The sequence below is a fragment of the Narcine bancroftii genome, chromosome 7, assembly GCF_036971445.1.
Source record: "Narcine bancroftii isolate sNarBan1 chromosome 7, sNarBan1.hap1, whole genome shotgun sequence".
Lineage (NCBI taxonomy): Eukaryota > Metazoa > Chordata > Chondrichthyes > Torpediniformes > Narcinidae > Narcine > Narcine bancroftii.
This window is the reverse complement of record NC_091475.1, coordinates 132,007,798-133,157,902: the sequence shown is the minus strand read 5'-3', so window position 1 is coordinate 133,157,902 and position 1,150,105 is coordinate 132,007,798.

Genomic DNA, 1,150,105 nt, shown 5'->3' with positions numbered 1-1,150,105 from the left:
AGGGAATCAGATGTGGGGAATCAGAGGCGGGGAATCAGAGCTGGGGAATCAGAGGCGGGGAATCAGAGTTTGGGAATCAGAGGCGGGGAATTAGATATGGGGAAACAGAGGCGGGGAATCAGAGGCGGGGAAACAGAGCTGGGGAATCAGAGGCGGGGAATCAGAGTTGAGGAATCAGAGTCGGGGTATCAGATATGGGGAGTCAGAGGCGGGGAATCAGAGGTGCGGAAAGAGAGGTGGGGAATAAGATATGGGGAATCAGAGGTGGGGAATCAGGGGCGGGGTATCAGAGGCTGGGTATCAGACACGGGGATTCAGAGGCGTGGAATCAGAGATGGGGAATCAGAGGCAGGGAATCAGAGCTGTGTAATCAGAGGTGGGGAATCAGAGTTGGGGAATCAGAGGCGGGGAATCAGATATGGGGAAACAGAGGTGGGGAATCAGAGGCGGGGAAACAGAGGCGGGGAATCTGATATGGGGAATCAGAGGTGGCGAATGAAAGGCGGTGAATCAGAGATGGGGAATCAGAGGCGGGGAATCAGAGGCAGGGAATCAAACACGGGGAATCAGAGTTGGGGAATCAGAGCTGGGGAATCAGAGGCGGGGAATCAGAGCTGGGGAATCAGAGGCGGGGAATCGGAGTTGGGGAATCAGAGTTGGGGAATCAGAGGCGGGGAATCAGATATGGGGAAACAGAGGCCGGGAATCAGAGGCGGGGAAACAGAGGAGGGGAATCAGATATGGGGAATCAGAGGTGGGGAATCAGGGGCGAGATATCAGAGGCTGGGTATCAGACACGGGGATTCAGAGGCAGGGAATCAGAGATGGGGAATCAGAGGCGGGGAATCAGAAGCAGGGAATCAGACGCGGGGAATCAGAGGCGGGGAATCAGAGCTGGGTAATCAGAGGTGGGGAATCAGAGTTTGGGAATCAGAGGCGGGGAATCAGATATGGGGAAACAGAGGCCGGGAATCAGAGGCGGGGAAACAGAGGCGGGGAATATGATATGGGGAATCAGAGGTGGCGAATGAAAGGCGGTGAATCAGAGATGGGGAATCAGAGGCGGGGAATCAGAGGCGCGGAATTAGATATGGGGAAACATAGGTGGGGAAACAGAGGCAGGGAATCAGAAGCGTGGAATCAGAGGCGGGGAATCAGAGCTGGGTAATCAGAGGCGGGGAATCAGAGTTGGGGAGTCAGAGGCGGGGAATCAGATATGGGGAATCAGAGGCGGGGAATCAGAGCTGGGTAATCAGAGGTGGGGAATCAGAGTTGGGGAATCAGAGGCGGAGAATCAGATATGGGGAAACAGAGGCGGGGAATCAGAGGCGGGGAAACAGAGGCGGGGAATCTGATATGGGGAATCAGAGGTGGCGAATGAAAGGCGGTGAATCAGAGATGGGGAATCAGAGGCGGGGAATCAGAGGCAGGGAATCAAACACGGGGATTCAGAGTTGGGGAATCAGAGCTGGGGAATCAGAGGCGGGGAATCAGAGCTGGGGAATCAGAGGCGGTGAATCGGAGTTGGGGAATCAGAGGCGGGGAATCAGAGGCAAGGAATCAGAGGCAGGGAATCAGACACGGGGAATCAGAGGCGGGGAATCAGTGATGGGGAATCAGAGGCGGGGTATCAGAGGCAGGGAATCAGACGCGGGGAATCAGAGGCGGGGAATCAGAGGCGGGGAAACAGAGTTGGGGAATCAGAGGGGGGGAATCAGAGGCGGGGAATCAGATATGGGGAAACAGAGGCGGGGATTCAGAGGCAGGGAATCAGAGGCGGGGAATCAGAGGCGGGGAATCAGAGGCAGGGAATCAGAAATGGGGAATCAGAGGCGGGGAATCAGCGGCGCGGAAAGAGATGCGGGGAATCAGATATGGGGAATCAGAGGTGGGGAATCAGGGGCGGGATATCAGAGGCTGGGTATCAGACACGGGGATTCAGAGGCAGGGAATCAGAGATGGGGAATCAGAGGCGGGGAATCAGAGGCAGGGAATCAGACGCGGGGAATCAGAGGCGGGGAATCAGAGCTGGGTAATCAGAGGTGGGGAATCAGAGTTGGGGAATCAGAGGCGGGGAATCAGATATGGGGAAACAGAGGCCGGGGATCAGAGGCGGGGAAACAGAGGCGGGGAATATGATATGGGGAATCAGAGGTGGCGAATGAAAGGCGGTGAATCAGAGATGGGGAATCAGAGGCGGGGAATCAGAGGTGCGGAATTAGATATGGGGAAACATAGGCGGGGAATCAGAGGCGGGGAAACAGAGGCAGGGAATCAGAAGCGGGGAATCAGAGGCGGGGAATCAGAGCTGGGTAATCAGAGGCGGGGAATCAGAGTTGGGGAGTCAGAGGTGGGGAATCTGATATGGGGAAACAGTGGCGGGGAATCAGAGGCGGGGAAACAGAGGCGGGGAATCTGATATGGGGAATCAGAGGTGGCGAATGAAAGGCGGTGAATCAGAGATGGGGAATCAGAGGTGGGGAATCAGAGGCAGGGAATCAAACACGGGGAATCAGAGTTGGGGAATCAGAGCTGGGGAATCATAGGCGGGGAATCAGAGTTGGGGAATCAGAGGCGGGGAATCAGATTTGGGGAAACAGAGGCGGGGAATCAGAGTTGGGGAATCAGAGGCGGGGAAACAGATGCAGGGAATCAGATATGGGGAATCAGAGGTGGGGAATCAGAGGTTGGGAATCAGAGGCGGGGAATCAGAGGTGGGGAATCAGAGGCAGGGAATCAGAGGCAGGGAATCAGATATGGGGATTCAGAGGTGGGTATCAGAGGTTGGGAATCAGAGGCAGGGAATCAGAGGCGGGGAATCAGAGGAAGGGAATCAGATGTGGGGAATCAGAGGCGGGGAATCAGAGGCGGGGAATCAGAGGCAGGGAATCAGAGGCAGGGAATCAGATATGGGGATTCAGAGGTGGGTATCAGAGGTTGGGAATCAGAGGCAGGGAATCAGAGGCGGGGAATCAGAGGAAGGGAATCAGATGTGGGGAATCAGAGGCGGGGAATCAGAGCTGGGGAATCAGAGGCGGGGAATCAGAGTTTGGGAATCAGAGGCGGGGAATTAGATATGGGGAAACAGAGGCGGGGAATCAGAGGCGGGGAAACAGAGCTGGGGAATCAGAGGCGGGGAATCAGAGTTGGGGAATCAGAGTCGGGGAATCAGATATGGGGAATCAGAGGCGGGGAATCAGAGGCGCAGAAAGAGAGGCGGGGAATCAGATATGGGGAATCAGAGGTGGGGAATCAGGGGCGGGGTATCGAAGGCTGGGTATCAGACACGGGGATTCAGAGGCGTGGAATCAGAGATGGGGAATCAGAGGCGGGGAATCAGAGGCGGGGTATCAGAGCTGGCTAATCAGACGCAGGGAATCAGAGTTGGGGAATCAGAGGCGGGGAATCAGATATGGGGAAACAGAGGCGGGGAATCAGAGGTGGGGAATCAGAGTTGGTGAATCAGAGATGGGGAATCAGAGGCGGGGAATCAGAGGCAGGGAATCAGACGCGGGGAATCAGAGGCGGGGAATCAGAGGCGGGGAATCAGAGGCAGGGAATCAGACGATGGGAATCAGAGGCGGGGAATCAGAGCTGGGGAATCAGAGGCGGGGAATCAGAGTTGGGGAATCAGAGGCGGGGAATCAGAGGCGGGGAATCAGAGGCAGGGAATCAGACACGGGGAATCAGAGGCGGGGAATCAGTGATGGGGAATCAGAGGCGGGGCATCAGAGGCAGGGAATCAGACGCGGGGAATCAGAGGCGGGGAATCAGAGGCGGGGAATCAGAGTTGGGGAATCAGAGGGGGGGAATCAGAGGCGGGGAATCAGATATGGGGAAACAGGGGCGGGGAATCAGAGGTGCGGAAAGAGAGGTGGGGAATAAGATATGGGGAATCAGAGGTGGGGAATCAGGGGCGGGATATCAGAGGCTGGGTATCAGACACGGGGATTCAGAGGCGTGGAATCAGAGATGGGGAATCAGAGGCGGGGAATCAGAGGCAGGGAATCAGAAGCGGGCAATCAGAGGCGGGGAATCAGAGCTGGGTAATCAGAGGTGGGGAATCAGAGTTGGGGAATCAGAGGCGGGGAATCAGATATGGGGAAACAGAGGCGGGGAATCAGAGGCGGGGAAACAGAGGCGGGGAATCTGATATGGGGAATCAGAGGTGGCGAATGAAAGGCGGTGAATCAGAGATGGGGAATCAGAGGCGGGGAATCAGAGGCAGGGAATCAAACACGGGGAATCAGAGTTGGGGAATCAGAGCTGGGGAATCAGAGGCGGGGAATCAGAGTTGGGGAATCAGAGGCGGGGAATCAGAGTTGGGGAATCAGAGGCGGGGAATCAGAGGCGGGGAAACAGAGGCAGGAAATCAGACACGGGGAATCAGAGGCGGGGAATCAGAGGCGGGGAATCACAGGCGGGGAATCAGATATGGGGAATCAGAGGTGGGGAATCAGAGGTTGGGAATCAGAGGCGGGGAATCAGAGGCGGGGAATCAGAGGCAGGGAATCAGAGGCAGGGAATCTGAAGCGGGGAATCAGAGGCAGGGAATCAGATGTGGGGAATCAGAGGCGGGGAATCAGAGCTGGGGAATCAGAGGCGGGGAATCAGTGTTTGGGAATCAGAGGCGGGGAATTAGATATGGGGAAACAGAAGCGGGGAATCAGAAGCGGGGAAACAGAGCTGGGGAATCAGAGGCGGGGAATCAGATGCAGGGAATCAGACGCGGCGAATCAGAGGCGGGGAATCAGAGCTGGGTAATCAGAGGCGGGGAATCAGAGTTGGGGATTCAGAGGCGTGGAATCAGAGGCGGGGAATCAAAGGCAGGGAATCAGACACGGGGAATCAGAGGCGGGGAATCAGTGATGGGGAATCAGAGGCGGGGCATCAGAGGCAGGGAATCAGACGTGGGGAATCAGAGGCGGGGAATCAGAGCTGAGGAATCAGAGGCGGGGAATCAGAGTTGGGGAATCAGAGGCTGGGAATCAGATATGGGGAAACAGAGGCGGGGATTCAGAGGCGGGGAAACAGAGGCGGGGAATCAGATATGGGGAATCAGAGGTGGGGAATCAGAGGTTGGGAATCAGAGGCAAAGAATCAGACGCGGGGAATCAGAGGCGGGGAATCAGAGGCAGGGAATCGGATGTGCGGAATCAGAGATGGGGAATCAGAGGTGGGGAATCAGAGTCCGGAATCAGATATGGGGAAACAGAGGCGGGGAATCAGAGGCGGGGAAACAGATGCAGGGAATCAGATATGGGGAATCAGAGGTGGGGAATCAGAGGTTGGGAATCAGAGGCGGGGAATCAGAGGTGGGGAATCAGAGGCAGGGAATCAGAGGCAGGGAATCAGATATGGGGATTCAGAGGTGGGTATCAGAGGTAGGGAATCAGAGGCAGGGAATCAGAGGCGGGGAATCAGAGGAAGGGAATCAGATGTGGGGAATCAGAGGCGGGGAATCAGAGCTGGGGAATCAGAGGCGGGGAATCAGAGTTTGGGAATCAGAGGCGGGGAATTAGATATGGGGAAACAGAGGCGGGGAATCTGAGGCGGGGAAACAGAGCTGGGGAATCAGAGGCGGGGAATCAGAGTTGGGGAATCAGAGTCGGGGAATCAGATATGGGGAATCAGAGGCGGGGAATCAGAGGCGCGGAAAGAGAGGCGGGGAATCAGATATGGGGAATCAGAGGTGGGGAATCAGGGGCGGGGTATCGGAGGCTGGGTATCAGACACGGGGATTCAGAGGCGTGGAATCAGAGATGGGGAATCAGAGGCGGGGAATCAGAGGCGGGGAATCAGAGCTGGGTAATCAGACGCAGGGAATCAGAGTTGGGGAATCAGAGGCGGGGAATCAGATATGGGGAAACAGAGGCGGGGAATCAGAGGCGGGGAAACAGAGGCGGGGAATCTGATATGGGGAATCAGAGGTGGCGAATGAAAGGCGGTGAATCAGAGATGGGGAATCAGAGGAGGGGAATCAGAGGCAGGGAATCAAACACGGGGAATTAGAGTTGGGGAATCAGAGTTGGGGAATCAGAGGCGGGGAATCAGATATGGGAAACAGAGGCGGGGAATCAGAGTTGGGGAATCAGAGGCGGGGTATCAGATATGGGGAATCAGAGGCGGGGAATCAGAGGCGCAGAAACAGAGGCGGTGTATCAGATATGGGGAATCAGAAGTGGGGAATCAGGGGCGGGGTATCAGAAGCTGCATATCAGACACGGGGATTCAGAGGCGGGGAATCAGAGATGGGGAATCAGAGTCTGGGAATCAGAGGCAGGGAATCAGATGTGGGGAATCAGAGGCGGGGAATTAGATATGGGGAAACAGAGGCGGGGAATCAGAGGCGGGGAAACAGAGCTGGGAAATCAGAGGCGGGGAATCAGAGTTGGGGAATCAGAGGCGGGGAATCAGAAATAGGGAATCAGAGGCAGGGAGTCAGAGGCGCGGAAAGAGAGGCGGGGAATCAGATATCGGGAATCAGAGGTGGGGAATCAGGGGCGGGGTATCAGAGGCTGGGTATCAGACACGGGGATTCAGAGGCAGGGAATCAGAGATGGGGAATCAGAGGCGGGGAATCAGATGCAGGGAATCAGACGTGGGGAATCAGAGGCGGGGAATCAGAGCTGGGTAATCAGAGGTGGGGAATCAGAGTTGGGGAATCAGAGGCGGGGAATCAGATATGGGGAAACAGAGGTGGGGAATCCGAGGCGGGGAAACAGAGGCGGGGAATCAGATATGGGGAATCAGAGGTGGCGAATGAAAGGCGGTGAATCAGAGATGGGGAATCAGAGGCGGGGAATTAGAGGTGGGGAATTAGATATGGGGAAACAGAGGCGGGGAATCAGAGGCGGGGAAACAGAGTCGGGGAATCAGATATGGGGAATCAGAGGTGGGGAATCAGAGGCAGGGAATCAGATGTGCGGAATCAGAGATGGGGAATCAGAGGCAGGGAATCAGAGGCGGGGAATCAGAGGCGGGGAAACATAGGTGGGGAATCAGATATGGGGAATCAGAGGTGGGGAATCAGAGGCGGTGAATCAGAGATGGGGAATGAGAGGCGGGGAATGAGAGGCAGGAAATCAGACACGGGGAATCAGAGGCTGTGAATCAGAGGCGGGGAATCAGAGGCGGGGAATCAGAGCTGGTGAATCAGACGTGGGGAATCCGAGGCGGGGAATCAGAGCTGGGGAATCAGAGGCGGGGAATCAGGGTTGGGGAATCAGAGGCGGGGAATCAGAGGCGGGGAATCAGAGGCAGGGAATCAGACACGGGGAATCAGAGGCGGGGAATCAGTGATGGGGAATCAGAGGCGGGGCATCAGAGGCAGGGAATCAGACGCGGGGAATCAGAGGCGGGGAATCAGAGCTGGGGAATCAGAGGCGGGGAATCAGAGTTGGGGAATCAGAGGCGGGGAATCATATATGGGGAAACAGAGGCGGGGAATCAGAGGCGGGGAAACAGAGGCGGGGAATCAGATATGGGGAATCAGAGGTGGGGAATCAGAGGTTGGGAATCAGAGGCAGGGAATCAGACGCGGGGAATCAGAGGCGGGGAATTAGAGGCAGGGAATCGGATGTGCGGAATCAGAGATGGGGAATCAGAGGTGGGGAATCAGAGTCCGGGAATCAGATATGGGGAAACAGAGGCGGGGAATCAGAGGCGGGGAAACAGAGGCTGGGAATCAGATATGGGGAATCAGAGGTGGGGAATCAGAGGTTGGGAATCAGAGGCGGGGAATCAGAGGCGGGGAATCAGAGGCAGGGAATCAGAGGCAGGGAATCAGATATGGGGATTCAGAGGTGGGTATTAGAGGTTGGGAATCAGAGGCAGGGAATCAGAGGCGGGGAATCAGAGGCAGGGAATCAGATGTGGGGAATCAGAGGCGGGGAATCAGAGCTGGGGAATCAGAGGCGGGGAATCAGAGTTGGGGAATCAGAGGCGGGGAATCAGATATGGGGAAACAGAGGCGGGGAATCAGAGGCGGGTAAACAGAGGCGGGGAATCAGATATGGGGACTCAGAGGTGGGGAATCAGAGGTGGCGAATCAGAGTCCAGGAATCAGAGATGGGGAATCAGAGGCGGAGAATCAGAGTCGGGGAAACATAGGTGGGGAATCAGATATGGGGAATCAGAGGTGGGGAATCAGAGTCTGGGAATCAGATATGGGGAAACAGAGGCGGGGAATCAGAGGTGGGGAAACAGAGGCTGGGAATCAGATATGGGGAATCAGAGGTGGGGAATCAGAGGTTGGGAATCAGAGGCGGGGAATCAGAGGCGGGGAATCAGAGGCAGGGAATCAGAGGCAGGGAATCAGATATGGGGATTCAGAAGTGGGTATTAGAGGTTGGGAATCAGAGGCAGGGAATCAGAGGCGGGGAATCAGAGGCAGGGAATCAGATGTGGGGAATCAGAGGCGGGGAATCAGAGCTGGGGAATCAGAGGCGGGGAATCAGAGTTTGGGAATCAGAGGCGGGGAATTAGATATGGGGAAACAGAGGCGGGGAATCAGAGGCGGGGAAACAGAGCTGGGGAATCAGAGGCGGGGAATTAGATATGGGGAAACAGAAGCGGGGAATCAGAAGCGGGGAAACAGAGCTGGGGAATCAGAGGCGGGGAATCAGATGCAGGGAATCAGACGCGGCGAATCAGAGGCGGGGAATCAGAGGCAGGGAATCAGAGGCGGGGAATCAGAGTTGGGGAATCAGAGGGGTGGAATCAGAGGCGGGGAATCAAAGGCAGGGAATCAGAGGCGGGGAATTAGATATGGGGAAACAGAGCTGGGGAAACAGAGGCGGGGAATCAGTGTTTGGGAATCAGAGGCGGGGAATTAGATATGGGGAAACAGAAGCGGGGAATCAGAGGCGGGGAAACAGAGCTGGGGAATCAGAGGCGGGGAATCAGAGTTTGGGAATCAGAGTCGGGGAATCAGATATGGGGAATCAGAGGCGGGGAATCAGAAGTGCGGAAAGAGAGGCGGGGAATCAGATATGGGGAATCAGAGGTGGGGAATCAGGGGCGGGGTATCAGAGTCTGGGTATCATACACGGGGAATCAGAAGCGCGGAAAGAGAGGCGGGGAATCAGAGGCGGGGAATCAGATGCAGGGAATCAGACGCGGCGAATCAGAGGCGGGGAATCAGAGCTGGGTAATCAGAGGCGGGGAATCAGAGTTGGGGAATCAGAGGCGTGGAATCAGAGGCGGGGAATCAAAGGCAGGGAATCAGACACGGGGAATCAGAGGCGGGGAATCAGTGATGGGGAATCAGAGGCGGGGCATCAGAGGCAGGGAATCAGACGCGGGGAATCAGAGGCGGGGAATCAGAGCTGAGGAATCAGAGGCGGGGAATCAGAGTTGGGGAATCAGAGGCTGGGAATCAGATATGGGGAAACAGAGGCGGGGATTCAGAGGCGGGGAAACAGAGGCGGGGAATCAGATATGGGGAATCAGAGGTGGGGAATCAGAGGTTGGGAATCAGAGGCAAAGAATCAGACGCGGGGAATCAGAGGCGGGGAATCAGAGGCAGGGAATCGGATGTGCGGAATCAGAGATGGGGAATCAGAGGTGGGGAATCAGAGTCCGGAATCAGATATGGGGAAACAGAGGCGGGGAATCAGAGGCGGGGAAACAGATGCAGGGAATCAGATATGGGGAATCAGAGGTGGGGAATCAGAGGTTGGGAATCAGAGGCGGGGAGTCAGAGGTGGGGAATCAGAGGCAGGGAATCAGAGGCAGGGAATCAGATATGGGGATTCAGAGGTGGGTATCAGAGGTAGGGAATCAGAGGCAGGGAATCAGAGGCGGGGAATCAGAGGAAGGGAATCAGATGTGGGGAATCAGAGGCGGGGAATCAGAGCTGGGGAATCAGAGGCGGGGAATCAGAGTTTGGGAATCAGAGGCGGGGAATTAGATATGGGGAAACAGAGGCGGGGAATCTGAGGCGTGGAAACAGAGCTGGGGAATCAGAGGCGGGGAATCAGAGTTGGGGAATCAGAGTCGGGGAATCAGATATGGGGAATCAGAGGCGGGGAATCAGAGGCGCGGAAAGAGAGGCGGGGAATCAGATATGGGGAATCAGAGGTGGGGAATCAGGGGCGGGGTATCGGAGGCTGGGTATCAGACACGGGGATTCAGAGGCGTGGAATCAGAGATGGGGAATCAGAGGCGGGGAATCAGAGGCGGGGAATCAGAGCTGGGTAATCAGACGCAGGGAATCAGAGTTGGGGAATCAGAGGCGGGGAATCAGATATGGGGAAACAGAGGCGGGGAATCAGAGGCGGGGAAACAGAGGCGGGGAATCTGATATGGGGAATCAGAGGTGGCGAATGAAAGGCGGTGAATCAGAGATGGGGAATCAGAGGAGGGGAATCAGAGGCAGGGAATCAAACACGGGGAATTAGAGTTGGGGAATCAGAGTTGGGGAATCAGAGGCGGGGAATCAGATATGGGAAACAGAGGCGGGGAATCTGAGTTGGGGAATCAGAGGCGGGGTATCAGATATGGGGAATCAGAGGCGGGGAATCAGAGGCGCAGAAACAGAGGCGGTGTATCAGATATGGGGAATCAGAAGTGGGGAATCAGGGGCGGGGTATCAGAAGCTGCATATCAGACACGGGGATTCAGAGGCGGGGAATCAGAGATGGGGAATCAGAGTCTGGGAATCAGAGGCAGGGAATCAGATGTGGGGAATCAGAGGCGGGGAATTAGATATGGGGAAACAGAGGCGGGGAATCAGAGGCGGGGAAACAGAGCTGGGAAATCAGAGGCGGGGAATCAGAGTTGGGGAATCAGAGGCGGGGATTCAGAAATAGGGAATCAGAGGCAGGGAATCAGAGGCGCGGAAAGAGAGGCGGGGAATCAGATATCGGGAATCAGAGGTGGGGAATCAGGGGCGGGGTATCAGAGGCTGGGTATCAGACACGGGGATTCAGAGGCAGGGAATCAGAGATGGGGAATCAGAGGCGGGGAATCAGATGCAGGGAATCAGACGTGGGGAATCAGAGGCGGGGAATCAGAGCTGGGTAATCAGAGGTGGGGAATCAGAGTTGGGGAATCAGAGGCGGGGAATCAGATATGGGGAAACAGAGGCGGGGAATCCGAGGCGGGGAAACAGAGGCGGGGAATCAGATATGGGGAATCAGAGGTGGCGAATGAAAGGCGGTGAATCAGAGATGGGGAATCAGAGGCGGGGAATTAGAGGTGGGGAATTAGATATGGGGAAACAGAGGCGGGGAATCAGAGGCGGGGAAACAGAGTCGGGGAATCAGATATGGGGAATCAGAGGTGGGGAATCAGAGGCAGGGAATCAGATGTGCGGAATCAGAGATGGGGAATCAGAGGCAGGGAATCAGAGGCGGGGAATCAGAGGCGGGGAAACATAGGTGGGGAATCAGATATGGGGAATCAGAGGTGGGGAATCAGAGGCGGTGAATCAGAGATGGGGAATGAGAGGCGGGGAATGAGAGGCAGGAAATCAGACACGGGGAATCAGAGGCTGTGAATCAGAGGCGGGGAATCAGAGGCGGGGAATCAGAGCTGGTGAATCAGACGTGGGGAATCCGAGGCGGGGAATCAGAGCTGGGGAATCAGAGGCGGGGAATCAGGGTTGGGGAATCAGAGGCGGGGTATCAGAGGCGGGGAATCAGAGGCAGGGAATCAGACACGGGGAATCAGAGGCGGGGAATCAGTGATGGGGAATCAGAGGCGGGGCATCAGAGGCAGGGAATCAGACGCGGGGAATCAGAGGCGGGGAATCAGAGCTGGGGAATCAGAGGCGGGGAATCAGAGTTGGGGAATCAGAGGCGGGGAATCATATATGGGGAAACAGAGGCGGGGAATCAGAGGCGGGGAAACAGAGGCGGGGAATCAGATATGGGGAATCAGAGGTGGGGAATCAGAGGTTGGGAATCAGAGGCAGGGAATCAGACGCGGGGAATCAGAGGCGGGGAATTAGAGGCAGGGAATCGGATGTGCGGAATCAGAGATGGGGAATCAGAGGTGGGGAATCAGAGTCCGGGAATCAGATATGGGGAAACAGAGGCGGGGAATCAGAGGCGGGGAAACAGAGGCTGGGAATCAGATATGGGGAATCAGAGGTGGGGAATCAGAGGTTGGGAATCAGAGGCGGGGAATCAGAGGCGGGGAATCAGAGGCAGGGAATCAGAGGCAGGGAATCAGATATGGGGATTCAGAGGTGGGTATTAGAGGTTGGGAATCAGAGGCAGGGAATCAGAGGCGGGGAATCAGAGGCAGGGAATCAGATGTGGGGAATCAGAGGCGGGGAATCAGAGCTGGGGAATCAGAGGCGGGGAATCAGAGTTGGGGAATCAGAGGCGGGGAATCAGATATGGGGAAACAGAGGCGGGGAATCAGAGGCGGGTAAACAGAGGCGGGGAATCAGATATGGGGACTCAGAGGTGGGGAATCAGAGGTGGCGAATCAGAGTCCAGGAATCAGAGATGGGGAATCAGAGGCGGAGAATCAGAGTCGGGGAAACATAGGTGGGGAATCAGATATGGGGAATCAGAGGTGGGGAATCAGAGTCTGGGAATCAGATATGGGGAAACAGAGGCGGGGAATCAGAGGTGAGGAAACAGAGGCTGGGAATCAGATATGGGGAATCAGAGGTGGGGAATCAGAGGTTGGGAATCAGAGGCGGGGAATCAGAGGCGGGGAATCAGAGGCAGGGAATCAGAGGCAGGGAATCAGATATGGGGATTCAGAAGTGGGTATTAGAGGTTGGGAATCAGAGGCAGGGAATCAGAGGCGGGGAATCAGAGGCAGGGAATCAGATGTGGGGAATCAGAGGCGGGGAATCAGAGCTGGGGAATCAGAGGCGGGGAATCAGAGTTTGGGAATCAGAGGCGGGGAATTAGATATGGGGAAACAGAGGCGGGGAATCAGAGGCGGGGAAACAGAGCTGGGGAATCAGAGGCGGGGAATCAGAGTTGAGGAATCAGAGTCGGGGTATCAGATATGGGGAATCAGAGGCGGGGAATCAGAGGTGCGGAAAGAGAGGTGGGGAATAAGATATGGGGAATCAGAGGTGGGGAATCAGGGGCGGGGTATCAGAGGCTGGGTATCAGACACGGGGATTCAGAGGCGTGGAATCAGAGATGGGGAATCAGAGGCAGGGAATCAGAGCTGGGTAATCAGAGGTGGGGAATCAGAGTTGGGGAATCAGAGGCGGGGAATCAGATATGGGGAAACAGAGGCGGGGAATCAGAGGCGGGGAAACAGAGGCGGGGAATCTGATATGGGGAATCAGAGGTGGCGAATGAAAGGCGGTGAATCAGAGATGGGGAATCAGAGGCGGGGAATCAGAGGCAGGGAATCAAACACGGGGAATCAGAGTTGGGGAATCAGAGCTGGGGAATCAGAGGCGGGGAATCAGAGCTGGGGAATCAGAGGCGGGGAATCGGAGTTGGGGAATCAGAGTTGGGGAATCAGAGGCGGGGAATCAGATATGGGGAAACAGAGGCCGGGAATCAGAGGCGGGGAAACAGAGGAGGGGAATCATATATGGGGAATCAGAGGTGGGGAATCAGGGGCGGGATATCAGAGGCTGGGTATCAGACACGGGGATTCAGAGGCAGGGAATCAGAGATGGGGAATCAGAGGCGGGGAATCAGAGGCAGGGAATCAGACGCGGGGAATCAGAGGCGGGGAATCAGAGCTGGGTAATCAGAGGTGGGGAATCAGAGTTTGGGAATCAGAGGCGGGGAATCAGATATGGGGAAACAGAGGCCGGGAATCAGAGGCGGGGAAACAGAGGCGGGGAATATGATATGGGGAATCAGAGGTGGCGAATGAAAGGCGGTGAATCAGAGATGGGGAATCAGAGGCGGGGAATCAGAGGCGCGGAATTAGATATGGGGAAACATAGGCGGGGAAACAGAGGCAGGGAATCAGAAGCGTGGAATCAGAGGCGGGGAATCAGATATGGGGACTCAGAGGTGGGGAATCAGAGGTGGCGAATCAGAGTCCAGGAATCAGAGATGGGGAATCAGAGGCGGAGAATCAGAGTCGGGGAAACATAGGTGGGGAATCAGATATGGGGAATCAGAGGTGGGGAATCAGAGTCTGGGAATCAGATATGGGGAAACAGAGGCGGGGAATCAGAGGTGGGGAAACTGAGGCTGGGAATCAGATATGGGGAATCAGAGGTGGGGAATCAGAGGTTGGGAATCAGAGGCGGGGAATCAGAGGCGGGGAATCAGAGGCAGGGAATCAGAGGCAGGGAATCAGATATGGGGATTCAGAAGTGGGTATTAGAGGTTGGGAATCAGAGGCAGGGAATCAGAGGCGGGGAATCAGAGGCAGGGAATCAGATGTGGGGAATCAGAGGCGGGGAATCAGAGCTGGGGAATCAGAGGCGGGGAATCAGAGTTTGGGAATCAGAGGCGGGGAATTAGATATGGGGAAACAGAGGCGGGGAATCAGAGGCGGGGAAACAGAGCTGGGGAATCAGAGGCGGGGAATCAGAGTTGAGGAATCAGAGTCGGGGTATCAGATATGGGGAATCAGAGGCGGGGAATCAGAGGTGCGGAAAGAGAGGTGGGGAATAAGATATGGGGAATCAGAGGTGGGGAATCAGGGGCGGGGTATCAGAGGCTGGGTATCAGACACGGGGATTCAGAGGCGTGGAATCAGAGATGGGGAATCAGAGGCAGGGAATCAGAGCTGTGTAATCAGAGGTGGGGAATCAGAGTTGGGGAATCAGAGGCGGGGAATCAGATATGGGGAAACAGAGGTGGGGAATCAGAGGCGGGGAAACAGAGGCGGGGAATCTGATATGGGGAATCAGAGGTGGCGAATGAAAGGCGGTGAATCAGAGATGGGGAATCAGAGGCGGGGAATCAGAGGCAGGGAATCAAACACGGGGAATCAGAGTTGGGGAATCAGAGCTGGGGAATCAGAGGCGGGGAATCAGAGCTGGGGAATCAGAGGCGGGGAATCGGAGTTGGGGAATCAGAGTTGGGGAATCAGAGGCGGGGAATCAGATATGGGGAAACAGAGGCCGGGAATCAGAGGCGGGGAAACAGAGGAGGGGAATCAGATATGGGGAATCAGAGGTGGGGAATCAGGGGCGAGATATCAGAGGCTGGGTATCAGACACGGGGATTCAGAGGCAGGGAATCAGAGATGGGGAATCAGAGGCGGGGAATCAGAAGCAGGGAATCAGACGCGGGGAATCAGAGGCGGGGAATCAGAGCTGGGTAATCAGAGGTGGGGAATCAGAGTTTGGGAATCAGAGGCGGGGAATCAGATATGGGGAAACAGAGGCCGGGAATCAGAGGCGGGGAAACAGAGGCGGGGAATATGATATGGGGAATCAGAGGTGGCGAATGAAAGGCGGTGAATCAGAGATGGGGAATCAGAGGCGGGGAATCAGAGGCGCGGAATTAGATATGGGGAAACATAGGTGTGGAAACAGAGGCAGGGAATCAGAAGCGTGGAATCAGAGGCGGGGAATCAGAGCTGGGTAATCAGAGGCGGGGAATCAGAGTTGGGGAGTCAGAGGCGGGGAATCAGATATGGGGAATCAGAGGCGGGGAATCAGAGCTGGGTAATCAGAGGTGGGGAATCAGAGTTGGGGAATCAGAGGCGGAGAATCAGATATGGGGAAACAGAGGCGGGGAATCAGAGGCGGGGAAACAGAGGCGGGGAATCTGATATGGGGAATCAGAGGTGGCGAATGAAAGGCGGTGAATCAGAGATGGGGAATCAGAGGCGGGGAATCAGAGGCAGGGAATCAAACACGGGGAATCAGAGTTGGGGAATCAGAGCTGGGGAATCAGAGGCGGGGAATCAGAGCTGGGGAATCAGAGGCGGTGAATCGGAGTTGGGGAATCAGAGGCGGGGAATCAGAGGCAAGGAATCAGAGGCAGGGAATCAGCGGCGCGGAAAGAGATGCGGGGAATCAGATATGGGGAATCAGAGGTGGGGAATCAGGGGCGGGATATCAGAGGCTGGGTATCAGACACGGGGATTCAGAGGCAGGGAATCAGAGATGGGGAATCAGAGGCGGGGAATCAGAGGCAGGGAATCAGACGCGGGGAATCAGAGGCGGGGAATCAGAGCTGGGTAATCAGAGGTGGGGAATCAGAGTTGGGGAATCAGAGGCGGGGAATCAGATATGGGGAAACAGAGGCCGGGGATCAGAGGCGGGGAAACAGAGGCGGGGAATATGATATGGGGAATCAGAGGTGGCGAATGAAAGGCGGTGAATCAGAGATGGGGAATCAGAGGCGGGGAATCAGAGGTGCGGAATTAGATATGGGGAAACATAGGCGGGGAATCAGAGGCGGGGAAACAGAGGCAGGGAATCAGAAGCGGGGAATCAGAGGCGGGGAATCAGAGCTGGGTAATCAGAGGCGGGGAATCAGAGTTGGGGAGTCAGAGGTGGGGAATCTGATATGGGGAAACAGAGGCGGGGAATCAGAGGCGGGGAAACAGAGGCGGGGAATCTGATATGGGGAATCAGAGGTGGCGAATGAAAGGCGGTGAATCAGAGATGGGGAATCAGAGGTGGGGAATCAGAGGCAGGGAATCAAACACGGGGAATCAGAGTTGGGGAATCAGAGCTGGGGAATCATAGGCGGGGAATCAGAGTTGGGGAATCAGAGGCGGGGAATCAGATTTGGGGAAACAGAGGCGGGGAATCAGAGTTGGGGAATCAGAGGCGGGGAAACAGATGCAGGGAATCAGATATGGGGAATCAGAGGTGGGGAATCAGAGGTTGGGAATCAGAGGCGGGGAATCAGAGGTGGGGAATCAGAGGCAGGGAATCAGAGGCAGGGAATCAGATATGGGGATTCAGAGGTGGGTATCAGAGGTTGGGAATCAGAGGCAGGGAATCAGAGGCGGGGAATCAGAGGAAGGGAATCAGATGTGGGGAATCAGAGGCGGGGAATCAGAGCTGGGGAATCAGAGGCGGGGAATCAGAGTTTGGGAATCAGAGGCGGGGAATTAGATATGGGGAAACAGAGGCGGGGAATCTGAGGCGGGGAAACAGAGCTGGGGAATCAGAGGCGGGGAATCAGAGTTGGGGAATCAGAGTCGGGGAATCAGATATGGGGAATCAGAGGCGGGGAATCAGAGGCGCGGAAAGAGAGGCGGGGAATCAGATATGGGGAATCAGAGGTGGGGAATCAGGGGCGGGGTATCGGAGGCTGGGTATCAGACACGGGGATTCAGAGGCGTGGAATCAGAGATGGGGAATCAGAGGCGGGGAATCAGAGGCGGGGAATCAGAGCTGGGTAATCAGACGCAGGGAATCAGAGTTGGGGAATCAGAGGCGGGGAATCAGATATGGGGAAACAGAGGCGGGGAATCAGAGGCGGGGAAACAGAGGCGGGGAATCTGATATGGGGAATCAGAGGTGGCGAATGAAAGGCGGTGAATCAGAGATGGGGAATCAGAGGAGGGGAATCAGAGGCAGGGAATCAAACACGGGGAATTAGAGTTGGGGAATCAGAGTTGGGGAATCAGAGGCGGGGAATCAGATATGGGAAACAGAGGCGGGGAATCAGAGTTGGGGAATCAGAGGCGGGGTATCAGATATGGGGAATCAGAGGCGGGGAATCAGAGGCGCAGAAACAGAGGCGGTGTATCAGATATGGGGAATCAGAAGTGGGGAATCAGGGGCGGGGTATCAGAAGCTGCATATCAGACACGGGGATTCAGAGGCGGGGAATCAGAGATGGGGAATCAGAGTCTGGGAATCAGAGGCAGGGAATCAGATGTGGGGAATCAGAGGCGGGGAATTAGATATGGGGAAACAGAGGCGGGGAATCAGAGGCGGGGAAACAGAGCTGGGAAATCAGAGGCGGGGAATCAGAGTTGGGGAATCAGAGGCGGGGAATCAGAAATAGGGAATCAGAGGCAGGGAATCAGAGGCGCGGAAAGAGAGGCGGGGAATCAGATATCGGGAATCAGAGGTGGGGAATCAGGGGCGGGGTATCAGAGGCTGGGTATCAGACACGGGGATTCAGAGGCAGGGAATGAGAGATGGGGAATCAGAGGCGGGGAATCAGATGCAGGGAATCAGACGTGGGGAATCAGAGGCGGGGAATCAGAGCTGGGTAATCAGAGGTGGGGAATCAGAGTTGGGGAATCAGAGGCGGGGAATCAGATATGGGGAAACAGAGGCGGGGAATCCGAGGCGGGGAAACAGAGGCGGGGAATCAGATATGGGGAATCAGAGGTGGCGAATGAAAGGCGGTGAATCAGAGATGGGGAATCAGAGGCGGGGAATTAGAGGTGGGGAATTAGATATGGGGAAACAGAGGCGGGGAATCAGAGGCGGGGAAACAGAGTCGGGGAATCAGATATGGGGAATCAGAGGTGGGGAATCAGAGGCAGGGAATCAGATGTGCGGAATCAGAGATGGGGAATCAGAGGCAGGGAATCAGAGGCGGGGAATCAGAGGCGGGGAAACATAGGTGGGGAATCAGATATGGGGAATCAGAGGTGGGGAATCAGAGGCGGTGAATCAGAGATGGGGAATGAGAGGCGGGGAATGAGAGGCAGGAAATCAGACACGGGGAATCAGAGGCTGTGAATCAGAGGCGGGGAATCAGAGGCGGGGAATCAGAGCTGGTGAATCAGACGTGGGGAATCCGAGGCGGGGAATCAGAGCTGGGGAATCAGAGGCGGGGAATCAGGGTTGGGGAATCAGAGGCGGGGAATCAGAGGCGGGGAATCAGAGGCAGGGAATCAGACACGGGGAATCAGAGGCGGGGAATCAGTGATGGGGAATCAGAGGCGGGGCATCAGAGGCAGGGAATCAGACGCGGGGAATCAGAGGCGGGGAATCAGAGCTGGGGAATCAGAGGCGGGGAATCAGAGTTGGGGAATCAGAGGCGGGGAATCATATATGGGGAAACAGAGGCGGGGAATCAGAGGCGGGGAAACAGAGGCGGGGAATCAGATATGGGGAATCAGAGGTGGGGAATCAGAGGTTGGGAATCAGAGGCAGGGAATCAGACGCGGGGAATCAGAGGCGGGGAATTAGAGGCAGGGAATCGGATGTGCGGAATAAGAGATGGGGAATCAGAGGTGGGGAATCAGAGTCCGGGAATCAGATATGGGGAAACAGAGGCGGGGAATCAGAGGCGGGGAAACAGAGGCTGGGAATCAGATATGGGGAATCAGAGGTGGGGAATCAGAGGTTGGGAATCAGAGGCGGGGAATCAGAGGCGGGGAATCAGAGGCAGGGAATCAGAGGCAGGGAATCAGATATGGGGATTCAGAGGTGGGTATTAGAGGTTGGGAATCAGAGGCAGGGAATCAGATGTGGGGAATCAGAGGCGGGGAATCAGAGCTGGGGAATCAGAGGCGGGGAATCAGAGTTGGGGAATCAGAGGCGGGGAATCAGATATGGGGAAACAGAGGCGGGGAATCAGAGGCGGGTAAACAGAGGCGGGGAATCAGATATGGGGACTCAGAGGTGGGGAATCAGAGGTGGCGAATCAGAGTCCAGGAATCAGAGATGGGGAATCAGAGGCGGAGAATCAGAGTCGGGGAAACATAGGTGGGGAATCAGATATGGGGAATCAGAGGTGGGGAATCAGAGTCTGGGAATCAGATATGGGGAAACAGAGGCGGGGAATCAGAGGTGGGGAAACAGAGGCTGGGAATCAGATATGGGGAATCAGAGGTGGGGAATCAGAGGTTGGGAATCAGAGGCGGGGAATCAGAGGCGGGGAATCAGAGGCAGGGAATCAGATATGGGGATTCAGAAGTGGGTATTAGAGGTTGGGAATCAGAGGCAGGGAATCAGAGGCGGGGAATCAGAGGCAGGGAATCAGATGTGGGGAATCAGAGGCGGGGAATCAGAGCTGGGGAATCAGAGGCGGGGAATCAGAGTTTGGGAATCAGAGGCGGGGAATTAGATATGGGGAAACAGAGGCGGGGAATCAGAGGCGGGGAAACAGAGCTGGGGAATCAGAGGCGGGGAATCAGAGTTGAGGAATCAGAGTCGGGGTATCAGATATGGGGAATCAGAGGCGGGGAATCAGAGGTGCGGAAAGAGAGGTGGGGAATAAGATATGGGGAATCAGAGGTGGGGAATCAGGGGCGGGGTATCAGAGGCTGGGTATCAGACACGGGGATTCAGAGGCGTGGAATCAGAGATGGGGAATCAGAGGCAGGGAATCAGAGCTGGGTAATCAGAGGTGGGGAATCAGAGTTGGGGAATCAGAGGCGGGGAATCAGATATGGGGAAACAGAGGCGGGGAATCAGAGGCGGGGAAACAGAGGCGGGGAATCTGATATGGGGAATCAGAGGTGGCGAATGAAAGGCGGTGAATCAGAGATGGGGAATCAGAGGCGGGGAATCAGAGGCAGGGAATCAAACACGGGGAATCAGAGTTGGGGAATCAGAGCTGGGGAATCAGAGGCGGGGAATCAGAGCTGGGGAATCAGAGGCGGGGAATCGGAGTTGGGGAATCAGAGTTGGGGAATCAGAGGCGGGGAATCAGATATGGGGAAACAGAGGCCGGGAATTAGAGGCGGGGAAACAGAGGAGGGGAATCAGATATGGGGAATCAGAGGTGGGGAATCAGGGGCGGGATATCAGAGGCTGGGTATCAGACACGGGGATTCAGAGGCAGGGAATCAGAGATGGGGTATCAGAGGCGGGGAATCAGAGGCAGGGAATCAGACGCGGGGAATCAGAGGCGGGGAATCAGAGCTGGGTAATCAGAGGTGGGGAATCAGAGTTTGGGAATCAGAGGCGGGGAATCAGATATGGGGAAACAGAGGCCGGGAATCAGAGGCGGGGAAACAGAGGCGGGGAATATGATATGGGGAATCAGAGGTGGCGAATGAAAGGCGGTGAATCAGAGATGGGGAATCAGAGGCGGGGAATCAGAGGCGCGGAATTAGATATGGGGAAACATAGGCGGGGAAACAGAGGCAGGGAATCAGAAGCGTGGAATCAGAGGCGGGGAATCAGATATGGGGACTCAGAGGTGGGGAATCAGAGGTGGCGAATCAGAGTCCAGGAATCAGAGATGGGGAATCAGAGGCGGAGAATCAGAGTCGGGGAAACATAGGTGGGGAATCAGATATGGGGAATCAGAGGTGGGGAATCAGAGTCTGGGAATCAGATATGGGGAAACAGAGGCGGGGAATCAGAGGTGGGGAAACAGAGGCTGGGAATCAGAGGCGGGGAAGCAGAGGCGGGGAATCAGAGGTTGGGAATCAGATGTGGGGAATCAGAGGCGGGGAATCAGAGGCAGGGAATCAGAGGCAGGGAATCAGATATGGGGATTCAGAAGTGGGTATTAGAGGTTGGGAATCAGAGGCAGGGAATCAGAGGCGGGGAATCAGAGGCAGGGAATCAGATGTGGGGAATCAGAGGCGGGGAATCAGAGCTGGGGAATCAGAGGCGGGGAAACAGAGCTGGGGAATCAGAGGCGGGGAATCAGAGTTGAGGAATCAGAGTCGGGGTATCAGATATGGGGAATCAGAGGCGGGGAATCAGAGGTGCGGAAAGAGAGGTGGGGAATAAGATATGGGGAATCAGAGGTGGGGAATCAGGGGCGGGGTATCAGAGGCTGGGTATCAGACACGGGGATTCAGAGGCGTGGAATCAGAGATGGGGAATCAGAGGCAGGGAATCAGAGCTGTGTAATCAGAGGTGGGGAATCAGAGTTGGGGAATCAGAGGCGGGGAATCAGATATGGGGAAACAGAGGTGGGGAATCAGAGGCGGGGAAACAGAGGCGGGGAATCTGATATGGGGAATCAGAGGTGGCGAATGAAAGGCGGTGAATCAGAGATGGGGAATCAGAGGCGGGGAATCAGAGGCAGGGAATCAAACACGGGGAATCAGAGTTGGGGAATCAGAGCTGGGGAATCAGAGGCGGGGAATCAGAGCTGGGGAATCAGAGGCGGGGAATCGGAGTTGGGGAATCAGAGTTGGGGAATCAGAGGCGGGGAATCAGATATGGGGAAACAGAGGCCGGGAATCAGAGGCGGGGAAACAGAGGAGGGGAATCAGATATGGGGAATCAGAGGTGGGGAATCAGGGGCGAGATATCAGAGGCTGGGTATCAGACACGGGGATTCAGAGGCAGGGAATCAGAGATGGGGAATCAGAGGCGGGGAATCAGAAGCAGGGAATCAGACGCGGGGAAACAGAGGCGGGGAATCAGAGCTGGGTAATCAGAGGTGGGGAATCAGAGTTTGGGAATCAGAGGCGGGGAATCAGATATGGGGAAACAGAGGCCGGGAATCAGAGGCGGGGAAACAGAGGCGGGGAATATGATATGGGGAATCAGAGGTGGCGAATGAAAGGCGGTGAATCAGAGATGGGGAATCAGAGGCGGGGAATCAGAGGCGCGGAATTAGATATGGGGAAACATAGGTGGGGAAACAGAGGCAGGGAATCAGAAGCGTGGAATCAGAGGCGGGGAATCAGAGCTGGGTAATCAGAGGCGGGGAATCAGAGTTGGGGAGTCAGAGGCGGGGAATCAGATATGGGGAATCAGAGGCGGGGAATCAGAGCTGGGTAATCAGAGGTGGGGAATCAGAGTTGGGGAATCAGAGGCGGAGAATCAGATATGGGGAAACAGAGGCGGGGAATCAGAGGCGGGGAAACAGAGGCGGGGAATCTGATATGGGGAATCAGAGGTGGCGAATGAAAGGCGGTGAATCAGAGATGGGGAATCAGAGGCGGGGAATCAGAGGCAGGGAATCAAACACGGGGAATCAGAGTTGGGGAATCAGAGCTGGGGAATCAGAGGCGGGGAATCAGAGCTGGGGAATCAGAGGCGGTGAATCGGAGTTGGGGAATCAGAGGCGGGGTATCAGAGGCAAGGAATCAGAGGCAGGGAATCAGACACGGGGAATCAGAGGCGGGGAATCAGTGATGGGGAATCAGAGGCGGGGTATCAGAGGCAGGGAATCAGACGCGGGGAATCAGAGGCGGGGAATCAGAGGCGGGGAAACAGAGTTGGGGAATCAGAGGGGGGGAATCAGAGGCGGGGAATCAGATATGGGGAAACAGAGGCGGGGATTCAGAGGCAGGGAATCAGAGGCGGGGAATCAGAGGCGGGGAATCAGAGGCAGGGAATCAGAAATGGGGAATCAGAGGCGGGGAATCAGCGGCGCGGAAAGAGATGCGGGGAATCAGATATGGGGAATCAGAGGTGGGGAATCAGGGGCGGGATATCAGAGGCTGGGTATCAGACACGGGGATTCAGAGGCAGGGAATCAGAGATGGGGAATCAGAGGCGGGGAATCAGAGGCAGGGAATCAGACGCGGGGAATCAGAGGCGGGGAATCAGAGCTGGGTAATCAGAGGTGGGGAATCAGAGTTGGGGAATCAGAGGCGGGGAATCAGATATGGGGAAACAGAGGCCGGGGATCAGAGGCGGGGAAACAGAGGCGGGGAATATGATATGGGGAATCAGAGGTGGCGAATGAAAGGCGGTGAATCAGAGATGGGGAATCAGAGGCGGGGAATCAGAGGTGCGGAATTAGATATGGGGAAACATAGGCGGGGAATCAGAGGCGGGGAAACAGAGGCAGGGAATCAGAAGCGGGGAATCAGAGGCGGGGAATCAGAGCTGGGTAATCAGAGGCGGGGAATCAGAGTTGGGGAGTCAGAGGTGGGGAATCTGATATGGGGAAACAGAGGCGGGGAATCAGAGGCGGGGAAACAGAGGCGGGGAATCTGATATGGGGAATCAGAGGTGGCGAATGAAAGGCGGTGAATCAGAGATGGGGAATCAGAGGTGGGGAATCAGAGGCAGGGAATCAAACACGGGGAATCAGAGTTGGGGAATCAGAGCTGGGGAATCATAGGCGGGGAATCAGAGTTGGGGAATCAGAGGCGGGGAATCAGATTTGGGGAAACAGAGGCGGGGAATCAGAGGCAAGGAATCAGAGGCAGGGAATCAGACACGGGGAATCAGAGGCGGGGAATCAGTGATGGGGAATCAGAGGCGGGGTATCAGAGGCAGGGAATCAGACGCGGGGAATCAGAGGCGGGGAATCAGAGGCGGGGAAACAGAGTTGGGGAATCAGAGGGGGGGAATCAGAGGCGGGGAATCAGATATGGGGAAACAGAGGCGGGGATTCAGAGGCAGGGAATCAGAGGCGGGGAATCAGAGGCGGGGAATCAGAGGCAGGGAATCAGAAATGGGGAATCAGAGGCGGGGAATCAGCGGCGCGGAAAGAGATGCGGGGAATCAGATATGGGGAATCAGAGGTGGGGAATCAGGGGCGGGATATCAGAGGCTGGGTATCAGACACGGGGATTCAGAGGCAGGGAATCAGAGATGGGGAATCAGAGGCGGGGAATCAGAGGCAGGGAATCAGACGCGGGGAATCAGACGCGGGGAATCAGAGCTGGGTAATCAGAGGTGGGGAATCAGAGTTGGGGAATCAGAGGCGGGGAATCAGATATGGGGAAACAGAGGCCGGGGATCAGAGGCGGGGAAACAGAGGCGGGGAATATGATATGGGGAATCAGAGGTGGCGAATGAAAGGCGGTGAATCAGAGATGGGGAATCAGAGGCGGGGAATCAGAGGTGCGGAATTAGATATGGGGAAACATAGGCGGGGAATCAGAGGCGGGGAAACAGAGGCAGGGAATCAGAAGCGGGGAATCAGAGGCAGGGAATCAGATGTGGGGAATCAGAGGCGGGGAATCAGAGCTGGGGAATCAGAGGCGGGGAATCAGAGTTGGGGAATCAGAGGCGGGGAATCAGATATGGGGAAACAGAGGCGGGGAATCAGAGGCGGGTAAACAGAGGCGGGGAATCAGATATGGGGACTCAGAGGTGGGGAATCAGAGGTGGCGAATCAGAGTCCAGGAATCAGAGATGGGGAATCAGAGGCGGAGAATCAGAGTCGGGGAAACATAGGTGGGGAATCAGATATGGGGAATCAGAGGTGGGGAATCAGAGTCTGGGAATCAGATATGGGGAAACAGAGGCGGGGAATCAGAGGTGGGGAAACAGAGGCTGGGAATCAGATATGGGGAATCAGAGGTGGGGAATCAGAGGTTGGGAATCAGAGGCGGGGAATCAGAGGCGGGGAATCAGAGGCAGGGAATCAGATATGGGGATTCAGAAGTGGGTATTAGAGGTTGGGAATCAGAGGCAGGGAATCAGAGGCGGGGAATCAGAGGCAGGGAATCAGATGTGGGGAATCAGAGGCGGGGAATCAGAGCTGGGGAATCAGAGGCGGGGAATCAGAGTTTGGGAATCAGAGGCGGGGAATTAGATATGGGGAAACAGAGGCGGGGAATCAGAGGCGGGGAAACAGAGCTGGGGAATCAGAGGCGGGGAATCAGAGTTGAGGAATCAGAGTCGGGGTATCAGATATGGGGAATCAGAGGCGGGGAATCAGAGGTGCGGAAAGAGAGGTGGGGAATAAGATATGGGGAATCAGAGGTGGGGAATCAGGGGCGGGGTATCAGAGGCTGGGTATCAGACACGGGGATTCAGAGGCGTGGAATCAGAGATGGGGAATCAGAGGCAGGGAATCAGAGCTGGGTAATCAGAGGTGGGGAATCAGAGTTGGGGAATCAGAGGCGGGGAATCAGATATGGGGAAACAGAGGCGGGGAATCAGAGGCGGGGAAACAGAGGCGGGGAATCTGATATGGGGAATCAGAGGTGGCGAATGAAAGGCGGTGAATCAGAGATGGGGAATCAGAGGCGGGGAATCAGAGGCAGGGAATCAAACACGGGGAATCAGAGTTGGGGAATCAGAGCTGGGGAATCAGAGGCGGGGAATCAGAGCTGGGGAATCAGAGGCGGGGAATCGGAGTTGGGGAATCAGAGTTGGGGAATCAGAGGCGGGGAATCAGATATGGGGAAACAGAGGCCGGCAATTAGAGGCGGGGAAACAGAGGAGGGGAATCAGATATGGGGAATCAGAGGTGGGGAATCAGGGGCGGGATATCAGAGGCTGGGTATCAGACACGGGGATTCAGAGGCAGGGAATCAGAGATGGGGTATCAGAGGCGGGGAATCAGAGGCAGGGAATCAGACGCGGGGAATCAGAGGCGGGGAATCAGAGCTGGGTAATCAGAGGTGGGGAATCAGAGTTTGGGAATCAGAGGCGGGGAATCAGATATGGGGAAACAGAGGCCGGGAATCAGAGGCGGGGAAACAGAGGCGGGGAATATGATATGGGGAATCAGAGGTGGCGAATGAAAGGCGGTGAATCAGAGATGGGGAATCAGAGGCGGGGAATCAGAGGCGCGGAATTAGATATGGGGAAACATAGGCGGGGAAACAGAGGCAGGGAATCAGAAGCGTGGAATCAGAGGCGGGGAATCAGATATGGGGACTCAGAGGTGGGGAATCAGAGGTGGCGAATCAGAGTCCAGGAATCAGAGATGGGGAATCAGAGGCGGAGAATCAGAGTCGGGGAAACATAGGTGGGGAATCAGATATGGGGAATCAGAGGTGGGGAATCAGAGTCTGGGAATCAGATATGGGGAAACAGAGGCGGGGAATCAGAGGTGGGGAAACAGAGGCTGGGAATCAGATATGGGGAATCAGAGGTGGGGAATCAGAGGTTGGGAATCAGAGGCGGGGAATCAGAGGCGGGGAATCAGAGGCAGGGAATCAGAGGCAGGGAATCAGATATGGGGATTCAGAAGTGGGTATTAGAGGTTGGGAATCAGAGGCAGGGAATCAGAGGCGGGGAATCAGAGGCAGGGAATCAGATGTGGGGAATCAGAGGCGGGGAATCAGAGCTGGGGAATCAGAGGCGGGGAATCAGAGTTTGGGAATCAGAGGCGGGGAATTAGATATGGGGAAACAGAGGCGGGGAATCAGAGGCGGGGAAACAGAGCTGGGGAATCAGAGGCGGGGAATCAGAGTTGAGGAATCAGAGTCGGGGTATCAGATATGGGGAATCAGAGGCGGGGAATCAGAGGTGCGGAAAGAGAGGTGGGGAATAAGATATGGGGAATCAGAGGTGGGGAATCAGGGGCGGGGTATCAGAGGCTGGGTATCAGACACGGGGATTCAGAGGCGTGGAATCAGAGATGGGGAATCAGAGGCAGGGAATCAGAGCTGTGTAATCAGAGGTGGGGAATCAGAGTTGGGGAATCAGAGGCGGGGAATCAGATATGGGGAAACAGAGGTGGGGAATCAGAGGCGGGGAAACAGAGGCGGGGAATCTGATATGGGGAATCAGAGGTGGCGAATGAAAGGCGGTGAATCAGAGATGGGGAATCAGAGGCGGGGAATCAGAGGCAGGGAATCAAACACGGGGAATCAGAGTTGGGGAATCAGAGCTGGGGAATCAGAGGCGGGGAATCAGAGCTGGGGAATCAGAGGCGGGGAATCGGAGTTGGGGAATCAGAGTTGGGGAATCAGAGGCGGGGAATCAGATATGGGGAAACAGAGGCCGGGAATCAGAGGCGGGGAAACAGAGGAGGGGAATCAGATATGGGGAATCAGAGGTGGGGAATCAGGGGCGAGATATCAGAGGCTGGGTATCAGACACGGGGATTCAGAGGCAGGGAATCAGAGATGGGGAATCAGAGGCGGGGAATCAGAAGCAGGGAATCAGACGCGGGGAATCAGAGGCGGGGAATCAGAGCTGGGTAATCAGAGGTGGGGAATCAGAGTTTGGGAATCAGAGGCGGGGAATCAGATATGGGGAAACAGAGGCCGGGAATCAGAGGCGGGGAAACAGAGGCGGGGAATATGATATGGGGAATCAGAGGTGGCGAATGAAAGGCGGTGAATCAGAGATGGGGAATCAGAGGCGGGGAATCAGAGGCGTGGAATTAGATATGGGGAAACATAGGTGGGGAAACAGAGGCAGGGAATCAGAAGCGTGGAATCAGAGGCGGGGAATCAGAGCTGGGTAATCAGAGGCGGGGAATCAGAGTTGGGGAGTCAGAGGCGGGGAATCAGATATGGGGAATCAGAGGCGGGGAATCAGAGCTGGGTAATCAGAGGTGGGGAATCAGAGTTGGGGAATCAGAGGCGGAGAATCAGATATGGGGAAACAGAGGCGGGGAATCAGAGGCGGGGAAACAGAGGCGGGGAATCTGATATGGGGAATCAGAGGTGGCGAATGAAAGGCGGTGAATCAGAGATGGGGAATCAGAGGCGGGGAATCAGAGGCAGGGAATCAAACACGGGGAATCAGAGTTGGGGAATCAGAGCTGGGGAATCAGAGGCGGGGAATCAGAGCTGGGGAATCAGAGGCGGTGAATCGGAGTTGGGGAATCAGAGGCGGGGAATCAGAGGCAAGGAATCAGAGGCAGGGAATCAGACACGGGGAATCAGAGGCGGGGAATCAGTGATGGGGAATCAGAGGCGGGGTATCAGAGGCAGGGAATCAGACGCGGGGAATCAGAGGCGGGGAATCAGAGGCGGGGAAACAGAGTTGGGGAATCAGAGGGGGGGAATCAGAGGCGGGGAATCAGATATGGGGAAACAGAGGCGGGGATTCAGAGGCAGGGAATCAGAGGCGGGGAATCAGAGGCGGGGAATCAGAGGCAGGGAATCAGAAATGGGGAATCAGAGGCGGGGAATCAGCGGCGCGGAAAGAGATGCGGGGAATCAGATATGGGGAATCAGAGGTGGGGAATCAGGGGCGGGATATCAGAGGCTGGGTATCAGACACGGGGATTCAGAGGCAGGGAATCAGAGATGGGGAATCAGAGGCGGGGAATCAGAGGCAGGGAATCAGACGCGGGGAATCAGAGGCGGGGAATCAGAGCTGGGTAATCAGAGGTGGGGAATCAGAGTTGGGGAATCAGAGGCGGGGAATCAGATATGGGGAAACAGAGGCCGGGGATCAGAGGCGGGGAAACAGAGGCGGGGAATATGATATGGGGAATCAGAGGTGGCGAATGAAAGGCGGTGAATCAGAGATGGGGAATCAGAGGCGGGGAATCAGAGGTGCGGAATTAGATATGGGGAAACATAGGCGGGGAATCAGAGGCGGGGAAACAGAGGCAGGGAATCAGAAGCGGGGAATCAGAGGCGGGGAATCAGAGCTGGGTAATCAGAGGCGGGGAATCAGAGTTGGGGAGTCAGAGGTGGGGAATCTGATATGGGGAAACAGAGGCGGGGAATCAGAGGCGGGGAAACAGAGGCGGGGAATCTGATATGGGGAATCAGAGGTGGCGAATGAAAGGCGGTGAATCAGAGATGGGGAATCAGAGGTGGGGAATCAGAGGCAGGGAATCAAACACGGGGAATCAGAGTTGGGGAATCAGAGTTGGGGAATCATAGGCGGGGAATCAGAGTTGGGGAATCAGAGGCGGGGAATCAGATTTGGGGAAACAGAGGCGGGGAATCAGAGGCAAGGAATCAGAGGCAGGGAATCAGACACGGGGAATCAGAGGCGGGGAATCAGTGATGGGGAATCAGAGGCGGGGTATCAGAGGCAGGGAATCAGACGCGGGGAATCAGAGGCGGGGAATCAGAGGCGGGGAAACAGAGTTGGGGAATCAGAGGGGGGGAATCAGAGGCGGGGAATCAGATATGGGGAAACAGAGGCGGGGATTCAGAGGCAGGGAATCAGAGGCGGGGAATCAGAGGCGGGGAATCAGAGGCAGGGAATCAGAAATGGGGAATCAGAGGCGGGGAATCAGCGGCGCGGAAAGAGATGCGGGGAATCAGATATGGGGAATCAGAGGTGGGGAATCAGGGGCGGGATATCAGAGGCTGGGTATCAGACACGGGGATTCAGAGGCAGGGAATCAGAGATGGGGAATCAGAGGCGGGGAATCAGAGGCAGGGAATCAGACGCGGGGAATCAGAGGCGGGGAATCAGAGCTGGGTAATCAGAGGTGGGGAATCAGAGTTGGGGAATCAGAGGCGGGGAATCAGATATGGGGAAACAGAGGCCGGGGATCAGAGGCGGGGAAACAGAGGCGGGGAATATGATATGGGGAATCAGAGGTGGCGAATGAAAGGCGGTGAATCAGAGATGGGGAATCAGAGGCGGGGAATCAGAGGTGCGGAATTAGATATGGGGAAACATAGGCGGGGAATCAGAGGCGGGGAAACAGAGGCAGGGAATCAGAAGCGGGGAATCAGAGGCGGGGAATCAGAGCTGGGTAATCAGAGGCGGGGAATCAGAGTTGGGGAGTCAGAGGTGGGGAATCTGATATGGGGAAACAGAGGCGGGGAATCAGAGGCGGGGAAACAGAGGCGGGGAATCTGATATGGGGAATCAGAGGTGGCGAATGAAAGGCGGTGAATCAGAGATGGGGAATCAGAGGTGGGGAATCAGAGGCAGGGAATCAAACACGGGGAATCAGAGTTGGGGAATCAGAGCTGGGGAATCATAGGCGGGGAATCAGAGTTGGGGAATCAGAGGCGGGGAATCAGATTTGGGGAAACAGAGGCGGGGAATCAGAGTTGGGGAATCAGAGGTGGGGTATCAGATATGGGGAATCAGAGGCGGGGAATCAGAGGCTCAGAAACAGAGGCGGTGTATCAGATATGGGGAATCAGAGGTGGTGAATCAGGGGCGGGGTATCAGAAGCTGGGTATCAGACACGGGGATTCAGAGGCGGGGAATCAGAGATGGGGAATCAGAGTCGGGGAATCAGAGGCAGGGAATCAGATGTGGGGAATCAGAGGCGGGGAATCAGATCTGGGGAATCAGAGGCAGGGAATCAGAGTTTGGGAATCAGAGGCGGGGAATTAGATATGGGGAAACAGAGGCGGGCAATCAGAGGCGGGGAAACAGAGCTGGGGAATAAGAGGCGGGGAATCAGATTTGGGGAATCAGAGGCGAGGAATCAGAAATGGGGAATCAGAGGCGGGGAATCAGAGGCGCGGAAAGGGAGGCGGGGAATCAGCTATGAGGAATCAGAGGTGGGGAATCAGGGGCGGGGTATCAGAGGCTGGGTATCAGACACGGGGATTCAGAGGCAGGGAATCAGAGATGGGGAATCAGAGGCGGGGAATCAGAGGCAGGGAATCAGATGCGGGGAATCAGAGGCGGGGAATCAGAGCTGGGTAATCAGAGGTGGGGAATCAGAGTTGGGGAATCAGAGGCGGCGAATCAGATATGGGGAAACAGAGGCGGGGAATCAGAGGTGGGGAAACAGAGGCGGGGAATCTGATATGGGGAATCAGAGGTGGCGAATGAAAGGCGGTGAATCAGAGATGGGGAATCAGAGGCGGGTAATCAGAGGCACAGAAACAGAGGCGGGGTATCAGATATGGGGAATCAGAGGTGGGGAATCAGAGGTTGGGAAACAGAGGCAGGGAATCAGAGGCGGGGAGTCAGAGGCGGGGAATCAGAAGCAGGGAATCAGATGTGCGGAATCAGAGATGGGGAATCAGAGGCAGCGAATCAGAGGCGGGGAATCAGATGCGGGGAATCGGAGGCCGGGAATCAGAGGCCGGGAATGAGAGGTCGGGAATCAGAGGCCGGCAATCAGAGGCCGGGAATCAGAGATGGGGAATCAGAGGCGGGGAATCAAACATGGGGAAACAGAGCTGGGGAATCAGAGGCGGGGAATCAGAGTTGGGGAATCAGAGGCGGGAAATCAGATATGGGGAAACAGATGCGTGGAATCAGAGGCGGGGAATCAGAGCTGGGGAATCAGAGGCGTGGAATCAGAGTTGGGGAATCAGAGGCGGGGAATCAGATATGGAGAATCAGAGGCGGGGAATCAGAGGAAGGGAATCAGACGCGGGGAATCAGAGGCGGGGAATCAGAGCTGGGGAATCAGAGGCGGGGAATCAGAGTTGGGGAATCAGAGGCGGGGAATCAGATATGGGGAAACAGAGGCGGGGAATCCGAGGCGGGGAAACAGAGGCGGGGAATCAGATATGGGGAAGCAGAGGTGGCGAATGAAAGGCGGTGAAGCAGAGATGGGGAATCAGAGATGGGGAATCAGAGGCAGGGAATCAGAGGCGGGGAATCAGAGGCGGGGAAACATAGGTGGGGAATCAGATATGGGGAATCAGAGGTGGGGAATCAGAGGCGGTGAATCAGAGATGGGGAATGAGAGGCGGGGAATGAGAGGCAGGAAATCAGACACGGGGAATCAGAGGCTGTGAATCAGAGGCGGGGAATCAGAGGCGGGGAATCAGAGCTGGTGAATCAGACGTGGGGAATCCGAGGCGGGGAATCAGAGCTGGGGAATCAGAGGCGGGGAATCAGGGTTGGGGAATCAGAGGCGGGGAATCAGAGGCGGGGAATCAGAGGCAGGGAATCAGACACGGGGAATCAGAGGCGGGGAATCAGTGATGGGGAATCAGAGGCGGGGCATCAGAGGCAGGGAATCAGACGCGGGGAATCAGAGGCGGGGAATCAGAGCTGGGGAATCAGAGGCGGGGAATCAGAGTTGGGGAATCAGAGGCGGGGAATCATATATGGGGAAACAGAGGCGGGGAATCAGAGGCGGGGAAACAGAGGCGGGGAATCAGATATGGGGAATCAGAGGTGGGGAATCAGAGGTTGGGAATCAGAGGCAGGGAATCAGACGCGGGGAATCAGAGGCGGGGAATTAGAGGCAGGGAATCGGATGTGCGGAATCAGAGATGGGGAATCAGAGGTGGGGAATCAGAGTCCGGGAATCAGATATGGGGAAACAGAGGCGGGGAATCAGAGGCTGGGAAACAGAGGCTGGGAATCAGATATGGGGAATCAGAGGTGGGGAATCAGAGGTTGGGAATCAGAGGCGGGGAATCAGAGGCGGGGAATCAGAGGCAGGGAATCAGAGGCAGGGAATCAGATATGGGGATTCAGAGGTGGGTATTAGAGGTTGGGAATCAGAGGCAGGGAATCAGAGGCGGGGAATCAGAGGCAGGGAATCAGATGTGGGGAATCAGAGGCGGGGAATCAGAGCTGGGGAATCAGAGGCGGGGAATCAGAGTTTGGGAATCAGAGGCGGGGAATCTGATATGGGGAATCAGAGGCGAGGAATCAGAGGTGCGGAAAGAGAGGTGGGGAATAAGATATGGGGAATCAGAGGTGGGGAATAAGGGGCGGGGTATCAGAGGCTGGGTATCAGACACGGGGATTCAGAGGTGTGGAATCAGAGATGTGGAATCAGACGCGGGGAATCAGAGGCGGGGAATCAGAGCTGGGGAATCAGAGGCGGGGAATCAGAGTTGGGGAATCAGAGGCGGGGAATCAGATATGGGGAAACAGAGGCGGGGAATCAGAGGCGGGTAAACAGAGGCGGGGAATCAGATATGGGGACTCAGAGGTGGGGAATCAGAGGTGGCGAATCAGAGTCCAGGAATCAGGGATGGGGAATCAGAGGCGGAGAATCAGAGTCGGGGAAACATAGGTGGGGAATCAGATATGGGGAATCAGAGGTGGGGAATCAGAGTCTGGGAATCAGATATGGGGAAACAGAGGCGGGGAATCAGAGGTCGGGAAACAGAGGCTGGGAATCAGATATGGGGAATCAGAGGTGGGGAATCAGAGGTTGGGAATCAGAGGCGGGGAATCAGAGGCGGGGAATCAGAGGCAGGGAATCAGAGGCAGGGAATCAGATATGGGGATTCAGAAGTGGGTATTAGAGGTTGGGAATCAGAGGCAGGGAATCAGAGGCGGGGAATCAGAGGCAGGGAATCAGATGTGGGGAATCAGAGGCGGGGAATCAGAGCTGGGGAATCAGAGGCGGGGAATCAGAGTTTGGGAATCAGAGGCGGGGAATTAGATATGGGGAAACAGAGGCGGGGAATCAGAGGCGGGGAAACAGAGCTGGGGAATCAGAGGCGGGGAATCAGAGTTGAGGAATCAGAGTCGGGGTATCAGATATGGGGAATCAGAGGCGGGGAATCAGAGGTGCGGAAAGAGAGGTGGGGAATAAGATATGGGGAATCAGAGGTGGGGAATCAGGGGCGGGGTATCAGAGGCTGGGTATCAGACACGGGGATTCAGAGGCGTGGAATCAGAGATGGGGAATCAGAGGCAGGGAATCAGAGCTGGGTAATCAGAGGTTGGGAATCAGAGTTGGGGAATCAGAGGCGGGGAATCAGATATGGGGAAACAGAGGCGGGGAATCAGAGGCGGGGAAACAGAGGCGGGGAATCTGATATGGGGAATCAGAGGTGGCGAATGAAAGGCGGTGAATCAGAGATGGGGAATCAGAGGCGGGGAATCAGAGGCAGGGAATCAAACACGGGGAATCAGAGTTGGGGAATCAGAGCTGGGGAATCAGAGGCGGGGAATCAGAGCTGGGGAATCAGAGGCGGGGAATCGGAGTTGGGGAATCAGAGTTGGGGAATCAGAGGCGGGGAATCAGATATGGGGAAACAGAGGCCGGGAATCAGAACCGGGGAAACAGAGGAGGGGAATCAGATATGGGGAATCAGAGGTGGGGAATCAGGGGCGGGATATCAGAGGCTGGGTATCAGACATGGGGATTCAGAGGCAGGGAATCAGAGATGGGGATTCAGAGGTGGGTATTAGAGGTTGGGAATCAGAGGCAGGGAATCAGAGGCGGGGAATCAGAGGCAGGGAATCAGATGTGGGGAATCAGAGGCGGGGAATCAGAGCTGGGGAATCAGAGGCGGGGAATCAGAGTTTGGGAATCAGAGGCGGGGAATCTGATATGGGGAATCAGAGGCGAGGAATCAGAGGTGCGGAAAGAGAGGTGGGGAATAAGATATGGGGAATCAGAGGTGGGGAATAAGGGGCGGGGTATCAGAGGCTGGGTATCAGACACGGGGATTCAGAGGTGTGGAATCAGAGATGTGGAATCAGACGCGGGGAATCAGAGGCGGGGAATCAGAGCTGGGGAATCAGAGGCGGGGAATCAGAGTTGGGGAATCAGAGGCGGGGAATCAGATATGGGGAAACAGAGGCGGGGAATCAGAGGCGGGTAAACAGAGGCGGGGAATCAGATATGGGGACTCAGAGGTGGGGAATCAGAGGTGGCGAATCAGAGTCCAGGAATCAGGGATGGGGAATCAGAGGCGGAGAATCAGAGTCGGGGAAACATAGGTGGGGAATCAGATATGGGGAATCAGAGGTGGGGAATCAGAGTCTGGGAATCAGATATGGGGAAACAGAGGCGGGGAATCAGAGGTCGGGAAACAGAGGCTGGGAATCAGATATGGGGAATCAGAGGTGGGGAATCAGAGGTTGGGAATCAGAGGCGGGGAATCAGAGGCGGGGAATCAGAGGCAGGGAATCAGAGGCAGGGAATCAGATATGGGGATTCAGAAGTGGGTATTAGAGGTTGGGAATCAGAGGCAGGGAATCAGAGGCGGGGAATCAGAGGCAGGGAATCAGATGTGGGGAATCAGAGGCGGGGAATCAGAGCTGGGGAATCAGAGGCGGGGAATCAGAGTTTGGGAATCAGAGGCGGGGAATTAGATATGGGGAAACAGAGGCGGGGAATCAGAGGCGGGGAAACAGAGCTGGGGAATCAGAGGCGGGGAATCAGAGTTGAGGAATCAGAGTCGGGGTATCAGATAAGGGGAATCAGAGGCGGGGAATCAGAGGTGCGGAAAGAGAGGTGGGGAATAAGATATGGGGAATCAGAGGTGGGGAATCAGGGGCGGGGTATCAGAGGCTGGGTATCAGACACGGGGATTCAGAGGCGTGGAATCAGAGATGGGGAATCAGAGGCAGGGAATCAGAGCTGGGTAATCAGAGGTTGGGAATCAGAGTTGGGGAATCAGAGGCGGGGAATCAGATATGGGGAAACAGAGGCGGGGAATCAGAGGCGGGGAAACAGAGGCGGGGAATCTGATATGGGGAATCAGAGGTGGCGAATGAAAGGCGGTGAATCAGAGATGGGGAATCAGAGGTGGGGAATCAGAGGCAGGGAATCAAACACGGGGAATCAGAGTTGGGGAATCAGAGCTGGGGAATCAGAGGCGGGGAATCAGAGCTGGGGAATCAGAGGCGGGGTATCGGAGTTGGGGAATCAGAGTTGGGGAATCAGAGGCGGGGTATCAGATATGGGGAAACAGAGGCCGGGAATCAGAACCGGGGAAACAGAGGAGGGGAATCAGATATGGGGAATCAGAGGTGGGGAATCAGGGGCGGGATATCAGAGGCTGGGTATCAGACACGGGGATTCAGAGGCAGGGAATCAGAGATGGGGAATCAGAGGCGGGGAATCAGAGGCAGGGAATCAGATGCGGGGAATCAGAGGCGGGGAATCAGAGCTGGGTAATCAGAGGTGGGGAATCAGAGTTTGGGAATCAGAGGCGGGGAATCAGATATGGGGAAACAGAGGCCGGGAATCAGAGGCGGGGAAACAGAGGCGGGGAATCTGATATGGGGAATCAGAGGCGGGGAATCAGAAGCAGGGAATCAGAGGCGGGGAATCAGATATGGCGAAACAGAGGCCGGGAATCAGAGGCGGGGAAACAGAGGCGGGGAATATGATATGGGGAATCAGAGGTGGCGAATGAAAGGCGGTGAATCAGAGATGGGGAATCAGAGGCGGGGAATCAGAGGCGCGGAATTAGATATGGGGAAACATAGGCGGGGAAACAGAGGCAGGGAATCAGAAGCGTGGAATCAAAGGCGGGGAATCAGAGCTGGGTAATCAGAGGCGGGGAATCAGATATGGGGAATCAGAGGCGGGGAATCAGAGCTGGGTAATCAGAGGTGGGGAATCAGAGTTGGGGAATCAGAGGCGGAGAATCAGATATGGGGAAACAGAGGCGGGGAATCAGAGGCGGGGAAACAGAGGCGGGGAATCTGATATGGGGAATCAGAGGTGGCGAATGAAAGGCGGTGAATCAGAGATGGGGAATCAGAGGCGGGGAATCAGAGGCAGGGAATCAAACACGGGGAATCAGAGTTGGGGAATCAGAGCTGGGGAATCAGAGGCGGGGAATCAGAGCTGGGGAATCAGAGGCGGTGAATCGGAGTTGGGGAATCAGAGGCGGGGAATCAGAGGCAAGGAATCAGAGGCAGGGAATCAGACACGGGGAATCAGAGGCGGGGAATCAGTGATGGGGAATCAGAGGCGGGGTATCAGAGGCAGGGAATCAGACGCGGGGAATCAGAGGCGGGGAATCAGAGGCGGGGAAACAGAGTTGGGGAATCAGAGGGGGGGAATCAGAGGCGGTGAATCAGATATGGGGAAACAGAGGCGGGGATTCAGAGGCAGGGAATCAGAGGCGGGGAATCAGAGGCGGGGAATCAGAGGCAGGGAATCAGAAATGGGGAATCAGGGGCGGGGAATCAGCGGCGCGGAAAGAGATGCGGGGAATCAGATATGGGGAATCAGAGGTGGGGAATCAGGGGCGGGATATCAGAGGCTGGGTATCAGACACGGGGATTCAGAGGCAGGGAATCAGAGATGGGGAATCAGAGGCGGGGAATCAGAGGCAGGGAATCAGACGCGGGGAATCAGAGGCGGGGAATCAGAGCTGGGTAATCAGAGGTGGGGAATCAGAGTTGGGGAATCAGAGGCGGGGAATCAGAGGTGGCGAATGAAAGGCGGTGAATCAGAGATGGGGAATCAGAGGCGGGGAATCAGAGGTGCGGAATTAGATATGGGGAAACATAGGCGGGGAATCAGAGGCGGGGAAACAGAGGCAGGGAATCAGAAGCGGGGAATCAGAGGCGGGGAATCAGAGTTTGGGAATCAGAGGCGGGGAATTAGATATGGGGAAACAGAGGCGGGGAATCAGAGGCGGGGAAACAGAGCTGGGGAATCAGAGGCGGGGAATCAGAGTTGAGGAATCAGAGTCGGGGTATCAGATATGGGGAATCAGAGGCGGGGAATCAGAGGTGCGGAAAGAGAGGTGGGGAATAAGATATGGGGAATCAGAGGTGGGGAATCAGGGGCGGGGTATCAGAGGCTGGGTATCAGACACGGGGATTCAGAGGCGTGGAATCAGAGATGGGGAATCAGAGGCAGGGAATCAGAGCTGGGTAATCAGAGGTTGGGAATCAGAGTTGGGGAATCAGAGGCGGGGAATCAGATATGGGGAAACAGAGGCGGGGAATCAGAGGCGGGGAAACAGAGGCGGGGAATCTGATATGGGGAATCAGAGGTGGCGAATGAAAGGCGGTGAATCAGAGATGGGGAATCAGAGGTGGGGAATCAGAGGCAGGGAATCAAACACGGGGAATCAGAGTTGGGGAATCAGAGCTGGGGAATCAGAGGCGGGGAATCAGAGCTGGGGAATCAGAGGCGGGGTATCGGAGTTGGGGAATCAGAGTTGGGGAATCAGAGGCGGGGAATCAGATATGGGGAAACAGAGGCCGGGAATCAGAACCGGGGAAACAGAGGAGGGGAATCAGATATGGGGAATCAGAGGTGGGGAATCAGGGGCGGGATATCAGAGGCTGGGTATCAGACACGGGGATTCAGAGGCAGGGAATCAGAGATGGGGAATCAGAGGCGGGGAATCAGAGGCAGGGAATCAGATGCGGGGAATCAGAGGCGGGGAATCAGAGCTGGGTAATCAGAGGTGGGGAATCAGAGTTTGGGAATCAGAGGCGGGGAATCAGATATGGGGAAACAGAGGCCGGGAATCAGAGGCGGGGAAACAGAGGCGGGGAATCTGATATGGGGAATCAGAGGCGGGGAATCAGAAGCAGGGAATCAGAGGCGGGGAATCAGATATGGCGAAACAGAGGCCGGGAATCAGAGGCGGGGAAACAGAGGCGGGGAATATGATATGGGGAATCAGAGGTGGCGAATGAAAGGCGGTGAATCAGAGATGGGGAATCAGAGGCGGGGAATCAGAGGCGCGGAATTAGATATGGGGAAACATAGGCGGGGAAACAGAGGCAGGGAATCAGAAGCGTGGAATCAAAGGCGGGGAATCAGAGCTGGGTAATCAGAGGCGGGGAATCAGATATGGGGAATCAGAGGCGGGGAATCAGAGCTGGGTAATCAGAGGTGGGGAATCAGAGTTGGGGAATCAGAGGCGGAGAATCAGATATGGGGAAACAGAGGCGGGGAATCAGAGGCGGGGAAACAGAGGCGGGGAATCTGATATGGGGAATCAGAGGTGGCGAATGAAAGGCGGTGAATCAGAGATGGGGAATCAGAGGCGGGGAATCAGAGGCAGGGAATCAAACACGGGGAATCAGAGTTGGGGAATCAGAGCTGGGGAATCAGAGGCGGGGAATCAGAGCTGGGGAATCAGAGGCGGTGAATCGGAGTTGGGGAATCAGAGGCGGGGAATCAGAGGCAAGGAATCAGAGGCAGGGAATCAGACACGGGGAATCAGAGGCGGGGAATCAGTGATGGGGAATCAGAGGCGGGGTATCAGAGGCAGGGAATCAGACGCGGGGAATCAGAGGCGGGGAATCAGAGGCGGGGAAACAGAGTTGGGGAATCAGAGGGGGGGAATCAGAGGCGGTGAATCAGATATGGGGAAACAGAGGCGGGGATTCAGAGGCAGGGAATCAGAGGCGGGGAATCAGAGGCGGGGAATCAGAGGCAGGGAATCAGAAATGGGGAATCAGGGGCGGGGAATCAGCGGCGCGGAAAGAGATGCGGGGAATCAGATATGGGGAATCAGAGGTGGGGAATCAGGGGCGGGATATCAGAGGCTGGGTATCAGACACGGGGATTCAGAGGCAGGGAATCAGAGATGGGGAATCAGAGGCGGGGAATCAGAGGCAGGGAATCAGACGCGGGGAATCAGAGGCGGGGAATCAGAGCTGGGTAATCAGAGGTGGGGAATCAGAGTTGGGGAATCAGAGGCGGGGAATCAGAGGTGGCGAATGAAAGGCGGTGAATCAGAGATGGGGAATCAGAGGCGGGGAATCAGAGGTGCGGAATTAGATATGGGGAAACATAGGCGGGGAATCAGAGGCGGGGAAACAGAGGCAGGGAATCAGAAGCGGGGAATCAGAGGCGGGGAATCAGAGCTGGGTAATCAGAGGCGGGGAATCAGAGTTGGGGAGTCAGAGGTGGGGAATCTGATATGGGGAAACAGAGGCGGGGAATCAGAGGCGGGGAAACAGAGGCGGGGAATCTGATATGGGGAATCAGAGGTGGCGAATGAAAGGCGGTGAATCAGAGATGGGGAATCAGAGGTGGGGAATCAGAGGCTGGGAATCAAACACGGGGAATCAGAGTTGGGGAATCAGAGCTGGGGAATCATAGGCGGGGAATCAGAGTTGGGGAATCAGAGGCGGGGAATCAGATTTGGGGAAACAGAGGCGGGGAATCAGAGTTGGGGAATCAGAGGCGGGGTATCAGATATGGGGAATCAGAGGCGGGGAATCAGAGGCTCAGAAATAGATGCGGTGTATCAGATATTGGGAATCAGAGGTGGTGAATCAGGGGCGGGGTATCAGAAGCTGGGTATCAGACACGGGGATTCAGAGGCGGGGAATCAGATCTGGGGAATCAGAGGCAGGGAATCAGAGTTTGGGAATCAGAGGCGGGGAATTAGATATGGGGAAACAGAGGCGGGCAATCAGAGGCGGGGAAACAGAGCTGGGGAATCAGAGGCGGGGAATCAGAGTTGGGGAATCAGAGGCGGGGAATCAGAAATGGGGAATCAGAGGCGGGGAATCAGAGGCGCGGAAAGGGAGGCGGGGAATCAGCTATGAGGAATCAGAGGTGGGGAATCAGGGGCGGGGTATCAGAGGCTGGGTATCAGACACGGGGATTCAGAGGCAGGGAATCAGAGATGGGGAATCAGAGGCGGGGAATCAGAGGCAGGGAATCAGATGCGGGGAATCAGAGGCGGGGAATCAGAGCTGGGTAATCAGAGGTGGGGAATCAGAGTTGGGGAATCAGAGGCGGCGAATCAGATATGGGGAAACAGAGGCGGGGAATCAGAGGTGGGGAAACAGAGGCGGGGAATCTGATATGTGGAATCAGAGGTGGCGAATGAAAGGCGGTGAATCAGAGATGGGGAATCAGAGGCGGGTAATCAGAGGCACAGAAACAGAGGCGGGGTATCAGATATGGGGAATCAGAGGTGGGGAATCAGAGGTTGGGAAACAGAGGCAGGGAATCAGAGGCGGGGAGTCAGAGGCGGGGAATCAGAAGCAGGGAATCAGATGTGCGGAATCAGAGATGGGGAATCAGAGGCAGCGAATCAGAGGCGGGGAATCAGATGCGGGGAATCAGAGGCCGGGAATCAGAGGCCGGGAATGAGAGGTCGGGAATCAGAGGCCGGCAATCAGAGGCCGGGAATCAGAGATGGGGAATCAGAGGCGGGGAATCAAACATGGGGAAACAGAGCTGGGGAATCAGAGGCGGGGAATCAGAGTTGGGGAATCAGAGGCGGGAAATCAGATATGGGGAAACAGATGCGTGGAATCAGAGGCGGGGAATCAGAGCTGGGGAATCAGAGGCGTGGAATCAGAGTTGGGGAATCAGAGGCGGGGAATCAGATATGGGGAATCAGAGGCGGGGAATCAGAGGCGCAGAAACAGAGGCGGAATATCAGATATGGGGAATCAGAGGTGGGGAATCAGGGGCGGGGTATCAGAGGCTGGGTATCATACACGGGGATTCAGAGGCTGGGAATCAGAGATGGGGAATCAGAGGCGGGGAATCAGAGGCAGGGAATCAGACGCGGGGAATCAGAGGCGGGGAATCAGAGGCGGGGAATCAGAGTTGGGGAATCAGAGGCGGGGAATCAGATATGGGGAAACAGAGGCGGGGAATCAGAGGCGGGGAAATAGAGGCGGGGAATCAGATATGGGGACTCAGAGGTGGGGAATCAGAGGTGGGGAATCAGAGTCCAGGAATCAGAGATGGGGAATCAGAGGCGGAGAATATGAGTCGGGGAAACATAGGTGGGGAATCAGACATGGGGAATCAGAGGTGGGGAATCAGAGGTGGTGAATCATAGATGGGGAATCAGAGGTGGGGAATCAGAGGCAGGAAATCAGACACGGGGAATCAGAGGCTGTGATTCAGAGCCGGGGAATCAGACACGGGGAATCAGAGGCGGGGAATCAGTGATGGGGAATCAGAGGCGGGGCATCAGAGGCAGGGAATCAGACGCGGGGAATCAGAGGCGGGGAATCAGAGCTGGTGAATCAGAGGCGGGGAATCAGAGTTGGGGAATCAGAGGCGGGGAATCAGATATGGGGAAACAGAGGCGGGGAATCAGAGGCGGGGAAACCGAGGCGGGGAATCAGATATGGGGAATCAGAGGTGGGGAATCAGAGGTTGGGAAACAGAGGCAGGGAATCAGACGCGGGGAATCAGAAGCGGGGAATCAGAGGCAGGGAATCGGATGTGCGGAATCAGAGATGGGGAATCAGAGGTGGGGAATCAGAGTCCGGAATCAGATATGGGGAAACAGAGGCGGGGAATCAGAGGCGGGGAAACAGATGCAGGGAATCAGATATGGGGAATCAGAGGTGGGGAATCAGAGGTTGGGAATCAGAGGCGGGGAATCAGAGGCGGGGAATCAGAGGCAGGGAATCAGAGGCAGGGAATCAGATATGGGGATTCAGAGGTGGGTATCAGAGGTTGGGAATCAGAGGCAGGGAATCAGAGGCGGGGAATCAGAGGCAGGGAATCAGACGCGGGGAATCAGAGGCGGGGAATCAGAGCTGGGGAATCAGAGGCGGGGAATCAGAGTTGGGGAATCAGAGGCGGGGAATCAGATATGGGGATACAGAGGCGGGGAATCAGAGGCGGGGAAACAGAGGCGGGAAATCAGATATGGGGACTCAGAGGTGGGGAATCAGAGGTGGGGAATCAGAGTCCAGGAATCAGAGATGGGGAATCAGAGGCGGAGATTCAGAGTCGGGGAAACATAGGTGGGGAATCAGATATGGGGAATCAGAGGTGGGGAATCAGAGGTGGTGAATCATAGATGGGGAATCAGAGGCGGGGAATCAGAGGCAGGAAATCAGACACGGGGAATCAGAGGCTGTGATTCAGAGGCAGGGAATCAGAGGCGGGGAATCAGATCTGGGGAATCTGAGGCAGGGAATAAGAGTTGGGGATTCAGAGGCGGGGAATCAGATATGGGGAAACAGAGGCGGAGAATTAGAGGCGGGCAAACAGAGGCGGGGAATCAGAGCTGAGGAATCACAGGCGGGAAATCAGTTGCAGGAATCAGAGCTGGGGAATCAGAGGCGGGGAATCAGAGCTGGGGAATCAGAGGTAGGGAATCAGAGTTGGGGATTCAGAGGCGGGGAATCAGAGCTGGGGAATCAGAGGCGGGGTATCAGAGTTGGGGAATCAGAGGCGGGGAATCAGATATGGGGAATCAGAGGGGTGAATCAGAGACGGGGAAACTGAGGCGGGGAATCAGATATGGGGAATCAGAGGTGGGGAATCAGAGTTGGTGAATCAGAGATGGGGAATCAGAGGCGGGGAATCAGAGGCAGGGAATCAGACGCGGGGAATCAGAGGCGGGGAATCAGAGGCGGGAAATCAGAGGCAGGGAATCAGACGAGGGGAATCAGAGGCGGGGAATCAGAGCTGGGGAATCAGAGGCGGGGAATCAGAGTTGGGGAATCAGAGGCGGGGAATCAGAGGTGGGGAATCAGAGGCAGGGAATCAGACACGGGGAATCAGAGGCGGGGAATCAGTGATGGGGAATCAGAGGCGGGGCATCAGAGGCAGGGAATCAGATGCGGGGTATCAGAGGCGGGGAATCAGAGGCGGGGAATCAGATATGGGGAAACAGAGGCGGGGAATCAGAGGCAGGGAATCAGACATGGGGAATCAGAGGCGGGGAATCAGAGGCAGGGAATCGGATGTGCAGAATCAGAGATGGGGAATCAGAGGTGGGGAATCAGAGTCCGGGAATCAGATATGGGGAAACAGAGGCGGGGAATCAGAGGCGGGGAATCACAGGCGGGGAATCAGATATGGGGAATCAGAGGCGTGGAATCAGAGGCGGGGAATCAAAGGCAGGGAATCAGACACGGGGAATCAGAGGCGGGGAATCAGTGATGGGGAATCAGAGGCGGGGCATCAGAGGCAGGGAATCAGACGCGGGGAATCAGAGGCGGGGAATCAGAGCTGGGGAATCAGAGGCGGGGAATCAGAGTTGGGGAATCAGAGCTGGGTAATCAGACGCAGGGAATCAGAGTTGGGGAATCAGAGGCGGGGAATCAGATATGGGGAAACAGAGGCGGGGAATCAGAGGCGGGGAAACAGAGGCGGGGAATCTGATATGGGGAATCAGAGGTGGCGAATGAAAGGCGGTGAATCAGAGATGGGGAATCAGAGGAGGGGAATCAGAGGCAGGGAATCAAACACGGGGAATTAGAGTTGGGGAATCAGAGTTGGGGAATCAGAGGCGGGGAATCAGATATGGGAAACAGAGGCGGGGAATCAGAGTTGGGGAATCAGAGGCGGGGTATCAGATATGGGGAATCAGAGGCGGGGAATCAGAGGCGCAGAAACAGAGGCGGTGTATCAGATATGGGGAATCAGAAGTGGGGAATCAGGGGCGGGGTATCAGAAGCTGCATATCAGACACGGGGATTCAGAGGCGGGGAATCAGAGATGGGGAATCAGAGTCTGGGAATCAGAGGCAGGGAATCAGATGTGGGGAATCAGAGGCGGGGAATTAGATATGGGGAAACAGAGGCGGGGAATCAGAGGCGGGGAAACAGAGCTGGGAAATCAGAGGCGGGGAATCAGAGTTGGGGAATCAGAGGCGGGGAATCAGAAATAGGGAATCAGAGGCAGGGAATCAGAGGCGCGGAAAGAGAGGCGGGGAATCAGATATCGGGAATCAGAGGTGGGGAATCAGGGGCGGGGTATCAGAGGCTGGGTATCAGACACGGGGATTCAGAGGCAGGGAATCAGAGATGGGGAATCAGAGGCGGGGAATCAGATGCAGGGAATCAGACGTGGGGAATCAGAGGCGGGGAATCAGAGCTGGGTAATCAGAGGTGGGGAATCAGAGTTGGGGAATCAGAGGCGGGGAATCAGATATGGGGAAACAGAGGCGGGGAATCCGAGGCGGGGAAACAGAGGCGGGGAATCAGATATGGGGAATCAGAGGTGGCGAATGAAAGGCGGTGAATCAGAGATGGGGAATCAGAGGCGGGGAATTAGAGGTGGGGAATTAGATATGGGGAAACAGAGGCGGGGAATCAGAGGCGGGGAAACAGAGTCGGGGAATCAGATATGGGGAATCAGAGGTGGGGAATCAGAGGCAGGGAATCAGATGTGCGGAATCAGAGATGGGGAATCAGAGGCAGGGAATCAGAGGCGGGGAATCAGAGGCGGGGAAACATAGGTGGGGAATCAGATATGGGGAATCAGAGGTGGGGAATCAGAGGCGGTGAATCAGAGATGGGGAATGAGAGGCGGGGAATGAGAGGCAGGAAATCAGACACGGGGAATCAGAGGCTGTGAATCAGAGGCGGGGAATCAGAGGCGGGGAATCAGAGCTGGTGAATCAGACGTGGGGAATCCGAGGCGGGGAATCAGAGCTGGGGAATCAGAGGCGGGGAATCAGGGTTGGGGAATCAGAGGCGGGGAATCAGAGGCGGGGAATCAGAGGCAGGGAATCAGACACGGGGAATCAGAGGCGGGGAATCAGTGATGGGGAATCAGAGGCGGGGCATCAGAGGCAGGGAATCAGACGCGGGGAATCAGAGGCGGGGAATCAGAGCTGGGGAATCAGAGGCGGGGAATCAGAGTTGGGGAATCAGAGGCGGGGAATCATATATGGGGAAACAGAGGCGGGGAATCAGAGGCGGGGAAACAGAGGCGGGGAATCAGATATGGGGAATCAGAGGTGGGGAATCAGAGGTTGGGAATCAGAGGCAGTGAATCAGACGCGGGGAAACAGAGGCGGGGAATTAGAGGCAGGGAATCGGATGTGCGGAATCAGAGATGGGGAATCAGAGTCCGGGAATCAGAGTCCGGGAATCAGATATGGGGAAACAGAGGCGGGGAATCAGAGGCGGGGAAACAGAGGCTGGGAATCAGATATGGGGAATCAGAGGTGGGGAATCAGAGGTTGGGAATCAGAGGCGGGGAATCAGAGGCGGGGAATCAGAGGCAGGGAATCAGAGGCAGGGAATCAGATATGGGGATTCAGAGGTGGGTATTAGAGGTTGGGAATCAGAGGCAGGGAATCAGAGGCGGGGAATCAGAGGCAGGGAATCAGATGTGGGGAATCAGAGGCGGGGAATCAGAGCTGGGGAATCAGAGGCGGGGAATCAGAGTTGGGGAATCAGAGGCGGGGAATCAGATATGGGGAAACAGAGGCGGGGAATCAGAGGCGGGTAAACAGAGGCGGGGAATCAGATATGGGGACTCAGAGGTGGGGAATCAGAGGTGGTGAATCAGAGTCCAGGAATCAGAGATGGGGAATCAGAGGCGGAGAATCAGAGTCGGGGAAACATAGGTGGGGAATCAGATATGGGGAATCAGAGGTGGGGAATCAGAGTCTGGGAATCAGATATGGGGAAACTGAGGCGGGGAATCAGAGGTGGGGAAACAGAGGCTGGGAATCAGATATGGGGAATCAGAGGTGGGGAATCAGAGGTTGGGAATCAGAGGCGGGGAATCAGAGGCGGGGAATCAGAGGCAGGGAATCAGAGGCAGGGAATCAGATATGGGGATTCAGAAGTGGGTATTAGAGGTTGGGAATCAGAGGCAGGGAATCAGAGGCGGGGAATCAGAGGCAGGGAATCAGATGTGGGGAATCAGAGGCGGGGAATCAGAGCTGGGGAATCAGAGGCGGGGAATCAGAGTTTGGGAATCAGAGGCGGGGAATTAGATATGGGGAAACAGAGGCGGGGAATCAGAGGCGGGGAAACAGAGCTGGGGAATCAGAGGCGGGGAATCAGAGTTGAGGAATCAGAGTCGGGGTATCAGATATGGGGAATCAGAGGCGGGGAATCAGAGGTGCGGAAAGAGAGGTGGGGAATAAGATATGGGGAATCAGAGGTGGGGAATCAGGGGCGGGGTATCAGAGGCTGGGTATCAGACACGGGGATTCAGAGGCGTGGAATCAGAGATGGGGAATCAGAGGCAGGGAATCAGAGCTGGGTAATCAGAGGTGGAGAATCAGAGTTGGGGAATCAGAGGCGGGGAATCAGATATGGGGAAACAGAGGCGGGGAATCAGAGGCGGGGTAACAGAGGCGGGGAATCTGATATGGGGAATCAGAGGTGGCGAATGAAAGGCGGTGAATCAGAGATGGGGAATCAGAGGCGGGGAATCAGAGGCAGGGAATCAAACACGGGGAATCAGAGTTGGGGAATCAGAGCTGGGGAATCAGAGGCGGGGAATCAGAGCTGGGGAATCAGAGGCGGGGAATCGGAGTTGGGGAATCAGAGTTGGGGAATCAGAGGCGGGGAATCAGATATGGGGAAACAGAGGCCGGGAATCAGAGGCGGGGAAACAGAGGAGGGGAATCAGATATGGGGAATCAGAGGTGGGGAATCAGGGGCGGGATATCAGAGGCTGGGTATCAGACACGGGGATTCAGAGGCAGGGAATCAGAGATGGGGAATCAGAGGCGGGGAATCAGAGGCAGGGAATCAGACGCGGGGAATCAGAGGCGGGGAATCAGAGCTGGGTAATCAGAGGTGGGGAATCAGAGTTTGGGAATCAGAGGCGGGGAATCAGATATGGGGAAACAGAGGCCGGGAATCAGAGGCGGGGAAACAGAGGCGGGGAATATGATATGGGGAATCAGAGGTGGCGAATGAAAGGCGGTGAATCAGAGATGGGGAATCAGAGGCGGGGAATCAGAGGCGCGGAATTAGATATGGGGAAACATAGGCGGGGAAACAGAGGCAGGGAATCAGAAGCGTGGAATCAGAGGCGGGGAATCAGATATGGGGACTCAGAGGTGGGGAATCAGAGGTGGCGAATCAGAGTCCAAGAATCAGAGATGGGGAATCAGAGGCGGAGAATCAGAGTCGGGGAAACATAGGTGGGGAATCAGATATGGGGAATCAGAGGTGGGGAATCAGAGTCTGGGAATCAGATATGGGGAAACAGAGGCGGGGAATCAGAGGTGGGGAAACAGAGGCTGGGAATCAGATATGGGGAATCAGAGGTGGGGAATCAGAGGTTGGGAATCAGAGGCGGGGAATCAGAGGCGGGGAATCAGAGGCAGGGAATCAGAGGCAGGGAATCAGATATGGGGATTCAGAAGTGGGTATTAGAGGTTGGGAATCAGAGGCAGGGAATCAGAGGCGGGGAATCAGAGGCAGGGAATCAGATGTGGGGAATCAGAGGCGGGGAATCAGAGCTGGGGAATCAGAGGCGGGGAATCAGAGTTTGGGAATCAGAGGCGGGGAATTAGATATGGGGAAACAGAGGCGGGGAATCAGAGGCGGGGAAACAGAGCTGGGGAATCAGAGGCGGGGAATCAGAGTTGAGGAATAAGAGTCGGGGTATCAGATATGGGGAATCAGAGGCGGGGAATCAGAGGTGCGGAAAGAGAGGTGGGGAATAAGATATGGGGAATCAGAGGTGGGGAATCAGGGGCGGGGTATCAGAGGCTGGGTATCAGACACGGGGATTCAGAGGCGTGGAATCAGAGATGGGGAATCAGAGGCAGGGAATCAGAGCTGTGTAATCAGAGGTGGGGAATCAGAGTTGGGGAATCAGAGGCGGGGAATCAGATATGGGGAAACAGAGGTGGGGAATCAGAGGCGGGGAAACAGAGGCGGGGAATCTGATATGGGGAATCAGAGGTGGCGAATGAAAGGCGGTGAATCAGAGATGGGGAATCAGAGGCGGGGAATCAGAGGCAGGGAATCAAACACGGGGAATCAGAGTTGGGGAATCAGAGCTGGGGAATCAGAGGCGGGGAATCAGAGCTGGGGAATCAGAGGCGGGGAATCGGAGTTGGGGAATCAGAGTTGGGGAATCAGAGGCGGGGAATCAGATATGGGGAAACAGAGGCCGGGAATCAGAGGCGGGGAAACAGAGGAGGGGAATCAGATATGGGGAATCAGAGGTGGGGAATCAGGGGCGAGATATCAGAGGCTGGGTATCAGACACGGGGATTCAGAGGCAGGGAATCAGAGATGGGGAATCAGAGGCGGGGAATCAGAAGCAGGGAATCAGACGCGGGGAATCAGAGGCGGGGAATCAGAGCTGGGTAATCAGAGGTGGGGAATCAGAGTTTGGGAATCAGAGGCGGGGAATCAGATATGGGGAAACAGAGGCCGGGAATCAGAGGCGGGGAAACAGAGGCGGGGAATATGATATGGGGAATCAGAGGTGGCGAATGAAAGGCGGTGAATCAGAGATGGGGAATCAGAGGCGGGGAATCAGAGGCGCGGAATTAGATATGGGGAAACATAGGCGGGGAAACAAAGGCAGGGAATCAGAAGCGTGGAATCAGAGGCGGGGAATCAGAGCTGGGTAATCAGAGGCGGGGAATCAGAGTTGGGGAGTCAGAGGCGGGGAATCAGATATGGGGAATCAGAGGCGGGGAATCAGAGCTGGGTAATCAGAGGTGGGGAATCAGAGTTGGGGAATCAGAGGCGGAGAATCAGATATGGGGAAACAGAGGCGGGGAATCAGAGGCGGGGAAACAGAGGCGGGGAATCTGATATGGGGAATCAGAGGTGGCGAATGAAAGGCGGTGAATCAGAGATGGGGAATCAGAGGCGGGGAATCAGAGGCAGGGAATCAAACACGGGGAATCAGAGTTGGGGAATCAGAGCTGGGGAATCAGAGGCGGGGAATCAGAGCTGGGGAATCAGAGGCGGTGAATCGGAGTTGGGGAATCAGAGGCGGGGAATCAGAGGCAAGGAATCAGAGGCAGGGAATCAGACACGGGGAATCAGAGGCGGGGAATCAGTGATGGGGAATCAGAGGCGGGGTATCAGAGGCAGGGAATCAGATGCGGGGAATCAGAGGGGGGGAATCAGAGGCGGGGAATCAGATATGGGGAAACAGAGGCGGGGATTCAGAGGCAGGGAATCAGAGGCGGGGAATCAGAGGCGGGGAATCAGAGGCAGGGAATCAGAAATGGGGAATCAGAGGCGGGGAATCAGCGGCGCGGAAAGAGATGCGGGGAATCAGATATGGGGAATCAGAGGTGGGGAATCAGGGGCGGGATATCAGAGGCTGGGTATCAGACACGGGGATTCAGAGGCAGGGAATCAGAGATGGGGAATCAGAGGCGGGGAACCAGAGGCAGGGAATCAGACGCGGGGAATCAGAGGCGGGGAATCAGAGCTGGGTAATCAGAGGTGGGGAATCAGAGTTGGGGAATCAGAGGCGGGGAATCAGATATGGGGAAACAGAGGCCGGGGATCAGAGGCGGGGAAACAGAGGCGGGGAATATGATATGGGGAATCAGAGGTGGCGAATGAAAGGCGGTGAATCAGAGATGGGGAATCAGAGGCGGGGAATCAGAGGTGCGGAATTAGATATGGGGAAACATAGGCGGGGAATCAGAGGCGGGGAAACAGAGGCAGGGAATCAGAAGCGGGGAATCAGAGGCGGGGAATCAGAGCTGGGTAATCAGAGGCGGGGAATCAGAGTTGGGGAGTCAGAGGTGGGGAATCTGATATGGGGAAACAGAGGCGGGGAATCAGAGGCGGGGAAACAGAGGCGGGGAATCTGATATGGGGAATCAGAGGTGGCGAATGAAAGGCGGTGAATCAGAGATGGGGAATCAGAGGTGGGGAATCAGAGGCAGGGAATCAAACACGGGGAATCAGAGTTGGGGAATCAGAGCTGGGGAATCATAGGCGGGGAATCAGAGTTGGGGAATCAGAGGCGGGGAATCAGATTTGGGGAAACAGAGGCGGGGAATCAGAGTTGGGGAATCAGAGGCGGGGTATCAGATATGGGGAATCAGAGGCGGGGAATCAGAGGCTCAGAAACAGAGGCGGTGTATCAGATATGGGGAATCAGAGGTGGTGAATCAGGGGCGGGGTATCAGAAGCTGGGTATCAGACACGGGGATTCAGAGGCGGGGAATCAGAGATGGGGAATCAGAGTCGGGGAATCAGAGGCAGGGAATCAGATGTGGGGAATCAGAGGCGGGGAATCAGATCTGGGGAATCAGAGGCAGGGAATCAGAGTTTGGGAATCAGAGGCGGGGAATTAGATATGGGGAAACAGAGGCGGGCAATCAGAGGCGGGGAAACAGAGCTGGGGAATCAGAGGCGGGGAATCAGATTTGGGGAATCAGAGGCGGGGAATCAGAAATGGGGAATCAGAGGCGGGGAATCAGAGGCGCGGAAAGGGAGGCGGGGAATCAGCTATGAGGAATCAGAGGTGGGGAATCAGGGGCGGGGTATCAGAGGCTGGGTATCAGACACGGGGATTCAGAGGCAGGGAATCAGAGATGGGGAATCAGAGGCGGGGAATCAGAGGCAGGGAATCAGATGCGGGGAATCAGAGGCGGGGAATCAGAGCTGGGTAATCAGAGGTGGGGAATCAGAGTTGGGGAATCAGAGGCGGCGAATCAGATATGGGGAAACAGAGGCGGAGAATCAGAGGTGGGGAAACAGAGGCGGGGAATCTGATATGGGGAATCAGAGGTGGCGAATGAAAGGCGGTGAATCAGAGATGGGGAATCAGAGGCGGGTAATCAGAGGCACAGAAACAGAGGCGGGGTATCAGATATGGGGAATCAGAGGTGGGGAATCAGAGGTTGGGAAACAGAGGCAGGGAATCAGAGGCGGGGAGTCAGAGGCGGGGAATCAGAAGCAGGGAATCAGATGTGCGGAATCAGAGATGGGGAATCAGAGGCAGCGAATCAGAGGCGGGGAATCAGATGCGGGGAATCAGAGGCCGGGAATCAGAGGCCGGGAATGAGAGGTCGGGAATCAGAGGCCGGCAATCAGAGGCCGGGAATCAGAGATGGGGAATCAGAGGCGGGGAATCAAACATGGGGAAACAGAGCTGGGGAATCAGAGGCGGGGAATCAGAGTTGGGGAATCAGAGGCGGGAAATCAGATATGGGGAAACAGATGCGTGGAATCAGAGGCGGGGAATCAGAGCTGGGGAATCAGAGGCGTGGAATCAGAGTTGGGGAATCAGAGGCGGGGAATCAGATATGGAGAATCAGAGGCGGGGAATCAGAGGAAGGGAATCAGACGCGGGGAATCAGAGGCGGGGAATCAGAGCTGGGGAATCAGAGGCGGGGAATCAGAGTTGGGGAATCAGAGGCGGGGAATCAGATATGGGGAAACAGAGGCGGGGAATCCGAGGCGGGGAAACAGAGGCGGGGAATCAGATATGGGGAAGCAGAGGTGGCGAATGAAAGGCGGTGAAGCAGAGATGGGGAATCAGAGGCGTGGAATTAGAGGTGGGGAATTAGATATGGGGAAACAGAGGCGGGGAATCAGAGGCGGGGAAACAGAGTCGGGGAATCAGATATGGGGAATCAGAGGTGGGGAATCAGAGGCAGGGAATCAGATGTGCGGAATCAGAGATGGGGAATCAGAGGCAGGGAATCAGAGGCGGGGAATCAGAGGCGGGGAAACATAGGTGGGGAATCAGATATGGGGAATCAGAGGTGTGGAATCAGAGGCGGTGAATCAGAGATGGGGAATGAGAGGCGGGGAATGAGAGGCAGGAAATCAGACACGGGGAATCAGAGGCTGTGAATCAGAGGCGGGGAATCAGAGGCGGGGAATCAGAGCTGGTGAATCAGACGTGGGGAATCCGAGGCGGGGAATCAGAGCTGGGGAATCAGAGGCGGGGAATCAGGGTTGGGGAATCAGAGGCGGGGAATCAGAGGCGGGGAATCAGAGGCAGGGAATCAGACACGGGGAATCAGAGGCGGGGAATCAGTGATGGGGAATCAGAGGCGGGGCATCAGAGGCAGGGAATCAGACGCGGGGAATCAGAGGCGGGGAATCAGAGCTGGGGAATCAGAGGCGGGGAATCAGAGTTGGGGAATCAGAGGCGGGGAATCATATATGGGGAAACAGAGGCGGGGAATCAGAGGCGGGGAAACAGAGGCGGGGAATCAGATATGGGGAATCAGAGGTGGGGAATCAGAGGTTGGGAATCAGAGGCAGGGAATCAGACGCGGGGAATCAGAGGCGGGGAATTAGAGGCAGGGAATCGGATGTGCGGAATCAGAGATGGGGAATCAGAGGTGGGGAATCAGAGTCCGGGAATCAGATATGGGGAAACAGAGGCGGGGAATCAGAGGCGGGGAAACAGAGGCTGGGAATCAGATATGGGGAATCAGAGGTGGGGAATCAGAGGTTGGGAATCAGAGGCGGGGAATCAGAGGCGGGGAATCAGAGGCAGGGAATCAGAGGCAGGGAATCAGATATGGGGATTCAGAGGTGGGTATTAGAGGTTGGGAATCAGAGGCAGGGAATCAGAGGCGGGGAATCAGAGGCAGAGAATCAGATGTGGGGAATCAGAGGCGGGGAATCAGAGCTGGGGAATCAGAGGCGGGGAATCAGAGTTTGGGAATCAGAGGCGGGGAATCTGATATGGGGAATCAGAGGCGAGGAATCAGAGGTGCGGAAAGAGAGGTGGGGAATATGATATGGGGAATCAGAGGTGGGGAATAAGGGGCGGGGTATCAGAGGCTGGGTATCAGACACGGGGATTCAGAGGTGTGGAATCAGAGATGTGGAATCAGACGCGGGGAATCAGAGGCGGGGAATCAGAGCTGGGGAATCAGAGGCGGGGAATCAGAGTTGGGGAATCAGAGGCGGGGAATCAGATATGGGGAAACAGAGGCGGGGAATCAGAGGCGGGTAAACAGAGGCGGGGAATCAGATATGGGGACTCAGAGGTGGGGAATCAGAGGTGGCGAATCAGAGTCCAGGAATCAGAGATGGGGAATCAGAGGCGTAGAATCAGAGTCGGGGAAACATAGGTGGGGAATCAGATATGGGGAATCAGAGGTGGGGAATCAGAGTCTGGGAATCAGATATGGGGAAACAGAGGCGGGGAATCAGAGGTCGGGAAACAGAGGCTGGGAATCAGATATGGGGAATCAGAGGTGGGGAATCAGAGGTTGGGAATCAGAGGCGGGGAATCAGAGGCGGGGAATCAGAGGCAGGGAATCAGAGGCAGGGAATCAGATATGGGGATTCAGAAGTGGGTATTAGAGGTTGGGAATCAGAGGCAGGGAATCAGAGGCGGGGAATCAGAGGCAGGGAATCAGATGTGGGGAATCAGAGGCGGGGAATCAGAGCTGGGGAATCAGAGGCGGGGAATCAGAGTTTGGGAATCAGAGGTGGGGAATTAGATATGGGGAAACAGAGGCGGGGAATCAGAGGCGGGGAAACAGAGCTGGGGAATCAGAGGCGGGGAATCAGAGTTGAGGAATCAGAGTCGGGGTATCAGATATGGGGAATCAGAGGCGGGGAATCAGAGGTGCGGAAAGAGAGGTGGGGAATAAGATATGGGGAATCAGAGGTGGGGAATCAGGGGCGGGGTATCAGAGGCTGGGTATCAGACACGGGGATTCAGAGGCGTGGAATCAGAGATGGGGAATCAGAGGCAGGGAATCAGAGCTGGGTAATCAGAGGTGGGGAATCAGAGTTGGGGAATCAGAGGCGGGGAATCAGATATGGGGAAACAGAGGCGGGGAATCAGAGGCGGGGAAACAGAGGCGGGGAATCTGATATGGGGAATCAGAGGTGGCGAATGAAAGGCGGTGAATCAGAGATGGGGAATCAGAGGCGGGGAATCAGAGGCAGGGAATCAAACACGGGGAATCAGAGTTGGGGAATCAGAGCTGGGGAATCAGAGGCGGGGAATCAGAGCTGGGGAATCAGAGGCGGGGAATCGGAGTTGGGGAATCAGAGTTGGGGAATCAGAGGCGGGGAATCAGATATGGGGAAACAGAGGCCGGGAATCAGAGGCGGGGAAACAGAGGAGGGGAATCAGATATGGGGAATCAGAGGTGGGGAATCAGGGGCGGGATATCAGAGGCTGGGTATCAGACACGGGGATTCAGAGGCAGGGAATCAGAGATGGGGAATCAGAGGCGGGGAATCAGAGGCAGGGAATCAGACGCGGGGAATCAGAGGCGGGGAATCAGAGCTGGGTAATCAGAGGTGGGGAATCAGAGTTTGGGAATCAGAGGCGGGGAATCAGATATGGGGAAACAGAGGCCGGGAATCAGAGGCGGGGAAACAGAGGCGGGGAATATGATATGGGGAATCAGAGGTGGCGAATGAAAGGCGGTGAATCAGAGATGGGGAATCAGAGGCGGGGAATCAGAGGCGCGGAATTAGATATGGGGAAACATAGGCGGGGAAACAGAGGCAGGGAATCAGAAGCGTGGAATCAGAGGCGGGGAATCAGATATGGGGACTCAGAGGTGGGGTATCAGAGGTGGCGAATCAGAGTCCAGGAATCAGAGATGGGGAATCAGAGGCGGAGAATCAGAGTCGGGGAAACATAGGTGGGGAATCAGATATGGGGAATCAGAGGTGGGGAATCAGAGTCTGGGAATCAGATATGGGGAAACAGAGGCGGGGAATCAGAGGTGGGGAAACAGAGGCTGGGAATCAGATATGGGGAATCAGAGGTGGGGAATCAGAGGTTGGGAATCAGAGGCGGGGAATCAGAGGCGGGGAATCAGAGGCAGGGAATCAGAGGCAGGGAATCAGATATGGGGATTCAGAAGTGGGTATTAGTGGTTGGGAATCAGAGGCAGGGAATCAGAGGCGGGGAATCAGAGGCAGGGAATCAGATGTGGGGAATCAGAGGCGGGGAATCAGAGCTGGGGAATCAGAGGCGGGGAATCAGAGTTTGGGAATCAGAGGCGGGGAATTAGATATGGGGAAACAGAGGCGGGGAATCAGAGGCGGGGAAACAGAGCTGGGGAATCAGAGGCGGGGAATCAGAGTTGAGGAATCAGAGTCGGGGTATCAGATATGGGGAATCAGAGGCGGGGAATCAGAGGTGCGGAAAGAGAGGTGGGGAATAAGATATGGGGAATCAGAGTCCAGGAATCAGAGATGGGGAATCAGAGGCGGAGAATCAGAGTCGGGGAAACATAGGCGGAGAATCAGATATGGGGAAACAGAGGCGGGGAATCAGAGGCGGGGAAACAGAGGCGGGGAATCTGATATGGGGAATCAGAGGTGGCGAATGAAAGGCGGTGAATCAGAGATGGGGAATCAGAGGCGGGGAATCAGAGGCAGGGAATCAAACACGGGGAATCAGAGTTGGGGAATCAGAGCTGGGGAATCAGAGGCGGGGAATCAGAGCTGGGGAATCAGAGGCGGTGAATCGGAGTTGGGGAATCAGAGGCGGGGAATCAGAGGCAAGGAATCAGAGGCAGGGAATCAGACACGGGGAATCAGAGGCGGGGAATCAGTGATGGGGAATCAGAGGCGGGGTATCAGAGGCAGGGAATCAGACGCGGGGAATCAGAGGCGGGGAATCAGAGGCGGGGAAACAGAGTTGGGGAATCAGAGGGGGGGAATCAGAGGCGGGGAATCAGATATGGGGAAACAGAGGCGGGGATTCAGAGGCAGGGAATCAGAGGCGGGGAATCAGAGGCGGGGAATCAGAGGCAGGGAATCAGAAATGGGGAATCAGAGGCGGGGAATCAGCGGCGCGGAAAGAGATGCGGGGAATCAGATATGGGGAATCAGAGGTGGGGAATCAGGGGCGGGATATCAGAGGCTGGGTATCAGACACGGGGATTCAGAGGCAGGGAATCAGAGATGGGGAATCAGAGGCGGGGAATCAGAGGCAGGGAATCAGACGCGGGGAATCAGAGGCGGGGAATCAGAGCTGGGTAATCAGAGGTGGGGAATCAGAGTTGGGGAATCAGAGGCGGGGAATCAGATATGGGGAAACAGAGGCCGGGGATCAGAGGCGGGGAAACAGAGGCGGGGAATATGATATGGGGAATCAGAGGTGGCGAATGAAAGGCGGTGAATCAGAGATGGGGAATCAGAGGCGGGGAATCAGAGGTGCGGAATTAGATATGGGGAAACATAGGCGGGGAATCAGAGGCGGGGAAACAGAGGCAGGGAATCAGAAGCGGGGAATCAGAGGCGGGGAATCAGAGCTGGGTAATCAGAGGCGGGGAATCAGAGTTGGGGAGTCAGAGGTGGGGAATCTGATATGGGGAAACAGAGGCGGGGAATCAGAGGCGGGGAAACAGAGGCGGGGAATCTGATATGGGGAATCAGAGGTGGCGAATGAAAGGCGGTGAATCAGAGATGGGGAATCAGAGGTGGGGAATCAGAGGCAGGGAATCAAACACGGGGAATCAGAGTTGGGGAATCAGAGCTGGGGAATCATAGGCGGGGAATCAGAGTTGGGGAATCAGAGGCGGGGAATCAGATTTGGGGAAACAGAGGCGGGGAATCAGAGTTGGGGAATCAGAGGCGGGGTATCAGATATGGGGAATCAGAGGCGGGGAATCAGAGGCTCAGAAACAGAGGCGGTGTATCAGATATGGGGAATCAGAGGTGGTGAATCAGGGGCGGGGTATCAGAAGCTGGGTATCAGACACGGGGATTCAGAGGCGGGGAATCAGAGATGGGGAATCAGAGTCGGGGAATCAGAGGCAGGGAATCAGATGTGGGGAATCAGAGGCGGGGAATCAGATCTGGGGAATCAGAGGCAGGGAATCAGAGTTTGGGAATCAGAGGCGGGGAATTAGATATGGGGAAACAGAGGCGGGCAATCAGAGGCGGGGAAACAGAGCTGGGGAATCAGAGGCGGGGAATCAGATTTGGGGAATCAGAGGCGGGGAATCAGAAATGGGGAATCAGAGGCGGGGAATCAGAGGCGCGGAAAGGGAGGCGGGGAATCAGCTATGAGGAATCAGAGGTGGGGAATCAGGGGCGGGGTATCAGAGGCTGGGTATCAGACACGGGGATTCAGAGGCAGGGAATCAGAGATGGGGAATCAGAGGCGGGGAATCAGAGGCAGGGAATCAGATGCGGGGAATCAGAGGCGGGGAATCAGAGCTGGGTAATCAGAGGTGGGGAATCAGAGTTGGGGAATCAGAGGCGGCGAATCAGATATGGGGAAACAGAGGCGGAGAATCAGAGGTGGGGAAACAGAGGCGGGGAATCTGATATGGGGAATCAGAGGTGGCGAATGAAAGGCGGTGAATCAGAGATGGGGAATCAGAGGCGGGTAATCAGAGGCACAGAAACAGAGGCGGGGTATCAGATATGGGGAATCAGAGGTGGGGAATCAGAGGTTGGGAAACAGAGGCAGGGAATCAGAGGCGGGGAGTCAGAGGCGGGGAATCAGAAGCAGGGAATCAGATGTGCGGAATCAGAGATGGGGAATCAGAGGCAGCGAATCAGAGGCGGGGAATCAGATGCGGGGAATCAGAGGCCGGGAATCAGAGGCCGGGAATGAGAGGTCGGGAATCAGAGGCCGGCAATCAGAGGCCGGGAATCAGAGATGGGGAATCAGAGGCGGGGAATCAAACATGGGGAAACAGAGCTGGGGAATCAGAGGCGGGGAATCAGAGTTGGGGAATCAGAGGCGGGAAATCAGATATGGGGAAACAGATGCGTGGAATCAGAGGCGGGGAATCAGAGCTGGGGAATCAGAGGCGTGGAATCAGAGTTGGGGAATCAGAGGCGGGGAATCAGATATGGAGAATCAGAGGCGGGGAATCAGAGGAAGGGAATCAGACGCGGGGAATCAGAGGCGGGGAATCAGAGCTGGGGAATCAGAGGCGGGGAATCAGAGTTGGGGAATCAGAGGCGGGGAATCAGATATGGGGAAACAGAGGCGGGGAATCCGAGGCGGGGAAACAGAGGCGGGGAATCAGATATGGGGAAGCAGAGGTGGCGAATGAAAGGCGGTGAAGCAGAGATGGGGAATCAGAGGCGTGGAATTAGAGGTGGGGAATTAGATATGGGGAAACAGAGGCGGGGAATCAGAGGCGGGGAAACAGAGTCGGGGAATCAGATATGGGGAATCAGAGGTGGGGAATCAGAGGCAGGGAATCAGATGTGCGGAATCAGAGATGGGGAATCAGAGGCAGGGAATCAGAGGCGGGGAATCAGAGGCGGGGAAACATAGGTGGGGAATCAGATATGGGGAATCAGAGGTGTGGAATCAGAGGCGGTGAATCAGAGATGGGGAATGAGAGGCGGGGAATGAGAGGCAGGAAATCAGACACGGGGAATCAGAGGCTGTGAATCAGAGGCGGGGAATCAGAGGCGGGGAATCAGAGCTGGTGAATCAGACGTGGGGAATCCGAGGCGGGGAATCAGAGCTGGGGAATCAGAGGCGGGGAATCAGGGTTGGGGAATCAGAGGCGGGGAATCAGAGGCGGGGAATCAGAGGCAGGGAATCAGACACGGGGAATCAGAGGCGGGGAATCAGTGATGGGGAATCAGAGGCGGGGCATCAGAGGCAGGGAATCAGACGCGGGGAATCAGAGGCGGGGAATCAGAGCTGGGGAATCAGAGGCGGGGAATCAGAGTTGGGGAATCAGAGGCGGGGAATCATATATGGGGAAACAGAGGCGGGGAATCAGAGGCGGGGAAACAGAGGCGGGGAATCAGATATGGGGAATCAGAGGTGGGGAATCAGAGGTTGGGAATCAGAGGCAGGGAATCAGACGCGGGGAATCAGAGGCGGGGAATTAGAGGCAGGGAATCGGATGTGCGGAATCAGAGATGGGGAATCAGAGGTGGGGAATCAGAGTCCGGGAATCAGATATGGGGAAACAGAGGCGGGGAATCAGAGGCGGGGAAACAGAGGCTGGGAATCAGATATGGGGAATCAGAGGTGGGGAATCAGAGGTTGGGAATCAGAGGCGGGGAATCAGAGGCGGGGAATCAGAGGCAGGGAATCAGAGGCAGGGAATCAGATATGGGGATTCAGAGGTGGGTATTAGAGGTTGGGAATCAGAGGCAGGGAATCAGAGGCGGGGAATCAGAGGCAGGGAATCAGATGTGGGGAATCAGAGGCGGGGAATCAGAGCTGGGGAATCAGAGGCGGGGAATCAGAGTTTGGGAATCAGAGGCGGGGAATCTGATATGGGGAATCAGAGGCGAGGAATCAGAGGTGCGGAAAGAGAGGTGGGGAATAAGATATGGGGAATCAGAGGTGGGGAATAAGGGGCGGGGTATCAGAGGCTGGGTATCAGACACGGGGATTCAGAGGTGTGGAATCAGAGATGTGGAATCAGACGCGGGGAATCAGAGGCGGGGAATCAGAGCTGGGGAATCAGAGGCGGGGAATCAGAGTTGGGGAATCAGAGGCGGGGAATCAGATATGGGGAAACAGAGGCGGGGAATCAGAGGCGGGTAAACAGAGGCGGGGAATCAGATATGGGGACTCAGAGGTGGGGAATCAGAGGTGGCGAATCAGAGTCCAGGAATCAGAGATGGGGAATCAGAGGCGGAGAATCAGAGTCGGGGAAACATAGGTGGGGAATCAGATATGGGGAATCAGAGGTGGGGAATCAGAGTCTGGGAATCAGATATGGGGAAACAGAGGCGGGGAATCAGAGGTCGGGAAACAGAGGCTGGGAATCAGATATGGGGAATCAGAGGTGGGGAATCAGAGGTTGGGAATCAGAGGCGGGGAATCAGAGGCGGGGAATCAGAGGCAGGGAATCAGAGGCAGGGAATCAGATATGGGGATTCAGAAGTGGGTATTAGAGGTTGGGAATCAGAGGCAGGGAATCAGAGGCGGGGAATCAGAGGCAGGGAATCAGATGTGGGGAATCAGAGGCGGGGAATCAGAGCTGGGGAATCAGAGGCGGGGAATCAGAGTTTGGGAATCAGAGGTGGGGAATTAGATATGGGGAAACAGAGGCGGGGAATCAGAGGCGGGGAAACAGAGCTGGGGAATCAGAGGCGGGGAATCAGAGTTGAGGAATCAGAGTCGGGGTATCAGATATGGGGAATCAGAGGCGGGGAATCAGAGGTGCGGAAAGAGAGGTGGGGAATAAGATATGGGGAATCAGAGGTGGGGAATCAGGGGCGGGGTATCAGAGGCTGGGTATCAGACACGGGGATTCAGAGGCGTGGAATCAGAGATGGGGAATCAGAGGCAGGGAATCAGAGCTGGGTAATCAGAGGTGGGGAATCAGAGTTGGGGAATCAGAGGCGGGGAATCAGATATGGGGAAACAGAGGCGGGGAATCAGAGGCGGGGAAACAGAGGCGGGGAATCTGATATGGGGAATCAGAGGTGGCGAATGAAAGGCGGTGAATCAGAGATGGGGAATCAGAGGCGGGGAATCAGAGGCAGGGAATCAAACACGGGGAATCAGAGTTGGGGAATCAGAGCTGGGGAATCAGAGGCGGGGAATCAGAGCTGGGGAATCAGAGGCGGGGAATCGGAGTTGGGGAATCAGAGTTGGGGAATCAGAGGCGGGGAATCAGATATGGGGAAACAGAGGCCGGGAATCAGAGGCGGGGAAACAGAGGAGGGGAATCAGATATGGGGAATCAGAGGTGGGGAATCAGGGGCGGGATATCAGAGGCTGGGTATCAGACACGGGGATTCAGAGGCAGGGAATCAGAGATGGGGAATCAGAGGCGGGGAATCAGAGGCAGGGAATCAGACGCGGGGAATCAGAGGCGGGGAATCAGAGCTGGGTAATCAGAGGTGGGGAATCAGAGTTTGGGAATCAGAGGCGGGGAATCAGATATGGGGAAACAGAGGCCGGGAATCAGAGGCGGGGAAACAGAGGCGGGGAATATGATATGGGGAATCAGAGGTGGCGAATGAAAGGCGGTGAATCAGAGATGGGGAATCAGAGGCGGGGAATCAGAGGCGCGGAATTAGATATGGGGAAACATAGGCGGGGAAACAGAGGCAGGGAATCAGAAGCGTGGAATCAGAGGCGGGGAATCAGATATGGGGACTCAGAGGTGGGGTATCAGAGGTGGCGAATCAGAGTCCAGGAATCAGAGATGGGGAATCAGAGGCGGAGAATCAGAGTCGGGGAAACATAGGTGGGGAATCAGATATGGGGAATCAGAGGTGGGGAATCAGAGTCTGGGAATCAGATATGGGGAAACTGAGGCGGGGAATCAGAGGTGGGGAAACAGAGGCTGGGAATCAGATATGGGGAATCAGAGGTGGGGAATCAGAGGTTGGGAATCAGAGGCGGGGAATCAGAGGCGGGGAATCAGAGGCAGGGAATCAGAGGCAGGGAATCAGATATGGGGATTCAGAAGTGGGTATTAGTGGTTGGGAATCAGAGGCAGGGAATCAGACGCGGGGAATCAGAGGCGGGGAATCAGACACGGGGAATCAGAGGCGGGGAATCAGTGATGGGGAATCAGAGGCGGGGCATCAGAGGCAGGGAATCAGACGCGGGGAATCAGAGGCGGGGAATCAGAGCTGGGGAATCAGAGGCGGGGAATCAGAGTTGGGGAATCAGAGGCGGGGAATCATATATGGGGAAACAGAGGCGGGGAATCAGAGGCGGGGAAACAGAGGCGGGGAATCAGATATGGGGAATCAGAGGTGGGGAATCAGAGGTTGGGAATCAGAGGCAGGGAATCAGACGCGGGGAATCAGAGGCGGGGAATTAGAGGCAGGGAATCGGATGTGCGGAATCAGAGATGGGGAATCAGAGGTGGGGAATCAGAGTCCGGGAATCAGATATGGGGAAACAGAGGCGGGGAATCAGAGGCGGGGAAACAGAGGCTGGGAATCAGATATGGGGAATCAGAGGTGGGGAATCAGAGGTTGGGAATCAGAGGCGGGGAATCAGAGGCGGGGAATCAGAGGCAGGGAATCAGAGGCAGGGAATCAGATATGGGGATTCAGAGGTGGGTATTAGAGGTTGGGAATCAGAGGCAGGGAATCAGAGGCGGGGAATCAGAGGCAGGGAATCAGATGTGGGGAATCAGAGGCGGGGAATCAGAGCTGGGGAATCAGAGGCGGGGAATCAGAGTTTGGGAATCAGAGGCGGGGAATCTGATATGGGGAATCAGAGGCGAGGAATCAGAGGTGCGGAAAGAGAGGTGGGGAATAAGATATGGGGAATCAGAGGTGGGGAATAAGGGGCGGGGTATCAGAGGCTGGGTATCAGACACGGGGATTCAGAGGTGTGGAATCAGAGATGTGGAATCAGACGCGGGGAATCAGAGGCGGGGAATCAGAGCTGGGGAATCAGAGGCGGGGAATCAGAGTTGGGGAATCAGAGGCGGGGAATCAGATATGGGGAAACAGAGGCGGGGAATCAGAGGCGGGTAAACAGAGGCGGGGAATCAGATATGGGGACTCAGAGGTGGGGAATCAGAGGTGGCGAATCAGAGTCCAGGAATCAGAGATGGGGAATCAGAGGCGGAGAATCAGAGTCGGGGAAACATAGGTGGGGAATCAGATATGGGGAATCAGAGGTGGGGAATCAGAGTCTGGGAATCAGATATGGGGAAACAGAGGCGGGGAATCAGAGGTCGGGAAACAGAGGCTGGGAATCAGATATGGGGAATCAGAGGTGGGGAATCAGAGGTTGGGAATCAGAGGCGGGGAATCAGAGGCGGGGAATCAGAGGCAGGGAATCAGAGGCAGGGAATCAGATATGGGGATTCAGAAGTGGGTATTAGAGGTTGGGAATCAGAGGCAGGGAATCAGAGGCGGGGAATCAGAGGCAGGGAATCAGATGTGGGGAATCAGAGGCGGGGAATCAGAGCTGGGGAATCAGAGGCGGGGAATCAGAGTTTGGGAATCAGAGGTGGGGAATTAGATATGGGGAAACAGAGGCGGGGAATCAGAGGCGGGGAAACAGAGCTGGGGAATCAGAGGCGGGGAATCAGAGTTGAGGAATCAGAGTCGGGGTATCAGATATGGGGAATCAGAGGCGGGGAATCAGAGGTGCGGAAAGAGAGGTGGGGAATAAGATATGGGGAATCAGAGGTGGGGAATCAGGGGCGGGGTATCAGAGGCTGGGTATCAGACACGGGGATTCAGAGGCGTGGAATCAGAGATGGGGAATCAGAGGCAGGGAATCAGAGCTGGGTAATCAGAGGTGGGGAATCAGAGTTGGGGAATCAGAGGCGGGGAATCAGATATGGGGAAACAGAGGCGGGGAATCAGAGGCGGGGAAACAGAGGCGGGGAATCTGATATGGGGAATCAGAGGTGGCGAATGAAAGGCGGTGAATCAGAGATGGGGAATCAGAGGCGGGGAATCAGAGGCAGGGAATCAAACACGGGGAATCAGAGTTGGGGAATCAGAGCTGGGGAATCAGAGGCGGGGAATCAGAGCTGGGGAATCAGAGGCGGGGAATCGGAGTTGGGGAATCAGAGTTGGGGAATCAGAGGCGGGGAATCAGATATGGGGAAACAGAGGCCGGGAATCAGAGGCGGGGAAACAGAGGAGGGGAATCAGATATGGGGAATCAGAGGTGGGGAATCAGGGGCGGGATATCAGAGGCTGGGTATCAGACACGGGGATTCAGAGGCAGGGAATCAGAGATGGGGAATCAGAGGCGGGGAATCAGAGGCAGGGAATCAGACGCGGGGAATCAGAGGCGGGGAATCAGAGCTGGGTAATCAGAGGTGGGGAATCAGAGTTTGGGAATCAGAGGCGGGGAATCAGATATGGGGAAACAGAGGCCGGGAATCAGAGGCGGGGAAACAGAGGCGGGGAATATGATATGGGGAATCAGAGGTGGCGAATGAAAGGCGGTGAATCAGAGATGGGGAATCAGAGGCGGGGAATCAGAGGCGCGGAATTAGATATGGGGAAACATAGGCGGGGAAACAGAGGCAGGGAATCAGAAGCGTGGAATCAGAGGCGGGGAATCAGATATGGGGACTCAGAGGTGGGGTATCAGAGGTGGCGAATCAGAGTCCAGGAATCAGAGATGGGGAATCAGAGGCGGAGAATCAGAGTCGGGGAAACATAGGTGGGGAATCAGATATGGGGAATCAGAGGTGGGGAATCAGAGTCTGGGAATCAGATATGGGGAAACAGAGGCGGGGAATCAGAGGTGGGGAAACAGAGGCTGGGAATCAGATATGGGGAATCAGAGGTGGGGAATCAGAGGTTGGGAATCAGAGGCGGGGAATCAGAGGCGGGGAATCAGAGGCAGGGAATCAGAGGCAGGGAATCAGATATGGGGATTCAGAAGTGGGTATTAGTGGTTGGGAATCAGAGGCAGGGAATCAGAGGCGGGGAATCAGAGGCAGGGAATCAGATGTGGGGAATCAGAGGCGGGGAATCAGAGCTGGGGAATCAGAGGCGGGGAATCAGAGTTTGGGAATCAGAGGCGGGGAATTAGATATGGGGAAACAGAGGCGGGGAATCAGAGGCGGGGAAACAGAGCTGGGGAATCAGAGGCGGGGAATCAGAGTTGAGGAATCAGAGTCGGGGTATCAGATATGGGGAATCAGAGGCGGGGAATCAGAGGTGCGGAAAGAGAGGTGGGGAATAAGATATGGGGAATCAGAGTCCAGGAATCAGAGATGGGGAATCAGAGGCGGAGAATCAGAGTCGGGGAAACATAGGTGGGGAATCAGATATGGGGACTCAGAGGTGGGGAATCAGTGGTGGCGAATCAGAGTCCAGGAATCAGAGATGGGGAATCAGAGGCGGAGAATCAGAGTCGGGGAAACATAGGTGGGGAATCAGATATGGGGAATCAGAGGTGGGGAATCAGAGTCTGGGAATCAGATATGGGGAAACAGAGGCGGGGAATCAGAGGTCGGGAAACAGAGGCTGGGAATCAGATATGGGAAATCAGAGGTGGGGAATCAGAGGTTGGGAATCAGAGGCGGGGAATCAGAGGCGGGGAATCAGAGGCAGGGAATCAGAGGCAGGGAATCAGATATGGGGATTCAGAAGTGGGTATTAGAGGTTGGGAATCAGAGGCAGGGAATCAGAGGCGGGGAATCAGAGGCAGGGAATCAGATGTGGGGAATCAGAGGCGGGGAATCAGAGCTGGGGAATCAGAGGCGGGGAATCAGAGTTTGGGAATCAGAGGTGGGGAATTAGATATGGGGAAACAGAGGCGGGGAATCAGAGGCGGGGAAACAGAGCTGGGGAATCAGAGGCGGGGAATCAGAGTTGAGGAATCAGAGCCGGGGTATCAGATATGGGGAATCAGAGGCGGGGAATCAGAGGTGCGGAAAGAGAGGTGGGGAATAAGATATGGGGAATCAGAGGTGGGGAATCAGGGGCGGGGTATCAGAGGCTGGGTATCAGACACGGGGATTCAGAGGCGTGGAATCAGAGATGGGGAATCAGAGGCAGGGAATCAGAGCTGGGTAATCAGAGGTGGGGAATCAGAGTTGGGGAATCAGAGGCGGGGAATCAGATATGGGGAAACAGAGGCGGGGAATCAGAGGCGGGTAAACAGAGGCGGGGAATCAGATATGGGGACTCAGAGGTGGGGAATCAGAGGTGGTGAATCAGAGTCCAGGAATCAGAGATGGGGAATCAGAGGCGGAGAATCAGAGTCGGGGAAACATAGGTGGGGAATCAGATATGGGGAATCAGAGGTGGGGAATCAGAGTCTGGGAATCAGATATGGGGAAACAGAGGCGGGGAATCAGAGGTGGGGAAACAGAGGCTGGGAATCAGATATGGGGAATCAGAGGTGGGGAATCAGAGGTTGGGAATCAGAGGCGGGGAATCAGAGGCGGGGAATCAGAGGCAGGGAATCAGAGGCAGGGAATCAGATATGGGGATTCAGAAGTGGGTATTAGAGGTTGGGAATCAGAGGCAGGGAATCAGAGGCGGGGAATCAGAGGCAGGGAATCAGATGTGGGGAATCAGAGGCGGGGAATCAGAGCTGGGGAATCAGAGGCGGGGAATCAGAGTTTGGGAATCAGAGGCGGGGAATTAGATATGGGGAAACAGAGGCGGGGAATCAGAGGCGGGGAAACAGAGCTGGGGAATCAGAGGCGGGGAATCAGAGTTGAGGAATCAGAGTCGGGGTATCAGATATGGGGAATCAGAGGCGGGGAATCAGAGGTGCGGAAAGAGAGGTGGGGAATAAGATATGGGGAATCAGAGGTGGGGAATCAGGGGCGGGGTATCAGAGGCTGGGTATCAGACACGGGGATTCAGAGGCGTGGAATCAGAGATGGGGAATCAGAGGCAGGGAATCAGAGCTGGGTAATCAGAGGTGGAGAATCAGAGTTGGGGAATCAGAGGCGGGGAATCAGATATGGGGAAACAGAGGCGGGGAATCAGAGGCGGGGTAACAGAGGCGGGGAATCTGATATGGGGAATCAGAGGTGGCGAATGAAAGGCGGTGAATCAGAGATGGGGAATCAGAGGCGGGGAATCAGAGGCAGGGAATCAAACACGGGGAATCAGAGTTGGGGAATCAGAGCTGGGGAATCAGAGGCGGGGAATCAGAGCTGGGGAATCAGAGGCGGGGAATCGGAGTTGGGGAATCAGAGTTGGGGAATCAGAGGCGGGGAATCAGATATGGGGAAACAGAGGCCGGGAATCAGAGGCGGGGAAACAGAGGAGGGGAATCAGATATGGGGAATCAGAGGTGGGGAATCAGGGGCGGGATATCAGAGGCTGGGTATCAGACACGGGGATTCAGAGGCAGGGAATCAGAGATGGGGAATCAGAGGCGGGGAATCAGAGGCAGGGAATCAGACGCGGGGAATCAGAGGCGGGGAATCAGAGCTGGGTAATCAGAGGTGGGGAATCAGAGTTTGGGAATCAGAGGCGGGGAATCAGATATGGGGAAACAGAGGCCGGGAATCAGAGGCGGGGAAACAGAGGCGGGGAATATGATATGGGGAATCAGAGGTGGCGAATGAAAGGCGGTGAATCAGAGATGGGGAATCAGAGGCGGGGAATCAGAGGCGCGGAATTAGATATGGGGAAACATAGGCGGGGAAACAGAGGCAGGGAATCAGAAGCGTGGAATCAGAGGCGGGGAATCAGATATGGGGACTCAGAGGTGGGGAATCAGAGGTGGCGAATCAGAGTCCAAGAATCAGAGATGGGGAATCAGAGGCGGAGAATCAGAGTCGGGGAAACATAGGTGGGGAATCAGATATGGGGAATCAGAGGTGGGGAATCAGAGTCTGGGAATCAGATATGGGGAAACAGAGGCGGGGAATCAGAGGTGGGGAAACAGAGGCTGGGAATCAGATATGGGGAATCAGAGGTGGGGAATCAGAGGTTGGGAATCAGAGGCGGGGAATCAGAGGCGGGGAATCAGAGGCAGGGAATCAGAGGCAGGGAATCAGATATGGGGATTCAGAAGTGGGTATTAGAGGTTGGGAATCAGAGGCAGGGAATCAGAGGCGGGGAATCAGAGGCAGGGAATCAGATGTGGGGAATCAGAGGCGGGGAATCAGAGCTGGGGAATCAGAGGCGGGGAATCAGAGTTTGGGAATCAGAGGCGGGGAATTAGATATGGGGAAACAGAGGCGGGGAATCAGAGGCGGGGAAACAGAGCTGGGGAATCAGAGGCGGGGAATCAGAGTTGAGGAATAAGAGTCGGGGTATCAGATATGGGGAATCAGAGGCGGGGAATCAGAGGTGCGGAAAGAGAGGTGGGGAATAAGATATGGGGAATCAGAGGTGGGGAATCAGGGGCGGGGTATCAGAGGCTGGGTATCAGACACGGGGATTCAGAGGCGTGGAATCAGAGATGGGGAATCAGAGGCAGGGAATCAGAGCTGTGTAATCAGAGGTGGGGAATCAGAGTTGGGGAATCAGAGGCGGGGAATCAGATATGGGGAAACAGAGGTGGGGAATCAGAGGCGGGGAAACAGAGGCGGGGAATCTGATATGGGGAATCAGAGGTGGCGAATGAAAGGCGGTGAATCAGAGATGGGGAATCAGAGGCGGGGAATCAGAGGCAGGGAATCAAACACGGGGAATCAGAGTTGGGGAATCAGAGCTGGGGAATCAGAGGCGGGGAATCAGAGCTGGGGAATCAGAGGCGGGGAATCGGAGTTGGGGAATCAGAGTTGGGGAATCAGAGGCGGGGAATCAGATATGGGGAAACAGAGGCCGGGAATCAGAGGCGGGGAAACAGAGGAGGGGAATCAGATATGGGGAATCAGAGGTGGGGAATCAGGGGCGAGATATCAGAGGCTGGGTATCAGACACGGGGATTCAGAGGCAGGGAATCAGAGATGGGGAATCAGAGGCGGGGAATCAGAAGCAGGGAATCAGACGCGGGGAATCAGAGGCGGGGAATCAGAGCTGGGTAATCAGAGGTGGGGAATCAGAGTTTGGGAATCAGAGGCGGGGAATCAGATATGGGGAAACAGAGGCCGGGAATCAGAGGCGGGGAAACAGAGGCGGGGAATATGATATGGGGAATCAGAGGTGGCGAATGAAAGGCGGTGAATCAGAGATGGGGAATCAGAGGCGGGGAATCAGAGGCGCGGAATTAGATATGGGGAAACATAGGCGGGGAAACAAAGGCAGGGAATCAGAAGCGTGGAATCAGAGGCGGGGAATCAGAGCTGGGTAATCAGAGGCGGGGAATCAGAGTTGGGGAGTCAGAGGCGGGGAATCAGATATGGGGAATCAGAGGCGGGGAATCAGAGCTGGGTAATCAGAGGTGGGGAATCAGAGTTGGGGAATCAGAGGCGGAGAATCAGATATGGGGAAACAGAGGCGGGGAATCAGAGGCGGGGAAACAGAGGCGGGGAATCTGATATGGGGAATCAGAGGTGGCGAATGAAAGGCGGTGAATCAGAGATGGGGAATCAGAGGCGGGGAATCAGAGGCAGGGAATCAAACACGGGGAATCAGAGTTGGGGAATCAGAGCTGGGGAATCAGAGGCGGGGAATCAGAGCTGGGGAATCAGAGGCGGTGAATCGGAGTTGGGGAATCAGAGGCGGGGAATCAGAGGCAAGGAATCAGAGGCAGGGAATCAGACACGGGGAATCAGAGGCGGGGAATCAGTGATGGGGAATCAGAGGCGGGGTATCAGAGGCAGGGAATCAGACGCGGGGAATCAGAGGGGGGGAATCAGAGGCGGGGAATCAGATATGGGGAAACAGAGGCGGGGATTCAGAGGCAGGGAATCAGAGGCGGGGAATCAGAGGCGGGGAATCAGAGGCAGGGAATCAGAAATGGGGAATCAGAGGCGGGGAATCAGCGGCGCGGAAAGAGATGCGGGGAATCAGATATGGGGAATCAGAGGTGGGGAATCAGGGGCGGGATATCAGAGGCTGGGTATCAGACACGGGGATTCAGAGGCAGGGAATCAGAGATGGGGAATCAGAGGCGGGGAATCAGAGGCAGGGAATCAGACGCGGGGAATCAGAGGCGGGGAATCAGAGCTGGGTAATCAGAGGTGGGGAATCAGAGTTGGGGAATCAGAGGCGGGGAATCAGATATGGGGAAACAGAGGCCGGGGATCAGAGGCGGGGAAACAGAGGCGGGGAATATGATATGGGGAATCAGAGGTGGCGAATGAAAGGCGGTGAATCAGAGATGGGGAATCAGAGGCGGGGAATCAGAGGTGCGGAATTAGATATGGGGAAACATAGGCGGGGAATCAGAGGCGGGGAAACAGAGGCAGGGAATCAGAAGCGGGGAATCAGAGGCGGGGAATCAGAGCTGGGTAATCAGAGGCGGGGAATCAGAGTTGGGGAGTCAGAGGTGGGGAATCTGATATGGGGAAACAGAGGCGGGGAATCAGAGGCGGGGAAACAGAGGCGGGGAATCTGATATGGGGAATCAGAGGTGGCGAATGAAAGGCGGTGAATCAGAGATGGGGAATCAGAGGTGGGGAATCAGAGGCAGGGAATCAAACACGGGGAATCAGAGTTGGGGAATCAGAGCTGGGGAATCATAGGCGGGGAATCAGAGTTGGGGAATCAGAGGCGGGGAATCAGATTTGGGGAAACAGAGGCGGGGAATCAGAGTTGGGGAATCAGAGGCGGGGTATCAGATATGGGGAATCAGAGGCGGGGAATCAGAGGCTCAGAAACAGAGGCGGTGTATCAGATATGGGGAATCAGAGGTGGTGAATCAGGGGCGGGGTATCAGAAGCTGGGTATCAGACACGGGGATTCAGAGGCGGGGAATCAGAGATGGGGAATCAGAGTCGGGGAATCAGAGGCAGGGAATCAGATGTGGGGAATCAGAGGCGGGGAATCAGATCTGGGGAATCAGAGGCAGGGAATCAGAGTTTGGGAATCAGAGGCGGGGAATTAGATATGGGGAAACAGAGGCGGGCAATCAGAGGCGGGGAAACAGAGCTGGGGAATCAGAGGCGGGGAATCAGATTTGGGGAATCAGAGGCGGGGAATCAGAAATGGGGAATCAGAGGCGGGGAATCAGAGGCGCGGAAAGGGAGGCGGGGAATCAGCTATGAGGAATCAGAGGTGGGGAATCAGGGGCGGGGTATCAGAGGCTGGGTATCAGACACGGGGATTCAGAGGCAGGGAATCAGAGATGGGGAATCAGAGGCGGGGAATCAGAGGCAGGGAATCAGATGCGGGGAATCAGAGGCGGGGAATCAGAGCTGGGTAATCAGAGGTGGGGAATCAGAGTTGGGGAATCAGAGGCGGCGAATCAGATATGGGGAAACAGAGGCGGAGAATCAGAGGTGGGGAAACAGAGGCGGGGAATCTGATATGGGGAATCAGAGGTGGCGAATGAAAGGCGGTGAATCAGAGATGGGGAATCAGAGGCGGGTAATCAGAGGCACAGAAACAGAGGCGGGGTATCAGATATGGGGAATCAGAGGTGGGGAATCAGAGGTTGGGAAACAGAGGCAGGGAATCAGAGGCGGGGAGTCAGAGGCGGGGAATCAGAAGCAGGGAATCAGATGTGCGGAATCAGAGATGGGGAATCAGAGGCAGCGAATCAGAGGCGGGGAATCAGATGCGGGGAATCAGAGGCCGGGAATCAGAGGCCGGGAATGAGAGGTCGGGAATCAGAGGCCGGCAATCAGAGGCCGGGAATCAGAGATGGGGAATCAGAGGCGGGGAATCAAACATGGGGAAACAGAGCTGGGGAATCAGAGGCGGGGAATCAGAGTTGGGGAATCAGAGGCGGGAAATCAGATATGGGGAAACAGATGCGTGGAATCAGAGGCGGGGAATCAGAGCTGGGGAATCAGAGGCGTGGAATCAGAGTTGGGGAATCAGAGGCGGGGAATCAGATATGGAGAATCAGAGGCGGGGAATCAGAGGAAGGGAATCAGACGCGGGGAATCAGAGGCGGGGAATCAGAGCTGGGGAATCAGAGGCGGGGAATCAGAGTTGGGGAATCAGAGGCGGGGAATCAGATATGGGGAAACAGAGGCGGGGAATCCGAGGCGGGGAAACAGAGGCGGGGAATCAGATATGGGGAAGCAGAGGTGGCGAATGAAAGGCGGTGAAGCAGAGATGGGGAATCAGAGGCGTGGAATTAGAGGTGGGGAATTAGATATGGGGAAACAGAGGCGGGGAATCAGAGGCGGGGAAACAGAGTCGGGGAATCAGATATGGGGAATCAGAGGTGGGGAATCAGAGGCAGGGAATCAGATGTGCGGAATCAGAGATGGGGAATCAGAGGCAGGGAATCAGAGGCGGGGAATCAGAGGCGGGGAAACATAGGTGGGGAATCAGATATGGGGAATCAGAGGTGTGGAATCAGAGGCGGTGAATCAGAGATGGGGAATGAGAGGCGGGGAATGAGAGGCAGGAAATCAGACACGGGGAATCAGAGGCTGTGAATCAGAGGCGGGGAATCAGAGGCGGGGAATCAGAGCTGGTGAATCAGACGTGGGGAATCCGAGGCGGGGAATCAGAGCTGGGGAATCAGAGGCGGGGAATCAGGGTTGGGGAATCAGAGGCGGGGAATCAGAGGCGGGGAATCAGAGGCAGGGAATCAGACACGGGGAATCAGAGGCGGGGAATCAGTGATGGGGAATCAGAGGCGGGGCATCAGAGGCAGGGAATCAGACGCGGGGAATCAGAGGCGGGGAATCAGAGCTGGGGAATCAGAGGCGGGGAATCAGAGTTGGGGAATCAGAGGCGGGGAATCATATATGGGGAAACAGAGGCGGGGAATCAGAGGCGGGGAAACAGAGGCGGGGAATCAGATATGGGGAATCAGAGGTGGGGAATCAGAGGTTGGGAATCAGAGGCAGGGAATCAGACGCGGGGAATCAGAGGCGGGGAATTAGAGGCAGGGAATCGGATGTGCGGAATCAGAGATGGGGAATCAGAGGTGGGGAATCAGAGTCCGGGAATCAGATATGGGGAAACAGAGGCGGGGAATCAGAGGCGGGGAAACAGAGGCTGGGAATCAGATATGGGGAATCAGAGGTGGGGAATCAGAGGTTGGGAATCAGAGGCGGGGAATCAGAGGCGGGGAATCAGAGGCAGGGAATCAGAGGCAGGGAATCAGATATGGGGATTCAGAGGTGGGTATTAGAGGTTGGGAATCAGAGGCAGGGAATCAGAGGCGGGGAATCAGAGGCAGAGAATCAGATGTGGGGAATCAGAGGCGGGGAATCAGAGCTGGGGAATCAGAGGCGGGGAATCAGAGTTTGGGAATCAGAGGCGGGGAATCTGATATGGGGAATCAGAGGCGAGGAATCAGAGGTGCGGAAAGAGAGGTGGGGAATATGATATGGGGAATCAGAGGTGGGGAATAAGGGGCGGGGTATCAGAGGCTGGGTATCAGACACGGGGATTCAGAGGTGTGGAATCAGAGATGTGGAATCAGACGCGGGGAATCAGAGGCGGGGAATCAGAGCTGGGGAATCAGAGGCGGGGAATCAGAGTTGGGGAATCAGAGGCGGGGAATCAGATATGGGGAAACAGAGGCGGGGAATCAGAGGCGGGTAAACAGAGGCGGGGAATCAGATATGGGGACTCAGAGGTGGGGAATCAGAGGTGGCGAATCAGAGTCCAGGAATCAGAGATGGGGAATCAGAGGCGGAGAATCAGAGTCGGGGAAACATAGGTGGGGAATCAGATATGGGGAATCAGAGGTGGGGAATCAGAGTCTGGGAATCAGATATGGGGAAACAGAGGCGGGGAATCAGAGGTCGGGAAACAGAGGCTGGGAATCAGATATGGGGAATCAGAGGTGGGGAATCAGAGGTTGGGAATCAGAGGCGGGGAATCAGAGGCGGGGAATCAGAGGCAGGGAATCAGAGGCAGGGAATCAGATATGGGGATTCAGAAGTGGGTATTAGAGGTTGGGAATCAGAGGCAGGGAATCAGAGGCGGGGAATCAGAGGCAGGGAATCAGATGTGGGGAATCAGAGGCGGGGAATCAGAGCTGGGGAATCAGAGGCGGGGAATCAGAGTTTGGGAATCAGAGGTGGGGAATTAGATATGGGGAAACAGAGGCGGGGAATCAGAGGCGGGGAAACAGAGCTGGGGAATCAGAGGCGGGGAATCAGAGTTGAGGAATCAGAGTCGGGGTATCAGATATGGGGAATCAGAGGCGGGGAATCAGAGGTGCGGAAAGAGAGGTGGGGAATAAGATATGGGGAATCAGAGGTGGGGAATCAGGGGCGGGGTATCAGAGGCTGGGTATCAGACACGGGGATTCAGAGGCGTGGAATCAGAGATGGGGAATCAGAGGCAGGGAATCAGAGCTGGGTAATCAGAGGTGGGGAATCAGAGTTGGGGAATCAGAGGCGGGGAATCAGATATGGGGAAACAGAGGCGGGGAATCAGAGGCGGGGAAACAGAGGCGGGGAATCTGATATGGGGAATCAGAGGTGGCGAATGAAAGGCGGTGAATCAGAGATGGGGAATCAGAGGCGGGGAATCAGAGGCAGGGAATCAAACACGGGGAATCAGAGTTGGGGAATCAGAGCTGGGGAATCAGAGGCGGGGAATCAGAGCTGGGGAATCAGAGGCGGGGAATCGGAGTTGGGGAATCAGAGTTGGGGAATCAGAGGCGGGGAATCAGATATGGGGAAACAGAGGCCGGGAATCAGAGGCGGGGAAACAGAGGAGGGGAATCAGATATGGGGAATCAGAGGTGGGGAATCAGGGGCGGGATATCAGAGGCTGGGTATCAGACACGGGGATTCAGAGGCAGGGAATCAGAGATGGGGAATCAGAGGCGGGGAATCAGAGGCAGGGAATCAGACGCGGGGAATCAGAGGCGGGGAATCAGAGCTGGGTAATCAGAGGTGGGGAATCAGAGTTTGGGAATCAGAGGCGGGGAATCAGATATGGGGAAACAGAGGCCGGGAATCAGAGGCGGGGAAACAGAGGCGGGGAATATGATATGGGGAATCAGAGGTGGCGAATGAAAGGCGGTGAATCAGAGATGGGGAATCAGAGGCGGGGAATCAGAGGCGCGGAATTAGATATGGGGAAACATAGGCGGGGAAACAGAGGCAGGGAATCAGAAGCGTGGAATCAGAGGCGGGGAATCAGATATGGGGACTCAGAGGTGGGGTATCAGAGGTGGCGAATCAGAGTCCAGGAATCAGAGATGGGGAATCAGAGGCGGAGAATCAGAGTCGGGGAAACATAGGTGGGGAATCAGATATGGGGAATCAGAGGTGGGGAATCAGAGTCTGGGAATCAGATATGGGGAAACAGAGGCGGGGAATCAGAGGTGGGGAAACAGAGGCTGGGAATCAGATATGGGGAATCAGAGGTGGGGAATCAGAGGTTGGGAATCAGAGGCGGGGAATCAGAGGCGGGGAATCAGAGGCAGGGAATCAGAGGCAGGGAATCAGATATGGGGATTCAGAAGTGGGTATTAGTGGTTGGGAATCAGAGGCAGGGAATCAGAGGCGGGGAATCAGAGGCAGGGAATCAGATGTGGGGAATCAGAGGCGGGGAATCAGAGCTGGGGAATCAGAGGCGGGGAATCAGAGTTTGGGAATCAGAGGCGGGGAATTAGATATGGGGAAACAGAGGCGGGGAATCAGAGGCGGGGAAACAGAGCTGGGGAATCAGAGGCGGGGAATCAGAGTTGAGGAATCAGAGTCGGGGTATCAGATATGGGGAATCAGAGGCGGGGAATCAGAGGTGCGGAAAGAGAGGTGGGGAATAAGATATGGGGAATCAGAGTCCAGGAATCAGAGATGGGGAATCAGAGGCGGAGAATCAGAGTCGGGGAAACATAGGCGGAGAATCAGATATGGGGAAACAGAGGCGGGGAATCAGAGGCGGGGAAACAGAGGCGGGGAATCTGATATGGGGAATCAGAGGTGGCGAATGAAAGGCGGTGAATCAGAGATGGGGAATCAGAGGCGGGGAATCAGAGGCAGGGAATCAAACACGGGGAATCAGAGTTGGGGAATCAGAGCTGGGGAATCAGAGGCGGGGAATCAGAGCTGGGGAATCAGAGGCGGTGAATCGGAGTTGGGGAATCAGAGGCGGGGAATCAGAGGCAAGGAATCAGAGGCAGGGAATCAGACACGGGGAATCAGAGGCGGGGAATCAGTGATGGGGAATCAGAGGCGGGGTATCAGAGGCAGGGAATCAGACGCGGGGAATCAGAGGCGGGGAATCAGAGGCGGGGAAACAGAGTTGGGGAATCAGAGGGGGGGAATCAGAGGCGGGGAATCAGATATGGGGAAACAGAGGCGGGGATTCAGAGGCAGGGAATCAGAGGCGGGGAATCAGAGGCGGGGAATCAGAGGCAGGGAATCAGAAATGGGGAATCAGAGGCGGGGAATCAGCGGCGCGGAAAGAGATGCGGGGAATCAGATATGGGGAATCAGAGGTGGGGAATCAGGGGCGGGATATCAGAGGCTGGGTATCAGACACGGGGATTCAGAGGCAGGGAATCAGAGATGGGGAATCAGAGGCGGGGAATCAGAGGCAGGGAATCAGACGCGGGGAATCAGAGGCGGGGAATCAGAGCTGGGTAATCAGAGGTGGGGAATCAGAGTTGGGGAATCAGAGGCGGGGAATCAGATATGGGGAAACAGAGGCCGGGGATCAGAGGCGGGGAAACAGAGGCGGGGAATATGATATGGGGAATCAGAGGTGGCGAATGAAAGGCGGTGAATCAGAGATGGGGAATCAGAGGCGGGGAATCAGAGGTGCGGAATTAGATATGGGGAAACATAGGCGGGGAATCAGAGGCGGGGAAACAGAGGCAGGGAATCAGAAGCGGGGAATCAGAGGCGGGGAATCAGAGCTGGGTAATCAGAGGCGGGGAATCAGAGTTGGGGAGTCAGAGGTGGGGAATCTGATATGGGGAAACAGAGGCGGGGAATCAGAGGCGGGGAAACAGAGGCGGGGAATCTGATATGGGGAATCAGAGGTGGCGAATGAAAGGCGGTGAATCAGAGATGGGGAATCAGAGGTGGGGAATCAGAGGCAGGGAATCAAACACGGGGAATCAGAGTTGGGGAATCAGAGCTGGGGAATCATAGGCGGGGAATCAGAGTTGGGGAATCAGAGGCGGGGAATCAGATTTGGGGAAACAGAGGCGGGGAATCAGAGTTGGGGAATCAGAGGCGGGGTATCAGATATGGGGAATCAGAGGCGGGGAATCAGAGGCTCAGAAACAGAGGCGGTGTATCAGATATGGGGAATCAGAGGTGGTGAATCAGGGGCGGGGTATCAGAAGCTGGGTATCAGACACGGGGATTCAGAGGCGGGGAATCAGAGATGGGGAATCAGAGTCGGGGAATCAGAGGCAGGGAATCAGATGTGGGGAATCAGAGGCGGGGAATCAGATCTGGGGAATCAGAGGCAGGGAATCAGAGTTTGGGAATCAGAGGCGGGGAATTAGATATGGGGAAACAGAGGCGGGCAATCAGAGGCGGGGAAACAGAGCTGGGGAATCAGAGGCGGGGAATCAGATTTGGGGAATCAGAGGCGGGGAATCAGAAATGGGGAATCAGAGGCGGGGAATCAGAGGCGCGGAAAGGGAGGCGGGGAATCAGCTATGAGGAATCAGAGGTGGGGAATCAGGGGCGGGGTATCAGAGGCTGGGTATCAGACACGGGGATTCAGAGGCAGGGAATCAGAGATGGGGAATCAGAGGCGGGGAATCAGAGGCAGGGAATCAGATGCGGGGAATCAGAGGCGGGGAATCAGAGCTGGGTAATCAGAGGTGGGGAATCAGAGTTGGGGAATCAGAGGCGGCGAATCAGATATGGGGAAACAGAGGCGGAGAATCAGAGGTGGGGAAACAGAGGCGGGGAATCTGATATGGGGAATCAGAGGTGGCGAATGAAAGGCGGTGAATCAGAGATGGGGAATCAGAGGCGGGTAATCAGAGGCACAGAAACAGAGGCGGGGTATCAGATATGGGGAATCAGAGGTGGGGAATCAGAGGTTGGGAAACAGAGGCAGGGAATCAGAGGCGGGGAGTCAGAGGCGGGGAATCAGAAGCAGGGAATCAGATGTGCGGAATCAGAGATGGGGAATCAGAGGCAGCGAATCAGAGGCGGGGAATCAGATGCGGGGAATCAGAGGCCGGGAATCAGAGGCCGGGAATGAGAGGTCGGGAATCAGAGGCCGGCAATCAGAGGCCGGGAATCAGAGATGGGGAATCAGAGGCGGGGAATCAAACATGGGGAAACAGAGCTGGGGAATCAGAGGCGGGGAATCAGAGTTGGGGAATCAGAGGCGGGAAATCAGATATGGGGAAACAGATGCGTGGAATCAGAGGCGGGGAATCAGAGCTGGGGAATCAGAGGCGTGGAATCAGAGTTGGGGAATCAGAGGCGGGGAATCAGATATGGAGAATCAGAGGCGGGGAATCAGAGGAAGGGAATCAGACGCGGGGAATCAGAGGCGGGGAATCAGAGCTGGGGAATCAGAGGCGGGGAATCAGAGTTGGGGAATCAGAGGCGGGGAATCAGATATGGGGAAACAGAGGCGGGGAATCCGAGGCGGGGAAACAGAGGCGGGGAATCAGATATGGGGAAGCAGAGGTGGCGAATGAAAGGCGGTGAAGCAGAGATGGGGAATCAGAGGCGTGGAATTAGAGGTGGGGAATTAGATATGGGGAAACAGAGGCGGGGAATCAGAGGCGGGGAAACAGAGTCGGGGAATCAGATATGGGGAATCAGAGGTGGGGAATCAGAGGCAGGGAATCAGATGTGCGGAATCAGAGATGGGGAATCAGAGGCAGGGAATCAGAGGCGGGGAATCAGAGGCGGGGAAACATAGGTGGGGAATCAGATATGGGGAATCAGAGGTGTGGAATCAGAGGCGGTGAATCAGAGATGGGGAATGAGAGGCGGGGAATGAGAGGCAGGAAATCAGACACGGGGAATCAGAGGCTGTGAATCAGAGGCGGGGAATCAGAGGCGGGGAATCAGAGCTGGTGAATCAGACGTGGGGAATCCGAGGCGGGGAATCAGAGCTGGGGAATCAGAGGCGGGGAATCAGGGTTGGGGAATCAGAGGCGGGGAATCAGAGGCGGGGAATCAGAGGCAGGGAATCAGACACGGGGAATCAGAGGCGGGGAATCAGTGATGGGGAATCAGAGGCGGGGCATCAGAGGCAGGGAATCAGACGCGGGGAATCAGAGGCGGGGAATCAGAGCTGGGGAATCAGAGGCGGGGAATCAGAGTTGGGGAATCAGAGGCGGGGAATCATATATGGGGAAACAGAGGCGGGGAATCAGAGGCGGGGAAACAGAGGCGGGGAATCAGATATGGGGAATCAGAGGTGGGGAATCAGAGGTTGGGAATCAGAGGCAGGGAATCAGACGCGGGGAATCAGAGGCGGGGAATTAGAGGCAGGGAATCGGATGTGCGGAATCAGAGATGGGGAATCAGAGGTGGGGAATCAGAGTCCGGGAATCAGATATGGGGAAACAGAGGCGGGGAATCAGAGGCGGGGAAACAGAGGCTGGGAATCAGATATGGGGAATCAGAGGTGGGGAATCAGAGGTTGGGAATCAGAGGCGGGGAATCAGAGGCGGGGAATCAGAGGCAGGGAATCAGAGGCAGGGAATCAGATATGGGGATTCAGAGGTGGGTATTAGAGGTTGGGAATCAGAGGCAGGGAATCAGAGGCGGGGAATCAGAGGCAGGGAATCAGATGTGGGGAATCAGAGGCGGGGAATCAGAGCTGGGGAATCAGAGGCGGGGAATCAGAGTTTGGGAATCAGAGGCGGGGAATCTGATATGGGGAATCAGAGGCGAGGAATCAGAGGTGCGGAAAGAGAGGTGGGGAATAAGATATGGGGAATCAGAGGTGGGGAATAAGGGGCGGGGTATCAGAGGCTGGGTATCAGACACGGGGATTCAGAGGTGTGGAATCAGAGATGTGGAATCAGACGCGGGGAATCAGAGGCGGGGAATCAGAGCTGGGGAATCAGAGGCGGGGAATCAGAGTTGGGGAATCAGAGGCGGGGAATCAGATATGGGGAAACAGAGGCGGGGAATCAGAGGCGGGTAAACAGAGGCGGGGAATCAGATATGGGGACTCAGAGGTGGGGAATCAGAGGTGGCGAATCAGAGTCCAGGAATCAGAGATGGGGAATCAGAGGCGGAGAATCAGAGTCGGGGAAACATAGGTGGGGAATCAGATATGGGGAATCAGAGGTGGGGAATCAGAGTCTGGGAATCAGATATGGGGAAACAGAGGCGGGGAATCAGAGGTCGGGAAACAGAGGCTGGGAATCAGATATGGGGAATCAGAGGTGGGGAATCAGAGGTTGGGAATCAGAGGCGGGGAATCAGAGGCGGGGAATCAGAGGCAGGGAATCAGAGGCAGGGAATCAGATATGGGGATTCAGAAGTGGGTATTAGAGGTTGGGAATCAGAGGCAGGGAATCAGAGGCGGGGAATCAGAGGCAGGGAATCAGATGTGGGGAATCAGAGGCGGGGAATCAGAGCTGGGGAATCAGAGGCGGGGAATCAGAGTTTGGGAATCAGAGGTGGGGAATTAGATATGGGGAAACAGAGGCGGGGAATCAGAGGCGGGGAAACAGAGCTGGGGAATCAGAGGCGGGGAATCAGAGTTGAGGAATCAGAGTCGGGGTATCAGATATGGGGAATCAGAGGCGGGGAATCAGAGGTGCGGAAAGAGAGGTGGGGAATAAGATATGGGGAATCAGAGGTGGGGAATCAGGGGCGGGGTATCAGAGGCTGGGTATCAGACACGGGGATTCAGAGGCGTGGAATCAGAGATGGGGAATCAGAGGCAGGGAATCAGAGCTGGGTAATCAGAGGTGGGGAATCAGAGTTGGGGAATCAGAGGCGGGGAATCAGATATGGGGAAACAGAGGCGGGGAATCAGAGGCGGGGAAACAGAGGCGGGGAATCTGATATGGGGAATCAGAGGTGGCGAATGAAAGGCGGTGAATCAGAGATGGGGAATCAGAGGCGGGGAATCAGAGGCAGGGAATCAAACACGGGGAATCAGAGTTGGGGAATCAGAGCTGGGGAATCAGAGGCGGGGAATCAGAGCTGGGGAATCAGAGGCGGGGAATCGGAGTTGGGGAATCAGAGTTGGGGAATCAGAGGCGGGGAATCAGATATGGGGAAACAGAGGCCGGGAATCAGAGGCGGGGAAACAGAGGAGGGGAATCAGATATGGGGAATCAGAGGTGGGGAATCAGGGGCGGGATATCAGAGGCTGGGTATCAGACACGGGGATTCAGAGGCAGGGAATCAGAGATGGGGAATCAGAGGCGGGGAATCAGAGGCAGGGAATCAGACGCGGGGAATCAGAGGCGGGGAATCAGAGCTGGGTAATCAGAGGTGGGGAATCAGAGTTTGGGAATCAGAGGCGGGGAATCAGATATGGGGAAACAGAGGCCGGGAATCAGAGGCGGGGAAACAGAGGCGGGGAATATGATATGGGGAATCAGAGGTGGCGAATGAAAGGCGGTGAATCAGAGATGGGGAATCAGAGGCGGGGAATCAGAGGCGCGGAATTAGATATGGGGAAACATAGGCGGGGAAACAGAGGCAGGGAATCAGAAGCGTGGAATCAGAGGCGGGGAATCAGATATGGGGACTCAGAGGTGGGGTATCAGAGGTGGCGAATCAGAGTCCAGGAATCAGAGATGGGGAATCAGAGGCGGAGAATCAGAGTCGGGGAAACATAGGTGGGGAATCAGATATGGGGAATCAGAGGTGGGGAATCAGAGTCTGGGAATCAGATATGGGGAAACAGAGGCGGGGAATCAGAGGTGGGGAAACAGAGGCTGGGAATCAGATATGGGGAATCAGAGGTGGGGAATCAGAGGTTGGGAATCAGAGGCGGGGAATCAGAGGCGGGGAATCAGAGGCAGGGAATCAGAGGCAGGGAATCAGATATGGGGATTCAGAAGTGGGTATTAGTGGTTGGGAATCAGAGGCAGGGAATCAGACGCGGGGAATCAGAGGCGGGGAATCAGACACGGGGAATCAGAGGCGGGGAATCAGTGATGGGGAATCAGAGGCGGGGCATCAGAGGCAGGGAATCAGACGCGGGGAATCAGAGGCGGGGAATCAGAGCTGGGGAATCAGAGGCGGGGAATCAGAGTTGGGGAATCAGAGGCGGGGAATCATATATGGGGAAACAGAGGCGGGGAATCAGAGGCGGGGAAACAGAGGCGGGGAATCAGATATGGGGAATCAGAGGTGGGGAATCAGAGGTTGGGAATCAGAGGCAGGGAATCAGACGCGGGGAATCAGAGGCGGGGAATTAGAGGCAGGGAATCGGATGTGCGGAATCAGAGATGGGGAATCAGAGGTGGGGAATCAGAGTCCGGGAATCAGATATGGGGAAACAGAGGCGGGGAATCAGAGGCGGGGAAACAGAGGCTGGGAATCAGATATGGGGAATCAGAGGTGGGGAATCAGAGGTTGGGAATCAGAGGCGGGGAATCAGAGGCGGGGAATCAGAGGCAGGGAATCAGAGGCAGGGAATCAGATATGGGGATTCAGAGGTGGGTATTAGAGGTTGGGAATCAGAGGCAGGGAATCAGAGGCGGGGAATCAGAGGCAGGGAATCAGATGTGGGGAATCAGAGGCGGGGAATCAGAGCTGGGGAATCAGAGGCGGGGAATCAGAGTTTGGGAATCAGAGGCGGGGAATCTGATATGGGGAATCAGAGGCGAGGAATCAGAGGTGCGGAAAGAGAGGTGGGGAATAAGATATGGGGAATCAGAGGTGGGGAATAAGGGGCGGGGTATCAGAGGCTGGGTATCAGACACGGGGATTCAGAGGTGTGGAATCAGAGATGTGGAATCAGACGCGGGGAATCAGAGGCGGGGAATCAGAGCTGGGGAATCAGAGGCGGGGAATCAGAGTTGGGGAATCAGAGGCGGGGAATCAGATATGGGGAAACAGAGGCGGGGAATCAGAGGCGGGTAAACAGAGGCGGGGAATCAGATATGGGGACTCAGAGGTGGGGAATCAGAGGTGGCGAATCAGAGTCCAGGAATCAGAGATGGGGAATCAGAGGCGGAGAATCAGAGTCGGGGAAACATAGGTGGGGAATCAGATATGGGGAATCAGAGGTGGGGAATCAGAGTCTGGGAATCAGATATGGGGAAACAGAGGCGGGGAATCAGAGGTCGGGAAACAGAGGCTGGGAATCAGATATGGGGAATCAGAGGTGGGGAATCAGAGGTTGGGAATCAGAGGCGGGGAATCAGAGGCGGGGAATCAGAGGCAGGGAATCAGAGGCAGGGAATCAGATATGGGGATTCAGAAGTGGGTATTAGAGGTTGGGAATCAGAGGCAGGGAATCAGAGGCGGGGAATCAGAGGCAGGGAATCAGATGTGGGGAATCAGAGGCGGGGAATCAGAGCTGGGGAATCAGAGGCGGGGAATCAGAGTTTGGGAATCAGAGGTGGGGAATTAGATATGGGGAAACAGAGGCGGGGAATCAGAGGCGGGCAAACAGAGCTGGGGAATCAGAGGCGGGGAATCAGAGTTGAGGAATCAGAGTCGGGGTATCAGATATGGGGAATCAGAGGCGGGGAATCAGAGGTGCGGAAAGAGAGGTGGGGAATAAGATATGGGGAATCAGAGGTGGGGAATCAGGGGCGGGGTATCAGAGGCTGGGTATCAGACACGGGGATTCAGAGGCGTGGAATCAGAGATGGGGAATCAGAGGCAGGGAATCAGAGCTGGGTAATCAGAGGTGGGGAATCAGAGTTGGGGAATCAGAGGCGGGGAATCAGATATGGGGAAACAGAGGCGGGGAATCAGAGGCGGGGAAACAGAGGCGGGGAATCTGATATGGGGAATCAGAGGTGGCGAATGAAAGGCGGTGAATCAGAGATGGGGAATCAGAGGCGGGGAATCAGAGGCAGGGAATCAAACACGGGGAATCAGAGTTGGGGAATCAGAGCTGGGGAATCAGAGGCGGGGAATCAGAGCTGGGGAATCAGAGGCGGGGAATCGGAGTTGGGGAATCAGAGTTGGGGAATCAGAGGCGGGGAATCAGATATGGGGAAACAGAGGCCGGGAATCAGAGGCGGGGAAACAGAGGAGGGGAATCAGATATGGGGAATCAGAGGTGGGGAATCAGGGGCGGGATATCAGAGGCTGGGTATCAGACACGGGGATTCAGAGGCAGGGAATCAGAGATGGGGAATCAGAGGCGGGGAATCAGAGGCAGGGAATCAGACGCGGGGAATCAGAGGCGGGGAATCAGAGCTGGGTAATCAGAGGTGGGGAATCAGAGTTTGGGAATCAGAGGCGGGGAATCAGATATGGGGAAACAGAGGCCGGGAATCAGAGGCGGGGAAACAGAGGCGGGGAATATGATATGGGGAATCAGAGGTGGCGAATGAAAGGCGGTGAATCAGAGATGGGGAATCAGAGGCGGGGAATCAGAGGCGCGGAATTAGATATGGGGAAACATAGGCGGGGAAACAGAGGCAGGGAATCAGAAGCGTGGAATCAGAGGCGGGGAATCAGATATGGGGACTCAGAGGTGGGGTATCAGAGGTGGCGAATCAGAGTCCAGGAATCAGAGATGGGGAATCAGAGGCGGAGAATCAGAGTCGGGGAAACATAGGTGGGGAATCAGATATGGGGAATCAGAGGTGGGGAATCAGAGTCTGGGAATCAGATATGGGGAAACAGAGGCGGGGAATCAGAGGTGGGGAAACAGAGGCTGGGAATCAGATATGGGGAATCAGAGGTGGGGAATCAGAGGTTGGGAATCAGAGGCGGGGAATCAGAGGCGGGGAATCAGAGGCAGGGAATCAGAGGCAGGGAATCAGATATGGGGATTCAGAAGTGGGTATTAGTGGTTGGGAATCAGAGGCAGGGAATCAGAGGCGGGGAATCAGAGGCAGGGAATCAGATGTGGGGAATCAGAGGCGGGGAATCAGAGCTGGGGAATCAGAGGCGGGGAATCAGAGTTTGGGAATCAGAGGCGGGGAATTAGATATGGGGAAACAGAGGCGGGGAATCAGAGGCGGGGAAACAGAGCTGGGGAATCAGAGGCGGGGAATCAGAGTTGAGGAATCAGAGTCGGGGTATCAGATATGGGGAATCAGAGGCGGGGAATCAGAGGTGCGGAAAGAGAGGTGGGGAATAAGATATGGGGAATCAGAGTCCAGGAATCAGAGATGGGGAATCAGAGGCGGAGAATCAGAGTCGGGGAAACATAGGTGGGGAATCAGATATGGGGACTCAGAGGTGGGGAATCAGAGGTGGCGAATCAGAGTCCAGGAATCAGAGATGGGGAATCAGAGGCGGAGAATCAGAGTCGGGGAAACATAGGTGGGGAATCAGATATGGGGAATCAGAGGTGGGGAATCAGAGTCTGGGAATCAGATATGGGGAAACAGAGGCGGGGAATCAGAGGTCGGGAAACAGAGGCTGGGAATCAGATATGGGAAATCAGAGGTGGGGAATCAGAGGTTGGGAATCAGAGGCGGGGAATCAGAGGCGGGGAATCAGAGGCAGGGAATCAGAGGCAGGGAATCAGATATGGGGATTCAGAAGTGGGTATTAGAGGTTGGGAATCAGAGGCAGGGAATCAGAGGCGGGGAATCAGAGGCAGGGAATCAGATGTGGGGAATCAGAGGCGGGGAATCAGAGCTGGGGAATCAGAGGCGGGGAATCAGAGTTTGGGAATCAGAGGTGGGGAATTAGATATGGGGAAACAGAGGCGGGGAATCAGAGGCGGGGAAACAGAGCTGGGGAATCAGAGGCGGGGAATCAGAGTTGAGGAATCAGAGCCGGGGTATCAGATATGGGGAATCAGAGGCGGGGAATCAGAGGTGCGGAAAGAGAGGTGGGGAATAAGATATGGGGAATCAGAGGTGGGGAATCAGGGGCGGGGTATCAGAGGCTGGGTATCAGACACGGGGATTCAGAGGCGTGGAATCAGAGATGGGGAATCAGAGGCAGGGAATCAGAGCTGGGTAATCAGAGGTGGGGAATCAGAGTTGGGGAATCAGAGGCGGGGAATCAGATATGGGGAAACAGAGGCGGGGAATCAGAGGCGGGGAAACAGAGGCGGGGAATCTGATATGGGGAATCAGAGGTGGCGAATGAAAGGCGGTGAATCAGAGATGGGGAATCAGAGGCGGGGAATCAGAGGCAGGGAATCAAACACGGGGAATCAGAGTTGGGGAATCAGAGCTGGGGAATCAGAGGCGGGGAATCAGAGCTGGGGAATCAGAGGCGGGGAATCGGAGTTGGGGAATCAGAGTTGGGGAATCAGAGGCGGGGAATCAGATATGGGGAAACAGAGGCCGGGAATCAGAGGCGGGGAAACAGAGGAGGGGAATCAGATATGGGGAATCAGAGGTGGGGAATCAGGGGCGGGATATCAGAGGCTGGGTATCAGACACGGGGATTCAGAGGCAGGGAATCAGAGATGGGGAATCAGAGGCGGGGAATCAGAGGCAGGGAATCAGACGCGGGGAATCAGAGGCGGGGAATCAGAGCTGGGTAATCAGAGGTGGGGAATCAGAGTTTGGGAATCAGAGGCGGGGAATCAGATATGGGGAAACAGAGGCCGGGAATCAGAGGCGGGGAAACAGAGGCGGGGAATATGATATGGGGAATCAGAGGTGGCGAATGAAAGGCGGTGAATCAGAGATGGGGAATCAGAGGCGGGGAATCAGAGGCGCGGAATTAGATATGGGGAAACATAGGCGGGGAAACAGAGGCAGGGAATCAGAAGCGTGGAATCAGAGGCGGGGAATCAGATATGGGGACTCAGAGGTGGGGTATCAGAGGTGGCGAATCAGAGTCCAGGAATCAGAGATGGGGAATCAGAGGCGGAGAATCAGAGTCGGGGAAACATAGGTGGGGAATCAGATATGGGGAATCAGAGGTGGGGAATCAGAGTCTGGGAATCAGATATGGGGAAACAGAGGCGGGGAATCAGAGGTGGGGAAACAGAGGCTGGGAATCAGATATGGGGAATCAGAGGTGGGGAATCAGAGGTTGGGAATCAGAGGCGGGGAATCAGAGGCGGGGAATCAGAGGCAGGGAATCAGAGGCAGGGAATCAGATATGGGGATTCAGAAGTGGGTATTAGTGGTTGGGAATCAGAGGCAGGGAATCAGAGGCGGGGAATCAGAGGCAGGGAATCAGATGTGGGGAATCAGAGGCGGGGAATCAGAGCTGGGGAATCAGAGGCGGGGAATCAGAGTTTGGGAATCAGAGGCGGGGAATTAGATATGGGGAAACAGAGGCGGGGAATCAGAGGCGGGGAAACAGAGCTGGGGAATCAGAGGCGGGGAATCAGAGTTGAGGAATCAGAGTCGGGGTATCAGATATGGGGAATCAGAGGCGGGGAATCAGAGGTGCGGAAAGAGAGGTGGGGAATAAGATATGGGGAATCAGAGGTGGGGAATCAGGGGCGGGGTATCAGAGGCTGGGTATCAGACACGGGGATTCAGAGGCGTGGAATCAGAGATGGGGAATCAGAGGCAGGGAATCAGAGCTGTGTAATCAGAGGTGGGGAATCAAAGTTGGGGAATCAGAGGCGGGGAATCAGATATGGGGAAACAGAGGTGGGGAATCAGAGGCGGGGAAACAGAGGCGGGGAATCTGATATGGGGAATCAGAGGTGGCGAATGAAAGGCGGTGAATCAGAGATGGGGAATCAGAGGCGGGGAATCAGAGGCAGGGAATCAAACACGGGGAATCAGAGTTGGGGAATCAGAGGCGGGGAATCAGAGCTGGGGAATCAGAGGTGGGGAATCGGAGTTGGGGAATCAGAGTTGGGGAATCAGAGGCGGGGAATCAGATATGGGGAAACAGAGGCCGGGAATCAGAGGCGGGGAAACAGAGGAGGGGAATCAGATATGGGGAATCAGAGGTGGGGAATCAGGGGCGGGATATCAGAGGCTGGGTATCAGACACGGGGATTCAGAGGCAGGGAATCAGAGATGGGGAATCAGAGGCGGGGAATCAGAAGCAGGGAATCAGACGCGGGGAATCAGAGGCGGGGAATCAGAGCTGGGTAATCAGAGGTGGGGAATCAGAGTTTGGGAATCAGAGGCGGGGAATCAGATATGGCGAAACAGAGGCCGGGAATCAGAGGCGGGGAAACAGAGGCGGGGAATATGATATGGGGAATCAGAGGTGGCGAATGAAAGGCGGTGAATCAGAGATGGGGAATCAGAGGCGGGGAATCAGAGGCGCGGAATTAGATATGGGGAAACATAGGCGGGGAAACAGAGGCAGGGAATCAGAAGCGTGGAATCAAAGGCGGGGAATCAGAGCTGGGTAATCAGAGGCGGGGAATCAGAGTTGGGGAGTCAGAGGCGGGGAATCAGATATGGGGAATCAGAGGCGGGGAATCAGAGCTGGGTAATCAGAGGTGGGGAATCAGAGTTGGGGAATCAGAGGCGGAGAATCAGATATGGGGAAACAGAGGCGGGGAATCAGAGGCGGGGAAACAGAGGCGGGGAATCTGATATGGGGAATCAGAGGTGGCGAATGAAAGGCGGTGAATCAGAGATGGGGAATCAGAGGCGGGGAATCAGAGGCAGGGAATCAAACACGGGGAATCAGAGTTGGGGAATCAGAGCTGGGGAATCAGAGGCGGGGAATCAGAGCTGGGGAATCAGAGGCGGTGAATCGGAGTTGGGGAATCAGAGGCGGGGAATCAGAGGCAAGGAATCAGAGGCAGGGAATCAGACACGGGGAATCAGAGGTGGGGAATCAGTGATGGGGAATCAGAGGCGGGGTATCAGAGGCAGGGAATCAGACGCGGGGAATCAGAGGCGGGGAATCAGAGGCGGGGAAACAGAGTTGGGGAATCAGAGGGGGGGAATCAGAGGCGGGGAATCAGATATGGGGAAACAGAGGCGGGGATTCAGAGGCAGGGAATCAGAGGCGGGGAATCAGAGGCGGGGAATCAGAGGCAGGGAATCAGAAATGGGGAATCAGAGGCGGGGAATCAGCGGCGCGGAAAGAGATGCGGGGAATCAGATATGGGGAATCAGAGGTGGGGAATCAGGGGCGGGATATCAGAGGCTGGGTATCAGACACGGGGATTCAGAGGCAGGGAATCAGAGATGGGGAATCAGAGGCGGGGAATCAGAGGCAGGGAATCAGACGCGGGGAATCAGAGGCGGGGAATCAGAGCTGGGTAATCAGAGGTGGGGAATCAGAGTTGGGGAATCAGAGGCGGGGAATCAGATATGGGGAAACAGAGGCCGGGGATCAGAGGCGGGGAAACAGAGGCGGGGAATATGATATGGGGAATCAGAGGTGGCGAATGAAAGGCGGTGAATCAGAGATGGGGAATCAGAGGCGGGGAATCAGAGGTGCGGAATTAGATATGGGGAAACATAGGCGGGGAATCAGAGGCGGGGAAACAGAGGCAGGGAATCAGAAGCGGGGAATCAGAGGCGGGGAATCAGAGCTGGGTAATCAGAGGCGGGGAATCAGAGTTGGGGAGTCAGAGGTGGGGAATCTGATATGGGGAAACAGAGGCGGGGAATCAGAGGCGGGGAAACAGAGGCGGGGAATCTGATATGGGGAATCAGAGGTGGCGAATGAAAGGCGGTGAATCAGAGATGGGGAATCAGAGGTGGGGAATCAGAGGCAGGGAATCAAACACGGGGAATCAGAGTTGGGGAATCAGAGCTGGGGAATCATAGGCGGGGAATCAGAGTTGGGGAATCAGAGGCGGGGAATCAGATTTGGGGAAACAGAGGCGGGGAATCAGAGTTGGGGAATCAGAGGCGGGGTATCAGATATGGGGAATCAGAGGCGGGGAATCAGAGGCTCAGAAACAGAGGCGGTGTATCAGATATGGGGAATCAGAGGTGGTGAATCAGGGGCGGGGTATCAGAAGCTGGGTATCAGACACGGGGATTCAGAGGCGGGGAATCAGAGATGGGGAATCAGAGTCGGGGAATCAGAGGCAGGGAATCAGATGTGGGGAATCAGAGGCGGGGAATCAGATCTGGGGAATCAGAGGCAGGGAATCAGAGTTTGGGAATCAGAGGCGGGGAATTAGATATGGGGAAACAGAGGCGGGCAATCAGAGGCGGGGAAACAGATCTGGGGAAACAGAGGCCGGGAATCAGAGGCGGGGAAACAGAGGAGGGGAATCAGATATGGGGAATCAGAGGTGGGGAATCAGGGGCGGGATATCAGAGGCTGGGTATCAGACACGGGGATTCAGAGGCAGGGAATCAGAGATGGGGAATCAGAGGCGGGGAATCAGAGGCAGGGAATCAGACGCGGGGAATCAGAGGCGGGGAATCAGAGCTGGGTAATCAGAGGTGGGGAATCAGAGTTTGGGAATCAGAGGCGGGGAATCAGATATGGGGAAACAGAGGCCGGGAATCAGAGGCGGGGAAACAGAGGCGGGGAATATGATATGGGGAATCAGAGGTGGCGAATGAAAGGCGGTGAATCAGAGATGGGGAATCAGAGGCGGGGAATCAGAGGCGCGGAATTAGATATGGGGAAACATAGGCGGGGAAACAGAGGCAGGGAATCAGAAGCGTGGAATCAGAGGCGGGGAATCAGATATGGGGACTCAGAGGTGCGGTATCAGAGGTGGCGAATCAGAGTCCAGGAATCAGAGATGGGGAATCAGAGGCGGAGAATCAGAGTCGGGGAAACATAGGTGGGGAATCAGATATGGGGAATCAGAGGTGGGGAATCAGAGTCTGGGAATCAGATATGGGGAAACAGAGGCGGGGAATCAGAGGTGGGGAAACAGAGGCTGGGAATCAGATATGGGGAATCAGAGGTGGGGAATCAGAGGTTGGGAATCAGAGGCGGGGAATCAGAGGCGGGGAATCAGAGGCAGGGAATCAGAGGCAGGGAATCAGATATGGGGATTCAGAAGTGGGTATTAGTGGTTGGGAATCAGAGGCAGGGAATCAGAGGCGGGGAATCAGAGGCAGGGAATCAGATGTGGGGAATCAGAGGCGGGGAATCAGAGCTGGGGAATCAGAGGCGGGGAATCAGAGTTTGGGAATCAGAGGCGGGGAATTAGATATGGGGAAACAGAGGCGGGGAATCAGAGGCGGGGAAACAGAGCTGGGGAATCAGAGGCGGGGAATCAGAGTTGAGGAATCAGAGTCGGGGTATCAGATATGGGGAATCAGAGGCGGGGAATCAGAGGTGCGGAAAGAGAGGTGGGGAATAAGATATGGGGAATCAGAGGTGGGGAATCAGGGGCGGGGTATCAGAGGCTGGGTATCAGACACGGGGATTCAGAGGCGTGGAATCAGAGATGGGGAATCAGAGGCAGGGAATCAGAGCTGTGTAATCAGAGGTGGGGAATCAAAGTTGGGGAATCAGAGGCGGGGAATCAGATATGGGGAAACAGAGGTGGGGAATCAGAGGCGGGGAAACAGAGGCGGGGAATCTGATATGGGGAATCAGAGGTGGCGAATGAAAGGCGGTGAATCAGAGATGGGGAATCAGAGGCGGGGAATCAGAGGCAGGGAATCAAACACGGGGAATCAGAGTTGGGGAATCAGAGGCGGGGAATCAGAGCTGGGGAATCAGAGGCGGGGAATCGGAGTTGGGGAATCAGAGTTGGGGAATCAGAGGCGGGGAATCAGATATGGGGAAACAGAGGCCGGGAATCAGAGGCGGGGAAACAGAGGAGGGGAATCAGATATGGGGAATCAGAGGTGGGGAATCAGGGGCGGGATATCAGAGGCTGGGTATCAGACACGGGGATTCAGAGGCAGGGAATCAGAGATGGGGAATCAGAGGCGGGGAATCAGAAGCAGGGAATCAGACGCGGGGAATCAGAGGCGGGGAATCAGAGCTGGGTAATCAGAGGTGGGGAATCAGAGTTTGGGAATCAGAGGCGGGGAATCAGATATGGCGAAACAGAGGCCGGGAATCAGAGGCGGGGAAACAGAGGCGGGGAATATGATATGGGGAATCAGAGGTGGCGAATGAAAGGCGGTGAATCAGAGATGGGGAATCAGAGGCGGGGAATCAGAGGCGCGGAATTAGATATGGGGAAACATAGGCGGGGAAACAGAGGCAGGGAATCAGAAGCGTGGAATCAAAGGCGGGGAATCAGAGCTGGGTAATCAGAGGCGGGGAATCAGAGTTGGGGAGTCAGAGGCGGGGAATCAGATATGGGGAATCAGAGGCGGGGAATCAGAGCTGGGTAATCAGAGGTGGGGAATCAGAGTTGGGGAATCAGAGGCGGAGAATCAGATATGGGGAAACAGAGGCGGGGAATCAGAGGCGGGGAAACAGAGGCGGGGAATCTGATATGGGGAATCAGAGGTGGCGAATGAAAGGCGGTGAATCAGAGATGGGGAATCAGAGGCGGGGAATCAGAGGCAGGGAATCAAACACGGGGAATCAGAGTTGGGGAATCAGAGCTGGGGAATCAGAGGCGGGGAATCAGAGCTGGGGAATCAGAGGCGGTGAATCGGAGTTGGGGAATCAGAGGCGGGGAATCAGAGGCAAGGAATCAGAGGCAGGGAATCAGACACGGGGAATCAGAGGTGGGGAATCAGTGATGGGGAATCAGAGGCGGGGTATCAGAGGCAGGGAATCAGACGCGGGGAATCAGAGGCGGGGAATCAGAGGCGGGGAAACAGAGTTGGGGAATCAGAGGGGGGGAATCAGAGGCGGGGAATCAGATATGGGGAAACAGAGGCGGGGATTCAGAGGCAGGGAATCAGAGGCGGGGAATCAGAGGCGGGGAATCAGAGGCAGGGAATCAGAAATGGGGAATCAGAGGCGGGGAATCAGCGGCGCGGAAAGAGATGCGGGGAATCAGATATGGGGAATCAGAGGTGGGGAATCAGGGGCGGGATATCAGAGGCTGGGTATCAGACACGGGGATTCAGAGGCAGGGAATCAGAGATGGGGAATCAGAGGCGGGGAATCAGAGGCAGGGAATCAGACGCGGGGAATCAGAGGCGGGGAATCAGAGCTGGGTAATCAGAGGTGGGGAATCAGAGTTGGGGAATCAGAGGCGGGGAATCAGATATGGGGAAACAGAGGCCGGGGATCAGAGGCGGGGAAACAGAGGCGGGGAATATGATATGGGGAATCAGAGGTGGCGAATGAAAGGCGGTGAATCAGAGATGGGGAATCAGAGGCGGGGAATCAGAGGTGCGGAATTAGATATGGGGAAACATAGGCGGGGAATCAGAGGCGGGGAAACAGAGGCAGGGAATCAGAAGCGGGGAATCAGAGGCGGGGAATCAGAGCTGGGTAATCAGAGGCGGGGAATCAGAGTTGGGGAGTCAGAGGTGGGGAATCTGATATGGGGAAACAGAGGCGGGGAATCAGAGGCGGGGAAACAGAGGCGGGGAATCTGATATGGGGAATCAGAGGTGGCGAATGAAAGGCGGTGAATCAGAGATGGGGAATCAGAGGTGGGGAATCAGAGGCAGGGAATCAAACACGGGGAATCAGAGTTGGGGAATCAGAGCTGGGGAATCATAGGCGGGGAATCAGAGTTGGGGAATCAGAGGCGGGGAATCAGATTTGGGGAAACAGAGGCGGGGAATCAGAGTTGGGGAATCAGAGGCGGGGTATCAGATATGGGGAATCAGAGGCGGGGAATCAGAGGCTCAGAAACAGAGGCGGTGTATCAGATATGGGGAATCAGAGGTGGTGAATCAGGGGCGGGGTATCAGAAGCTGGGTATCAGACACGGGGATTCAGAGGCGGGGAATCAGAGATGGGGAATCAGAGTCGGGGAATCAGAGGCAGGGAATCAGATGTGGGGAATCAGAGGCGGGGAATCAGATCTGGGGAATCAGAGGCAGGGAATCAGAGTTTGGGAATCAGAGGCGGGGAATTAGATATGGGGAAACAGAGGCGGGCAATCAGAGGCGGGGAAACAGATCTGGGGAATCAGAGGCGGGGAATCAGAGTTGGGGAATCAGAGGCGGGGAATCAGAAATGGGGAATCAGAGGCGGGGAATCAGAGGCGCGGAAAGGGAGGCGGGGAATCAGCTATGAGGAATCAGAGGTGGGGAATCAGGGGCGGGGTATCAGAGGCTGGGTATCAGACACGGGGATTCAGAGGCAGGGAATCAGAGATGGGGAATCAGAGGCGGGGAATCAGAGGCAGGGAATCAGATGCGGGGAATCAGAGGCGGGGAATCAGAGCTGGGTAATCAGAGGTGGGGAATCAGAGTTGGGGAATCAGAGGCGGCGAATCAGATATGGGGAAACAGAGGCGGGGAATCAGAGGTGGGGAAACAGAGGCGGGGAATCTGATATGGGGAATCAGAGGTGGCGAATGAAAGGCGGTGAATCAGAGATGGGGAATCAGAGGCGGGTAATCAGAGGCACAGAAACAGAGGCGGGGTATCAGATATGGGGAATCAGAGGTGGGGAATCAGAGGGTGGGAAACAGAGGCAGGGAATCAGAGGCGGGGAGTCAGAGGCGGGGAATCAGAAGCAGGGAATCAGATGTGCGGAATCAGAGATGGGGAATCAGAGGCAGCGAATCAGAGGCGGGGAATCAGATGCGGGGAATCAGAGGCCGGGAATCAGAGGCCGGGAATGAGAGGTCGGGAATCAGAGGCCGGCAATCAGAGGCCGGGAATCAGAGATGGGGAATCAGAGGCGGGGAATCAAACATGGGGAAACAGAGCTGGGGAATCAGAGGCGGGGAATCAGAGTTGGGGAATCAGAGGCGGGAAATCAGATATGGGGAAACAGATGCGTGGAATCAGAGGCGGGGAATCAGAGCTGGGGAATCAGAGGCGTGGAATCAGAGTTGGGGAATCAGAGGCGGGGAATCAGATATGGGGAATCAGAGGCGGGGAATCAGAGGCGCAGAAACAGAGGCGGAGTATCAGATATGGGGAATCAGAGGTGGGGAATCAGGGGCGCGGTATCAGAGGCTGGGTATCAGACACGGGGATTCAGAGGCTGGGAATCAGAGATGGGGAATCAGAGGCGGGGAATCAGAGGCAGGGAATCAGACGCGGGGAATCAGAGGCGGGGAATCAGAGGCGGGGAATCAGAGTTGGGGAATCAGAGGCGGGGAATCAGATATGGGGAAACAGAGGCGGGGAATCAGAGGCGGGGAAATAGAGGCGGGGAATCAGATATGGGGACTCAGAGGTGGGGAATCAGAGGTGGGGAATCAGAGTCCAGGAATCAGAGATGGGGAATCAGAGGCGGAGAATCAGAGTCGGGGAAACATAGGTGGGGAATCAGACATGGGGAATCAGAGGTGGGGAATCAGAGGTGATGAATCATAGATGGGGAATCAGAGGTGGGGAATCAGAGGCAGGAAATCAGACACGGGGAATCAGAGGCTGTGATTCAGAGCCGGGGAATCAGACACGGGGAATCAGAGGCGGGGAATCAGTGATGGGGAATCAGAGGCGGGGCATCAGAGGCAGGGAATCAGACGCGGGGAATCAGAGGCGGGGAATCAGAGCTGGTGAATCAGAGGCGGGGAATCAGAGTTGGGGAATCAGAGGCGGGGAATCAGATATGGGGAAACAGAGGCGGGGAATCAGAGGCGGGGAAACCGAGGCGGGGAATCAGATATGGGGAATCAGAGGTGGGGAATCAGAGGTTGGGAAACAGAGGCAGGGAATCAGACGCGGGGAATCAGAGGCGGGGAATCAGAGGCAGGGAATCGGATGTGCGGAATCAGAGATGGGGAATCAGAGGTGGGGAATCAGAGTCCGGAATCAGATATGGGGAAACAGAGGCGGGGAATCAGAGGCGGGGAAACAGATGCAGGGAATCAGATATGGGGAATCAGAGGTGGGGAATCAGAGGTTGGGAATCAGAGGCGGGGAATCAGAGGCGGGGAATCAGAGGCAGGGAATCAGAGGCAGGGAATCAGATATGGGGATTCAGAGGTGGGTATCAGAGGTTGGGAATCAGAGGCAGGGAATCAGAGGCGGGGAATCAGAGGCAGGGAATCAGACGCGGGGAATCAGAGGCGGGGAATCAGAGCTGGGGAATCAGAGGCGGGGAATCAGAGTTGGGGAATCAGAGGCGGAGAATCAGATATGGGGATACAGAGGCAGGGAATCAGAGGCGGGGAAACAGAGGCGGGAAATCAGATATGGGGACTCAGAGGTGGGGAATCAGAGGTGGGGAATCAGAGTCCAGGAATCAGAGATGGGGAATCAGAGGCGGAGATTCAGAGTCGGGGAAACATAGGTGGGGAATCAGATATGGGGAATCAGAGGTGGGGAATCAGAGGTGGTGAATCATAGATGGGGAATCAGAGGCGGGGAATCAGAGGCAGGAAATCAGACACGGGGAATCAGAGGCTGTGATTCAGAGGCAGGGAATCAGAGGCGGGGAATCAGATCTGGGGAATCTGAGGCAGGGAATAAGAGTTGGGTATTCAGAGGCGGGGAATCAGATATGGGGAAACAGAGGCGGAGAATTAGAGGCGGGCAAACAGAGGCGGGGAATCAGAGCTGAGGAATCACAGGCGGTAAATCAGTTGCAGGAATCAGAGCTGGGGAATCAGAGGCGGGGAATCAGAGCTGGGGAATCAGAGGTAGGGAATCAGAGTTGGGGATTCAGAGGCGGGGAATCAGAGCTGGGGAATCAGAGGCGGGGTATCAGAGTTGGGGAATCAGAGGCGGGGAATCAGATATGGGGAATCAGAGGGGTGAATCAGAGACGGGGAAACTGAGGCGGGGAATCAGATATGGGGAATCAGAGGTGGGGAATCAGAGTTGGTGAATCAGAGATGGGGAATCAGAGGCGGGGAATCAGAGGCAGGGAATCAGACGCGGGGAATCAGAGGCGGGGAATCAGAGGCGGGGAATCAGAGGCAGGGAATCAGACGAGGGGAATCAGAGGCGGGGAATCAGAGCTGGGGAATCAGAGGCGGGGAATCAGAGTTGGGGAATCAGAGGCGGGGAATCAGAGGCGGGGAATCAGAGGCAGGGAATCAGACACGGGGAATCAGAGGCGGGGAATCAGTGATGGGGAATCAGAGGCGGGGCATCAGAGGCAGGGAATCAGATGCGGGGTATCAGAGGCGGGGAATCAGAGGCGGGGAATCAGATATGGGGAAACAGAGGCGGGGAATCAGAGGCAGGGAATCAGACATGGGGAATCAGAGGCGGGGAATCAGAGGCAGGGAATCGGATGGGCAGAATCAGAGATGGGGAATCAGAGGTGGGGAATCAGAGTCCGGGAATCAGATATGGGGAAACAGAGGCGGGGAATCAGAGGCGGGGAATCACAGGCGGGGAATCACATATGGGGAATCAGAGGCGTGGAATCAGAGGCGGGGAATCAAAGGCAGGGAATCAGACACGGGGAATCAGCGGCGGGGAATCAGTGATGGGGAATCAGAGGCGGGGCATCAGAGGCAGGGAATCAGACGCGGGGAATCAGAGGCGGGGAATCAGAGCTGGGGAATCAGAGGCGGGGAATCAGAGTTGGGGAATCAGAGGCGGGGAATCAGATATGGGGAAACAGAGGCGGGGATTCAGAGGCGGGGAAACAGAGGCGGGGAATCAGATATGGGGAATCAGAGGTGGGGAATCAGAGATGGGGAATCAGAGGCGGGGAATCAGAGGCAGGGAATCAGACGCGGGGAATCAGATATGGGGATTCAGAGGTGGGGAATCAGAGGCAGGGAATCAGACGAGGGGAATCAGAGGCGGGGAATCAGAGCTGGGGAATCAGAGGCGGGGAATCAGAGTTGGGGAATCAGAGGCGGGGAATCAGAGGCGGGGAATCAGAGGCAGGGAATCAGACGCGGGGAATCAGAGGCGGGGAATCAGAGGCGGGGAATCAGAGGCAGGGTATCAGACACGGGGATTCAGAGGCGGGGAATCAGAGATGGGGAATCAGAGTCGGGGAATCAGAGGCAGGGAATCAGATGTGGGGAATCAGAGGCGGGGAATCAGATCTGGGGAATCAGAGGCAGGGAATCAGAGTTTGGGAATCAGAGGCGGGGAATTAGATATGGGGAAACAGAGGCGGGCAATCAGAGGCGGGGAAACCGAGGCGGGGAATCAGATATGGGGAATCAGAGGTGGGGAATCAGAGGTTGGGAAACAGAGGCAGGGAATCAGACGCGGGGAATCAGAGGCGGGGAATCAGAGGCAGGGAATCGGATGTGCGGAATCAGAGATGGGGAATCAGAGGTGGGGAATCAGAGTCCGGAATCAGTTATGGGGAAACAGAGGCGGGGAATCAGAGGCGGGGAAACTGAGGCGGGGAATCAGATATGGGGAATCAGAGGTGGGGAATCAGAGTTGGTGAATCAGAGATGGGGAATCAGAGGCGGGGAATCAGAGGCAGGGAATCAGACGCGGGGAATCAGATATGGGGATTCAGAGGTGGGGAATCAGAGGCAGGGAATCAGACGAGGGGAATCAGAGGCGGGGAATCAGAGCTGGGGAATCAGAGGCGGGGAATCAGAGTTGGGGAATCAGAGGCGGGGAATCAGAGGCGGGGAATCAGAGGCAGGGAATCAGACGCGGGGAATCAGAGGCGGGGAATCAGAGGCGGGGAATCAGAGGCAGGGTATCAGACACGGGGATTCAGAGGCGGGGAATCAGAGATGGGGAATCAGAGTCGGGGAATCAGAGGCAGGGAATCAGATGTGGGGAATCAGAGGCGGGGAATCAGAGCTGGGGAATCAGAGGCGGGGAATCAGAGTTGGGGAATCAGAGGCGGGGAATCAGAGGCGGGGAATCAGAGGCAGGGAATCAGACACGGGGAATCAGAGGCGGGGAATCAGTGATGGGGAATCAGAGGCGGGGCATCAGAGGCAGGGAATCAGATGCGGGGTATCAGAGGCGGGGAATCAGAGGCGGGGAATCAGATATGGGGAAACAGAGGCGGGGAATCAGAGGCAGGGAATCAGACATGGGGAATCAGAGGCGGGGAATCAGAGGCAGGGAATCGGATGGGCAGAATCAGAGATGGGGAATCAGAGGTGGGGAATCAGAGTCCGGAATCAGATATGGGGAATCAGAGGTGGGGAATCAGAGTTGGTGAATCAGAGATGGGGAATCAGAGGCGGGGAATCAGAGGCAGGGAATCAGACGCGGGGAATCAGATATGGGGATTCAGAGGTGGGGAATCAGAGGCAGGGAATCAGACGAGGGGAATCAGAGGCGGGGAATCAGAGCTGGGGAATCAGAGGCGGGGAATCAGAGTTGGGGAATCAGAGGCGGGGAATCAGAGGCGGGGAATCAGAGGCAGGGAATCAGACGCGGGGAATCAGAGGCGGGGAATCAGAGGCGGGGAATCAGAGGCAGGGTATCAGACACGGGGATTCAGAGGCGGGGAATCAGAGATGGGGAATCAGAGTCGGGGAATCAGAGGCAGGGAATCAGATGTGGGGAATCAGAGGCGGGGAATCAGAGCTGGGGAATCAGAGGCGGGGAATCAGAGTTGGGGAATCAGAGGCGGGGAATCAGAGGCGGGGAATCAGAGGCAGGGAATCAGACACGGGGAATCAGAGGCGGGGAATCAGTGATGGGGAATCAGAGGCGGGGCATCAGAGGCAGGGAATCAGATGCGGGGTATCAGAGGCGGGGAATCAGAGGCGGGGAATCAGATATGGGGAAACAGAGGCGGGGAATCAGAGGCAGGGAATCAGACATGGGGAATCAGAGGCGGGGAATCAGAGGCAGGGAATCGGATGGGCAGAATCAGAGATGGGGAATCAGAGGTGGGGAATCAGAGTCCGGGAATCAGATATGGGGAAACAGAGGCGGGGAATCAGAGGCGGGGAATCACAGGCGGGGAATCACATATGGGGAATCAGAGGCGTGGAATCAGAGGCGGGGAATCAAAGGCAGGGAATCAGACACGGGGAATCAGAGGCGGGGAATCAGTGATGGGGAATCAGAGGCGGGGCATCAGAGGCAGGGAATCAGACGCGGGGAATCAGAGGCGGGGAATCAGAGCTGGGGAATCAGAGGCGGGGAATCAGAGTTGGGGAATCAGAGGCGGGGAATCAGATATGGGGAAACAGAGGCGGGGATTCAGAGGCGGGGAAACAGAGGCGGGGAATCAGATATGGGGAATCAGAGGTGGGGAATCAGAGATGGGGAATCAGAGGCGGGGAATCAGAGGCAGGGAATCAGACGCGGGGAATCAGATATGGGGATTCAGAGGTGGGGAATCAGAGGCAGGGAATCAGACGAGGGGAATCAGAGGCGGGGAATCAGAGCTGGGGAATCAGAGGCGGGGAATCAGAGTTGGGGAATCAGAGGCGGGGAATCAGAGGCGGGGAATCAGAGGCAGGGAATCAGACGCGGGGAATCAGAGGCGGGGAATCAGAGGCGGGGAATCAGAGGCAGGGTATCAGACACGGGGATTCAGAGGCGGGGAATCAGAGATGGGGAATCAGAGTCGGGGAATCAGAGGCAGGGAATCAGATGTGGGGAATCAGAGGCGGGGAATCAGATCTGGGGAATCAGAGGCAGGGAATCAGAGTTTGGGAATCAGAGGCGGGGAATTAGATATGGGGAAACAGAGGCGGGGAATCAGAGGCGGGGAAACCGAGGCGGGGAATCAGATATGGGGAATCAGAGGTGGGGAATCAGAGGTTGGGAAACAGAGGCAGGGAATCAGACGCGGGGAATCAGAGGCGGGGAATCAGAGGCAGGGAATCGGATGTGCGGAATCAGAGATGGGGAATCAGAGGTGGGGAATCAGAGTCCGGAATCAGATATGGGGAAACAGAGGCGGGGAATCAGAGGCGGGGAAACTGAGGCGGGGAATCAGATATGGGGAATCAGAGGTGGGGAATCAGAGTTGGTGAATCAGAGATGGGGAATCAGAGGCGGGGAATCAGAGGCAGGGAATCAGACGCGGGGAATCAGATATGGGGATTCAGAGGTGGGGAATCAGAGGCAGGGAATCAGACGAGGGGAATCAGAGGCGGGGAATCAGAGCTGGGGAATCAGAGGCGGAGAATCAGAGTTGGGGAATCAGAGGCGGGGAATCAGAGGCGGGGAATCAGAGGCAGGGAATCAGACGCGGGGAATCAGAGGCGGGGAATCAGAGGCGGGGAATCAGAGGCAGGGTATCAGACACGGGGATTCAGAGGCGGGGAATCAGAGATGGGGAATCAGAGTCGGGGAATCAGAGGCAGGGAATCAGATGTGGGGAATCAGAGGCGGGGAATCAGATCTGGGGAATCAGAGGCAGGGAATCAGAGTTTGGGAATCAGAGGCGGGGAATTAGATATGGGGAAACAGAGGCGGGCAATCAGAGGCGGGGAAACAGAGCTGGGGAATCAGAGGCGGGGAATCAGAGTTGGGGAATCAGAGGCGGGGAATCAGAAATGGGGAATCAGAGGCGGGGAATCAGAGGCGCGGAAAGGGAGGCGGGGAATCAGCTATGAGGAATCAGAGGTGGGGAATGAGGGGCGGGGTATCAGAGGCTGGGTATCAGACACGGGGATTCAGAGGCAGGGAATCAGAGATGGGGAATCAGAGGCGGGGAATCAGAGGCAGGGAATCAGATGCGGGGAATCAGAGGCGGGGAATCAGAGCTGGGTAATCAGAGGTGGGGAATCAGAGTTGGGGAATCAGAGGCGGCGAATCAGATATGGGGAAACAGAGGCGGGGAATCAGAGGTGGGGAAACAGAGGCGGGGAATCTGATATGGGGAATCAGAGGTGGCGAATGAAAGGCGGTGAATCAGAGATGGGGAATCAGAGGCGGGTAATCAGAGGCACAGAAACAGAGGCGGGGTATCAGATATGGGGAATCAGAGGTGGGGAATCAGAGGGTGGGAAACAGAGGCAGGGAATCAGAGGCGGGGAGTCAGAGGCGGGGAATCAGAAGCAGGGAATCAGATGTGCGGAATCAGAGATGGGGAATCAGAGGCAGCGAATCAGAGGCGGGGAATCAGATGCGGGGAATCAGAGGCCGGGAATCAGAGGCCGGGAATGAGAGGTCGGGAATCAGAGGCCGGCAATCAGAGGCCGGGAATCAGAGATGGGGAATCAGAGGCGGGGAATCAAACATGGGGAAACAGAGCTGGGGAATCAGAGGCGGGGAATCAGAGTTGGGGAATCAGAGGCGGGAAATCAGATATGGGGAAACAGATGCGTGGAATCAGAGGCGGGGAATCAGAGCTGGGGAATCAGAGGCGTGGAATCAGAGTTGGGGAATCAGAGGCGGGGAATCAGATATGGGGAATCAGAGGCGGGGAATCAGAGGCGCAGAAACAGAGGCGGAGTATCAGATATGGGGAATCAGAGGTGGGGAATCAGGGGCGGGGTATCAGAGGCTGGGTATCAGACACGGGGATTCAGAGGCTGGGAATCAGAGATGGGGAATCAGAGGCGGGGAATCAGAGGCAGGGAATCAGACGCGGGGAATCAGAGGCGGGGAATCAGAGGCGGGGAATCAGAGTTGTGGAATCAGAGGCGGGGAATCAGATATGGGGAAACAGAGGCGGGGAATCAGAGGCGGGGAAATAGAGGCGGGGAATCAGATATGGGGACTCAGAGGTGGGGAATCAGAGGTGGGGAATCAGAGTCCAGGAATCAGAGATGGGGAATCAGAGGCGGAGAATCAGAGTCGGGGAAACATAGGTGGGGAATCAGACATGGGGAATCAGAGGTGGGGAATCAGAGGTGATGAATCATAGATGGGGAATCAGAGGTGGGGAATCAGAGGCAGGAAATCAGACACGGGGAATCAGAGGCTGTGATTCAGAGCCGGGGAATCAGACACGGGGAATCAGAGGCGGGGAATCAGTGATGGGGAATCAGAGGCGGGGCATCAGAGGCAGGGAATCAGACGCGGGGAATCAGAGGCGGGGAATCAGAGCTGGTGAATCAGAGGCGGGGAATCAGAGTTGGGGAATCAGAGGCGGGGAATCAGATATGGGGAAACAGAGGCGGGGAATCAGAGGCGGGGAAACCGAGGCGGGGAATCAGATATGGGGAATCAGAGGTGGGGAATCAGAGGTTGGGAAACAGAGGCAGGGAATCAGACGCGGGGAATCAGAGGCGGGGAATCAGAGGCAGGGAATCGGATGTGCGGAATCAGAGATGGGGAATCAGAGGTGGGGAATCAGAGTCCGGAATCAGATATGGGGAAACAGAGGCGGGGAATCAGAGACGGGGAAACTGAGGCGGGGAATCAGATATGGGGAATCAGAGGTGGGGAATCAGAGTTGGTGAATCAGAGATGGGGAATCAGAGGCGGGGAATCAGAGGCAGGGAATCAGACGCGGGGAATCAGATATGGGGATTCAGAGGTGGGGAATCAGAGGCAGGGAATCAGACGAGGGGAATCAGAGGCGGGGAATCAGAGCTGGGGAATCAGAGGCGGGGAATCAGAGTTGGGGAATCAGAGGCGGGGAATCAGAGGCGGGGAATCAGAGGCAGGGAATCAGACACGGGGAATCAGAGGCGGGGAATCAGTGATGGGGAATCAGAGGCGGGGCATCAGAGGCAGGGAATCAGATGCGGGGTATCAGAGGCGGGGAATCAGAGGCGGGGAATCAGATATGGGGAAACAGAGGCGGGGAATCAGAGGCAGGGAATCAGACATGGGGAATCAGAGGCGGGGAATCAGAGGCAGGGAATCGGATGGGCAGAATCAGAGATGGGGAATCAGAGGTGGGGAATCAGAGTCCGGGAATCAGATATGGGGAAACAGAGGCGGGGAATCAGAGGCGGGGAATCACAGGCGGGGAATCACATATGGGGAATCAGAGGCGTGGAATCAGAGGCGGGGAATCAAAGGCAGGGAATCAGACACGGGGAATCAGAGGCGGGGAATCAGTGATGGGGAATCAGAGGCGGGGCATCAGAGGCAGGGAATCAGACGCGGGGAATCAGAGGCGGGGAATCAGAGCTGGGGAATCAGAGGCGGGGAATCAGAGTTGGGGAATCAGAGGCGGGGAATCAGATATGGGGAAACAGAGGCGGGGATTCAGAGGCGGGGAAACAGAGGCGGGGAATCAGATATGGGGAATCAGAGGTGGGGAATCAGAGGTTGGGAATCAGAGGCAGGGAATCAGACGCGGGGAATCAGAGGCGGGGAATCAGAGGCAAAGATTCGGATGTGCAGAATCAGAGATGGGGAATCAGAGGTGGGGAATCAGAGTCCGGAATCAGATATGGGGAAACAGAGGCGGGGAATCAGAGGCGGGGAAACAGATGCAGGGAATCAGATATGGGGAATCAGAGGTGGGGAATCAGAGGTTGGGAATCAGAGGCGGGGAATCAGAGGCGGGGAATCAGAGGCAGGGAATCAGAGGCAGGGAATCAGATATGGGGATTCAGAGGTGGGTATCAGAGGTTGGGAATCAGAGGCAGGGAATCAGAGGCGGGGAATCAGAGGAAGGGAATCAGATGTGGGGAATCAGAGGCGGGGAATCAGAGCTGGGGAATCAGAGGCGGGGAATCAGAGTTTGGGAATCAGAGGCGGGGAATTAGATATGGGGAAACAGAGGCGGGGAATCAGAGTCGGGGAAACAGAGCTGGGGAATCAGAGGCAGGGAATCAGAGTTGGGGAATCAGGGGCGGGGTATCGGAGGCTGGGTATCAGACACGGGGATTCAGAGGCGTGGAATCAGAGATGGGGAATCAGAGGCGGGGAATCAGAGGCGGGGAATCAGAGGCGGGGAAACAGAGTTGGGGAATCAGAGGGGGGGAATCAGAGGCGGGGAATCAGATATGGGGAAACAGAGGCGGGGATTCAGAGGCAGGGAATCAGAGGCGGGGAATCAGAGGCGGGGAATCAGAGGCAGGGAATCAGAAATGGGGAATCAGAGGCGGGGAATCAGCGGCGCGGAAAGAGATGCGGGGAATCAGATATGGGGAATCAGAGGTGGGGAATCAGGGGCGGGATATCAGAGGCTGGGTATCAGACACGGGGATTCAGAGGCAGGGAATCAGAGATGGGGAATCAGAGGCGGGGAATCAGAGGCAGGGAATCAGACGCGGGGAATCAGAGGCGGGGAATCAGAGCTGGGTAATCAGAGGTGGGGAATCAGAGTTGGGGAATCAGAGGCGGGGAATCAGATATGGGGAAACAGAGGCCGGGGATCAGAGGCGGGGAAACAGAGGCGGGGAATATGATATGGGGAATCAGAGGTGGCGAATGAAAGGCGGTGAATCAGAGATGGGGAATCAGAGGCGGGGAATCAGAGGTGCGGAATTAGATATGGGGAAACATAGGCGGGGAATCAGAGGCGGGGAAACAGAGGCAGGGAATCAGAAGCGGGGAATCAGAGGCGGGGAATCAGAGCTGGGTAATCAGAGGCGGGGAATCAGAGTTGGGGAGTCAGAGGTGGGGAATCTGATATGGGGAAACAGAGGCGGGGAATCAGAGGCGGGGAAACAGAGGCGGGGAATCTGATATGGGGAATCAGAGGTGGCGAATGAAAGGCGGTGAATCAGAGATGGGGAATCAGAGGTGGGGAATCAGAGGCAGGGAATCAAACACGGGGAATCAGAGTTGGGGAATCAGAGCTGGGGAATCATAGGCGGGGAATCAGAGTTGGGGAATCAGAGGCGGGGAATCAGATTTGGGGAAACAGAGGCGGGGAATCAGAGTTGGGGAATCAGAGGCGGGGTATCAGATATGGGGAATCAGAGGCGGGGAATCAGAGGCTCAGAAACAGAGGCGGTGTATCAGATATGGGGAATCAGAGGTGGTGAATCAGGGGCGGGGTATCAGAAGCTGGGTATCAGACACGGGGATTCAGAGGCGGGGAATCAGAGATGGGGAATCAGAGTCGGGGAATCAGAGGCAGGGAATCAGATGTGGGGAATCAGAGGCGGGGAATCAGATCTGGGGAATCAGAGGCAGGGAATCAGAGTTTGGGAATCAGAGGCGGGGAATTAGATATGGGGAAACAGAGGCGGGCAATCAGAGGCGGGGAAACAGAGCTGGGGAATCAGAGGCGGGGAATCAGAGTTGGGGAATCAGAGGCGGGGAATCAGAAATGGGGAATCAGAGGCGGGGAATCAGAGGCGCGGAAAGGGAGGCGGGGAATCAGCTATGAGGAATCAGAGGTGGGGAATCAGGGGCGGGGTATCAGAGGCTGGGTATCAGACACGGGGATTCAGAGGCAGGGAATCAGAGATGGGGAATCAGAGGCGGGGAATCAGAGGCAGGGAATCAGATGCGGGGAATCAGAGGCGGGGAATCAGAGCTGGGTAATCAGAGGTGGGGAATCAGAGTTGGGGAATCAGAGGCGGCGAATCAGATATGGGGAAACAGAGGCGGGGAATCAGAGGTGGGGAAACAGAGGCGGGGAATCTGATATGGGGAATCAGAGGTGGCGAATGAAAGGCGGTGAATCAGAGATGGGGAATCAGAGGCGGGTAATCAGAGGCACAGAAACAGAGGCGGGGTATCAGATATGGGGAATCAGAGGTGGGGAATCAGAGGGTGGGAAACAGAGGCAGGGAATCAGAGGCGGGGAGTCAGAGGCGGGGAATCAGAAGCAGGGAATCAGATGTGCGGAATCAGAGATGGGGAATCAGAGGCAGCGAATCAGAGGCGGGGAATCAGATGCGGGGAATCAGAGGCCGGGAATCAGAGGCCGGGAATGAGAGGTCGGGAATCAGAGGCCGGCAATCAGAGGCCGGGAATCAGAGATGGGGAATCAGAGGCGGGGAATCAAACATGGGGAAACAGAGCTGGGGAATCAGAGGCGGGGAATCAGAGTTGGGGAATCAGAGGCGGGAAATCAGATATGGGGAAACAGATGCGTGGAATCAGAGGCGGGGAATCAGAGCTGGGGAATCAGAGGCGTGGAATCAGAGTTGGGGAATCAGAGGCGGGGAATCAGATATGGGGAATCAGAGGCGGGGAATCAGAGGCGCAGAAACAGAGGCGGAGTATCAGATATGGGGAATCAGAGGTGGGGAATCAGGGGCGGGGTATCAGAGGCTGGGTATCAGACACGGGGATTCAGAGGCTGGGAATCAGAGATGGGGAATCAGAGGCGGGGAATCAGAGGCAGGGAATCAGACGCGGGGAATCAGAGGCGGGGAATCAGAGGCGGGGAATCAGAGTTGTGGAATCAGAGGCGGGGAATCAGATATGGGGAAACAGAGGCGGGGAATCAGAGGCGGGGAAATAGAGGCGGGGAATCAGATATGGGGACTCAGAGGTGGGGAATCAGAGGTGGGGAATCAGAGTCCAGGAATCAGAGATGGGGAATCAGAGGCGGAGAATCAGAGTCGGGGAAACATAGGTGGGGAATCAGACATGGGGAATCAGAGGTGGGGAATCAGAGGTGATGAATCATAGATGGGGAATCAGAGGTGGGGAATCAGAGGCAGGAAATCAGACACGGGGAATCAGAGGCTGTGATTCAGAGCCGGGGAATCAGACACGGGGAATCAGAGGCGGGGAATCAGTGATGGGGAATCAGAGGCGGGGCATCAGAGGCAGGGAATCAGACGCGGGGAATCAGAGGCGGGGAATCAGAGCTGGTGAATCAGAGGCGGGGAATCAGAGTTGGGGAATCAGAGGCGGGGAATCAGATATGGGGAAACAGAGGCGGGGAATCAGAGGCGGGGAAACCGAGGCGGGGAATCAGATATGGGGAATCAGAGGTGGGGAATCAGAGGTTGGGAAACAGAGGCAGGGAATCAGACGCGGGGAATCAGAGGCGGGGAATCAGAGGCAGGGAATCGGATGTGCGGAATCAGAGATGGGGAATCAGAGGTGGGGAATCAGAGTCCGGAATCAGATATGGGGAAACAGAGGCGGGGAATCAGAGGCGGGGAAACAGATGCAGGGAATCAGATATGGGGAATCAGAGGTGGGGAATCAGAGGTTGGGAATCAGAGGCGGGGAATCAGAGGCGGGGAATCAGAGGCAGGGAATCAGAGGCAGGGAATCAGATATGGGGATTCAGAGGTGGGTATCAGAGGTTGGGAATCAGAGGCAGGGAATCAGAGGCGGGGAATCAGAGGCAGGGAATCAGACGCGGGGAATCAGAGGCGGGGAATCAGAGCTGGGGAATCAGAGGCGGGGAATCAGAGTTGGGGAATCAGAGGCGGAGAATCAGATATGGGGATACAGAGGCGGGGAATCAGAGGCGGGGAAACAGAGGCGGGAAATCAGATATGGGGACAGAGGTGGGGAATCAGAGGTGGGGAATCAGAGTCCAGGAATCAGAGATGGGGAATCAGAGGCGGAGATTCAGAGTCGGGGAAACATAGGTGGGGAATCAGATATGGGGAATCAGAGGTGGGGAATCAGAGGTGGTGAATCATAGATGGGGAATCAGAGGCGGGGAATCAGAGGCAGGAAATCAGACACGGGGAATCAGAGGCTGTGATTCAGAGGCAGGGAATCAGAGGCGGGGAATCAGATCTGGGGAATCTGAGGCAGGGAATAAGAGTTGGGGATTCAGAGGCGGGGAATCAGATATGGGGAAACAGAGGCGGAGAATTAGAGGCGGGCAAACAGAGGCGGGGAATCAGAGCTGAGGAATCACAGGCGGGAAATCAGTTGCAGGAATCAGAGCTGGGGAATCAGAGGCGGGGAATCAGAGCTGGGGAATCAGAGGTAGGGAATCAGAGTTGGGGATTCAGAGGCGGGGAATCAGAGCTGGGGAATCAGAGGCGGGGTATCAGAGTTGGGGAATCAGAGGCGGGGAATCAGATATGGGGAATCAGAGGGGTGAATCAGAGACGGGGAAACTGAGGCGGGGAATCAGATATGGGGAATCAGAGGTGGGGAATCAGAGTTGGTGAATCAGAGATGGGGAATCAGAGGCGGGGAATCAGAGGCAGGGAATCAGACGCGGGGAATCAGAGGCGGGGAATCAGAGGCGGGGAATCAGAGGCAGGGAATCAGACGAGGGGAATCAGAGGCGGGGAATCAGAGCTGGGGAATCAGAGGCGGGGAATCAGAGTTGGGGAATCAGAGGCGGGGAATCAGAGGCGGGGAATCAGAGGCAGGGAATCAGACACGGGGAATCAGAGGCGGGGAATCAGTGATGGGGAATCAGAGGCGGGGCATCAGAGGCAGGGAATCAGATGCGGGGTATCAGAGGCGGGGAATCAGAGGCGGGGAATCAGATATGGGGAAAGAGAGGCGGGGAATCAGAGGCAGGGAATCAGACATGGGGAATCAGAGGCGGGGAATCAGAGGCAGGGAATCGGATGGGCAGAATCAGAGATGGGGAATCAGAGGTGGGGAATCAGAGTCCGGGAATCAGATATGGGGAAACAGAGGCGGGGAATCAGAGGCGGGGAATCACAGGCGGGGAATCACATATGGGGAATCAGAGGCGTGGAATCAGAGGCGGGGAATCAAAGGCAGGGAATCAGACACAGGGAATCAGAGGCGGGGAATCAGTGATGGGGAATCAGAGGCGGGGCATCAGAGGCAGGGAATCAGACGCGGGGAATCAGAGGCGGGGAATCAGAGCTGGGGAATCAGAGGCGGGGAATCAGAGTTGGGGAATCAGAGGCGGGGAATCAGATATGGGGAAACAGAGGCGGGGATTCAGAGGCGGGGAAACAGAGGCGGGGAATCAGATATGGGGAATCAGAGGTGGGGAATCAGAGGTTGGGAATCAGAGGCAGGGAATCAGACGCGGGGAATCAGAGGCGGGGAATCAGAGGCAAAGAATCGGATGTGCAGAATCAGAGATGGGGAATCAGAGGTGGGGAATCAGAGTCCGGAATCAGATATGGGGAAACAGAGGCGGGGAATCAGAGGCGGGGAAACAGATGCAGGGAATCAGATATGGGGAATCAGAGGTGGGGAATCAGAGGTTGGGAATCAGAGGCGGGGAATCAGAGGCGGGGAATCAGAGGCAGGGAATCAGAGGCAGGGAATCAGATATGGGGATTCAGAGGTGGGTATCAGAGGTTGGGAATCAGAGGCAGGGAATCAGAGGCGGGGAATCAGAGGAAGGGAATCAGATGTGGGGAATCAGAGGCGGGGAATCAGAGCTGGGGAATCATAGGCGGGGAATCAGAGTTTGGGAATCAGAGGCGGGGAATTAGATATGGGGAAACAGAGGCGGGGAATCAGAGTCGGGGAAACAGAGCTGGGGAATCAGAGGCAGGGAATCAGAGTTGGGGAATCAGGGGCGGGGTATCGGAGGCTGGGTATCAGACACGGGGATTCAGAGGCGTGGAATCAGAGATGGGGAATCAGAGGCGGGGAATCAGAGGCGGGGAATCAGAGCTGGGTAATCAGACGCAGGGAATCAGAGTTGGGGAATCAGAGGCGGGGAATCAGATATGGGGAAACAGAGGCGGGGAATCAGAGGCGGGGAAACAGAGGCGGGGAATCTGATATGGGGAATCAGAGGTGGTGAATGAAAGGCGGTGAATCAGAGATGGGGAATCAGAGGAGGGGAATCAGAGGCAGGGAATCAAACACGGGGAATCAGAGTTGGGGAATCAGAGCTGGGGAATCAGAGGCGGGGAATCAGAGTTGGGGAATCAGAGGCGGGGAATCAGATATGGGAAACAGAGGCGGGGAATCAGAGTTGGGGAATCAGAGGCGGGGTATCAGATATGGGGAATCAGAGGCGGGGAATCAGAGGCGCAGAAACAGAGGCGGTGTATCAGATATGGGGAATCAGAAGTGGGGAATCAGGGGCGGGGTATCAGAAGCTGCGTATCAGACACGGGGATTCAGAGGCGGGGAATCAGAGATGGGGAATCAGAGTCGGGGAATCAGAGGCAGGGAATCAGATGTGGGGAATCAGAGGCGGGGAATCAGATCTGGGGAATCAGAGGCAGGGAATCAGAGTTTGGGAATCAGAGGCGGGGAATTAGATATGGGGAAAGAGAGGCGGGGAATCAGAGGCGGGGAAACAGAGCTGGGAAATCAGAGGCGGGGAATCAGAGTTGGGGAATCAGAGGCGGGGAATCAGAAATAGGGAATCAGAGGCAGGGAATCAGAGGCGCGGAAAGAGAGGCGGGGAATCAGATATGGGGAATCAGAGGTGGGGAATCAGGGGCGGGGTATCAGAGGCTGGGTATCAGACACGGGGATTCAGAGGCAGGGAATCAGAGATGGGGAATCAGAGGCGGGGAATCAGATGCAGGGAATCAGACGTGGGGAATCAGAGGCGGGGAATCAGAGCTGGGTAATCAGAGGTGGGGAATCAGAGTTGGGGAATCAGAGGCGGGGAATCAGATATGGGGAAACAGAGGCGGGGAATCCGAAGCGGGGAAACAGAGGCGGGGAATCAGATATGGGGAATCAGAGGTGGCGAATGAAAGGCGGTGAATCAGAGATGGGGAATCAGAGGCGGGGAATCAGAGGCGGGGAATTAGATATGGGGAAACAGAGGCGGGGAATCAGAGGCGGGGAAACAGAGTCGGGGAATCAGATATGGGGAATCAGAGGTGGGGAATCAAAGGCAGGGAATCAGATGTGCGGAATCAGAGATGGGGAATCAGAGGCAGGGAATCAGAGGCGGGGAATCAGAGGCGGGGAAACATAGGTGGGGAATCAGATATGGGGAATCAGAGGTGGGGAATCAGAGGCAGTGAATCAGAGATGGGGAATCAGAGGCGGGGAATGAGAGGCAGGAAATCAGACACGGGGAATCAGAGGATGTGAATCAGAGGCGGGGAATCAGAGGCGGGGAATCAGAGCTGGTGAATCAGACGTGGGGAATCCGAGGCGGGGAATCAGAGATGGGGAATCAGAGGCGGGGAATCAGGGTTGGGGAATCAGAGGCGGGGAATCAGAGGCGGGGAATGAGAGGCAGGGAATCAGACACGGGGAATCAGAGGCGGGGAATCAGTGATGGGGAATCAGAGGCGGGGCATCAGAGGCAGGGAATCAGACGCGGGGAATCAGAGGCGGGGAATCAGAGCTGGGGAATCAGAGGTGGGGAATCAGAGTTGGGGAATCAGAGGCGGGGAATCATATATGGGGAAACAGAGGCGGGGAATCAGAGGCGGGGAAACAGAGGCGGGGAATCAGATATGGGGAATCAGAGGTGGGGAATCAGAGGTTGGGAATCAGAGGCAGGGAATCAGACGCGGGGAATCAGAGGCGGGGAATTAGAGGCAGGGAATCGGATGTGCGGAATCAGAGATGGGGAATCAGAGGTGGGGAATCAGAGTCCGGGAATCAGATATGGGGAAACAGAGGTGGGGAATCAGAGGCGGGGAAACAGAGGCTGGGAATCAGATATGGGGAATCAGAGGTGGGGAATCAGAGGCGGGGAATCAGAGGCGGGGAATCAGAGGCAGGGAATCAGAGGCAGGGAATCAGATATGGGGATTCAGAGGTGGGTATTAGAGGTTGGGAATCAGAGGCAGGGAATCAGAGGCGGGGAATCAGAGGCAGGGAATCAGAGGCAGGGAATCAGATATGGGGATTCAGAGGTGGGTATTAGAGGTTGGGAATCAGAGGCAGGGAATCAGAGGCGGGGAATCAGAGGCAGGGGATCAGATGTGGGGAATCAGAGGCGGAGAATCAGAGCTGGGGAATCAGAGGCGGGGAATCAGAGTTTGAGAATCAGAGGCGGGGAATCTGATATGGGGAATCAGAGGCGAGGAATCAGAGGTGCGGAAAGAGAGGTGGGGAATAAGATATGGGGAATCAGAGGTGGGGAATCAGGGGCGGGGTATCAGAGGCTGGGTATCAGACACGGGGATTCAGAGGTGTGGAATCAGAGATGGGGAATCAGACGCGGGGAATCAGAGCTGGGGAATCAGAGGCGGGGAATCAGAGTTGGGGAATCAGAGGCGGGGAATCAGATATGGGGAAACAGAGGCGGGGAATCAGAGGCGGGGAAACAGAGGCGGGGAATCAGATATGGGGACTCAGAGGTGGGGAATCAGAGGTGGCGAATCAGAGTCCAGGAATCAGAGATGGGGAATCAGAGGCGGAGAATCAGAGCCTGGGAAACATAGGTGGGGAATCAGATATGGGGAATCAGAGGTGGGGAATCAGAGGTGGTGAATCATAGATGGGGAATCAGAGGCGGGGAATCAGAGGCAGGAAATCAGACACGGGGAATCAGAGGCTGTGATTCAGAGGCGGGGAATCAGAGGCGGGGAATCAGAGCTGGGGAATCTGAGGCAGGGAATAAGAGTTGGGGATTCAGAGGTGGGGAATCAGATATGGGGAAACAGAGGCGGGGAATTAGAGGCGGGCAAACAGAGGCGGGGAATCAAGCTGGGGAATCACAGGCGGGAAATCATTTGCAGGGAATCAGAGCTGGGGAATCAGAGGCGGGGAATCAGAGCTGGGGAATCAGAGGCAGGGAATCAGAGTTGGGGATTCAGAGGCGGGGAATCAGAGCTGGGGAATCAGAGGCGAGGTATCAGAGTTGGGGAATCAGAGGCGGGGAATCAGATATGGGGAACCAGAGGGGTGAATCAGAGGCGGGGAAACTGAGGCGGGGAATCAGATATGGGGAATCAGAGGTGGGGAATCAGAGTTGGTGAATCAGAGATGGGGAATCAGAGGCGGGGAATCAGAGGCAGGGAATCAGACGCGGGGAATCAGAGGCGGGGAATCAGAGGCGGGGAATCAGAGGCAGGGAATCAGACGATGGGAATCAGAGGCGGGGAATCAGAGCTGGGGAATCAGAGGCGGGGAATCAGAGTTGGGGAATCAGAGGCGGGGAATCAGAGGCGGGGAATCAGAGCTGGGGAATCAGAGGCGGGGAATCAGAGTTGGGGAATCAGAGGCGGGGAATCAGGGGCGGGGTATCGGAGGCTGGGTATCAGACACGGGGATTCAGAGGCGTGGAATCAGAGATGGGGAATCAGAGGCGGGGAGCCAGAGGCGGGGAATCAGAGCTTTGTAATCAGACGCAGGGAATCAGAGTTGGGGAATCAGAGGCGGGGAATCAGATATGGGGAAACAGAGGCGGGGAATCAGAGGTGGGGAATCAGAGTTGGTGAATCATAGATGGGGAATCAGAGGCGGGGAATCAGAGGCAGGAAATCAGACACGGGGAATCAGAGGCTGTGATTCAGAGGCGGGGAATCAGAGGCGGGGAATCAGAGCTGGGGAATCTGAGGCAGGGAATAAGAGTTGGGGATTCAGAGGCGGGGAATCAGATATGGGGAAACAGAGGCGGGGAATTAGAGGCGGGCAAACAGAGGCGGGGAATCAGAGCTGGGGAATCACAGGCGGGAAATCATTTGCAGGGAATCAGAGCTGGGGAATTAGAGGCGGGGAATCAGAGCTGGGGAATCAGAGGCAGGGAATCAGAGTTGGGGATTCAGAGGCGGGGAATCAGAGCTGGGGAATCAGAGGCGAGGTATCAGAGTTGGGGAATCAGAGGCGGGGAATCAGATATGGGGAACCAGAGGGGTGAATCAGAGGCGGGGAAACTGAGGCGGGGAATCAGATATGGGGAATCAGAGGTTGGGAATCAGAGTTGGTGAATCAGAGATGGGGAATCAGAGGCGGGGAATCAGAGGCAGGGAATCAGACGCGGGGAATCAGAGGCGGGGAATCAGAGGCGGGGAATCAGAGGCAGGGAATCAGACGATGGGAATCAGAGGCGGGGAATCAGAGCTGGGGAATCAGAGGCGGGGAATCAGAGTTTGGGAATCAGAGGCGGGGAATTAGATATGGGGAAACAGAGGCGGGGAATCAGAGTCGGGGAAACAGAGCTGGGGAATCAGAGGCAGGGAATCAGAGTTGGGGAATCAGGGGCGGGGTATCGGAGGCTGGGTATCAGACACGGGGATTCAGAGGCGTGGAATCAGAGATGGGGAATCAGAGGCGGGGAATCAGAGGCGGGGAATCAGAGCTGGGTAATCAGACGCAGGGAATCAGAGTTGGGGAATCAGAGGCGGGGAATCAGATATGGGGAAACAGAGGCGGGGAATCAGAGGCGGGGAAACAGAGGCGGGGAATCTGATATGGGGAATCAGAGGTGGTGAATGAAAGGCGGTGAATCAGAGATGGGGAATCAGAGGAGGGGAATCAGAGGCAGGGAATCAAACACGGGGAATCAGAGTTGGGGAATCAGAGCTGGGGAATCAGAGGCGGGGAATCAGAGTTGGGGAATCAGAGGCGGGGAATCAGATATGGGAAACAGAGGCGGGGAATCAGAGTTGGGGAATCAGAGGCGGGGTATCAGATATGGGGAATCAGAGGCGGGGAATCAGAGGCGCAGAAACAGAGGCGGTGTATCAGATATGGGGAATCAGAAGTGGGGAATCAGGGGCGGGGTATCAGAAGCTGCGTATCAGACACGGGGATTCAGAGGCGGGGAATCAGAGATGGGGAATCAGAGTCGGGGAATCAGAGGCAGGGAATCAGATGTGGGGAATCAGAGGCGGGGAATCAGATCTGGGGAATCAGAGGCAGGGAATCAGAGTTTGGGAATCAGAGGCGGGGAATTAGATATGGGGAAAGAGAGGCGGGGAATCAGAGGCGGGGAAACAGAGCTGGGAAATCAGAGGCGGGGAATCAGAGTTGGGGAATCAGAGGCGGGGAATCAGAAATAGGGAATCAGAGGCAGGGAATCAGAGGCGCGGAAAGAGAGGCGGGGAATCAGATATGGGGAATCAGAGGTGGGGAATCAGGGGCGGGGTATCAGAGGCTGGGTATCAGACACGGGGATTCAGAGGCAGGGAATCAGAGATGGGGAATCAGAGGCGGGGAATCAGATGCAGGGAATCAGACGTGGGGAATCAGAGGCGGGGAATCAGAGCTGGGTAATCAGAGGTGGGGAATCAGAGTTGGGGAATCAGAGGCGGGGAATCAGATATGGGGAAACAGAGGCGGGGAATCCGAAGCGGGGAAACAGAGGCGGGGAATCAGATATGGGGAATCAGAGGTGGCGAATGAAAGGCGGTGAATCAGAGATGGGGAATAAGAGGCGGGGAATCAGAGGCGGGGAATTAGATATGGGGAAACAGAGGCGGGGAATCAGAGGCGGGGAAACAGAGTCGGGGAATCAGATATGGGGAATCAGAGGTGGGGAATCAAAGGCAGGGAATCAGATGTGCGGAATCAGAGATGGGGAATCAGAGGCAGGGAATCAGAGGCGGGGAATCAGAGGCGGGGAAACATAGGTGGGGAATCAGATATGGGGAATCAGAGGTGGGGAATCAGAGGCAGTGAATCAGAGATGGGGAATCAGAGGCGGGGAATGAGAGGCAGGAAATCAGACACGGGGAATCAGAGGATGTGAATCAGAGGCGGGGAATCAGAGGCGGGGAATCAGAGCTGGTGAATCAGACGTGGGGAATCCGAGGCGGGGAATCAGAGATGGGGAATCAGAGGCGGGGAATCAGGGTTGGGGAATCAGAGGCGGGGAATCAGAGGCGGGGAATGAGAGGCAGGGAATCAGACACGGGGAATCAGAGGCGGGGAATCAGTGATGGGGAATCAGAGGCGGGGCATCAGAGGCAGGGAATCAGACGCGGGGAATCAGAGGCGGGGAATCAGAGCTGGGGAATCAGAGGTGGGGAATCAGAGTTGGGGAATCAGAGGCGGGGAATCATATATGGGGAAACAGAGGCGGGGAATCAGAGGCGGGGAAACAGAGGCGGGGAATCAGATATGGGGAATCAGAGGTGGGGAATCAGAGGTTGGGAATCAGAGGCAGGGAATCAGACGCGGGGAATCAGAGGCGGGGAATTAGAGGCAGGGAATCGGATGTGCGGAATCAGAGATGGGGAATCAGAGGTGGGGAATCAGAGTCCGGGAATCAGATATGGGGAAACAGAGGTGGGGAATCAGAGGCGGGGAAACAGAGGCTGGGAATCAGATATGGGGAATCAGAGGTGGGGAATCAGAGGCGGGGAATCAGAGGCGGGGAATCAGAGGCAGGGAATCAGAGGCAGGGAATCAGATATGGGGATTCAGAGGTGGGTATTAGAGGTTGGGAATCAGAGGCAGGGAATCAGAGGCGGGGAATCAGAGGCAGGGAATCAGAGGCAGGGAATCAGATATGGGGATTCAGAGGTGGGTATTAGAGGTTGGGAATCAGAGGCAGGGAATCAGAGGCGGGGAATCAGAGGCAGGGGATCAGATGTGGGGAATCAGAGGCGGAGAATCAGAGCTGGGGAATCAGAGGCGGGGAATCAGAGTTTGAGAATCAGAGGCGGGGAATCTGATATGGGGAATCAGAGGCGAGGAATCAGAGGTGCGGAAAGAGAGGTGGGGAATAAGATATGGGGAATCAGAGGTGGGGAATCAGGGGCGGGGTATCAGAGGCTGGGTATCAGACACGGGGATTCAGAGGTGTGGAATCAGAGATGGGGAATCAGACGCGGGGAATCAGAGCTGGGGAATCAGAGGCGGGGAATCAGAGTTGGGGAATCAGAGGCGGGGAATCAGATATGGGGAAACAGAGGCGGGGAATCAGAGGCGGGGAAACAGAGGCGGGGAATCAGATATGGGGACTCAGAGGTGGGGAATCAGAGGTGGCGAATCAGAGTCCAGGAATCAGAGATGGGGAATCAGAGGCGGAGAATCAGAGCCTGGGAAACATAGGTGGGGAATCAGATATGGGGAATCAGAGGTGGGGAATCAGAGGTGGTGAATCATAGATGGGGAATCAGAGGCGGGGAATCAGAGGCAGGAAATCAGACACGGGGAATCAGAGGCTGTGATTCAGAGGCGGGGAATCAGAGGCGGGGAATCAGAGCTGGGGAATCTGAGGCAGGGAATAAGAGTTGGGGATTCAGAGGCGGGGAATCAGATATGGGGAAACAGAGGCGGGGAATTAGAGGCGGGCAAACAGAGGCGGGGAATCAAGCTGGGGAATCACAGGCGGGAAATCATTTGCAGGGAATCAGAGCTGGGGAATCAGAGGCGGGGAATCAGAGCTGGGGAATCAGAGGCAGGGAATCAGAGTTGGGGATTCAGAGGCGGGGAATCAGAGCTGGGGAATCAGAGGCGAGGTATCAGAGTTGGGGAATCAGAGGCGGGGAATCAGATATGGGGAACCAGAGGGGTGAATCAGAGGCGGGGAAACTGAGGCGGGGAATCAGATATGGGGAATCAGAGGTGGGGAATCAGAGTTGGTGAATCAGAGATGGGGAATCAGAGGCGGGGAATCAGAGGCAGGGAATCAGACGCGGGGAATCAGAGGCGGGGAATCAGAGGCGGGGAATCAGAGGCAGGGAATCAGACGATGGGAATCAGAGGCGGGGAATCAGAGCTGGGGAATCAGAGGCGGGGAATCAGAGTTGGGGAATCAGAGGCGGGGAATCAGAGGCGGGGAATCAGAGCTGGGGAATCAGAGGCGGGGAATCAGAGTTGGGGAATCAGAGGCGGGGAATCAGGGGCGGGGTATCGGAGGCTGGGTATCAGACACGGGGATTCAGAGGCGTGGAATCAGAGATGGGGAATCAGAGGCGGGGAGCCAGAGGCGGGGAATCAGAGCTTTGTAATCAGACGCAGGGAATCAGAGTTGGGGAATCAGAGGCGGGGAATCAGATATGGGGAAACAGAGGCGGGGAATCAGAGGTGGGGAATCAGAGTTGGTGAATCATAGATGGGGAATCAGAGGCGGGGAATCAGAGGCAGGAAATCAGACACGGGGAATCAGAGGCTGTGATTCAGAGGCGGGGAATCAGAGGCGGGGAATCAGAGCTGGGGAATCTGAGGCAGGGAATAAGAGTTGGGGATTCAGAGGCGGGGAATCAGATATGGGGAAACAGAGGCGGGGAATTAGAGGCGGGCAAACAGAGGCGGGGAATCAGAGCTGGGGAATCACAGGCGGGAAATCATTTGCAGGGAATCAGAGCTGGGGAATTAGAGGCGGGGAATCAGAGCTGGGGAATCAGAGGCAGGGAATCAGAGTTGGGGATTCAGAGGCGGGGAATCAGAGCTGGGGAATCAGAGGCGAGGTATCAGAGTTGGGGAATCAGAGGCGGGGAATCAGATATGGGGAACCAGAGGGGTGAATCAGAGGCGGGGAAACTGAGGCGGGGAATCAGATATGGGGAATCAGAGGTGGGGAATCAGAGTTGGTGAATCAGAGATGGGGAATCAGAGGCGGGGAATCAGAGGCAGGGAATCAGACGCGGGGAATCAGAGGCGGGGAATCAGAGGCGGGGAATCAGAGGCAGGGAATCAGACGATGGGAATCAGAGGCGGGGAATCAGAGCTGGGGAATCAGAGGCGGGGAATCAGAGTTGGGGAATCAGAGGCGGGGAATCAGAGGCGGGGAATCAGAGCTGGGGAATCAGAGGCGGGGAATCAGAGTTGGGGAATCAGAGGCGGGGAATCAGGGGCGGGGTATCGGAGGCTGGGTATCAGACACGGGGATTCAGAGGCGTGGAATCAGAGATGGGGAATCAGAGGCGGGGAGCCAGAGGCGGGGAATCAGAGCTGTGTAATCAGACGCAGGGAATCAGAGTTGGGGAATCAGAGGCGGGGAATCAGATATGGGGAAACAGAGGCGGGGAATCAGAGGTGGGGAATCAGAGTTGGTGAATCAGAGATGGGGAATCAGAGGCGGGGAATCAGAGGCAGGGAATCAGACGCGGGGAATCAGAGGCGGGGAATCAGAGGCGGGGAATCAGAGGCAGGGAATCAGACGATGGGAATCAGAGGCGGGGAATCAGAGCTGGGGAATCAGAGGCGGGGAACCAGAGTTGGGGAATCAGAGGCGGGGAATCAGAGGCGGGGAATCAGAGGCAGGGAATCAGAGGCAGGGAATCAGATGTGGGGAATCAGAGGTGGGGAATCAGAGTTGGGGAATCAGAGGCGGGGAATCAGAGTTGGGGAATCAGAGGCGGGGAATCAGAGGCGGGGATTCAGAGGCAGGAAATCAGACACGGGGAATCAGAGGCGGGGAATCAGAGGCGGGGAATCAGAGGCGGGGAATCAGATATGGGGAATCGGAGGTGGGGAATCAGAGGTTGGGAATCAGAGGCGGGGAATCAGAGGCGGGGAATCAGAGGCAGGGAATCAGAGGCAGGGAATCTGAAGCGGGGAATCAGAGGCAGGGAATCAGATGTGGGGAATCAGAGGCGGGGAATCAGACCTGGGGAAACAGAGGCGGGGAATCAGTGTTTGGGAATCAGAGGCGGGGAATTAGATATGGGGAAACAGAGGCGGGGAATTAGAGGCGGGGAAACAGAGCTGGGGAATCAGAGGCGGGGAATCAGAGTTTGGGAATCAGAGTCGGGGAATCAGATATGGGGAATCAGAGGCGGGGAATCAGAAGGGCGGAAAGAGAGGCGGGGAATCAGATATGGGGAATGAGAGGTGGGGAATCAGAGTCCGGAATCAGATATGGGGAAACAGAGGCGGGGAATCAGAGGCGGGGAAACAGATGCAGGGAATCAGATATGGGGAATCAGAGGTGGGGAATCAGAGGTTGGGAATCAGAGGCGGGGAATCAGAGGCGGGGAATCAGAGGCAGGGAATCAGAGGCAGGGAATCAGATATGGGGATTCAGAGGTGGGTATCAGAGGTTGGGAATCAGAGGCAGGGAATCAGAGGCGGGGAATCAGAGGAAGGGAATCAGATGTGGGGAATCAGAGGCGGGGAATCAGAGCTGGGGAATCAGAGATGGGGAATCAGAGGCAGGGAATCAGAGGCGGGGAATCAGAGGCGGGGAAACATAGGTGGGGAATCAGATATGGGGAATCAGAAGTGGGGAATCAGAGGCAGTGAATCAGAGATGGGGAATCAGAGGCGGGGAATGAGAGGCAGGAAATCAGACACGGGGAATCAGAGGCTGTGAATCAGAGGCGGGGAATCAGAGGTGGGGAATCAGAGCTGGTGAATCAGACGTGGGGAATCCGAGGCGGGGAATCAGAGATGGGGAATCAGAGGCGGGGAATCAGGGTTGGGGAATCAGAGGCGGGGAATCAGAGGCGGGGAATGAGAGGCAGGGAATCAGACACGGGGAATCAGAGGCGGGGAATCAGTGATGGGGAATCAGAGGCGGGGAATCAGACGCGGGGAATCAGAGGCGGGGAATCAGAGCTGGGGAATCAGAGGCGGGGAATCAGAGTTGGGGAATCAGAGGCGGGGAATCATATATGGGGAAACAGAGGCGGGGAATCAGAGGCGGGGAAACAGAGGCGGGGAATCAGAGGTTGGGAATCAGAGGCAGGGAATCAGAGGCGGGGAATCAGAGGCGGGGAATTAGAGGCAGGGAATCGGATGTGCGGAATCAGAGATGGGGAATCAGAGGTGGGGAATCAGAGTTGGGGAATCAGAGGCGGGGAATCAGATATGGGGATACAGAGGCGGGGAATCAGAGGCGGGGAAACAGAGGCGGGATATCAGATATGGGGACTCAGAGGTGGGGAATCAGAGGTGGGGAATCAGAGTCCAGGAATCAGAGATGGGGAATCAGAGGCGGAGATTCAGAGTCGGGGAAACATAGGTGGGGAATCAGATATGGGGAATCAGAGGTGGGGAATCAGAGGTGGTGAATCATAGATGGGGAATCAGAGGCGGGGAATCAGAGGCAGGAAATCAGACACGGGGAATCAGAGGCTGTGATTCAGAGGCAGGGAATCAGAGGCGGGGAATCAGATCTGGGGAATCTGAGGCAGGGAATAAGAGTTGGGGATTCAGAGGCGGGGAATCAGATATGGGGAAACAGAGGCGGAGAATTAGAGGCGGGCAAACAGAGGCGGGGAATCAGAGCTGAGGAATCACAGGCGGGAAATCAGTTGCAGGAATCAGAGCTGGGGAATCAGAGGCGGGGAATCAGAGCTGGGGAATCAGAGGTAGGGAATCAGAGTTGGGGATTCAGAGGCGGGGAATCAGAGCTGGGGAATCAGAGGCGGGGTATCAGAGTTGGGGAATCAGAGGCGGGGAATCAGATATGGGGAATCAGAGGGGTGAATCAGAGACGGGGAAACTGAGGCGGGGAATCAGATATGGGGAATCAGAGGTGGGGAATCAGAGTTGGTGAATCAGAGATGGGGAATCAGAGGCGGGGAATCAGAGGCAGGGAATCAGACGCGGGGAATCAGAGGCGGGGAATCAGAGGCGGGAAATCAGAGGCAGGGAATCAGACGAGGGGAATCAGAGGCGGGGAATCAGAGCTGGGGAATCAGAGGCGGGGAATCAGAGTTGGGGAATCAGAGGCGGGGAATCAGAGGTGGGGAATCAGAGGCAGGGAATCAGACACGGGGAATCAGAGGCGGGGAATCAGTGATGGGGAATCAGAGGCGGGGCATCAGAGGCAGGGAATCAGATGCGGGGTATCAGAGGCGGGGAATCAGAGGCGGGGAATCAGATATGGGGAAACAGAGGCGGGGAATCAGAGGCAGGGAATCAGACATGGGGAATCAGAGGCGGGGAATCAGAGGCAGGGAATCGGATGTGCAGAATCAGAGATGGGGAATCAGAGGTGGGGAATCAGAGTCCGGGAATCAGATATGGGGAAACAGAGGCGGGGAATCAGAGGCGGGGAATCACAGGCGGGGAATCAGATATGGGGAATCAGAGGCGTGGAATCAGAGGCGGGGAATCAAAGGCAGGGAATCAGACACGGGGAATCAGAGGCGGGGAATCAGTGATGGGGAATCAGAGGCGGGGCATCAGAGGCAGGGAATCAGACGCGGGGAATCAGAGGCGGGGAATCAGAGCTGGGGAATCAGAGGCGGGGAATCAGAGTTGGGGAATCAGAGCTGGGTAATCAGACGCAGGGAATCAGAGTTGGGGAATCAGAGGCGGGGAATCAGATATGGGGAAACAGAGGCGGGGAATCAGAGGCGGGGAAACAGAGGCGGGGAATCTGATATGGGGAATCAGAGGTGGCGAATGAAAGGCGGTGAATCAGAGATGGGGAATCAGAGGAGGGGAATCAGAGGCAGGGAATCAAACACGGGGAATTAGAGTTGGGGAATCAGAGTTGGGGAATCAGAGGCGGGGAATCAGATATGGGAAACAGAGGCGGGGAATCAGAGTTGGGGAATCAGAGGCGGGGTATCAGATATGGGGAATCAGAGGCGGGGAATCAGAGGCGCAGAAACAGAGGCGGTGTATCAGATATGGGGAATCAGAAGTGGGGAATCAGGGGCGGGGTATCAGAAGCTGCATATCAGACACGGGGATTCAGAGGCGGGGAATCAGAGATGGGGAATCAGAGTCTGGGAATCAGAGGCAGGGAATCAGATGTGGGGAATCAGAGGCGGGGAATTAGATATGGGGAAACAGAGGCGGGGAATCAGAGGCGGGGAAACAGAGCTGGGAAATCAGAGGCGGGGAATCAGAGTTGGGGAATCAGAGGCGGGGAATCAGAAATAGGGAATCAGAGGCAGGGAATCAGAGGCGCGGAAAGAGAGGCGGGGAATCAGATATCGGGAATCAGAGGTGGGGAATCAGGGGCGGGGTATCAGAGGCTGGGTATCAGACACGGGGATTCAGAGGCAGGGAATCAGAGATGGGGAATCAGAGGCGGGGAATCAGATGCAGGGAATCAGACGTGGGGAATCAGAGGCGGGGAATCAGAGCTGGGTAATCAGAGGTGGGGAATCAGAGTTGGGGAATCAGAGGCGGGGAATCAGATATGGGGAAACAGAGGCGGGGAATCCGAGGCGGGGAAACAGAGGCGGGGAATCAGATATGGGGAATCAGAGGTGGCGAATGAAAGGCGGTGAATCAGAGATGGGGAATCAGAGGCGGGGAATTAGAGGTGGGGAATTAGATATGGGGAAACAGAGGCGGGGAATCAGAGGCGGGGAAACAGAGTCGGGGAATCAGATATGGGGAATCAGAGGTGGGGAATCAGAGGCAGGGAATCAGATGTGCGGAATCAGAGATGGGGAATCAGAGGCAGGGAATCAGAGGCGGGGAATCAGAGGCGGGGAAACATAGGTGGGGAATCAGATATGGGGAATCAGAGGTGGGGAATCAGAGGCGGTGAATCAGAGATGGGGAATGAGAGGCGGGGAATGAGAGGCAGGAAATCAGACACGGGGAATCAGAGGCTGTGAATCAGAGGCGGGGAATCAGAGGCGGGGAATCAGAGCTGGTGAATCAGACGTGGGGAATCCGAGGCGGGGAATCAGAGCTGGGGAATCAGAGGCGGGGAATCAGGGTTGGGGAATCAGAGGCGGGGAATCAGAGGCGGGGAATCAGAGGCAGGGAATCAGACACGGGGAATCAGAGGCGGGGAATCAGTGATGGGGAATCAGAGGCGGGGCATCAGAGGCAGGGAATCAGACGCGGGGAATCAGAGGCGGGGAATCAGAGCTGGGGAATCAGAGGCGGGGAATCAGAGTTGGGGAATCAGAGGCGGGGAATCATATATGGGGAAACAGAGGCGGGGAATCAGAGGCGGGGAAACAGAGGCGGGGAATCAGATATGGGGAATCAGAGGTGGGGAATCAGAGGTTGGGAATCAGAGGCAGGGAATCAGACGCGGGGAATCAGAGGCGGGGAATTAGAGGCAGGGAATCGGATGTGCGGAATCAGAGATGGGGAATCAGAGGTGGGGAATCAGAGTCCGGGAATCAGATATGGGGAAACAGAGGCGGGGAATCAGAGGCGGGGAAACAGAGGCTGGGAATCAGATATGGGGAATCAGAGGTGGGGAATCAGAGGTTGGGAATCAGAGGCGGGGAATCAGAGGCAGGGAATCAGAGGCAGGGAATCAGAGGCAGGGAATCAGATATGGGGATTCAGAGGTGGGTATTAGAGGTTGGGAATCAGAGGCAGGGAATCAGAGGCGGGGAATCAGAGGCAGGGAATCAGATGTGGGGAATCAGAGGCGGGGAATCAGAGCTGGGGAATCAGAGGCGGGGAATCAGAGTTGGGGAATCAGAGGCGGGGAATCAGATATGGGGAAACAGAGGCGGGGAATCAGAGGCGGGTAAACAGAGGCGGGGAATCAGATATGGGGACTCAGAGGTGGGGAATCAGAGGTGGTGAATCAGAGTCCAGGAATCAGAGATGGGGAATCAGAGGCGGAGAATCAGAGTCGGGGAAACATAGGTGGGGAATCAGATATGGGGAATCAGAGGTGGGGAATCAGAGTCTGGGAATCAGATATGGGGAAACAGAGGCGGGGAATCAGAGGTGGGGAAACAGAGGCTGGGAATCAGATATGGGGAATCAGAGGTGGGGAATCAGAGGTTGGGAATCAGAGGCGGGGAATCAGAGGCGGGGAATCAGAGGCAGGGAATCAGAGGCAGGGAATCAGATATGGGGATTCAGAAGTGGGTATTAGAGGTTGGGAATCAGAGGCAGGGAATCAGAGGCGGGGAATCAGAGGCAGGGAATCAGATGTGGGGAATCAGAGGCGGGGAATCAGAGCTGGGGAATCAGAGGCGGGGAATCAGAGTTTGGGAATCAGAGGCGGGGAATTAGATATTGGGAAACAGAGGCGGGGAATCAGAGGCGGGGAAACAGAGCTGGGGAATCAGAGGCGGGGAATCAGAGTTGAGGAATCAGAGTCGGGGTATCAGATATGGGGAATCAGAGGCGGGGAATCAGAGGTGCGGAAAGAGAGGTGGGGAATAAGATATGGGGAATCAGAGGTGGGGAATCAGGGGCGGGGTATCAGAGGCTGGGTATCAGACACGGGGATTCAGAGGCGTGGAATCAGAGATGGGGAATCAGAGGCAGGGAATCAGAGCTGGGTAATCAGAGGTGGGGAATCAGAGTTGGGGAATCAGAGGCGGGGAATCAGATATGGGGAAACAGAGGCGGGGAATCAGAGGCGGGGAAACAGAGGCGGGGAATCTGATATGGGGAATCAGAGGTGGCGAATGAAAGGCGGTGAATCAGAGATGGGGAATCAGAGGCGGGGAATCAGAGGCAGGGAATCAAACACGGGGAATCAGAGTTGGGGAATCAGAGCTGGGGAATCAGAGGCGGGGAATCAGAGCTGGGGAATCAGAGGCGGGGAATCGGAGTTGGGGAATCAGAGTTGGGGAATCAGAGGCGGGGAATCAGATATGGGGAAACAGAGGCCGGGAATCAGAGGCGGGGAAACAGAGGAGGGGAATCAGATATGGGGAATCAGAGGTGGGGAATCAGGGGCGGGATATCAGAGGCTGGGTATCAGACACGGGGATTCAGAGGCAGGGAATCAGAGATGGGGAATCAGAGGCGGGGAATCAGAGGCAGGGAATCAGACGCGGGGAATCAGAGGCGGGGAATCAGAGCTGGGTAATCAGAGGTGGGGAATCAGAGTTTGGGAATCAGAGGCGGGGAATCAGATATGGGGAAACAGAGGCCGGGAATCAGAGGCGGGGAAACAGAGGCGGGGAATATGATATGGGGAATCAGAGGTGGCGAATGAAAGGCGGTGAATCAGAGATGGGGAATCAGAGGCGGGGAATCAGAGGCGCGGAATTAGATATGGGGAAACATAGGCGGGGAAACAGAGGCAGGGAATCAGAAGCGTGGAATCAGAGGCGGGGAATCAGATATGGGGACTCAGAGGTGGGGAATCAGAGGTGGCGAATCAGAGTCCAGGAATCAGAGATGGGGAATCAGAGGCGGAGAATCAGAGTCGGGGAAACATAGGTGGGGAATCAGATATGGGGAATCAGAGGTGGGGAATCAGAGTCTGGGAATCAGATATGGGGAAACAGAGGCGGGGAATCAGAGGTGGGGAAACAGAGGCTGGGAATCAGATATGGGGAATCAGAGGTGGGGAATCAGAGGTTGGGAATCAGAGGCGGGGAATCAGAGGCGGGGAATCAGAGGCAGGGAATCAGAGGCAGGGAATCAGATATGGGGATTCAGAAGTGGGTATTAGAGGTTGGGAATCAGAGGCAGGGAATCAGAGGCGGGGAATCAGAGGCAGGGAATCAGATGTGGGGAATCAGAGGCGGGGAATCAGAGCTGGGGAATCAGAGGCGGGGAATCAGAGTTTGGGAATCAGAGGCGGGGAATTAGATATGGGGAAACAGAGGCGGGGAATCAGAGGCGGGGAAACAGAGCTGGGGAATCAGAGGCGGGGAATCAGAGTTGAGGAATAAGAGTCGGGGTATCAGATATGGGGAATCAGAGGCGGGGAATCAGAGGTGCGGAAAGAGAGGTGGGGAATAAGATATGGGGAATCAGAGGTGGGGAATCAGGGGCGGGGTATCAGAGGCTGGGTATCAGACACGGGGATTCAGAGGCGTGGAATCAGAGATGGGGAATCAGAGGCAGGGAATCAGAGCTGTGTAATCAGAGGTGGGGAATCAGAGTTGGGGAATCAGAGGCGGGGAATCAGATATGGGGAAACAGAGGTGGGGAATCAGAGGCGGGGAAACAGAGGCGGGGAATCTGATATGGGGAATCAGAGGTGGCGAATGAAAGGCGGTGAATCAGAGATGGGGAATCAGAGGCGGGGAATCAGAGGCAGGGAATCAAACACGGGGAATCAGAGTTGGGGAATCAGAGCTGGGGAATCAGAGGCGGGGAATCAGAGCTGGGGAATCAGAGGCGGGGAATCGGAGTTGGGGAATCAGAGTTGGGGAATCAGAGGCGGGGAATCAGATATGGGGAAACAGAGGCCGGGAATCAGAGGCGGGGAAACAGAGGAGGGGAATCAGATATGGGGAATCAGAGGTGGGGAATCAGGGGCGAGATATCAGAGGTTGGTTTCAGACACGGGGATTCAGAGGCAGGGAATCAGAGATGGGGAATCAGAGGCGGGGAATCAGAAGCAGGGAATCAGACGCGGGGAATCAGAGGCGGGGAATCAGAGCTGGGTAATCAGAGGTGGGGAATCAGAGTTTGGGAATCAGAGGCGGGGAATCAGATATGGGGAAACAGAGGCCGGGAATCAGAGGCGGGGAAACAGAGGCGGGGAATATGATATGGGGAATCAGAGGTGGCGAATGAAAGGCGGTGAATCAGAGATGGGGAATCAGAGGCGGGGAATCAGAGGCGCGGAATTAGATATGGGGAAACATAGGCGGGGAAACAAAGGCAGGGAATCAGAAGCGTGGAATCAGAGGCGGGGAATCAGAGCTGGGTAATCAGAGGCGGGGAATCAGAGTTGGGGAGTCAGAGGCGGGGAATCAGATATGGGGAATCAGAGGCGGGGAATCAGAGCTGGGTAATCAGAGGTGGGGAATCAGAGTTGGGGAATCAGAGGCGGAGAATCAGATATGGGGAAACAGAGGCGGGGAATCAGAGGCGGGGAAACAGAGGCGGGGAATCTGATATGGGGAATCAGAGGTGGCGAATGAAAGGCGGTGAATCAGAGATGGGGAATCAGAGGCGGGGAATCAGAGGCAGGGAATCAAACACGGGGAATCAGAGTTGGGGAATCAGAGCTGGGGAATCAGAGGCGGGGAATCAGAGCTGGGGAATCAGAGGCGGTGAATCGGAGTTGGGGAATCAGAGGCGGGGAATCAGAGGCAAGGAATCAGAGGCAGGGAATCAGACACGGGGAATCAGAGGCGGGGAATCAGTGATGGGGAATCAGAGGCGGGGTATCAGAGGCAGGGAATCAGACGCGGGGAATCAGAGGCGGGGAATCAGAGGCGGGGAAACAGAGTTGGGGAATCAGAGGGGGGGAATCAGAGGCGGGGAATCAGATATGGGGAAACAGAGGCGGGGATTCAGAGGCAGGGAATCAGAGGCGGGGAATCAGAGGCGGGGAATCAGAGGCAGGGAATCAGAAATGGGGAATCAGAGGCGGGGAATCAGCGGCGCGGAAAGAGATGCGGGGAATCAGATATGGGGAATCAGAGGTGGGGAATCAGGGGCGGGATATCAGAGGCTGGGTATCAGACACGGGGATTCAGAGGCAGGGAATCAGAGATGGGGAATCAGAGGCGGGGAATCAGAGGCAGGGAATCAGACGCGGGGAATCAGAGGCGGGGAATCAGAGCTGGGTAATCAGAGGTGGGGAATCAGAGTTGGGGAATCAGAGGCGGGGAATCAGATATGGGGAAACAGAGGCCGGGGATCAGAGGCGGGCAAACAGAGGCGGGGAATATGATATGGGGAATCAGAGGTGGCGAATGAAAGGCGGTGAATCAGAGATGGGGAATCAGAGGCGGGGAATCAGAGGTGCGGAATTAGATATGGGGAAACATAGGCGGGGAATCAGAGGCGGGGAAACAGAGGCAGGGAATCAGAAGCGGGGAATCAGAGGCGGGGAATCAGAGCTGGGTAATCAGAGGCGGGGAATCAGAGTTGGGGAGTCAGAGGTGGGGAATCTGATATGGGGAAACAGAGGCGGGGAATCAGAGGCGGGGAAACAGAGGCGGGGAATCTGATATGGGGAATCAGAGGTGGCGAATGAAAGGCGGTGAATCAGAGATGGGGAATCAGAGGTGGGGAATCAGAGGCAGGGAATCAAACACGGGGAATCAGAGTTGGGGAATCAGAGCTGGGGAATCATAGGCGGGGAATCAGAGTTGGGGAATCAGAGGCGGGGAATCAGATTTGGGGAAACAGAGGCGGGGAATCAGAGTTGGGGAATCAGAGGCGGGGTATCAGATATGGGGAATCAGAGGCGGGGAATCAGAGGCTCAGAAACAGAGGCGGTGTATCAGATATGGGGAATCAGAGGTGGTGAATCAGGGGCGGGGTATCAGAAGCTGGGTATCAGACACGGGGATTCAGAGGCGGGGAATCAGAGATGGGGAATCAGAGTCGGGGAATCAGAGGCAGGGAATCAGATGTGGGGAATCAGAGGCGGGGAATCAGATCTGGGGAATCAGAGGCAGGGAATCAGAGTTTGGGAATCAGAGGCGGGGAATTAGATATGGGGAAACAGAGGCGGGCAATCAGAGGCGGGGAAACAGAGCTGGGGAATCAGAGGCGGGGAATCAGATTTGGGGAATCAGAGGCGGGGAATCAGAAATGGGGAATCAGAGGCGGGGAATCAGAGGCGCGGAAAGGGAGGCGGGGAATCAGCTATGAGGAATCAGAGGTGGGGAATCAGGGGCGGGGTATCAGAGGCTGGGTATCAGACACGGGGATTCAGAGGCAGGGAATCAGAGATGGGGAATCAGAGGCGGGGAATCAGAGGCAGGGAATCAGATGCGGGGAATCAGAGGCGGGGAATCAGAGCTGGGTAATCAGAGGTGGGGAATCAGAGTTGGGGAATCAGAGGCGGCGAATCAGATATGGGGAAACAGAGGCGGGGAATCAGAGGTGGGGAAACAGAGGCGGGGAATCTGATATGGGGAATCAGAGGTGGCGAATGAAAGGCGGTGAATCAGAGATGGGGAATCAGAGGCGGGGAATCAGAGGCAGGGAATCAGAGGCAGGGAATCAGATATGGGGATTCAGAAGTGGGTATTAGAGGTTGGGAATCAGAGGCAGGGAATCAGAGGCGGGGAATCAGAGGCAGGGAATCAGATGTGGGGAATCAGAGGCGGGGAATCAGAGCTGGGGAATCAGAGGCGGGGAATCAGAGTTTGGGAATCAGAGGCGGGGAATTAGATATGGGGAAACAGAGGCGGGGAATCAGAGGCGGGGAAACAGAGCTGGGGAATCAGAGGCGGGGAATCAGAGTTGAGGAATAAGAGTCGGGGTATCAGATATGGGGAATCAGAGGCGGGGAATCAGAGGTGCGGAAAGAGAGGTGGGGAATAAGATATGGGGAATCAGAGGTGGGGAATCAGGGGCGGGGTATCAGAGGCTGGGTATCAGACACGGGGATTCAGAGGCGTGGAATCAGAGATGGGGAATCAGAGGCAGGGAATCAGAGCTGTGTAATCAGAGGTGGGGAATCAGAGTTGGGGAATCAGAGGCGGGGAATCAGATATGGGGAAACAGAGGTGGGGAATCAGAGGCGGGGAAACAGAGGCGGGGAATCTGATATGGGGAATCAGAGGTGGCGAATGAAAGGCGGTGAATCAGAGATGGGGAATCAGAGGCGGGGAATCAGAAGCAGGGAATCAGATGTGCGGAATCAGAGATGGGGAATCAGAGGCAGCGAATCAGAGGCGGGGAATCAGATGCGGGGAATCAGAGGCCGGGAATCAGAGGCCGGGAATGAGAGGTCGGGAATCAGAGGCCGGCAATCAGAGGCCGGGAATCAGAGATGGGGAATCAGAGGCGGGGAATCAAACATGGGGAAACAGAGCTGGGGAATCAGAGGCGGGGAATCAGAGTTGGGGAATCAGAGGCGGGAAATCAGATATGGGGAAACAGATGCGTGGAATCAGAGGCGGGGAATCAGAGCTGGGGAATCAGAGGCGTGGAATCAGAGTTGAGGAATCAGAGGCGGGGAATCAGATATGGAGAATCAGAGGCGGGGAATCAGAGGAAGGGAATCAGACGCGGGGAATCAGAGGCGGGGAATCAGAGCTGGGGAATCAGAGGCGGGGAATCAGAGTTGGGGAATCAGAGGCGGGGAATCAGATATGGGGAAACAGAGGCGGGGAATCCGAGGCGGGGAAACAGAGGCGGGGAATCAGATATGGGGAAGCAGAGGTGGCGAATGAAAGGCGGTGAAGCAGAGATGGGGAATCAGAGGCGGGGAATTAGAGGTGGGGAATTAGATATGGGGAAACAGAGGCGGGGAATCAGAGGCGGGGAAACAGAGTCGGGGAATCAGATATGGGGAATCAGAGGTGGGGAATCAGAGGCAGGGAATCAGATGTGCGGAATCAGAGATGGGGAATCAGAGGCAGGGAATCAGAGGCGGGGAATCAGAGGCGGGGAAACATAGGTGGGGAATCAGATATGGGGAATCAGAGGTGTGGAATCAGAGGCGGTGAATCAGAGATGGGGAATGAGAGGCGGGGAATGAGAGGCAGGAAATCAGACACGGGGAATCAGAGGCTGTGAATCAGAGGCGGGGAATCAGAGGCGGGGAATCAGAGCTGGTGAATCAGACGTGGGGAATCCGAGGCGGGGAATCAGAGCTGGGGAATCAGAGGCGGGGAATCAGGGTTGGGGAATCAGAGGCGGGGAATCAGAGGCGGGGAATCAGAGGCAGGGAATCAGACACGGGGAATCAGAGGCGGGGAATCAGTGATGGGGAATCAGAGGCGGGGCATCAGAGGCAGGGAATCAGACGCGGGGAATCAGAGGCGGGGAATCAGAGCTGGGGAATCAGAGGCGGGGAATCAGAGTTGGGGAATCAGAGGCGGGGAATCATATATGGGGAAACAGAGGCGGGGAATCAGAGGCGGGGAAACAGAGGCGGGGAATCAGATATGGGGAATCAGAGGTGGGGAATCAGAGGTTGGGAATCAGAGGCAGGGAATCAGACGCGGGGAATCAGAGGCGGGGAATTAGAGGCAGGGAATCGGATGTGCGGAATCAGAGATGGGGAATCAGAGGTGGGGAATCAGAGTCCGGGAATCAGATATGGGGAAACAGAGGCGGGGAATCAGAGGCGGGGAAACAGAGGCTGGGAATCAGATATGGGGAATCAGAGGTGGGGAATCAGAGGTTGGGAATCAGAGGCGGGGAATCAGAGGCGGGGAATCAGAGGCAGGGAATCAGAGGCAGGGAATCAGATATGGGGATTCAGAGGTGGGTATTAGAGGTTGGGAATCAGAGGCAGGGAATCAGAGGCGGGGAATCAGAGGCAGGGAATCAGATGTGGGGAATCAGAGGCGGGGAATCAGAGCTGGGGAATCAGAGGCGGGGAATCAGAGTTTGGGAATCAGAGGCGGGGAATCTGATATGGGGAATCAGAGGCGAGGAATCAGAGGTGCGGAAAGAGAGGTGGGGAATAAGATATGGGGAATCAGAGGTGGGGAATAAGGGGCGGGGTATCAGAGGCTGGGTATCAGACACGGGGATTCAGAGGTGTGGAATCAGAGATGTGGAATCAGACGCGGGGAATCAGAGGCGGGGAATCAGAGCTGGGGAATCAGAGGCGGGGAATCAGAGTTGGGGAATCAGAGGCGGGGAATCAGATATGGGGAAACAGAGGCGGGGAATCAGAGGCGGGTAAACAGAGGCGGGGAATCAGATATGGGGACTCAGAGGTGGGGAATCAGAGGTGGCGAATCAGAGTCCAGGAATCAGAGATGGGGAATCAGAGGCGGAGAATCAGAGTCGGGGAAACATAGGTGGGGAATCAGATATGGGGAATCAGAGGTGGGGAATCAGAGTCTGGGAATCAGATATGGGGAAACAGAGGCGGGGAATCAGAGGTCGGGAAACAGAGGCTGGGAATCAGATATGGGGAATCAGAGGTGGGGAATCAGAGGTTGGGAATCAGAGGCGGGGAATCAGAGGCGGGGAATCAGAGGCAGGGAATCAGAGGCAGGGAATCAGATATGGGGATTCAGAAGTGGGTATTAGAGGTTGGGAATCAGAGGCAGGGAATCAGAGGCGGGGAATCAGAGGCAGGGAATCAGATGTGGGGAATCAGAGGCGGGGAATCAGAGCTGGGGAATCAGAGGCGGGGAATCAGAGTTTGGGAATCAGAGGCGGGGAATTAGATATGGGGAAACAGAGGCGGGGAATCAGAGGCGGGGAAACAGAGCTGGGGAATCAGAGGCGGGGAATCAGAGTTGAGGAATCAGAGTCGGGGTATCAGATATGGGGAATCAGAGGTGGGGAATCAGGGGCGGGGTATCAGAGGCTGGGTATCAGACACGGGGATTCAGAGGCGTGGAATCAGAGATGGGGAATCAGAGGCAGGGAATCAGAGCTGGGTAATCAGAGGTGGGGAATCAGAGTTGGGGAATCAGAGGCGGGGAATCAGATATGGGGAAACAGAGGCGGGGAATCAGAGGCGGGGAAACAGAGGCGGGGAATCTGATATGGGGAATCAGAGGTGGCGAATGAAAGGCGGTGAATCAGAGATGGGGAATCAGAGGCGGGGAATCAGAGGCAGGGAATCAAACACGGGGAATCAGAGTTGGGGAATCAGAGCTGGGGAATCAGAGGCGGGGAATCAGAGCTGGGGAATCAGAGGCGGGGAATCGGAGTTGGGGAATCAGAGTTGGGGAATCAGAGGCGGGGAATCAGATATGGGGAAACAGAGGCCGGGAATCAGAGGCGGGGAAACAGAGGAGGGGAATCAGATATGGGGAATCAGAGGTGGGGAATCAGGGGCGGGATATCAGAGGCTGGGTATCAGACACGGGGATTCAGAGGCAGGGAATCAGAGATGGGGAATCAGAGGCGGGGAATCAGAGGCAGGGAATCAGACGCGGGGAATCAGAGGCGGGGAATCAGAGCTGGGTAATCAGAGGTGGGGAATCAGAGTTTGGGAATCAGAGGCGGGGAATCAGATATGGGGAAACAGAGGCCGGGAATCAGAGGCGGGGAAACAGAGGCGGGGAATATGATATGGGGAATCAGAGGTGGCGAATGAAAGGCGGTGAATCAGAGATGGGGAATCAGAGGCGGGGAATCAGAGGCGCGGAATTAGATATGGGGAAACATAGGCGGGGAAACAGAGGCAGGGAATCAGAAGCGTGGAATCAGAGGCGGGGAATCAGATATGGGGACTCAGAGGTGGGGTATCAGAGGTGGCGAATCAGAGTCCAGGAATCAGAGATGGGGAATCAGAGGCGGAGAATCAGAGTCGGGGAAACATAGGTGGGGAATCAGATATGGGGAATCAGAGGTGGGGAATCAGAGTCTGGGAATCAGATATGGGGAAACAGAGGCGGGGAATCAGAGGTGGGGAAACAGAGGCTGGGAATCAGATATGGGGAATCAGAGGTGGGGAATCAGAGGTTGGGAATCAGAGGCGGGGAATCAGAGGCGGGGAATCAGAGGCAGGGAATCAGAGGCAGGGAATCAGATATGGGGATTCAGAAGTGGGTATTAGAGGTTGGGAATCAGAGGCAGGGAATCAGAGGCGGGGAATCAGAGGCAGGGAATCAGATGTGGGGAATCAGAGGCGGGGAATCAGAGCTGGGGAATCAGAGGCGGGGAATCAGAGTTTGGGAATCAGAGGCGGGGAATTAGATATGGGGAAACAGAGGCGGGGAATCAGAGGCGGGGAAACAGAGCTGGGGAATCAGAGGCGGGGAATCAGAGTTGAGGAATCAGAGTCGGGGTATCAGATATGGGGAATCAGAGGCGGGGAATCAGAGGTGCGGAAAGAGAGGTGGGGAATAAGATATGGGGAATCAGAGGTGGGGAATCAGGGGCGGGGTATCAGAGGCTGGGTATCAGACACGGGGATTCAGAGGCGTGGAATCAGAGATGGGGAATCAGAGGCAGGGAATCAGAGCTGTGTAATCAGAGGTGGGGAATCAGAGTTGGGGAATCAGAGGCGGGGAATCAGATATGGGGAAACAGAGGTGGGGAATCAGAGGCGGGGAAACAGAGGCGGGGAATCTGATATGGGGAATCAGAGGTGGCGAATGAAAGGCGGTGAATCAGAGATGGGGAATCAGAGGCGGGGAATCAGAGGCAGGGAATCAAACACGGGGAATCAGAGTTGGGGAATCAGAGGCGGGGAATCAGAGCTGGGGAATCAGAGGCGGGGAATCGGAGTTGGGGAATCAGAGTTGGGGAATCAGAGGCGGGGAATCAGATATGGGGAAACAGAGGCCGGGAATCAGAGGCGGGGAAACAGAGGAGGGGAATCAGATATGGGGAATCAGAGGTGGGGAATCAGGGGCGGGATATCAGAGGCTGGGTATCAGACACGGGGATTCAGAGGCAGGGAATCAGAGATGGGGAATCAGAGGCGGGGAATCAGAAGCAGGGAATCAGATGCGGGGAATCAGATGCGGGGAATCAGAGCTGGGTAATCAGAGGTGGGGAATCAGAGTTTGGGAATCAGAGGCGGGGAATCAGATATGGCGAAACAGAGGCCGGGAATCAGAGGCGGGGAAACAGAGGCGGGGAATATGATATGGGGAATCAGAGGTGGCGAATGAAAGGCGGTGAATCAGAGATGGGGAATCAGAGGCGGGGAATCAGAGGCGCGGAATTAGATATGGGGAAACATAGGCGGGGAAACAGAGGCAGGGAATCAGAAGCGTGGAATCAAAGGCGGGGAATCAGAGCTGGGTAATCAGAGGCGGGGAATCAGAGTTGGGGAGTCAGAGGCGGGGAATCAGATATGGGGAATCAGAGGCGGGGAATCAGAGCTGGGTAATCAGAGGTGGGGAATCAGAGTTGGGGAATCAGAGGCGGAGAATCAGATATGGGGAAACAGAGGCGGGGAATCAGAGGCGGGGAAACAGAGGCGGGGAATCTGATATGGGGAATCAGAGGTGGCGAATGAAAGGCGGTGAATCAGAGATGGGGAATCAGAGGCGGGGAATCAGAGGCAGGGAATCAAACACGGGGAATCAGAGTTGGGGAATCAGAGCTGGGGAATCAGAGGCGGGGAATCAGAGCTGGGGAATCAGAGGCGGTGAATCGGAGTTGGGGAATCAGAGGCGGGGAATCAGAGGCAAGGAATCAGAGGCAGGGAATCAGACACGGGGAATCAGAGGTGGGGAATCAGTGATGGGGAATCAGAGGCGGGGTATCAGAGGCAGGGAATCAGACGCGGGGAATCAGAGGCGGGGAATCAGAGGCGGGGAAACAGAGTTGGGGAATCAGAGGGGGGGAATCAGAGGCGGGGAATCAGATATGGGGAAACAGAGGCGGGGATTCAGAGGCAGGGAATCAGAGGCGGGGAATCAGAGGCGGGGAATCAGAGGCAGGGAATCAGAAATGGGGAATCAGAGGCGGGGAATCAGCGGCGCGGAAAGAGATGCGGGGAATCAGATATGGGGAATCAGAGGTGGGGAATCAGGGGCGGGATATCAGAGGCTGGGTATCAGACACGGGGATTCAGAGGCAGGGAATCAGAGATGGGGAATCAGAGGCGGGGAATCAGAGGCAGGGAATCAGACGCGGGGAATCAGAGGCGGGGAATCAGAGCTGGGTAATCAGAGGTGGGGAATCAGAGTTGGGGAATCAGAGGCGGGGAATCAGATATGGGGAAACAGAGGCCGGGGATCAGAGGCGGGGAAACAGAGGCGGGGAATATGATATGGGGAATCAGAGGTGGCGAATGAAAGGCGGTGAATCAGAGATGGGGAATCAGAGGCGGGGAATCAGAGGTGCGGAATTAGATATGGGGAAACATAGGCGGGGAATCAGAGGCGGGGAAACAGAGGCAGGGAATCAGAAGCGGGGAATCAGAGGCGGGGAATCAGAGCTGGGTAATCAGAGGCGGGGAATCAGAGTTGGGGAGTCAGAGGTGGGGAATCTGATATGGGGAAACAGAGGCGGGGAATCAGAGGCGGGGAAACAGAGGCGGGGAATCTGATATGGGGAATCAGAGGTGGCGAATGAAAGGCGGTGAATCAGAGATGGGGAATCAGAGGTGGGGAATCAGAGGCAGGGAATCAAACACGGGGAATCAGAGTTGGGGAATCAGAGCTGGGGAATCATAGGCGGGGAATCAGAGTTGGGGAATCAGAGGCGGGGAATCAGATTTGGGGAAACAGAGGCGGGGAATCAGATATGGGGAATCAGAGGTGGTGAATCAGGGGCGGGGTATCAGAAGCTGGGTATCAGACACGGGGATTCAGAGGCGGGGAATCAGAGATGGGGAATCAGAGTCGGGGAATCAGAGGCAGGGAATCAGATGTGGGGAATCAGAGGCGGGGAATCAGATCTGGGGAATCAGAGGCAGGGAATCAGAGTTTGGGAATCAGAGGCGGGGAATTAGATATGGGGAAACAGAGGCGGGCAATCAGAGGCGGGGAAACAGAGCTGGGGAATCAGAGGCGGGGAATCAGAGTTGGGGAATCAGAGGCGGGGAATCAGAAATGGGGAATCAGAGGCGGGGAATCAGAGGCGCGGAAAGGGAGGCGGGGAATCAGCTATGAGGAATCAGAGGTGGGGAATCAGGGGCGGGGTATCAGAGGCTGGGTATCAGACACGGGGATTCAGAGGCAGGGAATCAGAGATGGGGAATCAGAGGCGGGGAATCAGAGGCAGGGAATCAGATGCGGGGAATCAGAGGCGGGGAATCAGAGCTGGGTAATCAGAGGTGGGGAATCAGAGTTGGGGAATCAGAGGCGGCGAATCAGATATGGGGAAACAGAGGCGGGGAATCAGAGGTGGGGAAACAGAGGCGGGGAATCTGATATGGGGAATCAGAGGTGGCGAATGAAAGGCGGTGAATCAGAGATGGGGAATCAGAGGCGGGTAATCAGAGGCGGGGAATCAGAAGCAGGGAATCAGATGTGCGGAATCAGAGATGGGGAATCAGAGGCAGCGAATCAGAGGCGGGGAATCAGATGCGGGGAATCAGAGGCCGGGAATCAGAGGCCGGGAATGAGAGGTCGGGAATCAGAGGCCGGCAATCAGAGGCCGGGAATCAGAGATGGGGAATCAGAGGCGGGGAATCAAACATGGGGAAACAGAGCTGGGGAATCAGAGGCGGGGAATCAGAGTTGGGGAATCAGAGGCGGGAAATCAGATATGGTGAAACAGATGCGTGGAATCAGAGGCGGGGAATCAGAGCTGGGGAATCAGAGGCGTGGAATCAGAGTTGGGGAATCAGAGGCGGGGAATCAGATATGGGGAATCAGAGGCGGGGAATCAGAGGCGCAGAAACAGAGGCGGAGTATCAGATATGGGGAATCAGAGGTGGGGAATCAGGGGCGGGGTATCAGAGGCTGGGTATCAGACACGGGGATTCAGAGGCTGGGAATCAGAGATGGGGAATCAGAGGCGGGGAATCAGAGGCAGGGAATCAGACGCGGGGAATCAGAGGCGGGGAATCAGAGGCGGGGAATCAGAGTTGGGGAATCAGAGGCGGGGAATCAGATATGGGGAAACAGAGGCGGGGAATCAGAGGCGGGGAAATAGAGGCGGGGAATCAGATATGGGGACTCAGAGGTGGGGAATCAGAGGTGGGGAATCAGAGTCCAGGAATCAGAGATGGGGAATCAGAGGCGGAGAATCAGAGTCGGGGAAACATAGGTGGGGAATCAGACATGGGGAATCAGAGGTGGGGAATCAGAGGTGATGAATCATAGATGGGGAATCAGAGGTGGGGAATCAGAGGCAGGAAATCAGACACGGGGAATCAGAGGCTGTGATTCAGAGCCGGGGAATCAGACACGGGGAATCAGAGGCGGGGAATCAGTGATGGGGAATCAGAGGCGGGGCATCAGAGGCAGGGAATCAGACGCGGGGAATCAGAGGCGGGGAATCAGAGCTGGTGAATCAGAGGCGGGGAATCAGAGTTGGGGAATCAGAGGCGGGGAATCAGATATGGGGAAACAGAGGCGGGGAATCAGAGGCGGGGAAACCGAGGCGGGGAATCAGATATGGGGAATCAGAGGTGGGGAATCAGAGGTTGGGAAACAGAGGCAGGGAATCAGACGCGGGGAATCAGAGGCGGGGAATCAGAGGCAGGGAATCGGATGTGCGGAATCAGAGATGGGGAATCAGAGGTGGGGAATCAGAGTCCGGAATCAGATATGGGGAAACAGAGGCGGGGAATCAGAGGCGGGGAAACAGATGCAGGGAATCAGATATGGGGAATCAGAGGTGGGGAATCAGAGGTTGGGAATCAGAGGCGGGGAATCAGAGGCGGGGAATCAGAGGCAGGGAATCAGAGGCAGGGAATCAGATATGGGGATTCAGAGGTGGGTATCAGAGGTTGGGAATCAGAGGCAGGGAATCAGAGGCGGGGAATCAGAGGCAGCGAATCAGACGCGGGGAATCAGAGGCGGGGAATCAGAGCTGGGGAATCAGAGGCGGGGAATCAGAGTTGGGGAATCAGAGGCGGAGAATCAGATATGGGGATACAGAGGCGGGGAATCAGAGGCGGGGAAACAGAGGCGGGAAATCAGATATGGGGACTCAGAGGTGGGGAATCAGAGGTGGGGAATCAGAGTCCAGGAATCAGAGATGGGGAATCAGAGGCGGAGATTCAGAGTCGGGGAAACATAGGTGGGGAATCAGATATGGGGAATCAGAGGTGGGGAATCAGAGGTGGTGAATCATAGATGGGGAATCAGAGGCGGGGAATCAGAGGCAGGAAATCAGACACGGGGAATCAGAGGCTGTGATTCAGAGGCAGGGAATCAGAGGCGGGGAATCAGATCTGGGGAATCTGAGGCAGGGAATAAGAGTTGGGGATTCAGAGGCGGGGAATCAGATATGGGGAAACAGAGGCGGAGAATTAGAGGCGGGCAAACAGAGGCGGGGAATCAGAGCTGAGGAATCACAGGCGGGAAATCAGTTGCAGGAATCAGAGCTGGGGAATCAGAGGCGGGGAATCAGAGCTGGGGAATCAGAGGTAGGGAATCAGAGTTGGGGATTCAGAGGCGGGGAATCAGAGCTGGGGAATCAGAGGCGGGGTATCAGAGTTGGGGAATCAGAGGCGGGGAATCAGATATGGGGAATCAGAGGGGTGAATCAGAGACGGGGAAACTGAGGCGGGGAATCAGATATGGGGAATCAGAGGTGGGGAATCAGAGTTGGTGAATCAGAGATGGGGAATCAGAGGCGGGGAATCAGAGGCAGGGAATCAGACGCGGGGAATCAGAGGCGGGGAATCAGAGGCGGGGAATCAGAGGCAGGGAATCAGACGAGGGGAATCAGAGGCGGGGAATCAGAGCTGGGGAATCAGAGGCGGGGAATCAGAGTTGGGGAATCAGAGGCGGGGAATCAGAGGCGGGGAATCAGAGGCAGGGAATCAGACACGGGGAATCAGAGGCGGGGAATCAGTGATGGGGAATCAGAGGCGGGGCATCAGAGGCAGGGAATCAGATGCGGGGTATCAGAGGCGGGGAATCAGAGGCGGGGAATCAGATATGGGGAAACAGAGGCGGGGAATCAGAGGCAGGGAATCAGACATGGGGAATCAGAGGCGGGGAATCAGAGGCAGGGAATCGGATGGGCAGAATCAGAGATGGGGAATCAGAGGTGGGGAATCAGAGTCCGGGAATCAGATATGGGGAAACAGAGGCGGGGAATCAGAGGCGGGGAATCACAGGCGGGGAATCACATATGGGGAATCAGAGGCGTGGAATCAGAGGCGGGGAATCAAAGGCAGGGAATCAGACACGGGGAATCAGAGGCGGGGAATCAGTGATGGGGAATCAGAGGCGGGGCATCAGAGGCAGGGAATCAGACGCGGGGAATCAGAGGCGGGGAATCAGAGCTGGGGAATCAGAGGCGGGGAATCAGAGTTGGGGAATCAGAGGCGGGGAATCAGATATGGGGAAACAGAGGCGGGGATTCAGAGGCGGGGAAACAGAGGCGGGGAATCAGATATGGGGAATCAGAGGTGGGGAATCAGAGGTTGGGAATCAGAGGCAGGGAATCAGACGCGGGGAATCAGAGGCGGGGAATCAGAGGCAAAGAATCGGATGTGCAGAATCAGAGATGGGGAATCAGAGGTGGGGAATCAGAGTCCGGAATCAGATATGGGGAAACAGAGGCGGGGAATCAGAGGCGGGGAAACAGATGCAGGGAATCAGATATGGGGAATCAGAGGTGGGGAATCAGAGGTTGGGAATCAGAGGCGGGGAATCAGAGGCGGGGAATCAGAGGCAGGGAATCAGAGGCAGGGAATCAGATATGGGGATTCAGAGGTGGGTATCAGAGGTTGGGAATCAGAGGCAGGGAATCAGAGGCGGGGAATCAGAGGAAGGGAATCAGATGTGGGGAATCAGAGGCGGGGAATCAGAGCTGGGGAATCAGAGGCGGGGAATCAGAGTTTGGGAATCAGAGGCGGGGAATTAGATATGGGGAAACAGAGGCGGGGAATCAGAGTCGGGGAAACAGAGCTGGGGAATCAGAGGCAGGGAATCAGAGTTGGGGAATCAGGGGCGGGGTATCGGAGGCTGGGTATCAGACACGGGGATTCAGAGGCGTGGAATCAGAGATGGGGAATCAGAGGCGGGGAATCAGAGGCGGGGAATCAGAGCTGGGTAATCAGACGCAGGGAATCAGAGTTGGGGAATCAGAGGCGGGGAATCAGATATGGGGAAACAGAGGCGGGGAATCAGAGGCGGGGAAACAGAGGCGGGGAATCTGATATGGGGAATCAGAGGTGGTGAATGAAAGGCGGTGAATCAGAGATGGGGAATCAGAGGAGGGGAATCAGAGGCAGGGAATCAAACACGGGGAATCAGAGTTGGGGAATCAGAGCTGGGGAATCAGAGGCGGGGAATCAGAGTTGGGGAATCAGAGGCGGGGAATCAGATATGGGAAACAGAGGCGGGGAATCAGAGTTGGGGAATCAGAGGCGGGGTATCAGATATGGGGAATCAGAGGCGGGGAATCAGAGGCGCAGAAACAGAGGCGGTGTATCAGATATGGGGAATCAGAAGTGGGGAATCAGGGGCGGGGTATCAGAAGCTGCGTATCAGACACGGGGATTCAGAGGCGGGGAATCAGAGATGGGGAATCAGAGTCGGGGAATCAGAGGCAGGGAATCAGATGTGGGGAATCAGAGGCGGGGAATCAGATCTGGGGAATCAGAGGCAGGGAATCAGAGTTTGGGAATCAGAGGCGGGGAATTAGATATGGGGAAAGAGAGGCGGGGAATCAGAGGCGGGGAAACAGAGCTGGGAAATCAGAGGCGGGGAATCAGAGTTGGGGAATCAGAGGCGGGGAATCAGAAATAGGGAATCAGAGGCAGGGAATCAGAGGCGCGGAAAGAGAGGCGGGGAATCAGATATGGGGAATCAGAGGTGGGGAATCAGGGGCGGGGTATCAGAGGCTGGGTATCAGACACGGGGATTCAGAGGCAGGGAATCAGAGATGGGGAATCAGAGGCGGGGAATCAGATGCAGGGAATCAGACGTGGGGAATCAGAGGCGGGGAATCAGAGCTGGGTAATCAGAGGTGGGGAATCAGAGTTGGGGAATCAGAGGCGGGGAATCAGATATGGGGAAACAGAGGCGGGGAATCCGAAGCGGGGAAACAGAGGCGGGGAATCAGATATGGGGAATCAGAGGTGGCGAATGAAAGGCGGTGAATCAGAGATGGGGAATCAGAGGCGGGGAATCAGAGGCGGGGAATTAGATATGGGGAAACAGAGGCGGGGAATCAGAGGCGGGGAAACAGAGTCGGGGAATCAGATATGGGGAATCAGAGGTGGGGAATCAAAGGCAGGGAATCAGATGTGCGGAATCAGAGATGGGGAATCAGAGGCAGGGAATCAGAGGCGGGGAATCAGAGGCGGGGAAACATAGGTGGGGAATCAGATATGGGGAATCAGAGGTGGGGAATCAGAGGCAGTGAATCAGAGATGGGGAATCAGAGGCGGGGAATGAGAGGCAGGAAATCAGACACGGGGAATCAGAGGCTGTGAATCAGAGGCGGGGAATCAGAGGCGGGGAATCAGAGCTGGTGAATCAGACGTGGGGAATCCGAGGCGGGGAATCAGAGATGGGGAATCAGAGGCGGGGAATCAGGGTTGGGGAATCAGAGGCGGGGAATCAGAGGCGGGGAATGAGAGGCAGGGAATCAGACACGGGGAATCAGAGGCGGGGAATCAGTGATGGGGAATCAGAGGCGGGGCATCAGAGGCAGGGAATCAGACGCGGGGAATCAGAGGCGGGGAATCAGAGCTGGGGAATCAGAGGTGGGGAATCAGAGTTGGGGAATCAGAGGCGGGGAATCATATATGGGGAAACAGAGGCGGGGAATCAGAGGCGGGGAAACAGAGGCGGGGAATCAGATATGGGGAATCAGAGGTGGGGAATCAGAGGTTGGGAATCAGAGGCAGGGAATCAGACGCGGGGAATCAGAGGCGGGGAATTAGAGGCAGGGAATCGGATGTGCGGAATCAGAGATGGGGAATCAGAGGTGGGGAATCAGAGTCCGGGAATCAGATATGGGGAAACAGAGGCGGGGAATCAGAGGCGGGGAAACAGAGGCTGGGAATCAGATATGGGGAATCAGAGGTGGGGAATCAGAGGCGGGGAATCAGAGGCGGGGAATCAGAGGCAGGGAATCAGAGGCAGGGAATCAGATATGGGGATTCAGAGGTGGGTATTAGAGGTTGGGAATCAGAGGCAGGGAATCAGAGGCGGGGAATCAGAGGCAGGGAATCAGAGGCAGGGAATCAGATATGGGGATTCAGAGGTGGGTATTAGAGGTTGGGAATCAGAGGCAGGGAATCAGAGGCGGGGAATCAGAGGCAGGGGATCAGATGTGGGGAATCAGAGGCGGAGAATCAGAGCTGGGGAATCAGAGGCGGGGAATCAGAGTTTGAGAATCAGAGGCGGGGAATCTGATATGGGGAATCAGAGGCGAGGAATCAGAGGTGCGGAAAGAGAGGTGGGGAATAAGATATGGGGAATCAGAGGTGGGGAATCAGGGGCGGGGTATCAGAGGCTGGGTATCAGACACGGGGATTCAGAGGTGTGGAATCAGAGATGGGGAATCAGACGCGGGGAATCAGAGCTGGGGAATCAGAGGCGGGGAATCAGAGTTGGGGAATCAGAGGCGGGGAATCAGATATGGGGAAACAGAGGCGGGGAATCAGAGGCGGGGAAACAGAGGCGGGGAATCAGATATGGGGACTCAGAGGTGGGGAATCAGAGGTGGCGAATCAGAGTCCAGGAATCAGAGATGGGGAATCAGAGGCGGAGAATCAGAGCCTGGGAAACATAGGTGGGGAATCAGATATGGGGAATCAGAGGTGGGGAATCAGAGGTGGTGAATCATAGATGGGGAATCAGAGGCGGGGAATCAGAGGCAGGAAATCAGACACGGGGAATCAGAGGCTGTGATTCAGAGGCGGGGAATCAGAGGCGGGGAATCAGAGCTGGGGAATCTGAGGCAGGGAATAAGAGTTGGGGATTCAGAGGCGGGGAATCAGATATGGGGAAACAGAGGCGGGGAATTAGAGGCGGGCAAACAGAGGCGGGGAATCAAGCTGGGGAATCACAGGCGGGAAATCATTTGCAGGGAATCAGAGCTGGGGAATCAGAGGCGGGGAATCAGAGCTGGGGAATCAGAGGCAGGGAATCAGAGTTGGGGATTCAGAGGCGGGGAATCAGAGCTGGGGAATCAGAGGCGAGGTATCAGAGTTGGGGAATCAGAGGCGGGGAATCAGATATGGGGAACCAGAGGGGTGAATCAGAGGCGGGGAAACTGAGGCGGGGAATCAGATATGGGGAATCAGAGGTGGGGAATCAGAGTTGGTGAATCAGAGATGGGGAATCAGAGGCGGGGAATCAGAGGCAGGGAATCAGACGCGGGGAATCAGAGGCGGGGAATCAGAGGCGGGGAATCAGAGGCAGGGAATCAGACGATGGGAATCAGAGGCGGGGAATCAGAGCTGGGGAATCAGAGGCGGGGATCAGAGTTGGGGAATCAGAGGCGGGGAATCAGAGGCGGGGAATCAGAGCTGGGGAATCAGAGGCGGGGAATCAGAGTTGGGGAATCAGAGGCGGGGAATCAGGGGCGGGGTATCGGAGGCTGGGTATCAGACACGGGGATTCAGAGGCGTGGAATCAGAGATGGGGAATCAGAGGCGGGGAGCCAGAGGCGGGGAATCAGAGCTTTGTAATCAGACGCAGGGAATCAGAGTTGGGGAATCAGAGGCGGGGAATCAGATATGGGGAAACAGAGGCGGGGAATCAGAGGTGGGGAATCAGAGTTGGTGAATCATAGATGGGGAATCAGAGGCGGGGAATCAGAGGCAGGAAATCAGACACGGGGAATCAGAGGCTGTGATTCAGAGGCGGGGAATCAGAGGCGGGGAATCAGAGCTGGGGAATCTGAGGCAGGGAATAAGAGTTGGGGATTCAGAGGCGGGGAATCAGATATGGGGAAACAGAGGCGGGGAATTAGAGGCGGGCAAACAGAGGCGGGGAATCAGAGCTGGGGAATCACAGGCGGGAAATCATTTGCAGGGAATCAGAGCTGGGGAATTAGAGGCGGGGAATCAGAGCTGGGGAATCAGAGGCAGGGAATCAGAGTTGGGGATTCAGAGGCGGGGAATCAGAGCTGGGGAATCAGAGGCGAGGTATCAGAGTTGGGGAATGAGAGGCGGGGAATCAGATATGGGGAACCAGAGGGGTGAATCAGAGGCGGGGAAACTGAGGCGGGGAATCAGATATGGGGAATCAGAGGTGGGGAATCAGAGTTGGTGAATCAGAGATGGGGAATCAGAGGCGGGGAATCAGAGGCAGGGAATCAGACGCGGGGAATCAGAGGCGGGGAATCAGAGGCGGGGAATCAGAGGCAGGGAATCAGACGATGGGAATCAGAGGCGGGGAATCAGAGCTGGGGAATCAGAGGCGGGGAATCAGAGTTGGGGAATCAGAGGCGGGGAATCAGAGGCGGGGATTCAGAGCTGGGGAATCAGAGGCGGGGAATCAGAGTTGGGGAATCAGAGGCGGGGAATCAGGGGCGGGGTATCGGAGGCTGGGTATCAGACACGGGGATTCAGAGGCGTGGAATCAGAGATGGGGAATCAGAGGCGGGGAGCCAGAGGCGGGGAATCAGAGCTGTGTAATCAGACGCAGGGAATCAGAGTTGGGGAATCAGAGGCGGGGAATCAGATATGGGGAAACAGAGGCGGGGAATCAGAGGTGGGGAATCAGAGTTGGTGAATCAGAGATGGGGAATCAGAGGCGGGGAATCAGAGGCAGGGAATCAGACGCGGGGAATCAGAGGCGGGGAATCAGAGGCGGGGAATCAGAGGCAGGGAATCAGACGATGGGAATCAGAGGCGGGGAATCAGAGCTGGGGAATCAGAGGCGGGGAACCAGAGTTGGGGAATCAGAGGCGGGGAATCAGAGGCGGGGAATCAGAGGCAGGGAATCAGAGGCAGGGAATCAGATGTGGGGAATCAGAGGTGGGGAATCAGAGTTGGGGAATCAGAGGCGGGGAATCAGAGTTGGGGAATCAGAGGCGGGGAATCAGAGGCGGGGATTCAGAGGCAGGAAATCAGACACGGGGAATCAGAGGCGGGGAATCAGAGGCGGGGAATCAGAGGCGGGGAATCAGATATGGGGAATCGGAGGTGGGGAATCAGAGGTTGGGAATCAGAGGCGGGGAATCAGATGCGGGGAATCAGAGGCAGGGAATCAGAGGCAGGGAATCTGAAGCGGGGAATCAGAGGCAGGGAATCAGATGTGGGGAATCAGAGGCGGGGAATCAGAGCTGGGGAAACAGAGGCGGGGAATCAGTGTTTGGGAATCAGAGGCGGGGAATTAGATATGGGGAAACAGAGGCGGGGAATTAGAGGCGGGGAAACAGAGCTGGGGAATCAGAGGCGGGGAATCAGAGTTTGGGAATCAGAGTCGGGGAATCAGATATGGGGAATCAGAGGCGGGGAATCAGAAGGGCGGAAAGAGAGGCGGGGAATCAGATATGGGGAATGAGAGGTGGGGAATCAGAGTCCGGAATCAGATATGGGGAAACAGAGGCGGGGAATCAGAGGCGGGGAAACAGATGCAGGGAATCAGATATGGGGAATCAGAGGTGGGGAATCAGAGGTTGGGAATCAGAGGCGGGGAATCAGAGGCGGGGAATCAGAGGCAGGGAATCAGAGGCAGGGAATCAGATATGGGGATTCAGAGGTGGGTATCAGAGGTTGGGAATCAGAGGCAGGGAATCAGAGGCGGGGAATCAGAGGAAGGGAATCAGATGTGGGGAATCAGAGGCGGGGAATCAGAGCTGGGGAATCAGAGATGGGGAATCAGAGGCAGGGAATCAGAGGCGGGGAATCAGAGGCGGGGAAACATAGGTGGGGAATCAGATATGGGGAATCAGAGGTGGGGAATCAGAGGCAGTGAATCAGAGATGGGGAATCAGAGGCGGGGAATGAGAGTCAGGAAATCAGACACGGGGAATCAGAGGCTGTGAATCAGAGGCGGGGAATCAGAGGCGGGGAATCAGAGCTGGTGAATCAGACGTGGGGAATCCGAGGCGGGGAATCAGAGATGGGGAATCAGAGGCGGGGAATCAGGGTTGGGGAATCAGAGGCGGGGAATCAGAGGCGGGGAATGAGAGGCAGGGAATCAGACACGGGGAATCAGAGGCGGGGAATCAGTGATGGGGAATCAGAGGCGGGGCATCAGAGGCAGGGAATCAGACTCGGGGAATCAGAGGCGGGGAATCAGAGCTGGGGAATCAGAGGCGGGGAATCAGAGTTGGGGAATCAGAGGCGGGGAATCATATATGGGGAAACAGAGGCGGGGAATCAGAGGCGGGGAAACAGAGGCGGGGAATCAGATATGGGGAATCAGAGGTGGGGAATCAGAGGTTGGGAATCAGAGGCAGGGAATCAGACGCGGGGAATCAGAGGCGGGGAATTAGAGGCAGGGAATCGGATGTGCGGAATCAGAGATGGGGAATCAGAGGTGGGGAATCAGAGTCCGGGAATCAGATATGGGGAAACAGAGGCGGGGAATCAGAGGCGGGGAAACAGAGGCTGGGAATCAGATATGGGGAACCAGAGTTGGGGAATCAGAGGCGGGGAATCAGAGGCGGGGAATCAGAGGCAGGGAATCAGAGGCAGGGAATCAGATGTGGGGAATCAGAGGTGGGGAATCAGAGTTGGGGAATCAGAGGCGGGGAATCAGAGTTGGGGAATCAGAGGCGGGGAATCAGAGGCGGGGATTCAGAGGCAGGAAATCAGACACGGGGAATCAGAGGCGGGGAATCAGAGGCGGGGAATCAGAGGCGGGGAATCAGATATGGGGAATCGGAGGTGGGGAATCAGAGGTTGGGAATCAGAGGCGGGGAATCAGAGGCGGGGAATCAGAGGCAGGGAATCAGAGGCAGGGAATCTGAAGCGGGGAATCAGAGGCAGGGAATCAGATGTGGGGAATCAGAGGCGGGGAATCAGAGCTGGGGAAACAGAGGCGGGGAAACAGTGTTTGGGAATCAGAGGCGGGGAATTAGATATGGGGAAACAGAGGCAGGGAATTAGAGGCGGGGAAACAGAGCTGGGGAATCAGAGGCGGGGAATCAGAGTTTGGGAATCAGAGTCGGGGAATCAGATATGGGGAATCAGAGGCGGGGAATCAGATATGGGGAATCAGAGGCGGGGAATCAGAAGGGCGGAAAGAGAGGCGGGGAATCAGATATGGGGAATGAGAGGTGGGGAATCAGAGTCCGGAATCAGATATGGGGAAACAGAGGCGGGGAATCAGAGGCGGGGAAACAGATGCAGGGAATCAGATATGGGGAATCAGAGGTGGGGAATCAGAGGTTGGGAATCAGAGGCGGGGAATCAGAGGCGGGGAATCAGAGGCAGGGAATCAGAGGCAGGGAATCAGATATGGGGATTCAGAGGTGGGTATCAGAGGTTGGGAATCAGAGGCAGGGAATCAGAGGCGGGGAATCAGAGGAAGGGAATCAGATGTGGGGAATCAGAGGCGGGGAATCAGAGCTGGGGAATCAGAGATGGGGAATCAGAGGCAGGGAATCAGAGGCGGGGAATCAGAGGCGGGGAAACATAGGTGGGGAATCAGATATGGGGAATCAGAGGTGGGGAATCAGAGGCAGTGAATCAGAGATGGGGAATCAGAGGCGGGGAATGAGAGGCAGGAAATCAGACACGGGGAATCAGAGGCAGTGAATCAGAGGCGGGGAATCAGAGGCGGGGAATCAGAGCTGGTGAATCAGACGTGGGGAATCCGAGGCGGGGAATCAGAGATGGGGAATCAGAGGCGGGGAATCAGGGTTGGGGAATCAGAGGCGGGGAATCAGAGGCGGGGAATGAGAGGCAGGGAATCAGACACGGGGAATCAGAGGCGGGGAATCAGTGATGGGGAATCAGAGGCGGGGCATCAGAGGCAGGGAATCAGACGCGGGGAATCAGAGGCGGGGAATCAGAGCTGGGGAATCAGAGGCGGGGAATCAGAGTTGGGGAATCAGAGGCGGGGAATCATATATGGGGAAACAGAGGCGGGGAATCAGAGGCGGGGAAACAGAGGCGGGGAATCAGATATGGGGAATCAGAGGTGGGGAATCAGAGGTTGGGAATCAGAGGCAGGGAATCAGACGCGGGGAATCAGAGGCGGGGAATTAGAGGCAGGGAATCGGATGTGCGGAATCAGAGATGGGGAATCAGAGGTGGGGAATCAGAGTCCGGGAATCAGATATGGGGAAACAGAGGCGGGGAATCAGAGGCGGGGAAACAGAGGCTGGGAATCAGATATGGGGAATCAGAGGTGGGGAATCAGAGGCGGGGAATCAGAGGCGGGGAATCAGAGGCAGGGAATCAGAGGCAGGGAATCAGATATGGGGATTCAGAGGTGGGTATTAGAGGTTGGGAATCAGAGGCAGGGAATCAGAGGCGGGGAATCAGAGGCAGGGAATCAGAGGCAGGGAATCAGATATGGGGATTCAGAGGTGGGTATTAGAGGTTGGGAATCAGAGACAGGGAATCAGAGGCGGGGAATCATAGGCAGGGGATCAGATGTGGGGAATCAGAGGCGGAGAATCAGAGCTGGGGAATCAGAGGCGGGGAATCAGAGTTTGGGAATCAGAGGTGGTGAATCTGATATGGGGAATCAGAGGCGAGGAATCAGAGGTGCGGAAAGAGAGGTGGGGAATAAGATATGGGGAATCAGAGGTGGGGAATCAGGGGCGGGGTATCAGAGGCTGGGTATCAGACACGGGGATTCAGAGGTGTGGAATCAGAGATGGGGAATCAGACGCGGGGAATCAGAGCTGGGGAATCAGAGGCGGGGAATCAGAGTTGGGGAATCAGAGGCGGGGAATCAGATATGGGGAAACAGAGGCGGGGAATCAGAGGCGGGGAAACAGAGGCGGGGAATCAGATATGGGGACTCAGAGGTGGGGAATCAGAGGTGGCGAATCAGAGTCCAGGAATCAGAGATGGGGAATCAGAGGCGGAGAATCAGAGCCTGGGAAACATAGGTGGGGAATCAGATATGGGGAATCAGAGGTGGGGAATCAGAGGTGGTGAATCATAGATGGGGAATCAGAGGCGGGGAATCAGAGGCAGGAAATCAGACACGGGGAATCAGAGGCTGTGATTCAGAGGCGGGGAATCAGAGGCGGGGAATCAGAGCTGGGGAATCTGAGGCAGGGAATAAGAGTTGGGGATTCAGAGGCGGGGAATCAGATATGGGGAAACAGAGGCGGGGAATTAGAGGCGGGCAAACAGAGGCGGGGAATCAGAGCTGGGGAATCACAGGCGGGAAATCATTTGCAGGGAATCAGAGCTGGGGAATCAGAGGCGGGGAATCAGAGCTGGGGAATCAGAGGCAGGGAATCAGAGTTGGGGATTCAGAGGCGGGGAATCAGAGCTGGGGAATCAGAGGCGAGGTATCAGAGTTGGGGAATCAGAGGCGGGGAATCAGATATGGGGAACCAGAGGGGTGAATCAGAGGCGGGGAAACTGAGGCGGGGAATCAGATATGGGGAATCAGAGGTGGGGAATCAGAGTTGGTGAATCAGAGATGGGGAATCAGAGGCGGGGAATCAGAGGCAGGGAATCAGACGCGGGGAATCAGAGGCGGGGAATCAGAGGCGGGGAATCAGAGGCAGGGAATCAGACGATGGGAATCAGAGGCGGGGAATCAGAGCTGGGGAATCAGAGGCGGGGAATCAGAGTTGGGGAATCAGAGGCGGGGAATCAGAGGCGGGGAATCAGAGCTGGGGAATCAGAGGCGGGGAATCAGAGTTGGGGAATCAGAGGCGGGGAATCAGGGGCGGGGTATCGGAGGCTGGGTATCAGACACGGGGATTCAGAGGCGTGGAATCAGAGATGGGGAATCAGAGGCGGGGAGCCAGAGGCGGGGAATCAGAGCTTTGTAATGAGACGCAGGGAATCAGAGTTGGGGAATCAGAGGCGGGGAATCAGATATGGGGAAACAGAGGCGGGGAATCAGAGGTGGGGAATCAGAGTTGGTGAATCATAGATGGGGAATCAGAGGCGGGGAATCAGAGGCAGGAAATCAGACACGGGGAATCAGAGGCTGTGATTCAGAGGCGGGGAATCAGAGGCGGGGAATCAGAGCTGGGGAATCTGAGGCAGGGAATAAGAGTTGGGGATTCAGAGGCGGGGAATCAGATATGGGGAAACAGAGGCGGGGAATTAGATGCGGGCAAACAGAGGCGGGGAATCAGAGCTGGGGAATCACAGGCGGGAAATCATTTGCAGGGAATCAGAGCTGGGGAATCAGAGGCGGGGAATCAGAGCTGGGGAATCAGAGGCAGGGAATCAGAGTTGGGGATTCAGAGGCGGGGAATCAGAGCTGGGGAATCAGAGGCGAGGTATCAGAGTTGGGGAATCAGAGGCGGGGAATCAGATATGGGGAACCAGAGGGGTGAATCAGAGGCGGGGAAACTGAGGCGGGGAATCAGATATGGGGAATCAGAGGTGGGGAATCAGAGTTGGTGAATCAGAGATGGGGAATCAGAGGCGGGGAATCAGAGGCAGGGAATCAGACGCGGGGAATCAGAGGCGGGGAATCAGAGGCGGGGAATCAGAGGCAGGGAATCAGACGATGGGAATCAGAGGCGGGGAATCAGAGCTGGGGAATCAGAGGCGGGGAATCAGAGTTGGGGAATCAGAGGCGGGGAATCAGAGGCGGGGAATCAGAGCTGGGGAATCAGAGGCGGGGAATCAGAGTTGGGGAATCAGAGGCGGGGAATCAGGGGCGGGGTATCGGAGGCTGGGTATCAGACACGGGGATTCAGAGGCGTGGAATCAGAGATGGGGAATCAGAGGCGGGGAGCCAGAGGCGGGGAATCAGAGCTGTGTAATCAGACGCAGGGAATCAGAGTTGGGGAATCAGAGGCGGGGAATCAGATATGGGGAAACAGAGGCGGGGAATCAGAGGTGGGGAATCAGAGTTGGTGAATCAGAGATGGGGAATCAGAGGCGGGGAATCAGAGGCAGGGAATCAGACGCGGGGAATCAGAGGCGGGGAATCAGAGGCGGGGAATCAGAGGCAGGGAATCAGACGATGGGAATCAGAGGCGGGGAATCAGAGCTGGGGAATCAGAGGCGGGGAACCAGAGTTGGGGAATCAGAGGCGGGGAATCAGAGGCAGGGAATCAGAGGCAGGGAATCAGATGTGGGGAATCAGAGGTGGGGAATCAGAGTTGGGGAATCAGAGGCGGGGAATCAGAGTTGGGGAATCAGAGGCGGGGAATCAGAGGCGGGGATTCAGAGGCAGGAAATCAGACACGGGGAATCAGAGGCGGGGAATCAGAGGTGGGGAATCAGAGGCGGGGAATCAGATATGGGGAATCGGAGGTGGGGAATCAGAGGTTGGGAATCAGAGGCGGGGAATCAGAGGCGGGGAATCAGAGGCAGGGAATCAGAGGCAGGGAATCTGAAGCGGGGAATCAGAGGCAGGGAATCAGATGTGGGGAATCAGAGGCGGGGAATCAGAGCTGGGGAAACAGAGGCGGGGAATCAGTGTTTGGGAATCAGAGGCGGGGAATTAGATATGGGGAAACAGAGGCGGGGAATTAGAGGCGGGGAAACAGAGCTGGGGAATCAGAGGCGGGGAATCAGAGTTTGGGAATCAGAGTCGGGGAATCAGATATGGGGAATCAGAGGCGGGGAATCAGAAGGGCGGAAAGAGAGGCGGGGAATCAGATATGGGGAATGAGAGGTGGGGAATCAGAGTCCGGAATCAGATATGGGGAAACAGAGGCGGGGAATCAGAGGCGGGGAAACAGATGCAGGGAATCAGATATGGGGAATCAGAGGTGGGGAATCAGAGGTTGGGAATCAGAGGCGGGGAATCAGAGGCGGGGAATCAGAGGCAGGGAATCAGAGGCAGGGAATCAGATATGGGGATTCAGAGGTGGGTATCAGAGGTTGGGAATCAGAGGCAGGGAATCAGAGGCGGGGAATCAGAGGAAGGGAATCAGATGTGGGGAATCAGAGGCGGGGAATCAGAGCTGGGGAATCAGAGGCGGGGAATCAGAGTTTGGGAATCAGAGGCGGGGAATTAGATATGGGGAAACAGAGGCGGGGAATCAGAGGCGGGGAAACAGAGCTGGGGAATCAGAGGCGGGGAATCAGAGTTGGGGAATCAGAGTCGGGGAATCAGATATGGGGAATCAGAGGCGGGGAATCAGAGGCGCAGAAAGAGAGGCGGGGAATCAGATATGGGGAATCAGAGGTGGGGAATCAGGGGCGGGGTATCGGAGGCTGGGTATCAGACTCGGGGATTCAGAGGCGTGGAATCAGAGATGGGGAATCAGAGGCGGGGAATCAGATGCAGGGAATCAGACGTGGGGAATCAGAGGCGGGGAATCAGAGCTGGGTAATCAGAGGTGGGGAATCAGAGTTGGCGAATCAGAGGCGGGGATTCAGATATGGGGAAACAGAGGCGGGGAATCCGAAGCGGGGAAACAGAGGCGGGGAATCAGATATGGGGAATCAGAGGTGGCGAATGAAAGGCGGTGAATCAGAGATGGGGAATCAGAGGCGGGGAATTAGAGGCGGGGAATTAGATATGGGGAAACAGAGGCGGGGAATCAGAGGCGGGGAAACAGATTCGGGGAATCAGATATGGGGAATCAGAGGTGGGGAATCAGAGGCAGGGAATCAGATGTGCGGAATCAGAGATGGGGAATCAGAGGCAGGGAATCAGAGGCGGGGAATCAGAGGCGGGGAATCAGAGGCGGGGAAACATAGGTGGGGAATCAGATATGGGGAATCAGAGGTGGGGAATCAGAGGCGGTGAATCAGAGATGGGGAATGAGAGGCGGGGAATGAGAGGCAGGAAATCAGACACGGGGAATCAGAGGCTGTGAATCAGAGGCGGGGAATCAGAGGCGGGGAATCAGAGCTGGTGAATCAGACGTGGGGAATCCGAGGCGGGGAATCAGAGCTGGGGAATCAGAGGCGGGGAATCAGGGTTGGGGAATCAGAGGCGGGGAATCAGAGGCGGGGAATCAGAGGCAGGGAATCAGACACGGGGAATCAGAGGCGGGGAATCAGTGATGGGGAATCAGAGGCGGGGCATCAGAGGCAGGGAATCAGACGCGGGGAATCAGAGGCGGGGAATCAGAGCTGGGGAATCAGAGGCGGGGAATCAGAGTTGGGGAATCAGAGGCGGGGAATCATATATGGGGAAACAGAGGCGGGGAATCAGAGGCGGGGAAACAGATACGGGGAATCAGATATGGGGAATCAGAGGTGGGGAATCAGAGGTTGGGAATCAGAGGCAGGGAATCAGACGCGGGGAATCAGAGGCGGGGAATTAGAGGCAGGGAATCGGATGTGCGGAATCAGAGATGGGGAATAAGAGGTGGGGAATCAGAGTCCGGGAATCAGATATGGGGAAACAGAGGCGGGGAATCAGAGGCGGGGAAACAGAGGCTGGGAATCAGATATGGGGAATCAGAGGTGGGGAATCAGAGGTTGGGAATCAGAGGCGGGGAATCAGAGGCGGGGAATCAGAGGCAGGGAATCAGAGGCAGGGAATCAGAGATGGGGATTCAGAGGTGGGTATTAGAGGTTGGGAATCAGAGGCAGGGAATCAGAGGCGGGGAATCAGAGGCAGGGAATCAGATGTGGGGAATCAGAGGCGGGGAATCAGAGCTGGGGAATCAGAGGCGGGGAATCAGAGTTTGGGAATCAGAGGCGGGGAATCTGATATGGGGAATCAGAGGCGAGGAATCAGAGGTGCGGAAAGAGAGGTGGGGAATAAGATATGGGGAATCAGAGGTGGGGAATAAGGGGCGGGGTATCAGAGGCTGGGTATCAGACACGGGGATTCAGAGGTGTGGAATCAGAGATGGGGAATGAGAGGCGGGGAATGAGAGGCAGGAAATCAGACACGGGGAATCAGAGGCTGTGAATCAGAGGCGGGGAATCAGAGGCGGGGAATCAGAGCTGGTGAATCAGACGTGGGGAATCCGAGGCGGGGAATCAGAGCTGGGGAATCAGAGGCGGGAAATCAGGGTTGGGGAATCAGAGGCGGGGAATCAGAGGCGGGGAATCAGAGGCAGGGAATCAGACACGGGGAATCAGAGGCGGGGAATCAATGATGGGGAATCAGAGGCGGGGCATCAGAGGCAGGGAATCAGACGCGGGGAATCAGAGGCGGGGAATCAGAGCTGGGGAATCAGAGGCGGGGAATCAGAGTTGGGGAATCAGAGGCGGGGAATCATATATGGGGAAACAGAGGCGGGGAATCAGAGGCGGGGAAACAGAGGCGGGGAATCAGATATGGGGAATCAGAGGTGGGGAATCAGAGGTTGGGAATCAGAGGCAGGGAATCAGACGCGGGGAATCAGAGGCGGGGAATTAGAGGCAGGGAATCGGATGTGCGGAATCAGAGATGGGGAATCAGAGGTGGGGAATCAGAGTCCGGGAATCAGATATGGGGAAACAGAGGCGGGGAATCAGAGGCGGGGAAACAGAGGCTGGGAATCAGATATGGGGAATCAGAGGTGGGGAATCAGAGGTTGGGAATCAGAGGCGGGGAATCAGAGGCGGGGAATCAGAGGCAGTGAATCAGAGGCAGGGAATCAGATATGGGGATTCAGAGGTGGGTATTAGAGGTTGGGAATCAGAGGCAGGGAATCAGAGGCGGGGAATCAGAGGCAGGGAATCAGATGTGGGGAATCAGAGGCGGGGAATCAGAGCTGGGGAATCAGAGGCGGGGAATCAGAGTTTGGGAATCAGAGGCGGGGAATCTGATATGGGGAATCAGAGGCGAGGAATCAGAGGTGCGGAAAGAGAGGTGGGGAATAAGATATGGGGAATCAGAGGTGGGGAATAAGGGGCGGGGTATCAGAGGCTGGGTATCAGACACGGGGATTCAGAGGTGTGGAATCAGAGATGTGGAATCAGACGCGGGGAATCAGAGGCGGGGAATCAGAGTTGGGGAATCAGAGGGGGGGCATCAGAGGCGGGGAATCAGATATGGGGAATCAGAGGTGGGGAATCAGAGGTTGGGAATCAGAGGCGGGGAATCAGAGCTGGGGAATCAGAGGCGGGGAATCAGAGTTGGGGAATCAGAGGCGGGGAATCAGATATGGGGAAACAGAGGCGGGGAATCAGAGGCGGGTAAACAGAGGCGGGGAATCAGATATGGGGACTCAGAGGTGGGGAATCAGAGGTGGCGAATCAGAGTCCAGGAATCAGAGATGGGGAATCAGAGGCGGAGAATCAGAGTCGGGGAAACATAGGTGGGGAATCAGATATGGGGAATCAGAGGTGGGGAATCAGAGGTGGTGAATCATAGATGGGGAATCAGAGGCGGGGAATCAGAGGCAGGAAATCAGACATGGGGAATCAGAGGCTGTGATTCAGAGGCGTGGAATCAGAGGCGGGGAATCAGAGCTGGGGAATCTGAGGCAGGGAATAAGAGTTGGGGATTCAGAGGCGGGCAATCAGATATGGGGAAACAGAGGCGGGGAATTAGAGGCGGGCAAACAGAGGCAGGGAATCAGATATGGGGAATCACAGGCGGGAAATCATTTGCAGGGAATCAGAGCTGGGGAATCAGAGGCGGGGAATCAGAGCTGGGTAATCAGAGGCAGGGAATCAGAGTTGGGGATTCAGAGGCGGGGAATCAGAGCTGGGGAATCAGAGGCGGGGTATCAGAGTTGGGGAATCAGAGGTGGGGAATCAGATATGGGGAATCAGAGGGGTGAATCAGAGGCGGGGAAACTGAGGCGGGGAATCAGATATGGGGAATCAGAGGTGGGGAATCAGAGTTGGTGAATCAGAGATGGGGAATCAGAGGCGGGGAATCAGAGGCAGGGAATCAGACGCGGGGAATCAGAGGCGGGGAATCAGAGGCGGGGAATCAGAGGCAGGGAATCAGACGATGGGAATCAGAGGCGGGGAATCAGAGCTGGGGAATCAGAGGCGGGGAATCAGAGTTGGGGAATCAGAGGCGGGGAATCAGAGGCGGGGAATCAGAGGCAGGGAATCAGACACGGGGAATCAGAGGCGGGGAATAAGTGATGGGGAATCAAAGGCGGGGCATCAGAGGCAGGGAATCAGACGCGGGGAATCAGAGGCGGGGAATCAGAGGCGGGGAATCAGAGTTGGGGAATCAGAGGGGGGGAATCAGAGGCGGGGAATCAGATATGGGGAAACAGAGGCGGGGAATCAGAGGCAGGGAATCAGACGCGGGGAATCAGAGGCGGGGAATCAGAGGCAGGAAATCGGATGTGCGGAATCAGAGATGGGGAATCAGAGGTGGGGAATCAGAGTCCGGGAATCAGATATGGGGAAACAGAGGTGGCGAATGAAAGGCGGTGAATCAGAGATGGGGAATCAGAGGCGGGGAATCAGATGTGGGGAATCAGAGGCGGGGAATCAGAGCTGGGGAATCAGAGGCGGGGTATCAGAGTTTGGGAATCAGAGGCGGGGAATCTGATATGGGGAATCAGAGGCGAGGAATCAGAGGTGCGGAAAGAGAGGTGGGGAATAAGAAATGGGGAACCAGAGGTGGGGAATCAGGGGCGGGGTATCAGAGGCTGGGTATCAGACACGGGGATTCAGAGGTGGGGAATCAGAGATGGGGAATCAGAGGCGGGGAATCAGAGGCAGGGAATCAGAAGCGGGGAATCAGAGGTGGGGAATCAGAGCTGGGTAATCAGAGGTTGGGAATCAGAGTTGGGGAATCAGAGGCGGGGAATCAGATATGGGGAAACAGAGGCGGGGAATCAGAGGCGGGGAAACAGAGGCGGGGAATCTGATATGGGGAATCAGAGGTGGCGAATGAAAGGCGGTGAATCAGAGATGGGGAATCAGAGGCGGGGAATCAGAGGCAGGGAATCAAACACGGGGAATCAGAGTTGCGGAATCAGAGGCGGGGAATCAGATATGGGGAAACAGAGGCGGGGAATCAGAGTTGGGGAATCAGAGGCGGGGTATCAGATATGGGGAATCAGAGGCGGGGAATCAGAGGCGCAGAAACAGAGGCGGGGTATCAGATATGGGGAATCAGATGTGGGGAATCAGGGGCGGGGTATCAGACGCTGGGTATCAGACACGGGGATTCAGAGGCGGGGAATCAGAGATGGGGAATCAGAGTCGGGGAATCAGAGGCAGGGAATCTGATGTGGGGAATTTGAGGCGGGGAATTTGATCTGGGGAATCAGAGGCAAGGAATCAGAGTTTGGGAATCAGAGGCGGGGAATTAGATATGGGGAAACAGAGGCGGGGAATCAGAGGCGGGGAAACAGAGCTGGGGAATCAGAGTCGGGGAATCAGTTTTGGGGAATCAGAGGCGGGGAATCAGAAATGGGGAATCAGAGGCGGGGAATCAGAGGCGCGGAAAGAGATGCGGGGTATCAGATATGGGGAATCAGAGGTGGGGAATCAGGGGCGGGATATCAGAGGCTGGGTATCAGACACGGGGATTCAGAGGCAGGGAATCAGAGATGGGGAATCAGAGGTGGGGAATCAGAGGCAGGGAATCAGATGTGCGGAATCAGAGATGGGGAATCAGAGGCAGGGAATCAGAGGCGGGGAATCAGAGGCGGGGAAACATAGGTGGGGAATCAGAGGCGGGGATTCAGAGGCGTGGAATCAGAGATGGGGAATCAGAGGCGGGGAATCAGAGGCGGGGAATCAGAGCTGGGTAATCAGACGCGGGGAATCAGAGTTGGGGAATCAGAGGCGGGGAATCAGATGCAGGGAATCAGACGTGGGGAATCAGAGGCGGGGAATCAGAGCTGGGTAATCAGAGGTGGGGAATCAGAGTTGGGGAATCAGAGGCGGGGAATCAGATATGGGGAAACAGAGGCGGGGAATCAGAAGCGGGGAAACAGAGGCGGGGAATCTGATATGGGGAATCAGAGGTGGCGAATGAAAGGCGGTGAATCAGAGATGGGGAATCAGAGGCGGGGAATCAGAGGCGGGGAATTAGATATGTGGAAACAGAGGCGGGGAATCAGAGGCGGGGAAACAGAGTCGGGGAATCAGATATGGGGAATCATAGGTGGGGAATCAGAGGCAGGGAATCAGATGTGCGGAATCAGAGATGGGGAATCAGAGGCAGGGAATCAGAGGCGGGGAATCAGAGGCGGGGAAACATAGGTGGGGAATCAGATATGGGGAATCAGAGGTGGGGAATCAGAGGCGGTGAATCAGAGATGGGGAATCAGAGGCGGGGAATGAGAGGCAGGAAATCAGACACGGGGAATCAGAGGCTGTGAATCAGAGGCGGGGAATCAGAGGCGGGGAATCAGAGCTGGGGAATCAGACGTGGGGAATCCGAGGCGGGGAATCAGAGCTGGGGAATCAGAGGCGGGGAATCAGGGTTGGGGAATCAGAGGCGGGGAATCAGAGGCGGGGAATCAGAGGCAGGGAATCAGACACGGGGAATCAGAGGCGGGGAATCAGTGATGGGGAATCAGAGGCGGGGCATCAGAGGCAGGGAATCAGACGCGGGGAATCAGAGGCGGGGAATCAGAGCTGGGGAATCAGAGGCGGGGAATCAGAGTTGGGGAATCAGAGGCGGGGAATCAGATATGGGGAAACAGAGGCGGGGAATCAGAGGAGGGGAAACAGAGGCGGGGAATCAGATATGGGGAATCACAGGTGGGGAATCAGAGGTTGGGAATCAGAGGCAGGGAATCAGATGCGGGGAATCAGAGGTGGGGAATTAGAGGAAGGGAATCGGATGTGCGGAATCAGAGATGGTGAATCAGAGGTGGGGAATCAGAGTCCGGGAATCAGATATGGGGAAACAGAGGCGGGGAATCAGAGGCGGGGAAACAGAGGCTGGGAATCAGATATGGGGAATCAGAGGTGGGGAATCAGAGGTTGGGAATCAGAGGCGGGGAATCAGAGGCGGGGAATCAGAGGCAGGGAATCAGAGGCAGGGAATCAGATATGGGGATTCAGAGGTGGGTATTAGAGGTTGGGAATCAGAGGCAGGGAATCAGAGGCGGGGAATCAGAGGCAGGGAATCAGATGTGGGGAATCAGATGCGGGGAATCAGAGCTGGGGAATCAGAGGCGGGGTATCAGAGTTTGGGAATCAGAGGCGGGGAATCAGAGGTGCGGAAAGAGAGGTGGGGAATAAGAAATGGGGAATCAGAGGTGGGGAATCAGGGGCGGGGTATCAGAGGCTGGGTATCAGACACGGGGATTCAGAGGTGTGGAATCAGAGATGGGGAATCAGAGGCGGGGAATCAGAGGCAGGGAATCAGAAGCGGGGAATCAGAGGTGGGGAATCAGAGGTGGGAAATCAGAGGTTGGGAATCAGAGTTGGGGAATCAGAGGCGGGGAATCAGATATGGGGAAACAGAGGCGGGGAATCAGAGGCGGGGAAACAGAGGCGGGGAATCTGATATGGGGAATCAGAGGTGGCGAATGAAAGGCGGTGAATCAGAGATGGGGAATCAGAGGTGGAGAATCAGAGGCAGGGAATCAAACACGGGGAATCAGAGTTGGGGAATCAGAGGCGGGGAATCAGATATGGGGAAACAGAGGCGGGGAATCAGAGTTGGGGAATCAGAGGCGGGGTATCAGATATGGGGAATCAGAGGCGGGGAATCAGAGGCGCAGAAACAGAGGCGGGGTATCAGATATGGGGAATCAGATGTGGGGAATCAGGGGCGGGGTATCAGAAGCTGGGTATCAGACACGGGGATTCAGAGGCGGGGAATCAGAGATGGGGAATCAGAGTCGGGGAATCAGAGGCAGGGAATCAGATGTGGGGAATCAGAGGCGGGGAATCAGATCTGGGGAATCAGAGGCAAGGAATCAGAGTTTGGGAATCAGAGGCGGGGAATTAGATATGGGGAAACATAGGCGGGGAATCAGAGGCGGGGAAACAGAGCTGGGGAATCAGAGTCGGGGAATCAGTTTTGGGGAATCAGAGGCGGGGAATCAGAAATGGGGAATGAGAGGCGGGGAATCAGAGGCGCGGAAAGAGATGCGGGGTATCAGATATGGGGAATCAGAGGTGGGGAATCAGGGGCGGGATATCAGAGGCTGGGTATCAGACACGGGGATTCAGAGGCAGGGAATCAGAGATGGGGAATCAGAGGTGGGGAATCAGAGGCAGGGAATCAGATGTGCGGAATCAGAGATGGGGAATCAGAGGCAGGGAATCAGAGGCGGGGAATCAGAGGCGGGGAAACATAGGTGGGGAATCAGATAAGGGGAATCAGAGGTGGGGAATCAGAGGCGGTGAATCAGAGATGGGGAATCAGAGGCGGGGAATGAGAGGCAGGAAATCAGACACGGGGAATCAGAGGCTGTGAATCAGAGGCGGGGAATCAGAGGCGGGTAATCAGAGCTGGGGAATCAGACGTGGGGAATCAGAGGCGGGGAATCAGAGCTGGGTAATCAGAGGAGGGGAATCAGAGTTGGGGAATCAGAGGCGGGGAATCAGAGGCGGGGAATCAGAGGTAGGGAATCAGACACGGGGAATCAGAGGCGGGGAATCAGTGATGGGGAATCAGATGCGGGGCATCAGAGGCATGGAATCAGAGGCGGGGAATCAGAGGCGGGGAAACAGAGCTGGGGAATCAGAGTCGGGGAATCAGTTTTGGGGAATCAGAGGCGGGGAATCAGAAATGGGGAATCAGAGGCGGGGAATCAGAGGCGCGGAAAGAGATGCGGGGTATCAGATATGGGGAATCAGAGGTGGGGAATCAGGGGCGGGATATCAGAGGCTGGGTATCAGACACGGGGATTCAGAGGCAGGGAATCAGAGATGGGGAATCAGAGGTGGGGAATCAGAGGCAGGGAATCAGATGTGCGGAATCAGAGATGGGGAATCAGAGGCAGGGAATCAGAGGCGGGGAATCAGAGGCGGGGAAACATAGGTGGGGAATCAGAGGCGGGGATTCAGAGGCGTGGAATCAGAGATGGGGAATCAGAGGCGGGGAATCAGAGGCGGGGAATCAGAGCTGGGTAATCAGACGCGGGGAATCAGAGTTGGGGAATCAGAGGCGGGGAATCAGATGCAGGGAATCAGACGTGGGGAATCAGAGGCGGGGAATCAGAGGTGGCGAATGAAAGGCGGTGAATCAGAGATGGGGAATCAGAGGCAGGGAATCAGAGGCGGGGAATCAGAGGCGGGGAAACATAGGTGGGGAATCAGAGGCGGGGATTCAGAGGCGTGGAATCAGAGATGGGGAATCAGAGGCGGGGAATCAGAGGCGGGGAATCAGAGCTGGGTAATCAGACGCGGGGAATCAGAGTTGGGGAATCAGAGGCGGGGAATCAGATGCAGGGAATCAGACGTGGGGAATCAGAGGCGGGGAATCAGAGCTGGGTAATCAGAGGTGGGGAATCAGAGTTGGGGAATCAGAGGCGGGGAATCAGATATGGGGAAACAGAGGCGGGGAATCAGAAGCGGGGAAACAGAGGCGGGGAATCTGATATGGGGAATCAGAGGTGGCGAATGAAAGGCGGTGAATCAGAGATGGGGAATCAGAGGCGGGGAATCAGAGGCGGGGAATTAGATATGTGGAAACAGAGGCGGGGAATCAGAGGCGGGGAAACAGAGTCGGGGAATCAGATATGGGGAATCATAGGTGGGGAATCAGAGGCAGGGAATCAGATGTGCGGAATCAGAGATGGGGAATCAGAGGCAGGGAATCAGAGGCGGGGAATCAGAGGCGGGGAAACATAGGTGGGGAATCAGATATGGGGAATCAGAGGTGGGGAATCAGAGGCGGTGAATCAGAGATGGGGAATCAGAGGCGGGGAATGAGAGGCAGGAAATCAGACACGGGGAATCAGAGGCTGTGAATCAGAGGCGGGGAATCAGAGGCGGGGAATCAGAGCTGGGGAATCAGACGTGGGGAATCCGAGGCGGGGAATCAGAGCTGGGGAATCAGAGGCGGGGAATCAGGGTTGGGGAATCAGAGGCGGGGAATCAGAGGCGGGGAATCAGAGGCAGGGAATCAGACACGGGGAATCAGAGGCGGGGAATCAGTGATGGGGAATCAGAGGCGGGGCATCAGAGGCAGGGAATCAGACGCGGGGAATCAGAGGCGGGGAATCAGAGCTGGGGAATCAGAGGCGGGGAATCAGAGTTGGGGAATCAGAGGCGGGGAATCAGATATGGGGAAACAGAGGCGGGGAATCAGAGGAGGGGAAACAGAGGCGGGGAATCAGATATGGGGAATCACAGGTGGGGAATCAGAGGTTGGGAATCAGAGGCAGGGAATCAGATGCGGGGAATCAGAGGTGGGGAATTAGAGGAAGGGAATCGGATGTGCGGAATCAGAGATGGTGAATCAGAGGTGGGGAATCAGAGTCCGGGAATCAGATATGGGGAAACAGAGGCGGGGAATCAGAGGCGGGGAAACAGAGGCTGGGAATCAGATATGGGGAATCAGAGGTGGGGAATCAGAGGTTGGGAATCAGAGGCGGGGAATCAGAGGCGGGGAATCAGAGGCAGGGAATCAGAGGCAGGGAATCAGATATGGGGATTCAGAGGTGGGTATTAGAGGTTGGGAATCAGAGGCAGGGAATCAGAGGCGGGGAATCAGAGGCAGGGAATCAGATGTGGGGAATCAGATGCGGGGAATCAGAGCTGGGGAATCAGAGGCGGGGTATCAGAGTTTGGGAATCAGAGGCGGGGAATCAGAGGTGCGGAAAGAGAGGTGGGGAATAAGAAATGGGGAATCAGAGGTGGGGAATCAGGGGCGGGGTATCAGAGGCTGGGTATCAGACACGGGGATTCAGAGGTGTGGAATCAGAGATGGGGAATCAGAGGCGGGGAATCAGAGGCAGGGAATCAGAAGCGGGGAATCAGAGGTGGGGAATCAGAGGTGGGAAATCAGAGGTTGGGAATCAGAGTTGGGGAATCAGAGGCGGGGAATCAGATATGGGGAAACAGAGGCGGGGAATCAGAGGCGGGGAAACAGAGGCGGGGAATCTGATATGGGGAATCAGAGGTGGCGAATGAAAGGCGGTGAATCAGAGATGGGGAATCAGAGGTGGAGAATCAGAGGCAGGGAATCAAACACGGGGAATCAGAGTTGGGGAATCAGAGGCGGGGAATCAGATATGGGGAAACAGAGGCGGGGAATCAGAGTTGGGGAATCAGAGGCGGGGTATCAGATATGGGGAATCAGAGGCGGGGAATCAGAGGCGCAGAAACAGAGGCGGGGTATCAGATATGGGGAATCAGATGTGGGGAATCAGGGGCGGGGTATCAGAAGCTGGGTATCAGACACGGGGATTCAGAGGCGGGGAATCAGAGATGGGGAATCAGAGTCGGGGAATCAGAGGCAGGGAATCAGATGTGGGGAATCAGAGGCGGGGAATCAGATCTGGGGAATCAGAGGCAAGGAATCAGAGTTTGGGAATCAGAGGCGGGGAATTAGATATGGGGAAACATAGGCGGGGAATCAGAGGCGGGGAAACAGAGCTGGGGAATCAGAGTCGGGGAATCAGTTTTGGGGAATCAGAGGCGGGGAATCAGAAATGGGGAATGAGAGGCGGGGAATCAGAGGCGCGGAAAGAGATGCGGGGTATCAGATATGGGGAATCAGAGGTGGGGAATCAGGGGCGGGATATCAGAGGCTGGGTATCAGACACGGGGATTCAGAGGCAGGGAATCAGAGATGGGGAATCAGAGGTGGGGAATCAGAGGCAGGGAATCAGATGTGCGGAATCAGAGATGGGGAATCAGAGGCAGGGAATCAGAGGCGGGGAATCAGAGGCGGGGAAACATAGGTGGGGAATCAGATAAGGGGAATCAGAGGTGGGGAATCAGAGGCGGTGAATCAGAGATGGGGAATCAGAGGCGGGGAATGAGAGGCAGGAAATCAGACACGGGGAATCAGAGGCTGTGAATCAGAGGCGGGGAATCAGAGGCGGGTAATCAGAGCTGGGGAATCAGACGTGGGGAATCAGAGGCGGGGAATCAGAGCTGGGTAATCAGAGGAGGGGAATCAGAGTTGGGGAATCAGAGGCGGGGAATCAGAGGCGGGGAATCAGAGGTAGGGAATCAGACACGGGGAATCAGAGGCGGGGAATCAGTGATGGGGAATCAGATGCGGGGCATCAGAGGCATGGAATCAGAGGCGGGGAATCAGAGGCGGGGAAACAGAGCTGGGGAATCAGAGTCGGGGAATCAGTTTTGGGGAATCAGAGGCGGGGAATCAGAAATGGGGAATCAGAGGCGGGGAATCAGAGGCGCGGAAAGAGATGCGGGGTATCAGATATGGGGAATCAGAGGTGGGGAATCAGGGGCGGGATATCAGAGGCTGGGTATCAGACACGGGGATTCAGAGGCAGGGAATCAGAGATGGGGAATCAGAGGTGGGGAATCAGAGGCAGGGAATCAGATGTGCGGAATCAGAGATGGGGAATCAGAGGCAGGGAATCAGAGGCGGGGAATCAGAGGCGGGGAAACATAGGTGGGGAATCAGAGGCGGGATTCAGAGGCGTGGAATCAGAGATGGGGAATCAGAGGCGGGGAATCAGAGGCGGGGAATCAGAGCTGGGTAATCAGACGCGGGGAATCAGAGTTGGGGAATCAGAGGTGGGGAATCAGATGCAGGGAATCAGACGTGGGGAATCAGAGGCGGGGAATCAGAGCTGGGTAATCAGAGGTGGGGAATCAGAGTTGGGGAATCAGAGGCGGGGAATCAGATATGGGGAAACAGAGGCGGGGAATCAGAAGCGGGGAAACAGAGGTGGGGAATCTGATATGGGGAATCAGAGGTGGCGAATGAAAGGCGGTGAATCAGAGATGGGGAATCAGAGGCGGGGAATCAGAGGCGGGGAATTAGATATGGGGAAACAGAGGCGGGGAATCAGAGGCGGGGAAACAGAGTCGGGGAATCAGATATGTGGAATCAGAGGTGGGGAATCAGAGGCAGGGAATCAGATGTGCGGAATCAGAGATGGGGAATCAGAGGCAGGGAATCAGAGGCGGGGAATCAGAGGCGGGGAAACATAGGTGGGGAATCAGATATGGGGAATCAGAGGTGGGGAATCAGAGGCGGTGAATCAGAGATGGGGAATCAGAGGCGGGGAATGAGAGGCAGGAAATCAGACACGGGGAATCAGAGGCTGTGAATCAGAGGCGGGGAATCAGAGGCGGGGAATCAGAGCTGGGGAATCAGACATGGGGAATCCGAGGCGGGGAATCAGAGGCGGGGAATCAGAGGCAGGGAATCAGACGCGGGGAATCAGAGGCGGGGAATCAGCGCTGGGGAATCAGAGGCGGGGAATCAGAGTTGGGGAATCAGAGGCGGGGAATCAGATATGGGGAAACAGAGGCGGGGAATCAGAGGAGGGGAAACAGAGGCGGGGAATCAGATATGGGGAAACAGAGGCGGGGAATCAGAGGAGGGGAAACAGAGGCGGGGAATCAGATATGGGGAATCAGAGGTGGGGAATCAGAGGTTGGGAATCAGAGGCAGGGAATCACATGCGGGGAATCAGAGGCGGGGAATTAGAGGCAGTGAATCGGATGTGCGGAATCAGAGATGGTGAATCAGAGGTGGGGAATCAGAGGTTGGGAATCAGAGGTTGGGAATCAGAGGCGGGGAATCAGAGGCGGGGAATCAGAGGCAGGGATTCAGAGGCAGGGAATCAGATATGGGGATCCAGAGGTGGGTATTAGAGGTTGGGAATCAGAGGCAGGGAATCAGAGGCGGGGAATCAGAGGCAGGGAATCAGATGTGGGGAATCAGAGGCGGGGAATCAGAGCTGGGGAATCAGAGGCGGGGTATCAGAGTTTGGGAATCAGAGGCGGGGAATCTGATATGGGGAATCAGAGGCGAGGAATCAGAGGTGCGGAAAGAGAGGTGGGGAATAAGAAATGGGGAATCAGAGGTGGGGAATCAGGGGCGGGGTATCAGAGGCTGGGTATCAGACACGGGGATTCAGAGGTGTGGAATCAGAGATGGGGAATCAGAGGCGGGGAATCAGAGGCAGGGAATCAGAAGCGGGGAATCAGAGGTGGGGAATCAGAGCTGGGTAATCAGAGGTTGGGAATCAGAGTTGGGGAATCAGAGGCGGGGAATCAGATATGGGGAAACAGAGGCGGGGAATCGAGGCGGGGAAACAGAGGCGGGGAATCTGATATGGGGAATCAGAGGTGGCGAATGAAAGGCGGTGAATCAGAGATGGGGAATCAGAGGCGGAGAATCAAAGGCAGGGAATCAAACACGGGGAATCAGAGTTGGGGAATCAGAGGCGGGGAATCAGATATGGGGAAACAGAGGCGGGGAATCAGAGTTGGGGAATCAGAGGCGGGGTATCAGATATGGGGAATCAGAGGCAGGGAATCAGAGGCGCAGAAACAGAGGCGGGGTATCAGATATGGGGAATCAGATGTGGGGAATCAGGGGCGGGGTATCAGAAGCTGGGTATCAGACACGGGGATTCAGAGGCGGGGAATCAGAGATGGGGAATCAGAGTCGGGGAATCAGAGGCAGGGAATCAGATGTGGGGAATCAGAGGCGGGGAATCAGATCTGGGGAATCAGAGGCAAGGAATCAGAGTTTGGGAATCAGAGGCGGGGAATTAGATATGGGGAAACAGAGGCGGGGAATCAGAGGCGGGGAAACAGAGCTGGGGAATCAGAGTCGGGGAATCAGTTTTGGGGAATCAGAGGCGGGGAATCAGAAATGGGGAATCAGAGGCGGGGAATCAGAGGCGCGGAAAGAGATGCGGGGTATCAGATATGGGGAATCAGAGGTGGGGAATCAGGGGCGGGATATCAGAGGCTGGGTATCAGACACGGGGATTCAGAGGCAGGGAATCAGAGATAGGGAATCAGAGGCTGGGAATCAGAGGCGGGGAAACATAGGTGGGGAATCAGATAAGGGGAATCAGAGGTGGGGAATCAGAGGCGGTGAAACAGAGATGGGGAATCAGAGGCGGGGAATGAGAGGCAGGAAATCAGACACGGGGAATCAGAGGCTGTGAATCAGAGGCGGTGAATCAGAGGCGGGTAATCAGAGCTGGGGAATCAGACGTGGGGAATCAGAGGCGGGGAATCAGAGCTGGGTAATCAGAGGAGGGGAATCAGAGTTGGGGAATCAGAGGCGGGGAATCAGAGGCGGGGAATCAGAGGCAGGGAATCAGACACGGGGAATCAGAGGCGGGGAATCAGTGATGGGGAATCAGATGCGGGGCATCAGAGGCATGGAATCAGACGCGGGGAATCAGAGGCGGGGAATCAGAGCTGGGGAATCAGAGGCGGGGAATCAGAGTTGGGGAATAAGAGGCGGGGATTCAGATATGGTGAAACAGAGGCGGTGAATCAGAGGCGGGGAAACAGAGGCGGGGAATCAGATATGGGGAATCAGAGGTGGGGAATCAGAGGTTGGGAATCAGAGGCAGGGAATCAGACGCGGGGAATCAGAGGCGGGGAATCAGAGGCAGGGTATCGGATGTGCGGAATCAGTGATGGGGAATCAGAGGTGGGGATTCAGAGTCCGGGAATCAGATATGGGGAAACAGAAGCGGGGAATCAGAGGCGGGGAAACAGAGGCGGGGTATCAGATATGGGGAATCAGAGTTGGGGAATCAGAGGTTGGGAATCAGAGGCGGGGAATCAGAGGCGGGGAATCAGAGGCAGGGAATCAGAGGCAGGGAATCAGATATGGGGATTCAGAGGTGGGTATCAGAGGTTGGGAATCAGAGGCAGGGAATCATAGGCGGGGAATCAGAGGCGGGGAATCAGAGCTGGGTAATCAGAGGTGGGGAATCAGAGTTGGGGAATCAGATGCGGGGAATCAGAGATGGGGAATCAGAGGCGGGGAATCAGAGGCAGGGAATCGGAAGCGGGGAATCAGAGGCGGGGAATCAGAGCTGGGTAATCAGAGGTGGGGAATCAGAGTTGGGGAATGAGAGGCAGGAAATCAGACACGGGGAATCAGAGGCTGTGAATCAGAGGCGGGGAATCAGAGGCGGGGAATCAGAGCTGGGGAATCAGACGTGGGGAATCAGATATGGGGAAACAGAGGCGGGGAATAAGAGGCGGGGAATCAGAGGCGCGGAAAGAGATGCGGGGTATCAGATATGGGGAATCAGAGGTGGGGAATCAGGGGCGGGATATCAGAGGCTGGGTATCAGACACGGGGATTCAGAGGCAGGGAATCAGAGATGGGGAATCAGAGGTGGGGAATCAGAGGCAGGGAATCAGATGTGCGAAATCAGAGATGGGGAATCAGAGGCAGGGAATCAGAGGCGGGGAATCAGAGGCGGGGAAACATAGGTGGGGAATCAGAGGCGGGGATTCAGAGGCGTGGAATCAGAGATGGGGAATCAGAGGCGGGGAATCAGAGGCGGGGAATCAGAGCTGGGTAATCAGACGCGGGGAATCAGAGTTGGGGAATCAGAGGCGGGGAATCAGATGCAGGGAATCAGACGTGGGGAATCAGAGGCGGGGAATCAGAGCTGGGTAATCAGAGGTGGGGAATCAGAGTTGGGGAATCAGAGGCGGGGAATCAGATATGGGGAAACAGAGGCGGGGAATCAGAAGCGGGGAAACAGAGGCGGGGAATCTGATATGGGGAAACAGAGGCGGGGAATCAGAGGCGGGGAAACAGAGGCGGGGTATCTGATATGGGGAATCAGAGGTGGCGAATGAAAGGCGGTGAATCAGAGATGGGGAATCAGAGGTGGAGAATCAGAGGCAGGGAATCAAACACGGGGAATCAGAGTTGGGGAATCAGAGGCGGGGAATCAGATATGGGGAAACAGAGGCGGGGAATCAGAGTTGGGGAATCAGAGGCGGGGTATCAGATATGGGGAATCAGAGGCGGGGAATCAGAGGCGCAGAAACAGAGGCGGGGTATCAGATATGGGGAATCAGATGTGGGGAATCAGGGGCGGGGTATCAGAAGCTGGGTATCAGACACGGGGATTCAGAGGCGGGGAATCAGAGATGGGGAATCAGAGTCGGGGAATCAGAGGCAGGGAATCAGATGTGGGGAATCAGAGGCGGGGAATCAGATCTGGGGAATCAGAGGCAAGGAATCAGAGTTTGGGAATCAGAGGCGGGGAATTAGATATGGGGAAACATAGGCGGGGAATCAGAGGCGGGGAAACAGAGCTGGGGAATCAGAGTCGGGGAATCAGTTTTGGGGAATCAGAGGCGGGGAATCAGAAATGGGGAATGAGAGGCGGGCAATCAGAGGCGCGGAAAGAGATGCGGGGTATCAGATATGGGGAATCAGAGGTGGGGAATCAGGGGCGGGATATCAGAGGCTGGGTATCAGACACGGGGATTCAGAGGCAGGGAATCAGAGATGGGGAATCAGAGGTGGGGAATCAGAGGCAGGGAATCAGATGTGCGGAATCAGAGATGGGGAATCAGAGGCAGGGAATCAGAGGCGGGGAATCAGAGGCGGGGAAACATAGGTGGGGAATCAGATAAGGGGAATCAGAGGTGGGGAATCAGAGGCGGTGAATCAGAGATGGGGAATCAGAGGCGGGGAATGAGAGGCAGGAAATCAGACACGGGGAATCAGAGGCTGTGAATCAGAGGCGGGGAATCAGAGGCGGGTAATCAGAGCTGGGGAATCAGACGTGGGGAATCAGAGGCGGGGAATCAGAGCTGGGTAATCAGAGGAGGGGAATCAGAGTTGGGGAATCAGAGGCGGGGAATCAGAGGCGGGGAATCAGAGGCAGGGAATCAGACACGGGGAATCAGAGGCGGGGAATCAGTGATGGGGAATCAGATGCGGGGCATCAGAGGCATGGAATCAGAGGCGGGGAATCAGAGGCGGGGAAACAGAGCTGGGGAATCAGAGTCGGTGAATCAGTTTTGGGGAATCAGAGGCGGGGAATCAGAAATGGGGAATCAGAGGCGGGGAATCAGAGGCGCGGAAAGAGATGCGGGGTATCAGATATGGGGAATCAGAGGTGGGGAATCAGGGGCGGGATATCAGAGGCTGGGTATCAGACACGGGTTTCAGAGGCAGGGAATCAGAGATGGGGAATCAGAGGTGGGGAATCAGAGGCAGGGAATCAGATGTGCGGAATCAGAGATGGGGAATCAGAGGCAGGGAATCAGAGGCGGGGAATCAGAGGCGGGGAAACATAGGTGGGGAATCAGAGGCGGGGATTCAGAGGCGTGGAATCAGAGATGGGGAATCAGAGGCGGGGAATCAGAGGCGGGGAATCAGAGCTGGGTAATCAGACGCCGGGAATCAGAGTTGGGGAATCAGAGGTGGGGAATCAGATGCAGGGAATCAGACGTGGGGAATCAGAGGCGGGGAATCAGAGCTGGGTAATCAGAGGTGGGGAATCAGAGTTGGGGAATCAGAGGCGGGGAATCAGATATGGGGAAACAGAGGCGGGGAATCAGAAGCGGGGAAACAGAGGCGGGGAATCTGATATGGGGAATCAGAGGTGGCGAATGAAAGGCGGTGAATCAGAGATGGGGAATCAGAGGCGGGGAATCAGAGGCGGGGAATTAGATATGGGGAAACAGAGGCGGGGAATCAGAGGCGGGGAAACAGAGTCGGGGAATCAGATATGGGGAATCAGAGGTGGGGAATCAGAGGCAGGGAATCAGATGTGCGGAATCAGAGATGGGGAATCAGAGGCAGGGAATCAGAGGCGGGGAATCAGAGGCGGGGAAACATAGGTGGGGAATCAGATATGGGGAATCAGAGGTGGGGAATCAGAGGCGGTGAATCAGAGATGGGGAATCAGAGGCGGGGAATGAGAGGCAGGAAATCAGACACGGGGAATCAGAGGCTGTGAATCAGAGGCGGGGAATCAGAGGCGGGGAATCAGAGCTGGGGAATCAGACATGGGGAATCCGAGGCGGGGAATCAGAGGCGGGGAATCAGAGGCAGGGAATCAGACACGGGGAATCAGAGGCGGGGAATCAGTGATGGGGCATCAGAGGCGGGGCATCAGAGGCAGGGAATCAGACGCGGGGAATCAGAGGCGGGGAATCAGAGCTGGGGAATCAGAGGCGGGGAATCAGAGTTGGGGAATCAGAGGCGGGGAATCAGATATGGGGAAACAGAGGCGGGGAATCAGAGGAGGGGAAACAGAGGCGGGGAATCAGATATGGGGAATCAGAGGTGGGGAATCAGAGGTTGGGAATCAGAGGCAGGGAATCACATGCGGGGAATCAGAGGCGGGGAATTAGAGGCAGTGAATCGGATGTGCGGAATCAGAGATGGTGAATCAGAGGTGGGGAATCAGAGTCCGGGAATCAGATATGGGGAAACAGAGGCGGGGAATCAGAGGCGGGGAAACAGAGGCTGGGAATCAGATATGGGGAATCAGAGGTGGGGAATCAGAGGTTGGGAATCAGAGGCGGGGAATCAGAGGCGGGGAATCAGAGGCAGGGATTCAGAGGCAGGGAATCAGATATGGGGATCCAGAGGTGGGTATTAGAGGTTGGGAATCAGAGGCAGGGAATCAGAGGCGGGGAATCAGAGGCAGGGAATCAGATGTGGGGAATCAGAGGCGGGGAATCAGAGCTGGGGAATCAGAGGCGGGGTATCAGAGTTTGGGAATCAGAGGCGGGGAATCTGATATGGGGAATCAGAGGCGAGGAATCAGAGGTGCGGAAAGAGAGGTGGGGAATAAGAAATGGGGAATAAGAGGCGGGGAATCAGATATGGTGAAACAGAGGCGGTGAATCAGAGGCGGGGAATCAGAGGCGGGGAATCAGAGCTGGGGAATCAGACGTGGGGAATCAGATATGGGGAAACAGAGGCGGGGAATAAGAGGCGGGGAATCAGAGGCGCGGAAAGAGATGCGGGGTATCAGATATGGGGAATCAGAGGTGGGGAATCAGGGGCGGGATATCAGAGGCTGGGTATCAGACACGGGGATTCAGAGGCAGGGAATCAGAAGCGGGGAATCAGAGGTGGGGAATCAGAGCTGGGTAATCAGAGGTTGGGAATCAGAGTTGGGGAATCAGAGGCGGGGAATCAGATATGGGGAAACAGAGGCGGGGAATCAGAGGCGGGGAAACAGAGGCGGGGAATCTGATATGGGGAATCAGAGGTGGCGAATGAAAGGCGGTGAATCAGAGATGGGGAATCAGAGGCGGAGAATCAAAGGCAGGGAATCAAACACGGGGAATCAGAGTTGGGGAATCAGAGGCGGGGAATCAGATATGGGGAAACAGAGGCGGGGAATCAGAGTTGGGGAATCAGAGGCGGGGTATCAGATATGGGGAATCAGAGGCGGGGAATCAGAGGCGCAGAAACAGAGGCGGGGTATCAGATATGGGGAATCAGATGTGGGGAATCAGGGGCGGGGTATCAGAAGCTGGGTATCAGACACGGGGATTCAGAGGCGGGGAATCAGAGATGGGGAATCAGAGTCGGGGAATCAGAGGCAGGGAATCAGATGTGGGGAATCAGAGGCGGGGAATCAGATCTGGGGAATCAGAGGCAAGGAATCAGAGTTTGGGAATCAGAGGCGGGGAATTAGATATGGGGAAACAGAGGCGGGGAATCAGAGGCGGGGAAACAGAGCTGGGGAATCAGAGTCGGGGAATCAGTTTTGGGGAATCAGAGGCGGGGAATCAGAAATGGGGAATCAGAGGCGGGGAATCAGAGGCGCGGAAAGAGATGCGGGGTATCAGATATGGGGAATCAGAGGTGGGGAATCAGGGGCGGGATATCAGAGGCTGGGTATCAGACACGGGGATTCAGAGTCAGGGAATCAGAGATAGGGAATCAGAGGCTGGGAATCAGAGGCGGAGAAACATAGGTGGGGAATCAGATAAGGGGAATCAGAGGTGGGGAATAAGAGGCGGTGAAACAGAGATGGGGAATCAGAGGCGGGGAATGAGAGGCAGGAAATCAGACACGGGGAATCAGAGGCTGTGAATCAGAGGCGGGGAATCAGAGGCGGGTAATCAGAGCTGGGGAATCAGACGTGGGGAATCAGAGGCGGGGAATCAGAGCTGGGTAATCAGAGGAGGGGAATCAGAGTTGGGGAATCAGAGGCGGGGAATCAGAGGCGGGGAATCAGAGGCAGGGAATCAGACACGGGGAATCAGAGGCGGGGAATCAGTGATGGGGAATCAGATGCGGGGCATCAGAGGCATGGAATCAGACGCGGGGAATCAGAGGCGGGGAATCAGAGCTGGGGAATCAGAGGCGGGGAATCAGAGTTGGGGAATAAGAGGCGGGGAATCAGATATGGTGAAACAGAGGCGGTGAATCAGAGGCGGGGAATCAGAGGCGGGGAATCAGAGCTGGGGAATCAGACGTGGGGAATCAGATATGGGGAAACAGAGGCGGGGAATAAGAGGCGGGGAATCAGAGGCGCGGAAAGAGATGCGGGGTATCAGATATGGGGAATCAGAGGTGGGGAATCAGGGGCGGGATATCAGAGGCTGGGTATCAGACACGGGGATTCAGAGGCAGGGAATCAGAGATGGGGAATCAGAGGTGGGGAATCAGAGGCAGGGAATCAGATGTGCGGAATCAGAGATGGGGAATCAGAGGCAGGGAATCAGAGGCGGGGAATCAGAGGCGGGGAAACATAGGTGGGGAATCAGAGGCGGGGATTCAGAGGCGTGGAATCAGAGATGGGGAATCAGAGGCGGGGAATCAGAGGCGGGGAATCAGAGCTGGGTAATCAGACGCGGGGAATCAGAGTTGGGGAATCAGAGGCGGGGAATCAGATGCAGGGAATCAGACGTGGGGAATCAGAGGCGGGGAATCAGAGCTGGGTAATCAGAGGTGGGGAATCAGAGTTGGGGAATCAGAGGCGGGGAATCAGATATGGGGAAACAGAGGCGGGGAATCAGAAGCGGGGAAACAGAGGCGGGGAATCTGATATGGGGAATCAGAGGTGGCGAATGAAAGGCGGTGAATCAGAGATGGGGAATCAGAGGCGGGGAATCAGAGGCGGGGAATTAGATATGTGGAAACAGAGGCGGGGAATCAGAGGCGGGGAAACAGAGTCGGGGAATCAGATATGGGGAATCAGAGGTGGGGAATCAGAGGCAGGGAATCAGATGTGCGGAATCAGAGATGGGGAATCAGAGGCAGGGAATCAGAGGCGGGGAATCAGAGGCGGGGAAACATAGGTGGGGAATCAGATATGGGGAATCAGAGGTGGGGAATCAGAGGCGGTGAATCAGAGATGGGGAATCAGAGGCGGGGAATGAGAGGCAGGAAATCAGACACGGGGAATCAGAGGCTGTGAATCAGAGGCGGGGAATCAGAGGCGGGGAATCAGAGCTGGGGAATCAGACGTGGGGAATCCGAGGCGGGGAATCAGAGCTGGGGAATCAGAGGCGGGGAATCAGGGTTGGGGAATCAGAGGCGGGGAATCAGAGGCAGGGAATCAGACACAGGGAATCAGAGGCGGGGAATCAGAGGCAGGGAATCAGACGCGGGGAATCAGAGGCGGGGAATCAGAGCTGGGGAATCAGAGGCGGGGAATCAGAGTTGGGGAATCAGAGGCGGGGAATCAGATATGGGGAAACAGAGGCGGGGAATCAGAGGAGGGGAAACAGAGGCGGGGAATCAGATATGGGGAATCACAGGTGGGGAATCAGAGGTTGGGAATCAGAGGCAGGGAATCAGATGTGGGGAATCAGAGGTGGGGAATTAGAGGAAGGGAATCGGATGTGCGGAATCAGAGATGGTGAATCAGAGGTGGGGAATCAGAGTCCGGGAATCAGATATGGGGAAACAGAGGCGGGGAATCAGAGGCGGGGAAACAGAGGCTGGGAATCAGATATGGGGAATCAGAGGTGGGGAATCAGAGGTTGGGAATCAGAGGCGGGGAATCAGAGGCGAGGAATCAGAGGCAGGGAATCAGAGGCAGGGAATCAGATATGGGGATCCAGAGGTGGGTATTAGAGGTTGGGAATCAGAGGCAGGGAATCAGAGGCGGGGAATCAGAGGCAGGGAATCAGATGTGGGGAATCAGAGGCGGGGAATCAGAGCTGGGGAATCAGAGGCGGGGTATCAGAGTTTGGGAATCAGAGGCGGGGAATCTGATATGGGGAATCAGAGGCGAGGAATCAGAGGTGCGGAAAGAGAGGTGGGGAATAAGAAATGGGGAATCAGAGGTGGGGAATCAGGGGCGGTGTATCAGAGTTTGGGAATCAGAGGCGGGGAATCTGATATGGGGAATCAGAGGCAGGGAATCAGAGGCAGGGAATCAGATATGGGGATTCAGAGGTGGGTATTAGAGGTTGGGAATCAGAGGCAGGGAATCAGAGGCGGGGAATCAGAGGCAGGGAATCAGATGTGGGGAATCAGAGGCGGGGAATCAGAGCTGGGGAATCAGAGGCGGGGTATCAGAGTTTGGGAATCAGAGGCGGGGAATCTGATATGGGGAATCAGAGGCGAGGAATCAGAGGTGCGGAAAGAGAGGTGGGGAATAAGAAATGGGGAATCAGAGGTGGGGAATCAGGGGCGGGGTATCAGAGGCTGGGTATCAGACACGGGGATTCAGAGGTGTGGAATCAGAGATGGGGAATCAGAGGCGGGGAATCAGAGGCAGGGAATCAGAAGCGGGGAATCAGAGGTGGGGAATCAGAGCTGGGAAATCAGAGGTTGGGAATCAGAGTTGGGGAATCAGAGGCGGGGAATCAGATATGGGGAAACAGAGGCGGGGAATCAGAGGCGGGGAAACAGAGGCGGGGAATCTGATATGGGGAATCAAAGGTGGCGAATGAAAGGCGGTGAATCAGAGATGGGGAATCAGAGGTGGAGAATCAGAGGCAGGGAATCAAACACGGGGAATCAGAGTTGGGGAATCAGAGGCGGGGAATCAGATATGGGGAAACAGAGGCGGGGAATCAGAGTTGGGGAATCAGAGGCGGGGTATCAGATATGGGGAATCAGAGGCGGGGAATCAGAGGCGCAGAAACAGAGGCGGGGTATCAGATATGGGGAATCAGATGTGGGGAATCAGCGGCGGGGTATCAGAAGCTGGGTATCAGACACGGGGATTCAGAGGCGGGGAATCAGAGATGGGGAATCAGAGTCGGGGAATCAGAGGCAGGGAATCAGATGTGGGGAATCAGAGGCGGGGAATCAGATCTGGGGAATCAGAGGCGGGGAATCAGAGGCGGGGAAACAGAGCTGGGGAATCAGAGTCGGGGAATCAGTTTTGGGGAATCAGAGGCGGGGAATCAGAAATGGGGAATCAGAGGCGGGGAATCAGAGGCGCGGAAAGAGATGCGGGGTATCAGATATGGGGAATCAGAGGTGGGGAATCAGGGGCGGGATATCAGAGGCTGGGTATCAGACACGGGGATTCAGAGGCAGGGAATCAGAGATGGGGAATCAGAGGTGGGGAATCAGAGGCAGGGAATCAGATGTGCGGAATCAGAGATGGGGAATCAGAGGCAGGGAATCAGAGGCGGGGAATCAGAGGCGGGGAAACATAGGTGGGGAATCAGATAAGGGGAATCAGAGGTGGGGAATCAGAGGAGGTGAATCAGAGATGGGGAATCAGAGGCGGGGAATGAGAGGCAGGAAATCAGACACGGGGAATCAGAGGCTGTGAATCAGAGGCGGGGAATCAGAGGCGGGTAATCAGAGCTGGGGAATCAGACGTGGGGAATCAGAGGCGGGGAATCAGAGCTGGGTAATCAGAGGAGGGGAATCAGAGTTGGGGAATCAGAGGCGGGGAATCAGAGGCGGGGAATCAGAGGCAGGGAATCAGACACGGGGAATCAGAGGCGGGGAATCAGTGATGGGGAATCAGATGCGGGGCATCAGAGGCATGGAATCAGAGGCGGGGAATCAGAGGCGGGGAAACAGAGCTGGGGAATCAGAGTCGGGGAATCAGTTTTGGGGAATCAGAGGCGGGGAATCAGAAATGGGGAATCAGAGGCGGGGAATCAGAGGCGCGGAAAGAGATGCGGGGTATCAGATATGGGGAATCAGAGGTGGGGAATCTGGGGCGGGATATCAGAGGCTGGGTATCAGACACGGGGATTCAGAGGCAGGGAATCAGAGATGGGGAATCAGAGGTGGGGAATCAGAGGCAGGGAATCAGATGTGCGGAATCAGAGATGGGGAATCAGAGGCAGGGAATCAGAGGCGGGGAATCAGAGGCGGGGAAACATAGGTGGGGAATCAGAGGCGGGGATTCAGAGGCGTGGAATCAGAGATGGGGAATCAGAGGCGGGGAATCAGAGGCGGGGAATCAGAGCTGGGTAATCAGACGCGGGGAATCAGAGTTGGGGAATCAGAGGCGGGGAATCAGATGCAGGGAATCAGACGTGGGGAATCAGAGGCGGGGAATCAGAGCTGGGTAATCAGAGGTGGGGAATCAGAGTTGGGGAATCAGAGGCGGGGAATCAGATATGGGGAAACAGAGGCGGGGAATCAGAAGCGGGGAAACAGAGGCGGGGAATCTGATATGGGGAATCAGAGGTGGCGAATGAAAGGCGGTGAATCAGAGATGGGGAATCAGAGACGGGGAATCAGAGGCGGGGAATTAGATATGGGGAAACAGAGGCGGGGAATCAGAGGCGGGGAAACAGAGTCGGGGAATCAGATATGGGGAATCAGAGGTGGGGAATCAGAGGCAGGGAATCAGATGTGCGGAATCAGAGATGGGGAATCAGAGGCAGGGAATCAGAGGCGGGGAATCAGAGGCGGGGATACATAGGTGGGGAATCAGATATGGGGAATCAGAGGTGGGGAATCAGAGGCGGTGAATCAGAGATGGGGAATCAGAGGCGGGGAATGAGAGGCAGGAAATCAGACACGGGGAATCAGAGGCTGTGAATCAGAGGCGGGGAATCAGAGGCGGGGAATCAGAGCTGGGGAATCAGACATGGGGAATCCGAGGCGGGGAATCAGAGGCGGGGAATCAGAGGCAGGGAATCAGACACGGGGAATCAGAGGCGGGGAATCAGTGATGGGGAATCAGAGGCGGGGCATCAGAGGCAGGGAATCAGACGCGGGGAATCAGAGGCGGGGAATCAGAGCTGGGGAATCAGAGGCGGGGAATCAGAGTTGGGGAATCAGAGGCGGGGAATCAGATATGGGGAAACAGAGGCGGGGAATCAGAGGAGGGGAAACAGAGGCGGGGAATCAGATATGGGGAATCAGAGGTGGGGAATCAGAGGTTGGGAATCAGAGGCAGGGAATCACATGCGGGGAATCAGAGGCGGGGAATTAGAGGCAGGGAATCGGATTTGCGGAATCAGAGATGGTGAATCAGAGGTGGGGAATCAGAGTCCGGGAATCAGATATGGGGAAACAGATGCGGTGAATCAGAGGCGGGGAAACAGAGGCTGGGAATCAGATATGGGGAATCAGAGGTGGGGAATCAGAGGTTGGGAATCAGAGGCGGGGAATCAGAGGCGGGGAATCAGAGGCAGGGAATCAGAGGCAGGGAATCAGATATGGGGATCCAGAGGTGGGTATTAGAGGTTGGGAATCAGAGGCAGGGAATCAGAGGCGGGGAATCAGAGGCAGGGAATCAGATGTGGGGAATCAGAGGCGGGGAATCAGAGCTGGGGAATCAGAGGCGGGGTATCAGAGTTTGGGAATCAGAGGCGGGGAATCTGATATGGGGAATCAGAGGCGAGGAATCAGAGGTGCGGAAAGAGAGGTGGGGAATAAGAAATGGGGAATCAGAGGTGGGGAATCAGGGGCGGGGTATCAGAGGCTGGGTATCAGACACGGGGATTCAGAGGTGTGGAATCAGAGATGGGGAATCAGAGGCGGGGAATCAGAGGCAGGGAATCAGAAGCGGGGAATCAGAGGTGGGGAATCAGAGCTGGGTAATCAGAGGTTGGGAATCAGAGTTGGGGAATCAGAGGCGGGGAATCAGATATGGGGAAACAGAGGCGGGGAATCAGAGGCGGAGAAACAGAGGCGGGGAATCTGATATGGGGAATCAGAGGTGGCGAATGAAAGGCGGTGAATCAGAGATGGGGAATCAGAGGCGGAGAATCAAAGGCAGGGAATCAAACACGGGGAATCAGAGTTGGGGAATCAGAGGCGGGGAATCAGATATGGGGAAACAGAGGCGGGGAATCAGAGTTGGGGAATCAGAGGCGGGGTATCAGATATGGGGAATCAGAGGCGGGGAATCAGAGGCGCAGAAACAGAGGCGGGGTATCAGATATGGGGAATCAGATGTGGGGAATCAGGGGCGGGGTATCAGAAGCTGGGTATCAGACACGGGGATTCAGAGGCGGGGAATCAGAGATGGGGAATCAGAGTCGGGGAATCAGAGGCAGGGAATCAGATGTGGGGAATCAGAGGCGGGGAAGCAGATCTGGGGAATCAGAGGCAAGGAATCAGAGTTTGGGAATCAGAGGCGGGGAATTAGATATGGGGAAACAGAGGCGGGGAATCAGAGGCGGGGAAACAGAGCTGGGGAATCAGAGTCGGGGAATCAGTTTTGGGGAATCAGAGGCGGGGAATCAGAAATGGGGAATCAGAGGCGGGGAATCAGAGGCGCGGAAAGAGATGCGGGGTATCAGATATGGGGAATCAGAGGTGGGGAATCAGGGGCGGGATATCAGAGGCTGGGTATCAGACACGGGGATTCAGAGGCAGGGAATCAGAGATAGGGAATCAGAGGCGGGGAATCAGAGGCGGGGAAACATAGGTGGGGAATCAGATAAGGGGAATCAGAGGTGGGGAATGAGAGGCGGTGAAACAGAGATGGGGAATCAGAGGCGGGGAATGAGAGGCAGGAAATCAGACACGGGGAATCAGAGGCTGTGAATCAGAGGCGGGGAATCAGAGGCGGGTAATCAGAGCTGGGGAATCAGACGTGGGGAATCAGAGGCGGGGAATCAGAGCTGGGTAATCAGAGGAGGGGAATCAGAGTTGGGGAATCAGAGGCGGGGAATCAGAGGCGGGGAATCAGAGGCAGGGAATCAGACACGGGGAATCAGAGGCGGGGAATCAGTGATGGGGAATCAGATGCGGGGCATCAGAGGCATGGAATCAGACGCGGGGAATCAGAGGCGGGGAATCAGAGCTGGGGAATCAGAGGCGGGGAATCAGAGTTGGGGAATAAGAGGCGGGGAATCAGATATGGTGAAACAGAGGCGGTGAATCAGAGGCGGGGAAACAGAGGCGGGGAATCAGATATGGGGAATCAGAGGTGGGGAATCAGAGGTTGGGAATCAGAGGCAGGGAATCAGACGCGGGGAATCAGAGGCGGGGAATCAGAGGCAGGGAATCGGATGTGCGGAATCAGTGATGGGGAATCAGAGGTGGGGATTCAGAGTCCGGGAATCAGATATGGGGAAACAGAGGCGGGGAATCAGAGGCGGGGAAACAGAGGCGGGGTATCAGATATGGGGAATCAGAGATGGGGAATCAGAGGCGGGGAATCAGAGGCAGGGAATCGGAAGCGGGGAATCAGAGGCGGGGAATCAGAGCTGGGTAATCAGAGGTGGGGAATCAGAGTTGGGGAATGAGAGGCAGGAAATCAGACACGGGGAATCAGAGGCTGTGAATCAGAGGCGGGGAATCAGAGGCGGGGAATCAGAGCTGGGGAATCAGACGTGGGGAATCAGATATGGGGAAACAGAGGCGGGGAATAAGAGGCGGGGAAACAGAGGCGGGGAATCTGATATGGGGAATCAGAGGTGGCGAATGAAAGGCGGTGAATCAGAGATGGGGAATCATAGGCGGGGAATCAGAGGCAGGGAATCAAACACGGGGAATCAGAGTTGGGGAATCAGAGCTGGGGAATCAGAGGCGGGGAATCAGAGCTGGGGAATCAGAGGCGGGGAATCGGAGTTGGGGAATCAGAGTTGGGGAATCAGAGGCGGGGAATCAGATATGGGGAAACAGAGGCCGGGAATCAGAGGCGGGGAAACAGAGGCGGGGAATCAGATATGGGGAATCAGAGGTGGGGAATCAGGGGCGGGATATCAGGGGCTGGGTATCAGACACGGGGATTCAGAGGCAGGGAATCAGAGATGGGGAATCAGAGGCGGGGAATCAGAGGCAGGGAATCAGACGCGGGGAATCAGAGGCGGGGAATCAGAGCTGGGTAATCAGAGGTGGGGAATCAGAGTTGGGGAATCAGAGGCGGGGAATCAGATATGGGGAAACAGAGGCCGGGAATCAGAGGCGGGGAAACAGAGGCGGGGAATATGATATGGGGAATCAGAGGTGGCGAATGAAAGGCGGTGAATCAGAGATGGGGAATCAGAGGCGGGATATCAGAGGCTGGGTATCAGACACGGGGATTCAGAGGCAGGGAATCAGAGATGGGGAATCAGAAGCTGGGTATCAGACACGGGGATTCAGAGGCGGGGAATCAGAGATGGGGAATCAGAGCTGGGGAATCAGAGGCAGGGAATCAGAGTTGGGGAATCAGAGGCGGGGAATCAGATATGGGGAAACAGAGGCGGGGAATCAGAGGCAGGGAAACAGAGGCGGGGAATCAGATATGGGGAATCAGAGGTGGGGAATCAGAGGTTGGGAATCAGAGGCAGGGAATCAGACGCGGGGAATCATAGGCGGGTAATCAGAGGTGGGGAATCAGAGTTGGGGAATCAGAGGCGGGGAATCAGATATGGGGAAACAGAGGCGGGGAATAAGAGGCGGGGAAACAGAGGCGGGGAATCTGATATGGGGAATCAGAGGTGGCGAATGAAAGGCGGTGAATCAGAGATGGGGAATCAGAGGCGGGGAATCAGAGGCAGGGAATCAAACACGGGGAATCAGAGTTGGGGAATCAGAGCTGGGGAATCAGAGGCGGGGAATCAGAGCTGGGGAATCAGAGGCGGGGAATCGGATATGGGGAAACAGAGGCCGGGAATCAGAGGCGGGGAAACAGAGGCGGGGAATCAGATATGGGGAATCAGAGGTGGGGAATCAGGGGCGGGATATCAGAGGCTGGGTATCAGACACGGGGATTCAGAGGCTGGGAATCAGAGATGGGGAATCAGAGGCGGGGAATCAGAGGCAGGGAATCAGACGCGGGGAATCAGAGGCGGGGAATCAGAGCTGGGTAATCAGAGTTGGGGAATCAGAGTTGGGGAATCAGAGGCGGGGAATCAGATATGGGGAAACAGAGGCCGGGAATCAGAGGCGGGGAAACAGAGGCGGGGAATATGATATGGGGAATCAGAGGTGGCGAATGAAAGGCGGTGAATCAGAGATGGGGAATCAGAGGCGGGGAATCAGAGGCGCGGAATTAGATATGGGGAAACATAAGCGGGGAAACAGAGGCAGGGAATCAGAAGCGGGGAATCAGAGACGGGGAATCAGAGCTGGGTAATCAGAGGCGGGGAATCAGAGTTGGGGAGTCAGAGGCGGGGAATCAGATATGGGGAAACAGAGGCGGGGAATCAGAGGCGGGGAAACAGAGGAGGGGAATCTGATATGGGGAATCAGAGGTGGCGAATGAAAGGCGGTGAATCAGAGATGGGGAATCAGAGGTGGGGAATCAGAGGCAGGGAATCAAACACGGGGAATCAGAGTTGGGGAATCAGAGATGGGGAATCAGAGGCGGTTAATCAGAGTTGGGGAATCAGAGGCGGGGAATCAGATTTGGGGAAACAGAGGCGGGGAATCAGAGTTGGGGAATTAGAGGCGGGGTATCAGATATGGGGAATCAGAGGCGGGGAATCAGAGGCTCAGAAACAGAGGCGGTGTATCAGATATGGGGAATCAGAGGTGGTGAATCAGGGGCGGGGTATCGGAAGCTGGGTATCAGACACGGGGATTCAGAGGCGGGGAATCAGAGATGGGGAATCAGAGCTGGGGAATCAGAGGCAGGGAATCAGAGTTGGGGAATCAGAGGCGGGGAATCAGATATGGGGAAACAGAGGCGGGGAATCAGAGGCGGGGAAACAGAGGCGGGGAATCAGATATGGGGAATCAGAGGTGGGGAATCAGAGGTTGGGAATCAGAGGCAGGGAATCAGACGCGGGGAATCAGAGGCGGGGAATTAGAGGCAGGGAATCGGATGTGCGGAATCAGAGATGGGGAATCAGAGGTGGGGAATCAGAGTCTGGGAATCAGATATGGGGAAACAGAGGCGGGGAATCAGAGGTGGGGAAACAGATGCTGGGAATCAGATATGGGGAATCAGAGGTGGGGAATCAGAGGTTGGGAATCAGAGGCGGGGAATCAGAGGCGGGGAATCAGAGGCAGGGAATCAGAGGCAGGGAATCAGATATGTTGATTCAGAAGTGGGTATTAGAGGTTGGGAATCTGAGGCAGGGAATCAGAGGCGGGGAATCAGAGGCAGGGAATCAGATGTGGGGAATCAGAGGCGGGGAATCAGAGCTGGGGAATCAGAGGCGGGGAATCAGAGTTTGGGAATCAGAGGCGGGGAATTAGACATGGGGAAACAGAGGCGGGGAATCAGAGGCGGGGAATTAGACATGGGGAAACAGAGGCGGGGAATCAGAGGCGGGGAAACAGAGCTGGGGAATCAGAGGCGGGGAATCAGAGTTGAGGAATCAGAGTCGGGGAATCAGATATGGGGAATCAGAGGCGGGGAATCAGAGGTGCGGAAAGAGAGGTGGGGAATAAGATATGGGGAATCAGAGGTGGGGAATCAGGGGCGGGGTATCAGAGGCTGGGTATCAGACGGGGATTCAGGGGCGTGGAATCAGAGATGGGGAATCAGAGGCGGGGAATCAGAGGCAGGGAATCAAAAGCGGGGAATCAGAGGCGGGGAATCAGAGCTGGGTAATCAGAGGTGGGGAATCAGAGTTGGGGAATCAGAGGCGGAGAATCAGATATGGGGAAACAGAGGCGGGGAATCAGAGGCGGGGAAACAGAGGCGGGGAATCTGATATGGGGAATCAGAGGTGGCGAATGAAAGGCGGTGAATCAGAGATGGGGAATCAGAGGCGGGGAATCAGAGGCAGGGAATCAAACACGGGGAATCAGAGTTGGGGAATCAGAGCTGGGGAATCAGAGGCGGGGAATCAGAGCTGGGGAATCAGAGGCGGGGAATCGGAGTTGGGGAATCAGAGGTGGGGAATCAGAGGCGGGGAATCAGAGGCAGGGAATCAGACACGGGGAATCAGAGGCGGGGAATCAGTGATGGGGAATCAGAGGCGGGGTATCAGAGGCAGGGAATCAGACGCGGGGAATCAGAGGCGGGGAATCAGAGGCGGGGAATCAGAGTTGGGGAATCAGAGGGTGGGAATCAGAGGCGGGGAATCAGATATGGGGAAACAGAGGCGGGGAATCAGAGGCAGGGAATCAGACGCGGGGAATCAGAGGCGGGGAATCAGAGGCAGGGAATCAGAAATGGGGAATCAGAGGCGGGGAATCAGCGGCGCGGAAAGAGATGCGGGGAATCAGATATGGGGAATCAGAGGTGGGGAATCAGGGGCGGGATGTCAGAGGCTGGGTATCAGACACGGGGATTCAGAGGCAGGGAATCAGAGATGGGGAATCAGAGGCGGGGAATCAGAGGCAGGGAATCAGACGCGGGGAATCAGAGGCGGGGAATCAGAGCTGGGTAATCAGAGGTGGGGAATCAGATATGGGGAAACAGAGGCCGGGGATCAGAGGCGGGGAAACAGAGGCCGGGAATATGATATGGGGAATCAGAGGTGGCGAATGAAAGGCGGTGAATCAGAGATGGGGAATCAGAGGCGGGGAATCAGAGGTGCGGAATTAGATATGGGGAAACATAGGCGGGGAATCAGAGGCGGGGAAACAGAGGCAGGGAATCAGAAGCGGGGAATCAGAGGCGGGGAATCAGAGCTGGGTAATCAGAGGCGGGGAATCAGAGTTGGGGAGTCAGAGGCGGGGAATCAGATATGGGGAAACAGAGGCGGGGAATCAGAGGCGGGGAAACAGAGGCGGGGAATCTGATATGGGGAATCAGAGGTGGCGAATGAAAGGCGGTGAATCAGAGATGGGGAATCAGAGATGGGGAATCAGAGGCAGGGAATCAAACACGGGGAATCAGAGTTGGGAAATCAGAGCTGGGGAATCAGAGGCGGGGAATCAGAGTTGGGGAATCAGAGGCGGGGAATCAGATTTGGGGAAACAGAGGCGGGGAATCAGAGGTTGGGAATCAGAGGCAGGGAATCAGATGCGGGGAATCAGAGGCGGGGAATTAGAGGCAGGGAATCGGATGTGCGGAATAAGAGATGGTGAATCAGAGGTGGGGAATCAGAGTCCGGGAATCAGATATGGGGAAACAGAGGCGGGGAATCAGAGGCGGGGAAACAGAGGCTGGGAATCAGATATGGGGAATCAGAGGTGGGGAATCAGAGGTTGGGAATCAGAGGCGGGGAATCAGAGGCGGGGAATCAGAGGCAGGGAATCAGAGGCAGGGAATCAGATATGGGGATTCAGAGGTGGGTATTAGAGGTTGGGAATCAGAGGCAGGGAATCAGAGGCGGGGAATCAGAGGCAGGGAATCAGATGTGGGGAATCAGAGGCGGGGAATCAGAGCTGGGGAATCAGAGGCGGGGTATCAGAGTTTGGGAATCAGAGGCGGGGAATCTGATATGGGGAATCAGAGGCGAGGAATCAGAGGTGCGGAAAGAGAGGTGGGGAATAAGAAATGGGGAATCAGAGGTGGCGAATGAAAGGCGGTGAATCAGAGATGGGGAATCAGAGGCGGGGATTCAGAGGCGTGGAATCAGAGATGGGGAATCAGAGGCGGGGAATCAGAGGCAGGGAATCAGAAGCGGGGAATCAGAGGTGTGGAATCAGAGCTGGGTAATCAGAGGCGGGGAATCAGAGTTGGGGAGTCAGAGGCGGGGAATCAGATATGGGGAAACAGAGGCGGGGAATCAGAGGCGGGGAAACAGAGGCGGGAAATCTGATATGGGGAATCAGAGGTGGCGAATGAAAGGCGGTGAATCAGAGATGGGGAATCAGAGGTGGGGAATAAGAGGCAGGGAATCAAACACGGGGAATCAGAGTTGGGGAATCAGAGATGGGGAATCAGAGGCGGGGAATCAGAGTTGGGGAATCAGAGGCGGGGAATCAGATTTGGGGAAACAGAGGCGGGGAATCAGAGTTGGGGAATCAGAGGCGGGGTATCAGATATGGGGAATCAGAGGCGGGGAATCAGAGGCTCAGAAACAGAGGCGGTGTATCAGATATGGGGAATCAGAGGTGGTGAATCAGGCGCGGGGTATCAGAAGCTGGGTATCAGACACGGGGATTCAGAGGCGGGGAATCAGAGATGGGGAATCAGAGCTGGGGAATCAGAGGCAGGGAATCAGAGTTGGGGAATCAGAGGCGGGGAATCAGATATGGGGAAACAGAGGCGGGGAATCAGAGGCAGGGAAACAGAGGCGGGGAATCAGATATGGGGAATCAGAGGTGGGGAATCAGAGGTTGGGAATCAGAGGCAGGGAATCAGACGCGGGGAATCATAGGCGGGTAATCAGAGGTGGGGAATCAGAGTTGGGGAATCAGAGGCGGGGAATCAGATATGGGGAAACAGAGGCGGGGAATAAGAGGCGGGGAAACAGAGGCGGGGAATCTGATATGGGGAATCAGAGGTGGCGAATGAAAGGCGGTGAATCAGAGATGGGGAATCAGAGGCGGGGAATCAGAGGCAGGGAATCAAACACGGGGAATCAGTGTTGGGGAATCAGAGCTGGGGAATCAGAGACGGGGAATCAGAGCTGGGGAATCAGAGGCGGTGAATCGGAGTTGGGGAATCAGAGTTGGGGAATCAGAGGCGGGGAATCAGATATGGGGAAACAGAGGCCGGGAATCAGAGGTGGGGAAACAGAGGCGGGGAATCAGATATGGGGAATCAGAGGTGGGGAATCAGGGGCGGGATATCAGAGGCTGGGTATCAGACACGGGGATTCAGAGGCAGGGAATCAGAGATGGGGAATCAGAGGCGGGGAATCAGAGGCAGGGAATCAGACGCGGGGAATCAGAGGCGGGGAATCAGAGCTGGGTAATCAGAGGTGGGGAATCAGAGTTGGGGAATCAGAGGCGGGGAATCAGATATGGGGAAACAGAGGCCGGGAATCAGAGGCGGGGAAACAGAGGCGGGGAATATGATATGGGGAATCAGAGGTGGCGAATGAAAGGCGGTGAATCAGAGATGGGGAATCAGAGGCGGGGAATCAGAGGCGCGGAATTAGATATGGGGAAACATAGGCGGGGAAACAGAGGCAGGGAATCAGAAGCGGGGAATCAGAGACGGGGAATCAGAGCTGGGTAATCAGAGGCGGGGAATCAGAGTTGGGGAGTCAGAGGCGGGGAATGAGATATGGGGAAACAGAGGCGGGGAATCAGAGGCGGGGAAACAGAGGAGGGGAATCTGATATGGGGAATCAGAGGTGGCGAATGAAAGGCGGTGAATCAGAGATGGGGAATCAGAGGTGGGGAATCAGAGGCAGGGAATCAAACACGGGGAATCAGAGTTGGGGAATCAGAGCTGGGGAATCAGAGGCGGTTAATCAGAGTTGGGGAATCAGAGGCGGGGAATCAGATTTGGGGAAACAGAGGCGGGGAATCAGAGTTGGGGAATTAGAGGCGGGGTATCAGATATGGGGAATCAGAAGCGGGGAATCAGAGGCTCAGAAACAGAGGCGGTGTATCAGATATGGGGAATCAGAGGTGGTGAATCAGGGGCGGGGTATCGGAAGCTGGGTATCAGACACGGGGATTCAGAGGCGGGGAATCAGAGATGGGGAATCAGAGCTGGGGAATCAGAGGCAGGGAATCAGAGTTGGGGAATCAGAGGCGGGGAATCAGATATGGGGAAACAGAGGCGGGGAATTAGAGGCGGGGAAACAGAGGCGGGGAATCAGATATGGGGAATCAGAGGTGGGGAATCAGAGGTTGGGAATCAGAGGCAGGGAATCAGACGCGGGGAATCAGAGGCGGGGAATTAGAGGCAGGGAATCGGATGTGCGGAATCAGAGATGGGGAATCAGAGGTGGGGAATCAGAGTCTGGGAATCAGATATGGGGAAACAGAGGCGGGGAATCAGAGGTGGGGAAACAGAGGCTGGGAATCAGATATGGGGAATCAGAGGTGGGGAATCAGAGGTTGGGAATCAGAGGCGGGGAATCAGAGGCGGGGAATCAGAGGCAGGGAATCAGAGGCAGGGAATCAGATATGGGGATTCAGAAGTGGGTATTAGAGGTTGGGAATCAGAGGCAGGGAATCAGATGTGGGGAATCAGAGGCGGGGAATCAGAGCTGGGGAATCAGAGGCGGGGAATCAGAGTTTGGGAATCAGAGGCGGGGAATTAGACATGGGGAAACAGAGGCGGGGAATCAGAGGCGGGGAAACAGAGCTGGGGAATCAGAGGCGGGGAATCAGAGTTGAGGAATCAGAGTCGGGGAATCAGATATGGGGAATCAGAGGCGGGGAATCAGAGGTGCGGAAAGAGAGGTGGGGAATAAGATATGGGGAATCAGAGGTGGGGAATCAGGGGCGGGGTATCATAGGCTGGGTATCAGACGGGGATTCAGGGGCGTGGAATCAGAGATGGGGAATCAGAGGCGGGGAATCAGAGGCAGCGAATCAGAAGCGGGGAATCAGAGGCGGGGAATCAGAGCTGGGTAATCAGAGGTGGGGAATCAGAGTTGGGGAATCAGAGGCGGAGAATCAGATATGGGGAAACAGAGGCGGGGAATCAGAGGCGGGGAAACAGAGGCGGGGAATCTGATATGGGGAATCAGAGGTGGCGAATGAAAGGCGGTGAATCAGAGATGGGGAATCAGAGGCGGGGAATCAGAGGCAGGGAATCAAACACGGGGAATCAGAGTTGGGGAATCAGAGCTGGGGAATCAGAGGCGGGGAATCAGAGCTGGGGAATCAGAGGCGGGGAATCGGAGTTGGGGAATCAGAGGCGGGGAATCAGAGGCGGGGAATCAGAGGCAGGGAATCAGACACGGGGAATCAGAGGCGGGGAATCAGTGATGGGGAATCAGAGGCGGGGTATCAGAGGCAGGGAATCAGACGCGGGGAATCAGAGGCGGGGAATCAGAGGCGGGGAATCAGAGTTGGGGAATCAGAGGGGGGGAATCAGAGGCGGGGAATCAGATATGGGGAAACAGAGGCGGGGAATCAGAGGCAGGGAATCAGACGCGGGGAATCAGAGGCGGGGAATCAGAGGCAGGGAATCAGAAATGGGGAATCAGAGGCGGGGAATCAGCGGCGCGGAAAGAGATGCGGGGAATCAGATATGGGGAATCAGAGGTGGGGAATCAGGGGCGGGATGTCAGAGGCTGGGTATCAGACACGGGGATTCAGAGGCAGGGAATCAGAGATGGGGAATCAGAGGCGGGGAATCAGAGGCAGGGAATCAGACGCGGGGAATCAGAGGCGGGGAATCAGAGCTGGGTAATCAGAGGTGGGGAATCAGAGTTGGGGAATAAGAGGCGGGGAATCAGATATGGGGAAACAGAGGCCGGGGATCAGAGGCGGGGAAACAGAGGCGGGGAATATGATATGGGGAATCAGAGGTGGCGAATGAAAGGCGGTGAATCAGAGATGGGGAATCAGAGGCGGGGAATCAGAGGTGCGGAATTAGATATGGGGAAACATAGGCGGGGAATCAGAGGCGGGGAATCAGAGGCGCGGAATTAGATATGGGGAAACATAGGCGGGGAAACAGAGGCAGGGAATCAGAAGCGGGGAATCAGAGACGGGGAATCAGAGCTGGGTAATCAGAGGCGGGGAATCAGAGTTGGGGAGTCAGAGGCGGGGAATGAGATATGGGGAAACAGAGGCGGGGAATCAGAGGCGGGGAAACAGAGGAGGGGAATCTGATATGGGGAATCAGAGGTGGCGAATGAAAGGCGGTGAATCAGAGATGGGGAATCAGAGGTGGGGAATCAGAGGCAGGGAATCAAACACGGGGAATCAGAGTTGGGGAATCAGAGCTGGGGAATCAGAGGCGGTTAATCAGAGTTGGGGAATCAGAGGCGGGGAATCAGATTTGGGGAAACAGAGGCGGGGAATCAGAGTTGGGGAATTAGAGGCGGGGTATCAGATATGGGGAATCAGAAGCGGGGAATCAGAGGCTCAGAAACAGAGGCGGTGTATCAGATATGGGGAATCAGAGGTGGTGAATCAGGGGCGGGGTATCGGAAGCTGGGTATCAGACACGGGGATTCAGAGGCGGGGAATCAGAGATGGGGAATCAGAGCTGGGGAATCAGAGGCAGGGAATCAGAGTTGGGGAATCAGAGGCGGGGAATCAGATATGGGGAAACAGAGGCGGGGAATTAGAGGCGGGGAAACAGAGGCGGGGAATCAGATATGGGGAATCAGAGGTGGGGAATCAGAGGTTGGGAATCAGAGGCAGGGAATCAGACGCGGGGAATCAGAGGCGGGGAATTAGAGGCAGGGAATCGGATGTGCGGAATCAGAGATGGGGAATCAGAGGTGGGGAATCAGAGTCTGGGAATCAGATATGGGGAAACAGAGGCGGGGAATCAGAGGTGGGGAAACAGAGGCTGGGAATCAGATATGGGGAATCAGAGGTGGGGAATCAGAGGTTGGGAATCAGAGGCGGGGAATCAGAGGCGGGGAATCAGAGGCAGGGAATCAGAGGCAGGGAATCAGATATGGGGATTCAGAAGTGGGTATTAGAGGTTGGGAATCAGAGGCAGGGAATCAGATGTGGGGAATCAGAGGCGGGGAATCAGAGCTGGGGAATCAGAGGCGGGGAATCAGAGTTTGGGAATCAGAGGCGGGGAATTAGACATGGGGAAACAGAGGCGGGGAATCAGAGGCGGGGAAACAGAGCTGGGGAATCAGAGGCGGGGAATCAGAGTTGAGGAATCAGAGTCGGGGAATCAGATATGGGGAATCAGAGGCGGGGAATCAGAGGTGCGGAAAGAGAGGTGGGGAATAAGATATGGGGAATCAGAGGTGGGGAATCAGGGGCGGGGTATCATAGGCTGGGTATCAGACGGGGATTCAGGGGCGTGGAATCAGAGATGGGGAATCAGAGGCGGGGAATCAGAGGCAGCGAATCAGAAGCGGGGAATCAGAGGCGGGGAATCAGAGCTGGGTAATCAGAGGTGGGGAATCAGAGTTGGGGAATCAGAGGCGGAGAATCAGATATGGGGAAACAGAGGCGGGGAATCAGAGGCGGGGAAACAGAGGCGGGGAATCTGATATGGGGAATCAGAGGTGGCGAATGAAAGGCGGTGAATCAGAGATGGGGAATCAGAGGCGGGGAATCAGAGGCAGGGAATCAAACACGGGGAATCAGAGTTGGGGAATCAGAGCTGGGGAATCAGAGGCGGGGAATCAGAGCTGGGGAATCAGAGGCGGGGAATCGGAGTTGGGGAATCAGAGGCGGGGAATCAGAGGCGGGGAATCAGAGGCAGGGAATCAGACACGGGGAATCAGAGGCGGGGAATCAGTGATGGGGAATCAGAGGCGGGGTATCAGAGGCAGGGAATCAGACGCGGGGAATCAGAGGCGGGGAATCAGAGGCGGGGAATCAGAGTTGGGGAATCAGAGGGGGGGAATCAGAGGAGGGGAATCAGATATGGGGAAACAGAGGCGGGGAATCAGAGGCAGGGAATCAGACGCGGGGAATCAGAGGCGGGGAATCAGAGGCAGGGAATCAGAAATGGGGAATCAGAGGCGGGGAATCAGCGGCGCGGAAAGAGATGCGGGGAATCAGATATGGGGAATCAGAGGTGGGGAATCAGGGGCGGGATGTCAGAGGCTGGGTATCAGACACGGGGATTCAGAGGCAGGGAATCAGAGATGGGGAATCAGAGGCGGGGAATCAGAGGCAGGGAATCAGACGCGGGGAATCAGAGGCGGGGAATCAGAGCTGGGTAATCAGAGGTGGGGAATCAGAGTTGGGGAATAAGAGGCGGGGAATCAGATATGGGGAAACAGAGGCCGGGGATCAGAGGCGGGGAAACAGAGGCGGGGAATATGATATGGGGAATCAGAGGTGGCGAATGAAAGGCGGTGAATCAGAGATGGGGAATCAGAGGCGGGGAATCAGAGGTGCGGAATTAGATATGGGGAAACATAGGCGGGGAATCAGAGGCGGGGAAACAGAGGCAGGGAATCAGAAGCGGGAAATCAGAGGCGGGGAATAGGAGCTGGGTAATCAGAGGCGGGGAATCAGAGTTGGGGAGTCAGAGGCGGGGAATCAGATATGGGGAAACAGAGGCGGGGAATCAGAGGCGGGGAAACAGAGGCGGGGAATCTGATATGGGGAATCAGAGGTGGCGAATGAAAGGCGGTGAATCAGAGATGGGGAATCAGAGGTGGGGAATCAGAGGCAGGGAATCAAACACGGGGAATCAGAGTTGGGAAATCAGAGCTGGGGAATCAGAGGCGGGGAATCAGAGTTGGGGAATCAGAGGCGGGGAATCAGATTTGGGGAAACAGAGGCGGGGAATCAGAGGTTGGGAATCAGAGGCAGGGAATCAGATGCGGGGAATCAGAGGCGGGGAATTAGAGGCAGGGAATCGGATGTGCGGAATAAGAGATGGTGAATCAGAGGTGGGGAATCAGAGTCCGGGAATCAGATATGGGGAAACAGAGGCGGGGAATCAGAGGCGGGGAAACAGAGGCTGGGAATCAGATATGGGGAATCAGAGGTGGGGAATCAGAGGTTGGGAATCAGAGGCGGGGAATCAGAGGCGGGGAATCAGAGGCAGGGAATCAGAGGCAGGGAATCAGATATGGGGATTCAGAGGTGGGTATTAGAGGTTGGGAATCAGAGGCAGTGAATCAGAGGCGGGGAATCAGAGGCAGGGAATCAGATGTGGGGAATCAGAGGCGGGGAATCAGAGCTGGGGAATCAGAGGCGGGGTATCAGAGTTTGGGAATCAGAGGCGGGGAATCTGATATGGGGAATCAGAGGCGAGGAATCAGAGGTGCGGAAAGAGAGGTGGGGAATAAGAAATGGGGAACCAGAGGTGGGGAATCAGGGGCGGGGTATCAGAGGCTGGGTATCAGACACGGGGATTCAGAGGTGTGGAATCAGAGATGGGGAATCAGAGGCGGGGAATCAGAGGCAGGGAATCAGAAGCGGGGAATCAGAGGTGGGGAATCAGAGCTGGGTAATCAGAGGTTGGGAATCAGAGTTGGGGAATCAGAGGCGGGGAATCAGATATGGGGAAACAGAGGCGGGGAATCAGAGGCGGGGAAACAGAAGCGGGGAATCTGATATGGGGAATCAGAGGTGGCGAATGAAAGGCGGTGAATCAGAGATGGGGAATCAGAGGCGGGGAATCAGAGGCGGGGAATCAGAGGCAGGGAATCAAACACGGGGAATCAGAGTTGCGGAATCAGAGGCGGGGAATCAGATATGGGGAAACAGAGGCGGGGAATCAGAGTTGGGGAATCAGAGGCGGGGTATCAGATATGGGGAATCAGAGGCGGGGAATCAGAGGCGCAGAAACAGAGGCGGGGTATCAGATATGGGGAATCAGATGTGGGGAATCAGGGGCGGGGTATCAGACGCTGGGTATCAGACACGGGGATTCAGAGGCGGGGAATCAGAGATGGGGAATCAGAGTCGGGGAATCAGAGGCAGGGAATCAGATGTGGGGAATTTGAGGCGGGGAATTTGATCTGGGGAATCAGAGGCAAGGAATCAGAGTTTGGGAATCAGAGGCGGGGAATTAGATATGGGGAAACAGAGGCGGGGAATCAGAGGCGGGGAAACAGAGCTGGGGAATCAGAGTTGGGGAATCAGTTTTGGGGAATCAGAGGCGGGGAATCAGAAATGGGGAATCAGAGGCGGGGAATCAGAGGCGCGGAAAGAGATGCGGGGTATCAGATATGGGGAATCAGAGGTGGGGAATCAGGGGCGGGATATCAGAGGCTGGGTATCAGACACGGGGATTCAGAGGCAGGGAATCAGAGATGGGGAATCAGAGGTGGGGAATCAGAGGCAGGGAATCAGATGTGCGGAATCAGAGATGGGGAATCAGAGGCAGGGAATCAGAGGCGGGGAATCAGAGGCGGGGAAACATAGGTGGGGAATCAGAGGCGGGGATTCAGAGGCGTGGAATCAGAGATGGGGAATCAGAGGCGGGGAATCAGAGGCGGGGAATCAGAGCTGGGTAATCAGACGCGGGGAATCAGAGTTGGGGAATCAGAGGCGGGGAATCAGATGCAGGGAATCAGACGTGGGGAATCAGAGGCGGGGAATCAGAGCTGGGTAATCAGAGGTGGGGAATCAGAGTTGGGGAATCAGAGGCGGGGAATCAGATATGGGGAAACAGAGGCGGGGAATCAGAAGCGGGGAAACAGAGGCGGGGAATCTGATATGGGGAATCAGAGGTGGCGAATGAAAGGCGGTGAATCAGAGATGGGGAATCAGAGGCGGGGAATCAGAGGCGGGGAATTAGATATGTGGAAACAGAGGCGGGGAATCAGAGGCGGGGAAACAGAGTCGGGGAATCAGATATGGGGAATCAGAGGTGGGGAATCAGAGGCAGGGAATCAGATGTGCGGAATCAGAGATGGGGAATCAGAGGCAGGGAATCAGAGGCGGGGAATCAGAGGCGGGGAAACATAGGTGGGGAATCAGATATGGGGAATCAGAGGTGGGGAATCAGAGGCGGTGAATCAGAGATGGGGAATCAGAGGCGGGGAATGAGAGGCAGGAAATCAGACACGGGGAATCAGAGGCTGTGAATCAGAGGCGGGGAATCAGAGGCGGGGAATCAGAGCTGGGGAATCAGACGTGGGGAATCCGAGGCTGGGAATCAGAGCTGGGGAATCAGAGGCGGGGAATCAGGGTTGGGGAATCAGAGGCGGGGAATCAGATATGGGGAATCACAGGTGGGGAATCAGAGGTTGGGAATCAGAGGCAGGGAATCAGATGCGGGGAATCAGAGGTGGGGAAATAGAGGAAGGGAATCGGATGTGCGGAATCAGAGATGGTGAATCAGAGGTGGGGAATCAGAGTCCGGGAATCAGATATGGGGAAACAGAGGCGGGGAATCAGAGGCGGGGAAACAGAGGCTGGGAATCAGATATGGGGAATCAGAGGTGGGGAATCAGAGGTTGGGAATCAGAGGCGGGGAATCAGAGGCGGGGAATCAGAGGCAGGGAATCAGAGGCAGGGAATCAGATATGGGGATTCAGAGGTGGGTATTAGAGGTTGGGAATCAGAGGCAGGGAATCAGAGGCGGGGAATCAGAGGCAGGGAATCAGATGTGGGGAATCAGAGGCGGGGAATCAGAGCTGGGGAATCAGAGGCGGGGTATCAGAGTTTGGGAATCAGAGGCGGGGAATCTGATATGGGGAATCAGAGGCGAGGAATCAGAGGTGCGGAAAGAGAGGTGGGGAATAAGAAATGGGGAATCAGAGGTGGGGAATCAGGGGCGGGGTATCAGAGGCTGGGTATCAGACACGGGGATTCAGAGGTGTGGAATCAGAGATGGGGAATCAGAGGCGGGGAATCAGAGGCAGGGAATCAGAAGCGGGGAATCAGAGGTGGGGAATCAGAGCTGGGAAATCAGAGGTTGGGAATCAGAGTTGGGGAATCAGAGGCGGGGAATCAGATATGGGGAAACAGAGGCGGGGAATCAGAGGCGGGGAAACAGAGGCGGGGAATCTGATATGGGGAATCAGAGGTGGCGAATGAAAGGCGGTGAATCAGAGATGGGGAATCAGAGGTGGAGAATCAGAGGCAGGGAATCAAACACGGGGAATCAGAGTTGGGGAATCAGAGGCGGGGAATCAGATATGGGGAAACAGAGGCGGGGAATCAGAATTGGGGAATCAGAGGCGGGGTATCAGATATGGGGAATCAGAGGCGGGGAATCAGAGGCGCAGAAACAGAGGCGGGGTATCAGATATGGGGAATCAGATGTGGGGAATCAGGGGCGGGGTATCAGAAGCTGGGTATCAGACACGGGGATTCAGAGGCGGGGAATCAGAGATGGGGAATCAGAGTCGGGGAATCAGAGGCAGGGAATCAGATGTGGGGAATCAGAGGCGGGGAATCAGATCTGGGGAATCAGAGGCAAGGAATCAGAGTTTGGGAATCAGAGGCGGGGAATTAGATATGGGGAAACATAGGCGGGGAATCAGAGGCGGGGAAACAGAGCTGGGGAATCAGAGTCGGGGAATCAGTTTTGGGGAATCAGAGGCGGGGAATCAGAAATGGGGAATCAGAGGCGGGGAATCAGAGGCGCGGAAAGAGATGCGGGGTATCAGATATGGGGAATCAGAGGTGGGGAATCAGGGGCGGGATATCAGAGGCTGGGTATCAGACACGGGGATTCAGAGGCAGGGAATCAGAGATGGGGAATCAGAGGTGGGGAATCAGAGGCAGGGAATCAGATGTGCGGAATCAGAGATGGGGAATCAGAGGCAGGGAATCAGAGGAGGGGAATCAGAGGCGGGGAAACATAGGTGGGGAATCAGATAAGGGGAATCAGAGGTGGGGAATCAGAGGCGGTGAATCAGAGATGGGGAATCAGAGGCGGGGAATGAGAGGCAGGAAATCAGACACGGGGAATCAGAGGCTGTGAATCAGAGGCGGGGAATCAGAGGCGGGTAATCAGAGCTGGGGAATCAGACGTGGGGAATCAGAGGCGGGGAATCAGAGCTGGGTAATCAGAGGAGGGGAATCAGAGTTGGGGAATCAGAGGCGGGGAATCAGAGGCGGGGAATCAGAGGCAGGGAATCAGACACGGGGAATCAGAGGCGGGGAATCAGTGATGGGGAATCAGATGCGGGGCATCAGAGGCATGGAATCAGAGGCGGGGAATCAGAGGCGGGGAAACAGAGCTGGGGAATCAGAGTCGGGGAATCAGTTTTGGGGAATCAGAGGCGGGGAATCAGAAATGGGGATTCAGAGGCGGGGAATCAGAGGCGCGGAAAGAGATGCGGGGTATCAGATATGGGGAATCAGAGGTGGGGAATCAGGGGCGGGATATCAGATGCTGGGTATCAGACACGGGGATTCAGAGGCAGGGAATCAGAGATGGGGAATCAGAGGTCGGGAATCAGAGGCAGGGAATCAGATGTGCGGAATCAGAGATGGGGAATCAGAGGCAGGGAATCAGAGGCGGGGAATCAGAGGCGGGGAAACATAGGTGGGGAATCAGAGGCGGGGATTCAGAGGCGTGGAATCAGAGATGGGGAATCAGAGGCGGGGAATCAGAGGCGGGGAATCAGAGCTGGGTAATCAGACGCGGGGAATCAGAGTTGGGGAATCAGAGGTGGGGAATCAGATGCAGGGAATCAGACGTGGGGTATCAGAGGCGGGGAATCAGAGCTGGGTAATCAGAGGTGGGGAATCAGAGTTGGGGAATCAGAGGCGGGGAATCAGATATGGGGAAACAGAGGCGGGGAATCAGAAGCGGGGAAACAGAGGCGGGGAATCTGATATGGGGAATCAGAGGTGGCGAATGAAAGGCAGTGAATCAGAGATGGGGAATCAGAGGCGGGGAATCAGAGGCGGGGAATTAGATATGGGGAAACAGAGGCGGGGAATCAGAGGCGGTGAAACAGAGTCGGGGAATCAGATATGGGGAATCAGAGGTGGGGAATCAGAGGCAGGGAATCAGATGTGCGGAATCAGAGATGGGGAATCAGAGGCAGGGAATCAGAGGCGGGGAATCAGAGGCGGGGAAACATAGGTGGGGAATCAGATATGGGGAATCAGAGGTGGGGAATCAGAGGCGGTGAATCAGAGATGGGGAATCAGAGGCGGGGAATGAGAGGCAGGAAATCAGACACGGGGAATCAGAGGCTGTGAATCAGAGGCGGGGAATCAGAGGCGGGGAATCAGAGGCAGGGAATCAGACACGGGGAATCAGAGGCGGGGAATCTGTGATGGGGAATCAGAGGCGGGGCATCAGAGGCAGGGAATCAGACGCGGGGAATCAGAGGCGGGGAATCAGAGCTGGGGAATCAGAGGCGGGGAATCAGAGTTGGGGAATCAGAGGCGGGGAATCAGATATGGGGAAACAGAGGCGGGGAATCAGAGGAGGGGAAACAGAGGCGGGGAATCAGATATGGGGAATCAGAGGTGGGGAATCAGAGGTTGGGAATCAGAGGCAGGGAATCACATGCGGGGAATCAGAGGCGGGGAATTAGAGGCAGGGAATCGGATGTGCGGAATCAGAGATGGTGAATCAGAGGTGGGGAATCAGAGTCCGGGAATCAGATATGGGGAAACAGAGGCGGGGAATCAGAGGCGGGGAAACAGAGGCTGGGAATCAGATATGGGGAATCAGAGGTGGGGAATCAGAGGTTGGGAATCAGAGGCGGGGAATCAGAGGCGGGGAATCAGAGGCAGGGAATCAGAGGCAGGGAATCAGATATGGGGATCCAGAGGTGGGTATTAGAGGTTGGGAATCAGAGGCAGGGAATCAGAGGCGGGGAATCAGAGGCAGGGAATCAGATGTGGGGAATCAGAGGCGGGGAATCAGAGCTGGGGAATCAGAGGCGGGGTATCAGAGTTTGGGAATCAGAGGCGGGGAATCTGATATGGGGAATCAGAGGCGAGGAATCAGAGGTGCGGAAAGAGAGGTGGGGAATAAGAAATGGGGAATCAGAGGTGGGGAATCAGGGGCGGGGTATCAGAGGCTGGGTATCAGACACGGGGATTCAGAGGTGTGGAATCAGAGATGGGGAATCAGAGGCGGGGAATCAGAGGCAGGGAATCAGAAGCGGGGAATCAGAGGTGGGGAATCAGAGCTGGGTAATCAGAGGTTGGGAATCAGAGTTGGGGAATCAGAGGCGGGGAATCAGATATGGGGAAACAGAGGCGGGGAATCAGAGGCGGGGAAACAGAGGCGGGGAATCTGATATGGGGAATCAGAGGTGGCGAATGAAAGGCGGTGAATCAGAGATGGGGAATCAGAGGCGGAGAATCAAAGGCAGGGAATCAAACACGGGGAATCAGAGTTGGGGAATCAGAGGCGGGGAATCAGATATGGGGAAACAGAGGCGGGGAATCAGAGTTGGGGAATCAGAGGTGGGGTATCAGATATGGGGAATCAGAGGCGGGGAATCAGAGGCGCAGAAACAGAGGCGGGGTATCAGATATGGGGAATCAGATGTGGGGAATCAGGGGCGGGGTATCAGAAGCTGGGTATCAGACACGGGGATTCAGAGGCGGGGAATCAGAGATGGGGAATCAGAGTCGGGGAATCAGAGGCAGGGAATCAGATGTGGGGAATCAGAGGCGGGGAATCAGATCTGGGGAATCAGAGGCAAGGAATCAGAGTTTGGGAATCAGAGGCGGGGAATTAGATATGGGGAAACAGAGGCGGGGAATCAGAGGCGGGGAAACAGAGCTGGGGAATCAGAGTCGGGGAATCAGTTTTGGGGAATCAGAGGCGGGGAATCAGAAATGGGGAATCAGAGGCGGGGAATCAGAGGCGCGGAAAGAGATGCGGGGTATCAGATATGGGGAATCAGAGGTGGGGAATCAGGGGCGGGATATCAGAGGCTGGGTATCAGACACGGGGATTCAGAGGCAGGGAATCAGAGATAGGGAATCAGAGGCGGGGAATCAGAGGCGGGGAAACATAGGTGGGGAATCAGATAAGGGGAATCAGAGGTGGGGAATCAGAGGCGGTGAAACAGAGATGGGGAATCAGAGGCGGGGAATGAGAGGCAGGAAATCAGACACGGGGAATCAGAGGCTGTGAATCAGAGGCGGGGAATCAGAGGCGGGTAATCAGAGCTGGGGAATCAGACGTGGGGAATCAGAGGCGGGGAATCAGAGCTGGGTAATCAGAGGAGGGGAATCAGAGTTGGGGAATCAGAGGCGGGGAATCAGAGGCGGGGAATCAGAGGCAGGGAATCAGACACGGGGAATCAGAGGCGGGGAATCAGTGATGGGGAATCAGATGCGGGGCATCAGAGGCATGGAATCAGACGCGGGGAATCAGAGGCGGGGAATCAGAGCTGGGGAATCAGAGGCGGGGAATCAGAGTTGGGGAATAAGAGGCGGGGAATCAGATATGGTGAAACAGAGGCGGTGAATCAGAGGTGGGGAAACAGAGGCGGGGAATCAGATATGGGGAATCAGAGGTGGGGAATAAGATATGGGGAATCAGAGGTGGGGAATCAGGGGCGGGGTATCAGAGGCTGGGTATCAGACGGGGATTCAGGGGCGTGGAATCAGAGATGGGGAATCAGAGGCGGGGAATCAGAGGCAGGGAATCAGAAGCGGGGAATCAGAGGCGGGGAATCAGAGCTGGGTAATCAGAGGTGGGGAATCAGAGTTGGGGAATCAGAGGCGGAGAATCAGATATGGGAAAACAGAGGCGGGGAATCAGAGGCGGGGAAACAGAGGCGGGGAATCTGATATGGGGAATCAGAGTTGAGGAATCAGAGTCGGGGAATCAGATATGGGGAAACAGAGGCGGGGAATCAGAGGCGGGGAAACAGAGGCGGGGTATCAGATATGGGGAATCAGAGTTGGGGAATCAGAGGTTGGGAATCAGAGGCGGGGAATCAGAGGCGGGGAATCAGAGGCAGGGACTCAGAGGCAGGGAATCAGATATGGGGATTCAGAGGTGGGTATCAGAGGTTGGGAATCAGAGGCAGGGAATCATAGGCGGGGAATCAGAGGCGGGGAATCAGAGCTGGGTAATCAGAGGTGGGGAATCCGAGTTGGGGAATCAGATGCGGGGAATCAGAGATGGGGAATCAGAGGCGGGGAATCAGAGGCAGGGAATCGGAAGCGGGGAATCAGAGGCGGGGAATCAGAGCTGGGTAAACAGAGGTGGGGAATCAGAGTTGGTGAATGAGAGGCAGGAAATCAGACACGGGGAATCAGAGGCTGTGAATCAGAGGCGGGGAATCAGAGGCGGGGAATCAGAGCTGGGGAATCAGACGTGGGGAATCAGATATGGGGAAACAGAGGCGGGGAATAAGAGGCGGGGAAACAGAGGCGGGGAATCTGATATGGGGAATCAGAGGTGGCGAATGAAAGGCGGTGAATCAGAGATGGGGAATCATAGGCGGGGAATCAGAGGCAGGGAATCAAACACGGGGAATCAGAGTTGGGGAATCAGAGCTGGGGAATCAGAGGCGGGGAATCAGAGCTGGGGAATCAGAGGCGGGGAATCGGAGTTGGGGAATCAGAGTTGGGGAATCAGAGGCGGGGAATCAGATATGGGGAAACAGAGGCCGGGAATCAGAGGCGGGGAAACAGAGGCGGGGAATCAGATATGGGGAATCAGAGGTGGGGAATCAGGGGCGGGATATCAGAGGCTGGGTATCAGACACGGGGATTCAGAGGCAGGGAATCAGAGATGGGGAATCAGAGGCGGGGAATCAGAGGCAGGGAATCAGATGCGGGGAATCAGAGGCGGGGAATCAGAGCTGGGTAATCAGAGGTGGGGAATCAGAGTTGGGGAATCAGAGGAGGGGAATCAGATATGGGGAAACAGAGGCCGGGAATCAGAGGCGGGGAAACAGAGGCGGGAAATATTAAATGGGGAATCAGAGGTGGCGAATGAAAGGCGGTGAATCAGAGATGGGGAATCAGAGGCGGGGAATCAGAGGCGCGGAATTAGATATGGGGAAACATAGGCGGGGAAACAGAGGCAGGGAATCAGAAGCGGGGAATCAGAGGCGGGGAATCAGAGCTGGGTAATCAGAGGCGGGGAATCAGAGTTGGGGAGTCAGAGGCGGGGAATCAGATATGGGGAAACAGAGGCGGGGAATCAGAGGCGGGGAAACAGAGGCGGGGAATCTGATATGGGGAATCAGAGGTGGCGAATGAAAGGCGGTGAATCAGAGATGGGGAATCAGAGGTGGGGAATAAGAGGCAGGGAATCAAACACGGGGAATCAGAGTTGGGGAATCAGAGATGGGGAATCAGAGGCGGGGAATCAGAGTTGGGGAATCAGAGGCAGGGAATCAGATTTGGGGAAACAGAGGCGGGGAATCAGAGTTGGGGAATCAGAGGCGGGGTATCAGATATGGGGAATCAGAGGCGGGGAATCAGAGGCTCAGAAACAGAGGCGGTGTATCAGATATGTGGAATCAGAGGTGGTGAATCAGGCGCGGGGTATCAGAAGCTGGGTATCAGACACGGGGATTCAGAGGCGGGGAATCAGAGATGGGGAATCAGAGCTGGGGAATCAGAGGCAGGAAATCAGAGTTGGGGAATCAGAGGCGGGGAATCAGATATGGGGAAACAGAGGCGGGGAATCAGAGGCAGGGAAACAGAGGCGGGGAATCAGATATGGGGAATCAGAGGTGGGGAATCAGAGGTTGGGAATCAGAGGCAGGGAATCAGACGCGGGGAATCATAGGCGGGTAATCAGAGGTGGGGAATCAGAGTTGGGGAATCAGAGGCGGGGAATCAGATATGGGGAAACAGAGGCGGGGAATAAGAGGCGGGGAAACAGAGGCGGGGAATCTGATATGGGGAATCAGAGGTGGCGAATGAAAGGCGGTGAATCAGAGATGGGGAATCAGAGGCGGGGAATCAGAGGCAGGGAATCAAACACGGGGAATCAGAGTTGGGGAATCAGAGCTGGGGAATCAGAGGCGGGGAATCAGAGCTGGGGAATCAGAGGCGGGGAATCGGAGTTGGGGAACCAGAGTTGGGGAATCAGAGGCGGGGAATCAGATATGGGGAAACAGAGGCCGGGAATCAGAGGCGGGGAAACAGAGGCGGGGAATCAGATATGGGGAATCAGAGGTGGGGAATCAGGGGCGGGATATCAGAGGCTGGGTATCAGACACGGGGATTCAGAGGCAGGGAATCAGAGATGGGGAATCAGAGGCGGGGAATCAGAGGCAGGGAATCAGACGCGGGGAATCAGAGGCGGGGAATCAGAGCTGGGTAATCAGAGGTGGGGAATCAGAGTTGGGGAATCAGAGGCGGGGAATCAGATATGGGGAAACAGAGGCCGGGAATCAGAGGCGGGGAAACAGAGGCGGGGAATATGATATGGGGAATCAGAGGTGGCGAATGAAAGGCGGTGAATCAGAGATGGGGAATCAGAGGCGGGGAATCAGAGGCGCGGAATTAGATATGGGGAAACATAGGCGGGGAAACAGAGGCAGGGAATCAGAAGCGGGGAATCAGAGACGGGGAATCAGAGCTGGGTAATCAGAGGCGGGGAATCAGAGTTGGGGAGTCAGAGGCGGGGAATCAGATATGGGGAAACAGAGGCGGGGAATCAGAGGCGGGGAAACAGAGGAGGGGAATCTGATATGGGGAATCAGAGGTGGCGAATGAAAGGCGGTGAATCAGAGATGGGGAATCAGAGGTGGGGAATCAGAGGCAGGGAATCAAACACGGGGAATCAGAGTTGGGGAATCAGAGATGGGGAATCAGAGGCGGTTAATCAGAGTTGGGGAATCAGAGGCGGGGAATCAGATTTGGGGAAACAGAGGCGGGGAATCAGAGTTGGGGAATTAGAGGCGGGGTATCAGATATGGGGAATCAGAGGCGGGGAATCATAGGCTCAGAAACAGAGGCGGTGTATCAGATATGGGAAATCAGAGGTGGTGAATCAGGGGCGGGGTATCGGAAGCTGGGTATCAGACACGGGGATTCAGAGGCGGGGAATCAGAGATGGGGAATCAGAGCTGGGGAATCAGAGGCAGGGAATCAGAGTTGGGGAATCAGAGGCGGGGAATCAGATATGGGGAAACAGAGGCGGGGAATCAGAGGCGGGGAAACAGAGGCGGGGAATCAGATATGGGGAATCAGAGGTGGGGAATCAGAGGTTGGGAATCAGAGGCAGGGAATCAGACGCGGGGAATCAGAGGCGGGGAATTAGAGGCAGGGAATCGGATGTGCGGAATCAGAGATGGGGAATCAGAGGTGGGGAATCAGAGTCTGGGAATCAGATATGGGGAAACAGAGGCGGGGAATCAGAGGTGGGGAAACAGAGGCTGGGAATCAGATATGGGGAATCAGAGGTGGGGAATCAGAGGTTGGGAATCAGAGGCGGGGAATCAGAGGCGGGGAATCAGAGGCAGGGAATCAGAGGCAGGGAATCAGATATGGGGATTCAGAAGTGGGTATTAGAGGTTGGGAATCTGAGGCAGGGAATCAGAGGCGGGGAATCAGAGGCAGGGAATCAGATGTGGGGAATCAGAGGCGGGGAATCAGAGCTGGGGAATCAGAGGCGGGGAATCAGAGTTTGGGAATCAGAGGCGGGGAATTAGACATGGGGAAACAGAGGCGGGGAATCAGAGGCGGGGAAACAGAGCTGGGGAATCAGAGGCGGGGAATCAGAGTTGAGGAATCAGAGTCGGGGAATCAGATATGGGGAATCAGAGGCGGGGAATCAGAGGTGCGGAAAGAGAGGTGGGGAATAAGATATTGGGAATCAGAGGTGGGGAATCAGGGGCGGGGTATCAGAGGCTGGGTATCAGACGGGGATTCAGGGGCGTGGAATCAGAGATGGGGAATCAGAGGCGGGGAATCAGAGGCAGGGAATCAGAAGCGGGGAATCAGAGGCGGGGAATCAGAGCTGGGTAATCAGAGGTGGGGAATCAGAGTTGGGGAATCAGAGGCGGAGAATCAGATATGGGGAAACAGAGGCGGGGAATCAGAGGCGGGGAAACAGAGGCGGGGAATCTGATATGGGGAATCAGAGTTGAGGAATCAGAGTCGGGGAATCAGATATGGGGAATCAGAGGCGGGGAATCAGAGGTGCGGAAAGAGAGGTGGGGAATAAGATATGGGGAATCAGAGGTGGGGAATCAGGGGCGGGGTATCAGAGGCTGGGTATCAGACGGGGATTCAGGGGCGTGGAATCAGAGATGGGGAATCAGAGGCGGGGAATCAGAGGCAGGGAATCAGAAGCGGGGAATCAGAGGCGGGGAATCAGAGCTGGGTAATCAGAGGTGGGGAATCAGAGTTGGGGAATCAGAGGCGGAGAATCAGATATGGGGAAACAGAGGCGGGGAATCAGAGGCGGGGAAACAGAGGCGGGGAATCTGATATGGGGAATCAGAGGTGGCGAATGAAAGGCGGTGAATCAGAGATGGGGAATCAGAGGCGGGGAATCAGAGGCAGGGAATCAAACACGGGGAATCAGAGTTGGGGAATCAGAGCTGGGGAATCAGTGATGGGGAATCAGAGGCGGGGTATCAGAGGCAGGGAATCAGACGCGGGGAATCAGAGGCGGGGAATCAGAGGCGGGGAATCAGAGTTGGGGAATCAGAGGGGGGGAATCAGAGGCGGGGAATCAGATATGGGGAAACAGAGGCGGGGAATCAGAGGCAGGGAATCAGACGCGGGGAATCAGAGGCGGGGAATCAGAGGCAGGGAATCAGAAATGGGGAATCAGAGGCGGGGAATCAGAAGCGGGGAATCAGAGGCGGGGAATCAGAGCTGGGTAATCAGAGGTGGGGAATCAGAGTTGGGGAATCAGAGGCGGAGAATCAGATATGGGGAAACAGAGGCGGGGAATCAGAGGCGGGGAAACAGAGGCGGGGAATCTGATATGGGGAATCAGAGGTGGTGAATGAAAGGCGGTGAATCAGAGATGGGGAATCAGAGGCGGGGAATCAGAGGCAGGGAATCAAACACGGGGAATCAGAGTTGGGGAATCAGAGCTGGGGAATCAGAGGCGGGGAATCAGAGCTGGGGAATCAGAGGCGGGGAATCGGAGTTGGGGAATCAGAGGCGGGGAATCAGAGGCGGGGAATCAGAGGCAGGGAATCAGACACGGGGAATCAGAGGCGGGGAATCAGTGATGGGGAATCAGAGACGGGGTATCAGAGGCAGGGAATCAGAGTTGGGGAATCAGAGGGGGGGAATCAGAGGCGGGGAATCAGATATGGGGAAACAGAGGCGGGGAATCAGAGGCAGGGAATCAGACGCGGGGAATCAGAGGCGGGGAATCAGAGCTGGGGAATCAGAGGCGGGGAATCAGAGTTTGGGAATCAGAGGCGGGGAATTAGACATGGGGAAACAGAGGCGGGGAATCAGAGGTGGGGAAACAGAGCTGGGGAATCAGAGGCCGGGGATCAGAGGCGGGGAAACAGAGGCGGGGAATATGATATGGGGAATCAGAGGTGGCGAATGAAAGGCGGTGAATCAGAGATGGGGAATCAGAGGCGGGGAATCAGAGGTGCGGAATTAGATATGGGGAAACATAGGCAGGGAATCAGAGGCGGGGAAACAGAGGCAGGGAATCAGAAGCGGGGAATCAGAGGCGGGGAATCAGAGCTGGGTAATCAGAGGCGGGGAATCAGAGTTGGGGAGTCAGAGGCGGGGAATCAGATATGGGGAAACAGAGGCGGGGAATCAGAGGCGGGGAAACAGAGGCGGGGAATCTGATATGGGGAATCAGAGGTGGCGAATGAAAGGCGGTGAATCAGAGATGGGGAATCAGAGGTGGGGAATCAGAGGCAGGGAATCAAACACGGGGAATCAGAGTTGGGAAATCAGAGCTGGGGAATCAGAGGCGGGGAATCAGAGTTGGGGAATCAGAGGCGGGGAATCAGATTTGGGGAAACAGAGGCGGGGAATCAGAGTTGGGGAATCAGAGGCGGGGTATCAGATATGGGGAATCAGAGGCGGGAAATCAGAGGCTCAGGAACAGAGGCGGTGTATCAGATATGGGGAATCAGAGGTGGTGAATCAGGGGCGGGGTATCAGAAGCTGGGTATCAGACACGGGGATTCAGAGGCGGGGAATCAGAGATGGGGAATCAGAGTCGGGGAATCAGAGGCAGGGAATCAGATGTGGGGAATCAGAGGCGGGGAATCAGATCTGGGGAATCAGAGGCAGGGAATCAGAGTTTGGGAATCAGAGGCGGGGAATTAGATATGGGGAAACAGAGGCGGGCAATCAGAGGCGGGGAAACAGAGCTGGGGAATCAGAGGCGGGGAATCAGAGTTGGGGAATCAGAGGCGGGTAATCAGAAATGGGGAATCAGAGGCGTGGAATCAGAGGCACGGAAAGGGAGGCGGGGAATCAGATATGGGGAATCAGAGGTGGGGAATCAGGGGCGGGGTATCAGAGGCTGGGTATCAGACACGGGGATTCAGAGGCAGGGAATCAGAGATGGGGAATCAGAGGCGGGGAATCAGAGGCAGGGAATCATATGCGGGGAATCAGAGGCGGGGAATCAGAGCTGGGTAATCAGAGGTGGGGAATCAGAGTTGGGGAATCAGAGGCGGGGAATCAGATATGGGGAAACAGAGGCGGGGAATCAGAGGTGGGGAAACAGAGGCGGGGAATCTGATATGGGGAATCAGAGGTGGCGAATGAAAGGCGGTGAATCAGAGATGGGGAATCAGAGGCGGGTAATCAGAGGCACAGAAACAGAGGCGGGGTATCAGATATGGGGAATCAGAGGTGGGGAATCAGAGGTTGGGAAACAGAGGCAGGGAATCAGAGGCGGGGAGTCAGAGGCGGGGAATCAGAAGCAGGGAATCAGATGTGCGGAATCAGAGATGGGGAATCAGAGGCAGCGAATCAGAGGCGGGGAATCAGATGCGGGGAATCAGAGGCCGGGAATCAGAGGCCGGGAATGAGAGGTCGGGAATCAGAGGCCGGCAATCAGAGGCCGGGAATCAGAGATGGGGAATCAGAGGCGGGGAATCAAACACGGGGAAACAGAGCTGGGGAATCAGAGGCGGGGAATGAGAGTTGGGGAATCAGAGGCGGGGAATCAGATATGGGGAAACAGATGCGTGGAATCAGAGGCGGGGAATCAGAGCTGGGGAATCAGAGGCGTGGAATCAGAGTTGGGGAATCAGAGGCGGGGAATCAGATATGGGGAATCAGAGGCGGGGAATCAGAGGCGCAGAAACAGAGGCGGAGTATCAGATATGGGGAATCAGAGGTGGGGAATCAGGGGCGGGGTATCAGAGGCTGGGTATCAGACACGGGGATTCAGAGGCTGGGAATCAGAGATGGGGAATCAGAGGCGGGGAATCAGAGGCAGGGAATCAGACGCGGGGAATCAGAGGCGGGGAATCAGAGCTGGGGAATCAGAGGCGGGGAATCAGAGTTGGGGAATCAGAGGCGGGGAATCAGATATGGGGAAACAGATCGGGGAATCAGAGGCGGGGATACAGAGGCGGGGAATCAGATATGGGGACTCAGAGGTGGGTAATCAGAGGAGGGGAATTAGAGTCCAGGAATCAGAGATGGGGAATCAGAGGCGGAGAATCAGAGTCGGGGAAACATAGGTGGGGAATCAGATATGGGGAATCAGAGGTGGGGAATCAGAGGTGGTGAATCATAGATGGGGAATCAGAGGCGGGGAATCAGAGGCAGGAAATCAGACACGGGGAATCAGAGGCTGTGATTCAGAGGCGGGGAATCAGAGGCGGGGAATCAGAGCTGGGGAATCTGAGGCAGGGAATAGGAGTTGGGGATTCAGAGGCGGGGAATCAGATATGGGGAAACAGAGGCGGGGAATTAGAGGCGGGCAAACAGAGGCGGGGAATCAGAGCTGGGGAATCACAGGCGGGAAATCAGTTGCAGGGAATAAGAGCTGGGGAATCAGAGGCGGGGAATCAGAGCTGGGGAATCAGAGGCAGGGAATCAGAGTTGGGGATTCAGAGGCGGGGAATCAGAGCTGGGGAATCAGAGGCGGGGTATCAGAGTTGGGGAATCAGAGGCGGGGAATCAGATATGGGGAATCAGAGGGGTGAATCAGAGGCGGGGAAACTGAGGCGGGGAATCAGATATGGGGAATCAGAGGTGGGGAATCAGAGTTGGTGAATCAGAGATGGGGAATCAGAGGCGGGGAATCAGAGGCAGGGAATCAGACGCGGGGAATCAGAGGTGGGGAATCAGAGGCGTGGAATCAGAGGCAGGGAATCAGATGAGGGGAATCAGAGGCGGGGAATCAGAGCTGGGGAATCAGAGGCGGGGAATCAGGGTTGGGGAATCAGAGCCGGGGAATCAGAGGCGGGGTATCAGAGTCAGGGAATCAGACACGGGGAATCAGAGGCGGGGAATCAGTGATGGGGAATCAGAGGCGGGGCATCAGAGGCAGGGAATCAGATGCGGGGAATCAGAGGCGGGGAATCAGAGGTGGGGAATCAGAGTTGGGGAATCAGAGGGGGGGAATCAGAGGCGGGGAATCAGATATGGGGAAACAGAGGCGGGGAATCAGAGTCAGGGAATCAGACATGGGGAATCAGAGGCGGGGATTCAGAGGCAGGGAATCGGATGTGCGGAATAAGAGATGGGGAATCAGAGGTGGGGAATCAGAGTCCGGGAATCAGATATGGGGAAACAGAGGCGGGGAATCAGAGGCGGGGAATCAGAGGCGGGGAATCAGATATGGGGAATCAGAGGTGGGGAATCAGAGGTTGGGAATCAGAGGCGGGGAATCAGAGGCGGGGAATCAGAGGCAGGGAATCAGAGGCAGGGAATCTGAAGCGGGGAATCAGAGGCAGGGAATCAGATGTGGGTAATCAGAGGCGGGGAATCAGAGCTGGGGAAACAGAGGCGGGGAATCAGTGTTTGGGAATCAGAGGCGGGGAATTAGATATGGGGAAACAGAGGCGGGGAATCAGAGGCGGGGAAACAGAGCTGGGGAATCAGAGGCGGGGAATCAGAGTTTGGGATTCAGAGTCGGGTAATCAGATATGGGGAATCAGAGGCGGGGAATCAGAAGCGCGGAAAGAGAGGCGGGGAATGAGATATGGGGAATCAGAGGTGGGGAATCAGGGGCGGGGTATCAGAGTCTGGGTATCATACACGGGGATTCAGAGGTGGGGAATCAGAGATGGGGAATCAGAGGCGGGGAATCAGATGCAGGGAATCAGACGCGGGGAATCAGAGGCGGGGAATCAGAGCTGGGTAATCAGAGGCGGGGAATCAGAGTTGGGGAATCAGAGGCGGGGAATCAGAGGCGGGGTATCAGAGTCAGGGAATCAGACACGGGGAATCAGAGGCGGGGAATCAGTGATGGGGAATCAGAGGCGGGGCATCAGAGGCAGGGAATCAGATGCGGGGAATCAGAGGCGGGGAATCAGAGGTGGGGAATCAGAGTTGGGGAATCAGAGGGGGGGAATCAGAGGCGGGGAATCAGATATGGGGAAACAGAGGCGGGGAATCAGAGGCAGGGAATCAGACATGGGGAATCAGAGGCGGGGATTCAGAGGCAGGGAATCGGATGTGCGGAATAAGAGATGGGGAATCAGAGGTGGGGAATCAGAGTCCGGGAATCAGATATGGGGAAACAGAGGCGGGGAATCAGAGGCGGGGAATCAGAGGCGGGGAATCAGATATGGGGAATCAGAGGTGGGGAATCAGAGGTTGGGAATCAGAGGCGGGGAATCAGAGGCGGGGAATCAGAGGCAGGGAATCAGAGGCAGGGAATCTGAAGCGGGGAATCAGAGGCAGGGAATCAGATGTGGGTAATCAGAGGCGGGGAATCAGAGCTGGGGAAACAGAGGCGGGGAATCAGTGTTTGGGAATCAGAGGCGGGGAATTAGATATGGGGAAACAGAGGCGGGGAATCAGAGGCGGCGAAACAGAGCTGGGGAATCAGAGGCGGGGAATCAGAGTTTGGGATTCAGAGTCGGGGAATCAGATATGGGGAATCAGAGGCGGGGAATCAGAAGCGCGGAAAGAGAGGCGGGGAATCAGATATGGGGAATCAGAGGTGGGGAATCAGGGGCGGGGTATCAGAGTCTGGGTATCATACACGGGGATTCAGAGGTGGGGAATCAGAGATGGGGAATCAGAGGCGGGGAATCAGATGCAGGGAATCAGACGCGGGGAATCAGAGGCGGGGAATCAGAGCTGGGTAATCAGAGGCGGGGAATCAGAGTTGGGGAATCAGAGGCGGGGAATCAGAGGTGGGGAATCAAAGGCAGGGAATCAGACACGGGGAATCAGAGGCGGGGAATCAGTGATGGGGAATCAGAGGCGGGGCATCAGAGGCAGGGAATCAGACGCGGGGAATCAGAGGCGGGGAATCAGAGCTGGGGAATCAGAGGCGGGGAATCAGAGTTGGGGAATCAGAGGCGGGGAATCAGATATGGGGAAACAGAGGCAGGGAATCAGAGGCGGGGAAACAGAGGCGGGGAATCAGATATGGGGAATCAGAGGTGGGGAATCAGAGGTTGGGAATCAGAGGCAGGGAATCAGACGCGGGAAATCAGAGGCGGGGAATCAGAGGTGGGGAATCAGAGTCCGGAATCAGATATGGGGAAACAGAGGCGGGGAATCAGAGGCGGGGAAACAGATGCAGGGAATCAGATATGGGGAATCAGAGGTGGGGAATCAGAGGTTGGGAATCAGAGGCGGGGAATCAGAGGCGGGGAATCAGAGGCATGGAATCAGAGGTTGGGAATCAGAGGCGGGGAAACAGAGGCGGGGAAACTGATATGGGGAATCAGAGGTGGCGAATGAAAGGCGGTGAATCAGAGATGGGGTTTCAGAGGCGGGGAATCAGAGGCAGGGAACCAAACACGGGGAATCAGAGTTGGGGAATCAGAGGCGGGGAATCAGATATGGGGAAACAGAGGCGGGGAATCAGAGTTGGGGAATCAGAGGCGGGGTATCAGATATGGGGAATCAGAGGCGGGGAATCAGAGGCGCAGAAACAGAGGCGGGGTATCAGATATGGGTAATCAGAGGTGGGGAATCAGGGGCGGGGTATCAGAAGCTGGGTATCAGACACGGGGATTCAGAGGCGGGGAATCAGAGATGGGGAATCAGAGTCGGGGAATCAGAGTCAGGGAATCAGATGTGGGGAATCAGAGGCGGGGAATCAGATCTGGGGAATCAGAGGCAAGGAATCAGAGTTTGGGAATCAGAGGCGGGGTATTAGATATGGGGAAACAGAGGCGGGGAATCAGAGGCGGGGAATCAGACGCGGGGAATCAGAGGCGGGGAATCAGAGCTGGGTAATCAGAGGTGGGGAATCAGAGTTGGGGAATCAGATGCGGGGAATAAGAAATGGGGAAACAGAGGCGGGGAATCAGAGGCGGGGAAACAGAGGCGGGGAATCTGATATGGGGAATCAGAGGTGGCGAATGAAAGGCGGTGAATCAGAGATGGGGAATCAGAGGCGGGGAATCAGAGGCGCGGAATTAGATATGGGGAAACATAGGCGGGGAATCAGAGGCGGGGAAACAGAGGCAGGGAATCAGAAGCGGGGAATCAGAGGCGGGGATTCAGAGCTGGGTAATCAGAGGCGGGGAATCAGAGTTGGGGAGTCAGAGGCGGGGAATCAGATATGGGGAAACAGAGGCGGGGAATCAGAGGCGGGGAAACAGAGTCGGGGAATCAGAGGCAGGGAATCAGATATGGGGAATCAGAGGCGGGGAATCAGAGGCATAGAAACAGAGGCGGGGTATCAGATATGGGGAATCAGAGGTGGGGAATCAGGGGCGGGGTATCAGAAGCTGGGTATCAGACACGGGGATTCAGAGGCGGGGAATCAGAGATGGGGAATCAGAGTCGGAGAATCAGAGGCAGGGAATCAGATGTGGGTTATCAGATTCGGGGAATCAGATCTGGGGAATCAGAGGCAAGGAATCAGAGTTTGGGAATCAGAGGCGGGGAATTAGATATGGGGAAACAGAGGCGGGGAATCAGAGGCGGGGAAACAGAGCTGGTGAATCAGAGGCGGGGAATCAGAGTTGAGCAATCAGAGTCGGGGAATCAGATATGGGGAATCAGAGGCGGGGAATCAGAGGTGCGGAAAGAGAGGTGGGGAATAAGATATGGGGAATCGGAGGTGGGGAATCAGGGGCGGGGTATCAGAGGCTGGGTATCAGACACGGGGATTCAGAGATGTGGAATCAGAGATGGGGAATCAGAGGCGGGGAATCAGAGGCAGGGAATCAGAAGCGGGGAATCAGAGGCGGGGAATCAGTGCTGGGTAATCAGAGGTGGGGAATCAGAGTTGGGGAATCAGAGGCGGGGAATCAGATATGGGGAAACAGAGGCGGGGAATCAGAGGCGGGGAAACAGAGGTGGGGAATCTGATATGGGGAATCAGAGGTGGCGAATGAAAGGCGGTGAATCAGAGATGGGGAATCAGAGGCGGGGAATCAGAGGCAGGGAATCAAACACGGGGAATCAGAGTTGGGGAATCAGAGGCGGGGAATCAGATATGGGGAAACAGAGGCGGGGAATCAGAGTTGGGGAATCAGAGGCGGGGTATCAGATATGGTGAATCAGAGGCGGGGAATCAGAGGCGCAGAAACAGAGGTGGGGTATCAGATATGGCGAATCAGAGGTGTGGAATCAGGGGCGGGGTATCAGAAGCTGGGTATCAGACACGGGGATTCAGAGGCGGGGAATCAGATATGGGGAATCAGAGTCGGGGAATCAGAGGCAGGGAATCAGATGTGGGGAATCAGAGGCGGGGAATCAGATCTGGGGAATCAGAGGCAAGGAATCAGAGTTTGGGAATCAGAGGCAGGGAATTAGATATGGGGAAACAGAGGCGGGGAATGAGAGGCGGGGAATCAGAGCTGGGGAATCAGAGTCGGGGAATCAGTTTTGGGGAATCAGAAGTGGGGAATCAGAAATGGGGAATCAGAGGCGGGGAATCAGAGGCGCGGAAAGAGATGCGGGGAATCAGATATGGGGAATCAGAGGTGGCGAATGAAAGGCGGTGAATCAGAGATGGGGAATCAGAGGTGGGGAATCAGAGGCAGGGAATCAAACACGGGGAATCAGAGTTGGGAAATCAGAGCTGGGGAATCAGAGGCGGGGAATCAGAGTTGGGGAATCAGAGGCGGGGAATCAGATTTGGGGAAACAGAGGCGGGGAATCAGAGTTGGGGAATCAGAGGCGGGGTATCAGATATGGGGAATCAGAGGCGGGAAATCAGAGGCTCAGGAACAGAGGCGGTGTATCAGATATGGGAAATCAGAGGTGGTGAATCAGGGGCGGGGTATCAGAAGCTGGGTATCAGACACGGGGATTCAGAGGCGGGGAATCAGAGATGGGGAATCAGAGTCGGGGAATCAGAGGCAGGGAATCAGATGTGGGGAATCAGAGGCGGGGAATCAGATCTGGGAAATCAGAGGCAGGGAATCAGAGTTTGGGAATCAGAGGCGGGGAATTAGATATGGGGAAACAGAGGCGGGCAATCAGAGGCGGGGAAACAGAGCTGGGGAATCAGAGGCGGGGAATCAGAGTTGGGGAATCAGAGGCGGGTAATCAGAAATGGGGAATCAGAGGCGGGGAATCAGAGGCACGGAAAGGGAGGCGGGGAATCAGATATGGGGAATCAGAGGTGGGGAATCAGGGGCGGGGTATCAGAGGCTGGGTATCAGACACGGGGATTCAGAGGCAGGGAATCAGAGATGGGGAATCAGAGGCGGGGAATCAGAGGCAGGGAATCATATGCGGGGAATCAGAGGCGGGGAATCAGAGCTGGGTAATCAGAGGTGGGGAATCAGAGTTGGGGAATCAGAGGCGGGGAATCAGATATGGGGAAACAGAGGCGGGGAATCAGAGGTGGGGAAACAGAGGCGGGGAATCTGATATGGGGAATCAGAGGTGGCGAATGAAAGGCGGTGAATCAGAGATGGGGAATCAGAGGCGGGTAATCAGAGGCACAGAAACAGAGGCGGGGTATCAGATATGGGGAATCAGAGGTGGGGAATCAGAGGTTGGGAAACAGAGGCAGGGAATCAGAGGCGGGGAGTCAGAGGCGGGGAATCAGAAGCAGGGAATCAGATGTGCGGAATCAGAGATGGGGAATCAGAGGCAGCGAATCAGAGGCGGGGAATCAGATGCGGGGAATCAGAGGCCGGGAATCAGAGGCCGGGAATGAGAGGTCGGGAATCAGAGGCCGGCAATCAGAGGCCGGGAATCAGAGATGGGGAATCAGAGGCGGGGAATCAAACACGGGGAAACAGAGCTGGGGAATCAGAGGCGGGGAATGAGAGTTGGGGAATCAGAGGCGGGGAATCAGATATGGGGAAACAGATGCGTGGAATCAGAGGCGGGGAATCAGAGCTGGGGAATCAGAGGCGTGGAATCAGAGTTGGGGAATCAGAGGCGGGGAATCAGATATGGGGAATCAGAGGCGGGGAATCAGAGGCGCAGAAACAGAGGCGGAGTATCAGATATGGGGAATCAGAGGTGGGGAATCAGGGGCGGGGTATCAGAGGCTGGGTATCAGACACGGGGATTCAGAGGCTGGGAATCAGAGATGGGGAATCAGAGGCGGGGAATCAGAGGCAGGGAATCAGACGCGGGGAATCAGAGGCGGGGAATCAGAGCTGGGGAATCAGAGGCGGGGAATCAGAGGTGGGGAATTAGAGTCCAGGAATCAGAGATGGGGAATCAGAGGCGGAGAATCAGAGTCGGGGAAACATAGGTGGGGAATCAGATATGGGGAATCAGAGGTGGGGAATCAGAGGTGGTGAATCATAGATGGGGAATCAGAGGCGGGGAATCAGAGGCAGGAAATCAGACACGGGGATTCAGAGGCTGTGATTCAGAGGCGGGGAATCAGAGGCGGGGAATCAGAGCTGGGGAATCTGAGGCAGGGAATAGGAGTTGGGGATTCAGAGGCGGGGAATCAGATATGGGGAAACAGAGGCGGGGAATTAGAGGCGGGCAAACAGAGGCGGGGAATCAGAGCTGGGGAATCACAGGCGGGAAATCAGTTGCAGGGAATAAGAGCTGGGGAATCAGAGGCGGGGAATCAGAGCTGGGGAATCAGAGGCAGGGAATAAGAGTTGGGGATTCAGAGGCGGGGAATCAGAGCTGGGGAATCAGAGGCGGGGTATCAGAGTTGGGGAATCAGAGGTGGGGAATCAGATATGGGGAATCAGAGGGGTGAATCAGAGGCGGGGAAACTGAGGCGGGGAATCAGATATGGGGAATCAGAGGTGGGGAATCAGAGTTGGTGAGTCAGAGATGGGGAATCAGAGGCGGGGAATCAGAGGCAGGGAATCAGACGCGGGGAATCAGAGGTGGGGAATCAGAGGCGTGGAATCAGAGGCAGGGAATCAGATGAGGGGAATCAGAGGCGGGGAATCAGAGCTGGGGAATCAGAGGCGGGGAATCAGAGTTGGGGAATCAGAGGCGGGGAATCAGAGGCGGGGTATCAGAGGCAGGGAATCAGACACGGGGAATCAGAGGCGGGGAATCAGTGATGGGGAATCAGAGGCGGGGCATCAGAGGCAGGGAATCAGATGCGGGGAATCAGAGGCGGGGAATCAGAGGTGGGGAATCAGAGTTGGGGAATCAGAGGGGGGGAATCAGAGGCGGGGAATCAGATATGGGGAAACAGAGGCGGGGAATCAGAGGCAGGGAATCAGACATGGGGAATCAGAGGCGGGGATTCAGAGGCAGGGAATCGGATGTGCGGAATAAGAGATGGGGAATCAGAGGTGGGGAATCAGAGGCGGGGAATCAGAGGCGGGGAAACAGATGCAGGGAATCAGATATGCGGAATCAGAGGCAGGGAATCAGACGCGGGAAATCAGAGGCGGGGAATCAGAGGTGGGGAAACAGATGCAGGGAATCAGAGGTGGGGAATCAGAGGTGGGGAAACAGAGGCGGGGAAACTGATATGGGGAATCAGAGGTGGCGAATGAAAGGCGGTGAATCAGAGATGGGGTATCAGAGGCGGGGAATCAGAGGCAGGGAATCAAACACGGGGAATCAGAGTTGGGGAATCAGAGGCGGGGAATCAGATATGGGGAAACAGAGGCGGGGAATCAGAGTTGGGGAATCAGAGGCGGGGTATCAGATATGGGGAATCAGAGGCGGGGAATCAGAGGCGCAGAAACAGAGGCGGGGTATCAGATATGGGGAATCAGAGGTGGGGAATCAGGGGCGGGGTATCAGAAGCTGGGTATCAGACACGGGGATTCAGAGGCGGGGAATCAGAGATGGGGAATCAGAGTCGGGGAATCAGAGTCAGGGAATCAGATGTGGGGAATCAGAGGCGGGGAATCAGATCTGGGGAATCAGAGGCGGGGAATCAGATGCAGGGAATCAGACGCGGGGAATCAGAGGCGGGGAATCAGAGCTGGGTAATCAGAGGCGGGGAATCAGAGTTGGGGAATCAGAGGCGGGGAATTAGATATGGGGAAACAGAGGCGGGGAATCAGAGGCGGGGAATCAGACGCGGGGAATCAGAGGCGGGGAATCAGAGCTGGGTAATCAGAGGTGGGGAATCAGAGTTGGGGAATCAGATGCGGGGAATAAGAAATGGGGAAACAGAGGCGGGGAATCAGAGGCGGGGAAACAGAGGCGGGGAATCTGATATGGGGAATCAGAGGTGGCGAATGAAAGGCGGTGAATCAGAGATGGGGAATCAGAGGCGGGGAATCAGAGGCGCGGAATTAGATATGGGGAAACATAGGCGGGGAATCAGAGGCGGGGAAACAGAGGCAGGGAATCAGAAGCGGGGAAACAGAGTCGTGGAATCAGATGCAGGGAATCAGATATGGGGAATCAGAGGCGGGGAATCAGAGGCGCAGAAACAGAGGCGGGGTATCAGATATGGGGAATCAGAGGTGGGGAATCAGGGGCGGGGTATCAGAAGCTGGGTATCAGACACGGGGATTCAGAGGCGGGGAATCAGAGATGGGGAATCAGAGTCGGAGAATCAGAGGCAGGGAATCAGATGTGGGTTATCAGATTCGGGGAATCAGATCTGGGGAATCAGAGGCAAGGAATCAGAGTTTGGGAATCAGAGGCGGGGAATTAGATATGGGGAAACAGAGGCGGGGAATCAGAGGCGGGGAAACAGAGCTGGTGAATCAGAGGCGGGGAATCAGAGTTGAGCAATCAGAGTCGGGGAATCAGATATGGGGAATCAGAGGCGGGGAATCAGAGGTGCGGAAAGAGAGGTGGGGAATAAGATATGGGGAATCAAAGGTGGGGAATCAGGGGCGGGGTATCAGAGGCTGGGTATCAGACACGGGGATTCAGAGATGTGGAATCAAAGATGGGGAATCAGAGGCGGGGAATCAGAGGCAGGGAATCAGAAGCGGGGAATCAGAGGTGGGGAATCAGAGTTGGGGAATCAGAGGCGGGGAATCAGATATGGGGAAACAGAGGCGGGGAATCAGAGGCGGGGAAACAGAGGTGGGGAATCTGATATGGGGAATCAGAGGTGGCGAATGAAAGGCGGTGAATCAGAGATGGGGAATCAGAGGCGGGGAATCAGATATGGGGAAACAGAGGCGGGGAATCAGAGTTGGGGAATCAGAGGCGGGGTATCAGATATGGTGAATCAGAGGTGGGGAATCAGAGGCGCAGAAACAGAGGTGGGGTATCAGATATGGCGAATCAGAGGTGTGGAATCAGGGGCGGGGTATCAGAAGCTGGGTATCAGACACGGGGATTCAGAGGCGGGGAATCAGATATGGGGAATCAGAGTCGGGGAATCAGAGGCAGGGAATCAGATGTGGGGAATCAGAGGCGGGGAATCAGATCTGGGGAATCAGAGGCAAGGAATCAGAGTTTGGGAATCAGAGGCAGGGAATTAGATATGGGGAAACAGAGGCGGGGAATGAGAGGCGGGGAAACAGAGCTGGGGAATCAGAGTCGGGGAATCAGTTTTGGGGAATCAGAAGCGGGGAATCAGAAATGGGGAATCAGAGGCGGGGAATCAGAGGCGCGGAAAGAGATGCGGGGAATCAGATATGGGGAATCAGAGGTGGGGAATCAGGGGCGGGATATCAGAGGCTGGGTATCAGACACGGGGATTCAGAGGCAGCGAATCAGAGATGGGGAATCAGAGGCGGGGAATCAGAGGCAGGGAATCAGACGCGGGGAATCAGAGGCGGGGAATCAGAGCTGGGTAATCAGAGGTGGGGAATCAGAGTGGGGGAATCAGAGGCGGGGAATCAGATATGGGGAAACAGAGGCGGGGAATCAGAGGCGGGGAAACAGAGGCGGGGAATCTGATATGGGGAATCAGAGGTGGCGAATGAAAGGCGGTGAATCAGAGATGGGGAATCAGAGGCGGGGAATCAGAGGCGCGGAATTAGATATGGGGAAACATAGGCGTGGAATCAGAGGCGGGGAAACAGAGGCAGTGAATCAGAAGTGGGGAATCAGAGGCGGGGATTCAGAGCTGGGTAATCAGAGGCGGGGAATCAGAGTTGGGGAGTCAGAGGCGGGGAATCAGATATGGGGAAACAGAGGCGGGGAATCAGAGGCGGGGAAACAGAGGCGGGGAATCTATATATGGGGAATCAGAGGTGGCGAATGTAAGGCGGTGAATCAGAGATGGAGATTCAAGGGCGGGAATCAGAGATGGGGAATCAGAGTCGGGGAATCAGAGGCAGGGAATCAGATGTGGGGAATCAGAGGCGGGGAATCAGATCTGGGGAATCAGAGGCAGGGAATCAGAGTTTGGGAATCAGAGGCGGGGAATTAGATATGGGGAAACAGAGGCGGGCAATCAGAGGCGGGGAAACAGAGCTGTGGAATCAGAGGCGGGGAATCAGAGATGGGGAATCAGAGTCGGTGAATCAGAGGCAGGGAATCAGATGAGGGGAATCAGAGGCAGGGAATCAGAGTTGGGGAATCAGAGGCGGGGAATCAGATATGGGGAAACAGAGGCGGGGAATCAGAGTTGGGGAATCAGAGGCGGGGTATCAGATATGGTGAATCAGAGGCGGGGAATCAGAGGCGCAGAAACAGAGGTGGGGTATCAGATATGGCGAATCAGAGGTGTGGAATCAGGGGCGGGGTATCAGAAGCTGGGTATCAGACACGGGGATTCAGAGGCGGGGAATCAGATATGGGGAATCAGAGTCGGGGAATCAGAGGCAGGGAATCAGATGTGGGGAATCAGAGGCGGGGAATCAGATCTGGGGAATCAGAGGCGGGGAATCAGAGTTGGGGAATCAGAGGCAGGGAATCAGATATGTGGAAACAGGGGCAGGGAATCAGAGGCGGGGAAACGGAGGCGGGGAATCAGATATGGGGAATCAGAGGTGTGGAATCTGAGGTTGGGAATCAGAGGCAGGGAATCAGAGGCGGGGAAACAGAGGCGGGGAATCAGATATGGGGAATCAGAGGTGGCGAATCAAAGGCGGTGAAACAGAGATGGGGAATCAGGGCAGGGAATCAGAGGCAGGGAATCAAACACGGGGAATCAGAGCTGGGGAATCAGAGGCGGGGAATTAGAGTTGGGGAATCAGAGGAGGGGAATCAGTGGCGGGGAAACAGAGGCGGGGAATCAGATATGGGGAATCAGAGGTGGGGAATCAGAGGTTGGGAATCAGAGGCAGGGAATCAGAGGCGGGGAATCAGAGGCGGGGAATCAGAGGCAGGGAATCAGATGTGCGGAATCTGAGATGGGGAATCAGAGGCAGGGAATCAGAGGCGGGGAATCAGAGGCGGGGAATCAGAGGCCGGGAATCATATATGCGGAAACAGAGGTGGGGAATCAGAGGCGGGGAAACAGAGGCGGGGATTCAGATATGGGGAATCAGAGGTGGGGAATCAGAGGTTGGGAATCAGAGGCAGGGAATCAGAGGCTTGGAATCAGATGCAGGGAATCAGATGCGGGGAATCAGAGGCGGGGAATCAGAGCTGGGGAAACAGAGGTGGGGAATCAGAGTTGGGGAATCAGAGGCGGGGACTTAGATATTGGGAAACAGAGGCGGGGAATCAGAGGCGGGGAAACAGAGGCGGGGAGTCAGATATGGGGAATCAGAGGTGGGGAATGAGATATGGAGAATCAGAGGCGGGGAATCACAGGCGGGAAACAGAGGTGGGGAATCAGATATGGGGAATCAGAGGTGGCGAATCAAAGGTGGTGAACCAGAGATGGGGAATCAGAGGCGGGGAATCAGAGGCAGGGAATCAAACACGGGGAATCAGAGGCGGGGAATCAGAGCTGGGGAATCAAAGGCTGGGAATCAAAGTTGGGGAATCAGAGGCAGGGAATCAGATATGGGGAAACAGGGGCGGGGAATCAGAGGCAGGGAATCAGAGATGGGGAATCAGAGGCGGGGAATCAGAGGCAGGAAATCAGACACGGGGATTCAGAGGCTGGGAATCAGACGGGGGGAATCAAAGGCGGGGAATCAGAGCTGGGGAATCAGAGGCAGGGAATCAGAGTTGGGGATTCAGAGGCGGGGAATCAGATATGGGGAAACAGAGGCTGGGAATCAGAGGCGGGCAAACAGAGGCGGGGAATTAGATATGGGGAATCAGAGGTGGGGAATCAGAGGTGGTGAATCAGTGAATGGGAATCACAGGCGGGGAATCAGAGGCAGGGAATAGAACGCGGGGAATCAGAGGCAGGGAATCAGAGTTGGGGCATCAGAGGTTGGGAATTAGATATGGGGAAACAGAGGCGGGGAATCAGAGGCGGGGAAACAGAGGCAGTAAATCAGATATGGGGAATCAGAGGTGGGGAATCAGAGGCAGGGAATCAGATGTGCGGAATCAGAGATGGGGAATCAGAGGCAGGGAATCAGAATCAGAAGCGGGGAATCAGAGGCCGGGAATCAGAGGCCGGGAATCAGATGCTGGGAATAAGAGGCCGGGAATCAGAGGTGGGGAATCAGAGTCCGGGAATCAGAGATGGGGATTCAGAGGCGGGGAATGAGATATGGAGAATCAGAGGCGGGGAATCAGAGGCGGGGAAACAGAGGTGGGGAATCAGATATGTGGAATCAGAGGTGGCGAATCAAAGGCGGTGAATCAGAGATGGGGAATCAGAGGCGGGGAATCAGAGGCAGGGAATCAAACACGGGAAATCAGAGGCGGGGAATCAGAGCTGGGGAATCAGAGGCGGGGAATCAGAGTTGGGGAATCAGAGGCAGGGAATCAGATATGGGGAAACAGGGGCAGGGAATCAGAGGCGGGGAAACAGAGGCGGGGTATCAGATATGGGGAATCAGAGGCGGGGAATCAGAGGCGGGAAACAGAGGCGGGAATCAGATATGGGGATCAGAGGTGGGGAATCAGAGGTTGGGAATCAGAGGCTGGGAATCAGAGGCTGGGAATCAGATGCATGGAATCAGATGCGGGAATCAGAGGCGGGTAATCAGAGCTGGGGAACCAGAGGTGGGGAATCAAAGTTGGCGAATCAGAGGCGGGGACTTAGATATGGGGAAACAGAGGTGGGGAATCAGAGGCGGGGAAACAGAGGCGGGGAATCAGATATGGGGAATCAGAGGTGGGGAATCAGAGGCAGGGAATTAGATTTGCGGAATCAGAGATGGGGAATCAGAAGCAGGGAATCAGAGGCCGGGAATCAGAGGCCGGAATCAGATGCTGGGAATAAGAGGCCGGGAATCAGAGGTGGGGAATCAGAGTCCGGGAATCAGAGATGGGGAATCAGAGGCGGGGAATGAGATATGGGGAATCAGAGGAGGGGAAACAGAGGCGGGGAAACAGAGGCGAGGAATCAGATATGGGGAATCAGAGGTGGCGAATCAAAGGCGTTGAATCAGAGATGGTGAATCAGAGGCGGGGAATCAGAGGCGGGGAATCAGAGTTGGGGAATCAGAGGCGGGGAATCAGAGCTGGGGAATCAGAGGCAGGGAATCAGATGTGCGGAATCAGAGATGGGGAATCAGAGGTGGGGAATCAGAGGCTGTGAATCAGAGATGGGGAATCAGAAGCAGGGAATCAGAGACCGGGAATCAGAGGCCGTAATCAGATGCCGGGAATAAGAGGCCGGGAATCAGAGGTGGGGAATCAGAGTCCGGGAATCAGAGGTGGGGAATCAGAGGCACCTAATTAGATTTGCGGAATCAGAGATGGGGAATCAGAAGCAGGGAATCAGAGGCCGGGAATCAGAGGCAGGGAATAGAACGCGGGGAATCAGAGGCAGGGAATCAGAGCTGGGGAATCAGAGGCGGGGAATCATAGTTGGGAATCAGAGGCGGGGAATCAGATATGGGGAAACAGAGGCGGGGAATCAGGGGCGGGGAAACAGAGGCGGGGAATCAGATATGGGGAATCGGATGCGGGGAATAAGAGGCCGGGAATCAGAGGTGGGGAATCAGAGTCCGGGAATCAGAGATGGGGAATCAGAGGCGGGGAATGAGATATGGGGAATCAGAGGCTGGGAATCAGAGGCGGGGAAACAGAGGCGAGGAATCAGATATGGGGAATCAGAGGTGGCGAATCAAAGGCTGTGAATCAGAGATGGGGAATCAGAGGCGGGGAATCAGAGGCAGGGAATCAAACACGGGGAATCAGAGGCGGGGAATCAGAGCTGGGGAATCAGAGGCGGGGAATCAGAGTTGGGGAATCAGAGGCGGGGAATCAGAGCTGGGGAATCAGAGGTGGGGATCAGAGTCGGGGAATCAGAGGCAGGGAATCAGATTTGCGGAATCAGAGATGGGGAATCAGAGGTGGGGAATCAGAGGCAAGAAATCAGACACGGGGTTTCAGAGGCTGGGAATCAGACGGGGGAATCAAAGGCGGGGAATCAGAGCTGGAGAATCAGAGGCAGGGAATCAGAGTTGGGGATTCAGAGGCGGGGAATCAGATATGGGGAAACAGAGGCGGGGAATCAGAGGCGGGCAAACAGAGGTGGGGAATTAGATATGGGGAATCAGAGGTGGGGAATCAGAGGTGGTGAATCAGAGGCGGGATATCAGATATGGGGAATCAGAGGTGGGGAATCAGAGGCAGGGAATCAGATGTGCGGAATCAGAGATGGGGAATCAGAGGCAGGGAATCAGAATCAGAAGCGGGGAATCAGAGGCCGGGAATCAGAGGCCGGGAATCAGATGCTGGGAATAAGAGGCCGGGAATCAGAGGTGGGGAATCAGAGTCCGGGAATCAGAGATGGGGATTCAGAGGCGGGGAATGAGATATGGAGAATCAGAGGCGGGGAATCAGAGGCGGGGAAACACAGGTGGGGAATCAGATATGTGGAAGCAGAGGTGGCGAATCAAAGGCGGTGAATCAGAGATGGGGAATCAGAGGCCGGGAATCAGAGGCAGGGAATCAAACACGGGAAATCAGAGGCGGGGAATCAGAGCTGGGGAATCAGAGGCGGGGAATCAGAGTTGGGGAATCAGAGGCAGGGAATCAGATATGGGGAAACAGGGGCAGGGAATCAGAGGCGGGGAAACAGAGGCGTGGAATCAGATATGGGGAATCAGAGGTGTGGAATCAGAGGTTGGGAATCAGAGGCAGGGAATCAGAGGCGGGGAAACAGAGGCGGGGAATCAGATATGGGGAATCAGAGGTGGCGAATCAAAGGCGGTGAAACAGAGATGGGGAATCAGGGCAGGGAATCAGAGGCAGGGAATCAAACACGGGGAATCAGAGCTGGGGAATCAGAGGCGGGGAATTAGAGTTGGGGAATCAGAGGCCGGAATCAGATGCCGGGAATAAGAGGCCGGGAATCAGAGGTGGGGAATCAGAGTCCGGGAATCAGAGATGGGGAATCAGAGGCGGGGAATGAGATATGGGGAATCAGAGGCGGGGAATCAGAGGCGGGGAAACAGAGGCGAGGAATCAGATATGGGGAATCAGAGGTGGCGAATCAAAGGCGGTGAATCAGAGATGGGGAATCAGAGGCGGGGAATCAGAGGCAGGGAATCAAACACGGGGAATCAGAGGCGGGGAATCAGAGCTGGGGAATCAGAGGCGGGGAATCAGAGTTGGGGAATCAGAGGCGGGGAATCAGAGCTGGGGAATCAGAGGTGGGGATCAGAGTCGGGGAATCAGAGGCAGGGAATCAGATGTGCGGAATCAGAGATGGGGAATCAGAGGTGGGGAATCAGAGGCAAGAAATCAGACACGGGGTTTCAGAGGCTGGGAATCAGACGGGGGAATCAAAGGCGGCGAATCAGAGCTGGGGAATCAGAGGCAGGGAATCAGAGTTGGGGATTCAGAGGCGGGGAATCAGATATGGGGAAACAGAGGCGGGGAATCAGAGGCGGGCAAACAGAGGCGGGGAATTAGATATGGGGAATCAGACGTGGGGAATCAGAGGTGGTGAATCAGAGATGGGGAATCACAGGCGGGGAATCAGAGGCAGGGAATAGAACGCGGGGAATCAGGGGCAGGGAATCAGAGTTGGGGCATCAGAGGTTGGGAATTAGATATGGGGAAACAGAGGCGGGGAATCAGAGGCGGGGAAACAGAGGCGGGATATCAGATATGGGGAATCAGAGGTGGGGAATCAGAGGCAGGGAATCAGATGTGCGGAATCAGAGATGGGGAATCAGAGGCAGGGAATCAGAATCAGATGTGCGGAATCAGAGATGGGGAATCAGAGGCAGGGAATCAGAATCAGAAGCGGGGAATCAGAGGCCGGGAATCAGAGGCCGGGAATCAGATGCTGGGAATAAGAGGCCGGGAATCAGAGGTGGGGAATTAGAGTCCGGGAATCAGAGATGGGGATTCAGAGGCGGGGAATGAGATATGGAGAATCAGAGGCGGGGAATCAGAGGCGGGGAAACAGAGGTGGGGAATCAGATATGTGGAATCAGATGTGGCGAATCAAAGGCGGTGAATCAGAGATGGGGAATCAGAGGCCGGGAATCAGAGGCAGGGAATCAAACACGGGAAATCAGAGGCGGGGAATCAGAGCTGGGGAATCAGAGGCGGGGAATCAGAGTTGGGGAATCAGAGGCAGGGAATCAGATATGTGGAAACAGGGGCAGGGAATCAGAGGCGGGGAAACAGAGGCGGGGAATCAGATATGGGGAATCAGAGGTGTGGAATCAGAGGTTGGGAATCAGAGGCAGGGAATCAGAGGCGGGGAAACAGAGGCGGGGAATCAGATATGGGGAATCAGAGGTGGCGAATCAAAGGCGGTGAAACAGAGATGGGGAATCAGGGCAGGGAATCAGAGGCAGGGAATCAAACACGGGGAATCAGAGCTGGGGAATCAGAGGCGGGGAATTAGAGTTGGGGAATCAGAGGAGGGGAATCAGAGGCGGGGAAACAGAGGCGGGGAATCAGATATGGGGAATCAGAGGTGGGGAATCAGAGGTTGGGAATCAGAGGCAGGGAATCAGAGGCGTGGAATCAGAGGCGGGGAATCAGAGGCAGGGAATCAGATGTGCGGAATCTGAGATGGGGAATCAGAGGCAGGGAATCCGAGGCGGGGAATCAGAGGCGGGGAATCAGAGGCCGGGAATCATATATGCGGAAACAGAGGTGGGGAATCAGAGGCGGGGAAACAGAGGCGGGGATTCAGATATGGGGAATCAGAGGTGGGGAATCAGAGGTTGGGAATCAGAGGCAGGGAATCAGAGGCTTGGAATCAGATGCAGGGAATCAGATGCGGGGAATCAGAGGCGGGGAATCAGAGCTGGGGAAACAGAGGTGGGGAATCAGAGTTGGGGAATCAGAGGCGGGGACTTAGATATTGGGAAACAGAGGCGGGGAATCAGAGGCGGGGAAACAGAGGCGGGGAGTCAGATATGGGGAATCAGAGGTGGGGAATCAGAGGCAGGGAATCAGATGTGCGGAATCAGAGATGGGGAATCAGAGGCAGGGAATCAGAATCAGAAGCAGGGAATCAGAGGCCGGGAATCAGAGGCCTGAATCAGATGCCGGGAATAAGAGGCCGGGAATCAGAGGTGGGGAATCAGAGTCCGGGAATCAGAGGCGGGGAAACAGAGGCAGGGAATCAGATATGGGGAATCAGAGGTGGCGAATCAAAGGCGGTGAATCAGAGATGGGAAATCAGAGGCCGGGAATCAGAGGCAGGGAATCAAACACGGGGAATCAGAGGAGGGGAATCAGAGCTGGGGAATCAGAGGCGGGGAATCAGAGTTGGGGAATCAGAGGCGGGGAATCAGACGCAGGGAATCAATATGGGAAATCAGAGGTGGGGAATGAGTGGTTGGGAATCAGAGGAAGGGAATCAGAGGCGAGGAATCAGAGCTGGGGAATCAGAGGCGGGGAATCAGAATTGGGGAATCAGAGATGGGGAATCAGAGATGGGGAATCAGAGGCGGGGAATCAGACGCGGGGAAACAGAGGTGGTGAATCAGAGATGTGGAATCAGAGGCGGGGAATCAGAGGCAGGGAATCAGACGCGGGGAATCAGAGGCGGGGAATCATAGCTGGCGAATCAGAGGCGGGGAATGAGATATGGGGAATCAGAGGCGGGGAATCAGAGGCGGGGAAACAGTGGCGAGGAATCAGATAAGGGGAATCAGAGGTGGCGAATCAAAGGCGGTGAATCAGAGATGGGGAATCAGAGGCGGGGAATCAGAGCTGGGGAATCAGAGGCGGGGAATCAGAGTTGGGGAATCAGAGGCGGGGAATCAGAGGCAGGGAATCGGATGTGCGGAATCAGAGATGGGGAATCAGAGGTGGGGAATCAGAGGCAGGTTATCAGACACGGGGATTCAGAGGCTGGGAATCAGAGGTGGTGAATCAGAGATGGGGAATCACAGGCGGGGAATCAGAGGCAGGGAATAGAACGCGGGGAATCAGAGGCAGGGAATCAGAGCTGGGGAATCAGAGGCGGGGAATCATAGTTGGGAATTAGAGGCGGGGAATCAGATATGGGGAAACAGAGGCGGGGAATAAGGGGCGGGGAAACAGAGGCGGGGAATCAGATATGGGGAATCGGATGCGGGGAATCAGAGGCGGGGAATCAGAGCTGGGGAATCAGAGGCGGGGAATCAGAGTTGGGGCATCAGAGGTGGGGAATTAGATATGGGGAAACAGAGGCGGGGAATCAGAGGCGTGGAAACAGAGGCGGGGAATCAGATATGGGGAATCAGAGGTGGGGAATCAGAGGCAGGTAATCAGATGTGCGGAATCAGAGATGGGGAATCAGAGGCAGGGAATCAGAATCAGAAGCGGGGAGTCAGAGGCCGGGAATCAGAGGCCCTGAATCAGATGCTGGGAATAAGAGGCCGGGAATCAGAGGTGGGGAATCAGAGTCCGGGAATCAGAGATGGGGATTCAGAGGCGGGGAATGAGATATGGAGAATCAGAGGCGGGGAATCAGAGGTGGTGAATCTGAGATGGGGAATCACAGGCGGGGAATCAGAGGCAGGGAATAGAACGCGGGGAATCAGAGGCAGGGAATCAGAGCTGGGGAATCAGAGGCGGGGAATCATAGTTGGGAATTAGAGGCGGGGAATCAGATATGGGGAAACAGAGGCGGGGAATAAGGGGCGGGGAAACAGAGGCGGGGAATCAGATATTGGGAATCGGATGCGGGGAATCAGAGGCGGGGAATCAGAGCTGGGGAATCAGAGGCGGGGAATCAGAGTTGGGGCATCAGAGGTGGGGAATTAGATATGGGGAAACAGAGGCGGGGAATCAGAGGCGTGGAAACAGAGGCGGGGAATCAGATATGGGGAATCAGAGGTGGGGAATCAGAGGCAGGTAATCAGATGTGCGGAATCAGAGATGGGGAATCAGAGGCAGGGAATCAGAATCAGAAGCGGGGAGTCAGAGGCCGGGAATCAGAGGCCCTGAATCAGATGCTGGGAATAAGAGGCCGGGAATCAGAGGTGGGGAATCAGAGTCCGGGAATCAGAGATGGGGATTCAGAGGCGGGGAATGAGATATGGAGAATCAGAGGCGGGGAATCAGAGGCGGGGAAACAGAGGTGGGGAATCAAAGGCGGTGAATCAGAGATGGGGAATCAGAGGCGGGGAATCAGAGGCAGGGAATCAAACACGGGGAATCAGAGGCGGGGAATCAAACACGGGGAATCAGAGGCGGGGAATCAGAGCTGGGGGAATCAGAGGCTGGGAATCAAAGTTGTGGAATCAGAGGCAGGGAATCAGATATGGGGAATCAGAGGCGGGGAATTAGAGTTGGGGAATCAGAGGCGGGGAATCAGAGGTGGGGAAACAGAGGCGGGGAATCAAACACGGGGAATCAGAGGTGGGGAATCAGAGGTTGGGAATCAGAGGCGGGGAATTAGAGTTGGGGAATCAGAGGCGGGGAATCAGAGGTGGGGAAACAGAGGCGGGGAATCAAACACGGGGAATCAGAGGTGGGGAATCAGAGGTTGGGAATCAGAGGCAGGGAATCAGAGGCGGGGAATCAGAGGCGGGGAATCAGAGGCAGGGAATCAGATGTGCTGAATCGGAGATGGGGAATCAGAGGCAGGGAATCAGAGGCGGGGAATCAGAGGCGGGGAATCAGAGGCCGGGAATCAGATATGGGGAAACAGAGGCGGGGAATCAGAGGCCGGGAATCAGATATGGGGAAACAGAGGCGGGGAATCAGAGGCGGGGAAACAGAGGCTGGGAATCAGATATGGGGAATCAGAGGTGGGGAATCAGAGGTTGGGAAATCAGAGGCAGGGAATCAGAGGCTTGGAATCAGATGCAGGGAATCAGATGCGGGGAATCAGAGGCGGGGAATCAGAGCTGGGGAATCAGAGGTGGGGAATCAGAGTTGGGGAATCAGAGGCGGGGACTTAGATATTGGGAAACAGAGGCGTGGAATCAGAGGTGGGGAAACAGAGGCGGGGAATCAGATATGGGTAATCAGAGATGGGGAATCAGAGGCAGGGAATCAGATGTGCGGAATCAGAGATGGGGAATCAAAGGCAGGGAATCAGAATCAGAAGCAGGGAATCAGAGGCCGGAATCAGATGCCGGGAATAAGAGGCCGGGAATCAGAGGTGGGGAATCAGAGTCCGGGAATCAGAGATGTGGATTCAGAGGCGGGGAATGAGATATGGGGAATCAGAAGCGGGGAATCAGAGGCGGGGAAACAGAGGCGGGGAATCAGATATGGGGAATCAGAGGTGGCGAATCAAAGGCGGTGAATCAGAGATGGGGAATCAGAGGCCGGGAATCAGAGGCAGGGAATCAAACACGGGGAATCAGAGGCGGGGAATCAGAGCTGGGGAATCAGAGGCTGGGAATCAAAGTTGGGGAATCAGAGGCAGGGAATCAGATATGGGGAAACAGGGGCGGGGAATCAGAGGCGGGGAAACAGAGGCGGGGAATCAGATATGGGGAATCAGAGGCGGGGAATTTGAGTTGGGGAATCAGAGGCGGGGAATCAGAGGCGGGGAAACAGAGGCGGGGAATCAAACACGGGGAATCAGAGGTGGGGAATCAGAGGTTGAGAATCAGAGGCAGGGAATCAGAGGCGGGGAATCAGAGGCGGGGAATCAGAGGCAGGGAATCAGATGTGCGGAAGCGGAGATGGGGAATCAGAGGCAGGGAATCAGAGGCGGGGAATCAGAGTCGGGGAATCAGATATGGGGAAACAGAGGCGGGGAATCAGATGCGGGGAAACAGAGGCTGGGAATCAGATATGGGGAATCAGAGGTGGGGAATCAGAGGTTGGGAATCAGAGGCAGGGAATCAGAGGCTTGGAATCAGATGCAGGGAATCAGATGCAGGGAATCAGAGGCGGGGAATCAGAGCTGGGGAATCAGAGGTGGGGAATCAGAGTTGGGGAATCAGAGGCGGGGACAGATATTGGGAAACAGAGGCGGGGAATCAGAGGCGGGGAAACAGAGGCGGGGAATCAGATATGGGGAATCAGAGATGGGGAATCAGAGGCAGGGAATCAGATGTGCGGAATCAGAGATGGGGAATCAAAGGCAGGGAATCAGAATCAGAAGCAGGGAATCAGAGGCCGGGAATCAGAGGCCGGAATCAGATGCCGGGAATAAGAGGCTGGGAATCAGAGGTGGGGAATCAGAGTCCGGGAATCAGAGATGGGGAATCAGAGGCGGGGAATGAGATATGGGGAATCAGAGGCGGGGAATCAGAGGCGGGGAAACAGAGGCGAGGAATCAGATATGGGGAATCAGAGGTGGCGAATCAAAGGCGGTGAATCAGAGATGGGGAATCAGAGGCGGGGAATCAGAGGCAGGGAATCAAACACGGGGAATCAGAGGCGGGGAATCTGAGTTGGGGAATCAGAGGCGGGGAATCAGAGCTTGGGAATCAGAGGTGGGGATCAGAGTCGGGGAATCAGAGGCAGGGAATCAGATGTGCAGAATCCGAGATGGGGAATCAGAGGTGGGGAATCAGAGGCTGTGAATCAGAGATGGGGAATCAGAGGCGGGGAATCAGAGGCAGGAAATCAGACACGGGGATTCAGAGGCTGGGAATCAGACGGGGGGAATCAAAGGCGGGGAATCAGAGCTGGGGAATCAGAGGCAGGGAATCAGAGTTGGGGATTCAGAGGCGGGGAATCAGATATGGGGAAACAGAGGCGGGGAATCAGAGGCGGGCAAACAGAGGAGGGGAATTAGATATGGGGAATCAGAGGTGGGGAATCAGAGGTGGTGAATCAGAGATGGGGAATCACAGGCGGGGAATCAGAGGCAGGGAATAGAACGCGGGGAATCGGAGGCAGGGAATCAGAGTTGGGGCATCAGAGGTTGGGAATTAGATATTGGGAAACAGAGGCGGCGAATCAGAGGCGGGGAAACAGAGGCGGGGAATCAGATGTGCGGAATCAGAGATGGGGAATCACAGGCGGGGAATCAGAGGCAGGGAATAGAACGCGGGGAATCAGGGGCAGGGAATCAGAGTTGGGGCATCAGAGGTTGGGAATTAGATATGGGGAAACAGAGGCGGGGAATCAGAGGCGGGGAAACAGAGGCGGGATATCAGATATGGGGAATCAGAGGTGGGGAATCAGAGGCAGGGAATCAGATGTGCGGAATCAGAGATGGGGAATCAGAGGCAGGGAATCAGAATCAGATGTGCGGAATCAGAGATGGGGAATCAGAGGCAGGGAATCAGAATCAGAAGCGGGGAATCAGAGGCCGGGAATCAGAGGCCGGGAATCAGATGCTGGGAATAAGAGGCCGGGAATCAGAGGTGGGGAATTAGAGTCCGGGAATCAGAGATGGGGATTCAGAGGCGGGGAATGAGATATGGAGAATCAGAGGCGGGGAATCAGAGGCGGGGAAACAGAGGTGGGGAATCAGATATGTGGAATCAGATGTGGCGAATCAAAGGCGGTGAATCAGAGATGGGGAATCAGAGGCCGGGAATCAGAGGCAGGGAATCAAACACGGGAAATCAGAGGCGGGGAATCAGAGCTGGGGAATCAGAGGCGGGGAATCAGAGTTGGGGAATCAGAGGCAGGGAATCAGATATGTGGAAACAGGGGCAGGGAATCAGAGGCGGGGAAACAGAGGCGGGGAATCAGATATGGGGAATCAGAGGTGTGGAATCAGAGGTTGGGAATCAGAGGCAGGGAATCAGAGGCGGGGAAACAGAGGCGGGGAATCAGATATGGGGAATCAGAGGTGGCGAATCAAAGGCGGTGAAACAGAGATGGGGAATCAGGGCAGGGAATCAGAGGCAGGGAATCAAACACGGGGAATCAGAGCTGGGGAATCAGAGGCGGGGAATTAGAGTTGGGGAATCAGAGGAGGGGAATCAGAGGCGGGGAAACAGAGGCGGGGAATCAGATATGGGGAATCAGAGGTGGGGAATCAGAGGTTGGGAATCAGAGGCAGGGAATCAGAGGCGTGGAATCAGAGGCGGGGAATCAGAGGCAGGGAATCAGATGTGCGGAATCTGAGATGGGGAATCAGAGGCAGGGAATCCGAGGCGGGGAATCAGAGGCGGGGAATCAGAGGCCGGGAATCATATATGCGGAAACAGAGGTGGGGAATCAGAGGCGGGGAAACAGAGGCGGGGATTCAGATATGGGGAATCAGAGGTGGGGAATCAGAGGTTGGGAATCAGAGGCAGGGAATCAGAGGCTTGGAATCAGATGCAGGGAATCAGATGCGGGGAATCAGAGGCGGGGAATCAGAGCTGGGGAAACAGAGGTGGGGAATCAGAGTTGGGGAATCAGAGGCGGGGACTTAGATATTGGGAAACAGAGGCGGGGAATCAGAGGCGGGGAAACAGAGGCGGGGAGTCAGATATGGGGAATCAGAGGTGGGGAATCAGAGGCAGGGAATCAGATGTGCGGAATCAGAGATGGGGAATCAGAGGCAGGGAATCAGAATCAGAAGCAGGGAATCAGAGGCCGGGAATCAGAGGCCTGAATCAGATGCCGGGAATAAGAGGCCGGGAATCAGAGGTGGGGAATCAGAGTCCGGGAATCAGAGGCGGGGAAACAGAGGCAGGGAATCAGATATGGGGAATCAGAGGTGGCGAATCAAAGGCGGTGAATCAGAGATGGGAAATCAGAGGCCGGGAATCAGAGGCAGGGAATCAAACACGGGGAATCAGAGGAGGGGAATCAGAGCTGGGGAATCAGAGGCGGGGAATCAGAGTTGGGGAATCAGAGGCGGGGAATCAGACGCAGGGAATCAATATGGGAAATCAGAGGTGGGGAATGAGTGGTTGGGAATCAGAGGAAGGGAATCAGAGGCGAGGAATCAGAGCTGGGGAATCAGAGGCGGGGAATCAGAATTGGGGAATCAGAGATGGGGAATCAGAGATGGGGAATCAGAGGCGGGGAATCAGACGCGGGGAAACAGAGGTGGTGAATCAGAGATGTGGAATCAGAGGCGGGGAATCAGAGGCAGGGAATCAGACGCGGGGAATCAGAGGCGGGGAATCATAGCTGGCGAATCAGAGGCGGGGAATGAGATATGGGGAATCAGAGGCGGGGAATCAGAGGCGGGGAAACAGTGGCGAGGAATCAGATAAGGGGAATCAGAGGTGGCGAATCAAAGGCGGTGAATCAGAGATGGGGAATCAGAGGCGGGGAATCAGAGCTGGGGAATCAGAGGCGGGGAATCAGAGTTGGGGAATCAGAGGCGGGGAATCAGAGGCAGGGAATCGGATGTGCGGAATCAGAGATGGGGAATCAGAGGTGGGGAATCAGAGGCAGGTTATCAGACACGGGGATTCAGAGGCTGGGAATCAGAGGTGGTGAATCAGAGATGGGGAATCACAGGCGGGGAATCAGAGGCAGGGAATAGAACGCGGGGAATCAGAGGCAGGGAATCAGAGCTGGGGAATCAGAGGCGGGGAATCATAGTTGGGAATTAGAGGCGGGGAATCAGATATGGGGAAACAGAGGCGGGGAATAAGGGGCGGGGAAACAGAGGCGGGGAATCAGATATGGGGAATCGGATGCGGGGAATCAGAGGCGGGGAATCAGAGCTGGGGAATCAGAGGCGGGGAATCAGAGTTGGGGCATCAGAGGTGGGGAATTAGATATGGGGAAACAGAGGCGGGGAATCAGAGGCGTGGAAACAGAGGCGGGGAATCAGATATGGGGAATCAGAGGTGGGGAATCAGAGGCAGGTAATCAGATGTGCGGAATCAGAGATGGGGAATCAGAGGCAGGGAATCAGAATCAGAAGCGGGGAGTCAGAGGCCGGGAATCAGAGGCCCTGAATCAGATGCTGGGAATAAGAGGCCGGGAATCAGAGGTGGGGAATCAGAGTCCGGGAATCAGAGATGGGGATTCAGAGGCGGGGAATGAGATATGGAGAATCAGAGGCGGGGAATCAGAGGTGGTGAATCTGAGATGGGGAATCACAGGCGGGGAATCAGAGGCAGGGAATAGAACGCGGGGAATCAGAGGCAGGGAATCAGAGCTGGGGAATCAGAGGCGGGGAATCATAGTTGGGAATTAGAGGCGGGGAATCAGATATGGGGAAACAGAGGCGGGGAATAAGGGGCGGGGAAACAGAGGCGGGGAATCAGATATTGGGAATCGGATGCGGGGAATCAGAGGCGGGGAATCAGAGCTGGGGAATCAGAGGCGGGGAATCAGAGTTGGGGCATCAGAGGTGGGGAATTAGATATGGGGAAACAGAGGCGGGGAATCAGAGGCGTGGAAACAGAGGCGGGGAATCAGATATGGGGAATCAGAGGTGGGGAATCAGAGGCAGGTAATCAGATGTGCAGAATCAGAGATGGGGAATCAGAGGCAGGGAATCAGAATCAGAAGCGGGGAGTCAGAGGCCGGGAATCAGAGGCCCTGAATCAGATGCTGGGAATAAGAGGCCGGGAATCAGAGGTGGGGAATCAGAGTCCGGGAATCAGAGATGGGGATTCAGAGGCGGGGAATGAGATATGGAGAATCAGAGGCGGGGAATCAGAGGCGGGGAAACAGAGGTGGGGAATCAAAGGCGGTGAATCAGAGATGGGGAATCAGAGGCGGGGAATCAGAGGCAGGGAATCAAACACGGGGAATCAGAGGCGGGGAATCAAACACGGGGAATCAGAGGCGGGGAATCAGAGCTGGGGGAATCAGAGGCTGGGAATCAAAGTTGTGGAATCAGAGGCAGGGAATCAGATATGGGGAATCAGAGGCGGGGAATTAGAGTTGGGGAATCAGAGGCGGGGAATCAGAGGTGGGGAAACAGAGGCGGGGAATCAAACACGGGGAATCAGAGGTGGGGAATCAGAGGTTGGGAATCAGAGGCGGGGAATTAGAGTTGGGGAATCAGAGGCGGGGAATCAGAGGTGGGGAAACAGAGGCGGGGAATCAAACACGGGGAATCAGAGGTGGGGAATCAGAGGTTGGGAATCAGAGGCAGGGAATCAGAGGCGGGGAATCAGAGGCGGGGAATCAGAGGCAGGGAATCAGATGTGCTGAATCGGAGATGGGGAATCAGAGGCAGGGAATCAGAGGCGGGGAATCAGAGGCGGGGAATCAGAGGCCGGGAATCAGATATGGGGAAACAGAGGCGGGGAATCAGAGGCCGGGAATCAGATATGGGGAAACAGAGGCGGGGAATCAGAGGCGGGGAAACAGAGGCTGGGAATCAGATATGGGGAATCAGAGGTGGGGAATCAGAGGTTGGGAAATCAGAGGCAGGGAATCAGAGGCTTGGAATCAGATGCAGGGAATCAGATGCGGGGAATCAGAGGCGGGGAATCAGAGCTGGGGAATCAGAGGTGGGGAATCAGAGTTGGGGAATCAGAGGCGGGGACTTAGATATTGGGAAACAGAGGCGTGGAATCAGAGGTGGGGAAACAGAGGCGGGGAATCAGATATGGGTAATCAGAGATGGGGAATCAGAGGCAGGGAATCAGATGTGCGGAATCAGAGATGGGGAATCAAAGGCAGGGAATCAGAATCAGAAGCAGGGAATCAGAGGCCGGAATCAGATGCCGGGAATAAGAGGCCGGGAATCAGAGGTGGGGAATCAGAGTCCGGGAATCAGAGATGTGGATTCAGAGGCGGGGAATGAGATATGGGGAATCAGAAGCGGGGAATCAGAGGCGGGGAAACAGAGGCGGGGAATCAGATATGGGGAATCAGAGGTGGCGAATCAAAGGCGGTGAATCAGAGATGGGGAATCAGAGGCCGGGAATCAGAGGCAGGGAATCAAACACGGGGAATCAGAGGCGGGGAATCAGAGCTGGGGAATCAGAGGCTGGGAATCAAAGTTGGGGAATCAGAGGCAGGGAATCAGATATGGGGAAACAGGGGCGGGGAATCAGAGGCGGGGAAACAGAGGCGGGGAATCAGATATGGGGAATCAGAGGCGGGGAATTTGAGTTGGGGAATCAGAGGCGGGGAATCAGAGGCGGGGAAACAGAGGCGGGGAATCAAACACGGGGAATCAGAGGTGGGGAATCAGAGGTTGAGAATCAGAGGCAGGGAATCAGAGGCGGGGAATCAGAGGCGGGGAATCAGAGGCAGGGAATCAGATGTGCGGAAGCGGAGATGGGGAATCAGAGGCAGGGAATCAGAGGCGGGGAATCAGAGTCGGGGAATCAGATATGGGGAAACAGAGGCGGGGAATCAGATGCGGGGAAACAGAGGCTGGGAATCAGATATGGGGAATCAGAGGTGGGGAATCAGAGGTTGGGAATCAGAGGCAGGGAATCAGAGGCTTGGAATCAGATGCAGGGAATCAGATGCAGGGAATCAGAGGCGGGGAATCAGAGCTGGGGAATCAGAGGTGGGGAATCAGAGTTGGGGAATCAGAGGCGGGGACAGATATTGGGAAACAGAGGCGGGGAATCAGAGGCGGGGAAACAGAGGCGGGGAATCAGATATGGGGAATCAGAGATGGGGAATCAGAGGCAGGGAATCAGATGTGCGGAATCAGAGATGGGGAATCAAAGGCAGGGAATCAGAATCAGAAGCAGGGAATCAGAGGCCGGGAATCAGAGGCCGGAATCAGATGCCGGGAATAAGAGGCTGGGAATCAGAGGTGGGGAATCAGAGTCCGGGAATCAGAGATGGGGAATCAGAGGCGGGGAATGAGATATGGGGAATCAGAGGCGGGGAATCAGAGGCGGGGAAACAGAGGCGAGGAATCAGATATGGGGAATCAGAGGTGGCGAATCAAAGGCGGTGAATCAGAGATGGGGAATCAGAGGCGGGGAATCAGAGGCAGGGAATCAAACACGGGGAATCAGAGGCGGGGAATCTGAGTTGGGGAATCAGAGGCGGGGAATCAGAGCTTGGGAATCAGAGGTGGGGATCAGAGTCGGGGAATCAGAGGCAGGGAATCAGATGTGCAGAATCCGAGATGGGGAATCAGAGGTGGGGAATCAGAGGCTGTGAATCAGAGATGGGGAATCAGAGGCGGGGAATCAGAGGCAGGAAATCAGACACGGGGATTCAGAGGCTGGGAATCAGACGGGGGGAATCAAAGGCGGGGAATCAGAGCTGGGGAATCAGAGGCAGGGAATCAGAGTTGGGGATTCAGAGGCGGGGAATCAGATATGGGGAAACAGAGGCGGGGAATCAGAGGCGGGCAAACAGAGGAGGGGAATTAGATATGGGGAATCAGAGGTGGGGAATCAGAGGTGGTGAATCAGAGATGGGGAATCACAGGCGGGGAATCAGAGGCAGGGAATAGAACGCGGGGAATCGGAGGCAGGGAATCAGAGTTGGGGCATCAGAGGTTGGGAATTAGATATTGGGAAACAGAGGCGGCGAATCAGAGGCGGGGAAACAGAGGCGGGGAATCAGATGTGCGGAATCAGAGATGGGGAATCAGAGGCAGCGAATCAGAATCAGAAGCGGGGAATCAGAGGCCGGGAATCAGAGGCCGGGAATCAGATGCTGGGAATAAGAGGCCGGGAATCAGAGGTGGGGAATCAGAGTCCGGGAATCAGAGATGGGGATTCAGAGGCGGAAAATGAGATATGGAGAATCAGAGGCGGGGAATCACAGGCGGGGAAACAGAGGTGGGGAATCAGATATGTGGAATCAGAGGTGGCGAATCAAAGGCGGTGAATCAGAGATGGGGAATCAGAGGCGGGGAATCAGAGGCAGGGAATCAAACACGGGAAATCAGAGGCGGGGAATCAGAGCTGGGGAATCAGAGGCGGGGAATCAGAGTTGGGGAATCAGAGGCAGGGAATCAGATATGGGGAAACAAGGGCAGGGAATCAGAGGCGGGGAAACAGAGGCGGGGAATCAGATATGGGGAATCAGAGGTGTGGAATCAGAGGTTGGGAATCAGAGGCAGGGAATCAGAGGCGGCGAAACAGAGGCGGGGAATCAGATATGGGGAATCAGAGATGGCGAATCAAAGGCGGTGAAACAGAGATGGGGAATCAGGGCAGGGAATCAGAGGCAGGGAATCAAACACGGGGAATCAGAGCTGGGGAATCAGAGGCGGGGAATTAGAGTTGGGGAATCAGAGGAGGGGAATCAGAGGCGGGGAAACAGAGGCGGGGAATCAGATATGGGGAATCAGAGGTGGGGAATCAGAGGTTGGTAATCAGAGGCAGGGAATCAGAGGCGGGGAATCAGAGGCAGGGAATCAGATGTGCGGAATCGGAGATGGGGAATCAGAGGTAGGGAATCAGAGGTGGGGAATCAGAGGCGGGGAATAAGAGGCCGGGAATCAGATATGGGGAAACAGAGGTGGGGAATCAGAGGCGGGGAAACAGAGGCGGGGAATCAGATATGGGGAATCAGAGGTGGGGAATCAGAGGTTGGGAATCAGAGGCAGGGAATCAGAGGCTTGGAATCAGATGCAGGGAATCAGATGCGGGGAATCAGAGGCGGGGAATCAGAGCTGGGGAATCAGAGGTGGGGAATCAGAGTTGGAGATTCAGAGGCGGGGACTTAGATATTGGGAAACAGAGGCGGGGAATCAGAGGCGGGGAAACAGAGGCGGGGAGTCAGATATGGGGAATCAGAGGTGGGGAATCAGAGGCAGGGAATCAGATGTGCGGAATCAGAGATGGGGAATCAGAGGCAGGGAATCAGAATCAGAAGCAGGGAATCAGAGGCCGGGAATCAGAGGCCGGAATCAGATGCCGGGAATAAGAGGCCGGGAATCAGAGGTGGGGAATCAGAGTCCGGGAATCAGAGATGGGGATTCAGAGGCGGGGAATGAGATATGGGGAATCAGAGGCGGGGAATCAGAGGCGGGGAAACAGATGCGGGGAATCAGATATGGGGAATCAGAGGCCGGGAATCAGAGGCAGGGAATCAAACACGGGGAATCAGAGGCGGGGAATCAGAGCTGGGGAATCAGAGGCGGGGAATCAGAGTTGGGGAATCAGAGGCGGGGAAGCAGAGGCAGAGAATCAGACGCGGGGATTCAGAGGCGGGGAATCATAGTTGGGAATCAGAGGCGGATAATCAGATATGGGGAAACAGAGGCGGGGAATCAGGGGCGGGGAAACAGAGGCGGGGAATCAGATATGGGGAATCCGATGCGGGGAATCAGAGGCGGGGAATCAGAGCTGTGGAATCAGAGGCGGGGAATCAGAGTTGGGGCATCAGAGGTGGGGAATTAGATATGGGGAAACAGAGGCGGGGAATCAGAGGCGTGGAAACAGAGGCGGGGAATCAGATATGGGGAATCAGACGTGGGGAATCAGAGGCAGGTAATCAGATGTGTGGAATCAGAGATGGGGAATCAGAGGCAGGGAATCAGAATCAGAAGCGGGGAGTCAGAGGCCGGGAATCAGAGGCCTGGAATCAGATGCTGGGAATAAGAGGCCGGGAATCAGAGGTTGGGAATCAGAGTCCGGGAATCAGAGATGGGGAGTCAGAGGCGGGGAATGAGATATGGAGAATCAGAGGCGGGGAATCAGAGGCGGGGAAACAGAGGTGGGGAATCAGATATGGGGAATCAGAGGTGGCGAATCAAAGGCGGTGAATCAGAGATGGGGATTCAGAGGCGGGGAATCAGAGGCAAGGAATCAAACACGGGGAATCAGAGGCGGGGAATCAGAGCTGGGGAATCAGAGGCTGGGAATCAAAGTTGGGGAATCAGAGTCAGGGAATCAGATATGGGGTAACAGGGGCGGGGAATAAGAGGCGGGGAAACAGAGGCGGGGAATCAGATATGGGGAATCAGAGGCGGGGAATTAGAGTTGGGGAATCAGAGGCGGGGAATCAGTGGTGGGGAAACAGAGGCGGGGAATCAAACACGGGGAATCAGAGGTGGGGAATCAGAGGTTGGAAATCAGAGGCAGGGAATCAGCGGCGGGGAATCAGAGGCGGGGAATCAGAGGCAGGGAATCAGATGTGCGGAATCGGTGATGGGGAATCAGAGGCAGGGAATCAGAGGCGGGGAATCAGAGGCCGGGAATCATATATGGGGAAACAGAGGCGGGGAATCAGAGGCGGGGAAACAGAGGCTGGGAATCAGATATGGGGAATCAGAGGTGGGGAATCAGAGGTTGGGAATCAGAGGCAGGGAATCAGAGGCTTGGAATCAGATGCAGGGAATCAGATGCGGGGAATCAGAGGCGGGGAATCAGAGCTGGGGAATCAGAGTCTGGGAATCAAAGTTGGGGAATCAGAGGCAGGGAATCAGATATGGGGAAACAGGGGCGGGGAATCAGAGGTGGGGAAACAGAGGCGGGGAATCAGATATGGGGAATCAGAGGCGGGGAATTAGAGTTGGGGAATCAGAGGCGGGGAATCAGAGGCGGGGAAACAGAGGCGGGGAATCAAAGACGGGGAATCAGAGGTGGGGAATCAGAGGTTGGGAATCAGAGGCAGGGAATCAGAGGCGGGGAATCAGAGGCGGGGAATGAGAGGCAGGGAATCAGATGTGCGGAATCGGAGATGGGGAATCAGAGGCAGGGAATCAGAGGCGGGGAATCAGAGGCGGGGAATCAGAGGCCGGGAATCAGATATGGGGAAACAGAAGCGGGGAATCAGAGGCGGGGAAACAGAGGCTGGGAATCAGGTATGGGGAATCAGAGGTGGGGAATCAGAGGCGGGGAATCAGAGCTGGGGAATCAGAGGTGGGGAATCAAAGTTGGGGAATCAGAGGCGGGGACTTAGATATGGGGAAACAGTGGCGGGGAATCAGAGACGGGGAAACAGAGGCGGGGATTCAGATATGGGGAATCAGAGGTGGGGAATCAGAGGCAGGGAATTAGGTGTGCGGAATCAGAAATGGGGAATCAGAGGCAGGGAATCAGAATCAGAAGCAGGGAATCAGAGGCCGGGAATCAGAGGCCGGAATCAGATGCCGGGAATAAGAGGCCGGGAAACAGAGGTGGGGAATCAGAGTCCGGGAATCAGAGATGGGGATTCAGAGGCGGGGAATGAGATATGGGGAATCAGAGGCGGGGAATCAGAGGCGGGGAAACAGATGCGGGGAATCAGATATGGGGAATCAGAGGTGGCGAATCAAAGGCGGTGAATCAGAGATGGGGAATCAGAGGCCGGGAATCAGAGGCAGGGAATCAAACACGGAGAATCAGAGGCGGGGAATCAGAGCTGGGGAATCAGAGGCGGATAATCAGATATGGGGAAACAGAGGCGGGGAATCAGAGGCGGGGAATCAGAGCTGTGGAATCAGAGGCGGGGAATCAGAGTTGGGGCATCAGAGGTGGGGAATTAGATATGGGGAAACAGAGGCGGGGAATCAGAGGCGTGGAAACAGAGGCGGGGAATCAGATATGGGGAATCAGACGTGGGGAATCAGAGGCAGGTAATCAGATGTGCGGAATCAGAGATGGGGAATCAGAGGCAGGGAATCAGAATCAGAAGCGGGGAGTCAGAGGCCGGGAATCAGAGGCCTGGAATCAGATGCTGGGAATAAGAGGACGGGAATCAGAGGTTGGGAATCAGAGTCCGGGAATCAGAGATGGGGAGTCAGAGGCGGGGAATGAGATATGGAGAATCAGAGGCGGGGAATCAGAGGCGGGGAAACAGAGGTGGGGAATCAGATATGGGGAATCAGAGGTGGCGAATCAAAGGCGGTGAATCAGAGATGGAGAATCAGAGGCGGGGAATCAGAGGCAGGGAATCACACACGGGGAATCAGAGGCGGGGAATCAGAGTCAGGGAATCAGATATGGGGTAACAGGGGCGGGGAATAAGAGGCGGGGAAACAGAGGCGGGGAATCAGATATGGGGAATCAGAGGCGGGGAATTAGAGTTGGGGAATCAGAGGCGGGGAATCAGTGGTGGGGAAACAGAGGCGGGGAATCAAACACGGGGAATCAGAGGTGGGGAATCAGAGGTTGGAAATCAGAGGCAGGGAGTCAGCGGCGGGGAATCAGAGGCGGGGAATCAGAGGCAGGGAATCAGATGTGCGGAATCGGTGATGGGGAATCAGAGGCAGGTAATCAGAGGCGGGGAATCAGAGGCCGGGAATCATATATGGGGAAACAGAGACGGGGAATCAGAGGCGGGGAAACAGAGGCTGGGAATCAGATATGGGGAATCAGTGGTGGGGAATCAGAGGTTGGGAATCAGAGGCAGGGAATCAGAGGCTTGGAATCAGCTGCAGGGAATCGGATGCGGGGAATCAGAGGCGGGGAATCAGAGCTGGGGAATCAGAGTCTGGGAATCAAAGTTGGGGAATCAGAGGCAGGGAATCAGATATGGGGAAACAGGGGCGGGGAATCAGAGGTGGGGAAACAGAGGCGGGGAATCAGATATGGGGAATCAGAGGCGGGGAATCAGAGGCGGGGAATCAGAGTTGGGGCATCAGAGGTTGGGAATTAGATATGGGGAAACAGAGGCGGGGAATCAGAGGCGGGGAAACAGAGGCGGTAAATCAGATATGGGGAATCAGAGGTGGGGAATCAGAGGCAGGGAATCAGATGTGCGGAATCAGAGATGGGGAATCAGAGGCAGGGAATCAGAATCAGAAGCGGGGAATCAGAGGCCGGGAATCAGAGGCCGGGAATCAGATGCTGGGAATAAGAGGCCGGGAATCAGAGGTGGGGAATCAGAGTCCGGGAATCAGAGATGGGGATTCAGAGGCGGGGAATGAGATATGGAGAATCAGAGGCGGGGAATCAGAGGCGGGGAAACAGAGGTGGGGAATCAGATATGTGGAATCAGAGGTGGCGAATCAAAGGCGGTGAATCAGAGATGGGGAATCAGAGGCGGGGAATCAGAGGCAGGGAATCAAACACGGGAAATCAGAGGCGGGGAATCAGAGCTGGGGAATCAGAGGCGGGGAATCAGAGTTGGGGAATCAGAGGCAGGGAATCAGATATGGGGAAACAGGGGCAGGGAATCAGAGGCGGGGAAACAGAGGCGGGGTATCAGATATGGGGAATCAGAGGCGGGGAATCAGAGGCGGGAAACAGAGGCGGGGAATCAGATATGGGGATCAGAGGTGGGGAATCAGAGGTTGGGAATCAGAGGCTGAGAATCAGAGGCTGGGAATCAGATGCATGGAATCAGATGCGGGAATCAGAGGCGGGTAATCAGAGCTGGGGAACCAGAGGTGGGGAATCAAAGTTGGCGAATCAGAGGCGGGGACTTAGATATGGGGAAACAGAGGTGGGGAATCAGAGGCGGGGAAACAGAGGCGGGGAATCAGATATGGGGAATCAGAGGTGGGGAATCAGAGGCAGGGAATTAGATTTGCGGAATCAGAGATGGGGAATCAGAAGCAGGGAATCAGAGGCCGGGAATCAGAGGCCGGAATCAGATGCTGGGAATAAGAGGCCGGGAATCAGAGGTGGGGAATCAGAGTCCGGGAATCAGAGATGGGGAATCAGAGGCGGGGAATGAGATATGGGGAATCAGAGGAGGGGAAACAGAGGCGGGGAAACAGAGGCGAGGAATCAGATATGGGGAATCAGAGGTGGCGAATCAAAGGCGTTGAATCAGAGATGGTGAATCAGAGGCGGGGAATCAGAGGCGGGGAATCAGAGTTGGGGAATCAGAGGCGGGGAATCAGAGCTGGGGAATCAGAGGCAGGGAATCAGATGTGCGGAATCAGAGATGGGGAATCAGAGGTGGGGAATCAGAGGCTGTGAATCAGAGATGGGGAATCAGAAGCAGGGAATCAGAGACCGGGAATCAGAGGCCGGAATCAGATGCCGGGAATAAGAGGCCGGGAATCAGAGGTGGGGAATCAGAGTCCGGGAATCAGAGGTGGGGAATCAGAGGCACGGAATTAGATTTGCGGAATCAGAGATGGGGAATCAGAAGCAGGGAATCAGAGGCCGGGAATCAGAGGCAGGGAATAGAACGCGGGGAATCAGAGGCAGGGAATCAGAGCTGGGGAATCAGAGGCGGGGAATCATAGTTGGGAATCAGAGGCGGGGAATCAGATATGGGGAAACAGAGGCGGGGAATCAGGGGCGGGGAAACAGAGGCGGGGAATCAGATATGGGGAATCGGATGCGGGGAATAAGAGGCCGGGAATCAGAGGTGGGGAATCAGAGTCCGGGAATCAGAGATGGGGAATCAGAGGCGGGGAATGAGATATGGGGAATCAGAGGTTGGGAATCAGAGGCGGGGAAACAGAGGCGAGGAATCAGATATGGGGAATCAGAGGTGGCGAATCAAAGGCTGTGAATCAGAGATGGGGAATCAGAGGCGGGGAATCAGAGGCAGGGAATCAAACACGGGGAATCAGAGGCGGGGAATCAGAGCTGGGGAATCAGAGGCGGGGAATCAGAGTTGGGGAATCAGAGGCGGGGAATCAGAGCTGGGGAATCAGAGGTGGGGATCAGAGTCGGGGAATCAGAGGCAGGGAATCAGATTTGCGGAATCAGAGATGGGGAATCAGAGGTGGGGAATCAGAGGCAAGAAATCAGACACGGGGTTTCAGAGGCTGGGAATCAGACGGGGGAATCAAAGGCGGGGAATCAGAGCTGGGGAATCAGAGGCAGGGAATCAGAGTTGGGGATTCAGAGGCGGGGAATCAGATATGGGGAAACAGAGGCGGGGAATCAGAGGCGGGCAAACAGAGGCGGGGAATTAGATATGGGGAATCAGAGGTGGGGAATCAGAGGTGGTGAATCAGAGGCGGGATATCAGATATGGGGAATCAGAGGTGGGGAATCAGAGGCAGGGAATCAGATGTGCGGAATCAGAGATGGGGAATCAGAGGCAGGGAATCAGAATCAGAAGCGGGGAATCAGAGGCCGGGAATCAGAGGCCGGGAATCAGATGCTGGGAATAAGAGGCCGGGAATCAGAGGTGGGGAATCAGAGTCCGGGAATCAGAGATGGGGATTCAGAGGCGGGGAATGAGATATGGAGAATCAGAGGCGGGGAATCAGAGGCGGGGAAACACAGGTGGGGAATCAGATATGTGGAAGCAGAGGTGGCGAATCAAAGGCGGTGAATCAGAGATGGGGAATCAGAGGCCGGGAATCAGAGGCAGGGAATCAAACACGGGAAATCAGAGGCGGGGAATCAGAGCTGGGGAATCAGAGGCGGGGAATCAGAGTTGGGGAATCAGAGGCAGGGAATCAGATATGGGGAAACAGGGGCAGGGAATCAGAGGCGGGGAAACAGAGGCGTGGAATCAGATATGGGGAATCAGAGGTGTGGAATCAGAGGTTGGGAATCAGAGGCAGGGAATCAGAGGCGGGGAAACAGAGGCGGGGAATCAGATATGGGGAATCAGAGGTGGCGAATCAAAGGCGGTGAAACAGAGATGGGGAATCAGGGCAGGGAATCAGAGGCAGGGAATCAAACACGGGGAATCAGAGCTGGGGAATCAGAGGCGGGGAATTAGAGTTGGGGAATCAGAGGCCGGAATCAGATGCCGGGAATAAGAGGCCGGGAATCAGAGGTGGGGAATCAGAGTCCGGGAATCAGAGATGGGGAATCAGAGGCGGGGAATGAGATATGGGGAATCAGAGGCGGGGAATCAGAGGCGGGGAAACAGAGGCGAGGAATCAGATATGGGGAATCAGAGGTGGCGAATCAAAGGCGGTGAATCAGAGATGGGGAATCAGAGGCGGGGAATCAGAGGCAGGGAATCAAACACGGGGAATCAGAGGCGGGGAATCAGAGCTGGGGAATCAGAGGCGGGGAATCAGAGTTGGGGAATCAGAGGCGGGGAATCAGAGCTGGGGAATCAGAGGTGGGGATCAGAGTCGGGGAATCAGGGGCAGGGAATCAGATGTGCGGAATCAGAGATGGGGAATCAGAGGTGGGGAATCAGAGGCAAGAAATCAGACACGGGGTTTCAGAGGCTGGGAATCAGACGGGGGAATCAAAGGCGGCGAATCAGAGCTGGGGAATCAGAGGCAGGGAATCAGAGTTGGGGATTCAGAGGCGGGGAATCAGATATGGGGAAACAGAGGCGGGGAATCAGAGGCGGGCAAACAGAGGCGGGGAATTAGATATGGGGAATCAGAGGTGGGGAATCAGAGGTGGTGAATCAGAGATGGGGAATCACAGGCGGGGAATCAGAGGCAGGGAATAGAACGCGGGGAATCAGAGGCAGGGAATCAGAGTTGGGGCATCAGAGGTTGGGAATTAGATATGGGGAAACAGAGGCGGGGAATCAGAGGCGGGGAAACAGAGGCGGGATATCAGATATGGGGAATCAGAGGTGGGGAATCAGAGGCAGGGAATCAGATGTGCGGAATCAGAGATGGGGAATCAGAGGCAGGGAATCAGAATCAGATGTGCGGAATCAGAGATGGGGAATCAGAGGCAGGGAATCAGAATCAGAAGCGGGGAATCAGAGGCCGGGAATCAGAGGCCGGGAATCAGATGCTGGGAATAAGAGGCCGGGAATCAGAGGTGGGGAATCAGAGTCCGGGAATCAGAGATGGGGATTCAGAGACGGGGAATGAGATATGGAGAATCAGAGGCGGGGAATCAGAGGCGGGGAAACAGAGGTGGGGAATCAGATATGTGGAATCAGATGTGGCGAATCAAAGGCGGTGAATCAGAGATGGGGAATCAGAGGCCGGGAATCAGAGGCAGGGAATCAAACACGGGAAATCAGAGGCGGGGAATCAGAGCTGGGGAATCAGAGGCGGGGAATCAGAGTTGGGGAATCAGAGGCAGGGAATCAGATATGTGGAAACAGGGGCAGGGAATCAGAGGCGGGGAAACAGAGGCGGGGAATCAGATATGGGGAATCAGAGGTGTGGAATCAGAGGTTGGGAATCAGAGGCAGGGAATCAGAGGCGGGGAAACAGAGGCGGGGAATCAGATATGGGGAATCAGAGGTGGCGAATCAAAGGCGGTGAAACAGAGATGGGGAATCAGGGCAGGGAATCAGAGGCAGGGAATCAAACACGGGGAATCAGAGCTGGGGAATCAGAGGCGGGGAATTAGAGTTGGGGAATCAGAGGAGGGGAATCAGAGGCGGGGAAACAGAGGCGGGGAATCAGATATGGGGAATCAGAGGTGGGGAATCAGAGGTTGGGAATCAGAGGCAGGGAATCAGAGGCGGGGAATCAGAGGCGGGGAATCAGAGGCAGGGAATCAGATGTGCGGAATCTGAGATGGGGAATCAGAGGCAGGGAATCAGAGGCGGGGAATCAGAGGCGGGGAATCAGAGGCCGGGAATCATATATGCGGAAACAGAGGTGGGGAATCAGAGGCGGGGAAACAGAGGCGGGGATTCAGATATGGGGAATCAGAGGTGGGGAATCAGAGGTTGGGAATCAGAGGCAGGGAATCAGAGGCTTGGAATCAGATGCAGGGAATCAGATGCGGGGAATCAGAGGCGGGGAATCAGAGCTGGGGAAACAGAGGTGGGGAATCAGAGTTGGGGAATCAGAGGCGGGGACTTAGATATTGGGAAACAGAGGCGGGGAATCAGAGGCGGGGAAACAGAGGCGGGGAGTCAGATATGGGGAATCAGAGGTGGGGAATGAGATATGGAGAATCAGAGGCGGGGAATCACAGGAGGGAAAACAGAGGTGGGGAATCAGATATGGGGAATCAGAGGTGGCGAATCAAAGGTGGTGAACCAGAGATGGGGAATCAGAGGCGGGGAATCAGAGGCAGGGAATCAAACACGGGGAATCAGAGGCGGGGAATCAGAGCTGGGGAATCAGAGGCTGGGAATCAAAGTTGGGGAATCAGAGGCAGGGAATCACATATGGGGAAACAGGGGCGGGGAATCAGAGGCAGGGAATCAGAGATGGGGAATCAGAGGCGGGGAATCAGAGGCAGGAAATCAGACACGGGGATTCAGAGGCTGGGAATCAGACGGGGGGAATCAAAGGCGGGGAATCAGAGCTGGGGAATCAGAGGCAGGGAATCAGAGTTGGGGATTCAGAGGCGGGGAATCAGATATGGGGAAACAGAGGCGGGGAATCAGAGGCGGGCAAACAGAGGCGGGGAATTAGATATGGGGAATCAGAGGTGGGGAATCAGAGGTGGTGAATCAGTGAATGGGAATCACAGGCGGGGAATCAGAGGCAGGGAATAGAACGCGGGGAATCAGAGGCAGGGAATCAGAGTTGGGGCATCAGAGGTTGGGAATTAGATATGGGGAAACAGAGGCGGGGAATCAGAGGCGGGGAAACAGAGGCGGTAAATCAGATATGGGGAATCAGAGGTGGGGAATCAGAGGCAGGGAATCAGATGTGCGGAATCAGAGATGGGGAATCAGAGGCAGGGAATCAGAATCAGAAGCGGGGAATCAGAGGACGGGAATCAGAGGCCGGGAATCAGATGCTGGGAATAAGAGGCCGGGAATCAGAGGTGGGGAATCAGAGTCCGGGAATCAGAGATGGGGATTCAGAGGCGGGGAATGAGATATGGAGAATCAGAGGCGGGGAATCAGAGGCGGGGAAACAGAGGTGGGGAATCAGATATGTGGAATCAGAGGTGGCGAATCAAAGGCGGTGAATCAGAGATGGGGAATCAGAGGCGGGGAATCAGAGGCAGGGAATCAAACACGGGAAATCAGAGGCGGGGAATCAGAGCTGGGGAATCAGAGGCGGGGAATCAGAGTTGGGGAATCAGAGGCAGGGAATCAGATATGGGGAAACAGGGGCAGGGAATCAGAGGCGGGGAAACAGAGGCGGGGTATCAGATATGGGGAATCAGAGGCGGGGAATCAGAGGCGGGAAACAGAGGCGGGGAATCAGATATGGGGATCAGAGGTGGGGAATCAGAGGTTGGGAATCAGAGGCTGGGAATCAGAGGCTGGGAATCAGATGCATGGAATCAGATGCGGGAATCAGAGGCGGGTAATCAGAACTGGGGAACCAGAGGTGGGGAATCAAAGTTGGCGAATCAGAGGCGGGGACTTAGATATGGGGAAACAGAGGTGGGGAATCAGAGGCGGGGAATCAGAGGCGGGGAATCAGATATGGGGAATCAGAGGTGGGGAATCAGAGGCAGGGAATTAGATTTGCGGAATCAGAGATGGGGAATCAGAAGCAGGGAATCAGAGGCCGGGAATCAGAGGCCGGAATCAGATGCTGCGAATAAGAGGCCGGGAATCAGAGGTGGGGAATCAGAGTCCGGGAATCAGAGATGGGGAATCAGAGGCGGGGAATGAGATATGGGGAATCAGAGGAGGGGAAACAGAGGCGGGGAAACAGAGGCGAGGAATCAGATATGGGGAATCAGAGGTGGCGAATCAAAGGCGTTGAATCAGAGATGGTGAATCAGAGGCGGGGAATCAGAGGCGGGGAATCAGAGTTGGGGAATCAGAGGCGGGGAATCAGAGCTGGGGAATCAGAGGCAGGGAATCAGATGTGCGGAATCAGAGATGGGGAATCAGAGGTGGGGAATCAGAGGCTGTGAATCAGAGATGGGGAATCAGAAGCAGGGAATCAGAGACCGGGAATCAGAGGCCGGAATCAGATGCCGGGAATAAGAGGCCGGGAATCAGAGGTGGGGAATCAGAGTCCGGGAATCAGAGGTGGGGAATCAGAGGCACGGAATTAGATTTGCGGAATCAGAGATGGGGAATCAGAAGCAGGGAATCAGAGGCCGGGAATCAGAGGCAGGGAATAGAATGCGGGGAATCAGAGGCAGGGAATCAGAGCTGGGGAATCAGAGGCGGGGAATCATAGTTGGGAATCAGAGGCGGGGAATCAGATATGGGGAAACAGAGGCGGGGAATCAGGGGCGGGGAAACAGAGGCGGGGAATCAGATATGGGGAATCGGATGCGGGGAATAAGAGGCCGGGAATCAGAGGTGGGGAATCAGAGTCCGTGAATCAGAGATGGGGAATCAGAGGCGGGGAATGAGATATGGGGAATCAGAGGCTGGGAATCAGAGGCGGGGAAACAGAGGCGAGGAATCAGATATGGGGAATCAGAGGTGGCGAATCAAAGGCTGTGAATCAGAGATGGGGAATCAGAGGCGGGGAATCAGAGGCAGGGAATCAAACACGGGGAATCAGAGGCGGGGAATCAGAGCTGGGGAATCAGAGGCGGGGAATCAGAGTTGGGGAATCAGAGGCGGGGAATCAGAGCTGGGGAATCAGAGGTGGGGATCAGAGTCGGGGAATCAGAGGCAGGGAATCAGATTTGCGGAATCAGAGATGGGGAATCAGAGGTGGGGAATCAGAGGCAAGAAATCAGACACGGAGTTTCAGAGGCTGGGAATCAGACGGGGGAATCAAAGGCGGGGAATCAGAGCTGGGGAATCAGTGGCAGGGAATCAGAGTTGGGGATTCAGAGGCGGGGAATCAGATATGGGGAAACAGAGGCGGGGAATCAGAGGCGGGCAAACAGAGGCGGGGAATTAGATATGGGGAATCAGAGGTGGGGAATCAGAGGTGGTGAATCAGAGGCGGGATATCAGATATGGGGAATCAGATGTGGGGAATCAGAGGCAGGGAATCAGATGTGCGGAATCAGAGATGGGGAATCAGAGGCAGGGAATCAGAATCAGAAGCGGGGAATCAGAGGCCGGGAATCAGAGGCCGGGAATCAGATGCTGGGAATAAGAGGCCGGGAATCAGAGGTGGGGAATCAGAGTCCGGGAATCAGAGATGGGGATTCAGAGGCGGGGAATGAGATATGGAGAATCAGAGGCGGGGAATCAGAGGCGGGGAAACACAGGTGGGGAATCAGATATGTGGAAGCAGAGGTGGCGAATCAAAGGCGGTGAATCAGAGATGGGGAATCAGAGGCCGGGAATCAGAGGCAGGGAATCAAACACGGGAAATCAGAGGCGGGGAATCAGAGCTGGGGAATCAGAGGCGGGGAATCAGAGTTGGGGAATCAGAGGCAGGGAATCAGATATGGGGAAACAGGGGCAGGGAATCAGAAGCGGGGAAACAGAGGCGTGGAATCAGATATGGGGAATCAGAGGTGTGGAATCAGAGGTTGGGAATCAGAGGCAGGGAATCAGAGGCGGGGAAACAGAGGCGGGGAATCAGATATGGGGAATCAGAGGTGGCGAATCAAAGGCGGTGAAACAGAGATGGGGAATCAGGGCAGGGAATCAGAGGCAGGGAATCAAACACGGGGAATCAGAGCTGGGGAATCAGAGGCGGGGAATTAGAGTTGGGGAATCAGAGGCCGGAATCAGATGCCGGGAATAAGAGGCCGGGAATCAGAGGTGGGGAATCAGAGTCCGGGAATCAGAGATGGGGAATCAGAGGCGGGGAATGAGATATGGGGAATCAGAGGCGGGGAATCAGAGGCGGGGAAACAGAGGCGAGGAATCAGATATGGGGAATCAGAGGTGGCGAATCAAAGGCGGTGAATCAGAGATGGGGAATCAGAGGCGGGGAATCAGAGGCAGGGAATCAAACACGGGGAATCAGAGGCGGGGAATCAGAGCTGGGGAATCAGAGGCGGGGAATCAGAGTTGGGGAATCAGAGGCGGGGAATCAGAGCTGGGGAATCAGAGGTGGGGATCAGAGTCGGGGAATCAGAGGCAGGGAATCAGATGTGCGGAATCAGAGATGGGGAATCAGAGGTGGGGAATCAGAGGCAAGAAATCAGACACGGGGTTTCAGAGGCTGGGAATCAGACGGGGGAATCAAAGGCGGCGAATCAGAGCTGGGGAATCAGAGGCAGGGAATCAGAGTTGGGGATTCAGAGGCGGGGAATCAGATATGGGGAAACAGAGGCGGGGAATCAGAGGCGGGCAAACAGAGGCGGGGAATTAGATATGGGGAATCAGAGGTGGGGAATCAGAGGTGGTGAATCAGAGATGGGGAATCACAGGCGGGGAATCAGAGGCAGGGAATAGAACGCGGGGAATCAGAGGCAGGGAATCAGAGTTGGGGCATCAGAGGTTGGGAATTAGATATGGGGAAACAGAGGCGGGGAATCAGAGGCGGGGAAACAGAGGCGGAATATCAGATATGGGGAATCAGAGGTGGGGAATCAGAGGCAGGGAATCAGATGTGCGGAATCAGAGATGGGGAATCAGAGGCAGGGAATCAGAATCAGATGTGCGGAATCAGAGATGGGGAATCAGAGGCAGGGAATCAGAATCAGAAGCGGGGAATCAGAGGCCGGGAATCAGAGGCCGGGAATCAGATGCTGGGAATAAGTGGCCGGGAATCAGAGGTGGGGAATCAGAGTCCGGGAATCAGAGATGGGGATTCAGAGGCGGGGAATGAGATATGGAGAATCAGAGGCGGGGAATCAGAGGCGGGGAAACAGAGGTGGGGAATCAGATATGTGGAATCAGATGTGGCGAATCAAAGGCGGTGAATCAGAGATGGGGAATCAGAGGCCGGGAATCAGAGGCAGGGAATCAAACACGGGAAATCAGAGGCGGGGAATCAGAGCTGGGGAATCAGAGGCGGGGAATCAGAGTTGGGGAATCAGAGGCAGGGAATCAGATATGTGGAAACAGGGGCAGGGAATCAGAGGCGTGGAAACAGAGGCGGGGAATCAGATATGGGGAATCAGAGGTGTGGAATCAGAGGTTGGGAATCAGAGGCAGGGAATCAGAGGCGGGGAAACAGAGGCGGGGAATCAGATATGGGGAATCAGAGGCGGGGAATGAGATATGGGGAATCAGAGGCGGGGAATCAGAGGCGGGGAAACAGAGGCGAGGAATCAGATATGGGGAATCAGAGGTGGCGAATCAAAGGCGGTGAATCAGAGATGGGGAATCAGAGGCGGGGAATCAGAGGCAGGGAATCAAACACGGGGAATCAGAGGCGGGGAATCAGAGCTGGGGAATCAGAGGCGGGGAATCAGAGTTGGGGAATCAGAGGCGGGGAATCAGAGCTGGGGAATCAGAGGTGGGGATCAGAGTCGGGGAATCAGAGGCAGGGAATCTGATGTGCGGAATCAGAGATGGGGAATCAGAGGTGGGGAATCAGAGGCAAGAAATCAGACACGGGGTTTCAGAGGCTGGGAATCAGACGGGGGAATCAAAGGCGGCGAATCAGAGCTGGGGAATCAGAGGCAGGGAATCAGAGTTGGGGATTCAGAGGCGGGGAATCAGATATGGGGAAACAGAGGCGGGGAATCAGAGGCGGGCAAACAGAGGCGGGGAATTAGATATGGGGAATCAGAGGTGGGGAATCAGAAGTGGTGAATCAGAGATGGGGAATCACAGGCGGGGAATCAGAGGCAGGGAATAGAACGCGGGGAATCAGAGGCAGGGAATCAGAGTTGGGGCATCAGAGGTTGGGAATTAGATATGGGGAAACAGAGGCGGGGAATCAGAGGCGGGGAAACAGAGGCGGGATATCAGATATGGGGAATCAGAGGTGGGGAATCAGAGGCAGGGAATCAGATGTGCGGAATCAGAGATGGGGAATCAGAGGCAGGGAATCAGAATCAGATGTGCGGAATCAGAGATGGGGAATCAGAGGCAGGGAATCAGAATCAGAAGCGGGGAATCAGAGGCCGGGAATCAGAGGCCGGGAATCAGATGCTGGGAATAAGAGGCCGGGAATCAGAGGTGGGGAATCAGAGTCCGGGAATCAGAGATGGGGATTCAGAGGCGGGGAATGAGATATGGAGAATCAGAGGCGGGGAATCAGAGGCGGGGAAACAGAGGTGGGGAATCAGATATGTGGAATCAGATGTGGCGAATCAAAGGCGGTGAATCAGAGATGGGGAATCAGAGGCCGGGAATCAGAGGCAGGGAATCAAACACGGGAAATCAGAGGCGGGGAATCAGAGCTGGGGAATCAGAGGCGGGGAATCAGAGTTGGGGAATCAGAGGCAGGGAATCAGATATGTGGAAACAGGGGCAGGGAATCAGAGGCGGGGAAACAGAGGCGGGGAATCAGATATGGGGAATCAGAGGTGTGGAATCAGAGGTTGGGAATCAGAGGCAGGGAATCAGAGGCGGGGAAACAGAGGCGGGGAATCAGATATGGGGAATCAGAGGTGGCGAATCAAAGGCGGTGAAACAGAGATGGGGAATCAGGGCAGGGAATCAGAGGCATGGAATCAAACACGGGGAATCAGAGCTGGGGAATCAGAGGCGGGGAATTAGAGTTGGGGAATCAGAGGAGGGGAATCAGAGGCGGGGAAACAGAGTCGGGGAATCAGATATGGGGAATCAGAGGTGGGGAATCAGAGGTTGGGAATCAGAGGCAGGGAATCAGAGGCGGGGAATCAGAGGCGGGGAATCAGAGGCAGGGAATCAGATGTGCGGAATCTGAGATGGGGAATCAGAGGCAGGGAATCAGAGGCGGGGAATCAGAGGCGGGGAATCAGAGGCCGGGAATCATATATGCGGAAACAGAGGTGGGGAATCAGAGGCGGGGAAACAGAGGCGGGGATTCAGATATGGGGAATCAGAGGTGGGGAATCAGAGGTTGGGAATCAGAGGCAGGGAATCAGAGGCTTGGAATCAGATGCAGGGAATCAGATGCGGGGAATCAGAGGCGGGGAATCAGAGCTGGGGAAACAGAGGTGGGGAATCAGAGTTGGGGAATCAGAGGCGGGGACTTAGATATTGGGAAACAGAGGCGGGGAATCAGAGGCGGGGAAACAGAGGCGGGGAGTCAGATATGGGGAATCAGAGGTGGGGAATGAGATATGGAGAATCAGAGGCGGGGAATCACAGGCGGGAAAACAGAGGTGGGGAATCAGATATGGGGAATCAGAGGTGGCGAATCAAAGGTGGTGAACCAGAGATGGGGAATCAGAGGCGGGGAATCAGAGGCAGGGAATCAAACACGGGGAATCAGAGGCGGGGAATCAGAGCTGGGGAATCAGAGGCTGGGAATCAAAGTTGGGGAATCAGAGGCAGGGAATCACATATGGGGAAACAGGGGCGTGGAATCAGAGGCAGGGAATCAGAGATGGGGAATCAGAGGCGGGGAATCAGAGGCAGGAAATCAGACACGGGGATTCAGAGGCTGGGAATCAGACGGGGGGAATCAAAGGCGGGGAATCAGAGCTGGGGAATCAGAGGCAGGGAATCAGAGTTGGGGATTCAGAGGCCGGAATCAGATGCCGGGAATAAGAGGCCGGGAATCAGAGGTGGGGAATCAGAGTCCGGGAATCAGAGATGGGGAATCAGAGGCGGGGAATGAGATATGGGGAATCAGAGGCGGGGAATCAGAGGCGGGGAAACAGAGGCGAGGAATCAGATATGGGGAATCAGAGGTGGCGAATCAAAGGCGGTGAATCAGAGATGGGGAATCAGAGGCGGGGAATCAGAGGCAGGGAATCAAACACGGGGAATCAGAGGCGGGGAATCAGAGCTGGGGAATCAGAGGCGGGGAATCAGAGTTGGGGAATCAGAGGCGGGGAATCAGAGCTGGGGAATCAGAGGTGGGGATCAGAGTCGGGGAATCAGAGGCAGGGAATCAGATGTGCGGAATCAGAGATGGGGAATCAGAGGTGGGGAATCAGAGGCAAGAAATCAGACACGGGGTTTCAGAGGCTGGGAATCAGACGGGGGAATCAAAGGCGGCGAATCAGAGCTGGGGAATCAGAGGCAGGGAATCAGAGTTGGGGATTCAGAGGCGGGGAATCAGATATGGGGAAACAGAGGCGGGGAATCAGAGGCGGGCAAACAGAGGCGGGGAATTAGATATGGGGAATCAGAGGTGGGGAATCAGAGGTGGTGAATCAGAGATGGGGAATCACAGGCGGGGAATCAGAGGCAGGGAATAGAACGCGGGGAATCAGAGGCAGGGAATCAGAGTTGGGGCATCAGAGGTTGGGAATTAGATATGGGGAAACAGAGGCGGGGAATCAGAGGCGGGGAAACAGAGGCGGAATATCAGATATGGGGAATCAGAGGTGGGGAATCAGAGGCAGGGAATCAGATGTGCGGAATCAGAGATGGGGAATCAGAGGCAGGGAATCAGAATCAGATGTGCGGAATCAGAGATGGGGAATCAGAGGCAGGGAATCAGAATCAGAAGCGGGGAATCAGAGGCCGGGAATCAGAGGCCGGGAATCAGATGCTGGGAATAAGTGGCCGGGAATCAGAGGTGGGGAATCAGAGTCCGGGAATCAGAGATGGGGATTCAGAGGCGGGGAATGAGATATGGAGAATCAGAGGCGGGGAATCAGAGGCGGGGAAACAGAGGTGGGGAATCAGATATGTGGAATCAGATGTGGCGAATCAAAGGCGGTGAATCAGAGATGGGGAATCAGAGGCCGGGAATCAGAGGCAGGGAATCAAACACGGGAAATCAGAGGCGGGGAATCAGAGCTGGGGAATCAGAGGCGGGGAATCAGAGTTGGGGAATCAGAGGCAGGGAATCAGATATGTGGAAACAGGGGCAGGGAATCAGAGGCGTGGAAACAGAGGCGGGGAATCAGATATGGGGAATCAGAGGTGTGGAATCAGAGGTTGGGAATCAGAGGCAGGGAATCAGAGGCGGGGAAACAGAGGCGGGGAATCAGATATGGGGAATCAGAGGCGGGGAATGAGATATGGGGAATCAGAGGCGGGGAATCAGAGGCGGGGAAACAGAGGCGAGGAATCAGATATGGGGAATCAGAGGTGGCGAATCAAAGGCGGTGAATCAGAGATGGGGAATCAGAGGCGGGGAATCAGAGGCAGGGAATCAAACACGGGGAATCAGAGGCGGGGAATCAGAGCTGGGGAATCAGAGGCGGGGAATCAGAGTTGGGGAATCAGAGGCGGGGAATCAGAGCTGGGGAATCAGAGGTGGGGATCAGAGTCGGGGAATCAGAGGCAGGGAATCTGATGTGCGGAATCAGAGATGGGGAATCAGAGGTGGGGAATCAGAGGCAAGAAATCAGACACGGGGTTTCAGAGGCTGGGAATCAGACGGGGGAATCAAAGGCGGCGAATCAGAGCTGGGGAATCAGAGGCAGGGAATCAGAGTTGGGGATTCAGAGGCGGGGAATCAGATATGGGGAAACAGAGGCGGGGAATCAGAGGCGGGCAAACAGAGGCGGGGAATTAGATATGGGGAATCAGAGGTGGGGAATCAGAAGTGGTGAATCAGAGATGGGGAATCACAGGCGGGGAATCAGAGGCAGGGAATAGAACGCGGGGAATCAGAGGCAGGGAATCAGAGTTGGGGCATCAGAGGTTGGGAATTAGATATGGGGAAACAGAGGCGGGGAATCAGAGGCGGGGAAACAGAGGCGGGATATCAGATATGGGGAATCAGAGGTGGGGAATCAGAGGCAGGGAATCAGATGTGCGGAATCAGAGATGGGGAATCAGAGGCAGGGAATCAGAATCAGATGTGCGGAATCAGAGATGGGGAATCAGAGGCAGGGAATCAGAATCAGAAGCGGGGAATCAGAGGCCGGGAATCAGAGGCCGGGAATCAGATGCTGGGAATAAGAGGCCGGGAATCAGAGGTGGGGAATCAGAGTCCGGGAATCAGAGATGGGGATTCAGAGGCGGGGAATGAGATATGGAGAATCAGAGGCGGGGAATCAGAGGCGGGGAAACAGAGGTGGGGAATCAGATATGTGGAATCAGATGTGGCGAATCAAAGGCGGTGAATCAGAGATGGGGAATCAGAGGCCGGGAATCAGAGGCAGGGAATCAAACACGGGAAATCAGAGGCGGGGAATCAGAGCTGGGGAATCAGAGGCGGGGAATCAGAGTTGGGGAATCAGAGGCAGGGAATCAGATATGTGGAAACAGGGGCAGGGAATCAGAGGCGGGGAAACAGAGGCGGGGAATCAGATATGGGGAATCAGAGGTGTGGAATCAGAGGTTGGGAATCAGAGGCAGGGAATCAGAGGCGGGGAAACAGAGGCGGGGAATCAGATATGGGGAATCAGAGGTGGCGAATCAAAGGCGGTGAAACAGAGATGGGGAATCAGGGCAGGGAATCAGAGGCATGGAATCAAACACGGGGAATCAGAGCTGGGGAATCAGAGGCGGGGAATTAGAGTTGGGGAATCAGAGGAGGGGAATCAGAGGCGGGGAAACAGAGTCGGGGAATCAGATATGGGGAATCAGAGGTGGGGAATCAGAGGTTGGGAATCAGAGGCAGGGAATCAGAGGCGGGGAATCAGAGGCGGGGAATCAGAGGCAGGGAATCAGATGTGCGGAATCTGAGATGGGGAATCAGAGGCAGGGAATCAGAGGCGGGGAATCAGAGGCGGGGAATCAGAGGCCGGGAATCATATATGCGGAAACAGAGGTGGGGAATCAGAGGCGGGGAAACAGAGGCGGGGATTCAGATATGGGGAATCAGAGGTGGGGAATCAGAGGTTGGGAATCAGAGGCAGGGAATCAGAGGCTTGGAATCAGATGCAGGGAATCAGATGCGGGGAATCAGAGGCGGGGAATCAGAGCTGGGGAAACAGAGGTGGGGAATCAGAGTTGGGGAATCAGAGGCGGGGACTTAGATATTGGGAAACAGAGGCGGGGAATCAGAGGCGGGGAAACAGAGGCGGGGAGTCAGATATGGGGAATCAGAGGTGGGGAATGAGATATGGAGAATCAGAGGCGGGGAATCACAGGCGGGAAAACAGAGGTGGGGAATCAGATATGGGGAATCAGAGGTGGCGAATCAAAGGTGGTGAACCAGAGATGGGGAATCAGAGGCGGGGAATCAGAGGCAGGGAATCAAACACGGGGAATCAGAGGCGGGGAATCAGAGCTGGGGAATCAGAGGCTGGGAATCAAAGTTGGGGAATCAGAGGCAGGGAATCACATATGGGGAAACAGGGGCGTGGAATCAGAGGCAGGGAATCAGAGATGGGGAATCAGAGGCGGGGAATCAGAGGCAGGAAATCAGACACGGGGATTCAGAGGCTGGGAATCAGACGGGGGGAATCAAAGGCGGGGAATCAGAGCTGGGGAATCAGAGGCAGGGAATCAGAGTTGGGGATTCAGAGGCGGGGAATCAGATATGGGGAAACAGAGGCGGGGAATCAGTGGCGGGCAAACAGAGGCGGGGAATTAGATATGGGGAATCAGAGGTGGGGAATCAGAGGTGGTGAATCAGTGAATGGGAATCACAGGCGGGGAATCAGAGGCAGGGAATAGAACGCGGGGAATCAGAGGCAGGGAATCAGAGTTGGGGCATCAGAGGTTGGGAATTAGATATGGGGAAACAGAGGCGGGGAATCAGAGGCGGGGAAACAGAGGCGGTAAATCAGATATGGGGAATCAGAGGTGGGGAATCAGAGGCAGGGAATCAGATGTGCGGAATCAGAGATGGGGAATCAGAGGCAGGGAATCAGAATCAGAAGTGGGGAATCAGAGGCCGGGAATCAGAGGCCGGGAATCAGATGCTGGGAATAAGAGGCCGGGAATCAGAGGTGGGGAATCAGAGTCCGGGAATCAGAGATGGGGATTCAGAGGCGGGGAATGAGATATGGAGAATCAGAGGCGGGGAATCAGAGGCGGGGAAACAGAGGTGGGGAATCAGATATGTGGAATCAGAGGTGGCGAATCAAAGGCGGTGAATCAGAGATGGGGAATCAGAGGCGGGGAATCAGAGGCAGGGAATCAAACACGGGAAATCAGAGGCGGGGAATCAGAGCTGGGGAATCAGAGGCGGGGAATCAGAGTTGGGGAATCAGAGGCAGGGAATCAGATATGGGGAAACAGGGGCAGGGAATCAGAGGCGGGGAAACAGAGGCGGGTATCAGATATGGGGAATCAGAGGCGGGGAATCAGAGGCGGGAAACAGAGGCGGGGAATCAGATATGGGGATCAGAGGTGGGGAATCAGAGGTTGGGAATCAGAGGCTGGGAATCAGAGGCTGGGAATCAGATGCATGGAATCAGATGCGGGAATCAGAGGCGGGTAATCAGAGCTGGGGAACCAGAGGTGGGAAATCAAAGTTGGCGAATCAGAGGCGGGGACTTAGATATGGGGAAACAGAGGTGGGGAATCAGAGGCGGGGAAACAGAGGCGGGGAATCAGATATGGGGAATCAGAGGTGGGGAATCAGAGGCAGGGAATTAGATTTGCGGAATCAGAGATGGGGAATCAGAAGCAGGGAATCAGAGGCCGGGAATCAGAGGCCGGAATCAGATGCTGGGAATAAGAGGCCGGGAATCAGAGGTGGGGAATCAGAGTCCGGGAATCAGAGATGGGGAATCAGAGGCGGGGAATGAGATATGGGGAATCAGAGGAGGGGAAACAGAGGCGGGGAAACAGAGGCGAGGAATCAGATATGGGGAATCAGAGGTGGCGAATCAAAGGCGTTGAATCAGAGATGGTGAATCAGAGGCGGGGAATCAGAGGCGGGGAATCAGAGTTGGGGAATCAGAGGCGGGGAATCAGAGCTGGGGAATCAGAGGCAGGGAATCAGATGTGCGGAATCAGAGATGGGGAATCAGAGGTGGGGAATCAGAGGCTGTGAATCAGAGATGGGGAATCAGAAGCAGGGAATCAGAGACCGGGAATCAGAGGCCGGAATCAGATGCCGGGAATAAGAGGCCGGGAATCAGAGGTGGGGAATCAGAGTCCGGGAATCAGAGGTGGGGAATCAGAGGCACGGAATTAGATTTGCGGAATCAGAGATGGGGAATCAGAAGCAGGGAATCAGAGGCCGGGAATCAGAGGCAGGGAATTGAACGCGGGGAATCAGAGGCAGGGAATCAGAGCTGGGGAATCAGAGGCGGGGAATCATAGTTGGGAATCAGAGGCGGGGAATCAGATATGGGGAAACAGAGGCGGGGAATCAGGGGCGGGGAAACAGAGGCGGGGAATCAGATATGGGGAATCGGATGCGGGGAATAAGAGGCCGGGAATCAGAGGTGGGGAATCAGAGTCCGGGAATCAGAGATGGGGAATCAGAGGCGGGGAATGAGATATGGGGAATCAGAGGCTGGGAATCAGAGGCGGGGAAACAGAGGCGAGGAATCAGATATGGGGAATCAGAGGTGGCGAATCAAAGGCTGTGAATCAGAGATGGGGAATCAGAGGCGGGGAATCAGAGGCAGGGAATCAAACACGGGGAATCAGAGGCGGGGAATCAGAGCTGGGGAATCAGAGGCGGGGAATCAGAGTTGGGGAATCAGAGGCGGGGAATCAGAGCTGGGGAATCAGAGGTGGGGATCAGAGTCGGGGAATCAGAGGCAGGGAATCAGATTTGCGGAATCAGAGATGGGGAATCAGAGGTGGGGAATCAGAGGCAAGAAATCAGACACGGGGTTTCAGAGGCTGGGAATCAGACGGGGGAATCAAAGGCGGGGAATCAGAGCTGGGGAATCAGAGGCAGGGAATCAGAGTTGGGGATTCAGAGGCGGGGAATCAAATATGGGGAAACAGAGGCGGGGAATCAGAGGCGGGCAAACAGAGGCGGGGAATTAGATATGGGGAATCAGAGGTGGGGAATCAGAGGTGGTGAATCAGAGGCGGGATATCAGATATGGGGAATCAGAGGTGGGGAATCAGAGGCAGGGAATCAGATGTGCGGAATCAGAGATGGGGAATCAGAGGCAGGGAATCAGAATCAGAAGCGGGGAATCAGAGGCCGGGAATCAGAGGCCGGGAATCAGATGCTGGGAATAAGAGGCCGGGAATCAGAGGTGGGGAATCAGAGTCCGGGAATCAGAGATGGGGATTCAGAGGCGGGGAATGAGATATGGAGAATCAGAGGCGGGGATTCAGAGGCGGGGAATCAGATATGGGGAAACAGAGGCGGGGAATCAGAGGCGGGCAAACAGAGGCGGGGAATTAGATATGGGGAATCAGAGGTGGGGAATCAGAGGTGGTGAATCAGAGATGGGGAATCACAGGCGGGGAATCAGAGGCAGGGAATAGAACGCGGGGAATCAGAGGCAGGGAATCAGAGTTGGGGCATCAGAGGTTGGGAATTAAATATGGGGAAACAGAGGCGGGGAATCAGAGGCGGGGAAACAGAGGCGGAATATCAGATATGGGGAATCAGAGGTGGGGAATCAGAGGCAGGGAATCAGATGTGCGGAATCAGAGATGGGGAATCAGAGGCAGGGAATCAGAATCAGATGTGCGGAATCAGAGATGGGGAATCAGAGGCAGGGAATCAGAATCAGAAGCGGGGAATCAGAGGCCGGGAATCAGAGGCCGGGAATCAGATGCTGGGAATAAGTGGCCGGGAATCAGAGGTGGGGAATCAGAGTCCGGGAATCAGAGATGGGGATTCAGAGGCGGGGAATGAGATATGGAGAATCAGAGGCGGGGAATCAGAGGCGGGGAAACAGAGGTGGGGAATCAGATATGTGGAATCAGATGTGGCGAATCAAAGGCGGTGAATCAGAGATGGGGAATCAGAGGCCGGGAATCAGAGGCAGGGAATCAAACACGGGAAATCAGAGGCGGGGAATCAGAGCTGGGGAATCAGAGGCGGGGAATCAGAGTTGGGGAATCAGAGGCAGGGAATCAGATATGTGGAAACAGGGGCAGGGAATCAGAGGCGTGGAAACAGAGGCGGGGAATCAGATATGGGGAATCAGAGGTGTGGAATCAGAGGTTGGGAATCAGAGGCAGGGAATCAGAGGCGGGGAAACAGAGGCGGGGAATCAGATATGGGGAATCAGAGGCGGGGAATGAGATATGGGGAATCAGAGGCGGGGAATCAGAGGCGGGGAAACAGAGGCGAGGAATCAGATATGGGGAATCAGAGGTGGCGAATCAAAGGCGGTGAATCAGAGATGGGGAATCAGAGGCGGGGAATCAGAGGCAGGGAATCAAACACGGGGAATCAGAGGCGGGGAATCAGAGCTGGGGAATCAGAGGCGGGGAATCAGAGTTGGGGAATCAGAGGCGGGGAATCAGAGCTGGGGAATCAGAGGTGGGGATCAGAGTCGGGGAATCAGAGGCAGGGAATCTGATGTGCGGAATCAGAGATGGGGAATCAGAGGTGGGGAATCAGAGGCAAGAAATCAGACACGGGGTTTCAGAGGCTGGGAATCAGACGGGGGAATCAAAGGCGGCGAATCAGAGCTGGGGAATCAGAGGCAGGGAATCAGAGTTGGGGATTCAGAGGCGGGGAATCAGATATGGGGAAACAGAGGCGGGGAATCAGAGGCGGGCAAACAGAGGCGGGGAATTAGATATGGGGAATCAGAGGTGGGGAATCAGAAGTGGTGAATCAGAGATGGGGAATCACAGGCGGGGAATCAGAGGCAGGGAATAGAACGCGGGGAATCAGAGGCAGGGAATCAGAGTTGGGGCATCAGAGGTTGGGAATTAGATATGGGGAAACAGAGGCGGGGAATCAGAGGCGGGGAAACAGAGGCGGGATATCAGATATGGGGAATCAGAGGTGGGGAATCAGAGGCAGGGAATCAGATGTGCGGAATCAGAGATGGGGAATCAGAGGCAGGGAATCAGAATCAGATGTGCGGAATCAGAGATGGGGAATCAGAGGCAGGGAATCAGAATCAGAAGCGGGGAATCAGAGGCCGGGAATCAGAGGCCGGGAATCAGATGCTGGGAATAAGAGGCCGGGAATCAGAGGTGGGGAATCAGAGTCCGGGAATCAGAGATGGGGATTCAGAGGCGGGGAATGAGATATGGAGAATCAGAGGCGGGGAATCAGAGGCGGGGAAACAGAGGTGGGGAATCAGATATGTGGAATCAGATGTGGCGAATCAAAGGCGGTGAATCAGAGATGGGGAATCAGAGGCCGGGAATCAGAGGCAGGGAATCAAACACGGGAAATCAGAGGCGGGGAATCAGAGCTGGGGAATCAGAGGCGGGGAATCAGAGTTGGGGAATCAGAGGCAGGGAATCAGATATGTGGAAACAGGGGCAGGGAATCAGAGGCGGGGAAACAGAGGCGGGGAATCAGATATGGGGAATCAGAGGTGTGGAATCAGAGGTTGGGAATCAGAGGCAGGGAATCAGAGGCGGGGAAACAGAGGCGGGGAATCAGATATGGGGAATCAGAGGTGGCGAATCAAAGGCGGTGAAACAGAGATGGGGAATCAGGGCAGGGAATCAGAGGCATGGAATCAAACACGGGGAATCAGAGCTGGGGAATCAGAGGCGGGGAATTAGAGTTGGGGAATCAGAGGAGGGGAATCAGAGGCGGGGAAACAGAGTCGGGGAATCAGATATGGGGAATCAGAGGTGGGGAATCAGAGGTTGGGAATCAGAGGCAGGGAATCAGAGGCGGGGAATCAGAGGCGGGGAATCAGAGGCAGGGAATCAGATGTGCGGAATCTGAGATGGGGAATCAGAGGCAGGGAATCAGAGGCGGGGAATCAGAGGCGGGGAATCAGAGGCCGGGAATCATATATGCGGAAACAGAGGTGGGGAATCAGAGGCGGGGAAACAGAGGCGGGGATTCAGATATGGGGAATCAGAGGTGGGGAATCAGAGGTTGGGAATCAGAGGCAGGGAATCAGAGGCTTGGAATCAGATGCAGGGAATCAGATGCGGGGAATCAGAGGCGGGGAATCAGAGCTGGGGAAACAGAGGTGGGGAATCAGAGTTGGGGAATCAGAGGCGGGGACTTAGATATTGGGAAACAGAGGCGGGGAATCAGAGGCGGGGAAACAGAGGCGGGGAGTCAGATATGGGGAATCAGAGGTGGGGAATGAGATATGGAGAATCAGAGGCGGGGAATCACAGGCGGGAAAACAGAGGTGGGGAATCAGATATGGGGAATCAGAGGTGGCGAATCAAAGGTGGTGAACCAGAGATGGGGAATCAGAGGCGGGGAATCAGAGGCAGGGAATCAAACACGGGGAATCAGAGGCGGGGAATCAGAGCTGGGGAATCAGAGGCTGGGAATCAAAGTTGGGGAATCAGAGGCAGGGAATCACATATGGGGAAACAGGGGCGGGGAATCAGAGGCAGGGAATCAGAGATGGGGAATCAGAGGCGGGGAATCAGAGGCAGGAAATCAGACACGGGGATTCAGAGGCTGGGAATCAGACGGGGGGAATCAAAGGCGGGGAATCAGAGCTGGGGAATCAGAGGCAGGGAATCAGAGTTGGGGATTCAGAGGCGGGGAATCAGATATGGGGAAACAGAGGCGGGGAATCAGTGGCGGGCAAACAGAGGCGGGGAATTAGATATGGGGAATCAGAGGTGGGGAATCAGAGGTGGTGAATCAGTGAATGGGAATCACAGGCGGGGAATCAGAGGCAGGGAATAGAACGCGGGGAATCAGAGGCAGGGAATCAGAGTTGGGGCATCAGAGGTTGGGAATTAGATATGGGGAAACAGAGGCGGGGAATCAGAGGCGGGGAAACAGAGGCGGTAAATCAGATATGGGGAATCAGAGGTGGGGAATCAGAGGCAGGGAATCAGATGTGCGGAATCAGAGATGGGGAATCAGAGGCAGGGAATCAGAATCAGAAGCGGGGAATCAGAGGCCGGGAATCAGAGGCCGGGAATCAGATGCTGGGAATAAGAGGCCGGGAATCAGAGGTGGGGAATCAGAGTCCGGGAATCAGAGATGGGGATTCAGAGGCGGGGAATGAGATATGGAGAATCAGAGGCGGGGAATCAGAGGCGGGGAAACAGAGGTGGGGAATCAGATATGTGGAATCAGAGGTGGCGAATCAAAGGCGGTGAATCAGAGATGGGGAATCAGAGGCGGGGAATCAGAGGCAGGGAATCAAACACGGGAAATCAGAGGCGGGGAATCAGAGCTGGGGAATCAGAGGCGGGGAATCAGAGTTGGGGAATCAGAGGCAGGGAATCAGATATGGGGAAACAGGGGCAGGGAATCAGAGGCGGGGAAACAGAGGCGGGTATCAGATATGGGGAATCAGAGGCGGGGAATCAGAGGCGGGAAACAGAGGCGGGGAATCAGATATGGGGATCAGAGGTGGGGAATCAGAGGTTGGGAATCAGAGGCTGGGAATCAGAGGCTGGGAATCAGATGCATGGAATCAGATGCGGGAATCAGAGGCGGGTAATCAGAGCTGGGGAACCAGAGGTGGGGAATCAAAGTTGGCGAATCAGAGGCGGGGACTTAGATATGGGGAAACAGAGGTGGGGAATCAGAGGCGGGGAAACAGAGGCGGGGAATCAGATATGGGGAATCAGAGGTGGGGAATCAGAGGCAGGGAATTAGATTTGCGGAATCAGAGATGGGGAATCAGAAGCAGGGAATCAGAGGCCGGGAATCAGAGGCCGGAATCAGATGCTGGGAATAAGAGGCCGGGAATCAGAGGTGGGGAATCAGAGTCCGGGAATCAGAGATGGGGAATCAGAGGCGGGGAATGAGATATGGGGAATCAGAGGAGGGGAAACAGAGGCGGGGAAACAGAGGCGAGGAATCAGATATGGGGAATCAGAGGTGGCGAATCAAAGGCGTTGAATCAGAGATGGTGAATCAGAGGCGGGGAATCAGAGGCGGGGAATCAGAGTTGGGGAATCAGAGGCGGGGAATCAGAGCTGGGGAATCAGAGGCAGGGAATCAGATGTGCGGAATCAGAGATGGGGAATCAGAGGTGGGGAATCAGAGGCTGTGAATCAGAGATGGGGAATCAGAAGCAGGGAATCAGAGACCGGGAATCAGAGGCCGGAATCAGATGCCGGGAATAAGAGGCCGGGAATCAGAGGTGGGGAATCAGAGTCCGGGAATCAGAGGTGGGGAATCAGAGGCACGGAATTAGATTTGCGGAATCAGAGATGGGGAATCAGAAGCAGGGAATCAGAGGCCGGGAATCAGAGGCAGGGAATTGAACGCGGGGAATCAGAGGCAGGGAATCAGAGCTGGGGAATCAGAGGCGGGGAATCATAGTTGGGAATCAGAGGCGGGGAATCAGATATGGGGAAACAGAGGCGGGGAATCAGGGGCGGGGAAACAGAGGCGGGGAATCAGATATGGGGAATCGGATGCGGGGAATAAGAGGCCGGGAATCAGAGGTGGGGAATCAGAGTCCGGGAATCAGAGATGGGGAATCAGAGGCGGGGAATGAGATATGGGGAATCAGAGGCTGGGAATCAGAGGCGGGGAAACAGAGGCGAGGAATCAGATATGGGGAATCAGAGGTGGCGAATCAAAGGCTGTGAATCAGAGATGGGGAATCAGAGGCGGGGAATCAGAGGCAGGGAATCAAACACGGGGAATCAGAGGCGGGGAATCAGAGCTGGGGAATCAGAGGCGGGGAATCAGAGTTGGGGAATCAGAGGCGGGGAATCAGAGCTGGGGAATCAGAGGTGGGGATCAGAGTCGGGGAATCAGAGGCAGGGAATCAGATTTGCGGAATCAGAGATGGGGAATCAGAGGTGGGGAATCAGAGGCAAGAAATCAGACACGGGGTTTCAGAGGCTGGGAATCAGACGGGGGAATCAAAGGCGGGGAATCAGAGCTGGGGAATCAGAGGCAGGGAATCAGAGTTGGGGATTCAGAGGCGGGGAATCAAATATGGGGAAACAGAGGCGGGGAATCAGAGGCGGGCAAACAGAGGCGGGGAATTAGATATGGGGAATCAGAGGTGGGGAATCAGAGGTGGTGAATCAGAGGCGGGATATCAGATATGGGGAATCAGAGGTGGGGAATCAGAGGCAGGGAATCAGATGTGCGGAATCAGAGATGGGGAATCAGAGGCAGGGAATCAGAATCAGAAGCGGGGAATCAGAGGCCGGGAATCAGAGGCCGGGAATCAGATGCTGGGAATAAGAGGCCGGGAATCAGAGGTGGGGAATCAGAGTCCGGGAATCAGAGATGGGGATTCAGAGGCGGGGAATGAGATATGGAGAATCAGAGGCGGGGAATCAGAGGCGGGGAAACACAGGTGGGGAATCAGATATGTGGAAGCAGAGGTGGCGAATCAAAGGCGGTGAATCAGAGATGGGGAATCAGAGGCCGGGAATCAGAGGCAGGGAATCAAACACGGGAAATCAGAGGCGGGGAATCAGAGCTGGGGAATCAGAGGCGGGGAATCAGAGTTGGGGAATCAGAGGCAGGGAATCAGATATGGGGAAACAGGGGCAGGGAATCAGAGGCGGGGAAACAGAGGCGTGGAATCAGATATGGGGAATCAGAGGTGTGGAATCAGAGGTTGGGAATCAGAGGCAGGGAATCAGAGGCGGGGAAACAGAGGCGGGGAATCAGATATGGGGAATCAGAGGTGGCGAATCAAAGGCGGTGAAACAGAGATGGGGAATCAGGGCAGGGAATCAGAGGCAGGGAATCAAACACGGGGAATCAGAGCTGGGGAATCAGAGGCGGGGAATTAGAGTTGGGGAATCAGAGGCCGGAATCAGATGCCGGGAATAAGAGGCCGGGAATCAGAGGTGGGGAATCAGAGTCCGGGAATCAGAGATGGGGAATCAGAGGCGGGGAATGAGATATGGGGAATCAGAGCCGGGGAATCAGAGGCGGGGAATCAAACACGGGGAATCAGAGGCGGGGAATCAGAGCTGGGGAATCAGAGGCGGGGAATCAGAGTTGGGGAATCAGAGGCGGGGAATCAGAGCTGGGGAATCAGAGGTGGGGATCAGAGTCGGGGAATCAGAGGCAGGGAATCAGAGTTGGGGAATCAGAGGCGGGGAATCAGAGCTGGGGAATCAGAGGTGGGGATCAGAAACGGGGAATCAGAGGCAGGGAATCAGATGTGCGGAATCAGAGATGGGGAATCAGAGGTGGGGAATCAGAGGCAAGAAATCAGACACGGGGTTTCAGAGGCTGGGAATCAGACGGGGGAATAAAAGGCGGCGAATCAGAGCTGGGGAATCAGAGGCAGGGAATCAGAGTTCGGGATTCAGAGGTGGGGAATCAGATATGGGGAAACAGAGGCGGGGAATCAGAGGCGGGCAAACAGAGGCGGGGAATTAGATATGGGGAATCAGAGGTGGGGAATCAGAGGTGGTGAATCAGAGATGGGGAATCACAGGCGGGGAATCAGAGGCAGGGAATAGAACGCGGGGAATCAGAGGCAGGGAATCAGAGTTGGGGCATCAGAGGTTGGGAATTAGATATGGGGAAACAGAGGCGGGGAATCAGAGGCGGGGAAACAGAGGCGGGATATCAGATATGGGGAATCAGAGGTGGGGAATCAGAGGCAGGGAATCAGATGTGCGGAATCAGAGATGGGGAATCAGAGGCAGGGAATCAGAATCAGATGTGCGGAATCAGAGATGGGGAATCAGAGGCAGGGAATCAGAATCAGAAGCGGGGAATCAGAGGCCGGGAATCAGAGGCCGGGAATCAGATGCTGGGAATAAGAGGCCGGGAATCAGAGGTGGGGAATCAGAGTCCGGGAATCAGAGATGGGGATTCAGAGGCGGGGAATGAGATATGGAGAATCAGAGGCGGGGAATCAGAGGCGGGGAAACAGAGGTGGGGAATCAGATATGTGGAATCAGATGTGGCGAATCAAAGGCGGTGAATCAGAGATGGGGAATCAGAGGCCGGGAATCAGAGGCAGGGAATCAAACACGGGAAATCAGAGGCGGGGAATCAGAGCTGGGGAATCAGAGGCGGGGAATCAGAGTTGGGGAATCAGAGGCAGGGAATCAGATATGTGGAAACAGGGGCAGGGAATCAGAGGCGGGGAAACAGAGGCGGGGAATCAGATATGGGGAATTAGAGGTGTGGAATCAGAGGTTGGGAATCAGAGGCAGTGAATCAGAGGCGGGGAAACAGAGGCGGGGAATCAGATATGGGGAATCAGAGGTGGCGAATCAAAGGCGGTGAAACAGAGATGGGGAATCAGGGCAGGGAATCAGAGGCAGGGAATCAAACACGGGGAATCAGAGCTGGGGAATCGGAGGCGGGGAATTAGAGTTGGGGAATCAGAGGAGGGGAATCAGAGGCGGGGAAACAGAGGCGGGGAATCAGATATGGGGAATCAGAGGTGGGGAATCAGAGGTTGGGAATCAGAGGCAGGGAATCAGAGGCGGGGAATCAGAGGCGGGGAATCAGAGGCAGGGAATCAGATGTGCGGAATCTGAGATGGGGAATCAGAGGCAGGGAATCAGAGGCGGGGAATCAGAGGCGGGGAATCAGAGGCCGGGAATCATATATGCGGAAACAGAGGTGGGGAATCAGAGGCGGGGAAACAGAGGCGGGGATTCAGATATGGGGAATCAGAGGTGGGGAATCAGAGGTTGGGAATCAGAGGCAGGGAATCAGAGGCTTGGAATCAGATGCAGGGAATCAGATGCGGGGAATCAGAGGCGGGGAATCAGAGCTGGGGAAACAGAGGTGGGGAATCAGAGTTGGGGAATCAGAGGCGGGGACTTAGATATTGGGAAACAGAGGCGGGGAATCAGAGGCGGGGAAACAGAGGCGGGGAGTCAGATATGGGGAATCAGAGGTGGGGAATCAGAGGCAGGGAATCAGATGTGCGGAATCAGAGATGGGGAATCAGAGGCAGGGAATCAGAATCAGAAGCAGGGAATCAGAGGCCGGGAATCAGAGGCCTGAATCAGATGCCGGGAATAAGAGGCCGGGAATCAGAGGTGTGGAATCAGAGTCCGGGAATCAGAGGCGGGGAAACAGAGGCAGGGAATCAGATATGGGGAATCAGAGGTGGCGAATCAAAGGCGGTGAATCAGAGATGGGGAATCAGAGGCCGGGAATCAGAGGCAGGGAATCAAACACGGGGAATCAGAGGAGGGGAATCAGAGCTGGGGAATCAGAGGCGGGGAATCAGAGTTGGGGAATCAGAGGCGGGGAATCAGACGCAGGGAATCAATATGGGAAATCAGAGGTGGGGAATGAGTGGTTGGTAATCAGAGGAAGGGAATCAGAGGCGAGGAATCAGAGCTGGGGAATCAGAGGCGGGGAATCAGAATTGGGGAATCAGAGATGGGGAATCAGAGATGGGGAATCAGAGGCGGGGAATCAGACGCGGGGAAACAGAGGTGGTGAATCAGAGATGTGGAATCAGAGGCGGGGAATCAGAGGCAGGGAATCAGACGCGGGGAATCAGAGGCGGGGAATCATAGCTGGCGAATCAGAGGCGGGGAATGAGATATGGGGAATCAGAGGCGGGGAATCAGAGGCGGGGAAACAGTGGCGAGGAATCAGATAAGGGGAATCAGAGGTGGCGAATCAAAGGCGGTGAATCAGAGATGGGGAATCAGAGGCGGGGAATCAGAGCTGGGGAATCAGAGGCGGGGAATCAGAGTTGGGGAATCAGAGGCGGGGAATCAGAGGCAGGGAATCGGATGTGCGGAATCAGAGATGGGGAATCAGAGGTGGGGAATCAGAGGCAGGTTATCAGACACGGGGATTCAGAGGCTGGGAATCAGAGGTGGTGAATCAGAGATGGGGAATCACAGGCGGGGAATCAGAGGCAGGGAATAGAACGCGGGGAATCAGAGGCAGGGAATCAGAGCTGGGGAATCAGAGGCGGGGAATCATAGTTGGGAATTAGAGGCCGGGAATCAGAGGCCCTGAATCAGATGCTGGGAATAAGAGGCCGGGAATCAGAGGTGGGGAATCAGAGTCCGGGAATCAGAGATGGGGATTCAGAGGCGGGGAATGAGATATGGAGAATCAGAGGCGGGGAATCAGAGGTGGTGAATCAGAGATGGGGAATCACAGGCGGGGAATCAGAGGCAGGGAATAGAACGCGGGGAATCAGAGGCAGGGAATCAGAGCTGGGGAATCAGAGGCGGGGAATCATAGTTGGGAATTAGAGGCGGGGAATCAGATATGGGGAAACAGAGGCGGGGAATAAGGGGCGGGGAAACAGAGGCGGGGAATCAGATATGGGGAATCGGATGCGGGGAATCAGAGGCGGGGAATCAGAGCTGGGGAATCAGAGGCGGGGAATCAGAGTTGGGGCATCAGAGGTGGGGAATTAGATATGGGGAAACAGAGGCGGGGAATCAGAGGCGTGGAAACAGAGGCGGGGAATCAGATATGGGGAATCAGAGGTGGGGAATCAGAGGCAGGTAATCAGATGTGCGGAATCAGAGATGGGGAATCAGAGGCAGGGAATCAGAATCAGAAGCGGGGAGTCAGAGGCCGGGAATCAGAGGCCCTGAATCAGATGCTGGGAATAAGAGGCCGGGAATCAGAGGTGGGGAATCAGAGTCCGGGAATCAGAGATGGGGATTCAGAGGCGGGGAATGAGATATGGAGAATCAGAGGCGGGGAATCAGAGGCGGGGAAACAGAGGTGGGGAATCAAAGGCGGTGAATCAGAGATGGGGAATCAGAGGCGGGGAATCAGAGGCAGGGAATCAAACACGGGGAATCAGAGGCGGGGAATCAAACACGGGGAATCAGAGGCGGGGAATCAGAGCTGGGGGAATCAGAGGCTGGGAATCAAAGTTGTGGAATCAGAGGCAGGGAATCAGATATGGGGAATCAGAGGCGGGGAATTAGAGTTGGGGAATCAGAGGCGGGGAATCAGAGGTGGGGAAACAGAGGCGGGGAATCAAACACGGGGAATCAGAGGTGGGGAATCAGAGGTTTGGAATCAGAGGCGGGGAATTAGAGTTGGGGAATCAGAGGCGGGGAATCAGAGGTGGGGAAACAGAGGCGGGGAATCAAACACGGGGAATCAGAGGTGGGGAATCAGAGGTTGGGAATCAGAGGCAGGGAATCAGAGGCGGGGAATCAGAGGCGGGGAATCAGAGGCAGGGAATCAGATGTGCGGAATCGGAGATGGGGAATCAGAGGCAGGGAATCAGAGGCGGGGAATCAGAGGCGGGGAATCAGAGGCCGGGAATCAGATATGGGGAAACAGAGGCGGGGAATCAGAGGCCGGGAATCAGATATGGGGAAACAGAGGCGGGGAATCAGAGGCGGGGAAACAGAGGCTGGGAATCAGATATGGGGAATCAGAGGTGGGGAATCAGAGGTTGGGAAATCAGAGGCAGGGAATCAGAGGCTTGGAATCAGATGCAGGGAATCAGATGCGGGGAATCAGAGGCGGGGAATCAGAGCTGGGGAATCAGAGGTGGGGAATCAGAGTTGGGGAATCAGAGGCGGGGACTTAGATATTGGGAAACAGAGGCGTGGAATCAGAGGTGGGGAAACAGAGGCGGGGAATCAGATATGGGGAATCAGAGATGGGGAATCAGAGGCAGGGAATCAGATGTGCGGAATCAGAGATGGGGAATCAAAGGCAGGGAATCAGAATCAGAAGCAGGGAATCAGAGGCCGGGAATCAGAGGCCGGAATCAGATGCCGGGAATAAGAGGCCGGGAATCAGAGGTGGGGAATCAGAGTCCGGGAATCAGAGATGTGGATTCAGAGGCGGGGAATGAGATATGGGGAATCAGAGGCGGGGAATCAGAGGCGGGGAAACAGAGGCGGGGAATCAGATATGGGGAATCAGAGGTGGCGAATCAAAGGCGGTGAATCAGAGATGGGGAATCAGAGGCCGGGAATCAGAGGCAGGGAATCAAACACGGGGAATCAGAGGCGGGGAATCAGAGCTGGGGAATCAGAGGCTGGGAATCAAAGTTGGGGAATCAGAGGCAGGGAATCAGATATGGGGAAACAGGGGCGGGGAATCAGAGGCGGCGAAACAGAGGCGGGGAATCAGATATGGGGAATCAGAGGCGGGGAATTAGAGTTGGGGAATCCGAGGCGGGGAATCAGAGGCGGGGAAACAGAGGCGGGGAATCAAACACGGGGAATCAGAGGTGGGGAATCAGAGGTTGAGAATCAGAGGCAGGGAATCAGAGGCGGGGAATCAGAGGCGGGGAATCAGAGGCAGGGAATCAGATGTGCGGTAGCGGAGATGGGGAATCAGAGGCAGGGAATCAGAGGCGGGGAATCAGAGTCCGGGAATCAGATATGGGGAAACAGAGGCGGGGAATCAGATGCGGGGAAACAGAGGCTGGGAATCAGATATGGGGAATCAGAGGTGGGGAATCAGAGGTTGGGAATCAGAGGCAGGGAATCAGAGGCTTGGAATCAGATGCAGGGAATCAAATGCAGGGAATCAGAGGCGGGGAATCAGAGCTGGGGAATCAGAGGTGGGGAATCAGAGTTGGGGAATCAGAGGCGGGGACAGATATTGGGAAACAGAGGCGGGGAATCAGAGGCGGGGAAACAGAGGCGGGGAATCAGATATGGGGAATCAGAGATGGGGAATCAGAGGCAGGGAATCAGATGTGCGGAATCAGAGATGGGGAATCAAAGGCAGGGAATCAGAATCAGAAGCAGGGAATCAGAGGCCGGGAATCAGAGGCCGGAATCAGATGCCGGGAATAAGAGGCTGGGAATCAGAGGTGGGGAATCAGAGTCCGGGAATCAGAGATGGGGAATCAGAGGCGGGGAATGAGATATGGGGAATCAGAGGCGGGGAATCAGAGGCGGGGAAACAGAGGCGAGGAATCAGATATGGGGAATCAGAGGTGGCGAATCAAAGGCGGTGAATCAGAGATGGGGAATCAGAGGCGGGGAATCAGAGGCAGGGAATCAAACACGGGGAATCAGAGGCGGGGAATCAGAGCTGGGGAATCAGAGGCGGGGAATCTGAGTTGGGGAATCAGAGGCGGGGAATCAGAGCTTGGGAATCAGAGGTGGGGATCAGAGTCGGGGAATCAGAGGCAGGGAATCAGATGTGCGGAATCCGAGATGGGGAATCAGAGGTGGGGAATCAGAGGCTGTGAATCAGAGATGGGGAATCAGAGGCGGGGAATCAGAGGCAGGAAATCAGACACGGGGATTCAGAGGCTGGGAATCAGACGGGGGGAATCAAAGGCGGGGAATCAGAGCTGGGGAATCAGAGGCAGGGAATCAGAGTTGGGGATTCAGAGGCGGGGAATCAGATATGGGGAAACAGAGGCGGGGAATCAGAGGCGGGCAAACAGAGGAGGGGAATTAGATATGGGGAATCAGAGGTGGGGAATCAGAGGTGGTGAATCAGAGATGGGGAATCACAGGCGGGGAATCAGAGGCAGGGAATAGAACGCGGGGAATCGGAGGCAGGGAATCAGAGTTGGGGCATCAGAGGTTGGGAATTAGATATTGGGAAACAGAGGCGGCGAATCAGAGGCGGGGAAACAGAGGCGGGGAATAAGGGGCGGGGAAACAGAGGCGGGGAATCAGATATGGGGAATCGGATGCGGGGAATCAGAGGCGGGGAATCAGAGCTGGGGAATCAGAGGCGGGGAATCAGAGTTGGGGCATCAGAGGTGGGGAATTAGATATGGGGAAACAGAGGCGGGGAATCAGAGGCGTGGAAACAGAGGCGGGGAATCAGATATGGGGAATCAGAGGTGGGGAATCAGAGGCAGGTAATCAGATGTGCGGAATCAGAGATGGGGAATCAGAGGCAGGGAATCAGAATCAGAAGCGGGGAGTCAGAGGCCGGGAATCAGAGGCCCTGAATCAGATGCTGGGAATAAGAGGCCGGGAATCAGAGGTGGGGAATCAGAGTCCGGGAATCAGAGATGGGGATTCAGAGGCGGGGAATGAGATATGGAGAATCAGAGGCGGGGAATCAGAGGTGGTGAATCAGAGATGGGGAATCACAGGCGGGGAATCAGAGGCAGGGAATAGAACGCGGGGAATCAGAGGCAGGGAATCAGAGCTGGGGAATCAGAGGCGGGGAATCATAGTTGGGAATTAGAGGCGGGGAATCAGATATGGGGAAACAGAGGCGGGGAATAAGGGGCGGGGAAACAGAGGCGGGGAATCAGATATGGGGAATCGGATGCGGGGAATCAGAGGCGGGGAATCAGAGCTGGGGAATCAGAGGCGGGGAATCAGAGTTGGGGCATCAGAGGTGGGGAATTAGATATGGGGAAACAGAGGCGGGGAATCAGAGGCGTGGAAACAGAGGCGGGGAATCAGATATGGGGAATCAGAGGTGGGGAATCAGAGGCAGGTAATCAGATGTGCGGAATCAGAGATGGGGAATCAGAGGCAGGGAATCAGAATCAGAAGCGGGGAGTCAGAGGCCGGGAATCAGAGGCCCTGAATCACATGCTGGGAATAAGAGGCCGGGAATCAGAGGTGGGGAATCAGAGTCCGGGAATCAGAGATGGGGATTCAGAGGCGGGGAATGAGATATGGAGAATCAGAGGCGGGGAATCAGAGGCGGGGAAACAGAGGTGGGGAATCAAAGGCGGTGAATCAGAGATGGGGAATCAGAGGCGGGGAATCAGAGGCAGGGAATCAAACACGGGGAATCAGAGGCGGGGAATCAAACACGGGGAATCAGAGGCGGGGAATCAGAGCTGGGGGAATCAGAGGCTGGGAATCAAAGTTGTGGAATCAGAGGCAGGGAATCAGATATGGGGAATCAGAGGCGGGGAATTAGAGTTGGGGAATCAGAGGCGGGGAATCAGAGGTGGGGAAACAGAGGCGGGGAATCAAACACGGGGAATCAGAGGTGGGGAATCAGAGGTTGGGAATCAGAGGCGGGGAATTAGAGTTGGGGAATCAGAGGCGGGGAATCAGAGGTGGGGAAACAGAGGCGGGGAATCAAACACGGGGAATCAGAGGTGGGGAATCAGAGGTTGGGAATCAGAGGCAGGGAATCAGAGGCGGGGAATCAGAGGCGGGGAATCAGAGGCAGGGAATCAGATGTGCGGAATCGGAGATGGGGAATCAGAGGCAGGGAATCAGAGGCGGGGAATCAGAGGCGGGGAATCAGAGGCCGGGAATCAGATATGGGGAAACAGAGGCGGGGAATCAGAGGCCGGGAATCAGATATGGGGAAACAGAGGCGGGGAATCAGAGGCGGGGAAACAGAGGCTGGGAATCAGATATGGGGAATCAGAGGTGGGGAATCAGAGGTTGGGAAATCAGAGGCAGGGAATCAGAGGCTTGGAATCAGATGCAGGGAATCAGATGCGGGGAATCAGAGGCGGGGAATCAGAGCTGGGGAATCAGAGGTGGGGCATCAGAGTTGGGGAATCAGAGGCGGGGACTTAGATATTGGGAAACAGAGGCGTGGAATCAGAGGTGGGGAAACAGAGGCGGGGAATCAGATATGGGGAATCAGAGATGGGGAATCAGAGGCAGGGAATCAGATGTGCGGAATCAGAGATGGGGAATCAAAGGCAGGGAATCAGAATCAGAAGCAGGGAATCAGAGGCCGGGAATCAGAGGCCGGAATCAGATGCCGGGAATAAGAGGCCGGGAATCAGAGGTGGGGAATCAGAGTCCGGGAATCAGAGATGTGGATTCAGAGGCGGGGAATGAGATATGGGGAATCAGAGGCGGGGAATCAGAGGCGGGGAAACAGAGGCGGGGAATCAGATATGGGGAATCAGAGGTGGCGAATCAAAGGCGGTGAATCAGAGATGGGGAATCAGAGGCCGGGAATCAGAGGCAGGGAATCAAACACGGGGAATCAGAGGCGGGGAATCAGAGCTGGGGAATCAGAGGCTGGGAATCAAAGTTGGGGAATCAGAGGCAGGGAATCAGATATGGGGAAACAGGGGCGGGGAATCAGAGGCGGGGAAACAGAGGCGGGGAATCAGATATGGGGAATCAGAGGCGGGGAATTAGAGTTGGGGAATCAGAGGCGGGGAATCAGAGGCGGGGAAACAGAGGCGGGGAATCAAACACGGGGAATCAGAGGTGGGGAATCAGAGGTTGAGAATCAGAGGCAGGGAATCAGAGGCGGGGAATCAGAGGCGGGGAATCAGAGGCAGGGAATCAGATGTGCGGAAGCGGAGATGGGGAATCAGAGGCAGGGAATCAGAGGCGGGGAATCAGAGTCCGGGAATCAGATATGGGGAAACAGAGGCGGGGAATCAGATGCGGGGAAACAGAGGCTGGGAATCAGATATGGGGAATCAGAGGTGGGGAATCAGAGGTTGGGAATCAGAGGCAGGGAATCAGAGGCTTGGAATCAGATGCAGGGAATCAGATGCAGGGAATCAGAGGCGGGGAATCAGAGCTGGGGAATCAGAGGTGGGGAATCAGAGTTGGGGAATCAGAGGCGGGGACAGATATTGGGAAACAGAGGCGGGGAATCAGAGGCGGGGAAACAGAGGCGGGGAATCAGATATGGGGAATCAGAGATGGGGAATCAGAGGCAGGGAATCAGATGTGCGGAATCAGAGATGGGGAATCAAAGGCAGGGAATCAGAATCAGAAGCAGGGAATCAGAGGCCGGGAATCAGAGGCCGGAATCAGATGCCGGGAATAAGAGGCTGGGAATCAGAGGTGGGGAATCAGAGTCCGGGAATCAGAGATGGGGAATCAGAGGCGGGGAATGAGATATGGGGAATCAGAGGCGGGGAATCAGAGGCGGGGAAACAGAGGCGAGGAATCAGATATGGGGAATCAGAGGTGGCGAATCAAAGGCGGTGAATCAGAGATGGGGAATCAGAGGCGGGGAATCAGAGGCAGGGAATCAAACACGGGGAATCAGAGGCGGGGAATCAGAGCTGGGGAATCAGAGGCGGGGAATCTGAGTTGGGGAATCAGAGGCGGGGAATCAGAGCTTGGGAATCAGAGGTGGGGATCAGAGTCGGGGAATCAGAGGCAGGGAATCAGATGTGCGGAATCCGAGATGGGGAATCAGAGGTGGGGAATCAGAGGCTGTGAATCAGAGATGGGGAATCAGAGGCGGGGAATCAGAGGCAGGAAATCAGACACGGGGATTCAGAGGCTGGGAATCAGACGGGGGGAATCAAAGGCGGGGAATCAGAGTTGGGGAATCAGAGGCAGGGAATCAGAGTTGGGGATTCAGAGGCGGGGAATCAGATATGGGGAAACAGAAGCGGGGAATCAGAGGCGGGCAAACAGAGGAGGGGAATTAGATATGGGGAATCAGAGGTGGGGAATCAGAGGTGGTGAATCAGAGATGGGGAATCACAGGCGCGGAATCAGAGGCAGGGAATAGAACGCGGGGAATCGGAGGCAGGGAATCAGAGTTGGGGCATCAGAGGTTGGGAATTAGATATTGGGAAACAGAGGCGGCGAATCAGAGGCGGGGAAACAGAGGCGGGGAATCAGATGTGCGGAATCAGAGATGGGGAATCAGAGGCAGCGAATCAGAATCAGAAGCGGGGAATCAGAGGCCGGGAATCAGAGGCCGGGAATCAGATGCTGGGAATAAGAGGCCGGGAATCAGAGGTGGGGAATCAGAGTCCGGGAATCAGAGATGGGGATTCAGAGGCGGAAAATGAGATATGGAGAATCAGAGGCGGGGAATCACAGGCGGGGAAACAGAGGTGGGGAATCAGATATGTGGAATCAGAGGTGGCGAATCAAAGGCGGTGAATCAGAGATGGGGAATCAGAGGCGGGGAATCAGAGGCAGGGAATCAAACACGGGAAATCAGAGGCGGGGAATCAGAGCTGGGGAATCAGAGGCGGGGAATCAGAGTTGGGGAATCAGAGGCAGGGAATCAGATATGGGGAAACAAGGGCAGGGAATCAGAGGCGGGGAAACAGAGGCGGGGAATCAGATATGGGGAATCAGAGGTGTGGAATCAGAGGTTGGGAATCAGAGGCAGGGAATCAGAGGCGGCGAAACAGAGGCGGGGAATCAGATATGGGGAATCAGAGATGGCGAATCAAAGGCGGTGAAACAGAGATGGGGAATCAGGGCAGGGAATCAGAGGCAGGGAATCAAACACGGGGAATCAGAGCTGGGGAATCAGAGGCGGGGAATTAGAGTTGGGGAATCAGAGGAGGGGAATCAGAGGCGGGGAAACAGAGGCGGGGAATCAGATATGGGGAATCAGAGGTGGGGAATCAGAGGTTGGGAATCAGAGGCAGGGAATCAGAGGCGGGGAATCAGAGGCAGGGAATCAGATGTGCGGAATCGGAGATGGGGAATCAGAGGTAGGGAATCAGAGGTGGGGAATCAGAGGCGGGGAATAAGAGGCCGGGAATCAGATATGGGGAAACAGAGGTGGGGAATCAGAGGCGGGGAAACAGTGGCGGGGAATCAGATATGGGGAATCAGAGGTGGGGAATCAGAGGTTGGGAATCAGAGGCAGGGAATCAGAGGCTTGGAATCAGATGCAGGGAATCAGATGCGGGGAATCAGAGGCGGGGAATCAGAGCTGGGGAATCAGAGGTGGGGAATCAGAGTTGGAGATTCAGAGGCGGGGACTTAGATATTGGGAAACAGAGGCGGGGAATCAGAGGCGGGGAAACAGAGGCGGGGAGTCAGATATGGGGAATCAGAGGTGGGGAATCAGAGGCAGGGAATCAGATGTGCGGAATCAGAGATGGGGAATCAGAGGCAGGGAATCAGAATCAGAAGCAGGGAATCAGAGGCCGGGAATCAGAGGCCGGAATCAGATGCCGGGAATAAGAGGCCGGGAATCAGAGGTGGGGAATCAGAGTCCGGGAATCAGAGATGGGGATTCAGAGGCGGGGAATGAGATATGGGGAATCAGAGGCGGGGAATCAGAGGCGGGGAAACAGATGCGGGGAATCAGATATGGGGAATCAGAGGCCGGGAATCAGAGGCAGGGAATCAAACACGGGGAATCAGAGGCGGGGAATCAGAGCTGGGGAATCAGAGGCGGGGAATCAGAGTTGGGGAATCAGAGGCGGGGAAGCAGAGGCAGGGAATCAGACGCGGGGATTCAGAGGCGGGGAATCATAGTTGGGAATCAGAGGCGGATAATCAGATATGGGGAAACAGAGGCGGGGAATCAGGGGCGGGGAAACAGAGGCGGGGAATCAGATGTGGGGAATCCGATGCGGGGAATCAGAGGCGGGGAATCAGAGCTGTGGAATCAGAGGCGGGGAATCAGAGTTGGGGCATCAGAGGTGGGGAATTAGATATGGGGAAACAGAGGCGGGGAATCAGAGGCGTGGAAACAGAGGCGGGGAATCAGATATGGGGAATCAGACGTGGGGAATCAGAGGCAGGTAATCAGATGTGCGGAATCAGAGATGGGGAATCAGAGGCAGGGAATCAGAATCAGAAGCGGGGAGTCAGAGGCCGGGAATCAGAGGCCTGGAATCAGATGCTGGGAATAAGAGGCCGGGAATCAGAGGTTGGGAATCAGAGTCCGGGAATCAGAGATGGGGAGTCAGAGGCGGGGAATGAGATATGGAGAATCAGAGGCGGGGAATCAGAGGCGGGGAAACAGAGGTGGGGAATCAGATATGGGGAATCAGAGGTGGCGAATCAAAGGCGGTGAATCAGAGATGGGGAATCAGAGGCGGGGAATCAGAGGCAGGGAATCAAACACGGGGAATCAGAGGCGGGGAATCAGAGCTGGGGAATCAGAGGCTGGGAATCAAAGTTGGGGAATCAGAGTCAGGGAATCAGATATGGGGTAACAGGGGCGGGGAATAAGAGACGGGGAAACAGAGGCGGGGAATCAGATATGGGGAATCAGAGGCGGGGAATTAGAGTTGGGGAATCAGAGGCGGGGAATCAGTGGTGGGGAAACAGAGGCGGGGAATCAAACACGGGGAATCAGAGGTGGGGAATCAGAGGTTGGAAATCAGAGGCAGGGAATCAGCGGCGGGGAATCAGAGGCGGGGAATCAGAGGCAGGGAATCAGATGTGCGGAATCGGTGATGGGGAATCAGAGGCAGGGAATCAGAGGCGGGGAATCAGAGGCCGGGAATCATATATGGGGAAACAGAGGCGGGGAATCAGAGGCGGGGAAACAGAGGCTGGGAATCAGATATGGGGAATCAGAGGTGGGGAATCAGAGGTTGGGAATCAGAGGCAGGGAATCAGAGGCTTGGAATCAGATGCAGGGAATCAGATGCGGGGAATCAGAGGCGGGGAATCAGAGCTGGGGAATCAGAGTCTGGGAATCAAAGTTGGGGAATCAGAGGCAGGGAATCAGATATGGGGAAACAGGGGCGGGGAATCAGAGGTGGGGAAACAGAGGCGGGGAATCAGATATGGGGAATCAGAGGCGGGGAATTAGAGTTGGGGAATCAGAGGCGGGGAATCAGAGGCGGGGAAACAGAGGCGGGGAATCAAAGACGGGGAATCAGAGGTGGGGAATCAGAGGTTGGGAATCAGAGGCAGGGAATCAGAGGCGGGGAATCAGAGGCGGGGAATGAGAGGCAGGGAATCAGATGTGCGGAATCGGAGATGGGGAATCAGAGGCAGGGAATCAGAGGCGGGGAATCAGAGGCGGGGAATCAGAGGCCGGGAATCAGATATGGGGAAACAGAAGCGGGGAATTAGAGGCGGGGAAACAGAGGCTGGGAATCAGGTATGGGGAATCAGAGGTGGGGAATCAGAGGCGGGGAATCAGAGCTGGGGAATCAGAGGTGGGGAATCAAAGTTGGGGAATCAGAGGCGGGGACTTAGATATGGGGAAACAGTGGCGGGGAATCAGAGACGGGGAAACAGAGGCGGGGATTCAGATATGGGGAATCAGAGGTGGGGAATCAGAGGCAGGGAATTAGGTGTGCGGAATCAGAAATGGGGAATCAGAGGCAGGGAATCAGAATCAGAAGCAGGGAATCAGAGGCCGGGAATCAGAGGCCGGAATCAGATGCCGGGAATAAGAGGCCGGGAAACAGAGGTGGGGAATCAGAGTCCGGGAATCAGAGATGGGGATTCAGAGGCGGGGAATGAGATATGGGGAATCAGAGGCGGGGAATCAGAGGCGGGGAAACAGATGCGGGGAATCAGATATGGGGAATCAGAGGTGGCGAATCAAAGGCGGTGAATCAGAGATGGGGAATCAGAGGCCGGGAATCAGAGGCAGGGAATCAAACACGGAGAATCAGAGGCGGGGAATCAGAGCTGGGGAATCAGAGGCGGGGAATCAGAGTTGGGGAATCAGAGGCGGGGAAGCAGAGGCAGGGAATCAGACGCGGGGATTCAGAGGCGGGGAATCATAGTTGGGAATCAGAGGCGGATAATCAGATATGGGGAAACAGAGGCGGGGAATCAGGGGCGGGGAAACAGAGGCGCGGAATCAGATATGGGGAATCCGATGCGGGGAATCAGAGGCGGGGAATCAGAGCTGTGGAATCAGAGGCGGGGAATCAGAGTTGGGGCATCAGAGGTGGGGAATTAGATATGGGGAAACAGAGGCGGGGAATCAGAGGCGTGGAAACAGAGGCGGGGAATCAGATATGGGGAATCAGACGTGGGGAATCAGAGGCAGGTAATCAGATGTGCGGAATCAGAGATGGGGAATCAGAGGCAGGGAATCAGAATCAGAAGCGGGGAGTCAGAGGCCGGGAATCAGAGGCCTGGAATCAGATGCTGGGAATAAGAGGACGGGAATCAGAGGTTGGGAATCAGAGTCCGGGAATCAGAGATGGGGAGTCAGAGGCGGGGAATGAGATATGGAGAATCAGAGGCGGGGAATCAGAGGCGGGGAAACAGAGGTGGGGAATCAGATATGGGGAATCAGAGGTGGCGAATCAAAGGCGGTGAATCAGAGATGGAGAATCAGAGGCGGGGAATCAGAGGCAGGGAATCACACACGGGGAATCAGAGGCGGGGAATCAGAGCTGGGGAATCAGAGGCTGGGAATCAAAGTTGGGGAATCAGAGTCAGGGAATCAGATATGGGGTAACAGGGGCGGGGAATAAGAGGCGGGGAAACAGAGGCGGGGAATCAGATATGGGGAATCAGAGGCGGGGAATTAGAGTTGGGGAATCAGAGGCGGGGAATCAGTGGTGGGGAAACAGAGGCGGGGAATCAAACACGGGGAATCAGAGGTGGGGAATCAGAGGTTGGAAATCAGAGGCAGGGAATCAGCGGCGGGGAATCAGAGGCGGGGAATCAGAGGCAGGGAATCAGATGTGCGGAATCGGTGATGGGGAATCAGAGGCAGGAAATCAGAGGCGGGGAATCAGAGGCCGGGAATCATATATGGGGAAACAGAGGCGGGGAATCAGAGGCGGGGAAACAGAGGCTGGGAATCAGATATGGGGAATCAGTGGTGGGGAATCAGAGGTTGGGAATCAGAGGCAGGGAATCAGAGGCTTGGAATCAGCTGCAGGGAATCAGATGCGGGGAATCAGAGGCGGGGAATCAGAGCTGGGGAATCAGAGTCTGGGAATCAAAGTTGGGGAATCAGAGGCAGGGAATCAGATATGGGGAAACAGGGGCGGGGAATCAGATGTGGGGAAACAGAGGCGGGGAATCAGATATGGGGAATCAGAGGCGGGGAATTAGAGTTGGGGAATCAGAGGCGGGGAATCAGAGGCGGGGAAACAGAGGCGGGGAATCAAAGACGGGGAATCAGAGGCGGGGATACAGAGGCTGGGAATCAGGTATGGGGAATCAGAGGTGGGGAATCAGAGGCGGGGAATCAGAGCTGGGGAATCAGAGGTGGGGAATCAAAGTTGGGGAATCAGAGGCGGGGACTTAGATATGGGGAAACAGTGGCGGGGAATCAGAGACGGGGAAACAGAGGCGGGGATTCAGATATGGGGAATCAGAGGTGGGGAATCAGAGGCAGGGAATTAGGTGTGCGGAATCAGAAATGGGGAATCAGAGGCAGGGAATCAGAATCAGAAGCAGGGAATCAGAGGCCGGGAATCAGAGGCCGGAATCAGATGCCGGGAATAAGAGGCCGGGAAACAGAGGTGGGGAATCAGAGTCCGGGAATCAGAGATGGGGATTCAGAGGCGGGGAATGAGATATGGGGAATCAGAGGCGGGGAATCAGAGGCGGGGAAACAGATGCGGGGAATCAGATATGGGGAATCAGAGGTGGCGAATCAAAGGCGGTGAATCAGAGATGGGGAATCAGAGGCCGGGAATCAGAGGCAGGGAATCAAACACGGAGAATCAGAGGCGGGGAATCAGAGCTGGGGAATCAGAGGCGGGGAATCAGAGTTGGGGAATCAGAGGCGGGGAAGCAGAGGCAGGGAATCAGACGCGGGGATTCAGAGGCGGGGAATCATAGTTGGGAATCAGAGGCGGATAATCAGATATGGGGAAACAGAGGCGGGGAATCAGGGGCGGGGAAACAGAGGCGCGGAATCAGATATGGGGAATCCGATGCGGGGAATCAGAGGCGGGGAATCAGAGCTGTGGAATCAGAGGCGGGGAATCAGAGTTGGGGCATCAGAGGTGGGGAATTAGATATGGGGAAACAGAGGCGGGGAATCAGAGGCGTGGAAACAGAGGCGGGGAATCAGATATGGGGAATCAGACGTGGGGAATCAGAGGCAGGTAATCAGATGTGCGGAATCAGAGATGGGGAATCAGAGGCAGGGAATCAGAATCAGAAGCGGGGAGTCAGAGGCCGGGAATCAGAGGCCTGGAATCAGATGCTGGGAATAAGAGGACGGGAATCAGAGGTTGGGAATCAGAGTCCGGGAATCAGAGATGGGGAGTCAGAGGCGGGGAATGAGATATGGAGAATCAGAGGCGGGGAATCAGAGGCGGGGAAACAGAGGTGGGGAATCAGATATGGGGAATCAGAGGTGGCGAATCAAAGGCGGTGAATCAGAGATGGAGAATCAGAGGCGGGGAATCAGAGGCAGGGAATCACACACGGGGAATCAGAGGCGGGGAATCAGAGCTGGGGAATCAGAGGCTGGGAATCAAAGTTGGGGAATCAGAGTCAGGGAATCAGATATGGGGTAACAGGGGCGGGGAATAAGAGGCGGGGAAACAGAGGCCGGGAATCTGATATGGGGAATCAGAGGCGGGGAATTAGAGTTGGGGAATCAGAGGCGGGGAATCAGTGGTGGGGAAACAGAGGCGGGGAATCAAACACGGGGAATCAGAGGTGGGGAATCAGAGGTTGGAAATCAGAGGCAGGGAATCAGCGGCGGGGAATCAGAGGCGGGGAATCAGAGGCAGGGAATCAGATGTGCGGAATCGGTGATGGGGAATCAGAGGCAGGGAATCAGAGGCGGGGAATCAGAGGCCGGGAATCATATATGGGGAAACAGAGGCGGGGAATCAGAGGCGGGGAAACAGAGGCTGGGAATCAGATATGGGGAATCAGTGGTGGGGAATCAGAGGTTGGGAATCAGAGGCAGGGAATCAGAGGCTTGGAATCAGCTGCAGGGAATCAGATGCGGGGAATCAGAGGCGGGGAATCAGAGCTGGGGAATCAAAGTCTGGGAGTCAAAGTTGGGGAATCAGAGGCAGGGAATCAGATATGGGGAAACAGGGGCGGGGAATCAGAGGTGGGGAAACAGAGGCGGGGAATCAGATATGGGGAATCAGAGGCGGGGAATTAGAGTTGGGGAATCAGAGGCGGGGAATCAGAGGCGGGGAAACAGAGGCGGGGAATCAAAGACGGGGAATCAGAGGTGGGGAATCAGAGGTTGGGAATCAGAGGCAGGGAATCAGAGGCGGCGAATCAGAGGCGGGGAATGAGAGGCAGGGAATCAGATGTGCGGAATCGGAGATGGGGAATCAGAGGCAGGGAATCAGAGGCGGGGAATCAGAGGCGGGGAATCAGAGGCCGGGAATCAGATATGGGGAAACAGAAGCGGGGAATCAGAGGCGGGGAAACAGAGGCTGGGAATCAGGTATGGGGAATCAGAGGTGGGGAATCAGAGGCGGGGAATCAGAGCTGCGGAATCAGAGGTGGGGAATCAAAGTTGGGGAATCAGAGGCGGGGACTTAGATATGGGGAAACAGTGGCGGGGAATCAGAGACGGGGAAACAGAGGCGGCGATTCAGATATGGGGAATCAGAGGTGGGGAATCAGAGGCAGGGAATTAGGTGTGCGGAATCAGAAATGGGGAATCAGAGGCAGGGAATCAGAATCAGAAGCAGGGAATCAGAGGCCGGGAATCAGAGGCCGGAATCAGATGCCGGGAATAAGAGGTCGGGAATCAGAGGTGGGGAATCAGAGTCCGGGAATCAGAGATGGGGAATCAGAGGCGCGGAATGAGATATGGGGAATCAGAGGCGGGGAATCAGAGGCGGGGAAACAGTGGCGAGGAATCAGATATGGGGAATCAGAGGTGGCGAATCAAAGGCGGTGAATCAGAGATGGGGAATCAGAGCTGGGGAATCAGAGGCAGGGGATCAAACACGGGGAATCAGAGGCGGGGAATCAGAGCTGGGGAATCAGAGGCGGGGAATCAGAGTTGGGGAATCAGAGGTGGGGAATGAGAGCTGGGGAATCAGAGGTGGGGAATCAGAGTCGGGGAATCAGAGGCAGGGAATCGGATGTGCGGAACCAGAGATGGGGAATCAGAGCTGGGGAATCAGAGGCGGGGAATCAGAGTTGGGGAATCAGAGGCGGTGAATCTGAGATGGGGAATCAGAGGCGGGGAATCAGAGGCAGGTTATCAGACACGGGGATTCAGAGGCTGGGAATCAGACGGGGGGAATCAAAGGCGGGGAATGAAGCTGGGGAATCAGAGGCAGGGAATCAGAGTTGGGGATTCAGAGGCGGGGAATCAGATATGGGGAAACAGAGGCGGGGAATCAGAGGCGGGCAAACAGAGGCGGGGAATTAGATATGGGGAATCAGTGGTGGGGCATCAGTGGTGGTGAATCAGAGATGGGGAATCACAGGCGGGGAATCAGAGGCAGGGAATCAGAGGCGGGGAATCAGAGGCGGGGAATCAGAGGCAGGGAATCAGATGTGCGGAATCGGAGATGGGGAATCAGAGGCAGGGAATCAGAGGCGGGGAATCAGAGGCGGGGAATCAGAGGCCGGGAATCAGATATGGGGAAACAGAGGCGGGGAATCAGAGGCGGGGAAACAGAGGCTGGGAATCAGATATGGGGAATCAGAGGTGGGGAATCAGAGGTTGGGAATCAGAGGCAGGGAATCAGAGGCTTGGAATCAGATGCAGGGAATCAGATGCGGGGAATCTGAGGCCGGGAATCAGAGCTGGGGAATCAGAGGTGGGGAATCAGAGTTGGGGAATCAGAGGCGGGGACTTAGATATTGGGAAACAGAGGCGTGGAATCAGAGGCGTGGAAACAGAGGCGGGGAATCAGATATGGGGAATCAGAGATGGGGAATCAGAGGCAGGGAATCAGATGTGCGGAATCAGAGATGGGGAATCAAAGGCAGGGAATCAGAATCAGAAGCAGGGAATCATAGGCCGGGAATCAGAGGCCGGAATCAGATGCCGGGAATAAGAGGCCGGGAATCAGAGGTGGGGAATCAGAGTCCGGGAATCAGAGATGGGGATTCAGAGGCGGGGAATGAGATATGGGGAATCAGAGGCGGGGAATCAGAGGCGGGGAAACAGAGGCGGGGAATCAGATATGGGGAATCAGAGGAGGCGAATCAAAGGCGGTGAATCAGAGATGGGGAATCAGAGGCCGGGAATCAGAGGCAGGGAATCAAACACGGGGAATCAGAGGCGGGGAATCAGAGCTGGGGAATCAGAGGCTGGGAATCAAAGTTGGGGAATCAGAGGCAGCGAATCAGATATGGGGAAACAGGGGCGGGGAATCAGAGGCGGGGAAACAGAGGCGGGGAATCAGATATGGGGAATCAGAGGCGGGGAATTAGAGTTGGGGAATCAGAGGCGGGGAATCAGAGGCGGGGAAACAGAGGCGGGGAATCAAACACGGGGAATCAGAGGTGGGGAATCAGAGGTTGGGAATCAGAGGCAGGGAATCAGACGCGGGGAATCAGAGGCGGGGAATCAGAGGCAGTGAATCAGATGTGCGGAATCGGAGATGGGGAATCAGAGGCAGGGAATCAGAGGCGGGGAATCAGAGTCCGGGAATCAGATATGGCGAAACAGAGGCGGGGAATCAGAGGCGAGGAAACAGAGGCTGGGAATCAGATATGGGGAATCAGAGGTGGGGAATCAGAGGTTGGGAATCAGAGGCAGGGAATCAGAGGCTTGGAATCAGATGCAGGGAATCAGATGCAGGGAATCAGAGGCGGGGAATCAGAGCTGGGGAATCAGAGGTGGGGAATCAGAGTTGGGGAATCAGAGGCGGGGACTTAGATATTGGGAAACAGAGGCGGGGAATCAGATGTGCGGAATAAGAGATGGGGAATCAAAGGCAGGGAATCAGAATCAGAAGCAGGGAATCAGAGGCCGGGAATCAGAGGCCGGAATCAGATGCCGGGAATAAGAGGCTGGGAATCAGAGGTGGGGAATCAGAGTCCGGGAATCAGAGATGGGGAATCAGAGGCGGGGAATGAGATATGGGGAATCAGAGGCCGGGAATCAGAGGCGGGGAAACAGAGGCGAGGAATCAGATATGGGGAATCAGAGGTGGCGAATCAAAGGCGGTGAATCAGAGATGGGGAATCAGAGGCGGGGAATCAGAGGCAGGGAATCAAACACGGGGAATCAGAGGCGGGGAATCAGAGCTGGGGAATCAGAGTTGGGGAATCAGAGGCGGGGAATCAGAGCTTGGGAATCAGAGGTGGGGATCAGAGTCGGGGAATCAGAGGCAGGGAATCAGATATGGGGAATCAGAGGTGGCGAATCAAAGGCGGTGAATCAGAGATGGGGAATCAGAGCTGGGGAATCAGAGGCAGGGGATCAAACACGGGGAATCAGAGGCGGGGAATCAGAGCTGGGGAATCAGAGGCGGGGAATCAGAGTTGGGGAATCAGAGGCGGGGAATCAGAGCTGGGGAATCAGAGGTGGGGAATCAGAGTCGGGGAATCAGAGGCAGGGAATCGGATGTGCGGAATCAGAGATGGGGAATCAGAGGTGGGGAATCAGAGGCGGTGAATCTGAGATGGGGAATCAGAGGCGGGGAATCAGAGGCAGGTTATCAGACACGGGGATTCAGAGGCTGGGAATCAGACGGGGGGAATCAAAGGCGGGGAATGAAGCTGGGGAATCAGAGGCAGGGAATCAGAGTTGGGGATTCAGAGGCGGGGAATCAGATATGGGGAAACATAGGCGGGGAATCAGAGGCGGGCAAACAGATGCGGGGAATTAGATATGGGGAATCAGTGGTGGGGAATCAGAGGTGGTGAATCATAGATGGGGAATCACAGGCGGGGAATCAGAGGCAGGGAATAGAACGCGGGGAATCAGAGGCAGGGAATCAGAGCTGGGGAATAAGAGGCGGGGAATCATAGTTGGGAATCAGAGGCGGGGAATCAGATATGGGGAAACAGAGGCGGGGAATCAGGGGCGGGGAAACAGAGGCGGGGAATCAGATATGGGGAATCGGATGTGGAGAATCAGAGGCGGGGAATCAGAGCTGGGGAATCAGAGGCGGGGAATCAGAATCAGAAGCAGGGAATCAGAGGCCGGGAATCAGAGGCTGGAATCAGATGCCGGGAATAAGAGGTCGGGAATCAGAGGTGGGGAATCAGAGTCCGGGAATCAGAGATGGGGAATCAGAGGCGGGGAATGAGATATGGGGAATCAGAGGCGGGGAATCAGAGGCGGGGAAACAGTGGCGAGGAATCAGATATGGGGAATCAGAGGTGGCGAATCAATGGCGGTGAATCAGAGATGGGGAATCAGAGCTGGGGAATCAGAGGCAGGGGATCAAACACGGGGAATCAGAGGCGGGGAATCAGAGCTGGGGAATCAGAGGCGGGGAATCAGAGTTGGGAAATCAGAGGCGGGGAATGAGAGCTGGGGAATCAGAGGTGGGGAATCAGAGTCGGGGAATCGGAGGCAGGGAATCGGATGTGAGGAATCAGAGATGGGGAATCAGAGGTGGGGAATCAGAGGCGGTGAATCTGAGATGGGGAATCAGAGGCGGGGAATCAGAGGCAGGTTATCAGACACGGGGATTCAGAGGCTGGGAATCAGACGGGGGGAATCAAAGGCGGGGAATGAAGCTGGGGAATCAGAGGCAGGGAATCAGAGTTGGGGATTCAGAGGCGGGGAATCAGATATGGGGAAACAGAGGCGGGGAATCAGAGGCGGGCAAACAGAGGCGGGGAATTAGATATGGGGAATCAGTGGTGGGGAATCAGAGGTGGTGAATCAGAGATGGGGAATCACAGGCGGGGAATCTGAGGCAGGGAATCAGAGGCGGGGAATCAGAGGCGGGGAATCAGAGGCAGGGAAACAGATGTGCGGAATCGGAGATGGGGAATCAGAGGCAGGGAATCAGAGGCGGGGAATCAGAGGCGGGGAATCAGAGGCCGGGAATCAGATATGGGGAAACAGATGCGGGGAATCAGAGGCGGGGAAACAGAGGCTGGGAATCAGATATGGGGAATCAGAGGTGGGGAATCAGAGGTTGGGAATCAGAGGCAGGGAATCAGAGGCTTGGAATCAGATGCAGGGAATCAGATGCGGGGAATCTGAGGCCGGGAATCAGAGCTGGGGAATCAGAGGTGGGGAATCAGAGTTGGGGGATCAGAGGCGGGGACTTAGATATTGGGAAACAGAGGCGTGGAATCAGAGGCGTGGAAACAGAGGCGGGGAATCAGATATGGGGAATCAGAGATGGGGAATCAGAGGCAGGGAATCAGATGTGCGGAATCAGAGATGGGGAATCAAAGGCAGGGAATCAGAATCAGAAGCAGGGAATCATAGGCCGGGAATCAGAGGCCGGAATCAGATGCCGGGAATAAGAGGCCGGGAATCAGAGGTGGGGAATCAGAGTCCGGGAATCAGAGATGGGGATTCAGAGGCGGGGAATGAGATATGGGGAATCAGAGGCAGGGAATCAGAGGTGGGGAAACAGAGGCGGGGAATCAGATATGGGGAATCATAGGTGGCGAATCAAAGGCGGTGAATCAGAGATGGGGAATCAGAGGCCGGGAATCAGAGGCAGGGAATCAAACACGGGGAATCAGAGGCGGGGAATCAGAGCTGGGGAATCAGAGGCTGGGAATCAAAGTTGGGGAATCAGAGGCAGGGAATCAGATATGGGGAAACAGGGGCGGGGAATCAGAGGCGGGGAAACAGAGGCGGGGAATCAGATATGGGGAATCGGAGGCGGGGAATTAGAGTTGGGGAATCAGAGGCGGGGAATCAGAGGCGGGGAAACAGAGGCGGGGAATCAAACACGGGGAATCAGAGGTGGGGAATCAGAGGTTGGGAATCAGAGGCAGGGAATCAGAGGCGGGGAATCAGAGGCGGGGAATCAGAGGCGGGGAATCAGAGGCAGTGAATCAGGTGTGCGGAATCGGAGATGGGGAATCAGAGGCAGGGAATCAGAGGCGGGGAATCAGAGTCCGGGAATCAGATATGAGGAAACAGAGGCAGGGAATCAGAGGCGAGGAAACAGAGGCTGGGAATCAGATATGGGGAATCAGAGGTGGGGAATCAGAGGTTGGGAATCAGAGGCAGGGAATCAGAAACTTGGAATCAGATGCAGGGAATCAGATGCAGGGAATCAGAGGCGGGGAATCAGAGCTGGGGAATCAGAGGTGGGGAATCAGAGTTGGGGAATCAGAGGCGGGGACTTAGATATTGGGAAACAGAGGCGGGGAATCGGAGGCGGGGAAACAGAGGCGGGGAATCAGATATGGGGAATCAGAGTCGGGGAATCGGAGGCAGGGAATCGGATGTGAGGAATCAGAGATGGGGAATCAGAGGTGGGGAATCAGAGGCGGTGAATCTGAGATGGGGAATCAGAGGCGGGGAATCAGAGGCAGGTTATCAGACACGGGGATTCAGAGGCTGGGAATCAGACGGGGGGAATCAAAGGCGGGGAATGAAGCTGGGGAATCAGAGGCAGGGAATCAGAGTTGGGGATTCAGAGGCGGGGAATCAGATATGGGGAAACAGAGGCGGGGAATCAGAGGCGGGCAAACAGAGGCGGGGAATTAGATATGGGGAATCAGTGGTGGGGAATCAGAGGTGGTGAATCAGAGATGGGGAATCACAGGCGGGGAATCTGAGGCAGGGAATCAGAGGCGGGGAATCAGAGGCGGGGTATCAGAGGCAGGGAATCAGATGTGCGGAATCGGAGATGGGGAATCAGAGGCAGGGAATCAGAGGCGGGGAATCAGAGGCGGGGAATCAGAGGCCGGGAATCAGATATGGGGAAACAGATGCGGGGAATCAGAGGCGGGGAAACAGAGGCTGGGAATCAGATATGGGGAATCAGAGGTGGGGAATCAGAGGTTGGGAATCAGAGGCAGGGAATCAGAGGCTTGGAATCAGATGCAGGGAATCAGATGCGGGGAATCTGAGGCCGGGAATCAGAGCTGGGGAATCAGAGGTGGGGAATCAGAGTTGGGGAATCAGAGGCGGGGACTTAGATATTGGGAAACAGAGGCGTGGAATCAGAGGCGTGGAAACAGAGGCGGGGAATCAGATATGGGGAATCAGAGATGGGGAATCAGAGGCAGGGAATCAGATGTGCGGAATCAGAGATGGGGAATCAAAGGCAGGGAATCAGAATCAGAAGCAGGGAATCATAGGCCGGGAATCAGAGGCCGGAATCAGATGCCGGGAATAAGAGGCCGGGAATCAGAGGTGGGGAATCAGAGTCCGGGAAACAGAGATGGGGATTCAGAGGCGGGGAATGAGATATGGGGAATCAGAGGCGGGGAATCAGAGGTGGGGAAACAGAGGCGGGGAATCAGAAATGGGGAATCAGAGGTGGCGAATCAAAGGCGGTGAATCAGAGATGGGGAATCAGAGGCCGGGAATCAGAGGCAGGGAATCAAACACGGGGAATCAGAGGTGGGGAATCAGAGCTGGGGAATCAGAGGCTGGGAATCAAAGTTGGGGAATCAGAGGCAGGTAATCAGATATGGGGAAACAGGGGCGGGGAATCAGAGGCGGGGAAACAGAGGCTGGGAATCAGATATGGGGAATCAGAGGCGGGGAATTAGAGTTGGGGAATCAGAGGCGGGGAATTAGAGGCGGGGAAACAGAGGCGGGGAATCAAACACGGGGAATCAGAGGTGGGGAATCAGAGGTTTGGAATCAGAGGCAGGGAATCAGAGGCGGGGAATCAGAGGCGGGGAATCAGAGGCAGTGAATCAGATGTGCGGAATCGGAGATGGGGAATCAGAGGCAGGGAATCAGAGGCGGGGAATCAGAGTCCGGGAATCAGATATGAGGAAACAGAGGCGGGGAATCAGAGGCGAGGAAACAGAGGCTGGGAATCAGATATGGGGAATCAGAGGTGGGGAATCAGAGGTTGGGAATCAGAGGCAGGGAATCAGAGGCTTGGAATCAGATGCAGGGAATCAGATGCAGGGAATCAGAGGCGGGGAATCAGAGCTGGGGAATCAGAGGTGGGGAATCAGAGTTGGGGAATCAGAGGCGGGGACTTAGATATTGGGAAACAGAGGCGGGGAATCAGAGGCGGGGAAACAGAGGCGGGGAATCAGATATGGGGAATCAGAGATGGGGAATCAGAGGCAGGGAATCAGATGTGCGGAATCAGAGATGGGGAATCAAAGGCAGGGAATCAGAATCAGAAGCAGGGAATCAGAGGCCGGGAATCAGAGGCCGGAATCAGATGCCGGGAATAAGAGGCTGGGAATCAGAGGTGGGGAATCAGAGTCCGGGAATCAGAGATGGGGAATCAGAGGCGGGGAATGAGATATGGGGAATCAGAGGCGGGGAATCAGAGGCGGGGAAACAGAGGCGAGGAATCAGATATGGGGAATCAGAGGTGGCGAATCAAAGGCGGTGAATCAGAGATGGGGAATCAGAGGCGGGGAATCAGAGGCAGGGAATCAAACACGGGGAATCAGAGGCGGGGAATCAGAGTTGGGGAATCAGAGGCGGGGAATCAGAGTTGGGGAATCAGAGGCGGGGAATCAGAGCTTGGGAATCAGAGGTGGGGATCAGAGTCGGGGAATCAGAGGCAGGGAATCAGATATGGGGAATCATTGGTGGCGAATCAAAGGCGGTGAATCAGAGATGGGGAATCAGAGCTGGGGAATCAGAGGCAGGGGATCAAACACGGGGAATCAGAGGCGGGGAATCAGAGCTGGGGAATCAGAGGCGGGGAATCAGAGTTGGGGAATCAGAGGCGGGGAATCAGAGCTGGGGAATCAGAGGTGGGGAATCAGAGTCGGGGAATCAGAGGCAGGGAATCGGATGTGCGGAATCAGAGATGGGGAATCAGAGGTGGGGAATCAGAGGCGGTGAATCTGAGATGGGGAATCAGAGGCGGGGAATCAGAGGCAGGTTATCAGACACGGGGATTCAGAGGCTGGGAATCAGACGGGGGGAATCAAAGGCGGGGAATGAAGCTGGGGAATCAGAGTCCGGGAATCAGAGATGGGGATTCAGAGGCGGGGAATGAGATATGGGGAATCAGAGGCGGGGAATCAGAGGCGGGGAAACAGAGGCGGGGAATCAGATATGGGGAATCAGAGGAGGCGAATCAAAGGCGGTGAATCAGAGATGGGGAATCAGAGGCCGGGAATCAGAGGCAGGGAATCAAACACGGGGAATCAGAGGCGGGGAATCAGAGCTGGGGAATCAGAGGCTGGGAATCAAAGTTGGGGAATCAGAGGCAGCGAATCAGATATGGGGAAACAGGGGCGGGGAATCAGAGGCGGGGAAACAGAGGCGGGGAATCAGATATGGGGAATCAGAGGCGGGGAATTAGAGTTGGCGAATCAGAGGCGGGGAATCAGAGGCGGGGAAACAGAGGCGGGGAATCAAACACGGGGAATCAGAGGTGGGGAATCAGAGGTTGGGAATCAGAGGCAGGGAATCAGAGGCGGGGAATCAGAGGCGGGGAATCAGAGGCAGTGAATCAGATGTGCGGAATCGGAGATGGGGAATCAGAGGCAGGGAATCAGAGGCGGGGAATCAGAGTCCGGGAATCAGATATGGCGAAACAGAGGCGGGGAATCAGAGGCGAGGAAACAGAGGCTGGGAATCAGATATGGGGAATCAGAGGTGGGGAATCAGAGGTTGGGAATCAGAGGCAGGGAATCAGAGGCTTGGAATCAGATGCAGGGAATCAGATGCAGGGAATCAGAGGCGGGGAATCAGAGCTGGGGAATCAGAGGTGGGGAATCAGAGTTGGGGAATCAGAGGCGGGGACTTAGATATTGGGAAACAGAGGCGGGGAATCAGATGTGCGGAATAAGAGATGGGGAATCAAAGGCAGGGAATCAGAATCAGAAGCAGGGAATCAGAGGCCGGGAATCAGAGGCCGGAATCAGATGCCGGGAATAAGAGGCTGGGAATCAGAGGTGGGGAATCAGAGTCCGGGAATCAGAGATGGGGAATCAGAGGCGGGGAATGAGATATGGGGAATCAGAGGCGGGGAATCAGAGGCGGGGAAACAGAGGCGAGGAATCAGATATGGGGAATCAGAGGTGGCGAATCAAAGGCGGTGAATCAGAGATGGGGAATCAGAGGCGGGGAATCAGAGGCAGGGAATCAAACACGGGGAATCAGAGGCGGGGAATCAGAGCTGGGGAATCAGAGTTGGGGAATCAGAGGCGGGGAATCAGAGCTTGGGAATCAGAGGTGGGGATCAGAGTCGGGGAATCAGAGGCAGGGAATCAGATATGGGGAATCAGAGGTGGCGAATCAAAGGCGGTGAATCAGAGATGGGGAATCAGAGCTGGGGAATCAGAGGCAGGGGATCAAACACGGGGAATCAGAGGCGGGGAATCAGAGCTGGGGAATCAGAGGCGGGGAATCAGAGTTGGGGAATCAGAGGCGGGGAATCAGAGCTGGGGAATCAGAGGTGGGGAATCAGAGTCGGGGAATCAGAGGCAGGGAATCGGATGTGCGGAATCAGAGATGGGGAATCAGAGGTGGGGAATCAGAGGCGGTGAATCTGAGATGGGGAATCAGAGGCGGGGAATCAGAGGCAGGTTATCAGACACGGGGATTCAGAGGCTGGGAATCAGACGGGGGGAATCAAAGGCGGGGAATGAAGCTGGGGAATCAGAGGCAGGGAATCAGAGTTGGGGATTCAGAGGCGGGGAATCAGATATGGGGAAACATAGGCGGGGAATCAGAGGCGGGCAAACAGATGCGGGGAATTAGATATGGGGAATCAGTGGTGGGGAATCAGAGGTGGTGAATCATAGATGGGGAATCACAGGCGGGGAATCAGAGGCAGGGAATAGAACGCGGGGAATCAGAGGCAGGGAATCAGAGCTGGGGAATAAGAGGCGGGGAATCATAGTTGGGAATCAGAGGCGGGGAATCAGATATGGGGAAACAGAGGCGGGGAATCAGGGGCGGGGAAACAGAGGCGGGGAATCAGATATGGGGAATCGGATGTGGAGAATCAGAGGCGGGGAATCAGAGCTGGGGAATCAGAGGCGGGGAATCAGAATCAGAAGCAGGGAATCAGAGGCCGGGAATCAGAGGCTGGAATCAGATGCCGGGAATAAGAGGTCGGGAATCAGAGGTGGGGAATCAGAGTCCGGGAATCAGAGATGGGGAATCAGAGGCGGGGAATGAGATATGGGGAATCAGAGGCGGGGAATCAGAGGCGGGGAAACAGTGGCGAGGAATCAGATATGGGGAATCAGAGGTGGCGAATCAATGGCGGTGAATCAGAGATGGGGAATCAGAGCTGGGGAATCAGAGGCAGGGGATCAAACACGGGGAATCAGAGGCGGGGAATCACAGCTGGGGAATCAGAGGCGGGGAATCAGAGTTGGGGAATCAGAGGCGGGGAATGAGAGCTGGGGAATCAGAGGTGGGGAATCAGAGTCGGGGAATCGGAGGCAGGGAATCGGATGTGAGGAATCAGAGATGGGGAATCAGAGGTGGGGAATCAGAGGCGGTGAATCTGAGATGGGGAATCAGAGGCGGGGAATCAGAGGCAGGTTATCAGACACGGGGATTCAGAGGCTGGGAATCAGACGGGGGGAATCAAAGGCGGGGAATGAAGCTGGGGAATCAGAGGCAGGGAATCAGAGTTGGGGATTCAGAGGCGGGGAATCAGATATGGGGAAACAGAGGCGGGGAATCAGAGGCGGGCAAACAGAGGCGGGGAATTAGATATGGGGAATCAGTGGTGGGGAATCAGAGGTGGTGAATCAGAGATGGGGAATCACAGGCGGGGAATCTGAGGCAGGGAATCAGAGGCGGGGAATCAGAGGCGGGGAATCAGAGGCAGGGAATCAGATGTGCGGAATCGGAGATGGGAAATCAGAGGCAGGGAATCAGAGGCGGGGAATCAGAGGCGGGGAATCAGAGGCCGGGAATCAGATATGGGGAAACAGATGCGGGGAATCAGAGGCGGGGAAACAGAGGCTGGGAATCAGATATGGGGAATCAGAGGTGGGGAATCAGAGGTTGGGAATCAGAGGCAGGGAATCAGAGGCTTGGAATCAGATGCAGGGAATCAGATGCGGGGAATCTGAGGCCGGGAATCAGAGCTGGGGAATCAGAGGTGGGGAATCAGAGTTGGGGAATCAGAGGCGGGGACTTAGATATTGGGAAACAGAGGCGTGGAATCAGAGGCGTGGAAACAGAGGCGGGGAATCAGATATGGGGAATCAGAGATGGGGAATCAGAGGCAGGGAATCAGATGTGCGGAATCAGAGATGGGGAATCAAAGGCAGGGAATCAGAATCAGAAGCAGGGAATCATAGGCCGGGAATCAGAGGCCGGAATCAGATGCCGGGAATAAGAGGCCGGGAATCAGAGGTGGGGAATCAGAGTCCGGGAATCAGAGATGGGGATTCAGAGGCGGGGAATGAGATATGGGGAATCAGAGGCAGGGAATCAGAGGTGGGGAAACAGAGGCGGGGAATCAGATATGGGGAATCAGAGGTGGCGAATCAAAGGCGGTGAATCAGAGATGGGGAATCAGAGGCCGGGAATCAGAGGCAGGGAATCAAACACGGGGAATCAGAGGCGGGGAATCAGAGCTGGGGAATCAGAGGCTGGGAATCAAAGTTGGGGAATCAGAGGCAGGGAATCAGATATGGGAAAACAGGGGCGGGGAATCAGAGGCGGGGAAACAGAGGCGGGGAATCAGATATGGGGAATCGGAGGCGGGGAATTAGAGTTGGGGAATCAGAGGCGGGGAATCAGAGGCGGGGAAACAGAGGCGGGGAATCAAACACGGGGAATCAGAGGTGGGGAATCAGAGGTTGGGAATCAGAGGCAGGGAATCAGAGGCGGGGAATCAGAGGCGGGGAATCAGAGGCGGGGAATCAGAGGCAGTGAATCAGGTGTGTGGAATCGGAGATGGGGAATCAGAGGCAGGGAATCAGAGGCGGGGAATCAGAGTCCGGGAATCAGATATGAGGAAACAGAGGCGGGGAATCAGAGGCGAGGAAACAGAGGCTGGGAATCAGATATGGGGAATCAGAGGTGGGGAATCAGAGGTTGGGAATCAGAGGCAGGGAATCAGAAACTTGGAATCAGATGCAGGGAATCAGATGCAGGGAATCAGAGGCGGGGAATCAGAGCTGGGGAATCAGAGGTGGGGAATCAGAGTTGGGGAATCAGAGGCGGGGACTTAGATATTGGGAAACAGAGGCGGGGAATCGGAGGCGGGGAAACAGAGGCGGGGAATCAGATATGGGGAATCAGAGTCGGGGAATCGGAGGCAGGGAATCGGATGTGAGGAATCAGAGATGGGGAATCAGAGGTGGGGAATCAGAGGCGGTGAATCTGAGATGGGGAATCAGAGGCGGGGAATCAGAGGCAGGTTATCAGACACGGGGATTCAGAGGCTGGGAATCAGACGGGGGGAATCAAAGGCGGGGAATGAAGCTGGGGAATCAGAGGCAGGGAATCAGAGTTGGGGATTCAGAGGCGGGGAATCAGATATGGGGAAACAGAGGCGGGGAATCAGAGGCGGGCAAACAGAGGCGGGGAATTAGATATGGGGAATCAGTGGTGGGGAATCAGAGGTGGTGAATCAGAGATGGGGAATCACAGGCGGGGAATCTGAGGCAGGGAATCAGAGGCGGGGAATCAGAGGCGGGGTATCAGAGGCAGGGAATCAGATGTGCGGAATCGGAGATGGGGAATCAGAGGCGGGGAATCAGAGGCGGGGAATCAGAGGCCGGGAATCAGATATGGGGAAACAGATGCGGGGAATCAGAGGCGGGGAAACAGAGGCTGGGAATCAGATATGGGGAATCAGAGGTGGGGAATCAGAGGTTGGGAATCAGAGGCAGGGAATCAGAGGCTTGGAATCAGATGCAGGGAATCAGATGCGGGGAATCTGAGGCCGGGAATCAGAGCTGGGGAATCAGAGGTGGGGAATCAGAGTTGGGGAATCAGAGGCGGGGACTTAGATATTGGGAAACAGAGGCGTGGAATCAGAGGCGTGGAAACAGAGGCGGGGAATCAGATATGGGGAATCAGAGATGGGGAATCAGAGGCAGGGAATCAGATGTGCGGAATCAGAGATGGGGAATCAAAGGCAGGGAATCAGAATCAGAAGCAGGGAATCATAGGCCGGGAATCAGAGGCCGGAATCAGATGCCGGGAATAAGAGGCCGGGAATCAGAGGTGGGGAATCAGAGTCCGGGAATCAGAGATGGGGATTCAGAGGCGGGGAATGAGATATGGGGAATCAGAGGCGGGGAATCAGACGTGGGGAAACAGAGGCGGGGAATCAGATATGGGGAATCAGAGGTGGCGAATCAAAGGCGGTGAATCAGAGATGGGGAATCAGAGGCCGGGAATCAGAGGCAGGGAATCAAACACGGGGAATCAGAGGCGGGGAATCAGAGCTGGGGAATCAGAGGCTGGGAATCAAAGTTGGGGAATCAGAGGCAGGTAATCAGATATGGGGAAACAGGGGCGGGGAATCAGAGGCGGGGAAACAGAGGCTGGGAATCAGATATGGGGAATCAGAGGCGGGGAATTAGAGTTGGGGAATCAGAGGCGGGGAATTAGAGGCGGGGAAACAGAGGCGGGGAATCAAACACGGGGAATCAGAGGTGGGGAATCAGAGGTTTGGAATCAGAGGCAGGGAATCAGAGGCGGGGAATCAGAGGCGGGGAATCAGAGGCAGTGAATCAGATGTGCGGAATCGGAGATGGGGAATCAGAGGCAGGGAATCAGAGGCGGGGAATCAGAGTCCGGGAATCAGATATGAGGAAACAGAGGCGGGGAATCAGAGGCGAGGAAACAGAGGCTGGGAATCAGATATGGGGAATCAGAGGTGGGGAATCAGAGGTTGGGAATCAGAGGCAGGGAATCAGAGGCTTGGAATCAGATGCAGGGAATCAGATGCAGGGAATCAGAGGCGGGGAATCAGAGCTGGGGAATCAGAGGTGGGGAATCAGAGTTGGGGAATCAGAGGCGGGGACTTAGATATTGGGAAACAGAGGCAGGGAATCAGAGGCGGGGAAACAGAGGCGGGGAATCAGATATGGGGAATCAGAGATGGGGAATCAGAGGCAGGGAATCAGATGTGCGGAATTAGAGATGGGGAATCAAAGGCAGGGAATCAGAATCAGAAGCAGGGAATCAGAGGCCGGGAATCAGAGGCCGGAATCAGATGCCGGGAATAAGAGGCTGGGAATCAGAGGTGGGGAATCAGAGTCCGGGAATCAGAGATGGGGAATCAGAGGCGGGGAATGAGATATGGGGAATCAGAGGCGGGGAATCAGAGGCGGGGAAACAGAGGCGAGGAATCAGATATGGGGAATCAGAGGTGGCGAATCAAAGGCGGTGAATCAGAGATGGGGAATCAGAGGCGGGGAATCAGAGGCAGGGAATCAAACACGGGGAATCAGAGGCGGGGAATCAGAGCTGGGGAATCAGAGGCGGGGAATCAGAGTTGGGGAATCAGAGGCGGGGAATCAGAGCTTGGGAATCAGAGGTGGGGATCAGAGTCGGGGAATCAGAGGCAGGGAATCAGATATGGGGAATCAGAGGTGGCGAATCAAAGGCGGTGAATCAGAGATGGGGAATCAGAGCTGGGGAATCAGAGGCAGGGGATCAAACACGGGGAATCAGAGGCGGGGAATCAGAGCTGGGGAATCAGAGGCGGGGAATCAGAGTTGGGGAATCAGAGGCGGGGAATCAGAGCTGGGGAATCAGAGGTGGGGAATCAGAGTCGGGGAATCAGAGGCAGGGAATCGGATGTGCGGAATCAGAGATGGGGAATCAGAGGTGGGGAATCAGAGGCGGTGAATCTGAGATGGGGAATCAGAGGCGGGGAATCAGAGGCAGGTTATCAGACACGGGGATTCAGAGGCTGGGAATCAGACGGGGGGAATCAAAGGCGGGGAATGAAGCTGGGGAATCAGAGTCCGGGAATCAGAGATGGGGATTCAGAGGCGGGGAATGAGATATGGGGAATCAGAGGCGGGGAATCAGAGGCGGGGAAACAGAGGCGGGGAATCAGATATGGGGAATCAGAGGAGGCGAATCAAAGGCGGTGAATCAGAGATGGGGAATCAGAGGCCGGGAATCAGAGGCAGGGAATCAAACACGGGGAATCAGAGGCGGGGAATCAGAGCTGGGGAATCAGAGGCTGGGAATCAAAGTTGGGGAATCAGTGGCAGCGAATCAGATATGGGGAAACAGGGGCGGGGAATCAGAGGCGGGGAAACAGAGGCGGGGAATCAGATATGGGGAATCAGAGGCGGGGAATTAGAGTTGGGGAATCAGAGGCGGGGAATCAGAGGCGGGGAAACAGAGGCGGGGAATCAAACACGGGGAATCAGAGGTGGGGAATCAGAGGTTGGGAATCAGAGGCAGGGAATCAGAGGCGGGGAATCAGAGGCGGGGAATCAGAGGCAGTGAATCAGATGTGCGGAATCGGAGATGGGGAATCAGAGGCAGGGAATCAGAGGCGGGGAATCAGAGTCCGGGAATCAGATATGGCGAAACAGAGGCGGGGAATCAGAGGCGAGGAAACAGAGGCTGGGAATCAGATATGGGGAATCAGAGGTGGGGAATCAGAGGTTGGGAATCAGAGGCAGGGAATCAGAGGCTTGGAATCAGATGCAGGGAATCAGATGCAGGGAATCAGAGGCGGGGAATCAGAGCTGGGGAATCAGAGGTGGGGAATCAGAGTTGGGGAATCAGAGGCGGGGACTTAGATATTGGGAAACAGAGGCGGGGAATCAGATGTGCGGAATAAGAGATGGGGAATCAAAGGCAGGGAATCAGAATCAGAAGCAGGGAATCAGAGGCCGGGAATCAGAGGCCGGAATCAGATGCCGGGAATAAGAGGCTGGGAATCAGAGGTGGGGAATCAGAGTCCGGGAATCAGAGATGGGGAATCAGAGGCGGGGAATGAGATATGGGGAATCAGAGGCGGGGAATCAGAGGCGGGGAAACAGAGGCGAGGAATCAGATATGGGGAATCAGAGGTGGCGAATCAAAGGCGGTGAATCAGAGATGGGGAATCAGAGGCGGGGAATCAGAGGCAGGGAATCAAACACGGGGAATCAGAGGCGGGGAATCAGAGCTGGGGAATCAGAGTTGGGGAATCAGAGGCGGGGAATCAGAGCTTGGGAATCAGAGGTGGGGATCAGAGTCGGGGAATCAGAGGCAGGGAATCAGATATGGGGAATCAGAGGTGGCGAATCAAAGGCGGTGAATCAGAGATGGGGAATCAGAGCTGGGGAATCAGAGGCAGGGGATCAAACACGGGGAATCAGAGGCGGGGAATCAGAGCTGGGGAATCAGAGGCGGGGAATCAGAGTTGGGGAATCAGAGGCGGGGAATCAGAGCTGGGGAATCAGAGGTGGGGAATCAGAGTCGGGGAATCAGAGGCAGGGAATCGGATGTGCGGAATCAGAGATGGGGAATCAGAGGTGGGGAATCAGAGGCGGTGAATCTGAGATGGGGAATCAGAGGCGGGGAATCAGAGGCAGGTTATCAGACACGGGGATTCAGAGGCTGGGAATCAGACGGGGGGAATCAAAGGCGGGGAATGAAGCTGGGGAATCAGAGGCAGGGAATCAGAGTTGGGGATTCACAGGCGGGGAATCAGATATGGGGAAACATAGGCGGGGAATCAGAGGCGGGCAAACAGATGCGGGGAATTAGATATGGGGAATCAGTGGTGGGGAATCAGAGGTGGTGAATCATAGATGGGGAATCACAGGCGGGGAATCAGAGGCAGGGAATAGAACGCGGGGAATCAGAGGCAGGGAATCAGAGCTGGGGAATAAGAGGCGGGGAATCATAGTTGGGAATCAGAGGCGGGGAATCAGATATGGGGAAACAGAGGCGGGGAATCAGGGGCGGGGAAACAGAGGCGGGGAATCAGATATGGGGAATCGGATGTGGAGAATCAGAGGCGGGGAATCAGAGCTGGGGAATCAGAGGCGGGGAATCAGAATCAGAAGCAGGGAATCAGAGGCCGGGAATCAGAGGCTGGAATCAGATGCCGGGAATAAGAGGTCGGGAATCAGAGGTGGGGAATCAGAGTCCGGGAATCAGAGATGGGGAATCAGAGGCGGGGAATGAGATATGGGGAATCAGAGGCGGGGAATCAGAGGCGGGGAAACAGTGGCGAGGAATCAGATATGGGGAATCAGAGGTGGCGAATCAAAGGCGGTGAATCAGAGATGGGGAATCAGAGCTGGGGAATCAGAGGCAGGGGATCAAACACGGGGAATCAGAGGCGGGGAATCAGAGCTGGGGAATCAGAGGCGGGGAATCAGAGTTGGGGAATCAGAGGCGGGGAATGAGAGCTGGGGAATCAGAGGTGGGGAATCAGAGTCGGGGAATCGGAGGCAGGGAATCGGATGTGAGGAATCAGAGATGGGGAATCAGAGGTGGGGAATCAGAGGCGGTGAATCTGAGATGGGGAATCAGAGGCGGGGAATCAGAGGCAGGTTATCAGACACGGGGATTCAGAGGCTGGGAATCAGACGGGGGGAATCAAAGGCGGGGAATGAAGCTGGGGAATCAGAGGCAGGGAATCAGAGTTGGGGATTCAGAGGCGGGGAATCAGATATGGGGAAACAGAGGCGGGGAATCAGAGGCGGGCAAACAGAGGCGGGGAATTAGATATGGGGAATCAGTGGTGGGGAATCAGAGGTGGTGAATCAGAGATGGGGAATCACAGGCGGGGAATCTGAGGCAGGGAATCAGAGGCGGGGAATCAGAGGCGGGGAATCAGAGGCAGGGAATCAGATGTGCGGAATCGGAGATGGGGAATCAGAGGCAGGGAATCAGAGGCGGGGAATCAGAGGCGGGGAATCAGAGGCCGGGAATCAGATATGGGGAAACAGATGCGGGGAATCTGAGGCGGGGAAACAGAGGCTGGGAATCAGATATGGGGAATCAGAGGTGGGGAATCAGAGGTTGGGAATCAGAGGCAGGGAATCAGAGGCTTGGAATCAGATGCAGGGAATCAGATGCGGGGAATCTGAGGCCGGGAATCAGAGCTGGGGAATCAGAGGTGGGGAATCAGAGTTGGGGAATCAGAGGCGGGGACTTAGATATTGGGAAACAGAGGCGTGGAATCAGAGGCGTGGAAACAGAGGCGGGGAATCAGATATGGGGAATCAGAGATGGGGAATCAGAGGCAGGGAATCAGATGTGCGGAATCAGAGATGGGGAATCAAAGGCAGGGAATCAGAATCAGAAGCAGGGAATCATAGGCCGGGAATCAGAGGCCGGAATCAGATGCCGGGAATAAGAGGCCGGGAATCAGAGGTGGGGAATCAGAGTCCGGGAATCAGAGATGGGGATTCAGAGGCGGGGAATGAGATATGGGGAATCAGAGGCAGGGAATCAGAGGTGGGGAAACAGAGGCGGGGAATCAGATATGGGGAATCAGAGGTGGCGAATCAAAGGCGGTGAATCAGAGATGGGGAATCAGAGGCCGGGAATCGGAGGCAGGGAATCAAACACGGGGAATCAGAGGCGGGGAATCAGAGCTGGGGAATCAGAGGCTGGGAATCAAAGTTGGGGAATCAGAGGCAGGGAATCAGATATGGGGAAACAGGGGCGGGGAATCAGAGGCGGGGAAACAGAGGCGGGGAATCAGATATGGGGAATCGGAGGCGGGGAATTAGAGTTGGGGAATCAGAGGCGGGGAATCAGAGGCGGGGAAACAGAGGCGGGGAATCAAACATGGGGAATCAGAGGTGGGGAATCAGAGGTTGGGAATCAGAGGCAGGGAATCAGAGGCGGGGAATCAGAGGCGGGGAATCAGAGGCGGGGAATCAGAGGCAGTGAATCAGGTGTGCGGAATCGGAGATGGGGAATCAGAGGCAGGGAATCAGAGGCGGGGAATCAGAGTCCGGGAATCAGATATGAGGAAACAGAGGCGGGGAATCAGAGGCCAGGAAACAGAGGCTGGGAATCAGATATGGGGAATCAGAGGTGGGGAATCAGAGGTTGGGAATCAGAGGCAGGGAATCAGAGGCAGGGAATCAGAAACTTGGAATCAGATGCAGGGAATCAGATGCAGGGAATCAGAGGCGGGGAATCAGAGCTGGGGAATCAGAGGTGGGGAATCAGAGTTGGGGAATCAGAGGCGGGGACTTAGATATTGGGAAACAGAGGCGGGGAATCGGAGGCGGGGAAACAGAGGCGGGGAATCAGATATGGGGAATCAGAGTCGGGGAATCGGAGGCAGGGAATCAGATGTGATGAATCAGAGATGGGGAATCAGAGGTGGGGAATCAGAGGCGGTGAATCTGAGATGGGGAATCAGAGGCGGGGAATCAGAGGCAGGTTATCAGACACGGGGATTCAGAGGCTGGGAATCAGACGGGGGGAATCAAAGGCGGGGAATGAAGCTGGGGAATCAGAGGCAGGGAATCAGAGTTGGGGATTCAGAGGCGGGGAATCAGATATGGGGAAACAGAGGCGGGGAATCAGAGGCGGGCAAACAGAGGCGGGGAATTAGATATGGGGAATCAGTGGTGGGGAATCAGAGGTGGTGAATCAGAGATGGGGAATCACAGGCGGGGAATCTGAGGCAGGGAATCAGAGGCGGGGAATCAGAGGCGGGGAATCAGAGGCAGGGAATCAGATGTGCGGAATCGGAGATGGGGAATCTGAGGCAGGGAATCAGAGGCGGGGAATCAGAGGCGGGGAATCAGAGGCCGGGAATCAGATATGGGGAAACAGATGCGGGGAATCAGAGGCGGGGAAACAGAGGCTGGGAATCAGATATGGGGAATCAGAGGTGGGGAATCAGAGGTTGGGAATCAGAGGCAGGGAATCAGAGGCTTGGAATCAGATGCAGGGAATCAGATGCGGGGAATCTGAGGCCGGGAATCAGAGCTGGGGAATCAGAGGTGGGGAATCAGAGTTGGGGAATCAGAGGCGGGGACTTAGATATTGGGAAACAGAGGCGTGGAATCAGAGGCGTGGAAACAGAGGCGGGGAATCAGATATGGGGAATCAGAGATGGGGAATCAGAGGCAGGGAATCAGATGTGCGGAATCAGAGATGGGGAATCAAAGGCAGGGAATCAGAATCAGAAGCAGGGAATCATAGGCCGGGAATCAGAGGCCGGAATCAGATGCCGGGAATAAGAGGCCGGGAATCAGAGGTGGGGAATCAGAGTCCGGGAATCAGAGATGGGGATTCAGAGGCGGGGAATGAGATATGGGGAATCAGAGGCGGGGAATCAGAGGTGGGGAAACAGAGGCGGGGAATCAGATATGGGGAATCAGAGGTGGCGAATCAAAGGCGGTGAATCAGAGATGGGGAATCAGAGGCCGGGAATCAGAGGCAGAGAATCAAACACGGGGAATCAGAGGCGGGGAATCAGAGCTGGGGAATCAGAGGCTGGGAATCAAAGTTGGGGAATCAGAGGCAGGTAATCAGATATGGGGAAACAGGGGCGGGGAATCAGAGGCGGGGAAACAGAGGCTGGGAATCAGATATGGGGAATCAGAGGCGGGGAATTAGAGTTGGGGAATCAGAGGCGGGGAATTAGAGGCGGGGAAACAGAGGCGGGGAATCAAACACGGGGAATCAGAGGTGGGGAATCAGAGGTTTGGAATCAGAGGCAGGGAATCAGAGGCGGGGAATCAGAGGCGGGGAATCAGAGGCAGTGAATCAGATGTGCGGAATCGGAGATGGGGAATCAGAGGCAGGGAATCAGAGGCGGGGAATCAGAGTCCGGGAATCAGATATGAGGAAACAGAGGCGGGGAATCAGAGGCGAGGAAACAGAGGCTGGGAATCAGATATGGGGAATCAGAGGTGGGGAATCAGAGGTTGGGAATCAGAGGCAGGGAATCAGAGGCTTGGAATCAGATGCAGGGAATCAGATGCAGGGAATCAGAGGCGGGGAATCAGAGCTGGGGAATCAGAGGTGGGGAATCAGAGTTGGGGAATCAGAGGCGGGGACTTAGATATTGGGAAACAGAGGCGGGGAATCAGAGGCGGGGAAACAGAGGCGGGGAATCAGATATGGGGAATCAGAGATGGGGAATCAGAGGCAGGGAATCAGATGTGCGGAATCAGAGATGGGGAATCAAAGGCAGGGAATCAGAATCAGAAGCAGGGAATCAGAGGCCGGGAATCAGAGGCCGGAATCAGATGCCGGGAATAAGAGGCTGGGAATCAGAGGTGGGGAATCAGAGTCCGGGAATCAGAGATGGGGAATCAGAGGCGGGGAATGAGATATGGGGAATCAGAGGCGGGGAATCAGAGGCGGGGAAACAGAGGCGAGGAATCAGATATGGGGAATCAGAGGTGGCGAATCAAAGGCGGTGAATCAGAGCTGGGGAATCAGAGGCGGGGAATCAGAGTTGGGGAATCAGAGGCGGGGAATCAGAGCTTGGGAATCAGAGGTGGGGATCAGAGGCGGGGAATCAGAGGCAGGGAATCAAACACGGGGAATCAGAGGCGGGGAATCAGAGCTGGGGAATCAGAGGCGGGGAATCAGAGTTGGGGAATCAGAGGCGGGGAATCAGAGCTTGGGAATCAGAGGTGGGGATCAGAGTCGGGGAATCAGAGGCAGGGAATCAGATATGGGGAATCAGAGGTGGCGAATCAAAGGCGGTGAATCAGAGATGGGGAATCAGAGCTGGGGAATCAGAGGCAGGGGATCAAACACGGGGAATCAGAGGCGGGGAATCAGAGCTGGGGAATCAGAGGCGGGGAATCAGAGTTGGGGAATCAGAGGCGGGGAATCAGAGCTGGGGAATCAGAGGTGGGGAATCAGAGTCGGGGAATCAGAGGCAGGGAATCGGATGTGCGGAATCAGAGATGGGGAATCAGAGGTGGGGAATCAGAGGCGGTGAATCTGAGATGGGGAATCAGAGGCGGGGAATCAGAGGCAGGTTATCAGACACGGGGATTCAGAGGCTGGGAATCAGACGGGGGGAATCAAAGGCGGGGAATGAAGCTGGGGAATCAGAGGCAGGGAATCAGAGTTGGGGATTCAGAGGCGGGGAATCAGATATGGGGAAACAGAGGCGGGGAATCAGAGGCGGGCAAACAGAGGCGGGGAATTAGATATGGGGAATCAGTGGTGGGGAATTAGAGGTGGTGAATCAGAGATGGGGAATCACAGGCGGGGAATCAGAGGCAGGGAATAGAACGCGGGGAATCAGAGGCAGGGAATCAGAGCTGGGGAATAAGAGGCGGGGAATCATAGTTGGGAATCAGAGGCGGGGAATCTGATATGGGGAAACAGAGGCGGGGAATCAGGGGCGGGGAAACAGAGGCGGGGAATCAGATATGGGGAATCGGATGTGGAGAATCAGAGGCGGGGAATCAGAGCTGGGGAATCAGAGGCGGGGAATCAGAGTTGGGGCATCAGAGGTGGGGAATTAGATATGGGGAAACAGAGACGGGGAATCAGATGTGCGGAATCAGAGGCGGGGAATCAGAGGAAGGGAATCAGAATCAGAAGCGGGGAGTCAGACGCCGGGAATCAGAGGCCTGGAATCAGATGCTGTGAATAAGAGGCCGGGAATCAGAGGTGGGGAATCAGAGTCCGGGAATCAGAGATTGGGAGTCAGAGGCGGGGAATGATTTATGGAGAATCAGAGGCGGGGAATCAGAGGCGGGGAAACAGAGGTGGGGAATCAGATATGGGGAATCAGAGGTGGCGAATCAAAGGCGGTGAATCAGAGATGGGGAATCAGAGGCGGGGAATCAGAGGCAGGGAATCAAACACGGGGAATCAGAGGCGGGGAATCAGAGCTGGGGAATCAGAGGCTGGGAATCAAAGTTGGGGAATCAGAGGCAGGGAATCAGATATGGGGAAACAGGGGCGGGGAATCAGAGGCGGGGAAACAGAGGCAGGGAATCAGATATGGGGAATCAGAGGCGGGGAATTAGAGTTGGGGAATCAGAGGCGGGGAATCAGAGGCGGGGAAACAGAGGCGGGGAATCAAACACGGGGAATCAGAGGTGGGGAATTAGAGGTTGGGAATCAGAGGCAGGGAATCAGAGGCGGGGAATCAGAGGCGGGGAATCAGAGGCAGGGAATCAGATGTGCGGAATCGGAGATGAGGAATCAGAGGCAGGGAATCAGAGGCGGGGAATCAGATGCGGGGAATCAGAGGCCGGGAATCAGATATGGGGAAACAGAGGCGGGGAATCAGAGGCGGGGAAACAGAGGCTGGGAATCAAATATGGGGAATCAGAGGTGGGGAATCAGAGTTTGGGAATCAGAGGCAGGGAATCAGAGGCTTGGAATCAGATGCAGGGAATCAGATGCGGGGAATCAGAGGCGGGGAATCAGAGCTGGGGAATCAGAGGCTGGGAATCAAAGTTGGGGAATCAGAGGCAGGGAATCAGATATGGGGAAACAGGGGCGGGGAATCAGAGGCGGGGAAACAGAGGCGGGGAATCAGATATGGGGAATCAGAGGCGGGGAATTAGAGTTGGGGAATCAGAGGCGGGGAATCAGAGGCGGGGATACAGAGGCTGGGAATCAAACACGGGGAATCAGAGGTGGGGAATCAGAGGTTGGGAATCAGAGGCAGGGAATCAGAGGCGGGGAATCAGAGGCGGGGAATCAGAGGCAGGGAATCAGATGTGCGGAATCGGAGATGGGGAATCAGAGGCAGGGAATCAGATATGGGGAAACAGAGGCGGGGAATCAGAGGCGGGGAAACAGATGCTGGGAATCAGATATGGGGAATCAGAGGTGGGGAATCAGAGGTTGGGAATCAGAAGCAGGGAATCAGAGGCTTGGAATCAGATGCAGGGAATCAGATGCAGGGAATCAGAGGCGGGGAATCAGTGCTGGGGAATCAGAGGTGGGGAATTAGAGTTGGGGAATCAGAGGCGGGGACTTAGATATTGGGAAACAGAGGCGGGGAATCAGAGGCGGGGAATCAAACACGGGGAATCAGAGGTGGGGAATCAGAGGTTGGAAATCAGAGGCAGGGAATCAGAGGCGGGGAATCAGAGGCGGGGAATCAGAGGCAGGGAATCAGATGTGCGGAATCGGAGATGGGGAATCAGAGGCAGGGAATCAGAGGCGGGGAATCAGAGGCGGGGAATCACAGGCCGGGAATCAGATATGGGGAAACAGATGCGGGGAATCAGAGGCGGGGAAACAGAGGCTGGGAATCAGATATGGGGAATCAGAGGTGGGGAATCAGAGGTTGGGAATCAGAGGCAGGGAATCAGAGGCTTGGAATCAGATGCAGGGAATCAGATGCGGGGAATCAGAGGCGGGGAATCAGAGCTGGGGAATCAGAGGCTGGGAATCAAAGTTGGGGAATCAGAGGCAGGGAATCAGATATGGGGAAACAGGGGCGGGGAATCAGAGGTGGGGAAACAGAGGCGGGGAATCAGATATGGGGAATCAGAGGCGGGGAATTAGAGTTGGGGAATCAGAGGCGGGGAATCAGAGGCGGGGAAACAGAGGCGGGGAATCAAACACGGGGAATCAGAGGTGGGGAATCAGAGGTTGGGAATCAGAGGCAGGGAATCAGAGGCGGGGAATCAGAGGCGGGGAATGAGAGGCAGGGAATCAGATGTGCGGAATCGGAGATGGGGAATCAGAGGCAGGGAATCAGAGGCGGGGAATCAGAGGCGGGGAATTAGAGTTGGGGAATCAGAGGCGGGATATCAGATATGGGGAATCAGAGGTGGGGAATCAGAGGCGGGGAATCAGATATGGGGAATCAGAGGTGGGGAATCAGAGGCGGGGAAACAGAGGCTGGGAATCAGATATGGGGAATCAGAGGTGGGGAATCAGAGGCGGGGAATCAGAGCTGGGGAATCAGAGGTGGGGAATCAAAGTTGGGGAATCAGAGGCGGGGACTTAGATATAGGGAAACAGAGGCGGGGAATCAGAGACGGGGAAATAGAGGCGGGGATTCAGATATGGGGAATCAGAGGTGGGGAATCAGAGGCAGGGAATTAGATGTGCGGAATCAGAAATGGGGAATCAGAGGCAGGGAATCAGAATCAGAAGCAGGGAATCAGAGGCCGGGAATCAGAGGCCGGAATCAGATGCCGGGAATAAGAGGTCGGGAATCAGAGGTGGGGAATCAGAGTCCGGGAATCAGAGATGTGGAATCAGAGGCGAGGAATCAGAGATGGGGAATCAGAGCTGGGGAATCGGAGGCAGGGGATCAAACACGGGGAATCAGAGGCGGGGAATCAGAGCTGGGGAATCAGAGGCGGGGAATCAGAGTTGGGGAATCAGAGGCGGGGTATCAGAGCTGGGGAATCAGAGGTGGGGAATCAGAGTCGGGGAATCAGAGGCAGGGAATCGGATGTGCGGAATCAGAGATGGGGAATCAGAGGTGGGGAATCAGAGGAGGTGAATCTGAGATGGGGAATCAGAGGCGGGGAATCAGAGGCAGGTTATCAGACACGGGGATTCAGAGGCTGGGAATCAGACGGGGGGAATCAAAGGCGGGGAATGAAGCTGGGGAATCAGAGGCAGGGAATCAGAGTTGGGGATTCAGAGGCGGGGAATCAGATATGGGGAAACAGAGGCGGGGAATCAAAGGCGGGCAAACAGAGGCGGGGAATTAGATATGGGGAATCAGTGGTGGGGAATCAGAGGTGGGGAATCAGAGGCGGGGAATCAGAGGCGGGGAAACAGAGGCGGGGAATCAAACACGGGGAATCAGATGCGGGGAATCAGAGGCGGGGAATCAGAGCTGGGGAATCAGATGCTGGGAATCAAAGTTGGGGAATCAGAGGCAGGGAATCAGATATGGGGAAACAGGGGCGGGGAATCAGAGGCGGGGAAACAGAGGCGGGGAATCAGATATGGGGAATCAGAGGCGGGGAATTAGAGTTGGGGAATCAGAGGCGGGGAATCAGAGGCAGGGAATCAGATGTGCGGAATCGGAGATGGGGAATCAGAGGCAGGGAATCAGAGGCAGGGAATCAGATGTGCGGAATCGGAGATGGGGAATCAGAGGCAGGGAATCAGAGGCGGGGAATCAGAGGCGGGGAATCAGAGGCCGGGAATCAGATATGGGGAAACAGAGGCGGGGAAACAGAGGCTGGGGATCAGAGGTGGGGAATCAGAGGTTGGGAATCAGAGGCAGGGAATCAGAGGCTTGGAATCAGATGCAGGGAATCAGATGCGGGGAATCAGAGGCGGGGAATCAGAGCTGGGGAATCAGATGCTGGGAATCAAAGTTGGGGAATCAGAGGCAGGGAATCAGATATGGGGAAACAGGGGCTGGGAATCAGAGGCGGGGAAACAGAGTCGGGGAATCAGATACGGGGAATCAGATATGGGGAATCAGAGGCGGGGAATTAGAGTTGGGGAATCAGAGGCGGGGAATCAGAGGCGGGGAAACAGAGGCGGGGAATCAAACACGGGGAATCAGAGGTGGGGAATCAGAGGTTGGGAATCAGAGGCAGGGAATCAGAGGCGGGGAATCAGAGGCGGGGAATCAGAGGCAGGGAATCAGATGTGCAGAATCGGAGATGGGGAATCAGAGGCGGGGAATCAGAGGCGGGGAACCAGAGGCCGGGAATCAGATATGGGGAAACAGAGGCAGGGAATCAGAGGCGGGGAAACAGAGGCTGGGAATCAGATATGGGGAATCAGAGGTGGGGAATCAGAGGTTGGGAATCAGAGGCAGGGAATAAGAGGCTTGGAATCAGATGCAGGGAATCAGATGCGGGGAATCAGAGGCGGGGAATCAGAGCTGGGGAATCAGAGGTGGGGAATTAGAGTCGGGGAATCAGATATGGGGAATCAGAGATGGGGAATCAGAGGCAGGGAATCAGATGTGCGGAATCAGAGATGGGGAATCAAAGGCAGGGAATCAGAATGAGAAGCAGGGAATGAGAGGTGGGGATTCAGAGGCGGGGAATGAGATATGGGGAATCAGAGGCGGGGAATCAGAGGCGGGGAAACAGAGGCTGGGAATCAGATATGTGGAATCAGAGGTGGGGATTCAGAGGTTGGGAATCAGAGGCAGGGAATCAGAGGCTTGGAATCAGATGCAGGGAATCAGATGCGGGGAATCAGAGGCGGGGAATCAGAGCTGGGGAATCAGAGGCTGGGAATCAAAGTTGGGGAATCAGAGGCAGGGAATCAGATATGGGGAAACAGGGGCGGGGAATCAGAGGCTGGGAAACAGAGGCGGGGAATCAGATATGGGGAATCAGAGTCGGGGAATTAGAGTTGGGGAATCAGAGGCGGGGAATCAGAGGCGGGGATACAGAGGCGGGGAATCAAACACGGGGAATCAGAGGTGGGGAATCAGAGGTTGGGAATCAGAGGCAGGGAATCAGAGGCGGGGAATCAGAGGCGGGGAATCAGAGGCAGGGAATCAGATGTGCGGAATCGGAGATGGGGAATCAGAGGCAGGGAATCAGATATGGGGAATCAGAGGCGGGGAATCAGAGGCGGGGAATCAGAGGCAGGGAATCAGATGTGCGGAATCGGAGATGAGGAATCAGAGGCAGGGAATCAGAGGCGGGGAATCAGATGCGGGGAATCAGAGGCCGGGAATCAGATATGGGGAAACAGAGGCGGGGAATCAGAGGCGGGGAAACAGAGGCTGGGAATCAGATATGGGGAATCAGAGGTGGGGAATCAGAGGTTGGGAATCAGAGGCAGGGAATCAGAGGCTTGGAATCAGATGCAGGGAATCAGATGCGGGGAATCAGAGGCGGGGAATCAGAGCTGGGGAATCAGAGGCTGGGAATCAAAGTTGGGGAATCAGAGGCAGGGAATCAGATATGGGGAAACAGGGGCGGGGAATCAGAGGCGGGGAAACAGAGGCGGGGAATCAGATATGGGGAATCAGAGGCGGGGAATTAGAGTTGGGGAATCAGAGGCGGGGAATCAGAGGCGGGGATACAGAGGCTGGGAATCAAACACGGGGAATCAGAGGTGGGGAATCAGAGGTTGGAAATCAGAGGCAGGGAATCAGAGGCGGGGAATGAGAGGCGGGGAATCAGAGGCAGGGAATCAGATGTGCGGAATCGGAGATGGGGAATCAGAGGCAGGGAATCAGATATGGGGAAACAGAGGCGGGGAATCAGAGGCGGGGAAACAGATGCTGGGAATCAGATATGGGGAATCAGAGGTGGGGAATCAGAGGTTGGGAATCAGAAGCAGGGAATCAGAGGCTTGGAATCAGATGCAGGGAATCAGATGCAGGGAATCAGAGGCGGGGAATCAGTGCTGGGGAATCAGAGGTGGGGAATTAGAGTTGGGGAATCAGAGGCGGGGACTTAGATATTGGGAAACAGAGGCGGGGAATCAGAGGCGGGGAATCAAACACGGGGAATCAGAGGTGGGGAATCAGAGGTTGGAAATCAGAGGCAGGGAATCAGAGGCGGGGAATCAGAGGCGGGGAATCAGAGGCAGGGAATCAGATGTGCGGAATCGGAGATGGGGAATCAGAGGCAGGGAATCAGAGGCGGGGAATCAGAGGCGGGGAATCACAGGCCGGGAATCAGATATGGGGAAACAGATGCGGGGAATCAGAGGCGGGGAAACAGAGGCTGGGAATCAGATATGGGGAATCAGAGGTGGGGAATCAGAGGTTGGGAATCAGAGGCAGGGAATCAGAGGCTTGGAATCAGATGCAGGGAATCAGATGCGGGGAATCAGAGGCGGGGAATCAGAGCTGGGGAATCAGAGGCTGGGAATCAAAGTTGGGGAATCAGAGGCAGGGAATCAGATATGGGGAAACAGGGGCGGGGAATCAGAGGTGGGGAAACAGAGGCGGGGAATCAGATATGGGGAATCAGAGGCGGGGAATTAGAGTTGGGGAATCAGAGGCGGGGAATCAGAGGCGGGGAAACAGAGGCGGGGAATCAAACACGGGGAATCAGAGGTGGGGAATCAGAGGTTGGGAATCAGAGGCAGGGAATCAGAGGCGGGGAATCAGAGGCGGGGAATGAGAGGCAGGGAATCAGATGTGCGGAATCGGAGATGGGGAATCAGAGGCAGGGAATCAGAGGCGTGGAATCAGAGGCGGGGAATTAGAGTTGGGGAATCAGAGGCGGGATATCAGATATGGGGAATCAGAGGTGGGGAATCAGAGGCGGGGAATCAGATATGGGGAATCAGAGGTGGGGAATCAGAGGCGGGGAAACAGAGGCTGGGAATCAGATATGGGGAATCAGAGGTGGGGAATCAGAGGCGGGGAATCAGAGCTGGGGAATCAGAGGTGGGGAATCAAAGTTGGGGAATCAGAGGCGGGGACTTAGATATAGGGAAACAGAGGCGGGGAATCAGAGACGGGGAAATAGAGGCGGGGATTCAGATATGGGGAATCAGAGGTGGGGAATCAGAGGCAGGGAATTAGATGTGCGGAATCAGAAATGGGGAATCAGAGGCAGGGAATCAGAATCAGAAGCAGGGAATCAGAGGCCGGGAATCAGAGGCCGGAATCAGATGCCGGGAATAAGAGGTCGGGAATCAGAGGTGGGGAATCAGAGTCCGGGAATCAGAGATGTGGAATCAGAGGCGAGGAATCAGAGATGGGGAATCAGAGCTGGGGAATCGGAGGCAGGGGATCAAACACGGGGAATCAGAGGCGGGGAATCAGAGCTGGGGAATCAGAGGCGGGGAATCAGAGTTGGGGAATCAGAGGCGGGGAATCAGAGCTGGGGAATCAGAGGTGGGGAATCAGAGTCGGGGAATCAGAGGCAGGGAATCGGATGTGCGGAATCAGAGATGGGGAATCAGAGGTGGGGAATCAGAGGAGGTGAATCTGAGATGGGGAATCAGAGGCGGGGAATCAGAGGCAGGTTATCAGACACGGGGATTCAGAGGCTGGGAATCAGACGGGGGGAATCAAAGGCGGGGAATGAAGCTGGGGAATCAGAGGCAGGGAATCAGAGTTGGGGATTCAGAGGCGGGGAATCAGATATGGGGAAACAGAGGCGGGGAATCAAAGGCGGGCAAACAGAGGCGGGGAATTAGATATGGGGAATCAGTGGTGGGGAATCAGAGGTGGGGAATCAGAGGCGGGGAATCAGAGGCGGGGAAACAGAGGCGGGGAATCAAACACGGGGAATCAGATGCGGGGAATCAGAGGCGGGGAATCAGAGCTGGGGAATCAGATGCTGGGAATCAAAGTTGGGGAATCAGAGGCAGGGAATCAGATATGGGGAAACAGGGGCGGGGAATCAGAGGCGGGGAAACAGAGGCGGGGAATCAGATATGGGGAATCAGAGGCGGGGAATTAGAGTTGGGGAATCAGAGGCGGGGAATCAGAGGCAGGGAATCAGATGTGCGGAATCGGAGATGGGGAATCAGAGGCAGGGAATCAGAGGCAGGGAATCAGATGTGCGGAATCGGAGATGGGGAATCAGAGGCAGGGAATCAGAGGCGGGGAATCAGAGGCGGGGAATCAGAGGCCGGGAATCAGATATGGGGAAACAGAGGCGGGGAAACAGAGGCTGGGGATCAGAGGTGGGGAATCAGAGGTTGGGAATCAGAGGCAGGGAATCAGAGGCTTGGAATCAGATGCAGGGAATCAGATGCGGGGAATCAGAGGCGGGGAATCAGAGCTGGGGAATCAGATGCTGGGAATCAAAGTTGGGGAATCAGAGGCAGGGAATCAGATATGGGGAAACAGGGGCTGGGAATCAGAGGCGGGGAAACAGAGGCGGGGAATCAGATACGGGGAATCAGATATGGGGAATCAGAGGCGGGGAATTAGAGTTGGGGAATCAGAGGCGGGGAATCAGAGGCGGGGAAACAGAGGCGGGGAATCAAACACGGGGAATCAGAGGTGGGGAATCAGAGGTTGGGAATCAGAGGTAGGGAATCAGAGGCGGGGAATCAGAGGCGGGGAATCAGAGGCAGGGAATCAGATGTGCAGAATCGGAGATGGGGAATCAGAGGCGGGGAATCAGAGGCGGGGAACCAGAGGCCGGGAATCAGATATGGGGAAACAGAGGCAGGGAATCAGAGGCGGGGAAACAGAGGCTGGGAATCAGATATGGGGAATCAGAGGTGGGGAATCAGAGGTTGGGAATCAGAGGCAGGGAATAAGAGGCTTGGAATCAGATGCAGGGAATCAGATGCGGGGAATCAGAGGCGGGGAATCAGAGCTGGGGAATCAGAGGTGGGGAATTAGAGTCGGGGAATCAGATATGGGGAATCAGAGATGGGGAATCAGAGGCAGGGAATCAGATGTGCGGAATCAGAGATGGGGAATCAAAGGCAGGGAATCAGAATGAGAAGCAGGGAATGAGAGGTGGGGATTCAGAGGCGGGGAATGAGATATGGGGAATCAGAGGCGGGGAATCAGAGGCGGGGAAACAGAGGCTGGGAATCAGATATGTGGAATCAGAGGTGGGGATTCAGAGGTTGGGAATCAGAGGCAGGGAATCAGAGGCTTGGAATCAGATGCAGGGAATCAGATGCGGGGAATCAGAGGCGGGGAATCAGAGCTGGGGAATCAGAGGCTGGGAATCAAAGTTGGGGAATCAGAGGCAGGGAATCAGATATGGGGAAACAGGGGCGGGGAATCAGAGGCTGGGAAACAGAGGCGGGGAATCAGATATGGGGAATCAGAGGCGGGGAATTAGAGTTGGGGAATCAGAGGCGGGGAATCAGAGGCGGGGATACAGAGGCGGGGAATCAAACACGGGGAATCAGAGGTGGGGAATCAGAGGTTGGGAATCAGAGGCAGGGAATCAGAGGCGGGGAATCAGAGGCGGGGAATCAGAGGCAGGGAATCAGATGTGCGGAATCAGAGATGGGGAATCAGAGGCAGGGAATCAGATATGGGGAAACAGAGGCGGGGAATCAGAGGCGGGGAAACAGATGCTGGGAATCAGATATGGGGAATCAGAGGTGGGGAATCAGAGGTTGGGAATCAGAGGCAGGGAATCAGAGGCTTGGAATCAGATGCAGGGAATCAGATGCAGGGAATCAGAGGCGGGGAATCAGAGCTGGGGAATCAGAGGTGGGGAATTAGAGTTGGGGAATCAGAGGCGGGGACTTAGATATTGGGAAACAGAGGCGGGGAATCAGAGGCGGGGAATCAAACACGGGGAATCAGAGGTGGGGAATCAGAGGTTGGAAATCAGAGGCATGGAATCAGAGGCGGGGAATCAGAGGCGGGGAATCAGAGGCAGGGAATCAGATGTGCGGAATCGGAGATGGGGAATCAGAGGCAGGGAATCAGAGGTGGGGAATCAGAGGTTGGGAATCAGAGGCAGGGAATCAGAGGCTTGGAATCAGATGCAGGGAATCAGATGCGGGGAATCAGAGGCGGGGAATCAGAGCTGGGGAATCAGAGGCTGGGAATCAAAGTTGGGGAATCAGAGGCAGGGAATCAGATATGGGGAAACAGGGGCGGGGAATCAGAGGCGGGGAAACAGAGGCGGGGAATCAGATATGGGGAATCAGAGGCGGGGAATTAGAGTTGGGGAATCAGAGGCGGGGAATCAGAGGCGGGGAAACAGAGGCGGGGAATCAAACACGGGGAATCAGAGGTGGGGAATCAGAGGTTGGGAATCAGAGGCAGGGAATCAGAGGCGGGGAATCAGAGGCGGGGAATGAGAGGCAGGGAATCAGATGTGCGGAATCGGAGATGGGGAATCAGAGGCAGGGAATCAGAGGCGGGGAATCAGAGGCGGGGAATTAGAGTTGGGGAATCAGAGGCGGGAATCAGATATGGGGAATCAGAGGTGGGGAATCAGAGGCGGGGAATCAGATATGGGGAATCAGAGGTGGGGAATCAGAGGCGGGGAAACAGAGGCTGGGAATCAGATATGGGGAATCAGAGGTGGGGAATCAGAGGCGGGGTATCAGAGCTGGGGAATCAGAGGTGGGGAATCAAAGTTGGGGAATCAGAGGCGGGGACTTAGATATAGGGAAACAGAGGCGGGGAATCAGAGACGGGGAAATAGAGGCGGGGATTCAGATATGGGGAATCAGAGGTGGGGAATCAGAGGCAGGGAATTAGATGTGCGGAATCAGAAATGGGGAATCAGAGGCAGGGAATCAGAATCAGAAGCAGGGAATCAGAGGCCGGGAATCAGAGGCCGGAATCAGATGCCGGGAATAAGAGGTCGGGAATCAGAGGTGGGGAATCAGAGTCCGGGAATCAGAGATGGGGAATCAGAGGCGAGGAATCAGATATGGGGAATCAGAGGTGGCGAATCAAAGGCGGTGAATCAGAGATGGGGAATCAGAGCTGGGGAATCGGAGGCAGGGGATCAAACACGAGGAATCAGAGGCGGGGAATCAGAGCTGGGGAATCAGAGGCGGGGAATCAGAGTTGGGGAATCAGAGGCGGGGAATCAGAGCTGGGGAATCAGAGGTGGGGAATCAGAGTCGCGGAATCAGAGGCAGGGAATCGGATGTGCGGAATCAGAGATGGGGAATCAGAGGTGGGGAATCAGAGGAGGTGAATCTGAGATGGGGAATCAGAGGCGGGGAATCAGAGGCAGGTTATCAGACACGGGGATTCAGAGGCTGGGAATCAGACGGGGGGAATCAAAGGCGGGGAATGAAGCTGGGGAATCAGAGGCAGGGAATCAGAGTTGGGGATTCAGAGGCGGGGAATCAGATATGGGGAAACAGAGGCGGGGAATCAGAGGCGGGCAAACAGAGGCGGGGAATTAGATATGGGGAATCAGTGGTGGGGAATCAGAGGTGGTGAATCAGAGATGGGGAATCACAGGCGGGGAATCAGAGGCAGGGAATAGAATGCGGGGAATCAGAGGCAGGGAATCAGAGCTGGGGAATAAGAGGCGGGGAATCATAGTTGGGAATCAGAGGCGGGGAATCAGATATGGGGAAACAGAGGCGGGGAATCAGGGGCGGGGAAACAGAGGCGGGGAATCAGATATGGGGAATCGGATGTGGGGAATCAGAGGCGGGGAATCAGAGCTGTGGAATCAGAGGCGGGGAATCAGAGTTGGGGCATCAGAGGTGGGGAATTAGATATGGGGAAACAGAGGCGGGGAATCAGAGGCGTGGAAACAGAGGCGGGGAATCAGATATGGGGAATCAGAGGTGGGGAATCAGAGGCAGGTAATCAGATGTGGGGAATCAGAGATGGGGAATCAGAGGCAGGGAATCAGAATCAGAAGCGGGGAGTCAGAGGCCGGGAATCAGAGGCCTGGAATCAGATGCTGGGAATAAGAGGCCGGGAATCAGAGGTGGGGAATCAGAGTCCGGGAATCAGAGATGGGGAGTCAGAGGCGGGGAATGAGATATGGAGAATCAGAGGCGGGGAATCAGAGGTGGGGAAACAGAGGTGGGGAATCAGATATGGGGAATCAGAGGTGGCGAATCAAAGGCGGTGAATCAGAGATGGGGAATCAGAGGCGGGGAATCAGAGGCAGGGAATCAAACACGGGGAATCAGAGGCGGGGAATCAGAGCTGGGGAATCAGAGGCTGGGAATCAAAGTTGGGGAATCAGAGGCAGGGAATCAGATATGGGGAAACAGGGGCGGGGAATCAGAGGCGGGGAAACAGAGGCAGGGAATCAGATATGGGGAATCAGAGGCGGGGAATTAGAGTTGGGGAATCAGAGGCGGGGAATCAGAGGCGGGGAAACAGAGGCGGGAAATCAAACACGGGGAATCAGAGGTGGGGAATCAGAGGCGGGGAATCAGAGGCAGGGAATCAAACACGGGGAATCAGAGGCGGGGAATCAGAGCTGGGGAATCAGAGGCTGGGTATCAAAGTTGGGAAATCAGAGGCAGGGAATCAGATATGGGGAAACAGGGGCGGGGAATCAGAGGCGGGGAAACAGAGGCAGGGAATCAGATATGGGGAATCAGAGGCGGGGAATTAGAGTTGGGGAATCAGAGGCGGGGAATCAGAGGCGGGGAAACAGAGGCGGGGAATCAAACACGGGGAATCAGATGCGGGGAATCAGAGGCGGGGAATCAGAGCTGGGGAATCAGATGCTGGGAATCAAAGTTGGGGAATCAGAGGCAGGGAATCAGATATGGGGAAACAGGGGCGGGGAATCAGAGGCGGGGAAACAGAGGCGGGGAATCAGATATGGGGAATCAGAGGCGGGGAATTAGAGTTGGGGAATCAGAGGCGGGGAATCAGAGGCAGGGAATCAGATGTGCGGAATCGGAAATGGGGAATCAGAGGCAGGGAATCAGAGGCAGGGAATCAGATGTGCGGAATCGGAGATGGGGAATCAGAGGCAGGGAATCAGAGGCGGGGAATCAGAGGCGGGGAATCAGAGGCCGGGAATCAGATATGGGGAAACAGAGGCGGGGAAACAGAGGCTGGGGATCAGAGGTGGGGAATCAGAGGTTGGGAATCAGAGGCAGGGAATCAGAGGCTTGGAATCAGATGCAGGGAATCAGATGCGGGGAATCAGAGGCGGGGAATCAGAGCTGGGGAATCAGATGCTGGGAATCAAAGTTGGGGAATCAGAGGCAGGGAATCAGATATGGGGAAACAGGGGCTGGGAATCAGAGGTGGGGAAACAGAGGCGGGGAATCAGATACGGGGAATCAGATATGGGGAATCAGAGGCGGGGAATTAGAGTTGGGGAATCAGAGGCGGGGAATCAGAGGCAGGGAAACAGAGGCGGGGAATCAAACACGGGGAATCAGAGGTGGGGAATCAGAGGTTGGGAATCAGAGGCAGGGAATCAGAGGCGGGGAATCAGAGGCGGGGAATCAGAGGCAGGGAATCAGATGTGCAGAATCGGAGATGGGGAATCAGAGGCGGGGAATCAGAGGCGGGGAACCAGAGGCCGGGAATCAGATATGGGGAAACAGAGGCGGGGAATCAGAGGCGGGGAAACAGAGGCAGGGAATCAGATGTGCGGAATCAGAGATGGGGAATCAAAGGCAGGGAATCAGAATCAGAAGCAGGGAATCAGAGGTGGGGATTCAGAGGCGGGGAATGAGATATGGGGAATCAGAGGCGGGGAATCAGATGCGGGGAAACAGAGGCGGGGAATCAGATATGGGGAATCACAGGTGGCGAATCAAAGGCGGTGAATCAGAGATGGGGAATCAGAGGCCGGGATTCAGAGGCAGGGAATCAAACACGGGGAATCAGAGGCGGGGAATCATAGCTGACGAATCAGAGGCGGGGAATCAGAGGTAGGGAATCAGAGGCGGGGAATCAGATATTGGGAATCAGAGGTGGGGAATCAGAGGCGGGGAAACAGAGGCGGGGAATTAGATATGGGGTATCAGAGGTGGGGAATCAGAGGTTGTGAATCAGAAATGGGGAATCAGAGGCGGGTAATCAGAGGCCGGTAATCAGACGCGGGGAATCAGAGGCGGGGAATCAGAGCTGGGAAATTAGAGGCAGGGAATCAGAGTTGGGGATTCAGAGGCGGGGAATCAGATATGGGGAAACAGAGGCGGGGAATCAGATGCGGGCAAATAGAGGCTGGGATCAGATATGGGGAAACAGAGGCGGGGAATCAGAGGCGGGGAAACAGAGGCGGGGAATCAGATATGGGGAATCAGAGGTGGGGAATCAGAGGTTGGGAATCAGAGGCTGGGAATCAGAGGCTGGGAATCAGATGCATGGAATCAGATGTGGGGAATCAGAGGCGGGGAATCAGAGCTGGGGAATCAGAGGTGGGGAATCAAAGTTGGGGAATCAGAGGCGGGGACTTAGATATGGGGAAACAGAGGCAGGGAATCAGAGGCGGGGAAACAGAGGCGGGGAATCAGATATGGGGAATCAGAGGTGGGGAATCAGAGGCAGGGAATTAGATTTGCGGAATCAGAGATGGGGAATCAGAAGCAGGGAATCAGAGGCCGGGAATCAGAGGCCGGAATCAGATGACGGGAATAAGAGGCCGGGAATCAGAGGTGGGGAATCAGAGTCCGGGAATCAGAGATGGGGAATCAGAGGCGGGTAATGAGATATGGGGAATCAGAGGCGGGGAATCAGAGGCGGGGAAACAGAGGCGAGGAATCAGATATGGGGAATCAGAGGTGGTGAATCAAAGGTGGTGAATCAGAGATGGGGAATCAGAGGCGGGGAATCAGAGGCAGGGAATCAAACACGGGGAATCAGAGGCGGGGAATCAGAGCTGGGGAATCAGAGGTGGGGAATCAGAGTTGGGGAATCAGAGGCGGGGAATCAGAGCTGGGGAATCAGAGGTGGGGATCAGAGTCGGGGAATCAGAGGCAGGGAATCAGATGTGCGGAATCAGAGATGGGGAATCAGAGGTGGGGAATCAGAGGCTGTGAATCAGAGATGGGGAATCAGAGGCGGGGAATCAGAGGCAAGAAATCAGATACGGGGTTTCAGAGGCTGGGAATCGGATGGGGGAATCAAAGGCGGGGAATCAGAGCTGGGGAATCAGAGGCAGGGAATCAGAGTTGGGGATTCAGAGGCGGGGAATCAGATATGGGGAAACAGAGGCGGGGAATCAGATTCGGGCAAACAGAGGCGGGGAATTAGATATGGGGAATCAGAGGTGGGGAATCAGAGGTGGTGAATCAGAGATGGGGAATCACATGCGGGGAATCAGAGGCAGGGAATAGAACGCGGGGAATCAGAGGCAGGGAATAAGAGTTGGGGCATCAGAGGTTGGGAATTAGATATGGGGAAACAGAGGCGGGGAATCAGAGGCGGGGAAACAGAGGCGGGAAATCAGATATGGGGAATCAGAGGCGGGGAATCAGAGGCGGGGAAACAGAGGCTGGGAATCAGATATGGGGAATCAGAGGTGGGGAATCAGAATCAGAAGCGGGGAATCAGAGGCCGGGAAACAGAGGCGGGGAATCAGATATGGGGAATCAGAGGTGGGGAATCAGAGGCAGGGAATTAGATTTGCGGAATCAGAGATGGGGAATCAGAAGCAGGGAATCAGAGGCCGGGAATCAGAGGCCGGAATCAGATGCCGGGAATAAGAGGCCGGGAATCAGAGGTGGGGAATCAGAGTCCGGGAATCAGAGATGGGGAATCAGAGGCGGGGAATGAGATATGGGGAATCAGAGGCAGGGAATCAGAGGCAGGGAATCAAACACGGGAAATCAGAGGCGGGGAATCAGAGCTAGGGAATCAGAGGTGGGGATCAGAGTCGGGGAATCAGAGGCAGGGAATCAGATGTGCGGAATCAGAGATGGCGAATCAGAGGTGGGGAATCAGAGGCTGTGAATCAGAGATGGGGAATCAGAGGCGGGGAATCAGAGGCAAGAAATCAGACACGGGGTTTCAGAGGCTGGGAATCAGACGGGGGAATCAAAGGCGGGGAATCAGAGCTGGGGAATCAGAGGCAGGGAATCAGAGTTGGGGATTCAGAGGCGGGGAATCAGATATGGGGAAACAGAGGCGGGGAATCAGAGGCGGGCAAACAGAGGCGGGGAATTAGATATGGGGAATCAGAGGTGGGGAATCAGAGGTGGTGAATCAGAGATGGGGAATCACAGGCGGGGAATCAGAGGCAGGGAATAGAACGCGGGGAATCAGAGGCAGGGAATCAGAGTTGGGGCATCAGAGGTTGGGAATTAGATATGGGGAAACAGAGGCGGGGAATCAGCGGCGGGGAAACAGAGGCGGGATATCAGATATGGGGAATCAGAGGTGGGGAATCAGAGGCAGGGAATCAGATGTGCGGAATCAGAGATGGGGAATCAGAGGCAGGGAATCAGAATCAGAAGCGGGGAATCAGAGGCGGGAATCAAAGGCCGGGAATCAGATGCTGGGAATAAGAGGCCGGGAATCAGAGGTGGGGAATCAGAGTCCGGGAATCACAGATGGGGATTCAGAGGCGGGGAATGAGATATGGAGAATCAGAGGCGGGGAATCAGAGGCGGGGAAACAGAGGTGGGGAATCAGATATGTGGAATCAGAGGTGGCTAATCAAAGGCGGTGAATCAGAGATGGGGAATCAGAGGCGGGGAATCAGAGGCAGGGAATCAAACACGGGAAATCAGAGGCGGGGAATCAGAGCTGGGGAATCAGAGGCGGGGAATCAGAGTTGGGGAATCAGAGGCAGGGAATCAGATATGGGGAAACAGGGGCAGGGAATCAGAGGCGGGGAAACAGAGGCGGGGAATCAGATATGGGGAATCAGAGGTGTGGAATCAGAGGTTGGGAATCAGAGGCAGGGAATCAGAGGCGGGGAAACAGAGGCGGGGAATCAGATATGGGGAATCAGAGGTGGCGAATCAAAGGCGGTGAAACAGAGATGGGGAATCAGGGCAGGGAATCAGAGGCAGGGAATCAAACACGGGGAATCAGAGCTGGGGAATCAGAGGCGGGAAATTAGAGTTGGGGAATCAGAGGAGAGGAATCAGAGGCGGGGAAACAGAGGCGGGGAATCAGATATGGGGAATCAGAGGTGGGGAATCAGAGGCAGGGAATCAGATGCAGGGAATCAGAGGCGGGGAATCAGTGCTGGGGAATCAGAGGTGGGGAATTAGAGTTGGGGAATCAGAGGCGGGGACTTCGATATTGGGAAACAGAGGCGAGGAATCAGAGGCGGGGAATCAAACACGGGGAATCAGAGGTGGGGAATCAGAGTTTGGAAATCAGAGGCAGGGAATCAGAGGCGGGGAATCAGAGGCGGGGAATCAGAGACAGGGAATCAGATGTGCGGAATCGGAGATGGGGAATCAGAGGCAGGGAATCAGAGGCGGGGAATCAGAGGCGGGGAATCACAGGCCGGGAATCAGATATGGGGAAACAGAGGCGGGGAATCAGAGGCGGGGAAACAGAGGCTGGGAATCAGATATGGGGAATCAGAGGTGGGGAATCAGAGGTTGGGAATCAGAGGCAGGGAATCAGAGGCTTGGAATCAGATGCAGGGAATCAGATGCGGGGAATCAGAGGCGGGGAATCAGAGCTGGGGAATCAGAGGCTGGGAATCAAAGTTGGGGAATCAGAGGCAGGGAATCAGATATGGGGAAACAGGGGCGGGGAATCAGAGGTGGGGAAACAGAGGCGGGGAATCAGATATGGGGAATCAGAGGCGGGGAATTAGAGTTGGGGAATCAGAGGCGGGGAATCAGAGGCGGGGAAACAGAGGCGGGGAATCAAACACGGGATATCAGAGGTGGGGAATCAGAGGTTGGGAATCAGAGGCAGGGAATCAGAGGCGGGGAATCAGAGGCGGGGAATGAGAGGCAGGGAATCAGATGTGCGGAATCGGAGATGGGGAATCAGAGGCAGGGAATCAGAGGCGGGGAATCAGAGGCGGGGAATTAGAGTTGGGGAATCAGAGGCGGGATATCAGATATGGGGAATCAGAGGTGGGGAATCAGAGGCGGGGAATCAGATATGGGGAATCAGAGGTGGGGAATCAGAGGCGGGGAAACAGAGGCTGGGAATCAGATATGGGGAATCAGAGGTGGGGAATCAGAGGCGGGGAATCAGAGCTGGGGAATCAGAGGTGGGGAATCAAAGTTGGGGAATCAGAGGCGGGGACTTAGATATAGGGAAACAGAGGCGGGGAATCAGATACGGGGAAATAGAGGCGGGGATTCAGATATGGGGAATCAGAGGTGGGGAATCAGAGGCAGGGAATTAGATGTGCGGAATCAGAAATGGGGAATCAGAGGCAGGGAATCAGAATCAGAAGCAGGGAATCAGAGGCCGGGAATCAGAGGCCGGAATCAGATGCCGGGAATAAGAGGTCGGGAATCAGAGGTGGGGAATCAGAGTCCGGGAATCAGAGATGTGGAATCAGAGGCGAGGAATCAGAGATGGGGAATCAGAGCTGGGGAATCGGAGGCAGGGGATCAAACACGGGGAATCAGAGGCGGGGAATCAGAGCTGGGGAATCAGAGGCGGGGAATCAGAGTTGGGGAATCAGAGGCGGGGAATCAGAGCTGGGGAATCAGAGGTGGGGAATCAGAGTCGGGGAATCAGATGCAGGGAATCGGATGTGCGGAATCAGAGATGGGGAATCAGAGGTGGGGAATCAGAGGAGGTGAATCTGAGATGGGGAATCAGAGGCGGGGAATCAGAGGCAGGTTATCAGACACGGGGATTCAGAGGCTGGGAATCAGACGGGGGGAATCAAAGGCGGGGAATGAAGCTGGGGAATCAGAGGCAGGGAATCAGAGTTGGGGATTCAGAGGCGGGGAATCAGATATGGGGAAATAGAGGCGGGGAATCAGAGGCGGGCAAACAGAGGCGGGGAATTAGATATGGGGAATCAGTGGTGGGGAATCAGAGGTGGTGAATCAGAGATGGGGAATCACAGGCGGGGAATCAGAGGCAGGGAATAGAACGCGGGGAATCAGAGGCAGGGAATCAGAGCTGGGGAATAAGAGGCGGGGAATCATAGTTGGGAATCAGAGGCGGGGAATCAGATATGGGGAAACAGAGGCGGGGAATCAGGGGTGGGGAAACAGAGGCGGGGAATCAGATATGGGGAATCGGATATGGGGAATCAGAGGCGGGGAATCAGAGCTGTGGAATCAGAGGCGGGGAATCAGAGTTGGGGCATCAGAGGTGGGGAATTAGATATGGGGAAACAGAGGCGGGGAATCAGAGGCGTGGAAACAGAGGCGGGGAATCAGATATGGGGAATCAGAGGTGGGGAATCAGAGGCAGGTAATCAGATGTGCGGAATCAGAGATGGGGAATCAGAGGCAGGGAATCAGAATCAGAAGCGGGGAGTCAGAGGCCGGGAATCAGAGGCCTGGAATCAGATGCTGGGAATAAGAGGCCGGGAATCAGAGGTGGGGATTCAGAGTCCGGGAATCAGAGATGGGGAGTCAGAGGCGGGGAATGAGATATGGAGAATCAGAGGCGGGGAATCAGAGGTGGGGAAACAGAGGTGGGGAATCAGATATGGGGAATCAGAGGTGGCGAATCAAAGGCGGTGAATCAGAGATGGGGAATCAGAGGCGGGGAATCAGAGGCAGGGAATCAAACACGGGGAATCAGAGGCGGGGAATCAGAGCTGGGGAATTAGAGGCTGGGAATCAAAGTTGGGGAATCAGAGGCAGGGAATCAGATATGGGGAAACAGGGGCGGGGAATCAGAGGCGGGGAAACAGAGGCAGGGAATCAGATATGGGGAATCAGAGGCGGGGAATTAGAGTTGGGGAATCAGAGGCGGGGAATCAGAGGCGGGGAAACAGAGGCGGGGAATCAAACACGGGGAATCAGAGGTGGGGAATCAGAGGCGGGGAATCAGAGGCAGGGAATCAAACACGGGGAATCAGAGGCGGGGAATCAGAGCTGGGGAATCAGAGGCTGGGAATCAAAGTTGGGAAATCAGAGGCAGGGAATCAGATATGGGGAAACAGGGGCGGGGAATCAGAGGCGGGGAAACAGAGGCAGGGAATCAGATATGGGGAATCAGAGGCGGGGAATTAGAGTTGGGGAATCAGAGGCGGGGAATCAGAGGCGGGGAAACAGAGGCGGGGAATCAAACACGGGGAATCAGATGCGGGGAATCAGAGGCGGGGAATCAGAGCTGGGGAATCAGATGCTGGGAATCAAAGTTGGGGAATCAGAGGCAGGGAATCAGATATGGGGAAACAGGGGCGGGGAATCAGAGGCGGGGAAACAGAGGCGGGGAATCAGATATGGGGAATCAGAGGCGGGGAATTAGAGTTGGGGAATCAGAGGCGGGGAATCAGAGGCAGGGAATCAGATGTGCGGAATCGGAGATGGGGAATCAGAGGCAGGGAATCAGAGGCAGGGAATCAGATGTGCGGAATCGGAGATGGGGAATCAGAGGCAGGGAATCAGAGGCGGGGAATCAGAGGCGGGGAATCAGAGGCCGGGAATCAGATATGGGGAAACAGAGGCGGGGAAACAGAGGCTGGGGATCAGAGGTGGGGAATCAGAGGTTGGGAATCAGAGGCAGGGAATCAGAGGCTTGGAATCAGATGCAGGGAATCAGATGCGGGGAATCAGAGGCGGGGAATCAGAGCTGGGGAATCAGATGCTGGGAATCAAAGTTGGGGAATCAGAGGCAGGGAATCAGATATGGGGAAACAGGGGCTGGGAATCAGAGGCGGGGAAACAGAGGCGGGGAATCAGATACGGGGAATCAGATATGGGGAATCAGAGGCGGGGAATTAGAGTTGGGGAATCAGAGGCGGGGAATCAGAGGCGGGGAAACAGAGGCGGGGAATCAAACACGGGGAATCAGAGGTGGGGAATCAGAGGTTGGGAATCAGAGGCAGGGAATCAGAGGCGGGGAATCAGAGGCGGGGAATCAGAGGCAGGGAATCAGATGTGCAGAATCGGAGATGGGGAATCAGAGGCGGGGAATCAGAGGCAGGGAACCAGAGGCCGGGAATCAGATATGGGGAAACAGAGGCAGGGAATCAGAGGCGGGGAAACAGAGGCTGGGAATCAGATATGGGGAATCAGAGGTGGGGAATCAGAGGTTGGGAATCAGAGGCAGGGAATAAGAGGCTTGGAATCAGATGCAGGGAATCAGATGCGGGGAATCAGAGGCGGGGAATCAGAGCTGGGGAATCAGAGGTGGGGAATTAGAGTCGGGGAATCAGATATGGGGAATCAGAGATGGGGAATCAGAGGCAGGGAATCAGATGTGCGGAATCAGAGATGGGGAATCAGAGGCAGGGAATCAGAGGCTTGGAATCAGATGCAGGGAATCAGATGCGGGGAATCAGAGGCGGGGAATCAGAGCTGGGGAATCAGAGGCTGGGAATCAAAGTTGGGGAATCAGAGGCAGGGAATCAGATATGGGGAAACAGGGGCGGGGAATCAGAGGCGGGGAAACAGAGGCGGGGAATCAGATATGGGGAATCAGAGGCGGGGAATTAGAGTTGGGGAATCAGAGGCGGGGAATCAGAGGCGGGGAAACAGAGGCGGGGAATCAAACACGGGGAATCAGAGGTGGGGAATCAGAGGTTGGGAATCAGAGGCAGGGAATCAGAGGCGGGGAATCAGAGGCGGGGAATGAGAGGCAGGGAATCAGATGTGCGGAATCGGAGATGGGGAATCAGAGGCAGGGAATCAGAGGCGGGGAATCAGAGGCGGGGAATTAGAGTTGGGGAATCAGAGGCGGGGAATCAGATATGGGGAATCAGAGGTGGGGAATCAGAGGCGGGGAATCAGATATGGGGAATCAGAGGTGGGGAATCAGAGGCGGGGAAACAGAGGCTGGGAATCAGATATGGGGAATCAGAGGTGGGGAATCAGAGGCGGGGAATCAGAGCTGGGGAATCAGAGGTGGGGAATCAAAGTTGGGGAATCAGAGGCGGGGACTTAGATATAGGGAAACAGAGGCGGGGAATCAGAGACGGGGAAATAGAGGCGGGGATTCAGATATGGGGAATCAGAGGTGGGGAATCAGAGGCAGGGAATTAGATGTGCGGAATCAGAAATGGGGAATCAGAGGCAGGGAATCAGAATCAGAAGCAGGGAATCAGAGGCCGGGAATCAGAGGCCGGAATCAGATGCCGGGAATAAGAGGTCGGGAATCAGAGGTGGGGAATCAGAGTCCGGGAATCAGAGATGGGGAATCAGAGGCGAGGAATCAGATATGGGGAATCAGAGGTGGCGAATCAAAGGCGGTGAATCAGAGATGGGGAATCAGAGCTGGGGAATCGGAGGCAGGGGATCAAACACGGGGAATCAGAGGCGGGGAATCAGAGCTGGGGAATCAGAGGCGGGGAATCAGAGTTGGGGAATCAGAGGCGGGGAATCAGAGCTGGGGAATCAGAGGTGGGGAATCAGAGTCGCGGAATCAGAGGCAGGGAATCGGATGTGCGGAATCAGAGATGGGGAATCAGAGGTGGGGAATCAGAGGAGGTGAATCTGAGATGGGGAATCAGAGGCGGGGAATCAGAGGCAGGTTATCAGACACGGGGATTCAGAGGCTGGGAATCAGACGGGGGGAATCAAAGGCGGGGAATGAAGCTGGGGAATCAGAGGCAGGGAATCAGAGTTGGGGATTCAGAGGCGGGGAATCAGATATGGGGAAACAGAGGCGGGGAATCAGAGGCGGGCAAACAGAGGCGGGGAATTAGATATGGGGAATCAGTGGTGGGGAATCAGAGGTGGTGAATCAGAGATGGGGAATCACAGGCGGGGAATCAGAGGCAGGGAATAGAATGCGGGGAATCAGAGGCAGGGAATCAGAGCTGGGGAATAAGAGGCGGGGAATCATAGTTGGGAATCAGAGGCGGGGAATCAGATATGGGGAAACAGAGGCGGGGAATCAGGGGCGGGGAAACAGAGGCGGGGAATCAGATATGGGGAATCGGATGTGGGGAATCAGAGGCGGGGAATCAGAGCTGTGGAATCAGAGGCGGGGAATCAGAGTTGGGGCATCAGAGGTGGGGAATTAGATATGGGGAAACAGAGGCGGGGAATCAGAGGCGTGGAAACAGAGGCGGGGAATCAGATATGGGGAATCAGAGGTGGGGAATCAGAGGCAGGTAATCAGATGTGGGGAATCAGAGATGGGGAATCAGAGGCAGGGAATCAGAATCAGAAGCGGGGAGTCAGAGGCCGGGAATCAGAGGCCTGGAATCAGATGCTGGGAATAAGAGGCCGGGAATCAGAGGTGGGGAATCAGAGTCCGGGAATCAGAGATGGGGAGTCAGAGGCGGGGAATGAGATATGGAGAATCAGAGGCGGGGAATCAGAGGTGGGGAAACAGAGGTGGGGAATCAGATATGGGGAATCAGAGGTGGCGAATCAAAGGCGGTGAATCAGAGATGGGGAATCAGAGGCGGGGAATCAGAGGCAGGGAATCAAACACGGGGAATCAGAGGCGGGGAATCAGAGCTGGGGAATCAGAGGCTGGGAATCAAAGTTGGGGAATCAGAGGCAGGGAATCAGATATGGGGAAACAGGGGCGGGGAATCAGAGGCGGGGAAACAGAGGCAGGGAATCAGATATGGGGAATCAGAGGCGGGGAATTAGAGTTGGGGAATCAGAGGCGGGGAATCAGAGGCGGGGAAACAGAGGCGGGAAATCAAACACGGGGAATCAGAGGTGGGGAATCAGAGGCGGGGAATCAGAGGCAGGGAATCAAACACGGGGAATCAGAGGCGGGGAATCAGAGCTGGGGAATCAGAGGCTGGGAATCAAAGTTGGGAAATCAGAGGCAGGGAATCAGATATGGGGAAACAGGGGCGGGGAATCAGAGGCGGGGAAACAGAGGCAGGGAATCAGATATGGGGAATCAGAGGCGGGGAATTAGAGTTGGGGAATCAGAGGCGGGGAAACAGAGGCGGGGAATCAAACACGGGGAATCAGATGCGGGGAATCAGAGGCGGGGAATCAGAGCTGGGGAATCAGATGCTGGGAATCAAAGTTGGGGAATCAGAGGCAGGGAATCAGATATGGGGAAACAGGGGCGGGGAATCAGAGGCGGGGAAACAGAGGCGGGGAATCAGATATGGGGAATCAGAGGCGGGGAATTAGAGTTGGGGAATCAGAGGCGGGGAATCAGAGGCAGGGAATCAGATGTGCGGAATCGGAGATGGGGAATCAGAGGCAGGGAATCAGAGGCAGGGAATCAGATGTGCGGAATCGGAGATGGGGAATCAGAGGCAGGGAATCAGAGGCGGGGAATCAGAGGCGGGGAATCAGAGGCCGGGAATCAGATATGGGGAAACAGAGGCGGGGAAACAGAGGCTGGGGATCAGAGGTGGGGAATCAGAGGTTGGGAATCAGAGGCAGGGAATCAGAGGCTTGGAATCAGATGCAGGGAATCAGATGCGGGGAATCAGAGGCGGGGAATCAGAGCTGGGGAATCAGATGCTGGGAATCAAAGTTGGGGAATCAGAGGCAGGCAATCAGATATGGGGAAACAGGGGCTGGGAATCAGAGGTGGGGAAACAGAGGCGGGGAATCAGATACGGGGAATCAGATATGGGGAATCAGAGGCGGGGAATTAGAGTTGGGGAATCAGAGGCGGGGAATCAGAGGCAGGGAAACAGAGGCGGGGAATCAAACACGGGGAATCAGAGGTGGGGAATCAGAGGTTGGGAATCAGAGGCAGGGAATCAGAGGCGGGGAATCAGAGGCGGGGAATCAGAGGCAGGGAATCAGATGTGCAGAATCGGAGATGGGGAATCAGAGGCGGGGAATCAGAGGCGGGGAACCAGAGGCCGGGAATCAGATATGGGGAAACAGAGGCGGGGAATCAGAGGCGGGGAAACAGACGCTGGGAATCAGATATGGGGAATCAGAGGTGGGGAATCAGAGGTTGGGAATCAGAGGCAGGGAATAAGAGGCTTGGAATCAGATGCAGGGAATCAGATGCGGGGAATCAGAGGCGGGGAATCAGAGCTGGGGAATCAGAGGTGGGGAATTAGAGTCGGGGAATCAGATATGGGGAATCAGAGATGGGGAATCAGAGGCAGGGAATCAGATGTGCGGAATCAGAGATGGGGAATCAAAGGCAGGGAATCAGAATCAGAAGCAGGGAATCAGAGGTGGGGATTCAGAGGCGGGGAATGAGATATGGGGAATCAGAGGCGGGGAATCAGATGCGGGGAAACAGAGGCGGGGAATCAGATATGGGGAATCAGAGGTGGCGAATCAAAGGCGGTGAATCAGAGATGGGGAATCAGAGGCCGGGATTCAGAGGCAGGGAATCAAACACGGGGAATCAGAGGCGGGGAATCATAGCTGACGAATCAGAGGCGGGGAATCAGAGGTAGGGAATCAGAGGCGGGGAATCAGATATTGGGAATCAGAGGTGGGGAATCAGAGGCGGGGAAACAGAGGCGGGGAATTAGATATGGGGTATCAGAGGTGGGGAATCAGAGGTTGTGAATCAGAAATGGGGAATCAGAGGCGGGTAATCAGAGGCCGGTAATCAGACGCGGGGAATCAGAGGCGGGGAATCAGAGCTGGGAAATTAGAGGCAGGGAATCAGAGTTGGGGATTCAGAGGCGGGGAATCAGATATGGGGAAACAGAGGCGGGGAATCAGATGCGGGCAAATAGAGGCTGGGATCAGATATGGGGAAACAGAGGCGGGGAATCAGAGGCGGGGAAACAGAGGCGGGGAATCAGATATGGGGAATCAGAGGTGGGGAATCAGAGGTTGGGAATCAGAGGCTGGGAATCAGAGGCTGGGAATCAGATGCATGGAATCAGATGTGGGGAATCAGAGGCGGGGAATCAGAGCTGGGGAATCAGAGGTGGGGAATCAAAGTTGGGGAATCAGAGGCGGGGACTTAGATATGGGGAAACAGAGGCAGGGAATCAGAGGCGGGGAAACAGAGGCGGGGAATCAGATATGGGGAATCAGAGGTGGGGAATCAGAGGCAGGGAATTAGATTTGCGGAATCAGAGATGGGGAATCAGAAGCAGGGAATCAGACGCCGGGAATCAGAGGCCGGAATCAGATGACGGGAATAAGAGGCCGGGAATCAGAGGTGGGGAATCAGAGTCCGGGAATCAGAGATGGGGAATCAGAGGCGGGGAATGAGATATGGGGAATCAGAGGCGGGGAATCAGAGGCGGGGAAACAGAGGCGAGGAATCAGATATGGGGAATCAGAGGTGGCGAATCAAAGGCGGTGAATCAGAGATGGGGAATCAGAGGCGGGGAATCAGAGGCAGGGAATCAAACACGGGGAATCAGAGGCGGGGAATCAGAGCTGGGGAATCAGAGGTGGGGAATCAGAGTTGGGGAATCAGAGGCGGGGAATCAGAGCTGGGGAATCAGAGATGGGGATCAGAGTCGGGGAATCAGAGGCAGGGAATCAGATGTGCGGAATCAGAGATGGGGAATCAGAGGTGGGGAATCAGAGGCTGTGAATCAGAGATGGGGAATCAGAGGCGGGGAATCAGAGGCAAGAAATCAGATACGGGGTTTCAGAGGCTGGGAATCGGATGGGGGAATCAAAGGCGGGGAATCAGAGCTGGGGAATCAGAGGCAGGGAATCAGAGTTGGGGATTCAGAGGCGGGGAATCAGATATGGGGAAACAGAGGCGGGGAATCAGATTCGGGCAAACAGAGGCGGGGAATTAGATATGGGGAATCAGAGGTGGGGAATCAGAGGTGGTGAATCAGAGATGGGGAATCACATGCGGGGAATCAGAGGCAGGGAATAGAACGCGGGGAATCAGAGGCAGGGAATAAGAGTTGGGGCATCAGAGGTTGGGAATTAGATATGGGGAAACAGAGGCGGGGAATCAGAGGCGGGGAAACAGAGGCGGGAAATCAGATATGGGGAATCAGAGGCGGGGAATCAGAGGCGGGGAAACAGAGGCTGGGAATCAGATATGGGGAATCAGAGGTGGGGAATCAGAATCAGAAGCGGGGAATCAGAGGCCGGGAAACACAGGCGGGGAATCAGATATGGGGAATCAGAGGTGGGGAATCAGAGGCAGGGAATTAGATTTGCGGAATCAGAGATGGGGAATCAGAAGCAGGGAATCAGAGGCCGGGAATCAGAGGCCGGAATCAGATGCCGGGAATAAGAGGCCGGGAATCAGAGGTGGGGAATCAGAGTCCGGGAATCAGAGATGGGGAATCAGAGGCGGGGAATGAGATATGGGGAATCAGAGGCGGGGAATCAGAGGCAGGGAATCAAACACGGGAAATCAGAGGCGGGGAATCAGAGCTGGGGAATCAGAGGTGGGGATCAGAGTCGGGGAATCAGAGGCAGGGAATCAGATGTGCGGAATCAGAGATGGGGAATCAGAGGTGGGGAATCAGAGGCAGGGAATCAGAGTTGGGGATTCAGAGGCGGGGAATCAGATATGGGGAAACAGAGGCGGGGAATCAGAGGCGGGCAAACAGAGGCGGGGAATTAGATATGGGGAATCAGAGGTGGGGAATCAGAGGTGGTGAATCAGAGATGGGGAATCACAGGCGGGGAATCAGAGGCAGGGAATAGAACGCGGGGAATCAGAGGCAGGGAATCAGAGTTGGGGCATCAGAGGTTGGGAATTAGATATGGGGAAACAGAGGCGGGGAATCAGCGGCGGGTAAACAGAGGCGGGATATCAGATATGGGGAATCAGAGGTGGGGAATCAGAGGCAGGGAATCAGATGTGCGGAATCAGAGATGGGGAATCAGAGGCAGGGAATCAGAATCAGAAGCGGGGAATCAGAGGCCGGGAATCAAAGGCCGGGAATCAGATGCTGGGAATAAGAGGCCGGGAATCAGAGGTGGGGAATCAGAGTCCGGGAATCACAGATGGGGATTCAGAGGCGGGGAATGAGATATGGAGAATCAGAGGCGGGGAATCAGAGGCGGGGAAACAGAGGTGGGGAATCAGATATGTGGAATCAGAGGTGGCTAATCAAAGGCGGTGAATCAGAGATGGGGAATCAGAGGCGGGGAATCAGAGGCAGGGAATCAAACACGGGAAATCAGAGGCGGGGAATCAGAGCTGGGGAATCAGAGGCGGGGAATCAGAGTTGGGGAATCAGAGGCAGGGAATCAGATATGGGGAAACAGGGGCAGGGAATCAGAGGCGGGGAAACAGAGGCGGGGAATCAGATATGGGGAATCAGAGGTGTGGAATCAGAGGTTGGGAATCAGAGGCAGGGAATCAGAGGCGGGGAAACAGAGGCGGGGAATCAGATATGGGGAATCAGAGGTGGCGAATCAAAGGCGGTGAAACAGAGATGGGGAATCAGGGCAGGGAATCAGAGGCAGGGAATCAAACACGGGGAATCAGAGCTGGGGAATCAGAGGCGGGAAATTAGAGTTGGGGAATCAGAGGAGGGGAATCAGAGGCGGGGAAACAGAGGCGGGGAATCAGATATGGGGAATCAGAGGTGGGGAATCAGAGGTTGGGAATCAGAGGCTGGGAATCAGAGGCGGGGAATCAGAGGCGGGCAATCAGAGGCAGGGAATCAGATGTGCGGAATCGGAGATGGGGAATCAGAGGCAGGGAATCAGAGGCGGGGAATCAGAGGCGGGGAATCAGAGGCCGGGAATCAGATATGGGGAAACAGAGGTGGGGAATCAGAGGCGGGGAAACAGAGGCGGGGATTCAGATATGGGGAATCAGAGGTGGGGAATCAGAGGTTTGGAATCAGAGGCAGGGAATCAGAGGCTTGGAATCAGATGCAGGGAATCAGATGCGGGGAATCAGAGGCGGGGAATCAGAGCTGGGGAAACAGAGGTGGGGAATCAGAGTTGGGGAATCAGAGGCGGGGACTTAGATATTGGGAAACAGAGGCGGGGAATCAGAGGCGGGGAAACAGAGGCGGGGAGTCAGATATGGGGAATCAGAGGTGGGGAATCAGAGGCAGGGAATCAGATGTGCGGAATCAGAGATGGGGAATCAGAGGCAGGGAATCAGAATCAGAATCAGGGAATCAGAGGCCGGGAATCAGAGGCCTGAATCAGATGCCAGGAATAAGAGGCCGGGAATCAGAGGTGGGGAATCAGAGTCCGGGAATCAGAGGCGGGAAAACAGAGGCGGGGAATCAGATATGGGGAATCAGAGGTGGCGAATCAAAGGCGGTGAATCAGAGATGGGGAATCAGAGGCCAGGAATCAGAGGCAGGGAATCAAACACGGGGAATCAGAGGCGGGGAATCAGAGCTGGGGAATCAGAGGCGGGGAATCAGAGTTGGGGAATCAGAGGCGGGGAATCAGACACAGGGAATCAATATGGGAAATCAGAGGTGGGGAATGAGTGGTTGGGAATCAGAGGAAGGGAATCAGAGGCGAGGAATCAGAGCTGGGGAATCAGAGGCGGGGAATCAGAATTGGGGAATCAGAGATGGGGAATCAGAGATGGGGAATCAGAGGCGGGGAATCAGACGCGGGGAAACAGAGGTGGTGAATCCGAGATGTGGAATCAGAGGCGGGGAATCAGAGGCAGGGAATCAGACGCGGGGAATCAGAGGCGGGGAATCATAGCTGATGAATCAGAGGCGGGGAATGAGATATGGGGAATCAGAGGCGGGGAATCAGAGGCGGGGAAACAGTGGCGAGGAATCAGATAAGGGGAATCAGAGGTGGCGAATCAGAGCTGGGGAATCAGAGGTGGGGAATCAAAGTTGGGGAATCAGAGGCGGGGACTTAGATATGGGGAAACAGAGGCGGGGAATCAGAGGCGGGGAAACAGAGGCGGGGAATCAGATATGGGGAATCAGAGGTGGGGAATCAGAGGCAGGGAATTAGATTTGCGGAATCAGAGATGGGGAATCAGAAGCAGGGAATCAGAGGCCGGGAATCACAGGCCGGAATCAGATGCCGGGAATAAGAGGCCGGGAATCAGAGGTGGGGAATCAGAGTCCGGGAATCAGAGATGGGGAATCAGAGGCGTGGAATGAGATATGGGGAATCAGAGGCGGGGAATCAGAGGCGGGGAAACAGAGGCGAGGAATCAGATATGGGGAATCAGAGGTGGCGAATCAAAGGCGGTGAATCAGAGATGGGGAATCAGAGGCGGGGAATCAGAGGCAGGGAATCAAACACGGGGAATCAGAGGCGGGGAATCAGAGCTGGGGAATCAGAGGCGGGGAATCAGAGTTGGGGAATTAGAGGCGGGGAATCAGAGCTGGGGAATCAGAGGTGGGGATCAGAGTCGGGGAATCAGAGGCAGGGAATCAGATGTGCGGAATCAGAGATGGGGAATCAGAGGTGGGGAATCAGAGGCTGTGAATCAGAGATGGGGAATCAGAGGCGGGGAATCAGAGGCAAGAAATCAGACACGGGGTTTCAGAGGCTGGGAATCAGACGGGGGAATCAAAGGTGGGGAATCAGAGCTGGGGAATCAGAGGCAGGGAATCAGAGTTGGGGATTCAGAGGCGGGCAATCAGATATGGGGAATCAGAGTCTGGGAATCAGAGGCAGGGAATCAAACACGGGAAATCAGAGGCGGGGAATCAGAGCTGGGGAATCAGAGGTGGTGATCAGAGTCGGGGAATCAGAGGCAGGGAATCAGATGTGCGGAATCAGAGATGGGGAATCAGAGGTGGGGAATGAGATATGGGGAATCAGAGGCGGGGAATCAGAGGCAGGGAATCAAACACGGGAAATCAGAGGCGGGGAATCAGAGCTGGGGAATCAGAGGTGGGGATCAGAGTCGGGAAATCAGAGGCAGGGAATCAGATGTGCGGAATCATAGATGGGGAATCAGAGGTGGGGAATCAGAGGCTGTGAATCAGAGATGGGGAATCAGAGGCGGGGAATCAGAGGCAAGAAATCAGACACGGGGTTTCAGAGGCTGGGAATCAGACGGGGGAATCAAAGGCGGGGAATCAGAGCTGGGGAATCAGAGGCAGGGAATCAGAGTTGGGGATTCAGAGGCGGGGAATCAGATATGGGGAAACAGAGGCGGGGAATCAGAGGCGGGGAAACAGAGGCGGGGAATCAGATATGGGGAATCAGAGGTGGGGAATCAGAGGCAGGGAATTAGATTTGCGGAATCAGAGATGGGGAATCAGAAGCAGGGAATCAGAGGCCGGGAATCACAGGCCGGAATCAGATGCCGGGAATAAGAGGCCGGGAATCAGAGGTGGGGAATCAGAGTCCGGGAATCAGAGATGGGGAATCAGAGGCGGGGAATTAGAGTTGGGGAATCAGAGGCGGGGAATCAGAGGCGGGGAAACAGAGGCGGGGAATCAAACACGGGGAATCAGAGGTGGGGAATCAGAGGTTGGGAATCAGAGGCAGGGAATCAGAGGCGGGGAATCAGAGGCGGGGAATCAGAGGCAGGGAATCAGATGTGCGGAATCGGAGATGGGAAATCAGAGGCGGGGAATCAGAGGCGGGGAACCAGAGGCCGGGAATCAGATATGGGGAAACAGAGGTGGGGAATCAGAGGTTGGGAATCAGAGGCAGGGAATAAGAGGCTTGGAATCAGATGCAGGGAATAAGATGCGGGGAATCAGAGGCGGGCAATCAGAGCTGGGGAATCAGAGGTGGGGAATTAGAGTTGGGGAATCAGAGGCGGGGACTTAGATATTGGGAAAAAGAGGTGGGGAATCAGAGGCGGGGAAACAGAGGCGGGGAATCAGATATGGGGAATCAGAGATGGGGAATCAAAGGCAGGGAATCAGAATCAGAAGCACGGAATCAGAGGTGGGGAATCAGAGTCCGGGAATCAGAGATGGGGATTCAGAGGCGGGGAATGAGATATGGGGAATCAGAGGCGGGGAATCAGAGGTGGGGAAACAGAGGCGGGGAATCAGATATGGGGAATCAGAGGTGGCGAATCAAAGGCGGTGAATCAGAGATGGGGAATCAGAGGCCGGGATTCAGAGGCAGGGAATCAAACACGGGGAATCAGAGGCGGGGAATCATAGCTGGCGAATCAGAGGCGGGGAATCAGAGTTGGGGAATCAGAGGCGGGGAATCAGATATTGGGAATCAGAGGTGGGGAATCAGAGGCGGGGAAACAGAGGCGGGGAATCAGATATGGGGTATAAGAGGTGGGGAATCAGAGGTTGTGAATCAGAGATGGGGAATCAGAGGCGGGGAATCAGAGGCCGGTAATCAGACGCGGGGAATCAGAGGCGGGGAATCAGAGCTGGGAAATTAGAGGCAGGGAATCAGAGTTGGGGATTCAGAGGCGGGGAATCAGATATGGGGAAACAGAGGCGGAGAATCAGATGCGGGCAAATAGAGGCGGGGATCAGATATGGGGAAACAGAGGCGGGGAATCAGAGGCGGGGAAACAGAGGCGGGGAATCAGATATGGGGAATCAGAGGTGGGGAATCAGAGGTTGGGAATCAGAGGCTGGGAATCAGAGGCTGGGAATCAGATGCATGGAATCAGATGTGGGGAATCAGAGGCGGGGAATCAGAGCTGGGGAATCAGAGGTGGGGAATCAAAGTTGGGGAATCAGAGGCAGGGAATCAGATATGGGGAAACAGGGGCGGGGAATCAGAGGCGGGGAAACAGAGGCGGGGAATCAGATATGGGGAATCAGAGGCGGGGAATCAGAGGCGTGGAATCAGAGGCAGGGAATCAGATGTGCGGAATCGGAGATGGGGAATCAGAGGCGGGGAATCAGAGGCGGGGAACCAGAGGCCGGGAATCAGATATGGGGAAACAGAGGCGGGGAATCAGAGGCGGGGAAACAGAGGCTGGGAATCAGATATGGGGAATCAGAGGTGGGGAATCAGAGGTTGGGAATCAGAGGCAGGGAATAAGAGGCTTGGAATCAGATGCAGGGAATCAGATGCGGGGAATCAGAGGCGGGGAATCAGAGCTGGGGAATCAGAGGTGGGGAATTAGATTTGGGGAATCAGAGGCGGGGACTTAGATATTGGGAAACAGAGGCGGGGAATCAGAGGCGGGGAAACAGAGGCGGGGAATCAGATATGGGGAATCAGAAATGGGGAATCAGAGGCAGGGAATCAGATGTGCGGAATCAGAGATGGGGAATCAAAGGCAGGGAATCAGAATCAGAAGCAGGGAATCAGAAGTGGGGAATCAGAGTCCGGGAATCAGAGATGGGGATTCAGAGGCGGGGAATGAGATATGGGGAATCAGAGTCTGGGAATCAGAGGCAGGGAATCAAACACGGGAAATCAGAGGCGGGGAATCAAAGCTGGGGAATCAGAGGTGGGGATCAGAGTCGGGGAATCAGAGGCAGGGAATCAGATGTGCGGAATCAGAGATGGGGAATCAGAGGTGGGGAATGAGATATGGGTAATCAGAGGCTTGGAATCAGATGCAGGGAATCAGATGCGGGGAATCATAGGCGGGGAATCAGAGCTGGGGAATCAGAGGCTGGGAATCAAAGTTGGGGAATCAGAGGCAGGGAATCAGATATGGGGAAACAGGGGCGGGGAATCAGAGGCGGGGAAACAGAGGCGGGGAATCAGATATGGGGAATCAGAGGCGGGGAATTAGAGTTGGGGAATCAGAGGCGGGGAATCAGAGGCGGGGATACAGAGGCGGGGAATCAAACACGGGGATTCAGAGGTGGGGAATCAGAGGTTGGGAATCAGAGGCAGGGAATCAGAGGCGGGGAATCAGAGGCGGGGAATCAGAGGCAGGGAATCAGATGTGCGGAATCGGAGATGGGGAATCAGAGGCAGGGAATCAGAGGCGGGGAATCAGAGGCGGGGATCCAGAGGCCGGGAATCTGATATGGGGAAACAGAGGCGGGGAATCAGAGGCGGGGAAACAGATGCTGGGAATCAGATATGGGGAATCAGAGGTGGGGAATCAGAGGTTGGGAATCAGAGGCAGGGAATCAGAGGCTTGGAATCAGATGCAGGGAATCAGATGCAGGGAATCAGAGGCGGGGAATCAGAGCTGGGGAATCAGAGGTGGGGAATTAGAGTTGGGGAATCAGAGGCGGGGACTTAGATATTGGGAAACAGAGGCGGGGAATCAGAGGCGGGGAATCAAACACGGGGAATCAGAGGTGGGGAATCAGAGGTTGGAAATCAGAGGCAGGGAATCAGAGGCGGGGAATCAGAGGCGGGGAATCAGAGGCAGGGAATCAGATGTGCGGAATCGGAGATGGGGAATCAAAGGCAGGGAATCAGAGGCGGGGAATCAGAGGCGGGGAATCAGAGGCCGGGAATCAGATATGGGGAAACAGAGGCGGGGAATCAGAGGCGGGGAAACAGAGGCTGGGAATCAGATATGGGGAATGAGAGGTGGGGAATCAGAGGTTGGGAATCAGAGGCAGGGAATCAGAGGCTTGGAATCAGATGCAGGGAATCAGATGCGGGGAATCAGAGGCGGGGAATCAGAGCTGGGGAATCAGAGGCTGGGAATCAAAGTTGGGGAATCAGTGGCAGGGAATCAGATATGGGGAAACAGGGGCGGGGAATCAGAGGCGGGGAAACAGAGGCGGGGAATCAGATATGGGGAATCAGAGGCGGGGAATTAGAGTTGGGGAATCAGAGGCGGGGAATCAGAGGCGGGGAAACAGAGGCGGGGAATCAAACACGGGGAATCAGAGGTGGGGAATCAGAGGTTGGGAATCAGAGGCAGCGAATCAGAGGCGGGGAATCAGAGGCGGGGAATGAGAGGCAGGGAATCAGATGTGCGGAATCGGAGATGGGGAATCAGAGGCAGGGAATCAGAGGCGGGGAATCAGAGGCGGGGAATTAGAGTTGGGGAATCAGAGGCGGGGAATCAGATATGGGGAATCAGAGGTGGGGATTCAGAGGCGGGGAATCAGATATGGGGAATCAGAGGTGGGGAATCAGAGGCGGGGAAACAGAGGCTGGGAATCAGATATAGGGAATCAGAGGTGGTTAATCAGAGGCGGGGAATCAGAGCTGGGGAATCAGAGGTGGGGAATCAAAGTTGGGGAATCAGAGGCGGGGACTTAGATATAGGGAAACAGAGGCGGGGAATCAGAGACGGGGAAACAGAGGCGGGGATTCAGATATGGGGAATCAGAGGTGGGGAATCAGAGGCAGGGAATTAGATGTGCGGAATCAGAAATGGGGAATCAGAGGCAGGGAATCAGAATCAGAAGCAGGGAATCAGAGGCCGGGAATCAGAGGCCGGAATCAGATGCCGGGAATAAGAGGTCGGGAATCAGAGGTGGGGAATCAGAGTCCGGGAATCAGAGATGGGGAATCAGAGGTGAGGAATCAGATATGGGGAATCAGAGGTGGCGAATCAAAGGCGGTGAATCAGAGATGGGGAATCAGAGCTGGGGAATCAGAGGCAGGGGATCAAACACGGGGAATCAGAGGCGGGGAATCAGAGCTGGGGAATCAGAGGCGGGGAATCAGAGTTGGGGAATCAGAGGCGGGGAATCAGAGCTGGGGAATCAGAGGTGGGGAATCAGAGTCGGGGAATCAGAGGCAGGGAATCGGATGTGCGGAATCAGAGATGGGGAATCAGAGGTGGGGAATCAGAGGAGGTGAATCTGAGATGGGGAATCAGAGGCGGGGAATCAGAGGCAGGTTATCAGACACGGGGATTCAGAGGCTGGGAATCAGACGGGGGGAATCAAAGGCGGGGAATGAAGCTGGGGAATCAGAGGCAGGGAATCAGAGTTGGGGATTCAGAGGCGGGGAATCAGATATGGGGAAACAGAGGCGGGGAATCAGAGGCGGGCAAACAGAGGCGGGGAATTAGATATGGGGAATCAGTGGTGGGGAATCAGAGGTGGTGAATCAGAGATGGGGAATCACAGGCAGGGAATCAGAGGCAGGGAATAGAACGCGGGGAATCAGAGCCAGGGAATCAGAGCTGGGGAATAAGAGGCGGGGATCATAGTTGGGAATCAGAGGCGGGGAATCAGATATGGGGAAACAGAGGCGGGGAATCAGGGGCGGGGAATCAGAGGCGGGGAATCAGATATGGGGAATCGGATGTGGGGAATCAGAGGCGGGGAATCAGAGCTGTGGAATCAGAGGCGGGGAATCAGAGTTGGGGCATCAGAGGCAGGGAATCAGATATGGGGAAACAGGGGCGGGGAATCAGAGGCGGGGAAACAGAGGCGGGGAATCAGATACGGGGAATCAGATATGGGGAATCAGAGGCGGGGAATTAGAGTTGGGGAATCAGAGGCGGGGAATCAGAGGCGGGGAAACAGAGGCGGGGAATCAAACACGGGGAATCAGAGGTGGGGAATCAGAGGTTGGGAATCAAAGGCAGGGAATCAGAGGCGGGGAATCAGAGGCGGGGAATCAGAGGCAGGGAATCAGATGTGCAGAATCGGAGATGGGGAATCAGCGGGGAATCAGAGGCGGGGAACCAGAGGCCGGGAATCAGATATGGGGAAACAGAGGCGGGGAATCAGAGGCGGGGAAACAGAGGCTGGGAATCAGATATGGGGAATAAGAGGTGGGGAATCAGAGGTTGGGAATCAGAGGCAGGGAATAAGAGGCTTGGAATCAGATGCAGGGAATCAGATGCGGGGAATCAGAGGCGGGGAATCAGAGCTGGGGAATCAGAGGTGGGGAATTAGAGTCTGGGAATCAGATATGGGGAATCAGAGATGGGGAATCAGAGGCAGGGAATCAGATGTGCGGAATCAGAGATGGGGAATCAAAGGCAGGGAATCAGAATCAGAAGCAGGGAATCAGAGGTGGGGATTCAGAGGCGGGGAATGAGATATGGGGAATCAGAGGCGGGGAATCAGAGGCGGGGAAACAGAGGCGGGGAGTCAGATATGGGGAATCAGAGGTGGCGAATCAAAGGCGGTGAATCAGAGATGGGGAATCAGAGGCCGGGATTCAGAGGCAGGGAATCAAACACGGGGAATCAGAGGCGGGGAATCATAGCTGACGAATCAGAGGCGGGGAATCAGAGGTAGGGAATCAGAGGCGGGGAATCAGATATTGGGAATCAGAGGTGGGGAATCAGAGGCGGGGAAACAGAGGCGGGGAATCAGATATGGGGTATCAGAGGCGGGTAATCAGAGGCCGGTAATCAGACGCGGGGAATCAGAGGCGGGGAATCAGAGCTGGGAAATTAGAGGCAGGGAATCAGAGTTGGGGATTCAGAGGCGGGGAATCAGATATGGGGAAACAGAGGCGGGGAATCAGATGCGGGCAAATAGAGGCTGGGATCAGATATGGGGAAACAGAGGCGGGGAATCAGAGGCGGGGAAACAGAGGCGGGGAATCAGATATGGGGAATCAGAGGTGGGGAATCAGAGGTTGGGAATCAGAGGCTGGGAATCAGAGGCTGGGAATCAGATGCATGGAATCAGATGTGGGGAGTCAGAGGCGGCGAATCAGAGCTGGGGAATCAGAGGTGGGGAATCAAAGTTGGGGAATCAGAGGCGGGGACTTAGATATGGGGAAACAGAGGCGGGGAATCAGAGGCGGGGAAACAGAGGCGGGGAATCAGATATGGGGAATCAGAGGTGGGGAATCAGAGGCAGGGAATTAGATTTGCGGAATCAGAGATGGGGAATCAGAAGCAGGGAATCAGAGGCCGGGAATCAGAGGCCGGAATCAGATGCCGGGAATAAGAGGCCGGGAATCAGAGGTGGGGAATCAGAGTCCGGGAATCAGAGATGGGGAATCAGAGGCGGGGAATGAGATATGGGGAATCAGAGGCGGGGAATCAGAGGCGGGGAAACAGAGGCGAGGAATCAGATATGGGGAATCAGAGGTGGCGAATCAAAGGCGGTGAATCAGAGATGGGGAATCAGAGGCGGGGAATCAGAGGCAGGGAATCAAACACGGGGAATCAGAGGCGGGGAATCAGAGCTGGGGAATCAGAGGTGGGGAATCAGAGTTGGGGAATCAGAGGCGGGGAATCAGAGCTGGGGAATCAGAGGTGGGGATCAGAGTCGGGGAATCAGAGGCAGGGAATCAGATGTGCGGAATCAGAGATGGGGAATCAGAGGTGGGGAATCAGAGGCTGTGAATCAGAGATGGGGAATCAGAGGCGGGGAATCAGAGGCAAGAAATCAGATACGGGGTTTCAGAGGCTGGGAATCGGATGGGGGAATCAAAGGCGGGGAATCAGAGCTGGGGAATCAGAGGCAGGGAATCAGAGTTGGGGATTCAGAGGCGGGGAATCAGATATGGGGAAACAGAGGCGGGGAATCAGATTCGGGCAAACAGAGGCGGGGAATTAGATATGGGGAATCAGAGGTGGGGAATCAGAGGTGGTGAATCAGAGATGGGGAATCACATGCGGGGAATCAGAGGCAGGGAATAGAACGCGGGGAATCAGAGGCAGGGAATAAGAGTTGGGGCATCAGAGGTTGGGAATTAGATATGGGGAAACAGAGGCGGGGAATCAGAGGTGGGGAAACAGAGGCGGGAAATCAGATATGGGCAATCAGAGGCGGGGAATCAGAGGCGGGGAAACAGAGGCTGGGAATCAGATATGGGGAATCAGAGGTGGGGAATCAGAATCAGAAGCGGGGAATCAGAGGCCGGGAAACAGAGGCGGGGAATCAGATATGGGGAATCAGAGGTGGGGAATCAGAGGCAGGGAATTAGATTTGCAGAATCAGAGATGGGGAATCAGAAGCAGGGAATCAGAGGCCGGGAATCAGAGGCCGGAATCAGATGCCGGGAATAAGAGGCCGGGAATCAGAGGTGGGGAATCAGAGTCCGGGAATCAGAGATGGGGAATCAGAGGTGGGGAATGAGATATGGGGAATCAGAGGCGGGGAATCAGAGGCAGGGAATCAAACACGGGAAATCAGAGGCGGGGAATCAGAGCTGGGGAATCAGAGGTGGGCATCAGAGTCGGGGAATCAGAGGCAGGGAATCAGATGTGCGGAATCAGAGATGGGGAATCAGAGGTGGGGAATCAGAGGCTGTGAATCAGAGATGGGGAATCAGAGGCGGGGAATCAGAGGCAAGAAATCAGACACGGGGTTTCAGAGGCTGGGAATCAGACGGGGGAATCAAAGGCGTGGAATCAGAGCTGGGGAATCAGAGGCAGGGAATCAGAGTTGGGGATTCAGAGGCGGGGAATCAGATATGGGGAAACAGAGGCGGGGAATCAGAGGCGGGCAAACAGAGGCGGGGAATTAGATATGGGGAATCAGAGGTGGGGAATCAGAGGTGGTGAATCAGAGATGGGGAATCACAGGCGGGGAATCAGAGGCAGGGAATAGAACGCGGGGAATCAGAGGCAGGGAATCAGAGTTGGGGCATCAGAGGTTGGGAATTAGATATGGGGAAACAGAGGCGGGGAATCAGCGGCGGGGAAACAGAGGCGGGATATCAGATATGGGGAATCAGAGGTGGGGAATCAGAGGCAGGGAATCAGATGTGCGGAATCAGAGATGGGGAATCAGAGGCAGGGAATCAGAATCAGAAGCGGGGAATCAGAGGCCGGGAATCAAAGGCCGGGAATCAGATGCTGGGAATAAGAGGCCGGGAATCAGAGGTGGGGAATCAGTGTCCGGGAATCAGAGATGGGGATTCAGAGGCGGGGAATGAGATATGGAGAATCAGAGGCGGGGAATCAGAGGCGGGGAAACATAGGTGGGGAATCAGATATGTGGAATCAGAGGTGGCTAATCAAAGGCGGTGAATCAGAGATGGGGAATCAGAGGCGGGGAATCAGAGGCAGGGAATCAAACACGGGAAATCAGAGGCGGGGAATCAGAGCTGGGGAATCAGAGGCGGGGAATCAGAGTTGGGGAATCAGAGGCAGGGAATCAGATATGGGGAAACAGGGGCAGGGAATCAGAGGCGGGGAAACAGAGGCGGGGAATCAGATATGGGGAATCAGAGGTGTGGAATCAGAGGTTGGGAATCAGAGGCAGGGAATCAGAGGCGGGGAAACAGAGGCGGGGAATCAGATATGGGGAATCAGAGGTGGCGAATCAAAGGCGGTGAAACAGAGATGGGGAATCAGGGCAGGGAATCAGAGGCAGGGAATCAAACACGGGGAATCAGAGCTGGGGAATCAGAGGCGGGGAATTAGAGTTGGGGAATCAGAGGAGGGGAATCAGAGGCGGGGAAACAGAGGCGGGGAATCAGATATGGGGAATCAGAGGTGGGGAATCAGAGGTTGGGAATCAGAGGCAGGGAATCAGAGGCTTGGAATCAGATGCAGGGAATCAGATGCGGGGAATCAGAGGCGGGGAATCAGAGCTGGGGAAACAGAGGTGGGGAATCAGAGTTGGGGAATCAGAGGCGGGGACTTAGATATTGGGAAACAGAGGCGGGGAATCAGAGGCGGGGAAACAGAGGCGGGGAGTCAGATATGGGGAATCAGAGGTGGGGAATCAGAGGCAGGGAATCAGATGTGCGGAATCAGAGATGGGGAATCAGAGGCAGGGAATCAGAATCAGAATCAGGGAATCAGAGGCCGGGAATCAGAGGCCTGAATCAGATGCCAGGAATAAGAGGCCTGGAATCAGAGGTGGGGAATCAGAGTCCGGGAATCAGAGGCGGGGAAACAGAGGCGGGGAATCAGATATGGGGAATCAGAGGTGGCGAATCAAAGGCGGTGAATCAGAGATGGGGAATCAGAGGCCGGGAATCAGAGGCAGGGAATCAAACACGGGGAATCAGAGGCGGGGAATCAGAGCTGGGGAATCAGAGGCGGGGAATCAGAGTTGGGGAATCAGAGGCGGGGAATCAGACGCAGGGAATCAATATGGGAAATCAGAGGTGGGGAATGAGTGGTTGGGAATCAGAGGAAGGGAATCAGAGGGGAGGAATCAGAGCTGGGGAATCAGAGGCGGGGAATCAGAATTGGGGAATCAGAGATGGGGAATCAGAGATGGGGAATCAGAGGCGGGGAATCAGACGCGGGGAAACAGAGGTGGTGAATCCGAGATGTGGAATCAGAGGCGGGGAATCAGAGGCAGGGAATCAGACGCGGGGAATCAGAGGCGGGGAATCATAGCTGATGAATCAGAGGCGGGGAATGAGATATGGGGAATCAGAGGCGGGGAATCAGAGGCGGGGAAACAGTGGCGAGGAATCAGATAAGGGGAATCAGAGGTGGCGAATCAGAGCTGGGGAATCAGAGGTGGGGAATCAAAGTTGGGGAATCAGAGGTGGGGACTTAGATATGGGGAAACAGAGGCGGGGAATCAGAGGCGGGGAAACAGAGGCGGGGAATCAGATATGGGGAATCAGAGGTGGGGAATCAGAGGCAGGGAATTAGATTTGCGGAATCAGAGATGGGGAATGAGAAGCAGGGAATCAGAGGCCGGGAATCACAGGCCGGAATCAGATGCCGGGAATAAGAGGCCGGGAATCAGAGGTGGGGAATCAGAGTCCGGGAATCAGAGATGGGGAATCAGAGGCGGGGAATGAGATATGGGGAATCAGAGGCGGGGAATCAGAGGCGGGGAAACAGAGGCGAGGAATCAGATATGGGGAATCAGAGGTGGCGAATCAAAGGCGGTGAATCAGAGATGGGGAATCAGAGGCGGGGAATCAGAGGCAGGGAATCAAACACGGGGAATCAGAGGCGGGGAATCAGAGCTGGGGAATCAGAGGCGGGGAATCAGAGTTGGGGAATCAGAGGCGGGGAATCGGAGCTGGGGAATCAGAGGTGGGGATCAGAGTCGGGGAATCAGAGGCAGGGAATCAGATGTGCGGAATCAGAGATGGGGAATCAGAGGTGGGGAATCAGAGGCTGTGAATCAGAGATGGGGAATCAGAGGCGGGGAATCAGAGGCAAGAAATCAGACACGGGGTTTCAGAGGCTGGGAATCAGACGGGGGAATCAAAGGCGGGGAATCAGAGCTGGGGAATCAGAGGCAGGGAATCAGAGTTGGGGATTCAGAGGCGGGGAATCAGATATGCGGAATCAGAGTCTGGGAATCAGAGGCAGGGAATCAAACACGGGAAATCAGAGGCGGGGAATCAGAGCTGGGGAATCAGAGGTGGGGATCAGAGTCGGGGAATCAGAGGCAGGGAATCAGATGTGCGGAATCAGAGATGGGGAATCAGAGGTGGGGAATGAGATATGGGGAATCAGAGGCGGGGAATCAGAGGCAGGGAATCAAACACGGGAAATCAGAGGCGGGGAATCAGAGCTGGGGAATCAGAGGTGGGGATCAGAGTCGGGGAATCAGAGGCAGGGAATCAGATGTGCGGAATCATAGATGGGGAATCAGAGGTGGGGAATCAGAGGCTGTGAATCAGAGATGGGGAATCAGAGGCGGGGAATCAGAGGCAAGAAATCAGACACGGGGTTTCAGAGGCTGGGAATCAGACGGGGGAATCAAAGGCGGGGAATCAGAGCTGGGGAATCAGAGGCAGGGAATCAGAGTTGGGGATTCAGAGGCGGGGAATCAGATATGGGGAAACAGAGGCGGGGAATCAGAGGCGGGGAAACAGAGGCGGGGAATCAGATATGGGGAATCAGAGGTGGGGAATCAGAGGCAGGGAATTAGATTTGCGGAATCAGAGATGGGGAATCAGAAGCAGGGAATCAGAGGCCGGGAATCACAGGCCGGAATCAGATGCCGGGAATAAGAGGCCGGGAATCAGAGGTGGGGAATCAGAGTCCGGGAATCAGAGATGGGGAATCAGAGGCGGGGAATTAGAGTTGGGGAATCAGAGGCGGGGAATCAGAGGCGGGGAAACAGAGGCGGGGAATCAAACACGGGGAAACAGAGGTGGGGAATCAGAGGTTGGGAATCAGAGGCAGGGAATCAGAGGCGGGGAATCAGAGGCGGGGAATCAGAGGCAGGGAATCAGATGTGCGGAATCGGAGATGGGGAATCAGAGGCGGGGAATCAGAGGCGGGGAACCAGAGGCCGGGAATCAGATATGGGGAAACAGAGGCGGGGAATCAGAGGCGGGGAAACAGAGGCTGGGAATCAGATATGGGGAATCAGAGGTGGGGAATCAGAGGTTGGGAATCAGAGGCAGGGAATAAGAGGCTTGGAATCAGATGCAGGGAATCAGATGCCGGGAATCAGAGGCGGGCAATCAGAGCTGGGGAATCAGAGGTGGGGAATTAGAGTTGGGGAATCAGAGGCGGGGACTTAGATATTGGGAAACAGAGGTGGGGAATCAGAGGCGGGGAAACAGAGGCGGGGAATCAGATATGGGGAATCAGAGATGGGGAATCAGAGGCAGGGAATCAGATGTGCGGAATCAGAGATGGGGAATCAAAGGCAGGGAATCAGAATCAGAAGCACGGAATCAGAGGTGGGGAATCAGAGTCCGGGAATCAGAGATGGGGATTCAGAGGCGGGGAATGAGATATGGGGAATCAGAGGCGGTGAATCAGAGGCGGGGAAACAGAGGCGGGGTATCAGATATGGGGAATCAGAGGTGGCGAATCAAAGGCGGTGAATCAGAGATGGGGAATCAGAGGCCGGGATTCAGAGGCAGGGAATCAAACACGGGGAATCAGAGGCGGGGAATCATAGCTGGCGAATCAGAGGCGGGGAATCAGAGTTGGGGAATCAGAGGCGGGGAATCAGATATTGGGAATCAGAGGTGGGGAATCAGAGGCGGGGAAACAGAGGTGGGGAATCAGATGTGCGGAATCGGAGATGGGGAATCAGAGGCAGGGAATCAGAGGCGGGGAATCAGAGGCGGGGAATCAGAGGCCGGGAATCAGATATGGGGAAACAGAGGCGGGGAATCAGAGGCGGGGAAACAGAGGCTGGGAATCAGATATGGGGAATGAGAGGTGGGGAATCAGAGGTTGGGAATCAGAGGCAGGGAATCAGAGGCTTGGAATCAGATGCAGGGAATCAGATGCGGGGAATCAGAGGTGGGGAATCAGAGCTGGGGAATCAGAGGCTGGGAATCAAAGTTGGGGAATCAGTGGCAGGGAATCAGATATGGGGAAACAGGGGCGGGGAATCAGAGGCGGGGAAACAGAGGCGGGGAATCAGATATGGGGAATCAGAGGCGGGGAATTAGAGTTGGGGAATCAGAGGCGGGGAATCAGAGGCGGGGAAACAGAGGCGGGGAATCAAACACGGGGAATCAGAGGTGGGGAATCAGAGGTTGGGAAATAGAGGCAGCGAATCAGAGGCGGGGAATCAGAGGCGGGGAATGAGAGGCAGGGAATCAGATGTGCGGAATCGGAGATGGGGAATCAGAGGCAGGGAATCAGAGGCGGGGAATCAGAGGCGGGGAATTAGATATGGGGAATCAGAGGTGGGGAATCAGAGGTGGTGAATCAGAGATGGGGAATCACAGGCGGGGAATCAGAGGCAGGGAATAGAACGCGGGGAATCAGAGGCAGGGAATCAGAGTTGGGGCATCAGAGGTTGGGAATTAGATATGGGGAAACAGAGGCGGGGAATCAGCGGCGGGGAAACAGAGGCGGGATATCAGATATGGGGAATCAGAGGTGGGGAATCAGAGGCAGGGAATCAGATGTGCGGAATCAGAGATGGGGAATCAGAGGCAGGGAATCAGAATCAGAAGCGGGGAATCAGAGGCCGGGAATCAAAGGCCGGGAATCAGATGCTGGGAATAAGAGGCCGGGAATCAGAGGTGGGGAATCAGTGTCCGGGAATCAGAGATGGGGATTCAGAGGCGGGGAATGAGATATGGAGATTCAGAGGCGGGGAATCAGAGGCGGGGAAACATAGGTGGGGAATCAGATATGTGGAATCAGAGGTGGCTAATCAAAGGCGGTGAATCAGAGATGGGGAATCAGAGGCGGGGAATCAGAGGCAGGGAATCAAACACGGGAAATCAGAGGCGGGGAATCAGAGCTGGGGAATCAGAGGCGGGGAATCAGAGTTGGGGAATCAGAGGCAGGGAATCAGATATGGGGAAACAGGGGCAGGGAATCAGAGGCGGGGAAACAGAGGCGGGGAATCAGATATGGGGAATCAGAGGTGTGGAATCAGAGGTTGGGAATCAGAGGCAGGGAATCAGAGGCGGGGAAACAGAGGCGGGGAATCAGATATGGGGAATCAGAGGTGGCGAATCAAAGGCGGTGAAACAGAGATGGGGAATCAGGGCAGGGAATCAGAGGCAGGGAATCAAACACGGGGAATCAGAGCTGGGGAATCAGAGGCGGGGAATTAGAGTTGGGGAATCAGAGGAGGGGAATCAGAGGCGGGGAAACAGAGGCGGGGAATCAGATATGGGGAATCAGAGGTGGGGAATCAGAGGTTGGGAATCAGAGGCAGGGAATCAGAGGCTTGTAATCAGATGCAGGGAATCAGATGCGGGGAATCAGAGGCGGGGAATCAGAGCTGGGGAAACAGAGGTGGGGAATCAGAGTTGGGGAATCAGAGGCGGGGACTTAGATATTGGGAAACAGAGGCGGGGAATCAGAGGCGGGGAAACAGAGGCGGGGAGTCAGATATGGGGAATCAGAGGTGGGGAATCAGAGGCAGGGAATCAGATGTGCGGAATCAGAGATGGGGAATCAGAGGCAGGGAATCAGAATCAGAATCAGGGAATCAGAGGCCGGGAATCAGAGGCCTGAATCAGATGCCAGGAATAAGAGGCCTGGAATCAGAGGTGGGGAATCAGAGTCCGGGAATCAGAGGCGGGGAAACAGAGGCGGGGAATCAGATATGGGGAATCAGAGGTGGCGAATCAAAGGCGGTGAATCAGAGATGGGGAATCAGAGGCCGGGAATCAGAGGCAGGGAATCAAACACGGGGAATCAGAGGCGGGGAATCAGAGCTGGGGAATCAGAGGCGGGGAATCAGAGTTGGGGAATCAGAGGCGGGGAATCAGACGCAGGGAATCAATATGGGAAATCAGAGGTGGGGAATGAGTGGTTGGGAATCAGAGGAAGGGAATCAGAGGCGAGGAATCAGAGCTGGGGAATCAGAGGCGGGGAATCAGAATTGGGGAATCAGAGATGGGGAATCAGAGATGGGGAATCAGAGGCGGGGAATCAGACGCGGGGAAACAGAGGTGGTGAATCCGAGATGTGGAATCAGAGGCGGGGAATCAGAGGCAGGGAATCAGACGCGGGGAATCAGAGGCGGGGAATCATAGCTGATGAATCAGAGGCGGGGAATGAGATATGGGGAATCAGAGGCGGGGAATCAGAGGCGGGGAAACAGTGGCGAGGAATCAGATAAGGGGAATCAGAGGTGGCGAATCAGAGCTGGGGAATCAGAGGTGGGGAATCAAAGTTGGGGAATCAGAGGTGGGGACTTAGATATGGGGAAACAGAGGCGGGGAATCAGAGGCGGGGAAACAGAGGCGGGGAATCAGATATGGGGAATCAGAGGTGGGGAATCAGAGGCAGGGAATTAGATTTGCGGAATCAGAGATGGGGAATGAGAAGCAGGGAATCAGAGGCCGGGAATCACAGGCCGGAATCAGATGCCGGGAATAAGAGGCCGGGAATCAGAGGTGGGGAATCAGAGTCCGGGAATCAGAGATGGGGAATCAGAGGCGGGGAATGAGATATGGGGAATCAGAGGCGGGGAATCAGAGGCGGGGAAACAGAGGCGAGGAATCAGATATGGGGAATCAGAGGTGGCGAATCAAAGGCGGTGAATCAGAGATGGGGAATCAGAGGCGGGGAATCAGAGGCAGGGAATCAAACACGGGGAATCAGAGGCGGGGAATCAGAGCTGGGGAATCAGAGGCGGGGAATCAGAGTTGGGGAATCAGAGGCGGGGAATCAGAGCTGGGGAATCAGAGGTGGGGATCAGAGTCGGGGAATCAGAGGCAGGGAATCAGATGTGCGGAATCAGAGATGGGGAATCAGAGGTGGGGAATCAGAGGCTGTGAATCAGAGATGGGGAATCAGAGGCGGGGAATCAGAGGCAAGAAATCAGACACGGGGTTTCAGAGGCTGGGAATCAGACGGGGGAATCAAAGGCGGGGAATCAGAGCTGGGGAATCAGAGGCAGGGAATCAGAGTTGGGGATTCAGAGGCGGAGAATCAGATATGCGGAATCAGAGTCTGGGAATCAGAGGCAGGGAATCAAACACGGGAAATCAGAGGCGGGGAATCAGAGCTGGGGAATCAGAGGTGGGGATCAGAGTCGGGGAATCAGAGGCAGGGAATCAGATGTGCGGAATCAGAGATGGGGAATCAGAGGTGGGGAATGAGATATGGGGAATCAGAGGCGGGGAATCAGAGGCAGGGAATCAAACACGGGAAATCAGAGGCGGGGAATCAGAGCTGGGGAATCAGAGGTGGGGATCAGAGTCGGGGAATCAGAGGCAGGGAATCAGATGTGCGGAATCATAGATGGGGAATCAGAGGTGGGGAATCAGAGGCTGTGAATCAGAGATGGGGAATCAGAGGCGGGGAATCAGAGGCAAGAAATCAGACACGGGGTTTCAGAGGCTGGGAATCAGACGGGGGAATCAAAGGCGGGGAATCAGAGCTGGGGAATCAGAGGCAGGGAATCAGAGTTGGGGATTCAGAGGCGGGGAATCAGATATGGGGAAACAGAGGCGGGGAATCAGAGGCGGGGAAACAGAGGCGGGGAATCAGATATGGGGAATCAGAGGTGGGGAATCAGAGGCAGGGAATTAGATTTGCGGAATCAGAGATGGGGAATCAGAAGCAGGGAATCAGAGGCCGGGAATCACAGGCCGGAATCAGATGCCGGGAATAAGAGGCCGGGAATCAGAGGTGGGGAATCAGAGTCCGGGAATCAGAGATGGGGAATCAGAGGCGGGGAATTAGAGTTGGGGAATCAGAGGCGGGGAATCAGAGGCGGGGAAACAGAGGCGGGGAATCAAACACGGGGAAACAGAGGTGGGGAATCAGAGGTTGGGAATCAGAGGCAGGGAATCAGAGGCGGGGAATCAGAGGCGGGGAATCAGAGGCAGGGAATCAGATGTGCGGAATCGGAGATGGGGAATCAGAGGCGGGGAATCAGAGGCGGGGAACCAGAGGCCGGGAATCAGATATGGGGAATCAGAGGTGGGGAATCAGAGGTTGGGAATCAGAGGCAGGGAATAAGAGGCTTGGAATCAGATGCAGGGAATCAGATGCGGGGAATCAGAGGCGGGCAATCAGAGCTGGGGAATCAGAGGTGGGGAATTAGAGTTGGGGAATCAGAGGCGGGGACTTAGATATTGGGAAACAGAGGTGGGGAATCAGAGGCGGGGAAACAGAGGCGGGGAATCAGATATGGGGAATCAGAGATGGGGAATCAGAGGCAGGGAATCAGATGTGCGGAATCAGAGATGGGGAATCAAAGGCAGGGAATCAGAATCAGAAGCACGGAATCAGAGGTGGGGAATCAGAGTCCGGGAATCAGAGATGGGGATTCAGAGGCGGGGAATGAGATATGGGGAATCAGAGGCGGGGAATCAGAGGCGGGGAAACAGAGGCGGGGAATCAGATATGGGGAATCAGAGGTGGCGAATCAAAGGCGGTGAATCAGAGATGGGGAATCAGAGGCCGGGATTCAGAGGCAGGGAATCAAACACGGGGAATCAGAGGCGGGGAATCATAGCTGGCGAATCAGAGGCGGGGAATCAGAGTTGGGGAATCAGAGGCGGGGAATCAGATATTGGGAATCAGAGGTGGGGAATCAGAGGCGGGGAAACAGAGGTGGGGAATCAGATGTGCGGAATCGGAGATGGGGAATCAGAGGCAGGGAATCAGAGGCGGGGAATCAGAGGCGGGGAATCAGAGGCCGGGAATCAGATATGGGGAAACAGAGGCGGGGAATCAGAGGCGGGGAAACAGAGGCTGGGAATCAGATATGGGGAATGAGAGGTGGGGAATCAGAGGTTGGGAATAAGAGGCAGGGAATCAGAGGCTTGGAATCAGATGCAGGGAATCAGATGCGGGGAATCAGAGGCGGGGAATCAGAGCTGGGGAATCAGAGGCTGGGAATCAAAGTTGGGGAATCAGTGGCAGGGAATCAGATATGGGGAAACAGGGGCGGGGAATCAGAGGCGGGGAAACAGAGGCGGGGAATCAGATATGGGGAATCAGAGGCGGGGAATTAGAGTTGGGGAATCAGAGGCGGGGAATCAGAGGCGGGGAAACAGAGGCGGGGAATCAAACACGGGGAATCAGAGGTGGGGAATCAGAGGTTGGGAATCAGAGGCAGCGAATCAGAGGCGGGGAATCAGAGGCGGGGAATGAGAGGCAGGGAATCAGATGTGCGGAATCGGAGATGGGGAATCAGAGGCAGGGAATCAGAGGCGGGGAATCAGAGGCGGGGAATTAGAGTTGGGGAATCAGAGGCGGGGAATCAGATATGGGGAATCAGAGGTGGGGAATCAGAGGCGGGGAATCAGATATGGGGAATCAGAGGTGGGGAATCAGAGGCGGGGAAACAGAGGCTGGGAATCAGATATAGGGAATCAGAGGTGGTTAATCAGAGGCGGGGAATCAGAGCTGGGGAATCAGAGGTGGGGAATCAAAGTTGGGGAATCAGAGGCGGGGACTTAGATATAGGGAAACAGAGGCGGGGAATCAGAGACGGGGAAACAGAGGCGGGGATTCAGATATGGGGAATCAGAGGTGGGGAATCAGAGGCAGGGAATTAGATGTGCGGAATCAGAAATGGGGAATCAGAGGCAGGGAATCAGAATCAGAAGCAGGGAATCAGAGGCCGGGAATCAGAGGCCGGAATCAGATGCCGGGAATAAGAGGTCGGGAATCAGAGGTGGGGAATCAGAGTCCGGGAATCAGAGATGGGGAATCAGAGGTGAGGAATCAGATATGGGGAATCAGAGGTGGCGAATCAAAGGCGGTGAATCAGAGATGGGGAATCAGAGCTGGGGAATCAGAGGCAGGGGATCAAACACGGGGAATCAGAGGCGGGGAATCAGAGCTGGGGAATCAGAGGCGGGGAATCAGAGTTGGGGAATCAGAGGCGGGGAATCAGAGCTGGGGAATCAGAGGTGGGGAATCAGAGTCGGGGAATCAGAGGCAGGGAATCGGATGTGCGGAATCAGAGATGGGGAATCAGAGGTGGGGAATCAGAGGAGGTGAATCTGAGATGGGGAATCAGAGGCGGGGAATCAGAGGCAGGTTATCAGACACGGGGATTCAGAGGCTGGGAATCAGACGGGGTGAATCAAAGGCGGGGAATGAAGCTGGGGAATCAGAGGCAGGGAATCAGAATTGGGGATTCAGAGGCGGGGAATCAGATATGGGGAAACAGAGGCGGGGAATCAGAGGCGGGCAAACAGAGGCGGGGAATTAGATATGGGGAATCAGTGGTGGGGAATCAGAGGTGGTGAATCAGAGATGGGGAATCACAGGCAGGGAATCAGAGGCAGGGAATAGAACGCGGGGAATCAGAGGCAGGGAATCAGAGCTGGGGAATAAGAGGCGGGGATCATAGTTGGGAATCAGAGGCGGGGAATCAGATATGGGGAAACAGAGGCGGGGAATCAGGGGCGGGGAAACAGAGGCGGGGAATCAGATATGGGGAATCGGATGTGGGGAATCAGAGGCGGGGAATCAGAGCTGTGGAATCAGAGGCGGGGAATCAGAGTTGGGGCATCAGAGGCAGGGAATCAGATATGGGGAAACAGGGGCGGGGAATCAGAGGCGGGGAAACAGAGGCGGGGAATCAGATACGGGGAATCAGATATGGGGAATCAGAGGCGTGGAATTTGAGTTGGGGAATCAGAGGCGGGGAATCAGAGGCGGGGAAACAGAGGCGGGGAATCAAACACGGGGAATCAGAGGTGGGGAATCAGAGGTTGGGAATAAAAGGCAGGGAATCAGAGGCGGGGAATCAGAGGCGGGGAATCAGAGGCAGGGAATCAGATGTGCAGAATCGGAGATGGGGAATCAGAGGCGGGGAATCAGAGGCGGGGAACCAGAGGCCGGGAATCAGATATGGGGAAACAGAGGCGGGGAATCAGAGGCGGGGAAACAGAGGCTGGGAATCAGATATGGGGAATCAGAGGTGGGGAATCAGAGGTTGGGAATCAGAGGCAGGGAATAAGAGGCTTGGAATCAGATGCAGGGAATCAGATGCGGGGAATCAGAGGCGGGGAATCAGAGCTGGGGAATCAGAGGTGGGGAATTAGAGTCTGGGAATCAGATATGGGGAATCAGAGATGGGGAATCAGAGGCAGGGAATCAGATGTGCGGAATCAGAGATGGGGAATCAAAGGCAGGGAATCAGAATCAGAAGCAGGGAATCAGAGGTGGGGATTCAGAGGCGGGGAATGAGATATGGGGAATCAGAGGCGGGGAATCAGAGGCGGGGAAACAGAGGCGGGGTATCAGATATGGGGAATCAGAGGTGGCGAATCAAAGGCGGTGAATCAGAGATGGGGAATCAGAGGCCGGGATTCAGAGGCAGGGAATCAAACACGGGGAATCAGAGGCGGGGAATCATAGCTGACGAATCAGAGGCGGGGAATCAGAGGTAGGGAATCAGAGGCGGGGAATCAGATATTGGGAATCAGAGGTGGGGAATCAGAGGCGGGGAAACAGAGGCGGGGAATCAGATATGGGGTATCAGAGGCGGGTAATCAGAGGCCGGTAATCAGACGCGGGGAATCAGAGGCGGGGAATCAGAGCTGGGAAATTAGAGGCAGGGAATCAGAGTTGGGGATTCAGAGGCGGGGAATCAGATATGGGGAAACAGAGGCGGGGAATCAGATGCGGGCAAATAGAGGCTGGGATCAGATATGGGGAAACAGAGGCGGGGAATCAGAGGCGGGGAAACAGAGGCGGGGAATGAGATATGGGGAATCAGAGGTGGGGAATCAGAGGTTGGGAATCAGAGGCTGGGAATCAGAGGCTGGGAATCAGATGCATGGAATCAGATGTGGGGAATCAGAGGCGGCGAATCAGAGCTGGGGAATCAGAGGTGGGGAATCAAAGTTGGGGAATCAGAGGCGGGGACTTAGATATGGGGAAACAGAGGCGGGGAATCAGAGGCGGGGAAACAGAGGCGGGGAATCAGATATGGGGAATCAGAGGTGGGGAATCAGAGGCAGGGAATTAGATTTGCGGAATCAGAGATGGGGAATCAGAAGCAGGGAATCAGAGGCCGGGAATCAGAGGCCGGAATCAGATGCCGGGAATAAGAGGCCGGGAATCAGAGGTGGGGAATCAGAGTCCGGGAATCAGAGATGGGGAATCAGAGGCGGGGAATGAGATATGGGGAATCAGAGGCGGGGAATCAGAGGCGGGGAAACAGAGGCGAGGAATCAGATATGGGGAATCAGAGGTGGCGAATCAAAGGCGGTGAATCAGAGATGGGGAATCAGAGGCGCGGAATCAGAGGCAGGGAATCAAACACGGGGAATCAGAGGCGGGGAATCAGAGCTGGGGAATCAGAGGTGGGGATCAGAGTCGGGGAATCAGAGGCAGGGAATCAGATGTGCGGAATCATAGATGGGGAATCAGAGGTGGGGAATCAGAGGCTGTGAATCAGAGATGGGGAATCAGAGGCGGGGAATCAGAGGCAAGAAATCAGACACGGGGTTTCAGAGGCTGGGAATCAGACGGGGGAATCAAAGGCGGGGAATCAGAGCTGGGGAATCAGAGGCAGGGAATCAGAGTTGGGGATTCAGAGGCGGGGAATCAGATATGGGGAAACAGAGGCGGGGAATCAGAGGCGGGGAATCAGAGGCAGGGAATTAGATTTGCGGAATCAGAGATGGGGAATCAGAAGCAGGGAATCAGAGGCCGGGAATCACAGGCCGGAATCAGATGCCGGGAATAAGAGGCCGGGAATCAGAGGTGGGGAATCAGAGTCCGGGAATCAGAGATGGGGAATCAGAGGCGGGGAATTAGAGTTGGGGAATCAGAGGCGGGGAATCAGAGGCGGGGAAACAGAGGCGGGGAATCAAACACGGGGAAACAGAGGTGGGGAATCAGAGGTTGGGAATCAGAGGCAGGGAATCAGAGGCGGGGAATCAGAGGCGGGGAATCAGAGGCGGGGAACCAGAGGCCGGGAATCAGATATGGGGAAACAGAGGCGGGGAATCAGAGGCGGGGAAACAGAGGCTGGGAATCAGATATGGGGAATCAGAGGTGGGGAATCAGAGGTTGGGAATCAGAGGCAGGGAATAAGAGGCTTGGAATCAGATGCAGGGAATCAGATGCGGGGAATCAGAGGCGGGCAATCAGAGCTGGGGAATCAGAGGTGGGGAATTAGAGTTGGGGAATCAGAGGCGGGGACTTAGATATTGGGAAACAGAGGTGGGGAATCAGAGGCGGGGAAACAGAGGCGGGGAATCAGATATGGGGAATCAGAGATGGGGAATCAGAGGCAGGGAATCAGATGTGCGGAATCAGAGATGGGGAATCAAAGGCAGGGAATCAGAATCAGAAGCACGGAATCAGAGGTGGGGAATCAGAGTCCGGGAATCAGAGATGGGGATTCAGAGGCGGGGAATGAGATATGGGGAATCAGAGGCGGGGAATCAGAGGCGGGGAAACAGAGGCGGGGAATCAGATATGGGGAATCAGAGGTGGCGAATCAAAGGCGGTGAATCAGAGATGGGGAATCAGAGGCCGGGATTCAGAGGCAGGGAATCAAACACGGGGAATCAGAGGCGGGGAATCATAGCTGGCGAATCAGAGGCGGGGAATCAGAGTTGGGGAATCAGAGGCGGGGAATCAGATATTGGGAATCAGAGGTGGGGAATCAGAGGCGGGGAAACAGAGGTGGGGAATCAGATGTGCGGAATCGGAGATGGGGAATCAGAGGCAGGGAATCAGAGGCGGGGAATCAGAGGCGGGGAATCAGAGGCCGGGAATCAGATATGGGGAAACAGAGGCGGGGAATCAGAGGCGGGGAAACAGAGGCTGGGAATCAGATATGGGGAATGAGAGGTGGGGAATCAGAGGTTGGGAATCAGAGGCAGGGAATCAGAGGCTTGGAATCAGATGCAGGGAATCAGATGCGGGGAATCAGAGGCGGGGAATCAGAGCTGGGGAATCAGAGGCTGGGAATCAAAGTTGGGGAATCAGTGGCAGGGAATCAGATATGGGGAAACAGGGGCGGGGAATCAGAGGAGGGGAAACAGAGGCGGGGAATCAGATATGGGGAATCAGAGGCGGGGAATTAGAGTTGGGGAATCAGAGGCGGGGAATCAGAGGCGGGGAAACAGAGGCGGGGAATCAAACACGGGGAATCAGAGGTGGGGAATCAGAGGTTGGGAATCAGAGGCAGCGAATCAGAGGCGGGGAATCAGAGGCGGGGAATGAGAGGCAGGGAATCAGATGTGCGGAATCGGAGATGGGGAATCAGAGGCAGGGAATCAGAGGCGGGGAATCAGAGGCGGGGAATTAGAGTTGGGGAATCAGAGGCGGGGAATCAGATATGGGGAATCAGAGGTGGGGAATCAGAGGCGGGGAATCAGATATGGGGAATCAGAGGTGGGGAATCAGAGGCGGGGAAACAGAGGCTGGGAATCAGATATAGGGAATCAGAGGTGGTTAATCAGAGGCGGGGAATCAGAGCTGGGGAATCAGAGGTGGGGAATCAAAGTTGGGGAATCAGAGGCGGGGACTTAGATATAGGGAAACAGAGGCGGGGAATCAGAGACGGGGAAACAGAGGCGGGGATTCAGATATGGGGAATCAGAGGTGGGGAATCAGAGGCAGGGAATTAGATGTGCGGAATCAGAAATGGGGAATCAGAGGCAGGGAATCAGAATCAGAAGCAGGGAATCAGAGGCCGGGAATCAGAGGCCGGAATCAGATGCCGGGAATAAGAGGTCGGGAATCAGAGGTGGGGAATCAGAGTCCGGGAATCAGAGATGGGGAATCAGAGGTGAGGAATCAGATATGGGGAATCAGAGGTGGCGAATCAAAGGCGGTGAATCAGAGATGGGGAATCAGAGCTGGGGAATCAGAGCTGGGGAATCAGAGGCAGGGGATCAAACACGGGGAATCAGAGGCGGGGAATCAGAGCTGGGGAATCAGAGGCGGGGATCATAGTTGGGAATCAGAGGCGGGGAATCAGATATGGGGAAACAGAGGCGGGGAATCAGGGGCGGGGAAACAGAGGCGGGGAATCAGATATGGGGAATCGGATGTGGGGAATCAGAGGCGGGGAATCAGAGCTGTGGAATCAGAGGCGGGGAATCAGAGTTGGGGCATCAGAGGCAGGGAATCAGATATGGGGAAACAGGGGCGGGGAATCAGAGGCGGGGAAACAGAGGCGGGGAATCAGATACGGGGAATCAGATATGGGGAATCAGAGGCGGGGAATTAGAGTTGGGGAATCAGAGGCGGGGTATCAGAGGCGGGGAAACAGAGGCGGGGAATCAAACACGGGGAATCAGAGGTGGGGAATCAGAGGTTGGGAATCAAAGGCAGGGAATCAGAGGCGGGGAATCAGAGGCGGGGAATCAGAGGCAGGGAATCAGATGTGCGGAATCAGAGATGGGGAATCAGAGGTGGGGAATGAGATATGGGGAATCAGAGGCGGGGAATCAGAGGCAGGGAATCAAACACGGGAAATCAGAGGCGGGGAATCAGAGCTGGGGAATCAGAGGTGGGGATCAGAGTCGGGGAATCAGAGGCAGGGAATCAGATGTGCGGAATCATAGATGGGGAATCAGAGGTGGGGAATCAGAGGCTGTGAATCAGAGATGGGGAATCAGAGGCGGGGAATCAGAGGCAAGAAATCAGACACGGGGTTTCAGAGGCTGGGAATCAGACGGGGGAATCAAAGGCGGGGAATCAGAGCTGGGGAATCAGAGGCAGGGAATCAGAGTTGGGGATTCAGAGGCGGGGAATCAGATATGGGGAAACAGAGGCGGGGAATCAGAGGCGGGGAAACAGAGGCGGGGAATCAGATATGGGGAATCAGAGGTGGGGAATCAGAGGCAGGGAATTAGATTTGCGGAATCAGAGATGGGGAATCAGAAGCAGGGAATCAGAGGCCGGGAATCACAGGCCGGAATCAGATGCCGGGAATAAGAGGCCGGGAATCAGAGGTGGGGAATCAGAGTCCGGGAATCAGAGATGGGGAATCAGAGGCGGGGAATTAGAGTTGGGGAATCAGAGGCGGGGAATCAGAGGCGGGGAAACAGAGGCGGGGAATCAAACACGGGGAAACAGAGGTGGGGAATCAGAGGTTGGGAATCAGAGGCAGGGAATCAGAGGCGGGGAATCAGAGGCGGGGAATCAGAGGCAGGGAATCAGATGTGCGGAATCGGAGATGGGGAATCAGAGGCGGGGAATCAGAGGCGGGGAACCAGAGGCCGGGAATCAGATATGGGGAATCAGAGGTGGGGAATCAGAGGTTGGGAATCAGAGGCAGGGAATAAGAGGCTTGGAATCAGATGCAGGGAATCAGATGCGGGGAATCAGAGGCGGGCAATCAGAGCTGGGGAATCAGAGGTGGGGAATTAGAGTTGGGGAATCACAGGCGGGGACTTAGATATTGGGAAACAGAGGTGGGGAATCAGAGGCGGGGAAACAGAGGCGGGGAATCAGATATGGGGAATCAGAGATGGGGAATCAGAGGCAGGGAATCAGATGTGCGGAATCAGAGATGGGGAATCAAAGGCAGGGAATCAGAATCAGAAGCACGGAATCAGAGGTGGGGAATCAGAGTCCGGGAATCAGAGATGGGGATTCAGAGGCGGGGAATGAGATATGGGGAATCAGAGGCGGGGAATCAGAGGCGGGGAAACAGAGGCGGGGAATCAGATATGGGGAATCAGAGGTGGCGAATCAAAGGCGGTGAATCAGAGATGGGGAATCAGAGGCCGGGATTCAGAGGCAGGGAATCAAACACGGGGAATCAGAGGCGGGGAATCATAGCTGGCGAATCAGAGGCGGGGAATCAGAGTTGGGGAATCAGAGGCGGGGAATCAGATATTGGGAATCAGAGGTGGGGAATCAGAGGCGGGGAAACAGAGGTGGGGAATCAGATGTGCGGAATCGGAGATGGGGAATCAGAGGCAGGGAATCAGAGGCGGGGAATCAGAGGCGGGGAATCAGAGGCCGGGAATCAGATATGGGGAAACAGAGGCGGGGAATCAGAGGCGGGGAAACAGAGGCTGGGAATCAGATATGGGGAATGAGAGGTGGGGAATCAGAGGTTGGGAATAAGAGGCAGGGAATCAGAGGCTTGGAATCAGATGCAGGGAATCAGATGCGGGGAATCAGAGGCGGGGAATCAGAGCTGGGGAATCAGAGGCTGGGAATCAAAGTTGGGGAATCAGTGGCAGGGAATCAGATATGGGGAAACAGGGGCGGGGAATCAGAGGCGGGGAAACAGAGGCGGGGAATCAGATATGGGGAATCAGAGGCGGGGAATTAGAGTTGGGGAATCAGAGGCGGGGAATCAGAGGCGGGGAAACAGAGGCGGGGAATCAAACACGGGGAATCAGAGGTGGGGAATCAGAGGTTGGGAATCAGAGGCAGCGAATCAGAGGCGGGGAATCAGAGGCGGGGAATGAGAGGCAGGGAATCAGATGTGCGGAATCGGAGATGGGGAATCAGAGGCAGGGAATCAGAGGCGGGGAATCAGAGGCGGGGAATTAGAGTTGGGGAATCAGAGGCGGGGAATCAGATATGGGGAATCAGAGGTGGGGAATCAGAGGCGGGGAATCAGATATGGGGAATCAGAGGTGGGGAATCAGAGGCGGGGAAACAGAGGCTGGGAATCAGATATAGGGAATCAGAGGTGGTTAATCAGAGGCGGGGAATCAGAGCTGGGGAATCAGAGGTGGGGAATCAAAGTTGGGGAATCAGAGGCGGGGACTTAGATATAGGGAAACAGAGGCGGGGAATCAGAGACGGGGAAACAGAGGCGGGGATTCAGATATGGGGAATCAGAGGTGGGGAATCAGAGGCAGGGAATTAGATGTGCGGAATCAGAAATGGGGAATCAGAGGCAGGGAATCAGAATCAGAAGCAGGGAATCAGAGGCCGGGAATCAGAGGCCGGAATCAGATGCCGGGAATAAGAGGTCGGGAATCAGAGGTGGGGAATCAGAGTCCGGGAATCAGAGATGGGGAATCAGAGGTGAGGAATCAGATATGGGGAATCAGAGGTGGCGAATCAAAGGCGGTGAATCAGAGATGGGGAATCAGAGCTGGGGAATCAGAGGCAGGGGATCAAACACGGGGAATCAGAGGCGGGGAATCAGAGCTGGGGAATCAGAGGCGGGGAATCAGAGTTGGGGAATCAGAGGCGGGGAATCAGAGCTGGGGAATCAGAGGTGGGGAATCAGAGTCGGGGAATCAGAGGCAGGGAATCGGATGTGCGGAATCAGAGATGGGGAATCAGAGGTGGGGAATCAGAGGAGGTGAATCTGAGATGGGGAATCAGAGGCGGGGAATCAGAGGCAGGTTATCAGACACGGGGATTCAGAGGCTGGGAATCAGACGGGGGGAATCAAAGGCGGGGAATGAAGCTGGGGAATCAGAGGCAGGGAATCAGAATTGGGGATTCAGAGGCGGGGAATCAGATATGGGGAAACAGAGGCGGGGAATCAGAGGCGGGCAAACAGAGGCGGGGAATTAGATATGGGGAATCAGTGGTGGGGAATCAGAGGTGGTGAATCAGAGATGGGGAATCACAGGCAGGGAATCAGAGGCAGGGAATAGAACGCGGGGAATCAGAGGCAGGGAATCAGAGCTGGGGAATAAGAGGCGGGGATCATAGTTGGGAATCAGAGGCGGGGAATCAGATATGGGGAAACAGAGGCGGGGAATCAGGGGCGGGGAAACAGAGGCGGGGAATCAGATATGGGGAATCGGATGTGGGGAATCAGAGGCGGGGAATCAGAGCTGTGGAATCAGAGGCGGGGAATCAGATTTGGGGCATCAGAGGCAGGGAATCAGATATGGGGAAACAGGGGCGGGGAATCAGAGGCGGGGAAACAGAGGCGGGGAATCAGATACGGGGAATCAGATATGGGGAATCAGAGGCGTGGAATTTGAGTTGGGGAATCAGAGGCGGGGAATCAGAGGCGGGGAAACAGAGGCGGGGAATCAAACACGGGGAATCAGAGGTGGGGAATCAGAGGTTGGGAATAAAAGGCAGGGAATCAGAGGCGGGGAATCAGAGGCGGGGAATCAGAGGCAGGGAATCAGATGTGCAGAATCGGAGATGGGGAATCAGAGGCGGGGAATCAGAGGCGGGGAACCAGAGGCCGGGAATCAGATATGGGGAAACAGAGGCGGGGAATCAGAGGCGGGGAAACAGAGGCTGGGAATCAGATATGGGGAATCAGAGGTGGGGAATCAGAGGTTGGGAATCAGAGGCAGGGAATAAGAGGCTTGGAATCAGATGCAGGGAATCAGATGCGGGGAATCAGAGGCGGGGAATCAGAGCTGGGGAATCAGAGGTGGGGAATTAGAGTCTGGGAATCAGATATGGGGAATCAGAGATGGGGAATCAGAGGCAGGGAATCAGATGTGCGGAATCAGAGATGGGGAATCAAAGGCAGGGAATCAGAATCAGAAGCAGGGAATCAGAGGTGGGGATTCAGAGGCGGGGAATGAGATATGGGGAATCAGAGGCGGGGAATCAGAGGCGGGGAAACAGAGGCGGGGAATCAGATATGGGGAATCAGAGGTGGCGAATCAAAGGCGGTGAATCAGAGATGGGGAATCAGAGGCCGGGATTCAGAGGCAGGGAATCAAACACGGGGAATCAGAGGCGGGGAATCATAGCTGACGAATCAGAGGCGGGGAATCAGAGGTAGGGAATCAGAGGCGGGGAATCAGATATTGGGAATCAGAGGTGGGGAATCAGAGGCGGGGAAACAGAGGCGGGGAATCAGATATGGGGTATCAGAGGCGGGTAATCAGAGGCCGGTAATCAGACGCGGGGAATCAGAGGCGGGGAATCAGAGCTGGGAAATTAGAGGCAGGGAATCAGAGTTGGGGATTCAGAGGCGGGGAATCAGATATGGGGAAACAGAGGCGGGGAATCAGATGCGGGCAAATAGAGGCTGGGATCAGATATGGGGAAACAGAGGCGGGGAATCAGAGGCGGGGAAACAGAGGCGGGGAATGAGATATGGGGAATCAGAGGTGGGGAATCAGAGGTTGGGAATCAGAGGCTGGGAATCAGAGGCTGGGAATCAGATGCATGGAATCAGATGTGGGGAATCAGAGGCGGCGAATCAGAGCTGGGGAATCAGAGGTGGGGAATCAAAGTTGGGGAATCAGAGGCGGGGACTTAGATATGGGGAAACAGAGGCGGGGAATCAGAGGCGGGGAAACAGAGGCGGGGAATCAGATATGGGGAATCAGAGGTGGGGAATCAGAGGCAGGGAATTAGATTTGCGGAATCAGAGATGGGGAATCAGAAGCAGGGAATCAGAGGCCGGGAATCAGAGGCCGGAATCAGATGCCGGGAATAAGAGGCCGGGAATCAGAGGTGGGGAATCAGAGTCCGGGAATCAGAGATGGGGAATCAGAGGCGGGGAATGAGATATGGGGAATCAGAGGCGGGGAATCAGAGGCGGGGAAACAGAGGCGAGGAATCAGATATGGGGAATCAGAGGTGGCGAATCAAAGGCGGTGAATCAGAGATGGGGAATCAGAGGCGGGGAATCAGAGGCAGGGAATCAAACACGGGGAATCAGAGGCGGGGAATCAGAGCTGGGGAATCAGAGGTGGGGATCAGAGTCGGGGAATCAGAGGCAGGGAATCAGATGTGCGGAATCATAGATGGGGAATCAGAGGTGGGGAATCAGAGGCTGTGAATCAGAGATGGGGAATCAGAGGCGGGGAATCAGAGGCAAGAAATCAGACACGGGGTTTCAGAGGCTGGGAATCAGACGGGGGAATCAAAGGCGGGGAATCAGAGCTGGGGAATCAGAGGCAGGGAATCAGAGTTGGGGATTCAGAGGCGGGGAATCAGATATGGGGAAACAGAGGCGGGGAATCAGAGGCGGGGAATCAGAGGCAGGGAATTAGATTTGCGGAATCAGAGATGGGGAATCAGAAGCAGGGAATCAGAGGCCGGGAATCACAGGCCGGAATCAGATGCCGGGAATAAGAGGCCGGGAATCAGAGGTGGGGAATCAGAGTCCGGGAATCAGAGATGGGGAATCAGAGGCGGGGAATTAGAGTTGGGGAATCAGAGGCGGGGAATCAGAGGCGGGGAAACAGAGGCGGGGAATCAAACACGGGGAAACAGAGGTGGGGAATCAGAGGTTGGGAATCAGAGGCAGGGAATCAGAGGCGGGGAATCAGAGGCGGGGAATCAGAGGCGGGGAACCAGAGGCCGGGAATCAGATATGGGGAAACAGAGGCGGGGAATCAGAGGCGGGGAAACAGAGGCTGGGAATCAGATATGGGGAATCAGAGGTGGGGAATCAGAGGTTGGGAATCAGAGGCAGGGAATAAGAGGCTTGGAATCAGATGCAGGGAATCAGATGCGGGGAATCAGAGGCGGGCAATCAGAGCTGGGGAATCAGAGGTGGGGAATTAGAGTTGGGGAATCAGAGGCGGGGACTTAGATATTGGGAAACAGAGGTGGGGAATCAGAGGCGGGGAAACAGAGGCGGGGAATCAGATATGGGGAATCAGAGATGGGGAATCAGAGGCAGGGAATCAGATGTGCGGAATCAGAGATGGGGAATCAAAGGCAGGGAATCAGAATCAGAAGCACGGAATCAGAGGTGGGGAATCAGAGTCCGGGAATCAGAGATGGGGATTCAGAGGCGGGGAATGAGATATGGGGAATCAGAGGCGGGGAATCAGAGGCGGGGAAACAGAGGCGGGGAATCAGATATGGGGAATCAGAGGTGGCGAATCAAAGGCGGTGAATCAGAGATGGGGAATCAGAGGCCGGGATTCAGAGGCAGGGAATCAAACACGGGGAATCAGAGGCGGGGAATCATAGCTGGCGAATCAGAGGCGGGGAATCAGAGTTGGGGAATCAGAGGCGGGGAATCAGATATTGGGAATCAGAGGTGGGGAATCAGAGGCGGGGAAACAGAGGTGGGGAATCAGATGTGCGGAATCGGAGATGGGGAATCAGAGGCAGGGAATCAGAGGCGGGGAATCAGAGGCGGGGAATCAGAGGCCGGGAATCAGATATGGGGAAACAGAGGCGGGGAATCAGAGGCGGGGAAACAGAGGCTGGGAATCAGATATGGGGAATGAGAGGTGGGGAATCAGAGGTTGGGAATCAGAGGCAGGGAATCAGAGGCTTGGAATCAGATGCAGGGAATCAGATGCGGGGAATCAGAGGCGGGGAATCAGAGCTGGGGAATCAGAGGCTGGGAATCAAAGTTGGGGAATCAGTGGCAGGGAATCAGATATGGGGAAACAGGGGCGGGGAATCAGAGGAGGGGAAACAGAGGCGGGGAATCAGATATGGGGAATCAGAGGCGGGGAATTAGAGTTGGGGAATCAGAGGCGGGGAATCAGAGGCGGGGAAACAGAGGCGGGGAATCAAACACGGGGAATCAGAGGTGGGGAATCAGAGGTTGGGAATCAGAGGCAGCGAATCAGAGGCGGGGAATCAGAGGCGGGGAATGAGAGGCAGGGAATCAGATGTGCGGAATCGGAGATGGGGAATCAGAGGCAGGGAATCAGAGGCGGGGAATCAGAGGCGGGGAATTAGAGTTGGGGAATCAGAGGCGGGGAATCAGATATGGGGAATCAGAGGTGGGGAATCAGAGGCGGGGAATCAGATATGGGGAATCAGAGGTGGGGAATCAGAGGCGGGGAAACAGAGGCTGGGAATCAGATATAGGGAATCAGAGGTGGTTAATCAGAGGCGGGGAATCAGAGCTGGGGAATCAGAGGTGGGGAATCAAAGTTGGGGAATCAGAGGCGGGGACTTAGATATAGGGAAACAGAGGCGGGGAATCAGAGACGGGGAAACAGAGGCGGGGATTCAGATATGGGGAATCAGAGGTGGGGAATCAGAGGCAGGGAATTAGATGTGCGGAATCAGAAATGGGGAATCAGAGGCAGGGAATCAGAATCAGAAGCAGGGAATCAGAGGCCGGGAATCAGAGGCCGGAATCAGATGCCGGGAATAAGAGGTCGGGAATCAGAGGTGGGGAATCAGAGTCCGGGAATCAGAGATGGGGAATCAGAGGTGAGGAATCAGATATGGGGAATCAGAGGTGGCGAATCAAAGGCGGTGAATCAGAGATGGGGAATCAGAGCTGGGGAATCAGAGCTGGGGAATCAGAGGCAGGGGATCAAACACGGGGAATCAGAGGCGGGGAATCAGAGCTGGGGAATCAGAGGCGGGGATCATAGTTGGGAATCAGAGGCGGGGAATCAGATATGGGGAAACAGAGGCGGGGAATCAGGGGCGGGGAAACAGAGGCGGGGAATCAGATATGGGGAATCGGATGTGGGGAATCAGAGGCGGGGAATCAGAGCTGTGGAATCAGAGGCGGGGAATCAGAGTTGGGGCATCAGAGGCAGGGAATCAGATATGGGGAAACAGGGGCGGGGAATCAGAGGCGGGGAAACAGAGGCGGGGAATCAGATACGGGGAATCAGATATGGGGAATCAGAGGCGGGGAATTAGAGTTGGGGAATCAGAGGCGGGGTATCAGAGGCGGGGAAACAGAGGCGGGGAATCAAACACGGGGAATCAGAGGTGGGGAATCAGAGGTTGGGAATCAAAGGCAGGGAATCAGAGGCGGGGAATCAGAGGCGGGGAATCAGAGGCAGGGAATCAGATGTGCAGAATCGGAGATGGGGAATCAGAGGCGGGGAATCAGAGGCGGGGAACCAGAGGCCGGGAATCAGATATGGGGAAACAGAGGCGGGGAATCAGAGGCGGGGAAACAGAGGCTGGGAATCAGATATGGGGAATCAGAGGTGGGGAATCAGAGGTTGGGAATCAGAGGCAGGGAATAAGAGGCTTGGAATCAGATGCAGGGAATCAGATGCGGGGAATCAGAGGCGGGGAATCAGAGCTGGGGAATCAGAGGTGGGGAATTAGAGTCTGGGAATCAGATATGGGGAATCAGAGATGGGGAATCAGAGGCAGGGAATCAGATGTGCGGAATCAGAGATGGGGAATCAAAGGCAGGGAATCAGAATCAGAAGCAGGGAATCAGAGGTGGGGATTCAGAGGCGGGGAATGAGATATGGGGAATCAGAGGCGGGGAATCAGAGGCGGGGAAACAGAGGCGGGGAATCAGATATGGGGAATCAGAGGTGGCGAATCAAAGGCGGTGAATCAGAGATGGGGAATCAGAGGCCGGGATTCAGAGGCAGGGAATCAAACACGGGGAATCAGAGGCGGGGAATCATAGCTGACGAATCAGAGGCGGGGAATCAGAGGTAGGGAATCAGAGGCGGGGAATCAGATATTGGGAATCAGAGGTGGGGAATCAGAGGCGGGGAAACAGAGGCGGGGAATCAGATATGGGGTATCAGAGGCGGGTAATCAGAGGCCGGTAATCAGACGCGGGGAATCAGAGGCGGGGAATCAGAGCTGGGAAATTAGAGGCAGGGAATCAGAGTTGGGGATTCAGAGGCGGGGAATCAGATATGGGGAAACAGAGGCGGGGAATCAGATGCGGGCAAATAGAGGCTGGGATCAGATATGGGGAAACAGAGGCGGGGAATCAGAGGCGGGGAAACAGAGGCGGGGAATGAGATATGGGGAATCAGAGGTGGGGAATCAGAGGTTGGGAATCAGAGGCTGGGAATCAGAGGCTGGGAATCAGATGCATGGAATCAGATGTGGGGAATCAGAGGCGGCGAATCAGAGCTGGGGAATCAGAGGTGGGGAATCAAAGTTGGGGAATCAGAGGCGGGGACTTAGATATGGGGAAACAGAGGCGGGGAATCAGAGGCGGGGAAACAGAGGCGGGGAATCAGATATGGGGAATCAGAGGTGGGGAATCAGAGGCAGGGAATTAGATTTGCGGAATCAGAGATGGGGAATCAGAAGCAGGGAATCAGAGGCCGGGAATCAGAGGCCGGAATCAGATGCCGGGAATAAGAGGCCGGGAATCAGAGGTGGGGAATCAGAGTCCGGGAATCAGAGATGGGGAATCAGAGGCGGGGAATGAGATATGGGGAATCAGAGGCGGGGAATCAGAGGCGGGGAAACAGAGGCGAGGAATCAGATATGGGGAATCAGAGGTGGCGAATCAAAGGCGGTGAATCAGAGATGGGGAATCAGAGGCGGGGAATCAGAGGCAGGGAATCAAACACGGGGAATCAGAGGCGGGGAATCAGAGCTGGGGAATCAGAGGTGGGGATCAGAGTCGGGGAATCAGAGGCAGGGAATCAGATGTGCGGAATCATAGATGGGGAATCAGAGGTGGGGAATCAGAGGCTGTGAATCAGAGATGGGGAATCAGAGGCGGGGAATCAGAGGCAAGAAATCAGACACGGGGTTTCAGAGGCTGGGAATCAGACGGGGGAATCAAAGGCGGGGAATCAGAGCTGGGGAATCAGAGGCAGGGAATCAGAGTTGGGGATTCAGAGGCGGGGAATCAGATATGGGGAAACAGAGGCGGGGAATCAGAGGCGGGGAATCAGAGGCAGGGAATTAGATTTGCGGAATCAGAGATGGGGAATCAGAAGCAGGGAATCAGAGGCCGGGAATCACAGGCCGGAATCAGATGCCGGGAATAAGAGGCCGGGAATCAGAGGTGGGGAATCAGAGTCCGGGAATCAGAGATGGGGAATCAGAGGCGGGGAATTAGAGTTGGGGAATCAGAGGCGGGGAATCAGAGGCGGGGAAACAGAGGCGGGGAATCAAACACGGGGAAACAGAGGTGGGGAATCAGAGTTTGGGAATCAGAGGCAGGGAATCAGAGGCGGGGAATCAGAGGCGGGGAATCAGAGGCGGGGAACCAGAGGCCGGGAATCAGATATGGGGAAACAGAGGCGGGGAATCAGAGGCGGGGAAACAGAGGCTGGGAATCAGATATGGGGAATCAGAGGTGGGGAATCAGAGGTTGGGAATCAGAGGCAGGGAATAAGAGGCTTGGAATCAGATGCAGGGAATCAGATGCGGGGAATCAGAGGCGGGCAATCAGAGCTGGGGAATCAGAGGTGGGGAATTAGAGTTGGGGAATCAGAGGCGGGGACTTAGATATTGGGAAACAGAGGTGGGGAATCAGAGGCGGGGAAACAGAGGCGGGGAATCAGATATGGGGAATCAGAGATGGGGAATCAGAGGCAGGGAATCAGATGTGCGGAATCAGAGATGGGGAATCAAAGGCAGGGAATCAGAATCAGAAGCACGGAATCAGAGGTGGGGAATCAGAGTCCGGGAATCAGAGATGGGGATTCAGAGGCGGGGAATGAGATATGGGGAATCAGAGGCGGGGAATCAGAGGCGGGGAAACAGAGGCGGGGAATCAGATATGGGGAATCAGAGGTGGCGAATCAAAGGCGGTGAATCAGAGATGGGGAATCAGAGGCCGGGATTCAGAGGCAGGGAATCAAACACGGGGAATCAGAGGCGGGGAATCATAGCTGGCGAATCAGAGGCGGGGAATCAGAGTTGGGGAATCAGAGGCGGGGAATCAGATATTGGGAATCAGAGGTGGGGAATCAGAGGCGGGGAAACAGAGGTGGGGAATCAGATGTGCGGAATCGGAGATGGGGAATCAGAGGCAGGGAATCAGAGGCGGGGAATCAGAGGCGGGGAATCAGAGGCCGGGAATCAGATATGGGGAAACAGAGGCGGGGAATCAGAGGCGGGGAAACAGAGGCTGGGAATCAGATATGGGGAATGAGAGGTGGGGAATCAGAGGTTGGGAATCAGAGGCAGGGAATCAGAGGCTTGGAATCAGATGCAGGGAATCAGATGCGGGGAATCAGAGGCGGGGAATCAGAGCTGGGGAATCAGAGGCTGGGAATCAAAGTTGGGGAATCAGTGGCAGGGAATCAGATATGGGGAAACAGGGGCGGGGAATCAGAGGAGGGGAAACAGAGGCGGGGAATCAGATATGGGGAATCAGAGGCGGGGAATTAGAGTTGGGGAATCAGAGGCGGGGAATCAGAGGCGGGGAAACAGAGGCGGGGAATCAAACACGGGGAATCAGAGGTGGGGAATCAGAGGTTGGGAATCAGAGGCAGCGAATCAGAGGCGGGGAATCAGAGGCGGGGAATGAGAGGCAGGGAATCAGATGTGCGGAATCGGAGATGGGGAATCAGAGGCAGGGAATCAGAGGCGGGGAATCAGAGGCGGGGAATTAGAGTTGGGGAATCAGAGGCGGGGAATCAGATATGGGGAATCAGAGGTGGGGAATCAGAGGCGGGGAATCAGATATGGGGAATCAGAGGTGGGGAATCAGAGGCGGGGAAACAGAGGCTGGGAATCAGATATAGGGAATCAGAGGTGGTTAATCAGAGGCGGGGAATCAGAGCTGGGGAATCAGAGGTGGGGAATCAAAGTTGGGGAATCAGAGGCGGGGACTTAGATATAGGGAAACAGAGGCGGGGAATCAGAGACGGGGAAACAGAGGCGGGGATTCAGATATGGGGAATCAGAGGTGGGGAATCAGAGGCAGGGAATTAGATGTGCGGAATCAGAAATGGGGAATCAGAGGCAGGGAATCAGAATCAGAAGCAGGGAATCAGAGGCCGGGAATCAGAGGCCGGAATCAGATGCCGGGAATAAGAGGTCGGGAATCAGAGGTGGGGAATCAGAGTCCGGGAATCAGAGATGGGGAATCAGAGGTGAGGAATCAGATATGGGGAATCAGAGGTGGCGAATCAAAGGCGGTGAATCAGAGATGGGGAATCAGAGCTGGGGAATCAGAGCTGGGGAATCAGAGGCAGGGGATCAAACACGGGGAATCAGAGGCGGGGAATCAGAGCTGGGGAATCAGAGGCGGGGATCATAGTTGGGAATCAGAGGCGGGGAATCAGATATGGGGAAACAGAGGCGGGGAATCAGGGGCGGGGAAACAGAGGCGGGGAATCAGATATGGGGAATCGGATGTGGGGAATCAGAGGCAGGGAATCAGAGCTGTGGAATCAGAGGCGGGGAATCAGAGTTGGGGCATCAGAGGCAGGGAATCAGATATGGGGAAACAGGGGCGGGGAATCAGAGGCGGGGAAACAGAGGCGGGGAATCAGATACGGGGAATCAGATATGGGGAATCAGAGGCGGGGAATTAGAGTTGGGGAATCAGAGGCGGGGTATCAGAGGCGGGGAAACAGAGGCGGGGAATCAAACACGGGGAATCAGAGGTGGGGAATCTGAGGTTGGGAATCAAAGGCAGGGAATCAGAGGCGGGGAATCAGAGGCGGGGAATCAGAGGCAGGGAATCAGATGTGCAGAATCGGAGATGGGGAATCAGAGGCGGGGAATCAGAGGCGGGGAACCAGAGGCCGGGAATCAGATATGGGGAAACAGAGGCGGGGAATCAGAGGCGGGGAAACAGAGGCTGGGAATCAGATATGGGGAATCAGAGGTGGGGAATCAGAGGTTGGGAATCAGAGGCAGGGAATGAGAGGCTTGGAATCAGATGCAGGGAATCAGATGCGGGGAATCAGAGGCGGGGAATCAGAGCTGGGGAATCAGAGGTGGGGAATTAGAGTCTGGGAATCAGATATGGGGAATCAGAGATGGGGAATCAGAGGCAGGGAATCAGATGTGCGGAATCAGAGATGGGGAATCAAAGGCAGGGAATCAGAATCAGAAGCAGGGAATCAGAGGTGGGGATTCAGAGGCGGGGAATGAGATATGGGGAATCAGAGGCGGGGAATCAGAGGCGGGGAAACAGAGGCGGGGAATCAGATATGGGGAATCAGAGGTGGCGAATCAAAGGCGGTGAATCAGAGATGGGGAATCAGAGGCCGGGATTCAGAGGCAGGGAATCAAACACGGGGAATCAGAGGCGGGGAATCATAGCTGACGAATCAGAGGCGGGGAATCAGAGGTAGGGAATCAGAGGCGGGGAATCAGATATTGGGAATCAGAGGTGGGGAATCAGAGGCGGGGAAACAGAGGCGGGGAATCAGATATGGGGTATCAGAGGCGGGTAATCAGAGGCCGGTAATCAGACGCGGGGAATCAGAGGCGGGGAATCAGAGCTGGGAAATTAGAGGCAGGGAATCAGAGTTGGGGATTCAGAGGCGGGGAATCAGATATGGGGAAACAGAGGCGGGGAATCAGATGCGGGCAAATAGAGGCTGGGATCAGATATGGGGAAACAGAGGCGGGGAATCAGAGGCGGGGAAACAGAGGCGGGGAATCAGATATGGGGAATCAGAGGTGGGGAATCAGAGGTTGGGAATCAGAGGCTGGGAATCAGAGGCTGGGAATCAGATGCATGGAATCAGATGTGGGGAATCAGAGGCGGCGAATCAGAGCTGGGGAATCAGAGGTGGGGAATCAAAGTTGGGGAATCAGAGGCGGGGACTTAGATATGGGGAAACAGAGGCGGGGAATCAGAGGCGGGGAAACAGAGGCGGGGAATCAGATATGGGGAATCAGAGGTGGGGAATCAGAGGCAGGGAATTAGATTTGCGGAATCAGAGATGGGGAATCAGAAGCAGGGAATCAGAGGCCGGGAATCAGAGGCCGGAATCAGATGCCGGGAATAAGAGGCCGGGAATCAGAGGTGGGGAATCAGAGTCCGGGAATCAGAGATGGGGAATCAGAGGCGGGGAATGAGATATGGGGAATCAGAGGCGGGGAATCAGAGGCGGGGAAACAGAGGCGAGGAATCAGATATGGGGAATCAGAGGTGGCGAATCAAAGGCGGTGAATCAGAGATGGGGAATCAGAGGCGGGGAATCAGAGGCAGGGAATCAAACACGGGGAATCAGAGGCGGGGAATCAGAGCTGGGGAATCAGAGGTGGGGAATCAGAGTTGGGGAATCAGAGGCGGGGAATCAGAGCTGGGGAATCAGAGGTGGGGATCAGAGTCGGGGAATCAGAGGCAGGGAATCAGATGTGCGGAATCAGAGATGGGGAATCAGAGGTGGGGAATCAGAGGCTGTGAATCAGAGATGGGGAATCAGAGGCGGGGAATCAGAGGCAAGAAATCAGATACGGGGTTTCAGAGGCTGGGAATCGGATGGGGGAATCAAAGGCGGGGAATCAGAGCTGGGGAATCAGAGGCAGGGAATCAGAGTTGGGGATTCAGAGGCGGGGAATCAGATATGGGGAAACAGAGGCGGGGAATCAGATTCGGGCAAACAGAGGCGGGGAATGAGATATGGGGAATCAGAGGTGGGGAATCAGAGGTGGTGAATCAGAGATGGGGAATCACATGCGGGGAATCAGAGGCAGGGAATAGAACGCGGGGAATCAGAGGCAGGGAATAAGAGTTGGGGCATCAGAGGTTGGGAATTAGATATGGGGAAACAGAGGCAGGGAATCAGAGGCGGGGAAACAGAGGCGGGAAATCAGATATGGGGAATCAGAGGCGGGGAATCAGAGGCGGGGAAACAGAGGCTGGGAATCAGATATGGGGAATCAGAGGTGGGGAATCAGAATCAGAAGCGGGGAATCAGAGGCCGGGAAACAGAGGCGGGGAATCAGATATGGGGAATCAGAGGTGGGGAATCAGAGGCAGGGAATTAGATTTGCAGAATCAGAGATGGGGAATCAGAAGCAGGGAATCAGAGGCCGGGAATCAGAGGCCGGAATCAGATGCCGGGAATAAGAGGCCGGGAATCAGAGGTGGGGAATCAGAGTCCGGGAATCAGAGATGGGGAATCAGAGGTGGGGAATGAGATATGGGGAATCAGAGGCGGGGAATCAGAGGCAGGGAATCAAACACGGGAAATCAGAGGCGGGGAATCAGAGCTGGGGAATCAGAGGTGGGGATCAGAGTCGGGGAATCAGAGGCAGGGAATCAGATGTGCGGAATCAGAGATGGGGAATCAGAGGTGGGGAATCAGAGGCTGTGAATCAGAGATGGGGAATCAGAGGCGGGGAATCAGAGGCAAGAAATCAGACACGGGGTTTCAGAGGCTGGGAATCAGACGGGGGAATCAAAGGCGGGGAATCAGAGCTGGGGAATCAGAGGCAGGGAATCAGAGTTGGGGATTCAGAGGCGGGGAATCAGATATGGGGAAACAGAGGCGGGGAATCAGAGGCGGGCAAACAGAGGCGGGGAATTAGATATGGGGAATCAGAGGTGGGGAATCAGAGGTGGTGAATCAGAGATGGGGAATCACAGGCGGGGAATCAGAGGCAGGGAATAGAACGCGGGGAATCAGAGGCAGGGAATCAGAGTTGGGGCATCAGAGGTTGGGAATTAGATATGGGGAAACAGAGGCGGGGAATCAGCGGCGGGGAAACAGAGGCGGGATATCAGATATGGGGAATCAGAGGTGGGGAATCAGAGGCAGGGAATCAGATGTGCGGAATCAGAGATGGGGAATCAGAGGCAGGGAATCAGAATCAGAAGCGGGGAATCAGAGGCCGGGAATCAAAGGCCGGGAATCAGATGCTGGGAATAAGAGGCCGGGAATCAGAGGTGGGGAATCAGTGTCCGGGAATCAGAGATGGGGATTCAGAGGCGGGGAATGAGATATGGAGAATCAGAGGCGGGGAATCAGAGGCGGGGAAACAGAGGTGGGGAATCAGATATGTGGAATCAGAGGTGGCTAATCAAAGGCGGTGAATCAGAGATGGGGAATCAGAGGCGGGGAATCAGAGGCAGGGAATCAAACACGGGAAATCAGAGGCGGGGAATCAGAGCTGGGGAATCAGAGGCGGGGAATCAGAGTTGGGGAATCAGAGGCAGGGAATCAGATATGGGGAAACAGGGGCAGGGAATCAGAGGCGGGGAAACAGAGGCGGGGAATCAGATATGGGGAATCAGAGGTGTGGAATCAGAGGTTGGGAATCAGAGGCAGGGAATCAGAGGCGGGGAAACAGAGGCGGGGAATCAGATATGGGGAATCAGAGGTGGCGAATCAAAGGCGGTGAAACAGAGATGGGGAATCAGGGCAGGGAATCAGAGGCAGGGAATCAAACACGGGGAATCAGAGCTGGGGAATCAGAGGCGGGGAATTAGAGTTGGGGAATCAGAGGAGGGGAATCAGAGGCGGGGAAACAGAGGCGGGGAATCAGATATGGGGAATCAGAGGTGGGGAATCAGAGGTTGGGAATCAGAGGCAGGGAATCAGAGGCTTGGAATCAGATGCAGGGAATCAGATGCGGGGAATCAGAGGCGGGGAATCAGAGCTGGGGAAACAGAGGTGGGGAATCAGAGTTGGGGAATCAGAGGCGGGGACTTAGATATTGGGAAACAGAGGCGGGGAATCAGAGGCGGGGAAACAGAGGCGGGGAGTCAGATATGGGGAATCAGAGGTGGGGAATCAGAGGCAGGGAATCAGATGTGCGGAATCAGAGATGGGGAATCAGAGGCAGGGAATCAGAATCAGAATCAGGGAATCAGAGGCCGGGAATCAGAGGCCTGAATCAGATGCCAGGAATAAGAGGCCGGGAATCAGAGGTGGGGAATCAGAGTCCGGGAATCAGAGGCGGGGAAACAGAGGCGGGGAATCAGATATGGGGAATCAGAGGTGGCGAATCAAAGGCGGTGAATCAGAGATGGGGAATCAGAGGCCGGGAATCAGAGGCAGGGAATCAAACACGGGGAATCAGAGGCGGGGAATCAGAGCTGGGGAATCAGAGGCGGGGAATCAGAGTTGGGGAATCAGAGGCGGGGAATTAGACGCAGGGAATCAATATGGGAAATCAGAGGTGGGGAATGAGTGGTTGGGAATCAGAGGAAGGGAATCAGAGGCGAGGAATCAGAGCTGGGGAATCAGAGGCGGGGAATCAGAATTGGGGAATCAGAGATGGGGAATCAGAGATGGGGAATCAGAGGCGGGGAATCAGACGCGGGGAAACAGAGGTGGTGAATCCGAGATGTGGAATCAGAGGCGGGGAATCAGAGGCAGGGAATCAGACGCGGGGAATCAGAGGCGGGGAATCATAGCTGATGAATCAGAGGCGGGGAATGAGATATGGGGAATCAGAGGCGGGGAATCAGAGGCGGGGAAACAGTGGCGAGGAATCAGATAACGGGAATCAGAGGTGGCGAATCAGAGCTGGGGAATCAGAGGTGGGGAATCAAAGTTGGGGAATCAGAGGTGGGGACTTAGATATGGGGAAACAGAGGCGGGGAATCAGAGGCGGGGAAACAGAGGCGGGGAATCAGATATGGGGAATCAGAGGTGGGGAATCAGAGGCAGGGAATTAGATTTGCGGAATCAGAGATGGGGAATGAGAAGCAGGGAATCAGAGGCCGGGAATCACAGGCCGGAATCAGATGCGGGGAATAAGAGGCCGGGAATCAGAGGTGGGGAATCAGAGTCCGGGAATCAGAGATGGGGAATCAGAGGCGGGGAATGAGATATGGGGAATCAGAGGCGGGGAATCAGAGGCGGGGAAACAGAGGCGAGGAATCAGATATGGGGAATCAGAGGTGGCGAATCAAAGGCGGTGAATCAGAGATGGGGAATCAGAGGCGGGGAATCAGAGGCAGGGAATCAAACACGGGGAATCAGAGGCGGGGAATCAGAGCTGGGGAATCAGAGGCGGGGAATCAGAGTTGGGGAATCAGAGGCGGGGAATCAGAGCTGGGGAATCAGAGGTGGGGATCAGAGTCGGGGAATCAGAGGCAGGGAATCAGATGTGCGGAATCAGAGATGGGGAATCAGAGGTGGGGAATCAGAGGCTGTGAATCAGAGATGGGGAATCAGAGGCGGGGAATCAGAGGCAAGAAATCAGACACGGGGTTTCAGAGGCTGGGAATCAGACGGGGGAATCAAAGGCGGGGAATCAGAGCTGGGGAATCAGAGGCAGGGAATCAGAGTTGGGGATTCAGAGGCGGGAATCAGATATGGGGAATCAGAGTCTGGGAATCAGAGGCAGGGAATCAAACACGGGAAATCAGAGGCGGGGAATCAGAGCTGGGGAATCAGAGGTGGGGATCAGAGTCGGGGAATCAGAGGCAGGGAATCAGATGTGCGGAATCAGAGATGGGGAATCAGAGGTGGGGAATGAGATATGGGGAATCAGAGGCGGGGAATCAGAGGCAGGGAATCAAACACGGGAAATCAGAGGCGGGGAATCAGAGCTGGGGAATCAGAGGTGGGGATCAGAGTCGGGGAATCAGAGGCAGGGAATCAGATGTGCGGAATCATAGATGGGGAATCAGAGGTGGGGAATCAGAGGCTGTGAATCAGAGATGGGGAATCAGAGGCGGGGAATCAGAGGCAAGAAATCAGACACGGGGTTTCAGAGGCTGGGAATCAGACGGGGGAATCAAAGGCGGGGAATCAGAGCTGGGGAATCAGAGGCAGGGAATCAGAGTTGGGGATTCAGAGGCGGGGAATCAGATATGGGGAAACAGAGGCGGGGAATCAGAGGCGGGGAAACAGAGGCGGGGAATCAGATATGGGGAATCAGAGGTGGGGAATCAGAGGCAGGGAATTAGATTTGCGGAATCAGAGATGGGGAATCAGAAGCAGGGAATCAGAGGCCGGGAATCACAGGCCGGAGTCAGATGCCGGGAATAAGAGGCCGGGAATCAGAGGTGGGGAATCAGAGTCCGGGAATCAGAGATGGGGAATCAGAGGTGGGGAATTAGAGTTGGGGAATCAGAGGCGGGGAATTAGAGTTGGGGAATCAGAGGCGGGGAATCAGAGGCGGGGAAACAGAGGCGGGGAATCAAACACGGGGAAACAGAGGTGGGGAATCAGAGGTTGGGAATCAGAGGCAGGGAATCAGAGGCGGGGAATCAGAGGCGGGGAATCAGAGGCAGGGAATCAGATGTGCGGAATCGGAGATGGGGAATCAGAGGCGGGGAATCAGAGGCGGGGAACCAGAGGCCGGGAATCAGATATGGGGAAACAGAGGCGGGGAATCAGAGGCGGGGAAACAGAGGCTGGGAATCAGATATGGGGAATCAGAGGTGGGGAATCAGAGGTTGGGAATCAGAGGCAGGGAATAAGAGGCTTGGAATCAGATGCAGGGAATCAGATGCGGGGAATCAGAGGCGGGCAATCAGAGCTGGGGAATCAGAGGTGGGGAATTAGAGTTGGGGAATCAGAGGCGGGGACTTAGATATTGGGAAACAGAGGTGGGGAATCAGAGGCGGGGAAACAGAGGCGGGGAATCAGATATGGGGAATCAGAGATGGGGAATCAGAGGCAGGGAATCAGATGTGCGGAATCAGAGATGGGGAATCAAAGGCAGGGAATCAGAATCAGAAGCACGGAATCAGAGGTGGGGAATCAGAGTCCGGGAATCAGAGATGGGGATTCAGAGGCGGGGAATCAGATATTGGGAATCAGAGGTGGCGAATCAAAGGCGGTGAATCAGAGATGGGGAATCAGAGGCCGGGATTCAGAGGCAGGGAATCAAACACGGGGAATCAGAGGCGGGGAATCATAGCTGGCGAATCAGAGGCGGGGAATCAGAGTTGGGGAATCAGAGGCGGGGAATCAGATATTGGGAATCAGAGGTGGGGAATCAGAGGCGGGGAAACAGAGGTGGGGAATCAGATATGGGGTATAAGAGGTGGGGAATCAGAGGTTGTGAATCAGAGATGGGGAATCAGAGGCGGGGAATCAGAGGCCGGTAATCAGACGCGGGGAATCAGAGGCGGGGAATCAGAGCTGGGAAATTAGAGGCAGGGAATCAGAGTTGGGGATTCAGAGGCGGGGAATCAGATATGGGGAAACAGAGGCGGAGAATCAGATGCGGGCAAATAGAGGTGGGGATCAGATATGGGGAAACAGAGGCGGGGAATCAGAGGCGGGGAAACAGAGGCGGGGAATCAGATATGGGGAATCAGAGGTGGGGAATCAGAGGTTGGGAATCAGAGGCTGGGAATCAGAGGTTGGGAATCAGATGCATGGAATCAGATGTGGGGAGTCAGAGGCGGGGAATCAGAGCTGGGGAATCAGAGGTGGGGAATCAAAGTTGGGGAATCAGAGGCAGGGAATCAGATATGGGGAAACAGGGGCGGGGAATCAGAGGCGGGGAAACAGAGGCGGGGAATCAGATATGGGGAATCAGAGGCGGGGAATCAGAGGCGTGGAATCAGAGGCAGGGAATCAGATGTGCGGAATCGGAGATGGGGAATCAGAGGCGGGGAATCAGAGGCGGGGAACCAGAGGCCGGGAATCAGATATGGGGAAACAGAGGCGGGGAATCAGAGGCGGGGAAACAGAGGCTGGGAATCAGATATGGGGAATCAGAGGTGGGGAATCAGAGGTTGGGAATCAGAGGCAGGGAATAAGAGGCTTGGAATCAGATGCAGGGAATCAGATGCGGGGAATCAGAGGCGGGGAATCAGAGCTGGGGAATCAGAGGTGGGGAATTAGAGTTGGGGAATCAGAGGCGGGGACTTAGATATTGGGAAACAGAGGCGGGGAATCAGAGGCGGGGAAACAGAGGCGGGGAATCAGATATGGGGAATCAGAAATGGGGAATCAGAGGCAGGGAATCAGATGTGCGGAATCAGAGATGGGGAATCAAAGGCAGGGAATCAGAATCAGAAGCAGGGAATCAGAGGTGGGGAATCAGAGTCCGGGAATCAGAGATGGGGATTCAGAGGCGGGGAATGAGATATGGGGAATCAGAGTCTGGAAATCAGAGGCAGGGAATCAAACACGGGAAATCAGAGGCGGGGAATCAAAGCTGGGGAATCAGAGGTGGGGATCAGAGTCGGGGAATCAGAGGCAGGGAATCAGATGTGCGGAATCAGAGATGGGGAATCAGAGGTGGGGAATGAGATATGGGGAATCAGAGGCTTGGAATCAGATGCAGGGAATCAGATGCGGGGAATCATAGGCGGGGAATCAGAGCTGGGGAATCAGAGGCTGGGAATCAAAGTTGGGGAATCAGAGGCAGGGAATCAGATATGGGGAAACAGGGGCGGGGAATCAGAGGCGGGGAAACAGAGGCGGGGAATCAGATATGGGGAATCAGAGGCGGGGAATTAGAGTTGGGGAATCAGAGGCGGGGAATCAGAGGCGGGGATACAGAGGCGGGGAATCAGATATGGGGAATCAGAGGTGTGGAATCAGAGGTTGGGAATCAGAGGCAGGGAATCAGAGGCGGGGAAACAGAGGCGGGGAATCAGATATGGGGAATCAGAGGTGGCGAATCAAAGGCGGTGAAACAGAGATGGGGAATCAGGGCAGGGAATCAGAGGCAGGGAATCAAACACGGGGAATCAGAGCTGGGGAATCAGAGGCGGGGAATTAGAGTTGGGGAATCAGAGGAGGGGAATCAGAGGCGGGGAAACAGAGGCGGGGAATCAGATATGGGGAATCAGAGGTGGGGAATCAGAGGTTGGGAATCAGAGGCAGGGAATCAGAGGCTTGGAATCAGATGCAGGGAATCAGATGCGGGGAATCAGAGGCGGGGAATCAGAGCTGGGGAAACAGAGGTGGGGAATCAGAGTTGGGGAATCAGAGGCGGGGACTTAGATATTGGGAAACAGAGGCGGGGAATCAGAGGCGGGGAAACAGAGGCGGGGAGTCAGATATGGGGAATCAGAGGTGGGGAATCAGAGGCAGGGAATCAGATGTGCGGAATCAGAGATGGGGAATCAGAGGCAGGGAATCAGAATCAGAATCAGGGAATCAGAGGCCGGGAATCAGAGGCCTGAATCAGATGCCAGGAATAAGAGGCCGGGAATCAGAGGTGGGGAATCAGAGTCCGGGAATCAGAGGCGGGGAAACAGAGGCGGGGAATCAGATATGGGGAATCAGAGGTGGCGAATCAAAGGCGGTGAATCAGAGATGGGGAATCAGAGGCCGGGAATCAGAGGCAGGGAATCAAACACGGGGAATCAGAGGCGGGGAATCAGAGCTGGTGAATCAGAGGCGGGGAATCAGAGTTGGGGAATCAGAGGCGGGGAATTAGACGCAGGGAATCAATATGGGAAATCAGAGGTGGGGAATGAGTGGTTGGGAATCAGAGGAAGGGAATCAGAGGCGAGGAATCAGAGCTGGGGAATCAGAGGCGGGGAATCAGAATTGGGGAATCAGAGATGGGGAATCAGAGATGGGGAATCAGAGGCGGGGAATCAGACGCGGGGAAACAGAGGTGGTGAATCCGAGATGTGGAATCAGAGGCGGGGAATCAGAGGCAGGGAATCAGACGCGGGGAATCAGAGGCGGGGAATCATAGCTGATGAATCAGAGGCGGGGAATGAGATATGGGGAATCAGAGGCGGGGAATCAGAGGCGGGGAAACAGTGGCGAGGAATCAGATAACGGGAATCAGAGGTGGCGAATCAGAGCTGGGGAATCAGAGGTGGGGAATCAAAGTTGGGGAATCAGAGGTGGGGACTTAGATATGGGGAAACAGAGGCGGGGAATCAGAGGCGGGGAAACAGAGGCGGGGAATCAGATATGGGGAATCAGAGGTGGGGAATCAGAGGCAGGGAATTAGATTTGCGGAATCAGAGATGGGGAATGAGAAGCAGGGAATCAGAGGCCGGGAATCACAGGCCGGAATCAGATGCGGGGAATAAGAGGCCGGGAATCAGAGGTGGGGAATCAGAGTCCGGGAATCAGAGATGGGGAATCAGAGGCGGGGAATGAGATATGGGGAATCAGAGGCGGGGAATCAGAGGCGGGGAAACAGAGGCGAGGAATCAGATATGGGGAATCAGAGGTGGCGAATCAAAGGCGGTGAATCAGAGATGGGGAATCAGAGGCGGGGAATCAGAGGCAGGGAATCAAACACGGGGAATCAGAGGCGGGGAATCAGAGCTGGGGAATCAGAGGCGGGGAATCAGAGTTGGGGAATCAGAGGCGGGGAATCAGAGCTGGGGAATCAGAGGTGGGGATCAGAGTCGGGGAATCAGAGGCAGGGAATCAGATGTGCGGAATCAGAGATGGGGAATCAGAGGTGGGGAATCAGAGGCTGTGAATCAGAGATGGGGAATCAGAGGCGGGGAATCAGAGGCAAGAAATCAGACACGGGGTTTCAGAGGCTGGGAATCAGACGGGGGAATCAAAGGCGGGGAATCAGAGCTGGGGAATCAGAGGCAGGGAATCAGAGTTGGGGATTCAGAGGCGGGAATCAGATATGGGGAATCAGAGTCTGGGAATCAGAGGCAGGGAATCAAACACGGGAAATCAGAGGCGGGGAATCAGAGCTGGGGAATCAGAGGTGGGGATCAGAGTCGGGGAATCAGAGGCAGGGAATCAGATGTGCGGTATCAGAGATGGGGAATCAGAGGTGGGGAATGAGATATGGGGAATCAGAGGCGGGGAATCAGAGGCAGGGAATCAAACACGGGAAATCAGAGGCGGGGAATCAGAGCTGGGGAATCAGAGGTGGGGATCAGAGTCGGGGAATCAGAGGCAGGGAATCAGATGTGCGGAATCATAGATGGGGAATCAGAGGTGGGGAATCAGAGGCTGTGAATCAGAGATGGGGAATCAGAGGCGGGGAATCAGAGGCAAGAAATCAGACACGGGGTTTCAGAGGCTGGGAATCAGACGGGGGAATCAAAGGCGGGGAATCAGAGCTGGGGAATCAGAGGCAGGGAATCAGAGTTGGGGATTCAGAGGTGGGGAATCAGATATGGGGAAACAGAGGCGGGGAATCAGAGGCGGGGAAACAGAGGCGGGGAATCAGATATGGGGAATCAGAGGTGGGGAATCAGAGGCAGGGAATTAGATTTGCGGAATCAGAGATGGGGAATCAGAAGCAGGGAATCAGAGGCCGGGAATCACAGGCCGGAATCAGATGCCGGGAATAAGAGGCCGGGAATCAGAGGTGGGGAATCAGAGTCCGGGAATCAGAGATGGGGAATCAGAGGTGGGGAATTAGAGTTGGGGAATCAGAGGCGGGGAATTAGAGTTGGGGAATCAGAGGCGGGGAATCAGAGGCGGGGAAACAGAGGCGGGGAATCAAACACGGGGAAACAGAGGTGGGGAATCAGAGGTTGGGAATCAGAGGCAGGGAATCAGAGGCGGGGAATCAGAGGCGGGGAATCAGAGGCAGGGAATCAGATGTGCGGAATCGGAGATGGGGAATCAGAGGCGGGGAATCAGAGGCGGGGAACCAGAGGCCGGGAATCAGATATGGGGAAACAGAGGCGGGGAATCAGAGGCGGGGAAACAGAGGCTGGGAATCAGATATGGGGAATCAGAGGTGGGGAATCAGAGGTTGGGAATCAGAGGCAGGGAATAAGAGGCTTGGAATCAGATGCAGGGAATCAGATGCGGGGAATCAGAGGCGGGCAATCAGAGCTGGGGAATCAGAGGTGGGGAATTAGAGTTGGGGAATCAGAGGCGGGGACTTAGATATTGGGAAACAGAGGTGGGGAATCAGAGGCGGGGAAACAGAGGCGGGGAATCAGATATGGGGAATCAGAGATGGGGAATCAGAGGCAGGGAATCAGATGTGCGGAATCAGAGATGGGGAATCAAAGGCAGGGAATCAGAATCAGAAGCACGGAATCAGAGGTGGGGAATCAGAGTCCGGGAATCAGAGATGGGGATTCAGAGGCGGGGAATGAGATATGGGGAATCAGAGGCGGGGAATCAGAGGCGGGGAAACAGAGGCGGGGAATCAGATATTGGGAATCAGAGGTGGCGAATCAAAGGCGGTGAATCAGAGATGGGGAATCAGAGGCCGGGATTCAGAGGCAGGGAATCAAACACGGGGAATCAGAGGCGGGGAATCATAGCTGGCGAATCAGAGGCGGGGAATCAGAGTTGGGGAATCAGAGGCGGGGAATCAGATATTGGGAATCAGAGGTGGGGAATCAGAGGCGGGGAAACAGAGGTGGGGAATCAGATATGGGGTATAAGAGGTGGGGAATCAGAGGTTGTGAATCAGAGATGGGGAATCAGAGGCGGGGAATCAGAGGCCGGTAATCAGACGCGGGGAATCAGAGGCGGGGAATCAGAGCTGGGAAATTAGAGGCAGGGAATCAGAGTTGGGGATTCAGAGGCGGGGAATCAGATATGGGGAAACAGAGGCGGAGAATCAGATGCGGGCAAATAGAGGTGGGGATCAGATATGGGGAAACAGAGGCGGGGAATCAGAGGCGGGGAAACAGAGGCGGGGAATCAGATATGGGGAATCAGAGGTGGGGAATCAGAGGTTGGGAATCAGAGGCTGGGAATCAGAGGTTGGGAATCAGATGCATGGAATCAGATGTGGGGAATCAGAGGCGGGGAATCAGAGCTGGGGAATCAGAGGTGGGGAATCAAAGTTGGGGAATCAGAGGCAGGGAATCAGATATGGGGAAACAGGGGCGGGGAATCAGAGGCGGGGAAACAGAGGCGGGGAATCAGATATGGGGAATCAGAGGCGGGGAATCAGAGGCGTGGAATCAGAGGCAGGGAATCAGATGTGCGGAATCGGAGATGGGGAATCAGAGGCGGGGAATCAGAGGCGGGGAACCAGAGGCCGGGAATCAGATATGGGGAAACAGAGGCGGGGAATCAGAGGCGGGGAAACAGAGGCTGGGAATCAGATATGGGGAATCAGAGGTGGGAAATCAGAGGTTGGGAATCAGAGGCAGGGAATAAGAGGCTTGGAATCAGATGCAGGGAATCAGATGCGGGGAATCAGAGGCGGGGAATCAGAGCTGGGGAATCAGAGGTGGGGAATTAGAGTTGGGGAATCAGAGGCGGGGACTTAGATATTGGGAAACAGAGGCGGGGAATCAGAGGCGGGGAAACAGAGGCGGGGAATCAGATATGGGGAATCAGAAATGGGGAATCAGAGGCAGGGAATCAGATGTGCGGAATCAGAGATGGGGAATCAAAGGCAGGGAATCAGAATCAGAAGCAGGGAATCAGAGGTGGGGAATCAGAGTCCGGGAATCAGAGATGGGGATTCAGAGGCGGGGAATGAGATATGGGGAATCAGAGTCTGGAAATCAGAGGCAGGGAATCAAACACGGGAAATCAGAGGCGGGGAATCAAAGCTGGGGAATCAGAGGTGGGGATCAGAGTCGGGGAATCAGAGGCAGGGAATCAGATGTGCGGAATCAGAGATGGGGAATCAGAGGTGGGGAATGAGATATGGGGAATCAGAGGCTTGGAATCAGATGCAGGGAATCAGATGCGGGGAATCATAGGCGGGGAATCAGAGCTGGGGAATCAGAGGCTGGGAATCAAAGTTGGGGAATCAGAGGCAGGGAATCAGATATGGGGAAACAGGGGCGGGGAATCAGAGGCGGGGAAACAGAGGCGGGGAATCAGATATGGGGAATCAGAGGCGGGGAATTAGAGTTGGGGAATCAGAGGCGGGGAATCAGAGGCGGGGATACAGAGGCGGGGAATCAAACACGGGGATTCAGAGGTGGGGAATCAGAGGTTGGGAATCAGAGGCAGGGAATCAGAGGTGGGGAATCAGAGGCGGGGAATCAGAGGCAGGGAATCAGATGTGCGGAATCGGAGATGGGGAATCAGAGGCAGGGAATCAGAGGCGGGGAATCAGAGGCGGGGAACCAGAGACCGGGAATCAGATATGGGGAAACAGAGGCGGGGAATCAGAGGCGGGGAAACAGATGCTGGGAATCAGATATGGGGAATCAGAGGTGGGGAATCAGAGGTTGGGAATCAGAGGCAGGGAATCAGAGGCTTGGAATCAGATGCAGGGAATCAGATGCAGGGAATCAGAGGCGGGGAATCAGAGCTGGGGAATCAGAGGTGGGGAATTAGAGTTGGGGAATCAGAGGCGGGGACTTAGATATTGGGAAACAGAGGCGGGGAATCAGAGGCGGGGAATCAAACACGGGGAATCAGAGGTGGGGAATCAGAGGTTGGAAATCAGAGGCAGGGAATCAGAGGCGGGGAATCAGAGGCGGGGAATCAGAGGCAGGGAATCAGATGTGCGGAATCGGAGATGGGGAATCAGAGGCAGGGAATCAGAGGTGGGGAATCAGAGGCGGGGAATCAGAGGCCGGGAATCAGATATGGGGAAACAGAGGCGGGGAATCAGAGGCGGGGAAACAGAGGCTGGGAATCAGATATGGGGAATGAGAGGTGGGGAATCAGAGGTTGGGAATCAGAGGCAGGGAATCAGAGGCTTGGAATCAGATGCAGGGAATCAGATGCGGGGAATCAGAGGCGGGGAATCAGAGCTGGGGAATCAGAGGCTGGGAATCAAAGTTGGGGAATCAGAGGCAGGGAATCAGATATGGGGAAACGGGCGGGGAATCAGAGGCGGGGAAACAGAGGCGGGGAATCAGATATGGGGAATCAGAGGCGGGGAATTAGAGTTGGGGAATCAGAGGCGGGGAATCAGAGGCGGGGAAACAGAGGCGGGGAATCAAACACGGGGAATCAGAGGTGGGGAATCAGAGGTTGGGAATCAGAGGCAGCGAATCAGAGGCGGGGAATCAGAGGCGGGGAATGAGAGGCAGGGAATCAGATGTGCGGAATCGGAGATGGGGAATCAGAGGCAGGGAATCAGAGGCGGGGAATCAGAGGCGGGGAATTAGAGTTGGGGAATCAGAGGCGGGGAATCAGATATGTGGAATCAGAGGTGGGGAATCAGAGGCGGGGAATCAGATATGGGGAATCAGAGGTGGGGAATCAGAGGTGGGGAAACAGAGGCTGGGAATCAGATATAGGGAATCAGAGGTGGGGAATCAGAGGCGGGGAATCAGAGCTGGGGAATCAGAGGTGGGGAATCAAAGTTGGGGAATCAGAGGCGGGGACTTAGATATAGGGAAACAGAGGCGGGGAATCAGAGACGGGGAAACAGAGGCGGGGATTCAGATATGGGGAATCAGAGGTGGGGAATCAGAGGCAGGGAATTAGATGTGCGGAATCAGAAATGGGGAATCAGAGGCAGGGAATCAGAATCAGAAGCAGGGAATCAGAGGCCGGGAATCAGAGGCCGGAATCATATGCCGGGAATAAGAGGTCGGGAATCAGAGGTGGGGAATCAGAGTCCGGGAATCAGAGATGGGGAATCAGAGGCGAGGAATCAGATATGGGGAATCAGAGGTGGCGAATCAAAGGCGGTGAATCAGAGATGGGGAATCAGAGCTGGGGAATCAGAGGCAGGGGATCAAACACGGGGAATCAGAGGCGGGGAATCAGAGCTGGGGAATCAGAGGCGGGGAATCAGAGTTGGGGAATCAGAGGCGGGGAATCAGAGCTGGGGAATCAGAGGTGGGGAATCAGAGATGGGGAATCAGAGGTGGGGAATCAGAGGAGGTGAATCTGAGATGGGGAATCAGAGGCGGGGAATCAGAGGCAGGTTATCAGACACGGGGATTCAGAGGCTGGGAATCAGACGGGGGGAATCAAAGGCCAGGAATGAAGCTGGGGAATCAGAGGCAGGGAATCAGAGTTGGGGATTCAGAGGCGGGGAATCAGATATGGGGAAACAGAGGCGGGGAATCAGAGGTGGGCAAACAGAGGCGGGGAATTAGATATGGGGAATCAGTGGTGGGGAATCAGAGGTGGTGAATCAGAGATGGGGAATCACAGGCGGGGAATCAGAGGCAGGGAATAGAACGCGGGGAATCAGAGGCAGGGAATCAGAGCTGGGGAATAAGAGGCGGGGATCATAGTTGGGAATCAGAGGCGGGGAATCAGATATGGGGAAACAGAGGCGGGGAATCAGGGGCGGGGAAACAGAGGCGGGGAATCAGATATGGGGAATCGGATGTGGGGAATCAGAGGCGGGGAATCAGAGCTGTGGAAACAGAGGCGGGGAATCAGAGGCATGGAAACAGAGGCGGGGAATCAGATATGGGGAATCAGAGGTGGGGAATCAGAGGCAGGTAATCAGATGTGCGGAATCAGAGATGGGGAATCAGAGGCAGGGAATCAGAATCAGAAGCGGGGAGTCAGAGGCCGGGAATCAGAGGCCTGGAATCAGATGCTGGGAATAAGAGGCCATGAATCAGAGGTGGGGAATCAGAGTCCGGGAATCAGAGATGGGGAGTCAGAGGCGGGGAATGAGATATGGAGAATCAGAGGCGGGGAATCAGAGGTGGGGAAACAGAGGTGGGGAATCAGATATGGGGAATCAGAGGTGGCGAATCAAAGGCGGTGAATCAGAGATGGGGAATCAGAGGCGGGGAATCAGAGGCAGGGAATCAAATACGGGGAATCAGAGGCGGGAAATCAGAGCTGGGGAATCAGAGGCTGGGAATCAAAGTTGGGGAATCAGAGGCAGGGAATCAGATATGGGGAAACAGGGGCGGGGAATCAGAGGCGGGGAAACAGAGGCAGGGAATCAGATATAGGGAATCAGAGGTGGGGAATTAGAGTTGGGGAATCAGAGGCGGGGAATCAGAGGCGGGGAAACAGAGGCGGGGAATCAAACACGGGGAATCAAAGGTGGGGAATCAGAGGCGGGGAATCAGAGGCAGGGAATCAAACACGGGGAATCAGAGGCGGGGAATCAGAGCTGGGGAATCAGAGGCTGGGAATCAAAGTTGGGGAATCAGAGGCAGCGAATCAGATATGGGGAAACAGGGGCGGGGAATCAGAGGCGGGGAAACAGAGGCAGGGAATCAGATATGGGGAATCAGAGGCGGGGAATTAGAGTTGGGGAATCAGAGGCGGGGAATCAGAGGCGGGGAAACAGAGGCGGGGAATCAAACACGGGGAATCAGATGCGGGGAATCAGAGGCGGGGAATCAGAGCTGGGGAATCAGATGCTGGGAATCAAAGTTGGGGAATCAGAGGCAGGGAATCAGATATGGGGAAACAGGGGCGGGGAATCAGAGGCGGGGAAACAGAGGCGGGGAATCAGATATGGGGAATCGGAGATGGGGAATCAGAGGCAGGGAATCAGAGGCAGGGAATCAGATGTGCGGAATCGGAGATGGGGAATCAGAGGCAGGGAATCAGAGGCGGGGAATCAGAGGCGGGGATTCAGAGGCCGGGAATCAGATATGGGGAAACAGAGGCGGGGAAACAGAGGCTGGGGATCAGAGGTGGGGAATCAGAGGTTGGGAATCAGAGGCAGGGAATCAGAGGCTTGGAATCAGTTGCAGGGAATCAGATGCGGGGAATCAGAGGCGGGGAATCAGAGCTGGGGAATCAGATGCTGGGAATCAAAGTTGGGGAATCAGAGGCAGGGAATCAGATATGGGGAAACAGGGGCGGGGAATCAGAGGCGGGGAAACAGAGGCGGGGAATCAGATACGGGGAATCAGATATGGGGAATCAGAGGCGGGGAATTAGAGTTGGGGAATCAGAGGTGGGGAATCAGAGGCGGGGAAACAGAGGCGGGGAATCAAACACGGGGAATCAGAGGTGGGGAATCAGAGGTTGGGAATCAGAGGCAGGGAATCAGAGGCGGGGAATCAGAGGCGGGGAATCAGAGGCAGGGAATCAGATGTGCGGAATCGGAGATGGGGAATCAGAGGCGGGGAATCAGAGGCGGGGAACCAGAGGCCGGGAATCAGATATGGGGAAACAGAGCCGGGGAATCAGAGGCGGGGAAACAGAGGCTGGGAATCAGATATGGGGAATCAGAGGTGGGGAATCAGAGGTTGGGAATCAGAGGCAGGGAATAAGAGGCTTGGAATCAGATGCAGGGAATCAGATGCGGGGAATCAGAGGCGGGGAATCAGAGCTGGGGAATCAGAGGTGGGGAATTAGAGTCGGGGAATCAGATATGGGGAATCAGAGATGGGGAATCAGAGGCAGGGAATCAGATGTGCGGAATCAGAGATGGGGAATCAAAGGCAGGGAATCAGAATCAGAAGCAGGGAATCAGAGGTGGGGATTCAGAGGCGGGGAATGAGATATGGGGAATCAGAGGTGGGGAATCAGAGGCGGGGAAACAGAGGCGGGGAATCAGATATGGGGAATCAGAGGTGGCGAATCAAAGGCGGTGAATCAGAGATGGGGAATCAGAGGCCGGGATTCAGAGGCAGGGAATCAAACACGGGGAATCAGAGGCGGGGAATCATAGCTGGCGAATCAGAGGCGGGGAATCAGAGGTGGGGAATCAGAGGCGGGGAATCAGATATTGGGAATCAGAGGTGGGGAATCAGAGGCGGGGAAACAGAGGCGGGGAATCAGATATGGGGTATCAGAAGTGAGGAATCAGAGGTTGTGAATCAGAGATGGGGAATCAGAGGCGGGTAATCAGAGGCCGGTATTCAGACGCGGGGAATCAGAGGCGGGGAATCAGAGCTGGGAAATTAGAGGCAGGGAATCAGAGTTGGGGATTCAGAGGCGGGGAATCAGATATGGGGAAACAGAGGCGGGGAATCAGATATGGGGAAACAGAGGCGGGGAATCAGATGCGGGCAAATAGAGGCGGGGATCAGATATGGGGAAACAGAGGCGAGGAATCAGAGGCGGGGAAACAGAGGCGGGGAATCAGATATGGGGAATCAGAGGTGGGGAATCAGAGGTTGGGAATCAGAGGCTGGGAATCAGAGGCTGGGAATCAGATGCATGGAATCAGATGTGGGGAATCAGAGGCGGGGAATCAGAGCTGGGGAATCAGAGGTGGGGAATCAAAGTTGGGGAATCAGAGGCGGGGACTTAGATATGGGGAAACAGAGGCGGGGAATCAGAGGCGGGGAAACAGAGGCGGGGAATCAGATATGGGGAATCAGAGGTGGGGAATCAGAGGCAGGGAATTAGATTTGCGGAATCAGAGATGGGGAATCAGAAGCAGGGAATCAGAGGCCGGGAATCAGAGGCCGGAATCAGATGCCGGGAATAAGAGGCCGGGAATCAGAGGTGGGGAATCAGGGTCCGGGAATCAGAGATGGGGAATCAGAGGCGGGGAATGAGATATGGGGAATCAGAGGCGGGGAATCAGAGGTGGGGAAACAGAGGCGAGGAATCAGATATGGGGAATCAGAGGTGGCGAATCAAAGGCGGTGAATCAGAGATGGGGAATCAGAGGCGGGGAATCAGAGGCAGGGAATCAAACACGGGGAATCAGAGGCGGGGAATCAGAGCTGGGGAATCAGAGGTGGGGAATCAGAGTTGGGGAATCAGAGGCGGGGAATCAGAGCTGGGGAATCAGAGGTGGGGATCAGAGTCAGGGAATCAGAGGCAGGGAATCAGATGTGCGGAATCAGAGATGGGGAATCAGAGGTGGGGAATCAGAGGCTGTGAATCAGAGATGGGGAATCAGAGGCGGGGAATCAGAGGCAAGAAATCAGATACGGGGTTTCAGAGGCTGGGAATCGGACGGGGGAATCAAAGGCGGGGAATCAGAGCTGGGGAATCAGAGGCAGGGAATCAGAGTTGGGGATTCAGAGGCGGGGAATCAGATATGGGGAAACAGAGGCGGGGAATCAGATTCGGGCAAACAGAGGCGGGGAATTAGATATGGGGAATCAGAGGCAGGGAATCAGAGGCGGGGAAACAGAGGCTGGGAATCAGATATGGGGAATCAGAGGTGGGGAATCAGAATCAGAAGCGGGGAATCAGAGGCCGGGAAACAAAGGCGGGGAATCAGATATGGGGAATCAGAGGTGGGGAATCAGAGGCAGGGAATTAGATTTGCGGAATCAGAGATGGGGGATCAGAAGCAGGGAATCAGAGGCCGGGAATCAGAGGCCGGAATCAGATGCCGGGAATAAGAGGCCGGGAATCAGAGGTGGGGAATCAGAGTCCGGGAATCAGAGATGGGGAATCAGAGGCGGGGAATGAGATATGGGGAATCAGAGGCGGGGAATCAGAGGCAGGGAATCAAACACGGGAAATCAGAGGCGGGGAATCAGAGCTGGGGAATCAGAGGAGGGGATCAGAGTCGGGGAATCAGAGGCAGGGAATCAGATGTGCGGAATCAGAGATGGGGAATCAGAGGTGGGGAATCAGAGGCTGTGAATCAGAGATGGGGAATCAGAGGCGGGGAATCAGAGGCAAGAAATCAGACACGGTGTTTCAGAGGCTGGGAATCAGACGGGGGAATCAAAGGCGTGGAATCAGAGCTGGGGAATCAGAGGCAGGGAATCAGAGTTGGGGATTCAGAGGCGGGGAATCAGATATGGGGAAACAGAGGCGGGGAATCAGAGGCGGGCAAACAGAGGCGGGGAATTAGATATGGGGAATCAGAGGTGGGGAATCAGAGGTGGTGAATCAGAGATGGGGAATCACAGGCGGGGAATCAGAGGCAGGGAATAGAACGCGGGGAATCAGAGGCAGGGAATCAGAGTTGGGGCATCAGAGGTTGGGAATTAGATATGGGGAAACAGAGGCGGGGAATCAGAGGCGGGGAAACAGAGGCGGGATATCAGATATGGGGAATCAGAGGTGGGGAATCAGAGGCAGGGAATCAGATGTGCGGAATCAGAGATGGGGAATCAGAGGCAGGGAATCAGAATCAGAAGCGGGGAATCAGAGGCCGGGAATCAGAGGCCGGGAATCAGATGCTGGGAATAAGAGGCCGGGAATCAGAGGTGGGGAATCAGAGTCCGGGAATCAGAGATGGGGATTCAGAGGTGGGGAATGAGATATGGAGAATCAGAGGCGGGGAATCAGAGGCGGGGAAACAGAGGTGGGGAATCAGATATGTGGAATCAGAGGTGGCGAATCAAAGGCGGTGAATCAGAGATGGGGAATCAGAGGCGGGGAATCAGAGGCAGGGAATCAAACACGGGAAATCAGAGGCGGGGAATCAGAGCTGGGGAATCAGAGGCGGGGAATCAGAGTTGGGGAATCAGAGGCAGGGAATCAGATATGGGGAAACAAGGGCAGGGAATCAGAGGCGGGGAATCAGAGGCGGGGAATCAGATATGGGGAATCAGAGGTGTGGAATCTGAGGTTGGGAATCAGAGGCAGGGAATCAGAGGCGGGGAAACAGAGGCGGGGAATCAGATATGGGGAATCAGAGGTGGCGAATCAAAGGCGGTGAAACAGAGATGGGGAATCAGGGCAGGGAATCAGAGGCAGGGAATCAAACACGGGGAATCAGAGCTGGGGAATCAGAGGCGGGGAATTAGAGTTGGGGAATCAGAGGAGGGGAATCAGAGGCGGGGAAACAGAGGCGGGGAATCAGATATGGGGAATCAGAGGTGGGGAATCAGAGTTTGGGAATCAGAGGCAGGGAATCAGAGGCGGGGAATCAGAGGCGGGGAATCAGAGGCAGGGAATCAGATGTGCAAAATCGGAGATGGGGAATCAGAGGCAGGGAATCAGAGGCAGGGAATTAGATTTGCGGAATCAGAGATGGGGAATGAGAAGCAGGGAATCAGAGGCCGGGAATCACAGGCCGGAATCAGATGCCGGGAATAAGAGGCCGGGAATCAGAGGTGGGGAATCAGAGTCCGGGAATCAGAGATGGGGAATCAGAGGCGGGGAATGAGATATGGGGAATCAGAGGCGGGGAATCAGAGGCGGGGAAACAGAGGCGAGGAATCAGATATGGGGAATCAGAGGTGGCGAATCAAAGGCGGTGAATCAGAGATGGGGAATCAGAGGCGGGGAATCAGAGGCAGGGAATCAAACACGGGGAATCAGAGGCGGGGAATCAGAGCTGGGGAATCAGAGGCGGGGAATCAGAGTTGGGGAATCAGAGGCGGGGAATCAGAGCTGGGGAATCAGAGGTGGGGATCAGAGTCGGGGAATCAGAGGCAGGGAATCAGATGTGCGGAATCAGAGATGGGGAATCAGAGGTGGGGAATCAGAGGCTGTGAATCAGAGATGGGGAATCAGAGGCGGGGAATCAGAGGCAAGAAATCAGACACGGGGTTTCAGAGGCTGGGAATCAGACGGGGGAATCAAAGGCGGGGAATCAGAGCTGGGGAATCAGAGGCAGGGAATCAGAGTTGGGGATTCAGAGGCGGGGAATCAGATATGGGGAATCAGAGTCTGGGAATCAGAGGCAGGGAATCAAACACGGGAAATCAGAGGCGGGGAATCAGAGCTGGGGAATCAGAGGTGGGGATCAGAGTCGGGGAATCAGAGGCAGGGAATCAGATGTGCGGAATCAGAGATGGGGAATCAGAGGTGGGGAATGAGATATGGGGAATCAGAGGCGGGGAATCAGAGGCAGGGAATCAAACACGGGAAATCAGAGGCGGGGAATCAGAGCTGGGGAATCAGAGGTGGGGATCAGAGTCGGGGAATCAGAGGCAGGGAATCAGATGTGCGGAATCATAGATGGGGAATCAGAGGTGGGGAATCAGAGGCTGTGAATCAGAGATGGGGAATCAGAGGCGGGGAATCAGAGGCAAGAAATCAGACACGGAGTTTCAGAGGCTGGGAATCAGACGGGGGAATCAAAGGCGGGGAATCAGAGCTGGGGAATCAGAGGCAGGGAATCAGAGTTGGGGATTCAGAGGCGGGGAATCAGATATGGGGAAACAGAGGCGGGGAATCAGAGGCGGGGAAACAGAGGCGGGGAATCAGATATGGGGAATCAGAGGTGGGGAATCAGAGGCAGGGAATTAGATTTGCGGAATCAGAGATGGGGAATCAGAAGCAGGGAATCAGAGGCCGGGAATCACAGGCCGGAATCAGATGCCGGGAATAAGAGGCCGGGAATCAGAGGTGGGGAATCAGAGTCCGGGAATCAGAGATGGGGAATCAGAGGCGGGGAATTAGAGTTGGGGAATCAGAGGCGGGGAATTAGAGTTGGGGAATCAGAGGCGGGGAATCAGAGGCGGGGAAACAGAGGCGGGGAATCAAACACGGGGAAACAGAGGTGGGGAATCAGAGGTTGGGAATCAGAGGCAGGGAATCAGAGGCGGGGAATCAGAGGCGGGGAATCAGAGGCAGGGAATCAGATGTGCGGAATCGGAGATGGGGAATCAGAGGCGGGGAATCAGAGGCGGGGAACCAGAGGCCGGGAATCAGATATGGGGAAACAGAGGCGGGGAATCAGAGGCGGGGAAACAGAGGCTGGGAATCAGATATGGGGAATCAGAGGTGGGGAATCAGAGGTTGGGAATCAGAGGCAGGGAATAAGAGGCTTGGAATCAGATGCAGGGAATCAGATGCGGGGAATCAGAGGCGGGCAATCAGAGCTGGGGAATCAGAGGTGGGGAATTAGAGTTGGGGAATCAGAGGCGGGGACTTAGATATTGGGAAACAGAGGGGGGAATCAGAGGCGGGGAAACAGAGGCGGGGAATCAGATATGGGGAATCAGAGATGGGGAATCAGAGGCAGGGAATCAGATGTGCGGAATCAGAGATGGGGAATCAAAGGCAGGGAATCAGAATCAGAAGCACGGAATCAGAGGTGGGGAATCAGAGTCCGGGAATCAGAGATGGGGATTCAGAGGCGGGGAATGAGATATGGGGAATCAGAGGCGGGGAATCAGAGGCGGGGAAACAGAGGCGGGGAATCAGATATGGGGAATCAGAGGTGGCGAATCAAAGGCGGTGAATCAGAGATGGGGAATCAGAGGCCGGGATTCAGAGGCAGGGAATCAAACACGGGGAATCAGAGGCGGGGAATCATAGCTGGCGAATCAGAGGCGGGGAATCAGAGTTGGGGAATCAGAGGCGGGGAATCAGATATTGGGAATCAGAGGTGGGGAATCAGAGGCGGGGAAACAGAGGTGGGGAATCAGATATGGGGTATAAGAGGTGGGGAATCAGAGGTTGTGAATCAGAGATGGGGAATCAGAGGCGGGGAATCAGAGGCCGGTAATCAGACGCGGGGAATCAGAGGCGGGGAATCAGAGCTGGGAAATTAGAGGCAGGGAATCAGAGTTGGGGATTCAGAGGCGGGGAATCAGATATGGGGAAACAGAGGCGGAGAATCAGATGCGGGCAAATAGAGGTGGGGATCAGATATGGGGAAACAGAGGCGGGGAATCAGAGGCGGGGAAACAGAGGCGGGGAATCAGATATGGGGAATCAGAGGTGGGGAATCAGAGGTTGGGAATCAGAGGCTGGGAATCAGAGGCTGGGAATCAGATGCATGGAATCAGATGTGGGGAATCAGAGGCGGGGAATCAGAGCTGGGGAATCAGAGGTGGGGAATCAAAGTTGGGGAATCAGAGGCAGGGAATCAGATATGGGGAAACAGGGGCGGGGAATCAGAGGCGGGGAAACAGAGGCGGGGAATCAGATATGGGGAATCAGAGGCGGGGAATCAGAGGCGTGGAATCAGAGGCAGGGAATCAGATGTGCGGAATCGGAGATGGGGAATCAGAGGCGGGGAATCAGAGGCGGGGAACCAGAGGCCGGGAATCAGATATGGGGAAACAGAGGAGGGGAATCAGAGGCGGGGAAACAGAGGCTGGGAATCAGATATGGGGAATCAGAGGTGGGGAATCAGAGGTTGGGAATCAGAGGCAGGGAATAAGAGGCTTGGAATCAGATGCAGGGAATCAGATGCGGGGAATCAGAGGCGGGGAATCAGAGCTGGGGAATCAGAGGTGGGGAATTAGAGTTGGGGAATCAGAGGCGGGGACTTAGATATTGGGAAACAGAGGCGGGGAATCAGAGGCGGGGAAACAGAGGCGGGGAATCAGATATGGGGAATCAGAAATGGGGAATCAGAGGCAGGGAATCAGATGTGCGGAATCAGAGATGGGGAATCAAAGGCAGGGAATCAGAATGAGAAGCAGGGAATCAGAGGTGGGGAATCAGAGTCCGGGAATCAGAGATGGGGATTCAGAGGCGGGGAATGAGATATGGGGAATCAGAGTCTGGGAATCAGAGGCAGGGAATCAAACACGGGAAATCAGAGGCGGGGAATCAAAGCTGGGGAATCAGAGGTGGGGATCAGAGTCGGGGAATCAGAGGCAGGGAATCAGATGTGCGGAATCAGAGATGGGGAATCAGAGGTGGGGAATGAGATATGGGGAATCAGAGGCTTGGAATCAGATGCAGGGAATCAGATGCGGGGAATCATAGGCGGGGAATCAGAGCTGGGGAATCAGAGGCTGGGAATCAAAGTTGGGGAATCAGAGGCAGGGAATCAGATATGGGGAAACAGGGGCGGGGAATCAGAGGCGGGGAAACAGAGGCGGGGATTCAGATATGGGGAATCAGAGGCGGGGAATCAGAGGCGGGGATACAGAGGCGGGGAATCAAACACGGGGATTCAGAGGTGGGGAATCAGAGGTTGGGAATCAGAGGCAGGGAATCAGAGGCGGGGAATCAGAGGCGGGGAATCAGAGGCAGGGAATCAGATGTGCGGAATCGGAGATGGGGAATCAGAGGCAGGGAATCATAGGCGGGGAATCAGAGGCGGGGAACCAGAGGCCGGGAATCAGATATGGGGAAACAGAGGCGGGGAATCAGAGGCGGGGAAACAGATGCTGGGAATCAGATATGGGGAATCAGAGGTGGGGAATCAGAGGTTGGGAATCAGAGGCAGGGAATCAGAGGCTTGGAATCAGATGCAGGGAATCAGATGCAGGGAATCAGAGGCGGGGAATCAGAGCTGGGGAATCAGAGGTGGGGAATTAGAGTTGGGGAATCAGAGGCGGGGACTTAGATATTGGGAAACAGAGGCGGGGAATCAGAGGCGGGGAATCAAACACGGGGAATCAGAGGTGGGGAATCAGAGGTTGGAAATCAGAGGCAGGGAATCAGAGGCGGGGAATCAGAGGCGGGGAATCAGAGGCAGGGAATCAGATGTGCGGAATCGGAGATGGGGAATCAGAGGCAGGGAATCAGAGGTGGGGAATCAGAGGCGGGGAATCAGAGGCCGGGAATCAGATACGGGGAAACAGAGGCGGGGAATCAGAGGCGGGGAAACAGAGGCTGGGAATCAGATATGGGGAATGAGAGGTGGGGAATCAGAGGTTGGGAATCAGAGGCAGGGAATCAGAGGCTTGGAGTCAGATGCAGGGAATCAGATGCGGGGAATCAGAGGCGGGGAATCAGAGCTGGGGAATCAGAGGCTGGGAATCAAAGTTGGGGAATCAGAGGCAGGGAATCAGATATGGGGAAACAGAGGCGGGGAATTAGAGTTGGGGAATCAGAGGCGGGGAATCAGAGGCGGGGAAACAGAGGCGGGGAATCAGATATGGGGAATCAGAGGCGGGGAATTAGAGTTGGGGAATCAGAGGCGGGGAATCAGAGGCGGGGAAACAGAGGCGGGGAATCAAACACGGGGAATCAGAGGTGGGGAATCAGAGGTTGGGAATCAGAGGCAGCGAATCAGAGGCGGGGAATCAGAGGCGGGGAATGAGAGGCAGGGAATCAGATGTGCGGAATCGGAGATGGGGAATCAGAGGCAGGGAATCAGAGGCGGGGAATCAGAGGCGGGGAATTAGAGTTGGGGAATCAGAGGCGGGGAATCAGATATGTGGAATCAGAGGTGGGGAATCAGAGGCGGGGAATCAGATATGGGGAATCAGAGGTGGGGAATCAGAGGTGGGGAAACAGAGGCTGGGAATCAGATATAGGGAATCAGAGGTGGGGAATCAGAGGCGGGGAATCAGAGCTGGGGAATCAGAGGTGGGGAATCAAAGTTGGGGAATCAGAGGCGGGGACTTAGATATAGGGAAACAGAGGCGGGGAATCAGAGATGGGGAAACAGAGGCGGGGATTCAGATATGGGGAATCAGAGGTGGGGAATCAGAGGCAGGGAATTAGATGTGCGGAATCAGAAATGGGGAATCAGAGGCAGGGAATCAGAATCAGAAGCAGGGAATCAGAGGCCGGGAATCAGAGGCCGGAATCATATGCCGGGAATAAGAGGTCGGGAATCAGAGGTGGGGAATCAGAGTCCGGGAATCAGAGATGGGGAATCAGAGGCGAGGAATCAGATATGGGGAATCAGAGGTGGCGAATCAAAGGCGGTGAATCAGAGATGGGGAATCAGAGCTGGGGAATCAGAGGCAGGGGATCAAACACGGGGAATCAGAGGCGGGGAATCAGAGCTGGGGAATCAGAAGCGGGGAATCAGAGTTGGGGAATCAGAGGCGGGGAATCAGAGCTGGGGAATCAGAGGTGGGGAATCAGAGATGGGGAATCAGAGGTGGGGAATCAGAGTAGGTGAATCTGAGATGGGGAATCAGAGGCGGGGAATCAGAGGCAGGTTATCAGACACGGGGATTCAGAGGCTGGGAATCAGACGGGGGGAATCAAAGGCCGGGAATGAAGCTGGGGAATCAGAGGCAGGGAATCAGAGTTGGGGATTCAGAGGCGGGGAATCAGATATGGGGAAACAGAGGCGGGGAATCAGAGGCGGGCAAACAGAGGCGGGGAATTAGATATGGGGAATCAGTGGTGGGGAATCAGAGGTGGTGAATCAGAGATGGGGAATCACAGGCGGGGAATCAGAGGCAGGGAATAGAACGCGGGGAATCAGAGGCAGGGAATCAGAGCTGGGGAATAAGAGGCGGGGATCATAGTTGGGAATCAGAGGCGGGGAATCAGATATGGGGAAACAGAGGCGGGGAATCAGGTGCGGGGAAACAGAGGCGGGGAATCAGATATGGGGAATCGGATGTGGGGAATCAGAGGCGGGGAATCAGAGCTGTGGAATCAGAGGCGGGGAATCAGAGTTGGGGCATCAGAGGTGGGGAATTAGATATGGGGAAACAGAGGCGGGGAATCAGAGGCATGGAAACAGAGGCGGGGAATCAGATATAGGGGAATCAGAGGTGGGGAATCAGAGGCAGGTAATCAGATGTGCGGAATCAGAGATGGGGAATCAGAGGCAGGGAATCAGAATCAGAAGCGGGGAGTCAGAGGCCGGGAATCAGAGGCCTGGAATCAGATGCTGGGAATAAGAGGCCATGAATCAGAGGTGGGGAATCAGAGTCCGGGAATCAGAGATGGGGAGTCAGAGGCGGGGAATGAGATATGGAGAATCAGAGGCGGGGAATCAGAGGTGGGGAAACAGAGGTGGGGAATCAGATATGGGGAATCAGAGGTGGCGAATCAAAGGCGGTGAATCAGAGATGGGGAATCAGAGGCGGGAAATCAGAGCTGGGGAATCAGAGGCTGGGAATCAAAGTTGGGGAATCAGAGGCAGGGAATCAGATATGGGGAAACAGGGGCGGGGAATCAGAGGCGGGGAAACAGAGGCAGGGAATCAGATATAGGGAATCAGAGGTGGGGAATTAGAGTTCGGGAATCAGAGGCGGGGAATCAGAGGCGGGGAAACAGAGGCGGGGAATCAAACACGGGGAATCAAAGGTGGGGAATCAGAGGCGGGGAATCAGAGGCAGGGAATCAAACACGGGGAATCAGAGGCGGGGAATCAGAGCTGGGGAATCAGAGGCTGGGAATCAAAGTTGGGGAATCAGAGGCAGCGAATCAGATATGGGGAAACAGGGGCGGGGAATCAGAGGCGGGGAAACAGAGGCAGGGAATCAGATATGGGGAATCAGAGGCGGGGAATTAGAGTTGGGGAATCAGAGGCGGGGAATCAGAGGCGGGGAAACAGAGGCGGCGAATCAAACACGGGGAATCAGATGCGGGGAATCAGAGGCGGGGAATCAGAGCTGGGGAATCAGATGCTGGGAATCAAAGTTGGGGAATCAGAGGCAGGGAATCAGATATGGGGAAACAGGGGCGGGGAATCAGAGGCGGGGAAACAGAGGCGGGGAATCAGATATGGGGAATCAGAGGCGGGGAATTAGAGTTGGGGAATCAGAGGCGGGGAATCAGAGGCAGGGAATCAGATGTGCGGAATCGGAGATGGGGAATCAGAGGCAGGGAATCAGAGGCAGGGAATCAGATGTGCGGAATCGGAGATGGGGAATCAGAGGCAGGGAATCAGAGGCGGGGAATCAGAGGCGGGGATTCAGAGGCCGGGAATCAGATATGGGGAAACAGAGGCGGGGAAACAGAGGCTGGGGATCAGAGGTGGGGAATCAGAGGTTGGGAATCAGAGGCAGGGAATCAGAGGCTTGGAATCAGATGCAGGGAATCAGATGCGGGGAATCAGAGGCGGGGAATCAGAGCTGGGGAATCAGATGCTGGGAATCAAAGTTGGGGAATCAGAGGCAGGGAATCAGATATGGGGAAACAGGGGCGGGGAATCAGAGGCGGGGAAACAGAGGCGGGGAATCAGATACGGGGAATCAGATATGGGGAATCAGAGGCGGGGAATTAGAGTTGGGGAATCAGAGGTGGGGAATCAGAGGCGGGGAAACAGAGGCGGGGAATCAAACACGGGGAATCAGAGGTGGGGAATCAGAGGTTGGGAATCAGAGGCAGGGAATCAGAGGCGGGGAATCAGAGGCGGGGAATCAGAGGCAGGGAATCAGATGTGCGGAATCGGAGATGGGGAATCAGAGGCGGGGAATCAGAGGCGGGGAACCAGAGGCCGGGAATCAGATATGGGGAAACAGAGGCGGGAATCAGAGGCGGGGAAACAGAGGCTGGGAATCAGATATGGGGAATCAGAGGTGGGGAATCAGAGGTTGGGAATCAGAGGCAGGGAATAAGAGGCTTGGAATCAGATGCAGGGAATCAGATGCGGGGAATCAGAGGCGGGGAATCAGAGCTGGGGAATCAGAGGTGGGGAATTAGAGTCGGGGAATCAGATATGGGGAATCAGAGATGGGGAATCAGAGGCAGGGAATCAGATGTGCGGAATCAGAGATGGGGAATCAAAGGCAGGGAATCAGAATCAGAAGCAGGGAATCAGAGGTGGGGATTCAGAGGCGGGGAATGAGATATGGGGAATCAGAGGTGGGGAATCAGAGGCGGGGAAACAGAGGCGGGGAATCAGATATGGGGAATCAGAGGTGGCGAATCAAAGGCGGTGAATCAGAGATGGGGAATCAGAGGCCGGGATTCAGAGGCAGGGAATCAAACACGGGGAATCAGAGGCGGGGAATCATAGCTGGCGAATCAGAGGCGGGGAATCAGAGGTGGGGAATCAGAGGCGGGGAATCAGATATTGGGAATCAGAGGTGGGGAATCAGAGGCGGGGAAACAGAGGCGGGGAATCAGATATGGGGTATCAGAAGTGAGGAATCAGAGGTTGTGAATCAGAGATGGGGAATCAGAGGCGGGTAATCAGAGGCCGGTATTCAGACGCGGGGAATCAGAGGCGGGGAATCAGAGCTGGGAAATTAGAGGCAGGGAATCAGAGTTGGGGATTCAGAGGCGGGGAATCAGATATGGGGAAACAGAGGCGGGGAATCAGATGCGGGCAAATAGAGGCGGGGATCAGATATGGGGAATCAGAGGTGGGGAATCAGAGGTTGGGAATCAGAGGCTGGGAATCAGAGGCTGGGAATCAGATGCATGGAATCAGATGTGGGGAATCAGAGGCGGGGAATCAGAGCTGGGGAATCAGAGGTGGGGAATCAAAGTTGGGGAATCAGAGGCGGGGACTTAGATATGGGGAAACAGAGGCGGGGAATCAGAGGCGGGGAAACAGAGGCGGGGAATCAGATATGGGGAATCAGAGGTGGGGAATCAGAGGCAGGGAATTAGATTTGCGGAATCAGAGATGGGGAATCAGAAGCAGGGAATCAGAGGCCGGGAATCAGAGGCCGGAATCAGATGCCGGGAATAAGAGGCCGGGAATCAGAGGTGGGGAATCAGGGTCCGGGAATCAGAGATGGGGAATCAGAGGCGGGGAATGAGATATGGGGAATCAGAGGCGGGGAATCAGAGGTGGGGAAACAGAGGCGAGGAATCAGATATGGGGAATCAGAGGTGGCGAATCAAAGGCGGTGAATCAGAGATGGGGAATCAGAGGCGGGGAATCAGAGGCAGGGAATCAAACACGGGGAATCAGAGGCGGGGAATCAGAGCTGGGGAATCAGAGGTGGGGAATCAGAGTTGGGGAATCAGAGGCGGGGAATCAGAGCTGGGGAATCAGAGGTGGGGATCAGAGTCGGGGAATCAGAGGCAGGGAATCAGATGTGCGGAATCAGAGATGGGGAATCAGAGGTGGGGAATCAGAGGCTGTGAATCAGAGATGGGGAATCAGAGGCGGGGAATCAGAGGCAAGAAATCAGATACGGGGTTTCAGAGGCTGGGAATCGGACGGGGGAATCAAAGGCGGGGAATCAGAGCTGGGGAATCAGAGGCAGGGAATCAGAGTTGGGGATTCAGAGGCGGGGAATCAGATATGGGGAAACAGAGGCGGGGAATCAGATTCGGGCAAACAGAGGCGGGGAATTAGATATGGGGAATCAGAGGCAGGGAATCAGAGGCGGGGAAACAGAGGCTGGGAATCAGATATGGGGAATCAGAGGTGGGGAATCAGAATCAGAAGCGGGGAATCAGAGGCCGGGAAACAAAGGCGGGGAATCAGATATGGGGAATCAGAGGTGGGGAATCAGAGGCAGGGAATTAGATTTGCGGAATCAGAGATGGGGGATCAGAAGCAGGGAATCAGAGGCCGGGAATCAGAGGCCGGAATCAGATGCCGGGAATAAGAGGCCGGGAATCAGAGGTGGGGAATCAGAGTCCGGGAATCAGAGATGGGGAATCAGAGGCGGGGAATGAGATATGGGGAATCAGAGGCGGGGAATCAGAGGCAGGGAATCAAACACGGGAAATCAGAGGCGGGGAATCAGAGCTGGGGAATCAGAGGAGGGGATCAGAGTCGGGGAATCAGAGGCAGGGAATCAGACGGGGGAATCAAAGGCGTGGAATCAGAGCTGGGGAATCAGAGGCAGGGAATCAGAGTTGGGGATTCAGAGGCGGGGAATCAGATATGGGGAAACAGAGGCGGGGAATCAGAGGCGGGCAAACAGAGGCGGGGAATTAGATATGGGGAATCAGAGGTGGGGAATCAGAGGTGGTGAATCAGAGATGGGGAATCACAGGCGGGGAATCAGAGGCAGGGAATAGAACGCGGGGAATCAGAGGCAGGGAATCAGAGTTGGGGCATCAGAGGTTGGGAATTAGATATGGGGAAACAGAGGCGGGGAATCAGAGGCGGGGAAACAGAGGCGGGATATCAGATATGGGGAATCAGAGGTGGGGAATCAGAGGCAGGGAATCAGATGTGCGGAATCAGAGATGGGGAATCAGAGGCAGGGAATCAGAATCAGAAGCGGGGAATCAGAGGCCGGGAATCAGAGGCCGGGAATCAGATGCTGGGAATAAGAGGCCGGGAATCAGAGGTGGGGAATCAGAGTCCGGGAATCAGAGATGGGGATTCAGAGGTGGGGAATGAGATATGGAGAATCAGAGGCGGGGAATCAGAGGCGGGGAAACAGAGGTGGGGAATCAGATATGTGGAATCAGAGGTGGCGAATCAAAGGCGGTGAATCAGAGATGGGGAATCAGAGGCGGGGAATCAGAGGCAGGGAATCAAACACGGGAAATCAGAGGCGGGGAATCAGAGCTGGGGAATCAGAGGCGGGGAATCAGAGTTGGGGAATCAGAGGCAGGGAATCAGATATGGGGAAACAGGGGCAGGGAATCAGAGGCGGGGAATCAGAGGCGGGGAATCAGATATGGGGAATCAGAGGTGTGGAATCAGAGGTTGGGAATCAGAGGCAGGGAATCAGAGGCGGGGAAACAGAGGCGGGGAATCAGATATGGGGAATCAGAGGTGGCGAATCAAAGGCGGTGAAACAGAGATGGGGAATCAGGGCAGGGAATCAGAGGCAGGGAATCAAACACGGGGAATCAGAGCTGGGGAATCAGAGGCGGGGAATTAGAGTTGGGGAATCAGAGGAGGGGAATCAGAGGCGGGGAAACAGAGGCGGGGAATCAGATATGGGGAATCAGAGGTGGGGAATCAGAGTTTGGGAATCAGAGGCAGGGAATCAGAGGCGGGGAATCAGAGGCGGGGAATCAGAGGCAGGGAATCAGATGTGCGGAATCGGAGATGGGGAATCAGAGGCAGGGAATCAGAGGCGGGGAATCAGAGGCGGGGAATCAGAGGCCGGGAATCAGATATGGGGAAACAGAGGTGGGGAATCAGAGGCGGGGAAACAGAGGCGGGGATTCAGATATGGGGAATCAGAGGTGGGGAATCAGAGGTTTGGAATCAGAGGCAGGGAATCAGAGGCTTGGAATCAGATGCAGGGAATCAGATGCGGGGAATCAGTGGCGGGGAATCAGAGCTGGGGAAACAGAGGTGGGGAATCAGAGTTGGGGAATCAGAGGCGGGGACTTAGATATTGGGAAACAGAGGCGGGGAATCAGAGGCAGGGAAACAGAGGCGGGGAGTCAGATATGGGGAATCAGAGGTGGGGAATCAGAGGCAGGGAATCAGATGTGCGGATTCAGAGATGGGGAATCAGAGGCAGGGAATCAGAATCAGAAGCAGGGAATCAGAGGCCGTGAATCAGAGGCCTGAATCAGATGCCGGGAATAAGAGGCCGGGAATCAGAGGTGGGGAATCAGAGTCCGGGAATCAGAGGTGGGGAAACAGAGGCGGGGAATCAGATATGGGGAATCAGAGGTGGCGAATCAAAGGCGGTGAATCAGAGATGGGGAATCAGAGGCCGGGAATCAGAGGCAGGGAATCAAACACGGGGAATCAGAGGCGGGGAATCAGAGCTGGGGAATCAGAGGCGGGGAATCAGAGTTGGGGAATCAGAGGCGGGGAATCAGACGCAGGGAATCAATATGGGAAATCAGAGGTGGGGAATGAGTGGTTGGGAATCAGAGGCGGGGAATGAGATATGGGGAATCAGAGGCGGGGAATCAGAGGCGGGGAAACAGTGGCGAGGAATCAGATAAGGGGAATCAGAGGTGGCGAATCAGAGCTGGGGAATCAGAGGTGGGGAATCAAAGTTGGGGAATCAGACGCGGGGACTTAGATATGGGGAAACAGAGGCGGGGAATCAGAGGTGGGGAAACAGAGGTGGGGAATCAGATATGGGGAATCAGAGGTGGGGAATCACAGGCAGGGAATTAGATTTGCGGAATCGGAGATGGGGAATCAGAAGCAGGGAATCAGAGGCCGGGAATCACAGGCCGGAATCAGATACCGGGAATAAGAGGCCGGGAATCAGAGGTGGGGAATCAGAGTCCGGGAATCAGAGATGGGGAATCAGAGGCGGGGAATGAGATATGGGGAATCAGAGGAGGGGAATCAGAGGCGGGGAAACAGAGGCGAGGAATCAGATATGGGGAATCAGAGGTGGCGAATCAAAGGCGGTGAATCAGAGATGGGGAATCAGAGGCGGGGAATCAGAGGCAGGGAATCAAACACGGGGAATCAGAGGCGGGGAATCAGAGCTGGGGAATCAGAGGCGGGGAATCAGAGTTGGGGAATCAGAGGCGGGGAATCAGAGCTGGGGAATCAGAGGTGGGGATCAGAGTCGGGGAATCAGAGGCAGGGAATCAGATGTGCGGAATCAGAGATGCGGAATCAGAGGTGGGGAATCAGAGGCTGTGAATCAGAGATGGGGAATCAGAGGCGGGGAATCAGAGGCAAGAAATCAGACACGGGGTTTCAGAGGCTGGGAATCAGACAGGGGAATCAAAGGCGGGGAATCAGAGCTGGTGAATCAGAGGCAGGGAATCAGAGTTGGGGATTCAGAGGCGGGGATTCAGATATGGGGAATCAGAGTCTGGGAATCAGAGGCAGGGAATCCAACACGGGAAATCAGAGGCGGGGAATCAGAGCTGGGGAATCAGAGGTGGGGATCAGAGTCGGGGAATCAGAGGCAGGGAATCAGATGTGCGGAATCAGAGATGGGGAATCAGAGGTGGGGAATCAGAGGCTGTGAATCAGAGATGGGGAATCAGAGGCGGGGAATCAGAGGCAAGAAATCAGACACGGGGTTTCAGAGGCTGGGAATCAGACGGGGGAATCAAAGGCGGGGAATCAGAGCTGGGGATTCAGAGGCAGGGAATCAGAGTTGGGGATTCAGAGGCGGGGAATCAGATATGGGGAAACAGAGGCGGGGAATCAGAGGCGGGGAAACAGAGGCGGGGAATCAGATATGCGGAATCAGAGGTGGGGAATCAGAGGCAGGGAATTAGATTTGCGGAATCAGAGATGGGGAATCAGAAGCAGGGAATCAGAGGCCGGGAATCACAGGCCGGAATCAGATGCCGGGAATAAGAGGCCGGGAATCAGAGGTGGGGAATCAGAGTCCGGGAATCAGAGATGGGGAATCAGAGGCGGGGAATTAGAGTTGGGGAATCAGAGGCGGGGAATCAGAGGCGGGGAAACAGAGGCGGGGAATCAAACACGGGGAATCAGAGGTGGGGAATCAGAGGTTGGGAATCAGAGGCAGGGAATCAGAGGCGGGGAATCAGAGGCGGGGAATCAGAGGCAGGGAATCAGATGTGCGGAATCGGAGATGGGGAATCAGAGGCGGGGAATCAGAGGCGGGGAACCAGAGGCCGGGATTCAGATATGGGGAAACAGAGGCGGGGAATCAGAGGCGGGGAAACAGAGGCTGGGAATCAGATATGGGGAATCAGAGGTGGGGAATCAGAGGTTGGGAATCAGAGGCAGGGAATAAGAGGCTTGGAATCAGATGCAGGGAATCAGATGCGGGGAATCAGAGGCGGGGAATCAGAGCTGGGGAATCAGAGGTGGGGAATTAGAGTTGGGGAATCAGAGGCGGGGACTTAGATATTGGGAAACAGAGGCGGGGAATCAGAGGCGGGGAAACAGAGGCGGGGAATCAGATATGGGGAATCAGAGATGGGGAATCAGAGGCAGGGAATCAGATGTGCGGAATCAAATATGGGGAATCAAAGGCAGGGAATCAGAATCAGAAGCAGGGAATCAGAGGTGGGGAATCAGAGTCCGGGAATCAGAGATGGGGATTCAGAGGCGGGGAATGAGATATGGGGAATCAGAGGCGGGGAATCAGAGGCGGGGAAACAGAGGCGGGGAATCAGATATGGGGAATCAGAGGTGGCGAATCAAAGGCGGTGAATCAGAGATGGGGAATCAGAGGCCGGGATTCAGAGGCAGGGAATCAAACACGGGGAATCAGAGGCGGGGAATCATAGCTGGCGAATCAGAGGCGGGGAATCAGAGGTGGGGAATCGGAGGCGGGGAATCAGATATTGGGAATCAGAGGTGGGGAATCAGAGGCGGGGAAACAGAGGCGGGGAATCAGATATGGGGTATAAGAGGTGGGGAATCAGAGGTTGTGAATCAGAGATGGGGAATCAGTGGCGGGGAATCAGAGGCCGGTAATCAGACGCGGGGAATCAGAGGCGGGGAATCAGAGCTGGGAAATTAGAGGCAGGGAATCAGAGTTGGGGATTCAGAGGCGGGGAATCAGATATGGGGAAACAGAGGCGGAGAATCAGATGCGGGCAAATAGAGGCGGGGATCAGATATGGGGAAACAGAGGCGGGGAATCAGAGGCAGGGAAACAGAGGCGGGGAATCAGATATGGGGAATCAGAGGTAGGGAATCAGAGGTTGGGAATCAGAGGCTGGGAATCAGAGGCTGGGAATCAGATGCATGGAATCAGATGTGGGGAATCAGAGGCGGGGAATCAGAGCTGGGGAATCAGAGGTGGGGAATCAAAGTTGGGGAATCAGAGGCAGGGAATCAGATATGGGGAAACAGGGGCGGGGAATCAGAGGCGGGGAAACAGAGGCGGGGAATCAGATATGGGGAATCAGAGGCGGGGAATCAGAGGCGGGGAATCAGAGGCAGGGAATCAGATGTGCGGAATCGGAGATGGGGAATCAGAGGCGGGGAATCAGAGGCGGGGAACCAGAGGCCGGGAATCAGATATGGGGAAACAGAGGCGGGGAATCAGAGGCGGGGAAACAGAGGCTGGGAATCAGATATGGGGAATCAGAGGTGGGGAATCAGAGGTTGGGAATCAGAGGCAGGGAATAAGAGGCTTGGAATCAAATGCAGGGAATCAGATGCGGGGAATCAGAGGCGGGGAATCAGAGCTGGGGAATCAGAGGTGGGGAATTAGAGTTGGGGAATCAGAGGCGGGGACTTAGATATTGGGAAACAGAGGCGGGGAATCAGAGGCGGGGAAACAGAGGCGGGGAATCAGATATGGGGAATCAGAAATGGGGAATCAGAGGCAGGGAATCAGATGTGCGGAATCAGAGATGGGGAATCAAAGGCAGGGAATCAGAATCAGAAGCAGGGAATCAGAGGTGGGGAATCAGAGTCCGGGAATCAGAGATGGGGATTCAGAGGCGGGGAATGAGATATGGGGAATCAGAGGCGGGGAATCAGAGGCGGGGAAACAGAGGCGGGGAATCAGATATGGGGAATCAGAGGTGGCGAATCAAAGGCGGTGAATCAGAGATGGGGAATCAGAGGCCTGGATTCAGAGGCAGGGAATCAAACACGGGGATTCATGGGCGGGGAATCATAGCTGGCGAATCAGAGGCGGGGAATCAGAGGTGGGGAATCAGAGGCGGGGAATCAGATATTGGGAATCAGAGGTGGGGAATCAGAGGCGGGGAAACAGAGGCGGGGAATCAGATATGGGTTATCAGAGGTGGGGAATCAGAGGTTGTGAATCAGAGATGGGGAATCAGAGGAGGGGAATCAGAGGCCGGTAATCAGACGTGGGGAATTAGAGGCGGGGAATCAGAGCTGGGAAATTAGAGGCAGGGAATCAGAGTTGGGGATTCAGAGGCGGGGAATCAGATATGGGGAAACAGAGGCGGGGAATCAGATGCGGGCAAATAGAGGCGGGGATCAGATATGGGGAAACAGAGGCGGGGAATCAGAGGCGGGGAAACAGAGGCGGGGAATCAGATATGGGGAATCAGAGGTGGGGAATCAGAGGTTGGGAATCAGAGGCTGGGAATCAGAGGCTGGGAATCAGATGCATGGAATCAGATGTGGGGAATCAGAGGCGGGGAATCAGAGCTGGGGAATCAGAGGTGGGGAATCAAAGTTGGGGAATCAGAGGCGGGGACTTAGATATGGGGAAACAGAGGCGGGGAATCAGAGGCGGGGAAACAGAGGCGGGGAATCAGATATGGGGAATGAGAGGTGGGGAATCAGAGGCAGGGAATTAGATTTGCGGAATCAGAGATGGGGAATCAGAAGCAGGGAATCAGAGGCCGGGAATCAGAGGCCGGAATCAGATGCCGGGAATAAGAGGCCGGTAATCAGAGGTGGGGAATCAGAGTCCGGGAATCAGAGATGGGGAATCAGAGGCGGGGAATGAGATATGGGGAATCAGAGGCTGGGAATCAGAGGCGGGGAAACAGAGGCGAGGAATCAGATATGGGGAATCAGAGGTGGCGAATCAAAGGCGGTGAATCAGAGATGGTAAATCAGAGGCGGAGAATCAGAGGCAGGGAATCAAACACGGGGAATCAGAGGCGGGGAATCAGAGCTGGGGAATCAGAGGTGGGGAATCAGAGTTGGGGAATCAGAGGCGGGGAATCAGAGCTGGGGAATCAGAGGTGGGGATCAGAGTCGGGGAATCAGAGGCAGGGAATCAGATGGGCGGAATCAGAGATGGGGAATCAGAGGTGGGGAATCAGAGGCTGTGAATCAGAGATGGGGAATCAGAGGCGGGGAATCAGAGGCAAGAAATCAGATACGGGGTTTCAGAGGATGGGAATCAGACGGGGGAATCAAAGGCGGGGAATCAGAGCTGGGGAATCAGAGGCAGGGAATCAGAGTTGGGGATTCAGAGGCGGAGAATCAGATATGGGGAAACAGAGGCGGGGAATCAGATTCGGGCAAACAGAGGCGGGGAATTAGATATGGGGAATCAGAGGTGGGGAATCAGAGGTGGTGAATCAGAGATGGGGAATCACATGCGGGGAATCAGAGGCAGGGAATAGAACGCGGGGAATCAGAGGCAGGGAATAAGAGTTGGGGCATCAGAGGTTGGGAATTAGATATGGGGAAACAGATGCGGGGAATCAGAGGCGGGGAAACAGAGGCGGGAAATCAGATATGGGGAATCAGAGGTGGGGAATCAGAGGCAGGGAATCAGATGTGCGGAATCAGAGATGGGGAATCAGAGGCAGGGAATCAGAATCAGAAGCGGGGAATCAGAGGCCGGGAATCGGAGGCCGGGAATCAGATGCTGGGAATAAGAGGCCGGGAATCAGAGGTGGGGAATCAGAGTCCGGGAATCAGAGATGGGGATTCAGAGGCGGGGAATGAGATATGGAGAATCAGAGGCGGGGAATCAGAGGCGGGGAAACAGAGGTGGGGAATCAGATATGTGGAATCAGAGGTGGCGAATCAAAGGCGGTGAATCAGAGATGGGGAATCAGAGGCGGGGAATCAGAGGCAGGGAATCAAACACGGGAAATCAGAGGCGGGGAATCAGAGCTGGGGAATCAGAGGCGGGGAATCAGAGTTGGGGAATCAGAGGCAGGGAATCAGATATGGGGAAACAGGGGCAGGGAATCAGAGGCGGGGAAACAGAGGCGGGGAATCAGATATGGGGAATTAGAGGTGTGGAATCAGAGGTTGGGAATCAGAGGCAGGGAATCAGAGGCGGGGAAACAGAGGCGGGGAATCAGATATGGGGAATCAGAGGTGGCGAATCAAAGGCGGTGAAACAGAGATGGGGAATCAGGGCAGGGAATCAGAGGCAGGGAATCAAACACGGGGAATCAGAGCTGGGGAATCAGAGGCGGGGAATTAGAGTTGGGGAATCAGAGGAGGGGAATCAGAGGCGGGGAAACAGAGGCGGGGAATCAGATATGGGGAATCAGAGGTGGGGAATCAGAGGTTGGGAATCAGAGGCAGGGAATCAGAGGCGGGGAATCAGAGGCGGGGAATCAGAGGCAGGGAATCAGATGTGCGGAATCGGAGATGGGGAATCAGAGGCAGGGAATCAGAGGCGGGGAATCAGAGGCGGGGAATCAGAGGCCGGGAATCAGATATGGGGAAACAGAGGTGGGGAATCAGAGGCGGGGAAACAGAGGCGGGGATTCAGATATGGGGAATCAGAGGTGGGGAATCAGAGGTTTGGAATCAGAGGCAGGGAATCAGAGGCTTGGAATCAGATGCAGGGAATCAGATGCGGGGAATCAGAGGCGGGGAATCAGAGCTGGGGAAACAGAGGTGGGGAATCAGAGTTGGGGAATCAGAGGCGGGGACTTAGATATTGGGAAACAGAGGCGGGGAATCAGAGGCGGGGAAACAGAGGCGGGGAGTCAGATATGGGGAATCAGAGGTGGGGAATCAGAGGCAGGGAATCAGATGTGCGGAATCAGAGATGGGGAATCAGAGGCAGGGAATCAGAATCAGAAGCAGGGAATCAGAGGCCGGGAATCAGAGGCCTGAATCAGATGCCGGGAATAAGAGGCCGGGAATCAGAGGTGGGGAATCAGAGTCCGGGAATCAGAGGCGGGGAAACAGAGGCGGGGAATCAGATATGGGGAATCAGAGGTGGCGAATCAAAGGCGGTGAATCAGAGATGGGGAATCAGAGGCCGGGAATCAGAGGCAGGGAATCAAACACGGGGAATCAGAGGCGGGGAATCAGAGCTGGGGAATCAGAGGCGGGGAATCAGAGTTGGGGAATCAGAGGCGGGGAATGAGAGCTGGGGAATCAGAGGTGGGGAATCAGAGTCGGGGAATCAGAGGCAGGGAATTAGATTTGCGGAGTCAGAGATGGGGAATCAGAAGCAGGGAATCAGAGGTCGGGAATCACAGGCCGGAATCAGATGCCGGGAATAAGAGGCCGGGAATCAGAGGTGGGGAATCAGAGGCGGGGAATGAGATATGGGGAATCAGAGGCGGGTAATCAGAGGCGGGGAAACAGAGGCGAGGAATCAGATATGGGGAATCAGAGGTGGCGAATCAAAGGCGGTGAATCAGAGATGGGTAATCAGAGGCGGGGAATCAGAGGCAGGGAATCAAACACGGGGAATCAGAGGCGGGGAATCAGAGCTGGGGAATCAGAGGCGGGGAATCAGAGTTGGGGAATCAGAGGCGGGGAATCAGAGCTGGGGAATCAGAGGTGGGGATCAGAGGCTGGGAATCAGACGGGGGAATCAAAGGCGGGGAATCAGAGCTGGAGATTCAGAGGCAGGGAATCAGAGTTGGGGATTCAGAGGCGGGGAATCAGATATGGGGAATCAGAGTCTGGGAATCAGAGGCAGGGAATCAAACACGGGAAATCAGAGGCGGGGAATCAGAGCTGGGGAATCAGAGGTGGGGATCAGAGTCGGGGAATCAGAGGCAGGGAATCAGATGTGCGGAATCAGAGATGGGGAATCAGAGGTGGGGAATGAGATATGGGGAATCAGAGGCGGTGAATCAGAGGCAGGGAATCAAACACGGGAAATCAGAGGCGGGGAATCAGAGCTGGGGAATCAGAGGTGGGGATCAGAGTCGGGGAATCAGAGGCAGGGAATCAGATGTGCGGAATCAGAGATGGGGAATCAGAGGTGGGGAATCAAAGGCTGTGAATCAGAGATGGGGAATCAGAGCCGGGGAATCAGAGGCAAGAAATCAGACACGGGGTTTCAGAGGCTGGGAATCAGACGGGGGAATCAAAGGCGGGGAATCAGAGCTGGGGAATCAGAGGCAGGGAATCAGAGTTGGGGATTCAGAGGCGGGGAATCAGATATGGGGAAACAGAGGCGGGGAATCAGAGGCGGGCAAACAGAGGCGGGAAATTAGATATGGGGAATCAGAGGTGGGGAATCAGAGGTGGTGAATCAGAGATGGGGAATCACATGCGGGGAATCAGAGGCAGGGAATAGAACGCGGGGAATCAGAGGCAGGGAATCAGAGTTGGGGCATCAGAGGTTGGGAATTAGATATGGGGAAACAGAGGCGGGGAATCAGAGCTGGGGAATCAGAGGTGGGGAATCAAAGTTGGGGAATCAGAGGCGGGGACTTAGATATGGGGAAACAGAGGCGGGGAATCAGAGGCGGGGAAACAGAGGCGGGGAATCAGATATGGGGAATCAGAGGTGGGGAATCAGAGGCAGGGAATTAGATTTGCGGAATCAGAGATGGGGAATCAGAAGCAGGGAATCAGAGGCCGGGAATCAGAGGCCGGAATCAGATGCCGGGAATAAGAGGCCGGGAATCAGAGGTGGGGAATCAGAGTCCGGGAATCAGAGATGGGGAATCAGAGGCGGGGAATGAGATATGGGGAATCAGAGGCGGGGAATCAGAGGCAGGGAATCAAACACGGGAAATCAGAGGCAGGGAATCAGAGCTGGGGAATCAGAGGTGGGGATCAGAGTCGGGGAATCAGAGGCAGGGAATCTGATGTGCGGAATCAGAGATGGGGAATCAGAGGTGGGGAATCAGAGGCTGTGAATCAGAGATGGGGAATCAGAGGCGGGGAATCAGAGGCAAGAAATCAGACACGGGGTTTCAGAGGCTGGGAATCAGACGGGGGAATCAAAGGCGGGGAATCAGAGCTGGGGAATCAGAGGCAGGGAATCAGAGTTGGGGATTCAGAGGCGGGGAATCAGATATGGGGAAACAGAGGCGGGGAATCAGAGGCGGGCAAACAGAGGCGGGGAATTAGATATGTGGAATCAGAGGTGGGGAATCAGAGGTGGTGAATCAGAGATGGGGAATCACAGGCGGGGAATCAGAGGCAGGGAATAGAACGCGGGGAATCAGAGGCAGGGAATCAGAGTTGGGGCATCAGAGGTTGGGAATTAGATATGGGGAAACAGAGGCGGGGAATCAGAGGCGGGGAAACAGAGGCGGGATATCAGATATGGGGAATCAGAGGTGGGGAATCAGAGGCAGGGAATCAGATGTGCGGAATCAGAGATGGGGAATCAGAGGCAGGGAATCAGAATCAGAAGCGGGGAATCAGAGGCCGGGAATCAGAGGCCGGGAATCAGATGCTGGGAATAAGAGGCCGGGAATCAGAGGTGGGGAATCAGAGTGCGGGAATCAGAGATGGGGATTCAGAGGCGGGGAATGAGATATGGAGAATCAGAGGCGGGGAATCAGAGGCGGGGAAACAGAGGTGGGGAATCAGATATGTGGAATCAGAGGTGGCGAATCAAAGGCGGTGAATCAGAGATGGGGAATCAGAGGCGGGGAATCAGAGGCAGGGAATCAAACACGGGAAATCAGAGGCGGGGAATCAGAGCTGGGGAATCAGAGGCGGGGAATCAGAGTTGGGGAATCAGAGGCAGGGAATCAGATATGGGGAAACAGGGGCAGGGATTCAGAGGCGGGGAAACAGAGGCGGGGAATCAGAATTGGGGAATTAGAGGTGTGGAATCAGAGGTTGGGAATCAGAGGCAGGGAATCAGAGGCGGGGAAACAGAGGCGGGGAATCAGATATGGGGAATCAGAGGTGGCGAATCAAAGGCGGTGAAACAGAGATGGGGAATCAGGGCAGGGAATCAGAGGCAGGGAATCAAACACGGGGAATCAGAGCTGGGGAATCAGAGGCGGGGAATTAGAATCAGAAGCAGGGAATCAGAGGCCGGGAATCAGAGGCCTGAATCAGATGCCGGGAATAAGAGGCCGGGAATCAGAGGTGGGGAATCAGAGTCCGGGAATCAGAGGCGGGGAAACAGAGGCGGGGAATCAGATATGGGGAATCAGAGGTGGGGAATCAGAGGCAGGGAATTAGATTTGCGGAATCAGAGATGGGGAATCAGAAGCAGGGAATCAGAGGCCGGGAATCACAGGCCGGAATCAGATGCCGGGAATAAGAGGCCGGGAATCAGAGGTGGGGAATCAGAGTCCGGGAATCAGAGATGGGGAATCAGAGGCGGGGAATTAGAGTTGGGGAATCAGAGGCGGGGAATCAGAGGCGGGGAAACAGAGGCGGGGAATCAAACACGGGGAATCAGAGGTGGGGAATCAGAGGTTGGGAATCAGAGGCAGGGAATCAGAGGCGGGGAATCAGAGGCGGGGAATCAGAGGCAGGGAATCAGATGTGCGGAATCGGAGATGGGGAATCAGAGGCGGGGAATCAGAGGCGGGGAACCAGAGGCCGGGATTCAGATATGGGGAAACAGAGGCGGGGAATCAGAGGCGGGGAAACAGAGGCTGGGAATCAGATATGGGGAATCAGAGGTGGGGAATCAGAGGTTGGGAATCAGAGGCAGGGAATAAGAGGCTTGGAATCAGATGCAGGGAATCAGATGCGGGGAATCAGAGGCGGGGAATCAGAGCTGGGGAATCAGAGGTGGGGAATTAGAGTTGGGGAATCAGAGGCGGGGACTTAGATATTGGGAAACAGAGGCGGGGAATCAGAGGCGGGGAAACAGAGGCGGGGAATCAGATATGGGGAATCAGAGATGGGGAATCAGAGGCAGGGAATCAGATGTGCGGAATCAAAGATGGGGAATCAAAGGCAGGGAATCAGAATCAGAAGCAGGGAATCAGAGGTGGGGAATCAGAGTCCGGGAATCAGAGATGGGGATTCAGAGGCGGGGAATGAGATATGGGGAATCAGAGGCGGGGAATCAGAGGCGGGGAAACAGAGGCGGGGAATCAGAGGCAGGGAATCAGAGTTGGGGATTCAGAGGCGGGGAATCAGATATGGGGAAACAGAGGCGGGGAATCAGAGGCGGGCAAACAGAGGCGGGAAATTAGATATGGGGAATCAGAGGTGGGGAATCAGAGGTGGTGAATCAGAGATGGGGAATCACATGCGGGGAATCAGAGGCAGGGAATAGAACGCGGGGAATCAGAGGCAGGGAATCAGAGTTGGGGCATCAGAGGTTGGGAATTAGATATGGGGAAACAGAGGCGGGGAATCAGAGCTGGGGAATCAGAGGTGGGGAATCAAAGTTGGGGAATCAGAGGCGGGGACTTAGATATGGGGAAACAGAGGCGGGGAATCAGAGGCGGGGAAACAGAGGCGGGGAATCAGATATGGGGAATCAGAGGTGGGGAATCAGAGGCAGGGAATTAGATTTGCGGAATCAGAGATGGGGAATCAGAAGCAGGGAATCAGAGGCCGGGAATCAGAGGCCGGAATCAGATGCCGGGAATAAGAGGCCGGGAATCAGAGGTGGGGAATCAGAGTCCGGGAATCAGAGATGGGGAATCAGAGGCGGGGAATGAGATATGGGGAATCAGAGGCGGGGAATCAGAGGCAGGGAATCAAACACGGGAAATCAGAGGCGGGGAATCAGAGCTGGGGAATCAGAGGTGGGGATCAGAGTCGGGGAATCAGAGGCAGGGAATCTGATGTGCGGAATCAGAGATGGCGAATCAGAGGTGGGGAATCAGAGGCTGTGAATCAGAGATGGGGAATCAGAGGCGGGGAATCAGAGGCAAGAAATCAGACACGGGGTTTCAGAGGCTGGGAATCAGACGGGGGAATCAAAGGCGGGGAATCAGAGCTGGGGAATCAGAGGCAGGGAATCAGAGTTGGGGATTCAGAGGCGGGGAATCAGATATGGGGAAACAGAGGCGGGGAATCAGAGGCGGGCAAACAGAGGCGGGGAATTAGATATGTGGAATCAGAGGTGGGGAATCAGAGGTGGTGAATCAGAGATGGGGAATCACAGGCGGGGAATCAGAGGCAGGGAATAGAACGCGGGGAATCAGAGGCAGGGAATCAGAGTTGGGGCATCAGAGGTTGGGAATTAGATATGGGGAAACAGAGGCGGGGAATCAGAGGCGGGGAAACAGAGGCGGGATATCAGATATGGGGAATCAGAGGTGGGGAATCAGAGGCAGGGAATCAGATGTGCGGAATCAGAGATGGGGAATCAGAGGCAGGGAATCAGAATCAGAAGCGGGGAATCAGAGGCCGGGAATCAGAGGCCGGGAATCAGATGCTGGGAATAAGAGGCCGGGAATCAGAGGTGGGGAATCAGAGTGCGGGAATCAGAGATGGGGATTCAGAGGCGGGGAATGAGATATGGAGAATCAGAGGCGGGGAATCAGAGGCGGGGAAACAGAGGTGGGGAATCAGATATGTGGAATCAGAGGTGGCGAATCAAAGGCGGTGAATCAGAGATGGGGAATCAGAGGCGGGGAATCAGAGGCAGGGAATCAAACACGGGAAATCAGAGGCGGGGAATCAGAGCTGGGGAATCAGAGGCGGGGAATCAGAGTTGGGGAATCAGAGGCAGGGAATCAGATATGGGGAAACAGGGGCAGGGAATCAGAGGCGGGGAAACAGAGGCGGGGAATCAGAATTGGGGAATTAGAGGTGTGGAATCAGAGGTTGGGAATCAGAGGCAGGGAATCAGAGGCGGGGAAACAGAGGCGGGGAATCAGATATGGGGAATCAGAGGTGGCGAATCAAAGGCGGTGAAACAGAGATGGGGAATCAGGGCAGGGAATCAGAGGCAGGGAATCAAACACGGGGAATCAGAGCTGGGGAATCAGAGGCGGGGAATTTGAATCAGAAGCAGGGAATCAGAGGCCGGGAATCAGAGGCCTGAATCAGATGCCGGGAATAAGAGGCCGGGAATCAGAGGTGGGGAATCAGAGTCCGGGAATCAGAGGCGGGGAAACAGAGGCGGGGAATCAGATATGGGGAATCAGAGGTGGGGAATCAGAGGCAGGGAATTAGATTTGCGGAATCAGAGATGGGGAATCAGAAGCAGGGAATCAGAGGCCGGGAATCACAGGCCGGAATCAGATGCCGGGAATAAGAGGCCGGGAATCAGAGGTGGGGAATCAGAGTCCGGGAATCAGAGATGGGGAATCAGAGGCGGGGAATTAGAGTTGGGGAATCAGAGGCGGGGAATCAGAGGCGGGGAAACAGAGGCGGGGAATCAAACACGGGGAATCAGAGGTGGGGAATCAGAGGTTGGGAATCAGAGGCAGGGAATCAGAGGCGGGGAATCAGAGGCGGGGAATCAGAGGCAGGGAATCAGATGTGCGGAATCGGAGATGGGGAATCAGAGGCGGGGAATCAGAGGCGGGGAACCAGAGGCCGGGATTCAGATATGGGGAAACAGAGGCGGGGAATCAGAGGCGGGGAAACAGAGGCTGGGAATCAGATATGGGGAATCAGAGGTGGGGAATCAGAGGTTGGGAATCAGAGGCAGGGAATAAGAGGCTTGGAATCAGATGCAGGGAATCAGATGCGGGGAATCAGAGGCGGGGAATCAGAGCTGGGGAATCAGAGGTGGGGAATTAGAGTTGGGGAATCAGAGGCGGGGACTTAGATATTGGGAAACAGAGGCGGGGAATCAGAGGCGGGGAAACAGAGGCGGGGAATCAGATATGGGGAATCAGAGATGGGGAATCAGAGGCAGGGAATCAGATGTGCGGAATCAAAGATGGGGAATCAAAGGCAGGGAATCAGAATCAGAAGCAGGGAATCAGAGGTGGGGAATCAGAGTCCGGGAATCAGAGATGGGGATTCAGAGGCGGGGAATGAGATATGGGGAATCAGAGGCGGGGAATCAGAGGCGGGGAAACAGAGGCGGGGAATCAGATATGGGGAATCAGAGGTGGCGAATCAAAGGCGGTGAATCAGAGATGGGGAATCAGAGGCCGGGATTCAGAGGCAGGGAATCAAACACGGGGAATCAGAGGCGGGGAATCATAGCTGGCGAATCAGAGGCGGGGAATCAGAGGTGGGGAATCGGAGGCGGGGAATCAGATATTGGGAATCAGAGGTGGGGAATCAGAGGCGGGGAAACAGAGGCGGGGAATCAGATATGGGGTATAAGAGGTGGGGAATCAGAGGTTGTGAATCAGAGATGGGGAATCAGTGGCGGGGAATCAGAGGCCGGTAATCAGATGCGGGGAATCAGAGGCGGGGAATCAGAGCTGGGAAATTAGAGGCAGGGAATCAGAGTTGGGGATTCAGAGGCGGGGAATCAGATATGGGGAAACAGAGGCGGAGAATCAGATGCGGGCAAATAGAGGCGGGGATCAGATATGGGGAAACAGAGGCGGGGAATCAGAGGCGGGGAAACAGAGGCGGGGAATCAGATATGGGGAATCAGAGGTAGGGAATCAGAGGTTGGGAATCAGAGGCTGGGAATCAGAGGCTGGGAATCAGATGCATGGAATCAGATGTGGGGAATCAGAGGCGGGGAATCAGAGCTGGGGAATCAGAGGTGGGGAATCAAAGTTGGGGAATCAGAGGCAGGGAATCAGATATGGGGAAACAGGGGCGGGGAATCAGAGGCGGGGAAACAGAGGCGGGGAATCAGATATGGAGAATCAGAGGCGGGGAATCAGAGTCGGGGAATCAGAGGCAGGGAATCAGATGTGCGGAATCGGAGATGGGGAATCAGAGGCGGGGAATCAGAGGCGGGGAACCAGAGGCCGGGAATCAGATATGGGGAAACAGAGGCGGGGAATCAGAGGCGGGTAAACAGAGGCTGGGAATCAGATATGGGGAATCAGAGGTGGGGAATCAGAGGTTGGGAATCAGAGGCAGGGAATAAGAGGCTTGGAATCAGATGCAGGGAATCAGATACGGGGAATCAGAGGCGGGGAATCAGAGCTGGGGAATCAGAGGTGGGGAATTAGAGTTGGGGAATCAGAGGCGGGGACTTAGATATTGGGAAACAGAGGCGTGGAATCAGAGGCGGGGAAACAGAGGCGGGGAATCAGATATGGGGAATCAGAAATGGGGAATCAGAGGCAGGGAATCAGATGTGCGGAATCAGAGATGGGGAATCAAAGGCAGGGAATCAGAATCAGAAGCAGGGAATCAGAGGTGGGGAATCAGAGTCCGGGAATCAGAGATGGGGATTCAGAGGCGGGGAATGAGATATGGGGAATCAGAGGCGGGGAATCAGAGGCGGGGAAACAGAGGCGGGGAATCAGATATGGGGAATCAGAGGTGGCGAATCAAAGGCGGTGAATCAGAGATGGGGAATCAGAGGCCGGGATTCAGAGGCAGGGAATCAAACACGGGGATTCAGGGGCGGGGAATCATAGCTGGCGAATCAGAGGCGGGGAATCAGAGGTGGGGAATCAGAGGCGGGGAATCAGATATTGGGAATCAGAGGTGGGGAATCAGAGGCGGGGAAACAGAGGCGGGGAATCAGATATGGGTTATCAGAGGTGGGGAATCAGAGGTTGTGAATCAGAGATGGGGAATCAGAGGCGGGGAATCAGAGGCCGGTAATCAGACGTGGGGAATTAGAGGCGGGGAATCAGAGCTGGGGATTCAGAGGCGGGGAATCAGATATGGGGAAACAGAGGCGGGGAATCAGATGCGGGCAAATAGAGGCGGGGATCAGATATGGGGAAACAGAGGCGGGGAATCAGAGGCGGGGAAACAGAGGCGGGGAATCAGATATGGGGAATCAGAGGTGGGGAATCAGAGGTTGGGAATCAGAGGCTGGGAATCAGAGGCTGGGAATCAGATGCATGGAATCAGATGTGGGGAATCAGAGGCGGGGAATCAGAGCTGGGGAATCAGAGGTGGGGAATCAAAGTTGGGGAATCAGAGGCGGGGACTTAGATATGGGGAAACAGAGGCGGGGAATCAGAGGCGGGGAAACAGAGGCGGGGAATCAGATATGGGGAATGAGAGGTGGGGAATCAGAGGCAGGGAATTAGATTTGCGGAATCAGAGATGGGGAATCAGAAGCAGGGAATCAGAGGCCGGGAATCAGAGGCCGGAATCAGATGCCGGGAATAAGAGGCCGGTAATCAGAGGTGGGGAAACAGAGTCCGGGAATCAGAGATGGGGAATCAGAGGCGGGGAATGAGATATGGGGAATCAGAGGCTGGGAATCAGAGGCGGGGAAACAGAGGCGAGGAATCAGATATGGGGAATCAGAGGTGGCGAATCAAAGGCGGTGAATCAGAGATGGTAAATCAGAGGCGGAGAATCAGAGGCAGGGAATCAAACACGGGGAATCAGAGGCGGGGAATCAGAGCTGGGGAATCAGAGGTGGGGAATCAGAGTTGGGGAATCAGAGGCGGGGAATCAGAGCTGGGGAATCAGAGGTGGGGATCAGAGTCGGGGAATCAGAGGCAGGGAATCAGATGTGCGGAATCAGAGATGGGGAATCAGAGGTGGGGAATCAGAGGCTGTGAATCAGAGATGGGGAATCAGAGGCGGGGAATCAGAGGCAAGAAATCAGATACGGGGTTTCAGAGGATGGGAATCAGACGGGGGAATCAAAGGCGGGGAATCAGAGCTGGGGAATCAGAGGCAGGGAATCAGAGTTGGGGATTCAGAGGCGGAGAATCAGATATGGGGAAACAGAGGCGGGGAATCAGATTCGGGCAAACAGAGGCGGGGAATTAGATATGGGGAATCAGAGGTGGGGAATCAGAGGTGGTGAATCAGAGATGGGGAATCACATGCGGGGAATCAGAGGCAGGGAATAGAACGCGGGGAATCAGAGGCAGGGAATAAGAGTTGGGGCATCAGAGGTTGGGAATTAGATATGGGGAAACAGATGCGGGGAATCAGAGGCGGGGAAACAGAGGCGGGAAATCAGATATGGGGAATCAGAGGTGGGGAATCAGAGGCAGGGAATCAGATGTGCGGAATCAGAGATGGGGAATCAGAGGCAGGGAATCAGAATCAGAAGCGGGGAATCAGAGGCCGGGAATCAGAGGCCGGGAATCAGATGCTGGGAATAAGAGGCCGGGAATCAGAGGTGGGGAATCAGAGTGCGGGAATCAGAGATGGGGATTCAGAGGCGGGGAATGAGATATGGAGAATCAGAGGCGGGGAATCAGAGGCGGGGAAACAGAGGTGGGGAATCAGATATGTGGAATCAGAGGTGGCGAATCAAAGGCGGTGAATCAGAGATGTGGAATCAGAGGCGGGGAATCAGAGGCAGGGAATCAAACACGGGAAATCAGAGGCGGGGAATCAGAGCTGGGGAATCAGAGGCGGGGAATCAGAGTTGGGGAATCAGAGGCAGGGAATCAGATATGGGGAAACAGGGGCAGGGAATCAGAGGCGGGGAAACAGAGGCGGGGAATCAGAATTGGGGAATTAGAGGTGTGGAATCAGAGGTTGGGAATCAGAGGCAGGGAATCAGAGGCGGGGAAACAGAGGCGGGGAATCAGATATGGGGAATCAGAGGTGGCGAATCAAAGGCGGTGAAACAGAGATGGGGAATCAGGGCAGGGAATCAGAGGCAGGGAATCAAACACGGGGAATCAGAGCTGGGGAATCAGAGGCGGGGAATTAGAGTTGGGGAATCAGAGGAGGGGAATCAGAGGCGGGGAAACAGAGGCGGGGAATCAGATATGGGGAATCAGAGGTGGGGAATCAGAGGTTGGGAATCAGAGGCAGGGAATCAGAGGCGGGGAATCAGAGGCGGGGAATCAGAGGCAGGGAATCAGATGTGCGGAATCGGAGATGGGGAATCAGAGGCAGGGAATCAGAGGCGGGGAATCAGAGGCGGGGAATCAGAGGCCGGGAATCAGATATGGGGAAACAGAGGTGGGGAATCAGAGGCGGGGAAACAGAGGCGGGGATTCAGATATGGGGAATCAGAGGTGGGGAATCAGAGGTTTGGAATCAGAGGCAGGGAATCAGAGGCTTGGAATCAGATGCAGGGAATCAGATGCGGGGAATCAGAGGCGGGGAATCAGAGCTGGGGAAACAGAGGTGGGGAATCAGAGTTGGGGAATCAGAGGCGGGGACTTAGATATTGGGAAACAGAGGCGGGGAATCAGAGGTGGGGAAACAGAGGCGGGGAGTCAGATATGGGGAATCAGAGGTGGGGAATCAGAGGCAGGGAATCAGATGTGCGGAATCAGAGATGGGGAATCAGAGGCAGGGAATCAGAATCAGAAGCAGGGAATCAGAGGCCGGGAATCAGAGGCCTGAATCAGATGCCGGGAATAAGAGGCCGGGAATCAGAGGTGGGGAATCAGAGTCCGGGAATCAGAGGCGGGGAAACAGAGGCGGGGAATCAGATATGGGGAATCAGAGGTGGGGAATCAGAGGCAGGGAATTAGATTTGCGGAATCAGAGATGGGGAATCAGAAGCAGGGAATCAGAGGCCGGGAATCACAGGCCGGAATCAGATGCCGGGAATAAGAGGCCGGGAATCAGAGGTGGGGAATCAGAGTCCGGGAATCAGAGATGGGGAATCAGAGGCGGGGAATTAGAGTTGGGGAATCAGAGGCGGGGAATCAGAGGCGGGGAAACAGAGGCGGGGAATCAAACACGGGGAATCAGAGGTGGGGAATCAGAGGTTGGGAATCAGAGGCAGGGAATCAGAGGCGGGGAATCAGAGGCGGGGAATCAGAGGCAGGGAATCAGATGTGCGGAATCAGAGCTGGGGAATCAGAGGTGGGGAATCAAAGTTGGGGAATCAGAGGCAGGGAATCAGATATGGGGAAACAGGGGCGGGGAATCAGAGGCGGGGAAACAGAGGCGGGGAATCAGATATGGAGAATCAGAGGCGGGGAATCAGAGTCGGGGAATCAGAGGCAGGGAATCAGATGTGCGGAATCGGAGATGGGGAATCAGAGGCGGGGAATCAGAGGCGGGGAACCAGAGGCCGGGAATCAGATATGGGGAAACAGAGGCGGGGAATCAGAGGCGGGTAAACAGAGGCTGGGAATCAGATATGGGGAATCAGAGGTGGGGAATCAGAGGTTGGGAATCAGAGGCAGGGAATAAGAGGCTTGGAATCAGATGCAGGGAATCAGATACGGGGAATCAGAGGCGGGGAATCAGAGCTGGGGAATCAGAGGTGGGGAATTAGAGTTGGGGAATCAGAGGCGGGGACTTAGATATTGGGAAACAGAGGCGTGGAATCAGAGGCGGGGAAACAGAGGCGGGGAATCAGATATGGGGAATCAGAAATGGGGAATCAGAGGCAGGGAATCAGATGTGCGGAATCAGAGATGGGGAATCAAAGGCAGGGAATCAGAATCAGAAGCAGGGAATCAGAGGTGGGGAATCAGAGTCCGGGAATCAGAGATGGGGATTCAGAGGCGGGGAATGAGATATGGGGAATCAGAGGCGGGGAATCAGAGGCGGGGAAACAGAGGCGGGGAATCAGATATGGGGAATCAGAGGTGGCGAATCAAAGGCGGTGAATCAGAGATGGGGAATCAGAGGCCGGGATTCAGAGGCAGGGAATCAAACACGGGGATTCAGGGGCGGGGAATCATAGCTGGCGAATCAGAGGCGGGGAATCAGAGGTGGGGAATCAGAGGCGGGGAATCAGATATTGGGAATCAGAGGTGGGGAATCAGAGGCGGGGAAACAGAGGCGGGGAATCAGATATGGGTTATCAGAGGTGGGGAATCAGAGGTTGTGAATCAGAGATGGGGAATCAGAGGCGGGGAATCAGAGGCCGGTAATCAGACGTGGGGAATTAGAGGCGGGGAATCAGAGCTGGGAAATTAGAGGCAGGGAATCAGAGTTGGGGATTCAGAGGCGGGGAATCAGATATGGGGAAACAGAGGCGGGGAATCAGATGCGGGCAAATAGAGGCGGGGATCAGATATGGGGAAACAGAGGCGGGGAATCAGAGGCGGGGAAACAGAGGCGGGGAATCAGATATGGGGAATCAGAGGTGGGGAATCAGAGGTTGGGAATCAGAGGCTGGGAATCAGAGGCTGGGAATCAGATGCATGGAATCAGATGTGGGGAATCAGAGGCGGGGAATCAGAGCTGGGGAATCAGAGGTGGGGAATCAAGGTTGGGGAATCAGAGGCGGGGACTTAGATATGGGGAAACAGAGGCGGGGAATCAGAGGCGGGGAAACAGAGGCGGGGAATCAGATATGGGGAATGAGAGGTGGGGAATCAGAGGCAGGGAATTAGATTTGCGGAATCAGAGATGGGGAATCAGAAGCAGGGAATCAGAGGCCGGGAATCAGAGGCCGGAATCAGATGCCGGGAATAAGAGGCCGGTAATCAGAGGTGGGGAAACAGAGTCCGGGAATCAGAGATGGGGAATCAGAGGCGGGGAATGAGATATGGGGAATCAGAGGCTGGGAATCAGAGGCGGGGAAACAGAGGCGAGGAATCAGATATGGGGAATCAGAGGTGGCGAATCAAAGGCGGTGAATCAGAGATGGTAAATCAGAGGCGGAGAATCAGAGGCAGGGAATCAAACACGGGGAATCAGAGGCGGGGAATCAGAGCTGGGGAATCAGAGGTGGGGAATCAGAGTTGGGGAATCAGAGGCGGGGAATCAGAGCTGGGGAATCAGAGGTGGGGATCAGAGTCGGGGAATCAGAGGCAGGGAATCAGATGTGCGGAATCAGAGATGGGGAATCAGAGGTGGGGAATCAGAGGCTGTGAATCAGAGATGGGGAATCAGAGGCGGGGAATCAGAGGCAAGAAATCAGATACGGGGTTTCAGAGGATGGGAATCAGACGGGGGAATCAAAGGCGGGGAATCAGAGCTGGGGAATCAGAGGCAGGGAATCAGAGTTGGGGATTCAGAGGCGGAGAATCAGATATGGGGAAACAGAGGCGGGGAATCAGATTCGGGCAAACAGAGGCGGGGAATTAGATATGGGGAATCAGAGGTGGGGAATCAGAGGTGGTGAATCAGAGATGGGGAATCACATGCGGGGAATCAGAGGCAGGGAATAGAACGCGGGGAATCAGAGGCAGGGAATAAGAGTTGGGGCATCAGAGGTTGGGAATTAGATATGGGGAAACAGATGCGGGGAATCAGAGGCGGGGAAACAGAGGCGGGAAATCAGATATGGGGAATCAGAGGTGGGGAATCAGAGGCAGGGAATCAGATGTGCGGAATCAGAGATGGGGAATCAGAGGCAGGGAATCAGAATCAGAAGCGGGGAATCAGAGGCCGGGAATCAGAGGCCGGGAATCAGATGCTGGGAATAAGAGGCCGGGAATCAGAGGTGGGGAATCAGAGTGCGGGAATCAGAGATGGGGATTCAGAGGCGGGGAATGAGATATGGAGAATCAGAGGCGGGGAATCAGAGGCGGGGAAACAGAGGTGGGGAATCAGATATGTGGAATCAGAGGTGGCGAATCAAAGGCGGTGAATCAGAGATGTGGAATCAGAGGCGGGGAATCAGAGGCAGGGAATCAAACACGGGAAATCAGAGGCGGGGAATCAGAGCTGGGGAATCAGAGGCGGGGAATCAGAGTTGGGGAATCAGAGGCAGGGAATCAGATATGGGGAAACAGGGGCAGGGAATCAGAGGCGGGGAAACAGAGGCGGGGAATCAGAATTGGGGAATTAGAGGTGTGGAATCAGAGGTTGGGAATCAGAGGCAGGGAATCAGAGGCGGGGAAACAGAGGCGGGGAATCAGATATGGGGAATCAGAGGTGGCGAATCAAAGGCGGTGAAACAGAGATGGGGAATCAGGGCAGGGAATCAGAGGCAGGGAATCAAACACGGGGAATCAGAGCTGGGGAATCAGAGGCGGGGAATTAGAGTTGGGGAATCAGAGGAGGGGAATCAGAGGCGGGGAAACAGAGGCGGGGAATCAGATATGGGGAATCAGAGGTGGGGAATCAGAGGTTGGGAATCAGAGGCAGGGAATCAGAGGCGGGGAATCAGAGGCGGGGAATCAGAGGCAGGGAATCAGATGTGCGGAATCGGAGATGGGGAATCAGAGGCAGGGAATCAGAGGCGGGGAATCAGAGGCGGGGAATCAGAGGCCGGGAATCAGATATGGGGAAACAGAGGTGGGGAATCAGAGGCGGGGAAACAGAGGCGGGGATTCAGATATGGGGAATCAGAGGTGGGGAATCAGAGGTTTGGAATCAGAGGCAGGGAATCAGAGGCTTGGAATCAGATGCAGGGAATCAGATGCGGGGAATCAGAGGCGGGGAATCAGAGCTGGGGAAACAGAGGTGGGGAATCAGAGTTGGGGAATCAGAGGCGGGGACTTAGATATTGGGAAACAGAGGCGGGGAATCAGAGGTGGGGAAACAGAGGCGGGGAGTCAGATATGGGGAATCAGAGGTGGGGAATCAGAGGCAGGGAATCAGATGTGCGGAATCAGAGATGGGGAATCAGAGGCAGGGAATCAGAATCAGAAGCAGGGAATCAGAGGCCGGGAATCAGAGGCCTGAATCAGATGCCGGGAATAAGAGGCCGGGAATCAGAGGTGGGGAATCAGAGTCCGGGAATCAGAGGCGGGGAAACAGAGGCGGGGAATCAGATATGGGGAATCAGAGGTGGGGAATCAGAGGCAGGGAATTAGATTTGCGGAATCAGAGATGGGGAATCAGAAGCAGGGAATCAGAGGCCGGGAATCACAGGCCGGAATCAGATGCCGGGAATAAGAGGCCGGGAATCAGAGGTGGGGAATCAGAGTCCGGGAATCAGAGATGGGGAATCAGAGGCGGGGAATTAGAGTTGGGGAATCAGAGGCGGGGAATCAGAGGCGGGGAAACAGAGGCGGGGAATCAAACACGGGGAATCAGAGGTGGGGAATCAGAGGTTGGGAATCAGAGGCAGGGAATCAGAGGCGGGGAATCAGAGGCGGGGAATCAGAGGCAGGGAATCAGATGTGCGGAATCAGAGCTGGGGAATCAGAGGTGGGGAATCAAAGTTGGGGAATCAGAGGCAGGGAATCAGATATGGGGAAACAGGGGCGGGGAATCAGAGGCGGGGAAACAGAGGCGGGGAATCAGATATGGAGAATCAGAGGCGGGGAATCAGAGTCGGGGAATCAGAGGCAGGGAATCAGATGTGCGGAATCGGAGATGGGGAATCAGAGGCGGGGAATCAGAGGCGGGGAACCAGAGGCCGGGAATCAGATATGGGGAAACAGAGGCGGGGAATCAGAGGCGGGTAAACAGAGGCTGGGAATCAGATATGGGGAATCAGAGGTGGGGAATCAGAGGTTGGGAATCAGAGGCAGGGAATAAGAGGCTTGGAATCAGATGCAGGGAATCAGATACGGGGAATCAGAGGCGGGGAATCAGAGCTGGGGAATCAGAGGTGGGGAATTAGAGTTGGGGAATCAGAGGCGGGGACTTAGATATTGGGAAACAGAGGCGTGGAATCAGAGGCGGGGAAACAGAGGCGGGGAATCAGATATGGGGAATCAGAAATGGGGAATCAGAGGCAGGGAATCAGATGTGCGGAATCAGAGATGGGGAATCAAAGGCAGGGAATCAGAATCAGAAGCAGGGAATCAGAGGTGGGGAATCAGAGTCCGGGAATCAGAGATGGGGATTCAGAGGCGGGGAATGAGATATGGGGAATCAGAGGCGGGGAATCAGAGGCGGGGAAACAGAGGCGGGGAATCAGATATGGGGAATCAGAGGTGGCGAATCAAAGGCGGTGAATCAGAGATGGGGAATCAGAGGCCGGGATTCAGAGGCAGGGAATCAAACACGGGGATTCAGGGGCGGGGAATCATAGCTGGCGAATCAGAGGCGGGGAATCAGAGGTGGGGAATCAGAGGCGGGGAATCAGATATTGGGAATCAGAGGTGGGGAATCAGAGGCGGGGAAACAGAGGCGGGGAATCAGATATGGGTTATCAGAGGTGGGGAATCAGAGGTTGTGAATCAGAGATGGGGAATCAGAGGCGGGGAATCAGAGGCCGGTAATCAGACGTGGGGAATTAGAGGCGGGGAATCAGAGCTGGGAAATTAGAGGCAGGGAATCAGAGTTGGGGATTCAGAGGCGGGGAATCAGATATGGGGAAACAGAGGCGGGGAATCAGATGCGGGCAAATAGAGGCGGGGATCAGATATGGGGAAACAGAGGCGGGGAATCAGAGGCGGGGAAACAGAGGCGGGGAATCAGATATGGGGAATCAGAGGTGGGGAATCAGAGGTTGGGAATCAGAGGCTGGGAATCAGAGGCTGGGAATCAGATGCATGGAATCAGATGTGGGGAATCAGAGGCGGGGAATCAGAGCTGGGGAATCAGAGGTGGGGAATCAAAGTTGGGGAATCAGAGGCGGGGACTTAGATATGGGGAAACAGAGGCGGGGAATCAGAGGCGGGGAAACAGAGGCGGGGAATCAGATATGGGGAATGAGAGGTGGGGAATCAGAGGCAGGGAATTAGATTTGCGGAATCAGAGATGGGGAATCAGAAGCAGGGAATCAGAGGCCGGGAATCAGAGGCCGGAATCAGATGCCGGGAATAAGAGGCCGGTAATCAGAGGTGGGGAAACAGAGTCCGGGAATCAGAGATGGGGAATCAGAGGCGGGGAATGAGATATGGGGAATCAGAGGCTGGGAATCAGAGGCGGGGAAACAGAGGCGAGGAATCAGATATGGGGAATCAGAGGTGGCGAATCAAAGGCGGTGAATCAGAGATGGTAAATCAGAGGCGGAGAATCAGAGGCAGGGAATCAAACACGGGGAATCAGAGGCGGGGAATCAGAGCTGGGGAATCAGAGGTGGGGAATCAGAGTTGGGGAATCAGAGGCGGGGAATCAGAGCTGGGGAATCAGAGGTGGGGATCAGAGTCGGGGAATCAGAGGCAGGGAATCAGATGTGCGGAATCAGAGATGGGGAATCAGAGGTGGGGAATCAGAGGCTGTGAATCAGAGATGGGGAATCAGAGGCGGGGAATCAGAGGCAAGAAATCAGATACGGGGTTTCAGAGGATGGGAATCAGACGGGGGAATCAAAGGCGGGGAATCAGAGCTGGGGAATCAGAGGCAGGGAATCAGAGTTGGGGATTCAGAGGCGGAGAATCAGATATGGGGAAACAGAGGCGGGGAATCAGATTCGGGCAAACAGAGGCGGGGAATTAGATATGGGGAATCAGAGGTGGGGAATCAGAGGTGGTGAATCAGAGATGGGGAATCACATGCGGGGAATCAGAGGCAGGGAATAGAACGCGGGGAATCAGAGGCAGGGAATAAGAGTTGGGGCATCAGAGGTTGGGAATTAGATATGGGGAAACAGATGCGGGGAATCAGAGGCGGGGAAACAGAGGCGGGAAATCAGATATGGGGAATCAGAGGTGGGGAATCAGAGGCAGGGAATCAGATGTGCGGAATCAGAGATGGGGAATCAGAGGCAGGGAATCAGAATCAGAAGCGGGGAATCAGAGGCCGGGAATCAGAGGCCGGGAATCAGATGCTGGGAATAAGAGGCCGGGAATCAGAGGTGGGGAATCAGAGTGCGGGAATCAGAGATGGGGATTCAGAGGCGGGGAATGAGATATGGAGAATCAGAGGCGGGGAATCAGAGGCGGGGAAACAGAGGTGGGGAATCAGATATGTGGAATCAGAGGTGGCGAATCAAAGGCGGTGAATCAGAGATGTGGAATCAGAGGCGGGGAATCAGAGGCAGGGAATCAAACACGGGAAATCAGAGGCGGGGAATCAGAGCTGGGGAATCAGAGGCGGGGAATCAGAGTTGGGGAATCAGAGGCAGGGAATCAGATATGGGGAAACAGGGGCAGGGAATCAGAGGCGGGGAAACAGAGGCGGGGAATCAGAATTGGGGAATTAGAGGTGTGGAATCAGAGGTTGGGAATCAGAGGCAGGGAATCAGAGGCGGGGAAACAGAGGCGGGGAATCAGATATGGGGAATCAGAGGTGGCGAATCAAAGGCGGTGAAACAGAGATGGGGAATCAGGGCAGGGAATCAGAGGCAGGGAATCAAACACGGGGAATCAGAGCTGGGGAATCAGAGGCGGGGAATTAGAGTTGGGGAATCAGAGGAGGGGAATCAGAGGCGGGGAAACAGAGGCGGGGAATCAGATATGGGGAATCAGAGGTGGGGAATCAGAGGTTGGGAATCAGAGGCAGGGAATCAGAGGCGGGGAATCAGAGGCGGGGAATCAGAGGCAGGGAATCAGATGTGCGGAATCGGAGATGGGGAATCAGAGGCAGGGAATCAGAGGCGGGGAATCAGAGGCGGGGAATCAGAGGCCGGGAATCAGATATGGGGAAACAGAGGTGGGGAATCAGAGGCGGGGAAACAGAGGCGGGGATTCAGATATGGGGAATCAGAGGTGGGGAATCAGAGGTTTGGAATCAGAGGCAGGGAATCAGAGGCTTGGAATCAGATGCAGGGAATCAGATGCGGGGAATCAGAGGCGGGGAATCAGAGCTGGGGAAACAGAGGTGGGGAATCAGAGTTGGGGAATCAGAGGCGGGGACTTAGATATTGGGAAACAGAGGCGGGGAATCAGAGGCGGGGAAACAGAGGCGGGGAGTCAGATATGGGGAATCAGAGGTGGGGAATCAGAGGCAGGGAATCAGATGTGCGGAATCAGAGATGGGGAATCAGAGGCAGGGAATCAGAATCAGAAGCAGGGAATCAGAGGCCGGGAATCAGAGGCCTGAATCAGATGCCGGGAATAAGAGGCCGGGAATCAGAGGTGGGGAATCAGAGTCCGGGAATCAGAGGCGGGGAAACAGAGGCGGGGAATCAGATATGGGGAATCAGAGGTGGGGAATCAGAGGCAGGGAATTAGATTTGCGGAATCAGAGATGGGGAATCAGAAGCAGGGAATCAGAGGCCGGGAATCACAGGCCGGAATCAGATGCCGGGAATAAGAGGCCGGGAATCAGAGGTGGGGAATCAGAGTCCGGGAATCAGAGATGGGGAATCAGAGGCGGGGAATTAGAGTTGGGGAATCAGAGGCGGGGAATCAGAGGCGGGGAAACAGAGGCGGGGAATCAAACACGGGGAATCAGAGGTGGGGAATCAGAGGTTGGGAATCAGAGGCAGGGAATCAGAGGCGGGGAATCAGAGGCGGGGAATCAGAGGCAGGGAATCAGATGTGCGGAATCGGAGATGGGGAATCAGAGGCGGGGAATCAGAGGCGGGGAACCAGAGGCCGGGATTCAGATATGGGGAAACAGAGGCGGGGAATCAGAGGCGGGGAAACAGAGGCTGGGAATCAGATATGGGGAATCAGAGGTGGGGAATCAGAGGTTGGGAATCAGAGGCAGGGAATAAGAGGCTTGGAATCAGATGCAGGGAATCAGATGCGGGGAATCAGAGGCGGGGAATCAGAGCTGGGGAATCAGAGGTGGGGAATTAGAGTTGGGGAATCAGAGGCGGGGACTTAGATATTGGGAAACAGAGGCGGGGAATCAGAGGCGGGGAAACAGAGGCGGGGAATCAGATATGGGGAATCAGAGATGGGGAATCAGAGGCAGGGAATCAGATGTGCGGAATCAAAGATGGGGAATCAAAGGCAGGGAATCAGAATCAGAAGCAGGGAATCAGAGGTGGGGAATCAGAGTCCGGGAATCAGAGATGGGGATTCAGAGGCGGGGAATGATATATGGGGAATCAGAGGCGGGGAATCAGAGGCGGGGAAACAGAGGCGGGGAATCAGATATGGGGAATCAGAGGTGGCGAATCAAAGGCGGTGAATCAGAGATGGGGAATCAGAGGCCGGGATTCAGAGGCAGGGAATCAAACACGGGGAATCAGAGGCGGGGAATCATAGCTGGCGAATCAGAGGCGGGGAATCAGAGGTGGGGAATCGGAGGCGGGGAATCAGATATTGGGAATCAGAGGTGGGGAATCAAAGTTGGGGAATCAGAGGCAGGGAATCAGATATGGGGAAACAGGGGCGGGGAATCAGAGGCGGGGAAACAGAGGCGGGGAATCAGATATGGAGAATCAGAGGCGGGGAATCAGAGTCGGGGAATCAGAGGCAGGGAATCAGATGTGCGGAATCGGAGATGGGGAATCAGAGGCGGGGAATCAGAGGCGGGGAACCAGAGGCCGGGAATCAGATATGGGGAAACAGAGGCGGGGAATCAGAGGCGGGTAAACAGAGGCTGGGAATCAGATATGGGGAATCAGAGGTGGGGAATCAGAGGTTGGGAATCAGAGGCAGGGAATAAGAGGCTTGGAATCAGATGCAGGGAATCAGATACGGGGAATCAGAGGCGGGGAATCAGAGCTGGGGAATCAGAGGTGGGGAATTAGAGTTGGGGAATCAGAGGCGGGGACTTAGATATTGGGAAACAGAGGCGGGGAACCAGAGGCCGGGATTCAGATATGGGGAAACAGAGGCGGGGAATCAGAGGCGGGGAAACAGAGGCTGGGAATCAGATATGGGGAATCAGAGGTGGGGAATCAGAGGTTGGGAATCAGAGGCAGGGAATAAGAGGCTTGGAATCAGATGCAGGGAATCAGATGCGGGGAATCAGAGGCGGGGAATCAGAGCTGGGGAATCAGAGGTGGGGAATTAGAGTTGGGGAATCAGAGGCGGGGACTTAGATATTGGGAAACAGAGGCGGGGAATCAGAGGCGGGGAAACAGAGGCGGGGAATCAGATATGGGGAATCAGAGATGGGGAATCAGAGGCAGGGAATCAGATGTGCGGAATCAAAGATGGGGAATCAAAGGCAGGGAATCAGAATCAGAAGCAGGGAATCAGAGGTGGGGAATCAGAGTCCGGGAATCAGAGATGGGGATTCAGAGGCGGGGAATGAGATATGGGGAATCAGAGGCGGGGAATCAGAGGCGGGGAAACAGAGGCGGGGAATCAGATATGGGGAATCAGAGGTGGCGAATCAAAGGCGGTGAATCAGAGATGGGGAATCAGAGGCCGGGATTCAGAGGCAGGGAATCAAACACGGGGAATCAGAGGCGGGGAATCATAGCTGGCGAATCAGAGGCGGGGAATCAGAGGTGGGGAATCGGAGGCGGGGAATCAGATATTGGGAATCAGAGGTGGGGAATCAAAGTTGGGAATCAGAGGCAGGGAATAAGAGGCTTGGAATCAGATGCAGGGAATCAGATGCGGGGAATCAGAGGCGGGGAATCAGAGCTGGGGAATCAGAGGTGGGGAATTAGAGTTGGGGAATCAGAGGCGGGGACTTAGATATTGGGAAACAGAGGCGGGGAATCAGAGGCGGGGAAACAGAGGCGGGGAATCAGATATGGGGAATCAGAGATGGGGAATCAGAGGCAGGGAATCAGATGTGCGGAATCAAAGATGGGGAATCAAAGGCAGGGAATCAGAATCAGAAGCAGGGAATCAGAGGTGGGGAATCAGAGTCCGGGAATCAGAGATGGGGATTCAGAGGCGGGGAATGAGATATGGGGAATCAGAGGCGGGGAATCAGAGGCGGGGAAACAGAGGCGGGGAATCAGATATGGGGAATCAGAGGTGGCGAATCAAAGGCGGTGAATCAGAGATGGGGAATCAGAGGCCGGGATTCAGAGGCAGGGAATCAAACACGGGGAATCAGAGGCGGGGAATCATAGCTGGCGAATCAGAGGCGGGGAATCAGAGGTGGGGAATCGGAGGCGGGGAATCAGATATGGGGAATCAGAGGTGGGGAATCAGAGGTTGGGAATCAGAGGCAGGGAATAAGAGGCTTGGAATCAGATGCAGGGAATCAGATGCGGGGAATCAGAGGCGGGGAATCAGAGCTGGGGAATCAGAGGTGGGGAATTAGAGTTGGGGAATCAGAGGCGGGGACTTAGATATTGGGAAACAGAGGCGGGGAATCAGAGGCGGGGAAACAGAGGCGGGGAATCAGATATGGGGAATCAGAGATGGGGAATCAGAGGCAGGGAATCAGATGTGCGGAATCAAAGATGGGGAATCAAAGGCAGGGAATCAGAATCAGAAGCAGGGAATCAGAGGTGGGGAATCAGAGTCCGGGAATCAGAGATGGGGATTCAGAGGCGGGGAATGAGATATGGGGAATCAGAGGCGGGGAATCAGAGGCGGGGAAACAGAGGCGGGGAATCAGATATGGGGAATCAGAGGTGGCGAATCAAAGGCGGTGAATCAGAGATGGGGAATCAGAGGCCGGGATTCAGAGGCAGGGAATCAAACACGGGGAATCAGAGGCGGGGAATCATAGCTGGCGAATCAGAGGCGGGGAATCAGAGGTGGGGAATCGGAGGCGGGGAATCAGATATTGGGAATCAGAGGTGGGGAATCAGAGGCGGGGAAACAGAGGCGGGGAATCAGATATGGGGTATAAGAGGTGGGGAATCAGAGGTTGTGAATCAGAGATGGGGAATCAGTGGCGGGGAATCAGAGGCCGGTAATCAGACGCGGGGAATCAGAGGCGGGGAATCAGAGCTGGGAAATTAGAGGCAGGGAATCAGAGTTGGGGATTCAGAGGCGGGGAATCAGATATGGGGAAACAGAGGCGGAGAATCAGATGCGGGCAAATAGAGGCGGGGATCAGATATGGGGAAACAGAGGCGGGGAATCAGAGGCGGGGAAACAGAGGCGGGGAATCAGATATGGGGAATCAGAGGTAGGGAATCAGAGGTTGGGAATCAGAGGCTGGGAATCAGAGGCTGGGAATCAGATGCATGGAATCAGATGTGGGGAATCAGAGGCGGGGAATCAGAGCTGGGGAATCAGAGGTGGGGAATCAAAGTTGGGGAATCAGAGGCAGGGAATCAGATATGGGGAAACAGGGGCGGGGAATCAGAGGCGGGGAAACAGAGGCGGGGAATCAGATATGGGGAATCAGAGGCGGGGAATCAGAGTCGGGGAATCAGAGGCAGGGAATCAGATGTGCGGAATCGGAGATGGGGAATCAGAGGCGGGGAATCAGAGGCGGGGAACCAGAGGCCGGGAATCAGATATGGGGAAACAGAGGCGGGGAATCAGAGGCGGGTAAACAGAGGCTGGGAATCAGATATGGGGAATCAGAGGTGGGGAATCAGAGGTTGGGAATCAGAGGCAGAGAATAAGAGGCTTGGAATCAGATGCAGGGAATCAGATACGGGGAATCAGAGGCGGGGAATCAGAGCTGGGGAATCAGAGGTGGGGAATTAGAGTTGGGGAATCAGAGGCGGGGACTTAGATATTGGGAAACAGAGGCGGGGAATCAGAGGCGGGGAAACAGAGGCGGGGAATCAGATATGGGGAATCAGAAATGGGGAATCAGAGGCAGGGAATCAGATGTGCGGAATCAGAGATGGGGAATCAAAGGCAGGGAATCAGAATCAGAAGCAGGGAATCAGAGGTGGGGAATCAGAGTCCGGGAATCAGAGATGGGGATTCAGAGGCGGGGAATGAGATATGGGGAATCAGAGGCGGGGAATCAGAGGCGGGGAAACAGAGGCGGGGAATCAGATATGGGGAATCAGAGGTGGCGAATCAAAGGCGGTGAATCAGAGATGGGGAATCAGAGGCCGGGATTCAGAGGCAGGGAATCAAACACGGGGATTCAGGGGCGGGGAATCATAGCTGGCGAATCAGAGGCGGGGAATCAGAGGTGGGGAATCAGAGGCGGGGAATCAGATATTGGGAATCAGAGGTGGGGAATCAGAGGCGGGGAAACAGAGGCGGGGAATCAGATATGGGTTATCAGAGGTGGGGAATCAGAGGTTGTGAATCAGAGATGGGGAATCAGAGGCGGGGAATCAGAGGCCGGTAATCAGACGTGGGGAATTAGAGGCGGGGAATCAGAGCTGGGAAATTAGAGGCAGGGAATCAGAGTTGGGGATTCAGAGGCGGGGAATCAGATATGGGGAAACAGAGGCGGGGAATCAGATGCGGGCAAATAGAGGCGGGGATCAGATATGGGGAAACAGAGGCGGGGAATCAGAGGCGGGGAAACAGAGGCGGGGAATCAGATATGGGGAATCAGAGGTGGGGAATCAGAGGTTGGGAATCTGAGGCTGGGAATCAGAGGCTGGGAATCAGATGCATGGAATCAGATGTGGGGAATCAGAGGCGGGGAATCAGAGCTGGGGAATCAGAGTCCGGGAATCAGAGATGGGGAATCAGAGGCGGGGAATTAGAGTTGGGGAATCAGAGGCGGGGAATCAGAGGCGGGGAAACAGAGGCGGGGAATCAAACACGGGGAATCAGAGGTGGGGAATCAGAGGTTGGGAATCAGAGGCAGGGAATCAGAGGCGGGGAATCAGAGGCGGGGAATCAGAGGCAGGGAATCAGATGTGCGGAATCGGAGATGGGGAATCAGAGGCGGGGAATCAGAGGCGGGGAACCAGAGGCCGGGATTCAGATATGGGGAAACAGAGGCGGGGAATCAGAGGCGGGGAAACAGAGGCTGGGAATCAGATATGGGGAATCAGAGGTGGGGAATCAGAGGTTGGGAATCAGAGGCAGGGAATAAGAGGCTTGGAATCAGATGCAGGGAATCAGATGCGGGGAATCAGAGGCGGGGAATCAGAGCTGGGGAATCAGAGGTGGGGAATTAGAGTTGGGGAATCAGAGGCGGGGACTTAGATATTGGGAAACAGAGGCGGGGAATCAGAGGCGGGGAAACAGAGGCGGGGAATCAGATATGGGGAATCAGAGATGGGGAATCAGAGGCAGGGAATCAGATGTGCGGAATCAAAGATGGGGAATCAAAGGCAGGGAATCAGAATCAGAAGCAGGGAATCAGAGGTGGGGAATCAGAGTCCGGGAATCAGAGATGGGGATTCAGAGGCGGGGAATGAGATATGGGGAATCAGAGGCGGGGAATCAGAGGCGGGGAAACAGAGGCGGGGAATCAGATATGGGGAATCAGAGGTGGCGAATCAAAGGCGGTGAATCAGAGATGGGGAATCAGAGGCCGGGATTCAGAGGCAGGGAATCAAACACGGGGAATCAGAGGCGGGGAATCATAGCTGGCGAATCAGAGGCGGGGAATCAGAGGTGGGGAATCGGAGGCGGGGAATCAGATATTGGGAATCAGAGGTGGGGAATCAGAGGCGGGGAAACAGAGGCGGGGAATCAGATATGGGGTATAAGAGGTGGGGAATCAGAGGTTGTGAATCAGAGATGGGGAATCAGTGGCGGGGAATCAGAGGCCGGTAATCAGACGCGGGGAATCAGAGGCGGGGAATCAGAGCTGGGAAATTAGAGGCAGGGAATCAGAGTTGGGGATTCAGAGGCGGGGAATCAGATATGGGGAAACAGAGGCGGAGAATCAGATGCGGGCAAATAGAGGCGGGGATCAGATATGGGGAAACAGAGGCGGGGAATCAGAGGCGGGGAAACAGAGGCGGGGAATCAGATATGGGGAATCAGAGGTAGGGAATCAGAGGTTGGGAATCAGAGGCTGGGAATCAGAGGCTGGGAATCAGATGCATGGAATCAGATGTGGGGAATCAGAGGCGGGGAATCAGAGCTGGGGAATCAGAGGTGGGGAATCAAAGTTGGGGAATCAGAGGCAGGGAATCAGATATGGGGAAACAGGGGCGGGGAATCAGAGGCGGGGAAACAGAGGCGGGGAATCAGATATGGGGAATCAGAGGCGGGGAATCAGAGTCGGGGAATCAGAGGCAGGGAATCAGATGTGCGGAATCGGAGATGGGGAATCAGAGGCGGGGAATCAGAGGCGGGGAACCAGAGGCCGGGAATCAGATATGGGGAAACAGAGGCGGGGAATCAGAGGCGGGTAAACAGAGGCTGGGAATCAGATATGGGGAATCAGAGGTGGGGAATCAGAGGTTGGGAATCAGAGGCAGAGAATAAGAGGCTTGGAATCAGATGCAGGGAATCAGATACGGGGAATCAGAGGCGGGGAATCAGAGCTGGGGAATCAGAGGTGGGGAATTAGAGTTGGGGAATCAGAGGCGGGGACTTAGATATTGGGAAACAGAGGCGGGGAATCAGAGGCGGGGAAACAGAGGCGGGGAATCAGATATGGGGAATCAGAAATGGGGAATCAGAGGCAGGGAATCAGATGTGCGGAATCAGAGATGGGGAATCAAAGGCAGGGAATCAGAATCAGAAGCAGGGAATCAGAGGTGGGGAATCAGAGTCCGGGAATCAGAGATGGGGATTCAGAGGCGGGGAATGAGATATGAGGAATCAGAGGCGGGGAATCAGAGGCGGGGAAACAGAGGCGGGGAATCAGATATGGGGAATCAGAGGTGGCGAATCAAAGGCGGTGAATCAGAGATGGGGAATCAGAGGCCGGGATTCAGAGGCAGGGAATCAAACACGGGGATTCAGGGGCGGGGAATCATAGCTGGCGAATCAGAGGCGGGGAATCAGAGGTGGGGAATCAGAGGCGGGGAATCAGATATTGGGAATCAGAGGTGGGGAATCAGAGGCGGGGAAACAGAGGCGGGGAATCAGATATGGGTTATCAGAGGTGGGGAATCAGAGGTTGTGAATCAGAGATGGGGAATCAGAGGCGGGGAATCAGAGGCCGGTAATCAGACGTGGGGAATTAGAGGCGGGGAATCAGAGCTGGGAAATTAGAGGCAGGGAATCAGAGTTGGGGATTCAGAGGCGGGGAATCAGATATGGGGAAACAGAGGCGGGGAATCAGATGCGGGCAAATAGAGGCGGGGATCAGATATGGGGAAACAGAGGCGGGGAATCAGAGGCGGGGAAACAGAGGCGGGGAATCAGATATGGGGAATCAGAGGTGGGGAATCAGAGGTTGGGAATCTGAGGCTGGGAATCAGAGGCTGGGAATCAGATGCATGGAATCAGATGTGGGGAATCAGAGGCGGGGAATCAGAGCTGGGGAATCAGAGGTGGGGAATCAAAGTTGGGGAATCAGAGGCGGGGACTTAGATATGGGGAAACAGAGGCGGGGAATCAGAGGCGGGGAAACAGAGGCGGGGAATCAGATATGGGGAATGAGAGGTGGGGAATCAGAGGCAGGGAATTAGATTTGCGGAATCAGAGATGGGGAATCAGAAGCAGGGAATCAGAGGCCGGGAATCAGAGGCCGGAATCAGATGCCGGGAATAAGAGGCCGGTAATCAGAGGTGGGGAATCAGAGTCCGGGAATCAGAGATGGGGAATCAGAGGCGGGGAATGAGATATGGGGAATCAGAGGCTGGGAATCAGAGGCGGGGAAACAGAGGCGAGGAATCAGATATGGGGAATCAGAGGTGGCGAATCAAAGGCGGTGAATCAGAGATGGTAAATCAGAGGCGGAGAATCAGAGGCAGGGAATCAAACACGGGGAATCAGAGGCGGGGAATCAGAGCTGGGGAATCAGAGGTGGGGAATCAGAGTTGGGGAATCAGAGGCGGGGAATCAGAGCTGGGGAATCAGAGGTGGGGATCAGAGTCGGGGAATCAGAGGCAGGGAATCAGATGTGCGGAATCAGAGATGGGGAATCAGAGGTGGGGAATCAGAGGCTGTGAATCAGAGATGGGGAATCAGAGGCGGGGAATCAGAGGCAAGAAATCAGATACGGGGTTTCAGAGGATGGGAATCAGACGGGGGAATCAAAGGCGGGGAATCAGAGCTGGGGAATCAGAGGCAGGGAATCAGAGTTGGGGATTCAGAGGCGGAGAATCAGATATGGGGAAACAGAGGCGGGGAATCAGATTCGGGCAAACAGAGGCGGGGAATTAGATATGGGGAATCAGAGGTGGGGAATCAGAGGTGGTGAATCAGAGATGGGGAATCACATGCGGGGAATCAGAGGCAGGGAATAGAACGCGGGGAATCAGAGGCAGGGAATAAGAGTTGGGGCATCAGAGGTTGGGAATTAGATATGGGGAAACAGATGCGGGGAATCAGAGGCGGGGAAACAGAGGCGGGAAATCAGATATGGGGAATCAGAGGTGGGGAATCAGAGGCAGGGAATCAGATGTGCGGAATCAGAGATGGGGAATCAGAGGCAGGGAATCAGAATCAGAAGCGGGGAATCAGAGGCCGGGAATCGGAGGCCGGGAATCAGATGCTGGGAATAAGAGGCCGGGAATCAGAGGTGGGGAATCAGAGTCCGGGAATCAGAGATGGGGATTCAGAGGCGGGGAATGAGATATGGAGAATCAGAGGCGGGGAATCAGAGGCGGGGAAACAGAGGTGGGGAATCAGATATGTGGAATCAGAGGTGGCGAATCAAAGGCGGTGAATCAGAGATGGGGAATCAGAGGCGGGGTATCAGAGGCAGGGAATCAAACACGGGAAATCAGAGGCGGGGAATCAGAGCTGGGGAATCAGAGGCGGGGAATCAGAGTTGGGGAATCAGAGGCAGGGAATCAGATATGGGGAAACAGGGGCAGGGAATCAGAGGCGGGGAAACAGAGGCGGGGAATCAGATATGGGGAATTAGAGGTGTGGAATCAGAGGTTGGGAATCAGAGGCAGGGAATCAGAGGCGGGGAAACAGAGGCGGGGAATCAGATATGGGGAATCAGAGGTGGCGAATCAAAGGCGGTGAAACAGAGATGGGGAATCAGGGCAGGGAATCAGAGGCAGGGAATCAAACACGGGGAATCAGAGCTGGGGAATCAGAGGCGGGGAATTAGAGTTGGGGAATCAGAGGAGGGGAATCAGAGGCGGGGAAACAGAGGCGGGGAATCAGATATGGGGAATCAGAGGTGGGGAATCAGAGGTTGGGAATCAGAGGCAGGGAATCAGAGGCGGGGAATCAGAGGCGGGGAATCAGAGGCAGGGAATCAGATGTGCGGGATCGGAGATGGGGAATCAGAGGCAGGGAATCAGAGGCGGGGAATCAGAGGCGGGGAATCAGAGGCCGGGAATCAGATATGGGGAAACAGAGGTGGGGAATCAGAGGCGGGGAAACAGAGGCGGGGATTCAGATATGGGGAATCAGAGGTGGGGAATCAGAGGTTTGGAATCAGAGGCAGGGAATCAGAGGCTTGGAATCAGATGCAGGGAATCAGATGCGGGGAATCAGAGGCGGGGAATCAGAGCTGGGGAAACAGAGGTGGGGAATCAGAGTTGGGGAATCAGAGGCGGGGACTTAGATATTGGGAAACAGAGGCGGGGAATCAGAGGCGGGGAAACAGAGGCGGGGAGTCAGATATGGGGAATCAGAGGTGGGGAATCAGAGGCAGGGAATCAGATGTGCGGAATCAGAGATGGGGAATCAGAGGCAGGGAATCAGAATCAGAAGCAGGGAATCAGAGGCCGGGAATCAGAGGCCTGAATCAGATGCCGGGAATAAGAGGCCGGGAATCAGAGGTGGGGAATCAGAGTCCGGGAATCAGAGGCGGGGAAACAGAGGCGGGGAATCAGATATGGGGAATCAGAGGTGGCGAATCAAAGGCGGTGAATCAGAGATGGGGAATCAGAGGCCGGGAATCAGAGGCAGGGAATCAAACACGGGGAATCAGAGGCGGGGAATGAGAGCTGGGGAATCAGAGGCGGGGAATCAGAGTTGGGGAATCAGAGGCGGGGAATGAGAGCTGGGGAATCAGAGGTGGGGAATCAGAGTCGGGGAATCAGAGGCAGGGAATTAGATTTGCGGAATCAGAGATGGGGAATCAGAAGCAGGGAATCAGAGGTCGGGAATCACAGGCCGGAATCAGATGCCGGGAATAAGAGGCCGGGAATCAGAGCTGGAGAATCAGAGGCAGGGAATCAGAGTTGGGGATTCAGAGGCGGGGAATCAGATATGGGGAATCAGAGTCTGGGAATCAGAGGCAGGGAATCAAACACGGGAAATCAGAGGCGGGGAATCAGAGCTGGGGAATCAGAGGTGGGGATCAGAGTCGGGGAATCAGAGGCAGGGAATCAGATGTGCGGAATCAGAGATGGGGAATCAGAGGTGGGGAATGAGATATGGGGAATCAGAGGCGGTGAATCAGAGGCAGGGAATCAAACACGGGAAATCAGAGGCGGGGAATCAGAGCTGGGGAATCAGAGGTGGGGATCAGAGTCGGGGAATCAGAGGCAGGGAATCAGATGTGCGGAATCAGAGATGGGGAATCAGAGGTGGGGAATCAAAGGCTGTGAATCAGAGATGGGGAATCAGAGCCGGGGAATCAGAGGCAAGAAATCAGACACGGGGTTTCAGAGGCTGGGAATCAGACGGGGGAATCAAAGGCGGGGAATCAGAGCTGGGGAATCAGAGGCAGGGAATCAGAGTTGGGGATTCAGAGGCGGGGAATCAGATATGGGGAAACAGAGGCGGGGAATCAGAGGCGGGCAAACAGAGGCGGGAAATTAGATATGGGGAATCAGAGGTGGGGAATCAGAGGTGGTGAATCAGAGATGGGGAATCACATGCGGGGAATCAGAGGCAGGGAATAGAACGCGGGGAATCAGAGGCAGGGAATCAGAGTTGGGGCATCAGAGGTTGGGAATTAGATATGGGGAAACAGAGGCGGGGAATCAGAGCTGGGGAATCAGAGGTGGGGAATCAAAGTTGGGGAATCAGAGGCGGGGACTTAGATATGGGGAAACAGAGGCGGGGAATCAGAGGCGGGGAAACAGAGGCGGGGAATCAGATATGGGGAATCAGAGGTGGGGAATCAGAGGCAGGGAATTAGATTTGCGGAATCAGAGATGGGGAATCAGAAGCAGGGAATCAGAGGCCGGGAATCAGAGGCCGGAATCAGATGCCGGGAATAAGAGGCCGGGAATCAGAGGTGGGGAATCAGAGTCCGGGAATCAGAGATGGGGAATCAGAGGCGGGGAATGAGATATGGGGAATCAGAGGCGGGGAATCAGAGGCAGGGAATCAAACACGGGAAATCAGAGGCGGGGAATCAGAGCTGGGGAATCAGAGGTGGGGATCAGAGTCGGGGAATCAGAGGCAGGGAATCAGATGTGCGGAATCAGAGATGGGGAATCAGAGGTGGGGAATCAGAGGCTGTGAATCAGAGATGGGGAATCAGAGGCGGGGAATCAGAGGCAAGAAATCAGACACGGGGTTTCAGAGGCTGGGAATCAGACGGGGGAATCAAAGGCGGGGAATCAGAGCTGGGGAATCAGAGGCAGGGAATCAGAGTTGGGGATTCAGAGGCGGGGAATCAGATATGGGGAAACAGAGGCGGGGAATCAGAGGCGGGCAAACAGAGGCGGGGAATTAGATATGTGGAATCAGAGGTGGGGAATCAGAGGTGGTGAATCAGAGATGGGGAATCACAGGCGGGGAATCAGAGGCAGGGAATAGAACGCGGGGAATCAGAGGCAGGGAATCAGAGTTAGGGCATCAGAGGTTGGGAATTAGATATGGGGAAACAGAGGCGGGGAATCAGAGGCGGGGAAACAGAGGCGGGATATCAGATATGGGGAATCAGAGGTGGGGAATCAGAGGCAGGGAATCAGATGTGCGGAATCAGAGATGGGGAATCAGAGGCAGGGAATCAGAATCAGAAGCGGGGAATCAGAGGCCGGGAATCAGAGGCCGGGAATCAGATGCTGGGAATAAGAGGCCGGGAATCAGAGGTGGGGAATCAGAGTGCGGGAATCAGAGATGGGGATTCAGAGGCGGGGAATGAGATATGGAGAATCAGAGGCGGGGAATCAGAGGCGGGGAAACAGAGGTGGGGAATCAGATATGTGGAATCAGAGGTGGCGAATCAAAGGCGGTGAATCAGAGATGGGGAATCAGAGGCGGGGAATCAGAGGCAGGGAATCAAACACGGGAAATCAGAGGCGGGGAATCAGAGCTGGGGAATCAGAGGCGGGGAATCAGAGTTGGGGAATCAGAGGCAGGGAATCAGATATGGGGAAACAGGGGCAGGGAATCAGAGGCGGGGAAACAGAGGCGGGGAATCAGAATTGGGGAATTAGAGGTGTGGAATCAGAGGTTGGGAATCAGAGGCAGGGAATCAGAGGCGGGGAAACAGAGGCGGGGAATCAGATATGGGGAATCAGAGGTGGCGAATCAAAGGCGGTGAAACAGAGATGGGGAATCAGGGCAGGGAATCAGAGGCAGGGAATCAAACACGGGGAATCAGAGCTGGGGAATCAGAGGCGGGGAATTAGAGTTGGGGAATCAGAGGAGGGGAATCAGAGGCGGGGAAACAGAGGCGGGGAATCAGATATGGGGAATCAGAGGTGGGGAATCAGAGGTTGGGAATCAGAGGCAGGGAATCAGAGGCGGGGAATCAGAGGCGGGGAATCAGAGGCAGGGAATCAGATGTGCGGAATTGGAGATGGGGAATCAGAGGCAGGGAATCAGAGGCGGGGAATCAGAGGCGGGGAATCAGAGGCCGGGAATCATATATGGGGAAACAGAGGTGGGGAATCAGAGGCGGGGAAACAGAGGCGGGGATTCAGATATGGGGAATCAGAGGTGGGGAATCAGAGGTTTGGAATCAGAGGCAGGGAATCAGAGGCTTGGAATCAGATGCAGGGAATCAGATGCGGGGAATCAGAGGCGGGGAATCAGAGCTGGGGAAACAGAGGTGGGGAATCAGAGTTGGGGAATCAGAGGCGGGGACTTAGATATTGGGAAACAGAGGCGGGGAATCAGAGGCGGGGAAACAGAGGCGGGGAGTCAGATATGGGGAATCAGAGGTGGGGAATCAGAGGCAGGGAATCAGATGTGCGGAATCAGAGATGGGGAATCAGAGGCAGGGAATCAGAATCAGAAGCAGGGAATCAGAGGCCGGGAATCAGAGGCCTGAATCAGATGCCGGGAATAAGAGGCCGGGAATCAGAGGTGGGGAATCAGAGTCCGGGAATCAGAGGCGGGGAAACAGAGGCGGGGAATCAGATATGGGGAATCAGAGGTGGCGAATCAAAGGCGGTGAATCAGAGATGGGGAATCAGAGGCCGGGAATCAGAGGCAGGGAATCAAACAAGGGGAATCAGAGGCGGGGAATCAGAGCTGGGGAATCAGAGGCGGTGAATCAGAGTTGGGGAATCAGAGGCGGGGAATGAGAGCTGGGGAATCAGAGGTGGGGAATCAGAGTCGGGGAATCAGAGGCAGGGAATTAGATTTGCGGAATCAGAGATGGGGAATCAGAAGCAGGGAATCAGAGGTCGGGAATCACAGGCCGGAATCAGATGCCGGGAATAAGAGGCCGGGAATCAGAGGTGGGGAATCAGAGGCGGGGAATGAGATATGGGGAATCAGAGGCGGGTAATCAGAGGCGGGGAAACAGAGGCGAGGAATCAGATATGGGGAATCAGAGGTGGCGAATCAAAGGCGGTGAATCAGAGATGGGGAATCAGAGGCGGGGAATCAGAGGCAGGGAATCAAACACGGGGAATCAGAGGCGGGGAATCAGAGCTGGGGAATCAGAGGCGGGGAATCAGAGTTGGGGAATCAGAGGCGGGGAATCAGAGCTGGGGAATCAGAGGTGGGGATCAGAGTCGGGGAATCAGAGGCAGGGAATCAGATGTGCGGAATCAGAGATGGGGAATCAGAGGTGGGGAATCAGAGGCTGTGAATCAGAGATGGGGAATCAGAGGCGGGGAATCAGAGGCAAGAAATCAGACACGGGGTTTCAGAGGCTGGGAATCAGACGGGGGAATCAAAGGCGGGGAATCAGAGCTGGAGAATCAGAGGCAGGGAATCAGAGTTGGGGATTCAGAGGCGGGGAATCAGATATGGGGAATCAGAGTCTGGGAATCAGAGGCAGGGAATCAAACACGGGAAATCAGAGGCGGGTAATCAGAGCTGGGGAATCAGAGGTGGGGATCAGAGTCGGGGAATCAGAGGCAGGGAATCAGATGTGCGGAATCAGAGATGGGGAATCAGAGGTGGGGAATGAGATATGGGGAATCAGAGGCGGTGAATCAGAGGCAGGGAATCAAACACGGGAAATCAGAGGCGGGGAATCAGAGCTGGGGAATCAGAGGTGGGGATCAGAGTCGGGGAATCAGAGGCAGGGAATCAGATGTGCGGAATCAGAGATGGGGAATCAGAGGTGGGGAATCAGAGGCTGTGAATCAGAGATGGGGAATCAGAGCCGGGGAATCAGAGGCAAGAAATCAGACACGGGGTTTCAGAGGCTGGGAATCAGACGGGGGAATCAAAGGCGGGGAATCAGAGCTGGGGAATCAGAGGCAGGGAATCAGAGTTGGGGATTCAGAGGTGGGGAATCAGATATGGGGAAACAGAGGCGGGGAATCAGAGGCGGGCAAACAGAGGCGGGAAATTAGATATGGGGAATCAGAGGTGGGGAATCAGAGGTGGTGAATCAGAGATGGGGAATCACATGCGGGGAATCAGAGGCAGGGAATAGAACGCGGGGAATCAGAGGCAGGGAATCAGAGTTGGGGCATCAGAGGTTGGGAATTAGATATGGGGAAACAGAGGCGGGGAATCAGAGCTGGGGAATCAGAGGTGGGGAATCAAAGTTGGGGAATCAGAGGCGGGGACTTAGATATGGGGAAACAGAGGCGGGGAATCAGAGGCGGGGAAACAGAGGCGGGGAATCAGATATGGGGAATCAGAGGTGGGGAATCAGAGGCAGGGAATTAGATTTGCGGAATCAGAGATGGGGAATCAGAAGCAGGGAATCAGAGGCCGGGAATCAGAGGCCGGAATCAGATGCCGGGAATAAGAGGCCGGGAATCAGAGGTGGGGAATCAGAGTCCGGGAATCAGAGATGGGGAATCAGAGGCGGGGAATGAGATATGGGGAATCAGAGGCGGGGAATCAGAGGCGGGGAAACAGAGGCGAGGAATCAGAGGCGGGGAATCAGAGGCGGGGAAACAGAGGCGAGGAATCAGATATGGGGAATCAGAGGTGGCGAATCAAAGGCGGTGAATCAGAGATGGGGAATCAGAGGCGGGGAATCAGAGCTGGGGAATCAGAGGCGGGGAATCAGAGTTGGGGAATCAGAGGCAGGGAATCAGATGTGCGGAATCAGAGATGGGGAATCAGAGGTGGGGAATCAGAGGCTGTGAATCAGAGATGGGGAATCAGAGGCGGGGAATCAGAGGCAAGAAATCAGACACGGGGTTTCAGAGGCTGGGAATCAGACGGGGGAATCAAAGGCGGGGAATCAGAGCTGGGGAATCAGAGGCAGGGAATCAGAGTTGGGGATTCAGAGGCGGGGAATCAGATATGGGGAAACAGAGGCGGGGAATCAGAGTCGGGCAAACAGAGGCTGGGAATTAGATATGGGGAATCAGAGGTGGGGAATCAGAGGTGGTGAATCAGAAATGGGGAATCACATGCGGGGAATCAGAGGCAGGGAATAGAACGCGGGGAATCAGAGGCAGGGAATCAGAGTTGGGGCATCAGAGGTTGGGAATTAGATATAGGGAAACAGAGGCGGGGAATCAGAGTCGGGGAAACAGAGGCGGGAAATCAGATATGGGGAATCAGAGGTGGGGAATCAGAGGCAGGGAATCAGATGTGCGGAATCAGAGATGGGGAATCAGAGGCAGGGAATCAGAATCAGAAGCGGGGAATCAGAGGCCGGGAAACAGAGGCGGGGAATCAGATATGGGGAATCAGAGGTGGGGAATCAGAGGCAGGGAATTAGATTTGCGGAATCAGAGATGGGGAATCAGAAGCAGGGAATCAGAGGCCGGGAATCAGAGGCCGGAATCAGATGCCGGGAATAAGAGGCCGGGAATCAGAGGTGGGGAATCAGAGTCCGGGAATCAGAGATGGGGAATGAGAAGCGGGGAATGAGATATGGGGAATCAGAGGCGGGGAATCAGAGGCAGGGAATCAAACACGGGAAATCAGAGGCGGGGAATCAGAGCTGGGGAATCAGAGGTGGGGATCAGAGTCGGGGAATCAGAGGCAGGGAATCAGATGTGCGGAATCAGAGATGGGTAATCAGAGGTGGGGAATCAGAGGCTGTGAATCAGAGATGGGGAATCAGAGGCGGGGAATCAGAGGCAAGAAATCAGACACGGGGTTTCAGAGGCTGGGAATCAGACGGGGGAATCAAAGGCGGGGAATCAGAGCTGGGGAATCAGAGGCAGGGAATCAGAGTTGGGGATTCAGAGGCGGGGAATCAGATATGGGGAATCACAGGCGGGGAATCAGAGGCAGGGAATAGAACGCGGGGAATCAGAGGCAGGGAATCAGAGTTGGGGCATCAGTGGTTGGGAATTAGATATGGGGAAACAGAGGCGGGGAATCAGAGGCGGGGAAACAGAGGCGGGATATCAGATATGGGGAATCAGAGGTGGGGAATCAGAGGCAGGGAATCAGATGTGCGGAATCAGAGATGGGAAATCAGAGGCAGGGAATCAGAATCAGAAGCGGGGAATCAGAGGCCGGGAATCAGAGGCCGGGAATCAGATGCTGGGAATAAGAGGCCGGGAATCAGAGGTGGGGAATCAGAGTCCGGGAATCAGAGATGGGGATTCAGAGGCGGGGAATGAGATATGGAGAATCAGAGGAGGGGAATCAGAGGCGGGGAAACAGAGGTGGGGAATCAGATATGTGAAATCAGAGGTGGCGAATCAAAGGCGGTGAATCAGAGATGGGGAATCAGAGGCGGGGAATCAGAGGCAGGGAATCAAACACTAAAAATCAGAGGCGGGGAATCAGAGCTGGGGAATCAGAGGCGGGGAATCAGAGTTGGGGAATCAGAGGCAGGGAATCAGATATGGGGAAACAGGGGCAGGGAATCAGAGGCGGGGAAACAGAGGCGGGGAATCAGATATGGGGAATCAGAGGTGTGGAATCAGAGGTTGGGAATCAGAGGCAGGGAATCAGAGGCGGGGAAACAGAGGCGGGGAATCAGATATGGGGAATCAGAGGTGGCGAATCAAAGGCGGTGAAACAGAGATGGGGAATCAGGGCAGGGAATCAGAGGCAGGGAATCAAACACGGGGAATCAGAGCTGGGGAATCAGAGGCGGGGAATTAGAGTTGGGGAATCAGAGGAGGGGAATCAGAGGCGGGGAAACAGAGGCGGAGAATCAGATATGGGGAATCAGAGGTGGGGAATCAGAGGTTGGGAATCAGAGGCAGGGAATCAGAGGCGGGGAATCAGAGGCAGGGAATCAGAGGCAGGGAATCAGATGTGCGGAATCGGAGATGGGGAATGAGAGGCAGGGAATCAGAGGCGGGGAATCAGAGGCGGGGAATCAGAGGCCGGGAATCAGATATGGGGAAACAGAGGTGGGGAATCAGAGGCGGGGAAACAGAGGCGGGGATTCAGATATGGGGAATCAGAGGTGGGGAATCAGAGGTTGGGAATCAGATGCAGGGAATCAGATGCGGGGAATCAGAGGCGGGGAATCAGAGCTGGGGAAACAGAGGTGGGGAATCAGAGTTGGGGAATCAGAGGCGGGGACTTAGATATTGGGAAACAGAGGCGGGGAATCAGAGGCGGGGAAACAGAGGCGGGGAGTCAGATATGGGGAATCAGAGGTGGGGAATCAGAGGCAGGGAATCAGATGTGCGGAATCAGAGATGGGGAATCAGAGGCAGGGAATCAGAATCAGAAGCAGGGAATCAGAGGCCGGAAATCAGAGGCCTGAATCAGATGCCGGGAATAAGAGGCCGGGAATCAGATGTGCGGAATCGGAGATGGGGAATCAGAGGCAGGGAATCAGAGGCGGGGAATCAGAGGCGGGGAATCAGAGGCCGGGAATCAGATATGGGGAAACAGAGGTGGGGAATCAGAGGCGGGGAAACAGAGGCGTGGATTCAGATATGGGGAATCAGAGGTGGGGAATCAGAGGCTTGGAATCAGATGCAGGGAATCAGATGCGGGGAATCAGAGGCGGGGAATCAGAGCTGGGGAAACAGAGGTGGGGAATCAGAGTTGGGGAATCAGAGGCGGGGACTTAGATATTGGGAAACAGAGGCGGGGAATCAGAGGCGGGGAAACAGAGGCGGGGAGTCAGATATGGGGAATCAGAGGTGGGGAATCAGAGGCAGGGAATCAGATGTGCGGAATCAGAGATGGGGAATCAGAGGCAGGGAATCAGAATCAGAAGCAGGGAATCAGAGGCCGGAAATCAGAGGCCTGAATCAGATGCCGGGAATAAGAGGCCGGGAATCAGAGGTGGGGAATCAGAGTCCGGGAATCAGAGGCGGGGAAACAGAGGCGGGGAATCAGATATGGGGAATCAGAGGTGGCGAATCAAAGGCGGTTAATCAGAGATGGGGAATCAGAGGCCGGGAATCTGAGGCAGGGAATCAAACACGGGGAATCAGAGGCGGGGAATCAGAGCTGGGGAATCAGAGGCGGGGAATCAGAGTTGGGGAATCAGAGGCGGGGAATCAGACGCAGGGAATCAATATGGGAAATCAGAGGTGGGGAATGAGTGGTTGGGAATCAGAGGAAGGGAATCAGAGGCGAGGAATCAGAGCTGGGGAATCAGAGGCGGGGAATCAGAATTGCGGAATCAGAGATGGGGAATTAGAGATGGGGAATCAGAGGCGGGGAATCAGACACGGGGAAACCGAGGTGGTGAATCAGAGATGTGGAATCAGAGCTGGGGAATCAGAGGCGGGAATCAGAGTTGGGGCATCAGAGGTGGGGAATTAGATATGGGGAAACAGAGGAGGGGAATCAGAGGCGTGGAAACAGAGGCGGGGAATCAGATATGGGGAATCAGAGGTGGGGAATCAGAGGCAGGTAATCAGATGCGCGGAATCAGAGATGGGGAATCAGAGGCAGGGAATCAGAATCAGAAGCAGGGAGTCAGAGGCCGGGAATCAGAGGCCTGAAATCAGATGCTGGGAATATGAGGCCGAGAATCAGAGGTGGGGAATCAGAGTCCGGGAATCAGAGATGGGGATTCAGAGGCGGGGAATTAGATATGGAGAATGAGAGGCGGGGAATCAGAGGCGGGGAAACAGAGGTGGGGAATCAGATATGGGGAATCAGAGGTGGCGAATCAAAGGCGGTGAATCAGAGATGGGGAATCAGAGGCGGGGAATCAGAGGCAGGGAATCAAACACGGGGAATCAGAGGCGGGGAATCAGAGCTGGGGAATCAGAGGCTGGGAATCAAAGTTGTGGAATCAGAGGCAGAGAATCAGATATGGGGAAACAGGGGCGGGGAATCAGAGGCGGGGAAACAGAGGCGAGGAATCAGATATGGGGAATCAGAGGCGGGGAATTAGAGTTGGGGAATCAGAGGCGGGGAATCAGAGGTGGGGAAACACAGGCGGGGAATCAAACACGGGGAATCAGAGGTGGGGAATCAGAGGTTGGGAATCAGAGGCAGGGAATCAGAGGCGGGGAATCAGAGGCGGGGAATCAGAGGCAGGGAATCAGATGTGCGGAATCGGAGATTGGGAATCAGAGGCAGGGAATCAGAGGCGGGGAATCGGAGGCGGGGAATCAGAGGCCGGGAATCAGATATGGGGAAACAGAGGCGGGGAATCAGAGGCGGGGAAACAGAGGCTGGGAATCAGATATGGGGAATCAGAGGTGTGGAATCAGAGGTTGGGAATCAGAGGCAGGGAATCAGAGGCTTGGAATCAGATGCAGGGAATCAGATGCGGGGATTCAAAGGCGGGGAATCAGAGCTGGGGAATCAGAGGTGGGGAATCAGAGTTGGGGAATCAGAGGCGGGGACTTAGATATTGGGAAACAGAGGCGGGGAATCAGAGGCGGGGAATCAGAGGCGGGGAATCAGAGGCGGGGAAACAGAGGCGAGGAATCAGAGGCGGGGAATCAGAGGCGGGGAAACAGAGGCGAGGAATCAGATATGGGGAATCAGAGGTGGCGAATCAAAGGCGGTGAATCAGAGATGGGGAATCAGAGGCAGGGAATCAGAATCAGAAGCGGGGAATCAGAGGCCGGGAAACAGAGGCGGGGAATCAGATATGGGGAATCAGAGATGGGGAATCAGAGGCAGGGAATCAGATGTGCGGAATCAGAGATGGGGAATCAAAGGCAGGGAATCAGAATCAGAAGCAGGGAATCAGAGGCCGGGAATCAGAGGCCGGAATCAGATGCCGGGAATAAGAGGCTGGGAATCAGAGGTGGGGAATCAGAGTCCGGGAATTAGAGATGGGGAATCAGAGGCGGGGAATGAGATATGGGGAATCAGAGGCGGGGAATCAGAGGCGGGGAAACAGAGGCGAGGAATCAGATATGGGGAATCAGAGGTGGCGAATCAAAGGCGGTGAATCAGAGATGGGGAATCAGAGGCGGGGAATCAGAGGCAGGGAATCAAACACGGGGAATCAGAGGCGGGGAATCAGAGCTGGGGAATCAGAGGCGGGGAATCAGAGTTGGGGAATCAGAGGCGGGGAATCAGAGCTTGGGAATCAGAGGTGGGGATCAGAGTCGGGGAATCAGAGGCAGGGAATCAGATGTGCGGAATCCGAGATGGGGAATCAGAGGTGGGGAATCAGAGGCTGTGAATCAGAGATGGGGAATCAGAGGCGGGGAATCAGAGGCAGGAAATCAGACACGGGGATTCAGAGGCTGGGAATCAGACGGGGGGAATCAAAGGCGGGGAATCAGAGCTGGGGAATCCGAGGCAGGGAATCAGAGTTGGGGATTCAGAGGCGGGGAAACAGAGGTGGGGAATCAGATATGTGGAATCAGAGGTGGCGAATCAAAGGCGGTGAATCAGAGATGGGGAATCAGAGGCGGGGAATCAGAGGCAGGGAATCAAACACTGGAAATCAGAGGCGGGGAATCAGAGCTGGGGAATCAGAGGCGGGGAATCAGAGTTGGGGAATCAGAGGCAGGGAATCAGATATGGGGAAACAGGGGCAGGGAATCAGAGGCGGGGAAACAGAGGCGGGGAATCAGATATGGGGAATCAGAGGTGTGGAATCAGAGGTTGGGAATCAGAGGCAGGGAATCAGAGGCGGGGAAACAGAGGCGGGGAATCAGATATGGGGAATCAGAGGTGGCGAATCAAAGGCGGTGAAACAGAGATGGGGAATCAGAGGCGGGGAATCAGAGCTGGGGAATCAGAGGTGGGGAATCAGAGTTGGGGAATCAGAGGCAGGGAATTAGATTTGCGGAATCAGAGATGGGGAATCAGAAGCAGGGAATCAGAGGCCGGGAATCAGAGGCCGGAATCAGATGCCGGGAATAAGAGGCCGGGAATCAGAGGTGGGGAATCAGAGTCCTGGAATCAGAGATGGGGAATCAGAGGCGGGGAATGAGATATGGGGAATCAGAGGCGGGGAATCAGAGGCGGGGAAACAGAGGCGAGGAATCAGAGGCGGGGAATCAGAGGCGGGGAAACAGAGGCGAGGAATCAGATATGGGGAATCAGAGGTGGCGAATCAAAGGCGGTGAATCAGAGATGGGGAATCAGAGGCGGGGAATCAGAGCTGGGGAATCAGAGGCGGGGAATCAGAGTTGGGGAATCAGAGGCAGGGAATCAGATGTGCGGAATCAGAGATGGGGAATCAGAGGTGGGGAATCAGAGGCTGTGAATCAGAGATGGGGAATCAGAGGCGGGGAATCAGAGGCAAGAAATCAGACACTGGGTTTCAGAGGCTGGGAATCAGACGGGGGAATCAAAGGCGGGGAATCAGAGCTGGGGAATCAGAGGCAGGGAATCAGAGTTGGGGATTCAGAGGCGGGGAATCAGATATGGGGAAACAGAGGCGGGGAATCAGAGTCGGGCAAACAGAGGCGGGGAATTAGATATGGGGAATCAGAGGTGGGGAATCAGAGGTGGTGAATCAGAAATGGGGAATCACATGCTGGGAATCAGAGGCAGGGAATAGAACGCGGGGAATCAGAGGCAGGGAATCAGAGGTGGTGAATCAGAGGTTGGGAATTAGATATGGGGAAACAGAGGCGGGGAATCAGAGTCGGGGAAACAGAGGCGGGAAATCAGATATGGGGAATCAGAGGTGGGGAATCAGAGGCAGGGAATCAGATGTGCGGAATCAGAGATGGGGAATCAGAGGCAGGGAATCAGAATCAGAAGCGGGGAATCAGAGGCCGGGAAACAGAGGCGGGGAATCAGATATGGGGAATCAGAGGTGGGGAATCAGAGGCAGGGAATTAGATTTGCGGAATTAGAGATGGGGAATCAGATGCAGGGAATCAGAGGCCAGGAATCAGAGGCCGGAATCAGATGCCGGGAATAAGAGGCCGGGAATCAGAGGTGGGGAATCAGAGTCCGGGAATCAGAGATGGGGAATGAGAAACGGGGAATGAGATATGGGGAATCAGAGGCGGGGAATCAGAGGCAGGGAATCAAACACGGGAAATCAGAGGCGGGGAATCAGAGCTGGGGAATCAGAGGTGGGGATCAGAGTCGGGGAATCAGAGGCAGGGAATCAGATGTGCGGAATCAGAGATGGGGAATCAGAGGGGGGGAATCAGAGGCTGTGAATCAGAGATGGGGAATCAGAGGCGGGGAATCAGAGGCAAGAAATCAGACACGGGGTTTCAGAGGCTGGGAGTCAGACGGGGGAATCAAAGGCGGGGAATCAGAGCTGGGGAATCAGAGGCAGGGAATCAGAGTTGGGGATTCAGAGGCGGGGAATCAGATATGGGGAATCACAGGCGGGGAATCAGAGGCAGGGAATAGAACGCGGGGAATCAGAGGCAGGGAATCAGAGTTGGGGCATCAGTGGTTGGGAATTAGATATGGGGAAACAGAGGCGGGGAATCAGAGGCGGGGAAACAGAGGCGGGATATCAGATATGGGGAATCAGAGGTGGGGAATCAGAGGCAGGGAATCAGATGTGCGGAATCAGAGATGGGAAATCAGAGGCAGGGAATCAGAATCAGAAGCGGGGAATCAGAGGCCGGGAATCAGAGGCCGGGAATCAGATGCTGGGAATAAGAGGCCGGGAATCAGAGGTGGGGAATCAGAGTCCGGGAATCAGAGATGGGGAATCAGAGGCGGGGAATGAGATATGGGGAATCAGAGGCGGGGAATCAGAGGCGGGGAAACAGAGGCGAGGAATCAGATATGGGGAATCAGAGGTGGCGAATCAAAGGCGTTGAATCAGAGATGGGGAATCAGAGGCGGGGAATCAGAGGCAGGGAATCAAACACGGGGAATCAGAGGCGGGGAATCAGAGCTGGGGAATCAGAGGCGGGGAATCAGAGTTGGGGAATCAGAGGCGGGGAATCAGAGCTTGGGAATCAGAGGTGGGGATCAGAGTCGGGGAATCAGAGGCAGGGAATCAGATGTGCGGAATCCGAGATGGGGAATCAGAGGTGGGGAATCAGAGGCTGTGAATCAGAGATGGGGAATCAGAGGCGGGGAATCAGAGGCAGGAAATCAGACACGGGGATTCAGAGGCTGGGAATCAGACGGGGGGAATCAAAGGCGGGGAATCAGAGCTGGGGAATCCGAGGCAGGGAATCAGAGTTGGGGATTCAGAGGCGGGGAAACAGAGGTGGGGAATCAGATATGTGCAATCAGAGGTGGCGAATCAAAGGCGGTGAATCAGAGATGGGGAATCAGAGGCGGGGAATCAGAGGCAGGGAATCAAACACTGGAAATCAGAGGCGGGGAATCAGAGCTGTGGAATCAGAGGCGGGGAATCAGAGTTGGGGAATCAGAGGCAGGGAATCAGATATTGGGAAACAGGGGCAGGGAATCAGAGGCGGGGAAACAGAGGCGGGGAATCAGATATGGGGAATCAGAGGTGGCGAATCAAAGGCGGTGAATCAGAGATGGGGAATCAGAGGCGGGGAATCAGAGGCAGGGAATCAAACACGGGGAATCAGAGGCGGGGAATCAGAGCTGGGGAATCAGAGGCGGGGAATCAGAGTTGGGGAATCAGAGGCGGGGAATCAGAGCTTGGGAATCAGAGGTGGGGATCAGAGTCGGGGAATCAGAGGCAGGGAATCAGATGTGCTGAATCCGAGATGGGGAATCAGAGGTGGGGAATCAGAGGCTGTGAATCAGAGATGGGGAATCAGAGGCGGGGAATCAGAGGCAGGAAATCAGACACGGGGATTCAGAGGCTGGGAATCAGACGGGGGGAATCAAAGGCGGGGAATCAGAGCTGGGGAATCCGAGGCAGGGAATCAGAGTTGGGGATTCAGAGGCGGGGAAACAGAGGTGGGGAATCAGATATGTCGAATCAGAGGTGGCGAATCAAAGGCGGTGAATCAGAGATGGGGAATCAGAGGCGGGGAATCAGAGGCAGGGAATCAAACACTGGAAATCAGAGGCGGGGAATCAGAGCTGGGGAATCAGAGGCGGGGAATCAGAGTTGGGGAATCAGAGGCAGGGAATCAGATATGGGGAAACAGGGGCAGGGAATCAGAGGCGGGGAAACAGAGGCGGGGAATCAGATATGGGGAATCAGAGGTGTGGAATCAGAGGTTGGGAATCAGAGGCAGGGAATCAGAGGTGGGGAAACAGAGGCGGGGAATCAGATATGGGGAATCAGAGGTGGCGAATCAAAGGCGGTGAAACAGAGATGGGGAATCAGAGGCGGGGAATCAGAGCTGGGGAATCAGAGGCGGGGAATCAGAGTTGGGGAATCAGAGGCAGGGAATTAGATTTGCGGAATCAGAGATGGGGAATCAGAAGCAGGGAATCAGAGGCCGGGAATCAGAGGCCGGAATCAGATGCCGGGAATAAGAGGCCGGGAATCAGAGGTCGGGAATCAGAGTCCGGGAATCAGAGATGGGGAATCAGAGGCGGGGAATGAGATATGGGGAATCAGAGGCGGGGAATCAGAGGCGGGGAAACAGAGGCGAGGAATCAGAGGCGGGGAATCAGAGGCGGGGAAACAGAGGCGAGGAATCAGATATGGGGAATCAGAGGTGGCGAATCAAAGGCGGTGAATCAGAGATGGGGAATCAGAGGCGGGGAATCAGAGCTGGGGAATCAGAGGCAGGGAATCAGATGTGCGGAATCAGAGATGGGGAATCAGAGGTGGGGAATCAGAGGCTGTGAATCAGAGATGGGGAATCTGAGGCGGGGAATCAGAGGCAAGAAATCAGACACGGGGTTTCAGAGGCTGGGAATCAGACGGGGGAATCAAAGGCGGGGAATCAGAGCTGGGGAATCAGAGGCAGGGAATCAGAGTTGGGGATTCAGAGGCGGGGAATCAGATATGGGGAAACAGAGGCGGGGAATCAGAGTCGGGCAAACAGAGGCGGGGAATTAGATATGGGGAATCAGAGGTGGGGAATCAGACGTGGTGAATCAGAAATGGGGAATCACATGCGGGGAATCAGAGGCAGGGAATAGAACGCGGGGAATCAGAGGCAGGGAATCAGAGTTGGGGCATCAGAGGTTGGGAATTAGATATGGGGAAACAGAGGCGGGGAATCAGAGTCGGGGAAACAGAGGCGGGAAATCAGATATGGGGAATCAGAGGTGGGGAATCAGAGGCAGGGAATCAGATGTGCGGAATCAGAGATGGGGAATCAGAGGCAGGGAATCAGAATCAGAAGCGGGGAATCAGAGGCCGGGAAACAGAGGCGGGGAATCAGATATGGGGAATCAGAGGTGGGGAATCAGAGGCAGGGAATTAGATTTGCGGAATCAGAGATGGGGAATCAGAAGCAGGGAATCAGAGGCCGGGAATCAGAGGCCGGAATCAGATGCCGGGAATAAGAGGCCGGGAATCAGAGGTGGGGAATCAGAGTCCGGGAATCAGAGATGGGGAATGAGAAGCGGGGAATGAGATATGGGGAATCAGAGGCGGGGAATCAGAGGCAGGGAATCAAACACGGGAAATCAGAGGCGGGGAATCAGAGCTGGGGAATCAGAGGTGGGGATCAGAGTCGGGGAATCAGAGGCAGGGAATCAGATGTGCGGAATCAGAGATGGGGAATCAGAGGTGGGGAATCAGAGGCTGTGAATCAGAGATGGGGAATCAGAGGCGGGGAATCAGAGGCAAGAAATCAGACACGGGGTTTCAGAGGCTGGGAATCAGACGGGGGAATCAAAGGCGGGGAATCAGAGCTGGGGAATCAGAGGCAGGGAATCAGAGTTGGGGATTCAGAGGCGGGGAATCAGATATGGGGAATCACAGGCGGGGAATCAGAGGCAGGGAATAGAACGCGGGGAATCAGAGGCAGGGAATCAGAGTTGGGGCATCAGTGGTTGGGAATTAGATATGGGGAAACAGAGGCGGGGAATCAGAGGTGGGGAAACAGAGGCGGGATATCAGATATGGGGAATCAGAGGTGGGGAATCAGAGGCAGGGAATCAGATGTGCGGAATCAGAGATGGGAAATCAGAGGCAGGGAATCAGAATCAGAAGCGGGGAATCAGAGGCCGGGAATCAGAGGCCGGGAATCAGATGCTGGGAATAAGAGGCCGGGAATCAGAGGTGGGGAATCAGAGTCCGGGAATCAGAGATGGGGATTCAGAGGCGGGGAATGAGATATGGAGAATCAGAGGAGGGGAATCAGAGGCGGGGAAACAGAGGTGGGGAATCAGATATGTGGAATCAGAGGTGGCGAATCAAAGGCGGTGAATCAGAGATGGGGAATCAGAGGCGGGGAATCAGAGGCAGGGAATCAAACACTGGAAATCAGAGGCGGGGAATCAGAGCTGGGGAATCAGAGGCGGGGAATCAGAGTTGGGGAATCAGAGGCAGGGAATCAGATATGGGGAAACAGGGGCAGGGAATCAGAGGCGGGGAAACAGAGGCGGGGAATCAGATATGGGGAATCAGAGGTGTGGAATCAGAGGTTGGGAATCAGAGGCAGGGAATCAGAGGCGGGGAAACAGAGGCGGGGAATCAGATATGCGGAATCAGAGGTGGCGAATCAAAGGCGGTGAAACAGAGATGGGGAATCAGGGCAGGGAATCAGAGGCAGGGAATCAAACACGGGGAATCAGAGCTGGGGAATCAGAGGCGGGGAATTAGAGTTGGGGAATCAGAGGAGGGGAATCAGAGGCAGGGAAACAGAGGCGGGGAATCAGATATGGGGAATCAGAGGTGGGGAATCAGAGGTTGGGAATCAGAGGCAGGGAATCAGAGGCGGGGAATCAGAGGCGGGGAATCAGAGGCAGGGAATCAGATGTGCGGAATCGGAGATGGGGAATGAGAGGCAGGGAATCAGAGGCGGGGAATCAGAGGCGGGGAATCAGAGGCCGGGAATCAGATATGGGGAAACAGAGGTGGGGAATCAGAGGCGGGGAAACAGAGGCGGGGATTCAGATATGGGGAATCAGAGGTGGGGAATCAGAGGTTGGGAATCAGATGCAGGGAATCAGATGCGGGGAATCAGAGGCGGGGAATCAGAGCTGGGGAAACAGAGGTGGGGAATCAGAGTTGGGGAATCAGAGGCGGGGACTTAGATATTGGGAAACAGAGGCGGGGAATCAGAGGCGGGGAAACAGAGGCGGGGAGTCAGATATGGGGAATCAGAGGTGGGGAATCAGAGGCAGGGAATCAGATGTGCGGAATCAGAGATGGGGAATCAGAGGCAGGGAATCAGAGGCGGGGAATCAGAGGCGGGGAATCAGAGGCCGGGAATCAGATATGGGGAAACAGAGGTGGGGAATCAGAGGCGGGGAAACAGAGGCGGGGATTCAGATATGGGGAATCAGAGGTGGGGAATCAGAGGCTTGGAATCAGATGCAGGGAATCAGATGCGGGGAATCAGAGGCGGGGAATCAGAGCTGGGGAAACAGAGGTGGGGAATCAGAGTTGGGGAATCAGAGGCGGGGACTTAGATATTGGGAAACAGAGGCGGGGAATCAGTGGCGGGGAAACAGAGGCGGGGAGTCAGATATGGGGAATCAGAGGTGGGGAATCAGAGGCAGGGAATCAGATGTGCGGAATCAGAGATGGGGAATCAGAGGCAGGGAATCAGAATCAGAAGCAGGGAATCAGAGGCCGGAAATCAGAGGCCTGAATCAGATGCCGGGAATAAGAGGCCGGGAATCAGAGGTGGGGAATCAGAGTCCGGGAATCAGAGGCGGGGAAACAGAGGCGGGGAATCAGATATGGGGAATCAGAGGTGGCGAATCAAAGGCGGTGAATCAGAGATGGGGAATCAGAGGCAGGGAATCAGAATCAGAAGCGGGGAATCAGAGGCCGGGAAACAGAGGCTGGGAATCAGATATGGGGAATCAGAGGTGGGGAATCAGAGGCAGGGAATTAGATTTGCGGAATCAGAGATGGGGAATCAGAAGCAGGGAATCAGAGGCCGGGAATCAGAGGCCGGAATCAGATGCCGGGAATAAGAGGCCGGGAATCAGAGGTGGGGAATCAGAGTCCGGGAATCAGAGATGGGGAATGAGAAGCGGGGAATGAGATATGGGGAATCAGAGGCGGGGAATCAGAGGCAGGGAATCAAACACGGGAAATCAGAGGCGGGGAATCAGAGCTGGGGAATCAGAGGTGGGGATCAGAGTCGGGGAATCAGAGGCAGGGAATCAGATGTGCGGAATCAGAGATGGGGAATCAGAGGTGGGGAATCAGAGGCTGTGAATCAGAGATGGGGAATCAGAGGCGGGGAATCAGAGGCAAGAAATCAGACACGGGATTTCAGAGGCTGGGAATCAGACGGGGGAATCAAAGGCGGGGAATCAGAGCTGGGGAATCAGAGGCAGGGAATCAGAGTTGGGGATTCAGAGGCGGGGAATCAGATATGGGGAATCACAGGCGGGGAATCAGAGGCAGGGAATAGAACGCGGGGAATCAGAGGCAGGGAATCAGAGTTGGGGCATCAGTGGTTGGGAATTAGATATGGGGAAACAGAGGCGGGGAATCAGAGGCGGGGAAACAGAGGCGGGATATCAGATATGGGGAATCAGAGGTGGGGAATCAGAGGCAGGGAATCAGATGTGCGGAATCAGAGATGGGAAATCAGAGGCAGGGAATCAGAATCAGAAGCGGGGAATCAGAGGCCGGGAATCAGAGGCCGGGAATCAGATGCTGGGAATAAGAGGCCGGGAATCAGAGGTGGGGAATCAGAGTCCGGGAATCAGAGATGGGGATTCAGAGGCGGGGAATGAGATATGGAGAATCAGAGGAGGGGAATCAGAGGCGGGGAAACAGAGGTGGGGAATCAGATATGTGGAATCAGAGGTGGCGAATCAAAGGCGGTGAATCAGAGATGGGGAATCAGAGGTGGGGAATCAGAGGCAGGGAATCAAACACTGGAAATCAGAGGCGGGGAATCAGAGCTGGGGAATCAGAGGCGGGGAATCAGAGTTGGGGAATCAGAGGCAGGGAATCAGATATGGGGAAACAGGGGCAGGGAATCAGAGGCGGGGAAACAGAGGCGGGGAATCAGATATGGGGAATCAGAGGTGTGGAATCAGAGGTTGGGAATCAGAGGCAGGGAATCAGAGGCGGGGAAACAGAGGCGGGGAATCAGATATGGGGAATCAGAGGTGGCGAATCAAAGGCGGTGAAACAGAGATGGGGAATCAGGGCAGGGAATCAGAGGCAGGGAATCAAACACGGGGAATCAGAGCTGGGGAATCAGAGGCGGGGAATTAGAGTTGGGGAATCAGAGGAGGGGAATCAGAGGCAGGGAAACAGAGGCGGGGAATCAGATATGGGGAATCAGAGGTGGGGAATCAGAGGTTGGGAATCAGAGGCAGGGAATCAGAGGCGGGGAATCAGAGGCGGGGAATCAGAGGCAGGGAATCAGATGTGCGGAATCGGAGATGGGGAATGAGAGGCAGGGAATCAGAGGCGGGGAATCAGAGGCGGGGAATCAGAGGCCGGGAATCAGATATGGGGAAACAGAGGTGGGGAATCAGAGGCGGGGAAACAGAGGCGGGGATTCAGATATGGGGAATCAGAGGTGGGGAATCAGAGGTTGGGAATCAGATGCAGGGAATCAGATGCGGGGAATCAGAGGCGGGGAATCAGAGCTGGGGAAACAGAGGTGGGGAATCAGAGTTGGGGAATCAGAGGCGGGGACTTAGATATTGGGAAACAGAGGCGGGGAATCAGAGGCGGGGAAACAGAGGCGGGGAGTCAGATATGGGGAATCAGAGGTGGGGAATCAGAGGCAGGGAATCAGATGTGCGGAATCAGAGATGGGGAATCAGAGGCAGGGAATCAGAATCAGAAGCAGGGAATCAGAGGCCGGAAATCAGAGGCCTGAATCAGATGCCGGGAATAAGAGGCCGGGAATCAGATGTGCGGAATCGGAGATGGGGAATCAGAGGCAGGGAATCAGAGGCGGGGAATCAGAGGCGGGGAATCAGAGGCCGGGAATCAGATATGGGGAAACAGAGGTGGGGATTCAGATATGGGGAATCAGAGGTGGGGAATCAGAGGCTTGGAATCAGATGCAGGGAATCAGATGCGGGGAATCAGAGGCGGGGAATCAGAGCTGGGGAAACAGAGGTGGGGAATCAGAGTTGGGGAATCAGAGGCGGGGACTTAGATATTGGGAAACAGAGGCGGGGAATCAGTGGCGGGGAAACAGAGGCGGGGAGTCAGATATGGGGAATCAGAGGTGGGGAATCAGAGGCAGGGAATCAGATGTGCGGAATCAGAGATGGGGAATCAGAGGCAGGGAATCAGAATCAGAAGCAGGGAATCAGAGGCCGGAAATCAGAGGCCTGAATCAGATGCCGGGAATAAGAGGCCGGGAATCAGAGGTGGGGAATCAGAGTCCGGGAATCAGAGGCGGGGAAACACAGGCGGGGAATCAGATATGGGGAATCAGAGGTGGCGAATCAAAGGCGGTGAATCAGAGATGGGGAATCAGAGGCCGGGAATCTGAGGCAGGGAATCAAACACGGGGAATCAGAGGCGGGGAATCAGAGCTGGGGAATCAGAGGCGGGGAATCAGAGTTGGGGAATCAGAGGCGGGGAATCAGACGCAGGGAATCAATATGGGAAATCAGAGGTGGGGAATGAGTGGTTGGGAATCAGAGGAAGGGAATCAGAGGCGAGGAATCAGAGCTGGGGAATCAGAGGCGGGGAATCAGAATTGCGGAATCAGAGATGGGGAATTAGAGATGGGGAATCAGAGGCGGGGAATCAGACACGGGGAAACCGAGGTGGTGAATCAGAGATGTGGAATCAGAGCTGGGGAATCAGAGGCGGGGAATCAGAGTTGGGGCATCAGAGGTGGGGAATTAGATATGGGGAAACAGAGGCGGGGAATCAGAGGCGTGGAAACAGAGGCGGGGAATCAGATATGGGGAATCAGAGGTGGGGAATCAGAGGCAGGTAATCAGATGTGCGGAATCAGAGATGGGGAATCAGAGGCAGGGAATCAGAATCAGAAGCGGGGAGTCAGAGGCCGGGAATCAGAGGCCTGGAATCAGATGCTGGGAATAAGAGGCCGAGAATCAGAGGTGGGGAATCAGAGTCCGGGAATCAGAGATGGGGATTCAGAGGCGGGGAATGAGATATGGAGAATCAGAGGCGGGGAATCAGAGGCGGGGAAACAGAGGTGGGGAATCAGATATGGGGAATCAGAGGTGGCGAATCAAAGGCGGTGAATCAGAGATGGGGAATCAGAGGCGGGGAATCAGAGGCAGGGAATCAAACACGGGGAATCAGAGTCGGGGAATCAGAGCTGGGGAATCAGAGGCTGGGAATCAAAGTTGTGGAATCAGAGGCAGTGAATCAGATATGGGGAAACAGGGGCGGGGAATCAGAGGCGGGGAAACAGAGGCGAGGAATCAGATATGGGGAATCAGAGGCGGGGAATTAGAGTTGGGGAATCAGAGGCGGGGAATCAGAGGTGGGGAAACAGAGGCGGGGAATCAAACACGGGGAATCAGAGGTGGGGAATCAGAGGTTGGGAATCAGAGGCAGGGAATCAGAGGCGGGGAATCAGAGGCGGGGAATCAGAGGCAGGGAATCAGATGTGCGGAATCGGAGATTGGGAATCAGAGGCAGGGAATCAGAGGCGGGGAATCAGAGGCGGGGAATCAGAGGCCGGGAATCAGATATGGGGAAACAGAGGCGGGGAATCAGAGGCGGGGAAACAGAGGCTGGGAATCAGATATGGGGAATCAGAGGTGTGGAATCAGAGGTTGGGAATCAGAGGCAGGGAATCAGAGGCTTGGAATCAGATGACGGGAATCAGATGCGGGGATTCAAAGGCGGGGAATCAGAGCTGGGGAATCAGAGGTGGGGAATCAGAGTTGGGGAATCAGAGGCGGGGACTTAGATATTGGGAAACAGAGGCGGGGAATCAGAGGCGGGGAAACAGAGGCGGGGAATCAGATATGGGGAATCAGAGATGGGGAATCAGAGGCTGGGAATCAGATGTGCGGAATCAGAGATGGGGAATCAAAGGCAGGGAATAGGAATCAGAAGCAGGGAATCAGAGGCCGGGAATCAGAGGCCGGAATCAGATGCCGGGAATAAGAGGCCGGGAATCAGAGGTGGGGAATCAGAGTCCGGGAATCAGAGATGGGGATTCAGAGGCGGGGAATGAGATATGGGGAATCAGAGGCGGGGAATCAGAGGCGGGGAAACAGAGGCGGGGAATCAGATATGGGGAATCAGAGGTGGCGAATCAAAGGCGGTGAATCAGAGATGGGGAATCAGAGGCCGGGAATCAGAGGCAGGGAATCAAACACAGGGAATCAGAGGAGGGGAATCAGAGCTGGGGAATCAGAGGCTGGGAATCAAAGTTGGGGAATCAGAGGCAGGGAATCAGATATGGGGAATGAGAGGCGGGGAAACAGAGGCGGGGAATCAGATATGGGGAATCAGAGGCGGGGAATTAGAGTTGGGGAATCAGAGGCGGGGAATCAGAGGCAGGGAATCAGATGTGCGGAATCGGAGATGGGGAATCAGAGGCAGGGAATCAGAGGCGGGGAATCAGAGTCCGGTAATCAGATATGGGGAAACAGAGGCGGGGAATCAGAGGCGGGGAAACAGAGGCTGGGAATCAGATATGGGGAATCAGAGGTGGGGAATCAGAGGTTGGGAATCAGAGGCAGGGCATCAGAGGCTTGGAATCAGATGCAGGGAATCAGATGCAGGGAATCAGAGGCGGGGAATCAGAGCTGGGGAATCAGAGGTGGGGAATCAGAGTTGGGGAATCAGAGGCGGGGACTTAGATATTGGGAAACAGAGGCGGGGAATCAGAGGCGGGGTAACAGAGGCGGGGAATCAGATATGGGGAATCAGAGATGGGGAATCAGAGGCAGGGAATCAGATGTGCGGAATCAGAGATGGGGAATCAAAGGCAGGGAATCAGAATCAGAAGCAGGGAATCAGAGGCCGGGAATCAGAGGCCGGAATCAGATGCCAGGAATAAGAGGCTGGGAATCAGAGGTGGGGAATCAGAGTCCGGGAATTAGAGATGGGGAATCAGAGGCGGGGAATGAGATATGGGGAATCAGAGGCGGGGAATCAGAGGCGGGGAAACAGAGGCGAGGAATCAGATATGGGGAATCAGAGGTGGCGAATCAAAGGCGGTGAATCAGAGATGGGGAATCAGAGGCGGGGAATCAGAGGCAGGGAATCAAACACGGGGAATCAGAGGCGGGGAATCAGAGCTGGGGAATCAGAGGCGGGGAATCAGAGTTGGGGAATCAGAGGCGGGGAATCAGAGCTTGGGAATCAGAGGTGGGGATCAGAGTCGGGGAATCAGAGGCAGGGAATCAGATGTGCGGAATCCGAGAAGGGGAATCAGAGGTGGGGAATCAGAGGCTGTGAATCAGAGATGGGGAATCAGAGGCGGGGAATCAGAGTTGGGGATTCAGAGGCGGGGAAACAGAGGTGGGGAATCAGATATGTGGAATCAGAGGTGGCGAATCAAAGGCGGTGAATCAGAGATGGGGAATCAGAGGCGGGGAATCAGAGGCAGGGAATCAAACACTGTAAATCAGAGGCGGGGAATCAGAGCTGGGGAATCAGAGGCGGGGAATCAGAGTTGGGGAATCAGAGGCAGGGAATCAGATATGGGGAAACAGGGGCAGGGAATCAGAGGCGGGGAAACAGAGGCGGGGAATCAGATATGGGGAATCAGAGGTGTGGAATCAGAGGTTGGGAATCAGAGGCAGGGAATCAGAGGCGGGGAAACAGAGGCGGGGAATCAGATATGGGGAATCAGAGGTGGCGAATCAAAGGCGGTGAAACAGAGATGGGGAATCAGGGCAGGGAATCAGAGGCAGGGAATCAAACACGGGGAATCAGAGCTGGGGAATCAGAGGCGGGGAATTAGAGTTGGGGAATCAGAGGAGGGGAATCAGAGGCGGGGAAACAGAGGCGGGGAATCAGATATGGGGAATCAGAGGTGGGGAATCAGAGGTTGGGAATCAGAGGCAGGGAATCAGAGGCGGGGAATCAGAGGCGGGGAATCAGAGGCAGGGAATCAGATGTGCAGAATCGGAGATGGGGAATGAGAGGCAGGGAATCAGAGGCGGGGGATCAGAGGCGGGGAATCAGAGGCCGGGAATCAGATATGGGGAAACAGAGGTGGGGAATCAGAGGCGGGGAAACAGAGGCGGGGATTCAGATATGGGGAATCAGAGGTGGGGAATCAGAGGTTGGGAATCAGATGCAGGGAATCAGATGCGGGGAATCAGAGGCGGGGAATCAGAGCTGGGGAAACAGAGGTGGGGAATCAGAGTTGGGGAATCAGAGGCGGGGACTTAGATATTGGGAAACAGAGGCGGGGAATCAGAGGCGGGGAAACAGAGGCGGGGAGTCAGATATGGGGAATCAGAGGTGGGGAATCAGAGGCAGGGAATCAGATGTGCGGAATCAGAGATGGGGAATCAGAGGCAGGGAATCAGAATCAGAAGCAGGGAATCAGAGGCCGGAAATCAGAGGCCTGAATCAGATGCCGGGAATAAGAGGCCGGGAATCAGATGTGCGGAATCGGAGATGGGGAATCAGAGGCAGGGAATCAGAGGCGGGGAATCAGAGGCGGGGAATCAGAGGCCGGGAATCAGATATGGGGAAACAGAGGTGGGGAATCAGAGGCGGGGAAACAGAGGCGGGGATTCAGATATGGGGAATCAGAGGTGGGGAATCAGAGGCTTGGAATCAGATGCAGGGAATCAGATGCGGGGAATCAGAGGCGGGGAATCAGAGCTGGGGAAACAGAGGTGGGGAATCAGAGTTGGGGAATCAGAGGCGGGGACTTAGATATTGGGAAACAGAGGCGGGGAATCAGAGGCGGGGAAACAGAGGCGGGGAGTCAGATATGGGGAATCAGAGGTGGGGAATCAGAGGCAGGGAATCAGATGTGCGGAATCAGAGATGGGGAATCAGAGGCAGGGAATCAGAATCAGAAGCAGGGAATCAGAGGCCGGAAATCAGAGGCCTGAATCAGATGCCGGGAATAAGAGGCCGGGAATCAGAGGTGGGGAATCAGAGTCCGGGAATCAGAGGCGGGGAAACAGAGGCGGGGAATCAGATATGGGGAATCAGAGGTGGCGAATCAAAGGCGGTGAATCAGAGATGGGGAATCAGAGGCCGGGAATCTGAGGCAGGGAATCAACCACGGGGAATCAGAGGCGGGGAATCAGAGCTGGGGAATCAGAGGCGGGGAATCAGAGTTGGGGAATCAGAGGCGGGGAATCAGACGCAGGGAATCAATATGGGAAATCAGAGGTGGGGAATGAGTGGTTGGGAATCAGAGGAAGGGAATCAGAGGCGAGGAATCAGAGCTGGGGAATCAGAGGCGGGGAATCAGAATTGCGGAATCAGAGATGGGGAGTTAGAGATGGGGAATCAGAGGCGGGGAATCAGACACGGGGAAACCGAGGTGGTGTATCAGAGATGTGGAATCAGAGCTGGGGAATCAGAGGCGGGGAATCAGAGTTGGGGCATCAGAGGTGGGGAATTAGATATGGGGAAACAGAGGCGGGGAATCAGAGGCGTGGAAACAGAGGCGGGGAATCAGATATGGGGAATCAGAGGTGGGGAATCAGAGGCAGGTAATCAGATGTGCGGAATCAGAGATGGGGAATCAGAGGCAGGGAATCAGAATCAGAAGCGGGGAGTCAGAGTCCGGGAATCAGAGATGGGGATTCAGAGGTGGGGAATGAGATATGGAGAATCAGAGGCGGGGAATCAGAGGCGGGGAAACAGAGGTGGGGAATCAGATATGGGGAATCAGAGGTGGCGAATCAAAGGCGGTGAATCAGAGATGGGGAATCAGAGGCGGGGAATCAGAGGCAGGGAATCAAACACGGGGAATCAGAGGCGGGGAATCAGAGCTGGGGAATCAGAGGCTGGGAATCAAAGTTGTGGAATCAGAGGCAGAGAATCATATATGGGGAAACAGGAGCGGGGAATCAGAGGCGGGGAAACAGAGGCGAGGAATCAGATATGGGGAATCAGAGGCGGGGAATTAGAGTTGGGGAATCAGAGGCGGGGAATCAGAGGTGGGGAAACAGAGGCGGGGAATCAAACACGGGGAATCAGAGGTGGGGAATCAGAGGTTGGGAATCAGAGGCAGGGAATCAGAGGCGGGGAATCAGAGGCGGGGAATCAGAGGCAGGGAATCAGATGTGCGGAATCGGAGATTGGGAATCAGAGGCAGGGAATCAGAGGCGGGGAATCAGAGGCGGGGAATCAGAGGCCGGGAATCAGATATGGGGAAACAGAGGCGGGGAATCAGAGGCGGGGAAACAGAGGCTGGGAATCAGATATGGGGAATCAGAGGTGTGGAATCAGAGGTTGGGAATCAGAGGCAGGGAATCAGAGGCTTGGAATCAGATGCAGGGAATCAGATGCGGGGATTCAAAGGCGGGGAATCAGAGCTGGGGAATCAGAGGTGGGGAATCAGAGTTGGGGAATCAGAGGCGGGGACTTAGATATTGGGAAACAGAGGCGGGGAATCTGAGGCGGGGAAACAGAGGCGGGGAATCAGATATGGGGAATCAGAGATGGGGAATCAGAGGCAGGGAATCAGATGTGCGGAATCAGAGATGGGGAATCAAAGGCAGGGAATCAGAATCAGAAGCAGGGAATCAGAGGCCGGGAATCAGAGGCCGGAATCAGATGCCGGGAATAAGAGGCCGGGAATCAGAGGTGGGGAATCAGAGTCCGGGAATCAGAGATGGGGATTCAGAGGCGGGGAATGAGATATGGGGAATCAGAGGCGGGGAATCAGAGGCGGGGAAACAGAGGCGGGGAATCAGATATGGGGAATCAGAGGTGGCGAATCAAAGGCGGTGAATCAGAGATGGGGAATCAGAGGCCGGGAATCAGAGGCAGGGAATCAAACACAGGGAATCAGAGGCGGGGAATCAGAGCTGGGGAATCAGAGGCTGGGAATCAAAGTTGGGGAATCAGAGGCAGGGAATCAGATATGGGGAAACAGGGGCGGGGAATGAGAGGCGGGGAAACAGAGGCGGGGAATCAGATATGGGGAATCAGAGGCGGGGAATTAGAGTTGGGGAATCAGAGGCGGGGAATCAGAGGCGGGGAAACAGAGGCGGGGAATCAAACACGGGGAATCAGAGGTGGGGAATCAGAGGTTGGGAATCAGAGGCAGGGAATCAGAGGCGGGGAATCAGAGGCGGGGAATCAGAGGCAGGGAATCAGATGTGCGGAATCGGAGATGGGGAATCAGAGGCAGGGAATCAGAGGCGGGGAATCAGAGTCCGGTAATCAGATATGGGGAAACAGAGGCGGGGAATCAGAGGCAGGGAAACAGAGGCTGGGAATCAGATATGGGGAATCAGAGGTGGGGAATCAGAGGTTGGGAATCAGAGGCAGGGCATCAGAGGCTTGGAATCAGATGCAGGGAATCAGATGCAGGGAATCAGAGGCGGGGAATCAGAGCTGGGGAATCAGAGGTGGGGAATCAGAGTTGGGGAATCAGAGGCGGGGACTTAGATATTGGGAAACAGAGGCGGGGAATCAGAGGCGGGGTAACAGAGGCGGGGAATCAGATATGGGGAATCAGAGATGGGGAATCAGAGGCAGGGAATCAGATGTGCGGAATCAGAGATGGGGAATCAAAGGCAGGGAATCAGAATCAGAAGCAGGGAATCAGAGGCCGGGAATCAGAGGCCGGAATCAGATGCCGGGAATAAGAGGCTGGGAATCAGAGGTGGGGAATCAGAGTCCGGGAATTAGAGATGGGGAATCAGAGGTGGGGAATGAGATATGGGGAATCAGAGGCGGGGAATCAGAGGCGGGGAAACAGAGGCGAGGAATCAGATATGGGGAATCAGAGGTGGCGAATCAAAGGCGGTGAATCAGAGATGGGGAATCAGAGGCGGGGAATCAGAGGCAGGGAATCAAACACGGGGAATCAGAGGCGGGGAATCAGAGCTGGGGAATCAGAGGCGGGGAATCAGAGTTGGGGAATCACAGGCGGGGAATCAGAGCTTGGGAATCAGAGGTGGGGATCAGAGTCGGGGAATCAGAGGCAGGGAATCAGATGTGCGGAATCCGAGATGGGGAATCAGAGGTGGGGAATCAGAGGCTGTGAATCAGAGATGGGGAATCAGAGGCGGGGAATCAGAGGCAGGAAATCAGACACGGGGATTCAGAGGCTGGGATTCAGACGGGGGGAATCAAAGGCGGGGAATCAGAGCTGGGGAATCCGAGGCAGGGAATCAGAGTTGGGGATTCAGAGGCGGGGAAACAGAGGTGGGGAATCAGATATGTGGAATCAGAGGTGGCGAATCAAAGGCGGTGAATCAGAGATGGGGAATCAGAGGCGGGGAATCAGAGGCAGGGAATCAAACACTGGAAATCAGAGGCGGGGAATCAGAGCTGGGGAATCAGAGGCGGGGAATCAGAGGCAGGGAATCAGATATGGGGAAACAGGGGCAGGGAATCAGAGGCGGGGAAACAGAGGCGGGGAATCAGATATGGGGAATCAGAGGTGTGGAATCAGAGGTTGGGAATCAGAGGCAGGGAATCAGAGGCGGGGAAACAGAGGCGGGGAATCAGATATGGGGAATCAGAGGTGGCGAATCAAAGGCGGTGAAACAGAGATGGGGAATCAGGGCAGGGAATCAGAGGCAGGGAATCAAACACGGGGAATCAGAGCTGGGGAATCAGAGGCGGGGAATTAGAGTTGGGGAATCAGAGGAGGGCAATCAGAGGCGGGGAAACAGAGGCGGGGAATCAGATATGGGGAATCAGAGGTGGGGAATCAGAGGTTGGGAATCAGAGGCAGGGAATCAGAGGCGGGGAATCAGAGGCGGGGAATCAGAGGCAGGGAATCAGATGTGCGGAATCGGAGATGGGGAATGAGAGGCAGGGAATCAGAGGCGGGGGATCAGAGGCGGGGAATCAGAGGCCGGGAATCAGATATGGGGAAACAGAGGTGGGGAATCAGAGGCGGGGAAACAGAGGCGGGGATTCAGATATGGGGAATCAGAGGTGGGGAATCAGAGGTTGGGAATCAGATGCAGGGAATCAGATGCGGTGAATCAGAGGCGGGGAATCAGAGCTGGGGAAACAGAGGTGGGGAATCAGAGTTGGGGAATCAGAGGCGGGGACTTAGATATTGGGAAACAGAGGCGAGGAATCAGAGGCGGGGAAACAGAGGCGGGGAGTCAGATATGGGGAATCAGAGGTGGGGAATCAGAGGCAGGGAATCAGATGTGCGGAATCAGAGATGGGGAATCAGAGGCAGGGAATCAGAATCAGAAGCAGGGAATCAGAGGCCGGAAATCAGAGGCCTGAATCAGATGCCGGGAATAAGAGGCCGGGAATCAGATGTGCGGAATCGGAGATGGGGAATCAGAGGCAGGGAAACAGAGGCGGGGAATCAGAGGCGGGGAATCAGAGGCCGGGAATCAGATATGGGGAAACAGAGGTGGGGAATCAGAGGCGGGGAAACAGAGGCGGGGATTTAGATATGGGGAATCAGAGGTTGGGAATCAGAGGCTTGGAATCAGATGCAGGGAATCAGATGCGGGGAATCAGAGGCGGGGAATCAGAGCTGGGGAAACAGAGGTGGGGAATCAGAGTTGGGGAATCAGAGGCGGGGACTTACATATTGGGAAACAGAGGCGGGGAATCAGAGGCGGGGAAACAGAGGCGGGGAGTCAGATATGGGGAATCAGAGGTGGGGAATCAGAGGCAGGGAATCAGATGTGCGGAATCAGAGATGGGGAATCAGAGGCAGGGAATCAGAATCAGAAGCAGGGAATCAGAGGCCGGAAATCAGAGGCCTGAATCAGATGCCGGGAATAAGAGGCCGGGAATCAGAGGTGGGGAATCAGAGTCCGGGAATCAGAGGCGGGGAAACAGAGGCGGGGAATCAGATATGGGGAATCAGAGGTGGCGAATCAAAGGCGGTGAATCAGAGATGGGGAATCAGAGGCCGGGAATCAGAGGCAGGGAATCAAACACGGGGAATCAGAGGCGGGGAATCAGAGCTGGGGAATCAGAGGCGGGGAATCAGAGTTGGGGAATCAGACGCGGGGAATCAGACGCAGGGAATCAATATGGGAAATCAGAGGTGGGGAATGAGTGGTTGGGAATCAGAGGAAGGGAATCAGAGGCGAGGAATCAGAGCTGGGGAATCAGAGGCGGGGAATCAGAATTGGGGAATCAGAGATGGGGAATTAGAGATGGGGAATCAGAGGCGGGGAATCAGACACGGGGAAACCGAGGTGGTGAATCAGAGATGTGGAATCAGAGCTGGGGAATCAGAGGCGGGGAATCAGAGTTGGGGCATCAGAGGTGGGGAATTAGATATGGGGAAACAGAGGCGGGGAATCAGAGGCGTGGAAACAGAGGCGGGGAATCAGATATGGGGAATCAGAGTTGGGGAATCAGAGGCAGGTAATCAGAAGTGCGGAATCAGAGATGGTGAATCAGAGGCAGGGAATCAGAATCAGAAGCGGGGAGTCAGAGGCCGGGAATCAGAGGCCTGGAATCAGATGCTGGGAATAAGAGGCCGAGAATCAGAGGTGGGGAATCAGAGTCCGGGAATCAGTGATGGGGATTCAGAGGCGGGGAATGAGATATGGAGAATCAGAGGCGGGGAATCAGAGGCGGGGAAACAGAGGTGGGGAATCAGATATGGGGAATCAGAGGTGGCGAATCAAAGGCGGTGAATCAGAGATGGGGAATCAGAGGCGGGGAATCAGAGGCAGGGAATCAAACACGGGGAATCAGAGGCGGGGAATCAGAGCTGGGGAATCAGAGGCTGGGAATCAAAGTTGTGGAATCAGAGGCAGAGAATCAGATATGGGGAAACAGGGGCGGGGAATCAGAGGCGGGGAAACAGAGGCGGGGAATCAGATATGGGGAATCAGAGGCGGGGAATTAGAGTTGGGGAATCAGAGGCGGGGAATCAGAGGTGGGGAAACAGAGGCGGGGAATCGGAGGCGGGGAAACAGAGGCTGGGAATCAGATATGGGGAATCAGAGGTGTGGAATCAGAGGTTGGGAATCAGAGGCAGGGAATCAGAGGCTTGGAATCAGATGCAGGGAATCAGATGCGGGGATTCAAAGGCGGGGAATCAGAGCTGGGGAATCAGAGGTGGGGAATCAGAGTTGGGGAATCAGAGGCGGGGACTTAGATATTGGGAAACAGAGGCGGGGAATCAGAGGCGGGGAAACAGAGGCGGGGAATCAGATATGGGGAATCAGAGATGGGGAATCAGAGGCAGGGAATCAGATGTGCGGAATCAGAGATGGGGAATCAAAGGCAGGGAATCAGAATCAGAAGCAGGGAATCAGAGGCCAGGAATCAGAGGCCGGAATCAGATGCCGGGAATAAGAGGCCGGGAATCAGAGGTGGGGAATCAGAGTCCGGGAATCAGAGATGTGGATTCAGAGGCGGGGAATGAGATATGGGGAATCAGAGGCGGGGAATCAGAGGCGGGGAAACAGAGGCTGGGAATCAGATATGGGGAATCAGAGGTGGCGAATCAAAGGCGGTGAATCAGAGATGGGGAATCAGAGGCCGGGAATCAGAGGCAGGGAATCAAACACAGGGAATCAGAGGCGGGGAATCAGAGCTGGGGAATCAGAGGCTGGGAATCAAAGTTGGGGAATCAGAGGCAGGGAATCAGATATGGGGAAACAGGGGCGGGGAATGAGAGGCGGGGAAACAGAGGCGGGGATCAGATATGGGGAATCAGAGGCGGGGAATTAGAGTTGGGGAATCAGAGGCGGAGAATCAGAGGCGGGGAAACAGAGGCGGGGAATCAAACACGGGGAATCAGAGGTGGGGAATCAGAGGTTGGGAATCAGAGGCAGGGAATCAGAGGCGGGGAATCAGAGGCGGGGAATCAGAGGCAGGGAATCAGATGTGCGGAATCGGAGATGGGGAATCAGAGGCAGGGAATCAGAGGCGGGGAATCAGAGTCCGGTAATCAGATATGGGGAAACAGAGGCGGGGAATCAGAGGCGGGGAAACAGAGGCTGGGAATCAGATATGGGGAATCAGAGGTGGGGAATCAGAGGTTGGGAATCAGAGGCAGGGCATCAGAGGCTTGGAATCAGATGCAGGGAATCAGATGCAGGGAATCAGAGGCGGGGAATCAGAGCTGGGGAATCAGAGGTGGGGAATCAGAGTTGGGGAATCAGAGGCGGGGACTTAGATATTGGGAAACAGAGGCGGGGAATCAGAGGCGGGGAAACAGAGGCGGGGAATCAGATATGGGGAATCAGAGATGGGGAATCAGAGGCAGGGAATCAGATGTGCGGAATCAGAGATGGGGAATCAAAGGCAGGGAATCAGAATCAGAAGCAGGGAATCAGAGGCCGGGAATCAGAGGCCGGAATCAGATGCCGGGAATAAGAGGCTGGGAATCAGAGGTGGGGAATCAGAGTCCGGGAATTAGAGATGGGGAATCAGAGGCGGGGAATGAGATATGGGGAATCAGAGGCGGGGAATCAGAGGCGGGGAAACAGAGGCGAGGAATCAGATATGGGGAATCAGAGGTGGCGAATCAAAGGCGGTGAATCAGAGATGGGGAATCAGAGGCGGGGAATCAGAGGCAGGGAATCAAACACGGGGAATCAGAGGCGGGGAATCTGAGCTGGGGAATCAGAGGCGGGGAATCAGAGTTGGGGAATCAGAGGCGGGGAATCAGAGCTTGGGAATCAGAGGTGGGGATCAGAGTCGGGGAATCAGAGGCAGGGAATCAGATGTGCGGAATCCGAGATGGGGAATCAGAGGTGGGGAATCAGAGGCTGTGAATCAGAGATGGGGAATCAGAGGCGGGGAATCAGAGGCAGGAAATCAGACACGGGGATTCAGAGGCTGGGAATCAGACGGGGGGAATCAAAGGCGGGGAATCAGAGCTGGGGAATCCGAGGCAGGGAATCAGAGTTGGGGATTCAGAGGCGGGGAATCAGATATGGGGAAACAGAGGCGGGGAATCAGAGGCGGGCAAACAGAGGCGGGGAATTAGATATGGGGAATCAGAGGTGGGGAATCAGAGGTGGGGAATCAGAGGCGGGGAATCAGAGTTGGGGAATCAGAGGCAGGGAATCAGATATGGGCAAACAAGGGCAGGGAATCAGAGGCGGGGAAACAGAGGCGGGGAATCAGATATGGGGAATCAGAGGTGTGGAATCAGAGGTTTGGAATCAGAGGCAGGGAATCAGAGGCGGCGAAACAGAGGCGGGGAATCAGATATGGGGAATCAGAGGTGGCGAATCAAAGGCGGTGAAACAGAGATGGGGAATCAGGGCAGGGAATCAGAGGCAGGGAATGAAACACGGGGAATCAGAGCTGGGGAATCAGAGGCGGGGAATTAGAGTTGGGGAATCAGAGGAGGGGAATCAGAGGCCGGGAAACAGAGGCGGGGAATCAGATATGGGGAATCAGAGGTGTGGAATCAGAGGTTGGGAATCAGAGGCAGGGAATCAGAGGCGGGGAATCAGAGGCAGGGAATCAGATGTGCGGAATCGGAGATGGGTAATCAGAGGTAGGGAATCAGAGGTGGGGAATCAGAGGCGGGGAATAAGAGGCCGGGAATCAGATATGGGGAAACAGAGGTGGGGAATCAGAGGTTGGGAATCAGAGGCAGGGAATCAGAGGCTTGGAATCAGATGCAGGGAATCAGATGCGGGGAATTAGAGGCGGGGAATCAGAGCTGGGGAATCAGAGGTGAGGAATCAGAGTTGGGGAATCAGAGGCGGGGACTTAGATACTTGGAATCAGATGCAGGGAATCAGATGCGGGGAATCAGAGGCGGGGAATCAGAGCTGGGAAATCAGAGGTGGGGAATCAGAGTTGGGGAATCAGAGGCGGGGACTTAGATATTGGGAAACAAAGGCGGGGAATCAGAGGCGGGGAAACAGAGGCGGGGAGTCAGATATGGGGAATCAGAGGTGGGGAATCAGAGGCAGGGAATCAGATGTGCGGAATCAGAGATGGGGAATCAGAGGCAGGGAATCAGAATCAGAAGCAGGGAATCAGAGGCCGGGAATCAGAGGCCGGAATCAGATGCCGGGAATAAGAGGCCGGGAATCAGAGGTGGGGAATCAGAGTCCGGGAATCAGAGATGGGGATTCAGAGGCGGGGAATGAGATATGGGGAATCAGAGGCGGGGAATCAGAGGCGGGGAAACAGATGCGGGGAATCAGATATGGGGAATCAGAGGTGGCGAATCAAAGGCGGTGAATCAGCGATGGGGAATCAGAGGCCGGGAATCAGAGGCAGGGAATCAAACACGGGGAATCAGAGGTGGGGAATCAGAGCTGGGGAATCAGAGGTGGGGAATCAGAGTTGGGGAATCAGAGGCGGGGAAGCAGAGGCAGGGAATCAGACGCGGGGATTCAGAGGCAGGGAATCATAGTTGGGAATCAGAGGCGGATAATCAGATATGGGGAAACAGAGGCGGGGAATCAGGGGCGGGGAAACAGAGGCGGGGAATCAGATATGGGGAATCGGATGCAGGGAATCAGAGGCGGGGAATCAGAGCTGGGGAATCAGAGGCGGGGAATCAGAGTTGGGGCATCAGAGGTGGGGAATTAGATATGGGGAAACAGAAGCGGGGAATCAGAGGCGTGGAAACAGAGACGGGGAATCAGATATGGGGAATCAGAGGTGGGGAATCAGAGGCAGGTAATCAGATGTGCGGAATCAGAGATGGGGAATCAGAGGCAGGGAATCAGAATCAGAAGCGGGGATTCAGAGGCCGGGAATCAGAGGCCTGGAATCAGATGCTGGGAATAAGAGACCGGGAATCAGAGGTGGGGAATCAGAGTCCGGGAATCAGAGATGGGGAGTCAGAGGCGGGGAATGAGATATGGAGAATCAGAGGCGGGGAATCAGACGCGGGGAAACAGAGGTGGGGAATCAGATATGGGGAATCAGAGGTGGCGAATCAAAGGCGGTGAATCAGAGATGGGGAATCAGAGGCGGGGAATCAGAGGCAGGGAATCAAACACGGGGAATCAGAGGCGGGGAATCAGAGCTGGGGAATCAGAGGCTGGGAATCAAAGTTGGGGAATCAGAGTCAGGGAATCAGATATGGGGAAACAGAGGCGGGGAATCAGATATGGGGAATCAGAGGCGTGGAAATGGAGTTGGGGAATCAGAGGCGGGGAATCAGTGGCGGGGAAACAGAGGCGGGGAATCAAACACGGGGAATCAGAGGTGGGGAATCAGAGGTTGGAAATCAGAGGCAGGGAATCAGCGGCGGGGAATCAGAGGCGGGGAATCAGAGGCAGGGAATCAAACACGGGGAATCAGAGGTGGGGAATCAGAGGTTGGGAATCAGAGGCAGGGAATCAGAGGCGGGGAATCAGAGGCGGGGAATCAGAGGCAGGGAATCAGATGTGCGGAATCGGAGATTGGGAATCAGAGGCAGGGAATCAGAGGCGGGGAATCAGAGGCGGGGAATCAGAGGCCGGGAATCAGATATGGGGAAACAGAGGCGGGGAATCAGAGGCGGGGAAACAGAGGCTGGGAATCAGATATGGGGAATCAGAGGTGTGGAATCAGAGGTTGGGAATCAGAGGCAGGGAATCAGAGGCTTGGAATCAGATGCAGGGAATCAGATGCGGGGATTCAAAGGCGGGGAATCAGAGCTGGGGAATCAGAGGTGGGGAATCAGAGTTGGGGAATCAGAGGCGGGGAAACAGAGGCGGGGAATCAGATATGGGGAATCAGAGATGGGGAATCAGAGGCAGGGAATCAGATGTGCGGAATCAGAGATGGGGAATCAAAGGCAGGGAATAGGAATCAGAAGCAGGGAATCAGAGGCCGGGAATCAGAGGCCGGAATCAGATGCCGGGAATAAGAGGCCGGGAATCAGAGGTGGGGAATCAGAGTCCGGGAATCAGAGATGGGGATTCAGAGGCGGGGAATGAGATATGGGGAATCAGAGGCGGGGAATCAGAGGCGGGGAAACAGAGGCGGGGAATCAGATATGGGGAATCAGAGGTGGCGAATCAAAGGCGGTGAATCAGAGATGGGGAATCAGAGGCCGGGAATCAGAGGCAGGGAATCAAACACAGGGAATCAGAGGAGGGGAATCAGAGCTGGGGAATCAGAGGCTGGGAATCAAAGTTGGGGAATCAGAGGCAGGGAATCAGATATGGGGAATGAGAGGCGGGGAAACAGAGGCGGGGAATCAGATATGGGGAATCAGAGGCGGGGAATTAGAGTTGGGGAATCAGAGGCGGGGAATCAGAGGCGGGGAAACAGAGGCGGGGAATCAAACACGGGGAATCAGAGGTGGGGAATCAGAGGTTGGGAATCAGAGGCAGGGAATCAGAGGCGGGGAATCAGAGGCGGGGAATCAGAGGCAGGGAATCAGATGTGCGGAATCGGAGATGGGGAATCAGAGGCAGGGAATCAGAGGCGGGGAATCAGAGTCCGGTAATCAGATATGGGGAAACAGAGGCGGGGAATCAGAGGCGGGGAAACAGAGGCTGGGAATCAGATATGGGGAATCAGAGGTGGGGAATCAGAGGTTGGGAATCAGAGGCAGGGCATCAGAGGCTTGGAATCAGATGCAGGGAATCAGATGCAGGGAATCAGAGGCGGGGAATCAGAGCTGGGGAATCAGAGGTGGGGAATCAGAGTTGGGGAATCAGAGGCGGGGACTTAGATATTGGGAAACAGAGGCGGGGAATCAGAGGCGGGGAAACAGAGGCGGGGAATCAGATATGGGGAATCAGAGATGGGGAATCAGAGGCAGGGAATCAGATGTGCGGAATCAGAGATGGGGAATCAAAGGCAGGGAATCAGAATCAGAAGCAGGGAATCAGAGGCCGGGAATCAGAGGCCGGAATCAGATGCCAGGAATAAGAGGCTGGGAATCAGAGGTGGGGAATCAGAGTCCGGGAATTAGAGATGGGGAATCAGAGGCGGGGAATGAGATATGGGGAATCAGAGGCGGGGAATCAGAGGCGGGGAAACAGAGGCGAGGAATCAGATATGGGGAATCAGAGGTGGCGAATCAAAGGCGGTGAATCAGAGATGGGGAATCAGAGGCGGGGAATCAGAGGCAGGGAATCAAACACGGGGAATCAGAGGCGGGGAATCAGAGCTGGGGAATCAGAGGCGGGGAATCAGAGTTGGGGAATCAGAGGCGGGGAATCAGAGCTTGGGAATCAGAGGTGGGGATCAGAGTCGGGGAATCAGAGGCAGGGAATCAGATGTGCGGAATCCGAGATGGGGAATCAGAGGTGGGGAATCAGAGGCTGTGAATCAGAGATGGGGAATCAGAGGCGGGGAATCAGAGGCAGGAAATCAGACACGGGGATTCAGAGGCTGGGAATCAGACGGGGGGAATCAAAGGCGGGGAATCAGAGCTGGGGAATCCGAGGCAGGGAATCAGAGTTGGGGATTCAGAGGCGGGGAAACAGAGGTGGGGAATCAGATATGTGGAATCAGAGGTGGCGAATCAAAGGCGGTGAATCAGAGATGGGGAATCAGAGGCGGGGAATCAGAGGCAGGGAATCAAACACTGTAAATCAGAGGCGGGGAATCAGAGCTGGGGAATCAGAGGCGGGGAATCAGAGTTGGGGAATCAGAGGCAGGGAATCAGATATGGGGAAACAGGGGCAGGGAATCAGAGGCGGGGAAACAGAGGCGGGGAATCAGATATGGGGAATCAGAGGTGTGGAATCAGAGGTTGGGAATCAGAGGCAGGGAATCAGAGGCGGGGAAACAGAGGCGGGGAATCAGATATGGGGAATCAGAGGTGGCGAATCAAAGGCGGTGAAACAGAGATGGGGAATCAGGGCAGGGAATCAGAGGCAGGGAATCAAACACGGGGAATCAGAGCTGGGGAATCAGAGGCGGGGAATTAGAGTTGGGGAATCAGAGGAGGGGAATCAGAGGCGGGGAAACAGAGGCGGGGAATCAGATATGGGGAATCAGAGGTGGGGAATCAGAGGTTGGGAATCAGAGGCAGGGAATCAGAGGCGGGGAATCAGAGGCGGGGAATCAGAGGCAGGGAATCAGATGTGCGGAATCGGAGATGGGGAATGAGAGGCAGGGAATCAGAGGCGGGGTTCAGAGGCGGGGAATCAGAGGCCGGGAATCAGATATGGGGAAACAGAGGTGGGGAATCAGAGGCGGGGAAACAGAGGCGGGGATTCAGATATGGGGAATCAGAGGTGGGGAATCAGAGGTTGGGAATCAGATGCAGGGAATCAGATGCGGGGAATCAGAGGCGGGGAATCAGAGCTGGGGAAACAGAGGTGGGGAATCAGAGTTGGGGAATCAGAGGCGGGGACTTAGATATTGGGAAACAGAGGCGGGGAATCAGAGGCGGGGAAACAGAGGCGGGGAGTCAGATATGGGGAATCAGAGGTGGGGAATCAGAGGCAGGGAATCAGATGTGCGGAATCAGAGATGGGGAATCAGAGGCAGGGAATCAGAATCAGAAGCAGGGAATCAGAGGCCGGAAATCAGAGGCCTGAATCAGATGCCGGGAATAAGAGGCCGGGAATCAGATGTGCGGAATCGGAGATGGGGAATCAGAGGCAGGGAATCAGAGGCGGGGAATCAGAGGCCGGAAATCAGAGGCCTGAATCAGATGCCGGGAATAAGAGGCCGGGAATCAGAGGTGGGGATTCAGAGTCCGGGAATCAGAGGCGGGGAAACAGAGGCGGGGAATCAGATATGGGGAATCAGAGGTGGCGAATCAAAGGCGGTGAATCAGAGATGGGGAATCAGAGGCCAGGAATCTGAGGCAGGGAATCAAACACGGGGAATCAGAGGCGGGGAATCAGAGCTGGGGAATCAGAGGCGGGGAATCAGAGTTGGGGAATCAGAGGCGGGGAATCAGACGCAGGGAATCAATATGGGAAATCAGAGGTGGGGAATGAGTGGTTGGGAATCAGAGGAAGGGAATCAGAGGCGAGGAATCAGAGCTGGGGAATCAGAGGCGGGGAATCAGAATTGCGGAATCAGAGATGGGGAATTAGAGATGGGGAATCAGAGGCGGGGAATCAGACACGGGGAAACCGAGGTGGTGAATCAGAGATGTGGAATCAGAGCTGGGGAATCAGAGGCGGGGAATCAGAGTTGGGGCATCAGAGGTGGGGAATTAGATATGGGGAAACAGAGGCGGGGAATCAGAGGCGTGGAAACAGAGGCGGGGAATCAGATATGGGGAATCAGAGGTGGGGAATCAGAGGCAGGTAATCAGATGTGCGGAATCAGAGATGGGGAATCAGAGGCAGGGAATCAGAATCAGAAGCGGGGAGTCAGAGGCCGGGAATCAGAGGCCTGGAATCAGATGCTGGGAATAAGAGGCCGAGAATCAGAGGTGGGGAATCAGAGTCCGGGAATCAGAGATGGGGATTCAGAGGCGGGGAATGAGATATGGAGAATCAGAGGCGGGGAATCAGAGGCGGGGAAACAGAGGTGGGGAATCAGATATGGGGAATCAGAGGTGGCGAATCAAAGGCGGTGAATCAGAGATGGGGAATCAGAGGCGGGGAATCAGAGGCAGGGAATCAAACACGGGGAATCAGAGGCGGGGAATCAGAGCTGGGGAATCAGAGGCTGGGAATCAAAGTTGTGGAATCAGAGGCAGAGAATCATATATGGGGAAACAGGAGCGGGGAATCAGAGGCGGGGAAACAGAGGCGAGGAATCAGATATGGGGAATCAGAGGCGGGGAATTAGAGTTGGGGAATCAGAGGCGGGGAATCAGAGGTGGGGAAACAGAGGCGGGGAATCAAACACGGGGAATCAGAGGTGGGGAATCAGAGGTTGGGAATCAGAGGCAGGGAATCAGAGGCGGGGAATCAGAGGCGGGGAATCAGAGGCAGGGAATCAGATGTGCGGAATCGGAGATTGGGAATCAGAGGCAGGGAATCAGAGGCGGGGAATCAGAGGCGGGGAATCAGAGGCCGGGAATCAGATATGGGGAAACAGAGGCGGGGAATCAGAGGCGGGGAAACAGAGGCTGGGAATCAGATATGGGGAATCAGAGGTGTGGAATCAGAGGTTGGGAATCAGAGGCAGGGAATCAGAGGCTTGGAATCAGATGCAGGGAATCAGATGCGGGGATTCAAAGGCGGGGAATCAGAGCTGGGGAATCAGAGGTGGGGAATCAGAGTTGGGGAATCAGAGGCGGGGACTTAGATATTGGGAAACAGAGGCGGGGAATCTGAGGCGGGGAAACAGAGGCGGGGAATCAGATATGGGGAATCAGAGATGGGGAATCAGAGGCAGGGAATCAGATGTGCGGAATCAGAGATGGGGAATCAAAGGCAGGGAATCAGAATCAGAAGCAGGGAATCAGAGGCCGGGAATCAGAGGCCGGAATCAGATGCCGGGAATAAGAGGCCGGGAATCAGAGGTGGGGAATCAGAGTCCGGGAATCAGAGATGGGGATTCAGAGGCGGGGAATGAGATATGGGGAATCAGAGGCGGGGAATCAGAGGCGGGGAAACAGAGGCGGGGAATCAGATATGGGGAATCAGAGGTGGCGAATCAAAGGCGGTGAATCAGAGATGGGGAATCAGAGGCCGGGAATCAGAGGCAGGGAATCAAACACAGGGAATCAGAGGCGGGGAATCAGAGCTGGGGAATCAGAGGCTGGGAATCAAAGTTGGGGAATCAGAGGCAGGGAATCAGATATGGGGAAACAGGGGCGGGGAATGAGAGGCGGGGAAACAGAGGCGGGGAATCAGATATGGGGAATCAGAGGCGGGGAATTAGAGTTGGGGAATCAGAGGCGGGGAATCAGAGGCGGGGAAACAGAGGCGGGGAATCAAACACGGGGAATCAGAGGTGGGGAATCAGAGGTTGGGAATCAGAGGCAGGGAATCAGAGGCGGGGAATCAGAGGCGGGGAATCAGAGGCAGGGAATCAGATGTGCGGAATCGGAGATGGGGAATCAGAGGCAGGGAATCAGAGGCGGGGAATCAGAGTCCGGTAATCAGATATGGGGAAACAGAGGCGGGGAATCAGAGGCAGGGAAACAGAGGCTGGGAATCAGATATGGGGAATCAGAGGTGGGGAATCAGAGGTTGGGAATCAGAGGCAGGGCATCAGAGGCTTGGAATCAGATGCAGGGAATCAGATGCAGGGAATCAGAGGCGGGGAATCAGAGCTGGGGAATCAGAGGTGGGGAATCAGAGTTGGGGAATCAGAGGCGGGGACTTAGATATTGGGAAACAGAGGCGGGGAATCAGAGGCGGGGTAACAGAGGCGGGGAATCAGATATGGGGAATCAGAGATGGGGAATCAGAGGCAGGGAATCAGATGTGCGGAATCAGAGATGGGGAATCAAAGGCAGGGAATCAGAATCAGAAGCAGGGAATCAAGGGCGGGAATCAGAGGCCGGAATCAGATGCCGGGAATAAGAGGCTGGGAATCAGAGGTGGGGAATCAGAGTCCGGGAATTAGAGATGGGGAATCAGAGGCGGGGAATGAGATATGGGGAATCAGAGGCGGGGAATCAGAGGCGGGGAAACAGAGGCGAGGAATCAGATATGGGGAATCAGAGGTGGCGAATCAAAGGCGGTGAATCAGAGATGGGGAATCAGAGGCGGGGAATCAGAGGCAGGGAATCAAACACGGGGAATCAGAGGCGGGGAATCAGAGCTGGGGAATCAGAGGCGGGGAATCAGAGTTGGGGAATCACAGGCGGGGAATCAGAGCTTGGGAATCAGAGGTGGGGATCAGAGTCGGGGAATCAGAGGCAGGGAATCAGATGTGCGGAATCCGAGATGGGGAATCAGAGGTGGGGAATCAGAGGCTGTGAATCAGAGATGGGGAATCAGAGGCGGGGAATCAGAGGCAGGAAATCAGACACGGGGATTCAGAGGCTGGGATTCAGACGGGGGGAATCAAAGGCGGGGAATCAGAGCTGGGGAATCCGAGGCAGGGAATCAGAGTTGGGGATTCAGAGGCGGGGAAACAGAGGTGGGGAATCAGATATGTGGAATCAGAGGTGGCGAATCAAAGGCGGTGAATCAGAGATGGGGAATCAGAGGCGGGGAATCAGAGGCAGGGAATCAAACACTGGAAATCAGAGGCGGGGAATCAGAGCTGGGGAATCAGAGGCGGGGAATCAGAGGCAGGGAATCAGATATGGGGAAACAGGGGCAGGGAATCAGAGGCGGGGAAACAGAGGCGGGGAATCAGATATGGGGAATCAGAGGTGTGGAATCAGAGGTTGGGAATCAGAGGCAGGGAATCAGAGGCGGGGAAACAGAGGCGGGGAATCAGATATGGGGAATCAGAGGTGGCGAATCAAATGCGGTGAAACAGAGATGGGGAATCAGGGCAGGGAATCAGAGGCAGGGAATCAAACACGGGGAATCAGAGCTGGGGAATCAGAGGCGGGGAATTAGAGTTGGGGAATCAGAGGAGGGGAATCAGAGGCGGGGAAACAGAGGCGGGGAATCAGATATGGGGAATCAGAGGTGGGGAATCAGAGGTTGGGAATCAGAGGCAGGGAATCAGAGGCAGGGAATCAGAGGCGGGGAATCAGAGGCAGGGAATCAGATGTGCGGAATCGGAGATGGGGAATGAGAGGCAGGGAATCAGAGGCGGGGGATCAGAGGCGGGGAATCAGAGGCCGGGAATCAGATATGGGGAAACAGAGGTGGGGAATCAGAGGCGGGGAAACAGAGGCGGGGATTCAGATATGGGGAATCAGAGGTGGGGAATCAGAGGTTGGGAATCAGATGCAGGGAATCAGATGCGGGGAATCAGAGGCGGGGAATCAGAGCTTGGGAAACAGAGGTGGGGAATCAGAGTTGGGGAATCAGAGGCGGGGACTTAGATATTGGGAAACAGAGGCGAGGAATCAGAGGCGGGGAAACAGAGGCGGGGAGTCAGATATGGGGAATCAGAGGTGGGGAATCAGAGGCAGGGAATCAGATGTGAGGAATCAGAGATGGGGAATCAGAGGCAGGGAATCAGAATCAGAAGCAGGGAATCAGAGGCCGGAAATCAGAGGCCTGAATCAGATGCCGGGAATAAGAGGCCGGGAATCAGATGTGCGGAATCGGAGATGGGGAATCAGAGGCAGGGAAACAGAGGCGGGGAATCAGAGGCGGGGAATCAGAGGCCGGGAATCAGATATGGGGAAACAGAGGTGGGGAATCAGAGGCGGGGAAACAGAGGCGGGGATTTAGATATGGGGAATCAGAGGTTGGGAATCAGAGGCTTGGAATCAGATGCAGGGAATCAGATGCGGGGAATCAGAGGCGGGGAATCAGAGCTGGGGAAACAGAGGTGGGGAATCAGAGTTGGGGAATCAGAGGCGGGGACTTACATATTGGGAAACAGAGGCGGGGAATCAGAGGCGGGGAAACAGAGGCGGGGAGTCAGATATGGGGAATCAGAGGTGGGGAATCAGAGGCAGGGAATCAGATGTGCGGAATCAGAGATGGGGAATCAGAGGCAGGGAATCAGAATCAGAAGCAGGGAATCAGAGGCCGGAAATCAGAGGCCTGAATCAGATGCCGGGAATAAGAGGCCGGGAATCAGAGGTGGGGAATCAGAGTCCGGGAATCAGAGGCGGGGAAACAGAGGCGGGGAATCAGATATGGGGAATCAGAGGTGGCGAATCAAAGGCGGTGAATCAGAGGCCGGGAATCAGAGGCAGGGAATCAAACACGGGGAATCAGAGGTGGGGAATCAGAGCTGGGGAATCAGAGGCGGGGAATCAGAGTTGGGGAATCAGAGGCGGGGAATCAGACGCAGGGAATCAATATGGGAAATCAGAGGTGGGGAATGAGTGGTTGGGAATCAGAGGAAGGGAATCAGAGGCGAGGAATCAGAGCTGGGGAATCAGAGGCGGGGAATCAGAATTGGGGAATCAGAGATGGGGAATTAGAGATGGGGAATCAGAGGCGGGGAATCAGACACGGGGAAACCGAGGTGGTGAATCAGAGATGTGGAATCAGAGCTGGGGAATCAGAGGCGGGGAATCAGAGTTGGGGCATCAGAGGTGGGGAATTAGATATGGGGAAACAGAGGCGGGGAATCAGAGGCGTGGAAACAGAGGCGGGGAATCAGATATGGGGAATCAGAGTTGGGGAATCAGAGGCAGGTAATCAGAAGTGCGGAATCAGAGATGGTGAATCAGAGGCAGGGAATCAGAATCAGAAGCGGGGAGTCAGAGGCCGGGAATCAGAGGCCTGGAATCAGATGCTGGGAATAAGAGGCCGAGAATCAGAGGTGGGGAATCAGAGTCCGGGAATCAGTGATGGGGATTCAGAGGCGGGGAATGAGATATGGAGAATCAGAGGCGGGGAATCAGAGGCGGGGAAACAGAGGTGGGGAATCAGATATGGGGAATCAGAGGTGGCGAATCAAAGGCGGTGAATCAGAGATGGGGAATCAGAGGCGGGGAATCAGAGGCAGGGAATCAAACACGGGGAATCAGAGGCGGGGAATCAGAGCTGGGGAATCAGAGGCTGGGAATCAAAGTTGTGGAATCAGAGGCAGAGAATCAGATATGGGGAAACAGGGGCGGGGAATCAGAGGAGGGGAAACAGAGGCGGGGAATCAGATATGGGGAATCAGAGGCGGGGAATTAGAGTTGGGGAATCAGAGGCGGGGAATCAGAGGTGGGGAAACAGAGGCGGGGAATCGGAGGCGGGGAAACAGAGGCTGGGAATCAGATATGGGGAATCAGAGGTGTGGAATCAGAGGTTGGGAATCAGAGGCAGGGAATCAGAGGCTTGGAATCAGATGCAGGGAATCAGATGCGGGGATTCAAAGGCGGGGAATCAGAGCTGGGGAATCAGAGGTGGGGAATCAGAGTTGGGGAATCAGAGGCGGGGACTTACATATTGGGAAACAGAGGCGGGGAATCAGAGGCGGGGAAACAGAGGCGGGGAATCAGATATGGGGAATCAGAGATGGGGAATCAGAGGCAGGGAATCAGATGTGCGGAATCAGAGATGGGGAATCAAAGGCAGGGAATCAGAATCAGAAGCAGGGAATCAGAGGCCGGGAATCAGAGGCCGGAATCAGATGCCGGGAATAAGAGGCCGGGAATCAGAGGTGGGGAATCAGAGTCCGGGAATCAGAGATGTGGATTCAGAGGCGGGGAATGAGATATGGGGAATCAGAGGCGGGGAATCAGAGGCGGGGAAACAGAGGCGGGGAATCAGATATGGGGAATCAGAGGTGGCGAATCAAAGGCGGTGAATCAGAGATGGGGAATCAGAGGCCGGGAATCAGAGGCAGGGAATCAAACACAGTGAATCAGAGGCGGGGAATCAGAGCTGGGGAATCAGAGGCTGGGAATCAAAGTTGGGGAATCAGAGGCAGGGAATCAGATATGGGGAAACAGGGGCGGGGAATGAGAGGCGGGGAAACAGAGGCGGGGATCAGATATGGGGAATCAGAGGCGGGGAATTAGAGTTGGGGAATCAGAGGCGGAGAATCAGAGGCGGGGAAACAGAGGCGGGGAATCAAACACGGGGAATCAGAGGTGGGGAATCAGAGGTTGGGAATCAGAGGCAGGGAATCAGAGGCGGGGAATCAGAGGAGGGGAATCAGAGGCAGGGAATCAGATGTGCGGAATCGGAGATGGGGAATCAGAGGCAGGGAATCAGAGGCGGGGAATCAGAGTCCGGTAATCAGATATGGGGAAACAGAGGCGGGGAATCAGAGGCGGGGAAACAGAGGCTGGGAATCAGATATGGGGAATCAGAGGTGGGGAATCAGAGGTTGGGAATCAGAGGCAGGGCATCAGAGGCTTGGAATCAGATGCAGGGAATCAGATGCAGGGAATCAGAGGCGGGGAATCAGAGCTGGGGAATCAGAGGTGGGGAATCAGAGTTGGGGAATCAGAGGCGGGGACTTAGATATTGGGAAACAGAGGCGGGGAATCAGAGGCGGGGAAACAGAGGCGGGGAATCAGATATGGGGAATCAGAGATGGGGAATCAGAGGCAGGGAATCAGATGTGCGGAATCAGAGATGGGGAATCAAAGGCAGGGAATCAGAATCAGAAGCAGGGAATCAGAGGCCGGGAATCAGAGGCCGGAATCAGATGCCGGGAATAAGAGGCTGGGAATCAGAGGTGGGGAATCAGAGTCCGGGAATTAGAGATGGGGAATCAGAGGCGGGGAATGAGATATGGGGAATCAGAGGCGGGGAATCAGAGGCGGGGAAACAGAGGCGAAGAATCAGATATGGGGAATCAGAGGTGGCGAATCAAAGGCGGTGAATCAGAGATGGGGAATCAGAGGCGGGGAATCAGAGGCAGGGAATCAAACACGGGGAATCAGAGGCGGGGAATCTGAGCTGGGGAATCAGAGGCGGGGAATCAGAGTTGGGGAATCAGAGGCGGGGAATCAGAGCTTGGGAATCAGAGGTGGGGATCAGAGTCGGGGAATCAGAGGCAGGGAATCAGATGTGCGGAATCCGAGATGGGGAATCAGAGGTGGGGAATCAGAGGCTGTGAATCAGAGATGGGGAATCAGAGGCGGGGAATCAGAGGCAGGAAACCAGACACGGGGATTCAGAGGCTGGGAATCAGACGGGGGGAATCAAAGGCGGGGAATCAGAGCTGGGGAATCCGAGGCAGGGAATCAGAGTTGGGGATTCAGAGGCGGGGAATCAGATATGGGGAAACAGAGGCGGGGAATCAGAGGCGGGCAAACAGAGGCGGGGAATTAGATATGGGGAATCAGAGGTGGGGAATCAGAGGTGGGGAATCAGAGGCGGGGAATCAGAGTTGGGGAATCAGAGGCAGGGAATCAGATATGGGCAAACAAGGGCAGGGAATCAGAGGCGGGGAAACAGAGGCGGGGAATCAGATATGGGGAATCAGAGGTGTGGAATCAGAGGTTTGGAATCAGAGGCAGGGAATCAGAGGCGGCGAAACAGAGGCGGGGAATCAGATATGGGGAATCAGAGGTGGCGAATCAAAGGCGGTGAAACAGAGATGGGGAATCAGGGCAGGGAATCAGAGGCAGGGAATGAAACACGGGGAATCAGAGCTGGGGAATCAGAGGCGGGGAATTAGAGTTGGGGAATCAGAGGAGGGGAATCAGAGGCCGGGAAACAGAGGCGGGGAATCAGATATGGGGAATCAGAGGTGGGGCATCAGAGGTTGGGAATCAGAGGCAGGGAATCAGAGGCGGGGAATCAGAGGCAGGGAATCAGATGTGCGGAATCGGAGATGGGTAATCAGAGGTAGGGAATCAGAGGTGGGGAATCAGAGGCGGGGAATAAGAGGCCGGGAATCAGATATGGGGAAACAGAGGTGGGGAATCAGAGGTTGGGAATCAGAGGCAGGGAATCAGAGGCTTGGAATCAGATGCAGGGAATCAGATGCGGGGAATCAGAGGCGGGGAATCAGAGCTGGGGAATCAGAGGTGGGGAATCAGAGTTGGGGAATCAGAGGCAGGGACTTAGATACTTGGAATCAGATGCAGGGAATCAGATGCGGGGAATCAGAGGCGGGGAATCAGAGCTGGGGAATCAGAGGTGGGGAATCAGAGTTGGGGAATCAGAGGCGGGGACTTAGATATTGGGAAACAAAGGCGGGGAATCAGAGGCGGGGAAACAGAGGCGGGGAGTCAGATATGGGGAATCAGAGGTGGGGAATCAGAGGCAGGGAATCAGATGTGCGGAATCAGAGATGGGGAATCAGAGGCAGGGAATCAGAATCAGAAGCAGGGAATCAGAGGCCGGGAATCAGAGGCCGGAATCAGATGCCGGGAATAAGAGGCCGGGAATCAGAGGTGGGGAATCAGAGTCCGGGAATCAGAGATGGGGATTCAGAGGCGGGGAATGAGATATGGGGAATCAGAGGCGGGGAATCAGAGGCGGGGAAACAGATGCGGGGAATCAGATATGGGGAATCAGAGGTGGCGAATCAAAGGCGGTGAATCAGCGATGGGGAATCAGAGGCCGGGAATCAGAGGCAGGGAATCAAACACGGGGAATCAGAGGCGGGGAATCAGAGCTGGGGAATCAGAGGTGGGGAATCAGAGTTGGGGAATCAGAGGCGGGGAAGCAGAGGAAGGGAATCAGACGCGGGGATTCAGAGGCAGGGAATCATAGTTGGGAATCAGAGGCGGATAATCAGATATGGGGAAACAGAGGCGGGGAATCAGGGGCGGGGAAACAGAGGCGGGGAATCAGATATGGGGAATCGGATGCAGGGAATCAGAGGCGGGGAATCAGAGCTGGGGAATCAGAGGCGGGGAATCAGAGTTGGGGCATCAGAGGTGGGGAATTAGATATGGGGAAACAGAGGCGGGGAATCAGAGGCGTGGAAACAGAGACGGGGAATCAGATATGGGGAATCAGAGGTGGGGAATCAGAGGCAGGTAATCAGATGTGCGGAATCAGAGATGGGGAATCAGAGGCAGGGAATCAGAATCAGAAGCGGGGATTCAGAGGCCGGGAATCAGAGGCCTGGAATCAGATGCTGGGAATAAGAGACCGGGAATCAGAGGTGGGGAATCAGAGTCCGGGAATCAGAGATGGGGAGTCAGAGGCGGGGAATGAGATATGGAGAATCAGAGGCGGGGAATCAGACGCGGGGAAACAGAGGTGGGGAATCAGATATGGGGAATCAGAGGTGGCGAATCAAAGGCGGTGAATCAGAGATGGGGAATCAGAGGCGGGGAATCAGAGGCAGGGAATCAAACACGGGGAATCAGAGGCGGGGAATCAGAGCTGGGGAATCAGAGGCTGGGAATCAAAGTTGGGGAATCAGAGTCAGGGAATCAGATATGGGGAAACAGAGGCGGGGAATCAGATATGGGGAATCAGAGGCGGGGAATTGGAGTTGGGGAATCAGAGGCGGGGAATCAGTGGCGGGGAAACAGAGGCGGGGAATCAAACACGGGGAATCAGAGGTGGGGAATCAGAGGTTGGAAATCAGAGGCAGGGAATCAGCGGCGGGGAATCAGAGGCGGGGAATCAGAGGCAGGGAATCAGATGTGCGGAATCGGAGATGGGGAATCAGAGGCAGATCAGAGGCGGGGAATCAGAGGCGGGAATCAGAGGCCGGGAATCAGATATGGGGAAACGGAGGCGGGGAATCAGAGGCGGGGAAACAGAGGCTGGGATTCAGATATGGGGAATCAGAGGTGGGGAATCAGAGGTTGGGAATCAGAGGCAGGGAATCAGAGGCTTGGAATCAGATGCAGGGAATCAGATGCGGGGAATCAGAGGCGGGGAATCAGAGCTGGGGAATCAGAGTCTGGGAATCAGAGGCAGGGAATCAAACACGGGAAATCAGAGGCGGGGAATCAGAGCTGGGGAATCAGAGGTGGGGATCAGAGTCGGGGAATCAGAGGCAGGGAATCAGATGTGCGGAATCAGAGATGGGGAATCAGAGGTGGGGAATGAGATATGGGGAATCAGAGGCGGGGAATCAGAGGCAGGGAATCAAACACGGGAAATCAGAGGCGGGGAATCAGAGCTGGGGAATCAGAGGTGGGGATCAGAGTCGGGGAATCAGAGGCAGGGAATCAGATGTGCGGAATCAGAGATGGGGAATCAGAGGTGGGGAATCAGAGGCTGTGAATCAGAGATGGGGAATCAGAGGCGGGGAATCAGAGGCAAGAAATCAGACACGGGGTTTCAGAGGCTGGGAATCAGACGGGGGAATCAAAGGCGGGGAGCAGAGCTGGGGAATCAGAGGCAGGGAATCAGAGTTGGGGATTCAGAGGCGGGGAATCAGATATGGGGAAACAGAGGCGGGGAATCAGAGTCGGGCAAACAGAGGCAGGGAATTAGATATGGGGAATCAGAGGTGGGGAATCAGAGGTGGTGAATCAGAGATGGGGAATCACAGGCGGGGAATCAGAGGCAGGGAATAGAACGCGGGGAATCAGAGGCAGGGAATCAGAGTTGGGGCATCAGAGGTTGGGAATTAGATATGGGGAAACAGAGGCGGGGAATCAGAGGCGGGGAAACAGAGGTGGGATATCAGATATGGGGAATCAGAGGCAGGGAATCAGATGTGCGGAATCAGAGATGGGGAATCAGAGGCAGGGAATCAGAATCAGAAGCGGGGAATCAGAGGCCGGGAATCAGAGGCCGGGAATCAGATGCTGGGAATAAGAGGCCGGGAATCAGAGGTGGGGAATCAGAGTCCGGGAATCAGAGATGGGGATTCAGAGGCGGGGAATGAGATATGGAGAATCAGAGACGGGGAATCAGAGGCGGGGAAACAGAGGTGGGGAATCAGATATGTGGTATCAGAGGTGGCGAATCAAAGGCGGTGAATCAGAGATGGGGAATCAGAGGCGGGGAATCAGAGGCAGGGAATCAAACACTGGAAATCAGAGGTGGGGAATCAGAGCTGGGGAATCAGAGGCGGGGAATCAGAGTTGGGGAATCAGAGGCAGGGAATCAGATATGGGGAAACAGGGGCAGGGAATCAGAGGCGGGGAAACAGAGGCGGGGAATCAGATATGGGGAATCAGAGGTGTGGAATCAGAGGTTGGGAATCAGAGGCAGGGAATCAGAGGCGGGGAAACAGAGGCTGGGAATCAGATATGGGGAATCAGAGGTGGCGAATCAAAGGCGGTGAAACAGAGATGGGGAATCAGGGCAGGGAATCAGAGGCAGGGAATCAAAAACGGGGAATCAGAGCTGGGGAATCAGAGGCGGGGAATTAGAGTTGGGGAATCAGAGGAGGGGAATCAGAGGCGGGGAAACAGAGGCGGGGAATCAGATATGGGGAATCAGAGGTGGGGAATCAGAGGTTGGGAATCAGAGGCAGGGAATCAGAGGCGGGGAATCAGAGGCGGGGAATCAGAGGCAGGGAATCAGATGTGCGGAATCGGAGATGGGGAATCAGAGGCAGGGAATCAGAGGCGGGGATTCAGAGGCGGGGAATCAGAGGCCGGGAATCAGATATGGGGAAACAGAGGTGGGGAATCAGAGGCGGGGAAACAGAGGCGGGGATTCAGATATGGGGAATCAGAGGTGGGGAATCAGAGGTTGGGAATCAGAGGCAGGGAATCAGAGGCTTGGAATCAGATGCAGGGAATCAGATGCGGGGAATCAGAGGCGGGGAATCAGAGCTGGGGAAACAGAGGTGTGGAATCAGAGTTGGGGAATCAGAGGCGGGGACTTAGATATTGGGAAACAGAGGCGGGGAATCAGATATGGGGAATCAGAGGCCTGGAATCAGATGCTGGGAATAAGAGACCGGGAATCAGAGGTGGGGAATCAGAGTCCGGGAATCAGAGATGGGGAGTCAGAGGCGGGGAATGAGATATGGAGAATCAGAGGCGGGGAATCAGACGCGGGGAAACAGAGGTGGGGAATCAGATATGGGGAATCAGAGGTGGCGAATTAAAGGCGGTGAATCAGAGATGGGGAATCAGAGGCGGGGAATCAGAGGCAGGGAATCAAATACGGGGAATCAGAGGCGGGGAATCAGAGCTGGGGAATCAGAGGCTGGGAATCAAAGTTGGGGAATCAGAGTCAGGGAATCAGATATGGGGAAACAGGGGCGGGGAATCAGAGGCGGGGAAACAGAGGCGGGGAATCAGATATGGGGAATCAGAGGCGGGGAATTGGAGTTGGGGAATCAGAGGCGGGGAATCAGTGGCGGGGAAACAGAGGCGGGGAATCAAACACGGGGAATCAGAGGTGGGGAATCAGAGGTTGGAAATCAGAGGCAGGGAATCAGCGGCGGGGAATCAGAGGCGGGGAATCAGAGGCAGGGAATCAGATGTGCGGAATCGGAGATGGGGAATCAGAGGCAGATCAGAGGCGGGGAATCAGAGGCGGGAATCAGAGGCCGGGAATCAGATATGGGGAAACAGAGGCGGGGAATCAGAGGCGGGGAAACAGAGGCTGGGAATCAGATATGGGGAATCAGAGGTGGGGAATCAGAGGTTGGGAATCAGAGGCAGGGAATCAGAGGCTTGGAATCAGATGCAGGGAATCAGATGCGGGGAATCAGAGGCGGGGAATCAGAGCTGGGGAATCAGAGTCTGGGAATCAGAGGCAGGGAATCAAACACGGGAAATCAGAGGCGGGGAATCAGAGCTGGGGAATCAGAGGTGGGGATCAGAGTCGGGGAATCAGAGGCAGGGAATCAGATGTGCGGATTCAGAGATGGGGAGTCAGAGGTGGGGAATGAGATATGGGGAATCAGAGGCGGGGAATCAGAGGCAGGGAATCAAACACGGGAAATCAGAGGCGGGGAATCAGAGCTGGGGAATCAGAGGTGGGGATCAGAGTCGGGGAATCAGAGGCAGGGAATCAGATATGCGGAATCAGAGATGGGGAATCAGAGGTGGGGAATCAGAGGCTGTGAATCAGAGATGGGGAATCAGAGGCGGGGAATCAGAGGCAAGAAATCAGACACGGGGTTTCCGAGGCTGGGAATCAGACGGGGGAATCAAAGGCGGGGAATCAGAGCTGGGGAATCAGAGGCAGGGAATAAGAGTTGGGGATTCAGAGGCGGGGAATCAGATATGGGGAAACAGAGGCGGGGAATCAGAGTCGGGCAAACAGAGGCGGGGAATTAGATATGGGGAATCAGAGGTGGGGAATCAGAGGTGGTGAATCAGAGATGGGGAATCACAGGCGGGGAATCAGAGGCAGGGAATAGAACGCGGGGAATCAGAGGCAGGGAATCAGAGTTGGGGCATCAGAGATTGGGAATTAGATATGGGGAAACAGAGGCGGGGAATCAGAGGCGGGGAAACAGAGATGGGATATCAGATATGGGGAATCAGAGGTGGGGAATCAGAGGCAGGGAATCAGATGTGCGGAATCAGAGATGGGGAATCAGAGGCAGGGAATCAGAATCAGAAGCGGGGAATCAGAGGTGGGGAATCAGAGGCGGTGAATCTGAGATGGGGAATCAGAGGCGGGGAATCAGAGGCAGGTTATCAGACACGGGGATTCAGAGGCTGGGAATCAGACGGGGGGAATCAAAGGCGGGGAATGAAGCTGGGGATTCAGAGGCAGGGAATAGAACGCAGGGAATCAGAGGCAGGGAATCAGAGCTGGGGAATCAGAGGCGGGGAATCATAGTTGGGAATCAGAGGCGGGGAATCAGATATGGGGAAACAGAGGCGGGGAATCAGAGGCGGGGAAACAGAGGCGGGGAATCAGATATGGGGAATCGGATGCGGGGAATCAGAGGCGGGGAATCAGAGCTGGGGAATCAGAGGCGGGGAATCAGAGTTGGGGCATCAGAGGTGGGGAATTAGATATGGGGAAACAGAGGCGGGGAATCAGAGGCGTGGAAACAGAGGCGGGGAATCAGATATGGGGAATCAGAGGTGGGGAATCAGAGGCAGGTAATCAGATGTGCGGAATCAGAGATGGGGAATCAGAGGCAAGGAATCAGAATCAGAAGCGGGGAGTCAGAGGCCGGGAATCAGAGGCCTGGAATCAGATGCTGGGAATAAGAGGCCGGGAATCAGAGGTGGGGAATCAGAGTCCGGGAATCAGAGATGGGAATTCAGAGGCGGGGAATGAGATATGGAGAATCAGAGGCGGGGAATCAGAGGCGGGGAAACAGAGGTGGGGAATCAGATATGGGGAATCAGAGGTGGCGAATCAAAGGCGGTGCATCAGAGATGGGGAATCAGAGGCGGGGAATCAGAGGCAGGGAATCAAACACGGGGAATCAGAGGCGGGGAATCAGAGCTGGGGAATCAGAGGCTGGGAATCAAAGTTGTGGAATCAGAGGCAGGGAATCAGATATGGGGAAACAGGGGCGGGGAATCAGAGGTGGGGAAACAGAGGCGTGGAATCAGATATGGGGAATCAGTGGCGGGGAATTAGAGTTGGGGAATCAGAGGCGGGGAATCAGAGGTGGGGAAACAGAGGCGGGGAATCAAACACGGGGAATCAGAGGTGGGGAATCAGAGGTTGGGAATCAGAGGCAGGGAATCAGAGGCGGGGAATCAGAGGCCTGGAATCAGAGGCAGGGAATAAGATGTGCGGAATCGGAGATTGGGAATCAGAGGCAGGGAATCAGAGGCGGGGAATCAGAGGCGGGGAATCAGAGGCCGGGAATCAGATATGGGGAAACAGAGGCGGGGAATCAGAGGCGGGGAAACAGAGGCTGGGAATCAGATATGGGGAATCAGAGGTGGGGAATCAGAGGTTGGGAATCAGAGGCAGGGAATCAGAGGCTTGGAATCAGATGCAGGGAATCAGATGCGGGGATTCAGAGGCGGGGAATCAGAGCTGGGGAATCAGAGGTGGGGAATCAGAGTTGGGGAATCAGAGGCGGGGACTTAGATATTGGGAAACAGAGGCGGGGAATCAGAGGCGGGGAAACAGAGGCGGGGAATCAGATATGGGGAATCAGAGATGGGGAATCAGAGGCAGGGAATCAGAATCAGAAGCAGGGAATCAGAGGCCGGGAATCAGAGGCCGGAATCAGATGCCGGGAATAAGAGGCCGGGAATCAGAGGTGGGGAATCAGAGTCCGGGAATCAGAGATGGGGATTCAGAGGCGGGGAATGAGATATGGGGAATCAGAGGCGGGGAATCAGAGGCGGGGAAACAGAGGCGGGGAATCAGATATGGGGAATCAGAGGTGGCGAATCAAAGGCGGTGATTCAGAGATGAGGAATCAGAGGCCGGGAATCAGAGGCAGGGAATCAAACACGGGGAATCAGAGGTGGGGAATCAGAGCTGGGGAATCAGAGGCTGGGAATCAAAGTTGGGGAATCAGAGGCAGGGAATCAGATATGGGGAAACAGGGGCGGGGAATGAGAGGCGGGGAAACAGAGGCGGGGAATCAGATATGGGGAATCAGAGGCGGGGAATTAGAGTTGGGGAATCAGAGGCGGGGAATCAGATATGGGGAATCAGAGGTGGGGAATCAGAGGCAGGTAATCAGATGTGCGGAATCAGAGATGGGGAATCAGAGGCAAGGAATCAGAATCAGAAGCGGGGAGTCAGAGGCCGGGAATCAGAGGCCTGGAATCAGATGCTGGGAATAAGAGGCCGGGAATCAGAGGTGGGGAATCAGAGTCCGGGAATCAGAGATGGGAATTCAGAGGCGGGGAATGAGATATGGAGAATCAGAGGCGGGGAATCAGAGGCGGGGAAACAGAGGTGGGGAATCAGATATGGGGAATCAGAGGTGGCGAATCAAAGGCGGTGAATCAGAGATGGGGAATCAGAGGCGGGGAATCAGAGGCAGGGAATCAAACACGGGGAATCAGAGGCGGGGAATCAGAGCTGGGGAATCAGAGGCTGGGAATCAAAGTTGTGGAATCAGAGGCAGGGAATCAGATATGGGGAAACTGGGGCGGGGAATCAGAGGTGGGGAAACAGAGGCGTGGAATCAGATATGGGGAATCAGTGGCGGGGAATTAGAGTTGGGGAATCAGAGGCGGGGAATCAGAGGTGGGGAAACAGAGGCGGGGAATCAAACACGGGGAATCAGAGGTGGGGAATCAGAGGTTGGGAATCAGAGGCAGGGAATCAGAGGCGGGGAATCAGAGGCCGGGAATCAGAGGCAGGGAATAAGATGTGCGGAATCGGAGATTGGGAATCAGAGGCAGGGAATCAGAGGCGGGGAATCAGAGGCGGGGAATCAGAGGCCGGGAATCAGATATGGGGAAACAGAGGCGGGGAATCAGAGGCGGGGAAACAGAGGCTGGGAATCAGATATGGGGAATCAGAGGTGGGGAATCAGAGGTTGGGAATCAGAGGCAGGGAATCAGAGGCTTGGAATCAGATGCAGGGAATCAGATGCGGGGATTCAGAGGCGGGGAATCAGAGCTGGGGAATCAGAGGTGGGGAATCAGAGTTGGGGAATCAGAGGCGGGGACTTAGATATTGGGAAACAGAGGCGGGGAATCAGAGGCGGGGAAACAGAGGCGGGGAATCAGATATGGGGAATCAGAGATGGGGAATCAGAGGCAGGGAATCAGAATCAGAAGCAGGGAATCAGAGGCCGGGAATCAGAGGCCGGAATCAGATGCCGGGAATAAGAGGCCGGGAATCAGAGGTGGGGAATCAGAGTCCGGGAATCAGAGATGGGGATTCAGAGGCGGGGAATGAGATATGGGGAATCAGAGGCGGGGAATCAGAGGCGGGGAAACAGAGGCGGGGAATCAGATATGGGGAATCAGAGGTGGCGAATCAAAGGCGGTGATTCAGAGATGAGGAATCAGAGGCCGGGAATCAGAGGCAGGGAATCAAACACGGGGAATCAGAGGTGGGGAATCAGAGCTGGGGAATCAGAGGCTGGGAATCAAAGTTGGGGAATCAGAGGCAGGGAATCAGATATGGGGAAACAGGGGCGGGGAATGAGAGGCGGGGAAACAGAGGCGGGGAATCAGATATGGGGAATCAGAGGCGGGGAATTAGAGTTGGGGAATCAGAGGCGGGGAATCAGAGGCGGGGAAACAGAGGCGGGGAATCAAACACGGGGAATCAGAGGTGGGGAATCAGAGGTTGGGAATCAGAGGCAGGGAATCAGAGGCGGGGAATCAGAGGCGGGGAATCAGAGGCAGGGAATCAGATGTGCGGAATCGGAGATGGGGAATCAGAGGCAGGGAATCAGAGGCGGGGAATCAGAGTCCGGGAATCAGATATGGGGAAACAGAGGCGGGGAATCAGAGGCGGGGAATCAGACGCGGGGAAACAGAGGTGGTGAATCAGAGATGTGGAATCAGAGGCGGGGAATCAGAGGCAGGGAATCAGACGCGGGGAATCAGAGGCGGGGAATCATAGCTGGCGAATCAGAGGCGGGGAATGAGATATGGGGAATCAGAGGCGGGGAATCAGAGGCGGGGAAACAGTGGCGAGGAATCAGATAAGGGGAATCAGAGGTGGCGAAACAAAGGCGGTGAATCAGAGATGGGGAATCAGAGGCGGGGAATCAGAGGCAGGGGATCAAACACGGGGAATCAGAGGCGGGGATTCAGAGCTGGGGAATCAGAGGCGGGGAAACAGAGTTGGGGAATCAGAGGCGGGGAATCAGAGCTGGGGAATCAGAGGTGGGGAATCAGAGTCGGGGAATCAGAGGCAGGGAATCGGATGTGCGGAATCAGAGATGGGGAATCAGAGGTGGGGAATCAGAGGCGGTGAATCTGAGATGGGGAATCAGAGGCGGGGAATCAGAGGCAGGTTATCAGACACGGGGATTCAGAGGCTGGGAATCAGACGGGGGGAATCAAAGGCGGGGAATGAAGCTGGGGATTCAGAGGCAGGGAATCAGAGTTGGGGATTCAGAGGCGGGGAATCAGATATGGGGAAACAGAGGCGGGGAATCAGAGGCGGGCAAACAGAGGCGTGGAATTAGATATGGGGAATCAGTGGTGGGGAATCAGAGGTGGTGAATCAGAGATGGGGAATCACAGGCGGGGAATCAGAGGCAGGGAATAGAACGCAGGGAATCAGAGGCAGGGAATCAGAGCTGGGGAATCAGAGGCGGGGAATCATAGTTGGGAATCAGAGGCGGGGAATTAGATATGGGGAAACAGAGGCGGGGAATCAGAGGCGGGGAAACAGAGGCGGGGAATCAGATATGGGGAATCGGATGCGGGGAATCAGAGGCGGGGAATCAGAGCTGGGGAATCAGAGGCGGGGAATCAGAGTTGGGGCATCAGAGGTGGGGAATTAGATATGGGGAAACAGAGGCGGGGAATCAGAGGCGTGGAAACAGAGGCGGGGAATCAGATATGGGGAATCAGAGGTGGGGAATCAGAGGCAGGTAATCAGATGTGCGGAATCAGAGATGGGGAATCAGAGGCAAGGAATCAGAATCAGAAGCGGGGAGTCAGAGGCCGGGAATCAGAGGCCTGGAATCAGATGCTGGGAATAAGAGGCCGGGAATCAGAGGTGGGGAATCAGAGTCCGGGAATCAGAGATGGGAATTCAGAGGCGGGGAATGAGATATGGAGAATCAGAGGCGGGGAATCAGAGGCGGGGAAACAGAGGTGGGGAATCAGATATGGGGAATCAGAGGTGGCGAATCAAAGGCGGTGAATCAGAGATGGGGAATCAGAGGCGGGGAATCAGAGGCAGGGAATCAAACACGGGGAATCAGAGGCGGGGAATCAGAGCTGGGGAATCAGAGGCTGGGAATCAAAGTTGTGGAATCAGAGGCAGGGAATCAGATATGGGGAAACAGGGGCGGGGAATCAGAGGTGGGGAAACAGAGGCGTGGAATCAGATATGGGGAATCAGTGGCGGGGAATTAGAGTTGGGGAATCAGAGGCGGGGAATCAGAGGTGGGGAAACAGAGGCGGGGAATCAAACACGGGGAATCAGAGGTGGGGAATCAGAGGTTGGGAATCAGAGGCAGGGAATCAGAGGCGGGGAATCAGAGGCCGGGAATCAGAGGCAGGGAATAAGATGTGCGGAATCGGAGATTGGGAATCAGAGGTAGGGAATCAGAGGCGGGGAATCAGAGGCGGGGAATCAGAGGCCGGGAATCAGATATGGGGAAACAGAGGCGGGGAATCAGAGGCGGGGAAACAGAGGCTGGGAATCAGATATGGGGAATCAGAGGTGGGGAATCAGAGGTTGGGAATCAGAGGCAGGGAATCAGAGGCTTGGAATCAGATGCAGGGAATCAGATGCGGGGATTCAGAGGCGGGGAATCAGAGCTGGGGAATCAGAGGTGGGGAATCAGGGTTGGGGAATCAGAGGCGGGGACTTAGATATTGGGAAACAGAGGCGGGGAATCAGAGGCGGGGAAACAGAGGCGGGGAATCAGATATGGGGAATCAGAGATGGGGAATCAGAGGCAGGGAATCAGATGTGCGGAATCAGAGATGGGGAATCAAAGGCAGGAAATCAGAATCAGAAGCAGGGAATCAGAAGCCGGGAATCAGAGGCCGGAATCAGATGCCGGGAATAAGAGGCCGGGAATCAGAGGTGGGGAATCAGAGTCCGGGAATCAGAGATGGGGATTCAGAGGCGGGGAATGAGATATGGGGAATCAGAGGCGGGGAATCAGAGGCGGGGAAACAGAGGCGGGGAATCAGATATGGGGAATCAGTGGTGGCGAATCAAAGGCGGTGAATCAGAGATGAGGAATCAGAGGCCGGGAATCAGAGGCAGGGAATCAAACACGGGGAATCAGAGGCGGGGAATCAGAGCTGGGGAATCAGAGGCTGGGAATCAAAGTTGGGGAATCAGAGGCAGGGAATCAGATATGGGGAAACAGGGGCGGGGAATGAGAGGCGGGGAAACAGAGGCGGGGAATCAGATATGGGGAATCAGAGGCGGGTAATTAGAGTTGGGGAATCAGAGGCGGGGAATCAGAGGCGGGGAAACAGAGGCGGGGAATCAAACACGGGGAATCAGAGGTGGGGAATCAGAGGTTGGGAATCAGAGGCAGGGAATCAGAGGCGGGGAATCAGAGGCGGGGAATCAGAGGCAGGGAATCAGATGTGCGGAATCGGAGATGGGGAATCAGAGGCAGGGAATCAGAGGCGGGGAATCAGAGTCCGGGAATCAGATATGGGGAAACAGAGGCGGGGAATCAGAGGCGGGGAAACAGAGGCTGGGAATCAGATATGGGGAATCAGAGGTGGGGAATCAGAGGTTGGGAATCAGAGGCAGGGAATCAGAGGCTTGGAATCAGATGCAGGGAATCAGATGCAGGGAATCAGAGGCGGGGAATCAGAGCTGGGGAATCAGAGGTGGGGAATCAGAGTTGGGGAATCAGAGGCGGGGACTTAGATATTGGGAAACAGAGGTGGGGAAACAGAGGCGGGGAATCAGATATGGGGAATCAGAGATGGGGAATCAGAGGCAGGGAATCAGATGTGCGGAATCAGAGATGGGGAATCAAAGGCAGGGAATCAGAATCAGAAGCAGGGAATCAGAGGCCGGGAATCAGAGGCCGGAATCAGATGCCGGGAATAAGAGGCCGGGAATCAGAGGTGGGGAATCAGAGTCCGGGAATTAGAGATGGGGAATCAGAGGCGGGGAATGAGATATGGGGAATCAGAGGCGGGGAATCAGAGGCAGGGAAACAGAGGCGAGGAATCAGATATGGGGAATCAGAGGTGGCGAATCAAAGGCGGTGAATCAGAGATGGGGAATCAGAGGCGGGGAATCAGAGGCAGGGAATCAAACACGGGGAATCAGAGGCGGGGAATCAGAGCTGGGGAATCAGAGGCGGGGTATCAGAGTTGGGGAATCAGAGGCGGGGAATCAGAGCTTGGGAATCAGAGGTGGGGATCAGAGTCGGGGAATCAGAGGCAGGGAATCAGATGTGCGGAATCCGAGATGGGGAATCAGAGGTGGGGAATCAGAGGCTGTGAATCAGAGATGGGGAATCAGAGGCGGGGAATCAGAGGCAGGAAATCAGACACGGGGATTCAGAGGCTGGGAATCAGACGGGGGGAATCAGAGTTGGGGAATCAGAGCTGGGGAATCAGAGGCAGGGAATCAGAGTTGGGGCATCAGAGTTTGGGAATTAGATATGGGGAAACAGAGGCGGGGAATCAGAGGCGGGGAAACAGAGGAGGGAAATCAGATATGGGGAATCAGAAGTGGGGAATCAGAGGCAGGGAATCAGATGTGCGGAATCAGAGATGGGGAATCAGAGGCAGCGAATCAGAATCAGAAGCGGGGAATCAGAGGCCGGGAATCAGAGGCCGGGAATCAGATGCTGGGAATAAGAGGCCGGGAATCAGAGGTGGGGAATCAGAGTCCGGGAATCAGAGATGGGGATTCAGAGGCGGGGAATGAGATATGGAGAATCAGAGGCGGGGAATCAGAGGCGGGGAAACAGAGGTGGGGAATCAGATATGTGGAATCAGAGGTGGCGAATCAAAAGCGGTGAATCAGAGATGGGGAATCAGAGGCGGGGAATCAGAGTTGGGGAATCAGAGGCAGGGAATCAGATATGGGCAAACAAGGGCAGGGAATCAGAGGCGGGGAAACAGAGGCGGGGAATCAGATATGGGGAATCAGAGGTGTGGAATCAGAGGTTGGGAATCAGAGGCAGGGAATCAGAGGTGGCGAAACAGAGGCGGGGAATCAGATATGGGGAATCAGAGGTGGCGAATCAAAGGCGGTGAAACAGAGATGGGGAATCAGGGCAGGGAATCAGAGGCAGGGAATCAAACACGGGGAATCAGAGCTGGGGAATCAGAGGCGGGGAATTAGAGTTGGGGAATCAGAGGAGGGGAATCAGAGGCGGGGAAACAGAGGTGGGGAATCAGATATGGGGAATCAGAGGTGGGGAATCAGAGGTTGGGAATCAGAGGCAGGGAATCAGAGGCGGGGAATCAGAGGCAGGGAATCAGATGTGCGGAATCGGAGATGGGTAATCAGATGTAGGGAATCAGAGGTGGGGAATCAGAGGCGGGGAATAAGAGGCCGGGAATCAGATATGGGGAAACAGAGGTGGGGAATCAGAGGCGGGGAAACAGAGGCGGGGAATCAGATATGGGGAATCAGAGGTGGGGAATCAGAGGTTGGGAATCAGAGGCAGGGAATCAGAGGCTTGGAATCAGATGCAGGGAATCAGATGCGGGGAATCAGAGGCGGGGAATCAGAGCTGGGGAATCAGAGGTGGGGAATCAGAGTTGGGGAATCAGAGGCGGGGACTTAGATATTGGGAAACAAAGGCGGGGAATCAGAGGCGGGGAAACAGAGGCGGGGTGTCAGATATGGGGAATCAGAGGTGGGGAATCAGAGGCAGGGAATCAGATGTGCGGAATCAGAGTTGGGGAATCAGAGGCGGGGAAGCAGAGGCAGGGAATCAGACGCGGGGATTCAGAGGCGGGGAATCAAAGTTGGGAATCAGAGGCGGATAATCAGATATGGGGAAACAGAGGCGGGGAATCAGATATGGGGAATCGGATGCAGGGAATCAGAGGCGGGAAATCAGAGCTGGGGAATCAGAGGCGGGGAATCAGAGTTGGGGCATCAGAGGTGGGGAATTAGATATGGGGAAACAGAGGCGGGGAATCAGAGATGGGGATTCAGAGGCGGGGAATGAGATATGGGGAATCAGAGGCGGGGAATCAGAGGCGGCGAAACAGATGTGGGGAATCAGATATGGGGAATCAGAGGTGGCGAATTAAAGGCGGTGAATCAGAGATGGGGAATCAGAGGCCGGGAATCAGAGGCAGGGAATCAAACACGGGGAATCAGAGGCGGGGAATCAGAGCTGGGGAATCAGAGGCGGGGAATCAGAGTTGGGGAATCAGAGGCGGGGAAGCAGAGGCAGGGAATCAGACGCGGGGATTCAGATGCGGGGAATCAAAGTTGGGAATCAGAGGCGGATAATCAGATATGGGGAAACAGAGGCGGGGAATCAGATATGGGGAATCGGATGCAGGGAATCAGAGGCGGGGAATCAGAGCTGGGGAATCAGAGGCGGGGAATTAGAGTTGGGGCATCAGAGGTGGGGAATTAGATATGGGGAAACAGAGGCGGGGAATCAGAGGCGTGGAAACAGAGGCGGGGAATCAGATATGGGGAATCAGAGGTGGGGAATCAGAGGCAGGTAATCAGATGTGCGGAATCAGAGATGGGGAATCAGAGGCAGGGAATCAGAATCAGAAGCGGGGAGTCAGAGGCCGGGAATCAGAGGCCTGGAATCAGATGCGGGGAATAAGAGGCCGGGAATCAGAGGTGGGGAATCAGAGTCCGGGAATCAGAGATGGGGAGTCAGAGGCGGGGAATGAGATATGGAGAATAAGAGGCGGGGAATCAGAGGCGGGGAAACAGAGGTGGGGAATCAGATATGGGGAATCAGAGGTGGCGAATCAAAGGCAGTGAATCAGAGATGGGGAATCAGAGGCGGGGAATCAGAGGCAGGGAATCAAACACGGGGAATCAGAGGCGGGGAATCAGAGCTGGGGAATCAGAGGCTGGGAATCAAAGTTGGGGTATCAGAGTCAGGGAATCAGATATGGGGAAACAGAGGTGGGGAATCAGAGGCTTGGAATCAGATGCAGGGAATCAGATGCGGGGAATCAGAGGCGGGGAATCAGAGCTGGGGAATCAGAGGCGGGGAATTAGAGTTGGGGAATCAGAGGCGGGGAATCAGTGGCGGGGAAAAAGAGGCGGGGAATCAAACACGGGGAATCAGAGGTGGGGAATCAGAGGTTGGAAATCAGAGGCAGGGAATCAGCGGCGGGGAATCAGAAGCGGGGAATCAGAGGCAGGGAATCAGATGTGCGGAATCGGAGATGGGGAATCAGAGGCAGGGAATCAGAGGCGGGGAATCAGAGGCGGGAATCAGAGGCCGGGAATCAGATATGGGGAAACAGAGGCGGGGAATCAGAGGCGGGGAAACAGAGGCTGGGAATCAGATATGGGGAATCAGAGGTGGGGAATCAGAGATTGGGAATCAGAGGCAGGGAATCAGAGGCTTGGAATCAGATGCAGGGAATCAGATGCGGGGAATCAGAGGCGGGGAATCAGAGCTGGGGAATCAGAGTCTGGGAATCAAAGTTGGGGAATCAGAGGCAGGGAATCAGATATGGGGAAACAGGGGCGGGGAATCAGAGGCGGGGAAACAGAGGCGGGGAATCAGATATGGGGAATCAGAGGCGGGGAATTAGAGTTGGGGAATCAGAGGCGGGGAATCAGAGGCGGGGAAACAGAGGCGGGGAATCAAACACGGGGAATCAGAGGTGGGGAATCAGAGGTTGGGAATCAGAGGCAGGGAATCAGAGGCGGGGAATCAGAGGCGGGGAATGAGAGGCAGGGAATCAGATGTGCGGAATCGGAGATGGTGAATCAGTGGCAGGGAATCAGAGGCGGGGAATCAGAGGCAGGGAATCAGAGGCCGGGAATCAGATATGGGGAAACAGAAGCGGGGAATCAGAGGCGGGGAAACAGAGGCTGGGAATCAGGTATGGGGAATCAGAGGTGGGGAATCAGAGGCGGGGAATCAGAGTTGGGGCATCAGAGGTGGGGAATTAGATATGGGGAAACAGAGGTGTGGAATCATAGGTTGGGAATCAGAGGCAGGGAATCAGAGGCGGCGAAACAGAGGCGGGGAATCAGATATGGGGAATCAGAGGTGGCGAATCAAAGGCGGTGAAACAGAGATGGGGAATCAGGGCAGGGAATCAGAGGCAGGGAATCAGAGTTGGGGATTCAGAGGAGGGGAATCAGATATGGGGAAACAGAGGCAGGGAATCAGATGTGCGGAATCAGAGATGGGGATTCAGAGGCAGGGAATCAGAATCAGAAGCAGGGAATCAGAGGCCGGGAATCAGAGGCCGGAATCAGATGCCGGGAATAAGAGGCCGGGAATCAGAGGTGGGGAATCAGAGGCGGGGAATCGGATGTGCGGAATCAGAGATGGGGAATCAGAGGTGGGGAATCAGAGGCGGTGAATCTGAGATGGGGAATCAGAGGCGGGGAATCAGAGGCAGGTTATCAGACACGGGGATTCAGAGGCTGGGAATCAGACGGGGGGAATCAAAGGCGGGGAATGAAGCTGGGGATTCAGAGGCAGGGAATCAGAGTTGGGGATTCAGAGGCGGGGAATCAGATATGGGGAAACAGAGGCGGGGAATCAGAGGCGGGCAAACAGAGGCGGGGAATTAGATATGGGGAATCAGTGGTGGGGAATCAGAGGTGGTGAATCAGAGATGGGGAATCACAGGCGGGGAATCAGAGGCAGGGAATAGAACGCGGGGAATCAGAGGCAGGGAATCAGAGCTGGGGAATCAGAGGTGGGGAATCATAGTTGGGAATCAGAGGCGGGGAATCAGATATGGGGAAACAGAGGCGGGGAATCAGGGGCGGGGAAACAGAGGTGGGGAATCAGATATGGGGAATCGGATGCGGGGAATCAGAGGCGGGGAATCAGAGCTGGGGAATCAGAGGCGGGGAATCAGAGTTGGGGCATCAGAGGTGGGGAATTAGATATGGGGAAACAGAGGCGGGGAATCAGAGGCGTGGAAACAGAGGCGGGGAATCAGATATGGGGAATCAGAGGTGAGGAATCAGAGGCAGGTAATCAGATGTGCGGAATCAGAGATGGGGAATCAGAGGCAGGGAATCAGAATCAGAAGCGGGGAGTCAGAGGCCTGGAATCAGAGGCCTGGAATCAGATGCTGGGAATAAGAGGCCGAGAATCAGAGGTGGGGAATCGGAGTCCGGGAATCAGAGATGGGGATTCAGAGGCGGGGAATGAGATATGGAGAATCAGAGGCGGGGAATCAGAGGCGGGGAAACAGAGGTGGGGAATCAGATATGGGGAATCAGAGGTGGCGAATCAAAGGCGGTGAATCAGAGATGGGGAATCAGAGGCGGGGAATCAGAGGCAGGGAATCAAACACGGGGAATCAGAGGCGGGGAATCAGAGCTGGGGAATCAGAGGCTGGGAATCAAAGTTGTGGAATCAGAGGCAGAGAATCAGATATGGGGAAACAGGGGCGGGGATTGAGAGGCGGGGAAACAGAGGCGTGGAATCAGATATGGGGAATCAGAGGCGGGGAATTAGAGTTGGGGAATCAGAGGCGGGGAATCAGAGGTGGGGAAACAGAGGCGGTGAATCATACACGGGGAATCAGAGGTGGGGAATCAGAGGTTGGGAATCAGAGGCAGGGAATCAGAGGCGGGGAATCAGAGGCGGGGAATCAGAGGCAGGGAATCAGATGTGCGGAATCGGAGATTGGGAATCAGAGGCAGGGAATCAGAGGCGGGGAATCAGAGGCGGGGAATCAGAGGCCGGGAATCAGATATGGGGAAACAGAGGCGGGGAATCAGAGGCGGGGAAACAGAGGCTGGGAATCAGATATGGGGAATCAGAGGTGGGGAATCAGAGGTTGGGAATCAGAGGCAGGGAATCAGAGGCTTGGAATCAGATGCAGGGAATCAGATGCGGGGATTCAAAGGCGGGGAATCAGAGCTGGGGAATCAGAGGTGGGGAATCAGAGATGGGGAATCAGAGGCGGGGACTTAGATATTGGGAAACAGAGGCGGGGAATCAGAGGCGGGGAAACAGAGGCGGGGAATCAGATATGGGGAATCAGAGATGGGGAATCAGAGTCCGGGAATCAGATATGGGGAAACAGAGGCGGGGAATCAGAGGCGGGGAAACAGAGGCTGGGAATCAGATATGGGGAATCAGAGGTGGGGAATCAGAGGTTGGGAATCAGAGGCAGGGAATCAGAGGCTTGGAATCAGATGCAGGGAATCAGATGCGGGGAATCAGAGGCGGGGAATCAGAGCTGGGGAATCAGAGTCTGGGAATCAGAGGCAGGGAATCAAACACGGGAAATCAGAGGCGGGGAATCAGAGCTGGGGAATCAGAGGTGGGGATCAGAGTCGGGGAATCAGAGGCAGGGAATCAGATGTGCGGAATCAGAGATGGGGAATCAGAGGTGGGGAATGAGATATGGGGAATCAGAGGCGGGGAATCAGAGGCAGGGAATCAAACACGGGAAATCAGAGGCGGGGAATCAGAGCTGGGGAATCAGAGGTGGGGATCAGAGTCGGGGAATCAGAGGCAGGGAATCAGATGTGCGGAATCAGAGATGGGGAATCAGAGGTGGGGAATCAGAGGCTGTGAATCAGAGATGGGGAATCAGAGGCGGGGAATCAGAGGCAAGAAATCAGACACGGGGTTTCAGAGGCTGGGAATCAGACGGGGGAATCAAAGGCGGGGAATCAGAGCTGGGGAATCAGAGGCAGGGAATCAGAGTTGGGGATTCAGAGGCGGGGAATCAGATATGGGGAAACAGAGGCGGGGAATCAGAGTCGGGCAAACAGAGGCGGGGAATTAGATATGGGGAATCAGAGGTGGGGAATCAGAGGTGGTGAATCAGAGATGGGGAATCACAGGCGGGGAATCAGAGGCAGGGAATAGAACGCGGGGAATCAGAGGCAGGGAATCAGAGTTGGGGCATCAGAGGTTGGGAATTAGATATGGGGAAACAGAGGCGGGGAATCAGAGGCGGGGAAACAGAGGTGGGATATCAGATATGGGGAATCAGAGGTGGGGAATCAGAGGCAGGGAATCAGATGTGCGGAATCAGAGATGGGGAATCAGAGGCAGGGAATCAGAATCAGAAGCGGGGAATCAGAGGCCGGGAATCAGAGGCCGGGAATCAGATGCTGGGAATAAGAGGCCGGGAATCAGAGGTGGGGAATCAAAGTCCGGGAATCAGAGATGGGGATTCAGAGGCGGGGAATGAGATATGGAGAATCAGAGACGGGGAATCAGAGGCGGGGAAACAGAGGTGGGGAATCAGATATGTGGTATCAGAGGTGGCGAATCAAAGGCGGTGAATCAGAGATGGGGAATCAGAGGCGGGGAATCAGAGGCAGGGAATCAAACACTGGAAATCAGAGGCGGGGAATCAGAGCTGGGGAATCAGAGGCGGGGAATCAGAGTTGGGGAATCAGAGGCAGGGAATCAGATATGGGGAAACAGGGGCAGGGAATCAGAGGCGGGGAAACAGAGGCGGGGAATCAGATATGGGGAATCAGAGGTGTGGAATCAGAGGTTGGGAATCAGAGGCAGGGAATCAGAGGCGGGGAAACAGAGGCTGGGAATCAGATATGGGGAATCAGAGGTGGCGAATCAAAGGCGGTGAAACGGAGATGGGGAATCAGGGCAGGGAATCAGAGGCAGGGAATCAAACACGGGGAATCAGAGCTGGGGAATCAGAGGCGGGGAATTAGAGTTGGGGAATCAGAGGAGGGGAATCAGAGGCGGGGAAACAGAGGCGGGGAATCAGATATGGGGAATCAGAGGTGGGGAATCAGAGGTTGGGAATCAGAGGCAGGGAATCAGAGGCGGGGAGTCAGAGGCGGGGAATCAGAGGCAGGGAATCAGATGTGCGGAATCGGAGATGGGGAATCAGAGGCAGGGAATCAGAGGCGGGGATTCAGAGGCGGGGAATCAGAGGCCGGGAATCAGATATGGGGAAACAGAGGTGGGGAATCAGAGGCGGGGAAACAGAGGCGGGGATTCAGATATGGGGAATGAGAGGTGGGGAATCAGAGGTTGGGAATCAGAGGCAGGGAATCAGAGGCTTGGAATCAGATGCAGGGAATCAGATGCGGGGAATCAGAGGCGGGGAATCAGAGCTGGGGAAACAGAGGTGTGGAATCAGAGTTGGGGAATCAGAGGCGGGGACTTAGATATTGGGAAACAGAGGCGGGGAATCAGAGGCGGGGAAACAGAGGCGGGGAGTCAGATATGGGGAATCAGAGGTGGGGAATCAGAGGCAGGGAATCAGATGTGCGGAATCAGAGATGGGGAATCAGAGGCAGGGAATCAGAATCAGAAGCAGGGAATCAGAGGCCGGGAATCAGAGGCCTGAATCAGATGCCGGGAATAAGAGGCCGGGAATCAGAGGTGGGGAATCAGAGTCCGGGAATCAGAGGCGGGGAAACAGAGGCGGGGAATCAGATATGGGGAATCAGAGGCCGGGAATCAGAGGCAGGGAATCAAACACAGGGAATCAGAGGCGGGGAATCAGAGCTGGGGAATCAGAGGCGGGGAATCAGAGTTGGGGAATCAGAGGCGGGGAATCAGACGCAGGGAATCAATATGGGAAATCAGAGGTGGGCAATGAGTGGTTGGGAATCAGAGGAAGGGAATCAGAGGCGAGGAATCAGAGCTGGGGAATCAGAGGCGGGGAATCAGAATTGGGGATTCAGAGATGGGGAATCAGAGATGGGGAATCAGAGGCGGGGAATCAGACGCGGGGAAACAGAGGTGGTGAATCAGAGATGTGGAATCAGAGGCGGGGAATCAGAGGCAGGGAATCAGACGCGGGGAATCAGAGGCGGGGAATCATAGCTGGCGAATCAGAGGCGGGGAATGAGATATGGGGAATCAGAGGCGGGGAATCAGAGGCGGGGAAACAGTGGCGAGGAATCAGATAAGGGGAATCAGAGGTGGCGAATCAAAGGCGGTGAATCAGAGATGGGGAATCAGAGGCGGGGAATCAGAGGCAGGGGATCAAACACGGGGAATCAGAGGCGGGGAATCAGAGCTGGGGAATCAGAGGCGGGGAAACAGAGTTGGGGAATCAGAGGCGGGGAATCAGAGCTGGGGAATCAGAGGTGGGGAATCAGAGTCGGGGAATCAGAGGCAGGGAATCGGATGTGCGGAATCAGAGATGGGGAATCAGAGGTGGGGAATCAGAGGCGGTGAATCTGAGATGGGGAATCAGAGGCGGGGAATCAGAGGCAGGTTATCAGACACGGGGATTCAGAGGCTGGGAATCAGACGGGGGGAATCAAAGGCGGGGAATGAAGCTGGGGATTCAGAGGCAGGGAATCAGAGTTGGGGATTCAGAGGCGGGGAATCAGAATTGGGGATTCAGAGATGGGGAATCAGAGATGGGGAATCAGAGGCGGGGAATCAGACGCGGGGAAACAGAGGTGGTGAATCAGAGATGTGGAATCAGAGGCGGGGAATCAGAGGCAGGGAATCAGACGCGGGGAATCAGAGGCGGGGAATCATAGCTGGCGAATCAGAGGCGGGGAATGAGATATGGGGAATCAGAGGCGGGGAATCAGAGGCGGGGAAACAGTGGCGAGGAATCAGATAAGGGGAATCAGAGGTGGCGAATCAAAGGCGGTGAATCAGAGATGGGGAATCAGAGGCGGGGAATCAGAGGCAGGGGATCAAACACGGGGAATCAGAGGCGGGTAATCAGAGCTGGGGAATCAGAGGCGGGGAAACAGAGTTGGGGAATCAGAGGCGGGGAATCAGAGCTGGGGAATCAGAGGTGGGGAATCAGAGTCGGGGAATCAGAGGCAGGGAATTGGATGTGCGGAATCAGAGATGGGGAATCAGAGGTGGGGAATCAGAGGCGGTGAATCTGAGATGGGGAATCAGAGGCGGGGAATCAGAGGCAGGTTATCAGACACGGGGATTCAGAGGCTGGGAATCAGACGGGGGGAATCAAAGGCGGGGAATGAAGCTGGGGATTCAGAGGCAGGGAATCAGAGTTGGGGATTCAGAGGCGGGGAATCAATATGGGAAATCAGAGGTGTGGAATCAGAGGTTGGGAAACAGAGGAAGGGAATCAGAGGCGAGGAATCACAGCTGGGGAATAAGAGGCGGGGAATCAGAATTGGGGAATCAGAGATGGGGAATCAGAGATGGGGAATCAGAGGCGGGGAATCAGACGCGTGGAATCAGAGGTGGTGAATCAGAGATGTGGAATCAGAGTCGGGGAATCAGAGGCAGGGAATCGGATGTGCGGAATCAGAGATGGGGAATCAGAGGTGGGGAATCAGAGGCGGTGAATCTGAGATGGGGAATCAGAGGCGGGGAATCAGAGGCAGGTTATCAGACACGGGGATTCAGAGGCTGGGAATCAGACGGGGGGAATCAAAGGCGGGGAATGAAGCTGGGGATTCAGAGGCAGGGAATCAGAGTTGGGGATTCAGAGGCGGGGAATCAGATATGGGGAAACAGAGGCGGGGAATCAGAGGCGGGCAAACAGAGGCGTGGAATTAGATATGGGGAATCAGTGGTGGGGAATCAGAGGTGGTGAATCAGAGATGGGGAATCACAGGCGGGGAATCAGAGGCAGGGAATAGAACGCAGGGAATCAGAGGCAGGGAATCAGAGCTGGGGAATCAGAGGCGGGGAATCATAGTTGGGAATCAGAGGCGGGGAATCAGATATGGGGAAACAGAGGCGGGGAATCAGAGGCGGGGAAACAGAGGCGGGGAATCAGATATGGGGAATCAGATGCGGGGAATCAGAGGCGGGGAATCAGAGCAGGGGAATCAGAGGCGGGGAATCAGAGTTGGGGCATCAGAGGTGGGGAATTAGATATGGGGAAACAGAGGCGGGGAATCAGAGGCGTGGAAACAGAGGCGGGGAATCAGATATGGGGAATCAGAGGTGGGGAATCAGAGGCAGGTAATCAGATGTGCGGAATCAGAGATGGGGAATCAGAGGCAAGGAATCAGAATCAGAAGCGGGGAGTCAGAGGCCGGGAATCAGAGGCCTGGAATCAGATGCTGGGAATAAGAGGCCGGGAATCAGAGGTGGGGAATCAGAGTCCGGGAATCAGAGATGGGAATTCAGAGGCGGGGAATGAGATATGGAGAATCAGAGGCGGGGAATCAGAGGCGGGGAAACAGAGGTGGGGAATCAGATATGGGGAATCAGAGGTGGCGAATCAAAGGCGGTGAATCAGAGATGGGGAATCAGAGGCGGGGAATCAGAGGCAGGGAATCAAACACGGGGAATCAGAGGCGGGGAATCAGAGCTGGGGAATCAGAGGCTGGGAATCAAAGTTGTGGAATCAGAGGCAGGGAATCAGATATGGGGAAACAGGGGCGGGGAATCAGAGGTGGGGAAACAGAGGCGTGGAATCAGATATGGGGAATCAGTGGCGGGGAATTAGAGTTGGGGAATCAGAGGCGGGGAATCAGAGGTGGGGAAACAGAGGCGGGGAATCAAACACGGGGAATCAGAGGTGGGGAATCAGAGGTTGGGAATCAGAGGCAGGGAATCAGAGGCGGGGAATCAGAGGCCGGGAATCAGAGGCAGGGAATAAGATGTGCGGAATCGGAGATTGGGAATCAGAGGCAGGGAATCAGAGGCGGGGAATCAGAGGCGGGGAATCAGAGGCCGGGAATCAGATATGGGGAAACAGAGGCGGGGAATCAGAGGCGGGGAAACAGAGGCTGGGAATCAGATATGGGGAATCAGAGGTGGGGAATCAGAGGTTGGGAATCAGAGGCAGGGAATCAGAGGCTTGGAATCAGATGCAGGGAATCAGATGCGGGGATTCAGAGGCGGGGAATCAGAGCTGGGGAATCAGAGGTGGGGAATCAGAGTTGGGGAATCAGAAGCGGGGACTTAGATATTGGGAAACAGAGGCGGGGAATCAGAGGCGGGGAAACAGAGGCGGGGAATCAGATATGGGGAATCAGAGATGGGGAATCAGAGGCAGGGAATCAGATGTGCGGAATCAGAGATGGGGAATCAAAGGCAGGAAATCAGAATCAGAAGCAGGGAATCAGAGGCCGGGAATCAGAGGCCGGAATCAGATGCCGGGAATAAGAGGCCGGGAATCAGAGGTGGGGAATCAGAGTCCGGGAATCAGAGATGGGGATTCAGAGGCGGGGAATGAGATATGGGGAATCAGAGGCGGGGAATCAGAGGCGGGGAAACAGAGGCGGGGAATCAGATATGGGGAATCAGAGGTGGCGAATCAAAGGCGGTGAATCAGAGATGAGGAATCAGAGGCCGGGAATCAGAGGCAGGGAATCAAACACGGGGAATCAGAGGCGGGGAATCAGAGCTGGGGAATCAGAGGCTGGGAATCAAAGTTGGGGAATCAGAGGCAGGGAATCAGATATGGGGAAACAGGGGCGGGGAATGAGAGGCGGGGAAACAGAGGCGGGGAATCAGATATGGGGAATCAGAGGCGGGGAATTAGAGTTGGGGAATCAGAGGCGGGGAATCAGAGGCGGGGAAACAGAGGCGGGGAATCAAACACGGGGAATCAGAGGTGGGGAATCAGAGGTTGGGAATCAGAGGCAGGGAATCAGAATCAGAGGCGGGGAATCAGAGGCAGGGAATCAGATGTGCGGAATCGGATGCGGGGAATCAGAGGCAGGGAATCAGAGGCGGGGAATCAGAGTCCGGGAATTAGAGATGGGGAATCAGAGGCGGGGAATGAGATATGGGGAATCAGAGGCGGGGAATCAGAGGCAGGGAAACAGAGGCGAGGAATCAGATATGGGGAATCAGAGGTGGCGAATCAAAGGCGGTGAATCAGAGATGGGGAATCAGATGCGGGGAATCAGAGGCAGGGAATCAAACACGGGGAATCAGAGGCGGGGAATCAGAGCTGGGGAATCAGAGGCGGGGTATCAGAGTTGGGGAATCAGAGGCGGGGAATCAGAGCTTGGGAATCAGAGGTGGGGATCAGAGTCGGGGAATCAGAGGCAGGGAATCAGATGTGCGGAATCCGAGATGGGGAATCAGAGGTGGGGAATCAGAGGCTGTGAATCAGAGATGGGGAATCAGAGGCGGGGAATCAGAGGCAGGAAATCAGACACGGGGATTCAGAGGCTGGGAATCAGACGGGGGGAATCAGAGTTGGGGAATCAGAGCTGGGGAATCAGAGGCAGGGAATCAGAGTTGGGGCATCAGAGTTTGGGAATTAGATATGGGGAAACAGAGGCGGGGAATCAGAGGCTGGGAAACAGAGGAGGGAAATCAGATATGGGGAATCAGAGGTGGGGAATCAGAGGCAGGGAATCAGATGTGCGGAATCAGAGATGGGGAATCAGAGGCAGCGAATCAGAATCAGAAGCGGGGAATCAGAGTCCGGGAATCAGAGGCCGGGAATCAGATGCTGGGAATAAGAGGCCGGGAATCAGAGGTGGGGAATCAGAGTCCGGGATTCAGAGATGGGGATTCAGAGGCGGGGAATGAGATATGGAGAATCAGAGGCGGGGAATCAGAGGCGGGGAAACAGAGGTGGGGAATCAGATATGTGGAATCAGAGGTGGCGAATCAAAGGCGGTGAATCAGAGATGGGGAATCAGAGGCGGGGAATCAGAGGCAGGGAATCAAACACGGGAAATCAGAGGCGGGGAATCAGAGCTGGGGAATCAGAGGCGGGGAATCAGAGTTGGGGAATCAGAGGCAGGGAATCAGATATGGGCAAACAAGGGCAGGGAATCAGAGGCGGGGAAACAGAGGCGGGGAATCAGATATGGGGAATCAGAGGTGTGGAATCAGAGGTTGGGAATCAGAGGCAGGGAATCAGAGGTGGCGAAACAGAGGCGGGGAATCAGATATGGGGAATCAGAGGTGGCGAATCAAAGGCGGTGAAACAGAGATGGGGAATCAGGGCAGGGAATCAGAGGCAGGGAATCAAACACGGGGAATCAGAGCTGGGGAATCAGAGGCGGGGAATTAGAGTTGGGGAATCAGAGGAGGGGAATCAGAGGCGGGGAAACAGAGGCGGGGAATCAGATATGGGGAATCAGAGGTGGGGAATCAGAGGTTGGGAATCAGAGGCAGGGAATCAGAGGCGGGGAATCAGAGGCAGGGAATCAGATGTGCGGAATCGGAGATGGGTAATCAGAGGTAGGGAATCAGAGGTGGGGAATCAGAGGCGGGGAATAAGAGGCCGGGAATCAGATATGGGGAAACAGAGGTGGGGAATCAGAGGCGGGGAAACAGAGGCGGGGAATCAGATATGGGGAATCAGAGGTGGGGAATCAGAGGTTGGGAATCAGAGGCAGGGAATCAGAGGCTTGGAATCAGATGCAGGGAATCAGATGCGGGGAATCAGAGGCGGGGAATCAGAGCTGGGGAATCAGAGGTGGGGAATCAGAGTTGGGGAATCAGAGGCGGGGACTTAGATATTGGGAAACAAAGGCGGGGAATCAGAGGCGGTGAAACAGAGGCGGGGAGTCAGATATGGGGAATCAGAGGTGGGGAATCAGAGGCAGGGAATCAGATGTGCGGAATCAGAGTTGGGGAATCAGAGGCCTGGAAGCAGAGGCAGGGAATCAGACGCGGGGATTCAGAGGCGGGGAAACAAAGTTGGGAATCAGAGGCGGATAATCAGATATGGGGAAACAGAGGCGGGGAATCAGATATGGGGAATCGGATGCAGGGAATCAGAGGCGGGGAATCAGAGCTGGGGAATCAGAGGCGGGGAATCAGAGTTGGGGCATCAGAGGTGGGGAATTAGATATGGGGAAACAGAGGCGGGGAATCAGAGATGGGGATTCAGAGGCGGGGAATGAGATATGGGGAATCAGAGGCGGGGAATCAGAGGCGGGGAAACAGATGCGGGGAATCAGATATGGGGAATCAGAGGTGGCGAATCAAAGGCGGTGAATCAGAGATGGGGAATCAGAGGCCGGGAATCAGAGGCAGGGAATCAAACACGGGGAATCAGAGGCGGGGAATCAGAGCTGGGGAATCAGAGGCGGGGAATCAGAGTTGGGGAATCAGAGGCGGGGAAGCAGAGGCAGGGAATCAGACGCGGGGATTCAGAGGCGGGGAATCAAAGTTGGGAATCAGAGGCGGATAATCAGATATGGGGAAACAGAGGCGGGGAATCAGATATGGGGAATCGGATGCAGGGAATTAGAGGCGGGGAATCAGAGCTGGGGAATCAGAGGCGGGGAATCAGAGTTGGGGCATCAGAGGTGGGGAATTAGATATGGGGAAACAGAGGCGGGGAATCAGAGGCGTGGAAACAGAGGCGGGGAATCAGATATGGGGAATCAGAGGTGGGGAATCAGAGGCAGGTAATCAGATGTGCGGAATCAGAGATGGGGAATCAGAGGCAGGGAATCAGAATCAGAAGCGGGGAGTCAGAGGCCGGGAATCAGAGGCCTGGAATCAGATGCTGGGAATAAGAGGCCGGGAATCAGAGGTGGGGAATCAGAGTCCGGGAATCAGAGATGGGGAGTCAGAGGCGGGGAATGAGATATGGAGAATCAGAGGCGGGGAATCAGAGGCGGGGAAACAGAGGTGGGGAATCAGATATGGGGAATCAGAGGTGGCGAATCAAAGGCGGTGAATCAGAGATGGGGAATCAGAGGCGGGGAATCAGAGGCAGGGAATCAAACACGGGGAATCAGAGGCGGGGAATCAGAGCTGGGGAATCAGAGGCTGGGAATCAAAGTTGGGGTATCAGAGTCAGGGAATCAGATATGGAGAAACAGGGGCGGGGAATCAGAGGCGGGGAAACAGAGGCGGGGAATCAGATATGGGAAATCAGAGGCGGGGAATTAGAGCTGGGGAATCAGAGGCGGGGAATCAGTGGCGGGGAAAAAGAGGCGGGGAATCAAACACGGGGAATCAGAGGTGGGGAATCAGAGGTTGGAAATCAGAGGCAGGGAATCAGCGGCGGGGAATCAGAGGCGGGGAATCAGAGGCAGGGAATCAGATGTGCGGAATCGGAGATGGGGAATCAGAGGCAGGGAATCAGAGGCGGGGAATCAGAGGCGGGAATCAGAGGCCGGGAATCAGATATGGGGAAACAGAGGCGGGGAATCAGAGGCGGGGAAACAGAGGCTGGGAATCAGATATGGGGAATCAGAGGTGGGGAATCAGAGGTTGGGAATCAGAGGCAGGGAATCAGAGGCTTGGAATCAGATGCAGGGAATCAGATGCGGGGAATCAGAGGCGGGGAATCAGAGCTGGGGAATCAGAGTCTGGGAATCAAAGTTGGGGAATCAGAGGCAGGGAATCAGATATGGGGAAACAGGGGCGGGGAATCAGAGGCGGGGAAACAGAGGCGGGGAATCAGATATGGGGAATCAGAGGCGGGGAATTAGAGTTGGGGAATCAGAGGCGGGGAATCAGAGGCGGGGAAACAGAGGCGGGGAATCAAACACGGGGAATCAGAGGTGGGGTATCAGAGGTTGGGAATCAGAGGCAGGGAATCAGAGGCGGGGAATCAGAGGCGGGGAATGAGAGGCAGGGAATCAGATGTGCGGAATCGGAGATGGTGAATCAGTGGCAGGGAATCAGAGGCGGGGAATCAGAGGCAGGGAATCAGAGGCCGGGAATCAGATATGGGGAAACAGAAGCGGGGAATCAGAGGCGGGGAAACAGAGGCTGGGAATCAGGTATGGGGAATCAGAGGTGGGGAATCAGAGGCGGGGAATCAGAGCTGGGGAATCAGAGGTGGGGAATCAGAGCTGGGGAATCAGAGGCGGGGAATCAGAGTTGGGGCATCAGAGGTGGGGAATTAGATATGGGGAAACAGAGGTGTGGAATCAGAGGTTGGGAATCAGAGGCAGGGAATCAGAGGCGGTGAAACAGAGGCGGGGAATCAGATATGGGGAATCAGAGGTGGCGAATCAAAGGCGGTGAAACAGAGATGGGGAATCAGGGCAGGGAATCAGAGGCAGGGAATCAGAGTTGGGGATTCAGAGGAGGGGAATCAGATATGGCAAACAGAGGCAGGGAATCAGATGTGCGGAATCAGAGATGGGGATTCAGAGGCAGGGAATCAGAATCAGAAGCAGGGAATCAGAGGCCGGGAATCAGAGGCCGGAATCAGATGCCGGGAATAAGAGGCCGGGAATCAGAGGTGGGGAATCAGAGGCGGGGAATCGGATGTGCGGAATCAGAGATGGGGAATCAGAGGTGGGGAATCAGAGGCGGTGAATCTGAGATGGGGAATCAGAGGCGGGGAATCAGAGGCAGGTTATCAGACACGGGGATTCAGAGGCTGGGAATCAGACGGGGGGAATCAAAGGCGGGGAATGAAGCTGGGGATTCAGAGGCAGGGAATCAGAGTTGGGGATTCAGAGGCGGGGAATCAGATATGGGGAAACAGAGGCGGGGAATCAGAGGCGGGCAAACAGAGGCGGGGAATTAGATATGGGGAATCAGTGGTGGGGAATCAGAGGTGGTGAATCAGAGATGGGGAATCACAGGCGGGGAATCAGAGGCAGGGAATAGAACGCGGGGAATCAGAGGCAGGGAATCAGAGCTGGGGAATCAGAGGCGGGGAATCATAGTTGGGAATCAGAGGCGGGGAATCAGATATGGGGAAACAGAGGCGGGGAATCAGGGGCGGGGAAACAGAGGTGGGGAATCAGATATGGGGAATCGGATGCGGGGAATCAGAGGCGGGGAATCAGAGCTGGGGAATCAGAGGCGGGGAATCAGAGTTGGGGCATCAGAGGTGGGGAATTAGATATGGGGAAACAGGCGGGGAATCAGAGGCGTGGAAACAGAGGCGGGGAATCAGATATGGGGAATCAGAGGTGAGGAATCAGAGGCAGGTAATCAGATGTGCGGAATCAGAGATGGGGAATCAGAGGCAGGGAATCAGAATCAGAAGCGGGGAGTCAGAGGCCGGGAATCAGAGGCCTGGAATCAGATGCTGGGAATAAGAGGCCGAGAATCAGAGGTGGGGAATCGGAGTCCGGGAATCAGAGATGGGGATTCAGAGGCGGGGAATGAGATATGGAGAATCAGAGGCGGGGAATCAGAGGCGGGGAAACAGAGGTGGGGAATCAGATATGGGGAATCAGAGGTGGCGAATCAAAGGCGGTGAATCAGAGATGGGGAATCAGAGGCGGGGAATCAGAGGCAGGGAATCAAACACGGGGAATCAGAGGCGGGGAATCAGAGCTGGGGAATCAGAGGCTGGGAATCAAAGTTGTGGAATCAGAGGCAGAGAATCAGATATGGGGAAACAGGGGCGGGGAATCAGAGGCGGGGAAACAGAGGCGGGGAATCAGATATGGGGAATCAGAGGCGGGGAATTAGAGTTGGGGAATCAGAGGCGGGGAATCAGAGGTGGGGAAACAGAGGCGGGGAATCAAACACGGGGAATCAGAGGTGGGGAATCAGAGGTTGGGAATCAGAGGCAGGGAATCAGAGGCGGGGAATCAGAGGCGGGGAATCAGAGGCAGGGAATCAGATGTGCGGAATCGGAGATTGGGAATCAGAGGCAGGGAATCAGAGGCGGGGAATCAGAGGCGGGGAATCAGAGGCCGGGAATCAGATATGGGGAAACAGAGGCGGGGAATCAGAGGCGGGGAAACAGAGGCTGGGAATCAGATATGGGGAATCAGAGGTGGGGAATCAGAGGTTGGGAATCAGAGGCAGGGAATCAGAGGCTTGGAATCAGATGCAGGGAATCGGATGCGGGGATTCAAAGGCGGGGAATCAGAGCTGGGGAATCAGAGGTGGGGAATCAGAGATGGGGAATCAGAGGCGGGGACTTAGATATTGGGAAACAGAGGCGGGGAATCAGAGGCGGGGAAACAGAGGCGGGGAATCAGATATGGGGAATCAGAGATGGGGAATCAGAGGCAGGGAATCAGATGTGCGGAATCAGAGATGAGGAATCAAAGGCAGGGAATCAGAATCAGAAGCAGGGAATCAGAGGCCGGGAATCAGAGGCCGGAATCAGATGCCGGGAATAAGAGGCCGGGAATCAGAGGTGGGGAATCAGAGTCCGGGAATCAGAGATGGGGATTCAGAGGCGGGGAATGAGATATGGGGAATCAGAGGCGGGGAATCAGAGGCGGGGAAACAGAGGCGGGGAATCAGATATGGGGAATCAGAGGTGGCGAATCAAAGGCGGTGAATCAGAGATGGGGAATCAGAGGCCGGGAATCAGAGGCAGGGAATCAAACACAGGGAATCAGAGGCGGGGAATCAGAGCTGGGGAATCAGAGGCTGGGAATCAAAGTTGGGGAATCAGAGGCAGGGAATCAGATATGGGGAAACAGGGGCAGGGAATGAGAGGCGGGGAAACAGAGGCGGGGAATCAGATATGGGGAATCAGAGGCGGGGAATTAGAGTTGGGGAATCAGAGGCAGGGAATCAGAGGCGGGGAAACAGAGGCGGGGAATCAAACACGGGGAATCAGAGGTGGGGAATCAGAGGTTGGGAATCAGAGGCAGGGAATCAGATGAGGGGAATCACAGGCGGGGAATCAGAGGCAGGGAATCAGATGTGCGGAATCGGAGATGGGGAATCAGAGGCAGGGAATCAGAGGCGGGGAATCAGAGTCCGGTAATCAGATATGGGGAAACAGAGGCGGGGAATCAGAGGCGGGGAAACAGAGGCTGGGAATCAGATATGGGGAATCAGAGGTGGGGAATCAGAGGTTGGGAATCAGAGGCAGGGTATCAGAGGCTTGGAATGAGATGCAGGGAATCAGATGCAGGGAATCAGAGGCGGGGAATCAGAGCTGGTGAATCAGAGGTGGGGAATCAGAGTTGGGGAATCAGAGGCGGGGACTTAGATATTGGGAAACAGAGGCGGGGAATCAGAGGCGGGGAAACAGAGGCGGGGAATCAGATATGGGGAATCAGAGATGGGGAATCAGAGGCAGGGAATCAGATGTGCGGAATCAGAGATGGGGAATCAAAGGCAGGGAATCAGAATCAGAAGCAGGGAATCAGAGGACGGGAATCAGAGGCCGGAATCAGATGCCGGGAATAAGAGGCTGGGAATCAGAGGTGGGGAATCAGAGTCCGGGAATTAGACATGGGGAATCAGAGGCGGGGAATGAGATATGGGGAATCAGAGGCGGGGAATCAGAGGCGGGGAAACAGAGGTGAGGAATCAGATATGGGGAATCAGAGGTGGCGAATCAAAGGCGGGATATCAGAGGCAGGAAATCAGACACGGGGATTCAGAGGATGGGAATCAGACGGGGGGAATCAAAGGCGGGGAATCAGAGCTGGGGAATCCGAGGCAGGGAATCAGAGTTGGGGATTCAGAGGCGGGGAATCAGATATGGGGAAACAGTGGCGGGGAATCAGAGGCGGGCAAACAGAGGCGGGGAATTAGATATGGGGAATCAGATGTGGGGAATCAGAGGTGGTGAATCAGAGATGGGGAATCACAGGCGGGGAATCAGAGGCACGGAATAGAACGCGGGGAATCAGAGGCAGGGAATCAGAGTTGGGGCATCAGAGGTTGGGAATTAGATATGGGGAAACAGAGGCGGGGAATCAGAGGCGGGGAAACAGAGGCGGGAAATCAGATATGGGGAATCAGAGGTGGAGAATCAGAGGCAGGGAATCAGATGAGCGGAATCAGAGATGGGGAATCAGAGGCAGCGAATCAGAATCAGAAGCGGGGAATCAGAGGCCGGGAATCAGAGGCCGGGAATCAGATGCTGGGAATAAGAGGACGGGAATCAGAGGTGGGGAATCAGAGTCCGGGAATCAGAGATGGGGATTCAGAGGCGGGGAATGAGATATGGAGAATCAGAGGCGGGGAATCAGAGGCGGGGAAACAGAGGTGGGGAATCAGATATGTGGAATCAGAGGTGGCGAATCAAAGGCGGTGAATCAGAGATGGGGAATCAGAGGCGGGGAATCAGAGGCAGGGAATCAAACACGGGAAATCAGAGGCGGGGAATCAGAGCTGGGGAATCAGAGGCGGGGAATCAGAGTTGGGGAATCAGAGGCAGGGAATCAGATATGGGCAAACAAGGGCAGGGAATCAGAGGCGGGGAAACAGAGGCGGGGAATCAGATATGGGGAATCAGAGGTGTGGAATCAGAGGTTGGGAATCAGAGGCAGGGAATCAGAGGCGGCGAAACAGAGGCGGGGAATCAGATATGGGGAATCAGAGGTGGCGAATCAAAGGCGGTGAAACAGAGATGGGGAATCAGGGCAGGGAATCAGAGGCAGGGAATGAAACACGGGGAATCAGAGCTGGGGAATCAGAGGCGGGGAATTAGAGTTGGGGAATCAGAGGAGGGGAATCAGAGGCCGGGAAACAGAGGCGGGGAATCAGATATGGGGAATCAGAGGTGGGGAATCAGAGGTTGGGAATCAGAGGCAGGGAATCAGAGGCGGGGAATCAGAGGCAGGGAATCAGATGTGCGGAATCGGAGATGGGTAATCAGAGGTAGGGAATCAGAGGTGGGGAATCAGAGGCGGGGAATAAGAGGCCGGGAATCAGATATGGGGAAACAGAGGTGGGGAATCAGAGGCGGGGAAACAGAGGCGGGGAATCAGATATGGGGAATCAGAGGTGGGGAATCAGAGGTTGGGAATCAGAGGCAGGGAATCAGAGGCTTGGAATCAGATGCAGGGAATCAGATGCGGGGAATCAGAGGCGGGGAATCAGAGCTGGGGAATCAGAGGTGGGGAATCAGAGTTGGGGAATCAGAGGCGGGGACTTAGATATTGGGAAACAAAGGCGGGGAATCAGAGGCGGGGAAACAGAGGCGGGGAGTCAGATATGGGGAATCAGAGGTGGGGAATCAGAGGAAGGGAATCAGATGTGCGGAATCAGAGATGGGGAATCAGAGGCAGGGAATCAGAATCAGAAGCAGGGAATCAGAGGCCGGGAATCAGAGGCCGGAATCAGATGCCGGGAATAAGAGGCCGGGAATCAGAGGTGGGGAATCAGAGTCCGGGAATCAGAGATGGGAATTCAGAGGCGGGGAATGAGATATGGGGAATCAGAGGCGGGGAATCAGAGGCGGGGAAACAGATGCGGGGAATCAGATATGGGGAATCAGAGGTGGCGAATCAAAGGCGGTGAATCAGCAATGGGGAATCAGAGGCCGGGAATCAGAGGCAGGGAATCAAACACGGGGAATCAGAGGCGGGGAATAGAGCTGGGGAATCAGAGATGGGGAATCAGAGTTGGGGAATCAGAGGCGGGGAAGCAGAGGCAGGGAATCAGACGCGGGGATTCAGAGGCAGGGAATCATAGTTGGGAATCAGAGGCGGATAATCAGATATGGGGAAACAGAGGCGGGGTATCAGGGGCGGGGAAACAGAGGCGGGGAATCAGATATGGGGAATCGGATGCAGGGAATCAGAGGCGGGGAATCAGAGCTGGGGAATCCGAGGCGGGGAATCAGAGTTGGGGCATCAGAGGTGGGGAATTAGATATGGGGAAACAGAGGCGGGGAATCAGAGGCGTGGAAACAGAGGCGGGGAATCAGATATGGGGAATCAGAGGTGGGGAATCAGAATCAGAAGCGGGGAGTCAGAGGCCGGGAATCAGAGGCCTGGAATCAGATGCTGGGAATAAGAGACCGGGAATCAGAGGTGGGGAATCAGAGTCCGGGAATCAGAGATGGGGAGTCAGAGGCGGGGAATGAGATATGGAGAATCAGAGGCGGGGAATCAGACGCGGGGAAACAGAGGTGGGGAATCAGATATGGGGAATCAGAGGTGGCGAATCAAAGGCGGTGAATCAGAGATGGGGAATCAGAGGCGGGGAATAAGAGGCACGGAATCAAACACGGGGAATCAGAGGCGGGGAATCAGAGCTGGGGAATCAGAGGCTGGGAATCAAAGTTGGGGAATCAGAGTCAGGGAATCAGATATGGGGAAACAGGGGCGGGGAATCAGAGGCGGGGAAACAGAGGCGGGGAATCAGATATGGGGAATCAGAGGCGGGGAATTAGAGTTGGGGAATCAGAGGCGGGGAATCAGTGGCGGGGAAACAGAGGCGGGGAATCAAACACGGGGAATCAGAGGTGGGGAATCAGAGGTTGGAAATCAGAGGCAGGGAATCAGCGGCGGGGAATCAGATGCGGGGAATCAGAGGCAGGGAATCAGATGTGCGGAATCGGAGATGGGGAATCAGAGGCCGGGAATCAGATATGGGGAAACAGAGGCGGGGAATCAGAGGCGGGGAAACAGAGGCTGGGAATCAGATATGGGGAATCAGAGGTGGGGAATCAGAGGTTGGGAATCAGAGGCAGGGAATCAGAGGCTTGGAATCAGATGCAGGGAATCAGATGCGGGGAATCAGAGGCGGGGAATCAGAGCTGGGGAATCAGAGTCTGGGAATCAGAGGCAGGGAATCAAACACGGGAAATCAGAGGCGGGGAATCAGAGCTGGGGAATCAGAGGTGGGGATCAGAGTCGGGGAATCAGAGGCAGGGAATCAGATGTGCGGAATCAGAGATGGCGAATCAGAGGTGGGGAATGAGATATGGGGAATCAGAGGCGGGGAATCAGAGGCAGGGAATCAAACACGGGAAATCAGAGGCGGGGAATCAGAGCTGGGGAATCAGAGGTGGGGATCAGAGTCGGGGAATCAGAGGCAGGGAATCAGATGTGCGGAATCAGAGATGGGGAATCAGAGGTGGGGAATCAGAGGCTGTGAATCAGAGATGGGGAATCAGAGGCGGGGAATCAGAGGCAAGAAATCAGACACGGGGTTTCAGAGGCTGGGAATCAGACGGGGGAATCAAAGGCGGGGAATCAGAGCTGGGGAATCAGAGGCAGGGAATCAGAGTTGGGGATTCAGAGGCGGGGAATCAGATATGGGGAAACAGAGGCGGGGAATCAGAGTCGGGCAAACAGAGGCGGGGAATTAGATATGGGGAATCAGAGGTGGGGAATCAGAGGTGGTGAATCAGAGATGGGGAATCAGAGGCGGGGAATCAGAGGCAGGGAATAGAACGCGGGGAATCAGAGGCAGGGAATCAGAGTTGGGGCATCAGAGGTTGGGAATTAGATATGGGGAAACAGAGGCGGGGAATCAGAGGCGGGGAAACAGAGGTGGGATATCAGATATGGGGAATCAGAGGTGGGGAATCAGAGGCAGGGAATCAGATGTGCGGAATCAGAGATGGGGAATCAGAGGCAGGGAATCAGAATCAGAAGCGGGGAATCAGAGGCCGGGAATCAGAGGCCGGGAATCAGATGCCGGGAATAAGAGTCCGGGAATCAGAGGTGGGGAATCAGAGGCGGGGAATCAGAGGCAGGGGATCAAACACGGGGAATCAGAGGCAGGGAATCAGAGCTGGGGAATCAGAGGCGGGGAAACAGAGTTGGGGAATCAGAGGCGGGGAATCAGAGCTGGGGAATCAGAGGTGGGGAATCAGAGTCGGGGAATCAGAGGCAGGGAATCGGATGTGCGGAATCAGAGATGGGGAATCAGAGGCAGGGAATCAGAGGCTGGGATTCAGAGGCGGGGAATCAGAGGCCGGGAATCAGATATGGGGAAACAGAGGTGGGGAATCAGAGGCGGGGAAACAGAGGCGGGGATTCAGATATGGGGAATCAGAGGTGGGGAATCAGAGGTTGGGAATCAGAGGCAGGGAATCAGAGGCTTGGAATCAGATGCAGGGAATCAGATGCGGGGAATCAGAGGCGGGGAATCAGAGGCAGGGAATCAGATGTGCGGAATCGGAGATGGGGAATCAGAGGCAGGGAATCAGAGGCGGGGATTCAGAGGCGGGGAATCAGAGGCCGGAATCAGATATGGGGAAACAGAGGTGGGGAATCAGAGGCGGGGAAACAGAGGCGGGGATTCAGATATGGGGAATCAGAGGTGGGGAATCAGAGGTTGGGAATCAGAGGCAGGGAATCAGAGGCTTGGAATCAGATGCAGGGAATCAGATGCGGGGAATCAGAGGCGGGGAATCAGAGCTGGGGAATCAGAGTCTGGGAATCAGAGGCAGGGAATCAAACACGGGAAATCAGAGGCGGGGAATCAGAGCTGGGGAATCAGAGGTGGGGATCAGAGTCGGGGAATCAGAGGCAGGGAATCAGCGGCGGGGAATCAGATGCGGGGAATCAGAGGCAGGGAATCAGATGTGCGGAATCGGAGATGGGGAATCAGAGGCAGGGAATCAGAGGCGGGGAATCAGAGGCGGGAATCAGAGGCATGGAATCAGATATGGGGAAACAGAGGCGGGGAATCAGAGGCGGGGAAACAGAGGCGGGGAATCAGATATGGGGAATCAGAGGTGGGGAATCAGAGGTTGGGAATCAGAGGCAGGGAATCAGAGGCTTGGAATCAGATGCAGGGAATCAGATGCGGGGAATCAGAGGCGGGGAATCAGAGCTGGGGAATCAGAGTCTGGGAATCAGAGGCAGGGAATCAAACACGGGAAATCAGAGGCGGGGAATCAGAGCTGGGGAATCAGAGGTGGGGATCAGAGTCGGGGAATCAGAGGCAGGGAATCAGATGTGCGGAATCAGAGATGGCGAATCAGAGGTGGGGAATGAGATATGGGGAATCAGAGGCGGGGAATCAGAGGCAGGGAATCAAACACGGGAAATCAGAGGCGGGGAATCAGAGCTGGGGAATCAGAGGTGGGGATCAGAGTCGGGGAATCAGAGGCAGGGAATCAGATGTGCGGAATCAGAGATGGGGAATCAGAGGTGGGGAATCAGAGGCTGTGAATCAGAGATGGGGAATCAGAGGCGGGGAATCAGAGGCAAGAAATCAGACACGGGGTTTCAGAGGCTGGGAATCAGACGGGGGAATCAAAGGCGGGGAATCAGAGCTGGGGAATCAGAGGCAGGGAATCTGAGTTGGGGATTCAGAGGCGGGGAATCAGATATGGGGAAACAGAGGCGGGGAATCAGAGTCGGGCAAACAGAGGCGGGGAATTAGATATGGGGAATCAGAGGTGGGGAATCAGAGGTGGTGAATCAGAGATGGGGAATCACAGGCGGGGAATCAGAGGCAGGGAATAGAACGCGGGGAATCAGAGGCAGGGAATCAGAGTTGGGGCATCAGAGGTTGGGAATTAGATATGGGGAAACAGAGGCGGGGAATCAGAGGCGGGGAAACAGAGGTGGGATATCAGATATGGGGAATCAGAGGTGGGGAATCAGAGGCAGGGAATCAGATGTGCGGAATCAGAGATGGGGAATCAGAGGCAGGGAATCAGAATCAGAAGCGGGGAATCAGAGGCCGGGAATCAGAGGCCGGGAATCAGATGCCGGGAATAAGAGTCCGGGAATCAGAGGTGGGGAATCAGAGGCGGGGAATCAGAGGCAGGGGATCAAACACGGGGAATCAGAGGCAGGGAATCAGAGCTGGGGAATCAGAGGCGGGGAAACAGAGTTGGGGAATCAGAGGCGGGGAATCAGAGCTGGGGAATCAGAGGTGGGGAATCAGAGTCGGGGAATCAGAGGCAGGGAATCGGATGTGCGGAATCAGAGATGGGGAATCAGAGGCAGGGAATCAGAGGCGGGGATTCAGAGGCGGGGAATCAGAGGCCGGGAATCAGATATGGGGAAACAGAGGTGGGGAATCAGAGGCGGGGAAACAGAGGCGGGGATTCAGATATGGGGAATCAGAGGTGGGGAATCAGAGGTTGGGAATCAGAGGCAGGGAATCAGAGGCTTGGAATCAGATGCAGGGAATCAGATGCGGGGAATCAGAGGCGGGGAATCAGAGGCAGGGAATCAGATGTGCGGAATCGGAGATGGGGAATCAGAGGCAGGGAATCAGAGGCGGGGATTCAGAGGCGGGGAATCAGAGGCCGGGAATCAGATATGGGGAAACAGAGGTGGGGAATCAGAGGCGGGGAAACAGAGGCGGGGATTCAGATATGGGGAATCAGAGGTGGGGAATCAGAGGTTGGGAATCAGAGGCAGGGAATCAGAGGCTTGGAATCAGATGCAGGGAATCAGATGCGGGGAATCAGAGGCGGGGAATCAGAGCTGGGGAAACAGAGGTGGGGAATCAGAGTTGGGGAATCAGAGGCGGGGACTTAGATATTGGGAAACAGAGGCGGGGAATCAGAGGCGGGGAAACAGAGGCGGGGAGTCAGATATGGGGAATCAGAGGTGGGGAATCAGAGGCAGGGAATCAGATGTGCGGAATCAGAGATGGGGAATCAGAGGCAGGGAATCAGAATCAGAAGCAGGGAATCAGAGGCCGGGAATCAGAGGCCTGAATCAGATGCCGGGAATAAGAGGCCGGGAATCAGAGGTGGGGAATCAGAGTCCGGGAATCAGAGGCGGGGAAACAGAGGCGGGGAATCAGATATGGGGAATCAGAGGTGGCGAATCAAAGGCGGTGAATCAGAGATGGGGAATCAGAGGCCGGGAATCAGAGGCAGGGAATCAAACACAGGGAATCAGAGGCGGGGAATCAGAGCTGGGGAATCAGAGGCGGGGAATCAGAGTTGGGGAATCAGAGGCGGGGAATCAGACGCAGGGAATCAATATGGGAAATCAGAGGTGGGGAATGAGTGGTTGGGAATCAGAGGAAGGGAATCAGAGGCGAGGAATCAGAGCTGGGGAATCAGAGGCGGGGAATCAGAATTGGGGAATCAGAGATGGGGAATCAGAGATGGGGAATCAGAGGCGGGGAATCAGACGCGGGGAAACAGAGGTGGTGAATCAGAGATGTGGAATCAGAGGCGGGGAATCAGAGGCAGGGAATCAGACGCGGGGAATCAGAGGCGGGGAATCATAGCTGGCGAATCAGAGGCGGGGAATGAGATATGGGGAATCAGAGGCGGGGAATCAGAGGCGGGGAAACAGTGGCGAGGAATCAGATAAGGGGAATCAGAGGTGGCGAATCAAAGGCGGTGAATCAGAGATGGGGAATCAGAGGCGGGGAATCAGAGGCAGGGGATCAAACACGGGGAATCAGAGGCAGGGAATCAGAGCTGGGGAATCAGAGGCGGGGAAACAGAGTTGGGGAATCAGAGGCGGGGAATCAGAGCTGGGGAATCAGAGGTGGGGAATCAGAGTCGGGGAATCAGAGGCAGGGAATCGGATGTGCGGAATCAGAGATGGGGAATCAGAGGCAGGGAATCAGAGGCGGGGATTCAGAGGCGGGGAATCAGAGGCCGGGAATCAGATATGGGGAAACAGAGGTGGGGAATCAGAGGCGGGGAAACAGAGGCGGGGATTCAGATATGGGGAATCAGAGGTGGGGAATCAGAGGTTGGGAATCAGAGGCAGGGAATCAGAGGCTTGGAATCAGATGCAGGGAATCAGATGCGGGGAATCAGAGGCGGGGAATCAGAGCTGGGGAAACAGAGGTGGGGAATCAGAGTTGGGGAATCAGAGGCGGGGACTTAGATATTGGGAAACAGAGGCGGGGTATCAGAGGCGGGGAAACAGAGGCGTGGAGTCAGATATGGGGAATCAGAGGTGGGGAATCAGAGGCAGGGAATCAGATGTGCGGAATCAGAGATGGGGAATCAGAGGCAGGGAATCAGAATCAGAAGCAGGGAATCAGAGGCCAGGAATCAGAGGCCTGAATCAGATGCCGGGAATAAGAGGCCGGGAATCAGAGGTGGGGAATCAGAGTCCGGGAATCAGAGGCGGGGAAACAGAGGCGGGGAATCAGATATGGGGAATCAGAGGTGGCGAATCAAAGGCGGTGAATCAGAGATGGGGAATCAGAGGCCGGGAATCAGAGGCAGGGAATCAAACACAGGGAATCAGAGGCGGGGAATCAGAGCTGGGGAATCAGAGGCGGGGAATCAGAGTTGGGGAATCAGAGGCGGGGAATCAGACGCAGGGAATCAATATGGGAAATCAGAGGTGGGGAATGAGTGGTTGGGAATCAGTGGAAGGGAATCAGAGGCGAGGAATCAGAGCTGGGGAATCAGAGGCGGGGAATCAGAATTGGGGAATCAGAGATGGGGAATCAGAGATGGGGAATCAGAGGCGGGGAATCAGACGTGGGGAAACAGAGGTGGTGAATCAGAGATGTGGAATCAGAGGCGGGGAATCAGAGGCAGGGAATCAGACGCGGGGAATCAGAGGCGGGGAATCATAGCTGGCGAATCAGAGGCGGGGAATGAGATATGGGGAATCAGAGGCGGGGAATCAGAGGCGGGGAAACAGTGGCGAGGAATCAGATAAGGGGAATCAGAGGTGGCGAATCAAAGGCGGTGAATCAGAGATGGGGAATCAGAGGCGGGGAATCAGAGGCAGGGGATCAAACACGGGGAATCAGAGGCGGGGAATCAGAGCTGGGGAATCAGAGCCGGGGAAACAGAGTTGGGGAATCAGAGGCGGGGAATCAGAGCTGGGGAATCAGAGGTGGGGAATCAGAGTCGGGGAATCAGAGGCAGGGAATCGGATGTGCGGAATCAGAGATGGGGAATCAGAGGTGGGGAATCAGAGGCGGTGAATCTGAGATGGGGAATCAGAGGCGGGGAATCAGAGGCAGGTTATCAGACACGGGGATTCAGAGGCTGGGAATCAGACGGGGGGAATCAAAGGCGGGGAATGAAGCTGGGGATTCAGAGGCAGGGAATCAGAGTTGGGGATTCAGAGGCGGGGAATCAGATATGGGGAAACAGAGGCGGGGAATCAGAGGCGGGCAAACAGAGGCGGGGAATTAGATATGGGGAATCAGTGGTGGGGAATCAGAGGTGGTGAATCAGAGATGGGGAATCACAGGCGGGGAATCAGAGGCAGGGAATAGAACGCAGGGAATCAGAGGCAGGGAATCAGAGCTGGGGAATCAGAGGCGGGGAATCATAGTTGGGAATCAGAGGCGGGGAATCAAATATGGGGAAACAGAGGCGGGGAATCAGAGGCGGGGAAACAGAGGCGGGGAATCAGATATGGGGAATCGGATGCGGGGAATCAGAGGCGGGGAATCAGAGCTGGGGAATCAGAGGTGGGGAATCAGAGTTGGGGCATCAGAGGTGGGGAATTAGATATGGGGAAACAGAGGCGGGGAATCAGAGGCGTGGAAACAGAGGCGGGGAATCAGATATGGGGAATCAGAGGTGGGGAATCAGAGGCAGGTAATCAGATGTGCGGAATCAGAGATGGGGAATCAGAGGCAGGGAATCAGAATCAGAAGCGGGGAGTCAGAGGCCGGGAATCAGAGGCCTGGAATCAGATGCTGGGAATAAGAGGCCGGGAATCAGAGGTGGGGAATCAGAGTCCGGGAATCAGAGATGGGAATTCAGAGGCGGGGAATGAGATATGGAGAATCAGAGGCGGGGAATCAGAGGCGGGGAAACAGAGGTGGGGAATCAGATATGGGGAATCAGAGGTGGCGAATCAAAGGCGGTGAATCAGAGATGGGGAATCAGAGGCGGGGAATCAGAGGCAGGGAATCAAACACGGGGAATCAGAGGCGGGGAATCAGAGCTGGGGAATCAGAGGCTGGGAATCAAAGTTGTGGAATCAGAGGCAGGGAATCAGATATGGGGAAACAGGGGCGGGGAATCAGAGGCGGGGAAACAGAGGCGTGGAATCAGATATGGGGAATCAGAGGCGGGGAATTAGAGTTGGGGAATCAGAGGCGGGGAATCAGAGGTGGGGAAACAGAGGCGGGGAATCAAACACGGGGAATCAGAGGTGGGGAATCAGAGGTTGGGAATCAGAGGCAGGGAATCAGATGCGGGGAATCAGAGGCGGGGAATCAGAGGCAGGGAATAAGATGTGCGGAATCGGAGATTGGGAATCAGAGGCAGGGAATCAGAGGCGGGGAATCAGAGGCGGGGAATCAGAGGCCGGGAATCAGATATGGGGAAACAGAGGCGGGGAATCAGAGGCGGGGAAACAGAGGCTGGGAATCAGATATGGGGAATCAGAGGTGGGGAATCAGAGGTTGGGAATCAGAGGCAGGGAATCAGAGGCTTGGAATCAGATGCACGGAATCAGATGCGGGGATTCAGAGGCGGGGAATCAGATATGGGGAATCAGAGATGGGGAATCAGAGGCAGGGAATCAGATGTGCGGAATCAGAGATGGGGAATCAAAGGCAGGAAATCAGAATCAGAAGCAGGGAATCAGAGGCCGGGAATCAGAGGCCGGAATCAGATGCCGGGAATAAGAGGCCGGGAATCAGAGGTGGGGAATCAGAGTCCGGGAATCAGAGATGGGGATTCAGAGGCGGGGAATGAGATATGGGGAATCAGAGGCGGGGAATCAGAGGCGGGGAAACAGAGGCGGGGAATCAGATATGGGGAATCAGAGGTGGCGAATCAAAGGCGGTGAATCAGAGATGAGGAATCAGAGGCCGGGAATCAGAGGCAGGGAATCAAACACGGGGAATCAGAGGCGGGGAATCAGAGCTGGGGAATCAGAGGCTGGGAATCAAAGTTGGGGAATCAGAGGCAGGGAATCAGATATGGGGAAACAGGGGCGGGGAATGAGAGGCGGGGAAACAGAGGCGGGGAATCAGATATGGGGAATCAGAGGCGGGGAATTAGAGTTGGGGAATCAGAGGCGGGGAATCGGAGGCGGGGAAACAGAGGCGGGGAATCAAACACGGGGAATCAGAGGTGGGGAATCAGAGGTTGGGAATCAGAGGCAGGGAATCAGAGGCGGGGAATCAGAGGCGGGGAATCAGAGGCAGGGAATCAGATGTGCGGAATCGGAGATGGGGAATCAGAGGCAGGGAATCAGAGGCGGGGAATCAGAGTCCGGGAATCAGATATGGGGAAACAGAGGCGGGGAATCAGAGGCGGGGAAACAGAGGCTGGGAATCAGATATGGGGAATCAGAGGTGGGGAATCAGAGGTTGGGAATCAGAGGCAGGGAATCAGAGGCTTGGAATCAGATGCAGGGAATCAGATGCAGGGAATCAGAGGCGGGGAATCAGAGCTGGGGAATCAGAGGTGGGGAATCAGAGTTGGGGAATCAGAGGCGGGGACTTAGATATTGGGAAACAGAGGTGGGGAAACAGAGGCGGGGAATCAGGTATGGGGAATCAGAGATGGGGAATCAGAGGCAGGGAATCAGATGTGCGGAATCAGAGATGGGGAATCAAAGGCAGGGAATCAGAATCAGAAGCAGGGAATCAGAGGCAGGGAATCAGAGGCCGGAATCAGATGCCGGGAATAAGAGGCCGGGAATCAGAGGTGGGGAATCAGAGTCCGGGAATTAGAGATGGGGAATCAGAGGCGGGGAATGAGATATGGGGAATCAGAGGCGAGGAATCAGAGGCAGGGAAACAGAGGCGAGGAATCAGATATGGGGAATCAGAGGTGGCGAATCAAAGGCGGTGAATCAGAGATGGGGAATCAGAGGCGGGGAATCAGAGGCAGGGAATCAAACACGGGGAATCAGAGGCGGGGAATCAGAGCTGGGGAATCAGAGGCGGGGAATCAGAGTTGGGGAATCAGAGGCGGGGAATCAGAGCTTGGGAATCAGAGGTGGGGATCAGAGTCGGGGAATCAGAGGCAGGGAATCAGATGTGCGGAATCCGAGATGGGGAATCAGAGGTGGGGAATCAGAGGCTGTGAATCAGAGATGGGGAATCAGAGGCGGGGAATCAGAGGCAGGAAATCAGACACGGGGATTCAGAGGCTGGGAATCAGACGGGGGGAATCAAAGGCGGGGAATCAGAGCTGGGGAATCAGAGGCAGGGAATCAGAGTTGGGGATTCAGAGGCGGGGAATCAGATATGGGGAAACAGAGGCGGGGAATCAGAGGCGGGCAAACAGAGGCGGGGAATTAGATATGGGGAATCAGAGGTGGGGAATCAGAGGTGGTGAATCAGAGATGGGGAATCACAGGCGGGGAATCAGAGGCAGGGAATAGAACGCAGGGAATCAGAGGCAGGGAATCAGAGTTGGGGCATCAGAGGTTGGGAATTAGATATGGGGAAACAGAGGCGGGGAATCAGAGGCGGGGAAACAGAGCAGGGAAATCAGATATGGGGAATCAGAGGTGGGGAATCAGAGGCAGGGAATCAGATGTGCGGAATCAGAGATGGGGAATCAGAGGCAGCGAATCAGAATCAGAAGCGGGGAATCAGAGGCCGGGAATCAGAGGCCGGGAATCAGATGCTGGGAATAAGAGGCCGGGAATCAGAGGTGGGGAATCAGAGTCCGGGAATCAGAGATGGGGATTCAGAGGCGGGGAATGAGATATGGAGAATCAGAGGCGGGGAATCAGAGGCGGGGAAACAGAGGTGGGGAATCAGATATGTGGAATCAGAGGTGGCGAATCAAAGGCGGTGAATCAGAGATGGGGAATCAGAGGCGGGGAATCAGAGGCAGGGAATCAAACACGGGAAATCAGAGGCGGGGAATCAGAGCTGGGGAATCAGAGGCGGGGAATCAGAGTTGGGGAATCAGAGGCAGGGAATCAGATATGGGCAAACAAGGGCAGGGAATCAGAGGCGGGGAAACAGAGGCGGGGAATCAGATGTGGGGAATCAGAGGTGTGGAATCAGAGGTTGGGAATCAGAGGCAGGGAATCAGAGGTGGCGAAACAGAGGCGGGTAATCAGATATGGGGAATCAGAGGTGGCGAATCAAAGGCGGTGAAACAGAGATGGGGAATCAGGGCAGGGAATCAGAGGCAGGGAATCAAGCACGGGGAATCAGAGCTGGGGAATCAGAGGCGGGGAATTAGAGTTGGGGAATCAGAGGAGGGGAATCAGAGGCGGGGAAACAGAGGCGGGGAATCAGATATGGGGAATCAGAGGTGGGGAATCAGAGGTTGGGAATCAGAGGCAGGGAATCAGAGGCGGGGAATCAGAGGCAGGGAATCAGATGTGCGGAATCGGAGATGGGTAATCAGAGGTAGGGAATCAGAGGTGGGGAATCAGAGGCGGGGAATAAGAGGCCGGGAATCAGATATGGGGAAACTGAGGTGGGGAATCAGAGGCGGGGAAACAGAGGCGGGTAATCAGATATGGGGAATCAGAGGTGGGGAATCAGAGGTTGGGAATCAGAGGCAGGGAATCAGAGGCTTGGAATCAGATGCAGGGAATCAGATGCGGGGAATCAGATGCGGGGAATCAGAGCTGGGGAATCAGAGGCGGGGAATCAGAGTTGGGGAATCAGAGGCGGGGAATCAGACGCAGGGAATCAATATGGGAAATCAGAGGTGGGGAATGAGTGGTTGGGAATCAGAGGAAGGGAATCAGAGGCGAGGAATCAGAGCTGGGGAATCAGAGGCGGGGAATCAGAATTGGGGAATCAGAGATGGGGAATCAGAGATGGGGAATCAGAGGCGGGGAATCAGACACGGGGAAACAGAGGTGGTGAATCAGAGATGTGGAATCAGAGGCGGGAAATCAGAGGCAGGGAATCAGACGCGGGGAATCAGAGGCGGGGAATCATAGCTGGCGAATCAGAGGCGGGGAATGAGATATGGGGAATCAGAGGCGGGGAATCAGAGGCGGGGAAACAGTGGCGAGGAATTAGATAAAGGGAATCAGAGGTGGCGAATCAAAGGCGGTGAATCAGAGATGGGGAATCAGAGGCGGGGAATCAGAGGCAGGGGATCAAACACGGGGAATCAGAGGCGGGGAATCAGAGCTGGGGAATCAGAGGCGGGGAAACAGAGTTGGGGACTCAGAGGCGGGGAATCATAGCTGGGGAATCAGAGGTGGGGAATCAGAGTCGGGGAATCAGAGGCAGGGATTCGGATGTGCGGAATCAGAGATGGGGAATCAGAGGTGGGGAATCAGAGGCGGTGAATCTGAGATGGGGAATCAGAGGCGGGGAATCAGAGGCAGGTTATCAGACACGGGGATTCAGAGGCTGGGAATCAGACGGGGGGAATCAAAGGCGGGGATTGAAGCTGGGGATTCAGAGGCAGGGAATCAGAGTTGGGGATTCAGAGGCGGGGAATCAGATATGGGGAAACAGAGGCGGGGAATCAGAGGCGGGCAAACAGAGGCGGGGAATTAGATATGGGGAATCAGTGGTGGGGAATCAGAGGTGGTGAATCAGAGATGGGGAATCACAGGCGGGGAATCAGAGGCAGGGAATAGAACGCAGGGAATCAGAGGCAGGGAATCAGAGCTGGGGAATCAGAGGCGGGGAATCATAGTTGGGAATCAGAGGCGGGGAATCAGATATGGGGAAACAGAGGCGGGGAATCAGAGGCGGGGAAACAGAGGCGGGGAATCAGATATGGGGAATCGGATGCGGGGAATCAGAGGCGGGGAATCAGAGCTGGGGAATCAGAGGCGGGGAATCAGAGTTGGGGCATCAGAGGTGGGGTATTAGATATGGGGAAACAGAGGCGGGGAATCAGAGGCGTGGAAACAGAGGCGGGGAATCAGATATGGGAAATCAGAGGTGGGGAATCAGAGGCAGGTAATCAGATGTGCGGAATCAGAGATGGGGAATCAGAGGCAGGGAATCAGAATCAGAAGCGGGGAGTCAGAGGCCGGGAATATGAGGCCTGGAATCAGATGCTGGGAATAAGAGGCCGGGAATCAGAGGTGGGGAATCAGAGTCCGGGAATCAGAGATGGGAATTCAGAGGCGGGGAATGAGATATGGAGAATCAGAGGCGGGGAAACAGAGGTGGGGAATCAGATATGGGGAATCAGAGGTGGCGAATCAAAGGCGGTGAATCAGAGATGGGGAATCAGAGGCGGGGAATCAGAGGCAGGGAATCAAACACGGGGAATCAGAGGCGGGGAATCAGAGCTGGGGAATCAGAGGCTGGGAATCGAAGTTGTGGAATCAGAGGCAGGGAATCAGATATGGGGAATCAGATGCTGGGAATCAGAGGCGGGGAAACAGAGGCGTGGAATCAGATATGGGGAATCAGAGGCGGGGAATTAGAGTTGGGGAATCAGAGGCGGGGAATCAGAGGTGGGGAAACAGAGGCGGGGAATCAAACACGGGGAATCAGAGGTGGGGAATCAGAGGTTGGGAATCAGAGGCAGGGAATCAGAGGCGGGGAATCAGAGGCGGGGAATCAGAGGCAGGGAATAAGATGTGCGGAATCGGAGATTGGGAATCAGAGGCCGGGAATCAGATATGGGGAAACAGAGGCGGGGAATCAGAGGCGGGGAAACAGAGGCTGGGAATCAGATATGGGGAATCAGAGGTGGGGAATCAGAGGTTGGGAATCAGAGGCAGGGAATCAGAGGCTTGGAATCAGATGCAGGGAATCAGATGCGGGGATTCAGAGGCGGGGAATCAGAGCTGGGGAATCAGAGGTGGGGAATCAGAGTTGGGGAATCAGAGGCGGGGACTTAGATATTGGGAAACAGAGGCGGGGAATCAGAGGCGGGGAAACAGAGGCGGGGAATCAGATATGGGGAATCAGAGATGGGGAATCAGAGGCAGGGAATCAGATGTGCGGAATCAGAGATGGGGAATCAAAGGCAGGAAATCAGAATCAGAAGCAGGGAATCAGAGGCCAGGAATCAGAGGCCGGAATCAGATGCCGGGAATAAGAGGCCGGGAATCAGAGGTGGGGAATCAGAGTCCGGGAATCAGAGATGGGGATTCAGAGGCGGGGAATGAGATATGGGGAATCAGAGGCGGGGAATCAGAGGCGGGGAAACAGAGGCGGGGAATCAGATATGGGGAATCAGAGGTGGGGAATCAGAGGCTGGGAATCAAAGTTGGGGAATCAGAGGCAGGGAATCAGATATGGGGAAACAGGGGCGGGGAATGAGAGGCGGGGAAACAGAGGCGGGGAATCAGATATGGGGAATCAGAGGCGGGGAATTAGAGTTGGGGAATCAGAGGCGGGGAATCAGAGGTGGGGAAACAGAGGCGGGGAATCAAACACGGGGAATCAGAGGTGGGGAATCAGAGGTTGGGAATCAGAGGCAGGGAATCAGAGGCGGGGAATCAGAGGCGGGGAATCAGAGGCAGGGAATCAGATGTGCGGAATCGGAGATGGGGAATCAGAGGCAGGGAATCAGAGGCGGGGAATCAGAGTCCGGGAATCAGATATGGGGAAACAGAGGCGGGGAATGAGAGGCGGGGAAACAGAGGCGGGGAATCAGATATGGGGAATCAGAGGCGGGGAATTAGAGTTGGGGAATCAGAGGCGGGGAATCAGAGGCGGGGAAACAGAGGCGGGGAATCAAACACGGGGAATCAGAGGTGGGGAATCAGAGGTTGGGAATCAGAGGCAGGGAATCAGAGGCGGGGAATCAGAGGCGGGGAATCAGAGGCAGGGAATCAGATGTGCGGAATCGGAGATGGGGAATCAGAGGCAGGGAATCAGAGGCGGGGAATCAGAGTCCGGGAATCAGATATGGGGAAACAGAGGCGGGGAATCAGAGGCGGGGAAACAGAGGCTGGGAATCAGATATGGGGAATCAGAGGTGGGGAATCAGAGGTTGGGAATCAGAGGCAGGGAATCAGAGGCTTGGAATCAGATGCAGGGAATCAGATGCAGGGAATCAGAGGCGGGGAATCAGAGCTGGGGAATCAGAGGTGGGGAATCAGAGTTGGGGAATCAGAGGCGGGGACTTAGATATTGGGAAACAGAGGTGGGGAAACAGAGGCGGGGAATCAGATATGGGGAATCAGAGATGGGGAATCAGAGGCAGGGAATCAGATGTGCGGAATCAGAGATGGGGAATCAAAGGCAGGGAATCAGAATAAGAAGCAGGGAATCAGAGGCCGGGAATCAGAGGCCGGAATCAGATGCCGGGAATAAGAGGCCGGGAATCAGAGGTGGGGAATCAGAGTCCGGGAATTAGAGATGGGGAATCAGAGGCGGGGAATGAGATATGGGGAATCAGAGGCGGGGAATCAGAGGCAGGGAAACAGAGGCGAGGAATCAGATATGGGGAAATAGAGGTGGCGAATCAAAGGCGGTGAATCAGAGATGGGGAATCAGAGGCGGGGAATCAGAGGCAGGGAATCAAACACGGGGAATCAGAGGCGGGGAATCAGAGCTGGGGAATCAGAGGCGGGGAATCAGAGTTGGGGAATCAGAGGCGGGGAATCAGAGCTTGGGAATCAGAGGTGGGGATCAGAGTCGGGGAATCAGAGGCAGGGAATCAGATGTGCGGAATCCGAGATGGGGAATCAGAGGTGGGGAATCAGAGGCTGTGAATCAGAGATGGGGAATCAGAGGCGGGGAATCAGAGGCAGGAAATCAGACACGGGGATACAGAGGCTGGGAATCAGACGGGGGGAATCAAAGGCGGGGAATCAGAGCTGGGGAATCAGAGGCAGGGAATCAGAGTTGGGGATTCAGAGGCGGGGAATCAGATATGGGGAAACAGAGGCGGGGAATCAGAGGCGGGCAAACAGAGGCGGGGAATTAGATATGGGGAATCAGAGGTGGGGAATCAGAGGTGGTGAATCAGAGATGGGGAATCACAGGCGGGGAATCAGAGGCAGGGAATAGAACGCGGGGAATCAGAGGCAGGGAATCAGAGTTGGGGCATCAGAGGTTGGGAATTAGATATGGGGAAACAGAGGCGGGGAATCAGAGGCGGGGAAACAGAGGAGGGAAATCAGATATGGGGAATCAGAGGTGGGGAATCAGAGGCAGGGAATCAGATGTGCGGAATCAGAGATGGGGAATCAGAGGCAGCGAATCAGAATCAGAAGCGGGGAATCAGAGGCCGGGAATCAGAGGCCGGGAATCAGATGCTGGGAATAAGAGGCCGGGAATCAGAGGTGGGGAATCAGAGTCCGGGAATCAGAGATGGGGATTCAGAGGCGGGGAATGAGATATGGAGAATCAGAGGCGGGGAATCAGAGGCGGGGAAACAGAGGTGGGGAATCAGATATGTGGAATCAGAGGTGGCGAATCAAAGGCGGTGAATCAGAGATGGGGAATCAGAGGCGGGGAATCAGAGGCAGGGAATCAAACACGGGAAATCAGAGGCGGGGAATCAGAGCTGGGGAATCAGAGGCGGGGAATCAGAGTTGGGGAATCAGAGGCAGGGAATCAGATATGGGCAAACAAGGGCAGGGAATCAGAGGCGGGGAAACAGAGGCGGGGAATCAGATATGGGGAATCAGAGGTGTGGAATCAGAGGTTGGGAATCAGAGGCAGGGAATCAGAGGTGGCGAAACAGAGGCGGGGAATCAGATATGGGGAATCAGAGGTGGCGAATCAAAGGCGGTGAAACAGAGATGGGGAATCAGTGCAGGGAATCAGAGGCAGGGAATCAAACACGGGGAATCAGAGCTGGGGAATCAGAGGAGGGGAATCAGAGGCGGGGAAACAGAGGCGGGGAATCAGATATGGGGAATCAGAGGTGGGGAATCAGAGGTTGGGAATCAGAGGCAGGGAATCAGAGGCGGGGAATCAGATGCAGGGAATCAGATGTGCGGAATCGGAGATGGGTAATCAGAGGTAGGGAATCAGAGGTGGGGAATCAGAGGCGGGGAATAAGAGGCCGGGAATCAGATATGGGGAAACAGAGGTGGGGAATCAGAGGCGGGGAAACAGAGGCGGGGAATCAGATAAGGGGAATCAGAGGTGGGGAATCAGAGGTTGGGAATCAGAGGCAGGGAATCAGAGGCTTGGAATCAGATGCAGGGAATCAGATGCGTGGAATCAGAGGCAGGGAATCAGAGCTGGGGAATCAGAGGTTGGGAATCATAGTTGGGGAATCAGAGGCGGGGACTTAGATATTGGGAAACAAAGGCGGGGAATCAGAGGCGGGGAAACAGAGGCGGGGAGTCAGATATGGGGAATCAGAGGTGGGGAATCATAGTTGGGGAATCAGAGGCGGGGACTTAGATATTGGGAAACAAAGGCGCGGAATCAGAGGCGGGGAAACAGAGGCGGGGAGTCAGATATGGGGAATCAGAGGTGGGGAATCAGAAGCAGGGAATCAGAGGCCGGGAATCAGAGGCCAGAATCAGATGCCGGGTATAAGAGGCCGGGAATCAGAGGTGGGGAATCAGAGTCCGGGAATCAGAGATGGGGATTCAGAGGCGGGGAATGAGATATGGGGAATCAGAGGCGGGGAATCAGAGGCGGGGAAACAGATGCGGTGAATCAGATATGGGGAATCAGAGGTGGCGAATCAAAGGCGGTGAATCAGAGATGGGGAATCAGAGGCCGGGAATCATAGGCAGGGAATCAAACACGGGGAATCAGAGGCGGGGAATCAGAGCTGGGGAATCAGAGGCGGGGAATCAGAGTTGGGGAATCAGAGGCGGGGAAGCAGAGGCAGGGAATCAGACGCGGGGATTCAGAGGCGGGGAATCAAAGTTGGGAATCAGAGGCGGATAATCAGATATGGGGAAACAGAGGCGGGGAATCAGGGGCGGGGAAACAGTGGCGGGGAATCAGATATGGGGAATCGGATGCAGGGAATCAGAGGCGGGGAATCAGAGCTGGGGAATCAGAGGCGGGGAATCAGAGTTGGGGCATCAGAGGTGGGGAATTAGATATGGGGAAACAGAGGCGGGGAATCAGAGGCGTGGAAACAGAGGCGGGGAATCAGATATGGGGAATCAGAGGTGGGGAATCAGAGGCAGGTAATCAGATGTGCGGAATCAGAGATGGGGAATCAGAGGCAGGGAATCAGAATCAGAAGCGGGGAGTCAGAGGCCGGGAATCAGAGGCCTGGTATCAGATGCTGGGAATAAGAGGCCGGGAATCAGAGGTGGGGAATCAGAGTCCGGGAATCAGAGATGGGGAGTCAGAGGCGGGGAATGAGATATGGAGAATCAGAGGCGTAGAATCAGAGGCGGGGAAACAGAGGTGGGGAATCAGATATGGGGAATCAGAGGTGGCGAATCAAAGGCGGTGAATCAGAGATGGGGAATCAGAGTTGGGGAATCAGAGGCGGGGACTTAGATATTGGGAAACAGAGGCGGGGAATCAGAGGCGGGGAAACAGAGGCGGGGAATCAGATATGGGGAATCAGAGATGGGGAATCAGAGGCAGGGAATCAGATGTGCGGAATCAGAGATGGGGAATCAAAGGCAGGAAATCAGAATCAGAAGCAGGGAATCAGAGGCCGGGAATCAGAGGCCGGAATCAGATGCCGGGAATAAGAGGCCGGGAATCAGAGGTGGGGAATCAGAGTCCGGGAATCAGAGATGGGGATTCAGAGGCGGGGAATGAGGTATGGGGAATCAGAGGCGGGGAATCAGAGGCGGGGAAACAGAGGCGGGGAATCAGATATGGGGAATCAGAGGTGGCGAATCAAAGGCGGTGAATCAGAGATGAGGAATCAGAGGCCGGGAATCAGAGGCAGGGAATCAAACACGGGGAATCAGAGGCGGGGAATCAGAGCTGGGGAATCAGAGGCTGGGAATCAAAGTTGGGGAATCAGAGGCAGGGAATCAGATATGGGGAAACAGGGGCGGGGAATGAGAGGCGGGGAAACAGAGGCGGGGAATCAGATATGGGGAATCAGAGGCGGGGAATTAGAGTTGGGGAATCAGAGGCGGGGAATCAGAGGCGGGGAAACAGAGGCGGGGAATCAAACACGGGGAATCAGAGGTGGGGAATCAGAGGTTGGGAATCAGAGGCAGGGAATCAGAGGCGGGGAATCAGAGGCGGGGAATCAGAGGCAGGGAATCAGATGTGCGGAATCGGAGATGGTGAATCAGAGGCAGGGAATCAGAGGCGGGGAATCAGAGTCCGGGAATCAGATATGGGGAAACAGAGGCGGGGAATCAGAGGCGGGGAAACAGAGGCTGGGAATCAGATATGGGGAATCAGAGGTGGGGAATCAGAGGTTGGGAATCAGAGGCAGGGAATCAGAGGCTTGGAATCAGATGCAGGGAATCAGATGCAGGGAATCAGAGGCGGGGAATCAGAGCTGGGGAATCAGAGGTGGGGAATCAGATTTGGGGAATCAGAGGCGGGGAATCAGAGGCGGGGAAACAGAGGCGGGGAATCAAACACGGGGAATCAGAGGTGGGGAATCAGAGGTTGGGAATCAGAGGCAGGGAATCAGAGGCGGGGAATCAGAGGCGGGGAATCAGAGGCAGGGAATCAGATGTGCGGAATCGGAGATGGGGAATCAGAGGCAGGGAATCAGAGGCGGGGAATCAGAGTCCGGGAATCAGATATGGGGAAACAGAGGCGGGGAATCAGAGGCGGGGAAACAGAGGCTGGGAATCAGATATGGGGAATCAGAGGTGGGGAATCAGAGGTTGGGAATCAGAGGCAGGGAATCAGAGGCTTGGAATCAGATGCAGGGAATCAGATGCAGGGAATCAGAGGCGGGGAATCAGAGCTGGGGAATCAGAGGTGGGGAATCAGAGTTGGGGAATCAGAGGCGGGGACTTAGATATTGGGAAACAGAGGTGGGGAAACAGAGGCGGGGAATCAGATATGGGGAATCAGAGATGGGGAATCAGAGGCAGGGAATCAGATGTGCGGAATCAGAGATGGGGAATCAAAGGCAGGGAATCAGAATCAGAAGCAGGGAATCAGAGGCCGGGAATCAGAGGCCGGAATCAGATGCCGGGAATAAGAGGCCGGGAATCAGAGGTGGGGAATCAGAGTCCGGGAATTAGAGATGGGGAATCAGAGGCGGGGAATGAGATATGGGGAATCAGAGGCGGGGAATCAGAGGCAGGGAAACAGAGGCGAGGAATCAGATATGGGGAATCAGAGGTGGCGAATCAAAGGCGGTGAATCAGAGATGGGGAATCAGAGGCGGGGAATCAGAGGCAGGGAATCAAACACGGGGAATCAGAGGCGGGGAATCAGAGCTGGGGAATCAGAGGCGGGGAATCAGAGTTGGGGAATCAGAGGCGGGGAATCAGAGCTTGGGAAACAGAGGTGGGGATCAGAGTCGGGGAATCAGAGGCAGGGAATCAGATGTGCGGAATCCGAGATGGGGAATCAGAGGTGGGGAATCAGAGGCTGCGAATCAGAGATGGGGAATCAGAGGCGGGGAATCAGAGGCAGGAAATCAGACACGGGGATTCAGAGGCTGGGAATCAGACGGGGGGAATCAAAGGCGGGGAATCAGAGCTGGGGAATCAGAGGCAGGGAATCAGAGTTGGGGATTCAGAGGCGGGGAATCAGATATGGGGAAACAGAGGCGGGGAATCAGAGGCGGGCAAACAGAGGCGGGGAATTAGATATGGGGAATCAGAGGTGGGGAATCAGAGGTGGTGAATCAGAGATGGGGAATCACAGGCCGGGAATCAGAGGCAGGGAATAGAACGCGGGGAATCAGAGGCAGGGAATCAGAGTTGGGGCATCAGAGGTTGGGAATTAGATATGGGGAAACAGAGGCGGGGAATCAGAGGCAGGGAATCAGATGTGCGGAATCAGAGATGGGGAATCAGAGGCAGCGAATCAGAATCAGAAGCGGGGAATCAGAGGCCGGGAATCAGAGGCCGGGAATCAGATGCTGGGAATAAGAGGCCGGGAATCAGAGGTGGGGAATCAGAGTCCGGGAATCAGAGATGGGGATTCAGAGGCGGGGAATGAGATATGGAGAATCAGAGGCGGGGAATCAGAGGCGGGGAAACAGAGGTGGGGAATCAGATATGTGGAATCAGAGGTGGCGAATCAAAGGCGGTGAATCAGAGATGGGGAATCAGAGGCGGGGAATCAGAGGCAGGGAATCAAACACGGGAAATCAGAGGCGGGGAATCAGAGCTGGGGAATCAGAGGCGGGGAATCAGAGTTGGGGAATCAGAGGCAGGGAATCAGATATGGGCAAACAAGGGCAGGGAATCAGAGGCGGGGAAACAGAGGCGGGGAATCAGATATGGGGAATCAGAGGTGTGGAATCAGAGGTTGGGAATCAGAGGCAGGGAATCAGAGGTGGCGAAACAGAGGCGGGGAATCAGATATGGGGAATCAGAGGTGGGGAATCAGAGGCGGTGAATCTGAGATGGGGAATCAGAGGCGGGGAATCAGAGGCAGGTTATCAGACACGGGGATTCAGAGGCTGGGAATCAGACGGGGGGAATCAAAGTCGGGGATTGAAGCTGGGGATTCAGAGGCAGGGAATCAGAGTTGGGGATTCAGAGGCGGGGAATCAGATATGGGGAAACAGAGGCGGGGAATCAGAGGCGGGCAAACAGAGGCGGGGAATTAGATATGGGGAATCAGTGGTGGGGAATCAGAGGTGGTGAATCAGAGATGGGGAATCACAGGCGGGGAATCAGAGGCAGGGAATAGAACGCAGGGAATCAGAGGCAGGGAATCAGAGCTGGGGAATCAGAGGCGGGGAATCATAGTTGGGAATCAGAGGCGGGGAATCAGATATGGGGAAACAGAGGCGGGGAATCAGAGGCGGGGAAACAGAGGCGGGGAATCAGATATGGGGAATCGGATGCGGGGAATCAGAGGCGGGGTATCAGAGCTGGGGAATCAGAGGCGGGGAATCAGAGTTGGGGCATCAGAGGTGGGGAATTAGATATGGGGAAACACAGGCGGGGAATCAGAGGCGTGGAAACAGAGGCGGGGAATCAGATATGGGGAATCAGAGGTGGGGAATCAGAGGCAGGTAATCAGATGTGCGGAATCAGAGATGGGGAATCAGAGGCAGGGAATCAGAATCAGAAGCGGGGAGTCAGAGGCCGGGAATATGAGGCCTGGAATCAGATGCTGGGAATAAGAGGCCGGGAATCAGAGGTGGGGAATCAGAGTCCGGGAATCAGAGATGGGAATTCAGAGGCGGGGAATGAGATATGGAGAATCAGAGGCGGGGAATCAGAGGCGGGGAAACAGAGGTGGGGAATCAGATATGGGGAATCAGAGGTGGCGAATCAAAGGCGGTGAATCAGAGATAGGGAATCAGAGGCGGGGAATCAGAGGCAGGGAATCAAACACGGGGAATCAGAGGCGGGGAATCAGAGCTGGGGAATCAGAGGCTGGGAATCGAAATTGTGGAATCAGAGGCAGGGAATCAGATATGGGGAATCAGATGCTGGGAATCAGAGGCGGGGAAACAGAGGCGTGGAATCAGATATGGGGAATCAGAGGCGGGGAATTAGAGTTGGGGAATCAGAGGCGGGGAATCAGAGGTGGGGAAACAGAGGCGGGGAATCAAACACGGGGAATCAGAGGTGGGGAATCAGAGGTTGGGAATCAGAGGCAGGGAATCAGAGGCGGGGAATCAGAGGCGGGGAATCAGAGGCAGGGAATAAGATGTGCGGAATCGGAGATTGGGAATCAGAGGCAGGGAATCAGAGGCGGGGAATCAGAAGCGGGGAATCAAAGGCCGGGAATCAGATATGGGGAAACAGAGGCGGGGAATCAGAGGCGGGGAAACAGAGGCTGGGAATCAGATATGGGGAATCAGAGGTGGGGAATCAGAGGTTGGGAATCAGAGGCAGGGAATCAGAGGCTTGGAATCAGATGCAGGGAATCAGATGCGGGGATTCAGAGGCGGGGAATCAGAGCTGGGGAATCAGAGGTGGGGAATCAGAGTTGGGGAATCAGAGGCGGGGACTTAGATATTGGGAAACAGAGGCGGGGAATCAGAGGCGGGGAAACAGAGGCGGGGAATCAGATATGGGGAATCAGAGATGGGGAATCAGAGGCAGGGAATCAGATGTGCGGAATCAGAGATGGGGAATCAAAGGCAGGAAATCAGAATCAGAAGCAGGGAATCAGAGGCCGGGAATCAGAGGCCGGAATCAGATGCCGGGAATAAGAGGCCGGGAATCAGAGGTGGGGAATCAGAGTCCGGGAATCAGAGATGGGGATTCAGAGGCGGGGAATGAGATATGGGGAATCAGAGGCGGGGAATCAGAGGCGGGGAAACAGAGGCGGGGAATCAGATATGGGGAATCAGAGGTGGCGAATCAAAGGCGGTGAATCTGAGATGAGGAATCAGAGGCCGGGAATCAGAGGCAGGGAATCAAACACGGGGAATCAGAGCTGGGGAATCAGAGGCTGGGAATCAAAGTTGGGGAATCAGAGGCAGGGAATCAGATATGGGGAAACAGGGGCGGGGAATGAGAGGCGGGGAAACAGAGGCGGGGAATCAGATATGGGGAATCAGAGGCGGGGAATTAGAGTTGGGGAATCAGAGGCGGGGAATCAGAGGCGGGGAAACAGAGGCGGGGAATCAAACACGGGGAATCAGAGGTGGGGAATCAGAGGTTGGGAATCAGAGGCAGGGAATCAGAGGCGGGGAATCAGAGGCGGGGAATCAGAGGCAGGGAATCAGATGTGCGGAATCGGAGATGGGGAATCAGAGGCAGGGAATCAGAGGCGGGGAATCAGAGTCCGGGAATCAGATATGGGGAAACAGAGGCGGGGAATCAGAGGTGGGGAAACAGAGGCTGGGAATCAGATATGGGGAATCAGAGGTGGGGAATCAGAGGTTGGGAATCAGAGGCAGGGAATCAGAGGCTTGGAATCAGATGCAGGGAATCAGATGCAGGGAATCAGAGGCGGGGAATCAGAGCTGGGGAATCAGAGGTGGGGAATCAGAGTTGGGGAATCAGAGGCGGGGACTTAGATATTGGGAAACAGAGGTGGGGAAACAGAGGCGGGGAATCAGATATGGGGAATCAGAGATGGGGAATCAGAGGCAGGGAATCAGATGTGCGGAATCAGAGATGGGGAATCAAAGGCAGGGAATCAGAATAAGATGCAGGGAATCAGAGGCCGGGAATCAGAGGCCGGAATCAGATGCCGGGAATAAGAGGCCGGGAATCAGAGGTGGGGAATCAGAGTCCGGGAATTAGAGATGGGGAATCAGAGGCGGGGAATGAGATATGGGGAATCAGAGGCGGGGAATCAGAGGCAGGGAAACAGAGGCGAGGAATCAGATATGGGGAATCAGAGGTGGCGAATCAAAGGCGGTGAATCAGAGATGGGGAATCAGAGGCGGGGAATCAGAGGCAGGGAATCAAACACGGGGAATCAGAGGCGGGGAATCAGAGCTGGGGAATCAGAGGCGGGGAATCAGAGTTGGGGAATCAGAGGCGGGGAATCAGAGCTTGGGAATCAGAGGTGGGGATCAGAGTCGGGGAATCAGAGGCAGGGAATCAGATGTGCGGAATCCGAGATGGGGAATCAGAGGTGGGGAATCAGAGGCTGTGAATCAGAGATGGGGAATCAGTGGCGGGGAATCAGAGGCAGGAAATCAGACACGGGGATTCAGAGGCTGGGAATCAGACGGGGGGAATCAAAGGCGGGGAATCAGAGCTGGGGAATCAGAGGCAGGGAATCAGAGTTGGGGATTCAGAGGCGGGGAATCAGATATGGGGAAACAGAGGCGGGGAATCAGAGGCGGGCAAACAGAGGCGGGGAATTAGATATGGGGAATCAGAGGTGGGGAATCAGAGGTGGTGAATCAGAGATGGGGAATCACAGGCGGGGAATCAGAGGCAGGGAATAGAACGCGGGGAATCAGAGGCAGGGAATCAGAGTTGGGGCATCAGAGGTTGGGAATTAGATATGGGGAAACAGAGGCGGGGAATCAGAGGCGGGGAAACAGAGGAGGGAAATCAGATATGGGGAATCAGAGGTGGGGAATCAGAGGCAGGGAATCAGATGTGCGGAATCAGAGATGGGGAATCAGAGGCAGCGAATCAGAATCAGAAGCGGGGAATCAGAGGCCGGGAATCAGAGGCCGGGAATCAGATGCTGGGAATAAGAGGCCGGGAATCAGAGGTGGGGAATCAGAGTCCGGGAATCAGAGATGGGGATTCAGAGGCGGGGAATGAGATATGGAGAATCAGAGGCGGGGAATCAGAGGCGGGGAAACAGAGGTGGGGAATCAGATATGTGGAATCAGAGGTGGCGAATCAAAGGCGGTGAATCAGAGATGGGGAATCAGAGGCGGGGAATCAGAGGCAGGGAATCAAACACGGGAAATCAGAGGCGGGGAATCAGAGCTGGGGAATCAGAGGCGGGGAATCAGAGTTGGGGAATCAGAGGCAGGGAATCAGATATGGGCAAACAAGGGCAGGGAATCAGAGGCGGGGAAACAGAGGCGGGGAATCAGATATGGGGAATCAGAGGTGTGGAATCAGAGGTTGGGAATCAGAGGCAGGGAATCAGAGGTGGCGAAACAGAGGCGGGGAATCAGATATGGGGAATCAGAGGTGGCGAATCAAAGGCGGTGAAACAGAGATGGGGAATCAGGGCAGGGAATCAGAGGCAGGGAATCAAACACGGGGAATAAGAGCTGGGGAATCAGAGGAGGGGAATCAGAGGCGGGGAAACAGAGGCGGGGAATCAGATATGGGGAATCAGAGGTGGGGAATCAGAGGTTGGGAATCAGAGGCAGGGAATCAGAGGCGGGGAATCAGAGGCAGGGAATCAGATGTGCGGAATCGGAGATGGGTAATCAGAGGTAGGGAATCAGAGGTGGGGAATCAGAGGCGGGGAATAAGAGGCCGGGAATCAGATATGGGGAAACAGAGGTGGGGAATCAGAGGCGGGGAAACAGAGGCGGGGAATCAGATATGGGGAATCAGAGGTGGGGAATCAGAGGTTGGGAATCAGAGGCAGGGAATCAGAGGCTTGGAATCAGATGCAGGGAATCAGATGCCGGGAATCAGAGGCGGGGAATCAGAGCTGGGGAATCAGAGGTGGGGAATCATAGTTGGGGAATCAGAGGCGGGGACTTAGATATTGGGAAACAAAGGCGGGGAATCAGAGGCGGGGAAACAGAGGCGGGGAGTCAGATATGGGGAATCAGAGGTGGGGAATCAGAGGCAGGGAATCAGATGTGCGGAATCAGAGATGGGGAATCAGAGGCAGGGAATCAGAATCAGAAGCAGGGAATCAGAGGCCGGGAATCAGAGGCCAGAATCAGATGCCGGGTATAAGAGGCCGGGAATCAGAGGTGGGGAATCAGAGTCCGGGAATCAGAGATGGGGATTCAGAGGCGGGGAATGAGATATGGGGAATTAGAGGCGGGGAATCAGAGGCGGGGAAACAGATGCGGGGAATCAGATATGGGGAATCAGAGGTGGCGAATCAAAGGCGGTGAATCAGAGATGGGGAATCAGAGGCCGGGAATCAGAGGCAGGGAATCAAACACGGGGAATCAGAGGCGGGGAATCAGAGCTGGGGAATCAGAGGCGGGGAATCAGAGTTGGGGAATCAGAGGCGGGGAAGCAGAGGCAGGGAATCAGACGCGGGGATTCAGAGGCGGGGAATCAAAGTTGGGAATCAGAGGCGGATAATCAGATATGGGGAAACAGAGGCGGGGAATCAGGGGCGGGGAAACAGAGGCGGGGAATCAGATATGGGGAATCGGATGCAGGGAATCAGAGGCGGGGAATCAGAGCTGGGGAATCAGAGGCGGGGAATCAGAGTTGGGGCATCAGAGGTGGGGAATTAGATATGGGGAAACAGAGGCGGGGAATCAGAGGCGTGGAAACAGAGGCGATGAATCAGAGATGGGGAATCAGAGGTGGGGAATCAGAGGCAGGTAATCAGATGTGCGGAATCAGAGATGGGGAATCAGAGGCAGGGAATCAGAATCAGAAGCGGGGAGTCAGAGGCCGGGAATCAGAGGCCTGGAATCAGATGCTGGGAATAAGAGGCCGGGAATCAGAGGTGGGGAATCAGAGTCCGGGAATCAGAGATGGGGAGTCAGAGGCGGGGAATGAGATATGGAGAATCAGAGGCGGGGAATCAGAGGCGGGGAAACAGAGGTGGGGAATCAGATATGGGGAATCAGAGGTGGCGAATCAAAGGCGGTGAATCAGAGATGGGGAATCAGAGGCGGGGAATCAGAGGCAGGGAATCAAACACGGGGAATCAGAGGCGGGGAATCAGAGCTGGGGAATCAGAGGCTGGGAATCAAAGTTGGGGAATCAGAGTCAGGGAATCAGATATGGGGAAACAGGGGCGGGGAATCAGAGGCGGGGAAACAGAGGCGGGGAATCAGATATGGGAAATCAGAGGCGGGGAATTAGAGTTGGGGAATCAGAGGCAGGGAATCAGATGTGCGGAATCGGAGATGGGGAATCAGAGGCAGGGAATCAGAGGCAGGGAATCAGAGGCGGGAATCAGAGGCCGGGAATCAGATATGGGGAAACAGAGGCGGGGAATCAGAGGCGGGGAAACAGAGGCTGGATATCAGATATGGGGAATCAGAGGTGGGGAATCAGAGGTTGGGAATCAGAGGCAGGGAATCATAGGCTTGGAATCAGATGCAGGGAATCAGATGCGTGGAATCAGAGGCGGGGAATCAGAGCTGGGGAATCAGAGTCTGGGAATCAAAGTTGGGGAATCAGAGGCAGGGAATCAGATATGGGGAAACAGGGGCGGGGAATCAGAGGCGGGGAAACAGAGGCGGGGAATCAGATATGGGGAATCAGAGGCGGGGAATTAGAGTTGGGGAATCAGAGGCGGGGAATCAGAGGTGGGGAAACAGAGGCGGGGAATCAAACACGGGGAATCAGATGTGGGGAATCAGAGGTTGGGAATCAGAGGCAGGGAATCAGAGGCGGGGAATCAGAGGCGGGGAATCAGAGGCAGGGAATCAGATGTGCGGAATCGGAGATGGTGAATCAGTGGCAGGGAATCAGAGGCGTGGAATCAGAGGCAGGGAATCAGAGGCCGGTAATCAGATATGGGGAAACAGAAGCGGGGAATCAGAGGCGGGGAAACAGAGGCTGGGAATCAGGTATGGGGAATCAGAGGTGGGGAATCAGAGGCGGGGAATCAGAGCTGGGGAATCAGAGGTGGGGAATCAAAGTTGTGGAATCAGAGGCGGGGACTTAGATATGGGGAAACAGAGGCGGGGAATCAGAGACGGGGAAACAGAGGCGGGGATTCAGATATGGGGAATCAGAGGTGGGGAATCAGAGGCAGGGAATTAGATGTGCGGAATCAGAAATGGGGAATAAGAGGCAGGGAATCAGAATCAGAAGCAGGGAATCAGAGGCCGGGAATCAGAGGCCGGAATCGGATGCCGGGAATAAGAGGTCGGGAATCAGAGGTGGGGAATCAGAGTCCGGGAATCAGAGATGGGGAATCAGAGGCGGGGAATGAGATATGGGGAATCAGAGGCGGGGAATCAGAGGCGGGGAAACAGTGGCGAGGAATCAGATATGGGGAATCAGAGCTGGCGAATCAAAGGCGGTGAATCAGAGATGGGGAATCAGAGCTGGGGAATCAGAGGCAGGGGATCAAACACGGGGAATCAGAGGCGGGGAATCAGAGCTGGGGAATCAGAGGCGGGGAATCAGAGTTGGTGAATCAGAGGCGGGGAATCAAAGCTGGGGAATCAGAGGTGGGGAATCAGAGTCGGGGAATCAGAGGCAGGCAATCGGATGTGCGGAATCAGAGATGGGGAATCAGAGGTGGGGAATCAGAGGCGGTGAATCTGAGATGGGGAATCAGAGGCGGGGAATCAGAGGCAGGTTATCAGACACGGGGATTCAGAGGCTGGGATTCAGACGGGGGGAATCAAAGGCGGGGAATGAAGCTGGGGAATCAGAGGCAGGGAATCAGAGGCAGGGAATCAAACACGGGGAATCAGAGCTGGGGAATCAGAGGCGGGGAATTAGAGTTGGGGAATCAGAGGAGGGGAATCAGAGGCGGGGAAACAGAGGCGGGGAATCAGATATGGGGAATCAGAGGTGGGGAATCAGAGGTTGCGAATCAGAGGCAGGGAATCAGAGGCGGGGAATCAGAGGCAGGGAATCAGATGTGCGGAATCGGAGATGGGTAATCAGAGGTAGGGAATCAGAGGTGGGGAATCAGAGGCGGTGAATAAGAGGCCGGGAATCAGATATGGGGAAACAGAGGTGGGGAATCAGATGCGGTGAATCAGAGGCGGGGAATCAGAGCTGGGGAATCAGAGGTGGGGAATCAGAGTTGGGGAATCAGAGGCGGGGACTTAGATATTGGGAAACAAAGGCGGGGAATCAGAGGCGGGGAAACAGAGGCGGGGAGTCAGATATGGGGAATCAGAGGTGGGGAATCAGAGGCAGGGAATCAGATGTGCGGAATCAGAGATGGGGAATCAGAGGCAGGGAATCAGAATCAGAAGCAGGGAATCAGAGGCCGGGAATCAGAGGCCGGAATCAGATGCCGGGAATAAGAGGCCGGGAATCAGAGGTGGGGAATCAGAGTCCGGGAATCAGAGATGGGGATTCAGAGGCGGGGAATGAGATATGGGGAATCAGAGGCGGGGAATCAGAGGCGGGGAAACAGATGCGGGGAATCAGATATGGGGAATCAGAGGTGGCGAATCAAAGGCGGTGAATCAGAGATGGGGAATCAGAGGCCGGGAATCAGAGGCAGGGAATCAAACACGGGGAATCAGAGGCGGGGAATCAGAGCTGGGGAATCAGAGGCGGGGAATCAGAGTTGGGGAATCAGAGGCCGGGAAGCAGAGGCAGGGAATCAGACGCGGGGATTCAGAGGCGGGGAATCATAGTTGGGAATCAGAGGCGGATAATCAGATATGGGGAAACAGAGGCGGGGAATCAGCGGCGGGGAAACAGAGGCGGGGAATCAGATATGGGGAATCGGATGCAGGGAATCAGAGGCGGGGAATCAGAGCTGGGGAATCAGAGGCGGGGAATCAGAGTTGGGGCATCAGAGGTGGGGAATTAGATATGGGGAAACAGAGGCGGGGAATCAGAGGCGTGGAAACAGAGGCGGGGAATCAGATATGGGGAATCAGAGGTGGGGAATCAGAGGCAGGTAATCAGATGTGCGGAATCAGAGATGGGGAATCAGAGGCAGGGAATCAGAATCAGAAGCGGGGAGTCAGAGGCCGGGAATCAGAGGCCTGGAATCAGATGCTGGGAATAAGAGGCAGGGAATCAGAGGTGGGGAATCAGAGTCCGGGAATCAGAGATGGGGAGTCAGAGGCGGGGAATGAGATATGGAGAATCAGAGGCGGGCAATCAGAGGCGGGGAAACAGAGGTGGGGAATCAGATATGGGGAATCAGAGGTGGCGAATCAAAGGCGGTGAATCAGAGATGGGGAATCAGAGGCGGGGAATCAGAGGCAGGGAATCAAACACGGGGAATCAGGCGGGGAATCAGAGCTGGGGAATCAGAGGCTGGGAATCAAAGTTGGGGAATCAGAGTCAGGGAATCAGATATGGGGAAAAAGGGGCGGGGAATCAGAGGCGGGGAAACAGAGGCGGGGAATCAGATATGGGGAATCAGAGGCGGGGAATTAGAGTTGGGGAATCAGAGGCGGGGAATCAGTGGCGGGGAAACAGAGGCGGGGAATCAAACACGGGGAATCAGAGGTGGGGAATCAGAGGTTGGAAATCAGAGGCAGGGAATCAGCGGCGGGGAATCAGAGGCGGGGAATCAGAGGCAGGGAATCAGATGTGCGGAATCGGAGATGGGGAATCAGAGGCAGGGAATCAGAGGCGGGGAATCAGAGGCGGGAATCAGAGGCCGGGAATCAGATATGGGGAAACAGAGGCGGGGAATCAGAGGCGGGGAAACAGAGGCTGGGAATCAGATATGGGGAATCATAGGTGGGGAATCAGAGGTTGGGAATCAGAGGCAGGGTATCAGAGGCTTGGAATCAGATGCAGGGAATCAGATGCGGGGAATCAGAGGCGGGGAATCAGAGCTGGGGAATCAGAGTCTGGGAATCAAAGTTGGGGAATCAGAGGCAGGGAATCAGATATGGGGAAACAGGGGCGGGGAATCAGAGGCGGGGAAACAGAGGCGGGGAATCAGATATGGGGAATCAGAGGCGGGGAATTAGAGTTGGGGAATCAGAGGCGGGGAATCAGAGGCGGGGAAACAGAGGCGGGGAATCAAACACGGGGATTCAGAGGTGGGGAATCAGAGGTTGGGAATCAGAGGCAGGGAATCAGAGGCGGGGAATCAGAGGCGGGGAATGAGAGGCAAGGAATCAGATGTGCGGAATCGGAGATGGTGAATCAGTGGCAGGGAATCAGAGGCGGGGAATCAGAGGCAGGGAATCAGAGGCCGGGAATCAGATATGGGGAAACAGAAGCGGGGAATCAGAGGCGGGGAAACAGAGGCTGGTAATCAGGTATGGGGAATCAGAGGTGGGGAATCAGAGGCGGGGAATCAGAGCTGGGGAATCAGAGGTGGGGAATCAAAGTTGGGGAATCAGAGGCGGGGACTTAGATATGGGGAAACAGAGGCGGGGAATCAGAGACGGGGAAACAGAGGCGGGGATTCAGATATGGGGAATCAGAGGTGGGGAATCAGAGGCAGGGAATTAGATGTGCGGAATCAGAAATGGGGAATCAGAGGCAGGGAATCAGAATCAGAAGCAGGGAATCAGAGGCCGGGAATCAGAGGCCGGAATCAGATGCCGTGAATAAGAGGTCGGGAATCAGAGGTGGGGAATCAGAGTCCGGGAATCAGAGATGGGGAATCAGAGGCGGGGAATGAGATATGGGGAATCAGAGGCGGGGAATCAGAGGCGGGGAAACAGTGGCGAGGAATCAGATATGGGGAATCAGAGGTGGCGAATCAAAGGCGGTGAATCAGAGATGGGGAATCAGAGCTGGGGAATCAGAGGCAGTGGATCAAACACGGGGAATCAGAGGCGGGAATCAGAGCTGGGGAATCAGAGGCAAGGAATCAGAGTTGGGGAATCAGAGGCGGGGAATCAGAGCTGGGGAATCAGAGGTGGGGAATCAGAGTCGGGGAATCAGAGGCAGGGAATCGGATGTGCGGAATCAGAGATGGGGAATCAGAGGTGGGGAATCAGAGGCGGTGGATCTGAGATGGGGAATCAGAGGCGGGGAATCAGAGGCAGGTTATCAGACACGGGGATTCAGAGGCTGGGAATCAGACGGGGGGAATCAAAGGCGGGGAATGAAGCTGGGGAATCAGAGGCAGGGAATCAGAGGCAGGGAATCAAACACGGGGAATCAGAGCTGGGGAATCAGAGGCGGGGAATTAGAGTTGGGGAATCAGAGGAGGGGAATCAGAGGCGGGGAAACAGAGGTGGGGAATCAGATATGGGGAATCAGAGATGGGGAATCAGAGGTTGGGAATCAGAGGCAGGGAATCAGAGGCGGGGAATCAGAGGCAGGGAATCAGATGTGCGGAATCGGAGATGGGTAATCAGAGGTAGGGAATCAGAGGTGGGGAATCAGAGGCGGGGAATAAGAGGCCGGGAATCAGATATGGGGAAACAGAGGTGGGGAATCAGAGGCGGGGAAACAGAGGCGGGGAATCGGATATGGGGAATCAGAGGTGGGGAATCAGAGGTTGGGAATCAGAGGCAGGGAATCAGAGGCTTGGAATCAGATGCAGGGAATCAGATGCAGGGAATCAGAGGCGGGGAATCAGAGCTGGGGAATCAGAGGTGGGGAATCAGAGGCGGGGAATCAGAGTTGGGGAATCAGAGGCGGGGACTTAGATATTGGGAAACAAAGGCGGGGAATCAGAGGCGGGGAAACAGAGGCGGGGAGTCAGATATGGGGAATCAGAGGTGGGGAATCAGAGGCAGGGAATCAGATGTGCGGAATCAGAGATGGGGAATCAGAGGCAGGGTATCAGAATCAGAAGCAGGGAATCAGAGGCCGGGAATCAGAGGCCGGAATCAGATGCCGGGAATAAGAGGCCGGGAATCAGAGGTGGGGAATCAGAGTCCGGGAATCAGAGATGGGGATTCAGAGGCGGGGAATGAGATATGGGGAATCAGAGGCGGGGAATCAGAGGCGGGGAAACAGATGCGGGGAATCAGATATGGGGAATCAGAGGTGGCGAATCAAAGGCGGTGAATCAGAGATGGGTAATCAGAGGCCGGGAATCAGAGGCAGGGAATCAAACACGGGGAATCAGAGGCGGGGAATCAGAGTTGGGGAATCAGAGGCGGGGAAGCAGAGGCAGGGAATCAGACGCGGGGATTCAGAGGCGGGGAATCATAGTTGGGAATCAGAGGCGGATAATCAGATATGGGGAAACAGACGCGGGGAATCAGGGGCAGGGAAACCGAGGTGGGGAATCAGATATGGGGAATCGGATGCAGGGAATCAGAGGCGGGGAATCAGAGCTGGGGAATCAGAGGCGGGGAATCAGATATGGGGAATCAGAGGTGGGGAATCAGAGGCAGGTAATCAGATGTGCGGAATCAGAGATTGGGAATCAGAGGCAGGGAATCAGAATCAGAAGCGGGGAGTCAGAGGCCGGGAATCAGAGGCCTGGAATCAGATGCTGGGAATAAGAGGCCGGGAATCAGAGGTGGGGAATCAGAGTCCGGGAATCAGAGATGGGGAGTCAGAGGCGGGGAATGAGATATGGAGAATCAGAGGCGGGGAATCAGAGGCGGGGAAACAGAGGTGGGGAATCAGATATGGGGAATCAGAGGTGGCGAATCAAAGGCGGAGAATCAGAGATGGTTAATCAGAGGCTGGGAATCAAAGTTGGGGAATCAGAGTCAGGGAATCAGATATGGGGATACAGGGGCGGGGAATCAGAGGCGGGGAAACAGAGGCGGGGAATCAGATATGGGGAATCAGACGCGGGGAATTAGAGTTGGGGAATCAGAGGCGGGGAATCAGTGGCGGGGAAACAGAGGCGGGGAATCAAACACGGGGAATCAGAGGTGGGGAATCAGAGGTTGGAAATCAGAGGCAGGGAATCAGCGGCGGGGAATCAGAGGCGGGGAATCAGAGGCAGGGAATCAGATGTGCGGAATCGGAGATGGGGAATCAGAGGCAGGGAATCAGAGGCGGGGAATCAGAGGCGGGGAATCAGAGGCCGGGAATCAGATATGGGGAAACAGAGGCGGGGAATCAGAGGCGGGGAAACAGAGGCTGGGAATCAGAGGCAGGGAATCAGAGGCTTGGAATCAGATGCAGGGAATCAGATGCGGGGAATCAGAGGCGGGGAATCAGAGCTGGGGAATCAGAGTCTGGGAATCAAAGTTGGGGAATCAGAGGCAGGGAATCAGATATGGGGAAACAGGGGCGGGGAATCAGAGGCGGGGAAACAGAGGCGGGGAATCAGATATGGGGAATCAGAGGCGGGGAATTAGGGTTGGGGAATCAGAGGCGGGGAATGAGAGGCGGGGAAACAGAGGCGGGGAATCAAACACGGGGAATCAGAGGTGGGGAATCAGAGGTTGGGAATCAGAGGCAGGGAATCAGAGGCGGGGAATCAGAGGCGGGGAATGAGAGGCAGGGAATCAGATGTGCAGAATCGGAGATGGGGAATCAGAGGCAGGGAATCAGAGGCGGGGAATCAGAGGCAGGGAATCAGAGGCCGGGAATCAGATATGGGGAAACAGAAGTGGGGAATCAGAGGCGGGGAAACAGAGGCTGGGAATCAGGTATGGGGAATCAGAGGTGGGGAATCAGAGGCGGGGAATCAGAGCTGGGGAATCAGAGGTGGGGAATCAAAGTTGGGGAATCAGAGGCGGGGACTTAGATATGGGGAAACAGAGGCGGGGAATCAGAGACGGGGAAACAGAGGCGGGGATTCAGATATGGGGAATCAGAGGTGGGGAATCAGAGGCAGGGAATTAGATGTGCGGAATCAGAAATGGGGAATCAGAGGCAGGGAATCAGAATCAGAAGCAGGGAATCAGAGGCCAGAAATCAGAGGCCAGAATCAGATGCCGGGAATAAGAGGTCGGGAATCAGAGGTGGGGAATCAGAGTCCGGGAATCAGAGATGGGGAATCAGAGGCGGGGAATGAGATATGGGGAATCAGAGGCGCGGAATCAGAGGCGGGGAAACAGTGGCGAGGAATTAGATATGGGGAATCAGAGGTGGCGAATCAAAGGCGGTGAATCAGAGATGGGGAATCAGAGGCAGGGGATCAAACACGGGGAATCAGAGGCGGGGAATCAGAGCTGGGGAATCAGAGGCGGGGAATCAGAGTTGGGGAAACAGAGGCGGGGAATCAGAGCTGGGGAATCAGAGGTGGGGAATCAGAGTCGGGGAATCAGAGGCAGGGAATCGGATGTGCGGAATCAGAGATGGGGAATCAGAGGTGGGGAATCAGAGGCGGTGAATCTGAGATGGGGAATCAGAGGCGGGGAATCAGAGGCAGGTTATCAGACACGGGGATTCAGAGGCTGGGAATCAGACGGGGGGAATCAAAGGCGGGGAATGAAGCTGGGGAATCAGAGGCAGGGAATCAGAGTTGGGGATTCAGAGGCGGGGAATCAGATATGGGGAAACAGAGGCGGGGAATCAGAGGCGGGCAAACAGAGGCGGGGAATTAGATATGGGGAATCAGTGGTGGGGAATCAGAGGTGGTGAATCAGAGATGGGGAATCACAGGCGGGGAATCAGAGGCAGGGAATAGAACGCGGGGAATCAGAGGCAGGGAATCAGAGCTGGGGAATAAGAGGCGGGGAATCATAGTTGGGAATCAGAGGCGGGGAATCAGATATGGGGAAATAGAGGCGGGGAATCAGGGGCGGGGAAACAAAGGCGGGGAATCAGATATTGGGAATCGGATGTGGAGAATCTGAGGCGGGGAATCAGAGCTGGGGAATCTGAGGCGGGGAATCAGAGTTGGGGCATCAGAGGTGGGGAATTAGATATGGGGAAACAGAGGCGGGGAATCAGATGTGCGGAATCAGAGGCGGGGAATCAGAGGCAGGGAATCAGAATCAGAAGCGGGGAGTCAGAGGCCGGGAATCAGAGGCCTGGAATCAGATGCTGGGAATAAGAGGCCGGGAATCAGAGGTGGGGAATCAGAGTACGGGAATCAGAGATGGGGAGTCAGAGGCGGGTAATGAGATATGGAGAATCAGAGGCGGGGAATCAGAGGCGGGGAAACAGAGGTGGGGAATCAGATATGGGGAATCAGAGGTGGTGAATCAAAGGCGGTGAATCAGAGATGGGGAATCAGAGGCGGGGAATCAGAGGCAGGGAATCAAACACGGGGAATCAGAGGCGGGGAATCAGAGCTGGGGAATCAGAGGCTGGGAATCAAAGTTGGGGAATCAGAGGCAGGGAATCAGAGGCGGGGAAACAGAGGCGGGTAATCAAACACGGGGAATCAGAGGTGGGGAATCAGAGGTTGGGAATCAGAAGCAGGGAATCAGAGGCGGGGAATCAGAGGCGGGGAATCAGAGGCAGGGAATCAGATGTGCGGAATCGGAGATGAGGAATCAGAGGCAGGGAATCAGAGGCGGGGAATCAGATGCGGGGAATCAGAGGCCGGGAATCAGATATGGGGAAACAGAGGCGGGGAATCAGAGGCGGGGAAACAGAGGCTGGGAATCAGATATGGGGAATCATAGGTGGGGAATCAGAGGTTGGGAATCAGAGGCAGGGAATCAGAGGCTTGGAATCAGATGCAGTGAATCAGATGCGGGGAATCAGAGGCGGGGAATGAGAGCTGGGGAATCAGAGGCTGGGAATCAAAGTTGGGGAATCAGAGGCAGGGAATCAGATATGGGGAAACAGGGGCGGGGAATCAGAAGCGGGGAAACAGAGGCGGGGAATCAGATATGGGGAATCAGAGGCGGGGAATTAGAGTTGGGGAATCAGAGGCGGGGAATCAGAGGCGGGGATACAGAGGCGGGGAATCAAACACGGGGAATCAGAGGTGGGGAATCAGAGGTTGGGAATCAGAGGCAGGGAATCAGAGGCGGGGAATCAGAGGCGGGGAATCAGAGGCAGCGAATCAGATGTGCGGAATTGGAGATGGGGCATCAGAGGCAGGTAATCAGAGGCGGGGAATCAGAGGCAGGGAACCAGAGGCCGGGAATCAGATATGGGGAAACAGAGGCGGGGAATCAGAGGCGGGGAAACAGATGCTGGGAATCAGATATGGGGAATCAGAGGTGGGGACTCAGAGGTTGGGAATCAGAGGCAGGGAATCAGAGGCTTGGAATCAGATGCAGGGAATCAGATGCAGGGAATCAGAGGCGGGGAATCAGAGCTGGGGAATCAGAGGTGGGGAATTAGAGTTGGGGAATCAGAGGCGGGGACTTAGATATTGGGAAACAGAGGCGGTGAATCAGAGGCGGGGAAACATAGGCGGGGAATCAAACACGGGGAATCAGAGGTGGGGAATCAGAGGTTGGAAATCAGAGGCAGGGAATCAGAGGCGGGGAATCAGAGGCGGGGAATCAGAGGCAGGGAATCAGATGTGCGGAATCGGAGATGGGGAATCAGAGGCAGGGAATCAGAGGCGGGGAATCAGAGGCGGGGAATCAGAGGCCGGGAATCAGATATGGGGAAACAGAGGCGGGGAATCAGAGGCGGGGAAACAGAGGCTGGGAATCAGATATGGGGAATTAGAGGTAGGGAATCAGAGGTTGGGAATCAGAGGCAGGGAATCAGAGGCTTGGAATCAGATGCAGGGAATCAGATGCGGGGAATCAGAGGCGGGGAATCAGAGCTGGGGAATCAGAGGCTGGGAATCAAAGTTGGGGAATCAGAGGCAGGGAATCAGATATGGGGAAACAGGGGCGGGGAATCAGAGGCGGGGAAACAGAGGCGGGGAATCATATATGGGGAATCAGAGGCGGGGAATTAGAGTTGGGGAATCAGAGGCGGGGAATCAGAGGCGGGGAAACAGAGGCGGGGAATCAAACACTGGGAATCAGAGGTGGGGAATCAGAGGTTGGGAATCAGAGGCAGGGAATCAGAGGCGGGGAATCAGAGGCGGGGAATGAGAGGCAGGGAATCAGATGTGCGGAATCGGAGATGGGGAATCAGAGGCAGGGAATCAGAGGCGGGGAATCAGAGGCGGGGAATCAGAGGCCGGGAATCAGATATGGGGAAACAGAGGCGGGGAATCAGAGGCGGGGAAACAGAGGCTGGGAATCAGATATGGGGAATCAGAGGTGGGGAATCAGAGGCGGGGAATCAGAGCTGGGGAATCAGAGGTGGGGAATCAAAGTTGCGGAATCAGAGGCGGGGACTTAGATATGGGGAAACAGAGGCGGGGAATCAGAGACGGGGAAACAGAGGCGGGGATTCAGATATGGGGAATCAGAGGTGGGGAATCAGAGGCAGGGAATTAGATGTGCGGAATCAGAAATGGGGAATCAGACGCAGGGAATCAGAATCAGAAGCTGGGAATCAGAGGCCGGGAATCACAGGCCGGAATCAGATGCCGGGAATAAGAGGTCGGGAATCAGAGGTGGGGAATCAGAGTCCGGGAATCAGAGATGGGGAATCAGAGGCGGGGAATGAGATATGGGGAATCAGAGGCGGGGAATCAGAGGCGGGGAAACAGTGGCGAGGAATCAGATATGGGGAATCAGAGGTGGCGAATCAAAGGCGGTGAATCAGAGATGGGGAATCAGAGGCAGGGGATCAAACACGGGGAATCAGAGGCGGGGAATCAGAGGCGGGGAATCAGAGTTGGGGAATCAGAGGCGGGGAATCAGAGCTGGGGAATCAGAGGTGGGGAATCAGAGTCGGGGAATCAGAGGCAGGGAATCGGATGTGCGGAATCAGAGATGGGGAATCAGAGGTGGGGAATCAGAGGTGGTGAATCTGAGATGGGGAATCAGAGGCGGGGAATCAGAGGCAGGTTATCAGACATGGGGATACAGAGGCTGGGAATCAGACGGGGGGAATCAAAGGCGGGGAATGAAGCTGGGGAATCAGAGGCAGGGAATCAGAGTTGGGGATTCAGAGGCAGGGAATCAGATATGGGGAAACAGAGGCGGGGAATCAGAGGCGGGCAAACAGAGGTGGGGAATTAGATATGGGGAATCAGTGGTGGGGAATCAGAGGTGGTGAATCAGAGATGGGGAATCACAGGCGGGGAATCAGAGGCAGGGAATAGAACGCGGGGAATCAGAGGCAGGGAATCAGAGCTGGGGAATAAGAGGCGGGGAATCATATTTGGGAATCAGAGGCGGGGAATCAGATATGGGGAATCGGATGTGGGGAATCAGAGGCGGGGAATCAGAGCTGTGGAATCAGAGGCGGGGAATCAGAGTTGGGGCATCAGAGGTGGGGAATTAGATATGGGGAAACAGAGGCGGGGAATCAGAGGCGTGGAAACAGAGGCGGGGAATCAGATATGGGGAATCAGAGGTGGGGAATCAGAGGCAGGTAATCAGATGTGCGGAATCAGAGATGGGGAATCAGAGGCAGGGAATCAGAATCAGAAGCGGGGAGTCAGAGGCCGGGAATCAGAGGCCTGGAATCAGATGCTGGGAATAAGAGGCCGGGAATCAGAGGTGGGGTATCAGAGTCCGGGAATCAGAGATGGGGTGTCAGAGGCGGGGAATGAAATATGGAGAATCAGAGGCGGGGAATCAGAGGCGGGGAATCAGAGGCGGGGAAACAGAGGTGGGGAATCAGGTATGGGGAATCAGAGGTGGCGAATCAAAGGCGGTGAATCAGAGATGGGGAATCAGAGGCGGGGAATCAGAGGCAGGGAATCAAACACGGGGAATCAGAGGCGGGGAATCAGAGCTGGGGAATCAGAGGCTGGGAATCAATGTTGGGGAATCAGAGGCAGGGAATCAGATATGGGGAAACAGGGCTGGGGAATCAGAGGCGGGGAAACAGAGGCTGGGAATCAGATATGGGGAATCAGAGGTGGGGAATCAGAGGCGGGGAATCAGAGCTGGGGAATCAGAGGTGGGGAATCAAAGTTGGGGAATCAGAGGCGGGGACTTAGATATGGGGAAACAGAGGCGGGGAATCAGAGACGGGGAAACAGAGGCGGGGATTCAGATATGGGGAATCAGAGGTGGGGAATCAGAGGCAGGGAATTAGATGTGCGGAATCAGATATGGGGAATCAGAGGCAGGGAATCAGAATCAGAAGCAGGGAATCAGAGGCCGGGAATCAGAGGCCGGAATCAGATGCCGGGAATAAGAGGTCGGGAATCAGAGGTGGGGAATCAGAGTCCGGGAATCAGAGATGGGGAATCAGAGGCGGGGAATGAGATATGGGGAATCAGAGGTGGGGAATCAGAGGCGGGGAAACAGTAGCGAGGAATCAGATATGGGGAATCAGAAGTGGCGAATCAAAGGCGGTGAATCAGAGATGGGGAATCAGAGCTGGGGAATCAGAGGCAGGGGATCAAACACGGGGAATCAGAGGCGGGGAATCACAGCTGGGGAATCAGAGGTGGGGAATCAGAGTTGGGGAATCAGAGGCGGGGAATCAGAGCTGGGGAATCAGAGGTGGGGAATCAGAGTCGGGGAATCAGAGGCAGGGAATCGGATGTGCGGAATCAGAGATGGGGAATCAGAGGTGGGGAATCAGAGGCGGTGAATCTGAGATGGGGAATCAGAGGCGGGGAATCAGAGGCAGGTTTTCAGACACGGGGATTCAGAGGCTGGGAATCAGACGGGGGGAATCAAAGGCGGGGAATGAAGCTGGGGAATCAGAGGCAGGGAATCAGTGTTGGGGATTCAGAGGCGGGGAATCAGATATGGGGAAACAGAGGCGGGGAATCAGAGGCGGGCAAACAGAGGTGGGGAATTAGATATGGGGAATCAGTGGTGGGGAATCAGAGGTGGTGAATCAGAGATGGGGAATCACAGGCGGGGAATCAGAGGCAGGGAATAGAACGCGGGGAATCAGAGGCAGGGAATCAGAGCTGGGGAATAAGAGGCGGGGAATCATAGTTGGGAATCAGAGGCGGGGAATCAGATATGGGGAAACAGAGGCGGGGAATCAGGGGCGGGGAAACAGAGGCGGGGAATCAGATATGGGGAATCGGATGTGGGGAATCAGAGGCGGGGAATCAGAGCTGTGGAATCAGAGGCGGGGAATCAGAGTTGGGGCATCAGAGGTGGGGAATTAGATATGGGGAAACAGTGGCGGGGAATCAGAGGCGTGGAAACAGAGGCGGGGAATCAGATATGGGGAATCAGAGGTGGGGAATCAGAGGCAGGTAATCAGATGTGCGGAATCAGAGATGGGGAATCAGAGGCAGGGAATCAGAATCAGAAGCGGGGAGTCAGAGGACGGGAATCAGAGGCCTGGAATCAGATGCTGGGAATAAGAGGCCGGGAATCAGAGGTGGGGAATCAGAGTCCGGGAATCAGAGAAGGGGAGTCAGAGGCGGGGAATGAGATATGGAGAATCAGAGGTGGGGAATCAGAGGCGGGGAAACAGAGGTGGGGAATCAGATATGGGGAATCAGAGGTGGCGAATCAAAGGCGGTGAATCAGAGATGGGGAATCAGAGGCGGGGAATCAGAGGCAGGGAATCAAACACGGGGAATCAGATGCGGGGAATCAGAGCTGGGGAATCAGAGGCTGGGAATCAAAGTTGGGGAATCAGAGGCAGGGAATCAGATATGGGGAAACAGGGGCGGGGAATCAAACACGGGGAATCAGAGGTGGGGAATCAGAGGTTGGGAATCAGATGCAGGGAATCAGAGGCAGGGAATCAGAGGCGGGGAATCAGAGGCGGGGAATCAGAGGACGGGAATCAGATATGGGGAAACAGAGGCGGGGAAACAGAGGCTGGGGATCAGATATGGGGAATCAGAGGTGGGGAATCAGAGGTTGGGAATCAGAGGCAGGGAATCAGAGGCTTGGAATCAGATGCAGGGAATCAGATGCGGGGAATCAGAGGCGGGGAATCAGAGCTGGGGAATCAGATGCTGGGATCAAAGTTGGGGAATCAGAGGCAGGGAATCAGATATGGGGAATCAGGGGTGGGGAATCAGATGCGGGGAGACAGAGGCGGGGAATCAGATATGGGGAATCAGAGGCGGGGAATTAGAGTTGGGAATCAGAGGCGGGGAATCAGAGGCGGGGAAACAGAGGCGGGGAATCAAACACGGGGAATCAGAGGCGGGGAATCAGAGGCGGGGAATCAGAGGCAGGGAATCAGATGTGCGGAATCGGAGATGGGGAATCAGAGGCAGGGAATCAGAGGCTGGGAATCAGAGGCGGGGAACCAGAGGCCGGGAATCAGATATGGGGAAACAGAGGCGGGGAATCAGAGGCGGGGAAACAGAGGCTGGGAATCAGATATGGGGAATCAGAGGTGGGGAATCAGAGGTTGGGAATCAGAGGCAGGGAATAAGAGGCTTGGAATCAGATGCAGGGAATCAGATGCGGGGTATCAGAGGCGGGGAATCAGAGCTGGGGAATCAGAGGTGGGGAATTAGAGTTGGGGAATCAGAGGCGGGGACTTAGATATTGGGAAACAGAGGCGGGGAATCAGAGGCGGGGAAACAGAAGCGGGGAATCAGATATGGGGAATCAGAGATGGGGAATCAGAGGCAGGGAATCAGATGTGCGGAATCAGAGATGGGGAATCAAAGGCAGGGAATCAGAATCAGTAGCAGGGAATCAGAGGTGGGGAATCAGAGTCCGGGAATCAGAGATGGGGATTCAGAGGCAGGGAATGAGATATGGGGAATCAGAGGCGGGGAATCAGAGGCGGGGAAACAGAGGCGGGGAATCAGATATGGGGAATCAGAGGTGGAGAATCAAAGGCGGTGAATCAGAGATGGGGAATCAGAGGCCGGGAATCAGAGGCAGGGAATCAAACACGGGGAATCAGAGGCGGGGAATCATAGCTGGCGAATCAGAGGCGGGGAATCAGAGGTGGGGAATCAGAGGCGGGGAATCAGATATTGGGAATCAGAGGTGGGGAATCAGAGGCGGGGAAACAGAGGCGGGGAATCAGATATGGGGTATCAGAGGTGGGGAATCAGAGGTTGTGAATCAGAGATGGGGAATCAGAGGCGGGGAATCAGAGGCCGGTAATCAGACGCGGGGAATCAGAGGCGGGGAATCAGAGCTGGGAAATTAGAGGCAGGGAATCAGAGTTGGGGATTCAGAGGCGGGGAATCAGATATGGGGAAACAGAGGCGGGGAATCAGATGCGGGCAAATAGAGGCGGGGATCAGATATGGGGAAACAGAGGCGGGGAATCAGAGGCGGGGAAACAGAGGCGGGGAATCAGATATGGGGAATCAGAGGTGGGGAATCAGAGGTTGGGAATCAGAGGCTGGGAATCAGAGGCTGGGAATCAGATGCATGGAATCAGATGCGGGGAATCAGAGGCGGGGAATCAGAGCTGGGGAATCAGAGGTGGGGAATCAAAGTTGGGGAATCAGAGGCGGGGACTTAGATATGGGGAAACAGAGGCGGGGAATCAGAGGCGGGGAAACAGAGGCGGGGAATCAGATATGGGGAATCAGAGGTGGGGAATCAGAGGCAGGGAATTAGATTTGCGGAATCAGAGATGGGGAATCAGAAGCAGGGAATCAGAGGCCGGGAATCAGAGGCCGGAATCAGATGCCGGGAATAAGAGGACGGGAATCAGCGGTGGGGAATCAGAGTCCGGGAATCAGAGATGGGGAATCAAGGCGGGGAATGAGATATGGGGAATCAGAGGCGGGGAATCAGAGGCGGGGAAACAGAGGCGAGGAATCAGATATGGGGAATCAGAGGTGGCGAATCAAAGGCGGTGAATCAGAGATGAGGAATCAGAGGCGGGGAATCAGAGGCAGGGAATCAAACACGGGGAATCAGAGGCGGGGAATCAGAGTTGGGGAATCAGAGGCGGGGAATCAGAGCTGCGGAATCAGAGGTGGGGATCAGAGTCGGGGAATCAGAGGCAGGGAATCAGATGTGCGGAATCAGAGATGGGGAATCAGAGGTGGGGAATCAGAGGCTGTGAATCAGAGATGGGGAATCAGAGGCGGGGAATCAGAGGCAAGAAATCAGACACGGGGTTTCAGAGGCTGGGAATCAGATGGGGGAATCAAAGGCGGGGAATCAGAGCTGGGGAATCAGAGGCAGGGAATCAGAGTTGGGGATTCAGAGGCGGGGAATCAGATATGGGGAAACAGAGGCGGGGAATCAGAGTCGGGCAAACAGAGGCGGGGAATTAGATATGGGGAATCAGAGGTGGGGAATCAGAGGTGGTGAATCAGAGATGGGGAATCACAGGCGGGGAATCAGAGGCAGGGAATAGAACGCGGGGAATCAGAGGCAGGGAATCAGAGTTGGGGCATCAGAGGTTGGGGATTAGATATGGGGAAACAGAGGCGGGGAATCAGAGGCGGGGAAACAGAGGCGGGAAATCAGATATGGGGAATCAGAGGTGGGGAATCAGAGGCAGGGAATCAGATGTGCGGAATCAGAGATGGGGAATCAGAGGCAGGGAATCAGAATCAGAAGCGGGGAATCAGAGGCCGGGAAACAGAGGTGGGGAATCAGATATGGGGAATCAGAGGTGGGGAATCAGAGGCAGGGAATTAGATTTGCGGAATCAGAGATGGGGAATCAGAAGCAGGGAATCAGAGGCAGGGAATCAAACACGGGGAATCAGAGGCGGGGAATCAGAGTTGGGGAATCAGAGGCTGGGAATCAGAGCTGGGGAATCAGAGGCAGGGGATCAAACACGGGGAATCAGAGGCGGGGAATCACAGCTGGGGAATCAGAGGTGGGGAATCAGAGTTGGGGAATCAGAGGCGGGGAATCAGAGCTGGGGAATCAGAGGTGGGGAATCAGAGTCGGGGAATCAGAGGCAGGGAATCGGATGTGCGGAATCAGAGATGGGGAATCAGAGGTGGGGAATCAGAGGCGGTGAATCTGAGATGGGGAATCAGAGGCGGGGAATCAGAGGCAGGTTTTCAGACACGGGGATTCAGAGGCTGGGAATCAGACGGGGGGAATCAAAGGCGGGGAATGAAGCTGGGGAATCAGAGGCAGGGAATCAGAGTTGGGGATTCAGAGGCGGGGAATCAGATATGGGGAAACAGAGGCGGGGAATCAGAGGCGGGCAAACAGAGGCGGGGAATTAGATATGGGGAATCAGTGGTGGGGAATCAGAGGTGGTGAATCAGAGATGGGGAATCACAGGCGGGGAATCAGAGGCAGGGAATAGAACGCGGGGAATCAGAGGCAGGGAATCAGAGCTGTGGATAAGAGGCGGGGAATCATAGTTGGGAATCAGAGGTGGGGAATCAGATATGGGGAAACAGAGGCGGGCAATCAGGGGCGGGGAAACAGAGGCGGGGAATCAGATATGGGGAATCGGATGTGGGGAATCAGAGGCGGGGAATCAGAGCTGTGGAATCAGAGGCGGGGAATCAGAGTTGGGGCATCAGAGGTGGGGAATTAGATATGGGGAAACAGAGGCGGGGAATCAGAGGCGTGGAAACAGAGGCGGGGAATCAGATATGGGGAATCAGAGGTGGGGAATCAGAGGCAGGTAATCAGATGTGCGGAATTAGAGATGGGGAATCAGAGGCAGGGTATCAGAATCAGAAGCGGGGAGTCAGAGGACGGGAATCAGAGGCCTGGAATCAGATGCTGGGAATAAGAGGCCGGGAATCAGAGGTGGGGAATCAGAGTCCGGGAATCAGAGATGGGGAGTCAGAGGCGGGGAATGAGATATGGAGAATCAGAGGCGGGGAATCAGAGGCGGGGAAACAGAGGTGGGGAATCAGATATGGGGAATCAGAGGTGGCGAATCAAAGGCGGTGAATCAGAGATGGGGAATCAGAGGCGGGGAATCAGAGGCAGGGAATCAAACACGGGGAATCAGAGGCGGGGAATCAGAGCTGGGGAATCAGAGGCTGGGAATCAAAGTTGGGGAATCAGAGGCAGGGAATCAGATATGGGGAAACAGGGGCGGGGAATCAGAGGCGGGGAAACAGAGGCAGGGAATCAGATATGGGGAATCAGAGGCGGGGAATTAGAGTTGGGGAATCAGAGGCGGGGAATCAGAGGCGGGGAAACAGAGGCGGGGAATCAAACACGGGGAATCAGAGGTGGGGAATCAGAGGTTGGGAATCAGATGCAGGGAATCAGAGGCGGGGAATCAGAGGCGGGGAATCAGAGGCAGGGAATCAGATATGGGGAAACAGAGGCAGGGAATCAGAGGCGGGGAATCAGAGGCGGGGAATCAGAGGCCGGGAATCAGATATGGGGAAACAGAGGCGGGGAAACAGAGGCTGGGGATCAGATATGGGGAATCAGAGGTGGGGAATCAGAGGTTGGGAATCAGAGGCAGGGAATCAGAGGCTTGGAATCAGATGCAGGGAATCAGATGCGGGGAATCAGAGGCGGAGAATCAGAGCTGGGGAATCAGATGCTGGGAATCAAAGTTGGGGAATCAGAGGCAGGGAATCAGATATGGGGAAACAGGGGTGGGGAATCAGAGGCGGGGAATCAGATATGGGGAATCAGAGGCGGGGAATTAGAGTTGGGGAATCAGAGGCCGGGAATCAGAGGCGGGGAAACAGAGGCGGGGAATCAAACACGGGGAATCAGAGGTGGGGAATCAGAGGTTGGGAATCAGAGGCAGGGAATCAGAGGCGGGGAATCAGAGGCGGGGAATCAGAGGCAGGGAATCAGATGTGCGGAATCGGAGATGGGGAATCAGAGGCAGGGAATCAGAGGCGGGGAATCAGAGGCGGGGAACCAGAGGCCGGGAATCAGATATGGGGAAACAGAGGCGGGGAATCAGAGGCGGGGAAACAGAGGCGGGGAATCAGATATGGGGTATCAGAGGTGGGGAATCAGAGGTTGTGAATCAGAGATGGGGAATCAGAGGCGGGGAATCAGAGGCCGGTAATCAGACGCGGGGAATCAGAGGCGGGGAATCAGAGCTGGGAAATTAGAGGCAGGGAATCAGAGTTGGGGATTCAGAGGCGGGGAATCAGATATGGGGAAACAGAGGCGGGGAATCAGATGCGGGCAAATAGAGGCGGGGATCAGATATGGGGAAACAGAGGCGGGGAATCAGAGGCGGGGAAACAGAGGCGGGGAATCAGATATGGGGAATCAGAGGTGGGGAATCAGAGGTTGGGAATCAGAGGCTGGGAATCAGAGGCTGGGAATCAGATGCATGGAATCAGATGCGGGGAATCAGAGGCGGGGAATCAGAGCTGGGGAATCAGAGGTGGGGAATCAAAGTTGGGGAATCAGAGGCGGGGACTTAGATATGGGGAAACAGAGGCGGGGAATCAGAGGCGGGGAAACAGAGGCGGGGAATCAGATATGGGGAATCAGAGGTGGGGAATCAGAGGCAGGGAATTAGATTTGCGGAATCAGAGATGGGGAATCAGAAGCAGGGAATCAGAGGCCGGGAATCAGAGGCCGGAATCAGATGCCGGGAATAAGAGGACGGGAATCAGCGGTGGGGAATCAGAGTCCGGGAATCAGAGATGGGGAATCAAGGCGGGGAATGAGATATGGGGAATCAGAGGCGGGGAATCAGAGGCGGGGAAACAGAGGCGAGGAATCAGATATGGGGAATCAGAGGTGGCGAATCAAAGGCGGTGAATCAGAGATGAGGAATCAGAGGCGGGGAATCAGAGGCAGGGAATCAAACACGGGGAATCAGAGGCGGGGAATCAGAGTTGGGGAATCAGAGGCGGGGAATCAGAGCTGCGGAATCAGAGGTGGGGATCAGAGTCGGGGAATCAGAGGCAGGGAATCAGATGTGCGGAATCAGAGATGGGGAATCAGAGGTGGGGAATCAGAGGCTGTGAATCAGAGATGGGGAATCAGAGGCGGGGAATCAGAGGCAAGAAATCAGACACGGGGTTTCAGAGGCTGGGAATCAGATGGGGGAATCAAAGGCGGGGAATCAGAGCTGGGGAATCAGAGGCAGGGAATCAGAGTTGGGGATTCAGAGGCGGGGAATCAGATATGGGGAAACAGAGGCGGGGAATCAGAGTCGGGCAAACAGAGGCGGGGAATTAGATATGGGGAATCAGAGGTGGGGAATCAGAGGTGGTGAATCAGAGATGGGGAATCACAGGCGGGGAATCAGAGGCAGGGAATAGAACGCGGGGAATCAGAGGCAGGGAATCAGAGTTGGGGCATCAGAGGTTGGGGATTAGATATGGGGAAACAGAGGCGGGGAATCAGAGGCGGGGAAACAGAGGCGGGAAATCAGATATGGGGAATCAGAGGTGGGGAATCAGAGGCAGGGAATCAGATGTGCGGAATCAGAGATGGGGAATCAGAGGCAGGGAATCAGAATCAGAAGCGGGGAATCAGAGGCCGGGAAACAGAGGTGGGGAATCAGATATGGGGAATCAGAGGTGGGGAATCAGAGGCAGGGAATTAGATTTGCGGAATCAGAGATGGGGAATCAGAAGCAGGGAATCAGAGGCAGGGAATCAAACACGGGGAATCAGAGGCGGGGAATCAGAGTTGGGGAATCAGAGGCTGGGAATCAGAGCTGGGGAATCAGAGGCAGGGGATCAAACACGGGGAATCAGAGGCGGGGAATCACAGCTGGGGAATCAGAGGTGGGGAATCAGAGTTGGGGAATCAGAGGCGGGGAATCAGAGCTGGGGAATCAGAGGTGGGGAATCAGAGTCGGGGAATCAGAGGCAGGGAATCGGATGTGCGGAATCAGAGATGGGGAATCAGAGGTGGGGAATCAGAGGCGGTGAATCTGAGATGGGGAATCAGAGGCGGGGAATCAGAGGCAGGTTTTCAGACACGGGGATTCAGAGGCTGGGAATCAGACGGGGGGAATCAAAGGCGGGGAATGAAGCTGGGGAATCAGAGGCAGGGAATCAGAGTTGGGGATTCAGAGGCGGGGAATCAGATATGGGGAAACAGAGGCGGGGAATCAGAGGCGGGCAAACAGAGGCGGGGAATTAGATATGGGGAATCAGTGGTGGGGAATCAGAGGTGGTGAATCAGAGATGGGGAATCACAGGCGGGGAATAAGAGGCAGGGAATAGAACGCGGGGAATCAGAGGCAGGGAATCAGAGCTGTGGATAAGAGGCGGGGAATCATAGTTGGGAATCAGAGGTGGGGAATCAGATATGGGGAAACAGAGGCGGGGAATCAGGGGCGGGGAAACAGAGGCGGGGAATCAGATATGGGGAATCGGATGTGGGGAATCAGAGGCGGGGAATCAGAGCTGTGGAATCAGAGGCGGGGAATCAGAGTTGGGGCATCAGAGGTGGGGAATTAGATATGGGGAAACAGAGGCGGGGAATCAGAGGCGTGGAAACAGAGGCGGGGAATCAGATATGGGGAATCAGAGGTGGGGAATCAGAGGCAGGTAATCAGATGTGCGGAATCAGAGATGGGGAATCAGAGGCAGGGTATCAGAATCAGAAGCGGGGAGTCAGAGGACGGGAATCAGAGGCCTGGAATCAGATGCTGGGAATAAGAGGCCGGGAATCAGAGGTGGGGAATCAGAGTCCGGGAATCAGAGATGGGGAGTCAGAGGCGGGGAATGAGATATGGAGAATCAGAGGCGGGGAATCAGAGGCGGGGAAACAGAGGTGGGGAATCAGATATGGGGAATCAGAGGTGGCGAATCAAAGGCGGTGAATCAGAGATGGGGAATCAGAGGCGGGGAATCAGAGGCAGGGAATCAAACACGGGGAATCAGAGGCGGGGAATCAGAGCTGGGGAATCAGAGGCTGGGAATCAAAGTTGGGGAATCAGAGGCAGGGTATCAGATATGGGGAAACAGGGGCGGGGAATCAGAGGCGGGGAAACAGAGGCAGGGAATCAGATATGGGGAATCAGAGGCGGGGAATTAGAGTTGGGGAATCAGAGGCGGGGAATCAGAGGCGGGGAAACAGAGGCGGGGAATCAAACACGGGGAATCAGAGGTGGGGAATCAGAGGTTGGGAATCAGATGCAGGGAATCAGAGGCGGGGAATCAGAGGCGGGGAATCAGAGGCAGGGAATCAGATGTGCGGAATCGGAGATGGGGAATCAGAGGCAGGGAATCAGAGGCGGGGAATCAGAGGCGGGGAATCAGAGGCCGGGAATCAGATATGGGGAAACAGAGGCGGGGAAACAGAGGCTGGGGATCAGATATGGGGAATCAGAGGTGGGGAATCAGAGGTTGGGAATCAGAGGCAGGGAATCAGAGGCTTGGAATCAGATGCAGGGAATCAGATGCGGGGAATCAGAGGCGGAGAATCAGAGCTGGGGAATCAGATGCTGGGAATCAAAGTTGGGGAATCAGAGGCAGGGAATCAGATATGGGGAAACAGGGGTGGGGAATCAGAGGCGGGGAATCAGATATGGGGAATCAGAGGCGGGGAATTAGAGTTGGGGAATCAGAGGCCGGGAATCAGAGGCGGGGAAACAGAGGCGGGGAATCAAACACGGGGAATCAGAGGTGGGGAATCAGAGGTTGGGAATCAGAGGCAGGGAATCAGAGGCGGGGAATCAGAGGCGGGGAATCAGAGGCAGGGAATCAGATGTGCGGAATCGGATATGGGGAATCAGAGGCAGGGAATCAGAGGCGGGGAATCAGAGGCGGGGAACCAGAGGCCGGGAATCAGATATGGGGAAACAGAGGCGGGGAATCAGAGGCGGGGAAACAGAGGCTGGGAATCAGATATGGGGAATCAGAGGTGGGGAATCAGAGGTTGGGAATCAGAGGCAGGGAATAAGAGGCTTGGAATCAGATGCAGGGAATCAGATGCGGGGAATCAGAGGCGGGGAATCAGAGCTGGGGAATTAGATATGGGGAATCAGAGATGGGGAATCAGAGGCAGGGAATCAGATGTGCGGAATCAGAGATGGGGAATCAAAGGCAGGGAATCAGAATCAGTAGCAGGGAATCAGAGGTGGGGAATCAGAGTCCGGGAATCAGAGATGGGGATTCAGAGGCGGGGAATGAGATATGGGGAATCAGAGGCGGGGAATCAGAGGCGGGGAAACAGAGGCGGGGAATCAGATATGGGGAATCAGAGGTGGCGAATCAAAGGCGGTGAATCAGAGATGGGGAATCAGAGGCCGGGAATCAGAGGCAGGGAATCAAACACGGGGAATCAGAGGCGGGGAATCATAGCTGGCGAATCAGAGGCGGGGAATCAGAGGTGGGGAATCAGAGTCGGGGAATCAGATATTGGGAATCAGAGGTGGGGAATCAGAAACGGGGAAACAGAGGCGGGGAATCAGATATGGGGTATCAGAGGTGGGGAATCAGAGGTTGTGAATCAGAGATGGGGAATCAGAGGCGGGGAATCAGAGGCCGGTAATCAGACGCGGGGAATCAGAGGCGGGGAATCAGAGCTGGGAAATTAGAGGCAGGGAATCAGAGTTGGGGATTCAGAGGCGGGGAATCAGATATGGGGAAACAGAGGCGGGGAATCAGATGCGGGCAAATAGAGGCGGGGATCAGATATGGGGAAACAGAGGCGGGGAATCAAAGTTGGGGAATCAGAGGCGGGGACTTAGATATGGGGAAACAGAGGCGGGGAATCAGAGGCGGGGAAACAGAGGCGGGGAATCAGATATGGGGAATCAGAGGTGGGGAATCAGAGGCAGGGAATTAGATTTGCGGAATCAGAGATGGGGAATCAGAAGCAGGGAATCAGAGGCCGGGAATCAAAGGCCAGAATCAGATGCCGGGAATAAGAGGCTGGGAATCAGAGGCTGGGAATCAGATGCATGGAATCAGATGCGGGGAATCAGAGGCGGGGAATCAGAGCTGGGGAATCAGAGGTGGGGAATCAAAGTTGGGGAATCAGAGGCGGGGACTTAGATATGGGGAAACAGAGGCGGGGAATCAGAGGCGGGGAAACAGAGGCGGGGAATCAGATATGGGGAATCAGAGGTGGGGAATCAGAGGCAGGGAATTAGATTTGCGGAATCAGAGATGGGGAATCAGAAGCAGGGAATCAGAGGCCGGGAATCAGAGGCCGGAATCAGATGCCGGGAATAAGAGGACGGGAATCAGCGGTGGGGAATCAGAGTCCGGGAATCAGAGATGGGGAATCAAGGCGGGGAATGAGATATGGGGAATCAGAGGCGGGGAATCAGAGGCGGGGAAACAGAGGCGAGGAATCAGATATGGGGAATCAGAGGTGGCGAATCAAAGGCGGTGAATCAGAGATGAGGAATCAGAGGCGGGGAATCAGAGGCAGGGAATCAAACACGGGGAATCAGAGGCGGGGAATCAGAGTTGGGGAATCAGAGGCGGGGAATCAGAGCTGCGGAATCAGAGGTGGGGATCAGAGTCGGGGAATCAGAGGCAGGGAATCAGATGTGCGGAATCAGAGATGGGGAATCAGAGGTGGGGAATCAGAGGCTGTGAATCAGAGATGGGGAATCAGAGGCGGGGAATCAGAGGCAAGAAATCAGACACGGGGTTTCAGAGGCTGGGAATCAGATGGGGGAATCAAAGGCGGGGAATCAGAGCTGGGGAATCAGAGGCAGGGAATCAGAGTTGGGGATTCAGAGGCGGGGAATCAGATATGGGGAAACAGAGGCGGGGAATCAGAGTCGGGCAAACAGAGGCGGGGAATTAGATATGGGGAATCAGAGGTGGGGAATCAGAGGTGGTGAATCAGAGATGGGGAATCACAGGCGGGGAATGAGAGGCAGGGAATAGAACGCGGGGAATCAGAGGCAGGGAATCAGAGTTGGGGCATCAGAGGTTGGGGATTAGATATGGGGAAACAGAGGCGGGGAATCAGAGGCGGGGAAACAGAGGCGGGAAATCAGATATGGGGAATCAGAGGTGGGGAATCAGAGGCAGGGAATCAGATGTGCGGAATCAGAGATGGGGAATCAGAGGCAGGGAATCAGAATCAGAAGCGGGGAATCAGAGGCCGGGAAACAGAGGTGGGGAATCAGATATGGGGAATCAGAGGTGGGGAATCAGAGGCAGGGAATTAGATTTGCGGAATCAGAGATGGGGAATCAGAAGCAGGGAATCAGAGGCAGGGAATCAAACACGGGGAATCAGAGGCGGGGAATCAGAGTTGGGGAATCAGAGGCTGGGAATCAGAGCTGGGGAATCAGAGGCAGGGGATCAAACACGGGGAATCAGAGGCGGGGAATCACAGCTGGGGAATCAGAGGTGGGGAATCAGAGTTGGGGAATCAGAGGCGGGGAATCAGAGCTGGGGAATCAGAGGTGGGGAATCAGAGTCGGGGAATCAGAGGCAGGGAATCGGATGTGCAGAATCAGAGATGGGGAATCAGAGGTGGGGAATCAGAGGCGGTGAATCTGAGATGGGGAATCAGAGGCGGGGAATCAGAGGCAGGTTTTCAGACACGGGGATTCAGAGGCTGGGAATCAGACGGGGGGAATCAAAGGCGGGGAATGAAGCTGGGGAATCAGAGGCAGGGAATCAGAGTTGGGGATTCAGAGGCGGGGAATCAGATATGGGGAAACAGAGGCGGGGAATCAGAGGCGGGGAATTAGATATGGGGAATCAGTGGTGGGGAATCAGAGGTGGTGAATCAGAGATGGGGAATCACAGGCGGGGAATCAGAGGCAGGGAATAGAACGCGGGGAATCAGAGGCAGGGAATCAGAGCTGTGGATAAGAGGCGGGGAATCATAGTTGGGAATCAGAGGTGGGGAATCAGATATGGGGAAACAGAGGCGGGGAATCAGGGGCGGGGAAACAGAGGCGGGGAATCAGATATGGGGAATCGGATGTGGGGAATCAGAGGCGGGGAATCAGAGCTGTGGAATCAGAGGCGGGGAATCAGAGTTGGGGCATCAGAGGTGGGGAATTAGATATGGGGAAACAGAGGCGGGGAATCAGAGGCGTGGAAACAGAGGCGGGGAATCAGATATGGGGAATCAGAGGTGGGGAATCAGAGGCAGGTAATCAGATGTGCGGAATCAGAGATGGGGAATCAGAGGCAGGGTATCAGAATCAGAAGCGGGGAGTCAGAGGACGGGAATCAGAGGCCTGGAATCAGATGCTGGGAATAAGAGGCCGGGAATCAGAGGTGGGGAATCAGAGTCCGGGAATCAGAGATGGGGAGTCAGAGGCGGGGAATGAGATATGGAGAATCAGAGGCGGGGAATCAGAGGCGGGGAAACAGAGGTGGGGAATCAGATATGGGGAATCAGAGGTGGCGAATCAAAGGCGGTGAATCAGAGATGGGGAATCAGAGGCGGGGAATCAGAGGCAGGGAATCAAACACGGGGAATCAGAGGCGGGGAATCAGAGCTGGGGAATCAGAGGCTGGGAATCAAAGTTGGGGAATCAGAGGCAGGGAATCAGATATGGGGAAACAGGGGCGGGGAATCAGAGGCGGGGAAACAGAGGCAGGGAATCAGATATGGGGAATCAGAGGCGGGGAATTAGAGTTGGGGAATCAGAGGCGGGGAATCAGAGGCGGGGAAACAGAGGCGGGGAATCAAACACGGGGAATCAGAGGTGGGGAATCAGAGGTTGGGAATCAGATGCAGGGAATCAGAGGCGGGGAATCAGAGGCGGGGAATCAGAGGCAGGGAATCAGATGTGCGGAATCGGAGATGGGGAATCAGAGGCAGGGAATCAGAGGCGGGGAATCAGAGGCGGGGAATCAGAGGCCGGGAATCAGATATGGGGAAACAGAGGCGGGGAAACAGAGGCTGGGGATCAGATATGGGGAATCAGAGGTGGGGAATCAGAGGTTGGGAATCAGAGGCAGGGAATCAGAGGCTTGGAATCAGATGCAGGGAATCAGATGCGGGGAATCAGAGGCGGAGAATCAGAGCTGGGGAATCAGATGCTGGGAATCAAAGTTGGGGAATCAGAGGCAGGGAATCAGATATGGGGAAACAGGGGTGGGGAATCAGAGGCGGGGAATCAGATATGGGGAATCAGAGGCGGGGAATTAGAGTTGGGGAATCAGAGGCCGGGAATCAGAGGCGGGGAAACAGAGGCGGGGAATCAAACACGGGGAATCAGAGGTGGGGAATCAGAGGTTGGGAATCAGAGGCAGGGAATCAGAGGCGGGGAATCAGAGGTGGGGAATCAGAGGCAGGGAATCAGATGTGCAGAATCGGAGATGGGGAATCAGAGGCAGGGAATCAGAGGCGGGGAATCAGAGGCGGGGAACCAGAGGCCGGGAATCAGATATGGGGAAACAGAGGCGGGGAATCAGAGGCGGGGAAACAGAGGCTGGGAATCAGATATGGGGAATCAGAGGTGGGGAATCAGAGGTTGGGAATCAGAGGCAGGGAATAAGAGGCTTGGAATCAGATGCAGGGAATCAGATGCGGGGAATCAGAGGCGGGGAATCAGAGCTGGGGAATTAGATATGGGGAATCAGAGATGGGGAATCAGAGGCAGGGAATCAGATGTGCGGAATCAGAGATGGGGAATCAAAGGCAGGGAATCAGAATCAGTAGCAGGGAATCAGAGGTGGGGAATCAGAGTCCGGGAATCAGAGATGGGGATTCAGAGGCGGGGAATGAGATATGGGGAATCAGAGGCGGGGAATCAGAGGCGGGGAAACAGAGGCGGGGAATCAGATATGGGGAATCAGAGGTGGCGAATCAAAGGCGGTGAATCAGAGATGGGGAATCACAGGCGGGGAATCAGAGGCAGGGAATAGAACGCGGGGAATCAGAGGCAGGGAATCAGAGCTGGGGAATAAGAGGCGGGGAATCATAGTTGGGAATCAGAGGCGGGGAATCAGATATGGGGAAACAGAGGCGGGGAATCAGGGGCGGGGAAACAGAGGCGGGGAATCAGATATGGGGAATCGGATGTGGGGAATCAGAGGCGGGGAATCAGAGCTGTGGAATCAGAGGCGGGGAATCAGAGTTGGGGCATCAGAGGTGGGGAATTAGATATGGGGAAACAGTGGCGGGGAATCAGAGGCGTGGAAACAGAGGCGGGGAATCAGATATGGGGAATCAGAGGTGGGGAATCAGAGGCAGGTAATCAGATGTGCGGAATCAGAGATGGGGAATCAGAGGCAGGGAATCAGAATCAGAAGCGGGGAGTCAGAGGACGGGAATCAGAGGCCTGGAATCAGATGCTGGGAATAAGAGGCCGGGAATCAGAGGTGGGGAATCAGAGTCCGGGAATCAGAGATGGGGAGTCAGAGGCGGGGAATGAGATATGGAGAATCAGAGGTGGGGAATCAGAGGCGGGGAAACAGAGGTGGGGAATCAGATATGGGGAATCAGAGGTGGCGAATCAAAGGCGGTGAATCAGAGATGGGGAATCAGAGGCGGGGAATCAGAGGCAGGGAATCAAACACGGGGAATCAGATGCGGGGAATCAGAGCTGGGGAATCAGAGGCTGGGAATCAAAGTTGGGGAATCAGAGGCAGGGAATCAGATATGGGGAAACAGGGGCGGGGAATCAAACACGGGGAATCAGAGGTGGGGAATCAGAGGTTGGGAATCAGATGCAGGGAATCAGAGGCAGGGAATCAGAGGCGGGGAATCAGAGGCGGGGAATCAGAGGACGGGAATCAGATATGGGGAAACAGAGGCGGGGAAACAGAGGCTGGGGATCAGATATGGGGAATCAGAGGTGGGGAATCAGAGGTTGGGAATCAGAGGCAGGGAATCAGAGGCTTGGAATCAGATGCAGGGAATCAGATGCGGGGAATCAGAGGCGGGGAATCAGAGCTGGGGAATCAGATGCTGGGATCAAAGTTGGGGAATCAGAGGCAGGGAATCAGATATGGGGAATCAGGGGTGGGGAATCAGATGCGGGGAGACAGAGGCGGGGAATCAGATATGGGGAATCAGAGGCGGGGAATTAGAGTTGGGGAATCAGAGGCGGGGAATCAGGGGCGGGGAAACAGAGGCGGGGAATCAAACACGGGGAATCAGAGGCGGGGAATCAGAGGCGGGGAATCAGAGGCAGGGAATCAGATGTGCGGAATCGGAGATGGGGAATCAGAGGCAGGGAATCAGAGGCTGGGAATCAGAGGCGGGGAACCAGAGGCCGGGAATCAGATATGGGGAAACAGAGGCGGGGAATCAGAGGCGGGGAAACAGAGGCTGGGAATCAGATATGGGGAATCAGAGGTGGGGAATCAGAGGTTGGGAATCAGAGGCAGGGAATAAGAGGCTTGGAATCAGATGCAGGGAATCAGATGCGGGGTATCAGAGGCGGGGAATCAGAGCTGGGGAATCAGAGGTGGGGAATTAGAGTTGGGGAATCAGAGGCGGGGACTTAGATATTGGGAAACAGAGGCGGGGAATCAGAGGCGGGGAAACAGAAGCGGGGAATCAGATATGGGGAATCAGAGATGGGGAATCAGAGGCAGGGAATCAGATGTGCGGAATCAGAGATGGGGAATCAAAGGCAGGGAATCAGAATCAGTAGCAGGGAATCAGAGGTGGGGAATCAGAGTCCGGGAATCAGAGATGGGGATTCAGAGGCAGGGAATGAGATATGGGGAATCAGAGGCGGGGAATCAGAGGCGGGGAAACAGAGGCGGGGAATCAGATATGGGGAATCAGAGGTGGAGAATCAAAGGCGGTGAATCAGAGATGGGGAATCAGAGGCCGGGAATCAGAGGCAGGGAATCAAACACGGGGAATCAGAGGCGGGGAATCATAGCTGGCGAATCAGAGGCGGGGAATCAGAGGTGGGGAATCAGAGGCGGGGAATCAGATATTGGGAATCAGAGGTGGGGAATCAGAGGCGGGGAAACAGAGGCGGGGAATCAGATATGGGGTATCAGAGGTGGGGAATCAGAGGTTGTGAATCAGAGATGGGGAATCAGAGGCGGGGAATCAGAGGCCGGTAATCAGACGCGGGGAATCAGAGGCGGGGAATCAGAGCTGGGAAATTAGAGGCAGGGAATCAGAGTTGGGGATTCAGAGGCGGGGAATCAGATATGGGGAAACAGAGGCGGGGAATCAGATGCGGGCAAATAGAGGCGGGGATCAGATATGGGGAAACAGAGGCGGGGAATCAGAGGCGGGGAAACAGAGGCGGGGAATCAGATATGGGGAATCAGAGGTGGGGAATCAGAGGTTGGGAATCAGAGGCTGGGAATCAGAGGCTGGGAATCAGATGCATGGAATCAGATGCGGGGAATCAGAGGCGGGGAATCAGAGCTGGGGAATCAGAGGTGGGGAATCAAAGTTGGGGAATCAGAGGCGGGGACTTAGATATGGGGAAACAGAGGCGGGGAATCAGAGGCGGGGAAACAGAGGCGGGGAATCAGATATGGGGAATCAGAGGTGGGGAATCAGAGGCAGGGAATTAGATTTGCGGAATCAGAGATGGGGAATCAGAAGCAGGGAATCAGAGGCCGGGAATCAGAGGCCGGAATCAGATGCCGGGAATAAGAGGACGGGAATCAGCGGTGGGGAATCAGAGTCCGGGAATCAGAGATGGGGAATCAAGGCGGGGAATGAGATATGGGGAATCAGAGGCGGGGAATCAGAGGCGGGGAAACAGAGGCGAGGAATCAGATATGGGGAATCAGAGGTGGCGAATCAAAGGCGGTGAATCAGAGATGAGGAATCAGAGGCGGGGAATCAGAGGCAGGGAATCAAACACGGGGAATCAGAGGCGGGGAATCAGAGTTGGGGAATCAGAGGCGGGGAATCAGAGCTGCGGAATCAGAGGTGGGGATCAGAGTCGGGGAATCAGAGGCAGGGAATCAGATGTGCGGAATCAGAGATGGGGAATCAGAGGTGGGGAATCAGAGGCTGTGAATCAGAGATGGGGAATCAGAGGCGGGGAATCAGAGGCAAGAAATCAGACACGGGGTTTCAGAGGCTGGGAATCAGATGGGGGAATCAAAGGCGGGGAATCAGAGCTGGGGAATCAGAGGCAGGGAATCAGAGTTGGGGATTCAGAGGCGGGGAATCAGATATGGGGAAACAGAGGCGGGTAATCAGAGTCGGGCAAACAGAGGCGGGGAATTAGATATGGGGAATCAGAGGTGGGGAATCAGAGGTGGTGAATCAGAGATGGGGAATCACAGGCGGGGAATCAGAGGCAGGGAATAGAACGCGGGGAATCAGAGGCAGGGAATCAGAGTTGGGGCATCAGAGGTTGGGGATTAGATATGGGGAAACAGAGGCGGGGAATCAGAGGCGGGGAAACAGAGGCGGGAAATCAGATATGGGGAATCAGAGGTGGGGAATCAGAGGCAGGGAATCAGATGTGCGGAATCAGAGATGGGGAATCAGAGGCAGGGAATCAGAATCAGAAGCGGGGAATCAGAGGCCGGGAAACAGAGGTGGGGAATCAGATATGGGGAATCAGAGGTGGGGAATCAGAGGCAGGGAATTAGATTTGCGGAATCAGAGATGGGGAATCAGAAGCAGGGAATCAGAGGCAGGGAATCAAACACGGGGAATCAGAGGCGGGGAATCAGAGTTGGGGAATCAGAGGCTGGGAATCAGAGCTGGGGAATCAGAGGCAGGGGATCAAACACGGGGAATCAGAGGCGGGGAATCACAGCTGGGGAATCAGAGGTGGGGAATCAGAGTTGGGGAATCAGAGGCGGGGAATCAGAGCTGGGGAATCAGAGGTGGGGAATCAGAGTCGGGGAATCAGAGGCAGGGAATCGGATGTGCGGAATCAGAGATGGGGAATCAGAGGTGGGGAATCAGAGGCGGTGAATCTGAGATGGGGAATCAGAGGCGGGGAATCAGAGGCAGGTTTTCAGACACGGGGATTCAGAGGCTGGGAATCAGACGGGGGGAATCAAAGGCGGGGAATGAAGCTGGGGAATCAGAGGCAGGGAATCAGAGTTGGGGATTCAGAGGCGGGGAATCAGATATGGGGAAACAGAGGCGGGGAATCAGAGGCGGGCAAACAGAGGCGGGGAATTAGATATGGGGAATCAGTGGTGGGGAATCAGAGGTGGTGAATCAGAGATGGGGAATCACAGGCGGGGAATCAGAGGCAGGGAATAGAACGCGGGGAATCAGAGGCAGGGAATCAGAGCTGTGGATAAGAGGCGGGGAATCATAGTTGGGAATCAGAGGTGGGGAATCAGATATGGGGAAACAGAGGCGGGGAATCAGGGGCGGGGAAACAGAGGCGGGGAATCAGATATGGGGAATCGGATGTGGGGAATCAGAGGCGGGGAATCAGAGCTGTGGAATCAGAGGCGGGGAATCAGAGTTGGGGCATCAGAGGTGGGGAATTAGATATGGGGAAACAGAGGCGGGGAATCAGAGGCGTGGAAACAGAGGCGGGGAATCAGATATGGGGAATCAGAGGTGGGGAATCAGAGGCAGGTAATCAGATGTGCGGAATCAGAGATGGGGAATCAGAGGCAGGGTATCAGAATCAGAAGCGGGGAGTCAGAGGACGGGAATCAGAGGCCTGGAATCAGATGCTGGGAATAAGAGGCCGGGAATCAGAGGTGGGGAATCAGAGTCCGGGAATCAGAGATGGGGAGTCAGAGGCGGGGAATGAGATATGGAGAATCAGAGGCGGGGAATCAGAGGCGGGGAAACAGAGGTGGGGAATCAGATATGGGGAATCAGAGGTGGCGAATCAAAGGCGGTGAATCAGAGATGGGGAATCAGAGGCGGGGAATCAGAGGCAGGGAATCAAACACGGGGAATCAGAGGCGGGGAATCAGAGCTGGGGAATCAGAGGCTGGGAATCAAAGTTGGGGAATCAGAGGCAGGGAATCAGATATGGGGAAACAGGGGCGGGGAATCAGAGGCGGGGAAACAGAGGCAGGGAATCAGATATGGGGAATCAGAGGCGGGGAATTAGAGTTGGGGAATCAGAGGCGGGGAATCAGAGGCGGGGAAACAGAGGCGGGGAATCAAACACGGGGAATCAGAGGTGGGGAATCAGAGGTTGGGAATCAGATGCAGGGAATCAGAGGCGGGGAATCAGAGGCGGGGAATCAGAGGCAGGGAATCAGATGTGCGGAATCGGAGATGGGGAATCAGAGGCAGGGAATCAGAGGCGGGGAATCAGAGGCGGGGAATCAGAGGCCGGGAATCAGATATGGGGAAACAGAGGCGGGGAAACAGAGGCTGGGGATCAGATATGGGGAATCAGAGGTGGGGAATCAGAGGTTGGGAATCAGAGGCAGGGAATCAGAGGCTTGGAATCAGATGCAGGGAATCAGATGCGGGGAATCAGAGGCGGAGAATCAGAGCTGGGGAATCAGATGCTGGGAATCAAAGTTGGGGAATCAGAGGCAGGGAATCAGATATGGGGAAACAGGGGTGGGGAATCAGAGGCGGGGAATCAGATATGGGGAATCAGAGGCGGGGAATTAGAGTTGGGGAATCAGAGGCCGGGAATCAGAGGCGGGGAAACAGAGGCGGGGAATCAATCACGGGGAATCAGAGGTGGGGAATCAGAGGTTGGGAATCAGAGGCAGGGAATCAGAGGCGGGGAATCAGAGGCGGGGAATCAGAGGCAGGGAATCAGATGTGCGGAATCGGAGATGGGGAATCAGAGGCAGGGAATCAGAGGCGGGGAATCAGAGGCGGGGAACCAGAGGCCGGGAATCAGATATGGGGAAACAGAGGCGGGGAATCAGAGGCGGGGAAACAGAGGCGGGGAATCAGATATGGGGTATCAGAGGTGGGGAATCAGAGGTTGTGAATCAGAGATGGGGAATCAGAGGCGGGGAATCAGAGGCCGGTAATCAGACGCGGGGAATCAGAGGCGGGGAATCAGAGCTGGGAAATTAGAGGCAGGGAATCAGAGTTGGGGATTCAGAGGCGGGGAATCAGATATGGGGAAACAGAGGCGGGGAATCAGATGCGGGCAAATAGAGGCGGGGATCAGATATGGGGAAACAGAGGCGGGGAATCAGAGGCGGGGAAACAGAGGCGGGGAATCAGATATGGGGAATCAGAGGTGGGGAATCAGAGGTTGGGAATCAGAGGCTGGGAATCAGAGGCTTGGAATCAGATGCATGGAATCAGATGCGGGGAATCAGAGGCGGGGAATCAGAGCTGGGGAATCAGAGGTGGGGAATCAAAGTTGGGGAATCAGAGGCGGGGACTTAGATATGGGGAAACAGAGGCGGGGAATCAGAGGCGGGGAAACAGAGGCGGGGAATCAGATATGGGGAATCAGAGGTGGGGAATCAGAGGCAGGGAATTAGATTTGCGGAATCAGAGATGGGGAATCAGAAGCAGGGAATCAGAGGCCGGGAATCAGAGGCCGGAATCAGATGCCGGGAATAAGAGGACGGGAATCAGCGGTGGGGAATCAGAGTCCGGGAATCAGAGATGGGGAATCAAGGCGGGGAATGAGATATGGGGAATCAGAGGCGGGGAATCAGAGGCGGGGAAACAGAGGCGAGGAATCAGATATGGGGAATCAGAGGTGGCGAATCAAAGGCGGTGAATCAGAGATGAGGAATCAGAGGCGGGGAATCAGAGGCAGGGAATCAAACACGGGGAATCAGAGGCGGGGAATCAGAGTTGGGGAATCAGAGGCGGGGAATCAGAGCTGCGGAATCAGAGGTGGGGATCAGAGTCGGGGAATCAGAGGCAGGGAATCAGATGTGCGGAATCAGAGATGGGGAATCAGAGGTGGGGAATCAGAGGCTGTGAATCAGAGATGGGGAATCAGAGGCGGGGAATCAGAGGCAAGAAATCAGACACGGGGTTTCAGAGGCTGGGAATCAGATGGGGGAATCAAAGGCGGGGAATCAGAGCTGGGGAATCAGAGGCAGGGAATCAGAGTTGGGGATTCAGAGGCGGGGAATCAGATATGGGGAAACAGAGGCGGGGAATCAGAGTCGGGCAAACAGAGGCGGGGAATTAGATATGGGGAATCAGAGGTGGGGAATCAGAGGTGGTGAATCAGAGATGGGGAATCACAGGCGGGGAATCAGAGGCAGGGAATAGAACGCGGGGAATCAGAGGCAGGGAATCAGAGTTGGGGCATCAGAGGTTGGGGATTAGATATGGGGAAACAGAGGCGGGGAATCAGAGGCGGGGAAACAGAGGCGGGAAATCAGATATGGGGAATCAGAGGTGGGGAATCAGAGGCAGGGAATCAGATGTGCGGAATCAGAGATGGGGAATCAGAGGCAGGGAATCAGAATCAATAGCGGGGAATCAGAGGCCGGGAAACAGAGGTGGGGAATCAGATATGGGGAATCAGAGGTGGGGAATCAGAGGCAGGGAATTAGATTTGCGGAATCAGAGATGGGGAATCAGAAGCAGGGAATCAGAGGCAGGGAATCAAACACGGGGAATCAGAGGCGGGGAATCAGAGTTGGGGAATCAGAGGCTGGGAATCAGAGCTGGGGAATCAGAGGCAGGGGATCAAACACGGGGAATCAGAGGCGGGGAATCACAGCTGGGGAATCAGAGGTGGGGAATCAGAGTTGGGGAATCAGAGGCGGGGAATCAGAGCTGGGGAATCAGAGGTGGGGAATCAGAGTCGGGGAATCAGAGGCAGGGAATCGGATGTGCGGAATCAGAGATGGGGAATCAGAGGTGGGGAATCAGAGGCGGTGAATCTGAGATGGGGAATCAGAGGCGGGGAATCAGAGGCAGGTTTTCAGACACGGGGATTCAGAGGCTGGGAATCAGACGGGGGGAATCAAAGGCGGGGAATGAAGCTGGGGAATCAGAGGCAGGGAATCAGAGTTGGGGATTCAGAGGCGGGGAATCAGATATGGGGAAACAGAGGCGGGGAATCAGAGGCGGGCAAACAGAGGCGGGGAATTAGATATGGGGAATCAGTGGTGGAGAATCAGAGGTGGTGAATCAGAGATGGGGAATCACAGGCGGGGAATCAGAGGCAGGGAATAGAACGCGGGGAATCAGAGGCAGGGAATCAGAGCTGTGGATAAGAGGCGGGGAATCATAGTTGGGAATCAGAGGTGGGGAATCAGATATGGGGAAACAGAGGCGGGGAATCAGGGGCGGGGAAACAGAGGCGGGGAATCAGATATGGGGAATCGGATGTGGGGAATCAGAGGCGGGGAATCAGAGCTGTGGAATCAGAGGCGGGGAATCAGAGTTGGGGCATCAGAGGTGGGGAATTAGATATGGGGAAACAGAGGCGGGGAATCAGAGGCGTGGAAACAGAGGCGGGGAATCAGATATGGGGAATCAGAGGTGGGGAATCAGAGGCAGGTAATCAGATGTGCGGAATCAGAGATGGGGAATCAGAGGCAGGGTATCAGAATCAGAAGCGGGGAGTCAGAGGACGGGAATCAGAGGCCTGGAATCAGATGCTGGGAATAAGAGGCCGGGAATCAGAGGTGGGGAATCAGAGTCCGGGAATCAGAGATGGGGAGTCAGAGGCGGGGAATGAGATATGGAGAATCAGAGGCGGGGAATCAGAGGCGGGGAAACAGAGGTGGGGAATCAGATATGGGGAATCAGAGGTGGCGAATCAAAGGCGGTGAATCAGAGATGGGGAATCAGAGGCGGGGAATCAGAGGCAGGGAATCAAACACGGGGAATCAGAGGCGGGGAATCAGAGCTGGGGAATCAGAGGCTGGGAATCAAAGTTGGGGAATCAGAGGCAGGGAATCAGATATGGGGAAACAGGGGCGGGGAATCAGAGGCGGGGAAACAGAGGCAGGGAATCAGATATGGGGAATCAGAGGCGGGGAATTAGAGTTGGGGAATCAGAGGCGGGGAATCAGAGGCGGGGAAACAGAGGCGGGGAATCAAACACGGGGAATCAGAGGTGGGGAATCAGAGGTTGGGAATCAGATGCAGGGAATCAGAGGCGGGGAATCAGAGGCGGGGAATCAGAGGCAGGGAATCAGATGTGCGGAATCGGAGATGGGGAATCAGAGGCAGGGAATCAGAGGCGGGGAATCAGAGGCGGGGAATCAGAGGTCGGGAATCAGATATGGGGAAACAGAGGCGGGGAAACAGAGGCTGGGGATCAGATATGGGGAATCAGAGGTGGGGAATCAGAGGTTGGGAATCAGAGGCAGGGAATCAGAGGCTTGGAATCAGATGCAGGGAATCAGATGCGGGGAATCAGAGGCGGAGAATCAGAGCTGGGGAATCAGATGCTGGGAATCAAAGTTGGGGAATCAGAGGCAGGGAATCAGATATGGGGAAACAGGGGTGGGGAATCAGAGGCGGGGAATCAGATATGGGGAATCAGAGGCGGGGAATTAGAGTTGGGGAATCAGAGGCCGGGAATCAGAGGCGGGGAAACAGAGGCGGGGAATCAAACAAGGGGAATCAGAGGTGGGGAATCAGAGGTTGGGAATCAGAGGCAGGGAATCAGAGGCGGGGAATCAGAGGCGGGGAATCAGAGGCAGGGAATCAGATGTGCGGAATCGGAGATGGGGAATCAGAGGCAGGGAATCAGAGGCGGGGAATCAGAGGCGGGGAACCAGAGGCCGGGAATCAGATATGGGGAAACAGAGGCGGGGAATCAGAGGCGGGGAAACAGAGGCTGGGAATCAGATATGGGGAATCAGAGGTGGGGAATCAGAGGTTGGGAATCAGAGGCAGGGAATAAGAGGCTTGGAATCAGATGCAGGGAATCAGATGCGGGGAATCAGAGGCGGGGAATCAGAGCTGGGGAATTAGATATGGGGAATCAGAGATGGGGAATCAGAGGCAGGGAATCAGATGTGCGGAATCAGAGATGGGGAATCAAAGGCAGGGAATCAGAATCAGTAGCAGGGAATCAGAGGTGGGGAATCAGAGTCCGGGAATCAGAGATGGGGATTCAGAGGCGGGGAATGAGATATGGGGAATCAGAGGCGGGGAATCAGAGGCGGGGAAACAGAGGCGGGGAATCAGATATGGGGAATCAGAGGTGGCGAATCAAAGGCGGTGAATCAGAGATGGGGAATCAGAGGCCGGGAATCAGAGGCAGGGAATCAAACACGGGGAATCAGAGGCGGGGAATCATAGCTGGCGAATCAGAGGCGGGGAATCAGAGGTGGGGAATCAGAGGCGGGGAATCAGATATTGGGAATCAGAGGTGGGGAATCAGAAACGGGGAAACAGAGGCGGGGAATCAGATATGGGGTATCAGAGGTGGGGAATCAGAGGTTGTGAATCAGAGATGGGGAATCAGAGGCGGGGAATCAGAGGCCGGTAATCAGACGCGGGGAATCAGAGGCGGGGAATCAGAGCTGGGAAATTAGAGGCAGGGAATCAGAGTTGGGGATTCAGAGGCGGGGAATCAGATATGGGGAAACAGAGGCGGGGAATCAGATGCGGGCAAATAGAGGCGGGGATCAGATATGGGGAAACAGAGGCGGGGAATCAAAGTTGGGGAATCAGAGGCGGGGACTTAGATATGGGGAAACAGAGGCGGGGAATCAGAGGCGGGGAAACAGAGGCGGGGAATCAGATATGGGGAATCAGAGGTGGGGAATCAGAGGCAGGGAATTAGATTTGCGGAATCAGAGATGGGGAATCAGAAGCAGGGAATCAGAGGCCGGGAATCAAAGGCCAGAATCAGATGCCGGGAATAAGAGGCTGGGAATCAGAGGCTGGGAATCAGATGCATGGAATCAGATGCGGGGAATCAGAGGCGGGGAATCAGAGCTGGGGAATCAGAGGTGGGGAATCAAAGTTGGGGAATCAGAGGCGGGGACTTAGATATGGGGAAACAGAGGCGGGGAATCAGAGGCGGGGAAACAGAGGCGGGGAATCAGATATGGGGAATCAGAGGTGGGGAATCAGAGGCAGGGAATTAGATTTGCGGAATCAGAGATGGGGAATCAGAAGCAGGGAATCAGAGGCCGGGAATCAGAGGCCGGAATCAGATGCCGGGAATAAGAGGACGGGAATCAGCGGTGGGGAATCAGAGTCCGGGAATCAGAGATGGGGAATCAAGGCGGGGAATGAGATATGGGGAATCAGAGGCGGGGAATCAGAGGCGGGGAAACAGAGGCGAGGAATCAGATATGGGGAATCAGAGGTGGCGAATCAAAGGCGGTGAATCAGAGATGAGGAATCAGAGGCGGGGAATCAGAGGCAGGGAATCAAACACGGGGAATCAGAGGCGGGGAATCAGAGTTGGGGAATCAGAGGCGGGGAATCAGAGCTGCGGAATCAGAGGTGGGGATCAGAGTCGGGGAATCAGAGGCAGGGAATCAGATGTGCGGAATCAGAGATGGGGAATCAGAGGTGGGGAATCAGAGGCTGTGAATCAGAGATGGGGAATCAGAGGCGGGGAATCAGAGGCAAGAAATCAGACACGGGGTTTCAGAGGCTGGGAATCAGATGGGGGAATCAAAGGCGGGGAATCAGAGCTGGGGAATCAGAGGCAGGGAATCAGAGTTGGGGATTCAGAGGCGGGGAATCAGATATGGGGAAACAGAGGCGGGGAATCAGAGTCGGGCAAACAGAGGCGGGGAATTAGATATGGGGAATCAGAGGTGGGGAATCAGAGGTGGTGAATCAGAGATGGGGAATCACAGGCGGGGAATGAGAGGCAGGGAATAGAACGCGGGGAATCAGAGGCAGGGAATCAGAGTTGGGGCATCAGAGGTTGGGGATTAGATATGGGGAAACAGAGGCGGGGAATCAGAGGCGGGGAAACAGAGGCGGGAAATCAGATATGAGGAATCAGAGGTGGGGAATCAGAGGCAGGGAATCAGATGTGCGGAATCAGAGATGGGGAATCAGAGGCAGGGAATCAGAATCAGAAGCGGGGAATCAGAGGCCGGGAAACAGAGGTGGGGAATCAGATATGGGGAATCAGAGGTGGGGAATCAGAGGCAGGGAATTAGATTTGCGGAATCAGAGATGGGGAATCAGAAGCAGGGAATCAGAGGCAGGGAATCAAACACGGGGAATCAGAGGCGGGGAATCAGAGTTGGGGAATCAGAGGCTGGGAATCAGAGCTGGGGAATCAGAGGTGGGGAATCAGAGTTGGGGAATCAGAGGCGGGGAATCAGAGCTGGGGAATCAGAGGTGGGGAATCAGAGTCGGGGAATCAGAGGCAGGGAATCGGATGTGCGGAATCAGAGATGGGGAATCAGAGGTGGGGAATCAGAGGCGGTGAATCTGAGATGGGGAATCAGAGGCGGGGAATCAGAGGCAGGTTTTCAGACACGGGGATTCAGAGGCTGGGAATCAGACGGGGGGAATCAAAGGCGGGGAATGAAGCTGGGGAATCAGAGGCAGGGAATCAGAGTTGGGGATTCAGAGGCGGGGAATCAGATATGGGGAAACAGAGGCGGGGAATCAGAGGCGGGAAAACAGAGGCGGGGAATTAGATATGGGGAATCAGTGGTGGGGAATCAGAGGTGGTGAATCAGAGATGGGGAATCACAGGCGGGGAATCAGAGGCAGGGAATAGAACGCGGGGAATCAGAGGCAGGGAATCAGAGCTGTGGATAAGAGGCGGGGAATCATAGTTGGGAATCAGAGGTGGGGAATCAGATATGGGGAAACAGAGGCGGGGAATCAGGGGCGGGGAAACAGAGGCGGGGAATCAGATATGGGGAATCGGATGTGGGGAATCAGAGGCGGGGAATCAGAGCTGTGGAATCAGAGGCGGGGAATCAGAGTTGGGGCATCAGAGGTGGCGAATTAGATATGGGGAAACAGAGGCGGGGAATCAGAGGCGTGGAAACAGAGGCGGGGAATCAGATATGGGGAATCAGAGGTGGGGAATCAGAGGCAGGTAATCAGATGTGCGGAATCAGAGATGGGGAATCAGAGGCAGGGTATCAGAATCAGAAGCGGGGAGTCAGAGGACGGGAATCAGAGGCCTGGAATCAGATGCTGGGAATAAGAGGCCGGGAATCAGAGGTGGGGAATCAGAGTCCGGGAATCAGAGATGGGGAGTCAGAGGCGGGGAATGAGATATGGAGAATCAGAGGCGGGGAATCAGAGGCGGGGAAACAGAGGTGGGGAATCAGATATGGGGAATCAGAGGTGGCGAATCAAAGGCGGTGAATCAGAGATGGGGAATCAGAGGCGGGGAATCAGAGGCAGGGAATCAAACACGGGGAATCAGAGGCGGGGAATCAGAGCTGGGGAATCAGAGGCTGGGAATCAAAGTTGGGGAATCAGAGGCAGGGAATCAGATATGGGGAAACAGGGGCGGGGAATCAGAGGCGGGGAAACAGAGGCAGGGAATCAGATATGGGGAATCAGAGGCGGGGAATTAGAGTTGGGGAATCAGAGGCGGGGAATCAGAGGCGGGGAAACAGAGGCGGGGAATCAAACACGGGGAATCAGAGGTGGGGAATCAGAGGTTGGGAATCAGATGCAGGGAATCAGAGGCAGGGAATCAGAGGCGGGGAATCAGAGGCAGGGAATCAGATGTGCGGAATCGGAGATGGGGAATCAGAGGCAGGGAATCAGAGGCGGGGAATCAGAGGCGGGGAATCAGAGGCCGGGAATCAGATATGGGGAAACAGAGGCGGGGAAACAGAGGCTGGGGATCAGATATGGGGAATCAGAGGTGGGGAATCAGAGGTTGGGAATCAGAGGCAGGGAATCAGAGGCTTGGAATCAGATGCAGGGAATCAGATGCGGGGAATCAGAGGCGGAGAATCAGAGCTGGGGAATCAGATGCTGGGAATCAAAGTTGGGGAATCAGAGGCAGGGAATCAGATATGGGGAAACAGGGGTGGGGAATCAGAGGCGGGGAATCAGATATGGGGAATCAGAGGCGGGGAATTAGAGTTGGGGAATCAGAGGCCGGGAATCAGAGGCGGGGAAACAGAGGCGGGGAATCAAACACGGGGAATCAGAGGTGGGGAATCAGAGGTTGGGAATCAGAGGCAGGGAATCAGAGGCGGGGAATCAGAGGTGGGGAATCAGAGGCAGGGAATCAGATGTGCAGAATCGGAGATGGGGAATCAGAGGCAGGGAATCAGAGGCGGGGAATCAGAGGCGGGGAACCAGAGGCCGGGAATCAGATATGGGGAAACAGAGGCGGGGAATCAGAGGCGGGGAAACAGAGGCTGGGAATCAGATATGGGGAATCAGAGGTGGGGAATCAGAGGTTGGGAATCAGAGGCAGGGAATAAGAGGCTTGGAATCAGATGCAGGGAATCAGATGCGGGGAATCAGAGGCGGGGAATCAGAGCTGGGGAATTAGATATGGGGAATCAGAGATGGGGAATCAGAGGCAGGGAATCAGATGTGCGGAATCAGAGATGGGGAATCAAAGGCAGGGAATCAGAATCAGTAGCAGGGAATCAGAGGTGGGGAATCAGAGTCCGGGAATCAGAGATGGGGATTCAGAGGCGGGGAATGAGATATGGGGAATCAGAGGCGGGGAATCAGAGGCGGGGAAACAGAGGCGGGGAATCAGATATGGGGAATCAGAGGTGGCGAATCAAAGGCGGTGAATCAGAGATGGGGAATCAGAGGCCGGGAATCAGAGGCAGGGAATCAAACACGGGGAATCAGAGGCGGGGAATCATAGCTGGCGAATCAGAGGCGGGGAATCAGAGGTGGGGAATCAGAGGCGGGGAATCAGATATTGGGAATCAGAGGTGGGGAATCAGAAACGGGGAAACAGAGGCGGGGAATCAGATATGGGGTATCAGAGGTGGGGAATCAGAGGTTGTGAATCAGAGATGGGGAATCAGAGGCGGGGAATCAGAGGCCGGTAATCAGACGCGGGGAATCAGAGGCGGGGAATCAGAGCTGGGAAATTAGAGGCAGGGAATCAGAGTTGGGGATTCAGAGGCGGGGAATCAGATATGGGGAAACAGAGGCGGGGAATCAGATGCGGGCAAATAGAGGCGGGGATCAGATATGGGGAAACAGAGGCGGGGAATCAAAGTTGGGGAATCAGAGGCGGGGACTTAGATATGGGGAAACAGAGGCGGGGAATCAGAGGCGGGGAAACAGAGGCGGGGAATCAGATATGGGGAATCAGAGGTGGGGAATCAGAGGCAGGGAATTAGATTTGCGGAATCAGAGATGGGGAATCAGAAGCAGGGAATCAGAGGCCGGGAATCAAAGGCCAGAATCAGATGCCGGGAATAAGAGGCCGGGAATCAGAGGTGGGGAATCAGAGTCCGGGAATCAGAGATGGGGAATCAGAGGTGGGGAATGAGATATGGGGAATCAGAGGCGGGGAATCAGAGGCGGGTAAACAGAGGCGAGGAATCAGATATGGGGAATCAGAGGTGGCGAATCAAAGGCGGTGAATCAGAGATGGGGAATCAGAGGCGGGGAATCAGAGGCAGGGGATCAAACACGGGGAATCAGAGGCGGGGAATCAGAGCCGAGGAATCAGAGGCGGGGAATCAGAGTTGGGGAATCAGAGGTGGGGAATCAGAGTTGGGGAATCAGAGGCAGGGACTTAGATATTGGGAAACAGAGGCGGGCAATCAAAGGTGGGGAAACAGAGGCGGGGAATCAGATATGGGGAATCAGAGGTGGGGAATCAGAGGCAGGGAATTAGATTTGCGGAATCAGAGGCAGGGAATCAAAAACAGACGCAGGGAATCAGAGGCCGGGAATCAGAGGCCGGAATCAGATGCCGGGAATAAGAGGCCGGGAATCAGAGGTGGGGAATCAGAGTCCGGGAATCAGAGATGGGGATTTAGAGGCGGGGAATGAGATATGGGGAATCAGAGGCGGGGAATCAGAGGTGGGGAAACAGAGGCGGGGAATCAGATATGGGGAATCAGAGCTGGGGAATCAGAGGCAGGGGATCAAACACGGGGAATCAGAGGCGGGGAATCACAGCTGGGGAATCAGAGGTGGGGAATCAGAGTTGGGGAATCAGAGGCGGGGAATCAGAGCTGGGGAATCAGAGGTGGGGAATCAGAGTCGGGGAATCAGATGCAGGGAATCGGATGTGCGGAATCAGAGATGGGGAATCAGAGGTGGGGAATCAGAGGCGGTGAATCTGAGATGGGGAATCAGAGGCGTGGAATCAGAGGCAGGTTTTCAGACACGGGGATTCAGAGGCTGGGAATCAGACGGGGGGAATCAGAGTTGGGGAATCAGAGGCGGGGAATCAGATATGGGGAAACAGAGGCGGGGAATCAGAGGCGGGCAAACAGAGGCGGGGAATTAGATATGGGGAATCAGTGGTGGGGAATCAGAGGTGGTGAATCAGAGATGGGGAATCACAGGCGGGGAATGAGAGGCAGGGAATAGAACGCGGGGAATCAGAGGCAGGGAATCAGATCTGGGGAATAAGAGGCGGGGAATCATAGTTGGGAATCAGAGGCGGGGAATCAGATATGGGGAAACAGAGGCGGGGAATCAGGGGCGGGGAAACAGAGGCGGGGAATCAGATATGGGGAATCGGATGTGGGGAATCAGAGGCGGGGAATCAGAGCTGTGGAATCAGAGGCGGGGAATCAGAGTTGGGGCATCAGAGGTGGGGAATTAGATATGGGGAAACAGAGGCGGGGAATCAGAGGCGTGGAAACAGAGGCGGGGAATCAGATATGGGGAATCAGAGGTGGGGAATCAGAGGCAGGTAATCAGATGTGCGGAATCAGAGATGGGGAATCAGAGGCAGGGATTCAGAATCAGAAGTGGGGAGTCAGAGGACGGGAATCAGAGGCCTGGAATCAGATGCTGGGAATAAGAGGCCGGGAATCAGAGGTGGGGAATCAGAGTCCGGGAATCAGAGATGGGGAGTCAGAGGCGGGGAATGAGATATGGGGAATCAGAGGCGGGGAATCAGAGGCGGGGAAACAGAGGCGGGGAATCAGATATGGGGAATCAGAGGTGGCGAATCAAAGGCGGTGAATCAGAGATGGGGAATCAGAGGCCGGGAATCAGAGGCAGGGAATCAAACACGGGGAATCAGAGGCGGGGAATCATAGCTGGCGAATCAGAGGCGGGGAATCAGAGGTGGGGAATCAGAGGCGGGGAATCAGATATTGGGAATCAGAGGTGGGGAATCAGAAACGGGGAAACAGAGGCGGGGAATCAGATATGGGGTATCAGAGGTGGGGAATCAGAGGTTGTGAATCAGAGATGGGGAATCAGAGGCGGGGAATCAGAGCCCGGTAATCAGACGCGGGGAATCAGAGGCGGGGAATCAGAGCTGGGAAATTAGAGGCAGGGAATCAGAGTTGGGGATTCAGAGGCGGGGAATCAGATATGGGGAAACAGAGGCGGGGAATCAGATGCGGGCAAATAGAGGCGGGGATCAGATATGGGGAAACAGAGGCGGGGAATCAGAGGCGGGGAAACAGAGGCGTGGAATCAGATATGGGGAATCAGAGGTGGGGAATCAGAGGTTGGGAATCAGAGGCTGGGAATCAGAGGCTGGGAATCAGATGCATGGAATCAGATGCGGGGAATCAGAGGCGGGGAATCAGAGCTGGGGAATCAGAGGTGGGGAATCAAAGTTGGGGAATCAGAGGCGGGGACTTAGATATGGGGAAACAGAGGCGGGGAATCAGAGGCGGGGAAACAGAGGCGGGGAATCAGATATGGGGAATCAGAGGTGGGGAATCAGAGGCAGGGAATTAGATTTGCGGAATCAGAGATGGGGAATCAGAAGCAGGGAATCAGAGGCCGGGAATCAGAGGCCGGAATCAGATGCCGGGAATAAGAGGCCGGGAATCAGAGGTGGGGAATCAGAGTCCGGGAATCAGAGATGGGGAATCAGAGGTGGGGAATGAGATATGGGGAATCAGAGGCGGGGAATCAGAGGCGGGTAAACAGAGGCGAGGAATCAGATATGGGGAATCAGAGGTGGCGAATCAAAGGCGGTGAATCAGAGATGGGGAATCAGAGGCGGGGAATCAGAGGCAGGGGATCAAACACGGGGAATCAGAGGCGGGGAATCAGAGCCGAGGAATCAGAGGCGGGGAATCAGAGTTGGGGAATCAGAGGTGGGGAATCAGAGTTGGGGAATCAGAGGCAGGGACTTAGATATTGGGAAACAGAGGCGGGCAATCAAAGGTGGGGATACAGAGGCGGGGAATCAGATATGGGGAATCAGAGGTGGGGAATCAGAGGCAGGGAATTAGATTTGCGGAATCAGAGGCAGGGAATCAGAAACGGACGCAGGGAATCAGAGGCCGGGAATCAGAGGCCGGAATCAGATGCCGGGAATAAGAGGCCGGGAATCAGAGGTGGGGAATCAGAGTCCGGGAATCAGAGATGGGGATTTAGAGGCGGGGAATGAGATATGGGGAATCAGAGGCAGGGAATCAGAGGCGGGGAAACAGAGGCGGGGAATCAGATATGGGGAATCAGAGCTGGGGAATCAGAGGCAGGGGATCAAACACGGGGAATCAGAGGCGGGGAATCACAGCTGGGGAATCAGAGGTGGGGAATCAGAGTTGGGGAATCAGAGGCGGGGAATCAGAGCTGGGGAATCAGAGGTGGGGAATCAGAGTCGGGGAATCAGATGCAGGGAATCGGATGTGCGGAATCAGAGATGGGGAATCAGAGGTGGGGAATCAGAGGCGGTGAATCTGAGATGGGGAATCAGAGGCGTGGAATCAGAGGCAGGTTTTCAGACACGGGGATTCAGAGGCTGGGAATCAGACGGGGGGAATCAAAGGCGGGGAATGAAGCTGGGGAATCAGAGGCAGGGAATCAGAGTTGGGGATTCAGAGGCGGGGAATCAGATATGGGGAAACAGAGGCGGGGAATCAGAGGCGGGCAAACAGAGGCGGGGAATTAGATATGGGGAATCAGTGGTGGGGAATCAGAGGTGGTGAATCAGAGATGGGGAATCACAGGCGGGGAATGAGAGGCAGGGAATAGAACGCGGGGAATCAGAGGCAGGGAATCAGAGCTGGGGAATAAGAGGCGGGGAATCATAGTTGGGAATCAGAGGCGGGGAATCAGATATGGGGAAACAGAGGCGGGGAATCAGGGGCGGGGAAACAGAGGTGGGGAATCAGATATGGGGAATCGGATGTGGGGAATCAGAGGCGGGGAATCAGAGCTGTGGAATCAGAGGCGGGGAATCAGAGTTGGGGCATCAGAGGTGGGGAATTAGATATGGGGAAACAGAGGCGGGGAATCAGAGGCGTGTAAACAGAGGCGGGGAATCAGATATGGGGAATCAGAGGTGGGGAAGCAGAGGCAGGTAATCAGATGTGCGGAATCAGAGATGGGGAATCAGAGGCAGGGAATCAGAATCAGAAGCGGGGAGTCAGAGGACGGGAATCAGAGGCCTGGAATCAGATGCTGGGAATAAGAGGCCGGGAATCAGAGGTGGGGAATCAGAGTCCGGGAATCAGAGATGGGGAGTCAGAGGCGGGGAATGAGATATGGAGAATCAGAGGCGGGGAATCAGAGGCGGGGAAACAGAGGTGGGGAATCAGATATGGGGAATCAGAGGTGGCGAATCAAAGGCGGTGAATCAGAGATGGGGAATCAGAGGCGGGGAATCAGAGGCAGGGAATCAAACACGGGGAATCAGAGGCGGGGAATCAGAGCTGGGGAATCAGAGGCTGGGAATCAAAGTTGGGGAATCAGAGGCAGGGAATCAGATATGGGGAAACAGGGGCGGGGAATCAGAGGCGGGGAAACAGAGGCAGGGAATCAGATATGGGGAATCAGAGGTGGGGAATTAGAGTTGGGGAATCAGAGGCGGGGAATCAGAGGCGGGGAAACAGAGGCGGGGAATCAAACACGGGGAATCAGAGGTGGGGAATCAGAGGTTGGGAATCAGATGCAGGGAATCAGAGGCGGGGAATCAGAGGCGAGGAATCAGAGGCAGGGAATCAGATGTGCGGAATCGGAGATGGGGAATCAGAGGCAGGGAATCAGAGGCGGGGAATCAGAGGCGGGGAATCAGAGTCCGGGAATCAGATATGGGGAAACAGAGGCGGGGAAACAGAGGCTGGGGATCAGATATGGGGAATCAGAGGTGGGGAATCAGAGGTTGGGAATCAGAGGCAGGGAATCAGAGGCTTGGAATCAGATGCAGGGAATCAGATGCGGGGAATCAGAGGCGGGGAATCAGAGCTGGGGAATCAGATGCTGGGAATCAAAGTTGGGGAATCAGAGGCAGGGAATCAGATATGGGGAAACAGGGGTGGGGAATCAGAGGCGGGGAAACAGAGGCGGGGAATCAGATATGGGGAATCAGAGGCGGGGAATTAGAGTTGGGGAATCAGAGGCGGGGAATCAGAGGCGGGGAAACAGAGGCGGGGAATCAAACACGGGGAATCAGAGGTGGGGAATCCGAGGTTGGGAATCAGAGGCAGGGAATCAGAGGCGGGGAATCAGAGGCGGGGAATCAGAGGCAGGGAATCAGATGTGCGGAATCGGAGATGGGGAATCAGAGGCAGGGAATCAGAGGCGGGGAATCAGAGGCGGGGAACCAGAGGCCGGGAATCAGATATGGGGAAACAGAGGCGGGGAATCAGAGGCGGGGAAACAGAGGTTGGGAATCAGATATGGGGAATCAGAGGTGGGGAATCAGAGGTTGGGAATCAGAGGCAGGGAATAAGAGGCTTGGAATCAGATGCAGGGAATCAGATGCGGGGAATCAGAGGCGGGGAATCAGAGCTGGGGAATCAGAGGGGGGGAATAAGAGTTGTGGAATCAGAGGCGGGGACTTAGATATTGGGAAACAGAGGCGGGGAATCAGAGGCGGGGAAACAGAAGCGGGGAATCAGATATGGGGAATCAGAGATGGGGAATCAGAGGCAGGGAATCAGATGTGCGGAATCAGAGATGGGGAATCAAAGGCAGGGAATCAGAATCAGTAGCAGGGAATCAGAGGTGGGGAATCAGAGTCCGGGAATCAGAGATGGGGATTCAGAGGCGGGGAATGAGATATGGGGAATCAGAGGCGGGGAATCAGAGGCGGGGAAACAGAGGCGGGGAATCAGATATGGGGAATCAGAGGTGGCGAATCAAAGGCGGTGAATCAGAGTTGGGGAATCAGAGTTGGGGAATCAGAGGCGGGGACTTAGATATTGGGAAACAGAGGCGGGGAATCAAAGGTGGGGAAACAGAGGCGGGGAATCAGATATGGGGAATCAGAGGTGGGGAATCAGAGGCAGGGAATCAAACACGGGGAATCAGATGCGGGGAATCAGAGCTGGGGAATCAGAGGCGGGGAATCAGAGTTGGGGAATCAGAGGCGGGGAATCAGACGCAGGGAATCAATATGGGAAATCAGCGGTGGGGAATCAGACGCAGGGAATCAATATGGGAAATCAGAGTTGGGGAATCAGAGGTTGGGAATCAAAGGAAGGGAATCAGAGGCGAGGAATCAGAGCTGGGGAATCAGAGGAGGGGAATCAGAATTGGGGAATCAGAGATGGGGAATCAGAGATGGGGAATCAGAGGCGGGGAATCAGATGTGTGGAATCAGAGGTGGTGAATCAGAGATGTGGAATCAGAGGCGGGGAATCAGAGGCAGGGAATCAGACGCGGGGAATCAGAGGCGGGGAATCATAGCTGGCGAATCAGAGGCGGGGAATGAGATATTGGGAATCAGAGGCGGGGAATCAGAGGCGGGGAAACAGTGGCGAGGAATCAGATATGGGGAATCAGAGGTGGCGAATCAAAGGCGGTGAATCAGAGATGGGGAATCAGAGGCGGGGAATCAGAGGCAGGGGATCAAACACGGGGAATCAGAGGCGGGGAATCAGAGCTGTGGAATTAGAGGCGGGGAATCAGAGTTGGGGAATCAGAGGCGGGGAATCAGAGCTGGGGAATCAGAGGTGGGGAATCAGAGTCGGGGAATCAGAGGCAGGAGTCGGATGTGCGGAATCAGAGATGGGGAATCAGAGGTGGGTAATCAGAGGTGGTGAATCTGAGATGGGGAATCAGAGGCGGGGAATCAGAGGCAGGTTATCAGACACGGGGATTCAGAGGCTGGGAATCAGACGGGGGGAATCAAAGGCGGGGAATGAAGCTGGGGAATCAGAGGCAGGGAATCAGAGTTGGGGAATCAGAGGCGGGGAATCAGAGTTGGGGAATCAGAGGCGGGGAATCAGAGCTGCGGAATCAGAGGTGGGGATCAGAGTCGGGGAATCAGAGGCAGGGGATCAAACACGGGGAATCAGAGGCGGGGTATCAGAGCTGGGGAATCAGAGGCGGGGAATCAGAGTTGGGGAATCAGAGGCGGGGAATCAGAGCTGCGGAATCAGAGGTGGGGATCAGAGTCGTGGAATCAGAGGCAGGGAATCAGATGTGCGGAATCAGAGATGGGGAATCAGAGGTGGGGAATCAGAGGCTGTGAATCAGAGATGGGGAATCAGAGGCGGGGAATCAGAGGCAAGAAATCAGACACGGGGTTTCAGAGGCTGGGAATCAGACGGGGGAATCAAAGGCGGGGAATCAGAGCTGGGGAATCAGAGGCAGGGAATCAGAGTTGGGGATTCAGAGGCGGGGAATCAGATATGGGGAAACAGAGGCGGGGAATCAGAGGCGGGCAAACAGAGGCGGGGAATTAGATATGGGGAATCAGAGGTGGGGAATCAGAGGCAGGGAATCAGATGTGCGGAATCAGAGATGGGGAATCAGAGGCAGGGATTCAGAATCAGAAGCGGGGAATCAGAGGCCGGGAAACAGAGGTGGGGAATCAGAGGTGGTGAATCAGAGATGGGGAATCACAGGCGGGGAATCAGAGGCAGGGAATAGAACGCGGGGAATCAGAGGCAGGGAATCAGAGTTGGGGCATCAGAGGTTGGGAATTAGATATGGGGAAACAGAGGCGGGGAATCAGAGGCGGGGAAACAGAGGCGGGAAATCAGATATGGGGAATCAGAGGTGGGGAATCAGAGGCAGGGAATCAGATGTGCGGAATCAGAGATGGGGAATCAGAGGCAGGGATTCAGAATCAGAAGCGGGGAATCAGAGGCCGGGAAACAGAGGTGGGGAATCAGATATGGGGAATCAGAGGTGGGGAATCAGAGGCCGGAATCAGATGCCGGGAATAAGAGGCCGGGAATCGGAGTTGGGGAATCAGAGGCGGGGAATCAGAGGCGGGGAAACAGAGGCGGGGAATCAAACACGGGGAATCAGAGGTGGGGAATCAGAGGTTGGGAATCAGATGCAGGGAATCAGAGGCGGGGAATCAGAGGCGAGGAATCAGAGGCAGGGAATCAGATGTGCGGAATCGGAGATGGGGAATCAGAGGCAGGGAATCAGAGGCGGGGAATCAGAGGCGGGGAATCAGAGTCCGGGAATCAGATATGGGGAAACAGAGGCGGGGAAACAGAGGCTGGGGATCAGATATGGGGAATCAGAGGTGGGGAATCAGAGGTTGGGAATCAGAGGCAGGGAATCAGAGGCTTGGAATCAGATGCAGGGAATCAGATGCGGGGAATCAGAGGCGGGGAATCAGAGCTGGGGAATCAGATGCTGGGAATCAAAGTTGGGGAATCAGAGGCAGGGAATCAGATATGGGGAAACAGGGGTGGGGAATCAGAGGCGGGGAAACAGAGGCGGGGAATCAGATATGGGGAATCAGAGGCGGGGAATTAGAGTTGGGGAATCAGAGGCGGGGAATCAGAGGCGGGGAAACAGAGGCGGGGAATCAAACACGGGGAATCAGAGGTGGGGAATCCGAGGTTGGGAATCAGAGGCAGGGAATCAGAGTCGGGGAATCAGAGGCGGGGAATCAGAGGCAGGGAATCAGATGTGCGGAATCGGAGATGGGGAATCAGAGGCAGGGAATCAGAGGCGGGGAATCAGAGGCGGGGAACCAGAGGCCGGGAATCAGATATGGGGAAACAGAGGCGGGGAATCAGAGGCGGGGAAACAGAGGTTGGGAATCAGATATGGGGAATCAGAGGTGGGGAATCAGAGGTTGGGAATCAGAGGCAGGGAATAAGAGGCTTGGAATCAGATGCAGGGAATCAGATGCGGGGAATCAGAGGCGGGGAATCAGAGCTGGGGAATCAGAGGGGGGGAATAAGAGTTGTGGAATCAGAGGCGGGGACTTAGATATTGGGAAACAGAGGCGGGGAATCAGAGGCGGGGAAACAGAAGCGGGGAATCAGATATGGGGAATCAGAGATGGGGAATCAGAGGCAGGGAATCAGATGTGCGGAATCAGAGATGGGGAATCAAAGGCAGGGAATCAGAATCAGTAGCAGGGAATCAGAGGTGGGGAATCAGAGTCCGGGAATCAGAGATGGGGATTCAGAGGCGGGGAATGAGATATGGGGAATCAGAGGCGGGGAATCAGATGCGGGGAAACAGAGGCGGGGAATCAGATATGGGGAATCAGAGGTGGCGAATCAAAGGCGGTGAATCAGAGTTGGGGAATCAGAGTTGGGGAATCAGAGGCGGGGACTTAGATATTGGGAAACAGAGGCGGGGAATCAAAGGTGGGGAAACAGAGGCGGGGAATCAGATATGGGGAATCAGAGGTGGGGAATCAGAGGCAGGGAATCAAACACGGGGAATCAGATGCGGGGAATCAGAGCTGGGGAATCAGAGGCGGGGAATCAGAGTTGGGGAATCAGAGGCGGGGAATCAGACGCAGGGAATCAATATGGGAAATCAGCGGTGGGGAATCAGACGCAGGGAATCAATATGGGAAATCAGAGTTGGGGAATCAGAGGTTGGGAATCAAAGGAAGGGAATCAGAGGCGAGGAATCAGAGCTGGGGAATCAGAGGAGGGGAATCAGAATTGGGGAATCAGAGATGGGGAATCAGAGATGGGGAATCAGAGGCGGGGAATCAGATGCGTGGAATCAGAGGTGGTGAATCAGAGATGTGGAATCAGAGGCGGGGAATCAGAGGCAGGGAATCAGACGCGGGGAATCAGAGGCGGGGAATCATAGCTGGCGAATCAGAGGCGGGGAATGAGATATTGGGAATCAGAGGCGGGGAATCAGAGGCGGGGAAACAGTGGCGAGGAATCAGATATGGGGAATCAGAGGTGGCGAATCAAAGGCGGTGAATCAGAGATGGGGAATCAGAGGCGGGGAATCAGAGGCAGGGGATCAAACACGGGGAATCAGAGGCGGGGAATCAGAGCTGTGGAATTAGAGGCGGGGAATCAGAGTTGGGGAATCAGAGGCGGGGAATCAGAGCTGGGGAATCAGAGGTGGGGAATCAGAGTCGGGGAATCAGAGGCAGGAGTCGGATGTGCGGAATCAGAGATGGGGAATCAGAGGTGGGTAATCAGAGGTGGTGAATCTGAGATGGGGAATCAGAGGCGGGGAATCAGAGGCAGGTTATCAGACACGGGGATTCAGAGGCTGGGAATCAGACGGGGGGAATCAAAGGCGGGGAATGAAGCTGGGGAATCAGAGGCAGGGAATCAGAGTTGGGGAATCAGAGGCGGGGAATCAGAGTTGGGGAATCAGAGGCGGGGAATCAGAGCTGCGGAATCAGAGGTGGGGATCAGAGTCGGGGAATCAGAGGCAGGGGATCAAACACGGGGAATCAGAGGCGGGGTATCAGAGCTGGGGAATCAGAGGCGGGGAATCAGAGTTGGGGAATCAGAGGCGGGGAATCAGAGCTGCGGAATCAGAGGTGGGGATCAGAGTCGTGGAATCAGAGGCAGGGAATCAGATGTGCGGAATCAGAGATGGGGAATCAGAGGTGGGGAATCAGAGGCTGTGAATCAGAGATGGGGAATCAGAGGCGGGGAATCAGAGGCAAGAAATCAGACACGGGGTTTCAGAGGCTGGGAATCAGACGGGGGAATCAAAGGCGGGGAATCAGAGCTGGGGAATCAGAGGCAGGGAATCAGAGTTGGGGATTCAGAGGCGGGGAATCAGATATGGGGAAACAGAGGCGGGGAATCAGAGGCGGGCAAACAGAGGCGGGGAATTAGATATGGGGAATCAGAGGTGGGGAATCAGAGGCAGGGAATCAGATGTGCGGAATCAGAGATGGGGAATCAGAGGCAGGGATTCAGAATCAGAAGCGGGGAATCAGAGGCCGGGAAACAGAGGTGGGGAATCAGAGGTGGTGAATCAGAGATGGGGAATCACAGGCGGGGAATCAGAGGCAGGGAATAGAACGCGGGGAATCAGAGGCAGGGAATCAGAGTTGGGGCATCAGAGGTTGGGAATTAGATATGGGGAAACAGAGGCGGGGAATCAGAGGCGGGGAAACAGAGGCGGGAAATCAGATATGGGGAATCAGAGGTGGGGAATCAGAGGCAGGGAATCAGATGTGCGGAATCAGAGATGGGGAATCAGAGGCAGGGATTCAGAATCAGAAGCGGGGAATCAGAGGCCGGGAAACAGAGGTGGGGAATCAGATATGGGGAATCAGAGGTGGGGAATCAGAGGCCGGAATCAGATGCCGGGAATAAGAGGCCGGGAATCAGAGGTGGGGAATCAGAGTCCGGGAATCAGAGATGGGGAAACAGAGGCGGGGAATGAGATATGGGGAATCAGAGGCGGGGAATCAGAGGCGGGGAAACAGAGGCGAGGAATCAGATATGGGGAATCAGAGGTGGCGAATCAAAGGTGATGAATCAGAGATGGGGAATCAGAGGCGTGGAATCAGAGGCAGGGAATCAAACACGGGGAATCAGAGGCGGGGAATCAGAGCTGGGGAATCAGAGGCGGGGAATCAGAGTTGGGGAATCAGAGGCGGGGAATCAGAGCTGGGGAATAAGAGGTGGGGATCAGAGTCGGGGAATCAGAGGCAGGGAATCAGATGTGCGGAATCAGAGATGGGGAATCAGAGGTGGGGAGTCAGAGGCTGTGAATCAGAGATGGGGAATCAGAGGCGGGGAATCAGAGGCAAGAAATCAGACACGGGGTTTCAGAGGCTGGGAATCAGACGGGGGAATCAAAGGCGGGGAATCAGAGCTGGGGAATCAGAGGCAGGGAATCAGAGTTGGGGATTCAGAGGCGGGGAATCAGATATGGGGAAACAGAGGCGGGGAATCAGAGGCGGGCAAACAGAGGCGGGGAATTAGATATGGGGAATCAGAGGTGGGGAATCAGAGGCGGGCAAACAGAGGCGGGGAATTAGATATGGGGAATCAGTGGTGGGGAATCAGAGGTGGTTTATCAGAGATGGGGAATCACAGGCGGGGAATCAGAGGCAGGGAATAGAACGCGGGGAATCAGAGGCAGGGAATCAGAGCTGGGGAATCAGAGGCGGGGAATCATAGTTGGGAATCAGAGGCGGGGAATCAGATATGGGGAAACAGAGGCGGGGAATCAGGGGCGGGGAAACAGAGGCGGGGAATCAGATATGGGGAATCGGATGCGGGGAATCAGAGGCGGGGAATCAGATATGGGGAATCAGAGGTGGGGAATCAGAGGCAGGTAATCAGATGTGCGGAATCAGAGATGGGGAATCAGAGGCAGGGAATCAGAATCAGAAGCGGGGAGTCAGAGGCTGGGAATCAGAGATGGGGATTCAGAGGCGGGGAATGAGATATGGAGAATCAGAGGCGGGGAATCAGAGGCGGGGAAACAGAGGTGGGGAATCAGATATGGGGAATCAGAGGTGGCGAATCAAAGGTGGTGAATCAGAGATGGGGATTCAGATGCGGGGAATCAGAGGCAGGGAATCAAACACGGGGAATCAGAGGCGGTGAATCAGAGCTGGGGAATCAGAGGCTGGGAATCAAAGTTGGGGAATCAGAGGCAGGGAATCAGATATGGGGAAACAGGGGCGGGGAATCAGAGGCGGGGAAACAGAGGCGGGGAATCAGATATGGGGAATCAGAGGCGGGGAATTAGAGTTGGGGAATCAGAGGCGGCGAATCAGAGGCGGGGAAACAGAGGCGGGGAATCAAACACGGGGAATCAGAGGTGGGGAATCAGAGGTTGGGAATCAGAGGCAGGGAATCAGAGGCGGGGAATCAGAGGCGGGGAATCAGAGGCAGGGAATCAGATGTGCAGAATCGGAGATAGGGAATCAGAGGCGGGGATTCAGAGGCGGGGAATAAGAGGCCGGGAATCAGATATGGGGAAACAGAGGCGGGGAATCAGAGGCGGGGAAACAGAGGCTGGGAATCAGATATGGGGAATCAGAGGTGGGGAATCAGAGGTTGGGAATCAGAGTCAGGGAATCAGAGGCTTGGAATCAGATGCAGGGAATCAGATGCGGGGAATCAGAGGCGGGGAATCAGAGCTGGGGAATCAGAGGTGGGGAATCAGAGTTGGGGAATCAGAGGCGGGGACTTAGATATTGGGAAACAGAGGCAGGGAATCAGAGGCGGGGAATCAGATATGGGGAATCAGAGATGGGGAATCAGAGGCAGGGAATCAGATGTGCGGAATCAGAGATGGGGAATCAAAGGCAGGGAATCAGAATCAGAAGCAGGGAATCAGAGGCCGGGAATAAGAGGCCGGAAATCAGAGGTGGGGAATCAGAGTCCGGGAATCAGAGATGGGGATTCAGAGGCGGGGAATGAGATATGGGGAATCAGAGGCGGGGAATCAGAAGCGGGGAAACAGAGGCGGGGAATCAGATATGGCGAATCAGAGGTGGCGAATCAAAGGTGGTGAATCAGAGATGGGGAATCAGAGGCCGGGAATCAGAGGCAGGGAATCATACACGGGGAATCAGAGGAGGGGAATCAGAATTGGGGAATCAGAGATGGGGAATCAGAGATGGGGAATCAGAGGCAGGGAATCAGACGCGGGGAATCAGAGGTGGTGAATCAGAGATGTGGAATCAGAGGCGGGGAATCAGAGGCAGGGAATCAGACGCGGGGAATATGAGGCGGGGAATCATAGCTGGCGAATCAGAGGCGGGGAATCAGAGGTGGGGAATCAGAGGCGGGGAATCAGATATTGGGAATCAGAGGTGGGGAATCAGAGGCGGGGAAACAGAGGCGGGGAATCAGAGGCGGGGAAACAGAGGCAGGGAATCAGATATGGGGAATCAGAGGCGGGGAATTAGAGTTGGGGAATCAGAGGCGGGGAATCAGAGGCAGGGAATCAAAAACGGGGAATCAGAGGCGGGGAATCAGAACTGGGGAATCAGAGGCTGGGAATCAAAGTTGGGGAATCAGAGGCAGGGAATCAGATATGGGGAAACAGGGGCGGGGAATCAGAGGCGGTGAAACAGAGGCAGGGAATCAGATATGGGGAATCAGAGGCGGGGAATTAGAGTTGGGGAATCAGAGGCAGGGAATCAGAGGCGGGGAATCAGAGGCGGGGAATCAGAGGCAGGGAATCAGATGTGCGGAATCGGAGATGGGGAATCAGAGGCAGGGAATCAGAGGCGGGGAATCAGAGGCGGGGAACCAGAGGCCGGGAATCAGATATGGGGAAACAGAGGCGGGGAATCAGAGGCGGGGAAACAGAGGCTGAGAATCAGATATGGGGAATCAGAGGTGGGGAATCAGAGGTTGGGAATCAGAGGCAGGGAATAAGAGGCTTGGAATCAGATGCAGGGAATCAGATGCGGGGAATCAGAGGCGGGGAATCAGAGCTGGGGAATCAGAGGTGGGGAATTAGAGTTGTGGAATCAGAGGCGGGGACTTAGATATTGGGAAACAGAGGCGGGGAATCAGAGGCGGGGAAACAGAAGCGGGTAATCAGATATGGGGAATCAGAGATGGGGAATCAGAGGCTGGGAATCAAAGTTGGGGAATCAGAGGCAGGGAATCAGATATGGGGAAACAGGGGCGGCGAATCAGAGGCGGGGAAACAGAGGCGGGGAATCAAACACGGGGAATCAGAGGTGGGGAATCAGAGGTTGGGAATCAGAGGCAGGGAATCAGAGGCGGGGAATCAGAGGCGGGGAATCAGAGGCAGGGAATCAGATGTGCGGAATCGGAGATAGGGAATCAGAGGCGGGGATTCAGAGGCGGGGAATCAGAGGCCGGGAATCAGATATGGGGAAACAGAGGCGGGGAATCAGAGGCGGGGAAACAGAGGCTGGGAATCAGATATGGGGAATCAGAGGTGGGGAATCAGAGGTTGGGAATCAGAGTCAGGGAATCAGAGGCTTGGAATCAGATGCAGGGAATCAGATGCGGGGAATCAGAGGGGGGGAATCAGAGCTGGGGAATCAGAGGTGGGGAATCAGAGTTGGGGAATCAGAGGCGGGGACTTAGATATTGGGAAACAGAGGCAGGGAATCAGAGGCGGGGAATCAGATATGGGGAATCAGAGATGGGGAATCAGAGGCAGGGAATCAGATGTGCGGAATCAGAGATGGGGAATCAAAGGCAGGGAATCAGAATCAGAAGCAGGGAATCAGAGGCCGGGAATCAGAGGCCGGAATCAGATGCCGGGAATAAGAGGCCGGAAATCAGAGGTGGGGAATCAGAGTCCGGGAATCAGAGATGGGGATTCAGAGGCGGGGAATGAGATATGGGGAATCAGAGGCGGGGAATCAGAAGCGGGGAAACAGAGGCGGGGAATCAGATATGGCGAATCAGAGGTGGCGAATCAAAGGTGGTGAATCAGAGATGGGGAATCAGAGGCCGGGAATCAGAGGCAGGGAATCAAACACGGGGAATCAGAGGAGGGGAATCAGAATTGGGGAATCAGAGATGGGGAATCAGAGATGGGGAATCAGAGGCAGGGAATCAGACGCGGGGAATCAGAGGTGGTGAATCAGAGATGTGGAATCAGAGGCGGGGAATCAGAGGCAGGGAATCAGACGCGGGGAATAAGAGGCGGGGAATCATAGCTGGCGAATCAGAGGCGGGGAATCAGAGGTGGGGAATCAGAGGCGGGGAATCAGATATTGGGAATCAGAGGTGGGGAATCAGAGGCGGGGAAACAGAGGCGGGGAATCAGAGGCGGGGAAACAGAGGCAGGGAATCAGATATGGGGAATCAGAGGCGGGGAATTAGAGTTGGGGAATCAGAGGCGGGGAATCAGAGGCAGGGAATCAAAAACGGGGAATCAGAGGCGGGGAATCAGAGCTGGGGAATCAGAGGCTGGGAATCAAAGTTGGGGAATCAGAGGCAGGGAATCAGATATGGGGAAACAGGGGCGGGGAATCAGAGGCGGGGAAACAGAGGCAGGGAATCAGATATGGGGAATCAGAGGCGGGGAATTAGAGTTGGGGAATCAGAGGCAGGGAATCAGAGGCGGGGAATCAGAGGCGGGGAATCAGAGGCAGGGAATCAGATGTGCGGAATCGGAGATGGGGAATCAGAGGCAGGGAATCAGAGGCGGGGAATCAGAGGCGGGGAACCAGAGGCCGGGAATCAGATATGGGGAAACAGAGGCGGGGAATCAGAGGCGGGGAAACAGAGGCTGAGAATCAGATATGGGGAATCAGAGGTGGGGAATCAGAGGTTGGGAATCAGAGGCAGGGAATAAGAGGCTTGGAATCAGATGCAGGGAATCAGATGCGGGGAATCAGAGGCGGGGAATCAGAGCTGGGGAATCAGAGGTGGGGAATTAGAGTTGTGGAATCAGAGGCGGGGACTTAGATATTGGGAAACAGAGGCGGGGAATCAGAGGCGGGGAAACAGAAGCGGGTAATCAGATATGGGGAATCAGAGATGGGGAATCAGAGGCAGGGAATCAGATGTGCAGAATCAGAGATGGGGAATCAAAGGCAGGGAATCAGAATCAGTAGCAGGGAATCAGAGGTGGGGAATCAGAGTCCGGGAATCAGAGATGGGGATTCAGAGGCGGGGAATGAGATATGGGGAATCAGAGGCGGGGAATCAGAGGCGGGGAAACAGAGGCGGGGAATCAGATATGGGGAATCAGAGGTGGCGAATCAAAGGCGGTGAATCAGAGTTGGGGAATCAGAGGCCGGGAATCAGAGGCAGGGAATCAAACACGGGGAATCAGAGGCGGGGAATCATAGCTGGCGAATCAGAGGCGGGGAATCAGAGGTGGGGAATCAGAGGCGGGGAATCAGATATTGGGAATCAGAGGTGGGGAATCAGAGGCGGGGAAACAGAGGCGGGGAATCAGATATGGGGTATCAGAGGTGGGGAATCAGAGGTTGTGAATCAGAGATGGGGAATCAGAGGCGGGGAATCAGAGGCCGGTAATCAGACGCGGGGAATCAGAGGCGGGGAATCAGAGCTGGGAAATTAGAGGCAGGGAATCAGAGTTGGGGATTCAGAGGCGGGGAATCAGATATGGGGAAACAGAGGAGGGGAATCAGATGCGGGCAAATAGAGGCGGGGATCAGATATGGGGAAACAGAGGCGGGGAATCAGAGGCGGGGAAACAGAGGCGTGGAATCAGATATGGGGAATCAGAGGTGGGGAATCAGAGATTGGGAATCAGAGGCTGGGAATCAGAGGCTGGGAATCAGATGCATGGAATCAGATGCGGGGAATCAGAGGCGGGGAATCAGAGCTGGGGAATCAGAGGTGGGGAATCAAAGTTGGGGAATCAGAGGCGGGGACTTAGATATGGGGAAACAGAGGCGGGGAATCAGAGGCGGGGAAACAGAGGCGGGGATTCAGATATGGGGAATCAGAGGTGGGGAATCAGAGGCAGGGAATTAGATTTGCGGAATCAGAGATGGGGAATCAGAAGCAGGGAATCAGAGGCCGGGAATCAGAGGCCGGAATCAGATGCCGGGAATAAGAGGCCGGGAATCAGAGGTGGGGAATCAGAGTCCGGGAATCAGAGATGGGGAATCAGAGGCGGGGAATGAGATATGGGGAATCAGAGGCGGGGAATCAGAGGCGGGGAAACAGAGGCGAGGAATCAGATATGGGGAATCAGAGGTGGCGAATCAAAGGCGGTGAATCAGAGATGGGGAATCAGAGGCGGGGATCAGAGGCAGGGGATCAAACACGGGGAATCAGAGGCGGGGTATCAGAGCTGGGGAATCAGAGGCGGGGAATCAGAGTTGGGGAATCAGAGGTGGGGAATCAGAGTTGGGGAATCAGAGGCGGGGACTTAGATATTGGGAAACAGAGGCGGGGAATCAAAGGTGGGGAATCAGAGGCGGGGAATCAGATATGGGGAATCAGAGGTGGGGAATCAGAGGCAGGGAATCAAACACGGGGAATCAGATGCGGGGAATCAGAGCTGGGGAATCAGAGGCGGGGATTCAGAGTTGGGGAATCAGAGGCGGGGAATCAGACGCAGGGAATCAATGTGGGAAATCAGAGGTGGGGAATCAGACGCAGGGAATCAATATGGGAAATCAGAGTTGGGGAATCAGAGGTTGGGAATCAAAGGAAGGGAATCAGAGGCAAGGAATCAGAGCTGGGGAATCAGAGGCGGGGAATCAGAATTGGGGAATCAGAGATGGGGAATCAGAGATGGGGAATCAGAGGCGGGGAATCAGACGCGTGGAATCAGAGGTGGTGAATCAGAGATGTGGAATCAGAGGCGGGGAATCAGAGGCAGGGAATCAGACGCGGGGAATCAGAGGCGGGGAATCATAGCTGGCGAATCAGAGGCGGGGAATGAGATATGGGGAATCAGAGGCGGGGAATCAGAGGCGGGGAAACAGTGGCGAGGAATCAGATATGGGGAATCAGAGGTGGCGAATCAAAGGCGGTGAATCAGAGATGGGGAATCAGACGCGGGGAATCAGAGGCAGGGGATCAAACACGGGAAATCAGAGGCGGGGAATCAGAGGCGGGGAATCAGAGTTGGGGAATCAGAGGCGGGGAATCAGAGCTGGGGAATCAGAGGTGGGGAATCAGAGACGGGGAATCAGAGGCAGGGAGTCGGATGTGCGGAATCAGAGATGGGGAATCAGAGGTGGGGAATCAGAGGCGGTGAATCTGAGATGGGGAATCAGAGGCGGGGAATCAGAGGCAGGTTATCAGACACGGGGATTCAGAGGCTGGGAATCAGACGGGGGGAATCAAAGGCGGGGAATGAAGCTGGGGAATCAGAGGCAGGGAATCAGAGTTGGGGAATCAGAGGCGGGGAATCAGAGTTGGGGAATCAGAGGCGGGGAATCAGAGCTGCGGAATCAGAGGTGGGGATCAGAGTCGGGGAATCAGAGGCAGGGGATCAAACACGGGGAATGAGAGGCGGGGAATCAGAGCTGGGGAATCAGAGGCGGGGAATCAGAGTTGGGGAATCAGAGGCGGGGAATCAGAGCTGCGGAATCAGAGGTGGGGATCAGAGTCGTGGAATCAGAGGCAGGGAATCAGATGTGCGGAATCAGAGATGGGGAATCAGAGTTGGGGAATCAGAGGCTGTGAATCAGAGATGGGGAATCAGAGGCGGGGAATCAGAGGCAAGAAATCAGACACGGGGTTTCAGAGGCTGGGAATCAGACGGTGGAATCAAAGGCGGGGAATCAGAGCTGGGGAATCAGAGGCAGGGAATCAGAGTTGGGGATTCAGAGGCGGGGAATCAGATATGGGGAAACAGAGGCGGGGAATCAGAGTCGGGCAAACAGAGGCGGGGAATTAGATATGGGGAATCAGAGGTAGGGAATCAGAGGTGGTGAATCAGAGATGGGGAATCACAGGCGGGGAATCAGAGGCAGGGAATAGAACGCGGGGAATCAGAGGCAGGGAATCAGAGTTGGGGCATCAGAGGTTGGGAATTAGATATGGGGAAACAGAGGCGGGGAATCAGAGGCGGGGAAACAGAGGCGGCAAATCAGATATGGGGAATCAGAGGTGGGGAATCAGAGGCAGGGAATCAGATGTGCGGAATCAGAGATGGGGAATCAGAGGCAGGGATTCAGAATCAGAAGCGGGGAATCAGAGGCCGGTAAACAGAGTTGGGGAATCAGATATGGGGAATCAGAGGTGGGGAATCAGAGGCCGGAATCAGATGCCGGGAATAAGAGGCCGGGAATCAGAGGTGGGGAATCAGAGTCCGGGAATCAGAGATGGGGAATCAGAGGCGGGGAATGAGATATGGGGAATCAGAGGCGGGGAATCAGAGGCGGGGAAACAGAGGCGAGGAATCAGATATGGGGAATCAGAGGTGGCGAATCAAAGGCGATGAATCAGAGATGGGGAATCAGAGGCGTGGAATCAGAGGCAGGGAATCAAACACGGGGAATCAGAGGCGGGGAATCAGAGCTGGGGAATCAGAGGCGGGGAATCAGAGTTGGGGAATCAGAGGCGGGGAATCAGAGCTGGGGAATCAGAGGTGGGGATTAGAGTCGGGGAATCAGAGGCAGGGAATCAGATGTGCGGAATCAGAGATGGGGAATCAGAGGTGGGGAATCAGAGGCTGTGAATCAGAGATGGGGAATCAGAGGCGGGGAATCAGAGGCAAGAAATCAGACACGGGGTTTCAGAGGCTGGGAATCAGACGGGGGAATCAAAGGCGGGGAATCAGAGCTGGGGAATCAGAGGCAGGGAATCAGAGTTGGGGAATCAGAGGTGGGGAATCAAAGTTGGGGAATCAGAGGCGGGGACTTAGATATGGGGAAACAGAGGCGGGGAATCAGAGGCGGGGAAACAGAGGCGGGGATTCAGATATGGGGAATCAGAGGTGGGGAATCAGAGGCAGGGAATTAGATTTGCGGAATCAGAGATGGGGAATCAGAAGCAGGGAATCAGAGGCCGGGGATCAGAGGCCGGAATCAGATGCCGGGAATAAGAGGCCGGGAATCAGAGGTGGGGAATCAGAGTCCGGGAATCAGAGATGGGGAATCAGAGGCGGGGAATGAGATATGGGGAATCAGAGGCGGGGAATCAGAGGCGGGGAAACAGAGGCGAGGAATCAGATATGGGGAATCAGATATGGGGAATCAGAGGTGGCGAATCAAAGGCGGTGAATCAGAGATGGGGAATCAGAGGCGGGGATCAGAGGCAGGGGATCAAACACGGGGAATCAGAGGCGGGGTATCAGAGCTGGGGAATCAGAGGCGGGGAATCAGAGTTGGGGAATCAGAGGTGGGGAATCAGAGTTGGGGAATCAGAGGCGGGGACTTAGATATTGGGAAACAGAGGCGGGGAATCAAAGGTGGGGAATCAGAGGCGGGGAATCAGATATGGGGAATCAGAGGTGGGGAATCAGAGGCAGGGAATCAAACACGGGGAATCAGATGCGGGGAATCAGAGCTGGGGAATCAGAGGCGGGGATGCAGAGTTGGGGAATCAGAGGCGGGGAATCAGACGCAGGGAATCAATGTGGGAAATCAGAGGTGGGGAATCAGACGCAGGGAATCAATATGGGAAATCAGAGTTGGGGAATCAGAGGTTGGGAATCAAAGGAAGGGAATCAGAGGCAAGGAATCAGAGCTGGGGAATCAGAGGCGGGGAATCAGAATTGGGGAATCAGAGATGGGGAATCAGAGATGGGGAATCAGAGGCGGGGAATCAGACGCGTGGAATCAGAGGTGGTGAATCAGAGATGTGGAATCAGAGGCGGGGAATCAGAGGCAGGGAATCAGACGCGGGGAATCAGAGGCGGGGAATCATAGCTGGCGAATCAGAGGCGGGGAATGAGATATGGGGAATCAGAGGCGGGGAATCAGAGGTGGGGAAACAGTGGCGAGGAATCAGATATGGGGAATCAGAGGTGGCGAATCAAAGGCGGTGAATCAGAGATGGGGAATCAGACGCGGGGAATCAGAGGCAGGGTATCAAACACGGGAAATCAGAGGCGGGGAATCAGAGGCGGGGAATCAGAGTTGGGGAATCAGAGGCGGGGAATCAGAGCTGGGGAATCAGAGGTGGGGAATCAGAGACGGGGAATCAGAGGCAGGGAGTCGGATGTGCGGAATCAGAGATGGGGAATCAGAGGTGGGGAATCAGAGGCGGTGAATCTGAGATGGGGAATCAGCGGCGGGGAATCAGAGGCAGGTTATCAGACACGGGGATTCAGAGGCTGGGAATCAGACGGGGGGAATCAAAGGCGGGGAATGAAGCTGGGGAATCAGAGGCAGGGAATCAGAGTTGGGGAATCAGAGGCGGGGAATCAGAGTTGGGGAATCAGAGGCGGGGAATCAGAGCTGCGGAATCAGAGGTGGGGATCAGAGTCGGGGAATCAGAGGCAGGGGATCAAACACGGGGAATGAGAGGCGGGGAATCAGAGCTGGGGAATCAGAGGCGGGGAATCAGAGTTGGGGAATCAGAGGCGGGGAATCAGAGCTGCGGAATCAGAGGTGGGGATCAGAGTCGTGGAATCAGAGGCAGGGAATCAGATGTGCGGAATCAGAGATGGGGAATCAGAGTTGGGGAATCAGAGGCTGTGAATCAGAGATGGGGAATCAGAGGCGGGGAATCAGAGGCAAGAAATCAGACACGGGGTTTCAGAGGCTGGGAATCAGACGGTGGAATCAAAGGCGGGGAATCAGAGCTGGGGAATCAGAGGCAGGGAATCAGAGTTGGGGATTCAGAGGCGGGGAATCAGATATGGGGAAACAGAGGCGGGGAATCAGAGTCGGGCAAACAGAGGCGGGGAATTAGATATGGGGAATCAGAGGTGGGGAATCAGAGGTGGTGAATCAGAGATGGGGAATCACAGGCGGGGAATCAGAGGCAGGGAATAGAACGCGGGGAATCAGAGGCAGGGAATCAGAGTTGGGGCATCAGAGGTTGGGAATTAGATATGGGGAAACAGAGGCGGGGAATCAGAGGCGGGGAAACAGAGTCGGCAAATCAGATATGGGGAATCAGAGGTGGGGAATCAGAGGCAGGGAATCAGATGTGCGGAATCAGAGATGGGGAATCAGAGGCAGGGATTCAGAATCAGAAGCGGGGAATCAGAGGCCGGGAAACAGAGTTGGGGAATCAGATATGGGGAATCAGAGGTGGGGAATCAGAGGCCGGAATCAGATGCCGGGAATAAGAGGCCGGGAATCAGAGGTGGGGAATCAGAGTCCGGGAATCAGAGATGGGGAATCAGAGGCGGGGAATGAGATATGGGGAATCAGAGGCGGGGAATCAGAGGCGGGGAAACAGAGGCGAGGAATCAGATATGGGGAATCAGAGGTGGCGAATCAAAGGCGATGAATCAGAGATGGGGAATCAGAGGCGTGGAATCAGAGGCAGGGAATCAAACACGGGGAATCAGAGGCGGGGAATCAGAGCTGGGGAATCAGAGGCGGGGAATCAGAGTTGGGGAATCAGAGGCGGGGAATCAGAGCTGGGGAATCAGAGGTGGGGATTAGAGTCGGGGAATCAGAGGCAGGGAATCAGATGTGCGGAATCAGAGATGGGGAATCAGAGGTGGGGAATCAGAGGCTGTGAATCAGAGATGGGGAATCAGAGGCGGGGAATCAGAGGCAAGAAATCAGACACGGGGTTTCAGAGGCTGGGAATCAGACGGGGGAATCAAAGGCGGGGAATCAGAGCTGGGGAATCAGAGGCAGGGAATCAGAGTTGGGGATTCAGAGGCGGGGAATCAGATATGGGGAAACAGAGGCGGGGAATCAGAGGCGGGCGAACAGAGGCGGGGAATTAGATATGGGGAATCAGAGGTGGGGAATCAGAGGCGGGCAAACAGAGGCGGGGAATTAGATATGGGGAATCAGTGGTGGGGAATCAGAGGTGGTTTATCAGAGATGGGGAATCACAGGCGGGGAATCAGAGGCAGGGAATAGAACGCGGGGAATCAGAGGCAGGGAATCAGAGCTGGGGAATCAGAGGCGGGGAATCATAGTTGGGAATCAGAGGCGGGGAATCAGATATGGGGAAACAGAGGCGGGGAATCAGGGGCGGGGAAACAGAGGCGGGGAATCAGATATGGGGAATCGGATGCGGGGAATCAGAGGCGGGGAATCAGATATGGGGAATCAGAGGTGGGGAATCAGAGGCAGGTAATCAGATGTGCGGAATCAGAGATGGGGAATCAGAGGCAGGGAATCAGAATCAGAAGCGGGGAGTCAGAGGCCGGGAATCAGAGGCCTGGAATCAGATGCTGGGAATAAGAGGCCGGGAATCAGACGTGGGGAATCAGAGTCCGGGAATCAGAGATGGGGATTCAGAGGCGGGGAATGAGATATGGAGAATCAGAGGCGGGGAATCAGAGGCGGGCAAACAGAGGCGGGGAATTAGATATGGGGAATCAGAGGTGGGGAATCAGAGGCGGGCAAACAGAGGCGGGGAATTAGATATGGGGAATCAGTGGTGGGGAATCAGAGGTGGTTTATCAGAGATGGGGAATCACAGGCGGGGAATCAGAGGCAGGGAATAGAACGCGGGGAATCAGAGGCAGGGAATCAGAGCTGGGGAATCAGAGGCGGGGAATCATAGTTGGGAATCAGAGGCGGGGAATCAGATATGGGGAAACAGAGGCGGGGAATCAGGGGCGGGGAAACAGAGGCGGGGAATCAGATATGGGGAATCGGATGCGGGGAATCAGAGGCGGGGAATCAGATATGGGGAATCAGAGGTGGGGAATCAGAGGCAGGTAATCAGATGTGCGGAATCAGAGATGGGGAATCAGAGGCAGGGAATCAGAATCAGAAGCGGGGAGTCAGAGGCCGGGAATCAGAGGCCTGGAATCAGATGCTGGGAATAAGAGGCCGGGAATCAGACGTGGGGAATCAGAGTCCGGGAATCAGAGATGGGGATTCAGAGGCGGGGAATGAGATATGGAGAATCAGAGGCGGGGAATCAGAGGCGGGAAAACAGAGGTGGGGAATCAGATATGGGGAATCAGAGGTGGCGAATCAAAGGTGGTGAATCAGAGATGGGGAATCAGAGGCGGGGAATCAGAGTCAGGGAATCAAACACGGGGAATCAGAGGCGGGGAATCAGAGCTGGGGAATCAGAGGCTGGGAATCAAAGTTGGGGAATCAGAGGCAGGGAATCAGATATGGGGAAACAGGGGCGGGGAATCAGAGGCGGGGAAACAGAGGCGAGGAATCAGATATGGGGAATCAGAGGTGGCGAATCAAAGGCGGTGAATCAGAGATGGGGAATCAGACGCGGGGAATCAGAGGCAGGGGATCAAACACGGGAAATCAGAGGCGGGGAATCAGAGCTGTGGAATCAGAGGCGGGGAATCAGAGTTGGGGAATCAGAGGCGGGGAATCAGAGCTGGGGAATCAGAGGTGGGGAATCAGAGACGGGGAATCAGAGGCAGGGAGTCGGATGTGCGGAATCAGAGATGGGGAATCAGAGGTGGGCAATCAGAGGCGGTGAATCTGAGATGGGGAATCAGAGGCGGGGAATCAGAGGCAGGTTATCAGACACGGGGATTCAGAGGCTGGGAATCAGACGGGGGGAATCAAAGGCGGGGAATGAAGCTGGGGAATCAGAGGCAGGGAATCAGAGTTGGGGAATCAGAGGCGGGGAATCAGAGTTGGGGAATCAGAGGCGGGGAATCAGAGCTGCGGAATCAGAGGTGGGGATCAGAGTCGGGGAATCAGAGGCAGGGGATCAAACACGGGGAATCAGAGGCGGGGAATCAGAGCTGGGGAATCAGAGGCGGGGAATCAGAGTTGGGGAATCAGAGGCGGGGAATCAGAGCTGCGGAATCAGAGGTGGGGATCAGAGTCGTGGAATCAGAGGCAGGGAATCAGATGTGCGGAATCAGAGATGGGGAATCAGAGGTGGGGATTCAGAGGCTGTGAATCAGAGATGGGGAATCAGAGGCGGGGAATCAGAGGCAAGAAATCAGACACGGGGTTTCAGAGGCTGGGAATCAGACGGTGGAATCAAAGGCGGGGAATCAGAGCTGGGGAATCAGAGGCAGGGAATCAGAGTTGGGGATTCAGAGGCGGGGAATCAGATATGGGGAAACAGAGGCGGGGAATCAGAGTCGGGCAAACAGAGGCGGGGAATTAGATATGGGGAATCAGAGGTGGGGAATCAGAGGTGGTGAATCAGAGATGGGGAATCACAGGCGGGGAATCAGAGGCAGGGAATAGAACGCGGGGAATCAGAGGCAGGGAATCAGAGTTGGGGCATCAGAGGTTGGGAATTAGATATGGGGAAACATAGGCGGGGATTCAGAGGCGGGGAAACAGAGGCGGGAAATCAGATATGGGGAATCAGAGGTGGGGAATCAGAGGCAGGGAATCAGATGTGCGGAATCAGAGATGGGGAATCAGAGGCAGGGATTCAGAATCAGAAGCGCGGAATCAGAGGCCGGGAAACAGAGTTGGGTAATCAGATATGGGGAATCAGAGGTGGGGAATCAGAGGCCGGAATCAGATGCCGGGAATAAGAGGCCGGGAATCAGAGGTGGGGAATCAGAGTCCGGGAATCAGAGATGGGGAATCAGAGGCGGGGAATGAGATATGGGGAATCAGAGGCGGGGAATCAGAGGCGGGGAAACAGAGGCGAGGAATCAGATATGGGGAATCAGAGGTGGCGAATCAAAGGCGATGAATCAGAGATGGGGAATCAGAGGCGTGGAATCAGAGGCAGGGAATCAAACACGGGGAATCAGAGGCGGGGAATCAGAGCTGGGGAATCAGAGGCGGGGAATCAGAGTTGGGGAATCAGAGGCGGGGAATCAGAGCTGGGGAATCAGAGGTGGGGATTAGAGTCGGGGAATCAGAGGCAGGGAATCAGATGTGCGGAATAAGAGATGGGGAATCAGAGGTGGGGAATCAGAGGCTGTGAATCAGAGATGGGGAATCAGAGGCGGGGAATCAGAGGCAAGAAATCAGACACGGGGTTTCAGAGGCTGGGAATCAGACGGGGGAATCAAAGGCGGGGAATCAGAGCTGGGGAATCAGAGGCAGGGAATCAGAGTTGGGGATTCAGAGGCGGGGAATCAGATATGGGGAAACAGAGGCGGGGAATCAGAGGCGGGCAAACAGAGGCGGGGAATTAGATATGGGGAATCAGAGGTGGGGAATCAGAGGCGGGCAAACAGAGGCGGGGAATTAGATATGGGGAATCAGTGGTGGGGAATCAGAGGTGGTTTATCAGAGATGGGGAATCACAGGCGGGGAATCAGAGGCAGGGAATAGAACGCGGGGAATCAGAGGCAGGGAATCAGAGCTGGGGAATCAGAGATGGGGATTCAGAGGCGGGGAATGAGATATGGGGAATCAGAGGCGGGGAATCAGAGGCGGGGAAACAGAGGCGGGGAATCAGATATGGGGAATCAGAGGTGGCGAATCAAAGGCGGTGAATCAGAGTTGGGGAATCAGAGGCCGGGAATCAGAGGCAGGGAATCAAACACGGGGAATCAGAGGCGGGGAATCATAGCTGGCGAATCAGAGGCGGGGAATCAGAGGTGGGGAATCAGAGGCGGGGAATCAGATATTGGGAATCAGAGGTGGGGAATCAGAGGCGGGGAAACAGAGGCGGGGAATCAGATATGGGGTATCAGAGGTGGGGAATCAGAGGTTGTGAATCAGAGATGGGGAATCAGAGGCGGGGAATCAGAGGCCGGTAATCAGACGCGGGGAATCAGAGGCGGGGAATCAGAGCTGGGAAATTAGAGGCAGGGAATCAGAGTTGGGGATTCAGAGGCGGGGAATCAGATATGGGGAAACAGAGGAGGGGAATCAGATGCGGGCAAATAGAGGCGGGGATCAGATATGGGGAAACAGAGGCGGGGAATCAGAGGCGGGGAAACAGAGGCGTGGAATCAGATATGGGGAATCAGAGGTGGGGAATCAGAGATTGGGAATCAGAGGCTGGGAATCAGAGGCTGGGAATCAGATGCATGGAATCAGATGCGGGGAATCAGAGGCGGGGAATCAGAGCTGGGGAATCAGAGGTGGGGAATCAAAGTTGGGGAATCAGAGGCGGGGACTTAGATATGGGGAAACAGAGGCGGGGAATCAGAGGCGGGGAAACAGAGGCGGGGATTCAGATATGGGGAATCAGAGGTGGGGAATCAGAGGCAGGGAATTAGATTTGCGGAATCAGAGATGGGGAATCAGAAGCAGGGAATCAGAGGCCGGGAATCAGAGGCCGGAATCAGATGCCGGGAATAAGAGGCCGGGAATCAGAGGTGGGGAATCAGAGTCCGGGAATCAGAGATGGGGAATCAGAGGCGGGGAATGAGATATGGGGAATCAGAGGCGGGGAATCAGAGGCGGGGAAACAGAGGCGAGGAATCAGATATGGGGAATCAGAGGTGGCGAATCAAAGGCGGTGAATCAGAGATGGGGAATCAGAGGCGGGGATCAGAGGCAGGGGATCAAACACGGGGAATCAGAGGCGGGGTATCAGAGCTGGGGAATCAGAGGCGGGGAATCAGAGTTGGGGAATCAGAGGTGGGGAATCAGAGTTGGGGAATCAGAGGCGGGGACTTAGATATTGGGAAACAGAGGCGGGGAATCAAAGGTGGGGAATCAGAGGCGGGGAATCAGATATGGGGAATCAGAGGTGGGGAATCAGAGGCAGGGAATCAAACACGGGGAATCAGATGCGGGGAATCAGAGCTGGGGAATCAGAGGCGGGGATTCAGAGTTGGGGAATCAGAGGCGGGGAATCAGACGCAGGGAATCAATGTGGGAAATCAGAGGTGGGGAATCAGACGCAGGGAATCAATATGGGAAATCAGAGTTGGGGAATCAGAGGTTGGGAATCAAAGGAAGGGAATCAGAGGCAAGGAATCAGAGCTGGGGAATCAGAGGCGGGGAATCAGAATTGGGGAATCAGAGATGGGGAATCAGAGATGGGGAATCAGAGGCGGGGAATCAGACGCGTGGAATCAGAGGTGGTGAATCAGAGATGTGGAATCAGAGGCGGGGAATCAGAGGCAGGGAATCAGACGCGGGGAATCAGAGGCGGGGAATCATAGCTGGCGAATCAGAGGCGGGGAATGAGATATGGGGAATCAGAGGCGGGGAATCAGAGGCGGGGAAACAGTGGCGAGGAATCAGATATGGGGAATCAGAGGTGGCGAATCAAAGGCGGTGAATCAGAGATGGGGAATCAGACGCGGGGAATCAGAGGCAGGGGATCAAACACGGGAAATCAGAGGCGGGGAATCAGAGGCGGGGAATCAGAGTTGGGGAATCAGAGGCGGGGAATCAGAGCTGGGGAATCAGAGGTGGGGAATCAGAGACGGGGAATCAGAGGCAGGGAGTCGGATGTGCGGAATCAGAGATGGGGAATCAGAGGTGGGGAATCAGAGGCGGTGAATCTGAGATGGGGAATCAGAGGCGGGGAATCAGAGGCAGGTTATCAGACACGGGGATTCAGAGGCTGGGAATCAGACGGGGGGAATCAAAGGCGGGGAATGAAGCTGGGGAATCAGAGGCAGGGAATCAGAGTTGGGGAATCAGAGGCGGGGAATCAGAGTTGGGGAATCAGAGGCGGGGAATCAGAGCTGCGGAATCAGAGGTGGGGATCAGAGTCGGGGAATCAGAGGCAGGGGATCAAACACGGGGAATGAGAGGCGGGGAATCAGAGCTGGGGAATCAGAGGCGGGGAATCAGAGTTGGGGAATCAGAGGCGGGGAATCAGAGCTGCGGAATCAGAGGTGGGGATCAGAGTCGTGGAATCAGAGGCAGGGAATCAGATGTGCGGAATCAGAGATGGGGAATCAGAGTTGGGGAATCAGAGGCTGTGAATCAGAGATGGGGAATCAGAGGCGGGGAATCAGAGGCAAGAAATCAGACACGGGGTTTCAGAGGCTGGGAATCAGACGGTGGAATCAAAGGCGGGGAATCAGAGCTGGGGAATCAGAGGCAGGGAATCAGAGTTGGGGATTCAGAGGCGGGGAATCAGATATGGGGAAACAGAGGCGGGGAATCAGAGTCGGGCAAACAGAGGCGGGGAATTAGATATGGGGAATCAGAGGTAGGGAATCAGAGGTGGTGAATCAGAGATGGGGAATCACAGGCGGGGAATCAGAGGCAGGGAATAGAACGCGGGGAATCAGAGGCAGGGAATCAGAGTTGGGGCATCAGAGGTTGGGAATTAGATATGGGGAAACAGAGGCGGGGAATCAGAGGCGGGGAAACAGAGGCGGCAAATCAGATATGGGGAATCAGAGGTGGGGAATCAGAGGCAGGGAATCAGATGTGCGGAATCAGAGATGGGGAATCAGAGGCAGGGATTCAGAATCAGAAGCGGGGAATCAGAGGCCGGGAAACAGAGTTGGGGAATCAGATATGGGGAATCAGAGGTGGGGAATCAGAGGCCGGAATCAGATGCCGGGAATAAGAGGCCGGGAATCAGAGGTGGGGAATCAGAGTCCGGGAATCAGAGATGGGGAATCAGAGGCGGGGAATGAGATATGGGGAATCAGAGGCGGGGAATCAGAGGCGGGGAAACAGAGGCGAGGAATCAGATATGGGGAATCAGAGGTGGCGAATCAAAGGCGATGAATCAGAGATGGGGAATCAGAGGCGTGGAATCAGAGGCAGGGAATCAAACACGGGGAATCAGAGGCGGGGAATCAGAGCTGGGGAATCAGAGGCGGGGAATCAGAGTTGGGGAATCAGAGGCGGGGAATCAGAGCTGGGGAATCAGAGGTGGGGATTAGAGTCGGGGAATCAGAGGCAGGGAATCAGATGTGCGGAATCAGAGATGGGGAATCAGAGGTGGGGAATCAGAGGCTGTGAATCAGAGATGGGGAATCAGAGGCGGGGAATCAGAGGCAAGAAATCAGACACGGGGTTTCAGAGGCTGGGAATCAGACGGGGGAATCAAAGGCGGGGAATCAGAGCTGGGGAATCAGAGGCAGGGAATCAGAGTTGGGGAATCAGAGGTGGGGAATCAAAGTTGGGGAATCAGAGGCGGGGACTTAGATATGGGGAAACAGAGGCGGGGAATCAGAGGCGGGGAAACAGAGGCGGGGATTCAGATATGGGGAATCAGAGGTGGGGAATCAGAGGCAGGGAATTAGATTTGCGGAATCAGAGATGGGGAATCAGAAGCAGGGAATCAGAGGCCGGGGATCAGAGGCCGGAATCAGATGCCGGGAATAAGAGGCCGGGAATCAGAGGTGGGGAATCAGAGTCCGGGAATCAGAGATGGGGAATCAGAGGCGGGGAATGAGATATGGGGAATCAGAGGCGGGGAATCAGAGGCGGGGAAACAGAGGCGAGGAATCAGATATGGGGAATCAGAGGTGGCGAATCAAAGGCGGTGAATCAGAGATGGGGAATCAGAGGCGGGGATCAGAGGCAGGGGATCAAACACGGGGAATCAGAGGCGGGGTATCAGAGCTGGGGAATCAGAGGCGGGGAATCAGAGTTGGGGAATCAGAGGTGGGGAATCAGAGTTGGGGAATCAGAGGCGGGGACTTAGATATTGGGAAACAGAGGCGGGGAATCAAAGGTGGGGAATCAGAGGCGGGGAATCAGATATGGGGAATCAGAGGTGGGGAATCAGAGGCAGGGAATCAAACACGGGGAATCAGATGCGGGGAATCAGAGCTGGGGAATCAGAGGCGGGGATGCAGAGTTGGGGAATCAGAGGCGGGGAATCAGACGCAGGGAATCAATGTGGGAAATCAGAGGTGGGGAATCAGACGCAGGGAATCAATATGGGAAATCAGAGTTGGGGAATCAGAGGTTGGGAATCAAAGGAAGGGAATCAGAGGCAAGGAATCAGAGCTGGGGAATCAGAGGCGGGGAATCAGAATTGGGGAATCAGAGATGGGGAATCAGAGATGGGGAATCAGAGGCGGGGAATCAGACGCGTGGAATCAGAGGTGGTGAATCAGAGATGTGGAATCAGAGGCGGGGAATCAGAGGCAGGGAATCAGACGCGGGGAATCAGAGGCGGGGAATCATAGCTGGCGAATCAGAGGCGGGGAATGAGATATGGGGAATCAGAGGCGGGGAATCAGAGGTGGGGAAACAGTGGCGAGGAATCAGATATGGGGAATCAGAGGTGGCGAATCAAAGGCGGTGAATCAGAGATGGGGAATCAGACGCGGGGAATCAGAGGCAGGGGATCAAACACGGGAAATCAGAGGCGGGGAATCAGAGGCGGGGAATCAGAGTTGGGGAATCAGAGGCGGGGAATCAGAGCTGGGGAATCAGAGGTGGGGAATCAGAGACGGGGAATCAGAGGCAGGGAGTCGGATGTGCGGAATCAGAGATGGGGAATCAGAGGTGGGGAATCAGAGGCGGTGAATCTGAGATGGGGAATCAGCGGCGGGGAATCAGAGGCAGGTTATCAGACACGGGGATTCAGAGGCTGGGAATCAGACGGGGGGAATCAAAGGCGGGGAATGAAGCTGGGGAATCAGAGGCAGGGAATCAGAGTTGGGGAATCAGAGGCGGGGAATCAGAGTTGGGGAATCAGAGGCGGGGAATCAGAGCTGCGGAATCAGAGGTGGGGATCAGAGTCGGGGAATCAGAGGCAGGGGATCAAACACGGGGAATGAGAGGCGGGGAATCAGAGCTGGGGAATCAGAGGCGGGGAATCAGAGTTGGGGAATCAGAGGCGGGGAATCAGAGCTGCGGAATCAGAGGTGGGGATCAGAGTCGTGGAATCAGAGGCAGGGAATCAGATGTGCGGAATCAGAGATGGGGAATCAGAGTTGGGGAATCAGAGGCTGTGAATCAGAGATGGGGAATCAGAGGCGGGGAATCAGAGGCAAGAAATCAGACACGGGGTTTCAGAGGCTGGGAATCAGACGGTGGAATCAAAGGCGGGGAATCAGAGCTGGGGAATCAGAGGCAGGGAATCAGAGTTGGGGATTCAGAGGCGGGGAATCAGATATGGGGAAACAGAGGCGGGGAATCAGAGTCGGGCAAACAGAGGCGGGGAATTAGATATGGGGAATCAGAGGTGGGGAATCAGAGGTGGTGAATCAGAGATGGGGAATCACAGGCGGGGAATCAGAGGCAGGGAATAGAACGCGGGGAATCAGAGGCAGGGAATCAGAGTTGGGGCATCAGAGGTTGGGAATTAGATATGGGGAAACAGAGGCGGGGAATCAGAGGCGGGGAAACAGAGTCGGCAAATCAGATATGGGGAATCAGAGGTGGGGAATCAGAGGCAGGGAATCAGATGTGCGGAATCAGAGATGGGGAATCAGAGGCAGGGATTCAGAATCAGAAGCGGGGAATCAGAGGCCGGGAAACAGAGTTGGGGAATCAGATATGGGGAATCAGAGGTGGGGAATCAGAGGCCGGAATCAGATGCCGGGAATAAGAGGCCGGGAATCAGAGGTGGGGAATCAGAGTCCGGGAATCAGAGATGGGGAATCAGAGGCGGGGAATGAGATATGGGGAATCAGAGGCGGGGAATCAGAGGCGGGGAAACAGAGGCGAGGAATCAGATATGGGGAATCAGAGGTGGCGAATCAAAGGCGATGAATCAGAGATGGGGAATCAGAGGCGTGGAATCAGAGGCAGGGAATCAAACACGGGGAATCAGAGGCGGGGAATCAGAGCTGGGGAATCAGAGGCGGGGAATCAGAGTTGGGGAATCAGAGGCGGGGAATCAGAGCTGGGGAATCAGAGGTGGGGATTAGAGTCGGGGAATCAGAGGCAGGGAATCAGATGTGCGGAATCAGAGATGGGGAATCAGAGGTGGGGAATCAGAGGCTGTGAATCAGAGATGGGGAATCAGAGGCGGGGAATCAGAGGCAAGAAATCAGACACGGGGTTTCAGAGGCTGGGAATCAGACGGGGGAATCAAAGGCGGGGAATCAGAGCTGGGGAATCAGAGGCAGGGAATCAGAGTTGGGGATTCAGAGGCGGGGAATCAGATATGGGGAAACAGAGGCGGGGAATCAGAGGCGGGCGAACAGAGGCGGGGAATTAGATATGGGGAATCAGAGGTGGGGAATCAGAGGCGGGCAAACAGAGGCGGGGAATTAGATATGGGGAATCAGTGGTGGGGAATCAGAGGTGGTTTATCAGAGATGGGGAATCACAGGCGGGGAATCAGAGGCAGGGAATAGAACGCGGGGAATCAGAGGCAGGGAATCAGAGCTGGGGAATCAGAGGCGGGGAATCATAGTTGGGAATCAGAGGCGGGGAATCAGATATGGGGAAACAGAGGCGGGGAATCAGGGGCGGGGAAACAGAGGCGGGGAATCAGATATGGGGAATCGGATGCGGGGAATCAGAGGCGGGGAATCAGATATGGGGAATCAGAGGTGGGGAATCAGAGGCAGGTAATCAGATGTGCGGAATCAGAGATGGGGAATCAGAGGCAGGGAATCAGAATCAGAAGCGGGGAGTCAGAGGCCGGGAATCAGAGGCCTGGAATCAGATGCTGGGAATAAGAGGCCGGGAATCAGACGTGGGGAATCAGAGTCCGGGAATCAGAGATGGGGATTCAGAGGCGGGGAATGAGATATGGAGAATCAGAGGCGGGGAATCAGAGGCGGGCAAACAGAGGCGGGGAATTAGATATGGGGAATCAGAGGTGGGGAATCAGAGGCGGGCAAACAGAGGCGGGGAATTAGATATGGGGAATCAGTGGTGGGGAATCAGAGGTGGTTTATCAGAGATGGGGAATCACAGGCGGGGAATCAGAGGCAGGGAATAGAACGCGGGGAATCAGAGGCAGGGAATCAGAGCTGGGGAATCAGAGGCGGGGAATCATAGTTGGGAATCAGAGGCGGGGAATCAGATATGGGGAAACAGAGGCGGGGAATCAGGGGCGGGGAAACAGAGGCGGGGAATCAGATATGGGGAATCGGATGCGGGGAATCAGAGGCGGGGAATCAGATATGGGGAATCAGAGGTGGGGAATCAGAGGCAGGTAATCAGATGTGCGGAATCAGAGATGGGGAATCAGAGGCAGGGAATCAGAATCAGAAGCGGGGAGTCAGAGGCCGGGAATCAGAGGCCTGGAATCAGATGCTGGGAATAAGAGGCCGGGAATCAGACGTGGGGAATCAGAGTCCGGGAATCAGAGATGGGGATTCAGAGGCGGGGAATGAGATATGGAGAATCAGAGGCGGGGAATCAGAGGCGGGAAAACAGAGGTGGGGAATCAGATATGGGGAATCAGAGGTGGTGAATCAGAGATGGGGAATCAGAGGCGGGGAATCAGAGTCAGGGAATCAAACACGGGGAATCAGAGGCGGGGAATCAGAGCTGGGGAATCAGAGGCTGGGAATCAAAGTTGGGGAATCAGAGGCAGGGAATCAGATATGGGGAAACAGGGGCGGGGAATCAGAGGCGGGGAAACAGAGGCGAGGAATCAGATATGGGGAATCAGAGGTGGCGAATCAAAGGCGGTGAATCAGAGATGGGGAATCAGACGCGGGGAATCAGAGGCAGGGGATCAAACACGGGAAATCAGAGGCGGGGAATCAGAGCTGTGGAATCAGAGGCGGGGAATCAGAGTTGGGGAATCAGAGGCGGGGAATCAGAGCTGGGGAATCAGAGGTGGGGAATCAGAGACGGGGAATCAGAGGCAGGGAGTCGGATGTGCGGAATCAGAGATGGGGAATCAGAGGTGGGCAATCAGAGGCGGTGAATCTGAGATGGGGAATCAGAGGCGGGGAATCAGAGGCAGGTTATCAGACACGGGGATTCAGAGGCTGGGAATCAGACGGGGGGAATCAAAGGCGGGGAATGAAGCTGGGGAATCAGAGGCAGGGAATCAGAGTTGGGGAATCAGAGGCGGGGAATCAGAGTTGGGGAATCAGAGGCGGGGAATCAGAGCTGCGGAATCAGAGGTGGGGATCAGAGTCGGGGAATCAGAGGCAGGGGATCAAACACGGGGAATCAGAGGCGGGGAATCAGAGCTGGGGAATCAGAGGCGGGGAATCAGAGTTGGGGAATCAGAGGCGGGGAATCAGAGCTGCGGAATCAGAGGTGGGGATCAGAGTCGTGGAATCAGAGGCAGGGAATCAGATGTGCGGAATCAGAGATGGGGAATCAGAGGTGGGGATTCAGAGGCTGTGAATCAGAGATGGGGAATCAGAGGCGGGGAATCAGAGGCAAGAAATCAGACACGGGGTTTCAGAGGCTGGGAATCAGACGGTGGAATCAAAGGCGGGGAATCAGAGCTGGGGAATCAGAGGCAGGGAATCAGAGTTGGGGATTCAGAGGCGGGGAATCAGATATGGGGAAACAGAGGCGGGGAATCAGAGTCGGGCAAACAGAGGCGGGGAATTAGATATGGGGAATCAGAGGTGGGGAATCAGAGGTGGTGAATCAGAGATGGGGAATCACAGGCGGGGAATCAGAGGCAGGGAATAGAACGCGGGGAATCAGAGGCAGGGAATCAGAGTTGGGGCATCAGAGGTTGGGAATTAGATATGGGGAAACATAGGCGGGGATTCAGAGGCGGGGAAACAGAGGCGGGAAATCAGATATGGGGAATCAGAGGTGGGGAATCAGAGGCAGGGAATCAGATGTGCGGAATCAGAGATGGGGAATCAGAGGCAGGGATTCAGAATCAGAAGCGCGGAATCAGAGGCCGGGAAACAGAGTTGGGTAATCAGATATGGGGAATCAGAGGTGGGGAATCAGAGGCCGGAATCAGATGCCGGGAATAAGAGGCCGGGAATCAGAGGTGGGGAATCAGAGTCCGGGAATCAGAGATGGGGAATCAGAGGCGGGGAATGAGATATGGGGAATCAGAGGCGGGGAATCAGAGGCGGGGAAACAGAGGCGAGGAATCAGATATGGGGAATCAGAGGTGGCGAATCAAAGGCGATGAATCAGAGATGGGGAATCAGAGGCGTGGAATCAGAGGCAGGGAATCAAACACGGGGAATCAGAGGCGGGGAATCAGAGCTGGGGAATCAGAGGCGGGGAATCAGAGTTGGGGAATCAGAGGCGGGGAATCAGAGCTGGGGAATCAGAGGTGGGGATTAGAGTCGGGGAATCAGAGGCAGGGAATCAGATGTGCGGAATAAGAGATGGGGAATCAGAGGTGGGGAATCAGAGGCTGTGAATCAGAGATGGGGAATCAGAGGCGGGGAATCAGAGGCAAGAAATCAGACACGGGGTTTCAGAGGCTGGGAATCAGACGGGGGAATCAAAGGCGGGGAATCAGAGCTGGGGAATCAGAGGCAGGGAATCAGAGTTGGGGATTCAGAGGCGGGGAATCAGATATGGGGAAACAGAGGCGGGGAATCAGAGGCGGGCAAACAGAGGCGGGGAATTAGATATGGGGAATCAGAGGTGGGGAATCAGAGGCGGGCAAACAGAGGCGGGGAATTAGATATGGGGAATCAGTGGTGGGGAATCAGAGGTGGTTTATCAGAGATGGGGAATCACAGGCGGGGAATCAGAGGCAGGGAATAGAACGCGGGGAATCAGAGGCAGGGAATCAGAGCTGGGGAATCAGAGGCGGGGAATCATAGTTGGGAATCAGAGGCGGGGAATCAGATATGGGGAAACAGAGGCGGGGAATCAGGGGCGGGGAAACAGAGGCGGGGAATCAGATATGGGGAATCGGATGCGGGGAATCAGAGGCGGGGAATGAGATATGGGGAATCAGAGGTGGGGAATCAGAGGCAGGTAATCAGATGTGCGGAATCAGAGATGGGGAATCAGAGGCAGGGAATCAGAATCAGAAGCGGGGAGTCAGAGGCCGGGAATCAGAGGCCTGGAATCAGATGCTGGGAATAAGAGGCCGGGAATCAGACGTGGGGAATCAGAGTCCGGGAATCAGAGATGGGGATTCAGAGGCGGGGAATGAGATATGGAGAATCAGAGGCGGGGAATCAGAGGCGGGAAAACAGAGGTGGGGAATCAGATATGGGGAATCAGAGGTGGCGAATCAAAGGTGGTGAATCAGAGATGGGGAATCAGAGGCGGGGAATCAGAGGCAGGGAATCAAACACGGGGAATCAGAGGCGGGGAATCAGAGCTGGGGAATCAGAGGCTGGGAATCAAAGTTGGGGAATCAGAAACAGGGAATCAGATATGGGGAAACAGGGGCGGGGAATCAGAGGCGGGGAAACAGAGGCGGGGAATCAGATATGGGGAATCAGAGGCGGGGAATTAGAGTTGGGGAATCAGAGGCGGGGAATCAGAGGCGGGGAAACAGAGGCGGGGAATCAAACACGGGGAATCAGAGGTGGGGAATCAGAGGTTGGGAATCAGAGGCAGGGAATCAGAGGCGGGGAATCAGAGGCGGGGAATCAGAGGCAGGGAATCTGATGTGCGGAATCGGAGATAGGGAATCAGAGGCGGGGAATCAGAGGCGGGGAATCAGAGGCCGGGAATCAGATATGGGGAAACAGAGGCGGGGAATCAGAGGCGGGGAAACAGAGGCTGGGAATCAGATATGGGGAATCAGAGGTGGGGAATCAGAGGTTGGGAATCAGAGGCAGGGAATCAGAGGCTTGGAATCAGATGCAGGGAATCAGATGCGGGGAATCAGAGGCGGGGAATCAGAGCTGGGGAATCAGAGATGGGGAATCAGAGTTGGGGAATCAGAGGCGGGGAATCAGTGGCAGGGAATAGAACGCGGGGAATCAGAGGCAGGGAATCAGAGCTGGGGAATCAGAGGCGGGGAATCAGAGGCGGGGAATCAGATATGGGGAATCAGAGATGGGGAATCAGAGGCAGGGAATCAGATGTGCGGAATCAGAGATGGGGAATCAAAGGCAGGGAATCAGAATCAGAAGCAGGGAATCAGAGGCCGGGAATCAGAGGCCGGAATCAGATGCCGGGAATAAGAGGCCGGAAATCAGAGGTGGGGAATCAGAGTCCGGGAATCAGAGATTGGGATTCAGAGGCGGGGAATGAGATATGGGGAATCAGAGGCGGGGAATCAGAGGCGGGGAAACAGAGGCGGGGAATCAGATATGGCGAATCAGAGGTGGCGAATCAAAGGCGGTGAATCAGAGATGGGGAATCAGAGGCCGGGAATCAGAGGCAGGGAATCAAACACGGGGAATCAGAGGAGGGGAATCAGAATTGGGGAATCAGAGATGGGGAATCAGAGATGGGGAATCAGAGGCAGGGAATCAGACGCGGGGAATCAGAGGTGGTGAAACAGAGATGTGGAATCAGAGGCGGGGAATCAGAGGCAGGGAATCAGACGCGGGGAATAAGAGGCGGGGAATCATAGCTGGCGAATCAGAGGCGGGGAATCAGAGGTGGGGAATCAGAGGCGGGGAATCATATATTGGGAATCAGAGGTGGGGAATCAGAGGCGGGGAAACAGAGGCGGGGAATCAGATATGGGGTATCAGAGGTGGGGAATCAGAGGTTGTGAATCAGAGATGGGGAATCAGAGGCGGGGAATCAGAGGCCGGTAATCAGACGTGGGGAATCAGAGGCGGGGAATCAGAGCTGGGAAATTAGAGGCAGGGAATCAGAGTTGGGCATTCAGAGGCGGGGAATCAGATATGGGGAAACAGAGGCGGGGAATCAGAGGCGGGCAAATAGAGGCGGGGTTCAGATATGGGGAAACAGAGGCGGGGAATCAGAGGCGGGGAAACAGAGGCGGGGAATCAGATATGGGGATCAGAGGTGGGGAATCAGAGGTTGGGAATCAGAGGCTGGGAATCAGAGGCTGGGAATCAGATGCATGGAATCAGATGCGGGGAATCAGAGGCGGGGAATCAGAGGCGGGGAATCAGAGCTGGGGAATCAGAGGTGGGGAATCAAAGTTGGGGAATCAGAGGCGGGGACTTAGATATGGGGAAACAGAGGCGGGGAATCAGAGGCGGGGAAACAGAGGCGGGGAATCAGAGGTGGGGAATCAGAGGCAGGGAATTAGATTTGCGGAATCAGAGATGGGGAATCAGAAGCAGGGAATCAGAGGCCGGGAATCAGAGGCCGGAATCAGATGCCGGGAATAAGAGGCCGGGAATCAGAGGTGGGGAATCAGAGTCCGGGAATCAGAGCTGGGGAATCAGAGGCGGGGAATGAGATATGGGGAATCAGAGGCGGGGAATCAGAGCTGGGGAATCAGAGGTGGGGATCAGAGTCGGGGAATCAGAGGCAGGGAATCAGATGTGCGGAATCAGAGATGGGGAATCAGAGGTGGGGAATCAGCGGCTGTGAATCAGAGATGGGGAATCAGAGGCGGGGAATCAGAGGCAGGAAATCTGACACGGGGACTCAGAGGCTGGGAATCAGACGGGGGGAATCAAAGGCGGGGAATCAGAGCTGGGGAATCAGAGGCGGGGAATCAGAGTTGGGGAATCAGAGGCGGGGAATCAGATATGGGGAAACAGAGGAGGGGAATCAGAGGCGGGGAAACAGAGGCGGGGAATCTGATATGGGGAATCAGAGGTGGCGAATGAAAGGCGGTGAATCAGAGATGGGGAATCAGAGGCGGGGAATCAGAGGCAGTGAATCAAACACGGGGAATCATAGGTGGGGAATCAGAGCTGGGGAATCAGAGGCGGGGAATCAGAGTTGGGGAATCAGAGGCGGGGAATCAGATATGGGGAAACAGAGGCTGGGAATCAGAGGCAGGGAAACAGAGGTGGGGAATCATATATGGGGAATCAGAGGTGGGGAATCAGAGGTTGCGAAACAGAGGCAGGGAATCAGAGCTGGGGAATCAGAGGCGGGGAATCAGAGCTGGGGAATCAGAGGCAGGGAATCAGAGTTGGGGATTCAGAGGCGGGGAATCAGAGGCGGGGAATCAGAGGCGGGGAATCAGATATGGGGAATCAGAGATGGGGAATCAGAGGCAGGGAATCAGATGTGCGGAATCAGAGATGGGGAATCAAAGGCAGGGAATCAGAATCAGAAGCAGGGAATCAGAGGCCGGGAATCAGAGGCCGGAATCAGATGCCGGGAATAAGAGGCCGGAAATCAGAGGTGGGGAATCAGAGTCCGGGAATCAGAGATTGGGATTCAGAGGCGGGGAATGAGATATGGGGAATCAGAGGCGGGGAATCAGAGGCGGGGAAACAGAGGCGGGGAATCAGATATGGCGAATCAGAGGTGGCGAATCAAAGGCGGTGAATCAGAGATGGGGAATCAGAGGCCGGGAATCAGAGGCAGGGAATCAAACACGGGGAATCAGAGGAGGGGAATCAGAATTGGGGAATCAGAGATGGGGAATCAGAGATGGGGAATCAGAGGCAGGGAATCAGACGCGGGGAATCAGAGGTGGTGAAACAGAGATGTGGAATCAGAGGCGGGGAATCAGAGGCAGGGAATCAGACGCGGGGAATAAGAGGCGGGGAATCATAGCTGGCGAATCAGAGGCGGGGAATCAGAGGTGGGGAATCAGAGGCGGGGAATCATATATTGGGAATCAGAGGTGGGGAATCAGAGGCGGGGAAACAGAGGCGGGGAATCAGATATGGGGTATCAGAGGTGGGGAATCAGAGGTTGTGAATCAGAGATGGGGAATCAGAGGCGGGGAATCAGAGGCCGGTAATCAGACGCGGGGAATCAGAGGCGGGGAATCAGAGCTGGGAAATTAGAGGCAGGGAATCAGAGTTGGGCATTCAGAGGCGGGGAATCAGATATGGGGAAACAGAGGCGGGGAATCAGAGGCGGGCAAATAGAGGCGGGGTTCAGATATGGGGAAACAGAGGCGGGGAATCAGAGGCGGGGAAACAGAGGCGGGGAATCAGATATGGGGATCAGAGGTGGGGAATCAGAGGTTGGGAATCAGAGGCTGGGAATCAGAGGCTGGGAATCAGATGCATGGAATCAGATGCGGGGAATCAGAGGCGGGGAATCAGAGGCGGGGAATCAGAGCTGGGGAATCAGAGGTGGGGAATCAAAGTTGGGGAATCAGAGGCGGGGACTTAGATATGGGGAAACAGAGGCGGGGAATCAGAGGCGGGGAAACAGAGGCGGGGAATCAGAGGTGGGGAATCAGAGGCAGGGAATTAGATTTGCGGAATCAGAGATGGGGAATCAGAAGCAGGGAATCAGAGGCCGGGAATCAGAGGCCGGAATCAGATGCCGGGAATAAGAGGCCGGGAATCAGAGGTGGGGAATCAGAGTCCGGGAATCAGAGCTGGGGAATCAGAGGCGGGGAATGAGATATGGGGAATCAGAGGCGGGGAATCAGAGCTGGGGAATCAGAGGTGGGGATCAGAGTCGGGGAATCAGAGGCAGGGAATCAGATGTGCGGAATCAGAGATGGGGAATCAGAGGTGGGGAATCAGCGGCTGTGAATCAGAGATGGGGAATCAGAGGCGGGGAATCAGAGGCAGGAAATCAGACACGGGGACTCAGAGGCTGGGAATCAGACGGGGGGAATCAAAGGCGGGGAATCAGAGCTGGGGAATCAGAGGCGGGGAATCAGAGTTGGGGAATCAGAGGCGGGGAATCAGATATGGGGAAACAGAGGAGGGGAATCAGAGGCGGGGAAACAGAGGCGGGGAATCTGATATGGGGAATCAGAGGTGGCGAATGAAAGGCGGTGAATCAGAGATGGGGAATCAGAGGCGGGGAATCAGAGGCAGTGAATCAAACACGGGGAATCATAGGTGGGGAATCAGAGCTGGGGAATCAGAGGCGGGGAATCAGAGTTGGGGAATCAGAGGCGGGGAATCAGATATGGGGAAACAGAGGCTGGGAATCAGAGGCAGGGAAACAGAGGTGGGGAATCATATATGGGGAATCAGAGGTGGGGAATCAGAGGTTGCGAAACAGAGGCAGGGAATCAGAGCTGGGGAATCAGAGGCGGGGAATCAGAGCTGGGGAATCAGAGGCAGGGAATCAGAGTTGGGGATTCAGAGGCGGGGAATCAGAGCTGGGGAATCAGAGGCGGGGAATCAGAGGCGGGGAAATAGATATGGGGAAACAGAGGCGGGGAATTAGAGGCGGGGAAACAGAGGCGGGGAATCAGATATGGGGAATCAGAGGTGGGGAATCAGAGGCAGGGAATCAGATGTGCGGAATCAGAGATGGGGAATCAGAGGCAGGGATCAGAATCAGAAGCGGGGAATCAGAGGCCGGGATCAGAGGCCGGGAATCAGATGCCGGGAATAAGAGGCCAGGAATCAGAGTCCGGGAATCAGAGATGGGGAATCAGAGGCGGGGAATGAAATATGGGGAATCAGAGGCGGGGTATCAGAGGCGGGGAAACAGAGGCGGGGAATCTGATATGGGGAATCAGGGTGGCGAATGAAAGGCGGTGAATCAGAGATGGTGAATCAGAGGCGGGGAATCAGAGGCAGGGAATCAAACACGGGGAATCAGAGGCGGGGAATCAGAGCTGGGGAATCAGAGGCGGGGAATCAGAGTTGGGGAATCAGAGGCGGGGAATCAGATATGGGGAAACAGAGGCGGGGAATCAGATATGGGGAATCAGAGGTGGGGAATCAGAGGATGGGAAACAGAGGCAGGGAATCAGAGGCAGGGAGTCAGAGGCGGGGAATCAGAGGCAGGGAATCAGATGTGCAGAATCAGAGATGGGGAATCAGAGGCAGCGAATCAGAGGCGGGGAATCAGAGGCGGGAAATCAGAGGCCGGGAATCAGAGGCCGGGAATCAGAGGCCGGGAATCAGAGGCCGGCAATCAGAGGCCGGGAATCAGAGATGGGGATTCAAAGGCGGGGAATCAAACACGGGGAATCAGAGCTGGGGAATCAGAGGCAGGGAATCAGAGGCGGGGAATCAGAGGAAGGGAATCAGATGTGGGGAATCAGAGGCGGGGAATCAGAGCTGGGGAATCAGAGGCGTGGAATTAGATATGGGGAAACAGAGGCGGGGAATCAGAGGCGGGGAAACAGAGCTGGGGAATCAGAGGCGGGGAAATCAGAGTTGGGGAATCGGAGGCGGGGAATCAGATATGGGGAATCAGAGGCGGGGAATTAGAGGCACGGAAAGAGAGGCGGGGAATCAGATATGGGGAATCAGAGGTGGGGAATCAGGGGTGGGGTATCAGAGGCTGGGTATCAGACACGGGGATTCAGAGGCGGGGAATCAGAGGCAGGGAATCAGATGTGCGGAATCAGAGATGGGGAATCAGAGGCAGGGAATCAGATGTGCGGAATCAGAGATGGGGAATCAAAGGCAGGGAATCAGAATCAGAAGCAGGGAATCAGAGGCCGGGAATCAGAGGCCGAAATCAGATGCCGGGAATAAGAGGCCGGAAATCAGAGGTGGGGAATCAGAGTCCGGGAATCAGAGATGGGGATTCAGAGGCGGGGAATGAGATATGGGGAATCAGAGGCGGGGAATCAGAGGCGGGGAAACAGAGGCGGGGAATCAGATATGGTGAATCAGAGGTGGCGAATCAAAGGCGGTGAATCAGAGATGGGGAATCAGAGGCCGGGAATCAGAGGCAGGGAATCAAACACGGGGAATCAGAGGAGGGGAATCAGAATTGGGGAATCAGAGATGGGGAATCAGAGATGGGGAATCAGAGGCAGGGAATCAGACGCGGGGAATCAGAGGTGGTGAATCAGAGATGTGGAATCAGAGGCGGGGAATCAGAGGCAGGGAATCAGACGCGGGGAATAAGAGGCGGGGAATCATAGCTGGTGAATCAGAGGCGGGGAATCAGAGGTGGAGAATCAGAGGCGGGGAATCAGATATTGGGAATCAGAGGTGGGGAATCAGAGGCGGGGAAACAGAGGCGGGGAATCAGATATGGGGTATCAGAGGTGGGGAATCAGAGGTTGTGAATCAGAGATGGGGAATCAGAGGCGGGGAATCAGAGGCCGGTAATCAGACGCGGGGAATCAGAGGAGGGGAATCAGAGCTGGGAAATTAGAGGCAGGGAATCAGAGTTGGGGATTCAGAGGCGGGGAATCAGATATGGGGAAACAGAGGCGGGGAATCAGAGGCGGGCAAATAGAGGCGGGGTTCAGATATGGGGAAACAGAGGCGGGGAAACAGAGGCGGGGAATCAGATATGGGGATCAGAGGTGGGGAATCAGAGGTTGGGAATCAGAGGCTGGGAATCAGAGGCTGGGAATCAGATGCATGGAATCAGATGCGGGGAATCAGAGGCGGGGAATCAGAGCTGGGGAATCAGAGGTGGGGAATCAAAGTTGGGGAATCAGAGGCGGGGACTTAGATATGGGGAAACAGAGGCGGGGAATCAGAGGCGGGGAAACAGAGGCGGGGAATCAGATATGGGGAATCAGAGGTGGGGAATAAGAGGCAGGAATCAGATGCCGGGAATAAGAGGCCGGGAATCAGAGATGGGGAATCAGAGGCGGGGAATGAGATATGGGGAATCAGAGGAGGGGAATCAGAGGCGGGGAAACAGAGGCGAGGAATCAGATATGGGGAATCAGAGGTGGCGAATCAAAGGCGTTGAATCAGAGATGGGGAATCAGAGGCGAGGAATCAGAGGCAGGGAATCAAACACGGGGAATCAGAGGTGGGGAATCAGAGCTGGGGAATCAGAGGCGGGGAATCAGAGTTGGGGAATCAGAGGCGGGGAATCAGAGCTGGGGAATAAGAGGTGGGGATCAGAGTCGGGGAATCAGAGGCAGGGAATCAGATGTGCGGAATCAGAGATGGCGAATCAGAGGTGGGGAATCAGCGGCTGTGAATCAGAGATGGGGTATCAGAGGCGGGGAATCAGAGGCAGGAAATCAGACACGGGGACTCAGAGGCTGGGAATCAGACGGGGGAATCAAAGGCGGGGAATCAGAGCTGGGGAATCAGAGGCGGGGAATCAGAGTTGGGGAATCAGAAGCGGGGAATCAGATATGGGGAAACAGAGGAGGGGATTCAGAGGCGGGGAAACAGAGGCGGGGAATCTGATATGGGGAATCAGAGGTGGCGAATGAAAGGCGGTGAATCAGAGATGGGGAATCAGAGGCGGGGAATCAGAGGCAGTGAATCAAACACGGGGAATCATAGGTGGGGAATCAGAGCTGGGGAATCAGAGGCGGGGAATCAGAGTTGGGGAATCAGAGGCGGGGAATCAGATATGGGGAAACAGAGGCTGGGAATCAGAGACAGGGAAACAGAGGTGGGGAATCATATATGGGGAATCAGAGGTGGGGAATCAGAGGTTGCGAAACAGAGGCAGGGAATCAGAGCTGGGGAATCAGAGGCGGGGAATCAGAGCTGGGGAATCAGAGGCAGGGAATCAGAGTTGGGGATTCAGAGGCGGGGAATCAGAGCTGGGGAATCAGAGGCGGGGAAATAGATATGGGGAAACAGAGGCGGGGAATTAGAGGTGGGGAAACAGAGGCGGGGAATCAGATATGGGGAATCAGAGGTGGGGAATCAGAGGCAGGGAATCAGATGTGCGGAATCAGAGATGGGGAATCAGAGGCAGGGATCAGAATCAGAAGCGGGGAATCAGAGGCCGGGATCAGAGGCCGGGAATCAGATGCCGGGAATAAGAGGCCAGGAATCAGAGTCCGGGAATCAGAGATGGGGAATCAGAGGCGGGGAATGAAATATGGGGAATCAGAGGCGGGGAATTAGAGGCACGGAAAGAGAGGCGGGGAATCAGATATGGGGAATCAGAGGTGGGGAATCAGGGGTGGGGTATCAGAGGCTGGGTATCAGACACGGGGATTCAGAGGCGGGGAATCAGAGGCAGGGAATCAGATGTGCGGAATCAGAGATGGGGAATCAGAGGCAGGGAATCAGATGTGCGGAATCAGAGATGGGGAATCAAAGGCAGGGAATCAGAATCAGAAGCAGGGAATCAGAGGCCGGGAATCAGAGGCCGGAATCAGATGCCGGGAATAAGAGGCCGGAAATCAGAGGTGGGGAATCAGAGTCCGGGAATCAGAGATGGGGATTCAGAGGCGGGGAATGAGATATGGGGAATCAGAGGCGGGGAATCAGAGGCGGGGAAACAGAGGCGGGGAATCAGATATGGTGAATCAGAGGTGGCGAATCAAAGGCGGTGAATCAGAGATGGGGAATCAGAGGCCGGGAATCAGAGGCAGGGAATCAAACACGGGGAATCAGAGGAGGGGAATCAGAATTGGGGAATCAGAGATGGGGAATCAGAGATGGGGAATCAGAGGCAGGGAATCAGACGCGGGGAATCAGAGGTGGTGAATCAGAGATGTGGAATCAGAGGCGGGGAATCAGAGGCAGGGAATCAGACGCGGGGAATAAGAGGCGGGGAATCATAGCTGGTGAATCAGAGGCGGGGAATCAGAGGTGGAGAATCAGAGGCGGGGAATCAGATATTGGGAATCAGAGGTGGGGAATCAGAGGCGGGGAAACAGAGGCGGGGAATCAGATATGGGGTATCAGAGGTGGGGAATCAGAGGTTGTGAATCAGAGATGGGGAATCAGAGGCGGGGAATCAGAGGCCGGTAATCAGACGCGGGGAATCAGAGGAGGGGAATCAGAGCTGGGAAATTAGAGGCAGGGAATCAGAGTTGGGGATTCAGAGGCGGGGAATCAGATATGGGGAAACAGAGGCGGGGAATCAGAGGCGGGCAAATAGAGGCGGGGTTCAGATATGGGGAAACAGAGGCGGGGAAACAGAGGCGGGGAATCAGAGATGGGGATTCAGAGGCGGGGAATGAGATATGGAGAATCAGAGGCGGGGAATCAGAGGCGGGAAAACAGAGGTGGGGAATCAGATATGGGGAATCAGAGGTGGCGAATCAAAGGTGGTGAATCAGAGATGGGGAATCAGAGGCGGGGAATCAGAGTCAGGGAATCAAACACGGGGAATCAGAGGCGGGGAATCAGAGCTGGGGAATCAGAGGCTGGGAATCAAAGTTGGGGAATCAGAGGCAGGGAATCAGATATGGGGAAACAGGGGCGGGGAATCAGAGGCGGGGAAACAGAGGCGAGGAATCAGATATGGGGAATCAGAGGTGGCGAATCAAAGGCGGTGAATCAGAGATGGGGAATCAGACGCGGGGAATCAGAGGCAGGGGATCAAACACGGGAAATCAGAGGCGGGGAATCAGAGCTGTGGAATCAGAGGCGGGGAATCAGAGTTGGGGAATCAGAGGCGGGGAATCAGAGCTGGGGAATCAGAGGTGGGGAATCAGAGACGGGGAATCAGAGGCAGGGAGTCGGATGTGCGGAATCAGAGATGGGGAATCAGAGGTGGGCAATCAGAGGCGGTGAATCTGAGATGGGGAATCAGAGGCGGGGAATCAGAGGCAGGTTATCAGACACGGGGATTCAGAGGCTGGGAATCAGACGGGGGGAATCAAAGGCGGGGAATCAGAGCTGGGGAATCAGAGGCAGGGAATCAGAGTTGGGGATTCAGAGGCGGGGAATCAGATATGGGGAAACAGAGGCGGGGAATCAGAGTCGGGCAAACAGAGGCGGGGAATTAGATATGGGGAATCAGAGGTGGGGAATCAGAGGTGGTGAATCAGAGATGGGGAATCACAGGCGGGGAATCAGAGGCAGGGAATAGAACGCGGGGAATCAGAGGCAGGGAATCAGAGTTGGGGCATCAGAGGTTGGGAATTAGATATGGGGAAACAGAGGCGGGGAATCAGAGTTGGGGATTCAGAGGCGGGGAATCAGATATGGGGAAACAGAGGCGGGGAATCAGAGGCGGGGAAACAGAGGCGAGGAATCAGATATGGGGAATCAGAGGTGGCGAATCAAAGGCGGTGAATCAGAGATGGGGAATCAGACGCGGGGAATCAGAGGCAGGGGATCAAACACGGGAAATCAGAGGCGGGGAATCAGAGCTGTGGAATCAGAGGCGGGGAATCAGAGTTGGGGAATCAGAGGCGGGGAATCAGAGCTGGGGAATCAGAGGTGGGGAATCAGAGACGGGGAATCAGAGGCAGGGAGTCGGATGTGCGGAATCAGAGATGGGGAATCAGAGGTGGGCAATCAGAGGCGGTGAATCTGAGATGGGGAATCAGAGGCGGGGAATCAGAGGCAGGTTATCAGACACGGGGATTCAGAGGCTGGGAATCAGACGGGGGGAATCAAAGGCGGGGAATGAAGCTGGGGAATCAGAGGCAGGGAATCAGAGTTGGGGAATCAGAGGCGGGGAATCAGAGTTGGGGAATCAGAGGCGGGGAATCAGAGCTGCGGAATCAGAGGTGGGGATCAGAGTCGGGGAATCAGAGGCAGGGGATCAAACACGGGGAATCAGAGGCGGGGAATCAGAGCTGGGGAATCAGAGGCGGGGAATCAGAGTTGGGGAATCAGAGGCGGGGAATCAGAGCTGCGGAATCAGAGGTGGGGATCAGAGTCGTGGAATCAGAGGCAGGGAATCAGATGTGCGGAATCAGAGATGGGGAATCAGAGGTGGGGATTCAGAGGCTGTGAATCAAAGATGGGGAATCAGAGGCGGGGAATCAGAGGCAAGAAATCAGACACGGGGTTTCAGAGGCTGGGAATCAGACGGTGGAATCAAAGGCGGGGAATCAGAGCTGGGGAATCAGAGGCAGGGAATCAGAGTTGGGGATTCAGAGGCGGGGAATCAGATATGGGGAAACAGAGGCGGGGAATCAGAGTCGGGCAAACAGAGGCGGGGAATTAGATATGGGGAATCAGAGGTGGGGAATCAGAGGTGGTGAATCAGAGATGGGGAATCACAGGCGGGGAATCAGAGGCAGGGAATAGAACGCGGGGAATCAGAGGCAGGGAATCAGAGTTGGGGCATCAGAGGTTGGGAATTAGATATGGGGAAACAGAGGCGGGGAATCAGAGGCGGGGAAACAGAGGCGGGAAATCAGATATGGGGAATCAGAGGTGGGGAATCAGAGGCAGGGAATCAGATGTGCGGAATCAGAGATGGGGAATCAGAGGCAGGGATTCAGAATCAGAAGCGCGGAATCAGAGGCCGGGAAACAGAGTTGGGTAATCAGATATGGGGAATCAGAGGTGGGGAATCAGAGGCCGGAATCAGAGGCGGGGAATCAGAGTTGGGGAATCAGAGGTGGGGAATCAGAGTCCGGGAATCAGAGATGGGGAATCAGAGGCGGGGAATGAGATATGGGGAATCAGAGGCGGGGAATCAGAGGCGGGGAAACAGAGGCGAGGAATCAGATATGGGGAATCAGAGGTGGCGAATCAAAGGCGATGAATCAGAGATGGGGAATCAGAGGCGTGGAATCAGAGGCAGGGAATCAAACACGGGGAATCAGAGGCGGGGAATCAGAGCTGGGGAATCAGAGGCGGGGAATCAGAGTTGGGGAATCAGAGGCGGGGAATCAGAGCTGGGGAATCAGAGGTGGGGATTAGAGTCGGGGAATCAGAGGCAGGGAATCAGATGTGCGGAATAAGAGATGGGGAATCAGAGGTGGGGAATCAGAGGCTGTGAATCAGAGATGGGGAATCAGAGGCGGGGAATCAGAGGCAAGAAATCAGACACGGGGTTTCAGAGGCTGGGAATCAGACGGGGGAATCAAAGGCGGGGAATCAGAGCTGGGGAATCAGAGGCAGGGAATCAGAGTTGGGGATTCAGAGGCGGGGAATCAGATATGGGGAAACAGAGGCGGGGAATCAGAGGCGGGCAAACAGAGGCGGGGAATTAGATATGGGGAATCAGAGGTGGGGAATCAGAGGCGGGCAAACAGAGGCGGGGAATTAGATATGGGGAATCAGTGGTGGGGAATCAGAGGTGGTTTATCAGAGATGGGGAATCACAGGCGGGGAATCAGAGGCAGGGAATAGAACGCGGGGAATCAGAGGCAGGGAATCAGAGCTGGGGAATCAGAGGCGGGGAATCATAGTTGGGAATCAGAGGCGGGGAATCAGATATGGGGAAACAGAGGCGGGGAATCAGGGGCGGGGAAACAGAGGCGGGGAATCAGATATGGGGAATCGGATGCGGGGAATCAGAGGCGGGGAATGAGATATGGGGAATCAGAGGTGGGGAATCAGAGGCAGGTAATCAGATGTGCGGAATCAGAGATGGGGAATCAGAGGCAGGGAATCAGAATCAGAAGCGGGGAGTCAGAGGCCGGGAATCAGAGGCCTGGAATCAGATGCTGGGAATAAGAGGCCGGGAATCAGACGTGGGGAATCAGAGTCCGGGAATCAGAGATGGGGATTCAGAGGCGGGGAATGAGATATGGAGAATCAGAGGCGGGGAATCAGAGGCGGGAAAACAGAGGTGGGGAATCAGATATGGGGAATCAGAGGTGGCGAATCAAAGGTGGTGAATCAGAGATGGGGAATCAGAGGCGGGGAATCAGAGGCAGGGAATCAAACACGGGGAATCAGAGGCGGGGAATCAGAGCTGGGGAATCAGAGGCTGGGAATCAAAGTTGGGGAATCAGAAACAGGGAATCAGATATGGGGAAACAGGGGCGGGGAATCAGAGGCGGGGAAACAGAGGCGGGGAATCAGATATGGGGAATCAGAGGCGGGGAATTAGAGTTGGGGAATCAGAGGCGGGGAATCAGAGGCGGGGAAACAGAGGCGGGGAATCAAACACGGGGAATCAGAGGTGGGGAATCAGAGGTTGGGAATCAGAGGCAGGGAATCAGAGGCGGGGAATCAGAGGCGGGGAATCAGAGGCAGGGAATCTGATGTGCGGAATCGGAGATAGGGAATCAGAGGCGGGGAATCAGAGGCGGGGAATCAGAGGCCGGGAATCAGATATGGGGAAACAGAGGCGGGGAATCAGAGGCGGGGAAACAGAGGCTGGGAATCAGATATGGGGAATCAGAGGTGGGGAATCAGAGGTTGGGAATCAGAGGCAGGGAATCAGAGGCTTGGAATCAGATGCAGGGAATCAGATGCGGGGAATCAGAGGCGGGGAATCAGAGCTGGGGAATCAGAGATGGGGAATCAGAGTTGGGGAATCAGAGGCGGGGAATCAGAGGCAGGGAATAGAACGCGGGGAATCAGAGGCAGGGAATCAGAGCTGGGGAATCAGAGGCGGGGAATCAGAGGCGGGGAATCAGATATGGGGAATCAGAGATGGGGAATCAGAGGCAGGGAATCAGATGTGCGGAATCAGAGATGGGGAATCAAAGGCAGGGAATCAGAATCAGAAGCAGGGAATCAGAGGCCGGGAATCAGAGGCCGGAATCAGATGCCGGGAATAAGAGGCCGGAAATCAGAGGTGGGGAATCAGAGTCCGGGAATCAGAGATTGGGATTCAGAGGCGGGGAATGAGATATGGGGAATCAGAGGCGGGGAATCAGAGGCGGGGAAACAGAGGCGGGGAATCAGATATGGCGAATCAGAGGTGGCGAATCAAAGGCGGTGAATCAGAGATGGGGAATCAGAGGCCGGGAATCAGAGGCAGGGAATCAAACACGGGGAATCAGAGGAGGGGAATCAGAATTGGGGAATCAGAGATGGGGAATCAGAGATGGGGAATCAGAGGCAGGGAATCAGACGCGGGGAATCAGAGGTGGTGAAACAGAGATGTGGAATCAGAGGCGGGGAATCAGAGGCAGGGAATCAGACGCGGGGAATAAGAGGCGGGGAATCATAGCTGGCGAATCAGAGGCGGGGAATCAGAGGTGGGGAATCAGAGGCGGGGAATCATATATTGGGAATCAGAGGTGGGGAATCAGAGGCGGGGAAACAGAGGCGGGGAATCAGATATGGGGTATCAGAGGTGGGGAATCAGAGGTTGTGAATCAGAGATGGGGAATCAGAGGCGGGGAATCAGAGGCCGGTAATCATACGCGGGGAATCAGAGGCGGGGAATCAGAGCTGGGAAATTAGAGGCAGGGAATCAGAGTTGGGCATTCAGAGGCGGGGAATCAGATATGGGGAAACAGAGGCGGGGAATCAGAGGCGGGCAAATAGAGGCGGGGTTCAGATATGGGGAAACAGAGGCGGGGAATCAGAGGCGGGGAAACAGAGGCGGGGAATCAGATATGGGGATCAGAGGTGGGGAATCAGAGGTTGGGAATCAGAGGCTGGGAATCAGAGGCTGGGAATCAGATGCATGGAATCAGATGCGGGGAATCAGAGGCGGGGAATCAGAGGCGGGGAATCAGAGCTGGGGAATCAGAGGTGAGGAATCAAAGTTGGGGAATCAGAGGCGGGGACTTAGATATGGGGAAACAGAGGCGGGGAATCAGAGGCGGGGAAACAGAGGCGGGGAATCAGAGGTGGGGAATCAGAGGCAGGGAATTAGATTTGCGGAATCAGAGATGGGGAATCAGAAGCAGGGAATCAGAGGCCGGGAATCAGAGGCCGGAATCAGATGCCGGGAATAAGAGGCCGGGAATCAGAGGTGGGGAATCAGAGTCCGGGAATCAGAGCTGGGGAATCAGAGGCGGGGAATGAGATATGGGGAATCAGAGGCGGGGAATCAGAGCTGGGGAATCAGAGGTGGGGATCAGAGTCGGGGAATCAGAGGCAGGGAATCAGATGTGCGGAATCAGAGATGGGGAATCAGAGGTGGGGAATCAGCGGCTGTGAATCAGAGATGGGGAATCAGAGGCGGGGAATCAGAGGCAGGAAATCAGACACGGGGACTCAGAGGCTGGGAATCAGACGGGGGGAATCAAAGGCGGGGAATCAGAGCTGGGGAATCAGAGGCGGGGAATCAGAGTTGGGGAATCAGAGGCGGGGAATCAGATATGGGGAAACAGAGGAGGGGAATCAGAGGCGGGGAAACAGAGGCGGGGAATCTGATATGGGGAATCAGAGGTGGCGAATGAAAGGCGGTGAATCAGAGATGGGGAATCAGAGGCGGGGAATCAGAGGCAGTGAATCAAACACGGGGAATCATAGGTGGGGAATCAGAGCTGGGGAATCAGAGGCGGGGAATCAGAGTTGGGGAATCAGAGGCGGGGAATCAGATATGGGGAAACAGAGGCTGGGAATCAGAGGCAGGGAAACAGAGGTGGGGAATCATATATGGGGAATCAGAGGTGGGGAATCAGAGGTTGCGAAACAGAGGCAGGGAATCAGAGCTGGGGAATCAGAGGCGGGGAATCAGAGCTGGGGAATCAGAGGCAGGGAATCAGAGTTGGGGATTCAGAGGCGGGGAATCAGAGCTGGGGAATCAGAGGCGGGGAATCAGAGGCGGGGAAATAGATATGGGGAAACAGAGGCGGGGAATTAGAGGCGGGGAAACAGAGGCGGGGAATCAGATATGGGGAATCAGAGGTGGGGAATCAGAGGCAGGGAATCAGATGTGCGGAATCAGAGATGGGGAATAAGAGGCAGGGATCAGAATCAGAAGCGGGGAATCAGAGGCCGGGATCAGAGGCCGGGAATCAGATGCCGGGAATAAGAGGCCAGGAATCAGAGTCCGGGAATCAGAGATGGGGAATCAGAGGCGGGGAATGAAATATGGGGAATCAGAGGCGGGGTATCAGAGGCGGGGAAACAGAGGCGGGGAATCTGATATGGGGAATCAGGGTGGCGAATGAAAGGCGGTGAATCAGAGATGGTGAATCAGAGGCGGGGAATCAGAGGCAGGGAATCAAACACGGGGAATCAGAGGCGGGGAATCAGAGCTGGGGAATCAGAGGCGGGGAATCAGAGTTGGGGAATCAGAGGCGGGGAATCAGATATGGGGAAACAGAGGCGGGGAATCAGATATGGGGAATCAGAGGTGGGGAATCAGAGGATGGGAAACAGAGGCAGGGAATCAGAGGCAGGGAGTCAGAGGCGGGGAATCAGAGGCAGGGAATCAGATGTGCAGAATCAGAGATGGGGAATCAGAGGCAGCGAATCAGAGGCGGGGAATCAGAGGCGGGAAATCAGAGGCCGGGAATCAGAGGCCGGGAATCAGAGGCCGGGAATCAGAGGCCGGCAATCAGAGGCCGGGAATCAGAGATGGGGATTCAAAGGCGGGGAATCAAACACGGGGAATCAGAGCTGGGGAATCAGAGGCAGGGAATCAGAGGCGGGGAATCAGAGGAAGGGAATCAGATGTGGGGAATCAGAGGCGGGGAATCAGAGCTGGGGAATCAGAGGCGTGGAATTAGATATGGGGAAACAGAGGCGGGGAATCAGAGGCGGGGAAACAGAGCTGGGGAATCAGAGGCGGGGAAATCAGAGTTGGGGAATCGGAGGCGGGGAATCAGATATGGGGAATCAGAGGCGGGGAATTAGAGGCACGGAAAGAGAGGCGGGGAATCAGATATGGGGAATCAGAGGTGGGGAATCAGGGGTGGGGTATCAGAGGCTGGGTATCAGACACGGGGATTCAGAGGCGGGGAATCAGAGGCAGGGAATCAGATGTGCGGAATCAGAGATGGGGAATCAGAGGCAGGGAATCAGATGTGCGGAATCAGAGATGGGGAATCAAAGGCAGGGAATCAGAATCAGAAGCAGGGAATCAGAGGCCGGGAATCAGAGGCCGGAATCAGATGCCGGGAATAAGAGGCCGGAAATCAGAGGTGGGGAATCAGAGTCCGGGAATCAGAGATGGGGATTCAGAGGCGGGGAATGAGATATGGGGAATCAGAGGCGGGGAATCAGAGGCGGGGAAACAGAGGCGGGGAATCAGATATGGTGAATCAGAGGTGGCGAATCAAAGGCGGTGAATCAGAGATGGGGAATCAGAGGCCGGGAATCAGAGGCAGGGAATCAAACACGGGGAATCAGAGGAGGGGAATCAGAATTGGGGAATCAGAGATGGGGAATCAGAGATGGGGAATCAGAGGCAGGGAATCAGACGCGGGGAATCAGAGGTGGTGAATCAGAGATGTGGAATCAGAGGCGGGGAATCAGAGGCAGGGAATCAGACGCGGGGAATAAGAGGCGGGGAATCATAGCTGGTGAATCAGAGGCGGGGAATCAGAGGTGGAGAATCAGAGGCGGGGAATCAGATATTGGGAATCAGAGGTGGGGAATCAGAGGCGGGGAAACAGAGGCGGGGAATCAGATATGGGGTATCAGAGGTGGGGAATCAGAGGTTGTGAATCAGAGATGGGGAATCAGAGGCGGGGAATCAGAGGCCGGTAATCAGACGCGGGGAATCAGAGGAGGGGAATCAGAGCTGGGAAATTAGAGGCAGGGAATCAGAGTTGGGGATTCAGAGGCGGGGAATCAGATATGGGGAAACAGAGGCGGGGAATCAGAGGCGGGCAAATAGAGGCGGGGTTCAGATATGGGGAAACAGAGGCGGGGAAACAGAGGCGGGGAATCAGATATGGGGATCAGAGGTGGGGAATCAGAGGTTGGGAATCAGAGGCTGGGAATCAGAGGCTGGGAATCAGATGCATGGAATCAGATGCGGGGAATCAGAGGCGGGGAATCAGAGCTGGGGAATCAGAGGTGGGGAATCAAAGTTGGGGAATCAGAGGCGGGGACTTAGATATGGGGAAACAGAGGCGGGGAATCAGAGGCGGGGAAACAGAGGCGGGGAATCAGATATGGGGAATCAGAGGTGGGGAATAAGAGGCAGGAATCAGATGCCGGGAATAAGAGGCCGGGAATCAGAGGTGGGGAATCAGAGTCCGGGAATCAGAGATGGGGAATCAGAGGCGGGGAATGAGATATGGGGAATCAGAGGAGGGGAATCAGAGGCGGGGAAACAGAGGCGAGGAATCAGATATGGGGAATCAGAGGTGGCGAATCAAAGGCGTTGAATCAGAGATGGGGAATCAGAGGCGAGGAATCAGAGGCAGGGAATCAAACACGGGGAATCAGAGGTGGGGAATCAGAGCTGGGGAATCAGAGGCGGGGAATCAGAGTTGGGGAATCAGAGGCGGGGAATCAGAGCTGGGGAATAAGAGGTGGGGATCAGAGTCGGGGAATCAGAGGCAGGGAATCAGATGTGCGGAATCAGAGATGGGGAATCAGAGGTGGGGAATCAGCGGCTGTGAATCAGAGATGGGGTATCAGAGGCGGGGAATCAGAGGCAGGAAATCAGACACGGGGACTCAGAGGCTGGGAATCAGACGGGGGAATCAAAGGCGGGGAATCAGAGCTGGGGAATCAGAGGCGGGGAATCAGAGTTGGGGAATCAGAAGCGGGGAATCAGATATGGGGAAACAGAGGAGGGGATTCAGAGGCGGGGAAACAGAGGCGGGGAATCTGATATGGGGAATCAGAGGTGGCGAATGAAAGGCGGTGAATCAGAGATGGGGAATCAGAGGCGGGGAATCAGAGGCAGTGAATCAAACACGGGGAATCATAGGTGGGGAATCAGAGCTGGGGAATCAGAGGCGGGGAATCAGAGTTGGGGAATCAGAGGCGGGGAATCAGATATGGGGAAACAGAGGCTGGGAATCAGAGACAGGGAAACAGAGGTGGGGAATCATATATGGGGAATCAGAGGTGGGGAATCAGAGGTTGCGAAACAGAGGCAGGGAATCAGAGCTGGGGAATCAGAGGCGGGGAATCAGAGCTGGGGAATCAGAGGCAGGGAATCAGAGTTGGGGATTCAGAGGCGGGGAATCAGAGCTGGGGAATCAGAGGCGGGGAAATAGATATGGGGAAACAGAGGCGGGGAATTAGAGGCGGGGAAACAGAGGCGGGGAATCAGATATGGGGAATCAGAGGTGGGGAATCAGAGGCAGGGAATCAGATGTGCGGAATCAGAGATGGGGAATCAGAGGCAGGGATCAGAATCAGAAGCGGGGAATCAGAGGCCGGGATCAGAGGCCGGGAATCAGATGCCGGGAATAAGAGGCCAGGAATCAGAGTCCGGGAATCAGAGATGGGGAATCAGAGGCGGGGAATGAAATATGGGGAATCAGAGGCGGGGAATTAGAGGCACGGAAAGAGAGGCGGGGAATCAGATATGGGGAATCAGAGGTGGGGAATCAGGGGTGGGGTATCAGAGGCTGGGTATCAGACACGGGGATTCAGAGGCGGGGAATCAGAGGCAGGGAATCAGATGTGCGGAATCAGAGATGGGGAATCAGAGGCAGGGAATCAGATGTGCGGAATCAGAGATGGGGAATCAAAGGCAGGGAATCAGAATCAGAAGCAGGGAATCAGAGGCCGGGAATCAGAGGCCGGAATCAGATGCCGGGAATAAGAGGCCGGAAATCAGAGGTGGGGAATCAGAGTCCGGGAATCAGAGATGGGGATTCAGAGGCGGGGAATGAGATATGGGGAATCAGAGGCGGGGAATCAGAGGCGGGGAAACAGAGGCGGGGAATCAGATATGGTGAATCAGAGGTGGCGAATCAAAGGCGGTGAATCAGAGATGGGGAATCAGAGGCCGGGAATCAGAGGCAGGGAATCAAACACGGGGAATCAGAGGAGGGGAATCAGAATTGGGGAATCAGAGATGGGGAATCAGAGATGGGGAATCAGAGGCAGGGAATCAGACGCGGGGAATCAGAGGTGGTGAATCAGAGATGTGGAATCAGAGGCGGGGAATCAGAGGCAGGGAATCAGACGCGGGGAATAAGAGGCGGGGAATCATAGCTGGTGAATCAGAGGCGGGGAATCAGAGGTGGAGAATCAGAGGCGGGGAATCAGATATTGGGAATCAGAGGTGGGGAATCAGAGGCGGGGAAACAGAGGCGGGGAATCAGATATGGGGTATCAGAGGTGGGGAATCAGAGGTTGTGAATCAGAGATGGGGAATCAGAGGCGGGGAATCAGAGGCCGGTAATCAGACGCGGGGAATCAGAGGAGGGGAATCAGAGCTGGGAAATTAGAGGCAGGGAATCAGAGTTGGGGATTCAGAGGCGGGGAATCAGATATGGGGAAACAGAGGCGGGGAATCAGAGGCGGGCAAATAGAGGCGGGGTTCAGATATGGGGAAACAGAGGCGGGGAAACAGAGGCGGGGAATCAGATATGGGGATCAGAGGTGGGGAATCAGAGGTTGGGAATCAGAGGCTGGGAATCAGAGGCTGGGAATCAGATGCATGGAATCAGATGCGGGGAATCAGAGGCGGGGAATCAGAGCTGGGGAATCAGAGGTGGGGAATCAAAGTTGGGGAATCAGAGGCGGGGACTTAGATATGGGGAAACAGAGGCGGGGAATCAGAGGCGGGGAAACAGAGGCGGGGAATCAGATATGGGGAATCAGAGGTGGGGAATAAGAGGCAGGAATCAGATGCCGGGAATAAGAGGCCGGGAATCAGAGGTGGGGAATCAGAGTCCGGGAATCAGAGATGGGGAATCAGAGGCGGGGAATGAGATATGGGGAATCAGAGGAGGGGAATCAGAGGCGGGGAAACAGAGGCGAGGAATCAGATATGGGGAATCAGAGGTGGCGAATCAAAGGCGTTGAATCAGAGATGGGGAATCAGAGGCGAGGAATCAGAGGCAGGGAATCAAACACGGGGAATCAGAGGTGGGAAATCAGAGCTGGGGAATCAGAGGCGGGGAATCAGAGTTGGGGAATCAGAGGCGGGGAATCAGAGCTGGGGAATAAGAGGTGGGGATCAGAGTCGGGGAATCAGAGGCAGGGAATCAGATGTGCGGAATCAGAGATGGGGAATCAGAGGTGGGGAATCAGCGGCTGTGAATCAGAGATGGGGTATCAGAGGCGGGGAATCAGAGGCAGGAAATCAGACACGGGGACTCAGAGGCTGGGAATCAGACGGGGGAATCAAAGGCGGGGAATCAGAGCTGGGGAATCAGAGGCGGGGAATCAGAGTTGGGGAATCAGAAGCGGGGAATCAGATATGGGGAAACAGAGGAGGGGATTCAGAGGCGGGGAAACAGAGGCGGGGAATCTGATATGGGGAATCAGAGGTGGCGAATGAAAGGCGGTGAATCAGAGATGGGGAATCAGAGGCGGGGAATCAGAGGCAGTGAATCAAACACGGGGAATCATAGGTGGGGAATCAGAGCTGGGGAATCAGAGGCGGGGAATCAGAGTTGGGGAATCAGAGGCGGGGAATCAGATATAGGGAAACAGAGGCTGGGAATCAGAGACAGGGAAACAGAGGTGGGGAATCATATATGGGGAATCAGAGGTGGGGAATCAGAGGTTGCGAAACAGAGGCAGGGAATCAGAGCTGGGGAATCAGAGGCGGGGAATCAGAGCTGGGGAATCAGAGGCAGGGAATCAGAGTTGGGGATTCAGAGGCGGGGAATCAGAGCTGGGGAATCAGAGGCGGGGAAATAGATATGGGGAAACAGAGGCGGGGAATTAGAGGCGGGGAAACAGAGGCGGGGAATCAGATATGGGGAATCAGAGGTGGGGAATCAGAGGCAGGGAATCAGATGTGCGGAATCAGAGATGGGGAATCAGAGGCAGGGATCAGAATCAGAAGCGGGGAATCAGAGGCCGGGATCAGAGGCCGGGAATCAGATGCCGGGAATAAGAGGCCAGGAATCAGAGTCCGGGAATCAGAGATGGGGAATCAGAGGCGGGGAATGAAATATGGGGAATCAGAGGCGGGGTATCAGAGGCGGGGAAACAGAGGCGGGGAATCTGATATGGGGAATCAGAGGTGGCGAATCAAAGGCGGTGAAACAGAGATGGGGAATCAGGGCAGGGAATCAGAGGCAGGGAATCAAACACGGGGAATCAGAGCTGGGGAATCAGAGGCGGGGAATTAGAGTTGGGGAATCAGAGGAGGGGAATCAGAGGCGGGGAAACAGAGGTGGGGAATCAGATATGGGGAATCAGAGGTGGGTTATCAGAGGTTGGGAATCGGAGGCAGGGAATCTGAGGCGGGGAATCAGATGTGCTGAATCGGAGATGGGGAATCAGAGGCAGGGAATCAGAGGCGGGGAATCTGATATGGGGAATCAGAGGTGGCGAATGAAAGGCGGTGAATCAGAGATGGGGAATCAGAGGCGGGGAATCGGAGGCAGTGAATCAAACACGGGGAATCATAGGTGGGGAATCAGAGCTGGGGAATCAGAGGCGGGGAATCAGAGTTGGGGAATCAGAGGCGGGGAATCAGATATGGGGAAACAGAGGCTGGGAATCAGAGGCAGGGAAACAGAGGTGGGGAATCATATATGGGGAATCAGAGGTGGGGAATCAGAGGTTGCGAAACAGAGGCAGGGAATCAGAGCTGGGGAATCAGAGGCGGGGAATCAGAGGCGGGGAAATAGATATGGGGAAACAGAGGCGGGGAATTAGAGGCGGGGAAACAGAGGCGGGGAATCAGATATGGGGAATCAGAGGTGGGGAATCAGAGGCAGGGAATCAGATGTGCGGAATCAGAGATGGGGAATCAGAGGCAGGGATCAGAATCAGAAGCGGGGAATCAGAGGCCGGGATCAGAGGCCGGGAATCAGATGCCGGGAATAAGAGGCCAGGAATCAGAGTCCGGGAATCAGAGATGGGGAATCAGAGGCGGGGAATGAAATATGGGGAATCAGAGGCGGGGTATCAGAGGCGGGGAAACAGAGGCGGGGAATCTGATATGGGGAATCAGGGTGGCGAATGAAAGGCGGTGAATCAGAGATGGTGAATCAGAGGCGGGGAATCAGAGGCAGGGAATCAAACACGGGGAATCAGAGGCGGGGAATCAGAGCTGGGGAATCAGAGGCGGGGAATCAGAGTTGGGGAATCAGAGGCGGGGAATCAGATATGGGGAAACAGATGCGGGGAATCAGATATGGGGAATCAGAGGTGGGGAATCAGAGGATGGGAAACAGAGGCAGGGAATCAGAGGCGGGGAGTCAGAGGCGGGGAATCAGAGGCAGGGAATCAGATGTGCAGAATCAGAGATGGGGAATCAGAGGCAGCGAATCAGAGGCGGGGAATCAGAGGCAGGGAATCAAACACGGGGAATCAGAGCTGGGGAATCAGAGGCGGGGAATTAGAGTTGGGGAATCAGAGGAGGGGAATCAGAGGCGGGGAAACAGAGGTGGGGAATCAGATATGGGGAATCAGAGGTGGGTTATCAGAGGTTGGGAATCGGAGGCAGGGAATCTGAGGCGGGGAATCAGATGTGCTGAATCGGAGATGGGGAATCAGAGGCAGGGAATCAGAGGCGGGGAATCTGATATGGGGAATCAGAGGTGGCGAATGAAAGGCGGTGAATCAGAGATGGGGAATCAGAGGCGGGGAATCGGAGGCAGTGAATCAAACACGGGGAATCATAGGTGGGGAATCAGAGCTGGGGAATCAGAGGCGGGGAATCAGAGTTGGGGAATCAGAGGCGGGGAATCAGATATGGGGAAACAGAGGCTGGGAATCAGAGGCAGGGAAACAGAGGTGGGGAATCATATATGGGGAATCAGAGGTGGGGAATCAGAGGTTGCGAAACAGAGGCAGGGAATCAGAGCTGGGGAATCAGAGGCGGGGAATCAGAGGCGGGGAAATAGATATGGGGAAACAGAGGCGGGGAATTAGAGGCGGGGAAACAGAGGCGGGGAATCAGATATGGGGAATCAGAGGTGGGGAATCAGAGGCAGGGAATCAGATGTGCGGAATCAGAGATGGGGAATCAGAGGCAGGGATCAGAATCAGAAGCGGGGAATCAGAGGCCGGGATCAGAGGCCGGGAATCAGATGCCGGGAATAAGAGGCCAGGAATCAGAGTCCGGGAATCAGAGATGGGGAATCAGAGGCGGGGAATGAAATATGGGGAATCAGAGGCGGGGTATCAGAGGCGGGGAAACAGAGGCGGGGAATCTGATATGGGGAATCAGGGTGGCGAATGAAAGGCGGTGAATCAGAGATGGTGAATCAGAGGCGGGGAATCAGAGGCAGGGAATCAAACACGGGGAATCAGAGGCGGGGAATCAGAGCTGGGGAATCAGAGGCGGGGAATCAGAGTTGGGGAATCAGAGGCGGGGAATCAGATATGGGGAAACAGATGCGGGGAATCAGATATGGGGAATCAGAGGTGGGGAATCAGAGGATGGGAAACAGAGGCAGGGAATCAGAGGCGGGGAGTCAGAGGCGGGGAATCAGAGGCAGGGAATCAGATGTGCAGAATCAGAGATGGGGAATCAGAGGCAGCGAATCAGAGGCGGGGAATCAGAGGCGGGGAATCAGAGGCCGGGAATCAGAGGCCGGGAATCAGAGGCCGGGAATCAGAGGCCGGCAATCAGAGGCCGGGAATCAGAGATGGGGATTCAGAGGCGGGGAATCAAACACGGGGAATCAGAGCTGGGGAATCAGAGGCAGGGAATCAGAGGCGGGGAATCAGAGGAAGGGAATCAGATGTGGGGAATCAGAGGCGGGGAATCAGAGCTGGGGAATCAGAGGCGGGGAATCAGAGTTTGGGAATCAGAGGCGTGGAATTAGATATGGGGAAACAGAGGCGGGGAAACAGAGCTGGGGAATCAGAGGCGGGGAAATCAGAGTTGGGGAATCGGAGGCGGGGAATCAGATATGGGGAATCAGAGGCGGGGAATTAGAGGCACGGAAAGAGAGGCGGGGAATCAGATATGGGGAATCAGAGGTGGGGAATCAGGGGTGGGGTATCAGAGGCTGGGTATCAGACACGGGGATTCAGAGGCGGGGAATCAGAGGCAGGGAATCAGATGTGCGGAATCAGAGATGGGGAATCAGAGGGAGGGAATCAGATGTGCGGAATCAGAGATGGGGAATCAAAGGCAGGGAATCAGAATCAGAAGCAGGGAATCAGAGGCCGGAAATCAGAGGCCGGAATCAGATGCCGGCAATAAGAGGCCGGGAATCAGAGGTGGGGAATCAGAGTCCGGGAATCAGAGATGGGGATTCAGAGGCGGGGAATGAGATATGGGGAATCAGAGGCGGGGAATCAGAGGCGGGGAAACAGAGGCGGGGAATCAGATATGGCGAATCAGAGGTGGCGAATCAAAGGCGGTGAATCGGAGATGGGGAATCAGAGGCCGGGAATCAGAGGCAGGGAATCAAACACGGGGAATCAGAGGAGGGGAATCAGAATTAGGCAATCAGAGATGTGGAATCAGAGATGGGGAATCAGAGGCAGGGAATCAGACGCGGGGAATCAGAGGTGGTGAATCAGAGATGTGGAATCAGAGGCGGGGAATCAGAGGCAGGGAATCAGACGCGGGGAATAAGAGGCGGGGAATCATAGCTGGCGAATCAGAGGCGGGGATTCAGAGGTGGGGAATCAGAGGCGGGGAATCAGATATTGGGAATCAGAGGTGGGGAATCAGAGGCGGGGAAACAGAGGCGGGGAATCAGATATGGGGTATCAGAGGTGGGGAATCAGAGGTTGTGAATCAGAGATGGGGAATCAGAGGCGGGGAATCAGAGGCCGGTAATCAGACGCGGGGAATCAGAGGCGGGGAATCAGAGCTGGGAAATTAGAGGCAGGGAATCAGAGTTGGGGATTCAGAGGCGGGGAATCAGATATGGGGAAACAGAGGCGGGGAATCAGAGGTGGGCAAATAGAGGCGGGGATCAGATATGGGGAAACAGAGGCGTAGAATCAGAGGCGGGGAAACAGAGGCGGGGAATCAGATATGGGGATCAGAGGTGGGGAATCAGAGGTTGGGAATCAGAGGCTGGGAATCAGAGGCTGGGAATCAAATGCATGGAATCAGATGCGGGGAATCAGAGGCGGGGAATCAGAGCTGCGGAATCAGAGGTGGGGAATCAAAGTTGGGGAATCAGAGGCGGGGACTTAGATATGGGGAAACAGAGGCGGGGAATCAGAGGCGGGGTAACAGAGGCGGGGAATCAGATATGGGGAATCAGAGGTGGGGAATCAGAGGCAGGGAATTAGATTTGCGGAATCAGAGATGGGGAATCAGAAGCAGGGAATCAGAGGCCGGGAATCAGAGGCCGGAATCAGATGCCGGGAATAAGAGGCCGGGAATCAGAGGTGGGGAATCAGAGTCCGGGAATCAGAGATAGGGAATCAGAGGCGGGGAATGAGATATGGGGAATCAGAGGAGGGGAATCAGAGGCTGGGAAACAGAGGCGAGGAATCAGATATGGGGAATCAGAGGTGGCGAATCAAAGGCGTTGAATCAGAGTTGGGGAATCAGAGGCGGGGAATCAGAGGCAGGGAATCAAACACGGGGAATCAGAGGCGGGGAATCAGAGCTGGGGAATCAGAGGCGGGGAATCAGAGTTGGGGAATCAGAGGCGGGGAATCAGAGCTGGGGAATCAGAGGTGGGGATCAGAGTCGGGGAATCAGAGGCAGGGAATCAGATGTGCGGAATCAGAGATGGGGAATCAGAGGTGGGGAATCAGAGGCTGTGAATCAGAGATGGGGAATCAGAGGCGGGGAATCAGAGGCAGGAAATCAGACACGGGGATTCAGAGGCTGGGAATCAGACGGGGGGAATCAAAGGCGGGGAATCAGAGCTGGGGAATCAGAGGCAGGGAATCAGAGTTGGGGATTCAGAGGCGGGGAATCAGATATGGGGAAACAGAGGCGGGGAATCAGATGCGGGCAAACAGAGGCGGGGAATTAGATATGGGGAATCAGAGGTGGGGAATCAGAGGTGGTGAATCAGAGATGGGGAATCACAGGCGGGGAATCAGAGGCAGGGAATAGAACGCGGGAAATCAGAGGCAGGGAATCAGAGTTGGGGCATCAGAGGTTGGGAATTAGATATGGGGAAACAGAGGCGGGGAATCAGAGGCGGGGAAACAGAGGCGGGAAATCAGATATGGGGAATCAGAGGTGGGGAATCAGAGGCAGGGAATCAGATGTGCGGAATCAGAGATGGGGAATCAGAGGCAGGGAATCAGAATCAGAAGCGGGGAATCAGAGGCCGGGAATCAGAGGCCGGGAATCAGATGCTGGGAATAAGAGGCCGGGAATCAGAGGTGGGGAATCAGAGTCCGGGAATCAGAGATGGGGATTCAGAGGCGGGGAATGAGATATGGAGAATCAGAGGCGGGGAATCAGAGGCGGGGAAACAGAGGTGAGGAATCAGATATGTGGAATCAGAGGTGGCGAATCAAAGGCGGTGAATCAGAGATGGGGAATCAGAGGCGGGGAATCAGAGGCAGGGAATCAAACACGGGAAATCAGAGGCGGGGAATCAGAGCTGGGGAATCAGAGGCGGGGAATCAGAGTTGGGGAATCAGAGGCAGGGAATCAGATATGGGGAAACAGGGGCAGGGAATCAGAGGCGGGGAAACAGAGGCGGGGTATCAGATATGGGGAATCAGAGGTGTGGAATCAGAGATTGGGAATCAGAGGCAGGGAATCAGAGGCGGGGAAACAGAGGCGGGGAATCAGATATGGGGAATCAGAGGTGGCGAATCAAAGGCGGTGAAACAGAGATGGGGAATCAGGGCAGGGAATCAGAGGCAGGGAATCAGAGGTGGGGAGTCAGAGGCGGGGAATCAGATATTGGGAATCAGAGGTGGGGAATCAGAGGCGGGGAAACAGAGGCGGGGAATCAGATATGGGGTATCAGAGGTGGGGAATCAGAGGTTGTGAATCAGAGATGGGGAATCAGAGGCGGGGAATCAGAGGCCGGTAATCAGACGCGGGGAATCAGAGGCGGGGAATCAGAGCTGGGAAATTAGAGGCAGGGAATCAGAGTTGGGGATTCAGAGGCGGGGAATCAGATATGGGGAAACAGAGGCGGGGAATCAGAGGCGGGCAAATAGAGGTGGGGATCAGATATGGGGAAACAGAGGCGGGGAATCAGAGGCGGGGAAACAGAGGCGGGGAATCAGATATGGGGATCAGAGGTGGGGAATCAGAGGTTGGGAATCAGAGGCTGGGAATCAGAGGCTGGGAATCAGATGCATGGAATCAGATGCGGGGAATCAGAGGCGGGTAATCAGAGCTGGGGAATCAGAGGTGGAGAATCAAAGTTGGCGAATCAGAGGCTGGGACTTAGATATGGGGAAACAGAGGTGGGGAATCAGAGGCGGGGAAACAGAGGCGGGGAATCAGATATGGGGAATCAGAGGTGGGGAATCAGAGGCAGGGAATTAGATTTGCGGAATCAGAGATGGGGAATCAGAAGCAGGGAATCAGAGGCCGGGAATCAGAGGCCGGAATCAGATGCTGGGAATAAGAGGCCGGGAATCAGAGGTGGGGAATCAGAGTCCGGGAATCAGAGATGGGGAATCAGAGGCGGGGAATGAGATATGGGGAATCAGAGGAGGGGAATCAGAGGCGGGGAAACAGAGGCGAGGAATCAGATATGGGGAATCAGAGGTGGCGAATCAAAGGCGTTGAATCAGAGATGGTGAATCAGGGGCGGGGAATCAGAGGCAGGGAATCAAACACGGGGAATCAGAGGCGGGGAATCACAGCTGGGGAATCAGAGGCAGGGAATCAGATGTGCGGAATCAGAGATGGGGAATCAGAGGTGGGGAATCAGAGGCTGTGAATCAGAGATGGGGAATCAGAGGCGGGGAATCAGAGGCAGGAAATCAGACACGGGGATTCAGAGGCTGGGAATCAGACGGGGGGAATCAAAGGCGTGGAATCAGAGCTGGGGAATCAGAGGCAGGGAATCAGAGTTGTGGATTCAGAGGCGGGGAATCAGATATGGGGAAACAGAGGCGGGGAATCAGAGGCGGACAAACAGAGGCGGGAAATTAGATATGGGGAATCAGAGGTGGGGAATCAGAGGTGGTGAATCAGAGATGGGGAATCACAGGCGGAGAATCAGAGGCAGGGAATAGAACGCGGGGAATCAGAGGCAGGGAATCAGAGTTGGGGCATCAGAGGTTGAGAATTAGATATGGGGAAACAGAGGCGGGGAATCAGAGGCGGGGAAACAGAGGCGGGAAATCAGATATGGGGAATCAGAGGTGGGGAATCAGAGGCAGGGAATCAGATGTGCGGAATCAGAGATGGGGAATCAGAGGCAGGGAATCAGAATCAGAAGCGGGGAATCAGAGGCCGGGAATCAGAGGCCGGGAATCAGATGCTGGGAATAAGAGGCCGGGAATCAGAGGTGGGGAATCAGAGTCCGGGAATCAGAGATGGGGATTCAGACGCGGGGAATGAGATATGGAGAATCAGAGGCGGGGAATCAGAGGCGGGGAAACAGAGGTGGGGAATCAGATATGTGGAATCAGAGGTGGCGAATCAAAGGCGGTGAATCAGAGATGGGGAATCAGAGGCGGGGAATCAGAGGCAGGGAATCAAACACGGGAAATCAGAGGTGGGGAATCAGAGCTGGGGATTCAGAGGCGGGGAATCAGAGTTGGGGAATCAGAGGCAGGGAATCAGATATGGGGAAACAGGGGCAGGGAATCAGAGGCGGGGAAACAGAGGCGGGGAATCAGATATGGGGAATCAGAGGTGTGGAATCAGAGGTTGGGAATCAGAGGCAGGGAATCAGAGGCGGGGAAACAGAGGCGGGGAATCAGATATGGGGAATCAGAGGTGGCGAATCAAAGGCGGTGAAACAGAGATGGGGAATCAGGGCAGGGAATCAGAGGCAGGGAATCAAACACGGGGAATCAGAGCTGGGGAATCAGAGGCGGGGAATTAGAGTTGGGGAATCAGAGGAGGGGAATCAGAGGCGGGGAAACAGAGGTGGGGAATCAGATATGGGGAATCAGAGGTGTGTTATCAGAGGTTGGGAATCAGAGGCAGGGAATCTGAGGCGGGGAATCAGATGTGCTGAATCGGAGATGGGGAATCAGAGGCAGGGAATCAGATTTGGGGATTCAGAGGCGGGGAATCAGAGCTGGGGAATCAGAGGCGGGGAATCAGAGGCGGGGAAATAGATATGGGGAAACAGAGGCGGGGAATTAGAGGCGGGGAAACAGAGGCGGGGAATCAGATATGGGGAATCAGAGGTGGGGAATCAGAGGCAGGGAATCAGATGTGCGGAATCAGAGATGGGGAATCAGAGGCAGGGATCAGAATCAGAAGCGGGGAATCAGAGGCCGGGATCAGAGGCCGGGAATCAGATGCCGGGAATAAGAGGCCAGGAATCAGAGTCCGGGAATCAGAGATGGGGAATCAGAGGCGGGGAATGAAATATGGGGAATCAGAGGCGGGGTATCAGAGGCGGGGAAACAGAGGCGGGGAATCTGATATGGGGAATCAGGGTGGCGAATGAAAGGCGGTGAATCAGAGATGGTGAATCAGAGGCGGGGAATCAGAGGCAGGGAATCAAACACGGGGAATCAGAGGCGGGGAATCAGAGCTGGGGAGTCAGAGGCGGGGAATCAGAGTTGGGGAATCAGAGGCGGGGAATCAGATATGGGGAAACAGAGGCGGGGAATCAGATATGGGGAATCAGAGGTGGGGAATCAGAGGATGGGAAACAGAGGCAGGGAATCAGAGGCGGGGAGTCAGAGGCGGGGAATCAGAGGCAGGGAATCAGATGTGCAGAATCAGAGATGGGGAATCAGAGGCAGCGAATCAGAGGCGGGGAATCAGAGGCGGGGAATCAGAGGCCGGGAATCAGAGGCCGGGAATCAGAGGCCGGGAATCGGAGGCCGGCAATCAGAGGCCGGGAATCAGAGATGGGGATTCAGAGGCGGGGAATCAAACACGGGGAATCAGAGCTGGGGAATCAGAGGCAGGGAATCAGAGGCGGGGAATCAGAGGAAGGGAATCAGATGTGGGGAATCAGAGTCGGGGAATCAGAGCTGGGGAATCAGAGGCGGGGAATCAGAGTTTGGGAATCAGAGGCGTGGAATTAGATATGGGGAAACAGAGGCGGGGAATCAGAGGCGGGGAAACAGAGCTGGGGAATCAGAGGCGGGGAAATCAGAGTTGGGGAATCGGAGGCGGGGAATCAGATATGGGGAATCAGAGGCGGGGAATTAGAGGCACGGAAAGAGAGGCGGGGAATCAGATATGGGGAATCAGAGGTGGGGAATCAGGAGTGGGGTATCAGAGGCTGGGTATCAGACACGGGGATTCAGAGGCGGGGAATCAGAGGCAGGGAATCAGACGCGGGGAATCAGAGCTGGGTAATCAGACGCGGGGAATCAGATTTGGGGAATCAGAGGCGGGGAATCAGAGGCGGGGAATTAGATATGGGGAAACAGAGGCGGGGATTCAGAGGCGGAGAAACAGAGGCGGGAAATCAGATATGGGGAATCAGAGGTGGGGAATCAGAGGCAGGGAATCAGATGTGCGGAATCAGAGATGGGGAATCAGAGGCAGGGAATCAGAATCAGAAGCGGGGAATCAGAGGCCGGGAATCAGAGGCCGGGAATCAGATGCTGGGAATAAGAGGCCGGGAATCAGAGGTGGGGAATCAGAGTCTGGGAGTCAGAGATGGGGATTCAGAGGCGGGGAATTAGATATGGGGAATCAGAGGTGGGGAATCAGAGGTGGTGAATCAGAGATGGGGAATCACAGGCGGGGAATCAGAGGCAGGGAATAGAACGCGGGGAATCAGAGGCAGGGAATCAGAGTTGGGGCATCAGAGGTTGAGAATTAGATATGGGGAAACAGAGGCGGGGAATCAGAGGCGGGGAAACAGAGGCGGGAAATCAGATATGGGGAATCAGAGGTGGGGAATCAGAGGCAGGGAATCAGATGTGCGGAATCAGAGATGGGGAATCAGAGGCAGGGAATCAGAATCAGAAGCGGGGAATCAGAGGCCGGGAATCAGAGGCCGGGAATCAGATGCTGGGAATAAGAGGCCGGGAATCAGAGGTGGGGAATCAGAGTCCGGGAATCAGAGATGGGGATTCAGAGGCGGGGAATGAGATATGGAGAATCAGAGGCGGGGAATCAGAGGCGGGGAAACAGAGGTGGGGAATCAGATATGTGGAATCAGAGGTGGCGAATCAAAGGCGGTGAATCAGAGATGGGGAATCAGAGGCGGGGAATCAGAGGCAGGGAATCAGATGTGCGGAATCAGAGATGGGGAATCAGAGGTGGGGAATCAGAGGCTGTGAATCAGAGATGGGGAATCAGAGGCGGGGAATCAGAGGCAGGAAATCAGACACGGGGATTCAGAGGCTGGGAATCAGACGGGGGGAATCAAAGGCGGGGAATCAGAGCTGGGGAATCAGAGGCAGGGAATCAGAGTTGGGGATTCAGAGGCGGGGAATCAGATATGGGGAAACAGAGGCGGGGAATCAGATGCGGGCAAACAGAGGCGGGGAATTAGATATGGGGAATCAGAGGTGGGGAATCAGAGGTGGTGAATCAGAGATGGGGAATCACAGGCGGGGAATCAGAGGCAGGGAATAGAACGCGGGAAATCAGAGGCAGGGAATCAGAGTTGGGGCATCAGAGGTTGGGAATTAGATATGGGGAAACAGAGGTGGGGAATCAGAGGCGGGGAAACAGAGGCGGGAAATCAGATATGGGGAATCAGAGGTGGGGAATCAGAGGCAGGGAATCAGATGTGCGGAATCAGAGATGGGGAATCAGAGGCAGGGAATCAGAATCAGAAGCGGGGAATCAGAGGCCGGGAATCAGAGGCCGGGAATCAGATGCTGGGAATAAGAGGCCGGGAATCAGAGGTGGGGAATCAGAGTCCGGGAATCAGAGATGGGGATTCAGAGGCGGGGAATGAGATATGGAGAATCAGAGGCGGGGAATCAGAGGCGGGGAAACAGAGGTGGGGAATCAGATATGTGGAATCAGAGGTGGCGAATCAAAGGCGGTGAATCAGAGATGGGGAATCAGAGGCGGGGAATCAGAGGCAGGGAATCAAACACGGGAAATCAGAGGCGGGGAATCAGAGCTGGGGAATCAGAGGCGGGGAATCAGAGTTGGGGAATCAGAGGCAGGGAATCAGATATGGGGAAACAGGGGCAGGGAATCAGAGGCGGGGAAACAGAGGCGGGGTATCAGATATGGGGAATCAGAGGTGTGGAATCAGAGTTTGGGAATCAGAGGCAGGGAATCAGAGGCGGGGAAACAGAGGCGGGGAATCAGATATGGGGAATCAGAGGTGGCGAATCAAAGGCGGTGAAACAGAGATGGGGAATCAGGGCAGGGAATCAGAGGCAGGGAATCAGAGGTGGGGAGTCAGAGGCGGGGAATCAGATATTGGGAATCAGAGGTGGGGAATCAGAGGCGGGGAAACAGAGGCGGGGAATCAGATATGGGGTATCAGAGGTGGGGAATCAGAGGTTGTGAATCAGAGATGGGGAATCAGAGGCGGGGAATCAGAGGCCGGTAATCAGACGCGGGGAATCAGAGGCGGGGAATCAGAGCTGGGAAATTAGAGGCAGGGAATCAGAGTTGGGGATTCAGAGGCGGGGAATCAGATATGGGGAAACAGAGGCGGGGAATCAGAGGCGGGCAAATAGAGGTGGGGATCAGATATGGGGAAACAGAGGTGGGGAATCAGAGGCGGGGAAACAGAGGCGGGGAATCAGATATGGGGATCAGAGGTGGGGAATCAGAGGTTGGGAATCAGAGGCTGGGAATCAGAGGCTGGGAATCAGATGCATGGAATCAGATGCGGGGAATCAGAGGCGGGTAATCAGAGCTGGGGAATCAGAGGTGGGGAATCAAAGTTGGCGAATCAGAGGCGGGGACTTAGATATGGGGAAACAGAGGTGGGGAATCAGAGGCGGGGAAACAGAGGCGGGGAATCAGATATGGGGAATCAGAGGTGGGGAATCAGAGGCAGGGAATTAGATTTGCGGAATCAGAGATGGGGAATCAGAAGCAGGGAATCAGAGGCCGGGAATCAGAGGCCGGAATCAGATGCTGGGAATAAGAGGCCGGGAATCAGAGGTGGTGAATCAGAGTCCGGGAATCAGAGATGGGGAATCAGAGGCGGGGAATGAGATATGGGGAATCAGAGGAGGGGAATCAGAGGCGGGGAAACGGAGGCGAGGAATCAGATATGGGGAATCAGAGGTGGCGAATCAAAGGCGTTGAATCAGAGATGGTGAATCAGAGGCGGGGAATCAGAGGCAGGGAATCAAACACGGGGAATCAGAGGCGGGGAATCACAGCTGGGGAATCAGAGGCAGGGAATCAGATGTGCGGAATCAGAGATGGGGAATCAGAGGTGGGGAATCAGAGGCTGTGAATCAGAGATGGGGAATCAGAGGCGGGGAATCAGAGGCAGGAAATCAGACACGGGGATTCAGAGGCTGGGAATCAGACGGGGGGAATCAAAGGCGTGGAATCAGAGCTGGGGAATCAGAGGCAGGGAATCAGAGTTGTGGATTCAGAGGCGGGGAATCAGATATGGGGAAACAGAGGCGGGGAATCAGAGGCGGACAAACAGAGGCGGGAAATTAGATATGGGGAATCAGAGGTGGGGAATCAGAGGTGGTGAATCAGAGATGGGGAATCACAGGCGGGGAATCAGAGGCAGGGAATAGAACGCGGGGAATCAGAGGCAGGGAATCAGAGTTGGGGCATCAGAGGTTGAGAATTAGATATGGGGAAACAGAGGCGGGGAATCAGAGGCGGGGAAACAGAGGCGGGAAATCAGATATGGGGAATCAGAGGTGGGGAATCAGAGGCAGGGAATCAGAGGCGGGGAAACAGAGGCGGGGTATCAGATATGGGGAATCAGAGGTGTGGAATCAGAGTTTGGGAATCAGAGGCAGGGAATCAGAGGCGGGGAAACAGAGGCGGGGAATCAGATATGGGGAATCAGAGGTGGCGAATCAAAGGCGGTGAAACAGAGATGGGGAATCAGGGCAGGGAATCAGAGGCAGGGAATCAGAGGTGGGGAGTCAGAGGCGGGGAATCAGATATTGGGAATCAGAGGTGGGGAATCAGAGGCGGGGAAACAGAGGCGGGGAATCAGATATGGGGTATCAGAGGTGGGGAATCAGAGGTTGTGAATCAGAGATGGGGAATCAGAGGCGGGGAATCAGAGGCCGGTAATCAGACGCGGGGAATCAGAGGCGGGGAATCAGAGCTGGGAAATTAGAGGCAGGGAATCAGAGTTGGGGATTCAGAGGCGGGGAATCAGATATGGGGAAACAGAGGCGGGGAATCAGAGGCGGGCAAATAGAGGTGGGGATCAGATATGGGGAAACAGAGGTGGGGAATCAGAGGCGGGGAAACAGAGGCGGGGAATCAGATATGGGGATCAGAGGTGGGGAATCAGATGTTGGGAATCAGAGGCTGGGAATCAGAGGCTGGGAATCAGATGCATGGAATCAGATGCGGGGAATCAGAGGCGGGTAATCAGAGCTGGGGAATCAGAGGTGGGGAATCAAAGTTGGCGAATCAGAGGCGGGGACTTAGATATGGGGAAACAGAGGTGGGGAATCAGAGGCGGGGAAACAGAGGCGGGGAATCAGATATGGGGAATCAGAGGTGGGGAATCAGAGGCAGGGAATTAGATTTGCGGAATCAGAGATGGGGAATCAGAAGCAGGGAATCAGAGGCCGGGAATCAGAGGCCGGAATCAGATGCTGGGAATAAGAGGCCGGGAATCAGAGGTGGTGAATCAGAGTCCGGGAATCAGAGATGGGGAATCAGAGGCGGGGAATGAGATATGGGGAATCAGAGGAGGGGAATCAGAGGCGGGGAAACGGAGGCGAGGAATCAGATATGGGGAATCAGAGGTGGCGAATCAAAGGCGTTGAATCAGAGATGGTGAATCAGAGGCGGGGAATCAGAGGCAGGGAATCAAACACGGGGAATCAGAGGCGGGGAATCACAGCTGGGGAATCAGAGGCAGGGAATCAGATGTGCGGAATCAGAGATGGGGAATCAGAGGTGGGGAATCAGAGGCTGTGAATCAGAGATGGGGAATCAGAGGCGGGGTATCAGAGGCAGGAAATCAGACACGGGGATTCAGAGGCTGGGAATCAGACGGGGGGAATCAAAGGCGTGGAATCAGAGCTGGGGAATCAGAGGCAGGGAATCAGAGTTGTGGATTCAGAGGCGGGGAATCAGATATGGGGAAACAGAGGCGGGGAATCAGAGGCGGACAAACAGAGGCGGGAAATTAGATATGGGGAATCAGAGGTGGGGAATCAGAGGTGGTGAATCAGAGATGGGGAATCACAGGCGGGGAATCAGAGGCAGGGAATAGAACGCGGGGAATCAGAGGCAGGGAATCAGAGTTGGGGCATCAGAGGTTGAGAATTAGATATGGGGAAACAGAGGCGGGGAATCAGAGGCGGGGAAACAGAGGCGGGAAATCAGATATGGGGAATCAGAGGTGGGGAATCAGAGGCAGGGAATCAGATGTGCGGAATCAGAGATGGGGAATCAGAGGCAGGGAATCAGAATCAGAAGCGGGGAATCAGAGGCCGGGAATCAGAGGCCGGGAATCAGATGCTGGGAATAAGAGGCCGGGAATCAGAGGTGGGGAATCAGAGTCCGGGAATCAGAGATGGGGATTCAGATGCGGGGAATGAGATATGGAGAATCAGAGGCGGGGAATCAGAGGCGGGGAAACAGAGGTGGGGAATCAGATATGTGGAATCAGAGGTGGCGAATCAAAGGCGGTGAATCAGAGATGGGGAATCAGAGGCGGGGAATCAGAGGCAGGGAATCAAACACGGGAAATCAGAGGTGGGGAATCAGAGCTGGGGATTCAGAGGCGGGGAATCAGAGTTGGGGAATCAGAGGCAGGGAATCAGATATGGGGAAACAGGGGCAGGGAATCAGAGGCGGGGAAACAGAGGCGGGGAATCAGATATGGGGAATCAGAGGTGTGGAATCAGAGGTTGGGAATCAGAGGCAGGGAATCAGAGGCGGGGAAACAGAGGCGGGGAATCAGATATGGGGAATCAGAGGTGGCGAATCAAAGGCGGTGAAACAGAGATGGGGAATCAGGGCAGGGAATCAGAGGCAGGGAATCAAACACGGGGAATCAGAGCTGGGGAATCAGAGGCGGGGAATTAGAGTTGGGGAATCAGAGGAGGGGAATCAGAGGCGGGGAAACAGAGGTGGGGAATCAGATATGGGGAATCAGAGGTGGGTTATCAGAGGTTGGGAATCAGAGGCAGGGAATCTGAGGCGGGGAATCAGATGTGCTGAATCGGAGATGGGGAATCAGAGGCAGGGAATCAGAGGCGGGGAATCTGATATGGGGATTCAGAGGTGGCGAATGAAAGGCGGTGAATCAGAGATGGGGAATCAGAGGCGGGGAATCAGAGGCAGTGAATCAAACACGGGGAATCATAGGTGGGGAATCAGAGCTGGGGAATCAGAGGCGGGGAATCAGAGTTGGGGAATCAGAGGCGGGGAATCAGATATGGGGAAACAGAGGCTGGGAATCAGAGGCAGGGAAACAGAGGTGGGGAATCATATATGGGGAATCAGAGGTGGGGAATCAGAGGTTGCGAAACAGAGGCAGGGAATCAGAGCTGGGGAATCAGAGGCGGGGAATCAGAGCTGGGGAATCAGAGGCAGGGAATCAGATTTGGGGATTCAGAGGCGGGGAATCAGAGCTGGGGAATCAGAGGCGGGGAATCAGAGGCGGGGAAATAGATATGGGGAAACAGAGGCGGGGAATTAGAGGTGGGGAAACAGAGGCGGGGAATCAGATATGGGGAATCAGAGGTGGGGAATCAGAGGCAGGGAATCAGATGTGCGGAATCAGAGATGGGGAATCAGAGGCAGGGATCAGAATCAGAAGCGGGGAATCAGAGGCCGGGATCAGAGGGCGGGAATCAGATGCCGGGAATAAGAGGCCAGGAATCAGAGTCCGGGAATCAGAGATGGGGAATCAGAGGCGGGGAATGAAATATGGGGAATCAGAGGCGGGGTATCAGAGGCGGGGAAACAGAGGCGGGGAATCTGATATGGGGAATCAGGGTGGCGAATGAAAGGCGGTGAATCAGAGATGGTGAATCAGAGGCGGGGAATCAGAGGCAGGGAATCAAACACGGGGAATCAGAGGCGGGGAATCAGAGCTGGGGAATCGGAGGCGGGGAATCAGAGTTGGGGAATCAGAGGCGGGGAATCAGATATGGGGAAACAGAGGCGGGGAATCAGATATGGGGAATCAGAGGTGGGGAATCAGAGGATGGGAAACAGAGGCAGGGAATCAGAGGCGGGGAGTCAGAGGCGGGGAATCAGAGGCAGGGAATCAGATGTGCAGAATCAGAGATGGGGAATCAGAGGCAGCGAATCAGAGGCGGGGAATCAGAGGCGGGGAATCAGAGGCCGGGAATCAGAGGCCGGGAATCAGAGGCCGGGAATCGGAGGCCGGCAATCAGAGGCCGGGAATCAGAGATGGGGATTCAGAGGCGGGGAATCAAACACGGGGAATCAGAGCTGGGGAATCAGAGGCAGGGAATCAGAGGCGGGGAATCAGAGGAAGGGAATCAGATGTGGGGAATCAGAGTCGGGGAATCAGAGCTGGGGAATCAGAGGCGGGGAATCAGAGTTTGGGAATCAGAGGCGTGGAATTAGATATGGGGAAACAGAGGCGGGGAATCAGAGGCGGGGAAACAGAGCTGGGGAATCAGAGGCGGGGAAATCAGAGTTGGGGAATCGGAGGCGGGAATCAGATATAGGGAATCAGAGGCGGGGAATTAGAGGCACGGAAAGAGAGGCGGGGAATCAGATATGGGGAATCAGAGGTGGGGAATCAGGAGTGGGGTATCAGAGGCTGGGTATCAGACACGGGGATTCAGAGGCGGGGAATCAGAGGCAGGGAATCAGACGCGGGGAATCAGAGCTGGGTAATCAGACGCGGGGAATCAGATTTGGGGAATCAGAGGCGGGGAATCAGAGGCGGGGAATTAGATATGGGGAAACAGAGGCGGGGAATCAGAGGCGGGGAAACAGAGGCGGGAAATCAGATATGGGGAATCAGAGGTGGGGAATCAGAGGCAGGGAATCAGATGTGCGGAATCAGAGATGGGGAATCAGAGGCAGGGAATCAGAATCAGAAGCGGGCAATCAGAGGCCGGGAATCAGAGGCCGGGAATCAGATGCTGGGAATAAGAGGCCGGGAATCAGAGGTGGGGAATCAGAGTCCGGGAATCAGAGATGGGGATTCAGAGGCGGGGAATTAGATATGGGGAATCAGAGGTGGGGAATCAGAGGTGGTGAATCAGAGATGGGGAATCACAGGCGGGGAATCAGAGGCAGGGAATAGAACGCGGGGAATCAGAGGCAGGGAATCAGAGTTGGGGCATCAGAGGTTGAGAATTAGATATGGGGAAACAGAGGCGGGGAATCAGAGGCGGGGAAACAGAGGCGGGAAATCAGATATGGGGAATCAGAGGTGGGGAATCAGAGGCAGGGAATCAGATGTGCGGAATCAGAGATGGGGAATCAGAGGCAGGGAATCAGAATCAGAAGCGGGGAATCAGAGGCCGGGAATCAGAGGCCGGGAATCAGATGCTGGGAATAAGAGGCCGGGAATCAGAGGTGGGGAATCAGAGTCCGGGAATCAGAGATGGGGATTCAGAGGCGGGGAATGAGATATGGAGAATCAGAGGCGGGGAATCAGAGGCGGGGAAACAGAGGTGGGGAATCAGATATGTGGAATCAGAGGTGGCGAATCAAAGGCGGTGAATCAGAGATGGGGAATCAGAGGCGGATAATCAGAGGCAGGGAATCAAACACGGGAAATCAGAGGTGGGGAATCAGAGCTGGGGAATCAGAGGCGGGGAATCAGAGTTGGGGAATCAGAGGCAGGGAATCAGATATGGGGAAACAGGGGCAGGGAATCAGAGGCGGGGAAACAGAGGCGGGGAATCAGATATGGGGAATCAGAGGTGGCGAATCAAAGGCGGTGAAACAGAGATGGGGAATCAGGGCAGGGAATCAGAGGCAGGGAATCAAACACGGGGAATCAGAGCTGGGGAATCAGAGGCGTGGAATTAGAGTTGGGGAATCAGAGGAGGGGAATCAGAGGCGGGGAAACAGAGGCGGGGAATCAGATATGGGGAATCAGAGGTGGGTTATCAGAGGTTGGGAATCAGAGGCAGGGAATCTGAGGCGGGGAATCAGATGTGCGGAATCGGAGATGGGGAATCAGAGGCAGGGAATCAGAGGCGGGGAATCTGATATGGGGAATCAGAGGTGGCGAATGAAAGGCGGTGAATCAGAGATGGGGAATCAGAGGCGGGGAATCAGAGGCAGTGAATCAAACACGGGGAATCATAGGTGGGGAATCAGAGCTGGGGAATCAGAGGCGGGCAATCAGAGTTGGGGAATCAGAGGCGGGGAATCAGATATGGGGAAACAGAGGCTGGGAATCAGAGGCAGGGAAACAGAGGTGGGGCATCATATATGGGGAATCAGAGGTGGGGAATCAGAGGTTGCGAAACAGAGGCAGGGAATCAGAGCTGGGGAATCAGAGGCGGGGAATCAGAGCTGGGGAATCAGAGGCAGGGAATCAGAGTTGGGGATTCAGAGGCGGGGAATCAGAGCTGGGGAATCAGAGGCGGGGAATCAGAGGCGGGGAAATAGATATGGGGAATCAGAGGTGGGGAATCAGAGGCAGGGAATCAGATGTGCGGAATCAGAGATGGGGAATCAGAGGCAGGGATCAGAATCAGAAGCGGGGAATCAGAGGCCGGGATCAGAGGCCGGGAATCAGATGCCGGGAATAAGAGGCCAGGAATCAGAGTCCGGGAATCAGAGGCGGGGAATCAGAGGCAGGGAATCAAACACGGGGAATCAGAGGCGGGGAATCAGAGCTGGGGAATCGGAGGCGGGGAATCAGAGTTGGGGAATCAGAGGCGGGGAATCAGATATGGGGAAACAGAGGCGGGGAATCAGATATGGGGAATCAGAGGTGGGGAATCAGAGGATGGGAAACAGAGGCAGGGAATCAGAGGCGGGGAGTCAGAGGCGGGGAATCAGAGGCAGGGAATCAGATGTGCAGAATCAGAGATGGGGAATCAGAGGCAGCGAATCAGAGGCGGGGAATCAGAGGCGGGGAATCAGAGGCCGGGAATCAGAGGCCGGGAATCAGAGGCCGGGAATCGGAGGCCGGCAATCAGAGGCCGGGAATCAGAGATGGGGATTCAGAGGCGGGGAATCAAACACGGGGAATCAGAGCTGGGGAATCAGAGGCAGGGAATCAGAGGCGGGGAATCAGAGGAAGGGAATCAGATGTGGGGAATCAGAGTCGGGGAATCAGAGCTGGGGAATCAGAGGCGGGGAATCAGAGTTTGGGAATCAGAGGCGTGGAATTAGATATGGGGAAACAGAGGCGGGGAATCAGAGGCGGGGAAACAGAGCTGGGGAATCAGAGGCGGGGAAATCAGAGTTGGGGAATCGGAGGCGGGAATCAGATATAGGGAATCAGAGGCGGGGAATTAGAGGCACGGAAAGAGAGGCGGGGAATCAGATATGGGGAATCAGAGGTGGGGAATCAGGAGTGGGGTATCAGAGGCTGGGTATCAGACACGGGGATTCAGAGGCGGGGAATCAGAGGCAGGGAATCAGACGCGGGGAATCAGAGCTGGGTAATCAGACGCGGGGAATCAGATTTGGGGAATCAGAGGCGGGGAATCAGAGGCGGGGAATTAGATATGGGGAAACAGAGGCGGGGAATCAGAGGCGGGGAAACAGAGGCGGGAAATCAGATATGGGGAATCAGAGGTGGGGAATCAGAGGCAGGGAATCAGATGTGCGGAATCAGAGATGGGGAATCAGAGGCAGGGAATCAGAATCAGAAGCGGGCAATCAGAGGCCGGGAATCAGAGGCCGGGAATCAGATGCTGGGAATAAGAGGCCGGGAATCAGAGGTGGGGAATCAGAGTCCGGGAATCAGAGATGGGGATTCAGAGGCGGGGAATTAGATATGGGGAATCAGAGGTGGGGAATCAGAGGTGGTGAATCAGAGATGGGGAATCACAGGCGGGGAATCAGAGGCAGGGAATAGAACGCGGGGAATCAGAGGCAGGGAATCAGAGTTGGGGCATCAGAGGTTGAGAATTAGATATGGGGAAACAGAGGCGGGGAATCAGAGGCGGGGAAACAGAGGCGGGAAATCAGATATGGGGAATCAGAGGTGGGGAATCAGAGGCAGGGAATCAGATGTGCGGAATCAGAGATGGGGAATCAGAGGCAGGGAATCAGAATCAGAAGCGGGGAATCAGAGGCCGGGAATCAGAGGCCGGGAATCAGATGCTGGGAATAAGAGGCCGGGAATCAGAGGTGGGGAATCAGAGTCCGGGAATCAGAGATGGGGATTCAGAGGCGGGGAATGAGATATGGAGAATCAGAGGCGGGGAATCAGAGGCGGGGAAACAGAGGTGGGGAATCAGATATGTGGAATCAGAGGTGGCGAATCAAAGGCGGTGAATCAGAGATGGGGAATCAGAGGCGGATAATCAGAGGCAGGGAATCAAACACGGGAAATCAGAGGTGGGGAATCAGAGCTGGGGAATCAGAGGCGGGGAATCAGAGTTGGGGAATCAGAGGCAGGGAATCAGATATGGGGAAACAGGGGCAGGGAATCAGAGGCGGGGAAACAGAGGCGGGGAATCAGATATGGGGAATCAGAGGTGGCGAATCAAAGGCGGTGAAACAGAGATGGGGAATCAGGGCAGGGAATCAGAGGCAGGGAATCAAACACGGGGAATCAGAGCTGGGGAATCAGAGGCGTGGAATTAGAGTTGGGGAATCAGAGGAGGGGAATCAGAGGCGGGGAAACAGAGGCGGGGAATCAGATATGGGGAATCAGAGGTGGGTTATCAGAGGTTGGGAATCAGAGGCAGGGAATCTGAGGCGGGGAATCAGATGTGCGGAATCGGAGATGGGGAATCAGAGGCAGGGAATCAGAGGCGGGGAATCTGATATGGGGAATCAGAGGTGGCGAATGAAAGGCGGTGAATCAGAGATGGGGAATCAGAGGCGGGGAATCAGAGGCAGTGAATCAAACACGGGGAATCATAGGTGGGGAATCAGAGCTGGGGAATCAGAGGCGGGCAATCAGAGTTGGGGAATCAGAGGCGGGGAATCAGATATGGGGAAACAGAGGCTGGGAATCAGAGGCAGGGAAACAGAGGTGGGGCATCATATATGGGGAATCAGAGGTGGGGAATCAGAGGTTGCGAAACAGAGGCAGGGAATCAGAGCTGGGGAATCAGAGGCGGGGAATCAGAGCTGGGGAATCAGAGGCAGGGAATCAGAGTTGGGGATTCAGAGGCGGGGAATCAGAGCTGGGGAATCAGAGGCGGGGAATCAGAGGCGGGGAAATAGATATGGGGAATCAGAGGTGGGGAATCAGAGGCAGGGAATCAGATGTGCGGAATCAGAGATGGGGAATCAGAGGCAGGGATCAGAATCAGAAGCGGGGAATCAGAGGCCGGGATCAGAGGCCGGGAATCAGATGCCGGGAATAAGAGGCCAGGAATCAGAGTCCGGGAATCAGAGATGGGGAATCAGAGGCGGGGAATGAAATATGGGGAATCAGAGGCGGGGTATCAGAGGCGGGGAATCAGAGGCGGGGAATCTGATATGGGGAATCAGGGTGGCGAATGAAAGGCGGTGAATCAGAGATGGTGAATCAGAGGCGGGGAATCAGAGGCAGGGAATCAAACACGGGGAATCAGAGGCGGGGAATCAGAGCTGGGCAATCAGAGGCGGGGAATCAGAGTTGGGGAATCAGAGGCGGGGATTCAGATATGGGGAAACAGAGGCGGGGAATCAGATATGGGGAATCAGAGGTGGGGAATCAGAGGATGGGATACAGAGGCAGGGAATCAGAGGCGGGGAGTCAGAGGCGGGGAATCAGAGGCAGGGAATCAGATGTGCAGAATCAGAGATGGGGAATCAGAGGCAGCGAATCAGAGGCGGGGAATCAGAGGCGGGTTATCAGAGGCCGGGAATCAGAGGCCGGGAATCAGAGGCCGGGAATCGGAGGCCGGCAATCAGAGGCCGGGAATCAGAGATGGGGATTCAGAGGCGGGGAATCAAACACGGGGAATCAGAGCTGGGGAATCAGAGGCAGGGAATCAGAGGCGGGGAATCAGAGGAAGGGAATCAGATGTGGGGAATCAGAGGCGGGGAATCAGAGCTGGGGAATCAGAGGCGGGGAATCAGAGTTTGGGAATCAGAGGCGTGGAATTAGATATGGGGAAACAGAGGCGGGGAATCAGAGGCGGGGAAACAGAGCTGGGGAATCAGAGGCGGGGAAATCAGAGTTGGGGAATCGGAGGAGGGGAATCAGATATGGGGAATCAGAGGCGGGGAATTAGAGGCACGGAAAGAGAGGCGGGGAATCAGATATGGGGAATCAGAGGTGGGGAATCAGGGGTGGGGTATCAGAGGCTGGGTATCAGACACGTGGATTCAGAGGCGGGGAATCAGAGGCAGGGAATCAGACGCGGGGAATCAGAGCTGGGTAATCAGAGGCGGGGAATCAGATTTGGGGTATCAGAGGCGGGGAATCAGAGGCGGGGAATTAGATATGGGGAAACAGAGGCGGGGAATCAGAGGCGGGGAAACAGAGGCGGGGAATCAGATATGGGGAATCAGAGGTGTGGAATCAGAGACAGGGAATCAGATGTGAGGAATCAGAGATGGGGAATCAGAGGCTGGGATCAGAATCAGAAGTGGGGAATCAGAGGCCGGGATCAGAGGCTGGGAATCAGATGCCGGGAATAAGAGGCCAGGAATCAGAGCCCTGGAATCAGAGATGGGGAATCAGAGGTTGGGAATGAGATATGGGGAATCAGAGGTTGGGAAACAGAGGCAGGGAATCAGAGGCGGGGAGTCAGAGGTGGGGAATCAGAGGCAGAGATTCAGATGTGCGGAATCAGAGATGGGGAATCAGAGGCGGGGAATCAGAGGCCGGGAATCAGAGGCCGGGGATGAGACGCCGGGAATCAGAGGCCGGCAATCAGAGGCCGGGAATCAGAGATGGGGAATCAGAGGCGGGGAATCAAACACGGGGAATCAGAGCTGGGGAATCAGAGGCGGGGAATCAGAGTTGGGGAATCAGAGGCGGGGAATCAGATATGGGGAAACAGAGGCGGGGAATCAGAGGCGGGAAATCAGAGCTGGGGAATCAGAAGCGTGGAATCAGAGTTGGGGAGTCAGAGGCGGGGAATCAGAGCTGGGGAATCAGAAGCGTGGAATCAGAGTTGGGGAGTCAGAGGCGGGGAATCAGATATGGGGAATCAGAGGCGGGGAATCAGAGGCGCAGAAACAGAGGCAGGGTATCAGATATGGGGAATCAGAGGTGGGGAATCAGGGGCGGGGTATCAGAGGCTGGGTATCAGACACGGGGATTCAGAGGCTGGGAATCAGAGATGGGGAATCAGAGGCGGGGAATCAGAGGCGCAGAAACAGAGGCGGGGTATCAGATATGGGGAATCTGAGGTGGGGAATCAGGGGCGGGGTATCTGAGGCTGGGTATCAGACACGGGGATTCAGAGGCTGGGAATCAGAGATGGGGATTCAGAGGCGGGGAATGAGATATGGAGAATCAGAGGCGGGGAATCAGAGGCGGGGAAACAGAGGTGGGGAATCAGATATGTGGAATCAGAGGTGGCGAATCAAAGGCGGTGAATCAGAGATGGGGAATCAGAGGCGGGGAATCAGAGGCAGGGAATCAAACACGGGAAATCAGAGGTGGGGAATCAGAGCTGGGGAATCAGAGGCGGGGAATCAGAGTTGGGGAATCAGAGGCGGGGAATCAGATATGGGGAAACAGGGGCAGGGAAACAGAGGCGGGGAAACAGAGGCGGGGAATCAGATATGGGGAATCAGAGGTGTGGAATCAGAGGTTGGGAATCAGAGGCAGGGAATCAGAGGCGGGGAAACAGAGGCGGGGAATCAGATATGGGGAATCAGAGGTGGCGAATCAAAGGCGGTGAAACAGAGATGGGGAATCAGGGCAGGGAATCAGAGGCAGGGAATCAAACACGGGGAATCAGAGCTGGGGAATCAGAGGCGGGGAATTAGAGTTGGGGAATCAGAGGAGGGGAATCAGAGGCGGGGAAACAGAGGCGGGGAATCAGATATGGGGAATCAGAGGTGGGTTATCAGAGGTTGGGAATCAGAGGCAGGGAATCTGAGGCGGGGAATCAGATGTGCGGAATCGGAGATGGGGAATCAGAGGCAGGGAATCAGAGGCGGGGTATCTGATATGGGGAATCAGAGGTGGCGAATGAAAGGCTGTGAATCAGAGATGGGGAATCAGAGGTGGGGAATCAGAGGCAGTGAATCAAACACGGGGAATCATAGGTGGGGAATCAGAGCTGGGGAATCAGAGGCGGGGAATCAGAGTTGGGGAATCAGAGGGGGGGAATCAGATATGGGGAAACAGAGGCTGGGAATCAGAGGCAGGGGAACAGAGGTGGGGCATCATATATGGGGAATCAGAGGTGGGGAATCAGAGGTTGCGAAACAGAGGCAGGGAATCAGAGCTGGGGAATCAGAGGCGGGGAATCAGAGCTGGGGAATCAGAGGCAGGGAATCAGAGTTGGGGATTCAGAGGCGGGGAATCAGAGCTGGGGAATCAGAGGCGGGGAATCAGAGGCGGGGAAATAGATATGGGGAAACAGAGGCGGGGAATTAGAGGCGGGGAAACAGAGGCGGGGAATCAGATATGGGGAATCAGAGGTGGGGAATCAGAGGCAGGGAATCAGATGTGCGGAATCAGAGATGGGGAAACAGAGGCAGGGATCAGAATCAGAAGCGGGGAATCAGAGGCCGGGATCAGAGGCCGGGAATCAGATGCCGGGAATAAGAGGCCAGGAATCAGAGTCCGGGAATCAGAGATGGGGAATCAGAGGCGGGGAATGAAATATGGGGAATCAGAGGCGGGGTATCAGAGGCGGGGAAACAGAGGCGGGGAATCTGATATGGGGAATCAGGGTGGCGAATGAAAGGCGGTGAATCAGAGATGGTGAATCAGAGGCGGGGAATCAGAGGCAGGGAATCAAACACGGGGAATCAGAGGCGGGGAATCAGAGCTGGGGAATCAGAGGCGGGGAATCAGAGTTGGGGAATCAGAGGCGGGGAATCAGATATGGGGAAACAGAGGCGGGGAATCAGATATGGGGAATCAGAGGTGGGGAATCAGAGGATGGGATACAGAGGCAGGGAATCAGAGGCGGGGAGTCAGAGGCGGGGAATCAGAGGCAGGGAATCAGATGTGCAGAATCAGAGATGGGGAATCAGAGGCAGCGAATCAGAGGCGGGGAATCAGAGGCGGGGAATCAGAGGCCGGGAATCAGAGGCCGGGAATCAGATGCTGGGAATAAGAGGCCGGGAATCAGAGGTGGGGAATCAGAGTCCGGGAATCAGAGATGGGGATTCAGAGGCGGGGAATGAGATATGGAGAATCAGAGGCGGGGAATCAGAGGCGGGGAAACAGAGGTGGGGAATCAGATATGTGGAATCAGAGGTGGCGAATCAAAGGCGGTGAATCAGAGATGGGGAATCAGAGGCGGGGAATCAGAGGCAGGGAATCAAACACGGGAAATCAGAGGTGGGGAATCAGAGCTGGGGAATCAGAGGCGGGGAATCAGAGTTGGGGAATCAGAGGCAGGGAATCAGATATGGGGAAACAGGGGCAGGGAATCAGAGGCGGGGAAACAGAGGCGGGGAATCAGATATGGGGAATCAGAGGTGGCGAATCAAAGGCGGTGAAACAGAGATGGGGAATCAGGGCAGGGAATCAGAGGCAGGGAATCAAACACGGGGAATCAGAGCTGGGGAATCAGAGGCGTGGAATTAGAGTTGGGGAATCAGAGGAGGGGAATCAGAGGCGGGGAAACAGAGGCGGGGAATCAGATATGGGGAATCAGAGGTGGGTTATCAGAGGTTGGGAATCAGAGGCAGGGAATCTGAGGCGGGGAATCAGATGTGCGGAATCGGAGATGGGGAATCAGAGGCAGGGAATCAGAGGCGGGGAATCTGATATGGGGAATCAGAGGTGGCGAATGAAAGGCGGTGAATCAGAGATGGGGAATCAGAGGCGGGGAATCAGAGGCAGTGAATCAAACACGGGGAATCATAGGTGGGGAATCAGAGCTGGGGAATCAGAGGCGGGCAATCAGAGTTGGGGAATCAGAGGCGGGGAATCAGATATGGGGAAACAGAGGCTGGGAATCAGAGGCAGGGAAACAGAGGTGGGGCATCATATATGGGGAATCAGAGGTGGGGAATCAGAGGTTGCGAAACAGAGGCAGGGAATCAGAGCTGGGGAATCAGAGGCGGGGAATCAGAGCTGGGGAATCAGAGGCAGGGAATCAGAGTTGGGGATTCAGAGGCGGGGAATCAGAGCTGGGGAATCAGAGGCGGGGAATCAGAGGCGGGGAAATAGATATGGGGAATCAGAGGTGGGGAATCAGAGGCAGGGAATCAGATGTGCGGAATCAGAGATGGGGAATCAGAGGCAGGGATCAGAATCAGAAGCGGGGAATCAGAGGCCGGGATCAGAGGCCGGGAATCAGATGCCGGGAATAAGAGGCCAGGAATCAGAGTCCGGGAATCAGAGATGGGGAATCAGAGGCGGGGAATGAAATATGGGGAATCAGAGGCGGGGTATCAGAGGCGGGGAATCAGAGGCGGGGAATCTGATATGGGGAATCAGGGTGGCGAATGAAAGGCGGTGAATCAGAGATGGTGAATCAGAGGCGGGGAATCAGAGGCAGGGAATCAAACACGGGGAATCAGAGGCGGGGAATCAGAGCTGGGCAATCAGAGGCGGGGAATCAGAGTTGGGGAATCAGAGGCGGGGAATCAGATATGGGGAAACAGAGGCGGGGAATCAGATATGGGGAATCAGAGGTGGGGAATCAGAGGATGGGATACAGAGGCAGGGAATCAGAGGCGGGGAGTCAGAGGCGGGGAATCAGAGGCAGGGAATCAGATGTGCAGAATCAGAGATGGGGAATCAGAGGCAGCGAATCAGAGGCGGGGAATCAGAGGCGGGTTATCAGAGGCCGGGAATCAGAGGCCGGGAATCAGAGGCCGGGAATCGGAGGCCGGCAATCAGAGGCCGGGAATCAGAGATGGGGATTCAGAGGCGGGGAATCAAACACGGGGAATCAGAGCTGGGGAATCAGAGGCAGGGAATCAGAGGCGGGGAATCAGAGGAAGGGAATCAGATGTGGGGAATCAGAGGCGGGGAATCAGAGCTGGGGAATCAGAGGCGGGGAATCAGAGTTTGGGAATCAGAGGCGTGGAATTAGATATGGGGAAACAGAGGCGGGGAATCAGAGGCGGGGAAACAGAGCTGGGGAATCAGAGGCGGGGAAATCAGAGTTGGGGAATCGGAGGAGGGGAATCAGATATGGGGAATCAGAGGCGGGGAATTAGAGGCACGGAAAGAGAGGCGGGGAATCAGATATGGGGAATCAGAGGTGGGGAATCAGGGGTGGGGTATCAGAGGCTGGGTATCAGACACGTGGATTCAGAGGCGGGGAATCAGAGGCAGGGAATCAGACGCGGGGAATCAGAGCTGGGTAATCAGAGGCGGGGAATCAGATTTGGGGTATCAGAGGCGGGGAATCAGAGGCGGGGAATTAGATATGGGGAAACAGAGGCGGGGAATCAGAGGCGGGGAAACAGAGGCGGGGAATCAGATATGGGGAATCAGAGGTGTGGAATCAGAGACAGGGAATCAGATGTGAGGAATCAGAGATGGGGAATCAGAGGCTGGGATCAGAATCAGAAGTGGGGAATCAGAGGCCGGGATCAGAGGCTGGGAATCAGATGCCGGGAATAAGAGGCCAGGAATCAGAGCCCTGGAATCAGAGATGGGGAATCAGAGGTTGGGAATGAGATATGGGGAATCAGAGGTTGGGAAACAGAGGCAGGGAATCAGAGGCGGGGAGTCAGAGGTGGGGAATCAGAGGCAGAGATTCAGATGTGCGGAATCAGAGATGGGGAATCAGAGGCGGGGAATCAGAGGCCGGGAATCAGAGGCCGGGGATGAGACGCCGGGAATCAGAGGCCGGCAATCAGAGGCCGGGAATCAGAGATGGGGAATCAGAGGCGGGGAATCAAACACGGGGAATCAGAGCTGGGGAATCAGAGGCGGGGAATCAGAGTTGGGGAATCAGAGGCGGGGAATCAGATATGGGGAAACAGAGGCGGGGAATCAGAGGCGGGAAATCAGAGCTGGGGAATCAGAAGCGTGGAATCAGAGTTGGGGAGTCAGAGGCGGGGAATCAGAGCTGGGGAATCAGAAGCGTGGAATCAGAGTTGGGGAGTCAGAGGCGGGGAATCAGATATGGGGAATCAGAGGCGGGGAATCAGAGGCGCAGAAACAGAGGCAGGGTATCAGATATGGGGAATCAGAGGTGGGGAATCAGGGGCGGGGTATCAGAGGCTGGGTATCAGACACGGGGATTCAGAGGCTGGGAATCAGAGATGGGGAATCAGAGGCGGGGAATCAGAGGCGCAGAAACAGAGGCGGGGTATCAGATATGGGGAATCTGAGGTGGGGAATCAGGGGCGGGGTATCTGAGGCTGGGTATCAGACACGGGGATTCAGAGGCTGGGAATCAGAGATGGGGATTCAGAGGCGGGGAATGAGATATGGAGAATCAGAGGCGGGGAATCAGAGGCGGGGAAACAGAGGTGGGGAATCAGATATGTGGAATCAGAGGTGGCGAATCAAAGGCGGTGAATCAGAGATGGGGAATCAGAGGCGGGGAATCAGAGGCAGGGAATCAAACACGGGAAATCAGAGGTGGGGAATCAGAGCTGGGGAATCAGAGGCGGGGAATCAGAGTTGGGGAATCAGAGGCGGGGAATCAGATATGGGGAAACAGGGGCAGGGAAACAGAGGCGGGGAAACAGAGGCGGGGAATCAGATATGGGGAATCAGAGGTGTGGAATCAGAGGTTGGGAATCAGAGGCAGGGAATCAGAGGCGGGGAAACAGAGGCGGGGAATCAGATATGGGGAATCAGAGGTGGCGAATCAAAGGCGGTGAAACAGAGATGGGGAATCAGGGCAGGGAATCAGAGGCAGGGAATCAAACACGGGGAATCAGAGCTGGGGAATCAGAGGCGGGGAATTAGAGTTGGGGAATCAGAGGAGGGGAATCAGAGGCGGGGAAACAGAGGCGGGGAATCAGATATGGGGAATCAGAGGTGGGTTATCAGAGGTTGGGAATCAGAGGCAGGGAATCTGAGGCGGGGAATCAGATGTGCGGAATCGGAGATGGGGAATCAGAGGCAGGGAATCAGAGGCGGGGTATCTGATATGGGGAATCAGAGGTGGCGAATGAAAGGCTGTGAATCAGAGATGGGGAATCAGAGGTGGGGAATCAGAGGCAGTGAATCAAACACGGGGAATCATAGGTGGGGAATCAGAGCTGGGGAATCAGAGGCGGGGAATCAGAGTTGGGGAATCAGAGGGGGGGAATCAGATATGGGGAAACAGAGGCTGGGAATCAGAGGCAGGGGAACAGAGGTGGGGCATCATATATGGGGAATCAGAGGTGGGGAATCAGAGGTTGCGAAACAGAGGCAGGGAATCAGAGCTGGGGAATCAGAGGCGGGGAATCAGAGCTGGGGAATCAGAGGCAGGGAATCAGAGTTGGGGATTCAGAGGCGGGGAATCAGAGCTGGGGAATCAGAGGCGGGGAATCAGAGGCGGGGAAATAGATATGGGGAAACAGAGGCGGGGAATTAGAGGCGGGGAAACAGAGGCGGGGAATCAGATATGGGGAATCAGAGGTGGGGAATCAGAGGCAGGGAATCAGATGTGCGGAATCAGAGATGGGGAAACAGAGGCAGGGATCAGAATCAGAAGCGGGGAATCAGAGGCCGGGATCAGAGGCCGGGAATCAGATGCCGGGAATAAGAGGCCAGGAATCAGAGTCCGGGAATCAGAGATGGGGAATCAGAGGCGGGGAATGAAATATGGGGAATCAGAGGCGGGGTATCAGAGGCGGGGAAACAGAGGCGGGGAATCTGATATGGGGAATCAGGGTGGCGAATGAAAGGCGGTGAATCAGAGATGGTGAATCAGAGGCGGGGAATCAGAGGCAGGGAATCAAACACGGGGAATCAGAGGCGGGGAATCAGAGCTGGGGAATCAGAGGCGGGGAATCAGAGTTGGGGAATCAGAGGCGGGGAATCAGATATGGGGAAACAGAGGCGGGGAATCAGATATGGGGAATCAGAGGTGGGGAATCAGAGGATGGGATACAGAGGCAGGGAATCAGAGGCGGGGAGTCAGAGGCGGGGAATCAGAGGCAGGGAATCAGATGTGCAGAATCAGAGATGGGGAATCAGAGGCAGCGAATCAGAGGCGGGGAATCAGAGGCGGGGAATCAGAGGCCGGGAATCAGAGGCCGGGAATCAGAGGCCGGGAATCGGAGGCCGGCAATCAGAGGCCGGGAATCAGAAATGGGGATTCAGAGGCGGGGAATCAAACACGGGGAATCAGAGCTGGGGAATCAGAGGCAGGGAATCAGAGGCGGGGAATCAGAGGAAGGGAATCAGATGTGGGGAATCAGAGGCGGGGAATCAGTGCTGGGGAATCAGAGGCGGGGAATCAGAGTTTGGGAATCAGAGGCGTGGAATTAGATATGGGGAAACAAAGGCGGGGAATCAGAGGCGGGGAAACAGAGCTGGGGAATCAGAGGCGGGGAAATCAGAGTTGGGGAATCGGAGGCGGGGAATCAGATATGGGGAATCAGAGGTGGGGAATTAGAGGCACGGAAAGAGAGGCGGGGAATCAGATATGGGGAATCAGAGGTGGGGAATCAGGGGTGGGGTATCAGAGGCTGGGTATCAGACACGGGGATTCAGAGGCGGGGAATCAGAGGCAGGGAATCAGACGCGGGGAATCAGAGCTGGGTAATCAGAGGCGGGGAATCAGATTTGGGGTATCAGAGGCGGGGAATCAGAGGCGGGGAATTAGATATGGGGAAACAGAGGCGGGGAATCAGAGGCGGGGAAACAGAGGTGGGGAATCAGATATGGGGAATCAGAGGTGTGGAATCAGAGGCAGGGAATCAGATGTGCGGTATCAGAGATGGGGAATCAGAGACTGGGATCAGAATCAGAAGTGGGGAATCAGAGGCCGGGATCAGAGGCTGGGAATCAGATGCCGGGAATAAGAGGCCAGGAATCAGAGTCCTGGAATCAGAGATGGGGAATCAGAGGTTTGGAATGAGATATGGGGAATCAGAGGTTGGGAAACAGAGGCAGGGAATCAGAGGCGGGGAGTCAGAGGGGGGAATCAGAGGCAGAGATTCAGATGTGCGGAATCAGAGATGGGGAATCAGAGGCAGGGAATCAGAGGCCGGGAATCAGAGGCCGGGGATGAGACGCCGGGAATCAGAGGCCGTCAATCAGAGGCCGGGAATCAGAGATGGGGAATCAGAGGCGGGGAATCAAACACGGGGAATCAGAGCTGGGGAATCAGAGGCGGGGAATCAGAGTTGGGGAATCAGAGGCGGGGAATCAGATATGGGGAAACAGAGGTGGGGAATCAGAGGCGGGGAATCAGAGCTGGGGAATCAGAAGCGTGGAATCAGAGTTGGGGAGTCAGAGGCGGGGAATCAAACACGGGGAATCAGAGCTGGGGAATCAGAGGCGGGGAATCAGAGTTGGGGAATCAGAGGCGGGGAATCAGAGCTGGGGAATCAGAAGCGTGGAATCAGAGTTGGGGAGTCAGAGGCGGGGAATCAGATATGGGGAATCAGAGGCGGGGAATCAGAGGCGCAGAAACAGAGGCGGGGTATCAGATATGGGGAATCAGAGGTGGGGAATCAGGGGCGGGGTATCAGAGGCTGGGTATCAGACACGGGGATTCAGAGGCTGGGAATCAGAGATGGGGAATCAGAGGCGGGGAATCAGAGGCAGGGAATAAGACGCGGGGAATCAGAGGCGGGGAATCAGAGCTGGGGAATCAGAGGCGGGGAATCAGACTTGGGGAATCAGAGTGGGGAATCAGATATGGGGAAACAGAGGCGGGGAATCAGAGGCGGGGAAACAGAGGCGGGGAATCAGATATGGGGACTCAGAGGTGGGGAATCAGAGGTTGGGAATCAGAGGAGGGAATCAGAGGCGGGGAATCAGAGGCGGGGTATCAGAGGCAGGGAATCGGATGTGCGGAATCAGAGATGGGGAATCAGAGGTGGGGAATCAGAGTCCAGGAATCAGAGATGGGGAATCAGAGGCGGGGAATCAGAGGCGGGGAAACATAGGTGGGGAATCAGATATGGGGAATCAGAGGTGGGGAATCGGAGGCGGGGAATCAAAGGCAGGAAATCAAACACGGGGAATCAGAGGCTGTGAATCAGAGGCGGGGAATCTGAGGCGGGGAATCAGAGCTTGGGAATCTGAGGCAGGGAATCAGAGTTGGGGATTCAGAGGCGGGGAATCAGATATGCGGAAACTGAGGCGGGGAATTAGAGGCGGGCAAACAGAGGCGGGGAATCAGATATGGGGAATCAGAGGTGGGGAATAAGAGGTTGTGAATCAGAGATGGGGAATCACAGGCGGGAAATCAGATGCAGGGAATAAGAGCTAGGGAATCAGAGGCGGGGAATCAGAGCTGGGGAATCAGAGGCAGGGAATCAGAGTTGGGGATTCAGAGGCGGGGAATCAGAGCTGGGGAATCAGAGGCGGGGAATCAGAGTTGGGGAATCAGAGGCGGGGATTCAGATGTGGGGAATCAGAGGGGTGAATCAGAGGCGGGGAAACTGAGGCGGGGAATCAGATATGGGGAATCAGAGGTGGGGAATCAGAGGTGGTGAATCAGAGATGGGGAATCAGAGGCGGGGAATCAGAGGAAGGGAATCAGACACGGGGAATCAGAGGCGGGGAATCAGAGGTGGGGAATCAGAGGCAAGGATTCAGACGCGGGGAGTCAGAGGCGGGGAATCAGACACGGGGATTCAGAGGCGGGGAATCAGAGATGGGGAATCAGAGGCTGGGAATCAGAGGCAGGGAATCAGACGCGGGGAATCAGAGGCGGGGAATCAGAGCTGGGTAATCAGAGGCGGGGAATCAGAGTTGGGGAATCAGAGGCGGGAAATCAGATATGGGGAAACAGAGGAGGGGAATCAGAGGCGGGGAAACAGATGCGGGGAATCTGATATGGGGAATCAGAGGTGGCGAATGAAAGGCGGTGAATCAGAGATGGGGAATCAGAGGCGGGGAATCAGAGGCAGTGAATCAAACACGGGGAATCATAGGTGGGGAATCAGAGCTGGGGAATCAGAGGCGGGGAATCAGAGTTGGGGAATCAGAGGCGGGGAATCTCATATAGGGAAACAGAGGCTGGGAATCAGAGGCAGGGAAACAGAGGTGGGGAATCATATATGGGGAATCAGAGGTGGGGAATCAGAGGTTGCGAAACAGAGGCAGGGAATCAGAGGCGGGGAATCAGAGCTGGGGAATCAGAGGCAGGGAATCAGAGTTGGGGATTCAGAGGCGGGGAATCAGAGCTGGGGAATCAGAGGCGGGGAATCAGAGTTGGGGAATCAGCGGCGGGGAATCAGATATGGGAATCAGAGGGGGGAATCAGAGGCGGGGAAGCTGAGGCGGGGAATCAAATATGGGGAATCAGAGGTGGTGAATCAGAGGTGGGGAATCAGAGATGGGGAATCAGAGGCTGGGAATCAGAGGCACGGAATCAGACGCGGGGATTCAGAGGCGGGGAATCAGAGCTGGGGAATCAGATGCGGTGAATCAGAGTTGGGGAATCAGAGGCGGGGAATCAGAGGCGGGGAATCAGTGGCAGGGAATCAGACACGGGGAATCAGAGGCGGGGAATCAGTGATGGGGAATCAGAGGCGGGGCATCAGAGGCAGGGAATCAGATGCGGGGAATCAGAGGCGGGGAATCAGAGCTGGGGAATCAGAGGCGGGGAATCAGAGTTGGGGAATCAGAGGCGGGGAATCAGATATGGGGAAACAGAGGCGGGGAATCAGAGGCGGGGAAACAGAGGCGGGGAATCAGATATGCGGAATCAGAGGTGGGGAATCAGAGTTTGGGAATCAGAGGCGGGGAATCAGAGGCGGGGAATCAGAGGCAGGGAATCAGAGGCAGGGAATCAGATATGGGGCTTCAGAGGTGGGGAATCAGAGGTTGGGAATCAGAGGCAGGGAATCAGAAGCGAATCAGAGGCAGGAAATGAGATGTGGGAAATCAGAGGCGGGGAATGAGAGCTGGGGAATCAGAGGCGGGGAATCAGAGTTTGGGAATCAGAGGCGGGGAATTAGATATGGGGAAACAGAGGCAGGGAATCAGAGGCGGGGAAACAAAGCTGGGGAATCAGAGGCGGGGAATCTGAGTTGGGGAATCAGAGTCGGGGAATCAGATATGGGGAATCAGAGGAGGGGAATCAGAGGCGCGGAAAGTGAGGCGGGGAATCAGATATGGGGAATCAGAGGTGGGGAATCAGGGGCGGGGTATCAGAGGCTGGGTATCAGACACGGGGATTCAGAGGCGGGGAATCAGAGATGGGGAATCAGAGGCTGGGAATCAGAGGCAGGGAATCAGACACGGGGAATCAGAGACGGGGAATCAGAGCTGTGTAATCAGAGGCGGGGAATCAGAGTTGGGGAATCAGAGGCGGGGAATCAGATATGCGGAAACAGAGGAGGGGAATCAGAGGCGGGGAAACAGAGGCGGGGAATCTGATATGGGGAATCAGAGGTGGCGAATGAAAGGTGGTGAATCAGAGATGGGGAATCAGAGGCGGGGAATCAGAGGCAGTGAATCAAACACGGGGAATCATAGGTGGGGAATCAGAGCTGGGGAATCAGAGGCGGGGAATCAGAGTTGGGGAATCAGAGGCGGGGAATCAGATATGGGGAAACAGAGGCTGGGAATCAGAGGCAGGGAAACAGAGGTGGGGAATCATATATGGGGAATCAGAGGTGGGGAATCAGAGGTTGCGAAACAGAGGCAGGGAATCAGAGCTGGGGAATCAGAGGCGGGGAATCAGAGCTGGTGAATCAGAGGCAGGGTATCAGAGTTGGGGATTCAGAGGCGGGGAATCAGAGCTGGGGAATCAAAGGCGGGGAATCAGAGTTGGGGAATCAGAGGCGGGGAAACAGATATGGGAATCAGAGGGGGGAATCAGAGGCGGGGAAACTGAGGCGGTGAATCAAATATGGGGAATCAGAGGTGGTGAATCAGAGGTGGGGAATCAGAGATGGGGAATCAGAGGCTGGGAATCAGAGGCACGGAATCAGATGCGGGGATTCAGAGGCGGGGAATCAGAGCTGGGGAATCAGATGCGGTGAATCAGAGTTGGGGAATCCGAGGCGGGGAATCAGAGGCGGGGAATCAGTGGCAGGGAATCAGACACGGGGAATCAGAGGCGGGGAATCAGTGATGGGGAATCAGAGGCGGGGCATCAGAGGCAGGGAATCAGATGCGGGGAATCAGAGGCGGGGAATCAGAGCTCGGGAATCAGAGGCGGGGAATCAGAGTTGGGGAAACAGATGCGGGGAATAAGAGGCGGGGAAACAGAGGCGGGGAATCACATATGGGGAATCAGAGGTGGGGAATCAGAAGTTGGGAATCAGAGGCAGGGAATCAGATGTGCGGAATCAGAGATGGGGAATCAAGGGCAGCAAATCAGAGGCGGGGTACCAGAGGCGGGGAATCAGAGGCCGGGAATCAGAGGCCGGGAATGAGAAGCCGGGAATCAGAGGCCGGGAATCAGTGGCCGGGAATCAGAGTTGGGGATTCAGAGGCGGAGCATCAGAGGAGCATCAGTTGAGCATCAGAGGAGCATCAGAGGACCATCGGAGGAGCATCAGAGGAGAATCAGAGGAGCATCAGATGAGCATCACAGGAGCATCAGAGGAGCATCAGAGGAGCATCAGAGGAGCATCTGAGGAGCATCAGAGGAGCATCAGAGGAGCATCAGAGGAGCATCAGAGGTGCATCAGGGGAGCATCAGAGGTGCAGGAGCAGGAGCAGGAGCAGAAACAGGAGCAGGAGCAGGAGCAGGAGCAGGAGCAGGAGCAGGAGCAGGAGCAGGAGCAGGAGCAGGAGCAGGAGCAGGAGCATCAGAGGAGCATCGGAGGAGCATCGGAGGAGCATCGGAGGAGCATCAGAGGAGCATCAGAGGAGCATCAGAGGAGCATCAGAGGAGCCTCAGAGGAGCCTCAGAGGAGCATCAGAGGAGCATCAGAGGAGCATCAGAGGAGCATCAGAGGAGCATCAGAGGAGCATCAGAGGAGCATCTGAGGAGCATCAGAGGAGCATTAGAGGAGCATCAGAGGAGCATCAGAGGAGCATCAGAGGAGCATCAGAGGAGCATCAGAGGAGCATCAGAGGAGCATCAGAGGAGCATTAGAGGAGCATCAGAGGAGCATCAGAGGAGCATCAGAGGAGCATCAGAGGAGCATCAGAGGAGCATCAGTGGAGCATCAGTGGAGCATCAGAGGAGCAACAGAGGAGCATCAGAGGAGCATCAGAGGAGCAACAGAGGAGCATCAGAGGAGCATCAGAGGAGCATCAGAGGAGCATCAGAGGAGCATCAGAGGAGCATCAGAGGAGCATCAGAGGAGCATCAGTGTAGCATCAGAGGAGCATCAGAGGAGCATCAGAGGAGCAACAGAGGAGCATCAGAGGAGCATCAGAGGAGCAACAGAGGAGCATCAGAGGAGCAACAGAGGAGCATCAGAGGAGCATCAGAGAAGCATCAGAGGAGCCTCAGAGGAGCATCGGAGGAGCATCAGAGGAGCATCAGAGGAGCATCAGAGGAGCATCAGAGGAGCATCAGAGGAGCATCAGAGGAGCATCAGAGGAGCATCAGTGGATCATCAGAGCAGCATCAGAGGAGCATCAGAGGAGCATCAGAGGAGCATCAGAGGAGCATCAGAGGAGCATCAGAGGAGCATCAGAGGAGCATCAGAGGAGCATCAGAGGAGCATCAGAGGAGCATCAGTGGAGCATCAGAGGAGCATCAGAGGAGCATCAGAGGAGCATCAGAGGAGCATCAGAGGAGCATCAGTGGAGCATCAGAGCAGCATCAGAGGAGCATCAGAGGAGCATCAGAGGAGCATCAGAGGAGCATCAGAGGAGCATCAGAGGAGCATCAGAGGAGCATCAGAGGAGCATCAGAGGAGCATCAGAGGAGTATCAGAGGAGCATCAGAGGAGCATCAGAGGAGCATCAGTGGAGCATCAGAGGAGCATCAGAGGAGCATCAGTGGAGCATCAGAGGAGCATCAGAGGAGCATCAGAGGAGCATCAGAGGAGCATCAGAGGAGCATCAGAGGAGCATCAGAGGAGCATCAGGGGAGCATCAGAGGAGCATCAGAGGAGCATCAGAGGAGCATCAGAGGAGCATCAGAGGAGCATCAGAGGAGCATCAGAGGAGCATCAGAGTTGCATCAGTGGAGCATCAGTGGAGCATCAGAGGAGCATCAGAGGAGCATCAGAGGAGCAACAGGGGGGCATCAGAGGAGCATCAGAGGAGCATCAGAGGAGCATCAGAGGAGCATCAGAGGAGCATCAGAGGAGCATCAGTGGAGCATCAGAGGAGCATCAGAGGAGCATCAGAGGAGCATCAGAGGAGCATCAGAGGAGCATCAGAGGAGCATCAGAGGAGCATCAGTGTAGCATCAGAGGAGCATCAGAGGAGCATCAGAGGAGCATCAGAGGAGCATCAGAGGAGCAACAGAGGAGCATCAGAGGAGCAACAGAGGAGCAGGAGCAGGAGCAGGAGCAGGTGCAGGAGCAGAAGCAGGAGCAGGAGCAGGTGCAGGAGCAAGAGCATCAGAGGAGCATCAGAGGAGCAGGAGCAGGAGCAGGAGCAGGAGCAGGAAAAGGAGCAGGAGCATCAGAGGAGCATCAGAGGAGCATCAGAGGAGCATCAGAGGAGCATCAGAGGAGCATCAGAGGAGCATCAGAGGAGCATCAGAGGAGCATCAGAGGAGCATCAGAGGAGCATCAGTGGAGCATCAGTGCAGCATCAGAGGAGCATCAGAGGAGCATCAGAGGAGCATCAGAGGAGCAACAGAGGAGCATCAGAGGAGCATCAGAGGAGCATCAGAGGAGCATCAGAGGAGCATCAGAGGAGCATCAGAGGAGCATCAGAGGAGCATCAGTGTAGCATTAGAGGAGCATCAGAGGAGCATCAGAGGAGCATCAGAGGAGCATCAGAGGAGCATCAGAGGAGCATCAGTGGAGCATCAGTGGAGTATCAGAGGAGCATCAGAGGAGCATCAGAGGAGCATCAGAGGAGCATCAGAGGAGCATCAGAGGAGCATCAGAGGAGCATCAGAGGAGCATCAGAGGAGCATCAGAGGAGCATCAGAGGAGCATCAGAGGAGCATCAGAGGAGCATCAGAGGAGCATCAGATGTGCATCAGTGGAGCATCAGTGGAGCATCAGAGGAGCATCAGAGGAGCATCAGAGTAGCATCAGAGGAGCATCAGAGGAGCATCAGAGGAGCATCAGAGGAGAATCAGAGGAGCATCAGAGGAGCATCAGAGGAGCATCAGAGGAGCATCAGAGGAGCATCAGAGGAGCATCAGAGGAGCATCAGAGGAGCATCAGAGGAGCATCAGATGTGCATCAGTGGAGCATCAGTGGAGCATCAGAGGAGCATCAGAGGAGCATCAGAGTAGCATCAGAGGAGCAACAGAGGAGCATCAGAGGAGCATCGGAGGAGCATCAGAGGAGCATCAGAGGAGCATCAGAGGAGCATCAGTGTAGCATCAGAGGAGCATCAGAGGAGCATCAGAGGAGCATCAGAGGAGCATCAGAGGAGCAACAGAGGAGCATCAGAGGAGCAACAGAGGAGCATCAGAGGAGCATCAGAGAAGCATCAGAGGAGCCTCAGAGGAGCATCGGAGGAGCATCAGAGGAGCATCAGAGGAGCATCAGTGGAGCATCAGAGGAGCATCAGAGGAGCATCAGAGGAGCATCAGAGGAGCATCAGAGGAGCATCAGAGGAGCATCAGAGGAGCATCAGGGGAGCATCAGAGGAGCATCAGAGGAGCATCAGAGGAGCATCAGAGGAGCATCAGAGGAGCATCAGAGGAGCATCAGAGGAGCATCAGAGTTGCATCAGTGGAGCATCAGTGGAGCATCATAGGAGCATCAGAGGAGCATCAGAGGAGCAACAGGGGGGCATCAGAGGAGCATCAGAGGAGCATCAGAGGAGCATCAGAGGAGCATCAGAGGAGCATCAGTGGAGCATCAGAGGAGCATCAGAGGAGCATCAGAGGAGCATCAGAGGAGCATCAGAGGAGCATCAGAGGAGCATCAGAGGAGCATCAGTGTAGCATCAGAGGAGCATCAGAGGAGCATCAGAGGAGCATCAGAGGAGCATCAGAGGAGCAACAGAGGAGCATCAGAGGAGCAACAGAGGAGCAGGAGCAGGAGCAGGAGCAGGTGCAGGAGCAGAAGCAGGAGCAGGAGCAGGTGCAGGAGCAAGAGCATCAGAGGAGCATCAGAGGAGCAGGAGCAGGAGCAGGAGCAGGAGCAGGAAAAGGAGCAGGAGCATCAGAGGAGCATCAGAGGAGCATCAGAGGAGCATCAGAGGAGCATCAGAGGAGCATCAGAGGAGCATCAGAGGAGCATCAGAGGAGCATCAGAGGAGCATCAGAGGAGCATCAGAGGAGCATCAGTGGAGCATCAGTGGAGCATCAGAGGAGCATCAGAGGAGCATCAGAGGAGCATCAGAGGAGCAACAGAGGAGCATCAGAGGAGCATCAGAGGAGCATCAGAGGAGCATCAGAGGAGCATCAGAGGAGCATCAGAGGAGCATCAGAGGAGCATCAGTGTAGCATTAGAGGAGCATCAGAGGAGCATCAGAGGAGCATCAGAGGAGCATCAGAGGAGCAACAGAGGAGCATCAGAGGAGCAACAGAGGAGCATCAGAGGAGCATCAGAGAAGCATCAGAGGAGCCTCAGAGGAGCATCGGAGGAGCATCAGAGGAGCATCAGAGGAGCATCAGAGGAGCATCAGAGGAGCATCAGAGGAGCATCAGAGGAGCATCAGAGGAGCATCAGAGGAGCCTCAGAGGAGCCTCAGAGGAGCATCAGAGGAGCATCAGAGGAGCATCAGAGGAGCATCAGAGGAGCATCAGAGGAGCATCAAAGGAGCATCAGAGGAGCATCAGAGGAGCATCAGAGGAGCAACAGAGGAGCATCAGAGGAGCATCAGAGGAGCCTCAGAGGAGCCTCAGAGGAGCATCAGAGGAGCATCAGAGGAGCATCAGAGGAGCATCAGAGGAGCATCAGAGGAGCATCAGAGGAGCATCAGAGGAGCATCAGAGGAGCATCAGAGGAGCATCAGAGGAGCATCAGTGGAGCATCAGAGGAGCATCAGAGGAGCATCAGTGGAGCATCAGTGGAGTATCAGAGGAGCATCAGAGGAGCATCAGAGGAGCATCAGAGGAGCATCAGAGGAGCATCAGAGGAGCATCAGAGGAGCATCAGAGGAGCATCAGAGGAGCATCAGAGGAGCATCAGAGGAGCATCAGAGGAGCATCAGAGGAGCATCAGATGTGCATCAGTGGAGCATCAGTGGAGCATCAGAGGAGCATCAGAGGAGCATCAGAGTAGCATCAGAGGAGCATCAGAGGAGCATCAGAGGAGCATCAGAGGAGAATCAGAGGAGCATCAGAGGAGCATCAGAGGAGCATCAGAGGAGCATCAGAGGAGCATCAGAGGATCATCAGAGGAGCATCAGAGGAGCATCAGAGGAGCATCAGATGTGCATCAGTGGAGCATCAGTGGAGCATCAGAGGAGCATCAGAGGAGCATCAGAGTAGCATCAGAGGAGCAACAGAGGAGCATCAGAGGAGCATCGGAGGAGCATCAGAGGAGCATCAGAGGAGCATCAGAGGAGCATCAGTGTAGCATCAGAGGAGCATCAGAGGAGCATCAGAGGAGCATCAGAGGAGCATCAGAGGAGCAACAGAGGAGCATCAGAGGAGCAACAGAGGAGCATCAGAGGAGCATCAGAGAAGCATCAGAGGAGCCTCAGAGGAGCATCGGAGGAGCATCAGAGGAGCATCAGAGGAGCATCAGAGGAGCATCAGAGGAGCAGCAGAGGAGCATCAGAGGAGCAACAGAGGAGCATCAGAGGAGCATCAGAGGAGCATCAGAGGAGCATCAGAGGAGCATCAGAGGAGCATCAGAGGAGCATCAGAGTAGCATCAGTGGAGCATCAGAGGAGCATCAGTTGAGCATCAGTGGAGCATCAGAGGAGCATCAGAGGAGCATCAGAGGAGCATCAGAGGAGCATCAGTGGAGCATCAGTGGAGCATCAGAGGAGCATCAGAGGAGCATCAGAGGAGCATCAGAGGAGCAACAGAGGAGCATCATAGGAGCATCAGAGGAGCAACAGAGGAGCATCAGAGGAGCATCAGAGGAGCATCAGAGGAGCATCAGAGGAGCATCAGAGGAGCATCAGAGGAGCATCAGAGGAGCATCAGTGTAGCATCAGAGGAGCATCAGAGGAGCGTCAGAGGAGCGTCAGAGGAGCAACAGAGGAGCATCAGAGGAGCATCAGAGGAGCAACAGAGGAGCATCAGAGGAGCAACAGAGGAGCATCAGAGGAGCATCAGAGAAGCATCAGAGGCGCCTCGGAGGAGCATCGGAGGAGCATCAGAGGAGCATCAGAGGAGCATCAGAGGAGCATCAGAGGAGCATCAGAGGAGCATCAGAGGAGCATCAGAGGAGCATCAGAGGAGCATCAGAGGAGCATCAGAGGAGCATCAGGGGAGCATCAGAGGAGCATCAGAGGAGCATCAGAGGAGCATCAGAGGAGCATCAGAGGAGCATCAGAGGAGCATCAGAGGAGCATCAGAGTTGCATCAGTGGAGCATCAGTGGAGCATCAGAGGAGCATCAGAGGAGCATCAGAGGAGCAACAGGGGGGCATCAGAGGAGCATCAGAGGAGCATCAGAGGAGCATCAGAGGAGCATCAGAGGAGCATCAGTGGAGCATCAGAGAAGCATCAGAGGAGCATCAGAGGAGCATCAGAGGAGCATCAGAGGAGCATCAGAGGAGCATCAGAGGAGCATCAGTGTAGCATCAGAGGAGCATCAGAGGAGCATCAGAGGAGCATCAGAGGAGCATCAGAGGAGCAACAGAGGAGCATCAGAGGAGCAACAGAGGAGCAGGAGCAGGAGCAGGAGCAGGTGCAGGAGCAGAAGCAGGAGCAGGAGCAGATGCAGGAGCAAGAGCATCAGAGGAGCATCAGAGGAGCAGGAGCAGGAGCAGGAGCAGGAGCAGGAAAAGGAGCAGGAGCATCAGAGGAGCATCAGAGGAGCATCAGAGGAGCATCAGAGGAGCATCAGAGGAGCATCAGAGGAGCATCAGAGGAGCATCAGAGGAGCATCAGAGGAGCATCAGAGGAGCATCAGTGGAGCATCAGTGGAGCATCAGAGGAGCATCAGAGGAGCATCAGAGGAGCATCAGAGGAGCAACAGAGGAGCATCAGAGGAGCATCAGAGGAGCATCAGAGGAGCATCAGAGGAGCATCAGAGGAGCATCAGAGGAGCATCAGAGGAGCATCAGTGTAGCATTAGAGGAGCATCAGAGGAGCATCAGAGGAGCATCAGAGGAGCATCAGAGGAGCAACAGAGGAGCATCAGAGGAGCAACAGAGGAGCATCAGAGGAGCATCAGAGAAGCATCAGAGTAGCCTCAGAGGAGCATCGGAGGAGCATCAGAGGAGCATCAGAGGAGCATCAGAGGAGCATCAGAGGAGCATCAGAGGAGCATCAGAGGAGCATCAGAGGAGCATCAGAGGAGCCTCAGAGGAGCCTCAGAGGAGCATCAGAGGAGCATCAGAGGAGCATCAGAGGAGCATCAGAGGAGCATCAGAGGAGCATCAGAGGAGCATCAGAGGAGCATCAGAGGAGCATCAGAGGAGCAACAGAGGAGCATCAGAGGAGCATCAGAGGAGCCTCAGAGGAGCCTCAGAGGAGCATCAGAGGAGCATCAGAGGAGCATCAGAGGAGCATCAGAGGAGCATCAGAGGAGCATCAGAGGAGCATCAGAGGAGCATCAGAGGAGCATCAGAGGAGCATCAGTGGAGCATCAGAGGAGCATCAGAGGAGCATCAGTGGAGCATCAGTGGAGTATCAGAGGAGCATCAGAGGAGCATCAGAGGAGCATCAGAGGAGCATCAGAGGAGCATCAGAGGAGCATCAGAGGAGCATCAGAGGAGCATCAGAGGAGCATCAGAGGAGCATCAGAGGAGCATCAGAGGAGCATCAGAGGAGCATCAGAGGAGCATCAGATGTGCATCAGTGGAGCATCAGTGGAGCATCAGAGGAGCATCAGAGGAGCATCAGAGTAGCATCAGAGGAGCATCAGAGCATCAGAGGAGCATCAGAGGAGCATCAGAGGAGCATCAGAGGAGCATCAGAGGAGCATCAGAGGAGCATCAGAGGAGCATCAGAGGAGCATCAGAGGAGCATCAGAGGAGCATCAGAGGAGCATCAGAGGAGCATCAGATGTGCATCAGTGGAGCATCAGTGGAGCATCAGAGGAGCATCAGAGGAGCATCAGAGTAGCATCAGAGGAGCAACAGAGGAGCATCAGAGGAGCATCGGAGGAGCATCAGAGGAGCATCAGAGGAGCATCAGAGGAGCATCAGTGTAGCATCAGAGGAGCATCAGAGGAGCATCAGAGGAGCATCAGAGGAGCATCAGAGGAGCAACAGAGGAGCATCAGAGGAGCAACAGAGGAGCATCAGAGGAGCATCAGAGAAGCATCAGAGGAGCCTCAGAGGAGCATCGGAGGAGCATCAGAGGAGCATCAGAGGAGCATCAGAGGAGCATCAGAGGAGCAGCAGAGGAGCATCAGAGGAGCAACAGAGGAGCATCAGAGGAGCATCAGAGGAGCATCAGAGGAGCATCAGAGGAGCATCAGAGGAGCATCAGAGGAGCATCAGAGTAGCATCAGTGGAGCATCAGAGGAGCATCAGTTGAGCATCAGTGGAGCATCAGAGGAGCATCAGAGGAGCATCAGAGGAGCATCAGAGGAGCATCAGTGGAGCATCAGTGGAGCATCAGAGGAGCATCAGAGGAGCATCAGAGGAGCATCAGAGGAGCAACAGAGGAGCATCAGAGGAGCATCAGAGGAGCAACAGAGGAGCATCAGAGGAGCATCAGAGGAGCATCAGAGGAGCATCAGAGGAGCATCAGAGGAGCATCAGAGGAGCATCAGAGGAGCATCAGTGTAGCATCAGAGGAGCGTCAGAGGAGCGTCAGAGGAGCAACAGAGGCGCATCAGAGGAGCATCAGAGGAGCAACAGAGGAGCATCAGAGGAGCAACAGAGGAGCATCAGAGGAGCATCAGAGAAGCATCAGAGGAGCCTCGGAGGAGCATCGGAGGAGCATCAGAGGAGCATCAGAGGAGCATCAGAGGAGCATCAGAGGAGCATCAGAGGAGCATCAGAGGAGCATCAGAGGAGCATCAGTGGATCATCAGAGCAGCATCAGAGGAGCATCAGAGGAGCATCAGAGGAGCATCAGAGGAGCATCAGAGGAGCATCAGAGGAGCATCAGAGGAGCATCAGTGGAGCATCAGAGGAGCATCAGAGGAGCATCAGAGGAGCATCAGAGGAGCATCAGAGGAGCATCAGTGGAGCATCAGAGCAGCATCAGAGGAGCATCAGAGGAGCATCAGAGTAGCATCAGTGGAGCATCAGAGGAGCATCAGTTGAGCATCAGTGGAGCATCAGAGGAGCATCAGAGGAGCATCAGAGGAGCATCAGAGGAGCATCAGTGGAGCATCAGTGGAGCATCAGAGGAGCATCAGAGGAGCATCAGAGGAGCATCAGTGGAGCATCAGAGGAGCATCAGAGGAGCATCAGAGGAGCATCAGAGGAGCATCAGAGGAGCATCAGAGGAGCATCAGAGGAGCATCAGGGGAGCATCAGAGGAGCAACAGAGGAGCATCAGAGGAGCATCAGAGGAGCATCAGAGGAGCATCAGAGGAGCATCAGAGGAGCATCAGAGTTGCATCAGTGGAGCATCAGTGGAGCATCAGAGGAGCATCAGAGGAGCATCAGAGGAGCAACAGGGGAGCATCAGAGGAGCATCAGAGGAGCATCAGAGGAGCATCAGAGGAGCATCAGAGGAGCATCAGAGGAGCATCAGAGGAGCATCAGAGGAGCATCAGAGGAGCATCAGAGGAGCATCAGAGGAGCATCAGAGGAGCATCAGAGGAGCATCAGTGTAGCATCAGAGGAGCATCAGAGGAGCATCAGAGGAGCATCAGAGGAGCATCAGAGGAGCAACAGAGGAGCATCAGAGGAGCAACAGAGGAGCAGGAGCAGGAGCAGGAGCAGGTGCAGGAGCAGGAGCAGGAGCAGGAGCAGGTGCAGGAGCAAGAGCATCAGAGGAGCATCAGAAGAGCAGGAGCAGGAGCAGGAGCAGGAGCAGGAAAAGGAGCAGGAGCATCAGAGGAGCAACAGAGGAGCAGGAGCAGGAGCAGGAGCAGGTGCAGGAGCAGAAGCAGGAGCAGGAGCAGGTGCAGGAGCAAGAGCATCAGAGGAGCAGGAGCAGGAGCAGGAGCAGGAGCAGGAAAAGGAGCAGGAGCATCAGAGGAGCATCAGAGGAGCATCAGAGGAGCATCAGAGGAGCATCAGAGGAGCATCAGAGGAGCATCAGAGGAGCATCAGAGGAGCATCAGAGGAGCCTCAGAGGAGCCTCAGAGGAGCATCAGAGGAGCATCAGAGGAGCATCAGAGGAGCATCAGAGGAGCATCAGAGGAGCATCAGAGGAGCATCAGAGGAGCATCAGAGGAGCATCAGAGGAGCATCAGAGGAGAATCAGAGGAGCATCAGAGGAGCATCAGAGGAGCATCAGAGGAGCATCAGAGGAGCATTAGAGGAGCATCAGAGGAGCATCAGAGGAGCATCAGAGGAGCATCAGAGGAGCATCAGAGGAGCATCAGTGGAGCATCAGTGGAGCATCAGAGCATCAGAGGAGCATCTGAGGAGCATCAGAGGAGCAACAGAGGAGCATCAGAGGAGCATCAGAGGAGCATCAGAGGAGCATCAGAGGAGCATCAGAGTAGCATCAGTGGAGCCTCAGAGGAGCATTAGAGGAGCATCAGAGGAGCATCAGAGGAGCATCAGAGGAGCATCAGAGGAGCATCTGAGGAGCATCAGAGGAGCAACAGAGGAGCATCAGAAGAGCATCAGAGGAGCATCAGAGGAGCATCAGAGGAGCATCAGAGTAGCATCAGTGGAGCATCAGAGGAGCATCAGTTGAGCATCAGTGGAGCATCAGAGGAGCATCAGTGGAGCATCAGAGGAGCATCAGAGGAGCATCAGAGGAGCATCAGAGGAGCATCAGTGGAGCATCAGAGGAGCATCAGAGGAGCATCAGAGGAGCATCAGAGGAGCATCAGAGGAGCATCAGAGGAGCATCAGAGGAGCATCAGAGGAGCATCAGAGGAGCATCAGAGGAGCAACAGAGGAGCATCAGAGGAGCATCAGAGGAGCAACAGAGGAGCATCAGAGGAGCTTCAGAGGAGCATCAGAGGAGCTTCAGAGGAGCATCAGAGGAGCATCAGAGGAGCATCAGAGGAGCATCAGTGTAGCATCAGAGGAGCATCAGAGGAGCATCAGAGGAGCAACAGAGGAGCATCAGAGGAGCATCAGAGGAGCAACAGAGGAGCATCAGAGGAGCATCAGAGGAGCATCAGAGGAGCATCAGAGGAGCATCAGAGGAGCATCAGAGGAGCATCAGAGGAGCATCAGTGGAGCATCAGAGGAGCATCAGAGGAGCATCAGTGGAGCATCAGTGGAGTATCAGAGGAGCATCAGAGGAGCATCAGAGGAGCATCAGAGGAGCATCAGAGGAGCATCAGAGGAGCATCAGAGGAGCATCAGAGGAGCATCAGAGGAGCATCAGAGGAGCATCAGATCTGCATCAGTGGAGCATCAGTGGAGCATCAGAGGAGCATCAGAGGAGCATCAGAGTAGCATCAGAGGAGCATCAGAGGAGCATCAGAGGAGCATCAGAGGAGAATCAGAGGAGCATCAGAGGAGCATCAGAGAAGCATCAGAGGAGCATCAGAGGAGCATCAGAGGAGCATCAGAGGAGCATCAGAGGAGCATCAGAGGAGCATCAGAGGAGCATCAGATGTGCATCAGTGGAGCATCAGTGGAGCATCAGAGGAGCATCAGAGGAGCATCAGAGTAGCATCAGAGGAGCAACAGAGGAGCATCAGAGGAGCATCGGAGGAGCATCAGAGGAGCATCAGAGGAGCATCAGAGGAGCATCAGTGTAGCATCAGAGGAGCATCAGAGGAGCATCAGAGGAGCATCAGAGGAGCATCAGAGGAGCAACAGAGGAGCATCAGAGGAGCAACAGAGGAGCATCAGAGGAGCATCAGAGAAGCATCAGAGGAGCCTCAGAGGAGCATCGGAGGAGCATCAGAGGAGCATCAGAGGAGCATCAGAGGAGCATCAGAGGAGCAGCAGAGGAGCATCAGAGGAGCAACAGAGGAGCATCAGAGGAGCATCAGAGGAGCATCAGAGGAGCATCAGAGGAGCATCAGAGGAGCATCAGAGGAGCATCAGAGTAGCATCAGTGGAGCATCAGAGGAGCATCAGTTGAGCATCAGTGGAGCATCAGAGGAGCATCAGAGGAGCATCAGAGGAGCATCAGAGGAGCATCAGTGGAGCATCAGTGGAGCATCAGAGGAGCATCAGAGGAGCATCAGAGGAGCATCAGAGGAGCAACAGAGGAGCATCAGAGGAGCATCAGAGGAGCAACAGAGGAGCATCAGAGGAGCATCAGAGGAGCATCAGAGGAGCATCAGAGGAGCATCAGAGGAGCATCAGAGGAGCATCAGAGGAGCATCAGTGTAGCATCAGAGGAGCATCAGAGGAGCGTCAGAGGAGCAACAGAGGAGCATCAGAGGAGCATCAGAGGAGCAACAGAGGAGCATCAGAGGAGCAACAGAGGAGCATCAGAGGAGCATCAGAGAAGCATCAGAGGAGCCTCGGAGGAGCATCGGAGGAGCATCAGAGGAGCATCAGAGGAGCATCAGAGGAGCATCAGAGGAGCATCAGAGGAGCATCAGAGGAGCATCAGAGGAGCATCAGTGGATCATCAGAGCAGCATCAGAGGAGCATCAGAGGAGCATCAGAGGAGCATCAGAGGAGCATCAGAGGAGCATCAGAGGAGCATCAGAGGAGCATCAGAGGAGCATCAGTGGAGCATCAGAGGAGCATCAGAGGAGCATCAGAGGAGCATCAGTGGAGCATCAGAGCAGCATCAGAGGAGCATCAGAGGAGCATCAGAGTAGCATCAGTGGAGCATCAGAGGAGCATCAGTTGAGCATCAGTGGAGCATCAGAGGAGCATCAGAGGAGCATCAGAGGAGCATCAGAGGAGCATCAGTGGAGCATCAGTGGAGCATCAGAGGAGCATCAGAGGAGCATCAGAGGAGCATCAGTGGAGCATCAGAGGAGCATCAGAGGAGCATCAGAGGAGCATCAGAGGAGCATCAGAGGAGCATCAGAGGAGCATCAGAGGAGCATCAGGGGAGCATCAGAGGAGCATCAGAGGAGCATCAGAGGAGCATCAGAGGAGCATCAGAGGAGCATCAGAGGAGCATCAGAGGAGCATCAGAGTTGCATCAGTGGAGCATCAGTGGAGCATCAGAGGAGCATCAGAGGAGCATCAGAGGAGCAACAGGGGAGCATCAGAGGAGCATCAGAGGAGCATCAGAGGAGCATCAGAGGAGCATCAGAGGAGCATCAGAGGAGCATCAGAGGAGCATCAGAGGAGCATCAGAGGAGCATCAGAGGAGCATCAGAGGAGCAGCAGAGGAGCATCAGAGGAGCATCAGTGTAGCATCAGAGGAGCATCAGAGGAGCATCAGAGGAGCATCAGAGGAGCATCAGAGGAGCAACAGAGGAGCATCAGAGGAGCAACAGAGGAGCAGGAGCAGGAGCAGGAGCAGGTGCAGGAGCAGAAGCAGGAGCAGGAGCAGGTGCAGGAGCAAGAGCATCAGAGGAGCATCAGAGGAGCAGGAGCAGGAGCAGGAGCAGGAGCAGGAAAAGGAGCAGGAGCATCAGAGGAGCATCAGAGGAGCATCAGAGGAGCATCAGAGGAGCATCAGAGGAGCATCAGAGGAGCATCAGAGGAGCATCAGAGGAGCATCAGAGGAGCATCAGTGGAGCATCAGTGGAGCATCAGAGGAGCATCAGAGGAGCATCAGAGGAGCATCAGAGGAGCAACAGAGGAGCATCAGAGGAGCATCAGAGGAGCATCAGAGGAGCATCGGAGGAGCATCAGAGGAGCATCAGAGGAGCATCAGAGGAGCATCAGAGGAGCATCAGAGGAGCATCAGAGGAGCATCAGAGGAGCATCAGAGGAGCCTCAGAGGAGCCTCAGAGGAGCATCAGAGGAGCATCAGAGGAGCATCAGAGGAGCATCAGAGGAGCATCAGAGGAGCATCAGAGGAGCATCAGAGGAGCATCAGAGAGGCATCAGAGGAGCAACAGAGGAGCATCAGAGGAGCATCAGAGGAGCCTCAGAGGAGCCTCAGAGGAGCATCAGAGGAGCATCAGAGTTGCATCAGTGGAGCATCAGTGGAGCATCAGAGGAGCATCAGAGGAGCATCAGAGGAGCAACAGGGGGGCATCAGAGGAGCATCAGAGGAGCATCAGAGGAGCATCAGAGGAGCATCAGAGGAGCATCAGAGGAGCATCAGTGGAGCATCAGAGGAGCATCAGAGGAGCATCAGAGGAGCATCAGAGGAGCATCAGAGGAGCATCAGAGGAGCATCAGAGGAGCATCAGTGTAGCATCAGAGGAGCATCAGAGGAGCATCAGAGGAGCATCAGAGGAGCATCTGAGGAGCAACAGAGGAGCATCAGAGGAGCAACAGAGGAGCAGGAGCAGGAGCAGGAGCAGGTGCAGGAGCAGAAGCAGGAGCAGGAGCAGGTGCAGGAGCAAGAGCATCAGAGGAGCATCAGAGGAGCAGGAGCAGGAGCAGGAGCAGGAGCAGGAAAAGGAGCAGGAGCATCAGAGGAGCATCAGAGGAGCATCAGAGGAGCATCAGAGGAGCATCAGAGGAGCATCAGAGGAGCATCAGAGGAGCATCAGAGGAGCATCAGAGGAGCATCAGAGGAGCATCAGTGGAGCATCAGTGGAGCATCAGAGGAGCATCAGAGGAGCAACAGAGGAGCATCAGAGGAGCAACAGAGGAGCATCAGAGGAGCATCAGAGGAGCATCAGAGGAGCATCAGAGGAGCATCAGAGGAGCATCAGAGGAGCATCAGAGGAGCATCAGTGTAGCATTAGAGGAGCATCAGAGGAGCATCAGAGGAGCATCAGAGGAGCATCAGAGGAGCAACAGAGGAGCATCAGAGGAGCAACAGAGGAGCATCAGAGGAGCATCAGAGAAGCATCAGAGGAGCCTCAGAGGAGCATCGGAGGAGCATCAGAGGAGCATCAGAGGAGCATCAGAGGAGCATCAGAGGAGCATCAGAGGAGCATCAGGGGAGCCTCAGAGGAGCCTCAGAGGAGCATCAGAGGAGCATCAGAGGAGCATCAGAGGAGCATCAGAGGAGCATCAGAGGAGCATCAGAGGAGCATCAGAGGAGCATCAGAGGAGCATCAGAGGAGCAACAGAGGAGCATCAGAGGAGCATCAGAGGAGCCTCAGAGGAGCCTCAGAGGAGCATCAGAGGAGCATCAGAGGAGCATCAGAGGAGCATCAGAGGAGCATCAGAGGAGCATCAGAGGAGCATCAGAGGAGCATCAGAGGAGCATCAGAGGAGCATCAGTGGAGCATCAGAGGAGCATCAGAGGAGCATCAGTGGAGCATCAGAGGAGCATCAGAGGAGCATCAGAGGAGCATCAGAGGAGCATCAGAGGAGCATCAGAGGAGCATCAGAGGAGCATCAGAGGAGCATCAGAGGAGCATCAGAGGAGCATCAGAGGAGCATCAGAGGAGCATCAGATGTGCATCAGTGGAGCATCAGTGGAGCATCAGAGGAGCATCAGAGGAGCATCAGAGTAGCATCAGAGGAGCATCAGAGGAGCATCAGAGGAGCATCAGAGGAGAATCAGAGGAGCATCAGAGGAGCATCAGAGGAGCATCAGAGGAGCATCAGAGGAGCATCAGAGGAGCATCAGAGGAGCATCAGAGGAGCATCAGAGGAGCATCAGAGGAGCATCAGATGTGCATCAGTGGAGCATCAGTGGAGCATCAGAGGAGCATCAGAGGAGCATCAGAGTAGCATCAGAGGAGCAACAGAGGAGCATCAGAGGAGCATCGGAGGAGCATCAGAGGAGCATCAGAGGAGCATCAGAGGAGCATCAGTGTAGCATCAGAGGAGCATCAGAGGAGCATCAGAGGAGCATCAGAGGAGCATCAGAGGAGCAACAGAGGAGCATCAGAGGAGCAACAGAGGAGCATCAGAGGAGCATCAGAGAAGCATCAGAGGAGCCTCAGAGGAGCATCGGAGGAGCATCAGAGGAGCATCAGAGGAGAATCAGAGGAGCATCAGAGGAGCAGCAGAGGAGCATCAGAGGAGCAACAGAGGAGCATCAGAGGAGCATCAGAGGAGCATCAGAGGAGCATCAGAGGAGCATCAGAGGAGCATCAGAGGAGCATCAGAGTAGCATCAGTGGAGCATCAGAGGAGCATCAGTTGAGCATCAGTGGAGCATCAGAGGAGCATCAGAGGAGCATCAGAGGAGCATCAGAGGAGCATCAGTGGAGTATCAGTGGAGCATCAGAGGAGCATCAGAGGAGCATCAGAGGAGCATCAGAGGAGCAACAGAGGAGCATCAGAGGAGCATCAGAGGAGCAACAGAGGAGCATCAGAGGAGCATCAGAGGAGCATCAGAGGAGCATCAGAGGAGCATCAGAGGAGCATCAGAGGAGCATCAGAGGAGCATCAGTGTAGCATCAGAGGAGCATCAGAGGAGCGTCAGAGGAGCAACAGAGGAGCATCAGAGGAGCATCAGAGGAGCAACAGAGGAGCATCAGAGGAGCAACAGAGGAGCATCAGAGGAGCATCAGAGAAGCATCAGAGGAGCCTCGGAGGAGCATCGGAGGAGCATCAGAGGAGCATCAGAGGAGCATCAGAGGAGCATCAGAGGAGCATCAGAGGAGCATCAGAGGAGCATCAGAGGAGCATCAGTGGATCATCAGAGCAGCATCAGAGGAGCATCAGAGGAGCATCAGAGGAGCATCAGAGGAGCATCAGAGGAGCATCAGAGGAGCATCAGAGGAGCATCAGAGGAGCATCAGTGGAGCATCAGAGGAGCATCAGAGGAGCATCAGAGGAGCATCAGAGGAGCATCAGAGGAGCATCAGTGGAGCATCAGAGCAGCATCAGAGGAGCATCAGAGGAGCATCAGAGTAGCATCAGTGGAGCATCAGAGGAGCATCAGTTGAGCATCAGTGGAGCATCAGAGGAGCATCAGAGGAGCATCAGAGGAGCATCAGTGGAGCATCAGAGGAGCATCAGAGGAGCATCAGAGGAGCATCAGTGGAGCATCAGAGGAGCATCAGAGGAGCATCAGAGGAGCATCAGAGGAGCATCAGAGGAGCATCAGAGGAGCATCAGAGGAGCATCAGGGGAGCATCAGAGGAGCATCAGAGGAGCATCAGAGGAGCATCAGAGGAGCATCAGAGGAGCATCAGAGGAGCATCAGAGGAGCATCAGAGTTGCATCAGTGGAGCATCAGTGGAGCATCAGAGGAGCATCAGAGGAGCATCAGAGGAGCAACAGGGGAGCATCAGAGGAGCATCAGAGGAGCATCAGAGGAGCATCAGAGGAGCATCAGAGGAGCATCAGAGGAGCATCAGAGGAGCATCAGAGGAGCATCAGAGGAGCATCAGAGGAGCATCAGAGGAGCATCAGAGGAGCATCAGAGGAGCATCAGTGTAGCATCAGAGGAGCATCAGAGGAGCATCAGAGGAGCATCAGAGGAGCATCAGAGGAGCAACAGAGGAGCATCAGAGGAGCAACAGAGGAGCAGGAGCAGGAGCAGGAGCAGGTGCAGGAGCAGAAGCAGGAGCAGGAGCAGGTGCAGGAGCAAGAGCATCAGAGGAGCATCAGAGGAGCAGGAGCAGGAGCAGGAGCAGGAGCAGGAGCAGGAAAAGGAGCATCAGAGGAGCATCAGAGGAGCATCAGAGGAGCATCAGAGGAGCATCAGAGGAGCATCAGAGGAGCATCAGAGGAGCATCAGAGGAGCATCAGAGGAGCATCAGAGGAGCATCAGAGGAGCATCAGTGGAGCATCAGTGGAGCATCAGAGGAGCATCAGAGGAGCATCAGAGGAGCATCAGAGGAGCAACAGAGGAGCATCAGAGGAGCATCAGAGGAGCATCAGAGGAGCATCAGAGGAGCATCAGAGGAGCATCAGTGTAGCATCAGAGGAGCATCAGAGGAGCATCAGAGGAGCATCAGAGGAGCATCAGAGGAGCAACAGAGGAGCATCAGAGGAGCAACAGAGGAGCATCAGAGGAGCATCAGAGAAGCATCAGAGGACCTCAGAGGAGCATCGGAGGAGCATCAGAGGAGCATCAGAGGAGCATCAGAGGAGCATCAGAGGAGCATCAGAGGAGCATCAGAGGAGCATCAGAGGAGCATCAGAGGAGCCTCAGAGGAGCCTCAGAGGAGCATCAGAGGAGCATCAGAGGAGCATCAGAGGAGCATCAGAGGAGCATCAGAGGAGCATCAGAGGAGCATCAGAGGAGCATCAGAGAGGCATCAGAGGAGCAACAGAGGAGCATCAGAGGAGCATCAGAGGAGCCTCAGAGGAGCCTCAGAGGAGCATCAGAGGAGCATCAGAGGAGCATCAGAGGGGCATCAGAGGAGCATCAGAGGAGCATCAGAGGAGCCTCAGAGGAGCATCAGAGGAGCATCAGAGGAGCATCAGAGGAGCATCAGAGGAGCATCAGAGGAGCATCAGAGGAGCATCAGAGGAGGATCAGAGGAGCATCAGAGGACCATCAGAGGAGCATCAGAGGAGAATCAGAGGAGCATCAGAGGAGCATCAGAGGAGCAACAGAGGAGCATCAGAGGAGCCTCAGAGGAGCCTCAGAGGAGCATCAGAGGAGCATCAGAGGAGCATCAGAGGAGCATCAGAGGAGCATCAGAGGATCATCAGTGGAGCATCAGTGGAGCATCAGAGGAGCATCAGAGGAGCATCTGAGGAGCATCAGAGGAGCAACAGAGGAGCATCAGAGGAGCATCAGAGGAGCATCAGAGGAGCATCAGAGGAGCATCAGAGTAGCATCAGTGGAGCATCAGAGGAGCATCAGTTGAGCATCAGAGGAGCATCAGAGGAGCATCAGAGGAGCATCAGAGGAGCATCAGAGGAGCATCAGAGGAGCATCAGAGGAGCATCAGAGGACTATCAGAGGAGCATCAGTGGAGCATCAGTGGAGCATCAGAGGAGCATCAGAGGAGCATCAGAGGAGGATCAGAGGAGCAACAGAGGAGCATCAGAGGAGCATCAGAGGAGCATCAGAGGAGCATCAGAGGAGCATCAGAGGAGCATCAGAGGAGCATCAGTGTAGCATCAGAGGAGCATCAGAGGAGCATCAGAGGAGCATCAGAGGAGCAACAGAGAAGCATCAGAGGAGCAACAGAGGAGCATCAGAGGAGCATCAGAGGAGCATCAGAGGAGCATCAGAGGAGCATCAGAGGAGCAACAGAGGAGCATCAGAGGAGCATCAGAGGAGCATCAGGGGAGCATCAGAGGAGCATCAGAGGAGCATCAGAGGAGCATCAGAGGAGCATCAGAGGAGCATCAGAGGAGCATCAGAGGAGCATCAGAGTTGCATCAGTGGAGCATCAGTGGAGCATCAGAGGAGCATCAGAGGAGCATCAGAGGAGCAACAGGGGAGCATCAGAGGAGCATCAGAGGAGCATCAGAGGAGCATCAGAGGAGCATCAGAGGAGCATCAGAGGAGCATCAGAGGAGCATCAGAGGAGCATCAGAGGAGCATCAGAGGAGCATCAGAGGAGCATCAGAGGAGCATCAGTGTAGCATCAGAGGAGCATCAGAGGAGCATCAGAGGAGCATCAGAGGAGCATCAGAGGAGCAACAGAGGAGCATCAGAGGAGCAACAGAGGAGCAGGAGCAGGAGCAGGAGCAGGTGCAGGAGCAGAAGCAGGAGCAGGAGCAGGTGCAGGAGCAAGAGCATCAGAGGAGCATCAGAGGAGCAGGAGCAGGAGCAGGAGCAGGAGCAGGAAAAGGAGCAGGAGCATCAGAGGAGCATCAGAGGAGCATCAGAGGAGCATCAGAGGAGCATCAGAGGAGCATCAGAGGAGCATCAGAGGAGCATCAGAGGAGCATCAGAGGAGCATCAGAGGAGCATCAGTGGAGCATCAGTGGAGCATCAGAGGAGCATCAGAGGAGCATCAGAGGAGCATCAGAGGAGCAACAGAGGAGCATCAGACGAGCATCAGAGGAGCATCAGAGGAGCATCAGAGGAGCATCAGAGGAGCATCAGAGGAGCATCAGTGTAGCATCAGAGGAGCATCAGAGGAGCATCAGAGGAGCATCAGAGGAGCATCAGAGGAGCAACAGAGGAGCATCAGAGGAGCAACAGAGGAGCATCAGAGGAGCATCAGAGAAGCATCAGAGGAGCCTCAGAGGAGCATCGGAGGAGCATCAGAGGAGCATCAGAGGAGCATCAGAGGAGCATCAGAGGAGCATCAGAGGAGCATCAGAGGAGCATCAGAGGAGCATCAGAGGAGCCTCAGAGGAGCCTCAGAGGAGCATCAGAGGAGCATCAGAGGAGCATCAGAGGAGCATCAGAGGAGCATCAGAGGAGCATCAGAGGAGCATCAGAGGAGCATCAGAGAGGCATCAGAGGAGCAACAGAGGAGCATCAGAGGAGCATCAGAGGAGCCTCAGAGGAGCCTCAGAGGAGCATCAGAGGAGCATCAGAGGAGCATCAGAGGAGCATCAGAGGAGCATCAGAGGAGCATCAGAGGAGCCTCAGAGGAGCATCAGAGGAGCATCAGAGGAGCATCAGAGGAGCATCAGAGGAGCATCAGAGGAGCATCAGAGGAGCATCAGAGGAGGATCAGAGGAGCATCAGAGGACCATCAGAGGAGCATCAGAGGAGAATCAGAGGAGCATCAGAGGAGCATCAGAGGAGCAACAGAGGAGCATCAGAGGAGCCTCAGAGGAGCCTCAGAGGAGCATCAGAGGAGCATCAGAGGAGCATCAGAGGAGCATCAGAGGAGCATCAGAGGATCATCAGTGGAGCATCAGTGGAGCATCAGAGGAGCATCAGAGGAGCATCTGAGGAGCATCAGAGGAGCAACAGAGGAGCATCAGAGGAGCATCAGAGGAGCATCAGAGGAGCATCAGAGGAGCATCAGAGTAGCATCAGTGGAGCATCAGAGGAGCATCAGTTGAGCATCAGAGGAGCATCAGAGGAGCATCAGAGGAGCATCAGAGGAGCATCAGAGGAGCATCAGAGGAGCATCAGAGGAGCATCAGAGGAGTATCAGAGGAGCATCAGTGGAGCATCAGTGGAGCATCAGAGGAGCATCAGAGGAGCATCAGAGGAGGATCAGAGGAGCAACAGAGGAGCATCAGAGGAGCATCAGAGGAGCATCAGAGGAGCATCAGAGGAGCATCAGAGGAGCATCAGTGTAGCATCAGAGGAGCATCAGAGGAGCATCAGAGGAGCATCAGAGGAGCAACAGAGAAGCATCAGAGGAGCAACAGAGGAGCATCAGAGGAGCATCAGAGGAGCATCAGAGGAGCATCAGAGGAGCATCAGAGGAGCAACAGAGGAGCATCAGAGGAGCATCAGAGGAGCATCAGAGGAGCATCAGAGGAGCATCAGAGGAGCATCAGAGGAGCATCAGTGTAGCATCAGAGGAGCATCAGAGGAGCATCAGAGGAGCATCAGAGGAGCAACAGAGGAGCATCAGAGGAGCAACAGAGGAGCATCCGAGGAGCATCAGAGAAGCATCAGAGGAGCCTCAGAGGAGCATCGGAGGAGCATCAGAGGAGCATCAGAGGAGCATCAGAGGAGCATCAGAGGAGAATCAGAGGAGCATCAGAGGAGCATCAGAGGAGCATCAGAGGAGCCTCAGAGGAGCCTCAGAGGAGCATCAGAGGAGCATCAGAGGAGCATCAGAGGAGCATCAGAGGAGCATCAGAGGAGCATCAGAGGAGCATCAGAGGAGCAACAGAGGAGCATCAGAGGAGCATCAGAGGAGCCTCAGAGGAGCCTCAGAGGAGCATCAGAGGAGCATCAGAGGAGCATCAGAGGAGCATAAGAGGAGCATCAGAGGAGCATCAGAGGAGCCTCAGAGGAGCGTCAGAGGAGCATAAGAGGAGCATCAGAGGAGCATCAGAGGAGCATCAGAGGAGCATCTGAGGAGAATCAGAGGAGGATCAGAGGAGCATCAGAGGACCATCAGAGGAGAATCAGAGGAGAATCAGAGGAGAATCAGAGGAGCATCGGAGGAGCAACAGAGGAGCATCAGAGGAGCCTCAGAGGAGCAACAGAGGAGCATCAGAGGAGCATCAGAGGAGCATCAGAGGAGCATCAGAGGAGCATCAGTGGAGCATCAGTGGAGCATCTGAGGAGCATCAGAGGAGAATCTGAGGAGCATCAGAGGAGCAACAGAGGAGCATCAGAGGAGCATCAGAGGAGCATCAGAGGAGCATCAGAGGAGCATCAGAGTAGCATCAGTGGAGCATCAGAGGAGCATCAGTTGAGCATCAGAGGAGCATCAGAGGAGCATCAGAGGAGCATCAGAGGAGCATCAGAGGAGCATCAGAGGAGCATCAGAGGAGCATCAGAGGAGCATCAGAGGAGCAACAGAGGAGCATCAGAGGAGCATCAGAGTAGCATCAGAGGAGCATCAGAGGAGCATCAGAGGAGCATCAGTGCAGCATCAGAGGAGCATCAGAGGAGCATCAGAGGAGCATCAGAGGAGCAACAGAGAAGCATCAGAGGAGCCACAGAGGAGCATCAGAGGAGCATCAGAGAAGCATCAGAGGAGCCTCAGAGGAGCGTCGGAGGAGCATCAGAGGAGCATCAGAGGAGCATCAGAGGAGCATCAGAGGAGCATCAGAGGAGCATCAGAGGAGCATCAGAGGAGCATCAGTGGAGCATCAGAGCAGCATCAGAGGAGCATCAGAGCAGCATCAGAGGAGCATCAGAGGAGCATCAGAGGAGCATCAGAGGAGCATCAGAGGAGCATCAGAGGAGCATCAGAGGAGCATCAGAGGAGCATCAGAGGAGCATCAGAGTTGCATCAGTGGAGCATCAGTGGAGCATCAGAGGAGCATCAGAGGAGCATCAGAGGAGCATCAGAGGAGCAACAGAGGAGCATCAGAGGAGCATCAGAGGAGCATCAGAGGAGCATCAGAGGAGCATCAGAGGAGCATCAGAGGAGCATCAGAGGAGCATCAGAGGAGCATCAGAGGAGCATCAGAGGAGCATCAGTGGAGCATCAGAGGAGCATCAGAGGAGCATCAGAGGAGCATCAGAGGAGCATCAGAGGAGCATCAGAGGAGCATCAGAGGAGCATCAGAGTTGCATCAGTGGAGCATCAGTGGAGCATCAGAGGAGCATCAGAGGAGCATCAGAGTAGCATCAGAGGAGCATCAGAGGAGCATCAGAGGAGCATCAGAGGAGAATCAGAGGAGCATCAGAGGAGCATCAGAGGAGCATCAGAGGAGCATCAGAGGAGCATCAGAGGATCATCAGAGGAGCATCAGAGGAGCATCAGAGGAGCATCAGATGTGCATCAGTGGAGCATCAGTGGAGCATCAGAGGAGCATCAGAGGAGCATCAGAGTAGCATCAGATGAGCAACAGAGGAGCATCAGAGGAGCATCGGAGGAGCATCAGAGGAGCATCAGAGGAGCATCAGAGGAGCATCAGTGTAGCATCAGAGGAGCATCAGAGGAGCATCAGAGGAGCATCAGAGGAGCATCAGAGGAGCAACAGAGGAGCATCAGAGGAGCAACAGAGGAGCATCAGAGGAGCATCAGAGAAGCATCAGAGGAGCCTCAGAGGAGCATCGGAGGAGCATCAGAGGAGCATCAGAGGAGCATCAGAGGAGCATCAGAGGAGCAGCAGAGGAGCATCAGAGGAGCAACAGAGGAGCATCAGAGGAGCATCAGAGGAGCATCAGAGGAGCATCAGAGGAGCATCAGAGGAGCATCAGAGGAGCATCAGAGTAGCATCAGTGGAGCATCAGAGGAGCATCAGTTGAGCATCAGTGGAGCATCAGAGGAGCATCAGAGGAGCATCAGAGGAGCATCAGAGGAGCATCAGTGGAGCATCAGTGGAGCATCAGAGGAGCATCAGAGGAGCATCAGAGGAGCATCAGAGGAGCAACAGAGGAGCATCATAGGAGCATCAGAGGAGCAACAGAGGAGCATCAGAGGAGCATCAGAGGAGCATCAGAGGAGCATCAGAGGAGCATCAGAGGAGCATCAGAGGAGCATCAGAGGAGCATCAGTGTAGCATCAGAGGAGCATCAGAGGAGCGTCAGAGGAGCGTCAGAGGAGCAACAGAGGAGCATCAGAGGAGCATCAGAGGAGCAACAGAGGAGCATCAGAGGAGCAACAGAGGAGCATCAGAGGAGCATCAGAGAAGCATCAGAGGCGCCTCGGAGGAGCATCGGAGGAGCATCAGAGGAGCATCAGAGGAGCATCAGAGGAGCATCAGAGGAGCATCAGAGGAGCATCAGAGGAGCATCAGAGGAGCATCAGAGGAGCATCAGAGGAGCATCAGAGGAGCATCAGGGGAGCATCAGAGGAGCATCAGAGGAGCATCAGAGGAGCATCAGAGGAGCATCAGAGGAGCATCAGAGGAGCATCAGAGGAGCATCAGAGTTGCATCAGTGGAGCATCAGTGGAGCATCAGAGGAGCATCAGAGGAGCATCAGAGGAGCAACAGGGGGGCATCAGAGGAGCATCAGAGGAGCATCAGAGGAGCATCAGAGGAGCATCAGAGGAGCATCAGTGGAGCATCAGAGAAGCATCAGAGGAGCATCAGAGGAGCATCAGAGGAGCATCAGAGGAGCATCAGAGGAGCATCAGAGGAGCATCAGTGTAGCATCAGAGGAGCATCAGAGGAGCATCAGAGGAGCATCAGAGGAGCATCAGAGGAGCAACAGAGGAGCATCAGAGGAGCAACAGAGGAGCAGGAGCAGGAGCAGGAGCAGGTGCAGGAGCAGAAGCAGGAGCAGGAGCAGATGCAGGAGCAAGAGCATCAGAGGAGCATCAGAGGAGCAGGAGCAGGAGCAGGAGCAGGAGCAGGAAAAGGAGCAGGAGCATCAGAGGAGCATCAGAGGAGCATCAGAGGAGCATCAGAGGAGCATCAGAGGAGCATCAGAGGAGCATCAGAGGAGCATCAGAGGAGCATCAGAGGAGCATCAGAGGAGCATCAGTGGAGCATCAGTGGAGCATCAGAGGAGCATCAGAGGAGCATCAGAGGAGCATCAGAGGAGCAACAGAGGAGCATCAGAGGAGCATCAGAGGAGCATCAGAGGAGCATCAGAGGAGCATCAGAGGAGCATCAGAGGAGCATCAGAGGAGCATCAGTGTAGCATTAGAGGAGCATCAGAGGAGCATCAGAGGAGCATCAGAGGAGCATCAGAGGAGCAACAGAGGAGCATCAGAGGAGCAACAGAGGAGCATCAGAGGAGCATCAGAGAAGCATCAGAGTAGCCTCAGAGGAGCATCGGAGGAGCATCAGAGGAGCATCAGAGGAGCATCAGAGGAGCATCAGAGGAGCATCAGAGGAGCATCAGAGGAGCATCAGAGGAGCATCAGAGGAGCCTCAGAGGAGCCTCAGAGGAGCATCAGAGGAGCATCAGAGGAGCATCAGAGGAGCATCAGAGGAGCATCAGAGGAGCATCAGAGGAGCATCAGAGGAGCATCAGAGGAGCATCAGAGGAGCAACAGAGGAGCATCAGAGGAGCATCAGAGGAGCCTCAGAGGAGCCTCAGAGGAGCATCAGAGGAGCATCAGAGGAGCATCAGAGGAGCATCAGAGGAGCATCAGAGGAGCATCAGAGGAGCATCAGAGGAGCATCAGAGGAGCATCAGAGGAGCATCAGTGGAGCATCAGAGGAGCATCAGAGGAGCATCAGTGGAGCATCAGTGGAGTATCAGAGGAGCATCAGAGGAGCATCAGAGGAGCATCAGAGGAGCATCAGAGGAGCATCAGAGGAGCATCAGAGGAGCATCAGAGGAGCATCAGAGGAGCATCAGAGGAGCATCAGAGGAGCATCAGAGGAGCATCAGAGGAGCATCAGAGGAGCATCAGATGTGCATCAGTGGAGCATCAGTGGAGCATCAGAGGAGCATCAGAGGAGCATCAGAGTAGCATCAGAGGAGCATCAGAGCATCAGAGGAGCATCAGAGGAGCATCAGAGGAGCATCAGAGGAGCATCAGAGGAGCATCAGAGGAGCATCAGAGGAGCATCAGAGGAGCATCAGAGGAGCATCAGAGGAGCATCAGAGGAGCATCAGAGGAGCATCAGATGTGCATCAGTGGAGCATCAGTGGAGCATCAGAGGAGCATCAGAGGAGCATCAGAGTAGCATCAGAGGAGCAACAGAGGAGCATCAGAGGAGCATCGGAGGAGCATCAGAGGAGCATCAGAGGAGCATCAGAGGAGCATCAGTGTAGCATCAGAGGAGCATCAGAGGAGCATCAGAGGAGCATCAGAGGAGCATCAGAGGAGCAACAGAGGAGCATCAGAGGAGCAACAGAGGAGCATCAGAGGAGCATCAGAGAAGCATCAGAGGAGCCTCAGAGGAGCATCGGAGGAGCATCAGAGGAGCATCAGAGGAGCATCAGAGGAGCATCAGAGGAGCAGCAGAGGAGCATCAGAGGAGCAACAGAGGAGCATCAGAGGAGCATCAGAGGAGCATCAGAGGAGCATCAGAGGAGCATCAGAGGAGCATCAGAGGAGCATCAGAGTAGCATCAGTGGAGCATCAGAGGAGCATCAGTTGAGCATCAGTGGAGCATCAGAGGAGCATCAGAGGAGCATCAGAGGAGCATCAGAGGAGCATCAGTGGAGCATCAGTGGAGCATCAGAGGAGCATCAGAGGAGCATCAGAGGAGCATCAGAGGAGCAACAGAGGAGCATCAGAGGAGCATCAGAGGAGCAACAGAGGAGCATCAGAGGAGCATCAGAGGAGCATCAGAGGAGCATCAGAGGAGCATCAGAGGAGCATCAGAGGAGCATCAGAGGAGCATCAGTGTAGCATCAGAGGAGCGTCAGAGGAGCGTCAGAGGAGCAACAGAGGCGCATCAGAGGAGCATCAGAGGAGCAACAGAGGAGCATCAGAGGAGCAACAGAGGAGCATCAGAGGAGCATCAGAGAAGCATCAGAGGAGCCTCGGAGGAGCATCGGAGGAGCATCAGAGGAGCATCAGAGGAGCATCAGAGGAGCATCAGAGGAGCATCAGAGGAGCATCAGAGGAGCATCAGAGGAGCATCAGTGGATCATCAGAGCAGCATCAGAGGAGCATCAGAGGAGCATCAGAGGAGCATCAGAGGAGCATCAGAGGAGCATCAGAGGAGCATCAGAGGAGCATCAGTGGAGCATCAGAGGAGCATCAGAGGAGCATCAGAGGAGCATCAGAGGAGCATCAGAGGAGCATCAGTGGAGCATCAGAGCAGCATCAGAGGAGCATCAGAGGAGCATCAGAGTAGCATCAGTGGAGCATCAGAGGAGCATCAGTTGAGCATCAGTGGAGCATCAGAGGAGCATCAGAGGAGCATCAGAGGAGCATCAGAGGAGCATCAGTGGAGCATCAGTGGAGCATCAGAGGAGCATCAGAGGAGCATCAGAGGAGCATCAGTGGAGCATCAGAGGAGCATCAGAGGAGCATCAGAGGAGCATCAGAGGAGCATCAGAGGAGCATCAGAGGAGCATCAGAGGAGCATCAGGGGAGCATCAGAGGAGCAACAGAGGAGCATCAGAGGAGCATCAGAGGAGCATCAGAGGAGCATCAGAGGAGCATCAGAGGAGCATCAGAGTTGCATCAGTGGAGCATCAGTGGAGCATCAGAGGAGCATCAGAGGAGCATCAGAGGAGCAACAGGGGAGCATCAGAGGAGCATCAGAGGAGCATCAGAGGAGCATCAGAGGAGCATCAGAGGAGCATCAGAGGAGCATCAGAGGAGCATCAGAGGAGCATCAGAGGAGCATCAGAGGAGCATCAGAGGAGCATCAGAGGAGCATCAGAGGAGCATCAGTGTAGCATCAGAGGAGCATCAGAGGAGCATCAGAGGAGCATCAGAGGAGCATCAGAGGAGCAACAGAGGAGCATCAGAGGAGCAACAGAGGAGCAGGAGCAGGAGCAGGAGCAGGTGCAGGAGCAGGAGCAGGAGCAGGAGCAGGTGCAGGAGCAAGAGCATCAGAGGAGCATCAGAAGAGCAGGAGCAGGAGCAGGAGCAGGAGCAGGAAAAGGAGCAGGAGCATCAGAGGAGCAACAGAGGAGCAGGAGCAGGAGCAGGAGCAGGTGCAGGAGCAGAAGCAGGAGCAGGAGCAGGTGCAGGAGCAAGAGCATCAGAGGAGCAGGAGCAGGAGCAGGAGCAGGAGCAGGAAAAGGAGCAGGAGCATCAGAGGAGCATCAGAGGAGCATCAGAGGAGCATCAGAGGAGCATCAGAGGAGCATCAGAGGAGCATCAGAGGAGCATCAGAGGAGCATCAGAGGAGCCTCAGAGGAGCCTCAGAGGAGCATCAGAGGAGCATCAGAGGAGCATCAGAGGAGCATCAGAGGAGCATCAGAGGAGCATCAGAGGAGCATCAGAGGAGCATCAGAGGAGCATCAGAGGAGCATCAGAGGAGAATCAGAGGAGCATCAGAGGAGCATCAGAGGAGCATCAGAGGAGCATCAGAGGAGCATTAGAGGAGCATCAGAGGAGCATCAGAGGAGCATCAGAGGAGCATCAGAGGAGCATCAGAGGAGCATCAGTGGAGCATCAGTGGAGCATCAGAGCATCAGAGGAGCATCTGAGGAGCATCAGAGGAGCAACAGAGGAGCATCAGAGGAGCATCAGAGGAGCATCAGAGGAGCATCAGAGGAGCATCAGAGTAGCATCAGTGGAGCCTCAGAGGAGCATTAGAGGAGCATCAGAGGAGCATCAGAGGAGCATCAGAGGAGCATCAGAGGAGCATCTGAGGAGCATCAGAGGAGCAACAGAGGAGCATCAGAAGAGCATCAGAGGAGCATCAGAGGAGCATCAGAGGAGCATCAGAGTAGCATCAGTGGAGCATCAGAGGAGCATCAGTTGAGCATCAGTGGAGCATCAGAGGAGCATCAGTGGAGCATCAGAGGAGCATCAGAGGAGCATCAGAGGAGCATCAGAGGAGCATCAGTGGAGCATCAGAGGAGCATCAGAGGAGCATCAGAGGAGCATCAGAGGAGCATCAGAGGAGCATCAGAGGAGCATCAGAGGAGCATCAGAGGAGCATCAGAGGAGCATCAGAGGAGCAACAGAGGAGCATCAGAGGAGCATCAGAGGAGCAACAGAGGAGCATCAGAGGAGCTTCAGAGGAGCATCAGAGGAGCTTCAGAGGAGCATCAGAGGAGCATCAGAGGAGCATCAGAGGAGCATCAGTGTAGCATCAGAGGAGCATCAGAGGAGCATCAGAGGAGCAACAGAGGAGCATCAGAGGAGCATCAGAGGAGCAACAGAGGAGCATCAGAGGAGCATCAGAGGAGCATCAGAGGAGCATCAGAGGAGCATCAGAGGAGCATCAGAGGAGCATCAGAGGAGCATCAGTGGAGCATCAGAGGAGCATCAGAGGAGCATCAGTGGAGCATCAGTGGAGTATCAGAGGAGCATCAGAGGAGCATCAGAGGAGCATCAGAGGAGCATCAGAGGAGCATCAGAGGAGCATCAGAGGAGCATCAGAGGAGCATCAGAGGAGCATCAGAGGAGCATCAGATCTGCATCAGTGGAGCATCAGTGGAGCATCAGAGGAGCATCAGAGGAGCATCAGAGTAGCATCAGAGGAGCATCAGAGGAGCATCAGAGGAGCATCAGAGGAGAATCAGAGGAGCATCAGAGGAGCATCAGAGAAGCATCAGAGGAGCATCAGAGGAGCATCAGAGGAGCATCAGAGGAGCATCAGAGGAGCATCAGAGGAGCATCAGAGGAGCATCAGATGTGCATCAGTGGAGCATCAGTGGAGCATCAGAGGAGCATCAGAGGAGCATCAGAGTAGCATCAGAGGAGCAACAGAGGAGCATCAGAGGAGCATCGGAGGAGCATCAGAGGAGCATCAGAGGAGCATCAGAGGAGCATCAGTGTAGCATCAGAGGAGCATCAGAGGAGCATCAGAGGAGCATCAGAGGAGCATCAGAGGAGCAACAGAGGAGCATCAGAGGAGCAACAGAGGAGCATCAGAGGAGCATCAGAGAAGCATCAGAGGAGCCTCAGAGGAGCATCGGAGGAGCATCAGAGGAGCATCAGAGGAGCATCAGAGGAGCATCAGAGGAGCAGCAGAGGAGCATCAGAGGAGCAACAGAGGAGCATCAGAGGAGCATCAGAGGAGCATCAGAGGAGCATCAGAGGAGCATCAGAGGAGCATCAGAGGAGCATCAGAGTAGCATCAGTGGAGCATCAGAGGAGCATCAGTTGAGCATCAGTGGAGCATCAGAGGAGCATCAGAGGAGCATCAGAGGAGCATCAGAGGAGCATCAGTGGAGCATCAGTGGAGCATCAGAGGAGCATCAGAGGAGCATCAGAGGAGCATCAGAGGAGCAACAGAGGAGCATCAGAGGAGCATCAGAGGAGCAACAGAGGAGCATCAGAGGAGCATCAGAGGAGCATCAGAGGAGCATCAGAGGAGCATCAGAGGAGCATCAGAGGAGCATCAGAGGAGCATCAGTGTAGCATCAGAGGAGCATCAGAGGAGCGTCAGAGGAGCAACAGAGGAGCATCAGAGGAGCATCAGAGGAGCAACAGAGGAGCATCAGAGGAGCAACAGAGGAGCATCAGAGGAGCATCAGAGAAGCATCAGAGGAGCCTCGGAGGAGCATCGGAGGAGCATCAGAGGAGCATCAGAGGAGCATCAGAGGAGCATCAGAGGAGCATCAGAGGAGCATCAGAGGAGCATCAGAGGAGCATCAGTGGATCATCAGAGCAGCATCAGAGGAGCATCAGAGGAGCATCAGAGGAGCATCAGAGGAGCATCAGAGGAGCATCAGAGGAGCATCAGAGGAGCATCAGAGGAGCATCAGTGGAGCATCAGAGGAGCATCAGAGGAGCATCAGAGGAGCATCAGTGGAGCATCAGAGCAGCATCAGAGGAGCATCAGAGGAGCATCAGAGTAGCATCAGTGGAGCATCAGAGGAGCATCAGTTGAGCATCAGTGGAGCATCAGAGGAGCATCAGAGGAGCATCAGAGGAGCATCAGAGGAGCATCAGTGGAGCATCAGTGGAGCATCAGAGGAGCATCAGAGGAGCATCAGAGGAGCATCAGTGGAGCATCAGAGGAGCATCAGAGGAGCATCAGAGGAGCATCAGAGGAGCATCAGAGGAGCATCAGAGGAGCATCAGAGGAGCATCAGGGGAGCATCAGAGGAGCATCAGAGGAGCATCAGAGGAGCATCAGAGGAGCATCAGAGGAGCATCAGAGGAGCATCAGAGGAGCATCAGAGTTGCATCAGTGGAGCATCAGTGGAGCATCAGAGGAGCATCAGAGGAGCATCAGAGGAGCAACAGGGGAGCATCAGAGGAGCATCAGAGGAGCATCAGAGGAGCATCAGAGGAGCATCAGAGGAGCATCAGAGGAGCATCAGAGGAGCATCAGAGGAGCATCAGAGGAGCATCAGAGGAGCATCAGAGGAGCAGCAGAGGAGCATCAGAGGAGCATCAGTGTAGCATCAGAGGAGCATCAGAGGAGCATCAGAGGAGCATCAGAGGAGCATCAGAGGAGCAACAGAGGAGCATCAGAGGAGCAACAGAGGAGCAGGAGCAGGAGCAGGAGCAGGTGCAGGAGCAGAAGCAGGAGCAGGAGCAGGTGCAGGAGCAAGAGCATCAGAGGAGCATCAGAGGAGCAGGAGCAGGAGCAGGAGCAGGAGCAGGAAAAGGAGCAGGAGCATCAGAGGAGCATCAGAGGAGCATCAGAGGAGCATCAGAGGAGCATCAGAGGAGCATCAGAGGAGCATCAGAGGAGCATCAGAGGAGCATCAGAGGAGCATCAGTGGAGCATCAGTGGAGCATCAGAGGAGCATCAGAGGAGCATCAGAGGAGCATCAGAGGAGCAACAGAGGAGCATCAGAGGAGCATCAGAGGAGCATCAGAGGAGCATCGGAGGAGCATCAGAGGAGCATCAGAGGAGCATCAGAGGAGCATCAGAGGAGCATCAGAGGAGCATCAGAGGAGCATCAGAGGAGCATCAGAGGAGCCTCAGAGGAGCCTCAGAGGAGCATCAGAGGAGCATCAGAGGAGCATCAGAGGAGCATCAGAGGAGCATCAGAGGAGCATCAGAGGAGCATCAGAGGAGCATCAGAGAGGCATCAGAGGAGCAACAGAGGAGCATCAGAGGAGCATCAGAGGAGCCTCAGAGGAGCCTCAGAGGAGCATCAGAGGAGCATCAGAGTTGCATCAGTGGAGCATCAGTGGAGCATCAGAGGAGCATCAGAGGAGCATCAGAGGAGCAACAGGGGGGCATCAGAGGAGCATCAGAGGAGCATCAGAGGAGCATCAGAGGAGCATCAGAGGAGCATCAGAGGAGCATCAGTGGAGCATCAGAGGAGCATCAGAGGAGCATCAGAGGAGCATCAGAGGAGCATCAGAGGAGCATCAGAGGAGCATCAGAGGAGCATCAGTGTAGCATCAGAGGAGCATCAGAGGAGCATCAGAGGAGCATCAGAGGAGCATCTGAGGAGCAACAGAGGAGCATCAGAGGAGCAACAGAGGAGCAGGAGCAGGAGCAGGAGCAGGTGCAGGAGCAGAAGCAGGAGCAGGAGCAGGTGCAGGAGCAAGAGCATCAGAGGAGCATCAGAGGAGCAGGAGCAGGAGCAGGAGCAGGAGCAGGAAAAGGAGCAGGAGCATCAGAGGAGCATCAGAGGAGCATCAGAGGAGCATCAGAGGAGCATCAGAGGAGCATCAGAGGAGCATCAGAGGAGCATCAGAGGAGCATCAGAGGAGCATCAGAGGAGCATCAGTGGAGCATCAGTGGAGCATCAGAGGAGCATCAGAGGAGCAACAGAGGAGCATCAGAGGAGCAACAGAGGAGCATCAGAGGAGCATCAGAGGAGCATCAGAGGAGCATCAGAGGAGCATCAGAGGAGCATCAGAGGAGCATCAGAGGAGCATCAGTGTAGCATTAGAGGAGCATCAGAGGAGCATCAGAGGAGCATCAGAGGAGCATCAGAGGAGCAACAGAGGAGCATCAGAGGAGCAACAGAGGAGCATCAGAGGAGCATCAGAGAAGCATCAGAGGAGCCTCAGAGGAGCATCGGAGGAGCATCAGAGGAGCATCAGAGGAGCATCAGAGGAGCATCAGAGGAGCATCAGAGGAGCATCAGGGGAGCCTCAGAGGAGCCTCAGAGGAGCATCAGAGGAGCATCAGAGGAGCATCAGAGGAGCATCAGAGGAGCATCAGAGGAGCATCAGAGGAGCATCAGAGGAGCATCAGAGGAGCATCAGAGGAGCAACAGAGGAGCATCAGAGGAGCATCAGAGGAGCCTCAGAGGAGCCTCAGAGGAGCATCAGAGGAGCATCAGAGGAGCATCAGAGGAGCATCAGAGGAGCATCAGAGGAGCATCAGAGGAGCATCAGAGGAGCATCAGAGGAGCATCAGAGGAGCATCAGAGGAGCATCAGAGGAGCATCAGAGGAGCATCAGAGGAGCATCAGAGGAGCATCAGAGGAGCATCAGAGGAGCATCAGAGGAGCATCAGAGGAGCATCAGATGTGCATCAGTGGAGCATCAGTGGAGCATCAGAGGAGCATCAGAGGAGCATCAGAGTAGCATCAGAGGAGCATCAGAGGAGCATCAGAGGAGCATCAGAGGAGAATCAGAGGAGCATCAGAGGAGCATCAGAGGAGCATCAGAGGAGCATCAGAGGAGCATCAGAGGAGCATCAGAGGAGCATCAGAGGAGCATCAGAGGAGCATCAGAGGAGCATCAGATGTGCATCAGTGGAACATCAGTGGAGCATCAGAGGAGCATCAGAGGAGCATCAGAGTAGCATCAGAGGAGCAACAGAGGAGCATCAGAGGAGCATCGGAGGAGCATCAGAGGAGCATCAGAGGAGCATCAGAGGAGCATCAGTGTAGCATCAGAGGAGCATCAGAGGAGCATCAGAGGAGCATCAGAGGAGCATCAGAGGAGCAACAGAGGAGCATCAGAGGAGCAACAGAGGAGCATCAGAGGAGCATCAGAGAAGCATCAGAGGAGCCTCAGAGGAGCATCGGAGGAGCATCAGAGGAGCATCAGAGGAGAATCAGAGGAGCATCAGAGGAGCAGCAGAGGAGCATCAGAGGAGCAACAGAGGAGCATCAGAGGAGCATCAGAGGAGCATCAGAGGAGCATCAGAGGAGCATCAGAGGAGCATCAGAGGAGCATCAGAGTAGCATCAGTGGAGCATCAGAGGAGCATCAGTTGAGCATCAGTGGAGCATCAGAGGAGCATCAGAGGAGCATCAGAGGAGCATCAGAGGAGCATCAGTGGAGCATCAGTGGAGCATCAGAGGAGCATCAGAGGAGCATCAGAGGAGCATCAGAGGAGCAACAGAGGAGCATCAGAGGAGCATCAGAGGAGCAACAGAGGAGCATCAGAGGAGCATCAGAGGAGCATCAGAGGAGCATCAGAGGAGCATCAGAGGAGCATCAGAGGAGCATCAGAGGAGCATCAGTGTAGCATCAGAGGAGCATCAGAGGAGCGTCAGAGGAGCAACAGAGGAGCATCAGAGGAGCATCAGAGGAGCAACAGAGGAGCATCAGAGGAGCAACAGAGGAGCATCAGAGGAGCATCAGAGAAGCATCAGAGGAGCCTCGGAGGAGCATCGGAGGAGCATCAGAGGAGCATCAGAGGAGCATCAGAGGAGCATCAGAGGAGCATCAGAGGAGCATCAGAGGAGCATCAGAGGAGCATCAGTGGATCATCAGAGCAGCATCAGAGGAGCATCAGAGGAGCATCAGAGGAGCATCAGAGGAGCATCAGAGGAGCATCAGAGGAGCATCAGAGGAGCATCAGAGGAGCATCAGTGGAGCATCAGAGGAGCATCAGAGGAGCATCAGAGGAGCATCAGAGGAGCATCAGAGGAGCATCAGTGGAGCATCAGAGCAGCATCAGAGGAGCATCAGAGGAGCATCAGAGTAGCATCAGTGGAGCATCAGAGGAGCATCAGTTGAGCATCAGTGGAGCATCAGAGGAGCATCAGAGGAGCATCAGAGGAGCATCAGTGGAGCATCAGAGGAGCATCAGAGGAGCATCAGAGGAGCATCAGTGGAGCATCAGAGGAGCATCAGAGGAGCATCAGAGGAGCATCAGAGGAGCATCAGAGGAGCATCAGAGGAGCATCAGAGGAGCATCAGGGGAGCATCAGAGGAGCATCAGAGGAGCATCAGAGGAGCATCAGAGGAGCATCAGAGGAGCATCAGAGGAGCATCAGAGGAGCATCAGAGTTGCATCAGTGGAGCATCAGTGGAGCATCAGAGGAGCATCAGAGGAGCATCAGAGGAGCAACAGGGGAGCATCAGAGGAGCATCAGAGGAGCATCAGAGGAGCATCAGAGGAGCATCAGAGGAGCATCAGAGGAGCATCAGAGGAGCATCAGAGGAGCATCAGAGGAGCATCAGAGGAGCATCAGAGGAGCATCAGAGGAGCATCAGAGGAGCATCAGTGTAGCATCAGAGGAGCATCAGAGGAGCATCAGAGGAGCATCAGAGGAGCATCAGAGGAGCAACAGAGGAGCATCAGAGGAGCAACAGAGGAGCAGGAGCAGGAGCAGGAGCAGGTGCAGGAGCAGAAGCAGGAGCAGGAGCAGGTGCAGGAGCAAGAGCATCAGAGGAGCATCAGAGGAGCAGGAGCAGGAGCAGGAGCAGGAGCAGGAGCAGGAAAAGGAGCATCAGAGGAGCATCAGAGGAGCATCAGAGGAGCATCAGAGGAGCATCAGAGGAGCATCAGAGGAGCATCAGAGGAGCATCAGAGGAGCATCAGAGGAGCATCAGAGGAGCATCAGTGGAGCATCAGTGGAGCATCAGAGGAGCATCAGAGGAGCATCAGAGGAGCATCAGAGGAGCAACAGAGGAGCATCAGAGGAGCATCAGAGGAGCATCAGAGGAGCATCAGAGGAGCATCAGAGGAGCATCAGTGTAGCATCAGAGGAGCATCAGAGGAGCATCAGAGGAGCATCAGAGGAGCATCAGAGGAGCAACAGAGGAGCATCAGAGGAGCAACAGAGGAGCATCAGAGGAGCATCAGAGAAGCATCAGAGGACCTCAGAGGAGCATCGGAGGAGCATCAGAGGAGCATCAGAGGAGCATCAGAGGAGCATCAGAGGAGCATCAGAGGAGCATCAGAGGAGCATCAGAGGAGCATCAGAGGAGCCTCAGAGGAGCCTCAGAGGAGCATCAGAGGAGCATCAGAGGAGCATCAGAGGAGCATCAGAGGAGCATCAGAGGAGCATCAGAGGAGCATCAGAGGAGCATCAGAGAGGCATCAGAGGAGCAACAGAGGAGCATCAGAGGAGCATCAGAGGAGCCTCAGAGGAGCCTCAGAGGAGCATCAGAGGAGCATCAGAGGAGCATCAGAGGGGCATCAGAGGAGCATCAGAGGAGCATCAGAGGAGCCTCAGAGGAGCATCAGAGGAGCATCAGAGGAGCATCAGAGGAGCATCAGAGGAGCATCAGAGGAGCATCAGAGGAGCATCAGAGGAGGATCAGAGGAGCATCAGAGGACCATCAGAGGAGCATCAGAGGAGAATCAGAGGAGCATCAGAGGAGCATCAGAGGAGCAACAGAGGAGCATCAGAGGAGCCTCAGAGGAGCCTCAGAGGAGCATCAGAGGAGCATCAGAGGAGCATCAGAGGAGCATCAGAGGAGCATCAGAGGATCATCAGTGGAGCATCAGTGGAGCATCAGAGGAGCATCAGAGGAGCATCTGAGGAGCATCAGAGGAGCAACAGAGGAGCATCAGAGGAGCATCAGAGGAGCATCAGAGGAGCATCAGAGGAGCATCAGAGTAGCATCAGTGGAGCATCAGAGGAGCATCAGTTGAGCATCAGAGGAGCATCAGAGGAGCATCAGAGGAGCATCAGAGGAGCATCAGAGGAGCATCAGAGGAGCATCAGAGGAGCATCAGAGGACTATCAGAGGAGCATCAGTGGAGCATCAGTGGAGCATCAGAGGAGCATCAGAGGAGCATCAGAGGAGGATCAGAGGAGCAACAGAGGAGCATCAGAGGAGCATCAGAGGAGCATCAGAGGAGCATCAGAGGAGCATCAGAGGAGCATCAGAGGAGCATCAGTGTAGCATCAGAGGAGCATCAGAGGAGCATCAGAGGAGCATCAGAGGAGCAACAGAGAAGCATCAGAGGAGCAACAGAGGAGCATCAGAGGAGCATCAGAGGAGCATCAGAGGAGCATCAGAGGAGCATCAGAGGAGCAACAGAGGAGCATCAGAGGAGCATCAGAGGAGCATCAGGGGAGCATCAGAGGAGCATCAGAGGAGCATCAGAGGAGCATCAGAGGAGCATCAGAGGAGCATCAGAGGAGCATCAGAGGAGCATCAGAGTTGCATCAGTGGAGCATCAGTGGAGCATCAGAGGAGCATCAGAGGAGCATCAGAGGAGCAACAGGGGAGCATCAGAGGAGCATCAGAGGAGCATCAGAGGAGCATCAGAGGAGCATCAGAGGAGCATCAGAGGAGCATCAGAGGAGCATCAGAGGAGCATCAGAGGAGCATCAGAGGAGCATCAGAGGAGCATCAGAGGAGCATCAGTGTAGCATCAGAGGAGCATCAGAGGAGCATCAGAGGAGCATCAGAGGAGCATCAGAGGAGCAACAGAGGAGCATCAGAGGAGCAACAGAGGAGCAGGAGCAGGAGCAGGAGCAGGTGCAGGAGCAGAAGCAGGAGCAGGAGCAGGTGCAGGAGCAAGAGCATCAGAGGAGCATCAGAGGAGCAGGAGCAGGAGCAGGAGCAGGAGCAGGAAAAGGAGCAGGAGCATCAGAGGAGCATCAGAGGAGCATCAGAGGAGCATCAGAGGAGCATCAGAGGAGCATCAGAGGAGCATCAGAGGAGCATCAGAGGAGCATCAGAGGAGCATCAGAGGAGCATCAGTGGAGCATCAGTGGAGCATCAGAGGAGCATCAGAGGAGCATCAGAGGAGCATCAGAGGAGCAACAGAGGAGCATCAGACGAGCATCAGAGGAGCATCAGAGGAGCATCAGAGGAGCATCAGAGGAGCATCAGAGGAGAATCAGAGGAGCATCAGAGGAGCATCAGAGGAGCATCAGAGGAGCCTCAGAGGAGCCTCAGAGGAGCATCAGAGGAGCATCAGAGGAGCATCAGAGGAGCATCAGAGGAGCATCAGAGGAGCATCAGAGGAGCATCAGAGGAGCAACAGAGGAGCATCAGAGGAGCATCAGAGGAGCCTCAGAGGAGCCTCAGAGGAGCATCAGAGGAGCATCAGAGGAGCATCAGAGGAGCATAAGAGGAGCATCAGAGGAGCATCAGAGGAGCCTCAGAGGAGCGTCAGAGGAGCATAAGAGGAGCATCAGAGGAGCATCAGAGGAGCATCAGAGGAGCATCTGAGGAGAATCAGAGGAGGATCAGAGGAGCATCAGAGGACCATCAGAGGAGAATCAGAGGAGAATCAGAGGAGAATCAGAGGAGCATCGGAGGAGCAACAGAGGAGCATCAGAGGAGCCTCAGAGGAGCAACAGAGGAGCATCAGAGGAGCATCAGAGGAGCATCAGAGGAGCATCAGAGGAGCATCAGTGGAGCATCAGTGGAGCATCTGAGGAGCATCAGAGGAGAATCTGAGGAGCATCAGAGGAGCAACAGAGGAGCATCAGAGGAGCATCAGAGGAGCATCAGAGGAGCATCAGAGGAGCATCAGAGTAGCATCAGTGGAGCATCAGAGGAGCATCAGTTGAGCATCAGAGGAGCATCAGAGGAGCATCAGAGGAGCATCAGAGGAGCATCAGAGGAGCATCAGAGGAGCATCAGAGGAGCATCAGAGGAGCATCAGAGGAGCAACAGAGGAGCATCAGAGGAGCATCAGAGTAGCATCAGAGGAGCATCAGAGGAGCATCAGAGGAGCATCAGTGCAGCATCAGAGGAGCATCAGAGGAGCATCAGAGGAGCATCAGAGGAGCAACAGAGAAGCATCAGAGGAGCCACAGAGGAGCATCAGAGGAGCATCAGAGAAGCATCAGAGGAGCCTCAGAGGAGCGTCGGAGGAGCATCAGAGGAGCATCAGAGGAGCATCAGAGGAGCATCAGAGGAGCATCAGAGGAGCATCAGAGGAGCATCAGAGGAGCATCAGTGGAGCATCAGAGCAGCATCAGAGGAGCATCAGAGCAGCATCAGAGGAGCATCAGAGGAGCATCAGAGGAGCATCAGAGGAGCATCAGAGGAGCATCAGAGGAGCATCAGAGGAGCATCAGAGGAGCATCAGAGGAGCATCAGAGTTGCATCAGTGGAGCATCAGTGGAGCATCAGAGGAGCATCAGAGGAGCATCAGAGGAGCATCAGAGGAGCAACAGAGGAGCATCAGAGGAGCATCAGAGGAGCATCAGAGGAGCATCAGAGGAGCATCAGAGGAGCATCAGAGGAGCATCAGAGGAGCATCAGAGGAGCATCAGAGGAGCATCAGAGGAGCATCAGTGGAGCATCAGAGGAGCATCAGAGGAGCATCAGAGGAGCATCAGAGGAGCATCAGAGGAGCATCAGAGGAGCATCAGAGGAGCATCAGAGTTGCATCAGTGGAGCATCAGTGGAGCATCAGAGGAGCATCAGAGGAGCATCAGAGGAGCATCAGAGGAGCAACAGAGGAGCATCAGAGGAGCATCAGAGGAGCATCAGAGGAGCATCAGAGGAGCATCAGAGGAGCATCAGAGGAGCATCAGAGGAGCATCAGAGGAGCATCAGAGGAGCATCAGTGTAGCATCAGAGGAGCATCAGAGGAGCATCAGAGGAGCATCAGAGGAGCATCAGAGGAGCAACAGAGGAGCATCAGAGGAGCAACAGAGGAGCAGGAGCAGGAGCAGGAGCAGGTGCAGGAGCAGAAGCAGGAGCAGGAGCAGGTGCAGGAGCAAGAGCATCAGAGGAGCATCACAGGAGCAGGAGCAGGAGCAGGAGCAGGAGCAGGAACAGGAGCAGGAGCATCAGAGGAGCATCAGAGGAGCAGGAGCAGGAGCAGGAGCAGGAGCAGGAGCATCAGAGGAGCATCAGAGGAGCATCAGAGGAGCATCAGAGGAGCATCAGAGGAGCATCAGAGGAGCATCAGAGGAGCATCAGTGGAGCATCAGTGGAGCATCAGAGGAGCATCAGAGGAGCATCAGAGGAGCATCAGAGGAGCAACAGTGGAGCATCAGAGGAGCATCAGAGGAGCATCAGAGGAGCATCAGAGGAGCATCAGAGGAGCATCAGAGGAGCATCAGTGTAGCATCAGAGGAGCATCAGAGGAGCATCAGAGGAGCATCAGAGGAGCATCAGAGGAGCAACAGAGGAGCATCAGAGGAGCAACAGAGGAGCATCAGAGGAGCATCAGAGAAGCATCAGAGGAGCCTCAGAGGAGCATCGGAGGAGCATCAGAGGAGCATCAGAGGAGCATCAGAGGAGCATCAGAGGAGCATCAGAGGAGCATCAGAGGAGCATCAGAGGAGCATCAGTGGAGCATCAGAGCAGCATCAGAGGAGCATCAGAGGAGCATCAGAGGAGCATCAGAGGAGCATCAGAGGAGAATCAGAGGAGCATCAGAGGAGCATCAGAGGAGCATCAGAGGAGCATCAGAGGAGCATCAGAGGAGCATCAGAGGAGCATCAGAGGAGCATCAGTGGAGCATCAGTGGAGCATCAGAGGAGCATCAGAGGAGCATCAGAGGAGCATCAGAGGAGCATCAGAGGAGCAACAGAGGAGCATCAGAGGAGCATCAGAGAAGCATCAGAGGAGCCTCAGAGGAGCATCGGAGGAGCATCAGAGGAGCATCAGAGGAGCATCAGAGGAGCATCAGAGGAGCATCAGAGGAGCATCAGAGGAGCATCAGTGGAGCATCAGAGCAGCATCAGAGGAGCATCAGAGGAGCATCAGAGGAGCATCAGAGGAGCATCAGAGGAGCATCAGAGGAGCATCAGAGGAGCATCAGAGGAGCATCAGAGGAGCATCAGAGGAGCATCAGAGGAGCATCAGAGGAGCATCAGAGGAGCATCGGAGGAGCATCAGTGGAGCATCAGTGGAGCATCAGAGGAGCATCAGAGGAGCATCAGAGGAGCATCAGAGGAGCAACAGAGGAGCATCAGAGGAGCATCAGAGGAGCATCAGAGGAGCATCAGAGGAGCATCAGAGGAGCATCAGAGGAGCATCAGAGGAGCATCAGTGTAGCATCAGAGGAGCATCAGAGGAGCATCAGAGGAGCATCAGAGGAGCATCAGAGGAGCATCAGAGGAGCAACAGAGGAGCATCAGAGGAGCATCAGAGGAGCAACAGAGGAGCATCAGAGGAGCATCAGAGGAGCATCAGAGGAGCATCAGTGGAGCATCAGAGCAGCATCAGAGGAGCATCAGAGGAGCATCAGAGGAGCAACAGAGGAGCATCAGAGGAGCATCAGAGGAGCATCAGAGGAGCATCAGAGGAGCATCAGAGGAGCATCAGAGGAGCATCAGAGGAGCATCAGTGGAGCATCAGAGGAGCATCAGAGGAGCATCAGAGGAGCATCAGAGGAGCATCAGAGGAGCAGGAGCAGGAGCAGGAGCAGGAGCAGGTGCAGGAGCAGAAGCAGGAGCAGGAGCAGGTGCAGGAGCAAGAGCATCAGAGGAGCATCAGAGGAGCAGGAGCAGGAGCAGGAGCAGGAGCAGGAACAGGAGCAGGAGCATCAGAGGAGCATCAGAGGAGCAGGAGCAGGAGCAGGAGCAGGAGCATCAGAGGAGCATCAGAGGAGCATCAGAATAGCATCAGAGGAGCATCAGAGGAGCATCAGAGGAGCATCAGAGGAGCATCAGAGGAGCATCAGAGGAGCATCAGTGGAGCATCAGAGGAGCATCAGAGGAGCATCAGTGGAGCATCAGAGGAGCATCAGAGGAGCATCAGAGGAGCATCAGAGGAGCATCAGAGGAGCATCAGAGGAGCAGGAGCAGGAGCAGGAGCAGGTGCAGGAGCAGAAGCAGGAGCAGGAGCAGGTGCAGGAGCAAGTGCATCAGAGGAGCATCAGAGGAGCAGGAGCAGGAGCAGGAGCAGGAGCAGGAACAGGAGCAGGAGCATCAGAGGTGCATCAGAGGAGCATCAGAGGAGCATCAGAGGAGCATCAGAGGAGCATCAGAGGAGCATCAGAGGAGCATCAGAGGAACATCAGAGGAGCATCAGAGGAGCATCAGAGGAGCATCAGTGTAGCATCAGAGGAGAATCAGAGGAGCATCAGAGGAGCATCAGAGGAGCATCAGAGGAGCAACAGAGGAGCATCAGAGGATCAACAGAGGAGCATCAGAGGAGCATCACAGAAGCATCAGAGGAGCCTCAGAGGAGCATCGGAGGAGCATCAGAGGAGCATCAGAGGAGCATCAGAGGAGCATCAGAGGAGCATCAGAGGAGCATCAGAGGAGCATCAGAGCAGCATCAGAGGAGCATCAGAGGAGCATCAGAGGAGCATCAGAGGAGCATCAGAGGAGCATCAGAGGAGCATCAGAGAGGAGCATCAGAGGAGCATCAGAGGAGCATCAGAGGAGCATCAGAGGAGCATCAGAGGAGCATCAGAGGAGCATCAGTGGAGCATCAGTGGAGCATCAGAGGAGCATCAGAGGAGCATCAGAGGAGCATCAGAGGAGCAACAGAGGAGCATCAGAGGTGCATCAGAGGAGCATCAGAGGAGCATCAGAGGAGCATCAGAGGAGCATCAGTGTTGCATCAGAGGAGCATCAGAGGAGCATCAGAGGAGCATCAGAGGAGCATCAGAGGAGCATCAGAGGCGCAACGGAGGAGCATCAGAGGAGCAACAGAGGAGCATCAGAGGAGCATCAGAGAAGCATCAGAGGAGCCTCAGAGGAGCATCGGAGGAGCATCAGAGGAGCATCAGAGGAGCATCAGAGGAGCATCAGAGGAGCATCAGAGGAGCATCAGAGGAGCATCAGTGGAGCATCAGAGCAGCATCAGAGGCGCATCAGAGGAGCATCAGAGGAGCAACAGAGGAGCATCAGAGGAGCATCAGAGGAGCATCAGAGGAGCATCAGAGGAGCATCAGAGGAGCATCAGAGGAGCTTCAGAGGAGCATCAGAGGAGCATCAGTGGAGCATCAGAGGAGCATCAGAGGAGCATCAGAGGAGCAGCAGAGGAGCATCAGAGGAGCAGGAGCAGGAGCAGGAGCAGGAGCAGGTGCAGGAGCAGAAGCAGGAGCAGGAGCAGGTGCAGGAGCAAGAGCATCAGAGGAGCATCAGAGGAGCAGGAGCAGGAGCAGGAGCAGGAGCAGGAACAGGAGCAGGAGCATCAGAGGAGCATCAGAGGAGCAGGAGCAGGAGCAGGAGCAGGAGCATCAGAGGAGCATCAGAGGAGCATCAGAGTAGCAGGAGCAGGAGCAGGAGCATCAGAGGAGCATCAGAGGAGCATCAGAGGAGCATCAGAGGATCATCAGAGGAGCATGAGAGGAGCATCAGAGGAGCAACAGAGGAGCATCAGAGCAGCAACAGAGGAGCATCAGAGGAGCATCAGAGGAGCATCAGAGGAGCATCAGAGGAGCATCAGTGTAGCATCAGAGGAGCATCAGAGGAGCATCAGAGGAGCATCAGAGGAGCATCAGAGGAGCATCAGAGGAGGATCAGAGGAGCATCAGAGGAGCAACAGAGGAGCATCAGAGGAGCATCAGAAGAGCATCAGAGGATCCTCAGAGGAGCATTAGAGGAGCATCAGAGGAGCATCAGTGGAGCATCAGTGGAGCATCAGAGGAGCATCAGAGGAGCATCAGAGGAGCATCAGAGGAGCATCAGAGGAGCATCAGTGGAGCATCAGTGGAGCATCTGAGGAGCATCAGAGGAACATCAGAGGAGCATCAGTGGAGCATCAGAGGAACATCAGAGGAGCATCAGAGGAGCAACAGAGGAGCATCAGAGGAGCATCAGAGGAGCAACAGAGGAGCATCAGAGGAGCATCAGAGGAGCATCAGAGGAGCATCGTAGGAGCAACAGAGGAGCATCAGAGGAGCATCAGAGGAGCAAAAGAGGAGCATCAGAGGAGCAACAGAGGAGCATCAGAGGAGCATCAGAGGAGCATCAGAGGAGCATCAGAGGAGCAACAGAGGAGCATCAGAGGAGCATCAGAGGAGCATCAGAGGAGCATCAGAGGAGCATCAGAGGAGCATCAGAGGAGCATCAGAGGAGCATCAGAGGAGCATCAGAGGAGCATCAGAGGAGCATCAGAGGAGCAACAGAGGAGCATCAGAGGAGCATCAGAGGAGCATCAGAGGAGCATCAGAGGAGCATCAGAGGAGCATCAGAGGAGCATCAGTGGAGCATCAGAGGAGCATCAGAGGAGCATCAGAGGAGCATCAGAGGAGCATCAGAGGAGCATCAGTGGAGCATCAGAGTAGCATCAGTGGAGCATCAGAGGACCATCAGAGGAGCATCAGAGGAGCATCAGAGGAGCATCAGAGGAGCATCAGAGGAGCATCAGAGGAGCAACAGAGGAGCATCAGAGGAGCATCAGAGGAGCATCAGAGGAGCATCAGAGGAGCATCAGAGGAGCATCAGAGGAGCATCAGTGTAGCATCAGAGGAGCATCAGAGGAGCATCAGAGGAGCATCACAGGAGCATCAGAGGAGCATCAGAGGAGCATCAGAGGAGCATCAGTGGAGCATCAGAGGAGCATCAGTGGAGCATCAGAGGAGCATCAGAGGAGCATCAGAGGAGCATCAGTGGAGCATCAGAGGAGCATCAGTGGAGCATCAGAGGAGCATCAGAGGAGCATCAGAGGAGCATCAGAGGAGCATCAGAGGAGCATCAGAGGAGAATCAGAGGAGCATCAGAGGAGCATCAGAGGAGAATCAGAGGAGCATCAGAGGAGCATCAGAGGAGCATCAGAGGAGCATCAGAGAAGCATCAGAGGAGCCTCAGAGGAGCATCGGAGGAGCATCAGAGGAGCATCAGAGGAGCATCAGAGGAGCATCAGAGGAGCATCAGAGGAGCATCAGAGGAGCATCAGAGGAGCATCAGTGGAGCATCAGAGCAGCATCAGAGGAGCATCAGAGCAGCATCAGAGGAGCATCAGAGGAGCATCAGAGGAGCATCAGAGGAGCATCAGAGGAGCATCAGAGGAGCATCAGAGTTGCATCAGTGGAGAATCAGTGGAGCATCAGAGGAGCATCAGAGGAGCATCAGAGGAGCATCAGAGGAGCAACAGAGGAGCATCAGAGGAGCATCAGAGGAGCATCAGAGGAGCATCAGAGGAGCATCAGAGGAGCATCAGAGGAGCATCAGAGGAGCATCAGAGGAGCATCAGAGGAGCATCAGAGGAGCATCAGTGGAGCATCAGAGGAGCATCAGAGGAGCATCAGAGGAGCATCAGAGGAGCAACAGTGGAGCATCAGAGGAGCATCAGAGGAGCATCAGAGGAGCATCAGAGGAGCATCAGAGGAGCATCAGAGGAGCATCAGTGTAGCATCAGAGGAGCATCAGAGGAGCATCAGAGGAGCATCAGAGGAGCATCAGAGGAGCAACAGAGGAGCATCAGAGGAGCAACAGAGGAGCATCAGAGGAGCATCAGAGAAGCATCAGAGGAGCCTCAGAGGAGCATCGGAGGAGCATCAGAGGAGCATCAGAGGAGCATCAGAGGAGCATCAGAGGAGCATCAGAGGAGCATCAGAGGAGCATCAGAGGAGCATCAGTGGAGCATCAGAGCAGCATCAGAGGAGCATCAGAGGAGCATCAGAGGAGCATCAGAGGAGCAGGAGCAGGAGCAGGAGCAGGAGCAGGAAAAGGAGCAGGAGCATCAGAGGAGCATCAGAGGAGCATCAGAGGAGCATCAGAGGAGCATCAGAGGAGCATCAGAGGAGCATCAGAGGAGCATCAGAGGAGCATCGGAGGAGCATCAGTGGAGCATCAGTGGAGCATCAGAGGAGCATCAGAGGAGCATCAGAGGAGCAGGAGCAGGAGCAGGAGCAGGAGCAGGTGCAGGAGCAGAAGCAGGAGCAGGAGCAGGTGCAGGAGCAAGAGCATCAGAGGAGCATCAGAGGAGCAGGAGCAGGAGCAGGAGCAGGAGCAGGAAAAGGAGCAGGAGCATCAGAGGAGCATCAGAGGAGCATCAGAGGAGCATCAGAGGAGCATCAGAGGAGCATCAGAGGAGCATCAGAGGAGCATCAGAGGAGCATCAGAGGAGCATCAGAGGAGCATCAGTGGAGCATCAGTGGAGCATCAGAGGAGCATCAGAGGAGCATCAGAGGAGCATCAGAGGAGCAACAGAGGAGCATCAGAGGAGCATCAGAGGAGCATCAGAGGAGCATCAGAGGAGCATCAGAGGAGCATCAGAGGAGCATCAGTGTAGCATCAGAGGAGCATCAGAGGAGCATCAGAGGAGCATCAGAGGAGCATCAGAGGAGCAACAGAGGAGCATCAGAGGAGCAACAGAGGAGCATCAGAGGAGCATCAGAGAAGCATCAGAGGAGCCTCAGAGGAGCATCGGAGGAGCATCAGAGGAGCATCAGAGGAGCATCAGAGGAGCATCAGAGGAGCATCAGAGGAGCATCAGAGGAGCATCAGAGGAGCATCAGAGGAGCCTCAGAGGAGCCTCAGAGGAGCATCAGAGGAGCATCAGAGGAGCATCAGAGGAGCATCAGAGGAGCATCAGAGGAGCATCAGAGGAGCATCAGAGGAGCATCAGAGAGGCATCAGAGGAGCAACAGAGGAGCATCAGAGGAGCATCAGAGGAGCCTCAGAGGAGCCTCAGAGGAGCATCAGAGGAGCATCAGAGGAGCATCAGAGGAGCATCAGAGGAGCATCAGAGGAGCATCAGAGGAGCCTCAGAGGAGCATCAGAGGAGCATCAGAGGAGCATCAGAGGAGCATCAGAGGAGCATCAGAGGAGCATCAGAGGAGCATCAGAGGAGGATCAGAGGAGCATCAGAGGACCATCAGAGGAGCATCAGAGGAGAATCAGAGGAGCATCAGAGGAGCATCAGAGGAGCAACAGAGGAGCATCAGAGGAGCCTCAGAGGAGCCTCAGAGGAGCATCAGAGGAGCATCAGAGGAGCATCAGAGGAGCATCAGAGGAGCATCAGAGGATCATCAGTGGAGCATCAGTGGAGCATCAGAGGAGCATCAGAGGAGCATCTGAGGAGCATCAGAGGAGCAACAGAGGAGCATCAGAGGAGCATCAGAGGAGCATCAGAGGAGCATCAGAGGAGCATCAGAGTAGCATCAGTGGAGCATCAGAGGAGCATCAGTTGAGCATCAGAGGAGCATCAGAGGAGCATCAGAGGAGCATCAGAGGAGCATCAGAGGAGCATCAGAGGAGCATCAGAGGAGCATCAGAGGAGTATCAGAGGAGCATCAGTGGAGCATCAGTGGAGCATCAGAGGAGCATCAGAGGAGCATCAGAGGAGGATCAGAGGAGCAACAGAGGAGCATCAGAGGAGCATCAGAGGAGCATCAGAGGAGCATCAGAGGAGCATCAGAGGAGCATCAGTGTAGCATCAGAGGAGCATCAGAGGAGCATCAGAGGAGCATCAGAGGAGCAACAGAGAAGCATCAGAGGAGCAACAGAGGAGCATCAGAGGAGCATCAGAGGAGCATCAGAGGAGCATCAGAGGAGCATCAGAGGAGCAACAGAGGAGCATCAGAGGAGCATCAGAGGAGCATCAGAGGAGCATCAGAGGAGCATCAGAGGAGCATCAGAGGAGCATCAGTGTAGCATCAGAGGAGCATCAGAGGAGCATCAGAGGAGCATCAGAGGAGCAACAGAGGAGCATCAGAGGAGCAACAGAGGAGCATCCGAGGAGCATCAGAGAAGCATCAGAGGAGCCTCAGAGGAGCATCGGAGGAGCATCAGAGGAGCATCAGAGGAGCATCAGAGGAGCATCAGAGGAGAATCAGAGGAGCATCAGAGGAGCATCAGAGGAGCATCAGAGGAGCCTCAGAGGAGCCTCAGAGGAGCATCAGAGGAGCATCAGAGGAGCATCAGAGGAGCATCAGAGGAGCATCAGAGGAGCATCAGAGGAGCATCAGAGGAGCAACAGAGGAGCATCAGAGGAGCATCAGAGGAGCCTCAGAGGAGCCTCAGAGGAGCATCAGAGGAGCATCAGAGGAGCATCAGAGGAGCATAAGAGGAGCATCAGAGGAGCATCAGAGGAGCCTCAGAGGAGCGTCAGAGGAGCATAAGAGGAGCATCAGAGGAGCATCAGAGGAGCATCAGAGGAGCATCTGAGGAGAATCAGAGGAGGATCAGAGGAGCATCAGAGGACCATCAGAGGAGAATCAGAGGAGAATCAGAGGAGAATCAGAGGAGCATCGGAGGAGCAACAGAGGAGCATCAGAGGAGCCTCAGAGGAGCAACAGAGGAGCATCAGAGGAGCATCAGAGGAGCATCAGAGGAGCATCAGAGGAGCATCAGTGGAGCATCAGTGGAGCATCTGAGGAGCATCAGAGGAGAATCTGAGGAGCATCAGAGGAGCAACAGAGGAGCATCAGAGGAGCATCAGAGGAGCATCAGAGGAGCATCAGAGGAGCATCAGAGTAGCATCAGTGGAGCATCAGAGGAGCATCAGTTGAGCATCAGAGGAGCATCAGAGGAGCATCAGAGGAGCATCAGAGGAGCATCAGAGGAGCATCAGAGGAGCATCAGAGGAGCATCAGAGGAGCATCAGAGGAGCAACAGAGGAGCATCAGAGGAGCATCAGAGTAGCATCAGAGGAGCATCAGAGGAGCATCAGAGGAGCATCAGTGCAGCATCAGAGGAGCATCAGAGGAGCATCAGAGGAGCATCAGAGGAGCAACAGAGAAGCATCAGAGGAGCCACAGAGGAGCATCAGAGGAGCATCAGAGAAGCATCAGAGGAGCCTCAGAGGAGCGTCGGAGGAGCATCAGAGGAGCATCAGAGGAGCATCAGAGGAGCATCAGAGGAGCATCAGAGGAGCATCAGAGGAGCATCAGAGGAGCATCAGTGGAGCATCAGAGCAGCATCAGAGGAGCATCAGAGCAGCATCAGAGGAGCATCAGAGGAGCATCAGAGGAGCATCAGAGGAGCATCAGAGGAGCATCAGAGGAGCATCAGAGGAGCATCAGAGGAGCATCAGAGGAGCATCAGAGTTGCATCAGTGGAGCATCAGTGGAGCATCAGAGGAGCATCAGAGGAGCATCAGAGGAGCATCAGAGGAGCAACAGAGGAGCATCAGAGGAGCATCAGAGGAGCATCAGAGGAGCATCAGAGGAGCATCAGAGGAGCATCAGAGGAGCATCAGAGGAGCATCAGAGGAGCATCAGAGGAGCATCAGTGGAGCATCAGAGGAGCATCAGAGGAGCATCAGAGGAGCATCAGAGGAGCATCAGAGGAGCATCAGAGGAGCATCAGAGGAGCATCAGAGTTGCATCAGTGGAGCATCAGTGGAGCATCAGAGGAGCATCAGAGGAGCATCAGAGGAGCATCAGAGGAGCAACAGAGGAGCATCAGAGGAGCATCAGAGGAGCATCAGAGGAGCATCAGAGGAGCATCAGAGGAGCATCAGAGGAGCATCAGAGGAGCATCAGAGGAGCATCAGAGGAGCATCAGTGTAGCATCAGAGGAGCATCAGAGGAGCATCAGAGGAGCATCAGAGGAGCATCAGAGGAGCAACAGAGGAGCATCAGAGGAGCAACAGAGGAGCAGGAGCAGGAGCAGGAGCAGGTGCAGGAGCAGAAGCAGGAGCAGGAGCAGGTGCAGGAGCAAGAGCATCAGAGGAGCATCAGAGGAGCAGGAGCAGGAGCAGGAGCAGGAGCAGGAACAGGAGCAGGAGCATCAGAGGAGCATCAGAGGAGCAGGAGCAGGAGCAGGAGCAGGAGCAGGAGCATCAGAGGAGCATCAGAGGAGCATCAGAGGAGCATCAGAGGAGCATCAGAGGAGCATCAGAGGAGCATCAGAGGAGCATCAGTGGAGCATCAGTGGAGCATCAGAGGAGCATCAGAGGAGCATCAGAGGAGCATCAGAGGAGCAACAGTGGAGCATCAGAGGAGCATCAGAGGAGCATCAGAGGAGCATCAGAGGAGCATCAGAGGAGCATCAGAGGAGCATCAGTGTAGCATCAGAGGAGCATCAGAGGAGCATCAGAGGAGCATCAGAGGAGCATCAGAGGAGCAACAGAGGAGCATCAGAGGAGCAACAGAGGAGCATCAGAGGAGCATCAGAGAAGCATCAGAGGAGCCTCAGAGGAGCATCGGAGGAGCATCAGAGGAGCATCAGAGGAGCATCAGAGGAGCATCAGAGGAGCATCAGAGGAGCATCAGAGGAGCATCAGAGGAGCATCAGTGGAGCATCAGAGCAGCATCAGAGGAGCATCAGAGGAGCATCAGAGGAGCATCAGAGGAGCATCAGAGGAGAATCAGAGGAGCATCAGAGGAGCATCAGAGGAGCATCAGAGGAGCATCAGAGGAGCATCAGAGGAGCATCAGAGGAGCATCAGTGGAGCATCAGTGGAGCATCAGAGGAGCATCAGAGGAGCATCAGAGGAGCATCAGAGGAGCATCAGAGGAGCAACAGAGGAGCATCAGAGGAGCATCAGAGAAGCATCAGAGGAGCCTCAGAGGAGCATCGGAGGAGCATCAGAGGAGCATCAGAGGAGCATCAGAGGAGCATCAGAGGAGCATCAGAGGAGCATCAGAGGAGCATCAGTGGAGCATCAGAGCAGCATCAGAGGAGCATCAGAGGAGCATCAGAGGAGCATCAGAGGAGCATCAGAGGAGCATCAGAGGAGCATCAGAGGAGCATCAGAGGAGCATCAGAGGAGCATCAGAGGAGCATCAGAGGAGCATCAGAGGAGCATCGGAGGAGCATCAGTGGAGCATCAGTGGAGCATCAGAGGAGCATCAGAGGAGCATCAGAGGAGCATCAGAGGAGCAACAGAGGAGCATCAGAGGAGCATCAGAGGAGCATCAGAGGAGCATCAGAGGAGCATCAGAGGAGCATCAGAGGAGCATCAGAGGAGCATCAGTGTAGCATCAGAGGAGCATCAGAGGAGCATCAGAGGAGCATCAGAGGAGCATCAGAGGAGCATCAGAGGAGCAACAGAGGAGCATCAGAGGAGCATCAGAGGAGCAACAGAGGAGCATCAGAGGAGCATCAGAGGAGCATCAGAGGAGCATCAGTGGAGCATCAGAGCAGCATCAGAGGAGCATCAGAGGAGCATCAGAGGAGCAACAGAGGAGCATCAGAGGAGCATCAGAGGAGCATCAGAGGAGCATCAGAGGAGCATCAGAGGAGCATCAGAGGAGCATCAGAGGAGCATCAGTGGAGCATCAGAGGAGCATCAGAGGAGCATCAGAGGAGCATCAGAGGAGCATCAGAGGAGCAGGAGCAGGAGCAGGAGCAGGAGCAGGTGCAGGAGCAGAAGCAGGAGCAGGAGCAGGTGCAGGAGCAAGAGCATCAGAGGAGCATCAGAGGAGCAGGAGCAGGAGCAGGAGCAGGAGCAGGAACAGGAGCAGGAGCATCAGAGGAGCATCAGAGGAGCAGGAGCAGGAGCAGGAGCAGGAGCATCAGAGGAGCATCAGAGGAGCATCAGAATAGCATCAGAGGAGCATCAGAGGAGCATCAGAGGAGCATCAGAGGAGCATCAGAGGAGCATCAGAGGAGCATCAGTGGAGCATCAGAGGAGCATCAGAGGAGCATCAGTGGAGCATCAGAGGAGCATCAGAGGAGCATCAGAGGAGCATCAGAGGAGCATCAGAGGAGCATCAGAGGAGCAGGAGCAGGAGCAGGAGCAGGTGCAGGAGCAGAAGCAGGAGCAGGAGCAGGTGCAGGAGCAAGTGCATCAGAGGAGCATCAGAGGAGCAGGAGCAGGAGCAGGAGCAGGAGCAGGTGCAGGAGCAGAAGCAGGAGCAGGAGCAGGTGCAGGAGCAAGAGCATCAGAGGAGCATCAGAGGAGCAGGAGCAGGAGCAGGAGCAGGAGCAGGAACAGGAGCAGGAGCATCAGAGGAGCATCAGAGGAGCAGGAGCAGGAGCAGGAGCAGGAGCATCAGAGGAGCATCAGAGGAGCATCAGAGTAGCAGGAGCAGGAGCAGGAGCATCAGAGGAGCATCAGAGGAGCATCAGAGGAGCATCAGAGGATCATCAGAGGAGCATGAGAGGAGCATCAGAGGAGCAACAGAGGAGCATCAGAGCAGCAACAGAGGAGCATCAGAGGAGCATCAGAGGAGCATCAGAGGAGCATCAGAGGAGCATCAGTGTAGCATCAGAGGAGCATCAGAGGAGCATCAGAGGAGCATCAGAGGAGCATCAGAGGAGCATCAGAGGAGGATCAGAGGAGCATCAGAGGAGCAACAGAGGAGCATCAGAGGAGCATCAGAAGAGCATCAGAGGATCCTCAGAGGAGCATTAGAGGAGCATCAGAGGAGCATCAGTGGAGCATCAGTGGAGCATCAGAGGAGCATCAGAGGAGCATCAGAGGAGCATCAGAGGAGCATCAGAGGAGCATCAGTGGAGCATCAGTGGAGCATCTGAGGAGCATCAGAGGAACATCAGAGGAGCATCAGTGGAGCATCAGAGGAACATCAGAGGAGCATCAGAGGAGCAACAGAGGAGCATCAGAGGAGCATCAGAGGAGCAACAGAGGAGCATCAGAGGAGCATCAGAGGAGCATCAGAGGAGCATCGTAGGAGCAACAGAGGAGCATCAGAGGAGCATCAGAGGAGCAAAAGAGGAGCATCAGAGGAGCAACAGAGGAGCATCAGAGGAGCATCAGAGGAGCATCAGAGGAGCATCAGAGGAGCAACAGAGGAGCATCAGAGGAGCATCAGAGGAGCATCAGAGGAGCATCAGAGGAGCATCAGAGGAGCATCAGAGGAGCATCAGAGGAGCATCAGAGGAGCATCAGAGGAGCATCAGAGGAGCATCAGAGGAGCAACAGAGGAGCATCAGAGGAGCATCAGAGGAGCATCAGAGGAGCATCAGAGGAGCATCAGAGGAGCATCAGAGGAGCATCAGTGGAGCATCAGAGGAGCATCAGAGGAGCATCAGAGGAGCATCAGAGGAGCATCAGAGGAGCATCAGTGGAGCATCAGAGTAGCATCAGTGGAGCATCAGAGGACCATCAGAGGAGCATCAGAGGAGCATCAGAGGAGCATCAGAGGAGCATCAGAGGAGCATCAGAGGAGCAACAGAGGAGCATCAGAGGAGCATCAGAGGAGCATCAGAGGAGCATCAGAGGAGCATCAGAGGAGCATCAGAGGAGCATCAGTGTAGCATCAGAGGAGCATCAGAGGAGCATCAGAGGAGCATCACAGGAGCATCAGAGGAGCATCAGAGGAGCATCAGAGGAGCATCAGTGGAGCATCAGAGGAGCATCAGTGGAGCATCAGAGGAGCATCAGAGGAGCATCAGAGGAGCATCAGTGGAGCATCAGAGGAGCATCAGTGGAGCATCAGAGGAGCATCAGAGGAGCATCAGAGGAGCATCAGAGGAGCATCAGAGGAGCATCAGAGGAGAATCAGAGGAGCATCAGAGGAGCATCAGAGGAGAATCAGAGGAGCATCAGAGGAGCATCAGAGGAGCATCAGAGGAGCATCAGAGAAGCATCAGAGGAGCCTCAGAGGAGCATCGGAGGAGCATCAGAGGAGCATCAGAGGAGCATCAGAGGAGCATCAGAGGAGCATCAGAGGAGCATCAGAGGAGCATCAGAGGAGCATCAGTGGAGCATCAGAGCAGCATCAGAGGAGCATCAGAGCAGCATCAGAGGAGCATCAGAGGAGCATCAGAGGAGCATCAGAGGAGCATCAGAGGAGCATCAGAGGAGCATCAGAGTTGCATCAGTGGAGAATCAGTGGAGCATCAGAGGAGCATCAGAGGAGCATCAGAGGAGCATCAGAGGAGCAACAGAGGAGCATCAGAGGAGCATCAGAGGAGCATCAGAGGAGCATCAGAGGAGCATCAGAGGAGCATCAGAGGAGCATCAGAGGAGCATCAGAGGAGCATCAGAGGAGCATCAGAGGAGCATCAGTGGAGCATCAGAGGAGCATCAGAGGAGCATCAGAGGAGCATCAGAGGAGCAACAGTGGAGCATCAGAGGAGCATCAGAGGAGCATCAGAGGAGCATCAGAGGAGCATCAGAGGAGCATCAGAGGAGCATCAGTGTAGCATCAGAGGAGCATCAGAGGAGCATCAGAGGAGCATCAGAGGAGCATCAGAGGAGCAACAGAGGAGCATCAGAGGAGCAACAGAGGAGCATCAGAGGAGCATCAGAGAAGCATCAGAGGAGCCTCAGAGGAGCATCGGAGGAGCATCAGAGGAGCATCAGAGGAGCATCAGAGGAGCATCAGAGGAGCATCAGAGGAGCATCAGAGGAGCATCAGAGGAGCATCAGTGGAGCATCAGAGCAGCATCAGAGGAGCATCAGAGGAGCATCAGAGGAGCATCAGAGGAGCATCAGAGGAGAATCAGAGGAGCATCAGAGGAGCATCAGAGGAGCATCAGAGGAGCATCAGAGGAGCATCAGAGGAGCATCAGAGGAGCATCAGAGGAGCATCAGTGGAGCATCAGTGGAGCATCAGAGGAGCATCAGAGGAGCATCAGAGGAGCATCAGAGGAGCATCAGAGGAGCATCAGAGAAGCATCAGAGGAGCCTCAGAGGAGCATCGGAGGAGCATCAGAGGAGCATCAGAGGAGCATCAGAGGAGCATCAGAGGAGCATCAGAGGAGCATCAGAGGAGCATCAGTGGAGCATCAGAGCAGCATCAGAGGAGCATCAGAGGAGCATCAGAGGAGCATCAGAGGAGCATCAGAGGAGCATCAGAGGAGCATCAGAGGAGCATCAGAGGAGCATCAGAGGAGCATCAGAGGAGCATCAGAGGAGCATCAGAGGAGCATCAGAGGAGCATCGGAGGAGCATCAGTGGAGCATCAGTGGAGCATCAGAGGAGCATCAGAGGAGCATCAGAGGAGCATCAGAGGAGCAACAGAGGAGCATCAGAGGAGCATCAGAGGAGCATCAGAGGAGCATCAGAGGAGCATCAGAGGAGCATCAGAGGAGCATCAGAGGAGCATCAGTGTAGCATCAGAGGAGCATCAGAGGAGCATCAGAGGAGCATCAGAGGAGCATCAGAGGAGCATCAGAGGAGCAACAGAGGAGCATCAGAGGAGCATCAGAGGAGCAACAGAGGAGCATCAGAGGAGCATCAGAGGAGCATCAGAGGAGCATCAGTGGAGCATCAGAGCAGCATCAGAGGAGCATCAGAGGAGCATCAGAGGAGCAACAGAGGAGCATCAGAGGAGCATCAGAGGAGCATCAGAGGAGCATCAGAGGAGCATCAGAGGAGCATCAGAGGAGCATCAGAGCCGCATCAGTGGAGCATCAGAGGAGCATCAGAGGAGCATCAGAGGAGCATCAGAGGAGCATCAGAGGAGCAGGAGCAGGAGCAGGAGCAGGAGCAGGTGCAGGAGCAGAAGCAGGAGCAGGAGCAGGTGCAGGAGCAAGAGCATCAGAGGAGCATCAGAGGAGCAGGAGCAGGAGCAGGAGCAGGAGCAGGAACAGGAGCAGGAGCATCAGAGGAGCATCAGAGGAGCAGGAGCAGGAGCAGGAGCAGGAGCATCAGAGGAGCATCAGAGGAGCATCAGAATAGCATCAGAGGAGCATCAGAGGAGCATCAGAGGAGCATCAGAGGAGCATCAGAGGAGCATCAGAGGAGCATCAGTGGAGCATCAGAGGAGCATCAGAGGAGCATCAGTGGAGCATCAGAGGAGCATCAGAGGAGCATCAGAGGAGCATCAGAGGAGCATCAGAGGAGCATCAGAGGAGCAGGAGCAGGAGCAGGAGCAGGTGCAGGAGCAGAAGCAGGAGCAGGAGCAGGTGCAGGAGCAAGTGCATCAGAGGAGCATCAGAGGAGCAGGAGCAGGAGCAGGAGCAGGAGCAGGAACAGGAGCAGGAGCATCAGAGGTGCATCAGAGGAGCATCAGAGGAGCATCAGAGGAGCATCAGAGGAGCATCAGAGGAGCATCAGAGGAGCATCAGAGGAACATCAGAGGAGCATCAGAGGAGCATCAGAGGAGCATCAGTGTAGCATCAGAGGATAATCAGAGGAGCATCAGAGGAGCATCAGAGGAGCATCAGAGGAGCAACAGAGGAGCATCAGAGGATCAACAGAGGAGCATCAGAGGAGCATCACAGAAGCATCAGAGGAGCCTCAGAGGAGCATCGGAGGAGCATCAGAGGAGCATCAGAGGAGCATCAGAGGAGCATCAGAGGAGCATCAGAGGAGCATCAGAGGAGCATCAGAGCAGCATCAGAGGAGCATCAGAGGAGCATCAGAGGAGCATCAGAGGAGCATCAGAGGAGCATCAGAGGAGCATCAGAGAGGAGCATCAGAGGAGCATCAGAGGAGCATCAGAGGAGCATCAGAGGAGCATCAGAGGAGCATCAGAGGAGCATCAGTGGAGCATCAGTGGAGCATCAGAGGAGCATCAGAGGAGCATCAGAGGAGCATCAGAGGAGCAACAGAGGAGCATCAGAGGTGCATCAGAGGAGCATCAGAGGAGCATCAGAGGAGCATCAGAGGAGCATCAGTGTTGCATCAGAGGAGCATCAGAGGAGCATCAGAGGAGCATCAGAGGAGCATCAGAGGAGCATCAGAGGCGCAACGGAGGAGCATCAGAGGAGCAACAGAGGAGCATCAGAGGAGCATCAGAGAAGCATCAGAGGAGCCTCAGAGGAGCATCGGAGGAGCATCAGAGGAGCATCAGAGGAGCATCAGAGGAGCATCAGAGGAGCATCAGAGGAGCATCAGAGGAGCATCAGTGGAGCATCAGAGCAGCATCAGAGGCGCATCAGAGGAGCATCAGAGGAGCAACAGAGGAGCATCAGAGGAGCATCAGAGGAGCATCAGAGGAGCATCAGAGGAGCATCAGAGGAGCATCAGAGGAGCTTCAGAGGAGCATCAGAGGAGCATCAGTGGAGCATCAGAGGAGCATCAGAGGAGCATCAGAGGAGCAGCAGAGGAGCATCAGAGGAGCAGGAGCAGGAGCAGGAGCAGGAGCAGGTGCAGGAGCAGAAGCAGGAGCAGGAGCAGGTGCAGGAGCAAGAGCATCAGAGGAGCATCAGAGGAGCAGGAGCAGGAGCAGGAGCAGGAGCAGGAACAGGAGCAGGAGCATCAGAGGAGCATCAGAGGAGCAGGAGCAGGAGCAGGAGCAGGAGCATCAGAGGAGCATCAGAGGAGCATCAGAGTAGCAGGAGCAGGAGCAGGAGCATCAGAGGAGCATCAGAGGAGCATCAGAGGAGCATCAGAGGATCATCAGAGGAGCATGAGAGGAGCATCAGAGGAGCAACAGAGGAGCATCAGAGCAGCAACAGAGGAGCATCAGAGGAGCATCAGAGGAGCATCAGAGGAGCATCAGAGGAGCATCAGTGTAGCATCAGAGGAGCATCAGAGGAGCATCAGAGGAGCATCAGAGGAGCATCAGAGGAGCATCAGAGGAGGATCAGAGGAGCATCAGAGGAGCAACAGAGGAGCATCAGAGGAGCATCAGAAGAGCATCAGAGGATCCTCAGAGGAGCATTAGAGGAGCATCAGAGGAGCATCAGTGGAGCATCAGTGGAGCATCAGAGGAGCATCAGAGGAGCATCAGAGGAGCATCAGAGGAGCATCAGAGGAGCATCAGTGGAGCATCAGTGGAGCATCTGAGGAGCATCAGAGGAACATCAGAGGAGCATCAGTGGAGCATCAGAGGAACATCAGAGGAGCATCAGAGGAGCAACAGAGGAGCATCAGAGGAGCATCAGAGGAGCAACAGAGGAGCATCAGAGGAGCATCAGAGGAGCATCAGAGGAGCATCGTAGGAGCAACAGAGGAGCATCAGAGGAGCATCAGAGGAGCAAAAGAGGAGCATCAGAGGAGCAACAGAGGAGCATCAGAGGAGCATCAGAGGAGCATCAGAGGAGCATCAGAGGAGCAACAGAGGAGCATCAGAGGAGCATCAGAGGAGCATCAGAGGAGCATCAGAGGAGCATCAGAGGAGCATCAGAGGAGCATCAGAGGAGCATCAGAGGAGCATCAGAGGAGCATCAGAGGAGCAACAGAGGAGCATCAGAGGAGCATCAGAGGAGCATCAGAGGAGCATCAGAGGAGCATCAGAGGAGCATCAGAGGAGCATCAGTGGAGCATCAGAGGAGCATCAGAGGAGCATCAGAGGAGCATCAGAGGAGCATCAGAGGAGCATCAGTGGAGCATCAGAGTAGCATCAGTGGAGCATCAGAGGACCATCAGAGGAGCATCAGAGGAGCATCAGAGGAGCATCAGAGGAGCATCAGAGGAGCATCAGAGGAGCAACAGAGGAGCATCAGAGGAGCATCAGAGGAGCATCAGAGGAGCATCAGAGGAGCATCAGAGGAGCATCAGAGGAGCATCAGTGTAGCATCAGAGGAGCATCAGAGGAGCATCAGAGGAGCATCACAGGAGCATCAGAGGAGCATCAGAGGAGCATCAGAGGAGCATCAGTGGAGCATCAGAGGAGCATCAGTGGAGCATCAGAGGAGCATCAGAGGAGCATCAGAGGAGCATCAGTGGAGCATCAGAGGAGCATCAGTGGAGCATCAGAGGAGCATCAGAGGAGCATCAGAGGAGCATCAGAGGAGCATCAGAGGAGCATCAGAGGAGAATCAGAGGAGCATCAGAGGAGCATCAGAGGAGAATCAGAGGAGCATCAGAGGAGCATCAGAGGAGCATCAGTGCAGCATCAGAGGAGCATCAGAGGAGCATCAGAGGAGCATCAGAGGAGCAACAGAGAAGCATCAGAGGAGCCACAGAGGAGCATCAGAGGAGCATCAGAGAAGCATCAGAGGAGCCTCAGAGGAGCATCGGAGGAGCATCAGAGGAGCATCAGAGGAGCATCAGAGGAGCATCAGAGGAGCATCAGAGGAGCATCAGAGGAGCATCAGAGGAGCATCAGTGGAGCATCAGAGCAGCATCAGAGGAGCATCAGAGCAGCATCAGAGGAGCATCAGAGGAGCATCAGAGGAGCATCAGAGGAGCATCAGAGGAGCATCAGAGGAGCATCAGAGTTGCATCAGTGGAGAATCAGTGGAGCATCAGAGGAGCATCAGAGGAGCATCAGAGGAGCATCAGAGGAGCAACAGAGGAGCATCAGAGGAGCATCAGAGGAGCATCAGAGGAGCATCAGAGGAGCATCAGAGGAGCATCAGAGGAGCATCAGAGGAGCATCAGAGGAGCATCAGAGGAGCATCAGTGGAGCATCAGAGGAGCATCAGAGGAGCATCAGAGGAGCATCAGAGGAGCATCAGAGGAGCATCAGAGGAGCATCAGAGTTGCATCAGTGGAGCATCAGTGGAGCATCAGAGGAGCATCAGAGGAGCATCAGAGGAGCATCAGAGGAGCAACAGAGGAGCATCAGAGGAGCATCAGAGGAGCATCAGAGGAGCATCAGAGGAGCATCAGAGGAGCATCAGAGGAGCATCAGAGGAGCATCAGAGGAGCATCAGAGGAGCATCAGAGGAGCATCAGAGGAGCATCAGAGGAGCATCAGTGTAGCATCAGAGGAGCATCAGAGGAGCATCAGAGGAGCATCAGAGGAGCATCAGAGGAGCAACAGAGGAGCATCAGAGGAGCAACAGAGGAGCAGGAGCAGGAGCAGGAGCAGGTGCAGGAGCAGAAGCAGGAGCAGGAGCAGGTGCAGGAGCAAGAGCATCAGAGGAGCATCAGAGGAGCAGGAGCAGGAGCAGGAGCAGGAGCAGGAACAGGAGCAGGAGCATCAGAGGAGCATCAGAGGAGCAGGAGCAGGAGCAGGAGCAGGAGCAGGAGCATCAGAGGAGCATCAGAGGAGCATCAGAGGAGCATCAGAGGAGCATCAGAGGAGCATCAGAGGAGCATCAGAGGAGCATCAGTGGAGCATCAGTGGAGCATCAGAGGAGCATCAGAGGAGCATCAGAGGAGCATCAGAGGAGCAACAGGGGAGCATCAGAGGAGCATCAGAGGAGCATCAGAGGAGCATCAGAGGAGCATCAGAGGAGCATCAGAGGAGCATCAGAGGAGCATCAGTGTAGCATCAGAGGAGCATCAGAGGAGCATCAGAGGAGCATCAGAGGAGCATCAGAGGAGCAACAGAGGAGCATCAGAGGAGCAACAGAGGAGCATCAGAGGAGCATCAGAGAAGCATCAGAGGAGCCTCGGAGGAGCATCGGAGGAGCATCAGAGGAGCATCAGAGGAGCATCAGAGGAGCATCAGAGGAGCATCAGAGGAGCATCAGAGGAGCATCAGAGGAGCATCAGTGGAGCATCAGAGCAGCATCAGAGGAGCATCAGAGGAGCATCAGAGGAGCAACAGAGGAGCAGGAGCAGGAGCAGGAGCAGGTGCAGGAGCAGAAGCAGGAGCAGGAGCAGGTGCAGGAGCAAGAGCATCAGAGGAGCATCAGAGGAGCAGGAGCAGGAGCAGGAGCAGGAGCAGGAACAGGAGCAGGAGCATCAGAGGAGCATCAGAGGAGCAGGAGCAGGAGCAGGAGCAGGAGCAGGAGCATCAGAGGAGCATCAGAGGAGCATCAGAGGAGCATCAGAGGAGCATCAGAGGAGCATCAGAGGAGCATCAGAGGAGCATCAGTGGAGCATCAGTGGAGCATCAGAGGAGCATCAGAGGAGCATCAGAGGAGCATCAGAGGAGCAACAGGGGAGCATCAGAGGAGCATCAGAGGAGCATCAGAGGAGCATCAGAGGAGCATCAGAGGAGCATCAGAGGAGCATCAGAGGAGCATCAGTGTAGCATCAGAGGAGCATCAGAGGAGCATCAGAGGAGCATCAGAGGAGCATCAGAGGAGCAACAGAGGAGCATCAGAGGAGCAACAGAGGAGCATCAGAGGAGCATCAGAGAAGCATCAGAGGAGCCTCAGAGGAGCATCGGAGGAGCATCAGAGGAGCATCAGAGGAGCATCAGAGGAGCATCAGAGGAGCATCAGAGGAGCATCAGAGGAGCATCAGAGGAGCATCAGTGGAGCATCAGAGCAGCATCAGAGGAGCATCAGAGGAGCATCAGAGGAGCATCAGAGGAGCATAAGAGGAGCATCAGAGGAGCATCAGAGGAGCATCAGAGGAGCATCAGAGGAGCATCAGAGGAGCATCAGAGGAGCATTAGAGGAGCATCAGAGGAGCATCAGTGGAGCATCAGTGGAGCATCAGAGGAGCATCAGAGGAGCATCAGAGGAGCATCAGAGGAGCATCAGAGGAGCAACAGAGGAGCATCAGAGGAGCATCAGAGAAGCATCAGAGGAGCCTCAGAGGAGCATCGGAGGAGCATCAGAGGAGCATCAGAGGAGCATCAGAGGAGCATCAGAGGAGCATCAGAGGAGCATCAGAGGAGCATCAGAGGAGCATCAGTGGAGCATCAGAGCAGCATCAGAGGAGCATCAGAGGAGCATCAGAGGAGCATCAGAGGAGCATCAGAGGAGCATCAGAGGAGCATCAGAGGAGCATCAGAGGAGCATCAGAGGAGCATCAGAGGAGCATCAGAGGAGCATCAGAGGAGCATCAGAGGAGCATCAGTGGAGCATCAGTGGAGCATCAGAGGAGCATCAGAGGAGCATCAGAGGAGCATCAGAGGAGCAACAGAGGAGCATCAGATGAGCATCAGAGGAGCATCAGAGGAGCATCAGTGTAGCATCAGAGGAGCATCAGAGGAGCATCAGAGGAGCATCAGAGGAGCATCAGAGGAGCATCAGAGGAGCAACAGAGGAGCATCAGAGGAGCATCAGAGGAGCAACAGAGGAGCATCAGAGGAGCATCAGAGGAGCATCAGAGGAGCATCAGTGGAGCATCAGAGCAGCATCAGAGGAGCATCAGAGGAGCATCAGAGGAGCAACAGAGGAGCATCAGAGGAGCATCAGAGGAGCATCAGAGGAGCATCAGAGGAGCATCAGAGGAGCATCAGAGGAGCATCAGAGGTGCATCAGTGGAGCATCAGAGGAGCATCAGAGGAGCATCAGAGGAGCATCAGAGGAGCATCAGAGGAGCAGGAGCAGGAGCAGGAGCAGGTGCAGGAGCAGAAGCAGGAGCAGGAGCAGGTGCAGGAGCAAGAGCATCAGAGGAGCATCAGAGGAGCAGGAGCAGGAGCAGGAGCAGGAGCAGGAACAGGAGCAGGAGCATCAGAGGAGCATCAGAGGAGCAGGAGCAGGAGCAGGAGCAGGAGCAGGAGCATCAGAGGAGCATCAGAGGAGCATCAGAGGAGCATCAGAGGAGCATCAGAGGAGCATCAGAGGAGCATCAGAGGAGCATCAGAGGAGCATCAGAGGAGCATCAGTGGAGCATCAGAGGAGCATCAGAGGAGCATCAGTGGAGCATCAGAGGAGCATCAGAGGAGCATCAGAGGAGCATCAGAGGAGCATCAGAGGAGCATCAGAGGAGAAGGAGCAGGAGCAGGAGCAGGTGCAGGAGCAGAAGCAGGAGCAGGAGCAGGTGCAGGAGCAAGTGCATCAGAGGAGCATCAGAGGAGCAGGAGCAGGAGCAGGAGCAGGAGCAGGAACAGGAGCAGGAGCATCAGAGGTGCATCAGAGGAGCATCAGAGGAGCATCAGAGGAGCATCAGAGGAGCATCAGAGGAGCATCAGAGGAGCATCAGAGGAGCATCAGAGGAACATCAGAGGAGCATCAGAGGAGCATCAGAGGAGCATCAGTGTAGCATCAGAGGAGAATCAGAGGAGCATCAGAGGAGCATCAGAGGAGCATCAGAGGAGCAACAGAGGAGCATCAGAGGATCAACAGAGGAGCATCAGAGGAGCATCAGAGAAGCATCAGAGGAGCCTCAGAGGAGCATCGGAGGAGCATCAGAGGAGCATCAGAGGAGCATCAGAGGAGCATCAGAGGAGCATCAGAGGAGCATCAGAGGAGCATCAGAGGAGCATCAGAGGAGCATCAGAGAGGAGCATCAGAGGAGCATCAGAGGAGCATCAGAGGAGCATCAGAGGAGCATCAGAGGAGCATCAGAGGAGCATCAGTGGAGCATCAGTGGAGCATCAGAGGAGCATCAGAGGAGCATCAGAGGAGCATCAGAGGAGCAACAGAGGAGCATCAGAGGTGCATCAGAGGAGCATCAGAGGAGCATCAGAGGAGCATCAGAGGAGCATCAGTGTTGCATCAGAGGAGCATCAGAGGAGCATCAGAGGAGCATCAGAGGAGCATCAGAGGAGCATCGGAGGAGCAACGGAGGAGCATCAGAGGAGCAACAGAGGAGCATCAGAGGAGCATCAGAGAAGCATCAGAGGAGCCTCAGAGGAGCATCGGAGGAGCATCAGAGGAGCATCAGAGGAGCATCAGAGGAGCATCAGAGGAGCATCAGAGGAGCATCAGAGGAGCATCAGTGGAGCATCAGAGCAGCATCAGAGGCGCATCAGAGGAGCATCAGAGGAGCAACAGAGGAGCATCAGAGGAGCATCAGAGGAGCATCAGAGGAGCATCAGAGGAGCATCAGAGGAGCATCAGAGGAGCTTCAGAGGAGCATCAGAGGAGCATCAGTGGAGCATCAGAGGAGCATCAGAGGAGCATCAGAGGAGCAGCAGAGGAGCATCAGAGGAGCAGGAGCAGGAGCAGGAGCAGGAGCAGGTGCAGGAGCAGAAGCAGGAGCAGGAGCAGGTGCAGGAGCAAGAGCATCAGAGGAGCATCAGAGGAGCAGGAGCAGGAGCAGGAGCAGGAGCAGGAACAGGAGCAGGAGCATCAGAGGAGCATCAGAGGAGCAGGAGCAGGAGCAGGAGCAGGAGCATCAGAGGAGCATCAGAGGAGCATCAGAGTAGCAGGAGCAGGAGCAGGAGCATCAGAGGAGCATCAGAGGAGCATCAGAGGAGCATCAGAGGATCATCAGAGGAGCATGAGAGGAGCATCAGAGGAGCAACAGAGGAGCATCAGAGGAGCAACAGAGGAGCATCAGAGGAGCATCAGAGGAGCATCAGAGGAGCATCAGAGGAGCATCAGTGTAGCATCAGAGGAGCATCAGAGGAGCATCAGAGGAGCATCAGAGGAGCATCAGAGGAGCATCAGAGGAGGATCAGAGGAGCATCAGAGGAGCAACAGAGGAGCATCAGAGGAGCATCAGAAGAGCATCAGAGGATCCTCAGAGGAGCATTAGAGGAGCATCAGAGGAGCATCAGTGGAGCATCAGTGGAGCATCAGAGGAGCATCAGAGGAGCATCAGAGGAGCATCAGAGGAGCATCAGAGGAGCATCAGTGGAGCATCAGTGGAGCATCTGAGGAGCATCAGAGGAACATCAGAGGAGCATCAGTGGAGCATCAGAGGAACATCAGAGGAGCATCAGAGGAGCAACAGAGGAGCATCAGAGGAGCATCAGAGGAGCAACAGAGGAGCATCAGAGGAGCATCAGAGGAGCATCAGAGGAGCATCGTAGGAGCAACAGAGGAGCATCAGAGGAGCATCAGAGGAGCAAAAGAGGAGCATCAGAGGAGCAACAGAGGAGCATCAGAGGAGCATCAGAGGAGCATCAGAGGAGCATCAGAGGAGCAACAGAGGAGCATCAGAGGAGCATCAGAGGAGCATCAGAGGAGCATCAGAGGAGCATCAGAGGAGCATCAGAGTAGCATCAGAGGAGCATCAGAGGAGCATCAGAGGAGCATCAGAGGAGCATCAGAGGAGCAACAGAGGAGCATCAGAGGAGCATCAGAGGAGCATCAGAGGAGCATCAGAGGAGCATCAGAGTAGCATCAGAGGAGCATCAGAGGAGCATCAGAGGAGCATCAGAGGAGCATCAGAGGAGCATCAGAGGAGCATCAGTGGAGCATCAGAGTAGCATCAGTGGAGCATCAGAGGAGCATCAGAGGAGCATCAGAGGAGCATCAGAGGAGCATCAGAGGAGCATCAGAGGAGCATCAGAGGAGCATCAGAGGAGCAACAGAGGAGCATCAGAGGAGCATCAGAGGAGCATCAGAGGAGCATCAGAGGAGCATCAGAGGAGCATCAGAGGAGCATCAGTGTAGCATCAGAGGAGCATCAGAGGAGCATCAGAGGAGCATCACAGGAGCATCAGAGGAGCATCAGAGGAGCATCAGAGGAGCATCAGTGGAGCATCAGAGGAGCATCAGTGGAGCATCAGAGGAGCATCAGAGGAGCATCAGAGGAGCATCAGTGGAGCATCAGAGGAGCATCAGTGGAGCATCAGAGGAGCATCAGAGGAGCATCAGAGGAGCATCAGAGGAGCATCAGAGGAGCATCAGAGGAGAATCAGAGGAGCATCAGAGGAGCATCAGAGGAGAATCAGAGGAGCATCAGAGGAGCATCAGAGGAGCATCAGAGGAGCATAAGAGGAGCATCAGTGTAGCATCAGAGGAGCATCAGAGGAGCATCAGAGGAGAATCAGAGGAGCATCAGAGGAGCATCAGAGGAGCATCAGAGGAGCAACAGAGGAGCATCAGAGGAGCATCAGAGGAGCATCAGAGGAGCATCAGAGGAGCATCAGTGTAGCATCAGAGGAGCATCAGAGGAGCATCAGAGGAGCATCAGTGGAGCATCAGAGGAGCATCAGTGGAGCATCAGAGGAGCATCAGAGTAGCATCAGAGGAGCATCAGAGGAGCATCAGAGGAGCATCAGAGGAGCATCAGTGGAGCATCAGAGCAGCATCAGAGGAGCATCAGAGGAGCATCAGAGGAGCAACAGAGGAGCATCAGAGGAGCATCAGAGGAGCATCAGAGGAGCATCAGAGGAGCATCAGAGGAGCATCAGAGGAGCATCAGAGGAGCATCAGAGGAGCATCAGAGGAGCAACAGAGGAGCATCAGAGGAGCATCAGAGGAGCAGGAGCAGGAGCAGGAGCAGGAGCAGGAGCATCAGAGGAGCATCAGAGGAGCATCAAAGGAGCAGGAGCAGGAGCAGGAGCATCAGAGGAGCATCAGAGGAGCATCAGAGGAGCATCAGAGGAGCATCAAAGGAGCAGGAGCAGGAGCAGGAGCATCAGAGGAGCATCTGAGGAGCATCAGAGGAGCATCAGAGGAGCATCAGAGGAGCATGAGAGGAGCATCAGAGGAGCAACAGAGGAGCATCAGAGGAGCAACAGAGGAGCATCAGAGGAGCATCAGAGGAGCATCAGAGGAGCATCAGAGGAGCATCAGTGTAGCATCAGAGGAGCATCAGAGGAGCATCAGAGGAGCATCAGAGGAGCATCAGAGGAGCATCAGAGGAGCATCAGAGGAGCAACAGAGGAGTATCAGAGGAGCATCAGAGGAGCATCAGAGGATCCTCAGAGGAGCATAAGAGGAGCATCAGTGGAGCATCAGTGGAACATCAGTGGAGCATCAGAGGAGCATCAGAGGAGCATCAGAGGAGCATCAGAGGAGCATCAGAGGAGCATCAGTGGAGCAACAGAGGAGCATCAGAGGAGCATCAGAGGAGCAACAGAGGAGCATCAGAGGAGCATCAGAGGAGCATCAGAGGAGCATCGTAGGAGCAACAGAGGAGCATCAGAGGAGCATCAGAGGAGCATGAGAGGAGCATCAGAGGAGCAACAGAGGAGCATCAGAGGAGCATCAGAGGAGCATCAGAGGAGCAACAGAGGAGCATCAGAGGAGCATCAGAGGAGCATCAGAGGAGCCTCAGAGGAGCATCAGAGGAGCATCAGAGGAGCATCAGAGGAGCATCAGAGGAGCATCAGAGGAGCATCAGAGGAGCATCAGAGGAGCAACAGAGGAGCATCAGAGGAGCATCAGAGGAGCATCAGAGGAGCATCAGAGGAGCATCAGAGGAGCATCAGAGGAGCATCAGAGGAGCATCAGAGGAGCATCAGAGGAGCATCAGAGGAGCATCAGAGGAGCATCAGTGGAGCATCACAGGATCATCAGAGGAGCATCAGAGGAGCATCAGATGAGCATCAGAGGAGCATCAGTGGAGCATCAGAGTAGCATCAGTGGAGCATCAGAGGAGCATCAGAGGAGCATCAGAGGAGCATCAGAGGAGCATCAGAGGTGCATCAGAGGAGCATCAGAGGAGCATCAGAGGAGCAACAGAGGAGCATCAGAGGAGCATCAGAGGAGCATCAGAGGAGCATCAGAGGAGCATCAGAGGAGCATCAGAGGAGCATCAGTGTAGCATCAGAGGAGCATCAGAGGAGCATCAGAGGAGCATCAGAGGAGCATCAGAGGAGCATCAGAGGAGCATCAGAGGAGCATCAGAGGAGCATCAGAGGAGCATCAGAGGAGCATCAGTGGAGCATCAGAGGAGCATCAGAGGAGCATCAGAGGAGCATCAGAGGAGCATCAGAGGAGCATCAGAGGAGCATCAGAGGAGCATCAGAGGAGCAACAGAGGAGCATCAGAGGAGCATCAGAGGAGCATCAGAGGAGCATCAGAGGAGCATCAGAGGAGCATCAGAGGAGCATCAGTGTAGCATCAGAGGAGCATCAGTGGAGCATCAGAGGAGCATCAGTGGAGCATCAGAGGAGCATCAGAGGAGCATCAGAGGAGCATCAGTGGAGCATCAGAGGAGCATCAGTGGAGCATCAGAGGAGCATCAGAGTAGCATCAGAGGAGCATCAGAGGAGCATCAGAGGAGCATCAGAGGAGCATCAGAGGAGCATCAGTGGAGCATCAGAGCAGCAGAGGAGCATCAGAGGAGCATCAGAGGAGCAACAGAGGAGCATCAGAGGAGCATCAGAGGAGCATCAGAGGAGCATCAGAGGAGCATCAGAGGAGCATCAGAGGAGCATCAGAGGAGCATCAGAGGAGCATCAGAGGAGCATCAGAGGAGCAACAGAGGAGCATCAGAGGAGCATCAGAGGAGCATCAGTGGAGCATCAGTGGAGCAGCAGAGGAGCATCAGAGGAGCATCAGAGGAGCATCAGAGGAGCATCAGAGGAGCATCAGAGGAGCATCAGAGGAGCATCAGAGGAGCAGGAGCAGGAGCAGGAGCAGGTGCAGGAGCAGGAGCAGGAGCAGGAGCAGGTGCAGGAGCAAGAGCATCAGAGGAGCAGGAGCAGGAGCAGGAGCAGGAGCAGGAACAGGAGCAGGAGCATCAGAGGAGCATCAGAGGAGCAGGAGCAGGAGCAGGAGCAGGAGCAGGAGCATCAGAGGAGCATCAGAGGAGCATCAAAGGAGCAGGAGCAGGAGCAGGAGCATCAGAGGAGCATCAGAGGAGCATCAGAGGAGCATCAGAGGAGCATCAAAGGAGCAGGAGCAGGAGCAGGAGCATCAGAGGAGCATCTGAGGAGCATCAGAGGAGCATCAGAGGAGCATCAGAGGAGCATGAGAGGAGCATCAGAGGAGCAACAGAGGAGCATCAGAGGAGCAACAGAGGAGCATCAGAGGAGCATCAGAGGAGCATCAGAGGAGCATCAGAGGAGCATCAGTGTAGCATCAGAGGAGCATCAGAGGAGCATCAGAGGAGCATCAGAGGAGCATCAGAGGAGCATCAGAGGAGCATCAGAGGAGCAACAGAGGAGTATCAGAGGAGCATCAGAGGAGCATCAGAGGATCCTCAGAGGAGCATAAGAGGAGCATCAGTGGAGCATCAGTGGAACATCAGTGGAGCATCAGAGGAGCATCAGAGGAGCATCAGAGGAGCATCAGAGGAGCATCAGAGGAGCATCAGTGGAGCAACAGAGGAGCATCAGAGGAGCATCAGAGGAGCAACAGAGGAGCATCAGAGGAGCATCAGAGGAGCATCAGAGGAGCATCGTAGGAGCAACAGAGGAGCATCAGAGGAGCATCAGAGGAGCATGAGAGGAGCATCAGAGGAGCAACAGAGGAGCATCAGAGGAGCATCAGAGGAGCATCAGAGGAGCAACAGAGGAGCATCAGAGGAGCATCAGAGGAGCATCAGAGGAGCCTCAGAGGAGCATCAGAGGAGCATCAGAGGAGCATCAGAGGAGCATCAGAGGAGCATCAGAGGAGCATCAGAGGAGCATCAGAGGAGCATCAGAGGAGCATCAGAGGAGCATCAGAGGAGCATCAGAGGAGCATCAGAGGAGCATCAGAGGAGCATCAGAGGAGCATCAGTGGAGCATCACAGGATCATCAGAGGAGCATCAGAGGAGCATCAGATGAGCATCAGAGGAGCATCAGTGGAGCATCAGAGTAGCATCAGTGGAGCATCAGAGGAGCATCAGAGGAGCATCAGAGGAGCATCAGAGGAGCATCAGAGGAGCATCAGAGGTGCATCAGAGGAGCATCAGAGGAGCATCAGAGGAGCAACAGAGGAGCATCAGAGGAGCATCAGAGGAGCATCAGAGGAGCATCAGAGGAGCATCAGAGGAGCATCAGAGGAGCATCAGTGTAGCATCAGAGGAGCATCAGAGGAGCATCAGAGGAGCATCAGAGGAGCATCAGAGGAGCATCAGAGGAGCATCAGAGGAGCATCAGAGGAGCATCAGAGGAGCATCAGAGGAGCATCAGTGGAGCATCAGAGGAGCATCAGAGGAGCATCAGAGGAGCATCAGAGGAGCATCAGAGGAGCATCAGAGGAGCATCAGAGGAGCATCAGAGGAGCAACAGAGGAGCATCAGAGGAGCATCAGAGGAGCATCAGAGGAGCATCAGAGGAGCATCAGAGGAGCATCAGAGGAGCATCAGTGTAGCATCAGAGGAGCATCAGAGGAGCATCAGAGGAGCATCAGAGGAGCATCAGAAGAGCATCAGAGGAGCATCAGAGGAGCATCAGAGGAGCATCAGAGGAGCATCAGTGGAGCATCAGATGAGCATCAGAGGAGCATCAGAGGAGCATCAGAGGAGCATCAGTGGAGCATCAGAGGAGCATCAGTGGAGCATCAGAGGAGCATCAGAGGAGCATCAGAGGAGCATCAGAGGAGCATCAGAGGAGCATCAGAGGAGCATCAGAGGAGCATCAGAGGAGCATCAGAGGAGCATCAGAGGAGCATCAGAGGAGCATCAGAGGAGCATCAGAGGAGCAACAGAGGAGCATCAGAGGAGCATCAGAGGAGCATCAGAGGAGCATCAGAGGAGCATCAGAGGAGCATCAGAGGAGCATCAGAGGAGCATCAGAGGAGCATCAGAGGAGCATCAGTGGAGCATCAGAGGAGCATCAGAGGAGCATCAGAGGAGCATCAGAGGAGCATCAGAGGAGCATCAGAGGAGCATCAGTGGAGCATCAGAGCAGCATCAGAGGAGCATCAGAGGAGCATCTGAGGAGCAACAGAGGAGCATCAGAGGAGCATCAGAGGAGCATCAGAGGAGCATCAGAGGAGCATCAGAGGAGCATCAGAGCAGCATCAGAGGAGCATCAGAGGAGCATCAGAGGAGCATCAGAGGAGCAACAGAGGAGCATCAGAGGAGCATCAGAGGAGCATCAGTGGAGCATCAGTGGAGCATCAGAGGAGCATCAGAGGAGCATCAGAGGAGCATCAGAGGAGCATCAGAGGAGCATCAGAGGAGCATCAGAGGAGCGGGAGCAGGAGCAGGAGCAGGTGCAGGAGCAGGAGCAGGAGCAGGAGCAGATGCAGGAGCAAGAGCATCAGAGGAGCATCAGAGGAGCAGGAGCAGGAGCAGGAGCAGGAGCAGGAACAGGAGCAGGAGCATCAGAGGAGCATCAGAGGAGCAGGAGCAGGAGCAGGAGCAGGAGCAGGAGCATCAGAGGAGCATCAGAGGAGCATCAAAGGAGCAGGAGCAGGAGCAGGAGCATCAGAGGAGCATCAGAGGAGCATCAGAGGAGAATCAGAGGAGCATCAGAGGAGCATCAGAGGAGCATCAGAGGAGCAACAGAGGAGCATCAGAGGAGCAACAGAGGAGCATCAGAGGAGCATCAGAGGAGCATCAGAGGAGCATCAGAGGAGCATCAGTGTAGCATCAGAGGAGCATCAGAGGAGCATCAGAGGAGCATCAGAGGAGCATCAGAGGAGCATCAGAGGAGCATCAGAGGAGCATCAGAGGAGCATCAGAGGAGCATCAGTGGAGCATCAGAGCAGCATCAGAGGCGCATCAGAGGAGCATCAGAGGAGCAACAGAGGAGCATCAGAGGAGCATCAGAGGAGCATCAGAGGAGCATCAGAGGAGCATCAGAGGAGCATCAGAGGAGCATCAGAGGAGCTTCAGAGGAGCATCAGAGGAGCATCAGTGGAGCATCAGAGGAGCATCAGAGGAGCATCAGAGGAGCAGCAGAGGAGCATCAGAGGAGCAGGAGCAGGAGCAGGAGCAGGAGCAGGTGCAGGAGCAGAAGCAGGAGCAGGAGCAGGTGCAGGAGCAAGAGCATCAGAGGAGCATCAGAGGAGCAGGAGCAGGAGCAGGAGCAGGAGCAGGAACAGGAGCAGGAGCATCAGAGGAGCATCAGAGGAGCAGGAGCAGGAGCAGGAGCAGGAGCAGGAGCATCAGAGGAGCATCAGAGGAGCATCAGAGTAGCAGGAGCAGGAGCAGGAGCATCAGAGGAGCATCAGAGGAGCATCAGAGGAGCATCAGAGGATCATCAGAGGAGCATGAGAGGAGCATCAGAGGAGCAACTGAGGAGCATCAGAGGAGCAACAGAGGAGCATCAGAGGAGCATCAGAGGAGCATCAGAGGAGCATCAGTGTAGAATCAGAGGAGCATCAGAGGAGCATCAGAGGAGCATCAGAGGAGCATCAGAGGAGCATCAGAGGAGGATCAGAGGAGCATCAGAGGAGCAACAGAGGAGCATCAGAGGAGCATCAGAGGAGCATCAGAGGATCCTCAGAGGAGCATTAGAGGAGCATCAGAGGAGCATCAGTGGAGCATCAGTGGAGCATCAGAGGAGCATCAGAGGAGCATCAGAGGAGCATCAGAGGAGCATCAGAGGAGCATCAGTGGAGCATCAGTGGAGCATCAGAGGAACATCAGAGGAGCATAAGTGGAGCATCAGAGGAACATCAGAGGAGCATTAGAGGAGCAACAGAGGAGCATCAGAGGAGCATCAGAGGAGCAACAGAGGAGCATCAGAGGAGCATCAGAGGAGCATCAGAGGAGCATCGTAGGAGCAACAGAGGAGCATCAGAGGAGCATCAGAGGAGCATGAGAGGAGCATCAGAGGAGCAACAGAGGAGCATCAGAGGAGCATCAGAGGAGCATCAGAGGAGCATCAGAGGAGCAACAGAGGAGCATCAGAGGAGCATCAGAGGAGCATCAGAGGAGCCTCAGAGGAGCATCAGAGGAGCATCAGAGGAGCATCAGAGGAGCATCAGAGGAGCATCAGAGGAGCATCAGAGGAGCATCAGAGGAGCAACAGAGGAGCATCAGAGGAGCATCAGAGGAGCATCAGAGGAGCATCAGAGGAGCATCAGAGGAGCATCAGAGGAGCATCAGTGGAGCATCAGAGGATCATCAGAGGAGCATCAGAGGAGCATCAGAGGAGCATCAGAGGAGCATCAGTGGAGCATCAGAGGAGCATCAGTGGAGCATCAGAGGAGCATCAGAGGAGCATCAGAGGAGCATCAGAGGAGCATCAGAGGAGCATCAGAGGAGCATCAGAGGAGCATCAGAGGAGCAACAGAGGAGCATCAGAGGAGCATCAGAGGAGCATCAGAGGAGCATCAGAGGAGCATCAGAGGAGCATCAGAGGAGCATCAGTGTAGCATCAGAGGAGCATCAGAGGAGCATCAGAGGAGCATCAGAGGAGCATCAGAGGAGCATCAGAGGAGAATCAGAGGAGCATCAGAGGAGCATCAGAGGAGCATCAGAGGAGCAACAGAGGAGCATCAGAGGAGCATCAGAGGAGCATCAGAGGAGCATCAGAGGAGCATCAGTGTAGCATCAGAGGAGCATCAGAGGAGCATCAGAGGAGCATCAGTGGAGCATCAGAGGAGCATCAGTGGAGCATCAGAGGAGCATCAGAGGAGCATCAGAGGAGCATCAGAGGAGCATCAGAGGAGCATCAGAGGAGCATCAGAGGAGCATCAGAGGATCATCAGAGGAGCATGAGAGGAGCATCAGAGGAGCAACAGAGGAGCATCAGAGGAGCAACAGAGGAGCATCAGAGGAGCATCAGAGGAGCATCAGAGGAGCATCAGAGGAGCATCAGTGTAGCATCAGAGGAGCATCAGAGGAGCATCAGAGGAGCATCAGAGGAGCATCAGAGGAGCATCAGAGGAGGATCAGAGGAGCATCAGAGGAGCAACAGAGGAGCATCAGAGGAGCATCAGAGGAGCATCAGAGGATCCTCAGAGGAGCATTAGAGGAGCATCAGAGGAGCATCAGTGGAGCATCAGTGGAGCATCAGAGGAGCATCAGAGGAGCATCAGAGGAGCATCAGAGGAGCATCAGTGGAGCATCAGAGGAGCATCAGTGGAGCATCAGAGGAGCATCAGAGGAGCATCAGAGGAGCATCAGAGGAGCATCAGAGGAGCATCAGAGGAGAATCAGAGGAGCATCAGAGGAGCATCAGAGGAGAATCAGAGGAGCATCAGAGGAGCATCAGAGGAGCATCAGTGCAGCATCAGAGGATCATCAGAGGAGCATGAGAGGAGCATCAGAGGAGCAACAGAGGAGCATCAGAGGAGCAACAGAGGAGCATCAGAGGAGCATCAGAGGAGCATCAGAGGAGCATCAGAGGAGCATCAGTGTAGCATCAGAGGAGCATCAGAGGAGCATCAGAGGAGCATCAGAGGAGCATCAGAGGAGCATCAGAGGAGGATCAGAGGAGCATCAGAGGAGCAACAGAGGAGCATCAGAGGAGCATCAGAGGAGCATCAGAGGATCCTCAGAGGAGCATTAGAGGAGCATCAGAGGAGCATCAGTGGAGCATCAGTGGAGCATCAGAGGAGCATCAGAGGAGCATCAGAGGAGCATCAGAGGAGCATCAGTGGAGCATCAGAGGAGCATCAGTGGAGCATCAGAGGAACATCAGAGGAGCATCAGAGGAGCATCAGAGGAGCATCAGAGGAGAATCAGAGGAGCATCAGAGGAGCATCAGAGGAGAATCAGAGGAGCATCAGAGGAGCATCAGAGGAGCATCAGTGCAGCATCAGAGGAGCATCAGAGGAGCATCAGAGGAGCATCAGAGGAGCAACAGAGAAGCATCAGAGGAGCCACAGAGGAGCATCAGAGGAGCATCAGAGAAGCATCAGAGGAGCCTCAGAGGAGCATCGGAGGAGCATCAGAGGAGCATCAGAGGAGCATCAGAGGAGCATCAGAGGAGCATCAGAGGAGCATCAGAGGAGCATCAGAGGAGCATCAGTGGAGCATCAGAGCAGCATCAGAGGAGCATCAGAGCAGCATCAGAGGAGCATCAGAGGAGCATCAGAGGAGCATCAGAGGAGCATCAGAGGAGCATCAGAGGAGCATCAGAGGAGCATCAGAGGAGCATCAGAGTTGCATCAGTGGAGCATCAGTGGAGCATCAGAGGAGCATCAGAGGAGCATCAGAGGAGCATCAGAGGAGCAACAGAGGAGCATCAGAGGAGCATCAGAGGAGCATCAGAGGAGCATCAGAGGAGCATCAGAGGAGCATCAGAGGAGCATCAGAGGAGCATCAGAGGAGCATCAGAGGAGCATCAGAGGAGCATCAGTGGAGCATCAGAGGAGCATCAGAGGAGCATCAGAGGAGCATCAGAGGAGCATCAGAGGAGCATCAGAGGAGCATCAGAGGAGCATCAGAGTTGCATCAGTGGAGCATCAGTGGAGCATCAGAGGAGCATCAGAGGAGCATCAGAGGAGCATCAGAGGAGCAACAGAGGAGCATCAGAGGAGCATCAGAGGAGCATCAGAGGAGCATCAGAGGAGCATCAGAGGAGCATCAGAGGAGCATCAGAGGAGCATCAGAGGAGCATCAGAGGAGCATCAGAGGAGCATCAGAGGAGCATCAGAGGAGCATCAGTGTAGCATCAGAGGAGCATCAGAGGAGCATCAGAGGAGCATCAGAGGAGCATCAGAGGAGCAACAGAGGAGCATCAGAGGAGCAACAGAGGAGCAGGAGCAGGAGCAGGAGCAGGAGCAGGTGCAGGAGCAGAAGCAGGAGCAGGAGCAGGTGCAGGAGCAAGAGCATCAGAGGAGCATCAGAGGAGCAGGAGCAGGAGCAGGAGCAGGAGCAGGAACAGGAGCAGGAGCATCAGAGGAGCATCAGAGGAGCAGGAGCAGGAGCAGGAGCAGGAGCATCAGAGGAGCATCAGAGGAGCATCAGAGGAGCATCAGAGGAGCATCAGAGGAGCATCAGAGGAGCATCAGAGGAGCATCAGTGGAGCATCAGTGGAGCATCAGAGGAGCATCAGAGGAGCATCAGAGGAGCATCAGAGGAGCAACAGGGGAGCATCAGAGGAGCATCAGAGGAGCATCAGACGAGCATCAGAGGAGCATCAGAGGAGCATCAGAGGAGCATCAGAGGAGCATCAGTGTAGCATCAGAGGAGCATCAGAGGAGCATCAGAGGAGCATCAGAGGAGCATCAGAGGAGCAACAGAGGAGCATCAGAGGAGCAACAGAGGAGCATCAGAGGAGCATCAGAGAAGCATCAGAGGAGCCTCAGAGGAGCATCGGAGGAGCATCAGAGGAGCATCAGAGGAGCATCAGAGGAGCATCAGAGGAGCATCAGAGGAGCATCAGTGGAGCATCAGAGCAGCATCAGAGGAGCATCAGAGGAGCATCAGAGGAGCATCAGAGGAGCATAAGAGGAGCATCAGAGGAGCATCAGAGGAGCATCAGAGGAGCATCAGAGGAGCATCAGAGGAGCATCAGAGGAGCATCAGAGGAGCATCAGAGGAGCATCAGTGGAGCATCAGAGGAGCATCAGAGGAGCATCAGAGGAGCATCAGAGGAGCATCAGAGGAGCAACAGAGGAGCATCAGAGGAGCATCAGAGAAGCATCAGAGGAGCCTCAGAGTAGCATCGGAGGAGCATCAGAGGAGCATCAGAGGAGCATCAGAGGAGCATCAGAGGAGCATCAGAGGAGCATCAGAGGAGCATCAGAGGAGCATCAGTGGAGCATCAGAGCAGCATCAGAGGAGCATCAGAGGAGCATCAGAGGAGCATCAGAGGAGCATCAGAGGAGCATCAGAGGAGCATCAGAGGATCATCAGAGGAGCATCAGAGGAGCATCAGAGGAGCATCAGAGGAGCATCAGAGGAGCATCAGAGGAGCATCAGAGGAGCATCAGAGGAGCATCAGAGGAGCATCAGAGGAGCATCAGAGGAGCATCAGAGGAGCAACAGAGGAGCATCAGAGGAGCATCAGAGGAGCAACAGAGGAGCATCAGAGGAGCATCAGAGGAGCATCAGAGGAGCATCAGTGGAGCATCAGAGCAGCATCAGAGGAGCATCAGAGGAGCATCAGTGGAGCAACAGAGGAGCATCAGAGGAGCATCAGAGGAGCATCAGAGGAGCATCAGAGGAGCATCAGAGGAGCATCAGAGGAGCATCAGAGGAGCATCAGTGGAGCATCAGAGGAGCATCAGAGGAGCATCAGAGGAGCATCAGAGGAGCATCAGAGGAGCAGGAGCAGGAGCAGGAGCAGGTGCAGGAGCAGAAGCAGGAGCAGGAGCAGGTGCAGGAGCAAGAGCATCAGAGGAGCATCAGAGGAGCAGGAGCAGGAGCAGGAGCAGGAGCAGGAACAGGAGCAGGAGCATCAGAGGAGCATCAGAGGAGCAGGAGCAGGAGCAGGAGCAGGAGCAGGAGCATCAGAGGAGCATCAGAAGAGCATCAGAGGAGCATCAGAGGAGCATCAGAGGAGCATCAGAGGAGCATCAGAGGAGCATCAGAGGAGCATCAGAGGAGCATCAGTGGAGCATCAGAGGAGCATCAGAGGAGCATCAGTGGAGCATCAGAGGAGCATCAGAGGAGCATCAGAGGAGCATCAGAGGAGCATCAGAGGAGCATCAGAGGAGCAGGAGCAGGAGCAGGAGCAGGTGCAGGAGCAGAAGCAGGAGCAGGAGCAGGTGCAGGAGCAAGTGCATCAGAGGAGCATCAGAGGAGCAGGAGCAGGAGCAGGAGCAGGAGCAGGAACAGGAGCAGGAGCATCAGAGGTGCATCAGAGGAGCATCAGAGGAGCATCAGAGGAGCATCAGAGGAGCATCAGAGGAGCATCAGAGGAGCATCAGAGGAGCATCAGAGGAACATCAGAGGAGCATCAGAGGAGCATCAGAGGAGCATCAGTGTAGCATCAGAGGAGAATCAGAGGAGCATCAGAGGAGCATCAGAGGAGCATCAGAGGAGCAACAGAGGAGCATCAGAGGATCAACAGAGGAGCATCAGAGGAGCATCAGAGAAGCATCAGAGGAGCCTCAGAGGAGCATCGGAGGAGCATCAGAGGAGCATCAGAGGAGCATCAGAGGAGCATCAGAGGAGCATCAGAGGAGCATCAGAGGAGCATCAGAGGAGCATCAGAGGAGCATCAGAGAAGTATCAGAGGAGCATCAGAGAGGAGCATCAGAGGAGCATCAGAGGAGCATCAGAGGAGCATCAGAGGAGCATCAGAGGAGCATCAGAGGAGCATCAGTGGAGCATCAGTGGAGCATCAGAGGAGCATCAGAGGAGCATCAGAGGAGCATCAGGGGAGCAACAGAGGAGCATCAGAGGTGCATCAGAGGAGCATCAGAGGAGCATCAGAGGAGCATCAGAGGAGCATCAGTGTTGCATCAGAGGAGCATCAGAGGAGCATCAGAGGAGCATCAGAGGAGCATCAGAGGAGCATCAGAGGAGCAACGGAGGAGCATCAGAGGAGCAACAGAGGAGCATCAGAGGAGCATCAGAGAAGCATCAGAGGAGCCTCAGAGGAGCATCGGAGGAGCATCAGAGGAGCATCAGAGGAGCATCAGAGGAGCATCAGAGGAGCATCAGAGGAGCATCAGAGGAGCATCAGTGGAGCATCAGAGCAGCATCAGAGGCGCATCAGAGGAGCATCAGAGGAGCAACAGAGGAGCATCAGAGGAGCATCAGAGGAGCATCAGAGGAGCATCAGAGGAGCATCAGAGGAGCATCAGAGGAGCTTCAGAGGAGCATCAGAGGAGCATCAGTGGAGCATCAGAGGAGCATCAGAGGAGCATCAGAGGAGCAGCAGAGGAGCATCAGAGGAGCAGGAGCAGGAGCAGGAGCAGGAGCAGGTGCAGGAGCAGAAGCAGGAGCAGGAGCAGGTGCAGGAGCAAGAGCATCAGAGGAGCATCAGAGGAGCAGGAGCAGGAGCAGGAGCAGGAGCAGGAACAGGAGCAGGAGCATCAGAGGAGCATCAGAGGAGCAGGAGCAGGAGCAGGAGCAGGAGCATCAGAGGAGCATCAGAGGAGCATCAGAGTAGCAGGAGCAGGAGCAGGAGCATCAGAGGAGCATCAGAGGAGCATCAGAGGAGCATCAGAGGATCATCAGAGGAGCATGAGAGGAGCATCAGAGGAGCAACAGAGGAGCATCAGAGGAGCAACAGAGGAGCATCAGAGGAGCATCAGAGGAGCATCAGAGGAGCATCAGTGTAGCATCAGAGGAGCATCAGAGGAGCATCAGAGGAGCATCAGAGGAGCATCAGAGGAGCATCAGAGGAGGATCAGAGGAGCATCAGAGGAGCATCAGAGGAGCATCAGAGGAGCATCAGAGGAGCATCAGAGGAGCATCAGTGTAGCATCAGAGGAGCATCAGAGGAGCATCAGAGAAGCATCAGAGGATCATCAGAGGAGCAACAGAGGAGCATCAGAGGAGCATCAGAGGAGCATCAGAGGAGCATCAGAGGAGCACCAGAGGAGCATCAGAGGAGCATCAGAGGAGCATCAGAGGAGCATCAGTGGAGCATCAGAGGAGCATCAGTGGAGCATCAGAGGAGCATCAGAGGAGCATCAGAGGAGCATCAGAGGAGCATCAGAGGAGCATCAGTGGAGCATCAGAGCAGCATCAGAGGAGCATCAGAGGAGCATCTGAGGAGCAACAGAGGAGCATCAGAGGAGCATCAGAGGAGCATCAGAGGAGCATCAGAGGAGCATCAGAGGAGCATCAGAGCAGCATCAGAGGAGCATCAGAGGAGCATCAGAGGAGCATCAGAGGAGCAACAGAGGAGCATCAGAGGAGCATTAGAGGAGCATCAGTGGAGCATCAGTGGAGCATCAGAGGAGCATCAGAGGAGCATCAGAGGAGCATCAGAGGAGCATCAGAGGAGCATCAGAGGAGCATCAGAGGAGCGGGAGCAGGAGCAGGAGCAGGTGCAGGAGCAGGAGCAGGAGCAGGAGCAGGTGCAGGAGCAAGAGCATCAGAGGAGCATCAGAGGAGCAGGAGCAGGAGCAGGAGCAGGAGCAGGAACAGGAGCAGGAGCATCAGAGGAGCATCAGAGGAGCAGGAGCAGGAGCAGGAGCAGGAGCAGGAGCATCAGAGGAGCATCAGAGGAGCATCAGAGGAGCATCAGAGGAGCGGGAGCAGGAGCAGGAGCAGGTGCAGGAGCAGGAGCAGGAGCAGGAGCAGGTGCAGGAGCAAGAGCATCAGAGGAGCATCAGAGGAGCAGGAGCAGGAGCAGGAGCAGGAGCAGGAACAGGAGCAGGAGCATCAGAGGAGCAGGAGCAGGAGCAGGAGCAGGAGCAGGAGCATCAGAGGAGCATCAGAGGAGCATCAAAGGAGCAGGAGCAGGAGCAGGAGCATCAGAGGAGCATCAGAGGAGCCTCAGAGGAGCATCAGAGGAGCATCAGAGGAGCATCAGAGGAGCATCAGAGGAGCATCAGAGGAGCAACAGAGGAGCATCAGAGGAGCATCAGAGGAGCATCAGAGGAGCATCGGAGGAGCATCAGAGGAGCATCAGAGGAGCATCAGAGGAGCATCAGAGGAGCTTCAGAGGAGCATCAGAGGAGCATCAGTGGAGCATCAGAGGAGCATCAGAGGAGCATCAGAGGAGCAGCAGAGGAGCATCAGAGGAGCAGGAGCAGGAGCAGGAGCAGGAGCAGGTGCAGGAGCAGAAGCAGGAGCAGGAGCAGGTGCAGGAGCAAGAGCATCAGAGGAGCATCAGAGGAGCAGGAGCAGGAGCAGGAGCAGGAGCAGGAACAGGAGCAGGAGCATCAGAGGAGCATCAGAGGAGCAGGAGCAGGAGCAGGAGCAGGAGCAGGAGCATCAGAGGAGCATCAGAGGAGCATCAGAGTAGCAGGAGCAGGAGCAGGAGCATCAGAGGAGCATCAGAGGAGCATCAGAGGAGCATCAGAGGATCATCAGAGGAGCATGAGAGGAGCATCAGAGGAGCAACTGAGGAGCATCAGAGGAGCAACAGAGGAGCATCAGAGGAGCATCAGAGGAGCATCAGAGGAGCATCAGAGGAGCATCAGTGTAGAATCAGAGGAGCATCAGAGGAGCATCAGAGGAGCATCAGAGGAGCATCAGAGGAGCATCAGAGGAGGATCAGAGGAGCATCAGAGGAGCATCAGAGGAGGATCAGAGGAGCATCAGAGGAGCATCAGAGGATCCTCAGAGGAGCATTAGAGGAGCATCAGAGGAGCATCAGTGGAGCATCAGTGGAGCATCAGAGGAGCATCAGAGGAGCATCAGAGGAGCATCAGAGGAGCATCAGAGGAGCATCAGTGGAGCATCAGTGTAGCATCAGAGGAACATCAGAGGAGCATAAGTGGAGCATCAGAGGAACATCAGAGGAGCATTAGAGGAGCAACAGAGGAGCATCAGAGGAGCATCAGAGGAGCAACAGAGGAGCATCAGAGGAGCATCAGAGGAGCATCAGAGGAGCATCGTAGGAGCAACAGAGGAGCATCAGAGGAGCATCAGAGGAGCATGAGAGGAGCATGAGAGGAGCATCAGAGGAGCAACAGAGGAGCATCAGAGGAGCATCAGAGGAGCATCAGAAGAGCATCAGAGGAGCAACAGAGGAGCATCAGAGGAGCATCAGAGGAGCATCAGAGGAGCCTCAGAGGAGCATCAGAGGAGCATCAGAGGAGCATCAGAGGAGCATCAGAGGAGCATCAGAGGAGCATCAGAGGAGCAACAGAGGAGCATCAGAGGAACATCAGAGGAGCATCAGAGGAGCATCAGAGGAGCATCAGAGGAGCATCAGAGGAGCATCAGTGGAGCATCAGAGGATCATCAGAGGAGCATCAGAGGAGCATCAGAGGAGCATCAGAGGAGCATCAGTGGAGCATCAGAGGAGCATCAGTGGAGCATCAGAGGAGCATCAGAGGAGCATCAGAGGAGCATCAGAGGAGCATCAGAGGAGCATCAGAGGAGCATCAGAGGAGCATCAGAGGAGCAACAGAGGAGCATCAGAGGAGCATCAGAGGAGCATCAGAGGAGCATCAGAGGAGCATCAGAGGAGCATCAGAGGAGCTTCAGTGTAGCATCAGAGGAGCATCAGAGGAGCATCAGAGGAGCATCAGAGGAGCATCAGAGGAGCATCAGAGGAGCATCAGAGGAGCATCAGAGGAGCATCAGTGGAGCATCAGAGGAGCATCAGAGGAGCATCAGAGGAGCATCAGAGGAGCATCAGAGGAGCATCAGTGGAGTATCAGAGGAGCATCAGAGGAGCATCAGAGGAGCATCAGAGGAGCATCAGAGGAGCATCAGAGGAGCATCAGAGGAGAATCAGAGGAGCATCAGAGGAGCATCAGAGGAGCATCAGAGGAGCATCAGAGGAGCATCAGTGTAGCATCAGAGGAGCATCAGAGGAGCATCAGAGGAGAATCAGAGGAGCATCAGAGGAGCATCAGAGGAGCATCAGAGGAGCAACAGAGGAGCATCAGAGGAGCATCAGAGGAGCATCAGAGGAGCATCAGAGGAGCATCAGAGGAGCATCAGTGGAGCATCAGAGCAGCATCAGAGGCGCATCAGAGGAGCATCAGAGGAGCAACAGAGGAGCATCAGAGGAGCATCAGAGGAGCATCAGAGGAGCATCAGAGGAGCATCAGAGGAGCATCAGAGGAGCATCAGAGGAGCTTCAGAGGAGCATCAGAGGAGCAACAGAGGAGCATCAGAGGAGCATCAGAGGAGCATCAGAGGAGCATCAGAGGAGCATCAGAGGAGCATCAGAGGAGCATCAGAGGAGCATCAGAGGAGCATCAGAGGAGCATCAGAGGAGCAACAGAGGAGCATCAGAGGAGCATCAGAGGAGCATCAGAGGAGCATCAGAGGAGCATCAGTGTAGCATCAGAGGAGCATCAGAGGAGCATCAGAGGAGCATCAGAGGAGCATCAGAGGAGCATCAGAGGAGCATCAGAGGAGCATCAGAGGAGCATCAGAGGAGCATCAGAGGAGCATCAGTGGAGCATCAGAGCAGCATCAGAGGCGCATCAGAGGAGCATCAGAGGAGCAACAGAGGAGCATCAGAGGAGCATCAGAGGAGCATCAGAGGAGCATCAGAGGAGCATCAGAGGAGCATCAGAGGAGCATCAGAGGAGCTTCAGAGGAGCATCAGAGGAGCATCAGTGGAGCATCAGAGGAGCATCAGAGGAGCATCAGAGGAGCAGCAGAGGAGCATCAGAGGAGCAGGAGCAGGAGCAGGAGCAGGAGCAGGTGCAGGAGCAGAAGCAGGAGCAGGAGCAGGTGCAGGAGCAAGAGCATCAGAGGAGCATCAGAGGAGCAGGAGCAGGAGCAGGAGCAGGAGCAGGAACAGGAGCAGGAGCATCAGAGGAGCATCAGAGGAGCAGGAGCAGGAGCAGGAGCAGGAGCAGGAGCATCAGAGGAGCATCAGAGGAGCATCAGAGTAGCAGGAGCAGGAGCAGGAGCATCAGAGGAGCATCAGAGGAGCATCAGAGGAGCATCAGAGGATCATCAGAGGAGCATGAGAGGAGCATCAGAGGAGCAACAGAGGAGCATCAGAGGAGCAACAGAGGAGCATCAGAGGAGCATCAGAGGAGCATCAGAGGAGCATCAGAGGAGCATCAGTGTAGCATCAGAGGAGCATCAGAGGAGCATCAGAGGAGCATCAGAGGAGCATCAGAGGAGCATCAGAGGAGGATCAGAGGAGCATCAGAGGAGCAACAGAGGAGCATCAGAGGAGCATCAGAGGAGCATCAGAGGATCCTCAGAGGAGCATTAGAGGAGCATCAGAGGAGCATCAGTGGAGCATCAGTGGAGCATCAGAGGAGCATCAGAGGAGCATCAGAGGAGCATCAGAGGAGCATCAGAGGAGCATCAGTGGAGCATCAGTGGAGCATCAGAGGAACATCAGAGGAGCATCTGTGGAGCATCAGAGGAACATCAGAGGAGCATCAGAGGAGCAACAGAGGAGCATCAGAGGAGCATCAGAGGAGCAACAGAGGAGCATCAGAGGAGCATCAGAGGAGCATCAGAGGAGCATCGTAGGAGCAACAGAGGAGCATCAGAGGAGCATCAGAGGAGCATGAGAGGAGCATCAGAGGAGCAACAGAGGAGCATCAGAGGAGCATCAGAGGAGCATCAGAGGAGCATCAGAGGAGCAACAGAGGAGCATCAGAGGAGCATCAGAGGAGCATCAGAGGAGCATCAGAGGAGCATCAGAGGAGCATCAGAGGAGCATCAGAGGAGCATCAGAGGAGCAACAGAGGAGCATCAGAGGAGCATCAGAGGAGCATCAGAGGAGCATCAGAGGAGCATCAGAGGAGCATCAGAGGAGCATCAGAGGAGCATCAGAGGAGCATCAGAGGAGAATCAGTGGAGCATCAGAGGATCATCAGAGGAGCATCAGAGGAGCATCAGAGGAGCATCAGAGGAGCATCAGTGGAGCATCAGAGTAGCATCAGAGGAGCATCAGAGGAGCATCAGAGGAGCATCAGAGGAGCATCAGAGGAGCATCAGAGGAGCATCAGAGGAGCATCAGAGGAGCAACAGAGGAGCATCAGAGGAGCATCAGAGGAGCATCAGAGGAGCATCAGAGGAGCATCAGAGGAGCATCAGAGGAGCATCAGTGTAGCATCAGAGGAGCATCAGAGGAGCATCAGAGGAGCATCAGAGGAGCATCAGAGGAGCACCAGAGGAGCATCAGAGGAGCATCAGAGGAGCATCAGTGGAGCATCAGAGGAGCATCAGAGGAGCATCAGAGGAGCATCAGAGGAGCATCAGAGGAGCATCAGTGGAGCATCAGAGGAGCATCAGTGGAGCATCAGAGGAGCATCAGAGGAGCATCAGAGGAGCATCAGAGGAGCATCAGAGGAGCATCAGAGGAGAATCAGAGGAGCATCAGAGGAGCATCAGAGGAGCATCAGAGGAGCATCAGTGTAGCATCAGAGGAGCAACAGAGGAGCATCAGAGGAGCATCAGAGGAGCATCAGAGGAGCATCAGAGGAGCATCAGTGTAGCATCAGAGGAGCATCAGAGGAGCATCAGAGGAGCATCAGTGGAGCATCAGAGGAGCATCAGTGGAGCATCAGAGGAGCATCAGAGGAGCATCAGAGGAGCATCAGAGGAGCATCAGAGGAGCATCAGAGGAGCATCAGTGGAGCATCAGAGCAGCATCAGAGGAGCATCAGAGGAGCATCAGAGGAGCAACAGAGGAGCATCAGAGGAGCATCAGAGGAGCATCAGAGGAGCATCAGAGGAGCATCAGAGGAGCATCAGAGGAGCATAAGAGGAGCATCAGAGGAGCATCAGAGGAGCATCAGAGGAGCAACAGAGGAGCATCAGAGGAGCATCAGAGGAGCATCAGTGGAGCATCAGTGGAGCATCAGAGGAGCATCAGAGGAGCATCAGAGGAGCATCAGAGGAGCATCAGAGGAGCATCAGAGGAGCATCAGAGGAGCATCAGAGGAGCAGGAGCAGGAGCAGGAGCAGGTGCAGGAGCAGGAGCAGGAGCAGGAGCAGGTGCAGGAGCAAGAGCATCAGAGGAGCATCAGAGGAGCAGGAGCAAGAGCAGGAGCAGGAGCAGGAACAGGAGCAGGAGCATCAGAGGAGCATCAGAGGAGCAGGAGCAGGAGCAGGAGCAGGAGCAGGAGCATCAGAGGAGCATCAGAGGAGCATCAAAGGAGCAGGAGCAGGAGCAGGAGCATCAGAGGAGCATCAGAGGAGCCTCAGAGGAGCATCAGAGGAGCATCAGAGGAGCATCAGAGGAGCATCAGAGGAGCATCAGAGGAGCAACAGAGGAGCATCAGAGGAGCATCAGAGGAGCATCAGAGGAGCATCGGAGGAGCATCAGAGGAGCATCAGAGGAGCATCAGAGGAGCATCAGAGGAGCATCAGTGGAGCATAAGAGGATCATCAGAGGAGCATCAGAGGAGCATCAGATGAGCATCAGAGGAGCATCAGTGGAGCATCAGAGTAGCATCAGTGGAGCATAAGAGGAGCATCAGAGGAGCATCAGAGGAGCATCAGAGGAGCATCAGAGGAGCATCAGAGGAGCATCAGAGGAGCATCAGAGGAGCATCAGAGGAGCAACAGAGGAGCATCAGAGGAGCATCAGAGGAGCATCAGAGGAGCATCAGAGGAGCATCAGAGGAGCATCAGAGGAGCATCAGTGTAGCATCAGAGGAGCATCAGAGGAGCATCAGAGGAGCATCAGAGGAGCATCAGAGGAGCATCAGAGGAGCATCAGAGGAGCATCAGTGGAGCATCAGAGGAGCATCAGAGGAGCATCAGAGGAGCATCAGAGGAGCATCAGAGGAGCATCAGCGGAGCATCAGAGGAGCATCAGTGGAGCATCAGAGGAGCATCAGAGGAGCATCAGAGGAGCATCAGAGGAGCATCAGAGGAGAATCAGAGGAGCATCAGAGGAGCATCAGAGGAGCATCAGAGGAGCATCAGAGGAGCATCAGTGTAGCAGCAGAGGAGCATCAGAGGAGCATCAGAGGAGCATCAGAGGAGCATCAGAGGAGCATCAGAGGAGCATCAGAGGAGCAACAGAGGAGCATCAGAGGAGCATCAGAGGAGCATCAGAGGAGCATCAGAGGAGCATCAGAGGAGCATCAGTGTAGCATCAGAGGAGCATCAGAGGAGCATCAGAGGAGCATCAGTGGAGCATCAGAGGAGCATCAGTGGAGCATCAGAGGAGCATCAGAGGAGCATCAGAGGAGCATCAGAGGAGCATCAGAGGAGCATCAGAGGAGCATCAGTGGAGCATCAGAGCAGCATAAGAGGAGCATCAGAGGAGCATCAGAGGAGCAACAGAGGAGCATCAGAGGAGCATCAGAGGAGCATCAGAGGAGCATCAGAGGAGCATCAGAGGAGCATCAGAGGAGCATCAGAGGAGCATCAGAGAAGCAACAGAGGAGCATCAGAGGAGCATCAGAGGAGCATCAGTGGAGCATCAGTGGAGCATCAGAGGAGCATCAGAGGAGCATCAGAGGAGCATCAGAGGAGCATCAGAGGAGCATCAGAGGAGCATCAGAGGAGCAGGAGCAGGAGCAGGAGCAGGTGCAGGAGCAGGAGCAGGAGCAGGAGCAGGTGCAGGAGCAAGAGCATCAGAGGAGCATCAGAGGAGCAGGAGCAGGAGCAGGAGCAGGAGCAGGAACAGGAGCAGGAGTATCATTGGAGCATCAGAGGAGCAGGAGCAGGAGCAGGAGCACGAGCAGGAGCATCAGAGGAGCATCAGAGGAGCATCAAAGGAGCAGGAGCAGGAGCAGGAGCATCAGAGGAGCATCAGAGGAGCATCAGAAGAGCATCAGAGGAGCATCAGAGGAGCATGAGAGGAGCATCAGAGGAGCAACAAAGGAGCATCAGAGGAGCAACAGAGGAGCATCAGAGGAGCATCAGAGGAGCATCAGAGGAGCATCAGAGGAGCATCAGTGTAGCATCAGAGGAGCATCAGAGGAGCATCAGAGGAGCATCAGAGGAGCATCAGAGGAGCATCAGAGGAGCATCAGAGGAGCATCAGAGGAGCATCAGAGGATACTCAGAGGAGCATTAGAGGAGCATCAGAGGAGCATCAGTGGAGCATCAGTGGAGCATCAGAGGAGCATCAGAGGAGCATCAGAGGAGGATCAGAGGAGCATCAGAGGAGCATCAGTGGAGCATCAGTGGAGCATCAGAGGAGCATCAGAGGAGCATCTGAGGAGCATCAGAGGAGCATCAGAGGAGCATCAGAGGAGCATCAGTGGAGCATCAGAGGGGCATCAGAGGAGCATCAGAGGAGCATCAGAGGAGCATCAGAGGAGCATCAGTGGAGCATCAGAGGAGCATCAGAGGAGCATCAGAGGAGCATCAGAGGAGCATCAGAGGAGCATCAGAGGAGCATCAGAGGAGCATCAGTGGAGCATCAGAGGAGCATCAGAGGAGCATCAGAGGAGCATCAGAGGAGCATCAGAGGAGCATCAGAGGAGCATCAGAGGAGCATCAGTGGAGCATCAGAGCAGCATCAGAGGCGCATCAGAGGAGCATCAGAGGAGCAACAGAGGAGCATCAGAGGAGCATCAGAGGAGCATCAGAGGAGCATCAGAGGAGCATCAGAGGAGCATCAGAGGAGCTTCAGAGGAGCATCAGAGGAGCATCAGTGGAGCATCAGAGGAGCATCAGAGGAGCATCAGAGGAGCAGCAGAGGAGCATCAGAGGAGCAGGAGCAGGAGCAGGAGCAGGAGCAGGTGCAGGAGCAGAAGCAGGAGCAGGAGCAGGTGCAGGAGCAAGAGCATCAGAGGAGCATCAGAGGAGCAGGAGCAGGAGCAGGAGCAGGAGCAGGAACAGGAGCAGGAGCATCAGAGGAGCATCAGAGGAGCAGGAGCAGGAGCAGGAGCAGGAGCATCAGAGGAGCATCAGAGGAGCATCAGAGTAGCAGGAGCAGGAGCAGGAGCATCAGAGGAGCATCAGAGGAGCATCAGAGGAGCATCAGAGGATCATCAGAGGAGCATGAGAGGAGCATCAGAGGAGCAACAGAGGAGCATCAGAGGAGCAACAGAGGAGCATCAGAGGAGCATCAGAGGAGCATCAGAGGAGCATCAGTGTAGCATCAGAGGAGCATCAGAGGAGCATCAGAGGAGCATCAGAGGAGCATCAGAGGAGCATCAGAGGAGGATCAGAGGAGCATCAGAGGAGCATCAGAAGAGCATCAGAGGATCCTCAGAGGAGCATTAGAGGAGCATCAGAGGAGCATCAGTGGAGCATCAGTGGAGCATCAGAGGAGCATCAGAGGAGCATCAGAGGAGCATCAGAGGAGCATCAGAGGAGCATCAGTGGAGCATCAGTGGAGCATCTGAGGAGCATCAGAGGAACATCAGAGGAGCATCAGTGGAGCATCAGAGGAACATCAGAGGAGCATCAGAGGAGCAACAGAGGAGCATCAGAGGAGCATCAGAGGAGCAACAGAGGAGCATCAGAGGAGCATCAGAGGAGCATCAGAGGAGCATCGTAGGAGCAACAGAGGAGCATCAGAGGAGCATCAGAGGAGCAAAAGAGGAGCATCAGAGGAGCAACAGAGGAGCATCAGAGGAGCATCAGAGGAGCATCAGAGGAGCATCAGAGGAGCAACAGAGGAGCATCAGAGGAGCATCAGAGGAGAATCAGAGGAGCATCAGAGGAGCATCAGAGGAGCATCAGATGAGCATCAGAGGAGCATCAGAGGAGCATCAGAGGAGCATCAGAGGAGCATCAGAGGAGCAACAGAGGAGCATCAGAGGAGCATCAGAGGAGCATCAGAGGAGCATCAGAGGAGCATCAGAGGAGCATCAGAGGAGCATCAGAGGAGCATCAGAGGAGCATCAGTGGAGCATCAGAGGAGCATCAGAGGAGCATCAGAGGAGCATCAGAGGAGCATCAGAGGAGCATCAGTGGAGCATCAGAGTAGCATCAGTGGAGCATCAGAGGAGCATCAGAGGAGCATCAGAGGAGCATCAGAGGAGCATCAGAGGAGCATCAGAGGAGCATCAGAGGAGCATCAGAGGAGCAACAGAGGAGCATCAGAGGAGCATCAGAGGAGCATCAGAGGAGCATCAGAGGAGCATCAGAGGAGCATCAGTGTAGCATCAGAGGAGCATCAGAGGAGCATCAGAGGAGCATCACAGGAGCATCAGAGGAGCATCAGAGGAGCATCAGAGGAGCATCAGTGGAGCATCAGAGGAGCATCAGTGGAGCATCAGAGGAGCATCAGAGGAGCATCAGAGGAGCATCAGTGGAGCATCAGAGGAGCATCAGTGGAGCATCAGAGGAGCATCAGAGGAGCATCAGAGGTGCATCAGAGGAGCATCAGAGGAGCATCAGAGGAGAATCAGAGGAGCATCAGAGGAGCATCAGAGGAGAATCAGAGGAGCATCAGAGGAGCATCAGAGGAGCATCAGAGGAGCATAAGAGGAGCATCAGTGTAGCATCAGAGGAGCATCAGAGGAGCATCAGAGGAGAATCAGAGGAGCATCAGAGGAGCATCAGAGGAGCATCAGAGGAGCAACAGAGGAGCATCAGAGGAGCATCAGAGGAGCATCAGAGGAGCATCAGAGGAGCATCAGTGTAGCATCAGAGGAGCATCAGAGGAGCATCAGAGGAGCATCAGAGGAGCATCAGAGGAGCATCAGAGGAGCATCAGAGGAGCATCAGAGGAGCATCAGTGGAGCATCAGAGCAGCATCAGAGGAGCATCAGAGGAGCATCAGAGGAGCATCAGAGGAGCATCAGAGGAGCATCAGAGGAGCATCAGAGGATCATCAGAGGAGCATCAGAGGAGCATCAGAGGAGCATCAGAGGAGCATCAGAGGAGCATCAGAGGAGCATCAGAGGAGCATCAGAGGAGCATCAGAGGAGCATCAGAGGAGCATCAGAGGAGCAACAGAGGAGCATCAGAGGAGCATCAGAGGAGCAACAGAGGAGCATCAGAGGAGCATCAGAGGAGCATCAGAGGAGCATCAGTGGAGCATCAGAGCAGCATCAGAGGAGCATCAGAGGAGCATCAGTGGAGCAACAGAGGAGCATCAGAGGAGCATCAGAGGAGCATCAGAGGAGCATCAGAGGAGCATCAGAGGAGCATCAGAGGAGCATCAGAGGAGCATCAGTGGAGCATCAGAGGAGCATCAGATGAGCATCAGAGGAGCATCAGAGGAGCATCAGAGGAGCAGGAGCAGGAGCAGGAGCAGGTGCAGGAGCAGAAGCAGGAGCAGGAGCAGGTGCAGGAGCAAGAGCATCAGAGGAGCATCAGAGGAGCAGGAGCAGGAGCAGGAGCAGGAGCAGGAACAGGAGCAGGAGCATCAGAGGAGCATCAGAGGAGCAGGAGCAGGAGCAGGAGCAGGAGCAGGAGCATCAGAGGAGCATCAGAGGAGCATCAGAGGAGCATCAGAGGAGCATCAGAGGAGCATCAGAGGAGCATCAGAGGAGCATCAGAGGAGCATCAGAGGAGCATCAGTGGAGCATCAGAGGAGCATCAGAGGAGCATCAGTGGAGCATCAGAGGAGCATCAGAGGAGCATCAGAGGAGCATCAGAGGAGCATCAGAGGAGCATCAGAGGAGCAGGAGCAGGAGCAGGAGCAGGTGCAGGAGCAGAAGCAGGAGCAGGAGCAGGTGCAGGAGCAAGTGCATCAGAGGAGCATCAGAGGAGCAGGAGCAGGAGCAGGAGCAGGAGCAGGAACAGGAGCAGGAGCATCAGAGGTGCATCAGAGGAGCATCAGAGGAGCATCAGAGGAGCATCAGAGGAGCATCAGAGGAGCATCAGAGGAGCATCAGAGGAGCATCAGAGGAACATCAGAGGAGCATCAGAGGAGCATCAGAGGAGCATCAGTGTAGCATCAGAGGAGAATCAGAGGAGCATCAGAGGAGCATCAGAGGAGCATCAGAGGAGCAACAGAGGAGCATCAGAGGATCAACAGAGGAGCATCAGAGGAGCATCAGAGAAGCATCAGAGGAGCCTCAGAGGAGCATCGGAGGAGCATCAGAGGAGCATCAGAGGAGCATCAGAGGAGCATCAGAGGAGCATCAGAGGAGCATCAGAGGAGCATCAGAGGAGCATCAGAGGAGCATCAGAGAAGCATCAGAGGAGCATCAGAGAGGAGCATCAGAGGAGCATCAGAGGAGCATCAGAGGAGCATCAGAGGAGCATCAGAGGAGCATCAGAGGAGCATCAGTGGAGCATCAGTGGAGCATCAGAGGAGCATCAGAGGAGCATCAGAGGAGCATCAGAGGAGCAACAGAGGAGCATCAGAGGTGCATCAGAGGAGCATCAGAGGAGCATCAGAGGAGCATCAGAGGAGCATCAGTGTTGCATCAGAGGAGCATCAGAGGAGCATCAGAGGAGCATCAGAGGAGCATCAGAGGAGCATCAGAGGAGCAACGGAGGAGCATCAGAGGAGCAACAGAGGAGCATCAGAGGAGCATCAGAGAAGCATCAGAGGAGCCTCAGAGGAGCATCGGAGGAGCATCAGAGGAGCATCAGAGGAGCATCAGAGGAGCATCAGAGGAGCATCAGAGGAGCATCAGAGGAGCATCAGTGGAGCATCAGAGCAGCATCAGAGGCGCATCAGAGGAGCATCAGAGGAGCAACAGAGGAGCATCAGAGGAGCATCAGAGGAGCATCAGAGGAGCATCAGAGGAGCATCAGAGGAGCATCAGAGGAGCTTCAGAGGAGCATCAGAGGAGCATCAGTGGAGCATCAGAGGAGCATCAGAGGAGCATCAGAGGAGCAGCAGAGGAGCATCAGAGGAGCAGGAGCAGGAGCAGGAGCAGGAGCAGGTGCAGGAGCAGAAGCAGGAGCAGGAGCAGGTGCAGGAGCAAGAGCATCAGAGGAGCATCAGAGGAGCAGGAGCAGGAGCAGGAGCAGGAGCAGGAACAGGAGCAGGAGCATCAGAGGAGCATCAGAGGAGCAGGAGCAGGAGCAGGAGCAGGAGCATCAGAGGAGCATCAGAGGAGCATCAGAGTAGCAGGAGCAGGAGCAGGAGCATCAGAGGAGCATCAGAGGAGCATCAGAGGAGCATCAGAGGATCATCAGAGGAGCATGAGAGGAGCATCAGAGGAGCAACAGAGGAGCATCAGAGGAGCAACAGAGGAGCATCAGAGGAGCATCAGAGGAGCATCAGAGGAGCATCAGTGTAGCATCAGAGGAGCATCAGAGGAGCATCAGAGGAGCATCAGAGGAGCATCAGAGGAGCATCAGAGGAGGATCAGAGGAGCATCAGAGGAGCAACAGAGGAGCATCAGAGGAGCATCAGAAGAGCATCAGAGGATCCTCAGAGGAGCATTAGAGGAGCATCAGAGGAGCATCAGTGGAGCATCAGTGGAGCATCAGAGGAGCATCAGAGGAGCATCAGAGGAGCATCAGAGGAGCATCAGAGGAGCATCAGTGGAGCATCAGTGGAGCATCTGAGGAGCATCGGAGGAACATCAGAGGAGCATCAGTGGAGCATCAGAGGAACATCAGAGGAGCATCAGAGGAGCAACAGAGGAGCATCAGAGGAGCATCAGAGGAGCAACAGAGGAGCATCAGAGGAGCATCAGAGGAGCATCAGAGGAGCATCGTAGGAGCAACAGAGGAGCATCAGAGGAGCATCAGAGGAGCAAAAGAGGAGCATCAGAGGAGCAACAGAGGAGCATCAGAGGAGCATCAGAGGAGCATCAGAGGAGCATCAGAGGAGCAACAGAGGAGCATCAGAGGAGCATCAGAGGAGAATCAGAGGAGCATCAGAGGAGCATCAGAGGAGCATCAGATGAGCATCAGAGGAGCATCAGAGGAGCATCAGAGGAGCATCAGAGGAGCATCAGAGGAGCAACAGAGGAGCATCAGAGGAGCATCAGAGGAGCATCAGAGGAGCATCAGAGGAGCATCAGAGGAGCATCAGAGGAGCATCAGAGGAGCATCAGAGGAGCATCAGTGGAGCATCAGAGGAGCATCAGAGGAGCATCAGAGGAGCATCAGAGGAGCATCAGAGGAGCATCAGTGGAGCATCAGAGTAGCATCAGTGGAGCATCAGAGGAGCATCAGAGGAGCATCAGAGGAGCATCAGAGGAGCATCAGAGGAGCATCAGAGGACCATCAGAGGAGCATCAGAGGAGCAACAGAGGAGCATCAGAGGAGCATCAGAGGAGCATCAGAGGAGCATCAGAGGAGCATCAGTGTAGCATCAGAGGAGCATCAGAGGAGCATCAGAGGAGCATCACAGGAGCATCAGAGGAGCATCAGAGGAGCATCAGAGGAGCATCAGTGGAGCATCAGAGGAGCATCAGTGGAGCATCAGAGGAGCATCAGAGGAGCATCAGAGGAGCATCAGTGGAGCATCAGAGGAGCATCAGTGGAGCATCAGAGGAGCATCAGAGGAGCATCAGAGGTGCATCAGAGGAGCATCAGAGGAGCATCAGAGGAGAATCAGAGGAGCATCAGAGGAGCATCAGAGGAGAATCAGAGGAGCATCAGAGGAGCATCAGAGGAGCATCAGAGGAGCATAAGACGAGCATCAGTGTAGCATCAGAGGAGCATCAGAGGAGCATCAGAGGAGAATCAGAGGAGCATCAGAGGAGCATCAGAGGAGCATCAGAGGAGCAACAGAGGAGCATCAGAGGAGCATCAGAGGAGCATCAGAGGAGCATCAGAGGAGCATCAGTGTAGCATCAGAGGAGCATCAGAGGAGCATCAGAGGAGCATCAGTGGAACATCAGAGGAGCATCAGTGGAGCATCAGAGGAGCATCAGAGTAGCATCAGAGGAGCATCAGAGGAGCATCAGAGGAGCATCAGAGGAGCATCAGTGGAGCATCAGAGCAGCATCAGAGGAGCATCAGAGGAGCATCAGAGGAGCAACAGAGGAGCATCAGAGGAGCATCAGAGGAGCATCAGAGGAGCATCAGAGGAGCATCAGAGGAGCATCAGAGGAGCATCAGAGGAGCATCAGAGGAGCATCAGAGGAGCATCAGAGGAGCAACAGAGGAGCATCAGAGGAGCATCAGAGGAGCATCAGTGGAGCATCAGTGGAGCAGCAGAGGAGCATCAGAGGAGCATCAGAGGAGCATCAGAGGAGCATCAGAGGAGCATCAGAGGAGCATCAGAGGAGCATCAGAGGAGCAGGAGCAGGAGCAGGAGCAGGTGCAGGAGCAGGAGCAGGAGCAGGAGCAGGTGCAGGAGCAAGAGCATCAGAGGAGCATCAGAGGAGCAGGAGCAGGAGCAGGAGCAGGAGCAGGAACAGGAGCAGGAGCATCAGAGGAGCATCAGAGGAGCAGGAGCAGGAGCAGGAGCAGGAGCAGGAGCATCAGAGGAGCATCAGAGGAGCATCAAAGGAGCAGGAGCAGGAGCAGGAGCATCAGAGGAGCATCAGAGGAGCATCAGAGGAGCATCAGAGGAGCATCAAAGGAGCAGGAGCAGGAGCAGGAGCATCAGAGGAGCATCAGAGGAGCATCAGAGGAGCATCAGAGGAGCATCAGAGGAGCATGAGAGGAGCATCAGAGGAGCAACAGAGGAGCATCAGAGGAGCAACAGAGGAGCATCAGAGGAGCATCAGAGGAGCATCAGAGGAGCATCAGAGGAGCATCAGTGTAGCATCAGAGGAGCATCAGAGGAGCATCAGAGGAGCATCAGAGGAGCATCAGAGGAGCATCAGAGGAGCATCAGAGGAGCAACAGAGGAGCATCAGAGGAGCATCAGAGGAGCATCAGAGGATCCTCAGAGGAGCATAAGAGGAGCATCAGTGGAGCATCAGTGGAACATCAGTGGAGCATCAGAGGAGCATCAGAGGAGCATCAGAGGAGCATCAGAGGAGCATCAGTGGAGCAACAGAGGAGCATCAGAGGAGCATCAGAGGAGCATCAGAGGAGCATCAGTGTAGCATCAGAGGAGCATCAGAGGAGCATCAGAGGAGCATCACAGGAGCATCAGAGGAGCATCAGAGGAGCATCAGAGGAGCATCAGTGGAGCATCAGAGGAGCATCAGTGGAGCATCAGAGGAGCATCAGAGGAGCATCAGAGGAGCATCAGTGGAGCATCAGAGGAGCATCAGTGGAGCATCAGAGGAGCATCAGAGGAGCATCAGAGGTGCATCAGAGGAGCATCAGAGGAGCATCAGAGGAGAATCAGAGGAGCATCAGAGGAGCATCAGAGGAGAATCAGAGGAGCATCAGAGGAGCATCAGAGGAGCATCAGAGGAGCATAAGAGGAGCATCAGTGTAGCATCAGAGGAGCATCAGAGGAGCATCAGAGGAGAATCAGAGGAGCATCAGAGGAGCATCAGAGGAGCATCAGAGGAGCAACAGAGGAGCATCAGAGGAGCATCAGAGGAGCATCAGAGGAGCATCAGAGGAGCATCAGTGTAGCATCAGAGGAGCATCAGAGGAGCATCAGAGGAGCATCAGAGGAGCATCAGAGGAGCATCAGAGGAGCATCAGAGGAGCATCAGAGGAGCATCAGTGGAGCATCAGAGCAGCATCAGAGGAGCATCAGAGGAGCATCAGAGGAGCATCAGAGGAGCATCAGAGGAGCATCAGAGGAGCATCAGAGGATCATCAGAGGAGCATCAGAGGAGCATCAGAGGAGCATCAGAGGAGCATCAGAGGAGCATCAGAGGAGCATCAGAGGAGCATCAGAGGAGCATCAGAGGAGCATCAGAGGAGCATCAGAGGAGCATCAGAGGAGCAACAGAGGAGCATCAGAGGAGCATCAGAGGAGCAACAGAGGAGCATCAGAGGAGCATCAGAGGAGCATCAGAGGAGCATCAGTGGAGCATCAGAGCAGCATCAGAGGAGCATCAGAGGAGCATCAGTGGAGCAACAGAGGAGCATCAGAGGAGCATCAGAGGAGCATCAGAGGAGCATCAGAGGAGCATCAGAGGAGCATCAGAGGAGCATCAGAGGAGCATCAGTGGAGCATCAGAGGAGCATCAGAGGAGCATCAGAGGAGCATCAGAGGAGCATCAGAGGAGCAGGAGCAGGAGCAGGAGCAGGTGCAGGAGCAGAAGCAGGAGCAGGAGCAGGTGCAGGAGCAAGAGCATCAGAGGAGCATCAGAGGAGCAGGAGCAGGAGCAGGAGCAGGAGCAGGAACAGGAGCAGGAGCATCAGAGGAGCATCAGAGGAGCAGGAGCAGGAGCAGGAGCAGGAGCAGGAGCATCAGAGGAGCATCAGAGGAGCATCAGAGGAGCATCAGAGGAGCATCAGAGGAGCATCAGAGGAGCATCAGAGGAGCATCAGAGGAGCATCAGAGGAGCATCAGTGGAGCATCAGAGGAGCATCAGAGGAGCATCAGTGGAGCATCAGAGGAGCATCAGAGGAGCATCAGAGGAGCATCAGAGGAGCATCAGAGGAGCATCAGAGGAGCAGGAGCAGGAGCAGGAGCAGGTGCAGGAGCAGAAGCAGGAGCAGGAGCAGGTGCAGGAGCAAGTGCATCAGAGGAGCATCAGAGGAGCAGGAGCAGGAGCAGGAGCAGGAGCAGGAACAGGAGCAGGAGCATCAGAGGTGCATCAGAGGAGCATCAGAGGAGCATCAGAGGAGCATCAGAGGAGCATCAGAGGAGCATCAGAGGAGCATCAGAGGAGCATCAGAGGAACATCAGAGGAGCATCAGAGGAGCATCAGAGGAGCATCAGTGTAGCATCAGAGGAGAATCAGAGGAGCATCAGAGGAGCATCAGAGGAGCATCAGAGGAGCAACAGAGGAGCATCAGAGGATCAACAGAGGAGCATCAGAGGAGCATCAGAGAAGCATCAGAGGAGCCTCAGAGGAGCATCGGAGGAGCATCAGAGGAGCATCAGAGGAGCATCAGAGGAGCATCAGAGGAGCATCAGAGGAGCATCAGAGGAGCATCAGAGGAGCATCAGAGGAGCATCAGAGAAGCATCAGAGGAGCATCAGAGAGGAGCATCAGAGGAGCATCAGAGGAGCATCAGAGGAGCATCAGAGGAGCATCAGAGGAGCATCAGAGGAGCATCAGTGGAGCATCAGTGGAGCATCAGAGGAGCATCAGAGGAGCATCAGAGGAGCATCAGAGGAGCAACAGAGGAGCATCAGAGGTGCATCAGAGGAGCATCAGAGGAGCATCAGAGGAGCATCAGAGGAGCATCAGTGTTGCATCAGAGGAGCATCAGAGGAGCATCAGAGGAGCATCAGAGGAGCATCAGAGGAGCATCAGAGGAGCAACGGAGGAGCATCAGAGGAGCAACAGAGGAGCATCAGAGGAGCATCAGAGAAGCATCAGAGGAGCCTCAGAGGAGCATCGGAGGAGCATCAGAGGAGCATCAGAGGAGCATCAGAGGAGCATCAGAGGAGCATCAGAGGAGCATCAGAGGAGCATCAGTGGAGCATCAGAGCAGCATCAGAGGCGCATCAGAGGAGCATCAGAGGAGCAACAGAGGAGCATCAGAGGAGCATCAGAGGAGCATCAGAGGAGCATCAGAGGAGCATCAGAGGAGCATCAGAGGAGCTTCAGAGGAGCATCAGAGGAGCATCAGTGGAGCATCAGAGGAGCATCAGAGGAGCATCAGAGGAGCAGCAGAGGAGCATCAGAGGAGCAGGAGCAGGAGCAGGAGCAGGAGCAGGTGCAGGAGCAGAAGCAGGAGCAGGAGCAGGTGCAGGAGCAAGAGCATCAGAGGAGCATCAGAGGAGCAGGAGCAGGAGCAGGAGCAGGAGCAGGAACAGGAGCAGGAGCATCAGAGGAGCATCAGAGGAGCAGGAGCAGGAGCAGGAGCAGGAGCATCAGAGGAGCATCAGAGGAGCATCAGAGTAGCAGGAGCAGGAGCAGGAGCATCAGAGGAGCATCAGAGGAGCATCAGAGGAGCATCAGAGGATCATCAGAGGAGCATGAGAGGAGCATCAGAGGAGCAACAGAGGAGCATCAGAGGAGCAACAGAGGAGCATCAGAGGAGCATCAGAGGAGCATCAGAGGAGCATCAGTGTAGCATCAGAGGAGCATCAGAGGAGCATCAGAGGAGCATCAGAGGAGCATCAGAGGAGCATCAGAGGAGGATCAGAGGAGCATCAGAGGAGCAACAGAGGAGCATCAGAGGAGCATCAGAAGAGCATCAGAGGATCCTCAGAGGAGCATTAGAGGAGCATCAGAGGAGCATCAGTGGAGCATCAGTGGAGCATCAGAGGAGCATCAGAGGAGCATCAGAGGAGCATCAGAGGAGCATCAGAGGAGCATCAGTGGAGCATCAGTGGAGCATCTGAGGAGCATCGGAGGAACATCAGAGGAGCATCAGTGGAGCATCAGAGGAACATCAGAGGAGCATCAGAGGAGCAACAGAGGAGCATCAGAGGAGCATCAGAGGAGCAACAGAGGAGCATCAGAGGAGCATCAGAGGAGCATCAGAGGAGCATCGTAGGAGCAACAGAGGAGCATCAGAGGAGCATCAGAGGAGCAAAAGAGGAGCATCAGAGGAGCAACAGAGGAGCATCAGAGGAGCATCAGAGGAGCATCAGAGGAGCATCAGAGGAGCAACAGAGGAGCATCAGAGGAGCATCAGAGGAGAATCAGAGGAGCATCAGAGGAGCATCAGAGGAGCATCAGATGAGCATCAGAGGAGCATCAGAGGAGCATCAGAGGAGCATCAGAGGAGCATCAGAGGAGCAACAGAGGAGCATCAGAGGAGCATCAGAGGAGCATCAGAGGAGCATCAGAGGAGCATCAGAGGAGCATCAGAGGAGCATCAGAGGAGCATCAGAGGAGCATCAGTGGAGCATCAGAGGAGCATCAGAGGAGCATCAGAGGAGCATCAGAGGAGCATCAGAGGAGCATCAGTGGAGCATCAGAGTAGCATCAGTGGAGCATCAGAGGAGCATCAGAGGAGCATCAGAGGAGCATCAGAGGAGCATCAGAGGAGCATCAGAGGACCATCAGAGGAGCATCAGAGGAGCAACAGAGGAGCATCAGAGGAGCATCAGAGGAGCATCAGAGGAGCATCAGAGGAGCATCAGTGTAGCATCAGAGGAGCATCAGAGGAGCATCAGAGGAGCATCACAGGAGCATCAGAGGAGCATCAGAGGAGCATCAGAGGAGCATCAGTGGAGCATCAGAGGAGCATCAGTGGAGCATCAGAGGAGCATCAGAGGAGCATCAGAGGAGCATCAGTGGAGCATCAGAGGAGCATCAGTGGAGCATCAGAGGAGCATCAGAGGAGCATCAGAGGTGCATCAGAGGAGCATCAGAGGAGCATCAGAGGAGAATCAGAGGAGCATCAGAGGAGCATCAGAGGAGAATCAGAGGAGCATCAGAGGAGCATCAGAGGAGCATCAGAGGAGCATAAGACGAGCATCAGTGTAGCATCAGAGGAGCATCAGAGGAGCATCAGAGGAGAATCAGAGGAGCATCAGAGGAGCATCAGAGGAGCATCAGAGGAGCAACAGAGGAGCATCAGAGGAGCATCAGAGGAGCATCAGAGGAGCATCAGAGGAGCATCAGTGTAGCATCAGAGGAGCATCAGAGGAGCATCAGAGGAGCATCAGTGGAACATCAGAGGAGCATCAGTGGAGCATCAGAGGAGCATCAGAGTAGCATCAGAGGAGCATCAGAGGAGCATCAGAGGAGCATCAGAGGAGCATCAGTGGAGCATCAGAGCAGCATCAGAGGAGCATCAGAGGAGCATCAGAGGAGCAACAGAGGAGCATCAGAGGAGCATCAGAGGAGCATCAGAGGAGCATCAGAGGAGCATCAGAGGAGCATCAGAGGAGCATCAGAGGAGCATCAGAGGAGCATCAGAGGAGCATCAGAGGAGCAACAGAGGAGCATCAGAGGAGCATCAGAGGAGCATCAGTGGAGCATCAGTGGAGCAGCAGAGGAGCATCAGAGGAGCATCAGAGGAGCATCAGAGGAGCATCAGAGGAGCATCAGAGGAGCATCAGAGGAGCATCAGAGGAGCAGGAGCAGGAGCAGGAGCAGGTGCAGGAGCAGGAGCAGGAGCAGGAGCAGGTGCAGGAGCAAGAGCATCAGAGGAGCATCAGAGGAGCAGGAGCAGGAGCAGGAGCAGGAGCAGGAACAGGAGCAGGAGCATCAGAGGAGCATCAGAGGAGCAGGAGCAGGAGCAGGAGCAGGAGCAGGAGCATCAGAGGAGCATCAGAGGAGCATCAAAGGAGCAGGAGCAGGAGCAGGAGCATCAGAGGAGCATCAGAGGAGCATCAGAGGAGCATCAAAGGAGCAGGAGCAGGAGCAGGAGCATCAGAGGAGCATCAGAGGAGCATCAGAGGAGCATCAGAGGAGCATCAGAGGAGCATGAGAGGAGCATCAGAGGAGCAACAGAGGAGCATCAGAGGAGCAACAGAGGAGCATCAGAGGAGCATCAGAGGAGCATCAGAGGAGCATCAGAGGAGCATCAGTGTAGCATCAGAGGAGCATCAGAGGAGCATCAGAGGAGCATCAGAGGAGCATCAGAGGAGCATCAGAGGAGCATCAGAGGAGCAACAGAGGAGCATCAGAGGAGCATCAGAGGAGCATCAGAGGATCCTCAGAGGAGCATAAGAGGAGCATCAGTGGAGCATCAGTGGAACATCAGTGGAGCATCAGAGGAGCATCAGAGGAGCATCAGAGGAGCATCAGAGGAGCATCAGTGGAGCAACAGAGGAGCATCAGAGGAGCATCAGAGGAGCAACAGAGGAGCATCAGAGGAGCATCAGAGGAGCATCAGAGGAGCATCGTAGGAGCAACAGAGGAGCATCAGAGGAGCATCAGAGGAGCATGAGAGGAGCATCAGAGGAGCAACAGAGGAGCATCAGAGGAGCATCAGAGGAGCATCAGAGGAGCAACAGAGGAGCATCAGAGGAGCATCAGAGGAGCATCAGAGGAGCCTCAGAGGAGCATCAGAGGAGCATCAGAGGAGCATCAGAGGAGCATCAGAGGAGCATCAGAGGAGCATCAGAGGAGCATCAGAGGAGCAACAGAGGAGCATCAGAGGAGCATCAGAGGAGCATCAGAGGAGCATCAGAGGAGCATCAGAGGAGCATCAGAGGAGCATCAGAGGAGCATCAGAGGAGCATCAGAGGAGCATCAGAGGAGCATCAGAGGAGCATCAGTGGAGCATCACAGGATCATCAGAGGAGCATCAGAGGAGCATCAGATGAGCATCAGAGGAGCATCAGTGGAGCATCAGAGTAGCATCAGTGGAGCATCAGAGGAGCATCAGAGGAGCATCAGAGGAGCATCAGAGGAGCATCAGAGGAGCATCAGAGGAGCATCAGAGGTGCATCAGAGGAGCATCAGAGGAGCATCAGAGGAGCAACAGAGGAGCATCAGAGGAGCATCAGAGGAGCATCAGAGGAGCATCAGAGGAGCATCAGAGGAGCATCAGAGGAGCATCAGTGTAGCATCAGAGGAGCATCAGAGGAGCATCAGAGGAGCATCAGAGGAGCATCAGAGGAGCATCAGAGGAGCATCAGAGGAGCATCAGAGGAGCATCAGAGGAGCATCAGAGGAGCATCAGAGGAGCATCAGTGGAGCATCAGAGGAGCATCAGAGGAGCATCAGAGGAGCATCAGAGGAGCATCAGAGGAGCATCAGAGGAGCATCAGAGGAGCATCAGAGGAGCATCAGAGGAGCAACAGAGGAGCATCAGAGGAGCATCAGAGGAGCATCAGAGGAGCATCAGAGGAGCATCAGAGGAGCATCAGTGTAGCATCAGAGGAGCATCAGAGGAGCATCAGAGGAGCATCAGAGGAGCATCAGAGGAGCATCAGAGGAGCATCAGAGGAGCATCAGAGGAGCATCAGTGGAGCATCAGAGGAGCATCAGAGGAGCATCAGAGGAGCATCAGAGGAGCATCAGAGGAGCATCAGTGGAGCATCAGAGGAGCATCAGTGGAGCATCAGAGGAGCATCAGAGGAGCATCAGAGGAGCATCAGAGGAGCATCAGAGGAGCATCAGAGGAGCATCAGAGGAGCATCAGAGGAGCATCAGAGGAGCATCAGAGGAGCATCAGTGTAGCATCAGAGGAGCATCAGAGGAGCATCAGAGAAGCATCAGAGGAGCATCAGAGGAGCAACAGAGGAGCATCAGAGGAGCATCAGAGGAGCACCAGAGGAGCATCAGAGGAGCATCAGAGGAGCATCAGAGGAGCATCAGAGGAGCATCAGTGGAGCATCAGAGGAGCATCAGTGGAGCATCAGAGGAGCATCAGAGGAGCATCAGAGGAGCATCAGAGGAGCATCAGAGGAGCATCAGTGGAGCATCAGAGCAGCATCAGAGGAGCATCAGAGGAGCATCTGAGGAGCAACAGAGGAGCATCAGAGGAGCATCAGAGGAGCATCAGAGGAGCATCAGAGGAGCATCAGAGGAGCATCAGAGCAGCATCAGAGGAGCATCAGAGGAGCATCAGAGGAGCATCAGAGGAGCAACAGAGGAGCATCAGAGGAGCATCAGAGGAGCATCAGTGGAGCATCAGTGGAGCATCAGAGGAGCATCAGAGGAGCATCAGAGGAGCATCAGAGGAGCATCAGAGGAGCATCAGAGGAGCATCAGAGGAGCGGGAGCAGGAGCAGGAGCAGGTGCAGGAGCAGGAGCAGGAGCAGGAGCAGGTGCAGGAGCAAGAGCATCAGAGGAGCATCAGAGGAGCAGGAGCAGGAGCAGGAGCAGGAGCAGGAACAGGAGCAGGAGCATCAGAGGAGCATCAGAGGAGCAGGAGCAGGAGCAGGAGCAGGAGCAGGAGCATCAGAGGAGCATCAGAGGAGCATCAAAGGAGCAGGAGCAGGAGCAGGAGCATCAGAGGAGCATCAGAGGAGCATCAGAGGAGCATCAGAGGAGCATCAGAGGAGCATGAGAGGAGCATCAGAGGAGCAACAGAGGAGCATCAGAGGAGCAACAGAGGAGCATCAGAGGAGCATCAGAGGAGCATCAGAGGAGCATCAGAGGAGCATCAGTGTAGCATCAGAGGAGCATCAGAGGAGCATCAGAGGAGCATCAGAGGAGCATCAGAGGAGCATCAGAGGAGCATCAGAGGAGCATCAGAGGAGCATCAGAGGAGCATCAGTGGAGCATCAGAGCAGCATCAGAGGCGCATCAGAGGAGCATCAGAGGAGCAACAGAGGAGCATCAGAGGAGCATCAGAGGAGCATCAGAGGAGCATCAGAGGAGCATCAGAGGAGCATCAGAGGAGCATCAGAGGAGCTTCAGAGGAGCATCAGAGGAGCATCAGTGGAGCATCAGAGGAGCATCAGAGGAGCATCAGAGGAGCAGCAGAGGAGCATCAGAGGAGCAGGAGCAGGAGCAGGAGCAGGAGCAGGTGCAGGAGCAGAAGCAGGAGCAGGAGCAGGTGCAGGAGCAAGAGCATCAGAGGAGCATCAGAGGAGCAGGAGCAGGAGCAGGAGCAGGAGCAGGAACAGGAGCAGGAGCATCAGAGGAGCATCAGAGGAGCAGGAGCAGGAGCAGGAGCAGGAGCAGGAGCATCAGAGGAGCATCAGAGGAGCATCAGAGTAGCAGGAGCAGGAGCAGGAGCATCAGAGGAGCATCAGAGGAGCATCAGAGGAGCATCAGAGGATCATCAGAGGAGCATGAGAGGAGCATCAGAGGAGCAACTGAGGAGCATCAGAGGAGCAACAGAGGAGCATCAGAGGAGCATCAGAGGAGCATCAGAGGAGCATCAGAGGAGCATCAGTGTAGAATCAGAGGAGCATCAGAGGAGCATCAGAGGAGCATCAGAGGAGCATCAGAGGAGCATCAGAGGAGGATCAGAGGAGCATCAGAGGAGCATCAGAGGAGGATCAGAGGAGCATCAGAGGAGCATCAGAGGATCCTCAGAGGAGCATTAGAGGAGCATCAGAGGAGCATCAGTGGAGCATCAGTGGAGCATCAGAGGAGCATCAGAGGAGCATCAGAGGAGCATCAGAGGAGCATCAGAGGAGCATCAGTGGAGCATCAGTGTAGCATCAGAGGAACATCAGAGGAGCATAAGTGGAGCATCAGAGGAACATCAGAGGAGCATTAGAGGAGCAACAGAGGAGCATCAGAGGAGCATCAGAGGAGCAACAGAGGAGCATCAGAGGAGCATCAGAGGAGCATCAGAGGAGCATCGTAGGAGCAACAGAGGAGCATCAGAGGATCATCAGAGGAGCATCAGAGGAGCATCAGAGGAGCATCAGAGGAGCATCAGTGGAGCATCAGAGGAGCATCAGTGGAGCATCAGAGGAGCATCAGAGGAGCATCAGAGGAGCATCAGAGGAGCATCAGAGGAGCATCAGAGGAGCATCAGAGGAGCATCAGAGGAGCATCAGAGGAGCATCAGAGGAGCATCAGAGGAGCAACAGAGGAGCATCAGAGGAGCATCAGAGGAGCATCAGTGGAGCATCAGTGGAGCAGCAGAGGAGCATCAGAGGAGCATCAGAGGAGCATCAGAGGAGCATCAGAGGAGCATCAGAGGAGCATCAGAGGAGCATCAGAGGAGCAGGAGCAGGAGCAGGAGCAGGTGCAGGAGCAGGAGCAGGAGCAGGAGCAGGTGCAGGAGCAAGAGCATCAGAGGAGCATCAGAGGAGCAGGAGCAGGAGCAGGAGCAGGAGCAGGAACAGGAGCAGGAGCATCAGAGGAGCATCAGAGGAGCAGGAGCAGGAGCAGGAGCAGGAGCAGGAGCATCAGAGGAGCATCAGAGGAGCATCAAAGGAGCAGGAGCAGGAGCAGGAGCATCAGAGGAGCATCAGAGGAGCATCAGAGGAGCATCAGAGGAGCATCAAAGGAGCAGGAGCAGGAGCAGGAGCATCAGAGGAGCATCAGAGGAGCATCAGAGGAGCATCAGAGGAGCATCAGAGGAGCATGAGAGGAGCATCAGAGGAGCAACAGAGGAGCATCAGAGGAGCAACAGAGGAGCATCAGAGGAGCTACAGAGGAGCATCAGAGGAGCATCAGAGGAGCATCAGTGTAGCATCAGAGGAGCATCAGAGGAGCATCAGAGGAGCATCAGAGGAGCATCAGAGGAGCATCAGAGGAGCATCAGAGGAGCAACAGAGGAGCATCAGAGGAGCATCAGAGGAGCATCAGAGGATCCTCAGAGGAGCATAAGAGGAGCATCAGTGGAGCATCAGTGGAACATCAGTGGAGCATCAGAGGAGCATCAGAGGAGCATCAGAGGAGCATCAGAGGAGCATCAGTGGAGCAACAGAGGAGCATCAGAGGAGCATCAGAGGAGCAACAGAGGAGCATCAGAGGAGCATCAGAGGAGCATCAGAGGAGCATCGTAGGAGCAACAGAGGAGCATCAGAGGAGCATCAGAGGAGCATGAGAGGAGCATCAGAGGAGCAACAGAGGAGCATCAGAGGAGCATCAGAGGAGCATCAGAGGAGCAACAGAGGAGCATCAGAGGAGCATCAGAGGAGCATCAGAGGAGCCTCAGAGGAGCATCAGAGGAGCATCAGAGGAGCATCAGAGGAGCATCAGAGGAGCATCAGAGGAGCATCAGAGGAGCATCAGAGGAGCATCAGAGGAGCATCAGAGGAGCATCAGAGGAGCATCAGAGGAGCATCAGAGGAGCATCAGAGGAGCATCAGAGGAGCATCAGAGGAGCATCAGAGGAGCATCAGAGGAGCATCAGAGGAGCATCAGTGGAGCATCACAGGATCATCAGAGGAGCATCAGAGGAGCATCAGATGAGCATCAGAGGAGCATCAGTGGAGCATCAGAGTAGCATCAGTGGAGCATCAGAGGAGCATCAGAGGAGCATCAGAGGAGCATCAGAGGAGCATCAGAGGAGCATCAGAGGAGCATCAGAGGTGCATCAGAGGAGCATCAGAGGAGCATCAGAGGAGCAACAGAGGAGCATCAGAGGAGCATCAGAGGAGCATCAGAGGAGCATCAGAGGAGCATCAGAGGAGCATCAGAGGAGCATCAGTGTAGCATCAGAGGAGCATCAGAGGAGCATCAGAGGAGCATCAGAGGAGCATCAGAGGAGCATCAGAGGAGCATCAGAGGAGCATCAGAGGAGCATCAGAGGAGCATCAGAGGAGCATCAGAGGAGCATCAGTGGAGCATCAGAGGAGCATCAGAGGAGCATCAGAGGAGCATCAGAGGAGCATCAGAGGAGCATCAGAGGAGCATCAGAGGAGCATCAGAGGAGCATCAGAGGAGCAACAGAGGAGCATCAGAGGAGCATCAGAGGAGCATCAGAGGAGCATCAGAGGAGCATCAGAGGAGCATCAGTGTAGCATCAGAGGAGCATCAGAGGAGCATCAGAAGAGCATCAGAGGAGCATCAGAGGAGCATCAGAGGAGCATCAGAGGAGCATCAGAGGAGCATCAGTGGAGCATCAGAGGAGCATCAGAGGAGCATCAGAGGAGCATCAGAGGAGCATCAGAGGAGCATCAGTGGAGCATCAGAGGAGCATCAGTGGAGCATCAGAGGAGCATCAGAGGAGCATCAGAGGAGCATCAGAGGAGCATCAGAGGAGCATCAGAGGAGCATCAGAGGAGCATCAGAGGAGCATCAGAGGAGCATCAGAGGAGCATCAGTGTAGCATCAGAGGAGCATCAGAGGAGCATCAGAGAAGCATCAGAGGAGCATCAGAGGAGCAACAGAGGAGCATCAGAGGAGCATCAGAGGAGCATCAGAGGAGCATCAGAGGAGCACCAGAGGAGCATCAGAGGAGCATCAGAGGAGCATCAGAGGAGCATCAGAGGAGCATCAGTGGAGCATCAGAGGAGCATCAGTGGAGCATCAGAGGAGCATCAGAGGAGCATCAGAGGAGCATCAGAGGAGCATCAGAGGAGCATCAGTGGAGCATCAGAGCAGCATCAGAGGAGCATCAGAGGAGCATCTGAGGAGCAACAGAGGAGCATCAGAGGAGCATCAGAGGAGCATCAGAGGAGCATCAGAGGAGCATCAGAGGAGCATCAGAGCAGCATCAGAGGAGCATCAGAGGAGCAACAGAGGAGCATCAGAGGAGCATCAGAGGAGCATCAGTGGAGCATCAGTGGAGCATCAGAGGAGCATCAGAGGAGCATCAGAGGAGCATCAGAGGAGCATCAGAGGAGCATCAGAGGAGCATCAGAGGAGCGGGAGCAGGAGCAGGAGCAGGTGCAGGAGCAGGAGCAGGAGCAGGAGCAGGTGCAGGAGCAAGAGCATCAGAGGAGCATCAGAGGAGCAGGAGCAGGAGCAGGAGCAGGAGCAGGAACAGGAGCAGGAGCATCAGAGGAGCATCAGAGGAGCAGGAGCAGGAGCAGGAGCAGGAGCAGGAGCATCAGAGGAGCATCAGAGGAGCATCAAAGGAGCAGGAGCAGGAGCAGGAGCATCAGAGGAGCATCAGAGGAGCATCAGAGGAGCATCAGAGGAGCATCAGAGGAGCATGAGAGGAGCATCAGAGGAGCAACAGAGGAGCATCAGAGGAGCAACAGAGGAGCATCAGAGGAGCATCAGAGGAGCATCAGAGGAGCATCAGAGGAGCATCAGTGTAGCATCAGAGGAGCATCAGAGGAGCATCAGAGGAGCATCAGAGGAGCATCAGAGGAGCATCAGAGGAGCATCAGAGGAGCATCAGAGGAGCATCAGAGGAGCATCAGTGGAGCATCAGAGCAGCATCAGAGGCGCATCAGAGGAGCATCAGAGGAGCAACAGAGGAGCATCAGAGGAGCATCAGAGGAGCATCAGAGGAGCATCAGAGGAGCATCAGAGGAGCATCAGAGGAGCATCAGAGGAGCTTCAGAGGAGCATCAGAGGAGCATCAGTGGAGCATCAGAGGAGCATCAGAGGAGCATCAGAGGAGCAGCAGAGGAGCATCAGAGGAGCAGGAGCAGGAGCAGGAGCAGGAGCAGGTGCAGGAGCAGAAGCAGGAGCAGGAGCAGGTGCAGGAGCAAGAGCATCAGAGGAGCATCAGAGGAGCAGGAGCAGGAGCAGGAGCAGGAGCAGGAACAGGAGCAGGAGCATCAGAGGAGCATCAGAGGAGCAGGAGCAGGAGCAGGGGCAGGAGCAGGAGCATCAGAGGAGCATCAGAGGAGCATCAGAGTAGCAGGAGCAGGAGCAGGAGCATCAGAGGAGCATCAGAGGAGCATCAGAGGAGCATCAGAGGATCATCAGAGGAGCATGAGAGGAGCATCAGAGGAGCAACTGAGGAGCATCAGAGGAGCAACAGAGGAGCATCAGAGGAGCATCAGAGGAGCATCAGAGGAGCATCAGAGGAGCATCAGTGTAGAATCAGAGGAGCATCAGAGGAGCATCAGAGGAGCATCAGAGGAGCATCAGAGGAGCATCAGAGGAGGATCAGAGGAGCATCAGAGGAGCATCAGAGGAGGATCAGAGGAGCATCAGAGGAGCATCAGAGGATCCTCAGAGGAGCATTAGAGGAGCATCAGAGGAGCATCAGTGGAGCATCAGTGGAGCATCAGAGGAGCATCAGAGGAGCATCAGAGGAGCATCAGAGGAGCATCAGAGGAGCATCAGTGGAGCATCAGTGTAGCATCAGAGGAACATCAGAGGAGCATAAGTGGAGCATCAGAGGAACATCAGAGGAGCATTAGAGGAGCAACAGAGGAGCATCAGAGGAGCATCAGAGGAGCAACAGAGGAGCATCAGAGGAGCATCAGAGGAGCATCAGAGGAGCATCGTAGGAGGAACAGAGGAGCATCAGAGGAGCATCAGAGGAGCATGAGAGGAGCATGAGAGGAGCATCAGAGGAGCAACAGAGGAGCATCAGAGGAGCATCAGAGGAGCATCAGAAGAGCATCAGAGGAGCAACAGAGGAGCATCAGAGGAGCATCAGAGGAGCATCAGAGGAGCCTCAGAGGAGCATCAGAGGAGCATCAGAGGAGCATCAGAGGAGCATCAGAGGAGCATCAGAGGAGCATCAGAGGAGCAACAGAGGAGCATCAGAGGAGCATCAGAGGAGCATCAGAGGAGCATCAGAGGAGCATCAGAGGAGCATCAGAGGAGCATCAGTGGAGCATCAGAGGATCATCAGAGGAGCATCAGAGGAGCATCAGAGGAGCATGAGAGGAGCATGAGAGGAGCATCAGAGGAGCAACAGAGGAGCATCAGAGGAGCATCAGAGGAGCATCAGAAGAGCATCAGAGGAGCAACAGAGGAGCATCAGAGGAGCATCAGAGGAGCATCAGAGGAGCCTCAGAGGAGCATCAGAGGAGCATCAGAGGAGCATCAGAGGAGCATCAGAGGAGCATCAGAGGAGCATCAGAGGAGCAACAGAGGAGCATCAGAGGAGCATCAGAGGAGCATCAGAGGAGCATCAGAGGAGCATCAGAGGAGCATCAGAGGAGCATCAGTGGAGCATCAGAGGATCATCAGAGGAGCATCAGAGGAGCATCAGAGGAGCATCAGAGGAGCATCAGTGGAGCATCAGAGGAGCATCAGTGGAGCATCAGAGGAGCATCAGAGGAGCATCAGAGGAGCATCAGAGGAGCATCAGAGGAGCATCAGAGGAGCATCAGAGGAGCATCAGAGGATAAACAGAGGAGCATCAGAGGAGCATCAGAGGAGCATCAGAGGAGCATCAGAGGAGCATCAGAGGAGCATCAGAGGAGCTTCAGTGTAGCATCAGAGGAGCATCAGAGGAGCATCAGAGGAGCATCAGAGGAGCATCAGAGGAGCATCAGAGGAGCATCAGAGGAGCATCAGTGGAGCATCAGAGGAGCATCAGAGGAGCATCAGAGGAGCATCAGAGGAGCATCAGAGGAGCATCAGTGGAGCATCAGAGGAGCATCAGAGGAGCATCAGAGGAGCATCAGAGGAGCATCAGAGGAGCATCAGAGGAGCATCAGAGGAGAATCAGAGGAGCATCAGAGGAGCATCAGAGGAGCATCAGAGGAGCATCAGAGGAGCATCAGTGTAGCATCAGAGGAGCATCAGAGGAGAATCAGAGGAGCATCAGAGGAGCATCAGAGGAGCATCAGAGGAGCAACAGAGGAGCATCAGAGGAGCATCAGAGGAGCATCAGAGGAGCATCAGAGGAGCATCAGAGGAGCATCAGTGGAGCATCAGAGCAGCATCAGAGGCGCATCAGAGGAGCATCAGAGGAGCAACAGAGGAGCATCAGAGGAGCATCAGAGGAGCATCAGAGGAGCATCAGAGGAGCATCAGAGGAGCATCAGAGGAGCATCAGAGGAGCTTCAGAGGAGCATCAGAGGAGCAACAGAGGAGCATCAGAGGAGCATCAGAGGAGCATCAGAGGAGCATCAGAGGAGCATCAGAGGAGCATCAGAGGAGCATCAGAGGAGCATCAGAGGAGCATCAGAGGAGCATCAGAGGAGCATCAGAGGAACAACAGAGGAGCATCAGAGGAGCATCAGAGGAGCATCAGAGGAGCATCAGAGGAGCATCAGTGTAGCATCAGAGGAGCATCAGAGGAGCATCAGAGGAGCATCAGAGGAGCATCAGAGGAGCATCAGAGGAGCATCAGAGGAGCATCAGAGGAGCATCAGAGGAGCATCAGAGGAGCATCAGTGGAGCATCAGAGCAGCATCAGAGGCGCATCAGAGGAGCATCAGAGGAGCAACAGAGGAGCATCAGAGGAGCATCAGAGGAGCATCAGAGGAGCATCAGAGGAGCATCAGAGGAGCATCAGAGGAGCATCAGAGGAGCTTCAGAGGAGCATCAGAGGAGCATCAGTGGAGCATCAGAGGAGCATCAGAGGAGCATCAGAGGAGCAGCAGAGGAGCATCAGAGGAGCAGGAGCAGGAGCAGGAGCAGGAGCAGGTGCAGGAGCAGAAGCAGGAGCAGGAGCAGGTGCAGGAGCAAGAGCACAGAGGAGCATCAGAGGAGCAGGAGCAGGAGCAGGAGCAGGAGCAGGAACAGGAGCAGGAGCATCAGAGGAGCATCAGAGGAGCAGGAGCAGGAGCAGGAGCAGGAGCAGGAGCATTAGAGGAGCATCAGAGGAGCATCAGAGTAGCAGGAGCAGGAGCAGGAGCATCAGAGGAGCATCAGAGGAGCATCAGAGGAGCATCAGAGGATCATCAGAGGAGCATGAGAGGAGCATCAGAGGAGCAACAGAGGAGCATCAGAGGAGCAACAGAGGAGCATCAGAGGAGCATCAGAGGAGCATCAGAGGAGCATCAGAGGAGCATCAGTGTAGCATCAGAGGAGCATCAGAGGAGCATCAGAGGAGCATCAGAGGAGCATCAGAGGAGCATCAGAGGAGGATCAGAGGAGCATCAGAGGAGCAACAGAGGAGCATCAGAGGAGCATCAGAGGAGCATCAGAGGATCCTCAGAGGAGCATTAGAGGAGCATCAGAGGAGCATCAGTGGAGCATCAGTGGAGCATCAGAGGAGCATCAGAGGAGCATCAGAGGAGCATCAGAGGAGCATCAGAGGAGCATCAGTGGAGCATCAGTGGAGCATCAGAGGAACATCAGAGGAGCATCTGTGGAGCATCAGAGGAACATCAGAGGTGCATCAGAGGAGCAACAGAGGAGCATCAGAGGAGCATCAGAGGAGCAACAGAGGAGCATCAGAGGAGCATCAGAGGAGCATCAGAGGAGCATCGTAGGAGCAACAGAGGAGCATCAGAGGAGCATCAGAGGAGCATGAGAGGAGCATCAGAGGAGCAACAGAGGAGCATCAGAGGAGCATCAGAGGAGCATCAGAGGAGCATCAGAGGAACAACAGAGGAGCATCAGAGGAGCATCAGAGGAGCATCAGAGGAGCCTCAGAGGAGCATCAGAGGAGCATCAGAGGAGCATCAGAGGAGCATCAGAGGAGCATCAGAGGAGCATCAGAGGAGCATCAGAGGAGCAACAGAGGAGCATCAGAGGAGCATCAGAGGAGCATCAGAGGAGCATCAGAGGAGCATCAGAGGAGCATCAGAGGAGCATCAGAGGAGCATCAGAGGAGCATCAGAGGAGCATCAGTGGAGCATCAGAGGATCATCAGAGGAGCATCAGAGGAGCATCAGAGGAGCATCAGAGGAGCATCAGTGGAGCATCAGAGTAGCATCAGAGGAGCATCAGAGGAGCATCAGAGGAGCATCAGAGGAGCATCAGAGGAGCATCAGAGGAGCATCAGAGGAGCATCAGAGGAGCAACAGAGGAGCATCAGAGGAGCATCAGAGGAGCATCAGAGGAGCATCAGAGGAGCATCAGAGGAGCATCAGAGGAGCATCAGTGTAGCATCAGAGGAGCATCAGAGGAGCATCAGAGGAGCATCAGAGGAGCATCAGAGGAGCACCAGAGGAGCATCAGAGGAGCATCAGAGGAGCATCAGTGGAGCATCAGAGGAGCATCAGAGGAGCATCAGAGGAGCATCAGAGGAGCATCAGAGGAGCATCAGTGGAGCATCAGAGGAGCATCAGTGGAGCATCAGAGGAGCATCAGAGGAGCATCAGAGGAGCATCAGAGGAGCATCAGAGGAGCATCAGAGGAGAATCAGAGGAGCATCAGAGGAGCATCAGAGGAGCATCAGAGGAGCATCAGAGGAGCATCAGTGTAGCATCAGAGGAGCAACAGAGGAGCATCAGAGGAGCATCAGAGGAGCATCAGAGGAGCATCAGAGGAGCATCAGTGTAGCATCAGAGGAGCATCAGAGGAGCATCAGAGGAGCATCAGTGGAGCATCAGAGGAGCATCAGTGGAGCATCAGAGGAGCATCAGAGGAGCATCAGAGGAGCATCAGAGGAGCATCAGAGGAGCATCAGAGGAGCATCAGTGGAGCATCAGAGCAGCATCAGAGGAGCATCAGAGGAGCATCAGAGGAGCAACAGAGGAGCATCAGAGGAGCATCAGAGGAGCATCAGAGGAGCATCAGAGGAGCATCAGAGGAGCATCAGAGGAGCATAAGAGGAGCATCAGAGGAGCATCAGAGGAGCATCAGAGGAGCAACAGAGGAGCATCAGAGGAGCATCAGAGGAGCATCAGTGGAGCATCAGTGGAGCATCAGAGGAGCATCAGAGGAGCATCAGAGGAGCATCAGAGGAGCATCAGAGGAGCATCAGAGGAGCATCAGAGGAGCATCAGAGGAGCAGGAGCAGGAGCAGGAGCAGGTGCAGGAGCAGGAGCAGGAGCAGGAGCAGGTGCAGGAGCAAGAGCATCAGAGGAGCATCAGAGGAGCAGGAGCAAGAGCAGGAGCAGGAGCAGGAACAGGAGCAGGAGCATCAGAGGAGCATCAGAGGAGCAGGAGCAGGAGCAGGAGCAGGAGCAGGAGCATCAGAGGAGCATCAGAGGAGCATCAAAGGAGCAGGAGCAGGAGCAGGAGCATCAGAGGAGCATCAGAGGAGCCTCAGAGGAGAATCAGAGGAGCATCAGAGGAGCATCAGAGGAGCATCAGAGGAGCATCAGAGGAGCATCAGAGGAGCAACAGAGGAGCATCAGAGGAGCATCAGAGGAGCATCAGAGGAGCATCAGAGGAGCATCAGAGGAGCATCAGAGGAGCATCAGAGGAGCATCAGAGGAGCATCAGTGGAGCATAAGAGGATCATCAGAGGAGCATCAGAGGAGCATCAGATGAGCATCAGAGGAGCATCAGTGGAGCATCAGAGTAGCATCAGTGGAGCATAAGAGGAGCATCAGAGGAGCATCAGAGGAGCATCAGAGGAGCATCAGAGGAGCATCAGAGGAGCATCTGAGGAGCATCAGAGGAGCATCAGAGGAGCAACAGAGGAGCATCAGAGGAGCATCAGAGGAGCATCAGAGGAGCATCAGAGGAGCATCAGAGGAGCATCAGAGGAGCATCAGTGTAGCATCAGAGGAGCATCAGAGGAGCATCAGAGGAGCATCAGAGGAGCATCAGAGGAGCATCAGAGGAGCATCAGAGGAGCATCAGTGGAGCATCAGAGGAGCATCAGAGGAGCATCAGAGGAGCATCAGAGGAGCATCAGAGGAGCATCAGCGAAGCATCAGAGGAGCATCAGTGGAGCATCAGAGGAGCATCAGAGGAGCATCAGAGGAGCATCAGAGGAGCATCAGAGGAGAATCAGAGGAGCATCAGAGGAGCATCAGAGGAGCATCAGAGGAGCATCAGAGGAGCATCAGTGTAGCAGCAGAGGAGCATCAGAGGAGCATCAGAGGAGCATCAGAGGAGCATCAGAGGAGCATCAGAGGAGCATCAGAGGAGCAACAGAGGAGCATCAGAGGAGCATCAGAGGAGCATCAGAGGAGCATCAGAGGAGCATCAGAGGAGCATCAGTGTAGCATCAGAGGAGCATCAGAGGAGCATCAGAGGAGCATCAGTGGAGCATCAGAGGAGCATCAGTGGAGCATCAGAGGAGCATCAGAGGAGCATCAGAGGAGCATCAGAGGAGCATCAGAGGAGCATCAGAGGAGCATCAGTGGAGCATCAGAGCAGCATAAGAGGAGCATCAGAGGAGCATCAGAGGAGCAACAGAGGAGCATCAGAGGAGCATCAGAGGAGCATCAGAGGAGCATCAGAGGAGCATCAGAGGAGCATCAGAGGAGCATCAGAGGAGCATCAGAGGAGCAACAGAGGAGCATCAGAGGAGCATCAGAGGAGCATCAGTGGAGCATCAGTGGAGCATCAGAGGAGCATCAGAGGAGCATCAGAGGAGCATCAGAGGAGCATCAGAGGAGCATCAGAGGAGCAGGAGCAGGAGCAGGAGCAGGTGCAGGAGCAGGAGCAGGAGCAGGAGCAGGTGCAGGAGCAAGAGCATCAGAGGAGCATCAGAGGAGCAGGAGCAGGAGCAGGAGCAGGAGCAGGAACAGGAGCAGGAGTATCATTGGAGCATCAGAGGAGCAGGAGCAGGAGCAGGAGCACGAGCAGGAGCATCAGAGGAGCATCAGAGGAGCATCAAAGGAGCAGGAGCAGGAGCAGGAGCATCAGAGGAGCATCAGAGGAGCATCAGAAGAGCATCAGAGGAGCATCAGAGGAGCATGAGAGGAGCATCAGAGGAGCAACAAAGGAGCATCAGAGGAGCAACAGAGGAGCATCAGAGGAGCATCAGAGGAGCATCAGAGGAGCATCAGAGGAGCATCAGTGTAGCATCAGAGGAGCATCAGAGGAGCATCAGAGGAGCATCAGAGGAGCATCAGAGGAGCATCAGAGGAGCATCAGAGGAGCATCAGAGGAGCATCAGAGGATACTCAGAGGAGCATTAGAGGAGCATCAGAGGAGCATCAGTGGAGCATCAGTGGAGCATCAGAGGAGCATCAGAGGAGCATCAGAGGAGGATCAGAGGAGCATCAGAGGAGCATCAGTGGAGCATCAGTGGAGCATCAGAGGAGCATCAGAGGAGCATCTGAGGAGCATCAGAGGAGCATCAGAGGAGCATCAGAGGAGCATCAGTGGAGCATCAGAGGGGCATCAGAGGAGCATCAGAGGAGCATCAGAGGAGCATCAGAGGAGCATCAGTGGAGCATCAGAGGAGCATCAGAGGAGCATCAGAGGAGCATCAGAGGAGCATCAGAGGAGCATCAGAGGAGCATCAGTGGAGCATCAGAGGAGCATCAGAGGAGCATCAGAGGAGCATCAGAGGAGAATCAGAGGAGCATCAGAGGAGCATCAGAGGAGCATCAGAGGAGCATCAGAGGAGCATCAGTGTAGCATCAGAGGAGCATCAGAGGAGCATCAGAGGAGCATCAGAGGAGCATCAGAGGAGCATCAGAGGAGCATCAGAGGAACATCAGAGGAGCATCAGTGGAGCATCAGAGGAACATCAGAGGAGCATCAGAGGAGCAACAGAGGAGCATCAGAGGAGCATCAGAGGAGCATCAGAGGAGCAACAGAGGAGCATCAGAGGAGCATCAGAGGAGCATCAGAGGAGCCTCAGAGGAGCATCAGAGGAGCATCAGAGGAGCATCAGAGGAGCATCAGAGGAGCATCAGAGGAGCATCAGAGGAGCATCGTAGGAGCAACAGAGGAGCATCAGAGGAGCATCAGAGGAGCATCAGAGGAGCATCAGAGGAGCATCAGAGGAGCATCGTAGGAGCATCAGAGGAGCATCAGAGGAGCATCAGAGGAGCATCAGAGGAGCATCAGAGGAACATCAGAGGAGCATAAGAGGAGCATCAGTGGAGCATCAGAGGAGCATCAGAGGAGCATAAGAGGAGCATCAGAGAGGAGCAGCAGAGGAGCATCAGTGGAGCATCAGTGGAGCATCAGAGGAGCATCAGAGGAGCATCAGAGGAGCATCAGAGGAGCATCAGAGGAGCATCAGAGCAGCATCAGAGGAGCATCAGAGGAGCATCAGAGAGGTATCAGAGGAGCATCAGAGGAACATCAGAGGAGCATCAGTGGAGCATCAGAGGAGCATCAGAGGAGCATCGGAGGAGCATCGGAGGAGCATCAGAGGAGCATCAGAGGAGCATCAGAGGAGCATCAGAGGAGCATCAGAGGAGCATCAGAGGAGCATCAGAGGAGCATCAGAGGAGCATCAGAGGAGCATCAGAGGAGCATCAGAGGAGCAGGAGCAGGAGCAGGAGCAGGAGCAGGAACAGGAGCAGGAACAGGAGCAGGAGCATCAGAGGAGCATCAGAGGAGCAGGAGCAGGAGCAGGAGCAGGAGCATCAGAGGAGCATCAGAGGAGCATCAGAGGAGAAGGAGCAGGAGCAGGATTACCAGAGGAGCATCAGAGGAGCATCAGAGGAGCATCAGAGGAGCATCAGAGGAGCATGAGAGGAGCATCAGAGGAGCAACAGAGGAGCATCAGAGGAGCATCAGAGGAGCATCAGAGGAGCATCAGAGGAGCAACAGAGGTGCATCAGAGGAGCATCAGAGGAGCCTCAGAGGAGCATCATAGGAGCATCAGAGGAGCATCAGAGGAGCATCAGAGGAGCATCAGAGGAGCATCAGAGGAGCATCAGAGGAGCATCAGAGGAGCATCAGAGGAGCATCAGAGGAGCATCAGAGGAGCATCAGTGGAGCATCAGAGTAGCATCAGTGGAGCATCAGAGGAGCATCAGAGGAGCATCAGAGGAGCATCAGAGGAGCATCAGAGGAGCATCAGAGGAGCATCAGAGGAGCAACAGAGGAGCATCAGAGGAGCATCAGAGGAGCATCAGAGGAGCAGGATCAGGAGCAGGAGCAGGAGCAGGAGCAGGAGCAGGAGCAGGTGCAGGAGCAGGAGCATCAGAGGAGCATCAGCGGAGCAGGAGTAGGAGCAGGAGCAGGAGCAGGAGCTGGAGCATCAGAGGAGCATCAGAGGAGCATCAGAGGTGCATCAGAGGAGCATCAGAGGAGCATCAGAAGAGCATCAGAGGAGCATCAGAAGAGCATCAGAGGAGCATCAGAGGAGCATCAGAGGAGCATCAGAGGAGCAACAGAGGAGCATCAGAGGAGCATCAGAGGAGCATCAGTGGAGCATCAGTGGAGCATCAGAGGAGCATCGGAGGAGCATCAGAGGAGCATCAGAGGAGCATCAGTGGAGCATCAGAGGAGCATCAGAGGAGCATCAGAGGAGCATCAGAGGAGCATCAGAGGAGCATCAGAGGAACATCAGAGGAGCATCAGTGGAGCATCAGAGGAGCATCAGAGGAGCATCAGAGGAGCATCAGAGGAGCATCAGAGGAGCATCAGTGGAGCATCAGAGGAGCATCAGTGGAGCATCAGAGGAGCATCAGAGGAGCATCAGAGGAGCATCAGAGGAGCATCAGAGGAGCATCAGAGGAGCATCAGAGGAGCATCAGTGGAGCATCAGAGGAGCATCGGAGGAGCATCAGAGGAGCATCAGAGGAGCATCACAGGAGCATCAGTGGAGCATCAGAGGAGCATCAGAGGAGCATCAGAGGAGCATCAGAGGAGCATCAGAGGAGCATCACAGGAGCATCAGTGGAGCATCAGAGGAGCATCAGAGGAGCATCAGAGGAGCATCTGAGGAGCATCAGAGGAGCATCAGAGGAGCATCAGAGGAGCAGGAGCAGGAGCAGGAGCAGGTGCAGGAGCAGGAGCAGGAGCAGGAGCAGGTGCAGGAGCAGGAGCATCAGAGGAGCATCAGAGGAGCAGGAGCAGGAGCAGGAGCAGGAGCAGGGACAGGAGCAGGAGCATCAGAGGAGCATCAGAGGAGCAGGAGCAGGAGCAGGAGCAGGAGCAGGAGCATCAGAGGAGCATCAGAGGAGCATCAGAGGAGCAGGAGAAGGAGCAGGAGCATCAGAGGAGCATCAGAGGAGCATCAGAGGAGCATCAGAGGAGCAACAGAGGAGCATCAGAGGAGCATCAGAGGAGCATCAGTGGAGCATCAGTGGAGCATCAGAGGAGCATCAGAGGAGCATCAGAGGAGCATCAGAGGAGCATCAGTGGAGCATCAGAGGAGCATCAGAGGAGCATCAGAGGAGCATCAGAGGAGCATCAGAGGAGCATCAGAGGAGCATCAGAGGAGCATCAGAGGAGCAACAGAGGAGCATCAGAGGAGCATCAGAGGAGCATCAGAGGAGCATCAGAGGAGCATCAGAGGAGCATCAGAGGAGCATCAGAGGAGCATCAGTGTAGCATTAGAGGAGCATCAGAGGAGCATCAGAGGAGCATCAGAGGAGCATCAGAGGAGCATCAGAGGAGCATCAGAGGAGCATCAGTGGAGCATCAGAGGAGCATCAGAGGAGCATCAGAGGAGCATCAGAGGAGCATCAGAGGAGCATCAGAGGAGCATCACAGGAGCATCAGAGGAGCATCAGAGGAGCATCAGAGGAGCATCAGAGGAGCACCAGAGAAGCAGGAGCAGGAGCAGGAGCAGGAGCATCAGAGGAGCATCAGAGGAGCATCAGAGGAGCAGGAGCAGGGTCAGGAGCATCAGAGCAGCATCAGAGGAGCATCAGAGGAGCATCAGAGGAGCATGAGAGGAGCATCAGAGGAACAACAGAGGAGCATCAGAGGAGCATCAGAGGAGCATCAGAGGAGCATCAGAGGAGCAACAGAGGAGCATCAGAGGAGCATCAGAGGAGCATCAGAGGAGCCTCAGAGGAGCATCAGAGGAGCATCAGAGGAGCATCAGAGGAGCATCAGAGGAGCTTCACAGGAGCATCAGAGGAGCATCAGAGGAGCAACAGAGGAGCATCAGAGGAGCACCAGAGGAGCATCAGAGGAGCATCAGAGGAGCAACAGAGGTGCATCAGAGGAGCATCAGAGGAGCCTCAGAGGAGCATCATAGGAGCATCAGAGGAGCATCAGAGGAGCATCAGAGGAGCATCAGAGGAGCATCAGAGGAGCATCAGAGGAGCATCAGAGGAGCATCAGAGGAGCATCAGTGGAGCATCAGAGTAGCATCAGTGGAGCATCAGAGGAGCATCAGAGGAGCATCAGAGGAGCATCAGAGGAGCATCAGAGGAGCATCAGAGGAGCATCAGAGGAGCATCAGAGGAGCAACAGAGGAGCATCAGAGGAGCATCAGAGGAGCATCAGAGGAGCAGGATCAGGAGCAGGAGCAGGAGCAGGAGCAGGAGCAGGAGCAGGTGCAGGAGCAGGAGCATCAGAGGAGCATCAGCGGAGCAGGAGCAGGAGCAGGAGCAGGAGCAGGAGCTGGAGCATCAGAGGAGCATCAGAGGAGCATCAGAGGAGCATCAGAGGAGCCTCGGAGGAGGATCAGAGGAGCATCAGAAGAGCATCAGAGGAGCATCAGAAGAGCATCAGAGGAGCATCAGAGGAGCATCAGAGGAGCATCAGAGGAGCAACAGAGGAGCATCAGAGGAGCATCAGAGGAGCATCAGTGGAGCATCAGTGGAGCATCAGAGGAGCATCGGAGGAGCATCAGAGGAGCATCAGAGGAGCATCAGTGGAGCATCAGAGGAGCATTAGAGGAGCATCAGAGGAGCATCAGAGGAGCATCAGAGGAGCATCAGAGGAACATCAGAGGAGCATCAGTGGAGCATCAAAGGAGCATCAGAGGAGCATCAGAGGAGCATCAGAGGAGCATCAGAGGAGCATCAGTGGAGCATCAGAGGAGCATCAGTGGAGCATCAGAGGAGCATCAGAGGAGCATCAGAGGAGCATCAGAGGAGCATCAGAGGAGCATCAGAGGAGCATCAGAGGAGCATCAGTGGAGCATCAGAGGAGCATCGGAGGAGCATCAGAGGAGCATCAGAGGAGCATCACAGGAGCATCAGTGGAGCATCAGAGGAGCATCAGAGGAGCATCAGAGGAGCATCAGAGGAGCATCAGAGGAGCAGGAGCAGGAGCAGGAGCAGGTGCAGGAGCAGGAGCAGGAGCAGGAGCAGGTGCAGGAGCAGGAGCATAAGAGGAGCATCAGAGGAGCAGGAGCAGGAGCAGGAGCAGGAGCAGGGACAGGAGCAGGAGCATCAGAGGAGCATCAGAGGAGCAGGAGCAGGAGCAGGAGCAGGAGCAGGAGCATCAGAGGAGCATCAGAGGAGCATCAGAGGAGCAGGAGAAGGAGCAGGAGCATCAGAGGAGCATCAGAGGAGCATCAGAGGAGCATCAGAGGAGCAACAGAGGAGCATCAGAGGAGCATCAGAGGAGCATCAGTGGAGCATCAGTGGAGCATCAGAGGAGCATCAGAGGAGCATCAGAGGAGCATCAGAGGAGCATCAGTGGAGCATCAGAGGAGCATCAGAGGAGCATCAGAGGAGCATCAGAGGAGCATCAGAGGAGCATCAGAGGAGCAACAGAGGAGCATCAGAGGAGCATCAGAGGAGCATCAGAGGAGCATCAGAGGAGCATCAGAGGAGCATCAGAGGAGCATCAGTGTAGCATCAGAGGAGCATCAGAGGAGCATCAGAGGAGCATCAGAGGAGCATCAGAGGAGCATCAGAGGAGCATCAGTGGAGCATCAGAGGAGCATCAGAGGAGCATCAGAGGAGCATCAGAGGAGCATCAGAGGAGCATCAGAGGAGCATCACAGGAGCATCAGAGGAGCATCAGAGGAGCATCAGAGGAGCATCAGAGGAGCACCAGAGAAGCAGGAGCAGGAGCAGGAGCAGGAGCATCAGAGGAGCATCAGAGAAGCATCAGAGGAGCAGGAGCAGGGTCAGGAGCATCAGAGGAGCATCAGAGGAGCATCAGAGGAGCATCAGAGGAGCATGAGAGGAGCATCAGAGGAGCAACAGAGGAGCATCAGAGGAGCAACAGAGGAGCATCAGAGGAGCATCAGAGGAGCATCAGTGGAGCATCAGTGGAGCATCAGAGGAGCATCGGAGGAGCATCAGAGGAGCATCAGAGGAGCATCAGTGGAGCATCAGAGGAGCATTAGAGGAGCATCAGAGGAGCATCAGAGGAGCATCAGAGGAGCATCAGAGGAACATCAGAGGAGCATCAGTGGAGCATCAGAGGAGCATCAGAGGAGCATCAGAGGAGCATCAGAGGAGCATCAGAGGAGCATCAGTGGAGCATCAGAGGAGCATCAGTGGAGCATCAGAGGAGCATCAGAGGAGCATCAGAGGAGCATCAGAGGAGCATCAGAGGAGCATCAGAGGAGCATCAGAGGAGCATCAGTGGAGCATCAGAGGAGCATCGGAGGAGCATCAGAGGAGCATCAGAGGAGCATCACAGGAGCATCAGTGGAGCATCAGAGGAGCATCAGAGGAGCATCAGAGGAGCATCAGAGGAGCATCAGAGGAGCAGGAGCAGGAGCAGGAGCAGGTGCAGGAGCAGGAGCAGGAGCAGGAGCAGGTGCAGGAGCAGGAGCATCAGAGGAGCATCAGAGGAGCAGGAGCAGGAGCAGGAGCAGGAGCAGGGACAGGAGCAGGAGCATCAGAGGAGCATCAGAGGAGCAGGAGCAGGAGCAGGAGCAGGAGCAGGAGCATCAGAGGAGCATCAGAGGAGCATCAGAGGAGCAGGAGAAGGAGCAGGAGCATCACAGGAGCATCAGTGGAGCATCAGAGGAGCATCAGAGGAGCATCAGAGGAGCATCAGAGGAGCATCAGAGGAGCAGGAGCAGGAGCAGGAGCAGGTGCAGGAGCAGGAGCAGGAGCAGGAGCAGGTGCAGGAGCAGGAGCATCAGAGGAGCATCAGAGGAGCAGGAGCAGGAGCAGGAGCAGGAGCAGGGACAGGAGCAGGAGCATCAGAGGAGCATCAGAGGAGCAGGAGCAGGAGCAGGAGCAGGAGCAGGAGCATCAGAGGAGCATCAGAGGAGCATCAGAGGAGCAGGAGAAGGAGCAGGAGCATCAGAGGAGCATCAGAGGAGCATCAGAGGAGCATCAGAGGAGCATCAGAGGAGCATCAGTGGAGCATCAGAGGAGCATCAGTGGAGCATCAGAGGAGCATCGGAGGAGCATCAGAGGAGCATCAGAGGAGCATCACAGGAGCATCAGTGGAGCATCAGAGGAGCAGGATCAGGAGCAGGAGCAGGAGCAGGAGCAGGAGCAGGAGCAGGTGCAGGAGCAGGAGCATCAGAGGAGCATCAGCGGAGCAGGAGCAGGAGCAGGAGCAGGAGCAGGAGCTGGAGCATCAGAGGAGCATCAGAGGAGCATCAGAGGAGCATCAGAGGAGCCTCGGAGGAGCATCAGAGGAGCATCAGAAGAGCATCAGAGGAGCATCAGAAGAGCATCAGAGGAGCATCAGAGGAGCATCAGAGGAGCATCAGAGGAGCAACAGAGGAGCATCAGAGGAGCATCAGAGGAGCATCAGTGGAGCATCAGTGGAGCATCAGAGGAGCATCGGAGGAGCATCAGACGAGCATCAGAGGAGCATCAGTGGAGCATCAGAGGAGCATTAGAGGAGCATCAGAGGAGCATCAGAGGAGCATCAGAGGAGCATCAGAGGAACATCAGAGGAGCATCAGTGGAGCATCAAAGGAGCATCAGAGGAGCATCAGAGGAGCATCAGAGGAGCATCAGAGGAGCATCAGTGGAGCATCAGAGGAGCATCAGTGGAGCATCAGAGGAGCATCAGAGGAGCATCAGAGGAGCATCAGAGGAGCATCAGAGGAGCATCAGAGGAGCATCACAGGAGCATCAGTGGAGCATCAGAGGAGCATCGGAGGAGCATCAGAGGAGCATCAGAGGAGCATCACAGGAGCATCAGTGGAGCATCAGAGGAGCATCAGAGGAGCATCAGAGGAGCATCAGAGGAGCATCAGAGGAGCAGGAGCAGGAGCAGGAGCAGGTGCAGGAGCAGGAGCAGGAGCAGGAGCAGGTGCAGGAGCAGGAGCATAAGAGGAGCATCAGAGGAGCAGGAGCAGGAGCAAGAGCAGGAGCAGGGACAGGAGCAGGAGCATCAGAGGAGCATCAGAGGAGCAGGAGCAGGAGCAGGAGCAGGAGCAGGAGCATCAGAGGAGCATCAGAGGAGCATCAGAGGAGCAGGAGAAGGAGCAGGAGCATCAGAGGAGCATCAGAGGAGCATCAGAGGAGCATCAGAGGAGCAACAGAGGAGCATCAGAGGAGCATCAGAGGAGCATCAGTGGAGCATCAGTGGAGCATCAGAGGAGCATCAGAGGAGCATCAGAGGAGCATCAGAGGAGCATCAGTGGAGCATCAGAGGAGCATCAGAGGAGCATCAGAGGAGCATCAGAGGAGCATCAGAGGAGCATCAGAGGAGCATCAGAGGAGCAACAGAGGAGCATCAGAGGAGCATCAGAGAAGCATCTGAGGAGCATCAGAGGAGCATCAGAGGAGCATCAGAGGAGCATCAGAGGAGCATCAGTGTAGCATCAGAGGAGCATCAGAGGAGCATCAGAGGAGCATCAGAGGAGCATCAGAGGAGCATCAGAGGAGCATCAGAGGAGCATCAGTGGAGCATCAGAGGAGCATCAGAGGAGCATCAGAGGAGCATCAGAGGAGCATCAGAGGAGCATCAGAGGAGCATCACAGGAGCATCAGAGGAGCATCAGAGGAGCATCAGAGGAGCATCAGAGGAGCACCAGAGAAGCAGGAGCAGGAGCAGGAGCAGGAGCATCAGAGGAGCATCAGAGGAGCATCAGAGGAGCAGGAGCAGGGTCAGGAGCATCAGAGGAGCATCAGAGGAGCATCAGAGGAGCATCAGAGGAGCATGAGAGGAGCATCAGAGGAGCAACAGAGGAGCATCAGAGGAGCAACAGAGGAGCATCAGAGGAGCATCAGAGGAGCATCAGTGGAGCATCAGTGGAGCATCAGAGGAGCATCGGAGGAGCATCAGAGGAGCATCAGAGGAGCATCAGTGGAGCATCAGAGGAGCATTAGAGGAGCATCAGAGGAGCATCAGAGGAGCATCAGAGGAGCATCAGAGGAACATCAGAGGAGCATCAGTGGAGCATCAGAGGAGCATCAGAGGAGCATCAGAGGAGCATCAGAGGAGCATCAGAGGAGCATCAGTGGAGCATCAGAGGAGCATCAGTGGAGCATCAGAGGAGCATCAGAGGAGCATCAGAGGAGCATCAGAGGAGCATCAGAGGAGCATCAGAGGAGCATCAGAGGAGCATCAGTGGAGCATCAGAGGAGCATCGGAGGAGCATCAGAGGAGCATCAGAGGAGCATCACAGGAGCATCAGTGGAGCATCAGAGGAGCATCAGAGGAGCATCAGAGGAGCATCAGAGGAGCATCAGAGGAGCAGGAGCAGGAGCAGGAGCAGGTGCAGGAGCAGGAGCAGGAGCAGGAGCAGGTGCAGGAGCAGGAGCATCAGAGGAGCATCAGAGGAGCAGGAGCAGGAGCAGGAGAAGGAGCAGGGACAGGAGCAGGAGCATCAGAGGAGCATCAGAGGAGCAGGAGCAGGAGCAGGAGCAGGAGCAGGAGCATCAGAGGAGCATCAGAGGAGCATCAGAGGAGCAGGAGAAGGAGCAGGAGCATCAGAGGAGCATCAGAGGAGCATCAGAGGAGCATCAGAGGAGCAACAGAGGAGCATCAGAGGAGCATCAGTGGAGCATCAGAGGAGCATCAGTGGAGCATCAGAGGAGCATCGGAGGAGCATCAGAGGAGCATCAGAGGAGCATCACAGGAGCATCAGTGGAGCATCAGAGGAGCATCAGAGGAGCATCAGAGGAGCATCAGAGGAGCATCAGACGAGCAGGAGCAGGAGCAGGAGCAAGTGCAGGAGCAGGAGCAGGAGCAGGAGCAGGTGCAGGAGCAGGAGCATCAGAGGAGCATCAGAGGAGCAGGAGCAGGAGCATCAGAGGAGCATCAGTGGAGCATCAGAGGAGCATCAGTGGAGCATCAGAGGAGCATCAGAGGAGCATCAGAGGAGCATCAGAGGAGCATCAGAGGAGCATCAGAGGAGCATCAGAGGAGCATCAGTGGAGCATCAGAGGAGCATCGGAGGAGCATCAGAGGAGCATCAGAGGAGCATCACAGGAGCATCAGTGGAGCATCAGAGGAGCATCAGAGGAGCATCAGAGGAGCATCAGAGGAGCATCAGAGGAGCAGGAGCAGGAGCAGGAGCAGGTGCAGGAGCAGGAGCAGGATCAGGAGCAGGTGCAGGAGCAGGAGCATCAGAGGAGCATCAGAGGAGCAGGAGCAGGAGCAGGAGCAGGAGCAGGGACAGGAGCAGGAGCATCAGAGGAGCATCAGAGGAGCAGGAGCAGGAGCAGGAGCAGGAGCAGGAGCATCAGAGGAGCATCGGAGGAGCATCAGAGGAGCAGGAGAAGGAGCAGGAGCATCAGAGGAGCATCAGAGGAGCATCAGAGGAGCATCAGAGGAGCAACAGAGGAGCATCAGAGGAGCATCAGAGGAGCATCAGTGGAGCATCAGTGGAGCATCAGAGGAGCATCAGAGGAGCATCAGAGGAGCATCAGAGGAGCATCAGTGGAGCATCAGAGGAGCATCAGAGGAGCATCAGAGGAGCATCAGAGGAGCATCAGAGGAGCATCAGAGGAGCATCAGAGGAGCATCAGAGGAGCAACAGAGGAGCATCAGAGGAGCATCAGAGGAGCATCAGAGGAGCATCAGAGGAGCATCAGAGGAGCATCAGAGGAGCATCAGTGTAGCATTAGAGGAGCATCAGAGGAGCATCAGAGGAGCATCAGAGGAGCATCAGAGGAGCATCAGAGGAGCATCAGAGGAGCATCAGTGGAGCATCAGAGGAGCATCAGAGGAGCATCAGAGGAGCATCAGAGGAGCATCAGAGGAGCATCAGAGGAGCATCACAGGAGCATCAGAGGAGCATCAGAGGAGCATCAGAGGAGCATCAGAGGAGCACCAGAGAAGCAGGAGCAGGAGCAGGAGCAGGAGCATCAGAGGAGCATCAGAGGAGCATCAGAGGAGCAGGAGCAGGGTCAGGAGCATCAGAGGAGCATCAGAGGAGCATCAGAGGAGCATCAGAGGAGCATGAGAGGAGCATCAGAGGAGCAACAGAGGAGCATCAGAGGAGCAACAGAGGAGCATCAGAGGAGCATCAGAGGAGCATCAGTGGAGCATCAGTGGAGCATCAGAGGAGCATCGGAGGAGCATCAGAGGAGCATCAGAGGAGCATCAGTGGAGCATCAGAGGAGCATTAGAGGAGCATCAGAGGAGCATCAGAGGAGCATCAGAGGAGCATCAGAGGAACATCAGAGGAGCATCAGTGGAGCATCAGAGGAGCATCAGAGGAGCATCAGAGGAGCATCAGAGGAGCATCAGTGGAGCATCAGAGGAGCATCAGTGGAGCATCAGAGGAGCATCAGAGGAGCATCAGAGGAGCATCAGAGGAGCATCAGAGGAGCATCAGAGGAGCATCAGTGGAGCATCAGAGGAGCATCGGAGGAGCATCAGAGGAGCATCAGAGGAGCATCACAGGAGCATCAGTGGAGCATCAGAGGAGCATCAGAGGAGCATCAGAGGAGCATCAGAGGAGCATCAGAGGAGCAGGAGCAGGAGCAGGAGCAGGTGCAGGAGCAGGAGCAGGAGCAGGAGCAGGTGCAGGAGCAGGAGCATCAGAGGAGCATCAGAGGAGCAGGAGCCGGAGCAGGAGCAGGAGCAGGGACAGGAGCAGGAGCATCAGAGGAGCATCAGAGGAGCAGAAGCAGGAGCAGGAGCAGGAGCAGGAGCATCAGAGGAGCATCAGAGGAGCATCAGAGGAGCAGGAGAAGGAGCAGGAGCATCAGAGGAGCATCAGAGGAGCATCAGAGGAGCATCAGAGGAGCAACAGAGGAGCATCAGAGGAGCATCAGAGGAGCATCAGTGGAGCATCAGTGGAGCATCAGAGGAGCATCAGAGGAGCATCAGAGGAGCATCAGAGGAGCATCAGTGGAGCATCAGAGGAGCATCAGAGGAGCATCAGAGGAGCATCAGAGGAGCATCAGAGGAGCATCAGAGGAGCATCAGAGGAGCATCAGAGGAGCAACAGAGGAGCATCAGAGGAGCATCAGAGGAGCATCAGAGGAGCATCAGAGGAGCATCAGAGGAGCATCAGTGTAGCATTAGAGGAGCATCAGAGGAGCATCAGAGGAGCATCAGAGGAGCATCAGAGGAGCATCAGAGGAGCATCAGAGGAGCATCAGAGGAGCATCAGTGGAGCATCAGAGGAGCATCAGAGGAGCATCAGAGGAGCATCAGAGGAGCATCAGAGGAGCATCAGAGGTGCATCACAGGAGCATCAGAGGAGCATCAGAGGAGCATCAGAGGAGCATCAGAGGAGCACCAGAGAAGCAGGAGCAGGAGCAGGAGCAGGAGCATCAGAGGAGCATCAGAGGAGCATCAGAGGAGCAGGAGCAGGGTCAGGAGCATCAGAGGAGCATCAGAGGAGCATCAGAGGAGCATCAGAGGAGCATCAGAGGAGCATCAGAGGACCATCAGAGGAGCATCAGAGGAGCGTCAGAGGAGCGTCAGAGGAGCGTCAGAGGAGCATCAGAGGAGCATTAGAGGAGCATCAGAGGAGCAACAGAGGAGCATCAGAGGAGCATCAGAGGAGCATCAGTGGAGCATCAGAGGAGCATCAGAGGAGCATCAGAGGAGCATCAGTGTAGCATCAGAGGAGCATCAGAGGAGCATCAGAGGAGCATCAGAGGAGCATCAGAGGAGCATCAGAGGAACATCAGAGGAGCATCAGTGGAGCATCAGAGGAGCATCACAGGAGCATCAGAGGAGCATCAGAGGAGCATCAGAGGAGCATCAGTGGAGCATCAGATGAGCATCAGTGGAGCATCAGAGGAGCATCAGAGGAGCATCAGAGGAGCATCAGAGGAGCATCAGAGGAGCATAAGAGGAGAATCAGAGGAGCATCAGAGGAGCATCAGAGGAGCATCAGAGGAGCATCAGAGGAGCATCAGTGTAGCATCAGAGGAGCATCAGAGGAGCATCAGAGGAGCATCAGAGGAGCATCAGAGGAACATCAGAGGAGCATCAGTGGAGCATCAGAGGAGCATCAGAGGAGCATCAGAGGAGCATCACAGGAGCATCAGTGGAGCATCAGAGGAGCATCAGAGGAGCATTAGAGGAGCATCTGAGGAGCATCAGAGGAGCATCAGAGGAGCATCAAAGGAGCAGGAGCAGGAGCAGGAGCAGGTGCACGAGCAGGAGCAGGAGCAGGAGCAGGTGCAGGAGCAGGAGCATCAGAGGAGCATCAGAGGAGCAGGAGCAGGAGCAGGAGCAGGAACAGGAGCAGGAACATCAGAGGAGCATCAGAGGAGCAGGAGCAGGAGCAGGCACAGGAGCAGGAGCATCAGAAGAGCATCAGAGGAGCATCAGAGGAGCAGGAGCAGGAGCAGGAGCATCAGAGGAGCATCAGAGGAGCATCAGAGGAGCATCAGAGGAGCATGAGAGGAGCATCAGAGGAGCAACAGTGGAGCATGAGAGGAGCATGAGAGGAGCATCTGAGGAGCATCAGAGGAGCATCAGAGGAGCATCAGAGGACCATCAGAGGAGCATCAGAGGAGCATCAGAGGAGCATCAGAGGAGCATCAGAGGAGCATCAGAGGAGCATCAGAGGAGCATCAGAGGAGCAACAGAGGAGCATCAGAGGAGCAACAGAGGAGCATCAGAGGAGCATCAGAGGAGCATCAGAGGAACATCAGAGGAGCATCAGTGGAGCATCAGAGGAGCATCAGAGGAGCATCAGAGGAGCATCACAGGAGCATCACAGGAGCATCAGTGTAGCATCAGAGGAGCATCAGAAGAGCATCAGAGGAGCATCAGAGGAGCATCAGAGGAACATCAGAGGAGCATCAGTGGAGCATCAGAGGAGCATCAGAGGAGCATCAGAGGAGCATCAGAGGAGCATCACAGGAGCATCAGTGGAGCATCAGAGGAGCATCAGAGGAGCATTAGAGGAGCATCTGAGGAGCATCGGAGGAGCTTCAGAGGAGCATCAGAGGAGCAGGATCAGGAGCAGGAGCAGGTGCAGGAGCAGGAGCAGGAGCAGGAGCAGGTGCAGGAGCAGGAGCATCAGAGGAGCATCAGAGGAGCAGGAGCAGGAGCAGGAGCAGGAGCAGGAACAGGAGCAGGAGCATCAGAGGAGCATCAGAGGAGCAGGAGCAGGAGCAGGAGCAGGAGCAGGAGCATCAGAGGAGCATCAGAGGAGCAGGAGCAGGGTCAGGAGCATCAGAGGAGCATCAGAGGAGCATCAGAGGAGCATCAGAGGAGCATGAGAGGAGCATCAGAGGAGCAACAGAGGAGCATCAGAGGAGCATCAGAGGAGCATCAGAGGAGCATCAGAGGAGCAACAGAGGAGCATCAGAGGAGCATCAGAGGAGCATCAGAGGATCCTCAGAGGAGCATCAGAGGAGCATCAGAGGAGCATCAGAGGAGCATCAGAGGAGTATCACAGGAGCATCAGAGGAGCAACAGAGGAGCATCAGAGGAGCATCAGAGGAGCATCAGAGGAGCATCAGAGGAGCATCAGAGGAGCATCAGAGGAGCGTCAGAGGAGCGTCAGAGGAGCGTCAGAGGAGCATCAGAGGAGCATTAGAGGAGCATCAGAGGAGCAACAGAGGAGCATCAGAGGAGCATCAGAGGAGCATCAGAGGAGCATCAGAGGAGCATCAGAGGAGCATCAGAGGAGCATCAGTGTAGCATCAGAGGAGCATCAGAGGAGCATCAGAGGAGCATCAGAGGAGCATCAGAGGAGCATCAGAGGAACATCAGAGGAGCATCAGTGGAGCATCAAAGGAGCATCACAGGAGCATCAGAGGAACATCAGAGGAGCATCAGAGGAGCATCAGTGGAGCATCAGAGGAGCATCAGTGGAGCATCAGAGGAGCATCAGAGGAGCATCAGAGGAGCATCAGAGGAGCATCAGAGGAGCATAAGAGGAGAATCAGAGGAGCATCAGAGGAGCATCAGAGGAGCATCAGAGGAGCATCAGAAGAGCATCAGTGTAGCATCAGAGGAGCATCAGAGGAGCATCAGAGGAGCATCAGAGGAGCATCAGAGGAACATCAGAGGAGCATCAGTGGAGCATCAGAGGAGCATCAGAGGAGCATCAGAGGAGCATCACAGGAGCATCAGTGGAGCATCAGAGGAGCATCAGAGGAGCATTAGAGGAGCATCTGAGGAGCATCAGAGGAGCATCAGAGGAGCATCAGAGGAGCAGGAGCAGGAGCAGGAGCAGGTGCACGAGCAGGAGCAGGAGCAGGAGCAGGTGCAGGAGCAGGAGCATCAGAGGAGCATCAGAGGAGCAGGAGCAGGAGCAGGAGCAGGAGCAGGAACAGGAGCAGGAACATCAGAGGAGCATCAGAGGAGCAGGAGCAGGAGCAGGCACAGGAGCAGGAGCATCAGAAGAGCATCAGAGGAGCATCAGAGGAGCAGGAGCAGGAGCAGGAGCATCAGAGGAGCATCAGAGGAGCATCAGAGGAGCATGAGAGGAGCATCAGAGGAGCAACAGTGGAGCATGAGAGGAGCATGAGAGGAGCATCTGAGGAGCATCAGAGGAGCATCAGAGGAGCATCAGAGGACCATCAGAGGAGCATCAGAGGAGCATCAGAGGAGCATCAGAGGAGCATCAGAGGAGCATCAGAGGAGCATCAGAGGAGCAACAGAGGAGCATCAGAGGAGCAACAGAGGAGCATCAGAGGAGCATCAGAGGAGCATCAGAGGAACATCAGAGGAGCATCAGTGGAGCATCAGAGGAGCATCAGAGGAGCATCAGAGGAGCATCACAGGAGCATCACAGGAGCATCAGTGTAGCATCAGAGGAGCATCAGAAGAGCATCAGAGGAGCATCAGAGGAGCATCAGAGGAACATCAGAGGAGCATCAGTGGAGCATCAGAGGAGCATCAGAGGAGCATCAGAGGAGCATCAGAGGAGCATCACAGGAGCATCAGTGGAGCATCAGAGGAGCATCAGAGGAGCATTAGAGGAGCATCTGAGGAGCATCGGAGGAGCTTCAGAGGAGCATCAGAAGAGCAGGATCAGGAGCAGGAGCAGGTGCAGGAGCAGGAGCAGGAGCAGGAGCAGGTGCAGGAGCAGGAGCATCAGAGGAGCATCAGAGGAGCAGGAGCAGGAGCAGGAGCAGGAGCAGGAACAGGAGCAGGAGCATCAGAGGAGCATCAGAGGAGCAGGAGCAGGAGCAGGAGCATCAGAGGAGCATCAGAGGAGCATCAGAGGAGCATCAGAGGAGCAACAGAGGAGCATCAGAGGAGCATCAGAGGAGCATCAGTGGAGCACCAGTGGAGCATCAGAGGAGCATCAGAGGAGCATCAGAGGAGCATCAGAGGATCATCAGTGGAGCATCAGAGGAGCATCAGAGGAGCATCAGAGGAGCATCAGAGGAGCATCAGAGGAGCAACAGAGGAGCATCAGAGGAGCATCAGAGGAGCATCAGATGAGCATCAGAGGAGCATCAGAGGAGCATCAGAGGAGCATCAGAGGAGCATCAGAGGAGCATCGGTGTAGCATCAGAGGAGCATCAGAGGAGCATCAGAGGAGCATCAGAGGAGCATCAGAGGAGCATCAGAGGAGCATCAGTGGAGCATCAGAGGAGCATCAGTGGAGCATCAGAGGAGCATCAGAGGAGCATCAGAGGAGCATCACAGGAGCATCAGAGGAGCATCAGAGGACCATCAGAGGAGCATCAGAGGAGCATCAGAGAAGCAGGAGCAGGAGCAGGAGCAGGAGCAGGAGCATCAGAGGAGCATCAGAGGAGCATCAGAGGAGCAGGAGCAGGAGCAGGAGCAGGAGCAGGAGCATCAGAGGAGCATCAGAGGAGCATCAGAGGAGCAGGAGCAGGAGCAGGAGCAGGAGCAGGAGCATCAGAGGAGCATCAGTGGAGCATCAGAGGAGCATCAGAGGAGCATCAGAGGAGCATCAGAGGAGCATCAGTGGAGCATCAGAGGAGCATCAGTGGAGCATCAGAGGAGCATCAGAGGAGCATCAGAGGAGCATCACAGGAGCATCAGAGGAGCATCAGAGGACCATCAGAGGAGCATCAGAGGAGCATCAGAGAAGCAGGAGCAGGAGCAGGAGCAGGAGCAGGAGCATCAGAGGAGCATCAGAGGAGCATCAGAGGAGCATCAGAGGAGCATCAGAGGAGCATCAGAGGAGCAACATAGGAGCATCAGAGGAGCATCAGAGGAGCATCAGAGGAGCATCAGAGGAGCAACAGAGGAGCATCAGAGGAGCATCAGAGGAGCATCAGAGGAGCCTCAGAGGAGCATCAGAGGAGCATCAGAGGAGCATCAGAGGAGCATCAGAGGAGCATCAGAGGAGCGTCAGAGGAGCATCAGAGGAGCAACAGAGGAGCATCAGAGGAGCATCAGAGGAGCATCAGAGGAGCATTAGAGGAGCATCAGAGGAGCATCAGAGGAGTATCAGAGGAGCATCAGAGGAGCATCAGAGGAGCACTGAGAAGCGTCAGAGGAACGTCAGAGGAGCATCAGAGGAGCATCAGAGGAGCATCAGAGGAGCAACAGAGGAGCATCAGAGGAGCATCAGAGGAGCATCAGAGGAGCATCAGAGGAGCATCAGAGGAGCATCAGAGGAGCATCAGTGTAGCATCAGAGGAGCATCAGAGGAGCATCAGAGGAGCATCAGAGGAGCATCAGAGGAGCATCAGAGGAACATCAGAGGAGCATCAGTGGAGCATCAGAGGAGCATCAGAGGAGCATCAGAGGAGCATCAGAGGAGCATCAGAGGAGCATCAGTGGAGCATCAGAGGAGCATCAGTGGAACATCAGAGGAGCATCAGAGGAGCATCAGAGGAGCATCAGAGGAGCATAAGAGGAGCATCAGAGTAGCATCAGAGGAGAATCAGAGGAGCATCAGAGGAGCATCAGAGGAGCATCAGAGGAGCATCAGAGGAGCATCAGTGTAGCATCAGAGGAGCATCAGAGGAGCATCAGAGGAGCATCAGAGGAGCATCAGAGGAACATCAGAGGAGTATCAGTGGAGCATCAGAGGAGCATCATAGGAGCATCAGAGGAGCATCAGAGGAGCATCACAGGAGCATCAGTGGAGCATCAGAGGAGCATCAGAGGAGCATTAGAGGAGCATCTGAGGAGCATCAGAGGAGCATCAGAGGAGCATCAGAGGAGCAGGAGCAGGAGCAGGAGCAGGTGCAGGAGCAGGAGCAGGAGCAGGAGCAGGTGCAGGAGCAGGAGCATCAGAGGAGCATCAGAGGAGCAGGAGCAGGAGCAGGAGCATGAGCAGGAACAGGAGCAGGAGCATCAGAGGAGCATCAGAGGAGCAGGAGCAGGAGCAGGAGCAGGAGCAGGAGCATCAGAAGAGCATCAGAGGAGCATCAGAGGAGCAGGAGCAGGAGCAGGAGCATCAGAGGAGCATCAGAGGAGCATCAGAGGAGCATCAGAGGAGCATCAGAGGAGCATCAGAGGAGCATCAGTGGAGCATCAGAGGAGCATGAGAGGAGCATCAGAGGAGCATCTGAGGAGCATCAGAGGAGCATCAGAGGAGCATCAGAGGAGCATCAGAGGAGCATCAGTGGAGCATCAGAGGAGCATCAGAGGAGCATCAGAGGAGCATCAGAGGAGCATCAGAGGAGCATCAGAGGAGCATCAGAGGAGCATCAGAGGAGCATCAGAGGAGCATCAGTGGAGCATCAGAGGAGCATCAGTGGAGCATCAGAGGAGCATCAGAGGAGCATCAGTGGAGCATCAGAGGAGCATCAGAGGAGCATCAGAGGAGCATCAGAGGAGAATCAGAGGAGCATCAGAGGAGCATCACAGGAGCATCAGAGGAGCATCAGAGGAGCATCAGAGGAGCATTAGAAGAGCATCTGAGGAGCATCAGAGGAGCATCAGAGGAGCATCAGTGGAGCATCAGAGGAGCATCAGAGGAGCATCAGAGGAGCATCAGAGGAGCATCAGAGGAGCATCAGAGGAGCATCAGAGGAGCATCAGAGGAGCATCAGAGGAGCATCAGTGGAGCATCAGAGGAGCATCAGTGGAGCATCAGAGGAGCATCAGAGGAGCATCAGTGGAGCATCAGAGGAGCATCAGAGGAGCATCAGAGGAGCATCAGAGGAGAATCAGAGGAGCATCAGAGGAGCATCACAGGAGCATCAGAGGAGCATCAGAGGAGCATCAGAGGAGCATTAGAAGAGCATCTGAGGAGCATCAGAGGAGCATCAGAGGAGCATCAGAAGAGCATCAGAGGTGCATCAGTTGAGCATCATTGGAGCATCAGAGGAGCAGGAGCAGGAGCAGGAGCAGGAACAGGAGCAGGAGCAGGAGCAGGAGCAGGAGCAGGAGCATCAGAGGAGCATCAGAGGAGCATCAGAGGAGCAGGAGCAGGAGCAGGCACAGGAGCAGGAGCATCAGAAGAGCATCAGAGGAGCATCAGAGGAGCAGGAGCAGGAGCAGGAGCATCAGAGGAGCATCAGAGGAGCATCAGAGGAGCATCAGAGGAGCATCAGAGGAGCATCAGAGGAGCATTAGAGCAGCATCAGAGGAGCACCAGAGGAGCATCAGAGGAGCATCAGAGGAGCATCAGTTGAGCATCAGAGGAGCATCAGAGGAGCATCAGAGGAGCATCAGAGGAGCAACAGAGGAGCATCAGAGGAGCCTCAGAGGAGCATCAGAGGAGCATCAGAGGAGCATCAGAGGAGCATCAGAGGAGCATCAAAGGAGCATCAGTGGAGCATCAGAGGAGCATCAGAGGAGCATCAGAGGAGCATCAGAGGAGCATCAGAGGAGCATCAGAGGAGCAGGAGCAGGAGCAGGAGCAGGAGCAGGAGCAGGAGCAGGAGCAGGAGCAGGTGCAGGAGCAGGAGCATCAGAGTAGCATCAGAGGAGCAGGAGCAGGATCAGGAGCAGGAGCAGGAGCAGGAGCAGGAGCATCAGAGGAGCATCAGGGGAGCAGGAGCAGGAGCAGGAGCAGGAGCAGGAGCATCAGAGGAGCATCAGAGGAGCATCAGAGGAGCAGGAGCAGGTGCAGGAGCATCAGAGGAGCATCAGAGGAGCATCAGAGGAGCATCAGAGGAGCCTCAGAGGAGCCCCAGAGGAGCCTCAGAGGAGCCTCAGAGGAGCTTCAGAGGAGCATCAGAGGAGCATCAGAGGAGCATCAGAGGAGCCTCAGAGGAGCCTCAGAGGAGCCTCAGAGGAGCATCAGAGGAGCATCAGAGGAGCATCAGAGGAGCATCAGAGGAGCATCAGAGGAGCATCAGAGGAGCATCAGAGGAGCAACAGAGGAGCATCAGAGGAGCATCAGAGGAGCATCAGAGGAGCCTCAGAGGAGCATCAGAGGAGGATCAGAGGAGCATCAGAGGAGCATCAGAGGAGCATCAGAGGAGCATCAGAGGAGCATCACAGGAGCATCACAGGAGCATCAGAGGAGCATCAGAGGAGCACCAGAGGAGCATCAGTGGAGCATCAGTGGAGCATCAGAGGAGCATCAGAGGAGCATCAGAGGAGCATCAGAGGAGCATCAGAGGAGCATCAGTGGAGCATCAGAGGAGCATCAGAGGAGCATCGGAGGAGCATCAGAGGAGCATCAGAGGAGCATCAGAGGAGCATCAGAGGAGCAGGAGCAGGAGCAGGAGCAGGAGCAGGAGCAGGAGCAGGTGCAGGAGCAGGTGCAGGAGCAGGAGCATCAGAGGAGCATCAGCGGAGCAGGAGCAGGAGCAGGAGCAGGAGCAGGAGCAGGAGCAGGAGCAGGAGCAGGAGCAGGAGCATCAGAGGAGCATCAGAGGGAGCAGGAGCAGGAGCAGGAGCAGGAGCAGGAGCAGGAGCAGGAGCATCAGAGGAGCATCAGGGGAGCAGGAGCAGGAGCAGGAGCAGGAGCAGGAGCATCAGAGGAGCATCAGAGGAGCATCAGAGGAGCAGGAGCAGGTGCAGGAGCATCAGAGGAGCATCAGAGGAGCATCAGAGGAGCATCAGAGGAGCCTCAGAGGAGCCCCAGAGGAGCCTCAGAGGAGCCTCAGAGGAGCTTCAGAGGAGCATCAGAGGAGCATCAGAGGAGCATCAGAGGAGCCTCAGAGGAGCCTCAGAGGAGCCTCAGAGGAGCATCAGAGGAGCATCAGAGGAGCATCAGAGGAGCATCAGAGGAGCATCAGAGGAGCATCAGAGGAGCATCAGAGGAGCAACAGAGGAGCATCAGAGGAGCATCAGAGGAGCATCAGAGGAGCCTCAGAGGAGCATCAGAGGAGGATCAGAGGAGCATCAGAGGAGCATCAGAGGAGCATCAGAGGAGCATCAGAGGAGCATCACAGGAGCATCACAGGAGCATCAGAGGAGCATCAGAGGAGCACCAGAGGAGCATCAGTGGAGCATCAGTGGAGCATCAGAGGAGCATCAGAGGAGCATCAGAGGAGCATCAGAGGAGCATCAGAGGAGCATCAGTGGAGCATCAGAGGAGCATCAGAGGAGCATCGGAGGAGCATCAGAGGAGCATCAGAGGAGCATCAGAGGAGCATCAGAGGAGCAGGAGCAGGAGCAGGAGCAGGAGCAGGAGCAGGAGCAGGTGCAGGAGCAGGTGCAGGAGCAGGAGCATCAGAGGAGCATCAGCGGAGCAGGAGCAGGAGCAGGAGCAGGAGCAGGAGCAGGAGCAGGAGCAGGAGCAGGAGCAGGAGCATCAGAGGAGCATCAGAGGGAGCAGGAGCAGGAGCAGGAGCAGGAGCAGGAGCATCAGAGGAGCATCAGAGGAGCATCAGAGGAGCCTCAGAGGAGCCCCAGAGGAGCCTCAGAGGAGCATCAGAGGAGCATCAGAGGAGCATCAGAGGAGCATCAGAGGAGCATCAGAGGAGCATCAGTGTAGCATCAGAGGAGCATCAGAGGAGCAACAGAGGAGCATCAGTGGAGCATCAGAGGAGCATCAGAGGAGCATCAGTGGAGCGTCAGAGGAGCATCAGAGGAGCATCAGAGGAGCATCAGAGGAGAATCAGAGGAGCATCAGAGGAGCATCACAGGAGCATCAGAGTAGCATCAGAGGAGCATCAGAGGAGCATTAGAGGAGCATCTGAGGAGCATCAGAAGAGCATCAGAGGAGCATCAGAGGAGCGTCAGAGGTGCATCAGAGGAGCATCAGAGGAGCATCAGAGGAGCATCAGAGGAGCATCAGAGGAGCATCAGAGGAGCAGGAGCAGGAGCAGGAGCAGGAGCAGGAGCAGGAGCAGGAGCAGGAGCAGGTGCAGGAGCAGGAGCATCATAGGAGCATCAGAGGAGCATCAGAGGAGCATCAGAGGAGCATCAGAGGAGCATCAGAGGAGCATCAGAGGAGCAACAGAGGAGCATCAGAGGAGCATCAGAGGATCATAAGAGGAGCATCAGAGGAGCATCAGAGGAGCATCAGAGGAGCATCAGAGGAGCATCAGAGGAGCATCAGTGGAGCATCAGAGGAGCATCAGTGGAGCACGGGAAATAAGAGGCGGGGAATCAGAGCTGGGTAATCAGAGGCGGGGAATCAGAGTTGGGGAATCAGAGGCAGGGAATCAGATATGGGGAAACAGGGGCAGGGAATCAGGGGCGGCGAAACAGAGGCGGGGAATCAGATATGGGGAATCAGAGGTGTGGAATCAGAGGTTGGGAATCAGAGGCAGGGAATCAGAGGCGGGGAAACAGAGGCGGGGAATCAGATATGGGGAATCAGAGGTGGCGAATCAAAGGCGGTGAAACAGAGATGGGGAATCAAGGCAGGGAATCAGAGGCAGGGAATCAAACACGGGGAATCAGAGCTGGGGAATCAGAGGTGGGGAATTAGAGTTGGGGAATCAGAGGAGGGGAATCAGAGGCGGGGAAACAGAGGCGGGGAATCAGATATGGGGAATCAGAGGTGTGGAATCAGAGGTTGGGAATCAGAGGCAGGGAATCAGAGACGGGGAATCAGAGGCGGGGAATCAGAGGCAGGGAATCAGATGTGCGGAATCGGAGATGGGGAACCAGAGGCAGGGATTCAGGGGCGGGGATTCAGAGGCGGGGAATCAGAGGCCGGGAATCAGATATGGTGAAACAGAGGTGTGGAATCAGAGGCGGGGAAACAGAGGCGGGGAATCAGATATGGGGAATCAGAGGTGGGGAATCAGAGGTTGGGAATCAGAGGCAGGGAATCAGAGGCTTGGAATCAGATGCAGGGAATCAGATGCGGGGAATCAGAGGCGGGGAATCAGAGCTGGGGAATCAGAGGTGGGGAATCAGAGTTGGGGAATCAGAGGCGGGGACTTCGATATTGGGAAACAGAGGCGGGGAATCTGAGGCGGGGAAACAGAGGCGGGGAGTCAGATATGGGGAATCAGAGGTGGGGAATCAGAGGCAGGGAATCAGAGGTGGGGAATCAGAGTCCGGGAATCAGAGATGGGGATTCAGAGGCGGGGAATGAGATATGGGGAATCAGAGGCGGGGAATCAGAGGCGGGGAAACAGAGGCGGGGAATCAGATATGGGGAATCAGAGGTGGCGAATCAAAGGCGGTGAATCAGAGATGGGGAATCAGAGGCCGGGAATCAGAGGCAGGGAATCAAACACGGGGAATCAGAGGCGGGGAATCAGAGCTGGGGAATCAGAGGCGGGGAATCAGAGTTGGGGAATCAGAGGCGGGGAATCAGACGCAGGGAATCAATATGGGAAATCAGAGGTGGGGAATCAGAGGTTGGGAATCAGAGGCGGGGAATCAGAGGCAGGGAATCAGACGCGGGGAATCAGAGTCGGGGAATCAGAGCCAGCGAATCGGATGTGCGGAATCAGAGATGGGGAATCAGAGGTGGGGAATCAGAGGCGGTGAATCTGAGATGGGGAATCAGTGGCGAGGAATCAGAGGCAGGTTATCAGACACGAGGATTCAGAGGCTGGGAATCAGATGGGGGGAATCAAAGGCGGGGAATGAAGCTGGGGAATCAGAGGCAGGGAATCAGAGTTGGGGATTCAGAGGCGGGGAATCAGATATGGGGAATCAGAGGCGGGGAATCAGAGGCGGGCAAACAGAGGCGGGGAATTAGATATGGGGAATCAGTGGTGGGGAATCAGAGGTGGTGAATCATAGATGGGGAATCACAGGCGGGGAATCAGAGGCAGGGAATAGAACGCGGGGAATCAGAGGCAGGGAATCAGAGCTGGGGAATCAGAGGCGGGGAATCATAGTTGGGAATCAGAGGCGGGGAATCAGATATGGGGAAACAGAGGCGGGGAATCAGGGGCGGGGAAACAGAGGCGGGGAATCAGATATGGGGAATCGGATGCGGGGAATCAGAGGCGGGAAATCAGAGCTGGGGAATCAGATATGGGGAATCAGAGGTGGGGAATCAGAGGCGTGGAAACAGAGACGGGGAATCAGATATGGGGAATCAGAGGTGGGGAATCAGAGGCAGGTAATCAGATGTGCGGAATCAGAGATGGGGAATCAGAGGCAGGGAATCAGAATCAGAAGCGGGGAGTCAGAGGCCGGGAATCAGAGGCCTGGAATCAGATGCTGGGAATAAGAGGCCGGGAATCAGAGGTGGGGAATCAGAGTCCGGGAATCAGAGATGGGCATTCAAGGCGGGGAATGAGATATGGATAATCAGAGGCGGGCAATAAGAGGCGGGGAAACAGAGGTGGGGAATCAGATATGGGGAATCAGAGGTGGCGAATCAAAGACGGTGAATCAGAGATGGGGAATCAGAGGCGGGGAATCAGAGGCAGGGAATCAAACACGGGAAATCAGAGGCGGGGAATCAGAGCTGGGGAATCAGAGGCGGGGAATCAGAGTTGGGGAATCAGAGGCAGGGAATCAGATATGGGGAAACAGGGGCAGGGAATCAGAGGCGGGGAAACAGAGGCGGGGAATCAGATATGGGGAATCAGAGGTGTGGAATCAGAGGTTGGGAATCAGAGGCAGGGAATCAGGGGCGGGGATACAGAGGCGGGGAATCAGATATGGGGAATCAGAGGTGGCGAATCAAAGGCGGTGAAACAGAGATGGGGAATCAGGGCAGGGAATCAGAGGCAGGGAATCAAACACGGGGAATCAGAGCTGGGGAATCAGAGGTGGGGAATTAGAGTTGGGGAATCAGAGGAGGGGAATCAGAGGCGGGGAAACAGAGGCGGGGAATCAGATATGGGGAATCAGAGGTGGGGAATCAGAGGTTGGGAATCAGAGGCAGGGAATCAGAGATGGGGAATCAGAGGCGGGGAATCAGAGGCAGGGAATCAGATGTGCGGAATCGGAGATGGGGAATCATAGGCAGGGATTCAGAATCAGAAGCAGGGAATCAGAGGCCGGGAATCAGAGGCCGGAATCAGATGCCGGGAATAAGAGGCCGGGAATCAGAGGTGGGGAATCAGAGTCCGGGAATCAGAGATGGGGATTCAGAGGCGGGGAATGAGATATGGGGAATCAGAGGCGGGGAATCAGAGGCGGGGAAACAGAGGCGGGGAATCAGATATGGGGAATCAGAGGTGGCGAATCAAAGGCGGTGAATCAGAGATGTGGAATCAGAGGCCGGGAATCAGAGGCAGGGAATCAAACACGGGGAATCAGAGGTGGGGAATCAGAGCTGGGGAATCAGAGGCGGGGAATCAGAGTTGGGGAATCAGAGGCGGGGAATCAGACGCAGGGAATCAATATGGGAAATCAGAGGTGGGGAATCAGAGGTTGGGAATCAGAGGAAGGGAATCAGAGGCGAGGAATCAGAGCTGGGGAATCAGAGGCGGGGAATCAGAATTGGGGAATCAGAGATGGCGAATCAGAGATGGGGAATCAGATGCGGGGAATCAGACGCGGGGAATCAGAGGTGGTGAATCAGAGATGTGGAAACAGAGGCGGGGAATCAGAGGCAGGGAATCAGACGCGGGGAATCAGAGGCGGGGAATCATAGCTGGCGAATCAGAGGCGGGGAATGAGATATGGGGAATCAGAGGCGGGGAATCAGAGGCGGGGAAACAGTGGCGAGGAATCAGATATGGGGAATCAGAGGTGGCGAATCAAAGGCGGTGAATCAGAGATGGGGAATCAGAGGCGGGGAATCAGAGGCAGGGGATCAAACACGGGGAATCAGAGGCGGGGAATCAGAGCTGTGGAATCAGAGGCGGGGAATCAGAGTTGGGGAATCAGAGGCGGGGAATCAGAGCTGGGGAATCAGAGGTGGGGAATCAGAGTCGGGGATTCAGAGCCAGCGAATCGGATGTGCGGAATCAGAGATGGGGAATCAGAGGTGGGGAATCAGAGGCGGTGAATCTGAGATGGGGAATCAGTGGCGAGGAATCAGAGGCAGGTTATCAGACACGAGGATTCAGAGGCTGGGAATCAGACGGGGGGAATCAAAGGCGGGGAATGAAGCTGGGGAATCAGAGGCAGGGAATCAGAGTTGGGGATTCAGAGGCGGGGAATCAGATATGGGCATTCAGAGGCGGGGAATGAGATATGGAGAATCAGAGGCGGGGAATAAGAGGCGGGGAAACAGAGGTGGGGAATCAGATATGGGGAATCAGAGGTGGCGAATCAAAGACGGTGAATCAGAGATGGGGAATCAGAGGCGGGGAATCAGAGGCAGGGAATCAAACACGGGGAATGAGAGGCGGGGAATCAGAGCTGGGGAATCAGAGGCTGGGAATCAAATTTGGGGAATCAGAGGCAGGGAATCAGATATGGGGAAACAGGGGCGGGGAATCAGAGGCGGGGAAACAGAGGCGGGGAATCAGATATGGGGAATCAGAGGCGGGGAATTAGAGTTGGGGAATCAGAGGCGGGGAATCAGAGGCTGGGAAACAGGCGGGGAATCAAACACGGGGAATCAGAGGTGGGGAGTCAGAGGTTGGGAATCAGAGGCAGGGAATCAGAGGCGGGGAATCAGAGGCGGGGAATCAGAGGCAGGGAATCAGATGTGCGGAATCAGAGATGGGGAATCAGAGGCAGGGAATCAGATATGTGGAATCAGAGGTGGCGAATCAAAGGCGGTGAATCAGAGATGGGGAATCAGAGGCGGGGAATCAGAGGCAGGGAATCAAACACGGGAAATCAGAGGCGGGGAATCAGAGCTGGGGAATCAGAGGCGGGGAATCAGAGTTGGGGAATCAGAGGCAGGGAATCAGATATGGGGAAACAGGGGCAGGGAATCAGAGGCGGGGAAACAGAGGCGGGGAATCAGATATGGGGAATCAGAGGTGTGGAATCAGAGGTTGGGAATCAGAGGCAGGGAATCAGGGGCGGGGAAACAGAGGCGGGGAATCAGATATGGGGAATCAGAGGTGGCGAATCAAAGGCGGTGAAACAGAGATGGGGAATCAGGGCAGGGAATCAGAGGCAGGGAATCAAACACGGGGAATCAGAGCTGGGGAATCAGAGGTGGGGAATTAGAGTTGGGGAATCAGAGGAGGGGAATCAGAGGCGGGGAAACAGAGGCGGGGAATCAGATATGGGGAATCAGAGGTGGGGAATCAGAGGTTGGGAATCAGAGGCAGGGAATCAGAGACGGGGAATCAGAGGCGGGGAATCAGAGGCAGGGAATCAGATGTGCGGAATCGGAGGTGGGGAATCAGAGGCAGGGATTCAGGGGCGGGGAATCAGAGGCGGGGAATCAGGGGCCGGGAATCAGATATGGGGAAACAGAGGTGGCGAATCAGAGGCGGGGAAACAGAGGCGGGGAATCAGATATGGGGAATCAGAGGTGGGGAATCAGAGGTTGGGAATCAGAGGCAGGGAATCAGAGGCTTGGAATCAGATGCAGGGAATCAGATGCGGGGAATCAGAGGCGGGGAATCAGAGCTGGGGAATCAGAGGTGGGGAATCAGAGTTGGGGAATCTGAGGCGGGGACTTAGATATTGGGAAACAGAGGCGGGGAATCAGAGGCGGGGAAACAGGCGGGGAGTCAGATATGGGGAATCAGAGGTGGGGAATCAGAGGCAGGGAATCAGATGTGCGGAATCAGAGATGGGGAATCAGAGGCAGGGAATCAGAATCAGAAGCAGGGAATCAGAGGCCGGGAATCAGAGGCCGGAATCAGATGCCGGGAATAAGAGGCCGGGAATCAGAGGTGGGGAATCAGAGTCCGGGAATCAGAGATGGGGATTCAGAGGCGGGGAATGAGATATGGGGAATCAGAGGCGGGGAATCAGAGGCGGGGAAACAGAGGCGAGGAATCAGATATGGGGAATCAGAGGTGGCGAATCAAAGGCGGTGAATCAGAGATGTGGAATCAGAGGCCGGGAATCAGAGGCAGGGAATCAAACACGGGGAATCAGAGGCGGGGAATCAGACGCAGGGAATCAATATGGGAAATCAGAGGTGGGGAATCAGAGGTTGGGAATCAGAGGAAGGGAATCAGAGGCGAGGAATCAGAGCTGGGGAATCAGAGGAGGGGAATCAGAATTGGGGAATCAGAGATGGCGAATCAGAGATGGGGAATCAGATGCGGGGAATCAGACGCGGGGAATCAGATGTGGTGAATCAGAGATGTGGAAACAGAGGCGGGGAATCAGAGGCAGGGAATCAGACGCGGGGAATCAGAGGCGGGGAATCATAGCTGGCGAATCAGAGGCGGGGAATGAGATATGGGGAATCAGAGGCGGGGAATCAGAGGCGGGGAAACAGTGGCGAGGAATCAGATATGGGGAATCAGAGGTGGCGAATCAAAGGCGGTGAATCAGAGATGGGGAATCAGAGGCGTGGAATCAGAGCTGGGGAATCAGAGGTGGGGAATCAGAGTCGGGGAATCAGAGCCAGCGAATCGGATGTGCGGAATCAGAGATGGGGAATCAGAGGTGGGGAATCAGAGGCGGTGAATCTGAGATGGGGAATCAGTGGCGAGGAATCAGAGGCAGGTTATCAGACACGAGGATTCAGAGGCTGGGAATCAGACGGGGGGAATCAAAGGCGGGGAATGAAGCTGGGGAATCAGAGGCAGGGAATCAGAGTTGGGGATTCAGAGGCGGGGAATCAGATATGGGGAAACAGAGGCGGGGAATCAGAGGCGGGCAAACAGAGGCGGGGAATCAGACGCAGGGAATCAATATGGGAAATCAGAGGCGGGGAATCAGAGGCGGGGAATCAGAGGCGGGAAATCAGAGGCAGGTAATCAAACACGGGGAATCAGAGGCGGGGAATCAGAGCTGGGGAATCAGAGGCTGGGAACCAAAGTTGGGGAATCAGAGGCAGGGAATCAGATATGGGGAAACAGGGGCGGGGAATCAGAGGCGGGGAAACAGAGGCGGGGAATCATATATGGGGAATCAGAGGCGGGGAATTAGAGGCGGGGAAACAGAGGTGGGGAATCAGATATGGGGAATCAGAGGTGGCGAATCAAAGGCGGTGAATCAGAGGCAGGGAATCAAACACGGGGAATCAGAGGTGGGGAATCAGTGCTGGGCAATCAGAGGCTGGGAATCAAAGTTGGGGAATCAGAGGCAGGGAATCAGATATGGGGAAACAGGGGCGGGGAATCAGAGGCGGGGAAACAGAGGCGGGCAATCATATATGGGGAATCAGAGGCGGGGAATTAGAGTTGGGGAATCAGAGGCGGGGAATCAGAGGTGGGGAAACAGAGGCGGGGAATCAAACACGGGGAATCAGAGGTGGGGAATCAGAGGTTGGGAATCAGAGGCAGGGAATCAGAGGCGGGGAATCAGAGGCGGGGAATCAGAGGCAGGGAATCAAACACGGGGAATCAGAGGCGGGGAATCAGAGCTGGGGAATCAGAGGCTGGGAATCAAAGTTGGGGAATCAGAGGCAGGGAATCAGATATGGGGAAACAGGGGCGGGGAATCAGAGGCGGGGAAACAGAGGCGGGGAATCATATATGGGGAATCAGAGGCGGGGAATTAGAGTTGGGGAATCAGAGGCGGGGAATCAGAGGCGGGGAAACAGAGGCGGGGAATCAAACACGGGGAATCAGAGGTGGGGAATCAGAGGTTGGGAATCAGAGGCAGGGAATCAGAGGCGGGAAATCAGAGGCAGGTAATCAAACACGGGGAATCAGAGGCGGGGAATCAGAGCTGGGGAATCAGAGGCTGGGAACCAAAGTTGGGGAATCAGAGGCAGGGAATCAGATATGGGGAAACAGGGGCGGGGAATCAGAGGCGGGGAAACAGAGGCGGGGAATCATATATGGGGAATCAGAGGCGGGGAATTAGAGTTGGGGAATCAGAGGCGGGGAATCAGAGGCGGGGAAACAGAGGCGGGGAATCAAACACGGGGAATCAGAGGCGGGGAATCAGAGGCGGGGAATCAGAGGCAGGGAATCAGATGTGCGGAATCGGAGATGGGGAATCAGAGGCAGGGAATCAGAGGCGGGGAATCAGAGGCGGGGAATCAGAGGCCGGGAATGAGATATGGGGAAACAGAGGCGGGGAATCAGAGGCGGGGAAACAGAGGCTGGGAATCAGATATGGGGAATCAGAGGTGGGGAATCAGAGGTTGGGAATCAGAGGCAGGGAATCAGAGGCTTGGAATCAGATGCAGGGAATCAGATGCGGGGAATCAGAGGCGGGGAATCAGAGCTGGGGAATCAGAGGCGGGGACTTAGATATTGGGAAACAGAGGCGGGGAATCAGAGGCGGGGAAACAGAGGCGGGGAATCAGATATGGGGAATCAGAGATGGGGAATCAGAGGCAGGGAATCAGATGTGCGGAATCAGAGATGGGGAATCAAAGGCAGGGAATCAGAATCAGAAGCAGGGAATCAGATGCCGGGAATCAGAGGCCGGAATCAGATGCCGGGAATAAGAGGCCGGAAATCAGAGGTGGGGAATCAGAGTCCGGGAATCAGAGATGGGGATTCAGAGGCGGGGAATGAGATATGGGGAATAAGAGGCGGGGAATCAGAGGCGGGGAAACAGAGGCGGGGAATCAGATATGGCGAATCAGAGGTGGCGAATCTAAGGCGGTGAATCAGAGATGGGGAATCAGAGGCCGGGAATCAGAGGCAGGGAATCAAACACGGGGAATCAGAGGAGGGGAATCAGAATTGGGGAATCAGAGATGGCGAATCAGAGATGGGGAATCAGAGGCAGGGAATCAGACGCGGGAAATCAGAGGCAGGGAATCAGAGCTGGGGAATCAGAGGCGGGGAATCATAGTTGGGAATCAGAGGCGGGGAATCAGATATGGGGAAACAGAGGCGGGGAATCAGGGGCGGGGAAACAGAGGCGTGGAATCAGATATGGGGAAACAGAGGCGGGGAATCAGGGGCGGGGAAACAGAGGCGGGGAATCAGATATGGGGAATCGGATGCGGGGAATCAGAGGCGGGAAATCAGAGCTGGGGAATCAGATATGGGGAATCAGAGATGGGGAATCAGAGGCGTGGAAACAGAGGCGGGGAATCAGATATGGGGAATCAGAGGTGGGGAATCAGAGGCAGGTAATCAGATGTGCGGAATCAGAGATGGGGAATCAGAGGCAGGGAATCAGAATCAGAAGCGGGGAGTCAGAGGCCGGGAATCAGAGGCCTGGAATCAGATGCTGGGAATAAGAAGCCGGGAATCAGAGGTGGGGAATCAGAGGCGGGAAATGAGATATGGAGAATCAGAGGCGGGGAATCAGAGGCGGGGAAACAGAGGTGGGGAATCAGATATGGGGAATCAGAGGTGGCGAATCAAAGGCGGTGAATCAGAGGCAGGGAATCAAACACGGGGAATCAGAGGTGGGGAATCAGTGCTGGGCAATCAGAGGCTGGGAATCAAAGTTGGGGAATCAGAGGCAGGGAATCAGATATGGGGAAACAGGGGCGGGGAATCAGAGGCGGGGAAACAGAGGCGGGCAATCATATATGGGGAATCAGAGGCGGGGAATTAGAGTTGGGGAATCAGAGGCGGGGAATCAGAGGTGGGGAAACAGAGGCGGGGAATCAAACACGGGGAATCAGAGGTGGGGAATCAGAGGTTGGGAATCAGAGGCAGGGAATCAGAGGCGGGGAATCAGAGGCGGGGAATCAGAGGCAGGGAATCAAACACGGGGAATCAGAGGCGGGGAATCAGAGCTGGGGAATCAGAGGCTGGGAATCAAAGTTGGGGAATCAGAGGCAGGGAATCAGATATGGGGAAACAGGGGCGGGGAATCAGAGGCGGGGAAACAGAGGCGGGGAATCATATATGGGGAATCAGAGGCGGGGAATTAGAGTTGGGGAATCAGAGGCGGGGAATCAGAGGCGGGGAAACAGAGGCGGGGAATCAAACACGGGGAATCAGAGGTGGGGAATCAGAGGTTGGGAATCAGAGGCAGGGAATCAGAGGCGGGGAATCAGAGGCGGGGAATCAGAGGCAGGGAATCAGATGTGCGGAATCGGAAATGGGGAATCAGAGGCAGGGAATCAGAGGCGGGGAATCAGAGGCCGGGAATCAGAGGCCGGGAATCAGATATGGGGAATCAGAGGCGGGGAATCAGAGGCGGGGAATCAGAGGCCGGGAATGAGATATGGGGAAACAGAGGCGGGGAATCAGAGGCGGGGAAACAGAGGCTGGGAATCAGATATGGGGAATCAGAGGTGGGGAATCAGAGGTTGGGAATCAGAGGCAGGGAATCAGAGACTTGGAATCAGATGCAGGGAATCAGATGCGGGGAATCAGAGGCGGGGAATCAGAGCTGGGGAATCAGAGGCGGGGACTTAGATATTGGGAAACAGAGGCGGGGAATCAGAGGCGGGGAAACAGAGGCGGGGAATCAGATATGGGGAATCAGAGATGGGGAATCAGAGGCAGGGAATCAGATGTGCGGAATCAGAGATGGGGAATCAAAGGCAGGGAATCAGAATCAGAAGCAGGGAATCAGATGCCGGGAATCAGAGGCCGGAATCAGATGCCGGGAATAAGAGGCCGGAAATCAGAGGTGGGGAATCAGAGTCCGGGAATCAGAGATGGGGATTCAGAGGCGGGGAATGAGATATGGGGAATAAGAGGCGGGGAATCAGAGGCGGGGAAACAGAGGCGGGGAATCAGATATGGCGAATCAGAGGTGGCGAATCTAAGGCGGTGAATCAGAGATGGGGAATCAGAGGCCGGGAATCAGAGGCAGGGAATCAAACACGGGGAATCAGAGGAGGGGAATCAGAATTGGGGAATCAGAGATGGCGAATCAGAGATGGGGAATCAGAGGCAGGGAATCAGACGCGGGAAATCAGAGGCAGGGAATCAGAGCTGGGGAATCAGAGGCGGGGAATCATAGTTGGGAATCAGAGGCGGGGAATCAGATATGGGGAAACAGAGGCGGGGAATCAGGGGCGGGGAAACAGAGGCGTGGAATCAGATATGGGGAAACAGAGGCGGGGAATCAGGGGCGGGGAAACAGAGGCGGGGAATCAGATATGGGGAATCGGATGCGGGGAATCAGAGGCGGGAAATCAGAGCTGGGGAATCAGATATGGGGAATCAGAGATGGGGAATCAGAGGCGTGGAAACAGAGGCGGGGAATCAGATATGGGGAATCAGAGGTGGGGAATCAGAGGCAGGTAATCAGATGTGCGGAATCAGAGATGGGGAATCAGAGGCAGGGAATCAGAATCAGAAGCGGGGAGTCAGAGGCCGGGAATCAGAGGCCTGGAATCAGATGCTGGGAATAAGAAGCCGGGAATCAGAGGTGGGGAATCAGAGGCGGGAAATGAGATATGGAGAATCAGAGGTGGGGAATCAGAGGCGGGGAAACAGAGGTGGGGAATCAGATATGGGGAATCAGAGGTGGCGAATCAAAGGCGGTGAATCAGAGGCAGGGAATCAAACACGGGGAATCAGAGGTGGGGAATCAGTGCTGGGCAATCAGAGGCTGGGAATCAAAGTTGGGGAATCAGAGGCAGGGAATCAGATATGGGGAAACAGGGGCGGGGAATCAGAGGCGTGGAAACAGAGGCGGGCAATCATATATGGGGAATCAGAGGCGGGGAATTAGAGTTGGGGAATCAGAGGCGGGGAATCAGAGGTGGGGAAACAGAGGCGGGGAATCAAACACGGGGAATCAGAGGTGGGGAATCAGAGGTTGGGAATCAGAGGCAGGGAATCAGAGGCGGGGAATCAGAGGCGGGGAATCAGAGGCAGGGAATCAAACACGGGGAATCAGAGGCGGGGAATCAGAGCTGGGGAATCAGAGGCTGGGAATCAAAGTTGGGGAATCAGAGGCAGGGAATCAGATATGGGGAAACAGGGGCGGGGAATCAGAGGCGGGGAAACGGAGGCGGGGAATCATATATGGGGAATCAGAGGCGGGGAATTAGAGTTGGGGAATCAGAGGCGGGGAATCAGAGGCGGGGAAACAGAGGCGGGGAATCAAACACGGGGAATCAGAGGTGGGGAATCAGAGGTTGGGAATCAGAGGCAGGGAATCAGAGGCGGGGAATCAGAGGCGGGGAATCAGAGGCAGGGAATCAGATGTGCGGAATCGGAAATGGGGAATCAGAGGCAGGGAATCAGAGGCGGGGAATCAGAGGCCGGGAATCAGAGGCCGGGAATCAGATATGGGGAAACAGAGGCGGGGAATCAGAGGCGGGGAAACAGAGGCTGGGAATCAGATATGGGGAATCAGAGGTGGGGAATCAGAGGTTGGGAATCAGAGGCAGGGAATCAGAGGCTTGGAATCAGATGCAGGGAATCAGATGCGGGGAATCAGAGGCGGGGAATCAGAGCTGGGGAATCAGAGGCCGGGACTTAGATATTGGGAAACAGAGGCGGGGAATCAGAGGCGGGGAAACAGAGGCGGGGAATCAGATATGGGGAATCAGAGATGGGGAATCAGAGGCAGGGAATCAGATGTGCGGAATCAGAGATGGGGAATCAAAGGCAGGGAATCAGAATCAGAAGCAGGGAATCAGATGCCGGGAATCAGAGGCCGGAATCAGATGCCGGGAATAAGAGGCCGGAAATCAGAGGTGGGGAATCAGAGTCCGGGAATCAGAGATGGGGATTCAGAGGCGGGGAATGAGATATGGGGAATAAGAGGCGGGGAATCAGAGGCGGGGAAACAGAGGCGGGGAATCAGATATGGCGAATCAGAGGTGGCGAATCTAAGGCGGTGAATCAGAGATGGGGAATCAGAGGCCGGGAATCAGAGGCAGGGAATCAAACACGGGGAATCAGAGCAGGGGAATCAGAATTGGTGAATCAGAGATGGGGAATCAGAGATGGGGAATCAGAGGCAGGGAATCAGACGCTGGGAATCAGAGGCAGGGAATCAGAGCTGGGGAATCAGAGGCGGGGAATCATAGTTGGGAATCAGAGGCGGGGAATCAGATATGGGGAAACAGAGGCGGGGAATCAGGGGCGGGGAAACAGAGGCGGGGAATCAGATATGGGGAAACAGAGGCGGGGAATCAGGGGCGGGGAAACAGAGGCGGGGAATCAGATATGGGGAATCGGATGCGGGGAATCAGAGGCGGGAAATCAGAGCTGGGGAATCAGATATGGGGAATCAGAGGTGGGGAATCAGAGGAGTGGAAACAGAGACGGGGAATCAGATATGGGGAATCAGAGGTGGGGAATCAGAGGCAGGTAATCAGATGTGCGGAATCAGAGGCAGGGAATCAGAATTAGAAGCTGGGAGTCAGAGGACGGGAATCAGAGGCCTGGAATCAGATGCTGGGAATAAGAGGCCGGGAATCAGAGGTGGGGAATCAGAGGCGGGAAATGAGATATGGAGAATCAGAGGCGGGGAATCAGAGGCGGGGAAACAGAGGTGGGGAATCAGATATGGGGAATCAGAGGTGGCGAATCAAAGGCGGTGAATCAGAGATGGGGAATCAGAGGCGGGGAATCAGAGGCAGGGAATCAAACACGGGGAATCAGAGGCGGGGAATCAGAGCTGGGGAATCAGAGGCTGGGAATCAAAGTTGGGGAATCAGAGGCAGGGAATCAGATATGGGGAAACAGGGGCGGGGAATCAGAGGCGGGGAAACAGAGGCGGGGAATCATATATGGGGAATCAGAGGCGGGGAATTAGAGTTGGGGAATCAGAGGCGGGGAATCAGAGGCGGGGAAACAGAGGAGGGGAATCAAACACGGGGAATCAGAGGTGGGGAATCAGAGGTTGGGAATCAGAGGCAGGGAATCAGAGGCGGGGAATCAGAGGCGGGGAATCAGAGGCAGGGAATCAGATGTGCAGAATCGGAGATGGGGAATCAGAGGCAGGGAATCAGAGGCCGGGAATCAGAGGCGGGGAATCAGAGGCCAGGAATCAGATATGGGGAAACAGAGGCGGGGAATCAGAGGCGGGGAAACAGAGGCTGGGAATCAGATATGGGGAATCAGAGGTGGGGAATCAGAGGTTGGGAATCAGAGGCCGGAATCAGATGCCGGGAATATGAGGCCGGAAATCAGAGGTGGGGAATCAGAGTCCGAGAATCAGAGATGGGGATTCAGAGGCGGGGAATGAGATATGGGGAATAAGAGGCGGGGAATCAGAGGCGGGGAAACAGAGGCGGGGAATCAGATATGGCGAATCAGAGGTGGCGAATAAAAGGCGGTGAATCAGAGATGGGGAATCAGAGGCCGGGAATCAGAGGCAGGGAATCAAACACGGGGAATCAGAGGAGGGGAATCAGAATTGGGGAATCAGAGATGGGGAATCAGAGATGGGGAATCAGAGGCAGGGAATCAGACGCGGGGAATCAGAGGTGGTGAATCAGAGATGTGGAATCAGAGGCGGGGAATCAGAGGCAGGGAATCAGACGCGGGGAATAAGAGGCGGGGAATCATAGCTGGCGAATCAGAGGCGGGGAATCAGAGGTGGGGAATCAGAGGCGGGGAATCAGATATTGGGAATCAGAGGTGGGGAATCAGAGGCGGTGAAACAGAGGCGGGGAATCAGATATGGGGTATCAGAGGTGGGGAATCAGAGGTTGTGAATCAGAGATGGGAAATCAGAGGCGGGGAATCAGAGGCCGGTAATCAGACGCGGGGAATCAGAGGCGGGGAATCAGAGCTGGGAAATTAGAGGCAGGGAATCAGAGTTGGGGATTCAGAGGCGGGGAATCAGATATGGGGAAACAGAGGCGGGGAATCAGAGGCGGGCAAATAGAGGCGGGGATCAGATATGGGGAAACAGAGGCGGGGAATCAGAGGCGGGGAAACAGAGGCGGGGAATCAGATATGGGGATCAGAGGTGGGGAATCAGAGGTTGGGAATCAGAGGCTGGGAATCAGAGGCTGGGAATCAGATGCATGGAATCAGATGCGGGGAATCAGAGGCGGGGAATCAGAGCTGGGGAATCAGAGGTGGGGAATCAAAGTTGGGGAATCAGAGGCGGGGACTTAGATATGGGGAAACAGAGGCGGGGAATCAGAGGTGGGGAAACAGAGGCGGGGAATCAGATATGGGGAATCATAGGTGGGGAATCAGAGGCAGGGAATTAGATTTGCGGAATCAGAGATGGGGAATCAGAAGCATGGAATCAGAGGCCGGGAATCAGAGGCCGGAATCAGATGCCGGGAATAAGAGGCCGGGAAAGAGATGGGGAATCAGAGGCGGGGAATCAGAGGCAGGGAATCAAACACGGGGAATCAGAGGCAGGGAATCAGAGCTGGGGAATCAGAGGCGGGGAATCAGAGTTGGGGAATCAGAGGCGGGGAATCAGAGCTGGGGAATCAGAGGTGGGGATCAGAGTCGGGGAATCAGAGGCAGGGAATCAGATGTGCGGAATCAGAGATGGGGAATCAGAGGTGGGGAATCAGAGGCTGTGAATCAGAGATGGGGAATCAGAGGCGGGGAATCAGAGGCAGGAAATCAGACACGGGGATTCAGAGGCTGGGAATCAGACGGGGGGAATCAAAGGCGGGGAATCAGAGCTGGGGAATCAGAGGCAGGGAATCAGAGTTGGGGATTCAGAGGCGGGGAATCAGATATGGGGAAACAGAGGCGGGGAATCAGAGGCGGGCAAACAGAGGCGGGGAATTAGATATGGGGAATCAGAGGTGGGGAATCAGAGGTGGTGAATCAGAGATGGGGAATCACAGACGGGGAATCAGAGGCAGGGAATAGAACGCGGGGAATCAGAGGCAGGGAATCAGAGTTGGGGCATCAGAGGTTGGGAATTAGATATGGGGAAACAGAGGCGGGAAATCCGATATGGGGAATCAGAGGTGGGGAATCAGAGGCAGGGAATCAGATGTGCGGAATCAGAGATGGGGAATCAGAGGCAGGGAATCAGAATCAGAAGCGGGGAATCAGAGGCCGGGAATCAGAGGCCGGGAATCAGATGCTGGGAATAAGAGGCCGGGAATCAGAGGTGGGGAATCAGAGTCCGGGAATCAGAGATGGGGATTCAGAGGCGGGGAATGAGCTATGGAGAATCAGAGGCGGGGAATCAGAGGCGGGGAAACAGAGGTGGGGAATCAGATATGTGGAATCAGAGGTGGCGAATCAAAGGCGGTGAATCAGAGATGGGGAATCAGAGGCGGGGAATCAGAGGCAGGGAATCAAACACGGGAAATCAGAGGCGGGGAATCAGAGCTGGGGAATCAGAGGCGGGGAATCAGAGTTGGGGAATCAGAGGCAGGGAATCAGATATGGGGAAACAGGGGCAGGGAATCAGAGGCGGGGAAACAGAGGCGGGGAATCAGATATGGGAATCAGAGGTGTGGAATCAGAGGTTGGGAATCAGAGGCAGGGAATCAGAGGCGGGGAAACATAGGCGGGGAATTAGATATGGGGAATCAGAGGTGGCGAATCAAAGGCGGTGAAACAGAGATGGTGAATCAGAGCAGGGAATCAGAGGCAGGGAATCAAACACGGGGAATCAGAGCTGGGGAATCAGAGGCGGGGAATTAGAGTTGGGGAATCAGAGGAGGGGAATCAGAGGCGGGGAAAAAGAGGCGTGGAATCAGATATGGGGAATCAGAGGTGGGGAATCAGAGGTTGGGAATCAGAGGCAGGGAATCAGAGGTGGGGATTCAGAGGCGGGGAATCAGAGGCAGGGAATCAGATGTGTGGAATCGGAGATGGGGAATCAGAGGCAGGGAATCAGAGGCGGGGAATCAGAGGCGGGGAATCAGATGCCGGGAATCAGATATGGGAAACAGAGGTGGGGAATCAGAGGCGGGGAAACAGAGGCGGGGAATCAGATATGGGGAATCAGAGGTGGGGTATCAGAGGTTGGGAATCAGAGATGGGGAATCAGAGGCCGGGAATCAGAGGCAGGGAATCAAACACGGGGAATCAGAGGAGGGGAATCAGAATTGGGGAATCAGAGATGGGGAATCAGAGATGGGGAATCAGAGGCAGGGAATCAGACGCGGGGAATCAGAGGTGTTGAATCAGAGATGTGGAATCAGAGGCGGGGAATCAGAGGCAGGGAATCAGACGCGGGGAATAAGAGGCGGGGAATCATAGCTGGCGAATCAGAGGCGGGGAATCAGAGGTGGGGAATCAGAGGCGGGGAATCAGATATTGGGAATCAGAGGTGGGGAATTAGAGGCGGTGAAACAGAGGCGGGGAATCAGATATGGGGTATCAGAGGTGGGGAATCAGAGGTTGTGAATCAAAGATGGGGAATCAGAGGCGGGGAATCAGAGGCCGGTAATCAGACGCGGGGAATCAGAGGCGGGGAATCAGAGCTGGGAAATTAGAGGCAGGGAATCAGAGTTGGGGATTCAGAGGCGGGGAATCAGATATGGGGAAACAGAGGCGGGGAATCAGAGGCGGGCATATAGAGGCGGGGATCAGATATGGGGAAACAGAGGCGGGGAATCAGAGGCGGGGAAACAGAGGCGGGGAATCAGATATGGGGATCAGAGGTGGGGAATCAGAGGTTGGGAATCAGAGGCTGGGAATCAGAGGCTGGGAATCAGATGCATGGAATCAGATGCGTGGAATCAGAGGCGGGGAATCAGAGCTGGGGAATCAGAGGTGGGGAATCAAAGTTGGGGAATCAGAGGCGGGGACTTAGATATGGGGAAACAGAGGCGGGGAATCAGAGGTGGGGAAACAGAGGCGGGGAATCAGATATGGGGAATCATAGGTGGGGAATCAGAGGCAGGGAATTAGATTTGCGGAATCAGAGATGGGGAATCAGAAGCATGGAATCAGAGGCCGGGAATCAGAGGCCGGAATCAGATGCCGGGAATAAGAGGCCGGGAATCAGAGGTGGGGAATCAGAGTCCGGGAATCAGAGATGGGGAATCAGAGGCGGGGAATGAGATATGGGGAATCAGAGGCGGGGAATCAGAGGCGGGGAAACAGAGGCGAGGAATCAGATATGGGAATCAGAGGTGGCGAATCAAAGGCGTTGAATCAGAGATGGGGAATCAGAGGCGGGGAATCAGAGGCAGGGAATCAAACACGGGGAATCAGAGGCAGGGAATCAGAGCTGGGGAATCAGAGGCGGGGAATCAGAGTTGGGGAATCAGAGGCGGGGAATCAGAGCTGGGGAATCAGAGGTGGGGATCAGAGTCGGGGAATCAGAGGCAGGGAATCAGATGTGCGGAATCAGAGATGGGGAATCAGAGGTGGGGAATCAGAGGCTGTGAATCAGAGATGGGGAATCAGAGGCGGGGAATCAGAGGCAGGAAATCAGACACGGGGATTCAGAGGCTGGGAATCAGACGGGGGGAATCAAAGGCGGGGAATCAGAGCTGGGGAATCAGAGGCAGGGAATCAGAGTTGGGGATTCAGAGGCGGGGAATCAGATATGGGGAAACAGAGGCGGGGAATCAGAGGCGGGCAAACAGAGGCGGGGAATTAGATATGGGGAATCAGAGGTGGGGAATCAGAGGTGGTGAATCAGAGATGGGGAATCACAGGCGGGGAATCAGAGGCAGGGAATAGAACGCGGGGAATCAGAGGCAGGGAATCAGAGTTGGGGCATCAGAGGTTGGGAATTAGATATGGGGAAACAGAGGCGGGAAATCCGATATGGGGAATCAGAGGTGGGGAATCAGAGGCAGGGAATCAGATGTGCGGAATCAGAGATGGGGAATCAGAGGCAGGGAATCAGAATCAGAAGCGGGGAATCAGAGGCCGGGAATCAGAGGCCGGGAATCAGATGCTGGGAATAAGAGGCCGGGAATCAGAGGTGGGGAATCAGAGTCCGGGAATCAGAGATGGGGATTCAGAGGCGGGGAATGAGATATGGAGAATCAGAGGCGGGGAATCAGAGGCGGGGAAACAGAGGTGGGGAATCAGATATGTGGAATCAGAGGTGGCGAATCAAAGGCTGTGAATCAGAGATGGGGAATCAGAGGCGGGGAATCAGAGGCAGGGAATCAAACACGGGAAATCAGAGGCGGGGAATCAGAGCTGGGGAATCAGAGGCGGGGAATCAGAGTTGGGGAATCAGAGGCAGGGAATCAGATATGGGGAAACAGGGGCAGGGAATCAGAGGCGGGGAAACAGAGGCGGGGAATCAGATATGGGGAATCAGAGGTGTGGAATCAGAGGTTGGGAATCAGAGGCAGGGAATCAGAGGCGGGGAAACATAGGCGGGGAATTAGATATGGGGAATCAGAGGTGGCGAATCAAAGGCGGTGAAACAGAGATGGTGAATCAGAGCAGGGAATCAGAGGCAGGGAATCAAACACGGGGAATCAGAGCTGGGGAATCAGAGGCGGGGAATTAGAGTTGGGGAATCAGAGGAGGGGAATCAGAGGCGGGGAAAAAGAGGCGTGGAATCAGATATGGGGAATCAGAGGTGGGGAATCAGAGGTTGGGAATCAGAGGCAGGGAATCAGAGGTGGGGATTCAGAGGCGGGGAATCAGAGGCAGGGAATCAGATGTGTGGAATCGGAGATGGGGAATCAGAGGCAGGGAATCAGAGGCGGGGAATCAGAGGCGGGGAATCAGATGCCGGGAATCAGATATGGGAAACAGAGGTGGGGAATCAGAGGCGGGGAAACAGAGGCGGGGAATCAGATATGGGGAATCAGAGGTGGGGTATCAGAGGTTGGGAATCAGAGATGGGGAATCAGAGGCCGGGAATCAGAGGCAGGGAATCAAACACGGGGAATCAGAGGAGGGGAATCAGAATTGGGGAATCAGAGATGGGGAATCAGAGATGGGGAATCAGAGGCAGGGAATCAGACGCGGGGAATCAGAGGTGTTGAATCAGAGATGTGGAATCAGAGGCGGGGAATCAGAGGCAGGGAATCAGACGCGGGGAATAAGAGGCGGGGAATCATTGCTGGCGAATCAGAGGCGGGGAATCAGAGGTGGGGAATCAGAGGCGGGGAATCAGATATTGGGAATCAGAGGTGGGGAATTAGAGGCGGTGAAACAGAGGCGGGGAATCAGATATGGGGTATCAGAGGTGGGGAATCAGAGGTTGTGAATCAGAGATGGGGAATCAGAGGCGGGGAATCAGAGGCCGGTAATCAGACGCGGGGAATCAGAGGCGGGGAATCAGAGCTGGGAAATTAGAGGCAGGGAATCAGAGTTGGGGATTCAGAGGCGGGGAATCAGATATGGGGAAACAGAGGCGGGGAATCAGAGGCGGGCATATAGAGGCGGGGATCAGATATGGGGAAACAGAGGCGGGGAATCAGAGGCGGGGAAACAGAGGCGGGGAATCAGATATGGGGATCAGAGGTGGGGAATCAGAGGTTGGGAATCAGAGGCTGGGAATCAGAGGCTGGGAATCAGATGCATGGAATCAGATGCGTGGAATCAGAGGCGGGGAATCAGAGCTGGGGAATCAGAGGTGGGGAATCAAAGTTGGGGAATCAGAGGCGGGGACTTAGATATGGGGAAACAGAGGCGGGGAATCAGAGGTGGGGAAACAGAGGCGGGGAATCAGATATGGGGAATCATAGGTGGGGAATCAGAGGCAGGGAATTAGATTTGCGGAATCAGAGATGGGGAATCAGAAGCATGGAATCAGAGGCCGGGAATCAGAGGCCGGAATCAGATGCCGGGAATAAGAGGCCGGGAATCAGAGGTGGGGAATCAGAGTCCGGGAATCAGAGATGGGGAATCAGAGGCGGGGAATGAGATATGGGGAATCAGAGGCGGGGAATCAGAGGCGGGGAAACAGAGGCGAGGAATCAGATATGGGAATCAGAGGTGGCGAATCAAAGGCGTTGAATCAGAGATGGGGAATCAGAGGCGGGGAATCAGAGGCAGGGAATCAAACACGGGGAATCAGAGGCAGGGAATCAGAGCTGGGGAATCAGAGGCGGGGAATCAGAGTTGGGGAATCAGAGGCGGGGAATCAGAGCTGGGGAATCAGAGGTGGGGATCAGAGTCGGGGAATCAGAGGCAGGGAATCAGATGTGCGGAATCAGAGATGGGGAATCAGAGGTGGGGAATCAGAGGCTGTGAATCAGAGATGGGGAATCAGAGGCGGGGAATCAGAGGCAGGAAATCAGACACGGGGATTCAGAGGCTGGGAATCAGACGGGGGGAATCAAAGGCGGGGAATCAGAGCTGGGGAATCAGAGGCAGGGAATCAGAGTTGGGGATTCAGAGGCGGGGAATCAGATATGGGGAAACAGGGGCGGGGAATCAGAGGCGGGCAAACAGAGGCGGGGAATTAGATATGGGGAATCAGAGGTGGGGAATCAGAGGTGGTGAATCAGAGATGGTGAATCACAGGCTGGGAATCAGAGGCAGGGAATAGAACGCGGGGAATCAGAGGCAGGGAATCAGAGTTGGGGCATCAGAGGTTGGGAATTAGATATGGGGAAACAGAGGCGGGAAATCCGATATGGGGAATCAGAGGTGGGGAATCAGAGGCAGGGAATCAGATGTGCGGAATCAGAGATGGGGAATCAGAGGCAGGGAATCAGAATCAGAAGCGGGGAATCAGAGGCCGGGAATCAGAGGCCGGGAATCAGATGCTGGGAATAAGAGGCCGGGAATCAGAGGTGGGGAATCAGAGTCCGGGAATCAGAGATGGGGATTCAGAGGCGGGGAATGAGCTATGGAGAATCAGAGGCGGGGAATCAGAGGCGGGGAAACAGAGGTGGGGAATCAGATATGTGGAATCAGAGGTGGCGAATCAAAGGCGGTGAATCAGAGATGGGGTATCAGAGGCGGGGAATCAGAGGCAGGGAATCAAACACGGGAAATCAGAGGCGGGGAATCAGAGCTGGGGAATCAGAGGCGGGGAATCAGAGTTGGGGAATCAGAGGCAGGGAATCAGATATGGGGAAACAGGGGCAGGGAATCAGAGGCGGGGAAACAGAGGTGGGGAATCAGATATGGGGAATCAGAGGTGTGGAATCAGAGGTTGGGAATCAGAGGCAGGGAATCAGAGGCGGGGAAACATAGGCGGGGAATTAGATATGGGGAATCAGAGGTGGCGAATCAAAGGCGGTGAAACAGAGATGGTGAATCAGAGCAGGGAATCAGAGGCAGGGAATCAAACACGGGGAATCAGAGCTGGGGAATCAGAGGCGGGGAATTAGAGTTGGGGAATCAGAGGAGGGGAATCAGAGGCGGGGAAAAAGAGGCGTGGAATCAGATATGGGGAATCAGAGGTGGGGAATCAGAGGTTGGGAATCAGAGGCAGGGAATCAGAGGTGGGGATTCAGAGGCGGGGAATCAGAGGCAGGGAATCAGATGTGCGGAATCGGAGATGGGGAATCAGAGGCAGGGAATCAGAGGCGGGGAATCAGAGGCGGGGAATCAGAGGCCGGGAATCAGATATGGGAAACAGAGGTGGGGAATCAGAGGCGGGGAAACAGAGGCGGGGAATCAGATATGGGGAATCAGAGGTGGGGTATCAGAGGTTGGGAATCAGAGGCAGGGAATCAGAGGCTTGGAATTAGATGCAGGGAATCAGATGCGGGGAATCAGAGGCGGGGAATCAGAGCTGGGGAATCAGAGGTGGGGAATCAGAGTTGGGGAATCAGAGGCGGGGACTTAGATATTGGGAAACAGAGGCGGGGAATCAGAGGCGGGGAAACAGAGGGGGGTAATCAGAGGCAGGGAATCAGATGTTCGGAATCAGAGATGGGGAATCAGAGGCAGGGAATCAGAATCAGAAGCAGGGAATCAGAGGCCGGGAATCAGAGGCCGGAATCAGATGCCGGGAATAAGAGGCCGGGAATCAGAGGTGGGGAATCAGATATGGGGAATCAGAGGTGGGGAATCAGAGGTTGTGAATCAGAGATGGGGAATCAGAGGCGGGGAATCAGAGGCCGGTAATCAGACGCGGGGAATCAGAGGCGGGGAATCAGAGGCGGGGAAACAGAGGCGGGGAATCAGATTTGGGGAATCAGAGGTCGCGAATCAAAGGCGGTGAATCAGAGATGGGGAATCAGAGGCCGGGAATCGGAGGCAGGGAATCAAACAGGGGGAATCAGAGGCGGGGAATCAGAGCTGGGGAATCAGAGGCGGGGAATCAGAGCTGGGGAATCAGAGGCAGGGAATTAGATTTGCGGAATCAGAGATGGGGAATCAGAAGCATGGAATCAGAGGCCGGGAATCAGAGGCCGGAATCAGATGCCGGGAATAAGAGGCCGGGAAAGAGATGGGGAATCAGAGGCGGGGAATCAGAGGCAGGGAATCAAACACGGGGAATCAGAGGCAGGGAATCAGAGCTGGGGAATCAGAGGCGGGGAATCAGAGTTGGGGAATCAGAGGCGGGGAATCAGAGCTGGGGAATCAGAGGTGGGGATCAGAGTCGGGGAATCAGAGGCAGGGAATCAGATGTGCGGAATCAGAGATGGGGAATCAGAGGTGGGGAATCAGAGGCTGTGAATCAGAGATGGGGAATCAGAGGCGGGGAATCAGAGGCAGGAAATCAGACACGGGGATTCAGAGGCTGGGAATCAGACGGGGGGAATCAAAGGCGGGGAATCAGAGCTGGGGAATCAGAGGCAGGGAATCAGAGTTGGGGATTCAGAGGCGGGGAATCAGATATGGGGAAACAGAGGCGGGGAATCAGAGGCGGGCAAACAGAGGCGGGGAATTAGATATGGGGAATCAGAGGTGGGGAATCAGAGGTGGTGAATCAGAGATGGGGAATCACAGACGGGGAATCAGAGGCAGGGAATAGAACGCGGGGAATCAGAGGCAGGGAATCAGAGTTGGGGCATCAGAGGTTGGGAATTAGATATGGGGAAACAGAGGCGGGAAATCCGATATGGGGAATCAGAGGTGGGGAATCAGAGGCAGGGAATCAGATGTGCGGAATCAGAGATGGGGAATCAGAGGCAGGGAATCAGAATCAGAAGCGGGGAATCAGAGGCCGGGAATCAGAGGCCGGGAATCAGATGCTGGGAATAAGAGGCCGGGAATCAGAGGTGGGGAATCAGAGTCCGGGAATCAGAGATGGGGATTCAGAGGCGGGGAATGAGCTATGGAGAATCAGAGGCGGGGAATCAGAGGCGGGGAAACAGAGGTGGGGAATCAGATATGTGGAATCAGAGGTGGCGAATCAAAGGCGGTGAATCAGAGATGGGGAATCAGAGGCGGGGAATCAGAGGCAGGGAATCAAACACGGGAAATCAGAGGCGGGGAATCAGAGCTGGGGAATCAGAGGCGGGGAATCAGAGTTGGGGAATCAGAGGCAGGGAATCAGATATGGGGAAACAGGGGCAGGGAATCAGAGGCGGGGAAACAGAGGCGGGGAATCAGATATGGGAATCAGAGGTGTGGAATCAGAGGTTGGGAATCAGAGGCAGGGAATCAGAGGCGGGGAAACATAGGCGGGGAATTAGATATGGGGAATCAGAGGTGGCGAATCAAAGGCGGTGAAACAGAGATGGTGAATCAGAGCAGGGAATCAGAGGCAGGGAATCAAACACGGGGAATCAGAGCTGGGGAATCAGAGGCGGGGAATTAGAGTTGGGGAATCAGAGGAGGGGAATCAGAGGCGGGGAAAAAGAGGCGTGGAATCAGATATGGGGAATCAGAGGTGGGGAATCAGAGGTTGGGAATCAGAGGCAGGGAATCAGAGGTGGGGATTCAGAGGCGGGGAATCAGAGGCAGGGAATCAGATGTGTGGAATCGGAGATGGGGAATCAGAGGCAGGGAATCAGAGGCGGGGAATCAGAGGCGGGGAATCAGATGCCGGGAATCAGATATGGGAAACAGAGGTGGGGAATCAGAGGCGGGGAAACAGAGGCGGGGAATCAGATATGGGGAATCAGAGGTGGGGTATCAGAGGTTGGGAATCAGAGATGGGGAATCAGAGGCCGGGAATCAGAGGCAGGGAATCAAACACGGGGAATCAGAGGAGGGGAATCAGAATTGGGGAATCAGAGATGGGGAATCAGAGATGGGGAATCAGAGGCAGGGAATCAGACGCGGGGAATCAGAGGTGTTGAATCAGAGATGTGGAATCAGAGGCGGGGAATCAGAGGCAGGGAATCAGACGCGGGGAATAAGAGGCGGGGAATCATAGCTGGCGAATCAGAGGCGGGGAATCAGAGGTGGGGAATCAGAGGCGGGGAATCAGATATTGGGAATCAGAGGTGGGGAATTAGAGGCGGTGAAACAGAGGCGGGGAATCAGATATGGGGTATCAGAGGTGGGGAATCAGAGGTTGTGAATCAAAGATGGGGAATCAGAGGCGGGGAATCAGAGGCCGGTAATCAGACGCGGGGAATCAGAGGCGGGGAATCAGAGCTGGGAAATTAGAGGCAGGGAATCAGAGTTGGGGATTCAGAGGCGGGGAATCAGATATGGGGAAACAGAGGCGGGGAATCAGAGGCGGGCATATAGAGGCGGGGATCAGATATGGGGAAACAGAGGCGGGGAATCAGAGGCGGGGAAACAGAGGCGGGGAATCAGATATGGGGATCAGAGGTGGGGAATCAGAGGTTGGGAATCAGAGGCTGGGAATCAGAGGCTGGGAATCAGATGCATGGAATCAGATGCATGGAATCAGAGGCGGGGAATCAGAGCTGGGGAATCAGAGGTGGGGAATCAAAGTTGGGGAATCAGAGGCGGGGACTTAGATATGGGGAAACAGAGGCGGGGAATCAGAGGTGGGGAAACAGAGGCGGGGAATCAGATATGGGGAATCATAGGTGGGGAATCAGAGGCAGGGAATTAGATTTGCGGAATCAGAGATGGGGAATCAGAAGCATGGAATCAGAGGCCGGGAATCAGAGGCCGGAATCAGATGCCGGGAATAAGAGGCCGGGAATCAGAGGTGGGGAATCAGAGTCCGGGAATCAGAGATGGGGAATCAGAGGCGGGGAATGAGATATGGGGAATCAGAGGCGGGGAATCAGAGGCGGGGAAACAGAGGCGAGGAATCAGATATGGGAATCAGAGGTGGCGAATCAAAGGCGTTGAATCAGAGATGGGGAATCAGAGGCGGGGAATCAGAGGCAGGGAATCAAACACGGGGAATCAGAGGCAGGGAATCAGAGCTGGGGAATCAGAGGCGGGGAATCAGAGTTGGGGAATCAGAGGCGGGGAATCAGAGCTGGGGAATCAGAGGTGGGGATCAGAGTCGGGGAATCAGAGGCAGGGAATCAGATGTGCGGAATCAGAGATGGGGAATCAGAGGTGGGGAATCAGAGGCTGTGAATCAGAGATGGGGAATCAGAGGCGGGGAATCAGAGGCAGGAAATCAGACACGGGGATTCAGAGGCTGGGAATCAGACGGGGGGAATCAAAGGCGGGGAATCAGAGCTGGGGAATCAGAGGCAGGGAATCAGAGTTGGGGATTCAGAGGCGGGGAATCAGATATGGGGAAACAGAGGCGGGGAATCAGAGGCGGGCAAACAGAGGCGGGGAATTAGATATGGGGAATCAGAGGTGGGGAATCAGAGGTGGTGAATCAGAGATGGGGAATCACAGGCGGGGAATCAGAGGCAGGGAATAGAACGCGGGGAATCAGAGGCAGGGAATCAGAGTTGGGGCATCAGAGGTTGGGAATTAGATATGGGGAAACAGAGGCGGGAAATCCGATATGGGGAATCAGAGGTGGGGAATCAGAGGCAGGGAATCAGATGTGCGGAATCAGAGATGGGGAATCAGAGGCAGGGAATCAGAATCAGAAGCGGGGAATCAGAGGCCGGGAATCAGAGGCCGGGAATCAGATGCTGGGAATAAGAGGCCGGGAATCAGAGGTGGGGAATCAGAGTCCGGGAATCAGAGATGGGGATTCAGAGGCGGGGAATGAGATATGGAGAATCAGAGGCGGGGAATCAGAGGCGGGGAAACAGAGGTGGGGAATCAGATATGTGGAATCAGAGGTGGCGAATCAAAGGCTGTGAATCAGAGATGGGGAATCAGAGGCGGGGAATCAGAGGCAGGGAATCAAACACGGGAAATCAGAGGCGGGGAATCAGAGCTGGGGAATCAGAGGCGGGGAATCAGAGTTGGGGAATCAGAGGCAGGGAATCAGATATGGGGAAACTGGGGCAGGGAATCAGAGGCGGGGAAACAGAGGCGGGGAATCAGATATGGGGAATCAGAGGTGTGGAATCAGAGGTTGGGAATCAGAGGCAGGGAATCAGAGGCGGGGAAACATAGGCGGGGAATTAGATATGGGGAATCAGAGGTGGCGAATCAAAGGCGGTGAAACAGAGATGGTGAATCAGAGCAGGGAATCAGAGGCAGGGAATCAAACACGGGGAATCAGAGCTGGGGAATCAGAGGCGGGGAATTAGAGTTGGGGAATCAGAGGAGGGGAATCAGAGGCGGGGAAAAAGAGGCGTGGAATCAGATATGGGGAATCAGAGGTGGGGAATCAGAGGTTGGGAATCAGAGGCAGGGAATCAGAGGTGGGGATTCAGAGGCGGGGAATCAGAGGCAGGGAATCAGATGTGTGGAATCGGAGATGGGGAATCAGAGGCAGGGAATCAGAGGCGGGGAATCAGAGGCGGGGAATCAGATGCCGGGAATCAGATATGGGAAACAGAGGTGGGGAATCAGAGGCGGGGAAACAGAGGCGGGGAATCAGATATGGGGAATCAGAGGTGGGGTATCAGAGGTTGGGAATCAGAGATGGGGAATCAGAGGCCGGGAATCAGAGGCAGGGAATCAAACACGGGGAATCAGAGGAGGGGAATCAGAATTGGGGAATCAGAGATGGGGAATCAGAGATGGGGAATCAGAGGCAGGGAATCAGACGCGGGGAATCAGAGGTGTTGAATCAGAGATGTGGAATCAGAGGCGGGGAATCAGAGGCAGGGAATCAGACGCGGGGAATAAGAGGCGGGGAATCATTGCTGGCGAATCAGAGGCGGGGAATCAGAGGTGGGGAATCAGAGGCGGGGAATCAGATATTGGGAATCAGAGGTGGGGAATTAGAGGCGGTGAAACAGAGGCGGGGAATCAGATATGGGGTATCAGAGGTGGGGAATCAGAGGTTGTGAATCAGAGATGGGGAATCAGAGGCGGGGAATCAGAGGCCGGTAATCAGACGCGGGGAATCAGAGGCGGGGAATCAGAGCTGGGAAATTAGAGGCAGGGAATCAGAGTTGGGGATTCAGAGGCGGGGAATCAGATATGGGGAAACAGAGGCGGGGAATCAGAGGCGGGCATATAGAGGCGGGGATCAGATATGGGGAAACAGAGGCGGGGAATCAGAGGCGGGGAAACAGAGGCGGGGAATCAGATATGGGGATCAGAGGTGGGGAATCAGAGGTTGGGAATCAGAGGCTGGGAATCAGAGGCTGGGAATCAGATGCATGGAATCAGATGCGTGGAATCAGAGGCGGGGAATCAGAGCTGGGGAATCAGAGGTGGGGAATCAAAGTTGGGGAATCAGAGGCGGGGACTTAGATATGGGGAAACAGAGGCGGGGAATCAGAGGTGGGGAAACAGAGGCGGGGAATCAGATATGGGGAATCAGAGGCGGGGAATCAGAGCTGGGGAATCAGAGGTGGGGATCAGAGTCGGGGAATCAGAGGCAGGGAATCAGATGTGCGGAATCAGAGATGGGGAATCAGAGGTGGGGAATCAGAGGCTGTGAATCAGAGATGGGGAATCAGAGGCGGGGAATCAGAGGCAGGAAATCAGACACGGGGATTCAGAGGCTGGGAATCAGACGGGGGGAATCAAAGGCGGGGAATCAGAGCTGGGGAATCAGAGGCAGGGAATCAGAGTTGGGGATTCAGAGGCGGGGAATCAGATATGGGGAAACAGAGGCGGGGAATCAGAGGCGGGCAAACAGAGGCGGGGAATTAGATATGGGGAATCAGAGGTGGGGAATCAGAGGTGGTGAATCAGAGATGGGGAATCACAGGCGGGGAATCAGAGGCAGGGAATAGAACGCGGGGAATCAGAGGCAGGGAATCAGAGTTGGGGCATCAGAGGTTGGGAATTAGATATGGGGAAACAGAGGCGGGAAATCCGATATGGGGAATCAGAGGTGGGGAATCAGAGGCAGGGAATCAGATGTGCGGAATCAGAGATGGGGAATCAGAGGCAGGGAATCAGAATCAGAAGCGGGGAATCAGAGGCCGGGAATCAGAGGCCGGGAATCAGATGCTGGGAATAAGAGGCCGGGAATCAGAGGTGGGGAATCAGAGTCCGGGAATCAGAGATGGGGATTCAGAGGCGGGGAATGAGATATGGAGAATCAGAGGCGGGGAATCAGAGGCGGGGAAACAGAGGTGGGGAATCAGATATGTGGAATCAGAGGTGGCGAATCAAAGGCTGTGAATCAGAGATGGGGAATCAGAGGCGGGGAATCAGAGGCAGGGAATCAAACACGGGAAATCAGAGGCGGGGAATCAGAGCTGGGGAATCAGAGGCGGGGAATCAGAGTTGGGGAATCAGAGGCAGGGAATCAGATATGGGGAAACTGGGGCAGGGAATCAGAGGCGGGGAAACAGAGGCGGGGAATCAGATATGGGGAATCAGAGGTGTGGAATCAGAGGTTGGGAATCAGAGGCAGGGAATCAGAGGCGGGGAAACATAGGCGGGGAATTAGATATGGGGAATCAGAGGTGGCGAATCAAAGGCGGTGAAACAGAGATGGTGAATCAGAGCAGGGAATCAGAGGCAGGGAATCAAACACGGGGAATCAGAGCTGGGGAATCAGAGGCGGGGAATTAGAGTTGGGGAATCAGAGGAGGGGAATCAGAGGCGGGGAAAAAGAGGCGTGGAATCAGATATGGGGAATCAGAGGTGGGGAATCAGAGGTTGGGAATCAGAGGCAGGGAATCAGAGGTGGGGATTCAGAGGCGGGGAATCAGAGGCAGGGAATCAGATGTGTGGAATCGGAGATGGGGAATCAGAGGCAGGGAATCAGAGGCGGGGAATCAGAGGCGGGGAATCAGATGCCGGGAATCAGATATGGGAAACAGAGGTGGGGAATCAGAGGCGGGGAAACAGAGGCGGGGAATCAGATATGGGGAATCAGAGGTGGGGTATCAGAGGTTGGGAATCAGAGATGGGGAATCAGAGGCCGGGAATCAGAGGCAGGGAATCAAACACGGGGAATCAGAGGAGGGGAATCAGAATTGGGGAATCAGAGATGGGGAATCAGAGATGGGGAATCAGAGGCAGGGAATCAGACGCGGGGAATCAGAGGTGTTGAATCAGAGATGTGGAATCAGAGGCGGGGAATCAGAGGCAGGGAATCAGACGCGGGGAATAAGAGGCGGGGAATCATTGCTGGCGAATCAGAGGCGGGGAATCAGAGGTGGGGAATCAGAGGCGGGGAATCAGATATTGGGAATCAGAGGTGGGGAATTAGAGGCGGTGAAACAGAGGCGGGGAATCAGATATGGGGTATCAGAGGTGGGGAATCAGAGGTTGTGAATCAGAGATGGGGAATCAGAGGCGGGGAATCAGAGGCCGGTAATCAGACGCGGGGAATCAGAGGCGGGGAATCAGAGCTGGGAAATTAGAGGCAGGGAATCAGAGTTGGGGATTCAGAGGCGGGGAATCAGATATGGGGAAACAGAGGCGGGGAATCAGAGGCGGGCATATAGAGGCGGGGATCAGATATGGGGAAACAGAGGCGGGGAATCAGAGGCGGGGAAACAGAGGCGGGGAATCAGATATGGGGATCAGAGGTGGGGAATCAGAGGTTGGGAATCAGAGGCTGGGAATCAGAGGCTGGGAATCAGATGCATGGAATCAGATGCGTGGAATCAGAGGCGGGGAATCAGAGCTGGGGAATCAGAGGTGGGGAATCAAAGTTGGGGAATCAGAGGCGGGGACTTAGATATGGGGAAACAGAGGCGGGGAATCAGAGGTGGGGAAACAGAGGCGGGGAATCAGATATGGGGAATCATAGGTGGGGAATCAGAGGCAGGGAATTAGATTTGCGGAATCAGAGATGGGGAATCAGAAGCATGGAATCAGAGGCCGGGAATCAGAGGCCGGAATCAGATGCCGGGAATAAGAGGCCGGGAATCAGAGGTGGGGAATCAGAGTCCGGGAATCAGAGATGGGGAATCAGAGGCGGGGAATGAGATATGGGGAATCAGAGGCGGGGAATCAGAGGCGGGGAAACAGAGGCGAGGAATCAGATATGGGAATCAGAGGTGGCGAATCAAAGGCGTTGAATCAGAGATGGGGAATCAGAGGCGGGGAATCAGAGGCAGGGAATCAAACACGGGGAATCAGAGGCAGGGAATCAGAGCTGGGGAATCAGAGGCGGGGAATCAGAGTTGGGGAATCAGAGGCGGGGAATCAGAGCTGGGGAATCAGAGGTGGGGATCAGAGTCGGGGAATCAGAGGCAGGGAATCAGATGTGCGGAATCAGAGATGGGGAATCAGAGGTGGGGAATCAGAGGCTGTGAATCAGAGATGGGGAATCAGAGGCGGGGAATCAGAGGCAGGAAATCAGACACGGGGATTCAGAGGCTGGGAATCAGACGGGGGGAATCAAAGGCGGGGAATCAGAGCTGGGGAATCAGAGGCAGGGAATCAGAGTTGGGGATTCAGAGGCGGGGAATCAGATATGGGGAAACAGAGGCGGGGAATCAGAGGCGGGCAAACAGAGGCGGGGAATTAGATATGGGGAATCAGAGGTGGGGAATCAGAGGTGGTGAATCAGAGATGGGGAATCACAGGCTGGGAATCAGAGGCAGGGAATAGAACGCGGGGAATCAGAGGCAGGGAATCAGAGTTGGGGCATCAGAGGTTGGGAATTAGATATGGGGAAACAGAGGCGGGAAATCCGATATGGGGAATCAGAGGTGGGGAATCAGAGGCAGGGAATCAGATGTGCGGAATCAGAGATGGGGAATCAGAGGCAGGGAATCAGAATCAGAAGCGGGGAATCAGAGGCCGGGAATCAGAGGCCGGGAATCAGATGCTGGGAATAAGAGGCCGGGAATCAGAGGTGGGGAATCAGAGTCCGGGAATCAGAGATGGGGATTCAGAGGCGGGGAATGAGATATGGAGAATCAGAGGCGGGGAATCAGAGGCGGGGAAACAGAGGTGGGGAATCAGATATGTGGAATCAGAGGTGGCGAATCAAAGGCGGTGAATCAGAGATGGGGTATCAGAGGCGGGGAATCAGAGGCAGGGAATCAAACACGGGAAATCAGAGGCGGGGAATCAGAGCTGGGGAATCAGAGGCGGGGAATCAGAGTTGGGGAATCAGAGGCAGGGAATCAGATATGGGGAAACAGGGGCAGGGAATCAGAGGCGGGGAAACAGAGGTGGGGAATCAGATATGGGGAATCAGAGGTGTGGAATCAGAGGTTGGGAATCAGAGGCAGGGAATCAGAGGCGGGGAAACATAGGCGGGGAATTAGATATGGGGAATCAGAGGTGGCGAATCAAAGGCGGTGAAACAGAGATGGTGAATCAGAGCAGGGAATCAGAGGCAGGGAATCAAACACGGGGAATCAGAGCTGGGGAATCAGAGGCGGGGAATTAGAGTTGGGGAATCAGAGGAGGGGAATCAGAGGCGGGGAAAAAGAGGCGTGGAATCAGATATGGGAAATCAGAGGTGGGGAATCAGAGGTTGGGAATCAGAGGCAGGGAATCAGAGGTGGGGATTCAGAGGCGGGGAATCAGAGGCAGGGAATCAGATGTGCGGAATCGGAGATGGGGAATCAGAGGCAGGGAATCAGAGGCGGGGAATCAGAGGCGGGGAATCAGAGGCCGGGAATCAGATATGGGAAACAGAGGTGGGGAATCAGAGGCGGGGAAACAGAGGCGGGGAATCAGATATGGGGAATCAGAGGTGGGGTATCAGAGGTTGGGAATCAGAGGCAGGGAATCAGAGGCTTGGAATTAGATGCAGGGAATCAGATGCGGGGAATCAGAGGCGGGGAATCAGAGCTGGGGAATCAGAGGTGGGGAATCAGAGTTGGGGAATCAGAGGCGGGGACTTAGATATTGGGAAACAGAGGCGGGGAATCAGAGGCGGGGAAACAGAGGGGGGTAATCAGAGGCAGGGAATCAGATGTTCGGAATCAGAGATGGGGAATCAGAGGCAGGGAATCAGAATCAGAAGCAGGGAATCAGAGGCCGGGAATCAGAGGCCGGAATCAGATGCCGGGAATAAGAGGCCGGGAATCAGAGGTGGGGAATCAGATATGGGGAATCAGAGGTGGGGAATCAGAGGTTGTGAATCAGAGATGGGGAATCAGAGGCGGGGAATCAGAGGCCGGTAATCAGACGCGGGGAATCAGAGGCGGGGAATCAGAGGCGGGGAAACAGAGGCGGGGAATCAGATTTGGGGAATCAGAGGTGGCGAATCAAAGGCGGTGAATCAGAGATGGGGAATCAGAGGCCGGGAATCGGAGGCAGGGAATCAAACAGGGGGAATCAGAGGCGGGGAATCAGAGCTGGGGAATCAGAGGCGGGGAATCAGAGTTGGGGAATCAGAGGCGGGGAATCTGATGCAGGGAATCAATATGGGAAATCAGAGGCGGGGAAACAGAGGCGGGGAATCAGATATGGGGAATCAGAGATGGGGAATCAGAGGCAGGGAATCAGATGTGTGGAATCAGAGATGGGGAATCAAAGGCAGGGAATCAGAATCAGAAGCAGGGAATCAGATGCCAGGAATCAGAGGCCGGAATCAGATGCCGGGAATAAGAGGCCGGAAATCAGAGGTGGGGAATCAGAGTCCGGGAATCAGAGATGGGGATTCAGAGGCGGGGAATGAGATATGGGGAATAAGAGGCGGGGAATCAGAGGCGGGGAAACAGAGGCGGGGAATCAGATATGGCGAATCAGAGGTGGCGAATAAAAGGCGGTGAATCAGAGATGGGGAATCAGAGGACGGGAATCAGAGGCAGGGAATCAAACACGGGGAATCAGAGGAGGGGAATCAGAATTGGGGAATCAGAGATGGGGAATCAGAGATGGGGAATCAGAGGCAGGGAATCAGACGCGGGGAATCAGAGGTGGTGAATCAGAGATGTGGAATCAGAGGCGGGGAATCAGTGGCAGGGAATCAGACGCGGGGAATAAGAGGCGGGGAATCATAGCTGGCGAATCAGAGGAGGGGAATCAGAGGCGGGGAATCAGATATGGGGAATCATAGGTGGGGAATCAGAGGCAGGGAATTAGATTTGCGGAATCAGAGATGGGGAATCAGAAGCATGGAATCAGAGGCCGGGAATCAGAGGCCGGAATCAGATGCCGGGAATAAGAGGCCGGGAATCAGAGGTGGGGAATCAGAGTCCGGGAATCAGAGATGGGGAATCAGAGGCGGGGAATGAGATATGGGGAATCAGAGGCGTGGAATCAGAGGCGGGGAAACAGAGGCGAGGAATCAGATATGGGAATCAGAGGTGGCGAATCAAGGGCGTTGAATCAGAGATGGGGAATCAGAGGCAGGGAATCAGAGCTGGGGAATCAGAGGCGGGGTATCGGAGTTGGGGAATCAGAGGCGGGGAATCAGAGCTGGGGAATCAGAGGTGGGGATCAGAGTCGGGGAATCAGAGGCAGGGAATCAGATGTGCGGAATCAGAGATGGGGAATCAGAGGTGGGGAATCAGAGGCTGTGAATCAGAGATGGGGAATCAGAGGTGGGGAATCAGAGGCAGGAAATCAGACACGGGGATTCAGAGGCTGGGAATCAGACGGGGGGAATCAAAGGCGGGGAATCAGAGCTGGGGAATCAGAGGCAGGGAATCAGAGTTGGGGATTCAGAGGCGGGGAATCAGATATGGGGAAACAGAGGCGGGGAATCAGAGGCGGGCAAACAGAGGCCGGGAATCAGAGGTGGGGAATCAGAGTCCGGGAATCAGAGATGGGGATTCAGAGGCGGGGAATGAGATATGGAGAATCAGAGGCGGGGAATCAGAGGCGGGGAAACAGAGGTGGGGAATCAGATATGTGGAATCAGAGGTGGCGAATCAAAGGCAGTGAATCAGAGATGGGGAATCAGAGGCGGGGAATCAGAGGCAGGGAATCAGAGGCCGGGAATCAGAGGCAGGGAATCAAACACGGGGAATCAGAGGAGGGGAATCAGAATTGGGGAATCAGAGATGGGGAATCAGAGATGGGGAATCAGAGGCAGGGAATCAGACGCGGGGAATCAGAGGTGGTGAATCAGAGATGTGGAATCAGAGGCGGGGAATCAGAGGCAGGGAATCAGACGCGGGGAATAAGAGGCGGGGAATCATAGCTGGCGAATCAGAGGCGGGGAATCAGAGGTGGGGAATCAGAGGCGGGGAATCAGATATTGGGAATCAGAGGTGGGGAATTAGAGGCGGTGAAACAGAGGCGGGGAATCAGATATGGGGTATCAGAGGTGGGGAATCAGAGGTTGTGAATCAGAGATGGGGAATCAGAGGCGGGGAATCAGAGGCCGGTAATCAGACGCGGGGAATCAGAGGCGGGGAATCAGAGCTGGGAAATTAGAGGCAGGGAATCAGAGTTGGGGATTCAGAGGCGGGGAATCAGATATGGGGAAACAGAGGCGGGGAATCAGAGGCGGGCAAATAGAGGCGGGGATCAGATATGGGGAAACAGAGGCGGGGAATCAGAGGCGGGGAAACAGAGGCGGGGAATCAGATATGGGGATCAGAGGTGGGGAATCAGAGGTTGGGAATCAGAGGCTGGGAATCAGAGGCTGGGAATCAGATGCATGGAATCAGATGCGTGGAATCAGAGGCGGGGAATCAGAGCTGGGGAATCAGAGGTGGGGAATCAGAGGCGGGCAAACAGAGGCGGGGAATTAGATATGGGGAATCAGAGGTGGGGAATCAGAGGTGGTGAATCAGAGATGGGGAATCACAGGCGGGGAATCAGAGGCAGGGAATAGAACGCGGGGAATCAGAGGCAGGGAATCAGAGTTGGGGCATCAGAGGTTGGGAATTAGATATGGGGAAACAGAGGCGGGAAATCCGATATGGGGAATCAGAGGTGGGGAATCAGAGGCAGGGAATCAGATGTGCGGAATCAGAGATGGGGAATCAGAGGCAGGGAATCAGAATCAGAAGCGGGGAATCAGAGGCCGGGAATCAGAGGCCGGGAATCAGATGCTGGGAATAAGAGGCCGGGAATCAGAGGTGGGGAATCAGAGTCCGGGAATCAGAGATGGGGATTCAGAGGCGGGGAATGAGATATGGAGAATCAGAGGCGGGGAATCAGAGGCGGGGAAACAGAGGTGGGGAATCAGATATGTGGAATCAGAGGTGGCGAATCAAAGGCGGTGAATCAGAGATGGGGAATCAGAGGCGGGGAATCTGAGGCAGGGAATCAAACACGGGAAATCAGAGGCGGGGAATCAGAGCTGGGGAATCAGAGGCGGGGAATCAGAGTTGGGGAATCAGAGGCAGGGAATCAGATATGGGGAAACAGGGGCAGGGAATCAGAGGCGGGGAAACAGAGGCGGGGAATCAGATATGGGGAATCAGAGGTGTGGAATCAGAGGTTGGGAATCAGAGGCAGGGAATCAGAGGCGGGGAAACATAGGCGGGGAATTAGATATGGGGAATCAGAGGTGGCGAATCAAAGGCGGTGAAACAGAGATGGTGAATCAGAGCAGGGAATCAGAGGCAGGGAATCAAACACGGGGAATCAGAGCTGGGGAATCAGAGGCGGGGAATTAGAGTTGGGGCATCAGAGGAGGGGAATCAGAGGCGGGGAAAAAGAGGCGTGGAATCAGATATGGGGAATCAGATGTGGGGAATCAGAGGTTGGGAATCAGAGGCAGGGAATCAGAGGTGGGGATTCAGAGGCGGGGAATCAGAGGCAGGGAATCAGATGTGCGGAATCGGAGATGGGGAATCAGAGGCAGGGAATCAGAGGCGGGGAATCAGAGGCGGGGAATCAGAGGCCGGGAATCAGATATGGGAAACAGAGGTGGGGAATCAGAGGCGGGGAAACAGAGGCGGGGAATCAGATATGGGGAATCAGAGGTGGGGTATCAGAGGTTGGGAATCAGAGGCAGGGAATCAGAGGCTTGGAATTAGATGCAGGGAATCAGATGCGGGGAATCAGAGGCGGGGAATCAGAGCTGGGGAATCAGAGGTGGGGAATCAGAGTTGGGGAATCAGAGGCGGGGACTTAGATATTGGGAAACAGAGGCGGGGAATCAGAGGCGGGGAAACAGAGGGGGGTAATCAGAGGCAGGGAATCAGATGTGCGGAATCAGAGATGGGGAATCAGAGGCAGGGAATCAGAATCAGAAGCAGGGAATCAGAGGCCGGGAATCAGAGGCCGGAATCAGATGCCGGGAATAAGAGGCCGGGAATCAGAGGTGGGGAATCAGATATGGGGAATCAGAGGTGGGGAATCAGAGGTTGTGAATCAGAGATGGGGAATCAGAGGCGGGGAATCAGAGGCCGGTAATCAGACGCGGGGAATCAGAGGCGGGGAATCAGAGGCGGGGAAACAGAGGCGGGGAATCAGATTTGGGGAATCAGAGGTGGCGAATCAAAGGCGGTGAATCAGAGATGGGGAATCAGAGGCCGGGAATCGGAGGCAGGGAATCAAACACGGGGAATCAGAGGCGGGGAATCAGAGCTGGGGAATCAGAGGCGGGGAATCAGAGTTGGGGAATCAGAGGCGGGGAATCAGATGCAGGGAATCAATATGGGAAATCAGAGGCGGGGAAACAGAGGCGGGGAATCAGATATGGGGAATCAGAGATGGGGAATCAGAGGCAGGGAATCAGATGTGTGGAATCAGAGATGGGGAATCAAAGGCAGGGAATCAGAATCAGAAGCAGGGAATCAGATGCCGGGAATCAGAGGCCGGAATCAGATGCCGGGAATAAGAGGCCGGAAATCAGAGGTGGGGAATCAGAGTCCGGGAATCAGAGATGGGGATTCAGAGGCGGGGAATGAGATATGGGGAATAAGAGGCGGGGAATCAGAGGCGGGGAAACAGAGGCGGGGAATCAGATATGGCGAATCAGAGGTGGCGAATAAAAGGCGGTGAATCAGAGATGGGGAATCAGAGGACGGGAATCAGAGGCAGGGAATCAAACACGGGGAATCAGAGGAGGGGAATCAGAATTGGGGAATCAGAGATGGGGAATCAGAGATGGGGAATCACAGGCAGGGAATCAGACGCGGGGAATGAGAGGTGGTGAATCAGAGATGTGGAATCAGAGGCGGGGAATCAGAGGCAGGGAATCAGACGCGGGGAATAAGAGGCGGGGAATCATAGCTGGCGAATCAGAGGCGGGGAATCAGAGGCGGGGAATCAGATATGGGGAATCATAGGTGGGGAATCAGAGGCAGGGAATTAGATTTGCGGAATCAGAGATGGGGAATCAGAAGCATGGAATCAGAGGCCGGGAATCAGAGGCCGGAATCAGATGCCGGGAATAAGAGGCCGGGAATCAGAGGTGGGGAATCAGAGTCCGGGAATCAGAGATGGGGAATCAGAGGCGGGGAATGAGATATGGGGAATCAGAGGCGTGGAATCAGAGGCGGGGAAACAGAGGCGAGGAATCAGATATGGGAATCAGAGGTGGCGAATCAAGGGCGTTGAATCAGAGATGGGGAATCAGAGGCGGGGAATCAGAGGCAGGGAATCAAACACGGGGAATCAGAGGCAGGGAATCAGAGCTGGGGAATCAGAGGCGGGGAATCAGAGTTGGGGAATCAGAGGCGGGGAATCAGAGCTGGGGAATCAGAGGTGGGGATCAGAGTCGGGGAATCAGAGGCAGGGAATCAGATGTGCGGAATCAGAGATGGGGAATCAGAGGTGGGGAATCAGAGGCTGTGAATCAGAGATGGGGAATCAGAGGCGGGGAATCAGAGGCAGGAAATCAGACACGTGGATTCAGAGGCTGGGAATCAGACGGGGGGAATCAAAGGCGGGGAATCAGAGCTGGGGAATCAGAGGCAGGGAATCAGAGTTGGGGATTCAGAGGCGGGGAATCAGATATGGGGAAACAGAGGCGGGGAATCAGAGGCGGGCAAACAGAGGCGGGGAATTAGATATGGGGAATCAGAGGTGGGGAATCAGAGGTGGTGAATCAGAGATGGGGAATCACAGACGGGGAATCAGAGGCAGGGAATAGAACGCGGGGAATCAGAGGCAGGGAATCAGAGTTGGGGCATCAGAGGTTGGGAATTAGATATGGGGAAACAGAGGCGGGAAATCCGATATGGGGAATCAGAGGTGGGGAATCAGAGGCAGGGAATCAGATGTGCGGAATCAGAGATGGGGAATCAGAGGCAGGGAATCAGAATCAGAAGCGGGGAATCAGAGGCCGGGAATCAGAGGCCGGGAATCAGATGCTGGGAATAAGAGGCCGGGAATCAGAGGTGGGGAATCAGAGTCCGGGAATCAGAGATGGGGATTCAGAGGCGGGGAATGAGATATGGAGAATCAGAGGCGGGGAATCAGAGGCGGGGAAACAGAGGTGGGGAATCAGATATGTGGAATCAGAGGTGGCGAATCAAAGGCGGTGAATCAGAGATGGGGAATCAGAGGCGGGGAATCAGAGGCAGGGAATCAAACACGGGAAATCAGAGGCGGGGAATCAGAGCTGGGGAATCAGAGGCGGGGAATCAGAGTTGGGGAATCAGAGGCAGGGAATCAGATATGGGGAAACAGGGGCAGGGAATCAGAGGCGGGGAAACAGAGGCGGGGAATCAGATATGGGGATTCAGAGGTGTGGAATCAGAGGTTGGGAATCAGAGGCAGGGAATCAGAGGCGGGGAAACATAGGCGGGGAATTAGATATGGGGAATCAGAGGTGGCGAATCAAAGGCGGTGAAACAGAGATGGTGAATCAGAGCAGGGAATCAGAGGCAGGGAATCAAACACGGGGAATCAGAGCTGGGGAATCAGAGGCGGGGAATTAGAGTTGGGGAATCAGAGGAGGGGAATCAGAGGCGGGGAAAAAGAGGCGTGGAATCAGATATGGGGAATCAGAGGTGGGGAATCAGAGGTTGGGAATCAGAGGCAGGGAATCAGAGGTGGGGATTCAGAGGCGGGGAATCAGAGGCAGGGAATCAGATGAGAGGAATCGGAGATGGGGAATCAGAGGCAGGGAATCAGAGGCGGGGAATCAGAGGCGGGGAATCAGATGCCGGGAATCAGATATGGGAAACAGAGGTGGGGAATCAGAGGCGGGGAAACAGAGGCGGGGAATCAGATATGGGGAATCAGAGGTGGGGTATCAGAGGTTGGGAATCAGAGATGGGGAATCAGAGGCCGGGAATCAGAGGCAGGGAATCAAACACGGGGAATCAGAGGAGTGGAATCAGAATTGGGGAATCAGAGATGGGGAATCAGAGATGGGGAATCAGAGGCAGGGAATCAGACGCGGGGAATCAGAGGTGGTGAATCAGAGATGTGGAATCAGAGGCGGGGAATCAGAGGCAGGGAATCAGACGCGGGGAATAAGAGGCGGGGAATCATAGCTGGCGAATCAGAGGCGGGGAATCAGAGGTGGGGAATCAGAGGCGGGGAATCAGATATTGGGAATCAGAGGTGGGGAATTAGAGGCGGTGAAACAGAGGCGGGGAATCAGATATGGGGTATCAGAGGTGGGGAATCAGAGGTTGTGAATCAGAGATGGGGAATCAGAGGCGGGGAATCAGAGGCCGGTAATCAGACGCGGGGAATCAGAGGCGGGGAATCAGAGCTGGGAAATTAGAGGCAGGGAATCAGAGTTGGGGATTCAGAGGCGGGGAATCAGATATGGGGAAACAGAGGCGGGGAATCAGAGGCGGGCAAATAGAGGCGGGGATCAGATATGGGGAAACAGAGGCGGGGAATCAGAGGCGGGGAAACAGAGGCGGGGAATCAGATATGGGGATCAGAGGTTGGGAATCAGAGGTTGGGAATCAGAGGCTGGGAATCAGAGGCTTGGAATCAGATGCATGGAATCAGATGCGTGGAATCAGAGGCGGGGAATCAGAGCTGGGGAATCAGAGGTGGGGAATCAAAGTTGGGGAATCAGAGGCGGGGACTTAGATATGGGGAAACAGAGGCGGGGAATCAGAGGTGGGGAAACAGAGGCGGGGAATCAGATATGGGGAATCATAGGTGGGGAATCAGAGGCAGGGAATTAGATTTGCGGAATCAGAGATGGGGAATCAGAAGCATGGAATCAGAGGCCGGGAATCAGAGGCCGGAATCAGATGCCGGGAATAAGAGGCCGGGAATCAGAGGTGGGGAATCAGAGTCCGGGAATCAGAGATGGGGAATCAGAGGCGGGGAATTAGATATGGGGAATCAGAGGCGGGGAATCAGAGGCGGGGAAACAGAGGCGAGGAATCAGATATGGGAATCAGAGGTGGCGAATCAAAGGCGTTGAATCAGAGATGGGGAATCAGAGGCGGGGAATCAGAGGCAGGGAATCAAACACGGGGAATCAGAGGCAGGGAATCAGAGCTGGGGAATCAGAGGTGGGGAATCAGAGTTGGGGAATCAGAGGCGGGGAATCAGAGCTGGGGAATCAGAGGTGGGGATCAGAGTCGGGGAATCAGAGGCAGGGAATCAGATGTGCGGAATCAGAGATGGGGAATCAGAGGTGGGGAATCAGAGGCTGTGAATCAGAGATGGGGAATCAGAGGCGGGGAATCAGAGGCAGGAAATCAGACACGGGGATTCAGAGGCTGGGAATCAGACGGGGGGTATCAAAGGCGGGGAATCAGAGCTGGGGAATCAGAGGCAGGGAATCAGAGTTGGGGATTCAGAGGCGGGGAATCAGATATGGGGAAACAGAGGCGGGGAATCAGAGGCGGGCAAACAGAGGCGGGGAATTAGATATGGGGAATCAGAGGTGGGGAATCAGAGGTGGTGAATCAGAGATGGGGAATCACAGGCGGGGAATCAGAGGCAGGGAATAGAACGCGGGGAATCAGAGGCAGGGAATCAGAGTTGGGGCATCAGAGGTTGGGAATTAGATATGGGGAAACAGAGGCGGGAAATCCGATATGGGGAATCAGAGGTGGGGAATCAGAGGCAGGGAATCAGATGTGCGGAATCAGAGATGGGGAATCAGAGGTGTGGAATCAGAGGTTGGGAATCAGAGGCAGTGAATCAGAGGCGGGGAAACATAGGCGGGGAATTAGATATGGGGAATCAGAGGTGGCGAATCAAAGGCGGTGAAACAGAGATGGTGAATCAGAGCAGGGAATCAGAGGCAGGGAATCAAACACGGGGAATCAGAGCTGGGGAATCAGAGGCGGGGAATTAGAGTTGGGGAATCAGAGGAGGGGAATCAGAGGCGGGGAAAAAGAGGCGTGGAATCAGATATGGGGAATCAGAGGTGGGGAATCAGAGGTTGGGAATCAGAGGCAGGGAATCAGAGGTGGGGATTCAGAGGCGGGGAATCAGAGGCAGGGAATCAGATGTGCGGAATCGGAGATGGGGAATCAGAGGCAGGGAATCAGAGGCGGGGAATCAGAGGCGGGGAATCAGAGGCCGGGAATCAGATATGGGAAACAGAGGTGGGGAATCAGAGGCGGGGAAACAGAGGCGGGGAATCAGATATGGGGAATCAGAGGTGGGGTATCAGAGGTTGGGAATCAGAGGCAGGGAATCAGAGGCTTGGAATTAGATGCAGGGAATCAGATGCGGGGAATCAGAGGCGGGGAATCAGAGCTGGGGAATCAGAGGTGGGGAATCAGAGTTGGGGAATCAGAGGCGGGGACTTAGATATTGGGAAACAGAGGCGGGGAATCAGAGGCGGGGAAACAGAGGGGGGTAATCAGAGGCAGGGAATCAGATGTGCGGAATCAGAGATGGGGAATCAGAGGCAGGGAATCAGAATCAGAAGCAGGGAATCAGAGGCCGGGAATCAGAGGCCGGAATCAGATGCCGGGAATAAGAGGCCGGGAATCAGAGCTGGGGAATCAGAGGTGGGGAATCAGAGGTGGGGAATCAGAGGTGGTGAATCAGAGATGGGGAATCACAGACGGGGAATCAGAGGCAGGGAATAGAACGCGGGGAATCAGAGGCAGGGAATCAGAGTTGGGGCATCAGAGGTTGGGAATTAGATATGGGGAAACAGAGGCGGGAAATCCGATATGGGGAATCAGAGGTGGGGAATCAGAGGCAGGGAATCAGATGTGCGGAATCAGAGATGGGGAATCAGAGGCAGGGAATCAGAATCAGAAGCGGGGAATCAGAGGCCGGGAATCAGAGGCCGGGAATCAGATGCTGGGAATAAGAGGCCGGGAATCAGAGGTGGGGAATCAGAGTCCGGGAATCAGAGATGGGGATTCAGATGCGGGGAATGAGATATGGAGAATCAGAGGCGGGGAATCAGAGGCGGGGAAACAGAGGTGGGGAATCAGATATGTGGAATCAGAGGTGGCGAATCAAAGGCGGTGAATCAGAGATGGGGAATCAGAGGCGGGGAATCAGAGGCAGGGAATCAAACACGGGAAATCAGAGGCGGGGAATCAGAGCTGGGGAATCAGAGGCGGGGAATCAGAGTTGGGGAATCAGAGGCAGGGAATCAGATATGGGGAAACAGGGGCAGGGAATCAGAGGCGGGGAAACAGAGGCGGGGAATCAGATATGGGGATTCAGAGGTGTGGAATCAGAGGTTGGGAATCAGAGGCAGGGAATCAGAGGCGGGGAAACATAGGCGGGGAATTAGATATGGGGAATCAGAGGTGGCGAATCAAAGGCGGTGAAACAGAGATGGTGAATCAGAGCAGGGAATCAGAGGCAGGGAATCAAACACGGGGAATCAGAGCTGGGGAATCAGAGGCGGGGAATTAGAGTTGGGGAATCAGAGGAGGGGAATCAGAGGCGGGGAAAAAGAGGCGTGGAATCAGATATGGGGAATCAGAGGTGGGGAATCAGAGGTTGGGAATCAGAGGCAGGGAATCAGAGGTGGGGATTCAGAGGCGGGGAATCAGAGGCAGGGAATCAGATGAGAGGAATCGGAGATGGGGAATCAGAGGCAGGGAATCAGAGGCGGGGAATCAGAGGCGGGGAATCAGATGCCGGGAATCAGATATGGGAAACAGAGGTGGGGAATCAGAGGCGGGGAAACAGAGGCGGGGAATCAGATATGGGGAATCAGAGGTGGGGTATCAGAGGTTGGGAATCAGAGATGGGGAATCAGAGGCCGGGAATCAGAGGCAGGGAATCAAACACGGGGAATCAGAGGAGGGGAATCAGAATTGGGGAATCAGAGATGGGGAATCAGAGATGGGGAATCAGAGGCAGGGAATCAGACGCGGGGAATCAGAGGTGGTGAATCAGAGATGTGGAATCAGAGGCGGGGAATCAGAGGCAGGGAATCAGACGCGGGGAATAAGAGGCGGGGAATCATAGCTGGCGAATCAGAGGCGGGGAATCAGAGGTGGGGAATCAGAGGCGGGGAATCAGATATTGGGAATCAGAGGTGGGGAATTAGAGGCGGTGAAACAGAGGCGGGGAATCAGATATGGGGTATCAGAGGTGGGGAATCAGAGGTTGTGAATCAGAGATGGGGAATCAGAGGCGGGGAATCAGAGGCCGGTAATCAGACGCGGGGAATCAGAGGCGGGGAATCAGAGCTGGGAAATTAGAGGCAGGGAATCAGAGTTGGGGATTCAGAGGCGGGGAATCAGATATGGGGAAACAGAGGCGGGGAATCAGAGGCGGGCAAATAGAGGCGGGGATCAGATATGGGGAAACAGAGGCGGGGAATCAGAGGCGGGGAAACAGAGGCGGGGAATCAGATATGGGGATCAGAGGTGGGGAATCAGAGGTTGGGAATCAGAGGCTGGGAATCAGAGGCTTGGAATCAGATGCATGGAATCAGATGCGTGGAATCAGAGGCGGGGAATCAGAGCTGGGGAATCAGAGGTGGGGAATCAAAGTTGGGGAATCAGAGGCGGGGACTTAGATATGGGGAAACAGAGGCGGGGAATCAGAGGTGGGGAAACAGAGGCGGGGAATCAGATATGGGGAATCATAGGTGGGGAATCAGAGGCAGGGAATTAGATTTGCGGAATCAGAGATGGGGAATCAGAAGCATGGAATCAGAGGCCGGGAATCAGAGGCCGGAATCAGATGCCGGGAATAAGAGGCCGGGAATCAGAGGTGGGGAATCAGAGTCCGGGAATCAGAGATGGGGAATCAGAGGCGGGGAATTAGATATGGGGAATCAGAGGCGGGGAATCAGAGGCGGGGAAACAGAGGCGAGGAATCAGATATGGGAATCAGAGGTGGCGAATCAAAGGCGTTGAATCAGAGATGGGGAATCAGAGGCGGGGAATCAGAGGCAGGGAATCAAACACGGGGAATCAGAGGCAGGGAATCAGAGCTGGGGAATCAGAGGTGGGGAATCAGAGTTGGGGAATCAGAGGCGGGGAATCAGAGCTGGGGAATCAGAGGTGGGGATCAGAGTCGGGGAATCAGAGGCAGGGAATCAGATGTGCGGAATCAGAGATGGGGAATCAGAGGTGGGGAATCAGAGGCTGTGAATCAGAGATGGGGAATCAGAGGCGGGGAATCAGAGGCAGGAAATCAGACACGGGGATTCAGAGGCTGGGAATCAGACGGGGGGTATCAAAGGCGGGGAATCAGAGCTGGGGAATCAGAGGCAGGGAATCAGAGTTGGGGATTCAGAGGCGGGGAATCAGATATGGGGAAACAGAGGCGGGGAATCAGAGGCGGGCAAACAGAGGCGGGGAATTAGATATGGGGAATCAGAGGTGGGGAATCAGAGGTGGTGAATCAGAGATGGGGAATCACAGGCGGGGAATCAGAGGCAGGGAATAGAACGCGGGGAATCAGAGGCAGGGAATCAGAGTTGGGGCATCAGAGGTTGGGAATTAGATATGGGGAAACAGAGGCGGGAAATCCGATATGGGGAATCAGAGGTGGGGAATCAGAGGCAGGGAATCAGATGTGCGGAATCAGAGATGGGGAATCAGAGGTGTGGAATCAGAGGTTGGGAATCAGAGGCAGTGAATCAGAGGCGGGGAAACATAGGCGGGGAAATAGATATGGGGAATCAGAGGTGGCGAATCAAAGGCGGTGAAACAGAGATGGTGAATCAGAGCAGGGAATCAGAGGCAGGGAATCAAACACGGGGAATCAGAGCTGGGGAATCAGAGGCGGGGAATTAGAGTTGGGGAATCAGAGGAGGGGAATCAGAGGCGGGGAAAAAGAGGCGTGGAATCAGATATGGGGAATCAGAGGTGGGGAATCAGAGGTTGGGAATCAGAGGCAGGGAATCAGAGGTGGGGATTCAGAGGCGGGGAATCAGAGGCAGGGAATCAGATGTGCGGAATCGGAGATGGGGAATCAGAGGCAGGGAATCAGAGGCGGGGAATCAGAGGCGGGGAATCAGAGGCCGGGAATCAGATATGGGAAACAGAGGTGGGGAATCAGAGGCGGGGAAACAGAGGCGGGGAATCAGATATGGGGAATCAGAGGTGGGGTATCAGAGGTTGGGAATCAGAGGCAGGGAATCAGAGGCTTGGAATTAGATGCAGGGAATCAGATGCGGGGAATCAGAGGCGGGGAATCAGAGCTGGGGAATCAGAGGTGGGGAATCAGAGTTGGGGAATCAGAGGCGGGGACTTAGATATTGGGAAACAGAGGCGGGGAATCAGAGGCGGGGAAACAGAGGGGGGTAATCAGAGGCAGGGAATCAGATGTGCGGAATCAGAGATGGGGAATCAGAGGCAGGGAATCAGAATCAGAAGCAGGGAATCAGAGGCCGGGAATCAGAGGCCGGAATCAGATGCCGGGAATAAGAGGCCGGGAATCAGAGGTGGGGAATCAGATATGGGGAATCAGAGGTGGGGAATCAGAGGTTGTGAATCAGAGATGGGGAATCAGAGGCGGGGAATCAGAGGCCGGTAATCAGACGCGGGGAATCAGAGGCGGGGAATCAGAGGCGGGGAAACAGAGGCGGGGAATCAGATTTGGGGAATCAGAGGTGGCGAATCAAAGGCGGTGAATCAGAGATGGGGAATAAGAGGCCGGGAATCGGAGGCAGGGAATCAAACACGGGGAATCAGAGGCGGGGAATCAGAGCTGGGGAATCAGAGGCGGGGAATCAGAGTTGGGGAATCAGAGGCGGGGAATCAGATGCAGGGAATCAATATGGGAAATCAGAGGCGGGGAAACAGAGGCGGGGAATCAGATATGGGGAATCAGAGATGGGGAATCAGAGGCAGGGAATCAGATGTGTGGAATCAGAGATGGGGAATCAAAGGCAGGGAATCAGAATCAGAAGCAGGGAATCAGATGCCGGGAATCAGAGGCCGGAATCAGATGCCGGGAATAAGAGGCCGGAAATCAGAGGTGGGGAATCAGAGTCCGGGAATCAGAGATGGGGATTCAGAGGCGGGGAATGAGATATGGGGAATAAGAGGTGGGGAATCAGAGGCGGGGAAACAGAGGCGGGGAATCAGAGCTGGGGAAAAAGAGGCGGGGAATCAGATATGGGGAATCATAGGTGGGGAATCAGAGGCAGGGAATTAGATTTGCGGAATCAGAGATGGGGAATCAGAAGCATGGAATCAGAGGCCGGGAATCAGAGGCCGGAATCAGATGCCGGGAATAAGAGGCCGGGAATAAGAGGTGGGGAATCAGAGTCCGGGAATCAGAGATGGGGAATCAGAGGCGGGGAATGAGATATGGGGAATCAGAGGCGGGGAATCAGAGGCGGGGAAACAGAGGCGAGGAATCAGATATGGGAATCAGAGGTGGCGAATCAAAGGCGTTGAATCAGAGATGGGGAATCAGAGGCGGGGAATCAGAGGCAGGGAATCAAACACGGGGAATCAGAGGCAGGGAATCAGAGCTGGGGAATCAGAGGCGGGGAATCAGAGTTGGGGAATCAGAGGCGGGGAATCAGAGCTGGGGAATCAGAGGTGGGGATCAGAGTCGGGGAATCAGAGGCAGGGAATCAGATGTGCGGAATCAGAGATGGGGAATCAGAGGTGGGGAATCAGAGGCTGTGAATCAGAGATGGGGAATCAGAGGCGGGGAATCAGAGGCAGGAAATCAGACACGGGGATTCAGAGGCTGGGAATCAGACGGGGGGAATCAAAGGCGGGGAATCAGAGCTGGGGAATCAGAGGCAGGGAATCAGAGTTGGGGATTCAGAGGTGGGGAATCAGATATGGGGAAACAGAGGCGGGGAATCAGAGGCGGGCAAACAGAGGCGGGGAATTAGATATGGGGAATCAGAGGTGGGGAATCGGAGGTGGTGAATCAGAGATGGGGAATCACAGGCGGGGAATCAGAGGCAGGGAATAGAACGCGGGGAATCAGAGGCAGGGAATCAGAGTTGGGGCATCAGAGGTTGGGAATTAGATATGGGGAAACAGAGGCGGGAAATCCGATATGGGGAATCAGAGGTGGGGAATCAGAGGCAGGGAATCAGATGTGCGGAATCAGAGATGGGGAATCAGAGGTGTGGAATCAGAGGTTGGGAATCAGAGGCAGGGAATCAGAGGCGGGGAAACATAGGCGGGGAATTAGATATGGGGAATCAGAGGTGGCGAATCAAAGGCGGTGAAACAGAGATGGTGAATCAGAGCAGGGAATCAGAGGCAGGGAATCAAACACGGGGAATCGGAGCTGGGGAATCAGAGGCGGGGAATTAGAGTTGGGGAATCAGAGGAGGGGAATCAGAGGCGAGGAAAAAGAGGCGTGGAATCAGATATGGGGAATCAGAGTTGGGGAATCAGAGGTTGGGAATCAGAGGCAGGGAATCAGAGGTGGGGATTCAGAGGCGGGGAATCAGAGGCAGGGAATCAGATGTGCGGAATCGGAGATGGGGAATCAGAGGCAGGGAATCAGAGGCGGGGAATCAGAGGCGGGGAATCAGAGGCCGGGAATCAGATATGGGAAACAGAGGTGGGGAATCAGAGGCGGGGAAACAGAGGCGGGGAATCAGATATGGGGAATCAGAGGTGGGGTATCAGAGGTTGGGAATCAGAGGCAGGGAATCAGAGGCTTGGAATTAGATGCAGGGAATCAGATGCGGGGAATCAGAGGCGGGGAATCAGAGCTGGGGAATCAGAGGTGGGGAATCAGAGTTGGGGAATCAGAGGCGGGGACTTAGATATTGGGAAACAGAGGCGGGGAATCAGAGGCGGGGAAACAGAGGGGGGTAATCAGAGGCAGGGAATCAGATGTGCGGAATCAGAGATGGGGAATCAGAGGCAGGGAATCAGAATCAGAAGCAGGGAATCAGAGGCCGGGAATCAGAGGCCGGAATCAGATGCCGGGAATAAGAGGCCGGGAATCAGAGGTGGCGAATCAGATATGGGGAATCAGAGGTGGGGAATCAGAGGCGGGCAAATAGAGGCGGGGATCAGATATGGGGAAACAGAGGCGGGGAATCAGAGGCGGGCAAATAGAGGCGGGGATCAGATATGGGGAAACAGAGGCGGGGAATCAGAGGCGGGGAAACAGAGGCGGGGAATCAGATATGGGGATCAGAGGTGGGGAATCAGAGGTTGGGAATCAGAGGCTGGGAATCAGAGGCTGGGAATCAGATGCATGGAATCAGATGCGTGGAATCAGAGGCGGGGAATCAGAGCTGGGGAATCAGAGGTGGGGAATCAGAGGCGGGCAAACAGAGGCGGGGAATTAGATATGGGGAATCAGAGGTGGGGAATCAGAGGTGGTGAATCAGAGATGGGGAATCACAGGCGGGGAATCAGAGGCAGGGAATAGAACGCGGGGAATCAGAGGCAGGGAATCAGAGTTGGGGCATCAGAGGTTGGGAATTAGATATGGGGAAACAGAGGCGGGAAATCCGATATGGGGAATCAGAGGTGGGGAATCAGAGGCAGGGAATCAGATGTGCGGAATCAGAGATGGGGAATCAGAGGCAGGGAATCAGAATCAGAAGCGGGGAATCAGAGGCCGGGAATCAGAGGCCGGGAATCAGATGCTGGGAATAAGAGGCCGGGAATCAGAGGTGGGGAATCAGAGTCCGGGAATCAGAGATGGGGATTCAGAGGCGGGGAATGAGATATGGAGAATCAGAGGCGGGGAATCAGAGGCGGGGAAACAGAGGTGGGGAATCAGATATGTGGAATCAGAGGTGGCGAATCAAAGGCGGTGAATCAGAGATGGGGAATCAGAGGCGGGGAATCTGAGGCAGGGAATCAAACACGGGAAATCAGAGGCGGGGAATCAGAGCTGGGGAATCAGAGGCGGGGAATCAGAGTTGGGGAATCAGAGGCAGGGAATCAGATATGGGGAAACAGGGGCAGGGAATCAGAGGCGGGGAAACAGAGGCGGGGAATCAGATATGGGGAATCAGAGGTGTGGAATCAGAGGTTGGGAATCAGAGGCAGGGAATCAGAGGCGGGGAAACATAGGCGGGGAATTAGATATGGGGAATCAGAGGTGGCGAATCAAAGGCGGTGAAACAGAGATGGTGAATCAGAGCAGGGAATCAGAGGCAGGGAATCAAACACGGGGAATCAGAGCTGGGGAATCAGAGGCGGGGAATTAGAGTTGGGGAATCAGAGGAGGGGAATCAGAGGCGGGGAAAAAGAGGCGTGGAATCAGATATGGGGAATCAGAGGTGGGGAATCAGAGGTTGGCAATCAGAGGCAGGGAATCAGAGGTGGGGATTCAGAGGCGGGGAATCAGAGGCAGGGAATCAGATGTGCGGAATCGGAGATGGGGAATCAGAGGCAGGGAATCAGAGGCGGGGAATCAGAGGCGGGGAATCAGAGGCCGGGAATCAGATATGGGAAACAGAGGTGGGGAATCAGAGGCGGGGAAACAGAGGCGGGGAATCAGATATGGGGAATCAGAGGTGGGGTATCAGAGGTTGGGAATCAGAGGCAGGGAATCAGAGGCTTGGAATTAGATGCAGGGAATCAGATGCGGTGAATCAGAGGCGGGGAATCAGAGCTGGGGAATCAGAGGTGGGGAATCAGAGTTGGGGAATCAGAGGCGGGGACTTAGATATTGGGAAACAGAGGCGGGGAATCAGAGGCGGGGAAACAGAGGGGGGTAATCAGAGGCAGGGAATCAGATGTGCGGAATCAGAGATGGGGAATCAGAGGCAGGGAATCAGAATCAGAAGCAGGGAATCAGAGGCCAGGAATCAGAGGCCGGAATCAGATGCCGGGAATAAGAGGCCGGGAATCAGAGGTGGGGAATCAGATATGGGGAATCAGAGGTGGGGAATCAGAGGTTGTGAATCAGAGATGGGGAATCAGAGGCGGGGAATCAGAGGCCGGTAATCAGACGCGGGGAATCAGAGGCGGGGAATCAGAGGCGGGGAAACAGAGGCGGGGAATCAGATTTGGGGAATCAGAGGTGGCGAATCAAAGGCGGTGAATCAGAGATGGGGAATCAGAGGCCGGGAATCGGAGGCAGGGAATCAAACACGGGGAATCAGAGGCGGGGAATCAGAGCTGGGGAATCAGAGGCGGGGAATCAGAGTTGGGGAATCAGAGGCGGGGAATCAGATGCAGGGAATCAATATGGGAAATCAGAGGCGGGGAAACAGAGGCGGGGAATCAGATATGGGGAATCAGAGATGGGGAATCAGAGGCAGGGAATCAGATGTGTGGAATCAGCGATGGGGAATCAAAGGCAGGGAATCAGAATCAGAAGCAGGGAATCAGATGCCGGGAATCAGAGGCCGGAATCAGATGCCGGGAATAAGAGGCCGGAAATCAGAGGTGGGGAATCAGAGTCCGGGAATCAGAGATGGGGATTCAGAGGCGGGGAATGAGATATGGGGAATAAGAGGCGGGGAATCAGAGGCGGGGAAACAGAGGCGGGGAATCAGATATGGCGAATCAGAGGTGGCGAATAAAAGGCGGTGAATCAGAGATGGGGAATCAGAGGACGGGAATCAGAGGCAGGGAATCAAACACGGGGAATCAGAGGAGGGGAATCAGAATTGGGGAATCAGAGATGGGGAATCAGAGATGGGGAATCAGAGGCAGGGAATCAGACGCGGGGAATAAGAGGCGGGGAATCATAGCTGGCGAATCAGAGGCGGGGAATCAGAGGCGGGGAATCAGATATGGGGAATCATAGGTGGGGAATCAGAGGCAGGGAATTAGATTTGCGGAATCAGAGATGGGGAATCAGAAGCATGGAATCAGAGGCCGGGAATCAGAGGCCGGAATCAGATGCCGGGAATAAGAGGCCGGGAATCAGAGGTGGGGAATCAGAGTCCAGGAATCAGAGATGGGGAATCAGAGGCGGGGAATGAGATATGGGGAATCAGAGGCGTTGAATCAGAGGCGGGGAAACAGAGGCGAGGAATCAGATATGGGAATCAGAGGTGGCGAATCAAGGGCGTTGAATCAGAGATGGGGAATCAGAGGCGGGGAATCAGAGGCAGGGAATCAAACACGGGGAATCAGAGGCAGGGAATCAGAGCTGGGGAATCAGAGGCGGGGAATCAGAGTTGGGAATCAGAGGCGGGGAATCAGAGCTGGGGAATCAGAGGTGGGGATCAGAGTCGGGGAATCAGAGGCAGGGAATCAGATGTGCGGAATCAGAGATGGGGAATCAGAGGTGGGGAATCAGAGGCTGTGAATCAGAGATGGGGAATCAGAGGCGGGGAATCAGAGGCAGGAAATCAGACACGGGGATTCAGAGGCTGGGAATCAGACGGGGGGAATCAAAGGCGGGGAATCAGAGCTGGGGAATCAGAGGCAGGGAATCAGAGTTGGGGATTCAGAGGCGGGGAATCAGATATGGGGAAACAGAGGCGGGGAATCAGAGGCGGGCAAACAGAGGCGGGGAATTAGATATGGGGAATCAGAGGTGGGGAATCAGAGGTGGTGAATCAGAGATGGGGAATCACAGACGGGGAATCAGAGGCAGGGAATAGAACGCGGGGAATCAGAGGCAGGGAATCAGAGTTTGGCATCAGAGGTTGGGAATTAGATATGGGGAAACAGAGGCGGGAAATCCGATATGGGGAATCAGAGGTGGGGAATCAGAGGCAGGGAATCATATGTGCGGAATCAGAGATGGGGAATCAGAGGCAGGGAATCAGAATCAGAAGCGGGGAATCAGAGGCCGGGAATCAGAGGCCGGGAATCAGATGCTGGGAATAAGAGGCCGGGAATCAGAGGTGGGGAATCAGAGTCCGGGAATCAGAGATGGGGATTCAGAGGCGGGGAATGAGATATGGAGAATCAGAGGCGGGGAATCAGAGGCGGGGAAACAGAGGTGGGGAATCAGATATGTGGAATCAGAGGTGGCGAATCAAAGGCGGTGAATCAGAGATGGGGAATCAGAGGCGGGGAATCTGAGGCAGGGAATCAAACACGGGAAATCAGAGGCGGGGAATCAGAGCTGGGGAATCAGAGGCGGGGAATCAGAGTTGGGGAATCAGAGGCAGGGAATCAGATATGGGGAAACAGGGGCAGGGAATCAGAGGCGGGGAAACAGAGGCGGGGAATCAGATATGGGGAATCAGAGGTGTGGAATCAGAGGTTGGGAATCAGAGGCAGGGAATCAGAGGCGGGGAAACATAGGCGGGGAATTAGATATGGGGAATCAGAGGTGGCGAATCAAAGGCGGTGAAACAGAGATGGTGAATCAGAGCAGGGAATCAGAGGCAGGGAATCAAACACGGGGAATCAGAGCTGGGGAATCAGAGGCGGGGAATTAGAGTTGGGGAATCAGAGGAGGGGAATCAGAGGCGGGGAAAAAGAGGCGTGGAATCAGATATGGGGAATCAGAGGTGGGGAATCAGAGGTTGGGAATCAGAGGCAGGGAATCAGAGGTGGGGATTCAGAGGCGGGGAATCAGAGGCAGGGAATCAGATGAGTGGAATCGGAGATGGGGAATCAGAGGCAGGGAATCAGAGGCGGGGAATCAGAGGCGGGGAATCAGATGCCGGGAATCAGATATGGGAAACAGAGGTGGGGAATCAGAGGCGGGGAAACAGAGGCGGGGAATCAGATATGGGGAATCAGAGGTGGGGTATCAGAGGTTGGGAATCAGAGATGGGGAATCAGAGGCCGGGAATCAGAGGCAGGGAATCAAACACGGGGAATCAGAGGAGGGGAATCAGAATTGGGGAATCAGAGATGGGGAATCAGAGATGGGGAATCAGAGGCAGGGAATCAGACGCGGGGAATCAGAGGTGGTGAATCAGAGATGTGGAATCAGAGGCGGGGAATCAGAGGCAGGGAATCAGACGCGGGGAATAAGAGGCGGGGAATCATAGCTGGCGAATCAGAGGCGGGGAATCAGAGGTGGGGAATCAGAGGCGGGGAATCAGATATTGGGAATCAGAGGTGGGGAATTAGAGGCGGTGAAACAGAGGCGGGGAATCAGATATGGGGTATCAGAGGTGGGGAATCAGAGGTTGTGAATCAGAGATGGGGAATCAGAGGCGGGGAATCAGAGGCCGGTAATCAGACGCGGGGAATCAGAGGCGGGGAATCAGAGCTGGGAAATTAGAGGCAGGGAATCAGAGTTGGTGATTCAGAGGCGGGGAATCAGATATGGGGAAACAGAGGCGGGGAATCAGAGGCGGGCAAATAGAGGCGGGGATCAGATATGGGGAAACAGAGGCGGGGAATCAGAGGCGGGGAAACAGAGGCGGGGAATCAGATATGGGGATCAGAGGTGGGGAATCAGAGGTTGGGAATCAGAGGCTGGGAATCAGAGGCTGGGAATCAGATGCATGGAATCAGATGCGTGGAATCAGAGGCGGGGAATCAGAGCTGGGGAATCAGAGGTGGGGAATCAAAGTTGGGGAATCAGAGGCGGGGACTTAGATATGGGGAAACAGAGGCGGGGAATCAGAGGTGGGGAAACAGAGGCGGGGAATCAGATATGGGGAATCATAGGTGGGGAATCAGAGGCAGGGAATTAGATTTGCGGAATCAGAGATGGGGAATCAGAAGCATGGAATCAGAGGCCGGGAATCAGAGGCCGGAATCAGATGCCGGGAATAAGAGGCCGGGAATCAGAGGTGGGGAATCAGAGTCCGGGAATCAGAGATGGGGAATCAGAGGCGGGGAATGAGATATGGGGAATCAGAGGCGGGGAATCAGAGGCGGGGAAACAGAGGCGAGGAATCAGATATGGGAATCAGAGGTGGCGAATCAAAGGCGTTGAATCAGAGATGGGGAATCAGAGGCGGGGAATCAGAGGCAGGGAATCAAACACGGGGAATCAGAGGCAGGGAATCAGAGCTGGGGAATCAGAGGCGGGGAATCAGAGTTGGGGAATCAGAGGCGGGGAATCAGAGCTGGGGAATCAGAGGTGGGGATCAGAGTCGGGGAATCAGAGGCAGGGAATCAGATGTGCGGAATCAGAGATGGGGAATCAGAGGTGGGGAATCAGAGGCTGTGAATCAGAGATGGGGAATCAGAGGCGGGGAATCAGAGGCAGGAAATCAGACACGGGGATTCAGAGGCTGGGAATCAGACGGGGGGAATCAAAGGCGGGGAATCAGAGCTGGGGAATCAGAGGCAGGGAATCAGAGTTGGGGATTCAGAGGCGGGGAATCAGATATGGGGAAACAGAGGCGGGGAATCAGAGGCGGGCAAACAGAGGCGGGGAATTAGATATGGGGAATCAGAGGTGGGGAATCAGAGGTGGTGAATCAGAGATGCGGAATCACAGGCGGGGAATCAGAGGCAGGGAATAGAACGCGGGGAATCAGAGGCAGGGAATCAGAGTTGGGGCATCAGAGGTTGGGAATTAGATATGGGGAAACAGAGGCGGGAAATCCGATATGGGGAATCAGAGGTGGGGAATCAGAGGCAGGGAATCAGATGTGTGGAATCAGAGATGGGGAATCAGAGGTGTGGAATCAGAGGTTGGGAATCAGAGGCAGGGAATCAGAGGCGGGGAAACATAGGCGGGGAATTAGATATGGGGAATCAGAGGTGGCGAATCAAAGGCGGTGAAACAGAGATGGTGAATCAGAGCAGGGAATCAGAGGCAGGGAATCAAACACGGGGAATCAGAGCTGGGGAATCAGAGGCGGGGAATTAGAGTTGGGGAATCAGAGGAGGGGAATCAGAGGCGGGGAAAAAGAGGCGTGGAATCAGATATGGGGAATCAGAGGTGGGGAATCAGAGGTTGGGAATCAGAGGCAGGGAATCAGAGGTGGGGATTCAGAGGCGGGGAATCAGAGGCAGGGAATCAGATGTGCGGAATCGGAGATGGGGAATCAGAGGCAGGGAATCAGAGGCGGGGAATCAGAGGCGGGGAATCAGAGGCCGGGAATCAGATATGGGAAACAGAGGTGGGGAATCAGAGGCGGGGAAACAGAGGCGGGGAATCAGATATGGGGAATCAGAGGTGGGGTATCAGAGGTTGGGAATCAGAGGCAGGGAATCAGAGGCTTGGAATTAGATGCAGGGAATCAGATGCGGGGAATCAGAGGCGGGGAATCAGAGCTGGGGAATCAGAGGTGGGGAATCAGAGTTGGGGAATCAGAGGCGGGGACTTAGATATTGGGAAACAGAGGCGGGGAATCAGAGGCGGGGAAACAGAGGGGGGTAATCAGAGGCAGGGAATCAGATGTGCGGAATCAGAGATGGGGAATCAGAGGCAGGGAATCAGAATCGGAAGCAGGGAATCAGAGGCCGGGAATCAGAGGCCGGAATCAGATGCCGGGAATATGAGGCCGGGAATCAGAGGTGGGGAATCAGATATGGGGAATCAGAGGTGGGGAATCAGAGGTTGTGAATCAGAGATGGGGAATCAGAGGCGGGGAATCAGAGGCCGGTAATCAGACGCGGGGAATCAGAGGCGGGGAATCAGAGGCGGGGAAACAGAGGCGGGGAATCAGATTTGGGGAATCAGAGGTGGCGAATCAAAGGCGGTGAATCAGAGATGGGGAATAAGAGGCCGGGAATCGGAGGCAGGGAATCAAACACGGGGAATCAGAGGCGGGGAATCAGAGCTGGGGAATCAGAGGCGGGGAATCAGAGTTGGGGAATCAGAGGCGGGGAATCAGATGCAGGGAATCAATATGGGAAATCAGAGGCGGGGAAACAGAGGCGGGGAATCAGATATGGGGAATCAGAGATGGGGAATCAGAGGCAGGGAATCAGATGTGTGGAATCAGAGATGGGGAATCAAAGGCAGGGAATCAGAATCAGAAGCAGGGAATCAGATGCCGGGAATCAGAGTCCGGAATCAGATGCCGGGAATAAGAGGCCGGAAATCAGAGGTGGGGAATCAGAGTCCGGGAATCAGAGATGGGGATTCAGAGGCGGGGAATGAGATATGGGGAATAAGAGGCGGGGAATCAGAGGCGGGGAAACAGAGGCGGGGAATCAGAGATGGGGAAACAGAGGCGGGGAATCAGATATGGGGAATCATAGGTGGGGAATCAGAGGCAGGGAATTAGATTTGCGGAATCAGAGATGGGGAATCAGAAGCATGGAATCAGAGGCCGGGAATCAGAGGCCGGAATCAGATGCCGGGAATAAGAGGCCGGGAATAAGAGGTGGGGAATCAGAGTCCGGGAATCAGAGATGGGGAATCAGAGGCGGGGAATGAGATATGGGGAATCAGAGGCGGGGAATCAGAGGCGGGGAAACAGAGGCGAGGAATCAGATATGGGAATCAGAGGTGGCGAATCAAAGGCGTTGAATCAGAGATGGGGAATCAGAGGCGGGGAATCAGAGGCAGGGAATCAAACACGGGGAATCAGAGGCAGGGAATCAGAGCTGGGGAATCAGAGGCGGGGAATCAGAGTTGGGGAATCAGAGGCGGGGAATCAGAGCTGGGGAATCAGAGGTGGGGATCAGAGTCGGGGAATCAGAGGCAGGGAATCAGATGTGCGGAATCAGAGATGGGGAATCAGAGGTGGGGAATCAGAGGCTGTGAATCAGAGATGGGGAATCAGAGGCGGGGAATCAGAGGCAGGAAATCAGACACGGGGATTCAGAGGCTGGGAATCAGACGGGGGGAATCAAAGGCGGGGAATCAGAGCTGGGGAATCAGAGGCAGGGAATCAGAGTTGGGGATTCAGAGGCGGGGAATCAGATATGGGGAAACAGAGGCGGGGAATCAGAGGCGGGCAAACAGAGGCGGGGAATTAGATATGGGGAATCAGAGGTGGGGAATCGGAGGTGGTGAATCAGAGATGGGGAATCACAGGCGGGGAATCAGAGGCAGGGAATAGAACGCGGGGAATCAGAGGCAGGGAATCAGAGTTGGGGCATCAGAGGTTGGGAATTAGATATGGGGAAACAGAGGCGGGAAATCCGATATGGGGAATCAGAGGTGGGGACTCAGAGGCAGGGAATCAGATGTGCGGAATCAGAGATGGGGAATCAGAGGTGTGGAATCAGAGGTTGGGAATCAGAGGCAGGGAATCAGAGGCGGGGAAACATAGGCGGGGAATTAGATATGGGGAATCAGAGGTGGCGAATCAAAGGCGGTGAAACAGAGATGGTGAATCAGAGCAGGGAATCAGAGGCAGGGAATCAAACACGGGGAATCGGAGCTGGGGAATCAGAGGCGGGGAATTAGAGTTGGGGAATCAGAGGAGGGGAATCAGAGGCGGGGAAAAAGAGGCGTGGAATCAGATATGGGGAATCAGAGGTGGGGAATCAGAGGTTGGGAATCAGAGGCAGGGAATCAGAGGTGGGGATTCAGAGGCGGGGAATCAGAGGCAGGGAATCAGATGTGCGGAATCGGAGATGGGGAATCAGAGGCAGGGAATCAGAGGCGGGGAATCAGAGGCGGGGAATCAGAGGCCGGGAATCAGATATGGGAAACAGAGGTGGGGAATCAGAGGCGGGGAAACAGAGGCGGGGAATCAGATATGGGGAATCAGAGGTGGGGTATCAGAGGTTGGGAATCAGAGGCAGGGAATCAGAGGCTTGGAATTAGATGCAGGGAATCAGATGCGGGGAATCAGAGGCGGGGAATCAGAGCTGGGGAATCAGAGGTGGGGAATCAGAGTTGGGGAATCAGAGGCGGGGACTTAGATATTGGGAAACAGAGGCGGGGAATCAGAGGCGGGGAAACAGAGGGGGGTAATCAGAGGCAGGGAATCAGATGTGCGGAATCAGAGATGGGGAATCAGAGGCAGGGAATCAGAATCAGAAGCAGGGAATCAGAGGCCGGGAATCAGAGGCCGGAATCAGATGCCGGGAATAAGAGGCCGGGAATCAGAGGTGGGGAATCAGATATGGGGAATCAGAGGTGGGGAATCAGAGGCGGGCAAATAGAGGCGGGGATCAGATATGGGGAAACAGAGGCGGGGAATCAGAGGCGGGCAAATAGAGGCGGGGATCAGATATGGGGAAACAGATGCGGGGAATCAGAGGCGGGGAAACAGAGGCGGGGAATCAGATATGGGGATCAGAGGTGGGGAATCAGAGGTTGGGAATCAGAGGCTGGGAATCAGAGGCTGGGAATCAGATGCATGGAATCAGATGCGTGGAATCAGAGGCGGGGAATCAGAGCTGGGGAATCAGAGGTGGGGAATCAGAGGCGGGCAAACAGAGGCGGGGAATTAGATATGGGGAATCAGAGGTGGGGAATCAGAGGTGGTGAATCAGAGATGGGGAATCACAGGCGGGGAATCAGAGGCAGGGAATAGAACGCGGGGAATCAGAGGCAGGGAATCAGAGTTGGGGCATCAGAGGTTGGGAATTAGATATGGGGAAACAGAGGCGGGAAATCCGATATGGGGAATCAGAGGTGGGGAATCAGAGGCAGGGAATCAGATGTGCGGAATCAGAGATGGGGAATCAGAGGCAGGGAATCAGAATCAGAAGCGGGGAATCAGAGGCCGGGAATCAGAGGCCGGGAATCAGATGCTGGGAATAAGAGGCCGGGAATCAGAGGTGGGGAATCAGAGTCCGGGAATCAGAGATGGGGATTCAGAGGCGGGGAATGAGATATGGAGAATCAGAGGCGGGGAATCAGAGGCGGGGAAACAGAGGTGGGGAATCAGATATGTGGAATCAGAGGTGGCGAATCAAAGGCGGTGAATCAGAGATGGGGAATCAGAGGCGGGGAATCTGAGGCAGGGAATCAAACACGGGAAATCAGAGGCGGGGAATCAGAGCTGGGGAATCAGAGGCGGGGAATCAGAGTTGGGGAATCAGAGGCAGGGAATCAGATATGGGGAAACAGGGGCAGGGAATCAGAGGCGGGGAAACAGAGGCGGGGAATCAGATATGGGGAATCAGAGGTGTGGAATCAGAGGTTGGGAATCAGAGGCAGGGAATCAGAGGCGGGGAAACATAGGCGGGGAATTAGATATGGGGAATCAGAGGTGGCGAATCAAAGGCGGTGAAACAGAGATGGTGAATCAGAGCAGGGAATCAGAGGCAGGGAATCAAACACGGGGAATCAGAGCTGGGGAATCATAGGCGGGGAATTAGAGTTGGGGAATCAGAGGAGGGGAATCAGAGGCGGGGAAAAAGAGGCGTGGAATCAGATATGGGGAATCAGAGGTGGGGAATCAGAGGTTGGCAATCAGAGGCAGGGAATCAGAGGTGGGGATTCAGAGGCGGGGAATCAGAGGCAGGGAATCAGATGTGCGGAATCGGAGATGGGGAATCAGAGGCAGGGAATCAGAGGCGGGGAATCAGAGGCGGGGAATCAGAGGCCGGGAATCAGATATGGGAAACAGAGGTGGGGAATCAGAGGCGGGGAAACAGAGGCGGGGAATCAGATATGGGGAATCAGAGGTGGGGTATCAGAGGTTGGGAATCAGAGGCAGGGAATCAGAGGCTTGGAATTAGATGCAGGGAATCAGATGCGGGGAATCAGAGGCGGGGAATCAGAGCTGGGGAATCAGAGGTGGGGAATCAGAGTTGGGGAATCAGAGGCGGGGACTTAGATATTGGGAAACAGAGGCGGGGAATCAGAGGCGGGGAAACAGAGGGGGGTAATCAGAGGCAGGGAATCAGATGTGCGGAATCAGAGATGGGGAATCAGAGGCAGGGAATCAGAATCAGAAGCAGGGAATCAGAGGCCGGGAATCAGAGGCCGGAATCAGATGCCGGGAATAAGAGGCCGGGAATCAGAGGTGGGGAATCAGATATGGGGAATCAGAGGTGGGGAATCAGAGGTTGTGAATCAGAGATGGGGAATCAGAGGCGGGGAATCAGAGGCCGGTAATCAGACGCGGGGAATCAGAGGCGGGGAATCAGAGGCGGGGAAACAGAGGCGGGGAATCAGATTTGGGGAATCAGAGGTGGCGAATCAAAGGCGGTGAATCAGAGATGGGGAATCAGAGGCCGGGAATCGGAGGCAGGGAATCAAACACGGGGAATCAGAGGCGGGGAATCAGAGCTGGGGAATCAGAGGCGGGGAATCAGAGTTGGGGAATCAGAGGCGGGGAATCAGATGCAGGGAATCAATATGGGAAATCAGAGGCGGGGAAACAGAGGCGGGGAATCAGATATGGGGAATCAGAGATGGGGAATCAGAGGCAGGGAATCAGATGTGTGGAATCAGCGATGGGGAATCAAAGGCAGGGAATCAGAATCAGAAGCAGGGAATCAGATGCCGGGAATCAGAGGCCGGAATCAGATGCCGGGAATAAGAGGCCGGAAATCAGAGGTGGGGAATTAGAGTCCGGGAATCAGAGATGGGGATTCAGAGGCGGGGAATGAGATATGGGGAATAAGAGGCGGGGAATCAGAGGCGGGGAAACAGAGGCGGGGAATCAGATATGGCGAATCAGAGGTGGCGAATAAAAGGCGGTGAATCAGAGATGGGGAATCAGAGGACGGGAATCAGAGGCAGGGAATCAAACACGGGGAATCAGAGGAGGGGAATCAGAATTGGGGAATCAGAGATGGGGAATCAGAGATGGGGAATCAGAGGCAGGGAATCAGACGCGGGGAATCAGAGGTGGTGAATCAGAGATGTGGAATCAGAGGCGGGGAATCAGAGGCAGGGAATCAGACGCGGGGAATAAGAGGCGGGGAATCATAGCTGGCGAATCAGAGGCGGGGAATCAGAGGCGGGGAATCAGATATGGGGAATCATAGGTGGGGAATCAGAGGCAGGGAATTAGATTTGCGGAATCAGAGATGGGGAATCAGAAGCATGGAATCAGAGGCCGGGAATCAGAGGCCGGAATCAGATGCCGGGAATAAGAGGCAGGGAATCAGAGGTGGGGAATCAGAGTCCAGGAATCAGAGATGGGGAATCAGAGGCGGGGAATGAGATATGGGGAATCAGAGGCGTTGAATCAGAGGCGGGGAAACAGAGGCGAGGAATCAGATATGGGAATCAGAGGTGGCGAATCAAGGGCGTTGAATCAGATATGGGGATCAGAGGTGGGGAATCAGAGGTTGGGAATCAGAGGCTGGGAATCAGAGGCTGGGAATCAGATGCATGGAATCAGATGCGTGGAATCAGAGGCGGGGAATCAGAGCTGGGGAATCAGAGGTGGGGAATCAGAGGCGGGCAAACAGAGGCGGGGAATTAGATATGGGGAATCAGAGGTGGGGAATCAGAGGTGGTGAATCAGAGATGGGGAATCACAGGCGGGGAATCAGAGGCAGGGAATAGAACGCGGGGAATCAGAGGCAGGGAATCAGAGTTGGGGCATCAGAGGTTGGGAATTAGATATGGGGAAACAGAGGCGGGAAATCCGATATGGGGAATCAGAGGTGGGGAATCAGAGGCAGGGAATCAGATGTGCGGAATCAGAGATGGGGAATCAGAGGCAGGGAATCAGAATCAGAAGCGGGGAATCAGAGGCCGGGAATCAGAGGCCGGGAATCAGATGCTGGGAATAAGAGGCCGGGAATCAGAGGTGGGGAATCAGAGTCCGGGAATCAGAGATGGGGATTCAGAGGCGGGGAATGAGATATGTAGAATCAGAGGCGGGGAATCAGAGGCGGGGAAACAGAGGTGGGGAATCAGATATGTGGAATCAGAGGTGGCGAATCAAAGGCGGTGAATCAGAGATGGGGAATCAGAGGCGGGGAATCTGAGGCAGGGAATCAAACACGGGAAATCAGAGGCGGGGAATCAGAGCTGGGGAATCAGAGGCGGGGAATCAGAGTTGGGGAATCAGAGGCAGGGAATCAGATATGGGGAAACAGGGGCAGGGAATCAGAGGCGGGGAAACAGAGGCGGGGAATCAGATATGGGGAATCAGAGGTGTGGAATCAGAGGTTGGGAATCAGAGGCAGGGAATCAGAGGCGGGGAAACATAGGCGGGGAATTAGATATGGGGAATCAGAGGTGGCGAATCAAAGGCGGTGAAACAGAGATGGTGAATCAGAGCAGGGAATCAGAGGCAGGGAATCAAACACGGGGAATCAGAGCTGGGGAATCATAGGCGGGGAATTAGAGTTGGGGAATCAGAGGAGGGGAATCAGAGGCGGGGAAAAAGAGGCGTGGAATCAGATATGGGGAATCAGAGGTGGGGAATCAGAGGTTGGCAATCAGAGGCAGGGAATCAGAGGTGGGGATTCAGAGGCGGGGAATCAGAGGCAGGGAATCAGATGTGCGGAATCGGAGATGGGGAATCAGAGGCAGGGAATCAGAGGCGGGGAATCAGAGGCGGGGAATCAGAGGCCGGGAATCAGATATGGGAAACAGAGGTGGGGAATCAGAGGCGGGGAAACAGAGGCGGGGAATCAGATATGGGGAATCAGAGGTGGGGTATCAGAGGTTGGGAATCAGAGGCAGGGAATCAGAGGCTTGGAATTAGATGCAGGGAATCAGATGCGGGGAATCAGAGGCGGGGAATCAGAGCTGGGGAATCAGAGGTGGGGAATCAGAGTTGGGGAATCAGAGGCGGGGACTTAGATATTGGGAAACAGAGGCGGGGAATCAGAGGCGGGGAAACAGAGGGGGGTAATCAGAGGCAGGGAATCAGATGTGCGGAATCAGAGATGGGGAATCAGAGGCAGGGAATCAGAATCAGAAGCAGGGAATCAGAGGCCGGGAATCAGAGGCCGGAATCAGATGCCGGGAATAAGAGGCCGGGAATCAGAGGTGGGGAATCAGATATGGGGAATCAGAGGTGGGGAATCAGAGGTTGTGAATCAGAGATGGGGAATCAGAGGCGGGGAATCAGAGGCCGGTAATCAGACGCGGGGAATCAGAGGCGGGGAATCAGAGGCGGGGAAACAGAGGCGGGGAATCAGATTTGGGGAATCAGAGGTGGCGAATCAAAGGCGGTGAATCAGAGATGGGGAATCAGAGGCCGGGAATCGGAGGCAGGGAATCAAACACGGGGAATCAGAGGCGGGGAATCAGAGCTGGGGAATCAGAGGCGGGGAATCAGAGTTGGGGAATCAGAGGCGGGGAATCAGATGCAGGGAATCAATATGGGAAATCAGAGGCGGGGAAACAGAGGCGGGGAATCAGATATGGGGAATCAGAGATGGGGAATCAGAGGCAGGGAATCAGATGTGTGGAATCAGCGATGGGGAATCAAAGGCAGGGAATCAGAATCAGAAGCAGGGAATCAGATGCCGGGAATCAGAGGCCGGAATCAGATGCCGGGAATAAGAGGCCGGAAATCAGAGGTGGGGAATCAGAGTCCGGGAATCAGAGATGGGGATTCAGAGGCGGGGAATGAGATATGGGGAATAAGAGGCGGGGAATCAGAGGCGGGGAAACAGAGGCGGGGAATCAGATATGGCGAATCAGAGGTGGCGAATAAAAGGCGGTGAATCAGAGATGGGGAATCAGAGGACGGGAATCAGAGGCAGGGAATCAAACACGGGGAATCAGAGGAGGGGAATCAGAATTGGGGAATCAGAGATGGGGAATCAGAGATGGGGAATCAGAGGCAGGGAATCAGACGCGGGGAATCAGAGGTGGTGAATCAGAGATGTGGAATCAGAGGCGGGGAATCAGATGCAGGGAATCAGACGCGGGGAATAAGAGGCGGGGAATCATAGCTGGCGAATCAGAGGCGGGGAATCAGAGGCGGGGAATCAGATATGGGGAATCATAGGTGGGGAATCAGAGGCAGGGAATTAGATTTGCGGAATCAGAGATGGGGAATCAGAAGCATGGAATCAGAGGCCGGGAATCAGAGGCCGGAATCAGATGCCGGGAATAAGAGGCAGGGAATCAGAGGTGGGGAATCAGAGTCCAGGAATCAGAGATGGGGAATCAGAGGCGGGGAATGAGATATGGGGAATCAGAGGCGTTGAATCAGAGGCGGGGAAACAGAGGCGAGGAATCAGATATGGGAATCAGAGGTGGCGAATCAAGGGCGTTGAATCAGAGATGGGGAATCAGAGGCGGGGAATCAGAGGCAGGGAATCAAACACGGGGAATCAGAGGCAGGGAATCAGAGCTGGGGAATCAGAGGCGGGGAATCAGAGTTGGGAATCAGAGGCGGGGAATCAGAGCTGGGGAATCAGAGGTGGGGATCAGAGTCGGGGAATCAGAGGCAGGGAATCAGATGTGCGGAATCAGAGATGGGGAATCAGAGGTGGGGAATCAGAGGCTGTGAATCAGAGATGGGGAATCAGAGGCGGGGAATCAGAGGCAGGAAATTAGACACGGGGATTCAGAGGCTGGGAATCAGACGGGGGGAATCAAAGGCGGGGAATCAGAGCTGGGGAATCAGAGGCAGGGAATCAGAGTTGGGGATTCAGAGGCGGGGAATCAGATATGGGGAAACAGAGTCTGGGAATCAGAGGCGGGCAAACAGAGGCGGGGAATTAGATATGGGGAATCAGAGGTGGGGAATCAGAGGTGGTGAATCAGAGATGGGGAATCACAGACGGGGAATCAGAGGCAGGGAATAGAACGCGGGGAATCAGAGGCAGGGAATCAGAGTTGGGGCATCAGAGGTTGGGAATTAGATATGGGGAAACAGAGGCGGGAAATCCGATATGGGGAATCAGAGGTGGGGAATCAGAGGCAGGGAATCAGATGTGCGGAATCAGAGATGGGGAATCAGAGGCAGGGAATCAGAATCAGAAGCGGGGAATCAGAGGCCGGGAATCAGAGGCCGGGAATCAGATGCTGGGAATAAGAGGCCGGGAATCAGAGGTGGGGAATCAGAGTCCGGGAATCAGAGATGGGGATTCAGAGGCGGGGAATGAGATATGGAGAATCAGAGGCGGGGAATCAGAGGCGGGGAAACAGAGGTGGGGAATCAGATATGTGGAATCAGAGGTGGCGAATCAAAGGCGGTGAATCAGAGATGGGGAATCAGAGGCGGGGAATCTGAGGCAGGGAATCAAACACGGGAAATCAGAGGCGGGGAATCAGAGCTGGGGAATCAGAGGCGGGGAATCAGAGTTGGGGAATCAGAGGCAGGGAATCAGATATGGGGAAACAGGGGCAGGGAATCAGAGGCGGGGAAACAGAGGCGGGGAATCAGATATGGGGAATCAGAGGTGTGGAATCAGAGGTTGGGAATCAGAGGCAGGGAATCAGAGGCGGGGAAACATAGGCGGGGAATTAGATATGGGGAATCAGAGGTGGCGAATCAAAGGCGGTGAAACAGAGATGGTGAATCAGAGCAGGGAATCAGAGGCAGGGAATCAAACACGGGGAATCAGAGCTGGGGAATCAGAGGCGGGGAATTAGAGTTGGGGAATCAGAGGAGGGGAATCAGAGGCGGGGAAAAAGAGGCGTGGAATCAGATATGGGGAATCAGAGGTGGGGAATCAGAGGTTGGGAATCAGAGGCAGGGAATCAGAGGTGGGGATTCAGAGGCGGGGAATCAGAGGCAGGGAATCAGATGAGTGGAATCGGAGATGGGGAATCAGAGGCAGGGAATCAGAGGCGGGGAATCAGAGGCGGGGAATCAGATGCCGGGAATCAGATATGGGAAACAGAGGTGGGGAATCAGAGGCGGGGAAACAGAGGCGGGGAATCAGATATGGGGAATCAGAGGTGGGGTATCAGAGGTTGGGAATCAGAGATGGGGAATCAGAGGCCGGGAATCAGAGGCAGGGAATCAAACACGGGGAATCAGAGGAGGGGAATCAGAATTGGGGAATCAGAGATGGGGAATCAGAGATGGGGAATCAGAGGCAGGGAATCAGACGCGGGGAATCAGAGGTGGTGAATCAGAGATGTGGAATCAGAGGCGGGGAATCAGAGGCAGGGAATCAGACGCGGGGAATAAGAGGCGGGGAATCATAGCTGGCGAATCAGAGGCGGGGAATCAGAGGTGGGGAATCAGAGGCGGGGAATCAGATATTGGGAATCAGAGGTGGGGAATTAGAGGCGGTGAAACAGAGGCGGGGAATCAGATATGGGGTATCAGAGGTGGGGAATCAGAGGTTGTGAATCAGAGATGGGGAATCAGAGGCGGGGAATCAGAGGCCGGTAATCAGACGCGGGGAATCAGAGGCGGGGAATCAGAGCTGGGAAATTAGAGGCAGGGAATCAGAGTTGGGGATTCAGAGGCGGGGAATCAGATATGGGGAAACAGAGGCGGGGAATCAGAGGCGGGCAAATAGAGGCGGGGATCAGATATGGGGAAACAGAGGCGGGGAATCAGAGGCGGGGAAACAGAGGCGGGGAATCAGATATGGGGATCAGAGGTGGGGAATCAGAGGTTGGGAATCAGAGGCTGGGAATCAGAGGCTGGGAATCAGATGCATGGAATCAGATGCGTGGAATCAGAGGCGGGGAATCAGAGCTGGGGAATCAGAGGTGGGGAATCAAAGTTGGGGAATCAGAGGCGGGGACTTAGATATGGGGAAACAGAGGCGGGGAATCAGAGGTGGGGAAACAGAGGCTGGGAATCAGATATGGGGAATCATAGGTGGGGAATCAGAGGCAGGGAATTAGATTTGCGGAATCAGAGATGGGGAATCAGAAGCATGGAATCAGAGGCCGGGAATCAGAGGCCGGAATCAGATGCCGGGAATAAGAGGCCGGGAATCAGAGGTGGGGAATCAGAGTCCGGGAATCAGAGATGGGGAATCAGAGGCGGGGAATGAGATATGGGGAATCAGAGGCGGGGAATCAGAGGCGGGGAAACAGAGGCGAGGAATCAGATATGGGAATCAGAGGTGGCGAATCAAAGGCGTTGAATCAGAGATGGGGAATCAGAGGCGGGGAATCAGAGGCAGGGAATCAAACACGGGGAATCAGAGGCAGGGAATCAGAGCTGGGGAATCAGAGGCGGGGAATCAGAGTTGGGGAATCAGAGGCGGGGAATCAGAGCTGGGGAATCAGAGGTGGGGATCAGAGTCGGGGAATCAGAGGCAGGGAATCAGATGTGCGGAATCAGAGATGGGGAATCAGAGGTGGGGAATCAGAGGCTGTGAATCAGAGATGGGGAATCAGAGGCGGGGAATCAGAGGCAGGAAATCAGACACGGGGATTCAGAGGCTGGGAATCAGACGGGGGGAATCAAAGGCGGGGAATCAGAGCTGGGGAATCAGAGGCAGGGAATCAGAGTTGGGGATTCAGAGGCGGGGAATCAGATATGGGGAAACAGAGGCGGGGAATCAGAGGCGGGCAAACAGAGGCGGGGAATTAGATATGGGGAATCAGAGGTGGGGAATCAGAGGTGGTGAATCAGAGATGGGGAATCACAGGCGGGGAATCAGAGGCAGGGAATAGAACGCGGGGAATCAGAGGCAGGGAATCAGAGTTGGGGCATCAGAGGTTGGGAATTAGATATGGGGAAACAGAGGCGGGAAATCCGATATGGGGAATCAGAGGTGGGGAATCAGAGGCAGGGAATCAGATGTGCGGAATCAGAGATGGGGAATCAGAGGTGTGGAATCAGAGGTTGGGAATCAGAGGCAGGGAATCAGAGGCGGGGAAACATAGGCGGGGAATTAGATATGGGGAATCAGAGGTGGCGAATCAAAGGCGGTGAAACAGAGATGGTGAATCAGAGCAGGGAATCAGAGGCAGGGAATCAAACACGGGGAATCAGAGCTGGGGAATCAGAGGCGGGGAATTAGAGTTGGGGAATCAGAGGAGGGGAATCAGAGCTGGGGAATCAGAGGCGGGGAATCAGAGTTGGGGAATCAGAGGCGGGGAATCAGAGCTGGGGAATCAGAGGTGGGGATCAGAGTCGGGGAATCAGAGGCAGGGAATCAGATGTGCGGAATCAGAGATGGGGAATCAGAGGTGGGGAATCAGAGGCTGTGAATCAGAGATGGGGAATCAGAGGCGGGGAATCAGAGGCAGGAAATCAGACACGGGGATTCAGAGGCTGGGAATCAGACGGGGGGAATCAAAGGCGGGGAATCAGAGCTGGGGAATCAGAGGCAGGGAATCAGAGTTGGGGATTCAGAGGCGGGGAATCAGATATGGGGAAACAGAGGCGGGGAATCAGAGGCGGGCAAACAGAGGCGGGGAATTAGATATGGGGAATCAGAGGTGGGGAATCAGAGGTGGTGAATCAGAGATGGGGAATCACAGGCGGGGAATCAGAGGCAGGGAATAGAACGCGGGGAATCAGAGGCAGGGAATCAGAGTTGGGGCATCAGAGGTTGGGAATTAGATATGGGGAAACAGAGGCGGGAAATCCGATATGGGGAATCAGAGGTGGGGAATCAGAGGCAGGGAATCAGATGTGCGGAATCAGAGATGGGGAATCAGAGGTGTGGAATCAGAGGTTGGGAATCAGAGGCAGGGAATCAGAGGCGGGGAAACATAGGCGGGGAATTAGATATGGGGAATCAGAGGTGGCGAATCAAAGGCGGTGAAACAGAGATGGTGAATCAGAGCAGGGAATCAGAGGCAGGGAATCAAACACGGGGAATCAGAGCTGGGGAATCAGAGGCGGGGAATTAGAGTTGGGGAATCAGAGGAGGGGAATCAGAGGCGGGGAAAAAGAGGCGTGGAATCAGATATGGGGAATCAGAGGTGGGGAATCAGAGGTTGGGAATCAGAGGCAGGGAATCAGAGGTGGGGATTCAGAGGCGGGGAATCAGAGGCAGGGAATCAGATGTGCGGAATCGGAGATGGGGAATCAGAGGCAGGGAATCAGAGGCGGGGAATCAGAGGCGGGGAATCAGAGGCCGGGAATCAGATATGGGAAACAGAGGTGGGGAATCAGAGGCGGGGAAACAGAGGCGGGGAATCAGATATGGGGAATCAGAGGTGGGGTATCAGAGGTTGGGAATCAGAGGCAGGGAATCAGAGGCTTGGAATTAGATGCAGGGAATCAGATGCGGGGAATGAGAGGCGGGGAATCAGAGCTGGGGAATCAGAGGTGGGGAATCAGAGTTGGGGAATCAGAGGCGTGGACTTAGATATTGGGAAACAGAGGCGGGGAATCAGAGGCGGGGAAACAGAGGGGGGTAATCAGAGGCAGGGAATCAGATGTGCGGAATCAGAGATGGGGAATCAGAGGCAGGGAATCAGAATCGGAAGCAGGGAATCAGAGGCCGGGAATCAGAGGCCGGAATCAGATGCCGGGAATAAGAGGCCGGGAATCAGAGGTGGGGAATCAGATATGGGGAATCAGAGGTGGGGAATCAGAGGTTGTGAATCAGAGATGGGGAATCAGAGGCGGGGAATCAGAGGCCGGTAATCAGACGCGGGGAATCAGAGGCGGGGAATCAGAGGCGGGGAAACAGAGGCGGGGAATCAGATTTGGGGAATCAGAGGTGGCTAATCAAAGGCGGTGAATCAGAGATGGGGAATAAGAGGCCGGGAATCGGAGGCAGGGAATCAAACACGGGGAATCAGAGGCTTGGAATTAGATGCAGGGAATCAGATGCGGGGAATGAGAGGCGGGGAATCAGAGGCGGGGAATCAGATGCAGGGAATCAATATGGGAAATCAGAGGCGGGGAAACAGAGGCGGGGAATCAGATATGGGGAATCAGAGATGGGGAATCAGAGGCAGGGAATCAGATGTGTGGAATCAGAGATGGGGAATCAAAGGCAGGGAATCAGAATCAGAAGCAGGGAATCAGATGCCGGGAATCAGAGGCCGGAATCAGATGCCGGGAATAAGAGGCCGGAAATCAGAGGTGGGGAATCAGAGTCCGGGAATCAGAGATGGGGATTCAGAGGCGGGGAATGAGATATGGGGAATAAGAGGCGGGGAATCAGAGGCGGGGAAACAGAGGCGGGGAATCAGAGCTGGGGAAACAGAGGCGGGGAATCAGATATGGGGAATCATAGGTGGGGAATCAGAGGCAGGGAATTAGATTTGCGGAATCAGAGATGGGGAATCAGAAGCATGGAATCAGAGGCCGGGAATCAGAGGCCGGAATCAGATGCCGGGAATAAGAGGCCGGGAATCAGAGGTGGGGAATCAGAGTCCGGGAATCAGAGATGGGGAATCAGAGGCGGGGAATGAGATATGGGGAATCAGAGGCGGGGAATCAGAGGCGGGGAAACAGAGGCGAGGAATCAGATATGGGAATCAGAGGTGGCGAATCAAAGGCGTTGAATCAGAGATGGGGAATCAGAGGCGGGGAATCAGAGGCAGGGAATCAAACACGGGGAATCAGAGGCAGGGAATCAGAGCTGGGGAATCAGAGGCGGGGAATCAGAGTTGGGGAATCAGAGGCGGGGAATCAGAGCTGGGGAATCAGAGGTGGGGATCAGAGTCGGGGAATCAGAGGCAGGGAATCAGATGTGCGGAATCAGAGATGGGGAATCAGAGGTGGGGAATCAGAGGCTGTGAATCAGAGATGGGGAATCAGAGGCGGGGAATCAGAGGCAGGAAATCAGACACGGGGATTCAGAGGCTGGGAATCAGACGGGGGGAATCAAAGGCGGGGAATCAGAGCTGGGGAATCAGAGGCAGGGAATCAGAGTTGGGGATTCAGAGGCGGGGAATCAGATATGGGGAAACAGAGGCGGGGAATCAGAGGCGGGCAAACAGAGGCGGGGAATTAGATATGGGGAATCAGAGGTGGGGAATCAGAGGTGGTGAATCAGAGATGGGGAATCACAGGCGGGGAATCAGAGGCAGGGAATAGAACGCGGGGAATCAGAGGCAGGGAATCAGAGTTGGGGCATCAGAGGTTGGGAATTAGATATGGGGAAACAGAGGCGGGAAATCCGATATGGGGAATCAGAGGTGGGGAATCAGAGGCAGGGAATCAGATGTGCGGAATCAGAGATGGGGAATCAGAGGTGTGGAATCAGAGGTTGGGAATCAGAGGCAGGGAATCAGAGGCGGGGAAACATAGGCGGGGAATTAGATATGGGGAATCAGAGGTGGCGAATCAAAGGCGGTGAAACAGAGATGGTGAATCAGAGCAGGGAATCAGAGGCAGGGAATCAAACACGGGGAATCAGAGCTGGGGAATCAGAGGCGGGGAATTAGAGTTGGGGAATCAGAGGAGGGGAATCAGAGGCGGGGAAAAAGAGGCGTGGAATCAGATATGGGGAATCAGAGGTGGGGAATCAGAGGTTGGGAATCAGAGGCAGGGAATCAGAGGTGGGGATTCAGAGGCGGGGAATCAGAGGCAGGGAATCAGATGTGCGGAATCGGAGATGGGGAATCAGAGGCAGGGAATCAGAGGCGGGGAATCAGAGGCGGGGAATCAGAGGCCGGGAATCAGATATGGGAAACAGAGGTGGGGAATCAGAGGCGGGGAAACAGAGGCGGGGAATCAGATATGGGGAATCAGAGGTGGGGTATCAGAGGTTGGGAATCAGAGGCAGGGAATCAGAGGCTTGGAATTAGATGCAGGGAATCAGATGCGGGGAATCAGAGGCGGGGAATCAGAGCTGGGGAATCAGAGGTGGGGAATCAGAGTTGGGGAATCAGAGGCGGGGACTTAGATATTGGGAAACAGAGGCGGGGAATCAGAGGCGGGGAAACAGAGGGGGGTAATCAGAGGCAGGGAATCAGATGTGCGGAATCAGAGATGGGGAATCAGAGGCAGGGAATCAGAATCAGAAGCAGGGAATCAGAGGCCGGGAATCAGAGGCCGGAATCAGATGCCGGGAATAAGAGGCCGGGAATCAGAGGTGGGGAATCAGATATGGGGAATCAGAGGTGGGGAATCAGAGGTTGTGAATCAGAGATGGGGAATCAGAGGCGGGGAATCAGAGGCGGGGAATCAGAGGCGGGGAAACAGAGGCGGGGAATCAGATTTGGGGAATCAGAGGTGGCGAATCAAAGGCGGTGAATCAGAGATGGGGAATCAGAGGCCGGGAATCGGAGGCAGGGAATCAAACACGGGGAATCAGAGGCGGGGAATCAGAGCTGGGGAATCAGAGGCGGGGAATCAGAGTTGGGGAATCAGAGGCGGGGAATCAGATGCAGGGAATCAATATGGGAAATCAGAGGTGGGGAAACAGAGGCGGGGAATCAGATATGGGGAATCAGAGATGGGGAATCAGAGGCAGGGAATCAGATGTGTGGAATCAGAGATGGGGAATCAAAGGCAGGGAATCAGAATCAGAAGCAGGGAATCAGATGCCGGGAATCAGAGGCCGGAATCAGATGCCGGGAATAAGAGGCCGGAAATCAGAGGTGGGGAATCAGAGTCCGGGAATCAGAGATGGGGATTCAGAGGCGGGGAATGAGATATGGGGAATAAGAGGCGGGGAATCAGAGGCGGGGAAACAGAGGCGGGGAATCAGATATGGCGAATCAGAGGTGGCGAATAAAAGGCGGTGAATCAGAGATGGGGAATCAGAGGACGGGAATCAGAGGCAGGGAATCAAACACGGGGAATCAGAGGAGGGGAATCAGAATTGGGGAATCAGAGATGGGGAATCAGAGATGGGGAATCAGAGGCAGGGAATCAGACGCGGGGAATCAGAGGTGGTGAATCAGAGATGTGGAATCAGAGGCGGGGAATCAGAGGCAGGGAATCAGATGCGGGGAATAAGAGGCGGGGAATCATAGCTGGCGAATCAGAGGCGGGGAATCAGAGGTGGGGAATCAGAGGCGGGGAATCAGATATTGGGAATCAGAGGTGGGGAATCAGAGGCGGTGAAACAGAGGCGGGGAATCAGATATGGGGTATCAGAGGTGGGGAATCAGAGGTTGTGAATCAGAGATGGGGAATCAGAGGCGGGGAATCAGAGGCCGGTAATCAGACGCGGGGAATCAGAGGCGGGGAATCAGAGCTGGGAAATTAGAGGCAGGGAATCAGAGTTGGGGATTCAGAGGCGGGGAATCAGATATGGGGAAACAGAGGCGGGGAATCAGAGGCGGGGAATCAGAGTCCGGGAATCAGAGATGGGGAATCAGAGGCGGGGAATGAGATATGGGGAATCAGAGGCGGGGAATCAGAGGCGGGGAAACAGAGGCGAGGAATCAGATATGGGAATCAGAGGTGGCGAATCAAAGGCGTTGAATCAGAGATGGGGAATCAGAGGCGGGGAATCAGAGGCAGGGAATCAAACACGGGGAATCAGAGGCGGGGAATCAGAGCTGGGGAATCAGAGGCGGTGAATCAGAGTTGGGGAATCAGAGGCGGGGAATCAGAGCTGGGGAATCAGAGGTGGGGATCAGAGTCGGGGAATCAGAGGCAGGGAATCAGATGTGCGGAATCAGAGATGGGGAATCAGAGGTGGGGAATCAGAGGCTGTGAATCAGAGATGGGGAATCAGAGGCGGGGAATCAGAGGCAGGAAATCAGACACGGGGATTCAGAGGCTGGGAATCAGACGGGGGGAATCAAAGGCGGGGAATCAGAGCTGGGGAATCAGAGGCAGGGAATCAGAGTTGGGGATTCAGAGGCGGGGAATCAGATATGGGGAAACAGAGGCGGGGAATCAGAGCCGGGCAAACAGAGGCGGGGAATTAGATATGGGGAATCAGAGGTGGGGAATCAGAGGTGGTGAATCAGAGATGGGGAATCACAGGCGGGGAATCAGAGGCAGGGAATAGAACGCGGGGAATCAGAGGCAGGGAATCAGAGTTGGGGCATCAGAGGTTGGGAATTAGATATGGGGAAACAGAGGCGGGAAATCCGATATGGGGAATCAGAGGTGGGGAATCAGAGGCAGGGAATCAGATGTGCGGAATCAGAGATGGGGAATCAGAGGCAGGGAATCAGAATCAGAAGTGGGGAATCAGAGGCCGGGAATCAGAGGCCGGGAATCAGATGCTGGGAATAAGAGGCCGGGAATCAGAGGTGGGGAATCAGAGTCCGGGAATCAGAGATGGGGATTCAGAGGCGGGGAATGAGATATGGAGAATCAGAGGCGGGGAATCAGAGGCGGGGAAACAGAGGTGGGGAATCAGATATGTGGAATCAGAGGTGGCGAATCAAAGGCGGTGAATCAGAGATGGGGAATCAGAGGCGGGGAATCAGAGGCAGGGAATCAAACACGGGAAATCAGAGGCGGGGAATCAGAGCTGGGGAATCAGAGGCGGGGAATCAGAGTTGGGGAATCAGAGGCAGGGAATCAGATATGGGGAAACAGGGGCAGGGAATCAGAGGCGGGGAAACAGAGGCGGGGAATCAGATATGGGGAATCAGAGGTGTGGAATCAGAGGTTGGGAATCAGAGGCAGGGAATCAGAGGCGGGGAAACAGAGGCGGGGAATCAGATATGGGGAATCAGAGGTGGCGAATCAAAGGCGGTGAAACAGATGGGGAATCAGGGCAGGGAATCAGAGGCAGGGAATCAAACACGGGGAATCAGAGCTGGGGAATCAGAGGCGGGGAATTAGAGTTGGGGAATCAGAGGAGGGGAATCAGAGCGGGGAAACAGAGGCGGGGAATCAGATATGGGGAATCAGAGGTGGGGAATCAGAGGTTGGGAATCAGAGGCAGGGAATCAGAGGTGGGGAATCAGAGGCGGGGAATCAGAGGCAGGGAATCAGATGTGCGGAATCGGAGATGGGGAATCAGAGGCAGGGAATCAGAGGCGGGGAATCAGAGGTGGGGAATCAGAGGCCGGGAATCAGATATGGGGAAACAGAGGTGGGGAATCAGAGGCGGGGAAACAGAGGCGGGGAATCAGATATGGGGAATCAGAGGTGGGGAATCAGAGGTTGGGAATCAGAGGCAGGGAATCAGAGGCTTGGAATCAGATGCAGGGAATCAGATGCGGGGAATCAGAGGCGGGGAATCAGAGCTGGGGAATCAGAGGTGGGGAATCAGAGTTGGGGAATCAGAGGCGGGGACTTAGATATTGGGAAACAGAGGCGGGGAATCAGAGGCGGGGAAACAGAGGGGGGTAATCAGAGGCAGGGAATCAGATGTGCGGAATCAGAGATGGGGAATCAGAGGCAGGGAATCAGAATCAGAAGCAGGGAATCAGAGGCCGGGAATCAGAGGCCGGAATCAGATGCCGGGAATAAGAGGCCGGGAATCAGAGGTGGGGAATCAGATATGGGGAATCAGAGGTGGGGAATCAGAGGTTGTGAATCAGAGATGGGGAATCGGAGGCGGGGAATCAGAGGCCGGTAATCAGACGCGGGGAATCAGAGGCGGGGAATCAGAGGCGGGGAAACAGAGGCGGGGAATCAGATTTGGGGAATCAGAGGTGGTTAATCAAAGGCGGTGAATCAGAGATGGGGAATCAGAGGCCGCGAATCAGAGGCAGGGAATCAAACACGGGGAATCAGAGGCGGGGAATAAGAGCTGGGGAATCAGAGGCGGGGAATCAGAGTTGGGGAATCAGAGGCGGGGAATCAGATGCAGCGAATCAATATGGGAAATCAGAGGTGGGGAATCAGAGGTTGGGAATCAGAGGAAGGGAATCAGAGGCGAGGAATCAGAGCTGGGGAATCAGAGGCGGGGAATCAGAATTGGGGAATCAGAGATGGGGAATCAGACATGGGGAATCAGAGGCGGGGAATCAGACGCGGGGAATCAGAGGTGGTGAATCAGAGATGTGGAATCAGAGGCGGGGAATCAGAGGCAGGGAAACAGACGCGGGGAATCAGAGGCGGGGAATCATAGCTGGCGAATCAGAGGCGGGGAATCAGAGGTGGGGAATCAGAGGCGGGGAATCAGATATTGGGAATCAGAGGTGGGGAATCAGAGGCGGGGAAACAGAGGCGGGAATCAGATATGGGGAATCAGAGGTGGGGAATCAGAGGTTGTGAATCAGAGATGGGGAATCAGAGGCGGGGAATCAGAGGCCGGTAATCAGACGCGGGGAATCAGAGGCGGGGAATCAGACATGGGAAATTAGAGGCAGGAAATCAGAGTTGGGGATTCAGAGGCGGGGAATCAGATATGGGGAAACAGAGGCGGGGAATCAGAGGCGGGGAAACAGAGGCGGGGAATCAGATATAGGGAATCAGAGGTGGGGAATCAGAGGTTGGGAATCAGAGGCTGGGAATCAGAGGCTGGGAATCAGATGCATGGAATCATATGCGGGGAATCAGAGGCGGGGAATCAGAGCTGGGGAATCAGAGGTGGGGAATCAAAGTTGGGGAATCAGAGGCGGGGAATTAGATATGGGGAAACAGAGGCGGTGAATCAGAGGCGGGGAAACAGAGGCGGGGAATCAGATATGGGGAATCAGAGGTGGGGAATCAGAGGCAGGGAATTAGATGTGCGGAATCAGAGATGGGGAATCAGAGGCAGGGAATCAGAATCAGAAGCAGGGAATCAGAGGTGGGGAATCAGAGTCCGGGAATCAGAGATGGGGATTCAGAGGCGGGGAATGAGATATGGGGAATAAGAGGCGGGGAATCAGAGGCGGGGAAACAGAGGCGGGGAATCAGATATGGCGAATCAGAGGTGGCGAATCTAAGGCGGTGAATCAGAGATGGGGAATCAGAGGCCGGGAATCAGAGGCAGGGAATCAAACACGGGGAATCAGAGGAGGGGAATCAGAATTGGGGAATCAGAGATGGGGAATCAGAGATGGGGAATCAGAGGCAGGGAATCAGACGCGGGGAATCAGAGGCAGGGATTCAGAGCTGGGGAATCAGAGGCGGGGAATCATAGTTGGGAATCAGAGGCGGGGAATCAGATATGGGGAAACAGAGGCGGGGAATCAGGGGCGGGGAAACAGAGGCGGGGAATCAGATATGGGGAAACAGAGGCGGGGAAGCAGGGGCGGGGAAACAGAGGCGGGGAATCAGATATGGGGAATCGGATGCGGGGAATCAGAGGCGGGAAATCAGAGCTGGGGAATCAGATATGGGGAATCAGAGGTGGGGAATCAGAGGCGTGGAAACAGAGGCGTTGAATCAGATATGGGGAATCAGAGGTGGGGAATCAGAGGCAGGTAATCAGATGTGCGGAATCAGAGATGGGGAATCAGAGGCAGGGAATCAGAATCAGAAGCGGGGAGTCAGAGGCCGGGAATCAGAGGCCTGGAATCAGATGCTGGGAATAAGAGGCCGGGAATCAGAGGTGGGGAATCAGAGGCGGGAAATGAGATATGGAGAATCAGAGGCGGGGAATCAGAGGCGGGGAAACAGAGGTGGGGAATCAGATATGGGGAATCAGAGGTGGCGAATCAAAGGCGGTGAATCAGAGATGGGGAATCAGAGGCGGGGAATCAGAGGCAGGGAATCAAACACGGGGAATCAGAGGCGGGGAATCAGAGCTGGGGAATCAGAGGCTGGGAATCAAAGTTGGGGAATCAGAGGCGGGGAATCAGAGGCAGGGAATCAGATGTGCGGAATCGGAGATGGGGAATCAGAGGCAGGGAATCAGAGGCGGGGAATCAGAGGTGGGGAATCAGAGGCCGGGAATCAGATATGGGGAAACAGAGGCGGGGAATCAGAGGCGGGGAAACAGAGGCTGGGAATCAGATTTGGGGATTCAGAGGTGGGGAATCAGAGGTTGGGAATCAGAGGCAGGGAATCAGAGGCTTGGAATCAGATGCAGGGAATCAGATGCGGGGAATCAGATGTGCGGAATCGGAGATGGGGAATCAGAGGCAGGGAATCAGAGGCGGGGAATCAGAGGCGGGGAATCAGAGGCCGGGAATCAGATATGGGGAAACAGAGGCGGGGAATCAGAGGCGGGGAAACAGAGGCTGGGAATCAGATATGGGGAATCAGAGGTGGGGAATCAGAGGTTGGGAATCAGAGGCAGGGAATCAGAGGCTTGGAATCAGATGCAGGGAATCAGATGCGGGGAATCAGAGGCGGGGAATCAGAGCTGGGGAATCAGAGGCGGGGACTTAGATATTGGGAAACAGAGGCGGGGAATCAGAGGGGGGGAAACAGAGGCGGGGAATCAGATATGGGGAATCAGAGATGGGGAATCAGAGGCAGGGAATCAGATGTGCGGAATCAGAGATGGGGAATCAAAGGCAGGGAATCAGAATCAGAAGCAGGGAATCAGATGCCGGGAATCAGAGGCCGGAATCAGATGCCGGGAATAAGAGGCCGGAAATCAGAGGTGGGGAATCAGAGTCCGGGAATCAGAGATGGGGATTCAGAGGCGGGGAATGAGATATGGGGAATAAGAGGAGGGGAATCAGAGGCGGGGAAACAGAGGCGGGGAATCAGATATGGCGAATCAGAGGTGGCGAATCAAAGGCGGTGAATCAGAGATGGGGAATCAGAGGCCGAGAATCAGAGGCAGGGAATCAAACACGGGGAATCAGAGGAGGGGAATCAGAATTGGGGAATCAGAGATGGGGAATCAGAGATGGGGAATCAGAGGCAGGGAATCAGACGCGGGGAATCAGAGGTGGTGAATCAGAGATGTGGAATCAGAGGCGGGGAATCAGAGGCAGGGAATCAGACGCGGTGAATAAGAGGCGGGGAATCATAGCTGGCGAATCAGAGGCGGGGAATCAGAGGTGGGGAATCAGAGGCGGGGAATCAGATATTGGGAATCAGAGGTGGGGAATCAGAGGCGGTGAAACAGAGGCGTGGAATCAGATATGTGGTATCAGAGGTGGGGAATCAGAGGTTGTGAATCAGAGATGGGGAATCAGAGGCGGGGAATCAGAGGCCGGTAATCAGACGCGGGGAATCAGAGGCGGGGAATCAGAGCTGGGAAATTAGAGGCAGGGAATCAGAGTTGGGGATTCAGAGGCGGGGAATCAGATATGGGGAAACAGAGGCGGGGAATCAGAGGCGGGCAAATAGAGGCGGGGATCAGATATGGGGAAACAGAGGCGGGGAATCAGATATGGGGATCAGAGGTGGGGAATCAGAGGTTGGGAATCAGAGGCTGGGAATCAGAGGCTGGGAATCAGATGCATGGAATCAGATGCGGGGAATCAGAGGCGGGGAATCAGAGCTGGGGAATCAGAGGTGGGGAATCAAAGTTGGGGAATCAGAAGCATGGAATCAGAGGCCGGGAATCAGAGGCCGGAATCAGATGCCGGGAATAAGAGGCCGGGAATCAGAGGTGGGGAATCAGAGTCCGTGAATCAGAGATGGGGAATCAGAGGCGGGGAATGAGAAATGGGGAATCAGAGGCGGGGAATCAGAGGCGGGGAAACAGAGGCGAGGAATCAGATATGGGGAATCAGAGGTGGCGAATCAAAGGCGTTGAATCAGAGATGGGGAATCAGAGGCGGGGAATCAGAGGCAGGGAATCAAACACGGGGAATCAGAGGCGGGGAATCAGAGCTGGGGAATCAGAGGCGGGGAATCAGAGTTGGGGAATCAGAGGCGGGGAATCAGAGCTGTGGAATCAGAGGTGGGGATCAGAGTCGGGGAATCAGAGGCAGGGAATCAGATGTGCGGAATTAGAGATGGGGAATCAGAGGTGGGGAATCAGAGGCTGTGAATCAGAGATGGGGAATCAGAGGCGGGGAATCAGAGGCAGGAAATCAGACACGGGGATTCAGAGGCTGGGAATCAGACGGGGGGAATCAAAGGCGGGGAATCAGAGCTGGGGAATCAGAGGCAGGGAATCAGAGTTGGGGATTCAGAGGCGGGGAATCAGATATCGGGAAACAGAGGCGGGGAATCAGAGGCGGGCAAACAGAGGCGGGGAATTAGATATGGGGAATCAGAGGTGGGGAATCAGAGGTGGTGAATCAGAGATGGGGAATCACAGGCGGGGAATCAGAGGCAGGGAATAGAACGCGGGGAATCAGAGGCAGGGAATCAGAGTTGGGGCATCAGAGGTTGGGAATTAGATATGGGGAAACAGAGGCGGGAAATCCGATATGGGGAATCAGAGGTGGGGAATCAGAGGCAGGGAATCATATGTGCGGAATCAGAGATGGGGAATCAGAGGCAGGGAATCAGAATCAGAAGCGGGGAATCAGAGGCCGGGAATCAGAGGCCGGGAATCAGATGCTGGGAATAAGAGGCCGGGAATCAGAGGTGGGGAATCAGAGTCCGGGAATCAGAGATGGGGATTCAGAGGCAGGGAATGAGATATGGAGAATCAGAGGCGGGGAATCAGAGGCGGGGAAACAGAGGTGGGGAATCAGATATGTGGAATCAGAGGTGGCGAATCAAAGGCGGTGAATCAGAGATGGGGAATCAGAGGCGGGGAATCAGAGGCAGGGAATCAAACACGGGAAATCAGAGGCGGGGAATCAGAGCTGGGGAATCAGAGGCGGGGAATCAGAGTTGGGGAATCAGAGGCAGGGAATCAGAGGCGGGGAAACAGAGGCGGGGAATCAGATATGGGGAATCAGAGGTGTGGAATCAGAGGTTGGGAATCAGAGGCAGGGAATCAGAGGCGGGGAAACAGAGGCGGGGAATCAGATATGGGGAATCACAGGTGGCGAATCAAAGGCGGTGAAACAGAGATGGGGAATCAGACCAGGGAATCAGAGGCAGGGAATCAAACACGGGGAATCAGAGCTGGGGAATCAGAGGCGGGGAATTAGAGTTGGGGAATCAGAGGAGGGGAATCAGAGGCGGGGAAACAGAGGCGGGGAATCAGATATGGGGAATCAGAGGTGGGGAATCAGAGGTTGGGAATCAGAGGCAGGGAATCAGAGGTGGGGAATCAGAGGCGGGGAATCAGAGGCAGGGAATCAGATGTGCGGAATCGGAGATGGGGAATCAGAGGCAGGGAATCAGAGGATGGGAATCAGAGGCGGGGAATCAGAGGCCGGGAATCAGATATGGGGAAACAGAGGTGGGGAATCAGAGCCGGGGAAACAGAGGCAGGGAATCAGATATGGGGAATCAGAGGTGGGGAATCAGAGGTTGGGAATCAGAGGCAGGGAATCAGAGGCTTGGAATCAGATGCAGGGAATCAGATGCGGGGAATCAGAGGCGGGGAATCAGAGCTGGGGAATCAGAGGTGGGGAATCAGAGTTGGGGAATCAGAGATATTGGGAAACAGAGGCGGGGAATCAGAGGCGGGGAAACAGAGGGGGGTAATCAGAGGCAGGGAATCAGATGTGCGGAATCAGAGATGGGGAATCAGAGGCAGGGAATCAGAATCAGAAGCAGGGAATCAGAGGCCGGGAATCAGAGGCCGGAATCAGATGCCGGGAATAAGAGGCCGGGAATCAGAGGTGGGGAATCAGATATGGGGAATCAGAGGTGGGGAATCAGAGGTTGTGAATCAGAGATGGGGAATCAGAGGCGGGGAATCAGAGGCCGGTAATCAGACGCGGGGAATCAGAGGCGGGGAATCAGAGGCGGGGAAACAGAGGCGGGGAATTAGATATTGGGAAACAGAGGCGGGGAATCAGAGGCGGGGAAACAGAGGCGGGGAATCAGATATGGGGAATCAGAGATGGGGAATCAGAGGCAGGGAATCAGATGTGCGGAATCAGAGATGGGGAATCAAAGGCAGGGAATCAGAATCAGAAGCAGGGAATCAGATGCCGGGAATCAGAGGCCGGAATCAGATGCCGGGAATAAGAGGCCGGAAATCAGAGGTGGGGAATCAGAGTCCGGGAATCAGAGATGGGGATTCAGAGCCGGGGAATGAGATATGGGGAATAAGAGGCGGGGAATCAGAGGCGGGGAAACAGAGGCGGGGAATCAGATATGGCGAATCAGAGGTGGCGAATCAAAGGCGGTGAATCAGAGATGGGGAATCAGAGGCCGGGAATCAGAGGCAGGGAATCAAACACGGGGAATCAGAGGAGGGGAATCAGAATTGGGGAATCAGAGATGGGGAATCAGAGATGGGGAATCAGAGGCAGGGAATCAGACGCGGGGAATCAGAGGTGGTGAATCAGAGATGTGGAATCAGAGGCGGGGAATCAGAGGCAGGGAATCAGACGCGGGGAATAAGAGGCAGGGAATCATAGCTGGCGAATCAGAGGCGGGGAATCAGAGGTGGGGAATCAGAGGCGGGGAATCAGATATTGGGAATCAGAGGTGGGGAATCAGAGGCGGTGAAACAGAGGCGGGGAATCAGATATGGGGTATCAGAGGAGGGGAATCAGAGGTTGTGAATCAGAGATGGGGAATCAGAGGCGGGGAATCAGAGGCCGGTAATCAGACACGGGGAATCAGAGGCGGGGAATCAGAGCTGGGAAATTAGAGGCAGGGAATCAGAGTTGGGGATACAGAGGCGGGGAATCAGATATGGGGAACGGAGGCGGGGAATCAGAGGCGGGCAAATAGAGGCGGGGATCAGATATGGGGAAACAGAGGCGGGGAATCAGAGGCGGGGAAACAGAGGCGGGGAATCAGTTATGGGGATCAGAGGTGGGGAATCAGAGGTTGGGAATCAGAGGCTGGGAATCAGAGGCTGGGAATCAGATGCATGGAATCAGATGCGGGGAATCAGAGGCGGGGAATCAGAGCTGGGGAATCAGAGGTGGGGAATCAAAGTTGGGGAATCAGAGGCGGGGACTTAGATATGGGGAAACAGAGGCGGGGAATCAGAGGTGGGGAAACAGAGGCGGGGAATCAGATATGGGGAATCAGAGGTGGGGAATCAGAGGCAGGGAATCAGACGCGGGGAATCAGAGTCGGGGAATCAGAGCTGGGAAATTAGAGGCAGGGAATCAGAGTTGGGGATTCAGAGGCGGGGAATCAGATATGAGGAACAGAGGCGGGGAATCAGAGGCGGGCAAATAGAGGCGGGGATCAGATATGGGGAAACAGAGGCGGGGAATCAGAGGCGGGGAAACAGAGGCGGGGAATCAGATATGGGGATCAGAGGTGGGGAATCAGAGGTTGGGAATCAGAGGCTGGGAATCAGAGGCTGGGAATCAGATGCATGGAATCAGATGCGGGGAATCAGAGGCGGGGAATCAGAGCTGGGGAATCAGAGGTGGGGAATCAAAGTTGGGGAATCAGAGGCGGGGACTTAGATATGGGGAAACAGAGGCGGGGAATCAGAGGTGGGGAAACAGAGGCGGGGAATCAGATATGGGGAATCAGAGATGGGGAATCAGAAGCATGGAATCAGAGGCCGGGAATCAGAGACCGGAATCAGATGCCGGGAATAAGAGGCCGGGAATCAGAGGTGGGGAATCAGAGTCCGGGAATCAGAGATGGGGAATCAGAGGCGGGGAATGAGATATGGGGAATCAGAGGCGGGGAATCAGAGGCCGGGAAACAGAGGCGAGGAATCAGATATGGGGAATCAGAGGTGGCGAATCAAAGGCGTTGAATCATAGATGGGGAATCAGAGGCGGGGAATCAGAGGCAGGGAATCAAACACGGGGAATCAGAGGCGGGGAATCAGAGCTGGGGAATCAGAGGCGGGGAATCAGAGTTGGGGAATCAGAGGCGGGGAATCAGAGCTGGGGAATCAGAGGTGGGGATCAGAGTCGGGGAATCAGAGGCAGGGAATCAGATGTGCGGAATCAGAGATGGGGAATCAGAGGTGGGGAATCAGAGGCTGTGAATCAGAGATGGGGAATCAGAGGCGGGGAATCAGAGGCAGGAAATCAGACACGGGGATTCAGAGGCTGGGAATCAGACGGGGGGAATCAAAGGCGGGGAATCAGAGCTGGGGAATCAGAGGCAGGGAATCAGAGTTGGGTATTCAGAGGCGGGGAATCAGATATGGGGAAACAGAGGCGGTGAATCAGAGGCGGGCAAACAGAGGCGGGGAATTAGATATGGGGAATCAGAGGTGGGGAATCAGAGGTGGTGAATCAGAGATGGGGAATCACAGGCGGGGAATCAGAGGTAGGGAATAGAACGCGGGGAATCAGAGGCAGGGAATCAGAGTTGGGGAATCAGAGGTTGGGAATTAGATATGGGGAAACAGAGGCGGGAAATCCGATATGGGGAATCAGAGGTGGGGAATCAGAGGCAGGGAATCAGATGTGCGGAATCAGAGATGGGGAATCAGAGGCAGGGAATCAGAATCAGAAGCGGGGAATCAGAGGCCGGGAATCAGAGGCCGGGAATCAGATGCTGGGAATAAGAGGCCGGGAATCAGAGGTGGGGAATCAGAGTCCGGGAATCAGAGATGGGGATTCAGAGGCGGGGAATGAGATATGGAGAATCAGAGGCGGGGAATCAGAGGCGGGGAAACAGAGGTGGGGACTCAGATATGTGGAATCAGAGGTGGCGAATCAAAGGCGGTGAATCAGAGATGGGGAATCAGAGGCGGGGAATCAGAGGCAGGGAATCAAACATGGGAAATCAGAGGCGGGGAATCAGAGCTGGGGAATCAGAGGCGGGGAATCAGAGTTGGGGAATCAGAGGCAGGGAATCAGATATGGGGAAACAGGGGCAGGGAATCAGAGGCGGGGAAACAGAGGCGGGGAATCAGATATGGGGAATCAGAGGTGTGGAATCAGAGGTTGGGAATCAGAGGCAGGGAATCAGAGGCGGGGAAACAGAGGCGGGGTATCAGATATGGGGAATCAGAGGTGGCGAATCAAAGGCGGTGAAACAGAGATGGGGAATCAGGGCAGGGAATCAGAGGCAGGGAATCAAACACGGGGAATCAGAGCTGGGGAATCAGAGGCGGGGAATTAGAGTTGGGGAATCAGAGGAGGGGAATCAGAGGCGGGGAAACAGAGGCGGGGAATCAGATATGGGGAATCAGAGGTGGGGAATCAGAGGTTGGGAATCAGAGGCAGGGAATCAGAGGTGGGGAATCAGAGGCGGGGATTCAGAGGCAGGGAATCAGATGTGCGGAATCGGAGATGGGGAATCAGAGGCAGGGAATCAGAGGCGGGGAATCAGAGGCGGGGAATCAGAGGCCGGGAATCAGATATGGGGAAACAGAGGTGGGGAATCAGAGGCGGGGAAACAGAGGCGGGGAATCAGATATGGGGAATCAGAGGTGGGGAATCAGAGGTTGGGAATCAGAGGCAGGGAATCAGAGGCTTGGAATCAGATGCAGGGAATCAGATGCGGGGAATCAGAGGCGGGGAATCAGAGCTGGGGAATCAGAGGTGGGGAATCAGAGTTGGGGAATCAGAGGCGGGGACTTAGATATTGGGAAACAGAGGCGGGGAATCAGAGGCGGGGAAACAGAGGGGGGTAATCAGAGGCAGGGAATCAGATGTGCGGAATCAGAGATGGGGAATCAGAGGCAGGGAATCAGAATCAGAAGCAGGGAATCAGAGGCCGGGAATCAGAGGCCGGAATCAGATGCCGGGAATAAGAGGCCGGGAATCATAGGTGGGGAATCAGATATGGGGAATCAGAGGTGGGGAATCAGAGGTTGTGAATCAGAGATGGGGAATCAGAGGCGGGGAATCAGAGGCCGGTAATCAGACGCGGGGAATCAGTGGCGGGGAATCAGAGGCGGGGAATCAGAGTTGGGTTTTCAGAGGCGGGGAATCAGATATGGGGAAACAGAGGCGGGGAATCAGAGGCGGGGAAACAGAGGTGGGGAATCAGATATGTGGAATCAGAGGTGGCGAATCAAAGGCGGTGAATCAGAGATGGGTAATCAGAGGCGGGGAATCAGAGGCAGGGAATCAAACACGGGAAATCAGAGGCGGGGAATCAGAGCTGGGGAATCAGAGGCGGGGAATCAGAGTTGGGGAATCAGAGGCAGGGAATCAGAGGCGGGGAAACAGAGGCGGGGAATCAGATATGGGGAATCAGAGGTGTGGAATCAGAGGTTGGGAATCAGAGGCAGGGAATCAGAGGCGGGGAAACAGAGGCGGGGAATCAGATATGGGGAATCAGAGGTGGCGAATCAAAGGCGGTGAAACAGAGATGGGGAATCAGGGCAGGGAATCAGAGGCAGGGAATCAAACACGGGGAATCTGAGCTGGGGAATCAGAGGCGGGGAATTAGAGTTGGGGAATCAGAGGAGGGGAATCAGAGGCGGGGAAACAGAGGCGGGGAATCAGATATGGGGAATCAGAGGTGGGGAATCAGAGGTTGGGAATCAGAGGCAGGGAATCAGAGGTGGGGAATCAGAGGCGGGGAATCAGAGGCAGGGAATCAGATGTGCGGAATCGGAGATGGGGAATCAGAGGCAGGAAATCAGAGGCGGGGAATCAGAGGCGGGGAATCAGAGGCCGGGAATCAGATATGGGGAAACAGAGGTGGGGAATCAGAGGCGGGGAAACAGAGGCGGGGAATCAGATATGGGGAATCAGAGGTGGGGAATCAGAGGTTGGGAATCAGAGGCAGGGAATCAGAGGCTTGGAATCAGATGCAGGGAATCAGATGCGGGGAATCAGAGGCGGGGAATCAGAGCTGGGGAATCAGAGGTGGGGAATCAGAGTTGGGGAATCAGAGATATTGGGAAACAGAGGCGGGGAATCAGAGGCGGGGAAACAGAGGGGGGTAATCAGAGGCAGGGAATCAGATGTGCGGAATCAGAGATGGGGAATCAGAGGCAGGGAATCAGAGGCCGGAATCAGATGCCGGGAATAAGAGGCCGGGAATCAGAGGTGGGGAATCAGATATGGGGAATCAGAGGTGGGGAATCAGAGGTTGTGAATCAGAGATGGGGAATCAGAGGCGGGGAATCAGAGGCCGGTAATCAGACGCGGGGAATCAGAGGCGGGGAATCAGAGGCGGGGAAACAGAGGCGGGGACTTAGATATTGGGAAACAGAGGCGGGGAATCAGAGGCGGGGAAACAGAGGCGGGGAATCAGATATGGGGAATCAGAGATGGGGAATCAGAGGCAGGGAATCAGATGTGCGGAATCAGAGATGGGGAATCAAAGGCAGGGAATCAGAATCAGAAGCAGGGAATCAGATGCCGGGAATCAGAGGCCGGAATCAGATGCCGGGAATAAGAGGCCGGAAATCAGAGGTGGGGAATCAGAGTCCGGGAATCAGAGATGGGGATTCAGAGCCGGGGAATGAGATATGGGGAATAAGAGGCGGGGAATCAGAGGCGGGGAAACAGAGGCGGGGAATCAGATATGGCGAATCAGAGGTGGCGAATCAAAGGCGGTGAATCAGAGATGGGGAATCAGAGGCCGGGAATCAGAGGCAGGGAATCAAACACGGGGAATCAGAGGAGGGGAATCAGAATTGGGGAATCAGAGATGGGGAATCAGAGATGGGGAATCAGAGGCAGGGAATCAGACGCGGGGAATCAGAGGTGGTGAATCAGAGATGTGGAATCAGAGGCGGGGAATCAGAGGCAGGGAATCAGACGCGGGGAATAAGAGGCGGGGAATCATAGCTGGCGAATCAGAGGCGGGGAATCAGAGGTGGGGAATCAGAGGCGGGGAATCAGATATTGGGAATCAGAGGTGGGGAATCAGAGGCGGTGAAACAGAGGCGGGGAATCAGATATGGGGTATCAGAGGTGGGGAATCAGAGGTTGTGAATCAGAGATGGGGAATCAGAGGCGGGGAATCAGAGGCCGGTAATCAGACGCGGGGAATCAGAGGCGGGGAATCAGAGCTGGGAAATTAGAGGCAGGGAATCAGAGTTGGGGATTCAGAGGCGGGGAATCAGATATGGGGAACGGAGGCGTGGAATCAGAGGCGGGCAAATAGAGGCGGGGATCAGATATGGGGAAACAGAGGCGGGGAATCAGAGGCGGGGAAACAGAGGCGGGGAATCAGATATGGGGATCAGAGGTGGGGAATCAGAGGTTGGGAATCAGAGGCTGGGAATCAGAGGCTGGGAATCAGATGCATGGAATCAGATGCGGGGAATCAGAGGCGGGGAATCAGAGCTGGGGAATCAGAGGTGGGGAATCAAAGTTGGGGAATCAGAGGCGGGGACTTAGATATGGGGAAACAGAGGCGGGGAATCAGAGGTGGGGCAACAGAGGCGGGGAATCAGATATGGGGAATCAGAGGTGGGGAATCAGAGGCAGGGAATCAGACGCGGGGAATCAGAGGCGGGGAATCAGAGCTGGGAAATTAGAGGCAGGGAATCAGAGTTGGGGATTCAGAGGCGGGGAATCAGATATGAGGAACAGAGGCGGGGAATCAGAGGCGGGCAAATAGAGGCGGGGATCAGATATGGGGAAACAGAGGCGGGGAATCAGAGGCGGGGAAACAGAGGCGGGGAATCAGATATGGGGATCAGAGGTGGGGAATCAGAGGTTGGGAATCAGAGGCTGGGAATCAGAGGCTGGGAATCAGATGCATGGAATCAGATGCGGGGAATCAGAGGCTGGGAATCAGAGCTGGGGAATCAGAGGTGGGGAATCAAAGTTGGGGAATCAGAGGCGGGGACTTAGATATGGGGAAACAGAGGCGGGGAATCAGAGGTGGGGAAACAGAGGCGGGGAATCAGATATGGGGAATCAGAGATGGGGAATCAGAAGCATGGAATCAGAGGCCAGGAATCAGAGGCCGGAATCAGATGCCGGGAATAAGAGGCCGGGAATCAGAGGTGGGGAATCAGAGTCCGGGAATCAGAGATGGGGAATCAGAGGCGGGGAATGAGATATGGGGAATCAGAGGCGGGGAATCAGAGGCGGGGAAACAGAGGCGAGGAATCAGATATGGGGAATCAGAGGTGGCGAATCAAAGGCGTTGAATCAGAGATGGGGAATCAGAGGCGGGGAATCAGAGGCAGGGAATCAAACACGGGGAATCAGAGGCGGGGAATCAGAGCTGGGGAATCAGAGGCGGGGACTTAGATATGGGGAAACAGAGGCGGGGAATCAGAGGTGGGGCAACAGAGGCGGGGAATCAGATATGGGGAATCAGAGGTGGGGAATCAGAGGCAGGGAATCAGACGCGGGGAATCAGAGGCGGGGAATCAGAGCTGGGAAATTAGAGGCAGGGAATCAGAGTTGGGGATTCAGAGGCGGGGAATCAGATATGAGGAACAGAGGCGGGGAATCAGAGGCGGGCAAATAGAGGCGGGGATCAGATATGGGGAAACAGAGGCGGGGAATCAGAGGCGGGGAAACAGAGGCGGGGAATCAGATATGGGGATCAGAGGTGGGGAATCAGAGGTTGGGAATCAGAGGCTGGGAATCAGAGGCTGGGAATCAGATGCATGGAATCAGATGCGGGGAATCAGAGGCGGGGAATCAGAGCTGGGGAATCAGAGGTGGGGAATCAAAGTTGGGGAATCAGAGGCGGGGACTTAGATATGGGGAAACAGAGGCGGGGAATCAGAGGTGGGGAAACAGAGGCGGGGAATCAGATATGGGGAATCAGAGATGGGGAATCAGAAGCATGGAATCAGAGGCCAGGAATCAGAGGCCGGAATCAGATGCCGGGAATAAGAGGCCGGGAATCAGAGGTGGGGAATCAGAGTCCGGGAATCAGAGATGGGGAATCAGAGGCGGGGAATGAGATATGGGGAATCAGAGGTGGGGAATCAGAGGCGGGGAAACAGAGGCGAGGAATCAGATATGGGGAATCAGAGGTGGCGAATCAAAGGCGTTGAATCAGAGATGGGGAATCAGAGGCGGGGAATCAGAGGCAGGGAATCAAACACGGGGAATCAGAGGCGGGGAATCAGAGCTGGGGAATCAGAGGCGGGGAATCAGAGTTGGGGAATCAGAGGCGGGGAATCAGAGCTGGGGAATCAGAGGTGGGGATCAGAGTCGGGGAATCAGAGGCAGGGAATCAGATGTGCGGAATCAGAGATGGGGAATCAGAGGTGGGGAATCAGAGGCTGTGAATCAGAGATGGGGAATCAGAGGCGGGGAATCAGAGGCAGGAAATCAGACACGGGGATTCAGAGGCTGGGAATCAGACGGGGGGAATCAAAGGCGGGGAATCAGAGCTGGGGAATCAGAGGCAGGGAATCAGAGTTGGGTATTCAGAGGCGGGGAATCAGATATGGGGAAACAGAGGCGGGGAATCAGAGGCGGGTAAACAGAGGCGGGGAATTAGATATGGGGAATCAGAGGTGGGGATTCAGAGGTGGTGAATCAGAGATGGGGAATCACAGGCGGGGAATCAGAGGCAGGGAATAGAATGCGGGGAATCAGAGGCAGGGAATCAGAGTTGGGGAATCAGAGGTTGGGAATTAGATATGGGGAAACAGAGGCGGGAAATCCGATATGGGGAATCAGAGGTGGGGAATCAGAGGCAGGGAATCAGATGTGCGGAATCAGAGATGGGGAATCAGAGGCAGGGAATCAGAATCAGAAGCGGGGAATCAGAAGCCGGGAATCAGAGGCCGGGAATCAGATGCTGGGAATAAGAGGCCGGGAATCAGAGGTGGGGAATCAGAGTCCGGGAATCAGAGATGGAGATTCAGAGGCGGGGAATGAGATATGGAGAATCAGAGGCGGGGAATCAGAGGCGGGGAAACAGAGGTGGGGACTCAGATATGGGGAATCAGAGGTGGCGAATCAAAGGCGGTGAAACAGAGATGGGGAATCAGGGCAGGGAATCAGAGGCAGGGAATCAAACACGGGGAATCAGAGCTGGGGAATCAGAGGCGGGGAATTAGAGTTGGGGAATCAGAGGAGGGGAATCAGAGGCGGGGAAACAGAGGCGGGGAATCAGATATGGGGAATCAGAGGTGGGGAATCAGAGGTTGGGAATCAGAGGCAGGGAATCAGAGGTGGGGAATCAGAGGCGGGGAATCAGAGGCAGGGAATCAGATGTGCGGAATCGGAGATGGGGAATCAGAGGCAGGGAATCAGAGGCGGGGAATCAGAGGCGGGGAATCAGAGGCCGGGAATCAGATATGGGGAAACAGAGGTGGGGAATCAGAGGCGGGGAAACAGAGGCGGGGAATCAGATATGGGGAATCAGAGGTGGGGAATCAGAGGTTGGGAATCAGAGGCAGGGAATCAGAGGCTTGGAATCAGATGCAGGGAATCAGATGCGGGGAATCAGAGGCGGGGAATCAGAGCTGGGGAATCAGAGGTGGGGAATCAGAGTTGGGGAATCAGAGGCGGGGATTTAGATATTGGGAAACAGAGGCGGGGAATCAGAGGCGGGGAAACAGAGGGGGGTAATCAGAGGCAGGGAATCAGATGTGCGGAATCAGAGATGGGGAATCAGAGGCAGGGAATCAGAATCAGAAGCAGGGAATCAGAGGCCGGGAATCAGAGGCCGGAATCAGATGCCGGGAATAAGAGGCCGGGAATCAGAGGTGGGGAATCAGATATGGGGAATCAGAGGTGGGGAATCAGAGGTTGTGAATCAGAGATGGGGAATCGGAGGCGGGGAATCAGAGGCCGGTAATCAGACGCGGGGAATCAGAGGCGGTGAATCAGAGGCGGGGAAACAGAGGCGGGGAATCAGATTTGGGGAATCAGAGGTGGTTAATCAAAGGCGGTGAATCAGAGATGGGGAATCAGAGGCCGGGAATCAGAGGCAGGGAATCAAACACGGGGAATCAGAGGCGGGGAATCAGAGCTGGGGAATCAGAGGCGGGGAATCAGATGCAGCGAATCAATATGGGAAATCAGAGGTGGGGAATCAGAGGTTGGGAATCAGAGGAAGGGAATCAGAGGCGAGGAATCAGAGCTGGGGAATCAGAGGCGGGGAATCAGAATTGGGGAATCAGAGATGGGGAATCAGACATGGGGAATCAGAGGCGGGGAATCAGACGCGGGGAATCAGAGGTGGTGAATCAGAGATGTGGAATCAGAGGCGGGGAATCAGAGGCAGGGAAACAGACGCTGGGAATCAGAGGCGGGGAATCATAGCTGGCGAATCAGAGGCGGGGAATCAGAGGTGGGGAATCAGAGGCGGGGAATCAGATATTGGGAATCAGAGGTGGGGAATCAGAGGCGGGGAAACAGAGGCGGGGAATCAGATATGGGGAATCAGAGGTGGGGAATCAGAGGTTGTGAATCAGAGATGGGGAATCAGAGGCGGGGAATCAGAGGCCGGTAATCAGACGCGGGGAATCAGAGGCGGGGAATCAGACATGGGAAATTAGAGGCAGGGAATCAGAGTTGGGGATTCAGAGGCGGGGAATCATATATGGGGAAACAGAGGCGGGGAATCAGAGGCGGGGAAACAGAGGCGGGGAATCAGAGGCTGGGAATCAGATGCATGGAATCATATGCGGGGAATCAGAGGCGGGGAATCAGAGCTGGGGAATCAGAGGTGGGGAATCAAAGTTGGGGAATCAGAGGCGGGGACTTAGATATGGGGAAACAGAGGCGGTGAATCAGAGGCGGGGAAACAGAGGCGGGGAATCAGATATGGGGAATCAGAGGTGGGGAATCAGAGGCAGGGAATTAGATGTGCGGAATCAGAGATGGGGAATCAGAGGCAGGGAATCAGAATCAGAAGCAGGGAATCAGAGGTGGGGAATCAGAGTCCGGGAATCAGAGATGGGGATTCAGAGGCGGGGAATGAGATATGGGGAATAAGAGGCGGGGAATCAGAGGCGGGGAAACAGAGGCGGGGAATCAGATATGGCGAATCAGAGGTGGCGAATCTAAGGCGGTGAATCAGAGATGGGGAATCAGAGGCCGGGAATCAGAGGCAGGGAATCAAACACGGGGAATCAGAGGAGGGGAATCAGAATTGGGGAATCAGAGATGGGGAATCAGAGATGGGGAATCAGAGGCAGGGAATCAGACGCGGGGAATCAGAGGCAGGGATTCAGAGCTGGGGAATCAGAGGCGGGGAATCATAGTTGGGAATCAGAGGCGGGGAATCAGATATGGGGAAACAGAGGCGGGGAATCAGGGGCGGGGAAACAGAGGCGGGGAATCAGATATGGGGAAACAGAGGCGGGGAAGCAGGGGCGGGGAAACAGAGGCGGGGAATCAGATATGGGGAATCGGATGCGGGGAATCAGAGGCGGGAAATCAGAGCTGGGGAATCAGATATGGGGAATCAGAGGTGGGGAATCAGAGGCGTGGAAACAGAGGCGTTGAATCAGATATGGGGAATCAGAGGTGGGGAATCAGAGGCAGGTAATCAGATGTGCGGAATCAGAGATGGGGAATCAGAGGCAGGGAATCAGAATCAGAAGCGGGGAGTCAGAGGCCGGGAATCAGAGGCCTGGAATCAGATGCTGGGAATAAGAGGCCGGGAATCAGAGGTGGGGAATCAGAGGCGGGAAATGAGATATGGAGAATCAGAGGCGGGGAATCAGAGGCGGGGAAACAGAGGTGGGGAATCAGATATGGGGAATCAGAGGTGGCGAATCAAAGGCGGTGAATCAGAGATGGGGAATCAGAGGCGGGGAATCAGAGGCAGGGAATCAAACACGGGGAATCAGAGGCGGGGAATCAGAGCTGGGGAATCAGAGGCTGGGAATCAAAGTTGGGGAATCAGAGGCGGGGAATCAGAGGCAGGGAATCAGATGTGCGGAATCGGAGATGGGGAATCAGAGGCAGGGAATCAGAGGCGGGGAATCAGAGGCGGGGAATCAGAGGCCGGGAATCAGATATGGGGAAACAGAGGCGGGGAATCAGAGGCGGGGAAACAGAGGCTGGGAATCAGATATGAGGAATCAGAGGTGGGGAATCAGAGGTTGGGAATCAGAGGCAGGGAATCAGAGGCTTGGAATCAGATGCAGGGAATCAGATGCGGGGAATCAGATGTGCGGAATCGGAGATGGGGAATCAGAGGCAGGGAATCAGAGGCGGGGAATCAGAGGCGGGGAATCAGAGGCCGGGAATCAGATATGGGGAAACAGAGGCGGGGAATCAGAGGCGGGGAAACAGAGGCTGGGAATCAGATATGGGGAATCAGAGGTGGGGAATCAGAGGTTGGGAATCAGAGGCAGGGAATCAGAGGCTTGGAATCAGATGCAGGGAATCAGATGCGGGGAATCAGAGGCGGGGAATCAGAGCTGGGGAATCAGAGGCGGGGACTTAGATATTGGGAAACAGAGGCGGGGAATCAGAGGGGGGGAAACAGAGGCGGGGAATCAGATATGGGGAATCAGAGATGGGGAATCAGAGGCAGGGAATCAGATGTGCGGAATCAGAGATGGGGAATCAAAGGCAGGGAATCAGAATCAGAAGCAGGGAATCAGATGCCGGGAATCAGAGGCCGGAATCAGATGCCGGGAATAAGAGGCCGGAAATCAGAGGTGGGGAATCAGAGTCCGGGAATCAGAGATGGGGATTCAGAGGCGGGGAATGAGATATGGGGAATAAGAGGCGGGGAATCAGAGGCGGGGAAACAGAGGCGGGGAATCAGATATGGCGAATCAGAGGTGGCGAATCAAAGGCGGTGAATCAGAGATGGGGAATCAGAGGCCGAGAATCAGAGGCAGGGAATCAAACACGGGGAATCAGAGGAGGGGAATCAGAATTGGGGAATCAGAGATGGGGAATCAGAGATGGGGAATCAGAGGCAGGGAATCAGACGCGGGGAATCAGAGGTGGTGAATCAGAGATGTGGAATCAGAGGCGGGGAATCAGAGGCAGGGAATCAGAGGCGGGGAATAAGAGGCGGGGAATCATAGCTGGCGAATCAGAGGCGGGGAATCAGAGGTGGGGAATCAGAGGCGGGGAATCAGATATTGGGAATCAGAGGTGGGGAATCAGAGGCGGTGAAACAGAGGCGTGGAATCAGATATGTGGTATCAGAGGTGGGGAATCAGAGGTTGTGAATCAGAGATGGGGAATCAGAGGCGGGGAATCAGAGGCCGGCAATCAGACGCGGGGAATCAGAGGCGGGGAATCAGAGCTGGGAAATTAGAGGCAGGGAATCAGAGTTGGGGATTCAGAGGCGGGGAATCAGATATGGGGAAACAGAGGCGGGGAATCAGAGGCGGGCAAATAGAGGCGGGGATCAGATATGGGGAAACAGAGGCGGGGAATCAGATATGGGGATCAGAGGTGGGGAATCAGAGGTTGGGAATCAGAGGCTGGGAATCAGAGGCTGGGAATCAGATGCATGGAATCAGATGCGGGGAATCAGAGGCGGGGAATCAGAGCTGGGGAATCAGAGGTGGGGAATCAAAGTTGGGGAATCAGAAGCATGGAATCAGAGGCCGGGAATCAGAGGCCGGAATCAGATGCCGGGAATAAGAGGCCGGGAATCAGAGGTGGGGAATCAGAGTCCGTGAATCAGAGATGGGGAATCAGAGGCGGGGAATGAGAAATGGGGAATCAGAGGCGGGGAATCAGAGGCGGGGAAACAGAGGCGAGGAATCAGATATGGGGAATCAGAGGTGGCGAATCAAAGGCGTTGAATCAGAGATGGGGAATCAGAGGCGGGGAATCAGAGGCAGGGAATCAAACACGGGGAATCAGAGGCGGGGAATCAGAGCTGGGGAATCAGAGGCTGGGAATCAAAGTTGGGGAATCAGAGGCGGGGAATCAGAGGCAGGGAATCAGATGTGCGGAATCGGAGATGGGGAATCAGAGGCAGGGAATCAGAGGCGGGGAATCAGAGGCGGGGAATCAGAGGCCGGGAATCAGATATGGGGAAACAGAGGCGGGGAATCAGAGGCGGGGAAACAGAGGCTGGGAATCAGATATGGGGAATCAGAGGTGGGGAATCAGAGGTTGGGAATCAGAGGCAGGGAATCAGAGGCTTGGAATCAGATGCAGGGAATCAGATGCGGGGAATCAGATGTGCGGAATCGGAGATGGGGAATCAGAGGCAGGGAATCAGAGGCGGGGAATCAGAGGCGGGGAATCAGAGGCCGGGAATCAGATATGGGGAAACAGAGGCGGGGAATCAGAGGCGGGGAAACAGAGGCTGGGAATCAGATATGGGGAATCAGAGGTGGGGAATCAGAGGTTGGGAATCAGAGGCAGGGAATCAGAGGCTTGGAATCAGATGCAGGGAATCAGATGCGGGGAATCAGAGGCGGGGAATCAGAGCTGGGGAATCAGAGGCGATGACTTAGATATTGGGAAACAGAGGCGGGGAATCAGAGGGGGGGAAACAGAGGCGGGGAATCAGATATGGGGAATCAGAGATGGGGAATCAGAGGCAGGGAATCAGATGTGCGGAATCAGAGATGGGGAATCAAAGGCAGGGAATCAGAATCAGAAGCAGGGAATCAGATGCCGGGAATCAGAGGCCGGAATCAGATGCCGGGAATAAGAGGCCGGAAATCAGAGGTGGGGAATCAGAGTCCGGGAATCAGAGATGGGGATTCAGAGGCGGGGAATGAGATATGGGGAATAAGAGGCGGGGAATCAGAGGCGGGGAAACAGAGGCGGGGAATCAGATATGGCGAATCAGAGGTGGCGAATCAAAGGCGGTGAATCAGAGATGGGGAATCAGAGGCCGAGAATCAGAGGCAGGGAATCAAACACGGGGAATCAGAGGAGGGGAATCAGAATTGGGGAATCAGAGATGGGGAATCAGAGATGGGGAATCAGAGGCAGGGAATCAGACGCGGGGAATCAGAGGTGGTGAATCAGAGATGTGGAATCAGAGGCGGGGAATCAGAGGCAGGGAATCAGAGGCTGGGAATAAGAGGCGGGGAATCATAGCTGGCGAATCAGAGGCGGGGAATCAGAGGTGGGGAATCAGAGGCGGGGAATCAGATATTGGGAATCAGAGGTGGGGAATCAGAGGCGGTGAAACAGAGGCGTGGAATCAGATATGTGGTATCAGAGGTGGGGAATCAGAGGTTGTGAATCAGGGATGGGGAATCAGAGGCGGGGAATCAGAGGCCGGCAATCAGACGCGGGGAATCAGAGGCGGGGAATCAGAGCTGGGAAATTAGAGGCAGGGAATCAGAGTTGGGGATTCAGAGGCGGGGAATCAGATATGGGGAAACAGAGGCGGGGAATCAGAGGCGGGCAAATAGAGGCGGGGATCAGATATAGGGAAACAGAGGCGGGGAATCAGATATGGGGATCAGAGGTGGGGAATCAGAGGTTGGGAATCAGAGGCTGGGAATCAGAGGCTGGGAATCAGATGCATGGAATCAGATGCGGGGAATCAGAGGCGGGGAATCAGAGCTGGGGAATCAGAGGTGGGGAATCAAAGTTGGGGAATCAGAAGCATGGAATCAGAGGCCGGGAATCAGAGGCCGGAATCAGATGCCGGGAATAAGAGGCCGGGAATCAGAGGTGGGGAATCAGAGTCCGTGAATCAGAGATGGGGAATCAGAGGCGGGGAATGAGAAATGGGGAATCAGAGGCGGGGAATCAGAGGCGGGGAAACAGAGGCGAGGAATCAGATATGGGGAATCAGAGGTGGCGAATCAAAGGCGTTGAATCAGAGATGGGGAATCAGAGGCGGGGAATCAGAGGCAGGGAATCAAACACGGGGAATCAGAGGCGGGGAATCAGAGCTGGGGAATCAGAGGCGGGGAATCAGAGTTGGGGAATCAGAGGCGGGGAATCAGAGCTGTGGAATCAGAGGTGGGGATCAGAGTCGGGGAATCAGAGGCAGGGAATCAGATGTGCGGAATCAGAGATGGGGAATCAGAGGTGGGGATTCAGAGGCTGTGAATCAGAGATGGGGAATCAGAGGCGGGGAATCAGAGGCAGGAAATCAGACACGGGGATTCAGAGGCTGGGAATCAGACGGGGGGAATCAAAGGCGGGGAATCAGAGCTGGGGAATCAGAGGCAGGGAATCAGAGTTGGGGATTCAGAGGCGGGGAATCAGATATGGGGAAACAGAGGCGGGGAATCAGAGGCGGGCAAACAGAGGCGGGGAATTAGATATGGGGAATCAGAGGTGGGGAATCAGAGGTGGTGAATCAGAGATGGGGAATCACAGGCGGGGAATCAGAGGCAGGGAATAGAACGCGGGGAATCAGAGGCAGGGAATCAGAGTTGGGGCATCAGAGGTTGGGAATTAGATATGGGGAAACAGAGGCGGGAAATCCGATATGGGGAATCAGAGGTGGGGAATCAGAGGCAGGGAATCAGATGTGCGGAATCAGAGATGGGGAATCAGAGGCAGGGAATCAGAATCAGAAGCGGGGAATCAGAGGCCGGGAATCAGAGGCCGGGAATCAGATGCTGGGAATAAGAGGCCGGGAATCAGAGGTGGGGAATCAGAGTCCGGGAATCAGAGATGGGGATTCAGAGGCAGGGAATGAGATATGGAGAATCAGAGGCGGGGAATCAGAGGCGGGGAAACAGAGGTGGGGAATCAGATATGTGGAATCAGAGGTGGCGAATCAAAGGCGGTGAATCAGAGATGGGGAATCAGAGGCGGGGAATCAGAGGCAGGGAATCAAACACGGGAAATCAGAGGCGGGGAATCAGAGCTGGGGAATCAGAGGCGGGGAATCAGAGTTGGGGAATCAGAGGCAGGGAATCAGAGGCGGGGAAACAGAGGCGGGGAATCAGATATGGGGAATCAGAGGTGTGGAATCAGAGGTTGGGAATCAGAGGCAGGGAATCAGAGGCGGGGAAACAGAGGCGGGGAATCAGATATGGGGAATCACAGGTGGCGAATCAAAGGCGGTGAAACAGAGATGGGGAATCAGGGCAGGGAATCAGAGGCAGGGAATCAAACACGGGGAATCAGAGCTGGGGAATCAGAGGCGGGGAATTAGAGTTGGGGAATCAGAGGAGGGGAATCAGAGGCGGGGAAACAGAGGCGGGGAATCAGATATGGGGAATCAGAGGTGGGGAATCAGAGGTTGGGAATCAGAGGCAGGGAATCAGAGGTGGGGAATCAGAGGCGGGGAATCAGAGGCAGGGAATCAGATGTGCGGAATCGGAGATGGGGAATCAGAGGCAGGGAATCAGAGGCGGGGAATCAGAGGCGGGGAATCAGAGGCCGGGAATCAGATATGGGGAAACAGAGGTGGGGAATCAGAGCCGGGGAAACAGAGGCGGGGAATCAGATATGGGGAATCAGAGGTGGGGAATCAGAGGTTGGGAATCAGAGGCAGGGAATCAGAGGCTTGGAATCAGATGCAGGGAATCAGATGCGGGGAATCAGAGGCGGGGAATCAGAGCTGGGGAATCAGAGGTGGGGAATCAGAGTTGGGGAATCAGAGATATTGGGAAACAGAGGCGGGGAATCAGAGGCGGGGAAACAGAGGGGGGTAATCAGAGGCAGGGAATCAGATGTGCGGAATCAGAGATGGGGAATCAGAGGCAGGGAATCAGAATCAGAAGCAGGGAATCAGAGGCCGGGAATCAGAGGCCGGAATCAGATGCCGGGAATAAGAGGCCGGGAATCAGAGGTGGGGAATCAGATATGGGGAATCAGAGGTGGGGAATCAGAGGTTGTGAATCAGAGATGGGGAATCAGAGGCGGGGCATCAGAGGCCGGTAATCAGACGTGGGGAATCAGAGGCGGGGAATCAGAGGCGGGGAAACAGAGGCGGGGAATTAGATATTGGGAAACAGAGGCGGGGAATCAGAGGCGGGGAAACAGAGGCGGGGAATCAGATATGGGGAATCAGAGATGGGGAATCAGAGGCAGGGAATCAGATGTGCGGAATCAGAGATGGGGAATCAAAGGCAGGGAATCAGAATCAGAAGCAGGGAATCAGATGCCGGGAATCAGAGGCCGGAATCAGATGCCGGGAATAAGAGGCCGGAAATCAGAGGTGGGGAATCAGAGTCCGGGAATCAGAGATGGGGATTCAGAGCCGGGGAATGAGATATGGGGAATAAGAGGCGGGGAATCAGAGGCGGGGAAACAGAGGCGGGGAATCAGATATGGCGAATCAGAGGTGGCGAATCAAAGGCGGTGAATCAGAGATGGGGAATCAGAGGCCGGGAATCAGAGGCAGGGAATCAAACACTGGGAATCAGAGGAGGGGAATCAGAATTGGGGAATCAGAGATGGGGAATCAGAGATGGGGAATCAGAGGCAGGGAATCAGACGCGGGGAATCAGAGGTGGTGAATCAGAGATGTGGAATCAGAGGCGGGGAATCAGAGGCAGGGAATCAGACGCGGGGAATAAGAGGCGGGGAATCATAGCTGGCGAATCAGAGGCGGGGAATCAGAGGTGGGGAATCAGAGGCGGGGAATCAGATATTGGGAATCAGAGGTGGGGAATCAGAGGCGGTGAAACAGAGGCGGGGAATCAGATATGGGGTATCAGAGGAGGGGAATCAGAGGTTGTGAATCAGAGATGGGGAATCAGAGGCGGGGAATCAGAGGCCGGTAATCAGACGCGGGGAATCAGAGGCGGGGAATCAGAGCTGGGAAATTAGAGGCAGGGAATCAGAGTTGGGGATTCAGAGGCGGGGAATCAGATATGGGGAACGGAGGCGGGGAATCAGAGGCGGGCAAATAGAGGCGGGGATCAGATATGGGGAAACAGAGGCGGGGAATCAGAGGCGGGGAAACAGAGGCGGGGAATCGGATATGGGGATCAGAGGTGGGGAATCAGAGGTTGGGAATCAGAGGCTGGGAATCAGAGGCTGGGAATCAGATGCATGGAATCAGATGCGGGGAATCAGAGGCGGGGAATCAGAGCTGGGGAATCAGAGGTGGGGAATCAAAGTTGGGGAATCAGAGGCGGGGACTTAGATAAGGGGAAACAGAGGCGGGGAATCAGAGGTGGGGAAACAGAGGCGGGGAATCAGATATGGGGAATCAGAGGTGGGGAATCAGAGGCAGGGAATCAGACGCGGGGAATCAGAGGCGGGGAATCAGAGCTGGGAAATTAGAGGCAGGGAATCAGAGTTGGGGATTCAGAGGCAGGGAATCAGATATGAGGAACAGAGGCGGGGAATCAGAGGCGGGCAAATAGAGGCGGGGATCAGATATGGGGAAACAGAGGCGGGGAATCAGAGGCGGGGAAACAGAGGCGGGGAATCAGATATGGGGATCAGAGGTGGGGAATCAGAGGTTGGGAATCAGAGGCTGGGAATCAGAGGCTGGGAATCAGATGCATGGAATCAGATGCGGGGAATCAGAGGCGGGGAATCAGAGCTGGGGAATCAGAGGTGGGGAATCAAAGTTGGGGAATCAGAGGCGGGGACTTAGATATGGGGAAACAGAGGCGGGGAATCAGAGGTGGGGAAACAGAGGCGGGGAATCAGATATGGGGAATCAGAGATGGGGAATCAGAAGCATGGAATCAGAGGCCGGGAATCAGAGGCCGGAATCAGATGCCGGGAATAAGAGGCCGGGAATCAGAGGTGGGGAATCAGAGTCCGGGAATCAGAGATGGGGAATCAGAGGCGGGGAATGAGATATGGGGAATCAGAGGCGGGGAATCAGAGGCCGGGAAACAGAGGCGAGGAATCAGATATGGGGAATCAGAGGTGGCGAATCAAAGGCGTTGAATCAGAGATGGGGAATCAGAGGCGGGGAATCAGAGGCAGGGAATCAAACACGGGGAATCAGAGGCGGGGAATCAGAGCTGGGGAATCAGAGGCGGGGAATCAGAGTTGGGGAATCAGAGGCGGGGAATCAGAGCTGGGGAATCAGAGGTGGGGATCAGAGTCGGGGAATCAGAGGCAGGGAATCAGATGTGCGGAATCAGAGATGGGGAATCAGAGGTGGGGAATCAGAGGCTGTGAATCAGAGATGGGGAATCAGAGGCGGGGAATCAGAGGCAGGAAATCAGACACGGGGATTCAGAGGCTGGGAATCAGACGGGGGGAATCAAAGGCGGGGAATCAGAGCTGGGGAATCAGAGGCAGGGAATCAGAGTTGGGTATTCAGAGGCGGGGAATCAGATATGGGGAAACAGAGGCGGTGAATCAGAGGCGGGCAAACAGAGGCGGGGAATTAGATATGGGGAATCAGAGGTGGGGAATCAGAGGTGGTGAATCAGAGATGGGGAATCACAGGCGGGGAATCAGAGGCAGGGAATAGAACGCGGGGAATCAGAGGCAGGGAATCAGAGTTGGGGAATCAGAGGTTGGGAATTAGATATGGGGAAACAGAGGCGGGAAATCCGATATGGGGAATCAGAGGTGGGGAATCAGAGGCAGGGAATCAGATGTGCGGAATCAGAGATGGGGAATCAGAGGCAGGGAATCAGAATCAGAAGCGGGGAATCAGAGGCCGGGAATCAGAGGCCGGGAATCAGATGCTGGGAATAAGAGGCCGGGAATCAGAGGTGGGGAATCAGAGTCCGGGAATCAGAGATGGGGATTCAGAGGCGGGGAATGAGATATGGAGAATCAGAGGCGGGGAATCAGAGGCGGGGAAACAGAGGTGGGGACTCAGATATGTGGAATCAGAGGTGGCGAATCAAAGGCGGTGAATCAGAGATGGGGAATCAGAGGCGGGGAATCAGAGGCAGGGAATCAAACATGGGAAATCAGAGGCGGGGAATCAGAGCTGGGGAATCAGAGGCGGGGAAACAGAGGCGGGGAATCAGATATGGGGATCAGAGGTGGGGAATCAGAGGTTGGGAATCAGAGGCTGGGAATCAGAGGCTGGGAATCAGATGCATGGAATCAGATGCGGGGAATCAGAGGCGGGGAATCAGAGCTGGGGAATCAGAGGTGGGGAATCAAAGTTGGGGAATCAGAGGCGGGGACTTAGATATGGGGAAACAGAGGCGGGGAATCAGAGGTGGGGCAACAGAGGCGGGGAATCAGATATGGGGAATCAGAGGTGGGGAATCAGAGGCAGGGAATCAGACGCGGGGAATCAGAGGCGGGGAATCAGAGCTGGGAAATTAGAGGCAGGGAATCAGAGTTGGGGATTCAGAGGCGGGGAATCAGATATGAGGAACAGAGGCGGGGAATCAGAGGCGGGCAAATAGAGGCGGGGATCAGATATGGGGAAACAGAGGCGGGGAATCAGAGGCGGGGAAACAGAGGCGGGGAATCAGATATGGGGATCAGAGGTGGGGAATCAGAGGTTGGGAATCAGAGGCTGGGAATCAGAGGCTGGGAATCAGATGCATGGAATCAGATGCGGGGAATCAGAGGCGGGGAATCAGAGCTGGGGAATCAGAGGTGGGGAATCAAAGTTGGGGAATCAGAGGCGGGGACTTAGATATGGGGAAACAGAGGCGGGGAATCAGAGGTGGGGAAACAGAGGCGGGGAATCAGATATGGGGAATCAGAGATGGGGAATCAGAAGCATGGAATCAGAGGCCAGGAATCAGAGGCCGGAATCAGATGCCGGGAATAAGAGGCCGGGAATCAGAGGTGGGGAATCAGAGTCCGGGAATCAGAGATGGGGAATCAGAGGCGGGGAATGAGATATGGGGAATCAGAGGCGGGGAATCAGAGGCGGGGAAACAGAGGCGAGGAATCAGATATGGGGAATCAGAGGTGGCGAATCAAAGGCGTTGAATCAGAGATGGGGAATCAGAGGCGGGGAATCAGAGGCAGGGAATCAAACACGGGGAATCAGAGGCGGGGAATCAGAGCTGGGGAATCAGAGGCGGGGACTTAGATATGGGGAAACAGAGGCGGGGAATCAGAGGTGGGGCAACAGAGGCGGGGAATCAGATATGGGGAATCAGAGGTGGGGAATCAGAGGCAGGGAATCAGACGCGGGGAATCAGAGGCGGGGAATCAGAGCTGGGAAATTAGAGGCAGGGAATCAGAGTTGGGGATTCAGAGGCGGGGAATCAGATATGAGGAACAGAGGCGGGGAATCAGAGGCGGGCAAATAGAGGCGGGGATCAGATATGGGGAAACAGAGGCGGGGAATCAGAGGCGGGGAAACAGAGGCGGGGAATCAGATATGGGGATCAGAGGTGGGGAATCAGAGGTTGGGAATCAGAGGCTGGGAATCAGAGGCTGGGAATCAGATGCATGGAATCAGATGCGGGGAATCAGAGGCGGGGAATCAGAGCTGGGGAATCAGAGGTGGGGAATCAAAGTTGGGGAATCAGAGGCGGGGACTTAGATATGGGGAAACAGAGGCGGGGAATCAGAGGTGGGGAAACAGAGGCGGGGAATCAGATATGGGGAATCAGAGATGGGGAATCAGAAGCATGGAATCAGAGGCCAGGAATCAGAGGCCGGAATCAGATGCCGGGAATAAGAGGCCGGGAATCAGAGGTGGGGAATCAGAGTCCGGGAATCAGAGATGGGGAATCAGAGGCGGGGAATGAGATATGGGGAATCAGAGGCGGGGAATCAGAGGCGGGGAAACAGAGGCGAGGAATCAGATATGGGGAATCAGAGGTGGCGAATCAAAGGCGTTGAATCAGAGATGGGGAATCAGAGGCGGGGAATCAGAGGCAGGGAATCAAACACGGGGAATCAGAGGCGGGGAATCAGAGCTGGGGAATCAGAGGCGGGGAATCAGAGTTGGGGAATCAGAGGCGGGGAATCAGAGCTGGGGAATCAGAGGTGGGGATCAGAGTCGGGGAATCAGAGGCAGGGAATCAGATGTGCGGAATCAGAGATGGGGAATCAGAGGTGGGGAATCAGAGGCTGTGAATCAGAGATGGGGAATCAGAGGCGGGGAATCAGAGGCAGGAAATCAGACACGGGGATTCAGAGGCTGGGAATCAGACGGGGGGAATCAAAGGCGGGGAATCAGAGCTGGGGAATCAGAGGCAGGGAATCAGAGTTGGGTATTCAGAGGCGGGGAATCAGATATGGGGAAACAGAGGCGGGGAATCAGAGGCGGGTAAACAGAGGCGGGGAATTAGATATGGGGAATCAGAGGTGGGGATTCAGAGGTGGTGAATCAGAGATGGGGAATCACAGGCGGGGAATCAGAGGCAGGGAATAGAATGCGGGGAATCAGAGGCAGGGAATCAGAGTTGGGGAATCAGAGGTTGGGAATTAGATATGGGGAAACAGAGGCGGGAAATCCGATATGGGGAATCAGAGGTGGGGAATCAGAGGCAGGGAATCAGATGTGCGGAATCAGAGATGGGGAATCAGAGGCAGGGAATCAGAATCAGAAGCGGGGAATCAGAAGCCGGGAATCAGAGGCCGGGAATCAGATGCTGGGAATAAGAGGCCGGGAATCAGAGGTGGGGAATCAGAGTCCGGGAATCAGAGATGGAGATTCAGAGGCGGGGAATGAGATATGGAGAATCAGAGGCGGGGAATCAGAGGCGGGGAAACAGAGGTGGGGACTCAGATATGGGGAATCAGAGGTGGCGAATCAAAGGCGGTGAAACAGAGATGGGGAATCAGGGCAGGGAATCAGAGGCAGGGAATCAAACACGGGGAATCAGAGCTGGGGAATCAGAGGCGGGGAATTAGAGTTGGGGAATCAGAGGAGGGGAATCAGAGGCGGGGAAACAGAGGCGGGGAATCAGATATGGGGAATCAGAGGTGGGGAATCAGAGGTTGGGAATCAGAGGCAGGGAATCAGAGGTGGGGAATCAGAGGCGGGGAATCAGAGGCAGGGAATCAGATGTGCGGAATCGGAGATGGGGAATCAGAGGCAGGGAATCAGAGGCGGGGAATCAGAGGCGGGGAATCAGAGGCCGGGAATCAGATATGGGGAAACAGAGGTGGGGAATCAGAGGCGGGGAAACAGAGGCGGGGAATCAGATATGGGGAATCAGAGGTGGGGAATCAGAGGTTGGGAATCAGAGGCAGGGAATCAGAGGCTTGGAATCAGATGCAGGGAATCAGATGCGGGGAATCAGAGGCGGGGAATCAGAGCTGGGGAATCAGAGGTGGGGAATCAGAGTTGGGGAATCAGAGGCGGGGATTTAGATATTGGGAAACAGAGGCGGGGAATCAGAGGCGGGGAAACAGAGGGGGGTAATCAGAGGCAGGGAATCAGATGTGCGGAATCAGAGATGGGGAATCAGAGGCAGGGAATCAGAATCAGAAGCAGGGAATCAGAGGCCGGGAATCAGAGGCCGGAATCAGATGCCGGGAATAAGAGGCCGGGAATCAGAGGTGGGGAATCAGATATGGGGAATCAGAGGTGGGGAATCAGAGGTTGTGAATCAGAGATGGGGAATCGGAGGCGGGGAATCAGAGGCCGGTAATCAGACGCGGGGAATCAGAGGCGGTGAATCAGAGGCGGGGAAACAGAGGCGGGGAATCAGATTTGGGGAATCAGAGGTGGTTAATCAAAGGCGGTGAATCAGAGATGGGGAATCAGAGGCCGGGAATCAGAGGCAGGGAATCAAACACGGGGAATCAGAGGCGGGGAATCAGAGCTGGGGAATCAGAGGCGGGGAATCAGATGCAGCGAATCAATATGGGAAATCAGAGGTGGGGAATCAGAGGTTGGGAATCAGAGGAAGGGAATCAGAGGCGAGGAATCAGAGCTGGGGAATCAGAGGCGGGGAATCAGAATTGGGGAATCAGAGATGGGGAATCAGACATGGGGAATCAGAGGCGGGGAATCAGACGCGGGGAATCAGAGGTGGTGAATCAGAGATGTGGAATCAGAGGCGGGGAATCAGAGGCAGGGAAACAGACGCTGGGAATCAGAGGCGGGGAATCATAGCTGGCGAATCAGAGGCGGGGAATCAGAGGTGGGGAATCAGAGGCGGGGAATCAGATATTGGGAATCAGAGGTGGGGAATCAGAGGCGGGGAAACAGAGGCGGGGAATCAGATATGGGGAATCAGAGGTGGGGAATCAGAGGTTGTGAATCAGAGATGGGGAATCAGAGGCGGGGAATCAGAGGCCGGTAATCAGACGCGGGGAATCAGAGGCGGGGAATCAGACATGGGAAATTAGAGGCAGGGAATCAGAGTTGGGGATTCAGAGGCGGGGAATCAGATATGGGGAAACAGAGGCGGGGAATCAGAGGCGGGGAAACAGAGGCGGGGAATCAGAGGCTGGGAATCAGATGCATGGAATCATATGCGGGGAATCAGAGGCGGGGAATCAGAGCTGGGGAATCAGAGGTGGGGAATCAAAGTTGGGGAATCAGAGGCGGGGACTTAGATATGGGGAAACAGAGGCGGTGAATCAGAGGCGGGGAAACAGAGGCGGGGAATCAGATATGGGGAATCAGAGGTGGGGAATCAGAGGCAGGGAATTAGATGTGCGGAATCAGAGATGGGGAATCAGAGGCAGGGAATCAGAATCAGAAGCAGGGAATCAGAGGTGGGGAATCAGAGTCCGGGAATCAGAGATGGGGATTCAGAGGCGGGGAATGAGATATGGGGAATAAGAGGCGGGGAATCAGAGGCGGGGAAACAGAGGCGGGGAATCAGATATGGCGAATCAGAGGTGGCGAATCTAAGGCGGTGAATCAGAGATGGGGAATCAGAGGCCGGGAATCAGAGGCAGGGAATCAAACACGGGGAATCAGAGGAGGGGAATCAGAATTGGGGAATCAGAGATGGGGAATCAGAGATGGGGAATCAGAGGCAGGGAATCAGACGCGGGGAATCAGAGGCAGGGATTCAGAGCTGGGGAATCAGAGGCGGGGAATCATAGTTGGGAATCAGAGGCGGGGAATCAGATATGGGGAAACAGAGGCGGGGAATCAGGGGCGGGGAAACAGAGGCGGGGAATCAGATATGGGGAAACAGAGGCGGGGAAGCAGGGGCGGGGAAACAGAGGCGGGGAATCAGATATGGGGAATCGGATGCGGGGAATCAGAGGCGGGAAATCAGAGCTGGGGAATCAGATATGGGGAATCAGAGGTGGGGAATCAGAGGCGTGGAAACAGAGGCGTTGAATCAGATATGGGGAATCAGAGGTGGGGAATCAGAGGCAGGTAATCAGATGTGCGGAATCAGAGATGGGGAATCAGAGGCAGGGAATCAGAATCAGAAGCGGGGAGTCAGAGGCCGGGAATCAGAGGCCTGGAATCAGATGCTGGGAATAAGAGGCCGGGAATCAGAGGTGGGGAATCAGAGGCGGGAAATGAGATATGGAGAATCAGAGGCGGGGAATCAGAGGCGGGGAAACAGAGGTGGGGAATCAGATATGGGGAATCAGAGGTGGCGAATCAAAGGCGGTGAATCAGAGATGGGGAATCAGAGGCGGGGAATCAGAGGCAGGGAATCAAACACGGGGAATCAGAGGCGGGGAATCAGAGCTGGGGAATCAGAGGCTGGGAATCAAAGTTGGGGAATCAGAGGCGGGGAATCAGAGGCAGGGAATCAGATGTGCGGAATCGGAGATGGGGAATCAGAGGCAGGGAATCAGAGGCGGGGAATCAGAGGCGGGGAATCAGAGGCCGGGAATCAGATATGGGGAAACAGAGGCGGGGAATCAGAGGCGGGGAAACAGAGGCTGGGAATCAGATATGAGGAATCAGAGGTGGGGAATCAGAGGTTGGGAATCAGAGGCAGGGAATCAGAGGCTTGGAATCAGATGCAGGGAATCAGATGCGGGGAATCAGATGTGCGGAATCGGAGATGGGGAATCAGAGGCAGGGAATCAGAGGCGGGGAATCAGAGGCGGGGAATCAGAGGCCGGGAATCAGATATGGGGAAACAGAGGCGGGGAATCAGAGGCGGGGAAACAGAGGCTGGGAATCAGATATGGGGAATCAGAGGTGGGGAATCAGAGGTTGGGAATCAGAGGCAGGGAATCAGAGGCTTGGAATCAGATGCAGGGAATCAGATGCGGGGAATCAGAGGCGGGGAATCAGAGCTGGGGAATCAGAGGCGGGGACTTAGATATTGGGAAACATAGGCGGGGAATCAGAGGGGGGGAAACAGAGGCGGGGAATCAGATATGGGGAATCAGAGATGGGGAATCAGAGGCAGGGAATCAGATGTGCGGAATCAGAGATGGGGAATCAAAGGCAGGGAATCAGAATCAGAAGCAGGGAATCAGATGCCGGGAATCAGAGGCCGGAATCAGATGCCGGGAATAAGAGGCCGGAAATCAGAGGTGGGGAATCAGAGTCCGGGAATCAGAGATGGGGATTCAGAGGCGGGGAATGAGATATGGGGAATAAGAGGCGGGGAATCAGAGGCGGGGAAACAGAGGCGGGGAATCAGATATGGCGAATCAGAGGTGGCGAATCAAAGGCGGTGAATCAGAGATGGGGAATCAGAGGCCGAGAATCAGAGGCAGGGAATCAAACACGGGGAATCAGAGGAGGGGAATCAGAATTGGGGAATCAGAGATGGGGAATCAGAGATGGGGAATCAGAGGCAGGGAATCAGACGCGGGGAATCAGAGGTGGTGAATCAGAGATGTGGAATCAGAGGCGGGGAATCAGAGGCAGGGAATCAGAGGCGGGGAATAAGAGGCGGGGAATCATAGCTGGCGAATCAGAGGCGGGGAATCAGAGGTGGGGAATCAGAGGCGGGGAATCAGATATTGGGAATCAGAGGTGGGGAATCAGAGGCGGTGAAACAGAGGCGTGGAATCAGATATGTGGTATCAGAGGTGGGGAATCAGAGGTTGTGAATCAGAGATGGGGAATCAGAGGCGGGGAATCAGAGGCCGGCAATCAGACGCGGGGAATCAGAGGCGGGGAATCAGAGCTGGGAAATTAGAGGCAGGGAATCAGAGTTGGGGATTCAGAGGCGGGGAATCAGATATGGGGAAACAGAGGCGGGGAATCAGAGGCGGGCAAATAGAGGCGGGGATCAGATATGGGGAAACAGAGGCGGGGAATCAGATATGGGGATCAGAGGTGGGGAATCAGAGGTTGGGAATCAGAGGCTGGGAATCAGAGGCTGGGAATCAGATGCATGGAATCAGATGCGGGGAATCAGAGGCGGGGAATCAGAGCTGGGGAATCAGAGGTGGGGAATCAAAGTTGGGGAATCAGAAGCATGGAATCAGAGGCCGGGAATCAGAGGCCGGAATCAGATGCCGGGAATAAGAGGCCGGGAATCAGAGGTGGGGAATCAGAGTCCGTGAATCAGAGATGGGGAATCAGAGGCGGGGAATGAGAAATGGGGAATCAGAGGCGGGGAATCAGAGGCGGGGAAACAGAGGCGAGGAATCAGATATGGGGAATCAGAGGTGGCGAATCAAAGGCGTTGAATCAGAGATGGGGAATCAGAGGCGGGGAATCAGAGGCAGGGAATCAAACACGGGGAATCAGAGGCGGGGAATCAGAGCTGGGGAATCAGAGGCTGGGAATCAAAGTTGGGGAATCAGAGGCGGGGAATCAGAGGCAGGGAATCAGATGTGCGGAATCGGAGATGGGGAATCAGAGGCAGGGAATCAGAGGCGGGGAATCAGAGGCGGGGAATCAGAGGCCGGGAATCAGATATGGGGAAACAGAGGCGGGGAATCAGAGGCGGGGAAACAGAGGCTGGGAATCAGATATGGGGAATCAGAGGTGGGGAATCAGAGGTTGGGAATCAGAGGCAGGGAATCAGAGGCTTGGAATCAGATGCAGGGAATCAGATGCGGGGAATCAGATGTGCGGAATCGGAGATGGGGAATCAGAGGCAGGGAATCAGAGGCGGGGAATCAGAGGCGGGGAATCAGAGGCCGGGAATCAGATATGGGGAAACAGAGGCGGGGAATCAGAGGCGGGGAAACAGAGGCTGGGAATCAGATATGGGGAATCAGAGGTGGGGAATCAGAGGTTGGGAATCAGAGGCAGGGAATCAGAGGCTTGGAATCAGATGCAGGGAATCAGATGCGGGGAATCAGAGGCGGGGAATCAGAGCTGGGGAATCAGAGGCGATGACTTAGATATTGGGAAACAGAGGCGGGGAATCAGAGGGGGGGAAACAGAGGCGGGGAATCAGATATGGGGAATCAGAGATGGGGAATCAGAGGCAGGGAATCAGATGTGCGGAATCAGAGATGGGGAATCAAAGGCAGGGAATCAGAATCAGAAGCAGGGAATCAGATGCCGGGAATCAGAGGCCGGAATCAGATGCCGGGAATAAGAGGCCGGAAATCAGAGGTGGGGAATCAGAGTCCGGGAATCAGAGATGGGGATTCAGAGGCGGGGAATGAGATATGGGGAATAAGAGGCGGGGAATCAGAGGCGGGGAAACAGAGGCGGGGAATCAGATATGGCGAATCAGAGGTGGCGAATCAAAGGCGGTGAATCAGAGATGGGGAATCAGAGGCCGAGAATCAGAGGCAGGGAATCAAACACGGGGAATCAGAGGAGGGGAATCAGAATTGGGGAATCAGAGATGGGGAATCAGAGATGGGGAATCAGAGGCAGGGAATCAGACGCGGGGAATCAGAGGTGGTGAATCAGAGATGTGGAATCAGAGGCGGGGAATCAGAGGCAGGGAATCAGAGGCTGGGAATAAGAGGCGGGGAATCATAGCTGGCGAATCAGAGGCGGGGAATCAGAGGTGGGGAATCAGAGGCGGGGAATCAGATATTGGGAATCAGAGGTGGGGAATCAGAGGCGGTGAAACAGAGGCGTGGAATCAGATATGTGGTATCAGAGGTGGGGAATCAGAGGTTGTGAATCAGGGATGGGGAATCAGAGGCGGGGAATCAGAGGCCGGCAATCAGACGCGGGGAATCAGAGGCGGGGAATCAGAGCTGGGAAATTAGAGGCAGGGAATCAGAGTTGGGGATTCAGAGGCGGGGAATCAGATATGGGGAAACAGAGGCGGGGAATCAGAGGCGGGCAAATAGAGGCGGGGATCAGATATAGGGAAACAGAGGCGGGGAATCAGATATGGGGATCAGAGGTGGGGAATCAGAGGTTGGGAATCAGAGGCTGGGAATCAGAGGCTGGGAATCAGATGCATGGAATCAGATGCGGGGAATCAGAGGCGGGGAATCAGAGCTGGGGAATCAGAGGTGGGGAATCAAAGTTGGGGAATCAGAAGCATGGAATCAGAGGCCGGGAATCAGAGGCCGGAATCAGATGCCGGGAATAAGAGGCCGGGAATCAGAGGTGGGGAATCAGAGTCCGTGAATCAGAGATGGGGAATCAGAGGCGGGGAATGAGAAATGGGGAATCAGAGGCGGGGAATCAGAGGCGGGGAAACAGAGGCGAGGAATCAGATATGGGGAATCAGAGGTGGCGAATCAAAGGCGTTGAATCAGAGATGGGGAATCAGAGGCGGGGAATCAGAGGCAGGGAATCAAACACGGGGAATCAGAGGCGGGGAATCAGAGCTGGGGAATCAGAGGCGGGGAATCAGAGTTGGGGAATCAGAGGCGGGGAATCAGAGCTGTGGAATCAGAGGTGGGGATCAGAGTCGGGGAATCAGAGGCAGGGAATCAGATGTGCGGAATCAGAGATGGGGAATCAGAGGTGGGGATTCAGAGGCTGTGAATCAGAGATGGGGAATCAGAGGCGGGGAATCAGAGGCAGGAAATCAGACACGGGGATTCAGAGGCTGGGAATCAGACGGGGGGAATCAAAGGCGGGGAATCAGAGCTGGGGAATACGAGGCAGGGAATCAGAGTTGGGGATTCAGAGGCGGGGAATCAGATATGGGGAAACAGAGGCGGGGAATCAGAGGCGGGCAAACAGAGGCGGGGAATTAGATATGGGGAATCAGAGGTGGGGAATCAGAGGTGGTGAATCAGAGATGGGGAATCACAGGCGGGGAATCAGAGGCAGGGAATAGAACGCGGGGAATCAGAGGCAGGGAATCAGAGTTGGGGCATCAGAGGTTGGGAATTAGATATGGGGAAACAGAGGCGGGAAATCCGATATGGGGAATCAGAGGTGGGGAATCAGAGGCAGGGAATCAGATGTGCGGAATCAGAGATGGGGAATCAGAGGCAGGGAATCAGAATCAGAAGCGGGGAATCAGAGGCCGGGAATCAGAGGCCGGGAATCAGATGCTGGGAATAAGAGGCCGGGAATCAGAGGTGGGGAATCAGAGTCCGGGAATCAGAGATGGGGATTCAGAGGCAGGGAATGAGATATGGAGAATCAGAGGCGGGGAATCAGAGGCGGGGAAACAGAGGTGGGGAATCAGATATGTGGAATCAGAGGTGGCGAATCAAAGGCGGTGAATCAGAGATGGGGAATCAGAGGCGGGGAATCAGAGGCAGGGAATCAAACACGGGAAATCAGAGGCGGGGAATCAGAGCTGGGGAATCAGAGGCGGGGAATCAGAGTTGGGGAATCAGAGGCAGGGAATCAGAGGCGGGGAAACAGAGGCGGGGAATCAGATATGGGGAATCAGAGGTGTGGAATCAGAGGTTGGGAATCAGAGGCAGGGAATCAGAGGCGGGGAAACAGAGGCGGGGAATCAGATATGGGGAATCACAGGTGGCGAATCAAAGGCGGTGAAACAGAGATGGGGAATCAGGGCAGGGAATCAGAGGCAGGGAATCAAACACGGGGAATCAGAGCTGGGGAATCAGAGGCGGGGAATTAGAGTTGGGGAATCAGAGGAGGGGAATCAGAGGCGGGGAAACAGAGGCGGGGAATCAGATATGGGGAATCAGAGGTGGGGAATCAGAGGTTGGGAATCAGAGGCAGGGAATCAGAGGTGGGGAATCAGAGGCGGGGAATCAGAGGCAGGGAATCAGATGTGCGGAATCGGAGATGGGGAATCAGAGGCAGGGAATCAGAGGCGGGGAATCAGAGGCGGGGAATCAGAGGCCGGGAATCAGATATGGGGAAACAGAGGTGGGGAATCAGAGCCGGGGAAACAGAGGCGGGGAATCAGATATGGGGAATCAGAGGTGGGGAATCAGAGGTTGGGAATCAGAGGCAGGGAATCAGAGGCTTGGAATCAGATGCAGGGAATCAGATGCGGGGAATCAGAGGCGGGGAATCAGAGCTGGGGAATCAGAGGTGGGGAATCAGAGTTGGGGAATCAGAGATATTGGGAAACAGAGGCGGGGAATCAGAGGCGGGGAAACAGAGGGGGGTAATCAGAGGCAGGGAATCAGATGTGCGGAATCAGAGATGGGGAATCAGAGGCAGGGAATCAGAATCAGAAGCAGGGAATCAGAGGCCGGGAATCAGAGGCCGGAATCAGATGCCGGGAATAAGAGGCCGGGAATCAGAGGTGGGGAATCAGATATGGGGAATCAGAGGTGGGGAATCAGAGGTTGTGAATCAGAGATGGGGAATCAGAGGCGGGGCATCAGAGGCCGGTAATCAGACGTGGGGAATCAGAGGCGGGGAATCAGAGGCGGGGAAACAGAGGCGGGGAATTAGATATTGGGAAACAGAGGCGGGGAATCAGAGGCGGGGAAACAGAGGCGGGGAATCAGATATGGGGAATCAGAGATGGGGAATCAGAGGCAGGGAATCAGATGTGCGGAATCAGAGATGGGGAATCAAAGGCAGGGAATCAGAATCAGAAGCAGGGAATCAGATGCCGGGAATCAGAGGCCGGAATCAGATGCCGGGAATAAGAGGCCGGAAATCAGAGGTGGGGAATCAGAGTCCGGGAATCAGAGATGGGGATTCAGAGCCGGGGAATGAGATATGGGGAATAAGAGGCGGGGAATCAGAGGCGGGGAAACAGAGGCGGGGAATCAGATATGGCGAATCAGAGGTGGCGAATCAAAGGCGGTGAATCAGAGATGGGGAATCAGAGGCCGGGAATCAGAGGCAGGGAATCAAACACTGGGAATCAGAGGAGGGGAATCAGAATTGGGGAATCAGAGATGGGGAATCAGAGATGGGGAATCAGAGGCAGGGAATCAGACGCGGGGAATCAGAGGTGGTGAATCAGAGATGTGGAATCAGAGGCGGGGAATCAGAGGCAGGGAATCAGACGCGGGGAATAAGAGGCGGGGAATCATAGCTGGCGAATCAGAGGCGGGGAATCAGAGGTGGGGAATCAGAGGCGGGGAATCAGATATTGGGAATCAGAGGTGGGGAATCAGAGGCGGTGAAACAGAGGCGGGGAATCAGATATGGGGTATCAGAGGAGGGGAATCAGAGGTTGTGAATCAGAGATGGGGAATCAGAGGCGGGGAATCAGAGGCCGGTAATCAGACGCGGGGAATCAGAGGCGGGGAATCAGAGCTGGGAAATTAGAGGCAGGGAATCAGAGTTGGGGATTCAGAGGCGGGGAATCAGATATGGGGAACGGAGGCGGGGAATCAGAGGCGGGCAAATAGAGGCGGGGATCAGATATGGGGAAACAGAGGCGGGGAATCAGAGGCGGGGAAACAGAGGCGGGGAATCGGATATGGGGATCAGAGGTGGGGAATCAGAGGTTGGGAATCAGAGGCTGGGAATCAGAGGCTGGGAATCAGATGCATGGAATCAGATGCGGGGAATCAGAGGCGGGGAATCAGAGCTGGGGAATCAGAGGTGGGGAATCAAAGTTGGGGAATCAGAGGCGGGGACTTAGATAAGGGGAAACAGAGGCGGGGAATCAGAGGTGGGGAAACAGAGGCGGGGAATCAGATATGGGGAATCAGAGGTGGGGAATCAGAGGCAGGGAATCAGACGCGGGGAATCAGAGGCGGGGAATCAGAGCTGGGAAATTAGAGGCAGGGAATCAGAGTTGGGGATTCAGAGGCAGGGAATCAGATATGAGGAACAGAGGCGGGGAATCAGAGGCGGGCAAATAGAGGCGGGGATCAGATATGGGGAAACAGAGGCGGGGAATCAGAGGCGGGGAAACAGAGGCGGGGAATCAGATATGGGGATCAGAGGTGGGGAATCAGAGGTTGGGAATCAGAGGCTGGGAATCAGAGGCTGGGAATCAGATGCATGGAATCAGATGCGGGGAATCAGAGGCGGGGAATCAGAGCTGGGGAATCAGAGGTGGGGAATCAAAGTTGGGGAATCAGAGGCGGGGACTTAGATATGGGGAAACAGAGGCGGGGAATCAGAGGTGGGGAAACAGAGGCGGGGAATCAGATATGGGGAATCAGAGATGGGGAATCAGAAGCATGGAATCAGAGGCCGGGAATCAGAGGCCGGAATCAGATGCCGGGAATAAGAGGCCGGGAATCAGAGGTGGGGAATCAGAGTCCGGGAATCAGAGATGGGGAATCAGAGGCGGGGAATGAGATATGGGGAATCAGAGGCGGGGAATCAGAGGCCGGGAAACAGAGGCGAGGAATCAGATATGGGGAATCAGAGGTGGCGAATCAAAGGCGTTGAATCAGAGATGGGGAATCAGAGGCGGGGAATCAGAGGCAGGGAATCAAACACGGGGAATCAGAGGCGGGGAATCAGAGCTGGGGAATCAGAGGCGGGGAATCAGAGTTGGGGAATCAGAGGCGGGGAATCAGAGCTGGGGAATCAGAGGTGGGGATCAGAGTCGGGGAATCAGAGGCAGGGAATCAGATGTGCGGAATCAGAGATGGGGAATCAGAGGTGGGGAATCAGAGGCTGTGAATCAGAGATGGGGAATCAGAGGCGGGGAATCAGAGGCAGGAAATCAGACACGGGGATTCAGAGGCTGGGAATCAGACGGGGGGAATCAAAGGCGGGGAATCAGAGCTGGGGAATCAGAGGCAGGGAATCAGAGTTGGGTATTCAGAGGCGGGGAATCAGATATGGGGAAACAGAGGCGGTGAATCAGAGGCGGGCAAACAGAGGCGGGGAATTAGATATGGGGAATCAGAGGTGGGGAATCAGAGGTGGTGAATCAGAGATGGGGAATCACAGGCGGGGAATCAGAGGCAGGGAATAGAACGCGGGGAATCAGAGGCAGGGAATCAGAGTTGGGGAATCAGAGGTTGGGAATTAGATATGGGGAAACAGAGGCGGGAAATCCGATATGGGGAATCAGAGGTGGGGAATCAGAGGCAGGGAATCAGATGTGCGGAATCAGAGATGGGGAATCAGAGGCAGGGAATCAGAATCAGAAGCGGGGAATCAGAGGCCGGGAATCAGAGGCCGGGAATCAGATGCTGGGAATAAGAGGCCGGGAATCAGAGGTGGGGAATCAGAGTCCGGGAATCAGAGATGGGGATTCAGAGGCGGGGAATGAGATATGGAGAATCAGAGGCGGGGAATCAGAGGCGGGGAAACAGAGGTGGGGACTCAGATATGTGGAATCAGAGGTGGCGAATCAAAGGCGGTGAATCAGAGATGGGGAATCAGAGGCGGGGAATCAGAGGCAGGGAATCAAACATGGGAAATCAGAGGCGGGGAATCAGAGCTGGGGAATCAGAGGCGGGGAATCAGAGTTGGGGAATCAGAGGCAGGGAATCAGATATGGGGAAACAGGGGCAGGGAATCAGAGGCGGGGAAACAGAGGCGGGGAATCAGATATGGGGAATCAGAGGTGTGGAATCAGAGGTTGGGAATCAGAGGCAGGGAATCAGAGGCGGGGAAACAGAGGCGGGGTATCAGATATGGGGAATCAGAGGTGGCGAATCAAAGGCGGTGAAACAGAGATGGGGAATCAGGGCAGGGAATCAGAGGCAGGGAATCAAACACGGGGAATCAGAGCTGGGGAATCAGAGGCGGGGAATTAGAGTTGGGGAATCAGAGGAGGGGAATCAGAGGTGGGGAAACAGAGGCGGGGAATCAGATATGGGGAATCAGAGGTGGGGAATCAGAGGTTGGGAATCAGAGGCAGGGAATCAGAGGTGGGGAATCAGAGGCGGGGATTCAGAGGCAGGGAATCAGATGTGCGGAATCGGAGATGGGGAATCAGAGGCAGGGAATCAGAGGCGGGGAATCAGAGGCGGGGAATCAGAGGCCGGGAATCAGATATGGGGAAACAGAGGTGGGGAATCAGAGGCGGGGAAACAGAGGCGGGGAATCAGATATGGGGAATCAGAGGTGGGGAATCAGAGGTTGGGAATCAGAGGCAGGGAATCAGAGGCTTGGAATCAGATGCAGGGAATCAGATGCGGGGAATCAGAGGCGGGGAATCAGAGCTGGGGAATCAGAGGTGGGGAATCAGAGTTGGGGAATCAGAGGCGGTGACTTAGATATTGGGAAACAGAGGCGGGGAATCAGAGGCGGGGAAACAGAGGGGGGTAATCAGAGGCAGGGAATCAGATGTGCGGAATCAGAGATGGGGAATCAGAGGCAGGGAATCAGAATCAGAAGCAGGGAATCAGAGGCCGGGAATCAGAGGCCGGAATCAGATGCCGGGAATAAGAGGCCGGGAATCATAGGTGGGGAATCAGATATGGGGAATCAGAGGTGGGGAATCAGAGGTTGTGAATCAGAGATGGGGAATCAGAGGCGGGGAATCAGAGGCCGGTAATCAGACGCGGGGAATCAGAGGCGGGGAATCAGAGGCGGGGAATCAGAGTTGGGTATTCAGAGGCGGGGAATCAGATATGGGGAAACAGAGGCGGGGAATCAGAGGCGGGGAAACAGAGGTGGGGAATCAGATATGTGGAATCAGAGGTGGCGAATCAAAGGCGGTGAATCAGAGATGGGTAATCAGAGGCGGGGAATCAGAGGCAGGGAATCAAACACGGGAAATCAGAGGCGGGGAATCAGAGCTGGGGAATCAGAGGCGGGGAATCAGAGTTGGGGAATCAGAGGCAGGGAATCAGAGGCGGGGAAACAGAGGCGGGGAATCAGATATGGGGAATCAGAGGTGTGGAATCAGAGGTTGGGAATCAGAGGCAGGGAATCAGAGGCGGGGAAACAGAGGCGGGGAATCAGATATGGGGAATCAGAGGTGGCGAATCAAAGGCGGTGAAACAGAGATGGGGAATCAGGGCAGGGAATCAGAGGCAGGGAATCAAACACGGGGAATCTGAGCTGGGGAATCAGAGGCGGGGAATTAGAGTTGGGGAATCAGAGGAGGGGAATCAGAGGCGGGGAAACAGAGGCGGGGAATCAGATATGGGGAATCAGAGGTGGGGAATCAGAGGTTGGGAATCAGAGGCAGGGAATCAGAGGTGGGGAATCAGAGGCGGGGAATCAGAGGCAGGGAATCAGATGTGCGGAATCGGAGATGGGGAATCAGAGGCAGGGAATCAGAGGCGGGGAATCAGAGGTGGGGAATCAGAGGCCGGGAATCAGATATGGGGAAACAGAGGTGGGGAATCAGAGGCGGGGAAACAGAGGCGGGGAATCAGATATGGGGAATCAGAGGTGGGGAATCAGAGGTTGGGAATCAGAGGCAGGGAATCAGAGGCTTGGAATCAGATGCAGGGAATCAGATGCGGGGAATCAGAGGCGGGGAATCAGAGCTGGGGAATCAGAGGTGGGGAATCAGAGTTGGGGAATCAGAGATATTGGGAAACAGAGGCGGGGAATCAGAGGCGGGGAAACAGAGGGGGGTAATCAGAGGCAGGGAATCAGATGTGCGGAATCAGAGATGGGGAATTTGAGGCAGGGAATCAGAGGCCGGAATCAGATGCCGGGAATAAGAGGCCGGGAATCAGAGGTGGGGAATCAGATATGGGGAATCAGAGGTGGGGAATCAGAGGTTGTGAATCAGAGATGGGGAATCAGAGGCGGGGAATCAGAGGCCGGTAATCAGACGCGGGGAATCAGAGGCGGGGAATCAGAGGCGGGGAAACAGAGGCGGGGACTTAGATATTGAGAAACAGAGGCGGGGAATCAGAGGCGGGGAAACAGAGGCGGGGAATCAGATATGGGGAATCAGAGATGGGGAATCAGAGGCAGGGAATCAGATGTGCGGAATCAGAGATGGGGAATCAAAGGCAGGGAATCAGAATCAGAAGCAGGGAATCAGATGCCGGGAATCAGAGGCCGGAATCAGATGCCGGGAATAAGAGGCCGGAAATCAGAGGTGGGGAATCAGAGTCCGGGAATCAGAGATGGGGATTCAGAGCCGGGGAATGAGATATGGGGAATAAGAGGCGGGGAATCAGAGGCGGGGAAACAGAGGCGGGGAATCAGATATGGCGAATCAGAGGTGGCGAATCAAAGGCGGTGAATCAGAGATGGGGAATCAGAGGCCGGGAATCAGAGGCAGGGAATCAAACACGGGGAATCAGAGGAGGGGAATCAGAATTGGGGAATCAGAGATGGGGAATCAGAGATGGGGAATCAGAGGCAGGGAATCAGACGCGGGGAATCAGAGGTGGTGAATCAGAGATGTGGAATCAGAGGCGGGGAATCAGAGGCAGGGAATCAGACGCGGGGAATAAGAGGCGGGGAATCATAGCTGGCGAATCAGAGGCGGGGAATCAGAGGTGGGGAATCAGAGGCAGGGAATCAGATATTGGGAATCAGAGGTGGGGAATCAGAGGCGGTGAAACAGAGGCGGGGAATCAGATATGGGGTATCAGAGGTGGGGAATCAGAGGTTGTGAATCAGAGATGGGGAATCAGAGGCGGGGAATCAGAGGCCGGTAATCAGACGCGGGGAATCAGAGGCGGGGAATCAGAGCTGGGAAATTAGAGGCAGGGAATCAGAGTTGGGGATTCAGAGGCGGGGAATCAGATATGGGGAACGGAGGCGGGGAATCAGAGGCGGGCAAATAGAGGCGGGGATCAGATATGGGGAAACAGAGGCGGGGAATCAGAGGCGGGGAAACAGAGGCGGGGAATCAGATATGGGGATCAGAGGTGGGGAATCAGAGGTTGGGAATCAGAGGCTGGGAATCAGAGGCTGGGAATCAGATGCATGGAATCAGATGCGGGGAATCAGAGGCGGGGAATCAGAGCTGGGGAATCAGAGGTGGGGAATCAAAGTTGGGGAATCAGAGGCGGGGACTTAGATATGGGGAAACAGAGGCGGGGAATCAGAGGTGGGGCAACAGAGGCGGGGAATCAGATATGGGGAATCAGAGGTGGGGAATCAGAGGCAGGGAATCAGACGCGGGGAATCAGAGGCGGGGAATCAGAGCTGGGAAATTAGAGGCAGGGAATCAGAGTTGGGGATTCAGAGGCGGGGAATCAGATATGAGGAACAGAGGCGGGGAATCAGAGGCGGGCAAATAGAGGCGGGGATCAGATATTGGGAAACAGAGGCGGGGAATCAGAGGCGGGGAAACAGAGGCGGGGAATCAGATATGGGGATCAGAGGTGGGGAATCAGAGGTTGGGAATCAGAGGCTGGGAATCAGAGGCTGGGAATCAGATGCATGGAATCAGATGCGGGGAATCAGAGGCGGGGAATCAGAGCTGGGGAATCAGAGGTGGGGAATCAAAGTTGGGGAATCAGAGGCGGGGACTTAGATATGGGGAAACAGAGGCGGGGAATCAGAGGTGGGGAAACAGAGGCGGGGAATCAGATATGGGGAATCAGAGATGGGGAATCAGAAGCATGGAATCAGAGGCCAGGAATCAGAGGCCGGAATCAGATGCCGGGAATAAGAGGCCGGGAATCAGAGGTGGGGAATCAGAGTCCGGGAATCAGAGATGGGGAATCAGAGGCGGGGAATGAGATATGGGGAATAAGAGGCGGGGAATCAGAGGCGGGGAAACAGAGGCGAGGAATCAGATATGGGGAATCAGAGGTGGCGAATCAAAGGCGTTGAATCAGAGATGGGGAATCAGAGGCGGGGAATCAGAGGCAGGGAATCAAACACGGGGAATCAGAGGCGGGGAATCAGAGCTGGGGAATCAAAGGCGGGGAATCAGAGTTGGGGAATCAGAGGCGGGGAATCAGAGCTGGGGAATCAGAGGTGGGGATCAGAGTCGGGGAATCAGAGGCAGGGAATCAGATGTGCGGAATCAGAGATGGGGAATCAGAGGTGGGGAATCAGAGGCTGTGAATCAGAGATGGGGAATCAGAGGCGGGGAATCAGAGGCAGGAAATCAGACACGGGGATTCAGAGGCTGGGAATCAGACGGGGGGAATCAAAGGCGGGGAATCAGAGCTGGGGAATCAGAGGCAGGGAATCAGAGTTGGGTATTCAGAGGCGGGGAATCAGATATGGGGAAACAGAGGCGGGGAATCAGAGGCGGGCAAACAGAGGCGGGGAATTAGATATGGGGAATCAGAGGTGGGGAATCAGAGGTGGTGAATCAGAGATGGGGAATCACAGGCGGGGAGTCAGAGGCAGGGAATAGAACGCGGGGAATCAGAGGCAGGGCATCAGAGTTGGGGAATCAGAGGTTGGGAATTAGATATGGGGAAACAGAGGCGGGAAATCCGATATGGGGAATCAGAGGTGGGGAATCAGAGGCAGGGAATCAGATGTGCGGAATCAGAGATGGGGAATCAGAGGCAGGGAATCAGAATCAGAAGCGGGGAATCAGAAGCCGGGAATCAGAGGCCGGGAATCAGATGCTGGGAATAAGAGGCCGGGAATCAGAGGTGGGGAATCAGAGTCCGGGAATCAGAGATGGGGATTCAGAGGCGGGGAATGAGATATGGAGAATCAGAGGCGGGGAATCAGAGGCGGGGAAACAGAGGTGGGGACACAGATATGGGGAATCAGAGGTGGCGAATCAAAGGCGGTGAAACAGAGATGGGGAATCAGGGCAGGGAATCAGAGGCAGGGAATCAAACACGGGGAATCAGAGCTGGGGAATCAGAGGCGGGGAATTAGAGTTGGGGAATCAGAGGAGGGGAATCAGAGGCGTGGAAACAGAGGCGGGGAATCAGATATGGGGAATCAGAGGTGGGGAATCAGAGGTTGGGAATCAGAGGCAGGGAATCAGAGGTGGGGAATCAGAGGCGGGGAATCAGAGGCAGGGAATCAGATGTGCGGAATCGGAGATGGGGAATCAGAGGCAGGGAATCAGAGGCGGGGAATCAGAGGCGGGGAATCAGAGGCCGGGAATCAGATATGGGGAAACAGAGGTGGGGAATCAGAGGCGGGGAAACAGAGGCGGGGAATCAGATATGGGGAATCAGAGGTGGGGAATCAGAGGTTGGGAATCAGAGGCAGGGAATCAGAGGCTTGGAATCAGATGCAGGGAATCAGATGCGGGGAATCAGAGGCGGGGAATCAGAGCTGGGGAATCAGAGGTGGGGAATCAGAGTTGGGGAATCAGAGGCGGGGACTTAGATATTGGGAAACAGAGGCGGGGAATCAGAAGCGGGGAAACAGAGGGGGGTAATCAGAGACAGGGAATCAGATGTGCGGAATCAGAGATGGGGAATCAGAGGCAGGGAATCAGAATCAGAAGCAGGGAATCAGAGGCCGGGAATCAGAGGCCGGAATCAGATGCCGGGAATAAGAGGCCGGGAATCAGAGGTGGGGAATCAGATATAGGGAATCAGAGGTGGGGAATCAGAGGTTGTGAATCAGAGATGGGGAATCAGAGGCGGGGAATCAGAGGCCGGTAATCAGACGCGGGGAATCAGAGGCGGGGAATTAGAGGCGGGGAAACAGAGGCGGGGAATCAGATTTGGGGAATCAGAGGTGGAGAATCAAAGGCGGTGAATCAGAGATGGGGAATCAGAGGCCGGGAATCAGAGGCAGGGAATCAAACACGGGGAATCAGAGGCGGGGAATCAGAGCTGGGGAATCAGAGGCAGGGAATCAGAGTTGGGGAATCAGAGGCGGGGAATCAGATGCAGGGAATCAATATGGGAAATCAGAGGTGGGGAATCAGTGGTTGGGAATCAGAGGAAGGGAATCAGAGGCGAGGAATCAGAGCTGGGGAATCAGAGGCGGGGAATCAGAATTGGGGAATCAGAGATGGGGAATCAGAGATGGGGAATCAGAGGCGGGGAATCAGACGCGGGGAATCAGAGGTGGTGAATCAGAGATGTGGAATCAGAGGCGGGGAATCAGAGGCAGGGAATCAGACGCGGGGAATCAGAGGCGGGGAATCATAGCTGGCGAATCAGAGGCGGGGAATCAGAGGTGGGGAATCAGAGGCGGGGAATCAGATATTGGGAATCAGAGGTGGGGAATCAGAGGCGGGGAAACAGAGGCGGGGAATCAGATATGGGGAATCAGAGGTGGGGAATCAGAGGTTGTGAATCAGAGATGGGGAATCAGAGGCGGGGAATCAGAGGCCGGTAATCAGACGCGGGGTATCAGAGGCGGGGAATCAGACATGGGAAATTAGAGGCAGGGAATCAGAGTTGGGAATTCAGAGGCGGGGAATCAGATATGGGGAAACAGAGGCGGGGAATCATAGGCGGGGAAACAGAGGCGGGGAATCAGATATAGGGAATCAGAGGTGGGGAATCAGAGGTTGGGAATCAGAGGCTGGGAATCAGAGGCTGGGAATCAGATGCATGGAATCATATGCGGGGAATCAGAGGCGGGGAATCAGAGCTGGGGAATCAGATGTGGGGAATCAAAGTTGGGGAATCAGAGGCGGGGACTTAGATATGGGGAAACAGAGGTGGTGAATAAGAGGCGGGGAAACAGAGGCGGGGAATCAGATATGGGGAATCAGAGGTGGGGAATCAGAGGCAGGGAATTAGATGTGCGGAATCAGAGATGGGGAATCAGAGGCAGGGAATCAGAATCAGAAGCAGGGAATCAGAGGCCGGGAATCAGAGGCCGGAATCAGATGCCGGGAATAAGAGGCCGGGAATCAGAGGTGGGGAATCAGAGTCCGGGAATCAGAGGCAGGGAATCAGACGCGGGGAATCAGAGGTGGTGAATCAGAGATGTGGAATCAGAGGCGGGGAATCAGAGGCAGGGAATCAGACGCGGGGAATAAGAGGCGGGGAATCATAGCTGGCGAATCAGAGGCGGGGAATCAGAGGTGGGGAATCAGAGGCGGGGAATCAGATATTGGGAATCAGAGATGGGGAATCAGAGGCGGTGAAACAGAGGCGGGGAATCAGATATGGGGTATCAGAGGTGGGGAATCAGAGGTTGTGAATCAGAGATAGGGAATCAGAGGCTGGGAATCAGAGGCCGGTAATCATACGCGGGGAATCAGAGGCGGGGAATCAGAGGTGGGGAATCAGAGTCCGGGAATCAGAGGCAGGGAATCAGACGCGGGGAATCAGAGGTGGTGAATCAGAGATGTGGAATCAGAGGCGGGGAATCAGATATTGGGAATCAGAGGTGGGGAATCAGAGGCGGGGAAACAGAGGCGGGGAATCAGATATGGGGAATCAGAGGTGGGGAATCAGAGGTTGTGAATCTCAGATGGGGAATCAGAGGCGGGGAATCAGAGGCCGGTAATCAGACGCGGGGAATCAGAGGCGGGGAATCAGACATGGGAAATTAGAGGCAGGGAATCTGAGTTGGGGATTCAGAGGCGGGGAATCAGATATGGGGAAACAGAGGCGGGGAATCAGAGGCGGGGAAACAGAGGCGGGGAATCAGATGTAGGGAATCAGAGGTGGGGAATCAGAGGTTGGGAATCAGAGGCTGGGAATCAGAGGCTGGGAATCAGATGCATGGAATCATATGCGGGGAATCAGAGGCGGGGAATCAGAGCTGGGGAATCAGAGGTGGGGAATCAAAGTTGGGGAATCAGAGGCGGGGACTTAGATATGGGGAAACAGAGGCGGTGAATCAGAGGCGGGGAAACAGAGGCGGGGAATCAGATATGGGGAATCAGAGGTGGGGAATCAGAGGCAGGGAATTAGATGTGCGGAATCAGAGATGGGGAATCAGAGGCAGGGAATCAGAATCAGAAGCAGGGAATCAGAGGTGGGGAATCAGAGTCCGGGAATCAGAGATGGGGATTCAGAGGCGGGGAATGAGATATGGGGAATAAGAGGCGGGGAATCAGAGGCGGGGAAACAGAGGCGGGTAATCAGATATGGCGAATCAGAGGTGGCGAATCTAAGGCGGTGAATCAGAGATGGGGAATCAGAGGCCGGGAATCAGAGGCAGGGAATCAAACACGGGGAATCAGAGGAGGGGAATCAGAATTGGGGAATCAGAGATGGGGAATCAGAGATGGGGAATCAGAGGCAGGGAATCAGACGCGGGGAATCAGAGGCAGGGATTCAGAGCTGGGGAATCAGAGGCGGGGAATCATAGTTGGGAATCAGAGGCGGGGAATCAGATATGGGGAAACAGAGGCGGGGAATCAGATATGGGGAATCAGAGGTGGGGAATCAGAGGTTGGGAATCAGAGGCAGGGAATCAGAGGTGGGGAATCAGAGGCGGGGAATCAGAGGCAGGGAATCAGATGTGCGGAATCGGAGATGGGGAATCAGAGGCAGGGAATCAGAGGCGGGGAATCAGAGGCGGGGAATCAGAGGCCGGGAATCAGATATGGGGAAACAGAGGTGGGGAATCAGAGGCGGGGAAACAGAGGCGGGGAATCAGATATGGGGAATCAGAGGTGGGGAATCAGAGGTTGGGAATCAGAGGCAGGGAATCAGAGGCTTGGAATCAGATGCAGGGAATCAGATGCGGGGAATTAGAGGCGGGGAATCAGAGCTGGGGAATCAGAGGTGGGGAATCAGAGTTGGGGAATCAGAGGCGGGGACTTAGATATTGGGAAACAGAGGCGGGGAATCAGAAGCGGGGAAACAGAGGGGGGTAATCAGAGACAGGGAATCAGATGTGCGGAATCAGAGATGGGGAATCAGAGGCAGGGAATCAGAATCAGAAGCAGGGAATCAGAGGCCGGGAATCAGAGGCCGGAATCAGATGCCGGGAATAAGAGGCCGGGAATCAGAGGTGGGGAATCAGATATAGGGAATCAGAGGTGGGGAATCAGAGGTTGTGAATCAGAGATGGGGAATCAGAGGCGGGGAATCAGAGGCCGGTAATCAGACGCGGGGAATCAGAGGCGGGGAATCAGAGGCGGGGAAACAGAGGCGGGGAATCAGATTTGGGGAATCAGAGGTGGAGAATCAAAGGCGGTGAATCAGAGATGGGGAATCAGAGGCCGGGAATCAGAGGCAGGGAATCAAACACGGGGAATCAGAGGCGGGGAATCAGAGCTGGGGAATCAGAGGCAGGGAATCAGAGTTGGGGAATCAGAGGCGGGGAATTAGATGCAGGGAATCAATATGGGAAATCAGAGGTGGGGAATCAGTGGTTGGGAATCAGAGGAAGGGAATCAGAGGCGAGGAATCAGAGCTGGGGAATCAGAGGCGGGGAATCAGAATTGGGGAATCAGAGATGGGGAATCAGAGATGGGGAATCAGTGGCGGGGAATCAGACGCGGAGAATCAGAGGTGGTGAATCAGAGATGTGGAATCAGAGGCGGGGAATCAGAGGCAGGGAATCAGACGCGGCGAATCAGAGGCGGGGAATCATAGCTGGCGAATCAGAGGCGGGGAATCAGAGGTGGGGAATCAGAGGCGGGGAATCAGAGGCCGGAATCAGATGCCGGAATCAGATGCCGGGAATAAGAGGCCGGGAATCAGAGGTGGGGAATCAGAGTCCGGGAATCAGAGGCAGGGAATCAGACGCGGGGAATCAGAGGTGGTGAATCAGAGATGTGGAATCAGAGGCGGGGAATCAGAGGCAGGGAATCAGACGCGGGGAATAAGAGGCGGGGAATCATAGCTGGCGAATCAGAGGCGGGGAATCAGAGGTGGGGAATCAGAGGCGGGGAATCAGATATTGGGAATCAGAGATGGGGAATCAGAGGCGGTGAAACAGAGGCGGGGAATCAGATATGGGGTATCAGAGGTGGGGAATCAGAGGTTGTGAATCAGAGATAGGGAATCAGAGGCTGGGAATCAGAGGCCGGTAATCATACGCGGGGAATCAGAGGCGGGGAATCAGAGGTGGGGAATCAGAGTCCGGGAATCAGAGGCAGGGAATCAGACGCGGGGAATCAGAGGTGGTGAATCAGAGATGTGGAATCAGAGGCGGGGAATCAGATATTGGGAATCAGAGGTGGGGAATCAGAGGCGGGGAAACAGAGGCGGGGAATCAGATATGGGGAATCAGAGGTGGGGAATCAGAGGTTGTGAATCTCAGATGGGGAATCAGAGGCGGGGAATCAGAGGCCGGTAATCAGACGCGGGGAATCAGAGGCGGGGAATCAGACATGGGAAATTAGAGGCAGGGAATCTGAGTTGGGGATTCAGAGGCGGGGAATCAGATATGGGGAAACAGAGGCGGGGAATCAGAGGCGGGGAAACAGAGGCGGGGAATCAGATATAGGGAATCAGAGGTGGGGAATCAGAGGTTGGGAATCAGAGGCTGGGAATCAGAGGCTGGGAATCAGATGCATGGAATCATATGCGGGGAATCAGAGGCGGGGAATCAGAGCTGGGGAATCAGAGGTGGGGAATCAAAGTTGGGGAATCAGAGGCGGGGACTTAGATATGGGGAAACAGAGGCGGTGAATCAGAGGCGGGGAAACAGAGGCGGGGAATCAGATATGGGGAATCAGAGGTGGGGAATCAGAGGCAGGGAATTAGATGTGCGGAATCAGAGATGGGGAATCAGAGGCAGGGAATCAGAATCAGAAGCAGGGAATCAGAGGTGGGGAATCAGAGTCCGGGAATCAGAGATGGGGATTCAGAGGCGGGGAATGAGATATGGGGAATAAGAGGCGGGGAATCAGAGGCGGGGAAAAGAGGCGGGTAATCAGATATGGCGAATCAGAGGTGGCGAATCTAAGGCGGTGAATCAGAGATGGGGAATCAGAGGCCGGGAATCAGAGGCAGGGAATCAAACACGGGGAATCAGAGGAGGGGAATCAGAATTGGGGAATCAGAGATGGGGAATCAGAGATGGGGAATCAGAGGCAGGGAATCAGACGCGGGGAATCAGAGGCAGGGATTCAGAGCTGGGGAATCAGAGGCGGGGAATCATAGTTGGGAATCAGAGGCGGGGAATCAGATATGGGGAAACAGAGGCGGGGAATCAGGGGCGGGGATACAGAGGCTGGGAATCAGATATGGGGAAACAGAGGCGGGGAAGCAGGGGCGGGGAAACAGAGGCGGGGAATCAGATATGGGCAATCGGATGCGGGGAATCAGAGGCGGGAAATCAGAGCTGGGGAATCAGATATGGGGAATCAGAGGTGGGGAATCAGAGGCGTGGAAACAGAGGCGTTGAATCAGATATGGGGAATCAGAGGTGGGGAATCAGAGGCAGGTAATCAGATGTGCGGAATCAGAGATGGGGAATCAGAGGCAGGGAATCAGAATCAGAAGCGGGGAGTCAGAGGCCGGGAATCAGAGGCCTGGAATCAGATGCTGGGAATAAGAGGCCGGGAATCAGAGGTGGGGAATCAGAGGCGGGAAATGAGATATGGAGAATCAGAGGCGGGGAATCAGAGGCGGCGAAACAGAGGTGGGGAATCAGATATGGGGAATCAGAGGTGGCGAATCAAAGGCGGTGAATCAGAGATGGGGAATCAGAGGCGGGGAATCAGAGGCATGGAATCAAACACGGGGAATCAGAGGCGGGGAATCAGAGCTGGGGAATCAGAGGCTGGGAATCAAAGTTGGGGAATCAGAGGCAGGGAATCAGATATGGGGAAACAGGGGCGGGGAATCAGAGGCGGGGAAACAGAGGCGGGGAATCATATATGGGGAATCAGAGGCGGGGAATTAGAGTTGGGGAATCAGAGGCGGGGAATCAGAGGCGGGGAAACAGAGGCGGGGAATCAAACACGGGGAATCAGAGGTGGGGAATCAGAGGTTGGGAATCAGAGGCAGGGAATCAGAGGCGGGGAATCAGAGGCGGGGAATCAGAGGCAGGGAATCAGATGTGCGGAATCGGAGATGGGGAATCAGAGGCAGGGAATCAGAGGCGGGGAATCAGAGGCGGGGAATCAGAGGCCGGGAATCAGATATGGGGAAACAGAGGCGGGGAATCAGAGGCGGGGAAACAGAGGCTGGGAATCAGATATGGGGAATCAGAGGTGGGGAATCAGAGGTTGGGAATCAGAGGCAGGGAATCAGAGGCTTGGAATCAGATGCAGGGAATCAGATGCGGGGAATCAGAGGCGGGGAATCAGAGCTGGGGAATCAGAGGCGGGGACTTAGATATTGGGAAACAGAGGCGGGGAATCAGAGGTGGGGAAACAGAGGCGGGGAATCAGATATGGGGAATCAGAGATGGGGAGTCAGAGGCAGGGAATCAGATGTGCGGAATCAGAGATGGGGAATCAAAGGCAGGGAATCAGAATCAGAAGCAGGGAATCAGATGCCGGGAATCAGAGGCCGGAATCAGATGCCGGGAATAAGAGGCCGGAAATCAGAGGTGGGGAATCAGAGTCCGGGAATCAGAGATGGGGATTCAGAGGCGGGGAATGAGATATGGGGAATAAGAGGCGGGGAATCAGAGGCAGGGAATCAGATGTGCGGAATCAGAGATGGGGAATCAAAGGCAGGGAATCAGAATCAGAAGCAGGGAATCAGATGCCGGGAATCAGAGGCCGGAATCAGATGCCGGGAATAAGAGGCCGGAAATCAGAGGTGGGGAATCAGAGTCCGGGAATCAGAGATGGGGATTCAGAGGCGGGGAATGAGATATGGGGAATCAGAGGCGGGGAATCAGAGGCGGGGAAACAGAGGTGGGGACTCAGATATGTGGAATCAGAGGTGGCGAATCAAAGGCGGTGAATCAGAGATGGGGAATCAGAGGCGGGGAATCAGAGGCAGGGAATCAAACATGGGAAATCAGAGGCGGGGAATCAGAGCTGGGGAATCAGAGGCGGGGAATCAGAGTTGGGGAATCAGAGGCAGGGAATCAGATATGGGGAAACAGGGGCAGGGAATCAGAGGCGGGGAAACAGAGGCGGGGAATCAGATATGGTGAATCAGAGGTGTGGAATCAGAGGTTGGGAATCAGAGGCAGGGAATCAGAGGCGGGGAAACAGAGGCGGGGAATCAGATATGGGGAATCAGAGGTGGCGAATCAAAGGCGGTGAAACAGAGATGGGGAATCAGGGCAGGGAATCAGAGCCAGGGAATCAAACACGGGGAATCAGAGCTGGGGAATCAGAGGCGGGGAATTAGAGTTGGGGAATCAGAGGAGGGGAATCAGAGGCGGGGAAACAGAGGCGGGGAATCAGATATGGGGAATCAGAGGTGGGGAATCAGAGGTTGGGAATCAGAGGCAGGGAATCAGAGGTGGGGAATCAGAGGCGGGGAATCAGAGGCAGGGAATCAGATGTGCGGAATCTGAGATGGGGAATCAGAGGCAGGGAATCAGAGGCGGGGAATCAGAGGCGGGGAATCAGAGGCCGGGAATCAGATATGGGGAAACAGAGGTGGGGAATCAGTGGCGGGGAAACAGAGGCTGGGAATCAGATATGGGGAATCAGAGGTGGGGAATCAGAGGTTGGGAATCAGAGGCAGGGAATCAGAGGCTTGGAATCAGATGCAGGGAATCAGATGCGGGGAATCAGAGGCGGGGAATCAGAGCTGGGGAATCAGAGGTGGGGAATCAGAGTTGGGGAATCAGAGGCGGGGACTTAGATATTGGGAAACAGAGGTGGGGAATCAGAGGCGGGGAAACACAGGGGGGTAATCAGAGGCAGGGAATCAGATGTGCGGAATCAGAGATGGGGAATCAGAGGCAGGGAATCAGAATCAGAAGCAGGGAATCAGAGGCCGGGAATCAGAGGCGGAATCAGATGCCGGGAATAAGAGGCCGGGAATCATAGGTGGGGAATCAGATATGGGGAATCAGAGGTGGGGAATCAGAGGTTGTGAATCAGAGATGGGGAATCAGAGGCGGGGAATCAGAGGCCGGTAATCAGACGCGGGGAATCAGAGGCGGGGAATCAGAGGCGGGGAATCAGAGTTGTGTATTCAGAGGCGGGGAATCAGATATGGGGAAACCGAGGCGGGGAATCAGAGGCGGGGAAACAGAGGTGGGGAATCAGATATGTGGAATCAGAGGTGGCGAATCAAAGGCGGTGAATCAGAGATGGGGAATCAGAGGCGGGGAATCAGAGGCAGGGAATCAAACACGGGAAATCAGAGGCCGGGAATCAGAGCTGGGGAATCAGAGGCGGGGAATCAGAGCTGGGGAATCAGAGGCAGGGAATCAGAGGCGGGGAAACAGAGGCGGGGAATCAGATATGGGGAATCAGAGGTGTGGAATCAGAGGTTGGGAATCAGAGGCAGGGAATCAGAGGCGGGGAAACAGAGGCGGGGAATCAGATATGGGGAATCAGAGGTGGCGAATCAAAGGCGGTGAAACAGAGATGGGGAATCAGGGCAGGGAATCAGAGGCAGGGAATCAAACACGGGGAATCAGAGCTGGGGAATCAGAGGCGGGGAATTAGAGTTGGGGAATCAGAGGAGGAAAATCAGAGGCGGGGAAACAGAGGCGGGGAATCAGATATGGGGAATCAGAGGTGGGGAATCAGAGGTTGGGAATCAGAGGCAGGGAATCAGAGGTGGGGAATCAGAGGCGGGGAATCAGAGGCAGGGAATCAGATGTGCGGAATCGGAGATGGGGAATCAGAGGCAGGGAATCAGAGGCGGGGAATCAGAGGCGGGGAATCAGAGGCCGGGAATCAGATATGGGGAAACACAGGTGGGGAATCAGAGGCGGGGAAACAGAGGCGGGGAATTAGATATGGGGAATCAGAGGTGGGGAATCAGAGGTTGGGAATCAGAGGCAGGGAATCAGAGGCTTGGAATCAGATGCAGGGAATCAGATGCGGGGAATCAGAGGCGGGGAATCAGAGCTGGGGAATCAGAGGTGGGGAATCAGAGTTGGGGAATCAGAGATATTGGGAAACAGAGGCGGGGAATCAGAGGCGGGGAAACAGAGGGGGGTAATCAGAGGCAGGGAATCAGATGTGCGGAATCAGAGATGGGGAATCAGAGGCAGGGAATCAGAATCAGAAGCAGGGAATCAGAGGCCGGGAATCAGAGGCCGGAATCAGATGCCGGGAATAAGAGGCCGGGAATCAGAGGTGGGGAATCAGATATGGGGAATCAGAGGTGGGGAATCAGAGGTTGTGAATCAGAGATGGGGAATCAGAGGCGGGGAATCAGAGGCCGGTAATCAGACGCGGGGAATCAGAGGCGGGGAATCAGAGGCGGGGAAACAGAGGCGGGGACTTAGATATTGGGAAACAGAGGCGGGGAATCAGAGGCGGGGAAACAGAGGCGGGGAATCAGATATGGGGAATCAGAGATGGGGAATAAGAGGCAGGGAATCAGATGTGCGGAATCAGAGATGGGGAATCAAAGGCAGGGAATCAGAATCAGAAGCAGGGAATCAGATGCCGGGAATCAGAGGCCGGAATCAGATGCCGGGAATAAGAGGCCGGAAATCAGAGGTGGGGAATCAGAGTCCGGGAGTCAGAGATGGGGATTCAGAGCCGGGGAATGAGATATGGGGAATAAGAGGCGGGGAATCAGAGGCGGGGAAACAGAGGCGGGGAATCAGATATGGCGAATCAGAGGTGGCGAATCAAAGGCGGTGAATCAGAGATGGGGAATCAGAGGCTGGGAATCAGAGGCAGGGAATCAAACACGGGGAATCAGAGGAGGGGAATCAGAATTGGGGAATCAGAGATGGGGAATCAGAGATGGGGAATCAGAGGCAGGGAATCAGACGCGGGGAATCAGAGGTGGTGAATCAGAGATGTGGAATCAGAGGCGGGGAATCAGAGGCAGGGAATCAGACGCGGGGAATAAGAGGCGGGGAATCATAGCTGGCGAATCAGAGGTGGGGAATCAGAGGTGGGGAATCAGAGGCGGGGAATCAGATATTGGGAATCAGAGGTGGGGAATCAGAGGCGGTGAAACAGAGGCGGGGAATCAGATATGGGGTATCAGAGGTGGGGAATCAGAGGTTGTGAATCAGAGATGGGGAATCAGAGGCGGGGAATCAGAGGCCGGTAATCAGACGCGGGGAATCAGAGGCGGGGAATCAGAGCTGGGAAATTAGAGGCAGGGAATCAGAGTTGGGGATTCAGAGGCGGGGAATCAGATATGGGGAACGGAGGCGGGGAATCAGAGGCGGGCAAATAGAGGCGGGGATCAGATATGGGGAAACAGAGGCGGGGAATCAGAGGCGGGGAAACAGAGGCGGGGAATCAGATATGGGGATCAGAGGTGGGGAATCAGAGGTTGGGAATCAGAGGCTGGGAATCAGAGGCTGGGAATCAGATGCATGGAATCAGATGCGGGGAATCAGAGGCGGGGAATCAGAGCTGGGGAATCAGAGGTGGGGAATCAAAGTTGGGGAATCAGAGGCGGGGACTTAGATATGGGGAAACAGAGGCGGGGAATCAGAGGTGGGGAAACAGAGGCGGGGAATCAGATATGGGGAATCAGAGGTGGGGAATCAGAGGCAGGGAATCAGACGCGGGGAATCAGAGGCGGGGAATCAGAGCTGGGAAATTAGAGGCAGGGAATCAGAGTTGGGGATTCAGAGGCGGGGAATCAGATATGAGGAACAGAGGCGGGGAATCAGAGGCGGGCAAATAGAGGCGGGGATCAGATATGGGGAAACAGAGGCGGGGAATCAGAGGCGGGGAAACAGAGGCGGGGAATCAGATATGGGGATCAGAGGTGGGGAATCAGAGGTTGGGAATCAGAGGCTGGGAATCAGAGGCTGGGAATCAGATGCATGGAATCAGATGCGGGGAATCAGAGGCGGGGAATCAGAGCTGGGGAATCAGAGGTGGGGAATCAAAGTTGGGGAATCAGAGGCGGGGACTTAGATATGGGGAAACAGAGGCGGGGAATCAGAGGTGGGGAAACAGAGGCGGGGAATCAGATATGGGGAATCAGAGATGGGGAATCAGAAGCATGGAATCAGAGGCCAGGAATCAGAGGCCGGAATCAGATGCCGGGAATAAGAGGCCGGGAATCAGAGGTGGGGAATCAGAGTCCGGGAATCAGAGATGGGGAATCAGAGGCGGGGAATGAGATATGGGGAATCAGAGGCGGGGAATCAGAGGCGGGAAACAGAGGCGAGGAATCAGATATGGGGAATCAGAGGTGGCGAATCAAAGGCGTTGAATCAGAGATGGGGAATCAGAGGCGGGGAATCAGAGGCAGGGAATCAAACACGGGGAATCAGAGGCGGGGAATCAGAGCTGGGGAATCAGAGGCGGGGAATCAGAGTTGGGGAATCAGAGGCGGGGAATCAGAGCTGGGGAATCAGAGGTGGGGATCAGAGTCGGGGAATCAGAGGCAGGGAATCAGATGTGCGGAATCAGAGATGGGGAATCAGAGGTGGGGAATCAGAGGCTGTGAATCAGAGATGGGGAATCAGAGGCGGGGAATCAGAGGCAGGAAATCAGACACGGGGATTCAGAGGCTGGGAATCAGACGGGGGGAATCAAAGGCGGGGAATCAGAGCTGGGGAATCAGAGGCAGGGAATCAGAGTTGGGTATTCAGAGGCGGGGAATCAGATATGGGGAAACAGAGGCGGGGAATCAGAGGCGGGCAAACAGAGGCGGGGAATTAGATATGGGGAATCAGAGGTGGGGAATCAGAGGTGGTGAATCAGAGATGGGGAATCACAGGCGGGGAATCAGAGGCAGGGAATAGAACGCGGGGAATCAGAGGTGGTGAATCAGAGATGTGGAATCAGAGGCGGGGAATCAGAGGCAGGGAATCAGACGCGGGGAATAAGAGGCGGGGAATCATAGCTGGCGAATCAGAGGTGGGGAATCAGAGGTGGGGAATCAGAGGCGGGGAATCAGATATTGGGAATCAGAGGTGGGGAATCAGAGGCGGTGAAACAGAGGCGGGGAATCAGATATGGGGTATCAGAGGTGGGGAATCAGAGGTTGTGAATCAGAGATGGGGAATCAGAGGCGGGGAATCAGAGGCCGGTAATCAGACGCGGGGAATCAGAGGCGGGGAATCAGAGCTGGGAAATTAGAGGCAGGGAATCAGAGTTGGGGATTCAGAGGCGGGGAATCAGATATGGGGAACGGAGGCGGGGATTCAGAGGCGGGCAAATAGAGGCGGGGATCAGATATGGGGAAACAGAGGCGGGGAATCAGAGGCGGGGAAACAGAGGCGGGGAATCAGATATGGGGATCAGAGGTGGGGAATCAGAGGTTGGGAATCAGAGGCTGGGAATCAGAGGCTGGGAATCAGATGCATGGAATCAGATGCGGGGAATCAGAGGCGGGGAATCAGAGCTGGGGAATCAGAGGTGGGGAATCAAAGTTGGGGAATCAGAGGCGGGGACTTAGATATGGGGAAACAGAGGCGGGGAATCAGAGTGGGGAAACAGAGGCGGGGAATCAGATATGGGGAATCAGAGGTGGGGAATCAGAGGCAGGGAATCAGACGCGGGGAATCAGAGGCGGGGAATCAGAGCTGGGAAATTAGAGGCAGGGAATCAGAGTTGGGGATTCAGAGGCGGGGAATCAGATATGAGGAACAGAGGCGGGGAATCAGAGGCGGGCAAATAGAGGCGGGGATCAGATATGGGGAAACAGAGGCGGGGAATCAGAGGCGGGGAAACAGAGGCGGGGAATCAGATATGGGGATCAGAGGTGGGGAATCAGATGTTGGGAATCAGAGGCTGGGAATCAGAGCTGGGGAATCAGAGGTGGGGAATCAAAGTTGGGGAATCAGAGGCGGGGACTTAGATATGGGGAAACAGAGGCGGGGAATCAGAGGTGGGGAAACAGAGGCGGGGAATCAGATATGGGGAATCAGAGATGGGGAATCAGAAGCATGGAATCAGAGGCCAGGAATCAGAGGCCGGAATCAGATGCCGGGAATAAGAGGCCGGGAATCAGAGGTGGGGAATCAGAGTCCGGGAATCAGAGATGGGGAATCAGAGGCGGGGAATGAGATATGGGGAATCAGAGGCGGGGAATCAGAGGCGGGAAACAGAGGCGAGGAATCAGATATGGGGAATCAGAGGTGGCGAATCAAAGGCGTTGAATCAGAGATGGGGAATCAGAGGCGGGGAATCAGAGGCAGGGAATCAAACACGGGGAATCAGAGGCGGGGAATCAGAGCTGGGGAATCAGAGGCGGGGAATCAGAGTTGGGGAATCAGAGGCGGGGAATCAGAGCTGGGGAATCAGAGGTGTGGATCAGAGTCGGGGAATCAGAGGCATGGAATCAGATGTGCGGAATCAGAGATGGGGAATCAGAGGTGGGGAATCAGAGGCTGTGAATCAGAGATGGGGAATCAGAGGCGGGGAATCAGAGGCAGGAAATCAGACACGGGGATTCAGAGGCTGGGAATCAGACGGGGGGAATCAAAGGCGGGGAATCAGAGCTGGGGAATCAGAGGCAGGGAATCAGAGTTGGGTATTCAGAGGCGGGGAATCAGATATGGGGAAACAGAGGCGGGGAATCAGAGGCGGGCAAACAGAGGCGGGGAATTAGATATGGGGAATCAGAGGTGGGGAATCAGAGGTGGTGAATCAGAGATGGGGAATCACAGGCGGGGAATCAGAGGCAGGGAATAGAACGCGGGGAATCAGAGGCAGGGAATCAGAGTTGGGGAATCAGAGGTTGGGAATTAGATATGGGGAAACAGAGGCGGGAAATCCGATATGGGGAATCAGAGATGGGGAATCAGAGGCGGTGAAACAGAGGCGGGGAATCAGATATGGGGTATCAGAGGTGGGGAATCAGAGGTTGTGAATCAGAGATAGGGAATCAGAGGCTGGGAATCAGAGGCCGGTAATCATACGCGGGGAATCAGAGGCGGGGAATCAGAGGTGGGGAATCAGAGTCCGGGAATCAGAGGCAGGGAATCAGACGCGGGGAATCAGAGGTGGTGAATCAGAGATGTGGAATCAGAGGCGGGGAATCAGATATTGGGAATCAGAGGTGGGGAATCAGAGGCGGGGAAACAGAGGCGGGGAATCAGATATGGGGAATCAGAGGTGGGGAATCAGAGGTTGTGAATCTCAGATGGGGAATCAGAGGCGGGGAATCAGAGGCCGGTAATCAGACGCGGGGAATCAGAGGCGGGGAATCAGACATGGGAAATTAGAGGCAGGGAATCTGAGTTGGGGATTCAGAGGCGGGGAATCAGATATGGGGAAACAGAGGCGGGGAATCAGAGGCGGGGAAACAGAGGCGGGGAATCAGATATAGGGAATCAGAGGTGGGGAATCAGAGGTTGGGAATCAGAGGCTGGGAATCAGAGGCTGGGAATCAGATGCATGGAATCATATGCGGGGAATCAGAGGCGGGGAATCAGAGCTGGGGAATCAGAGGTGGGGAATCAAAGTTGGGGAATCAGAGGCGGGGACTTAGATATGGGGAAACAGAGGCGGTGAATCAGAGGCGGGGAAACAGAGGCGGGGAATCAGATATGGGGAATCAGAGGTGGGGAATCAGAGGCAGGGAATTAGATGTGCGGAATCAGAGATGGGGAATCAGAGGCAGGGAATCAGAATCAGAAGCAGGGAATCAGAGGTGGGGAATCAGAGTCCGGGAATCAGAGATGGGGATTCAGAGGCGGGGAATGAGATATGGGGAATAAGAGGCGGGGAATCAGAGGCGGGGAAAAGAGGCGGGTAATCAGATATGGCGAATCAGAGGTGGCGAATCTAAGGCGGTGAATCAGAGATGGGGAATCAGAGGCCGGGAATCAGAGGCAGGGAATCAAACACGGGGAATCAGAGGAGGGGAATCAGAATTGGGGAATCAGAGATGGGGAATCAGAGATGGGGAATCAGAGGCAGGGAATCAGACGCGGGGAATCAGAGGCAGGGATTCAGAGCTGGGGAATCAGAGGCGGGGAATCATAGTTGGGAATCAGAGGCGGGGAATCAGATATGGGGAAACAGAGGCGGGGAATCAGGGGCGGGGAAACAGAGGCGGGGAATCAGATATGGGGAAACAGAGGCGGGGAAGCAGGGGCGGGGAAACAGAGGCGGGGAATCAGATATGGGCAATCGGATGCGGGGAATCAGAGGCGGGAAATCAGAGCTGGGGAATCAGATATGGGGAATCAGAGGTGGGGAATCAGAGGCGTGGAAACAGAGGCGTTGAATCAGATATGGGGAATCAGAGGTGGGGAATCAGAGGCAGGTAATCAGATGTGCGGAATCAGAGATGGGGAATCAGAGGCAGGGAATCAGAATCAGAAGCGGGGAGTCAGAGGCCGGGAATCAGAGGCCTGGAATCAGATGCTGGGAATAAGAGGCCGGGAATCAGAGGTGGGGAATCAGAGGCGGGAAATGAGATATGGAGAATCAGAGGCGGGGAATCAGAGGCGGCGAAACAGAGGTGGGGAATCAGATATGGGGAATCAGAGGTGGCGAATCAAAGGCGGTGAATCAGAGATGGGGAATCAGAGGCGGGGAATCAGAGGCATGGAATCAAACACGGGGAATCAGAGGCGGGGAATCAGAGCTGGGGAATCAGAGGCTGGGAATCAAAGTTGGGGAATCAGAGGCAGGGAATCAGATATGGGGAAACAGGGGCGGGGAATCAGAGGCGGGGAAACAGAGGCGGGGAATCATATATGGGGAATCAGAGGCGGGGAATTAGAGTTGGGGAATCAGAGGCGGGGAATCAGAGGCGGGGAAACAGAGGCGGGGAATCAAACACGGGGAATCAGAGGTGGGGAATCAGAGGTTGGGAATCAGAGGCAGGGAATCAGAGGCGGGGAATCAGAGGCGGGGAATCAGAGGCAGGGAATCAGATGTGCGGAATCGGAGATGGGGAATCAGAGGCAGGGAATCAGAGGCGGGGAATCAGAGGCGGGGAATCAGAGGCCGGGAATCAGATATGGGGAAACAGAGGCGGGGAATCAGAGGCGGGGAAACAGAGGCTGGGAATCAGATATGGGGAATCAGAGGTGGGGAATCAGAGGTTGGGAATCAGAGGCAGGGAATCAGAGGCTTGGAATCAGATGCAGGGAATCAGATGCGGGGAATCAGAGGCGGGGAATCAGAGCTGGGGAATCAGAGGCGGGGACTTAGATATTGGGAAACAGAGGCGGGGAATCAGAGGTGGGGAAACAGAGGCGGGGAATCAGATATGGGGAATCAGAGATGGGGAGTCAGAGGCAGGGAATCAGATGTGCGGAATCAGAGATGGGGAATCAAAGGCAGGGAATCAGAATCAGAAGCAGGGAATCAGATGCCGGGAATCAGAGGCCGGAATCAGATGCCGGGAATAAGAGGCCGGAAATCAGAGGTGGGGAATCAGAGTCCGGGAATCAGAGATGGGGATTCAGAGGCGGGGAATGAGATATGGGGAATAAGAGGCGGGGAATCAGAGGCAGGGAATCAGATGTGCGGAATCAGAGATGGGGAATCAAAGGCAGGGAATCAGAATCAGAAGCAGGGAATCAGATGCCGGGAATCAGAGGCCGGAATCAGATGCCGGGAATAAGAGGCCGGAAATCAGAGGTGGGGAATCAGAGTCCGGGAATCAGAGATGGGGATTCAGAGGCGGGGAATGAGATATGGGGAATCAGAGGCGGGGAATCAGAGGCGGGGAAACAGAGGTGGGGACTCAGATATGTGGAATCAGAGGTGGCGAATCAAAGGCGGTGAATCAGAGATGGGGAATCAGAGGCGGGGAATCAGAGGCAGGGAATCAAACATGGGAAATCAGAGGCGGGGAATCAGAGCTGGGGAATCAGAGGCGGGGAATCAGAGTTGGGGAATCAGAGGCAGGGAATCAGATATGGGGAAACAGGGGCAGGGAATCAGAGGCGGGGAAACAGAGGCGGGGAATCAGATATGGTGAATCAGAGGTGTGGAATCAGAGGTTGGGAATCAGAGGCAGGGAATCAGAGGCGGGGAAACAGAGGCGGGGAATCAGATATGGGGAATCAGAGGTGGCGAATCAAAGGCGGTGAAACAGAGATGGGGAATCAGGGCAGGGAATCAGAGCCAGGGAATCAAACACGGGGAATCAGAGCTGGGGAATCAGAGGCGGGGAATTAGAGTTGGGGAATCAGAGGAGGGGAATCAGAGGCGGGGAAACAGAGGCGGGGAATCAGATATGGGGAATCAGAGGTGGGGAATCAGAGGTTGGGAATCAGAGGCAGGGAATCAGAGGTGGGGAATCAGAGGCGGGGAATCAGAGGCAGGGAATCAGATGTGCGGAATCTGAGATGGGGAATCAGAGGCAGGGAATCAGAGGCGGGGAATCAGAGGCGGGGAATCAGAGGCCGGGAATCAGATATGGGGAAACAGAGGTGGGGAATCAGTGGCGGGGAAACAGAGGCTGGGAATCAGATATGGGGAATCAGAGGTGGGGAATCAGAGGTTGGGAATCAGAGGCAGGGAATCAGAGGCTTGGAATCAGATGCAGGGAATCAGATGCGGGGAATCAGAGGCGGGGAATCAGAGCTGGGGAATCAGAGGTGGGGAATCAGAGTTGGGGAATCAGAGGCGGGGACTTAGATATTGGGAAACAGAGGTGGGGAATCAGAGGCGGGGAAACACAGGGGGGTAATCAGAGGCAGGGAATCAGATGTGCGGAATCAGAGATGGGGAATCAGAGGCAGGGAATCAGAATCAGAAGCAGGGAATCAGAGGCCGGGAATCAGAGGCGGAATCAGATGCCGGGAATAAGAGGCCGGGAATCATAGGTGGGGAATCAGATATGGGGAATCAGAGGTGGGGAATCAGAGGTTGTGAATCAGAGATGGGGAATCAGAGGCGGGGAATCAGAGGCCGGTAATCAGACGCGGGGAATCAGAGGCGGGGAATCAGAGGCGGGGAATCAGAGTTGTGTATTCAGAGGCGGGGAATCAGATATGGGGAAACCGAGGCGGGGAATCAGAGGCGGGGAAACAGAGGTGGGGAATCAGATATGTGGAATCAGAGGTGGCGAATCAAAGGCGGTGAATCAGAGATGGGGAATCAGAGGCGGGGAATCAGAGGCAGGGAATCAAACACGGGAAATCAGAGGCCGGGAATCAGAGCTGGGGAATCAGAGGCGGGGAATCAGAGCTGGGGAATCAGAGGCAGGGAATCAGAGGCGGGGAAACAGAGGCGGGGAATCAGATATGGGGAATCAGAGGTGTGGAATCAGAGGTTGGGAATCAGAGGCAGGGAATCAGAGGCGGGGAAACAGAGGCGGGGAATCAGATATGGGGAATCAGAGGTGGCGAATCAAAGGCGGTGAAACAGAGATGGGGAATCAGGGCAGGGAATCAGAGGCAGGGAATCAAACACGGGGAATCAGAGCTGGGGAATCAGAGGCGGGGAATTAGAGTTGGGGAATCAGAGGAGGAAAATCAGAGGCGGGGAAACAGAGGCGGGGAATCAGATATGGGGAATCAGAGGTGGGGAATCAGAGGTTGGGAATCAGAGGCAGGGAATCAGAGGTGGGGAATCAGAGGCGGGGAATCAGAGGCAGGGAATCAGATGTGCGGAATCGGAGATGGGGAATCAGAGGCAGGGAATCAGAGGCGGGGAATCAGAGGCGGGGAATCAGAGGCCGGGAATCAGATATGGGGAAACACAGGTGGGGAATCAGAGGCGGGGAAACAGAGGCGGGGAATTAGATATGGGGAATCAGAGGTGGGGAATCAGAGGTTGGGAATCAGAGGCAGGGAATCAGAGGCTTGGAATCAGATGCAGGGAATCAGATGCGGGGAATCAGAGGCGGGGAATCAGAGCTGGGGAATCAGAGGTGGGGAATCAGAGTTGGGGAATCAGAGATATTGGGAAACAGAGGCGGGGAATCAGAGGCGGGGAAACAGAGGGGGGTAATCAGAGGCAGGGAATCAGATGTGCGGAATCAGAGATGGGGAATCAGAGGCAGGGAATCAGAATCAGAAGCAGGGAATCAGAGGCCGGGAATCAGAGGCCGGAATCAGATGCCGGGAATAAGAGGCCGGGAATCAGAGGTGGGGAATCAGATATGGGGAATCAGAGGTGGGGAATCAGAGGTTGTGAATCAGAGATGGGGAATCAGAGGCGGGGAATCAGAGGCCGGTAATCAGACGCGGGGAATCAGAGGCGGGGAATCAGAGGCGGGGAAACAGAGGCGGGGACTTAGATATTGGGAAACAGAGGCGGGGAATCAGAGGCGGGGAAACAGAGGCGGGGAATCAGATATGGGGAATCAGAGATGGGGAGTAAGAGGCAGGGAATCAGATGTGCGGAATCAGAGATGGGGAATCAAAGGCAGGGAATCAGAATCAGAAGCAGGGAATCAGATGCCGGGAATCAGAGGCCGGAATCAGATGCCGGGAATAAGAGGCCGGAAATCAGAGGTGGGGAATCAGAGTCCGGGAGTCAGAGATGGGGATTCAGAGCCGGGGAATGAGATATGGGGAATAAGAGGCGGGGAATCAGAGGCGGGGAAACAGAGGCGGGGAATCAGATATGGCGAATCAGAGGTGGCGAATCAAAGGCGGTGAATCAGAGATGGGGAATCAGAGGCTGGGAATCAGAGGCAGGGAATCAAACACGGGGAATCAGAGGAGGGGAATCAGAATTGGGGAATCAGAGATGGGGAATCAGAGATGGGGAATCAGAGGCAGGGAATCAGACGCGGGGAATCAGAGGTGGTGAATCAGAGATGTGGAATCAGAGGCGGGGAATCAGAGGCAGGGAATCAGACGCGGGGAATAAGAGGCGGGGAATCATAGCTGGCGAATCAGAGGTGGGGAATCAGAGGTGGGGAATCAGAGGCGGGGAATCAGATATTGGGAATCAGAGGTGGGGAATCAGAGGCGGTGAAACAGAGGCGGGGAATCAGATATGGGGTATCAGAGGTGGGGAATCAGAGGTTGTGAATCAGAGATGGGGAATCAGAGGCGGGGAATCAGAGGCCGGTAATCAGACGCGGGGAATCAGAGGCGGGGAATCAGAGCTGGGAAATTAGAGGCAGGGAATCAGAGTTGGGGATTCAGAGGCGGGGAATCAGATATGGGGAACGGAGGCGGGGAATCAGAGGCGGGCAAATAGAGGCGGGGATCAGATATGGGGAAACAGAGGCGGGGAATCAGAGGCGGGGAAACAGAGGCGGGGAATCAGATATGGGGATCAGAGGTGGGGAATCAGAGGTTGGGAATCAGAGGCTGGGAATCAGAGGCTGGGAATCAGATGCATGGAATCAGATGCGGGGAATCAGAGGCGGGGAATCAGAGCTGGGGAATCAGAGGTGGGGAATCAAAGTTGGGGAATCAGAGGCGGGGACTTAGATATGGGGAAACAGAGGCGGGGAATCAGAGGTGGGGAAACAGAGGCGGGGAATCAGATATGGGGAATCAGAGGTGGGGAATCAGAGGCAGGGAATCAGACGCGGGGAATCAGAGGCGGGGAATCAGAGCTGGGAAATTAGAGGCAGGGAATCAGAGTTGGGGATTCAGAGGCGGGGAATCAGATATGAGGAACAGAGGCGGGGAATCAGAGGCGGGCAAATAGAGGCGGGGATCAGATATGGGGAAACAGAGGCGGGGAATCAGAGGCGGGGAAACAGAGGCGGGGAATCAGATATGGGGATCAGAGGTGGGGAATCAGAGGTTGGGAATCAGAGGCTGGGAATCAGAGGCTGGGAATCAGATGCATGGAATCAGATGCGGGGAATCAGAGGCGGGGAATCAGAGCTGGGGAATCAGAGGTGGGGAATCAAAGTTGGGGAATCAGAGGCGGGGACTTAGATATGGGGAAACAGAGGCGGGGAATCAGAGGTGGGGAAACAGAGGCGGGGAATCAGATATGGGGAATCAGAGATGGGGAATCAGAAGCATGGAATCAGAGGCCAGGAATCAGAGGCCGGAATCAGATGCCGGGAATAAGAGGCCGGGAATCAGAGGTGGGGAATCAGAGTCCGGGAATCAGAGATGGGGAATCAGAGGCGGGGAATGAGATATGGGGAATCAGAGGCGGGGAATCAGAGGCGGGAAACAGAGGCGAGGAATCAGATATGGGGAATCAGAGGTGGCGAATCAAAGGCGTTGAATCAGAGATGGGGAATCAGAGGCGGGGAATCAGAGGCAGGGAATCAAACACGGGGAATCAGAGGCGGGGAATCAGAGCTGGGGAATCAGAGGCGGGGAATCAGAGTTGGGGAATCAGAGGCGGGGAATCAGAGCTGGGGAATCAGAGGTGGGGATCAGAGTCGGGGAATCAGAGGCAGGGAATCAGATGTGCGGAATCAGAGATGGGGAATCAGAGGTGGGGAATCAGAGGCTGTGAATCAGAGATGGGGAATCAGAGGCGGGGAATCAGAGGCAGGAAATCAGACACGGGGATTCAGAGGCTGGGAATCAGACGGGGGGAATCAAAGGCGGGGAATCAGAGCTGGGGAATCAGAGGCAGGGAATCAGAGTTGGGTATTCAGAGGCGGGGAATCAGATATGGGGAAACAGAGGCGGGGAATCAGAGGCGGGCAAACAGAGGCGGGGAATTAGATATGGGGAATCAGAGGTGGGGAATCAGAGGTGGTGAATCAGAGATGGGGAATCACAGGCGGGGAATCAGAGGCAGGGAATAGAACGCGGGGAATCAGAGGTGGTGAATCAGAGATGTGGAATCAGAGGCGGGGAATCAGAGGCAGGGAATCAGACGCGGGGAATAAGAGGCGGGGAATCATAGCTGGCGAATCAGAGGTGGGGAATCAGAGGTGGGGAATCAGAGGCGGGGAATCAGATATTGGGAATCAGAGGTGGGGAATCAGAGGCGGTGAAACAGAGGCGGGGAATCAGATATGGGGTATCAGAGGTGGGGAATCAGAGGTTGTGAATCAGAGATGGGGAATCAGAGGCGGGGAATCAGAGGCCGGTAATCAGACGCGGGGAATCAGAGGCGGGGAATCAGAGCTGGGAAATTAGAGGCAGGGAATCAGAGTTGGGGATTCAGAGGCGGGGAATCAGATATGGGGAACGGAGGCGGGGATTCAGAGGCGGGCAAATAGAGGCGGGGATCAGATATGGGGAAACAGAGGCGGGGAATCAGAGGCGGGGAAACAGAGGCGGGGAATCAGATATGGGGATCAGAGGTGGGGAATCAGAGGTTGGGAATCAGAGGCTGGGAATCAGAGGCTGGGAATCAGATGCATGGAATCAGATGCGGGGAATCAGAGGCGGGGAATCAGAGCTGGGGAATCAGAGGTGGGGAATCAAAGTTGGGGAATCAGAGGCGGGGACTTAGATATGGGGAAACAGAGGCGGGGAATCAGAGTGGGGAAACAGAGGCGGGGAATCAGATATGGGGAATCAGAGGTGGGGAATCAGAGGCAGGGAATCAGACGCGGGGAATCAGAGGCGGGGAATCAGAGCTGGGAAATTAGAGGCAGGGAATCAGAGTTGGGGATTCAGAGGCGGGGAATCAGATATGAGGAACAGAGGCGGGGAATCAGAGGCGGGCAAATAGAGGCGGGGATCAGATATGGGGAAACAGAGGCGGGGAATCAGAGGCGGGGAAACAGAGGCGGGGAATCAGATATGGGGATCAGAGGTGGGGAATCAGATGTTGGGAATCAGAGGCTGGGAATCAGAGCTGGGGAATCAGAGGTGGGGAATCAAAGTTGGGGAATCAGAGGCGGGGACTTAGATATGGGGAAACAGAGGCGGGGAATCAGAGGTGGGGAAACAGAGGCGGGGAATCAGATATGGGGAATCAGAGATGGGGAATCAGAAGCATGGAATCAGAGGCCAGGAATCAGAGGCCGGAATCAGATGCCGGGAATAAGAGGCCGGGAATCAGAGGTGGGGAATCAGAGTCCGGGAATCAGAGATGGGGAATCAGAGGCGGGGAATGAGATATGGGGAATCAGAGGCGGGGAATCAGAGGCGGGAAACAGAGGCGAGGAATCAGATATGGGGAATCAGAGGTGGCGAATCAAAGGCGTTGAATCAGAGATGGGGAATCAGAGGCGGGGAATCAGAGGCAGGGAATCAAACACGGGGAATCAGAGGCGGGGAATCAGAGCTGGGGAATCAGAGGCGGGGAATCAGAGTTGGGGAATCAGAGGCGGGGAATCAGAGCTGGGGAATCAGAGGTGGGGATCAGAGTCGGGGAATCAGAGGCATGGAATCAGATGTGCGGAATCAGAGATGGGGAATCAGAGGTGGGGAATCAGAGGCTGTGAATCAGAGATGGGGAATCAGAGGCGGGGAATCAGAGGCAGGAAATCAGACACGGGGATTCAGAGGCTGGGAATCAGACGGGGGGAATCAAAGGCGGGGAATCAGAGCTGGGGAATCAGAGGCAGGGAATCAGAGTTGGGTATTCAGAGGCGGGGAATCAGATATGGGGAAACAGAGGCGGGGAATCAGAGGCGGGCAAACAGAGGCGGGGAATTAGATATGGGGAATCAGAGGTGGGGAATCAGAGGTGGTGAATCAGAGATGGGGAATCACAGGCGGGGAATCAGAGGCAGGGAATAGAACGCGGGGAATCAGAGGCAGGGAATCAGAGTTGGGGAATCAGAGGTTGGGAATTAGATATGGGGAAACAGAGGCGGGAAATCCGATATGGGGAATCAGAGGTGGGGAATCAGAGGCAGGGAATCAGATGTGCGGAATCAGAGATGGGGAATCAGAGGCAGGGAATCAGAATCAGAAGCGGGGAATCAGAAGCCGGGAATCAGAGGCCGGGAATCAGATGCTGGGAATAAGAGGCCGGGAATCAGAGGTGGGGAATCAGAGTCCGGGAATCAGAGATGGGGATTCAGAGGCGGGGATTGAGATATGGAGAATCAGAGGCGGGGAATCAGAGGCGGGGAAACAGAGGTGGGGACTCAGATATGTGGAATCAGAGGTGGCGAATCAAAGGCGGTGAATCAGAGATGGGGAATCAGAGGCGGGGAATCAGAGGCAGGGAATCAAACACGGGAAATCAGAGGCGGGGAATCAGAGCTGGGGAATCAGAGGCGGGGAATCAGAGTTGGGGAATCAGAGGCAGGGAATCAGATATGGGGAAACAGGGGCAGGGAATCAGAGGCGGGGAAACAGAGGCGGGGAATCAGATATGGGGAATCAGAGGTGTGGAATCAGAGGTTGGGAATCAGAGGCAGGGAATCAGAGGCGGGGAAACAGAGGCGGGGAATCAGATATGGGGAATCAGAGGTGGCGAATCAAAGGCGGTGAAACAGAGATGGGGAATCAGGGCAGGGAATCAGAGGCAGGGAATCAAACACGGGGAATCAGAGCTGGGGAATCAGAGGCGGGGAATTAGAGTTGGGGAATCAGAGGAGGGGAATCAGAGGCGGGGAAACAGAGGCGGGGAATCAGATATGGGGAATCAGAGGTGGGGAATCAGAGGTTGGGAATCAGAGGCAGGGAATCAGAGGTGGGGAATCAGAGGCGGGGAATCAGAGGCAGGGAATCAGATGTGCGGAATCGGAGATGGGGAATCAGAGGCAGGGAATCAGAGGCGGGGAATCAGAGGCGGGGAATCAGAGGCCGGGAATCAGATATGGGGAAACAGAGGTGGGGAATCAGAGGCGGGGAAACAGAGGCGGGGAATCAGATATGGGGAATCAGAGGTGGGGAATCAGAGGTTGGGAATCAGAGGCAGGGAATCAGAGGCCGGGAATCAGAGGCCGGAATCAGATGCCGGGAATAAGAGGCCGGGAATCAGAGGTGGGGAATCAGATATGGGGAATCAGAGGTGGGGAATCAGAGGTTGTGAATCAGAGCTGGGGAATCAGAGGCGGGGAATCAGAGTTGGGGAATCAGAGGCAGGGAATCAGATATGGGGAAACAGGGGCAGGGAATCAGAGGCGGGGAAACAGAGGCGGGGAATCAGATATGGTGAATCAGAGGTGTGGAATCAGAGGTTGGGAATCAGAGGCAGGGAATCAGAGGCGGGGAAACAGAGGCGGGGAATCAGATATGGGGAATCAGAGGTGGCGAATCAAAGGCGGTGAAACAGAGATGGGGAATCAGGGCAGGGAATCAGAGCCAGGGAATCAAACACGGGGAATCAGAGCTGGGGAATCAGAGGCGGGGAATTAGAGTTGGGGAATCAGAGGAGGGGAATCAGAGGCGGGGAAACAGAGGCGGGGAATCAGATATGGGGAATCAGAGGTGGGGAATCAGAGGTTGGGAATCAGAGGCAGGGAATCAGAGGTGGGGAATCAGAGGCGGGGAATCAGAGGCAGGGAATCAGATGTGCGGAATCTGAGATGGGGAATCAGAGGCAGGGAATCAGAGGCGGGGAATCAGAGGCGGGGAATCAGAGGCCGGGAATCAGATATGGGGAAACAGAGGTGGGGAATCAGTGGCGGGGAAACAGAGGCTGGGAATCAGATATGGGGAATCAGAGGTGGGGAATCAGAGGTTGGGAATCAGAGGCAGGGAATCAGAGGCTTGGAATCAGATGCAGGGAATCAGATGCGGGGAATCAGAGGCGGGGAATCAGAGCTGGGGAATCAGAGGTGGGGAATCAGAGTTGGGGAATCAGAGGCGGGGACTTAGATATTGGGAAACAGAGGTGGGGAATCAGAGGCGGGGAAACAGAGGGGGGTAATCAGAGGCAGGGAATCAGATGTGCGGAATCAGAGATGGGGAATCAGAGGCAGGGAATCAGAATCAGAAGCAGGGAATCAGAGGCCGGGAATCAGAGGCGGAATCAGATGCCGGGAATAAGAGGCCGGGAATCATAGGTGGGGAATCAGATATGGGGAATCAGAGGTGGGGAATCAGAGGTTGTGAATCAGAGATGGGGAATCAGAGGCGGGGAATCAGAGGCCGGTAATCAGACGCGGGGAATCAGAGGCGGGGAATCAGAGGCGGGGAATCAGAGTTGTGTATTCAGAGGCGGGGAATCAGATATGGGGAAACCGAGGCGGGGAATCAGAGGCGGGGAAACAGAGGTGGGGAATCAGATATGTGGAATCAGAGGTGGCGAATCAAAGGCGGTGAATCAGAGATGGGGAATCAGAGGCGGGGAATCAGAGGCAGGGAATCAAACACGGGAAATCAGAGGCCGGGAATCAGAGCTGGGGAATCAGAGGCGGGGAATCAGAGCTGGGGAATCAGAGGCAGGGAATCAGAGGCGGGGAAACAGAGGCGGGGAATCAGATATGGGGAATCAGAGGTGTGGAATCAGAGGTTGGGAATCAGAGGCAGGGAATCAGAGGCGGGGAAACAGAGGCGGGGAATCAGATATGGGGAATCAGAGGTGGCGAATCAAAGGCGGTGAAACAGAGATGGGGAATCAGGGCAGGGAATCAGAGGCAGGGAATCAAACACGGGGAATCAGAGCTGGGGAATCAGAGGCGGGGAATTAGAGTTGGGGAATCAGAGGAGGAAAATCAGAGGCGGGGAAACAGAGGCGGGGAATCAGATATGGGGAATCAGAGGTGGGGAATCAGAGGTTGGGAATCAGAGGCAGGGAATCAGAGGTGGGGAATCAGAGGCGGGGAATCAGAGGCAGGGAATCAGATGTGCGGAATCGGAGATGGGGAATCAGAGGCAGGGTATCAGAGGCGGGGAATCAGAGGCGGGGAATCAGAGGCCGGGAATCAGATATGGGGAAACACAGGTGGGGAATCAGAGGCGGGGAAACAGAGGCGGGGAATTAGATATGGGGAATCAGAGGTGGGGAATCAGAGGTTGGGAATCAGAGGCAGGGAATCAGAGGCTTGGAATCAGATGCAGGGAATCAGATGCGGGGAATCAGAGGCGGGGAATCAGAGCTGGGGAATCAGAGGTGGGGAATCAGAGTTGGGGAATCAGAGATATTGGGAAACAGAGGCGGGGAATCAGAGGCGGGGAAACAGAGGGGGGTAATCAGAGGCAGGGAATCAGATGTGCGGAATCAGAGATGGGGAATCAGAGGCAGGGAATCAGAATCAGAAGCAGGGAATCAGAGGCCGGGAATCAGAGGCCGGAATCAGATGCCGGGAATAAGAGGCCGGGAATCAGAGGTGGGGAATCAGATATGGGGAATCAGAGGTGGGGAATCAGAGGTTGTGAATCAGAGATGGGGAATCAGAGGCGGGGAATCAGAGGCCGGTAATCAGACGCGGGGAATCAGAGGCGGGGAATCAGAGGCGGGGAAACAGAGGCGGGGACTTAGATATTGGGAAACAGAGGCGGGGAATCAGAGGCGGGGAAACAGAGGCGGGGAATCAGATATGGGGAATCAGAGATGGGGAATAAGAGGCAGGGAATCAGATGTGCGGAATCAGAGATGGGGAATCAAAGGCAGGGAATCAGAATCAGAAGCAGGGAATCAGATGCCGGGAATCAGAGGCCGGAATCAGATGCCGGGAATAAGAGGCCGGAAATCAGAGGTGGGGAATCAGAGTCCGGGAGTCAGAGATGGGGATTCAGAGCCGGGGAATGAGATATGGGGAATAAGAGGCGGGGAATCAGAGGCGGGGAAACAGAGGCGGGGAATCAGATATGGCGAATCAGAGGTGGCGAATCAAAGGCGGTGAATCAGAGATGGGGAATCAGAGGCTGGGAATCAGAGGCAGGGAATCAAACACGGGGAATCAGAGGAGGGGAATCAGAATTGGGGAATCAGAGATGGGGAATCAGAGATGGGGAATCAGAGGCAGGGAATCAGACGCGGGGAATCAGAGGTGGTGAATCAGAGATGTGGAATCAGAGGCGGGGAATCAGAGGCAGGGAATCAGACGCGGGGAATAAGAGGCGGGGAATCATAGCTGGCGAATCAGAGGTGGGGAATCAGAGGTGGGGAATCAGAGGCGGGGAATCAGATATTGGGAATCAGAGGTGGGGAATCAGAGGCGGTGAAACAGAGGCGGGGAATCAGATATGGGGTATCAGAGGTGGGGAATCAGAGGTTGTGAATCAGAGATGGGGAATCAGAGGCGGGGAATCAGAGGCCGGTAATCAGACGCGAGGAATCAGAGGCGGGGAATCAGAGCTGGGAAATTAGAGGCAGGGAATCAGAGTTGGGGATTCAGAGGCGGGGAATCAGATATGGGGAACGGAGGCGGGGAATCAGAGGCGGGCAAATAGAGGCGGGGATCAGATATGGGGAAACAGAGCCGGGGAATCAGAGGCGGGGAAACAGAGGCGGGGAATCAGATATGGGGATCAGAGGTGGGGAATCAGAGGTTGGGAATCAGAGGCTGGGAATCAGAGGCTGGGAATCAGATGCATGGAATCAGATGCGGGGAATCAGAGGCGGGGAATCAGAGCTGGGGAATCAGAGGTGGGGAATCAAAGTTGGGGAATCAGAGGCGGGGACTTAGATATGGGGAAACAGAGGCGGGGAATCAGAGGTGGGGAAACAGAGGCGGGGAATCAGATATGGGGAATCAGAGGTGGGGAATCAGAGGCAGGGAATCAGACGCGGGGAATCAGAGGCGGGGAATCAGAGCTGGGAAATTAGAGGCAGGGAATCAGAGTTGGGGATTCAGAGGCGGGGAATCAGATATGAGGAACAGAGGCGGGGAATCAGAGGCGGGCAAATAGAGGCGGGGATCAGATATGGGGAAACAGAGGCGGGGAATCAGAGGCGGGGAAACAGAGGCGGGGAATCAGATATGGGGATCAGAGGTGGGGAATCAGAGGTTGGGAATCAGAGGCTGGGAATCAGAGGCTGGGAATCAGATGCATGGAATCAGATGCGGGGAATCAGAGGCGGGGAATCAGAGCTGGGGAATCAGAGGTGGGGAATCAAAGTTGGGGAATCAGAGGCGGGGACTTAGATATGGGGAAACAGAGGCGGGGAATCAGAGGTGGGGAAACAGAGGCGGGGAATCAGATATGGGGAATCAGAGATGGGGAATCAGAAGCATGGAATCAGAGGCCAGGAATCAGAGGCCGGAATCAGATGCCGGGAATAAGAGGCCGGGAATCAGAGGTGGGGAATCAGAGTCCGGGAATCAGAGATGGGGAATCAGAGGCGGGGAATGAGATATGGGGAATCAGAGGCGGGGAATCAGAGGCGGGAAACAGAGGCGAGGAATCAGATATGGGGAATCAGAGGTGGCGAATCAAAGGCGTTGAATCAGAGATGGGGAATCAGAGGCGGGGAATCAGAGGCAGGGAATCAAACACGGGGAATCAGAGGCGGGGAATCAGAGCTGGGGAATCAGAGGCGGGGAATCAGAGTTGGGGAATCAGAGGCGGGGAATCAGAGCTGGGGAATCAGAGGTGGGGATCAGAGTCGGGGAATCAGAGGCAGGGAATCAGATGTGCGGAATCAGAGATGGGGAATCAGAGGTGGGGAATCAGAGGCTGTGAATCAGAGATGGGGAATCAGAGGCGGGGAATCAGAGGCAGGAAATCAGACACGGGGATTCAGAGGCTGGGAATCAGACGGGGGGAATCAAAGGCGGGGAATCAGAGCTGGGGAATCAGAGGCAGGGAATCAGAGTTGGGTATTCAGAGGCGGGGAATCAGATATGGGGAAACAGAGGCGGGGAATCAGAGGCGGGCAAACAGAGGCGGGGAATTAGATATGGGGAATCAGAGGTGGGGAATCAGAGGTGGTGAATCAGAGATGGGGAATCACAGGCGGGGAATCAGAGGCAGGGAATAGAACGCGGGGAATCAGAGGTGGTGAATCAGAGATGTGGAATCAGAGGCGGGGAATCAGAGGCAGGGAATCAGACGCGGGGAATAAGAGGCGGGGAATCATAGCTGGCGAATCAGAGGTGGGGAATCAGAGGTGGGGAATCAGAGGCGGGGAATCAGATATTGGGAATCAGAGGTGGGGAATCAGAGGCGGTGAAACAGAGGCGGGGAATCAGATATGGGGTATCAGAGGTGGGGAATCAGAGGTTGTGAATCAGAGATGGGGAATCAGAGGCGGGGAATCAGAGGCCGGTAATCAGAGCTGGGGAATCAGAGGCGGGGACTTAGATATTGGGAAACAGAGGCGGGGAATCAGAGGCGGGGAAACAGAGGCGGGGAATCAGATATGGGGAATCAGAGATGGGGAATCAGAGGCAGGGAATCAGATGTGCGGAATCAGAGATGGGGAATCAAAGGCAGGGAATCAGAATCAGAAGCAGGGAATCAGATGCCGGGAATCAGAGGCCGGAATCAGATGCCGGGAATAAGAGGCCGGAAATCAGAGGTGGGGAATCAGAGTCCGGGAATCAGAGATGGGGATTCAGAGGCGGGGAATGAGATATGGGGAATAAGAGGCGGGGAATCAGAGGCAGGGAAACAGAGGCGGGGAATCAGATATGGCGAATCAGAGGTGGCGAATCAAAGGCGGTGAATCAGAGATGTGGAATCAGAGGCCGGGAATCAGAGGCAGGGAATCAAACACGGGGAATCAGAGGAGGGGAATCAGAATTGGGGAATCAGAGATGGGGAATCAGAGATGGGGAATCAGAGGCAGGGAATCAGACGCGGGGAATCAGAGGTGGTGAATCAGAGATGTGGAATCAGAGGCGGGGAATCAGAGGCAGGGAATCAGACGCGGGGAATAAGAGGCGGGGAATCATAGCTGGCGAATCAGAGGCGGGGAATCAGAGGTGGGGAATCAGAGGCGGGGAATCAGATATTGGGAATCAGAGGTGGGGAATCAGAGGCGGTGAAACAGAGGCGTGGAATCAGATATGGGGTATCAGAGGTGGGGAATCAGAGGTTGTGAATCAGAGATGGGGAATCAGAGGCGGGGAATCAGAGGCCGGTAATCAGACGCGGGGAATCAGAGGCGGGGAATCAGAGCTGGGAAATTAGAGGCAGGGAATCAGAGTTGGGGATTCAGAGGCGGGGAATCAGATATGGGGAAACAGATGCGGGGAATCAGAGGCGGGCAAATAGAGGCGGGGATCAGATATGGGGAAACAGAGGCGGGGAATCAGAGGCGGGGAAACAGAGGCGGGGAATCAGATATGGGGATCAGAGGTGGGGAATCAAAGTTGGGGAATCAGAGGCGGGGACTTAGATATGGGGAAACAGAGGCGGGGAATCAGAGGTGGGGAAACAGAGGCGGGGAATCAGATATGGGGAATCAGAGGTGGGGAATCAGAGGCAGGGAATTAGATTTGCGGAATCAGAGATGGGGAATCAGAAGCATGGAATCAGAGGCCGGGAATCAGAGGCCGGAATCAGATGCCGGGAATAAGAGGCCGGGAATCAGAGCTGGGGAATCAGAGTCCGGGAATCAGAGATGGGGAATCAGAGGCGGGGAATGAGATATGGGGAATCAGAGGCGGGGAATCAGAGGCGGGGAAACAGAGCTGGGGAATCAGAGGTGGGGAATCAGAGTCCGGGAATCAGAGATGGGGAATCAGAGGCGGGGAATGAGATATGGGGAATCAGAGGCGGGGAATCAGAGGCGGGGAAACAGAGGCGAGGAATCAGATATGGGGAATCAGAGGCGGGCAAATAGAGGCGGGGATCAGATATGGGGAAACAGAGGCGGGGAATCAGAGGCGGGGAAACAGAGGCGGGGAATCAGATATGGGGATCAGAGGTGGGGAATCAGAGGTTGGGAATCAGAGGCTGGGAATCAGAGGCTGGGAATCAGATGCATGGAATCAGATGCGGGGAATCAGAGGCGGGGAATCAGAGCTGGGGAATCAGAGGTGGGGAATCAAAGTTGGGGAATCAGAGGCGGGGACTTAGATATGGGGAAACAGAGGCGGGGAATCAGAGGTGGGGAAACAGAGGCGGGGAATCAGATATGGGGAATCAGAGGTGGGGAATCAGAGGCAGGGAATTAGATTTGCGGAATCAGAGATGGGGAATCAGAAGCATGGAATCAGAGGCCGGGAATCAGAGGCCGGAATCAGATGCCGGGAATAAGAGGCCGGGAATCAGAGCTGGGGAATCAGAGTCCGGGAATCAGAGATGGGGAATCAGAGGCGGGGAATCAGAGGCAGGGAATCAGATGTGCGGAATCGGAGATGGGGAATCAGAGGCAGGGTATCAGAGGCGGGGAATCAGAGGCGGGGAATCAGAGGCCGGGAATCAGATATGGGGAAACACAGGTGGGGAATCAGAGGCGGGGAAACAGAGGCGGGGAATTAGATATGGGGAATCAGAGGTGGGGAATCAGAGGTTGGGAATCAGAGGCAGGGAATCAGAGGCTTGGAATCAGATGCAGGGAATCAGATGCGGGGAATCAGAGGCGGGGAATCAGAGCTGGGGAATCAGAGGTGGGGAATCAGAGTTGGGGAATCAGAGATATTGGGAAACAGAGGCGGGGAATCAGAGGCGGGGAAACAGAGGGGGGTAATCAGAGGCAGGGAATCAGATGTGCGGAATCAGAGATGGGGAATCAGAGGCAGGGAATCAGAATCAGAAGCAGGGAATCAGAGGCCGGGAATCAGAGGCCGGAATCAGATGCCGGGAATAAGAGGCCGGGAATCAGAGGTGGGGAATCAGATATGGGGAATCAGAGGTGGGGAATCAGAGGTTGTGAATCAGAGATGGGGAATCAGAGGCGGGGAATCAGAGGCCGGTAATCAGACGCGGGGAATCAGAGGCGGGGAATCAGAGGCGGGGAAACAGAGGCGGGGACTTAGATATTGGGAAACAGAGGCGGGGAATCAGAGGCGGGGAAACAGAGGCGGGGAATCAGATATGGGGAATCAGAGATGGGGAATAAGAGGCAGGGAATCAGATGTGCGGAATCAGAGATGGGGAATCAAAGGCAGGGAATCAGAATCAGAAGCAGGGAATCAGATGCCGGGAATCAGAGGCCGGAATCAGATGCCGGGAATAAGAGGCCGGAAATCAGAGGTGGGGAATCAGAGTCCGGGAGTCAGAGATGGGGATTCAGAGCCGGGGAATGAGATATGGGGAATAAGAGGCGGGGAATCAGAGGCGGGGAAACAGAGGCGGGGAATCAGATATGGCGAATCAGAGGTGGCGAATCAAAGGCGGTGAATCAGAGATGGGGAATCAGAGGCTGGGAATCAGAGGCAGGGAATCAAACACGGGGAATCAGAGGAGGGGAATCAGAATTGGGGAATCAGAGATGGGGAATCAGAGATGGGGAATCAGAGGCAGGGAATCAGACGCGGGGAATCAGAGGTGGTGAATCAGAGATGTGGAATCAGAGGCGGGGAATCAGAGGCAGGGAATCAGACGCGGGGAATAAGAGGCGGGGAATCATAGCTGGCGAATCAGAGGTGGGGAATCAGAGGTGGGGAATCAGAGGCGGGGAATCAGATATTGGGAATCAGAGGTGGGGAATCAGAGGCGGTGAAACAGAGGCGGGGAATCAGATATGGGGTATCAGAGGTGGGGAATCAGAGGTTGTGAATCAGAGATGGGGAATCAGAGGCGGGGAATCAGAGGCCGGTAATCAGACGCGAGGAATCAGAGGCGGGGAATCAGAGCTGGGAAATTAGAGGCAGGGAATCAGAGTTGGGGATTCAGAGGCGGGGAATCAGATATGGGGAACGGAGGCGGGGAATCAGAGGCGGGCAAATAGAGGCGGGGATCAGATATGGGGAAACAGAGCCGGGGAATCAGAGGCGGGGAAACAGAGGCGGGGAATCAGATATGGGGATCAGAGGTGGGGAATCAGAGGTTGGGAATCAGAGGCTGGGAATCAGAGGCTGGGAATCAGATGCATGGAATCAGATGCGGGGAATCAGAGGCGGGGAATCAGAGCTGGGGAATCAGAGGTGGGGAATCAAAGTTGGGGAATCAGAGGCGGGGACTTAGATATGGGGAAACAGAGGCGGGGAATCAGAGGTGGGGAAACAGAGGCGGGGAATCAGATATGGGGAATCAGAGGTGGGGAATCAGAGGCAGGGAATCAGACGCGGGGAATCAGAGGCGGGGAATCAGAGCTGGGAAATTAGAGGCAGGGAATCAGAGTTGGGGATTCAGAGGCGGGGAATCAGATATGAGGAACAGAGGCGGGGAATCAGAGGCGGGCAAATAGAGGCGGGGATCAGATATGGGGAAACAGAGGCGGGGAATCAGAGGCGGGGAAACAGAGGCGGGGAATCAGATATGGGGATCAGAGGTGGGGAATCAGAGGTTGGGAATCAGAGGCTGGGAATCAGAGGCTGGGAATCAGATGCATGGAATCAGATGCGGGGAATCAGAGGCGGGGAATCAGAGCTGGGGAATCAGAGGTGGGGAATCAAAGTTGGGGAATCAGAGGCGGGGACTTAGATATGGGGAAACAGAGGCGGGGAATCAGAGGTGGGGAAACAGAGGCGGGGAATCAGATATGGGGAATCAGAGATGGGGAATCAGAAGCATGGAATCAGAGGCCAGGAATCAGAGGCCGGAATCAGATGCCGGGAATAAGAGGCCGGGAATCAGAGGTGGGGAATCAGAGTCCGGGAATCAGAGATGGGGAATCAGAGGCGGGGAATGAGATATGGGGAATCAGAGGCGGGGAATCAGAGGCGGGAAACAGAGGCGAGGAATCAGATATGGGGAATCAGAGGTGGCGAATCAAAGGCGTTGAATCAGAGATGGGGAATCAGAGGCGGGGAATCAGAGGCAGGGAATCAAACACGGGGAATCAGAGGCGGGGAATCAGAGCTGGGGAATCAGAGGCGGGGAATCAGAGTTGGGGAATCAGAGGCGGGGAATCAGAGCTGGGGAATCAGAGGTGGGGATCAGAGTCGGGGAATCAGAGGCAGGGAATCAGATGTGCGGAATCAGAGATGGGGAATCAGAGGTGGGGAATCAGAGGCTGTGAATCAGAGATGGGGAATCAGAGGCGGGGAATCAGAGGCAGGAAATCAGACACGGGGATTCAGAGGCTGGGAATCAGACGGGGGGAATCAAAGGCGGGGAATCAGAGCTGGGGAATCAGAGGCAGGGAATCAGAGTTGGGTATTCAGAGGCGGGGAATCAGATATGGGGAAACAGAGGCGGGGAATCAGAGGCGGGCAAACAGAGGCGGGGAATTAGATATGGGGAATCAGAGGTGGGGAATCAGAGGTGGTGAATCAGAGATGGGGAATCACAGGCGGGGAATCAGAGGCAGGGAATAGAACGCGGGGAATCAGAGGTGGTGAATCAGAGATGTGGAATCAGAGGCGGGGAATCAGAGGCAGGGAATCAGACGCGGGGAATAAGAGGCGGGGAATCATAGCTGGCGAATCAGAGGTGGGGAATCAGAGGTGGGGAATCAGAGGCGGGGAATCAGATATTGGGAATCAGAGGTGGGGAATCAGAGGCGGTGAAACAGAGGCGGGGAATCAGATATGGGGTATCAGAGGTGGGGAATCAGAGGTTGTGAATCAGAGATGGGGAATCAGAGGCGGGGAATCAGAGGCCGGTAATCAGACGCGGGGAATCAGAGGCGGGGAATCAGAGCTGGGAAATTAGAGGCAGGGAATCAGAGTTGGGGATTCAGAGGCGGGGAATCAGATATGGGGAACGGAGGCGGGGATTCAGAGGCGGGCAAATAGAGGCGGGGATCAGATATGGGGAAACAGAGGCGGGGAATCAGAGGCGGGGAAACAGAGGCGGGGAATCAGATATGGGGATCAGAGGTGGGGAATCAGAGGTTGGGAATCAGAGGCTGGGAATCAGAGGCTGGGAATCAGATGCATGGAATCAGATGCGGGGAATCAGAGGCGGGGAATCAGAGCTGGGGAATCAGAGGTGGGGAATCAAAGTTGGGGAATCAGAGGCGGGGACTTAGATATGGGGAAACAGAGGCGGGGAATCAGAGGTGGGGAAACAGAGGCGGGGAATCAGATATGGGGAATCAGAGGTGGGGAATCAGAGGCAGGGAATCAGACGCGGGGAATCAGAGGCGGGGAATCAGAGCTGGGAAATTAGAGGCAGGGAATCAGAGTTGGGGATTCAGAGGCGGGGAATCAGATATGAGGAACAGAGGCGGGGAATCAGAGGCGGGCAAATAGAGGCGGGGATCAGATATGGGGAAACAGAGGCGGGGAATCAGAGGCGGGGAAACAGAGGCGGGGAATCAGATATGGGGATCAGAGGTGGGGAATCAGAGGTTGGGAATCAGAGGCTGGGAATCAGAGCTGGGGAATCAGAGGTGGGGAATCAAAGTTGGGGAATCAGAGGCGGGGACTTAGATATGGGGAAACAGAGGCGGGGAATCAGAGGTGGGGAAACAGAGGCGGGGAATCAGATATGGGGAATCAGAGATGGGGAATCAGAGATGGGGATTCAGAGGCGGGGATTGAGATATGGAGAATCAGAGGCGGGGAATCAGAGGCGGGGAAACAGAGGTGGGGACTCAGATATGTGGAATCAGAGGTGGCGAATCAAAGGCGGTGAATCAGAGATGGGGAATCAGAGGCGGGGAATCAGAGGCAGGGAATCAAACACGGGAAATCAGAGGCGGGGAATCAGAGCTGGGGAATCAGAGGCGGGGAATCAGAGTTGGGGAATCAGAGGCAGGGAATCAGATATGGGGAAACAGGGGCAGGGAATCAGAGGCGGGGAAACAGAGGCGGGGAATCAGATATGGGGAATCAGAGGTGTGGAATCAGAGGTTGGGAATCAGAGGCAGGGAATCAGAGGCGGGGAAACAGAGGCGGGGAATCAGATATGGGGAATCAGAGGTGGCGAATCAAAGGCGGTGAAACAGAGATGGGGAATCAGGGCAGGGAATCAGAGGCAGGGAATCAAACACGGGGAATCAGAGCTGGGGAATCAGAGGCGGGGAATTAGAGTTGGGGAATCAGAGGAGGGGAATCAGAGGCGGGGAAACAGAGGCGGGGAATCAGATATGGGGAATCAGAGGTGGGGAATCAGAGGTTGGGAATCAGAGGCAGGGAATCAGAGGTGGGGAATCAGAGGCGGGGAATCAGAGGCAGGGAATCAGATGTGTGGAATCGGAGATGGGGAATCAGAGGCAGGGAATCAGAGGCGGGGAATCAGAGGCGGGGAATCAGAGGCCGGGAATCAGATATGGGGAAACAGAGGTGGGGAATCAGAGGCGGGGAAACAGAGGCGGGGAATCAGATATGGGGAATCAGAGGTGGGGAATCAGAGGTTGGGAATCAGAGGCAGGGAATCAGAGGCCGGGAATCAGAGGCCGGAATCAGATGCCGGGAATAAGAGGCCGGGAATCAGAGGTGGGGAATCAGATATGGGGAATCAGAGGTGGGGAATCAGAGGTTGTGAATCAGAGATGGGGAATCAGAGGCGGGGAATCAGAGGCCGGTAATCAGACGCGGGGAATCAGAGGCGGGGAATCAGAGGCGGGGAAATAGAGGCGGGGAATCAGATTTGGGGAATCAGAGGTGGAGAATCAAAGGCGGTGAATCAGAGATGGGGAATCAGAGGCCGGGAATCAGAGGCAGGGAATCAAACACGGGGAATCAGAGGCGGGGAATCAGAGCTGGGGAATCAGAGGCAGGGAATCAGAGTTGGGGAATCAGAGGCGGGGAATCAGATGCAGGGAATCAATATGGGAAATCAGAGGTGGGGAATCAGTGGTTGGGAATCAGAGGAAGGGAATCAGAGGCGAGGAATCAGAGCTGGGGAATCAGAGGCGGGGAATCAGAATTGGGGAATCAGAGATGGGGAATCAGAGATGGGGAATCAGAGGCGGGGAATCAGACGCGGGGAATCAGAGGTGGTGAATCAGAGATGTGGAATCCGAGGCGGGGAATCAGAGGCAGGGAATCAGACGCGGGGAATCAGAGGCGGGGAATCATAGCTGGCGAATCAGAGGCGGGGAATCAGAGGTGGGGAATCAGAGGCGGGGAATCAGATATTGGGAATCAGAGGTGGGGAATCAGAGGCGGGGAAACAGAGGCGGGGAATCAGATATGGGGAATCAGAGGTGGGGAATCAGAGGTTGTGAATCAGAGATGGGGTATCAGAGGCGGGGAATCAGAGGCCGGTAATCAGACGCGGGGAATCAGAGGCGGGGAATCAGACATGGGAAATTAGAGGCAGGGAATCAGAGTTGGGAATTCAGAGGCGGGAATCAGATATGGGGAAACAGAGGTGGGGAATCATAGGCGGGGAAACAGAGGCGGGGAATCAGATATAGGGAATCAGAGGTGGGGAATCAGAGGTTGGGAATCAGAGGCTGGGAATCAGATGCATGGAATCATATGCGGGGAATCAGAGGCGGGGAATCAGAGCTGGGGAATCAGAGGTGGGGAATCAAAGTTGGGGAATCAGAGGCGGGGACTTAGATATGGGGAAACAGAGGCGGTGAATAAGAGGCGGGGAAACAGAGGCGGGGAATCAGATATGGGGAATCAGAGGTGGGGAATCAGAGGCAGGGAATTAGGTGTGCGGAATCAGAGATGGGGAATCAGAGGCAGGGAATCAGAATCAGAAGCAGGGAATCAGAGGCCGGGAATCAGAGGCCGGAATCAGATGCCGGGAATAAGAGGCCGGGAATCAGAGGTGGGGAATCAGAGTCCGGGAATCAGAGGCAGGGAATCAGACGCGGGGAATCAGAGGTGGTGAATCAGAGATGTGGAATCAGAGGCGGGGAATCAGAGGCACGGAATCAGACGCGGGGAATAAGAGGCGGGGAATAATAGCTGGCGAATCAGAGGCGGGGAATCAGAGGTGGGGAATCAGAGGCGGGGAATCAGATATTGGGAATCAGAGATGGGGAATCAGAGGCGGTGAAAAAGAGGCGGGGAATCAGATATGGGGTATCAGAGGTGGGGAATCAGAGGTTGTGAATCAGAGATAGGGAATCAGAGGCGGGGAATCAGAGGCCGGTAATCAGACGCGGGGAATCAGAGGCGGGGAATCAGAGGTGGGGAATCAGAGTCCGGGAATCAGAGGCAGGGAATCAGACGCGGGGAATCAGAGGTGGTGAATCAGAGATGTGGAATCAGAGGCGGGGAATCAGATATTGGGAATCAGAGGTGGGGAATCAGAGGCGGGGAAACAGAGGCGGGGAATGAGATATGGGGAATCAGAGGTGGGGAATCAGAGGTTGTGAATCTCAGATGGGGAATCAGAGGCGGGGAATCAGTGGCCGGTAATCAGACGCGGGGAATCAGAGGCGGGGAATCAGACATGGGAAATTAGAGGCAGGGAATCAGAGTTGGGGATTCAGAGGCGGGGAATCAGATATGGGGAAACAGAGGCGGGGAAACAGAGGCGGGGAATCAGATATAGGGAATCAGAGGTGGGGAATCAGAGGTTGGGAATCAGAGGCTGGGAATCAGAGGCTGGGAATCAGATGCATGGAATCATATGCGTGGAATCAGAGGCGGGGAATCAGAGCTGGGGAATCAGAGGTGGGGAATCAAAGTTGGGGAATCAGAGGCGGGGACTTAGATATGGGGAAACAGAGGCGGTGAATCAGAGGCGGGGAAACAGAGGCGGGGAATCAGATATGGGGAATCAGAGGTGGGGAATCAGAGGCAGGGAATTAGATGTGCGGAATCTGAGATGGGGAATCAGAGGCAGGGAATCAGAATCAGAAGCAGGGAATCAGAGGTGGGGAATCAGAGTCCGGGAATCAGAGATGGGGATTCAGAGGCGGGGAATGAGATATGGGGAATAAGAGGCGGGGAATCAGAGGCGGGGAAACAGAGGCGGGTATTCAGATATGGCGAATCAGAGGTGGCGAATCTAAGGCGGTGAATCAGAGATGGGGAATCAGAGGCCGGGAATCAGAGGCAGGGAATCAAACACGGGGAATCAGAGGAGGGGAATCAGAATTGGGGAATCAGAGATGGGGAATCAGAGATGGGGAATCAGAGGCAGGGAATCAGACGCGGGGAATCAGAGGCAGGGATTCAGAGCTGGGGAATCAGAGGCGGGGAATCATAGTTGGGAATCAGAGGCGGGGAATCAGATATGGGGAAACAGAGGCGGGGAATCAGGGGCGGGGAAACAGAGGCGGGGAATCAGATATGGGGAAACAGAGGCGGGGAAGCAGGGGCGGGGAAACAGAGGCGGGGAATCAGATATGGGGAATCGGATGGGGGGAATCAGAGGCGGGAAATCAGAGCTGGGGAATCAGATATGGGGAATCAGAGGTGGGGAATCAGAGGCGTGGAAACAGAGGCGTTGAATCAGATATGGGGAATCAGAGGTGGGGAATCAGAGGCAGGTAATCAGATGTGCGGAATCAGAGATGGGGAATCAGAGGCAGGGAATCAGAATCAGAAGCGGGGAGTCAGAGGCCGGGAATCAGAGGCCTGGAATCAGATGCTGGGAATAAGAGGCCGGGAATCAGAGGTGGGGAATCAGAGGCGGGAAATGAGATATGGAGAATCAGAGGCGGGGAATCAGAGGCGGGGAAACAGAGGTGGGGAATCAGATATGGGGAATCAGAGGTGGCGAATCAAAGGCGGTGAATCAGAGATGGGGAATCAGAGGCGGGGAATCAGAGGCATGGAATCAAACACGGGGAATCAGAGGCGGGGAATGAGAGCTGGGGAATCAGAGGCTGGGAATCAAAGTTGGGGAATCAGAGGCAGGGAATCAGATATGGGGAAACAGGGGCGGGGAATCAGAGGCGGGGAAACAGAGGCGGGGAATCATATATGGGGAATCAGAGGCGGGGAATTAGAGTTGGGGAATCAGAGGCGGGGAATCAGAGGCGGGGAAACAGAGGCGGGGAATCAAACACGGGGAATCAGAGGTGGGGAATCAGAGGTTGGGAATCAGAGGCAGGGAATCAGAGGCGGGGAATCAGAGGCGGGGAATCAGAGGCAGGGAATCAGATGTGCGGAATCGGAGATGGGGAATCAGAGGCAGGGAATCAGAGGCGGGGAATCAGAGGCGGGGAATCAGAGGCCGGGAATCAGATATGGGGAAACAGAGGCGGGGAATCAGAGGCGGGGAAACAGAGGCTGGGAATCAGATATGGGGAATCAGAGGTGGGGAATCAGAGGTTGGGAATCAGAGGCAGGGAATCAGAGGCTTGGAATCAGATGCAGGGAAACAGATGCGGGGAATCAGAGGCGGGGAATCAGAGCTGGGGAATCAGAGGCGGGGACTTAGATATTGGGAAACAGAGGCGGGGAATCAGAGGCGGGGAAACAGAGGCGGGGAATCAGATATGGGGAATCAGAGATGGGGAATCAGAGGCAGGGAATCAGATGTGCGGAATCAGAGATGGGGAATCAAAGGCAGGGAATCAGAATCAGAAGCAGGGAATCAGATGCCGGGAATCAGAGGCCGGAATCAGATGCCGGGAATAAGAGGCCGGAAATCAGAGGTGGGGAATCAGAGTCCGGGAATCAGAGATGGGGATTCAGAGGCGGGGAATGAGATATGGGGAATAAGAGGCGGGGAATCAGAGGCAGGGAAACAGAGGCGGGGAATCAGATATGGCGAATCAGAGGTGGCGAATCAAAGGCGGTGAATCAGAGATGTGGAATCAGAGGCCGGGAATCAGAGGCAGGGAATCAAACACGGGGAATCAGAGGAGGGGAATCAGAATTGGGGAATCAGAGATGGGGAATCAGAGATGGGGAATCAGAGGCAGGGAATCAGACGCGGGGAATCAGAGGTGGTGAATCAGAGATGTGGAATCAGAGGCGGGGAATCAGAGGCAGGGAATCAGACGCGGGGAATAAGAGGCGGGGAATCATAGCTGGCGAATCAGAGGCGGGGAATCAGAGGTGGGGAATCAGAGGCGGGGAATCAGATATTGGGAATCAGAGGTGGGGAATCAAAGGCGTTGAATCAGAGATGGGGAATCAGAGGCGGGGAATCAGAGGCAGGGAATCAAACACGGGGAATCAGAGGCGGGGAATCAGAGCTGGGGAATCAGAGGCGGGGAATCAGAGTTGGGGAATCAGAGGCGGGGAATCAGAGCTGGGGAATCAGAGGTGGGGATCAGAGTCGGGGAATCAGAGGCAGGGAATCAGATGTGCGGAATCAGAGATGGGGAATCAGAGGTGGGGAATCAGAGGCTGTGAATCAGAGATGGGGAATCAGAGGCGGGGAATCAGAGGCAGGAAATCAGACACGGGGATTCAGAGGCTGGGAATCAGACGGGGGGAATCAAAGGCGGGGAATCAGAGCTGGGGAATCAGAGGCAGGGAATCAGAGTTGGGTATTCAGAGGCGGGGAATCAGATATGGGGAAACAGAGGCGGGGAATCAGAGGCGGGCAAACAGAGGCGGGGAATTAGATATGGGGAATCAGAGGTGGGGAATCAGAGGTGGTGAATCAGAGATGGGGAATCACAGGCGGGGAATCAGAGGCAGGGAATAGAACGCGGGGAATCAGAGGTGGTGAATCAGAGATGTGGAATCAGAGGCGGGGAATCAGAGGCAGGGAATCAGACGCGGGGAATAAGAGGCGGGGAATCATAGCTGGCGAATCAGAGGTGGGGAATCAGAGGTGGGGAATCAGAGGCGGGGAATCAGATATTGGGAATCAGAGGTGGGGAATCAGAGGCGGTGAAACAGAGGCGGGGAATCAGATATGGGGTATCAGAGGTGGGGAATCAGAGGTTGTGAATCAGAGATGGGGAATCAGAGGCGGGGAATCAGAGGCCGGTAATCAGACGCGGGGAATCAGAGGCGGGGAATCAGAGCTGGGAAATTAGAGGCAGGGAATCAGAGTTGGGGATTCAGAGGCGGGGAATCAGATATGGGGAACGGAGGCGGGGATTCAGAGGCGGGCAAATAGAGGCGGGGATCAGATATGGGGAAACAGAGGCGGGGAATCAGAGGCGGGGAAACAGAGGCGGGGAATCAGATATGGGGATCAGAGGTGGGGAATCAGAGGTTGGGAATCAGAGGCTGGGAATCAGAGGCTGGGAATCAGATGCATGGAATCAGATGCGGGGAATCAGAGGCGGGGAATCAGAGCTGGGGAATCAGAGGTGGGGAATCAAAGTTGGGGAATCAGAGGCGGGGACTTAGATATGGGGAAACAGAGGCGGGGAATCAGAGGTGGGGAAACAGAGGCGGGGAATCAGATATGGGGAATCAGAGGTGGGGAATCAGAGGCAGGGAATCAGACGCGGGGAATCAGAGGCGGGGAATCAGAGCTGGGAAATTAGAGGCAGGGAATCAGAGTTGGGGATTCAGAGGCGGGGAATCAGATATGAGGAACAGAGGCGGGGAATCAGAGGCGGGCAAATAGAGGCGGGGATCAGATATGGGGAAACAGAGGCGGGGAATCAGAGGCGGGGAAACAGAGGCGGGGAATCAGATATGGGGATCAGAGGTGGGGAATCAGAGGTTGGGAATCAGAGGCTGGGAATCAGAGCTGGGGAATCAGAGGTGGGGAATCAAAGTTGGGGAATCAGAGGCGGGGACTTAGATATGGGGAAACAGAGGCGGGGAATCAGAGGTGGGGAAACAGAGGCGGGGAATCAGATATGGGGAATCAGAGATGGGGAATCAGAGATGGGGATTCAGAGGCGGGGATTGAGATATGGAGAATCAGAGGCGGGGAATCAGAGGCGGGGAAACAGAGGTGGGGACTCAGATATGTGGAATCAGAGGTGGCGAATCAAAGGCGGTGAATCAGAGATGGGGAATCAGAGGCGGGGAATCAGAGGCAGGGAATCAAACACGGGAAATCAGAGGCGGGGAATCAGAGCTGGGGAATCAGAGGCGGGGAATCAGAGTTGGGGAATCAGAGGCAGGGAATCAGATATGGGGAAACAGGGGCAGGGAATCAGAGGCGGGGAAACAGAGGCGGGGAATCAGATATGGGGAATCAGAGGTGTGGAATCAGAGGTTGGGAATCAGAGGCAGGGAATCAGAGGCGGGGAAACAGAGGCGGGGAATCAGATATGGGGAATCAGAGGTGGCGAATCAAAGGCGGTGAAACAGAGATGGGGAATCAGGGCAGGGAATCAGAGGCAGGGAATCAAACACGGGGAATCAGAGCTGGGGAATCAGAGGCGGGGAATTAGAGTTGGGGAATCAGAGGAGGGGAATCAGAGGCGGGGAAACAGAGGCGGGGAATCAGATATGGGGAATCAGAGGTGGGGAATCAGAGGTTGGGAATCAGAGGCAGGGAATCAGAGGTGGGGAATCAGAGGCGGGGAATCAGAGGCAGGGAATCAGATGTGTGGAATCGGAGATGGGGAATCAGAGGCAGGGAATCAGAGGCGGGGAATCAGAGGCGGGGAATCAGAGGCCGGGAATCAGATATGGGGAAACAGAGGTGGGGAATCAGAGGCGGGGAAACAGAGGCGGGGAATCAGATATGGGGAATCAGAGGTGGGGAATCAGAGGTTGGGAATCAGAGGCAGGGAATCAGAGGCCGGGAATCAGAGGCCGGAATCAGATGCCGGGAATAAGAGGCCGGGAATCAGAGGTGGGGAATCAGATATGGGGAATCAGAGGTGGGGAATCAGAGGTTGTGAATCAGAGATGGGGAATCAGAGGCGGGGAATCAGAGGCCGGTAATCAGACGCGGGGAATCAGAGGCGGGGAATCAGAGGCGGGGAAATAGAGGCGGGGAATCAGATTTGGGGAATCAGAGGTGGAGAATCAAAGGCGGTGAATCAGAGATGGGGAATCAGAGGCCGGGAATCAGAGGCAGGGAATCAAACACGGGGAATCAGAGGCGGGGAATCAGAGCTGGGGAATCAGAGGCAGGGAATCAGAGTTGGGGAATCAGAGGCGGGGAATCAGATGCAGGGAATCAATATGGGAAATCAGAGGTGGGGAATCAGTGGTTGGGAATCAGAGGAAGGGAATCAGAGGCGAGGAATCAGAGCTGGGGAATCAGAGGCGGGGAATCAGAATTGGGGAATCAGAGATGGGGAATCAGAGATGGGGAATCAGAGGCGGGGAATCAGACGCGGGGAATCAGAGGTGGTGAATCAGAGATGTGGAATCCGAGGCGGGGAATCAGAGGCAGGGAATCAGACGCGGGGAATCAGAGGCGGGGAATCATAGCTGGCGAATCAGAGGCGGGGAATCAGAGGTGGGGAATCAGAGGCGGGGAATCAGATATTGGGAATCAGAGGTGGGGAATCAGAGGCGGGGAAACAGAGGCGGGGAATCAGATATGGGGAATCAGAGGTGGGGAATCAGAGGTTGTGAATCAGAGATGGGGTATCAGAGGCGGGGAATCAGAGGCCGGTAATCAGACGCGGGGAATCAGAGGCGGGGAATCAGACATGGGAAATTAGAGGCAGGGAATCAGAGTTGGGAATTCAGAGGCGGGAATCAGATATGGGGAAACAGAGGTGGGGAATCATAGGCGGGGAAACAGAGGCGGGGAATCAGATATAGGGAATCAGAGGTGGGGAATCAGAGGTTGGGAATCAGAGGCTGGGAATCAGATGCATGGAATCATATGCGGGGAATCAGAGGCGGGGAATCAGAGCTGGGGAATCAGAGGTGGGGAATCAAAGTTGGGGAATCAGAGGCGGGGACTTAGATATGGGGAAACAGAGGCGGTGAATAAGAGGCGGGGAAACAGAGGCGGGGAATCAGATATGGGGAATCAGAGGTGGGGAATCAGAGGCAGGGAATTAGGTGTGCGGAATCAGAGATGGGGAATCAGAGGCAGGGAATCAGAATCAGAAGCAGGGAATCAGAGGCCGGGAATCAGAGGCCGGAATCAGATGCCGGGAATAAGAGGCCGGGAATCAGAGGTGGGGAATCAGAGTCCGGGAATCAGAGGCAGGGAATCAGACGCGGGGAATCAGAGGTGGTGAATCAGAGATGTGGAATCAGAGGCGGGGAATCAGAGGCACGGAATCAGACGCGGGGAATAAGAGGCGGGGAATAATAGCTGGCGAATCAGAGGCGGGGAATCAGAGGTGGGGAATCAGAGGCGGGGAATCAGATATTGGGAATCAGAGATGGGGAATCAGAGGCGGTGAAAAAGAGGCGGGGAATCAGATATGGGGTATCAGAGGTGGGGAATCAGAGGTTGTGAATCAGAGATAGGGAATCAGAGGCGGGGAATCAGAGGCCGGTAATCAGACGCGGGGAATCAGAGGCGGGGAATCAGAGGTGGGGAATCAGAGTCCGGGAATCAGAGGCAGGGAATCAGACGCGGGGAATCAGAGGTGGTGAATCAGAGATGTGGAATCAGAGGCGGGGAATCAGATATTGGGAATCAGAGGTGGGGAATCAGAGGCGGGGAAACAGAGGCGGGGAATGAGATATGGGGAATCAGAGGTGGGGAATCAGAGGTTGTGAATCTCAGATGGGGAATCAGAGGCGGGGAATCAGTGGCCGGTAATCAGACGCGGGGAATCAGAGGCGGGGAATCAGACATGGGAAATTAGAGGCAGGGAATCAGAGTTGGGGATTCAGAGGCGGGGAATCAGATATGGGGAAACAGAGGCGGGGAAACAGAGGCGGGGAATCAGATATAGGGAATCAGAGGTGGGGAATCAGAGGTTGGGAATCAGAGGCTGGGAATCAGAGGCTGGGAATCAGATGCATGGAATCATATGCGTGGAATCAGAGGCGGGGAATCAGAGCTGGGGAATCAGAGGTGGGGAATCAAAGTTGGGGAATCAGAGGCGGGGACTTAGATATGGGGAAACAGAGGCGGTGAATCAGAGGCGGGGAAACAGAGGCGGGGAATCAGATATGGGGAATCAGAGGTGGGGAATCAGAGGCAGGGAATTAGATGTGCGGAATCTGAGATGGGGAATCAGAGGCAGGGAATCAGAATCAGAAGCAGGGAATCAGAGGTGGGGAATCAGAGTCCGGGAATCAGAGATGGGGATTCAGAGGCGGGGAATGAGATATGGGGAATAAGAGGCGGGGAATCAGAGGCGGGGAAACAGAGGCGGGTATTCAGATATGGCGAATCAGAGGTGGCGAATCTAAGGCGGTGAATCAGAGATGGGGAATCAGAGGCCGGGAATCAGAGGCAGGGAATCAAACACGGGGAATCAGAGGAGGGGAATCAGAATTGGGGAATCAGAGATGGGGAATCAGAGATGGGGAATCAGAGGCAGGGAATCAGACGCGGGGAATCAGAGGCAGGGATTCAGAGCTGGGGAATCAGAGGCGGGGAATCATAGTTGGGAATCAGAGGCGGGGAATCAGATATGGGGAAACAGAGGCGGGGAATCAGGGGCGGGGAAACAGAGGCGGGGAATCAGATATGGGGAAACAGAGGCGGGGAAGCAGGGGCGGGGAAACAGAGGCGGGGAATCAGATATGGGGAATCGGATGGGGGGAATCAGAGGCGGGAAATCAGAGCTGGGGAATCAGATATGGGGAATCAGAGGTGGGGAATCAGAGGCGTGGAAACAGAGGCGTTGAATCAGATATGGGGAATCAGAGGTGGGGAATCAGAGGCAGGTAATCAGATGTGCGGAATCAGAGATGGGGAATCAGAGGCAGGGAATCAGAATCAGAAGCGGGGAGTCAGAGGCCGGGAATCAGAGGCCTGGAATCAGATGCTGGGAATAAGAGGCCGGGAATCAGAGGTGGGGAATCAGAGGCGGGAAATGAGATATGGAGAATCAGAGGCGGGGAATCAGAGGCGGGGAAACAGAGGTGGGGAATCAGATATGGGGAATCAGAGGTGGCGAATCAAAGGCGGTGAATCAGAGATGGGGAATCAGAGGCGGGGAATCAGAGGCATGGAATCAAACACGGGGAATCAGAGGCGGGGAATGAGAGCTGGGGAATCAGAGGCTGGGAATCAAAGTTGGGGAATCAGAGGCAGGGAATCAGATATGGGGAAACAGGGGCGGGGAATCAGAGGCGGGGAAACAGAGGCGGGGAATCATATATGGGGAATCAGAGGCGGGGAATTAGAGTTGGGGAATCAGAGGCGGGGAATCAGAGGCGGGGAAACAGAGGCGGGGAATCAAACACGGGGAATCAGAGGTGGGGAATCAGAGGTTGGGAATCAGAGGCAGGGAATCAGAGGCGGGGAATCAGAGGCGGGGAATCAGAGGCAGGGAATCAGATGTGCGGAATCGGAGATGGGGAATCAGAGGCAGGGAATCAGAGGCGGGGAATCAGAGGCGGGGAATCAGAGGCCGGGAATCAGATATGGGGAAACAGAGGCGGGGAATCAGAGGCGGGGAAACAGAGGCTGGGAATCAGATATGGGGAATCAGAGGTGGGGAATCAGAGGTTGGGAATCAGAGGCAGGGAATCAGAGGCTTGGAATCAGATGCAGGGAAACAGATGCGGGGAATCAGAGGCGGGGAATCAGAGCTGGGGAATCAGAGGCGGGGACTTAGATATTGGGAAACAGAGGCGGGGAATCAGAGGCGGGGAAACAGAGGCGGGGAATCAGATATGGGGAATCAGAGATGGGGAATCAGAGGCAGGGAATCAGATGTGCGGAATCAGAGATGGGGAATCAAAGGCAGGGAATCAGAATCAGAAGCAGGGAATCAGATGCCGGGAATCAGAGGCCGGAATCAGATGCCGGGAATAAGAGGCCGGAAATCAGAGGTGGGGAATCAGAGTCCGGGAATCAGAGATGGGGATTCAGAGGCGGGGAATGAGATATGGGGAATAAGAGGCGGGGAATCAGAGGCAGGGAAACAGAGGCGGGGAATCAGATATGGCGAATCAGAGGTGGCGAATCAAAGGCGGGGAATCAGAGATGTGGAATCAGAGGCCGGGAATCAGAGGCAGGGAATCAAACACGGGGAATCAGAGGAGGGGAATCAGAATTGGGGAATCAGAGATGGGGAATCAGAGATGGGGAATCAGAGGCAGGGAATCAGACGCGGGGAATCAGAGGTGGTGAATCAGAGATGTGGAATCAGAGGCGGGGAATCAGAGGCAGGGAATCAGACGCGGGGAATAAGAGGCGGGGAATCATAGCTGGCGAATCAGAGGCGGGGAATCAGAGGTGGGGAATCAGAGGCGGGGAATCAGATATTGGGAATCAGAGGTGGGGAATCAGAGGCGGTGAAACAGAGGCGTGGAATCAGATATGGGGTATCAGAGGTGGGGAATCAGAGGTTGTGAATCAGAGATGGGGAATCAGAGGCGGGGAATCAGAGGCCGGTAATCAGACGCGGGGAATCAGAGGCGGGGAATCAGAGCTGGGAAATTAGAGGCAGGGAATCAGAGTTGGGGATTCAGAGGCGGGGAATCAGATATGGGGAAACAGATGCGGGGAATCAGAGGCGGGCAAATAGAGGCGGGGATCAGATATGGGGAAACAGAGGCGGGGAATCAGAGGCGGGGAAACAGAGGCGGGGAATCAGATATGGGGATCAGAGGTGGGGAATCAAAGTTGGGGAATCAGAGGCGGGGACTTAGATATGGGGAAACAGAGGCGGGGAATCAGAGGTGGGGAAACAGAGGCGGGGAATCAGATATGGGGAATCAGAGGTGGGGAATCAGAGGCAGGGAATTAGATTTGCGGAATCAGAGATGGGGAATCAGAAGCATGGAATCAGAGGCCGGGAATCAGAGGCCGGAATCAGATGCCGGGAATAAGAGGCCGGGAATCAGAGCTGGGGAATCAGAGTCCGGGAATCAGAGATGGGGAATCAGAGGCGGGGAATGAGATATGGGGAATCAGAGGCGGGGAATCAGAGGCGGGGAAACAGAGCTGGGGAATCAGAGGTGGGGAATCAGAGTCCGGGAATCAGAGATGGGGAATCAGAGGCGGGGAATGAGATATGGGGAATCAGAGGCGGGGAATCAGAGGCGGGGAAACAGAGGCGAGGAATCAGATATGGGGAATCAGAGGCGGGCAAATAGAGGCGGGGATCAGATATGGGGAAACAGAGGCGGGGAATCAGAGGCGGGGAAACAGAGGCGGGGAATCAGATATGGGGATCAGAGGTGGGGAATCAGAGGTTGGGAATCAGAGGCTGGGAATCAGAGGCTGGGAATCAGATGCATGGAATCAGATGCGGGGAATCAGAGGCGGGGAATCAGAGCTGGGGAATCAGAGGTGGGGAATCAAAGTTGGGGAATCAGAGGCGGGGACTTAGATATGGGGAAACAGAGGCGGGGAATCAGAGGTGGGGAAACAGAGGCGGGGAATCAGATATGGGGAATCAGAGGTGGGGAATCAGAGGCAGGGAATTAGATTTGCGGAATCAGAGATGGGGAATCAGAAGCATGGAATCAGAGGCCGGGAATCAGAGGCCGGAATCAGATGCCGGGAATAAGAGGCCGGGAATCAGAGCTGGGGAATCAGAGTCCGGGAATCAGAGATGGGGAATCAGAGGCGGGGAATGAGATATGGGGAATCAGAGGCGGGGAATCAGAGGCGGGGAAACAGAGGCGAGGAATCAGATATGGGGAATCAGAGGTGGCGAATCAAAGGCGTTGAATCAGAGATGGGGAATCAGAGGCAGGGAATCAAACACGGGGAATCAGAGGCGGGGAATCAGAGCTGGGGAATCAGAGGCGGGGAATCAGAGTTGGGGAATCAGAGGCGGGGAATCAGAGCTGTGGAATCAGAGGTGGGGATCAGAGTCGGGGAATCAGAGGCAGGGAATCAGATGTGCGGAATCAGAGATGGGGAATCAGAGGTGGGGAATCAGAGGCTGTGAATCAGAGATGGGGAATCAGAGGCGGGGAATCAGAGGCAGGAAATCAGACACGGGGATTCAGAGGCTGGGAATCAGACGGGGGGAATCAAAGGCGGGGAATCAGAGCTGGGGAATCAGAGGCAGGGAATCAGAGTTGGGGATTCAGAGGCGGGGAATCAGATATGGGGAAACAGAGGCGGGGAATCAGAGGCGGGCAAACAGAGGCGGGGAATTAGATATGGGGAATCAGAGGTGGGGAATCAGAGGTGGTGAATCAGAGATGGGGAATCACAGACGGGGAATCAGAGGCAGGGAATAGAACGCGGGGAATCAGAGGCAGGGAATCAGAGTTGGGGCATCAGAGGTTGGGAATTAGATATGGGGAAACAGAGGCGGGAAATCCGATATGGGGAATCAGAATTGGGGAATCAGAGATGGGGAATCAGAGATGGGGAATCAGAGGCAGGGAATCAGACGCGGGGAATCAGAGGCGAGGAATCAGATATGGGGAATCAGAGGCGGGCAAATAGAGGCGGGGATCAGATATGGGGAAACAGAGGCGGGGAATCAGAGGCGGGGAAACAGAGGCGGGGAATCAGATATGGGGATCAGAGGTGGGGAATCAGAGGTTGGGAATCAGAGGCTGGGAATCAGAGGCTGGGAATCAGATGCATGGAATCAGATGCGGGGAATCAGAGGCGGGGAATCAGAGCTGGGGAATCAGAGGTGGGGAATCAAAGTTGGGGAATCAGAGGCGGGGACTTAGATATGGGGAAACAGAGGCGGGGAATCAGAGGTGGGGAAACAGAGGCGGGGAATCAGATATGGGGAATCAGAGGTGGGGAATCAGAGGCAGGGAATTAGATTTGCGGAATCAGAGATGGGGAATCAGAAGCATGGAATCAGAGGCCGGGAATCAGAGGCCGGAATCAGATGCCGGGAATAAGAGGCCGGGAATCAGAGCTGGGGAATCAGAGTCCGGGAATCAGAGATGGGGAATCAGAGGCGGGGAATGAGATATGGGGAATCAGAGGCGGGGAATCAGAGGCGGGGAAACAGAGGCGAGGAATCAGATATGGGGAATCAGAGGTGGCGAATCAAAGGCGTTGAATCAGAGATGGAGAATCAGAGGCGGGGAATCAGAGGCAGGGAATCAAACACGGGGAATCAGAGGCGGGGAATCAGAGCTGGGGAATCAGAGGCGGGGAATCAGAGTTGGGGAATCAGAGGCGGGGAATCAGAGCTGTGGAATCAGAGGTGGGGATCAGAGTCGGGGAATCAGAGGCAGGGAATCAGATGTGCGGAATCAGAGATGGGGAATCAGAGGTGGGGAATCAGAGGCTGTGCATCAGAGATGGGGAATCAGAGGCGGGGAATCAGAGGCAGGAAATCAGACACGGGTATTCAGAGGCTGGGAATCAGACGGGGGGAATCAAAGGCGGGGAATCAGAGCTGGGGAATCAGAGGCAGGGAATCAGAGTTGGGGATTCAGAGGCGGGGAATCAGATATGGGGAAACAGAGGCGGGGAATCAGAGGCGGGCAAACAGAGGCGGGGAATTAGATATGGGGAATCAGAGGTGGGGAATCAGAGGTGGTGAATCAGAGATGGGGAATCACAGACGGGGAATCAGAGGCAGGGAATAGAACGCGGGGAATCAGAGGCAGGGAATCAGAGTTGGGGCATCAGAGGTTGGGAATTAGATATGGGGAAACAGAGGCGGGAAATCCGATATGGGGAATCAGAGGTGGGGAATCAGAGGCAGGGAATCAGATGTGCGGAATCAGAGATGGGGAATCAGAGGCAGGGAATCAGAATCAGAAGCGGGGAATCAGAGGCCGGGAATCAGAGGCCGGGAATCAGATGCTGGGAATAAGAGGCCGGGAATCAGAAGTGGGGAATCAGAGTCCGGGAATCAGAGATGGGGATTCAGAGGCGGGGAATGAGATATGGAGAATCAGAGGCGGGGAATCAGAGGCGGGGAATCAGAGGCAGGGAATCAAACACGGGAAATCAGAGGCGGGGAATCAGAGCTGGGGAATCAGAGGCGGGGAATCAGAGTTGGGGAATCAGAGGCAGGGAATCAGATATGGGGAAACAGGGGCAGGGAATCAGAGGCGGGGAAACAGAGGCGGGGAATCAGATATGGGGAATCAGAGGTGTGGAATCAGAGGTTGGGAATCAGAGGCAGGGAATCAGAGGCGGGGAAACAGAGGCGGGGAATCAGATATGGGGAATCAGAGGTGGCGAATCAAAGGCGGTGAAACAGAGATGGGGAATCAGGGCAGGGAATCAGAGGCAGGGAATCAAACACGGGGAATCAGAGCTGGGGAATCAGAGGCGGGGAATTAGAGTTGGGGAATCAGAGATATTGGGAAACAGAGGCGGGGAATCAGAGGCGGGGAAACAGAGGGGGGTAATCAGAGGCAGGGAATCAGATGTGCGGAATCAGAGATGGGGAATCAGAGGCAGGGAATCAGAATCAGAAGCAGGGAATCAGAGGCCGGGAATCAGAGGCCGGAATCAAATGCCGGGAATAAGAGGCCGGGAATCAGAGGTGGGGAATCAGATATGGGGAATCAGAGGTGGGGAATCAGAGGTTGTGAATCAGAGATGGGGAATCAGAGGCGGGGAATCAGAGGCCGGTAATCAGACGCGGGGAATCAGAGGCGGGGAATCAGAGGCGGGGAAACAGAGGCGGGGACTTAGATATTGGGAAACAGAGGCGGGGAATCAGAGGCGGGGAAACAGAGGCGGGGAATCAGATATGGGGAATCAGAGATGGGGAATCAGAGGCAGGGAATCAGATGTGCGGAATCAGAGATGGGGAATCAAAGGCAGGGAATCAGAATCAGAAGCAGGGAATCAGATGCCGGGAATCAGAGGCCGGAATCAGATGCCGGGAATAAGAGGCCGGAAATCAGAGGTGGGGAATCAGAGTCCGGGAATCAGAGATGGGGATTCAGAGCCGGGGAATGAGATATGGGGAATAAGAGGCGGGGAATCAGAGGCGGGGAAACAGAGGCGGGGAATCAGATATGGCGAATCAGAGGTGGCGAATCAAAGGCGGTGAATCAGAGATGGGGAATCAGAGGCCGGGAATCAGAGGCAGGGAATCAAACACGGGGAATCAGAGGAGGGGAATCAGAATTGGGGAATCAGAGATGGGGAATCAGAGATGGGGAATCAGAGGCAGGGAATCAGACGCGGGGAATCAGAGGTGGTAAATCAGAGATGTGGAATCAGAGGCGGGGAATCAGAGGCAGGGAATCAGACGCGGGGAATAAGAGGCGGGGAATCATAGCTGGCGAATCAGAGGCGGGGAATCAGAGGTGGGGAATCAGAGGCGGGGAATCAGATATGGGAATCAGAGGTGGGGAATCAGAGGCGGTGAAACAGAGGCGGGGAATCAGATATGGGGTATCAGAGGTGGGGAATCAGAGGTTGTGAATCAGAGATGGGGAATCAGAGGCGGGGAATCAGAGGCCGGTAATCAGACGCGGGGAATCAGAGGCGGGGAATCAGAGCTGGGAAATTAGAGGCAGGGAATCAGAGTTGGGGATTCAGAGGCGGGGAATCAGATATGAGGAACGGAGGCGGGGAATCAGAGGCGGGCAAATAGAGGCGGGGATCAGATATGGGGAAACAGAGGCGGGGAATCAGAGGCGGGGAAACAGAGGCGGGGAATCAGATATGGGGATCAGAGGTGGGGAATCAGAGGTTGGGAATCAGAGGCTGGGAATCAGAGGCTGGGAATCAGATGCATGGAATCAGATGCGGGGAATCAGAGGCGGGGAATCAGAGCTGGGGAATCAGAGGTGGGGAATCAAAGTTGGGGAATCAGAGGCGGGGACTTAGATATGGGGAAACAGAGGCGGGGAATCAGAGGTGGGGAAACAGAGGCGGGGAATCAGATATGGGGAATCAGAGGTGGGGAATCAGAGGCAGGGAATTAGATTTGCGGAATCAGAGATGGGGAATCAGAAGCATGGAATCAGAGGCCGGGAATCAGAGGCCGGAATCAGATGCCGGGAATAAGAGGCCGGGAATCAGAGCTGGGGAATCAGAGTCCGGGAATCAGAGATGGGGAATCAGAGGCGGGGAGTGAGATATGGGGAATCAGAGGCGGGGAATCAGAGGCGGGGAAACAGAGGCGAGGAATCAGATATGGGGAATCAGAGGTGGCGAATCAAAGGCGTTGAATCAGAGATGGGGAATCAGAGGCGGGGAATCAGAGGCAGGGAATCAAACACGGGGAATCAGAGGCGGGGAATCAGAGCTGGGGAATCAGAGGCGGGGAATCAGAGTTGGGGAATCAGAGGCGGGGAATCAGAGCTGTGGAATCAGAGGTGGGGATCAGAGTCGGGGAATCAGAGGCAGGGAATCAGATGTGCGGAATCAGAGATGGGGAATCAGAGGTGGGGAATCAGAGGCTGTGAATCAGAGATGGGGAATCAGAGGCGGGGAATCAGAGGCAGGAAATCAGACACGGGGATTCAGAGACTGGGAATCAGACGGGGGGAATCAAAGGAGGGGAATCAGAGCTGGGGAATCAGAGGCAGGGAATCAGAGTTGGGGATTCAGAGGCGGGGAATCAGATATGGGGAAACAGAGGCGGGGAATCAGAGGCGGGCAAACAGAGGCGGGGAATTAGATATGGGGAATCAGAGGTGGGGAATCAGAGGTGGTGAATCAGAGATGGGGAATCACAGACGGGGAATCAGAGGCAGGGAATAGAACGATGGGAATCAGAGGCAGGGAATCAGAGTTGGGGCATCAGAGGTTGGGAATTAGATATGGGGAAACAGAGGCGGGAAATCCGATATGGGGAATCAGAGGTGGGGAATCAGAGGCAGGGAATCAGATGTGCGGAATCAGAGATGGGGAATCAGAGGCAGGGAATCAGAATCAGAAGCGGGGAATCAGAGGCCGGGAATCAGAGGCCGGGAATCAGATGCTGGGAATAAGAGGCCGGGAATCAGAGGTGGGGAATCAGAGTCCGGGAATCAGAGATGGGGATTCAGAGGCGGGGAATGAGATATGGAGAATCAGAGGCGGGGAATCAGAGGCGGGGAAACAGAGGTGGGGAATCAGATATGTGGAATCAGAGGTGGCGAATCAAAGGCGGTGAATCAGAGATGGGGAATCAGAGGCGGGGAATCAGAGGCAGGGAATCAAACACGGGAAATCAGAGGCGGGGAATCAGAGCTGGGGAATCAGAGGCGGGGAATCAGAGTTGGGGAATCAGAGGCAGGGAATCAGATATGGGGAAACAGGGGCAGGGAATCAGAGGCGGGGAAACAGAGGCGGGGAATCAGATATGGGGAATCAGAGGTGTGGAATCAGAGGTTGGGAATCAGAGGCAGGGAATCAGAGGCGGGGAAACAGAGGCGGGGAATCAGATATGGGGAATCAGAGGTGGCGAATCAAAGGCGGTGAAACAGAGATGGGGAATCAGGGCAGGGAATCAGAGGCAGGGAATCAAACACGGGGAATCAGAGCTGGGGAATCAGAGGCGGGGAATTAGAGTTGGGGAATCAGAGATATTGGGAAACAGAGGCGGGGAATCAGAGGCGGGGAAACAGAGGGGGGTAATCAGAGGCAGGGAATCAGATGTGCGGAATCAGAGATGGGGAATCAGAGGCAGGGAATCAGAATCAGAAGCAGGGAATCAGAGGCCGGGAATCAGAGGCCGGAATCAGATGCCGGGAATAAGAGGCCGGGAATCAGAGGTGGGGAATCAGATATGGGGAATCAGAGGTGGGGAATCAGAGGTTGTGAATCAGAGATGGGGAATCAGAGGCGGGGAATCAGAGGCCGGTAATCAGACGCGGGGAATCAGAGGCGGGGAATCAGAGGCGGGGAAACAGAGGCGGGGACTTAGATATTGGGAAACAGAGGCGGGGAATCAGAGGCGGGGAAACAGAGGCGGGGAATCAGATATGGGGAATCAGAGATGGGGAATCAGAGGCAGGGAATCAGATGTGCGGAATCAGAGATGGGGAATCAAAGGCAGGGAATCAGAATCAGAAGCAGGGAATCAGATGCCGGGAATCAGAGGCCGGAATCAGATGCCGGGAATAAGAGGCCGGAAATCAGAGGTGGGGAATCAGAGTCCGGGAATCAGAGATGGGGATTCAGAGCCGGGGAATGAGATATGGGGAATAAGGGGCGGGGAATCAGAGGCGGGGAAACAGAGGCGGGGAATCAGATATGGCGAATCAGAGGTGGCGAATCAAAGGCGGTGAATCAGAGATGGGGAATAAGAGGCCGGGAATCAGAGGCAGGGAATCAAACACGGGGAATCAGAGGAGGGGAATCAGAATTGGGGAATCAGAGATGGGGAATCAGAGATGGGGAATCAGAGGCAGGGAATCAGACGCGGGGAATCAGAGGTGGTGAATCAGAGATGTGGAATCAGAGGCGGGGAATCAGAGGCAGGGAATCAGACGCGGGGAATAAGAGGCGGGGAATCATAGCTGGCGAATCAGAGGCGGGGAATCAGAGGTGGGGAATCAGAGGCGGGGAATCAGATATTGGGAATCAGAGGTGGGGAATCAGAGGCGGTGAAACAGAGGCGGGGAATCAGATATGGGGTATCAGAGGTGGGGAATCAGAGGTTGTGAATCAGAGATGGGGAATCAGAGGCGGGGAATCAGAGGCCGGTAATCAGACGCGGGGAATCAGAGGCGGGGAATCAGAGCTGGGAAATTAGAGGCAGGGAATCAGAGTTGGGGATTCAGAGGCGGGGAATCAGATATGGGGAACGGAGGCGGGGAATCAGAGGCGGGCAAATAGAGGCGGGGATCAGATATGGGGAAACAGAGGCGGGGAATCAGAGGCGGGGAAACAGAGGCGGGGAATCAGATATGGGGATCAGATGTGCGGAATCAGAGATGGGGAATCAGAGGCAGGGAATCAGAATCAGAAGCGGGGAATCAGAGGCCGGGAATCAGAGGCCGGGAATCAGATGCTGGGAATAAGAGGCCGGGAATCAGAGGTGGGGAATCAGAGTCCGGGAATCAGAGATGGGGATTCAGAGGCGGGGAATGAGATATGGAGAATCAGAGGCGGGGAATCAGAGGCGGGGAAACAGAGGTGGGGAATCAGATATGTGGAATCAGAGGTGGCGAATCAAAGGCGGTGAATCAGAGATGGGGAATCAGAGGCGGGGAATCAGAGGCAGGGAATCAAACACGGGAAATCAGAGGCGGGGAATCAGAGCTGGGGAATCAGAGGCGGGGAATCAGAGTTGGGGAAACAGAGGCGGGAAATCCGATATGGGGAATCAGAGGTGGGGAATCAGAGGCAGGGAATCAGATGTGCGGAATCAGAGATGGGGAATCAGAGGCAGGGAATCAGAATCAGAAGCGGGGAATCAGAGGCCGGGAATCAGAGGCCGGGAATCAGATGCTGGGAATAAGAGGCCGGGAATCAGAAGTGGGGAATCAGAGTCCGGGAATCAGAGATGGGGATTCAGAGGCGGGGAATGAGATATGGAGAATCAGAGGCGGGGAATCAGAGGCGGGGAATCAGAGGCAGGGAATCAAACACGGGAAATCAGAGGCGGGGAATCAGAGCTGGGGAATCAGAGGCGGGGAATCAGAGTTGGGGAATCAGAGGCAGGGAATCAGATATGGGGAAACAGGGGCAGGGAATCAGAGGCGGGGAAACAGAGGCGGGGAATCAGATATGGGGAATCAGAGGTGTGGAATCAGAGGTTGGGAATCAGAGGCAGGGAATCAGAGGCGGGGAAACAGAGGCGGGGAATCAGATATGGGGAATCAGAGGTGGCGAATCAAAGGCGGTGAAACAGAGATGGGGAATCAGGGCAGGGAATCAGAGGCAGGGAATCAAACACGGGGAATCAGAGCTGGGGAATCAGAGGCGGGGAATTAGAGTTGGGGAATCAGAGATATTGGGAAACAGAGGCGGGGAATCAGAGGCGGGGAAACAGAGGGGGGTAATCAGAGGCAGGGAATCAGATGTGCGGAATCAGAGATGGGGAATCAGAGGCAGGGAATCAGAATCAGAAGCAGGGAATCAGAGGCCGGGAATCAGAGGCCGGAATCAAATGCCGGGAATAAGAGGCCGGGAATCAGAGGTGGGGAATCAGATATGGGGAATCAGAGGTGGGGAATCAGAGGTTGTGAATCAGAGATGGGGAATCAGAGGAGGGGAATCAGAGGCCGGTAATCAGACGCGGGGAATCAGAGGCGGGGAATCAGAGGCGGGGAAACAGAGGCGGGGACTTAGATATTGGGAAACAGAGGCGGGGAATCAGAGGCGGGGAAACAGAGGCGGGGAATCAGATATGGGGAATCAGAGATGGGGAATCAGAGGCAGGGAATCAGATGTGCGGAATCAGAGATGGGGAATCAAAGGCAGGGAATCAGAATCAGAAGCAGGGAATCAGATGCCGGGAATCAGAGGCCGGAATCAGATGCCGGGAATAAGAGGCCGGAAATCAGAGGTGGGGAATCAGAGTCCGGGAATCAGAGATGGGGATTCAGAGCCGGGGAATGAGATATGGGGAATAAGAGGCGGGGAATCAGAGGCGGGGAAACAGAGGCGGGGAATCAGATATGGCGAATCAGAGGTGGCGAATCAAAGGCGGTGAATCAGAGATGGGGAATCAGAGGCCGGGAATCAGAGGCAGGGAATCAAACACGGGGAATCAGAGGAGGGGAATCAGAATTGGGGAATCAGAGATGGGGAATCAGAGATGGGGAATCAGAGGCAGGGAATCAGACGCGGGGAATCAGAGGTGGTAAATCAGAGATGTGGAATCAGAGGCGGGGAATCAGAGGCAGGGAATCAGACGCGGGGAATAAGAGGCGGGGAATCATAGCTGGCGAATCAGAGGCGGGGAATCAGAGGTGGGGAATCAGAGGCGGGGAATCAGATATGGGAATCAGAGGTGGGGAATCAGAGGCGGTGAAACAGAGGCGGGGAATCAGATATGGGGTATCAGAGGTGGGGAATCAGAGGTTGTGAATCAGAGATGGGGAATCAGAGGCGGGGAATCAGAGGCCGGTAATCAGACGCGGGGAATCAGAGGCGGGGAATCAGAGCTGGGAAATTAGAGGCAGGGAATCAGAGTTGGGGATTCAGAGGCGGGGAATCAGATATGAGGAACGGAGGCGGGGAATCAGAGGCGGGCAAATAGAGGCGGGGATCAGATATGGGGAAACAGAGGCGGGGAATCAGAGGCGGGGAAACAGAGGCGGGGAATCAGATATGGGGATCAGAGGTGGGGAATCAGAGGTTGGGAATCAGAGGCTGGGAATCAGAGGCTGGGAATCAGATGCATGGAATCAGATGCGGGGAATCAGAGGCGGGGAATCAGAGCTGGGGAATCAGAGGTGGGGAATCAAAGTTGGGGAATCAGAGGCGGGGACTTAGATATGGGGAAACAGAGGCGGGGAATCAGAGGTGGGGAAACAGAGGCGGGGAATCAGATATGGGGAATCAGAGGTGGGGAATCAGAGGCAGGGAATTAGATTTGCGGAATCAGAGATGGGGAATCAGAAGCATGGAATCAGAGGCCGGGAATCAGAGGCCGGAATCAGATGCCGGGAATAAGAGGCCGGGAATCAGAGCTGGGGAATCAGAGTCCGGGAATCAGAGATGGGGAATCAGAGGCGGGGAGTGAGATATGGGGAATCAGAGGCGGGGAATCAGAGGCGGGGAAACAGAGGCGAGGAATCAGATATGGGGAATCAGAGGTGGCGAATCAAAGGCGTTGAATCAGAGATGGGGAATCAGAGGCGGGGAATCAGAGGCAGGGAATCAAACACGGGGAATCAGAGGCGGGGAATCAGAGCTGGGGAATCAGAGGCGGGGAATCAGAGTTGGGGAATCAGAGGCGGGGAATCAGAGCTGTGGAATCAGAGGTGGGGATCAGAGTCGGGGAATCAGAGGCAGGGAATCAGATGTGCGGAATCAGAGATGGGGAATCAGAGGTGGGGAATCAGAGGCTGTGAATCAGAGATGGGGAATCAGAGGCGGGGAATCAGAGGCAGGAAATCAGACACGGGGATTCAGAGACTGGGAATCAGACGGGGGGAATCAAAGGAGGGGAATCAGAGCTGGGGAATCAGAGGCAGGGAATCAGAGTTGGGGATTCAGAGGCGGGGAATCAGATATGGGGAAACAGAGGCGGGGAATCAGAGGCGGGCAAACAGAGGCGGGGAATTAGATATGGGGAATCAGAGGTGGGGAATCAGAGGTGGTGAATCAGAGATGGGGAATCACAGACGGGGAATCAGAGGCAGGGAATAGAACGATGGGAATCAGAGGCAGGGAATCAGAGTTGGGGCATCAGAGGTTGGGAATTAGATATGGGGAAACAGAGGCGGGAAATCCGATATGGGGAATCAGAGGTGGGGAATCAGAGGCAGGGAATCAGATGTGCGGAATCAGAGATGGGGAATCAGAGGCAGGGAATCAGAATCAGAAGCGGGGAATCAGAGGCCGGGAATCAGAGGCCGGGAATCAGATGCTGGGAATAAGAGGCCGGGAATCAGAGGTGGGGAATCAGAGTCCGGGAATCAGAGATGGGGATTCAGAGGCGGGGAATGAGATATGGAGAATCAGAGGCGGGGAATCAGAGGCGGGGAAACAGAGGTGGGGAATCAGATATGTGGAATCAGAGGTGGCGAATCAAAGGCGGTGAATCAGAGATGGGGAATCAGAGGCGGGGAATCAGAGGCAGGGAATCAAACACGGGAAATCAGAGGCGGGGAATCAGAGCTGGGGAATCAGAGGCGGGGAATCAGAGTTGGGGAATCAGAGGCAGGGAATCAGATATGGGGAAACAGGGGCAGGGAATCAGAGGCGGGGAAACAGAGGCGGGGAATCAGATATGGGGAATCAGAGGTGTGGAATCAGAGGTTGGGAATCAGAGGCAGGGAATCAGAGGCGGGGAAACAGAGGCGGGGAATCAGATATGGGGAATCAGAGGTGGCGAATCAAAGGCGGTGAAACAGAGATGGGGAATCAGGGCAGGGAATCAGAGGCAGGGAATCAAACACGGGGAATCAGAGCTGGGGAATCAGAGGCGGGGAATTAGAGTTGGGGAATCAGAGATATTGGGAAACAGAGGCGGGGAATCAGAGGCGGGGAAACAGAGGGGGGTAATCAGAGGCAGGGAATCAGATGTGCGGAATCAGAGATGGGGAATCAGAGGCAGGGAATCAGAATCAGAAGCAGGGAATCAGAGGCCGGGAATCAGAGGCCGGAATCAGATGCCGGGAATAAGAGGCCGGGAATCAGAGGTGGGGAATCAGATATGGGGAATCAGAGGTGGGGAATCAGAGGTTGTGAATCAGAGATGGGGAATCAGAGGCGGGGAATCAGAGGCCGGTAATCAGACGCGGGGAATCAGAGGCGGGGAATCAGAGGCGGGGAAACAGAGGCGGGGACTTAGATATTGGGAAACAGAGGCGGGGAATCAGAGGCGGGGAAACAGAGGCGGGGAATCAGATATGGGGAATCAGAGATGGGGAATCAGAGGCAGGGAATCAGATGTGCGGAATCAGAGATGGGGAATCAAAGGCAGGGAATCAGAATCAGAAGCAGGGAATCAGATGCCGGGAATCAGAGGCCGGAATCAGATGCCGGGAATAAGAGGCCGGAAATCAGAGGTGGGGAATCAGAGTCCGGGAATCAGAGATGGGGATTCAGAGCCGGGGAATGAGATATGGGGAATAAGGGGCGGGGAATCAGAGGCGGGGAAACAGAGGCGGGGAATCAGATATGGCGAATCAGAGGTGGCGAATCAAAGGCGGTGAATCAGAGATGGGGAATAAGAGGCCGGGAATCAGAGGCAGGGAATCAAACACGGGGAATCAGAGGAGGGGAATCAGAATTGGGGAATCAGAGATGGGGAATCAGAGATGGGGAATCAGAGGCAGGGAATCAGACGCGGGGAATCAGAGGTGGTGAATCAGAGATGTGGAATCAGAGGCGGGGAATCAGAGGCAGGGAATCAGACGCGGGGAATAAGAGGCGGGGAATCATAGCTGGCGAATCAGAGGCGGGGAATCAGAGGTGGGGAATCAGAGGCGGGGAATCAGATATTGGGAATCAGAGGTGGGGAATCAGAGGCGGTGAAACAGAGGCGGGGAATCAGATATGGGGTATCAGAGGTGGGGAATCAGAGGTTGTGAATCAGAGATGGGGAATCAGAGGCGGGGAATCAGAGGCCGGTAATCAGACGCGGGGAATCAGAGGCGGGGAATCAGAGCTGGGAAATTAGAGGCAGGGAATCAGAGTTGGGGATTCAGAGGCGGGGAATCAGATATGGGGAACGGAGGCGGGGAATCAGAGGCGGGCAAATAGAGGCGGGGATCAGATATGGGGAAACAGAGGCGGGGAATCAGAGGCGGGGAAACAGAGGCGGGGAATCAGATATGGGGATCAGATGTGCGGAATCAGAGATGGGGAATCAGAGGCAGGGAATCAGAATCAGAAGCGGGGAATCAGAGGCCGGGAATCAGAGGCCGGGAATCAGATGCTGGGAATAAGAGGCCGGGAATCAGAGGTGGGGAATCAGAGTCCGGGAATCAGAGATGGGGATTCAGAGGCGGGGAATGAGATATGGAGAATCAGAGGCGGGGAATCAGAGGCGGGGAAACAGAGGTGGGGAATCAGATATGTGGAATCAGAGGTGGCGAATCAAAGGCGGTGAATCAGAGATGGGGAATCAGAGGCGGGGAATCAGAGGCAGGGAATCAAACACGGGAAATCAGAGGCGGGGAATCAGAGCTGGGGAATCAGAGGCGGGGAATCAGAGTTGGGGAATCAGAGGCAGGGAATCAGATATGGGGAAACAGGGGCAGGGAATCAGAGGCGGGGAAACAGAGGCGGGGAATCAGATATGGGGAATCAGAGGTGTGGAATCAGAGGTTGGGAATCAGAGGCAGGGAATCAGAGGCGGGGAAACAGAGGCGGGGAATCAGATATGGGGAATCAGAGGTGGCGAATCAAAGGCGGTGAAACAGAGATGGGGAATCAGGGCAGGGAATCAGAGGCAGGGAATCAAACACGGGGAATCAGAGCTGGGGAATCAGAGGCGGGGAATTAGAGTTGGGGAATCAGAGATATTGGGAAACAGAGGCGGGGAATCAGAGGCGGGGAAAGTGAGGGGGGTAATCAGAGGCAGGGAATCAGATGTGCGGAATCAGAGATGGGGAATCAGAGGCAGGGAATCAGAATCAGAAGCAGGGAATCAGAGGCCGGGAATCAGAGGCCGGAATCAGATGCCGGGAATAAGAGGCCGGGAATCAGAGGTGGGGAATCAGATATGGGGAATCAGAGGTGGGGAATCAGAGGTTGTGAATCAGAGATGGGGAATCAGAGGCGGGGAATCAGAGGCCGGTAATCAGACGCGGGGAATCAGAGGCGGGGAATCAGAGGCGGGGAAACAGAGGCGGGGACTTAGATATTGGGAAACAGAGGCGGGGAATCAGAGGCGGGGAAACAGAGGCGGGGAATCAGATATGGGGAATCAGAGATGGGGAATCAGAGGCAGGGAATCAGATGTGCGGAATCAGAGATGGGGAATCAAAGGCAGGGAATCAGAATCAGAAGCAGGGAATCAGATGCCGGGAATCAGAGGCCGGAATCAGATGCCGGGAATAAGAGGCCGGAAATCAGAGGTGGGGAATCAGAGTCCGGGAATCAGAGATGGGGATTCAGAGCCGGGGAATGAGATATGGGGAATAAGAGGCGGGGAATCAGAGGCGGGGAAACAGAGGCGGGGAATCAGATATGGCGAATCAGAGGTGGCGAATCAAAGGCGGTGAATCAGAGATGGGGAATCAGAGGCCGGGAATCAGAGGCAGGGAATCAAACACGGGGAATCAGAGGAGGGGAATCAGAATTGGGGAATCAGAGATGGGGAATCAGAGATGGGGAATCAGAGGCAGGGAATCAGACGCGGGGAATCAGAGGTGGTGAATCAGAGATGTGGAATCAGAGGCGGGGAATCAGAGGCAGGGAATCAGACGCGGGGAATAAGAGGCGGGGAATCATAGCTGGCGAATCAGAGGCGGGGAATCAGAGGTGGGGAATCAGAGGCGGGGAATCAGATATTGGGAATCAGAGGTGGGGAATCAGAGGCGGTGAAACAGAGGCGGGGAATCAGATATGGGGTATCAGAGGTGGGGAATCAGAGGTTGTGAATCAGAGATGGGGAATCAGAGGCGGGGAATCAGAGGCCGGTAATCAGACGCGGGGAATCAGAGGCGGGGAATCAGAGCTGGGAAATTAGAGGCAGGGAATCAGAGTTGGGGATTCAGAGGCGGGGAATCAGATATGGGGAACGGAGGCGGGGAATCAGAGGCGGGCAAATAGAGGCGGGGATCAGATATGGGGAAACAGAGGCGGGGAATCAGAGGCGGGGAAACAGAGGCGGGGAATCAGATATGGGGATCAGAGGTGGGGAATCAGAGGTTGGGAATCAGAGGCTGGGAATCAGAGGCTGGGAATCAGATGCATGGAATCAGATGCGGGGAATCAGAGGCGGGGAATCAGAGCTGGGGAATCAGAGGTGGGGAATCAAAGTTGGGGAATCAGAGGCGGGGACTTAGATATGGGGAAACAGAGGCGGGGAATCAGAGGTGGGGAAACAGAGGCGGGGAATCAGATATGGGGAATCAGAGGTGGGGAATCAGAGGCAGGGAATCAGACGCGGGGAATCAGAGGCGGGGAATCAGAGCTGGGCAATTAGAGGCAGGGAATCAGAGTTGGGGATTCAGAGGCGGGGAATCAGATATGAGGAACAGAGGCGGGGAATCAGAGGCGGGCAAATAGAGGCGGGGATCAGATATGGGGAAACAGAGGCGGGGAATCAGAGGCGGGGAAACAGAGGCGGGGAATCAGATATGGGGATCAGAGGTGGAGAATCAGAGGTTGGGAATCAGAGGCTGGGAATCAGTGGCTGGGAATCAGATGCATGGAATCAGATGCGGGGAATCAGAGGCGGGGAATCAGAGCTGGGGAATCAGAGGTGGGGAATCAAAGTTGGGGAATCAGAGGCGGGGAATTAGATATGGGGAAACAGAGGCGGGGAATCAGAGGTGGGGAAACAGAGGCGGGGAATCAGGTATGGGGAATCAGAGATGGGGAATCAGAAGCATGGAATCAGAGGCCGGGAATCAGAGGCCGGAATCAGATGCCGGGAATAAGAGGCCGGGAATCAGAGGTGGGGAATCAGAGTCCGGGAATCAGAGATGGGGAATCAGAGGCGGGGAATGAGATATGGGGAATCAGAGGCGGGGAATCAGAGGCGGGGAAACAGAGGCGAGGAATCAGATATGGGGAATCAGAGGTGGCGAATCAAAGGCGTTGAATCAGAGATGGGGAATCAGAGGCGGGGAATCAGAGGCAGGGAATCAAACACGGGGAATCAGAGGCGGGGAATCAGAGCTGGGGAATCAGAGGCGGGGAATCAGAGTTGGGGAATCAGAGGCGGGGAATCAGAGCTGGGGAATCAGAGGTGGGGATCAGAGTCGGGGAATCAGAGGCAGGGAATCAGATGTGCGGAATCAGAGATGGGGAATCAGAGGTGGGGAATCAGAGGCTGTGAATCAGAGATGGGGAATCAGAGGCGGGGAATCAGAGGCAGGAAATCAGACACGGGGATTCAGAGGCTGGGAATCAGACGGGGGGAATCAAAGGCGGGGAATCAGAGCTGGGGAATCAGAGGCAGGGAATCAGAGTTGGGTATTCAGAGGCGGGGAATCAGATATGGGGAAACAGAGGCGGGGAATCAGAGGCGGGCAAACAGAGGCGGGGAATTAGATATGGGGAATCAGAGGTGGGGAACCAGAGGTGGTGAATCAGAGATGGGGAATCACAGGCGGGGAATCAGAGGCAGGGAATAGAACGCGGGGAATCAGAGGCAGGGAATCAGAGTTGGGGAATCAGAGGTTGGGAATTAGAAATGGGGAAACAGAGGCGGGAAATCCGATATGGGGAATCAGAGGTGGGGAATCAGAGGCAGGGAATCAGATGTGCGGAATCAGAGATGGGGAATCAGAGGCAGGGAATGAGAATCAGAAGCGGGGAATCAGAGGCCGGGAATCAGAGGCCGGGAATCAGATGCTGGGAATAAGAGGCCGGGAATCAGAGGTGGGGAATCAGAGTCCGGGAATCAGAGATGGGGATTCAGAGGCGGGGAATGAGATATGGAGAATCAGAGGCGGGGAATCAGAGGCGGGGAAACAGAGGTGGGGACTCAGATATGTGGAATCAGAGGTGGCGAATCAAAGGCGGTGAATCAGAGATGGGGAATCAGAGGCGGGGAATCAGAGGCAGGGAATCAAACACGGGAAATCAGAGGCGGGGAATCAGAGCTGGGGAATCAGAGGCGGGGAATCAGAGTTGGGGAATCAGAGGCAGGGAATCAGATATGGGGAAACAGGGGCAGGGAATCAGAGGCGGGGAAACAGAGGCGGGGAATCAGATATGGGGAATCAGAGGTGTGGAATCAGAGGTTGGGAATCAGAGGCAGGGAATCAGAGGCGGGGAAACAGAGGCGGGGAATCAGATATGGGGAATCAGAGGTGGCGAATCAAAGGCGGTGAAACAGAGATGGGGAATCAGGGCAGGGAATCAGAGGCAGGGAATCAAACACGGGGAATCAGAGCTGGGGAATCAGAGGCGGGGAATTAGAGTTGGGGAATCAGAGGAGGGGAATCAGAGGCGGGGAAACAGAGGCGGGGAATCAGATATGGGGAATCAGAGGTGGGGAATCAGAGGTTGGGAATCAGAGGCAGGGAATCAGAGGTGGGGAATCAGAGGCGGGGAATCAGAGGCAGGGAATCAGATGTTCGGAATCGGAGATGGGGAATCAGAGGCAGGGAATCAGAGGCGGGGAATCAGAGGCGGGGAATCAGAGGCCGGGAATCAGATATGGGGAAACAGAGGTGGGGAATCAGAGGCGGGGAAACAGAGGCGGGGAATCAGATATGGGGAATCAGAGGTGGGGAATCAGAGGTTGGGAATCAGAGGCAGGGAATCAGAGGCTTGGAATCAGATGCAGGGAATCAGATGCGGGGAATCAGAGGCGGGGAATCAGAGCTGGGGAATCAGAGGTGGGGAATCAGAGTTGGGGAATCAGAGGCGGGGACTTAGATATTGGGAAACAGAGGCGGGGAATCAGAGGCGGGGAAACAGAGGGGGGTAATCAGAGGCAGGGAATCAGATGTGCGGAATCAGAGATGGGGAATCAGAGGCAGGGAATCAGAATCAGAAGCAGGGAATCAGAGGCCGGGAATCAGATTCCGGAATCAGATGCCGGGAATAAGAGGCCGGGAATCAGAGGTGGGGAATCAGATATGGGGAATCAGAGGTGGGGAATCAGAGGTTGTGAATCAGAGATGGGGAATCAGAGGCGGGGAATCAGAGGCCGGTAATCAGACGCGGGGAATCAGAGGCGGGGAATCAGAGGCGGGGAAACAGAGGCGGGGAATCAGATTTGGGGAATCAGAGGTGGAGAATCAAAGGCGGTGAATCAGAGATGGGGAATCAGAGGCCGGGAATCAGAGGCAGGGAATCAAACACGGGGAATCAGAGGCGGGGAATCAGAGCTGGGGAATCAGAGGCAGGGAATCAGAGTTGGGGAATCAGAGGCGGGGAATCAGATGCAGGGAATCAATATGGGAAATCAGAGGTGGGGAATCAGTGGTTGGGAATCAGAGGAAGGGAATCAGAGGCGAGGAATCAGAGCTGGGGAATCAGAGGCGGGGAATCAGAATTGGGGAATCAGAGATGGGGAATCAGAGATGGGGAATCAGAGGCGGGGAATCAGACGCGGGGAATCAGAGGTGGTGAATCAGAGATGTGGAATCAGAGGCGGGGAATCAGAGGCAGGGAATCAGACGCGGGGAATCAGAGGCGGGGAATCATAGCTGGCGAATCAGAGGCGGGGAATCAGAGGTGGGGAATCAGAGGCGGGGAATCAGATATTGGGAATCAGAGGTGGGGAATCAGAGGCAGGGAAACAGAGGCGGGGAATCAGATATGGGGAATCAGAGGTGGGGAATCAGAGGTTGTGAATCAGAGATGGGGAATCAGAGGCGGGGAATCAGAGGCCGGTAATCAGACGTGGGGAATCAGAGGCGGGGAATCAGACATGGGAAATTAGAGGCAGGGAATCAGAGTTGGGAATTCAGAGGCAGGGAATCAGATATGGGGAAACAGAGGCGGGGAATCATAGGCGGGGAAACAGAGGCGGGGAATCAGATATAGGGAATCAGAGGTGGGGAATCAGAGGTTGGGAATCAGAGGCTGGGAATCAGAGGCTGGGAATCAGATGCATGGAATCATATGCGGGGAATCAGAGGCGGGGAATCAGAGCTGGGGAATCAGAGGTGGGGAATCAAAGTTGGGGAATCAGAGGCGGGGACTTAGATATGGGGAAACAGAGGCGGTGAATAAGAGGCGGGGAAACAGAGGCGGGGAATCAGATATGGGGAATCAGAGGTGGGGAATCAGAGGCAGGGAATTAGATGTGCGGAATCAGAGATGGGGAATCAGAGGCAGGGAATCAGAATCAGAAGCAGGGAATCAGAGGCCGGGAATCAGAGGCCGGAATCAGATGCCGGGAATAAGAGGCCGGGAATCAGAGGTGGGGAATCAGAGTCCGGGAATCAGAGGCAGGGAATCAGACGCGGGGAATCAGAGGTGGTGAATCAGAGATGTGGAATCAGAGGCGGGGAATCAGAGGCAGGGAATCAGACGCAGGGAATAAGAGGCGGGGTAACATAGCTGGCGAATCAGAGGCGGGGAATCAGAGGTGGGGAATCAGAGGCGGGGAATCAGATATTGGGAATCAGAGATGGGGAATCAGAGGCGGTGAAACAGAGGCGGGGAATCAGATATGGGGTATCAGAGGTGGGGAATCAGAGGTTGTGAATCAGAGATGGGGAATCAGAGGCGGGGAATCAGAGGCCGGTAATCAGACTCGGGGAATCAGAGGCGGGGAAACAGAGGCGGGGAATCAGATATAGGGAATCAGAGGTGGGGAATCAGAGGTTGGGAATCAGAGGCTGGGAATCAGAGGCTGGGAATCAGATGCATGGAATCATATGCGGGGAATCAGAGGCGGGGAATCAGAGCTGGGGAATCAGAGGTGGGGAATCAAAGTTGGGGAATCAGAGGCGGGGACTTAGATATGGGGAAACAGAGGCGGTGAATCAGAGGCGGGGAAACAGAGGCGGGGAATCAGATATGGGGAATCAGAGGTGGGGAATCAGAGGCAGGGAATTAGATGTGCGGAATCAGAGATGGGGAATCAGAGGCAGGGAATCAGAATCAGAAGCAGGGAATCAGAGGCCGGGAATCAGAGGCCGGAATCAGATGCCGGGAATAAGAGGCCGGGAATCAGAGGTGGGGAATCAGAGTCCGGGAATCAGAGGCAGGGAATCAGACGCGGGGAATCAGAGGTGGTGAATCAGAGATGTGGAATCAGAGGCGGGGAATCAGAGGCAGGGAATCATACGCGGGGAATAAGAGGCGGGGAATCATAGCTGGCGAATCAGAGGCGGGGAATCAGAGGTGGGGAATCAGAGGCGGGGAATCAGATATTGGGAATCAGAGGTGGGGAATCAGAGGCGGTGAAACAGAGGCGGGGAATCAGATATGGGGTATCAGAGGTGGGGAATCAGAGGTTGTGAATCAGATTTGGGGAATCAGAGGTGGCGAATCAAAGGCGGTGAATCAGAGATGGGGAATCAGAGGCCGGGAATCAGAGGCAGGGAATCAAACACGGGGAATCAGAGGCGGGGAATCAGAGCTGGGGAATCAGAGGCGGGGAATCAGAGTTGGGGAATCAGAGGCGGGGAATCAGATGCAGGGAATCAATATGGGAAATCAGAGGTGGGGAATCAGAGGTTGGGAATCAGAGGAAGGGAATCAGAGGCGAGGAATCAGAGCTGGGGAATCAGAGGCGGGGAATCAGAATTGGGGAATCAGAGATGGGGAATCAGAGATGGGGAATCAGAGGCGGGGAATCAGACGCGGGGAATCAGAGGTGGTGAATCAGAGATGTGGAATCAGAGGCGGGGTATCAGAGGCAGGGAATCAGACGCGGGGAATCAGAGGCGGGGAATCATAGCTGGCGAATCAGAGGCGGGGAATCAGAGGTGGGGAATCAGAGGCGGGGAATCAGATATTGGGAATCAGAGGTGGGGAATCAGAGGCGGGGTAACAGAGGCGGGGAATCAGATATTGGGAATCAGAGGTGGGGAATCAGAGGTGGGGAATCAGAGGTTGTGAATCTCAGATGGGGAATCAGAGGCGGGGAATCAGAGGCCGGTAATCAGACGCGGGGAATCAGAGGCGGGTAATCAGACATGGGAAATTAGAGGCAGGGAATCAGAGTTGGGGATTCAGAGGCGGGGAATCAGATATGGGGAAACAGAGGTGGGGAATCAGAGGCGGGTAAACAGAGGCGGGGAATCAGATATAGGGAATCAGAGGTGGGGAATCAGAGGTTGGGAATCAGAGGCTGGGAATCAGAGGCTGGGAATCAGATGCATGGAATCATATGCGGGGAATCAGAGGCGGGGAATCAGAGCTGGGGAATCAGAGGTGGGGAATCAAAGTTGGGGAATCAGAGGCGGGGACTTAGATATGGGGAAACAGAGGCGGTGAATCAGAGGCGGGGAAACAGAGGCGGGGAATCAGATATGGGGAATCAGAGGTGGGGAATCAGAGGCAGGGAATTAGATGTGCGGAATCAGAGATGGGGAATCAGAGGCAGGGAATCAGAATCAGAAGCAGCGAATCAGAGGCCGGGAATCAGAGGCCGGAATCAGATGCCGGGAATAAGAGGCCGGGAATCAGAGGTGGGGAATCAGAGTCCGGGAATCAGAGGCAGGGAATCAGACGCGGGGAATCAGAGGTGGTGAATCAGAGATGTGGAATCTGAGGCGGGGAATCAGAGGCAGGGAATCAGACGCGGGGAATAAGAGGCGGGGAATCATAGCTGGCGAATCAGAGGCGGGGAATCAGAGGTGGGGAATCAGAGGCGGGGAATCAGATATTGGGAATCAGAGGTGGGGAATCAGAGGCGGTGAAACAGAGGCGGGGAATCAGATATGGGGTATCAGAGGTGGGGAATCAGAGGTTGTGAATCAGAGATGGGGAATCAGAGGCGGGGAATCAGAGGCCGGTAATCAGACGCGGGGAATCAGAGGCGGGGAATCAGAGCTGGGAAATTAGAGGCAGGGAATCAGAGTTGGGCATTCAGAGGCGGGGAATCAGATATGGGGAAACAGAGGCGGGGAATCAGAGGCGGGCAAATAGAGGCGGGGATCAGATATGGGGAAACAGAGGTGGGGAATCAGAGGCGGGGAAACAGAGGCGGGGAATCAGATATAGGGATCAGAGATGGGGAATCAGAGGTTGGGAATCAGAGGCTGGGAATCAGAGGCTGGGAATCAGATGCATGGAATCAGATGCGGGGAATCAGAGGCGGGGAATCAGAGCTGGGGAATCAGAGGTGGGGAATCAAAGTTGGGGAATCAGAGGCGGGGACTTAGATATGGGGAAACAGAGGCGGGGAATCAGAGGCGGGGAAACAGAGGCGGGGAATCAGATATGGGGAATCAGAGGTGGGGAATCAGAGGCAGGGAATTAGATTTGCGGAATCAGAGATGGGGAATCAGAAGCATGGAATCAGAGGCCGGGAATCAGAGGCCGGAATCAGATGCCGGGAATAAGAGGCCGGGAATCAGAGGTGGGGAATCAGAGTCCGGGAATCAGAGATGGGGAATCAGAGGCGGGGAATGAGATATGGGGAATCAGAGGCGGGGAATCAGAGGCGGGGAAACAGAGGCGAGGAATCAGATATGGGGAATCAGAGGTGGCGAATCAAAGGCGTTGAATCAGAGATGGGGAATCAGAGGCGGGGAATCAGAGGCAGGGAATCAAACACGGGGAATCAGAGGTGGGGAATCAGAGCTGGGGAATCAGAGGCGGGGAATCAGAGTTGGGGAATCAGAGCTGGGGAATCAGAGGTGGGGATCAGAGTCGGGGAATCAGAGGCAGGGAATCAGATGTGCGGAATCAGAGATGGGGAATCAGAGGTGGGGAATCAGAGGCTGTGAATCAGAGATGGGGAATCAGAGGCGGGGAATCAGAGGCAGGAAATCAGACACGGGGATTCAGAGGTTGGGAATCAGACGGGGGGAATCAAAGGCGGGGAATCAGAGCTGGGGAATCAGAGGCAGGGAATCAGAGTTGGGGATTCAGAGGCGGGGAATCAGATATGGGGAAACAGATGCGGGGAATCAGAGGCGGGCAAACAGAGGCGGGGAATTAGATATGGGGAATCAGAGGTGGGGAATCAGAGGTGGTGAATCAGAGATGGGGAATCACAGGCGGGGAATCAGAGGCAGGGAATAGAACGCGGGGAATCAGAGGCAGGGAATCAGAGTTGGGGCATCAGAGGTTGGGAATTAGATATGGGGAAACAGAGGCGGGGAATCAGAGGCGGGGTAACAGAGGTTGGAAATCAGATATGGGGAATCAGAGGTGGGGAATCAGAGGCAGGGAATCAGATGTGCGGAATCAGAGATGGGGAATCAGAGGCAGGGAATCAGAATCAGAAGCGGGGAATCAGAGGCCGGGAATCAGAGGCTGGGAATCAGATGCTGGGAATAAGAGGCCGGGAATCAGAGGTGGGGAAGCAGAGTCCGGGAATCAGAGATGGGGATTCAGAGGCGGGGAATGAGATATGGAGAATCAGAGGCGGGGAATCAGAGGCGGGGAAACAGAGGCGGGGAATCAGAGGCGGGGAAACAGAGGGGGGTAATCAGAGGCAGGGAATCAGATGTGCGGAATCAGAGATGGGGAATCAGAGGCAGGGAATCAGAATCAGAAGCAGGGAATAAGAGGCCGGGAATCAGAGGTTGTGAATCAGAGATGGGGAATCAGAGGCGGGGAATCAGAGGCCGGTAATCAGACGCGGGGAATCAGAGGCGGGGAATCAGAGGCGGGGAATCAGAGCTGGGGAATCAGAGGTGGGGAATCAAAGTTGGGGAATCAGAGGCGGGGACTTAGATATGGGGAAACAGAGGCGGGGAATCAGAGGCGGGGAAACAGAGGCGGGGAATCAGATATGGGGAATCAGAGGTGGGGAATCAGAGGCAGGGAATTAGATTTGCGGAATCAGAGATGGGGAATCAGAAGCATGGAATCAGAGGCCGGGAATCAGAGGCCGGAATCAGATGCCGGGAATAAGAGGCCGGGAATCAGAGGTGGGGAATCAGAGTCCGGGAATCAGAGATGGGGAATCAGAGGCGGGGAATGAGATATGGGGAATCAGAGGCGGGGAATCAGAGGCGGGGAAACAGAGGCGAGGAATCAGATATGGGGAATCAGAGGTGGCGAATCAAAGGCGTTGAATCAGAGATGGGGAATCAGAGGCGGGGAATCAGAGGCAGGGAATCAAACACGGGGAATCAGAGGCGGGGAATCAGAGCTGGGGAATCAGAGGCGGGGAATCAGAGTTGGGGAATCAGAGCTGGGGAATCAGAGGTGGGGATCAGAGTCGGGGAATCAGAGGCAGGGAATCAGATGTGCGGAATCAGAGATGGGGAATCAGAGGTGGGGAATCAGAGGCTGTGAATCAGAGATGGGGAATCAGAGGCGGGGAATCAGAGGCAGGAAATCAGACACGGGGATTCAGAGGCTGGGAATCAGACGGGGCGAATCAAAGGCGGGGAATCAGAGCTGGGGAATCAGAGGCAGGGAATCAGAGTTGGGGATTCAGAGGCGGGGAATCTGATATGGGGAAACAGAGGCGGGGAATCAGAGGCGGGCAAACAGAGGCGGGGAATTAGATATGGGGAATCAGAGGTGGGGAATCAGAGGTGGTGAATCAGAGATGGGGAATCACAGGCGGGGAATCAGAGGCAGGGAATAGAACGCGGGGAATCAGAGGCAGGGAATCAGAGTTGGGGCATCAGAGGTTGGGAATTAGATATGGGGAAACAGAGGCGGGGAATCAGAGGCGGGGTAACAGAGGTTGGAAATCAGATATGGGGAATCAGAGGTGGGGAATCAGAGGCAGGGAATCAGATGTGCGGAATCAGAGATGGGGAATCAGAGGCAGGGAATCAGAATAAGAAGCGGGGAATCAGAGGCCGGGAATCAGAGGCTGGGAATCAGATGCTGGGAATAAGAGGCCGGGAATCAGAGGTGGGGAATCAGAGTCCGGGAATCAGAGATGGGGATTCAGAGGCGGGGAATGAGATATGGAGAATCAGAGGCGGGGAATCAGAGGCGGGGTAACAGAGGCGGGGAATCAGAGGCGGGGAAACAGAGGGGGGTAATCAGAGGCAGGGAATCAGATGTGCGGAATCAGAGATGGGGAATCAGAGGCAGGGAATCAGAATCAGAAGCAGGGAATAAGAGGCCGGGAATCAGAGGTGGGGAATCAGATATGGGGAATCAGAGGTGGGGAATCAGAGGTTGTGAATCAGAGATGGGGAATCAGAGGCGGGGAATCAGAGGCCGGTAATCAGATGCGGGGAATCAGAGGCGGGGAATCAGAGGCGGGGAAACAGAGGCGGGGAATCAGATTTGGGGAATCAGAGGTGGAGAATCAAAGGCGGTGAATCAGAGATGGGGAATCAGAGGCCGGGAATCAGAGGCAGGGAATCAAACACGGGGAATCAGAGGCGGGGAATCAGAGCTGGGGAATCAGAGGCAGGGAATCAGAGTTGGGGAATCAGAGGCGGGGAATCAGATGCAGGGAATCAATATGGGAAATCAGAGGTGGGGAATCAGTGGTTGGGAATCAGAGGAAGGGAATCAGAGGCGAGGAATCAGAGCTGGGGAATCAGAGGCGGGGAATCAGAATTGGGGAATCAGAGATGGGGAATCAGAGATGGGGAATCAGAGGCGGGGAATCAGACGCGGGGAATCAGAGGTGGTGAATCAGAGATGTGGAATCAGAGGCGGGGAATCAGAGGCAGGGAATCAGACGCGGGGAATCAGAGGCGGGGAATCATAGCTGGCGAATCAGAGGCGGGGAATCAGAGGTGGGGAATCAGAGGCGGGGAATCAGATATTGGGAATCAGAGGTGGGGAATCAGAGGCGGGGAAACAGAGGCGGGGAATCAGATATGGGGAATCAGAGGTGGGGAATCAGAGGTTGTGAATCAGAGATGGGGAATCAGAGGCGGGGAATCAGAGGCCGGTAATCAGACGCGGGGAATCAGAGGCGGGGAATCAGACATGGGAAATTAGAGGCAGGGAATCAGAGTTGGGAATTCAGAGGCGGGGAATCAGATATGGGGAAACAGAGGCGGGGAATCATAGGCGGGGAATCAGAGGTGGTGAATCAGAGATGTGGAATCTGAGGCGGGGAATCAGAGGCAGGGAATCAGACGCGGGGAATAAGAGGCGGGGAATCATAGCTGGCGAATCAGAGGCGGGGAATCAGAGGTGGGGAATCAGAGGCGGGGAATCAGATATTGGGAATCAGAGGTGGGGAATCAGAGGCGGTGAAACAGAGGCGGGGAATCAGATATGGGGTATCAGAGGTGGGGAATCAGAGGTTGTGAATCAGAGATGGGGAATCAGAGGCGGGGAATCAGAGGCCGGTAATCAGACGCGGGGAATCAGAGGCGGGGAATCAGAGCTGGGAAATTAGAGGCAGGGAATCAGAGTTGGGCATTCAGAGGCGGGGAATCAGATATGGGGAAACAGAGGCGGGGAATCAGAGGCGGGCAAATAGAGGCGGGGATCAGATATGGGGAAACAGAGTTGGGGAATCAGAGGCGGGGAAACAGAGGCGGGGAATCAGATATAGGGATCAGAGATGGGGAATCAGAGGTTGGGAATCAGAGGCTGGGAATCAGAGGCTGGGAATCAGATGCATGGAATCAGATGCGGGGAATCAGAGGCGGGGAATCAGAGCTGGGGAATCAGAGGTGGGGAATCAAAGTTGGGGAATCAGAGGCGGGGACTTAGATATGGGGAAACAGAGGCGGGGAATCAGAGGCGGGGAAACAGAGGCGGGGAATCAGATATGGGGAATCAGAGGTGGGGAATCAGAGGCAGGGAATTAGATTTGCGGAATCAGAGATGGGGAATCAGAAGCATGGAATCAGAGGCCGGGAATCAGAGGCCGGAATCAGATGCCGGGAATAAGAGGCCGGGAATCAGAGGTGGGGAATCAGAGTCCGGGAATCAGAGATGGGGAATCAGAGGCGGGGAATGAGATATGGGGAATCAGAGGCGGGGAATCAGAGGCGGGGAAACAGAGGCGAGGAATCAGATATGGGGAATCAGAGGTGGCGAATCAAAGGCGTTGAATCAGAGATGGGGAATCAGAGGCGGGGAATCAGAGGCAGGGAATCAAACACGGGGAATCAGAGGCGGGGAATCAGAGCTGGGGAATCAGAGGCGGGGAATCAGAGTTGGGGAATCAGAGCTGGGGAATCAGAGGTGGGGATCAGAGTCGGGGAATCAGAGGCAGGGAATCAGATGTGCGGAATCAGAGATGGGGAATCAGAGGTGGGGAATCAGTGGCTGTGAATCAGAGATGGGGAATCAGAGGCGGGGATACAGAGGCTGGGAATCAGACGGGGGGAATCAAAGGCGGGGAATCAGAGCTGGGGAATCAGAGGCAGGGAATCAGAGTTGGGGATTCAGAGGCGGGGAATCAGATATGGGGAAACAGAGGCGGGGAATCAGAGGCGGGCAAACAGAGGCGGGGAATTAGATATGGGGAATCAGAGGTGGGGAATCAGAGGTGGTGAATCAGAGATGGGGAATCACAGGCGGGGAATCAGAGGCAGGGAATAGAACGCGGGGAATCAGAGGCAGGGAATCAGAGTTGGGGCATCAGAGGTTGGGAATTAGATATGGGGAAACAGAGGCGGGGAATCAGAGGCGGGGTAACAGAGGTTGGAAATCAGATATGGGGAATCAGAGGTGGGGAATCAGAGGCAGGGAATCAGATGTGCGGAATCAGAGATGGGGAATCAGAGGCAGGGAATCAGAATCAGAAGCGGGGAATCAGAGGCCGGGAATCAGAGGCTGGGAATCAGATGCTGGGAATAAGAGGCCGGGAATCAGAGGTGGGGAATCAGAGTCCGGGAATCAGAGTTGGGGATTCAGAGGCGGGGAATGAGATATGGAGAATCAGAGGCGGGGAATCAGAGGCGGGGAAACAGAGGCGGGGAATCAGAGGCGGGGAAACAGAGGGGGGTAATCAGAGGCCGGGAATCAGATATGGGGAATCAGAGGTGGGGAATCAGAGGTTGGGAATCAGAGGCCGGGAATCAGATATGGGGAAACAGAGGTGGGGAATCAGAGGCGGGGAAACAGAGGCGGGGAATCAGATATGGGGAATCAGAGGTGGGGAATCAGAGGTTGGGAATCAGAGGCAGGGAATCAGAGGCTTGGAATCAGATGCAGGGAATCAGATGCGGGGAATCAGAGGCGGGGAATCAGAGCTGGGGAATCAGAGGTGGGGAATCAGAGTTGGGGAATCAGAGGCGGGGACTTAGATATTGGGAAACAGAGGCGGGGAATCAAAGGCGGGGAAACAGAGGCGGGGAATCAGATATGGGGAATCAGAGGTGGGGAATCAGAGGCAGGGAATCAGATGTGCGGAATCAGAGATGGGGAATCAGAGGCAGGGAATCAGAATCAGAAGCAGGGAATCAGAGGCCGGGAATCAGAGGCGGGGAAACAGAGGCGGGGAATAAAACACGGGGAATCAGAGGTGGGGAATCAGAGGTTGGGAATCAGAGGCAGGGAATCAGATTCGGGGAATCTGAGGCGGGGAATCAGTGGCATGGAATCAGATGTGCGCAATCGGAGATGGGGAATCAGAGGCAAGGAATCAGAGGCGGGGAATCAGAGGTGGGGAATCAGAGGCCAGGAATCACATATGGTGAAACAGAGGCGGGGAATCAGAGGCGGGGAAACAGAGGCAGGGAATCAGATATGGGGAATCAGAGGTAGGGAATCAGAGTTTGGGAATCAGAGTTTGGGAATCAGAGGCTTGGAATCAGATGCAGGGAATCAGATGCGGGGAATCAGAGGCGGGGAATCAGAGCTGGGGAATCAGAGGTGGGGAATCAGAGTTTGGGAATCAGAGGCTTGGAATCAGAGGTGGGGAATCAGAGGCGGGGAAACAGAGGTGGGGAATCAGATATGTGGAATCAGAGGTGGCGAATCAAAGGCGGTGAATCAGAGATGGGGAATCAGAGGCGGGGAATCAGAGGCAGGGAATCAAACACGGGAAATCAGAGGCGGGGAATCAGAGCTGGGGAATCAGAGGCGGGGAATCTGAGTTGGGGAATCAGAGGCAGGGAATCAGATATGGGGAAACAGGGGCAGGGAATCAGAGGCGGGGAAACAGAGGCGGGGAATCAGATATGGGGAATCAGAGGTGTGGAATCAGAGGTTGGGAATCAGAGGCAGGGAATCAGAGGCGGGGAAACAGAGGCGGGGAATCAGATATGGGGAATCAGAGGTGGGGAATCAGAGGCAGGGAATCAGATGTGCGGAATCAGAGATCGGGAATTTAAGGCAGGGAATCAGAATCAGAAGCAGGGAATCAGAGGACGGGAATCAGACGCGGGGAATCAGAGGCGGGGAATCAGAGGTGGGGAATCAGAGTCCGGGAATCAAAGATGTGGATTCAGAGGCGGGGAATGAGATATGGAGAATCAGAGGCGGGGAATCAGAGGCGGGGAAACAGAGGCGGGGAATCAGATATAGGGAATCAGAGGTGGGGAATCAGAGGTTGGGAATCAGAGGCTGGGAATCAGAGGCTGGGAATCAGATGCATGGAATCATATGCGGGGAATCAGAGGCGGGGAATCAGAGCTGGGGAATCAGAGGTGGGGAATCAAAGTTGGGGAATCAGAGGCGGGGACTTAGATATGGGGAAACAGAGGCGGGGAATCAGAGGCGGGGAAACAGAGGCGGGGAATCAGATATGGGGAATCAGAGGTGGGGAATCAGAGGCAGGGAATTAGATGTGCAGAATCAGAGATGGGGAATCAGAGGCAGGGAATCAGAATCAGAAGCAGGGAATCAGAGGCCGGGAATCAGAGGCCGGAATCAGATGCCGGGAATAAGAGGCCGGGAATCAGAGGTGGGGAATCAGAGTCCGGGAATCAGAGATGCGGAATCAGAGGCGGGGAATGAGATATGGGGAATCAGAGGCGGGGAATCAGAGGCGGGGAAACAGAGGCGGGGAATCAGATATGGGGAATCAGAGGTGTGGAATCAGAGGTTGGGAATCAGAGGTTGGGAATCAGAGGCAGGGAATCAGAGGCTTGGAATCAGTTGCAGGGAATCAGATGCGGGGAATCAGAGGCGGGGAATCAGAGCTGGGGAATCAGAGGTGGGGAATCAGAGTTGGGGAATCAGAGGCGGGGACTTAGATATTGGGAAACAGAGGCGGGGAATCAAAGGCGGGGAAACAGAGGCGGGGAATCAGATATGGGGAATCAGAGGTGGGGAATCAGAGGCAGGGAATCAGATGTGCGTAATCAGAGATGGGGAATCAGAGGCAGGGAATCAGAATCAGAAGCAGGGAATCAGAGGCCGGGAATCAGAGGCCGGAATCAGATGCCAGGAATAAGAGGCCGGGAATCAGAGGTGGGGATTCAGAGTCCGGGAATCAGAGATGGGGATTTAGAGGCGGGGAATGAGATATGGGGAATCAGAGGCGGGGAATCAGAGGCGGGGAAACAGAGGCGGGGAATCAGATATGGGGAATCAGAGGTTGCGAATCAAAGGCTGTGAATCAGAGATGGGGAATCAGAGGCCGGGAATCAGAGGCAGGGAATCAAACACGGGGAATCAGATGTGGGGAATCAGAGCTGGGGAATGAGAGGCGGGGAATCAGAGTTGGGGAATCAGAGGCGGGGAATCAGAGGCGGGGTATCAGAATTGGGGAATCAGAAATGGGGAATCAGAGATGGGGAATCAGAGGCGGGGAATCAGACGCGGGGAATCAGAGGTGGTGAATCAGAAATGTGGAATCAGAGGCGGGGAATCAGAGGCAGGGAATCAGACGCGGGGAATCAGAGGCGGGGAATCATAGCTGGCGAATCAGAGGCGGGGAATCAGATGTGGGGATTCAGAGGCGGGGAATCAGATATTGGGAATCAGAGGTGGGGAATCAGAGGCGGGGAAACAGAGGCGGGGAATCAGATATGGGGAATCAGAGGTGGGGAATCAGAGGTTGTGAATCAGAGATGGGGAATCAGAGGCTGGGAATCAGAGGCCGGTAATCAGACGCGGGGAATCAGAGGCGGGGAATCAGACATGGGAAATTAGAGGCAGGGAATCAGAGTTGGGGATTCAGAGGTGGGGAATCAGATGTGGGGAAACAGAGGCGGGGAATCAGAGGCGGGGAAACAGAGGCGGGGAATCAGATATAGGGAATCAGAGGTGGGGAATCAGAGGTTGGGAATCAGCGGCTGGGAATCAGAGGCTGGGAATCAGATGCATGGAATCATATGCGGGGAATCAGAGGCGGGGAATCAGAGCTGTGGAATCAGAGGTGGGGAATCAAAGTTGGGGAATCAGAGGCGGGGACTTAGATATGGGGAAACAGAGGCGGGGAATCAGAGGCGGGGAAACAGAGGTGGGGAATCAGATATGGGGAATCAGAGGTGGGGAATCAGAGGCAGGGAATTAGATGTGCAGAATCAGAGATGGGGAATCAGAGGCAGGGAATCAGAATCAGAAGCAGGGAATCAGAGGCCGGGAATCAGAGGCCGGAATCAGATGCCGGGAATAAGAGGCCGGGAATCAGAGGTGGGGAATCAGAGTCCGGGAATCAGAGATGCGGAATCAGAGGCGGGGAATGAGATATGGGGAATCAGAGGCGGGGAATCAGAGGCGGGGAAACAGAGGCGGGGAATCAGATATGGGGAATCAGAGGTGTGGAATCAGAGGTTGGGAATCAGAGGTTGGGAATCAGAGGCAGGGAATCAGAGGCTTGGAATCAGTTGCAGGGAATCAGATGCGGGGAATCAGAGGCGGGGAATCAGAGCTGGGGAATCAGAGGTGGGGAATCAGAGTTGGGGAATCAGAGGCGGGGACTTAGATATTGGGAAACAGAGGCGGGGAATCAAAGGCGGGGAAACAGAGGCGGGGAGTCAGATATGGGGAATCAGAGGTGGGGAATCAGAGGCAGGGAATCAGATGTGCGTAATCAGAGATGGGGAATCAGAGGCAGGGAATCAGAATCAGAAGCAGGGAATCAGAGGCCGGGAATCAGAGGCCGGAATCAGATGCCAGGAATAAGAGGCCGGGAATCAGAGGTGGGGATTCAGAGTCCGGGAATCAGAGATGGGGATTTAGAGGCGGGGAATGAGATATGGGGAATCAGAGGCGGGGAATCAGAGGCGGGGAAACAGAGGCGGGGAATCAGATATGGGGAATCAGAGCTGGGGAATGAGAGGCGGGGAATCAGAGTTGGGGAATCAGAGGCGGGGAATCAGAGGCGGGGTATCAGAATTGGGGAATCAGAAATGGGGAATCAGAGATGGGGAATCAGAGGCGGGGAATCAGACGCGGGGAATCAGAGGTGGTGAATCAGAAATGTGGAATCAGAGGCGGGGAATCAGAGGCAGGGAATCAGACGCGGGGAATCAGAGGCGGGGAATCATAGCTGGCGAATCAGAGGCGGGGAATCAGACATGGGAAATTAGAGGCAGGGAATCAGAGTTGGGAATTCAGAGGCGGGGAATCAGATATGGGGAAACAGAGGCGGGGAATCATAGGCGGGGAATCAGAGGTGGTGAATCAGAGATGTGGAATCTGAGGCGGGGAATCAGAGGCAGGGAATCAGACGCGGGGAATAAGAGGCGGGGAATCATAGCTGGCGAATCAGAGGCGGGGAATCAGAGGTGGGGAATCAGAGGCGGGGAATCAGATATTGGGAATCAGAGGTGGGGAATCAGAGGCGGTGAAACAGAGGCGGGGAATCAGATATGGGGTATCAGAGGTGGGGAATCAGAGGTTGTGAATCAGAGATGGGGAATCAGAGGCGGGGAATCAGAGGCCGGTAATCAGACGCGGGGAATCAGAGGCGGGGAATCAGAGCTGGGAAATTAGAGGCAGGGAATCAGAGTTGGGCATTCAGAGGCGGGGAATCAGATATGGGGAAACAGAGGCGGGGAATCAGAGGCGGGCAAATAGAGGCGGGGATCAGATATGGGGAAACAGAGTTGGGGAATCAGAGGCGGGGAAACAGAGGCGGGGAATCAGATATAGGGATCAGAGATGGGGAATCAGAGGTTGGGAATCAGAGGCTGGGAATCAGAGGCTGGGAATCAGATGCATGGAATCAGATGCGGGGAATCAGAGGCGGGGAATCAGAGCTGGGGAATCAGAGGTGGGGAATCAAAGTTGGGGAATCAGAGGCGGGGACTTAGATATGGGGAAACAGAGGCGGGGAATCAGAGGCGGGGAAACAGAGGCGGGGAATCAGATATGGGGAATCAGAGGTGGGGAATCAGAGGCAGGGAATTAGATTTGCGGAATCAGAGATGGGGAATCAGAAGCATGGAATCAGAGGCCGGGAATCAGAGGCCGGAATCAGATGCCGGGAATAAGAGGCCGGGAATCAGAGGTGGGGAATCAGAGTCCGGGAATCAGAGATGGGGAATCAGAGGCGGGGAATGAGATATGGGGAATCAGAGGCGGGGAATCAGAGGCGGGGAAACAGAGGCGAGGAATCAGATATGGGGAATCAGAGGTGGCGAATCAAAGGCGTTGAATCAGAGATGGGGAATCAGAGGCGGGGAATCAGAGGCAGGGAATCAAACACGGGGAATCAGAGGCGGGGAATCAGAGCTGGGGAATCAGAGGCGGGGAATCAGAGTTGGGGAATCAGAGCTGGGGAATCAGAGGTGGGGATCAGAGTCGGGGAATCAGAGGCAGGGAATCAGATGTGCGGAATCAGAGATGGGGAATCAGAGGTGGGGAATCAGTGGCTGTGAATCAGAGATGGGGAATCAGAGGCGGGGATACAGAGGCTGGGAATCAGACGGGGGGAATCAAAGGCTGGGAATCAGAGCTGGGGAATCAGAGGCAGGGAATCAGAGTTGGGGATTCAGAGGCGGGGAATCAGATATGGGGAAACAGAGGCGGGGAATCAGAGGCGGGCAAACAGAGGCGGGGAATTAGATATGGGGAATCAGAGGTGGGGAATCAGAGGTGGTGAATCAGAGATGGGGAATCACAGGCGGGGAATCAGAGGCAGGGAATAGAACGCGGGGAATCAGAGGCAGGGAATCAGAGTTGGGGCATCAGAGGTTGGGAATTAGATATGGGGAAACAGAGGCGGGGAATCAGAGGCGGGGTAACAGAGGTTGGAAATCAGATATGGGGAATCAGAGGTGGGGAATCAGAGGCAGGGAATCAGATGTGCGGAATCAGAGATGGGGAATCAGAGGCAGGGAATCAGAATCAGAAGCGGGGAATCAGAGGCCGGGAATCAGAGGCTGGGAATCAGATGCTGGGAATAAGAGGCCGGGAATCAGAGGTGGGGAATCAGAGTCCGGGAATCAGAGATGGGGATTCAGAGGCGGGGAATGAGATATGGAGAATCAGAGGCGGGGAATCAGAGGCGGGGAAACAGAGGCGGGGAATCAGAGGCGGGGAAACAGAGGGGGGTAATCAGAGGCCGGGAATCAGATATGGGGAATCAGAGGTGGGGAATCAGAGGTTGGGAATCAGAGGCCGGGAATCAGATATGGGGAAACAGAGGTGGGGAATCAGAGGCGGGGAAACAGAGGCGGGGAATCAGATATGGGGAATCAGAGGTGGGGAATCAGAGGTTGGGAATCAGAGGCAGGGAATCAGAGGCTTGGAATCAGATGCAGGGAATCAGATGCGGGGAATCAGAGGCGGGGAATCAGAGCTGGGGAATCAGAGGTGGGGAATCAGAGTTGGGGAATCAGAGGCGGGGACTTAGATATTGGGAAACAGAGGCGGGGAATCAAAGGCGGGGAAACAGAGGCGGGGAATCAGATATGGGGAATCAGAGGTGGGGAATCAGAGGCAGGGAATCAGATGTGCGGAATCAGAGATGGGGAATCAGAGGCAGGGAATCAGAATCAGAAGCAGGGAATCAGAGGCCGGGAATCAGAGGCGGGGAAACAGAGGCGGGGAATAAAACACGGGGAATCAGAGGTGGGGAATCAGAGGTTGGGAATCAGAGGCAGGGAATCAGATTCGGGGAATCTGAGGCGGGGAATCAGTGGCATGGAATCAGATGTGCGGAATCGGAGATGGGGAATCAGAGGCAAGGAATCAGAGGCGGGGAATCAGAGGTGGGGAATCAGAGGCCAGGAATCACATATGGTGAAACAGAGGCGGGGAATCAGAGGCGGGGAAACAGAGGCAGGGAATCAGATATGGGGAATCAGAGGTAGGGAATCAGAGTTTGGGAATCAGAGTTTGGGAATCAGAGGCTTGGAATCAGATGCAGGGAATCAGATGCGGGGAATCAGAGGCGGGGAATCAGAGCTGGGGAATCAGAGGTGGGGAATCAGAGTTTGGGAATCAGAGGCTTGGAATCAGAGGTGGGGAATCAGAGGCGGGGAAACAGAGGTGGGGAATCAGATATGTGGAATCAGAGGTGGCGAATCAAAGGCGGTGAATCAGAGATGGGGAATCAGAGGCTGGGAATCAGAGGCAGGGAATCAAACACGGGAAATCAGAGGCGGGGAATCAGAGCTGGGGAATCAGAGGCGGGGAATCTGAGTTGGGGAATCAGAGGCAGGGAATCAGATATGGGGAAACAGGGGCAGGGAATCAGAGGCGGGGAAACAGAGGCGGGGAATCAGATATGGGGAATCAGAGGTGTGGAATCAGAGGTTGGGAATCAGAGGCAGGGAATCAGAGGCGGGGAAACAGAGGCGGGGAATCAGATATGGGGAATCAGAGGTGGGGAATCAGAGGCAGGGAATCAGATGTGCGGAATCAGAGATCGGGAATTTAAGGCAGGGAATCAGAATCAGAAGCAGGGAATCAGAGGACGGGAATCAGACGCGGGGAATCAGAGGCGGGGAATCAGAGGTGGGGAATCAGAGTCCGGGAATCAAAGATGGGGATTCAGAGGCGGGGAATGAGATATGGAGAATCAGAGGCGGGGAATCAGAGGCGGGGAAACAGAGGCGGGGAATCAGATATAGGGAATCAGAGGTGGGGAATCAGAGGTTGGGAATCAGAGGCTGGGAATCAGAGGCTGGGAATCAGATGCATGGAATCATATGCGGGGAATCAGAGGCGGGGAATCAGAGCTGGGGAATCAGAGGTGGGGAATCAAAGTTGGGGAATCAGAGGCGGGGACTTAGATATGGGGAAACAGAGGCGGGGAATCAGAGGCGGGGAAACAGAGGCGGGGAATCAGATATGGGGAATCAGAGGTGGGGAATCAGAGGCAGGGAATTAGATGTGCAGAATCAGAGATGGGGAATCAGAGGCAGGGAATCAGAATCAGAAGCAGGGAATCAGAGGCCGGGAATCAGAGGCCGGAATCAGATGCGGGGAATCAGAGGCGGGGAATCAGAGCTGGGGAATCAGAGGTGGGGAATCAGAGTTGGGGAATCAGAGGCGGGGACTTAGATATTGGGAAACAGAGGCGGGGAATCAAAGGCGGGGAAACAGAGGCGGGGAATCAGATATGGGGAATCAGAGGTGGGGAATCAGAGGCAGGGAATCAGATGTGCGTAATCAGAGATGGGGAATCAGAGGCAGGGAATCAGAATCAGAAGCAGGGAATCAGAGGCCGGGAATCAGAGGCCGGAATCAGATGCCAGGAATAAGAGGCCGGGAATCAGAGGTGGGGATTTAGAGGCGGGGAATGAGATATGGGGAATCAGAGGCGGGGAATCAGAGGCGGGGAAACAGAGGCGGGGAATCAGATATGGGGAATCAGAGGTTGCGAATCAAAGGCTGTGAATCAGAGATGGGGAATCAGAGGCCGGGAATCAGAGGCAGGGAATCAAACACGGGGAATCAGATGTGGGGAATCAGAGCTGGGGAATGAGAGGCGGGGAATCAGAGTTGGGGAATCAGAGGCGGGGAATCAGAGGCGGGGTATCAGAATTGGGGAATCAGAAATGGGGAATCAGAGATGGGGAATCAGAGGCGGGGAATCAGACGCGGGGAATCAGAGGTGGTGAATCAGAAATGTGGAATCAGAGGCGGGGAATCAGAGGCAGGGAATCAGACGCGGGGAATCAGAGGCGGGGAATCATAGCTGGCGAATCAGAGGCGGGGAATCAGATGTGGGGATTCAGAGGCGGGGAATCAGATATGGGGAATCAGAGGTGGGGAATCAGAGGTTGTGAATCAGAGATGGGGAATCAGAGGCTGGGAATCAGAGGCCGGTAATCAGACGCGGGGAATCAGAGGCGGGGAATCAGACATGGGAAATTAGAGGCAGGGAATCAGAGTTGGGGATTCAGAGGCGGGGAATCAGATGTGGGGAAACAGAGGCGGGGAATCAGAGGCGGGGAAACAGAGGCGGGGAATCAGATATAGGGAATCAGAGGTGGGGAATCAGAGGTTGGGAATCAGCGGCTGGGAATCAGAGGCTGGGAATCAGATGCATGGAATCATATGCGGGGAATCAGAGGCGGGGAATCAGAGCTGTGGAATCAGAGGTGGGGAATCAAAGTTGGGGAATCAGAGGCGGGGACTTAGATATGGGGAAACAGAGGCGGGGAATCAGAGGCGGGGAAACAGAGGTGGGGAATCAGATATGGGGAATCAGAGGTGGGGAATCAGAGGCAGGGAATTAGATGTGCAGAATCAGAGATGGGGAATCAGAGGCAGGGAATCAGAATCAGAAGCAGGGAATCAGAGGCCGGGAATCAGAGGCCGGAATCAGATGCCGGGAATAAGAGGACGGGAATCAGAGGTGGGGAATCAGAGTCCGGGAATCAGAGATGCGGAATCAGAGGCGGGGAATGAGATATGGGGAATCAGAGGCGGGGAATCAGAGGCGGGGAAACAGAGGCGGGGAATCAGATATGGGGAATCAGAGGTGTGGAATCAGAGGTTGGGAATCAGAGGTTGGGAATCAGAGGCAGGGAATCAGAGGCTTGGAATCAGTTGCAGTGAATCAGATGCGGGGAATCAGAGGCGGGGAATCAGAGCTGGGGAATCAGAGGTGGGGAATCAGAGTTGGGGAATCAGAGGCGGGGACTTAGATATTGGGAAACAGAGGCGGGGAATCAAAGGCGGGGAAACAGAGGCGGGGAATCAGATATGGGGAATCAGAGGTGGGGAATCAGAGGCAGGGAATCAGATCTGCGGAATCAGAGATGGGGAATCAGAGGCAGGGAATCAGAATCAGAAGCAGGGAATCAGAGGCCGGGAATCAGAGGCCGGGATCAGATGCCGGGAATAAGAGGCCGGGAATCAGAGGTGGGGAATCAGTGTCCGGGAATCAGAGAAGGGGATTTAGAGGCGGGGAATGAGATATGGGGAATCCGAGGTTGCGAATCAAAGGCGGTGAATCAGAGATGGGGAATCAGAGGCCGGGAATCAGAGGCAGGGAATCAAACACGGGGAATCAGATGTGGGGAATCAGAGCTGGGGAATCAGTGGCGGGGAATCAGAGTTGGGGAATCAGAGGCGGGGAATCAGACGCAGGGAATCAATATGGGAAATCAGAGGTGGGGAATCAGACGCAGGGAATCAATATGGGAAATCAGAGGTGGGGAATCAGAGGTTGGGAATCAGAGGAAGGGAATCAGAGGCGAGGAATCAGAGCTGGGGAATCAGAGGCGGGGAATCAGAATTGGGGAATCAGAGATGGGGAATCAGAGATGGGGAATCAGAGGCGGGGAATCAGACGCGTGGAATCAGAGGTGGTGAATCAGAGATGTGGAATCAGAGGCGGGGAATCAGAGGCAGGGGATCAAACACGTAGAATCAGAGGCGGGGAATCAGAGCTGTGGAATCAGAGGCGGGGAATCAGAGTTGGGGAATCAGAGGTGGGGAATCAGAGCTGGGGAATCAGAGGTGGGGAATCGGATGTGCGGAATCAGAGATGGGGAATCAGAGGCGGGAAATCAGAGGCCGGAAATCAGAGGCGGTGAATCAGAGGCGGGGAATCAGAGGCAGGGAATCGGATGTGCGGAATCAGAGATGGGGAATCAGAGGTGGGGAATCAGAGGCGGTGAATCTGAGATGGGGAATCAGAGGCGGGGAATCAGAGGCAGGTTATCAGACACGGGGATTCAGAGGCTGGGAATCAGACGGGGGGAATCAAAGGCGGGGAATGAAGCTGGGGAATCAGAGGCAGGGAATCAGAGTTGGGGATAAGAGGCGGGGAATCAGATATGGGGAAACAGAGGCGGGGAATCAGAGGCGGGCAAACAGAGGTGGGGAATTAGATATGGGGAATCAGTGGTGGGGAATCAGAGGTGGTGAATCAGAGATGGGGAATCACAGGCGGGGAATCAGAGGCAGGGAATAGAACGCGGGGAATCAGAGGCAGGGAATCAGAGCTGGGGAATAAGAGGCGGGGAATCATAGTTGGGAATCAGAGGCGGGGAATCAGATATGGGGAAACAGAGGCGGGGAATCAGGGGCGGGGAAACAGAGGCGGGGAATCAGATATGGGGAATCGGATGCGGGGAATCAGAGGCGGGGAATCAGAGCTGGGGAATCAGATATGGGGAATCAGAGGTGGGGAATCAGAGGCGTGGAAACAGAGGCGGGGAATCAGATATGGGGAATCAGAGGTGGGGAATCAGAGGCAGGTAATCAGATGTGCGGAATCAGAGATGGGGAATCAGAGGCAGGGAATCAGAATCAGAAGCGGGGAGTCAGAGGCCGGGCATCAGAGGCCTGGAATCAGATGCTGGGAATAAGAGGCCGGGAATCAGAGGTTGGGAATCAGAGTCCGGGAATCAGAGATGGGGATTCAGAGGCGGGGAATGAGATATGGAGAATCAGAGGTGGGGAATCAGAGGCGGGGAAACAGAGGTGGGGAATCAGATATGGGGAATCAGAGGTGGCGAATCAAATGCGGTGAATCAGAGATGGGGAATCAGAGGCGGGGAATCAGAGGCAGGGAATCAAACACGGGGAATCAGAGGTGGGAAATCAGAGCTGGGGAATCAGAGGCGGGGAATCTGAGTTGGGGAATCAGAGGCGGGGAATCAGATATGGGGAAACAGAGGTGGGGAATCAGAGGTTGGGAAACAGAGGCAGACAATCAGAGGCGGGGAGTCAGAGGCGGGGAATCAGAGGCAGGGAATCAGATGTGCGGAATCAGAGATGGGGAATCAGAGGCAGCGAATCAGAGGCGGGGAACCAGAGGCGGGGAATCAGAGGCCGGGAATCAGAGTCCGGGAATGAGAGGCCGGGAATCAGAGGCCGGGGATCAGAGCTGGGGAATCAGAGGCGGGGAATCTGAGTTGGGGAATCAGAGGCGGGGAATCAGATATGGGGAAACAGAGGTGGGGAATCAGAGGTTGGGAAACAGAGGCAGACAATCAGAGGCGGGGAGTCAGAGGCGGGGAATCAGAGGCGGGGAATCAGAGGCGGGGAATCAGAGGCGCAGAAACAGAGGCGGGGTATCAGATATGGGGAATCAGAGGTTGGGAAACAGGGGCGGGGTATCAGAGGCTGGGTATCAGACACGGGGATTCAGAGGCGGGGAATCAGAGATGGGAATCAGAGGCGGGGAATCAGAGGCAGGGAATCAGATGTGCGGAATCAGAGATGGGGAATCAGAGGCAGCGAATCAGAGGCGGGGAACCAGAGGCGGGGAAACAGAGGTGGGGAATCAGATATGGGGAATCAGAGGTGGGGAATCAGAGGTTGGGAAACAGAGGCAGGGAATCAGAGGCGGGGAGTCAGAGGCGGGGAATCAGAGGCAGGGAATCAGATGTGCGGAGAAACAGAGGCGGGGAATCAGATATGGGGAATCAGAGGTGGGGAATCAGAGGCAGGGAATCAGATGTGCGGAATCAGAGATCGGGAATTTAAGGCAGGGAATCAGAATCAGAAGCAGGGAATCAGAGGACGGGAATCAGACGCGGGGAATCAGAGGCGGGGAATCAGAGGTGGGGAATCAGAGTCCGGGAATCAAAGATGGGGATTCAGAGGCGGGGAATGAGATATGGAGAATCAGAGGCGGGGAATCAGAGGCGGGGAAACAGAGGCGGGGAATCAGATATAGGGAATCAGAGGTGGGGAATCAGAGGTTGGGAATCAGAGGCTGGGAATCAGAGGCTGGGAATCAGATGCATGGAATCATATGCGGGGAATCAGAGGCGGGGAATCAGAGCTGGGGAATCAGAGGTGGGGAATCAAAGTTGGGGAATCAGAGGCGGGGACTTAGATATGGGGAAACAGAGGCGGGGAATCAGAGGCGGGGAAACAGAGGCGGGGAATCAGATATGGGGAATCAGAGGCGGGGAATCAGAGGCGGGGAAACAGAGGCGGGGAATCAGATATGGGGAATCAGAGGTGTGGAATCAGAGGTTGGGAATCAGAGGTTGGGAATCAGAGGCAGGGAATCAGAGGCTTGGAATCAGTTGCAGGGAATCAGATGCGGGGAATCAGAGGCTTTGAATCAGAGCTGGGGAATCAGAGGTGGGGAATCAGAGTTGGGGAATCAGAGGCGGGGACTTAGATATTGGGAAACAGAGGCGGGGAATCAAAGGCGGGGAAACAGAGGCGGGGAATCAGATATGGGGAATCAGAGGTGGGGAATCAGAGGCAGGGAATCAGATGTGCGTAATCAGAGATGGGGAATCAGAGGCAGGGAATCAGAATCAGAAGCAGGGAATCAGAGGCCGGGAATCAGAGGCCGGAATCAGATGCCAGGAATAAGAGGCCGGGAATCAGAGGTGGGGATTCAGAGTCCGGGAATCAGAGATGGGGATTTAGAGGCGGGGAATGAGATATGGGGAATCAGAGGCGGGGAATCAGAGGCGGGGAAACAGAGGCGGGGAATCAGATATGGGGAATCAGAGGTTGCGAATCAAAGGCTGTGAATCAGAGATGGGGAATCAGAGGCCGGGAATCAGAGGCAGGGAATCAAACACGGGGAATCAGATGTGGGGAATCAGAGCTGGGGAATGAGAGGCGGGGAATCAGAGTTGGGGAATCAGAGGCGGGGAATCAGAGGCGGGGTATCAGAATTGGGGAATCAGAAATGGGGAATCAGAGATGGGGAATCAGAGGCGGGGAATCAGACGCGGGGAATCAGAGGTGGTGAATCAGAAATGTGGAATCAGAGGCGGGGAATCAGAGGCAGGGAATCAGACGCGGGGAATCAGAGGCGGGGAATCATAGCTGGCGAATCAGAGGCGGGGAATCAGATGTGGGGATTCAGAGGCGGGGAATCAGATATGGGGAATCAGAGGTGGGGAATCAGAGGTTGTGAATCAGAGATGGGGAATCAGAGGCTGGGAATCAGAGGCCGGTAATCAGACGCGGGGAATCAGAGGCGGGGAATCAGACATGGGAAATTAGAGGCAGGGAATCAGAGTTGGGGATTCAGAGGCGGGGAATCAGATGTGGGGAAACAGAGGCGGGGAATCAGAGGCGGGGAAACAGAGGCGGGGAATCAGATATAGGGAATCAGAGGTGGGGAATCAGAGGTTGGGAATCAGCGGCTGGGAATCAGAGGCTGGGAATCAGATGCATGGAATCATATGCGGGGAATCAGAGGCGGGGAATCAGAGCTGTGGAATCAGAGGTGGGGAATCAAAGTTGGGGAATCAGAGGCGGGGACTTAGATATGGGGAAACAGAGGCGGGGAATCAGAGGCGGGGAAACAGAGGTGGGGAATCAGATATGGGGAATCAGAGGTGGGGAATCAGAGGCAGGGAATTAGATGTGCAGAATCAGAGATGGGGAATCAGAGGCAGGGAATCAGAATCAGAAGCAGGGAATCAGAGGCCGGGAATCAGAGGCCGGAATCAGATGCCGGGAATAAGAGGCCGGGAATCAGAGGTGGGGAATCAGAGTCCGGGAATCAGAGATGCGGAATCAGAGGCGGGGAATGAGATATGGGGAATCAGAGGCGGGGAATCAGAGGCGGGGAAACAGAGGCGGGGAATCAGATATGGGGAATCAGAGGTGTGGAATCAGAGGTTGGGAATCAGAGGTTGGGAATCAGAGGCAGGGAATCAGAGGCTTGGAATCAGTTGCAGTGAATCAGATGCGGGGAATCAGAGGCGGGGAATCAGAGCTGGGGAATCAGAGGTGGGGAATCAGAGTTGGGGAATCAGAGGCGGGGACTTAGATATTGGGAAACAGAGGCGGGGAATCAAAGGCGGGGAAACAGAGGCGGGGAATCAGATATGGGGAATCAGAGGTGGGGAATCAGAGGCAGGGAATCAGATCTGCGGAATCAGAGATGGGGAATCAGAGGCAGGGAATCAGAATCAGAAGCAGGGAATCAGAGGCCGGGAATCAGAGGCCGGGATCAGATGCCGGGAATAAGAGGCCGGGAATCAGAGGTGGGGAATCAGTGTCCGGGAATCAGAGAAGGGGATTTAGAGGCGGGGAATGAGATATGGGGAATCCGAGGTTGCGAATCAAAGGCGGTGAATCAGAGATGGGGAATCAGAGGCCGGGAATCAGAGGCAGGGAATCAAACACGGGGAATCAGATGTGGGGAATCAGAGCTGGGGAATCAGTGGCGGGGAATCAGAGTTGGGGAATCAGAGGCGGGGAATCAGACGCAGGGAATCAATATGGGAAATCAGAGGTGGGGAATCAGACGCAGGGAATCAATATGGGAAATCAGAGGTGGGGAATCAGAGGTTGGGAATCAGAGGAAGGGAATCAGAGGCGAGGAATCAGAGCTGGGGAATCAGAGGCGGGGAATCAGAATTGGGGAATCAGAGATGGGGAATCAGAGATGGGGAATCAGAGGCGGGGAATCAGACGCGTGGAATCAGAGGTGGTGAATCAGAGATGTGGAATCAGAGGCGGGGAATCAGAGGCAGGGGATCAAACACGTAGAATCAGAGGCGGGGAATCAGAGCTGTGGAATCAGAGGCGGGGAATCAGAGTTGGGGAATCAGAGGTGGGGAATCAGAGCTGGGGAATCAGAGGTGGGGAATCGGATGTGCGGAATCAGAGATGGGGAATCAGAGGCGGGAAATCAGAGGCCGGAAATCAGAGGCGGTGAATCAGAGGCGGGGAATCAGAGGCAGGGAATCGGATGTGCGGAATCAGAGATGGGGAATCAGAGGTGGGGAATCAGAGGCGGTGAATCTGAGATGGGGAATCAGAGGCGGGGAATCAGAGGCAGGTTATCAGACACGGGGATTCAGAGGCTGGGAATCAGACGGGGGGAATCAAAGGCGGGGAATGAAGCTGGGGAATCAGAGGCAGGGAATCAGAGTTGGGGATTCAGAGGCGGGGAATCAGATATGGGGAAACAGAGGCGGGGAATCAGAGGCGGGCAAACAGAGGTGGGGAATTAGATATGGGGAATCAGTGGTGGGGAATCAGAGGTGGTGAATCAGAGATGGGGAATCACAGGCGGGGAATCAGAGGCAGGGAATAGAACGCGGGGAATCAGAGGCAGGGAATCAGAGCTGGGGAATAAGAGGCGGGGAATCATAGTTGGGAATCAGAGGCGGGGAATCAGATATGGGGAAACAGAGGCGGGGAATCAGGGGCGGGGAAACAGAGGCGGGGAATCAGATATGGGGAATCGGATGCGGGGAATCAGAGGCGGGGAATCAGAGCTGGGGAATCAGATATGGGGAATCAGAGGTGGGGAATCAGAGGCGTGGAAACAGAGGCGGGGAATCAGATATGGGGAATCAGAGGTGGGGAATCAGAGGCAGGTAATCAGATGTGCGGAATCAGAGATGGGGAATCAGAGGCAGGGAATCAGAATCAGAAGCGGGGAGTCAGAGGCCGGGCATCAGAGGCCTGGAATCAGATGCTGGGAATAAGAGGCCGGGAATCAGAGGTTGGGAATCAGAGTCCGGGAATCAGAGATGGGGATTCAGAGGCGGGGAATGAGATATGGAGAATCAGAGGTGGGGAATCAGAGGCGGGGAAACAGAGGTGGGGAATCAGATATGGGGAATCAGAGGTGGCGAATCAAAGGCGGTGAATCAGAGATGGGGAATCAGAGGCGGGGAATCAGAGGCAGGGAATCAAACACGGGGAATCAGAGGTGGGAAATCAGAGCTGGGGAATCAGAGGCGGGGAATCTGAGTTGGGGAATCAGAGGCGGGGAATCAGATATGGGGAAACAGAGGTGGGGAATCAGAGGTTGGGAAACAGAGGCAGACAATCAGAGGCGGGGAGTCAGAGGCGGGGAATCAGAGGCAGGGAATCAGATGTGCGGAATCAGAGATGGGGAATCAGAGGCAGCGAATCAGAGGCGGGGAACCAGAGGCGGGGAATCAGAGGCCGGGAATCAGAGGCCGGGAATGAGAGGCCGGGAATCAGAGGCCGGGGATCAGAGCTGGGGAATCAGAGGCGGGGAATCTGAGTTGGGGAATCAGAGGCGGGGAATCAGATATGGGGAAACAGAGGTGGGGAATCAGAGGTTGGGAAACAGAGGCAGACAATCAGAGGCGGGGAGTCAGAGGCGGGGAATCAGAGGCGGGGAATCAGAGGCGGGGAATCAGAGGCGCAGAAACAGAGGCGGGGTATCAGATATGGGGAATCAGAGGTTGGGAAACAGGGGCGGGGTATCAGAGGCTGGGTATCAGACACGGGGATTCAGAGGCGGGGAATCAGAGATGGGAATCAGAGGCGGGGAATCAGAGGCAGGGAATCAGATGTGCGGAATCAGAGATGGGGAATCAGAGGCAGCGAATCAGAGGCGGGGAACCAGAGGCGGGGAAACAGAGGTGGGGAATCAGATATGGGGAATCAGAGGTGGGGAATCAGAGGTTGGGAAACAGAGGCAGGGAATCAGAGGCGGGGAGTCAGAGGCGGGGAATCAGAGGCAGGGAATCAGATGTGCGGAGAAACAGAGGCGGGGAATCAGATATGGGGAATCAGAGGTGGGGAATCAGAGGCAGGGAATCAGATGTGCGGAATCAGAGATCGGGAATTTAAGGCAGGGAATCAGAATCAGAAGCAGGGAATCAGAGGACGGGAATCAGACGCGGGGAATCAGAGGCGGGGAATCAGAGGTGGGGAATCAGAGTCCGGGAATCAAAGATGGGGATTCAGAGGCGGGGAATGAGATATGGAGAATCAGAGGCGGGGAATCAGAGGCGGGGAAACAGAGGCGGGGAATCAGATATAGGGAATCAGAGGTGGGGAATCAGAGGTTGGGAATCAGAGGCTGGGAATCAGAGGCTGGGAATCAGATGCATGGAATCATATGCGGGGAATCAGAGGCGGGGAATCAGAGCTGGGGAATCAGAGGTGGGGAATCAAAGTTGGGGAATCAGAGGCGGGGACTTAGATATGGGGAAACAGAGGCGGGGAATCAGAGGCGGGGAAACAGAGGCGGGGAATCAGATATGGGGAATCAGAGGTGGGGAATCAGAGGCAGGGAATTAGATGTGCAGAATCAGAGATGGGGAATCAGAGGCAGGGAATCAGAATCAGAAGCAGGGAATCAGAGGCCGGGAATCAGAGGCCGGAATCAGATGCCGGGAATAAGAGGCCGGGAATCAGAGGTGGGGAATCAGAGTCCGGGAATCAGAGATGCGGAATCAGAGGCGGGGAATGAGATATGGGGAATCAGAGGCGGGGAATCAGAGGCGGGGAAACAGAGGCGGGGAATCAGATATGGGGAATCAGAGGTGTGGAATCAGAGGTTGGGAATCAGAGGTTGGGAATCAGAGGCAGGGAATCAGAGGCTTGGAATCAGTTGCAGGGAATCAGATGCGGGGAATCAGAGGCGGGGAATCAGAGCTGGGGAATCAGAGGTGGGGAATCAGAGTTGGGGAATCAGAGGCGGGGACTTAGATATTGGGAAACAGAGGCGGGGAATCAAAGGCGGGGAAACAGAGGCGGGGAATCAGATATGGGGAATCAGAGGTGGGGAATCAGAGGCAGGGAATCAGATGTGCGTAATCAGAGATGGGGAATCAGAGGCAGGGAATCAGAATCAGAAGCAGGGAATCAGAGGCCGGGAATCAGAGGCCGGAATCAGATGCCAGGAATAAGAGGCCGGGAATCAGAGGTGGGGATTCAGAGTCCGGGAATCAGAGATGGGGATTTAGAGGCGGGGAATGAGATATGGGGAATCAGAGGCGGGGAATCAGAGGCGGGGAAACAGAGGCGGGGAATCAGATATGGGGAATCAGAGGTTGCGAATCAAAGGCTGTGAATCAGAGATGGGGAATCAGAGGCCGGGAATCAGAGGCAGGGAATCAAACACGGGGAATCAGATGTGGGGAATCAGAGCTGGGGAATGAGAGGCGGGGAATCAGAGTTGGGGAATCAGAGGCGGGGAATCAGAGGCGGGGTATCAGAATTGGGGAATCAGAAATGGGGAATCAGAGATGGGGAATCAGAGGCGGGGAATCAGACGCGGGGAATCAGAGGTGGTGAATCAGAAATGTGGAATCAGAGGCGGGGAATCAGAGGCAGGGAATCAGACGCGGGGAATCAGAGGCGGGGAATCATAGCTGGCGAATCAGAGGCGGGGAATCAGATGTGGGGATTCAGAGGCGGGGAATCAGATATTGGGAATCAGAGGTGGGGAATCAGAGGCGGGGAAACAGAGGCGGGGAATCAGATATGGGGAATCAGAGGTGGGGAATCAGAGGTTGTGAATCAGAGATGGGGAATCAGAGGCTGGGAATCAGAGGCCGGTAATCAGACGCGGGGAATCAGAGGCGGGGAATCAGACATGGGAAATTAGAGGCAGGGAATCAGAGTTGGGGATTCAGAGGCGGGGAATCAGATGTGGGGAAACAGAGGCGGGGAATCAGAGGCGGGGCAACAGAGGCGGGGAATCAGATATAGGGAATCAGAGGTGGGGAATCAGAGGTTGGGAATCAGCGGCTGGGAATCAGAGGCTGGGAATCAGATGCATGGAATCATATGCGGGGAATCAGAGGCGGGGAATCAGAGCTGTGGAATCAGAGGTGGGGAATCAAAGTTGGGGAATCAGAGGCGGGGACTTAGATATGGGGAAACAGAGGCGGGGAATCAGAGGCGGGGAAACAGAGGTGGGGAATCAGATATGGGGAATCAGAGGTGGGGAATCAGAGGCAGGGAATTAGATGTGCAGAATCAGAGATGGGGAATCAGAGGCAGGGAATCAGAATCAGAAGCAGGGAATCAGAGGCCGGGAATCAGAGGCCGGAATCAGATGCCGGGAATAAGAGGCCGGGAATCAGAGGTGGGGAATCAGAGTCCGGGAATCAGAGATGCGGAATCAGAGGCGGGGAATGAGATATGGGGAATCAGAGGCGGGGAATCAGAGGCGGGGAAACAGAGGCGGGGAATCAGATATGGAGAATCAGAGGTGTGGAATCAGAGGTTGGGAATCAGAGGTTGGGAATCAGAGGCAGGGAATCAGAGGCTTGGAATCAGTTGCAGGGAATCAGATGCGGGGAATCAGAGGCGGGGAATCAGAGCTGGGGAATCAGAGGTGGGGAATCAGAGTTGGGGAATCAGAGGCGGGGACTTAGATATTGGGAAACAGAGGCGGGGAATCAAAGGCGGGGAAACAGAGGCGGGGAATCAGATATGGGGAATCAGAGGTGGGGAATCAGAGGCAGGGAATCAGATCTGCGGAATCAGAGATGGGGAATCAGAGGCAGGGAATCAGAATCAGAAGCAGGGAATCAGAGGCCGGGAATCAGAGGCCGGGATCAGATGCCGGGAATAAGAGGCCGGGAATCAGAGGTGGGGAATCAGTGTCCGGGAATCAGAGAAGGGGATTTAGAGGCGGGGAATGAGATATGGGGAATCCGAGGTTGCGAATCAAAGGCGGTGAATCAGAGATGTGGAATCAGAGGCCGGGAATCAGAGGCAGGGAATCAAACACGGGGAATCAGATGTGGGGAATCAGAGCTGGGGAATCAGTGGCGGGGAATCAGAGTTGGGGAATCAGAGGCGGGGAATCAGACGCAGGGAATCAATATGGGAAATCAGAGGTGGGGAATCAGACGCAGGGAATCAATATGGGAAATCAGAGGTGGGGAATCAGAGGTTGGGAATCAGAGGAAGGGAATCAGAGGCGAGGAATCAGAGCTGGGGAATCAGAGGCGGGGAATCAGAATTGGGGAATCAGAGATGGGGAATCAGAGATGGGGAATCAGAGGCGGGGAATCAGACGCGTGGAATCAGAGGTGGTGAATCAGAGATGTGGAATCAGAGGCGGGGAATCAGAGGCAGGGGATCAAACACGGAGAATCAGAGGCGGGGAATCAGAGCTGTGGAATCAGAGGCGGGGAATCAGAGTTGGGGAATCAGAGGTGGGGAATCAGAGCTGGGGAATCAGAGGTGGGGAATCGGATGTGCGGAATCAGAGATGGGGAATCAGAGGCGGGAAATCAGAGGCCGGAAATCAGAGGCGGTGAATCAGAGGCGGGGAATCAGAGGCAGGGAATCGGATGTGCGGAATCAGAGATGGGGAATCAGAGGTGGGGAATCAGAGGCGGTGAATCTGAGATGGGGAATCAGAGGCGGGGAATCAGAGGCAGGTTATCAGACACGGGGATTCAGAGGCTGGGAATCAGACGGGGGGAATCAAAGGCGGGGAATGAAGCTGGGGAATCAGAGGCAGTGAATCAGAGTTGGGGATTCAGAGGCGGGGAATCAGATATGGGGAAACAGAGGCGGGGAATCAGAGGCGGGCAAACAGAGGTGGGGAATTAGATATGGGGAATCAGTGGTGGGGAATCAGAGGTGGTGAATCAGAGATGGGGAATCACAGGCGGGGAATCAGAGGCAGGGAATAGAACGCGGGGAATCAGAGGCAGGGAATCAGAGCTGGGGAATAAGAGGCGGGGAATCATAGTTGGGAATCAGAGGCGGGGAATCAGATATGGGGAAACAGAGGCGGGGAATCAGGGGCGGGGAAACAGAGGCGGGGAATCAGATATGGGGAATCGGATGCGGGGAATCAGAGGCGGGGAATCAGAGCTGGGGAATCAGATATGGGGAATCAGAGGTGGGGAATCAGAGGTGTGGAAACAGAGGCGGGGAATCAGATATGGGGAATCAGAGGTGGGGAATCAGAGGCAGGTAATCAGATGTGCGGAATCAGAGATGGGGAATCAGAGGCAGGGAATCAGAATCAGAAGCGGGGAGTCAGAGGCCGGGCATCAGAGGCCTGGAATCAGATGCTGGGAATAAGAGGCCGGGAATCAGAGGTTGGGAATCAGAGTCCGGGAATCAGAGATGGGGATTCAGAGGCGGGGAATGAGATATGGAGAATCAGAGGTGGGGAATCAGAGGCGGGGAAACAGAGGTGGGGAATCAGATATGGGGAATCAGAGGTGGCGAATCAAAGGCGGTGAATCAGAGATGGGGAATCAGAGGCGGGGAATCAGAGGCAGGGAATCAAACACGGGGAATCAGAGGTGGGAAATCAGAGCTGGGGAATCAGAGGCGGGGAATCTGAGTTGGGGAATCAGAGGCGGGGAATCAGATATGGGGAAACAGAGGTGGGGAATCAGAGGTTGGGAAACAGAGGCAGACAATCAGAGGCGGGGAGTCAGAGGCGGGGAATCAGAGGCAGGGAATCAGATGTGCGGAATCAGAGATGGGGAATCAGAGGCAGCGAATCAGAGGCGGGGAACCAGAGGCGGGGAATCAGAGGCCGGGAATCAGAGGCCGGGAATGAGAGGCCGGGAATCAGAGGCCGGGGATCAGAGCTGGGGAATCAGAGGCGGGGAATCTGAGTTGGGGAATCAGAGGCGGGGAATCAGATATGGGGAAACAGAGGTGGGGAATCAGAGGTTGGGAAACAGAGGCAGACAATCAGAGGCGGGGAGTCAGAGGCGGGGAATCAGAGGCGGGGAATCAGAGGCGGGGAATCAGAGGCGCAGAAACAGAGGCGGGGTATCAGATATGGGGAATCAGAGGTTGGGAAACAGGGGCGGGGTATCAGAGGCTGGGTATCAGACACGGGGATTCAGAGGCGGGGAATCAGAGATGGGAATCAGAGGCGGGGAATCAGAGGCAGGGAATCAGATGTGCGGAATCAGAGATGGGGAATCAGAGGCAGCGAATCAGAGGCGGGGAACCAGAGGCGGGGAAACAGAGGTGGGGAATCAGATATGGGGAATCAGAGGTGGGGAATCAGAGGTTGGGAAACAGAGGCAGGGAATCAGAGGCGGGGAGTCAGAGGCGGGGAATCAGAGGCAGGGAATCAGATGTGCGGAATCAGAGATGGGGAATCAGAGGCAGCGAATCAGAGGCGGGGAACCAGAGGCGGGGAATCAGAGGCCGGGAATCAGAGGCCGGGAATGAGAGGCCGGGAATCAGAGGTCGGGAATCAGAGATGGGGAATCAGAGGCGGGGAATCAAACACGGGGAATCAGATCTGGGGAATCAGAGGCGGGGAATCAGAGTTGGGGAATCAGAGGCGGCGAATCAGATATGGGGAAACAGAGGCGGGGAATCAGAGGCGGGGAATCAGAGGCGCAGAAACAGAGGCGGGGTATCAGATATGGGGAATCAGAGGTGGGGAATCAGGGGCGGGGTATCAGAGGCTGGGTATCAGACACGCGGATTCAGAGGTGGGGAATCAGAGATGGGGAATCAGAGGCGGGGAATCAGAGGCAGGGAATCAGATGTGCGGAATCAGAGATGGGGAATCAGAGGCAGCGAATCAGAGGCGGGGAACCAGAGGCGGGCATTCAGAGGTGGGGAATCAGATATGGGGAATCAGAGGTTGGGAAACAGAGGCAGGGAATCAGAGGCTGGGAGTCAGAGGCGGGGAATCAGAGGCAGGGAATCAGATGTGCGGAATCAGAGATGGGGAATCAGAGGCAGCGAATCAGAGTTGGGGATTCAGAGGCGGGAAATCAGAGCTGGGGAATCAGAGGCGGGGAATCAGAGGCAGGGAATCAGAGGCGGGGAATCAGAGGCAGGGAATCAGATATGGGGATTCAGAGGTGGGGAATCAGAGGTTGGGAATCAGAGGCAGGGAATCGGAGGCAGGGAATCAGAGGCAGGGAATCAGATGTGGGGAATCAGAGGCGGGGAATCAGAGCTGGGGAATCAGAGTCGGGGAATCAGAGTTTGGGAATCAGAGGCGGGGAATTAGATATGGGGAAACAGAGGCGGGGAATCAGAGGTGGGGAAACAGAGCTGGGGAATCAGAGGTGTGGAATCTGAGTTGGGGAATCAGAGGCGGGGAATCAGATATGGGGAATCAGAGGCGGGGAATCGTGGCGCGGAAAGAGAGGCGTGGAATCAGATATGGGGAATCAGAGGTGGGGAATCAGATATGGGGAAACAGAGGCGGGGAATCAGAGGCGGGGAAACAGAGGCTGGGAATCTGATATGGGGAATCAGAGGTGGCGAATGAAAGGCGGTGAATCAGAGATGGGGAATCAGAGGCGGGGAATCAGAGGCAGGGAATCAAACACGGGGAATCAGAGGTGGGGAATCAGAGCTGGGGAATCAGAGGCTGGGTATCAGAGTTGGGGAAACAGAGGCGGGGAATCAGAGGCGGGGAATCAGAGGCGCAGAAACAGAGGCGGGGTATCAGATATGGGGAATCAGAGGTGGGGAATCAGGGGCGGGGTATCAGAGGCTGTGTATCAGACACGGGGATTCAGAGGCGGGGAATCAGAGATGGGGAATCAGAGGCGGGGAATCAGAGGCAGGGAATCAGATGTGCGGAATCAGAGATGGGGAATCAGAGGCAGCGAATCAGAGGCGGGGAACCAGAGGCGGGGTTTCAGAGGTGGGGAATCAGATATGGGGAATCAGAGGTTGGGAAACAGAGGCAGGGAATCAGAGGCGGGGAGTCAGAGGCGGGGAATCAGAGGCAGGGAATCAGATGTGCGGAATCAGAGATGGGGAATCAGAGGCAGCGAATCAGAGGCGGGGAACCAGAGGCGGGGATTCAGAGGCAGGGAATCAGATATGGGGAAACAGAGGCGGGGAATTAGAGGCAGGCAAACAGAGGCGTGGAATCAGATATGGGGAATCAGAGGTGGGGAATCAGAGGTTGTGAATCAGAGATGGGGAATCACAGGCGGGAAATCAGAGGCGGGAAATCAGAGCTGGGGAATCAGAGGCGGGTAATCAGAGGCAGGGAATCAGAGGCGGGGAATCAGAGGCAGGGAATCAGATATGGGGATTCAGAGGTGGGGAATCAGAGGTTGGGAATCAGAGGCAGGGAATCGGAGGCAGGGAATCAGAGGCAGGGAATCAGATGTGGGGAATCAGAGGCGGGGAATCAGAGCTGGGGAATCAGAGTCGGGGAATCAGAGTTTGGGAATCAGAGGCGGGGAATTAGATATGGGGAAACAGAGGCGGGGAATCAGAGGTGGGGAAACAGAGCTGGGGAATCAGAGGTGGGGAATCAGAGTTGGGGAATCAGAGGCGGGGAATCAGATATGGGGAATCAGAGGCGGGGAATCAGAGGCGCGGAAAGAGAGGCGGGGAATCAGATATGGGGAATCAGAGGTGGGGAATCAGATATGGGGAAACAGAGGCGGGGAATCAGAGGCGGGGAAACAGAGGCGGGGAATTTGATATGGGGAATCAGAGGTGGCGAATGAAAGGCGGTGAATCAGAGATGGGGAATCAGAGGCGGGGAATCAGAGGCAGGGAATCAAACACGGGGAATCAGAGGTGGGGAATCAGAGCTGGGGAATCAGAGGCGGGGTATCAGAGTTGGGGAATCAGAGGCGGGATATCAGATATGGGGAAACAGAGGTGGGGAATCAGAGGCAGGGAAACAGAGGTGGGGAATCAGATATGGGGAATCAGAAGTGGGGAATCAGAGGTTGGGAAACAGAGGCAGGGAATCAGAGGCGGGGAGTCAGAGGGGGGGAATCAGAGGCAGGGAATCAGATGTGCGGAATCAGAGATGGGGAATCAGAGGCAGCGAATCAGAGGCGGGGAACCAGAGGCGGGGAATCAGAGGCGGAGAATCAGAGCCTGGGAATCAGAGGCGGGGAATCAGAGGCGGGGAAACAGAGGCGGGGAAACAGATATGGGGACTCAGAGGTGGGGAATCAGAGGTTGGGAATCAGAGGCAGGGAATCAGAGGCAGGGAATCAGAGGCAGGGAATCAGAGTTGGGGATTCAGAGGCAGGGAATCAGAGCTGGGGAATCAGAGGCGGTGAATCAGAGGCAGGGAATCAGAGGCGGGGAATCAGAGGCAGGGAATCAGATATGGGGATTCAGAGGTGGGGAATCAGAGGTTGGGAATCAGAGGTGGGGATCAGAGTCGGGGAATCAGAGGCAGGGAATCAGATGTGCGGAATCAGAGATGGGGAATCAGAGGTGGGGAATCAGAGGCTGTGAATCAGAGATGGGGAATCAGAGGTGGGGAATCAGAGGCAGGAAATCAGACACGGGGATTCAGAGGCTGGGAATCAAACACGGGGAATCAGAGGTGGGGAATCAGAGCTGGGGAATCAGAGGCGAGGTATCAGAGTTGGGGAATCAGAGGCGGGATATCAGATATGGGGAAACAGAGGTGGGGAATCAGAGGCAGGGAAACAGAGGTGGGGAATCAGATATGGGGAATCAGAGGTGGGGAATCAGAGGTTGGGAAACAGAGGCAGGGAATCAGAGGCGGGGAATCAGAGGCGGGGAAACAGAGGCGGGGAAACAGATATGGGGACTCAGAGGTGGGAAATCAGAGGTTGGGAATCAGAGGCAGGGAATCAGAGGCAGGGAATCAGATATGGGGATTCAGAGGTGGGGAATCAGAGGTTGGGAATCAGAGGTGGGGATCAGAGTCGGGGAATCAGAGGCAGGGAATCAGATGTGCGGAATCAGAGATGGGGAACCAGAGGTGGGGAATCAGAGGCTGTGAATCAGAGATGGGGAATCAGAGGTGGGGAATCAGAGGCAGGTAATCAGACACGGGGATTCAGAGGCTGGGAATCAGACGGGGGGAATCAAAGGCAGGGAATCAGATGTGCGGAATCAGAGATGGGGAATCAGAGGCAGCGAATCAGAGGCGGGGAACCAGAGGCGGGGAATCAGAGGCGGAGAATCAGAGCCTGGGAATCAGAGGCGGGGAATCAGAGGCGGGGAAACAGAGGCGGGGAAACAGATATGGGGAATCAGAGGCGGGGAATCAGAGGCAGGGAATCAGAGGCGGGGAATCAGAGGCAGGGAATCAGATATGGGGATTCAGAGGTGGGGAATCAGAGGTTGGGAATCAGAGGTGGGGATCAGAGTCGGGGAATCAGAGGCAGGGAATCAGATGTGCGGAATCAGAGATGGGGAATCAGAGGTGGGGAATCAGAGGCTGTGAATCAGAGATGGGGAATCAGAGGTGGGGAATCAGAGGCAGGAAATCAGACACGGGGATTCAGAGGCTGGGAATCAGACGGGGGGAATCAAAGGCGGGGAATCAGAGCTGGGGAATCAGAGGCAGGGAATCAGAGTTGGGGATTCAGAGGCGGGGAATCAGATATGGGGAAACAGAGGCGGGGAATCAGAGGCGGGCAAACAGAGGCGGGGAATTAGATATGGGGAATCAGAGGTGGGGAATCAGAGGTGGCGAATCAGAGATGGGGAATCACAGGCGGGGAATCAGAGGCAGGGAATAGAACGCGGGGAATCAGAGGCAGGGAATCAGAGTTGGGGCATCAGAGGTTGGGAATTAGATATGGGGAAACAGAGGCGGGGAATCAGAGGCAGGGAATCAGATGTGCGGAATCAGAGATGGGGAATCAGAGGTGGGGAATCAGAGGCTGTGAATCAGAGATGGGGAATCAGAGGTGGGGAATCAGAGGCAGGAAATCAGACACGGGGATTCAGAGGCTGGGAATCAGACGGCGGGAATCAAAGGCGGGGAATCAGAGTTGGGGAATCAGAGGCAGGGAATCAGAGTTGGGGATTCAGAGGCGGGGAATCAGATATGGGGAAACAGAGGCGGGGAATCAGAGGCGGGCAAACAGAGGCGGGGAATTAGATATGGGGAATCAGAGGTGGGGAATCAGAGGTGGTGAATCAGAGATGGGGAATCACAGGCGGGGAATCATAGGCAGGGAATAGAACGCGGGGAATCAGAGGCAGGGAATCAGAGTTGGGGCATCAGAGGTTGGGAATTAGATATGGGGAAACAGAGGCGGGGAATCAGAGGCGGGGAAACAGAGGCGGGAAATCAGATATGGGGAATCAGAGGTGGGGAATCAGAGGCAGGGAATCAGATGTGCGGAATCAGAGATGGGGAATCAGAGGCAGGGAATCAGAATCAGAAGCGGGGAATCAGAGGCCGGGAATCAGAGGCCGGGAATCAGATGCTGGGAATGAGAGGCCGGGAATCAGAGGTGGGGAATCAGAGTCCGGGAATCAGAGATGGGGATTCAGAGGCGGGGAATGAGATATGGAGAATCAGAGGCGGGGAATCAGAGGCGGGGAAACAGAGGTGGGGAATCAGATATGTGGAATCAGAGGTGGCGAATCAAAGGCGGTGAATCAGAGATGGGGAATCAGAGGCGGGGAATCAGAGGCAGGGAATCAAACACGGGAAATCAGAGGCGGGGAATCAGAGCTGGGGAATCAGAGGCGGGGAATCTGAGTTGGGGAATCAGAGGCAGGGAATCAGATATGGGGAAACAGGGGCAGGGAATCAGAGGCGGGGAAACAGAGGCGGGGAATCAGATATGGGGAATCAGAGGTGTGGAATCAGAGGTTGGGAATCAGATGCAGGGAATCAGAGGCGGGGAAACAGAGGCGGGGAATCAGATATGGGGAATCAGAGGTGGCGAATCAAAGGCGGTGAAACAGAGATGGGGAATCAGGGCAGGGAATCAGAGGCAGGGAATCAAACACGGGGAATCAGAGCTGGGGAATCAGAGGCGGGAAATTAGTGTTGGGGAATAAGAGGAGGGGAATCAGAGGCGGGGAAACAGAGGCGGGGAATCAGATATGGGGAATCAGAGGTGGGGAATCAGAGGTTGGGAATCAGAGGCAGGGAATCAGAGGCGGGGAATCAGAGGCGGGGAATCAGATGCAGGGAATCAGATGTGCGGAATCGGAGATGGGGAATCAGAGGCAGGGAATCAGAGGCGGGGAATCAGAGGCGGGGAATCAGAGGCCGGGAATCAGATATTGGGAAACAGAGGTGGGGAATCAGAGGCGGGGAAACAGAGGCGGGGAATCAGATATGGGGAATCAGAGGTGGGGAATCAGAGGTTGGGAATCAGAGGCAGGGAATCAGAGGCTTGGAATCAGATGCAGGGAATCAGATGCGGGGAATCAGAGGTGGGGAATCAGAGCTGGGGAATCAGAGGTGGGGAATCAGAGTTGGGGAATCAGAGGCGGGGACTTAGATATTGGGAAACAGAGGCGGGGAATCAGAGGCGGGGAAACAGAGGGGGGTAATCAGAGGCAGGGAATCAGATGTGCGGAATCAGAGATGGGGAATCAGAGGCAGGGAATCAGAATCAGAAGCAGGGAATCAGAGGCCGGGAATCAGAGGCCGGAATCAGATGCCGGGAATAAGAGGCCGGGAATCAGAGGTGGGGAATCAGAGTCCGGGAATCAGAGATGGGGATTCAGAGGCGGGGAATGAGATATGGGGAATCAGAGGAGGGGAATCAGAGGCGGGGAAACAGAGGCGGGGAATCAGATTTGGGGAATCAGAGGTGGCGAATCAAAGGCGGTGAATCAGAAATGGGGAATCAGAGGCCGGGAATCAGAGGCAGGGAATCAGAGCTGGGGAATCAGAGGCGGGGAATCAGAGCTGGGGAATCAGAGGCGGGGAATCAGAGTTGGGGAATCAGAGGCGGGGAATCAGACGCAGGGAATCAATATGGGAAATCAGAGGTGGGGAATCAGAGGTTGGGAATCAGAGGAAGGGAATCATAGGCGAGGAATCAGAGCTGGGGAATCAGAGGCGGGGAATCAGAATTGGGGAATCAGAGCTGGGGAATCAGAGATGGGGAATCAGAGGCGGGGAATCAGACGCGGGGAATCAGCGGTGGTGAATCAGAGATGTGGAATCAGAGGCGGGGAATCAGAGGCAGGGAATCAGACGCGGGGAATCAGAGGCGGGGAATCATAGCTGGCGAATCAGAGGCGGGGAATCAGAGGTGGGGAATCAGAGGCGGGGAATCAGATATTGGGAATCAGAGGTGGGGAATCAGAGGCGGGGAAACAGAGGCGGGGAATCAGATATGGGGAATCAGAGGTGGGGAATCAGAGGTTGTGAATCAGAGATGGGGAATCAGAGGCGGGGAATCAGAGGCCGGTAATCAGACGCGGGGAATCAGAGGCGGGGAATCAGACATGGGAAATTAGAGGCAGGGAATCAGAGTTGGGGATTCAGAGGCGGGGAATCAGATATGGGGAAACAGAGGCGGGGAATCAGAGGCGGGCAAATAGAGGCGGGGATCAGATATGGGGAAACAGAGGCGGGGAATCAGAGGCGGGGAAACAGAGGCGGGGAATCAGATATGGGGAATCAGAAGTGGGGAATCAGAGGTTGGGAATCAGAGATGCGGAATTAGAGGCGGGGAATGAGATATGGGGAATCAGAGGCGGGGAATCAGAGGCGGGGAAACAGAGGCGGGGAATCAGATATGGGGAATCAGAGGTGTGGAATCAGAGGTTGGGAATCAGAGGTTGGGAATCAGAGGCAGGGAATCAGAGGCTTGGAATCAGTTGCAGGGAATCAGATGCGGGGAATCAGAGGCGGGGAATCAGAGCTGGGGAATTAGAGGTGGGGAATCAGAGTTGGGGAATCAGAGGCGGGGACTTAGATATTGGGAAACAGAGGCGGGGAATCAAAGGTGGGGAAACAGAGGCGGGGAATCAGATATGGGGAATCAGAGGTGGGGAATCAGAGGCAGGGAATCAGATGTGCGGAATCAGAGATGGGGAATCAGAGGCAGGGAATCAGAATCAGAAGCAGGGAATCAGAGGCCGGGAATCAGAGGCCGGAATCAGATGCCGGGAATAAGAGGCCGGAAATCAGAGGTGGGGAATCAGAGTCCGGGAATCAGAGATGGGGATTTAGAGGCGGGGAATGAGATATGGGGAATCAGAGGCGGGGAATCAGAGGCGGGGAAACAGAGGCGGGGAATCAGTTATGGGGAATCAGAGGTTGCGAATCAAAGGCGGTGAATCAGAGATGGGTAATCAGAGGCCGGGAATCAGAGGCAGGGAATCAAACACGGGGAATCAGATGCGGGGAATCAGAGCTGGGGAATCAGAGGCGGGGAATCAGAGTTGGGGAATCAGAGGCGGGGAATCAGATGCAGGGAATCAATATGGGAAATCAGAGGTGGGGAATCAGACGCAGGGAATCAATATGGGAAATCAGAGGTGGGGAATCAGAGGTTGGGAATCAGAGGAAGGGAATCAGAGGCGAGGAATCAGAGCTGGGGAATCAGAGGCGGGGAATCAGAATTGGGGAGTCAGAGATGGGGAATCAGAGATGGGGAATCAGAGGCGGGGAATCAGACGCGTGGAATCAGAGGTGGTGAATCAGAGATGTGGAATCAGAGGCGGGGAATCAGAGGCAGGGAATCAGACGCGGGGAATCAGAGGCGTGGAATCATAGCTGGCGAATCAGAGGCGGGGAATGAGATATGGGGAATCAGAGGCGGGGAATCAGAGGCGGGGAAACAGTGGCGAGGAATCAGATATCGGGAATCAGAGGTGTCGAATCAAAGGCGGTGAATCAGAGATGGGGAATCAGAGGAGGGGAATCAGAGGCAGGGGATCAAACACGGGGAATCAGAGGCGGGGAATCAGAGCTGTGGAATCAGAGGCGGGGAATCAGAGGCGGGGAATCAGAGCTGGGGAATCAGAGGTGGGGAATCAGAGTCGGGGAATCAGAGGCAGGGAGTCGGATGTGCGGAATCAGAGATGGGGAATCAGAGGTGGGGAATCAGAGGCGGTGAATCTGAGATGGGGAATCAGAGGCGGGGAATCAGAGGCAGGTTATCAGACACGGAGATTCAGAGGCTGGGAATCAGACGGGGGAATCAAAGGCGGGGAATGAAGCTGGGGAATCAGAGGCAGGGAATCAGAGTTGGGGATTCAGAGGCGGGGAATCAGATATGGGGAAACAGAGGCGGGGAATCAGAGGCGGGCAAACAGAGGCGGGGAATTAGATATGGGGAATCAGTGGTGGGGAATCAGAGGTGGTTTATTAGAGATGGGGAATCACAGGCGGGGAATCAGAGGCAGGGAATAGAACACGGGGAATCAGAGGCAGGGAATCAGAGCTGGGGAATCAGAGGCGGGGAATCATAGTTGGGAATCAGAGGCGGGGAATCAGATATGGGGAAACAGAGGCGGGGAATCAGGGGCGGGGAAACAGAGGCGAGGAATCAGATATGGGGAATCGGAGGTGGCGAATCAAAGGCGTTGAATCAGAGATGGGGAATCAGAGGCGGGGAATCAGAGGCAGGGAATCAAACACGGGGAATCAGAGGCGGGGAATCAGAGCTGGGGAATCAGAGGCGGGGAATCAGAGTTGGGGAATCAGAGGCGGGGAATCAGAGGTGGGGATCAGAGTCGGGGAATCAGAGGCAGGGAATCAGATGTGCGGAATCAGAGATGGGGAATCAGAGGTGGGGAATCAGAGGCTGTGAATCAGAGATGGGGAATCAGAGGCGGGGAATCAGAGGCTGGAAATCAGACACGGGGACTCAGAGGCTGGGAATCAGATGGGGGGAATCAAAGGCGGGGAATCAGAGCTGGGGAATCAGAGGCAGGGAATCAGAGTTGGGGATTCAGAGGCGGGGAATCAGATATGGGGAAACAGAGGCGGGGAATCAGAGGCGGGCAAACAGAGGCGGGGAATTAGATATGGGGAATCAGAGGTGGGGAATCAGAGGTGGTGAATCAGAGATGGGGAATCACAGGCGGGGAATCAGAGGCAGGGAATAGAACGCGGGGAATCAGAGGCAGGGAATCAGAGTTGGGGCATCAGAGGTTGGGAATTAGATATGGGGAAACAGAGGCGGGGAATCAGAGGCGGGGAAACAGAGGCGGGAAATCAGATATGGGGAATCAGAGGTGGGGAATCAGAGGCAGGGAATCAGATGTGCAGAATCAGAGATGGGGAATCAGAGGCAGGGAATCAGAATCAGAAGCGGGGAATCGGAGGCCGGGAATCAGAGGCCGGGAATCAGAGGTGGGGAATCAGAGTCCGGGAATCAGAGATGGGGATTCAGAGGCGGGGAATGAGATATGGAAAATCAGAGGCGGGGAATCAGAGGCGGGGAAACAGAGGTGGGGAATCAGATTTGTGGAATCAGAGGTGGGGAATCAGAGGCTGTGAATCAGAGATGGGGAATCAGAGGTGGGGAATCAGAGGCAGGAAATCAGACACGGGGATTCAGAGGCTGGGAATCAGACGGGGGGAATCAAAGGCGGGGAATCAGAGCTGGGGAATCAGAGGCAGGGAATCAGAGGTGGGGAATCAGAGGTGGGGAATCAGAGTTGGGGAATCAGAGGCGGGGACTTAGATATTGGGAAACAGAGGCGGGGAATCAGAGGCGGGGAATCAGATATGGGGAATCAGAGATGGGGAATCAGAGGCAGGGAATCAGATGTGCGGAATCAGAGATGGGGAATCAAAGGCAGGGAATCAGAATCAGAAGCAGGGAATCAGAGGCCGGGAATCAGAGGCCGGAATCAGATGCCGGGAATAAGAGGCCGGAAATCAGAGGTGGGGAATCAGAGTCCGGGAATCAGAGATGGGGATTCAGAGGCGGGGAATGAGATATGGGGAATCAGAGGCGGGGAATCAGAGGCGGGGAATCAGAGGCAGGGAATCAGATATGGGGATTCAGAGGTGGGGAATCAGAGGTTGGGAATCAGAGGTGGGGATCAGAGTCGGGGAATCAGAGGCAGGGAATCAGATGTGCGGAATCAGAGATGGGGAATCAGAGGTGGGGAATCAGAGGCTGTGAATCAGAGATGGGGAATCAGAGGTGGGGAATCAGAGGCAGGAAATCAGACACGGGGATTCAGAGGCTGGGAATCAAACACGGGGAATCAGAGGTGGGGAATCAGAGCTGGGGAATCAGAGGCGGGGTATCAGAGTTGGGGAATCAGAGGCGGGATATCAGATATGGGGAAACAGAGGTGGGGAATCAGAGGCAGGGAAACAGAGGTGGGGAATCAGATATGGGGAATCAGAGGTGGGGAATCAGAGGTTGGGAAACAGAGGCAGGGAATCAGAGGCGGGGAGTCAGAGGGGGGGAATCAGAGGCAGGGAATCAGATGTGCGGAATCAGAGATGGGGAATCAGAGGCAGCGAATCAGAGGCGGGGAACCAGAGGCGGGGAATCAGAGGCGGAGAATCAGAGCCTGGGAATCAGAGGCGGGGAATCAGAGGCGGGGAAATAGAGGCGGGGAAACAGATATGGGGACTCAGAGGTGGGGAATCAGAGGTTGGGAATCAGAGGCAGGGAATCAGAGGCAGGGAATCAGATATGGGGAATCAGAGGTGGGGAATCAGAGGTTGGGAATCAGAGGTGGGGATCAGAGTCGGGGAATCAGAGGCAGGGAATCAGATGTGCGGAATCAGAGATGGGGAATCAGAGGTGGGGAATCAGAGGCTGTGAATCAGAGATGGGGAATCAGAGGTGGGGAATCAGAGGCAGGAAATCAGACACGGGGATTCAGAGGCTGGGAATCAGACGGGGGGAATCAAAGGCAGGGAATCAGATGTGCGGAATCAGAGATGGGGAATCAGAGGCAGCGAATCAGAGGCGGGGAACCAGAGGCGGGGAATCAGAGGCGGAGAATCAGAGCCTGGGAATCAGAGGCGGGGAATCAGAGGCGGGGAAACAGAGGCGGGGAAACAGATATGGGGAATCAGAGGCGGGGAATCAGAGGCAGGGAATCAGAGGCGGGGAATCAGAGGCAGGGAATCAGATATGGGGATTCAGAGGTGGGGAATCAGAGGTTGGGAATCAGAGGTGGGGATCAGAGTCGGGGAATCAGAGGCAGGGAATCAGATGTGCGGAATCAGAGATGGGGAATCAGAGGTGTGGAATCGGAGGCTGTGAATCAGAGATGGGGAATCAGAGGTGGGGAATCAGAGGCAGGAAATCAGACACGGGGATTCAGAGGCTGGGAATCAGACGGGGGGAATCAAAGGCGGGGAATCAGAGCTGGGGAATCAGAGGCAGGGAATCAGAGTTGGGGATTCAGAGGCGGGGAATCAGATATGGGGAAACAGAGGCGGGGAATCAGAGGCGGGCAAACAGAGGCGGGGAATTAGATATGGGGAATCAGAGGTGGCGAATCAGAGGTGGCGAATCAGAGATGGGGATTCACAGGCGGGGAATCAGAGGCAGGGAATAGAACGCGGGGAATCAGAGGCAGGGAATCAGAGTTGGGGCATCAGAGGTTGGGAATTAGATATGGTGAAACAGAGGCGGGGAATCAGAGGCAGGGAATCAGATGTGCGGAATCAGAGATGGGGAATCAGAGGTGGGGAATCAGAGGCTGTGAATCAGAGATGGGGAATCAGAGGTGGGGAATCAGAGGCAGGAAATCAGACACGGGGATTCAGAGGCTGGGAATCAGATGGCGGGAATGAAAGGCGGGGAATCAGAGCTGGGGAATCAGAGGCAGGGAATCAGAGTTGGGGATTCAGAGGCGGGGAATCAGATATGGGGAAACAGAGGCGGGGAATCAGAGGCGGGCAAACAGAGGCGGGGAATTAGATATGGGGAATCAGAGGTGGGGAATCAGGGGTGGTGAATCAGAGATGGGGAATCACAGGCGGGGAATCATAGGCAGGGAATAGAACGCGGGGAATCAGAGGCAGGGAATCAGAGTTGGGGCATCAGAGGTTGGGAATTAGATATGGGGAAACAGAGGCGGGGAATCAGAGGCGGGGAAACAGAGGTGGGAAATCAGATATGGGGAATCAGAGGTGGGGAATCAGAGGCAGGGAATCAGATGTGTGGAATCAGAGATGGGGAATCAGAGGCAGGGAATCAGAATCAGAAGCGGGGAATCAGAGGCCGGGAATCAGAGGCCGGGAATCAGATGCTGGGAATGAGAGGCCGGGAATCAGAGGTGGGGAATCAGAGTCCGGGAATCAGAGATGGGGATTCAGAGGCGGGGAATGAGATATGGAGAATCAGTAGCGGGGAATCAGAGGCGGGGAAACAGAGGTGGGGAATCAGATATGTGGAATCAGAGGTGGCGAATCAAATGCGGTGAATCAGAGATGGGGAATCAGAGGCGGGGAATCAGAGGCAGGGAATCAAACACGGGAAATCAGAGGCGGGGAATCAGAGCTGGGGAATCAGAGGCGGGGAATCTGAGTTGGGGAATCAGAGGCAGGGAATCAGATATGGGGAAACAGGGGCAGGGAATCAGAGGCGGGGAAACAGAGGCGGGGAATCAGATATGGGGAATCAGAGGTGTGGAATCAGAGGTTGGGAATCAGAGGCAGGGAATCAGAGGCGGGGAAACAGAGGCGGGGAATCAGATATGGGGAATCAGAGGTGGCGAATCAAAGGCGGTGAAACAGAGATGGGGAATCAGGGCAGGGAATCAGAGGCAGGGAATCAAACACGGGGAATCAGAGCTGGGGAATCAGAGGCGGGAAATTAGTGTTGGGGAATAAGAGGAGGGGAATCAGAGGCGGGGAAACAGAGGCGGGGAATCAGATATGGGGAATCAGAGGTGGGGAATCAGAGGTTGGGAATCAGAGGCAGGGAATCAGAGGCGGGGAATCAGAGGCGGGGAATCAGATGCAGGGAATCAGATGTGCGGAATCGGAGATGGGGAATCAGAGGCAGGGAATCAGAGGCGGGGAATCAGAGGCGGGGAATCAGAGGCCGGGAATCAGATATTGGGAAACAGAGGTGGGGAATCAGAGGCGGGGAAACAGAGGCGGGGAATCAGATATGGGGAATCAGAGGTGGGGAATCAGAGGTTGGGAATCAGAGGCAGGGAATCAGAGGCTTGGAATCAGATGCAGGGAATCAGATGCGGGGAATCAGAGGTGGGGAATCAGAGCTGGGGAATCAGAGGTGGGGAATCAGAGTTGGGGAATCAGAGGCGGGGACTTAGATATTGGGAAACAGAGGCGGGGAATCAGAGGCGGGGAAACAGAGGGGGGTAATCAGAGGCAGGGAATCAGATGTGCGGAATCAGAGATGGGGAATCAGAGGCAGGGAATCAGAATCAGAAGCAGGGAATCAGAGGCCGGGAATCAGAGGCCGGAATCAGATGCCGGGAATAAGAGGCCGGGAATCAGAGGTGGGGAATCAGAGTCCGGGAATCAGAGATGGGGATTCAGAGGCGGGGAATGAGATATGGGGAATCAGAGGCGGGGAATCAGAGGCGGGGAAACAGAGGCGGGGAAGCAGATTTGGGGAATCAGAGGTGGCGAATCAAAGGCGGTGAATCAGAAATGGGGAATCAGAGGCCAGGAATCAGAGGCAGGGAATCAGAGCTGGGGAATCAGAGGCGGGGAATCAGAGCTGGGGAATCAGAGGCGGGGAATCAGAGTTGGGGAATCAGAGGCGGGGAATCAGACGCAGGGAATCAATATGGGAAATCAGAGGTGGGGAATCAGAGGTTGGGAATCAGAGGAAGGGAATCATAGGCGAGGAATCAGAGCTGGGGAATCAGAGGCGGGGAATCAGAATTGGGGAATCAGAGCTGGGGAATCAGAGATGGGGAATCAGAGGCGGGGAATCAGACGCGGGGAATCAGCGGTGGTGAATCAGAGATGTGGAATCAGAGGCGGGGAATCAGAGGCAGGGAATCAGACGCGGGGAATCAGAGGCGGGGAATCATAGCTGGCGAATCAGAGGCGGGGAATCAGAGGTGGGGAATCAGAGGCGGGGAATCAGATATTGGGAATCAGAGGTGGGGAATCAGAGGCGGGGAAACAGAGGCGGGGAATCAGATATGGGGAATCAGAGGTGGGGAATCAGAGGTTGTGAATCAGAGATGGGGAATCAGAGGCGGGGAATCAGAGGCCGGTAATCAGACGCGGGGAATCAGATGTGCGGAATCAGAGATGGGGAATCAGAGGTGTGGAATCAGAGGCTGTGAATCAGAGATGGGGAATCAGAGGTGGGGAATCAGAGGCAGGAAATCAGACACGGGGATTCAGAGGCTGGGAATCAGACGGCGGGAATGAAAGGCGGGGAATCAGAGCTGGGGAATCAGAGGCAGGGAATCAGAGTTGGGGATTCAGAGGCGGGGAATCAGATATGGGGAAACAGAGGCGGGGAATCAGAGGCGGGCAAACAGAGGCGGGGAATTAGATATGGGGAATCAGAGGTGGGGAATCAGAGGTGGTGAATCAGAGATGGGGAATCACAGGAGGGGAATCATAGGCAGGGAATAGAACGCGGGGAATCAGAGGCAGGGAATCAGAGTTGGGGCATCAGAGGTTGGGAATTAGATATGGGGAAACAGAGGCGGGGAATCAGAGGCGGGGAAACAGAGGCGGGAAATCAGATATGGGGAATCAGAGGTGGGGAATCAGAGGCAGGGAATCAGATGTGCGGAATCAGAGATGGGGAATCAGAGGCAGGGAATCAGAATCAGAAGCGGGGAATCAGAGGCCGGGAATCAGAGGCCGGGAATCAGATGCTGGGAATGAGAGGCCGGGAATCAGAGGTGGGGAATCAGAGTCCGGGAATCAGAGATGGGGATTCAGAGGCGGGGAATGAGGTATGGAGAATCAGTAGCGGGGAATCAGAGGCGGGGAAACAGAGGTGGGGAATCAGATATGTGGAATCAGAGGTGGCGAATCAAAGGCGGTGAATCAGAGATGGGGAATCAGAGGCGGGGAATCAGAGGCAGGGAATCAAACACGGGAAATCAGAGGCGGGGAATCAGAGCTGGGGAATCAGAGGCGGGGAATCTGAGTTGGGGAATCAGAGGCAGGGAATCAGATATGGGGAAACAGGGGCAGGGAATCAGAGGCGGGGAAACAGAGGCGGGGAATCAGATATGGGGAATCAGAGGTGTGGAATCAGAGGTTGGGAATCAGAGGCAGGGAATCAGAGGCGGGGAAACAGAGGCGGGGAATCAGATATGGGGAATCAGAGGTGGCGAATCAAAGGCGGTGAAACAGAGATGGGGAATCAGGGCAGGGAATCAGAGGCAGGGAATCAAACACGGGGAATCAGAGCTGGGGAATCAGAGGCGGGAAATTAGTGTTGGGGAATAAGAGGAGGGGAATCAGAGGCGGGGAAACAGAGGCGGGGAATCAGATATGGGGAATCAGAGGTGGGGAATCAGAGGTTGGGAATCAGAGGCAGGGAATCAGAGGCGGGGAATCAGAGGCGGGGAATCAGATGCAGGGAATCAGATGTGCGGAATCGGAGATGGGGAATCAGAGGCAGGGAATCAGAGGCGGGGAATCAGAGGCGGGGAATCAGAGGCCGGGAATCAGATATTGGGAAACAGAGGTGGGGAATCAGAGGCGGGGAAACAGAGGCGGGGAATCAGATATGGGGAATCAGAGGTGGGGAATCAGAGGTTGGGAATCAGAGGCAGGGAATCAGAGGCTTGGAATCAGATGCAGGGAATCAGATGCGGGGAATCAGAGGTGGGGAATCAGAGCTGGGGAATCAGAGGTGGGGAATCAGAGTTGGGGAATCAGAGGCGGGGACTTAGATATTGGGAAACAGAGGCGGGGAATCAGAGGCGGGGAAACAGAGGGGGGTAATCAGAGGCAGGGAATCAGATGTGCGGAATCAGAGATGGGGAATCAGAGGCAGGGAATCAGAATCAGAAGCAGGGAATCAGAGGCCGGGAATCAGAGGCCGGAATCAGATGCCGGGAATAAGAGGCCGGGAATCAGAGGTGGGGAATCAGAGTCCGGGAATCAGAGATGGGGATTCAGAGGCGGGGAATGAGATATGGGGAATCAGAGGCGGGGAATCAGAGGCGGGGAAACAGAGGCGGGGAAGCAGATTTGGGGAATCAGAGGTGGCGAATCAAAGGCGGTGAATCAGAAATGGGGAATCAGAGGCCGGGAATCAGAGGCAGGGAATCAGAGCTGGGGAATCAGAGGCGGGGAATCAGAGCTGGGGAATCAGAGGCGGGGAATCAGAGTTGGGGAATCAGAGGCGGGGAATCAGACGCAGGGAATCAATATGGGAAATCAGAGGTGGGGAATCAGCGGTTGGGAATCAGAGGAAGGGAATCATAGGCGAGGAATCAGAGCTGGGGAATCAGAGGCGGGGAATCAGAATTGGGGAATCAGAGCTGGGGAATCAGAGATGGGGAATCAGAGGCGGGGAATCAGACGCGGGGAATCAGCGGTGGTGAATCAGAGATGTGGAATCAGAGGCGGGGAATCAGAGGCAGGGAATCAGACGCGGGGAATCAGAGGCGGGGAATCATAGCTGGCGAATCAGAGGCGGGGAATCAGAGGTGGGGAATCAGAGGCGGGGAATCAGATATTGGGAATCAGAGGTGGGGAATCAGAGGCGGGGAAACAGAGGCGGGGAATCAGATATGGGGAATCAGAGGTGGGGAATCAGAGGTTGTGAATCAGAGATGGGGAATCAGAGGCGGGGAATCAGAGGCCGGTAATCAGACGCGGGGAATCAGAGGCGGGGAATCAGACATGGGAAATTAGAGGCAGGGAATCAGAGTTGGGGATTCAGAGGCGGGGAATCAGATATGGGGAAACAGAGGCGGGGAATCAGAGGCGGGCAAATAGAGGCGGGGATCAGATATGGGGAAACAGAGGCGGGGAATCAGAGGCGGGGAAACAGAGGCGGGGAATCAGATATGGGGAATCAGAGGTGGGGAATCAGAGGCGGGGAATCAGAGGCGGGGAATCAGATGCAGGGAATCAGATGTGCGGAATCGGAGATGGGGAATCAGAGGCAGGGAATCAGAGGCGGGGAATCAGAGGCGGGGAATCAGAGGCCGGGAATCAGATATTGGGAAACAGAGGTGGGGAATCAGAGGCGGGGAAACAGAGGCGGGGAATCAGATATGGGGAATCAGAGGTGGGGAATCAGAGGTTGGGAATCAGAGGCAGGGAATCAGAGGCTTGGAATCAGATGCAGGGAATCAGATGCGGGGAATCAGAGGTGGGGAATCAGAGCTGGGGAATCAGAGGTGGGGAATCAGAGTTGGGGAATCAGAGGCGGGGACTTAGATATTGGGAAACAGAGGCGGGGAATCAGAGGCGGGGAAACAGAGGGGGGTAATCAGAGGCAGGGAATCAGATGTGCGGAATCAGAGATGGGGAATCAGAGGCAGGGAATCAGAATCAGAAGCAGGGAATCAGAGGCCGGGAATCAGAGGCCGGAATCAGATGCCGGGAATAAGAGGCCGGGAATCAGAGGTGGGGAATCAGAGTCCGGGAATCAGAGATGGGGATTCAGAGGCGGGGAATGAGATATGGGGAATCAGAGGCGGGGAATCAGAGGCGGGGAAACAGAGGCGGGGAAGCAGATTTGGGGAATCAGAGGTGGCGAATCAAAGGCGGTGAATCAGAAATGGGGAATCAGAGGCCGGGAATCAGAGGCAGGGAATCAGAGCTGGGGAATCAGAGGCGGGGAATCAGAGCTGGGGAATCAGAGGCGGGGAATCAGAGGAAGGGAATCATTGGCGAGGAATCAGAGCTGGGGAATCAGAGGCGGGGAATCAGAATTGGGGAATCAGAGCTGGGGAATCAGAGATGGGGAATCAGATGCAGGGAATCAGATGCGGGGAATCAGAGGTGGGGAATCAGAGGTTGGGAATCAGAGGAAGGGAATCATTGGCGAGGAATCAGAGCTGGGGAATCAGAGGCGGGGAATCAGAATTGGGGAATCAGAGCTGGGGAATCAGAGATGGGGAATCAGATGCAGGGAATCAGATGCGGGGAATCAGAGGTGGGGAATCAGAGCTGGGGAATCAGAGGTGGGGAATCAGAGGCGGGGAATCAGAGCTGGGGAATCAGAGGCGGGGAATCAGAGGAAGGGAATCATTGGCGAGGAATCAGAGCTGGGGAATCAGAGGCGGGGAATCAGAATTGGGGAATCAGAGCTGGGGAATCAGAGATGGGGAATCAGATGCAGGGAATCAGATGCGGGGAATCAGAGGTGGGGAATCAGAGGTTGGGAATCAGAGGAAGGGAATCATTGGCGAGGAATCAGAGCTGGGGAATCAGAGGCGGGGAATCAGAATTGGGGAATCAGAGCTGGGGAATCAGAGATGGGGAATCAGATGCAGGGAATCAGATGCGGGGAATCAGAGGTGGGGAATCAGAGCTGGGGAATCAGAGGTGGGGAATCAGAGTTGGGGAATCAGAGGCGGGGACTTAGATATTGGGAAACAGAGGCGGGGAATCAGAGGCGGGGAAACAGAGGGGGGTAATCAGAGGCAGGGAATCAGATGTGCGGAATCAGAGATGGGGAATCAGAGGCAGGGAATCAGAATCAGAAGCAGGGAATCAGAGGCCGGGAATCAGAGGCCGGAATCAGATGCCGGGAATAAGAGGCCGGGAATCAGAGGTGGGGAATCAGAGTCCGGGAATCAGAGATGGGGATTCAGAGGCGGGGAATGAGATATGGGGAATCAGAGGCGGGGAATCAGAGGCGGGGAAACAGAGGCGGGGAAGCAGATTTGGGGAATCAGAGGTGGCGAATCAAAGGCGGTGAATCAGAAATGGGGAATCAGAGGCCGGGAATCAGAGGCAGGGAATCAGAGCTGGGGAATCAGAGGCGGGGAATCAGATATTGGGAAACAGAGGTGGGGAATCAGAGGCGGGGAAACAGAGGCGGGGAATCAGATATGGGGAATCAGAGGTGGGGAATCAGAGGTTGGGAATCAGAGGCAGGGAATCAGAGGCTTGGAATCAGATGCAGGGAATCAGATGCGGGGAATCAGAGGTGGGGAATCAGAGCTGGGGAATCAGAGGTGGGGAATCAGAGTTGGGGAATCAGAGGCGGGGACTTAGATATTGGGAAACAGAGGCGGGGAATCAGAGGCGGGGAAACAGAGGGGGGTAATCAGAGGCAGGGAATCAGATGTGCGGAATCAGAGATGGGGAATCAGAGGCAGGGAATCAGAATCAGAAGCAGGGAATCAGAGGCCGGGAATCAGAGGCCGGAATCAGATGCCGGGAATAAGAGGCCGGGAATCAGAGGTGGGGAATCAGAGTCCGGGAATCAGAGATGGGGATTCAGAGGCGGGGAATGAGATATGGGGAATCAGAGGCGGGGAATCAGAGGCGGGGAAACAGAGGCGGGGAAGCAGATTTGGGGAATCAGAGGTGGCGAATCAAAGGCGGTGAATCAGAAATGGGGAATCAGAGGCCGGGAATCAGAGGCAGGGAATCAGAGCTGGGGAATCAGAGGCGGGGAATCAGAGCTGGGGAATCAGAGGCGGGGAATCAGAGTTGGGGAATCAGAGGCGGGGAATCAGACGCAGGGAATCAATATGGGAAATCAGAGGTGGGGAATCAGAGGTTGGGAATCAGAGGAAGGGAATCATAGGCGAGGAATCAGAGCTGGGGAATCAGAGGCGGGGAATCAGAATTGGGGAATCAGAGCTGGGGAATCAGAGATGGGGAATCAGAGGCGGGGAATCAGACGCGGGGAATCAGCGGTGGTGAATCAGAGATGTGGAATCAGAGGCGGGGAATCAGAGGCAGGGAATCAGACGCGGGGAATCAGAGGCGGGGAATCATAGCTGGCGAATCAGAGGCGGGGAATCAGAGGTGGGGAATCAGAGGCGGGGAATCAGATATTGGGAATCAGAGGTGGGGAATCAGAGGCGGGGAAACAGAGGCGGGGAATCAGATATGGGGAATCAGAGGTGGGGAATCAGAGGTTGTGAATCAGAGATGGGGAATCAGAGGCGGGGAATCAGAGGCCGGTAATCAGACGCGGGGAATCAGAGGCGGGGAATCAGACATGGGAAATTAGAGGCAGGGAATCAGAGTTGGGGATTCAGAGGCGGGGAATCAGATATGGGGAAACAGAGGCGGGGAATCAGAGGCGGGCAAATAGAGGCGGGGATCAGATATGGGGAAACAGAGGCGGGGAATCAGAGGCGGGGAAACAGAGGCGGGGAATCAGATATGGGGAATCAGAGGTGGGGAATCAGAGGCGGGGAATCAGAGGCGGGGAATCAGATGCAGGGAATCAGATGTGCGGAATCGGAGATGGGGAATCAGAGGCAGGGAATCAGAGGCGGGGAATCAGAGGCGGGGAATCAGAGGCCGGGAATCAGATATTGGGAAACAGAGGTGGGGAATCAGAGGCGGGGAAACAGAGGCGGGGAATCAGATATGGGGAATCAGAGGTGGGGAATCAGAGGTTGGGAATCAGAGGCAGGGAATCAGAGGCTTGGAATCAGATGCAGGGAATCAGATGCGGGGAATCAGAGGTGGGGAATCAGAGCTGGGGAATCAGAGGTGGGGAATCAGAGTTGGGGAATCAGAGGCGGGGACTTAGATATTGGGAAACAGAGGCGGGGAATCAGAGGCGGGGAAACAGAGGGGGGTAATCAGAGGCAGGGAATCAGATGTGCGGAATCAGAGATGGGGAATCAGAGGCAGGGAATCAGAATCAGAAGCAGGGAATCAGAGGCCGGGAATCAGAGGCCGGAATCAGATGCCGGGAATAAGAGGCCGGGAATCAGAGGTGGGGAATCAGAGTCCGGGAATCAGAGATGGGGATTCAGAGGCGGGGAATGAGATATGGGGAATCAGAGGCGGGGAATCAGAGGCGGGGAAACAGAGGCGGGGAAGCAGATTTGGGGAATCAGAGGTGGCGAATCAAAGGCGGTGAATCAGAAATGGGGAATCAGAGGCCGGGAATCAGAGGCAGGGAATCAGAGCTGGGGAATCAGAGGCGGGGAATCAGAGCTGGGGAATCAGAGGCGGGGAATCAGAGTTGGGGAATCAGAGGCGGGGAATCAGACGCAGGGAATCAATATGGGAAATCTGAGGTGGGGAATCAGAGGTTGGGAATCAGAGGAAGGGAATCATTGGCGAGGAATCAGAGCTGGGGAATCAGAGGCGGGGAATCAGAATTGGGGAATCAGAGCTGGGGAATCAGAGATGGGGAATCAGATGCAGGGAATCAGATGCGGGGAATCAGAGGTGGGGAATCAGAGCTGGGGAATCAGAGGTGGGGAATCAGAGTTGGGGAATCAGAGGCGGGGACTTAGATATTGGGAAACAGAGGCGGGGAATCAGAGGCGGGGAAACAGAGGGGGGTAATCAGAGGCAGGGAATCAGATGTGCGGAATCAGAGATGGGGAATCAGAGGCAGGGAATCAGAATCAGAAGCAGGGAATCAGAGGCCGGGAATCAGAGGCCGGAATCAGATGCCGGGAATAAGAGGCCGGGAATCAGAGGTGGGGAATCAGAGTCCGGGAATCAGAGATGGGGATTCAGAGGCGGGGAATGAGATATGGGGAATCAGAGGCGGGGAATCAGAGGCGGGGAAACAGAGGCGGGGAAGCAGATTTGGGGAATCAGAGGTGGCGAATCAAAGGCGGTGAATCAGAAATGGGGAATCAGAGGCCGGGAATCAGAGGCAGGGAATCAGAGCTGGGGAATCAGAGGCGGGGAATCAGAGCTGGGGAATCAGAGGCGGGGAATCAGAGTTGGGGATTCAGAGGCGGGGAATCAGACGCAGGGAATCAATATGGGAAATCAGAGGTGGGGAATCAGAGGTTGGGAATCAGAGGAAGGGAATCATAGGCGAGGAATCAGAGCTGGGGAATCAGAGGCGGGGAATCAGAATTGGGGAATCAGAGCTGGGGAATCAGAGATGGGGAATCAGAGGCGGGGAATCAGACGCGGGGAATCAGCGGTGGTGAATCAGAGATGTGGAATCAGAGGCGGGGAATCAGAGGCAGGGAATCAGACGCGGGGAATCAGAGGCGGGGAATCATAGCTGGCGAATCAGAGGCGGGGAATCAGAGGTGGGGAATCAGAGGCGGGGAATCAGATATTGGGAATCAGAGGTGGGGAATCAGAGGCGGGGAAACAGAGGCGGGGAATCAGATATGGGGAATCAGAGGTGGGGAATCAGAGGTTGTGAATCAGAGATGGGGAATCAGAGGCGGGGAATCAGAGGCCGGTAATCAGACGCGGGGAATCAGAGGCGGGGAATCAGACATGGGAAATTAGAGGCAGGGAATCAGAGTTGGGGATTCAGAGGCGGGGAATCAGATATGGGGAAACAGAGGCGGGGAATCAGAGGCGGGCAAATAGAGGCGGGGATCAGATATGGGGAAACAGAGGCGGGGAATCAGAGGCGGGGAAACAGAGGCGGGGAATCAGATATTGGGAATCAGAGGCAGGGAATCAGAGGCGGGGAATCAGAGGCGGGGAATCAGAGATGCGGAATTAGAGGCGGGGAATGAGATATGGGGAATCAGAGGCGGGGAATCAGAGGCGGGGAAACAGAGGCGGGGAATCAGATATGGGGAATCAGAGGTGGGGAATCAGAGGTTGGGAATCAGAGGTTGGGAATCAGAGGCAGGGAATCAGAGGCTTGGAATCAGTTGCAGGGAATCAGATGCGGGGAATCAGAGGCGGGGAATCAGAGCTGGGGAATCAGAGGTGGGGAATCAGAGTTGGGGAATCAGAGGCGGGGACTTAGATATTGGGAAACAGAGGCGGGGAATCAAAGGTGGGGAAACAGAGGCGGGGAATCAGATATGGGGAATCAGAGGTGGGGAATCAGAGGCAGGGAATCAGATGTGCGGAATCAGAGATGGGGAATCAGAGGCAGGGAATCAGAATCAGAAGCAGGGAATCAGAGGCCGGGAATCAGAGGCCGGAATCAGATGCCGGGAATAAGAGGCCGGGAATCAGAGGTGGGGAATCAGAGTCCGGGAATCAGAGATGGGGATTTAGAGGCGGGGAATGAGATATGGGGAATCAGAGGCGGGGAATCAGAGGCGGGGAAACAGAGGCGGGGAATCAGATATGGGGAATCAGAGGTTGCGAATCAAAGGCGGTGAATCAGAGATGGGTAATCAGAGGCCGGGAATCAGAGGCAGGGAATCAAACACGGGGAATCAGATGCGGGGAATCAGAGCTGGGGAATCAGAGGCGGGGAATCAGAGTTGGGGAATCAGAGGCGGGGAATCAGATGCAGGGAATCAATATGGGAAATCAGAGGTGGGGAATCAGACGCAGGGAATCAATATGGGAAATCAGAGGTGGGGAATCAGAGGTTGGGAATCAGAGGAAGGGAATCAGAGGCGAGGAATCAGAGCTGGGGAATCAGAGGCGGGGAATCAGAATTGGGGAGTCAGAGATTGGGAATCAGAGATGGGGAATCAGAGGCGGGGAATCAGACGCGTGGAATCAGAGGTGGTGAATCAGAGATGTGGAATCAGAGGCGGGGAATCAGAGGCAGGGAATCAGACGCGGGGAATCAGAGGCGTGGAATCATAGCTGGCGAATCAGAGGCGGGGAATGAGATATGGGGAATCAGAGGCGGGGAATCAGAGGCGGGGAAACAGTGGCGAGGAATCAGATATCGGGAATCAGAGGTGTCGAATCAAAGGCGGTGAATCAGAGATGGGGAATCAGAGGCGGGGAATCAGAGGCAGGGGATCAAACACGGGGAATCAGAGGCGGGGAATCAGAGCTGTGGAATCAGAGGCGGGGAATCAGAGGCGGGGAATCAGAGCTGGGGAATCAGAGGTGGGGAATCAGAGTCGGGGATTCAGAGGCAGGGAGTCGGATGAGCGGAATCAGAGATGGGGAATCAGAGGTGGGGAATCAGAGGCGGTGAATCTGAGATGGGGAATCAGAGGCGGGGAATCAGAGGCAGGTTATCAGACACGGAGATTCAGAGGCTGGGAATCAGACGGGGGAATCAAAGGCGGGGAATGAAGCTGGGGAATCAGAGGCAGGGAATCAGAGTTGGGGATTCAGAGGCGGGGAATCAGATATGGGGAAACAGAGGCGGGGAATCAGAGGCGGGCAAACAGAGGCGGGGAATTAGATATGGGGAATCAGTGGTGGGGAATCAGAGGTGGTTTATCAGAGATGGGGAATCACAGGCGGGGAATCAGAGGCAGGGAATAGAACACGGGGAATCAGAGGCAGGGAATCAGAGCTGGGGAATCAGAGGCGGGGAATCATAGTTGGGAATCAGAGGCGGGGAATCAGATATGGGGAAACAGAGGCGGGGAATCAGGGGCGGGGAAACAGAGGCGGGGAATCAGATATGGGGAATCGGATGCGGGGAATCAGAGGCGGGGAATCAGAGCTGGGGAATCAGATATGGGGAATCAGAGGTGGGGAATCAGAGGCGTGGAAACAGAGGCGGGGAATCAGATATGGGGAATCAGAGGTGGGGAATCAGAGGCAGGTAATCAGATGTGCGGAATCAGAGATGGGGAATCAGAGGCAGGGAATCAGAATCAGAAGCGGGGAGTCAGAGGCCGGGAATCAGAGGCCTGGAATCAGATGCTGGGAATAAGAGGCCGGGAATCAGAGGTGGGGTATCAGAGTCCGGGAATCAGAGATGGGGATTCAGAGGCGGGGAATGAGATATGGAGAATCTGAGGCGGGGAATCAGAGGCGGGAAAACAGAGGTGGGGAATCAGATATGGGGAATCAGAGGTGGCGAATCAAAGGTGGTGAATCAGAGATGGGGAATCAGAGGCGGGGAATCAGAGGCAGGGAATCAAACACGGGGAATCAGAGGCGGGGAATCAGAGCTGGGGAATCAGAGGCTGGGAATCAAAGTTGGGGAATCAGAGGCTCGGAATCAGATATGGGGAAACAGGGGCGGGGAATCAGAGGCGGGGAAACAGAGGCGGGGAATCAGATATGGGGAATCAGAGGCGGGGAATTAGAGTTGGGGAATCAGAGGCGGGGAATCAGAGGCGGGGAATCAGAGGCCGGGAATCAGATATGGGGAAACAGAGGCGGGGAATCAGAGGCGGGGAAACAGAGGCTGGGAATCAGAGGCAGGGAATCAGAGGTGGGGAATCAGAGGTTGGGAATCAGAGGCAGGGAATCAGAGGCTTGGAATCAGATGCAGGGAATCAGATGTGCGGAATCAGAGATGGGGAATCAAAGGCAGGGAATCAGAATCAGAAGCAGGGAATCAGAGGCCGGGAATCAGAGGCCGGAATCAGATGCCGGGAATAAGAGGCCGGAAATCAGAGGTGGGGAATCAGAGGTGGGGAATCAGAGTTGGGGAATCAGAGGCGGGGACTTAGATATTGGGAAACAGAGGCGGGGAATCAGAGGCGGGGAATCAGATATGGGGAATCAGAGATGGGGAATCAGAGGCAGGGAATCAGATGTGCGGAATCAGAGATGGGGAATCAAAGGCAGGGAATCAGAATGAGAAGCAGGGAATCAGAGGCCGGGAATCAGAGGCCGGAATCAGATGCCGGGAATAAGAGGCCGGAAATCAGAGGTGGGGAATCAGAGTCCGGGAATCAGAGATGGGGATTCAGAGGCGGGGAATGAGATATGGGGAATCAGAGGCGGGGAATCAGAGGCGGGGAAACAGAGGCGGGGAATCAGATATGGCGAATCAGAGGTGGCGAATCAAAGGCGGTGAATCAGAGGTGGGGAATCAGAGGCCGGGAATCAGAGGCAGGGAATCAAACACGGGGAATCAGAGGAGGGGAATCAGAATTGGGGAATCAGAGATGGGGAATCAGAGATGGGGAATCAGAGGCAGGGAATCAGACGCGGGGAATCAGAGGTGGTGAATCAGAGATGTGGAATCAGAGGCGGGGAATCAGAGGCAGGGAATCAGACGCGGGGAATAAGAGGCGGGGAATCATAGCTGGCGAATCAGAGGCGGGGAATCAGAGGTGGGGAATCAGAGGCGGGGAATCAGATATTGGGAATCAGAGGTGGGGATCAGAGGCGGGGAAACAGAGGCGGGGAATCAGATATGGGGTATCAGAGGTGGGGAATCAGAGGTTGTGAATCAGAGATGGGGAATCAGAGGCGGGGAATCAGAGGCCGGTAATCAGACACGGGGAATCAGAGGCGGGGAATCAGAGCTGGGAAATTAGAGGCAGGGAATCAGAGTTGGGGATTCAGAGGCGGGGAATCAGATATGGGGAAACAGAGGCGGGGAATCAGAGGCGGGCAAATAGAGGCGGGGATCAGATATGGGGAAACAGAGGCGGGGAATCAGAGGCGGGGAAACAGAGGCGGGGAATCAGATATGGGGATCAGAGGTGGGGAATCAGAGGTTGGTAATCAGAGGCTGGGAATCAGAGGCTGGGAATCAGATGCATGGAATCAGATGCGGGGAATCAGAGGCGGGGAATCAGAGCTGGGGAATCAGAGGTGGGGAATCAAAGTTGGGGAATCAGAGGCGGGGACTTAGATATGGGGAAACAGAGGCGGGGAATCAGAGGCGGGGAAACAGAGGCGGGGAATCAGATATGGGGAATCAGAGGTGGGGAATCAGAGGCAGGGAATTAGATTTGCGGAATCAGAGATGGGGAATCAGAAGCAGGGAATCAGAGGCCGGGAATCAGAGGCCGGAATCAGATGCCGGGAATAAGAGGCCGGGAAACAGAGGTGGGGAATCAGAGTCCGGGAATCAGAGATGGGGAATCAGAGGCGGGGAATGAGATATGGGGAATCAGAGGAGGGGAATCAGAGGCGGGGAAACAGAGGCGAGGAATCAGATATGGGGAATCAGAGGTGGCGAATCAAAGGCGTTGAATCAGAGATGGGGAATCAGAGGCGGGGAATCAGAGGCAGGGAATCAAACACGGGGAATCAGAGGCGGGGAATCAGAGCTGGGGAATCAGAGGCGGGGAATCAGAGTTGGGGAATCAGAGGCGGGGAATCAGAGGTGGGGATCAGAGTCGGGGAATCAGAGGCAGGGAATCAGATGTGCGGAATCAGAGATGGGGAATCAGAGGTGGGGAATCAGAGGCTGTGAATCAGAGATGGGGAATCAGAGGCGGGGAATCAGAGGCTGGAAATCAGACACGGGGACTCAGAGGCTGGGAATCAGATGGGGGGAATCAAAGGCGGGGAATCAGAGCTGGGGAATCAGAGGCAGGGAATCAGAGTTGGGGATTCAGAGGCGGGGAATCAGATATGGGGAAACAGAGGCGGGGAATCAGAGGCGGGCAAACAGAGGCGGGGAATTAGATATGGGGAATCAGAGGTGGGGAATCAGAGGTGGTGAATCAGAGATGGGGAATCACAGGCGGGGAATCAGAGGCAGGGAATAGAACGCGGGGAATCAGAGGCAGGGAATCAGAGTTGGGGCATCAGAGGTTGGGAATTAGATATGGGGAAACAGAGGCGGGGAATCAGAGGCGGGGAAACAGAGGCGGGAAATCAGATATGGGGAATCAGAGGTGGGGAATCAGAGGCAGGGAATCAGATGTGCAGAATCAGAGATGGGGAATCAGAGGCAGGGAATCAGAATCAGAAGCGGGGAATCGGAGGCCGGGAATCAGAGGCCGGGAATCAGATGCTGGGAATAAGAGGCCGGGAATCAGAGGTGGGGAATCAGAGTCCGGGAATCAGAGATGGGGATTCAGAGGCGGGGAATGAGATATGGAGAATCAGAGGCGGGGAATCAGAGGCGGGGAAACAGAGGTGGGGAATCAGATATGTGGAATCAGAGGTGGGGAATCAGAGGCTGTGAATCAGAGATGGGGAATCAGAGGTGGGGAATCAGAGGCAGGAAATCAGACACGGGGATTCAGAGGCTGGGAATCAGACGGGGGGAATCAAAGGCGGGGAATCAGAGCTGGGGAATCAGAGGCAGGGAATCAGAGGTGGGGAATCAGAGGTGGGGAATCAGAGTTGGGGAATCAGAGGCGGGGACTTAGATATTGGGAAACAGAGGCGGGGAATCAGAGGCGGGGAATCAGATATGGGGAATCAGAGATGGGGAATCAGAGGCAGGGAATCAGATGTGCGGAATCAGAGATGGGGAATCAAAGGCAGGGAATCAGAATCAGAAGCAGGGAATCAGAGGCCGGGAATCAGAGGCCGGAATCAGATGCCGGGAATAAGAGGACGGAAATCAGAGGTGGGGAATCAGAGTCCGGGAATCAGAGATGGGGATTCAGAGGCGGGGAATGAGATATGGGGAATCAGAGGCGGGGAATCAGAGGCGGTGAAACAGAGGCGGTGAATCAGATATGGCGAATCAGAGGTGGCGAATCAAAGGCGGTGAATCAGAGATGGGGAATCAGAGGCTGGGAATCAGAGGCAGGGAATCAAACACGGGGAATCAGAGGAGGGGAATCAGAATTGGGGAATCAGAGATGGGGAATCAGAGATGGGGAATCAGAGGCAGGGAATCAGACGCGGGGAATCAGAGGTGGTGAATCAGAGATGTGGAATCAGAGGCGGGGAATCAGAGGCAGGGAATCAGACGCGGGGAATAAGAGGCGGGGAATCATAGCTGGCGAATCAGAGGCGGGGAATCAGAGGTGGGGAATCAGAGGCGGGGAATCAGATATTGGGAATCAGAGGTGGGGAATCAGAGGCGGGGAAACCGAGGCGGGGAATCAGATATGGGGTATCAGAGGTGGGGAATCAGAGGTTGTGAATCAGAGATGGGGAATCAGAGGCGGGGAATCAGAGGCCGGTAATCAGACGCGGGGAATCAGAGGCGGGGAATCAGAGCTGGGAAATTAGAGGCAGGGAATCAGAGTTGGGGATTCAGAGGCGGGGAATCAGATATGGGGAAACAGAGGCGGGGAATCAGAGGCGGGCAAATAGAGGCGGGGATCAGATATGGGGAAACAGAGGCGGGGAATCAGACGCGGGGAATCAGAGGTGGTGAATCAGAGATGTGGAATCAGAGGCGGGGAATCAGAGGCAGGGAATCAGACGCGGGGAATAAGAGGCGGGGAATCATAGCTGGCGAATCAGAGGCGGGGAATCAGAGGTGGGGAATCAGAGGCGGGGAATCAGATATTGGGAATCAGAGGTGGGGATCAGAGGCGGGGAAACAGAGGCGGGGAATCAGATATGGGGTATCAGAGGTGGGGAATCAGAGGTTGTGAATCAGAGATGGGGAATCAGAGGCGGGGAATCAGAGGCCGGTAATCAGACACGGGGAATCAGAGGCGGGGAATCAGAGCTGGGAAATTAGAGGCAGGGAATCAGAGTTGGGGATTCAGAGGCGGGGAATCAGATATGGGGAAACAGAGGCGGGGAATCAGAGGCGGGCAAATAGAGGCGGGGATCAGATATGGGGAAACAGAGGCGGGGAATCAGAGGCGGGGAAACAGAGGCGGGGAATCAGATATGGGGATCAGAGGTGGGGAATCAGAGGTTGGTAATCAGAGGCTGGGAATCAGAGGCTGGGAATCAGATGCATGGAATCAGATGCGGGGAATCAGAGGCGGGGAATCAGAGCTGGGGAATCAGAGGTGGGGAATCAAAGTTGGGGAATCAGAGGCGGGGACTTAGATATGGGGAAACAGAGGCGGGGAATCAGAGGCGGGGAAACAGAGGCGGGGAATCAGATATGGGGAATCAGAGGTGGGGAATCAGAGGCAGGGAATTAGATTTGCGGAATCAGAGATGGGGAATCAGAAGCAGGGAATCAGAGGCCGGGAATCAGAGGCCGGAATCAGATGCCGGGAATAAGAGGCCGGGAAACAGAGGTGGGGAATCAGAGTCCGGGAATCAGAGATGGGGAATCAGAGGCGGGGAATGAGATATGGGGAATCAGAGGAGGGGAATCAGAGGCGGGGAAACAGAGGCGAGGAATCAGATATGGGGAATCAGAGGTGGCGAATCAAAGGCGTTGAATCAGAGATGGGGAATCAGAGGCGGGGAATCAGAGGCAGGGAATCAAACACGGGGAATCAGAGGCGGGGAATCAGAGCTGGGGAATCAGAGGCGGGGAATCAGAGTTGGGGAATCAGAGGCGGGGAATCAGAGGTGGGGATCAGAGTCGGGGAATCAGAGGCAGGGAATCAGATGTGCGGAATCAGAGATGGGGAATCAGAGGTGGGGAATCAGAGGCTGTGAATCAGAGATGGGGAATCAGAGGCGGGGAATCAGAGGCTGGAAATCAGACACGGGGACTCAGAGGCTGGGAATCAGATGGGGGGAATCAAAGGCGGGGAATCAGAGCTGGGGAATCAGAGGCAGGGAATCAGAGTTGGGGATTCAGAGGCGGGGAATCAGATATGGGGAAACAGAGGCGGGGAATCAGAGGCGGGCAAACAGAGGCGGGGAATTAGATATGGGGAATCAGAGGTGGGGAATCAGAGGTGGTGAATCAGAGATGGGGAATCACAGGCGGGGAATCAGAGGCAGGGAATAGAACGCGGGGAATCAGAGGCAGGGAATCAGAGTTGGGGCATCAGAGGTTGGGAATTAGATATGGGGAAACAGAGGCGGGGAATCAGAGGCGGGGAAACAGAGGCGGGAAATCAGATATGGGGAATCAGAGGTGGGGAATCAGAGGCAGGGAATCAGATGTGCAGAATCAGAGATGGGGAATCAGAGGCAGGGAATCAGAATCAGAAGCGGGGAATCGGAGGCCGGGAATCAGAGGCCGGGAATCAGATGCTGGGAATAAGAGGCCGGGAATCAGAGGTGGGGAATCAGAGTCCGGGAATCAGAGATGGGGATTCAGAGGCGGGGAATGAGATATGGAGAATCAGAGGCGGGGAATCAGAGGCGGGGAAACAGAGGTGGGGAATCAGATATGTGGAATCAGAGGTGGGGAATCAGAGGCTGTGAATCAGAGATGGGGAATCAGAGGTGGGGAATCAGAGGCAGGAAATCAGACACGGGGATTCAGAGGCTGGGAATCAGACGGGGGGAATCAAAGGCGGGGAATCAGAGCTGGGGAATCAGAGGCAGGGAATCAGAGGTGGGGAATCAGAGGTGGGGAATCAGAGTTGGGGAATCAGAGGCGGGGACTTAGATATTGGGAAACAGAGGCGGGGAATCAGAGGCGGGGAATCAGATATGGGGAATCAGAGATGGGGAATCAGAGGCAGGGAATCAGATGTGCGGAATCAGAGATGGGGAATCAAAGGCAGGGAATCAGAATCAGAAGCAGGGAATCAGAGGCCGGGAATCAGAGGCCGGAATCAGATGCCGGGAATAAGAGGCCGGAAATCAGAGGTGGGGAATCAGAGTCCGGGAATCAGAGATGGGGATTCAGAGGCGGGGAATGAGATATGGGGAATCAGAGGCGGGGAATCAGAGGCGGTGAAACAGAGGCGGTGAATCAGATATGGCGAATCAGAGGTGGCGAATCAAAGGCGGTGAATCAGAGATGGGGAATCAGAGGCTGGGAATCAGAGGCAGGGAATCAAACACGGGGAATCAGAGGAGGGGAATCAGAATTGGGGAATCAGAGATGGGGAATCAGAGATGGGGAATCAGAGGCAGGGAATCAGACGCGGGGAATCAGAGGTGGTGAATCAGAGATGTGGAATCAGAGGCGGGGAATCAGAGGCAGGGAATCAGACGCGGGGAATAAGAGGCGGGGAATCATAGCTGGCGAATCAGAGGCGGGGAATCAGAGGTGGGGAATCAGAGGCGGGGAATCAGATATTGGGAATCAGAGGTGGGGAATCAGAGGCGGGGAAACCGAGGCGGGGAATCAGATATGGGGTATCAGAGGTGGGGAATCAGAGGTTGTGAATCAGAGATGGGGAATCAGAGGCGGGGAATCAGAGGCCGGTAATCAGACGCGGGGAATCAGAGGCGGGGAATCAGAGCTGGGAAATTAGAGGCAGGGAATCAGAGTTGGGGATTCAGAGGCGGGGAATCAGATATGGGGAAACAGAGGCGGGGAATCAGAGGCGGGCAAATAGAGGCGGGGATCAGATATGGGGAAACAGAGGCGGGGAATCAGAGGCGGGGAAACAGAGGCGTGGAATCAGATATGGGGATCAGAGGTGGGGAATCAGAGGTTGGGAATCAGAGGCTGGGAATCAGAGGCTGGGAATCAGATGCATGGAATCAGATGCGGGGAATCAGAGGCGGGGAATCATAGCTGGGGAATCAGAGGTGGGGAATCAAAGTTGGGGAATCAGAGGCGGGGACTTAGATATGGGGAAACAGAGGCGGGGAATCAGAGGCGGGGAAACAGAGGCGGTGAATCAGATATGGGGAATCAGAGGTGGGGAATCAGAGGCAGGGAATTAGATTTGCGGAATCAGAGATGGGGAATCAGAAGCAGGGAATCAGAGGCCGGGAATCAGAGGCCGGAATCAGATGCCGGGAATAAGAGGCTGGGAATCAGAGGTGGGGAATCAGAGTCCGGGAATCAGAGATGGGGAATCAGAGGCGGGGAATGAGATATGGGGAATCAGAGGAGGGGAATCAGAGGCGGGGAAACAGAGGCGAGGAATCAGATATGGGGAATCAGAGGTGGCGAATCAAAGGCGTTGAATCAGAGATGGGGAATCAGAGGCGGGGAATCAGAGGCAGGGAATCAAACACGGGGAATCAGAGGCGGGGAATCAGACCTGGGGAATCAGAGGCGGGGAATCAGAGTTGGGGAATCAGAGGCGGGGAATCAGAGCTGGGGAATCAGAGGTGGGGATCAGAGTCGGGGAATCAGAGGCAGGGAATCAGATGTGCGGAATCAGAGATGGGGAATCAGAGGTGGGGAATCAGAGGCTGTGAATCAGAGATGGGGAATCAGAGGCGGGGAATCAGAGGCTGGAAATCAGACACGGGGACTCAGAGGCTGGGAATCAGACGGGGGGAATCAAAGGCGGGGAATCAGAGCTGGGGAATCAGAGGCAGGGAATCAGAGTTGGGGATTCAGAGGCGGGGAATCAGATATGGGGAAACAGAGGCGGGGAATCAGAGGCGGGCAAACAGAGGCGGGGAATCAGAGGCAGGGAATAGAACGCGGGGAATCAGAGGCAGGGAATCAGAGTTGGGGCAGCAGAGGTTGGGAATTAGATATGGGGAAACAGAGGCGGGGAATCAGAGGCGGGGAAACAGAGGCGGGAAATCAGATATGGGGAATCAGAGGTGGGGAATCAGAGGCAGGGAATCAGATGTGCGGAATCAGAGATGGGGAATCTGAGGCAGGGAATCAGAATCAGAAGCGGGGAATCAGAGGCCGGGAATCAGAGGCCGGGAATCAGATGCTGGGAATAAGAGGCCGGGAATCAGAGGTGGGGAATCAGAGTCCGGGAATCAGAGATGGGGATTCAGAGGCGGGGAATGAGATATGGAGAATCAGAGGCGGGGAATCAGAGGCGGGGAAACAGAGGTGGGGAATCAGATATGTGGAATCAGAGGTGGGGAATCAGAGGCTGTGAATCAGAGATGGGGAATCAGAGGTGGGGAATCAGAGGCAGGAAATCAGACACGGGGATTCAGAGGCTGGGAATCAGACGGGGGGAATCAAAGGCGGGGAATCAGAGCTGGGGAATCAGAGGCAGGGAATCAGAGTTGGGGATTCGGAGGCGGGGAATCAGATATGGGGAAACAGAGGCGGGGAATCAGAGGCGGGCAAACAGAGGCGGGGAATTAGATGTGCGGAATCAGAGATGGGGAATCAGAGGGAGGGAATCAGAATCAGAAGCAGGGAATCAGAGGCCGGGAATCAGAGGCCGGAATCAGATGCCGGGAATAAGAGGCCGGGAATCAGAGGTGGGGAATCAGAGTCCGGGAATCAGAGATGCGGAATCAGAGGCGGGGAATGAGATATGGGGAATCAGAGGCGGGGAATCAGAGGCGGGGAAACAGAGGCGGGGAATCAGATATGGGGAATCAGAGGTGTGGAATCAGAGGTTGGGAATCAGAGGTTGGGAATCAGAGGCAGGGAATCAGAGGCTTGGAATCAGTTGCAGGGAATCAGATGCGGGGAATCAGAGGCGGGGAATCAGAGCTGGGGAATCAGAGGTGGGGAATCAGAGTTGGGGAATCAGAGGCGGGGACTTAGATATTGGGAAACTGAGGCGGGGAATCAAAGGTGGGGAAACAGAGGCGGGGAATCAGATATGGGGAATCAGAGGTGGGGAATCAGAGGCAGGGAATCAGATGTGCGGAATCAGAGATGGGGAATCAGAGGCAGGGAATCAGAATCAGAAGCAGGGAATCAGAGGCCGGGAATCAGAGGCCGGAATCAGATGCCGGGAATAAGAGGCCGGGAATCAGAGGTGGGGTATCAGAGTCCGGGAATCAGAGATGGGGATTTAGAGGCGGGGAATGAGATATGGGGAATCAGAGGCGGGGAATCAGAGGCGGGGAAACAGAGGCGGGGAATCAGATATGGGGAATCAGAGGTTGCGAATCAAAGGCGGTGAATCAGAGATGGGGAATCAGAGGCCGGGAATCAGAGGCAGGGAATCAAACACGGGGAATCAGATGTGGGGAATCAGAGCTGGGGAATCAGAGGCGGGGAATCAGAGTTGGGGAATCAGAGGCGGGGAATCAGACGCAGGGAATCAATATGGGAAATCAGAGGTGGGGAATCAGACGCAGGGAATCAATATGGGAAATCAGAGGTGGGGAATCAGAGGTTGGGAATCAGAGGAAGGGAATCAGAGGCGAGGAATCAGAGCTGGGGAATCAGAGGCGGGGAATCAGAATTGGGGAATCAGAGATGGGGAATCAGAGATGGGGAATCAGAGGCGGGGAATCAGACGCGTGGAATCAGAGGTGGTGAATCAGAGATGTGGAATTAGAGGCGGGGAATCAGAGGCAGGGAATCAGACGCGGGGAATCAGAGGCGGGGAATCATAGCTGGCGAATCAGAGGTGGTGAATGAGATATGGGGAATCAGAGGCGGGGAATCAGAGGCGGGGAAACAGTGGCGAGGAATCAGATATGGGGAATCTGAGGTGGCGAATCAAAGGCGGTGAATCAGAGATGGGGAATCAGAGGCGGGGAATCAGAGGCAGGGGATCAAACACGGGGAATCAGAGGCGGGGAATCAGAGCTGTGGAATCAGAGACGGGGAATCAGAGTTGGGGAATCAGAGGCGGGGAATCAGAGCTGGGGAATCAGAGGTGGGGAATCAGAGTCGGGGAATCAGAGGCAGGGAATCGGATGTGCGGAATCAGAGATGGGGAATCAGAGGTGGGGAATCAGAGGCGGTGAATCTGAGATGGGGAATCAGAGGCGGGGAATCAGAGGCAGGTTATCAGACACGGGGATTCAGAGGCTTGGAATCAGACGGGGGGAATCAAAGGCGGGGAATGAAGCTTGGGAATCTGAGGCAGGGAATCAGAGTTGGGGATTCAGAGGCGGGGAATCAGATATGGGGAAACAGAGGCGGGGAATCAGAGGCGGGCAAACAGAGGCGGGGAATTAGATATGGGGAATCAGTGGTGGGGAATCAGAGGTGGTGAATCAGAGATGGGGAATCACAGGCGGGGAATCAGAGGCAGGGAATAGAACGCGGGGAATCAGAGGCAGGGAATCAGAGCTGTGGAATCAGAGGCGGGGAATCATAGTTGGGAATCAGAGGCGGGGAATCAGATATGGGGAAACAGAGGCGGGGAATCAGGGGCGGGGAAACAGAGGCGGGGAATCAGATATGGGGAATCGGATGCGGGGAATCAGAGGCGGGGAATCAGAGCTGGGGAATCAGATATGGGGAATCAGAGGTGGGGAATCAGAGGCGTGGAAACAGAGGCGGGGAATCAGATATGGGGAATCAGAGGTGGGGAATCAGAGGCAGGTAATCAGATGTGCGGAATCAGAGATGGGGAATCAGAGGCAGGGAATCAAACAGGGGGATTCAGAGGTGGGAAATCAGAGCTGGGGAATCAGAGGCGGGGAATCAGAGTTGGGGAATCAGAGGCGGGGAATCAGATATGGGGAAACAGAGGTGGGGAATCAGAGGCAGGGAAACAGAGGTGGGGAATCAGATATGGGGAATCAGAGGTGGGGAATCAGAGGTTGGGAAACAGAGGCAGAAAATCAGAGGCGGGGAGTCAGAGGCGGGGAGTCAGAGGCGGGGAATCAGAGGCAGGGAATCAGATGTGCGGAATCAGAGATGGGGAATCAGAGGCAGCGAATCAGAGGCGGGGACCCAGAGGCGGGGAATCAGAGGCCGGGAATCAGAGGCCGGGAATGAGAGGCCGGGAATCAGAGATGGGGAATCAGAGGCGGGGAATCAAACACGGGGAATCACATCTGGGGAATCAGAGGCGGGGAATCAGATATGGGGAAACAGAGGCGGGGAATCAGAGGCGGGGAATCAGAGGCGCAGAAACAGAGGCGGGGTATCAGATATGGGGAATCAGAGGTGGGGAAACAGGGGCGGGGTATCAGAGGCTGGGTATCAGACACGGGGATTCAGAGGCGGGGAATCAGAGATGGGAATCAGAGGCGGGGAATCAGAGGCAGGGAATCAGATGTGCGGAATCAGAGATGGGGAATCAGAGGCAGCGAATCAGAGGCGGGGAACCAGAGGCGGGGAAACAGAGGTGGGGAATCAGATATGGGGAATCAGAGGTGGGGAATCAGAGGTTGGGAAACAGAGGCAGGGAATCAGAGGCGGGGAGTCAGAGGCCGGGAATCAGAGGCAGGGAATCAGATGTGCGGAATCAGAGATGGGGAATCAGAGGCAGCGAATCAGAGGCGGGGAACCAGAGGCGGGGAATCAGAGGCCGGGAATCAGAGGCCGGGAATGAGAGGCTGGGAATCAGAGGCCGGGAATCAGAGATGGGGAATCAGAGGCGGGGAATCAAACACGGGGAATCAGATCTGGGGAATCAGAGGCGGGGAATCAGAGTTGGGGAATCAGATGCGGCGAATCAGATATGGGGAAACAGAGGCGGGGAATCAGAGGCGGGGAATCAGAGGCGCAGAAACAGAGGCGGGGTATCAGATATGGGGAATCAGAGGTGGGGAATCAGGGGTGGGGTATCAGAGGCTGGGTATCAGACACACGGATTCAGAGGTGGGGAATCAGAGATGGGGAATCAGAGGCGGGGAATCAGAGGCAGGGAATCAGATGTGCGGAATCAGAGATGGGGAATCAGAGGCAGCGAATCAGAGGCGGGGAACCAGAGGCGGGCATTCAGAGGTGGGGAATCAGATATGGGGAATCAGAGGTTGGGAATCAGAGGCAGGGAATCAGAGGCGGGGAGTCAGAGGCGGGGAATCGGAGGCAGGGAATCAGATGTGCGGAATCAGAGATGGGGAATCAGAGGCAGCGAATCAGAGGCGGGGAACCAGAGGCGGGGATTCAGAGGCGGGGAATCAGATATGGGGAAACAGAGGCGGGGAATTAGAGGCGGGCAAACAGAGGCGGGGAATCAGATATGGGGATTCAGAGGTGGGGAATCAGAGGTTGTGAATCAGAGATGGGGAATCACAGGCGGGTAATCAGAGGCAGGGAATCAGAGCTGGGGAATCAGAGGCGGGGAATCAGAGCTGGGGAATCAGAGGCAGGGAATCAGAGTTGGGGATTCAGAGGCGGGAAATCAGAGCTGGGGAATCAGAGGCGGGGAATCAGAGGCAGGGAATCAGAGGCGGGGAATCAGAGGCAGGGAATCAGAGGCGCAGAAACAGAGGCGGGGTATCAGATATGGGGAATCAGAGGTGGGGAATCAGGGGCGGGGTATCAGAGGCTGGGTATCAGACACGGGGATTCAAAGGCGGGGAATAAGAGATGGGAATCAGAGGCGGGTAATCAGAGGCAGGGAATCAGATGTGCGGAATCAGAGATGGGGAATCAGAGGCAGCGAATCAGAGGCGGGGAACCAGAGGCGGGGAAACAGAGGTGGGGAATCAGATATGGGGAATCAGAGGTGGGGAATCAGAGGTTGGGAAACAGAGGCAGGGAATCAGAGGCGGGGAGTCAGAGGCGGGGAATCAGAGGCAGGGAATCAGATGTGCGGAATCAGAGATGGGGAATCAGAGGCAGCGAATCAGAGGCGGGGAACCAGAGGCGGGGAATCAGAGGCCGGGAATCAGAGGCCGGGAATGAGAGGCTGGGAATCAGAGGCCGGGAATCAGAGATGGGGAATCAGAGGCGGGGAATCAAACACGGGGAATCAGATCTGGGGAATCAGAGGCGGGGAATCAGAGTTGGGGAATCAGATGCGGCGAATCAGATATGGGGAAACAGAGGCGGGGAATCAGAGGCGGGGAATCAGAGGCGCAGAAACAGAGGCGGGGTATCAGATATGGGGAATCAGAGGTGGGGAATCAGGGGTGGGGTATCAGAGGCTGGGTATCAGACACGCGGATTCAGAGGTGGGGAATCAGAGATGGGGAATCAGAGGCGGGGAATCAGAGGCAGGGAATCAGATGTGCGGAATCAGAGATGGGGAATCAGAGGCAGCGAATCAGAGGCGGGGAACCAGAGGCGGGCATTCAGAGGTGGGGAATCAGATATGGGGAATCAGAGGTTGGGAAGCAGAGGCAGGGAATCAGAGGCGGGGAGTCAGAGGCGGGGAATCAGAGGCAGGGAATCAGATGTGCGGAATCAGAGATGGGGAATCAGAGGCAGCGAATCAGAGGCGGGGAACCAGAGGCGGGGATTCAGAGGCGGGGAATCAGATATGGGGAAACAGAGGCGGGGAATTAGAGGCGGGCAAACAGAGGCGGGGAATCAGATATGGGGATTCAGAGGTGGGGAATCAGAGGTTGTGAATCAGAGATGGGGAATCACAGGCGGGAAATCAGAGGCAGGGAATCAGAGCTGGGGAATCAGAGGCGGGGAATAAGAGCTGGGGAATCAGAGGCAGGGAATCAGAGTTGGGGATTCAGAGGCGGGAAATCAGAGCTGGGGAATCAGAGGCGGGGAATCAGAGGCAGGGAATCAGAGGCGGGGAATCAGAGGCAGGGAATCAGATATGGGGATTCAGAGGTGGGGAATCAGAGCTGGGGAATCAGAGTCGGGGAATCAGAGTTTGGGAATCAGAGGCGGGGAATTAGATATGGGGAAACAGAGGCGGGGAATCAGAGGTGGGGAAACAGAGCTGGGGAATCAGAGGTGTGGAATCAGAGTTGGGGAATCAGAGGCGGGGAATCAGATATGGGGAATCAGAGGCAGGAAATCAGAGGCGCGGAAAGAGAGGCGGGGAATCAGATATGGGGAATCAGAGGTGGGGAATCAGATATGAGGAAACAGAGGCGGGGAATCAGAGGCGGGGAAACAGAGGCTGGGAATCTGATATGGGGAATCAGAGGTGGCGAATGAAAGGCGGTGAATCAGAGATGGGGAATCAGAGGCGGGGAATCAGAGGCAGGGAATCAAACACTGGGAATCAGAGGTGGGGAATCAGAGCTGGGGAATCAGAGGCTGGGAATCAGAGGCACAGAAACAGAGGTGGGGTATCAGATATGGGGAATCAGAGGTGGGGAATCAGGGGCGGGTTATCAGAGGCTGTGTATCAGACACGGGGATTCAGAGGCGGGGAATCAGAGATGGGGAGTCAGAGGCGGGGAATCAGAGGCAGGGTATCAGATGTGCGGAATCAGAGATGGGGAATCAGAGGCAGCGAATCAGAGGCGGGGAACCAGAGGCGGGGATTCAGAGGCGGGGAATCAGATATGGGGAAACAGAGGCGGGGAATTAGAGGCGGGCAAACAGAGGTGGGGAATCAGATATGGGGAATCAGAGGTGGGGAATCAGAGGTTGTGAATCAGAGATGGGGAATCAGAGGCGGGAAATCAGAGGAAGGGAATCAGAGCTGGGGAATCAGAGGCGGGGAATCAGAGCTGGGGAATTAGAGGCAGGGAATCAGAGTTGGGGATTCAGAGGCGGGAAATCAGAGCTGGGGAATCAGAGGCGGGGAATCAGAGGCAGGGAATCAGATATGGGGATTCAGAGGTGGGGAATCAGAGGTTGGGAATCAGAGGCAGGGAATCGGAGGCAGGGAATCAGAGGCAGGGAATCAGATGTGGGGAATCAGAGGCGGGGAATCAGAGCTGGGGAATCAGAGTCGGGGAATCAGAGTTTGGGAATCAGAGGCGGGGAATTAGATATGGGGAAACAGAGGCGGGGAATCAGAGGTGGGGAAACAGAGCTGGGGAATCAGAGGTGGGGAATCAGAGTTGGGGAATCAGAGGCGGGGAATCAGAGGCCGGGAATCAGAGGCCGGGAATGAGAGGCCGGGAATCAGAGATGGGGAATCAGAGGCGGGGAATCAAACACGGGGAATCAGATCTGGGGAATCAGAGGCGGGGAATCAGATATGGGGAAACAGAGGCGGGGAATCAGAGGCGGGGAATCAGAGGCGCAGAAACAGAGGCGGGGTATCAGATATGGGGAATCAGAGGTGGGGAATCAGGGGCGGGGTATCAGAGGCTGGGTATCAGACACGGGGATTCAGAGGCGGGGAATCAGAGATGGAAATCAGAGGCGGGGAATCAGAGGCAGGGAATCAGATGTGCGGAATCAGAGATGGGGAATCAGAGGCAGCGAATCAGAGGCGGGGAACCAGAGGCGGGGAAACAGAGGTGGGGAATCAGATATGGGGAATCAGAGGTGGGGAATCAGAGGTTGGGAAACAGAGGCAGGGAATCAGAGGCGGGGAGTCAGAGGCGGGGAATCAGAGGCAGGGAATCAGATGTGCGGAATCAGAGATGGGGAATCAGAGGCAGCGAATCAGACGCGGGGAACCAGAGGCGGGGAATCAGAGGCCGGGAATCAGAGGCCGGGAATGAGAGGCTGGGAATCAGAGGCCGGGAATCAGAGATGGGGAATCAGAGGCGGGGAATCAAACACGGGGAATCAGATCTGGGGAATCAGAGGCGGGGAATCAGAGTTGGGGAATCAGATGCGGCGAATCAGATATGGGGAAACAGAGGCGGGGAATCAGAGGTGGGGAATCAGAGGCGCAGAAACAGAGGCGGGGTATCAGATATGGGGAATCAGAGGTGGGGAATCAGGGGTGGGGTATCAGAGGCTGGGTATCAGACACGCGGATTCAGATGTGGGGAATCAGAGATGGGGAATCAGAGGCGGGGAATCAGAGGCAGGGAATCAGATGTGCGGAATCAGAGATGGGGAATCAGAGGCAGCGAATCAGAGGCGGGGAACCAGAGGCGGGCATTCAGAGGTGGGGAATCAGATATGGGGAATCAGAGGTTGGGAAACAGAGGCAGGGAATCAGAGGCGGGGAGTCAGAGGCGGGGAATCAGAGGCAGGGAATCAGATGTGCGGAATCAGAGATGGGGAATCAGAGGCAGCGAATCAGAGTCGGGGAACCAGAGGCGGGGATTCAGAGGCGGGGAATCAGATATGGGGAAACAGAGGCGGGGAATTAGAGGCGGGCAAACAGAGGTGGGGAATCAGATATGGGGATTCAGAGGTGGGGAATCAGAGGTTGTGAATCAGAGATGGGGAATCACAGGCGGGAAATCAGAGGCAGGGAATCAGAGCTGGGGAATCAGAGGCGGGGAATCAGAGCTGGGGAATCAGAGGCAGGGAATCAGAGTTGGGGATTCAGAGGCGGGAAATCAGAGCTGGGGAATCAGAGGCGGGGAATCAGAGGCAGGGAATCAGAGGCGGGGAATCAGAGGCAGGGAATCAGAGGCGCAGAAACAGAGGCGGGGTATCAGATATGGGGAATCAGAGGTGGGGAATCAGGGGCGGGGTATCAGAGGCTGGGTATCAGACACGGGGATTCAGAGGCGGGGAATCAGAGATGGGAATCAGAGGCGGGTAATCAGAGGCAGGGAATCAGATGTGCGGAATCAGAGATGGGGAATCAGAGGCAGCGAATCAGAGGCGGGGAACCAGAGGCGGGGAAACAGAGGTGGGGAATCAGATATGGGGAATCAGAGGTGGGGAATCAGAGGTTGGGAAACAGAGGCAGGGAATCAGAGGCGGGGAGTCAGAGGCGGGGAATCAGAGGCAGGGAATCAGATGTGCGGAATCAGAGATGGGGAATCAGAGGCAGCGAATCAGAGGCGGGGAACCAGAGGCGGGGAATCAGAGGCCGGGAATCAGAGGCCGGGAATGAGAGGCTGGGAATCAGAGGCCGGGAATCAGAGATGGGGAATCAGAGGCGGGGAATCAAACACGGGGAATCAGATCTGGGGAATCAGAGGCGGGGAATCAGAGTTGGGGAATCAGATGCGGCGAATCAGATATGGGGAAACAGAGGCGGGGAATCAGAGGCGGGGAATCAGAGGCGCAGAAACAGAGGCGGGGTATCAGATATGGGGAATCAGAGGTGGGGAATCAGGGGTGGGGTATCAGAGGCTGGGTATCAGACACGCGGATTCAGAGGTGGGGAATCAGAGATGGGGAATCAGAGGCGGGGAATCAGAGGCAGGGAATCAGATGTGCGGAATCAGAGATGGGGAATCAGAGGCAGCGAATCAGAGGCGGGGAACCAGAGGCGGGCATTCAGAGGTGGGGTATCAGATATGGGGAATCAGAGGTTGGGAAGCAGAGGCAGGGAATCAGAGGCGGGGAGTCAGAGGCGGTGAATCAGAGGCAGGGAATCAGATGTGCGGAATCAGAGATGGGGAATCAGAGGCAGCGAATCAGAGGCGGGGAACAAGAGGCGGGGATTCAGAGGCGGGGAATCAGATATGGGGAAACAGAGGCGGGGAATTAGAGGCGGGCAAACAGAGGCGGGGAATCAGATATGGGGATTCAGAGGTGGGGAATCAGAGGTTGTGAATCAGAGATGGGGAATCACAGGCGGGAAATCAGAGGCAGGGAATCAGAGCTGGGGAATCAGAGGCGGGGAATCAGAGCTGGGGAATCAGAGGCAGGGAATCAGAGTTGGGGATTCAGAGGCGGGAAATCAGAGCTGGGGAATCAGAGGCGGGGAATCAGAGGCAGGGAATCAGAGGCGGGGAATCAGAGGCAGGGAATCAGATATGGGGATTCAGAGGTGGGGAATCAGAGCTGGGGAATCAGAGTCGGGGAATCAGAGTTTGGGAATCAGAGGCAGGGAATTAGATATGGGGAAACAGATGCGGGGAATCAGAGGTGGGGAAACAGAGCTGGGGAATCAGAGGTGTGGAATCAGAGTTGGGGAATCAGAGGCGGGGAATCAGATATGGGGAATCAGAGGCAGGGAATCAGAGGCGCGGAAAGAGAGGCGGGGAATCAGATATGGGGAATCAGAGGTGGGGAATCAGATATGGGGAAACAGAGGCGGGGAATCAGAGGCGGGGAAACAGAGGCTGGGAATCTGATATGGGGAATCAGAGGTGGCGAATGAAAGGCGGTGAATCAGAGATGGGGAATCAGAGGCGGGGAATCAGAGGCAGGGAATCAAACACGGGGAATCAGAGGTGGGGAATCAGAGCTGGGGAATCAGAGGCTGGGTATCAGAGTTGGGGAAAGAGAGGCGGGGAATCAGAGGCGGGGAATCAGAGGCACAGAAACAGAGGTGGGGTATCAGATATGGGGAATCAGAGGTGGGGAATCAGGGGCGGGGTATCAGAGGCTGTGTATCAGACACGGGGATTCAGAGGCGGGGAATCAGAGATGGGGAGTCAGAGGTGGGGAATCAGAGGCAGGGTATCAGATGTGCGGAATCAGAGATGGGGAATCAGAGGCAGCGAATCAGAGGCGGGGAACCAGAGGCGGGGATTCAGAGGCGGGGAATCAGATATGGGGAAACAGAGGCGGGGAATTAGAGGCGGGCAAACAGAGGCGGGGAATCAGATATGGGGAATCAGAGGTGGGGAATCAGAGGTTGTGAATCAGAGATGGGGAATCAGAGGCGGGAAATCAGAGGAAGGGAATCAGAGCTGGGGAATCAGAGGCGGGGTATCAGAGCTGGGGAATTAGAGGCAGGGAATCAGAGTTGGGGATTCAGAGGCGGGAAATCAGAGCTGGGGAATCAGAGGCGGGGAATCAGAGGCAGGGAATCAGATATGGGGATTCAGAGGTGGGGAATCAGAGGTTGGGAATCAGAGGCAGGGAATCGGAGGCAGGGAATCAGAGGCAGGGAATCAGATGTGGGGAATCAGAGGCGGGGAATCAGAGCTGGGGAATCAGAGTCGGGGAATCAGAGTTTGGGAATCAGAGGCGGGGAATTAGATATGGGGAAACAGAGGCGGGGAATCAGAGGTGGGGAAACAGAGCTGGGGAATCAGAGGTGGGGAATCAGAGTTGGGGAATCAGAGGCGGGGAATCAGAGGCCGGGAATCAGAGGCCGGGAATGAGAGGCCGGGAATCAGAGATGGGGAATCAGAGGCGGGGAATCAAACACGGGGAATCAGATCTGGGGAATCAGAGGCGGGGAATCAGATATGGGGAAACAGAGGCGGGGAATCAGAGGCGGGGAATCAGAGGCGCAGAAACAGAGGCGGGGTATCAGATATGGGGAATCAGAGGTGGGGAATCAGGGGCGGGGTATCAGAGGCTGGGTATCAGACACGGGGATTCAGAGGCGGGGAATCAGAGATGGAAATCAGAGGCGGGGAATCAGAGGCAGGGAATCAGATGTGCGGAATCAGAGATGGGGAATCAGAGGCAGCGAATCAGAGGCGGGGAACCAGAGGCGGGGAAACAGAGGTGGGGAATCAGATATGGGGAATCAGAGGTGGGGAATCAGAGGTTGGGAAACAGAGGCAGGGAATCAGAGGCGGGGAGTCAGAGGCGGGGAATCAGAGGCAGGGAATCAGATGTGCGGAATCAGAGATGGGGAATCAGAGGCAGCGAATCAGAGGCGGGGAACCAGAGGCGGGGAATCAGAGGCCGGGAATCAGAGGCCGGGAATGAGAGGCTGGGAATCAGAGGCCGGGAATCAGAGATGGGGAATCAGAGGCGGGGAATCAAACACGGGGAATCAGATCTGGGGAATCAGAGGCGGGGAATCAGAGTTGGGGAATCAGATGCGGCGAATCAGATATGGGGAAACAGAGGCGGGGAATCAGAGGCGGGGAATCAGAGGCGCAGAAACAGAGGCGGGGTATCAGATATGGGGAATCAGAGGTGGGGAATCAGGGGTGGGGTATCAGAGGCTGGGTATCAGACACGCGGATTCAGAGGTGGGGAATCAGAGATGGGGAATCAGAGGCGGGGAATCAGAGGCAGGGAATCAGATGTGCGGAATCAGAGATGGGGAATCAGAGGCAGCGAATCAGAGGCGGGGAACCAGAGGCGGGCATTCAGAGGTGGGGAATCAGATATGGGGAATCAGAGGTTGGGAAACAGAGGCAGGGAATCAGAGGCGCAGAAACAGAGGCGGGGTATCAGATATGGGGAATCAGAGGTGGGGAATCAGGGGCGGGGTATCAGAGGCTGGGTATCAGACACGGGGATTCAGAGGCGGGGAATCAGAGATGGGAATCAGAGGCGGGTAATCAGAGGCAGGGAATCAGATGTGCGGAATCAGAGATGGGGAATCAGAGGCAGCGAATCAGAGTCGGGGAACCAGAGGCGGGGATTCAGAGGCGGGGAATCAGATATGGGGAAACAGAGGCGGGGAATTAGAGGCGGGCAAACAGAGGTGGGGAATCAGATATGGGGATTCAGAGGTGGGGAATCAGAGGTTGTGAATCAGAGATGGGGAATCACAGGCGGGAAATCAGAGGCAGGGAATCAGAGCTGGGGAATCAGAGGCGGGGAATCAGAGCTGGGGAATGAGAGGCAGGGAATCAGAGTTGGGGATTCAGAGGCGGGAAATCAGAGCTGGGGAATCAGAGGCGGGGAATCAGAGGCAGGGAATCAGAGGCGGGGAATCAGAGGCAGGGAATCAGAGGCGCAGAAACAGAGGCGGGGTATCAGATATGGGGAATCAGAGGTGGGGAATCAGGGGCGGGGTATCAGAGGCTGGGTATCAGACACGGGGATTCAGAGGCGGGGAATCAGAGATGGGAATCAGAGGCGGGTAATCAGAGGCAGGGAATCAGATGTGCGGAATCAGAGATGGGGAATCAGAGGCAGCGAATCAGAGGTGGGGAACCAGAGGCGGGGAAACAGAGGTGGGGAATCAGATATGGGGAATCAGAGGTGGGGAATCAGAGGTTGGGAAACAGAGGCAGGGAATCAGAGGCGGGGAGTCAGAGGCGGGGAATCAGAGGCAGGGAATCAGATGTGCGGAATCAGAGATGGGGAATCAGAGGCAGCGAATCAGAGGCGGGGAACCAGAGGCGGGGAATCAGAGGCCGGGAATCAGAGGCCGGGAATGAGAGGCTGGGAATCAGAGGCCGGGAATCAGAGATGGGGAATCAGAGGCGGGGAATCAAACACGGGGAATCAGATCTGGGGAATCAGAGGCGGGGAATCAGAGTTGGGGAATCAGATGCGGCGAATCAGATATGGGGAAACAGAGGCGGGGAATCAGAGGCGGGGAATCAGAGGCGCAGAAACAGAGGCGGGGTATCAGATATGGGGAATCAGAGGTGGGGAATCAGGGGTGGGGTATCAGAGGCTGGGTATCAGACACGCGGATTCAGAGGTGGGGAATCAGAGATGGGGAATCAGAGGCGGGGAATCAGAGGCAGGGAATCAGATGTGCGGAATCAGAGATGGGGAATCAGAGGCAGCGAATCAGAGGCGGGGAACCAGAGGCGGGCATTCAGAGGTGGGGAATCAGATATGGGGAATCAGAGGTTGGGAAGCAGAGGCAGGGAATCAGAGGCGGGGAGTCAGAGGCGGGGAATCAGAGGCAGGGAATCAGATGTGCGGAATCAGAGATGGGGAATCAGAGGCAGCGAATCAGAGGCGGGGAACCAGAGGCGGGGATTCAGAGGCGGGGAATCAGATATGGGGAAACAGAGGCGGGGAATTAGAGGCGGGCAAACAGAGGCGGGGAATCAGATATGGGGATTCAGAGGTGGGGAATCAGAGGTTGTGAATCAGAGATGGGGAATCACAGGCGGGAAATCAGAGGCAGGGAATCAGAGCTGGGGAATCAGAGGCGGGGAATCAGAGCTGGGGAATCAGAGGCAGGGAATCAGAGTTGGGGATTCAGAGGCGGGAAATCAGAGCTGGGGAATCAGAGGCGGGGAATCAGAGGCAGGGAATCAGAGGCGGGGAATCAGAGGCAGGGAATCAGATATGGGGATTCAGAGGTGGGGAATCAGAGCTGGGGAATCAGAGTCGGGGAATCAGAGTTTGGGAATCAGAGGCGGGGAATTAGATATGGGGAAACAGAGGCGGGGAATCAGAGGTGGGGAAACAGAGCTGGGGAATCAGAGGTGTGGAATCAGAGTTGGGGAATCAGAGGTGGGGAATCAGATATGGGGAATCAGAGGCAGGGAATCAGAGGCGCGGAAAGAGAGGCGGGGAATCAGATATGGGGAATCAGAGGTGGGGAATCAGATATGGGGAAACAGAGGCGGGGAATCAGAGGCGGGGAAACAGAGGCTGGGAATCTGATATGGGGAATCAGAGGTGGCGAATGAAAGGCGGTGAATCAGAGATGGGGAATCAGAGGCGGGGAATCAGAGGCAGGGAATCAAACACGGGGAATCAGAGGTGGGGAATCAGAGCTGGGGAATCAGAGGCTGGGTATCAGAGTTGGGGAAAGAGAGGCGGGGAATCAGAGGCGGGGAATCAGAGGCACAGAAACAGAGGTGGGGTATCAGATATGGGGAATCAGAGGTGGGGAATCAGGGGCGGGGTATCAGAGGCTGTGTATCAGACACGGGGATTCAGAGGCGGGGAATCAGAGATGGGGAGTCAGAGGCGGGGAATCAGAGGCAGGGTATCAGATGTGCGGAATCAGAGATGGGGAATCAGAGGCAGCGAATCAGAGGCGGGGAACCAGAGGCGGGGATTCAGAGGCGGAGAATCAGATATGGGGAAACAGAGGCGGGGAATTAGAGGCGGGCAAACAGAGGCGGGGAATCAGATATGGGGAATCAGAGGTGGGGAATCAGAGGTTGTGAATCAGAGATGGGGAATCAGAGGCGGGAAATCAGAGGAAGGGAATCAGAGCTGGGGAATCAGAGGCGGGGTATCAGAGCTGGGGAATTAGAGGCAGGGAATCAGAGTTGGGGATTCAGAGGCGGGAAATCAGAGCTGGGGAATCAGAGGCGGGCAAACAGAGGCGGGGAATTAGATATGGGGAATCAGTGGTGGGGAATCAGAGGTGGTGAATCAGAGATGGGGAATCACAGGCGGGGAATCAGAGGCAGGGAATAGAACGCGGGGAATCAGAGGCAGGGAATCAGAGCTGTGGAATCAGAGGCGGGGAATCATAGTTGGGAATCAGAGGCGGGGAATCAGATATGGGGAAACAGAGGCGGGGAATCAGGGGCGGGGAAACAGAGGCGGGGAATCAGATATGGGGAATCGGATGCGGGGAATCAGAGGCGGGGAATCAGAGCTGGGGAATCAGATATGGGGAATCAGAGGTGGGGAATCAGAGGCGTGGAAACAGAGGCGGGGAATCAGATATGGGGAATCAGAGGTGGGGAATCAGAGGCAGGTAATCAGATGTGCGGAATCAGAGATGGGGAATCAGAGGCAGGGAATCAAACAGGGGGATTCAGAGGTGGGAAATCAGAGCTGGGGAATCAGAGGCGGGGAATCAGAGTTGGGGAATCAGAGGCGGGGAATCAGATATGGGGAAACAGAGGTGGGGAATCAGAGGCAGGGAAACAGAGGTGGGGAATCAGATATGGGGAATCAGAGGTGGGGAATCAGAGGTTGGGAAACAGAGGCAGAAAATCAGAGGCGGGGAGTCAGAGGCGGGGAGTCAGAGGCGGGGAATCAGAGGCAGGGAATCAGATGTGCGGAATCAGAGATGGGGAATCAGAGGCAGCGAATCAGAGGCGGGGACCCAGAGGCGGGGAATCAGAGGCCGGGAATCAGAGGCCGGGAATGAGAGGCCGGGAATCAGAGATGGGGAATCAGAGGCGGGGAATCAAACACGGGGAATCACATCTGGGGAATCAGAGGCGGGGAATCAGATATGGGGAAACAGAGGCGGGGAATCAGAGGCGGGGAATCAGAGGCGCAGAAACAGAGGCGGGGTATCAGATATGGGGAATCAGAGGTGGGGAAACAGGGGCGGGGTATCAGAGGCTGGGTATCAGACACGGGGATTCAGAGGCGGGGAATCAGAGATGGGAATCAGAGGCGGGGAATCAGAGGCAGGGAATCAGATGTGCGGAATCAGAGATGGGGAATCAGAGGCAGCGAATCAGAGGCGGGGAACCAGAGGCGGGGAAACAGAGGTGGGGAATCAGATATGGGGAATCAGAGGTGGGGAATCAGAGGTTGGGAAACAGAGGCAGGGAATCAGAGGCGGGGAGTCAGAGGCGGGGAATCAGAGGCAGGGAATCAGATGTGCGGAATCAGAGATGGGGAATCAGAGGCAGCGAATCAGAGGCGGGGAACCAGAGGCGGGGAATCAGAGGCCGGGAATCAGAGGCCGGGAATGAGAGGCTGGGAATCAGAGGCCGGGAATCAGAGATGGGGAATCAGAGGCGGGGAATCAAACACGGGGAATCAGATCTGGGGAATCAGAGGCGGGGAATCAGAGTTGGGGAATCAGATGCGGCGAATCAGATATGGGGAAACAGAGGCGGGGAATCAGAGGCGGGGAATCAGAGGCGCAGAAACAGAGGCGGGGTATCAGATATGGGGAATCAGAGGTGGGGAATCAGGGGTGGGGTATCAGAGGCTGGGTATCAGACACACGGATTCAGAGGTGGGGAATCAGAGATGGGGAATCAGAGGCGGGGAATCAGAGGCAGGGAATCAGATGTGCGGAATCAGAGATGGGGAATCAGAGGCAGCGAATCAGAGGCGGGGAACCAGAGGCGGGCATTCAGAGGTGGGGAATCAGATATGGGGAATCAGAGGTTGGGAATCAGAGGCAGGGAATCAGAGGCGGGGAGTCAGAGGCGGGGAATCGGAGGCAGGGAATCAGATGTGCGGAATCAGAGATGGGGAATCAGAGGCAGCGAATCAGAGGCGGGGAACCAGAGGCGGGGATTCAGAGGCGGGGAATCAGATATGGGGAAACAGAGGCGGGGAATTAGAGGCGGGCAAACAGAGGCGGGGAATCAGATATGGGGATTCAGAGGTGGGGAATCAGAGGTTGTGAATCAGAGATGGGGAATCACAGGCGGGTAATCAGAGGCAGGGAATCAGAGCTGGGGAATCAGAGGCGGGGAATCAGAGCTGGGGAATCAGAGGCAGGGAATCAGAGTTGGGGATTCAGAGGCGGGAAATCAGAGCTGGGGAATCAGAGGCGGGGAATCAGAGGCAGGGAATCAGAGGCGGGGAATCAGAGGCAGGGAATCAGAGGCGCAGAAACAGAGGCGGGGTATCAGATATGGGGAATCAGAGGTGGGGAATCAGGGGCGGGGTATCAGAGGCTGGGTATCAGACACGGGGATTCAAAGGCGGGGAATAAGAGATGGGAATCAGAGGCGGGTAATCAGAGGCAGGGAATCAGATGTGCGGAATCAGAGATGGGGAATCAGAGGCAGCGAATCAGAGGCGGGGAACCAGAGGCGGGGAAACAGAGGTGGGGAATCAGATATGGGGAATCAGAGGTGGGGAATCAGAGGTTGGGAAACAGAGGCAGGGAATCAGAGGCGGGGAGTCAGAGGCGGGGAATCAGAGGCAGGGAATCAGATGTGCGGAATCAGAGATGGGGAATCAGAGGCAGCGAATCAGAGGCGGGGAACCAGAGGCGGGGAATCAGAGGCCGGGAATCAGAGGCCGGGAATGAGAGGCTGGGAATCAGAGGCCGGGAATCAGAGATGGGGAATCAGAGGCGGGGAATCAAACACGGGGAATCAGATCTGGGGAATCAGAGGCGGGGAATCAGAGTTGGGGAATCAGATGCGGCGAATCAGATATGGGGAAACAGAGGCGGGGAATCAGAGGCGGGGAATCAGAGGCGCAGAAACAGAGGCGGGGTATCAGATATGGGGAATCAGAGGTGGGGAATCAGGGGTGGGGTATCAGAGGCTGGGTATCAGACACGCCGATTCAGAGGTGGGGAATCAGAGATGGGGAATCAGAGGCGGGGAATCAGAGGCAGGGAATCAGATGTGCGGAATCAGAGATGGGGAATCAGAGGCAGCGAATCAGAGGCGGGGAACCAGAGGCGGGCATTCAGAGGTGGGGAATCAGATATGGGGAATCAGAGGTGGGGAATCAGGGGCGGGGTATCAGAGGCTGGGTATCAGACACGGGGATTCAGAGGCGGGGAATCAGAGATGGGAATCAGAGGCGGGTAATCAGAGGCAGGGAATCAGATGTGCGGAATCAGAGATGGGGAATCAGAGGCAGCGAATCAGAGGCGGGGAACCAGAGGCGGGGAAACAGAGGTGGGGAATCAGATATGGGGAATCAGAGGTGGGGAATCAGAGGTTGGGAAACAGAGGCAGGGAATCAGAGGCGGGGAGTCAGAGGCGGGGAATCAGAGGCAGGGAATCAGATGTGCGGAATCAGAGATGGGGAATCAGAGGCAGCGAATCAGAGGCGGGGAACCAGAGGCGGGGAATCAGAGGCCGGGAATCAGAGGCCGGGAATGAGAGGCTGGGAATCAGAGGCCGGGAATCAGAGATGGGGAATCAGAGGCGGGGAATCAAACACGGGGAATCAGATCTGGGGAATCAGAGGCGGGGAATCAGAGTTGGGGAATCAGATGCGGCGAATCAGATATGGGGAAACAGAGGCGGGGAATCAGAGGCGGGGAATCAGAGGCGCAGAAACAGAGGCGGGGTATCAGATATGGGGAATCAGAGGTGGGGAATCAGGGGTGGGGTATCAGAGGCTGGGTATCAGACACGCGGATTCAGAGGTGGGGAATCAGAGATGGGGAATCAGAGGCGGGGAATCAGAGGCAGGGAATCAGATGTGCGGAATCAGAGATGGGGAATCAGAGGCAGCGAATCAGAGGCGGGGAACCAGAGGCGGGCATTCAGAGGTGGGGTATCAGATATGGGGAATCAGAGGTTGGGAAGCAGAGGCAGGGAATCAGAGGCGGGGAGTCAGAGGCGGTGAATCAGAGGCAGGGAATCAGATGTGCGGAATCAGAGATGGGGAATCAGAGGCAGCGAATCAGAGGCGGGGAACAAGAGGCGGGGATTCAGAGGCGGGGAATCAGATATGGGGAAACAGAGGCGGGGAATTAGAGGCGGGCAAACAGAGGCGGGGAATCAGATATGGGGATTCAGAGGTGGGGAATCAGAGGTTGTGAATCAGAGATGGGGAATCACAGGCGGGAAATCAGAGGCAGGGAATCAGAGCTGGGGAATCAGAGGCGGGGAATCAGAGCTGGGGAATCAGAGGCAGGGAATCAGAGTTGGGGATTCAGAGGCGGGAAATCAGAGCTGGGGAATCAGAGGCGGGGAATCAGAGGCAGGGAATCAGAGGCGGGGAATCAGAGGCAGGGAATCAGATATGGGGATTCAGAGGTGGGGAATCAGAGCTGGGGAATCAGAGTCGGGGAATCAGAGTTTGGGAATCAGAGGCAGGGAATTAGATATGGGGAAACAGATGCGGGGAATCAGAGGTGGGGAAACAGAGCTGGGGAATCAGAGGTGTGGAATCAGAGTTGGGGAATCAGAGGCGGGGAATCAGATATGGGGAATCAGAGGCAGGGAATCAGAGGCGCGGAAAGAGAGGCGGGGAATCAGATATGGGGAATCAGAGGTGGGGAATCAGATATGGGGAAACAGAGGCGGGGAATCAGAGGCGGGGAAACAGAGGCTGGGAATCTGATATGGGGAATCAGAGGTGGCGAATGAAAGGCGGTGAATCAGAGATGGGGAATCAGAGGCGGGGAATCAGAGGCAGGGAATCAAACACGGGGAATCAGAGGTGGGGAATCAGAGCTGGGGAATCAGAGGCTGGGTATCAGAGTTGGGGAAAGAGAGGCGGGGAATCAGAGGCGGGGAATCAGAGGCACAGAAACAGAGGTGGGGTATCAGATATGGGGAATCAGAGGTGGGGAATCAGGGGCGGGGTATCAGAGGCTGTGTATCAGACACGGGGATTCAGAGGCGGGGAATCAGAGATGGGGAGTCAGAGGTGGGGAATCAGAGGCAGGGTATCAGATGTGCGGAATCAGAGATGGGGAATCAGAGGCAGCGAATCAGAGGCGGGGAACCAGAGGCGGGGATTCAGAGGCGGGGAATCAGATATGGGGAAACAGAGGCGGGGAATTAGAGGCGGGCAAACAGAGGCGGGGAATCAGATATGGGGAATCAGAGGTGGGGAATCAGAGGTTGTGAATCAGAGATGGGGAATCAGAGGCGGGAAATCAGAGGAAGGGAATCAGAGCTGGGGAATCAGAGGCGGGGTATCAGAGCTGGGGAATTAGAGGCAGGGAATCAGAGTTGGGGATTCAGAGGCGGGAAATCAGAGCTGGGGAATCAGAGGCGGGGAATCAGAGGCAGGGAATCAGATATGGGGATTCAGAGGTGGGGAATCAGAGGTTGGGAATCAGAGGCAGGGAATCGGAGGCAGGGAATCAGAGGCAGGGAATCAGATGTGGGGAATCAGAGGCGGGGAATCAGAGCTGGGGAATCAGAGTCGGGGAATCAGAGTTTGGGAATCAGAGGCGGGGAATTAGATATGGGGAAACAGAGGCGGGGAATCAGAGGTGGGGAAACAGAGCTGGGGAATCAGAGGTGGGGAATCAGAGTTGGGGAATCAGAGGCGGGGAATCAGAGGCCGGGAATCAGAGGCCGGGAATGAGAGGCCGGGAATCAGAGATGGGGAATCAGAGGCGGGGAATCAAACACGGGGAATCAGATCTGGGGAATCAGAGGCGGGGAATCAGATATGGGGAAACAGAGGCGGGGAATCAGAGGCGGGGAATCAGAGGCGCAGAAACAGAGGCGGGGTATCAGATATGGGGAATCAGAGGTGGGGAATCAGGGGCGGGGTATCAGAGGCTGGGTATCAGACACGGGGATTCAGAGGCGGGGAATCAGAGATGGAAATCAGAGGCGGGGAATCAGAGGCAGGGAATCAGATGTGCGGAATCAGAGATGGGGAATCAGAGGCAGCGAATCAGAGGCGGGGAACCAGAGGCGGGGAAACAGAGGTGGGGAATCAGATATGGGGAATCAGAGGTGGGGAATCAGAGGTTGGGAAACAGAGGCAGGGAATCAGAGGCGGGGAGTCAGAGGCGGGGAATCAGAGGCAGGGAATCAGATGTGCGGAATCAGAGATGGGGAATCAGAGGCAGCGAATCAGAGGCGGGGAACCAGAGGCGGGGAATCAGAGGCCGGGAATCAGAGGCCGGGAATGAGAGGCTGGGAATCAGAGGCCGGGAATCAGAGATGGGGAATCAGAGGCGGGGAATCAAACACGGGGAATCAGATCTGGGGAATCAGAGGCGGGGAATCAGAGTTGGGGAATCAGATGCGGCGAATCAGATATGGGGAAACAGAGGCGGGGAATCAGAGGCGGGGAATCAGAGGCGCAGAAACAGAGGCGGGGTATCAGATATGGGGAATCAGAGGTGGGGAATCAGGGGTGGGGTATCAGAGGCTGGGTATCAGACACGCGGATTCAGAGGTGGGGAATCAGAGATGGGGAATCAGAGGCGGGGAATCAGAGGCAGGGAATCAGATGTGCGGAATCAGAGATGGGGAATCAGAGGCAGCGAATCAGAGGCGGGGAACCAGAGGCGGGCATTCAGAGGTGGGGAATCAGATATGGGGAATCAGAGGTTGGGAAACAGAGGCAGGGAATCAGAGGCGCAGAAACAGAGGCGGGGTATCAGATATGGGGAATCAGAGGTGGGGAATCAGGGGCGGGGTATCAGAGGCTGGGTATCAGACACGGGGATTCAGAGGCGGGGAATCAGAGATGGGAATCAGAGGCGGGTAATCAGAGGCAGGGAATCAGATGTGCGGAATCAGAGATGGGGAATCAGAGGCAGCGAATCAGAGTCGGGGAACCAGAGGCGGGGATTCAGAGGCGGGGAATCAGATATGGGGAAACAGAGGCGGGGAATTAGAGGCGGGCAAACAGAGGTGGGGAATCAGATATGGGGATTCAGAGGTGGGGAATCAGAGGTTGTGAATCAGAGATGGGGAATCACAGGCGGGAAATCAGAGGCAGGGAATCAGAGCTGGGGAATCAGAGGCGGGGAATCAGAGCTGGGGAATGAGAGGCAGGGAATCAGAGTTGGGGATTCAGAGGCGGGAAATCAGAGCTGGGGAATCAGAGGCGGGGAATCAGAGGCAGGGAATCAGAGGCGGGGAATCAGAGGCAGGGAATCAGAGGCGCAGAAACAGAGGCGGGGTATCAGATATGGGGAATCAGAGGTGGGGAATCAGGGGCGGGGTATCAGAGGCTGGGTATCAGACACGGGGATTCAGAGGCGGGGAATCAGAGATGGGAATCAGAGGCGGGTAATCAGAGGCAGGGAATCAGATGTGCGGAATCAGAGATGGGGAATCAGAGGCAGCGAATCAGAGGTGGGGAACCAGAGGCGGGGAAACAGAGGTGGGGAATCAGATATGGGGAATCAGAGGTGGGGAATCAGAGGTTGGGAAACAGAGGCAGGGAATCAGAGGCGGGGAGTCAGAGGCGGGGAATCAGAGGCAGGGAATCAGATGTGCGGAATCAGAGATGGGGAATCAGAGGCAGCGAATCAGAGGCGGGGAACCAGAGGCGGGGAATCAGAGGCCGGGAATCAGAGGCCGGGAATGAGAGGCTGGGAATCAGAGGCCGGGAATCAGAGATGGGGAATCAGAGGCGGGGAATCAAACACGGGGAATCAGATCTGGGGAATCAGAGGCGGGGAATCAGAGTTGGGGAATCAGATGCGGCGAATCAGATATGGGGAAACAGAGGCGGGGAATCAGAGGCGGGGAATCAGAGGCGCAGAAACAGAGGCGGGGTATCAGATATGGGGAATCAGAGGTGGGGAATCAGGGGTGGGGTATCAGAGGCTGGGTATCAGACACGCGGATTCAGAGGTGGGGAATCAGAGATGGGGAATCAGAGGCGGGGAATCAGAGGCAGGGAATCAGATGTGCGGAATCAGAGATGGGGAATCAGAGGCAGCGAATCAGAGGCGGGGAACCAGAGGCGGGCATTCAGAGGTGGGGAATCAGATATGGGGAATCAGAGGTTGGGAAGCAGAGGCAGGGAATCAGAGGCGGGGAGTCAGAGGCGGGGAATCAGAGGCAGGGAATCAGATGTGCGGAATCAGAGATGGGGAATCAGAGGCAGCGAATCAGAGGCGGGGAACCAGAGGCGGGGATTCAGAGGCGGGGAATCAGATATGGGGAAACAGAGGCGGGGAATTAGAGGCGGGCAAACAGAGGCGGGGAATCAGATATGGGGATTCAGAGGTGGGGAATCAGAGGTTGTGAATCAGAGATGGGGAATCACAGGCGGGAAATCAGAGGCAGGGAATCAGAGCTGGGGAATCAGAGGCGGGGAATCAGAGCTGGGGAATCAGAGGCAGGGAATCAGAGTTGGGGATTCAGAGGCGGGAAATCAGAGCTGGGGAATCAGAGGCGGGGAATCAGAGGCAGGGAATCAGAGGCGGGGAATCAGAGGCAGGGAATCAGATATGGGGATTCAGAGGTGGGGAATCAGAGCTGGGGAATCAGAGTCGGGGAATCAGAGTTTGGGAATCAGAGGCGGGGAATTAGATATGGGGAAACAGAGGCGGGGAATCAGAGGTGGGGAAACAGAGCTGGGGAATCAGAGGTGTGGAATCAGAGTTGGGGAATCAGAGGTGGGGAATCAGATATGGGGAATCAGAGGCAGGGAATCAGAGGCGCGGAAAGAGAGGCGGGGAATCAGATATGGGGAATCAGAGGTGGGGAATCAGATATGGGGAAACAGAGGCGGGGAATCAGAGGCGGGGAAACAGAGGCTGGGAATCTGATATGGGGAATCAGAGGTGGCGAATGAAAGGCGGTGAATCAGAGATGGGGAATCAGAGGCGGGGAATCAGAGGCAGGGAATCAAACACGGGGAATCAGAGGTGGGGAATCAGAGCTGGGGAATCAGAGGCTGGGTATCAGAGTTGGGGAAAGAGAGGCGGGGAATCAGAGGCGGGGAATCAGAGGCACAGAAACAGAGGTGGGGTATCAGATATGGGGAATCAGAGGTGGGGAATCAGGGGCGGGGTATCAGAGGCTGTGTATCAGACACGGGGATTCAGAGGCGGGGAATCAGAGATGGGGAGTCAGAGGCGGGGAATCAGAGGCAGGGTATCAGATGTGCGGAATCAGAGATGGGGAATCAGAGGCAGCGAATCAGAGGCGGGGAACCAGAGGCGGGGATTCAGAGGCGGAGAATCAGATATGGGGAAACAGAGGCGGGGAATTAGAGGCGGGCAAACAGAGGCGGGGAATCAGATATGGGGAATCAGAGGTGGGGAATCAGAGGTTGTGAATCAGAGATGGGGAATCAGAGGCGGGAAATCAGAGGAAGGGAATCAGAGCTGGGGAATCAGAGGCGGGGTATCAGAGCTGGGGAATTAGAGGCAGGGAATCAGAGTTGGGGATTCAGAGGCGGGAAATCAGAGCTGGGGAATCAGAGGCGGGGAATCAGAGGCAGGGAATCAGATATGGGGATTCAGAGGTGGGGAATCAGAGGTTGGGAATCAGAGGCAGGGAATCGGAGGCAGGGAATCAGAGGCAGGGAATCAGATGTGGGGAATCAGAGGCGGGGAATCAGAGCTGGGGAATCAGAGTCGGGGAATCAGAGTTTGGGAATGAGAGGCGGGGAATTAGATATGGGGAAACAGAGGCGGGGAATCAGAGGTGGGGAAACAGAGCTGGGGAATCAGAGGTGGGGAATCAGAGTTGGGGAATCAGAGGCGGGGAATCAGATATGGGGAATCAGAGGCGGGGAATCAGAGGCGCGGAAAGAGAGGCGGGGAATCAGATATGGGGAATCAGAGGTGGGGAATCAGATATGGGGAAACAGAGGCGGGGAATCAGAGGCGGGGAAACAGAGGCGGGGAATCTGATATGGGGAATCAGAGGTGGCGAATGAAAGGCGGTGAATCAGAGATGGTGAATCAGAGGCGGGGAATCGGAGGCAGGGAATCAAACACGGGGAATCAGAGGTGGGGAATCAGAGCTGGGGAATCAGAGGCGGGGTATCAGAGTTGGGGAATCAGAGGCGGGATATCAGATATGGGGAAACAGAGGTGGGGAATCAGAGGCAGGGAAACAGAGGTGGGGAATCAGATATGGGGAATCAGAGGTGGGGATCAGAGGTTGGGAAACAGAGGCAGGGAATCAGAGGCGGGGAGTCAGAGGCGGGGAATCAGAGGCAGGGAATCAGATGTGCGGAATCAGAGATGGGGAATCAGAGGCAGCGAATCAGAGGCGGGGAACCAGAGGCGGGGAATCAGAGGCGGAGAATCAGAGCCTGGGAATCAGAGGCGGGGAATCAGAGGCGGGGAAACAGAGGCGGGGAAACAGATATGGGGACTCAGAGGTGGGGAATCAGAGGTTGGGAATCGGAGGCAGGGAATCAGAGGCAGGGAATCAGAGGCAGGGAATCAGAGGCAGGGAATCAGAGGTGGGGAATCAGAGGCAGGGAATCAGATGTGTGGAATCAGAGATGGGGAATCAGAGGCAGGGAATCAGAATCAGAAGCGGGGAATCAGAGGCCGGGAATCAGAGGCCGGGAATCAGATGCTGGGAATGAGAGGCCGGGAATCAGAGGTGGGGAATCAGAGTCCGGGAATCAGAGATGGGGATTCAGAGGCGGAAAATGAGATATGGAGTATCAGAGGCGGGGAATCAGAGGCGGGGAAACAGAGGTGGGGAATCAGATATGTGGAATCAGAGGTGGCGAATCAAAGGCGGTGAATCAGAGATGGGGAATCAGAGGCGGGGAATCAGAGGCAGGGAATCAAACACGGGAAATCAGAGGCGGGGAATTAGAGCTGGGGAATCAGAGGCGGGGAATCTGAGTTGGGGAATCAGAGGCAGGGAATCAGATATGGGGAATCAGAGGTGGCGAATCAAAGGCGGTGAAACAGAGATGGGGAATCAGGGCAGGGAATCAGAGGCAGGGAATCAAACACGGGGAATCAGAGCTGGGGAATCAGAGGCGGGAAATTAGAGTTGGGGAATCAGAGGAGGGGAATCAGATATGGGGAATCAGAGGTGGGGAATCAGAGGTTGGGAATCAGAGGCAGGGAATCAGAGGCGGGGAATCAGAGGCGGGGAATCAGAGGCTGGGAATCAGATGTGCGGAATCGGAGATGGGGAATCAGAGGCAGGGAATCAGAGGCGGGGAATCAGAGGCGGGGAATCAGAGGCCGGCAATCAGATATTGGGAAACAGAGGTGGTGAATCAGAGGTGGGGAATCAGAGGTTGGGAATCAGAGGTGGGGATCAGAGTCGGGGAATCAGAGGCAGGGAATCAGATGTGCGGAATCAGAGATGGGGAATCAGAGGTGGGGAATCAGAGGCTGTGAATCAGAGATGGGGAATCAGAGGTGGGGAATCAGAGGCAGGAAATCAGACACGGGGATTCAGATGCAGGGATTCAGAGGCGGGGAATCAGAGCTGGGGAATCAGAGGCGGGGAATCAGAGGCAGGGAATCAGAGGCGGGGAATCAGAGGCAGGGAATCAGATATGGGGATTCAGAGGTGGGGAATCAGAGGTTGGGAATCAGAGGTGGGGATCAGAGTCGGGGAAACAGAGGTGGGGAATCAGAGGTGGGGAAAGAGAGGCGGGGAATCAGATATGGGGAATCAGAGGTGGGGAATCAGATATGGGGAAACAGAGGCGGGGAATCAGAGGCGGGGAAACAGAGGCGGGGAATCTGATATGGGGAATCAGAGGTGGCGAATGAAAGGCGGTGAATCAGAGATGGTGAATCAGAGGCGGGGAATCGGAGGCAGGGAATCAAACACGGGGAATCAGAGGTGGGGAATCAGAGCTGGGGAATCAGAGGCGGGGTATCAGAGTTGGGGAATCAGAGGCGGGATATCAGATATGGGGAAACAGAGGTGGGGAATCAGAGGCAGGGAAACAGAGGTGGGGAATCAGATATGGGGAATCAGAGGTGGGGATCAGAGGTTGGGAAACAGAGGCAGGGAATCAGAGGCGGGGAGTCAGAGGCGGGGAATCAGAGGCAGGGAATCAGATGTGCGGAATCAGAGATGGGGAATCAGAGGCAGCGAATCAGAGGCGGGGAACCAGAGGCGGGGAATCAGAGGCGGAGAATCAGAGCCTGGGAATCAGAGGCGGGGAATCAGAGGCGGGGAAACAGAGGCGGGGAAACAGATATGGGGACTCAGAGGTGGGGAATCAGAGGTTGGGAATCGGAGGCAGGGAATCAGAGGCAGGGAATCAGAGGCAGGGAATCAGAGGCAGGGAATCAGAGGTGGGGAATCAGAGGCAGGGAATCAGATGTGTGGAATCAGAGATGGGGAATCAGAGGCAGGGAATCAGAATCAGAAGCGGGGAATCAGAGGCCGGGAATCAGAGGCCGGGAATCAGATGCTGGGAATGAGAGGCCGGGAATCAGAGGTGGGGAATCAGAGTCCGGGAATCAGAGATGGGGATTCAGAGGCGGAAAATGAGATATGGAGTATCAGAGGCGGGGAATCAGAGGCGGGGAAACAGAGGTGGGGAATCAGATATGTGGAATCAGAGGTGGCGAATCAAAGGCGGTGAATCAGAGATGGGGAATCAGAGGCGGGGAATCAGAGGCAGGGAATCAAACACGGGAAATCAGAGGCGGGGAATTAGAGCTGGGGAATCAGAGGCGGGGAATCTGAGTTGGGGAATCAGAGGCAGGGAATCAGATATGGGGAATCAGAGGTGGCGAATCAAAGGCGGTGAAACAGAGATGGGGAATCAGGGCAGGGAATCAGAGGCAGGGAATCAAACACGGGGAATCAGAGCTGGGGAATCAGAGGCGGGAAATTAGAGTTGGGGAATCAGAGGAGGGGAATCAGATATGGGGAATCAGAGGTGGGGAATCAGAGGTTGGGAATCAGAGGCAGGGAATCAGAGGCGGGGAATCAGAGGCGGGGAATCAGAGGCAGGGAATCAGATGTGCGGAATCGGAGATGGGGAATCAGAGGCAGGGAATCAGAGGCGGGGAATCAGAGGCGGGGAATCAGAGGCCGGCAATCAGATATTGGGAAACAGAGGTGGTGAATCAGAGGTGGGGAATCAGAGGTTGGGAATCAGAGGTGGGGATCAGAGTCGGGGAATCAGAGGCAGGGAATCAGATGTGCGGAATCAGAGATGGGGAATCAGAGGTGGGGAATCAGAGGCTGTGAATCAGAGATGGGGAATCAGAGGTGGGGAATCAGAGGCAGGAAATCAGACACGGGGATTCAGATGCAGGGATTCAGAGGCGGGGAATCAGAGCTGGGGAATCAGAGGCGGGGAATCAGAGGCAGGGAATCAGAGGCGGGGAATCAGAGGCAGGGAATCAGATATGGGGATTCAGAGGTGGGGAATCAGAGGTTGGGAATCAGAGGTGGGGATCAGAGTCGGGGAAACAGAGGTGGGGAATCAGATATGTGGAATCAGAGGTGGCGAATCAAAGGCGGTGAATCAGAGATGGGGAATCAGAGGCGGGGAATCAGAGGCAGGGAATCAAACACGGGAAATCAGAGGCGGGGAATTAGAGCTGGGGAATCAGAGGCGGGGAATCTGAGTTGGGGAATCAGAGGCAGGGAATCAGATATGGGGAATCAGAGGTGGCGAATCAAAGGCGGTGAAACAGAGATGGGGAATCCGGGCAGGGAATCAGAGGCAGGGAATCAAACACGGGGAATCAGAGCTGGGGAATCAGAGGCGGGAAATTAGAGTTGGGGAATCAGAGGAGGGGAATCAGATATGGGGAATCAGAGGTGGGGAATCAGAGGTTGGGAATCAGAGGCAGGGAATCAGAGGCGGGGAATCAGAGGCGGGGAATCAGAGGCAGGGAATCAGATGTGCGGAATCGGAGATGGGGAATCAGAGGCAGGGAATCAGAGGCGGGGAATCAGAGGCGGGGAATCAGAGGCCGGGAATCAGATATTGGGAAACAGAGGTGGGGAATCAGAGGTGGGGAATCAGAGGTTGGGAATCAGAGGTGGGGATCAGAGTCGGGGAATCAGAGGCAGGGAATCAGATGTGCGGAATCAGAGATGGGGAATCAGAGGTGGGGAATCAGAGGCTGTGAATCAGAGATGGGGAATCAGAGGTGGGGAATCAGAGGCAGGAAATCAGACACGGGGATTCAGATGCAGGGATTCAGAGGCGGGGAATCAGAGCTGGGGAATCAGAGGCGGGGAATCAGAGGCAGGGAATCAGAGGCGGGGAATCAGAGGCAGGGAATCAGATATGGGGATTCAGAGGTGGGGAATCAGAGGTTGGGAATCAGAGGTGGGGATCAGAGGCAGGAAATCAGACACGGGGATTCAGAGGCTGGGAATCAGACGGGGGGAATCAAAGGCGGGGAATCAGAGCTGGGGAATCAGAGGCAGGGAATCAGAGTTGGGGATTCAGAGGCGGGGAATCAGATATGGGGAAACAGAGGCGGGGAATCAGAGGCGGGCAAACAGAGGCGGGGAATTAGATATGGGGAATCAGAGGTGGGGAATCAGAGGTGGTGAATCAGAGATGGGGAATCACAGGCGGGGAATCAGAGGCAGGGAATAGAACGCGGGGAATCAGAGGCAGGGAATCAGATATGGGGAATCAGAGGTGGCGAATCAAAGGCGGTGAAACAGAGATGGGGAATCAGGGCAGGGAATCAGAGGCAGGGAATCAAACACGGGGAATCAGAGCTGGGGAATCAGAGGCGGGAAATTAGAGTTGGGGAATCAGAGGCTGGGAATCAAAGTTGGGGAATCAGAGGCAGGGAATCAGATATGGGGAAACAGAGGTGGGGAATCAGAGGCAGGGAAACAGAGGTGGGGAATCAGATATGGGGAATCAGAGGTGGGGAATCAGAGGTTGGGAAACAGAGGCAGAAAATCAGAGGCGGGGAGTCAGAGGCGGGGAGTCAGAGGCGGGGAATCAGAGGCAGGGAATCAGATGTGCGGAATCAGAGATGGGGAATCAGAGGCAGCGAATCAGAGGCGGGGACCCAGAGGCGGGGAATCAGAGGCCGGGAATCAGAGGCCGGGAATGAGAGGCCGGGAATCAGAGATGGGGAATCAGAGGCGGGGAATCAAACACGGGGAATCACATCTGGGGAATCAGAGGCGGGGAATCAGATATGGGGAAACAGAGGCGGGGAATCAGAGGCGGGGAATCAGAGGCGCAGAAACAGAGGCGGGGTATCAGATATGGGGAATCAGAGGTGGGGAAACAGGGGCGGGGTATCAGAGGCTGGGTATCAGACACGGGGATTCAGAGGCGGGGAATCAGAGATGGGAATCAGAGGCGGGGAATCAGAGGCAGGGAATCAGATGTGCGGAATCAGAGATGGGGAATCAGAGGCAGCGAATCAGAGGCGGGGAACCAGAGGCGGGGAAACAGAGGTGGGGAATCAGATATGGGGAATCAGAGGTGGGGAATCAGAGGTTGGGAAACAGAGGCAGGGAATCAGAGGCGGGGAGTCAGAGGCGGGGAATCAGAGGCAGGGAATCAGATGTGCGGAATCAGAGATGGGGAATCAGAGGCAGCGAATCAGAGGCGGGGAACCAGAGGCGGGGAATCAGAGGCCGGGAATCAGAGGCCGGGAATGAGAGGCTGGGAATCAGAGGCCGGGAATCAGAGATGGGGAATCAGAGGCGGGGAATCAAACACGGGGAATCAGATCTGGGGAATCAGAGGCGGGGAATCAGAGTTGGGGAATCAGATGCGGCGAATCAGATATGGGGAAACAGAGGCGGGGAATCAGAGGCGGGGAATCAGAGGCGCAGAAACAGAGGCGGGGTATCAGATATGGGGAATCAGAGGTGGGGAATCAGGGGTGGGGTATCAGAGGCTGGGTATCAGACACACGGATTCAGAGGTGGGGAATCAGAGATGGGGAATCAGAGGCGGGGAATCAGAGGCAGGGAATCAGATGTGCGGAATCAGAGATGGGGAATCAGAGGCAGCGAATCAGAGGCGGGGAACCAGAGGCGGGCATTCAGAGGTGGGGAATCAGATATGGGGAATCAGAGGTTGGGAATCAGAGGCAGGGAATCAGAGGCGGGGAGTCAGAGGCGGGGAATCGGAGGCAGGGAATCAGATGTGCGGAATCAGAGATGGGGAATCAGAGGCAGCGAATCAGAGGCGGGGAACCAGAGGCGGGGATTCAGAGGCGGGGAATCAGATATGGGGAAACAGAGGCGGGGAATTAGAGGCGGGCAAACAGAGGCGGGGAATCAGATATGGGGATTCAGAGGTGGGGAATCAGAGGTTGTGAATCAGAGATGGGGAATCACAGGCGGGTAATCAGAGGCAGGGAATCAGAGCTGGGGAATCAGAGGCGGGGAATCAGAGCTGGGGAATCAGAGGCAGGGAATCAGAGTTGGGGATTCAGAGGCGGGAAATCAGAGCTGGGGAATCAGAGGCGGGGAATCAGAGGCAGGGAATCAGAGGCGGGGAATCAGAGGCAGGGAATCAGAGGCGCAGAAACAGAGGCGGGGTATCAGATATGGGGAATCAGAGGTGGGGAATCAGGGGCGGGGTATCAGAGGCTGGGTATCAGACACGGGGATTCAAAGGCGGGGAATAAGAGATGGGAATCAGAGGCGGGTAATCAGAGGCAGGGAATCAGATGTGCGGAATCAGAGATGGGGAATCAGAGGCAGCGAATCAGAGGCGGGGAACCAGAGGCGGGGAAACAGAGGTGGGGAATCAGATATGGGGAATCAGAGGTGGGGAATCAGAGGTTGGGAAACAGAGGCAGGGAATCAGAGGCGGGGAGTCAGAGGCGGGGAATCAGAGGCAGGGAATCAGATGTGCGGAATCAGAGATGGGGAATCAGAGGCAGCGAATCAGAGGCGGGGAACCAGAGGCGGGGAATCAGAGGCCGGGAATCAGAGGCCGGGAATGAGAGGCTGGGAATCAGAGGCCGGGAATCAGAGATGGGGAATCAGAGGCGGGGAATCAAACACGGGGAATCAGATCTGGGGAATCAGAGGCGGGGAATCAGAGTTGGGGAATCAGATGCGGCGAATCAGATATGGGGAAACAGAGGCGGGGAATCAGAGGCGGGGAATCAGAGGCGCAGAAACAGAGGCGGGGTATCAGATATGGGGAATCAGAGGTGGGGAATCAGGGGTGGGGTATCAGAGGCTGGGTATCAGACACGCGGATTCAGAGGTGGGGAATCAGAGATGGGGAATCAGAGGCGGGGAATCAGAGGCAGGGAATCAGATGTGCGGAATCAGAGATGGGGAATCAGAGGCAGCGAATCAGAGGCGGGGAACCAGAGGCGGGCATTCAGAGGTGGGGAATCAGATATGGGGAATCAGAGGTGGGGAATCAGGGGCGGGGTATCAGAGGCTGGGTATCAGACACGGGGATTCAGAGGCGGGGAATCAGAGATGGGAATCAGAGGCGGGTAATCAGAGGCAGGGAATCAGATGTGCGGAATCAGAGATGGGGAATCAGAGGCAGCGAATCAGAGGCGGGGAACCAGAGGCGGGGAAACAGAGGTGGGGAATCAGATATGGGGAATCAGAGGTGGGGAATCAGAGGTTGGGAAACAGAGGCAGGGAATCAGAGGCGGGGAGTCAGAGGCGGGGAATCAGAGGCAGGGAATCAGATGTGCGGAATCAGAGATGGGGAATCAGAGGCAGCGAATCAGAGGCGGGGAACCAGAGGCGGGGAATCAGAGGCCGGGAATCAGAGGCCGGGAATGAGAGGCTGGGAATCAGAGGCCGGGAATCAGAGATGGGGAATCAGAGGCGGGGAATCAAACACGGGGAATCAGATCTGGGGAATCAGAGGCGGGGAATCAGAGTTGGGGAATCAGATGCGGCGAATCAGATATGGGGAAACAGAGGCGGGGAATCAGAGGCGGGGAATCAGAGGCGCAGAAACAGAGGCGGGGTATCAGATATGGGGAATCAGAGGTGGGGAATCAGGGGTGGGGTATCAGAGGCTGGGTATCAGACACGCGGATTCAGAGGTGGGGAATCAGAGATGGGGAATCAGAGGCGGGGAATCAGAGGCAGGGAATCAGATGTGCGGAATCAGAGATGGGGAATCAGAGGCAGCGAATCAGAGGCGGGGAACCAGAGGCGGGCATTCAGAGGTGGGGTATCAGATATGGGGAATCAGAGGTTGGGAAGCAGAGGCAGGGAATCAGAGGCGGGGAGTCAGAGGCGGTGAATCAGAGGCAGGGAATCAGATGTGCGGAATCAGAGATGGGGAATCAGAGGCAGCGAATCAGAGGCGGGGAACAAGAGGCGGGGATTCAGAGGCGGGGAATCAGATATGGGGAAACAGAGGCGGGGAATTAGAGGCGGGCAAACAGAGGCGGGGAATCAGATATGGGGATTCAGAGGTGGGGAATCAGAGGTTGTGAATCAGAGATGGGGAATCACAGGCGGGAAATCAGAGGCAGGGAATCAGAGCTGGGGAATCAGAGGCGGGGAATCAGAGCTGGGGAATCAGAGGCAGGGAATCAGAGTTGGGGATTCAGAGGCGGGAAATCAGAGCTGGGGAATCAGAGGCGGGGAATCAGAGGCAGGGAATCAGAGGCGGGGAATCAGAGGCAGGGAATCAGATATGGGGATTCAGAGGTGGGGAATCAGAGCTGGGGAATCAGAGTCGGGGAATCAGAGTTTGGGAATCAGAGGCAGGGAATTAGATATGGGGAAACAGATGCGGGGAATCAGAGGTGGGGAAACAGAGCTGGGGAATCAGAGGTGTGGAATCAGAGTTGGGGAATCAGAGGCGGGGAATCAGATATGGGGAATCAGAGGCAGGGAATCAGAGGCGCGGAAAGAGAGGCGGGGAATCAGATATGGGGAATCAGAGGTGGGGAATCAGATATGGGGAAACAGAGGCGGGGAATCAGAGGCGGGGAAACAGAGGCTGGGAATCTGATATGGGGAATCAGAGGTGGCGAATGAAAGGCGGTGAATCAGAGATGGGGAATCAGAGGCGGGGAATCAGAGGCAGGGAATCAAACACGGGGAATCAGAGGTGGGGAATCAGAGCTGGGGAATCAGAGGCTGGGTATCAGAGTTGGGGAAAGAGAGGCGGGGAATCAGAGGCGGGGAATCAGAGGCACAGAAACAGAGGTGGGGTATCAGATATGGGGAATCAGAGGTGGGGAATCAGGGGCGGGGTATCAGAGGCTGTGTATCAGACACGGGGATTCAGAGGCGGGGAATCAGAGATGGGGAGTCAGAGGTGGGGAATCAGAGGCAGGGTATCAGATGTGCGGAATCAGAGATGGGGAATCAGAGGCAGCGAATCAGAGGCGGGGAACCAGAGGCGGGGATTCAGAGGCGGGGAATCAGATATGGGGAAACAGAGGCGGGGAATTAGAGGCGGGCAAACAGAGGCGGGGAATCAGATATGGGGAATCAGAGGTGGGGAATCAGAGGTTGTGAATCAGAGATGGGGAATCAGAGGCGGGAAATCAGAGGAAGGGAATCAGAGCTGGGGAATCAGAGGCGGGGTATCAGAGCTGGGGAATTAGAGGCAGGGAATCAGAGTTGGGGATTCAGAGGCGGGAAATCAGAGCTGGGGAATCAGAGGCGGGGAATCAGAGGCAGGGAATCAGATATGGGGATTCAGAGGTGGGGAATCAGAGGTTGGGAATCAGAGGCAGGGAATCGGAGGCAGGGAATCAGAGGCAGGGAATCAGATGTGGGGAATCAGAGGCGGGGAATCAGAGCTGGGGAATCAGAGTCGGGGAATCAGAGTTTGGGAATCAGAGGCGGGGAATTAGATATGGGGAAACAGAGGCGGGGAATCAGAGGTGGGGAAACAGAGCTGGGGAATCAGAGGTGGGGAATCAGAGTTGGGGAATCAGAGGCGGGGAATCAGAGGCCGGGAATCAGAGGCCGGGAATGAGAGGCCGGGAATCAGAGATGGGGAATCAGAGGCGGGGAATCAAACACGGGGAATCAGATCTGGGGAATCAGAGGCGGGGAATCAGATATGGGGAAACAGAGGCGGGGAATCAGAGGCGGGGAATCAGAGGCGCAGAAACAGAGGCGGGGTATCAGATATGGGGAATCAGAGGTGGGGAATCAGGGGCGGGGTATCAGAGGCTGGGTATCAGACACGGGGATTCAGAGGCGGGGAATCAGAGATGGAAATCAGAGGCGGGGAATCAGAGGCAGGGAATCAGATGTGCGGAATCAGAGATGGGGAATCAGAGGCAGCGAATCAGAGGCGGGGAACCAGAGGCGGGGAAACAGAGGTGGGGAATCAGATATGGGGAATCAGAGGTGGGGAATCAGAGGTTGGGAAACAGAGGCAGGGAATCAGAGGCGGGGAGTCAGAGGCGGGGAATCAGAGGCAGGGAATCAGATGTGCGGAATCAGAGATGGGGAATCAGAGGCAGCGAATCAGAGGCGGGGAACCAGAGGCGGGGAATCAGAGGCCGGGAATCAGAGGCCGGGAATGAGAGGCTGGGAATCAGAGGCCGGGAATCAGAGATGGGGAATCAGAGGCGGGGAATCAAACACGGGGAATCAGATCTGGGGAATCAGAGGCGGGGAATCAGAGTTGGGGAATCAGATGCGGCGAATCAGATATGGGGAAACAGAGGCGGGGAATCAGAGGCGGGGAATCAGAGGCGCAGAAACAGAGGCGGGGTATCAGATATGGGGAATCAGAGGTGGGGAATCAGGGGTGGGGTATCAGAGGCTGGGTATCAGACACGCGGATTCAGAGGTGGGGAATCAGAGATGGGGAATCAGAGGCGGGGAATCAGAGGCAGGGAATCAGATGTGCGGAATCAGAGATGGGGAATCAGAGGCAGCGAATCAGAGGCGGGGAACCAGAGGCGGGCATTCAGAGGTGGGGAATCAGATATGGGGAATCAGAGGTTGGGAAACAGAGGCAGGGAATCAGAGGCGCAGAAACAGAGGCGGGGTATCAGATATGGGGAATCAGAGGTGGGGAATCAGGGGCGGGGTATCAGAGGCTGGGTATCAGACACGGGGATTCAGAGGCGGGGAATCAGAGATGGGAATCAGAGGCGGGTAATCAGAGGCAGGGAATCAGATGTGCGGAATCAGAGATGGGGAATCAGAGGCAGCGAATCAGAGTCGGGGAACCAGAGGCGGGGATTCAGAGGCGGGGAATCAGATATGGGGAAACAGAGGCGGGGAATTAGAGGCGGGCAAACAGAGGTGGGGAATCAGATATGGGGATTCAGAGGTGGGGAATCAGAGGTTGTGAATCAGAGATGGGGAATCACAGGCGGGAAATCAGAGGCAGGGAATCAGAGCTGGGGAATCAGAGGCGGGGAATCAGAGCTGGGGAATGAGAGGCAGGGAATCAGAGTTGGGGATTCAGAGGCGGGAAATCAGAGCTGGGGAATCAGAGGCGGGGAATCAGAGGCAGGGAATCAGAGGCGGGGAATCAGAGGCAGGGAATCAGAGGCGCAGAAACAGAGGCGGGGTATCAGATATGGGGAATCAGAGGTGGGGAATCAGGGGCGGGGTATCAGAGGCTGGGTATCAGACACGGGGATTCAGAGGCGGGGAATCAGAGATGGGAATCAGAGGCGGGTAATCAGAGGCAGGGAATCAGATGTGCGGAATCAGAGATGGGGAATCAGAGGCAGCGAATCAGAGGTGGGGAACCAGAGGCGGGGAAACAGAGGTGGGGAATCAGATATGGGGAATCAGAGGTGGGGAATCAGAGGTTGGGAAACAGAGGCAGGGAATCAGAGGCGGGGAGTCAGAGGCGGGGAATCAGAGGCAGGGAATCAGATGTGCGGAATCAGAGATGGGGAATCAGAGGCAGCGAATCAGAGGCGGGGAACCAGAGGCGGGGAATCAGAGGCCGGGAATCAGAGGCCGGGAATGAGAGGCTGGGAATCAGAGGCCGGGAATCAGAGATGGGGAATCAGAGGCGGGGAATCAAACACGGGGAATCAGATCTGGGGAATCAGAGGCGGGGAATCAGAGTTGGGGAATCAGATGCGGCGAATCAGATATGGGGAAACAGAGGCGGGGAATCAGAGGCGGGGAATCAGAGGCGCAGAAACAGAGGCGGGGTATCAGATATGGGGAATCAGAGGTGGGGAATCAGGGGTGGGGTATCAGAGGCTGGGTATCAGACACGCGGATTCAGAGGTGGGGAATCAGAGATGGGGAATCAGAGGCGGGGAATCAGAGGCAGGGAATCAGATGTGCGGAATCAGAGATGGGGAATCAGAGGCAGCGAATCAGAGGCGGGGAACCAGAGGCGGGCATTCAGAGGTGGGGAATCAGATATGGGGAATCAGAGGTTGGGAAGCAGAGGCAGGGAATCAGAGGCGGGGAGTCAGAGGCGGGGAATCAGAGGCAGGGAATCAGATGTGCGGAATCAGAGATGGGGAATCAGAGGCAGCGAATCAGAGGCGGGGAACCAGAGGCGGGGATTCAGAGGCGGGGAATCAGATATGGGGAAACAGAGGCGGGGAATTAGAGGCGGGCAAACAGAGGCGGGGAATCAGATATGGGGATTCAGAGGTGGGGAATCAGAGGTTGTGAATCAGAGATGGGGAATCACAGGCGGGAAATCAGAGGCAGGGAATCAGAGCTGGGGAATCAGAGGCGGGGAATCAGAGCTGGGGAATCAGAGGCAGGGAATCAGAGTTGGGGATTCAGAGGCGGGAAATCAGAGCTGGGGAATCAGAGGCGGGGAATCAGAGGCAGGGAATCAGAGGCGGGGAATCAGAGGCAGGGAATCAGATATGGGGATTCAGAGGTGGGGAATCAGAGCTGGGGAATCAGAGTCGGGGAATCAGAGTTTGGGAATCAGAGGCGGGGAATTAGATATGGGGAAACAGAGGCGGGGAATCAGAGGTGGGGAAACAGAGCTGGGGAATCAGAGGTGTGGAATCAGAGTTGGGGAATCAGAGGTGGGGAATCAGATATGGGGAATCAGAGGCAGGGAATCAGAGGCGCGGAAAGAGAGGCGGGGAATCAGATATGGGGAATCAGAGGTGGGGAATCAGATATGGGGAAACAGAGGCGGGGAATCAGAGGCGGGGAAACAGAGGCTGGGAATCTGATATGGGGAATCAGAGGTGGCGAATGAAAGGCGGTGAATCAGAGATGGGGAATCAGAGGCGGGGAATCAGAGGCAGGGAATCAAACACGGGGAATCAGAGGTGGGGAATCAGAGCTGGGGAATCAGAGGCTGGGTATCAGAGTTGGGGAAAGAGAGGCGGGGAATCAGAGGCGGGGAATCAGAGGCACAGAAACAGAGGTGGGGTATCAGATATGGGGAATCAGAGGTGGGGAATCAGGGGCGGGGTATCAGAGGCTGTGTATCAGACACGGGGATTCAGAGGCGGGGAATCAGAGATGGGGAGTCAGAGGCGGGGAATCAGAGGCAGGGTATCAGATGTGCGGAATCAGAGATGGGGAATCAGAGGCAGCGAATCAGAGGCGGGGAACCAGAGGCGGGGATTCAGAGGCGGAGAATCAGATATGGGGAAACAGAGGCGGGGAATTAGAGGCGGGCAAACAGAGGCGGGGAATCAGATATGGGGAATCAGAGGTGGGGAATCAGAGGTTGTGAATCAGAGATGGGGAATCAGAGGCGGGAAATCAGAGGAAGGGAATCAGAGCTGGGGAATCAGAGGCGGGGTATCAGAGCTGGGGAATTAGAGGCAGGGAATCAGAGTTGGGGATTCAGAGGCGGGAAATCAGAGCTGGGGAATCAGAGGCGGGGAATCAGAGGCAGGGAATCAGATATGGGGATTCAGAGGTGGGGAATCAGAGGTTGGGAATCAGAGGCAGGGAATCGGAGGCAGGGAATCAGAGGCAGGGAATCAGATGTGGGGAATCAGAGGCGGGGAATCAGAGCTGGGGAATCAGAGTCGGGGAATCAGAGTTTGGGAATGAGAGGCGGGGAATTAGATATGGGGAAACAGAGGCGGGGAATCAGAGGTGGGGAAACAGAGCTGGGGAATCAGAGGTGGGGAATCAGAGTTGGGGAATCAGAGGCGGGGAATCAGATATGGGGAATCAGAGGCGGGGAATCAGAGGCGCGGAAAGAGAGGCGGGGAATCAGATATGGGGAATCAGAGGTGGGGAATCAGATATGGGGAAACAGAGGCGGGGAATCAGAGGCGGGGAAACAGAGGCGGGGAATCTGATATGGGGAATCAGAGGTGGCGAATGAAAGGCGGTGAATCAGAGATGGTGAATCAGAGGCGGGGAATCGGAGGCAGGGAATCAAACACGGGGAATCAGAGGTGGGGAATCAGAGCTGGGGAATCAGAGGCGGGGTATCAGAGTTGGGGAATCAGAGGCGGGATATCAGATATGGGGAAACAGAGGTGGGGAATCAGAGGCAGGGAAACAGAGGTGGGGAATCAGATATGGGGAATCAGAGGTGGGGATCAGAGGTTGGGAAACAGAGGCAGGGAATCAGAGGCGGGGAGTCAGAGGCGGGGAATCAGAGGCAGGGAATCAGATGTGCGGAATCAGAGATGGGGAATCAGAGGCAGCGAATCAGAGGCGGGGAACCAGAGGCGGGGAATCAGAGGCGGAGAATCAGAGCCTGGGAATCAGAGGCGGGGAATCAGAGGCGGGGAAACAGAGGCGGGGAAACAGATATGGGGACTCAGAGGTGGGGAATCAGAGGTTGGGAATCGGAGGCAGGGAATCAGAGGCAGGGAATCAGAGGCAGGGAATCAGAGGCAGGGAATCAGAGGTGGGGAATCAGAGGCAGGGAATCAGATGTGTGGAATCAGAGATGGGGAATCAGAGGCAGGGAATCAGAATCAGAAGCGGGGAATCAGAGGCCGGGAATCAGAGGCCGGGAATCAGATGCTGGGAATGAGAGGCCGGGAATCAGAGGTGGGGAATCAGAGTCCGGGAATCAGAGATGGGGATTCAGAGGCGGAAAATGAGATATGGAGTATCAGAGGCGGGGAATCAGAGGCGGGGAAACAGAGGTGGGGAATCAGATATGTGGAATCAGAGGTGGCGAATCAAAGGCGGTGAATCAGAGATGGGGAATCAGAGGCGGGGAATCAGAGGCAGGGAATCAAACACGGGAAATCAGAGGCGGGGAATTAGAGCTGGGGAATCAGAGGCGGGGAATCTGAGTTGGGGAATCAGAGGCAGGGAATCAGATATGGGGAATCAGAGGTGGCGAATCAAAGGCGGTGAAACAGAGATGGGGAATCAGGGCAGGGAATCAGAGGCAGGGAATCAAACACGGGGAATCAGAGCTGGGGAATCAGAGGCGGGAAATTAGAGTTGGGGAATCAGAGGAGGGGAATCAGATATGGGGAATCAGAGGTGGGGAATCAGAGGTTGGGAATCAGAGGCAGGGAATCAGAGGCGGGGAATCAGAGGCGGGGAATCAGAGGCTGGGAATCAGATGTGCGGAATCGGAGATGGGGAATCAGAGGCAGGGAATCAGAGGCGGGGAATCAGAGGCGGGGAATCAGAGGCCGGCAATCAGATATTGGGAAACAGAGGTGGTGAATCAGAGGTGGGGAATCAGAGGTTGGGAATCAGAGGTGGGGATCAGAGTCGGGGAATCAGAGGCAGGGAATCAGATGTGCGGAATCAGAGATGGGGAATCAGAGGTGGGGAATCAGAGGCTGTGAATCAGAGATGGGGAATCAGAGGTGGGGAATCAGAGGCAGGAAATCAGACACGGGGATTCAGATGCAGGGATTCAGAGGCGGGGAATCAGAGCTGGGGAATCAGAGGCGGGGAATCAGAGGCAGGGAATCAGAGGCGGGGAATCAGAGGCAGGGAATCAGATATGGGGATTCAGAGGTGGGGAATCAGAGGTTGGGAATCAGAGGTGGGGATCAGAGTCGGGGAAACAGAGGTGGGGAATCAGAGGTGGGGAAAGAGAGGCGGGGAATCAGATATGGGGAATCAGAGGTGGGGAATCAGATATGGGGAAACAGAGGCGGGGAATCAGAGGCGGGGAAACAGAGGCGGGGAATCTGATATGGGGAATCAGAGGTGGCGAATGAAAGGCGGTGAATCAGAGATGGTGAATCAGAGGCGGGGAATCGGAGGCAGGGAATCAAACACGGGGAATCAGAGGTGGGGAATCAGAGCTGGGGAATCAGAGGCGGGGTATCAGAGTTGGGGAATCAGAGGCGGGATATCAGATATGGGGAAACAGAGGTGGGGAATCAGAGGCAGGGAAACAGAGGTGGGGAATCAGATATGGGGAATCAGAGGTGGGGATCAGAGGTTGGGAAACAGAGGCAGGGAATCAGAGGCGGGGAGTCAGAGGCGGGGAATCAGAGGCAGGGAATCAGATGTGCGGAATCAGAGATGGGGAATCAGAGGCAGCGAATCAGAGGCGGGGAACCAGAGGCGGGGAATCAGAGGCGGAGAATCAGAGCCTGGGAATCAGAGGCGGGGAATCAGAGGCGGGGAAACAGAGGCGGGGAAACAGATATGGGGACTCAGAGGTGGGGAATCAGAGGTTGGGAATCGGAGGCAGGGAATCAGAGGCAGGGAATCAGAGGCAGGGAATCAGAGGCAGGGAATCAGAGGTGGGGAATCAGAGGCAGGGAATCAGATGTGTGGAATCAGAGATGGGGAATCAGAGGCAGGGAATCAGAATCAGAAGCGGGGAATCAGAGGCCGGGAATCAGAGGCCGGGAATCAGATGCTGGGAATGAGAGGCCGGGAATCAGAGGTGGGGAATCAGAGTCCGGGAATCAGAGATGGGGATTCAGAGGCGGAAAATGAGATATGGAGTATCAGAGGCGGGGAATCAGAGGCGGGGAAACAGAGGTGGGGAATCAGATATGTGGAATCAGAGGTGGCGAATCAAAGGCGGTGAATCAGAGATGGGGAATCAGAGGCGGGGAATCAGAGGCAGGGAATCAAACACGGGAAATCAGAGGCGGGGAATTAGAGCTGGGGAATCAGAGGCGGGGAATCTGAGTTGGGGAATCAGAGGCAGGGAATCAGATATGGGGAATCAGAGGTGGCGAATCAAAGGCGGTGAAACAGAGATGGGGAATCAGGGCAGGGAATCAGAGGCAGGGAATCAAACACGGGGAATCAGAGCTGGGGAATCAGAGGCGGGAAATTAGAGTTGGGGAATCAGAGGAGGGGAATCAGATATGGGGAATCAGAGGTGGGGAATCAGAGGTTGGGAATCAGAGGCAGGGAATCAGAGGCGGGGAATCAGAGGCGGGGAATCAGAGGCAGGGAATCAGATGTGCGGAATCGGAGATGGGGAATCAGAGGCAGGGAATCAGAGGCGGGGAATCAGAGGCGGGGAATCAGAGGCCGGCAATCAGATATTGGGAAACAGAGGTGGTGAATCAGAGGTGGGGAATCAGAGGTTGGGAATCAGAGGTGGGGATCAGAGTCGGGGAATCAGAGGCAGGGAATCAGATGTGCGGAATCAGAGATGGGGAATCAGAGGTGGGGAATCAGAGGCTGTGAATCAGAGATGGGGAATCAGAGGTGGGGAATCAGAGGCAGGAAATCAGACACGGGGATTCAGATGCAGGGATTCAGAGGCGGGGAATCAGAGCTGGGGAATCAGAGGCGGGGAATCAGAGGCAGGGAATCAGAGGCGGGGAATCAGAGGCAGGGAATCAGATATGGGGATTCAGAGGTGGGGAATCAGAGGTTGGGAATCAGAGGTGGGGATCAGAGTCGGGGAAACAGAGGTGGGGAATCAGATATGTGGAATCAGAGGTGGCGAATCAAAGGCGGTGAATCAGAGATGGGGAATCAGAGGCGGGGAATCAGAGGCAGGGAATCAAACACGGGAAATCAGAGGCGGGGAATTAGAGCTGGGGAATCAGAGGCGGGGAATCTGAGTTGGGGAATCAGAGGCAGGGAATCAGATATGGGGAATCAGAGGTGGCGAATCAAAGGCGGTGAAACAGAGATGGGGAATCCGGGCAGGGAATCAGAGGCAGGGAATCAAACACGGGGAATCAGAGCTGGGGAATCAGAGGCGGGAAATTAGAGTTGGGGAATCAGAGGAGGGGAATCAGATATGGGGAATCAGAGGTGGGGAATCAGAGGTTGGGAATCAGAGGCAGGGAATCAGAGGCGGGGAATCAGAGGCGGGGAATCAGAGGCAGGGAATCAGATGTGCGGAATCGGAGATGGGGAATCAGAGGCAGGGAATCAGAGGCGGGGAATCAGAGGCGGGGAATCAGAGGCCGGGAATCAGATATTGGGAAACAGAGGTGGGGAATCAGAGGTGGGGAATCAGAGGTTGGGAATCAGAGGTGGGGATCAGAGTCGGGGAATCAGAGGCAGGGAATCAGATGTGCGGAATCAGAGATGGGGAATCAGAGGTGGGGAATCAGAGGCTGTGAATCAGAGATGGGGAATCAGAGGTGGGGAATCAGAGGCAGGAAATCAGACACGGGGATTCAGATGCAGGGATTCAGAGGCGGGGAATCAGAGCTGGGGAATCAGAGGCGGGGAATCAGAGGCAGGGAATCAGAGGCGGGGAATCAGAGGCAGGGAATCAGATATGGGGATTCAGAGGTGGGGAATCAGAGGTTGGGAATCAGAGGTGGGGATCAGAGGCAGGAAATCAGACACGGGGATTCAGAGGCTGGGAATCAGACGGGGGGAATCAAAGGCGGGGAATCAGAGCTGGGGAATCAGAGGCAGGGAATCAGAGTTGGGGATTCAGAGGCGGGGAATCAGATATGGGGAAACAGAGGCGGGGAATCAGAGGCGGGCAAACAGAGGCGGGGAATTAGATATGGGGAATCAGAGGTGGGGAATCAGAGGTGGTGAATCAGAGATGGGGAATCACAGGCGGGGAATCAGAGGCAGGGAATAGAACGCGGGGAATCAGAGGCAGGGAATCAGATATGGGGAATCAGAGGTGGCGAATCAAAGGCGGTGAAACAGAGATGGGGAATCAGGGCAGGGAATCAGAGGCAGGGAATCAAACACGGGGAATCAGAGCTGGGGAATCAGAGGCGGGAAATTAGAGTTGGGGAATCAGAGGAGGGGAATCAGATATGGGGAATCAGAGGTGGGGAATCAGAGGGTGGGAATCAGAGGCAGGGAATCAGAGGCGGGGAATCAGAGGCGGGGAATCAGAGGCAGGGAATCAGATGTGCGGAATCGGAGATGGGGAATCAGAGGCAGGGAATCAGAGGCGGGGTATCAGAGGCGGGGAATCAGAGGCCGGGAATCAGATATTGGGAAACAGAGGTGGGGAATCAGAGGCGGGGAAACAGAGGCGGGGAATCAGATATGGGGAATCAGAGGTGGGGAATCAGAGGTTGGGAATCAGAGGCGGGGAATCAGAGTCGGGGAATCAGAGGCAGGGAATCAGATGTGCGGAATCAGAGATGGGGAATCAGAGGTGGGGAATCAGAGGCTGTGAATCAGAGATGGGGAATCAGAGGCGGGGAATCAGAGGCAGGGAATCAGAGGCGGGGAATCAGAGGCAGGGAATCAGATATGGGGATTCAGAGGTGGGGAATCAGAGGTTGGGAATCAGAGGTGGGGATCAGAGTCGGGGAATCAGAGGCAGGGAATCAGATGTGCGGAATCAGAGATGGGGAATCAGAGGTGGGGAATCAGAGGCTGTGAATCAGAGATGGGGAATCAGAGGTGGGGAATCAGAGGCAGGAAATCAGACACGGGGATTCAGAGGCTGGGAATCAGACGGGGGGAATCAAAGGCGGGGAATCAGAGCTGGGGAATCAGAGGCAGGGAATCAGAGTTGGGGATTCAGAGGCGGGAAATCAGATATGGGGAAACAGAGGCGGGGAATCAGAGGCGGGCAAACAGAGGCGGGGAATTAGATATGGGGAATCAGAGGTGGGGAATCAGAGGTGGTGAATCAGAGATGGGGAATCACAGGCGGGGAATCAGAGGCAGGGAATAGAACGCGGCGAATCAGAGGCAGGGAATCAGAGTTGGGGCATCAGAGGTTGGGAAATAGATATGGGGAAACAGAGGCGGGGAATCAGAGGCGGGGAAACAGAGGCGGGAAATCAGATATGGGGAATCAGAGGTGGGGAATCAGAGGCAGGGAATCAGATGTGTGGAATCAGAGATGGGGAATCAGAGGCAGGGAATCAGAATCAGAAGCGGGGAATCAGAGGCCGGGAATCAGAGGCCGGGAATCAGATGCTGGGAATGAGAGGCCGGGAATCAGAGGTGGGGAATCAGAGTCCGGGAATCAGAGATGGGGATTCAGAGGCGGAAAATGAGATATGGAGTATCAGAGGCGGGGAATCAGAGGCGGGGAAACAGAGGTGGGGAATCAGATATGTGGAATCAGAGGTGGCGAATCAAAGGCGGTGAATCAGAGATGGGGAATCAGAGGCGGGGAATCAGAGGCAGGGAATCAAACACGGGAAATCAGAGGCGGGGAATTAGAGCTGGGGAATCAGAGGCGGGGAATCTGAGTTGGGGAATCAGAGGCAGGGAATCAGATATGGGGAATCAGAGGTGGCGAATCAAAGGCGGTGAAACAGAGATGGGGAATCAGGGCAGGGAATAAGAGGCAGGGAATCAAACACGGGGAATCAGAGCTGGGGAATCAGAGGCGGGAAATTAGAGTTGGGGAATCAGAGGAGGGGAATCAGATATGGGGAATCAGAGGTGGGGAATCAGAGGTTGGGAATCAGAGGCAGGGAATCAGAGGCGGGGAATCAGAGGCGGGGAATCAGAGGCAGGGAATCAGATGTGCGGAATCGGAGATGGGGAATCAGAGGCAGGGAATCAGAGGCGGGGAATCAGAGGCGGGGAATCAGAGGCCGGCAATCAGATATTGGGAAACAGAGGTGGTGAATCAGAGGTGGGGAATCAGAGGTTGGGAATCAGAGGTGGGGATCAGAGTCGGGGAATCAGAGGCAGGGAATCAGATGTGCCGAATCAGAGATGGGGAATCAGAGGTGGGGAATCAGAGGCTGTGAATCAGAGATGGGGAATCAGAGGTGGGGAATCAGAGGCAGGAAATCAGACACGGGGATTCAGATGCAGGGATTCAGAGGCGGGGAATCAGAGCTGGGGAATCAGAGGCGGGGAATCAGAGGCAGGGAATCAGAGGCGGGGAATCAGAGGCAGGGAATCAGATATGGGGATTCAGAGGTGGGGAATCAGAGGTTGGGAATCAGAGGTGGGGATCAGAGTCGGGGAAACAGAGGTGGGGAATCAGATATGTGGAATCAGAGGTGGCGAATCAAAGGCGGTGAATCAGAGATGGGGAATCAGAGGCGGGGAATCAGAGGCAGGGAATCAAACACGGGAAATCAGAGGCGGGGAATTAGAGCTGGGGAATCAGAGGCGGGGAATCTGAGTTGGGGAATCAGAGGCAGGGAATCAGATATGGGGAATCAGAGGTGGCGAATCAAAGGCGGTGAAACAGAGATGGGGAATCAGGGCAGGGAATCAGAGGCAGGGAATCAAACACGGGGAATCAGAGCTGGGGAATCAGAGGCGGGAAATTAGAGTTGGGGAATCAGAGGAGGGGAATCAGATATGGGGAATCAGAGGTGGGGAATCAGAGGTTGGGAATCAGAGGCAGGGAATCAGAGGCGGGGAATCAGAGGCGGGGAATCAGATGCAGGGAATCAGATGTGCGGAATCGGAGATGGGGAATCAGAGGCAGGGAATCAGAGGCGGGGAATCAGAGGCGGGGAATCAGAGGCCGGGAATCAGATATTGGGAAACAGAGGTGGGGAATCAGAGGTGGGGAATCAGAGGCGGGGAATCAGAGGCGGGGAATCAGAGGCCGGGAATCAGATATTGGGAAACAGAGGTGGGGAATCAGAGGCGGGGAAACAGAGGCGGGGAATCAGATATGGGGAATCAGAGGTGGGGAATCAGAGGTTGGGAATCAGAGGCGGGGAATCAGAGTCGGGGAATCAGAGGCAGGGAATCAGATGTGCGGAATCAGAGATGGGGAATCAGAGGTGGGGAATCAGAGGCTGTGAATCAGAGATGGGGAATCAGAGGCGGGGAATCAGAGGCAGGGAATCAGAGGCGGGGAATCAGAGGCAGGGAATCAGATATGGGGATTCAGAGGTGGGGATTCAGAGGTTGGGAATCAGAGGTGGGGATCAGAGTCGGGGAATCAGAGGCAGGGAATCAGATGTGCGGAATCAGAGATGGGGAATCAGAGGTGGGGAATCAGAGGCTGTGAATCAGAGATGGGGAATCAGAGGTGGGGAATCAGAGGCAGGAAATCAGACACGGGGATTCAGAGGCTGGGAATCAGACGGGGGGAATCAAAGGCGGGGAATCAGAGCTGGGGAATCAGAGGCAGGGAATCAGAGTTGGGGATTCAGAGGCGGGGAATCAGATATGGGGAAACAGAGGCGGGGAATCAGAGGCGGGCAAACAGAGGCGGGGAATTAGATATGGGGAATCAGAGGTGGGGAATCAGAGGTGGTGAATCAGAGATGGGGAATCACAGGCGGGGAATCAGAGGCAGGGAATAGAACGCGGCGAATCATGGGCAGGGAATCAGAGTTGGGGCATCAGAGGTTGGGAATTAGATATGGGGAAACAGAGGCGGGGAATCAGAGGCGGGGAAACAGAGGCGGGAAATCAGATATGGGGAATCAGAGGTGGGGAATCAGAGGCAGGGAATCAGATGTGTGGAATCAGAGATGGGGAATCAGAGGCAGGGAATCAGAATCAGAAGCGGGGAATCAGAGGCCGGGAATCAGAGGCCGGGAATCAGATGCTGGGAATGAGAGGCCGGGAATCAGAGGTGGGGAATCAGAGTCCGGGAATCAGAGATGGGGATTCAGAGGCGGAAAATGAGATATGGAGTATCAGAGGCGGGGAATCAGAGGCGGGGAAACAGAGGTGGGGAATCAGATATGTGGAATCAGAGGTGGCGAATCAAAGGCGGTGAATCAGAGATGGGGAATCAGAGGCGGGGAATCAGAGGCAGGGAATCAAACACGGGAAATCAGAGGCGGGGAATTAGAGCTGGGGAATCAGAGGCGGGGAATCTGAGTTGGGGAATCAGAGGCAGGGAATCAGATATGGGGAATCAGAGGTGGCGAATCAAAGGCGGTGAAACAGAGATGGGGAATCAGGGCAGGGAATCAGAGGCAGGGAATCAAACACGGGGAATCAGAGCTGGGGAATCAGAGGCGGGAAATTAGAGTTGGGGAATCAGAGGAGGGGAATCAGATATGGGGAATCAGAGGTGGGGAATCAGAGGTTGGGAATCAGAGGCAGGGAATCAGAGGCGGGGAATCAGAGGCGGGGAAACAGAGGCAGGGAATCAGATGTGCGGAATCGGAGATGGGGAATCAGAGGCAGGGAATCAGAGGCGGGGAATCAGAGGCGGGGAATCAGAGGCCGGCAATCAGATATTGGGAAACAGAGGTGGTGAATCAGAGGTGGGGAATCAGAGGTTGGGAATCAGAGGTGGGGATCAGAGTCGGGGAATCAGAGGCAGGGAATCAGATGTGCGGAATCAGAGATGGGGAATCAGAGGTGGGGAATCAGAGGCTGTGAATCAGAGATGGGGAATCAGAGGTGGGGAATCAGAGGCAGGAAATCAGACACGGGGATTCAGATGCAGGGATTCAGAGGCGGGGAATCAGAGCTGGGGAATCAGAGGCGGGGAATCAGAGGCAGGGAATCAGAGGCGGGGAATCAGAGGCAGGGAATCAGATATGGGGATTCAGAGGTGGGGAATCAGAGGTTGGGAATCAGAGGTGGGGATCAGAGTCGGGGAAACAGAGGTGGGGAATCAGATATGTGGAATCAGAGGTGGCGAATCAAAGGCGGTGAATCAGAGATGGGGAATCAGAGGCGGGGAATCAGAGGCAGGGAATCAAACACGGGAAATCAGAGGCGGGGAATTAGAGCTGGGGAATCAGAGGCGGGGAATCTGAGTTGGGGAATCAGAGGCAGGGAATCAGATATGGGGAATCAGAGGTGGCGAATCAAAGGCGGTGAAACAGAGATGGGGAATCAGGGCAGGGAATCAGAGGCAGGGAATCAAACACGGGGAATCAGAGCTGGGGAATCAGAGGCGGGAAATTAGAGTTGGGGAATCAGAGGAGGGGAATCAGATATGGGGAATCAGAGGTGGGGAATCAGAGGTTGGGAATCAGAGGCAGGGAATCAGAGGCGGGGAATCAGAGGCGGGGAATCAGAGGCAGGGAATCAGATGTGCGGAATCGGAGATGGGGAATCAGAGGCAGGGAATCAGAGGCGGGGAATCAGAGGCGGGGAATCAGAGGCCGGGAATCAGATATTGGGAAACAGAGGTGGGGAATCAGAGGTGGGGAATCAGAGGTTGGGAATCAGAGGTGGGGATCAGAGTCGGGGAATCAGAGGCAGGGAATCAGATGTGCGGAATCAGAGATGGGGAATCAGAGGTGGGGAATCAGAGGCTGTGAATCAGAGATGGGGAATCAGAGGTGGGGAATCAGAGGCAGGGAATCAGAGTTGGGGATTCAGAGGCGGGGAATCAGATATGGGGAAACAGAGGCGGGGAATCAGAGGCGGGCAAACAGAGGCGGGGAATTAGATATGGGGAATCAGAGGTGGGGAATCAGAGGTGGTGAATCAGAGATGGGGAATCACAGGCGGGGAATCAGAGGCAGGGAATAGAACGCGGGGAATCAGAGGCAGGGAATCAGAGTTGGGGCATCAGAGGTTGGGAATTAGATATGGGGAAACAGAGGCGGGGAATCAGAGGCAGGGAATCAGATGTGCGGAATCAGGGATGGGGAATCAGAGGTGGGGAATCAGAGGCTGTGAATCAGAGATGGGGAATCAGAGGTGGGGAATCAGAGGCAGGAAATCAGACACGGGGATTCAGAGGCTGGGAATCAGACGGGGGGAATCAAAGGCGGGGAATCAGAGCTGGGGAATCAGAGGCAGGGAATCAGAGTTGGGGATTCAGAGGCGGGGAATCAGATATGGGGAAACAGAGGCGGGGAATCAGAGGCGGGCAAACAGAGGCGGGGAATTAGATATGGGGAATCAGAGGTGGGGAATCAGAGGTGGTGAATCAGAGATGGGGAATCACAGGCGGGGAATCAGAGGCAGGGAATAGAACGCGGCGAATCAGAGGCAGGGAATCAGAGTTGGGGCATCAGAGGTTGGGAATTAGATATGGGGAAACAGAGGCAGGGAATCAGAGGCGGGGAAACAGAGGCGGGAAATCAGATATGGGGAATCAGAGGTGGGGAATCAGAGGCAGGGAATCAGATATGGGGATTCAGAGGTGGGGAATCAGAGGTTGGGATTCAGAGGTGGGGATCAGAGTCGGGGAATCAGAGGCAGGGAATCAGATGTGCGGAATCAGAGATGGGGAATCAGAGGTGGGGAATCAGAGGCTGTGAATCAGAGATGGGGAATCAGAGGTGGGGAATCAGAGGCAGGAAATCAGACACGGGGATTCAGAGGCTGGGAATCAGACGGGGGGAATCAAAGGCGGGGAATCAGAGCTGGGGAATCAGAGGCAGGGAATCAGAGTTGGGGATTCAGAGGCGGGGAATCAGATATGGGGAAACAGAGGCGGGGAATCAGAGGCGGGCAAACAGAGGCGGGGAATTAGATATGGGGAATCAGAGGTGGGGAATCAGAGGTGGTGAATCAGAGATGGGGAATCACAGGCGGGGAATCAGAGGCAGGGAATAGAAGGCGGGGAATCATAGGCAGGGAATCAGAGTTGGGGCATCAGAGGTTGGGAATTAGATATGGGGAAACAGAGGCGGGGAATCAGAGGCAGGGAATCAGATGTGCGGAATCAGAGATGGGGAATCAGAGGTGGGGAATCAGAGGCTGTGAATCAGAGATGGGGAATCAGAGGTGGGGAATCAGAGGCAGGAAATCAGACACTGGGATTCAGAGGCTGGGAATCAGACGGGGGGAATCAAAGGCGGGGAATCAGAGCTGGGGAATCAGAGGCAGGGAATCAGAGTTGGGGATTCAGAGGCGGGGAATCAGATATGGGGAAACAGAGGCGGGGATTCAGAGGCGGGCAAACAGAGGCGGGGAATTAGATATGGGGAATCAGAGGTGGGGAATCAGAGGTGGTGAATCAGAGATGGGGAATCACAGGCGGGGAATCAGAGGCAGGGAATAGAACGCGGCGAATCAGAGGCAGGGAATCAGAGTTGGGGCATCAGAGGTTGGGAATTAGATATGGGGAAACAGAGGCGGGGAATCAGAGGCGGGGAAACAGAGGCGGGAAATCAGATATGGGGAATCAGAGGTGGGGAATCAGAGGCAGGGAATCAGATGTGCGGAATCAGAGATGGGGAATCAGAGGCAGGGAATCAGAATCAGAAGCGGGGAATCAGAGGCCGGGAATCAGAGGCCGGGAATCAGATGCTGGGAATGAGAGGCCGGGAATCAGAGGTGGGGAATCAGAGTCCGGGAATCAGAGATGGGGATTCAGAGGCGGGGAATGAGATATGGAGAATCAGAGGCGGGGAATCAGAGGCGGGGAAACAGAGGTGGGGAATCAGATATGTGGAATCAGAGGTGGCGAATCAAAGGCGGTGAATCAGAGATGGGGAATCAGAGGCGGGGAATCAGAGGCAGGGAATCAAACACGGGAAATCAGAGGCGGGGAATTAGAGCTGGGGAATCAGAGGCGGGGAATCTGAGTTGGGGAATCAGAGGCAGGGAATCAGAGGCGGGGAAACAGGGGCAGGGAATCAGAGGCGGGGTAACAGAGGCGGGGAATCAGATATGGGGAATCAGAGGTGTGGAATCAGAGGTTGGGAATCAGAGGCAGGGAATCAGAGGCGGGGAAACAGAGGCGGGGAATCAGATATGGGGAATCAGAGGTGGCGAATCAAAGGCGATGAAACAGAGATGGGGAATCAGGGCAGGGAATCAGAGGCAGGGAATCAAACACGGGGAATCAGAGCTGGTGAATCAGAGGCGGGAAATTAGAGTTGGGGAATCAGAGGAGAGGAATCAGAGGCGGGGAAACAGAGGCGGGGAATCAGATATGGGGAATCAGAGGTGGGGAATCAGAGGTTGGGAATCAGAGGCAGGGAATCAGAGGCGGGGAATCAGAGGCAGGGAATCAGATGTGCGGAATCGGAGATGGTGAATCAGAGGCAGGGAATCAGAGGCGGGGAATCAGAGGCGGGGAATCAGAGGACGGGAATCAGATATTGGGAAACAGAGGTGGGGAATCAGAGGCGGGGAAACAGAGGCGGGGAATCAGATATGGGGAATCAGAGGTGGGGAATCAGAGGTTTGGAATCAGAGGCAGGGAATCAGAGGCTTGGAATCAGATGCAGGGAATCAGATGCGGGGAATCAGAGGCGGTGAATCAGAGCTGGGGAATCAGAGGTGGGGAATCAGAGTTGGGGAATCAGAGGCGGGGACTTAGATATTGGGAAACAGAGGCGGGGAATCAGAGGCGGGGAAACAGAGGGGGGTAATCAGAGGCAGGGAATCAGATGTGCGGAATCAGAGATGGGGAATCAGAGGCACGGAATCAGAATCAGAAGCAGGGAATCAGAGGCCGGGAATCAGAGGCCGGAATCAGATGCCGGGAATAAGAGGCCGGGAATCAGAGGTGGGGAATCAGAGTCCGGGAATCAGAGATGGGGATTCAGAGGCGGGGAATGAGATATGGGGAATCAGAGGCGGGGAATCAGAGGCGGGGAAACAGAGGCGGGGAATCAGATATGGCGAATCAGAGGTGGCGAATCAAAGGCGGTGAATCAGAGATGCGGAATCAGAGGCTGGGAATCAGAGGCAGGGAATCAAACACGGGGAATCAGAGGAGGGGAATCAGAATTGGGGAATCAGAGATGGGGAATCAGAGATGGGGAATCAGAGGCAGGGAATCAGACGCGGGGAATCAGAGGTGGTGAATCAGAGATGTGGAATCAGAGGCGGGGAATCAGATGCAGGGAATCAGACGCGGGGAATAAGAGGCGGGGAATCATAGCTGGCGAATCAGAGGCGGGGAATCAGAGGTGGGGAATCAGAGGCGGGGAATCAGATATTGGGAATCAGAGGTGGGGAATCAGAGGCGGGGAAACAGAGGCGGGGAATCAGATATGGGGTATCAGAGGTGGGGAATCAGAGGTTGTGAATCAGAGATGGGGAATCAAAGGCGGGGAATCAGAGGCCGGTAATCAAACGCGGGGAATCAGAGGCGGGGAATCAGAGCTGGGAAATTAGAGGCAGGGAATCAGAGTTGGGGATTCAGAGGCGGGGAATCAGATATGGGGAAACAGAGGCGGGGAATCAGAGGCGGGCAAATAGAGGCGGGGATCAGATATGGGGAAACAGAGGCGGGGAATCAGAGGCGGGGAAACAGAGGCGGGGAATCAGATATGGGGATCAGAGGTGGGGAATCAGAGGTTGGGAATCAGAGGCTGGGAATCAGAGGCTGGGAATCAGATGCATGGAATCAGATGCGGGGAATCAGAGGCGGGGAATCAGAGCTGGGGAATCAGAGGTGGGGAATCAAAGTTGGGGAATCAGAGGCGGGGACTTAGATATGGGGAAACAGAGGCGGGGAATCAGAGGCGGGGAAACAGAGGCGGGGAATCAGATATGGGGAATCAGAGGTGGGGAATCAGAGGCAGGGAATTAGATTTGCGGAATCAGAGATGGGGAATCAGAAGCAGGGAATCAGAGGCCGGGAATCAGAGGCCGGAATCAGATGCCGGGAATAAGATGCCGGGAATCAGAGGTGGGGAATCAGAGTCCGGGAATCAGAGATGGGGAATCAGAGGCGGGGAATGAGATATGGGGAATCAGAGGAGGGGAATCAGAGGTGGGGAAACAGAGGCGAGGAATCAGATATGGGGAATCAGAGGTGGCGAATCAAAGGCGTTGAATCAGAGATGGGGAATCAGAGGCGGGGAATCAGAGGCAGGGAATCAAACACGGGGAATCAGAGGCGGGGAATCAGAGCTGGGGAATCAGAGGCGGGGAATCAGAGTTGGGGAATCAGAGGCGGGGAATCAGAGCTGGGGAATCAGAGGTGGGGATCAGAGTCGGGGAATCAGAGGCAGGGAATCAGATGTGCGGAATCAGAGATGGGGAATCAGAGGTGGGGAATCAGAGGCTGTGAATCAGAGATGGGGAATCAGAGGCGGGGAATCAGAGGCTGGAAATCAGACACGGGGACTCAGAGGCTGGGAATCAGACGGGGGGAATCAAAGGCGGGGAATCAGAGCTGGGGAATCAGAGGCAGGGAATCAGAGTTGGGGATTCAGAGGCGGGGAATCAGATATGGGGAAACAGAGGCGGGGAATCAGAGGCGGGCAAACAGAGGCGGGGAATTAGATATGGGGAATCAGAGGTGGGGAATCAGAGGTGGTGAATCAGAGATGGGGAATCACAGGCGGGGAATCAGAGGCAGGGAATAGAACGCGGGGAATCAGAGGCAGGGAATCAGAGTTGGGGCAGCAGAGGTTGGGAATTAGATATGGGGAAACAGAGGCGGGGAATCAGAGGCGGGGAAACAGAGGCGGGAAATCAGATATGGGGAATCAGAGGTGGGGAATCAGAGGCAGAAAATCAGATGTGCGGAATCAGAGATGGGGAATCAGAGGCAGGGAATCAGAATCAGAAGCGGGGAATCAGAGGCCGGGAATCAGAGGCCGGGAATCAGATGCTGGGAATAAGAGGCCGGGAATCAGAGGTGGGGAATCAGAGTCCGGGAATCAGAGATGGGGATTCAGAGGCGGGGAATGAGATATGGAGAATCAGAGGCGGGGAATCAGAGGCGGGGAAACAGAGGTGGGGAATCAGATATGTGGAATCAGAGGTGGGGAATCAGAGGCTGTGAATCAGAGATGGGGAATCAGAGGTGGGGAATCAGAGGCAGTAAATCAGACACGGGGATTCAGAGGCTGGGAATCAGACGGGGGGAATCAAAGGCGGGAAATCAGAGCTGGGGAATCAGAGGCAGGGAATCAGAGTTGGGGATTCGGAGGCGGGGAATCAGCTATGGGGAAACAGAGGCGGGGAATCAGAGGCGGGCAAACAGAGGCGGGGAATTAGATGTGCGGAATCAGAGATGGGGAATCAGAGGGAGGGAATCAGAATCAGAAGCAGGGAATCAGAGGCCGGGAATCAGAGGCCGGAATCAGATGCCGGGAATAAGAGGCCGGGAATCAGAGGTGGGGAATCAGAGTCCGGGAATCAGAGATGCGGAATCAGAGGCGGGGAATGAGATATGGGGAATCAGAGGCGGGGAATCAGAGGCGGGGAAACAGAGGCGGGGAATCAGATATGGGGAATCAGAGGTGTGGAATCAGAGGTTGGGAATCAGAGGTTGGGAATCAGAGGCAGGGAATCAGAGGCTTGGAATCAGTTGCAGGGAATCAGATGCGGGGAATCAGAGGCGGGGAATCAGAGCTGGGGAATCAGAGGTGGGGAATCAGAGTTGGGGAATCAGAGGCGGGGAATCAGATATGGGGAATCAGAGGTGGGGAATCAGAGGCAGGGAATCAGATGTGCGGAATCAGAGATGGGGAATCAGAGGCAGGGAATCAGTATCAGAAGCAGGGAATCAGAGGCCGGGAATCAGAGGCCGGAATCAGATGCCGGGAATAAGAGGCCGGGAATCAGAGGTGGGGTATCAGAGTCCGGGAATCAGAGATGGGGATTTAGAGGCGGGGAATGAGATATGGGGAATCAGAGGCGGGGAATCAGATATGGGGAATCAGAGGTGGGGAATCAGAGGCAGGGAATCAGATGTGTGGAATCAGAGATGGGGAATCAGAGGCAGGGAATCAGAATCAGAAGCGGGGAATCAGAGGCCGGGAATCAGAGGCCGGGAATCAGATGCTGGGAATGAGAGGCCGGGAATCAGAGGTGGGGAATCAGAGTCCGGGAATCAGAGATGGGGATTCAGAGGCGGGGAATGAGATATGGAGTATCAGAGGCGGGGAATCAGAGGCGGGGAAACAGAGGTGGGGAATCAGATATGTGGAATCAGAGGTGGCGAATCAAAGGCGGTGAATCAGAGATGGGGAATCAGAGGCGGGGAATCAGAGGCAGGGAATCAAACATGGGAAATCAGAGGCGGGGAATTAGAGCTGGGGAATCAGAGGCGGGGAATCTGAGTTGGGGAATCAGAGGCAGGGAATCAGATATGGGGAAACAGGGGCAGGGAATCAGAGGCGGGGAAACAGAGGCGTGGAATCAGATATGGGGAATCAGAGGTGTGGAATCAGAGGTTGGGAATCAGAGGCAGGGAATCAGAGGCGGGGAAACAGAGGCGGGGAATCAGATATGGGGAATCAGAGGTGGGGAATCAGAGGTTGGGAATCAGAGGCAGGGAATCAGAGGCGGGGAATCAGAGGCAGGGAATCAGATGTGCGGAATCGGAGATGGTGAATCAGAGGCAGGGAATCAGAGGCGGGGAATCAGAGGCGGGGAATCAGAGGACGGGAATCAGATATTGGGAAACAGAGGTGGGGAATCAGAGGCGGGGAAACAGAGGCGGGGAATCAGATATGGGGAATCAGAGGTGGGGAATCAGAGGTTTGGAATCAGAGGCAGGGAATCAGAGGCTTGGAATCAGATGCAGGGAATCAGATGCGGGGAATCAGAGGCGGTGAATCAGAGCTGGGGAATCAGAGGTGGGGAATCAGAGTTGGGGAATCAGAGGCGGGGACTTAGATATTGGGAAACAGAGGCGGGGAATCAGAGGCGGGGAAACAGAGGGGGGTAATCAGAGGCAGGGAATCAGATGTGCGGAATCAGAGATGGGGAATCAGAGGCACGGAATCAGAATCAGAAGCAGGGAATCAGAGGCCGGGAATCAGAGGCCGGAATCAGATGCCGGGAATAAGAGGCCGGGAATCAGAGGTGGGGAATCAGAGTCCGGGAATCAGAGATGGGGATTCAGAGGCGGGGAATGAGATATGGGGAATCAGAGGCGGGGAATCAGAGGCGGGGAAACAGAGGCGGGGAATCAGATATGGCGAATCAGAGGTGGCGAATCAAAGGC